General features: G+C 45.2%; 3 protein-coding genes and 1 non-coding gene across 8 annotated transcripts; 2 read left to right on the top strand and 2 right to left on the bottom strand.

Annotated features, from left to right (window-relative positions):
• Positions 1–7,152: 7,152 nt before the first annotated feature.
• On the bottom strand, positions 7,153–496,825 carry TOGARAM1 (TOG array regulator of axonemal microtubules 1). 2 transcript variants are annotated; one of them, XM_069208621.1, is made up of 22 exons: positions 494,353–496,825; positions 438,862–439,021; positions 399,994–400,125; positions 360,826–361,119; positions 358,126–358,382; positions 356,183–356,409; positions 340,440–340,540; positions 328,294–328,458; positions 307,309–307,407; positions 277,533–277,711; positions 275,295–275,427; positions 240,402–240,530; positions 200,558–200,711; positions 194,033–194,138; positions 172,687–172,922; positions 155,269–155,427; positions 111,199–111,325; positions 101,313–101,431; positions 73,441–73,621; positions 48,135–48,354; positions 15,642–15,728; positions 7,154–8,582 (listed from the first exon to the last, which is right to left on the bottom strand). In XM_069208621.1, the coding sequence occupies exons 1-22, from the start codon at positions 496,591–496,593 to the stop codon at positions 8,329–8,331; spliced, it is 5,760 nt and encodes a 1,919-aa protein (XP_069064722.1). In that variant the 5' UTR covers positions 496,594–496,825; the 3' UTR covers positions 7,154–8,328. The 2 variants fall into 2 exon arrangements, with proteins under 2 accessions (XP_069064723.1, XP_069064722.1); XM_069208622.1 differs by lacking the exon at positions 307,309–307,407 and having other exon boundaries at positions 7,153–8,582.
• A 241,127-nt stretch (positions 496,826–737,952) lies between these two features.
• Positions 737,953–831,804, top strand: KLHL28 (kelch like family member 28). Of its 3 annotated transcripts, none has more exons than XM_069208623.1 (6): positions 737,963–738,054; positions 744,808–744,878; positions 748,406–749,304; positions 757,267–757,710; positions 784,862–785,070; positions 825,304–831,804. In XM_069208623.1, the coding sequence occupies exons 2-6, from the start codon at positions 744,852–744,854 to the stop codon at positions 825,465–825,467; spliced, it is 1,743 nt and encodes a 580-aa protein (XP_069064724.1). In that variant the 5' UTR covers positions 737,963–738,054; positions 744,808–744,851; the 3' UTR covers positions 825,468–831,804. The 3 variants fall into 3 exon arrangements, with proteins under 3 accessions (XP_069064725.1, XP_069064724.1, XP_069064726.1); XM_069208625.1 differs by lacking the exon at positions 825,304–831,804 and adding an exon at positions 801,364–801,435; XM_069208624.1 differs by lacking the exon at positions 744,808–744,878 and having other exon boundaries at positions 737,953–738,054.
• On the top strand, positions 759,516–759,631 carry LOC138260559 (U5 spliceosomal RNA). The gene has a single exon (XR_011198871.1). It is a non-coding gene; the product is annotated as a U5 spliceosomal RNA (small nuclear RNA).
• A 39,560-nt stretch (positions 831,805–871,364) lies between the features above and the next one.
• On the bottom strand, positions 871,365–1,014,323 carry C9H14orf28 (chromosome 9 C14orf28 homolog). 2 transcript variants are annotated; one of them, XM_069208627.1, is made up of 6 exons: positions 1,014,144–1,014,323; positions 1,003,878–1,004,015; positions 996,319–996,846; positions 922,484–922,573; positions 888,030–888,164; positions 871,365–871,785 (listed from the first exon to the last, which is right to left on the bottom strand). In XM_069208627.1, the coding sequence occupies exons 3-6, from the start codon at positions 996,837–996,839 to the stop codon at positions 871,602–871,604; spliced, it is 930 nt and encodes a 309-aa protein (XP_069064728.1). In that variant the 5' UTR covers positions 996,840–996,846; positions 1,003,878–1,004,015; positions 1,014,144–1,014,323; the 3' UTR covers positions 871,365–871,601. The 2 variants fall into 2 exon arrangements, with proteins under 2 accessions (XP_069064728.1, XP_069064727.1); XM_069208626.1 differs by having other exon boundaries at positions 1,003,878–1,004,018.
• Positions 1,014,324–1,153,433: the final 139,110 nt, after the last annotated feature.

Raw genomic sequence — 1,153,433 nt, forward strand, 5'->3', positions numbered from 1 at the left:
CGCTAGCAGTTCCAAGTGATTTATGTGAAGTTGTTTTTGTTGATTGTCCCATTGACCCTGTATGCTGTGATTGTTGAGGTGTGCTCCCCACCCCACCATGGAAGCATCTGTTGTGATAACAGCTTGAGGCACTGGGTCTTGGAATGGCCGCCCTTTGTTTAAATTTATAGGGTTCCACCATTGAAGCGAGGAGTGTGTTTGGTGGTCTATCAACACTAGATCTTGAAGTTGACCCTGTGCTTGTGTCCATTGTTTTGCTAGGCACTGTTGCAAGGGCCGCATGTGTAATCTTGCATTTGGGACAATGGCTATGCATGGACATCATGCCTAGTAATTTCATTACAAACCTTACCAACAGTGTTGGTTCGGTTGTATGCTTGATCTTACATTTTGGAACGATTGGACTCTTTGTGGACTTGGAGTCGCAATTGCCCTTTGTGTGTTGAGTGTTGCTCCCAAGTATTGTTGTATTTGGGATGGTTGCAGATGATATTTCTGATAATTTATAGAGAACCCCAGTTTGTGTAGAGTTTCTGTGATGTATTGCGTGTGAAGAAGACACTGTTGTTGAGTGTTGGTTTTTATTAGCCAGTCGTCTAAATATGGGAATATGTGCATGTGCTGTCTCCTTATGTGAGCGGCTACTACTGCTAGGCATTTTGTGAATACCCTTGGGGTTGTTGTTATTCCGAACGGTAGCACTTTGAATTGATAAGTGTATGCCGTGCATTACAAACCTTAAGTATTTTCTGTGAGAAGGATGGATGGGTATATGGAAATACGCATCCTTGAGAACCAATGTTGTCATGTATTCCTCCTTTTTAATAAGGGAACTACATCTGAAAGTGTTACCATGTGGAAGTGGTCTGATTTGATGAAGAGATTCAGTGTTCTGAGATCTAAGATAGGTCTTAACGTTTTGTCCTTTTTTGGAATCAGGAAATATAGTGAGTAGAAGCCTGTTCCTTTTTGATGATTGGGTACAAGCTCTATTGCTGGTTTTTGTAGTAGTGCTTGGACCTTTATTTGTAATAGGTCTAAGTGTTGTTGGGACAGTCTGTGCGTTTTGGGTGGCACATATGGTGGGAATCTTATGATTTCTATGCAATAACCATGTTGGATAATTGATAGGACCCATGCGTCTGTGGTAATGTGTCCAGTTTTGGTAGTATGTGGTGAGCCTCCCCAGTGGTGACAAGTGTTGGGGTGTTGTGACATTGAAGTCACTGCTTGGTCTGGCTTGGTTTGGTTGTTTGGAATTTTCCCCTTCCTCTTGGGAATTGTCCTCTATAGGAACCACACAACCCTCCCCTTTGGTATTGTGCCTGATAGGTGGGTCTGGTTTGAGAGGTGGAAGGCTCAGATGTTTGTTGCCAAAAACCTCCTCTGAATTGTGGTTTTCTAAAGGTGCCTCTGACTTGTGGGGAATAGAGCACGCCCATGGCTTTGGCCGTGTCCGTGTCTTTTTTCATTTTTTCAATGGCTGTATCGACTTCTGGCCCAAACAACTGTTGTTGATTAAACAGCATATTTAACACCGCTTGTTGAATCTCTGGCTTGAATCCAGAACTTCTCAGCCATGCATGTCTGCGAATGGTCACAGCTGTGTTGACAGTCCGTGCTGCCGTGTCTGCTGAGTCTATTGCGGACCTTATCTGGTTATTAGATATGGCCTGTCCCTCTTCCACTACTTGCTGGGCACGTTTTTGGTGTTCTTTGGGCAAGTGCTGTATGATGTCTTGCATCTCGTCCCAGTGTGCCCTGTCGTAGCGTGCAAGTAGGGCTTGTGAATTTGCTATTCGCCATTGATTGGCTGCTTGTGCTGCCACTCGCTTGCCCGCTGCGTCGAATTTTCTACTTTCTTTGTCAGGTGGTGGAGCGTCTCCTGACGATTGAGAGTTTGCTCTTTTTCATGCTGCCCCTACAACCACTGAGTCTGGTCTGAGTTGCTGTGTTATGAACACAGGATCTGTTGGGGGAGGTTTGTACTTTTTCTCAACTCTAGGCGTGATAGCTCTTCCCTTTACAGGCTCCTGGAAGACCTGTTGCGCGTGCTTGAGGATGCCCGGGAGCATCGGCAGACTCTGATAGGAAGCGTGGGTGGATGCCAGAGTGTTAAAAAGGAAGTCATCCTCCACTGGCTCTGTGTACATTACTACGTTGTGGAACGTAGCTGCCTGGATAGTACCTGCGTATATGCAGTACTGTCTTCTGGTGGTGACAGCTTTGTTGGATAACATTCTGGACTGTTATCCGATACTGGTGGATCATGTAAGTCCAATGCATCAGCGTCATCCTGTGTCATCCCAGTATGTGTGGGTGACTGCATTATAGGCGTTCCCACTGGTGACAATTGTGGTGAGTGAGGTGGGGACGGTTGTGGTGAGAACATCGGTTGTGGAGATTTGTCTCTAACCACTTTTGCCTTAGGTTGAATTTCTGTCTCCTGAAATGCAAGTTTCCTCTTTGATTTGAGTGGAGGTAAAATTTGTATCTTGCCAGTCTCTTTTTTAATGTGTAACCTCCTTTGTGTATGGTCAGGTTCTTCCATACCTAACTCTTGCTCAAATCAATGTCTTTCCTTGAGTTGGCTGGAAAGCCCTTGCTCAACAGTAAAAGAGCTTCTTTTTGGCTCCAAGGCCGCTTTTTTCGGTACCGAGGTTTCTGTTAGTCTTTTTCGGTTCCGAGGAGATTTTCCGTGGTTTGGTCGATTTGAACTCTCTGTGTCGAAATCGTTCGTGCTGGATTCTCGACCGGAGTCGGAAGTCTTCTGCAATTCTTTGGCCTTTTTTGGAGCCGATGTTTGGTCACCTTCCTTTCGGTGGGTTGAGCCATGGCCTGCTGGCTGTGGCGTCCCCATGGCCTTAAATGTTTTGGTGTGACTTCAGTTTTGGACGGGGCAGGTTTATTCACGGTTCGTTGCACCGTTGAGGGTCGCTCACCTTCGGATTCATCCGAGTCCTTCTCTTGGATGGAGATGCTTTCCTCCTCTCTGACGTTGAGCTGTTCTTTCGGTTTCGACGCCATTTGTAGTCTTCTTGTGCGTCGATCCCTCAAGGTCTTTCTCGATCGGAACGCTCGGCAAGCTTCGCAAGTATCCTCTCTGTGTTCGGGTGATAAACACAGATTACAGACCCAGTGCTGGTCTGTATAAGGATACTTTGCGTGACACTTAGGACAGAAACGGAAGGGGGTCTGGTTCATTAGTCTGGGACAACGGGTGTGGTCGGGCCAACCAGGCCTCGGTGAAGAGTGGAAGCCCCGAAGGGCCGCGGAAGTGGTCTTAATGTCGGTGCCGATTCACTAACACTAACCCGGACAATACCGTCGAATACTTTTGCTAACTTTCCCGATTCGAAATACGGAGCGAAGAGGAACATGTCCAAACCCGATGGCGGAAAGAAAACAATCTAAGATGGAGTCGACGCCCATGCGCAATGGAGCTGAAAGTGAGGAGTCACTCGGTCCTGTGACTCGAAAAGACTTCTTTGAAGAAAAACAACTTCTAACACTCCGAGCCCAACACTAGAGGGCAGGATAATGCACAGCATGTGTATCTGCAGCTACACATGCCACCGAACATATACATATATATATATATATATATATATATATATATATGCCACTCCTACGCAAGTTTACCTTTTAACTCTTCCATGGCCTCATATGTGGATTACCAGTGACAAACTGGAAGAGTGACAGTGTGCAAAATCTAACTTCAGATCTATTTAGAACTCTAAAAGTCCACTACACAGAAACTGGAGGAGCGAGAGCAGTGAGGAATCTGCAGTAAAAGTATCCACCAGAAAGAACATTATCCACAGGTTAGTAACCTGTTCTAATGGATACTTCTAATCTCAGATTACTCACCTTTTGAGCAGATACACAAGCAGTAGCCTCTAAAATGGTGAGTGCCAGAGGAGAGGACTTACGCCAGGCAGTCCTGCAGGACTGAGGGGACAGAATGGTCTGCCCTACACACTTGAATGTCTAACAGTAATGGTTGTGATAGGCTGCTGGAATGAAGATTGGCATTCAACAGCAACCACTGAAGGCCTTGGGCTGTCTCCTTTGAAATGCAGATGTTGTCCGAAAGGCAACACACCGCAGGATGAAGTTCCACTGTAAGGCCGGCATTAGCCAACAAGTACATGGGCCAGAAGAATGTACAAGGATAAAAACACCCAGGATTATCTGCAGCAAAACACACGAGTGAAACTAAAACATCACAATCAAAATCTGACAAATGCCAGTCGTTAAGGTATGAGAATACAGTTATCCCCAACCTGTGAAGATGGGGCACAACCATCACCTTTGTAAATATCTGAGGGACAGAGGTGAGGCTGAAGAGTAGAACCGCAAACTGGAAGTGCCTTGACTCCACCCCAAACCACTGGATGGGTATGTGGTACTACACTTGGTGCAAAAATGAGAGTAGATGTCTTGCAAGTCCAAGGACAGAATTCAGTCCTCTGGATCTACTAGGGTGGAAAGAATTCAGGCAAAATTCAACATCTTGAACTTATTCTTCCACAGGAAGGCGTTCAGATATCAAAAGTTCTGAGTTGGCCTAAATCCTTCACCTTTTCTGAACACTAAAAAAATAACAGGAGTAGTTCCATCCCCTTCACTGCCTTTGAAACCCTATCTATTGCTTCTTTGGCCAGTAGCGGCTGAACTTCCTGCACAAAGATGGAGGCAAGACCCACTAAAGTCTGAGCAAAGACAGGTGTTTAGCAATTTGCATCGCTAATCTAAAGTTATAGTATGCCAGCCAAACAGGAAAAACTAATCCTGTTCCCTACCGGTCGAACATGGCTGCAGCAGAGGAGGAGGAAGAAGAAGGAAAAGAAGCCTTTTATCCATGGTGGAGTACACAGCCTCTGCCAACACCACATCCTCTTGAGCCACGAAAGGGCTGTGTTGGCTGTTGTGAGGGCTGTTTTTGGCAACAGGTAAAACCTGGAGAGTATCCTCTGAACTTCCAGTCATTTTAGTGAAATTAACAGGCAGGGAACAGCAAGCCCAAGGAGTGGGCCATGCTACAGCTGTCTTTAAAGAGCTCTAAGGCAAATTCAGCTTTTTCTGCAAAAATCCGAAACCCACAAAATGGCATGTCTGTAAAGGACGCCTCCACATCCCCAGAAGTTTCTGAGGTGCTCATTCAGGCATTATGCTTTATCACAAACCTGGTGTCCATGGTGCAGCTCACAGTTCACCTGTCCATGCTGGCCCCCAAGACATACTTTACTGTGTCCTGTCCATGTTGTATCATCTGAGCGAAGGTGTTTCAGAATCATCAGGGATGGCTTGCGTAATATTGCTGGACATATTTTAAAGTGCATGCATATAATGTCCCATGCAGACAAGGTTCATGAATCATAGTCCCCAGCCAACACAAAAGGATGCATCAATACATTTTGATTATCTGGTGGGGCAGTGGAGAATGCACTCGCATCTGGCTCTCGGACATCAGGTGCGAAGTCAAAAAGGCCTATGACACCCAGCTTCTAGATGACTTACTGAGAGAGTTGAACTCTACGTAGACAAGTCACAATCAAGGTTTCTTTGAGGATCTCGTTACAAGGCAGCATGGGCTCTGAAGAAGCAGGCCCAGGTTGCAAGATTTCTGTTAGCAAGATAGCTTTTGTCTCAACGGCAGGTAGCTGCATGTCCAATGCTTCTGCTGCTTTGGACTACCACCAAAAATGAGGCACTCTAGTCGGTGTGGGAGCTGGTGGAGAGTCTGAGTCAGTTGGAGTTTGACTGAGAGCCCATGCCGCTTCAGGAGATCTAAAGTAGTTCCAGAGGAACTGCAATCACACTGTGAAGTTGCAGTATGGCCTCCCTAAAGGCCTCTATCTGCTGTGGGATCGCAGTCGGGCCAAGAAACTAGTGGCGCACCAGGATTAGCCTCCTAATGAGCTTGGCATCAGGTCTGTGGAGCGTCAACTGAGCTAGTTCTCTGCAGAGTGAGAGTGGCAGAACCAGGAGAATCTCAAGTAGACTTCTTGTGCTTGCAGCACAACTTGTCTTCAACTTAGTTTTCAACTTCCCGGAAGAGGTTTGGGGTTTAACCGACCTCGTTTTTTGTGTTCAGCGACCTATAGCTTTGCCTCAGAAAGAAGTTGCATCATGAATTTTTGCCCAGACCACAGGCAGACTCTGAGTGGATCTGTGGCAAACATCTGCTTTCTGCAGTCATGGCATGGTTTGACACATGCATTTTTTTGGGTGTGGATATTTCCCTAACACACTACTGTATTCTTGAAAAGTGAAATGTTGGCCTTGGTGAAACTGAAACATGTAGGAGCAAATCTGTGTACACACGTGGAAGGGGTGTGAGAAAAAAGAAACTGATGTAATCATTCTGGTGTGGAGTTATTGCTATGAAAAAGTTCTAGGTCTAGTCGGTAACCTGGGCAAATTCAAAAAGTGAGATATCTGCTGTAAGAAGCAGCCATCAGAATTATACGTTTTATCAATAGTATTAGCTGCTTTACACTCTACCACTTCAAATTACAAAGTGTGGTAACAGTATCTTTACTTGGCTGGGAGAAGGGAGGAACCATGTTAACTTTGCTGTGTGTACAAAGCAAAGGAACGCCATTGAGACATTAGGACAATAGCACAGTATTTTAGTAAAATTTTGAATGATTAAGTTTCCTTGTCAGATACTGTTCTAAGAACCTTTTTTTAATTTAAGGTAAGCCACCTTTAAATGTAGGATTGTCTTTTTAACAGTAACTAAAGAGGGTTGGGAAAACAGTACATATTACAAACACAATGGAGGGTACAATATAGTGTAGTGATAGGAAAAACATCTTGGGGTGCTTTAGAGGGCAGATGGATCTCATACACTCAGCAGTGCTACCTTTCACACTAAACTCTTAAAATGTTTACCATATGGTATTTTCGTAAAACGGATTTGTTTATTAAATTAATCCAGAACATCAACAGTATTGCCTTAAAGAAAGAGAGATGCCAGTTTAGTGATTATTTCATATGAATCATAACAAGTTAAAAAAAAACAAAAATTGGACAGTTTTTCGTAAAGCCCCAAAGGGGTCTAAATGTAAGCACACTGATGGCAAGAGACATGTCAGAATTTTGAGAAATAAAATTCATTTATTTTTGTACCATACTTTTTTTTTGTGGAAATGGAGTACCGTACAGGACTTGCATCTGAATACCACACTGAAAAAACTATGTAAGAAAGAGAGATGCTTGTTTAGTGATTATTTATTTCATATGAATCATAACAAGTAAAAAAAAAAAGAAAAGAATTTGGACAGTTTTTCGTAAAGCCCCAAAGGGGTCTAAATGTAAGCACACTGCTGGCAAGAGACAGGTCAGCATTTTAGGAAATAGAATTCATTTATTTTTGTACCATACTGTTTTTTTTTCTGGAAATGGAGTACCGTACAGAACTTGCATCTGAATAACGCACCGAAAAAACTGTGTAAGATCTGGCACTAAGGTTGTGGTAAATTGAACAGTAATATTAATTTGTAAGACAGTACATGTACTTTAGTACTTACATCAAATACAGAAATTACACTGAACACAAGGGACACTTTGTTTGGTCAGGATAGACAGTATAGTTAATTTTAGTCTTTAGGTATTTTGGTCATCATGCTTCAATTCAGCCTCAATGAATTTGACAATGTTGTGGATATGATTATACAGCCCAGCAATTTAGCAACTTACACCAACAAAGCAGCAAAGCAAACTAATACTGCACAATTATGAAACTATCTAATTAATAAATATTTCTTTCCAACCTGTACACCCTGTTCTTCAAATAAGGTTTCCACTGATTTTTTCTAACGTATTTATAAAAGGGAAGGCTGCATTAAGAAATGTTTGAACATGATTCTGTAATAATAGAAGTATATTTTTCTTTCTCTCAAAAGTACTTAGTTGATATCCGATAGAACACAAGTGGTCATGTATATCTGTTTCCTTAAGAGTGCAAATGAGCAGGTCTGACTCTCCTTTTAGGAGAAGTGGTGGATTGATTCCATGTTGTTCTTCCAAGGAGCATGTGCAAAAAGATCTTAGTCTTTCATACTGATCTGGTATACATGTTGTGTTGGTACAGGACAAATGAAGCGTTCCATGTTGATAACAAAAAGCAGGCATTTTCATCAGTTTTATGTACAAGGAAAGTGCAGGCACTGTGAAAAAGCAACTTTTGGAAGTGCTCCATTTCTTGTCATGTAAACAGTTTTTAGTTAATCACATCTGCTTTAGTTAGATATTTCATTATATAAATATATTTATATATAAATATATACAGATATTTTACACATTTTTAAATTACACTTAGGTAGATCGCTCTAGAAATTCTTCTAAAGTATTTTTGATGTGTGGTGGTTGGGAAGCAGCCTGATTCAAAAGACTTTCACCCATTTCTGCAAAAAGTGCTTTTGACAATTTAGCTGTGGCTGTCCGCATATTTCCTCCAGCTCCAGGAAGAGAGCCACTGTTTGTGAGATTTCCTAAGAGATGCCAAAGAACAACTAAAACTTTTTGCTCTACAGCATGAGGTTTTCTTGGGTACAAATCCATCACAATATCTGTAATGAGGGAAACATATTCAGCATTAGAACTATTTAAAACTAGCAATAATTATTAGTTAAATGAAGATGATTAACAGTTTACTAAATTGAAATCAAAATGAGGGTCCAGTCCAACGCTCTTGTGATTTGGTCAGGAAACCTCCATGAAGTGAAAATGGTGTACATGCCTTTTCCTACATTAAAATCCAATTTAGCTTATATATACAAAATCGTATTCCTTTGTATTCTCTGAAACAGCACCATGTTGCAAACTTTTAGATGAACTAAAACGTACAGTTTGTATGAATCAGTTATAAAGTAAATGTTTATTCCTTATTCTTACATATTTTTTATGTGATCAAATGATTCTTTATAAAATCATATTTATCGACTGTATAGTCAAAGGTTTAAATATTGATCAGCTAACTGTTCAATCCAACACATTATTTCAAGTATTCAATGCATTCATGAGAATATTACACATTTGTCAATAACCAATATATTTTAACTAAATTAAATGGAATGAACAATTGATTATGTAAGATATCGATGATGCATTCTTGATACTGTTCGGTATAAAAATGCTTTAAATAAGCAATATTGATGAACTGAATATTTTGGACTCAAGGAGCAGCAATTAGGAATTAAAACAAACAATTGAAGACAAATGTATACAACTAGCCAGCTGATTATAACGTGCATCATTCAGAGTTTTCACACCATTTCCCAATGAAAAGTAATTTACCAAACTGCCAGTTTGTTTAAACCAAATGATTTCAAAAGACACAAATTTAGAAGAACACATTTTTCACTTGAAAAAACAATTCAAGCAAAGATGATATATGAACGAAGTGTCACAGAAAAGTGAGAAAATAATTAACACAGAAAGAAACCAATGTTACTGCAAAACAAAGCGAAAAACATGGAATTCTAGATTAACATTGTGACGGAGCACTCTAAACAAAGTAACAAAATTAAAAGAATTTTACTGAAAAATTGGTCACTTATATAACAGGACAAAGAATGAAAACGTATTTTTTGCTGTGACCTACATGATATAGGCATGACGGAAAGGTAAGTAGAATTACAAAGGAGGGAACAACACTCTAATATTACACTTCAGAATGAACAATCGCCCATCGTAAAGCATTTTAAAGAGAAAAAGCATAATATCAACATAATTCAATTTCGGGTAGTACTGGATGTTGAGGATATTGCCAGAAGGGTAACTGCGTATTGAAGTTTGCACAATGTGACACTGATTAGACTGAAAACCTGAATGCATTGATTTCAAGTGGAATCAATGAAAGGTGAACATGGGAAGGGATAAACACTGTATGATCTTGTTCACTGAACTATAATAAAGAAATACAGCTGGTTGATCACATGGATATCGGGTATTATGATTGAGTAATAGAAAAGGTGAGTTTGTCTGTTGTGCACAAGAATACTGTTGCAAGCATTCATGTGGGTCGGATGGCATACCTGAATCTACTTTGGAGAAAAGAACTGGAAAACAATTACTTAAAGAACAAGTTAAATATCTTCAGTAACACACTTACTAGTAAAGACTATCTGGCTGCAGATTCCTCACATTTTCAGCAATACCTTTTTAAGCCAGTAGGTGGTGTCTCGCAGCTCTGCACTGAAATTTTTCCAATCTGGAAATGACATGTTGAGCCTACATAGGTGCCACTTCACCGAGTTGACATCAGTTGCTTTTGAGGCTGTTCATGCTCCCAGACTCTGAGCCCAATTAGTTGTGACCAGTAAGCAGATTCCTAAAATTGGGATCTTATTCATGGATAGTCTCAAACAGAACCAGGAAGATTGGTGAGGAATCTTTGGCTAGATGAAGTCTCTACCAGAAAGAGTGTTAACAAAGGTAAGTAACTTGTTCTTCTCAAAGAGACCTCTAGCCACAGATTCCTTACCTTTTGAATAGATACCAAAGTAGTACTTATTCGGAGATTGGTCTGAGAATGGCTCAAACCAGAAAGTCCTGTAGCACCGAGCAGGCAAAATGCCCCTCTCAGCAACCCAAATGTCTAGACAATAGAGCTACATGAACACAGTCGTTTGGAATGTGTCCAGGGCAGGGAGTCCATGTGCCAATGCAGTGGTAGTAGCTTTGGCCCTAGTGGTCCTTCAGCAGTCTTATTTTTGGCCAGTGCATAACAGATCTTAAAGCAAAGCACGTTTGGGAGAGAGATGGTTTGCCTTTTTTTGCAACAGAGGACCCACAAAGAGGTGATTATCTACCTGGTGTTCTTTGGTATATCAATGTAAAAGCTTAGAGCTCTCATGTGGACCAAAGGGTGGACTCTTTTCTCCTTAGAGGGGGCGAGGCAGAGCATTGAACACCAGTAAGGTGATGTGTTGGCCTATGTGGAATGGCATCACAATTTTAGGAAGAATGATTCCTATATCCGCAAAATCAGTTTGTGTGGGAAGAACGTGGTGTACAGTGGGTTGACACAGAGAGCTTGAAGCTGACTGACACACCACACTGATGTTATGGCGATGAGCACTGTCTTGAACCTTTCAAGGAGCACAAAAGAGCTGGAGACTTAGACAATGAAGACAAAGTTTTTGTCGAGGGACGTCTGGCTGCCAAGATGACAAACTATTTCCGAAGGATGGATGAAGGTGGCCAGCTGTCACTGCTCAATCTCCAATCACGAAGGTGGAGATTGCAAAGGCTTGGTACCAGAACCTTGCCCAGATGCTGCAACAACAGATCCTCCCAAAGGAGCAGCCCGATTGGAGGACAGATGCTCAGGCCCAGCAGGTCTGGATACCATCTTCTTCGTGCCCCATCTGGGATGACATATCTGGTCCGACCTGATGTTCTTGAGTACTCAGGGCACGAGTGATCTCGGCAGAAAGGCATACAGAAGTACAAAGTTCCAACTGGTATGGAAAGAGCCTCTAAGTGAGATACGCCTTAGAAACTCCAAAGAGCAGAAGTGCAGATATTGTGTGTTCTCCACAGTGCAAACAGATCCAGGCAAGTTTCCCTCCATTTGCAAAAATGATCTTGCACCTCCTCTGGGTTTAACTGCAGCTCATGATCTGCTAGGAGCAGACAGCTGAGCTCGTCTGCTCTGGCTTTCAATAATCCTGCCAAGTGGTTCACCACCAGGAACATTTGTTGGTGGCCCAGCTATTTCCAGACATGCAGGTCCTCTTGACACAGGGTCCATGACCCCCACCCCATCCTGCTTGTTACAGTACCACAAGGCAATGATGTCCATAAGTACCTGAACCAGCCTCCTTTTGATGGATGGAAGCAACACTTTCAGCATCAAGCGGAGGCCCCTCAGCTTCAGAAGGCTGATATGGAGCTAGAAACCCACAGAAGACCAGAGGTCTGTGATCACCTTCTCTCCCAAGTGGTTGCCCCAACCCAGAAGTAATGAATCGCTCACTCCGGTCAGCTCTGGGTGGGAAAGCGAGAGGGCTCTGCCGATGATCAAATTGCACACAGCAACCAAACACAGCAGATTGTTTGCAGTCTCCGCCGAAATCTGAATGTGGTCGGAGAGGCTCCCTTGATGGTGGGCCCACTGAGACCTCCGGTCCCACTGCAAAGTCTGCAATTGCCAACTGGCGTTCTTGACCAGCAGGATGCAGGAGGCCATTAGTTCCAGCAGCGTCACAGTCAACCTCACTGAAATCCAGGAAAGAGGCTGAAAGGTCAGATCGTAGCCTGAATGTCCTGGACTCTATTTCCTGGAGGAAAGGCACAAAACCAAAATGTTTCCACAATGACTCAGCTGAAAGGGAGCTTCTGAGGAGGAGTCAAGTGTGACTTCGGCACGTTGATAGTTAACCCCATGGATGGCAGGAGATTTGCCGTAATCTGGAGGTGGTTGATGACAGCCAGTGGTTGAGGTAGCTGAAGATTGGAAACCCTGAACTCTGAAGGTGCGCTGCCATCACCGTCATCAGATTTGTGAACACCCAAGGGTTACTGGTGAGACCCAAGGGGAGCAAAGAAAACTGAAAATGCTAGTTTCTGACCACAGTAGAGCTGATTGGCCCACAGGATGGGTATGTGGACAAGGGCATCTTGCAGGCCCAACAACATTATCCAGTCTCCATGGTCGAGGGCAGACAAGACCTGGGTCAGATTGAGCATTCTGAATTCCTCGTTCCAGAAGAAGGCATTGGGAGGGCACATGACTAAGGCCTCCATTCTTGTTACTTGTTACGTACCAGAAAAAAAAAAATCTCCTATTTCAGACATGGCTACCATCCTGATAGTCCCCTTGGCCTAAAAGGCTAGTACTAGATGCGCCAAAATAGACAGATGGTCCTCGGTCAGTCACTGGGGAGACATTGGAAGGTGCAGCAGCAGCAGCAAGAGAATGAAAAGGTAGGGAATATTACTGCCGAACAATCTGCAGGACCCACCTGTCCGATGTTATGGCCTGCCAACCCAGCAAGAATATTCAGATCCTGCCTCTCACTGCATGGCTGTGCTCCACTAAGGGCATTCTGAAGAGGTTTGGTAGGTGGGGCTGAGGAGCGGGCAGTGGACTGACCGTCCCTGTTGCACTTACTCGTGAGGGCGATAGGACACCATGGCATTGGAACTGCTGGGCACCTTGTAAAGGCTTGATTGGCGGGCGATACGGGGTACCCCTGCTCTCTTTAAACACCTTGAAAGTAGAGCCTGCCCTGTCCTCAAATAGTTGCGTCACACTGAACAGCATGTCCATGAGGGACGCCTGGAAATTGCCTTAAAGCAATAGACTGCAACCAAGCGTGATGGTCAATGGAGACTCTGGTGCCAATGGTCTGCCCGATGGTATCGGTGGTGTCCAAGCCACAGCAAATTGTGAACTTGGTTGTGTAGTTACTGTCCTATATAGCTTGCGCGAGGACAGGGCAGAGAGCTTCAAGAACACCAGGGCGGACTGGAGCTGTCAAATCATAAAGAGTGTGGGAATAGTGCCCAACATGCATTTAAAGACTGAAATACCAAGCTGGTGGACTCTTTTTGAACGTCTCTACCCATTCTGACTGCCTAAATGGGATTAGGGGGAGGCAGGGGGCGGCAGTAGTTAGAAACATGTTTAGGTTAGTCTTATTTGCAGACACCCCATCAAGCTTTCGGGGGAGGGGTGCCAAGATAAAAATGCAAGGTGGCCAGGGCGGTGGCGTTATATGACCAGGGAGCCACAGCAAGGTTCAGTCTATACCCCGCAAGTATCCGTAAGGGCCTCATTAAAGACTAAGAGGGGCTTAGCTGATGTTTGCCCTGTCTAAAGGACTTCTGTAAGAATTACATGCCGTAAGAAGCACTATCCTCCAGGGCAGGACCAAGGGGTGAAAGGAGTCCTGACTTGGGTATCAAGGCCACTAGCCACTTCTAACTGATCGTACCAATTCTCTTCGTTATATGGCTAGCCAGTCTCATAATTCGTGTCCAAATTCTTGTTCACATCCATGCCAAACAGGGAATGCAGAGTATTTGTTCTCTCTTGAGAAGGCTTGGGTCTAAAGGAAGTACTGCATTAACAGTGGCCGGGTGTGGCCTCGGTCAAACCGGTGACAACTTAGAGTCAAACAGTACAATAGGTACCTTGTCTTTATATGTCAGAATCTGGTTGTAAGTTCTGGGAACCGGTATGGACCTTGGTGCCTGAGGTGGCATCAGAACAGGAGTGAGAGGCAACCCCTTGGTGGGCTCAGCAGAACCAACCTGAGCTGAAGGTGCTAGCTGTATTCCACGAAGATAGCCTCTCAGTTCCATGGGGCCTGAAGGTTCGCCAGAGGGAGTTGGTGAGTACCTCAAGAGTTGGAGCATGGCTCTTTGATCTGTTTTGGAGTGGTGGAAAGCACCAGAAAACGGAACTGTGTCAAAACAAGTTGCAGAATAGGCCCCAAAGTCGCCAGACTTCGTGAGCGAGATTGAGAAGTATGGCACTGTTTAAGCACCGTCTTAGGAGGATGAGAGAGAGGCTGGAAACGGCAGAGTCACACTTAGATGCCTTATGTTTATCTTTCATTTACCCAATGACTGATTGAGACAAAAGCCGACCCCTGTGTCTTCAGGATCTGCAAAGGGACAGGGATCAAGCTTTTGACTTGTAGCAGTGCCACTGTGGATTTTTTTTTGATGAACAATGAGGTTTAGTTTCGCCTTGTGGTCTCATACGGTCTTTGGGTTCATTAATGAACAATCAATGCAGGCCTTAGAGTCATGACTCGATCCCAGGCACCACAGGTAAATCTGATGAGGACCTGTCAGACATTTGCTCAACAGTCCCTACAAGGTTTAAAACCTGTGTTTTGGGAGGTGACGTTTCCCTTGCACACTCTTTACCAATTTCTTGACGTAAGAGCGGTCTCAGAGAGAGAGGTAGCTCCAGATCATCCTCTGGTGGCGCGGAAAGAAAGGAATCAACATTAGTGTGCTGGAGTGACGCACATACAGGCTCTGCACAGAAATTTTGGAATGGCGTGAGTGTGGAGCTGCAGGTGCCACCTACCAGCGAGCAGTGGTGCAGCTGAAAAGTTCCCAGATCAAGGTTGACACCTAGAGAATATTCAAAAGGTGAGAAATCTGTGGTTAGACATCTGTATTAGATACATAAATATATGTGTGCAAGGTGCTCCTAAAAAATACTGGTTTGTATTTATGAATTAGTCACACCAGTGTATAGTGTATGTCTGCTGCCTTCCTCGTGCACCAGTTATTCTGGGCCTTAAAGAGAACTTCCCAGTACATTGTAAGAAAGAAATATATATAGTGTTTGAAGAACATAATATAAAAGATGAATGAATAAACTATTTCTTTATAACTGATTCAGAATCACTGTGAATCTTAATTCACTGAATCTCGGTTCCTTTTCAGCCATTATATAAAGGTCTTTTTAAATTGCTCAAGTATGAAAACGAGGAAAAAAGCACTCTGAAATGCCCTAGCACCTTAAGCCTGTCCAGTCAGAGGAAAATGCCTGGAAAAGAATTTGTTCAAGAGTGACTGAAGAATAGTTACGAAAAATAAAAGGCGGCTAGTTTATGTACATGGGAAATACATGATCAAACAACAGCTACACTTACCAGCAAGCCTTTCCGTCATGTCTTGTTTGGCTTTTCCGCTTAGATGCTGAGCCTTTGAGCATACTATTGGAAGAAGCAAATAACTGTCTAAAAAATAAAAATAAAATACATTTGCTAATATCATGTGAAATACCTGTGAACAGCAGTGAAACAAGTATTTCCGACTTTAATTTAAAGAAATACATTTTAAGTAGCACACAAAGTTCCTTTTGCAGCCTATCATATTTCACATGGTAAAACCTGATGACATTTGTGTGGGGAAAAATGTGTTAAAACAATAATTTAGTTTTGCAGCTTTCAAATGAAGGAATACCACAACCGGTAAATACTACACCCTGCACTATATGAATTTCTCCAAATGTTGACAGTATGGAAGAGCCGTTCGGAAGAAAAATTATTAAAATATACTATATACTCACATGTACACCAAGTCCCTTTATCTTTGGCTTTGCTTTCCAAACCATCTCTACAAAAATACTACACATGGATATAAAGATAATTAGCAGATAACTGATATTATTCCTATTTCATAAATATCCTGAACAGGGTGCAATATAGCTTGACTATGAAGTTTTACAGATCAGTTATCATGGTACCAGAACCAATACACAGAGCTCCCCCCGCAGTGCATGCTCTTTGGTGTAAAACGCACATGGCAAAAGTGGTAGCTCTTGAGAGTGATTTTGAAAGTGGGCATAGAGATGATGAACCTTAGATCCAGCTCTGTGCCCACAGCGGCTGAGCGGACAAAGACACACTTAATCTGTTGAACTCTGAAGGGCAGTTTGCAACAACACCCATGCAGAAAGACCGGGAGAGACACACACTTGTTACAGCACCTCTCCAGGTTACAAGACAGACCCTGGACCTTACATTGTCTGGGATAGTCTCATGCCCACTGTAGGAAGTTGGCTCTGTATATACTATCTCAAAGTGAGATATAGTGTGCACAGAGTCCAAGGGTTCCCCTTAGAGGTTGACAGTGGCAAAATTAGATAATACTAATGCTCTATTTTGTAGTAGTGTGGTCAAGCAGTAGGCTTATCAGAGGGTAGTGTTAAGCATTTGTTGTACACACACAGGCAATACATGAGAACACACACTCAAAGACTTACTCCAGGCCAATAGGTTTTTATATAGGAAGATATAATTTTCTTTATTTTAGAACCACGAGATTCAGAATTCAAGTAAGTACATAAATTGTAAGGTACTTGGCATAGGTAAATATGGAACTCTGGATTAAAACAGTAATGTACACAGTTTTGGTAAAAATGACAATAAGCTATTTTAAAAGTGGACACTGCAAAAATCAACATTTCTTTGGGGAGGTAAGTAATGGTTAGTTTTTCAGGTAAGTAAAGCACTTACAAGTTCAGTCTCCTGGGCATAGGCAGTTAGGGGTTCAAGCCAACCCCAAACACCCAGCCCCAGCAACACAGGGCCAGTCAGGTGCAGAGGTCAAAGTAGGGCCCAATTAACATAGACACCTATGGATACTAGGGGTGCTCTGGTTCCAGTCTGCTAGCAGGTAAGTACCTGCGTCCTCGGGGAGCAGACCAGGGTTTTTTTGTAGAGCACTTGGGGGGAGGGGGGGGGGGGGGAGGAGGGGGGGGGGGGGAATCCACAAACAGGCACACAAAATATACCCTCAGTGGCACAGGGGCGGCCGGGTGCAGTGTGTTAAGTAGGTGTAGGGTTTTAGGTTGAAATCAATGGAGAGACCCGGGCGTCACTCTGGTGATGCAGGCAGGGCACAGGGGGGCTTCTCGGGTTAGCCACTGACTGGGCAAGGATGAAGGCTGCCTGCTGTTCACTCCTGGACTGGTAGTCGGTTTCTCTCGGGCCTGGGGGCTGCAGGTCCGCGGGTCCAGTGCTTCTTCCAGGCTTGGGTTCTTTGTTACCGGCCAGTCGCTGTCAGGGGGGGGGCCTCTGGATTCTCTCTGCAGGTGTCGTTGTGGGGGTGCAGGGAGGTCGCCTCAGGATGTCCACGTCGTGGGAGTCGCCTGGGGGTCCTTTCTGCAGTGTTGGTTCTTCTGGACACGAGCCGGGGGGGCGTCGGGTGCAGTGCTGGGGACTCAAGCTTCCGGAGTGAGGCTGGTGTCCCTTTAAAGATGGTTTCTTTGTTGCGGTTTGGACAGAGCCGCTGTCCACGGGAGTTTCTTGGTCCTTTGGTTGCAGGGCAGTCCTCTGAGTCCTCAGAGTTCGCTGTTTCTGCTGGATACGTCCCTGTGCTGGTTCTTTGAGTCTGGAGACAGGCCAGTAGGTCTGGGGCCAAGTCAGTTGTCTCCATCGTCTCTGCGGGGTTTTCAAGTGAGCAGTCCTTCTTGTTGCAGGTCATCAGGAATCTGTTTTCCTGGGTTCAGGGTCGCCCCTAAATACTCAATTTAGGGGTATGTTTAGGGCTGGAGGGCAGTGGCCAATAGCTACTGTCCTTGAGGGTGGCTACACCCTCCTTGTGCCTCCTCCCTTTGGGGAAGCGGGGGGCACATCCCTAATCCCATTGGGCTAAATCCTCCAAAGCAAGATGGAGGATTTTCTAAGGAGAAGGGGTCACATAAGCTCTGGTCACCTTAGGGGTGGACCTGGCTGAGGGGGTGACTCCTCCTTGTTTTTCTCATAATCTCCCCGGACTTGCCGCCAAAAGTGACTGCTGTGTCGGGGGGGGGGGGCAGGCAGCTACACTAGCTGGAGTGCCCTGGGGCATTTGTAACAGGAAGTGTGAGCCTTTGAGGCTCACTGCTAGGTGTTACAGTTCCTGTAGGGGGGAGGTGTGAAGCACCTCCACCCAGGGCAGGCTTTGTTTCTGGCCTCAGAGAGCACAAAGGCTCTCATCCCAGGGGGGGTCAGAAACTCGGGTCTCAGTGGCAGGCTGGCACAGACCAGTCAGTCCTGCACTGAAGGATTGGGTAAAATACAGGGGGCATCTCTAATATGCCCTCTATGTGCATTTTGTAATAAATCCAACACTGGCATCAGTGTGGGTTTATTATTCTGAGAAGTTTGATACCAAACTTCCCAGTATTCAGTGTTGCCATTATGGAACTATGGAGTTTGTTTAGACAAACTCCCAGACCATTCTTAATATGGCCACACTGTACTTACAATGTCTAAGAATGGATTTAGACACTGTAGGGGCATGTTGCTCATGCAGCTATGCCCTAACCTGTGGTACAGTGCACCCTGCCTTAGGGCTTTAAGGCCTGCTAGAGGGGTGACTTACCTATGCCAGACACAGGCAGTGGGTTGAGGGCCTGGCATCCTGAGGTGGATGCCATGTCGACTTGGCCTTTTACCCCCCCACCAACACACACAATCTGCAATGGCAGTGTGCATGTGCTAGGTGAGGGGGTCCCTCAGGGTGGCACAACACATGCTGCAGCCCTTAGGGACCTTCCCTGGTCACAGGGCCCTTGGTACACTGGTACCTTTCACAAGGGACTTACCTGTGTGCCAGGGGGCGCAGCATCCATAGTGTAATAATTACCGCAATCAACATGCATACTCAGAGTGTACACTGCAAGCGGGAAAACCTTAGAATTTCATCGGTCAGCCTGTTCAAAGGGAAGTCTGGGCAGGACTTGTCAGTCGAAGGATGCGTAAGTAGGATGGGCAAGTTAGTTCCCAAAATGCGTCTGACAAGTATAGGATACATGGATTCCATGTTTTATCGAAGAGGGGCAGTGAGCAATCGCTGCCACCGTAAATGTTTCCATACCCATAAGAGCCCGTAGCCTATGCAGTCAGTCAGTGTAGGTGGGAATGGTTTTGGTATACTAATGTGAAAGCAGCAGTTGTTTAGCAGCCCCCAGCGCCAAGGTAATATCCCTACCCTTAGGTGTGCGGAGAGGATATGTTGGAGGGTTGGGGAGGCCTAGTAGTACGCAGCCTAGGAAGCGCGGTATGGTTGCGTCATATATGTCCTCTATCGCATTCGCCATCGCCTTGCGCCCTCAACTTGGCCACCCGTGCAGGTGTATAGTACACGTAGTGGGCTATTTTCAAGAACATTTCTTCGTATTCGTGGCTTGTGCTGTGACCCGTGCCCGGAGAAGAACAATGCGCCATTCCCTGTCTGTAAATGTACGCTCACATTCCCTCTCCCATCTGTGCCTCGCTGGTGTTATAAAGAGTGTAGTGGTCAGTAGGGCATAAATGTCGGACAAGAGCAGTTTGTCTGTATCTTTGGCCAGTAACCATTGTTCAAATCTCGTAAGGGGTTGACTCGCATATGGACGTATCGCAGGCAAGGTTGCCCAGTGAGGAACGGCCATGAAATACCAATAGGTAGCTGTCGGAAGACCGTACCCCGCTTGGAGGCTGTGGAAGTTCATGACTCCATCTTTGTCAAAAAGGTCGCCTGTCATCTTGCAGTTTGCTTCCTTCCAGGGTATGAAGGCAGAGTCGTCAAGTGCAGGGGAAAGTCCGGGTTTCAATAGTCTGTGTTTGTGGGGAGACCAGTGCGGAGAGCCCTTTCGGAACCTGTACTTTGTCCCATGCACTCATTGTGGCACTCAGAATCAGTGAAACATACACCCCTGGTGGTAGGTGTTTCTTGGGCAACCATGGTACCTTCCAGATGTGGTCTCCTGCCACTGCCTGGTTGATAAAACACCAGTATTTCTCCATCAGGGGTCAGTTACATTCACCCATGTAGCGCAGCATGGTAGTAGCTCAATAGGTGTGGGACTCACAACCCTCCCTCAGTATGAGGAAGGTATGCCCAGGCTCTGGACATTCTGGCATTCTTTCCACCCCGAATGTATTCCCAAATGAGCGTTTACATTTTGTCTAGGAGGTTAAGGGGTGGTTGCAATGCCGGGGTCTGCATAAAATAGAGTATCTTAGGCAGGAGTGTCATCTTGACCACGGCTAGGCGTCCCAGTCAGGAGAGGCCATGTGTCTTCCATTTTGCTAAGTCTGAGCGTGTAATGTTGAGTATCTTGTTGTAGTTACTGTCAATTGTGGCCTCTATTGTGGGGGGAGTATCCACAGTTGTAAGTATGTAATCCCCTGTGCAGCCCACAAAAAAGGGAGAGTGGCCTCTAAAGAGGTCCTGTCAGCCTCTGGAGTGGTGAGGTTAAATATGGACAATTTGAAAAGGTTGGTTTTAAAACCAGATACCCTACCAAAGGCTGTCAGCTCCACCATGACCCCGGGGAGAGAGGTCTGAAGCCAGGTCAGGTGGAGGAGCATATCGTTTGCTTAGAGAGCCAATTTATGCGATCTACCGCCCATTGGCACTCTAGAAATATCTGGATGTTGACTTATATGCTCAGCAAAATGCTCTATGTATAGAGCAAATAATAAAGGCGAGAGGGGACATCCTTGTAAAGTGCACTTCAATACGGGGAATTGCTGGGATAGTCCCCCATTCACAGCGACCATGGCTCTAGGTTTGTCGTAATTGAAACAAATCCACTCACGGAACCTGGGGCCAAGCCCAATCTTCCCTAAGACTGCATGGTGATACTGCCAGTGTGCTCAGTCAAAGGCCTTTTCTGCGTCAATGGAGATAAGAAGAGCAGGAGTTTTAGAATGATGGACCTTGTCTAGCAAGTGGCAGAGTCTTAGTGTTATCACTACAGGACCGTTCAGACATGAACCCAGTTTGATCCAGGTCTACCAGATCCTGCATGTACGGGTTAAACCTATGTGCTAGGATACCTGTGAAGATCTTCACATCCACATTTAGAAGAGTGATGGGTCGGTAGGAGGAGCAGAGCTGTGGATCCTTCCCTGGTTTATTGATGACCGTCACTATAACCAGTTGCATCGTAGGCGGAAGGGGGAGATGAGCCCAGCGCATTGTAAAGCCTGGCCAGCACCAGTGCTAGCTGAATGCCAAAAGATTTATAAAATTCCGCTCCAAATCCATCCGCTGCAGCTGGTGTATGCTCACTAGGACTAATGTGGGTGTAATATCGCTCTCCTAAGTGGCACTATCAACGGGTGGAAGTTGGGCCACAGGTGTGTAATCTAAAGAGTCCTCCACACCCTTATAGTCAATCCCCTCCGTGGAGTATAGGTCCAAATAGAACCGCTCGAACTGGTGACTGATCAGTTCTTCCTGACATGTCAGTGTACCATGGGGTAACCTTAATTCTGCCACCCGTCGCTCCGTGGCCTGTGTATGGAGTCTGAAGGCCTGCAGACGACCCGCCTTGTTCCCCCCAGTGTAGAACTTTTGCTTGGTTCGGAGTAGGGCATACTTCGCCTTATCTTCATCCAAAGCCCGTAGCTGCTTTCGTTGTGTGGTGAGTTGCCTTCCTATCGCTATGAATTGACCTCCAACGACTGCTTTCAAGGCTTCCCAGAGGGTCATGATATTGTTTGTGGGTGTATCACTTATAGTTAGAAAGTGGCTTATTGTGTCCCTAATTTCAGCCAGAATGTCCTCATATGCTAGAAGTCTTGTGTTAGGACGCCAGTGTCATTTATTTGGTGTGTAGGTGGGTAGAGTAAGGGAGAGTGTGAGCATTGAATGGTCTGAGATTGAGACCACTCCAATGGCAGAACTGGTGGACAGGGTGGTAATACGTGGAGATGTGAAGAAGAGGTCAATATGGGCATAGGTCTAATGGGCGGCCGAGAAGGAGTACGTTCTGTCCGCTGGATGGTGTAGACGCCAGATGTCAGTCAATCCAGCCCTCTCAAGCCATTCCTGAAAACCCTGTGAGAAGGTGCCTGTCTGGCTATATCTCTGGATGGACCTGTCTAGGTGAGGATCTGGGGCTATATCAAAGTCTCTGCCCACTACAATATCTTCGTCGGACGTCGCTAGGACTCTACCCAATGCACCTTTCAGGAAGCTCATTTGGCCCATAGATGTTAGATCATCAGTCTGCGGCCTTGCATGTCAATTTGTAGCGAAAGAAGCCTCCGCAGGATCTCAACCTGCACCCGAATCCCTTTCCCTGGGAAATTTGTGGCCAGCAAGATCGCCACCCCCACCCGCCATCCAGGAACCTATGAATGAAACCGACAGTCAAACCAGCACGTCCTCATTTTTTTCCAGTCCTGGCGAAGTAGGTGTGTCTCCTGTAGTAGACATATATCGCTCTTCAGGTCTCTAAGCTGCAGCAGAAGGGCCTGCCTCTTCACTGGGGCGTTAAGGCCTCGTACATTAAGACTAAGTATGGTTATCAGGGGGAAGATCGATAGGAGCCGCTGTGCTGTATGGTTGGTGCAGTGTGTGTCCCCATACATATGCTTGGGAGTGATAAGGTAAGAGGGTGCCGCACCCTCTGCGATAGTGTGGAGAGGTAATAAGAAATGAAGATTCAACATGGGATAAACTATTAACAGCGTTCCCCGCAGGAGAACAGTCATCAGCAAAGCTTGGGGTCCGTGCCTGTTTATCAGTCTGTTGGGAGTTCAATCTCTACTCTGGTAGGTTGGCGCTCCACCAGCCGGATGTCCTAGTCTGTTGTCTCCTTGCCTGTATCGTCACACGGACTACCCACTGAAATTATCCAGTAAGCATCAGCTTGGTAACCAGGGGAGATCCCAGATAGCGAGCCAGTTCGTCTCAGTGATCGGAATCCGCTTCTGATATGCTATCCTGGATGCGTAGACTTCTGAGCAGTGCTGCCCTCACCTTTTGGCTCTCAACCCTTGAAGGTTTGCAGATTTTATGCTGCTGGTTGTGTGTCTTCGGGCGTCCCCTGACTGCACCCGGCAGTTGTGCCTGTGATGCTGCTTTCTGGGCCTGATCTCCGAGGTTCGGCACCATCCCATCCAGTCCTTGTGCCTCCTCTAGTGTATGGATGCTACGAAGTTTGTTTTGCCAGATGAAGTGTAGCCAGAAGGGGTGGCCCCATTGGTCCCCGATACCTTCCTCCCTGAGGAGGTCTGTCACAGGCCGGAGCAATCTACTTCTCTGCAGTGTTATCACCGATAAGTCCCGATACAGGGCGATCAAATGGCCCCCAAACTCAATAGATGCTGTGTCGCGGACCGCTGCCATTATGACCTCTCGCTGTTTATAGTGATGTAGACAGGTTAGTATGTCCTGAGCCTGGCCCGGCATGCGAGCAGGGCAGCCAGCTCTGCGTTCTGTCAAGCACAATGTTCTGTTCCTTCAAGGCCAGCGCCACGTGGTGAAAAAGATGCTCCACTAAATCCTCCAAGGCCCCCGTCACTGCCTGCACAGGTACTCTTTTTATTCGAATGTTAGAGCGACGTGATCTGTTCTCTAGGTCCTCTATTTGGTATTGCAATTCTTGGTTCTTGTCTTGTAAGGTGAGGAGTTCTCTTCTGTGACAATCGAGTTCTTCCTCTCGTGTGGCATGCGTCTGTTCTATCGTGTCTACACGCTGTCCCAGATCAACTACCTCTCTCTTAAGGTCTTTAATGTCAGCTGCTATTTCCTGCTTCAGTATTGCGAAGTCTTCACGTAGGGACCTGAAGAGTTGTTCCATGAATGCTCTTGTCAGTGGTGCTGCATCGCCTTCTGATGGCCCAGGCCCAGCCGCCTCTCTGCCCTCCAACTCCGGGGTCCCACACTTCGCTGTTGAAGAGATCTTTAAGCGAGCCCTCCTTCTTGCTGTGCCTCTGAGACATAATTCTCTGTTACCAGTGTCTGATTGAGGCCTCTATCTGGTCCACTGTCCTCCTGTAACTGTCTCAGCCCATTTGGCTGCTCAGGTGACCCCGTTTGAGCTGATATCAGTGTGGTCTTTGCTATCCCACTAATAAACATGCTCTTTCAAGTGTGCAGTGGTCTCCTCCAGCCAGCTCCAGTCTTGTTCCACCTGGAGCCCTGCTCTCTAAATTACCTCATCCTGTCTGAGGTGGTCCTGCACTCCAGATCAGCAGGCCCGAGCATCTCCATTTTGTTTAACCATGGTGGGTGGCCGCATTCCTAGCCCCAGCACAGACCTCTGCCAGGGTTGCTTATCTACTCCTGATTGTCAATGTTACACGCGCTCCGGCGGGGACCGCTACTACTCAGGGGCCTCCATGACACAAGCGCCTCTCCTCTTTCTTCCGCACTCATCCCACTCCACTGCCCGGGCTCACAGCGCACCTCAGCTCATCCAATGCACAAGGCCTTCTGGTGTTTGACGCGCGTGCACAGCGCAGGTCCTCTCCTCTTCCCTACAAAGGTCTCCACTGTTGGGGCCCATTCTCCGCACGCCCCACCAGGGTCTTCCCGGGCCTCACCGGCCGCCTCAGTCGGCCCAGTCTCTGCTCTACTCTACTCTACTCTGCTTCGCTGTCTGCCGGAGACGTCCGGGCTTACAGTTTAGTGGGGCCCGCACTCTAGGTCGCTGCACTCACCGCCTCTGCATGGCGACCGGGCCAGGTCACGGCGTGGCCGCCATATATTCGCTGCTCCAGCTGCGGCTCATCGCAGTCCGCACCTCTAGTCACTGCGCTTCACAGCGCGGGGCCCGCTGCCCTCAGCCAAACTAAGGGGCCTCCAGGGGACACAGGCATCGCCGGCATACCTTCAGATGGCATGTTTGGGTGTCCGATCTGGTCTGCTGCGCTTTTCGGCAGCGGAGCTCCAGAAAAACACTCCTACTCGGCGGCCATCTTTGTACATGCATTTTTAAAGAGGTTTATGTTTAAACACTCATTTTTAATAAATATATTACTAAAGCATGATGTGGTTGCACACAGTCATTTACAGGGAGACAATTACCATGAAATGCCCCACTAACCTTCCCACTGACTGTGAAATCAGGTTTCAGAAAACATTTATTCATTGAACATCACCAAGTAAACTGTTCCGATTGTTTTCATCCTATTTAAATGTTGTTTATATTACACAGAAGTACAAACAATGGTCTTTCACAACTACTGAAATATATTTTGAAATGTTTGCACAGTTGACTTAGCTATTTAAACAGTGGCCCTCATTATGACATTGGCGGTAGATCCCACTTACCGCCACGCTGACTGCCGCCAACCTACCGCCACAGACATCCACTCACCATATTATGACACACACACACCAATCTCACTATTCAGCCACATACACAATTCCGCTACACCAAAGGTCAGTGATAAACTGGAGGTATCAAAACCCACACGGTTACGCCAACAGAGCAACGTCCACCACATTTTGACCCACGAATAACCACGGCGGACATTCAATGGCGGTAAACCATTGGCGGTACATACAGCTGCGCTCAAAATACACACACACATAAAAAACACCACCACATTGGACAATTCAAACTACACACACCTGTCACCCATACACACACCACACCCACACCACTATAAGACCCACCCACATAACCCACAACCCTTTACGAATATAAACCATTGGCAAGAGACAGACACCGCGACCAGACAAAACCAGAGCCACACACCACCATCACCTATATACCACCCACTCACCTTACATCACAAACCCCATCACATCATCCTACACACCCTCACTCACATTACTTACACAACACCCATGGCACCACAAAGACATCCACAATTCTCAGAGGTGGTGCTAAGGGTCATGGTGAAGGAAATCATCCGGGTAGAGCCACAGCTATTTGGAGCACAGGTGCAGCAGATATCCATTGCTTGGAAGATAGAGCTATGGCGGAGGATCGCATACAGGGTCAACACCGTGGGACAGCACCCAAGAACGAGGGATGACATCAGGAAGAGGTGGAACGACCTGCGGGGGAAGGTACGTTCCATTGCAGCAAGGAACCAACTCGCTGTACAGAGGACTGGCGGTAGACCCCCCACCTCCTCCGCCACAACTAACAACACGGGAGGAGCAAGTCTTGGCAGTCATGCATACTGAGGGCCTGGCCGGAGTAGCAGGAGGACTGGACTCTGGTAAGTCAACTCTTTATTACCATCACCCCCATAGCTGCATGCCATCACATACCCCCACCCTCACTCCCATCACTCCACCACCTCCCACACACCCCACCATCACATCTCACCTATCCCAATGCCAAGCCCTGCATGCACCACCAATGCATGTGAGGGGGTTCTGGGTCAGGACGACAAATGCAATATGTGTTCCATCATTTGCCCCAATTATGTTGGGGATATGTCCCATTGCATAGAAGTCAGCTTTCACTGTGGCCAAATCCTCCACCTGGGGGAAAACAATGTAGCTGCACATGTGTTTAATCAGGGCAGACACCACTCTGGTCAGCACTATTGAGAACATTGGTTGCAATATTCCTGCTGCCAAGCCCACTGTCACTTGGAAAGAACCTGTTGCCAGGAAGTGGGAGCACTGACAGAACTTGCACAAGAGGGGGGATTCCAGTGGGGTGACGGATAGCAGATATCAGGTCAGGCTCCAGTTGGGCACAAAGCTCCAAGATTGTGGCCCTGTCAAGTCTGTAGGTGAGGATAATGTGCCTGTCCTCCATTGTTGCCAAGTCCACCAGGGGTCTGTATGTCTCCATCTCCTATTCATCCACAGCAGTAGCAATCTGTGGGGCAAAAGAGTGAGAAGCCGGTCACAAACTGAACATTGTAGCCACAACAGTACAATGAATGATGTTAGTTTGAAATGTATAAGTGGCATTTATCCTGTATGTCCAATTTTGAACTGTGACGCTGTTATAATCCAGGGCCTGCCATCCCCCCCACCCCCTCGGAAATGGCGTCTGCCTGTCCTGTGTGGAGGGACAGGTGGAAGTGAGGTAATTCCACTGACGTTGTGGGCCGTTGCGGGAGGCAATCAGGAATTGCCTTGCAACGCTTCATTGTATAATATTGGCACCTATGCAGTATAGTGGCCGATGCTGATGTATGCCGGCGGTGACTGTATGCACCCCCGTGGATGTCACCGCCATTTTCTATCTGTTCACTCACTTGCTACCTGACCTTCAACAGGAGAGGACCTACACTGCATGTGCTGCTGTGACCTGTGTCTGGAACCTACCATGGGATGTGTGACTGGGGAAAGGGCCCCTGCCTTCACCTCGGCGGAGTTGGAGAGACTGGTGGATGGGGTCCTACCCCAGTACAGACTGCTGTATGGGCCTCCAAACCAACTGGTGAGTATACTGTGAGCATGATGCACGGGGCAGGAATGCATGGAGTGGTGTGTGTGAAGGCCTAGTGTGTGGGGGGGTGTCCCCTGTGCGGCGTGTAGCTTATGTGCTGGGCCCCGTGTGTGCAAATGGCGATGTGAAGGGGTATGGTGGGCCATAAGTGTAACAGGCAGGACGGTCTGACTAATATCTTTCCCTGTGTGTATTTCTCTGCAGCTCAGCACTCATCAAAAGAAGGGTATATGGTGTGCCATCGCCAAGGACGTGCGGACCCTGGGGATTTACAGCAGGCGGAGTACTCACTGTCGGCAACGGTATGAGGACATGAGACGCTGGGCACGGAAGACGGCGGAGACCCAGCTGGGGATGGCCTCCCAACAAGGAAGGGGTGCCCATTGAACCCTGACCCCACTGGTGGTCTGCATACTGGTGGTGGCCTATCCAGAGCTGGATGGGCGCTTAAGGGGATCACAGCAGCCACAAGGGGCCATCACTACAACTTATGCCTGGTGGGGTGGTATCTGGGTGGTGGATGTGTGTCTGTGGGTGCCCCTACGCCAGGCCCCTACGCCACGATTATGCAGAGTAATCCCATGTCCAGCAGGGTTCTGATGGGATATTCCTCCTACCTAGCTTGTAGGCATCCACTACTGGGCAGGGCTGTGTGGGTCCCAGGTATGCTGCAGTTGGTAGTATGTGTCCCTCCCCATGCCCTGGTGGCTAGCATTGTTACTGATAGTGCATTGCATATTTCTTAGGCCTGTTCCCTGTGTGTGAGGGTGGTATGTACGCCAACAGTGATGTTGGTGCAGCCACTGACCCAGTGTATCCTTTGTCTCTCCCCCCTTATTGTTTTGTCATCCTGTCATTATGTGCATTAGCATCATCTGGCGGAGGAACAGAGGCATTGGCGACCGAGGGAGCTGCACTCCACAGGACCCAGGAGACAGAGTCCACCAATGGTGAGGGCATCAATGGGATGGAGGGCAAGGGGAGCACCATGTGGAGACTGGAGGGGACAGCTCGGACACAGATACCTCCTCCGATGGAAGCTCCCTGGTGGTGGCGGACACTTCTGTGACCACCCCAGCTACAGGAACAGCTGCCACCCCCGTACCAGCACCGCCCTCCCAGCAGCCCCTCAATGAGTTGCCCGTGCCCGCTCACCCAGGAGGGTGGGCATCTCCTTCGCCCCAGGCACCTCAGGCCCTGCCTCTGTTAGCCCTACTGCCCTGAGTGAGGAGGCTGTTGACCTCCTGAGATCCATTTCTGTTGGGCAGTCAACCATTGTGAATGCCATCCAGGGTCTGGCAGCCCAAATGCAACAGTTCAATGCATTTCTGGAGGGTATTCACACTGGCTTGGCGTCCAAGAGATCAATCCAGGCTCTCGCCTCCTCACTGATGGCGGCCATTGTCCCTGTTTCCACCCTACCTCCTCCAAATTCCTCTTCCCAATCCCATGCCCCTCAACCCCAACCTATCCCAAGCACACAGGCAGACGAGCATGCACACAGGACAACACACAAGAGTGGCACAGGCAAACACAAGCACCACACATCATCCCGCAGGCACTCACACAAACACCATCCAGATGCAGACATACCAGCATCCACTGCCTCCACTGTGGCCCCCTCCTCCTCATCCTCCACCTCCCTCCCACTTGCTTCTACAGTCACTCATGCATGCACTACACCCTCATCCTCTATCGCCATCACCAGCACACCCATCAGAACACACACCTCACTGGCAGACACCACCACAACAGCCATGCACGGAGGGCGAGGGGAGCACCATTGTCCCCTGTGTCATCTCCTACTGTGTGTCCCCACCCCCAAGGTACACAAACGCAAGCAACAGCCATCCACCTCACAACAGCGTCCAGCCCATGCACCTGCACCCAAACACAGCAGACACCTCCCACAACCACTCCCTCCACTCCCAAACCTTCTCCCTCTTCCCGCCCCAATGTCCCTAAGCAGCTTTTACTCTCCAGCATTGACCTCTTCCATAACCCCCCACCCCGTCCTTCACGTCTGGCCAGGGTGGCTAAAACCCAGGCAAGCACCTCAGCCACCCAGTCCACGGGCCCAGTAGTGTCCACACCCACTTGTGGTGGTAAAGGATCCAGGGCACCAGGCAGCCTCATGGAAAGGGTGCCTGCCCCAAGTGCTGCCTGCCCGGAAGGGCAAGGAGCCTCCCAGCTGCTAACCTGAAGGGCAAGGTGCCATCCCCAGCTGCTGCAAAGAAGGGCAAGGGTCCTGCACCAGCAGACAGGAAGGAAAAGCGGCCTGGTGCTGGGACTCAGTCGGAGCCCCCAACAACCATGGTTGTGCAGCCGTCTGAGGCTGCAGTGGATGGGCAGGAGCTTCCTCCCACAACCACCACCAGCAGCTGCACCACCACCACCAGCAGCAGTGGGCAGCCGTCTGAGGCTGCAGGGGGTGGGCAGGAGCTTCCCCCCCACAACCAGCAGCACCACCACCACCACCACCAGCAGTGGGCAGCCGTCCAAAGCTGCAGGGGATGGGCTGTAGCTTCCCCCCACAACCACCAGCAGCAGCACCACCAGTAGTAGTGGGCAGCCGTCCGAGGCTGCAGGGGATGGGCAGGAGCTTCCCCCCACAACCATGAGCAGGAGCAGCAGCACCACCAGCAGCAGCAAAACCACTGAGCAGCCCTCACCGCCGGCGGATGGTCTGTAGACCTGCCTCCATGAGCTGTTGTGTGGCCTGCCGCCTTTAAATTCTGTGGGTATGATACCCAGCTGAGAGACTGTGACCTTGCACTCCCCAGGATCAGAATCACCTGGCACAATGCCCCCTCCAGAACCAGTGGGTATGACACCCACTCACCCCACCCTCCCCAGGATCAGAAACACAGGGCACGTTGCCCCCTCCAGAGCATGTGAGCAAGTCACCCACTCCAGAGACTGGCCTTGCATTTCCCAGGACCAAGCAAAGGGCATGTTGCCCCCTCCAGAGCATGTGGGCAAGTCACCCACTCCAGAGACTGTGGCTTTGTACTTCCTAGGACCAAGCACAGGGCATGTTGCCCCCTCCAGAACCAATACTGTTGTTCCATCTGCCGGCTGAGGTGCCCCCCCCGTTCCCTGTCCCCCTGAGGTGCCTGCCTATTTTTCAACTGATACCCCTGCAGTGTTCTCTCCGTGTTGGTGCAGGAGACAAGTGGGTCCTTGGACTTTGTCATGTGGCCCTGTGGCCCTCGCACATTGAGGACTGGGCAGTGTCCCTTGAACTGTACATATGTATATACTTTTAGATTGAATGTTCGTATTCTTACTGTATTTATATTATTACACTCACTTTCATCCATATGTGTTGTCCTTGCATTATTCCTGAGGGGTACGGGGTCAATATGTTTTCTTACTGCATCTGATTGTGTATATGGTGTTGGGGGTGGGGGTGTGTGTTGTGCTTGTGTGTGTCACTATTTTTCCTCCCATTCTCCCCTGTGTGCTAGACGGCTGTACTCACCGTGGTCATCTTCGCTGTTGGTGTTCGTGGTGGAGAATGACGTAAAATATCATAGGAAAGATTTGCAGCTCAGGCTCCATGGCGTCATAGTTGTTCACTGTGTCTCAAAAGGTGTGTCCTTACCCTTCTGAGGTCAGTTTCCGCCAGGCTTTTGCTGTCATTGGTACCGCCCCGGAAAAGGTGGTGGTTTCCAGGGTCTTAATATAGTGGGCGGAATATTGACTTCTGCCTGGCTGTAGGCGGCAACCACCGTGGTGGCTGTTTCCGGCCTGGTGGTCGGTGCAGTAAAGTGCATGTCTATTGGAGATCTTTCTGCCATGGTCATAATTTGGCGGTAGTTACCGCCAGCCTTTATCACCGACCGACAGGGTTGTAATGAGGGCCAGTGTGTGTTAGGAAAAAAACTGACAAAATCCTGGAACTCTGCAGTCAGAAGGAAAATTAATTGTAAGACAAACTGACTTTTGACCTCTGTCTCAGATGTGACAAGAATAAGATTTAAAGGCCTCCTTCACTTTCTGACTGAACAGAACACCTGTTCTTTGTCAACTCACCAGAAGGGTTGAGTAGATCCTAAAAATAGCTCAACCTGATAAAATATGACTCGCCATAGCAAGCGGGTGAGTAGATTTTGAGGCCTTACCTACTGACCTTCGGGAACCTCCTCTCCATCTAGGACAGCACCTCCACCATAAAATCCATCCGCTCAGGAGCTCCCACTGACCCATAAACTGCACCACATTTTCAAACTCGGAAACCAAAAGACCGGCCATGAACTCACCGTCCTGCTCAACACCTCCATCACCACTGCAACATTTCCGGATGCCTGGTAACATGCCAAAGTCAGGCCACTACTCAAAAAACCCTCCACTCACCCCAGCAAATTCAAGAACTATGGGCCGATCTCCCTGCTCCCATTCCCAGCAAAGGTGCTGGAAAATAACATCAGTAAGCAACTCATGACACACCAGGAGCTAAACCAGCTACTCAACACCTCTCAATCTGGCTTCCGCAGCAACCACAGCACTGAGACCGCCCTGATCACAGCCACCGACATCCCTACCCTCCTCGACAGAGAAGAAAAAGCAGCCCTGATCCTCCTCAACCTCTCGTCAGCCTTCAAAACCATGTCCCACCATGTGCTGATAGAAAGACTCCACCACATTGGAATCCAAAGAGAGGAGCTCAGATGGATCACCTCCTTCCTCACCAGAAGAACCCAGCGAATACACCTTCCACCAACGTCAGATCCCACGGTTTCAATATAATTTCCTAAGCAGATTACATCCAACATATCCTCTCACTCACAGACGACCCCCACCACCACAGGAACCAACTTCCACAGATGCATGGCAAATGTCGCTGACTGGATAAACAACAACTGCCTGCCGCTGAACACAGACAATATGGAAGTACTGATGTTTGGCAACAACAGCAACACATGGAAAGACTCCTGGTGGCCAACAGAACTAGTTTCCACACCCACTCCCTCCCCACCACGCCAGAAAACTCAGAATTATTGATGTCAATAAGCTCAACATGGAATCACAGATCAATGCTGTCTCCTTTGTCTGCACATGCTACATAAGTTCTTCAAGTAGCTACTCCTGCATATGAGACGCACCGCGACAAGCACTCAAACCAGTCGAATGGACTATGGCAACGCTCTCTACATAGGAATCACTGCACACCTCCTACAGAGACTTCAGGCCATACAGACCACCACAGCCAAACTCATCCTCGACCTTCCCCGATGAACCCACATCACACCCCACCTCAGGCAACTCCGCTGGCTCCCTGTTCATAAAGAACGCCAATGCACACAAAGCTACACAATTAAGGAGCAGCCTACGTTAAACATCTCCTGAACTTCCACCAACTGTCAAGAAGACTACACTCTGCCACAATATCACTTACCCATACTCGCCACGTCTACTGAAGAGGAAATGGAGGTGACTCCTTCTTCCACATTACAGCAAAGATCACAAACACTCTCCCTATGCAACTACGGACCATCACCTCACTTCCGGAATTCAGAAAGGCCCTCAAGGCCTGGCTGTTCGAATGAGCCTCTGGGACCTGCTAGCACTTGGATACCCTAGCAGGTGATTAGCTGCGCTTTATAAATCTTGATTGATTGATGATCATAAAGGCTACCTTGGTCTGAATCTCTATGGTCAGATTGAGAAGAAAACTGTGGTGAGTATGGACTTTGGAGTGTGCAAGTCCAAAGAGTTATTGGTGGTGTGTGAGGACTAGGGTTAGCAGGTTCTGGTGGTGGAATGGTGGCCTAGTCCCTTATCCTCTTGGAAACCAGAATAGACAAGATCCTTTGAAATTTTCTCTTCGAAGGTGAACAACTTCTTCTTGGGTGTGGGAGATGTATTTGGCCGATCCAGGGGACAGTGGGGTAACTTATGGGCTAAGATTTGCACCCTGGAGAGGTGCAGGAGTCCAATTTCGATGTATTGGGGTGGGTCTCAGAGTCAGGTTTTGAAGCCAATTGCAGCTCCGAAGGAGACTTCTCAGAGGCTAAGGATGATAAGGCATGAATGGATGCCAAAGCTTAAAGTTTTTTGCTGGAGATCTTCCTGGAGCCAAGATGGTCCTTCAGGGTTGTGATGTCTTAGAGCCTGAAGCAAGACCCAAAGTTCAGTACCTTTCTTATGAATCACCTCAGGGCTTGATGCCCAACTTCCTTGGGAACAGTACCCTGCCTCGACATGAGGAAACTTTTGAGGTTGGTCCCCAAGATTAGTGAAATGGAAGCTCTAGGGGTAGTTTTTGTCCTAGGTCATGAGCTCTGGCTTAATGAGAGTTCAACATTTTCCATGTCAAAAGCCAAGAACTCTTGCTTGGGTTCCCATGTGCATCTGGATACATGAAGCCCACGCTTCTCCCCTTTGACACTGATGATATCCTTGGGTGCATCTCGATGCTGCATTCTGTGGTGTGCCCAGAGGCAGTTTCATTGGTTCTGGATGGTCTTTTTGCACTTAAATGTTTTACATGCCAAGAAGGATGACTCCTTCTTTCCCCCGGAGACAGCTAGAGGAGGTTGCAAATGTGATACTGGTTAGATTAAAGGAACTTTACATTACATTTAGGGCAAAATCCGAAAGGGTTTTTCAATTTCTTCTCCCAACAGTCATTCTTAATATGACCCTAGTTTTCTTCAGAAGCTGCACAACACAGCTCTAAGAAGATACTTATGCCATCACTGATATGATGTACAGTTCTTCCATCGCTGGAGAGAGAATTCTTGGCATCTGGCACTGAAGATCCCTGAGAAGAATATGCTGGTCCTGGAGCTAGAATATCTGAACCTGGTGGTGGAAAAAAACAGTCTGAAGCTGAGTCTTTGTCCTGGGGCACTGTCGGATAGAGGAGGAGGCATGAGGTATCTTGTGACTCAAAACTTCAATGACAAACAACTTGCAAATGCCTGGGCCCAATGCTAGATGGTAGCAGGTATCTCAAGCCATATATGCACTTGGGGGGAATAAAGCCCCTGGGTCTGAGGGCTTCACAGGCGCATTCTACAAGGCGTACAAGACTGTTCCTATACCACACCTAATGGGGGTGCATGCGGAGTCCCTTGATCTGGGTGCCCTCCTCCCATGCTTGAGGCGGTGATCATTCTTCTCCTGAAGTCCCTTATCTTTACTAAACCACAACAATAAAATCTTAGTCAAAGTTCTATCAATGCGGCCATCCTTACTCATGGATAGTGTAATCTCACCTAAGCAGCTTGGGTTTGTTCTCCACCGATCCACCTCGTCTAACCTATGCATGGTGTTTGCACTTCTTTATCAGATAAATCCAGAAATCGCTGCTACCGCAGTCCTGCTTGAAGCCGAAAAGGCATTTGACTTTCTAGAGTGGCCCTTTTTATATGCTGTATTAAACAAATTCCACGGGCGTTCCGTGACCTTATCTTACTGCCCTTTCAGCCCGTATCTGAATCAACAGTGCACTTTCGGCTCCCTTTCCTTTGATTAGCGGCACTCACCAGGGATGTGCACTCTCCCCCCCCTTTTATTTATCCTATGTATTATCCCCCACTTGTCTGTCATTTCCAGGAATGCCATCTGCATCGGGGACTTAGATTCCAACTGGTCCCGATTGCCTTCTTGTATGCGGGCAACATTTTGTTATTTGTCCGAGAACCAGGCACCAATCTTATCCCGCTAGTTTAAGAGGTGATTTGCTTCGGCAATTTTTCTGGTCTGACTATCAACTGGAGTAAGTCCGAACTATTTCCGCTCACTGACACCACTACGCATTGCATACAACCTTATCTGTTCATTTGGAAAAACGATTCCACTAAATGCCTTTGGCATACACCTGCACAGGAACAGCATAGAAGTAATTCAGCGCAACTATGGCCCAGTGACTAACAACCTCACTAATCAGATTGAGGGATGGATCTCTTTACCCTTATCACCTTCCGGGCGAGATGCTATAATCAAGATGGTGGTACTCCACTCTTTTTATATTTGTTTTTAAACGTTCCTATTGTCCTTACCAACTACTTCTTTGTAAAACTGCACAGTCTACTGTCATGATTGATTTGGGTGGGTCATCGCACTCAAGTGTGCTGGAGTACACCAACGCTTCTGTTCGAGCATGGTGGGTTTGGCGTTCCCGACTTCTATCTTTGCTATCTGGTGGCCCACATACATTTTGCACATTACTGGTACCATACTGCCAAACGATACAATTCCTTAAACCGGAGCGTTAGCAAACTACTACTGCATCTCTCTCAGTCTTATTGCACCTTGGACTACTGAACACACCAGTCAAAATACATACACTTCCTACGACCTGGTGGGCATGGACCAAATTGCTCCGATATCTGGGCCATGATACCGTTTACGCACCACACATCCCCCTGGCAATAACCCATGGCTCCCGCTCACTTGTGAACAGTTGACAGAGTGTACCCCTATGACCCAGCAATTGCCAACTACTGGAAAAGTTATCTAACGCAACGCTCCGCACGGTGGCAGGTATAACTGAAAACAATCAATTCTCTAATATGGATAGATACATTCTACACAGATTGTTTAGATCTACATACTACATTGCCAGCATACCCAGTGGAGCCTAAGGAATTTCCCCCCATAGTCCCTGATCATTACAGCTCTTGATTCCACACTTATCCTCGCACTTATACTGTTCTTCACTGCAACTCCAACTTAGTGAAGTGGAGAAATCTAGGATTGCATGGGAAAGGGACTTGGGATGCTCTTTACCTGATAAAACTTGGTACTACTGCTGCACGCAAACTAAACTAGTGTTGAATAATTACTGTCATTAACTGCTACACTTTAAGTTCCTACAGTGTGCAAAAGTCACCCCTCACGCCCTTGCCAATTTAGACCCGAAACGATCTCACTGCTGCCCTAAGCGTGTTGCTGAACTTGCAGATTTCTCACACCTGACTTGGTCGTGTCACATCATCTAAACATATTGGCAAGCCATTTACACTACCCTACCCGCATGATTGATCTGGAGATTAAACCTACCCCACCTTCAGGCCTTGCTAGGCTTTGTCAAGCCCTTACCGCAGTCTAGTCGATGCTTCACTGCAATAGCTTTTCTGTTATCCAAACAACAAATTGCCCTGCACTGGAGCAGTGGGGTGCGTCCCATGGGCGTGGCCAGGCTACGTGATCTTATCCACTGTTACACCACCAGCGAAATCTATGCCTCTATGCAACCCCTGAATTCCCACCCTAAGGACATTTGGCAACCCCTGAGGTCTTATCTTTTAACACAGGTACCCCACCCACACACACACACACACACACACACACGCAGGACTGTAACCCACCACTATCACCTGAATTAACCAGAGCTAGCAGCCCACACTGACGATCTCATTTCTTCACAACCTGCCCATAGTATCTGACTGACTTGTGGACTTGTTGTAACTAAAGTTATACGTTTACCAGTTGCCTTGTGTAATCTTGCTGTTACTCGTGTGTTCAAAAAATGAAAAATAAAGTTTAAAAAAAAAAAAGCTGCGAAACACATTGAAACAGATGCACAAGTGTGTCCTTCGGTTTGAAACAATGTTTCAGTAGCTGTCGTGGTTGATCTAAGGGAGTAGCTGTATCACTGTAAAAGCGTAATTAGTACCTTATATGTTGTTCACCAGCCTTTTAACGTGTGCTCAATGGAGCTCTGCATACTCTAGTAATTAATTACATAAGGACATTTTTGAACCTTCGGCAAGCAATCAATACCACAGTGTCAACATAGTTTAGGAACATTCAATTTTTGTTTAATATGTGGACCTTCCTTAAATTATGCAGCAGAATGTAATAGGGTCCACCTACACTCTTCTTAAAATAATAAAAAAAATGAAAAACATTTTTTAAAGGGTGTTGCGTTAGAATTATAGACATCTCCAGTAGACCACCAATGACATGCAACTTTGAAATCTTATCTTCTTGAATTGTTAACTTTGTATGAACTCTGGGAAACGTATGCAACCAGACTTAATACCGTGTGTGATTATAGGCAATAAAAGTAGTACCCAGTCATTCAGTGATAGTATATGAAATGTTAACATTATGGTATGGAATCCCTAACTGAAAAGAAACAAGTTGACCTCAGCTTATTTCTTGATTAGTTATATATGTTTCAGAATGGTATATCTATCAATCAATGATTTGAGAGCTCTTCGACTCAGGGATTGACTTATTAGTCACTTATGTTAGTTGGACAGGGAGTCTAATGATCATATATTGTGCATTTGTTGTGTTATACTTGGACTAAGAATTAGGTATTTAAAATCAAAATGTGGCTGACTTGCTTTGTTTTAGTGGCTGTACTCATTGTGTGATTAGTTGGGTTACTACATTTATACCCTTTATCAGGCGGTGGCTATGGACTATTTTGATTCTTACGGTCAATGTTAAGTTATCTAGGGGGTACAATCGGTATTTATTTATAAAAGATGTGGGCTATACTGCGACTACCCATCTTTTACATATCTATGGATGAGGGCCAGATTAATCCACATTATGTTTTCTCTTGTATCACTGAGCTACTTTACATTGTACTTTTTCCACGAAATTATACCATAAAGTTCTACTACTACAGTATATGAATAAGAGATTCATTATATAGGTAACCAAATGCTAAGTTTCTGTCATTATTATTTCCCATTTTCAATGTGTGTGTGGTTTTGACAGCAACAGAGAAGAGAGGAGAAGAACAGCAGCACATGGCAATTTAGGCTTATGTCACCATGTTGCAGAGAACTGTTTCCCCTGAGTTGCTCTAGTAAGAAGCCTTGATAGTTAATTGATGGCAATATGCGTGTGGGTTAGCCCACCTAATTGATCACTATGTCTCTAACAAGTACATGCCTCAAGAATTCCAATATCACCTTAGCCCCAGTGGAACGTGCCCTGATACCAAATGAAGGTTAAGTTCCATGTAGATGTTAGCAATGGCTGCTTGATGGCGGTATGAATAAAAATCAAGCTCTGGAGGCCTCTCTACATGCCCCAGGAACCCTGTCTGCCAGAGCCTAGTGTGGGTGTCCCGTTGCACACCCAGGACTCCCACAACAAACAACATTGAGAGCTACAGGGCTGCATTCTGGGTACACCGGGAGCCAGCGTATCTCCAGCTAGGCTGGAGCAATCGGTCTTTCTCTGCCCACAACAGCAGCGGACAGGGAAAAAAATGCGTGCTCCCACCTGGCGGAGTAGGCACATTTTTTCCCTGCCCACGCTCTTGGAAGCAGGAAAACTGTGTCCCAGTAGTGGGCTTGCCTAGACACAGCAATGTAGGCAGCCTCATGTAATGTAGTCCCAGGGGCTTTACAGGCTAAGGAAGGGGACTGCACGCCCCTTCCCCCCACTTTTTTTTTTTTTTTTTTTTAATTAGGAGCCCCAGCGGATGGGGTTCCTGAGGCCTCAGAGAGGAGAGCGGCCCACGTACCCTCCCCTTTGAAAAATATGATAAACCGGTGGGGATGGGGTCCCTGGGGCCAAATAGAGTACTGCGTGTATGAGGTCAGGCAGCAGAGCAGGGGACTCTTTAAAAGAAGTAAACGCTATCCCTGTTGTAATGAGGGCAGTGTGAACATGAGCCCCCACAGACAGACCTAAATGTGCATGCACACCTGACCCACTTGCAAAACTGGGGCATGTATCTTATTTATTTATTTTTTTGCAAGTCGGTCAGGTGCCCTTGAAAAACAGGGAATGTCTGGGCTAATCCGGAACATTTGTTCAACCTACCCTTTAAGCTGACTCCAAATATTGTATAAAGTTTTGAGCATCTGGGATAGATTGGTCTCTGGTTTCTTCTTAGGTGCCTCTTTAATAAGAGAGTCAAGTAAATATCATTCTGCTGTCGCAGAAAGGCAGACACCAGGATCATGATTTTGGGTAAGATCTCATTGGGGCAATTAGGCCGAAAGTATCCTGTACAAGTATTGTGGGTTTCCAATTATAAAACAGAGGTATTTCCTATATTTCTCCTAAATGAATATATGGAAGTAGGTGTCCTGAAGGTCCACAGACGAGGCACCAGTGAGAGTCTTGGAGAAAAAATATACCCGACCTTGAAAGACTGGAAATGGAAAGCCTTTGAGAGTTGAAGAAGATTGGGACGAGGACTGTCTGGTACCTCCTTATTGCCTAGCAATGTGGCTGTGACAATGTCAGTCTTTTGCCATTTCCTTAGCTCATGAAGAGACTACTTGACATGTGCATTCTTCTTATCATAGGTGTCCAGACAGTAGGCCTCCTTCCCCAGGGGTTGGGAGGGTCTTGGGGGGTGAATGTCAATGTGCTCTGCAGGAAAGCCACCAATAATATCACCTGCTGAGCTGGCACCTTCCCAGGTATGAAGACAACACTGTCCATGGGGGCCCAATACCTGCTGTCTATTATTCATGATGGCAGATTCAAACGAAGGCCTCAAATAGCCTTACCCTGCTTGAGATGCTCTCAATCTGCATTAGGGGTGCAGTGGTCTCAAAAGAAGGGGTGGGTGGAGCTTGTGGAGCTTCACTTTGCAGAGTGCGCTGCTTGTGTTGGAATTTAGTGGAGGTAGCACTGAAAAATCAGAGCTAATAGCACCATGCCTGTGTTAGAAAATGGCGCTACGGGATGCCAACTGTCACTCGCATTTCTGGAGCCTTGCAGGAAAATAATCTGCCACATGCTGATTGGCGGAATTTGGCCAGAACTCTGTTACAACAGTAATACAAAGTAGCCCAATTCCACTGGCAAAATGGAACATTATGTCCATCCCTACTCAAAAGATAGCACTTCTAAAGCCATGGTTATGGAAGTGTCTGGTGAGGTGTGTAGGAAGGTAGCCTCTTTCTAGCCTTGTTACCCCCACTTTTGACCTGTTTGTGAGTATATGTCAGGGTGTTTTTACTGTCTCGCTGGGATCCTGCTAGCCAGGGCCCAGTGCTCATAGTGGAAACCCTATGTTGTCAGTGTGTTTGATATGTGTCACTGGGATCCTGCTAGCCAGGACCCCAGTGTTCATAAGTTTGTGGCCTATATGTGTTCCCTGTGTGGTGCCTAACTGTACCACTGAGGCTCTGCTAACCAGAACCTCAGTGTGTATGCTCTCTCTGCTTTTAAAATTGTCACTGCAGGCTAGTGACTAATTTTACCAATTCTGATTGGCACACTGGAACACCCTTATAATTCGCTAGTATATGGTACCTAGGAACCCAGGGTATTGGGTTTCCAGGAGATCCCTATGGGCTGCAGCATTTCTTTTGCCACCCATAGGGAGCTCAGACAATTCTTACACAAGACTGACACTGCAGCCTAAGTGAAATAACATCCACGTTATTTCACAGCCATTTTACACTGCACATAAGTAACTTATAACTTAATGAAGGTTAGGTGCAAAGTTACTTAGTGTGAGGGCACCCTGGCACTAGCCAAGGTGCCCCCACATTGTTCAGGGCAATCAATTTCCCCGGACTTTGTGAGTGCGGGGACACCATTACACGCGTGCACTACATATAGGTCAATACCTATATGTAGCGTCACAATGGTAACTCCGAACATGGCCATGTAACATGTCTAGGATCATGGAATTGTCACCCCAATACCATTCTGGTATTGGGGGGACAATTCCATGCATCCCCGGGGCTCCAGCACAGAGCCCGGGTACTGCCAAACTAACTTTCCGGGGTTTTCTCTGCAGCTACCGCTGCTGCCAACCCTCAGACAGGTTTCTGCCCCCCTGGGCAGCCTCTGCCATCTTGGATGCAGAGGTGTGAGGGCACAATGGACACCTCTGAGTGGCCAGTGCCAGCAGGTGACGTCAGAGACCCCTCCTGGTAGGTGCTTACCTTTCTCTGTAGCCAATCCTCCTCTGAGGGCTATTTAGGGTCTCTCCTGTGGGTATCTCACGAGATAACGAATGCAAGAGCTCAACAGAGTTCCTCTGCACTTCTCTCTTTGACTTCTGCCAAGGATCGACCTCTGACTGCTCCAGGACGCCTGCAAAACTGCAACAAAGTAGCAAGAAGACTACCAGCAACATTGTAGCGCCTCATCCTGCCGGCTTCCTCGACTGTTTCCTGGTGGTGCATGCTCTGAGGGCTGTCTGCCTTCACCCTGCACTGGAAGCCAAGAAGAAATCTACCATGGGTCGACAGAATCTTCCCCCTGCCAACGCAGGACCAAACTTCTGCATCACCGGTCCTCTGGGTTCCCTCTCATCCTGACGAGCGTGGTCCCTGGAACACAGGAGCTGGCTCCAAGTGTCCCCAACAGTCCAGTGGCCCTTCTGTCCAAATTTGGTGGAGGTAAGTCCTTGCCTCCCCATGACAGACAGTAATCCTGTGTACTGCGTGAACTGCAGATGCTAGGGCTTCTGTGCACTTTTGCAAGACTTCCTTTGTGCACACCTAGCCCAGGTCCCCAGCACTCCGTCCTGCAATGCCCAACTCGCTGAGTTGGACTCCGACTTCGTGGGACCCTCTTTTGTTGTACTGCGTCGATCGCCGTGCTCAGATCTTCTGAACGCCTGTTCAGGTGCTTCTGCGGGTGCTGCCTGCTTCTGCGTGGGCTCTTTGTGTTGCTGTGCCCCCTCTGTCTCCTCCAAGGGGCTACCTCCTGGTCCTTCCTGGGCCCTGGCAGCAACTGAAACCTTCAACCGCGACTCTTGCAGCTAGCAAGGCTTGTTTACGGTCTTTCTGCATGGAAACAACTCTACATCCTCCAGCACGCCGTGGGACATCTTCTGACCAAAGGAGAAGTTCCTGGCACCTTCTGTTGTTGAAGAATCTTCGGCTTCTTCCACCGAGAGGCAGCCCTTTTGCACCTTCATCCGGGGTTTAGTGGGCTCCTGCCCCCCCCATGGACACTTGCGTGACTCTTGGACTTGGACCCCTTCCTTTGCAGGCCCTCAGGTCCAGGAATCCGTCTTCAGTGCTTTGCAGTCAGTTGTTGCCTTTGCAGAATCCCCTATCTCGACTTTACTGTCTTTCTAGGGTAGTAGGGTAACTTTACTCCTACTTTTCAAGGTCTTGGGGTGGGGTATCTTGGACACCCTTAGTGTTTTCTTACACTCCCAGCGACCCTCTACACACTACACTAGGCCTGGGGTCCATTCGTGGTTCGCATTCCACTTTTGGAGTATATGGTGTGTGTTGCTCCTAGGCCTATTGTCTCCTATTGCATTCTATTGTATTCTACAGTGTTTGCAAAACTACTGATTTTGGTTTGTGTGTATATTTTGTGTATATTACTTACCTCCTAAGGGAGTATATCCGCTGAGATACTTTTGGCATATTGTCACTAAAATAAAGTACCTTTAATTTTAGTAACTCTGAGTATAGTGTCTTCTTATGATATAGTGCTAAGTGATATAAATGGTATGGTAGGAGCTTTGCATGTCTCCTAGTTCAGCCTAAGCTGCTCTGCTATAGCTACCTCTGTCAGCCTAAGCTGCTAGAACACTTCTAATCTACTAATAAGGGATAACTGGACCTGGCACAAGGTGTAAGTACCACAAGGTACCCACTATAAGCCAGGCAAGCCTCCTACAAGGTTCAGGTCCTCAAGATTACTAATACTGGCCTCAGGGTCTGTGCTGGTTTCCTGCAGGCAAATACTCTTCTGAAGGAGGGAGGAAAAAAGGTTAGCAAGGATCCTCTGGATGGATTCATGGAAAAATTGTCCATTCCTGATACATCAGCTGGAGCACTCAGAGGAAAGTTTGGGAAAGGGACATGTAGTGCTGGTTAAATCAGAGGGACTGATTCCTCTGGTTGGTCGTCTGGTCCCAGAAGTACAGAATGCTGGGCGCTCCCCCAAACATGTTGGGGCTCTATACCAGGACCTGAGGCTAGGTGACCAAGGGCTCTCCCACACCTTCATATTTCAGTAAAGAGTCTGATCCGAGGTGCGAGGACAGCATGAAGGCAAAAACATGAAGCCCAATATGAGAGGAGCTAGGAGGGGGCATTGGCTCCTGATTCAGCTGCTCCTGGTCTGAGGTCTTGTATGAATCTGATCTGTCTGCCACAGAGTCCAAATACCTTAAGGTGAAACAGCCAGGGGAAAGACCACTGGGAGCAGAGTCTTGATGAGGCAGACTTCGAGTGCTGGAAGATAGTATCAATACAAGCGAAGAGTGCCTACTCTTGCTCCTCCGAGAAGTTGGTAGTAAAAAAAAGATGTTGTGCCGACTACTCCCTGGTACTATGTGTCTTCACTGTCAGAAAGGGCTGATTGCATGCCTTAACTCTTGGAAAAGCCAGCTGAGCTCTTCTTGCACCAAAGTTGTCGTTTACAAACAGGGTATTGATAGCCCTCTCAAACTGTACACTGCATAGCGTGAGAAATAGCAGCAACTCAAGGGGCAGAGCCAGGAGATAGCTGTAACAGATTAGCCTGCACTGTAACCCAAGTCATCCACAGAAGAAGATACTCTTAACTCCCTGCTGTAAGTTACTAGAATGAACAAAGACTTGGTCCTCTGACCTGCACCTAGAAAGAGTCTGACTTGAACTCATAGGACAGCAGGCCAACATTATAACCTGGACAAAGAGACTAGCTACATGCTTACTACAATGGTGGCTTCGAAGCTGTGCATTTAGAGAAGGAGCTAAGGAACTTTCAACTTCCCTGGGGTCTTCTGAACCACTTACATAGGGCCAGTGTGTGACTGCCAGATGGGTGTCCACAGGGAATACCTTACTTCGCTGCCAGAAAGGAAACTTGGTATCACAACCAGAATTTAAGGGTATGTCCCACCTCCTGACTCTTCTCACTAATGATGAAACCCAACATCTCTTTAGGAATGGCGAACTATTGCGTTTCTGTAAGGCAGGTGTAGGGAAGTACCCTCTTTTTGGCATGGTTGCCCCCCACTTGTTGCCTGCTATAAATATGCTTAGACAGTGTTCACTAGGATCCTGCTACCCAGGACTCCAGTAATTGTGTGCTCTCTCCCTCTAAACTTGGTTGCCTAAAAATGTGCACACCCCACAATTAGCATCCTGGTGCTCCCTTCAAAGTTTATAAGTCCCTAGTTTATGATACTTAGGGACCCAGGGCATTGGGCACCAGGGGTTCCTCATGGGCTGCAGCATGTATTGTGCCACCAATGGGAGTTCACGTAAAATATGTCTGCAGGCCTGCCACTGCAGCCTGCATGAAAAGGTGCATTCACCCTTTCACCACAGGTCACTGTAAGTCACCCCTACGGTAGGCCCTCCTAGCCCAGCAGGGACGGTGCAGGTCACTGTGTGTGAGGGCACCCCTAAAGGAGCACAGGTGCCCCTACGAACTCCAGTTCCACTACACTGGACTACTTAAGTGTGAGGAAGACATTTTATCCATGTACTGGAATACTACCTGTGTCCAGCTACACAACAGTAACTCCAATCCTGGGCATGTTTGGTATCAAACATGTTGGAATCATACCCAAATACTGTTGTGAGTATTGGTTGTATGATTTCATGCACTCTGGGGGGGTCCTTAGCGGACCCCTAATATTGCTCCTACCAGTCTTCTGGGGTTTTCTGGGCAGCCCGCACTGCTGCCACTCCTCAGACAGGTTTCTGCCCTCCCGCTGATTGACCAGCTCAGGCAGGGGAAGTCAGAGCAAGGATTTCCTGTGGAAGAGGAAGGCAACACCCTCCCCCTTGGAAATAGGTGTTACAAGGCTTGGGAGGGGTAGCCTCACCAAGCTACCAGTTTGGCGCCCTCCTTGCATAAACCAGTTTGCACCAGTCCAGGGACCCCTGGTCCCTGCTCTGACACAAAACTGGACAAAGGAAAGGGGAGTGACCATTCTCCTGTCCATAACCACCCCAGGGGTAATGCCCAGAGCGCCTCCAGGTGGCCACTTGATTCTGCCATCTTGCAACCAAGATGTGCAGAGGCCCCTGGGGGCATCTGAGTGGCTAGGTTAGGCATGTGACGTCACAGCCCCCTCCTGATAGGTGGTTTCCTTTCTAGGAGAGACCAAACCCCCTTTTAGGGCTATTTAGGGACTCCCTTGAGGGTGGGTCCCCAGATTCGATATGCAAGATTCTACCAGGGATCCTCTGCATCATTTACTTCATCTTCTGCCCACTGGAACCGCAACTGGACTCTTCAGGAACTGACAAAGTTGCACTCTGGCAACAACTTTGCTTTGCAACATGGTTTCTTCAGCTCTTTCCAGCAATTGCAACATTTCCCCGGCTGTGCATCCTCTGGGGCCGACAAGACTTCAGCCTGCACCAAGAAGCAAGAAGAAATCTCCCTTGGAGTGAAGGAGTCACTCCCCTGCATCCGCAGCCACCAAATGCAACGAATTCCGGCTGAGTTGATCTGCTCTCCTGTGGAACTGCATGGGTCCTACATCACAGGTGGTGGTCTGGAGTGGTCCCCTTGGTCCTCTCTGTCCGAAGTCTAACTTGGGAGATGGTAAGCCCTTGCCTCTCCTTGCACGACAGTACCCATGTTCACTGCGACTTATACAGCTACAACGGCTTGTTTGCTTCTGCTCCAAGGGATCTTCAGGCTCCGAGTAGCCCCGGCCCCCAGCACTTCTTCCTGCAAAGCACAGTTGCGTGTCGGCTGCTTGACTCATCTTCAGGGTGTGCTGACTGGGCTTCCTTGCGACTTACTGTGCCTGCTGCCAGTGGGTTGCCTGTGGGGGCTGTGACTATTTCTGTTGGCTCTCCTGACTGCTGAGGGTCACCTCGGACTCCCCTCCACGGCTCGAGTTCCCTGGGCCTTGCTGGTCTTCAGCCTTGCAACTCTTTTTTTGTTCCTCTTGCATTGCCAAGGCTTGGTGGTAGTTCCCCTGAATCAATGACTATCTGCGACTCAACAACCGACGTGGGACGCCATCTGCACCACTGCAAGAATGTCTCTTCAGCTCCTGGGCTCCACAGCTGGTCTTCTTCTCCCCTTGTTGGTCATCCAGCCCACACTGGACACTCTATGGTGGACTGGACTCTGTCCCCTTCTTTTGTAGGTCCTTTCCTACCGGAATATACTTTAGACTTCTTCGTATCTGGTCCTGTCCTTGTACAATCCTTCTTCCAAGTCTTCCCGTTAGTCCTTGGGATGACCAGGTACTTACCTCTGCTCTCCTGGCTGCTGGGGGTCACTCAGCTACTCACCTCTTGGGGGTTCCTAGATCTTCTAGCGCCCCTCTAACAACTCCACATCCTTGGTTGGGGGACTGTATCTCGTATTCCACTTTCTTAGTATATGGTTTGTCCTTCCCCCAAGGCCCTTGCTATTTTTAGTAAGTATTGCCAGTGCTTGTTGTTTCTATGTTATTATCTGATTGCTAGTGTGTATATAATTAGTGTATACTTACCTCCAGTTGGGGGGGGGGGAGGATTCCTATAAGTATTCTAGTGTTGTGTTACTATAATAAAGTACTTGTATTTTTGTAACACTGTGTGGTTGTTTCATGTGTTTAAGTGCTGTGTGACTATAGTGGTATTGCAAAAGCTCTGCATGTCTCCTAGATAAGTCTTGGCTGCTCATCCACAGCTACCTGTAGAGAGCCCAGGCTTCCTATACACTGTTCACACTTCACTAATAGGGGATATCTGGCCCAGTATAGGGTGATAACACCATAGGTGTTCATCACACACCAGGCAAGCTTCCCACAGCAGGTTCCAGGGGAACCTCACAGTGATCCTGCACACAAAGCCCAGTCCTCAAACATGAGACAGAAGTTCTACATGTCAGCTATTGCAAGCAGCTGATGGCATGACGCACATGGCTTAAAGCCAGCCAAAGCATTGAATCAAAAGTAAAGAGAATCGAGGGAAAAAAGAATGAAGTTGATAAACAACACAAAAAGTCCACAATACCTACAACTATTTAGTTAGGACTAACGCAAGTAATTGGCCGAATGTGAGAAAAGCAGAGAATTAGCAAGGATGCAGGTTTGTGTGTACAGTATTGCTGTGCAAACTTCTGTATTAACCACTTCAAAAACTGTTTCAGATCCCACTATTATATGATGGCATTACCCACATGTTAAATATGAGGAAAAAGCCAGGACCCAACAGTCACGTGATACATATGTGGACATATGGGATAAGATCACTTTTGGTATGTTATAAATATACAGAGTACAATCGGAGGAGGTACGCATCCACCTATAAGTATATTCAGAAGAAACAGAAGGATCTGTTGAGGTTTGCATGAAAGTCGCTGAGCCTGTTCAGAACTGTGGGTCTCTTTACAGCTATCTGTGGGTATCCTCTGAGGTTATCAGTGTAGACAAGTACTTATGCCACAAATGATAAAATGTTTAGAATACCAACGTCATAACAGTACCTGCTCGAATGACTACTTTTAGGTCGCAGAATGGCTTGTTACACATCTATATAGGACTACAGCAATGCTGATTTATAGAAGGAAGAATATTCACACTTAAATATCTTTCATTTTGAGATCACTATTGTTTAAGTCACCATTATTTACTTGCAATGCAGCAGAGAATGCCCGTCAAATGAGTAACATTAAAATATTAGCGTACCTAAATATGTAATTAATGCCTGAACAACGTTGCTAGCAGCAGAATAGATACTGTGATTTTTTGAGTTTAGGTTGTTATCGACGATTGCAGGAAACAGTATATTGACCACAGCAGACAGACTGTCTTTCAGCAGAGGGATGATCTTCTGCATTGTTTCCAGAGCCAAAAGATTAACTTTACTGTTCGAGTCATGAAGACGTGACTTGAAAGCATCAAAGATCTGAAAAAGTAGAACACAGCCTTTAATGCATCAGACCTACATACCTTTTTCTCTTCCCAATGTAATTCATGCAGTGTGGACAATCAAAATACAACTTATTCAAAGGTCAATTCTCTGTGAACAAAAGTACTAAAACTTTTAAATAGATTTTTGATTTCAGTGATTGTGTCAATTGACACATGTTTTCACTGAACCAATAAAAGCTTTTAAAGATGTGACCCCTGGAATTTCCAGCAATTTAAAAACAGTAGCCATAAGACCACACATTACACATAGAGAAAATAAATTGCAGGTTGCTTTGAACCACAACTTAGCATTTGAATTTACATTCTTCTAGGAACAGGCACAATGTACTACACCTCAGATTGATGTTTCGTTTTGTGAAATATCTTTTTTTATTAGAAACATGGCAAGCAATAACCAGACAAGTAGATCACATACTATCATACCTCGATAGAGCAAAAAACAGTACAGGCAGCACAGTGTTGAACCTTTCCCTCTCCCCTGCCCCTCGGCTTTTCTCCTATTAAGATTGTGGCAATTGGACTGGATCAGGGAGAGAGCAAGACCCCAGAACAAGCTTCAGTGTGGGGAGCGGTGAGACCCACTCCAGTCAGCTGTTTCAACCAACTTTTCACACCCTCAGTGGAAACTCTGGGTGCCCGTATCAACAATAATGAGGTAACAACCCGAACTCTTTTTTTTCACTCTAACACCACCCCAACTGATTTGGCTCCACTGTCATAGCCTGGAGAGCGGTTTTGTGTCAGAAATAATTATATTCCTTACATAATTTTCCCATGTTTCCTTATTACTCAGAAATCGTATCAGATATTCTTTTGTCTCAACATCTTTTTGATTTAAATATTTATTTGGGAATTCATGTATATACTATTAAGCTGCAGCTATTGAGGCAGGTTGCAATTTATATCCCTTTGTCGCACTAGCGTTCTCATAAAACAGTCCTCTGATCACTGTACTCTAATTGTTTTAGCTAATATCAGATTAGTACCTGAATTATTGTTTCTATCAATATATTTCACCTGTTTGGCACATTAACCAAACTGCCACCCAGGAATGTTACATAATCATATTGTAGGAAAGTACCGTCGTGCCTGGCATGTTACCCCCATATTTCACTGTATACATGTTGTTTTAGTCTATGTGTCACTGGGACCCTGCCAGGCATAAGTATGTGCCCTGTATGTGTTCCCTGTGTGATGCCTAACTGTCTCACTGAGGCTCTGCTAACCAGAACCTCAGTGGTTATGCTCTCTCTGCTTTCCAAATTTGTCACTAACAGGCTAGTGACTAAATTTACCAATTCACATTGGCATACTGGTACACCCATATAATTCCCTAGTATATGGTACTGAGGTACCCACGGTATTGGGGTTCCAGGAGATCCCTATGGGCTGCAGCATTTCTTTTGCCACCCATAGGGATCTCTGACAATTCTTACACAGGCCTGCCCGTGCAGCCTGAGTGAAATAACGTCCACGTTATTTCACAGCCATTTACCACTGCACTTAACTTATAAGTCACCTATATGTCTAACCTTCACCTGGTGAATGTTGGGTGCAAAGTTACTTAGTGTGTGGGCACCCTGGCACTAGCCAAGGTGCCCCCACATCGTTCAGGGCAAATTCCCCGGACTTTGTGAGTGCGGGGACACCTTTACACGCGTGCACTATACATAGGTCACTACCTATGTATAGCGTCGCAATGGTAACTCCGAACATGGCCATGTCACATGTCTAAGATCATGGAATTGTCATTCTGGCATTGGGGTGACAATTCCATGATCCCCCAGGGTCTCTAGCATAGTACCCGGGTACTGCCAAACTGCCTTTCCAGGGTCTCCACTGCAGCTGCTGCCAACCCCTCAGACAGGTTTCTGCCCTCCTGGGGTCCAGGCAGCCCTGGCCCTGGAAGGCAGAACAAAGGACTTCCTCCGAGAGAGGGTGTAACACCCTTTCCCTTTGGAAATAGGTGTGAGGGCTGGGGAGGAGTAGCCTCCCCCAGCCTCTGGAAATGCTTTGATGGGCACAGATGGTGCCCATCTCTGCATATGCCAGTCTACACCGGTTCAGGGATCCCCCAGCCCTGCTCTGGCATGAAGCTGGACAAAGGAAAGGGGAGTGACCACCCCCCTGACCTGCACCTCCCAGGGGAGCAGCCCAGAGCTCCTTCAGTGTGTCACAGACCTCTGCCATCTTGGATTTAGAGGTGCTGGGGACACACTGGACTGCTTTGAGTGGCCAGTGCCAGCAGGTGATGTCAGAGACTCCTTCTGATAGGCTCTTACCTCTCTTGGTAGCCAATCCTCGTTCCTTGGTAGCCAAACCTCCTTTCCTGGCTATTTAGGATCTCTGCTTTGGGGAATTCTTCAGATAACGAAGGCAAGAACTCACCAGAGTTTCTCTGCATCTCCCTCTTCACCTTCTGCCAAAGTATCGACCGCTGACTGCTCAGGACGCCTGCAAAACAGCAACAAAGTAGCAAGATGACTACTAGCAACCTTGTATCGCCTCATCATGCCGGCTTTCTCGACTGTTTCCAGGTGGTGCATGCTCTGGAAATCTTCCCCCTGCTAACGCAGGCACCAAAAAACTGCATCACTGGTCCTCTGGGTCCCCTCTCATCCTGACGAGCGTGGTCCCTGGAACTCAGCAACTCTGTCCAAGTGACTCCCATAGTCCAGTGACTCTTCAGTCCAAGTTTGGTGGAGGTAAGTCCTTGCCTCCCCACGCTAGACTGCATTGCTGGGTACCGCGCGATTTGCAGCTGCTCCGGCTCCTGTGCACTCTTCCAGGATTTCCTTCGTGCACAGCCAAGCCTGGGTCCCCGGCACTCCTTCCTGCAGTGCACAACCTTCTGAGTTGTCCTCCGGTGTCGTGGGACTCCCTTTTGTGACTTCGCGTGGACTCCGGTTCACTTTCCTTCCAAGTGCCTGTTCAGGTACTTTTGCGTGTGCTGCCTGCTTCTGTGAGGGCTCCCTGAATTGCTGGGCGCCCCCCCCCCTCTGTCTCCTCCTCCAAGTGGCGACATCCTGGTCCCCAGCAGCAACCAAAAACCTCTACCGCGTCCCTTGCAGCTAGCAAGGCTTGTTTGCGGTCTTTCTGCGTGGAAACACCTCTGCAAGCTTCATCGCGACGTGGGACATCCGTCTTCCAAAGGAGAAGTCCCTAGCTCTCTTCTTTCTTGCAGAACTCCAAGCTTCTTCCATCCGGTGGCAGCTTCCTTGCACCCTCAGCTGGCATTTCCTGGGCTCCTGCCCACTGTCGCAACTATTGGACTTGGTCCCCTTGTCTTACAGGTACTCAGGTCCGGAAATCCACTGTTGTTGCATTGCTGGTGTTTGTTCTTCCGGCAGAATCCCCCTATCATGACGTCTGTTCTCTCTGGGGGTAGTAGGTGCACTTTACACCTACCTTTCAGGGTCTTGGGGTGGGCTATTTTTCTAACCCTCACTGTTTTCTTACAGTCCCAGTGACCCTCTACAAGCTCACATAGGTTTGGGGTCCATTCGTGGTTCGCATTCCACTTTTGGAGTATATGGTTTGTGTTGCCCCTATACCTATGTGCTCCTATTGCAATCTATTGTAATTCCACACTGTTTGCATTACTTTTCTTGCTATTACTTACCTAAATTTGGTTTGTGTACATATATCTTGTGTATATAACTTATCCTCATACTGAGGGTACTCACTGATATACTCTTGGCATATTGTCATAAAAATAAAGTACCTTTATTTTTAGTACTTCTGTGTATTGTGTTTTCTTATGATATTGTGCATATGACACCAGTGGTATAGTAGGAGCTTTACATGTCTCCTAGTTCAGCCTAAGCTGCTTTGCCCTAGCTACTTTCTATCAGCCTAAGCTGCTAGAAACACCTCTTCTACACTAATAAGGGATAGCTGGACCTGGCACAAGGTGTAAGTACCTCTGGTACCCACTACAAGCCAGGCCAGCCTCCTACACATATGTCTTCTGCTTCCAACATTAAAGTAAACCATCCCCCTCTCACATGTTCTTACACCCTTCGCCAAAATACATCACACTTACTGTTTGCCAATTTTCCCAATTTGCCCTCATAGGTTGCGATGTGGGTTTCAAGATTATGACAGCAATATTTGAATAGGACTCATTCCCTTCATCAGTACAGACCTTTTCTAATAACATTAAGCTATTCTCATCATGCTAACTTGCTGTTCACCTTAAACCCTCCAGATACTAATTTATTTTAAACTTCAGAAATAGAAGTTCTATTCTTGGTCACATTTCACGAACTGTCTGCATTTGTCGAGAATGTAGCATGAATGTTAGTGCTGTTCATCTATAATCAACTGCCTTGGTACATCACATTTTATTTTTCATTCCTCCACTTCTTCCTTTTCCCCTCTATCACATTCTCACCAAGATCTAGTGCACTCACATCTTTTATAAAAGATCTTTAGAGCTATCTCAATTGCACTGTGACTCACATTTCTCCTTTTAAATATTACTTGTATCTAAGACTGCCAGTTTCAGTTTTACTGATTTTTACAGCTAAAAACAGATAGAAAATCAGTGGGTTTCCAAGATGTATTTATTTGTTAAAAATACGGAAAATGAGGATTCTTTTGAGTGACTCCTCATGCTCTCATTCACAAATTCCATGTCAATAGCAGTGTAGACTGACAGCATGGGGAGGTACAAAAGTTATATTTCCTTAAATGACTGCATACCTTACCATCTGTTTGTGTTATATTGGTAATATTTTCATGTGGGCATTTCTTTTTATAATTATATTTGACTGCGTAATAAGCTAAAACCAGACAGGCAGCAAAATAGGAAATCACATTTATTGGTGCAATAAATGTGACAATACTAGTTACAAATCCATTTATTCACAAAACATGAAATAAATAGTGCTAAATATCTATATGATGGGCAAACAATAAACATGGATAAATACAGACGGAAATGCAAGTAAACAAATACCATAAAATGGAGTCCTACTTATATCTCTCTCTTCACTCTACACAGATAAAATGGGCGTTGGCTCTATTTATTGAGGTTTTACGAACGTTTCTGTTCTCATTATTACTTTATGATTAGACCTCTTGCTTTTATGTAATACCATTTTATTAATGCTTATTGATTATCTATTTTAATTCAAATAGATATTAACAATATAGCTCTCAAGTTGTTATTCCCGGTTTGGTTATGATTTTTCGTTATTTCTGTTTCATACATATTGCTTATTGAGTTTTGTGACTATTGCACTGGTGAGCTGCTAACTCCTACATACGTTATATGTCACAGGTCTCATATGTGATTGTAATATGTACTATCTGTAGACCAAAAAATGCAATAAAAAGATTCAAACAAAAACAATATAGCTCCCAACTAATTCTTATTTTCAGTTTTTTTCTTACAATCGATTTCTTCCTGCCTTGAGGGAACGGCTTTGTGCTGGATAATACACATTGCCTATGTGGGATGAAATTTTCTTTTTGTTGTATAAGGATTTACATTCTGGCACAAAATGGACTATCAGTGATTCAACTGATGCACTTAAATTAAGACCACAAAGTAAATGTTTAATAATATCTACGGACTGCGGTCAAATTTTCATATGGGTGCCTCCAAGTAATTATATTACTGTTACCCCTCGTTTGCAGACGTTATGGTATTACGATATATAATAGCAGAGGCGAATTTCAGCTCCAACTAAATCAACTCATATTTAGTCAGTTAAGCCACATCCTCGAGATGGCTGCATTTTGGCTTGTGGAAGGAAAAATCTTCTTCCTAAGCGTGTCCAACCTTTTGGATTCCCTATCCGAGGTGCGGAAAGGAAGGCACCCTGGGAAGTAGAGACTTGGATAACCAAGCTCTCAAGGGTGGGATGTTGCGTCAAAGCTTGGGTCCCCTGGAGAGGGGCGATGCCGACGGGCAATCGTCCTGTTCACAGGAGCCTGTGTTGGGTTTGGACCAGGTACTCAGTAGGACATTGGTGAGGGCTTTATTAAAGGGGAGCCTGGGTTCTGAGGAGGAAGCTCCAGGTTGAAGCACCTGTCAGAAGGTTAGTCCTGACTCAAGGTTCAAGACCTCAGATGCTCTTTGCACCATCATGTGATAGGAAGCTCCCTCCTCCATAGCCATGATAGGAGGATAAAGCATGCCAGAATAAGGAGAATCATCTAGGCCGCTGGCCTCACCCAAGTCTGTACGTCAGTCCATAGGGTCTTGGAGCTGGTATTCTAAAGGTTCCAGCGACCCCTCCTATTCCTCACCGTAACTTTGCCATTAAGATAGGGGCTCGGGATCCGACATAGGAGCCAAGGCTCCTGCCAGCGTCTGAGTTGGAGTCGTAAGACACCCACCTGGCTCCGTGTCAGAGGCAGGAATAGGGATGGCATCGCATGTGGACAAGGGCGGAGTCAGGGAAGGTCGGGTGGTACGACTGACATTGTTCTGGATCCAGGACTGGATCCATGGGTGCCCCTCAGCAGAAGCTAATGGCACAGAATCTGAAGGGGTCCCTTCTGACTCTGTGAGTCCAGAAGGTGCTCCAGTGGTGTCAGGCTGCCCAAAATGAGGAACATGGCCTTGTAAAACTCTTGGAGTTGGGCAGGGGATGTTCTGGCTCCTCAGAATGAGGCCTAGGCTGCTGATGCCCCCTCGTCGGCTGATGGACAAGAATTTAAAGAATGCTTTGACTTCTTGTGCCTCGACTTACGATTGCCTGAGGATTTGGAGTGGGACGACGATGAAAGACACCTCAACTGATCAGGGACCTTCCTCTTGATCGGGGCATTGACTTGTGCGCAGTTGAATTTCGAGCCTCCATCAGCTTCAGGGAGCGCTCCCTCAAAGGCTTCGAATGCATGGCCTGACACTCAGAGCACGACTATGGGTTGTGGTCAAGATCTAGTTACCAAAGACACACGAGGTGCGGATTTGTCATGAACATGTCCCAATGACAGGAACCACAGGGCTTAAACCCTGTCTTCCTCTACGCACCACAAGTTGAAAACTCGAAAAAATCTTCAACAAAAGACAGTCAAAAAATGACTGAGGGGTAGCACTCTTTAGATCAGCTCCATCTGGTGTGGAAAGAAAAGAACTGATGTCAGCTTGCTCGTCTGGCACATATATATGATCTGCGATGTTATAACCGGCGCAGACGCCGCCTGAGGACGTGGAGCCGATCAATGCCACATAATGGTGCACAGTGGTACTGCTCAGAAAATTCTCTCGATCCAGTCTGATACCTGGGGGAAATTCACAGGTAAGAACTCTGCAACTAGAAGTCTCGATCAAATGCTATAGTTAGGAAATGGGAGTGTGAGAACAAAAGGACAGAACTCCATAGCGGTATGGGAAAATCTTTATCAGAATTTATCAGTAACTCTGATGAGAAGTTCGCTTCATGGGACACCTCTGAAGATACAGATCTAAAAAAAGGGTATATAAAATAAGGCTACGGAAACACATATAGGTAAGGGGATAGATTATCTCACACTGAATAAGTGAAGTTCATTCAGCAGGAATGAGATTGATTGTGTGAGACACCTGAGAAGGATTATGTTACTTACCTCGTAAGCATCCGTTTGTGGCATGTGGTGCTGTAGATTCACATGCTCTGCATACTCCTGCCATCTCGTGTCGGGTCAGAGTGGTGCACGTTGTTTTTCTTACAAATAAATACATGTATACTGACCTACAGTGGCTTTTTGGCGTGCTAAAACATCCACGCAGTAGTGTTTTGTGAAGGTGTGTGGTGTGGACAATGTAGCTGCTTTACAAATGTCAGCTATGGGAATGTCTCCAAGGAAGATCATAGTGCTCACTTTTTACGAGTGGAGCGTGCTCAAAGATAAACAGGTAACGGTCTTCTCGCCTTAATGTAGCAAGTTTGAATACATACGAATATCCATCTGGCTTTGCTTGATTCGGATATTGAGTTGCCTTTATGAGTGGGAGAAAAGGCCACAAAGAGTTGTTTACTTTTCCTAAAAGTGTTAGTTCTGTCTATGTAATACGAGTGCTCTGTTGGGTATGAAATGCTGTTTCCGCAACAGAATCTGGATGTGGGAAAAAACTGGGAGCTCAATAGACAGATTAAGGTGCAACTGGGAAAACACTTTAGGATTAGTTTGAAAAACGACGTTGTCTCTATGAATTTGGAAGAAAGGTCTTTCTACGGGTAGTGCCTGGAGCTCACTAAAACATCCAAGTGAAGTGATAGCAACTAAGAAAGCCACCTTCCATGAGAGAAACGTAAGTGAGATTGAGTAAAACAGATCAAATGGGAGGCCAATGAGTCTAGTGAGTGCAATGGTAAGATTCCACCAGGGGTTTGGTGGCACCGAAGGGGGGGTGACTTGCTTGAGTTCTTCCATGAAAGCTTTAACTACGGGGATCCTGAATAGCGAGATATGTTGTCTATTTTGGAGATATGGGGCTATTGCTGCGAGATGCAAGTGAATTGAAGTGTAAGCAAGATTTGCTTCCTGCAAATGAAACAGATAGCAAACAATTTCTTGTCCCATGACTTTCATTGGATCAATGTGTTTGGGTTGGTCATAGCAAACAAAACGTTTTCATTTTGCAGCATAGCAGGCTCTAGTGGTTGGTGTGTGTGCTTCCTTGAGAATGTCCATACATTCTGCAGGCAAACCAAAGTTGCCAAACTCTATGATCTCAGGAGCCATATTGCAAAGGTTGAGCGACTTGGAGTCTGGATGTCGTATTTGTCCTTGTTTGAGTGAGAAAGTCCGGCCTGTTGGGGAGCTTCTCGTGTGGGACTACTGAGAAATCCAGGAGTGTGGGTAACCAAGGCTCGGTGTGCCCAGGTGGGAGCCAAAAGGATCATGGTGAGAAATGTTTGCCTGAATTCTGAATCAGAAAAGGAATGAGAGGGAAAGACATCCTTGTGAGACAGGCGAGGAAGGAAAGCTTTTAGTGCTAGGAATACCGCTTGAAGCTCCAGTTAGCTGAGGTGTAGGGACTGGTGTTTGGCATCCCAGAGACCTTGTCAAGTCTTGGAGATGAGCATCCCAACCTATCTTTCATGCGTCTGTGGTCAGTGTGATGTGACAAACAGGGTCTAGAAAACGCTACCCCTTCAGGAGGTTGTTGGTGTTCCACCATTGTAGAGAACAGTGAGTTTGGATGTCTAACACCACTACACCTTCTCGGTAACCCTGTGACTGAGACCACTGGCAAAATAGACACTGCTGTAGGGGTTGCATGTGCAGTCTGCCATGGAGAACTACGGTAATGCAAGAAGCCATCACCCCCAAGAGACGCCTGATGTTCCTTACCTTAAAGCATTGATTTTCCTGAAACTGAGGTATAAGTGTCCGGAAATGGTATATGCGAGCTGGTTTGGGGTATGCTAACCCTAACTGAGCGTTCAAAATTGCTCACAAGTAAGGTTGAACTTGTAGCGGTTGGAAATGGGATTTGGGAATGTTGAGGGTGAACCCTAGTTTGTGAAGGAGATTCACTGTCATTCGAGTGTGCTGTGGACACTAGTGCAGTGTACTGGCTTTGATGAGCCAGTTTTCCAGGGAAGCAAAGACATGACCGTTTTACCTTCGGAAGTGTGCTGCTACTACTGCTAAGCATGTTGTCAACACGCTGGCAGCAAGAGTGACCCTGAAGGGAAGGACTTTGAACTGATAATGTTTGCCTGCAATGATAAATCGTACGTATTTTCGGTGTGCAGGGTTAAATGGTATGTGGAATTAGGCGTCCTTTAGATCCAAAGCGGTTATAAAGTCACCTTGCTGTAGGAGTGGAATGACATACTGAAGAGTTACTTGTGGACGTGTTCTGATAGAATGTATTTGTTTAGCAGTCAGAGATTGTTTAGAGGTCAGAGATCCAGTATTGGTCTGAGGCACCCGTCCTTTTTTGGGAACCAGGAAGTATAGAGCGTATACTCCTGAATCTTGGTGATGTGGAGGATCAGGCTCTACGGCCCCTTTGAGAAGAAGGGCTTGGACCTCTTGCTTGAGAAGTGCTAAGTGCTCCTGTGATAACATGTAGGTGCGAATGGGAATGTTGGGAGTTATAGCCATGATGGATGATGGCAAGGACTCACTGGTCTTTGGGGATGGTGTCACAGGCAGTGTGAAAGTGTTTGAGTCTTCCCCTGACAGGTGTTGGATGTTCGGGGCAGGAGTTGCAGGTAGTCACTAACAGTAGAGGAGGATTTGTGTGTGGCGGTGCTCTTTCCTCTCCCTTTATTTGACCCCTGTAGGAGGCTTGGAAGTAGCCTCTACTGAAAAAGGACTGGGGAAGTCTGCTCTGTAAAGTGGAAGCCTCCGTCGTGGAGGAGTTGTATGTCCCCCTGCCTCCTGGGCAACAAAAGGAACCTGTGTGCTTGGGAGTTTGGAGGGCACCCATGGCCTTGGCTGTGTCAGAGCTCCTTGTCAAAGGGCATATTCAAAACTGCCTGTTGGACCTCTGGCCTGAAGTCAGAACACCGAAGCCAAGCACGCCTTCAAGAAGATACTTGTGTTAATCTCCTGGGCTGCTGTGTATGCTGCATTGAGGGTGCAACGGACAGAGTTGTTCGTGATAACTTTGCTCTCTGAGAGAATTTGTTGTCCTAGTCTACGGTGCTCTTCAGGGACGTATTCTAACAATTCTTCCATCCCATCCAAATGCGCCCGGATTGTATTGGACCAAAAGGGCTTGAGAATCGGCAATGCACCAAAGATTTGCAGCTTGTGTCACCACCCTCTTCCCTGCAGCATCAACTTGTTTACTTTCCTCTTCTGAGGGAGCTTGTCAATAAGCCCATGCAGCGGTGGTCACTATAGAATTGTGTGGTACTTGTGCCCTGATGTAAAATAGATCTGTAGGGGCCACCTTATATTTCGAATCCGCCCATGGTGTGATTACTCTTGAGCGCACAGGTTTCTTAAATATGTCCTCCACATGTCTCAGCATACCAGGTAGCATGAGAAGATATTGTGTCTGTCTTTGCGTGGAGGCAAGAGTATCGAGCAAGAAGTCCTGTTCTATGGGCTCTTTGTGAAGCTCTACATGGTGGAATGCAGCTGCCCTAGAAACCACCTTCTGATAGGAGGTAGTGTCCACGGGAGGGGAGGCGTGAGCAGGGTAGAGACCATGGCCATTTCACACAATGGGATCATGGTCATAAGCATCCCATGGATCTGCATCATCAGATCCCCTAAATACCCAGCGTAAGACCATGGTGATCCCTGAGGTGTGGTATCCCCTTCTATAGGTGATTGAGGAGAAGAGTGATAAGGGGAAGGGGGTGGAGGTGATAAAGGTGGTGGTGGAGGAGGAAGAAAAGGTAGCTGGCTAACAGCCGGTAGCTGGGCTAATAGCCTTGTCCTCCTCTTTGGAGTGACAGAAATGTCCAGAGCCTCCTCCAAAGTCTATTTCCTCTTTGGAAGCACAGGAGAGGAAGGTGTAGCAATGATAGAGCCTTTGCCTTCTTGAATCTGAAGTTTGCGCTACCTAGCGTGAATCTTTTCAAGAACTGACCGAACTGGAAAAGAACTAGTGGAAGAATGGCCTGATTCCCTGGATTCCGAAGTTTTCGGTTCTGAGTTTTGTCAGCACCGAGGATGAAGCAAGCAGCTGCCAGATCGTTCATGAGGTTTGGTTTGATACTGAAATGATCTCTCGGTCTAAGGTGGTCGAGGTCAAAGCCGTGGCTTCAGCCTTTGTAGCCATTTTTGGCGCTGAGCTGGAATGCGGGGTGCCAGAAACAGTCTTTTGGTACTGACTATGGCTGGATGGCAGTGCTGGAGCGGAAACCTCTAGAACAGGCTGTAGGGCCTTCTTGGAGGGTTTCTGTGGGATAGGAGGGGCCACAGCATTCATGCGCTTGGCAGAGGAAAGTTCTTGACTCTTGGTGTCAGACTCCACATCGGACTCGGAGCTGTCTCAGATGAAAAAAGCTTCCTCCTCCTGCGCTGATGATTTCCCCTGAGCGAGTTCTTCCCCGAAGAGGTCCAAAGTTGAATCTGGCATCTTCTGAGCCATTTCCAGTCGAGTCCTTTGGTCCTGAAGGGTCTTTTTGGATCTAATTGATTTACAGGTGTCGCAGTTGGCCTTACAGTGGTCTGGAGAGAGGCAACAGTTGCACACTAGGTGTTCGTAGGTGTGCTGAAACATAGGGTGGCACAGAGGAAAGAAGTGGAATGTAGTTCGTTCCTTCAGGGAACCATTTCAGTCAAAGGTAGGCCAGAGACGGATGCTAACACCCGGAGGGGCAGTCGGTTGAAGCCCAAACCGACAAAAAGGATAGAGAGTGCTAAGTTAGAAATGCACAATCAAATACAATACCGTCGAAACAGGAAAAAAAAGAGATTGAAAACCGAACCGAACGCAGTCGAGAAGACTGAGTGGAGGCACACACGTTAAAACCCGGTGGTGGAAATAAAACAAACTAACAAAGGAGTCGATGTTCATGTGCAATATCACAGAGAGAGGGAGTCACTAGATCCCGTGAGTTGAAACACTTCTTCGAAGGAAAACAACTTGAAGTATGCAGAGCATGTGTATCTACAGCCACATATGTAGGAAGATGGCTCTGTATATACTATCTCAACGAGAGAGATAGTGTGCACAGAGTCCAAGGGTTCCCCTTAAAGATTGATAGTGGCAATAATAGATAATACTAATGCTCTGTTTGTGGTAGGGTGGTTGAGCAGTAGGCTTATCAGAGGGTAGTGTTAAGCATTTGTTGTACACACATAGGCAATAAATGAGAACGCACACTCAAAGACTTAACTTCAGGCCAATAAGTTTTTATATAGAAAAATATTATTTTCTTAATTTATTTTAGAACCACAAGATTCAGAATTCAAGTAAATACATAAATTGCAAGGTACTTAGCATAGGTAAGTATGGATTTTTTTTTTTTTTAAAGTAAAACAGTAAGGTACACAGTTTTGGCAAAAATGGCAATAAGCTATTTTAAAAGTGGACACTGCAAAAATCAACAGTTCCTGGGGGCAGTAAGTACAATTTAATTTAGCAGGTACAAGTTCCGTCTCTGGGGCATAGGCAGCCCACCATTGGGGGTTCAAGTCAACCTTAAACACCCAGCACCAGCAAAACAGGGCCGGTCAGGTGCAGAGGTCAAAGTAGGGCCCAAATAACATAGGCGCCTATGGAGACTAGCGGTGCTCTGTTTCCAGTCAGCTAGCAGGTAAGTACCTGCGTCCTCGGGGAGCAGACCAGGGGGGTTTTGTAGAGCACTGAGGGGTCCCAAACAGGCACACAAAATACCGCCTCAGCGGCACAGGGGCGGCCGGGTGCAGTGTGCAAAGTAGATGTTGTGTTTTGCGTTGAAAGCAATGAAGGGACCCCGGGGGTCACTCTGGCGATGCAGGCAGGGCACAGGGGGACTTCTGGGGCCAGCCACCAACTTGGCAACGATGAGGGCTGCCTGCTGGTCACTCCTGCACCGGTAGTTGGTTTCTCTCTGGCCTGGGGGCTGCGAGTGCAGTGCTTCTTCCAGGCGTCAGGTTCTTTGTTATCCAGCAGTTAAGGTCAGGGGGAGCGTGTGGATCCTCTCTGCAGGCGTTGCTGTGGGGGTGCAGGGAGGTCGTCTCAGGGTGTCCATGTCATAGGAGTCTCCTGGAGGTCCTTGCTGCAGTGTTGGTTTCTCTGGACACGAGCTCGTGGCATCGGATGCAGAGTGTTGGGGACTCACGCTTCCGGAGTGAGCCTGGAGTCCCTTTAAAGATGGTTTCTTCTTTGTAGATTAGACAGAGCTGCTGTCCACGGGAGTTTCTTGGTCCTTTTAGTTGCAGGGCAGTCCTCTGAGTCTGCAGAAGTCACTGGTCCCGCTGGATGCGTCGTTGTTGCAAGTTCTATGAATCTGGAGACAGGCCGGTAGGGCTGGGGAAAAGTCCTTCTTCTCGTTTAGGTTGTCAAGAAGTCTGTTTTCCTGGGTTAAGGGTCGCCCCTAAATACTCAATTTAGGGGTGAGTTTAGGGCTGGAGGGCAGCAGCAATGGCTACTGTCCCTGAGGGTGGCTAAACCCTCCTTGTGCCTCCTCCCTGCGGGGAGGGAGCACATCCCTAATCCTATAGGGGGAAATCCTCCAAAGCAAGATGGAGGATTTTCTAAGGCAGGGGTCACCTCAGCTCAGCTCAGGACACCTTAGGGGCTGTCCTGGCTGGAGGGTGACTCCTCCTTGTTTTTCTCATTATCCCCTCCGGGCTTGCTGCCGAAAGTGGGGGCTGTGTCCAGGGGGTGGGCATCTCCACTATTTGGAGTGCCCTGGGGCGCTGTAACACCACACTTGAGCCTTTGAGGCTCACCGCCAGGTGTTACAGTTCCTGCAGGGGGAGGTGTGAAGCACCTCCACCCAGGACAGGCTTTGTTCCTGGTCAAAGAGTGCACAAAGGCACTCACCCCATGTGGCCAGAAACCAGTCTGGAATTGGCAGGCTGGCACAAACTGTTCAGCCTAGCACTAGTAGTTGGGCTGGTATGCAAGGGGCATCTCTAAGATGCCCTCTGTGTGCATTTCTCAATAAATCCCACACTGGCACCAGTGTGGATTTATTGTGCTGAGAAGTTTGATACTAAACATCCCAGTATTCAGTGTAGCTATTATGGAACTGTGGAGCTTGTGTTTGACAAACTCCTAGACCATATGCTCTTTATTGCTAGCCTGCACTTACAATATCTAAGAATTGGCTTAGACACTGTAGGGGCATAGTGCTCATGCAGCTATGCCCTTATCTGTGGTATAGTGCACCCTTTCTTAGGGCTGTAAGGCCTGCTAGAGGGGTGACTTACCGATGTCACAGGCAGTGGGTTCTGGGCATGGCACCCTGAGGGGAGTGCCATGTCGACTTAGTCTTTTTCTCCCCACCAGCACACACAAGCTGTGAGGCAGTGTGCATGTGCTGAGTGAGGGGTCCCCAGGATGGCATAATACATGCTGCAGCCCTTCCCTGGCCACAGGGCCATTGGTACCAGGGGTTCTATTTACAAAGGACTTACCTGTGTGCCAGGGCTGTGCCAATTGTGGAGACAAAGGTACAGATTTGGGGAAAGAACACTGGTGTTGGGGCCTGGTTAGCAGGATCCCAGCACACTTTCAATCATAACTAGCCACAACAAAAGGCAAAAAGTTAGGGGGTAACCATGCCAACAGTGGCATTTTCCTACACCATAGAATTGGGGCATCTTCATTTATGACCAGAGATAATGCTAGGATTCCCAATATGGGGCAGGGGGAGGAAGGGTGACCAAGGGGTTAAGATAGCGGTCGCCCTTTCGTAGTGCTCGGGACTCCTCTGTCATCTGCCTTAGGCAGCGCCCGTCTCAGCCCATCCCAGGATTGGGGCGGGAACCAAGAGACTGTCTGCTGCCCTTGGAGCGACCAGGCAGGTGGCAGAATGACGTGGAATGGGCCACACCTAAGATGGCGGCCGGGAGGCTCTGACGGGGCGCATGGCCGGTGGCTGGGCTAGGGCTTCTGCTGCCCAAGTGTGCAGAAAAGGTGAGTGTCCCCCCCCACCTCTGCTGCTGAGATACCTGTAGACTGCGAGAGCTGTAATTGGCAAGGACAAGCCGGCACAGCCCGCCACGTCGCAAACGTGCATAGATCAATTTGCTACGGGCTGCAACGCAACTCATGTCAGAGATCTGTCACTGAGCGGCTCTAGTGGGGAAACAGGAGCCCCCAGGCAACCATTCTTCAAGCTATCCAGACGTCCCAGGCAGCGCTGGAAGCCAAGATTAGGGAGGTCAGAGTGGACGTGGAGCTAGTGCGCCATGATCTCCGTAATGTGACTGCTCGGATTACAGAAGCAGAATCGAGAATACCTACCATGGAAGAAGAGCTGGTTGCCTTGAAAAACACAAGTGTCCACGCTATCCGTCAATATATCAGAACTACATTGCAGGGCAGAGGATGCTGAATACTGGTCCAGGCGCAATAATCTTTGTATCGTAGGCCAGTGGTTCCCAACCTTTTGATTTCTGTGGACCCCCATTTTATCAATACTGGAGCCCGGGGACCCCCACTGAATCATTATTGGAACACGGGGACCCCCAAGGAGTCATTTCTGATAACTGTGACCTAATATTATTAAATTTTTAAAGAAGCCGCGGACCCTCTGAGGAGGCTTTGCGGACCCCCAGGGGTCCCCGGCCCACAGGTTGGGAACCACTGTTGTAGGCCTTCCGAAGAACGCTGCTGCCTCCTCTCGGGCCTCTTTCTTGGAGGATTGGTTCCGATCCTGGATGCCTGGAGACCGCCTCACGCCATGGTTCGTCATAGAACAAGCCCACAGAGCTCTGCAGGCCAGGCCACCGCCGGGCTCCCCGCCAAGGCCGGTGATACTTTGTTTCTTCAAATTTAAAAAGACAGAGACAGTGCTGCAGGAGACGCGGTCCAAAGGTGATCTGTGCTGCGACAGAGCAAAGGTCCTTGTATTTCTGAAATACATAAGAGATGTTCAATTGCAATGTCGATCCTACACGGAAACAGAGCGATGGAAATACCCTACCCTCTTCTTTTCCCTGCGAGGCTTTGAGTGTTGCATAACAATCAGACCCATTTTTTCAAGAACCCTATGGCAGCACTGACATGGATAACCGAGGATGTCCCTTTGGGTGCCTCTGGTGGTGGCCCACGGCAGACTCGGGACAGAGTACCAACAGACAGTCAGAGGAGAGGGCCCCCAGGCCTCGACAACGAACGCGCTCCAGGAGGCATAGGGCACAGCGGGGCTCACGGTCCGGCTCCCCGTGGGGCCTCCATCTGGGGGTACCACGTCAGAGACTCTACATGAACAATCAACAAACAGCTCAGGTGGCGAGGAGGAGAGGCAACAGGCAAAGGGGTAGATACCTGTGTGCTTGAAGACGGCTAGTGACTCTGATCTGTCCCAAAGTCCGGTGCTGTAAATTCAATTGGGTGGGGAGGGAGGGAGGAGCGAGTAAAACTCACACTAAAACATACGCTGCACTATAACTGCCTAGTATCCAACGCTCTTTAATCGAATGCTATGGAGGTGTCCACCACTGCCCAACCAATTGGGGTTTAGAACTCGCTGTGTTAGTGAGTGAGATATTTTATAAGGGCAATAGATGCTTCTTGGGGGAAGTATGGGTGGGAGTTGAGGGGTATGGGATTTCAGGCCATGTAACAAGGCACTTGTTATTGTTATCTGAGTTCATTGCTTGTTTGCTGTTACCCACAAGCGCACAGGGAGGTTGGAAAATGCTACTGTATGACTAAGAGTACACCACACACAGAGACACTAAACTTACATGACTGAGGGAGGGCCCAAAGGATACCCGGGACGACCTAGGGATAGAACTTTGATGGACATACACCCGCAGACAAAATGGGTCCAGTACATACTATCTCATGAAACGTTAATGGTCTTCTAGATAAGACCAAAAGCGCAGCCGTACTTGCATATGTCCACCGTCATGGCGTGACATGCTTATGCTGCAAGAGACATCTCCTAAGAGACCGCTGTCCCTTTTTGGCCCATAAGGGCTTTGACAGGGTATACAACGCTGGGTTTGTGCGTGGCTCGAGGGGCGTTGCGATACTGCTCCACCGCTCATTTCCTATGGCGGTCACCCAAGTGTGGAGGGATCCACAGGGGCGATATGTAGCCCTGATTGAGAAAGTGGACAGCCTCACAATCAATGCCATTAGCGTATATGCCCCGCCAGTGACAGTACGTGGGACTCTTAACGATCTAACCAACTTGCTCTTGGATCTAGCCCGGGGAGTCACCATGTTAGGGGGAGAATTCAATGCAGTTTCCGACTACGGATTGGATGTGACTGGGTCACCGTCAGCCCACATGCAGGCCACGACCGCTGGCGTCCACAGGGCTGTGTGTTGCATGGAGGGTGTGGAACCCACGGCACCGAAACTTTAAGCACACTTCTGCGGCCCATCATACGCAGTTGTCTGAGTACCTTGAATTGATTCCCTCAGGAGCAGAAGATAAATCCTCTGACTCAACCCAGAATAGTCGCAAAAAATTAGAATCTCCATATTGAGCACACTGGAAGGGGAATGGGATTTAGAGAGTCTGCCGCAGAGATGATGTTTCGTCAGATACTCAGTCTGCCACCTCACGTCTTGTTTGACTGGATAACGGCACCTGAAAAATCACATTCGCAATTACTAGGGACACACTATTATCTGTTACTATACTTTCTTAATAATTAACAATTAATTTTCTCTGACATTCAATGTTCTACTCACTCACCCTAAGCTCCCTGAGGTTTTGCTTCTCTCTTCTGTGTAAATGTTTATTATGCTACAGCATGCAGGTTTGGGGCAGAGATTCCGCCGACTGGTCCAGACCTTATATGCCAACCCCACGGCCTGCGTGCAGGTCAACTGTACCTTATCCTCGGTCTTTCCTATCCACCGGGGAACACGCCAAGGCTGCCCCGTCCCCTCTCCTTTTTGCCATGGTAACTGAACCTTTGGCGCAGCTGATTAGGATAGACCCACTGTATTGCGGTTGGAACTGGGTGCCATCCTCTGAAGAACAAGTGGCCCTGTATCCTGACGAAGTTCTGCTTTATATGGAGGAACCCAGCGAAACTGGTCCAAGGAGCTTCCATCTTCTGCACTGCTGTGAAGAGGCATCAGGCATCAAAATGAACCCACCAAATCTGTGTTGGTGCCCCTAACGCAGTCACAAGATTCCTACGATTGGCAGGGAGTGGTGCCCATTTGCTGGCTGAGCTTTAAATACCTTGGTATATAGGTGGCCACCCTTTCGGAAAAACACATGGAACCTAAACCTGGCCCCATTATTATCCCGAACCGAGGCAGATCTACAAAGATGGCACGCATTGCTGTTAAACGTTCTGGGCCGTGTGGCCTTATATAAAATGATGTTCCTGCCACACCTTTTTTGTAGGTGCTCCAAAATGTTCCTTTTTTGATCCAACGTTCCTGGTTCCAGGCACTGGAGAAAGCCACCAACTCGTTCCTCTGGCATGGCGCGAGGCACCGGGTAGCAATACAACACTGCCAGAGGGGGATTTATGACTGAGGAATGGGCATGGCTAACCCATACCTTTATTACTTTGCAACACAACTCCTGGTGGTGCATGACTGGTTCAATGGGGGATGGGTGGACCTGGTCTATCAGAGTTAAACTCGCTGGGATTTCCACGTATTCTAGATCTTCTTTATGGCTCGCCGATTCCCCGAGACATGGATCTAGTGACCAGAACTGTCTTCCTAGCTTTGCGTGTGGCACTGCGTCATAACTGATGGAACACTGTTATCACCAAACAGACTCCACTATGGCACGGCAGGTGGCTGAGCAGGTTGACGGCGCTGGGAGGATTTGTGAAATGGGACCTCGTGGGCATTTATGGAGGGGGGACGCCATGCGATCCTTTCACGATTTGCAATCTGACTTTCAACTGTTCCGCATGCAGTTCTTCAAATATCTCCAACTTCAGCATGCCCTGGGTAAGCATTTGTCCCACACAGACTCAGTGCCGGAATATAGTCCACTAGAGGCCAAGCTACTCATGGTTAACTTGGTGAAGAAAGGAATATCCCAAATTTATTAAATGTTAATTAACAATGCTCCAGGCAACCTAAAACAAATCAGGAACAAATGGGAGGGCTGGCTGGGACCTATTGAAGAGACTGACTGGGTGGAGGCGCGAATGGCGCCCAGAATGTTGACGGTGTCCACAAGGCTGCGTGCGGTGCAATTATACATTTTGTATGGGGCTTACCTATCTCCTGACAGACTCTATAGGGCGGGGCTCTGCCCCTCCACTCAATGTCTGCGGTGTGCAAGGGACTCAGCAGATGTCTTTCATACGGTTTAGACATGTTCGCTAATACAGATATACTGGGGTAAGATAAATTGTGAATTGAATGTTGTGCTGGGAAGGGAACAACAGCTGTCCCCAAAATTGGTTCTGCTTGTCACAATGGAAGAGTTGGAGGGCACAACATCTGACAAGCATTTGTTGGGACAGCCATGCTGTTGGCCAAGAGAGACATTGCAGCTGCCTGGAACTCTCCCACGGGGCTGATCCTCCAGAAACGGAGGCACAGAGTGGACTGGTGTGCTAACCTAGAAAAGTCAGTTTATGAGGTGAGGGGCTGCTCCCATAAACACAAGAAAGTGTGGGTGAAGTGGTTGGGTCTTCTCCCTTGAACTAAACATGCATGTGTATCTCCTTAGTGTATAGCAATGTTGTGGATCTGTCATATGGTTCAAAGAGACTGTCATTGTAAGTATAACTCTAGGCTGGCTGCGCCAAACCTTACCTGTGCAATGTTTCTCTTTCTTCATTTCCTTCTTTCAAGAAAACCAATACGAATTGTATATATATATATATTTATAAAAAGGACTCTCAATATGAATGGGGAAATGTACAGGTACCTAATGGTAAGGCATGGATTGGCAACAATCAGGAATATCTGAATGAACTATGTTAAGTCTGGCTGTTACTCAAAGGCAAATACACCTGCTGGCTCTGAAGGATCCATTAATCAATGTATGTACTGAAATTATGCTACAATCTTGGTGCTAATTTCATTGCAATGCGAAAAAATGTGGTGGTTAATATAAGTAAATAAACAGATGCCCAAATAAACAAATAAAGTGTTAATTAAATTGAACTGATTGCTGTAATGAGGAATGGGCTACTTACATACAGTTAAGTCCTCATTACTAAAAGTCCAGGTGTTCCTCACCAGTCTGCTTTTTAAGGAATGCTCTGCTTTTCTCTAGTGATGGACATGATCTGCTGCTGTCCTTTTTATGTCTTGTCTGCCAGACAGTGCATGCTGTGGTGAGACATATTGGTAGCTTAAAGTGGTCTTAGAGCTCACCCCATCACTTACCATTGGTTGGCTTAATAGTCACGCATTTGTTTGCTTTTTAGTCATCAGCTTGTGGGGCTTTTCTTACTCTTCTTGTGTTTGTCCATCCCCTGAAGCATAGATGCATTACTGGTGTCCTCCACTGCTTGCTTTCCAAGCACTACTTTTAATTTTTTGCTTAAGCACTCCAAAAGAGTAAGTGTGTTCCAGCTCTCTTCCTCCCTTCCTCATGTACTTCTCACCACCCTGGAGTATGTGATGAATTCCAAATGGCTCTTTGAAGCAACACCTATAATGTCCCTTTTATTGATTTTGATTTATCCTCAGGGTACTCTGATTCAACAGCATGCAGTTCCTGCACATTTAACCCCAACCCGTTTCATAACTCTGAAAGCTCCAATCTGTGTCAAGAATGACTCAAGCCTACGGTCCTACCATGGGCCAGAGGCAGGTTATCTGTTCTTCTACCCTCAGGCACCTACCAAAACCCAAGGACCAAATCACCTGGAGATCTTGCATGCCGAATGCTTTCAAGGAATACCGCATTGTCTTAAGTGCTTCCCTTGAGGTGGTACGGTCCCTAAACTAGACAACGTTTGAGAGAGACTGCATCAGTCTGGTAATTTTCCCTGCTCAATCTAGACAACAAAATATTTTCAAAGGTCTTGGCAAAATGCCTAGAGAAACTAAATTCTCATTTAAAAGATCTGGCCACTTTTGCTAAGTACAAGGTTACACAACAATGTTGGCAAAACATTTAACCCAAGTTATAAGGTTTTATTTCAAAGGGACTGATTGTCCTGACTGATATGCCTGGAATTTGTCAGCTGCAACTCAGCCACAAACTGTGTTATGCCTCCTAGTATTGGCAGAAACTTTGTAAACTATACTACTCCATCTGATAAATTATCTACAAGTATTCCACATTTACACACTTGACAACTTGGGCAAGACATTTATCAATTCTACCACCCCAGTAGGTTTCACTCTAGTCATGGAAATTCTGGCACAAAAGAATAGGTCTAATTCTGAAGTCAAAATTACATCTTTTCAGTATGCAGACTTCTGTACTTGAACAATTTATAGACAATGTCTTGGCTCACCAGAATTTTCATTAGGAAGTACAGGCTTTCTAGGGTGGCTTGTAATTCAAGGTAAAATGTAATAAACTAAGTTATTAATGGGCATCCTAAAAAACATCAGGCCATCATTGATAGACCATCAATTATATGTAATTTGTAGGGATTGAAATGCATAAATACCAACCTAACCTGAAAGTTAGGATTGGCTTATAGATTTGCAAACCTAGCAATATCCTGTTCATTTAAGATAAATGTAGTCAAGAAGAACTTTCGCCCATATACTCTCTATACTCATCTCTCAGTAAAAGCATATAAGGCCAACTTGTTGAGTCTTCAAAATAGAATTTGAAAAAGTCTAATAATCAGGAGCAGATAATCATCAGAAAGATTCCTTAACAACCATGAGAAGATAAGCTGATATGTTGAAGCATTCCTCTTTAGATTAATCCACATTTGCCCCAGCTTTTAAGAAAATGGAGGTAGAGGTTCCTTCATAAGCAGTGGTGGGAGACAGATGGCATTGTTGCATTTCATGTGTAGTGAAAAAAGAATCCTACTCAGTATCTTTCCTTATCTTTCACCCTCCTGACTCCTGTACAAAAAATTAAGTTGCATTTCATTGATGAATTTATTTGAAAACGAATGCAGTTGCTTAAATAAACATTTGTGAACACATGAACTGTACATACAGGACAAATGCCTGCCTTATATATAGTAAATGAGTAGTCGGAACATTCAAAGATGGCTACAGCATTCCTAATTTTATCCCCCCCCCCCCCCCCCACAAGCTGTGGAACAATTGCACCTTTTCCAGAGGATAGGGCTCTATATTTGTTACTGAACAATCAATTAAACCAATGGTGACATATTAGGAGGACTGTGACTGCCAAACTTCTCACTTGGTTTTAATTCTTCACCATTCATGAGTCCTCTTTGTAAAGTAGGGGCTAGACATTCAAAGGTCCGGTCTAGATTTTAATAGAAAGAAAAAGCTAGACACCTCATAATTCTCTGCATTATGTGGGATGTAATATGACTGAGGGTAAATCACAAAGATCTCTCATCTCACCATGACACCAATTCACTGTAACCTGGACCTGTGGTCAGTGACAACTAAAGGGATATAAACAGGCCTACAGAAAGAGGCATGCATAAGGCATTGGAGTCTTTTTGAGAAGGAGGAATGAAACAGGATCTAAGTACATTTCAACTCTTTCAACGACTGTAAGAAGTAATGTGGGTTGCCTGAAAGGGAAAAATTTAAATGCAAACATCTCAGACAGAGTTATTATAAACAGATTCTCTTACTTTGTTTGAGAAAATAATCCGGTCCTTTGGAAGGCGTAATAATAATGGCAGTCTAGCCTTGTCATGTTCTCTAGACAAATATTCATACATAAGCAAATGGAAAATTTAAACTGAAAAGACACCATGAAGCTAGGGCTTGACTTAAGACGCTTCAATCCTCTCTAAAAAGTTCAACACATGGAAACTCAATGTAAATTACTATTTATTGGTACCTCAGATCTGCAAGTTAGGCCCATGCAAATAACGACGTTCTGAATGAATGCCGGAGGAAATGTGGTGCAGTGAGTACATATTTGGTGGGACTGTATAAAAATTTCAAAAGCTGGAGGGAGGAGCGGTGGATTATTATACTTGTGACTGAGACAAAAATCTCATGTGATCCACTTACTGGTTGGTTAAGAATAAGTGAGTCACCTAATTAGTTTCAGAAAATGTTCGGTTATACATACACAATAAAATTATTGCTTCTGAATAAACTACCAATTGCTAATTGTTGAGCCGTTAATGTTAAGTTTCTAACAGCAATTATTGATAATCAGATGTAGATACAATTGTGAATTACATGGCCAGCAATACTTGAAGAAGTAGCTTAAGATAACAGAACTTTGTGTGAAGTGGCAATTAGGGCTTTTAATCTTTTTATCAATAAAATAACTTACTTGCCTACTAAAATGACTAAGATGTGAAACCTGAAACATTGTCACTGGTTTTATTGCAAGGAAACATAACTGTGCATGTAACTCATATGTTGCTTTGAGGCTCTATATGAACTTCTGTTTTTTGGGACCGGATCAGAGAAGGCAAGGGCAGTGTGGGGTTTCCAAGTATCAATATAAGAAGGCTATTTTCATTCACTAAATTAGTGTACATTATATTGCATTAAAATACTATGAACTAAACCATGAAATCTTGAACTAATTTTCACCAAACCTCAAATGTAACTAGATGAGTCTATGTGATTACCATGCAAAATTAGGCAACATTTCCTCTGGAATTTCAATTGTTAAACGTCACAAAGCATTTTAAATTTGTGACAAAGTGCAAGGTAGTCCTAACAATAGTGGAACATAAGTGCCATTATAAGCAAATGAAAAACAGTGGCCATAGAAGAACTTTCTCTAAATAATGATGCAAGTTAGCAACTAAGCCTAGGAACACATGCTGATTTACTGCTCCCTTGTTCCTCAATCTCATGTTTGTGGGGCTTGCAAGCAATGGAGTGTGTCAGTATCAAGCTGCAGTATGGCACCTCATGCATGTTTTGAACGTGATCTGAAGCAGCAGGCCTGAACTGGACAACAGAGGTATACTTGTCTTGGTGCATAAAACAAATAAAATGTACTGCATGGATAACTTCACAACCTCCCATAAAATAGTGTCAACATTAACAAAAACAAAGATGCAAAGTAGATCTTCACACTTAAAAGGAATATGTGAGGTAGAATGATAACTTCTTTAGTTACCACAGTGTCAAAATAGAAAATACGCAAGCTATGCAAAAGATGGACGGGATGAGCATTGTGAACTGTTTCCTTTCACAAGCATGGTTTTCCTTGCAGTTGGGGAACAAGAGAAGAAAGGTAAAAGTACCATATTTACAGCTATTTCTCAATGATTGTAGAAGTACATCAGGAAACAAATAATGAAGAAGCCAAGGAACAAGCACAAGTCCACCAACCCATGTAGAGCTTTTACCCTCCCAGTATAGAATTCAGCTGACTCACAAAGTAACCACTGCAAATACTATGGAAAACGTTAACAAAATGTAATTATATTTTAAAGACAGAGCCAAACTGTAACTGTGATGTTGTTGCTGAGCATACTGTATTACCTTTACAATATTTGTAACAACAAGGTCTTGGTTAGTTTCACAATCCAACAAGAGATTTCTAATTCCATCCATTCTGACACGGAAGTCTTGTGCATTTAGTGAAGTTGTCAATGCCTTTATGTACTCTGCAGATTCCATTAAATTACGAGGGACAGTTTTTTTGGTACTTTCTCCAGTTTCCCTATTATAAAGATAACAGCAATATTGTAACACATTAGAAATAATAATAATTAGTTTGTAAAGAGCAATGAAAATGTTTACTATATATAACTACTTGCTCAATAAAAACAGTTACACTAACTCTGCAGTACATCACACTCAAAGTCTATCAGTGATAGGGTCTATGGGTATATATATATTTTTTTTAACATTAAGTGCCCCGTGCACTAGAAAACATGCCTTATTAAATTACAAAATAGAAAGATACAGAAGCAGCCTGTAGATGTGTGTATGAGGGAGACCACATGAGAGGGACAACAAGTATGCTATATTTTTTAATTATTAATAAAGGGGAGTGTCATCTTACCAAAACGAGACTCTAGGATCCCACATTTCAGACCATAAAACATATGATTACCTGAAAGAGCCCACCAGATAATTTTTACATTATAGTTTATTTTTCAATCACTATTTTGCTAGTATAGTATCCGTTGTTCAAATGGCAAATAAGACAACATTTTCTTCCACCCCTATTAAAACTGGAAATGGAGACTTTTTTTAAACAGCATTTATGAAGCACAGGGGGCTTCTTTTTTTTTTTTTACATCATCGATGTATTGATGGATATAGATTAATATTACAATACAAACTACGTCAGGTTCATCTTACTTAAAAACTACTCTGAGAAGTAAGCCTTTTGTCTTGCATCACTTTAATACTGTAGTTGGGGTAGCGCTGCATGAAAATCATTAATATACACATGCCTTTGATTATTATGAAACAGTAAAGTTTCTACCAGCATTAATTCTGGGAGAGTAAACTTAAAATCAATAATGTACCACTATGAGACAGTGAGAGGCTACAGTGAGGTATTAGAGTATTAGTGGACCATTGGATCCTGCTGTCGACTTTAACTCTGCCTATCACTGCCAATTCCTTCTCATTTTCCCTACAATAGCAAATGAAGGAAAAACAGATGAAACCGAGGGGCTGGTACAAAGGGTCTGGTGAAAACTACCAACAGGAAAACCTCAATGCTGAAGAATAAAACACTACTTACCTGTAATGCCGGTTTCACTATCTTCACTAAATTCATAAACAGTGACTTTCTTCATCTGTGTGCAAAATCCTCGAAGAACACACCCAGCAGTGAAAGCCTTCAAAAATATAAAGTTGCCTATTGAATGTAGAACTTTCTGTTTTTAATCTCCTGGTTGAAAATAATTTACCCTCTTTAAAAATCCTATCATTTACTCCTTTTTAAAAGTAAATGGTGTCATATCAGCAACAGCCCCATTTAAGAGAAATTATCCATAAAAAAAACAATGGAACGTGGCAGCATTGTTTGAAATCATTAATCTGTGTTATTGTATTTATTGTGGAAATTAACTTTCTCTTCTCTACATTAATCAGGCATTGTTAATCAGGAGAACTAAAGTATGTGAAACAATGTGAGAAAAAGTTTTTTTATTTTTTAAAGAAATCATTAAAGTAACAGTGGAGTCTTAATTCATATGCCAAAAAATGCTAACAGTAATACAATCTTGATTATCCACAACTAACTGCTATGCAGTCAGTTTTCAGTTTTTAAAAACTTTATTATTGGTTTCACATTCCTGCAATTCCCTTTCCCTTCTGCTTTTTTGGGGCACCATATTCTGAGCTGTATCTCCAAGTACCCTCTTAGAGGCCCTCCCAGAGCATAACCGAGAAGTCCACCATCTCCTTGTCAGTAAAATATTGTTGGGTTGCGCCCCATAGGGCATGGGCGATGTCTCTATCCTGCAAAGCCCACACAACTAATCTCCAGCCGCTGCTCTTTCCCTGGTTATGTGCACCAAGTGGGACTTGCAGTGGTGAGTGGTCTGATATGCCTCTTCCTAGATATTTTTCCTCCCTTATTTACTGAAGTTGTTCTGTTGGAAGAAACAAGTAATCCAACTGAGAGGGACCCATGTGCGACAGACAGAAAGGAGTGTTCTCTCTCTGAGAGGTGTCTGACCCACACAAACCGATCCCATGGCTTTTCCAAAGTGTGCCAAACACATAGGCGTTCGCTGCGGTGGGTCTTGAATAGTATTTTTATCAATGGCCCTGCACATCACCTTGCTATAAACTCCACCCATTGTGTGGTGGTCTCCTCCCGGAGCCAGCTGAAGTGGGGTTATCATCTAGGACCCTATGGAGTACTCTGGGTGGCGCATAAACAATACCTTGCAGAGGTGTTTTCTTATTCCATCTTTATTGTACTATTACATACTGATCTTCTGAGTCCAACCATTGCTTCTAGATTTAGAATGGGGTTTGTTTCTTGATTAAAATTGCCTCCTCTCTAGAACTTCTAGTGCATCCTGCATGTGCCAACAAAGTATATCAGCTTCTCTGTAGACATTGGCAACTGTTCCCCAGATGATGGGTTTTCTGCAATAGTACTATGTCCAGGGACAGGCGACGGAGGTATTGTGCCACAACCCACCTATTAATCTTGCGGCCCAGCCCATTCATAATCCAAGATAAAATCTTAAAGTGGTCTGTCATGTGCGTGTCATATCTAGTCGCCAAAAGTGTTGTGTTTATGTGTCTCGGGTTCCCTGGGTGTCTCTGGTCTCCCTTGTCTCAGTTTCCGACTGTAATTAACATGTATGCTGTGCCTATAACACTATAAAATTGGGGGTCTCTCCTCAACCTATTCCTACGCTCGGACTGGGTGGCGAAAGTCAAGGGATTTCCCTTGTAAAATGACTCGGAGCTTGGCTGGCTAGAGCAGCATGTATTGGATCCCAGGGCCCTCCCTCAATTTTTGCTTCACTTGTTCAAGTGACCTCCGTTGCTTTTGTACCAACCTGGTATAGCATGGGAAAATTAGAATCCTCTGGTACTTGTGTGTAAGGGACCCTATCTTCTGGTCTGTGTGTAGCACCAAGTCCCTGTATTTATACTTTAAAAAGTGGACTATTTTTGAGCGGGATGGTGCTTCTGGAGGGGACGTACTCACCAGTGCTTGGTGAGTTCTATGAGCAAACTAAGGACATCTGGTCTCCAGGAAGGGAGGTGCATAACCAGAGTTATTTTTCCAGGGGTGACCCTCTACATCATCTGATCTACTTGTCAAGTGGGAGAGCGTGCCTTTCATTTGCTGAACCACCTGCTGGAGGTCTTTAACCGTGCCCTACAGCACACTGCTACAGGTCTATGATTTGGTAACTCTTCCTGTGGTTTTACACAAGTCCTGGAGGAGTCATGCCCATACTTCCCTGACTTTGGCTTCCAGAGTCTTCTGGGAGGTCCTGATATAAGCAAGATTATCTGTTTCGATGGGCTTGACCCCTCGGGCCCCTCCTCTCCCACCGCTTACACTGTGGGCTGGATAATGGGTTTGCCACTCGCCACTGTCACTCCTCACGCCAGGAGTAATTCACCACAGAACAGCCTCTACAGCCACCAGACCTCTTGCCTGGAGTGTCCTCAATCTGTCCCCTCACCTTACCCTCTTTTCACCATCAATCCTAAGTCCCAGCTAGGAGAGGTTTCGCTTGGGTCAGCAGGACTTCTGCTATCTCTCTCTCCCTTCCAAAGACCCTCACTTCTCACAGCTCAATGGGGGAAGTGTCTCCTCTTCCAGCTGTTTCTCACGTGAGGGGGCCAGCATCACGCCTTCTCTCAATTTCAGCACCCGAAGGAGCTCTTGTCCTGGCAGTGCTTGTTATGGCCACCACTGCCTCTGTCGGTGCAAGGACCACCGCTTTCTCTATTGCTGCTGGTGTGTGCTTCTCACCCACTTACAACTACGATGGTTAGGTTCCTTCTGATTTGCCTTGCGCCCCCTTCATTGCTGTCTTGTGCGGGAAGTGCTTGGTTCTCATGTGTCCATGCCAACCTTTTGAGGATTCACATTTACCCCAGAATGCTGTTCGGGTCCTGGCATGGGAGTGATAAAGACTGGCATTCGCCATCTTGCATGTTGTAATTACGCTAACTAGTTTTCAAAATGTTGATAACAGTTTTCACCTCATCTGTAAGTCAAGTGAGCCTTAATCTGAATTGTATAATTTGATTCTGCATTTAATGTTTGTCAACCTGTGCAATACATTCATTTAAATAGCTAAAATAATCGAAAAGATAAGTTTGAACAGATTGGTTTTTCCTCCCAAAAGCTACCAATCTTGAACGCCACGGCCTTTGATATGCCTTTCTCAGTAGATCTGACTGTCCAGACAATAGAGTTTCATGAACATATGAAGGGACGCCCATGTAGCTGCCGGGCAAATGGCCAGGGGAGGGATTCTACACTAAAAGTGGTAGGAGCTTTGGACCAGGTAGAATGAGCATGCAGTCCTTCTGGGTGCTGCTTTTTGTACAATGCATAGCATATCTTTATGCAGAGAAGGATCCAATGGGAGATCAGTCTTTTCTGCACATCTTTGCCTTTTCCCGCTCCAGCGAACCCCACAAAGAACCATTTGTCGACCCGTTGGTCTTTGGTGTGATCTATGTAGAAGCTTAGCTTTCTTAGGGTCAAAGCAATGGAATCTCTGCTTAGAGGGATGAGATTAATCATAGGCAGGAGGATGGTTAGGCTGACATGGAACGATGTCACAAACTTTGGCAGAAAGGATGCAGGGGTCCGCAGAACCAGTCTGTCTGGAAAGAAGGTTGTGTATGGTGGGTTGACAGAGAGCTCAAAGCTTATAAATGCTGGCCCACCTGCTGTAACTGCCCAATCCCCACTAAGGTAGGCCTTCCATGTACACATATGGCCCTATGCCTACCCACCTTTGTGGTGTGGGCAGCAGGGGTTGGGTGCAGGGCTTGCTCGGGCTCAATATGCTAGCGGTTAGTTTTCATCAAGATTAACTGAACATCGAAGGTTTTTAGCAACCAAAACCCCCCCAAAAAATAAATAAAAAAATAACAGCCCTCCCAGTTATCTTTACCCCTCTATACCCCTCTACCCCGATGGATCTGCTCAAACCTTGACATGAACAACAGTATGCTAAACATCTGCCAAATTGTGTGTAGATTTGTCAGAATAAAATTTATCAGCAGATTAACACTTCTTTCATCCCTCTGCATGGAAACTAAGATAAGCTTAAACATGCTAAATCGCTGCCAAATGCCATGCAGATCCATGAGACGATGACAAAGTTATTAGTGAATAAAAAATGTTTTGCCTTACACTTTAAACTCACACCCTTCCTCCCCAAATGGATCTGCACTAAACCTGAAAAACCTGTACTGGTGTAACTTTCTAACTGCCTGTCACATTTAATTCAGATTCATCTAAGGGTGCTAAAGTTACAACCAATTCAACAATTTTTGTTACCTTTTAACTTTTATTGTGCTTGACAGACTGCCACATAAAAACACAAGTTAGTTATTTGGAACTGTGGTTCTTCAGCACTGGTATCTTTTATAGACTTACATGCTTGAATCATTCCTCGAAGTATAAGTCCCCCAGTAATTCTGAAATAGTAGTATAATGATCTAGGAGTTGTAAAGGGCATAGGCAGTGGCCACTTTATAAGCACAGTCACTTCATTTTAAAAGACCCAAACTTCAGCCAATGAGGTGAGAGTGCGCTGTGACTCAGAGGGGTTTACATCTCCTATTTCTAATGCATGTCATAAAGAAGGGAGTTCCAGAACTTTGCTCTTCTTCGAGGCCTGCATGATAGATTTGCTGGAAAGTACAGGGAGAAAGGAGAGAATTTTTTTGAGCACTTAGGATAGAGAAACAAACATTAGTACTAGGTAACCTAAGGAGAAAACCAATCATTACAGATGAATAGAAGGCAGAGAAAGAAGACTCGGGAGGGCACTGGGCTGAGGACTGGATGGGAAATTGCATCCATCTTACGACTGCTGAGTGACAGATTGAATCCTGTCAGATAATAACTATTTGATCCATTCCAGAGCACAAAAACATATGCTATAGCCAATGAGTCACTTTAACAATTCAGGGTGGGACAGTGAAACACAGACGAGAAGTCAAATAGGACCAGGACACTGGTGCCACCTTGGCCCAGAATGAGATCTTGGATCATCTGATATGGGCAGAAGCGTGATCTCTGTGCTCTGATGTTCAAGAAAACTGGATTTTGTTTGTCAAGGAGGTAAACCGAGTTGCGAGTTAGTGTCCTTTTCCAAAATCGTAATGTAAAAAGGCAGAAGGGAAATGGGCCTGTAATTAGCCAGTATTTCCAGGGCTATGAATGGCTTCTTAACCAGGGGCATGACCATAGCCTGTTTCCAGTTGGAGAGAACGTTGTATATGGTGAGAGAGAGAGAGATTACATAAGTTGATGATAGGAAAGATGAGTGACAACATCTATAGCTAGGAACAGAACTCAGGTGGGGCAGAAGGGCAGAATTTTATCTTGCTGTTGTGAAGATAACTTGTCATCTCGATGGAAAGAAGAGTAACACTAAGAATGTATGTTTGGGATTGGCTACTGACCAGATTTTCAGAATGAATTTTGATAGAGTTTGAGATTCACATTTGAATTTTAGCCAGGAATTAAGTGTCCAAACTGTCACAAGTCACAAGTTCTTGGGAAGGGTTGATGTTATTATGACAAGTGTTCAGACCTTAATCAAACTTTGGAAAAGAGCTCCCTAGTTGGGTTCATAACTTCATTAATTCTGGTAATATAGTACGTGGATGACGCACACACAATGCTGGCTGTGTTTTCCCTCAAGTCTCTCTAGAATGTTGCAGTGGTGTTTTAAGTGAGCAGTTTTGCAGTGAAACATGGTGCCTAAGGGAGGGGCCTGTGGGGGACAATGAGGTTTTTCAGAGCAACATTGTGAATTACAATTTTCAGCTGCTACTTCTGCATAATAGGATGGAATGAGGGGAGACGATGCTAGGGCCAGCAATAGGTCTTTTTTAGTATTCTTTGAACAGGGATGTGTAGGTTTAGGACCAAGGTAGTGTGCTAAAACATGAGATTTAGGCATAAGGCAATGAAAAGACGTGTGATCTTACAAAGTAAGTGGGGCAGAATTAGTTGCTGAGAGAAAAGAGAGATTTGTGAAAATTGGGTCAAGTGTATGAGCTGCTTTATGTGTAGTACCAGCGTACTGATAAACTGAATACCAGACCTCTGTGTTGGTTTTTTATACAAATCGCTTGTCCTGTTAAGGTGTCCTTACCTCCAATCTGAGGAATGGAAAGGTCCCTGCGGTACTAAAATATGTTTACACACAGCACTAAAAAATGTATATATGAAATACAACATCCTTAGTCTATATGTAGGAGAAACTGCAGGGATCATAGAGAGAATCATACTAACAGGATTAATAAGATTTTCAATCTTTTAACAAGTGGGCAGTTGAGCTGCAACAAGCATAACCCTCCATCTGCAAACAGTACATTACAAGCATTAGAGAATACCTTGAAAACAGAAACCGCGAAATGATGGGAGGTTGCAACATTAAAAAGTATACTGAAGCTGCTCACACAAATAGGGAACTGAGAATCCTAGTATTCACCCCAGAAGAAATTACTAATCCGGATCAAATAAGAAAATGGGAAACTAACCTGAAGAAAGTCTCTAATAACATGATTAAACAGCTCATTGATATCTCGTAAAATGTGAAAAACAAAAGGCTAAAGTTGATGACCTCATCAAACTACGAGGTCAAAAGAAATAAAATTCTGCAGAGGTCAACTGGACTGCCAGCTGGAGAGGGTATATACCTTTGCTAAGACATACCATAACCTTATGAGAACAAACAAGGAACCAGGAACAGACAGCCGCTCAACGGAACAGGAACTAGCTCAGGCTCTGAATGCCCAAGAAGTGCAACTTAAGATACAACCACAAACATAAGAGCACATTTTAAAGGTAAAATGCCACTTACTAGGTATAAGGAATACCTATACTCATGATACGAGAATCAGAACAGAAGCACCTTGACACAAGGAAGACTAACCAATTACTTTGCAGAATAAACTGTAAACTTTGCACTTGTATAGCGCACTACTCACCCGTTAGGGTCTCAAGGCGCTGTACTCATACCGATGAGGAACCCCTCCTGGCTTTTCCCTGTGAGGCACCCACTCCGGGACAGCCCCAGGGTGAAGCCAGGCATCCAAGCGCTGTGAGGGCCGTTGTGGAGATTAAGCAAGCTATTGCCCAGAGTTACAGAGTGGGACCCATTAATTAGATTAGGTACCGAGGTGAGCATTAGCTGGTCCAAGGGAATTGAGCTCAAGACCCGCCGAGGCGGGAACTGAACCCTGGTCCCGGACCAGATCTCTGCATCAGGGTCTGCCGTTCTAACCATTGTGCCGCACATGAGCTAGGAGGAAAGAACAACAAAAAGTAGCCACTAACTAGTGATCAACCTTTCCAATACAATACTTACAGTTAATACTACTAAAATAATAAATTGGCGACTATCCTTCTGCACCTCTGCCTTTTGGGACCCAATAATGAACAAAATTGTCCTTGTAAATCACAAACTTAAACTGTCTTAATTTTCCAGTGACAAACCCTAAAACCAATATCAGAATAATACACTGTATACAGAACCCTCACAGTTCAAGACCTGGAAGATATACATCTTATTTCAACCCTTTCTGGAACCAGGGAAGCGCAACCAACAGTACAGTGTGGACCCTGGAGCAGGAGATAGGAATCAACACTAGGTATATTATGACCAACATCATTCAAGTAAATCAAGTTTCAAACCACCCCCCTCAGGCCACAACTTCCACCTGAGAACACTAAAGACATATTTCACATGGCTGTCTCGCGAGTTTTGAATAAGGAATTCAAGAAATGCTAATAGAACAAAATGCTTACCTAAAATATGAGTCAGAATTGGAGAACATTGATCAAGACACAGCAAACGAATACAGAACTGGTAAACCGGGAAGCAGAAAAGGGAGGTAATATGGTCCTTCTACATAAATTGGACTATTCTGGGGAAGCTAAGAGAAAATTAATGGATATTAACTGCTATCAGAAAGTCAAAGATAACTTCACAAGGGACAATCAGATGAGACTAAAAACAACACTTGAAGAGTGGTACAAAAACAGCCTGCTGACATGGGAGGAAAAATAAACCATCTCTATATTGAATATCCTACCATTGCTACCTTTTACCTACTCCCTAAAGTACACAAAAAGGGATTCCCTCCCCCAGGATGTCCTTCTATTGCAGGCATCAATTCAATCAGCTCACACATAGAGGAGTACGTAGACCACCAACTTCAACCACTGATGAGGAATCTCCCATCTTGTATTCAAGATACTAAAGTTATCTTAAGGAAGCTGAATAACATGATTTGGGAGGAAGATTACATACTGATTACCATACACATAGTGTGTCTATACACCTCCAAAAAGGCATACAGACAGGATCAATACACAAAGTAAGGCACTTCGTACTAAACCAGCACATTTCATGGAATCAAACAATATGATCAGAGAAATTATATTCTTCTGCAGGCAGTCCCCCACACAAAGTGGAATCTGTAGAGGGGAGCTGGAGGAACTAGGAACCCCAATATGTAAGTACCAGGGTGCGCCCCTACCCCCCCCCCACAACCAGGAGATAAGAAATAAGTACCTGGTTTTCCACAAAACCAACAGGAGGACTTTGGAAAAGGACTGTGCAAGACTCAGACAAGACTGGAAGAAACAAAAGGTGGATCCTGACAGAAGATGACCTGCAAAAGAAGGGGACCAAGTCCAGTTAAAGTTGGAGTGTCCGGCTGTGGCAGGAGCCACTACCCACCCTTCTGTTGATGCAGGACCAGGTCGACGGTGGATGAAGAAAGTCTGCAGTGCAGCACAAGAGGAGTTCCAGAAGTCATGCAAGTGATGTCCCACGTCGGTGGTCGTGATGCAGTCAGTACTGCTGGAAAACCACCAACAAGCCTTGGCAAATGTAGGAGTCAAAGAAGAAGGTTTTGCAGTGCTGAAGAGGACCAGCAAAGTCCATGGAACTCGACCCATGGAGTGGAGTCTGAGGTGACCCTCAGCAGCTGGGAGAGCCACAAGAAGAGGAGGCAGCCTCCACAGGCAACACACTGGCAGCAGGCACAGGAGTAGCAGTGAGGCCCACGCAGCACACCTGAAGAGGAGACCCACGTCGCTGGAGCAGCAGGTAGGAGGAAAGAATGCTGGAGGCCCGGGCTACACGAAGCCTGACAATCCCTTGGAGGAGGAACAAACAAGCCTTGGTAGCTTCAAGAGTTGCAGTGCACAGCTGGACAGCCGGTAGAGAGGACCGAGGGAACCACTACAGACCCCCACATGTGATGCAGGATCCACGCAGGTCTGGAGGAGAGAGGATCCACGCAGCCGGTCGTCGTTGCAATTGGTGCCTTCGGATGCAGGGGAGTGACTCCTTCACTCTAAAGGAGATTCCTTCTTAGTTCTGCAGGCTGAAGACCAGTCGCCCTCAGAATATGCACAGCCAGGGAAATGTTCCAGATGCTGGAAGGAGCCGGAAAAACAATGTTGCAGAGCGGAGTATTCGCTGGAGTTACAGATTGTCGGTTCCTGGAGGGTCCAGTTGCAGTCCCGGTGGTGAGAAGATGAAGTAAACGATGCAGAGGAGTCATGCTGGAATGTTGCACGTCGAATCTGAGGACCCACCCAAGATTGGATTCAAGATGGCAGAAACAAGAGGCCACCTGGAGAAGCTCTGGGCACCACCCCTAGGGTGGTGATGGACAGGGAAGTGGTCACTCCCCTTTCCATTGTCCAGTTTCATGCCAAAGCAGGGACCCGGGGACCCAGGACTGGTGCAAACCGGTTTATGCAAGAAGGGCATGAAATGTGCCCTTCAAGGCATTACAGTGGCATGGGGAGGCTACCCCTCCCAAGCTATGTAACACCCATGTCCAAGGAGGAGGGTGTTACCTCCCGCTCCCACAGGAAATCCTTTATTCTGCTTTCCGCTGCCTCAGCAGGTCAAGCAGCCTGTCTGAGGGGAGGCAGCAGCGCAGGTTGCTCAGAAAACTGGTAGGAGCAATGCTGTCCCCTAAGGAGTCCCTGGAGTCAATGGAATCATACAACCAATACTGGCAACAGTATTGGGTGTATGATTCCAACATGTTTGATACCAAACATGACCAGGTTCGGAGTTACAATTATGTAGCTGGACACAGGTGTCCTGTGTCCAGCACATGGGTAAAACGCCTTCCCCGCACTTATGAAGTACAGTGTAATGGAGTTGGTGTTCATACAGGCACCTCTGCTCAAGCAGGGGTGCCCTCACACACAGACACCTGCATCCTGCCCTCTGGGAGGCCTACCATAGGGGTGACTTACAGTGACCTGGTGAAGTGACCTGTAGTGAAATGGTGCATGCACCTTTTTATGCAGGCTGCAATGGTGGGCCTGCAGAACCATTTTGCATGGGCTTCCATGGGTGGCATAATACATGCTGCAGCCCATGGGGAGCCCCTGGTGCCCCAGTGCCCTGGGTATCTAAGTATCATACAGTAGAGACTTATAAACTTTGAAGGGGGCACCAGGATGGCAATTGTGGGGTGTCCAAAGTCCTAAGCAACTAAACTTAGAGGGAGAGAGCACAATCACTGGAGTCCTAGTTAGCAGGATCCCAGGGAAAATAATCAAAACACACTGTGGGGGTAACCATGCCAAATAGAGGATACTTTCCTACAGTATCTCTCTACAATGTTTATATTACTCTTCAATGTTTAATTAACAACTTTCTGAAATGCACTTTTTGTTAAACCCATTCTTTTCAGCAGATCAATATATGTTGACCTCTAGATCTAGCCTGGACCATCCTCCCTCCCCGAAATAATTTAACTTTGAGGTAAGCGCAAAGGAAATCTCACATACCTTCGGCAACAATAATTCCTTTGGATAATTATATCTTTCCTCACCTTCTAAATATCCTCTAGAAGCCATAATAGACACAAACCTTTTTCAACCAGCAAAACCCATTCAGGCATGCAGACAAGAACCTAGACAGCATCAAGAACAGCAGCAAAACAACATTTAGCATATATTGCTATCTTATTAATCACAGAGTTAACTCATAGGCGGAGACAGGAGACATCTGTTGAAAAACCTAGTATTTACCAAAAAAACTAAATGTTATCTAACTGTTTCTTTAGATGGATACTTCTTCCTGCAGATTCCTCACCTTATGATGAATGAGTACCAAAACAATACTTCCCCGGTAGGTTCGTCTGAACAAGCAAGTAAGTCATGCAAAACAGCCCTGGCAAAATATCAGTCACCATGAATCTGAGCTGTGAGACAGTACTGTTTTACAAAAGACTTTAAGCATGACCTTGTGTCCATCCAGCATATATATCAGACACTTGGATGCCCTTGGTGAAAGCAAAAGCCATATTAACATTTGTTGAGCAGGCACAAATGCCAGCTGGAGGGCCTCACTTGGCCATGACCATAAGATCTTAATGAAAACAGGAAACCAACCTAAGAATGTGCTTTTAATTAGTGCTTTGCCATTCTTGGCTCTAGCAATGCCAATAAGGGATCTGATTACTCTTTCCTGTTGTGCGTTCAATCTCTCAGGATTCTCACCCTGAGGTGCAGCCTCTGCAGTTTCTCCTCCTACTTGGTGGGTTGAGGAAGAGAAAAGAAGGACAAAAAATGAACATGTTAATTTCACTGTGAAAGTCTTGGTCAACCTAGACTTGACCCAATGGTCTGCCTCGTTTGCCAATTCTTGGGGAGGAACTGGACCTAGGTCTACCAGATATTGATGCAACTGTTCATTAAAGCAATTACTTAAGATGATTTCTTTCATAAACAAATTGTAGAGCCCATCATAGTCATGCACTTCACTTCCAGTTAACCAACCATTGAGTGTTATCATTGAGTGTTCTATGAAATCAACCCAGGACTGGCTCAAGGTTTTGTGAGCCCCCCTGAACCTAATTCTATACTTGACCACTGGGTCAAGACTAGGTTGACCAAGACTTCCTCTGGGGGTGACCAAAAAAATGGGTTACTAAGCCTTCCCAGTGTAAGGGTGGTGAGACACCTAAATATAAAAGTAAAGTATCTTCTAAAGGACCCCAAAACCCTTCTCTGGAGGGTCAGCTCCAAACCTCTTAACCATCCACTCATGGGTACAAAAGGTAAAAACATTGATCCCAAAAAGTCCTGGGACAACTGTAGACAGAATGGACACCAAACTGGAGACTTAAGAGAGAACTCCCCTAGTACTGCACCAGCTAGCACTGGTATAGCCATTCTCCAGGTGGGATCTACAGTGTGAGCAGAGCAAATCAGGGTTCACATTGAAGCTATTTAGTCTCTGAGGGTGGCGTAGATGTTGCCACTCTTGCTGTCTGGCACATTAATATGAACAAACAGACAGCATCCCTTAATTAATGGGACTAGAGTAGACTCCCCGAGGGATACAGGTGGCAGTGTCACCATGGTGACAAACAAACTGGTTTCCCCAGGACAGTACTTTGTTAGACAAACATATCCAGTTACCAATACTAACAATGTAACTAAGGTCCATACCATCAGTATGGCGGCGTTAGAATGGGGAGGAATTACTGTCCTGAAACAGGTAGTGGTCTCTTCTGCAGTTCCAGTTAAATGTTTGCTAGGTTGTGACCTGGAGTCCTCAGCATGGGCTGAGGTAGAACTCAAAACCCATGCAGCCATGCTGGGAATCCCTGAGATGTTGTGCGTAAAGACTGGAGCACAAAGCAGAGAACAGGGTGAAAAACAAGTGTTGGAGCATGGAATAATGGCCCAGCCTTCCAAGAGGAAAGGCAAGAAGACTGGGGGGCAGCTTCTGTACAGCAATAGGCACGAGACTCCTCTTCTCAGGAAGAAGTCTTACCAACTCCAGAGGGAACTGAGGCCATGGAACTTTACCTTACCAGGTTGAGCTCATGGGCCCAGGGGGACCCTCTAGGGACCAGCTGTGCCTGGGACAGAGAACCTGTCTCTCTCTTGAAGGTCTGCAATAGTAAGCTGCTGCACAGGAAAAGGGAGATCTCAGTGGCTCCCACAGATTCTATTGGGAGGAGGAACTCTTGCAAACTGAGGCCAGAGACCCCAAACCTGGTGCCACCAGGCGAGTGAAAGTGCCCCCAGCAGTTCATGGAATTTATCCCCTGGGGCCTGGTTAGGAGGGTCCTAGCACACACTTAGTCAAGTAAGCATCACATATAAGGTAAAAAGTGGGAGGTAACCATGCCAAAAGGGGCACTTTCCTACATAAACAAGGTATGTGAGTACAAGGTTCAACTCCCACTGCAGCATTATGAATGGGGTAAGTGGGAACATGTGAGTAAGTCCCTTAAGAAACCTCCCAACGATGGGAGGTTTGATCAAGAATAGTTGATCTGGCAGTCTGAGGAAGACTGAGATGGCAGACAGGTATCCTTTAAGGATGCCCAAAGCAGAGCCCTGCTGGGCAAGAGAAAGTATGAACAGCAGATCCTCAGACGGAGGTGCAAAAGGGGTGTAGGAAGTTGGCTCTGTATGTGCTATTTCAAAGTAAGGAATAGCATGCACAGAGTCCAAGGGTTCCCCTTAGAGGTAAAATAGTGGTAAAAAGAGATAATACTAATGCTCTATTTTGTGGTAGTGTGGTCGAGCAGTAGGCTTATCCAAGGAGTAGTGTTAAGCATTTGTTGTACATACACATAGACAATAAATGAGGTACACACACTCAGAGACAAATCCAGCCAATAGGTTTTTGTATAGACAAATATCTTTTCTTAGTTTATTTTAAGAACCACAGGTTCAAATTCCACATGTAATATCTCATTCGAAAGGTATTGCAGGTAAGTACTTTAGGAACTTCAAATCATCAAAATTGCATGTATACTTTTCAAGTTATTGACAAATAGCTGTTTTAAAAGTGGACACTTAGTGCAATTTTCACAGTTCCTAGGGGAGGTAAGTATTTGTTAGTTTTACCAGGTAAGTAAGACACTTACAGGGTTCAGTTCTTGGTCCAAGGTAGCCCACCGTTGGGGGTTCAGAGCAACCCCAAAGTCACCACACCAGCAGCTCAGGGCCGGTCAGGTGCAGAGTTCAAAGTGGTGCCCAAAACACATAGGCTAGAATGGAGAGAAGGGGGTGCCCCGGTTCCGGTCTGCTTGCAGGTAAGTACCCGCGTCTTCGGAGGGCAGACCAGGGGGGTTTTGTAGGGCACCGGGGGGGACACAAGTCCACACAGAAATTTCACCCTCAGCGGCGCGGGGGCGGCCGGGTGCAGTGTAGAAACAAGCGTCGGGTTCGCAAGGTTAGTCTATGAGAGATCTCGGGATCTCTTCAGCGCTGCAGGCAGGCAAGGGGGGGGTTCCACGGGGAAACCTCCACTTGGGCGAGGGAGAGGGACTCCTGGGGGTCGCTTCTCCAGTGAAAGTCCGGTCCTTCAGGTCCTGGGGGCTGCGGGTGCAGGGTCTCTCCCAGGCGTCGGGACTTTAGGTTCAAAGAGTCGCGGTCAGGGGAAGCCTCGGGATTCCCTCTGCAGGCGGCGCTGTGGGGGCTCAGGGGGGACAGGTTTTGGTACTCACAGTATCAGAGTAGTCCTGGGGTCCCTCCTGAGGTGTCGGGTCTCCACCAGCCGAGTCGGGGTCGCCGGGTGCAGTGTTGCAAGTCTCACGCTTCTTGCGGGGAGCTTGCAGGGATCTTTAAAGTTGCTGGAAACAAAGTTGCAGCTTTTCTTGGAGCAGGTCCGCTGTCCTCGGGAGTTTCTTGTCTTTTCGAAGCAGGGGCAGTCCTCAGAGGATGTCGAGGTCGCTGGTCCCTTTGGAAGGCGTCGCTGGAGCAGGATCTTTGGAAGGCAGGAGACAGGCCGGTGAGTTTCTGGAGCCAAGGCAGTTGTCGTCTTCTGGTCTTCCGCTGCAGGGGTTTTTCAGCTGGGCAGTCCTTCTTCTTGTAGTTGCAGGAATCTAATTTTCTAGGGTTCAGGGTAGCCCTTAAATACTAAATTTAAGGGCGTGTTTAGGTCTGGGGGGTTAGTAGCCAATGGCTACTAGCCCTGAGGGTGGGTACACCCTCTTTGTGCCTCCTCCCAAGGGGAGGGGGTCACAATCCTAACCCTATTGGGGGAATCCTCCATCTGCAAGATGGAGGATTTCTAAAAGTTAGAGTCACTTCAGCTCAGGACACCTTAGGGGCTGTCCTGACTGGCCAGTGACTCCTCCTTGTTGCTTTCTTTGTTCCCTCCAGCCTTGCCGCCAAAAGTGGGGGCCGTGGCCGGAGGGGGCGGGCAACTCCACTAAGCTGGAGTGCCCTGCTGGGCTGTGACAAAGGGGTGAGCCTTTGAGGCTCACCGCCAGGTGTCACAGCTCCTGCCTGGGGGAGGTGTTAGCATCTCCACCCAGTGCAGGCTTTGTTACTGGCCTCAGAGTGACAAAGGCACTCTCCCCATGGGGCCAGCAACATGTCTCTAGTGTGGCAGGCTGCTGGAACCAGTCAGCCTACACAGATAGTCGGATAGGTTTCAGGGGGCACCTCTAAGGTGCCCTCTGGGGTGTATTTTACAATAAAATGTACACTGGCATCAGTGTGCATTTATTGTGCTGAGAAGTTTGATACCAAACTTCCCAGTTTTCAGTGTAGCCATTATGGTGCTGTGGAGTTCGTGTTTGACAGACTCCCAGACCATATACTCTTATGGCTACCCTGTACTTACAATGTCTAAGGTTTTGCTTAGACACTGTAGGGGTACCATGCTCATGCACTGGTACCCTCACCTATGGTATAGTGCACCCTGCCTTAGGGCTGTAAGGCCTGCTAGAGGGGTGTCTTACCTATACTGCATAGGCAGTGAGAGGCTGGCATGGCACCCTGAGGGGAGTGCCATGTCGACTTACTCGTTTTGTCCTCACTAGCACACACAAGCTGGCAAGCAGTGTGTCTGTGCTGAGTGAGAGGTCTCCAGGGTGGCATAAGACATGCTGCAGCCCTTAGAGACCTTCCTTGGCATCAGGGCCCTTGGTACTAGAAGTACCAGTTACAAGGGACTTATCTGGATGCCAGGGTCTGCCAATTGTGGATACAAAAGTACAGGTTAGGGAAAGAACACTGGTGCTGGGGCCTGGTTAGCAGGCCTCAGCACACTTTCAATTGTAAACATAGCATCAGCAAAGGCAAAAAGTCAGGGGGCAACCATGCCAAGGAGGCATTTCCTTACAAGGGGGATCAGCAGATTTGTTAGTACACCATGCCACAAATTTGTTCCAACAACAGGCATATACCATTTTGATGGAGGGACTCCTGGTTGCCAAGATAACAGTACAGACTTCGGGTGGAACTTTGAAAGCTATCAACTGCTGCCGCTCAAACTCCACGCAAGAAGGCAGAGACTGGGCAGGTTTGGGTGGAGAACTGTCCCCTGCTGCTGCTACATAAGATCCTCCACAAGGGGCAGTCTGATCAGAGGATTGATGGGCATGCTCACAAGCTCGGGATACCATACTCGTTTGTGCCCAGTCCAGAACCACCAGGATTACCTGGGCACGATGGTTCTCGATTTTCTTCAGAGCTCTGGGCAGATGTGGTATTGGTGGGAAGGGGTAAAGGAGGTCTGAGTTTCACTCGAGATGAAAAGCGTCTCAGAACGAGTGCCCCCTTGGAAACTCCAACTTGCAAAACAGCTGACATTGCACGCTCTCTGCGGAGGCAAACAGATTTAGCCAAGGCTCTCCCCACTGCTGAAAGACCTTTGGCCACAGCCGGATGGAGACACCATTCGTGATCGACCATGTATCGAAGGCTGAGTTCGTCTGCTCTGGTATTCAGAGAGCCCGCTAGATGTTAAACCACCAGGGATATGCCCTGATGTTCCAGCCACGTCCAGAGCCTCTTGACAAAGGGTCCATGACACCATGGGTCCATGACACCATTCCGCTCTGCTTGTTGCAGTATCACATAGCTGTGGTGTTGTCCATCAATACCTGCACTACTTTCCCTTGGAGAGAGGGAAGGAATGCTTTCAACGAAAGCCTGATCACCCTAATCTCCAGAAGGTTGATCTCCACCTCGCCATCCCAGGAGTGAACCATCTGTCAAACCCAGGAGAGAGGCCAAAACACCAGTTTCATAGCCTGAATATTCTGGACTAGCTTTTCGGGAGGATAGGCCCAAAACTGCACTGTGTCCAGAACAGCTCCCATGAAAGGGAGTGACTGAGAGGGAGTCAGGTGTGCCTTTCACATGTTTATAGTTAACCCCAGCAAATGCAGGATGTTCGTCAGTCTAGAGGTGCAAACAGCCAGTCGTCGAGGTAGGGGGAAAACTGAAACCCCTAGCCTGAGCACAGAAACTGCGATCACCGCTATAACGTTTGTAAACACCCAAGGGGCACTAGTACGAACGAAGTGAAGTATGGTAAACGGAAAATGTTCATGACCTATCACAAACTGCAAGTAACATCTGTGGGCAGGCAGGATGGGAATATGAAAATAGGCATCCTGCAAGTTCAACACTACTATCCAGTCTACAGAGTCCAGGGAAAGAAAGGACTTGAGCCTGAGTGAGCATTTTGAACTTCTCCTTCCTGAGGAAGAGTTTGAGGGCCCAGAGGTCTAGGATAGGACGAAGGCCATTGTCCTTTTGGGCATCAGAAAGTAGCTGGGATAAAATCCACAACCTACTTCTGGCACAGGGACCCTCTCTATGGCTCCCTTGGCCAAGGAAGCCGTAACCTCTTCATGGAGAAGTGCCAAATGATCCTCCGTCATGTGATCATAGGATAGTGGCATGGCAGTAGGGGTAGTTTGGAAGGGGAGGGAGTAGGCCCTTTGGACTATTTGCAAAACCCACCTGTCTGATCCAGCAGGGCAGGTGATGGCAAATCCTGCCACAGACTGGTCCCTGGTGGGGGAAGTGTGAGATCAGGAAGGCTTGGACACTGCAGCAGAGAGGGGTAGTGGACTGGCTAGGCTGCTGGCTCCCAGATCCACACGAATGCTGGATTCCACATCCTGAGTCAGAGGCTGAGCAGCATGCGTGGCACGGAGGCTGGTAGGGAACGGACGTGTTTGGGTGCCCCTTCCATAGCCACGAAAGGGGCAAAAAGCAGACTGAGAGGGGGGGGGGGGTGAGTGGCAGCAGCGAGGCCAAGGGATCAGACCATAACCCGGGAGCCGATAAAGAGCTCAAGTGTCAAGTCTGCTTTGTCCCTGAAAAGACAGGTGCCATCAAAAGGGCATGTCCATCAAAGTAGATGAACATACCCTGAAAAGCCAGATGTCCATAACCAGGCGCGGCAACTCAAGGCCACCGTCGAAGCAACCAGTCTGCCCAGAGAGTTGGTCGTATAAAGCCCACACTTGATTGTGAACTTGGCTGCATCTCTTCCATCAGAAAAAGCTTGAGAGAGAATGGCCCATTCCTTCTTCAGGACCTGTGGCAGTACTTGCATGACTGTGTCCCATAAAGTATAGGTGTAACAGTCCAAATGGCATGCGGTGTTCACAGACCGCAATGCAAGGCTGGAGGAAGAGAACAACAACTTCCCAAGAAGCCTCTTTGATTCACTATCTGAGGGAGCGGAAGGGAACGTGCCATGGGAGGTGAAGGATTGGATAACCGAGCTCTTGCGGGTAGGGTGTTGGGTCAGGAAAGCCGGGTTGTTAGGTGCAAGCCTATGGCAGCGAGCTATTGTCTAGAAAAAGGAGCCTCTGTGCTGGGTCCTGACCACAAGCAGCTTCAGCGACTGCTCCTTCAAAGTCTTCGGGTTCATGGCCCGGCATTCGGAGCACGACTTCAGGTCATGGTCTTGCTCCAAGCACCACATACATACCAGGTGCGCATCCCATCACTGACATCATGAAGTGACAGGAGTCGCAGGGCTTGAAGCTGGTCTCATGGGACGACATCTCGATGCACCAGAAGTCAAACAGAAAGTAAAGTCAAAAAATGACTGTAGGGTATCTCTACTTCAAATCTGTGCTTCGGCTGCTGGGGAAAGCAAAGAACTGAAGTCAGCGCACTGGAGTGGCACCCATATATGACCCGCATGCCATATCTGGCAAAGCCGCCAATGACGGATGCGCAGTTGACTGACACCGCCTAACGGTGAGCAAAGATTCTGGTCCAAGAAAAATCCCCAGATCCAGACTGACACCTAGGGGAAATTCCAAGGTAAGGAATCTGCAACTAGAAGTCTCTATCAGGTAGCCTATGCCTGTTAATGCTTATGGCATCACCTCTATGACCCCTTTGTTCCAAAGGACAAAAATTAAGTTAAGTTAAGTAATGTGAAAGAGAGCATGTCCTTTAGGAAACATGGGTAAATGAGGGAAGGCAAAAAGGGTAGAGTGTAGCCACTGCGTACAAGCTGGATCATCAAGAGATCCATGGTGATGGTCTCCCAGTAGATAATGTGAGACCACTCCATCAGAAGCTGGTGGCAGAAGGGGAAGGAAGGGTCAAAACAGGCTTTAAGACATCACAGCCAGCACAAAATGGAGAGAACTGGAGCGGCAACTAATGATGGTGTCTCTTAGATCCACCTTTGCCTCAGAAAGGAAGCACTTTTCTTTTAGACTGTTTGGCGAAGCCCAGAAACTTTAGGTACTGTTTGTGTAACTGTTTTGACATGGAGGCTAGGCACAGCAAATGCCCCATTTCACTACTGTTTTTGCATTATTCGAGAAAAGGATTGTTTATTACAGATGAGACATTCACTCAAAGATCATGCCTCCTAAGCTCATCTGGACATGTACCAAGACATTTGTAGAGCACATCCAAGTGTATCACAACAAGGTAACATCTGTGGTCATGAATCAATCAAAAGTAACAGTAGAATACAAGCCTCCCTTCAACATTTGTGGATAGGCATTATGGTAACCATCGATCAAATATGACCATGGCTTGTTCTCTCATTGATATAGTCGGGAACACAGACAACTCATTTTAGGCAGCTCCAATAGGCATGTGATATTAGCCATAAGAAGAGCTAAACTTCCAGAGGTGAAGCCTTCTTTGCCCACGGAATGAAGCCTCCTAGCCATAAGAAAAAGTATTAGAATTCAGTTTAACAGAATCACCAGACTCTCTGGACAGGGTTGAGACAACAGAAACCATGTATCCAAAGGTGCTGGTATGGTTTTGTGCAATTTGTCTGTGGAGTGCAGGGCCCAAGAAGGGCTTCTCCCAAGCAGCTAAAACAGATTACAAGAGCACCTTATTGAAAGGAAGCAGCAGTTGTGATACCAGAGCAGATGGTCAAAATGTTATATTTTGCTTCATTGGTATGTAAGGATAAATCCAAGTCCTTCGCTGCTTTTCGTACTACTGAAGTGAATAAACAAACTGCCTCTAAAAGATGCTCTGAGAGGTAGGAGATCTCTCCTTGTGGAGAAGAACAGACCGCATTAGCATCTCAGAAATTTGGAAATGGTCGGGTTTAGTATTATATGGAGAGAGGTGGTCAATTCTCCTGTAAGCCCTCATCATCTGTACGGACATTGCCTTTGTCCACCACAGCAAGAACATCTGAGTCCGATCCATAAAGTTTCTCCATCCAAGCAAATCTTTGGGCCCTAAAAAATGAGGGATGCTAGAGGGTTTATAATTAAAATGGGTGGAAACCTTATTCTTGCAGCTTGGATAAGGTCAGCCAACTCTGAAGGTGCAAGCAGTCATCAACACAGGATCCGGGTGGGGGGAGGTACCTCCAATGAGGCATGGGGCATGATGTTTGGTGCCTTGTCAGGCACTGGCTTATATGAAGTGGTACTGAAGTCAGAGCCGGTGAAGTTGCAAAGTCTGCTGGCATCAATGTTGTCAGAACCACCAGACCCACAAGAGGGGAGGAGTGGCCCAAAGAGAAGCAGGGGTGTCCTGAAGATGTACAGCATGGCCTGATGAAAGGCCTTGAGCTATGTTGACTCAGAAGCTCGAGTCAGGGACTCTAGATTCATCTTTTTAGCTCAAGCCCACTAAACAGCGCAGCTGCCTGGTTTGCTAACGACATCTTGGGGACATTCGGAAAGCTTTCTTGGTAATGTATTCCACCCATTGCTTACAACTGGCTTAGTGGTTTGCAACTCACACTTGCTTGCTTTCGGTTTGCTATATTTTTTAGGCTGTCCAGCCTGAGTTTTTTCCTCACGAAGAGCATTCTTTTTTAAACTGTATGCTTCAGAGTGCTCCCTTTCTGTAAATAGGCATTTACATCTCGTTCTTATCTTGTCACAGTTGCTGTGCATTCAAAGACAGAGGTCAAATATCAGGCTCGGTCTTCCAGAGTTTGGTGTTTACTTGTCTTTTTCTGACTTCATAGTGAGAGGATTTATGTGACAACCTTTCTGTGAAAGGCTTTGTTCCTAGCACACAACAAAGCTTACATTTCTGCAATAAACTGTGTAGATATTTCAGAATATATCAGAATTAGGAAAGCAAAAATATGGCTCACTTTTTGCAATTCTAAAGTGTGTGGAAACAAATATTTTGAAACAATCAACACACGTCAATACACTGTGATGATGACATTTCCACACATTATTGTTTGCTCTAAACTTTAATCAGAAAAACTGTGTCTGTGCAAGTGCAATGGACATTTTGATTGGAAATGTGCTGTCTAATGGCAGTGCGCTACCACAACATGCAAACGCCACTATATGGCACTCCACTCTACTCTACAACATTCGATGCCACTGCACTCCACACCGCACCACTTAACTGTGAGTCACTAAATTCTACTATGCACCACTCCACTCTACACCTCTCTACTCTGCACCACTCTACTTTGTGCCAATGCACTCTTCATCACAGAACTCTACACCACTCCAGTCTAAGCCACTCTACACCACTCCATGCCGCACTACCCTTCTCTGCCCCACTCCAAGCCGCACTACTCTGCAACACCGCACTCAATGTCAATGCACACCACTACATTGTACGCCAGTCTGTTCTATACCAATCTGCACAGCTGTACTCTATGCCACTTCACTCTACTCTGAAACAGTACACTCTAGGTCACTGTAGGAAGCTGGCCTAGTGTGTGATGGACACCTATGGTGTTTGCACCCCATACCAGGTCCAGGCAACCCCTATTAGTTAGTAGAAATTGTGTCCAGGAAACCAGGGCTCTTTAGTGGTAGCTGTGGTGAGCAGCCAAGGAGGAGTGTAAAGCACTTGCAGTACCACAGAAGTCCCACAGTAATGTATCACACATGAAAGGAACCACACAGTGTTACAAAAATAAAGGTACTTTATTACAGTAGCACTGAACTTGATTACTTATAGGTAGTCTCCCAACTGGAGGTAAGTACACACACTATATATATATATATATGAGTAGAAAATAGCTATGGTCATATAGGTGGGGGGGTCAAACCATATACTAAAATAATGGAATGCAAAGTGAAGTCCCCCACAGCAAGGATGTGGAATAGTTAGAAGGGAGCTGGGAGAACTAGGGACCCCCTAGATGACCGCCAGCGACTAGGAGAGCAGAGGTAAGTTACACCAGGTCTTCCCAGAGACTAACAGGGGGACATGGAAAAGGAAGATTACAAGACCAGGACCAATCCAGTGGAACCCAATGGTGGCTTCCAAACAAAGAGGTCCTGCAAAAGAAGTGGACAGGTTCCAGTCCACATAGGTGTGTCCAGGTGAGGCAGGAGTCACCATCGACCCTTTCCATTTTGCGGATGAAGATCCGGGTCAACAATGGAAGATGACGAAGTGAACTATGGAGCCCAGGAGCTGCAGAGAGGTCCTTGGAGTCATGCAGAAGATGTCCTACGCTGTTGCCGGGTTGCAAATGGTCAGTGGTCAGGAGGACCACCAACAAGCCTAGGCAAACGCAAATCTGGGCAGAAGAGGATTTGCAAGGAGGAAGAGGACCAGCGAGGCTCAGGGGACTCGACCCTTGGAGGGGAGTCTGGACTGACCCTCAGCTGTCGGGAGAGCCAGCAGAAGCAGTTGCGGCCCCCACAGACAAACCACTGGCAGCAGACACAGTAAGTTGCAGTGAAGCCTAATCAGCACATCTGGAGAGGAATCCCACGTCGCTGTAGCAGCAGAGGAGAGACTGACCTTGCAAAGATGAAGTGCTGGAGGCCGAGGCTACTTGGAGCCTGAAGATCCCTTGGAGCAGGAGTCAACAAGCCTTGGTTGCTGCAAGAATTGCGGTGCACAGGGTCATTGCCCTGAAGGAGGAGGCAACGGCTCACCATCTCCTAAGTTGGACAGAGGGTAGAGAGGACCATTCAGGACCACCACCTTTGTTGGAGGATCCACGCACTTCCTGTGGAGAGCAGATACCAGGAGCCGGACGTCGCTGCCTTAGGTGTCTACGGATGCAGGGGAGTGACTCCAAGGGATTCTTGCTTCTTTGTTGCAGCTGAAGTCTTCCCGATCCCAGATGATGCGCAGCCATGGAAATGTTGCAATTACTGGAAGGAGCTGAAGAAACAATGTTGCAAGGTGAGGTCGTCTCAGGAGTTGCAGGCTTGTTTGGTTCCTGTGAAGTCCAGCAGTGGTTAGTGGTGGCCAGGAGTAGAAGTCGTCGATGCAGAGGAGTCCTGGTGGAGTCTTGCACTAACAAGGGGCTTGGCCACTCTGCAGGGTGACCACATGTCAGAGGGGGGGGGTCACTGACTTCAGTCACCTGTCTTGGCCACCCGATGCTCCCAGGGGCCTCTGCACATGTTGTTTTCAAGTGGCCATCTGGAGGAGCTCTGGGCACCACCCCTGAGGTGGTGACGGACAGCGGAGAGGTAACTCCCCTTTCCTTTGTGTGCTTTCGCGCCAGAGCAGGAACTGGTGGTCCCTGGACTGGTGCAAACCGGATTATGCAAGAGGGCACCAAATATGCCCTTCAAAGCAAGCAGGTGGTGTGGGGAGGCTGCCCCTCCCCAGCCTTGTAACACCTATTTCCAAGGGAGAGGGAAATGCATCCCGTCTCCCACAGGAAAACCTTTGTTCTGCCTTTCCCTGTTTGAGCTGGTCAAGCAGCAGGAGGGCAGAAACCTGTTTGAAGGGCTGCATCAGTGTGCGCTGCCCACAAACCCTGAACGACTGGAAGGAACAATACAGGGGGGTCCTCTGAGGAGCCCCCAGAGTACATGGAATCATGCCACCAATACTGGCATTCGTTTTGGGGTATGATTCCGACATGTTTGATACCAAACATGCCTAGGGGCTTGGAGTTACCATTATGTAGCTTGACCACACCATTATGTACCTGGGACCAGTACACAGGTAAAATGGTTTCCTCGCACTTACGAAGTCCAGTGCATTGGAACAAGAGTTCGTAGGGGAACCTCTGCTCATGCAGGGGTGCCTCACACACAGGAACCTGCACCCTGCCCTCTGGGCTAGGAGGGCCTACCATAGGGGGGGACTTACAGTGACCTGGTGCAGTGTCCAGCAGTGAAAGGGTGCATGCACCTTTTCATGCAAACTACAATGGCAGGCCTGCAGACACAGTTTGCAGGGCTCCCATGGGTGGTGTAATACATGCTGCAGACCATGGGGGACCCAAGGGGTACCAATGCCCTGGTTACCCAAGTATCATATACTAGGGACTACAGGGGTACACCAGTATGCCAATTGTGAGGTGTAAAGTGTACCAAAGCAACCATATTAGAGAAGAGCGCACAATCACTGGGGTCCCGGTTAGCAAGATCCCAGTTAAAATAGTCTAAATACACTGATAAACAGCAAAAAGTGGGGGTAACCATGCCAAAAAAGAGTGACTTTCCTACAGTCACTGCATTCAACGACACTACTCCAAGCCTCACCACTCTACTCTGCACCACTCCAAGCTGCACTACTCTGCAACACTGCACTCTACGCCAATGCACTCAACTCTGTACCACACCACAACATTCTATGCCAGTCTATTTTATACCACTCTAATCTACTCTGCACCACTGCACTCTATACCACTGCACTCCACCCTAACCTACACCACTCCACTTCATTCTACTCTGAAACACAATACGCTCCAGGCCACTACATTCTACAGCACTCTACTTCACTCTGCGCCACTCTACTCTAAGTCACTGCACTCTCCACCACTCTACTCTAAAGTACTGCAGTCTAGGCCAATGCACTATACACCACTTTGCTCACAACTAATACTCATCACTGCACTCAACACCAATCTACTATGCTCAACTGCACTCTATGCCACTATACTTTACAACACTCTACTCAACACCATTGCACTCTACCTCACTGCACTCTTTGCCACTACATTCTACTCTGCACTACAGCACTCTATACTACACCACTGCACTCTCTGCCACACTGCGTTCTACAGTACTCTACTCTGCAACACTTTACACACTGCACTCTACAACAGTATAATCTGCAACACTTCACTCTACAACTCTTTACTCTGCACCCCTGTACTATACGACACTGTACTCCACTCTGCACCAGATATCTTTTTAAAGGATCTATGGCATGATTTAAACATTATGAGGAAACATTTGACCTAGTCAGTTTGAAAGGAAGAATTTCAACAGTGGATCATCTAGAGTGGCCAGGACCTGTGTCGATAAGACGTGGAAGAGCAAGAACTGTCATTAGTGCACTAGTCGGTGCCTTATGTCTCAGAGGGTCATTACATTCTGGGTGGGTTGAACTGCATGGCACCATCCACCAAAGCATGAGAGATATTGTTGGGAAAAATGTTTCAGGAACTGTCTGATACATGAATGATATCTGGAATCTGTGGGAAGAAGTACCAATCAAAACCCATGAGTTGGTAATAGCGTCTTAATGGATCTCGGAGTTGTGGAGAAACATTAGGTGGGGACTACCCAAAATAACTATTTCTTTAATTTGAAATCCACAGCAAATAAGGCAAGTAATACATCAAAGAATTATCACAGTTATAAATGCTTCTCATGAATACATCTAACGATATCGCAGAAATCAAAGATTGCTCTGAAGTTGAATCACACACCAAGATTAAAGGCTTTAATCTTGATTGTGACTGAGCACGGTTGTTTGGCACCCAGCTCGTTTGAAATTCAACTTCATAAAAGGCTTTGATTTCTACAATAACGTTTGATGTATTCATGAGAAGCCTTTATAACCGTGATACTTCATGGAAAGAGGCAATGAAAGGAAGTAACGTTTGCCCTGTGCTGGCCAAATAGGAGGATTCAAAGAAGAGTGACACTGAAGCCAACACTTTATATGACTTTGATGTATCACTTGCCTTATTTGGTGGGGATTTGAAATTAAAGACTATCAAGCCTTGAGAAAGCACCAAGGGGATTACCATGAAAGGGGCAAAACACGTGTTGGCTGTCTCCTTTAAATCAATTAAAGGAGTGAATGCTCATTTTGACTACAACTAAGATTTAAATGATTCTGAAGATCTAAAGAAATCGTTATTTTGGGTGATCTCCACCTAATTTTTCTCTACTACAGGAACCAGTGGCCCAAAACCTCAATTGTCTTACCGCCCACACTGAAAATGGGTATTGAGTGACAGAAGGGTAGCGTTTAGACCGTTGGAGCTCTTTCACCTGATCTAGGAGTTGTGCACTGTGTGATAAAATAAACAAGGATGCAGGTAAACAATATTACAGTACATCAGAAACACGCCACAAAGTTAAAACCCACAGCTTTCACAACCAGGTTTTCTCAAAACTTTGCAACTTAATTTGCATCTCTGTACACAGCTTTATGAACTCACTCATGAGACAGTCACAGGTTTCAACTGGAAAGAGACCCTAGAAGTGAATAATTGGATGAAAGCACTGTTCTATCAGATTCTCACCTTTCAGTAACATTTAGTCCATCCCTGGATGTGGAGGAGGACCTCATGCCTCGGAAGCTACCAAAATGAGAACGTCTACCTTTTGCTGAGGGAGTATCAACTGGCATCTCTCCAAGACCCTATAAAAAACAAAGAGCAAACAAACTCTTGAATAGCATCATCTCACTGCATTTCAGTGCCTTGAAAGGGTACACATTGTTTAGTACACAAAGCTAACATAAATGTTAATTAAATTGAATTAATGGCATAGAAACTAAACTCAATGGCTGCTTTCTTCCCGGCAACATTACAAAGTAAAAGATCGAACCGTCACAAAACATCAATACTCTCCAAAATAATTGCTTTTATGACTGTTAGTTCTATCTAGCGCTATGATTTTTTTTTTATTTGACTTGTTTCCTACAGTCTAAGACAGCTTACCTTCAAAGATTGAAATGTTGGCAGGTCACCAAGCATATGAAGCCTTTTCTTATGATATGTGTCAGTGATGACAAGAGAGGGAGGTAAAGGTTAAAAAAAAGCAAGAAGGGGAGAAAAATACATGGAGACTCAGGGACCACGGAGAGGGTATGGAAGTAATGTTATGCAAGAAACGAACAGGGGAGCAGGCAAGGCCGTAGCCATGAGTGTATGTTTAGGAGGGCATGGGCCCAGTAAAGACGAGAATAACAAGCATTTACAAAGCAACAGGTCTCACGTTTGCTCATGTTAGAGCTGATCGCGTTTTAAACTCCTAACCCGACTTTTCACCTATCGGGCAAAAGTGCATTTATGTACATAACCCGAAAAAGTGAAATCAACTATGTAAAGCGCTCGACTTCTGGCAAGCGAGATCGCGCTCGTAAATTAGAGAAAAAAAAAGTCCACGAACCCGATGGAAAACAGCGAGCCTCGCATTTTTTCTGTACTTGGTCGCTGAGCTCGAGGAGGGCTAGCCACCAGAAAAGGCATGACGTATGCGTGCCTTCGACTAATGAAAGCAAGCAGATTTTATTAGGGAAGCCCACGAACCAATAAAAAAACACTGCTGTGAAGTTGACAGGGCTCCGAGCCCTTTTCTAAATACAAAAGAGTCTCGTTGCGATACGCATGCGCGAGCAACGCAGGCTCGACCCTAAAAAGAAGGGACCTTGGGTGTATTCATTCACTAATATTTGTGGACAGACTGGGGCAATGAGTGTAGGCCTTAAAACATACTATGAATTTTAGGCGTTACTCTACTCAAGTAAATAATGTTTTCAAATAATGGCACATTATGAAACAGAGTCAACCACTATCTTTATGCACAATACAAAATGATTGAAATTATATATGTGTCAAGTCTGCAGACTTGCAGGTTTACATACCTTCTGTTTTTTAGTGCAATGTTTGATAGGTTTCTTGCATTTATTTAAATAGCTATTTCAAACATGTGCCTTTGGGAATTTCTGCAACTGCAACTCATCTTGGGCAAAGTCTGTGGAGCACTGGCCACATTAGCGAAGGGTGAAGTTTCGCTTTTTGAAAGTCAGGTTTTCAATAATAATTTAAAAAAAAAAAATGGGGACTTGCAATTAGATGGACAGGATTGCCTTCACTTTTGTGATAGAGTACCTATCTGCCAAACACTAAATCGTGACCTTTGTCACAACAAATGCATGCCCCATCAAAGTCACAAGTCTGTTGTACCGAAGAGCTTGTAAAATAGATCTTCCTCGGACAGTCAGCAACAAAACAGGTAAACATGATAGCGAGTAGGTCACTGCAAGAGGCTGGGTGGCTCCATTTGAGGCATGCAGCTAGGATAAGAATATTACTTCTATCCCCAGCAAAAGTTGGCTAGGGGGAAACCCCGCTCCTGAGACTCTGTTCTTGAGTACTGATTTCACAGGTATGATCAAGGATCTTGCTCTATACTAGCCTCTCAGCATCACTTTATTCCTGTTTGCGTGATGCATTTCATTAAGAAAAGTATCCAACTTCCACAAAACTAGACACTCTTCTCTCATTCTTATGTAGCGGTATCCTTGCTTAGACCACTCAAGGTGTTACTCATCAGGCTGTTAACTTTGCTTGTACAGACACATATATTTCGGAATGGTGAATGTAGAAAGAATGAGGGAGGGCCTGCCACCTGTATTTGAAATATAAAATTGGACTCGCAGTATGACAGATGAGGGCTGCAAAAGCCATTGTCAAATGTCATGGTATGAGGTAGTTATATTGGCTACCAAGTTGTAATCCAAATTAGAAATCCATCATATCACCTCTGTAAAAGAACCACCACTTCTCAACATATCAGGTATACATTTCAGTAACAATATCAATTCCTAATAGCAAGACTGCCATACCTTAAAAAAGATAGCTACAACAAGTCTCATAAAGAGAGTATACAAACAAGTAACATGGGATGGTGCAGTGGCAATGTTAACAGAATTGCCAAAAATCACTTTTGAAAAGGTGAAATTGGCCAGACCCTAGTAGAACTTTATGCATTTCTTTGCAAGGGAATTTTTGGGCAGTAGCCTATAGCCATTTCCAACAACTGAGTGCATTTGTTCATTTGAAAAATGCATTGGGTCACCAACAATGCTCATAACCTAATAAACTTTAAATGCAGCCTGAAGTCTCATATATCTTATCTTCCAATGACCTCTCCTTATCTTATTTTGCTCCTTTATCCTCACTCTTATTTCTCTAGCAACATTCCTCTCAAAGTCTGTCCATTATGCGTTTCTGTCCTTGGTTGCTCTACCTCTCTCTGCTTTCCTCTGTAGATGTCTCTTTCTCTTCTACTTCCTCATTTTCTCCCCAACTCACTAATTTGCAGTGCATCACTCTCTTTTTTTCCCATTCTTTCTCGAACTCTCTCAATCATACTGTCTTTCAAAATCTCAAAAATAACTTACACACTTCGTAATTAATCTTTCACTTTCTATCTTTTAATCAGTCCTTTTTAGACACAATGTCCCCTTCTGCATATATGTTTATGCTTTCAATTTGCTTCTTTCTTATATCTAATGTTTTTCTCAGTTATTCCTTTGCGATCTCTCTTAACCTTTGCTATCCCACCTATCAATTTATCCCTCACTTGTTTTATCACCTTTTGTTTTCTCTACCTCCGTTTTTCCCTAGCACTTCACCTCTGTCACTTCTATGTCTCGCTCATTATCTTTCTCTCACTATCTCCTTGTTCCGTTGCCCCCCTCTCCACATTCTATGCTCCACCTGTCTTTCTATTACTATTCTTCTTAATTTTAGCCAACTAAAGCTTTCGTTGTAGGACATCACGGTGATTGACAGAATAAAAAAAGATATGATTAGAAAGAGTGTTCCTGAAATCTTAATTTCATAAAACCACAAGGAAACACAATTCATTGGAGCTCCCTCTTCTAGACAGCCCCGGTCACTGGTATACACTGGCAGCGTCTTATGAAAGTACGCTCTGGTGAGAAGGCACCGGACTCATAAAATGTACAACTTCTGTATATTAGAAGTATTCAAATATGACACCTAAGATCAGTTATCAAATGGTGTAGGATCGCCTTTTATTTCTTACCTTTCTGAGTGGAGGCACACAAATTCTCAAAATGACTGCTGCAATGGACAATAACTGCAACACATCCAACGTACATCCAAAAGAAATAGTAAGACCTGCTGTGGCTGCAAGTCCATGCCGACTATTAAGCATGTCTCTATCAGTGAAAGGGGATCAATGCAGCATAACATGGCAGAGACTGACATAACTAGGCACTCACTCTTCATCCAAGTTAGTTGCTCACTGCAGAAATATAGCCAACTCTGCAGCATTCAATGCTCAGTTTAGGGACAAATCGAAGCATAGTCTCTCCAAGAATTGCCCAATGCAGGACTTTTCAATTATGTGAGATATATTTACCAGACAAAAGATGCCAACACTACTGAAAAGAATATCAACCCTCTTGAGAGATCTCAATAATCTCCTAATAAATGTTTAAGATCCCCTCAGGAGCAGTGGTGAAACGATTCAACAGTAGCTTTCTTGGAAGAGGTACAATGTCCTGTCGGAGGTAGAACTGCCCAGCTAAGAAGGGTCAGTGTCAGAGAATTATTAATAGACTTCTTTTGAAAGTATGGCAGGGCCTGCTAATAAGTGCCTACAATGTGTCATTAAAGACAGTTCTGCAGAGATGTGCTGTGATAGTTCCACTAAAGTGTAGCCGTCTTGTTGAAAAGAACCTTTAATGTTCCTTTAGGCAAGTGCTATTTAATGACAGGTGTATCAACCATTCAGTATTCAACTGCCACAATCGCAAGCCCTGATCTGGAACCCTCAAGGGAAAACGAAAAGAGGAAGGCCAAAAAAAACCTTGCGCAGAGGCTTCGAGGCTGACTGCAAGGAGATGAGTTACACCTAGAGTCAGATTGAAAGAAAAGTCCAATACAAAAATGGCAGTAGAGTCAAGGTTGACTACCTATACCCCAGGAGGGGAAGTACGCATAAGTAAGCAAATATAGCAACCCGTCAGAGAAGTGTTTATAGAGTCCAATAAAAAATATTGTAGACCTAATATAAAGTACTGGTAATAATTCATTAAATGCTCAGTGGCCTCTCTAAGAAGTGATGCTATTGAAGCTTGTTTGAGAAGTTCCTGTGTTTTCCCAAAGAAAGACCAGTTTGTAGTTTTATTAATCTATTGTTAACTACCATGGAGTGGGTTTTGTGTCTCCCCGTGGTACACTATCAACCCATGGTTCGCACCATGAATCTGTCACTTTTATACCACAATCTAGTGGCAGTAAACGCAAGTGAGGTGGCCCTATCCTGGTTTTTCTCCTCTTTCTAGTGAGAACCAGGTATTGATGTGCCACTAGTTCTTCAAATATCTAACTGCTGGATCATTCAATAAATCTATCAGTGTGGACCTCCTTTCTTAAGCAGAAGACACTCAACTAATCCTATGTTTTGACCTGCTTCCATCACACTTTCCTCCCTTCCCTAGCTAGAATTGAGGGGTCACAAGTTGCCAAGATTAATAACCATGGTTTTTGCTTTGATAAGTTGCTGTCTTTGGTGGAACAAGTGAGCTCTGTAACCTACTGTGTTTTCAGCAGATGTGGCTGCTGGAAAATATTTATTTCATCCGTCAACATCAGCATGCTCTGGTGGTGGGAGCAGCAGTTCTATTAATAGGCGACTATGCTGGGGCTTTTCTTTTGATATGATTCAAAGATTGCAGCTGACCCAGAATATTGTGCCCAGGTTGTACTAACTCTTCATAAAGGTTTCTGAGGTTTCCCCGCTTCCTGTTTAGTAGTGGAGCAACATGAAGGCTATTAATATTGCCACTAGGCCTTTTATTACGAGGGTTCTAAATGTATTCATGCCAGACTTTCTCAGCATGACACCCCCATCTCTTTGATCTGGCTCTATGCTTTTGTTGATGATCTTAGGTTTTAACAAGCACCCTGAGCTGTACGTTATGGCCTTGTCTCTTCTTGCCCACAGCTTTAGAATGGTCTTCTGTTGGTTAGTCAACAAACTGCTAATGATCCAAGGTTGTTAAGGTGCTTAAATTCCATCTTTTCAGTTAGTTGCATTTCTTAAGCACTCTTAGCAATGTGATGTCCTCATTTAAAAATAAAAAAATCACAAGCGCCCATGGAATAGTCTGACAACACCAGTATAATTTAGTGTTTTTGTCATTGTTTTCTAAATTGGAACCACTTTTATCATTCCATGAGCTTCTGAAAGGAAGTAGGAGAAAAATGGATACATGCTTAACATATGACATTTACAGATCTGTTAAGTTGCTTATCAAGTTCAAATGTGCACAAATGTTCACCAATTATTAGATATTTTATATATCAATTAACAAAGGACAGCTTAAAAGCAGTATATTGTCTTAAACATAAATGTTTTATTCTAAAAACAAAAGAGACCATAAATTAAAATAAAACGAGCACTGACAAATCCAAAAGGTCTCGACTATAAAATATACTGGCTTTGCTAATGGTATTTATAAATTCTATAGAGCATCACAGTTGCTGTGCATCAAGGTGGAAACAAAGAGACATACTGACATGGACGTTGCATCATTTTGAAGGCAAAGCCATGCATTCAACACACATTGATTATAAAACGAATTATACAACGTGAGAACATATAAATATTCTCATTGGACACTGCCTCTAAAAAATGGTAGGATCTGGACAATGAAAGCCATATGGTGTATGTATTCCATCGGAAACGTCAGTAAACAGATTGTTGGTTTTGAGCATGAAGGCTAAATGTCCCAGACAGTATTCTAGCCGGTTGAAACTGAAAATTTTGTTTATCATGCCTAATCTGAAAAGGTGACAGGAAAATAAGGACAAACATATGCACATTCAACTTGCAGACTTTCAGCTGGAAATGCCAGTTAGTGTTAGTAGTCCATGATTAGGAGTACTGCAAACCATTTGAGGAAGTCAGTGCTTGAAATGGTAATGTAGAAGTGCACATACTCCTTGTCCCAGAGTACTTGTTTGTTCCTGAGCAATGCATTGATTGGGATGTTCTCTACTGTTTTTTTTATGGACTTCTGCAAAGACTCATGTGATTTGTTGTCTTTTCATTGGTGTGTTTTAAGCCTACTGAGTGTACTCAATGAAGGAATTTAGCATAATCCTCGCTTCCATGTCCTTAACAGAATTGAAACTTTCCTTCGCGATTGCTAGGAAATTTTACATTCCGCTGCTAACAGGAGCTTTCACCACAATTGTTTGTGATTGCCACAATAGTTTTCTTTATAATGCCACTTCTCAAATCGAATTTGAATTTCTGAATACAAACCAGAGGAGGTTACATCCCCTTTGTGGCAGTTCTAATGCAGCATTCATGTGTTTTTACAGGAGTTGTCACCATAACCAAAATGTTCATCATAGTCTACTTCACTCAAGATTTTTAAATTATTTTGTTTTTTTACCCCAAATGACCGAGACCAACTTAATTATCATCATTGGAGTAGGCATGCAAGTTTGAATTTGTACAATGGCAACCATATCTTGGGTCTCCATCAGTGAAAATCTGAAGAGCAGACTTTTAGATTAAAGCTTCTATAACTGAATAGCTGCTCACAGGGTTGCCAAAGTCTCATCTAAATTACAACGGACGTAGATGAAAAGGGAGCAGCTGAAAATCTCATTAGACATTACCAAGAATGGAAAACAAATATCCTACAGATTTCCACCTACAAAAGAGCCACGAACTGACTTTACAGAGCCCTCTTCCAGAAGAAAAATGACACTCAAATGTTCAAAGAGCTTGGTATTGCAGGGGAAAAAATATGAGAGTCAAAGTCTTTATAAACAATTGCTCGAACATTCAGACTGAATAAGCTCTACAAAGCAAAGACCTAGAAAAAAAGAAGGAACTGGTAAAATACAGAACACCAATAAGCGAATGCTCCCGTTCAGAGGTGGGTTGGGGAGAGACCGAAAGAAGTGATGGTTTGATCCCCAGTTTAATTTACCGGGGTCAACAGATATAGTTTCTGTTTCATCAGCAGCCTGGTTTGCCACACAAGCTGCCAATACCCATGTAGAGCTTTTAAAGGAAGTCCAGACCAGGCGCAAGGCTAAGGTTATAGAAACAAATCTGCCGCCATAAGCTTTTCTTTACAGTTGAACCATACAAAAAGGGGAAAGACTGTGAAAGTCCTTTGGGAAACACCATCCAAAACAATTTAAAGCAATGAATAGAAGTCAATCTAATCTTTCTGGAGAAATTAGTTTTTTTTTTTACTTAGTGTTCACGTATGTAACTCTATGGCCTTGGAAAGGGAATTACATATTTTTTCTTTACAAAATGAGATCAGTTAAAAGGAGCAAAACAAGTATAATATTTACACACTACACCAGAAAGTCCAGCTTGGCCATTTTTTTGGGTTGGTTAGGACAAGGGTGACAAAAGATAAGAATCTAAAATGGAGCAAAGAAAAAAAAAAGTCAAATGTCTGGCATTAATAAGAACAACAGGTAGTGAATAATGTAGTATGCCACCTGGCATCCAATAATAAGCTAAACTTTTATGAAAACCAAAGCCCCGATATTGGCATATTAAACAAAACCAGCAACATCAGACTTCCTAGAAAAACATGCAAGAACAACTAAGCTTGCAGAAAAAAGGCATCAAGAAGTAAAAATTGTATATGAGAAAGTTGCTATTAGGAATCTATGTGCAAATATATGTGGAAACAAAGGCAGATGGCGTACCTAATATATGAAACTTCATTCACACTTATTTGTCATGAGCTCATCACTCTTCAAGGCTGTCATTAAGGCAGAACCCAAAATGTACTGGGCAAATAAATCAGGTACACACTACACCTAAATGAATAGAAAATAAAAACAAGCATTTGCAATGCAACAAGGCTCGCATTTTCTTGAGTTAGAGCTATTAGCATTGTAAATTCAGAACTGGACTTCTCTTGCCACATAAATTGGTCAACCCTGTCTCATAATTTCGTCTTTTCCTGCCATGTTTTGGTGGTCACTGGTAACTACTGACATCAAAAATCAAAAGCCCTTGATGAGAGACTAGACAATGGCTGCACTACCTCACATTGTGTAAACGTCTGAACAAAAATTGGAAAATAAGGCTGGAATAGTATTTTCTTTTTATTTTAAAAGAATGAAGTCTTGCGAGCTTTCTTACCTCGCATTTCAACAAGCAGAGCAGCCTGAGAAGATTTATGGCCCCAATAAAAGAGATCAGCAATGCCCTGTGTGCGATGTCATGAGTGCTGGCAGGGAGGAGCCCTGGAGAGACTTGAGATGTGATGCGAGGCTAAGCAAGTTTCACATCATTGCTTTTAGGTTTAGCTACATTCTACCGGAAAGGGCATTCTGTGGCAGTGAGCTAAATGGTCGGGTGTTTCTTTTGTAAAAAGCTTACTTTAGGAGAAAGAGGGAAACAATGACAGCACTGGAATAAAGCCAAAATATGTGTCAGCGAAATGGGAGGAACGGAATGCTGCAAAATAACGCAGGCAGCTACCAGCCTAAAACTACAGTGAAAGGGGAGCAGCAAAGAAAAAATAAAAATAGTCTGTCACAGCATCAGGTAAAAAAAAAACGAAAGTGGAATAATACAGTAGTTGGTCGCTGCTCTGAAACACAAAAAAGGAGGGAAAAAGGCAAAACTGCAAGCCACAATAGTGCGCAAGAATTTTTAAAAGACACTGCAACCAACACATTAAATCGCTTTAAGCCATCAGAAGTGTACTAAAAATATACACGAGGTTGAATGCTTACGCTCGACCTAACAGATTCTCTGTCCTTGGAATGGGAGCAGTGGAGCAAACACTGTTGACAGGTTTAGCAGTTACCACTAACAATCACTTGAAGACTAAAACACATGACCTAGAAGAACTGTTTAATGAACAAGAAATCCGTCAAATTTTTTCAAACTAAAGAAGGAAGAAAATTAGATAGCAAAATTAAGTACCATGATGTCGCAAATTCTAAACTGTCAAATGACACTGATCAATCATGTGATTATACTTTTGAGTCAAACAAATTGTATACCTGTATACACTTGTTTTTCTAACAAACAATTCAACACAATCTGTTTCTTGCACTGAACTTCAATTTCTATTTTTCAAATCAGGACATCACAAAAAACAACTAAGTCAATGATCATAAGAAAGGCAGAGGCAAAATGATCTCTAGATTTTAAGAGGAGAACACGTATATACCCAGAAGCTTGTAATTGATTTTTAGCCAAGCAAAATACAGAGTGGTAAAGTAAACTATACATACGCACAGTTGGAATTAAGACAAGGGGAGACATGCTGTAAACGTACCATGTACGTTTGCACAAACTGATCCCTTTACCAGATTCACATTTTTGTTAAAAGAAAAAAAAAAACAATATTTCCATTACCTTTTGGCGTAAATTGTTGACTAATTCCTTGATATGGGGCAAATCCTTTGGCAGCACATACTTTTCAAGTGTTTTATCAAAGTCTGGGTGAGACATCAAAAGGAACAGCATCTTTCGACCATAGTACCTAAAATACAGAAATGGATTTAAACGTAATGTTTTTAACAAAAATGTAATTATTGGTTTACTGACTCCCCAATATGTTGTTTAAATAAACATGACAACCTTGATTTACATAATAATTGCATACTGTTATTTTGCCTATTATCTGGAATGGTTCCCAACGCTTTCCACAAAACTTCTATACTTTCAAATCTTTTGAGGTTTGAAAGACCTAAACTGAAGGGATTTAGCTCAGCTATTCATAATTAAATAAGGAATACTCATTTATGAAAGCATATATGTCCAATCAAACCCACTCACTTGAATATAAAAGGTAATGTGGAGACCACTTTAAACACAAACTTTACTGGATCTCAGTAAACCGATATTTCAAAATAAGAGTACTGTTTCTTCAATTTTTCACAGAATTTGTGCTTAGAATTCTGAAGAAAAGTTGGCATCAATAATCAAGATAAAAGTAAATGCTGAGTTTAAATGCACAGATGCTGAATTTGTAATCAAAGTAGAAGAGGAGGGAGAAGCTCCTAGTAGGACTACATCGTAAATTTGGGTCAAATATCACATAGAAATTTGATAATTTGCAGACACAGCTGTTTTTGCCGACAAATTCATCATATATATATATATATATATCTATCAACAGTAAGTGCTCACAAACAGGCTCAAGACGGCCCTCGAGGGGTGGTGCGTCAAAACCGGCAGAGCACTCTGGTTAATTTAATTCACAAAATCCAAAACTTCCATAATGAACGCACACTCGGGAAGTCAAAAGCTAATGGTGTTTATTAACACACAACGCGTTTCGGCTGTCAAGCAGCCTTGATCACGTGGTTGACAGCCGAAACACGTTGTGTGTTAATAAACACCATTAGCTTTTGACTTCCCGGTTTATTATGGAAGTTTTGGATTTTGTGAATATATATATATGGAAACTGTCACTTACACAGTGTACATCTGTTCTTGGCATGTAGTGCTGCAGATTCACATGCTATTCATAGTCCCGCATTCTAGTGTTGGACTCTGAGTGTTACAAGTTGTTTTTCTTTGAAGAAGTCTTTTTTCGAGTCACAGGATCTAATGCCTCCCCCGCCACGAACGAATCTCACCACACCTCAAATCTCTTCACTGGCTCCCCATAGACAAGAGAATCACTTTTAAGATCCTCATCCACGCACACAAATCCCTCCACAACACTGGCCTGACCTACCTCAACGAAAGAGTGAACTTCCACACTTCCACCCGCAACCTTCCATCAGCCGACCTCGCACTAGCTACATTCCCCCGCATCCATCGAACAACCACAGGAGGCAGGGCCTTCTCCTACCTCGCCCCCACTACCTGGAACTCCCTCCCCACCAACCTCCGCAAAACCAAAGACCTCCTACTGTCCAGAAAAAACCTCAAGACATGGCTGTTTTCGAACAGTAACCCCCCCCCTCAGTCCCACCCCCCTCAGCACCTTGAGACCCTCAAGGGTGAGTAGTGCGCTCTACAAATCTTTTTGATTGATTGATTGATGACTCCTTCCTTCGGTAATAGTGCGCATGGGCATCAACTCCTTTGTTAGATTGTTTTCCTGTAGAAGGTTGTAGAAGGGGATAGAGTGAAAGAATGTAAATGTACAACTAAATGTAGTAAGTAAATAAGATGTCCATGTAAAAATATATATATATATACAGGGAACGCTATCACCCATGGAGACTGTCAACGCGTTTCGGCAAACGCCTTCAACCGGATATATATATATATATATATATATATATATATATATATATATATATGATAGCGTTCCCTGTATTCAATGCGTACAATAAAGCAGATGAATCCTTTGGAAATAATTTTTTCCTTTCCTTTCCTTTTTCCGGATGGTGATCGATGGTATGCTACGATATGGTGCAGCTGGCTCGGTGAGCTGATTTAATCGTTTTGCAAGATATATACATACACACACACACAAATAAATACTGCAACGACCACAGGCTTCCGGGGAGGGTGCATGTGGATCTGCAGCACTACATGCCGATGTACACTGTGCAAGTGACAGTTTCCGTTCGTGGCATGTGTAGCTGCATATACACATGCTATGCATAGATTAAAAAGCAGTCCTTCTCCCAAAAACAGCGGTGGCTAGCCTGTAGGAGTTGAAGTAGTTTGAAATAAAGTTTTAAGTACAGCTTGACCAACATTGGCCTGTTGCTTTGAAAATACATCCACACAGTAATGTTTTGTAAATGTATGTGGAGTGGGCCATGTGGCAGCTTTACCTATATCTGCCATTGGTATGTTACCTAGAAAAGCCATGGAAGCACCTTTTTTCCTAGTGGAATGTGCTTTAGGTGTTATTAAAAGTTGTCTTTTTTCTTTAATGTAACATGTTTGGATGCATTTTACAATCCATCTAACTAGTCCTAGTTTAGAGATAGGATTTCTTTTATGTGGTTGCCGAAAAGCAATGAAAAGCTGTTTAGTTTTTCTAAACTCTTTTGTTCTATCAACATAGTACATTAGAGCTCTTTTAAGGTCAAGAGTATGAAGAACTCTTTCGGCAGTTGAGTCTGGCTGTGGGAAGAAGACTGGCAATTCCACTGTTTGGTTAATGTGAAAAGGAGAAACTACTTTTGGCAAAAATTTAGGATTTGTCTGAAGTACTACTTTATGTTTGTGCACTTGGAAAAAAGGTTCCTCCAGAATGAATGCTTGTATTTCACTAACTCTTCTTAATGAAGTAATTGCTACTAAGAAATTAACTTTCCAAGTTAGAAATTGAATATCACATGAATGCATGGGCTCAAATGGTGGTCCCCTTATTGTTGTGAGTACAATATTTAGATTCCAAGTAGGAACTGGTGGGGTTCTTGGTGGAATGATACGTGGAAGTCCTTCCATAAAGGCTTTAATAACAGGAACTCTAAAGAGAGAAGTATGTTGTACAGTTTGTAAGTATGCTGATATAGCAGTAAGATACATTTTAATAGAGGAAAAAGCTAAATTTGCTTTTTGTAAATGAAGCAGGTAGCATACAATACCTTGTTATTGATGCTTTAAGTGGGTCTATATTTTTTGGCTGACAGTAGTAAACAAAACGTTTCAACTTGTTAGCATAGCATTGCCTAGTTATAGGTTTGGGTGCCTGTTTAAGAACGTCCATATATTGTAATGGAAGGTGTAAGTATCCAAATTCTATGACTTCAGGAGCCACATCGCTAAGTTGAGAACACTGGGATTGGGATGTCTGATTTGACCTTTGTTGTGTGTTAACAAATCTGGTCTGTTTGGAAGTTTTTGATGAGGTACTACTGACAGATCTAGGAGTGTTGTGTACCAATGTTGCCGTGCCCACGTGGGGACTATGAGTATCATGGTGAGAGAGGTGTGACGAAGTTTGTTGACCAGAAATGGAATTAACGGGAGGGGAGGAAAAGCGTAAGCAAATATCCCTGACCAGTTGATCGATAGATCATTGTCATTGGACAGAGGGTGTGGGGCTCTGGATGCGAAGTTTGGGAATTTTGCATTTTCGCTTGTTGCGAATAGGTCTATTTCTGGTTTCCCCCACATTTGAAAATATTGTTGAAGTACCGGAGAGTGAATCTCCCATTCGTGTATCTGTTGCTGTGTCCTGCTTAGCAGGTCCGCTAGCTGATAGTGTATCCCAGGGATGTATTCCGCTAGCAAGTAAATGTGATTGTGAATTACCCATTTCCAAATTGTTTGGTCTAGAATGGACAGTTGAGATGAATATGTTCCTCCTTGTTTCCTCAGATAATTCATTGTTGTCATACTGTCTGTTTTTATCAAAACTGTTTTGTGCTTGAGAAGGGGTTGAAAAGCTTTTAGGGCAAGAAACACAGCTAACAATTCTAAATGGTTTATGTGGTAAGTCAATTGAATTGAGTTCCATTCCCCTTGTATAGTAAGGTAGTTGAGGTGAGCTCCCCAACCTATCACTGATGCATCTGTTCTTATGGTCTGAGGCACAGGGTCCTGAAATGACCACTCTTTCATTGAATTGTTGTGATTCCACCATTGACTAGATTTGTGCGTTGGGCAGTCTAACAACACTAAGGGCCATATGCACAAAACACTTTTTCCCATAGACACAGAATGGGTAAAAACCTTTGATACATCTGGCCCTAAATCCTGCAATTGACCCGTGCTTGAGACCATTGCTGTGAGAGGCACTGTTGTAGTGTTCTCATGTTTAGTCTTGCATGCAGTACTAGTACTATGCAGGATGCCATCATTTCCAATAGTTTAATGATAAACCTTACGGTGTAACGTTGATTGGGCTGTATCTGTGATGTAGGGTTTTGAAAAGCTTGTATCCTTTGTGTATTTGGATAGGCTAAGGCTTTTTGGATATTGAGAATAGCACCTAGGTAAGGTTGAACCTGTGTTGGTTGAAGATGAGATTTTTGGTAAATGAATGTGAACCCTAATGTGTGTAGGGTTTCTATTGTGTATTGAGTGTGTTGATGACATTGTATAATATTGCTTGATTGTATTAGCCAGATAAGGAAAGACATGCATGTGTTGTCTTCTTAGGTAAGCTGCTACTACCGCTAGACATTTTGTGAAAACCTTTGAAGCTGTTGTTATGCCGAAGGGAAGAACCTTTAATTGGTAGTGGTTCCTTGCTATTACAAACCTTAGGTATTTTCGATGAGCTGGATGTATGGGGATATGAAAATAGCATCATTGAGATCTAATGCAGTCATGTAATCTTTTCTTTGCATTAGTAAAATGATGTCCTGCAGAGTTACCATGTGAAAATGTTCTGACAGGATATATAGATTTAGCGGTCTGAGATCCAGAATGGGTTTGAGAGTACCATCTTTTTCAGTATGAGGAAATATAGTGAATATACTCCTGTTCCCTGCTGAGATTTTGGAACCAATTCTATTGCTTTTTTTAGTAACAGTGATTGAACCTCTTGTTATAACAGAACATTGTGTTCTGGGGACAGTCTGTGATAGCGAGGTAGAATGTCGAGAGGAGTAGAAATTAAGTCCAGGCAGTACCCATTGCGGATAATTAAAAGTACCCACTGGTCTGTGGTGATATTTTGCAGTTGGGAGTGGGATTGCTGCAGTCTGGCCCCCACAGGAGATGTGTGGGGTTGTGGTATACCGAGGGAGTCACTGTTTTGAGGGAGTGGTGACACTCTTTGAGGCTTGAAATTTACATATGGCTCTGAAGTGTTGACCTCTGTAAGAGCCTCTAAATGCTCTTTGATATTGCTGTTGACCTTGTTTAGCTTGCGAGGTGGAAGCCTCTGTAGACTGGGGCTTTAAACCTCCTCTAAATTGTTGTTTACGAAAGGAACCGCTATAAGGTGTAGTGTATAGCACTTCCATAGCCTTTGCAGTGTCAGAGTCCTTCCTGAGCTTCTCAATAGTTGTGTCAACCTCAGGTCCAAATAGATATATATATTTTTTTTAATCAAAGGGCATATTAGGCACTGCCTGCTGAATCTCTGGTCAGAAGATCTTAACCATCCATGGCTACGGATGGTTACGCTAGTGTTTATGCTTCTAGCTGCTGTGTCGGCTCCATTAAGAGGAGATCCTATTTGGTTATTGCCAACTGCTTGACCTTCTTCAACAATTTGTTGAGCTCTTTTTTGATGTTCTTTAAAAAATTCCTGCATTTCGTCCCAGAGTACCCTGTCATATCTCACTAGTAGGGCTTGTGAATTGGCTATGCGCCATTGGTTAGCTGCATGTGTGGCTGCCCTCTTACCAGCAGACTCAAACTTTCTGCTTTCTCTGTCGGGGGAGGGGTATCCCCTGAAGAATGGCTATTAGCCCTTTTTCTAGCAGCGCTGACTACAACAGAGTCTGGTGGTACCTGTTGTGTACTATACACTGGGTCTGTTGGTGCTTGCTTGTAATTTTTGACTATTCGTGGTGTTAAAATTCTAGTCTTAACAGGTTCGTCAAATATGTCATCTGCATGTCTAAGAATACCAGGCAACATTGGCAAGCACTGGTATTGTGAGTGGATGAAGGATAATGTGTTGAAAAGAAAATCCTACTCAAAAGTCTCAGCATGCATTTGTACCCCATGGTACGCAGCTGCTCTTGAAATGACCTGTGTATATGCAGTGCTATCCTCCTGTGGTGAAGGATTGGAAGGATAGAGGTCAGGGTCTTTTAGTGGTATGTGATCTGGATCATACAAGTCCCAAGGGTCAACTGTATCCGCAAGCGAATATGTATGGGAATGTGCTGGTGAAGGCAATGGTGGTGGGGTAGCAGGTGGTGGTGAAAAAAAGTTGTGGCGAATGTGTTGGAGAAATTTATAAAAAGGTAATGGTTTCTCCTTTCTTTTAAAAAACTTTGCTGGTGGTGGAGCAGTGTCAAGCGTCTCTTGAAATGCCAGCTTTCTTTTGGTTTGTGAAGGAGGTGAAGCAATGATCTTCCCAGTCTCCTTTTGGATATGTATCCTTCTTTGTTTGGTGTCCATGATTTCAGGGATAGGCTGAATATCTGAATTTTCTGAAATTTATTCTGATGTTGTAGGTATTTTAGAGGATTGATCATCAATTATCTTTGAGCTGTGCTTTAATTGGCTCAAAAGCCCTTGTTCCTCTGTATAAAAAATGTTTTTCGGCCCGAAGTGGCTAACTTTTTCGGTCCCGAGGATACAGCCTGTCTCGGCTCCAAAGCTGGACATCGGCTCAGTCCGGATGTGGGGCTTTTAATAGATTTGGCATCAAAACAGGTTTGGCCTTTTTCAGCAACGAACCCGAAGGTCGTTCTCTGATGATTTTCTTTCGGGTGGAACCATGGCTCTCTGGCAGCAGTGCACCCAAGGCCTTAAAAGGTCTCTTGGAAATGGATGTAGGTGCCCGTGTACTCACATGCTGAGCCGCAGTGATCAGTTGGCTGTCTTCGTCAGAGTCTGCTTCGGAGTCAGTGTCCTGGATCGAAACAGCTGCCTGTGCCTGCTCTTCTTCTACGGTGTCAATGTACTCTGTATGCTTCTACGCCATATCGAGTCTTTTCATGGGAATTTTGCGTGGCATCGAAGAAAAAATCAGAATGGAGTCCGACCCATCAGGCTCCGGTGTAGTAGTCCTGAATAGGCCCGAGTCGGGCGTTTTCTGGTTTCCGGTGCTACTAGCGGCTCGATTACAGGTGGAAACACGAGCGAAACAATACGGTAAAATAGAGTTATTATAGAGTTTCCAAATCAAAAGTCTCGGACTGAGAGGAAACCCGTCCGAACCAGAGAGTGGAAAGAAAACAATCTAACTAAGGAGTCGATGCCCATGCGCACTATCACCGAAAGGACGAGTCATTCGATCCCGTGACTCGAAAAAAGACTTCTTCGAAGAAAAACAACTTGTAACACTCCGAGCCCAACACTAGATGGCGGTACTATGCATAGCATGTGTATCTGCAGCTAACCATGCCACCGAACATATAGTTATCCTATGTCTTTGAAGCAGATGCAGTTAAGTTGACAGCCATTAGAGATGTCTTGGAGAGGAATGCCTACATCGTTGAGAAAATTCCAAAAGGATTAAAAGCAAATGAAATATGAATCTACAGCTGTAACAAATAGTGAAGAATTGCTTACTCTCAAATGTATGAAGCATGTGATATATTGTAAATAAGTGGTAACCACGTTTTGGAACACATGACTAGCTAGTTTCACTACTTTTCTCTGAGAAATGTTATCAAAGAATATATGATGTAAAATGCAGATACAAAACATACACAAAGGGGGTCATTCTGACCCCGGGCCAGGGTCGGCGGGAGCACCGCCGACAGGCCGGCGGTGCCCCGCAGGGCATTCTGACCGCGGCGCTTCGGCCGCGGTCAGAAGAGGCAAACCGGCGGTCTCCCGCCGGTTTACAGCTGCCCTTTGAATCCCCCATGGCGGCGCAGCTTGCTGCGCCGCCATGGGGGATTCTGACACCCCCTACCGCCATCCTGTTCCTGGCGGTTCGCCCGCCAGGAACAGGATGGCGGTAGGGGGTGCCGCGGGGCCCCCGTAAGAGGGCCCCGCAAAGTATTTCAGTGTCTGCTAAGCAGACACTGAAATACGCGACGGGTGCAAACTGCACCCGTCGCACCCCTGCAACTCCGCCGGCTCAATTCTGAGCCGGCGTCCTCGTTGCAGGGGCATTTCCTCTGGGCCGGCGGGCGCTCTTTTGGAGAGCGCCCGCCGGCCCAGAGGAAATGTCTAAATGGCCGCCGCGGTCTTTTGACCGCGGTGCGGTCATTCAGCGGCGGTAGCTTGGCGGGCGGCTCCCGCCGCCCGCCAACATTAGAATCAGGCCCAAAGTGTCTATATTAAACAAATACTACCTATCATATAATTTAAGGCTGATTTGGTAATATCACAATGACTAAAAGAGGTCTATGTAACTAAACACCTTCAAGTCAAGAACCTGGACAAACTGAACTTGAACAATGTTTTGATGTAATGTGGCCTCTGGAGAAAAAGAAAATCATCAAAAAGGTACCATTTTGGCAATGTCAGTTGCTCCATGAAGTAACATCAGTGCCATCCTGTTTTGTTGGTTGGCCTTCCAACCGATACGCTGGGTCCATAGACCCACACAGGGGACCCCTGTGGCATGGCACCTGGCTTTTACAAACCGCCCAATTGGAGGACTTTGATCGCTGGAATCTTATCAGCATCTCCAAGCTGGGGGATGTATGAAATGGTTTACAGATTAAATCCATTCTGAAGCTACAGACTGACTTTGAGCTTAAAAAGTCCCAATTCTATAAATACTTACAATTATGCCACACCCTAATGATTTACCAGCTCTAAATGAACAAGTCCCCTTAGATGAGTGATTGGTGAGATGAGAAGATGTCTCGATGGGAATTCAGCATCTCCTTGCACCTATGCCTCATCATGCTAAAATACCTCCACTTATCTTACTTCACTTCCTGACGCCTTAGGAAAATGGGGACGTTTTCTGGATCTGCCTGCCCTAGTTATGCAAGTTATGATTGTGGCTTCATCCACATGGTTTGGGAGTGCCCCAGCATCCCTTGAAACTGGACCAAGATTTTCTCTACGATTTCCAGGATACTACTACAATTTCCAGGATAAAAGAATATCTTATTTATCAAATATTACGAGGGGACTGTCCCCTGCTATTATATGGCATGTGCGCATGCTCTGTACACCTTATTGCAAGCAAAAATTGTATCATGTTTTCTTTTTTCAGCCTTGCAACCATGCTAATGTAACATGAGAGCAAAGGCCTACGCCTTTCCATGATAATGCAAGATCCCAAGCCCGTACGGTCACCTGAAGTTGTGCACTAAGCGTTGTCCTCATAACTGACACAGTACTATAATCCATGCCTGGGCTGATCATATGAAGCGGCTGTGCCATGTATTGCAAATCAATAGTCTTGACCATACCATTTGTCTGTGTCAGAGAAGTGTGGGGTCTGCTTATCTCACTTGTTTAAAGTTCTGCTTTAGTAACTCCCAGACGCTTGCGCTGAAAATTCATGTGCAGTGCGAGTGTGCGCGCTGGATGTTGAACATGTGTGGTGGTAAGGCTGTGTATATGAAAGTCTGAATACCGGGCCTATTTTGGATGGCTGCTGATTTACCATGGAGTATGGATATAGCTTCCCCAGAAAGTGGAATTATATTGACTGCATTCCTGTGGCTAGAAGGTGGAGATTGTGACACGCAACTAAAAAAGTATGGAGGCAAGACTACCCTTAAAAATTCAGTGAAGTGGTTAGCAAACAAATGCTCATTAGTTCATCCTGAGCACTGCCTGAAGTGAGGGGTGGGAATCGGGAGTTTATGAGGATGGTTCTAGTCTGTCCCTGCCTGATTCAGAGTGGATAATCAAATGCACAAAGGTGATGGGATGGATGCTTGCAGCAAGTGTAACCCTCATCAATCGCTTGGGTTACGTTCTAAGCCACCGCCTTTTTCCCCACCATGCCACCTCAGTCTGGACCCAGCCAAATGCAAATCACGCTTTACCCTGCTGCAAAAGAAGAATCCAGCACAAACTGCCAAGCCAGGCTTTCCTTGAACTCCTGGAACACAAGCAACTGAAGACTAGTTTTGCACTGATTCACACTCCTCAGAATGGTATAGCTTGGCTCCAGTGGCACAGTGAGCATGGGACTCATGTCTGACCAAGACTCATTTGCATAAGCCAGGTCTCTGTCTAATATGGCACAGTGGGGGAAAAAACCCAAAAAAAACCAATGGTCTGTAATGGTCTGGTATGCGCAATGCGGGCCTGGGGGACCCGCAGCACCCACCGCTCAGCCAATGCACCAGTGCACCAGTGGTCTAACTTGGTCCCCTGGCCCAGTCCTCTGTCAGGTAGCTGCGTCTCACTGGCTGCAGGGCTCCTTTACACAGAAGCCCGCAGCACCACAGCGCAGCCCTTTCTCCTGCCGCACTGCCTCCACATTCGCACTGGGCCTGGGCGCCGCTCCCTCGGTCTCTGTTCGCGCCTCCAGTCATCTGTGGCACGGGGACTGCAGCCCTCAGGGTCTGCTGACTCCCTCTAGTGGTTCTGGCTGTGTAGGGGCACCTCCTGCACCAGCTTTGGTATTCTCTTTTTCAAGAGTAAGTTGTAGGCTGGAACGGAGCTCTCTGCTCATGCATCTGCCATTGTTGGCCTCCAAGCCATGCCCCTGTGTAAATGTTAATGGCTGTTTTAACTTACAACCCTGATGAAGTCCACTGTTGGATGAAAAGAAAATGAGTTACTTACCTGTAACTGTGGTTCTCCAGTATTGGTATCTTTCATAGATTCACATGCTTGAATCATTCCCCGTCGTCGAAGTGGGAGTCCCACGGTATATAGAAAGCAATAATTAGATTTTTTTTTTTTTTTAAATATATATTGAAGTCAATAGGAGAAACAACTTCAATTGTAGAACTATCAGCCTCTTTAGAAAGAGTCCAAATTTCAGCCAATCAGGCATGACCACCCCTTTAGAATCCTCAGCACAGAGGCTCAGTCTCTCAGATTTCTCCGCACTCGAGATTACTGGAAAAAACCAAAGGAGGTGAGCCCCTCTAGGGAGGAGGGTGGGTCGCATGGGAATCTATGAAAGATACCAATACTGGAGAACCACAGTTACAGGTAAGCAACTCATTTTCTTCTCCAGTATTGGGGTATCTTTCATAGATTCACATGCTTGAATCAGAATAGCCAGCAGTAAGAAATTTTTTTTGATATCTGTAACACCAATAGTATGCCTGTGTAGAACGCATGCTATCTGAACTCATATAGTTAATAACATTTGCAAATTAACCGCTAACATATTAGCTATATAAACTATATATATATATATATATATATATATATATATATATACACACACCTATATAAAAATATACATATATCTATATATAAATGTATATAAAAATATATACCTATACACACACACACACACACACACAGATCCAATATATGAAATTATCCTTCAAACAGCACATAGAGGTTGGAGGGTAAGAGGTTATTGGCTCACCTTATGCAAATATATTACGTAATACCGCTTGTCCTACCGCAGCATCCACTCTGTCCGTAGCCTCTAGGCAGTAGTGCTGGGTGAAAGTGTGAGCGCGTGTCCATGTTGCCGCCCTGCACATCTGGTCCAGAGGGACTCCAGCGAACAGAGCTGCTGAAGTGGATACCGCTCTAGTGGAGTGCGCTCTGACACTGGATAATAATGCCTTCCCTGCCAACTGGTGGCACAACTGTATGGCGGAAGAGATCCAGCGCGCTATGGTCTGTTTAGTAACGGCTTTACCCTTATTGATCTTTCCATAACTGATAAAAAGTTGCTCAGATTTACGGAAGTCGCTTGTCCTTTGTATATAAAATTTTAAACAGCGTTTAATGTCTAGAGAGTGTAGAGCTCGTTCCGCTGCAGATTGTGGATTTGGAAAAAATGTTCTGAGAACCACTGGTTCATTTAGGTGAAAAGATGATGGAACCTTAGGTATAAACTTTGGATTAGTTCTCAAAATGACCACCTCCGACTTGAATTGGAGGAAAGGTGGAGAAATTGTGAAGGCTTGAATATCACTGACCCTTTTCGCTGAGGTCAAGGCCAAAAGAAGGGCTGTTTTAAAAGAAATGAATTTGAGATCCACCCTATGAATGGGTTCAAACGGATGTTTCATTAATTGGGAGAGCACAACGTTCAAATGCCACTGCGGTGCAGGACGATGGTGGAAACATCCTAAATAAACCCTTGAGAAATTGTTTTATTATTCTGGACGACCATAGAGAAGGTGACTGAGACGTCCGTCGGAAACGGGATATGGCAGCCAGGTGCACTCTGATAGATGAATGTGAAAGACCTGATTTAGCCAAATGCAATAAATATGGCAAAATCTGTTCAGGAGAAGACGTTAGAGGATGAACGTTGGAAGTTGAGCACCATAAGCAAAACCTCTTCCACTTGAACTTGTATGTTCGGTTTGTAGACTGAGCCCTGGCACAGGCAAGCACCTCCCTGCAATCTGGAGGGATATCTAGTCCATCTAATTCATAGAATTCAGGAGCCATGCTGATAAACGAAGATATGTCGGGTTGGGATGACGAACCTGACCCTGGTTCATTGTTAACAGATCCGGTATTGCCTTTAGTCGAATGTGAGGTTGTTCCGAAAGTAACAGAAGTTCTGTGAACCAGAACTGGCGCGGCAATCTGGGAGCGATTAATAGAATTCTGCATTGCTCCCTCTTCATCTTTTGCAGAAGTCTCTGGATGAGCGGAAGCGGGGGAAAAGCGTATGCATAAATCCCTGACCATCTGATCAAAAACGCATTCCCCTTTGATCCCTTCTGCGGTCGCCAGCTTGCGAAGTGTTGGCATTTCTTGTTGTCTCTGGTCGCAAACAGATCTAGACTGGGTTTGCCCCAACGACGAAAGAGACGGTTGAGAACTGACTGATTGAGTTCCCACTCGTGGCAGCTGGTTCGAGTCCTGCTTAGGGCATCTGCCCAGGTGTTGGTGATCCCTGGGAGATGTTCTGCTCTGATAGAGTTTTGATGTAGAATTACCCAATGCCACAGCCTTTGTGCCTCTAGAGATAATGCTCGAGATTTTGTGCCTCCTTGCTTGTTGATGTAATGCATGACCGTGGTATTGTCTGTTCTTATCAAGACTGAAGAATTGCTGATGTTCGTGAGGAAGGATTTCAGTGCCAAGGTGACCGCTCTTAACTCCAATACATTTATGTGGAGAGTCGATTCTTGAGTGGACCATTTCCCTCTCACTGAAAGATCCTGCAAATGAGCACCCCATCCCTCTAGGGATGCATCTGTTGTTATTACGTGCATGGTCCTGTCCTTCAGAAATGATAGACCTTCTGAGATGAGGGGAGTATCCTTCCACCACTTGAAAGCCTGCCTTGCTGATGGGGTTATTCTGATTACATCGTCGAAAGAGCCTTCTATTTGTTTCCATTGATTGTCTAACTGCTTTTGAAGTGTCCTCATGTGCAGCCGACAGTTCCTTACCAATGGAATGCAAGACAATAGCATCCCCAGAAAAGACTTGTAAGTCCGTACTGAAGCGGACTTTCTTTTGCTGAGACGTGCTGCTAAATCTCGAAGTTTCTTTCGTCTGTCCTGTGAAGCAGAGGCTTTCGCGTGAACAGTGTCCAAGATGGCTCCTAGAAACGTTATATTCTGGGTAGGATCTAGGTGTGACTTGGGGTAATTGACTGTCAAGCCCAAAGCTCCGAAAAGGGATAGACATGTTTCCGTGTCTCTGGCAGCCTTCGATGTTGTTCGTGCCTTTATTAGCCAGTCGTCTAGATACGGGAACGCCTGTACCCCTAATTGTCTGAGGTGGGCTGCCACCGGTGCCAAAACCTTGGTGAATACTCTTGGGGCCGACCTGAGGCCAAAAGGCAACACTCTGAACTGGTAATGAATGCCTGCAACCCTGAATCGGAAGAATTTCCAATGATTGAGGTGAATGGGAATGTGGAAATATGCGTCCTGAAGATCTAACGATGTCATAAAGTCCCCTTGGTTGAGCAGGCGCAGGACGTCTTGAAGGGAGATCATGCGAAAAGATTGTTTCTTGAGGTACTTGTTGAGGGAACGAAGATCTAAAATAGGCCTCCAGTCCCCTGTCTTCTTCCAGATAAGGAAGAAGCGGGAGTAAAAACCTGTTCCCCTCTGGCTCCTTGGTACGATCTCTATTGCTCCCTTCTCCATTAAAATAGCAATTTGGTCCATAACCTCGTTGGGATGGGCTGGCGGGGGACCTCTTGGTGGTACCTGAGGGGTAGGTTGGTTGAATTCTAGTGTATGCCCCCGGTTGATGACATCCAGTACCCATTTGTCTGAAGCTATTCTGGACCACTGGTGTAGAAATTCAGGAATTCTGCCCCCTATAATAGTGTTGATATAGGGGCTGGGTGCAGACACTTGATAAGGGTCAGTGCTTCCTTGCCGTCTCTTTGGACTTGAAAGCCGACTTTCCTCTCGTCTGTTGCCTGAAGTGAGCGGATGACTGTTGACGAAAGGAATGCGGTTGTTGCTGGCCGAAGGTTGATCGAAATTGACCTTGGTGAGAGGAGTAATGACGATATTGCTGAGAGCCTCCTCTATATGAAAAAGTTCCTCTCCCTCTCGCTCCAGGAAAGGGCTGTCTTTTGTACTGCAGCGTTGCCAAAGATCTGGCTGTCTCAGTGTCTGCTTTAATAGACTGCAAAGCATCATCGACATGCTTGCCAAACAAAAGCTCGCCATCATACGGCATGTCCAGAATCTTTAATTGCACTTCAGGCCTAAAAGAGGTATCCTTGAGCCACCCCTGGCGCCTGAGATAGGCCGCCCTGGCCAACTGACGAAAACCTGTAGAGGAAACATCAATGGCAGAGTCTATGATTTCAGTCTAAATCTTTTCACCTTCTTGTAGAATCTTACGTGCTTCTACTCTACTGTCCTCAGGTAACATATCTATGAATTGTGACATGTCAGACCACATCTGTCGATCGTATCTCCCCAGTATTGCTAGAGAGTTAGCTGCTCTCACAGTGGTGGCCGCCATAGTTGAAAACTTCTTGCCTATGGAGTCTAAACGACGTCCTTCCTTGTCTGGGGGGGCAGTCAGAGAAGCTGATGGATTCCTGGACCTCCTCTGAGCTGCCTGCGAAATGACCGAATCCGGCTTAGGATGGCTAATTAAACATGCTGGGGAGTTGTCTGGCGCCTTATATTTCTTCTCAAGTCTCGGCAAGACTGCGGGAATGGAGGATGGAGTCTGCATGACCTTGAGGCCTTCCTCCCAAATGAAATCAACAATGGGTATGGCCCTTACAGACTTTCTAGTATCTTCTTTAAAGTCATAAAGAAAGCAGTCTGACTGCTTCGAAGTAATTGGCAGCTGGAATCTTTTCGCAGCCCTTTCCATGACACTATGGAAGCCACCAATGTCCTGCGGTGGAGAGTCCACTGGTGGTGGTGTAGAAGGAGATGGAGTTTGGATTTGATACTCATCCCATTCAGGGATGAGAGAGTCCGAGTCCTGTATCTCACCTTCTTCTTACTCTTCGGATGAAGGTGAAGCAATACCCTGAGCAGATGAAGGTGCTGTAGTAGGGTCCGGAAATTCTGAAGGTCTGGCCGGAGTGGACACTGGTGTCTGTGGAGGTTGTACCGGGGTAGAGGAACCAGCTGGAGGAAATCTTGCATAATAATCCTGCATCATCTGTTGAAGGTTGTTTATCAACGAGACCGGCATTTGAACTGTCTGTTCTTGTTGTGCCTGAATCTGCAGAGGACTTTGATCCTGCTGATCCGAATAATGCTGGAGATCCTCCTCTTCATCCTCCTCTTGGCACTTAATGCGTAGTTCAGATGGACTACGTGCCACTGGAAAAAAGCCATCATCAGAATAAACATCATCGTCATCAAATAAATGCTGCGGAGGAATTGGTGCGACCTTACTGGGCGATGTATGTGATGGAAGCAATAAAGAAGACTTGCTCTTTATAGGTAAAATTCTCTGCGGCAAGTAAGGAGATGTTCCAAAGTGAGGATAATGAGTCGTCGACGGAGCCGCCGTCGACGGGGCACTCGTCGATGGTGTTCTCGCTGACGGTGTAGGCGTCGACGGAGCCGTCGTCGGTGGAGTCGCTATCGGTGCTGCTAGCGTCGACGAAGTTGCCGTCGACGATGACAATAATTCCACACCCTCCGTCGACGGGGCTGCCACTGACGGGGTTGTCGTCGACAGTTGCATCGACGGTGAAATCGATGGAGATTTACTGAATTTACTCGTCGATGAATGCGTCGACAGTAAAGACTTCAGCTTCTTACCCGTCGACGGCCTCTTTGTGATCTTCAGAGTGTGAGACGACGATGGACCATACTTCAAACTCACCGACGTTATCGTCGTAGATGACAGCGGAGACGAAGTTACTATCATCGGAGATGGAGGAGCCGTAAACGTGGCCGTCGTCGAAGGAAGGCCTGTCGTCGACGGAGCGCTCGTCGATGGTGTCGTCGACGGTGTAGATTTTCTGGACACCGACGGTGGCAGTGAACTTGAAGGCCTTTTGAGCTTCTTTGATGAAGAAGCAGGTGTGGATGGCTTTGAGTGAACCTTGCCACATGCTACCTTGGATGTTGAAGGTAGTTCCTCCGGCTTGTCCTTAAATGCATGCAGCTTCTTAGCTGACTTACTGCTTTTAGGGGATAGGCTCTCCACAGACCTCTTCCTTTTCTTAGAGGTCACTGAAGTGTCACTCTCCTCCTCAGAAAGAGCTTCCCTGGCCTTTCTTTTCTGGAGCCAAAGTAGGAGCCTGGCTTCTCTGTCCCTCAGAGTCTTGTTGGGAAAGGTCCTGCAGATCTTACAGTCCTTGACCTTATGCTCTGGATGCAGGCAGTAGATACATTCCTTGTGAGGATCCTCACAGTGAAGTCTCAATCTTCCACAGGTCCCACAAGGCCTAAACAGACCTTTTCTTACTGCAGACATGATGGAAAAATTTTGCAGTAACAGCAAAGTGAAAGTTTGTAAGATTTTCTCTTGAAGAAATGGAAAACTGAGCAGAGCTCAGGGAGACTCCCTTACACACGACGTGCAGTAGAAAATCTGAGAGACTGAGCCTCTGTGCTGAGGATTCTAAAGGGGTGGTCACGCCTGATTGGCTGAAATTTGGACTCTTTCTAAAGAGGCTGATAGTTCTACAATTGAAGTTGTTTCTCCTATTGACTTCAATATATATATTTTTTAAAATAAATAAAATAAAAAAAATATATATATTTTCCCTAATTATTGCTTTCTATATACCGTGGGACTCCCACTTCGACGACGGGGAATGATTCAAGCATGTGAATCTATGAAAGATACCCCAATACTGGAGAACTCTATTTTGATACTACTACATGGCTCCTTATTGGACGATGAATCAGATTTCAGAGGACTATTACCTTATGGTGGCTTGATTAAATATTGAACTCTCATTACTTACACAAATGATTTTTGTAGATACCACAAGCGCTCCTCTTCATTCTGTGGGGAAGTACTTTCAGAGGTATGAATTTTACAAGAAAACACAAATAATGCAAATATAATGGTTTTGAAGTGGTAGCTTCTAATATGGTAATGTTATCCCATGGGAAAAAAGAACATATGCTGCATATATATATTTGCAATTGTTTTTCAAAGGGCCCCTTTAGGTGTTGGGTCAAGGTCCAAAGATCCACTAGCAATTCGGGCTATCATGCCCGGGTGTTTCTGGGTGATGAGGTGCTGGTCGCGTTGGCAGCCCCAAGCACTACCATGGGGAAGTTTAAAGGGACCTGTCAAATCTACAAATGCTGTAGAGGGGGGACTTAAAACTGGTCCAGCGGAACCCCAAGGGAGGCTCAGCTCGTGGGGACTCCTAGGCCAAGGACACAAAGTCAGACGTTTTTAAAGCAAGCTGTGGGGCTCGGGTGCATAGAGGCTTGGCTAGCTGGTCACTGGCATTGGAGGCTTTTACAGTTCCTAGGTTGACCAGAAGAAGGAGAGAAAGCAAGATAGCCGGGTCACTCTTGTGTGGGCTTCGTCGTTCCTGAAGTCCCTCAAGAGCAGGCTGGCTTTTGCGGTGGGGGTGTCTGGACTGGACACTCAGCAAGCCTTGGTTGCGGCAAATGCCCGGTGCCCATAGTATTGGTGCAAGGGGACTCCTGGGGTGGGGCATCTCTAAACTTACTGGAAAGATGGAAATGACCTCTTGGAACCACAGTGACCTGATCCTGGCGTGATGCTTCCTCAGTGGTCCCGATGTCCAGCAAAACGAAGTTCCAGACAAGTGTGGCCAGTACCTGCCGATGTAGGGGGTAGCTCCTTTACCCCAAGGGAGATGCTACCTGGCAGTCAGAGTGCTGGACTGTCCTCCAAGAATTGGGGAGGATGTACAGCTTTTGGACGAGTCTGGTCGGAGCAACTGTCGGGGCACCAGCTGCAGGAAAGTACTTTCTTTTTGGCATGGTTACCCCCACTTTTTGCCTGCTGTCAGTATGTTTTGACTGTTTTCAATGGGATCCTACTAATCAGGAAACCAGTGATTGCGCTCTCCTCTGAGGGCGACAAGTCTTCAGCCTGCATAAGAAGTAAGAAGGAATTTCCCTTGGAGTGAAATGAGTCACTCCCCTGCATCCGCAGGCACCAAATGCAATGACGACCGTGGATCTTCTCTCCTATGGAGCTGGGTGGATCCTGCATCACAGGTGGTGGTCTGGAGTGGTCCTCTCTACCAGCTGTCCAACTTGGGAGACGGTAAGCCTTTGCCTCTCCTTGCAGGACAGTACCCCTGTGCACTGCGACTCTTGCAGCTACCAAAGCTTGCTTGTTCCTTCTCCAAGGGATCTTCAGGCACCGCGTAGCCCCGGCCCAGAGCACTCCTTCCTGCAAAGCACAGTCTCCTGCCTGCTGCTCCAGCGGCATTTGGTGAATACCCTTGGTGCTGTTGTTACCCCCAAATGGTAGCACTTTAAATTGGTAGCGCTTTCCTGCTATAATGAACCTCAGATATTTTCGATGTCCTGGATGTATGGGAATGTGGAAGTAAGCATCTTTTAGTTCTAATGCTGCCATGTAATCCCTTTTTTGTAGTAGAGAAATGATGTCTTGTAGAGTGATCATATGAAAGTGTCTGAAAACATGTATTGATTGAGGGGTCTGAGATATAAGATTGGTCTGAAAGTACCCTCTTTCTTTGGTATGAGGAAGTATAGTGAATATACTTCAGACCTCGGTTGGGATGTAGGTACCATCTCTATGGCACCTTTGAGTAGTAGTGATTGTACCTCCTGTTTTAATAAATTGAGATGTTCCAGAGTAAGTTTGTGTGAACGAGGGGGAATGTTTGGTGGAGTAGAGATGAGTTCTAGACAATGGTCATGTTGGGTAATTGATAAAACCCATTGATCTGGAGTAATGTTTTGCCATTGTGGGTAAAGAATTTCCAGTCTTCCTTCCGCAGGAGAAGTATGCTCTATAGGGATCTATAAGTCACTGTTTTGTTGAGGTGGAGGAACCTCTTGGAGCGGTTGATTTACCTCTTCCTCTATAATTATTTCCTCTGTAAGAGCCTCTTAACAAACCTCTGTTGTATAAGTTGTAGTCCTTGTTTTTGTTGAGATGTGCATGGTTCTGTGGTTGAATGTGATCTACGAAAACTTCCCTGTGTAGGTGTAGTGTAGAACGCTTCCATAGCTTTAGCTGTGTAGGAGTTCTTTTTGAGCTTTTCTATTGTGGTATCAACCTCTGGCCCAAATAAATGTTATTTATTAAAGGATATATTTAATAACGCTTGTATTTATGGTTTAAAACTTGAAGCCCTTAACCATGCACGTCTTCTAAGAATGATGCAGGTGATGACACCCCTTACTGCTGTTTCCGCTTCATCTATAGCGGATCTGATTTGGTTACTGGAGATAACCTGCCCTTATGCTACTATTTGTTGTGCCTTTTTATGATTCCCTGGTGGAAGATACTGAAACAAGTCTTCCATTTGATCCCAAAATTCCTTGCTAGGAGTCCTTGAGAGTTTGCAATCCTCCAATGGTTAGCAGCTTGAGTTGCCACTCTTACGTGCTGCATCAAATGTGCGACTTTCTTTGCCTGGAGGAGGAGCATCCCCTGTAGACTGGATATTGGTTCGCTTTCTTGCTGCACTGACCACTACGGAGTCAGGTGGTAGTTGTGTTCTAACAAAAACAGAATCAGAAGGTGCCGGTTTATATTTTTTATCTACCCTGGGTGTAATAACTCTGGATTTTACTGTTTTTAAAAAAATATCTTCTGCATGTTTGAACTTGCCTGGGAGCATAGGGAGACACTGATACTCTTTATGAGTAGATGTTAAGGTGCTAAATTAAAAATCATGTTGAACGGGATCTGTATGTAATTGTAAATTGATACGCAGCTGCTCTGGCTACAACCTGATTGTAAGCAGTGGTATCTTCAGGGGGAGATGGCCTTGCAGGGTATAAATCAGGATCATTGGGGAGAATGTGATCTGTGTCATATGTCCCATGGATCTAGATCTTGTTAAGGATCATACAAATAATCCCTATCTGGTGAAACAGGTTGTGGAGAGAATTGTGTAAGTGAAGGTGGTGGTGGTGGTGTATCAGATGGTGGTGAAGCAGGAAGTAAAGGAGAATGTGGTGGTGAAGGCTGTTGTGTTGCCTTTTGTTTAAATAGTTTAGTAGGTGGAGGCCAGTTTTGTGAAAAGATAATTTTCTTTTGATTGTTGGAGGAGAGGCTATGATCCTTCCTGTGTCCTTATGTGTATGGTTCTTTCGCTGCTTAGCGTCCATGACCTCCAATATGGGCTGTATTTCTCATCACTTCTCAGTAGCTGGAGCATTTCTACCACTGACAGGTTTCAGCTCCGAAAGCTTGAGTCGGGTCGAAAATGTCAGCTTTGAAAGCAATGTTACTTTTTTAAGCTCCGAGGTGGAAGAGTCTGATTTTTAGCTCAGCACTGAAACAGATGTGGGAAGCAGTTTGCTCAGTGCCGAATGCACTTGTCTTTTGTTTCGGCGCCGAACCCGACGGTTGATCATCCGAATGTATTTTTCGGGTCCGACCATGGCTGGCAGGCAGTGGAGGACCAAAGACCAATGTAGAAGTCTTTTTAAATGTCTTTGGGTGATGGGATGGGGCTGATCCGAATAGGAGTCTGCGATGGAGACGGATGCAAGCTGTGCTAATTCTTCTTGTGTGTGTTCGTCCCCGAAGATGTCTGGCATGTGTTCTGATGACCTGGAACCAATCTCCATTCGGCGCGCTCTTCGATCCCTGAGAGCCTTTTTGGATCAAAACGACTGACAAGCAACACAGTTTTCTTCTCTGTGATCTGGAGAGAGACAGAGATTGCACACTAAGGGCCAGATTACGACTTTGCAGGAGGGGATTACTCCGTCCCAAATGTGGCGGATATCCCACCTGCCGTATTACGAGTTCCATAGGATATAATGGACTTGTAATTCGGCAGGAGGGATATCCGTCACCTTTGAAACAGAGTAATACCCTCTGCCGAAGTCATAATCAGGCCCTTAGTGTTGATCGGTGTATGGAAATTCGGCGTGTCACCGAGGGCAAAAGCAAAATGGAGTCCGTTCCATCAGCCTAACATTTGTGACTACAACGTGTTGAAGTAAGCCCAAAAGGGGCGAGGTTGACCTTAAGAGGATGTAATCGACCCAAACGATTACAGTCGGATCGACTAAAAGGTTGGAAAAAGCCATCAAAACTATACCGACATTTATAGAAAAGAGAGAACTTGAGATAGTACCCGAACCGAGATCTACTGGAGTGAGAGAAAACAAGTCCGAACCAGACAGTGGAAAAAATACAACAATCTAACAAAGGACTCGATGCCCATGCGCAGTATTACCGAGAGGAGTCATCACTGCATGCCGTGACTCGAAAACCTTCTGCGAAGAAAAACAACTTCTCCGAGCCCAACACTAGATTTATGGAAAGCTTTATGAAAGATTTATGGAAAGACTTATGCAAAGCATGTGCATCTACAGCTACACATGCCATCGAACATATATATGCAGTGGGTATTGGCACAGCACAGAGGGTTTGTGTGATGCTGTCATTTAGCAGGGACTTACAAAGATGCTAAAGTCCTTGCCAATTGGGTTACATTTGTCATTTGTCTTGTTTTTATGGAAAGAGCACTGGTACTGGGGTCTGGTTAGCAGGGACACAGTGCACTACCAATCAACATCAGTATCAGTGAGCAAAATGTGAAGTTGCCCATGTCAAAATGGAGCACTTTCCTACACAACCCACCCCATAAGCGAAAGAGAATGAGACTAATCTTTCCAAGGAGAGCCTTCATTGTCTAAGTGAAAGAACCTGGAAAGGCCATCTGCATTGGCATGGTCAGTCCCAGGTCTGTGTTCTACCATAAAGTCCATTCCCTGTAGGGAGATGGATCACGTCAACAGTTTGGGGTTTTCACCTTTCATTTGCACAAGCCATCTTAGAAGTCTGTGGTCCATTTGAACAAGGAAGTGAGACCCCAAAAAGGTATGGACTCTGCTTCATCAGGGACCAAACCACAGGGAAGGCTTTCCTCCGTATAGAACTCCAACGCTGTTTTCTGGGCAGTAACATCCTCCTAATAGAAGCTACAGGACTGGCTGGTCCTGGCCATCATCACTGGTATGGGATAGGACCATTCCTATCCCATGTGTAGAGGCATCAGTCTGCACAATTAACTGTTTTGAATAATTGGGAGCTTTTGGAATGGGTGCTGAACACACTGCTTCCTTCAGAGTGTCAAAAGCTTTCTAACAGCTCACTGTCCAGCTGACATCCTTTGGTGGTTTTTCAGAAGTCAGTTCTGTGACGGGTGCCACAACAGTACCATACACATTCACAAACCTCCTGTAGTACCCAGTCAAGGCAAGGAATGCCCTGACTTGAGTCTGGGTTGGTGTAGCCTCCCAGTCCAGGATACACTGGATCTTGAGCTGTAAGGGTTGAATTTGGCCTCCACCTACAAGGTAGCCCTTGTACAACTGACTCCTGCCCTATCTGGCACTTGCTGGCCTTGATAATGAGTAATGCTTTCTGCAGAGCCCAAGGACCGTCCCACAGTGGATCAGGTGATCCTGTCAAGAGGATCTATGGACAGCAATATCATCAAGATATGCTGCACTAAAAGCCTCCAGACCAGCCAGGACTTTGTTCACCAGCCTCTTGAACTGCAGGAGCATTCTTTAGTCCAAATGGCATTCCAGAAAACTGGTAATGTCCATCTGGGGTCGAGAATGCTGATTCTTCTTTGGCTCCTGGAGTGAGACCAATTTGCCAGTACCCTGATGCTAAGTCAAAGGTACTGAGAAATGTTGCTGCACCCAACCTGCAAATCAAATCATCTTCCCTTGGAATAGGGTGAACATCAGTATTTGTGTAAGTGTTGAGACCCCTGTAGTCCACACAAAACCTCAGCTCTGGTTTACCTCCTTTGGAAAGAGGCTTGGGGACTAAGACCACTGGGCTGGCCCTGGATCTTTCAGTGTGCTCAATAACCCCTAGCTCCAGCGTCTTGCTAATGTCAGATCTGATGCTTCCCTTTATTTGATCAGACTGCCTGTAGATTTTATTTTTGACAGGTTGGCTGTCCTCAGTTTCCCATCATGAGTGCACCAGGCTGTCTGACCAGGGCATAGGGAAAAGAGCTCAGCATACTGCCCTAGGACTTGCCTGCAGTCAGCTCGCTGTTGGGCAGTGAGGGTGTCGGACAAGACAACTCCTTCAATATACCCATCTTTGGGTTGTTAGAGAGGTTGTCAAGGAGGAGTTTTCGCTCTTCTTCCTGATCCTCATCAGTAACCATGAGCATGGTCACATCAGCCCTGTCATGGAAGGGTTTACGGTGATTCACACGGTTTACCCCGTGGGGGCTCTTGGGAGTGCCTAGGTCCAACAAGTAAGTGACCTCCCCTTTTCTCTCCACAACCCACTCCATTTGTCCTGGAGGGCCCTTGGTGCACCAGGCTCTGATACTCATACCTTTTGCCCGGGTAAAAGTCAACTAGTCCAGCCTTTAGGTCAAACAATTCTTTCTGGAGCTCTTGGCTTGCCCCATGGTTGTGGTTTATTTTCTCCATGTTCTTAACCATCCTTGAACGCAGGCCAAGCAAGCACAAACTCCACTATGTCCAGTTTGGGATCTTCGAGAGGTCTCTCCCAGCCTTTCCTCACTCGATTCAGTGGGTCTCTAACAGGATGACCAAACAGAAGCTTAAAGGGACTGAAGTCCACTCCCTTCTGTGGCACATCTCTGTAGGTGAAAAACAGGCATGGCAAAAGGACGTCCCATCTCCTTCTGAGCTTTTCAGGCATTCCCATAATCATACCTTTCTGGTCTTGTTAAACATTTCAATAAGGACACTGGTTTGTGAATGATAAGGTGTGGTTAACTCATAAGTCACCCTGTACTCAATCCACATGATGTTCGGGTAACCAGACGTCAAGTTACTATCTCTGTCTGAAACAACCTCATTAGGGAAGCCCACTCCAGTAAAAATATTTAAGAGGGCTCTGGCAACTCCCAGTCAAAAAGCTGAGGAGTCTGCAGGCAGATAGCAACCACCAGAAAGAACAAAACTTCTTTTAGTACACTGACCGAATTGCCAAATCCATTTTCTTAATTTAGCCAATACATAAGTCGTCTGAATTCTTAGAAGATAAAGGCATTTCACTGGCTGGATCAAACATGTCAAAATTAGCACCCATAATTGGCAGGGCAAACAAAGTTCCCAATGACAAGTTCTTAACTTGTGGAGCTTTTTTACTGTGGAACCTCGACTTGTTAAAACTCTGGTCACTGTTCCCTCAATTGCCAAGGGTCAGAATTTATACATATGTAAAGTATTTTTTGCAATTGCTGTAGCTGCCCATCCCCGAGTACAACTAGTCATTCTTTTGTGAAAATGTGTAATCAATCTATTTGATTCTCCAGTACTGGATGTTTCGTAGATTTACATGCTTGAATCATTCCTCGTCATCAAGGTGGGAGTCCCACAGTACCTTTTAAAAGCAGTAGAAACCATATACATAGCTTATAATGACTAGAAGACATTACTTTCATTAACCTATCCACATCATTTATATAACTCTCAATCTATACCTCTCTCAATCTATCCTACATCTCCACTCTGACCCATTCCACTGCTATGATCTCCAAAACAACCGTTTCTAAATACTTCCCTCCTCTCTCTCCTGGCTCACACCAAACCTAATTTTGCTACTGCAATCTCCCAAACAACTCTTTCTACATTCTTCTCTCATGTTTCCCTTCCTTGACTCATCCCAAACCTCATCTTACTACTATACTAATTCACCACAAATCCTTTTGCATTACGGAGTAACATGCTTCTCGCCAAAAAACGCTTGGACACCTCGTCCAGGTAGTAAGTGCTACATAAATACAATTATAATTACAATGTCAGTCTCCGGGGGAAATGCTATTCACTCAAGCATTATAACCAGGGTCACTGAAGTTACGCAGCAGGAGAGGGTCTAATTATGCAGCAGGGAGAGCAGCAATTTATACAGCAAGAAAAGGCATAGTGAGGCATAATGCGGCATATTTTCATTATTTTATCATTTGTAAACTTGGTGACACTATTTGGGCATTGGCTGCAACTCAGTAGTACTGATTTAACTCCCAAAAATAGCAATAAGCAACAGAAGAGTGACCAATCCAGCTTCGCAAAGGACCTTCGACTGTGTTGCAACACATGTTCATTGTAGTTTTAGTAACTAACATTTGAGCTAGATTCAACATATTTTTGTAAAATCTGCAGATTATGCGGCATATGATGGATTATGTGGCAGTAAATTCATATATAAGTGAAAATCGCAGCACAATCGCACAATTCAAGTGACCCTGACTATAACACAAACATACATACCAATCATTTTAAAATGCTCTTGTTTACATCATTAAGAATTGATGTAAATGGCAGTCAATTGTTGAGACAGTCCCTTATTAACAACGTCTGCACTGCAGGAAAGCGTAAGCAATATTTAATCCTTTGACTAGAACAGCCATTTTACCCAAAAGTTAAAAAACCTGGATAATATGACCACAATGATCAGGTGAGAATTATTATTTTTTGCACACTGATGCCACACAAAAAAGCAACATAGTTGAATGTTAAATGATATTTAACGTAAATCAGCAGTGCATGCAGCAAAAAAAGGCTGTACATTAATTCGTCCTCTGAGACGGATGTGTTTGGAAAATAGTGGTCAGCACGGTCCTCATTCAGGTATAAAGACTAATCTTTGGCTTACTATATATGAAGCGGAAAATCTCAAGATTCTTTTGGCTGAAGTAATGACCATCCGATTGATAACTGGGTAGACAAATGTTTAAGGACTTGTTTTTCTAGTGTTCAATATGTAGGAGACATCATGGTGGTGACCCAAAGATAGAGGTCGCCAGGAAGCAGCAGCGGGCATTGTTCAGGCACTGGGTGGAGAATCCAGTAAAGATCTGTTAAGATCAAGTCTTTTGTGATTTTGGGAAGATACTCAAGACTGGTCTTTTGGGAACACTGTTGGAAGGACTAAGATTTGGAGTTCTTGGGACAAAAAGAATAACACTAAGTCAGTGAAAAAATATTCTTGGAAATGTGGTATATGCTACACTGAAAGAGGAAGGTGGAGTCTTCTGCTGTAGTGATTAAGAAGCCCTTGATGTGGAAGTAGTGATAAACATAACATTATCAATGTGCATTAAATAAATTATTGTATATTTCTGTTAATTACAAAACAGTGAAGAGTACAGACTCTGGTAAGGCATTTATTATCACTACCATTTGCTACAAGGAACAAATTACAAAAAGGACTGAAATGCAAGGCCCAGGCGTTGGGTTAAAAAAAAAAAAAGACACAAAGAGACTATCACACAGTACAAAATTAATTCCAGGTAAGATTTATCAGCAGTCTTCAGAAAGTATCTTCTTCCTCAAGTGCCAAGAACCAGCCACACAGCCAAGGTGAATCGCCTCCGCCTCCAGAGGAATGAGGCTATAATCTTTTCTTTGTAGCAGTTATCAAACTATTTTACAGCAGCAGTCCGCACAGCTCACTTCCATTCAAATTGTCTTTTCAGTGTTCAAGTGTTGCTCTTGTTCCAGATCTCCTCCCCCGCGCACTCATTCACCTGCAGTACCCTCTCCAAAACCCTTTCTCTTTGTTCAGACATTCTGTGATAATTCATACCAGAATTGATGGTGCTGAAAAGTGGGCTTTGGAAAGTACTGCTCCCAAGGAAAGTTGGGACCCGACATCCTGTTGGAACAGGCGGACTGAGACTAATGCCACCTCTCCAAATAGCCTGGAGCCATCAAAAGACATTTTGATGCCTGCAGATCCCCAGCAACACCCATGGTGTGCATCCAGGCATTTTGGTGAATCACTACACTAGTGGCTGTACTATGGTCTACATAGTCTGTGGTCCAGACTGGCCCTCAAAATATACTTGTCCGTGTCATAACCTTTGTGGATCATCTTGGTGAAATTATTTTGAAACTCCTCAAAAAGGGCGGGCAAAATCTCCCTCTCCATATCCCAGATCCATGAGTATCTCCCCAGCAAATAAACAGCATCAGACCACTATGCCAAATTGGCAAAACACATCAATGCACGTCCCTTTACAGTCAGGCAGAGCAGCAGGAAAAGCATTTGGGTTCATCGTGCTGGCTGAAGCCTGAACTACTGAGCTTTCTAGCATGGGGTGCTGTGTCAAAATGTTTCGATCACCTAGAGCAAGCCTATGCCACCTATTGATGTGGAAACTAACTGTTGGCACTGGAAATGGTTGCAACCACAACCATTAACGTTTCCGTTAGAGCTTCACTGAAAGTTAACAACGACTCAAAAGGTGAAAGGCGAGGTTGGAAGATTTTGGTAAGCAGATTTGTTTTTCACAGCTGGCCACTGGAGTTCCAAACACTCTGTGGCTCAACGGACCACCACGGCAAAGGAGAAGCTTTATTTACTGGGGCCGGTAAGGTATGAAGATCAATATCATTATGACGGTCTAAATAAAGTAAATAAAGACCAACATCAGTACAGTGAAGGGTTAACAAATTGTCAAGTCTCCTTCACATCATCTTCACCAAGTAGAACATTATGAATGGCTTTTATCATATCTGAATTAGAACCAAATATGGCCTCTGTTGTAAAAAAGAAAATATTGGTATTGAGGCAAAGGTACTGCCAGAGAATCTTCCCACAACATGGGCCGTGCTTTTGTGATCCCATAATGAAACACTGGCTCAGATGTGGCCTAACTCTGCTCTGGATCCACAATTGGCATTAGGGTCAGATCTGGAACCAGAACCTCTGCAACTAGCAACTAAATGTCTAAAACTGGCAAAGGAGTGGAAAGAGAGCCCGGACCTACCCAGAGGATGGGCACAGACCTAAAGGGGTCAGTTGGCACCAGGGAAAGCCCTGCAAATGGAAGTTCATCTAGGGCCGGGCAGAAGATGGTCAGGGGAGAAGAAGATGTGGAATGCAATTATTCACCCCCACAAAAAGCTGAGCATTTTTTCCTTCAAGGCTTTCACGTGCTGTAGAGTCAAAGACAGCCAGTAGAATTTGAGGGGTACTGGTTACAGCCGAGGAAACGGGTCTAAATCTGACGACCAGCACACAGCTGGACACTGAGTGCCGACTACACAATCTCAGGCAAGTGGGAGCAGTGGGCGAATTCCCGTCTGGATTTCATTTACTTGAGCAAAAAATAGCTTTTTACTTTTTCCCTGGACTTACCAGAAGACAGATCTAGACTGCAACCTAAGGTGTTTTTAAATCTTTTTGGGACCAGGCACAAGACTTGGAGCACAACCTGCCTCGTTTCTTGGGCTCAGCGACATACAACCCCATCTCCTGCTCCCGGATGGCCTTTGGATACATCACAAAGCATTTGTTTCTCAACTTTTTATCATGCTGGGATCCGAAGCATAAGATGCAAACGTTATGTGGGTGGGTAGCAAACAACTTCTGCCTGCAGGTGTGGCCTCATTTCCGCACAAGGTTCCTGAAAAGCCCGATGGTGTCACTTTTCAGTATGCTGAAGCCATAGCTAAAAAGTTTCTGGATCCACAATGGTGCCTGGGGAAATTCAAAACACTGGGAATCTGCGCTTATAAGTTTCCAACAGAAAAAAAGTTACTAACTTAAGTCAGGAAAGACTGCACAACACATCTTAAAAATCAAAACAACATCAATTTACTCACTAAATATGTGTATCTGAAATTGGCAAGTGATTTATTCCCAAGAGGGAAGATCTAAAAATAAAAGAAAATCGAGTTGCCCATTTTCCCAAAGATACTCTTCCACAAAGTAAGAACTGTGGCAAAGAAGAGGTGGGGGTGTCCTGCTTCCCTCCATAATCTTTCTTCCTCTAAGTTTCTACCTACCTCAGTAATTTGGGTATAAGGTAATAAGTACGTGATTCAGATTTTGGTTTCCAAATTAGTTTTTTAAACTATTTCTGTTATTTTTCTATTAGTACTGACAAAAAAAAACAGCAAAAGTGCTGCATTAAATGGCAGTAAAAACATCAGGGCCTAATACACAGCCTGAAATAGGGATGCGCTATATTTGCCACATGTAGTAATGACATCCAACAACATAGACAACATTCTACGTAAATAACTCATATTTTACAGAAGAGTGCTGAGGGGAAACACCAGTGCTAAAGGGAAACAGCAAACTACTGCAAGGCCAATGTTCAGCAGATCCATGTATGATCTGCCAGGGAATGCCACAAAGGCCTCCGTCTAACAAACCAGTGTTCAAAATATACAAATAGAGCAGACTGGAAATTAAGAGCAAGCTTGGGCACACAGGACAACTTAATTAGATACCACATTGTAAGGTTTATGTAGGTATGGTAGGGCATCCAAATGTTTATGGGGCAGATTTACCAGGCATTAAGGAATCCTTTATCTCAATATTACCATTACAGACAGTCAACTGAAGGGCTGACCCCCTCATCACCACTTGTTGCCTGACTGGCACAGAGACTGATGTCACAGGTTTTCAGACCAGCAAGAGAGGACCAGGGATCAGATTTAACATCATACATTCAGATAGCATGCCAGTAACTCAGAACTAACATTTAATGATGATGGGCATTATCAGGTCAGGTGGAGACATGATTTTTTTGGGTGTCTACTCCTGGGGCACCATGCATTTGTCCGAGGGTCAAAATTACATACAGGCTTTATGATTTTCAGTTTAAAAGCCATTATAAATGTTAAAGCACAACTAAAAGGAATATCAGAATTTCTGTGGAAACTGGAAAGTACAGAATTATACTGCACCCTCTACAGCTTTGGTGTCAAAATAGTGTTGCTCCTATCTCAAAGCACTTCTATGATGGATCCTCCGGCTATGCTTCAGTCAGGCCATGATAAGTCAAGTTAGATCAAGTTAAGGCAAGGTTCCTGGACCTACTTCTATTATCATTTTGAGAGCACACGTCACCTTCGCCCTGCTTCAACTCGCTATTCTCTGCTAAATGCTTTGAGGTGACCAGCCGGTTCATAGCTCAACCCTGAGCCTTGTCATATTCCATGACGAGTGGCACCACCATGACCTCATGCTCTCTCACCGAGAGTGGGCAAAAACTCTGCCTTCAGACAACACAGGTATCAGTATGGTGCCAACAAAGATGAGTATGTATACTCATGGACAGATAGCTTAGCTGACCTGTCTGAATGTACTTGATTGGAAGGGGGAAACCACAGGAAACTCAGACTCTGCATTGCCCTAAAGTCCTTGTAGTACGCATGTGCAAGCACACACTCTGAATTACTATACTATTCCAATTGAACTCCCCCTCCTATCCCCACTCTACTACTGCTGGCAGTACTCTACCACCTATTGCCCATCGTTGCTGTTTTACACAGACTTGTTCACTTCTCACCCTCTCTTGTGGGGTGCTTCAGCTGCCAGTTTTAAACAAGTAGGAGCCCATAAAGAGCAGATTATTACTGGAGCACCACTGAACTGTTAAGCTTTCTTGTTATCTGGTGAAATGCCCATGAACACTTTTGCATGTGTTATGTATTTTTCAAATTATAACTTCTCGACTGTACCTCCTTGAAATTGGATGCCATCATCAGGACTTCTGTAAAATCAAAAACTCAAAGATATTTTAAAAACGTGACTGTGCACATAGTTGCATCCAGAATCAATGTCCTCTCTTAAAGTGATGTACGCAAACAAGGCGGATTAGGATCTCTACCACCACCAGACCGCCGGGATCCAAGATCCTGTTGGAGCTGGCAGTCAGACCGCAAGGGTTGTTATGTGGTGCTCGGAACGCTGCATATGTGGCAGTACAGACAGTTACACCCGTAATAAGGCCCATAGTGTATACTTTTATGCCTGCTGTTATTTGAAATATGAGTTATTTGTGCACAGCAGAATTGCTACTATCAATCAGTGGCCTGTTGAGGCCTATTTCCCATCACTTCTTGCAGCAGTTAAACTACAAGGACTGTCATGAAGAACAGAAGCACAAAACTGCAACCCCCACCGCTGTATGTTTGGGGCATGTACAATATAAATCACTACCATTAATTCTTAAGTTGAATTAGGAAGTCCGCCACTACCACCAGTAAATGATGCCTCAACAACAAATCTGTAAATACATCGAGTGGCTACATTCATTCTTAGCCTTTGTATTTTCCTAGTTTTCTGAATTGGTCTCCTACATACAATTAAACAGTCAAAGACAGAGGGCACAACTGACGAACTGCATTTTGTAGTACTTCAGTTATGAAGTAGTACTAATAAAGTACTATGAAATAGGATTCACAAGCTATCAATCCCCTCTCATCTTTTCTAAGCAGAGTTCTCTACCACAAGTGTGAACATCTCTGCACACGTAGGTCCCAGTTTTAGTAATGAATATGAGAGGCAGGAGGGTGTGACTGGAAAATGGGCAACACTAACACCTAAATGGGATTAGGCACGAGTAAGGATGGATTTAGGATGACATTCGTAAACAAAACCCCCACCAACACAAAGGTAAGCCTATTGCTTGTCACAAACTGCACTTCTAAAGTTACAACCAAAAAACATACTCAAAAGCAGTTGTAAGTGTATGCAAGCCAAGTCTTGGAAAAAGTCTAGCACCACTCGTAGCCACTTACATGCACTGCAGCACTCTCCCATGGAAAATAATGGAGGTCAGTACTCAAAATAACACCCCGTAGGAAATAATATTTAAAGAAATTAAATTACTTTTAATTTCTTTATTTTAAAAAGAAATTACATAATTGGTATACAATTATGTTATTTAAAAATCTGATAGTTATTTTAAAATTAAAACTATTTTTGCTAAACAATTAGTAGCATTTAAATTTATTCCTATACATTACTGAATACATGTCAATATATATATAGTAAAAAATAATTTAATAGGTGATTTTTTAAAATTATCATTATATTTTACATAATTATGTAATACAGATTCAAGTTGATGTGCTGTACCATTTCATTAATTTTAGATTTAAAAATAAACATATAAAATAATTGTACATTTATATTTTATAACACAATATTAGTAATTTTTTTAAGTTTAATAAACTTTAACACATTTTCCTATAATTTAATATAAGGAGATCGCCACACATATTGCACAGATACCCGCCCAAATGTGAAAGTTAGTAACTTTACACGTGTAAATCCTGTTCTAGAAAGCTTCACCCAGGGTCTACACTCTGAAATGACGAAAAGCAAAAAAAGTAAAGTTTTTCATAGGTGCAGGAGTATACTCACACCTATATTTACACACGAGTACATTTACAAGTGCAAATTTACCTTTGTGACTAGATAGAGGAATTATCCTCAAGAGGGTTGAAATGTGAGTATAACAATGGCAGCCTCAGTCCTTTGGCCAAAGTGTAGGCTAAAGAGTTTATTTTAATGTGAGATTTGTATTGTCTTATTTAACACTATGATCTACAGTGTTCCCCCAGTAACCTGGTCACTTTCTGCCACAACGCAGAGTAGTTGATTTGCAAGGTGATATCAAAATATGTTAGTGCAATGTTGTATTAAAGTGTAAGATCTAGGATAATCAGCCTTTTATTGGCTTATGGCTGGTAAATACTGGATCAGTTAAAGTACCAGCTCAGAGGCTTTAGTGGTTTACTGAATAATCAAGATGAAATTTAATATTTTTCCCACTGAAATGAGAATACTGGCCACACCAGCCTACTTCTCTGACAAAAAGGAGAAAAGTAACTGCAGGGCTCTTAATGGATAGTATATGTCACCTGCATATAGCGACAGCAGCAGGTGCCATGTGTTAAATCTAATGTGCCTTTATGAATGGAATTCTCATAGACATGCCACTAGTGAAGAGAAGTTCCTCTCAAAATAGCTAGAAGGCCACACAGAGGTCAATCATTTCTAAGCTTGGCTTTTATCTGATTATATAAAAATATTAACTGCCAAATCCTGTAGTTCCTACATCTGAGCAGTACCCCCTAATTAAATATATTACTTCACAAAATAAAAGCGGTCTTTACACTGAGGAAGAATGTAACAGCTTGGACCCCGGGGCTCAGCTGATGGATGAGCACAAAGCTGTTACACAGGCTATAGCTAGCAACCCAATCTGGTATTAAGCTGCCTGATCTGGAGGAATCAGACTGGACCTCAGTTGGTTAATCTTGTTGGCTATGATGCATGAGAGTATTTCATAATCAACATTTACGAGCGATGGGGATAGTGAAATGCATGGTAAGATATGAATGGTCACACAGTGTTAAAGATCCTCAAAGATCTTCAAACCATGCATTAAAAAAACGGGTGAGGGCAGCACTAAACATCTGAAGCTGAAAGCATGGCTCTCCACAGAGAAGAGGTCTAGGGCTTCAGAAAGTATCCCTTAAAAGATTGATAAGATGAGTAATTTCTGGCACTTCAGAACACAATTAAAGATTGGGGTATAGATCTCCCTGAACCTATACCTATGCAGGTCTGACCAAGGCTGTTGCGATGACAAGCCTTCATTTGTGTTCAATTGGGATGTGCTGGACCGGGAGGAGGACATTCACCTCCACGTTATCATTTTTTGTTATATATAATCTTTATTCAGTCTTCTCCCGAGCATTCAGATTTGTGCTATACCAAGGGAAACAATGAGTGCAAGATTCCTGTAAGGGGTTCTTAATAACTGCAGAAAGTCATCCGTACGGATCTACTGCTGTTCAAGGTATTATGCTCCTTATCAATGTAAATCTGCCTACTGGCTATTTAATGTACTTGTTGGTGTTTGAGGTGTATTTTATGTTCCGTTGGTTGGCAGGCAAAAAGTATTAAACTTTAACTTTAGTTGATAACACTGCACTCATTTAGATATTTTCTTTTTCTACAGAACATAAAAATAATCCCCAAAACTATCACTCTTTGCTATTTCACAAGTTATTGTTTCATTTATGTCAGTGTATTAGCCATAAGGTTTTCTTGAACTTGCAAAAATAATTGATTTTGTAACTTCTAAAATGTAATAAGAATAACTACAAAAATTGTCAGACTGTTCTTGGCACCATCTCAGTCGGTCTGAAGATTTCTAGAGATATTCTATTCTACTATATTCGATCCATGTAGATTTCTAAAGCGCAGAAGGGCCTCCCAGCGCTGGGACATTTTTTTTCAGTTACATATCCTTGTGCTTATACAGGGAGTGCAGAATTATTAGGCAAGTTGTATTTTTGAGGATTAATTTTATTATTGAACAACAACCATGTTCTCAATGAACCCAAAAAACTCATTAATACCAAAGCTGAATATTTTTGGAAGTAGTTTTTAGTTTGTTTTTAGTTTTAGCTATGTTAGGGGGATATCTGTGTGTGCAGGTGACTATTACTGTGCATAATTATTAGGCAACTTAACAAAAAAATATATATACCCATTTCAATTATTTATTATTACCAGTGAAACCAATATAACATCTCAACATTCACAAATATACATTTCTGACATTCAAAAACAAAACAAAAACAAATCAGTGACCAAAATAGCCACCTTCGTTTGCAAGGACACTCAAAAGCCTGCCATCCATGGATTCTGTCAGTGTTTTGATCTGTTCACCATCAACATTGCGTGCAGCAGCAACCACAGCCTCCCAGACACTGTTCAGAGAGGTGTACTGTTTTCCCTCCTTATAAATCTCACATTTGATGATGGACCACAGGTTCTCAATGGGGTTCAGATCAGGTGAACAAGGAGGCCATGTCATTAGATTTCCTTCTTTTATACCCTTTCTTGCCAGCCACGCTGTGGAGTACTTGGACGCGTGTGATGGAGCATTGTCCTGCATGAAAACCATGTTTTTCTTGAAGGATGCAGACTTCTTCCTGTACCACTGCTTGAAGAAGGTGTCTTCCAGGAACTGGCAGTAGGACTGGGAGTTGAGCTTGACTCCATCCTCAACCCGAAAAGGCCCCACAAGCTCATCTTTGATGATACCAGCCCAAACCAGTACTCCACCTCCACCTTGCTGGCGTCTGAGTCGGACTGGAGCTCTCTGCCCTTTACCAATCCAGCCACGGGCCCATCCATCTGGCCCATCAAGACTCACTCTCATTTCATCAGTCCATAAAACCTTAGAAAAATCAGTCTTGAGATATTTCTTGGCCCAGTCTTGACGTTTCAGCTTGTGTGTCTTGTTCAGTGGTGGTCGTCTTTCAGCCTTTCTTACCTTGGCCATGTCTCTGAGTATTGCACACCTTGTGCTTTTGGGCACTCCAGTGATGTTGCAGCTCTGAAATATGGCCAAACTGGTGGCAAGTGGCATCGTGGCAGCTGCACGCTTGACTTTTCTCAGTTCATGGGCAGTTATTTTGCGCCTTGGTTTTTCCACACGCTTCTTGCGACCCTGTTGACTATTTTGAATGAAACGCTTGATTGTTCGATGATCACGCTTCAGAAGCTTTGCAATTTTAAGAGTGCTGCATCCCTCTGCAAGATATCTCACTATTTTTGACTTTTCTGAGCCTGTCAAGTCCTTCTTTTGACCCATTTTGCCAAAGGAAAGGAAGTTGCCTAATAATTATGCACACCTGATATAGGGTGTTGATGTCATTAGACCACACCCCTTCTCATTACAGAGATGCACATCACCTAATATGCTTAATTGGCAGTAGGCTTTGGAGCCTATACAGCTTGGAGTAAGACAACATGCATAAAGAGGATGATGTGGTCAAAATACTAATTTGCCTAATAATTCTGCACTCCCTGTATGTTCGCTGAGGGATCAGTTTTCAAAGTTAGTCTTCAAAAGTTTTCTAAATCTCATAATACCAATAATTCAAGTTAATAGCCAATAATCCAAGTATGACAGAATCAAGAGATCAAAGATACTTTTTACGAGCTTAACAGATGTATTTGCCTATAGACTATGAACTTTCCGAGGTCTTATACAAAACAGTACTGGACATCACAAACTTATGTTATGATTTGGACCAATAATTTATAGCATTTCTTAAAATCAGTGTAAAAAACTGCATCACTATCAGGACCATCTGTGTTCATCAGTGTGAACTGCCTGCCCTCAATGTCAGGGAGGTGCTGAAATGTAGGGCCTTATAGAATAGTAGCGCCACTCCGAGGAAGTACATGTCATGCGATGCACAGAATCTGTTCGCATCTAAATTCATAGCAAATTGCTGGAGTTGTCTTAGATAAGTGTGTCATCATAATTATGTGCCTCTTTTTCTTATGTTTCAGGTGCTATGAATGTTCCAGCTCTGTATCAGACCACACCAGTCTTAGTACTGATGGTCAGTTGTGACAGTGACACTAGTGAGTGCATGCTGGCTATACCAAATGCACCACATCCTCATTCAATGCCATCATAGGTAATAATGGTGCCACACTGTGCAAGTAAACAATTACAAAAATACAAAGGCTAGTCATCCACACCTCAAACCAACTGTGCTTTCCTTAAAACCATTACAAATAAACCAGATGTTCCAGCCCATAATCGTCTGTGAGATAATCCATAAGAGTCACCTGAGACACATCAAACCCCTGCTCAACCAGTTTAAATGGATACTTTCTATCGCTACTTGGGCAAATTGTTGATTTGACCTTTGTTCTTCTAGTTTGTGGAGCTCCCGCTTGATTCATGGTTGAACAATACTCCTTTCTGCAAGGATTCCTTTGCTGCTGCTTTTTATAACAAATTACTATTTTTATTATATTTTTGGATGTCTGATTGCTTTGAGACATGCACATGGAACTTTAGTTTGCCTGTTTTTATTGGATTCATTAATTCAATAATGAAGTTTATACTGAATCAAACTCTCAGGCTGTTATTCTGTGGAGTTTAACTATTTCCCGAGTTGGATGACCTTCTTTGTCCTGATCCCAGATGCTCTACTAAGCTGGTCAGTGAAACAGTGTTAAGGAGTGGATGGGTTGACTAACTCTAATCTGCCTGTGATTCATTACCTCTTTGACCCCTTTTTGCCCCTAAGGATCACTTCTTCATTTCACTATAGCATTTACTCACCATGCCTTCTCCTTCATCCAGTTCTGTGAGAATTTCACTTCCTCCTACAGCCTGAATTTCCTAGTGCACGCCATAAGTCCTAGTTTCCTGTAGGTCTAACTTTGCACCCTCTTTTGTCTGGAACTAATGTTCTGCACCTAATCCTCGACTTCTGAGTGCACACACCACAAACCAACTGAATCATAGTAGGCTGGCAAATATGTAATATCAGAGAACTCTTTTTTTTTTGTTTTTTTTTTTTATTAATTTTTTTATTTGCTTTTAAACCCGGACATACCAAGTCCGGAGAAATAATATAACTCAGGCAGTAACTAGCAATCAGATACATGATTAATATGTGTGTTAGAAAAACAGAAAGAATCTTCCCCATTTCCCAACACTCCCCAACATTTTTAACACACATTCCTTCCATAAGTATGCCTTCCTATAAGGTCTTCCCACGTCCCCCTGATCAGCTTCTGTGCGGGAGCCCCTTAGGTGTCATAGTCTAACCCGCCAGACCTCTGGTCCTTGAATCTTTCTGACTATATTTCCAGTGAGTAGTATGTTATCCAATCCCCCCCCATATCTTTTGAAATTTCTGAGGGCATCCCCTGTTTATGTATGTAGTTTTTTCCCCCCCATCATGAATCCGTCCATCCCTTTTCTCCAGGTATTCAGGGTTGGCCGGGCCTGGGATCCCCACTGTTGAGCTATGTCTCGTTTCGCAACCATCAGCCCAAGTCCGCATAGCATAAGTTTCCTTCTGGGTAAATCTATGTCATTGGGGATGCCCAAGAGTATGTATTTGGGATCTAGGGGGATCCTCTCGTTCAACACCCCCGAGAGTTCTCCTAATACCCCATCCCAGAACTCCTTTATCACCAGGCAATCCCATATGACGTGTAGAAAGGAACCGGTCTCGCAGCAGCATCTAGCACATTTTAAGTGTCTGATCTTCCCCATTCTGTATAATCTGTATGGGTCTCTTGTTGTGGTATATATAATACCGATTTGTGCCAGTTAATACAGTATCCCGAAAGTCTACCATATTCCTCTATCAGGAGGAACAACCTCGGGAGTGTAACCTCAGGGCGCGTGATGTAGAGGAGAACATCATCCGCATATAGCGAAATGCGTTCCTCCTCTTCTCTTTCGGATCGCAATCTAAAACCAGTTATGTCATCGGGGTTTCTAATCTTGCACGCTAGGGATTCTAGTGTGAAGGCAAATAACAGGGGGGGCAGATGGCATTCCTGTCTCGTTCCCTTTCCAATGGGGAATTGTGAGGAGACGACTCCATTTACCCTAACCGCGGCTGTGGGTCCTGTGTATAGCAATTGTACCCATTTGATATAGTTTGGGCCGAAACCAAATCGTCTCAGGGTCTCCATCAAGAATGGCCAGTGCACTGCATCGAAAGCCTTTTCCGCATTTAATGCCAGGAACAAGTGGGGCTCTGGACGGTTTAGCACCGCGGCAAGCCACATGTGTGCTCTTCTTAGATTAGGTCTTGTAGACCTTTCGGGTATGAAGCCGGTCTGGTCCATGTGTATTCGTGAGGGAATGATTTTGATTATCCTGGATGCCAGCACACTCGCTAGAGCCTTGACCTCCACATTTAGCAGGGATATCGGCCTATATGAGGAACATTTATCTTTAGGTCTACCTTCTTTATGTATTACTGCTATTTCAGCTCTTCGTGGGTCTGGGGGGAGCACCCCTTGCTCTCTGGCCTCTAGGTACATATTTAATAGGTGAGGAGCCAGTACTTCTCGGAAACTTTTAAAGATTTCGTCCGGGAATCCGTTCGGGCCCGGTGCTTTATCCTGCCTTAGTTTCGCCAATGCGGCAGATATCTCCTCTACTGTGATATCTTCCTCTAGCTCTTCTTGGTCTACCGAGTCTAATCTCGGCATGGCTATCCAATTTAAGTATGTAGTAATGGAATCCATTTCTGCCATTGGTCTTGCTTTATAAAATTATTTGTAGTAGCATGCGAATGTTTCCGCAATGCCGTTATTTTCAGTAGCCCTAGTTCCATTTTGTGTCTCTATTTCTTGGACCCATCTCGCTTCCCTTTCTTTCTTTCCAAGCCATGCCAGTAGCTTCCCAGCTTTGTCTCCTGTTTCATACAATCTACATTGCGTTGCTCTCAGACGGGCCTTTGCCTCTTTCTCTGCTAGCTCCTTATACTCCACTTTTGTTAGCTCTAGTTGTCTCAGTAATGGGCTTGTGGGCATATGCGTCACCTTCTTTTCAATCTCTAGAAGTTTGGCCTCCATATCATCTAATTGCTTATTATATTTCCGTCTTTTTTGGGCAACCAGGTTTTGTGCACTGTCTCTAAGCACTGTCTTATAGGCTTCCCATAAAATCACTGCTGATTTCACTGACCCTTCATTTTCTTTAAAGTAGAGGTCAGTGTCTAGTCTTAAACCTCTTGCCACTACTCCATCCTGCATGTCCCATAGCTTCAGTCTCCAGCTCTTTCTTTTCTCCGATTTCCCTCCTACAGTGACCAATAGGGGGGAATGATCTGACAAACCTCTCGCGAGGTATTCCGCTCCTTGTATCTTACCTATTTCCCCCACTGGTGCAAAAATGTAGTCTAAGCGAGAGAAGACCCTATGGGCTCCCGAGAAGTATGAGTATTTCCTTTCCCCCGGGTGTCTCCTTCTCCATATATCTGTTAGTCCCAGGGAGGCTGCAAAATCGTACAGTGGGGTGCCCCGACCTACTGTCCGTTTTCCACCTGATCTGTCTAGTGTTAAGTCCATTACATCATTGAAATCTCCTCCCAGCATATGTAGGGTGGCGGAAGATTGTAATAATATCTTTGCAATCTTTTCAAGGAGAGGGGCCTGTAATCTCTGAGGAGCATACGTGCTTATGAGCATAATTTCTCGTCGTCCCCATACCCCCTCTACTCCTACAAAGCGCCCGTCCGTATCCTCCCAGCTACGTGTGACCTTAAATGGGGGAGTCTTGCGAATCAGTATTGCCACCCCCCTAGAACCCGACGTGTACCCTGCATGCACAAGTATTACATATGGGCCTCTTGCTAGAAAACCACATTTTGTACCTTTCAGGTGAGTTTCTTGTAGGAATACTATGTCTGGCTTCTGTCGCTTGATATATTGGGAGACTAGCCCTCTTTTAACTTTATCTCCTAGTCCATTGACGTTCCATGTGAGGACGCTAAATCCTTCTTCACTCTCCAGGAGTGTCGCCCTATTTCTTTGTCTGGGGGTCATCTTGTATAATGGATTTTTCCGTTATGGGTACTCAACCCATTAGGGTCTCCGGTGTCACCACTCTGTGTTCTGTAGGGTTTCTCTCTTTTCCTTTGAGATTGAGCTATAACTGCTTGTGTGTTTGAGCTGGTTAGAAAACTTAACATGAACAATATATTGAACAACCATTGAAAACTAAATACCCCTCCCTCCCCCCGCCCTACCTCCCATAGGTCCCTGTGAGCTTGTTCTTCCATGTCCCAACCCCACTAGAGTCCGGAGGTCTGTAACCCTCCCTTCCGCCCCTTATTGTCCCTTACTATGTATAGCTATGAAAAATGTTCAAACCACCCCTAGTTACGGGGTGCGTTTTTTTATGGGTTCGGAGGAAGGCAGAGACGGCTCTCTAACTTCGTAGATCCTGCAAGTGCCCCTCCGATTCTCTAAGTGGCTGTAAATCTTTTTCAACCTCCATCCTGTCTATGGCTTCCAGCAATGGGTGAGGGGAACTCTCTCTCTGACCAGGCCCTCCATTTGGGGTCTGTTGAGCGGCGTCATGCTGCTCATTTTGTGGCCGGTTCCTCTCATAATTTCCCTCCGAGTCTGTAGTGTCTGCTCTTCTCTGTCTTCTTCTGCCTTTACGCACCAGGAGGGACCACTCTTTTGGTCTCGCCCCCCCAGTTTCTTTAGGTGTCCTGTTGGATTCCGCAGTCTCATCCTTCCTGAGCCTGGGTCGTTCCTCAATCCAGTCCCAGGCATCTTCGGGGGACTGAAAGAAGAAGGTTTTCCCTTGAAACATAACTTTTAGTTTCGCCGGGAAGAGGAGCATATATCTGAGCTGAAGGCCACGGAGCCTGGCCTTGACCGCGTCAAAGGCGCGCCTTTGTCTTTGTACTTCTCTAGTTTAGTCCGGCAAAACTAGTATCTTCGAGTTTTCATGCCTAATTTCTCCCAACTTTCGGACTTCCGTTAGGATTATGTCTCTATCCTGGTAGTTAAGAAAACAGGGTATCACTGGCCTAGGAGGGGCACCTGGGGGGGGGGGGGGGGGGGGGGGAGTTGGGGATTCACCCAGTGCCCTGTGGGCTCTCTCTATTATGAAACATGTCAACAGCTTTTCCGGTGGTAGGATCTTCTTCAGCAATTTCATGAGGAAGCCGTTCATGTCCGTTCCTTCTATCCCCTCAGCAAATCCCACAAAACGGAGGTTATTACGGCGTGCTCTATTTTCTGTCTCCTCGAGGCGCCTCACTACATCCTTGTTAATTACTTTGAGCTCCGATACTTCCTTCCTTAGGCTTCTTACAGTATCTTCTACTTCTGATATGCGCGCCTCTGCTGTTGTGACCCTCTCAGCTACTTTCCGCAAGTCCTGTCTGAGCAGTGTTACCTCTGAGTGCACCTCACCCATTCGTTCCTCAAGGGCACCCCTAGAGGCCTGTATTGCCAGTAGGAGCGCGTTGTTGTCCGGTACAGGCGCGGCCTCCGCAACCGAGACCCGTGGGGTTACCACTTTTGTGTACCTGTCCATTTTGCCCTGGCGGGGTGTTTTGGGGTTTTTGTCTCGTGCCATCCAGTGTCCGCTACCGCCTTCGGCAAAGCCGTTCTAGGCCGCAGATTCTAGGTCTTGCGCTATCTCTATCCTCCGACACTGTCTATTCAAGACACCACTAAGTCTGTCGCAGCTAAGGCCGCCAGGCCTCTTCAAATTTTGCAGTACCTAGTTCGCACCTCTCCCTCCTATTCCTGTGGGCTTTCTCAGGCCTTACTTCTCAGTGAAGCGAGGGTCCCATCCGATGCTGCATCCTCCAAGTCCACCTTTCTCCGTCTCCCTATTCAAGAATGATCGGCTCTCGTAGTCACTTCATACCGAATCTCATGGTGGGGGGGTGGGGTCCTCTGCCGATCTCACATCAGTCGATCATATATTCCCAGTTGGGAGTATTCTTCACTCACCCCCCCCGAGCAGGCATTTTCAAGTTCCGATCAGGGAGGCAGCTCTTCTTCCGTCTTTTCTGGGGCACCTCAGCTAACACCATATACTTTTCTGGTCCTCTCCCTCTCCAGGGCCTCCAAGTTGAATCTCTCCTGTGCCCCAGGACGTCGTAGGATCCGGTCTGCTGTCTATCTGAAGCGCGGCCACCCCACTCGACCACCGGGGCCGCCGCCCCACTCCAGCCTGTCGTCGACCCAGGTAGGGGGCCCTCTCCATCGCCCCAGGGGCTGTTCGCTTATTCCCCCGTCCCGGGGTCCTCTTCAGTTCCAGGGCCCAGGTCAACCTCCTCCCCAGCGCCGGAGCTGGTATCTGCGTCTTGCCCGGCCCTGCTTTGGTGATCTCACCTGCAGGCTGCAGCAGAGCACTCAAGGGCCTTCGAGCCCTCCCCTAGTCCCTTTCCCGTTGGGGGCGTCTCGGAGGGTATCCCAGGCCCCAGGCGTTGGGATCTGCTATCAGTTTTGCTTCTCTTCCTCCCCGCTGCCGGAGCCGATATCTGCGCCCAGCCCGGTGCTGCTTTGCGATCTCACCTTCAGGCCGCCTCAGATCACTCAGAGGCCTTCAAGCCTCCTTCTAGTCCCGTTCCCGGTGGGGGCGTCCTCAGATCCCAGACGGGATCTCCAACACCCCCACTCTCTGCTTTCTCCGCTCTCTCCTCCCTCTACGGGCCGTGTTGGTCAGGCCCAGTCTGTCTTTTCCCCCCCGTTCCCTCTCAAGGGGCCGTTCTCCGTTTCTGGGCCGTTCTCCGTTTCTGGGCCGTCCTCGCGGGATCGAAGGGGACTGGGGGGTACAGGGACCCTTCTATTCTTCACAGGCGGTCCCGGAGGGGCAATTACTGCATGTAGGATCTCTTTTCCTGGAGGCCATCTCGGAGCCCCGCAAGACACGTCCGACTACGGCGCCATCTTGGCTCCTCCCCATATCAGAGAACTCTTAATTAAATCTTTATAAACCTACCTAATTGCACAGTAGAACACAATTTTGTTACTTGAACATTATCTGCCATAAGGTTAAAAGTTTTGAGAAGAGTAGAATAAGATTTAATATCATGTCAATTACTTCTTGAAATATTTCTTTTATTCAAAGGCTACTCTTCTAAAATACATTATGGGAACAGAAGCAAAATGAAAATATGTAAAAGAGTATTAATTAACCTGGTTTCCTGTGAGCTATCTTGAGCAAGTTTTGCTATAGCAGGTAAAATCCGATCTGTAACGTCCTTAATTCCAGACAATATTCGCCCTGGTCCCATCCGTGCAACAACTTCTGATAAGTGCTGGGCTGTGCATTTTCTTACTACCAGGTGAACATGACTAAAAGAAAACAAAAATGTTAGTTACTTAGCAAGTGAAATACGTATTGGAAATTGCAAAGGTCTTTGTATTCATTTGGTATCTCTTTCACTATCCACAGTGTTTTTTTCTGCATATGCACAATCATATGTATGAGACAAACCCAATTATTTTGGAGATCAACTTTCTTTTCCACCTCTGAAGACATCTTCTCTTTTCAGGCTACATAAATTCTGCAAATGAAGTTTCATGCTTCTGCTCCTCATTTCTACCTAGAAAAGGAATGGTTTCTTACCTGTAATCCTCGGTCTCTCTCAGGGGAATCTTCGCTGAAATCATGAGCACTGATTAGTCCTGCCCATGTGTGTGGACCCAGAGCAGTTCTTTCCAAGTCACATTTGCTTAGCCTTGCTTCAGAGAAGCCAGGAGGCACTTGTGGCACAAATGGTATTGAAGCCCTAAAACAAACTATATTGTTAATTACATTGAATTATTTAAAACACTTAAGGAAACTAAGGCTTAATGCTTTAAAAGTCACTAGAAGAAATGAAAAAGTGACCTTTTAAAGAGGTCCTTCACAACCTTTTGCTTCTTTTTAAGGTAAGAGAAGGGGGGGGGGTATGTGCCAATGTAGTTGTACAGTCTGCAGCATTGAAAACAATAAGAACAGGACACTGACAATTAAGGGCATTTTCACGACTGTCCCTTCATACCCTAAAGGTGGCAGTTTACTCCATTCTTATTGATGAATGAATTAGCAGTATAAATGTTCTACTTACTTTTATCTCTTAGCTCCCGGAGGAGGGAAGGTTGCTTACAAGTTTAATAGCGATACCCCTTAGAAGGAACTAGGATTACAGGTAAGAAACCATTTTTTCTGTCTCAGGGATCTCGGTTTATAATCATAAGCATTGAATAGCTTGCCAAGCTTATCCCCAATAATTCAGCAAGGGAGGAGATAAAAAAAGAGAATAGTATATTCAGGCAAATAGGATTCTCTTTTGGCCGATTTATCAATCTTAGAATCATAATCAATACAGCAGTGTCTTGTAAAGGTGTGAACCAATTTCCAAGCTGCATCTTTGCAAATCTCAGCATCTGGGGAGTTTTTAAGTAATGCTGCAGTAACATGCTTAACCACTGGCTCTAGGTCGTCCAGGAAGGGTTCTGTTGGCCTTCTGATAACAAAGGATTATGAAGGCAATCCACCTGAGCAAAGAGTGTTTCAAAGTGGCAAATTCTAAACGCAAAGGACCATAACTGACAAAAAATTGGTTCAACCTTCTAGATAAAATCTCAACACTCGTCTAACATCTAGAATAGTGAGAGACCTCTCTGCAGGAGAAGGATCTTGAAAAAATGTAGGCAATGTCATAGATTGTCAACGAAACTGGAGACTAATTTAGGATGGATCCTCATCACAGTCCTGTTGCTATGGAATACTGAGTAAAGTTAATGTGAGCACAGCTCTTGTATCTCACCAACTCTCTGAGCAGGAGTAATGGCCACAAGAAGGAAGCTTTTCATTATATATGTTGGAGAGAAGCCTTCTAAATGGGTTCAAAAGGAGGATTCATAAGGTGACAAAGAACCATATTGAACACTGATGGATGAGGAGGTCTCCTGAAAGAAGGACGTAACTTTTAAATTTTTTCCAGAAAATCCTTGACCCAAGGCTTTCTGAACAAGGACACTTGAAGGGCATTGGGAATAGGCTGTGACTGCTGCAAGATGAACTCCAACAGAGGAGAACTGCAACTTTGCTTTTTAGCCAGATGGAAGAGGTACGGAAGTACATCCTCTTCTTAACAATGAAGAGGATTGAAACTGTTCTAAACACACCAGATGCAGAATCTCTTCCACTTTAAAGAACAGGAACTTATAGTGGATGGTATTTTGGCTTCTCTTAGAACATCAATGCATTCCTGTGGGAAGTTTGGGTGGTCTTAGTTGCATATGTTCAGGAGCCATGCAGCCAAGTTTAATGAATTAATGTTGGGATGTTGAATCTGGCCCCATACTTCTGAAAACAAGCTGGTCTGCATGACAGCTTCCTGTGTGGACACTCAAAGGTGAAAGATATGTGAACCACCACTGTCGAGGTCTCTCTGGAGCAATAAGAATCATTCTGACCCTGGAGTGTGATAGTTTGATGATCCCTGTTGGCAATACAGGAATTTTAGGAAAAGCATAAAGAAATTTGCCTGATTAGTAGATCCAAAAGGCACTTCCACAGTGTGCCTGGTTGGTAGAACCTTGAGACGAAGATTGGACAAGTCTTGTTAGCTCCGTTTGAGAAAAGAAGAAAATATCTATTTGGGGAAATCCTAAGTGATAAAAGACTGAGTACTGAGTGGTTCAGTACCCATTCATGATTTTCTTGAATGATTCTGCTGAGAGGGTCTGCTTGAACATTCTGGGTTTTCAGTAGACAGACCACTGTCATCTTGAGATCCCTGAATATGAGCCACTTCCATTTAGCTTTTGTTTCCAGGGACAGAGCTCTGGATCTCGTCTCTCCCTGCTCGTTCAGAAAACGCATGGTAATGTACTGTCAGTCTGAACATGGAGAGAGTTTGTTCTGAACGACAGGAGAAAAGCTTTCAGGGCTAGATGTACCCTTGATTCCAGAGGGTAGATGAGGTAAGACTGTCTCTTCTGTGACCACATGCGTTGTCTGAAGATTGTCCACATGAGAACCCCAACCTGTTTGGTAGGCATCCATCACTACTGATTGAGTCGGCTTGTCTTGCTGGAAATTAATTCCTTTGACCAGATTTTCTAAGTGACACCATCACTGTTTCGCATGAGTGGTTAGCATCACTCTGTCTTTCCTTCTACCACAGAGTTGATCCCATTGATCTTCCAGACATTATTGAAGAGGTTGCATGAGAGATAAGCATTCAGAGCCAGAAAAAAACATCCATTGAACCCAGCAGAGAGAAGACTTGTCTTGCTGTTGGATGGGCTATTATCTTCAGATTGTGATATTTCTGAAGGACAGATAATTGTCTCTCTTTAGAAGGAAACACTTGTGTGCACTGGACTGCACCCATATAGTGTAGATTGTACTGGGGTTGAAATGGATTTGTTGTAATTTACATGCAGATCTAGCCGATTGAGAGTCATGACAGCCAGATGATACAGTTGACATGTTTTCAAATTTCTGGGATGCTACAACCGTCATGCACTTGAAAAAAGGGTGCAGTCCAGATTTGAGACCGAAAGGAAGGACCTTCGTAATTCTAATGGTTTCTTCCTAAAAGTAAACCTCAGGAATTTCTGATGTTTCTTGGATATAGAGATGTGAAGGCAGGCATCTTGTAGATCTATTGAACATCACCAGCCTCCCTGATGGAATTGGGGGTAGGTTTGGTGAAGAGCCAAAATTCTAAATTTTTCTTTGCAAACCCACTTGTTTGCTTTCTTAAGGCCTAAACTGGGTCGGTACCTGTTTTTTTTCCTTTCTTTTTTTTTACCAAGAAGTAAGAGGAATAAATTCCCATCCCTCTCTGGTGAAAGAGGATCTTTTCCATTGCATGTACTGCAAGAGGATGTGACTTTATGTTGCAGTTTTTCCAGTTGGTATAGGGATGGTTTCTTTGATGGAATGGACAGTGGAGGCCACTTTAATCTGAGCGAATAAGCCTGCACTACAATATTAGGAACCCATTGTTTTGCAACTCTTGAAGATAAGATGTTATACTTCCCCTTATTGGAGTGGTCAACAGATGAGGGGGTAGAGGAGATTCATTGTCTGCCACCTGTTTTAGTGGCTTGAGAAGATTATTGCTGACCTCCTCTGCCTCTTGTTTGATGGAGCTGTTGCTGATGACTATGTGGCCAAGTCAACTGTTGTTGTCCAGGAGTCCAATAAGGGTTTTGAACCCTCTGGTGAAAATAGCAGTGGTCATAAGAATGTCTCCTTTATTTTCGTTGATCCAATCCGACAACTATAAGAGTGCTGAGCTCTGATTTCATTTGAGACCTCTCACGTCAGAACAAGCCAAATAGGGCGTTACTTGAAAAAAGCAGTTTGAGAATTCGGTGTTGGGCTTCAGGTTTCAAACCTGTGAGTCTCAGCCAAGAAGAGCACTGAAGTGCTCGGCAACAACACTAGCCATGTGCTGCTAGAGTGGAGGAATTGGCCTCAGCACTAATGATTTTGTTTGACACCATCATGCCCTTCATTAACAATCTCTTGGAAATCCTAACACTTAACTCTGGTGAGATCTTCCATGAAATTTTGAATGGAGTCCCAAAGAGACCTATCATAACAGCCAAGGAGGGCAGCTGGTCTAGCAGCTTGAGAAGATGATAGAGTCTGCAATAGGATCTGAGCAAAGAAAAGATGAATTTTGCTCCAGTGGTCTGTATTTCTCCTGTAGGCATGATGGTGCAGCCTTTACAGCAGCCAATGTCAAATAAAGTTCCATAGCAGGCCAAGAACCAAAGGCAGTAGAGGTCTAGCTGAAGAACTTTGATGAAGTGTTTAAAAAAATACAGGCGTTGAAGTAGTAGTAGTCGTTAAAATTTGTTAGCACTCCTGACAAGTACCTCTTGGAAGTTGTTGATCTCATACAGGAGGAGATGTTCTCAGTGGAGGAGAATCTGTTAAGGTTCGAGACTACAGTCCTGAAGATGTGGTATGACGAGACAATGAGGATCTTGATCTGGATGTCTAATATCTTCTCTAGCCTGTGAGTGAACATCTGGGAGATCTTGAGTGACGATGACAGATGTGGGATCTCTATCTTAACTTAGACCTATAGCTGAGAGGTCTGGTATGACCTGAGCGAGATCTAGAGTGCCTTGGTGTAGGTGCCACTGGTACAGGTTATTGTGGTGGTTGAGAAGGAGTGGTTGGCTGCAAGAGGCAGTTGAAGTAATACAGTAATCGCTGGTTGAGGAGGAGGAGGCGGTGTTGGAGTAGATGGTAGAGTGGATTCTGTTGGAGCCTGAGGAGATGTGGGTGAGTCCAGAATGGACACTGTAGAGACCGGCCTGGATGGAAAATAGACTTGGGAATACTCTGAACCAGAATCTGATTGAAGTCTGCGGGCTTTACTCCACAAAGGCCAGGCCACGGTCTTGATTACAGAGGTTGTTGCTTGTCTTGACGCAGATGAGCCTCTTAATGTCAACGGTGCTCTCCTCTATGTCATATGTGTTCTAAACGACAAACCAGCTCCCGAGGGCAAGTAAGTAGATGCAGTAACTCTTTGCTACGTCAAACTGGTAAGTTGTTTTTTACCAGATCAGCTTTGAAAAGCCACAGAATAAAATGTTTGGGGGGAAAAACCTTGAAAAGGAAGAGCTCTGCTCCAGGATCCTATCAGTAGGAGCTGGAAAAAACAGAACAGAGTAAACTGCTGCTTGTAGGGCTTAATGGAGGTCAAGAGGCCCTTAAATGCGCAGTGCACTCTTCTCATTATTTTCAATGCTGCAGTCTGTACAACTACATTGGCCTATATTCCCCCTTGTACTTATTTAAAAAAGAAGTAAAAATAATTTAAACTTTCTTAGCTATCGTGAAGTAAAGTTTCAATTCTATTAAGGACATGTTGGCAAGGATTATGCTTAACTGGTTCTGTGCCACGGACGTAATGGTCACGTCCTGCGGCACAGTGCTCTTGTGCCCAGGACGTAACCATTACGTCCTGGGAACAGAGCTCAGAGTGAGTGCTAGCGCTCCCTCTGTGGTCTTCCCTCCCACCCCCCAAAGGCAGGGATGGAAGGGGAAGCCATTCCCCTTCCATCCCGACCCCCCCAGTGACGTCTGATGACATCAGCGCACATTTGCGCGCTGACCTCATCAGAGGCCACTTCCCCATTGCGCTGGAAAGCTCAGCTTCCAGCGCGATCGGAAGAGAAATGCAAAGCATTTCTCTTCCGATCATGTCATGGGGGCCTGAGAGGCTTCAAAGGGAAGGAAAGGAATTTCCTTCTCTTAAGTCCCTCAGTGCATTTCAAAAGCCGGATTGTAAAGCAATCCGGCTTTTGAAATGCCCACTAGACACCAGGGATTTCTTTTAGAATTGAAATTGGCATGAGGGGAGGCAATATTTTTTAAGGCCTTTTCTGCACCCCCCCCAGGTGGGGGGGGGAGGGGTGTGGGGGAGGTCAGAATCCTCCAGGCACCTGGGATCATTTTTTTTGTTGGGGAGCGACCCCTTAGGCAAGGTCGCTCCCCTGGGGGACAAATTGTATTTAGACCATTTCTGCCCCCCAGGGGCAGATAGGCCGATTTTAGGTCAGTCTGCCCCCAAGGGGGGCAGAAACCACTTGGCACCGTTTTTTTTTTTTTTTTTTGTGCCAATGCAACGCAAGGGGAGCGACCCCTAAGGCAAGGGTAGCTCCTCAAAGGGGGGGGGGGGGGGGGGGGGCAGGGAGGCAAATTTATTTGAGGACATTTCTGAACCCCGCCCCCCCCCCCCCCCCCGGGCAGAAACCTCTAGGAGCCAGGGAATTTTTTTTTTTGTTTGTTTTTTTTGTTTTTTAGCGGTGGGGAGCGACCCCTTAGGCAAGGGTGTGGCCAATTTTATATTTAGACCATTTCTGCCCCCCTTGAGGGCAGATTGGCCGTTTTTTTTTTTTAGGCCAAAATCACCAGGGATTCGTGTGTGTGTATGCTTGTGTTTTCTTTAGGGGGGCAGCCCCTTGGGTAAGGGTCGCTCCCCAAGGGGGCACATTACTGTTGGCCATATCTGCCCCCTTGGCCTATTTTTGGAAGGTCCATCTGCCCCAAGAGGGTGGCAGAAATCCCACCAGAGGCCAGGGAAGTTTTTTTTTTCCAAAAATAAGAGGGTTGGGGGTATGGCCATACCCCCACCCCAAATAAACGGGACCAAAGTTGTTCTGCCCACCAGTGGGCAGATGGGCCAATTACCCCTGATCCACACCCTGGGGGGGGGGGGGGCAGAAAGTATACTAGATGTCAGGGAATTAAAAAAAATATATATTGTGGGGGTTGCTACCAACCAGTAAGGGCCTGGTAATGCCCCCTTCCCAACTGAAGGGGGTAACAGTCTTTCAACTCTCCCCCGCACTCTAAAACATCTTATCCCACAGCAAGCAAGAAGACATTTGATTTTTTTGGGTTTTGGTTTTACATTTGCCCATGAGAGCTTGGCTAACTCTCAAAATCGTCACACTTGGAATGCCGAGGGCTGCACTTTATGGACTTTGGGACGCTGCCATGTAGAAAAATCCACAAGACCTAGACACAATTGAAAACTAAACATCAGGGTGGTGTGTTTCACATGCACCTGCATCATTTTCATACTCACAATGCCCTGCAAACCTCCAACTTGGCTGGAAATCACACATTTCTCCCACGTTTTTGTGATGGAACCTTCTGGAATCTGTAGGAATCCACAAAATTCCTACCACCCAGCATTGTCTCATCTATAACCATAAAAATTCTGCTGCACTTGTCAGCCTAAAAATGTTTTTTGCAAACTGCCCTTTTGGACCCCCTTTGATTCCCCCTCAATACTGACATGTTTTTAGCTCTTCCCTTTCACAAGCACTTGGCCCACCTACACAAATGAGGTATAATTTTTACCGGGAGACTGAGGGGAACGTTGAGTGGTATGAAATTTGTCCCAGTGCGGTAAACCCACACAGAAATGTTTGAAAAATTAGATTTTTTAGCTAAACTTTAGGTTTGCTGCGGATCCTGGGGAAGAAAACATTGGGGGATCCACGCAAGTCATACCTCCCTGGACTCCCTCGGGTGTCTAGTTTTCAGAAATGTCCGGGTTTGGTAGGTCTTCCTAGATGGCTGCTGAGCCCAGTAGCAAAAATGCAGGTGCCCCCTGCAAAAACAAGTAGTTTTGTTTTTGATAATTTTGATGTGTCCAGATAGTGTTTTGGGCCATTTCCTTTTGTGGGCGCTAGGCCTACCCACACAAGTGAGGTACAATTTTTATCAGGAGACTTGGGGGAACGCTGGGTGGAAGGACATTTGTGGCTCCTCTCAGATTCCAGAACTTTCTGTCACCAAAATGAAAGGAAAAGGTGTTTTTTTGGCCAAATTTTGAGGTTTGCAAAGGATTCTGGGCAACAGAACCTGGTCAGAGCCCCACAAGTCACCCCATCTTAGATTCCCCCTAGGTGTCTAGTTTTAAAAAATGCGCTGGTTTGCTAGGTTTCCCAGGTGCCGGCTGAGCTAGAAGCCAAAATCCACAGCTAGGCACTTTGCAAAAAACAGCTCTGTTTTCTTTGTGAAAATGTGATGTGTCCACGTTGTGTTTTAGGGCATTTCCTGCCGCAGGTGCTAGGCCTATCCACGCAAGTGAGGCACCATTTTTATTGGGAGACGTGGGGGAACACAGAAAAGCAAAACAAGTGTTATTGCCCCTTGTCTTTCCCTACAATTGTTCCTTCCAAATGTAAGACAGTGTGTAAAAAAGACGTCTATTTGAGAAATGCCCTGTAATTCACATGCTAGTATGGGCACCCCGGAATTCAGAGATGTGCAAATAACCACTGCTCTCAACACCTTATCTTGTGGCCATTTTGGAAATACAAAGGTTTTCCTGATACATATTTTTCACTTTTTATATTTCAGCAAATGAATTGCTGTATACCAGGTATAGAATAAAAACCCATTGCAAGGTGCAGCTCATTTATTGGCTCTGGGCACCTAGGGTTCTTGATGAACCTACAAGCCCTATATATATTGCCGCAACCAGGAGAGTCCAGCTGACGTAACAGTATATTGCTTTCAAAAATCATTGCAGGAAAAAGTTAGAGTAAAACGTGGAGAAAAATGGCAGTTTTTTTGCCTCAATTTCAATATTTGTTTTATTCCAGCTGTTATTTTCTGTAGGAAACACTTGTAGGATCTACACAAATGACCCCTTGCTGAATTCAGAATATTATCTACTTTTCAGAAATGTTTAGCTTTCTGGGATCCAGCATTGGTTTCACACCCATTTCGGTCACTAGCTGGAAGGAGGCTGAAAGCACAAAAAATAGTAAAAATGGGGTATGTCCCGGTAAAATGTCAAAATTGTGTTGAAAAATTGTGTTTTCTAATTCAAGTCTGCCTGTTCCTGAAAGCTGGGAAGATGGTGATCTTGCCACCGCAAACCCTTTGTTGATGCCATTTTCAGGGAAAGAACCACGAGCCGCCTTCTGCAGCCCTTTTTTCCCCTTTTTTTGGGGAAAGACAAAATTGTCACTGTATTTTGGCTAATTTCTTGGTCTCCTGGAGGGGAACCCACAAAGTCTGGGTACCTCTAGAATCCCTAGGATGTAGGAAAAAAAGGACGCAAATTTGGCGTGGGTAACTTATGTGAATAAAAAGTTATAAGGGCCTAAGCGTGAACTGCCCCAAATAGCCAAAAAAAGGCTCAGCACAGGAGGGGAAAAGGCCCGGCAGCGAAGGGGTTAACTCTTCCTTTAATTTCCACTCAGCAGCCTTTATAAACAACATCAACACATCAAAGACTGCAAAACCCAAAAGTCTTTGCTGTAATGAAAACAATCATAGAGGTACAGTCCCATAAATATAGGCATTCAGGACCACACTTCCTCTTTCATCTAGCGTGGTGCCTGATCCTGGTGCCTTTCAAAAGTCCTGTTTTTTTATCTGATCTTAAGAAGAAAAATAAACAAAGGACCAGATGTAAACAAATTCTGAAACCATAACCTGGAATCATGAATCACTAGCAATCAAGCAGAATCGATGGGGAGCAGAGGGAGAAAGTAATGGACTGTACCATCAAGAAAAGAAACACTGTCACACACCGCATACATTGATACCATAGAATATCAAAGCAGTGTATACTTATCCTCACGTTATACTACCAAAATCTGTCGGGAGGGTGAACAGGTAGAAAATGTGTTCAGGAAGGATAATCCTCTCCTCCATGTCCTTAATAGACTGAAACTTTGCTTCACTATAGCTAGGACATTTTACATTCTATGTCAGGACTGGAGGCTCGTATTATGCTAGTATAAAGCTGATTGACAAAAAGAGCAGCCATGCTGGGTACTGGCTTGAAATAATAAGTATGAAAGGTAGATTCCGATGATCAATCAGCTCCTCTAAGAATGTCTTCTAACTTAGCTCCCAGATAAAAGGCTTTCGAAGCCATAGCACCCCTAGTAGAGTGAGCACCAAAGGAAGACTTATCACTTCACACTTCCTGAAGAACCCACTGAACCCAAAGGACGATATCAGAAGATGACACTGGTTTAAATGGTTACTTGAGTGAGATGAACAATTGAGCTGTCCCAACTGGGAGGTACTCTTCGGTCATGGTCTCATATGCTCTCAAACAATGGACCACAAATAATTTAGGATGGTCAGGAAAGGAGGGATAAAGGAGCCTGGTATTGGATTTGGTTCGTCTCAAGACCGTAAAGGAGACTCCTTTCTGAGTAAAGATACGTGCTATGATGTCCAAGGCACGAACATCTGATACTTTTATGCAGGAGATTAAACACAATAACATAGCCAACTTACTTGAAAGTTGTAGGAAGTTGGCTCTGTATATACTATTTCAAAGTAAGAAATAGTGTGCACAGAGTCCAAGGGTTCCCCTTAGAGGTAGGATATTGGCAAAAGTAGATAATTCTAATGCTCTATTTTGTGGTAGTGTGGTTGAGCAGTAGGCTTTTCAGAGGGTACTGTTAAGCATTTGTTGTACACACAGGCAATAAATGAGGAACACACACTCAAAGACTTAATCCAGGCGAATAGGTTTTTATACAGAAAAATATATTTTCTTAGTTTATTTTAAGAACCACAGGTTCAAGATTTACATTAAACACTTTAAATGTAAGGTCCTTCACTTAGATACTTTAGGAACTTTGAATAAAAGCAATATCACATACAGTCTTTGTAAAAATGGCAATAAGCTATTTTCAAAGTGGACACAGTGAAATAAATCAACAGTTCCTGGGGGAGGTAAGTAAAGATTAGTTTTGGAGGTAAGTAAAACACTTACAAGTCTCAAGTTTGGGGGCATAGGCAGCCCACCATTGGGGGTTCAAGGCAACCCCAAAGTTACCACACCAGCAGCTCAGGGACGGTCAGGTGCAGAGGTCAAAGAGGTTCCCAAAACACATAGGCGCCTATGGGGAACAGGGGTGCTCCGGTTCCAGTCTGCCAGCAGGTAAGTACTTGCGTCCTCGGGGGGGGCAGACCAGGGGTTTTTGTAGAGCACTGGGGGAGGGAGGGGGGGGACACGAGAATGCACACAAAGTACACCCTCAGCGGCACAGGGGCGGCCGGGTGCAGTAAGCAAAGCAGGCGTCAGGTTTTAGGTTGAACACAATGGGGAGACCCGGGGGTCACTCTAGCGCTGCAGGCAGGCACGGGGGTTTCTCGGGACAGCCACCACCTGGGCTAGACAGAGGGTCGCCTGGGGGTCGCTCTTGCACTGAAGTTCGGTTCCTTCAGGTCCTGGGGGCTGCGGGTGCAGTGTTGGTTTCAGGCGCATGGTCCCTTGTTACAGGCAGTCACGGTCTGGGGGAACCTCTGGATTCTCTCTGCAGGTGTCGCTGTGGAGGTTCATGGGGGGTCGTCTCTGGTTACTCACGGGCTCGCAGTCACCAGGGAGTCCTCCCTGAGGTGTTTGTTTTCTGCAGGTCGAGCAGGGGGCGTCGGGTGCAGAGTGTGAAGTCTCACGCTTCTGGCGGGAAAAGTGAAGTCTTTGGAAGTTGCTTCTTTATTGCAAAGAAGTTTCAGGTTTTGAACAGGGCCGCTGTTCACAGGAGTTTCTTGGTCCTTTAGTCCAGGGCAGTCCTCTGAGGCTTCAGAGGTCGCTGGTCCATGTCGGATGAGTCGCTGGTTGCAGGTCTATAAAGTTGGAGACATGCCGGTAGGGCTGGGGACAAAGCAGTTGTCGTCTTCCTCCTTCTCTGCAGGCTTGTAGGTCAGCAGTCCTTGTGTCTTCAGGTTGCAGGAATCTGATTACCTGGGTTCTGGGGAGCCCCTAAATACTGAATTTAGGGGTGTGTTTAGGTCTGGGAGAGCAGTAGCCAATGGCTACTGTCCTTGAGGGTGGCTACACCCTCTTTGTGCCTCCTCCCTGTGGGACATCCTGTGGGACATCCTGTGGCACATCCCTAATCCTATTGGGGGAATCCTCCAAACTCAAGATGGAGGATTTCTCAAGGCAGGGGTCACCTCAGCTCAGGACACCTTAGGGGCTGTCCTGACTCCTCCTTGTTTTTCTCATTATCTCCTACAGCCTAGCTGCCAAAAGTGGGGGCAGTGGTCGGAGGGGCGGGCATCTCCACTAGCTGGGATGCCCTGGGGCACTGTAACAAAAGGGGTGAGCCTTTGAGGCTCACCGCCAGGTGTTACAGTTCCTGCAGGGGGAGGTGAGAAGTACTTCCACCCAGTACAGGCTTTGTTCCTGGCCACAGAGTGACAAAGGCACTCTCCCCATGTGACCAGCAACATGTCTGGCATGTGGCAGGCTGGCAGGGACTGGTCAGCCTACACTAGAAGTCGGGTATGTTTTCAGGGGGCATCTCTAAGATGCCCCCTGGGTGTATTTTACAATACATTGCACACTGCCATCAGTGTGCATTTATTGTGCTGAGAAGTTGGATACCAAAATTCCCAGTTTTCAGTGTAGCCATTATGGAACTGTGGAGTTCGTATATGAAACTCCCAGACCATATACTCTTATGGCTACCCTGCACTTACAATGTCTAAGGCTTTGCTTAGACATTGTGGGGGCATAGTGCTCATGCACATAGCCTTCACCTGTGGTATAGTGCACCCTGCCTTAGGGCCTGCTAGAGGGGTGGATTACCTATGCCACAGGCAGTGTGAGGTTGGCATGGCACTCTGAGGGGAGTGCCATGTTGACTTAGACATTTTATCCCCACCAGCACACACAAGCTGTGAGGCAGTGTGCATGTGCTGAGTGAGGGGTCCCTAGGGTGGCATAAGACATGCTGCAGTCCTTAGAGACCTTCCCTGGCATCAGGGCCCTTGGTACCAGGGGAACCAGTTACAAGGGACTTACCTGAGCGCCAGGGTTGTGCCAATTGTGGAGACAAAGGTACAGTTTAGGGAAAGAACACTGGTGTTGGGGGCCTGGTTAGCAGGGTCCCAGCACACTGTCAAATCATAACTTAGCATCAGCAAAGGCAAAAAGTTAGGGGGTAACCATGCCAAGGAGGCATTTCCTTACAAAACATCCCCCCCCCAAAAAAAAAACTAAAGAGGATGAGACTAACCTTTCCCAAGGGAGTCTTCATTTTATAAGTGGAAGAACCTGGAAAGGCCATCTGCATTGGCATGGGCATTCCCAGGCCTGTGTTCCACTATAAAGTCCATTCCCTGTAGGGATATGGACCACCTCAACAGTTTAGGGTTTTCTCCTTTCATTTGCATGAGCCATCTGAGAGGTCTGTAGTCAGTCTGAACTATGAAGTGAGTACCAAAAAGGTATGGTCTCAACTTCTTCAGGGACCAGACCACAGAAAAGGCCTTCCTCTCAATGGCACTCCAACGCTACTCCCTGGGGAGTAACCTCCTGCTAATAAAAGCAACAGGCTGGTCAAGGCCATCATTATTTGTTTGGGACAGGACTGCTCCTATCCAATGTTCGGAGTCATTTGTCTGCACTATGAACTGCTTAGAGTAATCTGGAGCATTCAAAACTGGTGTTGTGCACATTGCTTGCTTCAGGGTGTCAAAGGCCTTTTGACAGTCCAAGGTCCAGTTAACTTTCTTGGGCATTTTCTTGGAGGTAAGTTCTATGAGGGGGGTCACTATTGATCCATAATCCTTCACAAACCTCCTATAGTAACCCGTCAAGCCAAGGAATGCCCTGACTTGAGTCTGGGGTTTTGGAGCTACCCAGTCCAGAATAGTCTGGATCTTGGGTTGGTGTGGCTGAACTTGGCCTCCACCTACAAGGTGTCCCAAGTAAACCACAGTACCCTGCCCTATCTGACATTTAGATGCCTTGATAGAGAGGCCTGCTGCTTGCAGGGCCCGCAAAACCTCCTTCGGGTGGACCAGGTGATCTTGCCAGTTGGAGCTAAAGACAGCAATATCATCAAGATAAGCTGCACTAAAGGACTCCAAGCCAGCAAGGACATGATTCACCAATCTTTGGAAGGTGGCAGGGGCATTCTTTAAGCCAAAGGATATCACAGTAAACTGGCAGTGCCCACCAGGTGTAGAGAATGCTGTTTTCTCTTTTGCTCCTGGTGACACTCTTATTTGCCAGTACCCTGCTGTCAAGTCAAAGGTACTCAGGTATTTGGCAGCACCCAATTTATCAACCAGCTCATCTGCCCTAGGAATGGGGTGAGCATCTGTCTTGGTGACAGAATTAAGCCCTCTGTAGTCCACACAGAACCTCATCTCTCTCTTGCCATCTTGTGTGTGAGGTTTGGGGACCAAGACCACTGGGCTAGCCCAGGGACTATCAGAGTGCTCAATCACTCCCAACTCCAGTATCTTGTGGACTTCCACATTGATGCTTTCCTTAACTTGGTCAGACTGTCTGAATATTTAGTTGTTGACAGGCATGCTGTCTCCTGTGTCCACATCATGGGTACACAGGTGTCTGACCAGGGATTAGGGAAAAGAGCTCATCAAACTGCTGGAGAACTTGCCTGCAGGAAGCTTGCTGTTGGCCAGAGAGGGTGTCTGAGTAGATCACTCAATCTACTGTGCCATCCTTAGGGTCAGTGGAGAGAAGATCAGGGAGAGGTTCACTCTCTGCTTCCTGGTCCTCATCTGTAACCATCAACATGTTTACATCTGCCCAGTCAGAGTTTTAGGTGGTTAACATGGATCACCCTCTTGGGGGTCCTGCTAGTGCCTAGGTCCACCAGGTAGGTGACCTCACTCTTTCTCTAGCACTGGGTAAGGGCCACTCCATTTGTCCTGACGTGCCCTGGGAGCCACAGGCTCCAGAACCCAGACTTTCTGCCCTGGATGAAACTCAACCATAGCAGCCTTTTGGTCATACCACATCTTCTGGAGTTGTTGGCTGGCCTCAAGGTTTTTACTTGCCTTTTCCATGTACTCTGCCATCCTGCAACGCCCAGTTCAAGAGACATAATGCTTTAGCGGCCTCAGCCAGAGAAGATGCTAAGTTCGCAAATTCATCTGAGGGCATGATGAATGGGCTATGGAAGTCTAGCTCAAGAAAGGTCTCCAGCTCACTTACATTCCAAAGCTCTAAAGGCACCCTTCACTGGGGGAAATGACAAGTAATTTGCTTTGTCCAGTGCCAGATATAGAAAGAAGCTTGTGCTTGTCAAAAATATCCTTACACTGTCAAGTGCCTCAATCCACTAAACCTTCAAGGTAGAATATAAACAATAATAGTGGAGCACTCAAAATTCTCTTTTAAATCATTAGTGTGGTACTCAATGGTACCATCGGGAGAAGTATATTAAGTCAATACATGAAGTAGGAGAGAAAGAAAACCAACCATAAAGAAATTAAATACAAAACCATATGGGTGTCCACATTCTCTTGATCACTACCATATGTAATACGAATACTTTATTTCTATATATTAAAAAAAGCAGTGTATAACTCATCAAATCCATAATTCATAGGATCACATAAAAAAACCCAACAAACTTATTGTCTTTTGAAAATAAACAAAAATTAATGTCCATTCATATGAAGGTCCATTTGTCAATGGAACTCAAATGTCCAGTCTTTATAGAACATTAACCAATAAAGATAAGATTCAGTTCATATAATGTTAATCCAGATGTTCAGTCTTTATAAGTCCTCAACCAATGGAGGTAAGCTTCAACCCATATGATCTGGCTAAAACATCCTTTTTGGACAGTGAGTTGAACTGCAACAGCACTCCCAGCCTCTTCCTGCTTACCCCTATAATCCAGAGCCTGTACTGGTGATAGGGAACCGAGACTGAAACAGCCAGGTTTAATTTATATAACCTCTAATAAGAAAAATAAGAACTAAAATGTCATTGTTGCATCTTATGTACACACCTAAAAATCTTGTGGTACTAGCTGCCATTTTAAGACACCGAGTTGTTTAATGAAAGAAACCGAAATATAAAAAAGTGTCTCTACGGGGACCAGCTGGCATGTTTCAAAGTCCAGAGGTAGAAGCACTGGATCCAAAGCTATGGTCATTCAAGGCCAGTTTGAGCCTAAACTAGAAAGAAGTCCCAAAGCCCAAGCTGGCAGTGGAGTCGAATCAGTTTCCCTGGCCTCTGAGGGGCAGAGCCACTGCAATCAACTGGTGAGGAAGGAGTGATTGGCAATTTTTAAGGTGCTGGGGCATTCTTCACAAAAATAGCATTAATTTCTATTAGTTATGCTGAGCTCAAGATGTGTGAAAGGTAGGTGGCATCACAGACACAGTTTTTCTTTTTTTTAAAGTAAGGGCTCTTTCAAAGTCAGACATTTAAGCTATGGTAGAGATCTCCACATCATTGCTCTTTTCCTTGAAATGGATAACATGTTTGGAGGAGGAAGATCCACTCCAGTCATGCAGTGGGACCTCTTGAGCTGGGTCTTCTTTTAATGCGCAAACAACATAACTTCTATCTAGACTGCCTGACTTTCCAGAATGCAAAGCACTGTCTGTGGAGCAGGAAACTATTTCAGCATCCTCTCTTAGGTATGTGGATGGTTGTGGTGTTTTTAGAGTGCATACACTGGAAAGAACTATAGTCCTCATTCTCACTGTTCAGTCACAATCACTGCATAGATCATCTTGTGTCGGTTCTTGCAGACCATGAATGCTGAAATGTTTTGGAGAAGAGGGCTACTGCTCAAAATAGGGGCAAACGTTGCAGAACAGTTGGATTTGAGTATTGTTATTATCCTTTCAAAACAGAGTTGAACAGTGTGAGAATCACCTGCCTATTGACATTTGCCTTTTTAGCTTGCTAAATAAATATATTTCACAGGACAATGTATTCAATGGTGTTGGTTTACAATATGTTACTAAAAGTACCTTAAATGCTTGAACAGCATTACTTATTAGCATTCATAGTTATGTAAAGCAAACAAAGAAAATGTGATAAAGGTTACTGCTGAAAACGTATTTCAAATCTGTTCTGCATTACTTTAGCACCTAAATTCAGCCCCTTGCCCACACCTCTTGAACCTAACGAAGTTATGAACTAGCAACTATGGGGATGTGAACCTAACAAACAAAAATAGCCTGTTCAGAACAGTTGTGCTCTCCAAGCAAATAACAGAAGTTATGTAAAATTATTTAGCTCAAAAAACTAAAGGCAGCACACATATTTGCATACATTTTTTTGAGGTATGGACATTAATTACCTGAGACCTCCGTTTAAAAGAGAAGTAAGTGCACGAGCTGGTGTAACATGAAGGACCATTGCATTTAGAGCTCGGTCAACATCTTCTCTAATGAATGCGTTGGATTCACTGGCTTTGTGCAAAAGCCCTTTCACAACACAATCAAGTTCTTGATCCATATTCTTTTTTAAGTGGGTAAACAAATCTCCTAAACAGACCACAGCAGCTCTGGATACTCCAGAACGCAAGTTCTTCACCTATAAATAAAAGCATATTTACAATTAAATCAAAGGCTTTTCAAACAATAGCACAAAATGTAATAGTTCACTACAATGACCAGCAAATGAGCTAAGAGAATATTGTTAGTCATGCTTAAAACTTGTATTAACATACCCACACTGTTTCAAGTAGAATGTATCTAAACAAATCAATACACAAGAGCTTTCATGATTATAAACCTTTTTTCTGTGTGCTAATCAATAGAACTTAGCATGCCTTTGAAGCAAACAGCTTCAAAGGTAAATGCCAAACTGTAAAAAATAAACATATCAACTATTGGTGGCTAAAAGGAAAGGAGCAGAATAGCTGTCATATATAAAAGAAAAAAAACGTAACATATTTCTGTTCCTCTGTGAGAGAAGGATAAGTTACTTACCTGTAAATCCTAGTTCTCTTCCAGGGGTATCCTCATCAAAGTCATAAACATTGAATATTCCCGCCTTTGTGCGGGGACCCCAGAGCATATATAAATACGCACATATAAAGTATGAAATATGCACGAAAAATATATATAGCATTTTTAGTAGACAAATTTTCATACTAAACTCATATATACATGTGTAAAACAGCAATGCAGGCTATAATCATAAACAGGCTAAAATGCTTTATTTCTATGGATTTTTTGTTGTTGATTTTTTTTAATTCTTTACAAAATTACAATAAGAGAAAAAATATATCAACCAAAGCCCCAAAACTGGGCCTAGGGAAATAAGCAGTAGTAATCAGAGAAAAAGAGAAAAAAACTACATTGAAAAACAATGGAGCATTCTTAGCCAATAGGCTGCATGCAGGTTAACACAGGAGAACCATAAAAACTTTGGCACCGTGCCTTTAAGACCCTGAGTACCTCCAGTATCCCACCATGCCTCAGGGGTGAAGGAGAGGTGACAGTTGGTTCACAGTTAGGTCAGTACTTTTTTTACGGTGACAATCTGTGTAGCCGATTCAAAAGATAGTCTGTCCTGCACTTCTAGGAGACCTGCATCCGGGGAGGAGGGTGGGTTGTTTATGACTTTGATGAGGATACCCCTGGAAGAGAACTAGGATTTACAGGTAAGTAACTTATCCTTCTCTTCCAGGGGATCCTCATCAATAGTCATAAACATTGAATAGATTAGCAAGCCCATCCCTTGACTCTGCGGACTGTCTAATAGAAGTTCAGGAATAGATATGCATCATGCAAACAAATTTCTCAGAGAGGCCTGCCCAACTTGGGCGTCTGCTCTTGCATCTGAGTCCAAACAGTAATGTCTAGTAAATGTATGTACAGACTTCCATGTAGCAGCCTTACAGATTTCAGAGATTGGAACATTATTAAGGAGGGCAGCAGTAGCCGCCTTTCCTTTAGTGGAATGCGCTTTAGGTATAGCAAGTAGTTGTTTGTTAGCCAACTGGTATGCATTAACAATACAAGAAACTATCCATCATGATATGGTTCGTTTAGATGCTGCCTCTCCTGTTCTCAAATGACCATAATTTATAAACAAGTGGTTGGAATGTCTAATCAGCTTAGTTTTATCCAAATAAAATTTTAGCACTCTTTTCAGATCTAGGGAGTGCAACGCTTTCTCCGCCGGCGTCTCCGGATTGGGGAAAAAAGTTGGTAGAGAAATAGTCTGATTGATGTGGAATTCTGACACCACCTTCGGTAGGAATGATGGGCGAGTTTGCAGAACTACTCTATTGTCGTGGAAGACTGTGTACGGTTCTTTGGAGGACAAAGCCTGAATTTCACTGACCCTCCTTGCGGAAGTAATGGCTACCAAAAAAGCCGTCTTCCACGTAAGGTGTTGTAAAGAGGCTTTGTGTATAGGTTCGAAAGGAGGGCCCATAAGTTTTGATAGTACTATGTTCAGCTCCCATGTAGGGGAGGGCTTCCGAATGGGCGGAAAAACTTTTTTCAAACCTTCTAAGAAATCCTTGACTACTGGTTTCGTAAAGAAGGATTCCTGAGAAGGTGACTTACGATAAGCTGTAATGGCAGATAAATGTACCTTAATAGATGATACCTGTAGACCGGATTTTGCTAAATGGAGTAAGTATGACCTCCTCCTGAGCCCGTATGGGATTCTGACCTTGCTGACAGCACCATATGTAGAACCTCTTCCACTTGAACACGTAAGAACGCCGTGTGGAAGGTCGTCTGGACTCCTTTAAGATGTTCATGCACTCCTGCGAGAGCCCTAAGTGCCCATACTGCAAGAATTCAGGAGCCATGCTGTCAAGCTCAGAGAGGGTAGGTTGGGGTGCAGTACCCTTCCCTCCATCCTGCTCAGAAGATCCGGTCTGCACGGCAGCCTCCTGTGAGGTTGTTCCGATAGGTTAAGGAGATCTGTGTACCAGAACTGACGGGGCCATTGCGGAGCTATGAGAATCATTCTGGTGCTGGATCTGTAAAGTTTGTTGATCACTGCTGGTATGAGGGGGATCGGTGGAAAAGCGTAGAGAAATATCCCTGACCAGTCGATCAACAGGGCATTCCCTCGAGATCCCGGACGGTAGAACCTGGACGTGAAGTCTGGGCATTTCCTGTTTACCTCGTCTGCGAAGAGATCCAATTGAGGCCGACCCCATTCAGCGAAGATATCTTCGACGACTTCGTCGTTCAGGACCCAATCGTGGGCGTCCTCTAGGTGTCTGCTCAGGAAATCTGCTTCCACGTTTTGTTGACCCGGTAGGTGAACCGCTGTAAGCGACATTCCTCTCGCTAGGAGCCAATGCCAGATTGTTTGGGACTCCAGAGATAGGGGTAGGGATCTCGTTCCCCCTTGTCTGTTCAAATAATACATTGTGGTTGTATTGTCCGTTTGTATTAGGAGAGATTTCCCCTGAATCAATGGAGCAAAAGACTTAAAAGCCAGATGGACCGCTCTGAGCTCCAGCAGATTGATGTGGTACTTCCTTTCGTTGTCGGACCACAGGCCCTGAGCTTCAAAAGGACCTAGATGAGCCCCCCATCCCTGAAGAGACGCATCCGTTACCAGAGTGTCGGATGGAATTACCTGGTGAAACGGAGCTCCTACTGACAGGTGAGGTCTGTGCATCCACCATTGTAATGACTGACGTGCTGCTATCGGCAGCTGCACTCTGTCCTCCCAGCGACCTGTCCTTTGGTTCCAGTTGTCTTCCAATGCCTCTTGGAGGGGCCTCATATGTAACCTGGCATTCGGGACTATGAAAATGCATGATGCCATGGAGCCCAGCAGAGAAGTCACCTGACGGGCCGTAGGTGTGTCGGAGTTTAACAGGTCTTGACACTTTTTCTTTATTGATAATAGTCGTTCCTCCGAAGGATACACTCTTTGGAACTCTGTGTCTAGTATTGCTCCCAGGTAGTGGAGGTTCTGCGTTGGAATCAAGGTGGACTTTAGGTCTTCAAGTCAACTACCAAGAGACTCGAAAACCTTGAGCACAATGTCCCGATGGGTTCTCGCCTGCTCCGGAGAGGAGGCTTTCAGTAGCCAGTTGTCTAGGTATGGATAAATGAAGATTTTTTGTTTTCGTAGATGTGCCGCTACCACTGCCACGCATTTCGAGAAAACGCGGGGGCAGATTTCAGGCCGAATGGTAGCACCTTGAACTGATAGCCTCACAGCACTATCTGGAAGCACAGGAATTTACGATGCTTGGGAAATATCGGGATGTGAAAGTATGCATCCTGCAGGTCGATGGAGCACATCCAGTCTCCCCGATGTAGGTGAGGGAAAATCTGGTGAAGAGCCAGCATCCTGAACTTTTGCTTTTTTATGTACTTGTTCAGTAGCCGTAAGTCCAGAATTGGTCTGAAAACGCCCTCTCGGCCTTTTTTCGCTACCAGAAAATAACGGGAGTAAACCCCCTTCCCTCTGTGCGCGAGTGGAACCTTTTCTATTGCCTTCTTTCGTAAAAGGGCGAGACCCTCTTTGTGCAATAGGCGGACATGAGACGGATTGCATTTGGCTGGTGGCAAGTGCGGTGGAGGTTGCCGGAAAAGAAGAGGGTAGCCATTCTCGACAATGCTGAGCACCCATTTGTCTTTTGTTATAGCACGCCACTCGTGAATAAAGTCTGTGATACGTCCCCCACTGGAGTGGTGCACAGTGTTAAGGGAAGCAAGTCCTCATTGTTTGGCCGGCGCTTTGGGTGTGGACTGTTGTGGTCTACTTGACCCTCGTGGCCTTGCGAGACTGAAAAAGCGGGCGTCCTTGCCTCTGCTGTGGCCTCTGGGACCAGTGAGGGGTTTGAACCCTCTGCTGGAAAGGGCCTGTCATAAGGCCTATACCTTTGCCTAAAGTCCTTCTTCCTCTCCAGGCCTACTGCCCTCATGGTGTCCACTTCTTGCGTGCCATTTCTTCGTCCGTTTGGGTACCAAACAACGAGTTCCCACTGAACTGAAGATTTAGGATCCGCTGTTGTGCTTCCTGTTTTAATCCAGTCAGTCTCAACCAGGAAGACCTTCTTGCACAAATTCCATGTGCGTATCCATGTGCAGCTAAGTCTGCCCCATCTGCCTCTGCGCTGAGGACCTGGTTGGAGACCAGACATCCCTCTTGAAGGATCTCTTGGAAGTCCTGCCTGTCCTCTCTAGGTAATTTTTCTGTGAACCTGTTCAGAGAGTCCCACAGTGAACGGTCATATCTGCCTAGGAGTGCAGACGCGCTGGAGACCTTCATCAAAGATGCCGCCGTGCCGCACATTTTCCTCCCCAGAGAGTCTAGATGTCTGCTCTCCTTGTCCGGTGGAACCGTGGAGGATGATGCCACTGAGTGAGTTTTTCGGGCTGCGGCCAATATGACTGAGTCCGGAGCGGATCCGTTCTGAGAAATAAAGGATCTTGTTCAGGCGCTTTACATTTTTTCCAAATCCTAGCAGGAGCCGATTTGAGGGTGGCTGGCGCTAAAAAGGTGTCCATGGTTGGTTGCAATAGACCAGGCACCAGCGGCAGTAGCTTTTTCGAAACCGCTCTATGCTGTAGAGTCTCAAAAATGACAGATGAGGAGGATGATGGTTCTGGAACCTCTATGTTTAGCTTCTGTGCTCCCCTGATAAGCACCTCATTAAAAGTAGTGATGTCGCCCACCGGTGAAACCCTAGCTGGTGGAGAATCTGTTAAGGTGGGGGAGTATCGTCTGACGGATGACCCGGACGATGACCAAGAGGGCGACCTTCTGTGTCTTGATCGTGACCTAGTTCGTCGCTGGGAACGTGACCTGCTGCGAGATGCTGTAGCAGAGCGCCCAGTCCTCGTGGTCGGCTGGCGAGAAGCAGAACGAGCCCGTCCTGCCCGCGCTGTCGGTGATGGTGTTCTCGGGAGAGAGGCAGTAGGAGAGTACATCCTTGAATACTGCGAATCCGGGGAGGCCGTTGGTCTATTGAGGCTCTCCAACCATCTTGGTGACAGATTGATGGGTGAGACATGCCCCGACGATGCCGCTCTCGACCGAGATGAACCACTTCTTATGGAGACCACTGGAGATGGAGTGGTCTTATCTGCTGGCGGAAGCCGTTGCTCTGCTCCCTGCAAGACAAGTAAAACCTGCGTCGACAGCCGTAATGACGTCGACGGGAGCGCCGCCGGCTGTTCCTGTCTCGACGTTGAGTGTCTCGACGTCGAACGGTGATCTCTGGACTGCGACCTGCTCACTGTCGTGTGCCTCGACGTCGAGCGGTGGGTAGCCGGTGGCGGATATCCTCGCTCTCGCCGTTGGGGCGATTTCGACGTCGTCTTTCTTGACGTCGAAGGGTGCGAGGCCTTCGGCGGCGAATGGGCACGCCGGTGTTGACTCGACGTTGAACGGTGGGTTTCGTTGACGGAGATCTACCCCTGCGGTGGCCATGTTCTCTCGACGCTGTATCCTTCGATGCCGGCCGGGTCGCCGTCGACGGTGATCTATGGCGGTGAGATGGTGGCAGCGACGCCGTCGACAGGGAACAAACAGGTATCTTCCTACCTGCTGACGTCGATCTAGCCTGTCTCTCCTGAGAGTGGCTTGTTGGCTGCCTGGGAAGTGAAGAGGATGATGTTTTCTGTCTCTCGTGAAGCCCATGAAGCCTGATCTTCTCCCTGTCCTTCAGAGTCCTCTTTGACATGTTCTTGCAGCATTTGCAAGTGTCAGGGCAGTGACTCTGAGGTAAGCACACAATGCAGAGAGTGTGTGGATCTGACTGGGCCTTCTTCTTCCCACAGGAAGGGCATTTCACAAAAAGTGAAGGCATTTTTCAGTCAGGAAAAAACTTCCAGACTCTGAGAATGATGTTAGATGTCGAGTAAAGTAGTAAAAAACGCTTTTGTAAAGTATTTTTCTAAGAAAAACTCAGAAAAACTGAGAGCTCAATGCTCCAGGATCCTCTCAGAAGAAGCCATAAAAAAGAACTGACCTAACTGTGAACCAACTGTCACCTCTCCTTCACCCCTGAGGCATGGTGGGATACTGGAGGTGCTCAGGGTCTTAAAGGCACGGTGCCAAAGTTTTTATGGTTCTCCTGTGTTAACCTGCATGCAGCCTATTGGCTAAGAATGCTCCATTGTTTTTCAATGTAGTTTTTTTCTCTTTTTCTCTGATGATTACTACTGCTTATTTCCCTAGGCCCAGTGTTGGGGCTTTGGTTGATATATGTTTTCTCTTGTTGTAATTTTGTAAAGAATTTAAAAAAAAAAAACTCCATAGAAATAAAGCATTTTAGCCTGTTTATGATTATAGCCTGCATTGCTGTTTTACACATGTATATATGAGTTTAGTATGAAAATGTGTCTACTAAAAATGCTATATATATTTTTCGTGCATATTTCATACTTTATATGTGTGTATTTATATATGCTCCGGGGTCCCCGCACAAAGGCGGGAATATTCAATGTTTATGACTATTGATGAGGATCCCCTGGAAGAGAACCGGAGTTACAGGTAAGAAACTATTCCTTCTCTCGTAGGGGATTTACATTTATAGTCATAAGAGTAGAATAGAATAGCAAGCCCATCCCATAGGCAGCAAGGGAGCAGACAGAACAATAATGAAATGAGCTATCAAGCAAAGAGGTTCCTGAAAGAAGCCTGTCCTACTTGAGTCAAGACAGTAATGTTTAGTGAACATGTGGACAGACCTCCAGGTCGCAGCTCTGCAGATATCTGCAAAGGGAATATTCCTCAACAAGGCAGTCGTGGCAGACTTGCCTCTGGTTCAGTGTGCTCTTGGTCTGCCAGCTAGGGTTTTGTTAGCTAGTTGATAGCAAAATAGAATACAGGAGGCAATCCACCTACAGATTGATTGTTTAGAGGTGGCCTGACCGGTGCAAACCGGTCCATAATTAATGAATTTTTTAGATTTTTGAATAGATTTAGATTTATCTAAGTAGAATTCTAAAGCCCTCTTTACATCGAGAGAGTGGAGAGCCCTCTCAGATGGAGTAGATGGGTTTTGAAAAAAGTTGGCAAGGAAATCGACTGGTTGACATGAAATTATAAGATAACCTTAGGCAGGAATGTAGGATGTGTTTGCATCACTACTTTGGAGGAGTGGAATACTGTGTAAGGTTAGTGAGCACACTGAGCCTGAATCTCACTAACCCTGCGTGTTGATGCAATTGCCGCAAAGAAAGCAGTTTTCCAAGTGAGGTGTTGGAGAGATGCATTGTGTATGGGCTCAAATGGATGTTGCATGAGGCACGAAAGGGCCACATTAAGCTCCGATGGTGGAAAAGGGCACCTAACTGGAGGAAAAACCTTCTTTAAACTTCTAGGAAATCTTTTATGAGGGGCATCATAAAGAAAGAGGTGTGCGAAGGACCTTTTCTGTATGGAGTCAGAGCTGCCAGATGGACTTTAATAGAAGAGAATTGCAGATCAGATTTAGCTGGGTGTAACCTATATGGTAGAATGACATCCTTCAGGCAAGATGTAGGGTTTATCTTCTTGGAGGAGCACCAGATGCAGAATCTCTTCCATTTGAAGGTATATGCAGCTCAGGTGGATGGCTGTTTTGCCTCTTTTAGAATCTCCATACAATCCTGTGGAAGATGTAAGTACCCATACTGTACTAGCTCAGGAGTCATGCTGCCAAACTCAAAGAGGAGAGATTGGGGTGTTTTATTCTGTCCTCCAAATTTCGTCAGGTCTGGCTTGCATGTGAGCCTGAGATGTGGTCGGAGTGACCGGTGAAGGAGGTCCGAGAAGCCACCATTGCCTCGGCCAATCTAGTGCAATGAGGATCATTCTGGCTGACATCGATGAGAGCTCGATTAGCTGGGATCAGGGGAATTGGTGGAAAGGTGTACACAAATGTATTGTACCAGTCTATCCACAGAGCATTCCCCAACGATTCTGGATGGTAAAACCTGGGGGTGAAGCCGCATCATTTTCAGTTGTCCCCTGTGGTGAAGAGGTCGATAGAAGGTGTTCCCCGCAAACAGAAGATATCTGGAACAACGTCTTTGTTCAGTACCCACTCGTGGTTTTCATCTAGAACCCTGCAGAGGGCATCCGCTTGGACATTCTGAACACCTGGAAGGTGATTTGCTACTAACTTCAAATGTCTGGCAAGGAGCCAGTGCCATATCGTCTGGGCCTATTGAGAAGACTCTGGATTTGGTTCCCCCCTGCTTGTTCAGGTAGTACATGGTGGTTGTATTGTCCGTCTGGACAAGCAGGGTGTCGGTGTTGAACGATGAGAGAAAAACCTTGAGAGCCAGGTGCACCGTACGGAGCTCAAAAATATTGATGTGGTAGGACATCTTCCTCGGAGACCAGAGGCCTTGTATTTGTAGGTGATGCATATGAGATCCCGAACCGGGAGGCATCCTTCACGATGGTCTGCCATGGAGCCTGTGGACGAAATGGCATCCATTGTACAAGACTGGTTGGAGAGCCACCAACTGAGGGATCTGATTGCATGGGTGGATAGAATGACTCGGTCTGCCCAGTTTCCTGACAGTTGATTCCATTGATACTCCAGGCAGTCCCGGAGAGGCTGCATGTGGAGGCGAGCGTTGAGGGTCGGAAAGATGCAGGAGGCAATGGAGCCTAGAAGTGAGAACACTGTGCGCACTGTTAGGCGAAGCATAGTTTTGAGCGCACAACCCTTCTGGAGAATAGATAAGCGTTGTTCCTCCAAAGGACACTCTTTTCCCTGCAGTGTGTCTATGGTAGCTCCTAAGTAGTGCAGCTTCTGGAATGGTGTTGTGGACTTGAGAAAGTTGGCATGACGCCCTAGGTGATAAAGGAGATTGCATATCCATTCGAAGTGCAGCTGGGCTTCTGGAAAGGTGGATGCATTGATTAGACCATCATCCAGATATGGGTAGACAAAGATTCTGTACCTCCGAAGATGTGCTGCCACCACAGCCATGCACTTGGAGAAAGTTCTGGATGCTGACTTGGGATCAAATGGTAGGACAGTCTACTGGTAGTGTTGTTGTCCCACAAAGCAGAGCAAAGCCATTCCCCTTGGTGAATCTGGGGTTATATTTGGTGTAAGACCAGCATCCTGAACTTTTCCTTTTGGATCCATTTGTTGGTAACCTTTACGTCTAGAATGGGTCTGAACTCTTTTTTTTTTTAATCCTTTTTAGGGATGAGGAAGTATCTTGAGCAAATGTATTTTTCCCCGCTTGTTGAGTGGAACAGGTTCTACTGCTTTCTTTTCCAGCAAGATGGAGAATTCTGCCTTTAAAAGGTCAAGATGAGAAGTGGTTGACCATGGCAGAATACTCAGTGGTGGGGTGGAAAATCTGAGACAATACCCATTCTGCACAATGTTTACGACCCAAGTGTCTGCTGTAATTCGTTGCCACTCTGGCTGGTAATTGGTGACGCTTCCCCCCACCGGAGTGGTTAACGGACGTGGGGGAAGAAAGTTTTCATGGTTTTGAGGCTGGTTGTTATCGAGTACCCTGATTGGGATGGTGTGCCGCCCGTCCTCTTTGCTGTTTCCACTGAGGCTGGTAGGATCTTTGGAAATGCTGCTGAGATCTACCAGGCAGCCACTGAGGGGTTTGAACCCTCTGTGAAGGATAGCCATGCTGAAAAGCACAGAAGGATCGTCGTTGCCCCATTAGAGTTTTCAAGGCCTACTGTTTTCAATGTGTCTACTTCAGCCTTAACCCTTGCCATTTCATCGTCGGCATGAGAGCTGGGCAGCGTGGATCGTGATAATGGCAAGTTCTGAATGCGTTGTTAATCATCCGGTTTCAGGGACATTAGACGCAGCCTGGCATGCCTCCTTAAGGCAGTATGCATGTGCTGAGAGCAAGGATGAGTCCGCTGCTGCACGAATTATCGGTTTAGACACCATGGCACCTTCCTGGAGAATCTCCAAAAAAATCCTCTTTCTAATCCCTTGGAAGATGGTCTACAAAGTGGAGTAGGGAGTCACACAGGGCCCTATCATACCTGCCCAAGAGGGCCGTTGCGCTTGCTGCCTTCATGGATGTTGCTGCTGAACTACAGACTTTGCAGCCTGTCAAATCCACCTTTCGACTTTCTTTGTCAGGAGGAAAGGTAGCAGATGGAGATGTGTAGTGAGTTTTGCGGCAGCCAGGATCACAACCAAATCAGGTAGAGGTTTAGCAGAAACAAAGGTTCTTGTTCTGGAGGACAAAAACTTTTTTAGTAGTCTGGAAGGTACAGACTTAGTCATGGCCGGCCTAAGGAAGATTTCCATGGTGGGTTCCAGAAGACCCAGCTCTAGAGGTAGTAAAGATCTGGAGGTTCTATGGTGCTGGAGTGTTTTGAATATGACTGCAGTGGTTGGAGTTGGAACAGCCACAGGAATGTTTAGTTTTGCTGCACCTCCAACTAGAGCTTCCTGAAAGGTGTTGATATCTTCCGCCGGAGAGGTACGTGGTCGAGGTGAGTCCGATAGTGTGGGTGAATAGCCTCTGGTGGACGATGAGGAATCTCTGTGGTAGCGTTGGTAGGAACGCCATCTTGATCTTTGTCGCGATCTGTGATAGGAGTGTCTTGACCTTGTTATATGGCCAGATACATGATGGTCATGAGGTGAATGGTGGCGCGATCTTCAGCGCGGTCTGAGAACAGTGCCAGGTACTTGCGGCACCGGAAGAGGTAGCAGTACTGGTGCTGGAAGAACCAGAGAAGCCGGCAGCACCGGAGAAAGACCCTGAGGTGGAGGCGTCTCAGCCGGCAGATGATGGTTGGTAGTGGTGGGAGGTTGAGAAAGCGACGAAGGAAGGAGCTACATCTCTGGAACACTGACTGATGAGGAATAGATCCTTCTCCGTATTGCAGATTTATGCCTCCTCAACGTCGAGGGACTCTTCGACGTCGATCTCTCTCTCTCTCTCTCGGACGTCTACATAGCAACTTTGAGCGAGACCTCGATGTCAAACTGTGACGTCGGTGCTTCCTTCCCCTCAACGGCGAGTCTAACGATCCCGATATACTCCTCTACGTTGTGTGGCGTCTTAACCTTGAGTGGTGACGTTTGTGTGACGTTGAGCCATTCTTCGATGGTGAACATGTCGGTGCTGTACCTCTTCTCGACATCCATCACCTTAACATCGACCGGGATCAAAAGTGTTTTCTTCCTGAAAAACGCCTCTCAGACCTTACACATTCACTGGAGGCTGAGGGAAGAGCTCTGGTGGAAGACTGACCTTCCTCTTGCTCAGAGGTCCCACTGGCTTCGTCTCTCTGTTCTCCCTTAAAGACATATCTTCTCCCTGTCACGCTAGGCACGCTTGGAAAATGACTTGCACATGTTATAGGAGGCAGGAATGTTTGAAGACTGCAGGCAGATGATACAGACATCATGAGAGTGTTTTGGCCATTTTCGGGGCATTTGTCAAACAGAGAAGGCATTTTTTCCTGGGAAAAAAGCCTTAATTTCTGTCAGAAAGAGACAAATCAAGACGCAAAAGTCAAAAGACATTGAGTGAAATAGTTGTCATGGAGATTTTCACTTAATTTTTGAAGTAAAAACCTAAAAGGTTTGAGCTCAATGCTCCACTGTCCTGTCAGCAGGAGCCGGAAAGAAGAACTGACGTAACTGTCTCTCTCTAGGCATGATGGGATACTGGAGGACTAGCTGTTTTTAAAGACACAGGCCCTTATTATGGTCCTGGCGGTCTTCTGACCACCAGGGTAAATGCGGCGGTCCCACCGGCAACAGGCTGCTGGTGAAGACCTCCACATCTCCACTGATACTGCCACGGTATTAGGAGCTGCCTGTCGGCCACTGTTTCCAAGGCGGTAGCACCACCACAAAAACCATGGCGGAAAGGCTACCGGTGACAGGGAATATCTTCCCTGTCATCGGTACGTAATTCCCATACCCCCCCCCCCATACACCGCACCCCCTCCACCCACCCCCTTCCATACACAGTGCTCCATCCCCCCAACCCCCTCAATACACAGCACCCTCTCCCCACATACATGCAGACACCCACACCCACCACCCACACTCATTCACCTACACTTAAATACACGCATTCACTTCAGCATTCATACATGCATTCACTTACATGGATACATACATGCATTCATAACACTCACACTCGCATATACACACGCATACACACCTACATCCATACAGGCACTTACTTCAACATTCAGACACACATACACACATTCATGCACACATGCAGGCACCACACACTAACACAACACCCCCCCCCCACCCTCCCACCTCCCTCCCCTGTCGGACAATCACCTTACCTGGTCCGGGGAGAAGGTCGTTTCAGCAGAGAATGGGATGATCGCTTCCACCACCAGCAGCACCCCGCCCCGCCAGCAGGACACCACAAGGCTGTATAACTGCACAAAATACAGCTGGTGGAGTCATACTGGCAGGGCGGTGCCGATGGCAGAACCGCCACAGCTATTTGTCTTTTTTTAAGCAAACAAGATAAAGAATTTCTGACACTGTAGCCTACCTTTAGGCTGCATATTGACATTCCTAAGGGACTTTGCAGGCCTTCCTGAAGTAAGGCAAACATGAACACTTAAGAGGTTATATTGGAAAAAGTGCTCCAGGGTCCCCGCAGGGGGGCAGAACTATTCTACAGTTATGACTATACATTGAAATCCCCTACAAGAGAAATTCTTAGCTTTTGAATACATAAATAATACTGGTTAACACAAATCTTATCAGTGATATACCATGCTTATAGAAAACAAACACTCCTTACCAAAAAAAAAAAAAAAACATCTTTGTTACCTTATACATTGCTGGGAATTAACATACATTAAATAAACAAGTGTTACCTGTAACTACAAATCCCCGGCTTTGGCATATTACATAGATTCATAACGAGAACGCCAGGCATGAAGAAATCTATGTGGTGATGCCCTGATTTGAAAGGGGACCCTTTGCCAAGCTGCCTACAGGAAACCAAGCAGGTACGGTCTAAATCTCATGTATCTTTTGATCTGGGACTTCAGAAATGAGTCAAATTGGATGTCAAATAAATGCAAAGATCACTTTGCTGTAGAAGTTCCATTCAAGGAAAAAAGGATCAAAGTACAAGAGGGTCAATGCAATGGAAGCATGTAGGAAGTTTGGAAACAAATTTAGGGTTTTTGTGTATCACAATCATGTAACTGCAGAAAAAGTTTCTTGATAGTGACAGCTGGAATTTCACTGATCATCCTTTAATGATCCTAGTACAAGTAATAGTGCCATGTGTCAAGATACATGTTTCAATTCCGTTTTATGGAGTTCTCTAATGGGTGTTTCATGAGCCTTGAGAGTACACCATGCAAGTCGCAGCTAGTAGGTGACTGACACTCTAGAGGAATGCCCAGGAGAGATCCTTCTTAAACTCCATGCAAGAAGAACATTGCAGCCCATATAAATCCAGAAACATCTTGTACTCTTACAAGATCTGTATGCTTCATTCTAGAATTAGAAAAATGCAAAACATAGCACCATACTCTGAACCACTTCTTTGCTTGGTACGTCACACTAATTGAAGGTATGTGTGATTAGTCCAACACTTCCCTGCTTTCTTGGGTGAGTGAATGGCAGGAGTTCAGGAACTAGTCAGTTCAGCTGAGGGATGGTGACTGTGATGCAGAACCAATCCCTGCACTGCCAGAAATAAAGATCCTCAAAAGGAGGAAAAATGTACTCATGTGCCGAACAAAGTCAATAAAAATGTGCTTTTCTCACTTTTAGTTGCCACGGTGTTGTGTGAGCCCTGGTATTTCTTTCCACTGGCTGGGACAAACAACAGTTTTGATGTGTGTCAGCACTGAAAGAATTTGTTGAGCTGGTTTGGGATTCAAATCTTACTTGTGGTAGTCCCAGCATGACCTGATGGAGTCCGTTTATTAACCTTCTGCGGACATACTTTGTGAGCGATGGACCAAAATTGGTGAGACCTTGTACTATCCTCACCAGTGCAGAAGAATTGTGAATTTTAGGAATGAAACCCTGGAGTCTCAGGTGGAAGGCTCACAGTTCTGGCAAGTTTATTTCCAAATAAATCGCTTATGTTGACCACAGGTCTGAATAGAAAACGTCCAGCACCCATCTTTCATTGGATTCATCACTGGACAAATCCTGCAGTCAGCGCTTGAGTAGGAACCTTTTTGAGATATCTTCTGTTGCTGCCACCACTGGAGCACTTGATTGACCTATGGCATTACTTGAACTGTGTTGTCCCACAAACCTGTGACTTGATGGAACTGATCATCCAAAGCATCCTGAAATGGGCACAGACATAGGAAAGAAATCAGGGGGCTACAAAAATTAAAAATATTTGAATAAATTCTACTGAATAAGAACAGGCTGTGGTGGATTCAGGGAGGAGGCATCAAATCTTGCAAAGTCACTATCCAAAGTGAATGCGTTTTGAATGACCTTTTCAGGTGGTGGATTTAGAAGATAGGGGACAAGCCCCTCAATCCTCTTTCACACCAGGAAAACACATGGTTAAAAGTCCGTTGCCAGGGCAGGAGTGCTACTTCTACAACCCCCTTCAACAGTGTACTGAGAATCCGTTACTAGAGTTCTTAGAGATTCTGATGCTTCTCAATCCTTTGTAGTATTTCAGAGGATTCTGTATCAATACTAAGTAATAGCCAAAGTTTAAGAAATTACAGGTCCCCAGAAGACCGTGGTTATAGCCAGGCATTACTAAAGAAAAATGGAGATCTGATCACCTAATGGGCTCTAGTAGTTGTAAGGAGTAAGGTGTTGTACAGAGCAGTGCAGTTTTTGTTCCTGGGCTTGGCAGCCATATAGGGAAACCTATAAAACCCAGACATTTCTGGAAACTAGACATTCGGGGGAGTCCACAGAGGTGACTTGTGTGGATTCCCCAAAGTTTTCTTACCCACAATACCCTGCAAAGGTGAAATGTTGAATAAAATCTAAATTTTTTCATGCATTTCCGTCACACAAACTACAGGAATATGCTGGGAGCCAACAAAATTCCTATCACCCAGTGTTTCCCCACCTGTCCTGATAAAAACTCACTTGAGTGACTGTACCTAGTGCCTGTGTCAGGAATGTATCACCCCAGGGTCAACTGCTGTCCTCAAGTAAGGACCAACATTGACCACTGTGTGATCTATTCCTGTCACGGGCACTAGGCCTACCCACACAAGTGAGGTACCATTTTTATCGGGAGACTTGGTGCGATGCTGGGTGGAAGGGAATTTGTGGCTCCTCTCATATTCCCGAACTTTCCATCACTGAAATTTGAGGAAAGTGTTTTTTTGGTCATTATTTGAGGTTTGCAAAGGATTCTGGGTAACAGAACCTGGTGAGAGCCCCACAAGTCACCCCTTTCAGAATTTTACTAGGTGTCTAGTTTCAAAATATATATAGATTTGCTACGTTTCCCTGGTGCCGGCTGAGCTGGAGACCAAAATCCACAGGTAGGCACTTTGAAAAAAAATGTCTGTTTTCCTTGGAAAAATGTGAAGTGTCCACGTTGTGTTTTGGGGTATTTCCTGTTGCGGACACTAGGCTTACCCACACAAGTGAGGTACCATTTTTATCAGGAGTCTTGAGGAATGCTGGGTGGTAGGAAGTTTGCGGCTCCTCTCAGATTCCAGAACTTTGCAGCACCAAAATTTGAGGGAAAAGTGTTTTTTTTTGGGTCAAATTTTGAGGTCTGCAAAAGATTCTGGGTAACAGAACCTGGTGAGAGCCCCACAAGTCACCCCATCCTGGATTCCCCTAGGTGTCTAGTTTCAAACATGCACAGGTTTGGTAGGTTTCCCTAGGTGCAGGCAGAGCTAGGGGACAAAGTCCACAGCTAGGCACTTTCCAAAAAACACGTCAGATTTCAATGTAAAAATGTGATGTGTCCATGTTGTGTTTCCTGTTGCGGGCATTAGGCCTACCAACGCAAGGGAGGAACCATTTTTATCGGGAGACTTGGGGGACACAGAATAGCAGAACAAGTGTTATTGCCCCTTGTCTTTCTCTATATTTTCTCCTTCCAAATGTAAGACAGTGTGTAAAAAAGACGTCTATTTGAGAAATGCCCTGTAATTCACATGTTAGTGTGGGCACCCCGGAATTCAGAGATGCGCAAATAACCACTGCTTCTTAACACCTTATCTTGTGCCCATTTAGGAAATACAAAGGTTTCCTTGATACCTATTTTTCACTCTTCATAATTTCACCAAATTAATTGCTGTAAACCCGGTATGGGTGAAAACCCATTGCAAGGTGCAGCTCCTTTATTGGCTCTGGGTACCTAGGGTTCGTGATGAACCCACAAGCCCTAGATATTCCTGCAGCCAGAAGAGTCCAGCAGACGTAACGATATTTTACTTTTGAAAATTTGACATCGCAGGAAAAGGTTACAGAGTAAAACGTGGTGAAAAATGGCTGCTTTTTTTTTTAACCTCAACTTCAATATTGTTTTATTTCAGCTGTTATTTTCTGAAGGAAAACCTTGTAGGATCTACACAAATGACCCCTTGTTGAATTTAGAATTGTGTCTACTTTGCAGAAATGTTTAGCTGTCCGGGATCTTGCATTGGTTTCCCACCAATTTCTGTCACTAACTGGAAGGAGGCTAAAAGCACAAAAAAAGTAAAAATGGGATATGTCCCAGTTAAGTGCCAAAAATGTGTTGAAAAAAGGGTTTTTTCTGATTCAAGTCTGCCTGTTCCTGAATGCTGGGAGGATGGTGATTTTAGCACCGCAAACCCTTTGTTGATGCCATTTTCAGGGGAAAAAACAAATGCTTTCTTCTCCAGCCCTTTTTTCAATTTTTCTGAAAAAAATAAAAAATAATTGTAGCTGTATTTTGGCTAATTTCTTGGTCTCCTCCAGAGGAACCCACAAACTCTGGGCACCTATAGAATCCATAGGATGCTTGAAAAAAAAGGACACACATTTGGCGTGGATAGCTTATGTGGACAAAAAGTTATGAAGGCCCAAGTGCGAACTACCCCAAATAGCCAAAAAAGGGCTCAGCATTATTGTGGGGGAGGGGGACATAGGGGGTGTTCAGCAGCTAAGAGGTTAATTAAAAAAAGATACATATGCATAAAGGGAGCCCTGCTGTTGTAAGGATATGGACTTAAACTTACCCAGGGAAGACAATGGGCAAGCCCCCTGTGAGTACCAAGGATGGTATAGGAAATGTGCCCTTTCTGTAGGGTCACCCCTGATTTTCCTTCTTTTGATGGACCCTGTACTTTTGCTGACTGTAGAGATAAAGTGCCTGTGCTCCCCATTTCAACCCTGTGAAAATGGCAGTCTCCTGATAGTTACCCGTAAAGGCCCTAGAATATGGTACAATGGGTACCCAGTAGTGCTTAATTTGAGCTGGTGTTTTCCAGTACTCAGCACCACCACTTAAGTATCAGAACCGGCCCTTATGACAGTCTGCCACATGGTGGTGGTGTTTGTCTAATTTAGAGATGAGCACAACAGTTGTTTATTAATTCAATATACAATAAAGATTAATCATACGTGCCACCAAGCCATTCTTATAGCTTTGGAGGCCTGGAATAGTCTGAATTGTCAAACCTGCAAGAGTGTAATAGTAAGCAGTTGTGTTGGTACTGTCACTAGCAGCCCTGGGAGAGGCAATGGATAGTGAAAACTGCACTGGCCGTCTGATAAGAGCTATGGCACCTATATTTTTAGAAAATTAAGCACTGCTACCTAGGAACTTTAGGTGAAAAGTCAGAAGTGGACTGCAGTACCCAATGTGCCATGCACTACAGCTTGGCTGTTGCAGTTTAAACTGCAAATTTGATCTGTCAAAATAACCCCTTTTGACAGGTCATCATTTTCCTTTTAAAAGCTTATGTCAGCCAATGTAAGCCTTATTAGCCATAATAAAGTGTGCTTGGTATTTAAAAGTAGGACATGTAGAAATTTAATGTTGAACATATCCTTACAGAGAAAAGGCTATTTTCACTGTAGCAAGCCTGGGGGTTCCATCAGAAAACACTAGGTTATATTATTAGATTAATAATGCTAATGTCAGTTAGGAAACAGCTAGAAAAATAATTAAGCTATTAGTCTTAATAGTTAATAAATTCCAATTCAATGGCGAACTCTGATTTTTGATAACTATTAAGGAAAGGGACCTTTAGAAAGCAACCTTTTTCCTGTCTAAACCCTTAGGTTACCTATTTATTCTTCCATTGCAGCCAATAATTAGAAATTGAATAGGTCTGAATGGGTATGAAATGTCTCCCAGGAGGCAACAACAGACTGACCTGAACGGGAAGAGATAACCCGTCTGAACTTGACGGAGTATTAAGGGTGGGGCTGTGGGCATTCTTTTTTACATTATAGCATCATAGCCAGCTTCAAGGTCAAATCCTGCTTGATGAGTCTTACTGCGTTTCGATAGAACACTGGGGGTACACACTTGAAAGGATGGGAACTTGATGCGAAAACAAGTTTTATGTATCAACTGTTTGGTTTCTGGAAAGCCTTGCTTTCCTCTCCCAGACTTCTGTGTCTGGGTTTATTGGAGTACAGTGACTGCCCCAAGCAGGATTTTAATGAATGACCCAATTTTATTGAATGACGCAAAAGGAGATTAGGATTACCTTAGTAGACTCCCAACACACACCTTGCCCACAGAGCCTAAATTTATTGCAGTCACCTGCAAATGCCCAATGAGTGTAGGGTTGGCCATGGACCTTTTACCAAATTGCTTAGGGCAGGCCCAAGAGTCATTCATAAACACTAGCTCATGCAAGGCATAAAGTTGGCACCTCCGGACATCCACTTCAGAACACTTGGACTTGAAAATCTGAAGAGGACTGGATCTGAGTTCTGGGACCTGAGAACAGCCCTGAAGGTAATGGATCTGCTCTCTCTCTCGTACGCAGGACAAAGAAATAGATTCCAATGGTCAGTTGACTGATCTCCTATGTAGCTTTTCTAATTCAGTTTTGGTTTTTTATTGTTTTGCATTTTGACTTATTTACTTTTCTGGTATCCCATAAATATTTACGCATGGTCCTAAGTTATGCCTGTTTCCTCTGTGCCATAGCTACCAGGGAGCCGTGGACTGGTTAATTTATAGACTTAGGGTATTCACCCTGACAATGGGTAATGATTAGTCCTTGAGTTGGTAGGTAGTCACCCAACTCAAATTATGATCCAAAATCCTAAAAAGTCAAAGTAAATTGCAAGACATTTTACTGATCAGACTGGTGCCAGGGTTTCTCTGAGAGCCTTTGGCCAATTGAATGGCAGGCAATTGTCAACTGAAGTTGCTAGAGCCATGATCTCAGCTTCGAAAACATTAATGCTTAATGTGTTTTATCTCATTCATGAATATATAAGCCAAATGTCTTTTGCAGTTTCAACACAACGCTCTTGGTCGTTTTTGAGTCAAATGTGTTTAAACACATCTTTAGCGTACACGGAGTATAGAAGGTGATATTGGAAGATCACTTCCTTGAGTGATCACATGTAATAATTAAATAAGGTTGTAGGGTTGAACACTGCATAAGCCAGGCTTGGGTGCTTGGGTGACAAAGTGGCATTATCCTTGTTAACTTGTGGTCGGTCAAATTGGAATAACTTGATCCAGTCAATTGATAGGTCTGTTATACCGGCCATCTTTTCCAGGCATTATAACAATATTCTAGGAGTCACTGTGTTGTAAACAGTGACTGATGTAGGAAAATGACTCCTATTCAATCTGCATTCAGAAATGAAATATTCTGAATCAGCTTTAAAGAACTGTGACTGGCACAAATATGATCTCTTGAAGATGGTTGTGAAAATCAGTCAGGATCCCATCCTTAGAAGGTTACAAAAAGGTCAAACCCAAGGACAGCATCCTCTGCTAAAGAATTTTGATTACCTGGCGTGGATGTGGGGAGCAAGAGGAAACATAAGTGGGTAGATGCATCAAGTCTTCCTTTCACATTTTTGATTTTGTGGAAACACTGAACAGAAAAGCCCTATTGCACTGTGCTTGTGAAATATATGTATGCTGCTGGCACACAAATAATGTGTGCAGTAGGAAAGGAAACAAATAGTTATTTTGTCTGGAGTAGAGGCTTAGTTCTGATGACATACAAGTGGAATGCTTGTTTGATGTCTGGTGAATATAATGTCCCTTCTGCCTGCATGATGGGTGTGGAGAGAAACGTTGGGTTGGGCATGTCACATAAGGATTAATTTATGTGTTTTTTATTTGAATCACAAACTTCACCAGTATTATTAATTAACAGTATGAGTAAATGAGAATAGAATCTCAAATGAGGAAAAACAGAGGAGGAAAACAGTATCTGGCAGTTGAAGTTTTGCTGCTTCACAATATAGGGTTGTCACAAGAATGCAAGTCAATATGAAAAGTAAGGTTGCAGCGGAACCAAACTGGAAAATACAATATGAAAAGTTACTATAGCTGTGAATATTTGAGAGGTGAAAATGGACTAGTAAGTGCCATCCCGCAAGTCATTCTCATACAACCTGGAAGGTGAGTAAACTGGATTAAGCAGTTGATTGGTTGACTGGGCATTGACTTTCTGCACTCACCACATTGAGTGGGCACACCTGCTTTTCAGTTACTAAATATTAAATAGTGTGGCGTTAGCCTAAATTTTAGAGCTATAATGATGCATTTTCCGATTACCACAAGAGTACAATGAGTATTATACAAATGTATCCTTAAGTTTCTTTTAAAAGAGAAAAGCAAAACCTCTTGAACTACTGCAAGGCTTGTATCGTGAAGTTTTGCAGTGAGCACATCACAATGAAAGGCAGAGAGGCATCTGATATAGTTCAATCCTTCAATTTTCTTCTCCCTAAAAAGAAAAAAAATAAACAAGAAATCATGAACAACATTTCATAAGGCCTGCTCAATCTTCTCAGATGACTATTCTTAACTCAAATGTAGAATAAAGATCCTTAAGTAATAGTGCAAAAGCCAATAAACCACAAACTATGTGCTTGTTGCAGAAGAGTTTATTTACAGCAAGGAGCCTAGATAATTTGATTCACAGATGATTTCTGAGCTCCTCTTTGGGTTGGTCATACATAATTGGTTGAGGTATTAATCAACCTTGCACAAACATGATTTTGAAGATTACTAAAATATTTTTACTGTTAACATAATTGTCTCAGTCATTCTGAAGTATCTCTGGTCAACAAAAACTTTAATTGATGCTAATACAGCAACTGCCTTGGTGGATTCAAAGACACTTGATAGGGAGGTTTAGGACAACCAGGCCGCGAAGGTAAAGGTTGTGGATCAAGATCCTTGAAGGAGTGTAGTTTAAGAATGGTCATTGGATTGTTGCAGGCACAGCTAGTTTCACTTCAGGGCAGTTACATCTCAAAAAGAGTTGATGTGAATTTATATGGTTCTGCAGGTTTACGCAAGATGGAAGTAAAGTTATATACCTTTTGCAACAACGGTTACTAGTTATACTAGGCTTCATCTGCAGATTCACAGCAGTCTGTGACAAAGCAGAATACATAAATTGACCACCACAAACAAACACTTTTCGTTTCCAGAATGTACAAGACCAGTAGCATCAAAAGATCTGTAGACTGAGAGGGGAGGTGGGTGATCAATAGAGCATCTGCAGACAATCATAGCATCAAAATTCCTGAAGATATGTAACTTTGTTTTCAAATGGATGCCATTTCCTCTGCCAACTCTTTATCTTTGTAAGATTACACAGCAATACCTAAATCACATTTGGACAAAGGGGCATTTTTACATTTGACTGCTGGCAATAGTGTTATGCAAATATGAAGTGTTTCATTAAGTAGGAAGAAATAAAACAAGTCTGAGTCTTTCAGCTCTTCTGTAAAGGCTAACATAATTGCAAAATGCAAAACTGTGATCCGAAGGGTACATTCCTTGGGAAGCATCCACCAGGTGTAGCAGGGAAAATAAAAGTGCATTTTCAGAATATTAAATCTACCACCACTATGTCCCTGTCTCTGCTGATGCCTTTTAGGAGCACTGGAATAAAAGAAAACAAGCTAATGCATAGAAAAACACACAAGGCTAGGAAAAAAGCAACACAAATGAATGATGGACAGAGTGCTGAAACTTTTCAAACACTCACCCCAAGTCACAGATCTGGGTCCAAACTAGGGTGATGTGGTGAGCAAAATAATGGATTAAACCCAGATCTGAGACTAGGGGTGAGTGTTTGAAAAGTTTCGACACACCGGCCATCATTTTATTTTATGATGTTGCTACGTGCACCCCAAGTGGCTAGGGGTATGCCCACATGTGGGTCCCTTACTCACTGTGCCACTGGATTGAAGCTAGCCTGGCTGATGAGGGGTGATACCCCAAAACCAGTCCCAGGATGCTTGTTTCCGGTGAAGAGAAGACATAGCTTGGCAGTTAGGGCTAGAGTGTTCCCATGGAGAGGAGAGTCAAGACTGATTTACATGCGGCTGGGTCCAAGCTGGGGTAACGTGCTAAGCAAAATAATGATGGATTAAACCCACATCTGTGACTGGGGATGAGTGTTTGAAAACTTTCAACACACCGTCCTTTATTTTATTCTGTGATGCTGCTATGTGCGCCCTAAGTGGCTAGGGGTATGCCCAGATGTGGGTCCCTTGCTCGCTGCACCACTGGATTCAAGTTAGCCTGGCTGTGTTGTAGTTGAACTCCAGCTCCCTAAAGAGACAGCTGGTTCAGGGGAGACAGCACTTTGGTTTGTAGGCAACTGAGTCACTCCTACAACAAGTCACAACTGTCGGCCCAACCCTCTCAACTTACAAATAGTACCTCACAAAAACTCAGACAGTAACAGTAATTTCTGGGAGATTTACGCAAGGACTCTAGATTAGACCATTCAGGGAAGTCATGGTGAAATGGAAGTTACCCTTTTGTCTCACTAGCAATAAGTCTCATACACACATAGGCAATGAAGGAGATGCAGGAGAGTTTTCAATATACTTACTGAAAAGACTGCAATCTATGATAAAATGCATGTGCTGCAATGATTAGGATAATGAACAGTAATAAAAACAGAATTGTGAAGATGAGAGCTGGGGGCTATACAACTCCCCACCATCTTACAATAAACATGAGATATAAAATTCCTAACAAAGAAAGCCTAATTCTCTACCCTATTGAGAGCTAAGTATGATAAACCTAATCTGGCAGTACTGTGTCCATGAGAAGTGCCCCCCAAACCTTGTTACATTGGAATGAGGTCTCTAGGTCAGACTCCGTGGTGACACAAAGGTTGAGATCTGCAGCAAGGGGACATTCAGCATAGATGGCATCTGAAAGGAACCTCCCTGATGCCCTTGTCCAAGTGAGAAGTATTTATACACACCATGTAGGATCCCTGATGCAGGTATGTTCCTAAACAACTGATATTGCGGCAGACTTATGTTGGCAATTGCATAAAAAAATCCCTAACAAGTGTGCATGATGTTCCTATCACACTTAAGTGAGAAAGGGACATGATGACAATACCTATGTGTATCACTGATAATGAAGTTGAGGATGACGCCTTCTCAGAATGGCACTGATAATGAAAATCAAAACTTTTCTTATAAATTTAAACAATGGTAGCAAGTTAAAAGAAAATAATAAAATAAATGGAATGAAAGAGCATACTAAGTAGGTAAAAGGTCACTAGGTGACTGGGGCAACAGGCCTGCAAGCCAAAGGCTAAGGTTACTCCAGTGTCCCAGTGGGAAACTAAAATGGATTCACTACAGCTGATGAGGAGTGATACCCCAAGACCAGTCCGAGGATGCTCGTTTCCAGTCCAGATAAGACATGGCTTGGCATTTCGGGTTGGGCTGTTCCCATGGGGAGCAGGGTCAAGACTGATTTGCATATGGCTGGGTCCAAACAGGGGTGACATGGCAAGCAAAATTATGATGAATTAAACCCATATCTGTGAGTGAGGGTGAGTGTTTGAAAAGTTTCAACACTCAGTCTATCGTTTTATTTTGTGATGTTGCTAGGAGAAGAGAGTATCCACTTCAACACACCCAAATTTCCACTGATGGAAAAGTAGGGGCAGGAACTTGGTGGGCAAATATACATCAGAAATGCAAACAGAAAAGGCCTGCAGGGATCTAGAACTTCAGAGATAACTCCTGGGAAAACTGAAAAAACTTAAAGGACTGACTATGCAATTTATGCTATCTTGCACTGTGGTGCTGACACCACAGACAGGACTAGCACACAACAAGAAGTGGACTTACTTCTAGGATAGGCCTTAAAGATATTGTGCATTGGTAGCTCTTTAAAACTGAGGAAAAAGTTACTGCTGGTGCTATTTCTGGGAACTTCCTGCTCAGGAGGCAAAGGCAAATTTTCTTACAAACACCTCACATTCACCTCTAACCCTTCCTTGAGGGTCAGTCAATGACTAAGTTCCATCCAAGGACTGCATTTCCCAGAGATTCATATATACATTTCTTCTAAAGGGACTACAGATCTGAATACACAAACTGATTAGAACCTTCCTTCAGTTAGAGAGCTTTTTTACCTTTGAGATTTTTCAGCTTTGATTCTTGTGCTGAATTAGTAGTGGCTGCCTCTCGAATTGGAAACATCGCATACTGAAGAAATAGGACGAGTAATTGGATAAGAAAGTGATGCAACACCGCCACCTCCCACAGATAGTAAGAAAGGGAGCAAAAGCAGCACTGAAGGAAGGGGGCAAACAGAGGAAAGGGGTTGGAAGCTGGAATAGCATGATAGAGTGTAGGGAGTGGCAGGGCTGTTAGGAATGCGGGTAGGAGGCAAAGCATCTGATCAACACAGAAGTTGCAGATGGCAGAAAAAGTGGGGACAGACTATGTAGATCTAGTCTGGGATGAAGAAGACAAGTCAACAGCTGAAATCAGGAACAGAATAGCACTTGAGTAATAAAAATTTAGATGGCAAGATAGCATGCCTAGGAAAAAAACTGCAACTGTCTTGAAAAAAAGGGGAGGAACATACAATTCACCTCGGAAAAATGAACTTACAACTACAATACTTTGATTTGCAATTAAGCATACACTTCAACATGAAGAAATACCTGCGATATAAAAATGCAAATCGGTTGAAACGTTTGCGTGGAGTGAGGTGTGTTGCTTTTTCCCATTCAATTGTAGGCAAATTCTATTATTTTGACTATTTTAGCCAAGGAACATGAAGTGTTGTCAAATCATCACAACAGACTTGACAGTCCAGGTAATAGTGTGTTGTAAATTTGTGCAGAGATGCCCACGTAGCAGCATGACAGACATCCAGTACAGGGACTTCACAGGCTAACGTAGTGGTCACAGCCTTGGACCTGGTGGAGTGAGCTCGCAAGTCCTCAGGGGCTGGTTCTTGGCCAGTACATAGCACACCTTAATGCAGAGCACAATGGAGATAGTCAGTTTCAGCTCTGCTTTCCCTTTCTTTGGCCAACCAAACCCAACAAAGAGTTGAACATACACAGTGTTTACTGGTGCAATAGATGTCAAACGACAATGCTCTGTTTGGATTCAGGTAATAGTCTCCTCTTTAGAAGGGTGAGGCAAAAAAGATCAGCAGAGTTATGCTTTGTCTGGGAGGGAGCTGGAGTATGGTGGGTGTACAGAGAGTGCTGTAGTTCGCAAACCCTTCTGGCTGATCTGATGGCCACCAGGAAGGACCATTTTGAACGTCAGGAGACACAGAGGGCAATTAGGCATAGGCTCAAATACTGAACATATGAAAAAGGTTAAGACCAAGTTAAGGTCCCACTGGGGCATTATGAAAGGTTTAGGCAGAAACATGCGTTGAAGTCCTTTCAGGAAACAAGTCCAACAGGTAACTTGAACAGGAAGGGCTGATCCGGCAACCGCAAGAAAGCCGCCATGGCCAAAAGGTACCCTTTAACTGTGCCCAAAGCAAAATCTTTTCGGGCCAAAGGTAAAACAAACAAGACCTCGGAAAAAGGTGCAGAGAGAGAATCAACATGTTTTTCAGCACCCAAGCCACAAATCTGTCCCAAAGGCAGGTATGTACAGACTTTGTTGATGGATTCCTGGCTCCATGCCAATTCATTTTGACTATTTTAGTCAAGAAACAGGAAAAGTGTTCTGGCCTAACTCAAGGTGAATTTAAAATGACCAAACAGTTCTCTACTAAAGGCACCCACTGATTCACAACCTTCAAATGGTTGACCAATGGCACAGTATTGGCAAGCCTCCCAAACACATCCCTTATACACTTTGTACAGCTGAGTTAAAAGATCGTAAGAACTCTCTTAATGCCACACAGTGTGCGTGAGGAACAGCCATTAAGGTGTTGTTAACCTTCACGCATGTGAGTCAGGACATTACCTTGGAGTTACAATACTGGACAATGTTAGCCTTCATTCCATGAGCAAGAGTTAGGCAGTGGATATCTGGAGTGGTGATCTGAAAATACTAAACCGTGGCACAGCTTTATTGGAAGTGTTACAGACACCACAAATACGTAGCAATACACTTTAAACAGCTACCAGAGGATAACAAAATAACATCTTCAGGGGAAGACTTGCAAAGGTACAACAAAAACACAATCAGAAGGGACAAGCATTAAAATAAACTTGAAAAAAGAAACAAATCCCAGTCTGGAAAACTTGCACAGGAGGAAAAAAGGATTCAGAGAAGATTAAAGGTGCCCAAAAATGGAATCAGTCAGTTCTCTTAATTATATAGGAACTCTCTGCTGTGCATGTGCCTATCATTTTAGAGGGGCATAGTTAAATGTTATAGGATCCATCTCATTGTTTAGGGTATGTTTTTGAATATAGGTAGACCCCTTGCAAGAAAAAGGAAAATTACATCTTTGAATGTGCTTTGATTAGTAGGCCCTCACAATTCGTACATCTCATTTTAGAGTTGTTTTACTGTCATTTTTCATTCTTTGTCCCCCTTAAAAAGCTTATAATCCATTACCATGAAGCTTCTATATCTGGATTTTTGGTGCAGATCAATCAATAATCAGTTAAAGAATAACTGTGGAAATATACTGCACTGTAGAAATATTGTATTGTAGCATTTTAAAGGAATGCAAATATTGCACCACATTTCCATTTCAAATTGAACTGTTAATTACCACAAATAATATAGTGATTTTTATGCTAATCTGTCTGAACTCAATTCCACTGTCACTGTATTTTCACAGAGATCTTGCAATACATATTTTTTAAATAAGTACATAGATAACGAAAGTGGCAAATGGAAAAAGCCAGTTTTTATTAGAATGAATACAACTTACCAGTCCTCATCTGCTAAAAACCTCAGGGCCTCTGAGAGGGCAAATTCAGGTTTGGAAAAAGGCCGCAATTCTGCTGGATCCATAATCTCTGGATTAAAGGCACTGGAAGGTGTGCGATCTTTGTTATGTAATCTGGCACCTGGTGAAACATCACCTATTAAGAGAAATAGTTTACTTCATAATTTCAAACAGACTGTAGAAAAAACATGCTAACCAGCAGTTAGTTAAAAAAAAATGATGATCAGCTACAATGATGCCACCAGTTACAAGTAATCCACAAAACTATACATCACATGCGATAATGTATTTCGTGTCTCACACTCTACTACATTACTCTACGTTGTACGATCAACTCCGCCCAAAACACTTTTTTTTAAAGTCCAACTATGCAAATGATGCTTGCTTTATGTACCTCCTTGTCACGTTAACAGGACAGATGCATCACATTTTGTTTTTCATATTAACCATTTAACTTGAAAGGAAGAATACCCAACTTAAAACAAGAGCCACAGGGAAATATAAGGGACTCAAGTCTGGACCTAGAGATGACCGTAGATTAGTTAAAAGAACAGTTTGACAATTCACAAGCTAAGGTGCACTAGTGCCACTGACTAGTTCATAAAAGTACCCTTTGTACCTATGCCAAATATCAGGACACCACAGAGATAAGGAGAGAAAAGAACAATCAGAAACACATAACCAAATACCCAAGTACATAAATGTTACAATCTTCAGAATAACGAGAAGCAAAAGCTATGAGTATAGAACAGTAACAAAACGGATAAGCCAAGGTACTTGTTAGAGTTAATTATACTAACTCAAAGTACTTCCAGCAAATCCAGATCTAGAAAATCTTCCCAAAAATAAACCAAACGTTGCAGACAATCTGAGAAGAAAGCAAACAAACCTGAAATTGATGAAGAACAGTGTGTTGTGCTAATCTCGAAATTTAAATCAGGGTTCAATCTTTGTAAAGGAGTGCATAGCGACTCAGATTTCAGCTTCTCACACGTCCAGAATTTGCATGCCTCCCAACAAGACAGAGTGGTTTATGTTTTTGCATGATCTTCATAGAATCTGAAGCAGAGCATAGTGTAGTGAGTGTAAATCTGTATAGACTCAGCAATTATGCTTTCCTTCCTCTCCTCAAACAATTGTTTCACCACTTTACGCACCTTCTGAGGCTTACTGAAATCAACATCTCTACTTTGAAAGAGGTTGAAAGAGAAGATTCTTTTGGATCCTGTAAGATTATATCACCAATTTATGAAGGATGGCTTAAAACCAAGGACAACTTTTATGAAATATCAACACACAGGGGAGTATAAGAGTCTTCAGTTACACGTCTGTTTTGGCAGTCATAATTGCTACCAGAAAGGGTGTCTGAACATAGGGGCTTAACAGGAAACATTACACAAGTACAACTGAAAAATCAGCCATTCGCTTATCCGGCACCCGTAGGAAAACTGACATGGCTGAAAGGTACCCTTTAACTGTGGCCAAAGGAAAGCCTGCCAGGTCAAAGGTAAAAACGAATAACAAGACCGCAGACAAAGGTGCAGAAAGAGAATCAACATGTTTTCAGCACATCAAGCCACAAATCTGTCCCAACGGCAGGCATATAGAATCTTTGTCGATGGATGCCTGGCTCCATGCATTAAGGTGGAGTGTGGGCAGGTTCTGTGGAGAACCATGCCCTGTTGCTGTGACAGGATATCCTCCCAAAGGGGCAGCCTGATCAGAGAATCAATGCTCATGCTGAGGAATCTGGGAAGTCCTACATTCTGTGCCCAATCCAGACACACAAGGGTGACTTGGCCTGGTGGTTACTGATCCTCTTGGGAACTCTGGGCAGGAATGGTATCAAAGGAGTCCTGAGTGCCACTCAAGACTAAATGCATCTCCAAGAGAGCACTGCCTTGGAAACTCCAATGTGTACAAGTACCAACATTAAGGGTTACAGGCAGTAGCAAACAGATATAACCAAGGTTCTCCCCAATCTTGACCTTGCACTCCCTACGGATGGAGACACCTGTAGTGATCCACCAGGCATCGACAGCTGCAGCCATGGCGTTCAGGGAGCCACCAGATATTTCAAGACCTGGAGAATATACTGATGTTCCAGCGAGCTCAAGAGATGCAGGGCTTCTTGACACAGGTCCAACAACCTCGGCCTGCCCTATTCGTTGCAGTAACACATGGTATGGTGTTTTACTTGAACACCTGAACAAGCCTCCCCTCTTCTTCAACTTCTTGGAGACACAATACTGATTTATAATTCAAATTATTATTTTCTGTTTATTGATTTGTTCGGTTGTGCATCACATCCAAAATATCTATTCAAGAGTCACAGTGACAAACAATACAAATTAAAAAAAATAATAAAACAGAGCAACCAAAGCTACATATAGAACATCACAATATGCAGTGCACTGAAGCCAAACAATACAGCCTATAAGAACGACAGTGTCAATAAATATCAGTTTCATAAAAAAGCACTGACCAAATGTCACAAACGGATCACAGTGATTTCCACAGCTTTGCTCCCAGAACACTGGGGAGCTAACCACCTACCTTAACCAGATACTATGTGGGAGGTTCTAGCTTATGGTCTGCTGAAATTCAAGTAACCTAATGTTATGTTAAAAAACAGATTTGACAAATAAACAGGAGCGAATCCATAAATCTCTTTACAAACTACATACATAAATCATTTTTACGAGGTACTGAAAAATTACTGCAAAAATAGCAGGGGGATTTGTGCCAGGACACACGGCTATATTTTCTAAGCACAACATTTTTTGAGGGCTTGATATTGTGCTGTTGGAATAGTCTCCACATATCTCTGGCAGATTTAAATACTTATTATTATTCTTCTGTGTATTGTTCTGCAGCAGCAGAAATGATCATTCCATGTGTCCATTCCTAAAGGTGAGGGGTGGGGGGAGTTGGATGTGATCCAGTGCTGTCAAATTTCACCACCAGCAGGCCCATTGCCAAAAGGCAGTCAACAATCACACCATCTATTACCTCTTGTTTAACCACTATTATGTCATGTTTAGGGTCAAGTCATAAATGGTAGCCTACTATTTTGCTTAAAGTGTTATACATTGCTGTCCAATAAAAGGCAATCTTGGGCATGTTCAAACCATGTGAAAGAAAGCAACTCCTTCTTGGCAACGCAAGAATGAGGGGTCTTTTCTCCTACTAGCCACCATGACAGTCTAATTCCACTCATCAACTTCAAGAGGACCAATGTCTGCTTGCCACCTACCACAGAGATGCAGGAGAGAGTCTGGGGTCTTATCACTAGGGATCCATTTATGAGCGATATACCTTTTTTCCAATTGGTCCATTACGATTTTAGGCTTGAAAGGGTTGAACTCCGGGATGGCGTGGAACAAGTGGTTCTTCTGTTAATTATACAAATGTTTTAATATGTCCGCTCTTGAAATGCCGATCAGGTCCCTTGGCCCAAGTCCAATGAAACCGGATACTTGAAGCAATCATGTATCCTTCCATAAAGTGATTTCTCTAGTGGTTGTCAAGAACCCTTTAATGTAGTTCAAAGCTTGGTGACAACAGTTATAGCATCAAAGCGTTCCAGAATCCCTTGGAAGACAAGGTGCCATATAGGATCGCATCAAGGGTCCACGTTGGTAGGAAAAATATGTTGCCTCTTGAGCGTCTCCATATAACCAATCGTTAATGACTATTAATGTGCAGTCCAGAAATATAGGTGGAGGTCGGGCATCCATGTCCCCAGTCACATGGGGCCTAGATGCATTTGGCGAGAGCTTCCCGGGGTTCGGGCACCCGCCATAAGAAATTCCAAAGCATGGCATTAACATTCTTAAACAGGGTGTCAAGCAGTGCAGAAGTAAACTGTGAAGTATAAAGAGGAACCTGTGGCGTATTACCATCTTGAAGAGGGCTCCACTAACCATAATCGAGAGCGAGAGCTTGCCCAGGTCTATCAGCTCCTATGAAATCTGTGCCAGTAATGGTGTAACACTGAGTGACCAACAATGCTGTAGATCTATTGCTTAGTTATTCACACAACATGTGAAGTGAGTGCCTGTTAGAAATGAAGTTTCTGGTTATCTAGAGAATGCACCTCAGCCAGGGCAGAACCCACCACTCTACTTAGGGCGAGGGAGTTACACACCCAAGATAACCCCTGCTCACCCCCTTAAGTAGCTTGGCACGAGCAGTTAGGCTTATCTCAGAGGCAATGTGTAAGCGTTTGCACAACACAAACACACATGACACAAATACACAACAAAGGAAACACAAAAAGTTATATAAAAATAAAATGTATTGCATAAGACATCCTTAGACCAAACACAACATGTATCAGTAATACCCTGCCCCACGAACAGTTTTCGGAACATTACAAAGGTTATTAGTACTCTGCAAAAAAAAGTAGTAGTCAGGTAAACATATAGGTTACTGGTATACTGCAACACAAGCAGTAATCAGGTTGTCATTACCACCATAAAATGCACAAGTCAGAAGAAACATATCAGGAGTGCCCAGAAATCCTCTTAACCCCCAGGGTGCCTAGGGCGAGCTGGCCTCGTCCAGGCACACGGCAGCTCGTCCTGCACCCATCCCATGGGTGGGGGGGGAACGCTAGCGCTCCCCCTGTGGGCCTCCCTCACACACCCCCCTAGTCGGGGATGGAAGAAATCACTTCCCCTTCCAACCCCGACCCCCCCTCGGCAATCTGAATATGTCAGCACGATCACAGCGCGCAGACGTCATCAGAAGCTGCTGAGGACGCGCTGGAAGCCATTTGCTTCCAGCGCGTCAAGAAGAGAGGACCTATTTCAGGTAAGTCCTTCTCTTTCTGGGGGTTCTGGGGGGGAAAACAGACACAGGAGGAAAGGAAAGAGTTTTTCCTTTCCACCTGGGCCTGTTTTCAATGGATTCCCGGGGGCCCGCGATCGTGGAGCAGGAATCCCCACTATGCACCAGGGATTTCGTGTGCAGTTTATTTTGGGGAGCAACCCCTTGGGCAAGGGTCGTTCCCCTGGGCGGGGGCCCATAAATAAATCCTGTTTCGCCCCCAGGTGGGGTCGAAACCCACTAGAGAACCATGGATTTTTTTTTATGAAGTATTTTGGCAGCGACCCCTTAGGCAAGGGTTGCTGCCCTGGGGCAATATTTTTTATATGTTTCAGCCCCCCCGGGATTAGATCGGCCAGGTTTTTGGGGGGAGGGGGGGTCAAAACCCACTAGGCCCCTGGGATTGTGTGGTGTATGTGTTTTGTGTCTTGGGGGCACCCCTTGCGCAAGGGTCGCCCCCCCCAAAGGGGGCGAATTAGTGCTGGACATTTCTGCCCTCCTTGGGGCAGATGGGCCTATTTGTTTAGACACATTTGCCCCCCAGGGTGGCAGAAACCACCAATACGCCAGGGATTTTTTTTTGTTTTGAGCTGTGGGTGCCCCCTTTCGCCCCCTTTGGCAAGGGTCGCCCTTAGGGCAGATCGGGCTATTTTTTTTAGGCCTATCTGCCCACAAGGGGGGCAGAAGGCAACGAGTTGTCAGATTATTTTTTTTGGTTCCCTTTTGTTTTTTTGTGTGCTGAGGCACCCCCTTTGACAAGGGTCGCCCCCTATTTTTTTTAGGCCCATTGAATCCACTTCGGCACCATTGATCGTGTGTGTGTGTGTGTGTGTTTTGGGGGTAAGGGGGCAGCCCCTTTGGCAAGAGTCGCCCCCCAAGGGGGGCAACATTACGGATGGCCATTTCTGCTCCCGTTGGGGGCAGATCGGGCTATTTTGTTTAGGCCTATCCGCCCCTATGGGGGGCCGAAGCTGCTTAGGCACCAGGGACAATTTCTAAGTTCTTGTTGTGGGGGGGGGGCGAAATGTGAAATGTGAGGAAAAGGTGTTTTTTTAACCAAATTTTAAGGTTTGCAAAAGATTCTGGGTAACAGAACCTGGTGAGAGCCCCACAAGTCAGCCCATCTTGGATTCCCCTAGGTGTCCAGTTTTCAAAAATGCACAGGTTTGGTAGGTTTCCCTAGGTGCCGGCTGAGCTAGAGGCCAAAATCCACATGTAGGCACTTTGCAAAAAACAGCTCTGTTTTCTTTGGGAAAATGTGTTGTGTCCATGTTGTGTTTTGGGGCATTTCCTGTCGCAGGCACTAGGTCTACCCATACAAGTAAGGTACCATTTTTATCGGGAGACTTGGGGGAACACACAATAGCAAAACAAGTGTTATAGCCCCTTGTCTTTCTCTACATGTTTTCCTTCCAAATGTAAGAGTGTGAAAAATGACGTCTATTTGAGAAATGTCCTGTAAATCACATGTTAGTATGGGCTCGCCGGAATTCAGAGATGCGCAAATAACCACTGCTTCTCAACACCTTATCTTGTGCCCATTTTGGAAATACAAAGGTTTTCTTGATACCTATTTTTCACTCTTTATATTTCAGCAAATGAATTGCTGTATACCCGGTATAGAACGAAAATCCATTGCAAGGTGCAGCTCATTTATTGGCTCTGGGTACCTAGGGTTCTTGATGAACCTGCAAGCCCTATGTATCCCGGACACCAGAAGAGTCCAGCAGACGTAACGGTATATTGCTTTCAGAAATCTGACATCGCAGGAAAAAGTTACAGAGTAAAATGTAGAGAAAAATGGCTGTTTTTTTCACCTCAATTTCAATATGTTTTTTAATTCAGCTGTTTTGTTCTGTAGGAAACACTTGTAGGATCTACACAAACTACCCATTGCTGAATTCTGAATTTTGTCTACATTTCAGAAATGTTTAGCTTTCTGGGATCCAGCATTGGTTTCACACCCATTTCTGTCACTAACTGGAAGGAGGCTGAAAGCACAAAAAACTAAATTGTAAAAATAGGGTATGTTCCAGTAAAATGTCAAAATTGTGTTGAAAATTTGGGTTTTGTGATTCAAGTCTGCCTGTTCCTGAAAGCTGGGAAGCTGGTGATTTTAGCACCGCAAACCCTTTGTTGATGCCATTTTCAGGGAAAAAAACCACAAGCCTTCTTCTGCAGCCCTTTTTTCCCTTTTATTTAAAAAAAACAACAACATTTTCGCTGTATTTTGATATATTTCTTGGTCTCCTTCAGGGGAACCCATAAACTCTGAGTACCTCTAGAATCCCTAAGACGTTGGGAAAAAAAAGGATGCAAATTTGGTGTGGGTAGCTTATGTGGGCAAAAAGTTATGAGGGTCTAAGTGCGAACTGCCCCAAATAGCAAAAAAAAGGCCGGGCACCTGAGGGGGGAAAAGGCCTGGAAGCGAAGGGGTTACATGCACATAAATACCAGATGAGTCCATAAAAAGGAAACCTCTACCTATGGCATAAGTCGTAAAACAATACTCTTCCCAACACAGCTCATCATTACCACCAAAAATGCACAGGCCATGATAAACACATTATCCTAAATACCAGGCATCATCAAGAATGCACATATGGATAAGTTACTTACCTGTAAATCCTAGTTCTCTTCCAGGGGTATCCTCAAAGTCATAAACATTGAATATTCCCGCCCTTGTGCGGGGACCCCGGAGCATATATATAAAATACATACATATTATCATGTGTAAAACAGCAATGCAGGCTATAATCATAAATAGGCTAAAATGCTTTATTTCTATGCAAGTTTTTTTTTTTTTTTTTTTTTAATATTATAAAATCACAATAGATCATAAATATCTACCTAAGCCCCCAAAAACTGGACTTAGGGAAGTAAACAGCAGTAAATAGCAGAGAAAAATAGAAAAAACTACATTGAAAAACAATGAAGCATTCTTAGCCAATAGGCTGCATGCAGGTTAACACAGGAGAACCATAAAAACTTTGGCACCGTGCCTTTAAGACCCTGAGCACCTCCAGTATCCCACCATGCCTCAGGGGTGAAGGGAAGGTGACAGTTGGTTCACAGTTAGGTCAGTACTTTTTTACGGTGACAATCTGTGTAACTGATCAGAAAGATAATCTGTCCTGCACTTCCAGGAGACTTGAGTCCGGGGAGGAGGGTGGGTTGTTTATGACTTTGATGAGGATACCCCTGGAAGAGAACTAGGATTTACAGGTAAGTAACTTATCCTTCTCTTCCAGGGGATCCTCATCAATAGTCATAAACATTGAATAGATTAGCAAGCCCATCCCTAAACTCTGCGGACTGTCTGAAAGAAGTGCAGGAAAAGATATATATTAATGCAAATAGATTTCTAAGAGAGGCCTGCCCCACCTGGGCATCCGCTCTTGCATCCGAGTCTAAACAGTAATGCTTAGTAAAGGTATGCACAGACTTCCATGTAGCAGCCTTACAAATCTCGGAAATTGGTACATTGTTAAGGAGGGCAGCAGTAGCCGCTTTTCCCCTTGTGGAATGCGCTTTTGGCCTAGCCAGTAATCTCTTATTAGCCAGTTGGTAAGAGTTAACAATACAAGACACAATCCATCTTGATATCGTTCGTTTAGACGCTGCCTCTCCTGTTCTTAAATGACCATAATTTAGAAACAAATGGTTAGAATGTCTAATCGGTTTTGTTTTGTCCAAATAGAATTTCAGCACTCTTTTCAAGTCTAAAGAGTGCAATGCTTTCTCAGCCGGAGTCTCCGGCTTGGGAAAGAAAGTCGGTAAAGATATAGTCTGATTGATATGGAATTCTGACACCACCTTCGGAAGGAAAGATGGGTGAGTTCGCAGAACCACTCTATTATCGTGAAAAACCGTGTACGGTTCTCTGCAAGACAGAGCCTGAATTTCGCTGACCCTCCTCGCTGAAGTAATGGCCACCAAAAAAGCCGTCTTCCACGTAAGGTGCTGTAAAGAGGCCTTGTGGATAGGTTCAAAAGGAGGGCCCATAAGTTTTGACAGGACTACATTCAGTTCCCATGGAGGAGAAGGTCTCCGAATGGGAGGAAAAACCTTTTTCAAGCCTTCTAAAAAATCCTTGACTACAGGTATCGTAAAGAAGGATGCCTGAGAAGGCGACTTACGATACGCTGTAATTGCAGACAAATGAACCTTAATAGAAGATACCTGCAGACCAGACTTCGCCAGATGAAGTAAATAGGACAGTATGACGTCCTCCTGAGCTCGTATGGGATTTATACCTTGTTGAGAGCACCAGATGTAAAATCTCTTCCACTTAAAAGCGTAAGAACGCCGCGTGGAAGGTCGTTTTGACTCTTTCAAGATGCTCATGCACTCCTGTGAGAGCCCTAGGTGCCCATACTGTAGGAATTCAGGAGCCATGCTGTCAAGCTCAGAGAGGGAAGGTTGGGATGTAAGATTCTCCCTTCCATTCTGCTCAGGAGATCCGGTCTGCACGGCAACCTCCTGTGAGGTCTTTCCGATAAGTTGAGTAGGTCCGTGTACCAGAATTGGCGGGGCCATTGTGGCGCTATCAGAATCATTCTGGTTCTGGAGTTGTAAAATTTGTTGATTACTGCCGGTATGAGGGGAATCGGTGGAAAGGCGTAGAGAAATGTCCCTGACCAGTTGATCAACAGGGCATTCCCTTGAGATCCCGGACGGCAGAACCTGGATGCGAAGTCTGGGCATTTCTTGTTTGTTTCGTCTGCAAAGAGATCCAACTGGGGTCGACCCCATTGACCGAAGATGTCCTCGACGACTTCGTCGTGTAGCACCCAGTCGTGCGCGTCTTCCAGATGTCTGCTCAGGAAATCTGCCTCTACGTTTTGCTGACCTGGCAGGTGTACCGCTGTGATAGACATTCCCCTGGCCAGGAGCCAATGCCATATCGTTTGGGATTCTCGAGACAGAGGTAGTGATCTTGTTCCCCCCTGTTTGTTCAGGTAATACATTGTGGTTGTATTGTCTGTCTGAATTAGGATAGATTTCCCCTGAACCAATGGAGAGAAAGATTTGAGAGCCAGATGGACTGCTCTGAGTTCCAGTAGATTTATGTGATAGTTCTTTTCCTTGTCGGACCACAGACCCTGAGCTTGGAAGGAACCCAGATGAGCACCCCAACCCTGAAGAGACGCATCCGTTACCAGAGTGTCGACTGGAATTGTCTGGTGAAACGGAGAACCTATCGACAGGTGAGGTCTGTGCATCCACCATTGTAGTGATTGAAAAGCCACTGCTGGTAGTCGAACTCTGTCCTCCCAGTGACCAGTCTTTTGGCTCCAATTGTTCTCTAATGCCTCCTGAAGGGGCCTCATGCGTAGCCTGGCATTCGGGACAATGAAGATGCATGAAGCCATGGAGCCCAGAAGCGATGTCACCTGACGAGCTGTAGGTGCATCGGCTGTTAATAGTTGTTGACACTTCCTGTGGATTGATAAAAGTCGTTCCTCCGAAGGATACACTCTTTGGAGCTCTGTGTTTAGTATCGCTCCCAGGTAGTGGAGGTTTTGTGTTGGAATCAAGGTTGACTTGTCGTGGTTGATTTGAAGACCTAGAGACTCGAAAGTTCTTAGAACGATATCTCGATGTTTTCTCGCCTGATCCGGAGATGAGGCCTTCACTAGCCAGTCGTCCAGGTAGGGGTAGACGAATATTTTTTGTCTTCGAAGGTGTGCCGCTACCACTGCTACACATTTTGAAAAGACTCGGGGTGCAGACTTCAGGCCGAATGGAAGGACTCTGAATTGGTAGTGCTGTGACGCTATCTGGAAACGTAAAAATTTCCGATGTTTGGTTGCTATTGGGATGTGAAAATATGCATCCTGTAGGTCGATGGAGCACATCCAGTCTCCCTGATGCAGTTGCGGGACAATCTGGTGAAGGGCTAGCATCCTGAACTTTTGTTTTCTTATGTACTTGTTCAGGAGCCGTAAGTCCAGAATTGGCCTGAAGAGGCCCTGTTGACCTTTTTTCGCCACCAGAAAGTAACGGGAGTACACCCCTTTTCCTTTTTGTGCCGGAGGAACCTTTTCTACAGCTTTCTTTTGTAGGAGTGCGAGAACTTCCTTGCGTAGCAGGCTGAGATGAGAAGGAAAACACCTTGCTGGCGGCAAGTGTGGAGGAGGTTTTTTGAAAAGGAGAGAATAGCCATGTTCGACAATATTGAGCACCCATTTGTCTTTTGTGATGGAGTGCCACTCGCGAAGATGATGCGTAACACTTCCCCCCACCGGAGTGGTGCACAGTGCTGAGGGAAGCAATGCCTCATTGCTTTGATGGTGTCTTTGCTGTAGACTGTTGAGGTCTACTTGACCCTCGGTCTCTTGTGGGTCTACGTGCCTGAAACAGGGGACGTCCCTGTCGTTGTTGTGGCCTCTGAGACCAGTGAGGGGTTTGAACCCTCTGCTGTAATGGTCGTCTGTCATACGGCCTGTACCTCCGCCTGAAGTCTTTTTTACGTTCCAGGCCCACTGCCCTCATCGTGTCGACTTCCGTTTTCATTCGGGCCATCTCTTCATCCGCGTGGGTACCGAACAACGAACTCCCGCTGAATGGGAGGTTCAAAATGCGCTGCTGTGCTTCCTGTTTCAGACCCGTGAGCCGTAGCCAGGAAGACCTCCTAGCGCAGATTCCGTGCGCATACCCATGCGCAGCCAAATCCGCCCCGTCCGCCGCCGCGCTGATGACCTGGTTAGATACTAGGCCCCCTTCCTGCAAGATTTCCTGGAAGTCCTGTCTATCTTCCCTGGGCAACTTTTCTGTAAATCTGTGGAGTGAGTCCCACAGAGAGCGGTCATATCTGCTCAGAAGTGCTGAGGCGCTGGAGACCTTCATAGCAGATGCCGCCGTACCGCACATCTTTCTCCCCAGAGAGTCTAGGTGTCTGCTCTCCTTATCCGGGGGGACTGTGGAAGATGATGCCACAGAGTGTGTTTTTCTGGCTGCGGCTAAGATCACAGAGTCCGGTGGCGGATCCTTCCGCAGGAATAAAGGATCTTGTTCCGGAGCTTTGTATTTCTTTTGAATCCTAGCCGGGGCAGACTTGAGAGTGGCTGGAGACAGAAAAGTGTCCATAGTCGGTTGCAGCAAACCCGGTACTAGTGGCAGCAGTTTTCTCGAGACTGATCTGTGTTGTAGGGTCTCAAAGATAACTGAGGATGAGGTGGCCGGCTCCGGTACCTCAATATTTAGCTTCTGCGCTCCCCTTAGAAGAACCTCATTAAAAGTGGTGATATCATCCACCGGGGAAATCCTAGCAGGTGGAGAATCTGTGAGTGTGGGGGAGTAGCGCCCAACAGACGATCCTGAAGAAGACCAAGAAGGTGATCTTCTGCGTGGTGTTCGTGACCTGGTTCTCCTTCGGGAACGGGACCTGCTCCGAGAGGCTGTAGCAGAGTGTGCAGGTCTTGTGGTCGGCTGACGAGAAGCAGAACGAGCCCGTCCTGCTCTAGCTGTAGGCGATGGCGTTCTCGGTAATGAGGCAGTAGGAGAATACATCCTAGAGTATTGTGAATCCGGGGATGCTGCCGGTCTATTCAGGCTCTCTAACCATCTGGGTGATAGAGTGATGGGAGAAACATGCCCCGATGCTCTGGAATGGGATGATGCACTCCTTATAGAGACCACCGGTGAGGGAGCTTTGTCCGCTGGCTCTACTGCCTGTGACACAGCTGAAGGTTGTGTCGACGTCGATTGTATCCTCGACGTCGAAGGTTGCGATGGCTGATCTGTTCTCGACGTCGAAGGTCTTGACGTCGGAGGTCTTGCCGTCGAGTGTCTTGACGCCGATCGCCTATCGCGGGACCTGGACCTACTCGCCGTCGTGTGTCTCGACGTTGAGTGGCGAGTGGTCGACGGCGGATGTTCATGCCGTCGAGGTGTTTTTGGTGTCGTGTCCTTCGACGCCAAGGGGTGAGACGTTCTCGACGGCGAACGGGAGCGCCGGAGATGGCTCGACGCCGAACGGCGGCCTGCCGTTGACGGAGATGTACCCCTGTGTCCATGCTTCGACGTTTTGTCCCTCGACGTCGGTCTGGTCGCCGGCGATCTATGCCGGTGAGACTGTGGTGCCGATGACGTCGATGGAGAACAAACAGGCACAATCCTACCTGTCGACGTCGATCGGGCCATTCCTTCTGCTGTAGGTCTGGGAAGTGAAGAGGATGTTGACTTTTTCCTCTCCTGAAGCCCATGTAGCCTGATCTTCTCTCTGTCTTTGAGAGTCCTCCTTGACATGTTCTTACAATACTTGCAGGTGTCAGGACAGTGACTCTGTGGCAGGCAGACAATACACAGAGTGTGTGGGTCTGACTGGGCTTTCTTCTTCCCACAAGAAGGACATTTTACAAAAAGAGATGGCATTTTCTGTCAAAAAAGACTTCCAAACTCAGACAAAAGATGTTATCTGTCGAGTAAATAGGAAAAACACTATTTTTAAGGATTTTTCTGAAGAAAAACTCAGAAAAAACTGAGAGCTCAATGCTCCAGGATCCTCTCAGAAGAAGCCGGAAAAAAGAACTGACCTAACTGTGAACCAACTGTCACCTTCCCTTCACCCCTGAGGCATGGTGGGATACTGGAGGTGCTCAGGGTCTTAAAGGCACGGTGCCAAAGTTTTTATGGTTCTCCTGTGTTAACCTCCATGCAGCCTATTGGCTAAGAATGCTTCATTGTTTTTCAATGTAGTTTTTTCTATTTTTCTCTGCTATTTACTGCTGTTTACTTCCCTAAGTCCAGTTTTGGGGGGCTTAGGTAGATATTTATGATCTATTGTGATTTTATAATATATAAAAAAAAAAAAAAAAACTTGCATAGAAATAAAGCATTTTAGCCTATTTATGATTATAGCCTGCATTGCTGTTTTACACATGATAATATGTATGTATTTTATATATATGCTCCAGGGTCCCCGCACAAGGGCGGGAATATTCAATGTTTATGACTATTGATGAGGATCCCCTGGAAGAGAACCAGAGGGCATTTCCATGTTGTTCACATCATAAACAGCCCCCTCCGCCCACCCACCCCCCTCCCCCCCAGCATGCAATGGAGATCCTGAAACATAGATGTACACTATGATATATAATAATACATCAGGCCTGAAAATGCAGTAGACGCATGGAGGGAAAAGAACATAGTGGTGAACGATAGATCATAGGCTAATCAACAACGCCCTCTGGAGACCACTGCACACCTGCACTCCTTGTATAAGTTATACAGCATGTGAAATCTCCCAAGAGTGCAGACAGCCCCCCTACATACCTTTTGTAGGAAGTTGATTCTGTATATACTATCTCAAAGTGAGAAATAGTGTGCACAGAGTCCAAGGGTTCCCCTTAGGGGTTGATAGTGGCAAAATTAGATAATTCTAATGCTCTATTTTGTGGTAGTGTGGTCAAGCAGTAGGCTTATCAGAGGGTAGTGTTAAGCATTTGTTGTACACACACAGACAATAAATGAGGAACACATACTCAAAGACTTAACTCCAGGCCAACAGTTTTTATATAGAAAAATATATTTTCTTAATGTATTTTAGAACCACAAGATTCAAGATTTGAAGTAAATACATAAAATGCAAGGTACTCCACACAGGTAAGTAATGAACTTTGAATTAAAGCAGTAGTACACACTGTAGGTTAAAATGGCAATAAGCTATTTTAAAAGTTGACAGTGCAAAAATCAACAGTTCCTGAGGAAGGTAAGTATGGTTTAGTTTCTGAGGTAAGTAAAGCACTTACAAGTTCAGTCTCCTGGGCATAGGCAGCCCACCGTTGGGGGTTCAAGGCAACCCCAAAGTCACTGCACCAGCAACACAGGGCCGGTCAGGAGCAGAGGTCAAAGGAGGGCCCAAAACACATAGGTGCCTATGGAGAACAGGTGTGGTCCAGGTCCAGTCTGCTAGCAGGTAAGTACCTGCGTCCTCAGGGGGACACAAACCGGTACACAAAACACACCTTCAGCGGCACAGGGGCAGCTGGGTGAAGTGTGCAAAGTTGGCATCGGGTTTGCTATTGAAAGCAATGGAAGGACCTGGGGTCACTTAGGAGATGCAGGCATGGCACAGGGGGGCTTCTCGGGCCAACCACCGACTGGGCTAGGCAGAGAGCCACCTGATGGTCACTCCTGCACTGGAGTTTGGTTCCTCTTGGCCCTGGGGGCTGCCGGTGCAGTGCGGAGTCCAGGCGTCAGGTTCCTTGTTACCAGACAGTCGCTATCAGAGGGAGCCTCTGGATCCTCTCTGCAGGTGTCGCTGTGGGGGCACAGGGGGGTCGTCTCAGGTTACTCACAAGGTCGCAGTCGTCTGGGAGTCCTCTCTGCAGTGTTGGTTCTCTGGAGCTCGAGCCAGGGGCATCGGGTGCAGAGTGTGAAGTCTCACGCTTCCGGCAGGAAGAGTGAGTTCTTTAAAAGTTGCTTCAATGTTGCAAAAATGTTGCTGTTGGTGAACAGTGCCGCTGTTCTCAGGAGTTTTTGGTCCTTCGGTTCAGGGCAGTCCTTTGAGTCTTCAGAGGTCGCTGGTCCCTGTCGGATGCGTCGCTGTGCAGGTTCTTTGAGTCTGTAAACATGACGATATGGCTGGGGCCAAGTCATTGTCATCTCCGTCGTCTCTGAAGGACTTTCAGGTCAGCTGTCCTTTGTGTAGGTTGCAGGAATTTGATTTCTTGGGTTCTGGGTCGCCCCTAGATACTGAATTTAGGGGTGTGTTTAGGTCAGGAGGGCAGTAGCCAATAGTGTAGTGAATCCTAGTTTGTTTTAACGGGATAACAGGAGTTAGCTTAGCCATAGGCTTGTAAACTCGTGCCCCCGTCACCCAGTGACTTTTAACCTACTTAGCTTGCTCTGTCTTAGTCCATTTAATTATTTATTTCCTTTAAAATGGCGGCCTTGTTTATAGTTAGGCCACTTGTTATGGGTTCTATTATCAGTGTCACTGCGCCAAGGCGTCAAGATCAAGCACGAAAGACAAACATACAGTAGGCATTCACACTTAGGGATTTTCCCTCTCTATACTTTCGAGGGATTGTTGATATTAATTGCCGTCCCAAGCATGCCTGTTATCTATTGTTATGAATAACACTTATGTCAGGGGACCTTGTAAATCTGTATAAATACAACACACTTTTAGACAGATAATCAGAGGGATTCCGACCAGAGGGCATCGCCACCATCGCTGATACCGATGCTGCAGTCATCTTGACGCTGACCCAGTCTTCGTGTCCCTGCGGAGTCTGAAATAGAGACCTCATTCCAAGGTAACAAGGGTTGGGGGCTCCTCTCATGGACACGGCTTTGGCAGATTAGGTTTAACGAACCCAGCTCTCCTTTTTAGGTAGGAGGTTAGACCTACTCTCCTTAGGGTATTAGGGCTTATTCCATTTTATACATATACATATATTTCTTTCATATATTGCATAATGGTGGGGGTCTTTATAACAATGACTCTCCTCTTCACAATACTGTTGCTTGGTATATTCATTATCCTAATCATTGCAGTTCATGCAACTTATCGCAAATTGCAGTTATGTTGAATAAAAACTATTATAACTTCACTGCATCTGTGTTATTGCCTATGTTTGTATGAGACATAATAAATCTGTGAGAAAAGGGTAATTTCCGTTTAACCACGACAACCCTGAGAGATCTTACTTTGAGTCCATGCGTAAGCGGCTGCTACAAATCACCTTTTACTATAATGTTTCGGGTGAGGTACTGCTAGTAAGCCGGTAAGGTTTGGACAACAGTTACAACTAGTTGTAGGAAGGAACTTAGTTACCTACAAACGAAAGTACTGTCATCCTGAGACCAGCAGTCTTGCTCAGAGCATTAGTCCAAACTACGACAATGGCTACTGCCCTGGAGGGGGGCTACACCCTCTTTGTGCCTCCTCCCTAATCCTATTGGGGGAATCCTCTAATCTCAAGATGGAGGATTTCTAAAAGCAGGGGGCACCTCAGCTCAGGACACCTTAGGAGCTGTCCTAACTGGTGGGTGACTCCTCCTTGTTTATCTCATTATCCTCTCCTGCCTTGCTGCCAAAAGTGGGGGCAGTGGCCGGAGGGGCGGGCATCTCCACAAGCTGGGATGCCCTGGGGTGCTGTAACAAAAGGCATAAGCCTTTGAGGCTCACCGCCGGGTGTTACAGTCCTGCAGGGGGAGGTGAGAGGCACCTCCACCCAGTACAGGCTTTGTTCCTGGCCACAGAGTGACAAAGGCACTCAGCCCATGTGGCCAGAAACCCGTCTGGTTGTGGCAGGTTGGCAGAAACTGGTCAGCCTAGCACTAGGAGTCGGACTGGTATTCAGGGGGCATTTCTAAGATGCCCTCTGGGTGCATTTTACAATAAATCCCACACTGGCATCAGTGTGCATTTATTGTGCTGAGACGTTTAATATCAAACTTCCCAGATTACAGTGTAGCCATTATGGAACTGTGCAGTTCGTGTTTGACAAACTCCCAGACCATATACTCTTATGGCTACCCTGCACTTACAATGTCTAAGGTTTTGCTAAGATACTGTAGGGGTATAATGCTCATGCACATATGCCCTTACCTGTGGTATAGTGCACCCTGCTTTAGGGCTGTGAGGTCTGCTAGAGGGGTGACTTACCTATGCCACAGGCAGTGTGAGGTTGGCATGGTACTCTGAGGGGAGTGCCATGTCGACTTAGTCATTTTCTCCCCACCAGCACACACAAGCTGTGAGGCAGTGTGCATGTGGTGAGTAAGGGGTCCCCAGGGTGGCATAAGACATGCTGCAGCCCTTAGAGACCTTCCCTGGCATCAGGGCCCTTGGTACCAGGGGTACCATTTACAAGAGACTTATCTGTGTGCCAGGGCTGTGCCAATTGTGGGAACAAAGGTACAGTTTAGGGAAAGAACACTGGTGCTGGGGCCTGGTTAGCAGGGTCCCAGCACACTTTCAATCATAACTGGCATCAACAAAAGGCAAAAGGTCGGGGGTAACCATGCCAAGGAGGCATTTCCTTACACCTTTTATATGAAAGCCACGGCGCGTTGCTGGACTTTTATGGAGTGTGCAGTAATCACACATCCACGACCTGAGGGGCTGGATCTTCGTCAGAAGGGCTACTGAACAGCACCAAAGGACTCTTTTGGACTGCTCCTGTGTTTGCTGTCCTACTTCCTAGTGTCTGGATTGCTTTTCTGCTTGTTGCCCTGCCTGCCAGCTGCTCCCTGACTTGGGTTCTTCCCTGGAAGGGACTGTATGCCAGGAAGGAACCACCATTGGACTTAGCTGCTCGGAAGGGCTGTCCTACTGCCTGCTAGGTGAAGCAAAGGACTGCTAGCCTGCACAAGGAAGTCTGTCCTGGCCTGCCAGTCTTCACCCTACTTTGATGCCCCTGGTGATCTCCAGGGACAACATTAGAAATGGGATTTCTGGTTGGCTAGGGTATGCATGAGCAGAGCTGCCACCACGAACTCCAGCTCCATTTTCCTGAACTTCGTGAATGCGGGGAAGCCATTCTTACCTGTGACCTGGACATGTCACTACCTATGCCCAGCTACATAATGGTAACGCCGAGCCTGGGCATGTCTGGTATCAAAAATGTTGAAATCATACCCCAATACTGCTGCCAGTCAAGGCTGTATGATTCCATGCACTCTGGGGGCTCCTTAGAGGACTCCCAGCTTTGTTCCTACCAGTTTGCAGGGTTTTCCCAGGCGGTCCTTACTGCTACCATCCTACAGACGGGCTTCTGCCCTCCTGCTGCTTGAACAGCTCAAGTCCAGGAAGGTAGAACAAAGGATTTCCTTTGGCAGCAGGAAGCAACACCCAGTCCCTTTGGAAAAAGGTGTTACAGGGCTTGGGAGGAGTAGACTCTCCAACCCACTGGTATGCTTTGAAGGGCACATTTGGTACCCTCCACGCATAAACCAGCCTGCACTGGTTCAGGGACTTCCAGTCCCTGCTCTGACGCGAAACTGTACAATGGAACAGGAGTGACCACTCCCCTGTCCATCACCACCACAGTGGCCACTTAATTCTGTCATCTTGAATCCAAGGTGGGCAGAGGACTCTGGGAGCATCTGAGTGGCCAGGTCAGGTAGGTGACGTCACAGACCCCTCCTGATAGGTGGTCACCTTGCTAGGTGAACAATCCCCTTCCAGGGCTATTTCCTCTGAAATGTTTATTTCGCCTTCTGGCCAGTGGAACTGCAACTGAACTCTACAGAAACCTACAATCTGCAGCTCCAGCGACGACTTTGCACTGCAACATTATTTCTCCATCCTCCCAGCAACTGCAACATTTCCCCGTCTGTGCATCCTCCGAGGGCAGCAAGCCTTCAGTATGCACCACAAAGCAAAAAGGAATCTCCCTTGAAGTGAAGAAGTCACTCCCATACATCTGCAGGCAAAAACAGCAATGACTACCGGCTGCATGAGTCCTCCCTCCTGCAACTCTGCATGGATCCTGCAACACAGGTGGTGGTCTTGAGTGGTACCCTTGGTCCCCTCTAACAGCTGTCCAACTTTGCAGGTGGTGAGTCTTTGCTTCTCCTTGCAGGACAGCAACCCTGTGCACCACACCTCTTGCAGCTACCAAGGCTGTTGGCTCTTCTTCCGAGGAATCTTTAGGCTGAGTGATGCCCTGCCCGCCAACACTCTACCCTGCAACGTGTGCTCTCCTGTCTGCTGCTCCAGTGACGTGGGACTCCTTAACAGGTGTGCTGAGTAGGACTCACTGTGACTCCTGTGCCCACTCCCTGTGAGTTGTCTGTGGGGGCTGCAGCTACAACTTCTTGCACTGTCGGTTGGGGGATGCCTGGGACTCGCCTCCTTGGGTTGAGTCCCCTTGGACCTTCCTGGTTCCTGGCAGTTCTGCAAATCATCTTCTGCAAGTTTTGCCTTTGCCAGGTTTGTTGGTGGTTTTTCCACATCACTGACAGACTCCAACTCTTCTTCTGACGTGGGACATCGACTGCATCACTGGCCCATGCCCCTGCCCCAATCAGACACTCCAACTGGAACTGGACCATTCATTTGCAGGTCCTCTTCTGTCTGGAACTATCTGCTGTTTCTTGCATTCTTACTTGAGTCTTGCACAGTCCATTCATAAAGTTTCTTTATGGGTTTGGGGAAAAAACTGTTACTCACCTCTTCTCTCCTGTTTGCTGGGGGACACTATGGTACTTACCTTTTGGGGTTCCTAGTTCCTCCAGCTCCCCTCTACAGATTCCACATACCGGGGGGGGGGTTATCACTCGCGTTCAATTTGTTTAGTATATGGTTTGTGCGCCCAATAGGGTCACTACTGTCTATTGTTATTGCACTGTTTTCTGTTACCTTATATGCTCATTGCTGACAACTAAGGTGTATATGATAGTGTGTTTACTCACCTGCTACTAGAGTACTGCCTATATAGTATTTTAGTACCTTTATTTTTGTAACACTCATGTGTGTAAATGCTGTTGTCTGTGTTATTGCATGAGATTTGCATGTCTCCTAGATAAGCTCACCACAGCTACCTCTAGAGAACCTGGATTCCTAGACACTGACTACACCTCACTGATAGAGGATACTTGGACCTGGTATAGGGTGATAACACCATAGGTGCTCACCACACACCAGGCCAACTTCCTACAGGAGACGCATGTGAAGGCGTGTATTCACAGTGAGGAAGATACTTGAGGCCATAGAGCCGAGGAGAGAAGAAACCGATCTCACCATGGGATTAGAAGGTTTCATCAGAGTGACATTTGCGACAGATCGATGTTATTCTTTACTCTGAAGGAGACACTTTTGCCTCTACGGTGTTGAGTGTCTTCTCAGTATTGCAAAGTCTGCACTGGTTTGGAGATTGAGTTGCAGTGGTTGATCTGAAGACCCAGCTGCTGAAGTTCTTATCAAGTCCAGTTTTACTGACTTTGCGCTTCTTGATCAATGTAAAGCATGTAGATATAGTAAGGACTCGAAAAATGTAAGATGGGACGCTGGTCAAGGTGAATATGCCATCAAGGGTTTCTTTACATGTAACACAGATTTCTGTGTATACTGCTTACGATGTCCATGTGACAAAATGTATGTGGGCAGTACGATCCATGAAGCAAAACAGAGAATGTTGGAGCATGTAAGAGCCATACGGAATTTTGATCGTAGCTACCCTGTAGCACGACACTTTCATGAAGTACATCAAGGTGATGAAAAACAACTCACAAACCTGGTCTGTGACCAGATCAAACTTAATTCACGAGGTGGTGACAGACAGAAGATGTTACGGGTTCTTGAATCAAAATACATCATTAAATTCATGACTGTCTCCCAATGGGTTAAATTTAAGTGAAGAGATGAATGCTCATCTTGGTAGTTAAATGATTATTTACTGGACTCTGATTTCTTTTCGAGTTTTCTTTGACATTCATGTATTAGTTTTGTAAAGACGATTGGTTTTATTTCTGATACGAAGTTTCTTTTGGGGGTGTTTGTGGTTTCACTGTATCTAATTTTGATAGAGACATGAAATATAATAGGATTGTTAAGTACAGTATATAAGGTTACGTAGTTAATTGAGTAATTGAATATATAACTTGAAGCATCTGTATATATTTAAGTCAGCTATATTATGATATGGATATACTTTTGTGATACTATGGCCTATGTAACCGTTACAAGATGGCGTTCACTATTGTACTTGGACATATATCTGTATGGTGGTTTAAGTCCTTTCTTTATGTCTATGTATTTGTATTTATGTCTGTTGTATGTAGTATTCCCCCATCCGTGAACAAGGCTACGGCTGAAACGCGTTGGGAGGAGGACCATTTTTCTTTTAATATATTTTGGAACTGTCCGTTTTGTGTCTTGATTTCTTGTCCTATTGGGTGAGATAAATTGTTCAAAATATAATATATAAATATACTATATATATATATAGCTATCACTGACCCAGTGTACATCTGTTCGTGGCATGTTCCATTGCAGATTCACATGCTACGCATATGTCTGCCATCTAGTGTTGGGCTCGGAGTGTTACAAGTTGTTTTTCTTCGAAGAAGTGTTTGAGTCACAGGACCGAGAGGCGACTCCTCTTCGGCTCCATTGCGCATGGGCATCAACTCCATGTAAGATTGTTTTCCCGCAGAGGGTAAGGTAGGAGTGATAGAGTATAATGAAAAGAGATGTCCATGCAAATGGTATATATATATATATATATATATATATATATATATATACATACATACATATATATACATACATACATATATACACACACACACACACACACATATATATATGTACAAGTGATTGTTCAACTTAAACAGCTACAGGCTCCCGGGGAGGTGGGAGGGTGCATGTGAATCTGCAGCAGAACATGCCACGAACAGATGTACATTGGGTAAGTGACATTTTTCGTTCGATGGCATGTGTAGCTGCAGATGCACATGCTATGCATAGACTACAAAGCAGTTTTTCTCCCATAAACGCTGTGGTTAGCCTGTAGGAGTTCAAGTTGTTTGAAATAATGTTCTTAGTACAGCTTGGCCTACTGTGGCTTGCTGCGCTGCTAACATGTCTACACAGTAATGTTTGGTAAATGTATGTGGTGTTGACCAAGTAGCTGCTTTACAAATTTCAGCCATTGGTAGATTTCCTAAAAAAGCCATTGTAGCCCCTTTTTTCCTTGTGGAAAGTGCTTTAGGTGCAACAAAGAGCTGTCTTTTAGCTTTAAGGTAACATGCTTGGATGCATTTTACTATCCATCTTGCTAAACCTGGTTTTGAAATGGGGATACCAGTATGTGGTTTTTGGAAAGCCACAAATAACTGTTTAGTCTTTCTAAATGATTTTGTTCTATGTAATACATTAGGGCTCTTTTAATATCTAATGTATGTAGGGCTCTTTCTGCCACAGAAGCTGGCTGTGGGAAGAAGACTGGTAGTTCCACTGTTTGATATGAAAAGGTGATACTACTTTTGGAAGAAATGTAGGGTTAGTTTGTAGTACGTCTTTATGCTTATGTACTTGTATGAACGGTTCTTGAATTGTGAAAGATTGAATTTCACTAACTCTTCGCAATGAAGTAATTGCGGCTAGGAAGGCAACTTTCCATGTTAGGTATTGAATCTGACAGCGCATAGGTTCAAATGGTGGGCCCATAAGTCGTGTGAGCACTATGTTTAGATTCCACGAAGGCACTAGAGGCGTTCTAGGTGGGATGATGTGTTTTAACCCTTCCATGAAGGCTTTGATAACAGGAACTCTAAATAAAGAGCTGTGCTATATATTTTGCAAGTACGTGGAGATTGCAGTGAAATGTATTTTTATGGACGAAAAAGCTAAGTTTGTTTTTTCCAAATGAAGCAAATAACATACAATGTCTTGTATTGATGCTGAAAAAGGGGTAATTTGCTTAGATTGACAGTAATGCACAAATCTTTTCCATTTGTTGGCATAGCACTGCCTGGTAGTGGGTTTTCTTGCTTGTTTAATTACTTCCATACATTCAGTTGGTAGTTGTAGATACCCAAATTCTATGACCTCAGGAGCCAAATCGCTAGATTGAGTGTGTTGGGATTTGGATGCCTGATCTGCTGTTTGTTTTGTGTTAAGAGATCTGGTCTGTTTGGGAGTTTGATATGTGGTACTACTGACAGGTCTAATAGTGTTGTGTACCACGGTTGAAATGCCCACATTGGCGCTATGAGTATCAGTTTGAGGGTGTTTTGACGCAGTTTGTTGACTAGAAATGGAATGAGCGAGAGAGGGGGAAAAGCGTAAACAAATATCCCTGACCATTTGATCCATAGAGCATTGCCCTTGGATAGGGGATTTGGGTACCTGGATGCGAAGTTTTGGCATTTTGCGTTTTTGCTGGTGGCCAACAGATCTATGTCCAGTGTTCCCCATTGTTGAAAGTATTGTTGAAGTGCTTGAGGGTGAATCTCCCACTCGGGTGTTTGTTGATGATCTCTGCTGAGAACATCTGACAATTGGTTGTGTATCCCTGCAATGTATTGTGCTACTAGGTGAATTCTGTATTGGACTGCCCACTGCCAAATGTTTTGGGCTAGGAGGGAGAGTTCGGTCGAATGCGTCACTCCTTGTTTGTTTGGGTAATACATTGTTGTCATGTTGTCTGTTTTGATAAGGATATTCTTGTGAGTGAGAAAAGGCTGAAAAGCTTTGAGTGCTAGGAATACAGCCAACAACTCTAAGTGATTTATGTGTAACTGTTTGTGTTTGGTGTCCCATTGTCCTTGAATGTTGTGATTGTTGAGGTAAGCCGCCCAGCTAATCCCTGAGGCATCTGTTTAAAGTATGGTCTGAGGAACGGGGTCTTGAAATGGCCGCCCTTTGTTTAGGTTTGTGGAATTCCACCACTGAAGGGACATGTATGTTTGGCGGTCTATCAACACTAGATCTTGAAGCTGACCCTGTGCCTGTGACCATTGCCGTGCAAGGCACTGCTGTAAAGGCCGCAGGTTTGGTCTTGCATGTGGGACAATAGCAATACAGGATGCCATCATGCCCAATAGTTCCATGACGAATTTGACAGTGTACTGTTGGGCTGTCTGTGTTTGTGGTAATATATTGCTAAAAATGCTTGTATTCTCTGTGGACATGGGCTTGCGAGCGCTTTTAAAGTATTTAGTGTTGCCCCTAAATACTGTTGAATTTGGGCTGGTTGTAGGTGTGATTTTTGGTAGTTTATGGAGAACCCTAGGGTGCGTAGGGTTTGTATTACATAATGCGTATGATTTTGACACTGTGTATGACTGTTGGATTTTATTAGCCAATTGTCTAGATATGGAAAGACATGAATGTGTTGCCTTCTTAGGTAGGCTGCAACTACTGCCAGGCACTTTGTGAATACTCTGGGAGCTGTTGTTATTCCGAAGGGTAACACTTTGAACTGATAATGCTTTCCTTGAATGACAAACCTGAGATATTTTCTGTGTGCTGGATGGATGGGTATGTGAAAATATGCATCTTTGAGGTCTAATGTTGCCATGAAATAGTGTTGTTGAAGTAGTAGGACAACATCCTGTAGTGTTACCATGTGAAAATGTTCTGACAGGATGTAAAGATTGAGGGTTCTGAGATCTAATATTGGCCTTAAGGTTCCGTCCTTTTTGGGAATGAGGAAATGCAGTGAGTAAACTCCTGTTCCTATTTGATTTTGTGGCACTGCCTCTATTGCTTCTTTGAGTAATAGAGATTTTACTTCCTCTTGCAACAGGGCGATACAGTGTGTGGAGATGTTGCGTGGTTTTAGTGGAATATCTGGTGGAGTTTGTCTCAATTCTATGCAATAGCCATTGCGGATAATTGATAATACCCAGCTGTCTGTGGTAATGGGTAGCCAATTGTTGTGTAACCTTTGCAGTCTTGGTTCAAGTCACTGCTTACTTTGTTGTGAGGCTTGTTTTGCGGTCTGATATTTTCCCCTGCTTCTGGGGTACTGGCCCCTAATAAGTACTTTTGAAACCACCTCGTTGACATGGAGGTTGGTAGGCCAAGTTTGTTTGTGAGGTGGATGCCTCGGCTGTTTGAGCTCTAAATCCACCTCTTTATTAGGACTTACGAAAGGATCCCCTATGTTGCGTGGTATACGGAGCACCCATGGCTTTTGCGGTGTCAGAATCTTTTTTCATTTTTTCAATTGCTGTGTCCACCTTTGGGCCAAAAAGTTGTTTTTGATTAAACGGCATATTGAGGACAGCCTTTTGTATTTCAGGCTTAAATCCTGAAGACCTAAGCCATGCATGTCTCCTTATGGTTACAGCAATGTTGATGGTTCTAGCTGCTGTATCTGCAGAGTCTAGGGCTGACCTGATCGGATTATTGGTGATGGCTTGCTCTTCCTCTACTATTTGTTGTGCCCTCTTTCGCTGTTCCTTGGGGAGATGTTGGATTATGTCTTTGATCTCATCCCAGTGGGCCCTGTCGTATCTAGCCAACAATGCCTGAGTTAGCTATCCTCCACTGGTTGGCTGTCTGAGATGCCACCCTTTTCCCCGCAGCATCAAACTTCCTACTCTGCTTGTCTGGTGGGGGTGCATCCCCTGATGATTGTGAGTTTGCTCTCTTCCTGGCTGCGCTTACGACTAAGGAGTCTGGAGGCAACTGTTGTGTGATAAAGACAGGATCAGAAGGAGGTGGCTTATATTTTTTCTCCACCCTAGGAGTAATTATTTTTGTTTTAACTGGCTCCTTGAATATTTGGTAAGCATGTTTTAACATGCTGGGAGCATGGGAAGCGACTGATAAGTTGCATGTGTGGAGGAGAGTGTATTAAAAAGGAAGTCATCCTCTAATGGCTCAGTATGCATGCCGACATTGTGATAGGATGCCACCCTAGCTATGTCCAGAGTGTAGCCTGTACTATCCTCTGGCGGTGAGGGCTTAGAGGGATAGCAATCTGGGTTGTTGTCTGGAATGGGGTCTGGACCATATAGATCCCATGGATCCACATTGTCCTGCTGAGAATCGAATGAGTGTGCTGGCGTTTGCATCGGTGTAGGACTAGTAGGGGGAGAGATAAGTAAATGAGGAGACTGAGGAGGAGAAAAAAATTGAGGAGGTTTCTCGTTGGTTCTTGGCACTTTAGCTGAAGGCTGAGCAGTGTCCAATTATTCTTGAAAGGCTAATTTCCTCTTTGGCTTTGGAGGAGGTGCTGTTACAATTCTGCCTGTTTCTTTATGAATGTGAATCCTGGCTTGCCTTTCATCCATTGCCTCCATTTGTGAGTGTTCCTCAGTAACTTTATGGCTTTCTTTGGGTGCTTGTGAAAGTCCACGCTCCTCAGTGTAAATTGGCTTTTTCGGCTCCGAAGCTATTTTATTCCAATATCGAAAAAGTTGGGGTCGAGCATGGTCTCGGCTCCGAAAACGATTTTCGAGATTTCGACTCAAAGGATCGATGTTTGCTGGGCTCTGAGACAGAGCCTCGGCTCGAGTCCGATGGCTTGGGTGGAGTGGCCTTTTTCGGTGCCAAAGTTGTGGGTTGGTCACCGAAGGTCTTTTTTCGGGTTGAGCCATGGCCTTCCGGCAGTGGCGTCCCCAAGGCCTTATGTTTGGGCTTGGCTGGGACAGGGGCAGGCATACTCACGTGCTGTCCTGCCGTGACCGGTCTGTCCTCCTCAGACTCCTGCTCGGAGTCAGATCCTCGAACGGAGACAGCCATCTGCATGATCTCCTCCTCTTCGACATCGGGGCGTTCGTTGCTCTTGGATGCCATCTCGAGTCTCCGTGCTCTTCTGTCTCGGAGCGTTTTCTTGGAGCGGAAGGACCTGCAGGCCTTGCAATTTTCTTCCTGATGGTCTGGGGAAAGGCAGAGATTACAGACAAGATGTTGGTCTGTGTAGGGAAATTTAGCGTGGCACCAAGGACAAAAGCGGAATGGGGTCTGGTCCATGAGGCTTCCACGGGCTCAGCCCGACCAGGCACGAGTTGGGCGTGGGCGCCCCGAAGGGCGAATAAAGATGTTTGACCCAACGCTACCGAAGTGTCGATAGAAGATGGAACGCGATCGAAACGATACCGACGAGAATTAGAGAGTTTGAAACTTTTCCGACTCGAACTATCAGAGCGAAAGGAAACACATCCCAACCCGATGGCGGAAAGAAAACAATCTAACATGGAGTCGATGCCCATGCGCAATGGAGGCGAAGAGGAGGAGTCACTTGATTCCGTGACTCAAAAGATTTAAAAAAAAAAAAAAAACTTGTAACACTCCCTACACGTGCCATCGAACATATAGATAAATAGTTTCCGGTGCGGAGCACCAGCACTTATTTGTGAGGGGCGGCACTTATTTTTCTGCCTCAAGCATTTACTGCAAGCAAAAGACACATATAGGAAAGACGGAGGAAGATAAAAACGAAAAAGCATCACAATGGAAGGAATCAGAACGCTGCAGGGGTGAGCTGAAGGGGTAGGGGGTGGCTGTAAATGGATTGAAGAGGCCCGATATGTCTTCAGGATTATGCTACCTCAGTATTCCGAGTTTGCACATTTAATTGCAGTAGCCGCATGTTTAAAAAGAGAGCTTTGGGCACCGGTACATTTTTATTTGCAAATTAAGCACTGCAAAAGATACTTTATCCCAAACAATACCATCAGGAATTGGTACAGCTGAAATATTCACTAAGGGCATGTCTCTGCGGATCTTATGCGAGGAAAAATTTGGTTTTAAAACCTCATCCGCCAGTTCAACTGTAGAGCATTCAGGAAGGCAATGACCATGTTTTAATAAGAAAAAGACAATGAAAAACCCAATCCAAAGAAGGAAGGCAAGTACAGTTAATAAGAGCCAGAGACAGTTCCATGGACGAAAACATTAATTTTGAGCCAATTTATCAGCTTACGTGCGCTTGACAGTCTTGCGGAAGAAGAGGCAGATGAGTCGGTAAAAGTGTCATTGACATTGGCAAAATATCCCGAAGCAGTTTGTGCAAAAACTGGAGCTGTGTTTGGAAGAGGAGAACTGGCAGAAGTCTCCCTTGGTGGTTCAAAGTAAAGGATTCCACACATTTGAGTTCAATTTAAGTAAAATCGCTCAATGTTGTGGACATTGCTTGTCGCAGAAGAAGTTAGCATGAGTAATGAAAGATCATTTTCCACCCTCTCCAAGCTCGGAGAGGTGTCAGTGTTGCTGCTTAAAACCTGTAGAGGAACATCCTGGTCTGTAGTGAGAGGGAGTTGAATACTACCCAGGAGTCCTCTAGGTCTGCTGTGCAGGATCGGCCATATGGTGTAGCTTGACATTGTCAAAGGAGACAAAGCATTTTTCTTTAGAACCAGGCAACGGTGGTAAAACAGTTCTGGTACCTTGTATTGCCAGGACTGGTACCCACACACAATAAAAAGGACCTAACTCCTTTTTCACAACCATTTTCTCATGCACTTTATCCCCAACTTTTAGAATCCAGCCAGTAGATGTTATTGGTGAACCCTTGATTCCCAAGGAAGCAGCATTGGCAGATGCATTTTCATCACAGAACTGCTGTAAGTCCTGCAAGACAGTGACACATTCATTTATGGCAAAAGGTCTATCTGCCGCCTCTGCACCAGGACCATCAAGATCTGGAACATACATTTGTGTTCCAAACAGGCATTCATATGGGGTACGCCCTCCCAGGAACCTTTTGGGCAGATTATTAAGTGCTCTCTGGACTCCATACAGGTGATTAAGCCACTTATGACCCATGCCTAATACTCTAGCTGTTAAGGATTGCTTTAAGTCCCAGTTTCTTCGCTCCACAACACTGTCTCCCTCAGGATGATATGGAGACAAAGAATACACCTGGACCCCCTAACGAAGCTATGGTGTCCCTGAATGCCCTTAAGGCGAAAGAAGGGCTCTGGTCAGAGAGGAAAGCAACAACTGCATATGTGCCAATAAAGAAATGCAAATCTTTAATAACTGTGTAAGCATCAGCTGAGTGTTGTGGCCATACCCATAGGAATCTGGAATACGGGTCAACAGCGACTTAGATGCATTTGTATGCACCTTCAGGTGTCAAGGGGTCAACAAAGGTCCAGGTGTACACATTGTAGAGGTTTGTTGGAAATTAAGAGGGGTGTCTGCAGTGGGCGTTTGATGGTGAATGCTTTTTTTTATCTACTGACATGTCACAACAAAGGACATACTGCTTGATCTGTTTATACAGACCTGGTCAACAGTAAAGTGCTTGTAATAGTGAAATAGTAGCCGCCACACCAGCATGGGCAGAAGCAACTCCCTCATGCGCTGCTTTAATCAACTCAGGTCTTTGACCTTGGTTAGGGATCACATGATCACCCATCCCAGGTAGTGGTGCTAGGGTAGTATTAAGGCTAGATATGCAGTAGGAATACTTGGCAGGGTATGCCTTTGACATTTGGTTTTCAGCCAAAGCTTTCACAGCAGCCAATGTTTCATTATCCAATCTTGTCCTTGAATGAGTTACTGCAGCAACAGAAGCCGTAGCTAATGCTTATTTGGCCACTTCCTCAGCCAAGGTATTGCCTGTAACATGTATTCCAACACACTGATGTCCCAATGTATCAACTACATGGACACTGGGAAGCGTTTCTTTCAGATTCGCTACTTTCCCCCACAGTAGTCTGTTGATGGTGTTGCCTTCTGAATCTCTGAAACCATTCTGGCGCCAGTAATGCAGGTATTCATTGAGGGACTTGACACAGTAGTATGAATCACAGACGATTAATGTTAACTGTCCTCCATCCGTGTGTTCCAGTGTCATCAACAGAGCCTTGGGCTCTGCTAATTGTGCAGTGCAGTCCCCTAACGCCTCTATGTAGGTATATTGTGGAAGTAATTCACATCCTTCATGTAGCCACTCACAACCGCACAGGAGGCGGAGTATTGATGTTTGGTGCCCACCGATGGCTGGTCTCAGCCATCAGTGTACATAATTATTATTAGATATTGTTCAATAGACAAAGTGTTTGCTGGAACTGGGTATTCTAGTTCATATTGGAGAAATTCTTGAGTTTGTAATTTAATGCCAAAAATATAATCAACATCAGTAGCCGTCTGAGACATTGCCAACTAAATCCAAAGTGGGTGTAGTGCCTTGGCATTAGGAACGCTGGCTTTTGTGGCAGCCTCAAGGGCTGGAATTGGAGATAAGACAATAATGTGTTTCCCCTGGGCCAGAGATCTCTCTTTAATGACAGCCATCTGAACAGGAGTCAAACATTTTTCTGTGGGAGCAAAGCATTGTTCAGCTGTGGAATACAAGTGTAATTTGTATGCAATAGGAACAGTAGCACCCTCTCTGAACATTTCATAAGTGAAACCAATGGCACCAGCAATTACTCTAATGACCAAATGTTTTTGTCGTCTCTTGTTTGTAAGTGTTTAGCTGCAAGCATGTCTTGGTTGCAATGCCCTTAGAATGCGTGTGTGTTTGACTTTCCAATATTTGCTTGAAAAGTCAGGACGTATTAAGTCAAATAATGGTCTAATTTGTTGTGCATTATCTGGAATTTAAGTTCTGGCAAAGTTTAAAAAGCCCAACAATGACTAGAGCTTTTTGATGGGTTTTGGTGGTTGCAACTGTGAGCATTTTCCTACAAATTGGGGCACTAGGCTTCATCTGATGATTCATATCCCAAAAATAGGACGCTAAGGAAGGCTATTTTCGTTTTCCTGAAATTAAATTTGTAGCCTAATTCAGCAAATCCCACAACAATGCGGCTCACCCGTCTTATATGTTGAACAAGATCATCATCCGTAAGTTAGATATCATGTACATAAGACAGCGCCTCAGGGTCCATGTTGGGTAAAATTGAAGTAACCCGAGCTGAAAACAATCCTGTGAGCCTAAAGTGCTAAAACTTGTTAAATCCCTACTTTCAGGTGCTATACTTTGGCAGAAAATGTTTTTGGACTGTCCAAGGTTGTTTGTATTTTGTGCTCACTATACTGTTAATAAGTGCTGTATGCATTCTGAATGGCATATGTGCGTGTATGACTATTTAAATGTCTGTTTTTTAAAACTATTCTATATGAATGGTCAGGTTTAGCTATGGGTGAACAACTGGTTGTTCATTGGTGAGACACAGGGTTCGATTATGCACTGGTACTCTAGCTGTGTGAGGATATTTCTCACAGGTGCTCTAGCTTCATGCTTTATGGGGTATTGTAATTGAGTATTGTATGGTAGGGAGAAATACCCTACATGGTTGCGATATAATGCAGGTGCCTGCGCCAACACCCAATGAATAGTGCAAGCCTCCCTGAGCACACTTGGAGCAAGGAGCGAGAAAGAGGGTTCAATGACCTCTTTCCCATATGGGAGATTATGGACAAATTCAGGTGGCCAATCCTTTTCAGCCAATAGAATATCAAATGGTAGTTACGTGATCCCAAAATATTGCATCAATTGTGCTGTCAATGTCTCCCTCTAATAAAATGTTTTTTGTTAATACACCCTACCGGGTGTGGAGACGCGTATGTTCGCAGTCTCGACTTGCAAAAAGTTGTTAGTTGCTCTCACCTCCAGATGCTCTTGAAGTTTACGGCAAATTATTGTGACCTCTGCTGCGCTGTCTAGCAGTAACTGCTGCTGCTGTACATCTGCAGTAAATCTTTAGCACAAATTACCCCGAACCGCGCCATTCAATTTACATTTATTTTTTACTGTGGATGGTGCGTAATTATGCAAAGTAGTGTAATGGCAAAATTTTGCTTAACTAGTGCAATGCAAAATCCCCAAAATTACACCAGCGTAATTGAGATTTTGTCAAGGTCTATTCATAAGCCTAATGCAGGGGCCAAACATTTGCCAACAGGGAAACAATTGTCAGGCCACTGTCTTCTAACAAGGACATTGTGGAGCCACAGTTAAACAGTCTTGAAAATGGAGCCGGACAGCACTTGAGCAATCTGTGTGTGATGCTAGGGCTTTATTTGAAGATTGATTAGTTAGTACTGATCGCAGTGTCCCAAAATGTTTGGGGAATTTCTCTAACAAGGGCAGCTTCCTATGCTGTTGTTGAGCCATTTTAGTGTAGTCTGTGGGCACGTTATTTTAACAACTAGGCCTGCTGCTTGTGCTCTTTAGCCGAATAACATTTTATTTTATTCTTTTAGAATCAGCCAAATTTGTGGTGGTGTTTTATTTTCTTTATCTTGTTATCCTTTCTCCTGGGAAAGCATTACATTTCTAAGCATGACATTCTTTCACTCTGTGCTTTCTTCAAGGCTGCAGCGAAATAGGATTGTCAAGTGGTACACTGCATCTCTAACATTCACAGAAACACACATTTGTACGTGGGGACACTTTCTCAGAACTTCAGTTTTTTGTTTTTTTTTTCATTATAAAAACATGTCCCTTTCCCATGCATGTTAGAGAGTGGTTTCAGCCAGATGACCACGACTGCATGCTGTCTGCCTTCGTTACAGCTGCTCACTGAGACCACAGATTCCCTGGTCTATATGGGGATGGTGTCTCTATAGATAACAAGCTCTCCACTACTGTCTTGCTCACGTATGGGGGATGATGTCTTCCCAAGGGGGAATTCTAAAGGGTGGGTTAGGGCTTATCCTGCTGTGCTCCAACATATCTTAGGAAGGAATTACATACATCGTGCACAGTGACAGTATAGTGAGACTTTTCCTGTGTTTCACTTTTCTTGTCACCATTTTGCTTCTAGTATGTTTCATTATTCTGATTGTTGCATCATGTTTAAGACCAACTGATTCAATAAATCTTAATAAACCATTTCCTGTTTCGGTTTCTTTGCATGTGTGAGACTAATGTAACAGAGAAAAGGATGAGATCTAATCCACTCCGATTTCCCTGGGAAGTCACAATGTAATTTGCCTGGTTGCCACAAATCATCCCTGTTCTTGGGCAGAGATGAGGCGCTGCTAGCTGGCCGGAAATGTATTAGGCTGACAGTTGTCACATGGTGTGGGATTGGACTCAGTTCCCCACAATTCAGGTGATGCTGCTGCCCAAATCCAGCAGCCATATTGGTACAGTCAGAGCCAGCTTGACATGGCATTGCCAACTTCTGGTCAGGAACTACGTGCTGAAGGCACCTTTATAGTATTTACAGAAACATCCGTGGTACTGATGATTTCCTCCTCAGCTATACAAGTAGTACCTATTCGATTCTGTAGGTTGTTCAAGCTTAAACCTTAAAAGGATCAATCCCCATTTGGTGTCCTTATGTCTGAGCAGGTATATACGTACCATCAAGAGCCCGCAACGTGTGGTAATTGCAGTAAACATACAACCTTCCCTCACTGCTCATTTGTTAGCTAATGGCCTTACAGCCCAAAGGGGTCTCATTATAATTGTAGTTGAGGCTCATCCAGCCTATAGAACAGAAACGTTTTATTCCTGGGTCAACTTTCTAGCAGTCAATGGGAGCACTAATCTATTTTATCATTACACACCTGATAATATATCTGCACAATACAGATCATACACATACTTAGATATACCTCTATCTTTTCAAGACCATAACTGGCTTGATGGGGCCCTAACCCATGCAATACTATATGTTAGGTTAGGTCCTCTGAGCAATGATGGTCCTATCTGGCCCTTATGCCCACAAACACTGCATCCTGATGAAGGCACCTTAGCGCTAGCTGAGGTTCGCCGCTTATACGTTGAACTTAAAGCAATATATGGACTCTTAGTACAGTTTGTAACGCAAACATTAAATACCAACCCAGTACGAGCTGCCCCAGCTCAATCTCATGCAGTCACACTAGGCATTAATCCTACGACTGTACATTCGATCATGGGTGAGGTACCCGACAAACCGGAAGAAATTCCGTTTTGGTTAGCTCAAAAAATAAATGCGCTGGAGGCAGTATTTCCCCCTACGGGACCTCAAGATAAACATAGAATTCTCACTATGTGCTTATCATTTGCGATGGCTCCCACAGCAGATAACAGCACTACTTGATGCACGATATTTGCCATGCTCTGTACTACTGCACACAGCGCAGTGCTCTTGCTTAAATGCATCTTTGCGCCAAAAATTGAAGTAAGGTTATATTTTGGGGGTTATTACAACTTTGGAGGAGGTGTTAATCCGTCCCAAAAGAGACGGTAAAGTGATGGATATACCACAGCCGTATTACGAGTCCATTATATCCTATGGAACTCGTAATACGGCTGGTGGTATATCCGTCACATTTGGGACGGATTAACACCTCCTCCAAAGTTGTAATAACCCCCTTTGTGTTAAATGACAGCTTTGCATTTTGCGTATTTATGCCAGAATTACGCATAATTACACAAAAGAAGATTACGCTAAGTTTACATGCCACCACTCTGGAATTAGTCATGTTAATGATTATTTCAGCCATGTTTTCTGACATATGTGATGAACCTAGATCAGAGAGTGAATTTGACTTGCATATTTTCCCAAAAGGAAGTGCTAAGTAACACCAGAGTTTAGGATACACATAAAATACCTTTTGGTGTAGTTTTGCAGTCACATAGTGGTACATGGCTGAGCTTTACGTTTCTTAATACTGACGCTTTGGCAAAATGATCTCGCAATCTTTGGACCAATGGCTATTATTTTTGTGCATGTTTACCTTAATTTATTGACTGGTAGCAACAGTACTCCTAAATTATTTCATTAAGTTTTATGTAAGAAGTGGTATTAATAATGGAGATATCAGTCTGAAAACGTGTTTTTGCGCAGGGGTTCTGGGCCCCGCCCTCCATCACCAGTCAGCCAGCATGTCAACAGCACTCCTTTCATGCCACATCCGCTAAATCTGCTACTATAATAAAGAAAGACTGTGGGGGTATGTTCCAAACGTCATTCTACCAATTGGGCAGCAGCTGGGTTCAAATCCAGCTGACCACCTCACATCCTTGTAACTGACCAGGAGATCTTCAAGTAAACTTGCTTTTTGTCTTGAAATCAACAGTGACTCCAAAGTCTCCACAACACTCATGCTGCTGTCTCACCTTTAATCAGAATGATACTTTAATGGAAGGGGTTTGGAGTGGCTTTACTGTTCCCTTGAAGTATACAAACAGAGGACCCCAGAAGGCTAATGAATAATTACTGGCCAATGGTCTGAACAGGCTGTATTCCCCAGGTTTGTGAAGTACTGCGGTCCCTCACTCACCATATGTTCCTCAAACTAGGCCTGTACAACAACTCCCTATTCTTCTATGACCTTTGTGGAGTTCTGCTGCATGAGATCTATTCAGTGCTTTCTAATTTATGGTATCAAATAGGAACTGTTCTTAGGTGGTATTAATGGCAAACAAATCAGCTATGTGAACCTTTTGTGACTCATACCAGACTAGGACCGGACGCCATTATACTAGTGAATTTGTGGCATGGAGCCTAATCCAATCTTAAGAGTTGAATCTCTTGGAGGAAGAATTCGGAGAATGCACAACCTCATGGCTGTGGCATTAATGCCTCTTAAATTATGGCTTAAAATATTCAACATTTTAAGATTTCTACAGACACTAGCCAAGCACAAGTTCTGCTTAAATGTTTCAATGCAACATCCATTATCTTCCATTATGCCAAATTCAGATACAGGCCCAACGCTCCCCTTTTGTACATTCCTTTAATCCTAAAACCGGAAACGAAAAAAAAAAAGAAAAAAAACTGTCTCTCTTCTATAATACCAGATCTGAACTCAACAGGATAACACCCTTTTGTTCTGGGCTTATAATGAGAATCTGAGCTTGGTTTCAGACCCCACTCAAGCTCCCCAGGCCTGTTTCACGGGCTCAAACTCTCTGGAACCCCCATTCTGCTTCCCTTGGCACCCCGCCACTAATGCTGGAAATTTTGTGAACACTAATGGAGTTGTAGTGACCACGAAAAAAAGACGTTGTATTGCTAGGGTGTTTCATTTACCACAACTTTATATACTAGTGATAAACCTGGTGTATGGGAAGGCAGAAGTAGGCCTCCTCGAGGCGGAGTGTCTTCATACAGTAACCTACTTTCAGAAGAGGGTTGACATCCTGTGGAATTACCATTGTTAAGTGACTAGATGTTATGTAGCACTTAAGCCATCTAAGGTCAAAAACTGGGCACAAGGTTTTGTCTTTTCTGAGGATGTGGGAGTACATGCATTGTCCTTGTCATTTTATCAGCACTATCTTAATTGCGCCCTTTAACAGGAGTGTGTGAAAGTCTTCCAATAATAGTTTGTCATGATCTTAGTTTATTGTGTGAGAGTGCAACAGTGGAACTTTGTGCTTTCCTGCCTCTCTCATTGTGACTGTGGTATAGGCAGAGGTGTGGTCAGACAGCGAAGGCTTTACGGGGTACAACTCTAAAGAAGAGTCATCTAGAGCATCCATTTTGTAATTATGTCCAAGTGTCTTTCAATTGTTCTGTTAGCCATGGAAGCAGTGGATCTGTAGAAGGGTCATCTGCTGATTCAGGGAAGACAGCATGTAGTGGAGATATTTGCTGTGGTGGGACAGAGGATACTTTCATTTTTATTTGGGATAGGGAACAGTCAAACTCATCTAACATGCTCTTCTTAAAGGATGACTTTGCACTTTTTATGGAGTGGCTGCGGACCAATAGGGTCAGGCATCAATATTGTCTGTGTTAAGGTTAATGTAATGGTCCTCTGCCTAGCATCAGGGTACAGTGCCTGGATAGCCTTCATGTCTTTCTGCTGTGGCTAGTCACTGAAGACTTATTCAGCTTCAAAGCTGACCTGACTTCGGCGCCAAAGGCAGATTAGAATTGTCTCAGCTATTAGACCAGTGGCTTTTAACGAACTTGAGATACCTCAGGCATCAAGGTTGGTTTTTGGTGTTGAATTATTGCTAACACAGCAGACAGTGACAACAGGCAAACCTTCAGAAGAGGTCCTTTGGTCACAAGAGTTCACTCCCTGGTCTGTTCCATGCCATGGAGCAGAGATTCCTTTCAAGGTTGATTCATGGGGGTTTGGGGCAGAGAGAGGGAGGTGCCTGGGGGACACAGAGGGGTTGGGATAGGAGCGCACAACATTTGAGTCGAGAGGTCTGTTCCCAGTCCTGGATGCAGGGTTGTTGAAGGCTGATAGAGATCCTTTATCTCTGGAATCTGAGTCTTCAGGGGGGACACAGAAATTGTGCCCTGCTCCTGTTGGGTTTGTGAAATATCAGAGCATAACGAGCATTAACACACAACACCCCTCACCTCCCGTAAACCACACTGTAAAGGGTCTCTATAGATTCCTAGTGCTACATAACTTCTTAGTACTCCCACCTACTGTCCCATCTGTGCCAAATAGTTCTATTGCAATGAAAAGAATGGCACACTGAACCAACGTTTCTTCTTGGTTTACAGACATGATGCAGGTCTCACTACAGTAACTTGCTACTGCAAGAGAAACTTAAGTTTGATGCCATAATGTTTCATTTTGGGAATGCCAATGGTTGACAGGGACACCTCTTTTTAAAGGCTGAAAAGACAAAATTATATTTGGAGCCAAACAATTGTCAATCAGCCACAAATTGTAGAACAGATACACAATTTTCCTAACAAGCTGCTGTTCAACTATTTGGGTTCACTTTCAGCCCCATGTACTTGCAGCTCACCTAAGTTTAGGAAGGCAAAACATCAGCCAGGAGAGGAGGCTGAAAAGATATCCTTTGAATGAACATGGATTAGATGCAAATAAGGAGCCACAAGGTTGAAGGACAAGCTACACAAAGGAGCAATGGAAAGGGGGAAAACAGTGCAGGAGGTCTACACCTCCCATTTAATAAGAAGAGAAAATAGTGCAGTTAAAATTTTGATTTCTATGTTAAGGTAATGAATCACTTAGCAACTAATATTTTGTCTGTTGATGTTTTTGTTCATGGGATTTTTCAATGTCTTTTTTTATTGGGTTAAATGTCACAACTATAAACAGGGGTTTAGGTTTAGTTAAACATAACATGATAATAAAAACAATATCCACATTTCTCTCACATAATTATTTGATACACAGGAAGAAAATAAGTTACTTACCTGTCAGTACGGTTGTCCAGTATTGGTATATTCCATAGATTCACATGCTTGAATTTTCCCAGTCGTCGAAGTGGAAGTCCCACATTATCACTAGCAAAGCAGTAAATACTCTTTGTTCTAATTGCATTATCAAGTAATTAATGAAAGAATTGTTCAGGACTTTTCTCCCTAGTCGAGCTCCTCCACTGGAGTGGAGTCTTAACGTAGTCATTGTTTTAGCCTATTCACAAAGCCAAGCTCAAATATCTTACTTGGAAAGTTGCATTAATTTTGGCACTAAAAATCAAGCCTTTAACATCAGAGAACCATATCTGCGCTTCACTGACAACTATGTTCTCCTTAGAAGAAATCCAAGGTTTATTTTGAAAGTACCATCTCAATTTCATCTTAACGAACCAGTTGTTTTTTGCACCTTTTTTCCCAATCCATCCTCATCAGCTGAGAAATCTCTTCATTCTCTAGACATCAAAAGATGTCTTACATTTTACTTGCAGAGGACTAAACAAATTTGAAAGAATGATTAGTTGCTAGTTTCCTATGATTCTAATAAACTTTGTGCTTCAGTCACAAAGACAACTATTGCACAATGGATTTCAGCAAACATTCAACCCTGCCATGGTAAAGCTGATAAGCCTCTCACACTTAAGCCTACCTAAGCCACATTCCACAAGGGCAATATCTTCCTTTGTGTGCTGTTTGCTGGCGTTACTTTAGAAAAGATCTGCCGCGCTGCAACATGGAAAAATACACATACTTTCACTTGGCATTACTTTTTGGATTGGACCTGAAATAACAGAGCTATAGGGCCAAGCAGTCTTACGCCATCTGTTCCAATAAGGTAAGCCTCTTCACATAGAGGTACTCCTTTGTTTTTTTGTTAATATCATCTCACATATTGTGTTTATATAATTTTTCCTGATTTTATATGCTAACACTTATTAAGTGCTAAGTAGTACAGACATGTATATCACCCACCATCCTTTAAGGATATTTGTATTTTTAGAGTCAACCGTTACAACTGCTAGCTTTTCTGATTCAAGCATGTGAATCTATGAAAGATCCAATAATGGAGAAGAAAATAAGATACTTGCCTGTAAGTAGGGTTCTCCAATATTAGTATCTTTCAAAGATTCGACCCACCTTCCTCCCGAGAGGCTTCCCCTATTTCCTCAAGGATACTTTTATCAAACAAACCTGAGTAACTCAGACTCTCTTGGGAGTGTTCTTCAGGGTGCTGTTGTCTGATTGGTTATAGTTTAAGTCTGGTTCTTTTTTTACAAAAGGAAATGGATTGGGTATTGCAATGGATAGCCATTGCATTTTGGCATATGGCTATATATAATTTAGTGCTTTTCTAGCGATACTGTGGGACTCCCGACGATGGGGAAGATTCAAGCATGTGAATCTATGAAAGAGCCAACACTGGAGAACCCTAAAATGAAATACACTTTGTAGCGGATATAACATTTCCATGTAACAATGTGGGTACATAAACTTTACTGTGTATACAACTCTAGCTACTATATAAGCATACCTGAATTTGGCAATATGGTCGCTTTCATACTTGAAGCACGTTTTAAAGGAGGTGTAGTGAAAGAGGCATTTCCTAACCCAATGGATTGATGTTTTGATTTTATTATTACATCGCCGCTGACAATTAAACCTAAGAGAAATGAAAAGAAATGGAAAAACAATCAAACTCAATAGGAAAATATGTAATACTCATTGCACTGCAAATGTATGTTAAATAGGGCAACAAAATTAGTGTTTGACATTTCATTTGTTTGCACTTTACTTACAGTAATATTAATGGCTGCAATTCTCTCAATAAAACCTATGATTCCTGTGTTCTATTATAAGTATCTCTGAGATACCCAGATAAATTAGATGTTTCAAATAGTTAAAATTAGGAGTTTAATACAAATTGTTTTAGGGATAAAGTATTCTGAAATTGTGAGAGAACTTTAAGACCATGTAAAGTAGTGATTGATACAGATTTTAATTTCAACTTGTGCTAATGATTTAACTTTCATCAGGTTAGTCTGGTGTGGAAACTGCAATTGAGATGTATTGTTTTTACAGCAAGCTTGCAATTGCTATAAAAAAATAAAAATAAAATTGAAGATTAATTGTCCTTTGCTTGTATCAGTTATCTAAGGCAGACTCACTGGCTAAGGTTTGAAATGAATATCATAACAGATTGTTGTAGGGTGAAGAGGCTGACTTACATTTCTGCAAGAAATTGTGAACATGTGGTTTCTTTTACTTACAGGCTAAGTATTCTAATGTATTCTAATGTATTACATGCATATTTTGAGAAATTGTATCTAAAAGGTGATGTTCTTCAGTCAAAAGGTTTTAATTTTTGGTTAGCTTTACTCAAATTCCATGTTAGAGGGTGAGAAACGGTTAAAACCAGAATGGGACAGTCATCCATGTAAGGTTCTAGGGGAATAAAAAAAAAACTAGAATCCAGAGAGCTGTGTTATCACTTTATTATGCCCTATATAATTTTATATTATGTGCTTGGTGTTTAAGTCCTGTAATGGACATTATTTTTTAGGTACTGGCTGCTGTTCAATTAAAATCATTACATTATAGCATAATTAAGAGAACAAGTTCTAAAACAGCATTTCCTATCATCGTAGCATAAATATTAGAGCAAGATAAAAGCAGGATTTCATAAAAGATCCAAATTTCATGATAGTAATCACTTTTTGGGGCATTCAAGATATGTAACATGATGAAGAACATAAAATACAATATATCATAAACCAGAGCTGATTGCAAGCTGATGTTCGCAGGAAAGGATAAAATACAATATTTCATAAGCTAGAACCAATTTCAAGTTTGTCATTACCTTTTGGCGCATAATACTAAGATTACATCAAACATAATACTGTGATCATGACCATCATATGGCAGCAGGTAGTTCTCAAAGAATTTGGGTCCGAAAGTGTTTCCCGAGACAGACATTGTTCCTATAAAAAGAGCTCCATGCAGGTGAGGTACAAGTTAATCTTTCCGAAAATTAAAATGAGTTGCGCGTCTGTAACTTCAGTTCTCCAGTATTGGTATCTTTCATATATTCACATGCTTGAAATATTACCAGTCGTCGAAGTGTGAGTCCCGCGGTACAATAACATAGCAGTATGTATTATTACCATACAATAACTTATCTATGTCCTTGTTAAAAAAAGTACCAAACTTGAACTATGACCAATCGGGTGACAGCACCCCCAAGAGAGGCTGCATCCCTCAGATTTTCGAGCACAAGTGTAATAACTTCACAGGAGCCATAAGGGGAGCCTCTCAGGGGTGTGGGGGGGGCCTGCCTAGGGTGGGTCACATGTGAATCTATGATACATATACTTGAGAACTGAAGTTACAGTAAGTAACTCATTTTTTTCTCCGGTATTGGGTCTTTCATAGATTCACATGCTTGAATCAGAATAGCATGCTTTAGAGGCAATATAAATTCCCATTGAGGATGGAGGGTAAGAAATCAATACAATATATCTACATCGCCTAAGCTTACCTTTCCAGACATGGAAAGACAGGACTGCAGATTAAAACAACATGACATGGAACTATATTTAAAAACCAACATAAAAACCTCATGAATAGAGGCTCACCTTATTTGAACAGATGACTTAACAATGCATGTTCTACAGCTGCATCACCATGCTGCGGCGATTCTAGGTAGTAGTGCTGCATGAATACATGGGTGCTCTTCCACGTTGCAGCAAGGCAAATATTCTCCAATGCTACTCCTGCAAACAGAGCATTCGAAGTGGACACTGCCCTTGTTGAATGTGCTCTGGCTTTGGCTGTAAATGATTTACCCACCTCTGAATGGCAAAACTGGATGGCAGCAGAAATCCATCTTGCAATAGTGGCTTTTGTGACTGAAGCAATTTGTTGCTTTTGACTATATGATACTAAACGCTGGTCAGTTTTACGTATGTGCTGAGTACAATCAAATAGAATTTCAGGCACTGTTGACATCCAGAGTATGGAGAGACTGCTTAGCTGGAGTAGCTGGATTCTGGAAAATAAAAGTGTGCAGTATATGTTGGGCTTATTAAGATGGAACTTTTGGTATGAATCTTGGGTTTGTACTGAGGAGTACATAATAGTCAGTGATATGTAGGAATGATTCCTGCTCTGTGAAAGCCTGAACTTCACTGACTCTCCTAGCAGAGGTGAGAGCTCACAGTAATGCCATCTTACAAGTCAAGAACTTTAGGTCTGCCTTGTGAATGAGTTCCAATGATGGATTCATTAGCTGTGAGAGCACTATATTGAAATTCCATTCCAGAGGAGAAGGAGCTTGGACTGGAGAGAAAGCTCTGAATAATCCCTTATTGAATTGTTTACTCATCCTCGAGGAGCAAAGAGAATGAGATGAACATCTGTATCTCGAGATTGCTGCGAGGTCAACTTTGACAGACACATGCACTAAACCTGATCTAGAGAGCGGTAGGAGATCCAGCAGAATCTGCTCAGGTGATGCTTTCAGGTGGTGCACGCTAGATTGTTGACACCAAACACAGAATCTCTTTGATTTTAACCTGTATGTCTTGTTGGTGGAGTGTATGCACAAATTCCTGACCATCTGATCATAAGGGTAATCCCCCACAACCCTGGGAGCAGATACCGACTGGCATTTGTTGTTCTTGTCTCTAACAAAGAGATCCATTGCGGGTGTGCCCAAGTGTGAAAATATTCTATTTAGCTGTGTTTGATCCAGTTCCCACTCATGCCAACTGTCTGTTACCCTGCGGAGTGTGTCTGCTACAGTGTTGTTGACTCCAGACACATGCTCGGCTCTCAGTGATATTTTGTGAACAGTGAGCCAATATTTAGGGAGTCCCTTGCGAGTGGGTCCCAAGATTATGCATGCAAGACTCCACCAGGATTCCTCTGCAATGACCTCTTCGCCCCGGCCACTGGAACTGCTGCTGGAATTCACAGGAAACGAAAAAGACTAACACTGAGATGACCCGTCCTTGCAACATCGATTCTGTGGCTTCTGTCAACAACTTGCAACTTTTCTACGGCTGTGCGTCCTCTAGGGTCGGCAAGACTTCAGCTGCACAAAAGAAGCAAGAAGGAATCTCCCTTGGAGTGAATGAGTCATTTCCCTGCATCTGCAGGCACCTGAGGCAAAGACGGAGGGCCCTTTGCTATTTTGTGCTATTTCCTAATACTTACCTGTGTATATTTTGTGGGTTCTTACCTCCAGAAGGGGGGTTGCCTATAGTAATCTCGTTTGGTGTTCCTGTGATAAATTACCCTTATTTTTGCAACACTGTGTGCTTCATTTCATGTGTAATATGTTACTAGGTGACTTCTGTGGTGTTACAAGTGCTTCACACTCCTCCTAGATAAGTCTTGGCTGCTCACCACAGCTACCACTAGAGAGCCCCAGCTACCTAGACACTATAACACTATCTAATAAGAGTTGCCTGGATCCAGTATAAGGTGTAACACTATAGGTGTCCACGAAACACTGGGCCAGCCTCCTACAATCCTTGTGTTACAATGCCCCAGGGCACTCCAGCTAGTGGAGATGCCCGCCCTCTGGACACAGCCCCCACTTTTGGCGGCAAGTCCAGGGGAGATCATGAGAAAAACAAGGAGGAGTCACCCACCAGTCAGGACAGCCCCTAAGGTGTCCTGAGCCGAGGTGACCCCTGCTTTTAGAAATCCTTCATCTTAATTTTGGAGGATTCCCACCAAATAGGAATAGGGATGTGCCCCCTCCCCTCCGGGAGGAGGCACAAAGAGGGTGTAGCCACCCTCAAGGACAGTAGCCATTGGCTACTGCCCTCCCAGACCTAAACACACTCCTAAATTCAGTATTTAGGGGCACCCCAGAACCTAGGAAACTAGATTCCTGCAACCTGAAGACGAAGAAGGACTGCTGACCTGAAGCCCTACAGAGAAGACGGAGACACAAACTGCTTTGGCCCCAGTCCTACCGGCCTGTCTCCCCACTTCAAGAGAAACTGCAACAGCGACGCGTCCCCCAGTGTCCAGCAACCTCTGAAGCCTCAGACGAGTACCCTGCATCTAAAAGGACCAAGAAACTCCCAAGGACAGCGGCCCTGTTCCACAAAGACTGAAACCTGCAACAAAGAAACAACTTTAAAAGACCACACGTTTCCCGCCGGAAGTGTGAGACTTTCCATTCTGCACCCGACGCCCCCGACTCGACCTGCAGAAAACCAACACTACAGGGAGGACTCCCCGGCGACTGCGAGCCCGTGAGTAGCCAGAGTTGACCCCACTGAGCCCCCACAGCAACGCCTGCAGAGGGAATCCAGAGGCTCCCCCTGACTGCGACTGCCTGCTTCAAAGAACCCAACGCCTGGTAAACCCACTGCACCCGCAGCCCCCAGGACCTGAAGGATCCGACCTCCAGTGCAGGAGCGACCCCCAGGCGGCCCTATTCCTAGCAAGGTGGTGGCTACCACGAGGAGCCCCTCCCTTGCATCGCTGAAGAGACCCCCCGGGTCTCCCATTGAAACCTATTGCGAACCCGACGCCTGTTTGCACTCTGCACCCGGCCGCCCATGTGCCGCTGAGGGTGTACTTTCTGTGCTGACTTGTGTCCCCCCCGGTGCCCTACAAAACCCCCCTGGTCTGCCCTCCGAAGTCGCGGGTACTTACCTGCTGGCAGACTAGAACTAGGGAACCCCCTTCTCCATTGAAGCCTATGCGTTTTGGGCACCACTTTGACCTCTGCACCTGACCGGCCCTGAGCTGCTGGTGTGGTAACTTTGGGGTTGCCCTGAACCCCCAATGGTGGGCTACCTTGGACCCAACTTTGAACCCTGTAAGTGCTTTACTTACCTGTGAAACTAACAAATACTTACCTCCCCCAGGAACTGTTGAATTTTGCAGTGTCCAATTTTAAAATAGCTTATTGCCATTTGTGCCAAAACTGTACATGCTATTGTGATGATTGAAAGTTCCTAAGATACCTGAGTGAAACACCTTTCATTTAAAGTATTGTTTTTAAATCTTGAACCTGTGGTTCTTAAAATAAACTAAGAAAATATATTTTTTTGTATATAAAAACCTATTGGCCTGGAATTGTCTTTTGAGTGTGTGTTCCTCATTTATTGCCTGTGTGTGTACAACAAATGCTTAACACTAACCTCTGATAAGCCTACTGCTTGACCACACTACTACAAAATAGAGCTTTAGAATTCTCTCTTTTTGCCACTATCTTACCTCTAAGGGGAACCCTTGGACTCTGTGCATGCTATTTCTTACTTTGAAATAGTACATACAGAGCCAACTTCCTAGAGCAGATAATTTGACTCTTACTCAAGTGCCACTGTATGGTGAATCTATTACCTTCAGGAGGTGTGATGGTATCTCACACTTCCTTAGTTGTGCCTATAACCGGCCTCATGGGATGTTATCAGTGGACATATATTTTTCAGGCAAACAAATGGATGTTTGATATTACTCTAGAACACCATGTGGAGAACAAATTGACCTGTATAGTCAGCTTTAAACCCAAGTAAAATGTTTTGCTTCGCTGTAATGCAACCTTTTGGATGTATTCAGAAGAGTCCATGAAAGAAAAACACTTAATAGTGTCATCAATAAGAATCTGGAATTAGGCTCTGAAGAAGCCAAGAGGAAACATATGCTTTTAATCCACAATTCCATCTTCAGTTTCTATGATTCTGCTGAGCGCCACTGTGCAAAGTATGCAATATGAGTAAAACAATGTCAAAGGTGCTTATGTTGAGGAGTGAAGTAACAGACAATTTATCAAAACATAGCAAGTGTCTAACCATAAAAACTGGTCAGAGTGCAAAAAAATGCATTGTTTCGAATGAAGATGCAGCTACATTCTACAACTGTAGAAACATCTGCGTTGCGAACACTGTTATAGGCCTCGGTTAAACCTTTTCTATTTTTAATCATGTGCTTGCCTGCAGACTCTTACCTCTTTCGAATAGAAAGAGGTACGTTTTAGACACACGCAGAAGTGCTAGCATCATGTTCAACACCTATGCAGGCTGACATTTTTGTTTATAATGTGGTGGCTGCCATAACATTATGGATGTTTATAGTGAGAACTAAAGCATTTCAATTGATTCGTTATATTGTGTGAAATATCTACATGTCAATCGAGATGACATTTATTGCCATACTTATTTTGTCTTGTTGGGACTTTAGTGTTGGCACAGTTATAAACCTGAGACAAAATCAGCCATCAGATTCTACAAAAGCCCAGGTAACTGACCATTATCTGGAGGGCTTTGCAACAGAACTATCAATCCAGAGGTCACTCTGGTTTGCACCAAAAACCAGCATCAGTCCAGGGGTGCTCTAAGAACTGTGCAGAAATGTGGCCTTCAACCAGGCACTGCCTTTTCCCCTGCACAAGGCTCTGATAAAGAATAGATACACAGCTTTTTTTTTACTGAGAGAAGGTATGTTGTGCAATCCATCTTAGGAAACTTGATTCATAGGCCTTCTATTTTCTGCTACATTTTAGCATAGCGCTTGGAAGGAAATATAGGGTGTTAAGGTGCTATGAACTTACTAACACTGTGAGGAATGTTAATATTGTTTGGCTGACCATGTCATGCATTGCTTCATTTAGTTTCCCATTCTCTGTGGTTACCATTCATATCTTATGCACTAGACTTAGATTTAGAATTAACCATTTTAAAGTTTTATCCAGTGTTTCTCAGTGCTATTTTGAGTGTGTTATTCATTTTTATGACAGTGGGTTTAAAATTTCCACTCTGTCCCCGAGCTCATCTGAACAGACTAATCATGACCAGAAAACACCACCTACACAGTTATTACTTGGTGGGCTGCACTTCAACTGGATTTCTAATTCATGCTGGCGCACTGAACTAAGTCCTTCTACCCAGGGTTAGTATTCTGAACCCTGTAGCTCCATAGTACGGGGTATGGGGGTGGAGAGGTGCAATCCCCAGATCGTGACATCTGCAGTGGAGTAGACCCTGGCATATATGGAATCAAAAGAGCTGCATAATTTAGAGTTAATTTTCAACACTACTTTAACAAGCTTCAATTTTGTCAGGGACCACCATCTAAACCATGGTGGTTCCACACAAAAAAAGACTTGAAATGTCCCCTTAGCATTGGGAGAAATTTCCAATGAAAGTATTGTGGGTGTGGAGGGCTGAGATTGGAAGAACTGTTAATATTATTTCTGAAGATGGCCGCAGGTTTGGGGATAAATCTTGAGGAATACTGGTAAGTGACAAAAGCCTACCATGCCATGGCTGTCGTTTTTGTAGACAGTTGATCATGCATGTACAAGTTGAAAAATGTAAACCAACAATGTGGACAACTCTAGATTTTGCAGCATCTGTCCATTGTGATGCAATTGCCACAGAAGTTTGATCACCAGGCCACAAAGCTCATAATGAGGCCTGAATCTCAGTCTTTACTTCACACCATAAAGGAGCTTCCAGCGTCAAATCTAGAAATCCATCAAAATGTTCTCACTATGCTCTTCAAAGGTTTTGGGGAGCACAAGGAAAGAAAATAAAAGACTGCGAAAACAGAAATCATGGGAGACAAACCGCTTCTTACACAGTTCATTAATTGCCCTCTCCTTATCCTATAATATTTTAATAAAATAGTATAAAGCTTTATATTGCTACTGTGCAAATACAACCAAACATAGTAAAAAAATGCACTACAATGCCTCTTTGTTCTATATTGACTGTGCAGCCAATTGAGAATTAACAGAGGGTCTCACACAGGATCCACCCTGGTTAGAGCACAAAGGACACAAAAGTTTAAACAACTTTGGACAACCATTTATTTCAGGTCCTTAGTCCTTTCTACGCTTGGGGAGCAGGACGTTCAAGAAACATATGAACATTTGAGAGGTGCATAGTCAGACATATACAATCTACTGTTTCTAGCACTTCTATTTACGTATGTGTGATACTAAGCCCAGATTGTTATGATTCCCCGTGGTGCTTTGGAGAGGGTATCCGGGGAGGAACGCAAGCTGTGCCAGATGTGGGGAGTCCGAGGCGGGCTTCCTACACTGACCTGGTCTTCGGACAAATCCAAAACGTACTGGAATGATTTAATGACTGATTTATCTGTCATGATGAATGTTAGATACCCATGGACTTCAGAATTACCCTGTGGACTGTTTGGCAGAGATACACTCCCCACAGGAGTCATATGGCATTGGCACTGCTGTTAGCAAAACAATAGATTTCATATTTCTGGGGCAGAGGGTAATCTCCTTAAATTAAACAATGGCTAGATTCCATGGTCTACTGAAATGAACACATTTAAGTATATGCAGAATTCATGCCACACTCTTTTAAACTTGTCCCCTACCACCCCCCCCCCCCCTCCACGTTTGTACTTACATACTTTAAGCACACAGTTGTACTTCTATATGAGACTTGTCAGACACTGGGCATCTGCAGAGTCGGACTTTCAGCCACTTGTGATTATGCATGGCTGTACTTTTAGTATGTTACCCTCCACTCAATACTATTGATCAGCCCCTGTAGTATAGCGCAAGACAGGATAACATGCTTATTGAAATCACTTTGGTTTGTAAAATACCCTTCCAAAGTATACAAAAGGCATGGAATAAACTATCACTTTTGCAGATTTCCATTCAAATGAGATGGGCCTTGGTATAATAATGCTTTTGTTTGTGAATGACTGTAATGCACTGCTGCCTTGTTACAAGGCACAAGCAAAGTCAATATGAAATAGCACAGGGTCAAGCTGGCAGCCTGGCTAAATCTACGAACATCAGAGAGACTTAGGCCCCCATTATGACCCTGGCGGATGGCGGTAATTTGGGGAAAGGTACTGCCAACAGGCTGGCGGTACCTTTTCCCAAATAATGAAATTGGCTCAAGCCAAACCGCCAATGTACCACTCCGTTAGCCAGGGTGGTAAAAGCTGCTGGGCTGGAGACTTCGGTCTCCAGCCCGGCAGCCATCACAATCCCACCTTCGGGATTATGACCCACCCCTACTGCATGGTTTTCTCCCCCTCCCCAGAGTCCTCTTCCACCCTTCCACTCCCACTCCAGACCCCCCGACCTCCACACACCCTCATACACACAGGCATACCCACATCCACCCACGCAGGCACATACCCACACCCCACAACACACACTAACATACATTGTAGCACACACGCATTCACAACACACAACATACACTTATATTCATTCATTCACAGCCGCAAGCACGCATACAAAAACAGACCCCCCCCCCCCCCCCCACACAACAACCCCACAAACACACACAGCACCCCCAGCCCCCTCTTCTTTCGGACAACCTGACTTACCTGCTTCGAGGGGGGTCCTCTGGTAGGAGGCGGGATGCGGCGCTGCTGCCAGCAGCAGCGTCTGCCAGCAAAACACCGCCAGACCGTATCATGGCTCATGATATGATTGCCAGTGTTTTTCTGGTGTGGCGCTGCCGCTGGCAGCAGCGCCACCCTACTGCCGTCCGCCGCCATGACCTTCGACAAAATACAGCCAGCCTTCTGGTGGTAGTCAGTCTACAGTCATAATGCGGTTGGCGGCTGGTAGCCACGGCAACGGTATGTTGGCGTCTGTTGCCGTGGCGGTAGTGGGCATTTACCGCCAATGTCATAATGAGGCTGTAGGAAGTTCACTCTGTATGTACTATTTCAAAGTAAGAAATAGCATGCACAGAGTCCAAGGGTTCCCCTTAGAGGTAAGATAGTGGCAAAAAGAGATAATACTAATGCTCTATTTTGTGGTAGTGTGGTCGAGCAGTAAGCTTATCAGAGGGTAGTGTTAAGCATTTGTTGTACACACACAGGCAATAAGTGAGGAGCACACACTCAAAGACAATTCCAGGCCAATAGGTTTTTATATAGAAAAATATATTTTCTTAGTTTGTTTTAAGAACCACAGGTTCAAGATTTACAAGTAATACTTCAAATGAAAGTTATTTCACTCAGGTATTTTAGGAACTTTGAATCAACACAATATCATGTACAGTTTTGGCAAAAATGGCAATAAGCTATTTTAAAATTGGACACAGTGCAAAATTCAACAGTTCCTGGGGGAGGTAAGTATTTGTTAGTTTCACAGGTAAGTAAAGCACTTACAGGGTTCAAAGTTGGGTCCAAGGTAGCCCACCGTTGGGGGTTCAGGGCAACCCCAAAGTTACCACACCAGCAGCTCGCTCAGGGCCGGTCAGGTGCAGAGGTCAAAGTGGTGCCCAAAACGCAAAGGCTTCAATGGAGAAGGGGGTGCCCCGGTTCCAGTCTGACACCAGTGCGACTTTGGAGGGCCGACCAGGGGGGGTTTTGTAGGGCACCGGGGGGTGGGGGGGGGGGGGGGGGGGGGACACAAGTCAGCACAAAAAGGTACACCCTCAGCGGCACAGGGGCAGCGGGGTGCAGAGTGCAAACAGGCGTCGGGTTTGCAATAGATTTCAATGGGAGACCCAGGGGTCTCTTCAGCGATGCAGGCAGGCAAGGGGGGCTCCTCGGGATAGCCACCACCTGGGCAAGGGAGAGGGCCATCTGGGGGTCGCTTCTGCACTGGAGGTCTGATCCTTCAGGTCCTGGGGTCTGCGGGTGCAGTGTCTTTACCAGGCGGCGGGTTCTTTGAAGCAGGCAGACGCGGTCAGGGGGAGCCTCTGGATTCCCTCTGCAGGGGGGTCAACTCTGGCTACTCACAGGGTTGAGGTCGCCGTGGAGTCCTCCCTGTAGTGTTGGTTCTCCGCAGGTCGAGCTGGGGGCATCGGGTGCAGAGTGGAAAGTCTCACGCTTCCGGCGGGAAACGTGTGGTCTTTAAAAGTTGCTTCTTTGTTGCAAAGTTGCAGTCATTGTGGAACAGGGCCGCTGTCCTCTGGATTTCTTGGTCCTTTTAGATGCAGGGTAGTCCTCTGAGGCTTCAGAGGTCGCTGGACCCTGGGGGACGTGTCGCTGTTGCAGTTTTTCTCGAAGTGGGGAGACAGGCTGTAGGGCTGGGCCAAAGCAGTTGGTGTCTCCGTCTTCTCTGCAGGGCTTCAGGTCAGCAGTCCTTCTTCTTCGTCTTCAGGTTGCAGGAATCTATCTTGCTTTGTTCTGGGGGGCCCTAAATACTAAATTTAGGGGTGTGTTTAGGTCTGGGGGGTTAGTAGCCAATGGCTACTAGCCCGGAGGGTGGCTACACCCTCTTTGTGCCTCCTCCCTGAGGGGATGGGGGCACATCCCTAATCCTATTGGGGGAATCCTCCATCTGCAAGATGGAGGATTTCTAAAAGTCAGAGTCACCTCAGCTCAGGACACCTTAGGGGTTGTCCTGACTGGCCAGTGACGACTCCTTGTTTTTCTCATTATCTCCTCCGGCCTTGCCGCCAAAAGTGGGGCCGTGGCCGGAGGGGGCAGGCATCTCCACTAGCTGGGATGCCCTGTGGCGCTGTAACAAAGGGGTGAGCCTTTGAGGCTCACCGCCAGGTGTTACAGTTCCTGCAGGGGGAGGTGAGAAGCACCTCCACCCAGTTCAGGCTTTGTTCCTGGCCACAGAGTGACAAAGGCACTCTCCCCATGTGGCCAGCAACATGTCTGGTGTGTGGCAGGCTGGTAAAACTAGTCAACCCACACTGGAAGTCGGGTATGTTTTCAGGGGGCATCTCTAAGATGCCCTCTGGGTGTATTTCACAATAAAATGTACACTGGCATCAGTGTGCATTTATTGTGATGAGAAGTTTGATACCAAATTTCCCAGTTTTCAGTGTAGCCATTATGGTGCTGTGGAGTTCGTGTTTGACAGACTCCCAGACTATATACTTTTATGGATACCCTGCACTTACAATGTCTAAGGTTTTGCTTAGACACTGTAGGGGCATAGTGCTCATGCACCTATGCCCTCACCTATGGTATAGTGCACCTTGCCTTAGGGTTGTAAGGCCTGCTAGAGGGGTGACTTATCTATGCCATGGGCAGTGTGAGGTTGGCATGGCACCCTGAGGGGAGTGCCATGTCGACTTAGTTATTTTCTCCCCACCAGCACACACAAGCTGGCAAGCCGTGTGTCTGTGCTGAGTGAGGGGTCCCCAGGGTGGCTTAAGACATGCTGCAGCCCTTAGAGACCTTCCCTGGCATCAGGGCCCTTGGTACCAGGGGTACCAGTTACAAGGGACTTACCTGGATGCCAGGGTGTGCCAATTGTGGAGACAAAGGTACAGATTAAGGAAAGAACACTGGTGCTGGGGCCTGGTTAGCAGGCCTCAGCACACTTTCAAATCATAACTTGGCATCAGCTAAGGCAAAACATCAGAGGGTAACCATGCCAAGGAGGCATTTCCTTACAGAGGCCCTTTGTTTTCCTTCCAAATTTTATTTGAACTATTTTAAAAGACTTATTCCACACACAAGTTTCATGCAAATATCATCCAAGTTGTGCTTGGGGGAAGAGAATGGGCAGTGATTTTGCTTTGTACAGCAATCTGGTCAAGAAATACATTTGTATGCAGGCAATTATGACATACAAGGACATTTCCAATCTAGCAAATTTATACAGGTCTTTGAATAGAATGTCTATCAGAGGTAAAATTTTAGTTGTATAAATGTTACTAGTTTTTTCTGGGATATGGCCCCCAAATACTTGTGCAGTCCGACTGAAGTCAGGGTCACTTAATTTAGTTTCGTATTCTGACAACCCAACCAATTCCATACACATAGATTTATTGCAATAATTGTTTAAGCCTGATGCCTTGGAGAAGTTATAGAGCTTCAGGAAGAGATCAGGGAAAAATTGATTTAGAGCTGTTAAAAAACCTTCATCTGCAAAAATAGCTATTTTTATATAGCCATCTCATTCTAATGCTCACAGTGTCATGGGGTTAGTTTGTTTTTACCTATTAGGGGGTGCAGGGCTAGCTCAAAAACTCAGTTGTGAGGGAGGCAGCCCTGTCTAGTCCTACTAGATAGAATGGCTGTTGCCGACAGCTCTTCTTTAACTTTAATTTTGCTGGAGTACAAATTTAGAGGACGAAAGTCGTGATATTTGGTCCAAGGCTGGTTTTATGCATAGTGTGTTTAACTTATTGCCATATAAAATTATTAAATGTCTGCTCAGTGTCAAGCGATGAAAGAAGCATCTGTTCTTCTCAGCGTTTGACTACCTCCTAAAGACTGACTGGCAGGTGTATGCTAGCCTAGATTTGACTTTTTTTTTATGAAATCTGAATGGAATGCAAGTTTCAAAGTTGATCTTACATCTAGCAATCCTGTGATTATGGCTTCTGTTAAAGAGAAAAATCATGCCATAGTTTAAAAGACATTAGGCCTAAAGGACTCGCATAACAGGATATTTCCTTGGTTTCAACATGGGAGTGTAAACGTCAACATCTAGTTATTGCTTTGCAGGATAACAAGGTAGTTGAAAACCTTTGAAAAGGATCAGCTCAAAATTCTTTCTAGGCTTTGTATATAGGAGTCGTAAAGTCCTAGTGTCATATTCACGACTAGGCTTTCCAAGGTTTTTAACGGATTGCTTGATTTCCATAGCTGTGGTATGTTCTTCTAAAGCATCATGACCTCTAGTGCAACGGGAGGCACACTAAAATCCCAACAATACCGTGAATGGGATTTACCACAAACCTGAGAATTGTACAATGTGGAATTGTACTTGTGAAAGACCTTCAGGATGTTGGCTGTAGTTGTGTTTTCTGCAACAATGTTTCTCAGAAGGTGTTGCAAGTGTGTTGTATTCTAATCATATAAGCTAAGAGGCAGAATAATATTTTATGTCCCCATTCTCCCACTAGTTCATCCCGTACCCTGCTCAGTTCTCAGTATATCTTACATTGCTGTGCCAATCAGGATGCATTTCTTTCTAGAGAGACTTGTTTTCTCAACATGTATAAGAAATCAGACTCTGTGCAATATTAAGAACTGCTTTGGCAGAGTCATGATATATCACTAATCTTGTTTTCCCCTAGAACTACAGTTCTAGACAGTGACCAAACTAAAGGAGCAAAAGTGATAAGTGATGAAATCTCCACATGCAGCAGGGAGTGGTCTGACAAAATGTGTGATTCTATCGTAGGGTGCCACTGTTCCCAGAGAAAAATAAAAGCCATTTGTTCACATTTTAAGATTCTGTTGAGGCCCAGACATGATACTTAAACATAACTTTATTTAAATGTTCCATATTCATTTTTTGACATGGCCTTCCTGTCTGTTTACTTTAATTATCAGAAAGGGACCATTCAAGTAGCTCCAGAATAACATTTTAAAGTACTTTACTTTTATATTTACAGTTTAAAGTAAGCGAAGATGAAGGCAAGAAATATTGCCTTTTGAAGATTTTCATAATTTTTGTACCAGCCAGGACATTAAAATATCAGTCCTGGTGGTAAAAAATAAATTTAAAAAAAACACCGGTGACAATATGGGCAATACAGAAAGTTCAAAATTTCTGCCAATTAAAAAGCAATCTATTCTTGTTTGTGATCTGTGAACCCTCAAATAAAATGTATAGTCCATGTTCTGCTTCCTGCTGAGACTTCCAAATCCAAATTCTTAAATCTATGCACTAATGATGGCTGCGGGCTGGGAAGGAGCACTGGCAACAGACCAGCACAGACTCTTTCATTCCTTTCTTTAGGACCGATCAAAAATAATGTAAGCCTGACTTCTAAAACACCTCTATGGCCCAAACCCTGCCGATCCTATTGTCATATTATAGTTCTTCTCAAAGTATAATCCTTTTATAAACAAAATGGCCTCTCTTCTAATTTTGTTGGGCTAGCTATAATGAAACTGTTTAGATTGCCAGTAAGAATGTAAGCATGGTACAGCTATCTTTTTAAAATGTATTTCAGGTAACACTGCTGTATTGAACTTTCAGTGAGCAGCCATTATGTGCTTCCTCCTAGAGGGGAGTTAAAGGGACCATATGATCAATGTTACAATATATCATCAAACCCAAACAGATTTTAGCAAAGGAACATTCTAGAAAGCTTTCTGTTGGTGATCGTTAGTGATGAAGGATGGATTAAAGAGAATTTTTTTTCTTTTCTCTTTATTCTATGGCTCTTTTAAGGGAATGGACATTCAAAGTAGTGAGTTTAATTAACTCCATTCATAGCATGACATGGCGCCAGGAAATAATACCAGAAACATCTTCGATAGGCATTACAGCATGATCACATACCTTTTGTGGCTACACAGCATAAAACGGTGTCTGGACGGAAACTGCAGTGCAGAAACAAAGTTGCATACTAAAGACAAATGAATGCATACTTTGTACCTTACAGCATAACCAACATAAATAATAAGTATAAAATAAGTTTACAAAAAATAAGCATGAAATAGCCACAGCAACAAATAACAGAAAATATTGAGAATGGCTTGAAATACGCTGCTGCAATACCATGGAGTAGCTCAGCAAGAAATATGCTAGCCAGGCATATTCATCCATCATAACAAGCAATGGCAAAGCAAACATATCTCATCTGAGCTATCGGCTTTGGCAATGTTTTATAGCCATGCGGTACAGCAGAGCGGATGCTGTGCAGTGTGGCTAAAACTAATTTTAAGAAGTACTATGATGCAGCCTTAGCTAGAGCTTTTTTTTTTTGGCAAGGTTCAACAAGGATGACAGAGAAGAAGAAAAGTTAACGTAGTACCTCAATCAGACTGCGATAAGCCGATGGGCAGCATGGACGCTGAAGCACTAAGTACTTGGTTCATGCGATGCTGAAATAAGAGGAAGTGAAACCAGCACAGGCTGGCCAGTCAGAAGGTAACAAATAAGAGTGACACTGAAGCCAAAGAATGTTAAGAAATGGACAGACTGTAAGCCCCTTGTTTACAATATATCTCACAAGTGAGAGCATGCAGGCGAGACCTAAAAAATATTTAGGGCATGTGACTTGTCTTGAAGATATAAACGAATGAACACGATTTTGTGAAAGAGGTGCTTTTTGTCTGATGTACAATTTAGAGATCTCAGAGAAACTCGATAAAAGATAACAAGATGCAGAAAGGATCAATGGCTAACCACAAGAATGTTGAATAAAAACCTAAGGTTGCCATCTGAAACCTTTTACAAAAATGTTTGGCTACTGCAGAACATGACCAGTCACCAGATGTAGCATTCTAATTTCCTTACCCTGCCCTCTTGTCTTGTGCATTCATCTGGTAAACACTTTTCGTTGATTCGTTGTTTTCGTCATTCATTGAGATGTGCCTCTTCTTCAGTCTTCAGTCCCAGCAACAGCGAAGTCAGGGAGTCGACTAAAGTTGGTATCACCCTCCCCCCTCTTCTAATGAATAAACCATATACATCTTGAGAGTGAGATGTTGCCTTCTTTAAAGAGAATCTCACTCTGAATTCTGGCTAGTGACATGATTTCTCTCCTTAATTTGAAAAAGGTGTGGTCTGGTGAGTACATCTGGCATCAAACTTTTTGTGTATCTGGAACACTTAGAAGGCTCCATGGGTGTGACTGAGCACTATTTCACTGCATTCTAGAAACTCCAGAGGATTGCAAAATAATGCTAAAACTTGAGCTTCCCGGTCAGTATTTGACACTTCTGCACGCATCACAGGGATCCTCATGGTACTGCGGACAGAGTTGCTTGTTTTGTTTACTCTGCATTTTGCTGCTGTTGTTTTTTCAAGGGTTTGAAATGGAAACGGTAGACAGTTACTGTCCTAGCAAAGTCTTGGCACAGGGTTGATATATATATATATATATATATATATTTTTTTTTAATTGTGCATCTAAAGGTGTAAGGCACCTATCATTGACGGCTCTTGGATGTCATTTGCAGATGCTGTATCGCTCCTGGCTGTACTGGGGAGCAGACTATGTCACTTCTTTTTTTAATGTCTGACCTCCGAGCATTTCTTGGATGTTTGGTGCTTTGGAGCTTTATGTTTTGCTAAAGCCAGGACCCATTAGCAACGCAAACAGTATAGAACCTAAATCAGTCAGAAAAAAAGCATCACACAGTTAATGATTTGATACAGGGAAAATCATGCAGGCCTCACTCTCCACCACGTGGCCCTATGACAGGAGGAAGAGAAAATCAGTTTGCCGGGGCTGAGACTTTGACAGAAGACGAGTCATTGGTGTCCCTCTAATAAGTATGTATTTCAAGGCAGGATTCAAATTGAGCTTCACCAAAAGCACAGCACCCTGCTGCAGACTCCTCACACAACTAGGTTCTGGTGGGCGTCTCTCCCAGACCCTGTCTTATAGATAACATGGACCTGTGCCTGCTGTACATTCTCAATTGACTCTTCCTCTCCTCTCCAACAGCACCCAGTCTTGAATACCACACTACATCAGGGCCCAAAAATCACCACCAGTTCACCTTTATGGGGGCCTCCTGACATAATGCAACTCTGTGAAGCAGGTATTCTGTTCAAAGTGACTGGTCTGCTACATAAAACACTATTTCCACTTTCTGTTTCAGCCACGAGGCATCTTTTTCAAGGGGGTATTTTTTGTCTTAACCTCTTGCTGCCAGGCCTTTTCTCTTCAGTGCTAAGCCCTTTTTTGGCTATTTGGGGTATTTTGTGCTTAGGCCTCCATAACGCTTTGTCCACATAAGTTATCCCCGCTAAATGAGTCCACCTCCCTCCCCCTCCAACATCCTGGGGTCCCTAAGGAGCCCAGGGTTTGTGGATTTCCCTGGAGGGGACTGAGAAAAGAGGCAAAATATAGCAACATTTTGAGTTTTTCGAGAAAAATAGGAGAAAAGTGCTGTATTTTCCCATAACAATGGAATCCACAATCTGATGGCTGTACTAAAGTCACAATTTTCCCAGCTTTCAGGACATGCAGAGCTGAATCAAAAAACTAAATTTTGTACCACAGTTTTAGCATTTTTTAAAGATGTAGCTTATTTTCCCTACTTTTCGTGTGCTCAACCTACTTCCGGTTTGTGGTGGAAACTAGTGTGAAACCCATTGGTGATTCTGGATTCCTGAAAAATGGACACATTTTCGAATTCAGCAAGGGGTCATATGTGTAGATCCCTCAAGGTTTTACCAAGGAAAATAACTGTTGGAAAAAAAGGAATATTGAAAATGAGTAGGGGGGAAAAAGGACATCTGTAACTTTTAGTCACAATGGCAGATTGATATATGTTGTAGAAAATGTAAAAAATAATTGCACTACTGTAAAAATGAAATGTTAAAACACTGTGCAACATCAAGCACAAGCAGAAACTACACCACTATTCACAATCAAAAACTAGTACAAGCCTAATCCCCACACTGACATGAGCAAGGTGAAAGATTCATTCAAGGATGTGGTGGAACAACATGAAAGGGTCATCTGTTAAATTCAAACTCATGTCTAACCAACCAGCAAGTATTTACGACATCAGCACACGAGCCCCCGGCACACTCTCCCTGCCTACAAACAGACTGAGTAGACAATGGGTAGATGATTTGATTAGCCTAATGCGCACAGGTGCACGACTTACAATGTTTGCATGGAGGAAACCAAATTCTGAACAGTCAGAAGTACCAGACACACAATGATGTCAGCACACACTTCAAATAAATTACATTTACAAAAGAGCATGTACGCATTGATAGGTCAAAGAATACTCGGTCATAAACTTTTGTTGTATGTATAATTAAGAGCGAGTAATTACATTGCCTAGGAAATCAGGGTTATGGGGTCATAGGTTTGAGTGCTTCTCAATTTTAATCTGTAAACTTGCAAGTTTTCTATTATTGTATAATAAAGTATTGTACTAATGTGTATAAAAACAGGCATTAGAGTAAAACTGTAGAGGCAAGTAGTGCAGGACTAAGGTGCAGTCGGCAGAGTTTTTCTCCTTATCTTAACAGTTAGTAAATACTTTCTTTGGATTGCCAAGAAGAGTCTGCGTGGTCTTTTCTGAGTCTCAAGCGTGTTCTTGGTCACCCTGTAGCAGTTTGCGAGCCACTTCAGGAGGTTCCTTACGCCCTCTGCACAATCAATGGAAATATATGTATTTGTGAATCCGTCACAAAAGGCCAAAAGGGCACCGCACACAATTTGTTTTTTATTGTCAAAGGATTGTGAACGTGTGTTGCACAATCTATGGAAATATGTATTTATGAACTTATCAGAAAGGACAGAAGGGCACTGCATGCAATTAGTGTTTTTTCATTGCTGAAGGATTATGTGCATGCGCTGCACCATCAACGGAAATATATCTATTTTTGAATTTGTCAGAGAAGACTAGAAAGAAGGGCACCACATGTGATTTGTTTTTTTTATTGTTAAAGGATTGTGTACATGCGTTGCACAATCAGTGGAAATTTCTGCATGCAATTTGCTTCTTTTTATTTTTATATGGACGATTGTGTGCATGCATTGCACAAGCAAAAAGGCGCTTACGTAACTAGAAGAATTTTGGTTTGTTGAGTGACTGAAGGCAACCGCATGCAGTTGAATGAAGTTTGGCCAAAGTGTGAAGTTGCATGTAACAAAAAGTTTATACTATAAGGTGTCCCGTAGACTTGGTAAACAGAACTAAAAGCTGAAAGCCTATTGTAAAAAGGGAACAGTAGACAATTGTTTTTTTTTTTTTTTAAATATATTTTTATTAACATTTTGTTTTTACACAGTTTCATATTTGTTCATTTTACATGCATTTTTTGCTTATATTATTATATTCTTCTTTTTTCCCATTGTTTGCACTTTTTATTATCATTTATCTTAATGTTTTTTATTCAATAAATTGTGCACATTTACTTGTTAAAGCATATTTCCTTTCTACAATTCGCTGCTCTGTGTAATCAACAATCAAACAACAAACTTGGACCCCTTCTTCCTTATAACTTGGGAGAATAGAAGAAAGAGGTGAGGGGGAAGGGGAACACCAGGTATGCGATGTTCAGGTTTCTGTTAACAATCGTATTGAGTTAATAGGAGGTAGGGAAAGGAAGAAGGGGAGAAAAAAGAAACCAAAGGACTCCAAACGGTCAACTTTACGGCTTTGTGAAAATGGCTTTTGTGGTTGCTAGCTTGAAGGTGCTATTGAGTGCCCATTTTTGGGTGAGGGAAGATGGCTATCCAGGGCGCACCGGCGCACAGTGGGGGTGGTGGGTCGCTCACATTGCTTACTGTTCTTGTCAGCGGAAAAGGGGTCAGAGGTCCAACTGTCCTCCCACCTTTACTCTTGGTGCGATCTATGTGTGGTTTGGGTCTGTTTTGGGTGCCTGTCTATGTGCTTCCACCCTTTGGGTTCCATCCTTGGTGTAGATTACGTTGCACTGGTTCTTCCCGCTGGGCCTGCCTTCCTCTTATTTATACTTTCCCAGCTCGTCACTAAATTCTCCCATTCCGGAGCTATAGGGACCTGGCGAATATTTCTGGCTTCTTCTGCTTTTAGGACCTGCAGTTCAGCTCTAGACCATGTTAATATATCCCTTTTCCAGTCAGACAGTGGAGGGTGATCTGTGGCCTTCCAGCCCCTCGCAATTAGTCTCTTATAAAGGGCCAGAGAGAGGTCCAGAAAGCGCCCCTTCACTTTTCCGCAGAGCGCAGCTGGTCTGAGGCCCAGTAGGCACAGCTCAGGGGTGGGACTCAACTCAAACTCAAACAACTCGGACAGGGTGGGTATTATTCCCCTCCAGCCCGTCTGGATCGCTGGGCAAGTCCAGACCATGTGGTCAAAATCTGCCCCTCCTGCTCCGCATCTCGGGCAATTCCCCAAAGCCCCTCCATATATACGGAACAGTCTGTGAGGCGTGAGGTACGTTCTGTGCAAATAATTATACTGTATGTATCTCAGCCGTGTATTACGTGATATTTTCCGAGGGTAGGCCAGTGTTCTACTCCATTCTGAGTCAGTTAGATCCCGCCCAATTGTGCCCTCCCACCGTCCTCTCAGCGACCGTAATGGGTCCAAGGCTGCCTCAATTTGGGCTCGATATATCTTAGCGATCAGGCGTGACTCCTCTCCTAACGTCCGCAGCAAGTGAAAGACCTTGTGTATGGTAGGCTCCGCGTTCACCGTACCCCAGTGGGTCTTAAGAATATGTACTAGCCTCCCATAAAGCAGGAACTGCCCCCTGGGTACCCCCTCTCCCGTTAATTCAGCAAATCCCCTCAGCACTCCCTCTTTGAAGAGTCCTCCCACTACTACTACTCCAGTTGACAACCAGGGGCCTAGTCCGGTGTTTCCCGGCCCTCCCCCCCTGGGTTCTATGGCAAGCACCGCCAGTGGCAAAGCTGGGGAATATGGGGGACCCACTCCCACCCTCTTCATACATCTTTTCCAGCATGCTAGCGCTACTTTTATCATTATATTGTTCCCAGGGAAGGTTATCTTCCTGTTTGTCATGCATGTCACAATCCACGCCGTGTCTATTGCTCCTTGGGCTGTATATAAATCCAGTTGGCCCTGGCCCACAAGCCAGCCGGGTATCCACTGTAATTGGGATGCCAAATAATATGCCTCAAAGTCGGGGGCTCCTAGGCCACCCGCGTTGGGTGGTCTGCAGATAGTTGTAAGTGTAGTTCGCCTGCGCCCATTGTCCCATATTAGTTCTCTGAGTAATGCGTTCAGATCGCGGAACCATGATCGGGGTATCAACAGCGGCAGGTTGGCAAAGCAGTAAAGAAGTCGGGGGAGCATGATCATCTTGGAGAGCGCCACCCTGGCCATCACCGACAGCTTCAGAGAGCGCCAAAATTCTACCGAGGATCTCAGGGATCGGAGCGCCTTACCAAGGTTGCCCTCTCTTAAGTCTCCTACGTCATGATAGATCTGGATCCCCAAGTATCTAAAATGTCCGTGGGGCCCATTTCAGGTCTGTTGGGCATGTTGCAGGACAACTATATCCAGGCACCAGAGGGAACACATATGTTTTATTACGATTAAGTCGTAATCCTGACACTACTCCAAACTCCTCCAGGGCGTTCAGGGCCCAGGGGAGGCCACTCGCCCCATCACCAAGATAGATCAGGATGTCATCTGCATATAGCGATATAATGTGTTCAGTTGGTCCCCACTGAATCCCCCTGCCCGCTCCCTCTCCTCGCACCCAGGCCGCCAAGGGCTCCATTGCCACAGCGAACAGCAATGGAGATAGGGGGCATCCCTGTCTGGTTCCTCTGTGTACTGGGTAGGCATCAGAGATTGTCCTACCTGTCTTGACCCTTGCCAGCGGGGACGAGTATAACAGGTCCACCCATTCGACCCAGCCCTCACCCAGACCCAACTTTAGCATTGTCGCCCTCAGGTAGTCCCACCTAATTGAGTCGAAGGCCTTTTCAAAGTCCACTGCTAGCATCGCCCCAGTTGGCGGCTTTGATTCACTGGGCATATGTATGATGGAGAAAATACGCCTAAGGTTTAGAGAGGTGCTGCGACCTGGTATGAAACCGTTCTGGTCAGGATGTATCAGGGTGGGCATAAGAGGCAACAGTCGGTTGGCCAGGATTTTACTGAGGATCTTAAAGTCGCTGTTTAGCATTGATAGTGGGCGATAGTCTGTCACTGATGCCTCCCTGCTGTTTGTTTTAGGGAGTGGCACTACCAATGCCTCGCGCAATGTACGTGGGAGTTCTCCGTTCTTTGCTGATTCCGTATACATTTCTATCAGACTGGGAACCAGTAAGGTTTTATACTTTTTATAAAAGTCCATAGGAAGACCATCTGTACCAGGGGTCTTCCCAGGGGCCAACTGTGCTATTGCCTCAACCGTCTCATCCGCTGTCACTGGGCCCCCCAAGCCGGCCCTGCCCTCTGGGCTTAATACCGGTAAAGATATCCGAGTTAGGAAATTGTCGAGGGTCCCCCTCTCCATGTCTGTGGGCTTCCTATATTGGTGTGTATAGTAGTCTCTAAATGCGTCGTTAATGGATTCTGGGCTAAGTCTACGTGTTCCCCTCCTGTCTAGTACACTTGCAATAGGGTCACTATCTCTGTTCGGGCGCACCGGCCATGCCAATAGTCTACCAGATCTACCCTCCTCTGACTGTATGGATGCCAAGTATCTTTGCATACTATGGCATCTAAGTCGCTCTTCAGCCTGGGAGTGCTCTCTACGTGCACGATCGTACTCTTCGTCCGCTTGCCCAACAGAGCCCTGTCTTAGCTCCCCCTCATGTATGACCCTCTCCAATGCGCTTAATTCTCTCTCTAGTGTACGTTTTATCCCCACTGACTGTCCAAGACAATGACCCCGCGTCCCCACTTTGAGTGTCTCCCACTCTGTGCCTCTGGCGGAAGTAGATCCCTGGTTAATTTCTATATGTTCTGTTAGGTAGCATCTTAATTCCTCCCTGTATGCCTGATCTTCAAGTGCTGTCGGGAGCATTCTCCATGACGGTATGGGAGGTCTGTCCTGGGATACTCTCAGTGTCAGTAATAGAGGGTTGTGATCTGATAATGTGCGGGCAAGGTATTCAGCATGGGTCACTCTACGTGCCAGTCCCGCAGTGCAAACTATCCTATCAATTCTGGTGTGTACCTGATAAAGACCCGAATAAAACGAATAGTCCCTGGTCTCTGGGTGTTGTAACCGCCAAGCATCTACCAGCCCCCAGGCGTCTAGCCATCCAACTAATTTTTTTGCTGTTTTGGTTGATGTTGCTCCCTGTAGTGGGGGGGTGGATCTATCTAAATCAATGTCGAGCACTGTGTTGAAGTCTCCTCCTATTAGTACTTCCCCCGTGTGTTGGCGAGTAAGGTGCCTAGACAGGTTCGTCATAAATGCTGTTTGGTCCTGGTTGGGAGCATATATACAACTCAGGGTCAACTGGAGCCCCTGTAACCTCCCTTCCAATATGACAAACCTTCCGTCACTGTCTATGTTGGAGGAATCAATCGTGAAGGGGACTCCCGCCCTAATCCAAATCAGGGCTCCCCTTGCATAAGTTGAATATTCTGTGGCAAACACCTGTCCCCTCCATCTCCGCCTTAGTTTCTCTCCCTCTCCGGGTGCGAGATGAGTTTCCTGTAGCATAGCTATCTGCACCCCTCTCCTTTTTAGAAAGGAAAGGATTCTATGTCTCTTAGCAGGAGTACCCAACCCCCTGACATTCCAAGTTATGATTTTGTAGTCCGCCATCCTATTCTCAAGGCCTGTTGTATGAAGGGTCGGCACGCCTAAGGCCCCGATCGATTCCCCCACAGGTATGCACCCTCCTCGCACTCAAACCATTTCGCATGTGTAGCCGATTTAACTAGTAACTGCAAACCCCAACTCCCCATCCCCAGGGCACCTCCGGAACTGTAGGCTGCCCAATAAATTCTGCAACACTGCAAATTATTCAAACACATCAATGCAATACTCACCAGTCAGGAGCGACAGGCAAGAGTCAGATCCGGGGGAGCGGCCAGGTCCGGAGGGGCCATTTCGCTTCTTATCATGTCTCGCCTTTCAGCGCCGGCGCGGTCTATGCAAGTTCGTCAGCAGTCTGCGGGGTTACTTTTGGAGCGTAAGTCGAGTCCCCAGAGCCATCAGGCGAGGACACCACTGTATCGTCTGATTCTTCTCCCTAGATCTCCCGGGGCGACGACTCGCCACCCACCTTTGCCGCCGCCTCCAAGGCCTCTCTCTTGCCAGTTTCCCTCTGTGTCCGCGTTGGTGTTAGTCTCTGGCGGTCTGAGTCTTTTCTCCTTCGGGGCCCGCCGGGACCCGCCCGCCCCGCGATTCTCCGACACTGGTCGCGTCGGCTGTGTCCCAGTTCTTTCCAGCCATTCCCAAGTCTCCTCTGGGGTTTGGAAGAACGTGGTTTTCCCGTCCGCAATCACCCGTAGTCTTGCTGGATAGAGCAGCGAGTACTGTATCCCCTCTTCTCGCAAGGTTCTTTTAACGGCTAAGAAGGAGGCACGCTTGTTTTGGACCTCCAAGGTGAAGTCAGGGAACAATGTTGCTTCGCCATTGGCTACTTTAAACGGGCCCGTTTCCCTGGCTTTCTGCAAGAGGATGTCTCTGTCCCTGTAGTGCAGGAGTCTAGCTATTACTGCTCGTGGTGGCCTGCCAGGAGCTAGTGGTCTAGCTGGTACGCGGTGTGCTCGCTCCAGTGAATAGAAGGGGGTCAGACATCCTGGTGCGACAACTGTGCTTAGCCATTTCTCCAGAAACTCCACCATATTCGGCCACTCAGTCCCTTCAGGAAGGCCCACCACGCGAATGTTGTTCCTCCTATTTCTGCCTTCTGCGTCTTCAGCTCGCTGTTCAAGCTTCGCCACCCTGCCAGCCAAGGAGGACACCGCCGCGGATACCTCTTCTTGTTTTGGGACTACTTCTGCTAGCGTTGCCTCCGTTTCTTTTACTCTGTCAGCTAATTTATGATGATCAGCTCTCAGGAGGCCCACCTCTATCGCCACCTGATTGATGTCACGCTGTAGTGTGGATTTGGTGTCCTCAATGGCACCCAGTATTTTGTCTAGAGTGTCTTGCACTTTGCTTTGCGACTGGCTTTGCGTGGTCAGTTCATTGTCCCCCAGTGGTGGATGCTCTGGAGGGTCCATGTTTTTGCTCTTGTGTCTGCCCTTGGGGGGCATTGGCCAGGCAGGTAGGGGCGACTCAATGAGGCTAGCGCCCAGTGCGCTCAGGCCCGGATCCACCGGTGGCCCCCGCGGGCCGAACAATCGTGAGTGCGCTATGTTCAGTCCCCCAGTCGCGTCACATCTTCTCCTTAGGTAAGTAACCAGTTTTGGGCTAAACCGGGGTTGGTGTGCTTTCGTAGGCTTGTGTTGTTATGCTTATAAGTGATTGCTGCAGCAAGGCCTGATTGGTCCCGTCACCCAAAGAAGGCTCCGCACCATGGAACAAGGGCACCCGGCCCCCAACTCTGGTAGTTGACGGTGGACGGCGCAGGGCGATTCCACGCCGCCTCGCCCCACAAAGGACAAACAGTATTCATCTTGGGCCATCCCGGGCTGGGAAAGTTCCGTCGTCGGCATCCGGGGGCTCCCGGGCAGCAGACATCAGAGCTCCGGTCGTGCGTTCCCCAGGGGGGGGCTCACCTAAAGTGGACTCTTCACCAGGCATCCCCAGAGGGCCCCCCGCCCCCGCGTCTCTCCGCTGTGTGCAGCCCCTCAGCCAGGGGGCATCAGACTCCGCCTCCCGAGCAGGAGGCCGACTCGCCACCGGCAGGCGCCCCCACCTGTCGTTCCGGTCCGCACCACTCCTTCGGGGTGGGCCCGTATCCAGGGCCAGCGCCGGGCGCAGCGCACCGCCCAGACCCGGGGCCGCGGCCGCAACTCGGCAGCGACCCACGCAGGCCCAGGCCCGCACCAGGGCGCACGAGCCCGCCGGAGGCCGCCCCCGGGGCCGCAGCCACCCTCAAGCCGCCCCGGTCACGCCGGCCCCTCACCTGCGGCGCTTCAACACGGGGATCACTCTGGCACCGCGCGCCTCGGCCCCGCCCGCCGGGCCGCGGCCTCTCCGCAGCCTCGATCACTCGGGGGCCCGCTCCAGGGGGGGGGGGGGGCGAGACCGCACCTCCGCGGTCCCCCCGTCCACGGCAGTCGTCCCGCTCCACTCCGGTCACAGGACCGCCCGCATCAGCGCGTCCAGGCACCGATTCAAAGTCGGCCCCTCCGGAGCCGATCAGTTAAGCGTGCGCCATGCTCGGCTCCGTGGCCACGCCCCACAGTAGACACAATTATGCCCAGAGAGTATTTCTGTGTGTCCAGTCTTGTCAGTGACACACAGGCCAGATGAGAAACCCACTGTGACAGTGTCCCTCAATGACAAGAGATCTGCAGTCCTCAGATACAAAAGTAACAAGATCCTGTATTAAAGAGAGAGGCCTTCCGACTTCCAACAGATCCTTGGACATTGATTCTCTGTGGAAATTATAAGGGTTCCCTTTACCAAGCCAGTACAGATGGAAGTAGGAGGAGCCATACTGATGGGTGTTTACTGTTCTCACCAGCTGCCCCAGTAGATAAGTTAGGAAGAGACCTGGTGGCAAAAGTGAACATGACCATTCGTTTTAAGCCAGACAGTATCATGATTTGTTCCATACCTGGAGTTCCATCTTCCAGAGCCATGGTACTAACAGTAGACTCCTCCAGCAGAGACCAGACTAGAGCATGACCTGCTGATACGGAGGCTATTACTGCAGAAGCCTAGATCATATTAGCAGAGACACTGGAACTATTGGGGAGGGGTGTTCAATTGCCCAAAGAATTCCTTTTTAGGCAGCAAGGACAGGACTCTGCACTATCAGAAGTAGAGGTGATACTGCACATAGAGGCTTTGGAACTAAAACCTACCTATGGCATCTTGACAGCCGGAGACCATAATGGTGCTTTGTGGGCATGCGTCATCTTCCTTGAGCCAGGAAAGACGATTAGGGAGATACTGGACGATTAGCTATTTTAGGATAGCCTCCCAAAAAGGATTATACTTTTCCAGAATGGTATACCACTGAGGACTGTGCTAGAAATCAGAACACCCACACCAAGCAGAGCCTTTGACTCAGTAAAAAAAAAAAGCTGATCTGTAACAGGTGCCAGATGCCCTTTGGACTAAGGGTCCTCATGATGTTGACCTCATCCGCACTGCCACGCCATTCCGGATTACATTGCAGAAAGGTGCCATCTTACCCAGAGTAGAACAATACCCCTTGTTCAAACAGGAAGATGAGGGTATCACCCCACTATAAAGACATTACTGGAACAGGGAATAATTTACCCTGGAGTGTCACATTTGTAACACCTCTATTTACCCAGTTAAAAAAAAGCTAGGTGCAATACTGGCCTCCTGGTTCAAGACCGGCGCCCTTTGAACAATATTGGGTTACCAGAACTCCTAATTGTCCCAGACTCCTTCATCACCTTGAAAAACATTCCGCAGGACGCCAAGTATTTTTTAGGCATGGATCTTAAAAATGCCTTCTTCAGCAATACTCTTTATCCAGATAGTCACTATATGACAGCGTTCTCATATCGTGGGGCTCAGTATTCATACTCTTGTTTGCCCCAAGGGTATCGAGTCCCCCCCAGGGTGTTCAACAAAGAAATAAAAAATAATGAGTCAAATTTTCAATGTGATAGCACTCTGTTGCAATATGCCGATGACATATTGGTTTGTAGTCCTATCACTCCTGTGCAGAGAGGATATAAAGTGGAGAAAGGAAAAATTCAGGACTGCAAGGAAGGAGTCCAAAATTTAGGGCAACCGCTGTCAGCATCTGGTAGGTGTGTAACACCTGAAAGGGCTGCCTCCATTTGGCAAATGTCAGTGCCAGAAACGGTCAGAGGAATGCAGAGGTTTTTGGGCCTCTGTAACTATGTGAGACAGTGGGTATTTGATTAAGCACTCTAATAGCCCCATTGTTGGCGGCGATCAAACAGGCAAGAGATAGGGAGGACAAGATAACAGACACCAGAGATGAGGCAAACTTTTCAGAAACTGAAGGATGAGATAATAAATGCTCCAGTTCTGGGAACTCCAGATTACATCAAGGCTTTCTACCTATTCTGCCACTGCAATGGTTAGGTGATGACAGCCGTCCTCACACAGAAGTATCTGCTAGGGCACAAACCAATTGCATACATCAGTGGGCTGCTGGACTCAGTCATGAAAGGACACCATCCCAGTGAATAAGCTCTGGCCACTGCAGCATTTGTAGTTCAAAAGAGCATCTTCATAGTTATGGGGGCACCATTGATGCTCTATGAAGAGCATGCCCCGAGGAGAATGAGCACGACTGTGCAACACGTAGTCTCAACAAATGCAGTCCAGCCACAAACGACCCTATATCAGACAGCGTGGTCTATTTTGTTGACAGTTCCTCCACGAGTGACTAAGAGAAAGGAATTAGACACACGGAGGCAGCGGAGCGGTAGTCAGGGCTCTGCAACAGTTTCTTGAATACACTACAGGTCATAGAACAATTGACATTGCCTGCACATTTACAGGCATAGGCAGCAGAGCTGACAACATTAATAGCAGCCCTCAAGTCAGGAACAGGAGCGATAATTACAATATACTCAGATTCAGCATATGTAACAACCACCGTACATTGTAACGTATTATGAGATGGAGTACGTGAGAGTTCCTTAAATCAGATAGTAGTCCTGTGATGCATAGAAAGCTCTTAGAGGCTCTAATAGAGGCACTTGCACTACCACAGTCAGTGGCAGTTGTGAAATGTGCAGCACACAAATGGACAGGACTTCATGTCCCGGGATATCGCGCTGGCAGATCAGTACCATCCGAACCACAACATAACCCTGTCCTGATGGCTCAGAATGCCTCACCAACAGAGCCCGAAGCAAAGACTACCATAGACAAGGACACACCTCATTACATTGAGTCAGCAAGGTTACAAAGAGAAGCGCGCCAACGTAGAGGTCGACCTCCCAGAGGTGAATGTAGAAGATCAAATGTTCATACGCAATTTTGTATGCTAATGAAAAGAGAAACATTTTGAGGCCCCCTACACAGCTGTCAAATTGGATGGCTGGGAACCCTGGATTCATCACAGCCATGTGTATCTCAATCCAGCTGCTGGCCAAAAAATAATGGACAGTTCAAATGGAACAGGGGGGGGGGGGGGGGGGGCGATTATTGACACCTTAAAAAGGCCCCCCTCCAACTATATTTTTGGACTATTTTTTGAATGGACATAACAAGACATGCATTTTTGTTTTTGTATTTCTCTTTTGCCTCTTAATCCTATCCTTTCTTCTCTTTACTAGTAAAGCACCCCCAAATTCTAATACCTTTTATACAAGGACAGAGCTCTCCAGTAACAATGAGACCCATAACGCCCATGTAAAACTGTCAGACAACATGTAGTAGCAGCACATGTCAGAAATAGGTGCAGAGACCACAAATAAGTCATGCTTTGTGTGCTCCGTAACTCCCCATGCTACTGGTTCAGATAGATTACATTCCACAAAGGAAATACCACCAGACATAGCTCACTGCCTATTACACTGGTACTTATGTAGAATAAAGGCCCAAATGCAGTTGACACATGTCAAAGTAGTACATTTCCTAGTCAACGCCACAAGATACAACACCTTACTGGAAGCATTATACATCCTCACAGATAGACAAAATATCAGAGATGAAATAACACACATGAGAAAGACAGGACATCACACCACTGTAGATTGGATCCAGATGGGCCTGGATTTAGGTTTCCTAACAGTAATACACCCAACCAACCGAATGTAACAGAGTTTTTGCATACCTTTACCCTAAGATTGTGTCCATAAGCCAGTGTTCAGAGTAAGAGGGTCACAGTATTTGCTCATAATCTTTGGCCTCCCAACACTGAATTTTCCTGCAGTAAGGAAATGTACACCCATCTGGGATGAAAATATTCCACACTATACCTGGGTAGGTAGCACTATAAGCCCTCAGAATGTCATGAAATAATCTTCTGTCTCCTTATGCTTCAGGGGAAATGGGACTGTTAACGTAGGTTAGTATATTGGTTGCAAGATCACAGTCTTCCACACCGACATGCAGGGGGGCACCCCTAGCCTTATGGATTTCTTCTAGCAGTGTGAAGAACTACTGTATGTCCAGTCACCACCTAACTGGGGAGAAACTTGTTCCACGGTAATTTTGCATGCTCCAGTTTTAGTAATACCTGGAATAAACATATCAGCACTGCACAAGCATGCCATAAGCTGTCCAACTTACTACATCACAGCCGAAGGAAGAGAACTGCAGAATACTATGGCATAAGCACCTGGGGCGAAATCCCTTAAGAGTTCCGCTTATTTAATGATTAACTTTCATTTTTGAGCATCTTGCCATTTGTCCAAGCTAAGGCAACAGGTCGCTGGATCCAGATCACAAGGGGGGGGGGGGGGGGGAGTCCTCAAGGCCATTAACACCACGAATCGGGGCTTCAATGCCATTTAGGAAGAACTGCATGCCCTGAGGATATCAGTGTTGCAACACCGTTATGTACTGGACCTTATGACGGCCATGCAAGGGGGTGTTTGTAATAAGATAGGTACTGTGTGCTGCATGTTTATTCCAGCAAATGACGCGGAGATTGGATCTCTGTCAGAAGCAATATAGACACTGCATTATTTACAATTTAAAATAATAGATGAAGGAGATGCCCCAGATATTTGATTCAGTAGTTGGTATTCATCACTTCAATCCTGGATGTTGGGACTTTTGGGGGGCTCTGTTACCAATGACTGATCTTACTACTAATATACTGTGTAATGCAGGCAATACTAGCATGTATTAGGAGAATAGATACTAAGGCGGGTGGGATGTTTTCAATTAGGATACCCACACAGAAGTAATGGATTCCCAAGGCAACATGTGTCACCTGGTACTAATGGCAGACCAAGATAAGGTAGTTGAAATATCAACTAAAGGGGAGGAATGCTGTAGGAAATGTAAAAAAAATAAGCGCACTACCATAAATATGAAATGTGAAAACATCCCACAACATCAAGCACAAGTAGAAACTACACCATTGTTAACAATCAAAAAAGTTTTGGCGTAACCCGCACAGACTAGCACAAGGAAGGTGAAAGTTCCATTCAAGACTGTGGTGGAATAAGGAATATTGAAGAGTCATCTGTTAAAGGCCAAATCATATCTAACCAACCTGCAAGTATTTACATCAGCAAAGAGTTTCCAAGACACACTCTCCATGCCTACAAACAGATTACAGTCAGATTAGATACTGGGCACATAAGTGAATTAGCCCAAAGCACACAGGTGCACGGCTTACAACAGGTGCAAGGAAAAAAACAAATTCCGAACACTCAGAAGTCCCGGACACACAAAGCTGTCAGCACACGCTTCAAATAAATTACATTTACAAAAGAGCATGTTCGGAATGTTCGGTCATAAACCTTTGTTGAACATTTAATAAAGAGCGAGTATTGATTTGATCTAGGAATTCAGGGTAATGGGGTCAAATGTTTGAGTGTTTTTGTATTTCAATCTATACACTTCCAAGTTATTTATTATTGTGTAATAAAGTATTCTACTGATGTGTATAAAAAGGCCCGTCTGTGAACAGGCATCTGAGAAAAAACATAGAGGCAGGTCTTGCAGGGCTGAGATAAAGTCTGCTGTTTTTTTCTCCCCGTCGCAACAGTTAGTAAATACTGTCTTTGGACTGCCAAGAAGCATATTCATGGTCATTTTTTAGTCTTGAGAGCGTTTTTGTTTACCACGTAACACAAAAGCAATATACCATTACGTCTGCTAGACCCTTCTGGTTGTGGGGATGTATAGGGTTTATAGGCTCTCCAAGAAACAAGGTTCCCAGAGGAAACAACTGAGCTGCACTGTACAATGTTTTTCATTGAGTACCAAGTAAAGACCAATTCTTCTAGCGAAAAAGGTAGAGTGAAAAATGGGTATCAAGGAAACGTATGCATCTCTGAATTTGTGGGTACTTGTACTCGCGTATGATGTAGGGCATTTTTCAAAATTACATCTTTCTCATACACTGGCGTACACTTGAAAGGCACAAATGCAGCAAAATCCAACCAATATTGTACTATTCTATGCTCCCACAAGTCTTCCAATAAAAATGGCACCTCACTTGTGTGGGTAGGCCTAATGTCTGTTACAGGAAATTGGCCAAAATGCAACATGAATGCATCAAATTTTTCCAACCAAAACTGACCCTTTTTTTCCAATGTGGGTTGCTTTAGGTTTTGGACCCTAACTCAGCTGGCACATAAGGAAACCTAACCAACCTGTACATTTCTGAAACTAGACTCCCAGGGGTAGCCACGGCAGGTTAATGTTTGTGGCTCTCACTACATTAGATTACAATAAATCCCTTGCAAACCTCACATTTCTGTGATGGAAAGTTCTGGAATTTGCAGGGAACCACAAACGTACTTCCACCTGGCATTCCCCCCCACCCCGTGTCTCCCTATAAAAATGGTACCTCACCTGAGTAGATGGACCTAGTGCCCACAACTGGAAACTGCCCCATAATGCAACATGGACGCAGCACATTTTTTTAACAGAAATATGAACCTCATTATCTAATGTGGCTAGCTATAGAAATTGGACCCTGGCTCAGCCGGTATCTAGGGAAACCTAGCAAACCTGTAAATTTTTTAAAACCAGACACCTAGCAGAATCCAGGATTGTGTGACTTGCGTGATCCTATTAAGTTTTTTTTTACCCACAATACCCTAAGTAGAGCAGAGTTTTTAATCAGCACAAGTCGGGCAATGCTGAGCTGTAGCACCTTTGCAAATTCCTTAAGTTTCCATCACAGAAATGTAGGGAAAATGGACAACTATAGGCAAAGTTGGAGATTTTCCAGGCATTGTGGGTAAGAAAATGGTATAAGGTGCATGTGAAGCACATCACCTTTGACTTCCCCAGATGTCTAGTTTCCAGAAGTGTCTGGTAAGTTTTTTTGGAGATAATTACTCCCATCTATCTGCCCGGGGAGGGGGTGTTTTCCCCAATTATTTGGGGTGGGGGCACAGCCATGCCCAGGGTGGCCCCCCCATCCCAGTGGTGTGTAGTGGGCTTTCAGCACCCCCCCATCTGTCCCCAGAGGAGGCCGACAGACTGTCAATTTTTTTGGGAGGGGTAGGGGCACTGCCATGCCCATTCTGGGCAGACCCCCCCTGCCCCCCAAACACTAAGAAAAAAAGTAGCCCCTGGTGGGCTTCCTGAGGCCACCCCCAGGGGATATTGTGTTAATAACCCACATCTTGCATGGGGGGGGGTAGGATGGGGACATTGGGAATGTAGCTGAAAGACTGAACATTCTTTTGGAGGGGTGGAGCATTATGGTGTCCAGTGAACACATTGGCTCATTTCACTTTACTGCCTATCAGCTCATTTGACTTTCGTTTTCTGTGAAACCATGTGCGCTGATCAGCATTTGAAAGAAAACAAAGAAACAGCCTTGGGAGATGGGGAAGTTATTCCTCAGCCAGCTCCCGGGCTATTAGCTAACACCAAAGGGGTTTCCAGTGCCATGCGTGGGAACAGCTGGGAGCCGCTCGAAGCACATGAGCACTGCGCCGTTGGCCGTCTCCCAGACTCCTGATGCACAGAACCAATTAATGGCACCTCAGGTTGTCGACACCTTTTTTGTTGTAGCCATTTCCACGTCATATTTTTCTTTTAGCTCAATTACAATTTTTGGGGTGCATGTTGAGCTATCTAAATATGAAATCAAACATGGTAAACTAATTATACCATAGCTGTCCTGAAACAGCTACTTGCACCAGGAGATCCGGAGAAAAGTTATCACGAACTACAAGGGATCCATCAAAACAATAATTTGTGAAACTGACACTTATTTTCATTTTGACACAGCAACTAACATGTTTCTTTCAGTGTGAGCTATTAATAAGGCATTCTGACTCAAACTGTCATAGTGTTTTGCCAACAAGACATTTTTTGACACGTTTAATAGAAAGAGCTCTTCACAAATTATAGAAAACATTTGAGAAAATATAGGGGGGCAGACATTACCTTCTGTGGCTATTTGTTCCTTTTCATTATTCTTAGAACGGTCATGGTTGTCGGCTTCTGCAGGATCAATATGGCCCTGCTCTTTATTTTGTCTCATCTTATCCCGAGCTGATCTGGAAATGGTGACCTTGACCTGAACAAAAATGAATGTGTCATGTCATGTTATTTTTTTATTTTGAAATCCAAGACAGTAATTTGATTGCAGAACTCGCTGCATATTTTTTAAAACGTGAAACCCAGATAAAGTTATAAAACTCTTCAGAGGACCACAATTACAGTTCACAAAAAATATCTGTGGCAGACACTGCTATTTGTTAAAATGGACAAGTGACAACCATACAGAACACATTTATTTTGAGAAAAGACAAGAAAAAAAATTATGGCTATATCATATTTTCTAAGAATCATAGATTTGAAAAATACCTGGAATACTTCCATTATGAGAAACAGATAAACAACTTTTCTGGAGAACCTTGTTTTCTTGAGGTGGTCTTAACATTCTCAAGGGAATGTGCTCTGCATTTTTGTTTACTCCATAGGTATTGCTGGGAGGCACTCAAAATATATCAGCAAATTAGTGGTAGTGTACTATAACTGTCCACCCCCAAATAGCGATGAAGTTTCTGATATTTTGAGAGTTGATTTAGTATGCAGAGGCAGAAGTTTATATATATATTTTTTTTCACCTCTAGCACTATTACCCCTTATTAAGATCTGTTCTGCTCTTCATAATTGGGATCTTACACTTCCATTGTAGTGCCCTCCTCATTGTACATAGTATCCATTTTCATCAAAACGCACCTGTAAGGTGATGGAGTTCCTCGCATTAAGGTTACGGCCACTACAACATAAATCTTCTTAAACGGGGACACTGTGGTGTGTGCCTCGTGAACTGTGCTGAGTTCTGCACTGTATTTCCAGCCCAGAGATCTACCCTGCAAATGCACCTACCTAAATGTAGTACAGTTGACTGAACTACGCAAGGCCTTCTACCTAGTAAATAACTCAACTCACTGTTCATCCAATTAGATATGTGTTATCTCCTCCTCTCCTCTGGAAATGCAGTCAAAGATGACATACCTTGTCATGGCGTGTCAGATTCCTACTAACTAATGCACCTCAATTCTCCTAAGTACTAGACCATTAATCTTACTATCTTGAAGCCATTTTGAGTTTGTCAAGGAAATCTGTATAACCATGCAAAAAGAGACTTGACAACAGGGACAGAATCTAGGGCTGCCGTTCCCCTCAAGACTGGAACTAAGTGTTAAGACCAAGACAACATGAAAATGCTGCTATGTACTGACTCAAACATGAGTAGCTGGACTACACCTGGAGCAGATTAGGTACCTCAGACCCTCAGGACAAACCAGTGAAATAAAACCTGCATCAAAGACTTGAGGAGAGAAACTGCAGAGAAGGCATGAGGGTATGCAGACCAGCTGATATTAAATAAACACCAAGGCCAAAATCATATATCTGCATCAATTGAAGGTCAAAAACATTTCTGAGACACTAACAACTGCACCTACTAGTGAACTAGCATTAACTCTTGACCTGCCACTTGTAGACCTGCCACACAGTCCAGTAGTGAGCACTGATGCAGAGGGAATGTGATCTTGAGGACACTACAACACTTTCTGACTTTATTACCGACCCATATTTCCACATTTTCTCAGAGAGCATAAGTGTTCTCTCCCCTTTTATTTTCGGAATTTTGCAAGACCCTCATTGTGTGGGTCAAGTCACTCAACTCTGAGCAACTCTGTAAAAGTTCTAATTCTCTTGTCACAGTACAGTGTCTCTGCCTCTCAGTCCTATGGATGCCTCCTCTCAGGCCCTCATCCAGGTGTTTTTGATTAAATGACTGCCCCTGTAAGGCTGAAATCATAACAGACAGGTTGGTTCAGGGATACAGGCTTTCAATTTCTTTAACACCCTTTCAACCAAATCACATGGTGACTTTTTTTTCCCTAGTATCTCTTAATGCCCTTAAGTTAATTGTGGTCAGTTCTGAGTTTATGCCCAGTTTGGAGTTGATGCTGGGCATGTAAACTGTGTCTGGTAAACCTCCCAGCCCCTCTTCCAACATTTTCCACTGTACCATGGAGGATCTAGTATACTGGACACCCAGTTGACTAAGAGAGGCTGTTGAGTTTCTTAAGCAAACTATTTTAGACATTTGAATGGTTGTGGATTTCCACTTCACGTATGAGTTGCAGGTGTAAATATGCTTACATCTTTTTCGCTCTCAAGTCCACTGTGGTGAGCTGGGCCACTCTGCTGAACTGCTCTTCCATAAATTCCTGAAAGCGGTTCAATGTTATGCTTAACTGATGACAGATCTCCACTTTCCACAAAGGAAGTCACAACTTGGTTGTGTGGCAATGAAGGAGAGGGTGGGCTTCCAAAAACCCCTGCAAGAGATTTGTCACAGAATGAACAACACATTCAAAGATTTAAAATGATACACAGACATCTAATAGTCGTAGGCCTTCATTATAACATTGGCAGTAAAAACCGCCTACCGCTGCGGTGAGGAGCGCCCAAATACAGTTGCCGCGGCTACCACCCATCTGCCAAATTATGACCGTAGCCGGAATTCCACCGGAAGGATGGCGGAATTCCGGCTGCGGCCATGCAGGCAGATTGCGGTAAGGTGGCGCTGCTGCCAGCAGGAACGCCACACCAGTAGACCGCCGCAGACAATATCATGACATGATACGGCCCAACTGTGTTCTGCTGGCAGTAGCGCCCCATCTCCTGCTGTAGGACCCCCTGGTAAGTCGGGTGCTCCGACAGTGGAGGGGGTGGGAGGTGTTTGTTGTGTGTGTGTGTGTGTGTGTGTGTGTGTGTGTATGTATGTTTGTGTGTGCATGTATGGACGTGTGGGAGCGTGTATGTTGTGTTGTGTGAATGCATGTGTGCATATATGTATGTAAGTATGTGTGGATGTGTGTGTGTGAATGGATGTATGCATGTGTGGATGGATGTGGATATGAGTGTGTATATGCGTGTGTTTGTTGGTGCGTGAAGGTGCATGTATGTCGTGGGGGGGGGGGGGGTCAGGAGAGGGAGGGAGGTAGTGGGGAAAAACCTGGGGAGGGAGGGCAGGGAAGATCCCCATCACTGACAGGAAAGGAATTCCCTGTCACTGATAGTGCCTACCGCCATGGTTCGTTGCGGAAGGAAGCCACGAAAACCATGGCGGTAGGCAGGGTCATAATCCCACTGGCGTCTAGTGACAGCCGCCTGGCTGGAAACTGAAGTCTCCTGCCAGGCGGCTGTTACCGCCATGGCGGAGTGGTACATAGGCGGTTTGGCTTGAGCCAAATTGCCAATGTCGTAATATGGGGAAAAGTACCGTCCCGCCTGTTGGCAGTACTTTTCTCCATTTTACCGCTGTCCGTCAGGGTTGTAATGAGGGCCTTTATTTCTTTATAGTGCTGACTGATATAAAAAAGATACAGAGAAAGTAAATTTGATGAAAAGCTAAATACGACTCACCGGAGTCCTTGGATGGGAGTCAATAACTCCACATACTAACAACCAGCCAACACATATAATAACACTCAACTGTAACTAGAACCACAACTGAGTTTTTATAGTGTCAGAAGTGGGTAGTGATGGGGAGCACACCAGTGTAGCAAAGCTGACCTATCCTCCCTGGCCACATTTGAGTGAAGATTAATATCAAGAATAAATTATTTGACTTGCTGGCAACATTCAACTGTATTTGACAGAGATACGGGGGGGGGGGGGGGGGAGTAATTATTTCAACATGTACTTTTATTTCAGGTTAGTTCTACTTTATTGTACCATCACTAATTGCTAGGCTTCAGTGAATACTGTGACATGCATTTTCCAGAATTCAGAAGTGCTGGCCCTCCAAATCAGTGAAAGCAAGACATTTAAGTGGCAATATTCAGTTGTACCGTAACCCATTAACAGCAAGCTGAGAGCTAACATAAACAAGAGTAACATGGGTAATATTCTCATGTCATTCTTTAGCAAGGGTGTTACCACACTATTGTCTCTGGCTCTTTACATGCAATGAGAAATGTGAAAAAAGCTACATTTAACTGCACAGTTCTCACTTAGGTTGGGTACAAAGCTATAGGTTTCTTGGGAATATGCAGAAATATTCTAATTCTTTCACAGATTGTAAAGCACCCTTTCACTACCCCAGGATATTGGGAGCTCATATTCGCTCCAAGAAGTGTTAAGCAAAATGTTGACAAAACAGCACATTTTAAGGACAATGTCCAGCTGAGAATGGCCAATCTTACAAGCTCATACAGCACTGCTACCTCCCAAGTTTCGGGAACTCTCAAGGCTGAATCAGAATTCAAGACTACAGGTTGGCAATTCAGACAACAGTGATGTCACAAAGGTTTATTAATATATTGAGGATGAAAGTCCTTCACACAAGTAATTAAAACATAGATACCAAAAGTGTCCTTTGGCATCAAGCAAACAATATGAGCAGTGAGCCTCAAGTTCAGCTTGAATTATCACTCACAGATACATATTTTAAAATCTTAAAATACAATGATTTGTCCTCAAAACATCAGCATGAAAGTTTATGAAAACGCATATATTTTGCTAAACAATACAAGACTTGTGCGGCTTTAAAGGGCCTGTTTTTCTGTCCATCCCAGTGTCCTACCATTTCACCCCACTGCATTTCCCCCACCGATAGTTTCCAGAAAGCTGAGATGATAGGACTTTATGGCTTAGCATATTTTACACTTTATGCTTCCCCTCCTATAAGCACATATCACTTTATACAGTTAAGGGTGGGGTTTGTTAAGATCTGTGCCATGCCGAGCAGTACAGCAATACTTTGAACTAGCAGCGATGAGTGAAACTAATTGGTATGTGGAAGTAGGCATCCTTCAGATCGAATTCAGTCATGAAGTCACCTTGCTACAGTAGACGGATTACATCTTGCAGAATGACCATGTGGAAATTTTCTAAGAGGATGTCCTTGTTGAGTATGTGCCTTAGCGACTTACCCTTAAGTTTAGTAAGTACACCCCTTTGCCACTGCTCTGGTTATGCTGCTCTCTTGAGAAAGATTGCCTGAACCTCTTATCGTTCTTTTGCTCACCATGCCACCCCAATTTAGACCCAGCCCTATGCAAATCAGTCTTGACCCTGTTCCTCATGGGAACAGTCCAGCCCGAACTGCCAGGCCAGGTCCTCGCTGGACCGGAAACAAGCATCCTGGGACCGGTTTCAGGGTTTCACCCTTCATCAGTGTGATGCTATTAATTGTGTTTGACCAATGACTGTTTCACCACTGCGCATATTAGTTGCTCAATGTTCACCAGTAGCACATTATGGGGGTCATTCTGACCCCGGCGGGCGGCGGTCTCCACCCGCCTGGCGGGAACCGCCATTTGGCCGCACCACGGTCAAAAGACCGCTGGTGCCATTCCGACTTTCCCGCCGGCCCAGCGGGAAAGAGGCCTGCAACACTGAAGCCGGCTCCGAATGGAGCCGGCGGTGTTGCAGGTGTGCGACGGGTGCAGTTGCACCCGTCGCGCTTTTCACTGTGCTAGGCAGACAGTGAAAAGCCTGCTGGGGCCCTGTTAGGGGGCCCCTAGACACCCGTTACCGCCAGCCTCTTTCTGGCGGTGACAACCGCCAGAAACAGGCTAGCGGTAAGGGGGTCAGAATCCCCATGGCGGCGCTGCTTGCAGCGCCGCCATGGCGGATTCGCCCAGCCGGGGGATATCCGGCGGGAAACCGCCGGACCCAGTTTTCTGACCGCGGCTCTACCGCCGCGGTCAGAATGGGCAGGGAAGCACCGCCAGCCTGTTGGCGGTGCTTCCGTCATTCGCAGCCCTGGCGGTCTTAGACCGCCAGCGTCGGAATGACCCCCTATATGTGTTTTATTCAGTTTAGCTGCCTATTGGCTTTAACATGGAGTTAGCCATTACATTTTGTATCCAGTTCAGCTGCCTATTGGCTTTGACAAGATATTAGACATTACATTTGATATTTAGGTTAGCTGCCTATTGGCTTTTACATGGCATTAGCCATTACATTCTCTATTCAGCTTAGCTGCCTATTGGCTTTGACATGACATTAGACATTACATTTGATATTTAGGTTAGCTGTCTATTGGCTTTAACGTGGGGTTAGACATTGCAGTTGAGACATTGCAGATGTGCTGTGTTTTTCCAAGCTGTGTTTTTACACAAGATTGACCAAGCTGTTTTCTTCACACCAGACCTTAGCTGATAAGAGCACGTAGATTTTGTGTTTACCTCGCAATCCAGTCTGACAACGGGGAGCTCAGGAGAATTGGCCTCTCTCCAAGGTTCTTCGGCTCTCACACTGAGTTTGCTTTGAAGGATGACTCTGGGATACGGGGAGATAGATTTAAATCTGCTTGACTTCAGACAGGAACTAGACGTCAGTTGTCTGCCTCCCGTTTGGGTGGAGAATCTCTTTCTCGCAGTTGACCGGAGTAATCAACTTGCAGACCCCAGAAAGATGAAGCCGAGTATAGGCCCTACCGCCTTGCCCATACGGTGATGAATTTTGACTTTTATGCTTTGCTTTGAAGTTATGAAATGATATAATCACATCTATTTGCTGTGTACATTGCAATTGAGATGTACTTTGATATATTTTGCTTTCATTGCTGCGACTACTTTTGAACGTGTGCTTCCAATCTACTAATTTCGTCTCTCAGGAACTTGTGGGTGGGGAATTAATAACAATAAATGTCTTCTTTAAACTCAGAAGTGCATTCCAGAGAGGTTCTGTAAGCTCGGTTATGAGATAAGAGGGAAAGCAGAACAATCAGCCAGGCTAGCTTGAATCCAGTGGCATAGTGAGCCTGGGACCCACATCTGGGCATACCCGGCGCACTTATGGTGGCAAAAGCAAAGCAAAACACAAATGATGGACGGAATGCGGAACCAATCAAACATTCACCCCCAGTCACAGATCTGGGTTTAACCCATCGTTCTTTTGCTCACCATGCCACCCCAGTTTAGACCCAGCCATATGCAAATCAGTGTTGACCCTGTTCCTCATGGGAACATCCCAGCCTGAACTGCCAGGCCAGGTCCTCCCTGGACCGGAAACAAGCATCCTGGGACCAGTTTCAGGGTTTCACCCTTCATCAGCCAGGCTAGCTTGAATCCAGTGGCATAGTGAGCCCAGGACCCACGTCTGGGCATACCTGGCGCACTTATGGCAGCAAAAACAAAACACAAATGATGGACGGAATGCAGAACCAATCAAACAGTCACCCCCAGTCACAGATGGTATGCCCAGACGTGGGGCCCTTGCTCCCCATGCCACTGGAGTCAAGCTAGCCTTGTTGATTAAGGATGATACCCTGAAACCGGTCCTAGGATGCTTGTTTCCAGTCCAGAGAGGACTTGGCTTGGCAGATCGGGCTGGACTGTTTCCATGGCGAACAAGGTCAAGACTGATTTGCATATAGCTGGGTCCAAACTGGAAAGGCATGGGTGGCAAAAAAAACGATGGATGTAGGCCCAGATCTCTGTACTGGGAGTGAATGTTTGACATTGTTCAGCATTCCGTCCATCACTTGTTCTTTTTGTATTTGCTGCCCCAAATGGGAAGGGTATGCTCAGACTTGGGTCCCTTGCTCCCCATGCCACTGGAGTCAAGCTAGCCTGGCTGATGAAGGGTGATACCCTGATAACGGTCCTAGGATGCTTGTTTCCAGTCCAGAAAGGACTTGGCTTGCCAGTTCGGGCTGGACTGTTCCCATGGGGAACAGGGTCAAGACTGATTTGCATATAGTTGGGTCCAAACTGGAAAGGCATGGGTGGCAAAAAAACGATGGATTTAGGCCCAGATCTCTGTACTGGGGGTGAATGTTTGACATTGTTCAGCATTCTGTCCATCATTTGTTCTTTTTGTAATTACTGGATTTTGAGCTGCAGAATCGCCCGCGTTGTGGGAGACTAAGGGGGTCATTCTGACCCCGGCGGTCTTAGACCGCCGGGGCCAGGGTCGGCGGGAGCACCGCCGACAGGCCGGCGGTGCCCCGCAGGGCATTCTGACCGCGGCGGTAAAGCCGCGGTCGGACCGGCAACACTGGCGGTCTCCCGCCAGTGTACCGCCGCCCTTTTGAATCCTCCAAGGCGGCGCAGCTAGCTGCGCCGCCAAGGGGATTCCGACCCCCCCTACCACCATCCAGTTCCCGGCGGTCTGCCCGCCGGGAACCGGATGGCGGTAGGGGGGGTCGCGGGGCCCCAGGGGGCCCCTGCAGTGCCCATGCCACTGGCATGGGCACTGCAAGGGCCCCCGTAAGAGGGCCCCAACAAGTATTTCACTGTCTGCTTGGCAGACAGTGAAATACGCGACGGGAACAACAGCACCCGTCGCACCTTCCCACTCCGCCGGCTCGATTACAAGCCGGCATCCTCGTGGGAAGGGAGTTTTTCCCTGGGCTGGCGGGCGGTCTTTTGGCGACCGCCCGCCAGCCCAGGGAAAAACTTAGAATACCCTCCGCGGTCTTTCGACCGCGGAGCGGTATTTCGGAGGGGGGAACTCTGGCGGGCGGCCTCCGCCGCCCGTCAGGGTCAGAATGACCCCCTAAGTCTAACCCACTGCAGGAGACATCTGTCGCTCCAATCCGGGTTTTGCTCTGGCTAACTAGCAGTGACTCATCTCTACCCAAGGATGGTGATGACTGGGCAGCTGAGCGCATGACATACTTGGTTTCTCAGGAAAGTCGTGGTCACTCAGGTCTCATCCGTTTCTGTCATTTACAATCCAGTCTCATATATAATTGACAAACAGAAGCAGTATATGTTTCAATAATGAATTTAATAAAACAACTGCATCTTAGATAGCAAAGCGTGAGCTGCAATAACCAGGACGACAACATGACTGTATTAAAATTATTACGAGAAGAGTGAAGCACAAAAACAACGCTATCATATTGTCACTATAATCGATGGGCTAATCTCTACCTAGGTTATGATCAAGCACAGCATGTTAAGCTCTAATTCTGCCCTTCAGGTTCCCCTGGGAAGACATCAACCCTCATACCTGAGCAAAGGCCTGCGGTCTGCATTAGCATCTGTAGCAAAGCATTCGGCAATCAGCATACAGTTGTGGTTCACTGGCTGGAATCTCCCTCTAACGTGTAAGGGACAAGGAAGTGTTTTTCTAACAACACAACTGATGTTATGAGAAAATGTCCCTACATAAGGATGAGTATTTTCTACAAATGTTGAAGACTAAACTTCTACCATGTTCACTGGCAATGTACCGGGCTATAGCCTTCGAAGAAGCACAGAGTGATCAAGAATGTCTTGTCTGAGAACAGAGTGCTGGCCTAGGCAAAAACAGTTAGATAAACGGAAAATAAAACAAGACCGTAAAAATGGTTATTGTAACAATAATAAGACGAAGCTGAATAAAATATATCTAGGTTAAAGTGCACAGTGGTCCAGTGTGTTAAAATAACGTGCATGGTGCTATAACTAAAATGGCTACACACCCTTAAGAGCATTGGGAGGAACTGAATGATGGGTTGGGTGTTAGACAATATTTCAACCAGGACATCGTCTTCATCCTGGAAATCCTGAACATCAATTTTATTATTTGTGGCAGCCCTGTCTAGGACCTTGTGGCATGTAGTAGTGTCATTCCCAGGGCTCCGAGTCACAGGGTGCATCACAGGATTCAACTGGATTCAGTGGGCTGTCCTCTCAACTGGAAGATTGTGGTGGCCCCTCCAGTGAATAGTGACATGAGGTGGTGGAGGTAGGGGAGGACGAAGGTGAGAAGCAGTGATGGGGTTAGGGCCTCTGTCGTTATATCCCTTGTGCTTTGGAGGTGAAGGGTATTCCAAATTGATTTGCTCCTCAGATCAACTCTCTCTTCCTTGTAAGAGTCGGCTGAGGGGTTCGGGAGCAGCTTGGTGGAGAGTCTCAATGCCTGCTTGTGGATAAAGAGACGCTTCTGACAAGCATCTAACTCCTTCTGAAGGTGTTGGAGAATGGGCTGCTCTAAATCTTTGGAGTTCTGTCAACTGAATTGTTGTGGCCACATGTATCTTTGGGGTAGCCTGGGCCTTAGGAGTCAAGTTCTTCTGTGCCAATGGTATTTTCAGTGCTTGTGGTGGCTTTTGTGCGATAGCGGTCTCTGTGCTAATGCTGGTTTTGGTGCAGGAACTGGGGATCCTGATGGCTCCGGAAGGGCCCACAGCTTGTGCAAGTCTTATTTGGCTGGAGAGGGGACTACCATAGGCTCAGAAGGGTTCTGTCAGTGTCGACCATGGCCGAAAGGAAGTGGCAGCACTGTTTTGAGACTCTGGGATCTACACTGGACCCCTCCGACCCCCGCCTTGCCACCAACCACAACTGTAGCAGCGCTCTGCCTGCCCATGTGGTCGCTTTGAGGCCATGGATTGTGTGTGGTGCCAACCATACTCAAAGATGAAGTTTTCCACACCTGTGGAGCTTCAGGAGCATGCTGTTCCCAATTGGATTTAGAGAGTAACCTCGCCTTTGATCTGGACTGGACCAGGTGGCCTCTGATGGACCAGCCTCTTTCTTCGCCTCTATATGTTGGTAACCAAAGATGTTATTGGACTTCTGCCTCTGCCCATCTCTGCTTGTATTGGTACCGAAAAGTCTTCAACCGGAAGGTGAGGCAGGCCTCGCATGAGTCATGCTTGGGGAAAAGGCAGAGATTGCAGACTTGATGGTGTTTGGTCCAAGGGAACTTTGAGTAGCACTGTGGGTATTATTCCAACATTGCCCTGGCATTCTCATTGGCTGGGTTCCAGGAACAATGGGAGAAAAGCCCTGTGAGTGAGCAAAGAACCTAAGGCATAGGCTATAAGATAAACCAGGTCCTCGGTGTTCGATCAAAAAAAGAAGTGGGATTGTGCATCTAGTTCAGTTATTCCACAGCACAGGACTTGAGTAATAAGCGCTGTTGGACGATGAATGTGGAGCCATACTGGTACCCGCCCGCACCAGAGATAGCAGAAAAGAACAAGTTACTTACCTTCAGTAACGCTTTTTCTGGTGGATACAGTAGCTACCTGCGGATTCCTCACCTTATGAATTCTCCCAAAGCGCCAGCATTAGCCAGAAATTATTTGCTAAATCTCCATGTCGATGAGGACATCATAATAGCACGGCTCCGCACGTGACTCCATCTGACATCATCGGAGCCATAAGAAGTCCTCGCCGGTGTGCTGTCGTCAGTTTCACCACTTTTTTACTGTGCCTTCGGGGCGAATACAAACATCACAAGCACATGTGTCAACTCAATACATACAAATTTTATTATATATATATATATATATATATATATATATATATATATGGAAAATGTCACTTACCCAGTGTACATCTGTTTGTCGCATGTTCTGCTGCAGATTTACATGCTATGCATATTCTGCCATCTAGTGTTGGGCTCGGAGTGTTAAAAGTTGTTTTTCTCCGAAGAAGTGTTTTCAAATCACGGATCGAGTGACTCCCCTTCGGCTCCATTGCGCATGGGCATCGACTCCATGTTAGATTGTTTTCCAGCAGAGGGTAAGGTAGGAGTGATAGAGTATAAAGAAAAGAGATGTCCAGGCAAATGGAATATATATATATATATATATATATATATACATATACATATATATACATATATACACACACACACACATACATATGTACAAATGAATGTGTAACTTAAAAGGCTACAGGCTTTCGGGGAGGTGGGAGGGAGCATGTGAATCTGCAGCGGAGCATGCCACGAACAGATGTACACTGGGTAAGTGACATTTTCCGTTCGATGGCATGTGTATCTGCAGATACACATGCTATGCATAGATTACAAAGCATTTTTGCCTCCCATAGGCGGTGGTTAGCCTGTAGGATTTGAAGTTGTTTGAAATAGTGTTCTTAGTACACCCTGTCCTACTGTGGCCTGTTGTGTTGGTAATACATCTACATAGTAATGCTTGGTAAATGTATGGGGTGTTGACCAAGTGGCTGCTTTACAGATTTCTGCCATTGGTATGTTCCCTAAGAAAGCCATTGTAGCCCCTTTTTTCCTGGCGGAATGTGCTTTAGGTGTTACTAATAGCTGCCTCTTAGCTTTTAGGTAACATGTTTGGATGCATTTTACTATCCATCTAGCTAGCCCTTAATTTGAGATAGGGTTACCAGTATGTGGTCTCTAAAATGCCACAAATAATCATTTATGAAAACCAAACAGTTTAGTTCTAGCAATGTAATACATTATAGCTCTTTTAATGTCCAATGTATGCAGGGCTCTTTCTGCTGCAGAGACTGGCAGTGGAAGGAAGACTGGCAGTTCCACTGTTTGATTGATATGAAACAGTGATATCACCTTTGGTAGAACTTTTAGGTTTGTTTGAAGTACAACTTTATGTTTGTGTACTTGTAAGAACGGTTCTTGAATAGTGAAAAGGTTGGATTTCACTAACTCTTCTTAATGAAGTAATTGCAACTAGGAATGCAACTTTCCATGTTAGGTATTGAATATGACATGAATGCATAGGTTCAAATGGTGGAGCCATGAGCCGTGTGGGTACTATGTTTCGATTCCACGAAGGCACTGGAGGTGTTCTTGGTGGAACAATGCGTTTTAATCCTTCTATGAAGGCTTTGCTAACAGGGACCCTAAATAGAGAGGTGTGTTGTATATTTTGCAAATACGCAGAAATCGCAGTGAGATGTATTTTGATGGATGAGAAGGCTAAATTAGCTTTTTGCAGCTGAAGCAAGTAACTTACAATGTCTTGTATTGACACTGAAAGAGGGGCAATCTGTTTAGATTGACAGTAAAACACAAACCTTTTCCATTTGTTTGCATAACACTGCCTGGTAGTCGGTTTTCTTGCTTGTTTAATTACTTCCGTGCATTCTGCTGGAAGGTGTAGATATCCAAACTCTAAGATTTCAGGAGCCAAATCGCTAGATTGAGTATTTTGGGATCTGGATGGCTGATCAGTTGCTTGTTTTGTGTTAACAGATCTGGTCTGTTGGGGAGTTTGATGTGTGGTACCACTGACAGATCTAACAGTGTTGTGTACCAAGGTTGTCGTGCCCAAGTTGGTGCTATTAGTATTAGTTTGAGTTTGTTTTGACTCAATTTGTTTACTAGATACGGAAGGAGTGGGAGAGGGGGAAAAGCGTAAGCAAATATCCCTGACCAACTCATCCATAACGCATTGCCCTTGGAGTGAGGCTGTGGGTACCTGGATGCGAAGTTTTGGCATTTTGCGTTTTCTTTTGTTGCAAATAGGTCTATTTGCGGTGTTCCCCATTTTTGGAAGTAAGTTTGTAGTATCTGGGGATGAATCTCCCATTCGTGGATTTGTTGGTGATCGACAGATTGTCGGCTAGCTGGTTTTGAATTCCTGGGATGTATTGCGCTATTAGGCGAATGTGATTGTGAATCGCCCAATGCCAAATCTTCTGTGCTAAGAGACACAGTTGAGATGAGTGTGTGCCTCCCTGTTTGTTTAAGTAATATATTGTTGTCATGTTGTCTGTTTTGACAAGAATGTGTTTGTGGGCTATTAGCAGCTGGAATGATTTCAACGCTAGAAACACTGCTAGTAGTTCTAACTGATTTATATGAAGTTGTTTCGGCTGAGTGTCCCATTGTCCCTGGATGCTGTGTTGGTTGAGGTGTGCTCCCCACCCTACCATGGAAGCATCTGTTGTGATCACGTATTGAGGCACTGGATCTTGGAAAGGCCGCCTTGATTTAAATTTACATGATTCCACCACTGAAGCGAGGTGTGTGTTTGGCGGTCTATCAACACTAGATCTTGAAGTTGACCCTGTGCTTGTGTCCATTGTGTTGGTAGGCACTGTTGTAAGGGCCGCATGTGTAATCTTGCGTTTGGGACAATGGCTATGCATGAGGATATCATGCCTAGTAGTTTCATCACTAATTTTACCTGATACTTTTGGTTTGGGTGCATGCTTTGTATTACGTTTTGGAATGCTTGTACCCTTTGTAGACTTGGGGTGGCAATCCCTTTTTTTGTGTTGATTGTTGCTTCTAAGTATTGTTGTATTTGACACGGCTGTAAGTGTGATTTTTGGTAGTTTAGTGAGAAACCCAGTTTGTGAAGGGTTTCTATGAGAGTATTTTGTGTGTTGAAGACACTGTTCTGTTTTTTCGGCTCCGAAGCCACTTTTTTGTGTTTCGGTTTTCCGATTTCTCGGTGTCGACTCATCTCGGTGCCAGTCTCTCGATGTCGAGATTGTTCTGATCCGGTGTCTCGGGGCTGAGTCTTTTCTGTGCCGGTATCTCGACCGGAGTCGGATGACTTCGACACATGTGTGCCCTTTTTCGATGCCGATGGACGGTCACCGATTTTTTGGGTTAAGCCATGGCCTGCCGGCAGTGGAGTCCCCTAGGCTCTGATGATTTTAACGTGAGTTTTGGCCAGGGCTGTTCTACTCACGGTTTTCAGCGTCTGTTCTGTTTCGGCCTCGTCCGAGTCAGCAATGGAGAAGGTTTCTTCTTCCTCCAAGTCGTGGTGTCCTGACGGCGCCGATGCCATTTGAAGCCTTCTCGATCTTCGGTCCCTCAGTGTTTTCCTCGATCGAAACGCTTGACAGGCCTCAAAGGTATCCTCTTTGTGTTCGGGAGACAAACACAAATTACAGACCAAATGTTGATCTGTGTAAGGATACTTGTTGTGGCATTCGGGGCAGAAGCGGAATGGGGTCCGTTCCATTAGGTCTTGAAGACGCACGTGGTCGGGCCGACCAGGCCCCGCCGGGGAATCGAAACCCCGAAGGGCCACCGGAGCTCTTCAAAATTCGGTGTCGATCTGTGCTAACTAACCCGATACCGAACGCAAACAATACCGTCAAATTTTTCCAATATCTAAGTAACTTTCCGAACCGAAACACGGAGCGAAGAGGAACACGTCCGAACCTGATGGCGGAAAGAAAACAAACAATCTAAGATGAAGTCGACGCCCATGCGCAATGGAGCCGAAATGGGAGGAGTCCCTCGATCTCGTGACTCGAAAAGACTTCTTCGAAGAAAAACAACTTGTAACACTCCGAGCCCAACACTAGATGGGGGGATATGCACAGCATGTGTATCTGCAGCTACACATGTTTACGTAATGCGTATGGTTTTGACACTGCGTATGACTGTTTGATTTTATTAGCCAATCGTCTAGATATGGAAAGCCATGTGTGAACACCCTTGGAGCTGTTATTCCGAAGGGTAACACTTTGAACTGATAGTGCTTTCCTTGAATGACAAACCTGAGATATTTTCTGTGTGCTGGATGGATGGTTATATGAAAATACGCATCCTTGAGGTCTAATGTTGCCATAAAATCGTGTTTTTGAAGTAGTGGGATAACATCTTGGAGAGTTACCATGTGAAAGTGTTCTGGCAGGATGTAAAGGTTGAGGGTCCTGAGATCTAATATTGGCCTTAGGGTGCCATCCTTTTTGGGAATCAGGAAGTATAGTAAGTAAACTCCTGTCCCTATTTGATTTTGTGGCATGGGTTCTATTGCTTGTTTGAGTAATAGAGATCTGACTTCTTCCTGTAACAGATTGATGTGTTCTGTGGATAATTTGTATGGTTTTGGTGGAATAATTGGAGGAGTTTGTATCAATTCTAGGCAATAACCATTGCGGATAATTGATAGTACCCAATTGTCTGTGGTAATGTTTTGCCAATTGGTGTGGAACTTTTGTATTCTTCCTCCCACAGGGGGGGGGGGGGGGGGGGGGGGGGGGGGTGGAGTGGAAGGGAATGAAACAAGTCACTGTTTGGTGTGCTGTGAGGTTTGTTTAGATGTTTGGTACTTCCCTCTACTTCTGAGATACTGTTCCCTATATGTGCCCTTAAAACCACCTTGTTGGTATTGAGGTTGGTAGGCTGGTTTTGGCTGCGATGTGGATGCCTCTGCTGTTTGAGCCCTAAATCCACCTCTAAACTGAGGTTCCCGAAAGGATCGCCTGTATGGTGTGGTGTATAGTGCACCCATAGCTTTTGCGGTGTCTGAATCCTTATGCAATTTTTCGATTGCAGTGTCCACTTCTGGGCCGAAAAGTTATTTTTTGTTGACCGGCATATTCAACACCACTTGTTGGATTTCGGGTTTGAAACCAGAGGACCTGAGCCATGCATGCCTCCTTATTGTTACAGCAGTGTTGACGCTCCTGGCAGCGGTGTCTGCTGCGTCTAGGGCAGACCTAATCTGGTTACTGGTGATGGCTTGCCCTTCCTCCACTATTTGCTGTGCCCTTTTCGGATGTTCCTTGGGCAGATGCTGGATTATGTCTTGTATCTCATCCCAATGGGCCCTGTTGTATCTAGCCAACAACGCCTGTGAGTTGGCTATTCTCCATTGATTGGCTGCCTGGGATGCAACTCTCTTCCCTGCGGCATCAAATTTCCTACTCTGTCTGGTGGGGGTGCATCACCTGATGACTGAGTTTGCCCTCTTTCTGGCAGCACTTAGTACTACCGAGTCTGGAAGGGAGCTGCTGTGTTATGTAGACAGGATCAGAGGGAGGTGGCTTGTATTTCTTCTCTATCCTGGGAGTAATTATCCTTGCTTTAACTGGCTCGCTAAATATTTGTTCAGTGTGTTTCAGCATGCCGGGGAGCATAGGGAGCGACTGGTATGTTGAATGTGTGGAGGAGGGTGTATTAAACAAAAAATCTTCCCCCAATGGTTCAGTGTGCATGGTGACACTATGGTATACTGCAGCCCTAGCTAAAACTTGATTGTACCCTGTACTATCCCCAGGTGGTGAAGGCTTAAACGGATAGCAGTCTGGGTCGTTGTCGTGAATGGGATCTGGATCTGGATCTGGATCATAAAGATCCCATGGATCTACATTGTCTTGTTGCGAGTCAAACGAATGTGATGGTGACTGCAAGGGTGTAGGACTGATAGGAGGAGAGATATGCAGGTGAGGAGAGTGAGGAGGTGAATTAGGAGGAGAAAATTGAGGAGGTGGTGGTCTCTCCTTTGGCTTTGGCACTTTAGCTGGAGGCTGTGTAATGTCCAATTCCTCCTGAAAGGCTAATTTCCTCTTAGGTTTTAGAGGAGGTGCTGTTTAGATTCTGCCAGTTTCTTTGTGGATATGAATCCTGGCTTGCCATTCATCCATTACTTCAATTATTGGCTGTACTTGGGAGTCCTCCTGAAAAGTTTTGTGGCTTTCTTTGAGTGTTTTAGAAAGTCCATGCTCCTCGGTGTATCCTGCTCTTTTCGGCTCTGAAGCTGGCTTTTTCGGTATCAAAAAAGATGGTGTAGTGGATGGTCTCGGCTCCGGAAGGGATTTCCGAAATTTCAACTCTGAAGAGCGGTGTTTGCTCGCGTCAGAGTCGATGGTTTCGGAAGAGTGGCCTTTTTCGGTACCGAACTGGCTGTTTGGTCACCGGGTGTCTTCTTTCGGGTCAAGCCATGGGCTTCCGGCAGTGGCGTACCCAAGGCCTTATATTTCGGTCTTTGAGATGGTACAGGGGCAGGGGTACTCACGTGTTGTCCTTCCGTGACCGGTCTGTCTTCCTCGGATTCCTGGTCGGAGTCGGAACCTCGAACAGAGATTGCTGTCTGCATGATCTCTTCCTCTTAGACGTCGAGATGTTCGGAGCTTTTGGACGCCATCTCGAGCCTTAGTGCTCTTCTGTCCCAAAGTGTCTTTTTTGATCGGAAGGATCGGCAGGCCTCGCAATTTTCTTCCCGATGATCTGGGGAAAGGCAAAGATTACAGACGAGGTGTTGGTCTGTATTAGGGAATTTGGCATGGCACCGAGGACAGAATCGGAGTGGAGTCCGATCCATGAGACTTCCACGCAGTCGGCCCAACCAGGCCCGAGTTGGGCACGCACGCCCCGAAGGGCGAGTAGAGATGTCTCGTCCGACTGTACCAAAGTGTTGATGGAAGATGTAACCTGATCGATACAATACAGACGAAAAATGAAGCGTGTTCAAAGTTTTCCAAATCAAACTATCGAAGCGAAAGGAAAAACGTCCGAACCAGACGACGGAAAGAAAACAAACAATCTAACATGGAGTCGATGCCCATGCACAATGGAGCCGAAGAGGAGGAGTCACTCGATCCCGTGACTCGAAAACACATCTTCGAAGAAAAACAACTTGTAACACTACGAACCCAACACTAGATGGCAGAAGTATATGCTCAGCATGTGTATCTGCAGCTACACATGCCATCGAACATATACATACATATATATATATACATACACACACACACATACATACACACACACACACACACACACACATACATACACACATTAATCATTTATTATCAATAGTACTCCTGGTATGACCAGACCGGCAACGGGGAGGCAGGTGGGACTGTGAGGAATCCACAGGTAGCTTCTGTATCCACCAGAAAAAGCATTACCAAATGTAAGTAACTTGTTCCTCTGATGGATACAACTACCTGTGGATTCCTCACCCTATGAATATAATCCCAAAGCGGTCCCGCACTCAGAGGTCGGTTCCCAACTGGTCAAACCAAAAAGTCCTGCAAATTTCAACGGGCAAAATGACCAACCCTCTTCACTTTTGAGTCTAAACACTAATGTTTTGTGAAAGTGTGGAGGAAAGACTTAGCTCTGGTAGAATGAGCCCTAATGCCCTCAGGAGGAATCTTCTGTGCTAGTGAATAACCTATCTTTATGCAAAGAATGACCCGCCTTGACAGAGTCCTCTTGTGGACTTCATTTTGCCCTTCATTTTGCTCCCATAGTCAATGAAGAGCTGATCATCAGTTCTGAAGTCCTTCGGACTTTGTATGTAGAAGCTCAGGGACCTCTTCGGATTCAGGCCATGCAGCCTTTCCTCCTCCTTCTGTGGATAGGGAGGAGGGTAACAAGACGGGAGGGTTATAGATTGTCGTAGCTGGTCGTTGTTCTCAAAACCACCTTATTAGCATGGAAGGTAGTATAAGGGGGTTTTACACTAAGAGCCTGAAGCTCATTAACACGCCTAGCTGACGTGATGGTTATCAGAAAAGCTGTCTTAAGAGTTTGGAGCCTCAACTAGCAACTATGCTTTTGTTCAAACGGTGAACCCACCAAAAAAGTTAAAACTAAATTCAAATCCCACTGAAGCATTATTAATAGAATGGGAGGAAATGTATTAGTTAAACCTATAAGGAACCTAAGCACTATGACCCAAGTAAAGAGGGTTGATCAGGTAAACAAAAGCAGACAGTGCTGATAAATACCTCTTCACTGTCGCAACTGCACAACCTTGTTGAGCTAAGGAAAGAACAAGCTGTAAGACATTTGGCAGATGGGCCCTTAAAGATCAATGTCTCTCCCCACACCAATTAACAAATTTTGCCCATCTGCCGGCAAAGACAGTCTTGGTGGAGTGTCGCCTGGCCGACAGAATAACATCCACCACTTCTGGAGGAAGAGAAAAAGAACTCTGATTGCCCTGTTCAATCTCCAAGCATGAAAGTGCAGGCTCTGGAGGTGGGAGTGTAGAACCTGCATCTGCGAGAGGAGGTCTGCCCTGTGAGGGAGATGGAGCAGGGGGCACAGTAAGAGTTCAAGAAGGTCTGTGTGCCACACCATTTTTGGCCAATCTGGGGGTATTAATATGACTTGGCCCGGTCTTGGCAAAACTTCCTCAGAACGAGGAATCAAGGGTTTGGGAGGAAATGCATAAAGCAGCCGGTTGCTCCAGCTCAGCTGTAACACGTCCCCCAAGCCTCCCTGCATCGGATACTGGAAGCTGCAGAACGACAGGCAGTGTGTGTTCTTGTGAGTGGCAAACAAGTCTATCTGAGGCCTTCCCCACATGAAAAACTACCTCCGGATGGAGAAGCCCCTGCTGATCAGCTGAAAAATGTTGACTGAGACCATCTGCACGTACATTGAGAACTCTGGCCAAATGGTTCGCTCCTACACAATCAGATGGTGCTGAGCCCATGACCACAGTCGCAGAGCCTCTCTGCAGAGAAGGTACAACCCTACTGCTCCCTATTTGTTGATGTACCGTATCGCTGTAGTGTGGTCTGTCAAGACTTGTACCGACTGACCGCGAATGGACGGGAGGGAGGTCTTGATAGCCAGACGTATTGACTGCAACTCCAACAGAATGATGTGAAACATATGTTCTAATGGAGACCAAAGAACTTTGATCTCCAGGTCCCCCAGATGAGTTCCTCAACCTATAGTGGAAGCATGCGTTATGACTGTGGTCCCCGGAGGTGGAAGACAAAACTGCCTTCATTGTGACAGGTTGCTGTCCACACTCCACCATCACAGATCCACTACATCATCTTTGGAGATAGTTATTGACTCCTCAAGATCCCTCTGTGTTGAAACCACTGCTTGCGGAGGCACCACTGGAGAGCCCTCATGTGCCGACGTGCGTGAGTGACCAACAAAATGCAGGAAGCGAACAGACCGAGCAGACGTAGGACCTTTAGGACTGGAATAGCCACTCTCTTTTGAAACACTGGAATCATAGCATGAATGTCCTGAATCCTTTGGGAAGGAGGGTAGGCCTCATTCAGTGTTGTGCCCAGTACTGCTCCTATGAACAGGAGTTGCTGAGATGGCTCCAGGTGAGACTTGCGCACATTTACGGAAAAGCCCAGGATAAACAACAACCTGCAAATGGTGCAGCACCAACTCAGGGGACTTGGCTTTGATCAGCCAATCATCCAAGTAAGGGAAAAAATATATTCCCTTCCTTCTGAGGTGCGTTGCAACCACTGCCATCACCTTTGTGAAAACTCTAGGTGCGGAAGTAAGACCAAATGGAAGGAACGCAAACCCGTAGTGCTGTGACCTTACCATGAACCGGAGATACTTCCTGTGCGACTTCAGAATAAGGATGTGAAAATATGCTTCATAAAAATCGATAGACACCATCCAGTCTTCTTTGTCCAGCGCAAGAAACACCTGTGCTAGGGTCAGCATTTTGAATTTCTCCTGTTTGAGGAACCAATTCAAAATCCTCAGGTCCAGGCTAGGCCTCAAACAACCATCCTACTTGGAAGTCAGGAAATACCTTGAATAACCTCCCTGAACCTTTTCCTGCTCCGGAACCAACTCTACTGCGCCCTTTAACAATAGACTTTGCACCCCCTGAATCAACAGAAGATGCTCTTCTGAGCACAAAGAATGTCTGGAGGGAAGGGGAGGGGGGCTCCCGAATGGGAAAAGGGAAGGGCATACCCAGTTCTCACTATGCTCAACACTCATGAGCCTAATGTTATTAATTCCCACTCCTGGAGAAAATGTAACAACTTTCCCCCTATGGCAGCACATGTTGGTGAAAGGGGAGAGAACTAGGGCTGCTTCCCTCACTGGTTTCCCCACAGAGGAAGAAGCAGAAGGGGAAGGCTGCAGGGTGGCTCCTAGCATTCTAATTCTTCCACGACCTCTGTAGGACCTGTAGAGGGAGTTGGGAGGCTGCTGGACGTGGAGCTGCTGCTGCCCACTAAACTATTAACCACGTCCAAACCCTCTGACCTACGCAATGGTCTGTAGTTCACAGAAGGTCCAAAGATTTTGCAGTGTCTTTGCTATCCTTGAATCTTTCCAGGGGGAGTCCACCTTTGCACCAAACAGCCTGGCACCATGAAAAGGAAGGTTCATCAATGTAGCCTGCACATCCAAGGAAAATACAGAAACTCTGAGCCAAGCATGTCTCCCAGTAGCAACTGTAGACCCCATGGCTCTAGCAACTGAGTTCGTAGAGTCCAGACTGGATCACTTGTTTGGATACCACTTGACTGTCTTAACAGTTCAGCAAAATGGCCCTGGAAATCCTGCGGTAATTTAGGGCCCCCCCTTTTGTCGTTTCCATTAATGTATAGAGGCATCTCCCTAAAACCATGCTCCCTGAGGAGAAGCTCTTCTTTGCTGACTGCTCCATACGCTTCGATTCCTTCTCCGCAGGAGTTGTAGGGAATTGCTGTACCAAGCTTTCCGATGTTGGGTTAAAAATTGTGGGTCACCTGGAGCAACCTTGGATCTCCAGGCGATAGATTTTTAAACCGCAAAAGTAGTGACTAGTTTCTTTCATATTTCCAATATGGATTCCGTCGAAGCGTCACTAAATGGAAGAAGGGGCTCTGAAGATGTGGCTGTAGAATGCAGCACCTCTATCAGAATGTTAGTCTAACTCTGAAGCCAGCAGAGGCAAATCTAAAAGTTCTGCTGCCTTCCTAATTACCCACAAGGTCCAACGAAAGTCCCTAGTATTCATCTGAAGGCACAGGTATTTCCCCTTTTTCCAGCTGTTGCTGCTCTTCCAGACACTGCTGCTTTTTTCTTTAGAAGTCTTAAGACTTTCCTTCTAGATTTTAGACTAGATTCCAAACTTGGTGTCAAAAACAAATTCACCGACGTTGACCCTAATGGAGATGGCGAAACTGGAGGAGGAGGAGGAGGAGGAGGAACCAGATGCACGCTCCACGCCAGAGTCGACTTCGCTCGAGGTCTCTCCGACGCTGTTACCGGCACCGCCAGTGCAGACATCTGCAGTAGAGGCAGCGTCATCTTCAGCGCTGGGCCATTACATTCAAAAGGGGTTGCCGGTAGGAAAGTCATAAACGGAGCCTGCTTGTACAGCGCCGGCATCCCCAGCGTAAAGGCCAATGGACCCGTGGGGCCAGCAGGCGCACCAGATGGGACCCTTGCTTTATTAAAAATGCTAAACATAGCATTTAGGAACGGAGATGGATCCGCCCCTGGTGCCGGAAAGGCAGGATACTGATGTTCCCCTTGCTGAGGTTAGGCAAGATCTGACACCCAAACTCCACCCTCCTGACCATGAGAGGATGCAGGGGAAAACTGAGCCACAGGACTCGCAGGCGACACCGAAATCTCTACCAAAGACAGCACCTCGAAGTCGGAGATACTGAACGAGGGCTGTCATCTCTGGAGGAACCAGGATGTCACTTCTTGTGGGACCTTGATGATCTGTGTGACGAACTGTCCTGAGTCTTGGATCTACGGCGTCCTCTTTTCTCTTTCTTAGCTCTCTATAGAAAGAGCTTTGCCTCCCTTTCTTTCAGAGCTTTAGGATTCATGCTGTGGCAAGACCAGCAACCTGCCCTGTCGTGATCCAAGTTCAAACACTAAAGGCAGTTCTTGTGCGGAACCGTTACAGATATGTGACCTCTGCACTCGCTACAAGGTTTGAAGCCGGTTTCCTCAGCAGAGACATAGTAGCGCTGTAAGAAATTCCCTCAAAACAGTTGAGAAACAACAGAGAGGTAGAAAACAGTTAGCGTTGAAGGTGCACTAAAAAGGGAACTGACGTCAGCACAGCAGTGAGGACTTCTTATGGCTCTGATGACTTCAGACGGAGTCGCCTACAGAGCCATGCTATTGTGACGTCCTCGTGGAGAGCTAGAAAAACAATTCCGTCTATTGCTGGCCCAATGGGAGAATTCATAAGGTGAGAAATCCACAGGTTTTTGTATCCATTAGAGACAATCTAATAATGAAGCCAGTGCCCAAGTGCTTTGCAACTAAGGGAGGACTCACTATAACTTGTGACTCAAAAGGCTTGAAAAACTAGTTGCAAATGTCCAAGCCTACACTAAACGGCAGGAGTATGCGGAGCAGAATATGTATCTATAGCCACACACACTACCAACAGATACTTTTAATCTTAGTTCTACATTTTAGAATATTCACAGAACGAACAGCTCAATATTCTTGGTGTGTTAGGGATCCCAGAAAACATAGACTGACCTGGTTTCGGTAACACCAGGGGGGTTTGGGAATGTCTGTAACCCACATCCTCTGTCCATCTAGAGGCATTGACTAACCATACAACTGTGTCCATGCGGTACACTGCCCCCCCAGATGTCTTTATTTAATATGTGACTACTTGATCTAACCCTAGTCACTGAGAACAAACACAGGATTATTTTTAAGAGCGGAGAAGAGCACTGATGAAATACACCAATTGGAGATTTCGGTGTTTTCTTTTTTGCCCACTTTAGCCTGCTAAATTTCTAAAGACGGCAACAGCTTTTGCAACATTTAAACACATATATTTCCATATAATTCCAGCAATGGATTACATGTGAAAACCTGATGTCGTCTGGAGAAACCACCAGACTGTATAGACTCAATTCCACATAGTACATCTTTGTTTTGAATTAATGTACTGTGGACACTCAAGATTCCTCTGTATTGGTCTCAGACATGAATTTATTGTGGAACGAATATTCCAAGTGATGCACACTTGGGCTGTATTAATTGTGATGATCATATGGATAGCTGAATTTGAAACATGAATATAATGATGTAATCAAATATGGGATTTCGAACATATATACATACTTTACACATAGGACAGAATTAAACCAATTTGTTAAGACAATTGGCAAACGCCTCAATGAATGGCAAAACATCTGATCACAGATCACTGATGCAACAAGTATGTTTTCTATCTCCTGGGCTCACAATTAGTCCTTTCACACAGTGGGTGATACCAATGCTACTGAAAGAGATTACAAAATGTACATGTAAACATTGTGAACAAGGCTCACAGATGAGCTGAAATGTGTTACATTGTCTAAAAGAAATGCACTTGGTTACAAAAGAGTGCATGCTTGTTTTCTTTGGGATGATACATATACAGTATAGGAGCTTGCACCTGTAAGCATGGCACCACCCCCGTTAAGGCACCAACACTGTGCAAGACGTGTTATAGGACTGTTTCATTAATTAATGCAGATTGATATTTTCCTTTGTTTTACTAAGCTCAGAAACCAAACCTCCTCATTCTATGACCCACACTGTGGCCAATGAGGTGGAGAGACAGTGGCTCAGCTACTCAGATTCTCTGAACAAATACAGAAAACAGAAACAAGGGGGGCACAGAAGAGGGGGAGAGCAGATCACCTGTAAATCTATTTAACACACTTGTACTGGGTGCTGGCTTTCCTCCTGCAACTCCTTTTGCCACAGCAAAGCTGGTAGGCCTCCACGATTCAGAATGGGAGGCCAATTCCAACAGGAACTCTGCACCTATAGCCGCCCCTTTTACTCCGTGCCTCTGACAAACACTGGCCGAGCTGCTGCAGGTGCGTCTGTCGATACCTTCTGAAAACCCTACTGCCTTAACATCAAGTCAAATTAAAGAGTTTTTGGCAGGTGGTGTAACTTAACCTATTTCACTAGGATGTTCATCTAGCCTACTTTCCTCTATCTACTGTTTGTGCTGCTTTGGCATTCATAATTCAGGCCTATGAATCTATGAAAGAAAAAGTACTTACTTGTATCTACAATTCTCCTTTAGTGGATCTCCACTGATAATCTTAAGCAGGGAGTAGTCCTGCCCAAGTGATGTTATCAGAGCACCTTTAAAAATTAAAACCCCCTTTGACCTAGAAAATCTATTTTTTCCTTTTAAAAATATAACAGTTTTGTAGCCTAATGAGTGCTGTATTGACCATTTTTTGCTTAAATTTCTTTTGAAAAAAAGTAGTCCATTCAAATTTACGAAGGTCGCTAAATAAACAACAGTGAGAGAAAAAACTGTTTCAAGGGCTTTTTTAGTAGAAAAATGAGCAGAAACTAGGACAAAATAGTTAGATAGGATACAGCCTAAAAAGACTGGGAAAACGTCAATGCTCCTTTAAGAAAGCACAGACGACTAGTATCCATTCATGCCCTTTCAGTGACAGCTACTCCAGATCTTTTTTTTGATCAGAGATTGTAGATCCTGAGAACTATGTATTAATTGCTTCTATTCTTCCTCGAGGGAGGAAGGTTGGTTGCTTATGATCTGAAAGGAGATTCCCATGAAGGAGACCAAAGATAACGGATAAGCAACTTTTCCTTTTTTCAGGGGATCTTAATTGATAATCATATGCACTGAATAGAATAACACACCAATTCCACATCAGGCGGTGGAAGGAAGAGAACATTTATTATCTGAAAAAGGAAGAAAAAAGGAAGAAAAAAAAAAAGATTTGCCAGGAAGCTTGCCTAACTTGGGCAACTGCAACTGGTCTGGAATCCAGGCAATAGTGTCTTGTAAAAGCATGGCTACAGCGTCAAATGGCCACTTTACAAACCACTGTTATAGGGATAATCCTAAGAGCTGTAATTACACTTTTGCCCATTGTAGAACGGGCCTACCAGGGGAGTTCACCAAGCAAAAGACCTTCTGACAACAGAGAGAGACACAGAAGACAATCCATCCAGACAAGCTTGCCTGAATAAGACCAGTGGATGTCTCATTTTTGTTAAGATAAAAAATCCCTAACAGCCAGGGTATGTAAGGGCCTTTCAGCAGGAGTGGAAGGGTTTGTAAAAACGGTAGGCTGAAAAATAGTCTGATTGCCATGAGCCCCAGCCACCACCTTGGCAAAGAATTATGGATGCATCCTCATGCCCATCTTGTCCATCAGGAAGACTGCCAAAGGCTTAAGAGCATAGAACGCCTGAATTTTACTAACCCTGTGTGTGAATATGATTGCCACTAAGAAACCAGACATCTATGAAGTCTGTTGCAAGGAGCCCCTAATTATAGGTTCAAAAGGATAACCAATTTGGTTAGAAAAACTACATTGAGCTCCAAAGGACAAGATAGTCCTCTAACTGGTGAAAATACCTTTTTAATGCCTTCTTGAAGTCTTTAATAAAGTCTTTTATAAGCAGCGATCCTGAAGAAAGAGGTCTGTCAAGGACATTTCCTATATGTTGTAACAGCAGCCAGACTTATCTTTGGTGAAGTAAACTGCAAGCCGTACATGGCTAAACAGAGTAAGTATGTACTACTTCTTCCTGATGTTTCTTAGGAAAAATTTTTTTTTTTAAATCTCAATACACCAAATGCAGAATCTCCTCAACTTGAAACAGTAAGAAACTCCAGTAGATGGATGTTTGGATTCCATTAAAATATAAATACATTCCTAAGAAAGATTTATCAATCCGAACCGAATGAGTTTAGTAGCCATACCACCAAACACAAACACGTCATGCTGTGAATACAAAGTCTGGCACCGGAATTTATGAATCTGCTAGGCATGGAAGTGGCAACAGTGGTCTCTCTGACAGACGAAGATAAGTGAACCAACACTAGCATGGCCATCTAATGATATGAGGATCCTCCTCTTTCAGGAGAAGGACAGTTTGAGTACTGATGAGGGAATCTGGAATATCGGCAGAAATTCATATAAAACATACCCTCAGCAGTTGATCTGAAGGGCAGGAAACAAGAGACTTTTCTATGGTTCCTTGTTGGTAGTACCAGGAATTGAACTCTGGGCATTACCTGTATTCTGTGCCTTCAAACAGATCTACTTGCAGGTAACTCCATGCTTAGAAGTTGAAGTGAGGCACTTTGTCATTTATGACCCACTCTTTTTTAGGGGATAATCCTGTTGGCTGAGTCTGCTTCTGCATTCCAAACAGTGAGGTGAACGGCAGAGATCTGCTAGTATCTGGCTATGAGCAGTTTCCAAATCACTTCTGCTTCGAGAGATCGAAGTCTGGTTCAGGTTCTTCCTTGCATGTTCCAATGATGCATAGTTGTCATATTTCAGTAATGCCTATCTTTATAATGAGAATACTTTAACATTCTAGCTAGAGAAGATGGTAGTAAGGTTTCTAGGTGCCCTGCTGATGGTAATGGAGCTACTGGTGCAGATGCACAGTACTTGGCACTGGTGCAGAAGGCACAGAGGCTGAAGTGAGTCTGGGAGATAATCTAGGAAGTGATGAAGAAAACGATATATTCGCAGACCATACCTTGCATGAAGTGGAGTATGCACAGGTGTCTTTGAATCAGAAGTTCCAGGAATTCCCTTCCTCTGGAGCCCAGATAAATACAGCTCAGATACGTGCAGTCGGCTTGACTATGCAGGTGATGCAGAATGTCTCAATGTCAAACCTTTGATGTCCAGTATCTTAGGTGCTTCGAAGGTGAATAGCTAACAATGTCTCTGTTCCTAATATTAAATGGGAACAACAATGCTTCCATGCCCGGATATCCATCTGGAGGAGTCCTTAAGAAAGTAGAGTGAGCTTTGTTAGACTCCCTGATGGCAACTCTTATCTCTTGCATCAGTTCTCTTTAAGACCATGGAGGAGAATATTCTCCTTGAAGGTCCTCCCAAACATCTTCTGGCAGGGGAGGAAGCAGGGGGGCCAGGGGAGAAAAGGGAACTGGGGAGGCAGACTATACTGATGTGAAGATCAGTCTTTGCCTTTTTCCGAACTACAGCACTGACATTTTACGAATAATGATAGCATTTCTATGGAGAAAAAAATATTTTGTCGGGAAGCAGAAAATAAACACATTTGACTTGCAAAGGTGTTAAGTGAAAGGAAATATGCAAAGGTTTAGAAAGATTTTTTTTCCAAAAAGGCTGAGCCCACTGCTCTAGAATCATGTTCCAATAGCCAGGAAAAGAAAACTGAATCACCCGTCACTGAATGGGCATTCTGGGGAACTGGTGGTAAGTACTCTCTGCAGGGAGCAGTAACCTGTTTCCATTTTTGTTCGGCTGCAGCCTATCCAGGTATATTGTCCTCATTTTCTCACAAAAAAGCTTGAGAAATAATTTTTCTTGTCACTACAATAAACAATTCCTTCTCTCTCCGGGGATGTCCATTGATAGTCATCAGTACTGAATAGTCTTGCACGCCCATCCCTACCAAGAGTATTGGAAAAACAGAGGTACAACCAGATGACCACATTAAGCAAACAGATTTCTGAGAGAGGCCTGTCCTACTTGAGTATCCGAGTCCAAATAATAATGGTCCTGATTACGACCATGGCGGGCGGCTGAAGCCGCCCGGCAAGATCAGACTGCCGGGCTGCCGCCAATGCGGCCACATACCCTGCGGCCATTTGGAGATCCCCGCTGGGCCTGCGGGCGGAAACCTAGTTTCTGCCCGCCGGCCCAGCGGGGATCTCGGCCGCAACACAGGAGCCGGCTCCAAATGGAGCTGCCGTGTTGCGGCCGTGCGACGGGTGCAGTTGCACCCGTCACGCTTTTCACTGTCTGCATAGTGATGGATTACCACTGTCAGAAAATGAAAGATACTGCCCCCTATTTGAGTGGGTAACAGAAGCGGGCCATTACAGCCTTCCTTTTAAGCTGCATAATATTCCTATCTTAAGCGTTTCTTCAGTCCTTCCTGAAGAAAGGCGAACGTCTACACTTAAGACATACTATGGAAAAGTGCTCTAGGATCCCCACACATGTGCAGAACTATTCAGTGCTTAGGACGATCAATGGAGAGCCCCTGAGAGAGCACAGTATTTGTCAGTAACTTTCCTTCTCCCTCACTGGATGTGTCATTGATTCACCTGCTTGAATTACAAATACAAAAGCAGCCCAAACAACTGCAAGTTGAAGGTGGATTAGAAGCACTCCTTAGTGAAACACTTTAAAAGAAACCTACCTAACCTGCCATCTGTTTCTGATTTTGACTTAATATTGAGGCACTAGTGCTTTGTGAATGTATGGACAGACACACACACTGCAGCTTTGTAAATGTCTTTAGGAGGCACTGTGTTAAAGAGGACAGCTTTAACTGCCATGCTCCTGATGGTGATGCTCCTCATTCTGCATCTCAGAGGCCTACCAGCATGGTGTGACAAAAGGTGTCCGTAAGAGGAAATACAGTACAAAATTCCTTGCTTCAAGATGGCACAGCTTTTTTTGAAGTTGCCAAATAAGACAAGGAGCAGGTCTGTGGAAGTATTTTGTTCTGTCTACATAAAATCTGAAGCAGCATTTGACATCTGTGGAATGCAAGGTCCTCTTCACATGATTGGAAGACTGAGCTAAAAAGGCCAGCAGGCGAACCTTCTGTTTAAAATAAAATGGCAAAGGCATTTTTTATATAAACCATGGTATGGTGGCAAAAGTAATCGTGTTCTTACAAAATCTGAAACCAAAATCTTTAGGTGCAGTCATTTCTAATCTGCCTCTCACGGTACCCCAGAATGAAATTCTACAAAGCTTGTCCCATCAAGGGGCTAAAGAAGTTTGACTACATTAATCAAACATTGCAGAAACTTCACTGGGTTTCCCTTCAGGCATGTCTGCATAGTCTTCAATTCCAGATGCACACAGAAACAAAAGCACAGCATACTTAGCTAAGAACTAGACACCACAATGCTACATGGTGACCCAGGATAACGCCAGCCTTGAAATAGGGAAATATGGGAAAGAAATTACCAAAAAAAACAAGGCTTTTCCTTCTATGCACCCAAGATCAAATATAGCATTCCTATCAATATCCTAACTCCTCCAACCCTCCAATAATTCAAGACAAAAAAATAAAGGCCCACCTCTTCAGAGGATATTATCAATTTAGCTGTTAGCAATTCTATCTCTATCGCTGCCTCAAGTCATTATTTTAATAAATGTACCTTGAGCTCTTGCTCTTCTCTCAGCACTTCAATACTTCCTAGTTAAGGTCACACTTTATAGCTGCACATTTTTGCTCTCTAGACTTTTTGTATTAAATATATTAATTATATATTTCTTATATATGTTATATATCTCTTCTCCACTCAGGAGTGTGCCTAACAACTGGTAATCCATTTTTGTCCTCATATGAATTCATCTGGTACCGCCTCAGGATTAACAGTTTACCATGGTGTATCCAATCGACTTGTAAACATAAGTTATGCCAACAAGTGGGTGATCATGTGTCTTTTTGAATTTGGCTGTGTTCATTTTAGACTTAAACGGCAAGCACTTCTTTATTTCAAAACAACATATTAACCTGCTATATCCACCTATAGCGATATCTTCATAGCTCTGGGATGGGAATACAGTGCTAAAGCGATTTGGTTGTTTACCAGGTGGCACCAAAAAAAAGAAAACTCCATCATTTAAATCTTTGACCAGGAGATCCACAGTGCTTTTGAGTTTGATTACATGTAAGAGTGCATCAACATCAGAGCTCTTGGTTCGAATAGACAAATTCTGAACTCAGAAAGGGGGCTTGGTAAGTCACAAGAGAATATCAAGAATGAATTCACTAAGGCGAGGGGCACTTCTGTGATTATCTCAGAAAAATAAGCTAAGAGGGTCTCATAGAGAGTCATCTGACTCAGAGGAACTGTACTCCAACCCCTGGGGATTGGGCTCCCATCACAGGGCCCACAAGCACCCTCACATGAGATAGTGCAGTGACTACAATTAAATTTGCTGAAATAGCACCAACCATATCCTTTTCCAGATCGCGAATGCAAGTTCACTTTTGACTGGTCCTCATAATTACCCATAGATTTACAAACTGCAAATTATACAGAATATACACTTGTATTCAATTTGGCCTGACATGTCTTCAAGTATAAAAGCAAGAAAAGCTTGAGTTTGGCACTGGTGTACTATTTTGAGTAATCATGGGTAAGCACTTTTTTACAGTCTTTAATGCAGTGCATGTGTGTCTCACAGCAAGTCTGTATACTATCCTGTGATTAGTAGAGTATTTTTACTGCAAAAAGGAAAAAGTATGGGGCAGTATAATAGTGGGTTACATACTGCTCTACTTGTGTGCAGAATTCATAGGCGGTGTTCTTCCCCCAGTTGTACTTCCTGCTTTCTATTGCCCTAGAACCATACAGGGTTTCTGAATTTAAAAGGAAATCATGAAAGTCCCACTATATTTTACTAAATTTTGAGAGCCAAAGAGAAAGAAATCTATTATGGGTTTGAATAAAAACCCTGTTACTCTCGACTATAGTCAGGGTATCTGAAAGAAAACCGCTATGAATTTGCTTAATGCCATTCATGGTGTTGTAGAAACACTGGCATACATGCCCTTACAATCTAACATTTTACTAACACCTTAGAATTAGAAAGAAACAAAATTAGATTACTGTGTGAAGTGAAGGAAAGAAGAGGTTATAATGGAAGGGATTGCAACAATATTATCTGAGTTGCACAAAACGATGCAATTCTTTCTAGTTTTGCAATCATTTTAAATGGCCAACAATGAAAACAGAGAAATGTGTAAAAATGAATACCTTTTCCAACAATCACGACTGAATCTTCAGGAAGGGTATGGCTTGAAATGGAGTCAAGGGTGTTAGTTTGCTGTAAACTTGCTGTGGGCCCTGTAAATCCTAAATGTTTCAAAACAACAGCTTTTAGATGTAAAATCAAATATTTAAGTGAGTCATGCACTTTTTCCCCATGTTAGGCAACATACGCCCTCAAGTTTTAGTTTTAAAAACAGAACAACTAGACAAATGAACTGGCCTGATGAATTTTTTGGATCATGTGATTTATGTAATTGTTAGACTGTTACATGTATAGCCAGATGCTGATTCCAAATAAAGATCTGCCCAATTCTCCCACTGTCTATAGATTTCTCAGATGCGATCATTCACTTACATCATGTTCCACATAAAATCCCTGCAGCAATGTAGCTCAACATATCTGCCATCCTTTCAGTTAAGAGCAACTACTTTGGTGGCTCTTTGGTTAAAAGAGGGTGACAACTGGGAGAAGGAGGGACCACACGCTGGCATACATAATAACACATACAGCAACACTTTGCGAGAGAGCTGTGAAGGTAGTTTTAAAGCGGCTCCATTTGCACTGGAGTTTGAGTTCCAGGACCTTCCGGTGTTTCAACACTTCACCACTACAGTAGCCGTTAGAACTTGGAAAGAGGGAAGGTGTTTGACCCTCCAGATCTCTATTCCAGCGAGACCTTTATAATGTTTGAGGCAGCCAAGGAGGCTTTTGGGTTGAGCTAGGGACAATTCCTAATATACGCTAGTATAGTTAATATAGGACGAGAAATATGGCCCACATACCCAGAGGGCCCGGCCTCACTGGTATTGTTTAGGGCACTCCTGGACTATGGGGGTGACAGAAACATAATATCCCACATTTATATTGCCATGCTGACAGATATACCCAGGGTTGACTTTAAGGCACGGACAGCTTGGGAAGATGAACTGAACACACTCCTAGAGGAGACACAATGGAAAGCGATATGTGCCCTGCTCAGGCATTTTAATTATATATACTGCACATACGTTACCCCAGTATTTATACATAGAATTGACCCCACTAAGAACGACATGCCAAAGGTGCCACAGCCGACTGACAACCTTCTTGCATTTGGCCTGGAGTTGTTCCTTAGTACAAACTTTCTGGGACTTTGTGATCTGGAATCTGAGGCGTATAGGGGTGTGGCTTTGGAGAGGACTCAGGTCATGTGCCCTTTATGCAATATTTAAAAAAAAGAAGGGTCAGAAAATGGAGTGGAAATTCAAGGTTTGTGTCTGATGTATTTGCTCTGTAATTACTGAGTTTGTTCGATGTGAATACCCCTCTGGTTGATTGCCTCAGGGGGCAAGGGGAGACGAGGCAGCCCAATGTGTTCAAGGTTGTTTATGGTACAATGTTATAGATGTATTGAAAATTTAATAAAAACGAATTCTTTAAATAAAAAACATTTCAAAAAACGCAACTACTTCATATTTAGCATGAGCCTCCTAGGTGATTTTTTTTGTCACTAGAGGAGCTGTCAGAAGTAAGGGAAGTTAGATTGCCTAACATTTTTAATAAACACTTGACAGACTTCAGGCAGCATATTTTTTAAGCACCACCAAAATCAAATAAAGCCTTAGAAAACCATAAAAAAGTACTGCGTTAAGGAACACAACTCAGCACCAAAGGATATAATACGAAAACCTGATGCGCCTGGTCTATTAAACCAAGGAGTCCAACGATTAAGCAAGGGTTTTAAGTCCAGGTCCTCAGAGGTAAAGAAGAACCCACAGGATAACCATCAACTGCCATTATTGTAATTTGTAAGTATGATTAGCTATGGCTCATTGTCAGGTTACACACAAAGCATAAGTAGCTCTTGAGGCTCTTAAGGCTCTTGATCTCCAAAACCAGAGATACAATACCTTAGAAGTTACTGCTAGATTATCCTGGGCTGTGTGTGTGGTACAATTTTGATAGTGAAGGTGGGAAATAGTAACCGTCTGATTAGCAGCAAAAATATGAGCAGAAAGGCCATGTAAGCAAAGGAGATCCCCAGTCTAGATATGGTCTATGTGGCACCAGTACTTAACTATACTGGCAAAAGCATTAACCCATCATTCCTTTTAATCACTTTCCTACTGTCTAGCAAGGATGGGACATTACAAAGAACATTAAAAAGATCATTCCTTTCCTTCTACATAAGAAATACGTTACTTACCTGTAACTGTAGTTCTCCAGTATTGGGAGGCTTTCATAGATTCACATGCTTGAATACTTCCCCGTCATCGAGATGGAAGTCCCCGGTGTAATACATAAGACATGGTGAAATGTATACCTACATTACATTCATTAGGGCTTTAGCTTAGTAACATATCACAGTCATTTAGTAAAGACCCAAACCCAAAATGTCAACCAATCAGGCTTCACCACCCTCTAGAAGCCTCTGAAACTGCCTTCCCTCAGATTTTCTGAGCATAAGTGCTGCAAAATTAAGCAACACTGAGAAAAGAGAAGGTGAGCTCCCCAGGGGAGGTGGGTGGGCCGCATGTGAATCTATGAAAGCTTCCAATACTGGAGAACTACAGTTACAGGTAAGTTCATTTATTTCTTAATCCAGTATAGGACCTTTCATAGATTCACATGCTTGAATAAGAATAGCAAGGAGTGACAAGCACATCTTCTGTATTTGGAAGAACAGCATTCTACCATATATGAGATAGTATCAGCATGTAGAACTTTGTGTCTGATAAATAGATCTATCTATATGTGTGAGTATATATGGCACTTACCCAGTGTACTTCTGTTCGTGGCATGTAGTGCTGCAGATTCACATGCTATGCATAGCTCTTCTGACATCTAGTGCTGGGCTCGGAGTGTTAAAAATTGTTTTTCTTCGAAGAACTCTTTTCGGAGTCACGGGATCGAGTGACTCCTCCTCTTGGTTACAGTGCGCATGGGCATCGACTCCATTGTTAGATTGTTTTCCCGCAAAGGGTGAAGGAAGGAGTGATAGAGTAAAGAATACAAAGAGATGTCCATGCAAATGTAAATGTATATACATATGTACAAATGTACATCTTAAATTCCTACAGGCTTCCAGGGAGGGTGCATGTGAATCTGCAGCACTACATGCCACGAAAAGATGTACACTGGGTAAGTGAAATTTTTCGCTCGATGGCATGTGTAGCTGCAGATACACATGCTATGCATAGACTACAAAGCAGTTAGTCCTCCCAAAAAAGTGGTGGTTAGCCTGTAGGAGTTGAAGTTGTTTGAAATAGTGTTCTTAAGACAGCTTGGCCTACAGTGGCTTGTATGAGGAGTTGACCATGTGGCTGCTTTACATATATTAACCACTGGTTTGTTCCCTAAGAACACCATTGACACACCTTTCTTTTTTGTAGAATGTGCTCTAGGAGTGATCAGAAGTTGTCTTTTTGCTTTGATGTAGCATGTTTGTATGCATCTAACAATCCATCTTGCTAAACCTTGTATTGATACAGGATTGCCTTTATGTGGTTGTTGGAAAGCAACAAAAAGTTGTCTTGTTTTCCTAAAATCTTTGGTTCTGTCTATATAGTACATAATAGCTCTTTTGAGATCTAGGGTATGAAGAGCTCTTTCTGCCACAGAGTCTGGCTGTGGAAAGAAGACTGGCAATTCCACTGTTTGGTTGATGTGAAAAGGAGATACTACTTTTGGATTTGTTTTAAGTACAACTTTAAGTTTGTGCACTTGGAAAAAAGGTTCTTCAAGAGTGAAGGCTTGTATTTCACTAACTCTTCTTAAAGAAGTAATAGCTACAAGGAAAGTGACCTTCCATGTTAAATATTGAATCTGACAAGAGCGCAGGGGTTCAAAAGGTAGTCCCAAGAGTCTGTTAAGAACGATATTTAAATTCCACGATGGAACAGGTGGTGTTCTAGGTGCAATAATGCATTTTAATCCTTCCATGAAGGCTTTAATAACAGGAACTCTAAATAGAGAGCTATGTTGAATATTCTGTAGGTATGCAGATATTGCAGTGAGGTGTATCTTGATGGATGAGAAAGCCAAATGTGACTTTTGCAAATGAAGTAAATAGCATACAATGTCTTGTATGAATGCAGTAAGTGGGTAACTGTTTTTAGATTGACAGTAGTATACAAATCTTTTCACTGGTTTGCGTAGCCATGTCTAGTAGTAGGTTTGCGTGCTTGTTTAATTACTGCCATACATTCTGGTGGAAGCTCTAGGTAACCAAATTCTAAGACTTCATAAGCCAAATCGCCAGATTGAGTGCATTGGGAGGTTGAGTGCCTTATTTGACCTTTTTTCTGTGTTAACAAGTCTGGTCTGTTTGGGAGTTTGGAATGAGGTACTACAGACAGATCTAGGAGCGTTGTGTACCAATGCTGACGTGCCCACGTTGGGGCTATGAGTATCATGGTGAGTGATGTTTGACGTAGTTTGCTGACCAGAAAGGGAAAGAGTGGGAGGGGGGAAAACATAAGCAAATATCCCTGACCAATTGATCCATAGAGCATTGCCCTTGGATAGGGGATGTGGGTGTCTGGATGCGAAGTTTTGGCATTTTGTGTTTTCACTTGTTGCAAATAGGTCTATTTCTGGTGTCCCCCACTTTTGAAAGTACTTTTGAAGTACTTGGGGGTGAATCTCCCATTCGTGAGTTTGTTGGTGAATCCTGCTTAGGAGATCTGCCAGCTGATTTATCCCTGGAATGTATTGTGCCAACAGATGAATGTGATTGTGAATTGCCCATTTCCCTATTGTTTGGGCTAGGCGGGACAGTTGAGAAGAGAGTGTCCTGCCCAGTTTGTTGAGGTAATACATGGTTGGCATGTTGTCTGTTTTTATGATAACAGTCTTCTGTTTGAGAAGAGGTTGAAACAGTCTTAGAGAAAGAAATACAGCTAGTAGTTCTAGGTGGTTTATATGAAGCTGTTTCTGTTGGGCATCCCATTGCCCTTGCATGGTCTGATTGTTGAGGTGAGCTCCCCAACCGATTACTGATGTGTCTGTTGTGATTATGGTCTGAGGCACAGGGTCTTGGAATGACCGCCCTTTCATTAGATTGTTGCGATTCCACCATTGAAGGTATATATGTGGTCGGCGGTCCATCAACACTAGATCTTGAAGTTGACTGTGTGCCTGAGAACATTGTCGTGAGAGGCACTGCTGTAAGGGCCTCCTGTTTAGTCTTGCATGTGGAACAATGGCTTTGCAAGATGCCATCATTCCTAGAATCTTCATGATAAATTTTACAATATATTGTTGATTTGGCTGTATGTGTGGTATGAGATTTTGGAACGTTTGTATCCTTTGTGTATTTGGATAAGCTAGGGCTTTTTGAGTATTTAGGATAGCATCTAGATAAGGTTGTACTTGTGCTGGTTAAAGATGTGATTTTTGATAATTGAGAGTGAACCCTAGTGTACGCAAAGTTTCTATCACATGAGTGTGTTGCTGGCATTGTGTAAAATTGCTTGATTTTATTAGCCAATCGGCTAGATATGAAAAGACATGGATGTGTTGTCTTCTTAAGTAGGCTGCTACTACTGCTAGACATTTTGTGAACACTCTTGGAGCTGCTGTTATGCAGAATGGCAACACCTTGAAATGGTAATGTTTTCCTGCTATGACAAACCTGAGGTATTTTCTGTGGGCTGGATGGATGGGTATGTGGAAATACGCATCCTTGAGGTCTAAATCAGTCATGTAATCTTGTTTCTGTAGTAGTGGAATGACTTCTTGCAGTGTTACCATGTGAAAATGTTCTGACAGGATGTATAGACTGAGGGGCCTGAGGACCAAGATGGTCCTGAGAGCAGTCTTTTTTGGGAATGCAGAAGTATAGGGAGTATACTCTTGTTCCCTGTTGAGTACCTGGAACCAATTCTATTGCTCGTTTTAACAGTAGACATTCTCCATCTTGTTGCAACAGAACAGTGTGTTCTGGGGACAATTTGCGGTATTGTGGTGGAATCTTTGGAGGGGTGGAGATTAATTCTAGGCAATAGCCATTGCGGATAATTGATAACACCCAATTGTCTGTGGTGATATTTCGCCAATGAGAGTGGAATTGCTGTAGTCTTCCCCCCACAGGAGAAGTGTGGAGTGGAAGGAGGTCACTGTTTAGGTTGTGTTGTGGTTTGCTTTGAGGTTTGGAATTTACCTCTGCTCCTGAAATATTGTCCTCTATAGGACCCTCTAAACCCCCCTCTTTGATATTGGGTTTGTTGTCCCTACTTTGTTTGGGAGGTGGAAGCATCAGAGGATTGCGGCTTAAAACCTCTAAACTGGGGTCTGCGAAATGGATCCCTTTTTGGTGTGGTGTATAAAGCCCCCATTGCTATCGCAGTATCTGAGTCTTTTCTTAGTTTCTTAATAGTGTTGTCTACTTCTGGGCCAAATAGAGGTTTCTTTTGAAAAGGCATATTGAGTATTGCCTGTTGAATTTTTGGTTTAAACCCAGAGGAGCGTAGCCATGCATGCCTTCTAATTGTGATGGCAGTATTGTCACTCCTTGAGGCTGTATCAGCAGCATCGAGGGCAGACCTTATCCAGTTATTGCTGATAGATTGTCCCTCTTCCACAACCTATTGTGCTGTCTTTTGATGCTTGAGGTACTGTATAAGATCTCGCATCTCGTCCCAGTGGGCCCTGTCTTATCTGGCTATAAGTGCCTGAGAATTGGCAATTCTCCATTGGTTAGCTGCTTGTGTGGCAACTCTTTTCCCCCGCCGCATCAAATTTCCTGCTTTCCTTATCAGGAGAAGGTGTGTCGCCTGATGACTGGCTGTTTGCTCTTTTCCTTGCTGCACTGACTACCACTAAGTCTGGAGGGACCGATGAGTGATATAGTCTGGGTCCGTAGGAGCAGGCTTATATTTTTGATCAATTCTAGGGGGTGATGATCCTAGCTTTGACAGGTTCATTAAAAATTTGGTCTGCATGTTTAACGATTCCAGGCAACATCGGGAGACACAGGTTCCTGGAACATCGGGAGACACTGGTTCCTGGAATGAGTAAAAAAAAAGAGTGTGTTAAATAGAAAGTCTTCTTCCAGGGGTTCAGAATGCATAAGCACTCCATGATAAGCTGCTGCCCTAGATATTACTTGGGAGTAGGCAGTGGTGTCCTCTGGAGGAGAAGGTTTAGATGGGTAAAGTTCTGATTCATTGTCCAGGATGGGATCAGGGTAATAGAGATCCCAGTGGTCTACTGTATCTCCATGTGAGTATAATTAATGTGTTGGAGAAGGCAATTGTGGTGGACTATTGTGAGGTGAAAAAGGAAGCTCTCATCCATAACATCTAGTATTGGTTCAATCTCGGTTTCTTCTTCAGATGTTTTATGAGATTGCAGCATGGGCTTTATTTGCTTTAATTTTCTCAAAAGTCCTTATTCCTCTGTGTATGAGGATTTTTTCGGCTCCGAAGTGTGTATCTTTTTCGGTCCCAAAAAAGTAGTCGGTTGTCTCGGCTCCGAAACCCATTGCCGAATTTTCGACTCCGAGGAATGAGGTCATTTACCAGAGTCTGAAGTTAAGGTTTTAGCTGACTTACTCGACACTGAGGTGGACGGAGGAGTGGCCTTTTTCAGCGCCGACCCTGAAGGTCGGTCGCCAACAGTCTTTTTTCAGGGCGAACCATGGCCTTCCAGGCAGGGGTGTACCCAAAGCCTTCAAATGTTTTTTTTGCAGGAGTGTAGGGGTAGACATACTCACATGCTGGCCAGCTGTGATAGGTCTATCATCTTCCAATTCTTGTTCGGAGTCGGTGTCTCGGATGGAGACTGCTGTCTGCACTTGCTCTTCCTCCATGACGTCGAGATGTTCAGTGCTTTTTCGATGCCATCTCGAGTCTTCAGGCTCTGCGATCTCTCGGGGTCTTATTTGATCGAAATGATTGACAGGCCTCGCAATCTTCCTCCCGATGGTCCGGGGAAAGGCACAAATTACAAACCAAGTGTTGGTCTGTATAGGGGCTCTTCGTGTGGCACCGAGGGCAGAATCGGCATGGAGTCCGATCCATCAGGCTTTCCACATGGTAGGCCCGGACAGGCCAGAGTTGAAGGTTTCGACGGTACTACCGGTTTGATGCAAGATGGGAAACGTGATCGAAACAATAAAGACGAAATAGTAGGTTTTCTGAAGTTTTCCCAATTGAAATCTCAGAGCGAGAGGAAACCCGTCCGAACCAGACCGCGGAAAGAAAACAATCTAACTATGGAGTCGATGCCCATGCGCACCGTAACCGAGAGGAGGAGTCACTCGATCCTGTGACTCTGAAAAGACTTCTTCAAAGAAAAACAACTTGTAACACTCGGAGCCCAACAATAGATGTCGGAAGAGCTATGCATAGCATGTGTATCTGCAGCTACACATGCCATCGAGCATATATGTTTGTGTGTGTGTATATTTATATATCTAAGCAATAGTGCCTCATGAAAGCATGTGCAGTTCTCCATGTTGCCGCTCAGCAGATGTCTGGTAGGGATACGCCTCAAAACAATGCACAAGCGGTGGAAACCGTTATATTAGAATGTGCACGCACTCTTGTGCCCAAAGGTCAACCAGCCTTTTGATGTCAAAAGGCTATCGTGTTCAAAATCCACTTAGAAATGGTCTGCTTAGTAACTGGATGTCCTCTTCTGGGTACACTGAAGGCTATGAAGAGTTGGCTCGATTCCGGATTGACTTTGTTCTGTGTAAGTAGAATTTGAGACATCTTTTCAAGTCAAGAGATTGGAGAGATCTTTCTGCTCCAATCTGAGGTTGTGGAAAGAAGGACTTCAGTACAATTGGCTCATTAATATGAAAGTCCGATGGTGCTTTAGGGATAAATTTAGGGTTGATGTGTAGGATATCTCTATCCCCTCTGAACTGCAGAAAAGGCTCTTGGATTGCAAATGCTTGTATTTCGCTGACTCTGCAAGCAGACGTTAGAGTTCAGAGGAGCGCTACTTTCCATGTGAGGTATTTGATGTCAGCTTTATGGATGGGCTCAAATGGTTCTTTCATCAGCTGGCTCAAGACTGTATTAAGTTGCCAAGCTGGAGGCGGGGCCTTAACTGGAGGAAGAGACTGAGAAAGACCCTTCAAAAAGTGTTTTAGAAGTCTATGAGACCAGAGGGATGGTTCTTCAGATATTCTCCTGTATCTAGAAACGGCTGCCAAGTGAACCTTGATGGACACATGGGCAAGACCTGAGCACACTAGATGAAGTAGGTAAGAGAAGATTTGTTCCGGAGTGGAAGAAAGGGGGTGTATGTTCTTGAAGACACCACAAACAGAAGCCTTTCCACTTTAATTGGTATGTCTTACTTGTGCTATCTGCACGCGCTTTAGCCAAGATGTCCTTATAGTCGTTAGGAATGTCCAAGTGGCCGAACTCATTGAATTGAGGAGCCATGCAAATAAGCTGAGAGACCTGAGATCCGTATGTCTCCCCTGGCTTTGATTGATGGTTAGCAACTCTGGAATCGGTGTTATCTTGATGGGTGGACACGACGACAGCAGCAGTAGCTCCGTGTACCAAGGTTGACGCGGCCAGCTGGAGCAATTAGGAGTATTTGACAGGGCTCCAATTTAATTTTGCTGATCACTCGTGGGAGGAGAGGAATCTGAGGAAATGCGTAAGCATAAATCCCTGACCATGCTATCGAAAAGCATTTCCCCACGATCCTAGTTGGTGATGCCAACTTGCATAAAAATCGGCATTTGGTGTTCTGGGACGTCGCAAACAGGTCCAGATTTAGTTTTCCCCACCTGAGGAATATTACGTCCAACGTTTCCTGGTTCAATTCCCATTCGTGGGGAGATGTGTCTAGCCTGTTCAGCGAATCCACAGTGGTGTTGTGCACTCCTGGGAGATGCTCCGCTTTTATGTGCACTGAGTGTTGAGTGCACCAGCTCCAAATGGTCTGCGTTTCTTTGGATAGCAGATGCAACAGAGTCCCTCCTTGCTTGTTGATGTAGTGCATGGTAGTCGTATTGTCCGTTCAGACAAGCACTGAAGAGGCCTGGATTCTTGGAAGGAAAGCCTGCAATGCCAGATACACTTCTCTGGGTTCGAGGAGGTTGTTGTGAAAAGTGGTGTGAGAGGGGGGTCATTTGCCACTTACTTGAAGATCCTGCAGACATGCACCCCATCCCACCATAGATGCGTCCGTTGTTATAGTTAGCAGAGGGACCTGGGTTAAGAAGCACAGGTCTCTGGAAATGTTCTGGGGTGTTATCCACCAATCGAGGGGATCTGCCATATGTGGGGTTACATGTATTGGGTCCTCGAAGGAGCCTTGTGTCTGCTTCCACTGCTTGTCAAGCTCCTCCTGGCGTGGATGCATACCAAGGCGACAGTGGGGAATAAGATTTATGCAAGATGACATCATCCCCAGCAACGACCTGTCACGAACTGAAAGATACTTTTTTGGTTGAATTATTCTCGCCAGCCTGACTAGCTTGTGTTGTCTCTCCAATGTTGGATAAGCCTTGGTTTGGAGAGTATTCAGTATGACGCCCAGGAAGACTACGCTTGTGGATGGTCGAAGCTGGTACTTTTCCTGGTTGAGAGTAAGGCCCAATTGTTTGAAAAGGAGTAAGGTCGCCTTGAGAGATCTGCGTACTGACTGGATGTCAGAAGACTTTACTAACCAGTCGTCTAGGTATGGAAAAATTTGATGTCGCTTGTGCCTTAGATATGTTGCAACAGGGGCTAGACACTTGGTAAAAATCCAGGAAGCGGACATGAGCCCAAAAGGGAGCTCCTTGAATTGAAAGTGCCTGCTGGCTACCATAAATCTTAGGATCTTCCTGTGTTTTGGGTGGATGGGTATGTGGAAACAGACGTCTTGCAGGTCTAGGGTAGCCATGTAGTCCGCTCTGTTGAGAAGCTGCAAGAAGTCTTTCAATATTACCATGCGGAATTACTGTTTTTTCAGATACTTGTTTATCTCCCTTAGATCCAGTATGGGTCTTAATAGAGGAGATTTTTTTTTCTGATTAGGAAGAACTGAGAATAGAAACCCTTCCCCCTTTGGGTATAGCGCACAAGTTCTATTGCTGCTTTGTTTAACATCACCTCCGTTTCTAGGTTGAGAAGATGGAGATGTCTTTGAAGTACTGGGGAGGGAGGTGTCCACGGGGGCATACATATAAATTCTAGACAGTGACCGAATCGTATTATGTCTAGGACCCCCTTGTCGTTCGTTATTTGATGGCAATGATGAAGGTGGTGTTTTAGTGAGGAAGGAGAGGAAGCCGGCAGTTGGAGGTTGTAGTTGCCTGCGGGAGGGATCTTTGGCTTGCCTCCAAGAATTTCCTCTGTGAGGAGGCCTGCTATAGGCCGCTGCAGGCAGTTGCCATTGGTGATATTGGGGTTTGGTAGGTTGGAAGTTATAGGAATAAGCTGGGTACCTGCATTGCTGGTATCTTCCACGAAATGAACACTGTCCACTGCCTCTGGCACCTTGTAAGGGTGTTTTCTTATATAGTAGGGAGCCTAGCGATTTGGCAGCATCCGTGTCTGCTTTGATTGTCTGGAGGGCATTGTCAACATGTTTGTCGAAAAGGGATTTCCCATCATAAGGAAGGGCCATAATCTTCGTTTGGACTTTGGATCGAAAGACAGTGGCTTTAAGCCATCCCTGGCACCTTAACATTGCTAATCCAGCCAGAAGCCTAAAACTCACAGCAGCAATATTTAGCGTGCAGTCTATTATCTATGAAGATGAGCGCTGCCCTACCAGAAGAATTTTCTCTGCTTCTGCTTTATTAGTTTCTGGAAGCTCATCTAAGGAGTGAGTGATGTCCAACCACAGTTGCCCATCATACCTGCCATGGAGCGCTAAGGAGTTTGCTGAACGCACCACAATGGCAGACATTGAGAAGAATCTTTTCCTGATGTTATCAAGGTGCCTAACTTCCTTATCCGGAGGAGCGGTCAGAGGTGCAGAAGGGTTCCTAGAATGTCTTTGTGCCGCCTGGGAAATTACAGAATCCAGATAGGCAGGCAGGTGCGTCATCCGTTGCTTTGTACTTTTTAATCTAGCTTAGGCAAGACCGCTGCCACAGTAGCAGGGTTATGCATTATTTCCAAACCCTGATTTCACAGATGGTCTATTATTGGGATAGCTCTGATGACTTTCCTATTTGGTTCTTTAAAGTCATACAAGAAACAATCATTCTGGGTTATGGGCATTTGTAATTCAAATTGTGTGGCAGCTTTCTCCAATAGATTATGGGATGTACCAATACCTTTTGGAGGGTACTCGACAGAAGTTGGCTCCTGAGAGGCAGGCGTTGGCAATATATAGTCATCCCACTCATCCTGCGTTGTAAGTACTTCCCAATCTTCTGCTTCATCATCTGAGGAATCGTGGATTTGCGGATTTTGCAGAGAAACATGCTGAGTGGTAGGTTGCATCTGCAGATATAGCGACTGTGGAGTACTTGGTGCTGAAATCACTGGCTTGGGAACGGCTGTAGGCCATGGACGGAAGCGTTCTTTATAATCTGCTAGCATGGCTTGCAGGTCAGAAACCAGACCGGAGGGAAGACATACCATTTCATGCTGCTGTTGTTGAGGAAGTGGTTCATAGTAGTGCTGGTCATAATATGAGTCATCGTCAGAATATTCCTGGCATTTCACATGTAACTGGGATGGACTCCTAGCCACTCCATATACTCCATCATCATCTGAATCATCATTATTATCCAAGAGACGTGATGGTAAAAGTCTTGATACCTTACCTGAGGATGTTATGGATGGCGTTAGATGAGTCTTGGACATCTTTGTAAGTGGCGTATGCTCCATCGACGGGTAAAGAGACAATGGAGATGGTCTTTGCCTTTTTGAAGGCATTAGTTTCATTGTCAACAATAGAAGAGTCGCTGGTGTTGACAGTGGCGTTGACAAGAAGGTAGCTGTCGAAAATGCCATTGATGGGAGTATCGTCAACGAGGGCGTCGACGTGAGGGCTACAGACGAGACAGTCGATGGGAGGGTCGTAGATGACGAGTAAAGCCCTGTCGACAAGGATGAAAGCATAGTTGACGAGGATCCTGAGGACGCCGCAGTTGACACTGAAATAGTGACTGTGGTTGATGTCACTGATGATAAAGTCATTGATGAGAACTTAGTTGACAATGGTGCCACCGACGGTGCTGATCCTGGGTTCTTGAATTTATGTTTAATTTTAAGAGGAGGCTTTGGGGGGCTCAGAAAGCGTTTTCTTTTGGGGTTTTATGAGGGAGCCTGACCCTTGCTGCATTCCAGACTGCATTTTCTTTGTAGGGCTGTGAATTTTTGAAGAGCACTCAGATTAATTTTTTGTAGCCTTTTTAGGTGGTTCCTTAATAACTGAGCTTTCATTTTGTCTCCTAACAAATGGCTTTGTGACAGGGATAGAAGATGAGGCACTGCCCTCGTCAGAGGCTAGATTTACCTTTTTGAAGCCACAAAAGAAGAAGGTGACCCTCTCTGTCCTTTAAAATCTTTGCAGAACATTTTCTACATATCTTGCAGTCTTTGGTCTTGTGATTTAGGTATAAGCAATATATGCAATCATCATGTGGGTCATCCACATAAAAGGCCCTCATTATGACATAGGTGGTAAATGCCGCCTTTCGCCAGGGCGACTGCCGCCAAAAGACCATCGCCGTGGCTACCAGCTGATTGCCATATGACTGTAGCCAAAATTCTGCCAGAAGGCTGCCGGATTTAAAGCTACAGTCATGGTGGCGGACGGCGGTAAGGTGGCGCTGCTGCCAGCAGCAGCGCCACGCCAGTAGACCGTATCATGACACATGATATAGCCTGGCGGTGTTCTGCTGGCGGACGCTGCTGCTGGCGGACGCTGCTGCTGGCAGCGCGCCCCATCCTGTCGCCTGCCCGAGGACCCCCTGCAAGCAGGTAAGTCAGGTGCTCAGACAGGGGAGGGGGGGTGTTGTGTGTGTAGGGGTGTGTATGTTTGTGTGTGCATGCATGCAGGTGTGGGGCGTGTGGAATGCATGTGTGTATGAATGGATGTGAGTGTGTGTGTGTATGCTGTGTTGTGTGAATGCGCGTATGCTTATATGTAAGTGTGCATGGATGTATGCATGCGTGGGTGAATGTGGGTATGTGTGTGTATGCCTGTGCGTGTAGGTGTGTGTATGTCGGGGGTTGTTGGAACGGGGTGGGGGAGGACTCTGGGGAGGGGGTGGGGGAGACCCCTATCAGTGCCAGGGAAGGAATTCACTGGCACTGACAGTGCTAACCACCATGGTGTTCGTGGCAGTAAGAGCGCCACAGAAACCATGACGGTGTCACACTCCCGTGGGCGGTCTAGTGATGGCTGCTGGGTTTGAGACTGTAGTATCCAGCCTGGCGGTCGTTACTGCTGTGCCGGTCGGTGTGTTACATTGGTGGTTTGGCTTTTGCCAAACCGCCAATGTCATAATATGGTGGCATGTCCTGTCAGCCTGTTGGCGGTACTACCGCCACTATAACACCGACCGTCGGGGTCATAATGATCCCCATAATCTCTTTTTCAGACAGGTCGCACAGGATCTGAAAAGCCCCTTTTTGGGGTCTCTGACATGGCAGCCAGTTTAAAGAACCAGAAGAAAAGATGTAAACTCCTAAATCCTAGGGAATAAGTTTGAGAGAAAAACTGAGCAGAGCTCAAAGGAGACTCCTCAGCACGACGTGCGGTGGAAAATTTGAGGGAAGGCAATTCCTCATAGGAGGCTTCTAGAGGGTGGTGCAGCCTGATTGGTTGAAATTTGGGCTAGAGGCCTAATGCATGTACTGTAGGTATAAATTTAAGCATATCTTATGTATTACACCTGGGACTCCCATCTCGACGACGGGGTAGTATTCAAGCATGTAAATCTATGAAAGTTCCAATACTGGAGTAAGGTTTAATTTGCGACCCCAGAAAAAAATATTACCCCTACACATTTGAATACTATACTAACAGGGATAAATATTCCCAAAAATCCCATCTTCTTGCAGGAGTTTAGAACAGCATTACTTACCTACAGTTACTTGAAATCTTTCTTTGAATTCCGTGCTGCCAACCAAGTCTAAAACATCACATCATTATGAAACAAAATTTTTGGCTCCACTTTTCTTTGCCTCCCGAAAGACAGGGATAGGTTTTTGAAAATAACTCCTCTTATTATGTTCCTCTATATACCCATGTCCTCTATATGTAGTATAGACCTTATTTTATGGGGAACATTGTGGGAGACTCAATCAACAATCAATGCAACAAGAGATTAATTAGACCCTAGCCCCTGTCCTTCTTACATTAGATCACTCAATATAGTAAGATCCTTGAAACCTTGCCCCTTCTGCTCCCTGACAGCCTGCATCCGATTCTGAACGCAAGGTTTAATTACTGCTGACATTTGTGAATAGCAATACTTGTGTAATAATTTTGTTTCATATTACAGAGGCTCACAATGATACATAGTGAGTTTTTTTTTTTTTTTTATCTTTTACACTGAATACTAGAGGGTTAAATAAAAAATTAATACCAGGAGCATTGAAATTGCTAATTAACATGAAACTACACAACAAATATCAGTTGAGGAAAAAAAAAATATGGCAAAATGAAAAAATGCAATAGAATAGTTTTATAGATGCATTAGTTTTGTGAAACAATCGGTCAGGTAATCCAACTCAGTGCACTCTACTGCCAGTGCTAGGGTGTAGACCAGTCCCCTTTCAAATGTGAACGGGGTAGACAAGTCTCCCTTCAAATGTGAATGCAATCAGAGAAAACGCTGCACACAGTTTTCCTGGTAGTTTAACAATCTTTATTCACGCCAACAAACACCAAAGCATTTCAACCCCAAAGAGTCCTGGTCACAGTTGGTGAGTTCCTTGTTAATGTTCATTAAATACTGCAACTCATTCTGCCCGCAATGAAGCATTCTGGGACATGTAGTCAAAAAAGTAAAATGAGAAAATTGAGACATATTATACAAATAACACTATTACTGAAGTGATCAGACAAACATGTTTTCACATAATCATCAGTAAACTGTATAGACTTTTAGATAGGTATGTGTTTGTGCATTGTGGATTGTATTTCAAGAAAACTAGGATCATGGTAGTCTAAAGGCTTAAAGTCATCCATATGGATGTAAAGTATGGCCAAGTGCCCGGTATTTTTGATGGATAGTAAATTCTACTTCAGAAACCAAGGTCCTGGTGATCTATCCATAACTAAGGCTATTGGCTGTGCACATTCATATGCACATGAATCGTGGCTCAGTGTCATCATACAACCCACTTTGACTCGCCATGTATTATTTCTATCTCAAAAAGCTACTATATGTCTACAAAAGAAATCATAGAGACATAGCAATCACTTGTTCGTAGTTACAGTCAGCTCTGTTAGCAATACTTTCTATCCAATCAAGGAGTCTATAACAGTGAAACCCTGCAGTAAACAGCAGCTATAGATGTACGTAAAGTTATTCTTCGGCATTCAGTCTTTCTGGAGTCTTAGTTCATAATCTAATGATGTATCTGCTCTTCAATCTGCAAAGTTGTAGAGTTCTGTCCCGTCCTCTTTCATTTGAGGGTACATGTGCCATGCCATAGTATTTAAGTGATTTCCAATCACCACATTGGGTTAAAATAAGATGTTCGGCAACGCATAACTTCAATCTTTATGTTCCACTAGGTGTATGTGGTCTAATTTACTTTTTCTTAGTAGACATGTTGCACTTCCAATGTATTTGAGGCCACATTTGGATTTAATGGCATATACCACATAAGTAGTACTGCATGTAATCTTGTGTTCGAACTGGTATCGGTTACCTTTGGGGTCACGGATATATTTCATATTTTTGCCAATTTTGCACGCTTTGCAATTGATGCATTTTACAAAACCTTTCTTTTGTGTCTTCAACAATGTTCCTGATTGGCCACAAAGTGGGTTCTCACCAATTTAGCTTTTAATGAAGAAGCCTTTCTGTATGTAATCTGTAGTCTCAGTCCCACACCCTCTGACATGTCCCAAGCACTCAATAGAATATGCTGATGTCTTTGAAAGATTCGTTTACTATTGTTATTCCCTTTACTGTACATATTTATCATTCTTACAGCATACATAGTTGTTGGTCTCTTAATCAACATTTCAGTGCGTGTTCTGTTGATAGTTCTCTTGGCTCCCTGTTCTATATTCGTTGCTGGATATCCTCTCCTGTAGAATCTTTTTTTCACCTCCTTAAATTGAGTTTCCACATCTGCTGACAGGGAGCAACTCCCTTTAGTACGAATGAACTACCCATATGGAATGTTTTTGATCAAAGCTCTGGAATTAAAGCTTCGTCCATGTAACACGCTATTCATGCACGTAGGTTTCCTGTACATTGTTGTTCCCAATTTCTTTTTGTGTACAAAAACACAAATAGCTAAGAAATCTATTTATTGTTTATTGATGTTGTATGTAAATTTTGAGCCACACTCATGGTTATTGATTTCCTCAAAGTACTCCACAAACTGTTCTTGTGTACCATTCCAGATTACAAATAAATCGTCGATATACCTCAACCAAATGATGATTTTTTAAATAATGAATCTCATATTTTTCTTGCCATGCAACCTCCCTCTACGCCCCCTCCCCCCCACCCCCCCCACCCCCACCCCCCACTATTCAGATAATCTTGTTCTTCTCTCATATTTCCTCTGTTTTCTAGCCTCAATCTCGGATTCATGCGTTTCTAATCTGTACTCCATTTGTTTCCTCAAATTTACAACCTCATCCTTCTGCATATGTGCTGATATTTTGTTCTTCTATTCCTTGAATGGTTTTAATTAAATCCTCCACACTTTGTATTCATATGCACATGAATGTGCACAGCCAATAGCCTTGGCTATGAATAGATCACCAGAACCTTGGTTTCTGAAATAGAATTCACTATCAATCAACAAATACCGGACACTCAGCCATAATTTACATCCGTACTGATGACTGTAGGCAAGTACCTGCTTTTTGGCACGGTTACCCCCAGTTTTTGCCTGCTGTGTGTGTTTTTGACTGTGTTCACTGGGTTCCTGCTAACCAGGACCCCAGTGACTGTGCCCTCTCCCTCTAAATTGTATTGTTCCTGACTTTGTGCAACCCACAATTAGCATACTGGTGCCCTCATGTAAGTCCCTAGTATATGGCACCTAGGTACCCAAGTCATGGGGGCACCAGGGCTTTGCTCTTACCAGTTTGCAGGGTTTTCCAGGGCAGCTGCGCTGCTGCCATCCTAGAGATAGGTTTCTGCCCTCCTGCTGCTTGACCAGCTGAAGCTCAGGAAGGCAGAATAAACTACCTGCTTTGGGAGTGGGAAGCAACACCCTCGCCCTTTGGAAATAGGTATTACATGGCTTGGGAGGGGTAGCCTCTCCAAGCCACTGGTATGCTTTGAAGGGAACATTTGGTGCCCTCCTTGCATAAACTAGTTTGCACCAGTCCAGGGACCCACAGTCCATGCTCTGGCACATAACCAGACAATGGAAAGGGGAGTAACCACTCACCACTCACCTTCCCATCACCACCGCAGGGGTGGTGCCCAGAGCTCCTCCAGGTGGTCACTTAATTCTGCCATCTTGAATCCAAGGTGGGCAGAGGCCCCTGGGAGCATCTGAGTGGCCAGGTCAGGCAGGTGATGTCAAAGCCCCCCTCCTGAAAGGTGGTCACTCTGCTAGGTTCCTAGTCCCCTTTTAGGGCTATTTAGTGTCGCCCTCTTGGTGGGGGGGGGGGGGGGGGGATGCTCGGATTTGATGTGCACGATTCCAGCAGGACTCCTCAGCAATGTTACTTCGACTTCACATGAACCTACAATCTACAGCAGCTCCAGCGACAACTTTGCTCAGCTACATTGTTTCTCCAGCTCCTTCCAGCAACTGCAACGTTTCCCCGGCTGTGCAACCTCAGAGGGTGGCAAGTCTTCATTCTACATCATGAAGTAAGAACAAAATCACCCTTGGAGTGAAGGAGTCACTCCCATGCAGCTACAGGCACCAACTGCATTGACGACTGGCTGCGTGGATCCTCTATTCTGCAACTCTGCGCAGATCCTGCAACACAGGTAGTGGTCCCCTCGGGCCCTTTCTACCAGCTGCCCACCTTGGGAGGAAGGGAGTCTTTGCCTCTCCTTGTGGCACACAGACTCTTGCAACTACCAAGGCTTCTTCCAATGGACCTTCAGGCTTCGTGTAGCCCCGGCCTCTAGCACCCTTCCCTGCAAAGCACAGTCTCCTGCCTGCTGCTCCAGTGGCATGGGTCTTGTCTCCAGGTGTGCTGAGTGCGTCTCACAGCGATTCCTGTGCCTGAAGCCTGTGAGTTGCCTGTCGGGGCTGCATCCTCGACTTCTGGTTCTGCTCGCTGTTGAGTCGCCTAGGATTCCCCTCCTTGGGTGGAGTCCCCTTGGACCGTCCTGGTCCCCAGCAGCTCTAACTCTTCTTCTGCAACTCTCGCCTTTGCCAAAGGCTTGCTGGGGTCTTTCCACACCGCTGACAGACTGCAACTTTTCTTCTGACGTGGAACATCGTCTGCATCACTTCTGGAACTTCTCTTCTGCTCCTGTGCTGCACAGCCAACTCCTGGTCATCACCGTGAACCTGGTCCTGCATCTCCAGAAGGGTGGGTAGTGGCACCTGCCCCAACCAACTCCAACTAGAACTGGGCTCAGTCCCCTTCATTTGCAGATCCTTTTCTGCCAGGATCCATCTTCTGTTTTTTTCCAGTCTGCTTGGGTCTTACACAGTCCTTTTACAAAGTTGACCTGTGGGTTTGGGAAAAAACAGGTACTTACCTCTTCTCTCCTGGTTGCTGGGGGGGGCACTCTGGTACTTAGCTTTTGGGGTTCCTAGTTCCTCTCTACAGATTCCACTTCCCTCAGTGGGACTCTGCCTTCGCATTCCATTTACTTAGTATGTGGTTTGGTCTCCCCCAAGGGTAACTATTATTTTCTGTTATTTCACTGTGTTCTATTGCTTTCTATGCCCATTTCCGAATGTGTATATAATAGTGTTTTTACTCACCTGCTAGTAGTAGAGTATTGCCTATACAGTATTTCAGTATTTGCATTACCATAATAAAGTACCTTTATTTTTGTAACACTGTTTTTTTTAGTGGTAATGCAGAAGCTTTGCATGTCTCCTAGATAAGTCTTGGCTGCTCATCCACAGCTACCTCTAGAGAGCCCTGGCTTCCTAGACACTGTCTACACCTCACTAATAGGGGATACCCGAACCTGGTATAAGGTGGTAACACCATAGGTGTTCACCACACACCAGGCCAGCTTCCTACAATGACATTAAGCCATAAGACTACTATGATCCTGGTTTTCTACACATCATATCCACAGACACATACCTATCTATCTATAAGTCTATACATGTTTATGTGAAATTATTACTTATATCCGATCACTTAGTAAAAGTGCTATTTGTAAAATATGTCTCCATTTTCATTTTTTACTTTTCTGGCTACATGTCCCTGAATGTTTCATTGTGGGTAGAATTAGTGGCAGCATTTAATGAACATTAACAACAGACTCTTCTGAGTTGAAATGTGTTGGTGTTTGTTGGCGTGAATAAAGATTTTTAAATTACCAGGAGAACGGTGTGCAACGTTTTTTCTGCGATTGCATTCACAGATGCAATAATAGCAGGTCCCCAAAATTGTAAGGTGGTATCTGGAGTCAACTGCAGAAGCAGGATATAAAAATGACAATAAAGAGACAGGTACAGTCTAAATAAATGTGCTTTCAGATGCTTGCAGGAAGAAGTTAGCATGGGTTTCAATCTGTATTGTTTTGCTCTTATGTCTGTCAAACCTTAGACAAAGTCATAAAACTTGAACTCCGTCCTGAAAAAGATTATACCTGGAATAAGCCATTGTCCTCTTCTCTCATAATATTTCACAGGAAGGGAGGTGAAAAATGCAAATCGAGTGGATTAAACAAGCACAATCTACACCATTAAAATAAGGTCACCAACCTTTTGTATATTTAGGACATTTCTGTTGCTCTTTTGTGTGACCTCTGAGTGGGCTGGTCAAGACTTCTTTCTGAACATCTTCAAAATCCAGAATGCCACTCCCATAATTCATACGTTGTCCAACTACGCTGACATCTGCACTTGACAAGTCATTTGTTGTTAGAACTGTATAACAGAATTGAAACAAAACATTCAATGATTGGTGTTAAACACAAAGATCGAATGTAACCACAGTTGAGGACCACAAAGTCCAGCTAATTTTTTCACATAATAAAATTAGCTGCCAATTGAAGACAGAAATATAATTAAGGTAGCATGCAGAGTACTAAACATTCTTCAATGCTTTTCATCCAAGTGCTGGGCTAGGAAATTATGCGAGGGGGAATTCGCTCACTTAAGAGCTCAGAAATTCTCCTTCAAAAACCAATCTTCATGAAGAAAAGAACACTGAACAAGGTTTTTTCAGGACCCACACAGAAGGTATGGCCTCCACTACTGGAACCAACCACTCCTATCAACCATTGAAAAAGGAACTGGAAAACCATTAATTGTAACATCACTACTAATCAGACGTTTTTCTGTTTTAATACCTCGTTGATACAAAGGCTCAAAGATGTGCCAGCGGTTGCCGCCTCTGTACATATGTATATTCCTTCAATCTATTTCAATGCCACAATGTGTTCAACTTTTCGCATTTGTTCATTAGTTGTGTGTATGCTTGTTTGTTCACATTTCCATTGTTATCCTTCTATGTAGCTCTGTAAAATGTTCTATTCCGTATTCAGGTCTAAAATGTGCAAAACAAAATAAATACCAAAAAAGTCAAACTAATACACATGTTGATGTTACGGGAAGACTTGAATAAAAAAAAAAAAAAAAAACCTGACTCTTAACATTTAAGACTACTAGAAGCTGCACTACCGCCTCACACACAGCAGAGTCAAGTGAGGAAGTTGCGGTTTCCTTAAGTATAATGCTTCCCATGGGAAGTAGGTGAAGCATTGCGGAATTTGGAGATATCCTTGAGGCAGACATAGGATTACAAGTAACATTTCATGCTCAATCGTTGGATTTTATTTGACATTCAAAAGGTTAAAATACAATTAAAAGCTCTACAAAAGCACAGAAGTGCATAGCAGGGACCATACAAGGCATCATTAAACAGATCTGGCAGGGCAACTTGGCCCTTTAGAGTACCTGTTTTGTAGTCAAGAGTTTCAGCAGCAATGCTCAGGAAAAATGGCCGCACATCCAGACCTCTGCCATACGATTGTCTTAAGGGACATTCATCATTAGAAAAGTGGGGACTGCTTTTGTGTTGTGTGCTGTAGCGAGGGTTTACCCTGCAAAGCTCATTTTACTTTGCGCTAGGATCCATCTAGCTACTGACTGCTTTAAAGATTTGAAGAAGAGATTTAAGAGTGATATTGCTTAACTGATTAAAAATTCAAAGATATCATTTGAGGAAAAAAAGAGGAAGAACATGGAGACAAACTTTATGATTGTGGAACAAACATGTAAGATTTTGTGGTACTCAGAGGGTGAAGGTCATTCACAATTAAGGCAGATGGTAGAGCAAACATAGAAGCCAGAGGCAACACACAAGCACTGTCCATAATGCCCGTAAGTAGCGGAATTGATTGCGATAGGACTATGTTCAATTCTGATGGAAGGAGGGAATCCTGAGGAACAAAATACTCCAGAAGCTCTATGATACTCAGAATGGCTGCTACAATAAATAAAATATGCCTGATAAGGACATTAGCAATAACAGTAATGGAGGACAAACCTTTCTTAGTAAAGGAGAACTGAAAAACACATTTAAGTAGCTGGAGAACGTATGTTCAACCTATGTTTAACCTAGCTAAGTTCTAGAACACCGATACTCAAAGTATAGCCCGGAGGCCGCATTCGGCCCTGACTTACTTGCGGCCCCTGGTCAATAGCAGCAATGGGCTGCTATTTACCCAACTCAGCATTAGCATACAAAGATGTTACATAAACAGGCAATACTTTATTTAAAGGTTAACAAAGTAAAAGAAAGGAACACCTTCATTTTAAAGACATCTTGCTGCAAAAATCACTTAAAAATTCAAAACGGGTACTTTTATTTACAAGCAGAACCATTTCACCTTAGCACATCGGATTATATATGTGCATTTAGAAGTATTACTTTTTTAAAGTGATAGATTCAAAAATGGATTAAGGTGCATTCACCCCCCACATGAACTAAGACGCAAGCCAGTTGTTACGTGCACTCTTTGGGTGGCCTGGGTTCTTATTATACATGAACACCATTATAGTTTATTAAACCAAACACAGGACACCATTTTGTATGCTGCACATCCTGAAGTTGTGTATTTTAAGTCCCTCTTATATGTGAAAATGAAGAAAAAGGAGGGCTATAGAAATAAAACAATTGACTAGAATCACACAATTTGGTTAAGTGGGGAAGCTGGGATTAATCCTAGGTTTTCTGGTTAAACATTGTGCAGTTCAGCCACTAAATGTTTATGCTTTGCTTCCCCTACACCCTCCGTACCGACAACCCCCCTCTTCCTCCCAAGCTGCCCCCCAAGCCCATCACTGCTGGCGTTAATGTGGCCCTCGGTCACATCGCAGACCAAAGATTTTGGCCCCTGGGAAAATGTTTGTGAGTACCCAGGTTCTAGAGCAAGTAAAAAGAATTGTTTCCTCCATTATGGCCAGGAAGCCATCTGAATGGTTGAAGGCAATGGAAGGCTAGAGTGGATAATCATGCATTGTAGACTCCTGTGTTGTTGAATGGAAAACTGCATGAGATCTAGGTACCACCATGGATAAGGCATGCTTGAGGCAATGAGAAAAGGTTTGTAATGCATGACCTTTAAGATTACCTTAGTTCATTCTGATTATTCTCTACACTTTGAGGTCCCAATTATCTATCAAATGAACATTCCCCTGGAATATGGAAAGATAGACAGAGTTCTGATCATCGTCTGGGTTACATAAATTAATTTGAGAGCTTTCTCACTCTCAGCTTGAAGACACTGGAGAGCCCCTCAAAGTATAACTCCTATTCATGCTGTTCTACAAAGTATATGCTGAGCTCATCCACTTTCAATTTCTTACACCCCAAAATTTGGACTGCCATGATGGAGATGTTCTTCCCTAGCCGCTAATACCAAATTATCTAGGCTTCTGTTTAAATCACTCTGGACCTTGTTATAGGCTGTTGGTTCACATTGGTGATGCAAGTCTAAAGCAGAATTGAGCAGGTCTCAATCACACTGAAAGCCAGATTTTCAGAATGACATGGATAACATTCACTTCTCATAGGTTGACATGGTGATATTGTTCTTTGAGAGACCATTTCCCAAACCTGCAGAGATGAAATTAACACAATGCTTTGCATAAGCGTGCTGCAAAGGAACATCTTGCAAAACCTTTCTCCTGTGACACCAATAAGATAGAGAGTGGACAGCAGTTGTAGTCATTAAGGTCTTGCCACCACAATCATCAGTCTTATGAAACAAGTGACCGTCGAGGCATTCATGTAAAGTCTGGTGTAACTTATCTGGTACTAGGAATATGGACAATGCCTTAAAACTCAGACGAGAGGGAATTCGTCCACATCTGGGATATAAAATAGTGTGGATATGGTGCAGGCTGTTCACTATAGACAATGGTCTGTGTCCCCCAAAGAAAGACTTGCTTTGCCCTTATCCAAAACCACAACTAAGAATAGACTGGTTTGTAAGCAAGAAAAAGACAAATAGTCTGTGTTGCTATGCAGACCAAGATACACCAGAAAGTCTATCATCACTTGCAAGACCTGAAGCATTTGTTAATAAGAGCTGGACTTGCAGAGTGATTGTCAAAGTAGAAGCAGATAAAGATCGCCTCACAATGAAAGCAAATCACTTTCTCAGCCATGCATACTCACAAAGATTGAGGGGCTGACTTAAGACTAAAAAGGAAGGAATTTGCATTGGTAATGTTTGTTGACGATACTGAAACTCAAAAACGTGTCTTGTTCAAGGTAACCATGTTAAAATGCACATCCAATCTCCCTGAAGTAAACAAAAATACTTGATGCAGTTCCAACATCCTGAATGTCTTTTTGGCCAATTTGTTTTCAGATCTAGGACAGGATGGAACTGATTTTGGGCCTCTCTCCTTGACAAGGAAGTAACACTTGGAGACGTTTACCTTCCTTTCGTATTTTGGAAGACTCAACCACATTATCCTTTATTATTTTTTTCACTTCTTGCACTGACCAGTCCAGAAGCAAATTCCACCAATAGCTGAATTTGAAGCAGGAAAAGCTTAACATCTGATCATGCATCTGTTCTGCAGAGCCTCTAGGGCCCATCTGGCGTATTTAGCTTACAGCAAAAAAAAACATGCACTGCTGATGGCTGTTAGTGCTCACTCTCATAGTGGTACTGGGGGAGTCTGCAGAACAATAAAACCAATATCTTGATGTTTAAGAGCCTTCTCGTTTCAGGCTAAAGAATTTATTTTGCCTTTGGATGATTTTTGTCCCAGGACAAAAAACATCTTGATTAAGGCTAGTTTTGTTATTGGAGTGGTGGAATGTATGAACCCGTAAGTGTTTGGCTCTGCTGAACCCTTTGAACTTTCTTTCATGAAGTATACCCTCTTTTCGATTACTACAGACTTCAGCGTCTTTATTTTACATTTTCTGTATTTAATTTCCCAGATGGGACCTGGGAAGAGGAGTATGTGAACAGTGACTCCAGTATCTCCTGTGAAGCAGAAGAAACAAGGTACAACCTGGAATTGCACCTAGTTGAGCAGCAATGTCAGCAGTTTATTTTGCCATCATTATAAAGGTTATTAGAATTGATTTCTTTCCTTGATGTTCCCATGGAAAATCTATTTTCCCTGTGAGATGGTATTCAACAAATTGTTTTATGGTATTCTGTATGGCAAGACAAAAAAGGTATGAGCTCCTCAGCCAAAGGCTCCAGTAAATCGATAGAAGGGCTGTGATAGTTGACAGCCCTGACGTTGGGAAGAGAGGGGGTCGATACCATCATCCTCAGCACTGAGATTAATTCAAATGCCACAAGGTAGTCAAACATCAAAGGGTGCAAGGTCTGTGATTTTCAATGCATAAACATCTGCCACAAGCATGGTGACAAAGATCCGATAAATGACGGAGCTTTGGGGAGTCTGATCTGATTTATGGGCGGAGAAGGAATAAAGATGTCACTTTCCCCCTTCTGTCAAAAGGGTTTGTGCAGCAGTGATTTTAAAAGTTATTTCAATTTGGCTCTGTGGTGAAACAGTCTCTTTCCTTCCACCTTTTGAAAGACATATCCTGACATACGTTATTGTGCTTAATGGTGAATGAGCCCAGACGCCATACCATGCGAACATCCAGGTTGCTCATTTAGGTATAATTCAGAAACTAACAGAAAAGAGCCCCTTAACAAGTTAAAAATGAGGAAGAAAAAAATGAACAAATGTTAAAGGATGTTGAATTAAAGAGAAATGAATCACAGAAGACAAAATGAGTTTTAGTCAAAAAATGTCATTTAGAAGTCAAAGGAGTTTTGGGATCTTTGTTCTGCGACCCTTGACCCAAGGGTAGGTCGCTCCCCCTGCCGCTGCAGCTCCACCAGCCCAGGCTCCTGAAACCTCCAAGCAAGTCCTGCGAAAATACAGTAAGTACTCCCCCCCCGCCGAGCCCCTCGCCCTGCCCCGCGCTACTCACCTCTTCTCCTGCTTCTTTCTTCATCTGTGTTCTTCATCTGTGTTCTTCATCTGTGTTCTTCATCTGTGTTCTTCATCTGTGTTCTTCATCTGTGTTCTTCTTTCTTCCCTGCACCTCGTCCTGCGTGTTCTTTCTTCTGTCTTCATCTGTGTTCTTCTTTCTTCCCTGCACCTCGTCCTGCGTGTTCTTTCTTCTGTCTTCATCTGTGTTCTTCTTTCTTCCCTGCACCTCGTCCTGCGTGTTCTTTCTTCTGTCTTCATCTGTGTTCTTCTTTCTTCCCTGCACCTCGTCCTGCGTGTTGTTTCTTCTGTCTTCATCTGTGTTCTTCTTTCTTCCCTGCACCTCGTCCTGCGTGTTGTTTCTTCTGTCTTCATCTGTGTTCTTCTTTCTTCCCTGCACCTCGTCCTGCGTGTTGTTTCTTCTGTCTTCATCTGTGTTCTTCTTTCTTCCCCGCACCCCCATCCTGCGTGTTCTCTCTTCATCTGTGTTCTTCTTCTGTGTTCTTCATCTGTGTTTCTTCCTTCTCTTCTGCACCGCGACCTGCGTGTGCTTTCTTCTTTCTTCATATGTGTTCTTCATCTGTGTTCTTCGTATCCCCTGCTTCTCAGGTCTCTCCTCTTCTGCCTGACTCCTCTTCCTTGACTCTTCGCTCCTCTTCTTCTTTACCTTTACCTTTCTCCTTGGCTCTTCTCTCTTCTGCTCCTGACACTTCGCTCCTCTTCTTCTTTACCTTTCTTCTTGGCTCTTCTCTCATCTGTTCTTCTGCTCCTGACTCCTTGCTCCTCTTCTTCTTTACCTTTCTTCTTGGCTCTTCTCTCTTCTGTTCTTCTGCTCCCGACTCTTCCCTCTGTCCTTCCTTACTCCCCTCCACCTCTGTAACCCCCCCTCCCCTATCTTCCTATCGTTCTTCCGTACTCCCCGCCACCTTTAACCCCCCCTCCCCTATCTTCCTATCGTTCTTCCTTACTCCCTGCCACCTTTAACCCCCCCTCCCCTATCTTTTCTCCCCTCTACCTGACCCCCCCCACCCTCTGCTTTCCCGCTGCCACCTCCTGCTCGCCCCCGCCCCCCCCCTGCTCCCATTCGTCGCCCCCCTTCCGCCCCCTCCTCCGCTGGCGCGCCAAAGGCAAGCCTGACTGCGCCTGGACTGCGCCCAGCGCCACGACCCCCAGCACTCCCAAACCCCGCAGCACAGCTACGACCCCATCACTCTCCACGCCCTCAACCCCGGGGCGCTCCAGCACCTGCTTCCAAGCCAACACAAAACATACCCACGGACCCTTCGTATGTCACACCTGCAAACTCACCTTCCACCGCGAAACCACCACGCCTGCCAGCCCACGCGCCAACAACCACCTCAAATGCATCCTGATCAACGCACGCTCCGTCCACAAGCACAACTATGGGACCTCCTGGACTCCACCGGACGTCGCCTTCATCACTGAGACCTGGATGAACGCCTCCTCGGCCCCCGACATCGCCATAGCCATCCCCGCCGGCTACAAGATTTCCATGAGAGACCGCACCAACCACGTAGGTGGAGGAATCGCCATCGTCTTCAAGGACTCCATCAACGTCACCACCTCCACCGAAGACACCCCCCTCGCCGCCGAACACCTGCACTTCCAGATCCACACCGACCCCAGGACCACCCTCAGAGGAACTCTCATCTACCGACCCCCTGGACCACGCGCCCTCTTCAGCGACTATCACTGACTTCATCTCCCCGCACACCCTTGCCTCGCCGGAATACATCCTCCTCAGTGACCTCAACTTCCACCTGGAACAGAACAACGACCCCAACACCACCGCCCTGCTCGACAACCTCACCAACCTCGATCTCAAGCAACTGGTGAACACCCCCACCCACATCGCCGGACACACGCTCGACCCCATCTTCTCCGCCAGCAACCACGTATCCTTCAGCCACTCCTCCACTATACACCGGACCGACCACAGATGTGTCCACTTCACCTTCCGACGCGAGACTCGCCACCTCCGCACACAACCCATCCCACGCCGACAGTGGAACAAAATCCACGCAAAACAGCTTCTCTCCACTCTCAGAGACAACCAACCCACCTTCTCCACCGAACCCAACGACGCAGCCCTCAGCCTCACGCATTGGATCACCAACTGCGCAGACAACCTCGCTCCCCTCAGACGCCTCCCAAGACAGACCAACACCAAAAAACCTCTCTGGTTCACTGATACCCTCAAGGAATAAAAAAAAACTGCTGCACCCTCGAGAAAGCCTGGCGCAAGGACCACACCGCAAATAACATGACTGCCCTCAAGAACGCTACCCGCGAACACCACCAACTGATCCGCGCCGCCAAAAGAAACTCCTTCACAGACAGAATGGACAAAAACAGCCACAACAGCAGAGAACTCTTCAACATCGTCAAAGAGCTCTCCAACCCTAGCACCAACGCCATCACGCCCTCACAAGACCTCTGCAACTCCCTCGCCACCTTCTTCCATCATAAAAACACCGACCTACACAACAGCTTCGGACACCAGACCCAGCCAACCACCACAGAACCTACAACCCCAGCCATCACCCTCAACGCCTGGACTCACATCAACACGGAAGAGACCAAACCCACCATGAACTCCATCCACTATGGTGCCCCCTCGGAACCCTGCCCACACTTCATCTTCAACAAAGCCGACAACATCATCGCCCCGCATCTCCAGACCATCATCAACAGCTCGTTTTCTTCTGCCACCTTCCCCGAGAGCTGGAAACACACTGAAGTCAACGCCCTACTGAAGAAACCTACGGCGGACCCAAGCGACCTGAAGAACTTCCGCCCCATCTCGCTCCTCCCCTTCCCTGCCAAAGTCATAGAGAAGACCGTCAACAAGCAACTTACCAACTTCCTTGAAGACAACAACCTACTCGACCCCTCTCAGTCCGGATTCCGAGAATCACAGCACAGAAACCGCCCTCATCTCAGTCACAGACGACATCAGAACCCTGATGGACAACGGAGAAACAGTCGCCTTCATCCTCCTCGACCTCTCGGCTGCCTTCGACACAGTCTGCCACCGCACCCTAATAACCCGCCTCCGCTCCACCGGGATCCAAGGACAGGCCCTGGACTGGATCACCTCCTTCCTCTCCAACCGCTCCCAAAGAGTCTACCTCCCACCATTCCGCTCAGACCCCACAGAGATCATCTGCGGCGTCCCACAAGGCTCCTCGCTCAGCCCGACTCTCTTCAATGTCTACATGAGCCCCCTCGCCGACATCGTACGCAAACACAGCATCATCATCACCTCCTACGCCGACGACACTCAGCTGATACTTTCCCTCACCAAGGACTCCACCAGCGCCAAGACCAACCTGCAAGATGGAATGAAAGACGTTGCAGACTGGATGAAACTCAGCCGTCCGATACTGAACTCAGACAAAACGGAAGTCCTCATCCTCGGAAACACCCTGACCGCCTGGGACGACTCCTGGTGGCCCACAGCCCTTGGCACCGCACCGACCCCTCAGACCACGCACGCAACCTCGGTTTCATCCTGGACCCACTTCTCACCATGACCAAACAAGTCAACGCCATATCATCCTCCTGCTTCCTCACCCTCCGCATGCTCCGAAAGATCTTCCGTTGGATCCCCGCCGACACCAGAAAGACCGTGACCCACGCCCTCGTCACGAACCGCCTGGACTACGGCAACACCCTATACGCAGGAACCACCGCTAAACTCCAGAAACGTCTGCAACAAATTCAAAACGCCTCCGCCCGCCTCATCCTCAACATACCCCACAACAGCCACATCTCCGCCCACCTGAGACACCTGCACTGGCTTCCCATCAACAAAAGGATCACCTTCCGACTCCTCACCCACGCACACAAAGCCCTCCACAACAAGGGACCCGAATACCTCAACCGCCGCCTCAGTTTCTACACACCCACCTGTCATCTTCGTTCCGCCAACCTCGCTCTCGCCGCCGTCCCTCGCATCCGCCGCACCACGGCAGGTGGAAGGTCCTTCTCCTACCTGGCAGCCAAGACATGGAATTTCCTCCCCACCAACCTCAGGACCACCCAGGACCACTCCGCATTCGGGAGACAACTCAAGACCTGGCTCTTCGAGCAGCAGTAACCCCTTCCCCCTAGCGCCTTGAGACCCGCACGGGTGAATAGCGCACTTTATAAATGTTTATGATTTGATTTGAGTGGAAGAGCCTGACTGGTTCCGTACTGTGCATGAGGCAGCAGGCACATTTTTTCAGTCCAAGACACCTTAAGTGGAGGAGCACCATTCCAAACAATTCAGCCATAGCATTACACTAAAAATATGTTTCTCCTACACATGTGTTTTCTTGTTTAATTATATTCTGGATAAAATAATGTATGGTTAAAATGTATTTAAGGATGCCAGTACATGCACAGAGGTGTTCTACTGCTTATGAATATCAAAGGGAATCCTCACAGCACATTTAGATCATTGAACACAATGCTAGAGGTATTTTATCTGGAACAAGGACAGGTGCAGAGTAGCCTTAGCTAAGCTGTAGCGTCCAACAGAGAAAGGTGGGCTAGTTGCCCCAAACTTTAAACATTACTAGTGTTTTTTTTAACTTTATTTTTATGAATTCTTTTGTAACTTTCGGAACATTGCACCATAACCACATCTAGGTTAATCATTGTAATCGGGCGGTAAGCCACCTGGTCAGAGGCCACCGTCTCCGATTTAGGGATCATTGCTATGAGGCCTTCTCACATCGAATCAGGCAATATCTTAGCATTAAACACCTCATTATATACAGCCAGTAGCCACAGCGCACGGCAGGCGCAGAGTAGCCTTAGCCAAGCTGTAGGTCCAACAGAGAAAGGGGGTCTAGGTGCACCAAACTTTAAACATTACTACTTAGCGGCACAGCTGCACGGGCCAGCCCACTGACTGGCAGGAAGATAACTTTTGGAAAAAGGAGTGGTGCCCGATTTGAGAGTGAATAAACTAGTGTAACACCTATCTGTCCCAAATGCAACACTATCCACCCCCTCGAATGGCCTCCTGTGAGTGGCCTATAGGAGCTACAGGGGACCAATTCCAAGACGGCGTCCTTATCCTCTCTGACCAGCTGATAGACTGCAAAGAACTCCCTGTGGGCTAATTCTTAGCATATAGATGGCTGGCAGGACAGTCTATAGGATATAGTAGATGCAGAAATTGATCCACACCTGCTGATACATACACACCAATTAATGGGCACCAGCCGCCGGCTGGTCACATGGCTTACCAAAGCCATCTCACATACCATCCAGGATCCACTAGCACCCCTCAGATGATCTTGGGAAGATGATATAGGTCGCAAATTGACCCTGAAGGACTGGGAAAGAACAGTGACACACCATTGGAAGGTATCCCTCAATGCCAGGTTCCAATACTTACAACATACCATCTTACATAGGGCATAACTCACCCCTGATAAACTTCACAGTATCTACCCAGAGGCACCATCGAAGTGGACATAAAGCACATGTTCTGGGACTGCAACCTGCATGCACATTTTGGACAGGGATCACAGAATCAAGGGATGCACAGACCTCAAATGCACGGCCATATTATTCATACCAGTATTGTCATGCCATTTTGCATGTACGTCTGTAACAGAGAACATACTGTACCAGATTAGAAATTATATTGTTATAACATTTGCATAGAATGCTGTGCCCACTGTACCTCCCAACATAAAATCTCAATAAAGATGGTTTTAAAAAAGAATGAATATCATAGAGAACTGATGTTGAGAAGCTTTTTGCATGACTGCAAAAACGAGAGAGCAATATCATTACTATACCGGTGTCAAGTTTTCATGGTTTACGTATTCATTCAGCTTGTTAATAATTAATTCACAGTAAAAATGTTTTGCTTGCTACTTTTAGGAACCTATTTTGTTGCAATCTGCTAAATTACTCATGGACTGATTCCAATATTGTTTGTCAGACAAGAAGTCATGGGGGATAAAAGGGAGCACAAATGCATGGGAAACCTCCATCTGACTGAATAGTGGCATTTGTTGATTCGCTTTCAGCCTGACAAAGTACAGTGTCTTGAATCCTAGGTGTCAGTGACTGAAAGCAGTTCAGCCAGCCAATTACTGATGGGACCCTTCCACAAAACACGCTAAACTTCCAAAATGTGCTACCTGCACTGTGAAATACGTGGACGTTTAATAACAATATGAAAAAGTCTTTTATGGTGCTCTACGTTACTTTTGGGGAATATAAATATCAAAGCACACTGCATAAGGAAATAATAAACATTCATTAGGAACAAAATTATGTAGCATGCAATAAAATGTAGTTCCTATGTTTTTATTACTCACACATTCCAGAAATGCATTTTGGCTAAATACACAGTTTAAAGTACAACTGTCTGAAAGTGAATGGTATACCTGGAGTCGGGCTTTGCTCCCTCACACGACTGCCTTTTCTCCGAGCTGATGGCAGTCTAGCAGGACGAGCTTTGGAACCATTAGGAGGAAATGTGTCCGATCTGATACAAAAATTACAAAAACTAATATTATGAACAGTATAAGAATTACAAAGAAACGAACAGCATTATTAACCCATGATGGCTGGCCTCAATTTTACTGCTTTAGGTGCTATGCATTGAACAAAAACAGGTTTCAGAAAGTTCACAGGTTCCTGCAGCATACCATTAGTTACAATACTACCATTATAATTTCTATCCCAGCTGCAAAAGGCAGGGGAACCAAACACTTAAATTTGCTGATATGTCAGATTTCTAATTTCACAACCACTTCTGTTCCAATGTGCTGAAGCAACAGAGGACCATGACTTCCTTCAACAAACTGGAAAGATGGAGAATATATTAACGTCTGGGAGAATGCTGAAAGCAAACAGATTTGGGCGTTTAAAAGTACTGTAAGGACTATTTTGTATTTCATATTGCAAGCATATGGCAAAAATAAAAAGGAAAAATATACTGCCACAAGGCAAAACTGCTTAAAAAAAGAAATAAAAACAAGCACTGGTCATGCCAATAAGTCACGTTTACGAATGCACTGTCAAGCCAGACCTAAAAATCTATTTAGGTTAATGAATGCTCTCCTCCCATGAGTGATCCTACCAGAGGAAAACGCATACACTTTCTAGTTATCTCAGACACCTTAACGGAATGTGTATGCTCCTGAAAGTTCAAGCTCAGGAAGCTGGACAAAAACAAAATGATCATAGGTGTGTGTGTTGGGGAGGAAGAGGGGCAAGCACTTTTTCGTTCAAGCACACAACTTCTGACCAGTCATAACATATACTCCCGGCTCCCAACGTGGGCTGAGCCACAACCCCTCTCCTGGTGATTCTCACATAATTGTCTGGTAACAGTTGTGCTGTCAACCCAGACCAAAAAAAAAGGAATGCCCAACCCACATAATTTTTAATAAATAGTAAACTTGCTTCCTTGCAGGAAGGTGTGCTTAAAATATGTATAAATAACCTTTTAATTTTAATTCACAGCACAATACAATAGGATTCTTGTAGGCGCAAAGAAGATGTACTTTGGGCATTAAAAATTACTGTAACTTGAATACATACTTTAAACACAAGGGTGGCTTAAAAACGTAAACAAAGATAAAGAATGAAAAGAAAAACGAATTGGCAAATTAAAACTATTGGTTCACAGGCCCAGTCAAAGAAGTGAGCTCTGTTTTAGGAAGCTGCACACATGTGAGCAGGCGAAATGCTGTCACTCACACTGGAAGAGAATCAGTGGCTGAGGTGCGCTGACCCACTGCCCATGATGCACAATGTAGTGGGTGGAAGCAAAATGTGTGAGACATTTGAACAGACAACGGATGAACAGAGCTGACCCAAAGTCCATTTATCTATATATATGTATTTATGTATTTTTAAAGATACACAAGGGTTGTATTTCCAAGCCTAAAAACAAGAGTTCATTATACAGACGCACAGAAAATGCTTTCCTTGAATTTGGGTGGGCTGAAAAAGAAACAACTCTTTAAAACCATCTCTGACCTAGCACTTCATGACGGCAATTGAGGACACGTCTTAAAAATACTAAAAATATTGCTTCTGCGACACTGCATTCTTAGCCTTTGTCATTAAGGTCAACAAAAAGTTAAGCTAGGCATAATTCAAAACAATGAAGAAAAAGGGTACCCACAAGTACTTAACTACAAAACGTACTCAAGAAAAATACATCCAATTAGCAATCACTAACAGAATGTCTTTGCATGATAATGATGTCCTGATATTTTTGCAGGATCCAGAGAATATCGAGACCAAAAGCTCTCCAAATCCACTGTGTGTTCAGAGATCATATGGGACTCAAGATTAGCATTGCCCAATCAATGCTTTATACCAACGGTAAACAATCACAAAATCTGGAGCGGGCCCATGGCCAATCACTGGCCACAGATGGGTTTCAATACCAAAGTATGTTTGTGTACAAAACATGTAAACAAAGACTGATAGATTCCAAAACGATACAGCTTTTCGTTTATTTTTGCAGCTCTCTTTAGTAGGCTTAAAAGCCATTTTAATGAGGTCTCTCCTACTTTACCAGTCACAAAAATTCCCATTCACAACTGCATACTGTTTTCCTGACTGTGCACTAAAAGAATTCCTGTGGAATTAATGCTATCCCTGTCTTCTGTCACTGAATGATTCAAGTCCCCATTTGACAATGGTACTGGAGCAGCAGATATCACATCATATCACTGGAGCAATTATTGTTAATGCTTGGAGATATGATATACAGGTAGACCCAGCTTTTACAACAGAATTATGAGTGATGGGGTTCACCCAAATTCTACACTTCCTGTATGGAGGCAAGCACAAGTCTCCACTCCCTCCAGCCACCAAAACTGTGTTCAAGCTTTGGAATGAGTCGCTGAAGAACCTGGGGTGGACAATCAATAGGAGAAACCCAATATTGGGTCACTAAACGACTCACCCAAGTCTCTGCCCTACAAGGTTGTGGTGGGTGGGACACTATTGGAATCTGCATCCTTAGAGAAATGATGAATGGGACAGTCCTACAATCATTTGCAGAGAAGCAGAAGTAATTCATGCATTATAAAATACAGTTATACCGCTACTTATAATTGTGCAATGCCCTTATCTCATATAGTGGAGATGTATGTACCATGACTTTAATCCACTCAAAGCGAAATAGTTGGTGGGGTTCTGAAGGAATGTAGAAAATATCCCATCTCTATCAATCATTGGTCATCAACACTTGAGTCCTATGATACTTTGAAATGGGCATGAGAAAGGGATAGTGGTGAATTGACAAAAGATAAATGTCAGGAAGATAGAATTGCTGCACAAGAGTTGCTAAAAGCATCCCAATTCAAACTGATCCAGCTTAAATATTTATACAGCGCCAACTAAGAGAAGTTCTAGAAGATTAGCCATGCCTCAACCCCAGAGTGCATCAGATGTGAAAATGGAAGTCTGGAGACCTAGTACAAGCAATTTGGCAATGTTGCAAATTTAGAGACTCCTCTGGTGTGATGCATCAAATGATGGAGGAGGTGCTGGGCTAGAAAATAGCATTGCTTTTTACATCAATTGACTTAGATGCTATCCATTATAAGCATCAATGCATAACAATTGTCACCTGGGACTAATTTAGACAGAGCTAAATGCCAAGTGGTCCAATATAAGCAGGCAGTGTTATGAATAGGCCTACTTGGAGCCAAAAGAGAACTAGCATTGAACTGGCTCTCTGCTCTTGTTTTTGTTACTCACATGAATTTACAAGAGAATTTGATGTCCAATTAATTTACTTCCGTATATCAAGGAAAGTAAATGAATCAGCATTGACAAGTATAATTAGTAGTTAATGTAACTCTGAAGTGGATCAGTTCTCTCAAATTTCCACAATACTTTTTTAATGAGCCTCCGTTACATCTTTGTGGTCATCAGCCAAATGTTATAACTGTTCGGCTAGACAGCCATTTAGTTCAAGGAAAATATCCACTATTCTCTGCAGGTTGGAAATCACAAAAATGATTTCTGTTTTAGTGCTGCCTGCAACTAGTATGACCATGTGCAGAAAACAGATTAGATAGTATCAGACTAAATAACTCCTCAATGAGCTAAAAAAAAAAAAAAATGGCTTAACTGATCCAGCAACTCACTGTGTGGCCAATATTTTCACACAAAGTGGTATCAACTAAACACACTCACAGAAAGAGAGTGTGCACGAAAAATGGTCCGGAATGGGGACTCTTGTGTGGCAATGTAACTTTCAGTTCCACCATTCTGGGTCTGACAATAAATGATGGATGGTAAGTGACAGGGACATACCAGTCGGAAACTGTAATTCCAATCCTAGTCTCTCCTCCTACAGTTACAGGCCATCTCAGAAGCAGCTCCATTATAAGCTGCACATGAAGTGCACCATTATATCAGTAAACGTTTGAACCACTGCAGCATAATAAACAAGATGTCTTACATCAAATAATGTTGTACAGTATTGGAATATATTACATACAATTACTTTGGCTCTTTTTACTTTTCAGTGAGTGCAAGTAAAACATATTAATACAAACATGGAAATAAAGATACAAATAACACATTCCCTTCATTCACTATTCTGGATATTGATTGTCCAGCATTAAATTGTTCACAAGGCTCACATGGTTTTATCAAGAAATGAATCGTTGCTACATTTAACTTTAGAATATTGAAGAAATCCACTGAATAGCAGCCCAGGGCTATCTCAGCATGTATTGCTAAACCCTTTTATACAAAATAAGGAAAGACTGCAGCACCCCACAGCATTTTCAGTGTCACTGTTTTATTTAACTAACCCACACCACCCACACCTCAACTAGTTTCAACCTATTTTTAAATATCTATCCTCAACCCCCCACACCCAACAAAACGCCAGCATTCAAGTTTGTGAGGCTTCATGTCACCGGGAGTTTAATTATCCAATTGTCATTTTTTTCCTTAATAAAAACTGTTCTATAAAAGTTAATTTGGTTGAAGTAAAATCAACCAAGAAGATAACTTCCAAAATGAAATTTCTTACAAAAAAGGCCAGGGCTGGAACCTGCCCAGCAAAACAAACATCTGGTAACCTCACCAACACCTTTTGTTCTCCCAGTGTTATAAAGAACCCCATGACTCATCATAGAATGTTCCAACTTTATATTTTTTTTAAAAATAGTAATGCAGTTTCAGGACTCCTGAGGATATGAGTCTGTTTTCGAGATAGCAGATGGTATGGGAGTCTATTTTGAAGGCATTAGGGGACTGGCAGATATGAGCTATCTTTCGCAGGGTTGCTGGTAAAGGAGGATGAAGACCTGTGGTTGGAGAGAGACAAGAATGAATGATATTTGAAAGGGGTGGGACGACAGGTTACCATTTCTGGGCTTTTTTGGAGAGTTTGTGGATGCCAATTAGGTAGCTTGGGTTAGACTGTCCCTGTCGGATGGAGCAGGACCAAGACTCATTTGCACATGGCTGGTTTCCGTCTGAGGTTGCATGGTAGTTTTAAAAAAAAAAACTGAACAGGTTTGCGGTCCAGTGTAATTACAGGAGAATGAGATGAATTCAAGAAATCCATACATCACTTTTTTATTCTTCTCAGAATACTAGGTATGGGAAGGTTACATGGAGGCGGAAGGGTCGGATGACAACAGTTGTGGGTTTTTTATGAAAGTTCGGGCTCACAGGAAGTAAGGTTTGTTTATTTGATGGAGACATCAGCAATTCATAAATGTGAATTGTTTTCACAGCTTTGGGTATCGGGGTTCCGTTAGTCAGTATGTATGTTTGGTGGTGGATGTAAATGCCAAGAATTGTGTGCGTCTGTGTCAAGGATCCATTGGGATTCTGGGATTATAGATATAAGTTGTATGTGCTTTTATTGGTATGTTGTTGGTTGCCATGCATAGATGTTTGCATGCTGGGCAGCATGGTGAATATTGTCAAGTTGGGTCACGTTTTGTAGTTAAAAAACAGGTATACATTATAAATAGCTGACAAAGATAAAACACTGCAGTTATGTTAGAAGAACCAAATAGGATTATAAATTATTTATTAAAGACCACATTAAAGAAGATTGCTTGATGAACATACATCAGTTTCTACAATTAATTTATTCAGCAGTCCAGAATTGGACAAAGGCAGAGCAAATGAAGAGAAGGTAAATGTACATAGGTCTTTCTCAGGTGCATGGGAAAGAGCATTTGTAGTAAGATAGAAAAGTGAATAATAGATTTTGCACACACACACACACAAAAAAAAAATTCAAGTGGCACGCCCAAATGGAACTCCAAATGAAGTGTGGTTGACTTACCAAGAACCTGGTACAACTCAGATGACCACCTTATGTAAATGTAAAGCATAGTAATAGGACAACTGAGGCAGAGAATGTGGGTGGTAAAGCTCAATCCACACAATGCCCAATCCTGAAGAGCCTTCCTAATGCAGACTCTGGTGGGCATCGGGGAATCACACATCATCTGGCATGATCCTGGGCTGGAAAACCACCACACAGAACACCTTTTAGAGAACCACGTTGCAGCAGTATTGACCCTCGCATCGGAACCTGGGACACACTGTAGGTTGACTCTCACAGAGCTGAGATAGCGGCCCGGGCGGCAGGCTCATGAAACCTGCAGAGTGACCAGAGTCGTCCCAATCCACGGCCATGGAGCACCGATTCCTGGCACCCAAACCCTCCCCACTTGGGGACTTCAAGCTGAGACATGTGCCCAAAGGCCATGACCTGTTCCATACCACTGCATCGGAGAGGTGAGCTCTTCGCGTCTGGACCGCGCACATGAACCGGGCGTCTGCCTGATTGCCCGAGATGCCCTATAGAAGCAGCGATCCCTGGTAAGAGCAGCAAGTTGCCTGCTGGGAGAAGAACAGTTGGGTGGAGGAATAGAAGCTGGAACCAAAGCTGTGCCATATGGCCGGAAACCCAACGGCATCGGGAGGGCAAGGGTGCCAATGTCTAACCCCTCCCACCACAATCCCTCACCCAGTAGACTGATTGCTGCAGAGAAGGGGTTGGGACTTGTGTGCGCCCAAGGTACAATTACCTAGCTTAGTTGTGGATGCCTCCGGCCTCACCACCACATACTCTCCTACATTGATTGCAGCCTGGTGAGACCAACAGTTCCACATCGCTGATCACCAAGGGGGCCTCATGAAGCCACATGAAATCCCTCCGCCTTACCTACCTGATGTTCTGCGGTACTGATTATACATAGACCAACACTCGTTGAGACACCTGTTTGCTACTAGAGCCTAGTGCAACTAACTGAAGTGGGCAGGGGTACACCCACACTTAGTCTTCCTTCACCACTGATACGGAGTGTTGGCCCTGGAGCTTAAGAGAGCCGGCATCAGATTACATCAAAGTGAAACACTGCACCACTGTGGTGGGAGCGCTGAGACTTATGTACACAACTGTTGGTGGCTGCAAACTGTTCGCTGTGCGCTCCTTCAAGTACCCACAATATTTGATACTCGTGCTGACATGCCGTACAGGTGCCTCTCCAGTGCTACTGATCATTACTTAACTACCATGGGCCACACCAAAAATGTGCCATCATCCTACCAATGCTTGCGAGATATCACAGAAAAATGATTCGGAGGGCTCTCCCACTCGCACACAAGAAGACTGCATCCTGTAACCACCCTGGATACCCATTCATATAAACTAGATATGATCCTTGAGAACAGATATTTAACATTGCATTGACTAGTTGGCAGCAGACCTTGGTGTACTGCGAGAGGAACATCGTAAGGCAAATGACAGACTAAAAGCGGCAGATATCTTGGATTTGGCTCCACTTCAGGAGTCGCATGCCACTATCCTGGCGGATCTTAGCAAACAAATGGCGGCCTTAAATGAGAGGACAGAGAATGCAGAAGGTCGGGCATGCCGAAATAATGCATGCATCATAAAAGACTACCAGTGGGAGCAGAGGCTTCAATTCTTTTGGGGGGGGGGGGGTTCTTTTGAGAAGAAAAATATTGATTTGATTGTGAGGTGTGAGGATATGTATAATGGATGCATTTATTAGGGAGCATGATATTTAGGTCCTACAGATTGAGAAATATAAATGATGTCATTAATTATTATAATTATGAGTACAAGTGAATAATAAAAAAATGATTTTGACTATAGAAAATGTTTGATATGCATTTTTTACGACTGAAAGATAATATAAATTCTTGACCTTTTCCTTTTCTATTATAATGTGGGATTCTACGTAGGGGAACCGAATTGGAGATGGGTTGTTTCTTTGTTCTCAGTTCAGTCTCTGTCCTGCTCCTTGATCTACTGCTTTTCAGTGAACCCTTTTGGTATTCATTGATGGTTTACCATTCAGATTTTATTCCACATTTGCAACGCGCTTGGTTACACAATTAGAGACACTCTATAAGGCATCTCTACCATCCACAAGCCAGGCACTGGTTACCATCCTGCGCAAACCTCAGCCCCCAGACGACCTCTCATCTTATAGTCCACTATCCCTTTTAACTTCAGAATATAAAGTACTCAGTAAGTCGCTGGGGCAGAGACTGCACCCCCTTCTTCCAGACCTAATAGACAAAGATCTGTGTGGCTTCATACCCTGTAAAAACACCTCATTAAGCATACGTCAATTATACCAAGTCATGGAAACAGCTAGGGATACTTTCCCTAATGCAGGATGTCTCTCCTTGGATTTACAGCACGCATTTGACTCCCTAGACAGGGAATGCATGTTCACCGTATTGCAAAAGTTCAATATTGCCTCCACATTTATACGCTGGATTAGGGTACTGTGCACCAACCCAACAGCCTGGGCGCATGTTTCCTCACCATACTCAATAAGCCGGGACATGCGACAGGAATGTCCGTTGTCCCCTCTATTATTAGTCCTGGTGATGAAGCTCTTCGCCCACAAGATCCGACAAAAATCTATAGACTGGAATATTACTAATGGACCTAAATCACATGCGGTATCATTATATGCAGATGATATGATCATATACACACACACTAGACCTCACCATAGACCTTAACCTGATCTCTGTGTTACTACAGAAATTTGATGACCTCTCTTGTCTAAGTGTCAACCATTCTAATTCTTAGGCTTTTTATTTTATTGTAAATGTTATTATTATTATTTTTTTTTAATGAAGGGATTCCCAGGATGTAACACCCCTGGAGACAGACACCATTCTAGTAGCCTGTGACACATTTAGATACCTGGGTATCCGAATATACCACACTCAAGCAGACAACCTCAACAGAAATCCAATCAGGGCTATTACAGCATTAAGAGCCTGTAGGAAGTTGGCTCTGTATGTACTATTTCAAAGTAAGAAATAGCATGCACAGAGTCCAAGGATTCCCCTTAGAGGTAAGATAGTGCCAAAAAGAGATAATTCTAATGCTGTATTTTGTGGTAGTGTGGTCGAGCAGTAGGCTTACCAGAGGGTAGTGTTAAGAATTTGTTGTACACACACAGGCAATAAATGGGGAACACACACTCAAAGACAATTCCAGGCCAATAGTTTTTTTTATATAGAAAAAAATATTTTCTTAGTTTATTTTAAGAACCACAGGTTCAAGATTTACAAACAATACTTTAAATGAAAGGTATTTCACTTAGGAACTTTAGGAACTTTGAATTAGCAAAATAGGATATACAGTTTTCACACAAATGGCAATAAGCTATTTTAAAACTAAACACTGTGCAATTTTCAACAGTTCCTGGGGGAGGTAAGTGTTTGTTAGATTTGCAGGTAAGTAAACCACCTACAGGGTTCAGCGTTGGGTCCAAGGTAGCCCACCGTTGGGGGTTCCGGGCAACCCCAAAGTTACCACACCAGCAGCTCAGGGCCGGTCAGATGCAGAGGTCAAAGTGGTGCCCAAAATACATAGGCTTCAATGGAGAAGGGGGTGCCCCGGTTCCAGTCTGCCAGCAGGTAAGTACCCGCGCATTCGGACAGCAGACCTGGGGAGCGGGGGGGGGTGTTGTAGGGCACCCTTGGGGGTCACAAGTCAGTACAAAAAGTACACCCTCAGCGGCACGGGGGCGGCCGGGTGCAGTGTGAAAACAGGCATTGGGTTTGTAATAGGATTCAATGGGAGACCAAGGGGTCTCTTCAGCGATGCAGGCAGGCAAGGGGGGGGGGGCTCCTCGGGGTAGCCACCACCGGGCAGGGGAGAGGGCCACCTGGGGGTCGCTCCTGCACTGGAGGTTGGATCCTTCAGGTCCTGGGGGCTGCGGGTGCAGTGTCCTTACTAGCCGTCGGGTCTTTGAAGCAGGCAGTCGCGTTCAGGGGGAGCCTCTGGATTCCCTCGGCAGGCGTCGCTGTGGGGGCTCAGGGGGGTCAACTCTGGCTACTCACAGGCTGGCAGTCGCCGGGGAGTCCTCCCTGTAGTGTTTGTTCTCCACAAGTCGAGCCGGGTGCAGAGTGCAAAGTCTCACGCTTCCGGCGGGAAACGTGTGTTCTTTCAAAGTTGCTTCTTTGTTGCAAAGATGCTTCCTTCTTTGAGCAGAGCCGCTGTCCTCGGGAGTTCTTGGTCCTTTTAGATGCAGGGTAGTCCTCTGAGGCTTCAGAGATCGCTGGACCCTGTGGAACGCGTCGCTGGAGCAGTTCTTCTGAAGTGGGGAAGACAGGCCGGTGGAGCTGGGGCCAAAGCAGTTGGTGTCTCAGTCTTCTCTGCAGGTTTTTCAGCTCAGCAGTCCTTCGTCTTCTTAGGTTGCAGGAATCTATCTTGATGTGTTCTGGGAGCCCCTGAATACACAATTTAGGGGTGTGTTTAGGTCTGGGGGGTTAGTAGCCAATGGCGGGCAACTCCACTAGCTAGAGTGCCCTGGGGTGCTGTAACAAAGGGGGTGAGCCTTTGAGGATCACCGCCAGGTGTTACAGTTCCTGCAGGGGGAAGTGAGAGGCACCTCCACCCAGTACAGGCTTTGTTACTAGCCACAGAGTGACAAAGGCACTCTCCCCATGTGGCCAGCAACATGTCTGGTGTGTGGCAGGCTGCTAAAACTAGTCAGCCCAAGTTTGATACCAAATGTCACAGTTTTCAGTGTAGCCATTATGGTGCTGTGGAGTTTCTGCATGACAGACTCCCAGACCATATACTCTTAAGGGTACCCTGCACTTACAATGTCCAAGGTTTTGCTTAGACACTGTAGGGGCATAGTGCTCATGCACTTATGCCCTCACCTATGGTATAGTGCACCCTGCCTTAGGGCTGTAAGGCCTGCTAGAGGGGTGACTTATCTATACCTATAGGCAGTGCGAGGTTGGCATGGCACCCCGAGGGGAGTGCCATGTCAACTTAGTCGTTTTATCCCCACTAGCACACACAAGCTGGCAAGCAGTGTGTCTGTGCTGTGTGAGGGGTCCCCAGGGTGGCATAAGACATGCTCAGCCCTTAGAGACCTTCCCTGGCATCAGGGCCCTTGGTACCAGAGGTACCAGTTACAAGGGACTTACCTGGATGCCAGGGTGTGCCAATTGTGGAAACAAAGGTACAGGTTAGGGAAAGAACACTGGTGCTGGGGCCTGATTAGCAGGCCTCTGCACACTTTCAAATCATAACTTGGCATCAGCAAAGGCAAAAAGTCAGGGGGTAACCATGCCAAGGAGGCATTTCCTTACAGAGCCCAAGTAAAATTCTGGATTTCCCTGCCCCTCTCAATACAAGGTAGATTGCCCCTTTCGAAGATGGTCATGCCTCCGCAGTGGTTATATTATTTTGTTATACTGTCCAAAATTCGGTTGCCTCCAGAGAAGGGCAGTCTCAGGGCACCTGACTTCTAATATTACTCTATTTTTTTTTTTTTTTTTTAACTCTTTTTTATTATAGACAAAGCTCAGCATACATTGGAACACATTTCAATTACATAGACATGGTATCTCAACCAAGGTACACAATAGCATCCGGCCATCGACCAACAGTACCCAACCACTGATCTTAAATCTACTCTCGTGCCTCGTCCAGTCTCTCCTGCCTCCCCACCCCTCCTGAGAGTACAGATGATAATCCTCCTTCCTCACTAGTCAAATGTGTTTCTATATGCCTCCCATTTTGATCATATGACTTCTAATATTACTGTATAGTAGCCCAGCTGCAGTTGCTCTCCTACTGGTTAGCGGGGTTTCACCTGCAAGAAATAAGACTAAACAATATCTACACTACGCACATGCATTGTAACTTCCTGAGTGTCGGAGATCTCGCAAATGACCCCTATTATTACGCAATACCATACAATACTGGAAAACTGCATGTAAATTCACCCGCAAAAGACTCCCCTAATATCTCACACTGGGGCATCCCAGCGCAGCGTGGTGTCCTCAAAATTTATACCTCAGAGTCCTGGACGGAAACTGAAATCTCCACAGTGGGTGATTTGTTTGAGACCGGGACCTTAATTCCATATAGAGACTTCATGCAACTTCATAACTTACCTGGTTCCCTGTTCCTAACACATGCCAGCATACTACACTGCATAGAACAGTATTGGTCTCCAACAGGAGACGAACCAGTCACTCATGAATTGGTACACGCAGTATAGGAAATGATCGTGGGAGGACACCTGGTTAGATGGCTATGTAGGGGCCTGCACTGCCACCTGCAGATATCTCGGACCATGCTGCGAGAGGCTTGGGAAACAGATATTGGGTGTCCATTTCATGACAAAGAATGGCAATCCCTTTTAGAGTATCCTAGTATAGTACCTCGGAACACATGGTTTAAGTATCTCACATCAGTTAGAATACCCCACATATTCCCCACACCCACATCTTTATACCCTTAATGCCAGACTGAAGATGCAAATCTCTTACATGTTATGGTCGTGGCCCACCCTAATTTTTTATTGGACAGAGGTAACCAGCTCACTTACGGCCTTGATGGACAAACACTATTGGGACACTGCAGAACATTGCAAACTGAGATTATATCCCAGGCCCAAGACGTCCAAGACTGAAACACGCTTTATTGATTTGACACTCCTACTGGCCAAATGACAGATCACTAGGTGATGGAAATCGCCCACTCCACCCCGTATTCTGAGTTGGTGCGAAGAGGTACAAAAATGGGGCTCTGTTGAGAGTGTGGCACTTCACAGGGAAGAATATAGAGGACTATGTAAGAGGCCCATTTCAATGATCTGGGACGGCCTTCAAGAACAGTTCATAGCGCCGAAGGATGACAATGTGCATTAACACTATCCTCTGACTACAAATATTAGTATTAGCCATCACATCAAATCAAATGCAAGACTTTTCATGTGGGATGGTCCCTCTTGTTTTTTGTCAGGCTCATCCCATTAAGGAGAAGAGGCTTCACCGACTGGACCCAAAGAGCTCATGAAAGAGCACATGGTTGAAGACCACCTTTATCTGTGTTGCTGGTGCTAAGAAGGGGAGGGTGATCCAGAATCAAACCTTGCGTCAGTGAATACTACTGTGCATAAAAACATGCTCTGGCCTGACCAAAAATTAGCCTCCTGTGAGGCTCTCTGCTCATTCCATCAAAGCCAAGTCAGCCAAGATAGCATTGGCAAAAGATGTTCTGGTGTTCAACATCTGCCAAGCTGCTACACAGGAGTATGTATACACCTTCTCCTGACACTACTGTCCCAACAATAAGGTTTCCAGTAAGGGCCGTTTTGTCTGCCCAATCCAGCAGGACTTTCTGGTGTAATCCCACTCCTGAGATGCTCCACCTTTTGACAGGTATTGCTTTGCGATCTGTCTAAAAGGTGAGGAATATCCAGTTAAGTATCCATCCTCTGCTAATGCTTGTTATGGTGGAGACTATCTAAATTCAGATTCCCCAGGACTTTTATCAGCGGTTGGGCAAATTCTTGCCCCTTGTCATGTAATAATGTTCTCTCCAATCAGTAATCTCTCTTTATTCCTTGGCGTATGAGTGTCAGCAATAGCCATTGAGCCTCTATTGATTGCCTAGAGGACCCAGGGCTGCCCACCATGAAATCTGATTTTTCTGCACTGAGGCCAAAGTGGGCTTGTAGTCTGCGTTGTAGTTTAACAGTTAGTACTCCTGCAAGGTTCCTGATTTTGTTCAGGCTCATGCATCAATACCAGCATGACAACCGTTAGAGCCTTTGAAAGGATATACCACCCTTAGTCTCCAACACTTAATGATTAGAGGAACTCTCTCAGAGTTTTTTTAGTGAAGGTCTAATAAACTGAAAAAAGGAATGTAAATATTCCTCAGATGTCATTTTGGTGTGCTTGATTTCCACACCAAAAATATAACACAGACACTGATCTCATCTACGTTGGTAACCCTAAGAGGTAACATTCCTGACTGATTTCATTTTAGTCATTAGAGCTTCAAATATATTCCTTCAAAGATCTTACACATCAAATTTGACACTACTGAGGATTAGCTATGTATGCACCTTTTCATATGAATGTCAAAATGTACGCCTCATGTCAAGGGATTCTACATTAGTCGTCTGCCTTTTCCGATGCTCCACCACAACATTCACAGTGGGAAATATTGCCCAGGAACACATTCAAGTGGATTGTCACTACATCTTTATGCAAATGTTGGTTCTAGCTCCCATCTGCATATATCTAGCCCATAGTATTCAATTTCATTGTATAACCGCAATGATTCCATGGGAAAACATGACAAACCATGTATTTCTGTATTTTGTACCCTAAAAGGGATTATTTGGTAGTGGACCACACTGTCCCCTACTGACTGGCCAAACAGGCATACTGTAAATAAGGTTCTGGAGTGTTTGTTTATTAATGAAACCCCATAAACTTAACAGTTCTATAAGGCCATCTTACGAAAGAGGTATGTTTATGGACAGAGCTTTTCTTTAGCTTCATTAACAAGTGCAGTGGCCATAGACATGCATAGGTGCGACTGGGAGTCCTGAACCTGCTTGTCCCTGCAGCCTCAAACACTCGGCTCCAGCGAGTTATGTGGTTTGTTTTGGGAAACACTTTGGAGAGTTTTGAGACATATCATGCAAAAACAAAAAACAAAAAGGTACCTTATTCATCAATGTCCCAAAAAATGTTTTACCAGCCAATCAAAATCAATGTGTTTATTTTAAAAGGGTATATTTACTTCTGGGCAGCTTGGTTCTGAGAATTTAAAAATGTTGGAGACAGTCAACAATACGGCAAAACTTAATAGAAGAGGAGATCATTCACGATACAGAGGAACTGTGCAGTGTTTCCTTAAGTGAAATGATTGGTTGAAATAGCCTGACTGCTAAGAAATGGACACATTTGGGCAGCCCATATGCGAATCTCACACCCAAACTGTACCTTCAAAATAAGAATAGTAGGCAAAGCCTGGGTGCAATAGATGCCCCTCGGGTGGGGTCAGTGCAGGGGACAGAAAAGCCAGAAACGGACCGAGCAGTGGCAGATTGAGCCACAGCTGAGCCGGACATCAGCAACAAGCTCATGTCCATTTAAGTAGGACACAGTTCAGAAGATGACGTCGAGGTTTGATTCAGGGAATGGCTTCCGCAACCAACCAGATGATCTGTTTCAGGTCAGAAGTGACATCAAGATCAAGATAAGCTCTCAGTTTGAAATATCCATAACTTGAAGACTTCCTCTAGAATGAAGCAATTGAATGCAAGAACTCACAAGTGGAAGTAGGCCTGGATGCGTTCACAGGATTCAAATCCAAAGGCAAGGAATTCTGGGGGCCTGAAGATGGGCCTCTGGAGAGATAGCTATGACAGTCTGGCCTCTTATTTGAAATACTGTCCTAAAAGCACTGCAAAACATTCTTCTAAAAACTGAAATTCCATTGATTCCCAATCAGTGAAAGGTCACATAAAAAGCACCTGTGCCAGAGCATGTACCAGCATCAAGTTGAGAGTTGGAGCCATAAAGCTATATTCAAACATAGGACAGCCATTTCAGCACGAGCAGAACCACGAGAAGAGAAATTTGCATGTAGAAGTATTTTTTAAAAAAAGCATTGTGGTTTTGTATTTCAGTGTGCATTTGGTAGTAGGACTACAAAGTAAGAAATGCAAGTAAGTGAAACAAATCACTGCACAAAAAAGAAAGAGAATTAACATAATGTAATTTTGTTAATTTGAATGAAAGCTATACAAGTGTTCAAGTAATTAGTTGCACAAGAACTCACATTTTCTTCCCTGAGACAGTGGGAGATGGCGGTGAAGTGAGAGAGTCCAAGCTGTAAATGCCACTTTCACTATAAGGACTGAGGGTTGGAGATGATGTGCGTGAATGGGAATCCAGAGTCAGATCTAGTTTCAGAGAGTCTGGACTTTCAAGGTCTGACGTACTGCCACTCAGTTTTGCCCTCTTCTTGGCAGCACTGTTACGCAACGACCTAAGAGAACTTATCATCTGAAATCAAAAATGTAAAAGAAATGTGATATTGACAGTATATAATCAATTCAAAGACAAGTTACATACTCTTATTACTCAGAAAATGTGTGGTACCATATAATGACTTGAACTCTGTTGGTGTGAAATAATGGTTTGAGTTGAATTTCTGTTTACAAACCACAGTGGTTGCAGATTGCATAGTTGCTTCTCTTCCAGAGTACCTTCTAGACAACGTCTCACTCAGAAGCATTTTCTGGGGGCTAGTATCTGTGGCAATGGCATTTACCCTTTGGTGTCCTCTTCACATGTGCTATTTTTCACCTGTGGGCCAAACAGTTCTAAATATTTAGCTATAGGCAGCCTAACCTATGGTACATCCACAATTTCTCCTCCAACAGCACGTCTAGCAAGTCTTTTAAAGAAAAAAGGGGTGAGGCATGGTGTGTCTGTTGGTCTGTCTGTTAGTCAAAACGCAGTAAACATTTACCCTAGTAGGAATAGTCTGTTTTTCTCAGATTTTTAAGGCTGGCAGGTAAAAAATCAAAGATGCACTACACTAACCATATTCTACAGGCACTGTGGCAAATAAAAGAAAGCTTCACATTTTATTAAACTGGTGACCCAAATGTGTACAACTGTGCTTTAGCACAATAATATTCAGTCATGAACTGAATATGAAGAAAACAATGGGGAAAAAACTGAAGCTGGTGGTTTGAGACTGGCCGAAATACTAATACTAAAAATTACTGTAGGTGGGTACAAACTTAAACCTGAATTAGTAGCTCAGTCCAATGAGCTAAAAACCTCCACCCCCCTTTCCCCCCCACCAAAGTCGAAAACGAAATTACCGGTGTGCCTTACATGATACCCGACTCACTCAGTCGCCCTCTAAGGAAAGAATTTTACCATTGAGATGCGAAATGCCTACGAAGTATGGCAAGAAAAGGAGAAAAATCTAGAAATATGTATGCCATTAGACAGGAGCATCCATGTCCTACCCTGTGAACAGAAGCTAGAAACAATGATTTTTCAATACAAGATGTGGGATAGAGATAACTGGTATGGAGGTCTGGAAAAAAGTAATGGGGAGCACAGTGGTGCACTGACAGGGGAATAAAGGGTTTACTGCCAGGTGCCTTCTAAGGCTTTGTCTCAAGTAAGGAAATGCAGAATGAGGAGTGGGACGGTAGGCGGGGTGGTGTAAGGTAACAAAATAAAGGTACATTTTGTAGTGAAACATTGATTATTTTTCTCCAGGAAAAGGGAAGAGTAATGACTTTATACATAGTACTATAACTAATTTCAGTGTTTGCATTTTGAGTTATTTCAACCCAAAGTACTAAAGCCATTTGATTTTACATTCATTGACCATCTCAAAAGACTTCTTGTCAGAACACTGGTGTATTGTCACAAATAAAAATAACTGCTTTAAATTCTTCAGTTGAAATGTAAGTCTAACAGATATGCAGAATGTTTACTCATTATTAAAGCTACCTCCCATTCGTCAGTACATAGAGAACAACTTTTTACTAGAGAATTCTCAAGCAAATCAGCTTACACCAATTAACCAATCATTTTAGGGAAGCTTCACATACCATTTTATAATAAGCATTTAATAACCAGCATAAAACATGCAAAATAGAAGTATGCAACTGTTCATCAGTTTTTGACATGTATAAACAGAGGACGAACAATTTACAATGTAAAGTGAAAAACTTCTTTTGTGACTCCGACCTCTTCATGATCTAGATCATCTTTGACATTCAATTCCGAAAGATCAATTGCAAGCTTCTTGTCTTTTTCACTACTCCAAGCATCATCAGCTTCTTTTCTTATTTGTGCTGGGCTAAAATCCCTTTTCTCTGGCAGCGGGCTTGGACCCCTTGTGATCGGAGGAAAAGGCTTGTTTGCATTCAGGCTTCCTCGTGAAGATGTTCTCACCAGAGCTGGTTTGAGGGGAAGTGGAGACTGTGTCTCCTGGAAATGATCACCTACACAAAACACAAAGACGGACTTAACGTAGATAAGAACAACACAGAGACACTTGTGCTATGCATTTTATCAACTAAATAAAACTTTTGCGCACAAAAGGACCTTTTCAAGTTACCTACCACAAGGAAACAGAGCTGTGTCCACAATCTCTTAAATGTTCTCCTGTCCTACCTCAACCACCCACCCAGCCACCAAATAAATAAAATAATGACCGCAAAAAGAAAACCACTCAGAGGAACTAAGAAGAATTTTACGCCAAAAGACAGGGTATTCTTGCCCCGGCCAAGCTGAAGGTAAGAACATAGGACAAGCAACATATTTTGAGATGCAGAAGGAACCCAAAATGTGCTTATTTCTTTGAAGGACAAAAACACCCTATAGGAAGTTTGGTTCTGGTTTCAGTACCCCCCACCCCCCAATTCCACTTTGCCTGGTTTTTGATGCAACTGAGGTGCACTGGGTTCCTGATAACTTGCCTCGAGCTCTGTTTGATAGGCAGAGGTGATGGTATGGGATGCTGGACTCGCTGAACACTAGTTATATGCTTGGCAGAAGTTAATGGAGAAGCAGGCAAGTTCCTTGCTATACTCACCAGCCATACCTCTGGCTTGGTGTACTTGGTTACCGATGACAAGGGAGCAGGGTGCTGTTAAAGCACTACAGGATTTGGGTATTGTCACTGTGGGAGACATGTTTGAGGAAGGTCATCTATGAAACTGGGAGGAGGTGCAGCGCGACAAGGTTAATATCACACCTCTGATTAGGTTCTATTATTATAGAGCATGTGCTGGGATGTGGGAACTACCGGGGGACAATCTACTTGAGCCTCCTCCAGTCCCTTCCCTGTCATCGCTGCTGCACCACTCCACACCAGGTCACATCAAATCAAGGCTGTATGACATAACTAAGGAAGCGTTCAGATTGGAAGTGTCCAGGGCTCGGCTAGCATGGCAAAGGGAACTGGGAACCATTATGGATGATAAGCAATGGGCCTAATGTTGCTCAGAAACTAAAACCCTCTCCCTCAATGGAAGGCATAGACTCATACACTTCAAATACCTCAAACAGGTATATTACACCCCGTCCAGGTTACACAGGTGTAGCCTCCATGATAACACGAAGTGCTCTAGATGCTCAGAGGATGTAGCCAGATTTCTACATATGGCATGGTCTTGTCCAGGCATACAACTTTTTGGGCAAGCGGTCTTCAGGGAATTGAGTTCCATTAGCAATGTACTGATGGAGTCTGACTCTATGCCGGCGCTGCATGGCTATGACAGGCGGCTGCCACCTGTGTCTAGACGGTTGACGGCTGTGGGGCTCCTCTTGGCAAAGAGGCGAGTGGCTATATGCTGTGACAGGGGGCCTTTGCCAGCGCTAGGGGAGTGGAGAAGGGATATGACGTAGTGCAGTCTGCAGTCAGATACATATGACAAACTCCTTCCCAGTTGCAGTCGCCCCCAGTATATCTGGGGTCCATTCCAGACCAACTTGTGCGACTGGAGCCAGGGGTGTGGAACAGGAAGTGTTCTCCTTGATCATGTGTGGGAGACACTGAAGAACTGGGCTCCCTTGGCTGGTACTGGAAGGCCTGCCGCACCCGCACTGCTTGCAATGGTATTGATAAGGGGGGTGGTGAGGGTCTGTGTTTGCTAATATGTAAATTTGTATTACCTATTTTTCTTTCACAGCTGAGGATGGGCCACGTTGCGGTGCCTGGGTGGGCGCAGAGCAAGGATAACAGTGATGTTAGATGGACTATCTATTTGAAGGCATGGTAGGGCTAGTCCCGTCAAAGGAGGGCTGCAAGCAGGGATACTTCCAATGTACGCTATTCAACGATATCTGACTGTTAGTGTTGTATATGTTAATGTTACTATATATGGAAAACCCCAATAAAAAGAATGTAAAAACATTTTTTTTTTAAACTACATTCATCGAACACAGGCTGACACTGCCCGCACATAGCTTGCACTAGTTCTGACCAGCCACATAAATTCATAAAGCTCGCCCATCCCTTAAATACCACCACACCATGCCCGGAGGTTTACTTAACACACTGTTATTGCAGGGATTGGGTGCATCTTTAAGAAATACAGACACATTAATATTTTAGCTTGCATGCTTGACGAAACATAAGACTATCCTATGAATGCTTATTATTCATAAAACAAACAAAATGTACATACTTGTTAGCTACTATTATTCTTTAAACTACTAAGCACACCATACAATAGGCAGATATTAAGTGCATTATCTATATTTTAGTTATAGGAGTACAGACCTTTTAAACAATGTTAAGTAAAAAAGCTCTGCTTGTCATCCACACCTTTATCTCATCATTGCAGTAACATTCTCCTTAAATTATGCATTGTCACACGAATGCTGTTTGCATTTGTAAATATATAATGTTCAATTGAAAAGGTAAATTACATTGTTTACCTGCAATTTCACCTAGTTTCTGATTAGAAAGCCTCACTGGCTTGGGTCGCCCATCAAAGTTTTTCAGTGGCCAAGAATTTGAGAAGGCAACAAATGGATCTTGAGACTTCTTGGGTGATCCACTGGAAGGAGAGGTTTGTTTTGGACTAGCTCTGGGCGATGACAAGGGATAAGATGGAAGAATGAAGGATCCAGGGTTGGAGTGTGAACTTGAAAAGGGCAATGTTCGGTCAACTGAAGCACTATAAGAATGATGGACTTTGCTTGCAGGGTTCAGACTTGCAAAAATTGTTGCTAAAGAGAAGAAAATAAAATAAAATGCAATTGTTATTTTCAATGACGACATCCTCTTTGTATGTACACAATGAACAAGATACTTACCTGTCAGAGAAGTTGTGTGAGACTTGTGGTGTAGGCAGTTATAAAACCATATATCTCCCACGTTTAAGTGTGATTATCTGGTAAAGATAGATAAACATGTCATGTTCTTTATTCTATAGAAAAGAAATATAGAGCCCCACTTAATCTTTTAAAATGGCTTCTGTTTCGCTGTTCTAATCCTGAAAAACTGTATGATAATCAGGTATTTCAAAGATTCTAGGAAAGGCAAGGACAGCAGTGTTAGTATCCATATGCTAGAACACTTGGAGAGTAACCATTTATTTTATATATCTTCTTATTGGTTTAACCTTTCTGCCATATGGAATATTTAACTTCCAACTTTTTAAACCGACTCCACTAGTGGTGAAAATGCTAGAGAATGCCGAGGATCATTGATAAAAAGACATGTCTTCCAAGACTTGCTGAACAGCAGTACTAATGGTTAGATAATGTCGTAGAAGTCCGAAACTGGGACCGATCTGCTGACGTGAGTAGTGCTGACAAACTAGAATTGGTTCTCTATCATTCCCAAAAAACTAAAACAATTAAGTTAACAATCTACCTGGAAACCTGTTTCGCTGGTGTGTAGCTTTATTGAGCTAGAATCATTGACAGCCTCTGTTTCAGCTAAGCAGAACTGTAGAGTGATCTCACTTGTAATTCTGGCAACACTGCCTCGCCATGAAAAGAAAGCTGTTTAGGGAAAGTATTCAATTAAGTAAACAACTGAAACACCCCTTTCAATCTGGTTTGGAAATTGTCACTTAAACATTACAGAAAATGGAAAAGGATGTAAGGAAGGACACTGGAGAAGAAGGGATTCAAGTGGACCTTCTAGCAGAAGTAATATCCAACAGGAAGGCTACTAAAAGTAAACTTTCTACACAGAACTTAACATCAACAAATCAGCTTTGCTAGAATACACAGATAGACATTTACCCAGAACTCTGTGCAGAGAAAAACTGCACTTCAACTATTTACAGAGGCAAGGACCTTCAGACACGACCCCACTCCTTCCTGCTTGTGGTAATACCTATGGCAGTGGTGTTGTCTGTAAGAAACTGCACCAACCTCCATTTGATGGAAGGCAGGAAGCCCTTCACTGCCAGGCAAATGGCTCACAACTCCATCAGACTGATGTGGACAGCCCCCTGATCTTCACTTCCCTCAGGGGACCCCCCCTCCAGCCCAGAGATGCGTTTGTCATCACCACTGATTCTCAGTGTGGAAGGGGCCTGCCACTGGACCAATTGTATTCCAGCAGCCACCAATGCATATCTTGTGCTGTCTTCCCTGCAACATGGGTGGCATTGGTCTGACTGCCTGGATGCAGGGCTCGCTTACATTAAATTTCACTGCTGATTTTGCATGTGCCACCTGGCATACCTAATGAGAAGGATTCGGGAGGCTAAGAAGCCAAGTCTCAAAGCTGCTCTGAGCACAATCCAGGTTTGACCATGAAAAATTTAGATTATAGCCTAAATATCCTGGGCTCATTTAGCAGATAGAAACCCCAAACTCCACTGTCCCCAGGGTTGCCAATGCATGGAAGCCTCAGCAAAGGAGTTGTGAGGGATTTTAACTCGCTGATGGTGAACTCCAACAATGTCAAGAGGTCTGGAGGTGGTCTACGACTGACTGGTGATTTAGCCTTCAACAGTTTGTCATGAAATTATAAGCATACAGGGACTCCTGACCTCCAAAGATGAGCAGTGAAATCCACCATCACTTCTGTGAACACTCAAGCGTAGCTGCTGAGGTCAAAGAGAACAGCAACCTAAAAATGCTTGTGGCTCAACTTTAACCACGGAATATGACTATGGAACTGCAGGATGGGTATATGAAAACACACATCCTAAAGGTCAAAAGACACCATCTAGTTTCCAGGGGCCTGAGCAAACAGAATTTGGGACAGTGTGAGCGTTATGTATTTGTTCTTCCACAGGAAGGGATACAGAGGTTGAAGGTTCAGAATAGGCCGGAGGCCCCGTACTCCTTCATAACGAGGAAATAGTAAGTGTTATAACCTCCCTCCTCTTTCCAAGTCCAGGACACACACACACCTCCTGTAACAAAAGGGTCAGGTGCTAGGTGAAAATCCACTCTGAAGAAGGAGTAATCGTGGGCAGGACAGAACAAAAATGTAGGCTATAGCCACTTTGAATGATCTGCAAGACCCCCCCCCCAACCACCCCCTGTTGACTGTGAAGGACTGCCAACCTGAGAGGAAATGCCGAAACCTGTACCCCACCTGTTATGCTTGCACCAGTAACAGCAAATCAAGGTGGTTTTAAGGCTGTTGCAGCAGGGGAAGAGGACTGGAAGACTGACTTTACTGTTGGTCCTCATACTGCCGGTCACACCCATTACCAGGGTCTATAAAGTACTAGGGTTGCTGCTACACTGGTTGGAGAACTGTCTGTCTATACACAAGCCCTCTGGAATAGTCCCTAAACCTCTTATATTTATGTGGAAACTGTTTGGCCCGGAGCGCCGTAACTCTACTGTCCTTAATGCCCTCAGAAGCAGAGCCAGCCTTTTCACCAAAATGTTGGGACTCAAAGGACATATCCATTAGGGGGTGGGGGGGGGGGCATTCTGTACATCAATGTATAAGGCATCATCAGTAAAGTGAGGGGGAACCAAGCTATCCCAATCACCAGCACGAACATTTGGGGTATTCCCCCTGCTCTGGCCTAGCATCAGAGTCAGAACCAAAAAGATAATTGAGTCTCTGCTGGTAGGTGTGATGTGGGAGAGGCAATCACAGAGTCAGAGTGCATGACGATCAATTGTGCTTTTGTAATTTACAGCACGACATCAGTAGGACTTGAGCTAAAGCCGGTTCAGACATTCATGTTGGAACAAGTGGCACTAGTACCAGCATTAGTGCAGCATGGACTGGCGTGGATCTTGGCGCCAAGAAGAAATCTGCACCAGAGTCGGTACTGTCCCACATGGACCCACAGACGTTAACACGACCAAAGACCCGTGCCGTTCTGTTGAGCCACAAGCAAAAAAAATAAAAATTGTAGCATGACCTTCTTGAGGGTCTTGATCTGATGCAGGGTTAACAACAGTCCAAGAAATTTGAGGGTTCCTCAGAACCAGATGAGGAATCGGTTCTGTGGAGAGGACCTCAAACAAGTATGACTTACAACGCTTCGCCCGCAGGCCTGCTCTTCAGAGTCAGAGTGGCAGGATGGGGTTCAGTTCCACTTTGCTTTCCTATGCTTGCTCTTGGACATGGACACACCGGAGGACGTCGAACTCAGAGTTGGCCAGTTGCGGGAATGGCCTCAGGACCAAGCCTGTGCCCACAACTGGGTAGAGACTTATGTGGAAGCTGTGACTTCTTGTGCTTGGCGACATACAGCTTCACCTCCTGGTTTCAGATCAGATTCAGCTGCATGGAGGGCCCACTTACCGCATGACTTGATGCTGTGGTCCAAACACAGAAACACCCCACGTGGATCAGTGATCGATACCTGCTTACTGCAGCTACATGCTTGCAACCTGCTGTTTTGAGTGGGGTCATTGTTTCTTAGTATACTGATGAAATCTTTTGAGAAATCCTCAACAAAAAAAATAAAAAAGTAGGGAACGGAGCTCCGGATCCTTGTCGGAAGGTGTGCAAAGAAAAAAAACGGATGTCAATTTGCAGGAGTGTCACTTATATATGACTCACTCTGTTACTTTTGGGGATAAGTAGAGAGACTGCAGAGCCACACAGTGCCACCTAGACTGCACATGAGCACTATTTGGGAGAAAGTTTTACGGATCCAGACTGGTGACTGGAGAGTATTCTAAGGTGAGGAATCTTCGGTTAGATGTATCCGTCAGAAAATGCAAATTACAACCGAGCCCTTGCTCTCACATCTGGCCAGTTAACATCGCCAGTATATAGATAGCATTATTTAAACGATCACACTGATTACTCAATACTCATCAGTTTCAAATCTGTCCCTTGCACACACTTATTTTATGGCATTAGGAGATTTCAATGTTTGGTAAGAAGACCCCTCACACACACACACAGATTAGGGCACTCCTGGCCAGGCGCAAGGTATTAGGCCTGAGCCAACTAGCAATGGACGCCATCCACTTCGGAGGACATACCCTCGATTTGGTATGTGCCTTACCTATGTTAATTCATCACTCAATACAACTCCTTTAAGATGGTCGGACCATGTACTGATTGCATTTGAAATGGATTAGCCAAAGGCAGAATTGGGGGAACTTACTGAGCCTAAGCGAATTCGTGGGAGAGCATGGCTTAAATTAAAAAGGCTAAAAGAAGGAAGGCTATTTGAAAGTTTGAGTTGTATCCAGGACGAATGGTCAAAAGATGAAAACTATAGTCACATCAGGATTCGTTAAAATATGCTTAAACCCAGATTATACCACAGAAAATGGTGTCCCAACGGGGTAAGCCTACTGAGCCATGGTTCACAGATTCACTGAGGGAGAAATGAAGGAAACTAGAAGGACAATGGAGGAAGGCATATTTCGATCCGATATAAAAAAAAATAAAAAAAATTTAAAAAAAGTTACGTCTAGCTTTTAAGGATAACACAGTGGAAATTAGGAAATCTAAACAGGATAATTATTCCAAAATCATTATGGTAACAACTAATAAACCCAAAAATATATTTAATGTGGTTACCAACTTAGCTAAACCCAAGTGCACACTCAAATCATTAAACCCTCTCAGGAACTTTGCGATAGACTTTGACTTCTTTTATGACAACATTCAATTAATCTTAGCAGATAATCATAAAACAATGAACTGTAAGGATCAATCTTTGATAGTAGAGTGAGAAGACAAATGTCACCAAGGAGAAACTAATACCAACATTTGATATAATTGAACCCATGACTCAGAATGGGTTTTAAACGTTTAGCACGAGGTATCTCATCAGGCTCTTTGTTAGATCCCCTGCCCCAGTTAAACCTGGCAGCTCTTAGCCTGGTTTCCCTGTACTTTTTGTTTTGGACCTCCTGTTTTTTGACCCTGTGTTGTAATAAATTTTTGCTGGTTTTGATACTCTGGGCACTTTAGAACTGCTAAACAGTGTTAAAGGTGCAAGTGGTATCTGTCTAAAAGATATTGGTAATTGGTTTCCCATGACTGGACATTTGATTTACCGGTAAGTCCCTAGTAAGGTGCACTATGGGTGCCCAGGGCTTGTAAATCAAATGCTACTAGTGGGCCTTCAGCACTGGTTGTGCAAGCCACATGAGTAGACCTATGAACACGCTCAAGCCTGCAACTGCAGTGTATGTGTGTTCAGTTTTGCACTGACACTTGTACCCACTTGCCAGGCCCAAACTTTCCCATTTATTACATGTAGGTCACCCCTAGGGTAGGCCCTCCTTGGTAGACCCATGGGGAGGGTGCAATGTATTTAAAAGGTATGTCATGTACTGGTGTATTTTACATGTCCTGATTGTGAAATACTGCCAAATTTGTTTTTCACTTTTGCAAGGTCTATCTCTCCCATAGGTTAACATGGGGCTGCCTTTAAATGTCTTAAGTGCAGTTTCCCACTGGGAGCAGGTGGAGATGTGGAGCTTGGGGTCTCTGAACTCACACTTTAAAAATACATCTTGTGGAAGAATTGGTTTTCAGATTGCCTGTTTGTGAGAAAGTGGGCATTTTCTTGCTTAACCATTATAAGCATCTGCCTGGGCAATCCATGTCTGGGTCAGAATGACAGTTGGGCTGTTAGTGAATTCCCTCTAGACAGTGACACAAAAGGAGCTGAGGTGTGTCCTGCATATTCTGATGAGTCTTCCTGGGCTAGAGTGGGGAGGGAGGAGCGGACAATTGCACCAAAAAGGGCTGTGCCTGTCCTCACACAATGTAGTCCCCACCTCCCTGGAGTATGTCTGGGGCCAGGCCTGGATAAGGCAGGATCTTGTGAACAACAGAGACTTTCCTTCAGAGTTTGCCTACTTCAAAAGGCAGAAATGAGTGCAAGTAGTGAACCCAAAACCCCAGACTTGCAGATTACTTCTGGATCAAGAGGAACATCTGCCAAGCAGAAGAGCCTGATGCTTGAGGAGGGCCTGCCACTCTGCCTGCTGCTTTGCTGTGCTGGCATGCTGCTGCTGCTTCTGCCTGAAGAGGGAAAGGACTGGACTTTGATTTCTGAAATCCTGCTCATGACGTTTCTCCAAGGGCTTGGACTGAGCTTGCTTCCTGTTCAGAAGTCTCACGGACACCAAAGACTTCACCTGCCAGCTTCTGGGTACTCCTGCTAAGGACCCTGACTTGCTGAGTGGTGCCAATTCAGTTCCTGGGCCGTTGGAAGTGAGTTCCGGTGAGAAACAAAGATTTAGGCACACCAAGCCGAGACAGCTCCAGAACCGGCACAACTGCGCCACTGCCCGAAACACAATGGGGTGGTCCCCAGTGGAGAGCGACGACCCCGACCAACACCGCAGGACTGACGCCGCAGCCTTGCTAAAGTCCTGTGACTCTATGTCCTGAGTGCCATGTTATTTGCATCCGTGACACCCAACTCCGCTGTGGCGCCTGTAGCCCTGTGGCGTGAGCGCTCCCCCCGTGAGGTCGCTCTACGCAGGTTGGCCAGCCGGATTCATCAACCCTGCCGAATCACCGGGGATCAACACCTCGCACCGACGCTGCATCACCTCTCATGCTCTGCAATAAGGAACGAATGCCAAACTGGCCCCAGTGACACCGCACCTCCCCGACTCCGTGCACCAGTCCATTTTATTCGTTACCCAAAGGTACTGTAACTGGGGGTCCGCGCGACTCAGTGACCGGCGCCGCCCTCCTCGCGACTGGCGTCCGATTATTGGGAAAGACTCCGTCAATGACGTTGCTATAGCCCCATTTGTAGCTATGGTGTTTCTAAGCGCTATATTGAAGTTTAATTTTTGAAAATTCATATCTTTGCTTGTGTATGTTGGAAATATTGGCTAGTTGTCCAACTGGTGTTGAGTGCTCTTGTGGTGTTTTTATTGTGTTACTGTGTGTGTTTGTACACATACTTTACACACTGCATTCCAAAAAACGGTGAAAAGCAAAATCACTGGACAGCTGCACAATGTCTCAAGAATCCAGTATAGCTGAGAAATAAACCATCCAAGGAATCTCAAAAGAGGTTGTTTGTCTGCTATTTATTGTAATACTTAAAAAAAAAAATACTGAAAAATGGTCACAATCACGGTGTCCCAGCCAAATATCTACGTGTTTTGGCAAACGCCTTCAACTGGACATTGGCAGACATTTTTACACACATCTATTTATAAAACATAGTCCATCTCTAGTTTCAGTGACACTATGTATGTGCTGAAAACGGCGGCCATCTTTGAACACACACATATATATATATATAAATAATAGATATATACGAGATTCATACATAATTATTGATGGTTAAAAATTGTTCCAAACTAAAGATTAAGTACTGGAAAGTTAATCAGCAAAATAGGCTATATAAATATACATAAAGATATATAGATATAAATGCAATATTAACATTCATTCATAATTTGGTCCAAAACAACAACCCCAATTTAAATTTGCAATTAGACGTTAGTAGATACCGATCATATGTGGGCGAAGACAATTTAATATGCCAAGTGCAAATAATGACTGTAATCAATTTAAATTCAAAATCGTAGCCTTAATTGCCATATAAAAACTACAAAAGATCAGAATATTGGCCTCAGCAATATGTCCATCATCCACTGAGCAATCTCATAATAATTCCAGTCAAGTAGATGACAAATAAAATTAACCTCATATATAAAAATTGTATAACTATATATTTGTATCAATGTAAAAGAGAAGATTTACAGTCAAACGGCCAATATTAGTAAAGTGCTTAGTATCAAAGTGATAGACAAAGTGTGCAAAAACAAATAAATACAAATTATATTCTTCAATTGTAAATCTGGCCATACTAATTCCAGCCCCAGTATATATATGTGTGTGTGTGTGTGTGTGTGTGTGTATCCTATGAGAAAAATAACTTACTCAAAAAATGTCAGTCTTGTATACGTGAAATTGCATGGTGGGTACAAATAATTATCCAAAATGTAATGAAGATAAAACTAAGTTTTTATGCTGCTCCAATGCCAATCTCCCTCAGAGAACTCCCCCAAAACTATTTAGCCAGGGTAAAGTCTGAGAATCTCACAGGTAGTTCAGAACTTGGGTATCCAACTGGATGATAACGTACTTTTCTAGAGAAAGTTTAAGACAGCACCTATTTTGTTTTGTCCTTTTGAGAAATTTAAGAAAAATTGTTCCTTTATTACCACAGTCTGTATGCAAACCAGCAGTGCAAAGCACAATTCTGAGTAGACTAGAATTATACAATGCACTACTGTTGGGAGTACCAAAATACTTATTTAATAGGCTATTTAGGATACAAAAACTGGCAGCCAAACTGACCTTGAACAAAACAAGAAAGGACTCTGCGTCAGCAGCTCTTGACAGCATTGCATTGGTTGGCGGAACATATTGAGTTTAAAGCCCTCTGCATAGTCCACAAGGCTGGTAATGGCACAGGAGGACGTTGAGGTCACCTACAGCTAATCTGACTGAATTACAAGAATGTAAGGAAATCAGAGCAGGAGGCAGATCGTTCAAGCTAAAGGCAGCTCAGCTATGAACGACTTACCTGCTGATCTCAGAGCAAATAGTTACTTGGCCAGCTTTAGGAAACAACTAAAAACATGACTGTTTCCCAAAAAAAGACTACAATATGAAACCCTTAGGGATTGGCATCAGATGGGGTCCTGAGGTACGGGGTGTTAGTCCTTTTTTCCCGCTGTCTCATCTTATAGCACCTTGATACCTGTAATTGGTGTACATCTGCACTTCATAAAAATTCCAAGTCATTCATTAGAAGTTAGGCAGTCTCAAAATCTAACCAATCAGCCATACACCCTAATACCAGACCCTTCTCCCAATGTACAATGAAGCAAAGCCCGCCCATGAACGCCCAGGACCAAAATAATAGGTGCAGCTCAAATGTGCTGCACTTATTCAGAGACATCAATGTAACCACTAACCTATCCAGACCAGTCTTGGTTTCTCTTACTATATTAAAAGCCAGGTTCCTGGTCAGAAATTGTAAAGGAATTAAAATACTAACAAATTTAATATAGATCCAACAAGAACTGTCTTTACCTGAAATGATTCAATAGCTAGAACCTAAGGATACAAATGCTGTATGCCGAAGTAACTTGAACATGGTTAAGGCCTAGCTTTGCTAATGCATAATTGAAAAGTGTAGCTATGCGCAGGTGTATTGTAGTGGGAGAAAGAATAGGCGCTCCGGGTAATGAGGTGAATATCAAATAAGAACAAATCCTATGACGGTGCACCCTTGAAGGACCCCACCCCTGAGCCCTAGATGTGTGCTAACGCACACCTCTAAATCATTGACCACAAGAGGCACTCGTTACAATAGCAAAATTTGACAAAATTTGAAAACAAAGTACTCTGAAGTCAGTATTCAAGAAACAAAACAATACTCTGTGTATTTTCTGGAAAAAATAGGATAAACTTCAATGCATATTTCAATATCCTAAAATTGATTATCAATGTCCAAGTCCAATTCCATGAAGATTAAAGAAAACGGTCATGTATGTTGCTCCAATCTTATTACATGACCAAAAAACTCAAATCCACATTTCTTCAGTCGATATTCAGTGTGGTCTTCAGGGCTCTCCTGATATTATTGACATTCTTTGTCCCTGCATCTATTAATTGTCCTTTTGGAACAGTGTACCTTTCTATAGAATAGGTTACTTTGGGAGACCGTACACTGGACCAGTAATCTCCCCGTCCCTCTCTGGTATTGAACGTAACAGAAGATACCAACATCAGGACAGATATGCTTGACTAACAGAATACAATTGGGTATACTAACAAGGATTATTTACGTTAATAAACGTGATTTTTGTACTTTTAGGTAAGATTCTGGGCTTATTTTGATATATATTAGGACAGAGGTATCATTATACATATGGGCCAGTAAATGATAAGGAAGGTATATGATTTAGTGAGATTTAGAATCTCTATATTGGATATAATTCACCAATTTCACACTTGTGTACCAATATCACGTACTTAATCATCAATATGATGCACAAAATTCTTAAGCAACTAGTGTATCAAATTGCAACACGGGGCACTAACACACGTGAGGACGCATGTGTCTATCCCACCTCTTGGCAAATCGGTGGTGGCTTCTTTGTATCATCATTTGATTAGGATGATGGATTTAGATTTAATTAACAAGTATTTATACAACTGCAGCCCTGATGAAGTAATTGGGAAATTCCCGGACGAAACACGTGTTGGCTGTTAGGTTGGATGAGAGGTCGAAATCGGCATTGATGACACTGAATATCGACTGAAGAAATGTGGATTTGATTTTTTGGTCATGTAATAAGATTGGAGCAACATACATGACAGTTTTCTTTAATCTTCATGGAATTGGACATTGATAATCAATTTTAGGATATTGAAATATGCATTGAAGTTTATCTTATTTTTTCCAGAAAATACACAGAGTATTGTTTTGTTTCTTGAATACTGACTTCAGAGTACTTTGTTTTAAAATTTTGTCAAATTATGCTATTGTAACGAGTGCCTCTTGTGGTTAATAATTGAAGTGTTTAAACTGTTTTTGTCTTGCTTAGTGCACATCTTTGCCCTCAACTACCCAAATGCCTTAAACTACCATTGCAAGTAAATTAATTCAACAACTTCATAGGTATTCACCTTGTATATTTTATACCGTGATAGAATAACACACAAGGGGCTCCATGAAAGCTTTAATTACAGAAATTCTGGAGAGGGAAGAGTGTTATTCTCTGTTTTGCATAAAGGCAGCAAAGGTGGCTAAATGCAGTCGAATTGACATGTAGGTTAACCCTGACTTTTGTAATTGTAAGATGTAGCAAATGATGTCTTGAACTATAGATGTACGAGGGTTTGTGTATATTGGAGTACAATAGTGGGCAAAACGCTTCCCCTTAGCAGCATAGCAAGGGTGATATTTTAAGAAGGGTTGAGAACCATGGTTGTTTTGCTCACATTGGAGCCACCAAGATGAGAGTGAGGGATGTTTGTTTGAACTTCCTGACCATGTACGGAATTAGGGGGAGAAGAGGAAAAGTGTGCCCAATTCATCCACTGGCCATTGCCCATGGACCTGGCTGTGTGGAAACCTGGTGAAGCAGTTTGAACATTATGCATTTTCGTGTGTGGTGAAAATGTCTATTTTTGGTGTGCCCCAACTCTGAAAGTAAGGGAGTAGGACTGGAGGGTGGAATTCCCACTCATGGACTTGTTGCTACATCCTTTTGAGCAGGTCTGCAAAGTTGTTTTCCACTCCTGGAAGATATTCTGCAGGAGATGAACATAGTGATGGATGGCCCAGCGCCAGATTAGCTGCACTAGGGACGAACGCTGAAGAGCGCGAGTTCCTCCTTGCTTTTCCAGGTAGAAAATGATTGGCATGTGTGCACCAAGACTACCTTGCTTTTAATCTGCTGAAGAAATGCTTTGAGAGCTAGCTGAATGGGTACAAGTTCCGAGTGGCAGATGTGTAGAACTCTTTGATTATGGGGCAACAGGCCCTGGAATGCCAGGACGATGAGGTGTGCTTTATGGCACTCTTGGGATGCATCCTTAACGATGCCACTTGCACAAATGGGTTTGCAAAGGGCATGCCCTGCAACAGGCTGTTGCTTTTCCACCACTGCAGAGAGCAGTAAGTGCTGGCCCTTAAAAACACTAGATGCTCCAACCGACCCTCCTCTTGTGACCACTTTCTTGAGAGGCATTCCTGGAATGGGTGCATGTGTAGTCTGTCATGGTTCAATATGGCAATGCACGGAGCTATTATTCCCAGAAGGCGCATTACTGTGAGAACTGGAAGTAGACGGAGTGGCTGAAAAAGAGGAAGCTGCTGCTTGAATGATTACACCCTTTAGGGGATGTGGTAGGCTTTGCCCAGTATAGCGTTGGGTAGTGACCTTAGGAAGGGTTATATATCAAGGAGCTCCAAGTGTGGCTTGGTGGTGTTGACTGTAAAACCCAGGCTGTGCAGCAGGGAGACTGCAGTCTGTGTGTGGGTTAGGCATTCCTGTCTGCTTGAGCACTTGATCAGTCAATCACAGATTAACGGGAAGAAGCAGGTTCCTTCCCTCCTGAGGTGAGCAGTTACCACAGCTAAAAACCTGGTAAAAACCCTTGGGGCCATGGTGATGCCAAAGGGTAGTAACTTGAACTGGTAGTGTTGACCTCTTACCATGAAGTGGAGGTAGCTTTGATGAGCTGGACTGATTGGGCTGTGAAAGTAGGGGTTCTTCAGGTCCACCGTGGCCATGAAGCCACCTTGCTACAGTATAGGGCGGCAGCCTGTAAGGTGACTATGTAGAAATGTTCTGATAAGATGTACATGTTGAGATGACGGAGATTTAAGATTGGTCAGAGGGATCAGACCTTTTGGGAATGAGGAAGTATAGGGAGTAGATGGACTGGTCCTGGTGTTGATGGAGCACTGGCTCTATGGCTCATTTGAATAGGAGCGTCTGAACCTCTTCTTTTTCTAGTAAGATGAGATATTATGGCCTGAGGGTGTGGTTGTGGGGTGGAATGTTTGGTGGAATGACAGGAGCTCTGAGCAGTAGCCGTGCTTGATTGTTAAGACGCACCAGACTGTGGTGATTTCCACTCAACGGTGAAGAAACCCTCTGAGTCTCCCCCAGACTACTGTTGTGTGATCAGAGGGAGTTGAGGGGGTGGTCAGAATGAGGGGCAAGACACGTTTTGGAGGTAGAGCCTCCCTTACCAGGGGTGCCTCTGGGCTGGCCGTTGAAAACATTCCCTCTGAAGGAGCATCATGTGAAACACCTGCCACATTGTGATGGATAATGCATGTTGCTGCTACTGGTAGGACTAGGATTGGTCTAGGAAGGTGGCTTTGGAGCCGCCTTCTGACTACTGCCTACGAAACAATCCCCCAGAAGAAATAACCTGAAGGGCACCCATTGCCTTGGTAGTTTGTGTCCTTTTTCATCTAATCAAGCGCTGTGCCAACCTGCATCCAAACGGGTGTTCCACGTGAAGGCAGGTTGACGAGGTACTGTTGCACCTTCAGGTTAAAGTCAGACCAGCAGAGTCAAGAGTGGCGCCAAAGTTGGTCTGATGTGTTGACCCCACCACCTCCTACCCCTTCCCCTCCCCCCCCATATCAGCTGCATTCTGTGCACACCTGATGGTTGCACTGGAAACAGCCTTGCCTTCTCCATTAGTTCTTTCCCTCACTTGCAATACTGATCAGGGAGATGCTGAAGGAGCCTCTCCGTCTCCACCCAATGGGCTCAACTGTAGCAGGAACAGAGACTTGCATAATTGGTGATGCCCCAGTGTGTGGTCACACCCACCTCTACTATTTTCTCTGCAGGATCAATCTTATTGCTCTTCTTGTCAGGAAGCGGAACGCCCCCAGTGGCCTGGGCTGCTGCGTTCTTCCTAGCAGTAGCAACCCCTAAAGTGTCTGGTGGGACATGAGCCAGGATTAACAGCAGGTCAGAGGGCGCCAGCTTATATTTCTTTTCGATGAATGGTGTCACCACACAAGCTTTCACCAGCTCCTTGAAAATCTCAGGGCAGATCTAGCCATCCCTGTGAGCACTGGGAGGTACTCTGTCTTTGGGAACTCCTAGGAAGGCATCCTCCTTGGGGATGGCATACATCTCTACCTTATGGTAGGTGGCCCCACATAGAATGACGCTGTGGTATGGCGTAGAATCATCTGGAGGGGAGGCCCTTACCCGAATATGTTCTAGATCAGGGTCTGTCTGAGGATCTAAATCATAATTTTCCCATGGATCCCTTGAGCGACCCGGGCAGACTGGGATAAAGTCCTTAGCTGAGGGAATGAGGGTTAGGGCCATCAGTAATAAGTGGGACTGTGGTCCCTCTGCTACAATTTGCTTGACTGATGTATATTACAATACAGATACCAATACAATTGGTGGTCACCAGAAAGTAGGGATAGACCCATCTCTGCAACACCAGAACAGTGCTTAATTTGTAAATAAGTGCCAGGCCCTCGCTGTGAGGCCACCACAGCTTACACCACATATTGTCATTGTCAGCACTGCCAAATGGCAGTACTTCTACATCTCCTAACCATCACACTGCAACAAGTATGACACTTCATACTGTTCAAGGCCTCCAAAGCTTTAAGAATGGCTCAAATGGCAGGTATTAGTTGTTTACAACGTTCATTGAATTAGCAAACAACTGTTGCTCTGCTCATCTACAAAAACAAAAACAAAAAAACAGTGCCCCCAAGTGGCAGCTGTCAAGTGCTGGTGTTGGCAATTAAGTGCTGGTGCCGAGGACTGGCTCAAATTAAGCAACGCACTAGAACTACAACAATACAACACATTATTTTTATTTTTTTTAGAACAGAATAACAGAGACTGTCTGCTATTAGTAATTTATTAATGATAAGCTGGCTCTTTCAGATTGTAAGATGTTTTCAATATATGTTATGATAGTAGTTTCATGAATGATATTTACATAGTGTGGACCTAACCACAAAGGTAACAGAGTGGTGTGTATTTGCAACTAAAAAGACAGCAATGGAAATTGGATCATCAATATAGTCGGCAGCAAGAGCAAAAACTACACAACATTTTAAAAGGCACAAATTTTGCATACCGAACCTTGTCGGAACACCAAATATGACAATGTCAGGGCAAAGCCTATAGGGTCATATAACACCCGGAACCCTCCCAGATCTGAAACATCCTTTGAGAAAGCTTGAAATGAAAGCATATGTTAAAGCCCAATCCAGGACAACATCAAACCATATTGTAGGGAATGGGCAAGCCAAGAATACTGATCAATGTAAAATTGAGGTGAGTTGCAAAAAACTCTATGGGTAGACGATGCCAGAGTTCAAAGACTGCCCCGCAAGACTTTCCCCACTTGTGTGACGAATAGCAACAACTACTCAAGCAGTCTGCTCTGGTACTGAAGATCCTTTCAAAGTGGGAGACCAGCAGGATCCTTCCTTGTTATAAGACTGGTTCCTGAAAAATCACTACCATTTGGCCCAACTGTGCAGAAATGAATCAAACTGGTTTTTACAAAAGCATTCTCTGTAATGCGCATCACATTCAAGACCCAAGGTCAGCAGAAGACAGAGGAGGCTTGTTCCCAAAGTCCTATTTCGTCCCAGCCCATGCAGGCCCCACCTACCTCAGCGAAAAATGAGGATATCAGTTCAAACAGAAATGGATTTAAGAAGATTAGGCTCCTTCATCATCACCCATACATTCCCCACAACGCACACCCATTGTGATGGAAGGGACTAATGGATGAGCATGATACGTTAATTAAGTTATGTCCCGTCACTCAAACTGAACATACTTCTAGAACTCCCTTACTTAACCTTAGAGAAAGGCCTCTGCTGGAAGATAAAAAGGGTCTCAAGAGCTCTACTGCCAGTAATGTGTTGGCAGTCTATCCTTTATACTGGAACGGTTTTAGCACTCTCTTGCAATTAGTCGAAGGCTAGGACTTCTAATATTCAAATATGCTACAGGCTTCAGAGAGATTAAACATTTCTCTTTTGATGCTCTCGCATCAGAAGCAAATACTTCCTGTTCTATGTAACTCTAGTAAGGATCATTCCAACAACCTGTGGATATTGCCTTTGCGATTTAACTTGCTTGCTTGTGATGAAGTGCACTAACTTTGGTTCTCTGTATGCATTTAAGGAATGCAATGCCTGGAGAGCCATGCGGTATCCTACAAAACTGCTCGGAGTTCATCAGATACAAAATGGACACATTCTTGCTGTGTGCCCCAACAGTAGAGCTCTTGATGAATAGATTCACCTTGCTGAAGTGGGAGGCTCACTAGAAAAGGAGTGGCTTTGAAATCCCTGCCACACCAGATTGTAGGAATCATGTAAGACTTCTCAATTTATCATGCAGACCCGCTCTTCAAGTGTTGTGTTGCTTCTTATCTGCTCACATAGACCTGTATTAGCTCAGATTCTTCATATGATATTTCTTCTGCTTTTGTAAGACCTCAAAGTGTTTGTACCTTAAAGGCCTGCAGTTATTTTTTGTACTGGAGCAGCAATGTTCTTTTTCTATTAGGTTTAAGATCTGTTTTATAAGTCTCAATAAAGCAATAAAAATACAACCGTAGCCCACCTACATCCACCGGCCGGTGTGAAGGTATCCGCTTGATAATCACGGGCTAGAAGAAGTACAGAATACACAAATGTGTGAGTAATGTGAAGGAGGGGTGAGGTGAGGAAGGAGGGAAAAGGAGCTAGACACCAGTATCAAAGCTGTGCTGTCTGGGAATGCATGTGAATAGGAAGCTAACAGGTAACAGATGTAGAGGGGTCTTGATCTGGGTGAGTCAGTGGAAGGATCCGCAGGTATAGGAGGCATGATATTTCTCAAAACTCATAAAAGAAGTAGCAGATCCAAGGTCCACAAGTCTTGTCAAACAGCCGTAAGGAGTGTTGTTACAGTCGTCAGTTTTTCCATTCCTAATAGCTCACACACATTATGCAGCCAGTCCAGGTGTGTGGGGATCTCAACTGTGCCCCATTTAGAAAAGAGAACCTGCTTAGTGGCTCCCTGTGTCACAGCTATTGCCAGCCCCCCCTAGGAGATTTCAGAGGATCCATCAAGGGATCTGGGAGGCCCAGTATTATGTAGCTGGGGAATCTGGGAATGCCCTATCAAACATTTTGTTCACCACAGCCAGAACCTCATCCTAGAAGGAATCTGGTTTAGGACATTGCCAAAGGAGGTGTGTAAGAGTGCCTGTCTGCCCACAATGGCCCTAGCATGCGCTGTCCTTAATTGCGTTACACCGGGCAACCCTAGCTCATTCACACTCCCCTTCCCTATCTACGCCTCGCGGGTGACTTCAGTGGCTTTTGGGGGGGTGGTGAGGAAGGTGCAGATATCAGAGAGGATATGCTTATCAGAAGAGTGATTAAGGAGACAGTTCTCGAAGGACGTGAGGCTGTCGGCTGGCAGGGGGGATAAGTCAGGGCTGCGTTAAGCCAGTGGGAGATAGCCATGTATTGCCAACGGAATATAGATGGAATCCCAAAGGCCGACTGAATCTGTGGGAAGTCCATTGAGCCATTCTCATCAAACAAGTCACCTATCCATTTGCAGTTGGCCTCTTGCCATGCAGCAAATGCCGAGCCACTTTGTGCCGGGGGAAATCGGATTTCCTATTATCGGTTTCTGCAGAGACTGAGGGCTTGAGATCCCATGCCAAAGCTGTATCCTGTTCCATACTCCCAGTGTGGCTAGCACCACTAGGGAAATATTCACTCCCACAGGCCAATGTAATTTCGGCAGCCATGGCACTTTCCAGATTAGAATGCCTGCCACTGTTTGATTAATAAAGCACCAGAATTTTTCAGTGCTAGGCAGAGACCACTCCACCATGTAGTGTGGCTGCGCTACCACATAGTAACTTTGTAAATTAGAGACGTCAAGTTCTCCCTCTACTTGTGAAAGATATGCTTGCGATTTAGTCATCTGTGCTTTTTTTGCCCACCCAATTAAAACCCCAAATAAGGGATTGTAACTTACCAAGCACCCAGTCTGCATATTTTAGGTTGGAGTGTCATCTTGACCGTCACTAGGCAGCCCAGCCAGGAGAGGCCATGATTCCTCCATCTGTAGAGTTCTGACCGTGTAGCAGTTAGGAGGCTGTCATAGTTACGAGTCCAGTGCAGGACATATTTGGAAACCTAAATAGGTAATCCGTTGTGTGACCCCAAGTAACGTGGAAGTATGATTCAAGTTGTTAAATGGTAGCCTCAGATAGGGTCAGGTTGAGTATGAAGGACTTCTGAGGCTTAGTCTTAAATCTGGAAGCTCTCCCAAAGGCCTTCAGCTCCTCCATCACCGCCCTTAAAGACGCATTATGGTCAGACAGTGTCGGACATTGTCAGGAAAGAGCATAATTTTATGGTTCCTCCCCCCATACAGGTGACTGCAATATGTGGATGACTGCAAATATGTTCTTCAAATGGCTCCATGTAAAGGAAAAATAATAAAGGTGATATGGGGCAACCCTGCTGGGTTACTCAAGTGAGAGAAAAGGGGCTAGATAGGATCCCATGGACCTGCACTCTTGGGCTAAGCATAACACTGGATCCACTGGTGAAACCGCATCCTCAGGCCCAAGCAAGCTAAGACAGCATGGTGATATGGCCAGTGGACCCGATCAAAGGCCTTTTCTGCGTGTCTGGAAGGTGCTAAACTCTTTGTGGTATTACTGCACCCCCTGGCTGGAATTAATCCATTTTGATCGGGATCCACTATGCATTGTGTAGGAAGTTGGCTCTGTATATACTATCTCAAAGTGAGAGATAGTGTGCACAGAGTCCAAGGGTTCCTCTTAGAGGTTGATAGTGGCAAAATTAGATAATTCTAATGCTCTATTTTGTGGTAGTGTGGTCGAGCAGTAGGCTTATCAGAGGGTAGTGTTAAGCATTTGCTGTACACACACAGGCAATAAATGAGGAACACATACTCAAAGACTTAACTCCAGGCCAATAGTGTTTATATAGAAAAATACCTTTTCTTAATTTATTTTAGAACCACAAGATTCAAGATGGGAAGTAAATACATAAAATGCAAGGTACTCCACATAGTTAAGTAAGGAACTTTGAATTAGAGCAGGAACATACACAGTTTTAGTTAAAATGGCAATAAGCTATTTTAAAAGTGGACACCATGCAAAAATCAACAGTTCCTGGGGGAGGTAAGTATTGGTTAGTTTTTCAGGTAAGTACGGCACTTACAAGTTCAGTGTCCTGGGCATAGGCAGCCCACCGTTGGGGGTTCAAGGCAACCCCAAAGTCACCGCACCAGCAGCACAGGGCCAGTCGGGTGCAGAGGTCAAAGGAGGGCCCAAAACACATAGGCGCCTATGGAGAACAGGGGTGCTCCGGTTCCAGTCTGCCAACAGGTAAGGACCTGCGTCTTCAGAGGTCAGACTGGAGGGGGGGGGGGGGCTGTAAAACACTGGGGGGGGGGGGCACAAATAGGCACACAAAACTCACCCTCCGCGTCACAGAGGCGGCCGGGTGCAGTGTGCTTAACAGGCATCGGGTTTTCAATAGACGTTAATGGAGGGACCAGGGGGTGCAGGCTGGGCACAGGGGGGCTTCTCGGGCCAGCCACCGACTGGGCTAGGGAGAGGGTCGCCTGATGGTCACTCCTGCACTGGAGTTCATCTCCTTTTGATCCTGGGGGCTGCGGGTGCAGTGCTTGGTCCAGACATCAGGATCTTTGTTCCAGGCAGTCGCGGTCAGGGGGAGCCTCTGGATCCTCTCTGCATGCGTCGCTGTGGAGGTGCAGGGGGGGGTAGTCTCAGGTTACTCACAGAGTTGCAGTCATCTGGGAGTCCTCCCTGTGGTGTTAGTTCTCTGGAGCTTGAGCCAGGGGCGTTGGGTTCAAAGGGTGAAGTCTCACGCTCTGAGGAAGAGTGAGGTCTTTAAAAGTTGTTTCAAAGTTGCAAAAATGTTGCTGTAGGTGTAAAGTGCTGCTGTTCTCAGGAGTTTCTTGGTCCTTCGGTTCAGGACAGTCCTCTGAGACTTCAGAGGTTGCTGGTCCCTGTCCGATGTGTTGCTGTGCAGGTCCTTTGAGTCTGGAGACAGGCTGGTAGGGCGGGGGCCAAGTCAGTTGGTGTCTCCGTCGTGTCTGTGGGGCTTTCAGGTCAGCAGTACTTCTTGTTGTAGGTTGCAGGAATCTGATTTCCTGGGTTCTAGGTCGCCCCTAATACTAGATTTAGGGGTGTGTTTAGATCAGAAGGGCAGTAGCCAATGGTTACTTTTTGCCTCCACCCTGAGGGGAGGGGGGCACGTCCCTAATCCTATTGGGGAAATCCTCCAATCTTAAGATGGAGGATTTCTAAAGGCAGGGGTCATCTAAGCTCAGGGCACCTTAGGGGCAGTCCTGACTGGTGGCTGAGTCCTCCTTGTTTTTCTCATTATCCTCTCCTGCCTTAACACCAAAAGTGGGGGCAGTGGCCAGAGGGGCGGGCATCTCCACTAGCCCGGGGTGCTGTAACAAAAGGCATGAGCCTTTGAGGCTCACCGCCAGGGGGAGGTGAAAAGCACCTCCACCCAGTACAAGCTTTGTTCCTGTCCACAGAGTGACAAAGGCACTCTCCCCATGTGGCCAGAAACCCGTCTGGTTGTGGCAGGCTGGCAGAAACTGGTCAGCCTAGCATTAGGAGTCAGACTGGTATTCAGGGGGCATCTCTAAGATACATCCCACACTGGCATCAGTGTGCATTTATTGTGCTGAGAAGTTGGATACCAAACTTCCCAGATTTCAGTGTAGCCATTATGGAAATGTGGAGTTCGTGTTTGACAAACTCCCAGGCCATATACTCTGTATGGCTCCCTTGCACTAAGATTTTGCTTAGACACTGTATGGGCATAGTGCTCATGCACATATGCCCTCACCTATGGTATAGTGCACCCTGCTTTAGGGCTGTAAGGCCTGCTAGAGGGGTGACTTAACTATGCCACAGACAGAGTGCCATGCCAACCTCACACTGAGGGGAGTGCCATGTCGACTTAGGCATTTTCTCCCCACCAGTATACACAAGCTGTGAGGCAGTGTGCATGTGCTCAGTAAGGGGTCCCCAGAGTGGCATAAGATATGCTGCAGCCCTTGGAGACCTCCCCGGCATCAGGGCCCTTGGTACCTGGGGGTACCATTTACAAGGCACTTATCTGGGTGCCAGGGCTGTGCCAATTGTGGGAACAAAGGTACAGTTTAGGTAAAGAACACTGGTGCTGGGACCTGGCTAGCAGGGTCCCAGCACACTTTCAATCATAACTGGCAACAACAAAAGGCAAAAAGTCAGGGGGTAACCAAGCCAAGGAGGCATTTCCTTACATCTTGTAAATAGGGAGCTAATAATTTATGTGCCAGGATACCTGTGAAAATGTTGGCATCACTGTTCAATAAAGAAATCAGGCGAAAGGAGATGCAGTGCTTAGGGTCTTTGCCTGTCTTGGGGATCGCCGTAATGGTGCCAAGTTGCATTGAGTCAATCAGCACACCACTAGTGCTAAATGCATTGTTCAGTTGGGCCAGTATAGGAGCCAGTAGTGAGCTCAATGTTTTATAAAATTCTAAACAGTAGCTACCCTGTCAAAGTGCTTTACTCGGTTGTAAGCGCTGTATGCCCATTAGAACCTCATTAGAAGTGATATCCTTGTTAAGGCCAGGGACAGCGGCCTGTGGTATGTCAGTCAATGGAAAACGGGACTGCAGGCACATAGGTAGTACTATTATTGTCCTGAAGAGCCTTGGCCCAATAAACAGCAGTGTAAAACTGGTCAAACTCACAAGCGATACACTCATCCTGGCACAACTGAGAGCCATCAGAACCTGTTAATTCACTCACCCTGTGGTCCACCGCCTGAACACACCAGGTGGGCCAGCAGACGTCCAGCCTTGTTCTACCCCAAACACCTCCTCCATCCCGCCCCTCCCCCATATAATATATTTGTTTCGTCCGACTGAGCGCATATGCCACTCTATTGGTATCCAGTGTTTTCTATTCTTTCCTAGCAGTAGTCAAGTGACGGAAGGTCACCAACAAGCGAGAAAGTTTGTGAGAGTCCTCCAAGTTCATGCACCTTGGTTTCTAGTTGGGCGCGCAAGTTACGTTGGTCTGTTTTAATACAAGTGGCAATGGCAATGAACTGGCCCCGCAGGACTGCCTTCAGAGTCTCCCACAAAAGTGAGATTGATGTGGTTGGTGTGTTGTTAGTCTCTAAGAAGGTGGGGATCTTGGCCGAGACTTCTGTAATTATGGAGTCGTAGGTGAGAAGTCATGTGTTAAGGCACCAATTAAGATGGGAGTGATCAGACAGGGCTGCCGTGCCAATCTCCAACCCTGTTGATGCCTTTGTGACATGAAGGCAGGCCTGTACCCATGTATAGTAATGTCAAGACTAAAAAGAACGGTCCCGTGGTGTATTCATTCACTGATATAGTATAGGCCTAAAACATACTATGAATTACTGGTGTTACTCTACTCAAATAGTGTTTACAAATAATGGCACCTTATGAAACAGAATTGATCAATATATCTACGCACAATACAAAATGATTGAAATTTTATGTGTGTGAAGTTGGCTGACTTGCAGGTTTACGTACTTTTTATTTTTTTAGGGCTATGTTTGAAATGCTTAGAAATAGCAAAAATGTATTTTAAATAACATGTGCCTGTGAGAATTTCTGCAAATGCATATCATCATGGGCTGAGGGCCTAAAAAATTTGCCTGAGGAAAAGTCTGGGGAGCTCTGGCCACATTAGTGATGAGTGAAGTTTCATTTTTTTTTTTAAAGGGGAGCTGCAATAAGACGGACATGATTACCGTCCCTTTTGTGATGGAGTACCTATCTGCCAAAAACAAAATCAGGGCCTTTGTCACAACATAGGGATGCCCCATCAAAGTCACAAGACTGTTGTGCTGAAGAGGGTGTAAAATATATCTTCCTCGGACAGACAGCAATAAAACATGTAAAAATGATTGCGGGTAGATCACTGCAAGAGGCTGGATGGGTCTATTTGAGGCATGCAGTTTGGATGGGAACATTAGTTCTATCTCCAACAAAAGTACATGAGTTGTACATGGGGCAACCCTGCACCAGAGACTATTCTTCAGTAGTAAATTCACAGTAATAATCAAAGCTCTTGCTCTATGCTAGACTCTCAGCATCACTTAATTCATGTTTGTATGATGCCTTTCATTTGCAAAAGTATCTAACTTCCACAAAACTAGACACCCTTTGCGCATTCATATGTAGCGGGATCCTGGCTTAGAACCCTCAAGGTGTTACCCATAAGGCTGTTAACTTTGCTTGTACGATCACATATATTACTGCATGGTAAATGTAGAAAGAATGAGGGCCGGCCGGCCGGCCACCTGTACGGGTGAATATAAAAAAATGGACTTGCAGTATGACAGATGAGAGCTACATGGGCCATTGTCAAATGTCATGGTATAAAGTAGTTAGACTGGCAGCCAAATTGTAATCCAAATTAGAAATCCATCATATCACCTCTGTAAAAGAGCCACGCTTCTAAAAAAAATTAGGTATACTTTTCAGTGACAATATCAACTCCTAAGAGCAGGACTGCCAAACCTTTAAAAAGAGAGCAGCAGCACTTTTCATAAAGAGAGCATACTAACAAGTAACGTAGGAAGGTGGAATGCCACTGTTGAGAGAATTCCCAAAAACGACTGTTGAAAAGGTGAAATTGGTCAGAACTTAACATATTTTTTGCAAGAGTATTTTTGGGCAGCATCCTAAAGCCTTTTTCTAAAATGTAATGCATTTTTTCATTTGAAAGTGCATTGGTTCACGAACATTGCTCAAAACCTAATGAACTTTTGGGGGCGGAGCCAAGGACGGACAGGCTTTGAGAGAGCTCTGTCCCGGCCCGAAAAAAAAATTCCTGGTAGGAGATCCAGCTGTCTCCCCATTGGCCCGCCCCCGAGATTGGAGGTGTGGTGACACCCCCGATGAGGCCGTAGCAGCGGGGGCGGTTGTGCAGCGGCCCCCCTGACCCATTTACTACGCGGCTGCACAACGAGGCCTGTGCCGTCCCAAAGGCGGGACCGGACATGAGGCGCCAAGCAAGGCCAGGGAGTCGCTGAGCAGGCATCCCAGGCTGCGGCGGATCTGATCAGCCCCCCTGCCTCTCTACCATCTGCCCTGGTGTCTGCAGCCCGCCCCTGTCCCCCCCCACCCCCCGCCCCTCCCGCCGAGCCAACTTACCAGCAGCCGGGTGGCGAGGCCTGATCCGCCCAAAGGGCAGGGCAGTCTGAGGGTACCACCCAAGGCCCCAGAGTCACTGGGAGGGCCTCCTGGGCGGAGGGGGCTCCGATCCTCGGCCTTTGTCTTCATCTGCCCAGACACCACAGGACATGACGCCAGGTGAAGTGTACCGACCAGTGAGTGCCGGGAGCATGGCCCAGAGCTTCATCAGTGAAGTCTTGCCAGAAAAGGACAGGGGCGGGGGGGGGCCCTAATGCAACCCCCCCTCCCCCCCCCCCCCAACACCCACCCTACACGATGAGGCACTGCGAGGGGGGCAAGAAGTCCGCAGTGAGGTACGGGAGGGTCAGAGGTGATACTGTGCGCTGAGGGGGGAGGTATGTGGTGATCCCCCCTGTGCCTCCCAAACACCCCTGGTCAAGGGGCTGTAACAGTGAGGTACAGACTGGCGCCAACGCATCGAGGCGCCTTAATGGACCTGGCCCTCATGACCCGTGATTGGCCCATGGAGTAGTGACAGACCTGAGGTGGCAATGAGTAACCAGCGATGGGTTCCAGTAGTGGAAGTGTTTTGGTGGAGGATTGTTAAGTTTGTCTTACCGCCCATCCCACGTCTTTTGTCTGGAAGGATTCACCTGTTGAAGAGGAGACCTGCCTGGCAGGAAAAACACTCTCCCCCCCCCCCACCCCCCCAAGGTTTCACTGGGGGGGTGGTGGGGGGGAGCTGAGTGCGCCGAGGTCCTAGTCATTCGTGGAGGACTATCAGTGGAGGAATTCGTAGGCCATAAACACTAGGATGGCGAGAGATAAGGAATCAAAGCCACCCTGACGGGCGAATGGAACACTATACGAGGGTGGTGACCCCCCCCTCCCCTCCACCCCGCGGTACCTGATAACGCCGCACTTCTGTCGGCTATCCAATTCTTGAGGGAGGAGTGGGAGAAGTACGCTCTAAGGTATACCTCCTGCGTCAGGATCTCCGGAACATGACAGAAAGGGTCACCTTGGCAGAAACGCGGATATTTGATTTGGAAGACATGGCCCAGAATCTCAGCAAGGAAATGGCCGCGACGAAGGTCTTCAACAAAGATATTATGTGGCGGCTGGATGATGCAGAAAACCGGGCCCGCAGGAACAATCTGAGATTCGTGCGTTTTCCTGGAAGAAACAGACGGGAAAAATGCAGGCCGGTTCCTGGAAACGTGGCTGAACGTGCCCACCGATGTGGTGCTTCTACAGGAGACACATCTCAAAGGCACCAGGTGTAAATTTCTGGGTAGAGGGCGCTATGTTACATTGGCACACACAGGTTACACATATGGCTCTACGGCGGTGGCGATTTTAATCCGTAAATCCCCACCTTTTCATATCTCCAGACAGTGGGCAGCGGGTGTACCCAGCCGGAAGGTACGTGGGGTACAGGGACTCTGGGGTAGACAGAAAGTACTGTTTATAAGTGTATATTCCCTGCCTAGACTTCAGGCCTGTGTTTTGGATACGCTTGCAGAAATTTTATTGGCAGCGGACTCCTCGACCCACGTGGTGGGAAGTGACTTTAATGACGTAATGGATATGGAGCTCCCATACTCCACTGTACCAATTTGCGGCAACGTTGGGTCTGTCGGATCACTGGAGACGTGCCCACCCCACGGGAGGTTGGATTACATTTTTTGACGTGGAGGTGGTCTGCCAGGCAGATTATCTGGACCGGGGTTTGTCGGAACATTCCCCTCTGATGCTACGGATTGGGAAGTCACAAGGGAGAACCCAAAAATAGAAGCTCAGGGCTTGGGACCTGCAAGACCATGAGATGGTGCATGGGCTCCGTGTAGACATTGAACTATACCTCCGGGAAAATCAGGGTTCAGTTGAGTCCTCTGTGATACTCTAGGAGGCGTATAAGACAGTGATAAAGGACAGTGCACAGAACTTAGTGGCACAGAAGAGGAAGGTGTCGGAAACGCAGGAAAAATATAAACAGCAACTTCTAGAGATGGAAGGGGCCCAGACACAGGTTCAGAATGATCCCACCCTTCGATGCCTGGAGCTAACTAGAGTAGACTACAGAGCAGTGGCAGAGTCAGAAAGCAGAGCTCGACTACGCAATGCCCAGTATGGGTTCTATGAAACTGGTGACCAGGCAGGGAAACTCCTGGCCTGGCTGGGGAGGAAAGAAATGGAAGCAAGGAGGGTGGATGAGGTGGACACCCAGGAGGGGGAACACGTTTCCACGAATATAGAAATTGCGGGTGCCTTTGCCGACTGCTTTCGGTCTTTGTACCGGGCCCACCAGCTGCAAGAGCCACACCACATAAGGGAATACCAGCAAGGCATTGTGGTCCCCACCTTAGACGCCGAGGACCCGGAGGTCTTTGTAGGGGATGTTACCCTAGAAGAGGTCAAAACGGCCATGGTAGGGCTGTACGCAGGGAAAGCTCCAGGCTCTAATGGGTTCCCAGAAGCATATTAAAAAGCTGAGCAATCTAGTAGCTCCTCCCCCCCCCCCCCCCCCCCCCACATCTCCTGGCAATGTTCTTGGAAGCAAGAAGCCAGTGCACACTGCCACCAGATTTAAGGACGGCAGAAATAGTGGTTATTCATAAAGAGGGCCGATCTAGAATGTCCTGTGCATCTTATAGGCTGATTTCCCTCCTTTATGTAGAGGTGAAAGTGCTGGCAAGGTATTACCCATGTGCCTTCAGGGAGTTAAACCCCTTTAGTTTACAGAGACCAATCCAGCTTCATGCTGGGACGGTCCACGCGATAGAATCTGAGGAGTACACAACTGGATACATACCATCTTCATGCTGAAAAAGCATTTGATGTGGTTCACTGGCCCTTCCGGGAATGTACTTTGGAGAGGTTTGGGGTGAATCCCAGATATCGGGAATGGGTGCGGCTGCTCTACGGTAAACCGGTGGCAGCAGTCAGGGTGAATGGGAATCTCTTGTCTGAATTTCCTACTGCAGAGGCACAAGGCAGGGTTATCCCTTGTCCCCCTTGCTATTAGCACTCACTATAGAATCCCTAGCATGCAAGATCCGTACCCACCGCCAGATATATGGGTTCAGGCTGACAGAAGAGGGAAGGCGAGGAAGAATGTATCTCCTTATATGCAGATGATATCCTCCTCTACATAGCGAAACCCCTAGATTCTCTGCTGCGCCTCTTCCAGATTTTCACAGAGTACGTGAGGTATTCTGGGTACCATATTAACTGTGATAATTGAGTGCTATACGCACTACAGGAGGACACGGTTCTCAACTCCCTTCCGGGTCAACTAAAATATTCAGTGAGGGATTCAAATACCTTGGCATCTTTATGACACGTGGCAGACCTCAGTAATGCTCCGAATCTAGGTAGGGTGACTGAAATGTGCATGGCTGATATGGAGCGATCGGGGGGCCTCCCACTCACCCTGATGGGTAGGGTGGCCATGTTTAAAACGATTCCTCTGCCAAAGTTATTCCATGTCCTACAAAATACGTATTACCGGATCCCACAGGGGGTTTACCCGCCCTGGAGTAGAATGTGCAGGTTTTTTTTTTTTTTAATGGGAAAAGAAACACCCCGCACCTTGCGCTCAAAATCCTGCAACGTAATCATTACAGCGGGTGTATGTCCCTGCCAGACGTGGAAGCATTATTGGGCTGCGCACATGATCAACATTATTGACTGGATCTTTGCCCCCAGGGATCACCCTAGGCTGGAGAGATTGCAGTGGGAGATGAGATCATGTTTCCATCATATATATTGGGGTTGGGGGGGGGGGGGGGGGGGGGGAAGGGGGCAACCAAGGTGCTGGGTTGGACGCGAAGACTCACCATGATGTTCACCTGTGGGAGGGTGGTTGGCTGTCAGAAATCGGAAAACTGACAGCATTTGAGACGTGGGATCACAATGGAATTTGTAATCTAGGAGATGTGTTGGAAAAGGGGAATCTTATGCCCTTTGCTGCACTGAGGGACACCTGTGGGCTCAGAGAGACGCAGTTCCTTTTCTACGCTTGATTGAGACATGCTTGGAGGGCAGAGGTCCTTCCTGGGATGGAAATGCCGTAATATGGCCCTCTGGAAGGTAGACTGTTGACTGAACAGTTAATGGTGAAAGCTGTCTCTATGGTGTACAGGACCCTTAACAATAATATGCCAGACACCCTTAGTAAACTACGCCGATGATGGGAGGCTGAATACGGGGACATGGAGAATATAGACTGGGAAGCTGTGCTGATGTTTTCCCGAGAAGTTGCCATCAGGTCGAGGCTGCGACTCATTCAGTTTAAGATCCTTCACAGGATCTATTATGATAGGCAGCGTCTACATACTAGGGGGCAGGCACAACACCCATACTGTGTATGATGTCAGGGGCAGACAGACACCTTTTTCCATACCATATGGGGTTGCCCAGTACTGCAGGAATACTGGGGGAAGATTGTGGTGGAACTACAGGGGGTGGTTGCAGAGCGGCTACTGCCTGACCCCAAATATATCCTCCTGGGCATTCCCAATAATGTAGATGGGTCGAGGGCAAAAAAAAACTTTTATTCTGCAATCTTCTGCAATCTTGGGTTGGTGGTGGCTAAGAGAGACGTGGGCCGTTTGTGGGGCGCAGCGCCTGGACCCATGATAGAGAATGGTGAAGAGGGATGGATGGCTTCATGATGGCAGAAAAGTTAACATACAAACAGAGGCTGTCTGAGAACGTTTGAAAGGACATGGAGTGCTTGGTTGACGTATCATTCACTATCTCTGTAGGGAGGCAACATCTGGGGTTCCACGGGGGCACATGAAGGTCTGTAATATATGGCAGGATGGGAGGGGGTGGGGCTGGGAACTCATGCACAGGAGAACGGAAACTACATAAAGCACTCTTTAAGACTAGCCAGACACCCTGTGGGAGTTTGGGGGAGGGGAGGGGGTTACGGATTCATGGTTGTTCCACCTTTGCTACTTTTGGTGCCTAAGTACAGTGCTGTTTTGTATGTACTTTTTGGATCTGGTATGCACCGGTTAAAAAAATTTAATTAGTGAAAAAAAAAAAATAATAATAATAATAATAATAAATGTTCAATTCAGCCCGAAGACTCTCATACCTTATCTTCAAATGACCTCTCACTATCTCATTTGGGTCCTTTATCCTCACTCATATCTCTATCAACTTGCCTCTCAAAGTCTGTCTGTAAGAGGCTGGCCTCGTTTGTAGTGGGTACCTTGGGTACTTACGCCTTATACCAGGTCCAGTTATCCCTTATTAGTGAAATGTAGTAGTGTTCTAGCAACTTAGGCTGATAGAGGTAGCTACAGCAGAGCAGATTAGGCTTAACTAGGAGACATGCAAAGCTCCTGCAATACCACTTATAGTTACACACTACTTATACACAAGTAAAGACAATATTCAGTGTTGCCAAAAATATAGGTATTTAGTTGGGTGACAGTACCAAAAATATCTTAGAGACAATACTCCTTCTGGAGGTAAGTATTCTACACAATATATACACTAGACACCAAAATTAGACAGGTAAATAGTCATAGAACAATGCAAGCAATAAGAAATGCTATAGAATGCAATGGGACAAAATAGGTCTAGGGGGCAACACAAACCGTATAATAAGAAAGTGGAATGCGAATCACGAATTCCCCCATAGACAAGTGTAGTGTGTGCAGAATCGCTAGGAGACTAAGAATACAGCAAAGGTAAGTAAATTACCCCACCCCACAGCCCAGAAAAGCAGGAGTAAAGTACTGCAAGTTTTCTTAAGACACTATACCATGTGATTGGGATTTTGCAGCAGCCAACCAAGTCTGCAAAGCACAACTGTGGGATTCCTGGACCCAAAGACCTGCAAAGGAAGGGGACCAAGTCCAGAAGTCAAAAGAAGTTCCAGGAAAGACAGGAGCCCCTGCCAACCCAAAAATGGGTGCAAAAGAAGAGTCCACGGTTAGTCCAACACTGCAGAAATGCACCCTAGGAAGATGACAGCGGGTTCCTGCATGATGCAAAAGATGTCCCACGGCGTAAAGATCGTTGCAGACGTGATTTCGTGTAGGAAGGCGCCAACAAGCCTTGGCTAGGGCAAACATGCATTTTGCATCAAAATTGCACTGGATGGACCCAGGAGGGACCTCCCCTCAGAGTGCCATGCCAACCTCACACTGCCTGTGGCATAGGTAAGTCAACCCTCTAGCAGGTCTTACAGCCCTAAGGCAGGGTGCACTATACCACAGGTGAGGGCATAAGTGCATGAGCACTATGCCCCTACAGTATCTAAGCAAAACCTTAGATGTTGTATGTGCAGGGTAGCCATAAGAGTATATGGTCTGGGAGTCTGTCAAAAATGAACTCCACAGCACCATTATGGCTACACTGAAAATTGTGAAATTTGGTATCAAACTCAGCACAATAAATGCACACTGATGCCAGTGTGCACTTTATTGAAAAATACACCCAGAGGGCATCAGAGATGCCCCCTGAAAACATACCCGACTTCCAGTGTGGGCTGACTAGTTTTTGCCAACCTGCCACACACCAGACATGTTGCTGGCCACATGGGGAGAGTGCCTCTGTGGCCAGTAACGAAGCCTGTACTGGGTGGAGGTGCTTCTCACCTCCCCCTGCAGGAACTGCAACACCTGGTGGTGAGCCTCAAAGGCTCACCCCCTTTGTTACAGCGCCACAGGGCATCCCAGCTAGTGAAGATGCCCGCCCCTCCGGCCACTGCCCCCACTTTTGGTGGCAAGAATGGAGGAGATAATGAGGGAAACAAAGAGGAGTCACTCCCCAGTCAGGACAGCCCCTAAGGTGTCCTGAGCTGAGGTGACTCTTAGTTTTAGAAATCCTCCATCTTGTAGAAGGAGGATTCCCCCAATAGGATTAGGGATGTGCCCCCCTCCCAACAGGGAGGAGGCACAAAGAGGGTGTAGCCACCCTCAGGGCCAGTAGCCATAGGCTACTGCCCTCCCAGATCTAAACACCCCCCTAAATTCAGTATTTAGGGGCTCCCAGAACCGAGGAAGCTAGATTCCTGCAACCTAAAGAAGAAAAACGACTGCTGACCTGAAGCCCTGCAGTGAAGACAGACGACAACAGATTTGGCCCCAGCCCCACCGTCCTGTCTCCCTACTTCGAAGAAAACTGCAACAGCGATGCACCCAACAGGAAACAGCGACCTCTGAAGCCTCAGAGGACTACCCTGCATCTCAAGGACCAAGAAGCTCCCGAGAACAGCGGCCCTGTTCAAGAAACTGCAACTTTCTGCAACACAGAAGCAACTTTAAAGGCCTTGTGTTTCCCGCCGAAGCGTGAGATTTTCCACTCTGCACCCAACGCCCCCAGCTCGACCTGTGGAAAACTAACACTACAGGGAAGACTCCCCGGCAACTGCAAGCCCATGAGTAGCCTGAGCTGACCCCCCTGAGCCCCCACAGTGACGCCTGCAGATGAAATCCAGAGGATCCCCCTGACAGCGACTGCCTCCTACAAGGAACCAGACGCCTGGAACCAGCACTGCACCCGCAGCCCCCAGGACCTGAAGGAATCGAACTCCAGTGCAGGAGCAACCCCCAGGTGACCCTCTGCCTAGCCCAGGTGGGGGCTACCCTGAGGAGCCCGCCCCCCCCCCCTGTGCCTGCCTGCATCATTGAAGAGGCCCTCGGGTCTGCCCATTGATTCCTATCTGAAACCCGACACCTGTTTGCACTCTGCACCCGGCCGCACCTGTGCCGCTGAGGTTGTACTTTCTGTGCCTGCTTGTTCCCCCCTCGGTGCCCTACAAAACACCCCTGGTCTGCCCTCCGAAGACGCGGGTACTTACCTGCTGGCAGACTGGAACCGGGGCACCCCCTTCTCCATTGAAGCCTATGTGTTTTGGGCACCACTTTGAACTCTGCACCTGACCGGCCCTGAGCTGCGGGTGTGGTAACTCTGGGGTTGCCTTGAACCCCCAACGGTGGGCTACCTTGGACCCAACTTTGACCCTGTAAGTGTTTTACTTACCTGTGAACTTAACATTTACTTACCTCCCCCAAGAACTGTTGATTTTTGCAGTGTCCACTTTTAAAATAGCTTATTGCCATTTTTGTCAAAACTGTACATGCTATTGTGATTATTCAAAGTTCCTAGAATACCTGAGTGAAATACCTTTCATTTGAAGCATTACTTTTAAACCTTGAACCTGTGGTTCTTAAAATAAACTAAGATAATATATTCATCTATATAAAAACCTATTGGTCTGGAATCAGTCTTTGAGTGTGTGTTCCTCATTTATTGCCTGTGTGTGTACAACAAATGCTTAAGACTACCCTCTGATAAGCCTACTGCTCGACCACACTACCACAAAATAGAGCATTAGACTTCTCTCTTTTGGCCACTATCTTACCTCTAAGGGGAACCCTTGGACTCTGTGCACACCATTTCTTACTTTGAAATAGTATATACAGAGCCAACTTCCTACAGGTACACTGTCATGTTGGAGGTAGAACTTCCAGGCTGAGAAGAGTTAGTGTCAGAGAAGTACCAATACTCTCCTGTTGAAAGTATGACAGGGCCTGCTAATAAGTGCCAGCAATGTGTCATTAAAGACAGTTCTGCAGGGATGTGCTGTGACTGTTCCACTAAAATGTAGCAGTCTTGTTGAAAAGCACCTTCAATGTTCCTTTAGGCAAAAACTGCATTGCGTAATGGAGATTTGTCAACCTTGTTGAGAACTGCCAGTACTTTTTAATGACGGGTATATCAACCATTCGGTATTCAACCACCACGAAGCAAGCACTGCTCTTGAACCCTCATGGGAAAATGAAAAGAAACAGGCCAAAAAAAACCTGCCGTTGAGGCCTCAAAGCTGACTGCAAGGAGAGGAGTTACACATGGACTCATATTGAAAGAAAAGCCCAGGACAGAAATAGATGGAGTCCTGGTTGATGGCCTATAACCCCAGGAGGGGAAGTAGGCATAAGTAGGTATAGAACTATATGTTTATAGTGTCCAATTAAAAATATAGTTGACCTGATATAAAGTGCTAGTAATAATTCATTAAAAGCTCAGTAGCCAATCTGAGAAGTGTTGCAGCTCTTTTGAGAAGTTTCTGTGTTTTCCCAAAGAAGGTCCAGTTTGGAATTTTCTGTTTTAATCTGTTGTTAACTACCATGGAGTGGCTTTTGTGTCTCCCTGTGGTACACTATCAATCCATGGTTTGCACCATGGATCTCTCACTTTTAAGCCACAATCTGGTGGTAGTAAGCCTATGTGGGGTGGCCCTATCCAGGTTTTTCCTCTTTCTCTAGTGAGAACCAGGTATTGGAATGCCACTGGTTCTTCTCTTTCAATATTTAACTGCTGGAGCATTTAATAAATCAATCAGTGTGGACTTAAGCAGATGACACTCAACTTATCCTGTGCTTTGACCTGCCTCAGTCACACTTTCCTCTCTAGAATTGAGGTGTTTGACTAGTAATTTACTGAAATTCAATGCCAACAAGATTGGTGTAGGATTTTGGGCCAGAAGCCTATTGGCTCAGCCAGATGGGTAGGTACTCTTCAACAGTTCCCAAGGTTAACAACCCTGGCTTTTGCTTTGATAAATTGGTGTCTTTGGTGGAACAAGTGAGCTCCGTAATATCTTGTGTTTTCAGCAGATGTGGCTGCTGGAAAATATTCATAATTTTGCCCGTCAACATCAGCATGCTCTGGTTTTGGGAGCAGCAATTCTATCAATAGGTGACTATGCTGAGGCTTACCTTTCTATATGATTCAGAGATTGCAGCTGTCCCAGAATATCGTGCTTAAGTTGCACTTACCCTTCACAAAGGTCTCTGAAGTTTCCCTGCTTCCTGTTGAGTAGTGGGTCAACAAGAAGGCTATTAATGTTGCCACCAGGCGTTTTATTAGGAGGGTTCTAAATGTATTCAAGCCACACTTTCTCAGCACGACACCCCAACTCGTTAATCTGGCTCTATGCTTTTGTTGATGATCTTATGTTTCAACAAGCACCCTGAGCTGTGTGGTATGGTCTTGTCTCTTCTTGCCCCACACCTTTAGAATGGTCTTCTGTTGGCTATTCAACAAACTGCTAATAATCCAAGGTTGTTAAAATGCTTAAATTCCATCTTTTCAGTTAGTTGCATTTCTTAGGCACTCCTAGCACTGTGAGGTCTTCATTTATAAATCAAAAATCACAAGTGCCCACGCAATAGTCTGACAACACCAATCTAATGTAGTGTTTTCATCATTGTTTTCTAAATTGGATCCACATTTATCATTTCAAGAAATACTGGTGTGAGCTTAATACATGACATTTGCAGATCTGTTAAGCTGCATATGGAGTTCATATGTACATAAATATTCACCAATTATTAGGTATTCAATTTATCAGTTACAAAGGACAGCTTAAATGCAGTGTATTGTCATAAACAAACATTTTATTCTGAAAAAGAAAAGGAGGGCTTTCAAAAGCGAGAATAAAATTTAAAAGAAGCATTGACAAAGCCTATAAAATCTACTGGCTTTGCAAATGGTATTTATACGTTCTATAGCATCACAGTTGCTGGGCATGAAGGTGGAAATAAAGAGATACAATGGCCATTGCATCATTTTGTAGCCAAACGCATGCGTTCAACACACATTGATTATCAAAATAATTTAACAACGTGGCAATATGCAGATATTCTTACTGGACATTGGGGGTCATTACGACCCTGGCGGAACAAGTCCGCCAGGGCCGTGGGACGCGGTGGCACCGCCGACAGGCCGGCGGTGCCCCGCGGGGCATTCTGACCGCGGCGGCTCAGCCGCGGTCAGAGAAGGGAAACCGGCGGTCTCCCGCCGGTTTCCCGCTGCCCCAAAGGAATCCTCCAAGCCGGCGCAGCATGCTGCGCCGGCATGGGGATTCCGACTCCCCCTCCCGCCATCCAGTTCCTGGCGGTTCTCCCGCCGGGAACCGGATGGCGGGAGGGGGAGTCGCGGGGCCCCTGGGGGCCCCTGCCGTGCCCATGCCTATGGCATGGGCACGGCAGGGGCCCCCGTAAGAGGGCCCCTAAAAGTATTTCAGTGTCTGCAAAGCAGACACTGAAATACGCGACGGGTGCAACTGCACCCGTCGCACCTTCCCACTCCGCCGGCTCTATTACGAGCCGGCGTCATCGTGGGAAGGGAGTTTTCCCCTGGGCTGGCGGGCGGTCTTGTGAAGACCGCCCGCCAGCCCAGGGGAAAACTCGGAATACCCTCCGCGGTCTTACGACCGCGGAGCGGTATTTCGGAGGGGGGAAGCCTGGCGGGCGGCCTCCGCCGCCCGCCAGGCTCGGAATGAGGGCCATTGCCTCTAAAACATGGTAGGAGCTGTACAATGCAAGCCACATGGTGTATGTACTCCATTGGAAATTTCATGAAAAAGATTGTTGGTTTCGAGCAACAGGGCTAAATGTCCTAAACAGTATTCTAATCTGCTGACACGGAAAATCTTGTTTATCATGCCTAACTGGAAAGGTGAGAGGGAAATAAAGACTGTGCAAATTCAATTCGCAGACTTTCATCCGAAAATGCCAGTTAGTGTTAATACTTCATGATTAACAATACTGCAAACCATTTGGGGGAAGCCAGTACTTAAAACTGTCATGTAGAAGCACACATACTCCTAGTCCCAGGGTACCAGATTGTTCATAAGCAGTAACGGCACTCTCCCATTAAAAGCATTGGAGTATTGTTGAGAAGTGGCAGTACTAGCCCTTCCAAATTAAAGTAGTGCAGCTACTGAGTACCTGAAAATACCTGCCCATTTAACGCACCGACAGAAGTGCGTTTAAAAGCATTACAGCAACAAATGAAACAAGTTTGCAGAGTAATGGTTCTACTCTCCTTTTTAAGAAATATGGATTTTGTCCCATTGAATGTATAACAGTTGTGATTTGAAGTATTGACACATTAAAATTATAGAAGCCCAATGTGGAAGCACGAGTACTTTTCCATTAAGATTTTATAGCAGCCTTGCTGAGAAGTAAAGTTAGGATCCCGTGGGTGCTCATCGGTGTGCTAAGTATCTACTGTGAAATAAAAGGTAGAGGAAGGGTACGGTGGTAGAATGTGCATAAACCTACAAAACACTGCCTTTCTAGCAGAGATTGCCAGCAAGTAACATACATTCTAATATGTAAATAGCACTTCATGTTAATCGCTTTCTAAGCTCTGTATGGGCCGGTGACTTTAAAAAGGCAGAAATCTGTTTGCAGGATTAACACCTCGCATGGATGCAGATTTATGACTTTACAGAAAGGAAAAAAAAAAAACTTTCCAGACGTACTCTTGGATAAAGATTTTGATTTAATGTTTTGTATGCCTGACTACAGGGCCATATGTATGAAGATTTGGAACCGTAAATTCCTCATTGTGATTTCCTGCGATTCATAATTAGGCAATCGCTATTCCTAATTTATGAAGCTCTTGAGCTTTATTAGCAGTTCCTAATGGGTTACAAATAGACCCACATCATACATACTAATGAGGTAGGTTGCTATTTGCGACCCATTAGGATTCGCTGCCATCACAAGGATGGTGGCCTGCTGGTGTCAGCAGACTACTATGTCTGTGATTGCTTTTAGATAATGCAATCCTTTTTTTTGTTTTTTAAAATGCAGCCCATTTTTCCTTAAAGGAAAACGGGGTGCGTTTAAAAAGAAAAAAATGAAAAGTTTAAGTTTCATTTTTTTAGAGACTGCCTACTCTTAAGAAATATTTTTTCGACATTCTGAAAGGGGACGGGGTCCCAAAGGGATCCCTTCCCATTTGCGAATGGGTTATCACCACTTTTTAAATGGTGGTAAGGTATTACTATTGCAAAATAGTAGTATATACCATACTGATTTGGTATTTGGAAGGGACCCCCAAACCACGCCCCTTCCAAATACTGAACTGCAAACACTAATTGTGATTTAGTAACAAGTTACTGAATGACATTTTGCACATCAAAAAAAGTATTTTTCGATTGCAAATGGCCAGATTCTGCGAATTGGAGCATTTCAGACCAGAAACATGCTTTGTACATCTGTCCTAAAGTCATGTATTTTTCACACGCAATAAAAAGTAGCAAGTGCAAACATACATACTAACATCTGACCCTGGTAAGAAATGTATTCCTTCTGTTGACAAGAATAAATCTCTACAGAAAAGAAAATGATCTGAAATTAGGTTCGGACAACCCACATACAGGCACATTTGTGGATGTTAAAATATTTCAATAGCATTCCATCCCTGGATCACCCGGGTACCACTCACAGGAACTTTCTGTGTGAGTAAATCCTTTTACAAGTCCGAATTTCTGTGCAGTACAACATTTGCATTGGACTTGTAAGAAAAGATATATGCACATGTAAGTAAACCTGATAAGTCCAAATTGAGTTCTGATAAAAGATCCATATACTCCCTGAAATAAGTAATGTGGCACATGTCGATAAACTGAATAACGGAGGATCAAACAATGAAGTGTAATATACAAGCCAGGATTAGCACTCAAGCAGTCAACCTAAATATTGCAACACGCTGGTGTTTTTTTCAAGCATAAGATGTTATGAAATCATTTTTAAATCATCGTATCTAAACATAATTGCTTATTATTAAAAAAATACTCTGATCTAGTGTAAAGAGTTTATTATTCAGGCCAATGCATATGCCTTTTTGCTTTTCTCTGTCACATGTGTGTCATGAACTTGCATTGTGAACATCAAATCTTTGTCTGCTGCACCTAGGAAAATGCAAATGAAAATAATTATTTATCCCAGGTAAGTCTGCCAGGGCCATTTGTGGGAGGGGGGCAAACCCTGAAAAGGGTTGCCCCAGCCCTCACAGGCCCCCCCGTATCTACGGCCCCGAGGTGAGATAAGGCAAAAGTCTATGAAGACATATGTCTGATGTACCTCCGAAAAGAACGTGTAACCCAGGTCTGTCAGATGGGTATATCACCACATGTCTGTCAAACCTGCATCTCTCAGCCACTGTCGAAAGGCTGGTGTAAGACAGCCAATTTGACCGAGCCTGTGGAGCGATCTGTCCTTCTGCGCCCGTCCCATTGCATCCCGTACAAAGGCTTCCTGGTGATCAATGGGGGCACAGATATTCACCAATGTAAACCAATGCCGATTCAGATCTATTTGCCTTTTTTTTTTTTTATTACATTTTTCTGGACTTCAGGTCTGAGCACTTGAGCTACTACTGCTAGAGCATGGCCAGACCAGAGTTCGTGGTTCTGACGCCCTGCTGATTAAGCTCCTGAACTTCAGGAACTTCTGCTCCATAACCTCCTTGTCTATGGTGATCATAGGCCGTGAGTGTGGTGGTGTACTGGTCGAATCTGTGCTAGAGTTGGTGACTGCAGCTAGCTATGATCGCACTGGTGTGTCATACATTTCCAGACAATTCACCTAAATGTCCACATGGGAGACATCACTTAGCCCTTCAAGAAAGCTATCATCACCACCAGACTGAAATCGGGCATTCCAAGACACAAAACCTCAGCAACCCTTGGGGGCAGAGTACCTGGTTTCTAAGGACACACTGCAAGCTCAGGGAAAGGTTTTCTCTACAACTGTAGTTTAGTTTCTGGATGGGTGCAAGTCTGCATGTGATCTCCCAAAAGAGCCAGCTTGTGAGGAGAGTGAGTAGATTCTAATCCACACTATTCAGCAGAAGAAAGCTAAGAGGATACGATCCGCACAAGACTATGGAGGAGGTATAACACAAGATTAAAATAGTTAGAGGCAGTTCCACTAGGTGGCAGCGACACAAGGTAAAAAAAATAAAAAATAAAAATAAATAGAAAACAGAAGGGTATAAATGGAATTTTCATGCAAACAAGTATTTCGTACACTAACATTGGTTGTTTAAAACATAAAAGAACAACTTTGCTAACAATCCTACCTTTGTCTTGACGATGGTTATTTGTGCCTAGAAGATGCAATTCAGAATCCATACTGCCACTCTTTGCACGGGTATGAGAAAATGAAAGTTGCCCACGTTTTCCAGATATAAAAGGTTGATGATCCAGGAAGCCTTTCAATGTAACAAACATTTTAAGTTACATGTAATCATTTTGCTAAACAATTATTTTAAAAAAGGTGAAAAGATAATCATCTTTTAATCAAATCATTAAGAAATAGCATGAGACAAAATGGGCAAACTGAACAATTCATTTTCGGCCGTAGAGGGCCATTTTGTTGCCAGGGGGACTAAACAGACATCTTAGAATGATGAAGATTGGGTTTCTGGGCAACCCTAAGTATTCATTGGGGACACAGGGACTAGAAGAACAAGTTACTTACCTTCGGTAACAAGATATCTGGTAGAGACTCTATCTAGCTGCAGATTCCTTACCTTAGAATTCCCTAGCGTCAGCTTCGAATCCTGACTTTTTTCTGAGCAGTAAGAAAGGCGGGGAGGCTTGGGTGGGTGTAAGGAATCTGCAGCTAGATAGAGTCTATACCAGATACCTTGTTACCGAAGGTAAGTAACTTGTTCATCTGATAGAGACTTCTAGCTGCAGCTTCCTTACCTTAGAATAGATACCCAAGCTATAACCCCTGGCGGTGGGTCTGAAGGAGATTTTTATATCAGGAAGTCCTGAAAGACAGAACGGGCAAAATGCCCCTCTCTTCTCACCTGGCTATCCAGGCAGTAGTGTTTTGCAAATGTATACAAGGAAGCCCACGGTGCAGCCTGACAGATGTCCACCACAGGTACACCACGTGGTAACACAGTGGTAGCAGCCTTCCCCCTAGTAGAATGGGCTCTCAAGCCCTCAGGAGGCTGCTTCTTTGCCAAAGCGTTGCAGATCTTTATACAGAGAACGACCCAGCGCGAAATGGATAGTTTCTGTACTGCCCGACCCTTCTTTGCACCAACGTACCCCACAAAGAGTTGGTCGTCCACCCGGAACTCTTTAGTGCGGTCAAGATATAACGATGACGCTCTTTTTGGGTCTAGCCGATGGAGACGCTCCTCTTCCTTAGAGGGATGCGGTGGTGCAAAGAAGGTGGGCAAGGTGATACTTTGACCCAGATGGAAAGGGGTCACCACCTCGGGAAGGAAAGAGGCACAAGTTCTGAGAACCACTTTTTCAGGAAAGATTGTGAGATACGGCGCTTTTGATGACAAAGCCTGTAGCTCACTCTTCTGGCAGATGTAATTGCCACCAAAAAGGCTGTCTTAATAGTGATCAGCCGAAGAGGACAGTTATGTAAGGGCTCGAGGGGAGCACACATAAGGTAAGAACTAGATTAGGGTCCCACTGAGGCATAACGATAGGCACGGGGGGGGGAACAAATGCACAAGCCCTTTCAAAAATCTCTGTACTATAGGCGATTTAAACAAAGATGGTTGATCGGACAACTGAAGAAAGGCCGATAAGGCTGCAAGATAGCCCTTGAGAGTCCCTAAGGAGGAACCCTGCTGGACGAGAGACAATACAAACAAAAAGATAAGAAAGAGGATCAATAGACCTCTCTGTACAATGTGAAACAAAACGTTTCCAACAGCAGGCGTAGATCGACTTAGTAGAGGGACGCCTGGCTGCCAGAATGACATCACACACTTCAGGAGGGAGGTCATAAACCATCAACTGTCGCCGCTCAATCTCCACGCATGAAGGCGCAGAGTTGGCAGGTTCGGGTGGAGAACCTTCCCCTATTGCTGCAACAGAAGATCCTCCCGAAGAGGCAGCCTGATTGGAGGACCGATGCTCATTTTGAGAAGCTCTGGATACCAAACTCTCCGTGCCCAATCCGGAGCCACTAGAATTACCTGGGCCCAGTCGTTCTTGATTTTCTTGAGAAATCTGGGCAGAAGTGGTATAGGTGGAAAGGCGTACAGGAGGCCTGAACTCCACTCGCGGCGAAAAGCGTCGCCTAGCGATAGCCCCCTTGGAAACTCCAACACGCAAAACTGCTGACATTGCGCTTTCTCTACGGAGGCGAACAGATCTAACCAAGGCTCTCCCCGCTGCTGAAAGAGTCCTTGCGCCACCACCGGATGGAGACACCATTCGTGATCCTCTAAGCATTTTCAGCTGAGCTTGTCTGCCCTGGCGTTCAGAGAACCTGCCAGGTGTTGCACCACCAGGGTCATGCCCTGATGTTCCAGCAATGCCCAGAGACGTAAAGCCTCTTGACAAAGGGTCCACAACCCCACACCGCCCTGCTTGTTGCAGTACCACACTGCGGTAGTGTTGTCCTTGAACACCTGCACCACCTTCCCTTTCACAACAGGAAGAAATGCATTTAATGCTAGTCGGATCGCCCGAAGCTCCAGCAAGTTGATGTGGAGCCCAGATTCCGCCGGAGACCAGTGACCTCTGACCTCCACCTCTCCCAGATGGCCGCCCCATCCCAGAAGTGACGCATCGGTCACTACTGTGAGATCTGGTTGGGGAAGGGAAAGGAGTCTGCCTTTGACCCAATCGCAGTTCACTAACCACCACTGCAGATCCTTTGCAGTCCCCTCCGAGATCTGAACCACGTTGGTAAGATTTCCCTGATGCTGTGCCCAATGGAACTTCAGGTCCCACTGCAGAGCCCTCATGCGCCATCTGGCATGCTTGACCAACAGGATGCAGGAAGCCATGAGTCCCAGCAGCCTCAGAGTCTGTCTCACCGAAATCCAGAATAGAGGCCGAAACATCGGTATCATAACCTGAATATCCTGGACCCGCTGTTCGGGAGGATAAGCCCGATACTGCACTGTGTCCAGAACAGCTCCGATGAAAGTAAGCTTCTGAGAGGGAGTCAGGTGTGACTTTGGCACATTTATAGTGAACCCCAGCGAATGAAGGAGGTCCGTCGTCGTCTGGAGGTGGGTGACGAGAGCGTGGGGCGTAGAAGCCTTCAGCAGCCAATAGTCTAGGTAGGGGAAGCTGAAATCCGCGCAGATGAGCCATCACCTTTGTGAACACCCGAGGGGCACTGGTGAGACCGAAAGGAAGCACAGTAAACTGAAAGTGCTTGTGGCCCACCTTGAACCGCAGGTAACGCCTTTGGGCTGGCAGGATAGGAATGTGGAAATACGCATCCTGCAAATCCAATGCTACCATCCAGTCTCCTTGGTCTAGGGCAGACAAAACCTGAGCAAGAGTGAGCATCTTGAATTTCTCCTTCTTGAGGAAGAGACGGACGTCCCTTAAATCCAAGATAGGGCAAAGGCCTTTGTTCTTTTTGGGAATCAGAAAGTAGCGGGAATAACAACCACTGCCTACTTCTGATATCGGGTCTCTTTCTATGGCTCCCTTGGCCAAGAGAGCCGTAACTTCCTCGTGGAGCAAAACCAGATGGTCCTCCATCAGCCATTCCTTTGTCGGAGGGATAAAGAGAGGGAAAGACCGGAAGGGAAGGGAGTAGCCCTTCCATATGATCTGCAGGACCCACTTGTCCGTTGTGATGGAAAGCCAGTGAGGGAGATGAAAATGAATCCTCCCTCCAACTGGATGGATGTGATCCTACAGAACCACACTAGGAGGGCTTGGGCGCAGTGGAGGGGGGCTGTGTGGTGGCAGACCTCTGGCCAGACCCTCTGGATCTGATGGTACCACGACCACATCCTCTTCCGGGATGTTGTGAAGCCTGAGGACAGTGGTTAAACTGTGGCTGGCGGAAGAAAACATCCTCTTCCCAAGCTGGCCCAGCCTCTTGGATTACTTATCCGGGGGAGCGGAAGGGAAAGCACCACGGGAAGTAGAGGCTTGGACAACCAAGCTCTCCGGAGTGGGGTGTTGAGTCAGGAAACTAGGGTCGCTCGGAGCTGGTCTGTGGCGGCGGCCGACCGTCCTATTCACAGGAGCCCCTGTGCTGGGTTTGGACCATGTACCCAGAAGGACGTCTGTAAGAGCCTCATTGAAGGGCAACATCGGCTCTGATGTTGTCACCCCCGGCTGAAGCACTTCTGTCAGGATATTCATCCTGAATGGCACCGTAGGCAAATCTAGGTCCAAGACCTCAGCTGCCCTACGCACCACCATAGCAAATGAAGCACCCTCCTCCGTAGCCACATTAAGGAGGAGAGAGCATACCAGTATCTGGAGATGTGTCCAGTCCACTGGCCTCACCTAGATCCTCATACCAGTCCTGTTGTAAACCACATTCTAAAGGGTCCTCAGACCCCTCCCATTCCTCTCCTGCGTCTGGCTGATCTAAATAATGCTCAGACAATGATCTGGGCCGAACTGGCTCCATCGAAGTAGACATTGTACAACGTCGCTCCGGATCATCCGGAATAAGGATGGGGCTATCACCGGTGGGCGACGGTGGCGGAATCGTCGATGTCGGTACCAGCGCCGAAAGAGGTCGACTGTTTGAGACCGGTGCCGGTCCTGATCCGATATCAGATCCTGGGGTCCCCAAAGGCGCCGAAGCCGCTGGCGTCGAATTCGAAGGGGCCTCTGCTGACCCCACAGGGCCCGAGGACCCCTCCACAGGTGCAGCCTGCTCAAAAACGAGACGCATGGCCTCGTAAAATTATTTTATCTGAGCGGGGTCAATCCAGAAAAGGGGGGAAGACGCGGAGTCTGCCCTGGCGACAGCTCCGCAGAACCGCGCTCAGAACGTCGACGTTCCACAGACGCCTCGTCAGCCAATGGGCATGGCAAAGACAAAATCCGCCTGGACGACTTCTTCTTGTGCCTCTTACCCTCAGATGACCTCAAATACGAGGAAGAGGACTTGGGGCTCCGGGTGCAGTGCCGCAACCGCCTCCTACTGCGGGACCGTGAAAACCGCGGAGTTGCGCCAACCGAGGACGAATGCCGGGCCGCAAGAAGCTTGAGGGATCTCTCCCTCAAGGCCTTCGGATCCATGGACCCACAGTCGGAGCACGAGGTGGAATCGTGGTTCATCTCCAGGCACCAAAGACAAACACGGTACGGGTCCATCATCAAAATGGTGCGATGACACACACCACACGGCTTGAACCGTGTCTTTCTCGAAGACATGACTTCGAACAGTCAAAAAAGCCTCGACAAACTGTCGAAGAAGGGTAGCTATTTCCGGAACTGCCCTGTAACCGGTGCGGAAGGAAAAGCACTGACGTACGTGCGCCGAGACGGCGTCTATATAAACAACCGTGATGTCATAGACGGCTCAAACGATGCTGGCAACGCACGCGGAGCAGGTCGCGCACGTGGATCCGAATGACGCCACCAGACAGCGGGCGCAGGGTACTGCTAAGACAATATTCCGGATTCGAAGCTGACGCCAGGGAATTCTAAGGTAAGGAAGCTTCAGCTAGAAGTCTCTATCAGATGCGTATTTTTGTATCTGAATGAATGCTCCTAGTTCAGAAAATACTGCTCTTAGAGCGAGTTTGTGCCCATTACAGGCAAATCTGACGACAAACTAATGCTGTGTACGGATGAAACACTAAATACAGAGTATTTGCACAGGAAATAGGTCACAGTTTCTTAAGCCACACTATTCAAACATAGCCTGTCGTAAAACCAAAATGGACAGCCTGGGAAAAAACATTAATAAAAATATTAACTGGGAATAAACCTAGGTCTAATCTTGCCAGCCACAGTGAACGCTCTTTTTTTCTGTGAACACTGGGACAGGAGATAAGAACAATTTTACAACAAGAGATAATTACATTTAATTGACGTAGGTTAACAACGTCTGCTCCAAAAGGGAGAGTCTCTTTATATATGAGAAAACCGTGGTTAGCTCCTCCAGAGATTCTTTTTCCACACGGCCATATAGTTCATAGGAAAGAACAACTGGCACAAATGTTAAAGCTAAAGCCGTAGTTTCTGGAGGGACACTTGTGAAATATTACAACGCTGTCATGGTATGTGAAGTCAGCTTGACCCTCTAGACTGAGGCATTGAGGAATCTACTCGCACACTGTGGCAAAAGAATACATTTTCGCCACGTTTTTCCAAACCGCTGACAAGCCAAAGGAGGTATGAAACATGCACTATCATTGTTTCAACATAAGTAGCAATTTTTTTCTTTACTACGTAGGATTGTACAAAAAGTCACAGGATTCATCCCGAGACCCGGTTTGCTTTTCAAATTGATCAATCACACTTATTTAAGAATGGACGTTCTATTATGAAAAAATGTTTGCCTTCAAAAAGCCCCAGGTGAACAAACCACGAGGGGGCGAAACACGTGTCGGCTGTTTTCTTCTACATGTTCAAGATTTCTACATGGAACATGACTCTCAGACACCTAAGCTTATTACCATCAATAAATGCACTTAAATTGAACGCAAAGACTCGAAGCAACATTATTGATTTCAAACTGAGGCACTTTTTCAATATTGATACTTTATATGAGTGGGCTATCTACTTCTTGGAGCTCGATTTATGACTTGGGGTAAACTGGTCTATGCCCCTATTGATAACCCACTTAACAGCTGAGAACTGGGCATTTACAAGGATGGGAGAATTGGACCTTCAAATTTCATATATGAAATATTTGAACTAGACAACTGCTTGGGGTAAGCCCACCTTTAACGTCCGACTGGCGAGGTAGGAAAGATTGGTATTCCTAACCTCTGAAGGTGTGCTGCGACCACAGCCATCACTTTCGTTAACACCAGAGGAGTACTTTTGAAGACAAAAGAGAGCACCGAAAACTGAAAATACTTGTGGCCCACTGTGAACCAGAGGTAGCGACTGTGGGCCTGCAGGATAGGGATATGTAATATGTAAATCAGCATCCTGCAGGTCCAACGCCACCATCCAACCTCCAGGTTCTAGGGCAGAAAGGACCTGGGCTAACATTAATATCTTGAGTTTGTCCTTCCGCAGGAACCCATTTAGAGGGCAGAGATCTAATATAGGATGAAGGTATCCATCCTAAGTCAACAGGAAATAGCAGGAGTAACACCCAGCTCCTAATTCCAAACATGGAACACTCTCTACGAACCCTTTGGCCAAAAGGGCCCTATTTATTGCTGTAGATTGTGCTTGTCGTCCGCCATGAGACACCCTGATGGTGGTGGAAGGTGCGGGGGGATTGGCAGGTGTAGCCCCAATTTATCATCTGACATAATGGCTTGCCACCCTTGGAAGAAACATCGGATACTGCCACCCACAGAGTGCTGTGTGCTGACAAGGACACTCTAAAGCAGTTTTGCCTCAAATGATCCTGGGTGTAGGGAAACTGAATTGTACATTCTCCCTGCTGTCCTCTACGTTGTCTTTGTGAACTGCGACCCCTGCCACAAAAGGGCTGAAAAGCAGTCAGTGGAGTGGCCAAACTCTGGTGAAACTGAAACCCCTTACTATATTTATGAATGCAGAAAAAGTGCTGAAATTGTCTGGCTGAAGCAGAAAGGCTCAAGGTGGCCCTGCTTTTCCAAGACTATTCCAGGCCTGAATCTGCTTTGTCTCCAAAAAGGCAAGTACCACTGAATGGCATGTCCATCAAAGATGCCTGGACATCTACAGAGAAGTCCAAAGACCTCACTCAGCAGACAGGGTGGTGAAGTGCCACACTCATACCTACCACTCAACCTAAGCAGACTAACTAGACTTGAGCACCTCTGTCAAAACAATGGTCTCCCACTCCTATAATGGGAATTTGTAGGTCTCGTGAAAAACGCACTTTCCTCAGGGCCAGAATTCATAAAGGAGGTCAGCAGTATTCAGGCCACTAGCGTTTTGAAGTTCTTCATATCAGTTTTATTCACCATATTGGGAGACCCAAAAGCATCCCTCTCATGAAAATTGTCAGTGTCTAAATCAGTGCTGAAAAGCTGTGCTAAGTTTGGACCCTGCACCATGGTAAGAGCAAAGTATGAGAATCGGGGAATTGCCCATAGGCTGCCCTAGAAACTGAGAGCAGCCTTGGTCGAGCTTGTGGTGGATTCTGCTCATAGTCGGAAAGTACAATGTAAATCTTTCTCCAGCACTGGCTGCATCAGTGTAAAGGGGGATCAGCGTAGCAGGTGGTGCCGAAACCAAAATCAGCACAAGAGCCAGTGCAGAGACAGATAGAGTTCGGAGGCAACATACAATTTTATACTACATGGGGGTCTATCACACAAATCTGTTTGTGACCATCCCTACACAGGTTGAATTCTGTTTTAAGGGGTAACATTTTCCCTTGTACTCTGCACGGAGCGCTAAGCTAAATAGCCGGCTCTGGCGCTCACCGCTGTTTTGTGTCTTTTCAATCCCTGCAGGGCAGCACGAAGGTTTTGGCTCCTACGCAGCCATTTTGTTTCACTGCCAACCTCTTGTGTGCTGTGCGTTCTCTGACCACTAGGGGGACCGCACACCTCATAGCACTGGCACTCTGTGCGCCTTGACTGCTTGAGGATCAGTGCGCATCTCTCACTTGTTTGTTGAGGAGAGAGGCGCATGTCTGTTTTTCAAACACAGGAGCTGTAATATTCAATATTTGGACATATATTTCTCCCTGCGAGCCACCGCCTAGAGATGTTACACCAGCAACGTGGGTAAGTCAATCCTGCACACAGGATTTCCTGGGACACTTCCCAGGAAGCTCTTTACCCACAGTAAAGAGGGTAGTAGTCCCAGGCTCTCTACAACACCCTTACGCTGGGGCCTATACTAGGCTGGGTGCCTCATGTTTTAGGCACTACTCTTCATTATTGCTCCCTTACTATCTGGCGGTGCCTGACCTTGCCACTCCAGATACTCTGGTGTCCCCCTGGCCAGTAATAGAAATATTATGGAGGGCTTTGACGAGTCAGAGATCTATATGGAGGAGGCATTACTTACCTTCCAATTGATGATCAATTCTGCCACGTGATTGATACATCCATCTTTAAGGCAGTGACTGAGCTGGTTGCACCCCTGGAGAAGAGAACAGAGCAGCTACAGGCGCAATGTCAAAAACAAATAACCAAAAGAAGTGAATCCTCATACCATATCATTCAAAGCCCTCGGAGATCTTTTTCAACAGACCCTCAAGCATGTAGTCTACCACCAAGCTCCAGCTCGAGGTGCAGATTCCAGTCGTGGACACTGGCAAGACCCATCCACATTTGGGAATTTCTACCAGACAAGACATTACCCCCCGTTGTCGAGGTGCCACAGGCGGAGAGGTAGTGGCATCTACAACACTTCCCAAGGTAAGGGTACAGAATTCAGAGGGGCTGAGAGTTGGAGCAGATTTGCCCAAATTTCTGAATGTTTGGGAGTTCCTTTCATCAGACGCCTGGGTCCTTCAGAAGGTCAAAGGTTTACAAATGGAATTCTATGGGGCTCCTTCTCAACCTTGAAGTCAAACTACCTTGACATTCCCTCTGGAACAGTTGGAGTTGGTGGAGCAGGAGATTTCACATCTCATAGAAAAGGAAGCTATTATCCTCATCACCTTACATCCATCGGGTTTCCTCAGCAAACTTGTCCTGGTGGAAAAGAGAGAGGGTGGTCAGCGCCCTGTCATCAATTTAAGGGAATTCACCTGTGTGCCAGTAAGTGGTACATAAACCTGAGAGGACTTTTGGCTGCATTTCCAGCAACCCCACAGACAAAGCTGCTCTCTGCTGATGAAGGGCTGAACCCAGAAACACGCGGCTAGAGATTTACATCACTTGCTGCACCTACTAAGGTGAAAAACTATAGTTTACTTTATGGATATAAAACAAACTTTGACTGCATTTTCAATTATGCATTGGGGCTGACTGCATGCTGGAGTGTGAGGCAGGGTGCTCCCTTTCTGGAATTCACAAGAGGCTTGTTTGCCGCCACTTAAAGATGAAGGTAATTCACCTTCTTAGGGACCTCCTGCAGGTAAACAACTGGATGGTTCTCCTAGATCTAAAGAAAGCTCACCTGACGATTCCCATTTTTCCTCCTCACAGGCACTTTTTACAGTTCCAGTGGGGAAATCGCAGATATTCGAATTCATGTCCTTTCCTTTCGGGATATCTTCTGCTCTGTGGTGCTTCACCAAGGTGCTAAAACCAGTGGTCGAACACCTAAGATCCCCGGACGTGTGTCTTATCTAACTAACCTATTTTCTCCTTAAGAACCAATGCCCGGTGCATCTGACTCAACATATGCAGTGGACAATCCACCTGCTGGAATCTCGGATTTGTGATCAATGAGAAGTCTTCTCTTTACCCAACCCGGTCTCTACAATTCCTGGGTTTCATGGCGGACTTGGTTCAGGCTACCTACAGTCTCCCATCAAGCAAAGTGACCAAGATACGTCAAGAGATGAGACAGACTCTGTCCAAACCACAGAGTTCGTTGCATCATCTAGGACGAATCGTGGGTAGTCTTTCATTCTCCATCCAAGCCATTTTTCCGGGACCACTCCATTATCTGGAGTTGCAACGCCTCAAGATTTTCCCCATCTGCAACAAACTTTACCTATTTTCAATACATTCCCCTCTCGGCGGAAGTAGGAGAGGAATTGAAGTGGTGTATTGCACATGAGGAGGCTTGCAACAGCTAATCGATTTTTGGTTCCCTTTCCTATCTAGTAATACAGTCAGATGCCAGCGGCTCGGGATGGGTAGCTTGCTGCTGGGAATATTCCACAGGAGGGAAGTGATCGTCTGCAGGACAGACTCTGCACATAAATTGTCTGGAGATCGTGAGAGTGTTCTTCAGGCGCACAGCAGGTGGACCTGGTGGTGATAACCCCAATTTGGAGATCTCAAGTTTGGTTTCCAATTCGGATGGAACTTTCGTGGGTTTTTCCAATCCCTCTACCCCTATTTCCAACTCTTCCTGGAACCCCAGGGCAACTCTCATCGACTAGCACTGAAAAGCTCCCTGTGCCTCATGGCCTGGTGGATTACCGGGGACGCTGAAAAGTCCTAGGAATTTCACAAGACTGCCATTTTACTTGCCAAAGCATGGGCGGATAGCACGTATAAAAGATATCTTTCCGCCCAGTCCCGATGGTTGGTTTGGAGTCTCCAACACCAAGTGGATTCCGTAGGGGCAGATGTTGTCTACATCCTAAACTTCTTAGCAGCTCTAGCTTTTAATGGTATGGCGTACAGGTTGATGAATACATTTCGTTCTGCCATTTCCGCAGGACACCTTCCGGTTTATGGTCATCCACTGGAGGAGCATCCCTTGGTTTGGAAACTCTTGCGGGTTATAAGGTTGTCAATTCCAACCGGAGCCCAGATATTCCACCTTGTGGGAGGTAAATAAGGTTCTCAATCTGTTTAAGTTGTGGGCTCCAATATATATTTATTAAGAAAACAGTGGTCTTCTAGGTTGGCCACCTTGTTATGCCTCATTTCTTGCCAAAGAATGTTGCATCCGAGAGTCCTGGATAAAACAAGTAAGGCATTCATCCCGGAAGGGGTTACCTTTTATATTACTCGTAGAACGAAGAGTAATTCAAAAATTGTATCTCATCCAACATTTCCTAATGTTCCAAAGTTATGCGTGGTTAAAGCAATTAAGGAGTATGAGACTATGAAAGGGGATCTTCATCCTTCAGGTGAACAGCAGTTGTTGATTGCTCTTCCCAAACCTCAAAAGGCCGTTTCCTTCCCTACTGTTCCTAGTTGGGTCAGATGGGCTATGCAAGAGGCCGGTATCAATATTTTGCGATTTGGAGCCCATGCAGTGAGGGGTGCCTGGCAACTCTAGTGGTGAATAAGCTTTAAACTAGTCTAATCCCGTTTCCGGGTCCTGACAAATAACGAAACGTTCCCTAGGTATTGTAACAAAAAGTTTCAATTCTATTAAGGACACAGAGGCGAGGATTAGCCCACCCTCTGTTCTCTCATACAGTTCTCACGCCCAGCCCGATGGCATAAGAGGTCTGTTCTTGCAACACTCATTGGATGTAGTTGCTTATGTGACATTTTTGTTATGATATATGACTAATGTTTGGGAGTAGGTCACCTCCCTCCCCCCCACCCCCCAACAAACAACCCTTCCCCAAACACTAAGGCTACTCAGAGATTAGTTACTCATTGCAAAGAGGTCGTAAGAAATAAATAACATACAAATGAGGTAAAATCACCCTTCAGGTTGAGAATAAGAAAGAACGTTGCTTAAGATCTACATCTGCATCGCAAGCCTGGCTCTGCATCTGTTGAGTAGTCTACCAGGATCTGCCATTGATTATCAAATTTATAGTCCATGTTGTGGAGGCCAAAGGGGAGTTTCTCTATAGCTGTGAAGCCCATAGCTTGCCTGCCCATTCTTATACTGTGGGGACTATGGGAGATTTCCATTTCTGTGCCATTAGATACATTGTCACAAGGAGCATGTTAAAAATAAGTCTCTAATGGTATAATCGTAGCCCGTGGGGCAGAGGCTCAAAATAGCAGTTGCACTGTCTGGTCTGAGGATACAGCCTATCACTCCCTTAATATGGCCAAGGATCTCCTCCAATAACAGAATTAACCTGAGACACAACCATAACACGTGAACCACATCGCCCTCTTGGCCACATCCTCTCCAGCATTTTTTTTTTTTGTAACATATTTTTATTACATTTTCAATAAAATCAAACATTTCGATGCATCCATTTAGCAGCAGTGATAGAATGTTTACAGTTACAATAGTTTGCTGGGCGCTTATTTATTAGATTTAACAAACAACCAATAACTTTCGTACACCGCTAGATCCGCGCTTTTATGTCTGTACTTACAGGCATTGCTAGTTCGCGCATTTGATACTATCTTTCGTGCGGAGGTTTCGATGCCTGCAAGAGTTCTAGTTCAGGGCGAACCCTAAGATGGACGGGAGAGAGCGGGGGGCGGGGAAGGGGCAACTTAACTTCTGAAGACCCTGAGTTTACTAGTTGGGGACGATGGGCTGTGTGTATTAATTGGCTAGTGTGTATTTGGGGGTGCAGTGTATTTATATCTGTGCTTAGGCACCATTGGCAGGTGTGTGCGCTACTCATGATTACTGTGGTATTGCAACCGGGGTGAAACCTACAATTGTCTATGTTATCGCGTCTGACTGCTATTCAGGGAGGTTTTTCGTCATTCTTTGTTTCTAGTTTGGAGACCAATGTGCCCCAGGTTTCACAGCCCGAGTGTCGAGGACCACCTCGCGCCAGTTTCGTTAGTACCTGATATTCAGCACGTGTCCAGCGAAGCGTAAGAGCGAGCCAAGCTCCATGGTCAGGGGCCTTAGAGGCCTTCCAGTTCATGGCTATTAGTCTTTTGTACATTGCATAAGCCAGGTCTACGAATCTGTGCATAAATTTGCTCCTTTTTGTTCTGGTCCTGAGGCCAAGTAGACAGGATTTGGGGTTCGCGTCCAAGCCCAGGCCAGTCATTTCCGGCAGTGGTCAGCGCGGTCCACTCCCCCCTTACCTGCGGACACTCCCAGACCATATGATAAAACTGTGCTGCTGGGGTTTTACATCTAGGGCAAGTTGGGTCCGAACCAGGGAACATACGTTTAATTCTGGCTGGCGCTAAATAAGTCTGATGTAAGTAATTAAATTGTGTGTATCGGAATCTGGGGTTCCTTGAGACCTCGCGTGTGTGGCTCAGGGCTTTTGACCATTCTGTCTCTGTGATCGGGTCAGGCAGTACGGCATTCCACCTTTCTCGGGCTTTCTGCAGATTAGACTCCGGGGGCTTATTTAGTAGTTTGTATGTATTTGAGACTACTTTTTCACGTGTGTCGTAGCTCAGCATATGGTGTAGGTTTATTGAGATGTCTGGCTCAGCGTCCCCGGGCCCCCATGTACCTCTAATTGCATGACATATAGCGTGGTATGTCAGAAATTGCCCTGGGCTGATCTCTGTGAGGGCCTGTATATCTTCGAAGGACATTAGTTTTCCTTCCTCGAAGCATTCTCCTACCGTGCTTATGCCCGCTTCTATCCAGGTTGCGGATAGGTGAGAACCAGTTGTCACCCATCCAGGGATTCGTTCTAGTGGTATGAGAGGTGAGTAGGGAATTTTTTTGGCATCTTTTTGAATATACTTCTTCCAGTATGCATGTGCTGCTGCCATCAATGGGTTTGCGCATGTGCTTTTAGTTTGCTTGCTCGAGAGCCACTCAAGCAGGGGGACTCCCCGGAGTCGGGTTACCAGCCAGGCAGCTTCCGCCGACCCCGAGTTATGAATCCAATTTGAGATCCACTGCAGCTGTGCTGCCGCAGAGTAGAGCTCAAAGTTAGGGGCTCCCAGTCCACCCGCCGCCACTGGGTGATATAGTGTGTTGAGTGCGACTCGCCTTCTGCCATCACCCCATACCAGCTGCACCAATGCAGAGTTTAAACTGTTGAAGAAACTTTTAGGAATTATGATCGGCAGGGCAGCGAAGTGATATAGCAGCCTGGGCAGCACTAGCATGTTGGCTATGGCAACTTTTCCCAATGGTGAGAGCGGTAATTTATTCCAGAAACGCAATGAGCTCTTTATAGATGTCACCGCTCTCCCCAGGTTGCCATCCCCGAGGTCTTCAGCACTGTGATAGACGTTAACCCCGAGATATTTGAATGTGTCGAAGCACCATTTTAATGGGCCTGGTGAAGTGTTCTCTCGTCTCGCTGGGGACCGGCCAACCAGTTAGAATATACAGGATTTCCCCCAATTAACTATCAAGCCCGATATCTCTCCAAACTCGCGTAGCAATGACATCACCGGGGGCAGTGCCTCCCCAACACTGCGTATATAGATCAAAGCATCATCTGCATACAATGATATGACGTGGGATGTGCCGTTCCTTACCACCCCCCATTCTTCTGTTTTTGCACGGACACGCGCGGCCAGTGGTTCCATCGCCAGGGCGAACAACAGGGGGGGAAGGGGACAGCCCTGCCTTGTTCCCCTGCTAATTGGGAAGCTCTCTGATATGACTCCTCCTGTCTTCACCCTGGCCTGCGGGTTGGTGTACAGTATGCGTACCCATCTTATAAATTTTGGGCCTATGCCCATTCGCTGCATGGTGGCAAACAGGAAGTCCCATTCTAGTGTGTCGAATGCTTTTTCGATGTCTAGCGAGATCACTGCTTCCTCAGATGCACTCGGGGGGGTATCGCCCATTACGCTTAGTAGCCTACGAATGTTGAGAAAGGTGTTGCGTTTTGGGATAAATCCATTCTGGTCTTCGTGTACTAAAGTGTGCATATGAGGAGCTAGCCTGTTGGCTAGTATTTTGCCAAGTAGTTTGCAATCTAGATTTAGTAGAGACAGGGGTCTATAGGACCTAACGTCAGTGGGGTCTCGCCCCTGTTTCGGGAGGACCACTATCATTGCCTCTCTCATTGTGGGGGGGAGACTTCCCTTGATCTCTGCTTCTTCCATGACTTTTAGGAGATGTGCGACCAGGTGTGTTGCAAAAGTGGAGTAGTATTCTGATGGCAGGCCGTCTGCCCCTGGAGCTTTATTTCTAGGTAGTTGTTCAAGAGCCTTATTTAGTTCTCCTAGTGTGATGGGGGCCTCTAATGTCTCCCTGTCATTTTGTGTGAGTTGGGGCAGAGAGGATTCCACCAAAAAGGACTCGAGTTGTTGGGGGGTGCATGATGTGCGTGTGCTGTATAGCTGTGTGTAGTATTTCCTGAACGCATCATTAATTTCATCCTGTGTGGTTGCTATTGCGCCTACGCCTAACACTATTGCCCCTATTGGGGGGCATTGCCGTTCCTCCCGCAGGAGCCATGCGAGCAGCCTACCCGATCTGTCGCCTTCCGCTTGTAATCTAGTCAAGTGATATTTGTAGTCATGTAGGCGTAGTGTGGCGTCTGCAGCTGCGTATTCTGCGCGCGCATCTTTTAATGACGTATATGGTGTTTCGCTGCGGGCTACTGCGTTTTCTAGTGCTCTTAGTTTCTTTTCCAGTTTGGTAACCTCTGCATGGAGTGTGCGTCTTACCCCCCCATGTAGTGGAAATGCAGTGCCCGCGGGTCACTGCTTTATGTGCGTCCCACTCTACTGCTCTTAAGCTTGTAGTGCCAGCATTCAATTCCCAGTACTGCTTGAGCGCTGTACTCAAAGCGTCTTTAAATGCAGGGTCCTGCAACGCTTCCACTTGTAATCTCCAGGTTGGGATCGCTTGTCGCCTCCTGCCCCAATCTAAAGTTATTTTAAGCGGTGAGTGGTCTGATAGTGACTTAGCTAAGTATTCAATCCCGTTGGTTACTGTGCAAATGTCCCGGGTACCCCATAGCAGATCTATCCTAGTGTATACTTTGTGTGGTACTGAGTAAAATGAGTATTCTCTGCGCTGCGGGTGCTTCATGCGCCACAAATCGCAGAGACCCATGTCACTGGCCCATGTCACCAGTGGGCACCCGGGGCGTCTGTTGGCCGCTGAATGTGTGGGGGGGCTTGACCTATCCAATGTCAGGTCCGGCGTATTATTGAAATCACCACCCCATATTGCAGGTGCTGCAGGGTTAGTCAATAGAGCTGGGGTGAGCGTGTTCAGGAACACAGGCAACGCAGTGTTCGGGGCGTATACTCCTATGAGTGACAATTGTTTTCCGTCTAATTTACCCTCCACCACCACGTACCTACCTCCCTGGTCTATCCTGTATGATGTTAGAAGAAATGGAACACTCCCTGCCATCCATATCAGGACCCCCCTCGCAAAGGTTGAATAAGATGTGCCTACGATCTGACCTCCCCATCTATTCCGCAGTTCTTGTAAGTCTGGGTCCAGTAGGTGGGTTTCTTGTAAAATTGCAATGTGTGTGCCCTGGCGTTTGAGTCTTGCATGCACCCTGGACCTTTTTCTGTGGTTCCCTAGACCCCTGACATTCCAGGTGACTATGATATATTTGCTTACGTTGTGGGCTGTTTGCTGGGCCATGTTTGTTTCGTAGTGGTGCATCTAACAGTCTGGTCCCTGATGGGGTCCAAGCAGTCCTCCCCCTCCCCATCGCCACTACAGCCCGTTCCCCAACCTCCATCTATGTGTCTTGTGTTATGCGCAGACCTGCGGTGTACAAACTGGTAATTACCCTCCCTCCCTCCCCAACTGGATCCCAACCCCAACTGTAAACCAACAAAAAAACAAACGCACACCCCAGAGAGGTGCGACCTAGGCAGTGTCCGTGTGGATGCCTGCGGGGGAGCTATAATACTATCCGGGTGCGGCTCATTATAGGGGCTCGCATCCTTCTGCAGATTTAGCCTGCAAGTTGTGTGGGGCATCCCCGGGGCGCAGCAAGCCAACCCTCCCCTGCCGCGCGTCACCTCCAATTACACGCAGGCTAAATACAGGAGTTGACTCTGAAAGCAGAGAAACAAGGATACATAATTTCAAGCGATATATCCAGCCGCTGTCGGCGGGACACACAATATTCAATCCTGTTCTCCTTCTGTGGCAGCGGGTCCCGCCCTGGTGGTGGGTCGGCATCAGTTGTTCAGAGTATGTCCGCAGTCCGGGGAGTAATCTCTGGGCCTTTCAGCGACCCCGTCAGTGTGGAATCCGAGCTTATTGAATCCGATTCCGAACCCTCCTCCGGATGGGTTCTGAGTGTCTCAAAAGCATTTTGTGTCAGCAGGGGAGTTTCCTTCAGGACCCTGGCTCTCTCTTCCGCAGCCTGTTTCTCCGTAGGTTGACCCCCGGGTCGTCTTTTGGGGCGTTTCCGATTGGATGCTGTGGACCAGTTGTCGTTAATACCGGTTTCTTCTCGGGGTTGGGCAAACCCCTTGGCATGTAGCCATGTCCAAGCGTCTTCCGGAGATGTGAACACGTGGGTGCGTTCATCTGTTAGTACTCTTAATTTAGCGGGAAATAGCAGAGCATACTTTATGTCATGTTCACGGAGACGTTGCTTAATTTGAGCAAAGGAGTTGCGTTGTCTTTGCACTTCCTGAGTGAAGTCTGGGTAAGCGTGAACAGTGGAGTCCTCATATTGAAATGGACCATTGCTGCGGAATTATTGCAGTATCGCATCCCGGTCTCTAAAGTTCAGGAACCTGGCTATCAGCGGTCTTGGGGACTGGCCCGGTACTGGGGGGCGCCCGGGAGTCCTGTGTGCTCTTTCTACTGAGAAGAATTTCGACGGGGCTCCGTTCAGGACCTCTTTGGCTAACCACTGTTCCAGTTGAATCTCTGTGTTTTGTTCTATTGATTTTTCCGGGAGACCAAGAAACCGTATGTTGTTGCGGCGTGATCTTCCCTCCGCCTCTTCTGCTCTCCTCAGCAGTGTTTTTACCTCTAGGTCCAGGCGGAGAATTTGTTTTTGGTTGTCCGTTACTTTGGGGCACATGTCATTTAGCGTCTCTTCCGTTGACTTCACTTTTTCGGATAATTTGCGGTGGTCCGCTCTAAGAATATTTAGATCTTGCGATACCGTATCTATTCTATTTTCTAATGAAATTTTAGTGTCCATAATTGCTTGGAGTACTCTCTCGAATTGTGTAGAATGGGCCAAAAGTGTAGATTCCAGTGATTGTAAGGTAGGAGTAGGTTGTTGGTCCCCAGGCGCTGGTCCCTGCGTGCCCCGGTCCTGATTCCTCGCTGATTTTGATCTCCCGGCCATTTTGACTCGATTTATGGGTTTCTACTGCGCTTACATGAGCTCCTCGAGCCCCAGGTTGGACGGATATGGAGGGCTGTGTGTACTCACGGATCCCCACCGTCATGCGCTTTAAGTTTTTTGGATTACAAACTGCCTAATATTCCACGAAATGAGTTCCTGCTTGGTTGCCCGTTTCCAGGTCCCTCACCCGGCGCCAGCGGGGGGGCGACGGATAGCGGGATGATCTCCGAAGTCAATCCAATATGCCCATCATGTCGGCTCCAACGATTCAGGGCCTGGGCGTGGGTCCCCCACCCTCACAAGGTCAATTGCCATATGCACTCACTTCCAATTGGGCTTCCATGCAGGGTTCTGCTCCTCTTACCGGGGGAATGGTGGAGTCATAATATACTTCGGGGGGGGCCCCACTCGTAGCCCGCAGACGTTCATGAATTGCAGGAGCCACTAGGAGTGACCAGGGGGGCGTGTAGAGCAAACCGCCAGGGCTCCAGATGCGCACCGTGACTTTTACTGCGCGACCCCCCTGAGTCGAAGGGGGGGGCACGCCTTGCAGCCGGAACGCAGGCCAAGGGGGGGGGGGAACCGCCAAAGGTCCCCAATCACGGCTTCACTGCCCCTCCGCTCCTCCCCACCACGGCAGTGGAGAGGGTTGTTCAGCGGTAGAGGGGGGGGGGGGAGGGAGAGCCCCGAGGCAGGATCCCCCCACCGCCGCACCCCCACCTCACCTCAGGGGCTCCGGGACGGAGCTCCGAGCCCCGCACCGAGGCAAAATGGCGGCCGCAGTCCTGAGGCGATGTCGTCCCTCGGCGGCTCCTCCGTTCAGCCCCGTGACTTTTACTGCGCGACCCCCCTAAATCGAAGGGGGGGGGGGCACGCCTTGCAGCCAGAACGCAGGCCAAGGGGGGGGGAACCGCCCAAGGTCCCCAATCACGGCTTCACCGTCCCACCGCCCCTCCCCACCACGACAGTGGAGAGGGTTGTCCAGCGGTAGGGGGGGGGGGGGGGGGGGAGAGCCCCGAGGCAGGTCCGCTGCCCTCCCGCAACGGGATCCCCCCACCGCCGCACCCCCACCTCACCTCAGGGGCTCCGGGACGGAGCTCCGAGCCCCGCGCCGAGGCAAAATGGCGGGCGCAGTCCTGAGGCGATGTTGTCCCTCAGCGGCTCCTCCACTCAGCCGCCCCAGCGCCCCCGTGGCCGTCAGCAAGGGGAGAGAGGCTCCTAGAGCGGGTTACTCCTCTGTATGAGGATATTGGCGACCCCAGGGTGCCCCGCAATCGTTTTGGAGGCGAGCCCGAGACGGAGCGCTTTACGAAGCGTCCTTCCCGGTCGCCATCTTGGCTCCTCCCCCACATCCTCTCCAGCATAACCCACCCGCAACTTTATATATTTGTTTTAAGTGCCTGGGTGTGACATGCCACAGCATCCTTACCTTGTGTACTGTGATTTCCTGTGTTGTGCACTCCTACATAGGGAGGGTATATCTACACAGAACTTTTGGCACAGTACCAGTTGGGTAGGGTTGTCCAGTACTCAGGACCAGCGCTTCATGTAGGTTCACCATGGGTCCCCTCCCTGTTCCATCAGAGAAGAGTAGATATTGGAGATGAGGCCCTTGGGACCAAGATAGGTGGTGAACAGTTTCTCCCAATTTGTCAGCAGGTGGCTAGATGCCAATTTGTTGCAGGGGGAGAGGACCCAATGATGCAGATAGAAGTATTGCATCCAATCAACCACCAAGACCCCCAAAGTCGTTGCGAAATCTTTTATCAACCCCACTCCGGAGAAGGTCAAGGTTTATTCAGCAGAAGCCCACACATCTGCAAAAAGTCCTCTAGTTTCATGCCTAGGGAGAAGTTTACATTACATTGCCTTGCAGAAGGTTAAAAGGAGAATGAAAAAAAGGTCAGACTAGGAGTCTTGGGGATAGAGCTCCACATCTCAAATGTGAATTTGAGTATTTCGGAAACAAAGCAGACTTTGGGCTTCACATGTTTTGGGAGCAATGGTATGGTCCATGGTACCAGTCCCATATGTCCACATTTTAAAACCAATCTGCATTTCATGCGTTCTTACAAAGGGTTCTGCCATGTTCTTGACTGTGTTCCAAAATTTTTTAGGAGCGGGTGCAGAAAGGATGACTGAATAAATACAAAATGCAGTTTTCCCATCTCTTTCAATCCGATATAAAAACAAAAGTGATATTAATAGAAAACTGCTATTTGTATAACCATCTTCAAAATGATAACCATACATAAAATATTAGTAATTCATAATAGGAAGTCATTCTCTAAACCTCGAAAAGATGAATGGTTAAGTGGACCTTAAGAGGAATAAAACCTGCAACTTTCAGGTCAACAAAAAATTTACACTGAGTGCTTAAACTACGGAAGTATGCTACCAACATTCCTGAATGAAACCAAATTGCATAGCTATCAAGGACCCTCTGGCATTTTTTAGTGCAATCAGCAAATGGCAAACTCCAAAGTAAACAAGCAGTGGCATAGCCAACAGGTCTCTCCTTTAGGACCTTATGAGTACTTAGCCATGCAGCACATTAAACCTTTATCAGAAATAAACTGTTTGTGCTTTCCTTCATACACTTGGTATTAGACTGTAATGGTCAGAACATACCCTAGACTACACTACAACAGAAACAGCATTTGGAAGAAACATGGCCATGTAACCATATATATAGGTAGCCCGAGAGGGCAAAACCACATGAAAAGAGGAGGCCAAGAGCATTACAGTGTAACCATATACTCAACCCCTAGAGGGCCTAGCAAACCTGCTAGAATATTATTACAAACAAGGCCCTTAGAACACAAACTACTCCTAGCTGTGAAGCAAAAGCTCAAGCCATGAGAAAGCTTAAAAATACCTTAAATGGTGGGAGAGGTTATGATTGTGCCCACTCCCAACCTAGTGCTGGACAGAAAGAGCACATCGTACTGAACGTTTTGTTGGTGGTCCCATCGTCCTAGGACAACCACAGGCTGAGTTAGGGGCAAACATGTGTTGTAAAAGGAATGTCCCGCAAAACAACGAGGCGAGTTTCGGAGTGCAGTGCATAGTGTATGATCTGCTCTCCTGCTGTGCCAGGGAGAGCAGCACGGAGGATTTCCTTTGTGTTTTTTTCTAATTAAAAGGCACCAGTTTGTGTTTTTTTCAGCTGCTAAACTTGGGAAGAATTTAGGAATGGGGCAGCAAATTTAACCGGTGCTCATGTAAAACGATTTAATCTTCTGGTCGAGTTCGCACTATGTAAATAAAGAAAATGGAATACCCCCCACCAGCCTGCAGACTTTGTCGGGTGCAGACACCGCAAAGAAACAGTGAGATGCCAGAGGAATAAACAACATACCGCCATGAACGTGAAGCAGAGAGGCAAAAGAAAAAAGTAGTGCGTCAACACTAAGGGATATGGCCGATCGTGCAATAATCCATGTAACAGGGTCAATCTCCAAGGCGGTCAAAAACAGCCTCAAGTTGGGACAAACCTAAAGCATTAACCTAACAAACAAAAAGAATTTTGAAAGGCAGGCAAAGGAATGAATGAAAGTGATGGGCGTGGTGAAGCCCCACAGAAGTAGATTACAGCATGTCAAGAGATGGCGCATGCGCACGGTCTAGGCTCAACCCAAAAATGTGTAGCCCTGCTACGAAGTGTGTTGGTTCAGTCAAAGACAAAATCGGAACATTAAACTGAGAGGTGCTGGTGGTGTCTGAAAAACACAGCATCTCTGCCAGAAATGTAAGCGATTTGGGGAAGATGGTCGTTTCTCAGGGACATAACCCCACTGCATACCCTACAAGCAGCCAATCAGAAAAAAAACTTATTCCTGGCTAGGGGCCTGGTTAGTTTTAATTAACACTCTGTCTGGCCTGTGACCTACCACCGGCTGCATCAACTCTTGTAGTATTTCGCTGATGGTGATGGGCCAGAAGAAGACTGCAGGGGGTAGGAACCGAGGATCAAACAAACCCAGCCATGGGGAACGGCAGAGTAATGACCTTTAAATACACAAGTTCTCATCATGTGTAGTGCATTTTGTACTTTAGAAATTAAAGCAGATTGATCCACAACCTGCCCAACACAAACCTCCTTGCCATTTCAGCCACACATAGTAGAACCACATCCTGTGTACAGACAACAAGAAAGTCATAAACATCGCCATTAACGATAATAGCATGAAGCAATAGCATGAAGCAATAGCATATCATCTGCTGCTGATGCTTCTAAGTACAGTCTGTCCAGAACCCTTGCCCCCCTCCTTTTATTGTCATGTAGCAGTAAAGACAAACAGATAGATGTACTTTTTCTTCATGAAGTGCACATCATTAGCCAGAAACAATTTGGGGGAGGTTTCTGAAAAACACAGGCATTGTAAGTTAGAAAGCAATTGAAGCTTAGGATCAGTCTGGCGCCGAGTTTGAGAGGGTGCTGTTTCTCCAAGTCCTGCTAAAACAGCATTTGCAACAAGGGCACATGACTCCTATCTCTGGACTAAGAAAAAGGATGTGTCAGACCACATATTTGAATATGGGATACTGCTGCCACAGTAAGAAGTTACAGACTTAAGATGAATTTCTGCCAGTGATCAGTTTTTGCCGTTTAATGAACAGACACCCTCTTGCAAATTTAGGGGCAACCTTGTTCAGGATCACCAGTTAAACAACAGATCGCTTTGTGCCATCACCCAGCATTGCCCAACCCCGCTTTTCTTACACAACATCCAATGCCAGAGCGTTTAGTGTTGCATAAATCCACCAGTAAGGTAAATCCCAATGCCTTCACACCCCCCCACCTGACTGTTAGCCTAAAAGAATTGAAAGTTTGGCAAACTATTTTTTTTCTTCCACAAATCGCTACTCCCATGTCCAAAGGGGTATGGTAGCTTATTAATTGCTTCAGTTTTTGACGAACGCATGACATCCTTGATGCAAGTTATCCAGGATGGCAGTAACGCAGAAAGGTTTGAAATCCAGGCTGCTTTGGACACAACCAACTACTGAGGCTGTGTGATGGGTCGAGTGTGGCACTTCAGCACCACGACTGGATGAGGTCTTTGGACTTCTCCAAGGATTTCTAGGCATCTCTGATTGGCATACCATTCAGTGGCTCTTGCTTTGTTGGAGGCAAAGTAGATTCGGCCCTGGAATGGTTAAAGGAAGGCAGCGCAACAGCATGTTCCTTGGGTCTTTCTGCTCCTCACCAGACAATGGCAACAATTTCTTCCCCTTTGTGGCCTCAAGCCCCTCCATCGACCCAGATGGCTTTTGAGCCCTTTCGTGACCAAAGCTGTGGTTCACAAAGACAATGCCCAGAACAGAAGGGGCAACATTCAGCTTAGTAACACACCTTCCCTCACCACCACAAGCATCTATAGCCACAAAACCACTTTAAAGTGTCCTTGTTAGCACACAGCCACACTAACGTAGTTAGGATCCAACATTTCCACAAAGGGTGGCAAGCCAACACTTCAGACAAGTGGGTCCTCCAAACTGTATATTGGGGCTATGCCCTCTGATTTCTCTCCACCTCGCTGCATCTTCAGTCACCATCAGGGTGGCTGATAAAGGACAATCTGTCCCTCTTTCAGCAGGAAGTAGGGGTCCTTTTGGCCAAAAGGCTACAAAGAGGGTTCTAGCTTTGGAAGTAGGAGCATAGTGTTTCACCCACTACTTCTGGGTGTTGAAGTACAGAGCCCTTCCAAAGTGGGGAAAGAGAAGAAGAAGCTGGGGGGGTGGGCACTCTATGCAGAGGGGCAGTGTGCCATTTGCTGCTGCTGTCAATTTTTCTGTACCCATGAGGGCCCACAATTTATGCAACCAATCAGTATGTGTAGGAATGGATTCTGACCTCCAGCAGGAGTAGTAGTATCTTTGCTGCCCCTAGAGCCAGCCTCGAGGTGAGCATATATGATGGTCTGGTCCTTTAACGCCAGCGATACATGTTGAAAGAGTTGCATTACAAAGTCCTCTAGGGAGCCCATTACTGCCCCTGTCGGCCCTCCTTTTATGCAAATATTAAATCGTCGGATCTATTTTCAAAGTCCTCTAGTTGATACTGCAGTTCATGGTTCTTATCTTGTAGGGCGAGAAGTTCCCGTCTAGGAGACTCTACTTCTTCCTCCCACGCGTCGTGAGTCTGCTCCAGCGTGTCCACAAGCTGACCCAAATTGATCACCTCTCTCCTGAGGTCCTTGATTTCCGCTGCAATTTCCTGCTTCAATGTGGCGAAATCCTCACGAAGGGAACCAAAAAGCTGTCCCATCAATGTCCTTGTCAGAGGCGCTTCACCGTCCTCCGCCTGGCTCGTGTCTGCAACCTCTCCTCCCTGTCACTGCGGTCCCAGGTGGAGCTGTTTTCTTGACCGGTATTTTGTTGAAGAGGTCTTTAAGGGAGCCCTCCTTTTTGCCATATACCTGGGATGCCATTCCAGTCTGCCCACCTCCAGTCTGGGTTCATTCACTTTGACGCTGTCTTTGTGAGTCCGCCGCACAGGATATGTGCACTCCACCGGTGTCTATAATCATCACTCTGGCCCCCAGCAGATCCTAGCACCAGAGCCTTAATAGGTGTCCAGGGCGGTACTCTCCGTGCGGTCTGCAATTCTCCTGCTGGGGCACTGCGCTTTGGATGGGCTGCCTGGCCCTGTCCAGGCAAGCGTCCCATGCAGCAGCGACAACGGTCTTGCTTCCTTACCCCCAGAGGCCTCCCCGGCAAGCACCGAACTGTCTTCGCCGCCACTGGGCCCATCGAACTCCTGCGCTTGATGTCTAAAGTGGTCGTCTCTGAGCGGTGCAGGTTCCCATCCGTCTCTACAGTGATCCCTCCAAGGGCTTAATACTAAATCTTTTCAGCTTCTTATTTGTTCACCATGTGGTCCAGTACGGGCCTCCCTCAGTGTCGGTCCTCCAGTGCTCAGGCAGCTGGGCTGCTTCTCTAGTGAGTTGCCCATGCATCCGGTAAAGCTGGCACCGCTGGGCCCAGGCTGCTTATTCTCTGGGTCCCCCAGGTAGGCGCCTGCCCTCCTTCACATACCTTGGTGCGGCTCTCTGTGTTCGCGGGTCCCCAGGCCGGCTGGCCCGTCGGTGCCAGTTACCCCCCCCCTCGCTCACCAACCTGCCAGGGAACTCGTCCTTCTTCCAGGGCCTGCTGTAGTCACGGTCGTGCTCTGCGCCTGGCAGCGCCTCCACTTCACTCAGGGCCCAGAGCTTGTCGCACTGCTCTTCTGCTATTCGCCCTCCTTGGGCCTGTTCGCTCTCCGCACCGGCGGCGTCCTGCTTCCCGGCCACTGCCATCAATTTGCTCGTGGACCCTCAGCTGGTTCGGGCTACCCCGGCTACCTCTGCTACTGTTGTGCGCTTCTTCTCTTGGCTCCCAACACGCAGATGCCACATTGATCGTGGGGTGTGGGGTGGGGAGGGGAATTGGTCTCACCTTCCTATCCTGCCCAACAGGCCTCCTCTCTTGTCGGGGCGGCAGACATGGCCTTACCGCTGCTCTCCCTAGGGCTCTGACCCGGGACCACTGCACTCAGACCCACAGCTCCCGGTCTCCAGCCGAACCTTGAGGTTCCAGGAGATCCAGCAAGCTTCCCCACGTCATCCAACTGCAGTACTGGGCACCCGATCCAGCCATTTACTTTGGCCGGCAGCAGAGCTCCGAAAAGACACTCCTACTCGGCTGCTATTTTAGCCACACACCCCTTACTCCCACTTTAGATCTCTGTCCTCGCTGCCTTTCCTGCGGAAGGCCAATTTCAAGATGATCACACTAGCCCAGGTCCTGTCTGCCCTGAACCCTTGAGAGTGTATGGTGGTGCTAAACCTGTAGAATGTCTATTTCCATAACTCTTTTGTGCAGGCCCACAGGTTCCATATGTGGCTCAGTGGATCACAACATTTTTTAGATAGCAGTGCTTCTTTTTGACCTTACAAGTGCCCTTCAGGTGCTCACAAAAAAGTGGCAGTGGTCATAGCACACCTTTGGAGGTGGGAGGGGAAACATTTTTTAGCTACCTCAACAATTAGCTGTTAGAGTTGGGTCTGCCACCGGCTATTGTCATCCACCTCCAGAAAACTGACTGATCCATTATATTTGGAAGATTACTAACAACAGATTCCCTGCCTTTTGAATACTTACCCAGACATAAAATGGGATCTGTAAATTTTTCAGCAGTACCCCTGTGCGTTGACAGGTCCCGCTGTCAGCTCTGTCAACATTGTTCCACGCTGGATAAACAGTTTCACCTCTTTAGGTTACCTAAGAAGACAGGAGGCCCCTCAAGTCAGGGCTTCCAAAGTTTGTCTACTTTGGAGTCTATTCCAACCCTGGTCCTGCAGCAGCTGAAATTTCTGGGCCTGTCTGCCAAATGTTAGCAAATCGAGGAATTTCACTCTCAATGGTACACCTTTAAGGCAAGCTACTGGCTCCCTCTGGTGCACCTGCTGGTCACAAAAAGCCCAGAGGCCACCCAACTGGGCTTCCGCCAATGGGTTTACCCTCTATGCCAGTTGGGTCCATTGGATCCACTGCGGCTCTAGACCGATTTTGATACCAGTTCCCTCACCAGCACCAGACACCAGCTTCATTCACTATGGACGACAGCCAAACCACAGTTTGTCTGATGTCGAGACAGCACAGTCAGGATCTCAACTATGGTTGTGTGATTCTCTATATGAGCTGCCACCCTTTTACCACCTTTCCGATTCAGACACAGTGCCTCAACCTTCTAGCAGGGATCAATTTCTACATGAACTATTTGGTAAAGACTCAGACTAATGGAAGGGCTATGATGCTGGAGATTAAACTGTCCCAAATTACTTGGAGAAAAACTAGTATGAGGATCTCCAGGGTCCCAGAGGTATGGATACCTCCCTAGACTCAGGGCTAGTTTTCACCTGCCACGGAAGAGAGTGCCTCCTTCACGAAGGTCATGCGAAGGCTGGCGGTGGTCTTTGATCTTCACCTTTCCACTCAGGAGGTTAAAACCAACATTCTGACGGAGGTGTTGCAGTCTTGCCAGTTGAGTTCTGAACCTCTTTTAGTGAGGCTCTTCCAGATACAGTCCTAGCTAACTGGGCCAAGCCTTGCTTGGCAGACGCCATCGCCCTGCTTTGGGCAACCCCACATTTCTCACTCAGCACGTCATTCCTGAAAACCTTGTGGTGCAAGCCTCTGCCAAAGGAGTGAACATAAAATTGTTTCCCACTACTACTCCCTCCCCCCCCCCCCCCCCAAATAAGGAATAAATAGGATAGGGGATCTGTGGTAAGAAGAATGTTTTCTTTTTCAGAAGGCATTCTTTAGTTCAGTGAATGCCAGCTGCCTTTAATGCTGCTATTCTCATGTCTTGTGGAACTCTGTGGCCCAAGTGTTGCCCATGGATCCAGAAGTAGCCCAGCACTTTTTCTCAAGCCCTTCAAGATGGTTGTGATGCAGCCAGGTTCACTACTACTGTGGTCATTCGCAGACGCATGCATGCAGTCCACCAGCTTTTTGGGAAATATTCATACCAGTCTTATGGACATGCCATTCAATGGTTTCTGATATGTTCGGAGATAAAACAGACTTACCACTGGAGCACTTCAAAGATAGCCGGGCCACAATGTGTGAACTTTGGGCTTTTCTGCTCCTCCACACCAGATGTTTTGCCCCTTCCATAGCTTTAGTAAGGGCTCTCAATACAGATTCCAGCCTCAACAGGAGCAACAATGTCCACAGACTTTTCAAGGCAGTGGCTACAGAACCAATCGTAGAGGGCAACAGGGATAGTCCAGTCTTGCAAACCTCCAGCTACCGCTCCCTCCCAATCCTCTTTAGCGTTTCTTTGACAGCACACAGCCACCCCGTCAGAGGTAGAATTTGTAATTTTCTGCTAGGATGATAACTTCGGACACGTTGGTTCGCAAATTGTTAAGCTGGGTTATGTTTTATCATTTCTCGAACCCCTGTCACACCTACCACCATCCTCTGAATGGTTGACAGAAGACCATATGTCTCCCTTACAGCAGGAAGTGCAATCTATTTTGGCCAAAGGAGTCATAGGTAGGGTCCTGGCAACAGAAGTCAGCTGTGGTAGTCATTCCTGCTACTTCATGGAGCTGAAAAACAACAAGGCTCTTTGTTCAATATTAGACCTCCGCCCTCAATGCCTTTCTGTAAAAAAGAAAAGCTCACAATGCTCACCTCGACACAGGTCTGGTCTGCCCTGGACGTGGTGACTCGATGGTAGCACTGGACCTGCAGGCCCACAGGTGTTACCAGCAGTTCACGGTAGGCCACAAGCATTTTCAGTTCGCTGTACTCCACTTTTGACCGTATCAGCGCCCTTTGGGTGTTCATGAAAGAGATGGCGGTGGTTACAGTACATCTTTGAAGGTCAGGGGTCCCAGTCTTCTCCCACCTCAGTGACTAGCTGATGAAAGCAGGCAAGCCCCAGGATGTTGTCATCCACCTCCAGACTATGACAACACTTTTAATATCGTTGGGACTCACTATTGACGTGCCAAAGACATACCAGTCTCCTTCACAACCACTTCCATTCTGGACACGGTGAGGTTTCCCATCTAACCCACGGAGCAGAGAGTCCAGGACATTCGAGCTATGAGCCCAATGTTTTAATGTCTCATTTATCCTGGATCTCAGTGAGGATGACTCTGCAGCTGCTAGGACTGATAGCCTCTTCTATCCTACTGGCCAGACACAACAGCTGGCATACACAGATTCTGCAGTAGCAGCTTAAGTCTCAGTGGGTCCAACATAAAGGGGGCCCTTAAGACCATTTTCAGAGGCGACTGCAAGAGATCTGCATTGCTGGTAGTTGGACTTCAACTGGGTCAGCGGCAGACACCTCTCCTTACCCCACTGAGAGTTCACAGTGGTGACTGGTGCATCACTTTTGGGTGGAAGAGGCCACCTGAAAGAGGTGAAGATCAGGAGTCTGGTCTATAGCGGCGACCCGGCTCTATATCAATCTTCTGGAGCAGAGAGCCATCTGCTTAGCAGCCAAAGTCTTCCTCACATCCATCAAAGGGAAACTAGTGCATGTTCTCACGGTCAACATCACTGCTGTGCTGTAACAAGCAGGACAGGGTGGGGTCATGGACCCTGTGCTAAGAGGCTTTGCATCTCTAGGCAGGGCTGGACTGCCTAGGTACCTGGTGGGATCCCTGAAGGCCAGAGAATTCAAATTAAGTGATCAACACCTTATTAATCACAAATGGCAGTACTTCTGGATGTAGTGCAGGGCCTTTTCTGCAAGAGGGAAGAAGCATGGCCTGACTTTTATGCCACCGGCGCAAATGCACAATGTTGGCACTTTTGCACACTGGAGTTTTCAAGAAGCCTCTCGGTCAGAAATATTCAGTGTAGTGTGCATTCAGAACTCCAGTATGCCTATCCTCGTGTTGGAAAATGGGTTATTGGTAAGGGCAGGTAAGTACCTACACTTAGCATTAGGCCGCTAACCTCCACTTAGGTCCAGTTAGGTCTCAGTAAATTAAACCTAGCTCAACCCTTGGTAGCTTGGCAACAAGCGACAAGGCTTAGCTTAGGAGACAAAGCGTAAAGCATTCAAAGATCACAAAACAGTAATTAAATAAAACACAGGAAAGTTTAAAAATCCGAAATCAATTTATAAAAATAGATTATAGTTTTATCTTTAAAATGACACCAAAACTAATAAAATCGGATAAGAGGAACCAGAGATATGATTTTTTTAAATAATTAATGCTTTCTAGTGCGTAGAAGCAACTAGCGTTCAAATGGTTAAAAAAGGTCGAACTGGAAAGGAACAAAGTCCAGAGTTCAGGCCACACACGAGGTAACACTGTCACAATTACGTTCAGAAGTGTTTGATTCAGGAAAGTGGTCCACAGCACCAGCCAAGGGTTCAGAGGCTCTGGTGTACCTCTTGGGGTCTGGGACTACAACTCCCACAATGCACCTCTTCAACTTATGGAGTTGCTCCAGACATCTCCAAACTTATGGATCTTCCTCCAGAGGTCCTTTTTGTGTCCTTGAAGTGTCCACAACTTGATCGAAGGTTCCAGAAGCTCTGAGGCAATCCTTTGGAGTTGGGACTACAATTCCCAGAATGCACCTGGTCAGAATCCTCAAATGGCCACTGGGCACTGGTCAGCTGGGCTCTGCTTGCAGGACTTGATGCAGGGGACTCTGGGCAGCTCCTTTGTACATGTAGCAAACAGGGAGTCCCTTCCTGAAGCAGTAGAAGACAGGTAAAGTCCTTTTAGTGGTGAAGCCCAAGTGTGCAGCTGGTGGAGTCCTCCAGAGTGCAGTGTCCAGGTGCAGGTCAGGGGGTCCAGTAGGGCAGTCCTTCTCCTGTAGTTCTTCCTTGTTGGAATCTGATAGGGATCACAGGTGTGGGTGCAGGTCCGACAGTTTTAACCTTGCTCCTGGGTGAAAAACAGGGGGGGTCGTGGTTCTCCAATCAGGGGCAGGGTCCTTCCCCCTGTGATGACCACTTCCTGGGATTTGTGGCAAAAATCAATCCCAGGGAGCAACATTCCTCAAAAATCCATCATGGCTGAAAGTGATTTTTGGAGGTTACATCTAACTGAGCCCACCCACTGGTGTGGCTAAAAATCTTTAACACACCCCTCTCCTGCCCTCTCCTAATCTAATCAAGGGGGCACCTAATTGTCTGAGTTTGCAGGATGTGAGGGTGTTGCTGTGTTGCTTCAAATGTCCTTCTCTGCCTTTGAAGACCAGTTTGGCAGCCCTCCCCCTTCCTGCTTCACCATCTGCTGAGGGGATATCTCCTCCCCCAGGCACCTCTCTTTGTGTGGAGCCGAGCCAGGTCACTTCACACCTCATCAAGGCAGCCTGGCCAGGCTGCCAGAGGCTGGAAAATCAGAGCACAGCAGCAAAAACCGGGCAGGCCTGAAGTTGGCAACTTTTCAGGTAAAGTTCAAAACTCTTTACCTGAACAAGTTATATTAAATCCAACAACTGGAAGTTGTGGGATTTATTATAACAATTTGATACTTAAGGGGACTTTATTTTAATTGTTAAAGTCTCCCCATTCTAGACTATGGAGGCCACTCACTACAATGAGGGGAAAAAACGAATGTGGCTGTTTTACCTCAGCAGGGCTTATAAAACTATTTTTATAAGGTCCCTGTTTATAGTTACATGGCACCCAGCCCTAGGGGCACATAGGGCACACCTTAGGGGTGACATATATGTACACATAAGGTAGTTTAAGACTTTGGAACTACTTTTAATTCCAAAGTCGTATTTGCATAGAACTTTAATATAAAAGCAGCCCGCAAGGCAGGCCTGCCTTTAAAATGACACTGGGCACCTCAGCAGTGCACTATGGGTACACTACCTATGCTGGGGTCCCTAAACCTACATGCCCTACCATATACTAGGGACTTATAGGTAGGTTGACTTAGCCAATTATAATTAGCCTAATTTGCATACTGATTTTACACAGAGCACATGCCCTGGGACTGGGTAGCAGTACCCAGGGCACCGTCAGTAAGGAAAACACCAGCAAAAAGTGGAAACTGGGGGCAAAAAGTTAAGGGGTCTCTGCAATCAGCCCTTTTCTCTCACACTCTGATACTTCTCATTAAGAAGGTCAAGACTGACCTTGTCCATGTCTACTAGTAACTCCAGATTGGGCATGTAGAATATGGTATCCCGAACTCCTGGGTATCAGCATCGATTCTCCAATCAGGCAGTCCCTTCGGGAGTATGTCTAGCTGCAGAAGCAGGGCAGGGTCCTGCACATGGGCCAGCACAACCTCCATACTTAGAGATTGAGTGGTGTCAGCTGAGTGCTTTCGGCCTCCTTCTCGAAGTCGGGGAGTCATCTTGGCAGCCAGGCATCCCGGCATTCCTTGACCAATTTAGTATACCACCTTCATGCTTGGCGATTGTTGAAGATTGAGCAGTAATAGCTGAATGATTTCAACCTTCCTCTCGAAATTAATAATATAATTTTGGCAGCCAGGCCAGGGGTCTCTCAACTAAATCTGTATACCAATATTTGGGTCTATGAAGACCTAGGGAATTCATCAAGTTATAACCAATCAGTGAAAAACTATTTTTGCCTGCCACAGGGGATAACTCTGAGGCTTGGTGTGCTTCTAAACACTGTCCTCAGCATCGGGATATCCTCACAAGTGATAAGTTCCCTCTACAAATCCTGATTGATTGACCCACTCCATTCCAAGCTGCCTGAAGTTTTGTTGCTTGTGTTGTCCCTAGCCCACCAAGCCCTTGCTTTGGCATTGTTAAAGGATACTTCTTGGCTCTTCTGGCTATTTTAGGGTTGCCGGACCAGCTATCGTTATTTAAATCTCCTGTTATGCAGTTCCTCAAAAGGTTACATGTTTCTCCATCTTTTGTTAGGAACCAATGGGACTTAAATTTAGTCCCTACTATTCCACACGAGTACACCTTTTGAGCCCCTCCACAATTTTTCTCTCAAACGCCTTTCCCTCAAGGCAGTCTTTCTAGTCGATATAACAGCACAATGGGACAGCGAGCTACAGGCCCTTTCTGTTATCCCACCCTATAACATGTGCTGCCAGGACAAGCTGGTCCTCTGTAGTCGAGCGCCCTTCCTGCTGAAGGTAGTAACTGCATTTCATGTCGGTCAGAACATCACCCTTCTGGCAATATTTGCTCTACCTCACCCCTCTAAGGAGTAAAGGCTTTAACAGATGCATCTGGAAAGAGCACCTAGCTTTTATAGTGATTGTATCAAAGACTATCGGGTGGACGATCAGCTTTTAATGAGTTCAGTGGTGAGAAAGAAAGGCAAACATGTGCAGAAAGTACTCTGTGCTGGATAGTACTCTGCCTTAGGATCTGCTACGCTCTGGCCAAAAAGCAGTCCCTTGAGGGCTTGCAGGTTCATCCTATAAAAGCCAGGGTGCAACCACTGTGTTGGCAACATGGTGCCTGTCAGGCTGTTACGTGGGTGTCACTCCAGACGTTCACAAGGCACCATTGTCTGGACAGCGGGGTCTGCCAAGAAGTACATTTTGCCTGCTAAGTTCTTCAGGGCTTTTTGGTTTGAGACAGTTAAAAGGACATTCCACATAGGAGGTATACTTGGGTAACTTTGCAAAAGGTGAGGAAAGTCTATATCAGAAGAATAAGTTTCTTGCTTTCAGTAACATTCTTTGTAGTAGAAGCGCAGATTCCTCACAGACCCTCTCCACTTCCAGATTCCGTGAACGGGTCTCTTCACATAAAACAATCACAAATTAAGGATCTGAACACTGGCCATGACCAAAATTGTTGGCTCAGTGTGTGCAGACATAGTAGTGTCGAGAAAGCAACGGTGGGATAGCCACAAAACTAAGCGGCTCCTTGAACACCAGCAATATAGTACTGAAATCCATTCATTAATTCTACCCAGCGTTGTGGGCAAACCATCAGAATCGGTCTGTGTGCTCCAGGGGGCCTGTTGGCTGTGATTAGGAGTGCCCAGAATCCAAGGTCTGGTGAGTGGAGCAACAAATGGAGAGTGGTGGGGGTGCAGTGAACCAAATAGCTTGCGGCCAGCGGAGCGAGCTGCCTGGCCCCGGGAAGAAACAGCTCCAGACAGAGGGTGAGGGCGGCCACTGCGGCGCTTCGGTGGCTGAAGAGTGCGTGACCTGGTGTCAGCCTAAGCTAAGCCAGAGGAAAGCAGCAGCAGTGGGCTGGGCAGTCTGTTTTCAGGCTGACAGACGGCAGCGGAGTGGGGTCTGAGGAGACCTTGGCCGGGGCCATCCGACAAACGAGAGGAGGTCCGAGACCTAAGGAGCGAGATAGAATCTCTGCGGCGTCACTGGAGCCCGTGGAGTGCAGCGTATCCTGCAGCGAATCGTGAATGGAAGAAAGAGCCTGCTCAGGAAAGGCCTGGAGAAAAAAAAAAAGGAAGATCGGCTTGGGGTGTGCACAACCGCAACAAAGCCCTAGCTGTTGCCAGAATAGGTATGGAGGTGGATGTGGTGGGAAGCGGGGGCAGCCCCAAAGCAAGAGACAATGGGGCCCACCCAACTAACAGCAGAGCAGACGACTGTCTGGAGACAACATCATGATTGTCACACAGGGGACGGCCCGCCCTGGGCTGGATGCAGGCTGAGAGGCTGGACCAAGGCGTCAAGGGATTCAGAAAGTAGTAACCCAGGAGGGGGCAATGCGGCGGGCTGACGCCCAAGCACGGGGCCTAGTGGCAAGGGCGTTCTGGCCCAAGATGCTCGGGTGATGAAGGGCCAGAAGAGGATTAGAGCGAGACTGAAGGAAGTGGTCCGACGCCTCTGGCACAGTGAACCCCAGCACCTGGTTCGGGGTATTGGTGTGTGCCATAGGAGGGGAGACTAGAAAAATGGGACGCAACCGTGGCTTGCAGACTACACAGACCAACAACCTAGATAAATATATTGTGCAGGTGAAGACAGCTGGCACGGAGAGGAGCAAGTAATCCCTGGCAATGGTAGCCCAGGAAAGCGGCGACCCTTCACTGCGAGAGAAGATGGAAGCCATACAATCGCTGAGGGGCACCACTGAGCCAAAAATAGATAGGCTCTTCCAGTCCCCGGAGGAGGCCTGGGACTGGCTGGAGGGTTGTTGCACAGCAGGCCGGGAAACGGGCCTGGGTTACGGGTGGACTCTAGGGCAGGAGCAAACTCCGAAGAGCAATTGGTGGCACGCGAGAGACAAAAGGGACGGAGATGGAGTCGAGCCCAATCCGAGGGAGAGGAGAAGACTTGACAGCAGGGCAGAGAATGGGAGAACTGGCCCAGAAGGTCTCACTGGAGACAGAGCTGGTGCCCACGACAGACTGATTGAACATTCTTAAACATGAAAGGGATGAGAGCATCTGCGTAGATAGATATGATCATTTGCTTTGGCATCTTTAGCTCACCCACAAACATGTTTGAAAGTTATGGCGCTACAGAAGTGTGTAGTTGGGGACCCATGGGCAAGGTAGCCTGGTGAGGGGGGTGGGGATAATTGGGTGGGTTTTATTAAGGTGTGTAGTTTGCAGTATTTGACTGAAAGAAGCATGCATGCAGAGCGTGGAGAAAGTGTAAACTGAATATTCAGACTAAAACCAAGCTTACCCTTAGTGGTTAGGATCCTGGGATGGGGATGGGGGGTGGCAGAGAGTTCAACTCAGGGCTGCAAGATGGACACTTGATCACATATGGCAAATAGCACTGTGTCTTGGAATTTGAATGGGCTGGGGAGCAAGATTAAGAGGACTATTGTCATGCAATACCTCTGCCATCCTCTTACGGGAAACCCAGGTTCGTGGGAAGGATTATAAAGCTCTTCATAGGCTTCACTCTTAACATATGCTCTTTATTTATTCCCCCCCTTGTCATAGGAGGAGACATGAACCCAGTGTGTAACCCTGAGGTTGACAGACTGAGTGTAAATCCATCACCAGGAAAGGTGGATGATGAGGAGGGGGGGGGGGGGGGGGAGGGGGGGGGGGGAGTCGGGCGGTCAGCTGAGATCATTTTTAGAGGAGGTGGGACTGGTGGACATATGGCAGACCCAACACCCACAAGGTTGGGAATGTACATACATTTCCCGGCTAGATCAAATATGCACACACCACATTCACAGCAACCACTTCGGCAAGGCCAGGCATGGGTTAACTCAGACCACTCGCCAGTGAGGGTAACATTGAAGGGGCCGACACAAAGCCAGGAACTCACACCCAGACTTGATACATTGTACCTGAAAGACCTGGTCATTATGAGGCTGGGGGAAGGGGTTGACCGTTATTTCTGGGAGAACACAGGCTCAGTAGCCTCTAGCTGTGAATTACGGGAGGCCTTTAAGGTAGTACTCTGTGGACAGGACCAGGCGTTGATCGGGGGGTGGGAGGGGCTCTGCGCCCCACTGCACACATCTACAGGATGTTTCTTCATGTATACGAATAGCTCATAATACGTCATGCTGTGTTTAATAAAAAGAATAAAAAAAATAAATAAAAAAAAGATAGAAAAGAGAGCAAGCACCAGAAGTCAGCGCACATCACCTCTGACACTGAACAACGTTGGCGTGGAGCAGGCGCACTAACTGCAGCATGCAGGCATATTGTTGAACATTTTTGGGATTCAGTCTGTTGCCTGGGAAAGCGTTCAAATTTGAGGAATCTGTGAACAGATAGATTCTCTACCAGAAAGAGTTAACAAAGGTAAGTAGCTTATTTATCAGAGCCATATACTCCACTAATATGGGAAAGAAAGAAATTCTCTCTAAATGAAAAGATATTGTTGTGAAGAGTGTGGTGATAGCACGACAGATGGTTTTGAATGTGTTTTTACATGAACGGCACAGCTCAATCTTCATTAAATATGGCCACCTATTCTAGAAAAGTATAAGTGGAGTTTTGCTTAGTTTGATGGTTAAGATGAAGCCTGCATTTTCAGCACTAATTACTGTGTGAAGTGTTCTGTTGTGGGTTTGAGCATGCATGCAGTTATATTTGTTAAGGTGGATATTATCTAAATATTCTGTACTACCAAAAGATGCAATACAATTTTGTTTATTAAAAAAAAGCACTCACCGTTCAAATCCCATAAAGCTGTGTTTTCTGGGTCTTTTAAACCAAGATCATCCCCTTAAACCTCACTGCTTCATACTATGGGCTTTCATATTGAGAAAGTGCCATATATACCAAGAAGACGCTGCTCTGCAGCGCAACACTAATATTTTACGTTTTATACCATTCACAATTTGGCTTGTTTACATAGCATAAGTGTAAATCCATCTTCAACATATCCCCTTCTTCATGTTTTCAGCAAAATGGATTTCATCATTGTAGGGAAATGCCTCCCTCTGGCATGGTTACCCCCTAACTTCTTGCCTTTTGTTGATGCTTGTTATGATTGGAAGTGTGCTGGGATCCTGATAACCAGGCCCCAGCACCAGTGTTCTTTCCCTAAACTGTACTTTTGTTCCCACAATTGGCACAGCCCTGGTACATAGTTAAGTCCCTTATAACTGGTACCAAAGGCCCTGTGGCCATGGAAGATCTCCAAGGGCTGCAGCATATATTATGCCATCCTGGGGACCCCTCACTCAGCACATGCACACTGCCTCACAGCTTGTGTGTGCTGGTGGGGAGAAAAAGACTAAGTCCACATGGCACGCCCCTCAGTGCCATGCCAACCTCACACTGCCTGTGGCATAGGTAAGTCACCCCTCTAGCAGGCCTTACAGCCCTAAGGCAGGGTGCACAATACCACAGGTGAGGGCATAGTTGCATGCGCACTATGCCCCTACAGTGTATAAGCCAAAACATAGACATTGTAAGTGCAGGGTAGCCATAAAGAGTATATGGTCTGGGAGTTTGTCAAATCTTAGAGATGCCCCCTGTGTACCAGTCCTAACACCAGTGTTAGGCACACCAATTCCTGCCAGCCTGCCACAACCAGACGGGTTTCTGGCCACATGGGGCGAGTGCCTTTGTCACTCTGTGGCCATTAACAAAGCCTGCACTGGTGGAGGTGCTTTTCACCTCCCCCTGCAGGAACTGTAACACCTGGCGGTGAGCCTCAAAGGCTCATGCCTATTGTTACAGTGCCCCAGGGCACCCCCAGCTAGTGGAGATGCCCGCCCCTCCGGACACCCCCCCCAGAGCTCTGCAAGCCCCCTCCCCCTGGTCTGCTCCCAGAGGACAGAGGTACTTACCTGCTAGCAGACTGGAACCGGAGCACCCCTGTTGTCCATAGGCACCTATGTGTTTTAGGCCCTCCTTTAACCTCTGCACCTGACCGGCCCTGTGTTGCTGGTGCTGTGGCTTTGGGCTTGCCTTGAACCCCCAACGGTGGGCTGCCTATGCCCTGGAGACTGAACTTGTAAGTGCTTTTCTAACCCGAAAAACTAACCAATACTTATCTCCCCCAGGAACTGTTGATTTTTGCACTGTGTCCACTTTTAAAATAGCTTATTGCCATTTTAACCAAAACTGTGTGTACTACTGTTTTAAATCAAAGTTCCTTAGTTACCTGTGTGAAGTACCTTACAATTTATGTACTTACCTAAAATTTGAATCTTGCGGTTCTAAAATAAATTAAGAAAAAAATATTTTTCTATATAAAAACCTATTGGCGTGGAGTTAAGTCTTTGAGTATGTTTTCTCATTTATTGCCTGTGTGTGTAAAACAAATGCTTAATACTGCCCCCTGATAAGCCTACTGTTTGTCCACACTACCACAAAATAGAGCATTAGTATTATCTAATTTTGCCACTATCAACCTCTAAGGGGAACCCTTGGACTCTGTGCACTCTATCTCGCACTTTGAGATAGTATATACAGAGCCAACTTCCTACAATCATTTCACAAAAAAACAGAAAAGGGTCTTAACAGTCACAAGAAAAGACTCACCAGGGTCATCGGCCAAACTGTCCACGCTGAACTCTAAACTATTTTTAAAAGCATGAGAAGTCCTCGTAGGCTTCTTACAAATGCCACTTTCATCATCGTAGCATGGAGTTCCTTGATTGGCTTTTAAAGTAGGTGCTTGAAGGTCACTTAGGACAGAGAACTGTAAGCACACAAACAGGAAAGCGTGGTTTAGTAACATTATTTTGAATCTTGCAATTTTTACAGAAGAAAACATTTATTTTTTACACTTAGTCATACTCTTACCATACCACTTAGAAGCAGTTTAAATACTGTCCATAATATCTTTTTGATTGATGTCCAGTTTTTTGCACTTATAATAATGGATGTAATTTCAAAACCTCAGAATATACCTTGTCCCTCTTGACTCTATAATGTGCCCCACCACACTGCCAGCCATTCCTTTATATTCTTACAGGCAGTGCTCTCAATGGGCAAGTACTCACAGATACTCAGGACCAGCACTTCTTCATTTTTTCGAATTGAGTACTGACCTGAGGTCTAAGGGCACAATTCACAAAGGTAAATCTAGACTTTATGTCTACATTTACCTTTGTGAATTGGGCCCTCTGTTTTAATCAGCTAAATTACCAAGTAGTTAAAGCAGTCCCATGTATTTGTAGTGGGACGTGAGTGTCGTCTGGTGTGGTTAGTCCATGGGGGCAGGGAGTGGGGGTAGAGGGGGGGGGGGGGGGTTGGGTCTGGAACTGATTTGGACCAGTTAATAAGGAGGACAAGTATCTTTCATTTATATCAACCATTTGAAGTACTCTGGGAATAGAGTGCAGAGGGCCCGCAAGACACAGGAGAAAGCAGTCTACATACAAGGAAATGCCCATATTGCATTTCAGGTCCCTAATTAAAGGGGCTGTTATGAAGTCAACAGGCCAAAGGATCTATTACCAAGGTAAAGATGAGCGGGGATAGTCGGTCTCTAGTTTTCTTGCTGGGTACGGCCATTATCTTGAATTTTTGAATCGAAGAACTGGAATTTGTTCCTTGTGTCACAGCAGTGATAAAAAGTTTAAAAACAATGTTTTTTTTTGTTTGTTTTTTTACTGCTGGGACATAATTTGGGGAATGTCAAGGTCTACAAAGACACAAATTAAATTGTAACAATGTTCACTGTATTGCCTACCTTATGCCTAAGAAGAAGATGGAGGGGGAGGGGGGGGGAAGAGTGGCTGGCAATCCGGAGACGCCATCTGCTACCTTCCCCATCAATTACAGATATGGTGGCGAACACAGTTCGTTTTTTTTTTTTCTCAGAAGTGAGGCATGGCTAAATAGTAGCTGGGTCAGCTTATCAGCCACCTCATGTTAATTATTAAGGTATATTTAGGGAAGGGGGCTAAGGGTGGTGAGACCATGTTGTCCATGGCTTCCACACAACGCATCTATCCCTGAGCAGGTGATCCATGGGATTTAGGACCGCATACATAACAGGGGCAGCTTTCAATAATAAATTATTGTTGACTATTTGATTTTACTTATACCTTCCTCTGAGGAAAGTAGTTCCATTATTGACACCTACCCATCCACAGTTTTATGTATTAAGAGTATAGTTGTAACAACATAGTAACCTGTAATAAGAAAATTACACCTTTGGTATACGTAACTGTATTTGAGGTGTGACATCACCATGTTTGCTGCCATATCCAGCTGACAGCTAAGCAGACTTAAAACCATGGTTTAATCTAATCTATGAAAGAGATAACTAACTACCCCGAGTAAACCAAAGTTTAAAAATGACTCGTTGGTGTCTCATATGGACTATATGTTGATCGATGTATCTGGTAATAGATTTTGAGATTTTGGAGGCTAAAGAGTGTATATTATACCCTTATACTTAATGTAAAGCATGATGGCTTCGGAAAACTTGTGACCAACCATACAGTCAAACCAGAAAAGGCTTAGCCAGTGCCCGAAGGCAAATTGAGTGAGAACCTATATTGAAAGAATGCCTATTGCCAGCTACGCCTGATGATGATGATTGCTTCAGTTTTGGAAGAAATCTTGGATCGAGCACACTTCAACATTCACTGTATTAACTACGTATTTTTCTAAAACATGTATACTGAAAATGACTAATAAGACTACTAAACACCTCTGACTGGCTAGATGTTCTGACATTTAAATATGGTCCTACTCATGTAACTATCACATCTGATGTCTGTGATGTACAATGGTGGTGAAAAGCACACAACGTATACACATCTTTAATGTATTGAGCTTCGTCTGGAGGAGATCTTACCTTTTAGATAATTACTTTAGAGTTTGGTATTTAGGTTGTTTTTTTGTTTTGGCTACTGTAGTAGAAGGAATTTGTATTATTTGGAAATTTGGGTTAAAACGAATTATATATATTTAGATGGTGTTAATTATTATCCTTACTTCCATTACTGATCAGATTATGTTAGGCGATTCCACAGACAATTTTGATATAATTTTGATGGATACCATAAATGCTTTGATCCAATTTTTTGTTAGTTTAACTTAAAATGAAGTTATTTTAACGTACGCCAATGCTTATTTAGCATCTCTCGGTATTGACTTTGCCTAACATAAAATGCATACAGAGAGTGTATGTATAGACAATCTAAGCATCAAATATTGTAAATTGGAATTTTATAAGCCACTATAATTTGGCTCTGATCAATGTTTCAAGACACGGTTCACACTTGTACTTGAGATAAGTAAACTGAGGTTAATAAGTAGCGCGTCTTGGACATGTGATAGAGACTTGTGCACTGTGATTTAGAATTTGGCAGATGGGTTATTCCATCATAAACGGGGTGGTTTATCCATCCGCATTATTACAAGCGCATTATATCCGATTGCACTTGAAACGAGGAGGACATGAAACTGTTATTTTGGAATTTAGATTAATCACCTCAGGGGGTACTAACTGGTAAAAGGCAGAACAGATAACCTTATTTATTGAATTATGGCATAATGATGGATTTACTACAATGAAGTCTAGTTCAGCTCTGAGTTTTATGTTTTTGTGAAATATTTCCAAGGTCTGTACTCTTATGATCGATTTGGAAGGCTTAGTCATTTTTTTTTTTTAAATCAACATTTGGTCTTGATACTAGAAAGAAAAGGAAAGTGGTAAGATCACAGGACTGGAAGAGAAGAGACTATTACATTTCTGACCGATTCCCCAAAAATCAAATCTAGGGTATGCAAGCCTTATGAACTGATACAATCTGTAAGTTTCGGAAACAGCATTATCCCCAGTTAAATTAGCAAAATGAGCTTAACCTAAAAAGGGTCTTAATCTTCCATTAGCTTGTCAAGCCTTTGAAAGAACTCATTAGGGACAGGAGGCGGTTGGTAGATCAAAACAATTTTAATATAATGTTTGCCTGGCAATAAGCATTCCAGGGTAATAGACTGGTTCCTTGAAATTCATTGTGCGGACACATTTCACTGAATTTTTTTTTTTTTTTACATATCACTATTATGCCCCAATCCACATTATCTTCTCCGACTATTTTTAAATGTTTAAATTCCAAGAGAACAGAGTCCACAATTTATGGACCAATATCAGTTTTCCAGTAGCTTTCACTGATAAATAATACTTCACGTTTTCTTAAGGTTATGAGCTCATTCGGCATGAACATTTTTTTTTAACTATTGAACATGTGTTAAGCTGCAAGTAAGAATCATGGATTCCCCATATTGCATACTTTAATTGCCCTAAAAGAGGAGTTAACCTGCCACTGAGGAATAAAGAAGTTGGAACCTTATCAGTATCAAACCTAATTAAGCAAACATCCTGTATTTAGTCCAACCTCAAAGACTTGGTGGATGGACAGACTACCGAAGAGACAAAATACTGATCTGTGGCAGACCTAAACATAGACTCCTGGAATCCCCTAGTGCTAACACTACAGCATTGCCTTCCGGAAAAAGGAAGACATTTTTCAAAATACTATGCATACCCTTGACAATGGTGGCCTGTTCCTCCTACATTGCACTAAAATTCTGTGAAGAAAAAAAAAAAGCTTCTCAATAGCCACTTCCGCCATATTCACTTCCTGAGGCTCACAAACCTTTCATTTAAATATAATGACGAAGGACTCTGATACATATCCACCCGAACACCAAAAATTTTACAAATTGCATGTAAAGTTCCTCTTGACCAAGGTCTCCTTTTGGAAGAGACACAAAGTTTCTTCTTGCACCTAGGACTGTAAAACAAATTGAATTTAAGTCATCTTAAAAGGAAGACTGTGACACAAGCCTTTCAATACAACAGTTCATAATCTGCTAACTATTAATTACAAATGTGAAATTAAAAGCAAATTTGGTTTAGGACTTTGGCAGCAAATCTAGACATACAATGTGCAGTAGTTTCAGTCACAGTGCACCAGTCTACAGAATAGATAGACGTTATTCAAGACCACAGTGGTGACACAAGTGTGGGCTTTGTATGTTTAGAATCTTTAGCTAGTTACTGTGATAGTTGGAAAAACTTGGAATCTTCTAACCTGTCTACTGCAATAACCAGTGTCTCCTAAGACATTGACAGTTATGTTAACAGACTCCACTGAAACCATCTGGCGTTTTGAGACATCTGGAATTTAAATAGCCTTTTTCAAAGCCTGCACTGCAGCAAGCTTTAACTACCTTTGCATTTCGCACTTGTGGAGATCTTCATTCGGAGGGGACCTTCTGTACTGTATCATTTGTACCACTCCAGAAATTACAGATACTCCTGATATTTGTAATTCTAAGATACAGGATTACTGCAGCATTTCAGGTTGCACCTAAAGAAAGAAAAGGGGGCTTATCAAGGAAATATGAGAACCCATACGGAACTCAGCATTTATCTCAGGTAGAAAACACCAGGAGTTTATATTTGCCACATTTGTTGCAATTTTGAATCAGTGGTTATAGCGATTACTGTGCCACTAACTATGAAGTGCCACTATCAGTCCAAAAATGGCCACAACTTTGTTTTGGTCAGTAAACAAGGGCAGTCTGACAGTAAACTATCTGCAATCCTCCTCACACAACTGTTAATTTAATCTGCTGCAGTTTTTCTCAAGCTGTAGCTGATTAATGGAAAGATGATAACCTGCTTATAAGTAGGTGTAAATTGTACACCTGATGAGCGCTAAAACAGATTTTGACGACTTTTGGCTTTGCAAGGTTACATATTTGAACTGAGTCTTTAGCGTGTCCTTTTTAGAGACACTGAATAGGCTAAAGTTGTGTGTTCATATTACCTTGTTGTAAAATCGTATATTTAGTGGTTCCTTGGTTCAACTTGCTATGCACACTTTCTGCAACACACAAGAACAGCACCACCCCACACTCCAGCTCCTCTCCCCAAAAAAAGAAAGAGGTAAGTAGCTAACTCAACTCCTATTTAGTTTCTTGTTTTTGGTGTGTGACCATGTGTTAATGGCATTTCAGCTAAGAGAATAACAGAGTAAGAAGGAATGGCTATTTGGAGTCCAGGCACCATCTTTAAAGGGCAATTATTTTCCACTCACAGACATAGAGAAGACTAAGATCTGAAACAATATATTTGTCAGAGAACACAGTGAAGCGAGGAAGCCACTCTACTAGAATGCAGATCTTGAACTACCTATATTCAGGTGTTAAACCATAAAAGTAAAACGTCATATCATGCCATATTATCCAATTTTTCGACTACCGCAAAATGCATTAAAAAAAACATTTGTTCGGCAGTCAATAAACATCTATGCTAATAAAAGTACATCTTTTTAGTCCTCTTTCCAGCTTGAACGACAGAAACAGAAAGACGTATTTTCAAGATTAAGCCTCTGAAGTAGCCTTCACTTTAACACTACCAGAATGGACTTCGATGGATCACAACTGTCCACTCAAAAAGTTCTCACTAGGTAGTGAAAATACGGTGCTCATTTTACAACGATGAAAAAAAGCAGTGAATGAGACCACCCAACTAGTTTAGAATGTTAACTCTGGCCCTATTTACAAACTTTTTTGCAACTCCAAGAAAAAGCATTTGCAGTCTTCAATTCTACATTCGGATTCACAGTATCACACTTTATAAGTTGCAGAGTATGTAACTGTGTTCTCCTTTGGTGAAATTGTCAATCAAGTTATTAAATCATAGCTCTCGCTCTCCCAATACCTACTAGGTCCCTCAAACCATTTTCTCTGAGTCTCAATCTCCGCTGTTGTGTGCATTTGTGACCCAAGGCATCCACGTTTCTGACCACCACACAGGTGCTTTGAATGAGATGGCAGTTGCACCCCCTATGTGGTTTCTATCTGTGTATTTTCTGGCGCTGTGCCTCATTAAGAAATCACCACTGCCGTCTCCAAACTTGTGAACATTTCTCTCACTGGTGACGCCATAGCAGATCATTTTTCGCAGCAGAACAAAAGTGGCAACCACAGAAATGGATCAGAGAACAAAAGATCAAGGAGGAAAACTCACTTCTGTCATATTATGTAAAATGAAGCATTTCAGGGTCCCTGAAGAGAAAAGCATAGATACCGGCAATCCAGAGATATCATGAAAGCAGAGCTGCCACAGAGAACATCTTGGTGTGCCTCAGAGTAAACCATCATGGACTTAACCAGAATGGCCACAATATCCACAACTACCAACATTCGTGAAATGACATTATAAACAAAACAAGATAACCTGACAATGCACATGGGCAGCATACATACTAACTGCTGGAATTCGATTTCCAAATATAGTGCTAAACATAGCGGTACATAGTCAACCATGAGCCAAAATTACAAGGGTTCCTTATAATGTAGATCATATTCTATGACCATAAAGTGTCCTAATCTACAAGGCATTTGAGCACAATAATTGTTGGGTACAGAAATAAGGAAACCAAACAAAATCCAATATTTCTAGGACACAAAAGATTAGATGAGATTTGCGATACACTCATATTCCGAAAACGAAAGCCGATATACATCAGCAGCCATGATTATAAAGTAGCAGAATACTGTGGATCCGATTACGAAGGACCAGAAACAATGTCCCTGAGAAAATTGCTTCGCTGTCACACTGACGTGTTTCATAACGGGAGCTAATCATTTAGCACTTTTAGCAGGAAAGCAACAGAGACGCCGGGCTGGAGAGGAGTCACCAGACATGGCGGATGGGAAAGGCAGGGAGAAACAGCAGACCTGAATGAAATCCAAACGGCGTCATCTACTTTGCCTGAATTGTGTTTAGCGAAAAAAAAGCACAGAGTGAACCTATAGTGACCACTTTTATATGTTCTTTTCATCGAAGGCATTTTGCATCGTATCTGGGACTTGGTCAAGCTCGCCTGATCCCGATTCTGCCTGTTATTTAAATTCAACTGCGCTTTGTGCGTTTACGTTAACATTATTCATTTCGCTTTTATTTATACTTTTGCCCCATTTTTATTTGATTCATTTTAAGTTCCCAGTTACTGCTAGTGCAGAACGACTTCAGCAACAAAAAGAGCGCATAAAGACGCTAGTGTGTTGTTCTCAGTCCTCTTTTGCAGGCCTGTTTTTATTTATTTCACCTTTACATCACCCACCTTCCAATGTAGATTTCATAAAGACATTAGCAGTACAGTTGCACCAAAAGGGAAGAAAAAGTTTGCTTCAGGATAGCAGGACTGTGGGCAGTCCATGCCCTTCTGTTTCCGACAAGGTGGTTCCTTCCTTCTGAATCACCAGCATGACAGACCAGACGCTGTCCTTTAAAGCCCGCTCATCACCCATCCAAACTGGTCACCGATCTTTCAATTTTAGGTAAGATTACCTCTACTTCCACCAAAGTCTGCTACTGAACCCTTTACACCAAAGCACGGTAAGGCACATAGGGCCAGATGTAGCAAGCAGTTTGCGCCATGCAAATGGCCTAACGCGATGCACATACACAAATTGCGAGTCGGTACCGACTCGCAATTTGTGAATGCGACTCGCAAATAGGAAGGGGTGTTCCCTTCCTATTTGCGACTCGCATCGCAATTCAGAATTGCTTTGTGACTGCCTTCCCCTTTGTGAATGACGACAAAAATATTTTTTCAGAGCTGGCAGTGGTCCTATGGACCACTGCCTACTCTGAAAAAAACGAAACCAAATGGTTTCAGAAGTTTTTTCATTTTGCAACTCGTTTTCCTTTAAGGAAAACGGGCTGCAAAATAAATAAATAAATAAAAAAAAAAAAAAAACAGCTTTATTGAAAAAGCAGTCACAGACATGGAGGTCTGCTGACTTCAGCAGGCCACCATCCCTGTGAGTGCAGGGACTCGCTATGGGGTCGCAAAATGCGACCCACCTCATGAATATTGAGGAGGTGGGTCTTTGCGACCCCATAGCGAGTCGCAGACAGTGTCTGAGACACCGTTCTGCATCCGAGACTGCGACTCGGAAATTGCTAGTCGGACAGACTCGCAATTTCCGAGTCGCAATCTCGGAGTTTGCTACATGTGGCCCTCAATGACTTCATCATAAACGTAACCCTTGACCTTGTAGCAGGCACTCAATCATACCTCGAGCTCTGTCCTACTCCTGACAGTGCGCTTGCCATGTTCCCAAAACTTAAAACCTTTCTTACCTGCTGACCCAACGGGAAGACAGTTGATTGGTTATTCTGTTAAGAGATTCTCCAATAAACACCTCGGTTCCCACTCAATCCTTTCCCTTGGAAATGCAGACAGCTACTTCTTTTCAACATCACAAATTTACAAAATCTGATTTCTTTTGTACCATTCATGTGGCATTTCAATATGTGGGGAACGTTAAGACCCTTTTCTACCTTCCACACCATGCTACATCTGCCTCCCACTTTATTCTAACCAGGAGATTTTTTTTTTTAAAGTGTGCATAAAGTGTAGATTTTTCATCCCTGTTAGGTTATTTCTCCACAAAGCATCACTTGCATTTCCCAAGGGGACATGCTTACAATGAAGATCTTTCATTGGATCTCATTTCCTCCTCAGTAACTTACCCTTTACAATTGTGTGTTTCCTCTTCCACTGATGGATCATTCTGCCATTTTATGTTAAGATCTCTTCAAAGTGGTAAGACATAAACATCGTAGCACCTCCAAATATCCCAAATAATCGGCGCTTCCATCAAACTGAATGAATACGCTCCAGCTTCAGGTAATAACACAGTTATTAGCAATGACCTTTCTAACCCATGGATTTTTTTTAAGCCATCAATTTAATCTTTCCTTTGAAAAATGTAAACTTTACAAGAGCTCACCAATCTGCACCATTGTTTGTCTGAATTAGCATCTCTCAAATTAGCTTGTCAAAAGACTGCACCTTTGGCACATTAATTATGAACCTTAAGTCACCACTAAACACAAGACCGAATTTAGGATATTATAAAAGGTTCTCTTTTTCATTAGACTTTATCATAGCAGCAATGAAAGCTTTTAAAGCCATATTCAAAGTCATAAGGCATCTCAACATTTTCGCTACCTCTGACTGTCCATTCCCCTTTAGTCTGTGACCAGATCCACAACTACTTCATTGCAAGTAAATATATTAGGATTACGGATTCATTCACTTTGCGAGACCATGTATCCCCGCTACTGAAAGGGACAAACTGAACCCACACAACTTCAGCCCTTAACAACTGAGGTTGCCTCTAGGCTGCTCATGATTATTCTCATTTCAAGCCCATGCCCTTCATTTGTATCCTAGGTGACTGTGATGGTTAATTCCCACAAAGTGCCACTATCTAAAAGTTTCTCTGTCTACTGCATGTGTCGGTCCCTCTTCGTTGAAGCAGGCCAGGTTTCTTTCCTTGCTTAGAAAGCCTAATTCTGATCCCCCGGAGTTGAAAAACCACTATCCTATTCATGTTCAGTTTCCAACCAATGTCAGGCTTTAAGTCAGTCATTGGGATGGACAGCTCACTCATGGCTGTCCCGGATGACATCAGAAAACCACTGGATGATGGTAAAGTCACCATCCAAATCTAAATTCCCCCCGGGGGCAGATCAGCCTATTGTTATTAGGAAGATCTGCCCGGGGGGGGGGCAGAAACCTCTAGGCGCCAGGGTAAATAGTTTTTTTGTGTTTTTGTTTGTTTGTTTTTTTAGAGATGGGGAGCAACCCATTAGGCAAGGGTCGCTCCCCTGGGGGGGAAATTGTATTTAGACAATTTCTGCCCCCCTTGGGTGCAGATTGCCCGATTTAGAAACCACTAGGCACTGGGGAGGAGAGGGGGGAACAAATTTATTTTAGGCCATTTCTGCCCCCCCTGGGGCCGGCTGAGCTAGAAGCCAAAATCCACAGGTAGGCACTGTTCTCTATGAAAAAATGTGATGTGTCCACATTGTGTTTTGGGCCATTTCCTGTCGCGGAGGTATCATTTTTATCGGGAGACTTGGGGGAACGCTGGGTCGAAGGAAATTTGTGGCTCCTCTCAGATTCCAGAACTTTCTGTCACTGAAATTTGAGGAAAATGTGTTTTTTTTAGCCAAAGTTTGAGGTTTGCAAAGGATTCTGGGTAACAGAACCTGATCAGAGCCCCACAAGTCACCCCATCTTGGATTCCCCTGGGTTTCTAGTTTTCAGAAATGTGCTGGTTTGGTAGGTTTCCCCAGGTGCCGGCTGAGCTAGAGGCCAAAATCCACAGGTAGGCACGGTTTTCTATGAAAAAATGTGATGTGTCCACATTGTGTTTTGGGCCATTTCCTGTCGCGGGCGCTAGGCCTACCCACACAAGTGAGGTATCATTTTTATCGGGAGACTTGGGGGAACACTGGGTGGAAGGAAATTTGTGGCTCCTCTCTGATTCCAGAACTTTCTGTCACCGAAATTTGAGGAAAATGTGTTTTTTTTTTTAGCCAAAGTTTGAGGTTTGCAAAGGATTCTGGGTAACAGAACCTGGTCAGAGCCCCACAAGTCACCCCATCTTGGATTCCCCTAGGTATCTAGTTTTCAAAAATGCACAGGTTTGGTAGGTTTACCTAGGTGCCGGCTGAGCTAGAGGCCAAAATCTACAGGTAGGCACTTTGCAAAAAACATCAGTTTTCTTTAAAAAAATGTGATGTGTCCACGTTGCGTTTTGGGGCGTTTCCTGTCGCGGGCGCTAGGCCTAACCACACAAGTGAGGTGTCATTTTTATCGGGAGACTTGGGGGAACATAGATTAGCAAAACAAGTGTTATTGCCCCTTGTCTTTCTCTACATTTTTTCCTTCCAAATATAAGAGAGTGTGTAAAAAAAGACATCTATTTGAGAAATGCCCTGTAATTCGCATGCTAGTATGGTCACCCCGGAATTCAGAGATGTGCAAATAACCACTGCTCCTCAACACCTAATCTTGTGCCCTTTTTGGAAATACAAAGGTTTTCTTGATACCTATTTTTCACTCTTTATATTTCAGCAAATTAATTGCTGTATACCCGGTATAGAATGAAAACGCACTGCAGGGTGCAGCTCATTTATTGGCTCTGGGTACCTAGGGTTCTTGATGAACCTACAAGCCCTATATATCCCCGCAACCAGAGGAGTCCAGCAGACGTAACGGTATATTGCTTTCGAAAATCTGACATTGCAGGAAAAAAAGTTACAGAGTAAAACGTAGAGAAAAATTGATGTTTTTTTCACCTCAATTTCAATATTTTTCTTTTTCGGTTGTTATTTTCTGTAGGAAACCCTTGTAGGATTTACACAAATGACCCCTTGCTGAATTCAGAATTTTGTCTACTTTTCAGAAATGTTGCGGTTTCTGGGATCCAGCATTGGTTTCATGCCCATTTCTGTCACTGACTGGGAGGAGGCTGAAAGCACAAAGAAAATCGTAAAAATGGGGTATGTCCCAGTAAAATGCCAAAATTGTGTTGAAAAATTGGGTTTTCTGATTCAAGTCTGCCTGTTCCTGAAAGCTGGGAAGCTGGTGATTTTAGCACTGCAAACTCTTTGTTGATGCCATTTTCAGGGAAAAAAAACACAAGCCTTCTTCTGCAGCCCCTTTTTCCCATTTTTTTTAAAAAAACGAACATTTTCACTGTTATTTGGCTAATTTCTTGGCCTCCTTCTGGGGAACCCACAAATTCTGGGTACCTCTAGAATCCCTAGGATGTTGGAAAAAAAAGGAAGCAAATTTGGCGTGGGTAGCTTATGTGAGCAAAAAGTTGTGAGGGCCTAAGCACGAACTGCCCCAAATAGCTAAAAAAAAAAAAGGCTTGGCACAGGAGGGGGAAAAGTCCTGGCAGCGAAGGGGTTAAGCTGCCGTAGTCATGTTCTTTTGTTTCTCTTTCCACACCAACAACAGTCTACCGCTCATAAGACGGGCTGCACTAATGCAAACGTTGTTGACAATTTTTGAATATTTTCTTGTCTCAATTAAAGAACTGATGGTAGCAAATACAAAAACCTCAGTCTAATCAAAGTGAAGCTTAAGTATGTTTGGCAGTCCTCCATCAGCCTGGACCTTTGTAGCTCAACCACCGAGGGAACCTACCTGTGATTCTTACAAGCACCAGCAATACAAGTTTATTCTACAATTATACTCTCTACACACTCAAATCAACGAAGTTTTTCCTCCACCTTCTTCCTTTTTATTAAACCTCTCAAGGAATTTCTCAATGTTTAGGGACACTAGTTTGTAGTCAATACTGTCATTTTATTACACTTAGATTATGCAAATGCAGTCAACTTGGGCCTTCCAACATTTTTCAATAGGTTTCAAGTTATTCAGAAAGTTGCAGCCCATTTACCTTTTGCTTGGAGCAAGAAGGGTCCTTTACCCTCACATCTAGACAAACTTCACTGGCTTCCAGTCACTAAAAGAATCAAGTTCAGAGCCTGCTCCATGGTTCTGTCCCAAATGCAGTTTTGAAATCACAGATGATTTGCACATGTTTATGCAGTGTCCCGGTATTCAGCTCTTCTGGCAAGAAGTGGGTAAGGCTCTGAGATGTTGAGTAGAGAAATTAAGGTAAGCCTAGCACTGGTGATCTTTGGTATGCATGAGGATAAAGGGGGAATTATTAAATTACCTAAGATACAGGGACTACTTTTATTTGTATTAGTTCTGGTGGCAAGAAGGGAGACCTGCATTAAATCTGTATCCTCTGCCTCACCAGGGCTCACAGAGTGGGTGCATGCAGCACTGCGGGTTACTAAGCTCGACTGCAAAGATATAACATTGGAGAAGGCAGGGGTGTGGTTGCCACTAGAGAACTGGTGGATGGAATGGAACTTGGGAAGGACCGATAATCACTTGGAAGGTATCCGATGATTACGACATACGGACCAACACATGGAAGGCACTGAGTCCAGCACGTTCAAGCAATTGATGTTAGATAAGGTCTTGCTCAGGTTGAGGCGTAGAGACAGAGGGGGCACGGATTCAGCGATCCCTCTGCTGGGAAATTACCATGTCACCCGCTGCATAAGGAGGACACAAAAATAAACTACTTCATTAGCTAGCTTTCACCGATAAGCAAATATATGCAGGAGGTGTAAGATCAGACAGAGGACAATTAATATAAATGAAAAGTTATATTTAAAAAAAAAATAATAATAATACAGGGAGAGATAAATGTATTGCACAGCTGTACTGTTTTTGCATTTCAAGTTTATTTGGAGAGGACAAGACAGAGACGCATTTTGAAGACAGCAATGTTCCTGCTTGAGGTAATGACCCTGTGTAAGCATTCAGGTAAAGAATCATGGCTCAAGATTACCATCTGTCTAATGGTTAGTGTTAAAACCCACAATAAACCTGAGGCTCTCAATGCTGTATAAACTTGGTCATTTAATTTTTATGACAACTGCCTTCCGACGTCAGAATGCACTTGGCATAATAAATTTATAACTCTAGTTGTGTGTAACTATTTGTTATAGATGCCTAGTGACATCATAGCACCATTCTGAGTAAATGCTATAAGTGGATGATCAATTTTCAGTGCACAAGGTAAGGGGGAAATGGCAACACTCACAAAGGTAGACTCCCAGTCATTCCCTTTTAAAGTGCGGCAGAGGCTGCTACTAGTGGTGAGCCTCAGGACTCCTAAAAAAGCCAGGAGCAGCTTTCATTGTGAACCAGGATATAATCAAATTCAGGTGAGAATACTGTATGTATTGCATGCCTCAGTAAGGCCTTCTTAAGAGTGGTAAGGGACATCAACACAGCCAATGTCCTAGGGCACAATGTTCTTTCTAAATGCTGTAATAATTACTTGATGTATGTAAGAATATGTTCATCATACGTTTGGGCAGAGTGTCAAGCTACATTTAAAGCAATAGGTAGAATGGAGACCAGGGAGAACTACAGCACCCAGAGATGGTTAGTTCTGAGAAGAACACATTAGAAGCACCTTAATTAACTGCCTAATCTTCAAACCCTTAAAACATGGTTTCCTGTAGCTGGTCTAAAAGATCAGTCACCAGCAGAAGGGGAAGAATACTTCTGTGTAAATTGGAGATGCCAGATCAATCCATATTACTGTGACGCCAATTTTCCAGTCATGAGTTTTCATTAAACACAGGTGCATTTTGTATGTGGTAGTCTTGATCCAGTTCAACAGAACTTGTACACCAGAAAATAACCATTAGCCGAACGAAAGCCCAGTTCTGACAAAGTTGCACCCCAATAAATGAGACATCAAGTAACCCAAATCAAAGTATTACATTTTTAATTCTGAGACTCTGGAGCCAAGCAAGGCCTTATGATTTTACTACAATTACAGTATAATATACTTAATTTGAAGGGGTTTTCCACCAGCCCTCTTCATTCATTGGTCGGTTATGGTATCATTCACATTTTTGCCCATCGCACTACATCATGCAGCTTGGCAGAATAGGTCAGCCTACTTCACTGAGTGTGACGGCGTTCTGCCCTTTAACAAGGAGCACGTCCACACACAAAACAGCTACCATAGGTGCCACTGAGTACTAGCGAAACGCATGCCATTACAAACCAGAACTAGTTCTGTTTTTAGCCAATTTTATTTTAGATTGATGAAGGCATGGCAGAGCTCAACAATAAAGTTTTGCAAAACCGAGGACAAAACAAGCATTGACAAAGCCCAAAGGCTTGCATCCAATGCCAGACCTATTGGCTTTGCAAATGCGTGCTAAAAGATGAGTCTTGGGAGGAGGTAGCATTTATTTTTCTCATTAACCAAGCCATTCCATGACAAATTAAGCACAATATTTAGGAATACAAAATTTGTTAAAAGGTATCCTTCACAATGTTTTAAAAATATAGGCAATCGTGTTCAACATGCAAAAAAAAAAAATCTGAGACAATAACTCAAACGCAGTTTCTCTAACACTTCCTTATCTATCGTAATACAAAGCAAGGAGTCCCATAACTTGATAGCTGAACCTGGGTGGCCATCACACAGAGACTGAACCACACGTTCACACGGTGCAACATGCTACCCGTCTGGATAAGCGCTTCAGCACCACACAGAGGTAGTAAGCGCAACACAAGCTAGAGCCTTCCTTAACGCGTGTTTTTACAATGAAGTGCTTCACATGCTGGAAATACTCCTTGAAACTACAACACAATAAAAAATGTTAAAAAAAACAAAAAAAAAACAAAAACGATTTTGCAGTTTAGCAGGGCCAAGCAAGCTGAATCCGCTGTTAACCTGTGGCGGAGAAGGCACAGTAGATGGCATCGAAGCAATATCTAAAATTAAATATAGTTCTGTCCAGAGTGCTGCATTACAAATGATGAGCCGTTCTAAATTCTAGCAATTGATTTGAAAACTGTCCAATGAAAAAATTGTACCATATTCTGAGCCATATCTAGGACCGGCCTTTAAGTTTACTGTTTAAACCCCTGTTATGTAACAGATAATTTGCATCTAATGCACCTATAAGTCTTCCACCATAAATGTTGTGGCGAGTGTTCTGAACTCCTCCAGGTTACAACAACATAGATTAAATAAACTCTTGCCCTTATTCTATCCCAAATTACCCAAATTATTTTTAACCTGTTCAAGGCACAGGCACAAGAAGAAAATAATGTCTGCAAAGTTGTAAAAGATTCTTCGCAAATTTGAGAAACCCTCTAGAAAGGTTCACACATCTGTGTATAGTCTGCAAAGTGTTTTAGAGCTTCAGACTATCTTCCTAAAATAGTGACATTTTCTTTACATGTATGTATTTTTAACGCTAATAAAATAGTTATGCAGAAAATATTTTTCAGTAAAGAGACGATACTCGCCACAATGCAAGAGTGCACAGCAAAGGTTTGCAAACTTTAAACTTGCAGAGAAAAAAAAAAAAAATCTGTATAACTTGGTTTTACATTTAATTTATTAAAGTTTTAACAAGCAAGGTACAGTTTGTATAACAAAATAAACGGTTGAAATTATGCAGGAAGCAATGTTTTGAGAAATATTACATCGTAGGTTACATAATAATGACATCCTATCATAAGCAAACAGGGTGAGACAGGGCATGAGCTGCAATCATGAGGAGAGGGAAGAGAGGTCACAGCATTTCTTCAGGCATAAGTCCAACAGTCTGCCACTATACTTGGTATATATATATATATATATTTTCATCAATGCTATAGGTATCCTATAATTTTCACAACATCTTTTGGAAGTGGTTTTAGCGATATCAAGTTGGCACAGTGGTGCATTGTTGGGTATGTGTGTAACAGAGCCTAGAAATCTTTATGCCTGTTGGATTGTGGAGTAATACATTTCCAGATGGTTGTTGCAATATACCCAGTGTGACAGCCAGGTTTTAATCTTTGAGTAGCGCTTTCTGACCCACACGCATGCAACTCCCTTCTAAGCCAGCAATAGGGTGTTAGATATGAATCACATCATATGACACAGGATTTTAATTGTGCATCCCATCAGAGCCAAAATGGCTGATCAATGAGTATACATCTTACATTGTAGATACTTGGGTCAATATTTTGTGCCAGCAGCTATTAACTAATCGGCAATCGACTACAAGGTGGAAGAAATCCGCTTCTGGAGTAGAAGCAAAAACAACAAGGTGATGGATGGAATGCCTGAATTAATCCCAGCCACCGGTAATCACTCGGGCTGCATCCGAATCCATTGCTTTTTGGCCACCATGCCACCTCAGATTGGACCCAGCTATATGCAAATCAGTCTTGACACTGCTCCTCATAGGAAGACTCCAGCCTGACCTGCCAAGCCAGGTCCTGCGTGAACTGGAACGCAAGCAACCTAGGGCCGGTTTCGCCCTGGTTAGGGCTCCTCAGCCAGGTATAGGTTGGTTCCAATGGCACAGTGAGCCCGGGACCCACGTCTGGGAACACCTGTCCCGCTGGCATGGTGGGTAAAGAAGCAATGGCGAGTGGGTGAGATTAATTCATGCATTCCATCCTTCTTCAGCCTGAAAATTGGCTCACTATGTAGAGGAAAAAAACAGGTGTGCTGGAAATAAAAAACTGGAACATTTTGTAGCCTCAATAAATGAATGAATAAATAAATAAATAAAAAAACACCCTTGAAATGCAAGATTTTCTGCCAATAATTAAATGCACCAAGTTGGTTTTCTCAAGGAAAGCTGTTTAGTAAGTCAACAGTGCTGCATCTGGGCACCCTGGAAGAACAGTGTTGATATTCACGACTGAATGCCCCTGAGGAATACTGGGAGGGCCCTATGCCTATGGGTGGCTACGGACAGCATATTTCTCCCCCACCCCCCAGTTTCTTCTATTTCTTTGTACACACCCACGAGAGGCATCCAGCGCCACTATAGAACTTATTTGATGCTACCCGTTTTGAATGATGGAAATATGCCACTATGTTTCATACTTACTGACCTCCATGTTATTACACGGCCACTGGGGCTTCAGACGCGACTGCATTGTTGGCCTTTGAGTATTTGTGCATAATGGAAGAAAAAAAAAAAATGTGATATATATATATATATATATATATATATATAAAAATAAAAAAAAAGAAGGCTTCTCCCATCTGAACCTTTATGTCGACCCCATAGCACAATATTCAACAGACTGAAAAGAAGTCTTTATGATCAAGCCAATAACAAACCCCTGACCCTCACCATAAACAAAGGATTTTTGGAAGCAAGACGGGGCAGACTTGTCCGTCCAGTTTGGAACCGCAAAGCTGTAATGGGCTTCCGTCTGAACCATTATGTTGCACAGAATGTTTCATTTTAAGCCAATGAAAGGAAATGTGGCAAGCTGAACGAGAAGTGTTTCTGTATAGGTTAGAGATGTCAGATGAAACCATGATAATGGACACCACGTCTCCAATCATCTGCTTTCATTAAACAAAAGTGTTTTGTAAGCTATAGTCCAGTTCAACCCAACTTGTACACCAGAAAATAATGATTACATGAACATTCTAAATAAAATCTAATGGAGTAGTAACTTTTCAAAAAAGAAACAAGAACCCCGCATCTATGTGTCTAATATGTTTTAAATGTCTTCTGATTCTGCCTCCAAAGGCAAGGAAAACGGGTTGCTCTGTCTATTTCTACTGAAACTTTCAATAGGGTACTTACTTCTTTGCATCCTACTCACAGTTTAGTTACGTAATACTCAGCCCGATCTCCAGTGCTACCACTAATTAAAAGTATAACTTATGCTCTCTTTGGCAGACATATGGGAGACTGCATCCACTTGCTCAAGTTCTAAAGACATGTATGTATGTATGTATGGATGTATGTAGTATTTGTAAAGTGTGAAACTAGGTACAAAGAAAAAGCGGTTACAGAAGCACATTGTGAGGCTGTGCGACAGTGAGACATTGGGAAAACAATTGCTATTTGGACTATTACTACCGGCATCAAAAAAACTGATTGTAATGCCTGTAGCCTTTGGAAAATCATTTCTGGCACAAGATACCTCTTACATGCAGAGCCCATGACAGCCTTGATACAGTATCCCGCTGTCTTCTCATTTCCCCCCTCTTACAACACCTCTTTTGGCACAAAGATCCGGAGCCCAGTACTAAATACATCAGAACCTCTTTGAGCTTTCCGAGGTAGTTCCATTAAAACATTTTAAATACATTTAAAGTAATAACAGATACTAAGAAGGCTTTCACTTGCTCTGGGAACAGTTTCCAATACAATGTAACCTTGGTCTCTCCTAACAAAGAGTCAAAGTACCGCACATCGACGACTGTTTACCCATTCCTCATGCAAGTTTAGATTATCCATGGCTGAGGAGCGAAACGTTTCCATTTATCTTATACAGTTTCTACCACTTTGTTGCGACTTTTTTCTGCCTTGTACATAAGGAGAACGAAAATGTCTTAGTCCCAAAATCGAAATGCTTTCCTACTCCCGTACTAGATTGTATTTGAAGTTTAACAACTGCACCTTACACTTGAAAAATACCTGGGGAAAAAGAAATGTATTCCAGTGCTGGCCTTCAGTGAACAGTCACTTCTGATTTTAACTGTTCGAGTCTAGAAAAAAAGACGATGCGAAACGCGTCGATGCAAGGGTTAACTGCGGGCATTTTGTATTGAACATATCGGCTACAAACGAATGATGCGATCTGTAAGCAGACAAGTAACGATTATTCCTAGGTTGCAAAAATGTGCGACCCTCGCCTTCCTTCCCATTGCACAGAATCTCCTAGGAAGGCATGAGGCATTAGAATCTGCATCAACTGGAGTTGTTGCTTCACTTGACAAAGGTTAAAAAGTCAAATCACGGGCTGCAGTTAAAGCACCGGAGCCCGATAAGAGAAAAGTCCCAGGCAACTATGACAAAGGCACACCTAGCAGCAGAGCAGCCAGTCAGATACATGCGAGAACAGCGCTGAAATCAAGAGATGATGTTCCCCATGTACAGAAAATACAGAATCGTAAAGACACGGCCAAAAGTAGATTAAAGCACTAACGCCGCTACAAACAAATTCGTTTACCGTTATAAAAAAAAAAAAATCAAAAAAATCAAAAGGGCACTAATACTTGACTTGAAAAATTGCCTTATTTGATTTCGGGATTAAAACCGGCTGGTCCAAGCGTTGCGTCACCCAGTACAGGTCACGTGGCACGTTATTCGCAGAGGTAGGAGACCAGGTATGTTAAGAACGCCTCTTCTCAAGTGGCTGATAATTAACTACCCCCCGCTGGAGCTTTCTCGAGCCATCCAAAGAAGGTTTCCGTGTAATCATGTGAGTGCCATGAGACAGGAACTGAGCGGGTGCCAGTGTGAGGCAAACCATCACTGACGATACAGAGAGGTGACTCGCCCCTGCCCCTTGCAAACCTGATCGCCTTAGGAACAATGTGTAATGTATACAGCGTTTTAATGTGTCGATTATCTTGATCTTGTCTCCATTAGTCATCATCTAATTGTGGAACTCACAGCTCAATCTTAACACCCAAGCAGATCTGGTTTTTATGTACCATTGAGTTACTATTTACAGCATCCGGGCAATTCTATGGCTCCTTCAATACAAAACATTATGAGGGTTTGCCTTCACCAATCTGTAGTCAGTTCTTTACAAGTAGTAAAGCTGCACGTACCCGTCCTTCCAGCACAACGCAAAGAAGCGATGCGTAGATGGAATACCTCAAACAAGTCAGCGATACAGGGGCTTCTGTCCTGATGGTTTTTGGGGTAGCTGAGGAGGAAGCTGCTTTAGACAAGGTGTTTGCGGTGCAATATCCACAAATAAGTCAGCAAAGAAGTGTGTGTTTGAGAGGTGGGTGCTACATATTGTAGAAGCTCCCAGACCAGTAAATTACCATCTCTTGTTGCTGCAAGTTGAACCAGTATGGTTCCGTAGATCATTTGTGAGATAAATTAATTACCAGCAAGTGACACGTTTGCTGGACTACACGAAATTAGCTTGGTCATCATAATTGGGGTTTCTGTGTAGACATAAAAAAAACTAGAGCAATTGACACATTCTATGATTAAAAAGGCAGCATATGATCTGCTAATGTCAATATGTATCAACGCAACTCAATGTTATTTCACTCATCTGTCAGATATGTACACCACTAGATAGTCAGTATCTCTGCCTACAAAAGGTTGCCCAGGTTGCTCCTCAAGTCACCATTAGGACTACAGTGAATACACTAGTGGTATAAACAAACTGTACCGTGTTACCCCTCTGGCTAGAATGAGCCAAATAGATCCATACAAGCTAAAGAAACCCAAACTCTTACCATCAAACAGCAATGAATGCACAACATAAGTGAAAACAAAAGGACAACAGCACTTTTTAGATGCATGTACACCACTCTTTCACATGACCATCATAGATACAAAGGACTCGCAAAGTGCTAGCACTTTGCTACAATGTTGTGATTCAATGCTCATTAGATGCCTGCAGTGCTTCCACATACACTCCAAAACCCAAAAGAACACACTTGACTGAAGCTAGAGCACATATCCAACATAGTTATGGTTAACAAGCTAACTGCCATCATATAGCTTAAAACAGCACAAAAAAAAAAAAAAACACAAATGCCCAACAGACCAAAATTACGTTTTATAATTAGTAGGTACCATTAGCACAAAGAAGGTCCAAGTGGGTGTCAGAGGGCTTTCAGAGATTAACAGGCAACACCGTTTACCAATAGCAAAGGAGTGTGTGCAGGTGCATAAACACAGCTATTACTTTTCATATATGAGAAGGATGGCTTTGAGCAAATTTGCACCTAAGTAGGCCCAGAGTCGGTGGTTTTCTTCTAATTTTATCAAATCAGGGAGGAAATTGTTACCACCTCAAGATGTAACACTTCACTTGATATGAGACTCTAATAAAGCCAGGGGTTACCCTTCAACAATGATTCTCTCTGCATAAGATAAAGGATGACTACCAGAGTATATGTCCACATTGCTCCAGAACCAACACTGATAAGACCATTCACAGCACTCCTCTCTTCTCCACCTAAGGGTGGATGAGAAAGGATGGATGTCAGAATACATCCACGTCCCACCTTGACCAATCCCGAAATAACTTTTTTTTTTAAAACCCAATCTCTCTCCTTGCCTCCTTACCTGTTCCCATTTCCTAGCTAGTTTAGAGAACCTTTTATTTATTGGTTACCCATATCTATTATTTTCTCATATTTTGCGTCATGTTTCCATTGCTGTCAATTCCTCACAGAACCACCATACCAAACAATTCTGTCCATTCATTAGTGGACGACGGCAACAGATTAGAAATGGCATGGTCCAAATGCTTCTAACCTTGAAGGAATTTGACAATGAGTCTCACCTTCTCCAAGAAGGATATAAGTTGCCCATTCACAAATGGTTTCAGTTTAAGTCTTTTTGTATCAAGCACTAATTGCACTATAATAAACACGAATCAGTTTTTAGCATCCAAAGTTACCAAACACTATACAAAAAAGTGCCTTACTCTCTTCTATTCATTTTAAAGCTTCTGTTCTCAACTTAAAACTTAAGTAATTTAACAGCGTTTAGATTCCAAGGTCCTCTCCACCTTGAAATTACAGCAGCTGCTTAAATTTAGGGGGGAAAAAAAACGAAGTCATGGCTCCTTAGTCAGCTTTATCACTTTGGGCTTGTCCTGCTCTCACTGTACCAATGTTCTGTATTTTATCAAAGATGGTTTTAGATTTGACTGTGCTCATAATAGCACTTCCCACCTTTGCCTGCTACTATATACTAACATCCAACAGAATACGGGACAAAACCTTTAAAAACACATCATTTACTGCCCAAACAGGCCCTAGTGTTGGCTACCACAGTATCTAAAGCACTCACCATCAAGGAACACCTATACCTCCACCAGCCAGACAAAGCGCGTGTATGTCAACATAGAAGGAGTGGATGCAACTGGCATATCCTTTAAGCCATAACTCTTAAAAAACAAAATCATTTCATCAAGCGTAATGGATAAGGTCCTAATGTCAGAACGAAGGTCTTCAACAGACTGGAGAAAGCATTCCTCCAGCAAAGTCACCGAAGCCTGGTCAAAACACAATATCCTATATCCTGTAAAGATGAACCGGGTTATGATCTATGATGTAGCCAAGGTAACCACCTAGAAAGTCACCTGGCAGTGAAAAGCTAGAGAAGGCTATAGTGAGGGCAGTTAGTTTTGACAGGAATGGTACAAATTTAAAGTTGATCACCATATAATATTTTTTCTTTCTACTTCCGTGCCAAGCCATGCAACTGCCAAAGCTGTGTTTTCACACAGCTTATTCAAAGCAGGTCAAATATATCCAGTGCCTTGAGACCCTCATGGGCGAGTAGTGCGCTTTACAAATTCCTTGATTGATTGATTGATTGAATAGTTAAGGACTATCGCCCCTTGACTTTGGGACACCACAATTTTCTAACACAGGATTTTCTATGGATGGTGGTGGAAAAGCTGTTTCTGTCATTAAAAAAAAATACACATGGTCAAATATTGAAGAACTGCATGCTATTCCTTTGAAGCAATACATCTGTAACGTCAAAGAATAAGTCCCCACGTTGTTTACATTGTAGACCCAAGGAAGTTCATATGCCAAGTGACCAAATTCCTGAGAACGGGTTCGCCTAACTGGGCACATCCTAGCCCCAAGTAGGATGAGGAAAAAACGGCTAACTAGAGCGTTCCATGGAAGACTGGAGGATCCCCAAAATAAAGAGTTTTAGCAAGACTGGCAAAGCGGCACTGCAAAACTGGTCTCGCTGGTATGTAGAATGAGCAAGTGTAGGCATGTTGACAGTATATGTGCTTTGAAGAGTATTAGAATAATTGTTGGCTTCAGTCACCACTCACAATTGCAACATTCACACACGTTTTCAGAATTCGAAATGCAGCTACAGGTAACATTGGGAGGTTCCTCTTTCAACAAACGAAGTCATAATACACAAACGAGAAGCAGCCTTTCAACACTAAATACAGCAACACACATTATCACCAGATTTGTTCCTCAAGAAATTCGGGTTCATATCTAATACTGTTTCAGACAATGGTTTCAACAAAACTGAATAAGGCAGTTGTGGGAACGTGTATCAAGGTCCACAGGGTAGTCAGTGGCTATTGGGTCTCAACTATGATAGTCTTACAGTGGTGGCTAGGGCCCACAGTACTGCTGTACCCAACCAGAACGACCAAATGCTCTCTTTTAGTACCTGGCTCTTTCAAGGTAGCTGGGACAAGCACTCCAAGTCATACTCAAGGGGGGTGATTTGGGTTAAGGCACTCAGACAGGAGTTAACTTAGTGACACCAATAAATAAATAAATACCCTAACAACTATGCTTTGTAACAAAAAAATACTAATTACATTTAAGAAAATATACTACATATAAAATGAAGAGGCAAATACACCTTATGTCTTTAGCACCTTCCTATTGAGATATATAACCTGAACAAAATGTAGTGCCATAAACACAGTTAATATGGCATTTACAGCCAATGCTATTCAATTGAAGGTGAGGCTCTGAGATTAAAAAAAGAGTCTAAACTATCATAGTGTAAGAACTGAGTAACAGTAGCACCGAACCAGTCTGGCAAAAATGTACTTCAAAGGTTCTCGTCACTATAATTACTTCTTTTAACTTGTAGCGATTTAGTTTAATTTATTGGTGAAGGAACGATCATGGGATTTGGGTGCATTTCCTATTAAACTTGGCTGGGCCCTCAGAACTGCTATTGGGGCCAAACCAACAGAATGAAGAGCCTATCTACTCCTGTCAAACAACAACTACGAGAAAAGTGTGTGGTTCAGTGCACATTCTTAGGGCATAGCCTACAGAAATCCTATTAGTTAGTCATTTATGGGTTAGCCATAAGGACAATAGCTGGTCTAAGATGCCAGAATACCTAGATAGCCACTTAAGTCTAAATGGTTAGTGACCTCTATTTTAAAACCCATCAGTCACTGTCAGATTCTAGTGGCAGGGCACCCAAGGAACACAAACTAAACATGAGCTTCTGGAGCAGTCATAGCCCAGCAGTTATCTCAAAGGTTTTCGCAATCATTTGGGCTCTATACCTAGCTTGCAGTTAAATGCACCTTCTAAGAAGATGCACTGCAGCGTGTTCCCCCAGGAAGCAAGGGCCACCTCCTAGCACAATGAAATACAGCAGAGGTTTCTTCAGGCCAGCCCCAACTTACACCCAGTGTGGAAAGGAGAAAGCAACTAGCATGGCCCTACCTCTAGATCACAAGTCTTCTCTACTTGTTTGCTGCTCCTCCATGGATCTTGAACGTGGAACCCTGCAACGGCCCACAGTCATAGCACTTATGCCCAGACCTGGCCAACCAAATCTTGTGCACCCTTTGCAGCCTGGGGACTTCTCCATCTTTGATGGACAATGTCAATGCAAGATCAAGGCACAGACGTTTCACAGATGACTGTAGCTTATCCTGGGCAGAGTTAGGATGGTCAAACAAGATATGTATCAGCCCCAAACACAAGGCCTGTTACCAAGAATATGCAGATCACCCAGAGGAGCAGCTAAATTCATTCTAGCAGATAAACTGTGGCTACTTCAAAGAAGCTAAATCCCACAGCCATAAGAGCAAGTATAATTAACATAGGAGGATTTGGAAGATAAAATGTGCAGATTTCCAAGTTCAGCATGGACAGTGGTCAGCCCTGCACAAAGTCACCACTATCCCATACATGCAGTACAATGGATTCCACCATTCATTCATCTTCAATCCAACATCACATTTGCCCACCTACATGAGCAAGCACCATTTACATATGTGAAGGAATAAAGGCCTTTACGAAGTTTAGCCAAAGGACCACAGCCCTGTTACCTTAGCACCATTACTCGATCATTATTCAATGTTTTGTAGGTGGATAGAGGACAAAAGGCCACCCTCGTAGTTCATCTTTGAGAATTCATACCCTTTAAACAGGAGAACACTCAGTGTGCTTGAGTGACTGTCTAGCTCCCCGAGGGGACATACTACCATGCAGCAAAAAAAAAATGGAGGATCAAAATAATGGACAATGGTGAAGGCAACTAAATTTAACTTTGCACCATATGATGTGGATTTCACAAAAATGTTATTAACTCCCATATATTAAATTAACACCTCCAAAGAATGTGCCACATACTCTGCATCTTTGTGATGTCATTATTAAGATAATCTTTATGCAAAAACTGATAACCTTGCCACATAGGTAGGCCTTCCATAATACATTACACAAGTGTCCCTGACAATGGTAAAAGCTCTGCACAGTTATTTGGGAGCTTTCAATATAAACATTAATCTGTATTTCACACGGAACCATGAAATATTTTCCACATGGTTGTTTTGAGTATGGCAGGCAAAGCCATGTATGGCATTCACTGATTGTGCCCTATACCATAAATAGATATCTATATATATATATATATTTTTTTTTTAAACAGCAGCTTTGCATGTTTGAACCAAAACTGTAACTCAGTTTTTAGCTGTGTGTTTTTTGGAGAATTTCTAGGTTTTATTTTACGGTTCACTTTATTTGCAACCCTTCCACAAGCAGTCTATCCCCCACTTCCCCTTGATTTCAGCCGTACGCTACAGGTTGCCACACTGCCTGAACTGTGGGCAGGCCTTCTGCCCAATTCTCCAAAAGCAGACAACCCCTACTGATCATGGCCTTTGGTTGTGTGTTGTGGGTGTTGCCAATAGGGTCTTGCCTTCAGCTTGGACCTACATCCAAACCGGCGCAGAAGCACAACTCATGGGCTTGTATGCAGGCAGGACCTGCAACCAACCCAGACTACATACCCAACTTATGCTGCATATGGCTTATGGCAGCGCACATTGGAACTTGTCCAAAGAAGCCAGCTTATAGCCAGGTCTTGCACCCATCCAGCTGTAGGCTTGCTTTCCCTGCAGCAAGATAGGTGCACAGCATTGGCTGGGCACAGGGCATAGCCCAACCTTCTGCAAGCAGTCTACACCCATAGACCATTCTTCGGCCATCAGCAGTCAGGGTTCTTGCCCTAGACTTTTTTTTTTTTTTTTTAATTGGGTTTAAAAAAATGCAGATTAAAAAAAAAAAAAAAAAAAAAAAAAGTGATTTTCATCAACATTGGAATGTTGTATACAAAATGCCCCCTCCCCCCAAAAAGCATAAAATAGCCATGTAAATGAAGTTTTTAAATTTGCAATAGAACTTTCTATTACAATGCTGGACACGTTTGAAAGCATCTAGCTCTCTCCTGGGGTCAGGCACGACTCTTTGTAATCCTCAAAGCTGTGAACATTTAACACATACAAACACATGTATGTTTGGGGCTGATACATATCTGGTTTGACCATCCTAATTCTGCCCAGGATAAGCTACAGTCATCTGTGAAACGTCTGTGCCTTGATCTTGCATTGCCATTGTCCAAAGATTGGAGAAGTCCCCAGGCTGCTAATGCTCACATTTCTGGATGCTGCTAACACTATACACCCACCCCCCCCCCAAAAAAAAAAAAACCAGGGTGTGTGTTTGTTTCAGAGAGTACGTGTACTTAATATTTTTGTCCTATTAAGTGAAGACACTTCACCTCACAAGGCACCTGCTTCCTTTTGAGACCTGCAAAGTCCTCCCCAACCACCAACAGCAAAAAACGTCCCCATCTCCAAACTCCGAAAGACACCAAAAGAGATATTACACAGTGCCATGGGGGCCGGTGGTGGTGGGGTTTAAAGGGTTATGAGGGTCTGTTAGAAATGGGGTCTTTGGCTGGCAGTCTGTTTACCCCCTGTCCAAGCAAGGACCCTCACTCTAGTCAGGGTAAAAGAGAATCACCCTCAGCTAACCCCTGCTTACCCCGTTGGTAGCTTGGCACGAGCAGTAGGCTTAACTTCAGAGTGCTAGGTGTCAGTATTTGAACCAACAGACACAGTAACTTAATGAAAACACTACAAAATAACATAACACAGGTTTAGAAAAATAGAAAATATATATCTAAACAAAACAAGACCAAAACGACAAAAATCCACAATAGACAAGTCAAGTTATCAATTACAAAGCAAAAAGAGTCTTCATGTAGGTTTAAACACACACTAACACGGTTAGTGTGCAAATGTATCTTGGGTGCATCAAAAATAACTCACGGGCGAGTATGTGTCAAAAAGGGGTTGCGATGCAGCAATTTCACTCACGAGCGAGCCCTTGCGTTGTTTCTCCTTTCGTCAGGGTACGTCGTTTCTTCTCTCCGCAGGAAAGCGATGCGTCAATCTAGTCAGCACTCTCAGGTCCGGGCAGGCCTTGCGTGTTTTTTACACACCCAGCTGTACTTGCGTCGGAAATCTAGCCGCACGATGATCCAAAAACCATGCAGCGCGGGTTGCGATCTCACCAACCTCCGTCAGTGATGCTGCATGTCGTTTCTCCAGCTCCGTTTCTTCGGTCGCGTTGCAAGCGAGCTGCGATTTTCAGCCGCGTAGCCAGCGCGGTGCGATTTTTCACCCGCAGATCGGTGTTGTGTCGATCTTTTCCCCGCATGGCGTTCTGTGAGTGGATTTCTTCCTCTTAGGCTGCCAGCTTCTCCTTTCAGGGTCCCAGGAACTGGATGGGCACCACAGGGCAGAGTAGGAGTCTCTCCAGAGACTCCAGGTGCTGGCAGTGAGAAGTATTTGCTGTCCCCGAGACTACAAACAACAGGAGGCAAGCTCTAAATCAAGCCCTTGGAGATCTTCACAAGATGGAAGGCACACAAAGTCCAGTCTTTGCCCTCTTACTCTGGCAGAAGCAGCAACTGCAGGCTAGCTCCACAAAGCACAGTCATAGGCAGGGCAGCTCTTCCTCAGCTCTTCAGCTCTTCTCCAGGCAGAGGTTCCTCTTGGTTTCCAGAAGTGTTCTGAAGTCTGCGGTTTTGGGTGCCCTTCTTATACTCAATTTCTCCTTTGAAGTAGGCCTGCTTCAAAGCAAAGTCTCTCTTGAATGTGAAATCCTGTCTTGCCCAGGCCAGGCCCCAGACACACACCAGGGGGTTGGAGACTGCATTGTGTGAGGACAGGCACTGCCCTTTCAGGTGTGAGTGACCACTCCTCGCCTCCCTCCTAGCACAGATGGCTCAACAGGAAATGCAGACTACGTCCCAGCTCCCTTTGTGTCACTGTCTAGTGTGAGGTGCAACCAGTCCAACTGTCAAACTGACCCAAGCAGGGAATCCACAAACAGGCAGAGTCACAGAAATGGTATAAACAAGAAAATGCTCACTTTCTAAAAGTGGCATTTTCAAACACACAATCTTAAAATCAACTTTACTAAAAGGTGTATTTTTAAATTGTGAGCTCAGAGACCCCAAACTCCATGTGTCCATCCGCTCCCAAAGGGAATCTACACTTTAATCAGATTTAAAGGTAGCCCCCATGTTAACCTATGAGAGGGACAGGCCTTGCAACAGTGAAAAACTAATTTAGCAATATTTCACTGTCAGGACATTTAAACCACATTACTATATGTCCTACCTTAACCATACACTGCACCCTACCCTTGGGGCTACCTAGGGCCTACCTTAGGGGTGTCTTTCATGTAAGGGGAAAGGGAAGGTTTAGGCCTGGCAAGTGGGTACACTTGCCAAGTCGAATTTACAGTTAAAACTGCAACACATACACTGCAGTGGCAGGTCTGAGACATGATTCCAGAGCTATTTATGTAAGTGGCACAGACAGTGCTGCAGGCCCACTAGTAGCATTAGATTGACAGGCCCTGGGCACCTCTAGTGCACTGTACTAGGGACTTACTAATAAATCAAATATGGCAATCATGGATAAACCAACTACATACACATTTTATAAAAGGAGCACTTGCACTTTGGGCACTTTACCACTGCTAACCAGTGCTAGAGTAACAAAAACAGCAAAATCAGAGACCAGCACAGATCAACAACCTGGGAAACAGAGGCAAAAAGGTAAGGGAGACCACGCCAAGGATGAAAAGTCCAAAAGGATCACACCAGGTGTTTGGGCTTGTAGAACACCTTGGTATTACAGAAGGGGCCACAGGCCATCATGTGATACATTCCATGAGGGAAACAGCCTAAACAATGACTCCTGAACAACGAGATGTGTTGTCTACGAAAGCAGAACAACGCTTTTGTGAACAATGACTGTTTTTCTCCTGCCTTAACCATGCATGTCCTGAACAACGAAGATACATGGTTAAGGCAGAGAAAACCAAACTCAGGATAGGGAGAGGATGAGGTCAGGTAAGTGGGGCTGGGGTAGGGTTGGGGGGTAGTTTTAGGGGCGGCGGTTGGGGGGGGGGGGGTTGAGGTAGTTTCAGATTTTAGGGGCGGGGTAGTTTCAGTTTTAGGGGCGCAGGAAGCGGGTCGGGTAGGATTGTTTTAGGGGCAGTGGGGATGTCAGGGGGCGGGGGCGTTGCATGCTGGATGACGCATGCTGTTCCACACATGCCTTTACAAAGAAAAATCGTTAAGGCATTTGTGGTAACAATGGGGACGTCGTTCCAACCGCTTTGTTTAGGCATGCGTGGTTCCAGCATTCGTTCCATTATATGACTGCCCCAGCACAAGGGAGTGTTCTCTCATTTGCTCGGGCATGACCCCATGCAAATGGGATATACGTTTGTCTCTGCACTATTTTACAGTTGAGGAGATATAAAAAACAAACAACCTTACAAGGAAATTAATTACAGATCAATTACCCAAACACCAAAAGTCACACTGATTAATTTATCAATATAAATAATTAATAGGTTCAATTCAATCTTTAGTTGACATGCAATTTGATTATAATATTTCAACAGAAAAGTAAACTGAAAACACGTTTTTTATGATTGATTTTTTTGTGGAAGGTGTGCCGTCGCCACCAGTGAGTGTGAAATGCTAAACCTACATCAGTCGCCAGTTTTGCTATTTCAAAAGGGGGAAAAAAATAATCTTTAACAAAGGAATCCTTCCTGCCCCTTTTTCTTGCTCTTGCAGTTCTTTCTTTAAGACAGATTTGTCCTATTTCTCTTCTTCTATCTTTCCGATCTATGTGTTTTCCCTTTCTTGTACTGGTCCCTAAAAATAAGTGCAGGTGGGGCCCACTGGCAACCCCTGGCTCAAATTAAGCACTGTTATATTTGATCTCAGCACAAGTCAGGTGACATTCACACGGCACAAGTGAATTGTCCCATCACATCAGTAAACAACTATGCGATCCCCATGGAGGCAATGTGAATTCACAACAGACAACAAAAGACATTCTGAATATGAAGAATGCAACTGGTATAATCAATCAAACTGTATTATGAACATGCTGCTGCTGCACCACCTGCTTTATCTAGTTCGGTTCAGGCCCAGCTTTAACAGTAGCAATTCTCTACTGGACCTCAAAATGAAATTAACAGTTATTTGGCATTTGTACCACAGACACCCTCGCATTTGCATGAAGTCAAAGTATGTTTGAGGAGGTATGTGTGCTCTGCGGAATGAATGTAAATTATGTTGTAGCTCTGTTAGATATATGTTCATAGGTTTGATGACAAAGTGGAGAGCACATCTGCTAGTAGTCAGGAAAATAAATCGCCTCAAAGTTAGCATTCAAAGTTTTCATATGGCAAGAAATGCATCAAATTGTACTGTCACCCTCTTTGCAGTAGCTTCAAAATGGCAATATCTTATTTAACGCTAATGGCCTCTGCAGAAGCACACACACAACCAGGGAAGACAGTAGTATGCAAAACGATGTAGTATGAAAGAACACCGCCATATTTTCAAGGAACTAAATTCCTAAGAGACTGCAGTCCTCAATTGCAATGCAAAGCAAAACAAGGCCCTATAATTCATTATGAAGGCTTTACATTGTCATGGCTATTTTTTTTTTACACCACATATATGCAGCTAGTTTTGAAGATGGTGTGAGTTGACAGGGTAAGCCAACAGATTTCAATAAAGATCAGGGTCATGTGATCATATTTGTGGGGGGCGTGGCCAAGATGGTGGCCGGAGCGAACGCTTGAACAGAGAGCTCCGCTCACGGCCCACCTTTCGAGAAAATACCACGGTCCCTGGCGTGCAAAATGTTAAGTAGGCTTCTCCCCACTACCGGGGGGAAGCCCAGCACTCACCAGGCACGAACGCGCTGACTCCACGGCGGCCCTGCGGTGGAGTTCGGAGCAGGGTGTGGACGAGGCCCCGGCACTGTGAGCCGGCTGCCCTGACGGCCCTCCCCGCATTATCTCCTGCGAAGCTGGGGCTCCGACGCCCACTGACTCCTGGTGGAGTCTCACCCGACAGCCCGGCGCGCAACTCTCGTGAGCCGCGCTCATTGAATTGACCGCGCCCCGCTCAGTCGGCCTTGACACGGAGTGCGCGAGCAGAGGAGGGGCTGCCCCTGGTCGAGGGGCCGCGCCCTGAACGGTCCGCCCGGCTGTCGGTCCCCGTGCGGGGGCGGCTCGCAGCTCCTGGGCCCCTGGGGAGGTGAGCTCCGGCCACGTGAGGGCCTAGTCCGGGCGCTCTGGTCTGCCGCGGGTCCCCCGCCTGCTTGGGATCCAGACCCAGGGGGGCCCGCCGGGGCGCTGCACCAGGCTCGTGCGGCCTGAGCCTTGTCCCCTGGCCCCGCCGCGGCTTGTGGCCTGGCGCGCACCGGGACCTGGTGAGGTGCGGTGGCCTACTGGCAGCGGGCGCCCCTCCCTTCACACCAGCAGTACAAACGGGCCTGTCTGAGGTCTAGTGGTGGCAGAACAAAGGGGAAGAGAAGCCTTGACACAGCGGCGACGGACGAAAGCGCAGGGTTGCACAAAGCACACGCTAACTTGGAGCAACCCAAAGAGCAATAAGGAAAAGAAGGGAAGGTAAAAAAAATAAAAAACAAAGAAATAATAATAATAATAATAATAATAATAATAATAATAATAATAAAGGAGATTCCCCAAGTGGATAGCACACCACACCAATAAAACAACACTGGCACGGAATCCAACCTTCTACCCACAACAACAAGAATCCACAGCTACTGGGACAGCGCCAACGAGGACACCAGCACCTGGGTGGAAATTAGGCCCACGTCATCATCACAAAGTCACAGAGCTTGTGGCGTCTCTAAAGCCAACCTCCGTGCTGCCAATCAGGGACTATCACCACAGTTGCACCATCTGGCCCACCATTAAACTACCTGTTAGTTGCAAGTGAGTTGCCTGGCCTGTCCTCCCAGGGCCTGCAGGAGACTTCGTCTAGCCCGTCCTCCTCACACCACGCGGAGTGCGACATGGTCAAACCGAAACACCCCAAACCAGGGGCCCCCACAGATGGGGATCCCCCCCCGCTGCTGGGCACACTGACATTCAATCTGCAACGCTGCTACAACTAAACGAAACCCTACGAATGCATTCCCAACAGTACGACAAAATCATGCAAGCAATAATGGAGACTAAGACCTCACTGGAAGGGAAAATTGACGCTGCGACAATGGAAGTCCCATTGCTCCGCGCTGACCACTGCAAATTAACGGACAGCGTGCAAAACACAGAATCATTGCTAAAAACTATCCAACCAGAGCTAGCAGACATGAAAAACAAAATACAACAAATGGAAACTGAACTAGCGCAGTTGCAACGCAGGACTGAGGACGCGGAAGGGCGCTCAAGACGCAATAACATCAGATTTATTGGCACCCCTGAACGCTTGGAGTTACCTAAAGCCGAAGATTTTATAGAGAATTGGCTGAGGGACATTATGAACATACAAGGCGCCACTAAAGCTCCGATAATAGAATGAGCCCATAGAATCCCTGGCAGGACCCCACGACCCGGAGCGCCAGCCCGCCCTCTGATAGCCCGATTTCTTAATCGCAGAGAGAGAGGCTCAGTCCTCCCACATTTCAGAACCTCCAACCCAATCAGCCTGGAAAACTGCACTGTATCAGCTTACCCGGACTACACGTTGGAAGTGCAAAGCAAAAGAGCGGCATATATCAAGATAAAACAACTTCTGCAGGAACACAACATCATCTACTCTCTCATGTTCCCAGCCCGCCTGCGAATAACCACAGACGAGAAAACACTAATGTTCCCCACCCCAGAGGACGCATGGACATGGATCCACGCAAAAGGTCTGACCAGCTTCCCCAAAGGAAAAGAAACAACCAAAGAATGGATCACTTCTAATGCCAGAAGGAAAAAGAAAACCAAAACAATATCTCGCCCAACAAAATCACAAATGGAAGCCGACCAAGCGCAAAGCCTAAGGGAAACTAGCGCATTCACCGGGTCCCAGACCAATGCCAGGAGCAAAGTGAACATCACCGATAGCGGTTCTCCTGGTGGGGAATCCACCTCCTCCCTCTCTCCTCTATTTGTCGGCCCCGACCTCACCCCGCGTACGGCGGACGAACTTTAATATCTGTGGGCGTGTTAGCGTTGCGCCCTTACCGGGGAATAGTTGGGGGAGACTGGACCCCTCTCTCCATGTAACCACAAACGGAGAAACACGGCTGCCCCATGGCGGGGTCAGACCCACTCCACAGCCCGTAGATTGTTCGACAGACCGCCGTTGGAGTAGGCGACCACGACTTGATGCACACAGGGAAAGAACTATCCTGGAGGTGGGCCACTTGAGGTCCGTCCTCAACCAACCCACGCTCCCAACCAACTAGACTGTACCCGTATGGAACTAAACCCTTCAAACTGCTATTTAGGCACCGGTTGTGCCACCTTGTTTCAAATCGGGCCTTTCCCGACATATCCTTTTTTTGTGGTATTGTGTCCCTTTTCCTTCCTTTCTTTCTCCCTTCTTTACACTATCCCACCACCTCCTGGCTGCAGTGACCGGCAAGGGGGGGGGGGGGGGGGGGGGGGGGGGGGTGTTACGGGCTGTCAGAGATCGGTGGACGTTACGGGGGCTGGGATCCTGGGCTCACAGCACTGGCGTGTTACAATTTAATACAACATGACACACAAGGAACCTATATATAATATAATGACCTGGAACGTAAAGGGCATGGCAGGAGCAAAAAAATGCAATAGGATACACGCTCACTTAAAAAGACACCGTATCCACATAGCCATTCTTCAAGAAACACGTATCCCCTCAGAGGAGATCCCTCGACTAGCAAGGAGGTGGGCGGGACAAGTCTACGGCTCTGGTATTTCAACTTACGCTAGGGGGGTTCTGATATGGATAGCCCCGGGGGTCCCATATGCGGTACAACGCAGCATAACCGACAGAAATGGAAGGTACATACAACTGGTGGGCCACTTGGACGGGGAGATATTAGTGATTAATGGACTATATGTCCAGAATGTTGGTCAGGGTGATTTTTTTTACAAAGAACGATCTCTCACATGTCAAAAGACTTACCTTCAACATGCATCTGGTGCGGGGACATTAACTGCGTACCACAAATCGACTTGGACAGATCACACCCCCCCCCATAGCGTCCACCCCACTTACCAAAAATTCCCCAGACGTTGCGACAGTGGATGTCGGACCGCCGACTGACAGACTCTTGGAGACACCTGCACCCACAGGACCGGGAATACTCCTATTATTCTCTGGTACATCATCTTCATACTAGCATAGATCTTATCCTCACTACACAGGATCTGACACACAGAATCATGAGCGCTGAATATACGGCTAGGGTTATTTCTGATCATTCCCCACTTATAGCCCATATCAGATGGGGTAGACCACGTGCCTGCATCCCTACTTGGCGGCTGCAAACTCAGTTACTACAGGACCCGCCATTCAGAAAAGAATTAGCCACACACATCTCCTCTTATTTCACTCAAAATGATGGGTCATCGAGCTCCAGAGCAAACGAATGGGACGCACACAAGGCAGTTATAAGGGGAGCATGCATAGCAACAACGGTTGGAGTGCGTCAAACACTAGTGCGTGAGCTTCGCAACTTAGAGAAGGAAGTCCACTCTTCCGAAAATAAATTCGCTTGTGGCACAATCACCCAGGCTGAGCTCACTGGAACGCGTGCACAGTGGTACGACACAGACAAGCGACTAAGGCTGTTTGACTACCGTCACCATATGGCCCGGGCGCATGCAGAGGGCGATAGATCGGCAAACTGCTGTCATGGCTTACACGATCCGAACCCCGGAACTCCCCTATAGGTGCCATCCGCCTGGACACAGGTCTAATAGTAAATACCCAAGCAGACATCAATAGTGCCTTCAGAGAGTATTATAGCACACTATATAAAGCTCACCCGCCACCCTCCACAGCGTTAATGGACGAGATTGTCAATGATATCACATTAAACTGCCTGACTACCATACAAGCAGCGGACCTAGATAGGCCGATATATATCATGGAAATACAGCGGTCTCTGCAACAATTATCACAAGGCAAGGCACCCGGCAGCGATGGTCTACCCTTGGAATACTATAGCACATTCCCAACTCAAATATTAAACCCATATCTCGCGATGCTATCCGAAGCCTTAAAATGTGGTCAACTACCAGACACTTGCCGGGAGGCATTGATAGCGGTACTGCCCAAGTCGGGCCGTGACCCATTGGACGTACGATCATACAGACCACTCTCGTTATTAAAACACAGATTGTAAATTACTCTGTAAATTATTAGCTAATCGGTTACTCCCATATATGACCGACTTGGTACACTAAGACCAGTCAGGCTTTATAGTGGGTCGTAGCACCTTCCATAACATCCGGAACTTGCTGCGCCTTATGGCAAACTCCCCGGAGGGCGACTACCACCGGGTAGCTGTGTCCTTGGACATAGAGAAAGCATTTGACACTCTAGGGTGGACTTTTCTGATGGAAACACTTCACCGCATGGGCTTCGGACGGGCATACATTGATTGGGTGAAGGTGCTTTACACCAACCCAACCGCGAGGGTTAAGACTGGTGACACGATTTCCCAAACATTCAACATAGAAAGAGGTACTAGACAAGGATGCCCACTGTCCCCTCTTTTGTTCGCTCTCGCCATTGAACCACTGGCAGCCCGTCTGTGTGCGGTCGCCCCTTTATGGGGCCTCCGCGACGATCATACACATCGCATTGTTTCCTTATACACAGATGACGCTTTAATTTTTCTCCGTAATCATAATGAATCTCTGCCTGACTTATTGAAACTTCTCCGTGAATTTGGCTCATTAGCTGGATTAAAGGTGAACTGGGCAAAATCGTGTATATTCCCCATGCGCCCTGTCCCTGAGGCACATAGGACACTCTCCAACCCGGGCGATCTGAAGTGGTGCCACACCACTTTTAAATATTTGGGCATAAACATATACCACGACACACGCGATCTCAGAGACGGTAAACCAGGGCAGGTGATCAGATCCATTAGAGGATCCCTGCTCTTCTGGTGCTCACTCCCTCGCTCTCCTCTGGGCAGAGTGGCCATAGCAAAAATGATAATTCTTCCTCGTCTGTTATACTTTTTCATGGCCCTTCCACTGACCTTGCCGGCTTCCTTCTTTGGACCACTAAACAGCCTCTTAATAGCTCTAATATGGGGCAAAGGTCGCCAGCGCGTTGCACTGGCTAAAATATACCAACCACTAAACATGGGGGGGGCTGGACGCTCCCAGATTCGAACTATATTATGCAGCCACCCAAATCCAATGGATATCTACCTGGCTAGGGTGCCCCGACAATGCGGAATCAAAATCGATCCTGTCAACTCTGGGAAACGGGGAAGTACTACATTACCTTATGAATCGCGAGCACCCCAAACACCCACGAAACATACTACTGAAAATCGTGCATTGGATATGGGGCCGCTATGTCCTAACCGGTGACCAAAAGACACAGTACTCCCCCAGGATTCCACTCCTGGCCAACTCGAAACTTGCCAATATAGCTCCCAAAGTGGGTCTAGGTGGGTGGTACGATAAGGGCATAAGCACATTCGGCGATATATACAATGAAGGTCACCTCATTACATTCGACGCTCTTTCCGACAAACATAATTTGGGGCAGGGTGGCTTCAGAGCGCTTGGAGCTGTGCGACAGGTAATACGCTCTTGCTGGAATAGTGGCAACTAAGAACCCAACGTCTTACCTACGCTTCATGACATACTAGGTAACATTACAGCCCCACTAAAGGTATCTAGTACATACACGATCCTTGCTTCCCACCTTGAACACAGTCAAGAGCAAGCTAAAAACAGATGGGATAGCGTGTTGGCAGCACCCCTGTCACAGCAAGCATGGACTCAGGCCATGAATATGATCAAATCAGTGTCACGAAACCCGCGTTTCCGCTTCACCCAGTTCAATTATTTGCACCAAACATATCTCTCACCTCACTGCATCACGCGCATGTTCCCTCAATCGATGCGGGTGTGCCCAAGATGCTCAATTCCCGATGCCAACTTTTTCCACATGACCTGGGACTGCCCCCCAATCCGAACGATATGGAACGACATAATAACACTGCTGACGGAATGTACCGCCATCGCGCTCCCCACTACACCTGAAAGGTGCCTACTGGGTATAGGCCCCTGTCCTAAAAACCGGAAGCATACATTCAGATGCATAGCATTGGCACTGGTCATGTACAGACGCCTCATAGCAATTCACTGGAAAGCCCCCGCCGCCCCTGGGGTTGACCTGTGGCGTGTTGAGCTGTTGCGGTGGGCCAAAGCCGAGGCGCAGACGATGCAGCTCCTGGTGGACAAGGGGATCCCAGCTAAGGGTTTAAACACTTGGAACTCCTTTGTGAAACCATAGAAAGCAAAGACGACCTGCGACCACTATGAATATCTCATGAAACGTCAACCCCCCCGAGTGTAACTGATAACAATTAAGTTAACATAGCTAAACACCAACACAAGCACTACAAGGACGCACCCCAACAGACGAGCTCCCCCTTTTGGTTCCCTGCTGGCCCCGAGTCAGCGTGCCGTGCGGCGTGTCCGCTGTCCCCGGGGTCGGCCGTTGGGGAGGCGACGGGGGCCAGAGGCCTATTTTCCTCCGTGCTCCCCCCACTGCTTGCCCCCTCCCCTGTCCCCCACGCGCACTATCTGGGTCCCCGCTCCTCCGTCCCTTGCCCTCCCAAACCCCCCCTGTTCGTAGATTCTCACTCTTTCAAGGCTGATTAGACTAATGCTCCCCCCGGCCCCTGTCCCTCTGGCCCATCGCGCACCCGTGGGAATGCTGCCGCAGTTACATTGGCGGGCGCTGGAGACTACACCTGCTCGGAGATGTGGGGGGTGACGGGCGGGGGCCGCATAGAATGTGCCATTACTTGCATTGTATCATGATCACTTGTATTTTCTCTTTAGGTTTACTCGTTGTGCAATATAATAATAAAAACATATTTTAAAAAAAAAATGTGATCATATTTGTTTCAGGTACTGGAAAAGACTTGCTACACATGTGGGACACCCCAAGGGGTGCCAGTGTTGAGCCTGGGAGGTCATGGAGTAGGGCACACCCACCATCCAGATGTGACAATACAAGGGCTTGAACTGAAGATCTGAAGTCGCTTCCTGTGAAAAATGGTATTACTTTCTTGAAAAGAGACAGCTGGTACCAGGCTACTTTTTGGCAATGTGTTCCCCGAGGAGGGTGGTGTGGAGGGGTTTTAGGGTTGGTGCCCAGGGTGAATCAAAGTGCATTCGGCAAGAGTTGGGAATTCAAAGCCATCAAGGTTCTGATCACTGAGCTAGGTTTGTATTGTATCTTCTTTGCTGTACTTGTCAGCAAACAGGAAATTGGTTGGTTTGATCTTCAGGCAAGCGCTGGGTATCCAGGCCTGGATAATATACAAGTGTTTGAGACATTGGGCGTCTGAAGCAGATGAGGCTTTCAAGTAGAGTGGTGTTCTATTTGTATATTGGCAAATCTACCGTAGGCAGGCTAGGCACCCACACCTGCTTAGCATCAGGATCCCTTCTTCGGTCAAGGTGGGCTTTAAAAATACACATAATTCTGTCCTAATGATGTTATCTGTGATCAGAGTACCAAGCAGCTCAAAGTAAAGGTTGAAGAGGACAAGAGTATAGGTTGAAGAGGACAGGAGATGGTATGGAAGACTCTGATCGAGCATAAATAATGTCACTGACCACAAATGGGTCAGAATGCAGACGTGGGAAAGAATCTATTTGTTTATTCATCTGCAGCACTGAAGAGAGCCCGCCCACTTCAGACCAGCAACTCTGCTGAATGAAACATGCACAGGCTATATATATGTTCAAGACACCACTGGTTATAACTGAAACAAACAAGTCAGGAAACAAAATATATCCCAGTGGGTGCAAACATCCTTGAAAGGATGTGGCTATACATGTTCCTGACATATTTACCACTTCTGCACTTCTTACTTTTCGTCTTTCCCTCATTAGCATTAAACATAAATCAAAAAAGGCTTAATCAGAGACTTTACAGGGTAACAAAAGAAAACATAACTTAGCATAATTTCCTATAGACTCTAGATGCCTTCAGCTGTCCCCTCCTTTTAAGGAATAAGCCAGGAGCTACAAGAAGACAGGAAAAATTAATACTATTCACATGTTCTGGAGTGTCAGGAATGTTTGGTGGTTAGCGGTACATGAACAGATAAGCATTTCTCAGAAACAGAACAACACATAGATGGGTCAACTAGCGAACAGGAATAAATGAGACTTGGCTGGCAGAGAATAAATGAGAAGAGCATGAAACATAGAAATTACACTTTCTCAACCTCCACACAAGATGGGGATCTTTTGTGATCTAGAGGTACCTGTGTGAACAAACGTGTGTCAGATAGAAAGGTAGCCAACTAGTAAAGCGGAGTACAGGGGAGTCCCATTTGAGACTTGAAGATGCGTAAAAGAGTGGAATTGTTGACCTTGTCGAAGGCAGCTAAGAGGTCAAGCAATAAGCAGGAGCAGAGATCAACTTCATCTGTGATCAAGAGGGCAGTGTCTACGATCTGTAAAATAACGGTCTCCAAGCTGCAGTGTGATCTGAGTCTAGGCTGGTATTCATGCAGGAGGTGGTAAGCACTGATGTGATCTTCGAGTTGAACACGTACTGCTTTTTTAGATGACTGCTTTTTAGGCTGAAGCCTACCAGATAGAATAGCTGTCTGGTTTGCTAACAACTTCTTGGAGACATTCAAAAGGCTACCCTATGAATGCATTGCACCCACTCCTTACCATTGGCTTTGTGTTTTGTAACTGACAGTTGCCTGCTTTCTGTTTGATGTCTTTATTTGTTTTAGGCTGTCCAGCTTGAGTTTGGCCCTTCCGGGAAGTAGATCCATTTACTGTATTCTTCCACGAGCGATCGCTTTCTGTAAACAGACTTTTAAAACTGGTTCACATGTTTGTCACAGTTACTGTGCGTTTAAAGACAGAAGTCAAATGTCAGGCTCTGTCTTTCGAGAGATTTGTGTGACAATCTTGCTGTGAAAGGAAAACCTTTTTTAGCACACAAAAGATGTAAATGTCTGTAAAGGGGCTGTGCAGATATCAGAATATATCACAATTAGGAAAGCACAAATGAAGCATTTTTTTTGTTTTTAGTAATTGTGAACTGTGGTGGAAACAAATATGTTAATATGATCAAAACAAGTCAATACACTAGGTGATTTCCACTTTATCATTTGTGCGCTGCATACTTTTATGTAAACCTTTATGTCGGTGCAAATATGATGGCATTTCTTTTGCAAATGTATTGTCTGTAATGGCAGTGCGCTACCACACCATGCATATTCCACTCCACAATACTCTATGCCACTGTGCATAAAGTGTAAATGTTTTCTGAAATATTAAATTGCATGTGCCAATAAAAAGATTCCCTCCAGATCTATGCTGAGCCGGATCTCACCAAGATAAAGTATGCCTATTTCCATTCAATGTCAACAGACAGTTATGAATGCTTTCAGGTCCGAGGCACCTCAATCAAACGCGAACACCCTGTGACCCAGGGCTGTGTGACCTACTTTTTGCACTCCTGGGCACTTTGGTTTTACACAAAAACCCACAGATGGTTTTGTGGCTCATACCTATTGCACCAGCACTAAATTCTTTGTTGTTATGCCCACACAGTATTACAGGTGTGGGAGCAGAGGGAAAATCACCATAAAGAGGCGCACTGACCTGTGCACCACATAGAGGATGCACACAGTCAGCGCATCCAGAAATTGCTACCCCTGGAAGGTGGAAAATTGAGTCCCTGATAACAAACACCTCCGACACACACCGGAAATCCACATTCACACACCAGAAATCCACACACACAAGAAATCCCTGTGCAGTCGAGTTCAGTCACTCTACATCCGTCTGCAGTGGAGACTGTCACCTTTTGAAAAGAAAGCCAATTGCCTTCTGCACAGTGAAAGGGGGACTGGTGACTTGAAAATCCAGCTTATCTTTATCTAATGTAGACCCGGGTTCACTCGCGCACAAAGAGAAGCGTATTTTCTATGATATGGTGCAGTGTCCAAGACTGCGCTCAGTGAACAGACTTACGTACACCATATCACTCAGTGCAGTACTGCGCAATGTCCATAATTTGGTCCCTGGCACAAAGCGTTAAACAAGATACATGACATCTAAACTCAATTCTAGCTGCAACAGTCAGACAGTGTAGCCAGGGAGCGTATATTATATTGGCAGGGTACAACTGCCACCACCCAGGCTGCAGTATACTAAATTCACTTCTAACATTTAGTTCTCCTTTTGGGCACCAAACAAACCTGATATTTACAGCTATCCAGTCTGAACCAACAGGATCTCTAGCAAGGATAACCACATTTTGCTCTAATCAAAAAGGATTTTATGCAGTATCTACAATTTTTGGCTAGTATTATTTATTTATTTTTTCTCTTAAATTTAGGTTTCCATATGAAATGAGGCTCAAATAAAAAGTCCAAGGTTATAGGTTTGTGGTAGAACGAAATGCCTGCTGCTACTGCCCCTGTAGCCCCACCTCCCAGCTGAGTAACTCCTCCTACCTTCCCTCCCTCCTGTCAGCAGAGAGAGCGAGAGACTGACTTCTGCCTTTTTTGCTCTTTTTAGTTTTCTTTTCTCTTTCTGTGCTTCTTTCACTCAGTTTCCTTGTTTTGCCCTTTTTTCGCCTCCTTCAGTGATTCCTGCCGCTGAAGCCCTGCCCCTCCTCCCAGCACTGTGTTTCCCCACCCTCCCATCTGAGCGGCCCCTTCCTCCCGATCTTAAATGGCGCCTGCTGCGCGGTGAAGGGGAAACTTCACTGAACTCCCTGCGCAGAACCACCTGTTTTGCTATTGCTGCTGCTGCCCATCATCCTCTGAGCCTGCCTGGCTCTGGGTATTCAAGTCCCTCCTCCACCCGCAGGCACTCCCCTGCGCCCCATCCCTTTTGATCAGTGGTGGCCTTCTGTCTCTTTCTCTGCACTGCCTTCTGCTTTTTTTGAGTTTCTTTTCTCTTTGTGTCTCTTTCACTCCCCTCCCCCACCTCGTTTTGCCACCTTAGGTGATCCCTACACTCCCCTGCTGTTCCTCCGTCCTCCCTGAGCTGTTTCCCCGCTCTCCTGCCTCCCAGCTGAATGACCCTCCCCCCCCCTTCAAATTGGCGGCTGTGCCGCTGGCACGCCAAAAGCAAGCCTGTCTGCTCCCGGACTGCACCCAACACCACGGACCCTGGACCCACTTTCAATCAAAACTAGTTGCAGTAATGGTGACCTATGACGTTCTGAATAGGATGCCTATGAAAACATTTACTCCAATTTAAAAGATAACCAAAGGCATAAGGAAAACCAAAGTCAACTTAATCAAGCAGATAATGCCCAGATTAGGGACAATGACCCGACTGGTGTGAGACAAGTTATCGGGGCAGGTGGGCGAATTGTGATAACAAACCGAGCAGGGAAAACTAATATACAAGAATTGTAATGATAGCTCTACGCCAGAAATGGAGGACTCGAACTAGATTGTGACGTCAATAAGCTCAGAAAAACAGATTCCTAAACGCCCATCTTAGAAAAGGAGACGAGGAATTAATTATAATGTTACTGCTGTGAAAGGGGAATTTGGTAGAGCATAAGGGGGTCGTCTAGCATCGATATCCACAAAGAGAGACATTCAGACAAGGAGGATCTGTAATGAATTTAGACTTAACAGTGTTAATAATCGCGCCAAATCAGAAGATCCCTTTTAAAATGATTTGTGGTGGTTGTTTTATTGTTATAAATACATTTTTCATATAAATACACAGCAATAATGGATACTCCTTCTAGATAAGACACATCCTCAGTGCACAATACTGCTTTGAAGTGATCTTAATACTAAAATCCCCAATCTTGTCTTGCGTGACAAACTCAAGCTGAGGAGGCTGCTGGGGCGGTGGGGGGGGGGGGGTGGCGGGGAAGAGTAAATATTCTGTTTCAATTATTAACAAATAAAATTGGTGATTCCAAATGGCAGGCAATTTTAGATATTTAAAATGAATTTAGTCTGACAGTTATTAATGGTAGATGTAAGGGGGAATCAACCATTTGATGATGGCAAAACGTCCTCGCTGATAGACTATGCAATAATATCCATTAACAAAAATCTGTTTAGTTGAGGATACGATCATAGGGGAATTAGCTGGCAGTGATCACCCACTCCTATTAAAACTTCCCTGGGTGACCAGAGAAAGAGACTGCGTTCAAGCAGGAGCACTTAGCAAGTCATTGCAGACTCGGCTACCACAGCGTAGTATTGCGTGGGATTTTACGATCAAGCATTCACAGGAGGTTATCCAGCTATGGGCTTCTGTGAAACCAATGCATGTAGAATGATTGTGCAGTATTACATGCACTTGAAAGCCGCTCTATGGGACTCCCCCAGTGTGGAAAGAAAAGGGGAGGAGAAGGAACAGACTGATAAATATTTAAAACCGAAAAGTGTTTCCATTTAAATCAGAGAAACATTCTGCCTAATAGAGTACTCAAATTATATAAATAAGTGGGAGGCCTGTTACTTCACTACAAAAAAATAAATGAAAAGTGACTATTTACCAAGAATATTGAAGTAAAGCGATTTTTGATAAAGCAAATCAGTAGGGGGCCATAAGGATAATTTTCTAAATTAAGATTCCACTGTTACGATATAAGAAAAGAACATTCAGAAATAATGAGATGAAAAGGACATTTACTAAAGATATATTTAGACTATGACTTAGCCATGCAAGCAATTTGCCTGCGTGCAAGTTTTGTCAAGAAAAGCTAATGGTTAACCAGACAAAACCACAAATTATTCACTCCTTTAAATTCCACTTGAGCCTTTGATTCGCCAAGCAAAGAATATATAAATAAATCACAGGTAGTTTTCCAACTCTTGAACTTATCTATCGTTCTCCAAATTCTGGCACCAGCAGAATCACATATGCACAAACCCCACTCTTTGCCTTCATTGACAAAATGACTTTTGAGCGTAGGAGCACATTAGGGCCAGAGGTATTCGATAAAGAAAGCGAACACAGGAGGGAGATAGACGAAAGAAACCAAGGGGAAAAAAAGGTCTGTCCGTGCACCAACCCTCTACGGACAGCTGCCCCCACTGCGCACTGCCTTGCCTGCAGGTCTCAGTGTCTAACAAGGCACTGTATGGTCAATCCCTGCTGCACACCTTCGCCGGATGTGCGCACATTGAGTTTACCCTAGGACCTATCCTCGGTCAAAGCATAGAAGAGTCTTCAAAATTAATACATGGAGATAATTGCTGACAAATAAAACATCCCTCATGAATAAAGGCTGGTAACTCTTCCAACAAAGGATCTTATTGATACCCTTTTCAGACACGCAATGGTCTCAATGTGAGCTCTAAAAACTAACAAAGTTGAAAATAGCGTTAACATAACTAAATTGGTCACGTATTCCCAAAAGAAGATAATGTGTATGCTAGCAAGTTAGAGTGCAGCCTTGCAACCCGGGTTCCTTTTGAATTAAATGCATCGAATGATACGGATAGTAAATTAAAGGAGAACGGAAGTGAAGCCTTACCGGGCAGAGACTCAAATATCCTGAGCACCATTGTTGCGAGGATATATAGGCAAGTTTTCCAACTCCCCAGCTACACATCACCTGCACATATCAGGTTAGAGTTTGGTTTAGATAAACAGACATTCTTCAGACAAGCAGTGTTTCCTATTAACTTTTGTAGACTCAAATCTGCTGAAGAGAACACCATTAATCACAAAGAATGGTTGGAAATGACCAACAGATATCACTCACCCACCAGAGAGTATGTTTGTGCACCTTGCACTTTCTGCACCAAAATGGAACAACCACCCCTTGATTCTGTTTTTATCTGAACTCAATGATGTGACTGGATATAAAAAGGTTTTTATTAATTATGTATAGTAAATCATTACTTAATTAGTAAAAAAAAGATCACATCCAAGCTGTGAGAAGACTGGGACACCAGATGCTGCCGACACGTTTTTGCGCAAGCCCCCTCATCCTGGATTGGCCACGGTTGCTTCTTCTTTTACCAATCTGTCGAATTCTGCCCGCACAGCTGGGTTGTACCATACTATCCAAAAACCTAAAAGCCTTTTTACCTTATTTGTGGTTTGCTTTAATAAATGCAATTATGTATACTGTAATGATTTTAATTACTCGAACAAAAAAAGAATTACTACAGGAAAATCAGACTAAAATAAAAGAAAGCAAAGTGAATTGGGTCTTGCAGTAAAGATTTCAGGGCATTTAACCCAGAGAGGGTCATAATAAAAAGGAACTAGCACACGGCGGAATCAAATAACAGACAGATCTGTTTGAAGCTTCAATACTCAGCTGAGATCGTAATTAAAAATCAAAACTGTCTCTCACATCACTACCAATTGATTTCTCTTTTAAAAATAAGCACCGAAAAAGGCCAACGGGTCTAGCTTTGGCAAGAGTATTTTCATTATGTACATTTGCAAACCTATGCAATGAACAATAAAAATAAAATAAAATAAAAAAGTCAAAAATCGGTTTTAAATATATTTAAAAAAAAAAAAAAACACACATTTAAACGGAATAGTCTAGCGCCGTAAACACACGAGCCCTGTTACTGCATCTCATCAGGCCACATGTCTTCACTCACTGTGCAAGATAGCCAATGGCTGACATGGTCAGGCCCAATGCCCCACGATGGATCCTGTGGTAGGTGAAGTTCAATATGAATGACACTTACGCAGACCAACGGTTAAAATGGGCTGATATAAAGCCTGCGTGTACGTATAAATGTACGTATTTTTATTATGATTTTATGGAAAAAAAGAAACTGGCAAGACTGGTACACTTGTCTGTATGTCAGACCCAAAATAAAGGAGCAAAATATAATATGTGTTGTATGGCTATACATGATGTAAATTATACGTTTACGTTTGCTACAATGTGGTACTTATTCTTGGCGTCCTTATTGGCTGCTATTTTGGATTTATATTAATGACGTCACAGTCTAGATTCAACATGGGCGTGCACTGACGTGTACACGTGAACTTTTGTGCCAAACGCGACGCAAATCTGAAGATTTAAAATGGATTTTTTGATATTTGTCAGCTACTTTCGATTTCTATTAGACTATATGGCGTCATAGCCAACATCCACTTGGGGTCCTACTCCTACAGGATTAGAATTACAAAGACGAATGCCTGTATCAGCTTTCTATCACAAGGCAAACGATTTTCGTTAGGAAGCAGGCTTAACAGGCATACTATATGCACACACTCTCTGAAAGAGGTACTGGGCTCTATTTCAACACTGGGAGCTACTTCAAAGATTCTGGTGAGCTACTGTTAGCTCCCAAGCTACTTGAAGACCCCTTCTGTAGAAGCTAATTCGATGGTCAGAAGAAAACTCTGAAGGGACGCCTCTTACTGAAGAGATGCAGAATTCACGAATATAGTGTAGTATTATGAGAATTTATAAGAGTTTGAACTTACTTTTTTGTTGATGCAACAAAAGCAAACATGTAACCCATGTATGTTCCTCTCCCCTAAACTCCCTGCCACAGACAACCCGTTCAAGCCTCCCCATGGTCTCAACCCCCACGGCACATAAGCAGTCATTACAATTTGTCTTTCATATATGACAGTGCAATTTTGTGATTCAAAGAAAATACATTGCTCATTGACAGAGACGAGGAAATACATAGAGCATCATACAAATCAAATCTCAACACCCCAAAACTGTTTGTTATACATCGGTTTGTACTGCTATTGTGATTTAAAATGCAAACCTCGGCCTGTTAAATAAGTGCTGTCTTAAATTTATTTTACCTGCCTCGTTGTCTATGTACACAAGGTTTTGGCTCCATGTGTCTACAGTAGAAAAGTACAAAATATAAAAAACACTGGCAAATACTCATCTACAGGTAAATTACAACAAAGAGAAATACCAACTGAATGTTCACACTTTGCTTCTCCCCCCTCCATGGAAATGGTCTTACTTTACATACATGGCCTGTCAAATATAATTTAGTTTACTTTAGTTCCTTTTATTTACGGAAATAAAAGGAACTCAATAAATTATAATTTGGTAATATTGTTTCAGTGAAAATATGTGCTCGTCTGCCTCATTGCTTTGTGCATGTATCTACAAGGCAGGCGTGCATGCCCACAGCAATGTTCTAGTGTATGGTCTGTGTCTAATACACCTGCTCTATGCAGTGGCGTAGCGTGGGTTGTCAGCACCCGGGGCAAGGGTTGTCAGCACCCGGGGCAAGGCAAGTAATTTGCGCCCCCTAACCCGTGGATTTTAGCACTCGAGTCTCTTCCAAGATGTTGCGCCTGGTGCGGCTGGCCCCCCTTGCACCCCCCACGCTATGCCACTGGCTCTATGTGCATGCTGGCCATCTCCTGCGACCTTTGGAAACAAAGTGTGTCCAGCAGCCCTAACACTAGAATCTATCAAGTATGCCTATGAAAGCCTACATTCAACATTAGGTGTCACATTCAGCCATGGGACCATGCTGTATGCTCATTACTACTGACGACATCTGTTTTTTAGTCTTTCCTCTGCTATTACTAGCACCAAAATTAGCATTTTAGATTTATAACTTTCATGGCCCCAGGAAAGATTCTTGCAGTTGTCCATGGCGAAGATGGAGGTAATGACCATATCTGCTGCAGCGTTTTTAAAGGAAAGGGAGATTTGTACATTAGGTGGAAAGTGCCCATATGACACCCTGAGAGGACCAGTTGTGCTTTTCTTTCCTTTCTAGCATGACATGGATGGCACTGTGCCAATCCTATGCTTAAGAACTTTGCTAGAAAAAACGGCATTTGAGCTGAGCAAATGAATGTCGCTGGTGTTGCAAGGTGCTCCTTATTGGAGCTGCTCTCCACCTACACTTAGGAACCACCCAGAGTTCTCTCTTCTATTTTGCATGTATGTATACATATATATCTATCCGCAGATAACTGCTCTCCCAAGCCAGTTGCACTCTTCGAACAAAGTTCCCACAAACAACACAGGCACAGCAGGATGTTTGATCTTTCTCGTACACTTTATTTTTCCATAATGTAGCTGAGCACAAAAGATAGGACGCCAATATATGTATCCTATCACCCAAAGATACCAGTGATCAGCGGCACCGCCACAAACTTGCTAAGGGCAAAAGGGTGATTTTCAGCAGCAATTCTTTATTGGTGATGCAGCACGACAAACATGAAACCATACAATAGAGAGTAACAATGGTAAAGTGAATGCACCTCCGATAAGTGTCCAACAATAACTGGTAGATTGAACTTGTTTCAGTAAGTCTACCGATGGTGCTATGTTGTTGAATACCCTGCTACCCACAGGTAGAAAAATATGTATACACTATTACATTATAAATTTAAACAGTACAACCAAAGCACTCAGTTCGATCGAACAGTAGAAAGTCATAATGTCATAAGGTCATATGAGTTTCGGACCAATCCGTTGTGTGTGTCATGTCCATAGTCTAGTTCCACTATACATCAATATTTTGCGGGACAGCAGCGTATTCCAATAAGGGAGCCCAACAGATTATTCTGTACAATGCTCCTTATATATCTTCATGTGAAGTATGCGTGCCAAAAGCTAGCTTTCTGACAAATTTGGTGTAATTCTATCCAGTGGTTCGGGCTGTAGCCTTGTTCAACGGTCCTCTGGGAATTCCCATGGCAAAGTCAACTTTTTTGACCCCTGGGGCTTTTTTTTTTCTTCTCTAAATGTAGTGAAGATTTGTCTAACGGTGCCAGAGCTATAGGCAAGTCAAAAAAAGCTTTTTCCAATAGAAATATGATCCTATATATAAGTACCCAGTAGATATAATATATACACACATACATACACATATTTATTAGTTTTAACATACACAATAATTAGTTGTTTTTTACTGCAATATTTTTTTTTTAAATAGTAATACAGTTTTTGTATTAAAAAAAAAAAAAAAAAACACACCTTAGTTAATACACATGAAATAAAAACATTGCTAGTGTGGGTAAGGTATTTTTAGTTATTGTTTAAGAAATATTATCTATAAGTTAAGTAAATATGTGGTAACGTATTCATTATTTAACAAACCCTTGATCTAATGAGTGTATGTTGTAACAATTTATCTCATCAGTTCCAAGTTAATAAATATTTTAAAGGTATATTTTATAATAAAATATTTAAAAGGTTTTTTTCCCCCTAAATTTTTACAAAGCCCATGTGTGAAAATGTACTGGTGGTAACTTTAACTCTTACATCCTGTGGTAGGAAGCTCCACCAAGAGATGAAGGCATGCAAGTCTATATTTAGGTGTGTATCCACATTTGGGACAGGTTAATAGCAAAATAAAAAAAAAGAAAGAAAAATGTATGTATATATATATAGTTAACATATATGTGAGTAAATCTACTTGTGTATAAACGCCCTTGTGAATAACCTAAAAAATAAACAATCCCAGGCATTTGTAAGTGCAATTGGCGATTTTGCTTCTAAGAGGCTATGCAGAATCTTAAATCCCTCTAGGTTTTCCAAATCGATGTGCTATCTAACTTTGTAAATTCTAGCTGCTATATTTATGGCGACAAATCAGGCAGACACCACTTTCCGGTTCCTTTCTCTTTCAAAGCATTACCAGGTGTAAATTCAATTAAAAGTAAACCAAGACTACAATTTTCCCAAAGCACTGATACGGTTACTGGTTGCATGGGTCTGGAAAAGAGGGGCATCAAACCATTTCGTTCCCCTAGCTCCGGCCACTGCTTCCCTCTTTGTTTCTGTTCCCTGCAGACTTCGGTTTTCAGAGGACTTTCTGCTGCTGGCGCAGCTACCCTTGACAAATTGATGGATGTCTGTCAAACGAGGCCTAAACAGCAAAGCAGCAAACAAGGGCAGAGGAACAGAGTTTTGCTCAAGAGTAAGTCAGAGGTTCTCCAACTTCAAAGGAAGCCAACTTTGAGTTTATCTCATGCATCCTTGTCTCACCATCCTACACTTGTCTACAATTCATTTTTGAGGGCTGGCTCTATAAAGTATCGCTCATGCTTACACCTTGAATCACTAGCACAAATTAAGCATTGTTCTTTATGTGTGCCACAAACTCTCCGTACATTCCACAGCTTGATAAGCCCGAAACTGGCACCAGAAAAATAGTCTTGGACACAATGACGCAGGTGCTCCCCTAAATTTCCAAGAGAAGCCACAGGGGTCACCGTAAATGACCTGGAGCTCAGCAATTTAGAGAGGACGAAGGGGAGAAAATGCCTATTGTTCTTTTAATCGCTACCAAATGTAATCAAAATTGGAGGAACATTCATCACTCATACAGGAACATTGTGCATAATGAACACACTTTATTGTAAATGGTTTATCAAGTAGTAAAGCGAACCTATAATGAATAAGCATGAATGACGTGTTACATACTAACGTGTTTTTACATCAGCTGCTCTCAGTCATGTATAGTAAACAGTAGGCATTACTGTAACCAAAAGTATTGATGTTCATTTTATCAACCTCCAAAAGATGGAAGGCTGAGAAGGCCTGCAAGTATGTGAATTTGTGGCCTGAAGAATGCAACACATTGTAGCAGCTGATACATAATGCTTCAAAAACAGGAGAAATTGTATGTACTTCCTTTTTCATAAATTAAAGGCATAAACTTTATGCCAAGGCAGACAACACAGTATGGGTCAGAAATAAGAACAGTGATAAATTATATGTTTCTTGCTTGTGATCTACTACCAACTCAGGAGCCCCATCAGACCCCTGAGACCACACGCCTTCTTCAAAGGACCCTAACCAATCAACAAAGTATAAATACTTACCACATTGCCTCCATCGACTCACCAATATTCCCTTACATTTGGAAACATATCACTGTGCCACCCACGCCTGTTCAAGAAACCATCCGCTGATACAGCCACACTCTCCAACTACAAACCCATCTCCCTCCTACCATATCCACCGAAGGTCTTAGAGAAACTAATCAACCAATGCCTCGCCAACCAGCTGAGCACTAATCAACCAATGCCTCGCCAACCAGCTCAGCAGTCACCAGCTCTTTTCAAGCCCAACCACGGTATAGAAACCGCACTCATTGCTGACAAATATGACATCCAAAGGATCCTTAACAAAGGAGATATGGCAGGCCCCATTCTCCTGGACATCTCTGCAGAATTTGGCACGGTCTCGTGCACTATCTAATCAGGTAGCAGACGTCCAAAAATCTACATGGCCACTTACTAAGCTGAGTCATTAGAAGTGCTGGCAAAGAACATGCACTCTGCTCATTCAGAAAGTGAGTAAGCAATAAGGATCCTTTTAAATCGTGTTTTTATCTTGTCACATTTGCAGTGCGTTCTTACAAATTGCTGCTATTTACGCCTCGGGATTGGTGTTTACTGGTCTTTCTCAGACTGTAAAGTTAAGGGATTTTGTAATATGAACTGTCTGAGAATGGTGCTGAGATAAGAAGAGTGAAATGAAAGGCTGTATGATGTCAGTTTGTTTTTTAAATTTCTAACAACATTTAAAAAGAAGATTGCAAATGGACTGTACAAATATATCAATATATACCAGAAGTTAAGTGCACATTTTTGTAATTCTGAAGTGTGATGGGAACAAAGATCGTAATAGGATCAAAACAAAATCAGAACACTATAGTTGGTGATGTGCAAATAAATGTTTGGTGAAACTTGATTTCCACACATTGTTTGTATGCTATGTAGTTTTAAATCAGTAAAACTGCATGTCAGTGGGAATCTTTGTGGTCATTTCACTAGAAAGCTTGCTGACTTCAAAAAGGACAAAGCACTCCCATATCATGCTTTGGTAACAAGTTTATTTCAAGTGACAGTTTTTAAACATGAACCAAGAGCATTCCCTGCCCCCACCCTGATGACAATGCTATTAGTACTAAGAGGCAAGTCAGAGGGTAAACGTACCCCATATGTGTTCTAGATTCTTATACCTGGAGCAAACGTTTAGTCTATTTAATCAAGCAAGAGTTTTCTACTCAGACATGCTGAACTCACATATTTGAAGGTGCTCTCATCTGTGATAAATAAAACATTTTTTTTAAAAGGCAGTTCAGTGAGAAAGAAAAAAAAATTCTGTTTAGGATCACAATGGAGACCCGTTTATGGGTAAAGCACATTACAGTTAGGTCAAACTGGATTATTCCCAGATTACTAGACCTGCAAGTCTGGTAACATTTTTATGATGTTGAGACCCGAGGAGCCTCCACGAGATTGGCATCCAAAGACCTGCTCTCCGCTGAATCTACTACTGCTTGACGGGTGGAACACAAGCTATCAGCCTGGCACCTTAATTCTCAAAAACCCACAAACTCATCAGCAGATTGCCTCAAGGCTTATCGCTCGACCACACCCTTTTCAAGGCATACATGATATACCAGACCAACGTCATCTGTGCAAACGTCGACATCATCCCCTCGCCATCGACGTTTAACTCACTCTCCTTTTTCGGTCAAGATGCCCAATGCAAGAAACAAGTTCACTGCCCCCATCACCAAAATCTAACTGGATGAAAGCCAATGTCAAGCTCAACAGTGACAAGACATGTGTAGTGATCTTCGACAAGAACACCTTGTTATAGAACTTCAACTTTTGGCTGATTGAATTCTGACCCACAGCTACACAAGGAATCTCGGAACCATCACCGACTGCAAACTGGACAGGACTACACAAGTCAAACAAACTCACCATAAGATTACAAACCATCCAGGACTCTGTAGCCACACTCATCCTCCCACACATAACTCATATCACACCACACCTCTTGAAGTTCCACTGGCTCAAGTACACAAAATGTGCTCATGCCACACGCCTCACACATGTATTCAAGGCACTACACAAACTTGGGCCCCAACTATCTGAACAGTTGCATTTCTTTCTACCAACCACTCAGACACATCCGCTCCACAGGACTCCTACTCAAACACATCCCACACATGCAGAGAACCAGATCAGGAGGACGCTGCTCTTAAAGTATGGTATGGGCTCCCACTCCACATCAGAACATCTTCCACTCTTCTTGAATTCCACAAGAAACTGAAGACCTGACTTTTCAATTAATCAACTTACCCTAGGTAGAGAGTTAGGGGCACACACCTACTCAGTGCCAAGGTGACCTCATGGGTGATAGCGTATTTTACAAATACACATAACATCTGGAATGTGTATACAGGGTACAAATCCTTCTGCAAAGTTTGCTGGCATAAAATACGTGTCGCTATAGGTTTTAATAAATTATATTTGCCAAGCAGCATCGAAATGAAAGGGCGTAGCTGAAGCAGAGCTTAGTGTAAAATATCCTCACAAAAGGTCAAGTTCCCATGTTTGAATTTGGTAATAAATATCAACGTAATGTCAAAAAAAAAAAAATCTCCCTTTCAGACAAGTTGCATTTACGTGAACGGGCACCGATGCCCTGAGAGCTGCTGTTACAGACAGTCGATGTGTGTGTTCGGTTACGGCCACAATTAAACAACATTGTAATTAACTGCAAAATTCGTGTTGTCAGCTGCCCTATGTTGTTGAAGTTCAACATCATGTGTGATATGGGCCAGAGTCCCCTTCGCGTGCCAAATATTACATTATAGAAAAGGACAAGAAAACTTCAACTGATGCAACTACTGTGAATACACTAAATATCTAACACAAATCTCCAAACGTGGCTTAGCTTTCATACAAAAATTGATTGCGATATATATTGACATAAATCTTGCAGTCTATTCAAAAGAGGCATCGGCTGAAGTGTGACATGTTATCTTTCTTCCCGCCGCACCGTGCTTGTTAACTCAACATGATAGCGTGGTTTCTAGACAGCAGGCATAGATGTGGGCCCAGGTATACAGAGAAGGTTTCCATTATACTATTTTCGCTTTTAAAATATTTATTTACTATAAATGTAAATCAGCGTAAATAAATTAATTCGCGTATTTTGATATCCGAGGAAGAGCAGTGTTGGGTCGCCTGCTGTGGAATCTGCATGCACAATTTAGCTGCTTTGCCACCAGTCACACATAAAACGTTCAGAAGCTGCGCTAGAATGTAGCCAAGAAATATTTAACAACATAATGAGTATTTGATCTAAGGCACTGCCCTGTGTTTACGACAAAGAGACGCTGCAATTTATGTTGCTATTTCTAATGTTAAACAAGCCTCTCAACTAGCAACGTCTAGTTCTGAAAGCAAGATCGATACTTGAAACAAGAACTCCGAATATACATAACAGTAAAACTCAATAATGAAAGGAATCACAGTTACCTGTTGCAGTTCCTTGGCATATAGAGAATCCTTCGCTTGAAGCCCCACTACTGGGGCGGAATCATTCTCCCAGGGCAGTTTGTTTTTCCCTTTGCCTGCGCTTAACACCCTCCTGCCTCCAACAGTGGAATCCGGCAGCAGTAGGTCATTGTAGGACCCATAGCGCCTGAGCGTATGGTCACCGCTGGGGGTATGCGCGCTCTGAGTCCTATAACCCGAAAGAAGCCAGTCTGTGTCCGCTCCTGGAAGAATGTGAGCACCTCTTCCATGAGCAGAGGAGGGCAGAGGGATGGCATAGTCTACTAGACCGTGGGGATCAAGTTTGGGAAGGGTTTTCCTGGCTAGCCTTGCTTGGACTGCATTCATCACTCCATCCCCTTCCTCATTCAGTTCCACATCATCCACGGCCTTGAGGAGACTGGTTTTATTTGAACCCATGGACGAGGCCAGCACAGCAAATGCCTCCAATGCTGCATGGCGTACCTTTCGTTTGCTATCCACGAGACATGGGGCAATGTCCCTGGAGAGCTGAGGCAGGTTGAAATACTCACTTGGGTAGGTGAGCAGAGCAACAATGGTGATGTTCACAACCTCCTCCCTGACTCGGGATTGCTTGTGCTTCACATGCTCCAGCAATAGGCACAGCACATTCTGTGGCCCAACCACTTTCATCAGCATCATGTATGTCTTCATGTACTCCTGCCTGACGATTGTCTTGTTGTCCCCCAAGACTTTGACCGTGGCAGAGATGACTGGCTGCAGGTACTGCTTCGCGCTCTTATCGAGGTTTAGCACTAGTCGGTTGAGCACTTCCAAGGCACAGTGCAGCACTTTGAAGTTCGAGTCATCCATCAAGTTACACAGGAAGCTGAGGAGACCGAGGACACTGGATGCCGGAGCCAGGTCGGGGGAGAAGTCCTGAGCTAAGGCTTTCAGCTCCTCCATTGCGTGGGTACGGCCTTTGTAATCCTCAGGGTCCAGAAGAGCGTGGTATAAATCCGGTGGGATAAGCCCGAACTTTGGGCAGCCGTGTTCCTCAGATGGAAGGCAAGGTTTGCTCTGGGGCCACTCTCTCCCCTGAGTAGAATGTCTGTTCTTTTCTTTAGCGCTGCTCTGGTCCTGGGGAATGCTACTTGGTGGGGCCCGCCTTCCCTGGATGGGAGGCCTGCTGCTACTTTCTACAGCCGTCTCTCGCAGACCGCTGTGGTCCTTGGAGTTGATCCCGTCTCTCGCCGCTGACCCCCTTCTCAGCGTGCCCCTCGTGTCAGTCTCCGGTTCGGCTAGGCTGCTGCATTTTCTACTGGCATTGGGCGGGAGTCGCTGGATATAGCTCTGGAAAACATCTGGGCCCACGTGCCGCTTTATGTGCCTCAGGGTCTCCAGGGCCAAGTCCGTGGGCTCCTCGGCAGGGGCACAGCACATCCTCTTGGCCAAGCAGCGGGTTACCTCTCCTAGGTCCAGGTCAACCAGGTCTGGTGTGAGAAGGGTGCGGAGGTGCAGGGCAACTGCGCGGCGAACACTGGGCTCGGGGCTTTCCAGGCCGTTTTCCACCAGTGCTTGAAGTAAGTCCTGTGGTCGCAGGCTGTGTTTAAGGCACACTTGCAAAGCCTGCACGGACTCCCGCTGTAGAGCCTCGTTCTCTTCTGGAAGAGCCCGCAGCAGCTCGGGCAGAACAGCAAGACGCAGGGGCTCCAGGTCTGGCTCGCCCCCTTCACACACGACACCCAGCAACTGCACACAGAGCGGCCTGTGCTCGGGTCCGCAGTCTCTCAGAACCCGGGGTAGCGCAGCAAGCAGGCTCGCGCGCTGCGAAAAGTCTAACCGACCCCCGCGCTGGGCCGTGCGGGAGAGCAGAGCTCGCAGAGGCGAGCCACACTCCCGGGGGCTGCACAGGCGGCGCAAGATCACCTCATCCTCCTCCATGAGCTGCGCTGTGGGGAAGCAGCGGGAGGAAGAGGGCTGTAGGCTGCTCCTCTCGGGAGCGTGGAGGCTACGAGGTTCCGCGAAAGGTGGGTGGGTCGGAGGGCTGGAGAGACGTCGCTGCTGTGGGATACGGGAGCTGCCCGCGATCAGGGGGCTGGGAAGGCTCTGATGCCGCGGGACCCGTGGGCTTGGACTTCTCGGGCTACTGCAATCGTCACATATCAACATCTGGCCCCGTTCATCGTAGCCGCTGAACTGCTTGCGGTGGAAGGACTCGGGCACCGGCGTCACCACCACGGCGCTGCCGGCCGCTGCCATGAACGGGTCTCAGGCAGCACTGCGTGGAAGCGGCCGCCGACTCCGGGCGCTCATAGCCCGGCTCTGACGTAACTGCCGCAGCCCCTCACTCCTCCAATCCCATCAGTATATATTAGATCCGCGGCCAAGTTACTTCTACGTCACAGTAACCTAGGAGCGACGTCATAGCCCTCTGCGACCACCTCGCACCAAAGTGCTCGAGCGCACGTAAAGGCACGGAGGTCACGTGCACAAACTAAACGCTTCCATGGTGACGCCTAGTGGGCGGTACACTCAGAGCCAGGCAGCACATTGATTAGAACTAGAAGAAGGACAGAGGGGGTAAAGAACTTCTCTTCAGAGCTTGAATATACAACGCGAAGTAGACAGAAAATTAACACATCCACACTTCGAAACAGACTTTTAAAGATACCGTGTGAGCGAAGTAAATGTGGCCACCTCCTTGACCCTTACATCCACTTATTATTTACCCCCGTCAACATTTCCATTCTTCTATCATTTCACTCATCGATTAATCCTTACACATTCCATCCATCCATTCCCATATTAATTCCACATAATTTTCACCTTTCCGTACTTCAACTCCCCATCCTTCATAATTTTTCAGCATTCCACCCATCCAATGGCCATACGTTTAGACATGGCTTTAACCCACCAATCCATTCAACCTTTCAGTCTTGCATCTGAGAGAGCGTAGCTTATATAATCTGTATTAATATGAAATGCTTATGAACTAGTGTGTGATAATGCCGCTTAAGTAATTGTATTAATGTATTTTATTTAAACGTGCACCTGAAATGTGACCACGGGGATGGTCACCAATGTATACGAGAACTAATAGGAATGACTAATATTGATTAAATATAATATTAAAGTGTGATTTTGTACTAATTATTAATGATCGTGTTATTGAATTTGTGCTGAAACCCTTGTAGGCCTTAAGTTAGCATGAGCCGAAGCTTAGCTGCTTGGCTCTCATATTAAACGTATTTTTCCTATCTTGCAGTGTGCTGACTCGCAAAGGATATGACCCCTTGTTTTCTTCAAAACTAGAAGCTGAATGTAACCATAGTAGATCCGTTCCCATGAAATCCCCATTGGTTGTAGAAATTGTTAATCAAAATGCAACAGTGTAGATTAATGTAATGTACAAGGTCGTTCAAACCGGTGAAGACAATGGAGCTACTGACCAAAAGATGTGCAAAGAATTACAGAAGGATGAAATCATACCGGACGTGCTATCTCCGAAGACGCCAATCATGTGGACCAATGAAAAGCTTGTAAAATAATATGGGGTGAAAGATTAATGACATAATCCATCTTCCAATTGGATAAACATAGTGGGGTATAATTAAGATCCAATAGAAGTTTAGGGGAATGTACAACGAAAAAGGGATAAAAACCCATGACATGGGGAGCCATTGAAGTGGGTTAGGGAATGCTATTGATTTTATCCAGAAACATTGTCACTCTGGTGACTTATTGGTTTGCTTAGAACCATTCTCGTCCTTAGATTGTCCATTTTACACTTTACCTCCTTATGAGGGAAGTGCCCCTTTTGCCCTGAAGCTGAATTCTGACTGATGGCGATTAGACTGATGTCCTGAAGATGAAGACTGAACCTGAATGCTGACCTAAACCTTGGAGGGTAACTAAGACAATACAATTGTGATTTGTCTGTTTGCTTTTCCTTTCTAGGTACCAACTGCTTACTTTTGACAGAGACCGTGGCTAGATGTTTTCCAAGTCGGTGTTCTAAATTATTTGCATGAAGCCCAACATGCTAATGCTAATCAGTGGTAGGACAGAGGTTCACTAAAAATTGACGCAAATAGACAAACGACTGAAACTATGCTTTGTTGAACTGACACGTTATTGACACTCCGATTAATTGATCTATGTTCACGCCGTGTTATTTTTGATGTTTGTGATTCTTGCCTTAATGAAATCTTATCAAAGTTGCCATATTGTGACAATGTTATTATGTTTCTTGGTTTTGAGATGAACACACCTGCTTTTAGAATTGTAACTAATAGGGAATAAAACTCATAAAATTCTACTAAACTGGTGTGGTTATTCATGACTGAAAGTTCATGGTAGTGTCTTGAATTGATTAATGACTTTGACTAAAGTAAAATGTATTGTCGTGATAAATATTGATGACATTATTGTCAGAGTCACCAGATCCTCGGGGTCTGCGCACGTTCCCAACACGTCCACCACTGAACAGCTCCAAGACTCTGATAGATAAATCACAGAGGCTAAGAGAGTTCAAGAGGGGATTAGGAAGGGAACAGCTGGGAAGGAGACCTGTAAGGGAATCAAGATGGATTAAATGAAACTTTCAAATTCAAATACTTTCCTTTACATGAGAATCAGGAAAACATTCTGAATAAGTTCTAAACCAGTCATATGAATCCTTTTTTGAGAATGCATACTAGGACCATGCAATATTGCATCTAGAAACTCCGGCCTTTTGTGTTCTCTTGAAATGTTTCAACACGAATTGCGCACATTGCAGATTTTCATATATATATAGTAAACACCATAAAAGGATTGTGCACCATGAATAACACAATATGGATTCAGGAAACAAATCACACAACTTGTCAACTCGAATACTACCTAATAAATGTCTTAGAATAGTGGCAAACAATGAACAACATGAATTAAGCTTGAGGAGAGAATCGTGCGTCTTGCCGATTCGAGTGCCACCATGTAAAATCTCAAGAAATGGTAGCATGCAATGAATATCAAGGTTAAATCACCATTAAACGAATCGCGCATCTTGCCGATTCGTAAGCCACGATGTAAATGCCAAGAAATAACAGCGCGCAATGAATAACAAGATTAAAGCAGCATGAAACGAATTGCGCGTCTTTTGACAATTCTTAAGCCACCATGTAAATGTCAAGAAATGGTAGTGCGCAATGAACAACAAGGTTAAAGCACCATGAAACGAATTGCGCGTCTTGCCGATTCTTAAACCACCATGTAAATGTCAAGAAATGGTAGCGCGCAATGAATAACAAAGTTAAATCAACATGAAACGAATCACGCGTCTTGCCGATTCGTAAGCCACCATATAAATGTCAAGAAATGGTAGCGCGCAATGAATAACAAGATTAAATCAACATGAAACGAATCACGCGTCTTGCCGATTTGTAAGCTACCAAATAAATGTCAAGAAATGGTAGCGCACAAAGTAATCTGTTAATCATTAAAGAATTAGGCCAAAAATATGAAAGTTCTCGATAACGGCGTCGGGAGGCCAGCCAAACCACCGTCTTACCGCCCAGAACAAGGATCACCAATGAAGAATGAAGGGCAGAGGCCTGGAAGATCAAATAGGCCACCGGGACAGGAGCTCAGGAAGTATCTGCTGCTCTTCACCGGGACCTCTGAATAGTGAGCACTTGGAGCTGGGCTGGCTCCCTTTTATAGAGTCTTGGCCCAGCCCACAACCACACCCAGGCATGCTGCAGGGAAAGTCTCTGGAAGGCCCTGGAAAGGGACCGCACCCTAACACACTCTGAAAGACTTCAGCAATACATTGAAAATGAACAGTATTTGTAAACACATTAAAAATAAGTCTTCAGGATTAAACTCTGCAATGCAAAAGGTTAAACAACAACATATCAGCACAATGCATAAATTATGTTGTGTTGAGAGTGCTGGGTTTTTGTATTCTAGTCGCCAATAGAGCGAACACTGCCCTGGTGTTGACAGTACTCCCCTCTCCCAGACGCGCTCTAGGGCCTGGTTTGCCTGGATTAAGACGATGAAAGCGTCTCACAAGTACTGGAGCATGAACATCAGATGCGGAAACCCATGAGTTACTTACAGGACCATAACCTTTCCATGAGATTAAGTACCATAGATTACGCCCTCTCAGTTTATAATCCAACACTTTCTTAACTTCGTATTCTTCTTCCCCTTGTACTAGAACAGGAGCTGGATGAGGGTGGACCTTTTGGACTGCCTTCTTCAAGAGGAAAGTGTGGAACACTGGATGAATCCGTAAGGATCTGGGCAATTGTAGTTTATAGGTCACCGGATTGATTTGCTGGAGGACAGTGTAAGGACCTATAAATTTGGGGTTAAACATGTGCTTCTTCTTGAAGTCTATATGTTTTGTGGAAAGCCACACTTTGTCACCTGGTTGATATTGCGGTCCCTCACAATGTTTCTTGTCATAATGCCTTTTGAATTTTGTTTGGCCTTTTCTAAATGCTGTTGAATCAGTTTCTGGATTTGATGCAAATGCTGAATGGTTTCTGACACAGCTGGAGTAAGAGAACTTTCTTGAGGAATTGTGATGGGCAAGGTGTCAGGATGATAGCCAAATAAACCAAAAAAGGGTGTAACGCCAATAGAAGTGTGGAATGAATTATTGTAGGCTAACTCAGCTAACCAGAGCCTAGATGTCCAAGAATGAAGTGCCTTTTCAGCGTAGGCACGTAGGTATTGTTTCAAAGTCTGATTTAGTCTCTCCGTTTGACCATCTGTTTGAGGATGGTGACTAGTAGATAATGTAGATGTCACTTGGAGTGTTTTACACCATGTCTTCCAGAAATTGGAGGCAAAGTGCGACCCCCGATCGGAGAGGATAACTTTTGGCAGTCCATGATAACAAACCACTCTGTTCAGTAAAATAGTTGCCAATTCACTTGAAGTGGGCAATTTCTTAGAGGCAATGAAATGTCCATATTTCGTGAGACTATCTACTACCACCAGAATTACTGAATGCTGTTGAACCACTGGCAGACCGGTAATAAAGTCTAAAGAAATGTGTTCCCATGGACGACTTGGGGTTGGAAGTGGATGTACCAACCCTTTTGGTTTTGATTGCCTTGTTTTAGTGCGAGCACAGACTTCGCAGTTGTTTACCATTGCTTTTACATCTTTTGTTAGGGTAGGCCACCAAAAATAGCGTTGGATCAGTTCAAGAGATTTAGGAATACCTGGGTGACCTGCCATAGGTATAACATGCAACCAATGAAACACTATCTTGCGAAGTTTGGTAGTGGGTACGAACAAACGAGCGTTGTGGAAGGGTAGTCCTTGCTTGATTGACCTTTTGGGGTCTGCTTGGGCCCATGTTTGACATTTCTCAACAGTGAAAGAGTTACGAATTTCTTCAAAGAAATCTTCAGTTTTTATGATACATAGAACCTTGTCAGGAGCAATGATAGCTCTGGAGGCTTGAAATGCAGGCAACGTGGTAGACTCTTGGCGGGACAAGGCGTCAGCTTTGCGATTATCTTTACAAAATCAAATTCGTCAAAAAACAGCATCCGGCGTAATTGCAGAGGAGTCAAAAGTCTGGCGGAATTCATGAATTGAAGATTACGATGATCAGTATATACTGTGACAGTGTATTTGGCACCCAATAAATGATGTCTCCATTCTTTAAAGGCGTCACAAATCGCCAGAAGCTCTTTTTCAGCAATGACATAGTTCTGTTCGGCTTCGTTCAACTTCCGAGACATATAAGCTACAGGATGGAGTTGACCTGTGTCTTTATTTTGTTGCGATAAGACGGCTCCTATTGCCACATCTGAAGCATCAGCTTCCACTATGAAAGGTCGATTTGCATCAGGATGAGTCAATACTGGGGCAGTGGAGAAAGCTTCCTTCAAAGTAGAGAAGGCTTGGTCAGCTTCTGGGGACCATACAAACTTTTCTTTCTTTCTTAATAGCTTAGTGATTGGAGTCACTGTCTGGGAGAAATGATTTATGAACCTCCGGTAAAAATTTGCAAACCCCAGGAAACATTGTACATCACGAACAGTCTTTGGGGTGGGCCAATCAGATACAGCTTTTACTTTATTTTCTGCCATCACCATACCTTGAGGGGGAAGAATAACCCCTAAAAACTCAACTGTGGTAACATGAAACTCACACTTGGTTAGTTTGCAATATAAATGGTGTTTTCGAAGGGCTGCAAGAATTTTCTTGACATGTTGGACATGTTCGTTTTCATTGTCTGGGTAGATCAAAATGTCATCGATGTATACTATGGCAAATATGTCGAGGTACTCTCTAAGAACGTCATTCAAGAAAAATTTAAATGCTGCTGGAGCATTACACAGACCAAAAGGCATGACGGTGTGTTAAAAAAGGCCATATCTTGTCTTGAACGCTGTATTCCATTCGTCACCCTCTCTCATTCTGACCAAATGATAAGCACCTCGAAGGTCAAGCTTCGTGCAGATTATTGCTCTCTTAACTTGTTCCAATAAGACCGGAATTAGGGGTAAAGGATATTTATTCTTGATGGTGACTTTGTTCAATCCCCTATAGTCGATACAAGTTCGAAGTTCTCCATTAGCTTTTGGATCAAAAAATAAAGTCGAAGCTGCAGGAGACTTAGAGGGGCGAATTAAACCATTCTCCAAAAATTGATTTAGGTATTTTCGTAAATGTTGATTTTCATGTTCTGACAGGGCATACACACGACAGTTGGGAAGTATCGCACCTGGGACTAGATCAATTTGACAGTCGTAAGATCTATGAGGAGGTAGGGTCTCTGCTCCTTTCTCATCAAAACATCTTTGTAAGATGAATACTGTTTGGGCAGCTGAATTTCTTTCTCCGCGGCAGTAGCTATGTAAGAGTTGCAGACTTTTGGTACTTGAATCTTTTGGAGACATTGTTCTTTACATAGCGCAGATGAGAACATGATTTTTCGTTCTGTCCAATTGATCTCTGGATTGTGATGAGTTAACCATGGCAAGCCAAGGATAATCCCATATTGCGGAGCATGGATCACGTCAAGGATGATTTTCTCTTTATGTTTCTTTCTTTGATTCTTATCTTCACAAATCATCGACAAGGGAATAGTCTGAAGAGTTACTGGACTTCCAGTCAAGAGTTTTCCATCGACTGCCTGGATGATTTCTGGGGTCTTCTTTTCAATACATGGGATCCCCCATGCACAAACCAATTGGACATCAACAAAGTTCCCAGTAGCCCCAGAATCGACTAGAGCTTTTTTGAAATAGATCTTTTTCTTCACCTGAACTCTTATTTCCAGTTTAAGATGTCTAGATTGTGAAGGGTCCACGGTGACACCCAAGAGCAACCCTTCTCTACATCTCGGGTGTTTTAGTTTTCCAACTCGACTGGTGATTGGCTGCGGCCTTCTGAACTGGACCTTGCTTGCTCTTTGGTTTGATTGGACAATCTTTGGCAAAATTACCCTTCCGCCCACAATAAAGACATTGTCCATTTTTTCTGCGTAGGTCCTTTTCATCTTTGGTCAAAGGTCTTCTGATGGTTCCAATTTCCATCGGTTCCGGCGTTCTTTCTTTCGGAGTTCTTGAGTCTCTGTTATCATGAACACGCCATAAATATTTTTCAGTCTTTTTGCGCATTCCTTTACGTTCTGTTAAATGATGATCAAGCCTCAAGACAAGGTTTATTAATTCTTGACAGTCTGTAGGTTCTGGGTCGATTTGCGCTAAGATATCTTTTAGTTCCTCTTTGAGTCCCTTGTAAAACAAGACCGCTTGTTTTTCTTCAGGCCAGGATGTCTCGGCAACCAGCCGGTTGAAGTTGGCTAAATATGACACTAGGTCCTGATTCCCTTGGCGTAAATCTAATAATTCACGATCTGCTGACTGTGTTACAGTTCTACGATAAAAAACTCTCTCAAACTCATGAACAAAATGTATCCAGTTGTACAACAAGGGACTATCTTTATGCACAAGAGGAATTGCCCAGGTAGCTGCATCCCCAGACAGATATGATAACAATAAAGCTACTTTGGACTGGACATCTGGGAAAGTATGTGGTCTGCAGGTGAAGTGTATTTCCACTTGAACCAGGAAAGATTGCGCTTTCAAAGGGTCACCTGAGAAACGTTCTGGGGGAGCTAAAGGAATTGCGGAAGGGACATTGAGGAAAATGCTTGTCGGGTTACTTCCAGAAGTCTGAGAAGAAGTACCATGACCAAGACACACCTGTGGGACTTTGTTCCTTCTTCTCTACCTTATCTTGTAACTGACTCACTCTCTCAGCTAGGCTAGTTGTCAATTCTTTGGATGATTCCACCTCTGCCTGGAGCTGGGTGATAGCCTTGACTAACTCGTCCAGCGTGGCCATGCTGAGAACATCCACAAACCAGGAGGATAATAATTTGTGGGCTCACTATTCCGTCAGAGTCACCAGATCCTCGGGGTCTGCGCACGTTCCCAACACGTCTACCACTGAACTACTCCAAGACTCTGATAGATAAATCACAGAGGCTAAGAGAGTTCAAGAGGGTAAGAGGGGATTAGGAAGGGAACAGCTGGGAAGGAGACCTGTAGTAAGTAAAAGGTTAAAACACTTAATATGAAAATTACATCTTATGAAATCAATACTAGACTATGACTCTAAGCCTAGTCATTCTGAAAACATGGACAACCTAAGAATTAGGCTTAAAATTACTAAGTTTCAAGATGGCCGGATACCTGTAAGGGAATCAAGATGGATTAAATGAAACTTTCAAATTCAAATACTTTCCTTTACATGAGAATCAGGAAAACATTCTGAATAAGTTCTAAACCAGTCATATGAATCCTTTTTTGAGAATGCATACTAGGACCATGCAATATTGCACCTAGAAACTCCGGCCTTTTGTGTTCTCTTGAAATGTTTCCACACGAATTGCGCACATTGCAGATTTTCATATATATAGTAAACACCATAAAAGGATTGTGCACCATGAATAACACAATATGGATTCAGGAAACAAACCACACAACTTGTCAACTCAAATACTACCTAATAAATGTCTTAGAATAGTGGCATACAATGAACAACATGAATTAAACTTGAGGAGAGAATCATGTGTCTTGCCGATTCGAGTGCCACCATGTAAAATGTCAATAAATATTAGCACGCAATGAATATCAAGGTTAAATCACCATTAAACGAATCGCGCATCTTGCCGATTCGTAAGCCACGATGTAAATGCCAAGAAATAACAGCGCGCAATGAATAACAAGATTAAAGAAGCATGAAACGAATTGCACGTCTTTTGACGATTCTTAAGCCACCATGTTAATGTCAAGAAATGGTAGCGCGCAATGAACAACAAGGTTAAAGCACCATGAAACGAATCGCGCGTCTTGCCGATTCTTAAGCCACCATGTAAATGTCAAGAAATGGTAGCGCACAATGAATAACAAAGTTAAATCAACATGAAACGAATCACGCGTCTTGCCGATTCGTAAGCCACCATATAAATGTCAAGAAATGGTAGCGCGCAATAAATAACAAGATTAAATCAACATGAAACGAATCGCGCGTCTTGCCAATTCGTAAGCTACCATGTAAATGTCAAGAAATGGTAGCGCGCAAAGTAATCTGTTAATCATTAAAGAATTCGGCCAAAAATATGAACGTTCTCAATAACGGCGTCGGGAGGCCAGCCCAACCACCGTCTTACCGCCCAGAACAAGGATCACCAATGAAGAATGAAGGGCAGAGGCCTGGAAGATCAAATAGGCCACCGGGACAGGAGCTCAGGAAGTATCTGCTGCTCTGCACCGGGACCTCTGAATAGTGAGCACTTGGAGCTGGGCTGGCTCCCTTTTATAGAGTCTTGGCCCAGCCCACAACCACACCCAGGCATGCTGCAGGGAAAGTCTCTGGAAGGACCTGGAAAGGGACCACACCCTAACACACTCTGAAAGACTGCAGCAATACATTGCAAATGAACAGTATTTGTAAACACATTACAAATAAGTCTTCAGGATTAAACTCTGCAATGCAAAAGGTTAAACAACAACATATCAGAACAATGCATAAATTATGTTGTTTTGAGAGTGCTGGGTTTTTGCATTCTAGTCGCCAATAGAGCGCACACTGCCCTGGTGTTGACAATTATTGACGTATTTATTGACATATTGATTAGCTATCTCGTCCTAAGGTGTCTCTCAACTGGGTCAAAAGATTCATTGGCCTAAAACGAGTCCTGATGTGTAATAAATTATCATAAAGGGACGCGTTAGCAGTTCTGGTAGCACAGGATGGTTTGGCCCTTTGGGGCCCTAGGATGGAGAATTATTGTTTAGATTGTTTTTCTGAGATGATGCAAATTGGAGGTATGATGTGTTTCTAAATTTCCAATGACTTTCCCGGGATCTCGGAGCCTGCCTAAGTGAGTTGGGGATGTTCTCAGCGTCTTAGTATGTGTGGTGTAGAATTTGCGCTTGCTCAGCTTATGCATCTTGCAGGTGATTTGTGAAGTTTGTGTGTATTTATGCCAGGTGATGTTGTTCTAGTAGGAGTAGGCGTACTCCACAGTATGAGAGTAGGGAAGTCGGCATACTTCATATGAGTGTGGTGCTTTGTGCTTGAAAAATTATCCACGTGGTTGGTTGTTAATGTACGGACCCGTCACGGTCTAAGACTCCGGAGTATATTGACAAGTGTAGGAGACACTTGGATTTATGTTGTAATTTGTACGGTTTAATAGGTCAATCGGGCGTGGTTGACAAGTAGAGTTTGAGTCAATTGTGTGAGTGAAACCTTCGATGGAGATTTGGCAAGTTCTATAGTGCACTAGAACGAACCATTGACAAGTCGAGAGTAGGATTTGCGGGTCGAATTCTGCTTGCGGGTGCGGGAACTGAGAAGGACAGAGTAGCGGCCGAGGCTTTAAGTGAAATCTCTGTAAAGTTCTGAAGCAATTGTGTACCCTTCCTGTAGTAAACCGGAAAATTTGAGTTGTTGTTATTGTTAAAGGTGCTCGCAAAATGTTGCATTAGTTTGGTGTGAATCCGGTGAGGGGCGGACAAGCCGCAAGACTTAGTCAGCTGCACTGTGTGTGAGTGTGACGTCAGTGGTACCACGCTGGGATAGGTCAGTTGCCGAGAGGGGTCGCGCACGGATTGGCTGCCGTCCGTGAGAGGCAATAGGTTGAGAAAGGTGGGTGAAGAGTGTCCTGGGAATTAAAGTCACTTTCTGATTAAATACAAACAAAAGAAAAGACGCAAAGATGAACTTTATCAAGGCTTTTAGGAGCGCTCTGAAAGGAGACGCATACATTATGGCGAGTGAGGGGGAGCCTGCACCGCCTGAGGGTACTCCAGCTTATATAGTAATGGAGGAAAAGGATGTTGCGCCTTCCTTATGGATGAAACAATGGTGCAAATTGACAGAGAAGGAGGGATGCTTGGCGTTTCCGGAGCACGGAACGTTCAATACAAGAATTTTAGAGAATTTAAGGTGGATGTTAAGTGTACAAAAGCCACCTCCGAGGCCAGCTCAGTACAAGGCATTTTCAGTCTGGGATTTAATGGCTATTAAACAAAGACAGCAGAAATTCGGAATGAGAAGGGCAGAAAAGACTTTAGCCGAGGCTAGATGGGACAATGAGAGCAAAATGTGGAGACGGGGAATAGTTGACGGACTAAAATTGTTTCCAGCAATAGCACAGGGAGACGAGAAGCAGGGGAAGAAAGCCACCTGTAAGACAGACAAGGACTCTAATAAGCCTAAAGAGCCTAAGAGGTCTTGGATAGAGGAAGATGATTCAGATGACGAAGAGTTTCTTAATCAATTGTTGCATGATCGCCTGCCACATTATGCAGTGGACGACAATGCTCCAAGTACCAGTGCGGGTCCTGGGAACCAGACGCAGGAGAAGGGAGTTACCAATACAGTACAGACTAGTGATACATGTTTGATATAGAATGGTGTCAGTGTACCCACTGCGCCAGACATGCAGATATAGTTGCAACCTCCACCGCAGATACAGAGAATCTATCCAGACGTCCCAGTACTAGAGACTACTACAAATCTGATAGTGCCGCCTGACCTGATATATACAAAATCAAGGTTAGTGCAGCTAGAGCCAACTCCACAATTGCTGCCCCAGCCGCAGCAACAGCTGATACCAGGGTACAATCCAGCAGCAGGACCTCCATTAGTACCTGCCCTGGCTTCAGAGAATCAAACTCTCGGAGTCGCTGCCCTGCGGTGTTTTGGACCAGGCCAGACACCTGCTGCCATATCGTTACCAATTACTGTTGGTCCACCGGTGCCATTGTATGCGCAAGGTAAGCCTGGTATGTGTGATCAGGGAGTAATGACCCAAGATACAATAAGAGGAAGGTCCATTGGAACTCCCCAGTTAATGGTCCCGGTAGAGCAATCAGTCGAAAGACCAAGGTCTTTGTTAGACCGTAGCCCGGTTGAAGCCCCGTTGGAGGCAATGAGACAGGCAGGGCTAGGTGTGCTAACCCCACAGACAATAAGTACGAATGCTTCACAGTCGCCAATGATGCATGCAGGGAATATTTCACTGCAAGGTCTTTCGGTACAACAGTTAAATGAGTAGTTAGAAAAGACTTATGCTTCACAAAAGACTGCAGTAACTGCAGAGAAGCCAGAAAAGTCAGAAAAAGATGAGTATCTGAACTTTGTAAGACTGGGTGTGGAAGCTGCTGAACTAGTGGAAGGGACGATAGGGGTAAACAGATTAGAATCGTACACAGAAGCAGAGTTAAGGTATCTGTGCCCCATTATTACTAAAGAAGTGGCCAAGGTGCATCAGAGGTTGGCGAACCTGGCAGACAAATATAATATTGACATTGAGAATACTAAGCATTTGAAAGGAAGTTACAGACTAGACTTCGACTCTAAAGATTTTAATCACATGAGGTCGGCCGGAATAAGGGCGCATCTTAAAGAAATACTGCAAAGTGCTCAGATCTGGGGAACTTTAGAAAAGTGGGAAGGCAGATGGGCAAAGAAAAGAGATAAGGAGAAAAGCGACAGTCCGGGATCAAGTCCAACTAAAGCTTCACCGGATACCAGGACAGTAAAAATATTACCAATGAGGGAAACCGCTGGAGGGGTTCTAGTCCATGTACCAGGGTCCAGGGGAGACATTCTGTCTTTCACAAATAATTACCCTAGATTGAGGGAGAAACCGATAGAATGGTATCAGCAGACAGATAGGTTTGTGAAGCTTGCAAAGTGTCTCTGGGAAGACTTGAATACCCTGTTTGAGATCATTGTTCCACCCGACCTATGGCTTGAGTGCAAGAGAGGTGTAGACTGGCCGACACAGGAGCCGGCAAGGGATAAGGTGACCGGAGCACCATCTGAGGAGGTGAGGAAGTACTATCATAAAGTGATTGAATTTTTAAAGCAAAAGGTGTCGCCAAAAGTGACTGATTGGCAGAAAATCGACCGGACCTCACAGGAGGTTAAAGAGTCAATCCATGCTTACTATGATAGGTTATTGAAAGCGTTCAAACATTACAGTGGTACTGAGACTATTGAGCCGAAAGATATGAACCATCTTGTGTTTAGGTTCGTCGAAAGGTTGAGACCAGAGGTTAGCCAGATGATTAAGAATCATTTGATCTGTTGGCAAGCAAAGCCAATTGATGAGGTGTTGGAGTATGTGTAATACTGTAGTGACGAGATTGAGCTGAAGCAGAGAAAACTGAAGGCGTAAGTGATGGTGATGCAGATAAGGGCAGCGCAGGCAGATATGCAAGGGAATGGAATCCAGCAGATGGTACAGCAACAACCACAAGGGAATGGCGTGTTTCAGGTGCAACCGAGAGGCCGAGGTCGAGGTTTTGTGAATCGCAGTCCAGACTTAAATACTGTTGTGGTCCAAAATGACGTACAAGGGATGAAAAAGATGTCACCATGTCACACGTGCGGGGGTGTGGGGCATTGGAAGTGGGAATGCCCGAATGCGGTGCATGATTGTGTTGTTCAACAAAGCACTGATGTCGGTACATTCCAAAATGTGAGAGGTCCAAAAATGAGGGGTCAAAATCAGAACTTCCAAAATAACATGGTACGGATGCAGGGGTTACAGCCCATGCAGCAAATACAAATGCCGCGTGTTCAACCAGCACAAATGCAGCAAGTACAACAGCAGGTTCCCATGGTACCTAGACAGCAAATGCAATTACCCTTAGCTCCAATGGGACAGCAACAGGTGATGCTTCCTCAGCAGGTCACAGGTCAAGTAGTGAGTCAAAATAATACAGTACAGCAATTCCCATTGCGTGGTGAAGATGGAATGAATGATGAATGGTCGGATGAGAGTTCAGACAGTGAAGAGTGCAGGCTTGCAGCGTCCTTAGAAGTAGACCAGAGAGGACCCTATGTAGAGGGGAAAGTGATGGGTCACAAAGTTTCATTCTTGGTTGACACCGGAGCTACACGCTCTACAGTCAGAAGTGCAGAGGTTCCAAAATTGCCACTTTCAGGGCGTAACATAAGAGTGGTAGGAGTAGCAAACCAGTATTTGACAAATCCAATTACTGATCCGGTTCAGGTCGAGATTGGAAACTTCCAGGAACTGCATAAGTTTGTATTCTGCGATTCAAGTCCCGTGTCCCTACTGGGAAGAGACTTACTAGGCAAAACGAAATGTTCGTTTACCTGTTCCAATGATGGAATTGAGGTGCAGACAAACAGTGATGATGAAGGGGATGATGGTCAGTTCTCAGAATTAGAGATAGAGACCGCGAATGAAGTTTACCCTTTGATAACCTTATTCCCGATGCTTACAGTAAGTGACTTACCTGCTGAGTTACAAGGAACAGTGACAGAAAAAGTGTGGGACTTGACAGGAAAGGAAGTGGGACTGATAAAAGGAGTGGAACCAGTTAAAGTACAAGTGAAGCCAAATGTAGTGTTTCCCCAGGTGCCGCAGTACCACATGGCACAAGATGTCCTTACTCAGGTGTCGCAGTTAATTGCAGACTTTGTAAAGCAAGGAGTTCTGAAGGAGGTATTGAGGTAATTCACCAATAATGGGTCTGAAAAAGCCTTGTGGGAAGGACTTGAGGAAAATAAATGAGATTGTGGTAAAATGTTGCCCTATAGTGCCGAGCCCGGCAGTAATTATGTTTCAGGTCCTATGTGATGCAGAATGGTTCACCGTTGTAGACTTGTCACAAGCTTTCTTTTCGGTGCTTCTTCATGAGGACAGCCAATTTTTATTCAGCTTCAAATTCCTGGACAAGGTGTACAGCTGGTGCAGAATTCCTCAAGGGTTTTCTTAGTCACCGTCCATCTTCAATCAGATATTGAAGAAGGACTTGGAGTCATTAGAACTGCCTTTCAGTTTGACTCTAGTACAATACATTGATGACTTGCTGATTGCCCCCAGAACAAAAGATGACTGCAGGTATGACACAATTGCCTTACTGAACCACTTGGGAAAGAATGGACATAAAGTGTCCCCAAAGAAGCTGCAGTATTGTCAAAAAGAGGTGAAATAGTTAGGGCATTTGATTGAGAAAGGGTCCAGGAGAATATCAAAGGAGAGGGTGACAGCCATACTACGGATGAATCCCCTGACAACAAAGAGAGATGTCAGAATGTTTTTTGGAATGGTGGGCTACTGTCGTCAGTGGATTTCCAACTTTTCAATTATCTCTAAACCATTGATAAAGCTGACAGGCAAGGAAACTAAGGATGAACCGTATACCATAGCTTTGTCCAAGGAAGAGCTTGAGTTATTCATGGAATTGAGGGAGTGTATGTGCAGGGCACCAGCTTTAGGTATGCCTGATTACACGAAGCCTTTTCTATTGTTTTGTCATGAACGTGATGCTTGTTCTTTGTCTGTTTTGTCAATGGGGGTGCAAACCGCCCTGTAGCATATTTTTCATCTACCCTGGACCCAGTCGCAGCAGCCTTACCGGGCTGTTTCGTGCAGTTGCAGCAGTTGGTCAGAGCCTCACGCAGTGTGAAGGCATAGTGATGGGACATCCCTTAACAGTAATGGTTCCACATTCAGTTGAAATTCTGTTGACTCGAACTAAAACCCAGCACATGACAAATGCCCGACTTACCCGATATGAGCCAATTATTATGGGGTCGCCGAATGACTCCTTAAACAGATGTACTGTATTGAACCAGGCTACTCTACTTCCTGTTGAAAGTACTGAAATTAATAATGAAGAGGAAATGGAGCATGACTGTCTTGAGGTAACAGAACTATGTACCAAACCCCGACCTGACATTCAAGATACACAGTTAAAAGAAAATGACTGCATTATGTTTGTTGATGGATCCTGTTTGAGAGACTCTGTCGGAATACTGAGAGCCGGTTATCCTGTATGTACAATAGCTGGTATTATTGAAGCTTCCTGGCTCGAGAGAGTGTATTCCGCACAAGTTGCAGAATTAATTGCTCTTACTAAAGCATGCCACGCAGCTGAGAACCTGAAAGTCACAATCTATACTGACAGCAGATATGGATTTGGCATTGTACATGATTTTGGCCAATTGTGGTCAAAGAGAGGTTTCATGACCTCTTCTGGTTCTCCAGTGAAAAATGGCGAACAGATTAAGGATTTGTTACATGTGATTCAGTTACCTCTTGAAATTGCCGTGGTGAAATTCAATGCTCATGTTAAAACACAAGACTTTGTGTCAATGGGAAACGGCTATGCAGATCAAGTCGCAAGATTTTGCGCATTGAACTGTATATCGTTCAAGGATCAGTGGGAATTGTTACCGCAGACTGAAAATGAAACAAGTTTGAACTTTGCCTTAAGACTAGTTGATACCTTAGATGAGTTAAATCACTGCAGGGCCGTGCAAGCAGGGAGGAGAAACGCTCTTGGCAGAGAATGCAATGTGTACAGAGGGCTGACGACTTGTGGGTCTCAGAAGAGGGGAAGCTGGTTTTACCAAACAGTCTTCTGTCACAATTTGCAAGGCTTTATCATGAACAGGCACATCTTGGGAGAGATGCAATGATCAGGTTATTCAAAATTGACTGGTTTAACCCGAAATTCAGACAAGCCGCAGAGGTTACTTGTCACAGGTGCATCATCTGTCAACAGATGAATGCAGTAAAAGGGACTGTGGTAACTTTGAGCCACATAGGGAGAGCTGGTGGTCCATTTAGCAAGATGCAGATGGATTTCATTGAGATGCCTGTTCGTGGAGGATTGAGGTACGTGTTGGTGATAGTGTGTGTTTTCAGCCACTGGATTTAAGCTTACCCCACACGTAGGAATGACTGTCTCACAGTTGCAAAGCTGTTGCTCAGGGAACTAATACCCAGGTTCGGTTTACCGGTCTCTTTAGAATCAGATAGGGGCAGACACTTCAACAGTGAGGTGATTAAGCTCTTGTGTGCTGCGTTAGACATTGAACAGAAGCTGCATTGTAGCTATCGCCCTGAAGCAGCAGGACTAGTAGAACAGATGAATGGTACCTTGAAGTCGAGAATGGCAAAAATGTGCGCAGCTACCAATATGAAATGGCCAGATGCATTGCCCTTAGTACTGATGTCGATGAGAAACACCCCTGATAAGAAGACAGGACTATCACCCCATGAGATCCTCATGGGCAGAGCTATGAGGCTACCCGCAGTACCCGCAAATGCTCTTGTGAATATCACAGATGATATGGTGTTGGACTACTGCAAAGGTTTAGCTGATGTGGTTCGCTCTTTCTGCCACCAGGTGGAAGCCAACACATTGCCACCGGTCAGTGATCCAGGTCACACCCCGCAAACCGGTGACTGGGTGGTTGTCAAGAAGCACGTGAGAAAGTCGTGTTTGGAGCCACGCTGGAAGGGGCCATATCAAGTAATACTGACAACAACCACTGCTGTGAAATGTGCAGGCGTTCCAAACTGGATACATGCCAGTCACACAAAGAAGGTAACATGTCTGACTGATGAGGAACTTGAGGTTTCCGACTCAGCAATTCCAGAGAAGGAAGTCTCAGGGCCAGAAAACAGCCAAGGGGGAACTGAGACTACAGGAGAGCCTGCTGAGAACAGCCTAGTCCCTCAAACAGTAAACGAGTTTGAGAGAGGTGACATTGAGCTTATCTCAGTAGAGGCACCAGGAGAACTAAATCAAGGAGAGGTTCTCCCAGAAGTAGACGGGTACGGGTTAGAGCTTAAACCTGTTACAGACCCAGAAGAAGAAGAAGGGGAAATAGTACAGAGAAGTCAAAGCACACCGGCATCCCCTGAGCCAGTTGCAGGTCCGTCAAGAGAAAACACCACTGCACAAGAGGAGGGTGCTGTTCAGCGTCCTGAAAAGCCAAGCAAAAAGAAGACGCATAAAGGTGATAACTGGCCAGAGAAACAGACTGCAAAAGAAAAGGTTGCACCAGGCGAAACAATAGCGGAAGAAATCGATACAACCCGAGTAGAGGATCTAAGTGAAGGAGAATTGCAAAGTGAACGCAGGTTGAAAAGAAAAAGAACCGCAAATAGAAGGTAAGCAGGACCTGAATGGGCATATGCAACGACATCTGAATGGCAACAAGAATTATTAGCGTTCTGTTTTGATCAAGAAGTACCAGGCCAATACTACGGTACCTGAAATCAATCAGAGAAAGAGACTGTGTTAAAACTGAAATTGAAATTGAAAGCTGAAAAACTGAGAAAGAGACTTATAAACTACCGGATGTGACACTGATAACCTGAATTGACTTTGAAAACCCGATTATGACAAGCTGCTAACCTGATTTGACAAAAGGGTCCTAGAGTGAGTTAAACGCTGTAAATACACGCAGAGAGAGAGAGAGACTTTACATCAAGAAAAAAAAAATAAGAGCTTTTAAATTGTCTTCAAGATGATTGTTTTGCTTTGAGATATTTTTCTATCTGATTCTTTACAGATCATGGCTCATAATAGAGGTAGTAGCAAGAAGGGTAAGGTATGTGGTTGGTTAAGTGTTATATTAGGTAGTGTGTGTGCAATAATAATTGTAGGTGTGATTGTGGGAATGCCGTGGTTGGATAAGAAAGCGACTAATAATGCTTCAAAACCTGAGACTACAACACTAACACCGTGGGAAAAGTTTGAGCAGGATACAAAACACTTGCATGAGGGAACTAATTCAAAGGGGGAACTCTCCACTAACGTTTTCTATCGCTTGCTGAATGAGTATGTTGAAACCATGGATGCGAGAAACTGTTATGTGTGCACAAAGATCCCTTCATCAGTACAAGAAGGGGTCACATATCATATTCTTCCACTAACATACGGGATAAGTTGTAGCTTGCTATGAACAAGATTTTATGACCAGGAGCTTGTGCAATATTTTTACTCAAATTTGGATGTGGTGTTTTCTTTTGTGCCAGTGATTGAGTTTCTGAACAAATTAGCTAAGGAACATAGTATAAAAATAGTTAGAGCCTTCTTTGAACCGACACTTACATTTGGGACAGCTTATGCACACCGCAACAATCTGAATTGCTTATTAACACCTGTAGAAAAAAGCTTCTTAGATCACACTGATGATAGACGCAAAGCATTGAAAGAGAGATTAGAAAAAGGGCTAGAAAAACGCACATATGCAAATGGGAATGCTTACACTGCAATAAAGACGCAAGGCAAATTAGCTATAGATGCACTACATGTAGGAAGGCTTTGTATACAGTATATAGGCCAAAATATGAACATGACACTTTATTTGTGGGAACGAATTAATGCAGGCTTGTGTTTTTGTTTCAGAGTAAATGGACATTCATGTTAAATGGACAGGATCCAGCGATCCCTGGGATCTATTATATTTGTGGATTAAATGCTTATTACCATCTCCCTAAGGGTTGGCATGGGACATGTTATTTGGTGATAGTTTTCCCAAAGATTTACCAGATTGATAACTTAAAGCAAATACCTAAAGCGTCTGAAATACAACATGCTAGACAAAAACGAGAGACAGCGGCTGCTGTCGTTGGTGACATATTTGGAGCCATAATTCCTTCAGTAGGGGTTATCTTAAACTCCATAAAGATTCGAAAGTTGTCTACTATTGTGGATAACATGTTGACAAATTTTACAGGGGCTATACTCCTGATGGATACTGAACTTGCTGCAGAAAGAGCTATGACTCTTCAAAATCGGCTTGCTTTAGACATTCTTTTAGCAAAGAGCGGCTGAGTCTGCAAGATGCTCAACGAGCGTCATTGTTGCTCATTCATACCGGACAATAGTAAAAAGATTAGAGGTATGCTTACTAACCTAACTAGAGATAGTACAGATTTGAAGGAACTGAAGGAACCTGGAGTGTGGGAGAAAGTAGGAAAAGGAATTGCCAGAGTAGGGAGCTGGTTTAGCAATATTTGGAATGGGGTTCTTGCAAAAATACTAGGGGGTCTATTAATCGTTCTGATCTGTTTATTAGGTTTATGGGGAGCTTGCAAAATTAATGACAAAATTAAAAGAAATTGGACAAAGAGAAATAAGAGAAATGAGGAAAGTGAAAGGGAGAAATGTTCAATGAAATTTGGGAAAGTTCACACAAGGGACAAGATGTTAAAATGCGCATTATGCGCAAGGTAAAAAATTAAAAGTGAAAGGTCGAAAGGGAAAGGTTTGTGTGATGATGAACGTCATCAGAAGAGGGACTGAGAGAGCGTAGCTTATATAATCTGTATTAATATGAAATGCTTATGAACTAGTGTGTGATAATGCCGCTTAAGTAATTGTATTAATGTATTTTGTTTAAACGTGCGCCTGAAATGTGACCACGGGCAGTGGCCACCAATGTATACGAGAACTAATAGAAATGACTAATATTGATCAAATATAATATTAAAGTGTGGGTTTGTACTAATTATTAATTATCGTGTTATTGAATTTGTGCTGAAACCCTTGTAGGCCTTAAGTTAGCATGAGCCGAAGCTTAGCTGCTTGGCTCTCATATTAAACGTATTTTTCCTATCTTGCAGTGTGCTGACTCGCAAAGGACATGACCCCTTGTTTTCTTCAAAACTAGAAGTTGAATGTAACCATAGTAGATCCGTTCCCATGAAATCCCCATTGCTTGTAGAAATTGTTAATCAAAATGCAACAGTGTAGATTAATCTAATGTACAAGGTCGTTCAAACCGGTGAAGACAATGGAGCTTCTGACCAAAAGATGTGCAAAGAATTAAGGAAGGATGAAATAATACCGGACGTGCTACCTCCGAAGACGCCAATCATATGGACCAATGAAAAGCTTGTAAAATAATATGGTGTGAAAGATTAATGACATAATCCATCTTCCAATTGGATAAAGATAGTGGGGTATAATTAAGATCCAATAGAATTTTAGGGGAATGTACAACGAAAAAAAATAAAAACCCATGACACGGGGAGCCATTTAGGTGGGTTAGGGAATGCTATTGATTTTATCCAGAAACTTTGTCACTCTGTTTGGTGACTTATTGGTTTGCTTAGAACCATCCTCGTCCTTAGATTGCCCATTTTACACTTTACCTCCTTATGAGGGAAGTGCCCCTTTTGCCCTGGAGCTGAATTCTGACTGATGGCGATTAGACTGATGTCCTGAAGATGAAGACTGAACCTGAATGCTGACCTGAACCTTGGAGGGTAACTATGACAATACAATTGTGATTTGTCTGTTTGCTTTTCCTTTCTAGGTACCAACTGCTTACTTTTGACAGAGACCGTAGCTAGATGTTTTCCAAATTGGTGTTCTAAATTGTTTCCATGAAGCCCAACATGCTAATGCTAATCAGTGGTTAGGACAGGGGTTCAGTAAAAATTGACGCAAATAGACAAACAACTGAAACTATGCTTTGTTGAACTGACGCGTTATTGACACTCCGATTAATTGATCTATGTTCACGCCGTGTTATATTTTGATGTTTGTGATTCTTGCCTTAATGAAATCTTATCAAAGTTGCCATATCGTGACAATGTTATTATGTTTCTTGGTTTTGAGATTATCACACCTGCTTTTAGAATTGTAACTAATAGGGAATAAAACTCATAAAATTCTACTAAACTGGTGTGGTTATTTATGACTGCAAGGTCATGGTAGTGTCTTGAATTGATTAATGACTTTAACTAAAGTAAAATGTATTGTCGTGATAAATATTGTTGACATTATTCATGTATTGATTGGCATATTGATTAGCTTTCTCGTCCTAAGGTGTCTCTCAACTGGGTCAACAGATTCATTGGCCTAAAACGAGTCCTGATGTGTAATAAATTATCATAAAGGGACGCGTTAGCACATCCATAGTTCAATTCTTAAATTCATCCATTCACCCTTCCCTACCATCGATTCTTTTACCAATTGAACCTTTCAACTTGCCATACACCCCGTCATTTAACGTTTTTATCATGCACCCTTGCACCCCTTCTTCCTTTTTTCACCTTAGTTTTCAACTTTCCTTTCTTCCATGAATCATTCGGACCGTTTACTTTTGCTTCTTACCTTAGTCTCCCCTTCCTCCTTTCCACTTCATTCTTTCTTTTCACACTTATTTCTTTCTTATATTTGTTTATACCACTCATTCTTTTTGGTGCTCCCTCTGTCCCTTTTATCCATCTTTTCACACTTTATTTGTCTCCTTCACTGAAGTTTATTTTCTTAGAATACCCGCAGGGGCGTAGGAGACACTAAATTTCTGGGGGGGACAGGGACAACCTTGAGGCCTTTCAAGTGACCCTATACAAATCGCCCATTGTGTGAGAACACCCGGGTAAACAAATACAATTGCATAGTTTTTAAGTGAAATATTGAGAAAGGCATGCATGTAGTCACAGTTTGCAAGTATGCTTTCTTGTTATTTGCATTCACAAAGTAATTGGACCAAATGCACAAAATTTAATGTTTATAAAATCTCGCATCTTCATGCACCAAGCAAACAAAGGTGGGACAAAAAAGGACGAATAAACTAAATGTTCTTGGTGAGATTCCTAAACCTCAACCTGCAATTGGCCTAATTAGAAATGATTATTTCTTTCTGTAGGTATCTATAATAAAGTTATGAACTTGAATTTGAAAAGCCAAATAATTTCTTGCGCCGTTCACTACGGAAAACAAATTGTTTTGCTATTGTCTGTAGGTCTATTGAGCACATAATCTCTTTATGTATATTGCATATGGCAACATGATTCAGTCTTTTCTGGGACATAGTTACTCTTAGCCAAGTTTTCAGGCGGCGGAGACCACTGAAGCTTCTCTCAGCCTCACAAAAAGACACTGGAATAATTAAAAGAATCTGCAGTAGCTTCTCAACCTGTGAAAAGAAAGCTCTCTCTCTTGGAAGCATTTTTCGGAGTGTGTCTGCCAGTTCTGGGACTGAAGAGTACTTGAACATACCAGATAATATAGTTAATTGAGCTTTGAGCAGCAAAGGGTCAATTTCTTTGTACTGAGAAATAGAGTCCATGCCACTGCCTGTTAAAAGCACCTGTTCAAGTTTTTTCATATCTTTGGATGCCTTCCTGGTCAAAATGCTGAGTGAGATGAACAGAAACTGTATCCAAAAGTTCAAAGTACTGAGGGCGATAGTAGTCCCCCATGGCTGCAGGATGAAAACTTTCTGCTGCTCCATCATCTATTCATTTAGGGATTCGCCGCAGTCGTGGCAGTTCAATGGCATTAAGATGGTACTTAGAAGTCATGTGGTTAGTGGAATGGAGCAGACTGTTGAACGACTCATCATTACGTAGCTTCAGTATGGCACTTTTAGCTACATTCACAGCAGCCAGTAGCCCAGATATAGTTTGCTGGCAGCCTTGCATGCCAATATTCAAACATTCCAGAAGCTGCAGTTTTTAGAGAGCAATCTGAAGACCTAGGACAGTTGTTCCTCTCTGAAAGTGTGCAAGCAAACCATGAGCACGAGCAGACACATCACCACTGGACTTGGATGTTGATAATTGTTCTAGGGTTTCCAGAATAGGTTCATAATTATCCATTACTTTTTGTACAGCTTTTACACGGACCGTCCAGCGTGTTGGACACAGTGGCTTTATTTTTAACACATTTGTAGGGCCTTCAATGCTGTGCTGGATGAGGTCTGAAAATATTGTACGACATGTCAAAGATTTCCCAAACAGATTTCCAAGTTCTTGGACATAAAGCAGTGCATCTTCCATTATGGAACATTTATGTGCTGCAGCCTGCATAACCAGATTTGTACAATGTGCTCCACAGTGAACATAAAGAGCAAGAGGTTGTTCTTGGCGTATCAATGCTTGTGCACAATGGTATTTCCATGCCATATTTGCTGCACCATCATATGTTTGTGCTCTCAATTTTGAAGGGAAAGACCAGGGCGGCATAAAATATATTTAATAATTGTAGCAATTGCAGTACCAGTGGTATTATCAGCCTGATACAGTCCAATAAAATGCTCATGAGGGTACAGATCTTGGTCAGTGTAACGAATACAAAAGCTTTCTTGTTCCTGACCAGATATATCCTGTGTGCCATCAACAATTACTGCATATGGATTGTCACCAATATTCTTACGTATCTGGTCCAAAACTGCATTGGATAATAAACTGAAGGACTTCGTTTTGGATGTCTGGGCTGAGATATTCTGCTCAATTTGCTGTAATCCACTGTTTCAAAGAAGGTACATCCTCTGCTCGTGCACTAAGAAACTGATGGAAATTCCCATTGCTGTCATCATGACCTCGAAGTGCAAGGCCTTGCTTTGCCAGAAAAGCAATAGTATGAATGATTTTGTTAAGACAAAGCCAGGCTTCTTTTTGTTGTTGTTGGATTTGCAGTGATAACTGTTGATTGATTGGTTGGCACCCTCTATAATGTGCTAATTGGCTCAGTGTATAAGAATGCTTTTTGAACCTTTCTATGGGCTTCTTCCAGTTGGTATAACCAGTGCTGCAGAATGCTTCCTCTGCGTTCTTGGAAAGCTCTGTTAATTTCAGCGACTTAGCTTTTGCACAGTGAAATCACAGTACTCCTGCCACTCTGTTGCTGTAATGTAGCCAGGGGAAATCCTGGAACCACCTTCCCTGAAAAGGCAGAATACGTTTTTTCTTAGTCTGTGACTGTGTTTCAAGGACTTGAACAGGCATGGTGCTCTCATGCGGTTGGTTTGGTGTCACTGTGTTTCCAAGTGTTTCCTCATCATCCTGAAGACTGGTTGCTGTTGCAGAAGAACTATTGCTTGATTCATTTGAGGAAGTGACAGCTTCACAATATGTTCCTGGGACTGGGGTGTAATCACTTGATATTTCTAAATCGGCCACCCTAACTCCATATTGAATTGCAGACTGCAGATCTGGTATATCATTGCAATGAATTGTATTCGTTTCTGAGTTGTCTGAATATAGAGTCACTTCACTTGGCTGTTTCTTTACAAAGAATTTCCGGATGTCCATTCTAAGAAAAAAACTGAAAAGATAAGTTTGTAGCAGTTGCAATTTGGGAACATACAGATTAATTAACTTCAGTTTAAAAGTTGCAAACAGACTTTTGTGTGTATCCGCACATGTAATTAACATAGGAAGTGTTAGGAGCAAAACCTGCCTCCAGCATAAGGATCCTCTCCCAGTGTTGCGCAACAGTGAGGGGAAGTGATGCTAGCATGTGCAAAGGCTTCCTAGAAGGTCTATCCAGCTGCTTTAAAACACCGTTAGGTTTCCACAGCAACTCTACTTGTCAATTTACTTGACTAAAATGTTTCAGCAATTCATATAACATTCCAGCATATACTTAACAGTAGCAGGGAACTTAGCTGAAAAAGTTCCTTTATCTGAAGATGACAGATAATGCGATCAAGCAGGTCTCCAAAAGTGAAGTATTTTTGTACTTGTGGCAAAAAGGAATCTATTTGGGAACATCATATGACATTGTAAGGCATTTGATTTTGGTCACAGTAATTCAAGTATAGTGCTACAGAATTGTTCTGTACGCAGCATACAAAGAGAAAATGCACAAATGATGAGATGCTGAAAAAGGAAGCGCATTATCATAATTTGACTAAAAAAGTATCCAAACAGATTGGTCAAAAATTATTCATTTTTTGCACTAGACAACTCAATAGTGCACTTACTTATTGGAAGCGGTAGTAGTAGCAGTGGCCCTTTTTGCAATTATCTTGATCCACTCACTGACTGTAGGTTGTTGGTCTGGCTGAATGCTGCGTTCTGGTGGCGTGCGGTGCTGTGTTTCCTTCTGCTCAGGGACTCTGGAGACTGACCACCAGGTAATAGTTCAGGTGAGCCTGAGCTGAGTCTGCGGACTTGGAGTTGGAAGAGACACTGGTTACTTAAGGGAGGCACAAAGACGGTCCTGCTCAGATATTAAATTGTGGCACATTTCAGAAAAGAAGGACAACCACTGGTGCATGCGCAGTGGGCACAAAGCTAGCATTTGCCCTTGGGTGGTGGGAGCCTGAGTGGTGGAGGGGGCACCCAAGGTAGGTATCCTGGCGGGCAGGTGGCCCCCCTGCACAAAGTTTGCACCCAAAAGGGTTGCAGGGGGAGCTCTCCCATATGGAGGGACCTACCTCAGGGCCACATAGCCAGAGGGGTGGATCCAGGCCAGGAACTCACCATTGGGGCCAGTCATTATCTCCTCTGAAGTCACTGAGCTGATGAGACCGTGAAAGTATGCTTTGTGACATATTTTTATGTATTTTATATTTTTATGTATTTTAAGATAGGGTGCAGGGATGTGGAATTCCTATCACTCAATGCCCAGGACATATTGTTTGGGGTCAAGGGCAACAAGTTTTCATATTTATTTTGTCCTTGGGACAAGTAGGCCCAAACCCCTACAGCACAAACACTTTGGCTGCCAGTTTACAAATAAGGGAACTGTCTGCAGTGGATGTAATATTTGTGTCCATATGTTAATGCTGTTCACACTTGTATTTATGGTTCATTAATGAAAAGCCTTCATTATTAGGGTGAGTGCTGTAAATAAAAGTTTTAAGGTCACGTTGCACTAATGACAGTGGTTCCAGTAAATATGAGTGTACACACATGTTTGAAAAGCTTAATAATATGAGGCTAAATATAATGCTCCCAGAATGCTCTGTGATTATATGCAAAATGTTGGCAGAAGCTTGTAAGCAAGAGTAATGATTTTTTGCTTTCAAAATAAAATATTCAGAAAAAATGCAAGTAGGGAAAAAAATGCTTCGCTACAATGACATTTTAGGTGTTATTTCTTTGAAGCGTCATTTAGTAAAATGTGATGATGCATTCTAGTATTTAAAAAAATATATTCCTAATAGAAAATTAGTGTAACAATTTTCAACAAAATTTTGGGAAGCATGAAAATCAACAAGCACTGGCAAAGCCAACCGATCTGACACTTTTTGTGAGTCTTTTGGTTTTGTCAATGCGTGGCTTTTTTTTGACATACCTTTTGTAACTCTTTATTGTTGTAGGAGCTGCCGGGCCCTCATCATTGTAAAAACAGTGGCAAACAGAAAGAAAAAGGGTTTTGGTCTCAAAAAGCACACATTGTCACCAGTGGTGTAACAAAAGCCCTGCAGCCCCCCTCCAGGGAGCCCCCCTCAACACAGCACCTGCCCTGAGTGAGTCTGGTGGGGGGCCCTCCATGTTCTTTGCAGCGGAGCCCCTTCCAGTTTCGTTACCCCAGTAGTTCCTGGCACTGAATAAAACTACTTTGTGTGCCAATATGCTCCTTGTCGAAGAGCAGAATTTGATCACTCACAGTAAAGCCAGCCGAAAGAGAGAGAAATAGAAGTTTTATAAAAACAAAATGTCTTTGTTAACGCCAGACCTAATTAGGGACCCAATTATTAATTGAAGTCACAAAAGTGCACCCATGGTATATGTCTTTGAATTTGTGGCTTTCATGAATTCACAAGAGCTGACAGAAGTAGACCAGGAAATCGTACTCCTAGAAAATATTTGTGAACTATATTTCAGCACGAGCAAATATACATGTGTAGATTTGCTCATGTGAAAATCTATTGAGCGTTTACAAGTTCACTTTCCCTCCATCTATTTTTTCCCAAATCTGGAAGAACTTCTACTATTGCCATTGTCAGGAGTACATTTCCAACCTTTCTCACTATGGGAAAAGATTAGAGAAGAGCTGGTGAAAATGCTTAAAAACATGCAAGTTAGTAGGTTTGCAGACTCAAAGGCATTCAAGCCCTGGAACTACTGCTTACTTCTTCCTCCAGCCCCAGTATGTAGATCTCTGGAAAGGTGGCAAAATAAGGAAATTGCTATAATAGGGATTGAAGTTGCAAGTATTCAAGCCCTACTATAGTAGTAGCCCTAGCATAAACAGAGAGGCTATTATCAGCGCTCTTACATAATGAGATTGCTGCCATAATTTGTCGCCGCACTACATGGCACCAAAGGGACAAGTAGATTTTTTTACAGGGCAGGTAGATTTAAGAAGCAACCTGTCCCATGTACAAGTAGATATTTTATTTAATTCCACACCCCTGGGGTGAGATCATGATTGGTGGGGCAATTTAGCTTACCTCTCTTGCCTGAGCAGGACACCAAGATCACAGAACCCTCCAAGGTGTGCTGGCAGGGAATCAGTGGCAACATCCAGGATCGCGGGAGTTGCAAATGATCACTGGCATCTGGTCCCTAGGGCCAACCACTAGCGCATGCGCAGTGGACACAAAGCAGGCATTTGCCCTTGGTGAAGGGTAGTTTTTGGGGTACAGGACGGGGAGGTCACGTAGTTTTGAGGACAGGGCCGGGTAGGTTTTAGAGTTCTGGGTGGGGGCGAGGTAATTTTTAGAACAGGACAGGGTAGGTTTTAGAGTATGACGGGGCGCCGGGAAGTATTTAGGACAGGGTGGGTTAGGTTTTAGGGTTCAGGGTAGTTTTATGGGCAGTGCAGGGTAGGTTTTTGGGTACAGGACGGGGAGGTCAGGTAGTTTTTATGGCGGGGGGTAGGTTTTAGGGTTCAGGGTGTGGCGGGGTAATTTTTAAGACAGGGAGTTTTTAGGATTCAGTGCGGGGGCGGCGGGGTAAGTTTTAGAACAGGGCGGGGTAGGTTTTATGGTACAGGGTGGGGGCGGGTAGTTTTTAGGACAGTGCAGGGTAGGCTTTAGGGTACAGGATGGGGAGATCAGGTAGTTTATAGGACAGGGCGGGGTAGATTTTAGGGTTCAGGGCAAGGGCAGGGGGTCAGGTAGTTTTTAGGACAGGGCGGGTAGGTTTTAGGGTTCAGGGTGGGGCAGGGGTCAGGGTAGTTTTTAGGAAAGGGTAGAGTAGGTTTTAGGATTCAGGGTGGGGTCAGGGGTTTGGGTAGTTTTTAGGACAGGCAGAGTTTTTTAGGACAGGCAGAGCAGGTTTTAGAATTCAGGGCACGGGCGTCGGGTAGTTTTAGGGCAGGGTAGAGTAGGTTTTAGGGTTAAGGGTCGGGCAGGGGTTGGGTAGTTTTTAGGACAGGCAGAGTCGGTTTTAGAATTCAGGACAGGGATGTCGGGTAGTTTTTAGGACAGGGATGTCGGGTAGTTTTTAGGACAGTGATGTCGGGTAGGTTTTAGGGTTCAGGGCAGGGGCAGGGGTCAGGGTAGTTATTCGGTAAGGGTAGAGTAGGTTTTAGGGTTCAGGGTCGGGTGGGGGTTGGGTAGCTTTTAGGACAGGCAGAGTTTTTTTAGGGCAGGCAGAGTAGGTTTTAGAATTCAGGACAGGGGCGTTGGGTAGTTTTTAGGACAGTGCGGGGTAGGTTTTAGGGTTCAGGGCAGGGGTGGGGTCAGGGAAGTTTTTAGGACAGTGCAGGGTGCGTTTTAAGGTACAGGATGGGGAGGTCAGGTAGTTTTTAGGACAAGGCGGGGTAGGTTTTAGGGTTCAGGGCACGGGCAGGGGGTCATGTAGTTTTTAGGACAGGGCGGGGTAGGTTGTAGGGTTCAGGGCAGGGGCAGGGGTCAGGGTAGTTATTAGGGCAGGGTAGAGTAGGTTTTAGGGTTCAGGGTCGGGTGGGGGTTGGGTAGCTTTTAGGACAGGCAGAGTTTTTTTAGGACAGGCAGAGTAGGTTTTAGAATTCAGGACAGGGGCGTTGGGTAGTTTTTAGGACAGTGCGGGGTAGGTTTTAGGGTTCAGGGCAGGGGTGGGGTCAGGGAAGTTTTTAGGACAGTGCAGGGTGCGTTTTAAGGTACAGGACGGGGAGGTCAGGTAGTTTTTAGGACAGGGCGGGTAGGTTTTAGGGTTCAAGGCATGGGCAGGGGGTCAGGTAGTTTTTAGGACAGGGCGGGGTAGGTTGTAGGGTTCAGGGAAGGGGCAGAGGAGTCATGGTAGTTTTTAGGACAGTGCAGGGTAGGTTTTGGGGTTTAGGGTGGGGATGGGATCGGGGTAGTTTTTAGGACAGGGCAGGGTTACTTTTAGGGCTCAGGGCGGGGGGGTTTAGGGCTCAGGGTAGGGGGGAAGGGGGAGTTTTAAGTGTTTGGGTGGGGTGGAGTATGGTATCAGGTGTAAGAGGGGAGGGCGGGAAGAATTTACCACGCATGTTCCTTTACCAAACATGCTTTTACAACGAAATTCACTGTAAAGGAATGCATGGTAAAGGCAGGGGTTTGGGTAGTTTTTAGGACAGGCAGAGATTTTTAGGACAGGCAGAGCAGGTTTTAGAATTCAGGGCACGGGCGTCGGGTAGTTTTTAGGGCAGGGTAGAGTAGGTTTTAGGGTTAAGGGTCGGGCAGGGGTTGGGTAGTTTTTAGGACAGGCAGAGTAGGTTTTAGAATTCAGGACAGGGATGTCGGGTAGTTTTTAGGACAGGGATGTCGGGTAGTTTTTAGGACAGGGCGGGGTAGGTTGTAGGGTTCAGGGCAGGGGTCAGGGTAGTTATTAGGGCAGGGTAGAGTAGGTTTTAGGGTTCAGGGTCGGGTGGGGGTTGGGTAGCTTTTAGGACAGGCAGAGTTTTTTTAGGACAGGCAGAGTAGGTTTTAGAATTCAGGACAGGGGCGTTGGGTAGTTTTTAGGACAGGGCGGGGTAGGTTTTAGGGTTCAAGGCATGGGCAGGGGGTCAGGTCGTTTTTAGGACAGGGCGGGGTAGGTTGTAGGGTTCAGGGAAGAGGCAGAGGAGTCATGGTAGTTTTTAGGACAGTGCAGGGTAGGTTTTGGGGTTTAGGGTGGGGATGGGATCGGGGTAGTTTTTAGGACAGGGCAGGGTTACTTTTAGGAGCTCAGGGCAGGGGGGTTTAGGGCTCAGGGTAGGGGGGAAGGGGGAGTTTTAAGTGTTTGGGTGGGGTGGAGTATGGTATCAGGTGTAAGAGTGGAGGGCGGGAAGAATTTACCACGCATGTTCCTTTACCAAACATGCTTTTACAACGAAATTCACTGTAAGGGAATGCATGGTAAAGGCATGCGAGATAAAGACGCGGCCATTGTTGAGACCGCGTTGTTAAGGCATGCGAGATGTACACAAGCATTGTTCCATCATAAATCCCTCATACCAGTGTAGAGTGTCAGAGCACTTTACATCACACAGACATTACACAGAGACAATCATCATATGTGTGTAACTCAGTCTATAGGAAATGTTACATAAGACAGAGGACTACAGGGTGTAGGAGTCACAGGTCATCCATACTGGTAGCAGGTATAGTTTAAGAGTGCCCTGTCTGGAGAAGCGCAAGCTCAGAATTTAAAACATAACGCCATGGCTGGGGGTTCTCTTTAATAATAAGAACTGATTTTCACTGAAATTAACTCCTTTTGCAACATTAAGTTAATGAAAAACTGGGGAACAATCATAAAGTTCTAATCTATACCTTGCAGTTTGTATGCATCTCTTTGATGGCAGTTAATTGCTCACTGTTCTATATTAGGTTTTAACTTATAAACTGCAAAAGACAAAAGGATCTCTCTGACAAAAGCAGTAACCCACAGACCCATTCACATTATATGCACTTTGTGATCTGCATGTTCCTTGCAGCAGGCACATTAACGCTGTGCGCTAGTACTATTTTATGATGACTCAAAACTTCCACTAGACAAAACTTCAATCTCTCTCCAGGAAGACCATTAATCACCGTATTGAGATTTTCATTGTTGCTTGAAAACTGTTGGGGGCAAGGAACACCCAGCAGGTGCTTTCAAAGCCACTTTCAAGCACCGATGTCACCTCAGGGGACAATAATTAGCACTGGGGCAGTCGGACACCCCGGTGAAAGGGAGACAGAGGGCGACAGAAACAGGGCCCTAACAGACATTGTCACACAAGCGCGCTAAAACCTGCCCTGCTCATATCTTACAGTGAATCAACAATACTGTATGAAAAAGGGAGATGCTCGGCAACACAGCACTTTATTTAAAAAGTAAGGGAAATACTTTATTTAATTCCCCAAACCTCCTTACCTTATTAAAATCTTGCTGCTATCTTCAGGCTAGAGGGCGGTGGGAACGGATTTCAGACAGCAATCAACAAAGGGCCTCTCGCCCTTTGTTTTCAGAAGTGCAGACTCCAGGCAGCTGTGGGCTGTTGGCGGCAAGGTGCGAAAGAAATCCTAGTGTGCTTGCAGCACAACAAAAGGGCAGAGGGAGAGTGGCCTTTGTGACGTCACCCTCATGCTCCGACCATCAGATTGGTCGCAGGTAGCTGGAAGCAGGTCACAGGTCAAGTGCAGGGCCAGTATAGGTTGCCCTTTCGCGCGCTCATGGCCCTGCAAATCAGATCATAGAAGGGGAAATCCTTTTGTCCCCTCGTACCCCCCACCCTTGTCCCCTGTGTCCCCCCCACTCCAAAATCTGGGGGGGATATATCCCCTGCATCCCCCACACTTCCTACGCCCATGCATACCCGGACCTCCACCATTCAGTCATCCCCAGGTATTCAACAGGAGCATATTTATGGGTTTCCTGTGTGCAAAAAAGACAAGCCCAATATTAACCTTACAAATGTTTTAGTTGGACCTATATAATCAGGCCATCAGATTAATTGGCGAACCCCACTTTAGCTGGCAAAGCATGGGGTTCATAACGCCTCTGATAAGTTCTGTGTGAGGACAGAAAACCAGCATTACACATACCGGTTTTCCCTGTTATTGCTGAGCAGATTGACATGAAGTCAACAGTAACACAATCAATGAACTACATTTCCCATGAGCCCAATGGAAAATGACAAAATAGACACACAACTGAATCCTTGTTGGTGCACCAGGGAATAAGGACATGTATTTATAGTGCCATGAGGCCCCAGCCTGCTAACAGCTCTGTAAATATGCGGAAGTTCAGCATTATCTGAGAGGAATGGTTGTATTTTTTTCTTAAGATGCTGTTTTTTGCAAAATTAAAATAAGATTGGAAAAGTCATTCTTAATAGAGCCTGACCACTTCAACCACAAACGTTACCCAAAAGCCGGTTACAAGTAGAGGAGAGTTTTTTTAAAAAATTGTTTCTAATGCCTATTGGTTTCTCACTTTTTCTGCTTGCTAGATGCACATGGGCCCGATTGGAAATTGTGCAAAGCAGACTTCCTGTGTGTAATGCATACTTCATATCCTCCAATGGCAGTGACCACCATTCCTCGGTCCATATGTCATCCTCCTGATCGTCCGGGTCCACCCTGGTGTGCTGCCAGTCTGCTTTCTCCCTCTCGCTAAGTTGCTCAGGTTCCAGTAGCAGACTCTGCTGTCCTGATGCACCACCCTCATACGTGGGCTATTCTCCTTGTTTACAGAGATAAAAACGATATTAATGTATGCCATGATATGTGTGTGCATAATAACAAACTTGCATTACTACTGTCGATTCCACCCAATGTGACCTCCTCATCAACCCCGAGTCAGATATACGTGATAAGGCAAGCCCTACAACCTAGGCCTGAAGCCACTGATTAACAGATCACAGGTGGGGTGACACGTAGCACGTAAACAAATGCTCGAACAGGGAAAAATGAGATTGATCCTTCAGACAGGCAGCAACACCACAATAGTCGTAGGACACTGGCTTCCAGTAAAACATATGTGGCCAGAGGGGCGCACGTTCCCAAAACACCATAAAAGTTAGATGCCACATGAAGTTAGAAACACTCAGCCAATCAGAACACAACACATACACAAGATACAGTGATCACGCACTCCTCATGCTGGATCTGGACGTTACCTACTGGCCCCCATTTTGTGCCACAGGTTCGAGACCCGACTGAGCACTTTACCAGATGGTTAGATTTACCACTCCGTGACTATGCCTAGATTCCTTTCTGCAAAAAATGTATAGATTTGTTTTGTAACCCTTCAAGAATTGTATATAAAAGAGCTTAGAACTCTCTACTGCACTCTCCCGGCCGCTTACCAAATGCCTCTTGTCTTTCATTTCTTTAAGATAAATCCACATTCGAGCAATATTTTGGTGAGCATGCCAGGAGAGATTGGTTTATTGAGCTTGACTGCAGCCAAAGGAAGAGGACTCTACCCATATGGATTCACATTTGTGCAACAAAAAGAGATGAGCAGACGCCGCAATTGACTGAGTTCTGCTGAATCCATGGGGCAGAGGTCGATCCTGAAGCTGCTGTCAGTAGGTTAGAGACTACATCTGATCTTTAGTCCCAGCATTTGGCATATGGCAAACTAGGAAGAAGCATATACATTTAATTTGAGCACCCTGCCACTGACAGAAATCTAAAATCTGCACATTTCATGTGTCTGAAATAAGTAGTCGCAAGGTGGCCTCGGATGCGATCACGCGGAGGTCACCTTTTTTACGATAGTCGACACACAGCTAGGGGAGGTGAACATGTTGTTTAGACACTTGGACCGCTAGGTATGACACAGATGGTACACTTGACCCCTGGGTGTGATAGAGGGTATCTCTCGGACTGCTGGACATGACAGATGGTATGCTTGATCCTTGAGTGAGATATAGGGACAAGGCCTCACTGCTTGGACCACTGGGCGTGACACAGAGAGTACGCATAGGCCCTGGGTGTGATACAAGTCCAACACCTCAATCTTATTTTTTAAGTTGAAAGAGTTTCCCAGCTCTACCAGTCTCCTAAACACTGGTGGTGTCTTAAAGAAGTGAGGGGCGTTTCTCACTTGGACTGCTGGGCATGACATAGGTGGTACGCTAAGACCCTGGGTATGAAACAGGATGCAATTCGGACATTAGGGAAAGATTTGGACCTTGGACATTAGGTATAACTTGTGCTTGGCCAAGGAGGGCCTGTAGTTGTCAAGTTGTTCCTTCTTCTCCAGTATTATTTTGCTATCTTTGTCCCCGAGCCTATATTGACAGACTATCGGGCTCAATTAGTCCTGTGTACTGGGCAGAGCCCCACCCCCCTCGACATCGGGCAGCATGCGCTAGGAGCGGGCTAAGGTTTTTTTGGACAAAGTGATTTTTTTTTGGTCACTTTTTTCTCTCTCTTCTATTTCAATTGTGGTTTTCAATTGATGCATTGTTGATGTTGCTGTGCTGATAAACTATTGCAATTATATTCCATATTTACAATTCCACTGCTAAAAAAAGATTATAATGTTTTGAACTACCCATTGCACTTTCTTTCAGGTTGTAACCCTTTATATACATTTATTTATGCATTGTAAAAAGTCTGTTTGGCGCATCTCTGTCTAAAGTTGAGCTCATAGCTAGTAGTTATTTCCGGCACATTCTTGTGTTTTTTTTCCAAACGGGCAGTAGAATTTAGGATTATTTAAAGCTCAAGAATGTTAGGACTATACCAGCCCCTTAAAAAAGGTCCCAACCCATCATGGAGTCACCATTACGCCACATGCAAACTAGATTCTCCACGCAGGCTAAAAAGCGGGATAAATTCTGCTGTGACTGGCACGCATATACCAAGGCACACACGTTGAACATCACCGAACACATGAGGACACACATTCAGACAAAGTTTGTAGGGCAAAAGAAGGCTAAAAACGTGGCACTGAGAGCTATGGGCCATCTTCGAGGTCGCCCGACCTGTAACCACCCAGAACCCACAAACTAGGCTACCCCCACCATACATAGGTACGCAGGTGCTCTCTCTGATGCCTGCCACCCCAGCCATTTCTGCACTAGGTTACACCAATCTGCTGGATATGGGGCCCAGAGGGCCCCCCAGTGGGCAGCAAGACGCTGGGTCCAGGGCTGGGGGCCACCAGACCAGTAGGCACAGATGGTCCAGCCCTATCCCATGTCAGTGCTAGAGTTCCCAGAAGTCGTACCACCGCCCATCACATCAATACGTTTGAACCCCAGCAGCATGGGAAGCACATACTTCAACCCATTCCACAGAGTGCTCTAAGGTAACTGGGAGGTTCAAGGTTCAAAGTGGCTCTGGACAGTGACACCACCAGTGTGGGGGGAAGGAGTTCCCAGCATTCCAGGATCCAGCATAGAGGTGGGGAGCCACTGGGTACACTCCCCGAAGGGGTGCTCCGGCAACGGAAGAGACAGCAGAAAGTGAGCTTGAGGACACGTTCCCACCAAGGAGAACCTCACACAGCACCGAGCAAAGTTGGCAGCCCAGGCGGGAGTTAGATGAAAGGCACAGGTTGAGGAGAGAGAGAGAACTCTTGCCTGGGAAGAGCAAAGGGAGAACTAAACAGCACGCCCTCCCCCAGAGGAGAGCAGAACCTCGCCTCGGGCTCAAAGAGGAAGCAGAGGTAGAACCAGAAGGAAGGCCCCGAACCCCACCAGATCGGCAGCGTAGGCGCCATGCACACCAAAAAATAAGGGATCAGATCAGCCTAGTCCAAAGCCAATTACCGCGTGGAAGAAGCAGAATACTACCTGACAGCAGCGACGACGATGTCCGTCGCTCCCCTGAAAGTGCTGGACAAACCGACCCCAGAGAGATAGTGTCTAGAAAAGAAGGCGAAGCCTTCGTGTGACCGTTTGCTATCTGCTGGCCCACTGGACCAAAAGAGAGGGTCGGTATGGTACACCCTGGCCGTAGGAGGGATCCTTCAAACCAGAGGACGTGGCTGTTGCAGAAGTCTGCATCCGGCACAGAGGGGGAGAGCCTAAATGGAACTTCCCCTACATGTAGAAATGCCTTAGAAGATGGGAGCACTACTGTTAGGCCAGACAGCCTTAGCATGGTCACACCTAACTTTTTGCCTGCCTCCCTCCACTTTTTGGAAACTGTTTTTGCTGTTTTAGCACTCTGCACACTTTACCGCTGCTAACCAGTGCTAAAGTGCAAATGCTCTCTCCCATAAAACATAGTGACATTGGTTCATACCAAATTGACTTATTTAATCTACTTGGAAGTCCCCAGTAAAGTGCACTACATGTACCGAGGGCCTGTAGATTAAATGCTACTAGTGGGCCTGCAGCACTGATTGTGCCACCCATATAAGTATCCCCTTAACCATGCCTCAGGCCTGCCATTGCAAGGCCTGTGTGTGCAGTTTCACTGCCACTTCGACTTGGCATTTAAAAGTACTTGCCAAGCCTTAAACTCCCCTTTTTCTACATATAAGTCACCCCTAAGGTAGGCCCTAGGTAACCCACAGGGCAGGGTGCTATGTAGGTAAAAGGCAGGACGTGTACCTGTGTAGTTTATATGTCCTGGTAGTGTAAAACTCCTAAATTTGTTTGCCACTCTTGTGAGGCCTGCTCCTTTTCATAGGCTAACATTAGGGCTACCCTCATATACTGGTTGAGTAGTAGATTCTGATCTGAAAGGAGTAACATGGTCATATTTAGTATGGCCAGAATGGTAATACAAATTCCTGCTGACTGGTGAAGTTGGATTTAATATTACTGTTTAAGAAATGCCACTTTTAGAAAGTGAGCATTTCTCTGCACTTAAATCCTTCTGTGCCTTACAATCTACGCCTGGCTGGTTTAGTTGACAGCTCTCTTGTGCATTCCACTCAGACAACCCCAAACACAGGATGCTCAGTCACACCTGCACACATCTGCATACTGAATGAGTCTTCCTGGGCTGGGAGGGTGGAGGGCTTGACACTTACGTGTCAAAGGACAGTGGCCTGCCCTCACACAATGGACTGCCACACCCCCTACTGGGACCCTGGCAGACAGGATGGAACTGAAAGTCTCCTCCACTTCAAAGGCACATTTGGGTATTTAAACAGGGCCTCTGTCCCTACCAACTCAGACACTGCTGGAACTGAACTTGCAACCTGTCAAAAGGAACTGCCTGGCTGCCCAAAGGACTCACCTGACTGCTTGTCTGCAAAGGACTGCTGTCCTGCTGTTGCCCTGCTGCCTTGTTGCCATCTGACTCTGCTGAGAAAAGCTCTCCAAGGGCTTGGATTGAGCTTGCCTCCTGTTTCTTGAAGTCTCAGGGCCTAAAAGACTTCACCTCTGCAAAGAACTCCTTGTGTGGCGAAAATCGACGCACACCCTGCCGCGCATTGAGAAAATCACTGCATGTTGAACCGGAACGACGCAGGAACCAAGCCCAGGTCTACCTAAAGGCATCCTCCATTCAGTCACAGGGCAATCAGGCAGCCAGAACACCACTACAGCAGGCACCAAGTGGTTGGCCAAACACCTGGCAACAGATCAGCAGACAGGGAACCCAGCCTAGCATGGACCGCGGCCATAGTCACGGCAGGGACAGGTAACTTTTGGGGAGAGGAGTACCTTTACACAATCATAAAATCCAAGTAGACAGTTGGTCCGAAATTTCCAGTAGGTTTACATTCACATCATACCTACCTCAAAACTCATCTAAAAAAATAAAGACCAGTGACAATATTAGTAGAAAACTCACATCTTGTGTTCAGGTAAAACACAAGGTTGCTGTACATTTTGCCTATTGGGAATGCACCCTAGAGTCTGCCATTCAGGTGCCTGCAGGGACTAGACCCCTCTCTGCTGCTCGTCCCCCAGAGTGGGGTTGGCTGGCTGTGCCCTGGGGGGTAGAGGGAGGGCAGTCTGACGAAGGGGCAGGGCAACCCCCCCAACCATCCATAAAAGCAGGCACACAGGTCACCACATCCAAGTCCTTGCTGACAGGATAAAAGCTCAAAGGACCCCATTCTTCAACTGGCCTCTAGCTAATGGAGGCCCTTTTTCAGTTCCAAAATGAAGCAATATTCCAGTGGGAGCCAGGTTTTCCACACACTCGGGATAACGATGTCCCTATAGGACTTTGAAATCTGAGCAAATCCTACAGGTTGCAAGATGGCAAATTGGCACCAAGCTGGTGGGGAGGTTCACCAGAAAAATCAACCATCCCAGTTCATTACCCGTATTGGGCAAATATCAACGAGTCCTGGCTACGCACCTGACTCCCACCATAGGCAAATGGTCTGCCTCCTCCTATCCTCAACAGGCTTCCAAACGTCCAAAGGCTGCTCGTCAGATCATGTCCCTCCTAACCAGCGAGGATAGCGTGTCGCCAAGTAGAAGTCCTTGGTCCCAGCTGGGCCGGCAGACTCAAAAACATCCTGAATCTGAGGGAGACGGGGTGCTAGGAAAGAAAGAGATTCTGGAAATTACCACAACTCCATGCGAGGTGCACGGATATGCTCACCAACGCGTCCGGCCTGATGATCAGATCACATAAGGCCTCACACACACAGTCCAAGGAACAATAGGCCCGATCCCAATCACTGTTGCATCAAAGGTCACACAGGAGCCACAGAGCACCTCTCCGACCCTCTCCATCATACTGCATAAAACCAGCATCGCATGAAGATCTAAGAAGGGCCCCAGCGACTTGCAAACAGTAGCCCAAAATGAAGCTTACAGAGAAAGGGCATAGCCAAGACACCTGACTCCGTTAATTAGAACCTCATTGCACGCCACGTACAGGAACTAGAGGGGCATACACGTGTCCTCAGAACACATTGCAACCACCAGCAACACCCACATTGCGACACGCCCCCTTCCTCTGGCATCGTACCACACACATGTAGGTCAAAAGGTTCCAAACACATCAGTAAAACAGAGTCGCACGTTAGGTGAAAACAAATAATACTACAAAGATCACTCCACAGAAACACTCTCCTTTGTCATGGCGAGAAGGGAGCCCCAAATCGCCTGCAAAACAAAACTAAGGCGATCCACAGCTAAAACACTCACTGCTCCCTAAAATAGTTGCCAGAACTAGAGCCACTTCCAAAGTAATTGGACAGAACATGCGTAAAAAAGAAAGGCTCAGGAATCTCCCAAGACTAAATAATGATGTATGTTTTTCTAAACGCAAACCTACAAACCACAGCTCTTATCCAGCAGGTCTGAGATCAAACCATGAGTGCACCACCTTTAAAGCAGGCCGTCACCAATTCAGCAGCAACTGCCAGGACTCCAGCAAAGCCCACGTGAACAAGACAAAGACTACAAGCTGTTTTGGACTATTTTTATGGACATTCTTCTATGAACTCTTTTTCCAAAAGCAAAGACATCCCTGTACTGCAGCATTTGCCAGAGCAGAAACACTCCAGATTGCCATAAGGCCACTGATGTTTCCCCAGAAAGCCAGACGAGACCTGCAAAATTCCAAAAGTTAAGTGTTATTGTAGCATTGTACACCTTCTGTTTCCTGTTGGCATGGCCACATTTATCCATAGCCTGAATTCTGCATGGTCACATGGAGTCCACCTCAACAATTCTACAGCGCTTGCGTAGGGCCCTTCCCACATCACTTACTATTACACTGAACCTAATGTTAGTATTCCACACACACTACAGTGCACACTCTTACACAACACATGTTATCAGCACATGACCTCCGTGGGCACCCAGACATTCACCAGTCCGTGCTACATCTGTGCACTGATACCACATGCCGCAGACGCAGATAGACTTTATTTATCCCAGGAGATAGCCCCTGAGAAAGCAAAATGCCTTATCCATCTGTACCTATGTAGGATCAGGGCCCAGTTACAACCTAGTAGAGTGGGACCCCATATGGTGGTAGTAAACGTCACTTGATAGGAAACCAATCCCACTGCACTGTACCTTTACACTGAGCATAATGATATTAAAAGCAAGCTAGACAGGATGTGCAGTCAAGGCGCTGTAGGGGAAGATACTGTTTGGTCCTTTTGACTTTCCAGAAAAGAGGTTCTTGGAGGTAGCAAAACCACCACACCAGTGCACAAACACGTCCACTTCTGCCTCCCTCTGTGGTCCCAGGGTGGTCCTTAGCGTGTCCGGGGCAGACTTCTTTAATAACAAATGGACCCCTGACAATAAGTTCCTGTGTAGCGGCCATCCACCTCAATGATATAAGGGGAAACGAGTCTCATAGGGGAGGACTGAATACCAGTGTAGATACCCCATGTCAGTTGGAAGGGAAGGGGGGGCCCTAATTGTAGGGAAACTTAACTGTATTACTTCTGTTTCACGGGAACAGGGATGATCCCGCGTATCATGAATGAGAATTGTGAAGCAATACTGCACATACCAGACATGCACTGGGGTACCTCTGCGCAGATGGACTTCTACCTGCATGCTCAGCTCGTCCCCGAATGGTGAAGCCTCAGCTCCCTCATGACCATACACAATGGGACTCTGGTCATTCCTGGAAAATACCTGTCCAAGTTGTGCCAAAATCCACTACAGATGAAAACAACTCTGTTGCATCAGGCTTGAGAAAAAAGAACTGCCAATTATTTTTGGTTTTCTTGGCTCCCCTGGTCGGAGACCAGACTGTGCATGTCATTGCTTCAGATCCTCATTCTTGTGCTGTTTTTTGTGTTTCCTGCTATAAAAATGCAGTCCTCAAATTAGATAGAATGCAAGTAACTAGGGAAATAGTGGTGGATACAACAGAAACACATAAAACCTAAATAATGTGACTGTCAAAGTATGGGGTGGATAAAGTAGTTGAAAATTTAACTAGGGGGAACTATTGATAGAGATAAAAAGAGTGTAAATGTACGCAATGATATGTATATGCATAACAATGAACTCGCATTACTATTGGCGATTCCACCCGATGTGACCTCCTCATCAGCCCCGAGTCAGAAATATGTGGTCAGGCAAGCCCTGCGACTTTGACCTGAAGCAACTGATTAATAGACCACAGGTAAGGGTGACTTGTAGCCCTTAGACAAATGCTCGAACAGGAAAAATCCAGATCAACCCCTCAGACAGGCAGCAACACAACAGTCATAGTAGATAGGCCCCCAATAAACCACATTTGGCCCAAGGTGCGCACATTCCCAAAATACCACAAAAGTTAGATTCCAGATGAAGTTAGGAACATTGAGCCAATCAGAACACAATACATACACAACCTGCAGTGAACACACACTCATGCCAGACAAATGGATATGTTACTTACTTGCCCACGTTTTGTCCACACAAGATCGAGATCCACCTGAGCACGTTATTAGACAGCCAGATTTACGACTTTGTGACTAGGTTCAGATTCCTTTCTGCAAAGAATGTATACAATTGTTTTATAACCCTTCAAGAACTGTATATAAGGACGCTCAGAACTCTGTAACTTTGAGAGATAGTGATCATACCCCAACTCTTTACTGACTTCTCCTGGCCCATGCGTTTAATTAAACCAACTGTTCCTGTTTTGCCAAATGCCTCTTGTCTTTCATTTCTTTAAGGTAAATAGGCATCAGAGCAAAATCCTTCCTCAGGATTCAGTCTCCCACAGGTATTTCCGTCTTGTCTGACTCCTTTCCTCGACATCCCCCTGGATGATCCACTTTGTTATGGGTTTCCTGCAATACTTAGTCCCTTTTTAACATGTCTTTCCTCCTCCCTTCCGGTCTTACCCTTCCTGTTTCGTGGGCTGGCTTTTGCCCTCTTATTCATCCCTGTTTACTCCCCTCTGATTTTTTGTAGCTGCCACTTTTAACTCTTGTGGTTTGATAATACTTGACTTAGCAAATACCCCAGATATTTCACTTGCTTTCTAGCTAGCATGCTTGTTTTGGAATTCACCTCAAGACCAGCCTGGATTAAGGTGTTTAAGACTGCCAACAGGTATTTTGTGTCTTCCTCCCAAGTGGGACTATAAATAAATATGTTATCTATATAAGCTGCTGCATATTTATCATGACCCATGAGAAGCGTCATCATCATCTTTTGGGAGTCAGCAGGCGGCCCATATAGGTCAATGAGTAAGGCATTAAACTTATAAAGACCTGCCAGGGTAGAAAAAGCTGTTTTTCCCCATCTCTTGGGTTCAGAGGAATTTGCTAGTATCCGTTGAAGTGATCAAGCGTACTAATATACTGAGATTCAGCCAGCTTTTCAATCATATAACCAATTCTGGGCAATGAGAAAGTGTTGAAATTAGATATCTTTTTCACCTATTAGAAGTCAATACAAAACCGGATGGTCCCGCACGATCTTGGAATTAATACCACTGGGGAGTTCCACTCACTTATCAAGGATTCAATAACACAAAATCTAATACAGTCTTTATTTCTCCCACAATGGCTCTACACCTAGCTTTTGGAATTCGATAAGCCTTAAGTCTTATTTTTTTTCCTGGCCCAGTGACAATGTTATGCTGAATGATGTGTTCACCCAGGGGTCAGGAAAACCACTGTAGGAAAACCATCCAAGGCATGCAGAAGTTCCCCTTGTTTTGATTTTTCTAGCTTACAATGCAAGATTATCCCTTAATTCCTCCCACAACTTCACCCAGCAAAACTACTGAACTTGCCCATCCCATTTATTTTAATGAGTTTACATGATATATCTGAATTTCTTTTTGTATTGTATTGATAGCCAATCTATATGTCACTGGTGTAACTTGGTCTAATTCTTTATATGGTCCTTGCCATTTGAACAGCATCTTATGCACTAAGGTACATAATAGTAATAAAACCAAACCCTCCAGCTGGCAAATTCAGAGTTTTGCATCTTTATCGTATTGATTTATTTGCTCTTGTTGACTTTTTCTCCACATTTTGGCTCACTATTTCTCTCATATTTCCCAATTTCACCTTGAGTTGGGAAACATACTCCAAATGGGGTTTGGCAGGGTAAGGCTCCCTATAGGAAAGTACCATCTTGCCTGGCATGTTACCCCCATATTTCACTGTATATATGTTGTTTTAGTATATGTGTCACTGGGACCCTGCCAGCCAGGGCCCCAGTGCTCATAAGTGTGCCCTGTATGTGTTCCCTGTGTGATGACTAACTGTCTCACTGAGGCTCTGCTAACCAGAACCTCAGTGGTTATGCTCTCTCTTTACTTTCCAAATTGTCACTAATAGGCTAGTGACCAATTTCACCAATTCACATTGGCATACTGGAACACCCTTATAATTCCCTAGTATATGGTACTGAGGTACCCAGGGTATTGGGGTTCCAGGTGATCCCTATGGGCTGCAGCATTTCTTTTGCCACCCATAGGGAGCTCTGACAATTCTTACACAGGCCTGCCACTGCAGCCTGAGTGAAATAACGTCCACGTTATTTCACAGCCATTTACCACTGCACGTAAGTAACTTATAAGTCACCTATATGTCTAACCTTTACCTGGTAAAGGTTGGGTGCTAAGTTACTTAGTGTGTGGGCATCCTGGCACTAGCCAAGGTGTCCCCACATCGTTCAGGGCAAATTCCCCGGACTGTGTGAGTGCGGGGACACCATTTCACGCGTGCACTATACATAGGTCACTACCTATGTATAGCGTCACAATGGTAACTCCGAACATGGCCATGTAACATGTCTAAGATCTGGGGAGACAATTCCATGATCCCCCGAGTCTCTAGCACAGACCCGGGTACTGCCAAACTGCCTTTCCTGGGGTTTCACTGCAGCTGCTGCCAACCCCTCAGACAGGTTTCTGCCCTCCTGGGGTCCAGGCAGGCTTGGCCCAGGAAGGCAGAACAAAGGACTTCCTCAGAGAGAGGGTGTTACACCCTCTCCCTTTGGAAAAAGGTGTCAGGGCTGGGGAGGAGTAGCCTCCCCCAGCCTCTGGAAATGCTTTGATGGGCACAGATGGTGCCCATCTCTGCATAAGCCAGTCTACACCGGTTCAGGGATCCCCCAGCCCTGCTCAGGCATGAAACTGGACAAAGGAAAGGGGAGTGACTACTCCCCTGACGTGCACCTCCCAGGGGAGGTGCCCAGAGCTCCTCCAGTGTGCTCCAGACCTCTGCCATCTTGGAAACAGAGGTGCTGCTGGCACACTGGACTGCTCTGAGTGGCCAGTGCCAGCAGGTGACGTCAGAGACTCCTTCTGATAGGCTCTTACCTGTGTTGCTAGCCTTCCTAGGTAGCCAAACCTCCTTTTCTGGCTATTTAGGGTCTCTGCTTTGGGGAATTCTTTTGATAACGAATGCAAGAGCTCATCAGAGTTCCTCTGCATCTCTCTCTTCACCTTCTGCCAAAGGATCAACCGCTGACTGCTCAGGACGCCTGCAAAACCGCAACAAAGTAGCAAAGACGACTACTACAACCTTGTATCGCTGATCCTGCCGCCTTCTCGACTGTTTTCCTGGTGGTGCATGCTCAGGGGGTAGCCTGCCTCCTCTCTGCACTAGGAGCTCTTAAGAAATCTCCCGTGGGTCGACGGAATCTTCCCCCTGCAACCGCAGGCAACAAAAGACTGCATCACCGGTCCTCTGGGTCCCCTCTCAGCCCGACGAGCGTGGTCCCTGAAACTCAGCAACTCTGTCCAAGTGACTCCCACAGTCCAGTGACTCTTCAGTCCAAGTTTGGTGGAGGTAAGTCCTTGCCTCCCCACGCTAGACTGCATTGCTGGGTACCGCGTGATTTGCAGCTGCTCCGGCTCCTGTGCACTCTTCCAGGATTTCCTTTGTGCACAGCCAAGCCTGGGTCCCCGACACTCTAACCTGCAGTGCACAACCTCCTGAGTTGTCCTCCAGCATCGTGGGACTCCCTTTTGTGTCTTCGGGTGAGCTCCGGTTCACTCCTCTTCCAAGTGCCTGTTCCGGTACTTCTGTGAGGGCTCCCTGACTTGCTGGGCATCCCCTCTGTCACCTCATCCAAGTGGCGACATCCTGGTCCCTCCTGGGCCACAGCAGCATCCAAAAACCCTAACCGCAACCCTTGCAGCTAGCAAGGCTTGATTGTGGTCTTTCTGTGTGGGAACACCTCTGCAAGCTTCTTCACGACGTGGGACATCCATCCTCCAAAGGGGAAGTTCCTAGTCCTCTTCGTTCTTGCAGAATCCACAGCTTCTACCATCCGGTGGCAGCTTCTTTGCACCCTCAGCTGGCATTTCCTGGGCATCTGCCCAATCTCGACTTTGTCGCGACTCTTGGACTTGGTCCCCTTGTTCCACAGGTACTCTCGTCCGGAATCCACTTTGGTTGCATTGCTGGTGTTGGTCTTCCGTGCAGAATGCCCCCATCACGACTTCTGTGCTCTCTGCGGAACATAGGTGCACTTTACACCTACTTTTCAGGGTCTTGGGGTGGGCTAATTTTCTAACCCTCACTGTTTTCTTACAGTCCCAGCGACCCTCTACAAGCTCACCTAGGTTTGGGGTCCATTCGTGGTTCGCATTCCACTTTTGGAGTATATGGTTTGTGTTGCCCCCATACCTATGTGCTCTTATTGCAATCTACTGTAACTTTACATTGCTTGCATTACTTCCTTTTGCTATTACTGCATATTTTTGGTATTGTGTACATATATCTTGTGTATATTTGGCATCCTCATACTGAGGGTACTCACTGAGATACTTTTGGCATATTGTCATAAAAATAAAGTACCTTTATGTTTAGTATATCTGTGTATTGTGTTTTCTTATGATATTGTGCATATGACACCAGTGGGATGGTAGGAGCGTTGCATGTCCCCTAGTTCAGCCTAAGCTGCTCTGCTATAGCTACCTTCTATCAGCCTAAGCTGCTAGAAACACCTCTTCTACACTAATAAGGGATAACTGGACCTGGTACAGAGTGTAAGTACCCCTCGGTATCCACGACAAGTCAGGCCAGCCTCCTACACTCCCTCTTGAGCTTTCTCTACCAGGACCCTTGACTTCCGACCAAACAAAAGCTCAAATGGTGAATACCCAGTAGTCTTTTGTTCTTGGCCATGTATCACAAAAAGAATACTGGTAACAACAAATTAGAAGTCAAGAAACGTCTTCAGGGTCATCTTGAGGGTATGGTTGATTCTCTCCACTAAACCATCAGTTTGGGGATAATAAGCAGACATGCAAATTTGCTTGATCCCTAGCTGAGAACAGACTTTGGCCATCAAGCTGGAGACAAAAGGGGTTCCTTGGTCTGTTAATATCTCTTGTGGAAATCCTACCCTGGAGAAAATATCAATCATGGCTTTGGAAATCTGCATAATATTGGGATGCTTAAGCAGTACTGCTCCAGGATACGTAGTTGAGTAATATGCCATGATCGAAACATATTGGTGACCTCGTCTACTAGGAAAAGGGGGACCAATAAGATACACCTCTACCCTTCTAAAAGGTTCATCAATAATAGGCAGTGGTAGAAAAGGTGCATTTTGAGCTTAATATCTACAGGTTTTCTGACATATCTCACACTGGGCACAATAAACATTTATCTAAGCAAAGATACCTGGCCAAAAGTAATTTCTGAGTAGGACTTTCTTAATATTTTTGCTTCCAAAATGTCACCAAATACCAGGTTTTGGAGATTTTATGATATTTACAACACTACTATAAAAAACAATACACTTTGGAGATAACCCACTCCCACTTCTGTGTCTGGTCTTCATTACTTTGAGACTATCTACCTCTTACTCTCCTTCTACCTCACTCCATGTGTTCACCTTGTCTGCCTCGGTCCTGCAGGACTGTGGCCAATCTTCAGCTTCCCCTGGCAGTGACCTCCACTCCTGAGTCCATATGTTGTCCTCCGGGTCATCAGGCCCACCCTGGTGTGCTGACACTTTGCTTTCTCCCTCTCAGGTTCAAGTAGAAGGCTCCGCTGTCCTGATGCACCAACCTCTGATCCAGGCTCCTCTCTTTCCTCAGGATTTGGTCTCCCCCAGGTATTTCTGTCTCACTCTGACTCCTTTTCTCTGTGTCCTCCTGGATGATTCACCACCTTATGTGTTTCTTGCAACATTTAATGAGTTTGTACCATGTTTTTTTTCCTCCCTTCCGGTCTTTTCCTTCCTGTTTTGGGGGCAGAACTTTTCCCTTTTATCCAACTGCGTTCATTCCCTTTTTCCTCCTTGCAGGGTTTTGCAATACCTGTCGGGAAGACTGGAAGCACTTTTGGACCGTTGCCAAAGCTCTGCCTCACCAGTTAAGTCCTGCACTCTCGTACAGGGACATTGCCCATCAGTCACATTTTCTACAAGTTCCTGCAATTGAAGGATCCTTTCTATTTGTTGTATGCTAAAACACCATTTGTTGTAAAGTTATTTCAAGGCTGCTACCTTTTTTGGCAATTTTTTAGGTCTGGTGGTGACTTCCTGCATGGATGTAGCTCTGTCTTCTCATGTGAGAACTGCTCAATATGGGGTGCTAACAACAATGATTTTATTTTTATTTAGAATAACACAGGTTCGTGGTAAAGTAATTAACTGGCTGTAATATTGCCCACTGATTGGCAGTGCTCTCACTTATTCAATCGTATGCAGAATGGAAGATGTATTAGTAATCAAACCAGACTCTTGTCATCACATATCCCAAAATTAGGGTTGTTGACCCCACTAGGGTCATTATTCTGAAATGTATACCTGTGTGTGGCCTAACTGTGTGTAGCCTCAAAGAAGCTTATTTTGCAATGTCAGGATGAGAAGACTGAAAACTTCTCACAGATCAACAGTCAGACAATGCGTCTTTTTTGAAGATGGAATTGAAAATACACCCACTCATATTTTTGAGCTCATTGTCATTTCACAGAAGGAATTTTCAGAGAAATAGCAAAAATGGTTTTTGTCTTGAAATTACTTGTGAAAACTGGTTTTAAAGTGCTTTCTATTGAAATCTGTAGAAGCTGCTTTTTAGCTCTCAGATGACTAATTCTCCTTTTAAAGATCTGTAAGTAGACTATAAACATTGTAAAACTCACTGAAACATGTTTGTCGTAATCATAACAGGTTTGACTAATGCTTAACCTGCACAATTTATCACTCTGCATTCTTGTATTGATTCTAAAGCTAACTCCACCTCCATCGCCCGCCTTCTTTGGTTGATTTATTAAGATACATGGAATTTTAGGTCCGGGTTGGTTGTGTATTTATAAGTCAGATCTATTGGCATTGCCATTGCTTGTTTAATCTCAGCACTCAGCAGCTCCGCATAACTTTGGCTGTCAGTGTAAAGGCGTGTATCCCATTATTTAAAGCAGGCCTACGCTGGGCCTCAGAGTGAGATCCCCATAGCCTAGGCTTCAGCCCTTAACTCTCCATTAGATTCTTTTCCTAGCTGGCCGCCCACTCTGATCTAGCACTCAACACCACAAGACAGTAAGCATTACCAGTGAGTTACCTAATATGAAAGGCACACAGTGGGTGTAGAATGGTCTCTCATGGGAATATAAAAGGGGTGCTAGAATTTACCACCATGGGCCCTGGTGTTGCTAAGGCTATTGACATGTCAATATGTATAGCAGTGAGGGAGGACCTTAGATCCCTAGATAAGCAACTTATGTTCCTGGTGAAGTGCTTTCTTGAACCCCTTCCTGGAAGGGGGAAAAGAATACTCAGGCCACAAGGCTCCAGCATCGTGAGGACTACAGGATTCTTCTCCACCCAAGATGGCTCTCATGAAGCATGAGAAGGGGCATTTGTTGGCTTTCAACAAAATCAGAGAGACCTTCATCAAACGTGCATGCCTGCTATGAACTATAACCTCCTCCTGCGTGCCTGACAACCCCAGTAAAGATGAAAACTTTAGTGTCACTGCTCTAGAAGAGATTCTCTTAGGAGAGGAGGATGGGACAGACAATTGGGACTTGCTTGAAGAAGAAAGCTGACTGTCGTCCTTCTCCTCAAGAGGAGATAGGGGACAAGGAAGTGTCCTCAGATATGTTTGAACCATTCCAAGTTTATTAACCGAGGTGTTCAGAGTGTGTATTGGCCCCCAAAGTGGTAGAATATGTAGCTGAAAAGATCAGGCAACTACTCATTATGCCTTAAGTCGGATGTGTATGCGTTAAGTCGGAATGTCACCCTCTGTCTTTGGAGGGCAAGGTCACCCTCACTCCGAAAATATATGTACAAATGTAAATTTTCCTGACAAAATTCATCAAGGACCACAAGGGGGAACTGATTGGTCCTGGCACGCTTGCTAGAGTTATCTCCTTCATGTTGTGGGTCCTCTTACTAAGATCTTTGGCCGTGGCAGAGGTGTCAGATACTGCCATGTCCCCTGCCATGGTCTCTGGGTGGGCCCAAAGCGACATCTGTCTGCCAGGTAATGCAAATTGCATGGTTTTTGCATAGAGGCATTGCTCACTGCTTGTCAGACTCCGATTGCTGTGGGGGGCATCAATCAAGGTGGCTGATGTCATGTGCCACCAGTGTACTGGGGCCCATCCTACTATAGCTCTGCAAATTGCACCAAGTACAACATTTCCCCTGTTTGACTCTCCTGTTAGCAAGGGCAAGCAGTCATAGACTTCTCGGGTAAGTAGTAGGGGTCACAAATCTAGAATTCAACAATCAACCAACAGGCACAATAACTTCAATGCCCAACCCAGGGCTTGTGTTTTTTCTTTAAAAAAATACTTTTTAATCTCATAGAAGTACTCAATGCTACTCAGTTCAATGCAGTATACAGGCTGTAGCCAAAGAGGGCTTCACGAAGTTGGACAGCTTTTGGACATGGACGTGGTACACCACTCAAAATATGGTAATTTCCTACAAATGGTTTCTGCCTGACAGCTAGTCTCCCAGGGGTGAGGGGACATTGCCTGAAGTCTGCAGTTTCAGCTGGAGGGACTGTGGGTCTGTTGAGTGCCTAGGAGCTTGCTTGCCTGCTAAGAAAGGGAAGGAGGCTAACTGGCCCTGCAGGAGGAAAGAATGTCCAAGAGGAGACATCTAGCATGTTCCTGGTCAGATGAACACCCAGAGAAAGTGTGATAGCAAAGCTAGGTGCAACCTGTGCTGAAGAGGCTCTACTGTAGTCTCTGCAGTACACAGATTTTTTTTTTAAATATTTGTGGTTTAGCACGTCGGCCCAGTCAGAGATGCAACTGCCTTTGTTCAGATAGACCCAGTCAGGGCTGCAACTACCTTGGAGTTGCATTGGCCCAGTTAATACTACAACTGCCTTGGCTTCAAACCGGGGCAGTGGAGAATACAACTGCTGTGTTTGCATTGGTCCGTTGAAGTTGTAACTACAATGGTGTTTATTTTGGCACAGTCATCGCTCATCTGCCTTAATGACTCCTTCAGCTGGGACAAGGCTGCAATTCCGGAACCAGCACCACTACTGTGGTGGCAGCAATGCTGATGGTCACCAAGGTAATCTTCTTTGGCAACGTATGTAAAGATGCATAGTGCATCCAGCCTCCTTGGTGGCCCCCAAGAGACTGCACCCGATCAGTGTGGGTCTCCGTATGCGGCAGGATCAAGACAACAAGCCACCATGCTAGTTGAACGCCAAAGAATAAGGGACAGATGTACATCCATTTTGTTTTGCGACTCGCAATTTACGTTTTTTTGCAAATCACAAAACAAAATGTACAACAGTGTCAACCACACTGTTTCCAATTTACAAATGGGTCGCAAGGGACCTGCCTCATCAATATTCATGAGGCAGGTCGCAATTTGCAACCTATCCGTAAATGGCAATAATCACAGGGGGTTGTGACCTGCTGGGATCAGCAGGCCACCGTGTCTGTGATTGATTTGTCAATACAGCAATTAAAAAAAAAAATGCAGCCAGTATTCCTTAAAAGAAAACATTTTTTTTTTTTTTTTTTAAATACCTTTTAATTTTTTTTGGGGGAAGGCGTGGTCCATGGGACCACTGCCAGCTCTGAGAATGTGTTATGTTTGCACCACCATTCACAAAGGGGGAGGGGCTCCCTTTGGGACCACTCCCCCTTTGTGAATGGGTTACCACCAATTTGAAATTGGTGGTAACTGTGATTGTTTTGCGACCACATTCACGGTCGCAAAACAATCATACATGGGACTGCGAGTCACAATTAGGAAGAGGCACCCTTGACACGCCCCTTCCTAATTGCAAACCACATCCCTGTTTTGCGAGTTGCTAACAGGATACCGACTCACAAAATAGGAATAGTACATGCAACAAGGCCATTTTGCTGTCGCAAAAGGTGAATTTCACCATTTGCAAGCGCAAAATAGCTTTGTACATCTGGCCCTAAATTCCTATATGCTACACCATTAGCGTGGGATTGCAAGCAAATGAGTCAACTGATTGCGATTCTGACCTGTATGGTACTAAAATCTGCACCATAGCCTGATTCATGCTTCTGCCATAATTTGACCTGCGACAGTTTCATCTAAGATCACCCAGCTGGGAGATGGCGTGAAGGGGCATACGGGATCTCTACCCTGTATACTTGATTGCTGACAACTGGAGTATTCTACTAGTGGGACATAATGATCCACTACTTTTGATATCCATTCTCCTAAATCAGATCTAAAATGAAAATATTTTTACCAAACTTGGGGCCAGATGTAGCAACTGACGAATTTGCGAGTTGCAAAGTGCGAGTCCATGCGACTCGCAATTTGCAACTCGCAAATTTGTATGCAGTACGGTGTCTCAGACACCGACTGCAACTCGCTATGGGGTCGCAATGACCCACCTCATGAATATTCATGAGGTGGGTCGCAAATTGCGGCCCCATAGCGAGTATAGGCACTCGCTAACATGGAGGCCTGCTGACGTCAGCAGACCTCCATGTTCGTGACCTGCTTTTAAATAAAGCAGTTTTTTTTTTTTTAAGTGTAGCCCGTTTTCCTTACAGGAAAACGAGCTGCACTTAAAAAAAAAAAACGAAACCTTTAGTTTCGGTATTTTTTCAGGGCAGGGAGTGGTCCGTTGGACCACTCCCTGCCCTGAAAAAATATTTTTGGGTCCAGTCACAAACTGGAAGGGGTCCCATGGGGACCCCTTCCAATTTGCGAGTGGGTTACCATCCACTTGAAGTGGATGGTAACTGCGATGCCATTTGCGACCGCGTACGCGGTCGCAAATGGTATTGCATCCCACTGTGACTCGCAAATAGGAAGGGAACACCCCTTCCTATTTGCGAGTCGGAAATGCATATTGCGAGTCGGTAACAACTCGCAATATGCATTTCTGCATAGCAAACCCACGTTTGCGAGTCGCAAACGGCGATTTTCGCCGTTTGCGAGTCGCAAATGGTTTGCTACATCTGGCCCTTGATCTCAAGGGAGATCATTTAGTCAGAATTCGCAAAGGTGATGAATGGAAAACTGAATTTCGCACCATGTTTGGATTATTTGAATATCATGTCATGCCTGTCCGGCCTAGCAGTGCTCCAACTGCCGTTCAATATTTTCAATAGCTGTAATTGTTGTTGATATAGATGCCTGGCTTCATGCTATAGGAATGGTTGCAGAGGAATCCTATGACTGGAGAGGTGCCTCCAGTGACACCAAAAGATTTAAACAGCAGAATTAAATTAGACTATTACAGAGAAAGAATTCTTGAAAATTAAGCGATATTTTGAAAAATGTATTATTTTTTAGGAGCCAGACACTAAGCTGAAGTTTACACCGATTACAGAAATCTACATTTTTTAAAGTTAGCTATGTTGGGTCCCCAGCATCACAGCTGCCTGGGTGCTCGAGATCCACTGTACTTTGCTGACTCTCACAGGTCCCAGGGCACAAAAGACACTGTACAAAGCAGGTGTAGAATGGGAGAGTCTCCCTCTTGGACCTGTTTCCACTTGTGCTCCTAGCTGCTGCTCCTTCTCTGTTCAACTCCAAAATGTCAGTCACCTGCCTGAGGGTATGCAGGTGGCAAGGGTACAACCAGACATGCGTCCCTTGCTCACTGTGCCACTGGATCAAAGCTACACTCAGCTGATGAGCCACAATCAGGGTGAAATTGGTCTAAGCTAAGGTTACTTGTGTTCCAGTTCAGGGAGGCAGTGGCCTGGCAGTGTGGGCTGAACAGTTCATACTGGAGCAGAGTCAAGACTGTTTTGCATACGACTGGTGTTAGGATTTCAGCTACCTCTTGAATCTGGAATGCTGGAGGAGAGCCTGAGAGGGGAATTCCAAGCAGCAGTTGAGCAGGCTGTGGTTACGTTGAATATACTTATATGCTTAATAAAGTACCTTTCTGTGCCCATCTACATCAGAGTATTGACTCCTTTTTCAATGGCAACGAGCACGTCCTGGACCTGTGACCACCAGTATGCTCTCTCCACATTCTGTCGGCACAAGGCCTGGCTACTAAATCCTGGAGCAGTGATATTGGTGTTGACTAGCAAGGATCAAGCCTTTGGACGAATGGTATGACTGCGCCATTCCCTTGGTTACGCTGCTTTTGGTGTTACGTTGGTTTTCAGTACATCCCTTTTTCTAGCAGGACACATGTGCGGCTTCACCCTCCGTTTGGGCCAAAGAAATGAAATAGGACTCAACCAAGTTACTGGAACATGCTGCCATTTTAGTTTGGGCTCAATTTGTGGCCACCATTTTGAATCTGGCTGTTATTTTCAGTTTTGGTTGCCTATTCAAGGAATATTGGATTCTGCAACAATAATTTATTTTTTGGAACCTGCAACAACTCGCTTCATTCTAGAGCTTATATTTTCAGTAGCATACTTCACCAATTAGTATATCTACTGCTGATTTGCCTATAAATTCCAGTTTATCACAGTTTATCCACAATTAAAGAAATTGATCATTTTATACAAACATTGCATACTTGTATCATGGAGGGCATTACTGCTCCTTCACCCTTTTTAACATCTCCTGGCACACCTAACTTGGATTGGCCTCACTGGAAAGATGCCTTTGAGGTATATCGTATTGATGGAGAGATATTTACAAATAATAAAAAGAAAGCTTTACTAATTCACAACTTAGGCCCAAAAGGCAGCTTTATATTGAAAACCTACTTTTACTTGAAGTAAAAGTGCAGTTAAATGAGGAGGGTGCATCTGGCTAAATGGATACAGCTGAAATTGTGGATGAGTACACTTCCCTCATTAAAATATTGGACATGAGATTTTCATGTGCAAAAACTGTCATTTCGGAGAGACATACATGTTTACAAAGGCCCCGGCAACATGGGAAACCCACTGGTGACTTTGTATCTGCTCTGAGGAAATTGGCAATTACAAGCAGCTACTGGGAATTCAAAGATTAAATTAATTAAGATCAGTTAATTGAAAAACAATTGTGAAAATAAAATAAAAGAACGGTTACTTTCCACACAGGATCCTGACCTGGAGTCCACTGTTACAATTGCAATAACAATTGAGAACTCTGATGCATATTTTCAGGAAAGCCTATAGAACTAGGGAACAGTAAAGAAGTGAGCAATATAAAAACAAAAGATTAACTCACGAATGTTAAGACAACAAAAGATGACTATTATGTCAAAAAGGAAAAAAGACCAAAATAAGTCACATGATGGCAATGTGTGTCTTAGGTGTGGTAGCCACACACTAGTTGTCTCAGCAAAAAAATGTACTGCTTTGCTTAAAGTATGTTATACATGTAATCAGAAGGGTAATTTTGCGAGAGTATGCCACTCTCCCTTCAGGGTAACAGTATCTCAATTGGAAGAGTGTAGTACGCAGAATGAAGATGAAAATGGGAGTTACATGGTGTTACCCATAGATGTGAATAAAGAATCTAGTACGACTCAAGTGAATGACTTTTCTGGCATCATGAGTGAGATGGAAATGGATGGCAGTGCTGCACTTCTGAAACCTCATATTGCAATATTGCAATCAGTGGCGGCCTGTCCTTTAGGGCGGAGGGGCCCCCCACCTTTTGCCCCCCATGAAGAGTGTCTGTCAGGCTGAACAAAGGTCAGCCTGACAGACACTCTTCATGTTCAGGTCAGGCAGCCAGGAGCAGACATGCACGATTTGCGCAGACTCCTGGCTGCCTGACCTGAACTTTGCTTGGCTGAAGAGATCACAGCTCCTATGGGCGTGACCTCCTCAGCCCAGCAAAGGTGCCTTGAGGCCCTCCCCTGGGTGACGAGGTAAGCGTCACCAATTGACACTCTCCCTGGGCGCTCCAATTTAAGCTCTGAAGTGCCCAGGGCGAGTGTCAATCAGCAGTCTCACTGACCCCATCCCACTCTGTGACGAGGCTGGGACCTGGAGGCCAAAGGTAAGTGTGTGTGTGTATGTGTGTGATGTTTTAAAATGAATGTTTGGTGCGTGCGTGCATGTTTGAATGGTATGAGTGTTGTTAATGGATGTGGTGCGTGTCTGTGTGTGAAAGAATGTGTGTGTGTGTGTGCCCCGCCCGCCCCACTCCCCCCTAAAGCTGCCGGCCGCCACTGATTGCAATCACTGGTGTGAGTGTACGCTTGATAGCTGATTTTGGGTCATCTTTTACATTAATTGTCCCAGAACATTTTAAGAAGTTTATGCCACGCAAGTCTAAGGACTTCAGTATTAAAACGTATGTTATGGTGGAAAGAGGATTGAGCTAGATGGACAATTAGATGGTCTGCTGGAATTTGATGGGAAAAAAGTGTTGCGTGACTATGTAGCGAAGGAGAGATCTACCCTTTTAGGTTGGAATGATAAAGCCGAGCTGGATATCATTTTAAATTCAAACCATCCTGAATTTAGATTAGTATGTATCAGTCATATAAATGGAAATCATTGGGTGGCAACATTTTCCAACATGGGACAATGACATTTTTCAGCATAGGACAGTATTAAAATTGAGGACCACACTTGTTGCACACAAAATGCATCAAGTACCGTTATCTCTAAAAGAGGGCTTATGTAAGAAACTGGACAAGTTGTGTGAAATGGTTGTGATTGAGCAGATAGAAAGATAAGAATGATTGGTACTGTGGTAATAGCACGCAACAGTGAAAATTCGGGAAGTCTTTGTGTTGATCTGCGTGTTTTGAACCAATGTATTTGAGTTGATCAATGACCTCTCCCTAATATAAATGAAATGCTGGGCACACGGTAGGGTGCTTTTATACTTATTACACTAGACATGCCTGCTACTTATTATCAGGTTGTAGTGAGTCAGGAATCAAGACACTGAACGTCGTTTGTAACCCCAGAAGGCGATTATCGTTATAAGCGCATGCCATGTGGTTTGGCAGCAGCCTTATCAATATTTCAACAACATTTGAAAGAAATGCTCAAAGACTATTTTGGAGTTCCATACTTTTCAGATGACATAGTTGAGTTTGCTGACAGTGTGAAGCAGCATAATGAAAGTTTGCACAATGTTTTCCAACTTTTACAAGGTAGAGGTTTAGCTCTTAGACATGGCAAATGTCAATTTGAGAAGAATGGGGTTGGGGCTGATTACCCAAAGCACTATATATCCCAATGAAGTATTACACCTAAAATGAAACTGATAAATGCTATTGAGGATGACCCGCCTGCAACCAGCAAGGATTAATTGAGGTCCTTCTTGGATTTGGTGGAGTTTAATTTAAATTTGTTCCCCATATACCAATAAAACCAATGTATTAAGATGTCTATTGAAAAAAAGAAACTACTTATTTGTGGAGTGAAGAATCTCAGGAAGCTTTTGACAATATACTGAAGGACATTATTTCAGCCAAACCACTGAAGCTGTATGACATCAGAGATGCCACTATTATCATCACTGATGCTAGCAATTTTGGGATGGGGGCTGTATTCAAGCAAAAAAAGAAAAGATTACGGGGAAGATGACATAGGTTTTGCATCAAGGGCACTTAGAGGAACAGAGCACATATACTCCACCATTGAGAAGGAAGCATTGGCCTTGTGGTGGGGAGCACTGCACTTTTGCGCACATGTATGGGGGTACTCTTTACTCTCTGTACTGATCACACACCCTTGAGTGATTTATTTAGTATTAAGGGAGCTGCTAGAGCTTTATACACACCCAGGATTGCCAAGTGGCAGTATGACTTACAAGAGTTTAATTACTGGACTGAATATGTTCCAGACAAAAGAAATGTAGTTGCTGATACCTCTGCAAACCATGGAGGACATTTTATAGGAAGATGGGGAGAAAGTCTGTGTTACAGTGCAGATGAGTAATGCCATGTATGGGGCATTGGATGAGTGTGAGTGGAGGTCTAAACTAGAGAAAAATGCAGTGCTTTCAAAAGTCATGACATGGGTGACTCAGGGTTGGCCTAATGCTAAGCAAATGGAATGCAAATTCATACCATATTTCCCAGTGGCGTCTGAACTCACTTGTTACAAGGGTTTCTTCTACATCTTGAAACAACTGGTGGTACCTTCTTCCTTGAGGACAAGAGTGTTGGAATTGGCCCATAAGTGTCATATTGGAATTTAAACAATGAAGCGTAGAGTACAATGTGATTTTTGGTGGACTGGAGTAGATAAAACCATTGAAGGATTTCTAAGAGACTGTAGCCATCTCCATTGAGGTTTGTGGATGCACCTTTTGTACCATGGCCTAAGCTGGTGTTGGGCGTAGCGGGTCTGATAAAGGGTTTAGGTGAGAAATTCCGGTTTGCTATTGTGTTAACTGATTATATGTCCAAATAGCCTGAAGTCAGATTTGTCAATAATGTGAGCACTGCGTCAATAATTAATTTCTTGAAAACAGTGTTCATGAGGGAGGGATATCCGAGTACGCTGGTGGCAGATAATGGCAAACAGTGTCTGGGGAAATTAGGGAGTTTTTAAACACTATTGGAACATACCAGAACATCTCTATATCATCTGAGAAATAATGGTTTAGTTGAACGGTTTAATCAAACATTGAAGGATCAGTTCCAATTGCCCAATAAGTTGTCTTGGAAGCTGCTGGTAGAAAACATGTTGTGGGCTTACAGAACTATCCCTAATGTGTCAATAGGGTGGTACCATTTGTACTTTTGAGAGAACATGTGCCAGGGTCCACATGAAATAGAGAGTGGATGTACAGACAGTCCATAGACGAATCATGTTTGGCTAATGTAGTTGATGTAAGGAAGAGAGGGACATATTTCTGCTGGCCTTGCGCTGTTCTAACACCACATTAGCATAATTTTGTTATGCTAATGTGGCGTTGAAAGGTGAAAAACATTGCTCTATATTTACAAAGTGGAGCAATGCTTTCATTGCGCCACTTTGTAACCCTTTGTGCTACATTATGCTTGTGCCAGGCACAGTGTATGCAAGAGGGGCATTCTGGCACGGGGGGTTAAAAATGGTACAAAGGAGTCTATGAGATTCCTTTGCATCATTTTTCTCGACATTTTTTTATGCCTGCTAAGTGCAGGCATTAAAAAGAGGCTCCCATTGATTACAATGGGCCTCTGGGTGCTTTGTAGGATTAGCGTAATAATTTTTGACACCAATCCTGCAAAGCGCCGGACTAGCGTAAATAATTATGGCGCTAGTCACCCTAACTACCACCATGGTGCACCATATTTTAAATACGTGCTACCATGGTGGTGTTAGAGGGGCGCTAAGGGGCGCAAGAAAAGTGATGCTACACTAGGTGCAGCGCCACTTTTCATAAATCTGCCCCAGAGTGTTCAGTGAGTATGAAGGTATTCCTCAGATCAAGAAACCAAGTTAAGTTAGTAAAAATGTCAAAATTTTCTGATCATGTGCAGATAGTTCGAATGTTACCTAATCTGGTGCATACTAGTAATTGCAAGACTTGGAACAAAATATAATACAAACAAAGGGGTCCTAAGAGTGTAACAATATGGAGTGGGACAGGGAAAACCAAGCAAAAAGAGAAAAAGAGCAACCCACCTCCAAAAAACGTTTAACAGGGAGTCATATGTTAGATAAAGCAACACAAAACCTTCTTGCTGTAACAAATATATCTATATTTTTTATTCATTTAGAAAATATTTAGGAGTCATTTATAATATTTACTACATAAGCATTTTTATTAAATAGGTGCCAAACAAAAACCCAAGCAAAAAAGAAAAACCATATCACACTATCAGACTGAACACATACCATTCATACCGTGCATACCAAATATAAAAAGAAAGCCATGAAAAAAGTCAAAAGAGACATACACATATGGAGTCCAAAGTAATAGATTTGCATAATTGACAGGGCAAATGCAGGTGCACCTGTGCAACAGTTGTACTGGCACCAGGAGTGTGTTAATTTGTACTCATATGATGTGTCTACCTTTTTCTCTCCATTTTAGAGGTTGATTTATAATGTGAAGATAGACTGTGTACACAGAAGCATTTGTCCTATCAGTTCCGCATGTCTATTATATTGGACTGCATATCTGCATGTCTCATTTGACTATCTTCGTGTATATTATATAGACTTTGACCATCCAAAACAGGTCCTCATATGACCCTTGTGAGCAGTGTTCCATTCTAGAATGCAAGCTCTTGGACCTTAAACATGCCTGTGTAGAGTTCTGTATCTTTTTATGGGAGCAGTTGAACCTTTTGAGGTTCAGATAGACCATCCAAACCTCCAGTTGCAGCAGAGCATGCAGTGTAGAAACAGCAGACAAGCACGATGGGCCTATTTCTTTTCACAATAAGACTTTTTTGTAACTTACATCACTGGTGCTCAGAACATTGTTGCTGGTGCCTTGTCTAGACTTGACATTGTGGCTGACGGTTCTGAGACACCTGTTCTCGTGCTTCCTGACAAAGGTATCTGTCTGGCAAGATCCATATTGTGGCATGTGAAGAATGCTCATGCTGAGATCTTTCTCAGAGGCCTTGATGCTCTGTAGAGTAAAGTGCCCTTGGCCTACTGCCCGAGTCTATGTTTTTTCATCAGGCCTGGCATGTCAAACTAAGGGGGTCATTATGACCCTGCTGGTCACTAGACTACCAGGGTCACAGTGGCAGTCGGACTGCCGCGGTTGTGGCAATCCAATCTCACCAAGCATTAATAGTTAAACTGTTAGCATTTTTGATAGCTGGATTTGAAATACCTCCAACAAACTAGCTCTCATCTCGTCTCGCACCCCTGTAGAAATAAATCTTCTGACTGACTGCTGGGTCACAGATAATCTCAGATCCTTGAAGAAACAGTGTAAGACTTTAGAGAGTCAATGGAGGAAGAATTACAGGGCCCATGACAAAGTATTCTATAAAGTTGCCCTAAAAAATATTACGCAGAGGTCAGGATGGCAAAAAAACATACTTTGAGAAGAGGGCAGAGGAGGCAGGTAATAAATCCAGGGAAATATTCAGAATCCTTAAAGGTTTTATGTCTCCTGAGGCCTGCACTAGGCGGCACCAACCCACGGTAGATAGTGTAACCAGCAGGTTATTTCCTTATGCTACTGAAGAGTCAGAGAACTAGCCAGAGTTGAGTCAGTTGGAGGAAGGTGACTATGGGTGGTCTCCTATACCAGGGCCACACTGTTAAACTTTCAACCGATCCCTCTGGAAGAGTCATTGGGGGGCATATAGGCCCTCAAATCAGCATCACCAGCAGATCCCTGTCCCCCTAAGCTCTTAGTGATAGGTTCAACTATTATCATTACACTGGTCAATAAGGTGCTTAATGCCGCACTGTTTTCTTCAACAGTTCTGGCACTATGGAAGCAGGCTAAAATGCTGCCCCTCCTAAAAAAAAACATGGCTGACCCCATGAAGCAATCAAATTATAGGCCAATCTCCCTACTGTCAGCATTGTCCAAGGTACTGGAAACATTTGTTTATCAACAGCTATCTCAGTGCCTTGAAACTAACAAGCTGCTCCACCCCAGCCAGTCTGGCTTTAGGCCAAACTTCAGTACTTAGTATAGACTGATTGAACTTACTAAACATATGTCAGAGTCACCAGATCCTCGGGGTCTGTGCACGTTCCCAACACGTCCACCACTGAACAGCTCCAAGACTCTGATAGATAAATCACAGAGACTGAGAGAGTTCAAGAGGGGAAGAGGGGATTAGGAAGGGAACAGCTGGGAAGGAGACCTGTAGTAAGAAAAAGGTTAGAACACACAATATGAAAATTATATCTCCTGAAATCAATACTAGACTATGATTCTAAGCCTAGGCACTTTGAAAACATGAACAATCTAAGAGTTAAGTTTAAAATAACTAAGTTTCAAGATGGCCGGATACCTGTAGGGGAATCAAGATGTATTAAATGAAAACTTTATTATTCAAGTACTTTCCTTTACATGAGAATCAGAAAAACATTCTGACTAAATTTTAAACCAGTCATATAAATTCTGTTTTGAGAATGTATACTAGGACCATACAATATTGCATCTAGAAACTCTGGCCTTCTGTGTACTCTTAAAATGTTTCAACACAAATTGCGCATATAGCAGACATATATATATATATATATATATATATATATATATATATATATATATAGTAAACACCATAAAAGGATTGTGCACCATGAATAACACAATATGGATTCAGGAAACAACTCACATAACTTGTCAACTCGAATATTACATAATAAATATCTTAGAATAGTGGCATACAATAAACAACGTAAAATAAACTCGAGGAGAGAAACGTGCGTCTTGCCGATTCGAGTGTTACCATGTAAAATACCAAGAAATGGTAGCACGCAATGAATATCAAAGTCAAATCATCATTAATCGAATCGCGCGTCTTCCCGATTCGTAAAACACGATGTAAATGTCAAGAACTAACAGCTCACAATAAATAACAATATCAAAGTACAATGAAACGAATCGCGCTTCTTTTGCCGATTCTTAAGCCATCATGTAAATGTCAAGAAATTGTAGCGCGCAATGAACAACAAAGTTAAATCCTCATGAAACGAGTTGTGCGTCTTGCCAATTCGTAAAACATCATGTAAATGTCAAGAAATAGTAGCGCGCAATGGACAACAATGTTTAAACATCATAAAACGAATCGCGCGTCTTGCTGATTCTTAAGCCACCATGCCAATGTCAAGAAATGGTAGCACGCAATGAATAACAAAGTAAAACCTTTATGAAACAAATTGCGCGTCTTGCCTATTTGTAAACTACCATATCAATGTCAAGAAATGGTAGCGCGCAAGTAATCTGTTACTCATTTAAGAATTAAACCAAGAATATGAAAATTCTCAATAGCGGTGTCGGGACAGTCCAACCACTGTCTTACTGCCTGGAACAATGATCACCAATGAAGGATGAAGGGCAGAAGACTGGAAGATCCAAATAGGCCGCCGGGACAGGAGCTCAGGAAGAAGCTGCTGCTCTGCACTGGGACCTCTGAATAGTGAGCACTGGGAGTTGGGCTGGCTCTCTTTTATAGTGTCTTGGCCCAGCCCAGAACCACGCCCAGGCATGTTGCAGGGAAAGTCTCTGGAAGGCTCTGGAAAGGGGCCACACCCTAACACACTCTGAAAACCTGCAGCAATACATTGCAAAGGAACAGTATTTGTAAGCATATTAAAAATAAGTTTTCAGGATTGAACTCTGCAATGCAAAAGGTTAAACCACAACATATCAGCACAATGCATAAATTACTTTGTTTTGAGAGTGCTGGGTTTTTGCATTTTTGTCGCCATTAGAGCACATACTGCTCTGGTGTTGACAACATATTAGAACTATTCAAGATGCAGGGGGAAGTCCATTCTTATTTTGTTAGATCTGTCAGCGGCCTTCGATACGGTCCCTCACTTCATGCGCCTAGCATGCTTCCAAGTCATTAGAATTGGGAGAATGGCTTTAGACTGATTAGCTTCTTTTTTAAAAGACAGAAAGTCGCCCATTTTCTTCTGAAACATTTGAGTCAACAGTGGGTGTGCCACAGGGATCAGCCCTCAGCCCTACTTTGTTTATTGCATACCTTACCCCCTTACCACAGCTGGTTGAGGCCTTAGGGGCCAAGGTTATTATATATGTGGGAAGGGAGAGGAGAGGAGACTGCAGTAGAGTTAATTAAAACCTGCTTTTCCTCTGGTTTTCACTGGATGATGGTACATCAGTTAAAATGTTACACAGATAAGACAGAAATACTATTCTTTGACCCCAATCTTCCATAATGGCAAATCCTGAGACATAAAGGTGCCCGACCACCAGGCCCCGAGGGGGGGAATAGTTAGAAACTTGAACATTCAATTTAATAGGATCTTTCTTTTCAGCCACAGATTATGCCAGTGATCGGAACTTGTTATGGGCTTCTGCAGACATTAACAAAAATCCTACCCTTTCTTTCCTTGTCTGCAAGAAAGGTGGCCATTCAGGCTCTTATTAAATCAGCTTGGACTAAGGCAATGCCCTATATTTAGGATACCAGGTCCAAAATTTGTCAGTCCACATTCTTCATAACCTGCCCCCAAGAACACGTGTCTCCACACTCGCAGGCCCTCCACTGGCTTTCAGTAAAGAAGAGAGTTTTCTTCAAAGCGCTAGTCCTAGTCCACAGAGCACTGCACCATTCTGGTGCTAGTTGTCTGAGGGCCAGAGTCAGTTTCTATGTCCCTTCCAGAAAGTTGCAATCAGCTCACTGCTTCCTGGCAAAGATCCCTAAGATCCATTGCAATAGAAACGGCGGTGGAAGGACCTTCTGCTATCTGGGACCTGTGGTTTGGTAGTGTCTACTGCCCTGTTTAAGAAAAAGCTGAAGACATGGTTCTTCCAGCAAATCTAGCCGATCACACTCTTTATCGCTGTTGACTCAAAGCACAGTGCCAGGACACACCTTGGAGTAGAAGGGAGCTTTAAAAGTTCCATTTAATTTCAGTTCAGTTCATTTTTCCTTTTGATTGTCGTTTGTCATTGATTTGATGTCAGAAGAAATCAAAAGATCAAATCATTTAATTTCTGCATAGGTCATTGAATATGTTATAGTAGCAGATTTACATATTAAGAACTTATTAGAAATAGGTATGTTTAAGATCAAAAAGATTGAGACTTTATTCCAAATATCAGACTAAAATGTAAAAATTATAGTTCAATCAAATAGTAAATGTTTTAACGTACCAGAGACCAGATGTACAAACACATTTTCTTGCTGCAAATCCTGCGATTTGATACATTTTCAAATGTATTAAACACATTTAGTTTTGGGTAAATGTTAATTAATTGCTAAATGGGTTTAAGAAGGTGTTAGGTATCACTAATTGGAACAGGGCATGTTTAGGGAATCCCCTCCAAATAATGATTTCTTATGGTGCATACTAATGTTTTGCAACAACAAAGTCTGTTTGCAAAACATTTATATTTTACTGCCTACTGAAAGGTAGTTGTAACCCCATCCTTAACAGGAAATGGTGCCTAAAACATTTTGTTGAAGTAGGCAGTGGTCCATCAGACCACTGCCTACTCTTAAAAATAGTTTTAAAATATTTTCTTTTTTTTAAAACTCATCTTGTAATCCATAAAAGGAAAATGGTTTGTATTTAAAACAAAATAAAAAAAGATTGCTTCATTTAAAAGCAATCAAAGGCATTTTGGTCTGCTGATCCCAGCAGGCCACCACCCCTGTAATGAGAGCAAATCATAGTGGGCGGCACTTTGCGACCACCTTGATTAATATTAATGAAATAGGTTAAATTGTTCACCATTGTGATTCGGTATTTTGTGAATGGATCTATTAGTAAATAGGTCAGTTCGCAAAGGATTTGAAAAAGTCAGTGCACAAATTGTGACCACTTATTACGAATTCTATCTTAGTACGTCTTGGCCCAAATTCTTTATTTCACTGCCAACATTCTCATGTGTGAGTTACTTTTGCATGAGCTAATTTCACAAGAGACCAATAACAAGTGTTTTAAATAAACACATCGGTTTGACAAAGAGAAGATGGGTAACCAGTTCAAAGTATTACACATCCATATTTTTTTAAATGTTGAACCGTAAAAGTCTGTAGAATGGGATTCCAAAATATACTAAATTCCATTAAATTAAAAGAGCTGATTATTTTTTTAGACTGCGTTAGAAGCAATATGACCAAATACTCTATGAATGTTAAGGAAAGTTTTAAGTTTGAACATTTAACATGTAGAAAAATTGCTAAAAGCATCCAATACATCACTACATAATAGTGCCTATTTATGATACTCTGGAGCAGAAATATGAAACTTAGGTTGTGAATATAAAAAAAATTAACATATTGTTTTGGCAAACTGCTGTGATATAAAATACTTCAATTGTTGTCCCGGCTTCCCATTATAATACTTGTTTGTTTATTTTAATGATGGGATTATGCCACAAAGATACTCTCTCAGAAGTTGTCAATTTAGTATGGAATTTGGCATCCAGATCTAACAAAGCAGTAGAACCAGTCCAGCCTAAACTGCAAAACTAGGTCTTCCCTGACTCAGAACACAAGCAATCCAACACCGGTGTTGGTCTGTTTCGGCCTCTAACTGTGGCACAGTGCGCAAGGGACCCACTTTTGGTCATACACTTGCCCTCTTAGAGCATTACTACAAACATACAAGTTATACGAGGAATGTTTGCAAAAGTCTATCCACTGGCAGTTGCTCAGGGTAGCATTCTGGCTCCTGCAGCCGCACAGTGAGAGGAGAGTGGGCATAAGGTGAGGCAGCACTTACTGAAGGGGAAGATGTTTAGGAACCAAACTGGAGGTGCAAGCAGTTGGAGAGGCTTCCTTAAGAGATCGGGCCGTGAGTGACCCATTGTGGCTGACAGAGTGAGAAGTCGACACTGAAAGAGGACCAGGAGAGGCAACAGTCATATTGGGAGTGGCGCTACCCTAAGGAAAAGCTGTCCACCTGTCGATCACTAACATCTGCACATGAACCACTGAAACATGATTTGTGGAAAGTTGTGCTGGGAGATTGCCTGAGGAAACTATGCCAGAGTGACATTTTTGGGGCAAGAGGACACAACATTGGACATTAGGCAGCCCCAGCTAAATCTCTATATGGGCATACAAATCTCTCTGCACTGATAACAGAAAGAGTTGGGAAGCCTATAAAACCAGAATATAAGAGGCCCTGGTTACGCATAGTGCTCTCTAGTCACTCTGAGAGGATGTACTTGAATATTGGGCCTCTGCACTTATAAGCAACCTCGAAAATGATTACTACTGACTCCACTGGATCTCCTATGATTGCTCGTCTGCATTAGCCACCTGAAGATGACCAGTCAAGGCAAGGTAAACTCAAAGCCATACACTTGGTGAGACTATCATAATAATTAACCTCCAGACACAGAGCATACAGTCTCCTTATCTTTGAGGACATTAGCGTAGACATCATCCCCCACCAGACCTTCACTAATGGCAAAATCGGCAATACAGTTATTGTTCAAGAAAACAGTATCAGGCAAAATGACTAAATCAGCAAAATCGCCAGACATTATGTCACAAGAATCAGCCCATGATGCTGTGGGAGCTGAAATCCAATATTTTGGTCACCCTGATTATTACCTAAATAGTTTGACTAGAGTATCTCCAGTTGATCTAGCAATTAGAGAATACTCTCCTCATCAGAAAAACAAACAACTTAGCAGAATAAAATAGAGTAAAGATATGGAAGCATAAAGAACTGAACTCTAGATAAAAACGAAGGCAAAATATTATTTATTATGGAACTGTTAAATATGCAGTAAAGAGAAAAATGCATGAAACGCCATGAAAGCCCAAATACAGAAATACACAAAAATACAGCCGCAAAGCTCTAGTGTCAAACTCATAAAGATTACTGACAGCAGCACAATAGAAAATCTAGAGACCAATGGACAGTGTCTCGCGAGGAAAATGGAAAGTCGTCCCTGAGGAAAACAGTTAATCCCCCACAAAGAAAAACAGTAAGTCAACCCAGAGGAGCAGAAACCAGAAGTTTTGTAAATAAATCGCACATGCTATTATTAGATTCTGCAAATTCATCATAGTATGATGCTGGTTGTTGTAACATTGGCAAATCAGAAACAGTATGTAATTATTATAATCTTTATGTTTTATAATCTTTAGTACTATCCTATTTTTTAAGGTAAGAGAAATCTTCCACCTAACCCCTCTGCAATTACACCTAAGAGATCTTCAACTCAGACTTAAACATTTCTCAAACAATGGTTCATAGAATCAGCACGTCTGTAGTGGCACTTCCAGAGGAAGTCCTTGAAAATGATTCTTTGGGTATACCATGAAAGCTTCATTCACAATACACACTTTCTAATATACTTGTCCATTTCTGAAACACTGTCATTTACGTGGTACTCCTAGTAAACAAGGGGAGAGATGGCTTGTAATAGGACACTGATTGGGAGCGGGGGAAATGAGCACAGAGCAGAATAAAAAGAACACCAGAATCTGCAACCATTTAAAAAATAATAGCACCCATCGCAAAAATGTGCCAAAACTATTTCACAGTATTATTTATACTTCTAAATAACACAGCAAACTTGTTCCAAGTGCAACATCGTTTATTCATCGGTTACAACTCTATACATCATTAAAACCATTCATTTTCAAAAATAATTTTCACACAACATTTACACATGTGCACATTTTGAAAACACCACAACAGTTTCCCCTCTCTGATCATTTTAATAATCACTAAAAACCCCATTTGTAAATTTATTAATCAGCTATTAGTCTTCTGAAGTCTTCATCATCTTGGTCAATTGAACATTCTCCTCCACCTGTTTCATCTGTCAATCCCGGTAATCACATAACTCAAAGTAGTCCACTGAGCTTTTTCTTTTCCTTGCAGTGTGATCTATGTTAACTTTATTTACACCACTATACCTTTTGATCTTACACTCTATTACCTTTAATAAGAAAAGTCTGGAAATTGCACAAATCAGCATTATCATTGTTATCAAAACAACCTGCATGGCTCCAACACTACTTAACCACTCACCTATGTTTCCAAAGTCACTTCCTATCTTCCTTGCCCAGGATCCTACAGTTTTCCATACTGCTGGCTCTTCTAATGACCTAATCTCATGTGTCAGATTAGTTATGGTAGTAACGTATGAGTCAATCACTCCACCATAATCAGGTATATAGGTACAACACTTTTTCAAATTAATCACTTTACAGACTATGCCCTCTGTTTACCAAGATAATATATAAGGTAGGACAGTTCTGTATCACCATTGCTTTAGCTGCTAACATCTCTACATTCACTGACCTAAAGTACTCTACTGTATCCATAGCAGGTCTATGTACAACTCTAGACAGTTGTCTAATCATCACATCAGTCAAGGCTATTCTCATGGGAGGAATGATATACCCTAAAATATCCAAGAGCATTTGTCCAAACATTCTCTTCACTCTCTTCGAAGGTGTTCCTCTTCTATGGTCCACATGATAGATTCTAAGAAACATTAAAGCCAGATAGCATGAACCCACCCACTTCTTTGGTAGAATGAAGTAGACAGTCTTTCCATTTCCACAAACATAAGGAACAGCCCTCAAGGTGGATTCTATTCATGTCAGAAAAAAATCCACTACATTTAAAAGTTCGATCACATATATTTTCACTAACAAATTCTACTCTCTTTTCCTAGGACTAAGCCTCACCATACATGTTTCACCATTCTTTTCTCATTCCATCTTCAACCTTGGATGCAAACCTAAACACCTAAATTCTTTTTTCCCTCCAAACAGAGTTCATGGTCTTCCATAGTTCAAATCACATTTATACCGCTCTCGTTATATTCTCCAATAAAATCACGCTCTTCACTACTTAATGAACACAAATGAAGTTCGTCCATATTAGTTGCAGCTCTGTTTTGTGCAATCTCTCTCACATATTTAGAGTTTGGCGGAGAAGGTTACTCCGTCACAAACTTGACGGATATCCTGTCCGCTGTATTACAATCCCAAAATAGCCTATGGAGATTGTAATATTAAAGTCAGTCAGCTATGAAGAAAGAAACTCCGCATAATTAAAGATGGCTACAAACACACTACAAGAAAGTGAGTAGGAACTCTCCAATTGAACGCCAGCAGCTTCTTCACCAACTGATGTAGGAAGAGAAGTAGAGACAAAGCAATTACTGATTTTCATAATTTCAACATATTCTTTAATCATTTTTGTATACACATTATCTCTAAACCACTAAGTAAATGCTTTTCATGAACTCGTATCTTGTGCTTTAGGTCCTTATGATTAGCCCTAATTGCAATAGCACTAGTTATATATTTTGAAGCATTTCCCACAGGAGTCAGTACGCACACCAAGAGACCAACTAATACTAATAATATCAAAGTATTAACACCATCCTACAATCTTACAGCACTTGCTGTATCCCATCCTCATGTTAGAAATCAGAAAAAATAAAATGAAACAAAACATCTCTGTGGTAAATATTAAGTTCTCCAAAATAAAAATAAAAAAAATAATATTCATATCTCAAGACTTAGGGCCAGATGTAGCAAAGGTTTGCGAGTCGCAAACGGGCCGAATCGCTATTTGCGACAGTGCAAAATCGGAAATGGGATTTAAAAAGCCCATTTCCGACTCGCAAAAAGCGATGAGACCCGTTTGCGAGTCCAATCCGTTGCGACCCCATTTTTTGACCCGCAAATACCAAGTCGCAATTTGCGAGTCGCAAACCTTATGCAATTGCAACTCGCAAATTGCGACGAGTCGCAAAAAGCCCATTTTGCATGTCCCATTTACCACTAACTCAGAGCAGGTGGTAACCATTACCAAAGTATAAAAGGAGACCCAGAAGGCATCTGGGTTACACAAGATGGCGGAGATATACCTGATAGCAGTGAGAAGGAGAGTCCACGCAGCACAGCAGAGGAGGAGGAGGGGCCACAGACAGGAGAAGATATATAGAACAAGGCAGACTCTTTTTCAGCAAACTGAGGAAGAGATCTATGACAAATACCGCCTTAGCAGCGCAGCCATACTAGAATTAATTGATTTACTCAAACCACAGCTAGAACACCAGACTCTGCGTGGCTGCGCCATCCCTACGCATGTGCAAGTGCTATGCTTACTGCACCTCTTGGCCTCAGGGAGCTATCAGGGGGTCATTGCTGTGGCAGGTGGGGTATCCCAAAGTGCAGTGTCAAGGTTCCTCAGGGCCTTCCTAGATGCCTTAGTCACGCACATGTCCCACTTCATATACTTACCAAGGAATGAGGCAGAAATGAACAGCACCAAGCTGGACTTTTACCGCATTGCCCACTTTCCCCATGTCATAGGGTGTGTAGATGGGACACACATTCAAATATGCCCCCCTGCTAATCTAGAACATCTTTTCCGCAACAGAAAGTGTACCCACTCACTCAATATTCAGGTTGTTTGTGACGCCCATTATGTCATCACTGACATTGTAGCTAAGTTTCCAGGCAGTACCCATGACTCACTCAACAAGGAGGACTGGGAGATTGATCTGGTCCAGTGTACTTACTCCCTATACGTGAACCTATAATAAATGTGTACACTGTTCCAAAAAGAGAATATTATCAATAAGGACGAGAAAGTAAGACTGTAGGAACGGTCTTGTAGGAGTGCCCTCAAGCATCACAAGAGGATGCTAGGCATCATCATTGGGCTAACTCCTCGCCAGACCGGCACTGCAATGTCTGACGGGCCACCACACTCAGGTAGTGGCTCTTCAACCGGAAAATGGTTCTGCAGGTCAAATTAAATCCGCAGAACGTGCTGACAGAGGAGAAAAGGAGAGAGAAGGATATATAAAATTGGCTATGAGCACCTGATAACTGGTTTTAATGCTGAGGGTCAGGCCAAGGTTAAAAACAAGTAGGAGTATCCAGGGAATAATGTCTCCTATACTCCTAAAAGAAGGAAAGGAGGGAAGAGTCTTCCCTCCTAACACTGGGTCGACATGTTTCGCGCCTATTCGGTCAGGGATTGATCCACTGGCGCTTCATCAGGACCGTTTAGTTATAACTTCTCCTTCATTCAGGGCACGCATCCTCGGGTAGGCGCACTGCATGCCATTACGAAGTTCAATGAACTCACCTTGGTTATGAGGTTTACGCGTCCCTATGATGCCCTTTCCTTACATGGGATGGGCGACTTTCTATTAGACTGACTGTGACGAATGGTCCGCAGCCTGTAAGTGACCTCCCAGCATTTACGGCTTTTGTTTGTTTTTTGTTTTTGTTTTTGGTATTCCAATATATGAAGGAGAAGGATATATCAACGCCTGGAACGTGGGGAATTCGGAGACGGTTACCTCCTAGGTAGAGCCACAGACACTTGCAGACATACACACAGGTCACTGTGCACGACAATCTGGACTTCCTAACAGTGTACTTTTGTGCCCAACAGGTGACAGTGCATATGCTCTCAGGCCTTGGATCATGACTCCGTTTTTAACACCCAGCAATGATTCAGAGAGGCAATACAACAGTGCACATAAGAGGACCAGGAACCTCATCGAGCGCACCTTCGGACTCCTGAAGGCAAGATTCAGATGCCTCCACCGCAGTGGAGGTGCCCTCCAATACACCCCCATTACTGCATTCAAAATTGTGGTCGCATGCGCCATCCTCCACAACATAGCCACCCGACGTGGGCTACCTCTCACCCCTGCAGACCCAGATCCTGATGATGAAGAGGAAGAACAACCACATCGCCATCATGGGGATAGGAGTATGGCAAATCAAGGCAGACTGAGACGGGAACACATTGCAACACAATATTTTGGACGGTACGTGTCAACTCCCACCATACTCACCTATTAACCAAAAACTCTATTTGTTAAGTGGATCAAAAATAACTGATTTATTAGTGCATTAATGAAACTATTCACAAGTAAAGATTGTCCATGGGCAGGAAAATGCTAACCAGGCATGTGGCACATTAACGTCATGTGCCACATTTTATGGTCCAGGGTGATCTCTAAGACCTTCTGCCCCTCCTGCCAGCCTGGCTGGTCCCTGGTGCTTCCGTGGTGCTCTGCCTGCCACTCCTGAGCACCCTGCTGTCAGTGACAGAGACACTGCTCACTGTTGAGCCCTCCTCACTGTCCTGGGGTGTTTCCCCTGTGGCCCTCGACATTTCCAGTGTCTCCATCATTTCTATAATGTGGGTCAGAAATCCCAGGCCCCTAGCCACATCCCCAGTGAAATGGCCCATCTCCACTTGCAGCCCAACTGTCCTCCTCGACAGGCCTGTGGTGTTCATGGCGAGCCTGCCGATGGATGTGGCCATCCTGTCCAGTCTGTTCAGGAGCTGCCGATCCCTGCGCCGCCCACCCTCGGCCTGGGCCAGTAGTCCTCCCGCCAGTTCCCTCATGGCAAGGGCAAGGTCCCCAGTGTTACTGCAGATCATGTCCATCCGTGTGTTGAGGTGCTGCATGCTGGCATGGTTGTTGCGCACAAAGCGGTGCAGCACACCACTAATTCTCCCCAAAATTCTATTCTGTAGGCGCTGACCATGAAGCAGATGTGCCTCACTAGTGCTGGGAGGAAGTAGCCTGGATGCAGACTGCAGCCCTGATGGTATGGACCTGCGACGCCTGTGCAGCGGTGGCTGCCTTGTGCTTCCACCTGTCTCATCCCTGCCTGTTGCTGGGGCAGCCTCTTGTGGAATTGTTGCAGCAGGTGTGGCTACTGCAGGGATGCTGCTGACCGTGCAGGTGGGGGTGCTGGCGGGTCCTGGGGTGTCCTTATGGGCCTGGCTGCTTGGAGTGTTGGTGGTGTCTTGCTGGAGACCTGTGGGACATGGGGAACAGACTGTCAGTGTCTACTATCTATTGCACACTTCATAATAAACATTTGCCTATGAACTGCCTACTTGACTACATTTCCCATAATGCATCATTCTGGCATTTGCTACCCTGAAATGGAGCTATCTTGGTTGTTCATGCCCCTGTGTACATGGTGGGTGGGGGTATGGCATTGATAGGGGTACAGGCATATCACATGGTACTCAACGGTTGATGTGCTGGGCTCTGAGGTGTCCAGGTCCCCAAATCCAGACACTGCCTCCTGCTCCAAGGTTTCTTCCACCCTTTCTTCCAGGGGTATGGGTGGTGGCACAGACGATGGTCCCCCTCCCGTGCCTCTCATCTCCCGGAGCCTTTCAGCCACCCTCTCCTTGGTCCAGGAGCGGAGGTCATACCACCTTTTCTTGATGTCGTCGATGGTCCTATGGCTCACCCCCAGGGAATTAATCTTGTCCTGTATGTCCTGCCACAGCTGTTTCTTGGTGGCTTCAGGAACATTGAGGGCTGATCTCCCAAACAAGTCATCATAGTGCTGACAGCATTCCTCTGTCAGCACCTCCAGCTCCCTCTCAGAGAATTTCAGCTTCCTCTTTCTTGGTGTTCCCTCCATGGCAGCTGCTGTTTGTCCTGTGTGAAATTCGCCAGTTATAAAAGGGTGTGGTCCTGCCTCCTCCCAGGTGTATTTGTAAACTTCCTGGCTGTGATGTCATCATCATGTGCCAGGAAGTGTTTCCAGAGTGTTCTGGAGTGGTTTCTGGAGTGTTCTGCTGCACCTGTAATCAATTTTCAAGGTAATCGCAATTTGCGACATCTACTCGCTAATTGCGAGTTCGTTTTTTGCACACTCGCAAAAAGCGACCTCGCAATCTGCGGACTCGCACACTGCGTTGCGAGTCCGGGTGCGAGTTGCTATTTCAGCACGTTTTTTTTCCTTGCATTCCGAATTGCGACTCGCATTTTGCGAGTCGCATCAATTCGCAAAATGCGAGTCGCAATTTTATGTTTTGCTACATCTGGCCCTTAGTTCTTATTCAAATTTAATTTGTCTCTTTAGGTGTTAAGTTGTTCAATTATCTTGGCTTCTGTCTTATCTTTGTGATTCTCATCATAACTCAGTATTTCAAGGTCTCTATTTTACTATCTAGGTGGTTCTTTCTCAGTGTCAGTTTCTAGATCTGAACCAGCATTTATTCATCTGAAAGAAATCATCTTCATCTGTGTCATCTTCCGCTACTGTAGCTGAATATACCCACTTCCGATTAGGAACTCTCTTCTGGCTGATCTTTTAGCATCTGGTGATTCACATTGAATTCCCAGGCTCAATGTCATTTTTTCTCTGCCTCTGGCTCACAGTATTTCTGTTTGCAAGTTCACGTCTTGGGCAATTCTTCAGTCCACACTATTTCAGTGAGTCTTTTGGTTTTGGCTTTTTACAGGTCTGTGGCTCAAACTTGAATTTGTAGTCAATTCAGGTTCTCTTCTGTCTCCTCTTCGTACAGTGAATTTCCTTCTTCAAAAGGGGGTATTTTCAACTCTCAGTTTTAGTTGCAAAGTGTCACTGCTTTGAAACTTCTTCTTGCTGTAACTCATGCTTTGCGTTTTGCATCCCAACAGCCCTTCACTCTGACCATTTTGTAACTTGACTTTAGGAGTTTTCAAGCTCTCCATTCAAACTCTTGCTCACTTTTAACCTAGCCTTGGGCCTTCAACTTGATTTTCACCAGGGACAGAAAAATCTTCAGAAAAATCTTCAGCCCTCCTTTCAGGATAAATGGGGTAAGTGTGGAATTGAATGCCACTCTGTTTATCAGTGTGTGCACACTGATCATCTGATACTGCCTCATCCACTGTGTCAGCTACTTTCACTCTCTTTGTCAGGAGCATGGATCCATTGAGGCACTCCTGTGTATTTGACTGCACTACTGGTGGTCAGAATCACCTGGTAAGGGTCACTCCAACATTCATTGAGACACTCTTTGCAGACATGTTTGCGGATATAAACTCAGTCATCCACTTTCAAACTGTGGCAGGTTGTATCCTTGTAGCCTTCTGTGGCTGCATTCACATGACAAGAAACAGATTTCACCACATCAGCCGGACCTTTGGAATAATCGACAATAATGTCATAAGTTATTGAAACGAATTCAACTAGAAGCACATGTAAAAGTGGCTCTGCCCATGAACACCTCATGGGGTGACAGGCCTGACTGTTTCTTTGGAGTATTTCTCATATTCATTACCACAACGGGAAGTGCTTCGGGCCCCTTTAAACATGCTGAAACTCAGAACTTTGACATTTTATTCTTTGGAGTGACATTTATTCGATCCACTATCCCTCAGGATTGTGGTAGATAACTACAGTGGAACCTCTGCTTGATCTTAAAAACTGCGTAGATTATATGTACCACCTCATTCCACAGATAGTCTCAGTAGAATTCGGGAGGCCAAATCTCGGTATCACTCCCTCAACAACAATTTGGCAACTGTAAGGCTGTCTGCTCTCCTACTGGAAAATGCCTTGACCCAATTTGAGAACAAGCAGACTGCTACCAAGATATACCTAAGGCAATTGCAAAGTGGCAGCTCAATAAAGGCTCCTTGTAATCTCGTAAAAGGGCACTCTGATTTCCCACTGTGATTCATGAAAGTAACAGTCTTTTTCCCTGATTGTTTAGGTGACAAACTAAACAGCAATTACATATAACTTCAGCAGCACATTGAAACCATGTGTTCTCCCAGTAGTTGTTTAACAATCTGATCAGACTATCTCATCATGAACTTGATTATGCAAATATATTCACACATGCTGTAGCACAGAGTCTAGTAAAATACCTTTTTGCTCTGCATTTATATAAAAATCCTGATAATTATTTTTCTAGACTAACTTTTACCATTTAGTTTTCTCATTTTTGGAAGCATCTTCCTGCAGATCTATCAACTTAGTCAAAGAGGTCTGGAATGAGTCCATAAGGAAACAGTGTAAATTTTTTGAATTCTGCATACCATCACCATTTGTGAAACTCTCTTCCGCCTTTCTTGGGCCACTGTCTCTTCCTGCAAGGCACAGTATCATGCCATTTGGTCAACATACTTGTTCCCTAATGTGACCAAATCCATGCCAGAATTATGGGCTTGACACTTCAAAACTGCCACTTCTTTGGGTTTTTAAATTGCATCCAACAAAATCTAATATGTACATGCAGTTGTTAATTGGAGCACCTGAAGACATCATGAACACTCTCTGTGACCACAGTTGCCTATAATCATGAACACCAAAACCATATTGGCTATGTGTACAAATTGTTACATTCAAATTCTCTGACAAGCAGAAAGTCCTTGTTAGAGCAGTTAATTCTGCTACTTGTGCTGATGTCACATCTGGTAAGGAAGATGACTCCAATGTTTCTGTAACGGAGCACATTGCATAAGCAGCTCTCAATCCTCTATATGGATCTCTCAGATGAAAACCATCAACAATGTCAAATCTGACAATTCCAATGGTACTTCTCTTTGATGTCTGGTCTTGATTTTGTGTATACTTTGGTCACTTCAATACAATTGTGCTCCAATTTGTCATCAATTATACTCTCCCTGCCTTCCAACTTGTCTGAAATTGGAAGCAATGTTGTTGGGTTCAGTACATTGCATGATCGAATGGAATTGTTCTCTGCTCCAAATATTACCTGCTCATAACGTGCCAGCTGGTGTTTGTAATATGCTGTGTTCTTGTCAAAAGAATTGCAACTGAATGTGGGACATTGACAATTAAAGTATGCCCATCACAATTCCTCCACTTTGTTCTACTCCCAGACAAACAGCTGCAACTGATTTTAAACATCCTGGAAGACTTACAGCAACTGGGTCCAACACTTTTGTGAAATATGCCACAGGACACGAGTCCTCTATGTTTCTGTGAAGCATTAAAAATGTGCACCATTCTTTTTCATGGCTGAAAAAATAGAAGATCATATTGCATTCAGAAATCCTGAGTGAGGGAGCCTGGCACAAATTCTCCTTCAATTTCTTAATTGCATCAAGGCACTAGTCAACAAATGATACCGGATCCTGAACATCATTACATATTAGCCTCACTAAAGGCTTTCCAATCAGGGAAAGGTTTGTGATCAACTGTCAGTGGATCTAAACATTCCAAGAAACATCGGAACCTTCCTCTTGGTGGTTTAGGGATTCAATTTGAAAATTGCAGAAATGTGTTCTTTTCAGACTTTTCGCACACACTTTTCTATATGGTGTCCGAGATAGACAACGTCCATTTCCAGCCAAATGATTAAAAAATGCAATGGAATCAAGTTTGTAATCATCTATATACTATACTAGGACTGAATTAAATGGCAATTTACAACTCTGTAGATCCTTTTTATATATTTGGGAGAAGATTGAAGGTTTCTCTGTATACCCTTGTGGAATTCTGCACCACTCGAGAACTTTATTCAAAATTGGGATGCGAAAAAAGAATTGAGAATCCTCAATTCTCATGCAATGATACTGAGAAGAATGTTTTACACAAGATGACTGTGTGCAATTCTGCCTCTGCTGGAATCTGGAATATTATTACTGCTGGATTCAGTACTACAGGACAACATGGGACCACAATTTTATTTTTAGGAGATCCTGAATGATTTTCCATTTACCACTCAGCTTTAATTCCCATCACAGGAGAATTGCAAGGACTAACAAAATGCTTCTCGAAAGATTCTCTGCTCAATCATTTTCTCAGTCACTGGTTTCATTCCCGTTTCAGCTTCTTTAGTTAGTCCGTATTGCCTGATTCTGGGAAACATTGCATCTGGTTTCACATTAATTTTCATCAGTTCTGCTGTTTCAAGCAGTCCAATTTATTTCCCTGTGAAATCCCAAACCACTTCTCTAACAGTCTGTATTAAACCAGGAGGTAGGTCTTCTTTTGTCAAAACTGGGTACATTTTTACTCCAGAGTCCTCTGCACTTAATTTAAAAACTGAGTCCTCATCCAGCATTTCTACTGCAAAATCGTCCAGTGTGTAATAAATAACGCAGTTTATCTTGCAAAGTTCACTGGGCTTCAGTCATGTAGGATAAACTGGAATCACAAATACAAATAACAGAGCATCAGAGCAGAAATCAACCCACCAATTGAGGCCACAATCATTATCACATAACCAAACCGCTCAGCACAACACCAAAGATCCATCAACACAAAACCACAAACTCATGCATTCATGTTCTCCCTAACCATACTTACACTCTAGGTTCATTCAGGACTGCACAGCAATACGGCTTGTCACTTTGTAGGAGAATCTGGCACTGGGAAGCTGGCAAAACGAATTCCTCCTTTGATCCAGGGACTCAGCCAAAATCTCCCAATAAACCTTTGGGGACCCCTTAAAAGGAGGTGCTTTAACACAAACCACCCTCAGGTGCTGAACCCCAATAATCACCTGAACCCCAATAGTTTGGTCACTCAGATTTTTACCTAATAATCCAACTCCAGTATCTCCAGATGATCTAGAGACTGCACTCCACATCAGAAAATAGACAATTTAGAAGAATAAAATAGAAAAAAAATATGGAGGCATATAGAACTGAGTTCTAAATCATAAATGAGGCAAGAGAATTTATTACAGAAATGTTAAATATGCAGTATGGAGAAACATGCATGAAACACCATGAAAGGCAAAATACAGAAACATACAAAGTCATAAAACTTAGTAAAATCTCTAGTTAGGCAAATCTAGACAAAAACCTAAATGCCAGACTCATAAAAAATACTGACAGCATCCCACTGGAAAATGTAGAGACATATGGACAGCGTCTTGGGAGAAAAATTGAAAGTCTGTCCGAAGGAAATAGTAAACCGCCCCCAAATAAAATAGTAAGGCACCCTGAAGGAGCAGAAACCCAGAGTTCTTATGGACAAATCACATAACCTATTAATAGATTCTACAAATTCATCATCATATGATGAAGGCTAGGGTAGCATTGCCAAATCAGAAACATTATGTAATTATTATAATCTTTAGTACTAACCCATTTTTTAAGGTAAGAGAACTCTTCCACCTACCCCTCTGCAACTACACTCCAGAGATGTTCAACACAAAATGCAAAATGTCTCCAAAAATGGCTCATAGAATCAGCACGTCTTGTAGTGGGTCCTATTTAGTTTCAATGGGCCTCAGGAGTTTACTTTAGCCTTTGAGGTCTGTGCCCCGTCACCTAGTGACTTTTAACCTACTTAGCTTTCTCTGTTTTAGCATATTTATTTAATTATTTCTTCCAAGATAGCTGCTATGTTTATAAGTAGGAAGATGTTTTAGTCTAACGTTATCAGTGCCACTCTGTAAAGGTGTCACTATCAGCGTCAAAGATAAATGAGATACGTAGGTATTTACATTATGTACTTTCCCACTTTCGTGTGACAGTAACATGGTGTACCTTTTCATGGAATTGTTTATATAATTGCCACCCCAAGCATGCATTCTTATCTACTGTATAGGAACATACCTGTGTCAGAGGTCCTACCACATCTGTATAAATACACCTCACACAGACAAGATAATCAGAGGGATTCCTACGAGATGCCATCAACACTATCTATACTACACATCACCTTGATGATGACCCAGTCTTCATGTCCCCACGGAGTCTGATCTACAGACCTCATTCTAAGGTAACGAGGGTTGGGGGGCTCTTCTCATAGACATGGTACTGGCAGATTAGGTTTAATACACCTAACTCTCTTTAGGTTAGAGATTAGGTTCATCATGCTAGGGTATTAGGGTTTATTTCACACCTGCTTTACATCTTATCTTATTGCAAGATGGTGGGGATGTTTGTATTCATGACTCTCATTTTTACCATTCTGTTTTTTGCATTGTTCATTATCCTAATCATTGCAGCCCATGCAATTTATTGTAGACTTGTTATTAAAACCTATTGAAAACTTTACTGCATCTCCTTCATTGCCTGTGTTTGACTGAGACATTTTGTTCATGTGAGAAAAGGGTAATCTCCGTTTAACCACGACCTCCCTGAGATGTCGCACTCTTGAGTCCATGCTTAAAGGCTGCCACAAATCATCTTTTACTATTTTGGGTTTTTGGTGAGGTACTGCTTGTGAGCCGGGAGGGTTCGGACGACAATTGCGACTTGTTATAGGAGTGGCCTAGTCAACTACAAAAAGTGGTGCCAGCCTTGAACTACCAGTCTTGCCTAGAGTTAGAGTCCAACTACCACAGGGCGCCACCAACGACGGTGTTTAGGCACTAATTTACAGATACCCTGACTATCACTGTCTCACATACAGTAGGTACCCAAAGTACCATCATACGGAGATGTCAGTGGTCTTAGGTAAGATCCTCCTCAGCTGAACAGGAAGCACCTAACTAGGCTGTAGGTTGTTCGAGCTCGAACTATTAAAAGGACTTACTTCCCACTTGGTGTTCCATCTCTTTACCCATTTCACGATATAATGTCATATACATTCCTGAGAAAGGTGTTAACACTACACCTAGTAGCACATGGTTTAACAGATGAGAGCGGGATGTCACATTCATTGTAGAAGCTAGTGAAGCTTACCAAACAGTAACGTTCTACTCTTGCCTCACATTTCCTCAGGAAGACCAGAGATCATATACATTTCACACATACAAAATTGCAAACGTACCTCAACGGTACCAAGCATACTGATATCTTGAAATTCCGATTACTTATCAAGAACATCAGAACTGGTTTAATGGCGCCCTACCACACGTAATACAACCTGTGAGATTAGGTCCCTTAAGTAATGAAGGACGAACGTGGCCTATGTTTGCCATATACACACCTCACCCAGGTATACAAAACATGCAGGCAGCTGATCTGCGCAATTTATACATTTACCTAGTAACACTATATAGACAACTTGTTCAGTTCGTAATGCAAACTCTGAACATTATACCAGCGCGTCCAGCACCTGCTGGATACCAATTGGCTACTACTGGGATTATTCCACAAACAGTTCATTCTATTATGGGTAAAGTGCCCACAGAACGAGAGAAAATCCCATTCTGGATAGCCCAGAAAACTAATCAGCTGGACCGTGTTTCCCCATACTGGACCACATGAAAAAACATAGAATTCTTACAATCTGCTTGCCCTTCAGGATGTTTCCCTCAGTGGATGACTGTGCCACCTGGGGTACAGTCTTCGCTGCGATTTATACTACCACACATGGTACCCCAACACTTGCCAATTTACTGGAAGTGTTAAAACAAATACAGAATGAGCACAGGGCTGCTCATCCCTACATTTGGGGATGAAATTAATGCATAACTTTGACACAGTCTCCTCAATCATACTCAGTAACATTAAAGGGGAAGCGTTAGCATTGGCTATATGCCAGCATCTCTGGGAGATGCCACATTTGGATCAGGAGAAAGAGCTACAGAAAATTATTTCCGATACCCATACCAGTATCGGACAGGATAGTTTGGGAGCCAAGCCGAGAAAAAGTCTGAAATACAGAGAACCATCCATAAGGAAGGTACCAAACAAGCACAGGAGGGTTCTAAAAAGTGCTGGGATAAACAAAAACAAATTAAAGACAGATGACATCAGATAGCAGATTCTCCACTCCCCGAGAACTCTGACAGCAGATATAATCTCAGAAATAGAGAGAAAATAAAAGCTCCTGACAGATATACTGATTCATGTCCCTCTGGTTCCTTTCAGGACGCACCGGATAGATGTAGTGAGAGAGTGGGCCGGTCAGAGCGACGTCATATGTGAAACAGAAGAAAGACTCACCACAGTCTTCAGACAAAAAAAGAAGATAAGTCCCCACAATCAAAGCCACAGTTTGAAAAGAAAAAGGTGGCAGCACTGTCAATTAAAGAGGTCACGATATGTTGCCAGAGTCTGAAAGATCATCTGTATGCAACAGCAACTAGCTACTTCGTTGCAGTTGAGACTGCGGACGGGGGCGTTCTCCCACCCAGTAGGGTTTATGATTTAAATATCCAAATTGAGGGAGACGTAGAGTGCACCAATAGTGTGATATTCTGGGATGAACTTAGCTGTGATATCCTGCTGGCCGAGAGGGTCCGGCCACCTGATCTTGTTCCAGGGGCGGTAAAACAAGCCTACGCTGTCAACTGGGCTTTAGCGCAGGCACCTGCACTATACCGCAACCGTATATGTTGGGACAAGGATTCTTCTTGTCATGTAATACCTATTAGATCTACACCCCAGCCTCAGCCACAATATCCTGCCAAAGCTCCTGTGAGGAAGATCCTCACTCAGCTCAAGTACCAGGGAGTAATTGAGACCTGTGTCTCTGCATTGAATAACCAGTTATTCCACGTTGTAAAACCCGGCCATTCTTTCAGAATAGTCTTAAATTACAGACACTTAAACAGTCATACACAATCATATGCAATAAAAAATTCACACAGCACAGCACTAATTAACAACATAGTGCATAAAAAATATAAAACAACCTTGGATATCTCCATTGTTTTTTTCTGCCAAAACATAACTCACAAAAGTCGGGACCTGAGCGCATTCTCATTTGGCTCACAAAAACACTTCTGGCGTTTGCCCCAAGGCTACAAGAACAGCCCAGAGCTATTTTTAGCCAAAGTAACATCAATAGTGCACAATATTGATCCGAAGGCATTGTCCTACGTTGATGACATCTAACTCATGGATGACGACCTCAACATTCATCTTGCCAGGGTCAATCGGATAGTTCTAGGATTTGCCGCTCTTAGTTACAAATTTAATTTCAGGAAAACTAAGATAGCCTTTCTCAGCGTACTGTTCTTAGGATATGAGCTATCAAACGAGGGCAAGAGCTTGGCCCTGCACTTTTTAGAGAAGTGTGCTCAACTACAGCCACCAAATACAATCAAGAAACTGCAGTCTTTACTTGGTTTCTTTAATTTTGGCTAAACTTACATTCCTCACTATGCACAACGTATCATTTATGATTTGATACGCTCTGATTTTTCTAGCAAACACTGGACACTAGAACATACACCCTATCCTTAGAGGACTACAACAGGACATGCTAGAAGCAAAACACTTACACACCCGTAATAACAAAACAAATTTGGTCATCAGAATAATTGCTAGTGCTATTGGGTTCACTTATGTCACCTTTAATAAAGGGGACACAGTGCCCACAGCATATAAATCACACTAATCCTCTAATACAGAACGTTTTGCTCCCACAGAAAAAATTCTAAATGCAGTTCAGATGGCTGTCATTAAAGAGAGGCCACTTGCTCAAGGAAACGCATTATTGCCATTACCCCAGTGCCAGCCTTAGAGGCAGTCACAAAAGCAAGTGTTCCTAACGCTGAAGCACTACATCAATGCTGGATTCAGTGGGCAACCTCCCTGACTGCTACCGATGTTGATTGCATCTTTGATCCAAAACAGGGACTGCACAGCTCAGCTGGCTGAACTTAAAGCCCTTATCTTAGCGCTAGAAAACACAGACCCAGGACAACTCACTTTGATTGTCTGTGACCCTGTTGTGTAGCCATTTTAGTTATAGCTCCATATACGTTATTTTATCACACTAGGCCACTGCGCACTTTAACCTAGATATATTTTATTCGGCTTCGCATTGTTATTTTTACAATAACCATTTTTACCATCTTGTTTTATTTTCATCTATCTAATTGTTGTCACCTAGACCAGCACTGTGTTCTCAAACAAGACATTCTTGATCACTCTGTGCTTCATTTAAGGCTACAGTTCAGTACCTTGCCGGTGAACGTGGTAGAAGTTTAGTCTCCAACATTCGTAGAAAATACACATCCTTTTGTAGGGAAATTCTCTCAGAATATCAGCTGTGTTGTTATATAAACACTTCCTTGTCCATTACACGATAGACGGAGATTCCAGCCAGGGAACCACAACTGTATGCTGATTGCTGAACGCTTCGCTACAGATGCTAACACAGACCACAGGCTTTTGCTCAGGTATTGGGGTTGATATCTTCCCAGGGTAACCTGAAAGGCAGAATTAGAGCTTAACATGCTGTGCTCAAATTATAACCTAGATAGGAAATAGATCCTCGACTATATTGACAATATGATAGCGTTGTTTTTATGCTTCACTCTTCTCGTCACCATTTTAATACTATCATGTTGTGTCGTCCTGGTTATTGCAGCTCACGCTTTGCTATCTAAGATGCAGTCGCTTTATTAAACTAATCATTGAAACATATACTGCTTCTGTTTGTCATTTATATATGAGACTGAATTGTAAGTGAGAGAACCGGATGCGACCTGAGTGACCACGACTTCCCTGAGAAGCCTAATATGTCATGCTCTCGGCTGCCCAATCATCACTATCCCCCGGTAGAGATGAGGCACTGCTTGTTGGCCGGAGCAAAACCCGGATTTAGAGCAACAGGTGTCACCTGCAGTGGGTTGGACTCAGTCTCCCACACCTCGGACGATCTTGCTGCTCAAAATCCAGTAGCCTCATTAGAATAATGAGAGCCTACGCACCATGGCGCCGCCAATGTTTGGACAGGCTCAAATTTTCGGGTCCGACGGGGTATCTCTGTCTCATTATATATAATGACGCCTCAATACCGTATGCGGAGACGTCGGTGGTACTGAGGGTTTCCACCACAGCTGCGTAGGCTACACTACTACAGCTGGAGGTTGTTTAAGCTTGAACTTTAAAAGGAAAGCCCTATTTGGTGTGCCTTCTCTGAACTCATAGTGTCACTATTATGGCGAATCCACAGCAGGTACAAATAGCAGTTAATATGAGACAACCTCTAACTGCACATTTATCAGCACATGGCCTAACAGCCCAGGGGGTCCAGTCACATTTGTGGTGGATGCCCATGCAGCTTATAGAGCAGAACTCTTCTATTCTTGGGTCACATTTCCAGCAGTTGATGGGAACACAAATACATTTCACCAATATACACTTGCGAATACGCCTGGACAATACAGAGCATACGCATATTTAGAGATACCTCTATCTTATCAATAACATAATAATTGGCTTGATGGCGCCCTACCCCACACAATATTACCAGTAAGGTTAGGTCCACTAAGTAATGATGGTCCTATCTGGCCTTTATTGCCCACCTATACACCACATCCTGCAGTTGCAAATGTAGCAGTACCTGAGGTTCGTCGTTTATATATTGAATTAATAGCGATATATAGACGATTAGTACAATTTGTGATGCGAACACTAAATACAAACCCAGCACGTGCTGCTCCAGCACATCCACATGCAGCAATGCCAGGCATAAATCCTGCAACTGTACATTCGATTATGGGTAAAGTACCCACCAAACAAGAGGAAACTCCATTTTGGTTAGCACAGAACATTAATGCGTTGGAGGCAGTATTTCCCCATAAGGGACCTCAGGATAAACATAGAATATTAACAATGTGCTTGCCTTTTGGGATGGTCCCTTCAGTAGATAGCTGTAATACTTGGGCACGGTGTTTGCTGCGCTCTATACAACCGCACATGGAACACCGACACTTGCCAATTTACCGGAGGTGTTGAAACAAATTCAAGATGAATACGGGGCTGCCCCGGCCCTAGATTTGGGGATGCAATTGATGGGCAGTTTTTCCACAGTATCTTCAATCATTATAAGTAATCTTAAAGGGGAAGCGGTCGCACTTGTAGTGCGCATGCGGCTCCGTGACGTTCCTCAACAGGATCAGGAACAAGAGCTGCCTAAAATAATAGCAGAAACCTATTCAAGTATTGGTCGAGATAGCTTAGGGGCAAGACCGTAAAAAACACAATTTCAGGGTAAATCGAACAAAGATACCCCAAGCAAGCACCTGAGGATAATAAGAAACACTGGGATAAAAAGAAACAGACTCCTAAGAAAGAGAGGGGAGAATCTCCGCGTATGGAGACCCCACAGAATAAGTATAATCTCAGAAACAGGGATAATATAAAAACGCCTGATAGATATCAGTATACTGATACACAGCAATCTCGTTCCTTTCAGGACTCATCGGAAAAAAGAAATGAGAGAGGTGGGCGATCAGAAGAACAGAGTATGTGAAACCGAGACAGGAATCACAACGCTCTTTGGAGGTTTCTGTTAAAAAGGAAGAGAAACCCGCCCAACAAAAAACACAATTTAAAAAGAAAAAAGTGGCAGCAGTCGCAGTCCGACATGCCACTCAGGAAGAGGGTCCTCTTGAACAAGAATTCGGCTCTAGCATTGCTAGACAGCGCGGCAGAGGTCACAATAGTTGGCCGGAAGCTTCTAGAGCATCTGGAGGTGAAAGCAAGTGATGACTTCATACAAGAAGAGACTGCGGACATGCGTGTCGCCACACCTGACAGGGTGCACAAAGTAACGTTACAGTTAGAAGGAGACATTGAACGCATAATAGACGCAATTTTTTGGGATCGCATCGTGAAAGTATATGACATCTTGTTGGCCGAACAAGAGTGGCCACCTGACTTTGTCCGTACCTGCCCGGATGGAGAAGAAGTCATTAAGCCTTCCTTCTCGCCCCTTGTTCCAGAGGAACTTGCTGAATCCTATTCCATTGAATGGGTTTTAGCACAAGCACCTGCATTATACAGAAATCACGTAAAATGGGAATAAGAATCCCCCTACCATGTAATTTCAACTAAAAGTGAACCTCAACCACAACCGCAATATCCTATAAAACATTAAGCAAAAGCACCAGTGAGAGAAATACTGACGCAATTATAGTACCAGGGCGTAATTGAACCCTGTGTCTCGCCAATGAATAATCCATTATTCCTAGTAGCTAAACTAGACCATTCATACAGAATAGTTTTAGACTACAGACATTTAAACAGTCATACACGCACTTATGCTATCCAAAACTTGCATAGCACAGCGCTAATGAACAACATAGTGCTTAAAAAATACAAAACAACACTGGACATTTCCAATGTTTTTTTCTGCCAGAATATAGCACCTGAGAGTAGAGACTTAACAAGTTTCAGTGCAAATTCTGTAATTTACCTCAGGGGTATAAGAACAGCCCAGGACTGTTCTCGGTTCGTGTCACTGCACTTTTGCACAAGATTGACCCTGATGCATTGTCCTATGTAGATGATATCTATCTTACGGATGATGAATTACTACAACATTTAAGACAGGTAGCCTGCATTGTTGTAGGATTTGCTGAATTTGGCTACAACACAAAAATAGCACTCCTCAGCGTCCTGTTCATGGGATATGAGCTGTCAAGTGAAGGAAAGAGCCTAGCGCCACAATTCTTAGAGAAATGCGCACAGTTACAACCACCAAACACGATTAAAAAACTTCAATCTTTATTGGGTTTCCTAAATTTTGGCAGAATTTACATTCCAGATTATGCTACACGCATAAAACCTTTATATGATTTGATACGTCCCGACTTTTCAAGTAAATTCGGGACAATTGAACACACACGCATTCTTCGACAGTTGCAGATAGATATGCTTGCAGTACAACACTTACATACGAGGGACAACAAAACACATTTGGTAATCAGAATAATAGCTGGGGCCATCGGTTTCACCTATGTGACATTTAATGAAGGTGAGATAATCCTGATTGCATACAAATCGCACTTATACTCAGCGGCAGAACAACACTTTGCTCCCACTGAGAAAATTCTTACTGCTGTACAGATGGCTGTCATTAAAGAAAGACCTCTTGCCCAAGGAAAACGCATTATTGACGTTTCTCCGATCCCAGCCCTAGATGCTCTTACAAACGCTAACGTTCCAAATGCAAAAGCACTTCATCCACGTTGGATTCGATGGGCTACGTCTCTGACAGCCACTGATGCAGACTACATTTTTGACCCAAAGCTACAAACTCAAGAATTCTTACACTATGAAATAGAATACCCAGTTCCAGCAAATACATTGCCTATTGAACAGTATCATAGAGTCATGTACACCAATGGCTCAGCACAACCTGCAATTGGAACTGAACATCAATATTCTGCTGCTTGCGCAGTCGTAAGTGGCTACATGGAGGGCGATAAATTCTGTCCTCTACATACCTTTACGCAAACCCTAGGGGATTGGCAGAACTAAAAGCTCTGCTGATGGCATTGGAACACACAGATCCTGCACATCTTTCGCTGATTGTTTGTGATTTGTATTATTGTGTCCACTCCTTTAATGAATACCTGCATTACTGGCACCAGAATGGGTTCAGAGATTCTAAAGGCAACACCATTAAACACAGACTTCTGTGGGGGAAAGTGGCAGACCTGAAAGAGACGCTGCCAAATGTCCACGTTGTACACACACTTGGACACCAGCGCGTTGGAATACATGTTGCTGGAAATACACTGGCTGATGAAGCCGCAAAGTCAGCAGTGGCAGTAGCCACTGTAGCTGCAGTGACTCGCTCGAGTTCTAAACCGGACGCAGACATTTTGGCTGCCGTGAGAGCTAAGGCTGATGGTAAGCCCTATCCTAAAGGATTTCCTAATAAATATACTTATCGAATGGGGGATCGCCTGAACGCTGAAGTTAGAATACCAGGTGTAGGCGTAAGGGACATCCCGAACAAAGACATAAGACCAGGGTTGATTAAAGCAGCGCATGAGGGGGTGGCATCTGCCCATGCTGGCGTGGCGGCTACAATTTCGACCAGCACGTTATTGGTGGCCAGGTCTTTACAAAGAGACCAAGCAGTATGTCCTTTGTGTGACATCTGTCAAAAAATTAAAGTTTTCACTGCGAAATGCCTGCCACAAACACCCCTCTTAATTTCTAACAAACCATTACAATGTGTGTACTTGGACCACTGTGGTCCCCTAACACCTGATAGTGCATACAAATATATTTTAGTTGCTGTTGATTCGTGCTCCAGATTTTTATGGGTGTGGCCACAACGCTCGGCTGACGCTCGGACTGTTATTAAAGATTTGCAAGTCTTTATCTGTACATATGCAGTTGCAGTTTTCCATTCGGACCAGGGCCCTGCTTTCGCCTCAAGGGCATTCAGGGGCACCATGGCTTTGTTGGGGGTCCAACTCCAGTACTCATCTCCATTTCATCCAAGGGAAATAGTGTAGTGGAGCGCTTAAACCGTGATTTAAAGCATTCGTTAACAGCCAGAGTCCTAGGTACGGGTCGTAGTTGGCTTAACCACCTGTAAGGAGTCCAGAGAGCACTAAATAATCTGCCTAGAAGGTCTCTGGGGGGTCGTACTTCATATGAGTGCCTGTTCAGAACTCTAATGTATGGTCCGGATCTTGATGGTCCTGGCGTGGAGGCAGCAGAAACACCTTTTGACATACATGGACGTGTCACTGTCTTACAGGAATTGCAACAGTTCCGTGATGATAATTCTTCCAACAGTGCCACCTCCACAGGAATTAAGGATGTGCCTGTAACATCTACCGGCTGGATTCCCAAAGTTGGGGATCTTGTACGCGAGAAAGTCGCTGTGAAAAAGGAATTTGGCCCTTCTTATCAAGCACCAGTCCCTGTATTGGGGATACACGGTACCAGAACTGTCATTTTACTGCCGCTGGCAGGTGCCAAAGAAAATCGTTTTGTTTCTATCGACAATGTCAAACTACACTATGGCCCTCATTCTGACCTTGGCGGTCGGCGGAGAGGCGGCGGTCGGACCGCGAACAGACCGGCGGTCCAAAAAATGGCATTCTGACCGCGGCGGTCACCGCCGCGATCGACCGCCACTTCCCCACTCCGACAGCCACGGCGGTCATGACCGACGGGCTGGAGTCTGCGCACTCCGGTCCGGCGGTCGACCCAAGACCGCCAACGGTATCATGACCCTGCTTACCGCCGCGGTTTCTGGCGGTCGGGAACCGCCATGCGAACCATGGCGGTAGGCACTATCGGGGCCAGGGAATTCCTTCCCTGGCACTGATAGGGGTCTCCCCCACCCCCCACTGCCCCCCCGAGTCCTCCCCCCACACCCTCCACCCCCCTGCCACCCCCCAGAGGTGGTACGAACCCCCTCCCCACCCCCACCCCGACATGCACATACACGCACCCCGACATGCACACACCCCCAACATGCACATATACACACCCCCTACACACACACATACACAACGGGGACACATACCCGCACACATTCATGCCGACATGCGCACCCGCCGAACTACACACATTGCCCATAGGCACAGCAGCACTCCCCGCCCGCATGCACGCACTCACACACCCCCTCTACACACTCACACGCACACCCCCATGCACGCACACATCACACAACACCCCCCCACCCCCTCCCCTCACGGACGATCAACTTACCTTGTGCGTTGGTCCTCCGGGAGGCGACAGGAGCCATGGGGAGGTGACCGCCAACAGAAGACCGCCACACAGAAATGTGGGTCGTAATTCTGTGGGCGGTGTTCTGCTGGCGTGGCGGTGGAGGTTGACCAGTCTCCACTTTCCCGCCGACCGCCAGTGTGGCTGCTGGCGGTTTTCCGGCGGAACGCTCCCAGCGGTCGGAATGCGCACAGCGGCATACCGCCGCGGTCGGCGGTCTTCACCGCGGCGGTAACTCGCGGTCTTGCGAAAAGACCGCCAAGGTCAGAATGACCCCCTATGTGACCGATCCTGCACAGCCGGACCTAGAGGAACATCCAGTAGTTCCCGAATCTCTCTCACTACTGACGAAGACGTTCCTCTACAAGTTGTTTACACCAACACCAACACCTCTCCGAGCTTGGGGAGGGTGGAAGATGATCTTGCATTAGTTCCACTAACGTCAACTAATTTAGAAACATTTGACCAAGGTAACTCAACTCCAACACAAACGGATGGTGCTATCTATAATGTGCCACCGCAGGAAACACCAACTCCACCACTGACAACGGCTCCGCCATTTGTACGAACTGCCTCTGGATATTTTGCCGACTTCAACGATGACTTCTCAGACTCATTCGCCTCTTCGACAGCTGACTAGTCAAGTACACGTAAGCTAACAAACTGGCTTAAAGAAACATATTCTATTTTTCCATGGAACTATCTATGGTTTTCTTTGACTGTCTTAGCCTTTTTACTTTGGATTGGTTTTGTCATCACCTTATTCTTATCAATACATGGTCACTTTCTTCCTGAAAGATCAACAGTTGAACTGGTGGAGGAGGTTTAAATCCACATTTTTCATCGCATAAAGTCCGAAGAGACTTATCTTTTGTGAACATTTCCGCAGTGCCAATTCCTGATGGGATTGTATGGGACAAAGTAATGTTTGATATATATGGTCCCACGGAAGTTATTCAAATACCATATGTGTTCAAATTATCAATGAATGATATAATAATACCAGGCATTGTTTCTGATGATTGGGATGTGAGAGCAGTTAATTCTGTGATGACTGAATTGCAATACTATACTGTCTTTGAGAACAAAGATGTTTACCAATTTAAAGAAAATTATGGTGATATGTTTTGCTATAATTATTATGAGCACCATTTCATACATAGAGCGAGAAGCCCCAGAACTGTTTTTAATTACAAGCAATGGGAACATTGTCCGACTCCGCCACAGGGGAGTTCTAAAACATATTTTGAAAAGTTTGCATATTTTTCTGGATACAATCAAAACAATGCTGAGTCATATTATTTTAAAGTACCACCTACCAAGGATATACATATATTAATGACCAATACAAAATGTATATATTTGGAATCCTTTGTTTCCCGATTATCGATAGAAGGCTATGAATATTGGCTGAAAATGATTGATCTGAAAAGTGTGTGGGGAACTAGAAATTGACAAATTAAGGGAAAAGAAGCCTTGTTTAGAGCATGCCTTATTCCTGTACAAATGAGTTTATGACACCGTACAACAGACAAGTTGTTTAGGCTTAGCTAAAATTAGGGAATTAAACATGCCCAGTATACCATGGCAAAAATATACAAATGCAACTGAAAATGAGCTCGATGAGTGGGTCCAGAATGGTACATTAAATGCCTCACTGACACATCCTGGTGGGTGGTTATTGTGGCCAATAGATACCAATGGGTGTCATCAATGTTTTATTAACTTCTCTGGGGGTTTTAGGACGAGTAGGCCAGACCCTTGCTATATATCTTCAGATCACGCTGGTATAATTACAACATATAGTGGGTCATTACGACCAAGATCTGACCGCCGCCGCGGCCATTTGGAGATCCCCGCTGGGCCGGCGGGCCGAAACCTGGTTTACGCCCGCCGGCCCAGCGGGGATCACGGCTGCAACATAGGAGCTGGTTCCAAATGGAGCCGGCGGTGTTGCAGCCGTGCGACGGGTGCAGTTGCACCCGTCGCGCTTTTGCAGACAGTGAATAGCTGCATGGGGCCCTGTCAGGGGGCCCATGACTCCCCGTTCCGCCAGCCTTTTCCTTTTCCTGCAAACCGCCAGAAATAGGCTGGCAGTCGGGGACTCGTAATCCCCTGGGCAGCGCTGCCCAGGTTTATTATCACTGCCGGGGCAAAAGTGGCGGAATACCGCCGGCCCGGCGGTGCGACCGCGGGGATTCCGCTGCGTCGTAATACGCCTGGAAGGACCGCCAGCCTCTTGGCGGTGCTTCTGTCGTTTTAGCCCCGGCGATCCCGTTCCGCCAGTGTCAAAATGACCACCATAGTGTGGAAAAATTATGCCAGCAATGGCTAAAATCATCCTCACTAGACGAGGTTAGAGAACACCTCAGTCTCCTGTCTAACTCCACTGACTTACAAGATTTCTTGTCAGGCCCCGGAACACCACGGAGGAAGCATTTCTTATATGCAGTATATAATGAAATTTGCAAACTTTCCCAACAAGATGCTGCTGCTCGGTTAAGGCACATAGATCAGGAAAATCTAAAAAAGGCATTAGCTGTTGTGGATAATGGGATTAACACCTTGTCCGACCAGATATATACCATAATTAATATTGTCTCTTCTGCTATAGACATTATACAATCAGATATATCTTCTTTATACCATTGACAGAGTCAGATCAGGTCCATTATGCAGTTGGGTTGGACGCTTCAAACATTTAAGGCGGGTCACGTTTCATGGTAGCACGTCAGTGCAAGGGAGATATTTTCTTCCGTTAATCTAACATGACGACAACAACTAATGGCTAAAAAGGAAGCGACTTATGTCATGCTTAGCATCGAAAAATTTGAAAAGTTGCCTTTTACCATTGCCGAAATACCATCTGCTGAGTGGTTAACACATGGGGTTATTAATCTGCCCATTTCAACACTTCAATTCACCTCCTGTTTAAAACACATTCCGGCGGGCAGATATGAAAAGTTAGGAGATAGTTACATTCATGAGGTGTGGGAGCTTCCCTTCTTGTACAAATGCTTCAGTGGCATGAAAGAAGTTGTTCTTAGCGGTAGTGAATGCAAGACCTCAGTCAGCCATTCGATGGTTTGTAAACAGCTGTCATTGCACGGGGCGTGTAACGCGTCTGCTGCGAACTTGGCTTGTTTTCTGAAGGGAGTTCCAGTCCCCTTGATTAGACAAACGTTCCACGTGCTTTCAAACAGCAGCTACGTCCTCCTCAATGGTGAAGACTGTTGTGGCATGCTGGCCGGAATAGTTTACGTTGTTTCGGTCTCTGAGGTCGTTACATGCTGCTGGAACGTACTCTTTCCCCCCACTAGAATTAGGGAGGTAACTGATATTTTGCCTTGCCTTGCTACTTCAAATTTGAATTTTGACAAGTTAAGCAGACTCAAGGCTTTACTGTTTCAAAAGCATGTGGCCCTTACATCTACACGCGAGACCTACGCACTTCAAGTCGCAAGGTCATCGGCAGAAATACAGTCCCTGTTAAATACAAACTTTCCGAGATACTTTGGTGAACCTGTGGGACGAATATTTAATATGTCCAGTACAACTGGAATCGCACATTTTTTCAAAGCTGTTGGTTCTGGTTTCATTCACACCTTCTCCTCCATATTCGGTTTGATACCTTCAGCTATCCACTCAATTTTCTGTATAATTTTTGGGGGATTTCCAAGAACTTTGGCTTTATTAGCTGGCCATCTTGCTGTTGCTGTTGTTTATGTGCAATGGCTGTCCCGCCCCAACGAGGAGAAATGACGGCGCTCCCACCAGCGCAGCTGTGTCGTGACCGTATGATGCTATATTTTGGAGCAACACTCCTGGAGCAATTGGAGTGTGGCTGGTCTTTGTCATTCAGACCGGTTTTGCATTGTATGCAGCCCGTGTTTCGGTGCCTCTAGTGCCCTTTCGAACATGCACTGGAGATCTGCCTTTCACAGCAGCGCTTGCCTGTAGTAGATGCTGATCCGTTGATGTTCTCGCTAAGGGTTAATTACCGGACATGCGCATTGAGGTTGCTAGTTATGAGTTACCCTTCCTGGAGGAAGTTGTTCACAACTCATCAATGGGCACTCCACGGAATGCCACCTTGGTTGACACTGGTGCTATGGAACACACCTGCTCCTTCATCCTTTTTGGCGAGGACTTTCCGGCTTTGACATCTGCCGAAGTGGAAGATCTCCTGTTCTCCATAACTCGTACCTACTTTGGAACTTTTCTAAATTGACATGTCTTTTTAATTTGGTTATAAGTCACATGCTTATGTTTTAAATTGACACGTAGGATGCTTGTGTGTCCTTTTAACTTGTCCAAATTGACTTGGTTTTTATGTATGTCTTAGGTTGAGCTTTTTAGCAATAAAAGTTTAGCTTTGGCTTTGAACCACTTTCAACCGACAAGGGGAGGGTGTTGTGTAGCCATTTTAGTTATAGCTCCATGCACGCTATTTTAAAACACTAGGGGCCATATGTACGAACACATTTTCCCATAGACACAAAATGGGTAAAACCCTTTGCTACATCTGGCCCTAGGCCACTGTGCAGTTTAACCTAGATATATTTTATTTGGCTTCGCATTGTTATTTTTACAATACCCATTTTTACGGTCTTGTTTTATTTTCATCTATCATAATACACATCCTTACGTAGGAACATTTTCTCAGAATATCAGCTGTGTTGTTATATAAACACTTCCTTGTCCATTAAACGATAGAGGGAGATTTCAGCCAGGGAACCACAACTGTATGCTGATTGCTGAACGCTTCGCTACAGATGCTAACACAGACCACAGGCCTTTGCTCAGGTATGGGGGTTGATATCTGCAAAGCGGAACCTGAAAGGCAGAATTAGAGCGTAACATGCTGTGCTCAAATTATAACCTAGATAGGAAATAGACCCTCGACTATAGTGACAATCTGATAGCATTGTTTTTATGCTTCACTCTTCTCTTCACCATTTGAATACTATCATGTTGTGTCGTCCTGGTTATTGCAGCTCACACTTTGCTATCTAAGATGCAGTTGTTTTATTAAACTAATCATTGAAACATATACTGCTTCTGTTTGTCATTTATATATGAGACTGAATTGTAAGTGAGAGAACCGGATGAGACCTGAGTGACCACAACTTCCCTGAGAAGCCTAATATGTCATGCGCTCGGCTGCCCATTCATCACTATTCCCCGGTAGAGATGAGGCACTGCTAGTTGGCCAGAGCAAAACCCGGATTTAGAGTGACAGGTTTCACCTGCAGTGGGTTGGACTCAGTCTCCCACACCGAGGACGATCTTTCTGCTCAAAATCCAGTAGTCTCATTAGAATAATGAGAGCCTACGCGACAACCCATACTACTGCTTCCAGTCATACAATGATTATGTTAATCATTGGCGATCAAACGGGTTAGGAGACTCCAAAGGGAACACCATAAAACGCAGAACTCTGTGGGGGAGGGTGGTTGATCTTCAAGATAAGCTACAGAGTGTGCATGTAGTCCATACATTGGCCCATCAACGTGTAGGAGTACACATTATTGGCAATAATTTGGCTGATGAAATAGGCCAAGTCAGCAGTAGCTACAGCTTCTGTGGCTGCAGTGACTCTTTCTCAGATGAGATTGGATAGTGAAATTTTGGCTGCCTTGAAAGCTTTGGCTGAAGGCAAACATCTCCTAAAAACATACCCTACAAAATACTCTTACTGCATCAGTGCACAGAATGTTGCTTATGCAACACTTCCTGGGGTTGGAGATCGAGTGATCCCCAACCAAGACCAGAGAGTAGATCTAATAAAAGCAGCGCATGAGGGTGTCGCTTCTGCACATGCAATATGTCCTTTGTTGTGATATTTGCCACCAGATAAAGGATTCAAACATCAAACACCCTCCGCAGACATCCCTCTTAGTGTCCAACAGGCCGCTACAATGTGTGTACCTGGAACATTGTGGTACCCTACAACCTGATGGTGCATACAAATACATGTTAGTCGCTGTAGATCTTGTTCTCGATTCCTGTGGGTATGGCCACAGTGGTCGGCTGACACTCGAACTGTTATAAAAGACTTACTGATCTTTATCGGTACATATGCGGTTGAAGCATTCCATTCGGACCAGGGCCCTGCTTTTGCCTCTAAGGCATTCAGGGATACCATGGGGACGATGGGTGTTGAACTCCATCATTCCTCACCCTACCATCCCGAAGGAAATTTTGTTGTGAGAGGAGGATTTGAGATTTACAGCAGTCCTTTACAAGTAGAGTATTAGAGTCTGGCTTCATTAACCTATATGGGGCCCAGAGAGCACTGAATAATCTGCCAAGAAGGTCCTTGGGGGGACCCACTCCTTCTGAGGTTCTCCTTGGGATACTCATGTATGTCCCAGATCTAGATGGCCCTGGTTTGGTGGCAGAAGATACACCTTTCAACATAAATGAACGTCTCACTGTGTTACAGGAGCTCCAGTAATTTTGTGATGATAAATCATCTGCCAGTGCTGCCACCTTAGGAATAATGTATTTGCCAACAACATCTACTGGCTGGATTCTTAAAGTTAGGGATTTGGTCCGTAAGAAGATTGCTGTGAAGAAGGAATTCAGCCCATCATACAGAGCACTGGTCCAAGTCCTGGGAATACAAGGTACCAGAACTGTCATCCTATCACCACTTCCTGGTTCCAAAGCAAACAGATTCACCAATCATTTTGGGACTTCAAAATAAAGAGGTACTGGCCATTAGATATGAGGATGCTACTGTTTTTTGTATAAACACTTAGGGGGTTATTCTAACTTTGGAGGAGGTGTTAATCCGTCCCAAAAGTGAAGGAAAAGTGACGGATTTACCACCAGCCGTATTACGAGTCCATTATATCCTATGGAACTCGTAATACGGCTGGTGGTATATCCGTCACTTTACCATCACTTTTGGGACGGATTAACACTCCTCCAAAGTTAGAATAACCCCCTTACTGTTAATGTCTATAGTGGTGGCAATTTGTTTATACATGTTTCACATGTGTGTGCATGAGCGTTTTGTAATTACACTTGTTTTACTGGAAATATTTTGTTGAATTTGTTCAGATGCATGAGATTTTGGATTTATATAAGCTTGTTCTATGTAGAGGTTTATATTTACATGTGTTAACCATAGTGGTGTTGACACGGATGACTTACTATGGACCAGTAGATTTAAACATATGACAATGTACACTGATGCATATGTTTGGTTTCCACATAAACTGTGATTGGTGTTGGGAACATATAAGATCACTTAGTAATGTAGAATATTACTAAGTTGTCGAAATAATATTTTCAGCCCTGATGAAGTCAGTGGGACATTTCCCAAGACGAAAGACGTGTTGGCTGAATTGAATTGAAGAACTGGAATTTGAATTTGGAATCTGAATGTTACAAGACGAATGGAATTGGACATTTAACACAAAATAAACATCATTCTACATATGAACTACCCAAAAAAGAAAAATAATGTCTCAGATTTATGTCTAGGCGTGTGCTTTATAGTGAGTCTCTCTTTTTGTTATATCCAATAAACTCATCACCTTTCACTTGATGCCCACATGAACATAGTTTGAGGGAAAAAAAAACTTTAGGAATGTCACCATAAATTTACACCCACTACCTTTCTAAGGATAATCTTTTCACTCTAGGTTATTGTAGTTACACACAACTCCTTAGCTTAGAAGCCCAAGGTGAGGAAACTGCAGTGAAAACAAAAAGCCAATCAAAAAAACTAAGAAAAAGTGAAGGCCCTCCTCGCAGTCCCCAGGCTTGTAAGGTTGCATGCACCTGCCTGAGTCACATCCCTTCTGGAACGTGGCAGGGACCTCAAGCATCTTGGCAGGCAGTTCTCCTGTCTGTTCCAGTGCTGGCGTCAGCAGTGAAAGAAAATGGGCTTCATATGGTTTAGTGAGAGGCAGAGGGGAAGACACTGCCCAGCCTGGCAGACCACCCACCTCCTCATATACCCCCTCCCTAGAATTTTCCCCAGTCAGGGAAAAGGGGAAAACGGGAGAGGAAGCCCCCGTTCCCTGGTCCTTTCCCGTCCTGTGTTTCACCTCAAAGTGGTATGGCTGGAGAGAGAGACACCACCTCAGCATGGTCGGTGTACAGTACAAAGGGCCTGCCCTTCAAATAGTAGCAAAGCTTCTGAATGCTAGATTTGAGGGCAAGACATTCCTTTTCGGTTTTGGTTGGATATACCTGCTCCAGAGGGAACCTTCCTACTGATATAGCAAATAGGCAGTTTGCGTCCTTCTGCGTCAACTTGGGAGAGAACAGCGCCAACTCCCAGGGCAGAGGCATCAGTTTGCAAAATAAATGGTTTAGTAAAGCCCTGGGAAACAAGAACAGGATTTGATGTGTGAGAGCATGTTTTAACTTCTTATAGGCCGTAAGGGCTGTCTCCGATGGCGACTTCGGGGCTTTTAGGGAAACACTTTTCTTCAAGAGTTCAGTGAGAGGAGCTGCTATCTCTGAATATTAGGGAATGAACTTCCGGTAAAAGCCCAGGAGCCCTAAACATGCCCTTAGATTCCATTGGGTGGAGGGGAATGGAGTGTCTACAGCCTTTACTTTTTTGGTTTTGGGTTCAAAAACACCTTCCCCAGGAGGTACCACAAGTTTTTCACCTTCCAATAGGCAATCTTGGGCCGGATTTAAGGTGATTTGAATACTCTAACAATGCCCCTGCCTTTCCTTCGGCGTTCTTCTCCAATGCTTCCTTTGTGATTTCCAGGACGGTATGAGGTGGGCAACTGAAGAGGAGCTCGAATGGGGACATATTGAGACTGCTTTATACCTGTCCCCGAAGGACAAAGAGAGCCAGAGGTTCCAATCTCAGTCATTATAGTTTTTGTAATGTCAGTTTGAAATTTCCGTTATATCTCTTGACCAGCCCATCGGTCTGAGGGTGATACATGCAGGTCTTGAGATCTTTTTTATGTTTAGTTGTTCACAGACTTGTTTCATTAGTTGGGAGACAAAGTGTGTCCCCTAGTCCGTAAGGATTTCCTTAGGGAAGCCCATGCGGGAAAACACTTCGATGAGGTGTTGTGAAATGACCTTGGTATTTGGGACTCTCAGGGGGTTGGGCCTCCGGATACTGCATAGCAAAGGGAGGCATAACAGTGAGTCCTCAGCTGCATGCCCTTTCTTTTACAAATCTGTGACTTTACTATAATTGTTTTTATGTATTTTTAGATCGCTTTATATTTCTTTTAAACCTATTTTTCAGAAGCTGCACTTGCACGTACTTAATTGTTTTTGTTCCGAGGTCGGGTTCGGGCCTGTTAGAGCCCACCCGTCCTCCATTATTGTGCCTCCCTTGGGAATTGGTGGACAGGTTGGCAGTCTAGTGCTGCCTGTCACGTGGGGGGCGTGGGCTGAGGGAAGGGGCCATAACTCAGGCAATGAAGCGGGCGCGCAGCGGCGCGCCTAAGGCAAGCCCGTCTGTGCCCGTCCACGCACGGTCGAGGATGGGGGCCGGGGGGGCTGAGTGGGGCACGAGGACCCCTAGGCATATTTGTTTCTCAGGACCTGCGCTTCGGGCTCTCACCCCAGCTAATTTGTGTAAACATGTGCTTCTGCCTTATGCAGGGCAGATTTGCCTGCGGGCCTGTAGGAATTGTGGTTGGGCCCGATGCTCTCCCAACAAGTTTTGAAACTAGAAGATTCGGGTCTGCTTTGCCCCAAGAGGCTGGAGGGAATCAAACCTATTGTCTATGCACTGATAAATGCACCGTCACTGGTAAAACATAAGACCGAAATTGCGGAAATGATTATCTCAAATAAAGTGGACTGCCTTTTTATAACTGAATCATGGGCCAAGGCAGATTCTAATCCGGATTTTATCAAAGCCTCTCCTAGTGGCTACTCCTTTTTCAGGCTGGATAGGCCAACAGGCATGGGAGGAGGGCTGGCCATTATTTGCAGGTCTACCTTGTCCCGCCAATGGGAACCAGCCAACTCCCCGCATAAGTCTTGTGAGGGCATGTTTTTAAAAATTTGCAAGAATAATTATACTCTGATTGAGGGCCTTCTGATATATAGACCTCCAGGCTCTGCTGCTTTGTTTCTGCTAGATTGGCCCTGTCTTATTGAACCTGTGATTGCGGCATCTAACTGCATTATTCTGGGTGATTTTAATCTACACTTTGATAATGTTCAGTTTCCTCATGTCAGAGAGCTGGTGAATCTGATGGCATCGTTTGACTGGATTCTTTCAGTCTCCTTGGCTACTCATCAGGCAGGGCATATCCTTGATGGGATTTTTGCTCGCCCAGAGGATTTGGACTGATCACCACCTTCTCTTGTTAAAAAGTACAAAGGGGTCCCCTAACCAACAGATAAAATCAGTCAATAAATCACTGAGATTATGGTATAAAATTACAGAGTCTCAGCTGGGCCCGGCAGTAAAGGAAGGCTGGGAATTCTCTTTTGCCTGCTCTGGAAGTGTTTAACTCAGGTTTAGCCCTTGCCATGAATAAATTGGCCCCGGCGCTAATAAAGCCGGAGGGTAGACCCAAGAAAACTAGCTGGCCTTGGTGAAGGTGCTCCAGAGGAAGTACCGTCAAAAAGAAAGACGTTGGAAGATTGACCCTAATGCATCAGAGAAGGAGAAATTAAGAAGTGTTTTAAAAATATACAAGGTAGCCTGTTTTGAGGCTAAAACTGCTGTTTTTTCTAATAAGATAAAAAATGCACCTCATGCGCCGAAAGAGCTATTTAAGGTAGTTTGCCCGCTTTTCACGCCTCCTGTTCCCCCCAAAACCTCGCCAAACTCTCTGGCAACTTGCAATCAAATAGCAGAGTTTTTTCAAACTAAAATCAGGCAAATACATAAAGATTTCCCCTTGATGGATCCTGGTATTACCCCCTTGGATTCGCCAAATCAGGATACCCCGTTGCTCACATGCTTCCCCCGCTGATGCTGGACAAGATTAAAGAAATCCTTATGGGGATTAAATTGGGTTCACCTATGGATCCCTGCCCACCCAGCATTTTACAGATGATTCCTGACTTGGTGGCTCTGAAACTAGCTACCATCTTTATGGATGTACTATCCACAGGGATATACCCCTCTTTATGGAAGCAGGCCACTGTAATTCCCCTCAAAAAGAAGGCTGATCAAACTGCCTTGATTTATGCAATCTGCGGCCTATTTCCCTGCTACCGACATTGGCTAAGATACTTGAAAAACACATCAATTATGAATTATCCAAGTTTCTTAACCAGGCTGAAGGCTTTGATCAGTCACAACATGATTCAGAAGAGCTCAGAGCACGGAATCAGCGATACTAACAACATCTGACTCCATCCGGAAACTTCTGGATGAGGGGCAGGGTGCAGTTCTTGTGCTATTGGATCTCTCTGCGGCATTCGACACCATTTTGCCTGATATCTTGGTATCTCGCCTTCACAATGCTGGAATAAGACATGCTGAGCTTAAAATCCTGGAGTCCTTTTTAAGGGACAGATCTAATATTGTTAGCTGGGAGGGTCTTAAAGCTCCGGCCTTCCACTTGCCATGTGGGGTACCCCAGGGTCCGGCGCTGAGTCCTACACTTTTTAATGTATATGTGGCCACCCTGGCAAGACTTATTCGATCGTATGGTTTTACGCCATCCTCCTATGCTGATGACACCCAGATTATCATTCCAGTGTCTAGGAGCATCGGGGAGGAAGTGGCAGAGCAGTTTAATAGCTGCATGGAGGATATTAATCAGTGGATGAGACAGAATTGGCTTAAGCTTAATACCAACAAGACGGAGATCATCTTGTATGGTTTTAGTAAGGATCTGTGGGGTCCGCAATGGTGGGCGGATGATTGTGGGCAACTACCGGTCCCGTGCGGAGCAACTAGAAACCTAGGAGTGATCTTTGATGAAGCATTAAGCTTTAAATCGCAGGTTAATGCCTTAGTGAAGTCTTGCTAATGGACCCTGAAAATCCTGAGGAAAATCCTACCGTTTCTGAAGCAGGAGGAAAGAATCACAGTTATGTTGGCACTGATCATGTCAAGAGTGGACTATTGCAACTCGTTGTTGGATATTGATGAGTGCACTCTGAGGAAACTGCAACTAATTCAGAATAATGCAGCTCGTATGATTCTGGCACTTCCTCGTTTAGCTTCGGCTTCCCTTAGCCTAAAGCGTCTTCACTGGCTTCCGGTGGGCAAGAGGATTATTTTTAAATCTCTCTGCCTTACCTTTAAAGCACTATATGGGGATGGTGCAGAACACCTTGTGGATAGACTCAGGTGGTATCATCCAGGACGCGTCCTAAGATTGGAAAAGTCTTTTCTGATCCAGGTCTGCAGGACGTGTAGAGTTAGGTGGGGAGATAAAGCGTTTACAGTGGCGGCTTCCAGATACTGGAATGGTTTACCGCTTGATATCAGAAAAGAACAGAACTTCTTGATGTTTAGGAAGAGGGTGAAAACCTGGCTGTTCCCTCGGTAGGGCTACTGGCCTTCATTCGTCTTCTTATCCTTTATGTCCTCAAGCGCTTCAATGCCAAGGCCGAAACACGCTATATAAATGCCCATATACATACATACATACATACAAAGTCCACAAGGAGCAAAGCATATTGGAAGCCTTTTGTGGAATGTGGCAGGGCACCTATCAAGTCCATCGCTAACCTATTGAAGAGTCTTCTAATTATAGGGGGGAGCTGTAAGGGAACACACAGGTGGTTTATAGGGGTTTTTCTTCGGACAAACTTCGTAGGTCTGACAGTAGTCCTTTACTTGGGCATACATGTCAGGCCAATAGAAATGCATTAAGATCGCCTTAGTGGTTTTCTCAGTGCCCACCCAACAGATGAGAGTGAGCGATAAAGAGCACTTGTTCCCTAAAATCAATGGGCTTCAACAGCTGAGGTTCCTCATTACTGTGACCAACCCTGTATAACAACCCCTTCCGTACAATAAACTTAGGATAAGGTGAATCGGGTATGCCTGGCTGGGCTTTGGCAGAGTGCCAAGCATTAACTAAGGTACTATCATTCAGCTAGGCAGTTCTAAATTTCTTATTAAGGACCCATGGCTCAGGGGTAAGGAAAGCATATCTTGCAGTAGAGAGTTCACATCCAGACAGCTACGCCTTCAGGTTGTTCCATAAGTGATCCAAACAAAAGGGTTATCAATACCAAGGATAATTGCCTCAACCGGGCATTTCTGTTCGGAGGCACTTTTTTAACACCAAACAGGCCACTGGGTAGGTCTTTGTGTCCCCATGCACTCAACAAATCTCTACTACCTTACATGTGGCAATACTTGTGTGGGTCGTACAAGATTAGCCCAGATGACAGACTGTTTGCAACCCAAATCTAACAGGGCCCTTACCCAGTGATCATTGACCGGTAGACGTACATAATAAACAGTTCCCATTTCCTGCGCATACAGAATGCAACAGGATGAATAGCTGATATCCATTGGTTCTTCTTCAATCTTTTCTTTTTTTGTGTGCCAAAGCGAGCAGTGTGCCCCCTCTCCCCACCCGTGTAGCACTGTGGTCCAGGCGCAGCTACTATCTCCCTGTTCCTTACGGCCTCCAAGATCCTGTAAGTCTTCCTCTCCATTTTCGACCGAGAGGCGCCCAGTAGGGTTTTTTTGGCTCCAGGGGACTACTGCTCCTTGTATGGACTCGGGAGAACAAGTTAGCCATCTCAACTGCATGTTCTAGAGTGAGCCCTGCATGCTGTCTGAACCACATTTGGATGGAAAATGGCAGGGCTACCCCACCCCTCCAGTGGATTACCTGCTTGGACCTAAAGAGAGTAGAAGTTGCGAGCCCCTCCCCCGGGCGAACCTATGAGAACCTGAGGCGGTGCTTGTGGAGGTAGTGGGGGCCGGGTTGGAGAGACTGTGGGAGTTCCGGCCCTTAAGGATCCTGTGCACGCTTGGCCTGAGACAGAGACGCTGCGGATCGGACTCCGGCGGTCTTGGGGGGCGCTGTTGCCGCAGACGCTGCAGCCTTGGTGGCCTGGGGCACCCGTGGTGGAGACAATTAGGCTTGTCCTATGGCCACGGAGGACGGTGGGGCCTGACGTTGGCCTGGTAGCTGTGGGGGTTACACCGTCCCCTCCTAGAACGGCCCCCCTCCACTGCTAAACAGCCAAAGGGGGAGCAACTGCCAGGTCGCTGGGACCTTGCAGCATCTGTGTGCCCTGTGTGGCCTGCTGGGACAGTGCCCCCCCCCCCACTTCGGGTGGCAGCAGATTGGGGTGAGTCACATGTCTGGAGAACATACAGCCGCACCACAGACCTTTGGAGAATGGCATTGTTGATCTGGTGAAGTGGGCATCGGGACCCCCGGCCGGCCCGGATATTCTCAACCACGGTGAAACCTAACAAGAAGAGAGATGCCGGGTGGTTGTGCTGGGCCACCACTGGGACCTGGTGCACTGTCAATTGCAGACAACTTCCCACAGACTCGGAGGGCTCGACACTTTGAGACATCCTGAAGGTGATGACGGCAACCTGTGAAGCGCTAGAAATAAAGATCGACACCCTGGGAGTTGAGTTTGGGCTAGTGAAAGACAACCATCGCATACTGGCCTAGAGGGTCACAATAGTGGAGAAGGAATTCGCAGAGGTCCCGTCTAGTATAACAGAGGCACAATCTTCGATAGAGGACAAAGTCAAATCGCTTGAAAAACGAGCGGAGGATGCAGAAAAGCTCTCTAGAAGGAACAATATATAAATATTGGAAATTCCTGAAAACTCAGAAGGCCGGGATATCATTGCTTTCTTGGAGACTTGGATAAAGGATGAACTAGTTCCAACGGGCCTTTCCCCGTTTTTTGCCCTGGAGCGAGCCCTCAGGGTCCCTCCTCGCCCTCCCAGACCCGGGGCCCCGGCGAGAGTGGTTATCGCAAGGCTTCTACACTATAAAGACAGGGTCAGCATACTTGCTGAAGCTCTGAAGAAAGGGGAAATAACAGTGGGAAATATCAAAATTCCCAGGTTACTCCAAGGAAGCAGAAAATCGGCGAAACATGTTCCTGGCTGCAAAACGAAAATTTCGACTAATGGGCATTTCCTATTCTATGATCTTTCCGGTACACCACTCTCTTCTTTAATACGCCTCAGGAAGCATAGAAACTCAGCCCACGCAGGCCTCCCGGGGAGTCCAAGACTCTTGGACGCAACACATGAAACTACCAAAACATAAGAATAGAGGCTCCTGGGGGGACCGCCCTCGGCCAAGGAGGCCAGACAGGCCTGGAGTCGGGCTCTTTAGGATATTACAGCTTGACAGCCGGGAAATCCAGCCACCCCTGTCTCCCAGCGTGAGGACCCGGTAGAGCTGGAAGAGGACGAAGGATCTGTTTCAAGTAACGACACGGCCTGGTCAGATCATTCTGACATCAGATTCTGAACAGGAAATCCTCATCGTCACTTCCCGCACAGAAGATCCCATCTGAGGGTGGATTGGAGGTTGCAGCTACCGGAAGCCACTGGAACAGTGGAGGCAGGGATAATGGTAACTGTCTCTCCACTCACGCTATTAGGATGGATAGTGGGGTTAATGGCAATGTGTGGCCTGGCTTTGAATTCTAGGATACCATGAACTGGGGCCCGCCACTCCCGCACGGCCAGCTATGCAGCTCATTGGTTGGCACAGTGGGCTGCACCGGCCCATGGTCCTCATCCACCGCTCTACCGTGGAGGTGGAAGATACCGCCCATATGGTATCTATTAGTTTGGTTTGGACAGGGAGGGTTTCCCAACCAGTCCTGGGGAAGGGGAGTTGGGTTGTTCTATTGTTGTTTTGGTTACTTGGGGACTGTGCAGTGTAAACTGAGAAGGATGCTTTCTTCCAAATGGCCACCTTTATCAGGTTCCAGCCTTACCTCCATCAGATAGCGACAACCCGGATGGGTTCTTGCCCATTACCTTACATCGCAACATGCCCACCCCCACACACTATATAATCTCCTGGAATGTGAGGGGGATCCATTCCCTAACAAAACGGTATAAGGTATTTTCCTGTTTGTCCTGCCGAGGTGTCCGTTTAGCCTTACTACAAAAAACGCACACCCTTCAGAAAAAGGGCTAGCCTTACAGCGACACAGGAAAGGACAATTGTACTATACAACCTATTCCGCATTTGCCAGAGAGGTACTAATTTGGGTCAAGCAGGGGGTCCCGTTCCAGTACACTGCCCATAGGGTAGACCCCGAGGGGAGATATGTTGCCCTTAGGGGACGCCCAGGTGGGAAAGATATGGCGCTCATTAACATTTATGCCCCAAATGTCAACCAAGCTGGTTTCTTTGATGAACTATCCCTCCTACTCTCCCCCTATTTAACAGGAGAGGTACTAATCGGGGGACATTTTAATTGTGTGAGCGAGCTAGACCTAGATAGGTCACATCCCCCGCTGGTTGATTCCCTGATGTACTAACTAGCCCAGACGTTCACTTCCTTGGGGAAGAATCGGAATTTGGTAGACTCTTGGCACACCTTACACTCACAGGATAGGGACTAGTCCTACTATTCTCTCATATATAATTTGCATGTGCGGTTAGATACATTTCTGAGCACACCACCCTGCACCAGAAAATACATAGCATAGAGTATCTTGCCAGAACTATCTCGGACCATAACCCGGTCCTCCTCCACCTGAGCTGGGGTGATGAATCGCCCCCCATACCTACTTGGAAGCTTAGACCAGAAGCCATGACTTACCCTCCGTTTAGGGTGCAGATTGGCATATGTGCCACCCAATATTTCCAGGAGAACTGTGAGTCAACTGACTCTAGAGGTATGGAGTGGGCCACATTTAAGACGGTCCTGCGAGGCCGCTGAATAGCTGAATCGATTGGAGTCCGGCAGACCCTCCTTCTGGAGGTTCAGACTGCCAAAACTGCTCTGACACATATCGCGCTGGATCACTCGAGGGGTCTGGCTGATCGGGAGACCCTACAGGGGGCTAAAGAAAAAGTAGTGGAACAAGTAGAACGACTCAGTTGTCATGACTATCGAAACTATATGATAACGGCCCATGTGCCCAAGGACAAGGCGGGGCGGCTCCTGGCCTGGTTAGCTACTCCCAATACTAGGGAAACTCCAATAGTGGAGATCCGAACGTATTCTGGCCTTTCGCTGAATACACAAGCAGTTATCAATGGAACCTTCTATGATTACTATACAAGGTTGTACAAAAGCAAGTCCCAGGTATCCCCAGAGGACATCAAGGCCTTTCTTACACTGCGCAGGCTTCCTAGAATGTCACAGGAGGAGGCTGAGATATTGGGGGGTGAAATGACACTACTTGAGGGGAAAGCAGCTGTAGGAAGTTGGCTCTGTATGCACTATTTTCAAAGTAAGGAATAGTATGCACAGAGTCCAAGGGTTCCCCTTAGAGGTAAGATAGTGGCAAAAAGAGATAATTCTAATGCTCTATTTTGTGGTAGTGTGGTCGAGCAGTAGGCTTATCAGAGGGTAGTGTTAAGCATTTGTTGTACACACACAGGCAATAAATGAGGAACACACACTCAGAGACAATTCCAGGCCAATAGGTTTTTGTACAGAAAAATATATTTTCTTAGTTTATTTTAAGAACCACAGGTTCAAGATCTACAAGTAATGCTTTAAATGAAAGGTACTTCACCTAGGAACTTTAGGAACTTTGAATTAGCAAAATAGCATATACAGTTTTCACATAAATGACATATAGCTATTTTAAAACTAGACACTGCAATTTTCAACAGTTCCTGGGGGAGGTAAGTGTTTGTTAGTTTTTACAGGTAAGTAAACCACCTACGGGGTTCAAACTTGGGTCCAAGGCAGCCCACCGTTGGGGGTTCAGAGCAACCCCAAAGTTACCACACCAGCAGCTCAGGGCCGGTCAGGTGCAGAGGTCAAAGTGGTGCCCAAAACGCATAGGCTTCAATGGAGAAGGGGGTGCCCCGGTTCAAGTCTGCCAGCAGGTAAGTACCCGCGTCTTCGGAGGGCAGACCAGGGGGGTTTTGTAGGGCACCGGGGGGGACACAAGTCCACTCAGAAAGTACACCCTCAGCGGCACGGGGCGGCCGGGTGCAGTGTGCAAACAAGCATCGGGTTTGCAATAGGATTCAATGGGAGACCAAGGGGTCTCTTCAGCGATGCATGCAAGCAAGGGGGGGGCTCCTCAGGGTAGCCACCATCTGGGCAATGGAGGGGGCCACCTGGGGGTCGCTCCTGCACTGGAGGTCAGATCCTTCAGGTCCTGGGGGTTGCGGCTGCAGAGTCTTTACCAGGTGTCGGGTCTTTGAAGAAGGAAGTCGCGGTCAGGGGGAGCATCAGGATTCCCTCTGCTGGCATTACTGGGGAGTCCTCCCTGTGGTCTTTGTTCTCCACAAGTCGAGCCGGGGGCGTCGGGTGCAGAGTGCAAAAGTCTCACGCTTCCTGCGGGAAACGTGTGTTGTTTCAAAGTTGCTTCTTTGTTGCAAAGTTGCAGTCTTTGTGGAACAGAGCCGCTGTCCTCAGGAGTTCTTGGTCCTTCTAGATGCTGGGTAGTCCTCTGAGGCTTCAGAGGTTGTTGGACCCTGGGAACGCGTCGCTGGAGCAGTGTCTTTAGAAGTGGGGAGACAGGCCGTTAGAGCTGGGGCCAAAGCAGTTGGTGTCTCCGTCTTCTCTGCAGGTTTTCAGCTCAGCAGTCCTCTTCTTCTTAGGTTGCAGGAATCTAGTTTCCTAGGTTCTGGGGAGCCCCTAAATACTGAATTTAGGGGTGTGTTTTAGGTCTGGGAGGGCAGTAGCCAATTGGCTACTGTCCTTGAGGGTGGCTACACCCACCTTGTGCCTCCTCCCTGAGGGGAGGGGGGCACATTCCTATCCCTATTGGGGGAATCCTCCATCTGCAAGATGGAGGATTTCTCAAAGTCAGAGTCACTTCAGCTCAGGGCACCTTAGGGGCTGTCCTGACTGGCCAGTGACTCCTCCTTGTTTTTCTCATTATCTCCTCCGGCCTTGCGCCAAAAGTGGGGCCATGGCCGGAGGGGGTGAGCAACTCCACTAGCTGGAGTGCCCTGGGGTGCTGTAACAAAGGGGGCGAGCCTTTGAGGCTCACCGCCAGGTGTTACAGTTCCTGCAGGGGGAGGTGAGAAGCACCTCCACCCAGTACAGGCTTTGTTACTAGCCACAGAGTGACAAAGGCACTCTCCCCATGTGGCCAGCAACATGTCTGGTGTGTGGCAGGCTGCTAAAACCAGTCAGCCTACACGGGTAGTCGGTTAAGGTTTCAGGGGGCACCTCTAAGGTGCCCTCTGGGGTGTATGTTACAATAAAATGTACACTGGCATCAGTGTGCATTTATTGTGCTGAGAAGTTTGATACCAAACTTCACAGTGTTCAGTGTAGCCATTATGGTGCTGTGGAGTTTGTGCATGACAGACTCCCAGACCATATACTCTTATGGCTACCCCGCACTTACAATGTCTAAGGTTTTGCTTAGACACTGTAGGGGCATAGTGCTCATGCACTTATGCCCTCACCTATGGTATAGTGCACCCTGCCTTAGGGCTGTAAGGCCTGCTAGAGGGGTGACTTATCTATACCTGTAGGCAGTGTGAGGTTGGCATGGCACCCTGAGGGGAGTGCCATGTCGACTTAGTCGTTTTGTCCCCACTAGCACACACAAGCTGGCAAGCAGTGTGTCTGTGCTGAGTGAGGGGTCCCCAGGGTGGCATAAGACATGCTGCATCCCTTAGAGACCTTCCCTGGCATCAGGGCCCTTGGTACCAGGGGTACCAGTTACAAGGGACTTACCTGGATGCCAGGGTGTGCCAATTGTGGAAACAAAGGTACAGGTTAGGGAAAGAACACTGGTGCTGGGGCCTGGTTAGCAGGCCTCAGCACACTTTCAAATCATAACTTAGCATCAGTAAAGGCAAAAAGTCAGGGGGGAACCATGCCAGGGAGGCATTTCCTTACAGCAGCCATTAAGCAAGGAAAAACGCCGGGGACTGATGGCTTCCCGATTGAGTTCTACGCCTCTTTCGTAGAGCAACTGGCACCTAAATTAGAAGAAATGTACAATGAGGCCAAGCTGTTAAAGGTACTTCCGCCCACCACCAGGGAGGTTCTGATAGTACCTCTACTAAAACCTGGGAAACAACCCCATGACGTGGAGGCCTATCGCCCTCTATCAATGCAGAATGCAGACTACAACATTTTTAGTTGAATACTTGCCGCCAGACTACTACACTATATGCCTCAGTTGATACATAAAGATCAATCGGGGCTTCACATCGTGCCGCAACACAGTGCTGAACATCTGTCGACTGCTAATGTTGCTGGAAGAAGCACTGACTACCACACAGCGTGCTGTCATATTATCAGTAGATACTGAAAAAGCTTTTGACAGCCTAGAATGGAATTTTTTAGACGAGGTGATTACAAGTTTTCACCTAGGTAATGGGTTCTTAAATTGGTCAAGCTACTTTATGCGGACCCAATCGCTTGAGTTTAGACTGGCAAGAATATTTCACCAAGCTATGAGATAGGACGTGGCACCTGCCAGGGATGACCCCTCTCACCGTTATGTTCACCCTAGCAACAGAGCCCACTGCGCTCCGAGCCAGCCAAGGCGGCGATTATCAGGGCCGCAAGTGAATGTCTGACTGCCAACATATTGCGCTTTATGTAGATGACCTACTGATGTTCCTTCAAGACAGTGAGGAGGACTTACCTGGGGCCCAGCAGTTGCTGAAAACATTCGGTGACATATCAGGCCTTAGGGTTAACGTGCACCCTCCTGTAGAGTTGGGTTCTTTGCGCTGGGAACCAACTGAATTACATATTTGGGGGTGAGAATTTATCACACCCACTCTGATATCATAGAAGGCAATATCAGACACTGCATTGCCTATCAAAATCCTTCTGGCCCTCTTCCGGGAAATAGACTCCCTGACTCTAACCTGTATCTTGGGAACAGGCTGCAAGCGGGTGGCATTCTCTGCTTTGCAACACCAACCATGAGGGGTGGGCTAGCAGCACCGAATTTCGAAGACTACTACATAGCGGCACAGCTGCAATATTTCATGCAAAGGGTGTGGAGCTGCCAGAACCCGCCTCATGACAGGCAGTTCAGAACACCGGCTGGGTCTCAGCTAGTTCAGCTCCTTTTGGGATTAAGGGATCCGGAGCAATGGGTAATGCGGGAGCATGAGGTTGTGGCGTATTGCTGGCCTAGATGACTACAAAAAACAGAACTAAACTCCCTATTCTTCTGAGCTCCCACTTGATTATTTAACAGCCCTCCTGCACAGTAATAATTGGCAACAGCTATACCAATTCAAGGAGGCAGGAGTGCACACGTGGGAGATTTGTTCAGGGATGGGGCATTACTCCCCTACAATGACTTACAGACAGACTTTGACCTAAGCCCTCAATATTTCTTTATACACTGGGCCCTAGTGGCAATTATAAGGCAACATTGGGGGGCGGGCTGGGCAGAACCACCCACTCACTCTAGCTGAACATACCTAGCAAAAGCAGCGGACACGCTGAAGGCAATCACGTGCCAGTACCATAAGATACATAATAACTCACTTCAGCCCTTAGCAAACATACGCAAGAATAGAAAGCAGATATTGGCAAATCCTTTACAGATGGGACTTGGGACATAGTACTGGAGAGAATACCCAATGTATCGCGCAATGCTAGATTTAAATTAATAAACTTTTACATTTTACACAGAGCGTATTTAACCCCTCACAGGCTGAACAAAATGCTCACGGTGTCTGAGATTAAGGGGGGTCAGATTTCCTTTATATGCTTTGGAGTTGACCTCAATCCCTTCCCTACTGGCAGGAGATTTTGGACTCCCTCTTGATATTGGTCGAAAGAGAGGTGCCTAGAGACCCAACCTACTGTCGCTTAAGTGACTTCCCGCACAACTCTAAGACTAAAATATCCAGTAAATTCATAGATCTGGAGTTCATATTGGCCAAGCGGGAGATCACCGTAGCTGGAAATATTCTCGGGGGCCCCAGGTACTAGCATGGGTCAAGGAACTCCTGAGATGGGCAGATTATGAAGGAGAAACATTGAACTTGGAGGCCCGGCAAAGGGGATGTCCCTTTGAAGGGACCAGGGCCTGGGCGACGCTGGTTGATGAACTCAAGTAAATGATCTCACCCCCTACAAACTTCCCGACTAGAGCTACATAAGGGAGAGATGGGAGGGATAATGACGGGAGATTGCTCAGAGCAGGGTTTGTCATCCAATGGGCAAATTGGCTGCTCAGAGGAAGCTAGGTATTCAAAGGCATGTTACTGAATTGATTTACACTGCAGAAGGTGGCGAGAGGTTCTGTGGTGATTGGGGGGTGGGATTAAGGGGGGATGGGCCACTGGCTTGTATACTGTCATAGATAACTGAAATTGGACTACTGAGCATTAAAGGGCCTAAGGGCCACCCAATGCTTTCTTTCAATAAATCAATAAAATGTGTTAAAAATAATATGAAGAGGTCCCATCCTTATTTGTTGTCTGATAAGCAGCCTGGGCTTCCCTAGTGAGTAAAGGGGCAAGACAGAAAGGCCAGAATTCCGTGGGCCATACGCTGGCTCTTGTGTTGCATTTGAAAGATTTTTGTTATGATAATAAAGGTTTGTGGGTTTTATTGGTCCTGCTCTTTTCCATCGGAGAAATAAGAAGAGGAAGGCAGGTAAGTCTCTCTATTTATATCCAATAAACCCATCACCATTCACCCGGTGCCCAAGTGACCTCGGTTTGAGGGGGAAAAAACACTCTAGGAATGTCACCATAAATGTACACCCACTACTTTCCTAGGGATAACCTTTTCACTCCTGGTAATCGTAGTTACATGCAACTCCTTGCTTAGAAACCGAAAGTGAGGAAATATGCCAGTGAAAACAAAAAGCCAAACCAAAAAACAGAAAAAGAAAAGGGAAGAAAAAAAAACCCTTTTAATGGTTTGTAAGTAAAGACCCTCCTCGAGTGCCCCACGCTTGTAAACTTGCATAGATATACATGATCCACCTCCCTGCTGGAAGGTGGCTGGGACCTCGGGTATCTCGGTGAGTGCTTCTTCTGTCTGCTCCAGTGCTGGTGTTAGTCAGCATAGCCGTCTCCCGTTGCTGAGGGCCAGATGTATCAAGCACCCAGTTTGCATTTCTTAAATAGCTAATTTTAAGAAATCACTATTTTAGAAATTCAAAATGGGATGTATCAAAATAGCGAGTCGGTATTTGCGATTTCTTAAAATTCACAAATGCAATTTGCGATTAGCAAATACCTAATTGCAAACCATTTGCGATTCGGTATCTGAAAATAGCAAATTGCGAAAACGGCAACCAGGAACAGCCTGATGACATCACAACCAGGAAGTGGGTCAGCCCATCCTGTTACCAGGAGCCACACCCGCAGGAACAGGCAGGGAGAAACAGGTCAGCACCAGGGAGCCAGCTTTGTGATCCAGCCAGGACCAAATTGCAACATGGCCACTTATGGGAAGGTGAAGGACAAGGAAGACAGTAAGCGCAAGCTCAAATTCAGTGAGCAGGAATTGGAGGTGCTCACTGAGGATATTGTCAGGAACCATGACAAACTCTTTGTGAAGAACTCACTACAGTTCCCTGAAAGTGAAAAAAGGAAACTCTGGTTGGAAATCCAGACAAAAATCTGTGCAGTGGGTGTTGCTCAGCGCTCTGTGGAGGAAATTCACAAGAGATGGTATGGTCTGTGTTCCAGTGCCAAAGAAAGGGTAGCCACCAGGCTAAAGGAGGCAAGGAGCACTGGAGAAGGGCCACCCATCCAGACACCGTCCACACCAATGGAAGACATGGTGGAGTCCACACTGCTTCCGGAAGCCGTCAGTGGTGTCACTGACATTGACACCTCAGGGACACCCAGCACCAGCAAAGGTAAGGCCAGCAACGATGCGTATCCCCATATGTGCATGTCCAAATGTCCCCTAGAAATAGCTATTAGCTTAATGCAGCGTGATAAGTAGTGCATGCCATATCTTACATACAACACAACAATGCCTTAGGGGGGTGATGGGTCACAATTCTATGGTCAAAAAAACACATTGAAAACAACTTTGTGTTAAGCCATATAGAAAAACAACACACACAAGTAACAGTGATACAATGTCAGCGTAGAAAATTTACTAATGTGCTACTTATTGTGAGATATAAATAAATTACATGCTGCACATTGTCGTTGCAGATGAAAGTGGAAATGTGGGGGATGTTGAAACACAGCCACAGTCCGACTCCAACACAAGTGAGTCTCTCAGTATTGCACAAATCAGACGCAGGGCAAGGGTGTTACCTCTCCCAGAGTACAACCTGGACTCAGATGAGATGCCGATCAATCTTTGGCGGACTTGAAGCTTCCATGCTGAAAGTGCAGCGCCTGCAATGCAAACATATGAGGTCAATGCACAAGGAGTTGGTGTCATTTAATCAGAACATGGGCGCAATGAAGAAGCATTTGGAGTCACTGCATGAGGGACAGCAAACAGCAGCCGAAAACACAAAGGACTTGACAAATGTCATTAGGCACCTCTGCACTGAGATTCAGCAGGAGCGTGTCAGCCACCATAGGCGCCATCACCAATTTATGAGAAGGTTTGATGGGTTCTGCAGATCGGTCAATCGGCTTGCTAGCTCGACTGCCGTGATGTCACGATGTGGTGCAGGCATACAGGTGGAGATGGCACACTGCAGTCGAGACCTTGCACAGGGCTTGGTGCAAATAACCAATGCCCTGGATGCAATGCAGACCGCACACAGTGCTACAAACAGCAAACTGGGTGGTGGAGCTAGTGAGGAGTTCTCTAGCCTCAGCAGTCTTACAGCCCCTGTGATGGATCCTAGGCATCGCAGTACCAGGCACAGTACTGCCAGTGAACCCGCTACAAGAGGTGCCAGTGAGGCCACTGAGCACTCAAGTGGAGTTCATGGACGTAGGAAGTAATGTTAAGGCCTACAGGGGACTACTGTAACATGTAGCTTTACAGTTATACTATGATGCTAGTAGTGAGACACTTATTTGCACATAGTAGCCTATGCTTCATGGCTATGTCCTATTGAGACATACGTTACCTGACATCAAGGTAATAAAGCTGCTAAAAACAGAAAGACAAAATATTGCAGTGGTATTGTCATTACTTACATTAGAAATGGTTTTGCGTGATGTCAGCACGTCTTTGCCTGCCCTCTGGTGCATTGGTCCTGTCTAATGGGTGATGGGGTGGTAAGGGATCACCATCTTCATCTGAGTCAGGCTCCAATGGTTCAACAGGTATGTCCCTTCTTGTTGCAATGTTGTGCAACATTGCACATGTGGCCACAATTTTACATGTCGTCTCTGGACTGTACTGTAGTGCCCCTCCACTCTTATAGATGCACCTGAAGAGCTTTTCAGGAGACCAAAAGTCCGCTCCACCACACTGCGGGTTGCCCTGTGTGCAGCATGTACCTCCTCTCCGCAGGCGTTGCAGGGTTCAGGTAGGGTGCCAGTATTTAGGTGAGCACTGCATAGGCACTGTCTCCTGGAATGAACAGAGGTACAGAGGTATAATGAGTACTGTTGGAATCTGACGTCACTATTACTTAAATGCAACATAGTCATCTATTACTTTACCCAGCAGGTATCCTTTGCCAAACTCCCCAGCCAGCAGTCTTGTATGAATCCCACTGTGGCGAAAGATGTAGGAGTCATGGGTGCTACCTGGATATCTGGCCACAAGATTGGTGATGATGTTAGAGGCATTGCTAATCACCTGTATGTTCATGGAATGATGGTTTTCACGGTTGCGATAAGCATATTCGGTGGCCGATGGTGTACAGATAGCTACATGTGTCCCACCGATGGGACCTATGACATGAGGGAATTGTGCAATCTGATAAAAATGTATTTTCGTTTGTTGTAATTCCTGTGGGGTGTTGGGGAATCTTATGTGCGTCTCTATTTTGCTCAGCATGGCATTTAGAAATGCTTTGAAGAATCATGAGAGAGTACTCTGTGAGACACCTCCTGCTGCTGCGATGACCCTGTGATAGCTCCCTGAGGCTAATAGGTGCAGGGAGCATAATACCGGCTCATGGGTGGGTATGCTATTGGTCCTGTGTGTGGTGGGCTGCAGTATGGGTTGTAGATCAGCTATCAGGTCAAGTATCATGGCTGAGCTTAACCTGTACTTCACATAGATTTCCTCCTCTTTCTGGTCAAAAAGGTTTATGCGCACTCTGAACATGCGCTCCTGTCTCCTCCTCCCTCTCCTCAAACCTGCCAAGATCCTCATCCTCTTTGCCATCACGTAGAGTGCAGCCATTGTGGAAGAGCGGCTGAGGCATTCTGGGTCTCCTTATATAGGTTGCACCTGGTTACCACCTGATTTCAATTTGTGGTAAATTGCATGTGCAAAAGGCCATTCTGTGAATTTTCGCAATTTGCGACTTTTTGGTGCATCTCATTGCGACATGGTTTTGCGTGTCGCAATCAGTGTATCGTAATTGTACCATGATTTTGCGATTTGCTAAACTGTGTCGCAGTTTGTGTCTCGCAAATAGCGATTCGGTATTTCATATCGCTATTTGTGATACGCTGATTGCGACATGCAAAATCATGTCATATTCGCAAAAATTCACACTTTTTGCTATTCCGTTTTTTCACACTGCGAATGCCTTTCATACATCGCAGGGACCATTTTGTATTAGCAAAATTCTTGGGAATTGCACCGCTTGCCAATGCAAAAACAGCTTCATACATCTGGCCCTGAGTTACCGCAGCATCCTCCATCGGCTGTTTTTCAGCGGTTTCCTTTGACGGTTCCCCTCCTTTGGATCTGGGTTCCTCTTGCAGCATCTCCCACGTTGTGCACCACTCTCTCTGTGTATATACGCTTTCTTCTGTGTCTTTGACCCATATGTAGGGGTTTTGGGTGTAGAGCTCCTCCCCTATCTTTTCCAGGTCTGATTTAAAGGGCCCACACTCTCTGTCCTGTGGGGAGAGAAAAAGGGCGTTGTATGGTTGAGTGGGAGGCAGAGAGGAAGGCGTGGCCCAGCATGACAAACCATCTGCCGCCTCACAACTACTATAAGTTAAGCAGGCAGGATTGCCTTCAGTCCTTTCTGACTTCTTAACTAACAGAAAATGAGGGGACAGTAACCTCCCCCCAATATTACGAGTGGAAGGAAAAGCCTGCGTCAGGGAACTCTTGGAAGACTCACCCGTACAAAATAAAATGTGACCTGTCAACAGTCACTTTTAGAAAAAAAAGTTACAGAATTAAAAGACAAATATAAACAAGACTCTCTCAAGAGATACTGTGTTTTTTGCTCAATGCAAAACATGAGCTGAATTATTTGATAAGACCACAAGCCATTAAGACGCTCTTTAATATGCACCAGAGCCACTACAAAAGGGGTGAAAAGGCAGGGGGGCCTTACTGCTCTCCAGCTAAGGGTGCAAGAAGCAGAACTTATTATTTCCGTAATCCTAAATGGGCAAGGAGAGCTAGTAACACACCCCATTAATATCCTAACGATTTTCAAGGACTTATATAAGTTTCTGATATAGTACATATCCAAAAATAATGACTCTCAGACACAATAAGACCTATCTATCTCCCGTCTCCAACTTAACCCAAGATTTAACCCAGTCGTTAGAAGACAAGATATCAGGGGATGAGACAGCCCAGCCAATAGAGGGTATGTCCTTAGGCAAGGGTCCCGGTGTGCATGGATTCCCTGTGGATTTCTGTAAAGCAAATAATGAGGGAATACTCCCCATCCTTCAGAAGGTCTTGCAGTGATTGCTTCCAGCATGAAACCTCTCCCTGACCTAAACGCAGTAATGCTCTCTCTTATCATAAATGCGGACAAGAACCAGGGCTGTAGCTACTGGGGGCCTGTGAGGGCCGGACCAGCCCTTTTTAATGTTTGCTCCCCCTAAATTACCCAGCAGACTTTCCTGGGATGAATACCTATTTCTCTTTACATTGTTTAATTTCTTATCTGTTCCTGGGAGCAGCAGAGATAGATTAATGAAGCTCAAAGGTCTAGTTTGTGTCACACATGTGACAGAGGAAAGCAAAAAGGCAAGGAAGGTATATGCATTGGTCTGAATAATAAACTCTTCAACTACAAATAGATCAGAGTATTTTTTTAATACTAAACAATTATGTTTAGATACGATGATTTAAAAAAAAAAAATCATAACATAACATGCTTGAAAAAGATACAAGCGTTTTGCAATATTTAGGTTGACTGCTTGAGTGCTAATCCTGGCTTCTCTATTGCACGCCTTTTTTGATCCTCCGTTATTCAGTTTATCGACATGTGCCACATTTCTTATTTTAAGGAGCGTATGGATCTCTACTTAGAACTCAATTTGGGTTTGTAAGGTTTACTTACATGTGCATATATCTTTTCTTACACGTCCAATACAAATTTTGTACATCACAGAAATTTGGACTCGTAAAATGATTTACTCACACAGAGCATTCTTTGAGAGTAAAGTTCCTGTGGGTGGCGACTGGGTGATCCAGGGATGGAATGCCAATGACATTTTTGAACATCCACAAAGTGCATGTTTGTGGGTAGTCGGAACCTAATTTCAGACCATTTTCTTTCCTGTGGAGATTTCCTCTTGTCAACAGCAGGAATACATTCCTTACCAGGGTGAGATGTTAGGATGTGTGATTGCACTTGCTAGTTTTTATTGCGTGTGAAAAATACATGACTATGGGCCAGATGTAAAGGCATTTTTCTGGTTGGAAATGCCCGATTCACAGAATCAGGCCGCTTGCAACCAAAAAATGCTTTTTTGATGTACAAAATGCAAAATGTGATTCAGTAACTTGTTACTAAATCACAATTAGCATTTGCGATTAGGTATTTGGAAGGGGCGTGGGTTTGGCATACCTTCCGTATGGTATTACATTTTTGCAACAGTAATATCTTAACACCATTTTAAAAGGGGTGGTAACCCATTCACAAATGGGAAGGGATCCCTTTGAATGTTGAAAAAAATATTTCTTAAGAGCAGACAATGTGTTTTTTTATATTTAAATGAAGACATCACAGTGCTAGGAGTGCTTAAGAAATGCAGCTAACTGAAAAAATGGAATCTAAGCATTTTAACAACTTTGGATCATTAGCAGTTTGTTGAATGGCCAACAGAAGACCATTCTAAAGCTGTGGGGCAAGAAGAGATTAGGCCATAACACACAGCTCTGGGTGCTTGTTGAAACACAAGATCATCTACTAAAAAAAGCATAGAGTCAGATCAACGAGTGACAAGTGAGTGCCTAGTTAAGTCTGTCCTTGCCATGTTATGCTGTATTGGTCCCTTTTCCTGGATAGAGAGGTGCTTAATAGTCAGCCGGAACTTGCCAGCAGCTGCAGGTCTTACTATTTCTTTTGGATATACATTGGATGTGTTGCTGTTTTTGTCCATTGCAGCAGTCATTTTGAGAATTTGTGTACCTCTACTCAGAAAAGTAAGGAATAAAAGGCGATCCTACACTATTTGATAACTGGCTTTAGGTGTCGTATTTGACTACTTCTAATATACAGAAGTTGTACATTTTATGAGTCCGGTGCTGTCTCACCAGCTCATACTTTCATAAGACACCGCTAATGTATACCAGTGACCAGAGCTGTGTAGAAGAGGAAGCTCCAATGAAATGTTGTGTTTCCCTGCCTGGGGTTTTATGAAATTAGGATTTCAGGAACACCCTTTCTAATCATATCAGTTTTTATTCTATAAATTGCTATGATGTCTTACAGCTAAAGTTCTTTTCGGATAAATTAAGAAAAATAGTAATAGAAATACAGGTGGAACATGGAACGTGGATAGGAGGCATGTGGAAAGGGAGATTGTGAGAGAAGGAGAAGGAGTGAGACAGAAGTGACAGAGGAGAGATGCTAGGGAAAAACAGAGAGGTAAAGAAAACTCAAGAAAAGAAAACAAGTGAGGAATAAATTGATAGGTTGAATAGCAAAGGTTAAGAGAGATTGCAAAGGAGCAACAGAAAGAGATTCGATATAAGAAAGAAGGAAACAGAAAGCATAAACATATACACAGAGGGGGACAATGTGTCTAAAAAGGACAAATTCAAAGAGAGAAAGTGAAAGGTGAATTGTGGAGTGTGTTAGCTATGTATGAGATGTAAAAAGACAGTATGGTTGAGAGAGTTTGAGAAAGAATGGGAGGTGGGGAGAACATGAGTGGAAGGGACAGAGACATCTACCGAGGAAAGCAGAAAGAGGTAGAGCAGTGATACTCCTGTATGGCCTCGGGGCCGCATGCAGCACCCTGGGGAACACCAGCGCTAGGCTGCTATTTAATCGACTCAGCACTTGCTTAAAAAGATGTTAAATAAACAGGTAATCATTTATTTAAAGGTTAACGAAGTTAAAGAATGGAACACCTTCATTTTAAAGACATCTTACAGCAAAGTCACTTCAAAATTCAAAACGTTTCATTAACAAGCAGAACCGTTTCAACTTAGTACATCAGATTATATATGTGCATTGAGAAGTATTTTTGAGTTTAAAAAGATGAATTTAGGAGCTTTCATCCCCCCTCCCAAACAATGAGACTAATGAACTAAGATGCAAGTCAGTTTTTATGTGCACTGCCTGTGTACCTATTATACAAGAACATCAGTATAGTTAATTTAACTAAATACAGGACAAGGTGTTGTAAGACACACACCCTGAAGTTGTGTATTTTAAGGTCCTCTTATACGTGATAATGAAGAAAAGGCAGGGAAATAGAAATAATGCGGCCCTCGGTCAAGTTACAGACCAAACCTTTGGCCCCTGGTAAAATGTTTGTGAGTACCCATGAGGTAAAGCAATCAAGGACGAAAAAAGCATAATGGACAGACTTTACGAGGAAAGCTGATAGGGAATAAGGGCCAGATGTAGGAAGCCTTTTGCATGTCGCAAACTGCGAAAAACGCAGTTTGCGGCATGCAAAAGGCCGAACGCAATGCACAACCTCAAATTGCGAGTCGGTACCGACTCGCAATTTGAGGATGCGACTCGCAAATAGGAAGGGGTGTTCCCTTCCTATTTGCGACTACATCGCCATGCTGAGTTGCTTTGTGCCCGCGAATGCGGTCGCAAACCAACTCGCAGTTACCACCCACTTGAAGTGGGTGGTAACTCATTCGCAAAAGGGAAGGGGTCCCCATGGGACCCCTTCCCCTTTGTGAATGCCGATTTTTTTTTTTTTCAGAGCAGGCTGTGGTCCTATGGACCACTGCCTACTCTGAAAAAAACGAAACCAAATGGTTTCGGAAGTTTTTGTTTTTGCAACTCGTTTTCCTTTAAGGAAAAGGGGCTGCAAAAAAAAAACTGCTTTATTAAAAAAGCAGTCACAGACATGGAGGTCTGCTGTCTTCAGCAGGCCACCATCCCTGTGAGTGCATGGACTCGCTATGGGGTCGCAAAATGCGACCCACCTCATTAATATTCATGAGGTGGGTCTTTGCGACCCCATAGCGAGTCGCAGAAGGTGTCTGAGACACCTTTCTGCATACAATTTTACGAGTTGCAAATTGCGAGTCGGTCTGACTCGCAATTTGCAATTCGCAAAATTGTAGATTGCTACATCTGGCCCTAAGAGTGAGAATAAAGGAGCAAAATGAGTTAGCGAGAGGGCATATGAAGATATGATGCGAGAGTCTTTGTGGTGAATTGAAAGTGTATTAGGCTGTGAGTCAATGCACTTTTAAATGAAAAAATGCACTCAATTTTTTTAAATGGCTATAGGCTGCTGCCTAAAAATACCCTTGCAAAGAAATGAGTACAGTTCTATTAGGCTCTGACCAATTTCACCTTTCCAACAGAACTTTTCGGCAATTCTTTAAACAATGGCACTTCAACTTCCCACTTCACTTGTTAGTATGCTCTCTTTATGAGAAGTGTTGTTGCTATCTTTTTATTTGTATGGCAGTCTTGCTATTAGGAGTTGATATTGCCACTGAAAAGTATACCTGATATGTTGAAAAACGGTGGTTCTTTTACGGAGGTGATATAAAGGATTTCTAATTGGGATTACAACTTGGCAGCCAATCTAACTACCTCATATCATGATATTTGACAATGGCCTTTGTAGCCGTCATCTGTAATACTGTAAGTCCATTTTTTATATTACCAGTACAGGTGGCCGGCCGGCCCTCATTCTTTCTACATTCACCATGCAGAAATATATGCCTGTACAAGCAAAGTTAACAGTCTGATGGGTAACACCTTGAAAGGTCTAAGCAAGGCTCCCACTACATATGAATGAGCGAAGGTGTGTCTAGTTTTGTGGAAGTAAGATATTTTTCTAAATGAAAGGCATCATGCAAACATGAATTAAGTGATGCTGAGAGGCTAGCATAGAGCAAGAGCTTTGATCATAACTGTGAATTCAGTATTCAAGAACAGAGTCTCGGGGGCATGGTCTCCCCCTAACAAAATTATGTTATTTTGCTGGAACAGAACTAATGTTCCTGTAATGGGTTCTTTATCCCTGAAGCAAATAAAAGGGATATTGGAATAATATAACAGGCGCAGAAGGTGGGGTTTAGTTAATTTATTCGTGTTTTGGTTTTAAGGATGGCTTTTTATCCCCTGTTTTTTTGTTCACAAGGATAACGCACTTGCAATCCAGAAATAATTAACAAAAGTTCCCTTTTTCTTCTCTTTCAGGGTTTTGGTGGTAGTCCATAAGTAACCCGGTCCAGCTTTGGGAAGGTCTCCGGTCCTCCTCTACGTCAGTGGGCCAGGCTCTCCAAAGAAATAGAAAGAAGGATAACAAAACAGGTAAGTGGGATATATATATATAAGGTAAGTATATAGGGTTAGTAGGGCGGTGGGGGAATAGGTATAAGTGAAGGGAAGTGAGGGTTTAACTGTCCTTTAGTTTGTGGTTCCCCCTATAGGTGTTCTCAGACCTTCTCCTCTTTGTAGAAATCCTCTGGCAGTTGGTTTCCTTGTGAGGTTAGGTTTACTTTAGGGGTTTTTGTTATATGGTCTCCCCTTCCCAGCAGGACCTCCCTTCCTTTCCCTTGTCTCCCCTTTTTCCTAACAACCACCCTCTCGCAAACCCCCAGCTGTGGTACGAACGTACCTGAGGTGGCCACGCCCCTCCGGGGACGTGGCCGGTACTTTGGCAGCCTCCCGGCTTCTCTCCGACGGGGGCGGGAGAGCCCCGGGGCTCTCCTCTCTCTCTCGGAGTCTCGGCTCCTTCGACGGGTTCCTTTCTCTCTGTCCTAGGCGTCCCGGTCTCCTTCTCCTCCGGCCACGTACGTCGAGAGTCCACTTCCGTCTCCTCCTCCTTTTCATCTTCTTTTGGTCCGTCTTTTCTTTCGGTTGTCGTCCAGACGCCGAAGGCATCTGACGTCACAGGCTCGCGTCCGTCCCGAGTGTGTAGGGCCCCCGTAATGGCGTTCGGCACAATGTCCTGGAAACCGGCGTCCGGAGACGTCCGGTTACACATCCCCTCCCTTGAATGGGGCTGTTCGAGACCCAAAGGTCCCGGGAACCGGGATAAATAGTCAGCCTGTCCCATAAGATCACCAGGGAGATGGCAAACCTGGAAGGAGAAAGGTTGAAGCTCCATAAACCATCTCAATATGCGACTGTTAGTATCTTTATACCTCGAGAGCCAGGTGAGGGGAGCGTGATCCGTATATAATAGAAAGGATCTTCCTAGGAGGTAATATTGGAGGCTCTCAAGTGCCCACTTGATGGCGAGACATTCTCGCTCAATAATGGGATAGTTTCGCTCCCTGGGAAACAGTTTACGGCTAATAAAGACCACGGGGTGACTAATACCTCTTTCAGCTTTCTGAAAAAGCACGGCCCCCAGACCCACGTCTGAGGCATCCGTTTGGAGGTGAAAGGGGACAGTGAAGTCAGGACATTTTAAAATCGGTTGGGTAGTGAGATATCTTTGTAGGGTACGGTAACTATGGGACTGTACGGGGTTTAAATTCGTGATATTTTTTTGCTGTCCTTTCCTCAGGAGATCGGTTAGGGGAGCGGCCACGGTGGAATAATGGGGTATAAATCTTCGGTAGTAGCCTACCAAGCCTAAGAATGAGCGGACCTCCTTTTTCGTTGTGGGTGTCTCTATCCGTAGGATGGCTTCAACTTTACTCATTTGTGGTCGAAGTATACCTTTCCCTATATGATATCCTAGATAAGAGATCTCATTGAACGCCAACCGGCTTTTGGAGGCATTGGCTGTTAATCCAGCCCCTCGTAACGCTGTAAAGATTTTGGTTAAATGTGTCAAGTGGTCCTCCCAAGTCTCGCTGTGGATAACGATATCATCCAGATACGCGGCAGCGTATCTGGTATGAGGTCGTAGAATGGTGTCGATGAGACGCTGGAAGGTGGCGGGTGCCCCATGTAACCCGAAAGGGAGAACCTTAAAATGGTATAACCCAGAGGGGGTAGAGAAGGCCGTTTTCTCTTTATCTTCTGGCGTCAAAGGAATCTGCCAATAGCCTTTGGTCAAGTCGAGTGTAGACATGTACTTAGCTTTTCCCAACTTCTCTAAGAGTTCGTCTACCCTTGGAAGGGGATATGTGTCAAACTGGGATATAGAATTGACTTGTCTAAAGTCAATACAGAAACGTATAGACCCATCTGGCTTTGGCACTAATACCACCGGTGAACACCAGGGACTCTGGGAAGGCTCTATAACGCCTAGGTCTAACATCTTTTCTATTTCGTTTTCTACCAGGATCTTTCTAGCTTCTGGGATACGATATGGCCGTAAGCGTATGACCTTGCCAGGTGGGGTTATGATTTGATGATGCACCAGCTTGGTCTTGCCTGGTATCGAGGAGAACACATGGGCATGATCATGGAGGAGCTGATTTAATTGCTCACTCTGTTGGATCGAGATTTCGCTATTTATGGGAGGCACCTCGTTTCCGCTAGGATGCTCAGTGGGACACCACCCTATCTCCAACTCCTTAACGGTGTTAACTAGGCATCCCCTGGTTGGTTCTCCCTGTGGCTCTTCCCACTTTTTCAATAGATTGACATGAAAGATCTTTGACCGGTTGGAACTATCTGTGAGCTGGACCTTATAGGTCACGGGGGTTATTACCCCTATCACTTTATAAGGTCCCTGCCACTTTGCCAGCAACTTGTTGTCTGAGCTGGGGAGAAGCACTAACACCTTATCACCTATGGTAAAGGTCCTTAATTGGGTATTCCTGTCGTAATATCTTTTCTGCTTTTCTTGAGCCTTCTCCATATGTTCCCTTACATTTTCCCACACATTTTGGATGTTGGTTTTTAACTCCTGGGTATATTCTAAGAGGGATTTTTCTCCGTCCTCCTCCTCCCATAACTCGGCAGCCATATCTAACAAGGTCCTGGGCTGTCGTCCGAACAATAATTCAAATGGACTATGGCCCGTGGATGCTTGTTCATGGGTCCTGATAGCGTATAACACTAAGGGGAGTTTTCTATCCCAGTCCTTACCTGTCTCTGAAATAGATTTCTTTAGTAGAGTTTTCAGTGTGCGGTTATACCTTTCTACCAAACCATCCGTTTGAGGATGATAAACCGCTGTCCGTAACTGTTTGATCCCTAGAAGTTGACATATTTGTGACATCAAGTTGGACATGAACTGGGTACCTTGGTCTGTTAAAATTTCTCGGGGAAAGCCTATTCGGAAGAAGAACCCTATCATTGCATGAGCTACGCTCTTGGAGTTAATACTGCTGAGTGGGATGGCTTCTGGGTATCTGGTGGCATAATCCACCAATACCAGTATATAACGGTATCCTCTAGAAGAAGGTAGGACAGGACCTACAATGTCCATTCCTATTCTTGAAAAAGGGATGTCTATAATGGGCAACGGTTGTAAGGGAGCTCTTCTTTTGGGACCAGGATCAATCATTTGGCATTTGGGACATTGCTGACAGAACCTCCTAATCTGTGAAAAGACCCCCGGCCAGTAGAACTTCCTCAACAGATATTCTTCCGTTTTCTCCCTGCCATAGTGACCCCCCCCCGGCTGGCTATGGGCTAGGTGTAGGACTTGTGGTCTATAAGGTTCGGGGACTAATAGCTGCTTCTTTTCTTCTCGGTTATTACCAGTGACACGGTACAACAGATTTCTGATTATGGTAAAAGAAGGGCTTTTGTCTTGGGGGTTCCGGGGTCGGGCACTTTTCCAGGCATGGATCAAACTCGGATCTTCCCTTTGACAACTACGGAATGGGGGAAGGTCAGTAAGAGTAAGGACCTTTGTAATTACCCTATTTGGACTCATGTTTCCTTGGGCAAAGACTCTTCGGGTTTCTCTCTTTTCTTTTCGGGAGGGTCGGTATCTAACCACCGGTGGTGTTATAGGCGTACTAGAAAAAGGAGCTCTTTTCCACCATGTGCTCATGCTTTCAGAGTCTTTTGTACTGTCAAGAAGTTCCGAAAAGTCAGGGAAGTCGGTTCCTATGATAGCTTCTTAACTAGTCGTTCCACCACCCCCATCCTTATGGGGACTTCTTTTCCATCCCAGGACAAGGTTGTCCAGATTAGGGGGTATTCTCTTGTATCTCCATGAATACAACATATGGATACTGTAAGCCCTGAAGCAAAAAGGGGGTTTTCCAATAAATCAGCACGAATTACAGATTGGCTGCAACCTGAGTCGATGAGCGCCACTGTAATGGGTTCTTTATCCCTGAAGCAAATAAAAGGGATATTGGAATAATATAACAGGCGCAGAAGGTGGGGTTTAGTTAATTTATTCGTGTTTTGGTTTTAAGGATGGCTTTTTATCCCCTGTTTTTTTGTTCACAAGGATAACGCACTTGCAATCCAGAAATAATTAACAAAAGTTCCCTTTTTCTTCTCTTTCAGGGTTTTGGTGGTAGTCCATAAGTAACCCGGTCCAGCTTTGGGAAGGTCTCCGGTCCTCCTCTACGTCAGTGGGCCAGGCTCTCCAAAGAAATAGAAAGAAGGATAACAAAACAGGTAAGTGGGATATATATATATAAGGTAAGTATATAGGGTTAGTAGGGCGGTGGGGGAATAGGTATAAGTGAAGGGAAGTGAGGGTTTAACTGTCCTTTAGTTTGTGGTTCCCCCTATAGGTGTTCTCAGACCTTCTCCTCTTTGTAGAAATCCTCTGGCAGTTGGTTTCCTTGTGAGGTTAGGTTTACTTTAGGGGTTTTTGTTATATGGTCTCCCCTTCCCTGCAGGACCTCCCTTCCTTTCCCTTGTCTCCCCTTTTTCCTAACAACCACCCTCTCGCAAACCCCCAGCTGCGGTACGAACGTACCTGAGGTGGCCACGCCCCTCCGGGGACGTGGCCGGCACTTTGGCAGCCTCCCGGCTTCTCTCCGACGGGGGCGGGAGAGCCCCGGGGCTCTCCTCTCTCTCTCGGAGTCTCGGCTCCTTCGACGGGTTCCTTTCTCTCTGTCCTCGGCGTCCCGGTCTCCTTCTCCTCCGGCCGCGTACTTCGAGAGTCCACTTCCATCTCCTCCTCCTTTTCATCTTCTTTTGGTCCGTCTTTTCTTTCGGTTGTCGTCCAGACGCCGAAGGCGTCTGACGTCACAGGCTCGCGTCCGTCCCGAGTGTGTAGGGCCCCCGTAATGGCGTTCGACACAATGTCCTGGAAACCGGCGTCCGGAGACGTCCGGTTACAGTTCCCATCCAAGCTGCATGCTTCAAATGGACCCACCAGCCTCTTGCAGTGACCTACCCGCAATCATGTTTACCAGTTTTGTTGCTGAGCGTCCGAGGAACTATTTTACACCCTCTTCAGCACAACAGTCTTGTGACTTTGATGGGGCATGCCTATGTTGTGACAAAGGCCCTGATTTAGTGTTTGGCAGATAGGTACTCCATCACAAAAGTGACAGCGATCTTGTCCATCTAATTGCAAGTCCCCTTTAAAAAAAACAAAAAAAACTACATTTTAAAAGCAAAACTTCACTCTTCACTAATGTGGCCAGAGCTTCCCAGACTTTGCCCAAGGCAAAGTGTAGGCCCTCAGCCCATGACGATTTGCAGCTGCAGAAATTCCCGTAGGCACATGTTAGAAAAAGCTAAAATTGCTTTTAAATAAGAAATGCAAGAAACCTATCAAAGACTGCGCTAAAAAACAGAAGGTATGTAAAACTGCAGGTCAGCTGACTACACACATATATAATTTCAATCATTTTGTATTGTGAATAAAGGTAGTGGTCAATTCTGTTTCATAAGGTGCCATTATTTGAAAACACTATTTGACTAGAGTAACACGAATAATTTATATTATGTTTTAAAGCCTGTATTTATTGCCTTATTGTCTCCACAAATATCAGTAAATGAATACACCACAGGGCCCCTCTTTTTCGTCTTGTCACTACTGGGGCCATGCCCCCCTAAACATACACTCATGGCTACGGGCCTAGCAAGAACTATTTGCAATGCGGCAGTAATAGACCAATGTCTCTCAAACACTAACATGAAGATCCTTGTTAAAGTCTTGTCAAACTCTCTGTAGTGAACATTACCAGCTCGTATCAAGTAGTTTTAATACCTTATCGCTAGTCCACGTCACACTTGCGATCACTTTCCCACGTACTTTGGTAGATGTGGCATAGTAAGGATGAGAATGTGGTTGCCTATTTTAGATACAATGAAAGCTTTCAATAGGGTAGAGTTTTAACCAAAGTTGGTGATGGTTACCTTGATAACATTAAATGGCTTTATTCAAACTCCTCAGCAGTGGTATCGTACAATGGTTTTATATTCACAATGTTGGATTTCTGAAGAGGGACTAGTCAAGGATTCGCCCAACACCCCTGCTCTTCATCAAAGTACTTGAACCACTGTTGGCAGCAATATGGAGCTATACTGTCATCAAAGATATTGAGACTCCAGGCAGAGATCATAAAGCACCCTTTTGTCATGATGATGTTCTGGTGACTCTATCTGACCAAAATCAATACATCAAGTCCCTCATCAACTTAATCTCAGAGTTCTGGGATAAATGTGAAGCCCTCCATTAACCCAAGTCACAACCAGGGCGCCTCTTGGAAATTTGCAATTTAAATGGAAAGACATCAACCTAAAATATTTGGCCATTTATCTTAACAGTGCTACAAATTATGACGCAAGATAACATGTGTCCATTTATTTATGAGAATCAGAGCGATATATTGAGTGTTTCTTTTAAATTCTTTCCTATATGGGAGGATATTAATATTAAAAATGAACATTGTGCCTCAAATGAATTATGTTTTTGTCATGCTCCTCCAACGTTGGATCCCAGACAATCTAATTAAAACACCAACTTAACTATGCAAATATTTCCTTTGGGAGGAAGACCAAAATCAAACTAAATGCGTCTACAGAACGTGGAGGTCTCCAACTGTCCCAGGCAGAATCCTACTAGTGGCTTTCAACTAGCCCAATTCAGGTACCGCATTCATGCTTCGTTAGAAACCATGAATTGAACTAAGATTGAAAATGGAATATTAGGAAAATATGGGGTTTGGGGTTGGTATACACCTGAGATTTCCAGCAAATGGAAAAGATGAACCCTTTAATTCATGCAGTGGCTTACGCGTGGAACAAGGCACATGAAAAATTTAAGAATTAACAGCAAACCGCATAAGAGGCTGATATGTTTATGGGGCACATACAGTGATTAATTTGTAAAAAAAAAATCAGAGTGCCAACACACAGAATGAGATACGCTGGAGTAAAGGTTCTTAACCCAAATCCTGTGTTGGTTTAGAAATATGCAGCTCAGTACAAGTTTAAAGTTTAACATTGTTATATTAAAAGCAAGGAGAGGAACGCATTATGTACACTTTAAATGCATGTTTGTAATTTGAAACTCTCTGTTGCTACTTGAGAATTAAAAACAATAAAATAATATCTATTTAAAAAACATTCCCGTTGATTTACAATAAGCAATGCTGTCAAATTTCCGCTAGCTGTAAAAAAGTAAAAATAAAGAGCAATTACAAAGAGTCAAAAAGAGATTAAAATATGCAATACGATTAGTCATTGTATTGAGCACCATTACATAGTAGTTTTCAAGAAACATAACTAAGCTGTAGTAGGTCATAACACCACTCCAAAAGGATTCCTGCATGGAGAACCTATGTGAGAAAATCACAGCTCTGCATTTACAACAGAAAAGTGGTTATTATGTAATGTTTAAGCAACTATGTTACAAGCATTTCAACCAACGGTAACAATGTAAGGCAAACTGATCCATTTAGTCATGGCGCGAACTAACATGCAGTTCTGGGGGCCGTTAAAACACTTTGCTGCCTTTTTTTTGTGCCAGATTAAACATTTCCTATCTAATGAGAACAAACTGATTATATTAAGGAGTCTGTGCAGAGCATTATGCTATTTCTTTATTTCCTACTTTCAGTAGCAGCAAAATGCAGTAAAACCACCATACCCAAAACACCAGGAGATAAAACTACACATTACTCATTTGTAAAACAACAAGTAATGCACAATCCAGTCCACCAAAAAGTTGTAATACTTCCCATAATTAATTTTCTTGTTTTACTAAAGAGCCCATTACCTCCTGCCCACTCATGTATTCATTCAAATTTAGGACTACTTTCCTCCGGTGCTAACAATGGAAAGTAAGACAACTAGAATGTTCTTCCAGACATAAATGATCTACAACAATGTTTAAGATAAACAGGCATTAGCAAGTAAACAAGATCAAGGCAATATCAACAAATAAATCTCCAGAATAGTCTGATCAAGAAGGACATTGTCACTAGACACAGTATCACTCCAAGCAGGATAACCCTCTCCTTTGTGTTGTCAATAGAATCTGACCTTTTTCAAAATAGCCAAGAAATCTTACATTCAGTAGTAGGTCGGGATGGGAGGACTAAGTAGGTTTAAAGCGTACTTATTACCAACGCAGAAAAATTAAAGACTAGATTGAAATAGAATTTCTGCAAGTTAATTCAGAGGAGCAGCCTGCCTTCATCAAAATTTCCTCTAGCATAGCAACCAACGCAAATGCTTTGGAAGCTATAGACCTCCTGGAAGAATGTACCCTATAGTGAACCAGACAGATTTCTACTTCTTGCATGATCCATTTCACGGCTATATACAGGGCAAAGGAGAAGAGCTCCATAAACGGTTTCCATAAAGATTATTAGTAACTGCTTCACCCTTCTAGTATGGAATTGACTTGTATTGTAGCTCACAATCATCAACCCACACATAATTAGCAGTATTGTGGGATTACTTGTTACAAAATTACCTGTGTATTGGATGTCATCCTCCTAAAAACCATAACCTCAAAATCTGAATTAAACAGATTAGGGAATTTACAGGACATATATATATATATATATATATATATACATACATACATACATACATGTAGATTAAATATTAAATAAAACCGGGATCAGAGAAGAGCCCTGTGGAACATCAGACATCACAGTGGATTCTTCGGAAAAATAGGTTCCTAGCTTAACCATCAGTCTTTTGTTGGTGAGGAATGGCTGTAGCAAAGAAAAGGCCAGTCCAACAATTCCACAATCTGTGACACATTGAAGAAGAATTTCTTGGGAGACGGTGTCCGATGATGCAGATAGATCTAATAAAATACAGCATTTTTACCAGCATCAAATGTCAATTTTAATGTATCTGCTACTTCCACCAGGGTGGATTCCTTAGAATGATTTGGATAGAAGCCAGATAGCGAGGGTGTAGTACCTTAGTTCTTTCTATGAAATTATTAAAACTGAAAACAGCCTGTAAATGTGAGAGACTGGAAAAAACGTTGCTAATGTATACTGCCCAATAATTCTCCTGACAGCCAATAACTCCACTATTACATCTATTAGGATTTCTTCTGAGCCAAGCAACCTTTCCAAAAAAACCTGGTACAACTTTACCACCCTCATAACTCATACTCCTCTTAATAAATGGAGCTGTCACAACAGGTGGCCCCATATGGGTAGCCTTCACCTGAATTCATAGCTAAGCAGTCAAGTTTGAATGAGTAATAATACTTATCGTATAACAAAAACACATTGGTTCAAAAATATTTATGTTGTTTTTCATACATACCACATCCCTCTACAAGGTCCATGAGGATTTAGCCTGAGCCAAGCAATGTTTCCACCTTGGCCCCCAGTACCACTCTGAACCAATGCTTTCCTATGGTGTTATAGACAAATAAATACCACTCCTCAAATAGCTCAACTTAGCTCACCAATATTCATATTGACGCTCATAAAGGGAGGACCCTTCTACACTATCTGTATGTAAATGATCTGACCCAAGCAAAATTTGTCACAACAGATGCCACCAACCTGGTTGTCCTCACCTCACTGCGCTCCTATGCAATTATGTCCAAATAAGTGATCCTAGTTCTTGGGTAGGAAAATCACATTGGCTGACAAATTTTTATGTTGTTTTCGAAACACATCATATCCCCTACAAGGACCATGAAGGATTAGCCTGAGGCATGCATGTTCCCACCAAAACATGTGCCCACTGTGCCACCCACCAGACAATACTTCCTACAGAGTTTTAGACAAATTATTAACCATCATTATCTCCTGTGAAGAGCAACTTGGCCACCAATACTCATATTATTCCTAATAAAGGGAGTACCTCTTTACAATGCCTACATGTGAATTGTCTGAGAAGATTGCACCAAACTGGTAACCCTCATTTCAATGCATTCCTATTCAGTTATGTCCGAATAATTAATCATAATTCTCCTATAAGAAAATCACATTGGCTCACACAAACCTATGATGCATTTCAAATACACTGCACCCCCTACATGGTCCATGAGGATTTATTCTGAGCCAAACAATGTTTGTACCTTAGCCCACTGTGCCACCCTTAAACCAATGCATTCCTGAAGTTATAGGTAAGTAGCCACCCTCTCATGGAGATCAACTTGACCCACCAACTATCATATTGATCCTAATAAAAGGACCATTCCTCTACACTACCTGTATATAAATCATCTAAGCCCAGTCAAGTTTGTCACAACAGGTGGCACCAAACGGGACGCCCTCCCCGCAATGCATTTCCATGCAGTTACATCTGAATAGGTAATCATAATTTTCGTCTAGGAGAATCATATTGGCTCACAAATATTTCACTGAGCTTCAAACATACCAAATCCCCTACAAAGTCCATGAGGATTTAGAATAAGGATGGCTACTGATTGGTCTATAACTCCATAAAAATGCACTGCCTTGAGGGTGGTGCAGTGGACCCAGGAGAAAACATTCAGTGGCAAGGGTCAGGATACATTTTCATTGACCTTTTAGTGGGATGTAGTGTGTTTGAAATACAACATAAATATTTTTGAGCCAATGTGGTTTTCCTATAAGAATACTGTGATTGCTTGTTTTGGCATAATCGCACAGGAATACATTGACGTGAGTGCAACCGGTTTTGTGTCAACTGGTGGGACAAAATTAGCTCGGCTCAGATAATTTACATAGAGGTAGTGTAGAGGAATGCAGGATCAATCTGTAAATTAGTGAGCTAAGTTGATCTTCATGAGAGTAAGGATGGTTACTTATTCATCTTAACTCCATAGGAATGCACTGACTTGAGGATGGCACAGTGGACCCAAATGGAAACATTCCTTAGCTTGGCTCAGGATAAATCATCATTGACCATGTAGGGGAATGTGTTGTTTGTGAAATGCATCATAACTATTTGTAAGCCAATGTGATTTTCTTAAAGGAGAGGTATGTCTACTTATTCAGATGTAATTGCATATGAATGCTTTGAGGTCAGGGTGACCCGTTTGGTGCAACCTGTTGACATAAATTTGGCTTGGCTCAGATGATTTACATACATGTATTGTGGAGAGGTGGTCCCTTTATTAGGATCAATATGAAAAGTGGTGAGTCAACTTGGTCTTTATGAGATAAAGGATGGTTACTTAATCATCTACAACTCAATAGGAATATATTGGTTTGAAGGTGCCACAGTGGGCCCAGATGGAAACATTACTTTGCTCAGGCTAAATCCTTATGGACCCTGTAGTGGGTGTGATGTGTTGAAAAACAATATAACAATTCGTGAGCCACTGTGATTTACCTATAAGAGAACTATGATTACTTATGTGGATGTAACAGCATAGAAATGCATTGAGGTGAGGGCCACCAGGTTGGTGCCAACCCTTGTGACACATTTTTATCTGTTTGCATGATTTAAATCCAGATAGTGTAGGAGGATGCCTTCTTTATTAGGCTCAATATGACAGTTGGTGAGTTAGGTAGATGTTCTTCAGAGAGAGGATGGTTAGTTAGTTCTCTTTATATCCATTGGAAAGCACAGGCTGGGAAGCAGCACTGTGGGCTCTTGTTTTTGGTGGAACCGTTGCTTGCCTCAGGCTAATTCTCATGGACAACTTTAGAGGGATGTGGTGGGTTTGAAAAACAACAGAAATATTTGTGAGCAAATGTAGTTCCCCTATAAGAGAACTATAATTACTTAGTAGGATGTAACTGCTTAAGAATACATTGAGATGAGGGCAGCCCATTTGGTGTGACCTAGTTTGAAAACTTTGCTGAGCTCAGACAATTTACATACAGGTAGTGTAAAGGGTTAATCCCTCTCTTAGGATCAGTGTGAATATTGGAGAGCCAAGTTGATCTTAATGAGAGAAAGGACGGTTACTTATTTGTCTATAAATCCATAGAAATGCATTTGGTTGATGGTGGTATAGAGGGGCCAAGAGGAAACATTGCTTGGCTCAGTTCAGAATCAATGTTTATGGATCTTGTAGGCAGATGTAGTGTATTTGAAAAACAAAATAGATATTTGTGAGCCAATGTGATTTTCCTATATGATTACTTATTCGGACATAACAGCATGGGAATGCATTGAGGTGAAGGTAACCAGTCTGGTAACAAATTTTGGTTGGCTCAGACAATTTCTATGCATCTAGGGTGATGGGGTGCTTCCTTTACCAGGACATATGAACATTGGTGAGCTAAGCTGATCTTCTTGAGATAAAGGATGGTTACTTATTGGTCTATAATACATAGGAATGTATTGGCTTGGAAAAGCTGTTTTTTTGCTGTGGGCCTCAGGGCTTCAAGGCCCAGTATATTCTGAGGTGGTTAGAGGAAGAGAAGGAGCTCACTCATATCACAAAGAGCGCTCTGACACCCACTGTACAGATGCCTTTTTTTGCTGTGGGCCACAGGACTTCAATGTCCAGTACTCTCTGCTGGTTGGAGGAGTAGTGAAAAAAATTAAAAAGTAAGTATGTCATGGGCAGCTTATGGTGGCTATGTATCATCTTTGGTACCATCTATGAAGCTATGACTAGTGCATCCCATGTTTGTGTTATGAAGTATTTCCTTAGAACAACTACCTCCTCTCTGTGTAACTGGGTGATCTCTGAACCAAGACAACACGACTTTGGACAAGGTTGTAATAGCTAGGGGTTTGGGGTTCTTCCAGTGGATCATAATATTGCACTTCTCCAGGAGAAGAGCTAAATCAAGAAACCTAGTAGAGCCTTTCTTGAGTTTAGGATGGGGGAATAAACCCAATAGTATTGTGTTGGGGGAGTTCGTTGTGTGTGGCTTATTGTGGTTGATAGCCAGCTCCAGAATGCCCAGGTAGTATGAGATGTGCAAAGGGCAGGACTAGAGTATATTTATCAAGTCAGTATTCAAAAGTGCGCAAGGAGGACACATGGCTGTGGCTCCTAGTTACATTTTGTTAATCCAGCTTGATATAAGGTATGCCCAATTCAGGATACTGAGTTGAGCATATTTAAACTGGGAGTTATTTGATACTTTATGGTGCTATTCCAGTATTTTACCCCATTCCACGTCATGCAGTGGCCTAGCTAAGTCTGTCTGCCATGTGGCCCATAGAGGCGCTCTGGATTAGATCTCCTTTTGCAGGAAGGCACTGTACAACTATTTTATCAATTTATGGCTAGATCCTACAGTATAAAGTGTCTGAAATACTTCACGTGGAGCAGATGCAAGGTGATGAACGTGAAACAGGGTAGTCAGTGACTGTGGAGTGTGTTCAAAAGTAAGGAATTGCCCCGGTGGAAAGCCATAATCTGCTATAAGTTCCTGGAACTCAAGTAACTTGTTGTTACCAAACAGATCCCCAGGCGAGGACAGACCTGCAGTTCTCCTTTGGTGGAGCTTTTCTAGGGGGATGTTTCCATGCAAGTTGGAAGGCCCAGCAATTTAATCGGGAGAGCATACGGCTTCACTGTTTTAGTAACCTGATGTGTTCTGGTAAGGCAGGACACCACTGAGTGTGTAAAACTCAGTATAGGTGGGATGCTGGTTACAATGAGTAGTATGGAAAGCCATCACTAAAGTCATTAATGTTGAGTCCTGTCTCACCCAAAGATTATCCTGACAGCCAATAAGCTATCCATTGAAGCTGAGAGGCCAAACAATAGCAGTCAAAGTCCAGTAACGTTAGGCATCCCGCTGTCACGGACAGCTTCAGAGTGGATAGTTCTACTCTGCGTCTACTTATCCCCTTAGTCAGGGCTACAGGAGCTGATTCAAAATGCCTGAAGGAGTGAGTGAGGGATGAGTAGAAGGAGATGTGTAAAGTGGAACAGTAAATGAGGCAACACCACCATCTTCACTAGGGAGATCTGGGCCATCACCAATAGCACTAAAAAAGGACCAAACAGCAAACTGGGTGTGGAATATGTCTACTGCTCTACCCATGTTAAAATCATGCCAGTACGATGAAAAGTGATAAATGTTGATCCCCAAGTATCGAAATGCAAGTGATTCACAATTTATTCTAGAGCCCAACTGGATATGGAGGAGAAACTCATACGCTGCATGTAGGAGAAAAAACAGAGCTTGGCCCAGTTCACTTGAAGACGTGGAATTACTGTGAAGATGTGGTATTATTTCAAAGTTGTTGAGGAGTTACGCAGTTGAGATACATCTAAGCTGGGATCTCAAACATACAACAGAAAGTCATTGGTGTAGAGTGATAAGGCATGCAGAGTTCGGTCAATTGGTATACCCACATGAGTTCTAATAAGGCACAGTCAAGCTGCCAAAGGTTCCATTGCCATGGCGCATCACAAGGGTGAAAGAGGTCAGCCTTGACGGGTGCCCCTTCTTCTAACCAAGGAGGCGGAGATAGATTTCCTAGTCTTTACTCATGCCAAGGGATTAAAGTACAATATACGTATCCATTTATGCCAATATGGGCCTATCCCAAACAGTCACAGTACTTCGTATATATAATTCCAATGCAAGGAGTCAAAAGCTTTCTGGAAATAAAGAGCAATACATGTAGTTGAAAAGTATAAATCCTCTAGTTCTTCCTTGACATGCCACAACCTACGGAGATTAAGGGAGGTATTGTGTCCGAAGATGAAGCCCGACAGATCCTCAATTAATAATGCTAGAACCTCCAGCAGCAATCTACAGGCCAGGATCTTCACTAGGTTATTTTGATCTGTGTTGAGGTTAGATAGTGGACAATAATAAGACATATCAAATGGACCCTTATGTGGTTTTAGCATTGTGGAAATAAGGGACTCTCTAAAAGTAGGAGGAAGGTGGCCCAGAGCAAAAATTATCTTATAGAAACCAACTAATCTTGGCACCAATGATTGGGCAAATAACGAATAAAATTTGACCGGTATGCAATCGGACCCCAGAGTGTCTAGACAGAGATGGGCCTCAGGAGCTAGATAACGCAATCTGACTGGAGCTGCAAAAGTGGCTATGCAGAGCTATATAAGGTACCATATTAAGTGTAAAAGGAACCACTGATGCCCATTTAGGTATGAGCAATCCGGCTTGAGGGCAGGCGAATGCAGTGGGATGTGGTGCCAGTGGGGCAGGAGTGAACCAGTTGCACCAACAGCTGATTTCCCTTATTGTATACTCTGGTGCGATACACATGGCATTGGTATATCTCCAGTCTATCAAAATAAGTGGATTGAATGCAGAATGTCAGTTTCATCAGCGAAGGAGAGGGCCAAGCCTTCATGTTTAAGAATAGAAGATTTAGGTTGCACAATGTCCCTATTAAGGGTCTGTCTGCCACCCACTAGACTTGATACATAGCCCTCTTGTCACCACTTTAAATGTTTTCCATTCAGTTGAAAGGGAGGAAGAAGTTTCACCATTCTCCTAAAAGAACAAGTCTATGTGATCAAGGACCGTTTGATGAAAAACCATATTGTCTAACATAGGTACTTGTAATTTCAGGTAGGGATCAGGCGAAGCGTCCTGCGCCAAGCTACAACCATGTGATTGGACAGTTTCCTAGGGCAGTAGCAGATCGATGTTACCCTAGTATGAATAATTTGTGAACAGAGAAACCTGTTGAGGTGAGAATACATCTTATGCATGGGAGAATGAAAACAGTATGTGTGGCTATTTCGGTGTTGAAGGAGCCTTGTGTCGTCCAATCCCATTGTGACACCTGCTGCCGGAGCTTTGTTTTATTCAAAAGTACTGAGGATTGTGGATGCGGCGTAGTAGATCTATCCAAGTGAGTATCTAGGATACCAATAGCCCAAGGGGCACGGGCCAGTCTGCTAGGAAAGCCGGCAAGCAGGTTCAGAAACACAACTGATCGATGTGTGGAGGGTAAACTACCCCCAGATTTGGTGGTTTACCGACAAGGCGACTCTGTACCAAAGTAAAATGGCCCTCAGCATCAGACTTTACTTTCTCTGTCAGGAATGGAACACCTGCCCTGATCCACAGCACAACCTCCCTGAGCATAGGCTGAGAAGCCCATGCCACAGACCTAGCCTTGCCATTTTGACTAAAATTTAGAGACTTCCACGGACATCAGATGTGTTTACTGAAAAATAAAAAACTGGGCTTTCCATCGAGTCAGAGCTGCATGTACCTCATAATGTTTTTGTAGGGGGTTCATACCCCTGAAAATCAGATTATGTGGAGCAGCAAACTAAGCAAGTAGTGTGTAATCAAGCAGAGCACCCAAGGTAAGTAACAGCTGTGAGGAGCACTAACATAAAAAGGAGAAAGCTAGGCATTGCGGCTTGCTGGGATACACTTTGCAAACGTACAGTGAATAAACAAGCAACATTGATAGGACAGATCCCCAAGTTATCCTTCCAAGAAAGAGGAAAAGAAAAATCCCCCATACCGAAGAGGGAAGAGGGGAATAACAAAACAGTAATCATTCAGTTTGCCAAGCTGGAAAGTGTTAAGGAACGGAAAATAGGGGTAGTGGCCATTCCAGAGAGAGTACTCCAACACCGCTGATAGACAATTCTGACTCAATAAGCAGGGAGGGCTATTATTAGAAGATCCCAGGATGAGATCCAATAGTCAAAATGTTACATCAAAGGGGGATAGGCTGTTGCTAGGAATGCAGCACCCAAGGAGAGTTACAGCATTCAACTGAATGGTGAAATTCCTAAAGCGTGTGTATGTAAAGAAATGACAGCATACAAAACTATAATGAACATAACACAATAATCCAGACAAGTCAAAGAATGTAATTGATGGACTGCATCCTATGTGTTATAGAGTGGACCCAGTTTCATCTGACAGCTGGTCATCACCAGAAGCGTAGGAATCAGAAGAAAGCAAGCATGGTGTTGGTGAGAGACCTTGCAAGACAATGACAGAGCCCCGCCTGTTGCTCCCTCCAGCTCTGGGCACAGCTGAGGCCACAGTGATTCAGTCCATGGCAACAGGCCTTCCGGACAGTAGCTGAAATCAGGTCCATTTTGAGGAGCAGAAAGCGAAGGGGAAGGAGATCGCCTGCAGAAGCCCTTGTCAAAAGTAGCCACGCAGTCTCACGCCACCTAATGATGAGTAAAGAAATGTTAACAATGGGCTTTGGAGATCCAGAGCTTCACTGGGTACAGATAAACATAGTTAGGCCTATTTCCAGAAGTTTTGTTTTCACTTAAATGAAGGAAGCCAGTTGACGTTGGACCGCTAACGTATAATCCAGAAAAAACATCACTTTCATATTGTCTCATATGATTTAGGGGGTGATTCTGAGACTGGCGGGCAGCGGAGGCCGCCCGCCAGTCTTCCCCCGACAAAATACCGCTCCGCGGTCGCAAGACCGCGGAGGGTATTTTGAGATTTGCCCTGGGCTGGCAGCCGGCCGCCAAAAGGCCGCCCGCCAGCCCAGGGCAAATCTACCTTCCCACGAGGACGCCGGCTCCGAATGGAGACACTGAAATACTTTGTGGGGCCCTCTTATGGCATGGGCACTGCAGGGACCCCCAGGGGCCCCGCGGCACCCCCTACCGCGGGAGACCCGCCAGGAACAGGATGGCGGTAGGGGGTGTCAGAATCCGCGCTCCGCCGCCATGGAGGATTCTCCCGAGCAGCGGAAAGTCGGCGGGAGACCGCCGACTTTCCGTTTCTGACCGCGGCTGAACCGCCGCGGTCAGAATGCTCGACGGAGCACCGCCAGCCTGTTGGCGGTGCTCCCGTGGTCGGTGACCCTGGCGGTCACCGACCGCCAGGGTCAGAATGACCCCCTTAGTCTTTACTCTTGGCTGCCACCAAAACAGCACGCAGGTCTTGGTAATTCGGAATCCGTGCCACCATGGACCTGAAAGGCACACCTGGAGGTGGGCACAGCGTTGGGACTCTGTGCGCTTGTTCGATCACAAAATGGGGAGAAAGTGTACTTGGGCTATATGTTTCTTCAGCCTGTGTTTGAGGAAAAGATTAGGGTTGCGTTCCTCTGCTCCCTCAGACAGGCCGACAATCCAAATATTATTCCACCACAAGTACCCTTCAGTATCCTCCAGCCTGTTTTCAGCAATGCACATCTGTTCCAGGATTGATTGCATCTATTTGGGCAAGTCTTGCACGCAGGGGCATAGTTCATTAACAGCCAGTGAGTTCGTACTGATCTGTTTTGTAATTTGTGCACGTTTTCTCAAAGGATAGCAAGATTATTGTTCAGAGTCAAATTTGGCCTCAAGGCTGTGCGAGAATCTGCTATTGCTGCCAAAATCACATACAGCTTGTCTATGGGTTCCTCAGGCCCTGCTGAGGGGTCGTGCCCTTGGAGAGGCATGTTAGATTCTTTGTCGCTTTGTACAGGTGGGCCAAAACTAGTCAGGGTCCATGGGAGGCTTATATGCATGGGGTTTGTGTGTGTCTTTTGGTTTTCTCATTTGCCAGGGGATGCAGGATAGAAAACAGCAGATTTTCATAGGTGTAAGATCAGAGGACCAAATGTCAATCAGGGCAGAGGCCCACCTCACCCACCAATGACCTTTAGTGTGAAGGCCAGAATTGGGGGACCAGCAGCCTTGAAGCCAAAGAGTCCTGGGCTTATGTGCTGAGTCTAGTGTCCAGAGCAACGGCTGGCAGTGGGGGGAACCAGAGGACCCCATAAGGTGGATGAGACTGCCCTCAGGACAGTTAGCAGCGAGGCCAAGGGTGGAGGTAAAGGCAGCAGGGTGCTATACTGTCCAGAGCCGCTTCCCTGATGTGTGAGCAGTATAAGATGACACGCCCCTCCTGAGGCCCCCCAAGCACCTGGAGTTGCAATCTGCTTCTGCCCCTCAAAGCATGCGGTTAAGGCAATGAGGAAGAGCCCTCAAAGCTGATTCTGTGGGGCAGGCCAAAACTGAGGGGTCCCGCTGCAGGAAGGAGTGTAATCTACTTGAGTGGGGCAACACAGTCCCAGTGCCGGTGCAGGCAGGGGGCCACACAATTCCTCACCACAATGGAACGCAGCACAGGAATAGCAGGGTCAGGTACAATGGCCACAGGTATGTCTGGGATTCTCACGTGGTGCGGTGTGACATCAGCACCCTTTTGAGCTGGTGGGTTGAGGAGGAGAGCAGAATGTCCCAGGATTGCACTCCAGACACCGAAGGAACAGGACGGCACCCTCTCCCAAACCTGCCACGGCCAATCTCCAGCTGGGGTGCAGGCCAACCGAGTTAAGCAACCCGGCCATGCACAGGCCCAGGCAGTCCAAAGTCTTGAAGAAAGGCTGATTGTGTGGTTGAGAGCCAGCTGCCCATAATCACCCCAGCAGCCCCAGGGACCACGCCAGTTATGCTGCAAGGTTTCAGGCCTATGCTCCAGAACTAGCAGGACCAAGCACAATGGGGTCTCAGAGCTTGTGTAATCCAGCGCCACCATGTTTAGCAGTCAGGGCACACCCAATGGAAGCATGATTACCCATATGTTTGTAAAATATAGTTTGAGAATAAAGCGAGTATGCTGACCACGCCATTTGTAATTACATACATAGCCAGAAACGAGGGAAGTATTATTGATTTCATATTAGTGTCAGATAACTTGACTCATTATATCCACAATTTTAAGACTCATGAAAACTGCTTTAGTGATCATCGGCCACAAAGTTTGCAGAATGACACTGATGTTTTGGAAGGCCAGCCCAAGTATCATAAAAATGCAATAGTCATCAAGGTCTTCATGAGAGATGCTTCACAAATGATGGGACAGGGTATATCCTGATGGATTCCTGGCAAAATTAATAAATGATAATAAATTCCTGGTACCTATCTGTCTGGGTGAGAATGCTGGGGTCATAAAGATTAAAGAGGCCTTCACCGAAAATTCAACCTTCATCAAAAAAGAACTCACTAGGCCCTCTAGTTGTAGAGGAACAAAAGCAAGAGGCTAGATAGATGATAAATGCCCCAAGGCATACATGAGACTCAAAGATGAACTGAAAAACATTGTTCCCAGACTGAGACTGCTGACTGCAAAGGGGCTTATAAATGTACTCTCAGTCAGAGAAAGAAAAACACCAAATAAGAGGCCTGAGCTGCCTTGGAGGCAGCCAGCAAAGCCAAGGATAAGATAGCTTTCTTGGAATTGATAAATTGTCCACTTTTTAGAGGTAACGGAGGCGAATCATTAGAAGTAGCCATTCAAGATTGGATCAGTCATTTTAGTACCATTTATGCAAGTAAGGACGGGATTGGTAACACGGAGGACGGGGCTACTATCTTCCCTTACTTCGTTCCTGGTGTAGTGGGACTTTTGAGCCAATCTTACAAGAAGTAATTCCTGCGATCAATACTAACCTCACTCAACAGCACCAGCACCTGATTTGATGCCATCAGAACTCTTCAAGACTAATATTTATTTGTGGAGGCCACAACTGGCCAATGTCTTAAAGGCAGCCTGTAGAACAGAGAAACTGAAAACCTGGTTCCAATCACTAATTGTACTGATTTATAAGAACGGTAGTCATAGTGACCTGTGCTACTATTGCCCGATCTCCCTATTTGGTGCACCGGTCACAGTGCTGGGGAGAGTCATCCTAGTTATGCTGGAGGAGTGGAAAGAAGAACACTGCAACCTGACAGACACTCCCGTTCGACTGAGTAAGAGACAGACACCTCTGGCTAGTTAGGTGCAAAATCACCAATGGGGGGATGTCCCAGACCCTCCATCAAGTGGAAAGTGATAGTCACTTTTTTCAAGATTGAAAAGGCACTCCATTCATACAATACCGCACGTATCATCTCTAAAACAATGTAACAGGACATTTCCTAATAACTTCTAATGCCCATTCCAGGTTGTTACTTTATAATCTCAGCTTTATTCTGAAATTCTTCTTGACAAGAAAACCGCCATGTAAAATGAATGAGCCAATATGTTTCGTTCCTTTCCGGAACTACTTTAAGGCTGAAATTGTTACACAATTTACTGTGATTATCCTGAATAAAAGCAAATAAAAACACCATTGTGTTAATAACACTTCCACGTCTAAAACAACTACTGCAAGTAGTGAAAAAACACCATTAGCTTTAAATACCACTATACACAATTTTATGATTTTGTGATTGACAGTACTGTACTGAGAAGTACAGTCATGTTTTAATAATTTGTCTTTTAATTAATACTATGGCAGGGGTTGACCTTTTAAATATTTTTTAATGTATTGAGTTTTATGGCACCGTGCGTGAGGCTAGGACCGGGCGTTTATATCTATTTTGACTAATTCCAGTAATTACTGTTACAATTACAATACATGATACGTTAAAATACCCTTGCCTGATTTAAAATGAGCAATAGCTGTCAAGCATGGTTGTTCACACAGATACCATCCATTGTGTGTACAATACAGTATGCAGTTGATGGCCTTCTTCATCGTGTATATTGAGTTTGAGATCTTGTGCTCGAAATTGCCATGGTCCCATGCCTAAAATTAGCAAAAAGCATCTTGGCAGTCATCAAAATGCCAAAGTATATCTGTGTGACCTTAAAGTGTACAATTCTAGCCTTCTAGTATTACTATAGGACCACAGTGCATTTGGAAAATTAAAAACATATAGCTGGTTGAAAAGACAACCTGATTGTGTCCCAGTTAATAACCTTTGCTGATAGATAAAGAATTCAAGTTACATAACTACTACGGAAGTCAGTAGACAATGCGTTTGAATTTACTGTGAAGTCTAACACGCAGAACTCTTTAGGAGTATAGTCGCCTATTTTCCAAGTTAATTATCTTTATTGCTGTAGCAACACACACAGGGTTGAAGTTCCATAGCTCCTCTAAAAGTTAGCTCCCAGACCATGATGACGCAGACCACGCACGAGCCTCAGGTCCTCCTTATATTATGTATTGTATTCAATTCAAGTCTGGTTACAACTCGACCTTCTGTAGAGTCTGTAGAGAAAAAAGACATGGCCATAGGGAGTTATAATTAACACTGCTCTGTGGTTGTTACCCGTCCTTTTCTCTTCCACTGACCTATCCTCCTTTTATAATGGTATGTATTTGGAAAAGAGGAAGGTCTCCCTTTATTGTATTGTAATGTGATGCTCCGTTCTTTTATGTAAAACGCTATAACAAAACATGCTATTTTGTACGGTTATATTTGTAACAATGTACACCTTTCAATGACTATATACAACAAAAAAGTTATATCGCAATGTATCTAGTTTAGTATTTGCATATATGCAGGATCAAAGAGATACAGGCTAATCCTTCCTGTGTTCACTGCTCAATATTATTGAATCAGAATGCCCATTGGTGAGGATACAAACAACATACACTGTTAGATCTATTATAACTTAAAATGCAATTTTTGAGTATATTAAATTAAATGGCTTTTTCTGAAGTTTACATTTAAAAAAATCCCATCTAAAGTAAACAAAATATTTGTTATTATGCAATGAACGATTCAAACTGTGGTACAGAATTAAATGTGGTTAACAGTATTTCCTATCACGTTTTTATGTGCCTACGACTATTATGTTCTATTGGAGGGTGTTACAGTACTAGTGGCTGGCAATGGGTGGTGCTGGACCTACTCCAGCTGTGAGCTGGAGTACATTTACTACTGTTTCAGGTCCCTTTTGGTCTAGTCACTTTCGAAGTTCAGTTTGTGAATAGCAATTGAGGAACTCTTTTGAAGATGGTTTCATGTCCCTCTCTAAACTTTTCTCTAGCCCTGCCTAAACCCCTCCTTACTCCTTCCATTTAGAAGTAAGTATGCCCCTTTTTCCAGCCTCTCCATCGTCCCTCCACATTTACAGCTAAGCAGTAAACTTACATGTGTGAGGATCTCCCCAGAGAAAAGACAGGAGAGGTAAAGGTGGATATTTGCACTCGTATGATTCTGAACTGCATTTTGTAGTAAATAATACTATCTATTGTAGTACTGTTTTATGTACTACAAAATGCAGTTTATGAATCAGACCATTTGTCTGACAGCAGCACTTCTACTAGTGCTAAAGAAAAACTAAATGCAATCTTTTCCTTCTTGGATTTTGATTTGAATGCTGGTGTCTGCTTCCTGTTTAAGACTGACAACTGTATGTGGCACTGGTGGTGTGATAACATCTTTTTTTTAATCTTCATTTCCTTCTTTCCTCTTCAACAGCACTGTTTCCTCTGTGATGAGCATTCACCTCTTCCAGGCATGCCAAGGTATATTTTTAAAACTAGCTTGTTGGTGCTATAATTAAACTGACACATAATTAATGGGAGACGGGTGACCCAAGTAATTATCGCCTGATAAGCCTGCTTGATGTTGGGGCTAATTTATACTCAAAGATAATCCTCATTTCCCTTAAGAATTGGATTGAGTCCAATAATAGGGTACCAATGGAACAAGATGACTTCAAACAACGGCACTCTATGGTCGATCATCTGCTTGTGGGTCCTGGGGCAAAAGGCAAAGGAAACATCAGAGAATTTGTTTTGCTGCTTTGTCTACTTTAGTTAGGACTTCGACCTTCTGGTTCGAAGTTTATTGTGGGACAAACTACAGCAACTGAAAGTACCCTCCTGTTTCCTCGAACTTTTACAGGAATTGCACTCACAGATTTGGGCCCAGGCAGAGCTTGAGTTAAATGGGCCCGATCAAAAAGAATACATTTAGAAAATGGGCTAAGGCACGGATGTGTTCTGGCTCCTACGCTGTTCTCCCTATTTCTTGGTGACCTTTCAGGAGTACTTGCTACATCCAACTCCACCCTGAAAATAGGGGGTAGGCACATATCATGCCATGCCGATGATCTGGCTACTCTGGATTTGACCACAGTTGGTTTACAGAGGAAATTGTCTAGTTCTAGTAATTATTGTGTTGTCAACAAACTTAAGGTTAATATGAAAAAAATAAAAGCCTTTGGGAAAAATAATATTTGGGAAAAGGGAGGGTGGAGGTGGCAATCTCGTACAAATACTTAGGCATGATGCCCACTAAAAAGCTGAACAGGACTCTCCATAAAGAGTTAGTGGAAATGTGGGCTGCCACAATGATAGGAGGACTAATACATTTTAAGAATAACTTGGTAGGCCCCTCGTTGAGTCCCCTTTAACCGCCTACAATGCCATGATACCTTCTCAATGCCTGTATGGAGCCAAGATACTGACCCTAAGTATGGAGGCGATTTGGGGAAAGTGTGAGGCTAAATGTTGGAAGAAATTATTAGTCCTCCCAAAAGGTGCGATGGGTCCAGCAATAAGATTGGAAAAGGCTTTGCAGACCTGGAATTATTTAGCCTATAAATCAACCCTGCGATTTTGTGATAAACTCTAGTATTCTGAGGTTCTGAAGGCATCTGCCGTCTGTGCTAATGAAATTGTTCGGAGTGAACACAAATGGGCAGGGCAGGTCAGAATGAGAAATTCAAGTTGACTGAGCCTTCTCACCTTTCGAAAAGTGAATTAAATGCGGCATGTAGAAAGTAGCCTAAGCTCTGGGATATGGAGCATGTAAGGAGAAGGCCCTCAGCCAACTATATGTTGGAATTCTGGGAAAATCGGATGGTGTTCCTGTATATATCCACAAACCCAGATGCTCGGCTTCTGCTATTAAAATTTCGGGTTGAACTGAATTTTCCGTACTAAATGCCCGAAAAACTTGATGCACTTTTGGATGCTGAGAATAACTGCAGGTGTGTTTTAAGCTTTCAAAATGTTAATGTTCATTTATTACTAGATACATTTTCATAAAGCTCGTTGTCTGGTCTTAAAATCTCTTTTTTATAAAATAGAATATAAAACATCGGCATTAAGTAATTGTACTTTTGGTAAATATTGAATTTTTAGATGTGCCTTAGGTAAATTTAAAAAAAATGAGCTTGGGATAATATGGCATTGACTGCAGCTTCAGGACAGCAGAGATGTGGAATTCCTATCACCCGACGCCTGGGGCACATTGTTTGGGGTCCAGGGCAACACATTTTCATGTTTATTTTGTCCTAATGACAAGTAGGCCCAACCCTCTGCAGCACAAATCCTTTGGCTGTCAGTTTACAGAGAAGGGAACTGAGGTAATATGTGTGTCCATATGTTAATGCTGTTCGAACTAGTATGTATGGTTCATTAACGAAAAACCTTCATAATTGAGGTGAGCGCTGTAAATAAACGTTTTACGGTCACAATGCACTACATATACATATTGAAACGTTTAACAATACGAGGCTAAATATAATGCTCCCAGAATGTTCTCTGATTAGTAGCAAATGTTTGCAGAAGCTTGTAAGCAAAAGTGATGATTATTTGCATTCAAAATAAAATGTTCAGAAAAAAGTGCAAGTAGCAAAAAAAAGTTTAGCTACTGTGAAATTTTAGGTGCTATTTCTGTGAAACGTCATTTAGTAAAATGTGTTGATGCATGCTAGTATTTCCAAAAAATATTCCTAATGGAAAATCACTTTAACCATTTTAAACAAGAATGTGGAAAGCATGAAAATAAACAAGCACTGGCAAAACCAACAGATTAAAAAAACAAACATTTAGAGTCTTTGTTCCGTCAATGTGTGTCTTGTTTTGACATGGCTTTTATAACCCTTTATTGTTGTGGGAGCTGCCAGGCCCTCACCACATTGAAACAAACATTGGCAAAAATCAAAAAATGTTCTATGGTCTCAAAAAGCACACATTGCCACCAGTGGTGTAAGAAAGGCCCCACAGCCCCCTTCCAGGGCCCCCCCTTCAGCACAGCACCTGCACTAAGGGAGTCTGGATGGTGGGGAGGCCTTCATATCATTACGCCACTGATTGCCAAAGTAGTCCCTGGCACTGAACAGAAATACTTTGGGTGCCAATATGCTTCTTGTGGAAAAGCAGAATGCGATCAGTCACAGTAAAGCCAGACAATAGATAGAGAGAGAAATATACGTTTAATAAAAACAAAATGTTAACGCCAGACCTAATTAGGAACCCAATTCTTAAAGAAAGTCACAAAAGTGCACCCATGGTATACGTCTTTGGATTAGTGGCTTTCATGAATTCAGAAGAACTTACAGAAGTAGATCAGGAAATCGTACACCTACAAAATATTTGTGAACTGTATTTTATCACGAGTAAATATGCATGTGTAGACTTGCTCATGTGAAAATCTATTGAGCGTTTACAAGTTCACTTTCCCTACAACCACTTTTTTCCCAACCCTGGAAGAACTTCTACTTCTGCTGTTTTCAGGAGTAAATTTCCAACCTTTCTCATTATGGGAAAAGATTAGAGAAGAGCTGGTGAAAATCCTTAAAACATGCAAGTTAGTAGGTTTGCAGACTCAATGGCAATCCAGCCCTAAAACTAATGCTTACTGCCTCCTCCAACTCCAGTATGTAGATCTGCAAACAAGTAGATTTTTGTTTTAGGACAAGTAGATTTAAGAAGTAACCTGTCCCACGGACAAGTAGATATTTTATTAAATTCCACACGCCTGAAGATATGATGGGACAAGGATGACATCTTGTAAAGACTGAGGTGAATATGGTTATACTGTGTTTTAAGTCCTTGTAACACTAATGTCATGGTGACTCTTTTGGGACATAACTATAGGTTGTGTGGAATAGGTTGTGGGTTTCAGTTATTTTAAAGTATTTTTACGTGAATCATTGTTTTATTGTGTGAAAGACAAGTATCTAAACATTAACAAAAGCCTTGAACCTTCAAACTAGCTTGTTGCCAATGATATGATGCAATAGGTCCAGGACTGGAAGTAAGTTTATGTAGGTTTAGTGCAGCATGTTACAAGTATAAAAGTAAATCTGGAGCACCCTACCAGCAGTTGTTCCTTGCTCAGCTATTAGTCCTCCAAGGCTGTCAACTGTCTCTGGCAGAATCCTCATTCACATTACAACTTGCATCACACAGACCAACTAACATTCACAACAATACTGCAGGACAGACTGCAGAACCACATAAGACAGTACATAACAAATTATTTAGAAAATGTGGGTGTAGTGTAAGTTTGTCCATGCTATGAACTGTTCATTTCTGAAGAATGCTTCCAAACAGCAGTTTCCTCCCCATTTCAATATACCGAGGTGTCAGGCTAGATATGGAATTTGTCACAGGATTTGCTCCCACACACCAGTAGATGGCTCCATTGGACTCCAAGGGAACCTCACACCCACCTTCGCAAGTGAGGCACAGAACCACATATACATGCCACTACTACATAACAATGCCAGTGCCTTTCTTTTCCTGCTGTTTTATGTGGATCCATGGTTTCGCTTCCTACCTTGTTGGGTTCTTCACCAACACCAATTTGTATTTCTCCAAAAGCAAAGGACCACAGCCACTGACTGACCCTGCAGTACCTCTTCCTGGTCTGTTAATGGTTCTGGCCCATGCTTCCACTCCTGTGCCGGAGACCCTGTCACTCCCAACTGCCCCCGCACTGGTCTCAATTCTAGAGGTGCCATCAACGGCTCCATTCCTGAAGCCCATCTCGGATCATAAACCGAGTTTGGTCCGTGCCAAGCCTATGTCTCATTATGATATCACCAAGGCGCAGCTCCAAACTTTGGAGCATGCCAATCCTCTCCCTTGACCCCAATATTATTGGAAACCTTGTTCAGATTAGATTCTGATGTTTTCAAAGGCTCAAAATGTTCCACATGATGACAATGAGTATGTGGATAACTTCCTCATCTGCATTATAACAATGCTGGCCTTTAGAGAGATCTACAGAATGCCAGTGAACTGGACACCTCCCATGAAAGTTGAACTGCTCACAGGGTCCCCCACTAAGGAGGGTGCCTCATTTGTGGTAGCAGTCAACAGAGCAGCACAAGTGTTAGACTTACAGTATCCTACCATAGAGACTAAAGTAAATACATTGACATAGATTTTGGAGCCTAGGTCTGCTGTCTTTTAACAAGACCCTGACTGAAACTTTAATGGTGACATAGTCTAAGTCATGCTCAGCCCCACGAGTAGGCTGCCCGTAGTTAGGCATAAAAAGCTTGACTCTGGTAATCCCGCCTTTTTGACTCCGCCCAAGAGAGCTTGGAAGTTCAAACCTTCATTAGTAATTCTTAGGAATTGTCTACATTGAATGTCACTTCAGTCAGCTTAAACGTCATCTACAACCCTCCAAGTGGGAAATGCACATTTGTTGAAGAATGCCCATATTACATCACAAACCAAATGATAATCCCTGGGGCCAAATCATTCCTGGGCAATTTCATTCTCCTCTGGGGTAATGCTAATCACACAGCTGTCAGTTTCCTCTCTGTAACTGTGACATCCATCTTCTTTAACGCTGTCAAAAAACCTAGTTACGCTAAAGGCTCTGTACATGACCAGAGTACCACCAAGGATTCCCTGTTGTTCACTTATGATCCCATTCTAGTAGACTAATAAGAACATTTTCGTATCCCTTTCAATTTACTCTTTGCAAAACATTTGGTAAAAAAAAAGAAGACTATTTGATTAGTGAAACCAAAAATATAGACATTCAAAAACTTATAAAAACTACTTCTAAAAAACTTACCCTTACTCGAATTCTCCAAGACATCAATGCCACCACAGCGAATTACAATGATTGCATGAAAGAACTGATTGAAGATTATGCTTCTGTGAAAAGTGAGCAGAAAAGATGGAAACCCTCTGCTCCCTGGTTCTCAAAAAAACTATATGAGAACAAATGTGGACAAATGTGGACAACGCCCTCTCCCAATAATATGACTCAAAGGAGAGATGCCATAAAAAGCTACAAAAATCACAATTATATAGCTAAGTGCTCATACATTAAATCACTTTCGTATACCTCTACAAATCACCCAAAACTCCTGTTCAAAGCAGCTAATAAGTCCAGCGGCTCAAATTCTGGTGGTACTGTTGAAGTCCTAGAATTTAATTATGAAGACTTTGTTAAATTCTTCAATGGCAAGGTAAAATCAATTGATGTCTCCCTTTCCCAACCTGCTAATTCTTTCTCCCATTTGAAGTTAAACCTTAGAGCCCAGTTGGCATGGTCCCGTTTTACTGGAATCTCAGAGTCTGAGTTACTTGAAATTATAACAAAAAAAACCTTGAATCACTTTATCAAAACCGACAATGGAAACATTTTTAAGGATGTGGTTAAACATTTGCTCCATGCTGGTGAATTTGTTGCTTTTGTAAAGACGCTCCCTAACTACCTGAAAATTGGACAAATCTCACCCCAGTTTAAGAAACAGTCAACCTCAACAACTTTGTCCCGGGTTTAGAATTACCCTTCATTGGGGAGGTGTTTGAATTCTTTGCGTCAAGTCAAGAAATGTTTTAGACAACCCCCAATGCAGTTTCAGACAGGGCAGGAGCACAGAGATGGCTTTTCTTCAATTTGTTAATGACACACTCTGCATCCTCAATGTGGGATACTCTTACTTGTGCTTTTAGACCAATGAGGAACCTTCGATATGGTCATCCATTTCTCTCTGATCAACCTTTTGAAAGCACAAATGGACACTGGCGATGCAGTCCTAAACTAGTTCACCTACTCTTTTAAGTTAATTATCTCAAGTGGTTAAAATATATACCTTTATCTAGTAATGTTAGTCTCCAACAAGGGTTTCCTTAAGGTTCCCCTGTGTCTACAACACTATTTAATTTGTATTTGGAAACACTGGGGGCTATCCTCATGAACCACTGAGGGCTATCCTCAAAAATTCTCAAATAGCTATTATGGATAATTCCAAATGCCTCTGGTTACATCTCTGAAAATGTGCTACATATACCTCCTTGTTTTGTTTCCGGATGCAAATAATTGTACTATATTTCTCCCATCCTTCTAACACTACAGTGGTCTCCCAACGAAACAAGAGAACAACTTAAGACAGCCTGCATCACTCATAAAACCTTTCACACGCGCCCTCCTTCCTGTTGATTAGAGAAACTGAAAATTATTTGCACTCAAAGAGGACTGATATACAAGTCCACCTCTTGGCTTTAAAAATGCAGGTTTAGTGAGGCATTTGAGAAGGGCATTCCATCAAGGTCAATATAGAATGAACACTTTTTTAGAGGGTGATATAGGGTTGAAAAGCAGGTTACCCCATCAAAGTTTACTGAAGCATTTTGCTTGTCAATTAAGTGATTCAAAGTAAAAAGCGGTTGACACCATCCAAATGCAATTTGAGGAATCCAGATTTGGTCATCCTAGAGCCTCCTACGCTAAAGAAAGAACAGTGCATGAAACAATCCTTCTCTGACAGTGCAACTAGATTTTGAAATTCTCTTCCACCAGAATTACAGACCAATCCTCAGGGTATTAGGCGTGGCAGGTCCTGCCAGGTCTCAGACCCAGCAATAATCAAAAATTAACTTTGAAATGGGACCATATCCAGCCCTGCATTCCTGTCATTGACTTTACAGGGAAACACGCTGAGTGACTGTAAAAACCCTTAATGAAGTTAGCAATGTAGTCCTTGTTTGCATTTCAAATTTTAGTTCCTCTTGCATTCGTTTTTTTGTCAGACGTGTATTTGTACTTTTATTTTCATGTGACTGTGACAGGGCACTGGGAACGGGGGCGGACCACCCATACCCCGGGGGCACTGCTCAGGGTGCCACCAGGGAGTTACAGGCTATGCGTCACGACGGCTTCCGAGAGCTGTGGGAGGAGACAGAATACCCAGAAGACGCCGGGAAGAGACAGAAAAAACAAGGAGGACAAAGGAACCCAGAGCGTGGTAACCGTCGAGGAGACGCAGGATGGCGAACCCAGGGAGCAAAATGCAGAAGACGGACGTCCGATGGGAAAACCGCCTCAAGACAACAGAGAGGGAGAGCGACATATGCAGAAGCCGACCAGGTTCCAGGAGGAGCCTGGCCCAACCAGGTATGTGAACCGAACTGGTGAAGGGGACGTATTTAGTAGCGGGGAGGGAAAAGAGGATCACGGAAGCGAGGAGAACTGTTTTGGCAAAACATAGACGAATACCTTACAGAGCACTAAAAAAAAAGAAAAGAAAAGCATAAGGTGACGGGAAACAGGTGGTGCACTGAAAGAAAATAAATGTGATAATAGAAAAGGAGAAAAACCAAGAAAAAGGAACACTGATTAAACAGAGCAACAAAACTAACTGAAAAGAAATTAAAGGAAGTAAAACTAGGAATTAACCGAAGCACTAATCACTAAAGAAAAGGAGCACATAGAAGGGCAAAATAAATAGTCTGAAAGAAAAGAAATAAAAACAAGATTTCCCCAATACTTACCTATTAAAAAGGGCTTCTTATTTTTCTCTTCCTCTCCTGCTGTGGATGACCTTGTGGAGCCCTGGAATACCTCAACCTGAAATAAAAAGAGAACATATATGAGGAACTTGGAAGAAGAAAAGAAGGAAACATCCTAAAGACGTACAGCAAGAGTATAGAATAATTTAAAGAATAATTATTTAAAGAAGAAAATAAAATGCCTTAAACAAGTGTTCTGCCTACTAACTTGTGTAACCATTTTACATACCAGTCACAGTGACATAGAGCTCTTATACAACGCATACTGTGAACTGGGTCACCTAAAGGTGGCTGGGTGGTTCAGGTTATGGGTGGGTGATCATGAGGGGCACAACTGAGAGCACCAGAGCTGAGGCAGAAGGCAAGTTTCTCACAGTGTTGTCAGTGGGTCATAAAGATGTTCAGACTACATGTGCACTTCATACTTGGCCTCTCTGTAGAGTGTAGAGTGATGCTCACATATCTGTCTATAGTAACTACCATTTTTTAATTTTTTTGATAAATAAATTTTTATTGATTTTGCATGAAAACAGTAATAAATACAAATCAACATGATGCCAACGGGCATTTAAACAATGATGGTCGAATCCTAGGCCCCCCACACACCTTGATGATACATACAATATACAATCTTTAAACCTAAAAGCCTGCCGTGCCCTCCCACTTCCCCCATATCTTGTTATGCTTAATTAAGCAACCTCTGGCCTCATATATAAGTTTCTCACGCTGCGCACACCAATCCACCCCCGTCTCCACTTAATCAGTGTCGGCGCATTCTTTGCCTTCCATTCTGTCATTATATCCCTCTTGGCCACCAGGCATGCCACCCCTAAAAAGGTCCGGTCTGATCTTCGCAGCCCAATGTCACCCATGACCCCCAGGAGGAGGGGCACTGGCAACCTCTCCACCTCCTCTTGTAAGACCCCAGAAATCTCCTGCACAACCGCACCCCAGTAGGCCGCTATTATCGGGCATGCCCATACCATGTGGAAGAAGTCAGCTGTGGGGCTCCCACAACGTGTGCATTCCTCCGAGGAGCGGAGGCCCGCTCTGTGTAGTTTGTCGGGCATGAGATATGCGGCATGCAGAAAGTAGGTTTGTATTAATCGGAGGCGAGTGGCCATTGTAAGAGAGCGCGGGGCCATCAGTGCTTCTGTCCAATCCATGTCCTCCATGGGACCCACCCAATCCTCCCACCTCTTGCGAAGTCCTCCCAGGGGGCCCGCCGCGACGGTAGTTAGGGTGCGATATATCTGGGAAACCCCTCCTCTGCCCAGGTTTCCCATCAGAGCCTTGGCTTCCATGGGGCTATGCTCGGGGATGATGTCCCCAGTCTGTACGTGGACTAGTAGGGCATGACGCAACTGAAGATATCGGTAGAACTGTGTCTTGTTCAAGGCGTATTGTTTCTGGAGGTCCTGAAAGGACCGCATATGTGACCCTTCCCAGATATCACCCAGAGTGGAGATACCTATGTTGTCCCAGGTCTGAAGGCCCTCCAGGCCTGCCACATGTTCCAGCTGCCTCCCGTGCCATAGCGGGGTCTGTTGGGTAAGGCCTCCACACCACCCCGTCACTTTCTGAGCCGTCCGCCATCCCTGTAGTACCACTTTGGTTACATCTGGGGTATCTCGAGGGATCGGATTCCCATAAAGGGTGCCGAAGATCTGTGGGTAGCCCATTGTTTGTAGTTCTAGTTTGTATGCGGGGTCTGACCAACCACCTACCACCCAGTCATTAATTACAAGTGTATGCATCGCTAGATAGTAGTATTGGATATTAGACATGCCTAAGCCCCCCTCGTATATGTCCCTCTGACATGTTTTAAGTGACAATCGTGCGCGAGTTCCGCCCCATATGAATTGGCACGCTAAGGAATCCATCTCTCTGAACCATTTCGTGGGGACGGGAAGTGGGAAGTTCTGTAGGAGGTATAGGAGCCTGGGGAGGATCATCATCTTGTACAGCGCTATTCTGCCAAGTAGATTCAGGGGGAGCACCTTCCAGCGCAGGAGGTCGAGCTTGATTTTCTTTGTTAGTGGCGTGATATTAAGTTCCCACGCTAACTTGGGAAGAAGTGAGATATGTATTCCTAGGTATTTGAAGCTGTTTCTCCGAACTGGGATGTTTCGTTGCCAGTCTATACAGTCGCGAGAGCGGTGTAGGGGGACTAGCAGGGACTTGGCTGGGTTCAGGATCAGTCCTGAGGCTTCTGCGAAAAGTCTCAGGATTTCTAGGACGCGTGGGCCGCTTTTGGGTGGGTTGGAGATATACAGGAGAACATCGTCTGCGTATAATGCCACTCGGTCTTCCGAACCGATGGGCCAGTGCCAGCCCTCAATCAATGGGTCGCTTCTCAGTAGTATCGCCAAGGGTTCAATTACTAGCGCAAAAAGTAGAGGGGATAGGGGCATCCCTGTCGCGTTCCACGGACAATGGGGAACGGGTCGGAGACTACTCCGTTCACCCGGACTCGGGCAGTCGGATTAGAGTATAGGAGTTTCACTAATCCTCTGAATTTCGGTCCGAGCCCATTTTTATGCAGGACCTGTTCGAGGTAAGACCAATCCACTGTATCAAAGGCCTTTTCAAAATCAAGTAGAAGTAGTGCCAAGTATTTGTGTGACAGAGTTTTGCGGTGCGCCAAAGCCAGATGTAACCCCCTGATGCAGTGCCTGGTACTACGGGTAGGCATGAAGCCACATTGGTCAGGGTGAACCAGAGTGGGCATTACCTCCTTTAGTCTGGAGGCAAGGATCGAGGAGAGTACCTTAATTTCGACATTTAGGAGCGAGATGGGCCGGTACGCTGAGCAGTGTCGTGAAGGGGGCTGGGTTTTGGGGATCACCACAATTGTCGCTTGGTCAATCTCAGTGGGGAAGCGGCCTTGGTTTTCAGCTTCGTGGTACATGTTAAGTAGGTGGGGACCCAGGATGTCACTGCATTTACTATATAGTTCTGCTGGGAAGCCGTCCGGGCCTGGTGTTTTGCCCGTTGCCAGGCTGGATATTGCACTGCTAATCTCTGCAAGGGTAATGGCCTCCTCCAATCTATTTCTCGCCTCTGGGGACACCCTCGGAAGGGTAATATCGTTTAGTAGTGGGGTCTCTCTCTCAATGGGGGGGCGTGGGTGCTTGGCATATAGACGCGTATAGTAGGAGGCGAAACTATGTGCAATTTCTGCAGATGTTTTAACAAGGGAGCCCGAGTCCTCTAGGATCTCGGGTATAATTCTGTCGGCCATAGGGCGGGTGGCTAGCCAGTGCAGCAGTTTCACGTTTTTATCCCCCCATCTATATATTCGGGCTGCTGAGGCTCTCCACATGTGTTTGGCCGACTCCAGCATCATATGTTTGATATCCTCTCTCACCCTAGTCAGTCGCCTCATGGTAGAGGCCGAAGCTGAGTTTACATGCTGGCGTTCCAGTCTTAGGGCCTAGGTTTCCATTACAGAGATCTGGGAGTTCTGGTCTCGCTCACGGGACCGAAGAATGTGTTTGGCGTGCCCTCTAAGAGTAGCCTTACAAGCGGCCCATATTATTCCCGGGGATTGAACCGAACCTACGTTAAGTTCAAAATATTGACTGAGGTGATTCCTGAGCTCCTGCGTGTAATCTTTATCCTGCAGGTGCCAAGCGTTCAGGCGCCACATAGGCCGCTTGGTGGGGTCTACTCCGCCTAGTCGGATACGTATTGGCGCATGGTCCGAGACCCCTCGGGGGAGAATCTCTGCCCCGGTGATGTTTAAGAAGTCCAGAGCGGGCATAAACACAAGGTCTATTCTGGATTGCGTCTGGTGGGCCGCGGACGTGTGCGTGTACTGGCGCTCTCTGGGGTGCCAGGTGCGCCACACCTCGCACAGGCCGAGGCTTTCCGCCCAATTGCTTAGGGCTGAAGCCCTCTGAGATCTATTGGTGGTGATTTCCCCAGATATGTCCAGAGTTGGGTCAAGGACCGCATTGAAGTCGCCTCCCAGTAGGGTGGTCCCTTGGGGAAGTCCTGAGGTCACTCGGTGGAGCGAAAGTAGGAAGGTGTCAAGCCCCGCTGGAGGAGCGTAGGCACATACAAGGTTTAACGAGTGCCCCTGAAGAGTCCCTGTGACTACTACGAATCTACCCTGTGGGTCGGACTGCGTGGCTGTGATCACCATGGGTAAAGATCGGTGTAGTAGGATAGCCACCCCTCTAGAGCCTCTGGAGAACCCTGCGTGGTATACTCTATCATATCCTCCTCGTGCGAGCATAGGGCATCTGGATCCTAGGAGGTGGGTCTCCTGGAGGAGGACCACGGAGGGGGAATATCTACGGAGAGTGTGGAATACTGCTGATCTCTTGATCTTGTCTAATAGGCCATTTACATTCCAGGAAAGGACTTGGGTCATCGAGGGCCAAGCGTGAGGTGTGTAGGTGTTACGCAAGATTTAGTGTGCGGGTGTAAACCCAGAGACGACCATTTCAAACAATTTGGCGAAATCTTAAAGTTACAAACCAGGCTGACTAACTCGTAGCCCTTTAAACCCAACTCAAACTCCCCCCCCCGAAACTCCCCCCTCCCCATACTCCCACCCCGGAAGCATCTGTCACCCAAAAACCCAACCAAAACCAGACAGTCAGCATTGCTGTCGTTGGGGTGGAGTGGTGGACCCCTCCTTTCTTTCGGATCAATTGCAATTAGCGGTCGCAAAACGAGCATTCAACACCATACTTTAGAAAGTCTCCGGTGTCGTCAACGGCAGTCCCACCGGGGCCTGCCCGAGCACATCAGGCGCGGCCAGTCTCTTCCCTCGTCCAACGAGGGGGCCGCACACGGCTTGTCAGCCGAGCACCGGAGATTGACTTAGGCGACCGTCTTCTGTCACTAGGGCCGGTGTCTGAGGCCCCGGAAGAGCGTCTGTTGTGATCTCAGTCTGTGAGCCTGAGTCTTGGGCCGTCTCACTGTCCGCAGGAGTGTTCAGGTCTTTCCGCCTACCTCTCCGAGAACTGGTGCGTCGCCTGCTCCTCCGGGGCCCCTCTGAAGAGGGGGGTACGATACAAGGGGTTTTCCCGGCAGCCCCCGGGGGACCCCTCCGGGCCCCGATGCCCTCCTCCGTCAGCCAGTCCCACGCCTCCTCAGGTGATTCGAAGAAGTATGCTTTCCCAGCCATGAGAACTTTGAGGCGAGCAGGGAAGAGGAGCATGTACGAAAGTTGCATTGCCCTGAGTTTTTGCTTAACCTGCTCATACGACCTGCGGCGGGTTTGGACCTCTCTGGTGTAGTCCGGAAAAATTAGGATTTTGTGATTTTCCCATTGAAGATCTTCCAACCTCCTCGCTTCTTTAAGGATGTTGTCTCTGTCTTTAAAATTAAGAAATCGTGCGATCATTGGGCGCTTCGGGCCGCCCGGAGGGGGGCGAGGTGCGAGTGCCCTGTGGGCTCGTTCAACTGCGAACAGGGGCGAGAGGGATTGGTCCGGCATCCACGTTTTGATCCATCTCTCTAGGAACTCGGAGGCCTTGTCATCTGCTATACCCTCGGGGAAGCCGATAAAGCGTAAGTTGTTGCGTCTTGCCCGGATTTCAGCATCCTCTGCACGGCGGTGAAGCTCGTTGGTTCGGGTCTGCAGTTGGGCCACTTTGATTTTGAGGTCAGACAAATCAGTATCATTCTGAGAAACTCGGGATTCCACCTCAGTGATTCGGTTTACTGCATTTCTAAGGTCTTGTCTGATGAGGCCCATATCCACTCGTACTTCTCCGATCTTGGTTTCTACGGCTACCTGCGATGATTGAATAGCTTGGAGAATGGCGCTCACTCCGTCCAGGGTCGGACCCCCGCTGGCTGTGTCTCCCCCTCCCCGCTGGCCCGTCGTCGTCGTGAACTGATCGATTTTTTGTTGGGAGGGTGGAGGCTGTTTGTTCGCCTTGTCCTTTCCCATCGTGGTGCCCGGGGCGGGGGCCGGGTGTGTCACACTCTCTGTATTTATGTTTTCAATCCCAGGTTTTCAATTTGTTTTCCGGTGTCTTGGACCAGGGAAGGTATCGCTGTGCCGCTCCGCGCAGGGACGGTGGGGTGTCACCGTCTCAGGGGCGTCGTCTGGACTAATTTACTCTCTCTTGGGCCCTGTGGAAGCATCTTTTGCCGGTACCGTTGAAAGACCTGGTCGTTGGCTCCCATCCGGTAGCTCCCCTCTTCTCACCCTCTGCCTAGGCGAAAGGGACTCACTATAGATCCGGGCTCAAGTCTCACCACACCCAGGATCTGGTGTTTCCGTAAAGGGCCCCGTTTCGCCACACGCTGGCCTCTACTTCTCAGATCTGTCTCGACAAGGATCAATTGTCTATAGTTCGAGGCCTTAAAGTTCAGACTGTTTTGGGGTGTGTGTCTCCACTTCTTGGATCCTGGTCTGCTACCAGCTCTTGGTGTGGGCCTTGGCAAACCCCCTCTGGACGGAGATCTGAATGGGATCCGGAGGTGGGCCACTGCCTGTCCCCTACACCGTAGCAATGACAGGGGAGGGGGGGGGGTTCACGACTCGTCGACCCCCTCTCCTTCCTTCTCCTCCACTCCTGGGCCCCGGATAGTGTCTTCGTCCTCCCGGGCGGACCCGCCCGACCTCCAGTCGAGTCCCGACCCCCCGCGTGGCCCCAGCCCCTATTACGTACCAGGAGGGGGCCGCGGGGGAACAAGCAGCGGCGGCGGTCTTCCCGTCCCCGCCCGGCCGCTTCACTTCCGTCTCGCGGGCCAGGCAGGGTGGATGGGGGGGTCCAGGCCTCCCGGCCTGCACCCGCAGGTCAGTGCACAGGGCGGGGCCGCTCACCTGGTGCCTTCTTCCTCGGCCGCCCGGCCACAGGGATCCGCCGCCGGGGCCCGGTCCAGGCCCCCCCAGGGACTCTCTCCGTTCTTTCAGCCTGCCGCGCACGCCATCAGCTCAGCTATCGGCCTGGCCTCGGCCCAGTCGGGCGCGTTGCGGTCGCCATCTTGTTTTCTCTTCCTGGGATCGGCCCGATCTCCGTGCGGGCATAAAATGCAGGATCTCCGTTTTTTTTGCCGTGCGCGACCCCCGCGAGACCCAGGGTCACAGGGATGTCCGAAACGGCGTCTTTCAGCTATCTTGGACCGCGCTAACTATGGGCGGATGACGGAGGGGTCCAGAGCACTCTCAGAGTGCGACCGCCATCTTGACGCCCGAAGCCACGCCCAGTAACTACCATTTTATGTAAAGATTTGTGAAGGAGTCATACAGCTGGTGCAATGTGGATGGCTCCAAAGGAAAAGAAATGCACTGCTAACAGATGGATGGTGGTTGGGAGACGTGGAAGAGATGAAAGGAAGTTTGTGCAGAAGAGAGAGAGATAAAATATGGTGCGGAAGAAGAAAGAGATGAAGTGTAGAGGATTTCAAATAGATATGGAGAGAAAAAGGGCACAAGTGAGAGAGAGAGAGGATCTTGTGGAAAGTATTGAGAAGTGGAATGATTGAGGCACTCTGAAGAACACCACCTCTTCCACAGACCCTAGTAATGTTTCTTTAATTGTCTCATGTTTTTAATCCTTAATAATCACTACAACTCGTTGTTACTCATGTATTTATACTGTTAACCACCAAAAGCAAACCTATAGGTCTAACTTGTTTCAGGACTATGGGGGTCATACCAACCCTGGCGGACGGTGGTAAAGCTGCGGTAATACCGCCAACAGGCCGGCGGAAAAAAAAGGGAATTATGACCCTGGCGGAAACCGCCAACAAAGACAGCCACTTTAACACACCGCCCGCCACGGCGGTACAGACAAGCAGCGCGGCGGTCACCGCCAACAGACAGGCGGAAGACAATGTACCGCCCATAGTATCACAACCCGCCAATCCGCCACCTTTTCCGGGGCGGATTCACCGTGGATAAAAACAAGGCGGAAACAGCTTTTGCAATGGGAAAACGCTCACCTGAACACATCCCACGAGGAACGAGGACTCCATGGAGCCGGAACTCCAAATACTCCCTGCGCTTGTCTTTCTGCTCCTCTATGACCACCATCTACGTAGGCGCCGAAGACAACGGTGAGTACTGCACCTACGACATGGGGGAGCGGGGAGGCAAAAGTTAGAGGGACACCCACGAAACACCCCCACCCTCGCATATTACAACATACACACCAATGCATCCACAAAAATCACAGTAACAACCCACAATCCCCCCGGAAGAATGCAAAGACACAGCGAAATCCGTTCAAACATTGTAATGTATCAATATACATATCTTGCAAAAATATACAGATATATATGAAAATGAGGCAGAAATATATACATTACGAGAAGTAGTGCAGATATGTACATATCAATTTCTGTGCACCACTAGTCCGAAAATGCATGGGCGAGGCCCACAAAAGATACCTGACCACAATCGAAGAGAACACTGCCGTGGCATCAGACAGAAATACTACAGGCACCTCAGGGGGAAGGGAAGGGGGGCACCTCAGCCGGATGACTGCAAAGCCAGATCCATGACGGGGCTCCATGCCCACTGTGCCATTCTGGGGAGTGCAAAGCCACAGTCTCTAAAGTCTATACAGTGGGTGGTTTGCCCACTGGACCATCCTGGGGAGTGCAAAGCCACAGTCTCTCAAGTCTCTACAGTGGGTGGCTTGCCCACTGGACCATCCTGGGGAGTGCAAAGCCACAGTCTCTCAAGTCTCACAAGTGGGTGGGTTGCCCACTGTGCCATCCTGGGGAGTGCAAAGCCACAGTCTCTAAAGTCTATACAGTGGGTGGTTTGCCCACTGGACCATCCTGGGGAGTGCAAAGCCACAGTCTCTCAAGTCTCTACAGTGGGTGGCTTGCCCACTGGACCATCCTGGGGAGTGCAAAGCCACAGTCTCTCAAGTCTATACAGTGGGTGGGTTGCCATGGCGGTCTTTGCCCTGTTCAGCGGTGCTTTGCCATGGCGGTCTTTGTCCTGTTCAGCTGTGCTTTGCCATGGCGGTTCTGGACTGTTCAGCGGTGCTTTGCCATGGCGGTCTTTGCCCTGTTCAGCGGTGCTTTGCCATGGCGGTTCTGGACTGTTCAGCTGTGCTTTGCCATGGCGGTCTTTGGCCTGTTCAGCGGTGCTTTGCCATGGCGGTTCTGGACTGTTCAGTGGTGCTTTGCCATGGCGGTCTTTGGCCTGTTCAGCGGTGCTTTGCCATGGCGGTTCTGGACTGTTCAGCGGTGCTTTGCCATGGCGGTCTTTGGCCTGTTCAGCGGTGCTTTGCCATGGCGGTTCTGGACTGGTCAGCGGTGCTGTGCCATGGTGGTGCTTGCCCTGTTCAGCGGTGCTTTGCCATGGCGGTTCTGGACTGTTCAGCGGTGCTTTGCCATGGCAGTTCTGGTACGGACATTGGTGTGTGGCATGATGTTCCCTAGACTGGACATTGGTGTGTGGCATGACATTCCCTCATAGCTCACCTGGGCTGTGGCAGCCGGGGCCCTCCTGGGCAGTGACTCCGGCGGTGGCGGTGGTCTCCTGACCGGTGACGATACTTGGGCCCTCCTGGGCTATGACTCCGGCGGTGGTCTCCTGACCAGTGACGATACTTGGGCCCTCCTGGGCTATGACTCCGGCGGTGGTCTCCTGACCAGTGACGACGGTGCTGGCGGTGGCGTCCCGACCGCCAGGAATGATGCCGCCCTTCTCCGCCGTGATACTCACAACAGGCTGGGCAGACTTCCTCTGGCCCTTCCCCACCTTTGGTGGAGTCACAGCTGACTCTCCAATCCCCTTGGAACCCATGTGAGTTGTTTTCCCACGAGGAGTCTTCACACAGTCCCGTCGTCCACTTTCAGAGCCTTTACAGGGGGTGGGCTGCCAGTGCCTTGGCTCCGGGTCACACTGCCTGCCCTGGTGACCGGTGCACTCCACATACCTTGTACAGGCACCACTGGTATTGGAGGCTTTTTGGCTGAGGCACTACGACGGGACTGATGAATTGGAGGGGGGGCAAAAAGGTCAACTTTACAGAGGGACAGTTTCTGACGAACACTGCGATGGGTATTTGGAGGGGGTCTGGGAGTGGAGGAAGAGGAGGTGGTTGTAGGAGGTGTCACTTTAGGTGTTTTGGGTGCAGGTGCAGGTACTGGAGGCTGTCGTGAGGTGGATGGCTGTTGGGTGTGTGGTTGCCGGCGTTTGTGTACTTTGGGAGGGGGCATCACAAACACACTGGGAGAGGACACAGGGGACGTGTAAATGGGAGTGTGGGTGGTGAGTGCAGGTGAGCGGCTTGGGGTGCTGGGTGTCCTTGTGCGATTCCTGGTGCCTGTAGATGTGGTGCGTGTAGGTGTGTGTGTAGACGAGACTGGGAGGGAGGAGGGAGAAGAGGAGGAGGGGGACACAGTGGAGGCAGTGGATGTTGCTGTGTCTGTATGTGGGTGAGGCTTGCGTGAGTGCCTGTGGGTTGTGTGGTGCCTATGTTTGCTTGAGCTACTTGTGTGTGCTGACTTGTGTGCATGCTGGTCTGTAGGTGTGCTGTGGTACAGGGGATTGGGTCTGGGTGGAGGAGGTTGGAGTGGGGAGGCTAGAGACAGGGACAATGGCTGCCATCAGTGCTGAGGCCAGAGATTGCAGGGTTCGCTGAAGGACAGCCTGACCAGAATGAATGCCCTCCAGGAATGCATTACAGTGTTGCAACTCTCGTTCTACACCCTGGATGGCATTCACAATGGTAGACTGCCCAACAGTGAGTGACCTGAGGAGGTCAATGGCCTCCTCACTGAGGGCAGCAGGGGTGACTGGGGCAGGGCCTGAGGTGCCTGGGGCGAAGGTGATGCCCACCCTCCTGGGTGAGCGGGCACGGGGCGAACGCTGAGGGGCTGCTGGGAGGGCAGTGCTGGTAGGGGAGGTGGCGGCTGTACCTGTAGAAGTGGGGTGCACAGATGGTGCCGCCACCACAAGGGAGCCCCCATCGGCAGATGATTCCGTGTCGCTGGTTGGTGATCCAGTGGCCGACGTGAAGCTCCCCTCGCCCTCCGTCCCACTGGTGCATTCAGAGTCCGTGGTGTGGCCCTCCATGGCCATGTGGGATGCAGCTCCTTCGTGCTCCGGTGCCACTGTACCTCCGCTTGAGGATGCTGATGTACAAAAGAACAGGGAGAGCAGAAAAAGGGGGGTGGGGGACAGAAGAAAGACAGGTTGAGTGCATGGCATACCGCTACCGTTGGCGGACAAGACAGACACAGCAGCCCCCTGCATTACGCCGTGCTCCTGCCCTCTGCATATGCAATTTCTGGGATATGGCCTACATGGCAATGGTGGACAACTGCACACATGGATGCCACAGGGGCAACTATACCTTGACTTGGCACTGTACTGAGTTGTGGTAGAGTGCCACATGGGCTGCATTACAGAGGGGCCTAGTCTTCGTGTTTCTGGCTGGCCTAGGTACACCCACAGGCCTCCTCCCCCACCCAGACCCCTCTACTGCACGTAAAGTCTGCAGAATGAGGTTGTACTCGCCCCCTTGTGTCTGCTGTGATGCCCTCAAGCGCCCATCCAACTCCGGGTAGGCCACTGCCAGGATCCGGAACATCAGGGGGGGTCATGGTGCGACGGGCACCCCTCCCACGTTGGGAGGCCATCCCCAGCTGAGCCTCCACCTTCTTCTTGCTGCAGCGGCGAATGTCCTCCCATTTTTTCTGGCAGTGGGTGCCCGTCTCTGGTGGGCCCCCAGGGTCCGGACCTCTTGGCGATGGCACGCCAAATGTCCCTCTTCTGGTGGGCGCTGACCTACATGACATGCACAAGGGAAGAGGAACAGTCATTACCAACTGCACTGTCGATGTGAGTGGCCCCCTCCCTACTCTGGCCATGTAGCCCATTCATTCACATGCATTAATGTTCTATGAACTCTGCCCCCTTCCCTCTTCCAACCAGCCCTCTCCACCCAGGCCTAGCCCATACAACGTGCTCCCTGTGTACTAACCTGTTGGTCTGGAGGACCGTAGAGTAGCGTGTACTGGGGGAGGACACCATCTACCAGTTTCTCCAACTCCTGAGCAGTGAAGGCAGGGGCGCTTTCCCCAGACGCAGCAGCCATCGTCGCTTCCAGACCGAGGTCAAAGCAGCACTTGCAGTGTAGGTCCTCTCCTGTCGAAGGTCAGGTATCTAGTGATTGAACAGATAGAAAATGGCGGTGACGTCCACGGCGGTGCGCATCATCACCGCCGGCGCACCTGTTCATTGGCTCCTGGGACCCATAGGGTCCAAGGTTAACCAATGCAGCATTGCGCCACGGTCTACGACCGCCTACCGCCACAGTGTGCAACGCCAGCGCTGTTACCCCACAATCCCATTGTCCCAGTTAAGAGGTCAGGCAGCCGCCATTTCAGGGGCCCACATGGCTTCATTTACCTCTGTGTCACACATAGCGAGGCCTACACTCGACACACATACAGGAAGGGTTTTGTGATTGGGGTAGTCTTGTGTGTAACTGTGGGTACATACCTGGAGGAAAAATGACTGATTCGTCGCTGTTGTCCTTCGTAGGCACCGTCAGCTGGGACATGTGAGAAGATGGCGGAATCCTCCGGTGTACCGACAGCTGGTGGACCTGTTGACAATGGAAGAGCGACATGTCATCGTCACCTACCGGTTTGACCGTGCCACAATCCAGGAACTATGTACCCAGTTGGAGCCAGACCTGATGTCACCAATCCGCCATCCCACTGGAATCCCCCCTGACGTGCAGGTGCTGTCAGTGCTCCATTTCCTTGCAAGTGGGTCATTCCAGACAACAGTGGACAATCAGGGATGTCCCAGCCTATGTTTTCCAATGTTTTGTCCAGAGTGTTGTCTGCCCTGCTGAAACACATAAGGAGATACATCATTTTCCGTGAGGTAGAGGATTTGCCTACAGTTAAAGGTGACTTCTATGCCCTTGGACATATCCCCAACGTCATAGGTGCCATTGATGGGACCCATGTAGCTCTGGTCCCCCCCCACAGGAGTGAACAGGTGTACAGAAACAGGAAGAGTTATCATTCCATTAATGTTCAGATGGTCTGTTTGGCAGACCAGTACATCCCCCAGGTAAATGCTATGTTCCCTGGCTCCGTGCATGACGCCTACATCCTGTGGAATAGCAGCATCCCTGATATGATGGCTCAACTCCAGAGGCACCGTGTATGGCTATTGGGGGACTCTGGTTACCCCAACCTATCATGGCTATTGACCCCAGTGAGGAATCCCAGGACCAGGGGAGAGGAACGGTACAATGAGGCCCATGGGTGGACTAGGAGGGTGATCGAACGCACCATCGGCCTCCTGTAGGCCAGGTTCAGGTGCATCCATATGACAGGTGGTTCCCTATTCTACTCACCGAAGAAGGTGTGCGAGATCATCATCGCCTGCTCGATGCTTCATAATTTGGCTTTGCGATGCCAGGTGCCTTCACTGCAGGAGGATGGTCCAGATGACGGTGTTGTGGCAGCTGTGGAGCCTGTGGAGCCTGTGGACAGTGATGAGGAGGAAGCTGAGGAAGAAGACAACGACAACAGGGAGTCAGTCATACAGCAATATTTCCAGTGAGACACAGGTGAGAACATTTTAATTTTTACCATTACATTAACTTTCACACGTCTACCTCTATCCAGTCTGTCGATTTCAACCAGTATTTGGTTACTGAGTTGTACCTTTTTCATTACGGTTTCACAGGTGTGGTTACCAACGTGTGTCATCTGCTTGCACCCTTCAAGGACTTGTGATGTGTGACATAGGTATGTTGGCTTTACAATGGGAAACGCATTATGACTCTGTCATTGATAATACATATTTACAATATCACAGACTGACTCCAGATTGTTTTGTGTTTCAAGGGTGTTTATTGAAGTGCTCAGAAATGGGAGGGGGTTGTAAAATGAGGATGGGTGATGGCGGAGGAATGTCCATGGCAGAGTCCAGTCTATTAGTCTCACAGGTGCACTGCCCATCTGGGCATAGGAAGTGGAGCTGGGGCAGTTCAAGTATGGACAGGGTAACAAAGTGGGTCAGTGGGAGGACAATCAGGGTGGTCTCATTTCATGGCGGGGGTCTTGCCATCTTGCTCTGTCCTGTTCCTGGCTCTCAGGGACCGCTTGCGTGGTGGTTGTCCGTCTGCAGGGGGTGGGGTGCTAGTGTGGTGGTCCTGTGGCGGGGCGTCCTGTCCACTTGCGCCGGCGGAGGTGGTGGGCAGTTCATCGTCCATGCTAGTGTCAGGGGCCCCTTGGAGTGCCACGGTGTCCCTCAGGGTCTGCTGTATGTCCTTCAGCACCCCTACGATGGTGCCCAGGGCGGAGCTGATGGTCCTGAGCTCCTCCCTGAACCCCAAATACTGGTCCTCCTGCAGATGCTGGGTCTCCTGAAGCTTGGCCAGGACCGTCGCCATCGTCTCCTGGGAGTGGTGGTATGTTCCCATGATGGAGGATAGGGCCTCGTGGAGAGTGGGTTCCATTGGCCTGTCCGCCCCCTGTCGCACAGCAGCCCTCCCAGTTCCCCTGTGTTCCTGGGCCTCCGTCCCCTGGACCGTGTGCCCACTACCACTGCCCCCAGGTCCCTGTTGTTGTTGGGGTGGTGGGTTATCCTGGGTTCCCTGTAGTGGTGAACACACCGCTGATTGACCTGTCCTGGGTAGGGAGGTTTGGGCCTGCTGAGTGGGTGCTGTGCTGGTGTTACCAGAGGGTTGAAGGTCAGTGTTGGGCTGTGCCTGTGCAAGGGGAACCGACTGTCCCGAGGCCCACGATGGTCCGGGCTGGTCATCAGGATCCAGTAGGGCAGAGCTGCTATCGTCATTGTGGAGCCTCTTCTGGGGGTGGGGTGGTGTTGTCTGGACCCTCTGGTGTGGTGACGGTCCTTCGGGTTCCTGCAGGGGCATAAGAGCATGATTAATGAATTTGTGTGTGTGATGGTGTGCAATGGGTGGGTTTCTGTGTACCCCAGTGCAGGCATTCCTGTGTGGGGGCTTGTGTGATGATGGTTAGGGGGTTGTTCTGGCTATGTGCAGTGGGCATGCTTTAGTGCTGGGTGTCCATGCTTAGTTGTGTCATGCAGGGCTTGGTGTTGGGGTGGGTGGTTTGTGTTATTAGTACATTAGTGAGGATTTTGGGTGATAGGGGAGTGGATGAGGGTGGGGGTGTGTGATGGCATGCAGGTAGGGTGGGGGATATGATAGTTAAGATTTGACTTACCAGTGTCCCATCCTCCACCGACTCCTCCGAGGCCCTCTGGATGCATGATGGTCAAGACTTGCTCCTCCCATGTTGTTAGTTGTGGGGGAGGAGGTGGGGGTCCGCCGCCAGTCTGCTGAACTGCTATGTTGTGCCTGGAGACCGTTGAACGCACCTTCCCCCGTAGGTCGTTCCACCTCTTCCTGATGTCCTCCCTATTTCTTGGGTGCTGTCCCACAGCGTTGACCCTGTCCACGATTCTTCGCCATAGCTCCATCTTCCTGGCTATGGAGGTGTGCTGTACCTGTGAGCCAAATAGCTGTGGCTCTACCCGGATGATTTCCTCCACCATGACCCTGAGCTCCTCCTCGGAGAAGCGGGGGTGTCTTTGGCGTGACATGGGGTGGTGTGTGTGATGTGTGGGGCGGTGTGAGTGTTGATGTGTGTGGTGATGTGTAGTGGTGTGTGGTGTTTTGTGCGTGGATGTGGTGTGGGTGATGGTGTTGTGTGCCTCTGTATGGTGGTGTTGTCTTGGCTGTGCTGTCTCTCTGGCCTTCGTCCGTGAATTGTGGTCGTAGGGGTTTGTGGGTGATGTGGGTGTGTGTTTTATATTGAGATGGGTGTGTGGGAGTGTTGTTTGTATGTGTATCAGGTGTGTGTATTTTGAATTGTCCAATGTGGCGGTGTTTTGGAGATGTGTGTGTATTTTGAGCGCGGCGGTGTGTACCGCCAATGGAATACTGCGGTTGAAAGACCGCCGCATGGATTCGTGGGTCGTAATAGCATGGGCGTGTTTCTGTTGGCGTGGAGGTGGAGGTTTTGTTTTCGCCACTTTAACTCTGACCTTTGGTGTGGCGGAGTTGTGTGGGTGTCTGTATTTCGGCGGATTCCGAGATGTGTGTCATAATAGCTGTGGCGGACTACTGCCGCCGCCGCGGTGAATTGGCGGTCTTCTGCACGGCAGTAAGCGCCTTTTACCGCCAATGTTGTAATGACCCCCTATGTTTGCTGTTATGTTATCGTAGTGAATGTAATAACAAAAAATTAATAGAGGCACCCAATTGCTAGCCAGGCGGCATGCTTTGTGAAGCATTGGATTTTAGTTTGCATGCTTCAAAGCCATGTCCTTAATTACATTCAAAACACAAAAGATGATGGGAAAAATGCTTGCTATAAGCCCAACCACTGGCAACAGCGCTGTATATCATCCGAACACATAGGGCCTGATTAAAACTTTGGCGGAGGGGGTTAATGTGACAGATATCCCGACCACCGTATTACGAGTTCCATAGGATATAATGGACTCGTAATAGGGTGGGTGGGATATCCGTCACATTTGGGATGGATTAACCCCCTCCGCCAAAGTTGTAATTAGGCCCATAGTTCTTTAGAGCTCCATGTCGCCTCAGTTTGTACTCAGCCATATGCGCATCAGCCTATGACCCTGCTCCTCCAGCCTAAACTACTGCTAGGCTAGGACCTCACTGAACAAGAACACAAGCAACCTAGCACCGGTTCCGTCCTGAGAAGGACCTATCAGCGAGGTACAGCTTGGCTCCAGTAGCACAGCGAGCATGAGACCTATGTGTGGGCATACCCCTGCCACCTGTGTGGGGGGGGTGCATCACATATCCAAAATGTGATGGGAGCAAGGCTTGCAATTTGTATAACCACTGGCAATCTCTAGAGGTAGCATCCACACCTATTATTCTTGTACTCACCATGCCATCTTAGTTTGAACCCAGCCATTTACAAATCAGCCTTGACCCTGCTCCTCATGGGAACTGCCCAGCGTGAACTGCCAGGCCAGGTCCTCACCGAACTGGAACACAAGCAACCTAGGACTGGTTTCGCCTGGGACACTTCTGGCCATCTTTATTGTTTGTGCTCTTACCCATAGGACATGGTAACATTAGCTAATCCCTAATTATCCCATTTAACTCTCCTGTAAGGTCAGAGTATATGGTTTAGAAACTACACTCATTGTGTAGGAAAGCGGGCAATTGTTTGAGAGGGATGGGGGGTTGTCAGGGTGAGCCACAAAAGTCACTAAATTAACCTATGCTAAACCCTCTGGTAGCCTGGCACAAAGGAGTCAATCTTAACTTAGAGGCAAAGTTTAATGTATCTCTGCAGCACACAAACAGTAAGAAAGTAAAAACACAATACAAGTAAAATCCCACACCAATTTAGAAAAATGGAGAACATTTTAATAAAAAAGATGGTACCGGAACAACAAAAATCCGATCAGTAAATTGAGAGATATGGAATTTGAAGGTTTTAAGTAGAAATAGTGCCTAAAAGCAAAAAGTGTCACTCGCGTTCATATGGTCGTGCAAGTCATAAGTTCAGGCCAACCGTGATGGACTGCAGGCCAGATACAGGCACCAGTTTAGTTCCCCTGAAAAAGTTACCTTCTCAAAGTCAACCGCAAAGTGTCCAGTTCGCAGTGGGGGAGACCACGAGGAACAGGGAGAGCAATGAAGATGGTCATTGCTGTAGCACAAACAGCCAGTCACGGACGATCGTTGTTGGAGCTTCATATTGGCAGACAGTACCAGCTGTCATTGCTATTGCATGAAGTGCAGATTTTGCATTGCCCGTCGTCATTGGTGGTTACTCTAGCGCAAAGAATTGGGTTCTTTAGAGCTTTGTGTTGCCAGTCGTCGCGGGCGGCAGAGTCTTGCGTGAATAGGCCCTTTTGTGGTCACAACACGCCCAAAAGTTCAGGATTGCCTCTTTTCTTGTAGAGGAGGCATTCTGATGCAAGCCACGGGTTCAGGACTTAGGAAGGCATCTTTTGGGGATCAGGGACTCACTCTAGCAGAGTCTAGAGAGCAGGGCTCAGGCAGATCCAGTTCCAGCAGGTCAACTGGGCAGTTTCAGAGAGTGTGTTGTGCCCCAATAGCTCACAACAGGTGGTCAACTAACTGACCCATGGAGTGACTCATATTAACCTAGAATGAAGCAAACAGATTTGTTCTTCCTTCTCAGAGAGCAGGGCAGGCCTCAAGCAGCAGGGCAGTCCTCTGGGGAAAAAGGCAGGCCTCAAGCAGCAGGGCAGTTCTCTGGAGAACAAAGCTGTCCTTCATCAGTAATGTCCACAGATCCAGGAGTATACTGAAAAGGTGTCCTGAGGGTCCAATATTTATACCTAGGGCCAGCTTTTGAAGTGGGGGATAGTCCCTATACTACATCCACAACAGGTTCTAGAAACTTCTTTCCTTCCCCTTGTCAAGGCTCCAAGAAGTCTGAGGTGACAAACGACTAGTGTCATGTTCTTTTGTGTGTGCTGGAGGCAAAGTCTTTTGAAATATAAGGGGGGCTGGTTGCAACTCCGCCCCCAGCCACCCAGGCAGGATGGCCCATCCTGTTCCACCTAATCCCCTTTGTGTTACTGGCCGGAAGAATACACAAAGCCCAAACACAGAGTCAGTCACAGTCATGTAACCCAGGACAATGGCAGAAGGTACAAATGGTTAGAATGAGAAAATGGCAGCTATCTCTACCTGCTCAATCAAAAGTTATCACTTATTAAATGTAATAAGGTAACATAGTGTTAGTCAATGGGAGCAATATGCCTTACAACAGTGAAAAACAACTTTAGGAGTCTTTCACGCCATGACATGTAAATCTTTAACCCCTGTGTCCTATGTTTTTATTACAATGCGCCCAACCCTGTCACCCTTTGGGCCATCTTAGGAATGGCTTATATGTATTAAAAAGGAAAGTTTAGGTCTGGCAAAAGGTTTATTTTGCCAAGTCACAATGGCAGTTCACAACTGCACTACAGGCTGCCATGGCATTCCTGAGACATGTTTTAAAAGGCTACTTTAGTGGGGGAAACAATGAGCGCTGCAGGCTCTATAGTAGCGTCTAATTTATGGGCACTGGGTACATGTAGTATCATATACGAGGGACATACACGTAAATTAAATGTTCCAATCGGCTGTAGGCCAATTTTACCATGTTTTAAGGAGAGAGCACAAGCACTTTAGCACTGGTTAGCAAACAGAAGGTGCAAACAAACACGGGTTCATTAATAGAAGGAACAAATCTAAGGGAAACTCTGCCAAAAGGGCCAGGTCCAGCTCATAGCATGAAATGTTATATGTCACTTGTGGACTGCAGCACCTATTGTGCCATCCCCTGTTGTGACAAGGAAAACATGGTATCAGGCCTACCAATATAGCTTGACTGCTCAAATTTAAATCTGCATTCCGACCTGCCAAGTAACTGTTTTGAAAGGCAAAATATTTCCTTGTAAATACTAATGTCACCCTTTGTAGCCCACATTGTAGGGTACATGATATTTAAAAATGGGACATGTTGAAATGTAATGTCTGCCATGTCTTCACAATAGAAGGCTCTGGCCGTCCAATCAGGAAAAACAGACTACAGAATAAAATATTAACTTTACTATCTCTTGTTTTAAGACAAGCTAGATAAATGGTTTAACCACTATTTTTAATATTTAATAAACATCTGATTCAATGGTGAAGTTAGATTTTTTTAAATAAATATTTCGGGAAAAAAACCTTTTAGAAAATCACCTTTTTCATACCCGGACCTCATTGAGGATAATTTGCTTTAGGTTGTCAGCAGCTGTCCCACCAATGCTTGACATTAATGAGGTTTGAAAACTGCACCTAGAAAAGGAGCAATAGCTTAGGCCTTTGCGACAGGCTGGGCTGGTTGTGGGTGCGGAGCATGTGATACCAACCAGATCGTGAAGGGCAGGTGGGGAGGTTCCATGAACTTCAGAAATTTCAAAGAGGCAAGGGTGAAGTCTGTCCATTCCCAGCTAGGTGTAATGGGAGACTTGAGGAAGGGAAAGCCTTTGATATTTAGGCCCATTTTGGTGTAGCTAAGGAGGAGGGGGTTGCTAATTTCCCTAAACACACCCACTGACTTGCCTCACAGACTCTTGTCAGAGGCAAAAGGCCTGTACCAGCTTGGATTTATCTGAGTTCCTTTAGAATGTTGCAATTTGGGATAGTATGTAGTAAGGCAAACATGAGGTGCTGTAAAAATGAGAAGGGTTTCCCTGGGAACCTTAACCTCATTGTCCAGCTACAAAGCTGGCACCTGACCTGCAGCTTATCAGAACATTCTGTGGACCTACAGAAGAGCAGAGGAGGAGTGAATCTGCTGTTTGGAAGTATATCTGAAGGGTGGAATCTGCTATCACTTGTCTCAAGGACTAAGAAGTGGACTCCAAGGGTCAGTTGCCAGACCTCCTGTGTGGATACAGAGACACAACAAGCTGCAATGGACCACTTTATTGACGTGCTCAGCTGACCAATAGCAACTGGAACTGGACTAGGCCGTGCTGGTGCCCACTGCTAGAATGAGTACTGGTCCCTAAGTATTCTCCCTGAGGTCCTGGGAGACTTACAAGTAGCAAAGGGGGCCTGCTCCAGAATACAAGATCTCCGGAGTATCGGCAGGACCTCATGGAAAAGGTGTCCAACTTCGATGTGACTAAGTCGAATACACTTTCAGGCTTATCACCTGTAGGATTTTGAGGTCCATAAAAAAAGAAAAAAGACTAAGAGCCTGATATAGAGTCTGACAGACGGAATACCCTGTTGCAAATGCGACAGAGTGCTCTGTCCAACACAATTCAGTCTGCCAGTTTCATTTAGTCAGGTGGACGAAAGGTATTCTGTCAACAGACCCACCATTGGTTCCATTGATGGAATATTTCAAATGACAGAGTAGGGGCCATCGGAGGAAGGAATTTACACCACCCACCCTCTTTAGGGTGGATGGTGTAAGGTAATTTCTTTCCTTTCGTCACAACTAGGGAAAACATGGCAGTAAGGGAAAAAACAATAGTGTCTCTCATACCCTGTGCGAAAATCCCTGGGTGTAGAGCCATTTGTTTTTTGCTTTTTAAAACAAACTCCTGTAGTATCTCCTGTAGAACTGCTAACGCGTCCCTTTATGATAATTTATCACACATCAGGACTCGTTTTAGGCCAATGAATCTTTTGACCCAGTTGAGAGACACCTTAGGACGAGATAGCTAATCAATATATCAATCAATACATCAATAAGGTCATCAATATTTATCACAACAATGTATTTCACTTTAGTCAAAGTCATTAATCAATTCGAAGATATTACCATGACCCTTCAGTCATGAATAACCACACCTTGTTTAGTGGAATTTTGTGAGTTTTATTCCCTATTAATTACAATCTAATAGCAAATGCGTTAATCTCAACACCAAGAAACATAATAGCAGAGTCACAATATGGCAACTTTGATAAGCTTTCATGAAGGTGAAAATCACAAACATCAGAACATAACACGGCGTGAACATAGATCAATTTTAGCAGAGAGTCAATAACACGTCAGTTCAACAAAGCATAATCTCAGTCGTTTGTCTATTTGCGTCAGTTTGATGAACACCTGTCCTAACCACTGATTAGCATTCGCATGTTGGGCTTCATGCAAAACAATTTAGAACACCAATTTGGAAAACATCTAGCTATGGTCTCTGTCAAAAGCAAGCAGTTGGTACCTAGAAAGGAAAAGCAAATAGACAAATTACAATTGCATTGTCATAAATACCCTCCAAGGTTTAGGTCAGCACACAGGATCAGTCTTCGTCCTCAGGACATCAGTCAAATCGCCATCAGTCAAAACTCAGCTCCGGGACAAAGGGCACTTCCCTCATAAGGAGGAAAAGTGTAAATGGACAAACTAAGGGCGAGGATGGTTTTAATAAAATCTCAAGTCACCAAACAGAGTGACAGAGTTTCTGGATAAAATCAATAGCATTCCCTACCTAATTCCCAATGACTCCCCGTGACATGAGTTTTTATCCCTTTTTCGTAGTACATTCCCCCAAAATTCTATTGGACATTTGCTATACCCACTATCTTTAACCTATCATAAAGTACATTAGGTAATCTAACTCTTCACCCCATATTATTTTACAAGTTTTTGATTGGTCTTCGTAATTGACGTCTTCAGAGGTGGTACGTCCGGTGTGATTTCATCCCTTTGTAATTCTTTGCACATCTTTTGGTCAGCAGTTCCATTGTCTTCACCGGTTTGAACGACCTTGTACATTATATTAATCTACATTGTTTCAATTCACTTTTAACATTTAGGGGGTGATTCTGATTCTGGCGGGCGGCGGAGGCCGCCCGCCAGAATTCCGCCCCCATTATACCGCTCCGCGGTCAGAAGACCGCGGAGGGTATTATGAGTTTTTCCCTGGGCTGGCGGGCGGTCTCCAAAAGACCGCCCGCCAGCCCAGGGAAAAACTCCCTTCCCACGAGGATGCCGGCTCGTAATCGAGCCGGCGGAGTGGGAAGGTGCGACGGGTGCAGTGGCACCCGTCGCGTATTTCAGTGTCTGCAAGGCAGACACTGAAATACTTTGCGGGGCCCTCTTACGGGGGCCCCTGCCGTGCCCATGCCATTGGCATGGGCACGGCAGGGGCCCCCAGGGGCCCCGCGACCCCCCCTACCGCCATCCTGTTCATGGCGGCTTTCCCACCATGAACAGGATGGCGGTAGGGGGGGTCAGAATCCTCATGGCGGCGGAGCGCGCTCCGCCGCCATGAAGGATTCCCCCGAGCAGCGGTAAGTCGGCCGGAGCCCGCCGACTTGCCGCTTCTGACCGCGGCTGAACCGCCGCGGTCAGAATGCTCGTGGGAGCACCGCCAGCCTGTTGGCGGTGCTCCCGTGGTCGGTGGCCCTGGCGGCCACCGGCCGCCAGGGTCAGAATGACCCCCTTAGTCTGTGGATGAGGGGAGATGGTGAGAACGGATCTAACATGGTTACATTCATCTTCCAAGTTGAAGGAAAAAGAATAAACAGGGTCATGGCCCCTTGTGAGTCAGCACACTGAAAAATAGAAAAATGCATTTAATATGAGAGCCAGGCAGCTAAACTCCGGCTCGCGCTAACTTAAGACCTATGAGGTTTTCAGTACAGATTTAATAACGCAAATGTTAGTATAAACTTATTTAAACGTAATAAAAAAAAACATTTTGATTATCATTATTAGTTCGCGTATACATTGGTGGCCACTCATCGTGGTCATAATTCAAGTGCACGTCTAAGCAAAATTACTATTATTATAGTTTCTATGCGACAGCATAACACATTAATTCATAAACATTTTATGTTAACATAGATTATATAAACTACGCTCTCTCAGTCCCTCCTCTGATGACGTTCGTCATCACACAAACCTTTCCCTTTCAACCTTTCACTTAATTTTTCACTTTACGCATAATGCGCATTTCAACATCTTGTGTGAACCTTCCCAAATTTCATTAAACATTTTCTCCCTTTCATTTTCCTCATTCTTTCTGCTTCTCTTTGTCCAATTTCCTTTGATTTTATCATTTATTTTGCATCCTCCCCATAATCCTAATAGACAGGCCAGAACAATTAGTGGTCCCCCTAATATTTTTGCAAGTACCCCATTCCAAATATTGCTAAACCAGATCCCTACTCTGGCAATTCTCTTTCCACATTTCTCCCACACTCCAGGTTCCTTCAAATCCTTCAAATCTGCACTATCTTTAGTTAGGTTAGTAAGCATACCTCTAATCTTTTTACTATTGTCAGGTATATATGAGCAACAATGACGCTCATTGAGCATCTTGCAGACTCCACTGCTCTTTGCTAAAAGAATGTCTAAAGCAAGCCGATTTTGAAGAGTCATAGCTCTTTACGCAGCAAGTTCAGTATCCATCAGGAGTATAGCCCCTGTAAAATTTGTCAGCATGTTATCCACAATAGTAGACAACTTTTTAATCTTTATGGAGTTTAAAATAACCCCTAATGAAGGGATTATGGCTCCAAATATGTCTCCAACGACAGCAGCCGCTGTTTCTCGTTTTTGTCTAGCATGTTGTAATTCAGACGTTTTAGGTATTTGTTTTAAGTCATCAATCTGGTAAATCTTTGGGAACACTATCCCCAAATAACATGTCCCATACCATCCCTTAGGGAGACGGTAATAAGCATTAAGTCCATAGATATAATAGATCCCAGGGATCGCTGGATCCTGTCCATTTAACATGAATGTCCATTTACTCTGAAACAAAAACACATGCCTGCACTCACTCGTTCCCACAAATAAAGTGTCATGTTCAGATTTCGGCCTATATATACAAAGCCTTCCTACATGTAATGCATCTATAGCTAGTTTGCCTTGCGTCTTTATTGCAGTGTAAGCATAATCATTTGCATATGTGCGTTTTTCTAACCCTTTTTCTAATCTTTCTTTTAATGCTTTGCGTCTATCATCAGTGTGATCTAAAAAACTTTTCTCTACAGGTGTCAATAAGCAAGTCAGATTGTTGCGGTGTGCATAAGCTGTCCCAAATGTAAGCGTTGGTTCAAAGAAACCTCTCACTAATTTTATACTATGCTCCTTAGCTAGCTTATTCAAAAACTCAATCACTGGCACAAAAGAAAACACAACATCCAAATTTGAATAAAAATATTGCACATGCTCTTGATTATAGAATATTGTTAATAGCAAGCTACAACTTATCCCGTATGTTAATGGAAGGATATGATAGGTGACCCCTTCTGATGAAGGAATCTTTGTGCACACATAACAGTTTTTCGCATCCATGGTCTCAACATACTCATTCAACAGGCGATAGAAGACATTAGTGGAAAGTTCCCCCTTTGAGTTAGTTCCCTCACGCAAGTGTTTTACATCCTGCTCAAACTTTTCCCACGGTGTTAGAGTTGTAGTCTCAGTCTCAGGTTTTGAAGCATTGTTAGTCACTTTCTTATCCAACCACGGCATTCCCACAATCACTCCCACAATTATTATTGCATACACAATACCTAATATAAGACTTAACCAAACACACATCTTACTCTTCTTGTTACTACCTCTATTATAAGCCATGTCTGTAAAGAATCAGATAGCAGAACAATATTCAACTTGAGGACGATATAAAACTCTTTTTTTTTTTTTTGTTCTTGATGCAAAAGTCTCTTTCTCTCTCTCTGCGTTTATTTACAGCGTTTCACTCACTCCAGGACCCCCTTTTGTCAAATCAGGTTAGCAGCTTGTCATAATCAGGTTCTCAAAGTCAAATCAGGTTATCAATGTCGTATCCGGTAATTTATAGATCTCTTTTCTTTGGATTTTCAGTTTTCGATTTTTCACAAAGGCTTTTCTTTGAGTTACTTCAGGTACCGTAGTATTGGCCTGGTACTTCTCGATCAAAACAGAACGCTAAGAATTCTTGTTGCCATTCAGATATTGTTGCATACGCCCACTCAGGACCTTCGTACCTCCTATTTGCGATTCTTTTTCTTTTCAGTCTGCGTTCACCTTGCAATTCTCCTTCACTCAGGTCCACTACTCGGGGTGTATCTGTTTTTTTCTGTTATTGTTTCACCTGGTACGCTCCTTTCTTTTGCAGCCTGTTTCTCTGGCCAGTTATCTCCCTTATGCGTCTTCTTCCGGCTTGTCTTTTCAGGACACTGAACAGCACCCTCCTCTTGTGATATGGTGTTTTCCCTTGATGGACCTGCAACTGGCTCAGGGGATGCCGGTGTATTTTGATCTCTTTCTACTATTTTGCCTTCTTCTTCTTCTTCTTATTGATCTGTAACAGGTTCAAGTTCTAACCTGTATCCGTCTGCTTCTGGGAGAACCTCTCCTTGATTTAGTTCTCCTGCTGCCTGTACTGAGATAGGCACACTGTCACCTCTCTCAAACTCGTTTACTTTTTGAGGGACAAGGCTGTTCTCAGTGGGCCCTCCTGCAGTCTCAGTTCCCTCTTGGCTGTTCTCGGGCCCTGAAACCTCCCTCTCTGTTGAGCCAGAAACTTCAAGTTCCTCATCAGTTGGACACGTTACCTTCTTTGTGTGACTGGCATGTATCCAGTTTGGAACGCCTGCACATTTCACAGCAGTGGTTGTTGTCAATATTACTTGATATGGCCCCTTCCAGCGCGGCTCCAAACACGACTTTCTAACGTGCTTCTCGACAACCACCCAGTCACCGGCTTGCAGGGTGTGACCTGGATCACCGATCGGTGGCAATGTGTTAGCTTCCACCTGGTGAGAAAAAGAGCAAATCACATCAGCCAAACCTTTGCAGTAGTCCAACACCATATCATCCGTGATATTCACAAGAGCATTTGCAGGTACTGCGGGCAGCCTCATAGCTCTACCCATTAGAATCTTGTGTGGTGATAGTCCTGTCTTCTTATCAAGGATGTTCCTCATTGACATCACCACTAAGGGCAATGCATCTGGCCATTTCATATTGGTAGCTGCGCACATCTTTGCCATTCTCGATTTTAAAGTACCATTCATTTGCTCTACTAATCCTGATGCTTCGGGACGGTAGCTACAATGCAGCTTCTGTTCGATGTCTAATGCAGCACACAAGAGCTTAATCACCTCATTGTCGAAGTGTCTGCCCCTATCTGATTCTATAGAGACCGGAAACCCGAACCTAGGTATTAGTTCCCTAAGTAGCAGTTTTGCAACTGTGAGACTGTCATTTCTATGTGTGGGGTAAGCTTCAATCCAGTGGCTGAAAACACACACAATCACCAACACGTATTTCAATCCTCCGCAAACAGGCATTTCAATTAAATCCATTTTCATCTTGCCAAATGGACCACCAGCTCTCCCTACGTGGCTCAAAGTTACCACAGTCCCTTTTCCGGCATTCATCTGATGACAGTTGATGCACCTGTGACAGGTAACCTCTGCAGCATGTCTGAACTTTGGGTTAAACCAATCGATTTTAAATGACCTGATCATTGCATCTCTTCCAAGATGAGCCTGTCCGTGATAGAGCCTTGCAAATTGTGACAGAAGACTGTTTGGCAAAACTAATTTCCCCTCCTCTGAGACCCACAAGTCGTCAGCCCTCTGTATACATTGCATTCTTTGCCAGGAGCGTTTTTCCTCTTTGCTAGCACGACCCTGTAGTGTTTTTAGCTGATCTAATGTATCGACCACCCCCAATGCAAGGTTCAAGCATGTGTCTTTTTCAGTTTGCGGCATCAATTCCCACTGATCCTTGAATTATATACAGTTCAATGCGCAGAACCTTGCGACTTGATCTGCATAGCCGTTTCCCATGGACACAAAGTCTTGTGACTTAACGTGAGCATTGCATTTCACCACGGCAATTTCAAGAGGTAACTGAATCGCATGTAACAAATCCTTGATTTGTTCACCATTTTTCACAAGAGAACCAGAAGAGGTCATGAAACCTCTCTGCGACCACAATTGGCTGAAGTCATGTACAATTCCAAATCCATATCTGCTGTCAGTATAGATAGTGACTCTCAGATTTTCAGCTGCGTGGCATGCCTTAGTAAGGGCAATTAGCTCTGCTACTTGTGCGGAATACACTCTCTCAAGCCAGGAAGCTTCGATGATACCAGCTATGGTACATACAGCGTAACCAGTTCTCAGCATTCCGTCTGAATCTCTCAAACAGGATCCATCAACAAACATAATGCAGTCATTTTCTTTTAACTGCGTATCTTTAATATCAGGTCGGGCTTGGTACATAGTTCTGTTACCTCAAGACAATCATGCTCCACTTCCTCTTCATTATTAATCTCGATATTCTCAACAGGAAGTAGAGTTGCCGGGTTCAATACAGTACATCGCTTCAATGAAACATTAGGTGACCCCAATATAATTGTCTCATATCTGGTAAGTCGGGCATTTGTCATGTGCTGGGTTTTGGTTCGAGTCAACAAAATCTCAACTGAATGCGGAATCATTACTGTTAGAGGATGTCCCATCACTATGCCTTCACATTGCGTGAGGCTTTGACCAACTGCTGCAACTGCTCGCAAACAACCCGGTAAGGCTGCTGCGACGGGGTCCAAGGTAGCTGAAAAATACCCTACAGGGCGGTTTGCACCTCCATGGACCTGTGTTAAGACAGACAAAGAACAAGCATCACGTTCATGACAAAACAGTAGAAACGGCTTCGTATAATCAGGCATACCCAAAGCTGGTGCTCTGCACATGCACTCTCTCAATTCCATGAATGACTCAAGCTCTTCCTTGGATAAAGCTATGGTATACGGCTCATCCTTGATCTCTTTTCCTGTCAGCTTTATCAATGGTTTTGAGATAATCGAAAAGTTGGGTATCCACTGACGACAGTAGCCCACCATTCCCAAAAACATCGTGACATCTCTCTTGGTTGTCGGAGGGTTCATTTGTAATATAGCAGTCACCCTTTCGTTCGATATTCTCCTGGACCCTTTCTCAATCAAGTGTCCTAAGTATTTTACCTCTTTCTGACAGTACTGCAGCTTGTTTGGCGATACCTTATGTCCGTTCTTTCCCAAATGATTCAGTAAGGCGATTGTATCATATTTACAGTCATCTTTTGTCCTGGACGCAATCAGCAAGTCTTCAATGTACTGTACTAGGGTTGAATTGAAGGGCAGTACTAGGGACTCTGAGTCCTTTTTCAATATCTGATTGAAGATGGACAGTGATTCGGAAAACCCTTGAGGAATTCTGCACCAACTGTATACTTTGCCCAGGAATTTGAAACTGAACAAAAACTGGCTGTCCTCATGAAGAGGCACTGAAAAGAAGGCTTGTGACAGGTCTACAACGGTGAACCATTCAGCATCACATGGGACCCGAAACATGATCACTGCTGGATTGGGCACTATGGGGCAACACTTTACCACAATCTTGTTTATTTTTCTTAAGTCCTGCACAATTCAAACCTTTCCACAAGGCTTTTTCAGACTCATTATTGGTGAATTACATGGACTGCTCAATACCTCCTTCAAGACTCCCTGTTTTACAAAGTCTGCAATTATTTGTGCCACTTGGATAAGAACATCTTTTGCGTAGGATAGGTCTTTTCTAACCACTCATTCAACTGTTGTGCTGTAAAACCTTGCAGTGAAATGTTCCCCGCATGCATCATCGGCGACTGTGAAGCATTCATACTTATTGTCTGTGGAGTTAACACCCCTAGCCCTACCTGTCTTATTGCTTTCAATAGTGCTTCAACTGGGCTAAGGTCTATCAAGGACCTTGATCTTTCAGCCGCTTGTTCTCCTGGGGCCATTAACTGAGGGGTTCCTATGGACCCTCCTCTTAGCACATCTTGGGCCATTACTCCCTAATCACATACACCAGGCTTACCTCGTGCATACAATGGCACCGGTGGACCAACAGTAATTGGCAATGATATTGCAGCTGGTGTCTGACCTGGTCCCAAACCTCGTGGAGCAGCGACTCCAAAGGTTTGATCTTCTGAAGCCGGTGCAGGTATTAATAGAGGTCCAGCTGCTGGGTTATATCCCGGTATCAGCTGTGGCTGGGGCAGCAATTGCGGAGTTGGCTCAATCTGCACTAACCTTGATTTTGTATATATCGGGTCTGGCTACACTATCAAGTTCGTAGTAGTCTCTAGTACCGGGACGTCTGGATAGATTCTCTGTATCTTCGATGGAGGTTGCAACTGTATCTGCATGTCTGGCGCAGTGGGTACACTGACACCATTCTGTATCAAAGCCGTATCACTAGTCTGTGCTGTATCAGTAACTCCCTTTTCCTGCATATGGTTCCCAGGACCCATACTAGTGCTCGGGACATTATCGCTTACCGCATAAGGTGGCGGGCGATCATGTAATATCCGGTCCATAAATTCTTCATCGTCTGAATTATCCTCTTCTTCCCAAGATCTCTTAGTTTCTTTAGGCTTACTTGAGTCTTTGTCTCTTTTACAGTTGGCTTTCTTTCCCTGTGTCTCATCTCCCTGTGTTATTGCTGGGAACAACTTTAACCCATCAACTATGCCTCGTCTCCACATTTTGCTTTCATTATCCCACCTAGCTTCTGCATAAGTCTTTTCTGCCCTTTTTATTCTTCTTTGGAACTTCTCTTGTCTCTGTTTAAGGGCCATTAAATCCCAAATTGCTAAGGACTCATACTGAGCTGGCCTCGGAGGTGGTTTCTGTACACTTAACATCCACCTCAGATTTTCTAGCACTCTCGTATTGAACGTCCCATGTTCTGGGAACGCCAAACATCCCTCTTTTTCTGTCAATTTGCGCAACTGTTTAATCCATAAACAAGGCGCGACACCTTTTTCCTCCATAACTATGTAAGCCGGAGTTCCCTCAGGCGGTGTAGGCTCCCCTTCACTCGCCATAATGTATGCATCTCCTTTCAGAGCACTCTTAAAAGCCTTGACAAAATTCATTTTTACGTTTTCTCTTATTTGTATTTAATCAAGAAGTGACTTTAGTTCCCAGGACACTCTTCACCCACCTTTCTCAACCTATTGCCTCTCACGGACGGCAGCCAATCCGTGCGCGACCCCTCTCGACAACTGACCTATCTCAGCGCGGCACCACTGACGTCACACTCACACACTGCAGCTGACAAAGTCTTGCGGCTCGTCCGCCCCTCACTGAATTCACACCAAACTAATGCAAAAATTACTGCGAGCACCTTTAACAACAACACAAATTTGCCGGTTTACTACAGGAAGGGTAACACATTTGCTTCAGAACTTTACAGAGATTTCACTTGAAGCCTCGGCCGCTACTCTTTCCTTCTCAATTCCCGCACCCACAAGCAGAATTCGACCCGCAAATCCTACTCTCGACTTGTCAATGGTTCGTCCTAATGCACTTTAGAACTCGCCAAATCTCCATCGAAGGTTTCACACATACAATTTGACTCAATCTCGACTTGTCAACCACGCCCGATTGACCTAATTAAACCGCACAAATTACAACATAAACCTAAGTGTCTCCCACACTTGTCAATATACTCCGGAGTCTTAGACCACGACGGGTCCTTACATGAACAACCAACCACGTGGATAATTTTGAGCACAAAGCGCCACACTCATATGAAGTACGCCGACTTCCCTGCTCTCATACTGCGGAGTACGCCCACTCCTTCTAAAACAACATTACCTGACCTAAATACACACAAACTTCACAATTCACCTGCAAAATGCATAAGCTGAGCAAGTGCAAATCCTACATCACTCACTATGATGCCGAGAACATCCCCAACTCACTTAGGCAGGCTCCGAGATCCCGGGAAAGTCATGGTGAATTTAGAAACACATCATACCTCCAATTTGCATTATCTCAGAAAAACAATGTAAACAATTATTTTCTGTCCTAGGGCCCCAAAGGGCCAAACCGTCGTTCTGCTACCAGAACTGCTAATGCGTTCCTTTGTGATAATTTATCACACATCAGGACTCGTTTTAGGCCAATGAATCTTTTGACCTAGTTGAGAGACACCTTAGGACGAGACAGCTAATCAATATATCAATCAATACATCAATAAGGTCATCAATATTTATCACAACAATGCATTTCACTTTAGTCAAAGTCATTAATCAATTCGAAGATATTACCGTGACCTTTCAGTCATGAATAACCACACCTTGTTTAGTAGAATTTTGTGAGTTTTATTCCCTATTAATTACAATCTAATAGCAAATGCGTTAACCTCAACACCAAGAAACATAATAGCATAGTCACAATATGGCAACTTTGATAAGCTTTCATGAAGGCGAAAATCACAAACATCAGAACATAAAACAGCGTGAACATAGATCAATTTTAGCAGAGAGTCAATAACACGTCAGTACAACAAAGCATAATCTCAGTCGTTTGTCTATTTGCGTCAGTTTGATGAACACCTGTCCTAACCACTGATTAGCATTTGCATGTTGGGCTTCATGTAAAACAATTTAAAACACCAATTTCGAAAACATCTAGCTATGGTCTCTGTCAAAAGCAAGCAGTTGGTACCTAGAAAGGAAAAGCAAACAGACAAATTACAATTGCATTGTCATAATTACCCTCCAAGGTTTAGGTCAGCACACAGGATCAGTCTTCGTCCTCAGGACATCAGTCAAATCGCCATCAGTCAAAACTCAGCTCAGGGACAAAGGGCACTTCCCTCCTAAGGAGGAAAAGTGTAAATGGACAAACTAAGGGCGAGGATGGTTTTAATGAAATCTCAAGTCACCAAACAGAGTGACAGAGTTTCTGGATAAAATCAATAGCATTCCCTACCTAATTCCCAATGACTCCCCGTGACATGAGTTTTTATCCCTTTTTCGTAGTGCATTCCCCCAAAATTCTATTGGACATTTGCTATACCCCACTATCTTTAACCTATCATAAAGTACATTAGGTAATCTAACTCTTCACCCCATATTATTTTACAAGTTTTTGATTGGTCTTCGTAATTGACGTCTTCAGAGGTGGTACGTCCGGTGTGATTTCATCCCTTTGTAATTTCTTTGCGCATCTTTTGGTCAGCAGTTCCATTACATTATATTAATCTACATTGTTTCAATTCACTTTTAACATTTAGTCTGTGGACGAGGGGAGATGGTGAGAACGGATCTAACATGGTTACATTCATCTTCCAAGTTGAAGGACAAAGAATAAACAGGGTCATGGCCCCTTGTGAGTCAGCACACTGAAAAATAGAAAAATGCATTTAATATGAGAGCCAGGCAGCTAAACTCCGGCTCGCGCTAACTTAAGGCCTATGAGGTTTTCAGTACAGATTTAATAACGCAAATGTTAGTATAAACGTATTTAAAATTAATTTTAAAAAACATTTTGATTATCATTATTAGTTCGCGTATACATTGGTGGCCACTCATCGTGGTCATAATTCAAGCGCACGTCTAAGCAAAATTACTATTATTATAATTTCTATGTGACAGCATCACACATTAATTCATAAACATTTTATGTTAACATAGATTATATAAGCTACGCTCTCTCAGATCCACATCAGGAAAGGAGATTACAAAGGCACTTTTGGTTGTCTGCAACACGTTTATTTCAGGATACATCCAAGAAATAGAAACTCCATCCATCAACACAGAACTCCTGCCACTCCCCACAACCGCTGTCAATCGGAATCTCCAGCATACAGATTCTACATTCTGAAGACACCAAACTGTGGGGGAGAAAAAGTGGGGGGAGCAGGAACATACAGACAATACTATGGAAAATACTAAAATAGAAACAAAATACAATAAAACAATACAATGCAGAGTATATATATATGTATATATCACACCTCCCACTTTAGATGTTTTTTTTTTTTAAACTTTTGAAATGTTTGACATACAGCTGTCATGCCTGACGGTACTGTCCATCAAACTTTTCCAACATTCACAGGAACTGCCTTGACCGTGGTTTCTGTCAATGTAGAGAGTTGTCAACAGGGCTTGCAGGCCACTACAAATATGGCAGGAAAAATTCCCTCTAGCAGCAACATTTTTCATCCTCTAAATTGACACTAAATCCAATTTTAGAAATTTTGACCAGTCAAAGCCATGAAAAGCAACCCTCCCGCCACCCCCAATATGTGTACTTTTTTGGCTGTGAAACTTGAATTTCTTCTGCTTTGACCTTATCAAGTCAAAACCAATAGCTGCAGTGCAATCTCATCCAGCGTCTATCTTTGACTGGGATACTGCTTCTGGGTGTATACGAATTCTGCTCCATCGCGTCGGCTTGAAATTGCACCAAAGGTCCCTGACAACCATAAACAAGGACTACTAATTGTCTCTTTACTTTTTCTTGGCACATTTGCCTTAAATCTTTAAAAAATCATATTTCCGGTTCTCCTTACTGTTTTGTAATTTGGTGTCATTTTATTATATTTTTATACATTAGAGTGGGATTTTTATTGTGTTGTGTTTTTGACTTTCATTTGTTTTGTTACTTCTAAATGCTTTAGAAACTTCCCTAAGTAAAGCCTGTATTCTCTGGGTTATAGCTCCTAGGGGTTCAGCTCAGGTTGAAAATACTTAAACCTTTGCCTGGACCTAACAGGTTGTTACTTGTTGTGGACTACCAATCACCCTGATTAATAATTCACTTTATACAAATGTCAACTAGAGTTCCTGACATTTTTTTTTATGTGGTTTCATCAGTGGCTCTGGTGAGTGTGTCTTCTATTGCAACAAGACGTAATCTATATCTGAATGGTTGGAACACTGATGCAGCACAGCTATCAACTGCATTGAAAAAGCCTTTTGAAGATACAAGATGTTTTGGTACTGAACCACAGGATAAGCTTCTCTTGATCCATAGGGAAAGGGAATATTTGCCTTCTTTTTGACATCAGCCTTCAAGAGCCTCAAGTTCTTATAAATCAAAATGTATTTTCAACAGTCTTCAAGAAGATAGCAGGGACAACATCAGTCTTTTAGATTTTAGGGGAACTCTTTATTCTGCTGATCAGAAAAGAATAAGAAAGACGATTCAAGGAATGAATTTCAGAGTGGCAGAAAATCATGACAAATTAATGGATGCTGAACATAGTAAAGAGGGGTTATGGCATCAGCTTATTCTCAAACCCCATTCCTACTCAGACCATAAGTATGACTCTTCCAAGAAACCTTGTCAAGAAGCAAGATCTCCTCAAAGGTATGGTGACTCTTTTGTTGAAGGGAGGAATTGTTCAAGTGCTCAAGATGGAGAGGGATCTAGGAGTTTACTCCTTAGTGTTCCTAGGTCCCATAAGCCTCGAGGGACTTCCATCTGGCCTCAAGAATCTACACTCCTTTGTACAATGCATTGAATTCAAGGTGGAGACCCCTCAGAAGATATTTTTTCCTGGATTCCTAATGGTCATTTCTTGATAACTTTGGACATAATGGGTGCCTACCTACATATTCCTATTGCGAAATGCCACTGCATGTTTCTAAGTTTTAGTGTAGGAAATCAGCATTGCCTGTTGAGAGTATTACTCTAAGGGTGGAGCTGGAGTGTGGACCTAGATGGTAGAAGAGCTCGACTGTGAGAACCCGTGGGGAACTGGATATATTTGCTGTTGAATGTGCATGTCCCAACATGGTGATGGATTGTAGGAGGCCCATTGAAACTCTGGAGAGTAGACGGTTGGCCATGGACACTCGAGTTCCAACATGGCACTGCCCAAGAGAGTAAAGGAAGACTGGAAGCACCTTACTGCGCCTCTGAGGCTGGCCAGTGAGAGGAGCCGCCTCTTACTCTGCTATTGCTTCTACAGTGAGGTTGGAGATTAAAACTGAAGGAGCCGGATGACCCTTGTGGCAGTCTTCCTCCCCCTCTACCGGTGAGACAAAGCATGCTTCTATTTTGGCTTTGCCAGGTCTGAGAGAACGAAAGGCGATTCTATTTGGAATCAATTTAACTGATTGATGTTGATGTGTGAAACTACTGCGGCGGGCTGAAGCAGAGTGCAAGCGGCCTACCACTCAGGCTAACATCAATCTCTATGTGAGCCTACAGGTGGTGACCCACTGATTTATCTGGGCAAGCTGTAATTCACGGATGTGAATAATAACCAAGATAGGGACATGTTCTAGGCTTCCTTGTTTACAGCAGTTGCTTATCGGTTGACATGGCCCTTATCTTGTCCTGGCTTTAGCCCCTGTTGGAGCTGATCCCTGGCACAGTTGTTTTGGGGAGCTGCTAAGGAGTGTTTAGCAGAAGTTCCTCTATTTCCATTTGTGAAGCTTGCGTTCCTCAACCCACCAAGAGGCAAACCCTGAGAAAAGTAATGTGTTTCTTGGCTAATGTCCAAGCTTCACAGGAGAAGACCTCTATGGTCCAAGTAGGGGTTCAAGTAGTAGAAGAGATGTCAGAAATGGCATGGCTTTCACAAAGGCAGATCTCCTGGTAAGCCTGCAATTATTTAAAGTGGAATTACACAAGGGCTCAAGGCAGATTTCTCTAAGGAACTCTTGCTGTTGCGGTGTGACCAGGGAGAGAAGATTGCAGCACTTAAATCTGATGTGGATTTTGCAGGCTTTAGGGTAATAGAAGCAGAAAGTTCATTAACGGCTCTTCAGGACCAAAGCTCAATCTTAAGGGACAAGTCCACCTCCATCCATGTGCAAAGCGATCCAATGGTGTGAAGACTGAAGATCTAGAAAAGAGATCCAGACAAGGCAACCTGCACATTAAGGGCTTAGAGAGACAACTGAAGAAACAGACGCAGAAACCTATATCAAATGTATTTTTGCATCTGTTGCAGGAATTGATCCCACAAAAATCCAGCTGGGCTGAGTGCACTCAATAGGCCTGCAACGCCCTGAGGGAAAGATCAGACTTTGCGACATGCTGGCTTTGTTTCATGAATATCAGTGCAAAGGAATGGTCCTGGGAGCAGCCAGAACTAAAGACTCAATCAATTATGATGGGTACAACTGCAAAATCTTTCAGAACATCTCCCCAGTTATGTTCCTTTGTGGCAACAGTTTCACCTGAAAATGGATAATCCGTGGTGTAATACGCTAGACACTGCTTTTCCCCTTAGGCATCACCTTTGAATAGGGAAATCGCTTCCACCAATTCATGGAGTTGCAGCCCATTTAATAGGGGTGAGCCTTGGGGATCAAGCGCTGACTGAGATTTCACCACTTCACATATCCTCTTGGCAAATTCCTCGATCCCAGAGGTGGAGAGGCTCACAGCATGGCAGACGTACAACAGGAACTGCGGCAGAAGAACAAGCAGACATCCCAGAATAAGGATATTTCTCATCACTATAACCAGACACTTCTCTAAATGGCAGGCCCTTCATCTTGCTGTGACAATTTTGTTTGAGCTGTTGGCAGGAATTGTGTCCCTGCGGGTTTCTCTGCATCACAAACTGTTAAGCTTACCAAAGTAGGTGCACGACCGCCCCCCCACCCCCATCCCCACAGCCAAAGGGGGAGAGACCATACATGCTGGACATTGGTCTCCTGAGCACTGCAATACTGTTCTAGATTTCCTTTTCTAGTATTGGTAGTTTAAAAGTTTTATTATAGTTGTGGGAACTAGGGGAGGGACGGGAGAGTATAGTGAAGATGCTTTGCTTCATGTCTTTGTATGTGGCATCATTGTGATACAAACCTTACTGAGGCACAACTATTGTGGATATTATAGGGAGTAAATGTAGGGACACGGTTACACACTCTTGCACTTATGGTTAAGATTTTAAACCTGAATGTGAAGGGGCTCAATGCCCCCCAGCAAGAGAACAAAGATTGGGCACATTTATAGGATAGATAAATTACAATATTGTTGCACTTCCAGAAAGTCAACCAAAACATATGAATGAAACTAAATGTAAACACAAATGCTACCCCTTGGGGCTCTACTTTTCTGGTCAATCTAAAAACAATGGAGTGGCTCTCTATTCACACTAAAGGCTGCCCTTTATAAAATTGCATAGTAAAAAAGATAGGGAAGGCGGATAACCTTTTGTTTAGTATACATTGGAGGGAAAACTACTTATTATAGCAGTCATTTATGCCCCAAATGCTTAACAGAATGATTTTATTAATAAAATGTTAGACGCCTTGTCCGGTTTTCTAAAGGGGGGACACTGTAATTCTAGGATACTTCAACAATGTGTAAAATCCGCAGATTGATAGATCAGGTGGTGCTGCTTTCCCACTCCAATACCCTGGGGGTTTCACAAAGAAACTTAAAAACATATTCAAATACCTGGGTCTCCACTACATATGAAGGAAGCTTCATGGCAAGGGGAGGGAATATACATTCTTCTTCCATGTCTATAGACATTTTCAAGAATAGAGTATGTTTTCTTTTCCTCCCCTCTCACAGTTGGTCTTCCAATCAGACATTTGCTGCAATTGTCATCTCTGATTATGCCCCATTACAAATGGTCTTGAATTAGCAGGAGGTTACCAGGGAGGACAGGAGGTGGACTTTCTATCCCACTTTGCTCCGAGACCAAGTCCTCTGGGACGAAAATATGACTCACATCACTGAATATTTCCAAAATAATGTTTTACAGGAGGCTCTGGTATAACATCTCTGGGATGTCTTTAAGGCAGTCATACAGACACTCTGCATCAGTAAGTTGGCCTTTCTTAAGTAAGCTTTGTCTACAACATTGAGAAAAGCTAGAGCTCGTCCTGAAAGAAGAAGAATATATGACTTCACCCACACATAAACATTTGACAGCAGTCACATCACTCTGGGGGCAAATCAGAACTCTAGACACCAGTAAAACAGAGCTCTCTATTTTGAAACTGAAACAAGCACACTTTGTCCAGGGGACTAAGGTAGGCCCGCCCATGTAGTGTGTTTGACATCATGCACACTAGGACACTTGTGGTCCTGGGTGGACTATTGACAGGAATTATGTAATGTGATGAGAGATTTGTGGTTATAAAAGTTATGAAGCAATGCGAGCAGAGTGCAAAAGTATGTTGAAGAATGAAGACATTTGTTATAGGCTCCGTGTATGGTGTTTTCACGGGCTGGGAAGGAAGCTACAGTTGCCGATGAGTAGGGGATTCGTGCTGCAAACCTGTCTGCAACTGGCATATGTGGAGTCAACGCACTACTCCTGCCTGTACACAGCCATCAAAGGAGGTGAAGGCCCTGCAGAGGAGCACATTTGAAAAGTCCACTAAAACCCACTGATAACGCTGAAAGAAGAGTTATGGCTCGGCACCAAAACACAGAGCCATCATCAATACAAAGCACAGATAGTGATGACCAGGTACAAACACAGAAACGTACTTACCAGCACGAGCAAGTAAAGATCAATATGACCTTGAATCGCACATGATGACCCCGGCTCAGGTATGAGGTTGATGCGCGCTGTTGCACATGACATCCTGTGTACAAACCCTGCCTGAATAGCATACACTCTCAATGGAAGTAGAAGGGAGCACAAATATAAGGCAGCTACATTCCTGAAGCCACCACCACCATTAGACAAAAAGAAAAGACAGAACCTAGGTGCCAATTGGACTGCATAGATCAAAACGTTTGATGACATCATAGATGTGCTAGGAGAAGAAAAGAATTTTAAAAAATCATTAAGTATTTGAGAAACCTTGCTGGTGATGGGATGAAAGAAGTGATAAAGAAAGTTTCGCAAGTTGATGCAACATCATACCAAAAGATTGAAGATGGCAAGTTCAAACCACTGCCGAATTTCGACTATGAGAGGTACATCTTCAACCAGGCATGACAACAAGCTGGTGAAACGATGGATGAATTTGTTGAGATAATTGAAGCATGTAGGAAGTTGGCTCTGTATGGGCTATTTCAAAGTAAGGAATAGCATGCACAGAGTCCAAGGGTTCCCCTTAGAGGTAAGATAGTGGCAAAAAGAGATAATACTAATGCTCTATTTTGTGGTAGTGTGGTCGAGCAGTAGGCTTATCCAAGGAGTAGTGTTAAGCATTTGTTGTACATACACATAGACAATAAATGATGTACACACACTCAGAGACAAATCCAGCCAATAGGTTTTTATAGAGAAAAATATCTTTTCTTAGTTTATTTTAAGAACCACAGGTTCAAATTCTACATGTAATATCTCATTCGAAAGGTATTGCAGGTAAGTACTTTAGGAACTTCAAATCATCAAAATTGCATGTATACTTTTCAAGTTATTCACAAATAGCTGTTTTAAAAGTGGACACAGTGCAATTTTCACAGTTCCTAGGGGAGGTAAGTATTTGTTAGGTTAACCAGGTAAGTAAGACACTTACAGGGCTTAGTTCTTGGTCCAAGGTAGCCCACCGTTGGGGGTTCAGAGCAACCCCAAAGTCACCACACCAGCAGCTCAGGGCCAGTCAGGTGCAGAGTTCAAAGTGGTGCCCAAAACACATAGGCTAGAATGGAGAGAAGGGGGTGCCCCGGTTCCGGTCTGCTTGCAGGTAAGTACCCGCGTCTTCGGAGGGCAGACCAGGGGGGTTTTGTAGGGCACCGGGGGGGACACAAGTCCACACAGAAATTTCACCCTCAGCAGCGCGGGGGCGGCCGGGTGCAGTGTAGGAACAGGCGTCGGGCTCGCAATGTTAGTCTATGAGAGATCTCGGGATCTCTTCAGCGCTGCAGGCAGGCAAGGGGGGGATTCCTCGGGGAAACCTCCACTTGGGCAAGGGCGAGGGACTCCTGGGGGTCACTTCTCCAGTGAAAGTCCGGTCCTTCAGGTCCTGGGGGCTGCGGGTGCAGGGTCTCTCCCAGGCGTCGGGACTTTAGGTTCAAAGAGTCGCGGTCAGGGGAAGCCTCGGGATTCCCTCTGCAGGCGGCGCTGTGGGGGCTCAGGGGGGACAGGTTTTGGTACTCACAGTATCAGAGTAGTCCTGGGGTCCCTCCTGAGGTGTTGGATCGCCACCAGCCGAGTCGGGGTCGCCGGGTGCAGTGTTGCAAGTCTCACGCTTCTTGCGGGGAGCTTGCAGGGTTCTTTAAAGCTGCTGGAAACAAAGTTGCAGCTTTTCTTGGAGCAGGTCCGCTGTCCTCGGGAGTTTCTTGTCTTTTCGAAGCAGGGGCAGTCCTCAGAGGATGTCGAGGTCGCTGGTCCCTTTGGAAGGCGTCGCTGGAGCAGGATCTTTGGAAGGCAGGAGACAGGCCGGTGAGTTTCTGGAGCCAAGGCAGTTGTCGTCTTCTGGTCTTCCTCTGCAGGGGTTTTCAGCTAGGCAGTCCTTCTTCTTGTAGTTGCAGGAATCTAATTTTCTAGGGTTCAGGGTAGCCCTTAAATACTAAATTTTAAGGGCGTGTTTAGGTCTGGGGGGTCAGTAGCCAATGGCTACTAGCCCTGAGGGTGGGTACACCCTCTTTGTGCCTCCTCCCAAGGGGAGGGGGTCACAATCCTAACCCTATTGGGGGAATCCTCCATCTGCAAGATGGAGGATTTCTAAAAGTCAGAGTCACCTCAGCTCAGGACACCTTAGGGGCTGTCCTGACTGGCCAGTGACTCCTCCTTGTTGCTTTCTTTGTTCCCTCCAGCCTTGCCGCCAAAAGTGGGGGCCGTGGCCGGAGGGGGCGGGCAACTCCACTAAGCTGGAGTGCCCTGCTGGGCTGTGACAAAGGGGTGAGCCTTTGAGGCTCACCGCCAGGTGTCACAGCTCCTGCCTGGGGGAGGTGTTAGCATCTCCACCCAGTGCAGGCTTTGTTACTGGCCTCAGAGTGACAAAGGCACTCTCCCCATGGGGCCAGCAACACGTCTCTGGTGTGGCAGGCTGCTGGAACTAGTCAGCCTACACAGACAGTCGGTTAAGTCTCAGGGGGCACCTCTAAGGTGCCCTCTGTGGTGTATTTTACAATAAAATGTACACTGGCATCAGTGTGCATTTATTGTGCTGAGAAGTTTGATACCAAACTTCCCAGTTTTCAGTGTAGCCATTATGGTGCTGTGGAGTTCGTGTAAAACAGACTCCCAGACCATATACTCTTATGGCTACCCTGCACTTACAATGTCTAAGGTTTTGCTTAGACACTGTAGGGGCACAGTGCTCATGCACTGGTACCCTCACCTATGGTATAGTGCACCCTGCCTTAGGGCTGTAAGGCCTGCTAGAGGGGTGTCTTACCTATACTGCATAGGCAGTGAGAGGCTGGCATGGCACCCTGAGGGGAGTGCCATGTCGACTTACTCATTTTGTTCTCACCAGCACACACAGGCTTGTAAGCAGTGTGTCTGTGCTGAGTGAGGGGTCTCTAGGGTGGCATAATACATGCTACAGCCCTTAGAGACCTTCCCTGGCATCAGGGCCCTTGGTACCAGAGGTACCAGTTACAAGGGGCTTATCTGGATGCCAGGGTGTGCCAATTGTGGAAACAATGGTACATTTTAGGTGAAAGAACACTGGTGCTGGGGCCTGGTTAGCAGGGTCCCAGCACACTTCTCAGTCAAGTCAGCATCAGAATCAGGCAAAAAGTGGGGGGTAACTGCAACAGGGAGCCATTTCTTTACACAAGCCCCCCCCAGCCCACAGGCCAGGAGACTCAGCCAACGCTGGAAGAGTCTTCCTAGTCTGTCAGGCGAGGAAGAGTAGAGGAAATGGCTGGTTTGTTGCAGGGCCTACTCTGCCTTACATCCTCCTGTTCAGGTCATTCCCTCTGGGGAACTGACCCACTTCCACAGTGATAGGACCTAGTCTGAACTGCCTCTTGTCTGTGCTTTTTATGTCTTCACCCATTCTCTCTATTTTGAGGTCAGGGGTATCCACCTCTGCTAATCTTATCTTAGCCAGGGTCACCCCTAGCTTACCCAAAGAGGTTACCCAGAGCTGGAGTAACCCCACCATGACCAACAGGGTCAGGGGGCCTAACTTGTTATTTGGCATGGGGTCAGACCACCAGGCCAAGGATAGTGCAGCCATAAAGGCTAACACCCAGCAGAGGCCACTGACAGCTGTCAGTGCCCAGAACCACACCTTTAGCTCTTCACCTACAAGGGAAGGGGCTAAGTTACAGGCTTCTTTGGGTTCAGGGTGCCTGTCTGCTGTATTAGAGTGGGGGGTCACCACATCTTGTAGTAAACACCCTTCTTCCACTCTTTCTTCTGTTAGCTGAGGAGCCACCCACTCAGGCTTAACAGTTGCCTGACTAGCCAGGACTTCTTGTGGGTCAGGTTGGACTTTATCAGAGCCATTTTTGGAGTTCTCCCCTACTGGAGCAGAATCTCCTTGGCTTGCTGGAACCTTGGCTAAAGGTTGTCCACCTTTCCTACTCTGTTTCCTTTTCTTTTTCTTCTGGGGCCTACTTGCATTTACTGCAGAGGCAGGACTTCCAGAAATCTTGGGAGAGGACTGGCACTGGACCAGTTCCTCTCTTGGGCTCTGACTAACCTCTGGGTAGTCATTTCCAAGGAGACAATCAAGGGGGAGGTCTGTACTGACTACTACCTTTCTCCAGCTAAGAGTGCCACCCACTTCTATGGGTACTAAAGCCACAGGCCTCTTAGTGACCCTGTCTAGGCTAACTCTTACCCTGGCAGTCTCACCTGGGATGTACTGGTTTGAGAGCACCAGCCTGTCATGCACAATAGTGTGACTGGCACAAGTGTCTCTCAGGGCAGTGGTTGGGATTCCATTCACCAGTAGGTGGTGGAAGTGTCTACTTCCCTCTGGAATCTCCAACTCACCTGTTGGGCCCTGTTTCCAGTTGAAGGCTATGAAGACCTCCTCATCTGAGGAGTCATCTCCCATGGCTACACTGGTTACCCCTGGAATTGTGTTCTGGGGTTTGTTTTTGGGACAAGAAGTGTCCTTGGTGTGGTGCCCAGACTGTTTACAGTTGTGGCACCATGCCTTAGTGGCATCCCAGTTCTTACCCTGGTACCCACCTTTGTTTTGGGTTGTGTCTTGGGGCCCACCCACCTGTTCTGGTTTTTGGGGGCCCACAGAGGACTCTTTTTCTTTGTTTCTAGTGTCACCCACTTTCTCCTGGGGAGTTTTTGTAACCCCTTTCTTTTGGTCACCCCCAGTGGAAGTTTTGGTTACCCTAGTCTTGACCCAGTGGTCTGCCTTCTTTCCCAATTCTTGGGGAGAAATTGGACCTAGGTCTACCAGATACTGATGCAACTTTTCATTGAAGCAGTTACTTAAAATGTGTTCTTTCATAAACAAATTATAAAGCCCAACATAGTCACACACTTCATTTCCAGTTAACCAACCATCTAGTGTTTTTACTGAGTAGTCTACAAAGTCAACCCAGGTCTGGCTCGAGGATTTTTGAGCCCCCCTGAATCTAATTCTATACTCCTCAGTGGAGAATCCAAAGCCCTCAATCAGGGTACCCTTCATGAGGTCATAAGATTCTGCATCTTTTCCAGAGAGTGTGAGGAGTCTATCCCTACACTTTCCAGTGAACATTTCCCAAAGGAGAGCACCCCAGTGAGATCTGTTTACTTTTCTGGTTACACAAGCCCTCTCAAAAGCTGTGAACCATTTGGTGATGTCATCACCATCTTCATATTTTGTTACAATCCCTTTGGGGATTTTTAGGATGTCAGGAGAATCTCTGACCCTATTTAAGTTGCTGCCACCATCGATGGGACCTAGGCCCATCTCTTTTCTTTCCCTTTCTATGGCTAGGAGCTGCTTTTCCAAAGCCAATCTTTTGACCATCCTGGCTAACAGGGGGTCATCTTCACTGGAGTTATCCTCAGTGATTTCAGAGGTGTTGGTCTCTCCTGTGAGGGAACCAGCATCTCTGACTATTATTTTTGGAGTCAGGGTTTGAGGGACCCTGTTCTCCCTAGATAGGACTGGTAGGGGGGAATTTTCCTCCAAGTCACTATCCTCTTCCTCTGAGTTGCCACCCTCAGAGGGGTTGGCCTTTTCAAACTCTGCCAAAAGCTCCTGGAGCTGTATTTTGGTAGGTTTGGGGCCCATTGTTATTTTCTTTATTTTACAGAGTGACCTTAGCTCCCTCATCTTAAGATGGAGGTAAGGTGTGGTGTCGAGTTCCACCACAGTCACATCTGTGCTAGACATTTTGCTTCTAAAAGTTGGAATACTTTTTAAGAATCTACAACTGGTTCTAGAATCTAATTCAAACTTTTACAAACTTTTAAACTCTAAAAGAAATGCTAAACAGGATCTAACACAAGGCCCTAGCAGGTCTTTTAAGAATTTAGAAAACTTTTCAAATTGCAAAAATCAATTTCTAATGACAATTTTGGAATTTGTCGTGTGATCAGGTATTGGCTGAGTAGTCCAGCAAATGCAAAGTCTTGTACCCCACCGCTGATCCACCAATGTAGGAAGTTGGCTCTGTATGTGCTATTTCAAAGTAAGGAATAGCATGCACAGAGTCCAAGGGTTCCCCTTAGAGGTAAGATAGTGGCAAAAAGAGATAATACTAATGCTCTATTTTGTGGTAGTGTGGTCGAGCAGTAGGCTTATCCAAGGAGTAGTGTTAAGCATTTGTTGTACATACACATAGACAATAAATGATGTACACACACTCAGAGACAAATCCAGCCAATAGGTTTTTATATAGAAAAATATCTTTTCTTAGTTTATTTTAAGAACCACAGGTTCAAATTCTACATGTAATATCTCATTCGAAAGGTATTGCAGGTAAGTACTTTAGGAACTTCAAATCATCAAAATTGCATGTATACTTTTCAAGTTATTCACAAATAGCTGTTTTAAAAGTGGACACTTAGTGCAATTTTCACAGTTCCTAGGGGAGGTAAGTATTTGTTAGGTTAACCAGGTAAGTAAGACACTTACAGGGCTTAGTTCTTGGTCCAAGGTAGCCCACCGTTGGGGGTTCAGAGCAACCCCAAAGTCACCACACCAGCAGCTCAGGGCCGGTCAGGTGCAGAGTTCAAAGTGGTGCCCAAAACACATAGGCTAGAATGGAGAGAAGGGGGTGCCCCGGTTCCGGTCTGCTTGCAGGTAAGTACCCGCGTCTTCGGAGGGCAGACCAGGGGGGTTTTGTAGGGCACCGGGGGGGACACAAGTCCACACAGAAATTTCACCCTCAGCAGCGCGGGGGCGGCCGGGTGCAGTGTAGGAACAGGCGTCGGGCTCGCAATGTTAGTCTATGAGAGATCTCGGGATCTCTTCAGCGCTGCAGGCAGGCAAGGGGGGGATTCCTCGGGGAAACCTCCACTTGGGCAAGGGCGAGGGACTCCTGGGGGTCACTTCTCCAGTGAAAGTCCGGTCCTTCAGGTCCTGGGGGCTGCGGGTGCAGGGTCTCTCCCAGGCGTCGGGACTTTAGGTTCAAAGAGTCGCGGTCAGGGGAAGCCTCGGGATTCCCTCTGCAGGCGGCGCTGTGGGGGCTCAGGGGGGACAGGTTTTTGGTACTCACAGTATCAGAGTAGTCCTGGGGTCCCTCCTGAGGTGTTGGATCGCCACCAGCCGAGTCGGGGTCGCCGGGTGCAGTGTTGCAAGTCTCACGCTTCTTGCGGGGAGCTTGCAGGGTTCTTTAAAGCTGCTGGAAACAAAGTTGCAGCTTTTCTTGGAGCAGGTCCGCTGTCCTCGGGAGTTTCTTGTCTTTTCGAAGCAGGGGCAGTCCTCAGAGGATGTCGAGGTCGCTGGTCCCTTTGGAAGGCGTCGCTGGAGCAGGATCTTTGGAAGGCAGGAGACAGGCCGGTGAGTTTCTGGAGCCAAGGCAGTTGTCGTCTTCTGGTCTTCCTCTGCAGGGGTTTTCAGCTAGGCAGTCCTTCTTCTTGTAGTTGCAGGAATCTAATTTTCTAGGGTTCAGGGTAGCCCTTAAATACTAAATTTTAAGGGCGTGTTTAGGTCTGGGGGGTCAGTAGCCAATGGCTACTAGCCCTGAGGGTGGGTACACCCTCTTTGTGCCTCCTCCCAAGGGGAGGGGGTCACAATCCTAACCCTATTGGGGGAATCCTCCATCTGCAAGATGGAGGATTTCTAAAAGTCAGAGTCACCTCAGCTCAGGACACCTTAGGGGCTGTCCTGACTGGCCAGTGACTCCTCCTTGTTGCTTTCTTTGTTCCCTCCAGCCTTGCCGCCAAAAGTGGGGGCCGTGGCCGGAGGGGGCGGGCAACTCCACTAAGCTGGAGTGCCCTGCTGGGCTGTGACAAAGGGGTGAGCCTTTGAGGCTCACCGCCAGGTGTCACAGCTCCTGCCTGGGGGAGGTGTTAGCATCTCCACCCAGTGCAGGCTTTGTTACTGGCCTCAGAGTGACAAAGGCACTCTCCCCATGGGGCCAGCAACACGTCTCTGGTGTGGCAGGCTGCTGGAACTAGTCAGCCTACACAGACAGTCGGTTAAGTCTCAGGGGGCACCTCTAAGGTGCCCTCTGTGGTGTATTTTACAATAAAATGTACACTGGCATCAGTGTGCATTTATTGTGCTGAGAAGTTTGATACCAAACTTCCCAGTTTTCAGTGTAGCCATTATGGTGCTGTGGAGTTCGTGTAAAACAGACTCCCAGACCATATACTCTTATGGCTACCCTGCACTTACAATGTCTAAGGTTTTGCTTAGACACTGTAGGGGCACAGTGCTCATGCACTGGTACCCTCACCTATGGTATAGTGCACCCTGCCTTAGGGCTGTAAGGCCTGCTAGAGGGGTGTCTTACCTATACTGCATAGGCAGTGAGAGGCTGGCATGGCACCCTGAGGGGAGTGCCATGTCGACTTACTCATTTTGTTCTCACCAGCACACACAGGCTTGTAAGCAGTGTGTCTGTGCTGAGTGAGGGGTCTCTAGGGTGGCATAATACATGCTACAGCCCTTAGAGACCTTCCCTGGCATCAGGGCCCTTGGTACCAGAGGTACCAGTTACAAGGGGCTTATCTGGATGCCAGGGTGTGCCAATTGTGGAAACAATGGTACATTTTAGGTGAAAGAACACTGGTGCTGGGGCCTGGTTAGCAGGGTCCCAGCACACTTCTCAGTCAAGTCAGCATCAGAATCAGGCAAAAAGTGGGGGGTAACTGCAACAGGGAGCCATTTCTTTACAAAGCACTTCTCAAAAACTCTCTAAGTTCTATGACATTAATGATGAAGAAGCCGTGCATCTCAGAGTCACTGATGACTGACTTTCACATTCCTTCAGAAGGCGCATATTGAGAGAGCCACTCATTTAAGAGAAAATTTTAATGCCTGCAAGAACAAAAGAATGAGGAGATCAACAAGCTGTTGATATGGAAGCAGGAACAGCCATAATGAATCAGCGTTGATCATGAAAAGCAAACAAAAGTGCAACATAGATGCATGTAACTCAATGTCTCAGAATAAGAAAAAGTTATGCTTCTGATGTTGGTTTTTATTTTCCCATGAAGGTAAATGTCCGGCCATGGAACAAACATGCAAAGGCTGCTTTAAAGAGAACCACTTAATAATGGTCTGCAACCCTAAAGAGAAACCAAATGCATCACAGCGAGAAGAGAAAGTGGATGCCAGAAGGTCCTAGAAGCATTCACGCCACGTTCACAAGGCAACATCAGTTACGACACGTCATCAAATTCATCATACAAAGAGTCCTCAACATCATCATCAAGCACAAGCGAAGAAGACGGATGTGCTTTGATAATATTGACTAAGGAACGCCATGCACATGCACATGTAGGATTAGCTGCTAGCAAAGAAGATGAAAAGTAAAAAAAGAAAAACCAAATGAAGCAAAAAAATTCATTTGAACGATGTCCTAAAATTACATTAAAGAAGAACGGTTGCCCCATAACCTTTCTTTATTGACAGTGGTGTGTCGACAAACATCATGATAGTAGAAAAGTTTAGCAGTCTGCCTCCAGTGCCACATCTTATTCCATCAAACATAAAGGTATACACGTAGGCTGCTTCAAACCATTACAGATTTAAGGGTCATTTATAACAACCTTGTGACATAAAACAACGTCAGTGCAAGCACCAGTTTATGTCCTTTAAGGAACTTCATCCAGTGCATGCCTACGTAGCTTTGCCACCGCAGCTGATATGGGACTGATATGTCAACTACAACATCCATGCTCAGGCTGAAATTGTGAGTCAGTTCCCGTTGTGGTTTCATGGCTTGTTTTGCTTTCCTTATCTTATGACTGAGCTGACAAAACTTCCCTGGAATGCACTTCTTAGTTTAAAGAAGACATTTATTATTACTTCACCACGAGGTTCCTGAGAGACGAGATTAGTAGGTTGGAAGCACACGTTTAAAAGTAGTCACAGCAATGAAAGCAAATATATATCAAAGTACTTCTCAATTGCAATGTACACAGCAAATATATGTTATTATATTATAGCATAACTTCAAAGCAAAGAATAAAAGTCAAAATTCATCACCGTAGGGCCTATCACTGCTCGTCATCTTTTTCATGCCTGCAAGTTGATGACTCCTGTTCAACTGCGAGAAAGAGATTTTCCACTCAAACTGAAGGTCAGGCAGCTGACGTCCGCTCCTGACTGAAGTCCTGGAAAATTCCCCCTTGCTGCTGCCCAGGGACACCGTCTTATAATGAAAAAGCCTGCTAACTGGCCCCTTAGTCAAAACATGCTGGCTACTGTACATCAGAGTGGGAATAGAACAAGAGTTGAAGAGTGGCCAAGTCTCCAAACCTCGCTTGTTCCCAGGGCTGAGTAGAGAGGAAAACACAAAATATATGCTCTCTTATCACGCTAGGGTTCAGTTTGAACACAAAACGAAAAACACAGCTTGGTCTACCATGTGGAAAAACACAGCTCATCTGCAATGTCTCAACTGCAATGTCTAACTCCACGATAAAGCCAATAGGCAGCTAACCTAAATACAAAACGTAATGTCTAATGCCACGTTAAAGCCAATAGGCAGCTAAACTGAATACAGAATGTAATGTCTAATGCCATGTTAAAGCCAATAGGCAGCTAAACTGAATACAACATGTAATGTGCTACTGGTGAACATTGAACAACTAATATGCGCAGTGGTGAAACACAAAGTCATTGGTCAAACACAATTAATGGCATAACATGGCTTAGGAAAACTTAAGACGGTGAAGGTGGAACTTCATATTAATGAGGACTTTTGCCGCGTTACCCAACGGCACTGCAGAGTTGCTTTTCACTTACAAGCAGCCATAGAAAAAGAACTAGAAATAAGCATGACATAACTGAACGCTCCAGTGGTCCATGCGTTTCACACATATTTGTGTTGCCAAAAAAGACAGAGGAGGTGCAGTGCACATTTGTGTTGATATGCACCAGGCCAACAAAGCAATTAGGAGAGAAAGACATCCTGGTCCCTAAATAGCGGACATGATCATGCAGCTAAACGGAGCAAAGATCTTCTCCCATCCTAACCTGAACAAAGGACATCATCAACTCGAACTGGAAAATAACTGTAGGTACATTACTACTATTTTGAGGATGTTATTTACCGAATTATTCAACCTGTTACGCATGCTTTCAATTACAGTGATGACACACTGGTTTGAGGGGCAACACAAAAGGAGCACGAGAATGCTCTTATGGAGGTGTGCCAATTATTTGCTGATGCAGGTCTCCTCTGAATGCAGCAAAGTGTGAGTTTCACAGAACCAAAGTAAAATTCTTTGCACATGAGGTGTAAGCACTGTCATCTACCTACCCCCACAAGATGTAACCATGCCACGATCCTTCTTAGGCATGGCCAGTTGTTGCTTAAGGTACATTTGTGACTTTTCTACAGTGAGTGCTCCATTGAGAGACTTAACGAAGCTGAATATCCCATTTCACTAGTCTCCTGCTGATAATGTTGAATTCCAAACATTACAAAACGTACAGGATGAGCTACCCATTAATGAGAGGGTAAAATATTGAGACAGCAAGTCATTGAGCTAACCATTGTGGCACTGGAGCCGTAAGAGACCTAGGGCCACATGTACGAAGGATTTTGCACGCCACAAACAGCGAATAAGGCTGTTTGCGATGTGCAAAATGCACTTCCCCATGTACAAACCTAGATTTGTGATTCTGTAAACTTTTTACCGAATCGCAAAACGGGATTGCGACTCATAATTAGGAAGGGGTGTTCCCTTCCTAATTGCGACTCACAGTCCCATGTAGGATTGTTTTGTGACCGCGAATCACACACTGGTGCTAACCCATTCGCAAACAGGAGGGGGTCCCCATGGGACCCCTTCTCCTTTGTGAGTGTCATAAAAAACATTTTTTCAGAGCAGGCAGTGGTCCAATGGACCACTGCCTGCTCTGAAAAAATGAAACAAAAAATTTTTCATTTTTTGTTTTTGTAATGCATCTTGTTTTCCTTTAAGAAAAACGGGCTTCATTTAAAAAAAAAAAAAAAATGCTTTCTTTAAAAGCAGTCACAGACATGGTGATCTGCTGTCTCCAGCAGGCCAACATCCCTGTGAGGGCCGCCATTCACAAGGGGGTCGCAAATTGCGACCTACCTCATGAATAATCAGGAGGTGGGCATTTGCGACCTCCTTCAAATCACTATTAGTGTCAATGACACTATACTACATTCGGATTTGCGACTCGCAATTTGCGAGTCACAAATCTGAACTTTTGTACATGTAGCCCCAAGTGTGGTTTTCTCACATAGATGAACAAGTTGAGAGAGAGCTAAAGGCATGCAACCTTTACAAATGTTTATCTCCCAAGGTGACTCAATATCCATTGGCTATGTCTGACTTTTCTGCGCATGCCTGGGAGAGAGTTGCAGTTGATTTCTTTGGGGCTCTAGAAAATGGACATCAACTCATGATAGTCAGTGATGAATACTCACGTTTTCCTCTAGTGGAAGACTTATCACCGACAACCCATGACAAAGTAATTGAGTGGCTTGATAACATCCTTGCGGCGTGGGGCATCCCCACTATTCTCAAATCTGACAATGGCCTGCATTAAAATAGCAAAGAGTTCAATGGGCTTCTTGTTTGACTCAATGTCAAGCATCAAAAGAGTACACCTTTCTAGCCACAAGCCAATGGAGTTGTTGTGTGATTTATAGGCACGCACAATAGGGTAATTCAGCAAGTGTCAATGGAGGGAATTGATATAAACCAAGCCCGGTACTCAGCCTTTTGTGTCTGTCAATCAAGTCCTCAATCCACAATTGGTGAGAGCCCTGCCACTTTGCTATTTGGGAGAGCCATCGGAACTAGACTATCACCAGACCAATCGATGAATGCTGATAAGGTTTGTGTCATACGTACTTCTCACAAGTGCAAAATTAAAACATATGCTGATCAACGCAGACGTGCCGAGGACACAGTCTCTGAGGAAAGGGACTTGGTACTGGTCAAACAGAATTGAAAGCGGAAAATGGACACTCTGTTTGCTGTCAACACTTTGTGGGTCGAACATGCAAAGGACACATGATGACAGAGCACCGTCCCAGAAAATCCATCATACGGGGCTCATCACACTTTAAACACCTACCTCAGCGTTCATCAGCCCCTGAGCTACAAGCGAGGCAACCCCGCCTGGATGTCCAGTTAGCACATATGAGCCTATGCCACTGGTGTCTGATGACAGTGCACCTCAACTAACTAATATCCTCTGATCTGGAAGAACAGTGCGAGCACCTCAGTGACTCACTGAGGAAATATAATGCTAATTTTGTTTGTACTTTTTATTTAACAAAGGGGGAGATGTCTTTCACCTCATGCAAGCTAGAACCCTCGCAGTCGTCATCTGATGAGAGGTGTTAAGGTGGCGTTATGAAACTTATGACGCAGTGCGAGCAGGGTACAAAAATATGTTAAAGTATAAAGTGGTCTGTTATAGCGCTCCGTTGGTGGTGTATTCATTGCATGCTCAAAGGCTACACTTGGCGCCTTTTAACAAAGCAGGAAAGGGCTTTTATCAAGGACAGCATCCTTGAGGATAGCACTACAGTGTTTAAAGAAGAAGCAAAGGGGGTGTGGCCAAGAAGGGGGCGGGCTAAGATGTGTTTTCCCTGCCCTCTGTCTGCACTGCTCGACCAACCCCGCTGAAGAGCCGCTGGAGCCTATGTGGGCTCCTGTCAAAGTACCCATTGTCGACTACTGCACGGAGAGCAACTGGGGAAACCGATTGCAGGAGTGCCTTGTCATTCAGGGATGCAACGTTGGACCCTCCACCAAGGTTTCAACATGGTGGGCACGGCTTGCAGCTAGATGGCTCAAGGACAATGGGTGATCCAACCACATCTGCTTGGCTTCCAGTGCCTGTCCTCTTCTGACCACGAAAATAAGCATCCGTGCGGAGGGACAAGTGAGACTTTGACTCAAGCCCAGGACGCCCAACAAGCCGGGAGATAAAGCTAGTCGGGGGGAGCGACTGGCTGGGGATCGGCTGCACACTCATAGTAGCACAGGCCTCATAGGCTGCCTTCCTCTCCACAACACTAGAAGCTAACTAGCTGATGACTGAGATCTTCGGGGCAAGCACAGAGCGATACGGAATACTGGGGCCTACACCCAGCTCTCCAGCAATAAGCAGAGCTTGCCCAGACAAGAGGGAAGGCGCACACAGACAGCTGACGACAGAAAAGGGGGTACCGGGGGAGGTGCGGCAGCAACACAATCCGTGACCGGAGCTAAGGAGACGATGTGGTGTGGCCAACCCTCGCCAAGACAAGATTCTTCCAGACAGCTTTTTGACCAGGCACAATCAAACCCACCCAACTGAGGCCCAACCGATTCTACTGGAACATCGCCGCACAACACCCCAGAACAGGAAGCCTGTCTGTTGTGCGGTAGCACTTGTGACATCAAGCTGTGTCAGCCTTCTTCAAGGGGCCCCCTTCCTTGACTGTGTGCTAGAGAGGAAGAGCGGACCGCCCTAAATCACCGGTCCGGACCCAGGCTGGGGACGGGCGGGGCGAGCACTTCCCAGCCAGTTCCCACAGAGGTTGGTGCTCTTCAGAGGGTGATCACCTCTGGGCCAGACTGGACACAACTACATGGACCCCGGTGGGACCCCGCAGCCCCAAACGCTCCTCAAGACATGACAGGGCTGGGCCTATTTTCCACGAGAGTGCTGCAAAGACATCCACAAACCGGCCAGCCACTGCAGCATCAATACGCCGTGCTTGCCCCCCCCTCGATGGGCCTCCTCTTCGAAGCTGGGAACTGAAGCCTCTTTGCCAACCTAGAACACATGGGCGTTTGGTCGCCTAGGGCAGCGAAGGGGGCTGAATGGTGAAAGACCCCATTTGGACCATCCCAGCCTGCAACATACCCAGAGACCTAGGGCTGCCCTCCTAGTACCTGACAGCAGGAGGAAGAAGAGTGCAGATAATGAGTGCCACCTTTAACTGTGTAGCAACCTGCTGCATACTACCCTCTATCCTGCCACTATGGCAACGACCCCCAGCAAAAAACAGCGCTCTCTGAAAGATGTGCGCGTCAAGGCACCAACTCCTAACCACTCCCTCCAGTCGACCCAGAACACCCAGTTGGAACAGGAGGGGACAGAGGGCCCGGACACCTGCTTTTTCCTGGAGGCACTGCTCCCATCACTGAAGGACGATCTCTATACAGTTAAACAGGAGCTGTTGCAGGACCTGAAATCGGTCTGGAAAGATTTGGCAGGGATCGGAGACAGGGCCTCTACCTTGGAAGACAATGCTTCTGGCCGAGACAAGGAAATGGAGCACCTCCAACGGGAGGTAATTTGTCTCAAGGAACAGCACGTGGACCTTCAAGTACATGCTGAAGACATTGAAAACAGGTCAAGGTGTAACAATATGAGCATCAAGGGAGCTCGGACAGATGTGGAGGTGGGCGAATACGGATCATACGTTAAAACCCTCTTTGCCCAGATACTGAGCTCCACAGCATCAGAAGTTCAACTGGACAGAGCACATAGAGTGGGCCCTTCTCGTTCATCCCCCTCTCGTTCAGCAGATATCCTGGTGTGTGCCTACATGATGTTTCAGTAAAGGAACAAATCATCCACATGGCTAGGGAGCTACACCTCCTGCCATTCTGAGGACACACCCTGACCCTGTACCAGGATCTTTCTGCCATCACCCTTCAAAAATGAAGAGACTTCCATCCAGTGACATCCTATCTTAAAGAGAAAGGCACCACCTACTCCTGGGGGCACCCATTCCAACTTTTCTTTGGCAGCTCCACCAAATCTGCTCATTGTCTGCAGCCTGTGAACTCCTGGGTATAGATGGAGATGTAGCCAGGGAGAGCGGGTTCAGCCTGGCGAACCTCAGAGGCCCCAGGTGCAATCGCTGACACATATGCCCATCTTCTGCGAGTGGTTTAAAACCAGACACTAGGCCCAAGAGAGGAGAGCAGTACTGGAGTTACTGAGGAGAGACCCTGACTCATGAGAATCACCTTGACTAAACAAGACCCGGAGTCGAGCACTTCAGATTGCCTGGGGGAACACAGGTGCGTATATGGGGAGAAAGGGAACTGCAAGACATCGACTCTCCACCCGGAGGGGAAGTCGTTGGCCCAATTATGGGCCTACTCCTGTCCTGGGACATTGTTCTTGTTGCTGTTTATGTTTTCTACCAGGGATATTGACTTGGGACACTCACATTGACCAGATGGCATTCTTTGGAAGGAACTCACACACTGAGGGGGGGACCACATGCTGCCGAACATACTTTCTGACCACCACAGCAACACCGGGAGGGAGATGCTGTTAAGATTACACAACCCTTCTGCCACACATGATTCTTTACAGATAATGACCCTCAATGTCAAGGGCCTTAGTAATTCCATTAAGAGAAGGGCTATTCACTCATACCTAGAGTGCACATGGGCAGACATATATCTCCTTTAGGAGACGCATCTCCTGGCGAAAAACTGGCACTGCCTGAAGTCCAGGGCCTTTCAGCAGCAATTCCACTCTTCTGCTACCAATAAAACAGCCAGGGTGGTCATTTTTATTTCCAATCTTTAAGGGGCGGGTGTGGGACAAGATTGAGGAGATCAAAGGTCGGCTGTTGACGTTCCATATACGCATCGGGGTGAGCCCTGGTACTTATATCTAACGAGGCCCAGAAGCCTTTCATCCGCAAAGCACTTGCTGAAACAATGAACACTAAGAAGAAATTGATTTTGCTGGGGGGGTGACCTCAACACAGTGTTTCAAAATGATCTGGACCGCTCGATAGCCAGACGGGGGGCAGCAAGGGAGCTCTCAAAGGAGTGCGCTCTAGGGATAGCTGAGCTGGGACTGCACGATGTATGGAGAGAGGCCCACCCACAGTCCAGGGAGTACTCTTTCTACTCCTACGTACATAAAACATATGCTAGACTTGAACACTTTTTAGGCACAAGGAAACTGCAGAGTCTTGTTGCTGATGTAGACATAGAACCTCACTCCCTGTCCAATCACTCGGCGGTAGTGATCATTCTTACCCTCCTACCGGCAAACTGAGTACATTGGTACTGGCATCTATGAGAGATCCTCCTCTACAGACCCGAAGTAGTCAAACAAGTTGACCAGACTATTCGCTCATATTTACTGACCAACAACACAGCCAGCACATCTGTATTGGTCTGTGAGATGCACTGAAGGCAGTGTTCAGGGGAACCTTCATAGCAATCTCCACTGGCGACAATCTGATACACCAGGAGAAAAGAGACCAGCTAAAACAACAAGTCAAAGAACTAGAGCACATCTGCCAACGTACAGGCGCCCCTAGGATATGGAGGCAGGTAAAGGCGACACGGAAACTGCTTGCTCACTTAGATCTTGACAGGGCTGAGTATTCCTTTCTCTGCCTCAACCAACATTCTATGTAGGAGGAAACAAGTGGGGGTGCCTCCTAGCCAACAGACTCAGAGCCTAAACGCCAGGTAACAGGTGTTAAGAGGCTAACTCAGGAAAACGGCTCCAAGGTCGGTACTGACAACCATACTGCAGCCTAATTCGGAGACTTTTACTACGACCTATACTCTGCACAGCCTATACCCGAAAACACTTTTGAGGGGTATCTCCAGGCCGCGAACATGTCCCGCTTGACCCCAACACAGGCAGATGAGATTGATCAACCCATCCACACAGAATAGGTTATAGCAACTATTGCTCGCCTGAAACCCCATAAATTTCCGGCACTGGATGGTTTCCCGACCAGCTTCTATAAGACCTTTTGTCACGCACTGGCCCCCATCTTAATCAGGGTGTTCAATTCCATAGAGGGTCTGAACATGCTTCACCCATCCATGAGAGATGACTCAATAGTTGTAAACCCTGCAAAGATCCAAGAAATGTGCATCCTACAGACCGATTTCTCTTCTCAACGTGATGTGAATTGTTAACTGGTATTCTCATATGAACCCACTGATGCTCAGATTGATTAGCCCGGAACAGGCTGGACTCATTCCCTCGAGGCAATACAGTGACAACACCAAGTGAATCCTCCACATCATAGATAAAGCCGGACATTCTAAGCGCGAGGTGCTACTCCTAGCAGTGGATGCGGAAAAGGTATTTGATCATGTACACTTGCCCTATTTGACAGCCACATTTATATGCTTTGACTTCAGATCCAAGTTCCGCAACTGGGTACTATGCAATTACACGCACCCAAGGGCAACGGTTAGGGTGAATGGGATGACCTCAGCCCATTTCCACATTGGCAGAGGGACTCAACACGTTATCACAGAGCTCCGCTTTGGAGGGGGGGACACATCACCTGCCTATATCCTGATGATGTCCTACTAGCTCTTAATGATCCACCGTCTTCACTACCGGCATTTCTGACGGGGCAGAGCTATTCAGCACTGCTGCAGGATTCTGGATAAATGTCCGAAAATCACAGGCCCGAACCTCTTGGTTTCTCCGCAAATGGAGGCGTTGCTCGCGGGTTGCATTCCGATTCAGTGGAACACGGCCACCATTCCATATGCTGGCATTCAACTATCCCTGACGGTAGCCGATACCACTAGACTGTAATATTGCTCCCTCCATGGGCAAATGACTCAAGACCTCGCCCGATGGAGCTCATACCCGCTCTCATAGCTCGGCTGGATAGCAGTGCTCAAGATGACGCTATCCATCGCATCCTCTTCCTATTGCAGACCCTACCAGTGGACCGCCTGCCGGGTATGATCAAAGCCCTTCAACAGGCACTGTCCATTTTATGTGGATGGATAAACATCCTTGCATGCATCACGTCTAGAAATGTCAGTCCATTAGTGAGGGAGGACTGGAAGTTCCAAATTTTAAGTTATACTCCCAAGCTGCCCAGCTTCGCCATCTGGTTGAATGGTCAAGGGCTGAGTTTTAAAAGCTGTGGCTTTTAATGGATAGAGTGATCACGGACATACACCTGTGTAAGGTGACCTTTCTAAACAAAGTGCAAAGACCTAGGGGACTGTACTCTTCCCCAATTACGAAGCCACTGCTCGGGTGTGGGACGTGGTGGTAATGGCAACAGGCTTCCCCACTTTCCTCTCGCCCTATTCTTGATAACCTGGACTTCACGCCCAGTCTAGACTAGTAAGCAAAATTTGTGAGAATACTTCGGGCTGCCCGAGACTGAAAACCTATACTAACTCTAAGTCAGGCATTGGGTAACGCTCCCTATCATAAAACCCAGGGCCCAGAGACATCTAACCTCATTAGAACAATGGCTCTTCCCGAAGCTCACAGACAAGCGGATGATTTCAGAGCTCTATCGTCTCCTACTGCGGGCCCTCCCATCCCCAAAACGTCCAGGGCAAGTACGTTGGGAACAGGAGATGGGTAGGGAACTCAGCTCCAAGGAATGGGGAGAAATTCACTATAGAGCCAGGCACACAACCCACAACATAGCGAGCATGGAAACAGCTATAAAAATCACCACCCATTGGTGTCACACACCTCACCGCTTAAAAAAATGCTAGCCCACACATACAACCGACTGCTGGAGACAGTGAGGCCAATTGGGTACACTGCTCCACATCCTTTGTGAATGTCCCGAGATCTCCCACTTCTGGGATCACTTATTACTAGACATGGGTACACACCTGGGAACACAGCTACCCCGATTCCCTGCCTATACAATTCTTGGCCTACCAAACCTGCTCACCTGCCCGCTTAAAACTCATGTGGAATGTGTCGGCCTAGCCCTGGATGGCACATCAGACAATTCCATCAGACGTGGGGACACATCTGATGGAGGCCACCCATCTGGCCTGGCTCCGCAGAATCTGGTATATCCTGGAGATGGAGAAACTCTCTTTAGTCTTAATTTTGCAAGGGGACTCTTATGAAGAACTGTAGAAACCATTTATCTCACTTCTGTCCCCAGAATTCCAGGAACTCACGTGCCTCAAATATCTCAGGTTGATGCGGCTCTTGGACAGAGTCCCCCTGAGTGGATCCTAGTTCACTTAGAACCCAACTACGCAATCACTTCACCACTTCTCCTGTCAAGCGCTCAAGTCTCCCTGGGGGTGGAAGAGGGAGGGAGGGTAGTTCAATTATTAGTTCTCCTTTAAGGTAGGAATGCTTTCCTTATGTTGATGTACCTGATCAATACGATTATACTCTATCATACTTCTAATAAAAATGATTTAAACCATAAAGAAGAAGGAAAATTAGCAGCATTTCACTCTTTTGATTCTCACTTCTATGCTGCACAGAGGGTTCAATATATACTTCAAAATGCTTACTGGAGTCTTGTCATTTACCAAAGTTTACCACAAATAATATACAAAATTGAAGGAAACTATATTAGCAAATGAAATAAAATTAGTGATTAAATCTCTAAAGATAAATAAAGCCCTGAGACCCGACAGTTTTATGGGTAACTTACAAACAGTTTGGATCCCAGCTGACCCTTTTTGGAGGTGGTTATACAACTCTTCTACATTAACCAGAACAATCATGCCATCTATGATTGAGGAAACCATCTCGTTCATAGATAAACAGGATAAGGACCCCAGCAGCTGTGCTTCATATTGGCCAATAACACTTCTCATTATCGATGATAAGATCTGTACAAAAATCCTGGCTACCCGCCTGGAATCAATTATAAATTTCTTTATGCATATGGATCAAACAGGCTTCATTAGAGCCTGACATTAAGAGAGTAGTTTACCTGGTCGAAAAAGATAAAAAAGAAAGCGATTCCCACAATCTTGGTGTCTCTTGTAGCAAAGAAAACTTTCTACTGGGTGGATTGGGGCTTCTTATCGATGGCACTGGAAAGGGTAGGCATTGTCCCATGATTTCCATCCATAGTCCTGGCAGGATATCAGTGTCAAACACTGTGCATCCTATCCATTCCTATTACACTGGCCTGGGCACATACCAGGGTTGCCCCTTGTCTCCTTTGTTTTTCACTGTCAGCATAGAACCTTATGCATAGGATGGACAGTGAGATATTGGGTCTCTCATTCAGTAGAGAGAAAACGGTATTTGGTATTTGGGTATGATGTTCTGTTGACTCTTAGTAACCCAGAAACAGGTCTCGCATTTAGTGACCTATGAAAGTGTGTCAGGTTTTAGAATTAACACTACCAAATCCGAGATACCAGATGGGTAGACAAATGTATTATATACATGAGTGTTAAAATAGCTGCTACCATATCCAATCTTTTTATTCTCAATTTTACACCCTGGTTTGCTGAGATCTCAAAAGATCTTGAAAGATGAGCATTCCTCCCAGTATCCTGGCTGGGATGAATCAATGCAATAAAAATAATGATCTGCCATGGCTTTTCTGTTTCAGGCCTTACCCATAATACTCCCAAAAACGTACCGCTTTCTTGAAATATATTTGGGGAGGTGAGAGAGCCATGTAGCCTATAAGATTCTTTGTAGACCTTGAGAGAGTGGAGACTTGGCTTTGCCTGATATTTACACTTATGTAGACTTAACTACAAATCCTAACAGAATGGGGCGCACATGAATCTGAAAAAGCTTAGCTACATATGGATAAAGCAATAGTGGCCCACCCTCATAGGACCTAATCTGTAAGCCCAAAAGGGATAGTTCACCCAACATATACCTTAGTATTCCTACCAGCACAATGTTAAAAATGTGGGACAATATTAACAATCAACTGCACTGAACTACATATCTAACTCCTCTCAGTCCTATACACTTCGATCCTTCATTCACACCAGCATTACTCCTGTTACCTTCGAGGACTGATGCAGGAGTGAATGTCTCAGGATAAGCGATATGTGTTACATGGGCAACAGCAAGATATTTCTCGACTATAAAACTGAATTGAATCTGGGTGAACATGCACAACTTCACAATGCTCCATTGCGAGACTGGGTATCTCACCCAACCATAAACAATACTGTGACATGAGACCACACCCCAATGGAATGACCAATTTAATAAATATCTCACTGGGCCAAAGGGATAATTTCTTCATTGTATCAGCTTCTCATTACAGCATCACTCCCACCTTCATACATATACAAGGGCAAATGGCATGCAAAAGGTACATAAAGGGCAACGATGGGCACAGGTATGTTACACCCTATATAAAATTTCACAGTGTGTTGGGCAAGGAAGCTTATTATAAATCACTTTACGATTGTTACAGCTAGCCCACCAACCTGCCTACATTTTGTTCAGGGGAGTGTCCACTCTGCTGGGGTGAGTATGGCAATTTGGGAGATAGGATACATGTAAGGTGGGCATGAACTAAGATTAAACCTTTCTGGGGAGAGGTTTTGAAAAACCTTAGAACAATATTGGGCTATCCTGTTCTGGACTATTTGTATTTTGTCATTTTTGGGGTGACTCTGCAGGAATTACAAGGAATCTCCTTTTATACTGCTTTAGGGTTGGTAGAACTAGCCCACAAAACTGCATACAATTAGTCCTGATGTGTCTCAACTATTCTGATGAGAGTGTGGCAGTTTGGGAGATATGATACATATATGATGGTCATGCCCTAATATCAAACCCTTCTGGCCAGAAATTAAAAAAGAAATTGCAACAATATTGGGCTATCCTGTCCTGAATGATCTGTCTTTTGTCACCCTTGGGGTGATTCTGCAGAAATTACAAAACCAGACGAAGGGGGACAAACTCACAATCTGGAACTGCTTGAGTGCAGCGAAAACAACTGTTGTGGTTTCCTGGAAAATGAGAGACCTGTTGTACATCACCCAGTGGTATGCCCGGATTTGGCATCCTTAGCCTTTGGCAATGGAAAAACTCTCTTGGAACCTCACAGAGGAAATTAGTCTGCGCATTCTATTCAGAACTGTTGCTTAATTCCCTATCAATGAAATCCCTGTGATGGATTATCCGCCTAATATGAAACCCCTTAATCTCTTTTGATACACAATATTGTTCAATTTTTAAGCTACTTTGGTTGGTTGTAGCACTTCAACGTAATTTGTTGTTTGACACTTCTAGATATTTGGGATGTGCTTATTGCACTATGGTTGCAGTTGATACAATGACTTATTGGCACTTTTATGGTTGCATCTTCCCAAGGGGTGGAAGATTCTGTTGCGGTAGGGAGAGAATGAAGGAATTCTTCTCTTCTTTTTACTCTTTTAACTTGTGGATTTTAGCAATTCATTTAAAAGAAGTTTGGGGCTTCTGATACAGGGCATAGTATTCTGATTTCATATCTATCGCCAGGGGCGCAGCTTCAGGGGTGTGTGTGTGTGTTAGGTATTACACACGCCTATTAAATGTATTTTGTAATAAATAGCTGGGTACAGCTGCTTTCAGTCATGTATGGTACGGTGTCTGTTGGATTTCATCAGGGTTTCTTACACACACAGACAAAAATGCACACATACTCTTTCCCTCTCTCTGTCAGGAAAGGCCTACAAAACGTAGGTTGTTCCACATAATAATGTGCTTTCTCTCAGTACCACGAACAATCCGTATTCCTCTGGCTTTCCGCTGCCTCTTAAGCTCCTCTTGTGCGCCTTGCTTGTTGTATAATGTATTTTTGCATTGTGTGCCAGCCAGATTGTTGGAAATCTAAATCTCGCACCCTCCACCCCAATCTTACAGGCCAAGCTACACCCCTCTCGATCTCTTATTCTCTAAGTATCTCTACTACTCTGGAAAACAACAAAATTATCTTGTTACAAAGTGTTACTCTTCAGCCCGATATCTGCCCCAAGGGTGTTAACTAAGATGACAGCTCTCATTGTGGATCATAAGACTCTTCAAGGAATTCCAGTGTTATCTTTCCTTTATGACTGGTTGCTCCATGCTCCTCCAGGAGAAAATCTTTCATATTTGAGAACACATGAAGTAAGCTATCGCAAACCTGATATTTCTTCTAAACATTCCCATATGTCAACCTTGCTTGACAAGAGATGTCACTACGGATGGTCAGTGTTAGAAAGCCAGAGATCATTGAACTTGAAGAGGAAGCTTTTGGCGAAAATTCAGAGCTTAGATATATTTTCAGGAATTAATTCTTCGCAAGAGAGCTCTGGTCAAGATAGCCAACACAGTTTCCGTCTCCTACATTAATCACCAAGGGAGTACTTGGTCCAGGAGTCTGCAGATGAGTTCGAGGGGAGACGAGAAGCTGTTGGGTCTTGCTACAGTCCATAACGAGGGGGGCACATAACATACTTTTGGGGGGGAAGTGGCCTAGCAGCAGGACAAAATGGCGGCACTTTAGGAAAGCTCAAACGGCCGGATCTCTTATCCATGAACCACATCCTCCAAAAATGACTTGAAAAATTGCAGAAAGTAATAAAGCACCAATCTGACAAACATCCTGGTTTAGGCGGCCAAGACATGGCCTAGGCACTGGGACTGGTATCTGCTTGCCAGAGAAAGGCAACCCGAGCCGCATTCTGCACTGAGAAAGGGCAAACCGAGCGAAGGTACATGATCCCTGGAGCGACTGAGGCCTCACCTGGTGGGATGTGAGCGCTGAAGTGCCAGGTCTACGAGGACTCTGCTGAGAGCTCAGGAGAGTGCAGCAGGAGCCCTGGTTTGAGGCAGAAATGTGGCCAGGGCCAACTGGTTGCGGCTGGCGGCCCACAGACAGCACTGAGGCCTACTCACGGCCTGCCATATCCACCCAATCAAACGACGGGGAAGCACAGAAGAGGGGGCCATGGTGCCTGCAGCTGGCCGGAGAGAGGTCAGCTCGTTCTATAGACGCTGCAGTACTGCGGCTCTTGCCTTAGAACATAACCCTTCAGACAACCTACAAGAGAGAGCCCCAATACATAATTCTTCATGCCCAGACTGCATTAGGAGGTAACTGCAGTGTTTTTACAGATCACAAAATGGCAACACCACAATACTGATTCCATGAACTGCACTCATGTAAACCCCACAAAATCACTAGCTTGCAGCATTGCAAAGCACCAGCCTAGAGGGTGATTTACATTGGGAGAAAAAGTCTAACTCATGGGAAGCCCCTCTGGTTAAGGAGATAATCTTTTCTTTAGAGTTCTACACTTGGGGGGCCCTCATCCTGCATGTATTTTGCTTTCAACCCAGTACATTCTGCTTCTCACTCCATCATGGGCAAAACAGATGGCAGACTGGTGCGCCTAATGTTTGACACCAGGAAGAGTACTAAGCCCCCTGAGAGTGAGCATACTTCTTCATCAGAGCGAGAAGAACACACAAAGGGAGAAGAAATTAAAACTTTGTTACAGGAAATGAGATCAAGCCTCTCAAATATAGACTTGAAAATTGATTCTCAAACCCAGAGGATGAATGATATGAAGGAATTTTTAGATAAGCAACACACACGTTTTTCCACTACTGAACAACGTACTTCTGACATGGAGGACACCCTTGTGCAGCAGGCTAAGGTGGTAAAGGAGATGCAGTGCTTCCACCTCAAAACCAAGGACCTGGAAGCCCGATCAGAGATAAGTAATGTACGCATCACTGGAGTCCCAGAATCCATCACCATGGGACACACCAGAGACTATATTGAAAAACTGCTATTGACGGTGTTTGAGGCAGAAAGTTTCTCCAAGACCTTTGTGATTGTATGGGCGCACCACTCCTTGGCACCCAGACCTCAGCCAGGCACGCCACCTAGGCCCATCATTGCCAAATATTTAAATTACAGCAATACGGATTAGCTTATGCGACTGGCAAGGGAGGCAAAGGAAACCAGACATGAAGGTATGCAACTCTCCTTCTGTCCAGACTTCACACAGACCATTCAGGATGCTCTAAGAAGTTCCTCCTTGTTAAAAAGAAACTGCAAGAACGCGGCCTACCCTACACCATGCGGTAACTTGTGTGCCTCAGAGTGACATAGAGGGGTAACACTATGGTATTCACGGACCCTAAGAGTGCTTTCACTTTCCTCCAGAAACAATCGTCGACACAGAAGTGCAGGAAACTGGCCTCTTGTTGCAGTACCCCCTCACACACACGTTTTGCCTGATATCTGATGGTAACTTGACTGAGTGTGTACTGGAATCCTGCTAACCAGACCCCAGCACCTGTGTTCTTTCCCTAAAACTGTACCACTGTTTACACAATTGGCACACCTCTGATACAAAGATATGTCCCTTGTAAAAGGTACCAATGGTACCAAGGGCCGTGTGGACAGAGTGGGACCCCTAAGTTTCTGCAGCATAGATTGTGCCACCCTAAGGGACCCCTCACCAAACGCATGCACACTGCCATTGCAGATTGTGTGTGTTAGTGGAGGGAAAAAGTTAAAGTCGACATGGCATCCCTCTCAGGGTGCCATGCACACTAACCACTGCCTGTGGCACAGGTAAATCACCCCTCTAGCAGGTCTTACAGCCCTAAGGCAGGGTGTACTATACCATAGGTGAAGGCATAGCTGCATGAGCAATATGACCCTACAGTGCGAAAGTGCATTCTTAGATATTTGAAGTGCAGTGTGGCCATATTGTGTAAATGGGCTGGGTGTTTGTCATTACAAACTCCACAGCTCCATGATGGCTTCACTGAAGACTGAGAAGTTTGATATCAAACTTCTCAGCACAATGAACCCACACTGATGCCAGTGTTGGATTTATTGTAAAATTCACACAGAGGGCATCTTAGAGATGCCCCCTGTATTTTACCCAACCCTCTAGTGTAGGGCTGACCGGTCTGTGCCAGCCTGCGACTAACAGACAAGTTTCTGACCCCATGGGGTGAGAACCTTTGTGCTCCCTGGGTCAGGGACAAAACCTTCTCTGAGTGGAGGTGCTTCTCACCTCCCCCTGCAGGAACTGCAACACATAGCGGTAAGCCTTATAGGCTCATGCCACCTCTTACAATCCCTCAGGGCACTCCAGCTAGTGGAGATGCCCGCCCCCAGACCAAGGCCCTCTTTTGGCGGCAGGTCCGGTGGAAAAATTAGGTAAAACAGAGAGGAGTGACCACTGCAGCTGGGATCACCTCTAAGGTGTCCAGAGCTGAAGTGAACCCCTCTTTATAAAATCCTCCATCTTGTTTTGGAGGAGAGTGACTAATAGGGATAGGAATGTGCCCTCTCCTCAAAGGGGGTGGGGACAGGAAGGGTGTAGCCACCCTCAGAGACAGTAGCCATTGGCTACTGCCCTCTGACCCCTGCAATGTATTTAGGGGCACCACTGAACCTTCCTCACCAGATTCCTGGCGACCTCAAGAAAGGACTGAAAAGTTGATCCCAGCATTAAAGACTCCAGATGACAACTGACTTGGCCCCAGTCTTACCGGCCTGTCAGCAGCTTCAAAGAACCTTCTACGAAAAGGCAAAGCATCCTGCAGCACCAGGAACTTCTAAAAAAAAACAGAGGACTACCTGCCCAGCAGAAGACCAAGACCTTCCAAGGACAACAGTCCTGTCGAGAAGAAACCTTCCAAAATGATTCCACAACTGCCCCGGATCCGCAAGCTCTGTCCACTCTGCACCCGGCGCCCAGGGCCCGTGTCCATGTGCCCCTCAGTCCAGAGAAGGTCCCCAGGTGATTCCAACCTCGAGACCACCCTGGGTTGACCCCTCTTGGCCAACACGACGACACCTGCAGCCTGAATCTGAAGGACTTCCCTGACCGCAACCGGATCCCACAAAGATTCCCGATGCCCAAAGGTACCCCTGCACCCGCAGCCCCCTGACCTTTGGGAATCCAACCGATAGTCCAGCAACATCCAGCGGGCACCTCCCCTACTTGTCCAGCCTTTGGTTTTCAGGAACCGACCCCCTGGACCCAGCCTGCAATATCTTTGTGACCCCGGGGGTTCCCTCATTGAAAAGCACTGGGTGCCCGACACTGTGCTGGCACCCTGCACCCGGCTGCCCTTGTGCCACTGAGGGTGTGTGTTTGGTGTTGACCTGTGCCCCGGCCCAGTGCCCATCTAGACCCCCCAGGTCTGTGCCCTGCAACCCGTTTTCTTCCGGGTGCCCCAGTTCTCATTGGAGTCCTTTGAAAACCCAACGTCAAATTGGACCTCTGCACCAGGCCGGCCTTGTGTTGCTGGTGGTGCACTTTTGGGGTCAACTTGAACTTTGACCTGTGGACATCCTAACCCCGAAAGACTGAGATCGTAATTTGAGTACTTACCTGTATGCTAACACATTTCCTCCCCTTGGACTGCATTGGTTCCAATGAGAAAATTGCACTGTCAACCTTTAAAATTGAAAAGTGTTATTTACTTGTAATCGGTTTCATCTGCAAAACCTAAACAAAGTATATTTGATACATATGCTTGATACCTACTTACAACTGTACTTACCTGCAACAAAGACCTTTTGGTTCTACTAATAAAGTAACAAAATATCTCCTGGACTCTATGCACACTATACCTCATTTTGGTATAGTATATACAGAGCCAGCTACCTACAATAAGAACTTACCTCCTGGAAATAGTGAGAATCCAGACTCCCGCTTAATGAGACTGAATGAGGGACCCATTGTGTAAGACATACTTGCCTGTCGAGTGCCAACGTGGATGGCTGACTGCTCATGTGTATCAAGTGGAGTACATTTGCTTGCCACTATATTGGGGTAATACCTAGGGTCTGCTAATTGCCCTTTCAGGTCAGAAAAACACATGATCAAGCTTTGATGTTCGTCTGCTCACATACATTAATTAGCGCTATGTCCCATATGTTGTCGTTCTGGCTGCCCCTGGCTACATGCCACTGTGGGTACAAGTTCTGACCTATACGGTGTTATTTCACTCCAATTGCATGGTGTATTTCGTTCTGTGTTTTCACTAGGAATTTGAGTCCTGGTGTAGGTGGTGCGGGCTGTTAAAAAAGGCAGATTATGCAGTTTGCACGGTACTAGGCTATCAAAATATTACAAAAAGAACAAGTGATGGACGGAATGCTGAACAATGTTAAACATTCACCCCCAGTACAGAGATCTAGGCCTAAATCCATCGTTTTTTGCCCCCCATGCCGTTCCAGTTTGGACCCAGCTATATGCAAATCAGTCTTGACCCTGTTCCCCATGGGAACAGTCCAGCTCGAACTGCCAAGCCAGGTACTCCCTGGACTGGAAACAAGCATCCTAGGACCGTTTTCAGGGTATCACCCTTCATCAGCCAGGCTAGCTTGATTCCAGTGGCATGGGGAGCACGGGACCCACGTCTGGGCATACCCTTCCCACTTGGGGTGACAAATGCAAAAAGAACAAGTGATGGACGGAATGCTGAACAATGTCAAACATTCACCCCCAGTACAGAGATCTGGGCCTAAATCCATCGTTTTTTTGCCCCCCATGCCGTTCCAGTTTGGACCCAGCTATATGCAAATCAGTCTTGACCCTGTTCCCCGTGGGAACAGTCCAGCCCGAACTGCCAATCCAGGTCCTCCCTAGACTGGAAACAAGCATCCTAAGACCGGTTTCAGGGTATCACCCTTCATCAGCCAGGCTAGCTTGATCCAGTGGCATGGGGAGCACGGGACCCACGTCTGGGCATACCCTTCCCACTTGGGGGGACAAATGCAAAAAGAACAAGTAATGGACGGAATGCTGAACAATGTCAAACATTCACCCCTAGTACAGAGATCTGGGCCTAAATCCATCGTTTTTTTGCCCCCCATGCCGTTCTGTCAAAATCGTACTCCTATGCCCGACATAGCTTCACACAGTTTATGAGTGACAGGACAGATCATATTTTGCACCCTTTGAAGCTAGTCACTTGGAATGGTCGAGGACTCAACAATCCCCGGAAGTGAAGATGGAATATGATTTATCTCTAGGGATGAGGTGGAATTTATAATGTTACAGGAGACGCATTTGCTCCCTGGGCTTATGCCTAATTTATCCTCCTGGTGATGCTCTCACAGATTCTTTCCCTTCTGTTTTTCATACTCTAGAGGAGTTGTAATCCTGATTAAGAAATCAGTCAGATTCCAGCACATTAATACAATAGCACACCCAGATGGCAGATTCCTTATCCTGCAGGTACTGGTCAGTTACATACATGTCACTCTTATAAACATATAAACATATATGGCCCGAATTCAGATTGCCCTAATTTTTCCAGGCAATATTAAAATATTGTGTGGAATCTGACCCTACCACAATTATATGGAGGGAGTGACCATAATCTCATCCTAAACGTGAAATTGGACTGCTCTGACCACAGTGACAGACGACTAACCAGAGCCCAGGAGGCATTCTTGGGTGCTATGCAACATTTTGACTTGGTAAATCTGTAGCGCTATAGACACCCAACAGCACGGGAATGCACATTCCATTCCTCAGAGCATGACTCATCCTCCCGCATTGACTTTTGGGTGGGTACCACAGAGTATTGGATGAGAAGGGAGAGGTCCTTCATCTTTCCAGAACTCAATCAGATCATTCTTGGTAAAACTCCACTTGGTTATGCCTAACAACTGGTGCCAGACATATATGTGGTGCCTTCAACCTAAGAACTTGTTAGATGCAGCATTTAAAGAAAACATTTGACAAGCCATTCAGTCCTATTTGGAGTTTAAGAGAGGGTTGGTTCATTCAGTAGCTACTCTGTGGAAGGCCTTTAAGGATAAAATATGTGGGAAACGGTTAGCCAAGGGAAACAGGCTCTTAAAATCAATCATGGCATGACTCTCCACACTAGAGCGCGATCTGCAACACTTCGATCACCACTACGATGGCACTCAGGATAGGTTGTCTGTCGGCCTTATGTGCACACAAAGCTGCTTGAATTCCAAGAGGAAGCTGACAGAGAGCTGACAGAGAGATTACATTTTTGAGTAAATATAGGCAAGCCCAGAGATATGGTGAGGGTGACAGGTCAGGACACATATTTGCACCCCTGCTGAAACAAGGGTGGACTGCAGCCCACATCCCTGTACATACACATCGGACGAGACTCTTAAATATGATCTCACTGATATCATGGAAACGTTTGCCAATTTCAATAGCGGACTCTATACCTCCAAAGTGACTGCAAAGTCCTATATTAGTGAATATCTAGACAGAGTGACCCTGGCATGGGTGGATATGGAAGATCGAAATACTATATATAAATCTATAACTTCCGAAAAGATTAAACAGGCTATGAAACTGTTATGTAATGGGGGAGCACCTGGCAGTGGAATTTTATAAGGAATACACAGAGGAGTTGGCCCCTGTGCTCCTGGAGGTGTACAAATAGGCCTATAGAAAATGGCGACACCCGCTCACTATGAGGGAAGCCATAATAATAACTCTCCTAAAGGAAGACCAACCCCCGTATAGGTCTGACTCTTATAGTCCTTTTTCCCTTAATTAAGGGGACAGTAAGATACATGCCAAAATACTAGCTAATAGGTTTCTTCCAATAATTCCTGTCTCGTTCGGCCAGATCAATCCAGGTTTATCCTGGGTTGGTCCTCTGTGGAAAATCTTAGATCCCAATTTGCCCTCACACATCAACTGCACCCTGGTTTAAAAGTTGTTGCCACACTTTACATACCGCAAAGTCATTCAACATGGTCAGATGATCATTTCTGTTGGAGGTGCTAGACAGATTGTGGCTTAGCAGGCTGCTGGTGCAATGGATCAAGCTCGCCTACTCAAACCCTCTGACCCGAGTGCGGATTAATGGCGGGATGTCCCCAACCTTCCCGATCAGCAGGAGAAGGGACCAGAGTTGTCCCCTGCCTCCCATCCTATTTGCTCTCGCAGTGAAGCCTTTGGCTGGTGCACTCTGAGAGCATCATTGCTGATGTGAGACTGTTAGAAATGGGGTCTCTAGTTGGCAGAGGTATTCACCCTTGTTCAAGTAGGGACCACAATCCTAGTTAGGGTAAGTCACACACAATCCAAATTATCCTGTGTCTACCCTCTGGTAGCTTGGCACTGAGTAGTCAGGCTTAACTTAGAAGGTAATGTGTAAAGTATTTGTGCAATAAATCATACAGTAACACAGTGAAAACACCGCAAAATATAGATGATATTTATCTGAATAAAATAAGGTAAAAACGACAAAGATCCAATAATCACAAGTTGAAATATCACTTTTATAAGGCTCTCACTTCTGTTTGGGTTCTAGGTGGTTGCCAGGCCATGATTGTCTCAATCTTGGCCTGGAGGGGCTGCACCTTGCCACCACCTACTAGGTGTCCCAAGAACACCACGGAACGCTGCGCAATCTTGCACTTGCTGGCCTTGATTGTCAGGCCTACCTGTTGCAGGGCCTGGAGCACCTCCTGGAGGTTGAGCAGGTGATCATCCCAGCTGGAACTGTAGACGGCAATGTCATCTAGATAGACAGAGCAGAACGCATCCTTACCAGCCAGGACCCTATTAACCAACTGCTAGAAGGTAGCAGGGGCATTTTTCAAACCAAAGGGCATCACTCTGAACTGGTAATGTCCCTCAGAAGTGGAAAAAGCAGATCTCTCTTTGGCCCCCTCAGTCAAGGCGATCTGCCAGTACCCTGATGTGAGATCAAAAGTACTGAGGAACTTGGCAGCGCCTAGCCTGTCTACAAGCTCATCAGCTTGGGGATGGGTTGAGCGTCAGTTTTAGTGACAGAATTGAGACACCGGTAGTCTACGTAGAACCTAAGTTCTGGTTTGGCCCAGGGTGCGGCAGCCTTTGGAACTGATAACACGTCCCACCTTTGATAATTTTCTTACAAGAGGACACGTTTTAGGCCAATGAACCTTTTGACCCTGATTGGAGACTACTCAGGACAGGATATCTATTTAACACCCCAACTGATAGATCAATAATCAAATCAATATCCACAATAACCAATCAATGACACTAATCATTAACATTTAGTAAGAATGGAAAACGCCGTGACCTTTCGGCCATTGAATAACCACACAAATCTAGTAAGATTTTGGATATTTATTCCCTATTAGTTACAACCTACTAGCATATTCATTAGTCTCAATACCAATAAGCACATCAACAGAACTACAATATGGCAACTGGAATAAGACTTTATCAATGCAAAGATCATGAACATTAGAACAAAGCACGATGTCAACATAAATCAAACTTTAGCAAAGTATTTTATTATACATTATTCAACAAAGCAAAGATTCAGTCATTTGTCTATTTGCAAACTATTTAGTGAATTCCTTAACTAACCTCCAATTAGCATCAGCATGTTGGGCTTCATGCAAAACAATTTAGCAACATGAATTTAGAAAACATCTAACTATGGCCTCTGTCAAAAGCACAGTTGGTACCTAGAAAGAAAAGGCAAACAGACAATTACAATTCATCATCAGATAGTTACCCATCCAAATGGGGCGGCGTACAATGACAGTCTTCGTCCTCAGGACAGCAGTCGATTCGCCATCAGCCAGGATAAACAGGTAAGGCTCAGCAAGGTATAGCAAAGGGCTCTTCCCTCATAAGGAGGAGAAGAAGTGCATCTCAGACAGGGTTAAAGCGATGATGGTTTAAGAGTAAAAGACAAAGGTGGTCATTACAACCCTGGCAGACGGTGTTAAAGCGGCGGTAAGACCGCCAATAGGCCGGCGGTAAAAAAATTGGAATTACGATCGTGGCGGAAACCGCCAACAAAGACAGCCACTTTAACACTCCGACCGCCACGGCGGTACAAACAAACAGCGCAGCGGTCAACAACAACAGACAGGCGGAAGACAATGTACCGCCCACACTATTATGACAGGCCAATCCACCACCTTTTACGGGGCGGATTCACCATGGATAAAAACACGGCGGAAACAGGAATCCCGAAGGGAAAACGCTCACCTCTACCCACTCCACGAGGAACGAGGACACCATGGAACCGGAACTCCAAATTCTCCATGCAATAGTTTTCCTGCTCCTCTACCAGGAGCACGAATGCCGGCGGGGAAGACCACGGTGAGTACTGCACCTACGACACAGGGGAGGGGGGAGGGAAAAAACAGGGACACACACACGCAACACCCCCACCCTCACCCACTACAACACACACACTAATACATCATGATACAATATAGTTACACCCCCCTACCCGCCTGGAAGAATGCAAAGACAAAAGAAAATGAGTGTAACCATCGGAATATATTAAAAACAAGTAGGCAGAAATATATATATGCACAATGTACAAAATACATACCAGGCATAGTAGTCCAGGTACTACACAAAGAAAGTCCGTGGAACACTGGGACCACACGGTATGGGCGAGGCCCACACAAGATCCCTGACCATGACGAAGAGAACACTGCAGGGGCATCAGAGAGCAACAAAACAGGCCCCTCAGGGGGAAGGAAAGGGGGGGCACCTCAGCCGCTTGAGTGCACGACGCCAAATCCACGAGGGGGCCACATGCCCACTGTTCAATCCTGGGGAGTGCAAAGCCACAGTCTAACAAGTCTATGCAGTGGGTGGTCTGCCCACTGTTCAATCCTGGGGAGTGCAAAGCCACAGTCTCACAAGTCTATACAGTGGGTGGTCTGCCCACTGTTCAATCCTGGGGAGTGCAAAGCCACAGTCTCACAAGTCTATACAGTGGGTGGTCTGCCCACTGTTCAATCCTGGGGAGTGCAAAGCCACAGTCTCACAAGTGGATGACAGTCTCCACTGGTTCTGGAGGGGGCATGGTGCCCAGAGTGCTTCATCCTGTTAAGGACAGAGGTAGTGGATGACAGTTTCCACTGGTTCTGGATGGGGACTGGTGCCCAGAGTGCTTCATCCTGTTAAGGACAGAGGTAAAGGATGACAGTCTCCACTGGTTCTGGAAGGGGACTGGTGCCCAGAGTGCTTCATCCTGTTAAGGACAGAGGTAGTGGATGGATCTCTCCACTGGTTCTGGAGGGGGACTGGTGCCCAGAGTGCATCATACACCCCGTGACGGACCCAGTTGCGTCAGTGCCCCTGCCGCTCATGGGCTAGCGGTGCTTCAGATGGCGGTGCCCTGTTCATCGGTGCTTCAGATGGCGGTGCCCTGTTCAGCGGTGCTTCAGAAGCGGTGCCCTGTTCAGCGGTGCTTCAGATGGCGGTGCCCTGTTCAACGGTGCTTCAGATGGCGGAGCCATGTTCAGCGGTGCTTCAGATGGCGTGCCATGTTCAGAGGTGCTTCAGATGGCGGTGCCCTGTTCAGCGGTGCTTCAGATGGCGATGCCCTGTTCAGCGGTGCTTCAGATGGCGGTGCCCTGTTCAGCGGTGTTTCAGATGGCGCTCTACATTGCAGGGTCTCAGCTGCTGGCGGTCCTTCATGGCCCAACTGACCTTTTGCTGGTGGTCCTTCATGGCCCAGCTGGGCTGGTGCTGGTGGTGGCCTCCTGGGCTGGTGCTGGCCTCCTGGGAAGGGGCTGGCGGTGGCCTCCTGGGCAGCTGGGCTGGGGCTGGTGGTGGCCTCCTGGGCAGCTGGGCTGGGGCTAGCGGTGGCCTCCTGGGCAGCTGGGATGATGGCGGTCTTCTCCGCCGTGCTGCTCTTCCCAGACTTGCCGGGTTTCTTGTAGCCCTTCCCCACCTTGGAAGGTGTCACAGCTTACTCCACACTCCCAACGGGACCCCTCGGAGCGGCTTTGGTGGCTGGAGTCTTCCCCCTCATACTCCAGGCACTGGCCAACTTCTGATGCTTCACAGGTGGGGGACTGTCTGTGCTGTGGCTCCGTGCCACACTGGCTGCCCTAGCGGCTGGTGCACTCCAGATTCCGGTGACTACAGGCACCACTGGTCCCGGAGATGTTGTGGCTGAGGTGCTACTTCGGGACCTATGAAATGGGCGGGGTGGGGGAGGTGTGGGAAAGAGGTCAAGGTTGGACAGGAAAGGTTTTTTTGGACACACTGGGACGGGTAGGTGGAGGGGGTTTGGGAGTGGAGGAAGAGGTGGTGGCTGTAGGAGGTGTACGTTTGATGATTTTGGGTGCAGGTGCATGCGCTGGAGGCTGTTGTGAGGTGGATGGCTGTTGGGTGGGTGTGTGCCTGCTTTTGTGTATCTTGGGAGGGGGCATCACAGACACACTGGGAGAGGACACAGGACGTGTGAATGGTAGTGGGGGTGGTGACTGCACGTGAGCGGGGTGTGGTGGTGGGTGTGCTGGAGAGGGACGTAGTGGCTGTAGAGGTAGTGCATGCAGGTGTGAGTGTAGACGAGACAGGGAGGGAGGAGGGAGACGAGGAGGAGGGGGACACAGTGGAGGCAGTGGATTTTGTTGTGTCTGCATGTGTGTGATGCTTGGGTGAATGCCTGTGGGATGTGTGGTGCTTATGTTTGCCTGAACTACCCTTGGGTGTTGACGTGTGTGCATGTTGGTCTGTAGGTTTGCTTGGGATGGGCTGAGGTAGAGGGGATTGGGTCTGGTGGAGGAAGTTGGAGGGGGGAGACTAGAGACAGGGATAATGGCTGCCATCACTGCTGAGGCCAGAATCTGAAAAGCTCGGTGAAGGGCCGCCTGACCAGAATGAATGCCCTACAGGAATGCATTTGTTTGTTGCAACTGCCTCTCTACACCCTGGATGGCATTTAAAATGGTAGACTGCCCAACAGTGAGGGACCTGAGGAGGTCAATGGCCTCCTCACTGAGGGCAGCAGGGGTGACTGGGGCAGGGCCTGAGGTGCCTGGGGTGCAGGTGATGCCCACCCTCCTGGGTGAGCGGGCACGGGGCAAAGGCTGAGGTGCTGCTGGGAGGGCGGTGCTGGTAGGGGAGGTGGCGGCTGTACCTGTAGATGCGGGGGGCACAGATGTTGCCGCTACCACAAGGGAGCTCCCATCAGAGGATGAGTCCGTGTTGCTGGTCTCAGCTCCTGTCCCCGCCGTGGAGCTCCCCTCGCCCTCCGTCCCACCGGTAAATTCTGACTCCTTAGTGTCGCCCTCCAGGGCCATGTGGGATGCAGCTCCCTCATGGCCTGCCTTACGGAGGGGCCTTGCCTACGGAACTCGCCCTGGCCTAGGGAAACCCACAACCCACCTCCCCCACCCAGACACCTCGTAATGCGCACAAAGTCAGCTGAATGAGAGTGTACTCACCCGCTTGTGTCTGCTGTGATGCCCTCAAGCGCCCATCCAACTCCGGGTAGGCCACCGCCAGGATCCTGAACATCAGGGGGGTCATGGTGCGACGGGCACCCCTCCCACGTTGGGAGGCCATCCCCAGCTGAGCCTCCGCCGTCTTCTTGCTCCAGCGGGGAATGTCCTCCCATCTTTTCCGGCAGTGGGTGCTCCGTCTGTGGTAGACCCCCAGGGTCCGGACGTCCTTGGCGATGGCACGACAAATATCTTTCTTCTGGTGGGCACTAACCTACATGAAATGTACAGAGGAAAAAGAGAAGTTATTACCAACTGCACCGTCAAACTGATTGGCCCCCATCCCTACCCTTGCCATGTGGCACATGCATTCACCGTCTTTCATGCACGCAGCACTCTGCCCCCTTCCTTCTTATATCCAGCCCTCTCCACACAGGCATAGCCCATACAACAAGCTCCCTGTGTACTTACCTGTTTGTCTGGAGGACAGTAGAGTAGCTTGTACTGGGGGAGGACCCCATCAACGAGTTTCTCCAACTCCTCTGATGTGAAGGCTGGGGCCCTTTCCCCAGACACTCGAGCCATTGTCTGTTCCAGACCGAGGTCACAGCAGCACTTGCAGTGTAGGTCCTCTCCTGTCGAAGATCAGGTATCGAGTGATTGAACAGATAGAAAATGGCGGTCATGCCCGTGACTGTGCATACCGTCACCGCCGGCGTACATCGTCATTGGCTCCTGGGACCCATAGGGTCCAATGTTAACCAATACAGCATTGCGCCACGGTCTTCGACCGCCTACCGCGACGGTGTACAACACCAGCGCAGTTACCTCACATCCCATTGTCTCACTTTAGAGGTCAGGCAGCCGCCATTTCAGGGGCCCACATGGCTTCATTTTCAACTGCGTCACACAGACCTAGGCCTAGACTCAACACACATACAGGCCACCTTTTGTGTATGAATGGTGTTCTGTGTAAACTGTGGGTACGTACCTCTGAGTTGTTTGACTCTGTGTTCGCTGTTGTCCTTCATAGGCACTGTCCGCTGGGACATGTTAGGAGATGGCGGCATCCTCCGGTGTACCGACCATTGGTGGAACTGTCGACAATGGAGGAGCGACATTTGATTATCACATACAGGCTTGACCATGCCACAATCCAGGAACTGTGAACCCAGTTGGAGCCAGACCTGATGTCAGCAATCCGCCATCCCACAGGAATCCCCCCTCAAGTGCAGGTGCTGTCAGTGCTCCATTTCCTTGCAAGTGGCTCATTTCAAACAACTGTGGCCATGGCATCAGGGATGTCCCAGCCTATGTTTTCCAACGTATTGTCCAGAGTGTTGTCTGCCCTGCTGAAACACATGCGGAGCTACATCGTTTTCCCTCAGGTGGAGGATTTGCCTACAGTGAAAGGTGACTTATATGCCCTGGGACATATCCCCAACATCATAGGTGCCATTGATGGGACACATGTGGCTTTGGTCCCCCCCCACAGGAGTGAACAGGTGTGCAGAAACCAGAAGAGTTATCATTCCATGAATGTACAGATGGTATGTTTGGCCGACCAGTACATCTCCCAAGTGAATGCCATGTTCCCTGGCTCAGTGCATGACGCCTACATCCTGCGGAATAGCAGCATCCCTTATGTGATGGGGCAACTCCAGAGGCGCCGTGTGTGGCTATTAGGTGAGCACCTGGAAGCAAGTCAGTGGGAATGGTTGTCTGGGTCTGGGGATATCCCTACAGGTTAGTGTGTGTCTGACAGTTGTCCCTCACCATTTGCAGGTGACTCTGGTTACCCCAACCTGTCATGGCTACTGACCCCAGTGAGGAATCCCAGGACAAGGGCAGAGGAACGCTACAAAGAGGCCCATGGGTGAACTAGGAGGGTGATCGAGCGGACCTTCGGGCTCCTGAAGGCCAGGTTCAGGTGCCTCCATATGACAGGTGGATCCCTATTCTACTCACCAAAGAAGGTATGCCAGATCATCGCGGCCTGCTGTATGCTTCATAACTTGGCTTTGCGACGACAGGTGCCTTTTCTGCAGGAGGATGGTCCAGATGGTGGTGTTGTGGCAGCTGTGGAGCCTGTGGACAGTAAAGACGAGGAAGCAGAGGAAGAAGACATGCACAACAGGGACTCAGTGATCCAGCAATATTTCCAGTGAGACACAGGTAAGAATACAAACATGCCTATTACATGTAATTTAACACTACTACCTCTCTACTGTCTGCAATTTTCACCCAGTGTATGGTCACTGAGTTGTCACTTTCCCTTACGATTTCACAGATGTGGGTCCCACTGTGTGACATCTGCTTAGATTCCTCATGGACTAGAGCTGTGTGACATAGGTATGTTGACATTACTATTTAAAAAGCATTTTGTCACTGTAATTGCTAATACACTATTTCGAAATCACAGACTGACTCCAGATTGTTTTGTGCTTCAAGGGTGTTTATTTAAGTGCTCAATATTGTAGGGGGTAGTGAAATGGTGAGGGGTGATGGCGGAGGAATGTCCATGGCAGAGTCCAGTCTATTAGTCTGACAGGTGCATTGCCCATATGGGCATAGGAAGTGGAGCTGGGGCAGTTAAAGTATGGACAGGGTGAAAAAGTGGGACAGTAGGATGACAATCAGGGTGGTCTCATTTCTTGGCGGGTGTCTTGGCATCGTGCTCTGTCTTTGTCCTGGATCTCAGGGACCGTTTGCGGGGTGGTTCTCCCTCTGCAGGGGGTGGGGTGCTGGTGTGGTGGTCCTGTGGCAGGGCGTCCTGTCCACTAGCGCCGGCAGAGGTGGTGGGCAGTTCATCGTCCATGCTCGTGTCAGGGGCCCCTTGTAGTGCCACAGTGACCCTCCTGGTGTTCACAAGTTCCTTCAGCACCCCTATGATGGTGCCCGGGGTGGAGCTGATGGTTCTGAGTTCATCCCTGAAGCCCATATACTGATCCCTGAAGCCCATATACTGATCCTCCTGCAGGCGCTGGGTCTCCTGAAACTTGCCCAGTACCGTTGCCATCGTCTCCTGTGAGTGGTGGTAGGCTCCCATTATGGAGGAGGGGGCCTCGTGGAGAGTGGGTTCCCTTGGCCTGTCCGCCCCCTGTCGCACAGCAGCCCTCCCAGTTCCCCTGTGTTCCTGGGCCTCCGTCCTCTGGACTGTGTGCCCACTACCACTGCCCCCAGGTCCCTGTTGTTGGTGGGGTGGTGGGTTATCCTGGGTTCCCTGTAGTGGTGGACACACAGCTGATTGACGTGTCCTTGGGACGGAGGTATGGGCCCGCTGGGTGGGTGCTATGCTGGTGTTTCCAGAGGGTGGAAGGTCTGTAGTGGCCTGTGACTGTGTGATGGGAACCGACTGTTCCAAGGTCCTCGGGCTGGTCATCTAGATCCAGTTGGACAGAGGTGCTGTCATCACTGTGGGCCTCTTCTGTTGGTGGTGTGGACATGTGTGGACCCTCCTGTCCGGTGATGTTGGGTAGGGGTCCTGCAGGGGTATAAAAGGATGGTTATTACATCTGTGTGTGTCATGGTGTGAAATGGGTGGGTGACCGTGTACCCCAGTGTTTGCATTCCTGTGTGGGACCTTGTGTGATGATGGTTTAGGGGGTTGTATGGGTATGTGCAGTGGGCATGCTTTAGTGATGGGTGTCCATGCTTTGTTGTTTCATGCAGGGCTTGGTGTTGGGATGGGTGGTTTGTGAAGTTGGGACATATGTGAGGAGTTGGGGTGCTGGGGGTGAGGGTGGGGGTATGTGCTGGCATGTAGGTAGGGTGGGGGGTGTAATAATTGAGATTTGACTTACCAGAGTCCATTCCTCCAGCTACTCCTGCGAGGCCCTCAGGATGCAGAATCGCCAAGACCTCCTCCTCCCATGTTGTTAGTTGTGGGGGAGGAGGTGGGAGTCCGCCGCCAGTCCGCTGAACCGCCAGGTGGTGTCTTGAGACCACGGAACGCACCTTCCCCCGTAGGTCGTTCCACCTCTTCCTGATGTCCTCCCGATTTCTTGGGTGCTGTCCCACTGCGTTTACCCTGTCCACGATTCTTCGCCATAGCTCCATCTTCCTTGCAATGGAGGTGTGCTGCACCTGTGATCCGAATAGCTGTGGCTCTACCCGGATGATTTCCTCCACCATGACCCTGAGCTCCTCCTCCGAGAACCTGGGGTGTCTTTGCCTTGCCATGGAGTGGTGTAGGTGAATTGTGGGGTGGAGTGTGTGGTGATAAGTGTGGTGATATGTAGTGGTGTGTTGTGTGAGGTGCGTGGAAGTTGTGTGGGTGATGGTGTTGTGTGCCTGTGGATGCTAGTTTGTTGATGGTGGTGTCTCTCTCTGGCCTTCTCTCTGTGATTCTGGTCGTGGGGGTTTGTGGGTGATGTGGGTGTGTGTTTTATATTGTAATGGGTGTGTGGGAGTGGTGTGTGTATGTGTATCAGGTGTGTGTATTTTGAATTGTCCAATGTGGCTGTGTTTTGTATATGTGTGTGTATTTTGAGCGCAGCGGTGTGTACCGCCAATGGAATACCGCGGTTGAAAGACCGCTGCGTGGATTCATGTGTCGTGATAGTGTGGGCGTATTTCTGTTGGCGTGATGGTGGAGGATTTGTTTTCGCCAGTTGATCACTGACCTTTGGTGTGGCGGACTTGTGTGGGTGTCTGAATTTTGGCGGATTCCGAAATGTGGGTCATAATAGCTGTGGCGGTTTTCCGCGGCCGCAGCGGTGTGTTGGCGGTCTTCTGCACGGCGGTATGCGGCTTTTACCGCCAATGTTGTATTGAGGGCCAAAGTCATTTCAGAAGGGCAAAAGATGGCAGGGTAACGGGTCGGTGGAATGTCCAGTAATGGCCCACTTCTCCTTGTGTCACGTTGTTATATTAAAGTAACCGGACAAGTCCCTAATTTCCCACTGGGCAATATCTGGTGCATCGTTATCTTTGTCCAATAATCCGTCGCTCACCTCACTAGAATTTTCACCTAAGACAGTTCTCATGCAGTTTATTGGCTCCTGTGTTTGACGTCTTCAACGGGTAGAATGTCAGGTAGGAAAAGTTACACTAGTCACTCCGGTCAGTAGTTCCATTGTCTTCCCTTAGTTTAGGCGACCTTGTACCTGTTGCGAATTACACAGTTGCATTCGGCAAGAATGTCTCCTTGAGCAAGTCGGGTCTCATGAGAAAGAATTTTCTACGGTTAGACACACATCTCTCTAGCTTCTGTAAAAGTACAGCTTCGTGTCCTTCAGGAAAGCAGCACATTGCGAGTTAGAAAACACGGTTAATATGAGAACAAGCAGCTAGGCCCAAACACTTGCTAACTAAGGCCTAGTGAGTAACTTAGGAAACTTAATACATAATTCTTAATGCTAATACAAAATCATACATGAATACATTATTAATTCATTATTCATCAGTTTCATTAGTCATCAAATACACTGGTGGCCACTCCCCGTGGGCACATTTCAAATGTGTGCATTAATATTGCATTTATGCGGTTTCATTAGACACTACATTGCAAACTTTTCATTGTTAATATTGATCATAAAAGGTCTCACTTTTACAGTACCAGCACCACAGGGTTGGACCAGGGACTACTGGATTTCTCAATTACCCCAAGAGCCAGCATCTTCTATCTCTTTCCATCTTTGTCAGGCAGTGGTTCCCGCCCCGGAACTGATGGCGGTGTGGTGTTTCATAATTTGGTGGGCGGGTAGGGCCTTTCTGTCGGACTAAGGGTGACCTCCCCCGTCGTCAGCAGGACTACCAAAATGGCAGTGGGTGGATGGCCCGCTGCGTGTTTCTCATGTGCTTCATTATTTGGTGGATGGACCGCCAGCCTGTTGCGATAGTTACCGCCGGCAGTGCGATGTTTACAGCCATGTTCATAATGAACACCATAGTAAGTTCTCCTACAAAGCCCATCGACTCTTTGCCACATTACCCAAGGAATCATGAGAGTGGCCTGTACAGTCAATTCTAATTTTCAATCCTTACCTTAACAGGCTCATTACCAGACAGTACACTGCAGTTATAGACCAAATATAGGGAGCCTCCTCCTGGGCATAGTGACAATGGGCAGAGGATTTGGGAATGGATATAACTGACCAGATGTGGCAGTACTGCTTTCTAAAGATTTATCTTCTACTGGCAGATTTCGACTGATTCATTAAAAAGTCTTATATAGCCTGTATTTGTTCCCGACAATGCTGGCTAAGTTCAGTCACACTGACGACACTAGATATAAACGTTACAGAGAGTGGGGGTGGGCAGATTTCCTTCACCTTGCCTGCACTTGCCCAGCCGTTACTACATTCTACTACATTCTGGAAGCAAGTTATGACAGCAGTGACTGACATGACTGGACACATCTTTCAGCTCACTCATGATGTGGTCCTCCTGGGATACGTAAAAAACATCCTATAGGGATATCCCAAACTCACTGCATTGCTTGTGAGGAAACAAAGGGTTGCCATGGTGTGGGGTGGGGGGTCGGAGGTCCCCCTTTTCTTGGATTGACTTAGAAACATGACCCTGTGTGAAAAATGGTCGCTATCTTAAGCTACCACCCTGCCTAACACTGCAAGGCCACAAGATTTCTGGGAACTGCTCCGGGCCTACCTTGCTACCTCAGACACTGGTTAAAGGCTGTCTCACTGTGGTTTGTAACTCACTGTTGGCAAAGTTACCTCTAGCATTGATCAACTGATTATTTAATGGGGCTATGCATTTTCTTGTTGGGTTTTATGTATGGGGGGGATTGGGTTTCCATGTATTCCACTAGTCGATACTCATCTTACCATCTGTTAACGTACCCTGTACTTATTCCATTGATTGCCAATGTGCGTGCGACTCTGTGCTTACCTCTTATTACCATGTTCTGTAATATGCCTAAATAATAAAGTGTTAAAAAAAGAAAACAGCATTGTGGAGACATTAAGCAGGAAATTCCTGTATTGTCAGGACCTTTGCTTGTCCATAACGACTTTCAAAAGGATTTACAAGAGATTTGGCAAGGCATTTGTGTATTTATTCACCTCAAAGTACAATGCTCTTCTTCAGAAGTTCTGCTCAAGGTTCTTGGAGGTGGGAGCTTGTGGAGTGGGTGCTCTATTAATCAAATATCCCAAGAGACTCCTCTACAGGTTTCCTCCATTACCTCTAATGCCAAAGAATTGTCCAAGGTTTAGGAGAAAGCAAAGTTGATCTTGGCAGTTCCTTATTGGTCACAGAGCTCACGGTTCCCTCCGTTGAAGTCACTGATGTTACTCGCTCCATCTGTACTTCCTGTTCCTCCATCTTCTCTAAGAATTGTGACTGTCTCTTCCTCTTAAACTGTCTGTCTGTTTGGAAGCTGAATCTGTTATTAAAGGGTCTTTCTTCTCAATGTACTGATGTTACTCATGAACAAGGAAACCTTCCACTTTAAAATCTCACAATAAACATTGGGGGCCTGATTACAGACCTTGGCTGAGGGGATTACTCCATCCCAAATGTGACGGATATCCCACCTGCCATATTTCAAGTTCCATTATATCCCATGGAACTTGTAACACAGAGGACGGGATAGCCGTCACATTTGGGACGGAGAAATCCCATCAGCCAAGGACGTAATCAGACCCAGGGTGACTTTTGATAAGTGGTGCCCAAGTCACAATCTTTCTGCTTCGTCCTGAAGTCTTTCACTGGTCTTTTGATTTCTCCTGGATGGGTTCCACATTAATCGCTCTCTCTTTGCATTAACGTCACCATGGCTGTATTTAAGGCTTTTAGGGACTTTTCTGAACCTAAATCAGAGGTAGAATTTTCATTTTTAATTATTAGAATGTTTTAAGGTTTCTCCACTTCTTGACGGATTTCACACTCTGTCTCGCCTACATGGGATCATTCTTCAGTATTCATTCTTTTGAAGCTCTGGAGATGGTGAATTTAAAATGTCTTTCTTACAAAGTTCTGCTTCTTGTGGCTATTACTTCTGCTTGTAGGGTTGGGGATTAATGCACTCACATATGTCGTTCTCCCTTTATCAAATGTTTGGATGACACTGTAATTCTTAAACCTGATCATTCTTTCATTCTAAAGGGTAATTCTTCTTTCCACAGGCCACAGGAGATGATTCTTCTATGGTTCTATACTTCTCCTTTTTCAAAGGAAAAACTATTTAGTGCTTTGGATTTTAAAAAGAGTTCTCCTGATTTATACTGATCGTGTCACCGCGTTATCAAAAGACTGATATTTGTGACATTCCATCAATTTGGGAAAGGTAAGAAAGGCTACGAAGTTGACATTGAGCAGATGATTGAAATCAGTGATACTAGTAGCAGGCCACCAAGGAACTGCACAACTTTCATTTCAGGGAAGGTTACAAGAGGGGTGGCTGCATCCTTTGCTGAGTTACAAAGAGTATTTTTCAGGAAATTGGCACAGCTGCAACTTGGTGATATTTTTGGGAGGCATTATCATTTGAATAATGTGCCAAACATACAATCGACTTTAGGTGTTGGGGCTGTCAAATCTGCAACGTTGTGATTTTTGCTTATTAGTGTATGGCCATTGTTTTTATATGCATTACATTTGTGGGTAATGCATATTTAAGATTGTCACTTGATTTATTGGAGGACAGTTAAGGACTTTGGCGTTGGTATCTCATTATTAATGACCAAGAAGAGGACGAGGGACTTAGATTTAATGCCCCGATTACTTACTAATAATCTTTGTTACTTTAAATCAGTGATACTCAAAGTACGGCCCGGGGGCCGCATACAGCCCTCCTGACCTTTACATGCTGCTCCTAGTCACCAAAGCACTCAGCTGTTGTTAACTCAACATAGCACTAACTTAAAAAATATGTTAAATAAAGTTGCAAGCATTTATTTAAAGGTTTATTGCAGTTTAAGAAAATAAGTATCAAGGGTGTCCTGCACCATTTAACTTTTGCAACACTTTCATTTATAAAGACATCTTGCAGCATAAGTGTAAAAATATGACAATGTCTTTAAACTTCAACAAGCGTGATTTATTTGCATGTAGAACCGTTTCACCTTAGCACATTGGATTATATCAGAGCAATGAGAAGTATTTTTTTAAAGTTATAGTTCTCAAACGTGAATTTAGAAACACCAATGCCCTCCCCACCCTAACAACAATGCCAAAGGTGACTTAAAAGGGAAACCAGTTGTTATGTGCATCCTTTGAGTGGCCTGGCTTGCTAATAAAGATTAACAGCGTTATAGCTTAGTAAATCCAACACAGGAGACATTTCTGCACAGCATGCATCCTGAAGTCATGTATGTCGAGGTCCTTTTGTCTGTGATAATGAAGAAAAAGGTGGGAAAGTGAATTAAAACAATTGCCTATGATCACACAATTTGATCAAGTAGGGAAGCTGGGAATAATTCCAGGTTTTTTGGTTCCACATTGTTCTATTCAATTAAGCCACTAGAAGACCCTGCTTCACTTCCCCTACACCCACGTATTTGTCCACCCTATCCCCGACTCACCCACACACATCACCTGGTGTCACCAGTGCGGCCTATGGTACCCCACTGACCTAACTTTTTGGCCCCTGGGAAAATGTTTGTGAGTATCCATGCTCTAAATCCATTGCATCCCCGTCAGTCATTACGTCCCATCCATCAGCCCTTATACAGAGCTTGGATATGTTCAGGAGGAGCCTGTGACTGCCACAACGTTTATGGAACCCACTGTGCATTGGTAGGGTTTGCATTTTTAGGATTCTCCTGCTTTGTGCACCGAGTTAGCGTCCACCTCATTAACACAGCAGCCACGTTTCCTAGGTCCATGTATCGTGAGCTGCTCCACTCTAGGTCATATGAATTCTGGAACTTGTAGTCTGGGTTCAAAATGGACTAAAGAAGATTATAAATCCCAGGATTTAAAAAAAAAATACTTGGACTGAAGTAGCTGGTCACTCATGGACCTGGGCATTTTGGCCAGGCTGTATCGATAATAGAGTTACCACCTTTCCCTGAGAAAAATTCACGTTTTAAGATTCTGAAAAGGTCAAGATATGATACCTAAATAAAACGTCATATAAAGGTGTGTATTCATTTTTAACAAGGCTTTTCCGTCTTTGTTTACTTTAATTATTAGTCAGCGTACATGAAAGTGGCTACAGAACCTATATTAAACTGATTTCTTCTTACTCTTACCCTTAAAAAGTATGTAACACTAAGGGGGGAAAAGTACTGGCTTTGGGAGAGGTTCCTAATTTTTTGTTGAAGCCGGAACTTAATAATACTGGCCTTACTGGTACAAAACAAAAACACTTCTGGATTTCTTTCCTCCTCCACCCCTCCATTACTCCAGTCAATCTAACTAACAAGCTCTCATATCCGCGGCTCAAATTAACTCATAATAATGCTAAAACTGTAATCATATTTCCCGATACTAATCCATCACTAATACTTGTTGGGTTCCGGAGTAGCGTGCTACTCACCGAAAAGTGCTTCCACACCTTCAGGGGTAGTAAGCGCTATATAAATACTATTACAATTTTTGGCTTAAAAAAATGGGAACCTCCCGTCTGAATCTGGTCTATTGGCATGTTTGGTAAAGTTGCCACCTTTCCAAAAAGAAAATACCAGCCATCTGTTCACATTTTAATATTCGGCAGAGGCCGGGACGTGAGTCTTTATTAAACTTTATATAAAAATGTCCCTATCTATTTTGAACATCGCCTGTCTTAAGTTATCAGTCAGGGATAATGAGGGCAGCTGTACAACACGTTTAAAGGTGTTTTCTTCTCACATTTACTGTTTAAAGTATTCGCTGTATAGTGTGAAAAAATCCTGCTTTAGGTGTTTTTCATATTTTTTCTAGCGGCCTGGACATTAAAATGCCAGTCATGCCAGGATTAATAAAACCGGCTAAGTAGCAACCCTACCCGTAAGGAATCGAAGCATGCTTTAATGTACCTTGAAAACCTTTCTTGGATTCACATCATTATCCCTGCTTCGTCACACTCCCGTTCTTCTATTCCATATTTTCTATTTTCCCCTCGCTTGTTGGTTACCTGCCTTGTATCAATTCACCTGGCTTCTGTTGTTTCAATCCTGTGTAAATGATAACTCGTTGTGCTTTAACCATATTTTGACTTATTTTGATCTTTTTTAAGCACACTAACACCCCTTGGTCGAGTTCGATCTCCAAAAACCTGTGTAAATGAATTAAAAAAAACACGTACAATTTTACGTTAATGCTCTACGTTTGGAGACAGCGTGTTTAGGATAAAAGCAATGCAGTATTTTGTTTATTTCCATGCACGTATCGAACTGCAGTCCTTCTTCGCTTTCCATGGATTGACAGATTCCTGGTGTCAGGACACGCCTTTGAAGGCGGATGTGACGTAGCCGCCTGTTCTGTGTTTGTTTTGACAGGCGGTGGAGGTGCAGCGGGTCGCCCTCGCCCCGAGGATCACAGATTGGCAAATCTCCGTGACTCAGGTGGGTGCGGCGACGGCGCGAGAGTACCCATTTGAGAGTAGCTGTGACGCTGCCGCGGGCACAGTGAGCCCTTGGACTCGGGCCAAACAATTATTACCGTTTATGCTGATCGCTGTATTTCGAGATCAGTACTCCTATGATGGGCCCTGTCAGACTAATATTAACTTCACTGCTATTGATTGTCACCGTAGAAGCATCGAAATGCGCAGATCTTGTCTTGGGATTGGATGTATCTGGGTAGCTTATCCCTGTAGCCTTAGTTGGTAGGTGTTAAATGTGCATAGTGGACGCTCTGCGTGTGTTGCAGACGTAGTGCTGTATATTTCCCTAATCTGTGTAGGTGACAGGTCTTCAGGCTCCCGGCCTATTCTAGTGAGTATTGTCTGTCAGAGCTGCCAACTTTTCGGTGTGCTTATTTGACATTTTTACGTTTGCAGTAACGTGCATAAAAGGCAACCATTCTCTGGCCCGTAGTCGACAACTGTCAATGAAACTGGCCTGCCTGACCAATTGCAACCTCCGCTGTCAAGTTGCAATATGCATACTATCATAGTGATTATCACACTGTAAAGTAAAAAAAACAAAAAACATGCTGATGACTCAGAAACAGCAGACCAGAGTATCGTCAAAGCTCGGAAATTACAAAATCTATTTTATACTTGGTAGGGCAGCTGAGTATAGCGAATGTTTACTGCCAGACCAGTAGCTGAACAGCAGGTTAGCAGGCAAGTTAAAAAAAACAAGCATTTTCAATGCAACGGGTCTCTCGTTTGTTCGAGTTAGAGCTATTAGCGTTGTAAAGCCAAAAAAATGTAACGCGATCACGCTATGTAAAATGCAGCGCGACCGCGCAGCGTGGAAAGTAAACAGATTAAGTAGTCCGGACCCCAGGCTGAAAACATCTAGCCTCGTATGTGTTTAGTACTTTACCAGTCCTGTGTAGGTGGGCTAAACACCGGAAAAGGCATGACGAATGCATACCTTTCACAAATGAAAGCAAGCCGATTTTAAAAGGCAAGCTCACAAACCAATGTAAGTGACTGACGTGGCATGGGTGTGGTTTGAAGTCCAAAGAGATATTACAGAATGGACGGAGCGCTTTGCGCTCGCCCATTAAAAAGGGATGTAATGCATAACACATCATCCTATAGTACTAACCTCCATCAAGCATCTTAGTACAAATGTACATTTTATTTTTTTAAATAAACCCGAAAATACACAAGTTGAAGTGCCATACTTTTCAAATTAACTTGGATGAATGCAGACAAAATGAGCAAAAAAAAAAAAAAAAAAAAATATATATATATATATATAACAGATGACAAATGTCTAAAATATAAATACCATAAACTGGGAGCTCAAATTTTACTATAGCTTTTGTATTTTAGTAATTTTTGGTTGCAACCTAACTCACTTCGAATAAATGATCTGTTTCTAGTTGCCCCACATGGGTGAAGGAATAGGACCTAGTGGTGATGGTTCTGCTTGCTACATAGGTTGTTCATATCCAGTATAAATTTTCCTTACACATTTCACAATAAGGATTATTTCCATGGGTCTAGTGGACTGAGGGCTTATGTATGCTGCAGTCACTCCAAGACGTCTATATAGGCACAATGTCTGTATCAGAGTGATGACTTTGGTCTGGGACAGAATATTAATTTGGAGATCTAGGGGTGAAGTGAGACCGCTTTTCTTCCGCTGTAAGCAGGGAGGTTGGAGTAATGTGCTTAAGACAGGGACTTAGGAACTTGATACGAGGAGGACCCTAATCGGAGGGTCTTGGTGTGCCTAAGGGTTACATCTGACCACTTATTACAGTGTGGGGTTATTAGAATGCTGTTTCGGTATTTCAGACACTATTTGGTTGATCCTATAATTCTGTCCTCGCTTTGGGATTTGGTTCAAGTGACATTGTACCAGGCTATGGGGCTGGATTGAATGGACCTGCGTGACTGCCCCTTTGTGGAAGTAAACATTACCAATTTGCAACATTCTTGCATGTGCTGTATGGATGGTGCAGGCTGCCGCTACCTTTGGCTTTCTGACAAAATCAGCAGTAGTGGGAGTCCTTGAGGAAGACAGTGTTTTTGAGTCAATAAGTTCCTTTACAAGCTCAGGGAAACGGTAACGTCATGTAAGCTTAAGTAAGAAGTGCCATTAAGAAGGTCTTTGCTGTTGGAGGAGAGAAGAACATGGGATTGGTTGTTTAGACAGTTGCCTTACAATTACTGTTTGACACTTACCCAGAGTGATCACGTACATTAGTAATGCAGTAGCAGAAACTATGTATTATGGAAAACTCAGATGTATGACTTAAAAGTTGAAGATGAAAAAGGAGTGCTATAGGATCATGTAGATCCTCCGTGAAAGGATTCTTGCGTGAATGACAGACTGAGGTGGAGTGAGAAAAGTGCAGTATGCAAGTGGGCAAAGCACTGAAGTGCACACATAATAACTTCGAAACAACAAGAAGTGGGAACGGATTTCTCACTGGTCTGTAAGTTGAAGGTATCTGGATCTGGATCTGAATAAGCAGCTCCGCGGGCACAAGGTAGCTCGGGGTTACCTTCTGTATTTTCGTCAGTTTAAGACTAGAGGTTTCTATGAAGACTGGCAACCTCCTTCAAACACGAGCCAGTGTAAAGTAAGCTCAAATCACTTTATGTAAAGGGCACCATCTCCTACATTAAGGTTAATATTTGAATCAACGCTGGAATTCTAGGAGATACTCAAGTGGAGGGTGTACGGGAATATTGTCTCACTTCTAAACTGCCTGCGGTGTATCAAATCAAGGATAGTGTTTTCTTCATCATACTTGGTGCAGACCTTAAAATATATTGTGGTCTTCCAACATAGTAAGGAAGATTTATTGAGGGGGGCTTCAGCCTGTCACTTCTCTCTGGCATCCTGAACTCCTGAGATGCCTGAAGCACCCCAGCAGGTATAAGGAGGGCTCAGGATGGAGTTAACCTCAGTGGTGGCGGCTCCCAGCAAGGAAACTCTCTTCGCATGAAGAGGGCAGAAGACAGTGTGGGCCATGCTTTGGGCCCAAGTTGGCGGCCGCTGAACTGGCGGAGAAGCATTAGGAATTAGGAGGCTGTTTATGGTGTAAAAGTGCAGACGGGCCTCAACCCAGCTGCTTTATTGTGCCCAAGGGTGACGTCCCGGCCCCCTGAGGATCTCCGGTGTTAATGGCCCTATCCCATTGCCGAAAAATGTTCAACAAGTGGCACAGAGCTGCTTACTCTCTAGGGGCTGGCGGCGCTCCAAGGGCACAATGAACAAACTGTGGTTCCTGTACGACCTCCCCAGAAGGGGTGATAGAGCAGGCTGTCACAGGAGGACTCTGCCTGCCAGCTTGGGCCTAGGGGCTGGCTCAGAAAGGCATACTTGAGGCCAGCAGAGAGAGACTGGTCCTCTGACACAAGATGGTGATGACTGACCTCCAGCAAAGCCAGTAGGTAGCCACTACCCAGGAGAAGACTGGGTGGCCCTCATGTTTGTCTTGAAGAAACTTGGTGGTTGAGAACGGGAATGCCCCCTTCCCTGTAACAGAGTGACTATGAATCATGCCAGAGGAAGGTGTGGCACGTCTGGTGAGCAGGCACTGCACAGCGTGGACTAGAAGATAGAGGCCAGAGAGGTGCCTGACAGGCTGCCTGGGAGGATGTGCTGAGAGCAGGCCGCCTGGGGGTGGGCACCACCTTACAAACCTAGACTGGGGGTGGATGGGGCCAGAGCTGGCATGGATAGGGTCCTGATGGTCTTCGTAGTGGCAGGAATAGAGAAGGTGGAAGTGAGCAGTGATGGATCCCCTTGGAGCCCCACACAGATAACTGCAGGACCAAGCTGACATTTGGGTCTGAAGGGCATGACGGCCCCACCTACCTGGAATAGTCAAGACTAGGATCCAGCTTGGAGATGAGCCCAGAATCTCTGAAAGACCTCAACATAAGGTGCCCTCCCAATAAAGCCTTCTTCGTGTCATGTACAAACTGAGGCCTAAAGAATTTAGGGACAACAAGAAACCAGCATTTGCAATGCAATGGGTCTCGCATATTTCAAACAAGTTAATTGTCATCTTTTGACAACAGAGCCCACAAGCAAAAAAAAAAAAAAAAAAAATGAGTGAAAACTGAGAAAAGACGATTCAACCAAATAAAATAAATTTAGCTTTAAAAAATAACACTTTGAAATTTTGTGCCTGCTGGGCACGTTTTTGCTAGTCACAAGCCTTTTGTTTGCTGGACACTCACAGTTAGAACAAAATAGTACCTCAATCACGTCAGGAGCAGCGGTCTGTCACTAATTAAGTTGAAATCAATTAGTGCTTAATTCCTGCTCCACACCGAGGAACAGAAATGATGCTAGACATGCCTTGATGAATTACAAGGCTGTAAAGAAGAGTGCCACGCAAACCAACAAATGGTGAGCGACAGGTGAGCCCCAAGCCCTTTACTGATCCCAACAGCGTCTCGCCTACGAGGCGCATGTGCAAGCACATGCATTCACAGGCTCAACCCTAAAAATTACCAGACATAGAATGGTAGGTGAGACGCACTTGGACTCCCCACATGATGGACTGATTGCCTGCTGACTGAATTATATCAACCATGGCCAAATACCTGGCCCCCCATTTGCAAAGATGTATGCAGGAGCACTAGGGAGACCCTCCCTACCTGCATCCACCAGAGACACCCTGTTAGTGTCCATTCCCAAACAGCACAGAGACGACCTGGAGGTGCCCTCTTATAGGCCGTTATCCATGTTGAATTTGAATTCGGAAATTCTTAGTAAGATTCTCAAGGGACACCTTTACCCACACATGCAGGAATTAGTCCACAGGTTCAGCCTCAATTACAACACCTCCCTTAATTACAGAAGTTTGTTCAGGGTACTTGATGAAATTGCAGAGCCAGAGAACCTGGGCCACATTATTTTCAATCGAGATAGAAAAGCATTTGACTCATTATATTTGGGCTACCTGAGGGCACTAATGCACTGCAGGGAACATGGGAGAACTGTGGGTAAGTGGATAGCACTTCTATATGCTCCTACAGAGAGAGAGTGTGGCTGGGCAAATATGTCTAGTGTGTACAAAATACAAAGGTGCACTAGGCAGGGGGTATCCACTCTCGCCCCCATTATTTGCTATAGCATTGGATCCCTCTGCTAACATTTTAGGGAGAAAGGGTGTAAGGGTGGTATTCTGCTTAGAGAGGAAATGCATTTTATCTCGCTATGTGCTGATGATATGCTTCTGTACCTTTTGAGATGCCAACTGTATTGTAGATTCAAATGAATGACGGCTGGAAGAGCCAGGTAGAATATTGGGTTTAAAAACTAATTAGACAAAAACCTGTGCATTCTCAGTATTCCTGACAATGACACAGCCACCTGGGGTGAGGTCTCACTTGAAGAACAAAAGGGAACATCATTTGCTACTATACATGGGAGGTAAGATCTACCACAATTAGAAAGAATTGAGAGGGGAACCTAGCCGGTGTCCTGAGGTAACCGGGAGGAAACGTGGAATTTTGGTTCCCACACAAATTTCCTGTAATGACCAAAATCAATTTGACTGAGCTAGAACACAAACAAACCAGGACAACTTTAGCCCTTATTATGGCTCATCAGCCAGGTTTATCTTGGTTCCAGAGGTGTGCATGGGACCCATGTTTTAGCATACTCGTCCCAATTGCATCTCACACCGAAGCATACAAAAACGTGATGGATGGAATTCTGAATAAATCTCGGCCCCTTGTTCTTACTTGGGCCAGCATCCCAGTCCGTCCTTATTTTACACATCATGCCACCTCAGCATGGACCTAACCATATGCAAATCAGCCTTGACCTTGCTCCAGTGGGAACAGTTCAGCTTGAACCTATGAAAATGGATTGGAATGCGGCACACGCGATTGCTGGTGGCTGAGATGCATTTACAAATTCCATCCATCAGTTTGTTTTTAATGCCAACAATTTCAGCATGGTAGCACAAAGCATAAATAAAAAACGAACTTTACAAAAAAGTAGCATCACAGGTTGGCGGAATTTACAAATCTTTAAGTGCTTGAATTGAGCAGTGGTGCAAGCAAGAAAATAAAAACAACATATATAATTCGGAAGAGTCTTCGTTGAGGAGTACGATAGTGGGAAGGAGTCAGAGTGACTGGGGTGAGAGTTCATTATAATTGAGAGAGAGAGGAGGTTGAGAGGAGATCCTGAGAGGAAATAATGTTGGTCAGTGGATTACAGTTTGAAATTCTGGTGAGTCCAAATAAATGAAACAACGTGGATAAAGACATGTTTCTTTTTTATATGAATATATTTTCACTTTTACATGAATTTTTCCTTAATTTTCACATCATTCTCTCTTTTTTTTTCTTTAATTCACACGTTTAAATAATGGTGCCTAAAATCGAAGAAACATGTGGAAGCATCTGAGAGGAAACAAATACACCAGTGTGGGTCTAAGCAATGAATTTGGCATCCTGTTTTTTGGCCAAATGGTTGACTTTTTGCACTTTAGCTACTGACTGTGGAGCTGTGTCTTAGGCACAACCTATAGTTCCACTTGATTACTGCCTATACGCCGAATAGGAGATCTCTAACGGGATGATACATAATGTGACCTCGTTACCAACATCATATGTAGTATTACAATATTATTTTAATTTCTCATTTATCATAAATGTGTCCAACTTTGCAATAAATTATCTGTTCACTGCATCACATTTTTTTGTGCTGCAGCTGTTCTGAGTTTGGATGATTCTAGAAGAAGGGATTGCTCACTTATGAAGCCTCTTCGACCACCAGAGGTGGTGAGTAAATCAGCAAGGCATGTTTTCATGGTTGTTTGTATTTGCAAGACAGCAGATTTTGTATGCGATTCTGGCTGTGATGGGTAACCAATGGAAGTTAAGAAATATGAGAGCAGCTAGTTCTTATCTACCTGCAGGGTGAGCCAGCCTCGCAGCTCAGTTTAGGACAGCTTTGAATGTAGTGATACATTTTTGAAAATGCTATCCTCGCAGCAGTCACAAGAAGTAAATCGTTTTTTCGGATGTACAATGGGAATGATCTGCTGATTTTATTTTCAAGACAAGCAGGTGATTGGAAATTTGGCCACACTGTTTTTGTGATGGAGGTTTGATTCCAAGGTGAAGCTAAGATATTTCTAGAGATGTCAGTCCAGTTTGCTCTTGAGGGAGGAGTAATTCTGTTTTTTGAGGATTTAGTAGGAGAAAGTTCTCATTCATCCGTGTTTTATATTGAAGAGGCAAAGTCGCAGTATGCTGAGGTCATGTAATGTTGAGGCTTTTAAGTGTAGTTGGGCTTTGTGTGCATATTGATGTAGAGTTTCACCAGATCATTTTAAGATAAGGCTTAGAGCTTCATGTAGAGACTGAATAAAGTTGGGTCTAAAACAGAGCCTTATAGGATTTCTCAAGGCAATTTGGAGATGTTGGAGGTGTGGTTTCTTTTTTTTCCATGGTAGTGATCCACTGGTTAGGTAAGATTTGAACCGGGATTGAAGCTTGCCACTCTCTCAGCAACAGGCAAAAATACACTTACTACTGTGTTATTCAAAGCTGATACATAGGCAGTTTTATGGACTTCCTGACATTGCCACATATTTTTTTTTTTAACAATGATAATTTTTATTAACATTTTCCAGTGAACAATACATGTGATACCACATCAGCGTGCAGTGACAATGCAAAAGAATTATCACACATATTTCACCAAATCAAGTAGGGTTTGTCCTGGACAGCTCAAGGGCATATAATCTTTATAAACTGTTTGCTTCAATTCACAAAAAATGCAATAGCTTTAGAGCCTGTAGCATGTTTCACTAGAGGATATCTTATACACAGTCTTGCGAATTGTAGCACATACATACGAACTAGAGATCCAAACCTGGCTCTATTGAGGACCTGGAGCATAACCTGGCAAGGTTCTATGTGAAGTGATAACATTTGGAGGCTTCTGTTTCCTTCAGGTGAATTGGGGTAGTCCATGGTATTTAGTGTCACTGAAACTGCACCAGAAAGGAAGCTTGAACTGCCACTTAAATGGGCATTAGATAATTGATGTTAGCAATAGGGAAGCGGAATTTCTGACTCGAAGGAACATTGGAGTCACAATAAATCTATGAACACACCTTCCATTATCAATAATTGACAATAGTTCCATAACCAGGATCCTAATTTTGCAAAAATGATGTTTTTTAAACTATTCTAGGTGTACTGGCCAGGAGTCTTTTTGCTAGACTAATATTTTTTACACTAATATGAGTAGCCCCAAATGAAATGGGACTTGCTGATTTTACAGAAAGAAAAATCATTCTTTTCTGTGCCAGCCGTGGAAAGGTACTACCTAGTGACACAGGCCCACACTATGCTGTCTACTGCTATTGTGTATCTTTTGTACTTCATGAATTATCGAACAAATGAGCTATTGTGAAATCTATATAAATGCCATTACTGGAAAGTACATGGCTCTGATAACTGAAACTTTACCATGTTGGCGCAGGGACCTCACAATTTTGACAGCCAAAAATATTATCACAGCGGAACTTTCCACCCGCAATTCGATGAATCTAAGATAGTGTTAAACCTCAGTCCCATGAGGCAACGTGTTCCCGAGGTAAGGCACCACGCAACATTTCACAATTATCAGAAAACAGTAAGTTAATTAAAAGGGCCCACTCACCTGATTTCTAGATAGCAGAACAGTATAACGAATTTAAAACAGAAATTCAAAAAAATATTGTACAGAGTCAGTGCCATAGAGGTTCTTATCAGTTAGAATATTTTTGACTTTGCACATCGCTGTAATACTCTAAGCCCTAAGTGGACACAAAATCAGAAGAGAGACAGCATCCCCTAGCCGCATCTAAATCTTCAAAAAACGTTTTCTAGTTTACCCCCAAAATTGGGGATTTTTATACATTATTTTTGCAAATGAAATTACTAAAACTGCAGATTCACTGTGGTATGATCAAATGTGTTTCATTCTCAGCACATCAGAGAACAGTTTTATTAAACAACATACTGTCTTAGCACCTAAGCACTTTCCCACTCTGTGAATATATTGAATCTGCCCTCTCTATGCTAATGTCATCCGGAGATGATAGAGTGACCTAGATGCAGGAGCAACAGAAAGCTGTTACATTAAGCTAGCGAAAGGTCCTTGAAATTTAGTTAACTGTTCTGCGACTAGGATGGGGAAGGTTCAAAGAGAAGATCATAAACAGTGACAGTGGAAATACACCCTATTCTCCTTGACTGTGTGTTGCAGAAATGACACAGTGAAATCTGCAGTGGGAAAAAAGATAGAGCGAGAAGAGACATCCCATTTTAAAGATTGTGGCTGCTTGGCCCTAATTGAGGCCTAGTGAACAAGGGTTAAGAAAACAATCTTCTGTTCATCATAACAAATTTGTTTTAAAGACTTCAATAATATATCGCTGTGGACACTCTGAGTGTTAAAACCGCATTCTGCATATAATGCACAAAAATATAAATGCACAAAACCTTTCACACACACCTGGAGGAGAATACAGGCCTTTAAGATACTGTGGTGGGTGTGAATTTCAAAGAAGAATTTCTTGCTAATGTGTTATGAAATAATGGAAATTAAGCGCATGAAATGCTAAGAAAGTCTCAGTCAAACAGAATTCTTACAGTAATGGCTCTAACTGCTAAATACCCGCATTCCAACTTCAGTGAGTGTTGTAAGAAGGGATGCAGAATAGACCGAGACTGCAGATATCAACTACTTTTAAAAGACCAAACATAGGGCAATGCCTTTTAACTGTAAGTCACTGTTGTGAGACATTCATGGAATTGCACTGTCACCTGTATTTATTTACTTCCTAAATGTCCCATGCACGTGTTGACCATTAAACAGTTGAAGTTGGAAATCAGTTAATAGAGATATATTACAAAGACCACAATTGCTCTGAACATGACATACAGACTGGCTCAACTCGCATCCCTCAGAAATCGTTTCACTTGTGCAACTTTTGTTTCTTAGCGTCCTTGACGTGATCCTAAATAGGCCTGATTACTTATGTAGTTGTACTTGGCAAGTAATTCAAGTGTTGCTGTCATAGTCTTCCATGATTCCACATCTAAATACCTAAGCTTGTTTGCATCCAGCAAAGGAGTTCTATCCAAAATGTTGTGAAATGGGTTTACTCTTGATTTTTTTTTTTTTAACTACTGGCCTACGCAACATTACCTCTGAGTTTGGTTGTTCCTCAGAGAATTAATTAATGTGTTTTATGTTGCTATTAGGTTTATTGTTTATTAATTTTAAGAATTCTTTGTATCTTTCCCAGATGGACCAGTCCCCTCGAACCTACATGCTTGCCAATTTAACCCATTTACATTCGGAACAACTTCTGCAGGGCCTGAACCTCCTTCGCCAACATCACGAGCTTTGTGACGTCGTCCTGAGAGTGGGTGATGTCAAGATCCATGCTCATAAAGTGGTGCTTGCCAGCATCAGCCCTTATTTCAAAGCCATGTTCACTGGAAATCTGTCAGAGAAGGAGAACTCTGAGGTGGAGTTTCAATGCATTGATGAGACGGCTCTGCAGGCCATTGTGGAATATGCATATACAGGAACTGTATTCATCTCACAGGACACAGTGGAGTCCCTTCTTCCAGCTGCAAATTTGCTCCAGATCAAACTTGTTCTAAAGGAATGTTGTACTTTTCTAGAAAGCCAGCTGGACCCTGGAAACAGCGTTGGAATTTCTCGTTTTGCTGAGACTTATGGCTGCCACGACCTGTACCTGGCTGCAAACAAGTACATTTGTCAGAATTTTGAAGATGTGTGTCAGACTGAAGAGTTTTTTGAGCTTACTCATTCCGAATTGGATGAAATCGTTTCTAATGACTGTTTAAATGTTGTTACAGAGGAAACAGTATTTTATGCATTAGAGTCCTGGATCAAATATGATGTGCAGGAGCGCCAGAAGTACCTTTCTCAGTTGTTGCACTGCGTCCGATTGCCCTTGCTGAGTGTCAAATTTCTGACTAGGTTGTATGAAGCAAATCATCTTATACGAGATGATCATACATGTAAACATTTATTGAACGAAGCTCTCAAATACCATTTCATGCCTGAACACAGACTTTCCCATCAAACTGTGTTAATGACAAGGCCTCGGTGTGCTCCAAAAGTACTTTGTGCAGTAGGAGGAAAAGCGGGGCTGTTTGCATGTCTAGAAAGGTAAGACAGCATGTAATAGATTAATATTCTGATATTTTTTTATATACATACTGACCATTACTTGCTTAGTCACCAACATATAGTAGATTTTATTAGTTAATTTCTGTGTACTGTAAAGATATTTATATGAAATAGTTTTACTTCTTGCTGTTTCCTTGTTTGTGCAGAACTGTTTGTACGTATTCTGCTCAGCAATATATATATATATATATATTTTTTTTTTTTTTACGTTAGCGGATCATATTAGAGAAATATGCCAGCCAGCAATAACTTCACAAACTGTTCACCACAAATATAGGTGTGGTAGAGTTTGTGTTGCATACTCGCACTGTATCTGTTTTTTCACGAGTAGAAATGACAGAGATATAAAAAAAATGCTAACCTTTCAAATCCCAGTGGTGCTTTAAAAAAAAAAATCTCCAAAAGTTCTGAATTGATTTACACCATCAAAAAATGCTTTCAGAGTTAAGTTCTATTTTCATGGAAAGTAGGATGTAAATCTCTTCTAGCTGTAGATGAGAGCAACATTTACCATGGGAGCCAAAATGGGAAATGACTTATTTTTCACCTCCTCATCTTTTTTTTTTCTCATGGATGGATATTCATGAAATGTGGCATTTTGAAACTTAACTGACTGCATTCATTGATTGACAATCCATCCTTTTTAAAAAAATTTTTTTTATTTTGTTGCTCATCTGTCAACTGGGTCAAAAGTTGTAGGCAAATCAAAAATATGCCTTTTTAACCCGTACGGTGCCAGGTGTGAGCTGGTCTCGTCCTCGCACATGGTTCCCGTGTGCTGGGGACGAGACCAGCTCGCCCTGACCCGGGCCCCCGGGGTGATCGCCAGCACTCCCCCATGGGCCTACCCCCAACCAGGGTAGGGATGGAAGGGGAATCGCTTCCCCTTCCACCCCCGAACTCCACCGACCCAAACCCACCCCGTGACGTCTGATGACGTCAGCGCGCAAATTGCACACTGACCTCATCAGAAGTCACCTCCAATCGCGCTGGAAGCATGAGCAATTTCCCTTCCGACCGGGAGGTGGGGCGGGGGAGGCGTGAAAGGAAAGACCTTTCCTTTCCTTTCATGTCTCTCTCAGCAGAAATGCCCACTAGACACCAGGGAATTTTTTGAAAAAAATTAGGCAAGGGTCGCTCCCCTGGAAAGGGGGGGGGGGGGGAATTGTATTTAGGCCATTTATGGGGGGTGGGGGGGGGGTGCGGCAGAAACCCCTAGACACCAGTGTTTTTTAAAAAAATTTTTTTTATATATATATATATTTTTTTTATATGTGGGGCGCAACCTCTTAGGCAAGGGTCACTCCCCGGGGGGGCATATTGTCTTTAGGCCATTTCTGCCCACCTTGGGGGCAGATCGGCCTATTCTTCTTAGGTCAGTCTTCCCCCGGGGAGGGGGCAGAAACCATTTAGGCACCAGGGATTGGTGTGTGTGTATGTGTGTTTTGTTTGGGGGGGGCAGCCCCTTGGGCAAGGGTCGCTCCCCATGTGGTAACATTACTCTTGGCCATATCTGCCCCAAGGGGCAGATCGGCCTATTTTTGGAAGCCCACCAGAGACCAGGGAAGATTTTTTTTTCTTTGCAAAATAAGAGGGAGGGGGTATCGCCATACCCCCACCCCAAATAAATGGGGCCAAAGTTGTTCTGCCCATCAGTGGGCAGATGGGGTAATTACCCCGATCCACACCCTGGGGGATAGAAAGTCTGCTAGATGCCAGGGAATAAAAAAAAAATAGTGGGGTGGTGGCTACAAACCAGAATGGGCTGGTTATGCCCTCTCCCCAACTGAAGGGGGTAACATTCTTTCATCTCTCCCCCGCACACTAAAACATCTTATTCCACAGCAAAAAAAGAGGACATTTGATTATTTTGGGTTTTGGTTTTACATTTGGGCCATGAGAGCTTGGCTAACTCTCAAAATCGTCCCACTTGGAATGGTGAGGGCTGCACTTTTTGGACTTTAGGACGTTGCCATGTAAAACAATCCACAAGACTTGAACACATCTGAAAACTAAACACCTGGGTGATTCCAGGGTGGTCTGCTTTACATGCATCCTGCACACCATTTTCTTACCCACCTTGCCCTGCAAACCGCCAACTTGTCTGGAAATCACACTTTTCCCCACATTTTTGTGATGGAACCTTCCGGGATCTGCAGGAAACAAGAAATTGCTACCACCCAGCATTACTCATCTATACCGATAACAATTCTGCCCCACTTCTCAGCCTAAAAATGTTTTTTTTCAAACTGCCCTTTTGGACCTGCTTTGGCTCTTCCCTGTCCCAGGCACTTGGCCCACCTACACAAGTGAGGTATCATTTTTACCAGGAGGCTGAGGGGAACGTTGGGTGGTAGGAAATTTGTCCCAGTGCGCTGATCCCACATACAAATGTGGGAAAAATGTGTTTTGTTTTTAGCTAAATTTGAGGTTTGCTGAGGATTCTGGCTAAGAAAACACTGGGGGATCCACGCAAGTCACACCTCCCTGGATTCCCTCAGGTGTCTAGGTTTCAGAAATGTTTGTGTCCCTATATGGCTGCTGAGCCCAGGACCAAAAACGCAGCCCCCTGCAAAAACAGGTAGTTTAGTATTAGATAATTTTGATGTGTCCACATAGTGTTTTGGGGCACTAGGCCTACCCACACAAGTGAGGTACCTTTTTTATCGGGAGACTTGGGGGGAAGCTGGGTGGAAGGACATTTGTAGCTCCTCTCAGATTCCAGATCTTTCTGTCACCGGAAGGTGAGGAAAAAGTGTTTTTTAGGCCACATTTTGAGGTTTGCAAAGGATTCTGGGTAACAGAACCAGGTCAGAGCCCCACAAGTCACCCAATCCCGGATTCCCCTAGATGTCTAGTTTTCAAAGATGCACAGGTTTGGTAGGTTTACCTAGGTGCCGGCTGAGCTAGAGGCCCAAATCTACAGCTTGGCACTTTCCAAAAAAACATGTCCGATCTCAGTGTAAAAATTTGATGTGTCCGTCTTGCGTTTCCTGTCGCAGGCATTAGGCCTACCCACACAAGTGAGGTACCATTTGTATCGGGAGACTTCAGAGAACACAGAATAGCAGAACAATTGTTATTGCCCCTTGTCTTTCTCTACATTTTTACCTTCCAAATGTAAGACAGTGTGTAAAAAAGACGTCTATTTGAGAAATGCCCTGTAATTCACATGCTAGTATGGGCACCCCAAAATTCAGAGATGTGCAAATAACCACTGCTTCTCAACACCTTACCTTGTGCCCATTTTGGAAATACAAAGGTTTTCTATATACCCGGTAGAAAATGAAAACCCATTGCGAGGTGCAGCTTATTTATTGGCTCTGGGTACCTGGGGTTCTTGATGAACCTACAAGCCCTATATATCCCTACAACCAGAAGAGTCCAGCAGACGTAACAGTATATTGCTTTAAAACATCTGACATTGCAGGAAAAAGTTACAGAGTAAAACATTGAGAAAAATTGCTGTGTTTTTCCCCTCAGTTTCAATATTTTTTGTATTTCAGCTGTTATTTTCTGTTGGAAAACTTTGTAGGATCTACACAAATGACTCCTTGCTAAATTCATAATGTTGTCTACTTTTCAGAAATGTTTAGCTTTCCGGGATCCAGCATTGGTTTCACACCCATTTCTATCACTAAGTGAAAGGAGGCTGAAAGCACAAAAATAGTAAAAATGGGGTATGTCCCAGCAAAATGCCAAAATTGTGTTGAAAAATAGGGTTTTCTGATTCAAGTCTACATGTTCCTGAAAGCTGGCAAGACGGTGGTTATTTTAGCACCGCAAAACCTTTGTTGATACCATTTTGAGGGGAAAAAACCCACAAGCCTTCTTCTGCAGTCCTTTTGTTCCCATCTTTTTTTTTTTAAAGGACATTTTTGCTGTATTTTGGCTAATTTCTTGGTCTCCTTCAGGGGAACCCACAAACTCTGGGTACCTCTAGAATCCCTAGGATGTTGGAAAAAAAGGACGGAAATGTGGCGTGGGTAACTTATGTGGACAAATAGTTATGAGGGCCTAAGCGCGAACTGCTCCAAATAACCAAAAAAAAGGCCTGGCACCTGAGGGGGAAAAGGCCTGGCAGCAAAGGGGTTAATAGAATGTGTGACTCAAACTTAGATACACAGAGGCTATCAACAATTTGTTATATAATTTTATTAAAGTGAAAAGGCCTTTGCTAATTCTGGGCCACAAGAGGTGAGGTCACAGGACATGGGAAGCCAGGTATGGTGTACGTTCAACCAGATGGGATTGAGGGTTGCAATGCTCTTAGCATTTTGATAATGTCACAGAGGTGATGTCACTTGACTTGTCTGTTTATTTCTTTTGAGGACATTGGGATAATAACGCAAGCTCAGGTACTGTATTGAAAAGTAATACAATGCGTGGGGGATTTAGAATGCTAATGCTGCAAAAAATGAAATTCCAAATCTGTTTAGCTGAATATATGTCTCCTCTGGAAATAAATTAATTGGTTTGGTATCTCTCACATCACTGCTAAACTCCATTCACAAAACAAAGAATTGTCCCCAGGTTTGCTGTATTAGTACGATAAAGTTTAAAAAGAAGATGGATACCTCTATTGTTAGGCGTAATCTCCCAGCAGTATTGTGTTGTATTGTATTATATCACTACTCTAATGTAATATAAATGAATAAACATAGGCAGTGTTGTAGTCCATTGGAGGCAATTGTGGAATTGCATTACAGTAGAGAATCACTTGTTTGGTACTGTGTTAACTACAACATATAGTAGATTTGGCAGTAAAATAAGGTGTAGATCATATAATGAGGAAAAAAGGCACGAAGATATTGTTTGCTACAGAGGAAGGGGTTGTTGTTCATGTTGTGATTGGAACTGAGAGGGATGAGTAGGTGCTAGAGATCTTTGATGCCCAGCAGTGCAAATAAATGAAAGTACTCCAGACAGCACAGCAGGCACAGGACAATGATTCCTGCATGAGGGCCCGTGTTTAGTAAGCATTGAGTGGGGACTATGGGCAGCAGGGCGACATGATGATAGGAACTCTGATTCTTTGCAAAGGCACAGGGCAGCCAAGTAAGAATGATTGTGAATCTGGAATTGGAGCTAGACTCTTAGAGCATGAAGGAAAGTCTAATGTCCTATGGCAGACTGTTCCCCTTCCCCACCTCCCCCCACTTACCAGATACTGCAGGTTGAATGAGTTGCATGGACTGGAGTATTCAACCTAATGTACTCCTTGCACCACGGAATGGCTTTCTGAACAACTGTCCCTATAATGGGATTTAGTTTGATATCTGTAAAGAAGCCTTCCAATATTGTCTCATTCTAAAGTGCTACACATTATAACGTTATTATAAAATATGCATTCATTCAGGATATTTATCGAAAACGTGTAATCAGGAGTGGGACACTGTGGAAATTATACAAAGATGCAATAAAGCTGTCCAGCATTGTGATCTATCTTTGGAAATCATGACAGCATGATCTTTGACTATGACAGGTTAAGTAGGGTAACTCCCAGCGCATCTCAGAAATGCTGAAAACAGAATGGGTAAGTGGGTACCACGATGCACAGCTGGGGTTGCTGATGTAATTTGGTGATGTACTGGAAGAAGGTTGTAGGGGTCCATGTTCCAGATTTCCTCTGTGATTATCCTGAGAATTCTAGGGAAATAGGATTTAGGGAATGGAAGTTGGCATTTAATTTGTTGGTGGTGGCAAAATATGTTGATAAAGGAAACCGTACTTTGGTCCTTCTTTCTGTATGTGGCTAGAAAGGGTAACCACAAATGGAAGTAATGGTAGGGGCAGTTTGTTGACACCCTGTGTTTTACATAGATGGAGAATCCAGGGAAGTTATTTGCCTTCCGGGACTATAAGCACTACATTTGTTTGACTAGAAACATGAAAGTTTGAAGGCAAAGTTAGGGACAAGGAGAGAGATGATCTCCCTTTCTGGAGATGTTGAATTCTTCTACTTTTAACAATTCTGGGGTATTGGGTGAGGATAATGAGACTCATTTGGTTGATGGCTGGTCACAGTCTGTTTGAATCTGTTTGATAAGTACTTTATTGTGAGGTGCTGTATCTGCAGTCATGTTCACATTTATGGTATTTGAAGCTCTATATTTTACTATGACCAACCCTGATACTAATAATTATTAAAGGTGTCCAAGTCCATCATACCTGTATGCTAATACACTGTTAGAGAGAACAGCAGGTGTTTTGTTCAGGAACCTAGCATATAATGTTCAGCACTTCAGTTGGCTTTTCTGTTCCCTGCCTAGCCAAAAGCTATCACCAGGGATATTCAGGGTGCTTACATAGGGGCACTGCTCCAAATGTTATGGTTGACTTTAGACCTAATTGGTTGTAAAACATACATGGATGTAGGTAATTGAAGGAAACGTGAAACATCACTGAATGCAAAAGATGGACGCAGCCAATCAGGACCTCATAGGAAACCTTGTTAACAGAAGAATTGTTTTATTACTAAGCAGCTAGCTGTTTGTCAAGGCCATCCATCTGCAAGCTGTGGTGAAAGTCATTTGCCAAGGCCGTTCATAGACAAAGGAATTAAAAACATTGTTGAAGGACATCAGTTCCATGACGCATTATACATTATTGCAGTAATTTCCAACCTTTTGACTTCTGTGGACCCCCACTTTATCAGTACTGGAAGCCGGGGACCCCCACTGTATAATTATTGGAATCTGAACACCCCCATGAGTCATTAATGAAAGCTTGGGAACTAATCTGTTAATATTATTACATTTTCCAAACAGTCACGGACCCCCTCAGGAGGTTTGCGGACCCTCAGGCGGTCACCGGACCACAGGTTGGGAACCACTGCATTATTGCATTAAAAACATGACTAAATAAGTGTGTGTGTTTGCCATAAAAAGCAAGTGAACATGTACCTAAATGGAGAATGGTTCTCAAAGAAACCCTACTGCATAGCAAGATTATGCATCATGAAACACGAGTAAACTTAGGCACCCAAAATAAATACTTTCACATAGCTATACCATATAGCTAGAAAAACCCTACACGGAGATTGAGCAGACAGTGAGTTGGGTGCAGAGAGGGGAGGAGGGAGAGGGACCCATCGGGTTATCATTCCCACTGCTCCATCCATAACAACCAACATACCTGCTTTGAGTGGATTATCAATGGCAATGGTGCCTCTATGAACTTCCCTGTGCTCATGGCCGTGTTGTCAATTGGCATGATATTTTGTCAACATTATGGACACGGATGTGCTGAGTCATAGATGACTGTAATCCCATCTCTTTGTGTGTCTGTCTCCTTTCATCTTACTCATCTTCTCCATGGCTCTGGACTCTTCTTATTGTCCTGGAGGTGCATTTGTTGTCCTCTGCTCTCCTCTGTGTTTCTTGGTGATGATCTCTCTCTTGTTCGGTCTCCATGCAGGAAGCACTCTTAAGTGTTGTGGCTGTTCTTGTTCCCAAGATGGTGTTTTTTTTGTCACAAAATTGCATATTTATATCTTTCTTTTATGACTGACAGCTCATTGTTTTCAGATGATTTTCCCAGAGAAGATCCTTGTTCAGAAATATAAGCAGAGTCCAACAATTGACCTTTTTCCTCGCAAGGGAAAATTCTCTAAAATGAAAAGCTGTAATCTGCTGCAGAAGTCTGTAACTCATGGCAGACCGATGACAACATCTTGGTTTTCCATCAGGACCCTTGCAGCTGTGGTATGGCCACCGCAAAGCAGAATTAATAAAAACCCTTTTCTTTGCTGTAGTGCAGATGCCAGCTCAAGTGCCATACAAACTATCTGGCAGTCTGTGTGTGCCCTGTGGACTGTGCCTTGAGTGTTTACATTTTAAAGAGTGGAATGCCAAGGGATGAATGTAAATGTTCATTGTGGGATCCAGTTACTGATTTTAATCGGGTTTCTTGTGTTTTTTATTTTGTTTTGTTTTGCAGTGTGGAAATGTACTTTCCTCAGAATGACAAGTGGATGGGACTGGCACCACTCAGCATTCCACGATTTGAATTAGGAATTTGTGCCCTGGACCAGAAAGTGTATGTTGTCGGTGGCATTGCCACTCACAGTCGACAAGGCATCACCTACAAAAACCACGAGAACACTGTGGAGAGTTGGGATCCTGATACAAATACATGGACGTCCCTTAAGAGGATGACTGAGAGTAGAAGTACTCTGGGAGTAGTGGTTTTAGCTGGAGAGCTATATGCCTTAGGAGGATATGATGGTCAGTCCTACTTGCAGTCTGTTGAAAAATATATTCCAAAGGTCAAAGAATGGCAACCTGTTGCACCAATGATTAAAACAAGAAGCTGCTTTGCTGCTGCTGTGTTGGATGGAATGATCTATGCGATTGGCGGTTATGGTCCAGCTCATATGAACAGGTAAGCATTTTTCTAAGGTAGAACACTGCAGACCAGGGAAGGAAAGCTTTCTTGCTCGACCTTTCTACACCGCTATAAGATGTGCACGTGCAAGATTCCCCTGGGGTCATTCGCCGTCTAATAAAAGTTTCCATCAAGGTCATTACGCGCCCTCTCTGGGTCTAATTAGCTATTTCTTGAGCAGTGTCAACATGTGCAAGCAGTAGGGGAATTGTTTATTTTTTTCTCTTTGCATTGCCACCTGAGATCTGTATCCCCTAATTGTCCTGAAACAATGAACTGGTCCCACATCAGTTCTGCTTGCCAGCAAAGTCACACTGAATGCTCATGATCACTTTGTTTGTGATATTCAGATGTGTTGATAGCGGGGTTTCAGGATTAGTACCATTTATGCAGTGGATTATTTGGGAGTAAGTGTGAATGGATTCAATCCCATTTTGTCATGCCAGTAACTTGGGATATTTAGGAACCTAAGACAGATGTGCCTTACCGAGTGCCAAGCTCCCAAGCTCCATTGGACATGTTTTATTTCTCACCTACCAGACACCACTAGGCATCGAAATACCTGAGGGCTTAACAAGAACATTACATCCCAACCTATTGCTCACCATTGGTTGGCTCTGTTGCCCCTTTCAATTGCTACTGTCCCTCTAATTTGCTTGATGGCTTGTCTTCCTCTTCTTGTTAGTCCCTCTTTACTATCCTTTTGATTGGCTGACACATATCCTTCCATTCCTCACTTTTAGGGAACTTTGTTTTCTGTTTGATGAAGCACTATGAGTTTTCCTGTTCTTTCGTTTTTGTGGTTCTCTCCCCTGCTAAATATCCACCCACTTGTTGCTTTCCCCCTCGTGTTGCTCTCTCTCCCTTGTGTGTTTCTCTCCGCTGTATCCTCTGACACTGTGTTGCTTTTTAGGTCGAGTTTGCAAGCGTCCTGGCCTGCTGCAGTCTCTCTGTGGACTTTTATCCACGCCCACCGCACGCCCATCACTATTGCGCGTTCATGGGCTTGCCTTTCAAAAATCCTTTGTTATCATTGATAAATGCTTCACATTTGTCCGTCCTTGGGGCAGTTTTGTTACTGCCTTGGCCATCAATCCTGTTATATGGAAAATTGCACTTTTGCCAATACGTTTGACTGCGAGCGTTTTTTTTTGGTCTTGGTACTTTTGTGTCTCTCTGCACTGATGCTCATGACTGTGGCGCTTTGAATTGGCTTGCTTATGTCAACTGCTTTACTTTTCATTTTCAATTTATGTAGCAAGAAAAGTCCAGTTAGGAATTTAAAATGCTAATAGCTCTAACTTGTTCCTCTTTGCCAATACTTGTATTATTAGAGCAGCTGATATAGCCTTACAGGCTTCAAGTACAAAACACACTGGCTCATTCATTGTCTCAGAAAGAATAGCAATGAACCAAGGAACATGCTTTGATGTAGGCAGATAAAAATCCTCTTCTTGGGTGCCACCAGTCCTCTCAAAAGCCTGTGTGAGGCACCATTCACAATGTGCAGAGTTAAAGGAGTCGACATTACGACTTGAGCAGAGAAACTATTGTGGTGCAGCCTTTCCTGTCACGTGACCTACGACTATATTTACGTATCCGTAATTCCATGTCCTTCTGAGTCCTCCTGTTGTTTATTTTTTTGTGGCAACAAGTGTTTTATTAATGTACCCGATTACAACAATTATTATACATTGGTTGTATTTTAAAGGGTTTTCTAAGATGAACATAGTAAACTAAATGACCCTGGCAGTCTATGGAAAAGTGTTTCCTGGCGCCACAGGCAGCGGCAATGACATGTATACTCTGGTTTCTCTTCAAACCAAATAAATATTTTGTCTTTTACTAAAGATTTCCGTGGAGATCAACATTTTAAGAGTTTAATTACATTTTTGAAAGCCCTGCCAAGTGCAGGGTTACCCTTAATTAGTAAAGAAAAGTATAACTATGTAGTAGACAGATTGATTATTTGCTGGTTCCTCAAGTGCAACAACATTCTTTTGTTATCCATTGACGGATGCGCTTTTGGGGAGTGATTCTTACTGTGACACGGTTAACCTATAGCCCTATTACATGACCTATAAGAAGGATGTGTGCTGCACAAAAAACTCAATATCATCCGAAAGGATCTACTACCATGTGGGAAGCAGGGATATATAACAACAGGTAAGGAAGGATCAATTGGTAAATGAAACACGTAACTGTATCCAATCTGGGTTTTATTTCTAGATAGGCTTTTGCTTCTTCTTTCTCATTGATTCATTGATTATTGAGATTTTATTCAAATCCCCTCTGTGACTTAATTGTAAAGATGTGTTAAAGTATACATTTACAAACATATGTAAGATGTACGTATATTTATATCATGCCATGGTCTAATGGCCGACTTTGAAACTGGTGAATAATGTTCGAATCCAGCACAGTTAACCTCTTGTGATCCTGGGAAAATCACTTAATCAACCCTTGCCTAAAAATCACAAGCAATAGCAAAGCCTATAGGTCGGACTTATGCAAGATCTATTGGCTTTGTCTATGGTGCTGCTTAGCCATGTACAGCAGCGTAGCTGCTATGCAACATGGCTGAAAATAAAATAAAATTGAAAAAGTGCAATGGCGCGGTCAACGCTTGCTCCATTATAGCACTTTTAAATTTTTAATTTTTATTTTGAACCATGCTGCACAGCAGCTGCACAGCTGTACAGCATGGCAAGAAAGATTGGCAAAGCCAGTGGATGTTGCATAGGTGAGACCTATTGGTTTCATCAAATCTTTGGGAAAAAGTGATATGATGAGGATAGCGCTGGACGTGTCTAACATTATTCATTAGGGTAAGCATGAAAGCGCTTTGACCTGTTGTAATCTATCTGTGGGCTTTTAACCACACCCATCACTATCACTCGTTTATGGTCTTGCCTTTCAAAAATCCTTTGCCATCATTGGGAAATGCTTTGTTTGTCCCTCCTTGGGGTGGTTTTGTTACCGCCTTGGACACAACTCTTTTACCTGGTTAATTGCACGTTTGACTGTGAGCAAACTTCTTTTTCCTTTTGTGTTTCTCCTTCATGCTCATGGCCACTGCAGTGCTTTGAATCAGCTCGCGTATGTCAACTGTTTTACTTTTCATTTTCAATTTATGTGACAAGAAAAGTCTAGTTAGGGATTTACAACGCTAATAGCTCTAACTCGAGCAAAGTCGAGACCCATTGTGTTGCAAATGCTTGTTCCCTGTAGTGCTTCCCCCATCCCTTGTGTTGCAAATTCCTTCACGGGCAATCTTTACCTCTTATTTTATTTCCCTGCACACACCATGTTGCTTTCTTCCCCACTCCTTTGTAGATTTGTCACCCTGTGGCCTTTTTGTTTTTAAATGTATTTAAATTCTCTTTTTTAATTTTTTTTTTTATTGAAGGGCCAGGCAGCAAATTGCTGCTGGTTGTTCTGCCTTCAAAGCGCTTTCATGCTAGTTTATTTATTCTTTAATCGATCCACATCATGCATATATTGTGCACGAGTATGCTACCATATGCCTGCCTAGGAAATGAAGCTGTTGTGTCGTAGCACTTTTCTTTTTTCTAATGCTGCTCAGAATCTTCAAAAAGTCCTTTTACTGATGCTACGCAACATCGACAAACAGTTTTGGTGAAGCCAATATGTTCAAAAGGCCAGACCTATTGACTTTGTCAGTGCTTGTTTCTGTTAGGTGTAGTGGTGCTACTTAGAACCATTGTGAGGTAATACATTTCTAGCAGTACCAGGAAGGGCTAATAAGGCAGACTGACTGAAGTACCAATCCCTTATTTTTACAACAAGGCAAAATAAAGCTTGTAGCACTGCTAATTCTCGACGCTTATTACAGCTCACCTTGGTGAAAACAGGGCAGCTACTTGTTTGAAGCAAGTGAATGAACACATTGGAATGGGTGACATCGCCTCAGTGGAGGGCCCCTTCTACAAACGTTTGAGGCACAGTTCGCTAGAGGATGCTTCAGCAATGATATTTTTGGGGGGTGGGTGGAGAGAACTAGGGTGCTAATCTCCATCATACAAGAAGAAAGTTAACACTTTTATTTCAGTAGCTTTATAGATTGGGCACTGTCATTTTAACTCACATTACTTTCCTCCTTCATCTGTTTGTTTCTCTGCTTTATCGGCTGCCTCTTTTTCAGCTTGTGCAGCTCATATTTTCTTCCCAAGGGCTGAAAAATCAACAGCTTGAAGACAGGCCAATGGATTGAATACTTAATATAGTTCCTTGACTCACAAGGTCAATTCTCTACTTTGATTTCTTAAAGTAGGAGTAAAATGTATATTTCAAGTACAGCTATTTTAATTTGTCAAACATACTTAATTAAACTAAAAGTGGTGCTGGTGGTGGTTGCACTAAAAGTCCCACCACCCAGTGATCCCACATACCTACTAATAAACCCAGTGCCTCACATGCTTGTCTGAGTTTATCCTAATTGACAGAAAAGGGTAAAAATGCTGACCATATGAATTCATTGTACAGTCCATGTGTCAGGGGTTTGGCCTGTTCAATTATACAATTTGTATTATGTGGCGTATTGGATGATGGGCCATATGCCAAATGTTCTGGAGTTTCTGTCACAGAATAGTGAAAAGAATTAGATGTTTTTACCCATACTGAGACAGTTGTGAATATTCTGGGAAATGTAAACATGCTAGGTTTCATGCATGCCACATCACCCTGCTTTGTCCTGCTTTGTCCTGGATCGCTACTTTCGAGAAAGGTATGGGGTTGGTAGCTGTCTCTGGGTGTTAGCCAACCACTGCAGCTGATTACTGCAGACATCCCCTATAGAAGTTCCCCATCAAACCAATCTTTGCTGATCCCTGTTCAAACCTGTGAAAACCAATGCGTGCCTGGTACATCCATACCTAGGAAATCAGGGGACCACAGATGTGGATATACCATGTTCTGGAGACAAAAATGCTGGAAATCTGCCAGAGGTAATCACTTTGGTTCTGCCAGCCAACCGGGACGAGGGATGCCTGGTACCAAGTGATAGAAACATTAGGATAAGTAGATGTTAAAAATATGTGGTATCTTTCTACTCAGTCTAAGAGTAATACTTGCAACCAACAGATAAGTACCCTAAACTGGCATTTCTTTCTCAATTGCTTTCTAAATTTGCTGAAGTCATTCCACCTAGTTTATCACCTGTGGGTATCCTGAACTTCTAGAAATCCTATACATGTTTGGTCACCCCACACTACAGAGAGCCTGTGGAGCAAAGTTGACATTCAGGCCTTTGCAGAGAGATGTTTCTGTGCAAGGAAGCATAAAGCTAATTGCCATGTTTTGGTAAAACAGAGATCTGTTGAATATCATGTTCTGCATGTTCTACTTGCCAGCCAGTTAGGGTAAAGGAGACCTCTCTTGCACCAATATATACTTAGAATTATAAAGGATATAGCTGTTGTTAGAAATGGGGTCTTTGGTTGGCAGTCAGGTTTCCCCCTGTCCAAACAAGGACCCTTACTCTAGTCAGGGTAAAGGAGAATCACACTCAGTTAACCCCCGCTCGCCCCCTTGGTAGCTTGGCACAAGCAGGCAGGCTAAACTTCAGAGTCTTGGTGTAAAGTATTTGTACCAACGCACACAGTAACTCAGTGAAACCGCTACAAAATGACACAACACAGGTTTAGAAAAATAGGTAAATATTTATCTAAAGAAAGCAAGACCAAAACGACAAAATCCATCATACACAAGTCAAGTTATTAATTTTAAAAGCAAAAGAGTCCTAAATCCTTTAGTAACCAGTAAAAACACTTAGAGTTGAAAAGTACCTGGGTAAAGTCAAAATAACACGCCCAGGCGTTGAAAAAGGTTAGCGATGCGTCGATTTCTCACCCGCAAGCGAGACCGCGCGTTGTTTCTCCTTCTCCGGTCGGGTTGGCGTGTCTTGTTTTTTCTCTCCGCAGGAGAGCGATGCATCAATCCAGGGAAGTACACGGGTCCGGGCTGGCTTTGTGTCGTTTTTCTGCACCCAGCAAGGTTTACGCCGAAAATCATGCCGCACGGTATCAGCAAAACCATGCAGTGTGGGTCGCGATGTTATCAGCCTCCGTCAGCGGGTGTTGCACGTTGTTTCTCCAGCTGCGTGCGTCGATCTTCCAGCTGCAATGCTGGTGGAGCGTGGTTTTTCAGCCGCGTCTCAGAAGATGCGTCTATTTTCCCCGCACGGCAGTCTGTGTGTGGATTTTCAGTCTTGGTCTGCCAGCCTCACCTTCCAAGGCCCCAGGAACTGGATAGGGCACCACTTGTCAGGGCAGGAGTCTCAGCAAAGAGTCCATGTGCTGGCAGGAGAAGTCTTTGATGGCCCTAAGACTTCAACAACAGGAGAAAAGCTCAGGACAAGCCCTTGGAGATTTCTTCACCAGCAGGAATGCACAACAAAGTCCAGTCTTGGTCCCCTTGCACAGGCAGAAGCAGGGCAACTTCAGGATAGCACCTCAAAGCAGAGTCACAGACAGGGCAGCACTTCTCTTCAGCTCTTCTCCAGGCAGAGTTTCCTCTTGATTTCCAGAAGTGATCTAAAGTCTGTGGTTTTGGGATCTCTTCTAATACCCATTTGGCCTTTGAAGTAGGCTTACTTCAAAGGGAAGTCTCTCTTGTTTGTGAAATCCTGCCTTGCCCAGGACAGGCCCCAGACACACACCAGGGTGTTGGAGACTGTATTGTGTGAGGGCAGGCACAGCCCTTTCAGGTGTAAGTGACCACCCCTCCCCTCCCTCCTAGCACAGATGGCTCATCAGGATATGCAGGCTACACCCCAACTCCCTTTGTGTCACTTGTCTAGAGAGAGGTGCAAACAGCCCAACTGTCAAACTGACCCAGACAGGGAATCCACAAACGGGCAGAGTCGCAGAATGGTTTAAACCAGAAAATGCCCACTTTCTAAAAGTGGCATTTTCATACACACAATTGTAAAACCAACTTTACTAAAGTATGTATTTTTAAATTGTGAGTTCAGAGACTCCCAAAGGGAATCTGCGCCTTAATCATATTTAAAGGCAGCCCCCATGTTAACCTATGAGAGGAATAGGCCTTGCAACAGTGAAAACCGAATTTGGCAGTATTTCACTGTAAGGACATATAAAACACATTAGTATATGTCCTACCTTAAACATATACTGCACCCTGCCCATGGGGCTACCTAGGGCCTACTTTAGTGGTGTCTTACATGTACGAAAAGGGAAGGTTTAGGCCTGGCAAGTGGGTACACTTGCCAAGTCAAGTTGGCAGTTAAAACTGCACAGACAGACACTGCAGTGGTAGTTCTGAGGCATGTTTACAGGGCTACTAATGTGGGTGGCACAACCAGTGCTGCAGGCCCACTAGTAGTGTTTGATTCACAGGCCTTGGGCACCTCTAGTGCACTGTACTAGGGACTTACCAGTAAATCAAACATGCCAATCATGGAAAGCCAATTACATACACATTTTATATAGTAGCACTTGCACTTTAGCAATAGATAGCAGTGGTAAAGTGCCCAGAGTCACACAAACAGCAAAAACAGAGTCCAGCACACATCAGCAACCTGGGAAACAGAGGCACAAAGTTAGGGGAGACCACGCCAAGGATGCCAAGTCTAGCAGCTGTTATACTATTGCTGTAGGCCTTAGTTTGAGATGTCATCAGATGCTTCATAAACTGTGATTCAGCAACAATTTGGTGATCTTCGCTACTGTTATATCATGGATTTTGAAAACTACATTCTTTTAGGAAAACTCACAAATAACTGGCATGGCTGGATTTCAGACATTCTATGCAATATTTACACAGTACCCTTCCCGGATTAAGTTTTGCCCATTTGAGTAGTCAGTCAACATTATTTGGAAAAATACCATAAATGTTCCATTGAAAACATACAAATTCAAATCTGAATACAATCAGCTTATACATACAGAAACAGCTCATTCAGTACTATCAGGACAGACAAAACTATTTAAAATCAGCTCATATCAACATACCAAGTCCAATGATCTCCAAATAAATAAATTAAAACATGCAGATATTCATCATAGTACTAATTCATACATTTTCCTCACTGCTAAAACTGTATGTATAAAATGTAATACTGTACATCTTATTTCTTGTCTCAGTATGTTGTAACTATATTATACCTTGCTTATAACATCTAATAATGGATGCCTACAGGATTGGGACTAAAAACCGTTCCGTAAAGTACTATATAAATTGCAAAATAATATAAGATAAGTAGTACTATGCCGATTCGAGTTGTCACGGGGACATTTTGGCAGGCTTACAAACCAGCCTCCCTAATGAGGGAAGGTTACCAGGAAATGCAGAGTGCTAAGGCGAAAGGAGGTCTAGGAGGCTATACTTGGCATGTATTGAGATTGTGGTGTCCTCTCCTTTGAACACTGTTTTAAGAATAAACATGTAATCCTAAAATTGTTATTTTTATCAATCAACTCAGGATTGGAGAATTATTCTGGGATGCCAAGCTCTGACACAGACTGTTTGGTATAAGCAAGCCAAGGGATTTATAGTGCATTATTCAGCTTCAGGCAATCTTTTAATACTAGTCTTACAAATGTTGTCTCTGATGAAAGACAAATTTTAATCCATAGAAATAGAGGGGCTAATTTTATGGTGTCCAATATGTTACCCCAATTTCAGTGTAACAAATGTGGGTGGCTGTGCTCTTGGGTACCAAGAGGAGTCTACCTAAAAAACATTTTCTGCTCTTTGAAGAGTACCAGAATTAGAGGACCCTGTGTACCTGCCCCATATAGAACTACTGGAATGCTTTCACTGCTATATAACTGCAGTGTCACCGTCTGGGTCTGTTTCTGAGCTTGTTGACAAAATGAAAAATCACTTTGGTCACCCTTACAAATTGCCGTGTTCTTTCATATTTCAGATGCCCCTACGGCAACAAATTGTCAAACTTAATTGCGAAATAATTAAATGCTCCGATTACAATATGACATGGATTTCGTATTTTTCGGTCCACTCATCATAATAAAGGATTTGCTAACATTTATGTTTAAATCAAGATTACTCATACAAGTCATAAAAGCGTCTAACAAAATCTGGAGAGTGTTTGCAGTTCTAGCTGAAAGTACTGTATCATCGGCATATAGCAAGGTTAGCATTAGACATTTCGAACCTGGAGCACCAAGTTGAACAAGAAAGGATTCCAAACCATTAGTGTACAATAAAAAACAGGAATGAGGCTAGGATACAGCCTTAGCGTACGCAATGCTGATACTTGGTGGGGCTTACTTTCTCTATTTGGACCATATCTAATTCTGACTACAGTATCCATATGTAGTTTCTTCAATAGGATAATGATGGCATCTACCACTCCCATGAATTCTAAAATAGCCTATAGCTTGGAACGAGTTACATTGTCAAAGGCACAAGAGAGGTCCATAAATGCCATATGTATTGAACCTCTCCCGGCTTTGACATACTACCCTATTATTAAGGAGCTGGGTTCGAAAAATCCACTCGACCACTCACATTGGCGAGTCTTATTTGACCAGGTCGAGCTACTTCTAATACTTACTCAACCCTTCTGGCAAGTTGACACTGAACAGATGTTCTTTTCAGTTGAAAAGTGGAGGGGCAATAAAAGATGCCTTAAAATATTGTTCTTTTGTCACATTTGCTCTGTGTTCAGAGACAGAGGTCAAAAGTCAGTTTTCCTTACAATTAAATTTCTTTCTGACTGCAGAGTTGCAGGACTTTGTAAGGTGAATTGTGTGACCTGCTACTTAGAATGTAAAATAAAAGGATATAGGGTGTCAGTTTTTTCCTAATACACAACATTTAAATGACTAGTCAACTGTGCAAACATTTCAAAATATATTTCATTAGTTGTGAAAGTCCTTTTTTTATATTTCTGTGTGATGAAAATAATATTTTAATAGGATGAAGTTGATGTGCAAAGGATTAGCTTTCTGAAACCCAATTTTCAAAGATTAATACACTATATAGTTTTATCAGCAACGCTGCAAGTTAGTCGAGAGGTTTTTAGACATTTCTTGGAAAGTTACTGTGTGTAGATTACAGTATGTTACCACATCATGGTTTAGTAATATATTTATTAAAATTGAGTGTTTAAACAAACTAAGAAACACTCCTGCACTAATGGCAATGTTGTTTGTAAACTAAAAGAAGTCCTAGGTTATGTGGGCTAGACGTCATAGGATGTGGGCTAGATTCTTGTGATGCATGCAGCAAACTTTAGTCTACTTAATCAAACAAAGAGGTTTTTTTGTACTGCAGAAATGCTGAGATCACATTTGAAGGTGCAATCATATGTGAGAGAAGAAAAAGGTGACTGTAAACTATTTGCCTAGGATCCCACAATTTGAGACCCGTTTATAGGTCAAGTACATTACAGTTAGGTCGAGTAGATTATTTAAGTTACTTGACCTGCAGGTCTAGTAAAACTTTTATAATTTTTCGAGCCCTGAGTAGAGATTAGGCCACTGCTTGACTGTACCGATGCTCAGTCGAAAACCACATTGAACCTCTGTTAAAATAGAGCTTCTATTGGCTCAGTCCTCCAGTTTTGTAAGTAATACTCGTTCCATGGCCCATTTAAGTAGGGTGAGGTCATAGTAACACGATCCCTTGACAATACTTTAAGAATGAACACAATCTTCTTTCTGTATTATTGGAAATGGCCCTTTCTGCTGGGTTATCCCCAACATTTTTGCCTCTGATCTCCTGTTTTTGACTGTGTGCTGCATTTTATTTTTGCTGGCTTTAGGACTCTGGGCACTTTACCACTGCTGACCAGTGCTAAAGTACAAGTGATCTCTGTCTAAATTGTATTGATGATTGGTTTATCCATGATTGGCATATTTGATTTACTAGTAGGTCCCTAGTATGGTGCACCGTGTGGGCCCACGGCCTGTAAATAGAATGCTGCCAATGGGCCTGCAGCACTGATTGTGCCACCCACATAAGTAGCTGTGTAAACATGTCTCAGGCCTGCCACTGCAGTGTCTGTGTGGGAAGTTCTAAACTACCATTTTGACCTGGCATGTGCACCCACTTTCCAGACCAAAACCCTCCCTTTTACTACATGTAAGTCACCCCTAAGGTAGGCCCAAGGCAGCCCCATTGCCAGGGTTCAGTGTATTTAAAAGGTAGGACATGTACTTTGTGTGTTTTACCTGTCCTGATAGTGAAATACTGCTCAGTTCCCGGTCTTCTCCAGAGGTTAACATGGGGTTTGTCTTGAAATATCTTCCAAGTGTAATGTCCCTTTGGGAGCAGGTAGAGTTCGGGGTTTGGGGTCTCTGAACTCACAATTTAAAATTACATCTTTTGGTCAAGTTGGTTTTTGAATTGTAGGTTTGAAAATGCCACTTTTAGAAAGTGGGCATTTCTTGCTTAACCATTCTGTGTCTCTGCCTGGCTGTGGAATACATGTCTGGGTTAGGATGACAGTTGTGCTGTTTGTGAATTCTATCTAGACAGCCTCACAAAGGGAGCTGGGGTGTGCCCCGCATTTTCGGATGGGTCTTCCTGAACTAGAGTGGTGGCAGGAGCCAACACTTTCACCTAAAAAGGGCTGTGCCTGTACTCACACAAAGCAGCCTTCAACCCCCTTGAGTGTGTGTAGGGACCAGGAAAGGGAAAGGCAGGGTCTTGTGCACTATAAAGACTACTGTTTGAAACTTGCCTACTTCAAAGACAGAAATGGGTATAAGTACTGGACCTCTGACACTACAAAGTTAGAATCCTTCTTGACTGAGGACATTCTGTGAAGAGGAAGAGCTGGATGCTGTAGGAGGGACTGCCATCCTGCCTGTTGCTTTGCTGGCCTGCTGCTTCTGTCCTGAACGTGAAAGGGCTGGACTTTGCTTTCTACATCCTGGTTCCAAAGGTTCTCCAAGGAATTGGGCTGAGCTTTCCTCCTGTTAAGAAGTCTGAGGGAGATCAAAGACTTCATCTGCCAGCACCTGGCCTCTCTTGCTGAAAGTCCTGACTTGCCAAGTGGTGCCAGATCAGTTCCTGGGCCCTTGGGAGTGTGTTCTGGTTCAACGAAGAAGAAACCAAGCACATCGACTCTAGGGCGACTTTGGAACCAGTGCCACTAATCGACTTCACGCCACTTCCTGCACCGGAGCTGTGGTCCCCCCTGAGCACAATGGCAGCGACCAACACCACTGCAGCGCCTCTGAAGCACTGCCATGGAGTGAGTCCAGAGAGCTGTGTCACGATGTCTGCGGGTCTGTGGTGTGAGCACAACACTGGAAAGTCGACTCCTTGCGACTTGACCTGCCGGATTCATGGACCCCTTACCTTGTCGTAAGGAGCCAACACTTGCCCGCTGACGCTGCATCACCTCCCCTACATCTTTAAGGAACCAACTCTTCACCTCCCCTGCCTTGCATCAAGCAACCAATGCCGTGCCGGCTCCAGCAACGCCTCACCACACTGACTCCATGCAAGGTCTTCGTTGCCTCATCATTTTCCAAGGTACTGTACCTTGTAGTCTATGTGATTCCGTGATCGGCCCTCACTCCCTCGCAAGTAGCTTCGGACTGTTGGAAGCGAGGGGCCTGGCAGCTCCCACCATGATAGCCCCAGTTGAAGCTGTAGTATTTCTAAGTGCTATACTAGGATTTCCTCTTTAAAATGTGTATCTTTACTTGTGTATGTTGGATTTTTGTCGCTTTGGTCTTGTTTTACTCAGATAAATATTGGCTATTTTTCTAAACTGGTGTGGAGAACGTTTGTAGTGTTTCACTGTGTTACTGTGTTACTGTGTGTATGTGTGTGTATACACAAATGCATTACACATTGCCTCTGAGATAAGCCTGAATACTCGTGCCAAGCTGCCAAGCTACCAAGCAGGTGAGCAGGGGTTATCTTAGCTGTGTGGCTCCCTTACCCTGACTAGAGTGAGGGTCCCTACTTGGACAGGGTGCAAACCACTGCCAACTACAGACCCCATTTCTATCAATTATGCTTTCCCTGTTTCCACATACTGCCAATCCTTCCTTTTTCTCTAATTACTTGAAGCTGTTGCAGTCCTGCAGATATGTCTCATGATATGATGCCTCATTGTGCTTCGAAGGCTCTCCGCTCGTATAGGCATTTCACTCACTTAATCTCTGCTATTGACTCTTTTCTGCTCTCTCGTATTTGCAGCAGTGTGTTTAGGCATCAGTTTCTTGGGGGGGGTACAAATTAAGGGTTCTTGGAATGTTTGTCCTTATTTTCTCTCTGACGAATATGCCACCACTCGGCTAATGCCTGTGGAGCATGCGGAGACCCTCCAGAATTAACTAGTTACATTACCTTATTTGGTCCTTCCTGACTACCCTTCCGCAAAACCATAGGCTGGGGTTGCCAGTACTGTTGCTTTAAACCATTTACCTTTGGTGTTCACAGTCTTTATTAAGATATAGCAAATGGTGATTGTCCTCTTAATATTTGTAAGTATACTGCTAAACGACTGGCCCATTGCCTGCCATTCCTGATTGATGATTATTAATCCCTTCCAGTTTAAAAAATATGCCTGGTTTCTTTATAAATAGAAAGGTAATTGCTGATTCACTTTCATGGGGCTCAATAGAATATGTGGGTTGTCCTTCATCATCACATGACAACTAAATTATATTCCATCCTTTTCACACATTTCTGCAGCTGGTAGACTACGGTCAATCATTTTATATTGACCTGCTGATAATTTTTTTTTTTTAAATCACGTTTCTCAACTATGCATATTTTTTAAAATGTCCACTTTGCCCTTCTTTTAATTCCTCAGTCTTTGCAATATTACTATAGTGTAAATAATTCCAGCATCAATTTGCCCTCTGTTGGGATGGACAAAGTTTTCTCTGCATTGCTCAGTGCTAGACAGAAATCATTGTATCAAGATGTGACTCTGTGACCCTTACCTCAGCACGCATTACAATTAAGTCTGCGCTTTGCAGGTGCGTTCTGTGTCCTGAGCAGGACCCCGATGATCACCATCTGAGCCCAGTAATCCTGAATTCTTGAGATTCCTGACAAAGTTCCCACAGTTTGTTGCAGGTAATGAGGATCTCTGGATTTCAGTTCTTTTTGATTTTAATAACAGTCTAGCTTTTTCCACATGCTACTCACACACACGAAAGGCAGATGGCAAATTGGAATAATCACATTTTAGAAGCCTTCTCCTGGATAAGTTGAAGGGATGTGTTGTGAAAGAGAGTCCAGTGTCCAAGGACTTGGGTATCCTAATAGACCTTATAATGTATCTGTGGTGAAAACAGGCTTTTAAAGAAAAGAAAGTTATAGGAACTTCTGTGGAGGTTTTACTGGAAGATAATCCATTGGTTAGTTTGGTGGGTACATGCTGTCAGGGTCCCCGAGTGCAGGCTTTGACTACAGTGTCCACTGTAGTGTTTCACCTAAAGCCTTTAGGGTTTCCCCTAGACATTCTCATCTATCTCTAGGGCACCTAGGTCCTCTGTCCCAAGGATCGCAACATTTGGTAAGCTAGAGTTTGCTGAGACCCTGAAATTTGAACTATTGTGACAGGAAGCTAAGGAAGAGAGGGAGGATAGTTGAGAGAAAGAAACTCTGATTAGCCCATCAGAGTGTGGAGGACAGGTAGAACTGGGAAGAGAGGAAGAGTGGGAAGGAGAGGAAGGAAACTGAGATTGGGACTTAGAGAAGTGGCAGGTCCTGGAATCAGAGGAGCTTGGGATAGCAGAAAAAGGTATCAGCTCAGTGGATGATGGCTTATCCCTCCAAATCCAAGGAACCTACTACTAAGATACCAAAAGAACTGCTACTCTGGTATGCCAGGCCCTGAGATTTTAGGTTGTTTCCACAGTTTGAGTTGGTTATAAGGTGCGCAGTCTGAATTAGAAGTCCAAGGCAGTGACTACTGAATCCTCTCCCTTTTGACGTGACTGCCATAAATTTAAGTGTGCCAGAGAATCACAATCTGGCCTATTAATGCATTTGGATGTTCTTTTAAAAAAGGGTTGTAGCCAGTCTGTTAAAACAGGGTTGAAGCCAGTTGAGTACTTGCAAAAGTTCACTTGACTACAGTAAGATGTGTGGTGTTCTGTTTGAGAATTGGATCCATGACATAATGTGTGATTGGAAAGAGTTGGTTAGAAAGATGGAAGTGAGGGATTGCCAGTCCCTAAATCACTTAATGATAGCAGAGCAACACAGGGAAGAGTGAATTTTCCCAGTAAAATGTGTGGCTTGTCTTACTAAGAAAAATCTAGGAAAACCTGCTACTTTGGCTTATAAGTGGTTAGCTAACAGGTTGAACAAGGGTTGTACCAGTAAGGTTTCAAACCAAAAGAGGAGGAGATCTCCCAAAAGAATGGTTCCAGAATGGAAAGAAAGGGTAAGAATGGTTCCCAGTAATTTTGAGTGAGGAAGAAGCTTAAGAAGAAATAAGTTCAGGTCAGAACCAGAAAAAAACTGGAGGGAAAGAGACTCCCTCCCTGTACAAGATGGTAGTTGTTTTTTTAGGTGCCACAGGGAGGGGCATTAAAAAAATGATTGTCCAATTAAGGACCCTTTGCCAGCTGTATCTCCGGTAGGCAGTCTGCTTTCAATTAGAATGTGTACCAGAGAGCCTGGTCAGTCTGATGGGTATCATTGGAAGAAAGGTTCCAGCCCTGAAGGATACTAGTGGCTATCTGAATATGGTTTAGAGGAAATAAATCAAACCTGAAGAGATTCTCCCTGGGTCAGTGGCAATGGCCTGGTAGCCAGTGTGGGTAACTGGATACCTGCCTGCCAGGATTGAAGTAGAAGTCCATGGCAAGATGTCCATGGATGATATCGGGTACGAGAGAAACACAGTACACTGATTGCACCCAGGTGCTTGAAGCCTCTATTACCCGGACAATATATGCTGTGCCAAATAGACCAGTGGCTAAAGATCACCATTAGGAGTTTGTGGTAACACTTAGGGTGAAAGGCCAGGAAACAGTACTGTAGAGAAAACTCTGAGAAGATCAGTCGAGGTGCCTTTCTACCCTGCTCTAAACAGAGAGGAGGAGGAGGAGCACTTGGAGGCAGACCATGTGTTGATTTCTTGGTTGCTGCCACAGCTGCAAAATTTGCTAGCTGCTGCATGACAGGAAGAGTTCCCTTTAGCATATGTAGAGTATCCCACTCTACTGGGCTTACGCAGGGTGGCCCAAGAGCAAGATGCTACTGCTGTGGTTGGCAAACACAGCATTATGTGGGGCTACACACTGCTATAGAAGGAATCAGTGGATCCTACACTTGCAGCCAGCTGCAGATGCACAGGAATTTCCTGTTGTCACTAGCCCATGAAGAAATTTGAATATATCTTCTGGGCATCAAGGAGCCCAGGCTCAAGTTACAACCTTTTGTTGAATTGCACCTTTGTATCCTACTCTTCTCGCTTTTTACGTAGCATTTTGTTTGCCTCCACTGCTGAATTTGCATAATCAGAATGAACGTACTAATTAAGTTGCTTTATTGATATATGGGAAAGAAACTGTAATGTCACCTTTAGGTGATAGTTTTATGCACAGTGTTGCTTAATTTTACATATCCCTAGACATTCCACAGTATTTGACAATAGCTCAGTGGTGTGGAATTTAATAAAATATCTGCTTGTCCATGGGACAGGTTGCTTCATAAATCTGCTTGTCCAGTAAAACAATCTACTTGTACCTTTGGTACCATGCAGTGCGGTGACAAAATATGGCAGCAATTTCATTGTATAAGAGCGCTGTTAATAGCCTCAGATTATGCTTGGGCTAAGAATGGTTTGAATACTAGTAATTTCCTTATTTTGCCACCTTTCCGCAGCTCTACGTACTGGAGCTGGAGGAAGCAGTAAGCAGTTCCAGGGTTGGAATGCCTTTGAGTCTGTGCAAACCTACTAACCTCCATGTTTTAAAGATTTTCACCAGCTCTTCTCTAATCTTTTTCTGTACCGAGAAAGGTTTTTAATTTACTTCTGACAAGGGCAGAAGTGGAAAATCTTCAAGGGATGGGGGAGAAAAGTGGTTGGATGGAAAGTGATCGTGTAAATGCTCAATAGATTTTCACATGAGCAAATCTCCACATGCTTATTTTCTTGTGCTAAACCACAATTCAGATATTTTCTAGAAGTACAATTTCCTGGTCTACTTCTATAAAGTTCTGTGAATTCATGAAAGCCATAATTCTGCACCAGTGCAAAGGAATATACCATGGGTACACTTTTGTGACTTTCTTTAACCAAGACCTTTTTGTTTTTATTAAAATTGTATTTCTCTATCCATCTATTGGCTGGCCATACTGTGAGTGATAGCATTGGGCTGTTCCACAAGAGTCATATTGGCACGCAAAGTAGTTTTGTTCAGTTCCAGGAACTACTGTTGGAATTAGTGCTTTTTGAGACCAAAAGTTTTTTTTTTTTGTTGCAGTTGTGAGAGGCCTGATAGCTTCCACAACAATAACGTTTTGCAATAGCTATGTTAAAACAAGACACACTGACAAAACCAAACACTGTCCACCAGTGGTGGAACGGTTGACTCTGCCAATGCTTGTCTGTTTTCATGTTTCCCATTATCTTGTTGAAACGGGTTACACTGATTTTCCATTAGGAATACTTTTTGGAAATACTAGCATGCATCAACACATTTTAAGAAATGATGCTTCAAAGAAATAGTGCCTAAAATGTCACAGTAATTTAGCAAAATGTTTTCTCCTACTTTCATTTTTTTTCGGAACATTTTATTTTGAAAGCAAAGTCATCAATCTTGCTCATAAGCTTATGCAAGCATTTGCATCCAATCAGAGAGCATTCCGAGAGCATATACATAGCCTCATACTATTAACCTTTTCAAACGTGTCTGTACTTTTTTTTTATTTTTTTTTTTTACTGGAACCACTGCCAGTAGTGCAGTGTGAGCTTGCAACATTTATTTAGAGCACTTATCCTAATAATAAAGGCTTTGCATTAATGAGCCATAAATACAAGTTCGAACAGCATTGACATGTGGACACAAATATTACCTCAACTGCAGACCGTTCTTTACCCTGTAAACTGGTAGCCAAAGATTGTGCTACTGGGGCATTGGGCCTACTTGTCCCAAGGACAAGATGACCATGAAAACTTGTTGTCCTTGACCCCAAACAATATGTCTTTGGCATCAGGCTATAGGAATTCCACACCCCTGATAGCTGCATGAGGTGGTCAAACCTTTTTTTGTCGTCAAAGCTTCCAGAAAATAAAGGTGTCTTTCCCATATTCACTGTGTTCTTAACACTTAGGAAATCATGTAGCAGCAACAGGTGCTTCTTTGAAGGAAAACTAATTGGAGAAAAAAGTTGTGCAGCATAAACAGCCTCCAGGCAGAGGGGATATGCAAAGTGGAGATTTCTTGAGGAACCTGGCACTCACAAAACCAGGACAGGAGTAGACTAGGACCGGATCCAGCAGAAGTTTGGGTCCTGGAGTTGGAACAGGGTTCCAGGAGCTGAACAGGTTTCCACAAGTTTGAACAAGGATTCTGGGAGATAAAGCAAGGATTCTGGAAGACACTGATTGCAGCACCAGACTCTTATTCTACAAGCATCCCAAACTGAGTGACTTCACTTGCTGCTGTCATGAATATGCCTGGAGACGAAGTGATACTTTAGAGTAGACCCAGGCTTGTGAGCTGCAGTGTCCTTCAGCAGAGACCCTCAAATCAAAAGGAGGGGAGAGTTAAGAATTCACCAGGATCATCCCTACTTCCCAACTGAATCATTCCACCATCATGAAAGGGTATGTGTGGCTACTCAACCTAAATGTAATCCCTCCTAATCTAAACAGCCATTTCGTGTTTTTAATAGGACTCCCCCTCAGTTAGGGACATGCTTGGTCATTGAGTCCTCATGTAGGAATTTTCATCCACACAGGCTCTACCTTGTAAACACAAGGGTACTCTTTTGATCTAATGGGAAGGATCCTAAAGTTAAAATTACCTAAGGAGTATTCTAAAGTTTATGTGACAAATTGCTCCTTGGTAAGATTAAAAGAAGCATTGGCTAAGACAATCGATCTCGCCAATGCCTGAGCTTTTGGCGTTGTCAGTGTGGATGTGTTTTACCATTATTGCATGCACTGTCTACTGAGAGCGACGTAGAAGCAAACACATTTTAAGCCTGTGGTTGTGGGCGGGGAGGGGAGGCTGCAGCCCACTGATTGTTAACAACCTGTCTTGAAGAGACAGCGCATGTGGTGTCTAGCTGTGACCTAAATAGGATAGGATGCACAATGAGAGATTGTGCCCACAGTATCAGTGGGTCAACATGTTTCAGCCACCTCGCTGCCTCAGTCTTGTGGTTTTCGTCAAGATTTTCAGAGTGGGATCGTTTGTACTTTCAGGCTTATTTGTCCTTTTTCTTATCAGTATAATAAACTACCAATCTTTTGGTGATCAGTCATCCACGTGTGCTGGCCATTGATACAGACATACATACAAATACAGACCTATATTGGGGTCTCACCCATGTTTGTTGTACATTGAGGCATCTGTAGATTTAAGAGAAACAGGTTGGGAGGTGCCACACATACCCTGTGCTATTGTGTAACTGCAAAGTCCATGGGATATACTCATTCATAAACATATCACAGTAAAACCCATATATGCCACATATTCCACAGATTTTGAAGAGGGAAAGAAAAGAAAAGCATGCCACACAGAAAACTAGAACTGTGCCAAAAAAGAAAACATCACCCATACAATTATCAGTATTGTTAATCTCTCATGTGATAGGCACAACACGCTCCCAGATAGCCCTTGTTACTCAGAATTCTGGTTTACTGGGCCTCAAGACGTTGGGGAGGCTCGTGGCCCCTGTAGACACACACTAGAATAAAAGGAGGATGAGTTGTCCAAACTTAGCTCACAGTTTTGTACCCAAATGATCCAGTACGCCCATTGTGCCCCGGTACCAGTGGGGTTCCACCTGGTATTTTCACCTCGAGGAGATCCTTGCTGCCTCCTATCTTGTTACCGTGGCAGTGTCTCTCCCAGTTTGAACAGTGGTGACACATTTACTGCATCACTCAGCTGAAGTGCTACATAATGTCGTGATCATGATACACAGTACTCAAGTGTGCTCAATTATATGGGACTACTGCAATACTTCTTGATGTCGTTTGTACACTTATTTTTTTCAGCCACAGAGCAACAATGAAAACCCCGGAAAATGCTTTTTTAGGGGATAATTATTTGAAATCTTAAGCTATCTACAGGAATCGTCTATAGCAATACCACAAGGGGAATTAGAAGAGAGGGGAAACTGTTAACCTTATTCTTGTTATGGCAACACAGGAAGTATAAAAATCTTTATCTTTAAGCTGCATAACAAACAGAAGTGAACAAAGGAAAATAAATTCAAAAACATATGGAAACCTTTTCGACATAATTCCAGTCATTTTGAAACAGGACAGTGTTTTTATATGGTACTATAAACATGCCTTATATTCTGATGTTGCTGGGCAGTAGTATTCTGTTAACCTAGAGCTATAGTGTTCCCCACAATATGTCAACGTTTAATTCCTTTTTGTGAGTATTTAATCAGTAAATATAGTGTTGGTCCCTCTCATAAAGGACATTCTTAGTGTTCTTAAAATATGGGTCTAGCTGTTAATCATCATCTGTCTTAGATCCTCTGCAGTGTGCGCCTTCTCAATAAAGTGATTGATCATTTTTGTAGTACTCTTGTTGCATCTCAGATTACTGAGGTGGTTGTGTATCTTACTTTTGAGCATGGTCATACTATTATACCTAAGACCGCATAGACATGTGATCATATAAACTCCCAAGTTTACAGTTTGTATATTTTTTTTAGTTGCCACAGTCAGGTGTATGCTGTAAGATCCGATGCTATATTTCCCAGAGGGGAGGTGGTCCACTATTCTTAGTTAGTCCCACAGGGTGGCTAGGCTGGAGTTAGTACTTGATTGCTGGTGGTCCCCAATATGAACAAGACTATCACATAGTCTAACTTAACATGCCTTCTGTTTAAAATTAAGGGCTTGTCCCACATCCATGCAGGGACCAACGCATGGGTGAAGCAGGGGTGGATTTTATTAAAATATCTACTTGTCCATGGGACAGGTTGCTTCTCAAATCTACTTGTCCTGTAATAAAATCTACCTGTTCTTTTGGTGCCATGTAGTGCGGCAACAAATTATGGCAATGTAATTATGTAAGACCTCTGATAATAGCCTCTCTGATTATGATAGGGCTACTACTATAGTAGGGCTTGAATACTTGCTATAGCAATTTCTTTATTTTGCCACCTTTCCGCAGATCTACATACTGGGGCTGGAGGAAGCAGTAAGCAATAGTTTCAGGGCTAGAATGCCTTTGAGTCTGCAAACCTACTAACTTGCATGCTTTAAGGACTTTCACAAGCTCTTCTGTGATCTTTTCGCATAATGAGAAAGGTTGGAAATTTAGTCCTGACAATGGTAGAGGTAGAAGTACTTCCAGAGTTGGGAACAAAGTGGTAGGAGGGAAAGTGAACTTGTAAACACTCAATATATTTTCACATGATCAAATCTACACATGCATATTTGCTCGTCCTAAAATACAGTTCACAAATATTTCCTAGAAGTACGATTTCCTGATCTACTTCTGTAAGTGCTTGTGAATTCATAAAAGCCACTAATTCCAAGACATATACCATGGGTGCACTTTTGTGTCTTTCTTTAAGAATTGGGTCCCTAATTAGGTCTGGCGTCAACAAAGACATTTTGTTTTTTATTAAACTTCTATTTCTCTTTCTATCGTCTGGCTTTTCTGTGAGTGATTACATTCTGCTCTTCCACAAGGATCATATTGGCACACAAAGTAGTTTTGTTCAGTGTGAGGAACTACTGTGGCAATCAGTGGTGTAACATTACTGGGGGGGATCCCCTGGAAAGAACATGGAGGCCCCCTCCAGACTCACTCAGGGCAGGTGCTGTGCTGAGGGGGGCTGCATGGCCTTTGTTATGCCACTGCTGGCAGTGTGTGCTTTTTGAGACCAACAACTTGTTTTTCCTTTTTGCCAGTGTTTGTTAAAATGGTGAGGGCTTGGCAGCTCCCGCAACAATAAAGTGTTGCAAAAACGATGTCAAAACAAGACACGCATTAACGAAACCAAAAGACTCACAAAAAAATGTCGGATCGCTTGGCTTTGCCAGTGCTTGTTTATTTTTATACTTCCCATAATCTTGTTGAAAACGGCTACACTGATTTTCCATTAGGAATATTTTTTAGAAATACTAGCATGCATTAATACATTTTTATTAAATGACCCTTCAAAGAAATAGCACCTAAAATTTCATAGTAGCAAAACGTTTTTTTTCCTTCTTGCATTTTTTTCTGAACATTTTATTTTGAAAGCAAAGAATCATTACTCTTGCTAGGAAGCTTCTGCAAACATTTGCATCTCATCAGAGAGCATTCTGGGAGCATTATACTTAGCCTCCTATTGTTAAACTTTTCAAAACGTGTGTAAACTTTTTTGTTTATTAAACTGGAGCCATTGTCAGTAGTGCATTGTGACCTTAAAATGTGTATTTACAGCGCTCACCCTAATAATGAAGACTTTTCATTAATGAACCATAAATACTAGCTTGAATAGCATTAACATATGGACGCTCGTATTACCTCAACTGCAGACAGTTCCCTTCTCTGTAAACTGGCAGCCAGAGGGTCTGTGCTGTAGGAGGTTGGGCCTACTTGTCCCAGGGACAAAATAAACATGAAAACTTGTTGCCCTTGACCTCAAACAATATATCCCGGGCGTCGGGCAATAGGAATTCCACATCCCTGGTGAACCTTCAAATGCTTTGATATAGCTGGTCTGTGTAAAGTAACAGAGGTCTAAGGTACAAATGGGACTCTAACAGTAGCAGCCTGCTTCAGCTGCAGTCAGCCTGTGTAGCTGGGAAGGGGACATGGCTCAGTGTATGTGGCTCATGTTAAAATAGGAGCCAAGTGCAGGCATTGGGTGATCTTGCAGAGGGCAGTGTTTGTGTCTTGAGGCAGCAGGGCCTGCTGGGCTAGTATGGTCACTGCTGAAGGTGCCAGTTGCACACACTAAGGGATGTGGAGTCTTTCACTTCTGGAGCTCAGTATTTTGCTCTCATATGGTATCCCAATCGTTTGTGTGGTTCCAGTGGGAGTTCTGTCTCGGTGCTGCCTATGCTGTCAGTAAGCATGTGGGTAAACTGGTATTTCCAAGAACATGCCTTTTAAGACTCAAAGGCATAAAAGGCCCCAGAGTAACTTGATGCAAAGAGAAGATGACAAGGACAATCTATTGGATACAAAGCTGGCCAAAATTTTAGGCAGAACAAGACCTGGAGTCCAGCAGACCTTTGAGATGCGGATAATATCCCAGTGGGAAACAATTAGCACACAAATGAGAAACAAGAGACGAAGAACACAGTGTGTTAAGGCATTTCCTAATTAGGCTCTGTTTTCTTATAATGTATGAAGAAGGGGGCTGAGCAATGTTTTGTTTTCTTCTCCCCCGCTCCCCCCCTCTTTTTAATGGAGAGGCATCTTGTCTTCCCAAGAAAAGTAACTTTTTTTTTTATTTGAGTGAGAGACGTCCGTCTGATGTATCTGGCGGTGTCAATTTCCACTTATTTTTGAAGGATGATCCCTTTTTGTTTTAGTAGAACTCTCATGCGCACAACCCTATGTGGCATGCTTCATCCTCGAGTACTCCTCTGGTTGCCTCGTACTCCTCGAAGGGCTCAAACCCTGACCACTGCCAGATAGAAGTGGGGGGCTGTTCAGTTTTTTTTTGGGGGGGGGGATTCATCTACTTTAAAAATTGATAAAAACGCCTTCAGGTTCCCTGTTGCTAAACCTTATCTTAAGGACTTTCTTATAATCAACATCTACTAGGGTCTAAATGTTTCATGTGGCTTTATATGCCAAAATGGACACCAGGCTTTCATTACAATAAACGTAAACCCCTTTAAATGTGGCTTTTTATAGAGCGCACTGTCAAGTATTTGCTTCAGTATTCCTATCCTGTTTGATGTGCAAACACTCAGTGTGACATTCTCACATGCATACAAACCAACTCTTTTGATTTGTTGATCAAACTGCTTGTGTGACTCCCAGCATTAAACTTCTGTCGAAAGAGGAATAATGTTTTCTTCTTAGTCAAGTTTATAACACAATAGGGGCAATGAAAGGGAGCTTAAATCTGGGTTTTAAAAGTTGTCCTTCTACATTAGATGTCATAACCACAACTGAGAACCTGTGATGGAGGGATTGCTTGAGCAAGTACAGATTGTACAGTGAGATGATTGATCAGCAAAAAAAAGATGCAAAGCCTCAATCATTCAAGGTGACTTGCTTTCATCATAGGATTGTTCCTTCTGCTAGATGCAAGCCCTGGATGACCCCTTTTAATGCTATTTATTACCCTAGTGTCCTTTTCATTTTCATGTGTTACCTTTGAAGAGTCAGAAATGATACAACTCTGTTTTTTTTATTTATTTTTTAAACAGAATTTTATTGCATTTTCTTATTCATATTTGCATACAACATTATAACAGCACTATGTCTTTACATCAAAAGAATTTACTGTATTGGTTAGTATTCTCTTTACTTTATGGTTAGTATCTTGTTCCAATCTGTATTATTTTTATAGCTCATTGACCCTTTTGATTCTTCGTTTGGCTTATTCCCCCTATTAATATGACATTCCCTTAACTTTCAAAACTCTCCCTCCCCCCTCCTAGTGGGTACGTCTTGGTCGCTTCTTTATCGCTTTGCATGCATGTCTGGTTGGTAAGGCTCAGGTATTGTCACAAGTCACAGTGTGTGTGTGTGTGACTGCTTTATTATCGGGGCTATGGTGCAGGTGGTTAATGAAGGATGTTCCTATTTATTTAAGTCAACCCCAATGTTCTCTACCACTTGGGCCTTTTCTTGTTCTGTCCTTGTGGGGGAAGTCACTGCTTATTATTCTTAGTCTTTGAGGGCATCCGTTAGGGCCTCCAATGCTCGTGCTTCCTCTAACGAAGTGCAGCCTCTCTTGGCATCCCTGAGTCTAACCTTAGATTCGTATCCCACCCATTTGGTAAATTCTGAATTCCATGGGTCTATACTCTGGCCGCTTGCTTTTCCAGTTTTTGGTTATTTCTCTTTTTCCAGTCACAAATGCCAGGTCTTGGAAGCGGCTAGTGATCTTGTTTTTCGACGTGTGTGGGAACCAGCTCAACAAGCACTGGCTTGCTGAGCATGGGACCTCTTTATCTAGTACTGTTGATAAGGTGTTCACAATGCCCTCCCAGAAAACTCCCAGCCAAGAACATTCCCAAAGCATGTGAAAGAATGTGGCATGCAGTTCGTTGCAGCAATTGCATTGAGCTGTTTGTATGTGATATACCCTATTGAGTTTTTCCGGCGTAAGATATGCTCTGTGCAATATATAAAAATTAATCAACTTAAACCTGGCATTTCTTGTGGCTTTTCTTGCGCTATATTGGATATTCTCCCATTCCTTGTCCCCAGTTGTCTTACCTACTAGGTCTGCCTCCCATTTAGTTTTCAGGCTCTCTAGCAGTTTCATTATTTCTGTGCGTAATCTCTTGTACACGCAGCTTACTGCTTTATACTTTCCTGATGATATCACCAGGTACTGAGAGCTACTGGATTGGCTTGGTTCTAATACTCCCATTTGCCAGTGTCTCTTAATGACGCCTGCTACTGCTCAATGCAGTAAGAAATGGCCCCTAAATAATTCATTTTATTCCATAAAGTCCTCAAAAAGAAGGAGCGTTCCATTACCATAGAGCGCTCCCACTTCTGTTGCCCCCGCTTCCCCCCAGGTTTGCAAACCCCTCCAGAGCCCCCTGTGTGGAAGTTCGTCTAAGAACCCCATTGGTAAATCTGGGGAATACAGAGTCCTCGTGTTCAGCTTCCTGAGGTGTCGTGCCCAGCACTGCTGCAGGACTTGGAATTCAGGTCTAGGTTCTCTACTTTTGTCTGGGAGCTGTACTATTGCCCTACTCAACGCCATTAGGTCAGGGGTCATATGATATAACTCTGTTGTTGTGAGTTTTATCTTTTTTATTGATGTACCCGCTCTCACAAGATTAAAAACTGATTATGAAAGTTCTCAAAAGCCTTCTTAATCAAGCATTGGTTACAATCAGCCACACAAAGATTCTCCATAGCTGTCCCAAACCTATACCTCTGCTTTGTTAGCAATCTCCTCCTCTGCCTTTACCCTCCTTTATACGTCCTCTAAATTTCAGTTGTGTTGCCTACCCATCTCCTTGCTTTGGACCCTGTGCAGACTTAAAAACCTGCAGCATGAGCTTTAGAAGTAGCACTTCAGTTTTAGTCCTGCGAAGTGATGATTGACAGTTTGCCACCATGTATGAATCCTCATTGTGCAGCCATGTAAGTTCCCTGTAGCTGGTTCCTAACCTCCCCTCTAGCTTCATCATTTAGTACAAATATTGATATTAAAGGCCAAGAACTTGTTTTCATGCTTCACTTGCTATTGCCATTTAACAAGATAATAGATGTTTCTACTATTCAGCTTCATGGTACTGTTACTTATTGTGTGAAAACATTGAAGGATGGAAACTTTGAATTAGTCTCAGCCACTGGTAATTTTTCCAGGCTGATTTTCAGTCCATGGTGTTTCAGCTTGCCCATGTCATTGCAAACACAAAATAATCCTATCTAGACCATTTTTGGCATCCTATCTTAGAAGGAACAGACCAAATTGCCAGGTCATGTCCCATCTGGATGACAACAAAGTTAACCTAAGAGAGGAGTTGGTCTTGTTGGGCCTTATCACCATCAAAAGGATGAACTACTGAATCATCCTTGTCTGAATTTGAAATTGTGTACTGCAGGTCATATACTGATATCAGTCAGTCACTTCTTGAGCTATCTATCAGGCTGTTTAAGACACTTGCATATTACTGTGTTTTTTTCTTAAGTACATCTCGGCAATTTGACACTGCATCATAGTTATTCTTACACATGAATTTCATACTCTTTACCAAGGCAACTAACCTTTCATTATTGTACAATAATTTCAGTATTAATATTTATGAACACAGCAGTATGTTAACGTTTTACAGAATTCATGCAAAACTTTTTCTATGCAGCGTGGAGCGATATGATCCAAGCAAGGATTCCTGGGAGATGGTTGCGTCAATGGCTGATAAAAGAATCAACTTTGGTGTCGGCGTCATGCTAGGCTTCATTTTCGTTGTGGGTGGACACAATGGTGTGTCTCATTTGTCAAGCATTGAAAGATTCGACCCTCATCAAAATCAGTGGACTGTTTGTAGACCTATGAAGGAACCCAGAACAGGTAACTTTGTTGTTAACATTTATTTTATGAACACTGATCAGATCTTGATGTTGGGTTACTTACTATGAAAAAGTTGCATCGTTTTTTAGGTTTGTGGAGAAAGGTAAATGATTAACATATTTTGGTTTTAAAACCTTTATTTTTCTGTTTTTTCAAACATAACACATTAATTGTATGAGAGTGATGTACATAACTTTGTGAATACAACTGATGGAGGAGGGCCTGCAGCCATACACCACCCTTTTGTTTCATCAGAATTCATCCAATAAAGAATGTGATGTCCCTTATACATATGTGTCATCGTACATATGTTATACATGCTCCTCACCTCCCACCAAGTCGTCACGCCCTCGCCCTGCTCCTCCAAGCTGTCACTATCTTCTGTGTCTGTGTTAGCATCCGGGTCCAGGAGCTTGCTGCAAAGGTGTTGCTAGACTGCAAAGTCTACTTCCACTTTTGCCTCCCTCCTACTAAGTTTAATATTTGTCTCTTCAGCTAGTGACCACTCCTGTGCATTCCTGTACCAGTGTTGTAGCTCAGGCACTCTCATCCATGTGATGGCAACTCTACGTTGAGCCAGCATCAGAGCCAAAAGTAAAAATCTATGTGTCATTTTATGGCCCTTTGGCCTTTTAATTTTTCCCAGTAGGGAGATCGATGGGGTGCATTCAGTACTAAGATGTGTGGTCTTCTTTTTCTGCTACCACCCAAACCCAATAAGTTTGTACTGCATGACACTTCCAGTCTAGCTGCAGGAAGTCTGCCCCACCAACGTCACTATGTAGGGCAGCTATCTATCCATGTCGGGTACATGCAATGGAGATCTCTGGGAGTGAGCAGGAAATGGTAGTGTACCCACTTACAGCGGACATTACAGGAGACTGTACAGGTGATGTCACAGACTTGCGCTCAATCTCCATCGCCTAAGAGGTCATCTTTCGTGTGCGTCCCAGCCATAGTGGCCTTGCGGCATGGAACCCGTAGCGTCAGCTCACATGGCTTTGTATAGGAGTGTGGTCAAGTGTCTGCCCTTCCCAAAGGTGTATGTGTATGTATGTGAGATATATATATATATCACTGGAGTAAAGATCCCCAAGTAGGGTGCATCTGCCCTCCTGCCATGCTTGGAAGAGCATATTGTCCATCATTTGTCTCACCGGCTTCAATATCCAAATTGGAAGTTCTCAGTGGAAGGGAGCCAGTTTCAAAGCAGGTTAGATGAATCTTTGCCATATTGTTGCGTCTGCCGGACTACATCTTGGGTATCCTTCGAGATCCCCGCACCCTCCATTAATAATTTGGATAGTTGGCCTAGGTCTACCCCGCCGGGAACCAACCGTTTTTCCTAGTTATCTCCTTCGGCTAGCCACGGGCCACATGCTGCATAATAATATAGGTCCAGTCATGGCACTTCCAGCCTACCCTCCTCATACTGTCCAGTCAATGTGCGTAGGGTCACGCTACTACGCCTACCCACCGAAAGCAAGGGGTGAGTATAGAGTCCAGATGTCTAGATAACTTCACAGGGAGGGGGGCATAGCGAATTTTGAAAGCTATAGGGCATTTCAGCAATAGCACCATTTTAAAGAAGGCCAGTCTACCCATCAACAAGAGGGGCAACGTGTTCTAGAAGGACACTGATTACTTAAGGGAAATCTAATACTTTATCTATATTGAGGTGTAGCTGTTGTACTCTGGTAGGTGCCATTTTGGTTCCCAGGTACCTGAATTGTGTTAGTTCAAAGAGAAGGCCGATGTCTGGGAGACAGTCCACCGGCGTAACAACCAGGAATGTGGGAACAGCAATGATTTTGAAAGGTTGAGCCGGAGAAGTTTCCGAATTCTTCCAGTAGGTGCAAAAGTCGCCGAAGTCACACAGGGATGAGAGATAAAATAAAGCATCATCTGCATATAGTGATATGATGTGACTTGTGTCTCCCAGGCGTGTACCCCAGTCCTGCAACTGCCGCCTCGCTCACGCCGCCAGTGGCTCAATCGCAAGAGCAAAGTGGGGTGGCGAAAGCGGATATCCCTGTCGTGTCCCCCCTGCGCAAAGTCCAATTGCTTGATCGACTACGTCCCATGTGTACTCTGGCGCTGGGTTCTGTGTACAATAAACAGACCCACCCGCTAAACTGAGGAACAAAGCCCATGACTGTCAACACCTTGGGCAGATAGCTCCATTTTCGTGTATCATAGGCTTTTTCCAGGTTAATAGAGAACAACTCCATTTCTTGGTTGTGGTGTTCGACTTCATGTAGGGCATGGTCTGAACGTCCAAGTTTCATCCCGGTGCTATAGCCCGGTATGAACCTACACTGGTCCTCATGTACCAGTTGTGTCATATGAACCATCAGTCTGGTGGTGAGTAGTTTGCAAAGAACCTTCATGTCTGAATTAATCATTGTGAGTGGTTTGTATGCAGTGGGGTCAGAACTAACCCCTCCCGATTTAAGGAGCATGTTTTTCACCACTTCGTGCATGGTTGGGGGGCAGTGACCCAACTTCACGGGCTTCTAAGAAAACCTCCAGTAGTCCTTGTGTGACCGTTGCAGAGAGCGGCTGGTAGAATTCAGGGGGGAAGCCATATCCACCTGGTGCTTTAGCCCTGGAGAGAATAGTCGAAGCCAGTCTAAGTTCCTCGAGGTCTGTGGGGGCTTCCAGTGCCCCGAATGCCGCAGGACCAAGTTTAGGATTGTCCAGGCCCTCCAGAAAATGAGTGTATCTATTCGGGTCTGTGTTTGTGTCACGTGTGTATACTTGTAAGTGCTTCCTGAACTCTTTCACTATACCTTCTTTAGTTGTGATTCTTGAGCCCCCCAGCGTGGTCAGAAAAGTATTGAGTGGTGGTGTATGCTCCCTATGAAGGATCCAAGCCAAAACCCTGCCTGACTTATCGCCTTCCCTGTGCCACCACTGCCTGTATTGTTTCAGTGTGTATTTATCTAATCTGTCCCAAATGTCCTTAGTTCGTCTGACCACTGTTTGTTCCTTCCAGCTTGCTACTGGGTTGGTCATGTCTCCTCCCTGTATCACAGTCGTCAAGTTTTCTTTCCTGCTTAACTCTGCCTGCAGGTGGCAGTTCGCCCCACATGTTAGACCCATGCAGGTCCCCCTGAGTACAGCTTTTAGGGCCTCTCATTCCATGGCCTTGGAGGCCACAAAATCCCAATTTGCCTGCGTGTAGTCTGTTAATGAAGTCGAGAGTGCTTCCCCCTGTACTGTGCCTGCCAGGATGTCCACTAGCTTCTGCCAAGATCTATCGGTGCACCTATTGCTGCCCCAGTGAAACTCACAGCTGACTGGGGAGCGATGTGACAAAAACGTCGCCAGGTGCGTCACCATGGCGTCTTCTATGCGCAGGAATTCGGCCATCAACACCCAACACCCTGTTCAGTCTACTAAAGTTGTTGTGTGCCGTAGAATAACATGTACACTCTACGTGTAGAGTGACTCGCCTAGATCAGGCCCAGATTCTGTATTGCCCTCTTGAGGGCAGTAGTCATGAGCGGTTTTGTTCCTGCTCTGGGGGTGTCCTATCTAGGTTGGGGTCGAGGACACAGTTGAATCCCCTAACTATATCGGGGGCTGACCAGCATCTAGAATTATGGGATCCTGCATGTTTTGAAATAAGGCTGAGGTGGCTGTTTTTGGGGCATACATGTTAAGGATAGCGAGGGGCTGTCTATCTTATGTACCCTCGATCAGGATGAATCACCTGCCCACATCAGCTTCTGTGAAGGTTAGGGAGAACAGGACTCCTGGTGCAACCCAAATCAGTGTACCCCTTGCATATTTTGAGTAGGAGGAATGATAGACCTGTCCCTGCCATTTCTTGGCTAAGGATGTGGTACCCACATATATTTTATGCTGGTTGAGAAAGGTAAGCACCCTGTACCACTTGGTGTACTTTCCTAATCCCCTGATGTTTCAGGTTATGATTCTGATGTTAGCCTCCATCATTCTCCATGTCTACAGGTGCACACATTCTGTCTCTCCCCCATTCCATCACCCTCTCCCGCTGCTGTGCAATTATTAACCCTTCCAGACTAAATAAACCAAACAATTCCCACCTACGGACAAACATAGTGCATCCAATTGACTACCTGTGCCCACCCAGTGCTTGTGCCAGGACATGCACAGCTACCCAAACCGGGGCCAACTAACACTCTTCCCACAACAATCTCCTGACCAGTTAGTGCTAATAGTATCCCCAAAATTCACTACGTTTCCATCGTTGCTAGTGTCACTAGTACAGTCATTTGCTCCATCTGGTATCCTTGACGTGTAGTTGCAGCCAATCAGCATCACAGAATCAGTCGGGTCAGCACATTACTCTGTGGTGCACCCATGGCTCCATCACTGCAGACCACATTCTTTCCACTCTTGTAGCTTTCAGGTATCCATCCACTATAATATTTCTATACAGAATCAGATGACTCACTATTTCATACATTATTCACCAATCTCCACCTCCAAGGCAACCATGGTGTCTGGTATAATGTCCAGTTGAGGGCTCGAAGCTCTAGATTCCGTTCTGGCGACGGAATAGCAATGTACATGTCCAGCGGCTCAGTTACTGAGAGGCTCAGCTGCATGGTGCCATCCTCCCCGCTCTTCACCTTATGAGAACCAAGAGGATAGGAATTTGTGCCTTCCCTCAATGGGCGCTGTCGATGTGAGCACCCCAGAGCGAGATCCCCAATTGCGTTGTTTGCCACTACCCTGTCTTCGCATGGATGTCTTGTCTCATAGGTCCAACCATTCCCACACCTCGTCTGGTTGATCAAAAAAATGGGCCTTCCCTTGAAATATAACTTTGTCTCGTCAGGTACTGAAGCATATGTTGAATCTGCAGTACTCGTTTTTCCTTAACACTGACAACGGACTTGCGTTGCTGGGGGAGAATTTGGGGGGGGTGGGGTGGGGGTGAGTTTGGGGACTCCAGGCGGTGGCAGGGGGACCAGTGCCCTGTGTGCTCTTTCCACAACAAAGAACCTGATAGATCACTGGGGTTGAGCTCATTCTTCACCCAGTTCTCCAGAAATGTTTCCTCTGAGGCACCTTCCACCCTTTCAGGAAATCGTAGGATGCTGATATTAGGCAGCTGAAGAAGCCCTCTGCGTCCACTGCACAACGCTCCAGGTCTCCAGTGAGTGTTGTCATCTGAGCCATCTGATGCATAGGAACTGCTGTGTCTCCTTGCAGCTTGGCAATGTTTGCTTCTGCTTTTCTGATGTTGTCCACAACTTTTCTCAGATCCTCTCACCGGAAGATAACATTAATAGACACTGACTCTATTTCATGTTTGAGTGCTGTTTGGGAGCCCTGGATAGCCGTTAGCAGTTCAGACCAAGACTGTTTGGCATCACCCTCTAATGTGTCCTCTGTGGTATCGCTCCCGCCCTTGTCTTGTTATTCTCTGGGTGGATTGGCGCGGAGTGGTTTATTGCTTGATTGTATTCACTCCCTGCGAGCGAGCTGGTTTGTCTTCGTCCATGATAATCGTCTGTGAATGGGAACTCGCTCATCTGACCTATCAGTGATTGTGACAAACAAATCCACCAGGGTCTTCTGATCTGACTCCCTGATGTCAGGTCTCCCATCGTCTTCGGCTGTCAGGCCTCTCACAGTCTTGGGGGGAGTGGGTGGTACTGAATCGCTCTTGCGCAGGGCTGCTGTATTGGGAGAACCCCCGAGTTCATTGAGGCGTAAAATTGTGGTTAGATACAAGGCAGGAAGTAATAGAGAGACCATGCACCTTTGCAGCCTGTGTGAGGTAGTGATGCAGAGATAGAAGGTTGATGGTCAGTCAATCAATCAGAATTTGTATAGTGCAGCACTGTCACCCCTAGGGTGTCTTGGTTGAAAAGTCAGGTCTTGAGTTTCTTTCTGAAGCCCACCAAGGAGGGTGCTGCTTAGAGATGGCGGGCAGGTCATTGCAAGTCTTGGCAGCGATGTAGGAGAAGGAGCAGCCACCGCTGCAACGGATGAGGGCGTTGTGCATGAGGGCAAGGGACAAGGAGTGCAGGTGTCTTGAGGGTAGGTGGAAGTACAGTCGATAGTTCATATAGGCTGGTCCTTGATCGTTTAGAGCTCTGTAGGAGTGCCAAAGTTACTTGAACTGGCATCCTTTCTGGATTGGAAGCCACTGGAGGTTTCTGAGATGGTGGTGATGTAGGTCCTTTTGGGGAGGTCTAGGATGAGTCTAGAGGCAGCATTCTGTATGGTCTGGAGTCTTTCGGGGAGCTGGATGGAGAGTCTGGCGTAGAGAGCATTGCCGTAGTCGATGGCGGCTGTTGGCAAGGGCCTAAGTGATGATCTTTCGGTATTGACTGGGACCCATTTAAAGATTCTATGGAGCATGTGGAGGCAGGAGGAAGTGACTGTGTTGACTTGTTTCATGGTCAGTTCGCTGTCGAGGTTGCATACATGGTTTGTTGGTGTTGGTATTGGTCTGAGTTCCGCTGGTCACCAGCTGTGGTCCCAAATGGAAATGCTCTTACCGAAGACCAGTACCTCTGTCTTGTTGGAGTTGAGTTTGAGGCAGTTGCCCCTCATCCATTTGGCTACGATGGTCATGGGGTCACAGAAGTTGGTTTTGGAGATGAGGGGTCCTCATGAGTGAGAGGATTAGTTGAGTGTCATCAGCGTAGGAGATTATGTTGAGTCTGTGGGATCTGATGATGTCTACGTGGGGGGGGGTCATGTAGGTGTTGAATCAAGTGCAGCTGAGGAATGATCCTTGGGATATGTTGCATATAATGTCCTTGGATGCGGAGGTGAAGGGAGGTAATTGGATGCTCTGTGTCAGACCGGTGAGGAAAGAGGCAACCTACTTGAGGGTGTTTTGCTATATGCTGATGTGTAGTCTGTTGATGAGGGTGTGGTGGGAGACTGTCGAATGAAGCAGAGAGGTCGAGAAGGATCAGGGCCACTGTTTCTCTGTCGTCGAGGAGAGTTCTAATGTAGTCTGTGGCAATGATCAGCGCGGTCTCTGTGCTGTGGTTGACATGATATCCTGATTGTTAGGGGTCAAGTAGGTGGTTTTGTTCCAGGTATTCGGTGGGTTGTTGGTTGTTGGCTTTCTCGAGTACTTTGGCCAGTTAGGGGAGCGGGGAGATTGGTCACTAATTTTTTAGATAGATGGGGTTGGTAGAGGGATTCTTTAGGAGGGGTCTGACCTCCACATGTTTCCATTTGTCTGGGAAGGTTGATGATGCTGGTGAGTTCTGTGCTGATTGGGTTAGTTCAGAGGTTGAAGAGATGGTGGGGGTAGAGGTTGGTGGGTGGCCCGGAGTGGATGGCTGACATGATGGTTATGGTGGTCCGAGTGGTGTGAGCATAGACCAGGTAGTGATACCTCAGCTGGTCAGCGGAGACCAGGTGGTGATAATTTGGCTGGTGTGTGCTGGTTGGTTGAGGTTGTCGAGGGTGAGAGCTGTGGGTTGACGGTGAAAGTCAGTGAGGGGAAGGTTATAGATGATACAGAGTGAAAATGAAGGGGCAGATGTGGCAAGAATGAGGTTCTGTGGGAGAGGGGTGGAGGTTGAGTGTAAGAGATAAGGTGAGGAGGATGTAAAGTTGAACCGATAAAAGGATGATCAAGAGGGAGGATGCTGGTGAGGCGATAGGGTGGTAGAGAGAGAAGAAGAAACAGCTGGCTGGAAGGTGGAGTACCAGAACTGAGGAAAGCCATTACGAGGCAGAGGGGAAAGTGGCTAGTATGTGTTGGAGGTAAAGAAATGGATAGAGACTAAGTGAGAATGGTGTTTGGAGAAATGGACTAGAGATGGAGAGAGAGACAGGCAGGCTGTGGTGAGGTATAGAAGAGTCTGCTATAGAAACAAAGAAGGGAGGCTCTTAGAAAGAGGGGGAGTACTTTGGAGAAATAGAGAGGAGACAGCAATAGAAACAAGTAGATGGGTGGTTGATAGGGTGAAACTTTACAGGAGGTAACGGCAAGGAGAGGTAGGAGGATGCTGAAGGGGAAAGAGGAGACCAGACTGATCACTAGTCGGGGAGAGTGATTGGCATCAGGATGAGAGGGAGGACTTCAGTAGGAATGGAAGGAAATAAGTGTTGAGGAGGAAGGCGGCAATGTTGAAGGAGGGTTAGGAATGCTGTGGTAAAGAAGGAAGAGGCAAGGAGAGCAGCAGCGACGAGGGAGAAGGTAACAGGGCAGTGCCAGCTAGGGTGCAGGAGCGTAACTGGGAAGAGGTGAAGGGCATTAGGTGGCTAGTGATTTAGAGGGGGAGTGATGCTGAAGAAGGAAAAGGAGAGCAGAGTTGAAGAGGGCAACAAGTATTGCAGTCGTGTGATGGTGAAGAGATGAATGAAGGTGGTAGTAGAGAGATTTTTAAGGCAAATGAAAAGGTAATTGAGATATGGTTCTCTATTTTGTTGTGTAGCTTATATTTCAGCAGCTTCTCAAACACAATGGCTTGCTAATCAAAGTATAGGTAAGACCTGTTCTGTACTTGAGTAAGGCATAAAAACTGTCAGAAGTATTGGAGAAGAACAAAGGAAGTGCTGAAGATAGTAGGGGAAGTTACGGGGTTTGGAACACAGCAGAAGGATAGTAAGTCCCCACATGAGATTTGAAGCTCGTAGTTAAAACAAAAAACTGTGATTGTCATGCAAATGGATTTTGTAAAATATTTTTAGAGTTAAAGAAACATGAGGACAGTCACACTAAAAGTTAAGACTAATGAGCGTAGATTAGAGAGAAAACAGTTGTTGCACAAAATGGGGCACTATCTATAATGTTCTGTGCCACCATCTTGCAATTAAGGTGTAAGGTCGGAGTATTGGAATTGGAGGAGATCTAAAAGATTTGTGAATTCGACTATTTCCAAAGCTAAATAGCTGGAAAATATGACAATCAGAAGTCACAGTCTCCCACTAAGTGCTAATTTTTTTAATGTGGCTTTAGCCTACCACTTGTGATTCTAGTATGTTTTTCAATTTGTGGTGGCATAGGAGAATGCTACAGCAAGGACTCTGTCACTGTGGAACTTCTGAAATTCTGAACAAAGCAAGCTTAAAGACAGTCCTTCTCCGGGTCTGCACCCACAATTTGCAAAACCTCCCAACCCGTTTAAGAACAGTGCCTGAAATCATTTCCTTCGACAAAAAAAAATAAAAAATACCTTGGCTGAGAATGTTCAAGATGAATTACTCTCCCTAGGGACCAAATATATCATAAGTCTTTATATATGTTAAAACTCCCCAAGTTAGCTGGCTTCAATGGCGTTGTATGTCGCTGTAGCAGATACTATATCAGTCATTCTTCCCAAGGTCCCCTATCTCTACCTCTTGAACACCCCATTTCAAGTGGTAGAGATAGGGAACCTTGGTAGATATTAATTTGGTAGATTTTCGAACATATTTGTTGTAAGCTTATCATGCATAAGCAGGGTTTTGGGGTGTTTTCTTCTTTATTGGCTGCATTGATGTATTTTAACAAGTACGATTCCTGCAATAAACACATTACACATTTAGGAAAAGAAACATCTGACAGAAATGAATAAAATGTCCAGAAGGGACTATTTCTTGGTTGTTGACACTTTCAGCCATATGTTTTAATTATTGTGGGCGTGGATAGCCAGTGAGTGTAGAGAAAAACAAGCAAATTAAGGAATAACACACCTCTAACAACCACTTACTCTTTGCAACCAGACACTGTACATAATCAACAAGTTGAGCCTTCTATTACGGCAAGGCTGTACCTGGAGCCCACGTGATTGTATTGTGAAACAAAATAAATTTAACCTTTTGTGGGGGTGGGGGTGAGGGAGGATGGGATACGCCTGCTCACCTCTGGATCCTTCTTAGATTTCCAACTCTTCTTTGTGTTGTGCTTAGCAATGATCAGTGCGAAGTCACTGAACTTACAAGTCAATTTCGGAAGTTTAGTTCTGCATATCATGCCCAACAGGCATTGCTGTAGATCTAACTGTATGTTTGGATCAGTAACATATTTGATGCTTCTCACTATGTCACTTGCGTATGCTTGCATGTGACCACATTCTCAAACCGTATGCTGGGACATGAGTCATCTCCACCCTGATACACCTTGGAACTTATGTGAGGGGATAAATAGTTCTGGTGAAATATGTTGGATTGTGAGTGGATTTAAATCGTGAGTTTCTAGTAACTGATTTATCATACTCCAAAGTTACCCCCCAAGTATTATCAGACACTTTATTACCAATAGAGTCCTCCCTCACAGATCCGGTCCGAGATTCCACCACCTGAAAAGTCAGGTGTAGCGATTACACATAATAGACACAGAATGCGCATTGTTCCCTAGTGTAAATATTGCCGAAAGTACTTCTGAGCGGGACTGTTCTTCTAGGACAGAGGGTCAGGTTTCCGTGGCTGCTGTGAATAATGCAGAATGCACCATTAATTGCCCAGCAGTAAGATTAAATTGCTCCCTAAAAAGTCAGATGGCTTTTAAAGTCCCTCCCCCCGTGTATATCTGAGCCAGCAATATTTGACAACCTTAAAAGCACCTGGCAGGTTTTTCATGCCCACCTTCATGTCTAACAGTGTGTTCAAAAGTGAGACTGCCCAAGTGCATGGTGTGATTCCAGTTGTATTGCTTTCAGTCTGGTCCCCTACCCATCTGGCAAGCCAGACCAGTTGGGCAGGAGGTAGTAAAGGTCTAATTACAGCATTCACTATACATGCACTGATAAAACAATCATCCCCACTGCAAGTCTCTTCTTCTGCTTACCTGCCCAGATAAGAGACTCTCTAGGTCCCAAAAATAAGTCACTTCAGAAATGTCCCGGAAGTGCCTGGAAAAAATAAAGCAGATGTGGTAATATCAACATTTTTACCACAGCCATTCAACCCATTGGGGCAGGGGCAGAACTCGCCATAATGCCACTGAGAAGCAAATGGAAAAGATTGCTCTTCCAAAATTGTCTTGTATTAGCAGTTCCTCATCATGACCTATCAAAACACCCATGTATTTGTTAGTGTCTGAAGCCCAAGTTACCCTACTGTCCAACCTCACTGGAGGACAATCAGCTATGGATTCGTGGATAGGAAAGATGCAGGATTAACTCCAGTTTACCCTATATCCTGATGTGTTACTGAAATCTGACTGTAGCAACATTACATCTGGTAAACCCTCTCTCTCGGATCACTACGGTATAGTGGACTGTCATCTGCATACAAGTGATGCCCCAGTCGTTTGACATACTCCTGTACCACGAACACCCTTGTGGTTCCATTGTTGATGGCAAAATCAATGGGCATACTGGACAGGCCTGATGTGTGACCCTGTGAATGCCCCATGCATACGAGAATGTCAAACCAGTCTTGACACTGGCAAAAGGCCTCGTATATAACAAGCTGGCCCACTTTAGAAAACCTTTGCCCAGCTCCAAGTGGTGTAATATCTTAAATAGGAATGGCCATAACAAGATGTCAGATGAGGCAACCATGGGTTTCAACTGTGACCTTCGGATCCTATCCATTACATGAAAAAGGCTTTTCGGATTCCTGTGTTTGCCTCATCAGAATAAATCCACATTGATCAGGATGGACTAGGGATTGGGCCAGAGGTGTCAGCCTTTTAGCCAGTAACCCCCTCAAAATTCTATACTCTGAGTAGAGGAGAGCTGGAGGACTACATGACCATACAACGAATGGGTCATGACTTGGTTTCAGTGACACTATTACTGTTGCAGTGTGAGTGGTTTATGGTAGAACACACTGCGTCCTGATCTGTTCACCAAAGGGTGGGAACCAACTGGGCCCTATATATGGAGTAAAATGAAAGCGACAGGCCATCTGTATCAGCGATGTTACCTTGGGCTAGGATGTCAATGGCTGTAAATTTCTTGTGCAGTAATAGATTCTCCCCCCCCCCCCATAGAGTCCCTCTGTCCCGGGTTAAGCATGGGTAATGTTATGTCCTGCATAAAGCAGTCTGCCTAGTTGTAGGTGTCTTACGAGACTTAATTTAGTGACTCATAATATACTTTAAATACCTTGGCGGTTGCCATTTGGGTAGGCACTATGTGTCCTTTGGCCGTTGTTATGTGGCAAATCGGTTGTCTGTAGTAGCTCACTCCAGCCGGGTTAGCATTTGTCCCATCAGTTTGGTGTGTTGACTATTTCCCATAATAACGAAGGCCACTAAGTATATTGACCAGTGTTGAGTTCGTGCACCTCGACCTTTCACGCGTTTTGCTCAGAGTTGCATACACTGCGTTCTGAAGTTCCTTCTCCTTATTTAGGACTTGGCACATAATAGCCCTTTCACCACGTATTCGGTTTGGAGACGCAGCCCTCTGATGACATCATGTTTAAGCATTTAATGTTGCATGAAAATCTCTTCAATAACAAGTGGTGCTGTAGAAAAATATTGTGAATAAAATGAGCAAAGAAACCAGAGGATGCCTCAACCCTACCGCTGTGTTCCACTGATCCTGCATCATATTGTGTGGCTTTCTAAATTTGCCAGTGTCCTCCATCAATCGTTTCAGGCTGTTTGGTGTTGTAGACGCGGCACAAAGTGCAACATCACATTTGAGATTGCTGGTGAGCGTTTCTTCGCGGTTGAGCGAGTCACCTTCATTGCTGAGAGCTTAGTCACCAACGCACCGGCACTGATGTCTTCGCTGTGAACTCTGCATTCCAAGAAGCACTTTAGTGTAGAGGGTGGAAACTGTTCACTACATTACATTCCTAAAAGCTAAACAGCTTTCCACGAAGATTTTGTAGACTTTAATGTCAGAGAAGCACTGTGGCTAGTATACTACAAAGAATGTCTCTTTGGAGCAGAGGAAAGAATAACTTACTCTAATATAGCTGCGATTTCAAATATACCCTTAACTCAGTGTCCACATGTTTATGTTGTGCCTGTTAGTTCTGGATATACCACTGGTCGAATTTCATCTTATCCTCTCTGTCTGGCTAAAAGGATACTCTCCTTTGTTCCTGCCAGAAGTGCACCAGAGGCCGCATAAAGCCACCTCCAGTTAATTTTTATTCCTTTTGAAAAGTTGCCAGGATGGCAGCTGACTTGCTTGAAATACAAGTATTGATGAAACAGTTCAGATCTTTGGTGATTTTTCAGACGATGGAGAGAAGTGTATTATATGCTTTATTATGTGCTGCTGGTGCTGCTTTTGTTAGACTCTGTCATGTAGCCTTGTTGAAATCCTGTTTTGAACAAGAGCTTGTCGTCTGGGACAAAAGATGGGTAGATTTAAAAAATATATATATCTACCAAATCGTATTGCAGTAACACTCATTGGTAAGTGTATTAGGTTTGGCCTTTGTGATTAATAATAAGCTGTTTTTTGTTGTAAGTTGTAACTTGGTGAGCAGGTGTGCAATTTAAGTTATTGAAACTCCCTTAAAGTGTTATGACTTGTTTATTGAGAAAGGCAATTTTGTTTGCATAGTGACCTCATGGAATGACGGATTTGCGATAATTCAAACTGTGATAAAATGACATCTCCCATTTAATTATATCACCACCGTGAGAAATAGGAACACCGCAAGACAGCAGATACTTTCACTACCCTAGAGACAAGTTCAAATAAAGTGTAAATGGAGGAAGTATGTAAAGTTCATTGTCTAGCCATTATCAATCGTAAGTTTTATTATTGTTATGTAATGAGAAAATAATTCAGGAAGCGTCTACAGCTCAGATTCACAGGGAGGATGCATGCGCACTGCGGTAACCTACTAACACTTCTTTTTATTATTCTCATATATAAGACTAATGAAGATCACAAAGGATAAAAACATGCATTCCCAATTGAGGCCTCGGAGTGAACGTACGCGGGAAAGTAGTGTTGTGGTGAATCTCATGCTCATCTGAAACAGAAAGAAGCGCATCTGTATCCTTTGTACACGGGAAACAGCGTGTGCAAGTGTATTCTAGAAGGAGCATGATAGATGCTAGTGTAGCAACTGAGCATTACATATAGAACAAACCTCAATGCCTCAAGCACACGCTAAAAGTCCAAAAACAGAGTTTTTTTGTTTCAAAACACCAAATGTCCATTTAGGTCCACAGGTCCACCAGGATTCTTTGCCAATACATGTTTCGTTGTCTTGGTCATAAAGCCCTTACAACTTCATCAGGGAACCAATTCCGGTGTAGAACTATATTCTCCCCTTGTCAATAATCAGGACAGAGAGTCTCTTTATTTGGTGTACAGGGAGTGCAGAATTATTAGGCAAGTTGTATTTTTGAGGATTAATTTTATTATTGAACAACAACCATGTTCTCAATGAACCCAAAAAACTCATTAATATCAAAGCTGAATATTTTTGGAAGTAGTTTTTAGTTTGTTTTTAGTTTTAGCTATGTTAGGGGGATATCTGTGTGTGCAGGTGACTATTACTGTGCATAATTATTAGGCAACTTAACAAAAAAAAATATATACCCATTTCAATTATTTATTATTACCAGTGAAACCAATATAACATCTCAACATTCACAAATATACATTTCTGACATTCAAAAACAAAACAAAAACAAATCAGTGACCAATATAGCCACCTTTCTTTGCAAGGACACTCAAAAGCCTGCCATCCATGGATTCTGTCAGTGTTTTGATCTGTTCACCATCAACATTGCGTGCAGCAGCAACCACAGCCTCCCAGACACTGTTCAGAGAGGTGTACTGTTTTCCCTCCTTGTAAATCTCACATTTGATGATGGACCACAGGTTCTCAATGGGGTTCAGATCAGGTGAACAAGGAGGCCATGTCATTAGATTTCCTTCTTTTATACCCTTTCTTGCCAGCCACGCTGTGGAGTACTTGGACGCGTGTGATGGAGCATTGTCCTGCATGAAAATCATGTTTTTCTTGAAGGATGCAGACTTCTTCCTGTACCACTGCTTGAAGAAGGTGTCTTCCAGGAACTGGCAGTAGGACTGGGAGTTGAGCTTGACTCCATCCTCAACCCGAAAAGGCCCCACAAGCTCATCTTTGATGATACCAGCCCAAACCAGTACTCCACCTCCACCTTGCTGGCGTCTGAGTTGGACTGGAGCTCTCTCTCCTTTACCAATCCAGCCACGGGCCCATCCATCTGGCCCATCAAGACTCACTCTCATTTCATCAGTCCATAAAACCTTAGAAAAATCAGTCTTGAGATATTTCTTGGCCCAGTCTTGACGTTTCAGCTTGTGTGTCTTGTTCAGTGGTGGTCGTCTTTCAGCCTTTCTTACCTTGGCCATGTCTCTGAGTATTGCACACCTTGTGCTTTTGGGCACTCCAGTGATGTTGCAGCTCTGAAATATGGCCAAACTGGTGGCAAGTGGCATTGTGGCAACTGCACGCTTGACTTTTCTCAGTTCATGGGCAGTTATTTTGCGCCTTGGTTTTTCCACACGCTTCTTGCGACCCTGTTGACTATTTTGAATGAAACGCTTGATTGTTCGATGATCACGCTTCAGAAGCTTTGCAATTTTAAGAGTGCTGCATCCCTCTGCAAGATATCTCACTATTTTTGACTTTTCTGAGCCTGTCAAGTCCTTCTTTTGACCCATTTTGCCAAAGGAAAGGAAGTTGCCTAATAATTATGCACACCTGATATAGGGTGTTGATGTCATTAGACCACACCCCTTCTCATTACAGAGATGCACATCACCTAATATGCTTAATTGGTAGTAGGCTTTCGAGCCTATACAGCTTGGAGTAAGACAACATGCATAAAGAGGATGATGTGGTCAAAATACTCATTTGCCTAATAATTCTGCACTCCCTGTATTTTAGTAACTCAGAGAATGTTAAAATTTGCTCATATAACTATATACAACGTGTACGTCTACTTGTCAATGGATCAGTAATCGGATCCGATGTGGCACTGTACTCGAAACCTATCAATAATTAGGGCAGAGAGTCTCCTTATTCAATATTTTTATTACCTCGCAAAATCTTCAAAGCAGCGCATATAGTTTTCTTTAAATATGGCGTATGCGCCTACCTTTTTATCGATCGATCAAAGCACTACGTTTGTGCAGTTTGCAGCATGCGCACTGTGTGTCCCTGCATTACACATTGGAGGAGGGACAATGATCTATATCAATCTGTCCATGGGAGAGATTTAAAAGAGAGGAAATGAATGATAGCTAGTGATGGTAAAACAAAGACAAGGTGATACAGAGTATATTACATGTTAAACACTGTAGCTTTCAGCCAGTACAGGAAATGCAGACTAACGTAATATGTAGAAAGATTTGTCGTAGAGTGGTGCACCACTAAAATATGAGGTGTCTCTCTTATTCATTTTGTCAATCCCAGTAGGATGAAAGGATGTGGCAGCCGGGAAGGATTCACGCACACAGATATCCAGAGCAGGGGCATTAACCATCTGAGCTATCTTTCCCATTCACGCACCAAGGCATACTATCCCGCTAAAGGTCAGTGGCAAGAAGTGAATAATGCTAGCGTAGAGGCGTCGTCCGCCCTTTAATGTGTCTGGACCCCTGTCAACTGCACTAATGTCTGTCCTGTAGGCATGCTTTTTGGGTCAATTTCTGCCGTGGTGCTGAATTCGGTCATATAGGAAAGCAGTTACTTATGTTCTGATTACTTAAACCAGCTACTCGGGTTTCAAGGCATAATCCTAAAACCTTAGTAAAGTATTCCATAGAAGGGAACACCAGAGAATTTGCGCTAAGCATATTGTATGCTGTGGTAATTATCTCTACAGTTAAAAAACTACAATTGGAAAGGACCGCGCATGTGTACTGTGAAGCATTTCTAGGTAGCACGTTCTCCGTGTGCAGCTGTACGCTCTCTGTCTACAAATGCGGAGATCTGAAGGTCACACATTTGAATCCTGGCTAGGCTGGTTTAGCCATTTAGCTTTCCGAGATCGGTAAATCGAACACCATTAATTGGGTAAAAATCACATTTGGTATTTAAAGCGCTCAAAAACGGCACTAGTGAGGTACATATCATTACATAAACCAAGGTATTAGCAGCATAGGAGGCAGTGCTTGCCTTGAACAAATAATACTTCCGAGCACATGCTGAAAGACACACAAATACAGTTTCTTCAATCAAGCAGAGAAGAGAATAAGAGGTCAGCGTAAATGCGGTCCAAGAAATGGAGACGACAAGCACTCTTGAAATGCGTGGAGCCAGGGGGAGATTATGTGAACAAGCACATCGCAAGTGCTGTGCAGGCAGAACATTGAAAAATGTTCCCCAAAAGAAGATGGAAACAGTACTTTTGCAGTGGGACACTGATCAGAGAAACGCACAAGAAACAACTAGAAACATTATGCTGCAGCCAATAGAAACTGAGGAAAGGTAAGTGGCAAGCACAGGAACCAATGAAAAGCAAGGGGGCGGGATGTAATCCCCTTTTAAGATGTCTATTGAATACAATAGGTTTCAGAAGCAGTGTTTAAGCCTGGTGCAAGCGAAACCTAAAAAGGAGGTCCTTTTAAAATTAGAAGTATAAATGCACATACATTCCTCATGGGGGTAAACATTAGAATTAGATTGTTAAAACAAGAAGCAGATACGTTATTTTAAAAGGGAAAGATACATCAGCTTAACAACCTCAACAACTATAAGCAAGATCTAAAATGTTTATTAAATCACTGTAAAAGAAGGGGCTGAATATTAAAACAATGATTGATAACTTCTCTAGTGGATTGTATGTTTGCATTGAAAAGTCTTTGGAGGTATTGTTTACGTTGACTCAATAAGTTAGGGCATACTGTCTGAGCCAACATAGCATTTAAATCTAGCACCAACTAGAAAAATATAGTTTTCTTTGGAAATCAAGTGCTGACATATTCTATGGTGGGTTGTGCAGTTAAAAGACAGTGTTTGCATTTGTGCTCCTCTTTTGGGCCTTTAATAGAATGAGGGAAATAATTTAAACCATGTTGGACAGACAATGTGAATCATCATTCCCTACACAATAGGGGCTGTGTATTCAGGGGCTCTTCTTGATCATTATGACTGCTCTCTACGGAATAAAATAGGTTTATTTTTCAATACCTTCCTGCTTAATATAAGCAGGAGGTCCTCGTTTAGGGTCAGGTGAAGTCGTTTAATATGATCTAGACATCCTCCATCTGACCTTACCATCAGTGGCATCTGATCTTCTTCAGCGGTCTGTTCAAACACTAAAGAAGTTGCCATTCAGGCCTACACTTTTGTCCAGAAGAAATGGTAAAAGTCTGAATCACAGCCTTGAACTTACAAGTTTGACACCTAAGATATGCAATATGGACATTTACATCTTTCACCAGACTGTAAGAAAAGCCACATGGAGGAAAAGAGTTTTACAAGTATCTGGTATTTGGGGTACGTAACCCAAGGAATATAGATCCACTAAACTTTAAAGAGTAGGTTGTCTCTTAATATTTTCAGCATCTTGCAAAGTGAAGCCATCAGTATTCTTCTTCGGTGAACCTTTGTCTGCCGCGGCTTACGGAATAAATTCCTCAGATTGTCCTTACGTTTAAAGGAATTTTATGAGGGTTTCTGCCCATCACGAAACCTGCTGCTCGTTCAGAATTGTAGGAATGTTTTTTTTTTGATTGAGGGAGGTGAAGACTCCTTATCAAGCAACAACCACAAACCCTGTCAGGGTGAATCACTTCTATCACAGAATTAACCTCTGCTTAAACCACTTGTAGCTTGGCACAAAACCAGTAAGGTCTAACTTGGAGGCATTGTGTAAAGTACTTATGTAGCACACAAAGAGTACACAACACAAGAAAAGTCCCTCACCAATTTAGAAAAATAGAGAAAATGCTAAATAATATGACACCAAAACAAATTATTAGAAACAGAATTTTTTTTGGTGAAAAATAGCATCTAAAATATCAAATCACCAACCGTGGATATCTAGTTGGGCGAGATCGGGGCAAAGTTAAAAGTTATGGCTGATTGTGTTTGTGCACACTTCAGATACACACATTGGATTGGGTACCTTCTCTGCTTACCTTCGGACTTGGAAGAAATTTTGAAGAAAGATGCCTGAAAAGGTTAAGCTCAGCGGGGCAAGGCAGTCGGGGTTGTCTGAGGAGGAAGCGTCATCTTCAGGAAGCTGCTGGGCAAAGTCACGATGAACATTTCTACAATCTGACTATGTCCTGTTTTTAGAATTCAGAAATCTCCAGCCGGACAGAGCTGCAGGCTGTAGCTGAATGGGCCTCCACAAGGCAGGATACCCTTCCTGAGAGAAGACACTGAGCAGGATTTGCTGCTGCAGAGTGGAACATAGAGGGCTCAACCACAAATTAAGGCTGATCAGGGATGTACCTCGGGTGGTTCAGCGAGCAGGAAGGTTTTGGTCTGGTGTCGCTCCTCAGGCCACTTTTTGGTGGAAAAGTTTCTAAGTCCCATGATTTTTTGGCTCTTTGGGCACATTTTGCTCCACTCCAGACGGGGTCCAGGTGTGGGCACAAGGCTGTTGGAGCTTTGTCTGTCTCTGTTGCTTAGAAATGGAGTCTAGCCAACTAGCCCTTGGAGCCATACTGCTAGTCCTGGGATCTAGCAACAAGGCAGGCCACAAGCAGCAGGTAGTCCTCAGAGGATACAAGACAGACTTCACGCAGCAGGGCAGTCCTTCGAAGTTCTGCGGAACAAAACAGACCTCAAGCAGCAGAGCTGTCCACCAAAGTACAGGCTGTCCTTCTGGGGGTCCTCTGCAGGTTTAGGTGTGAGCTGCAAATTTGGTCTGAGGGTCCAATATTTATACCTGGTGCCAGCCCTTTGAAATGGGAGAAACTTCTAGACTTAAAAAAAAAACACTCACTCTCCTTCTGAATTTTCTTTCCTCCCTGCCCAGACTCCAAGAGTTCTAGGGTGACAAGGGACTGGTATCATGTTCTTTGTGAGTTTGCTTGAGGCAGCCATTTAAAATGTAAATTGGGCAGGGTACAGCACTGGCCCACCCATTCTAGCAGGATGGCTCTCCCTGCCAACACCTAATCTTCCTTTGTTAGGTCAAACAAGAATTGAATGATTTAATTCACCTGTGAGTCTGTGGTTAAAGCAGTGTTCCGATATAGTCCCTGGAAAATTACTTTTTCTAATTGAAATTGTGTGTGCACCATGTGTTGATAAAATGCAACCTTTGTCTATCTAAGAGCCTTTCATGACTTCCCATAAAGTAGTTTGTTTTAAGCACATTTCCATCTTTTCATCTTTAGGAGGTGCCAGATTTTGCATTCAGATCTGTGTTAATTTGCCCATGTTTCTCTAAAATCATCCAGATTTCACTAAGCAATCTTTGCAAACTTTGAATAGAGAAAGGGCATTGAGGTATTGTTTGGAAAGTACATAGATTTTTTTTTTTGCTACTCTGGGATAAGCACTTTGATTTAGTCCTTGGGTAAATATGTTTGTAGTTTTGCTACTATGGGACATGCACTCTGATTTAGTTCTTGGGTATATATATTCGGTCTTGTATAAGTAGCTTTTTATAATCCTGTGAATAATTGGCAGAGGAGCTTAGGGCTCATTCAAAAGGAGAATTATTATGTTGATTCGAATGCATGAATAGGTTCCGTGGTTGGGCAAGCTGCCCTGCATAAGCTTTTCCATTAATGCGTGTAGTCCTCCTATTTTCCTGGTTTGGAGTCTGGCGCACTATCCCATTTAGAAGATTATGATTTGTGAATTCCATAATTAAGAAAAGAAAGCCTCTTACGTGTAATAATAGTTCTCCGTTATGGTGATAACTGTCATTGAAAATGTCACCTCTCTCTCTTCCTTTTAGTAAAACATTGTGGGTTTGTCAGCTTCCTCATAGCATTGAGGTTGTTGATGAAGGGAGGAATTATGGATCCCCCACCGATGGTGGCCTTTAAAGGAACAATACTTAATTCAGTGTGTTTTTTCTCTTTGTTTTTTAAGAGACTCGCAGCAGAGGTATCTGCTGGTTTTCTATGACTAATTCTTTAAAAGATACATAAAGAGGGCTTTGGTTCCGCCCATAGAAGAAAACTCTGTGACCTCATGTTGTTGGCCATTTCATGCAATCATACCACCTCCTATGGAACGCTTGTACTGCAATTCATGAGGGACTGTTTTATGTCTCGGCAGTACAGTGAACCATCACACATGTAGTTATTTAGTTAATTTGTGTGTTGTCAACAGAAAGCGATACTGTTTTTTTGTTTGTTTTTTTCAACGCAGCTTGCTTTTTTAATCAGGGCTTGATGGGTTATTCCTTGTTCATCTTATCGATTGTTCTTTCCCATCTGTTTTTCCTTGCAGGATTATTTATCCTGTGTACATTTTCCCATTGTGTTTCTAGCTGTCTTTTACCCGTCCTCCTTCCCCAGCTATGTCACCACAAAAAAAGCTTTAGCAAGATCAGAAGATCTGGTTTTAATGAGTGAACAAGTGAAAAAACAGACAATCAGAAATGTTGATTCCAGTCGTTCCAGTATTGAAGTCAGACTTATTGGCTTTGCCAGTGCTATTTCTTATGGGCTTTGCTTTCATACTTTTTTTTATTTTCATTGAATACAAGAAATGGTGTAGTCTCCAGATTGGTTTATAAGACCTTGCCAAGCCCTCACCATTTGATACACAATAAATCTTTGTAATGGAGCAAACGTTTATAGTAATTGTTTCCTTATTTATCTACTGCCCATGTTAACAAAATCAAAGTGGTCCAACTACACCAAGGTAGCAGAAGACCCAAGAGGGGCACAAAAGCATCAAAAGAAACAGCCTCCCTCTAGTTCTTTTTTGGTAGCCATTTCCTTACACTCACCATTCTTGCCTGCACCCAAGAATTACTCCACTACGACATTGCATGTGTCCAGCCCACCTTCAACCATTCAACATCCGCGCAAGTGGACGATAACTGCCTTAGTGATTCTGGTCTCTGCAACTCCTAAATCATCTGTAATTTGCTGCTTCCTTTTGAATCGAAATACGTTTTTGCGTTGGTGTTCCACTTTAAGCTTTGTGTGATGTTGGAGCACAGCTTTTATTCCAAGCGACTTCATATCTATTTATGAACCACAGGGTTCTTTTCCCAGCTAGCGTATCTTGGTTCAGACCAGGAAATAGTGTATCACCAAAACCCTTCTCAAAAATAGTCCTCCTCTTAGATTGGTTCCCCCAGAATCCTTTCTGTTGAGTCTGTCGACCATGGGGCTATCATGATTGTTCCGCCTCGGTCAGGTTCACCTCTGGACTTTATTTTTTATAGACACCATGTTGCACGGAAAAATTAGGTAGTGCTCCGATTCACAATGTTGTCCTTGCAGAGTCCAAATAACATTCTCAATTTTTCCATGTAGCGCATCCAAGGGGATAGTGGCTGGGATCCCATGACCTTTTAACTAGCTTCACAACACATTCAACCAGGCAACGCTTGAATGACCACATTTTCTCCCAGGAAGAATCCATATTGCTCTATATAGTTCAGGGTAGAGCAGTCAACACTAACTTCAGCCATGCCTTCCATTTTTCACTGCATTAATCAGAGCAGTGACATTTCCTGTCTTTGATCTCTGGTCACTGGAGCACAGTGATGGATTTCTAGAACCCTCTGGTCACTTGTGAGAACCACCACTTCCTCATCTTATGGCTCACGACATGTGCATTCTTTGAGTTCCTTGAGGGATGCGGTGCTTTATGGACTAAATAATTCCACCTTAGGGCCTCTTTCTTATCAGACATTGCTTTCTAGCAGTTCACAATACAATATGGCGGCACTGCACACTGTGCTGTCCAAGGCTTGGGATGTATCCAGTATACACAGGAGGTCACTCTCGAGCTGCAGATCACTCCTCTGCAGTATGTGTCCCATCTGGGAAATGTATGTGTACGAAGAATCTAGCCACCCTTTCCTCTTTACCGTTGAGTATCCGACTTGTGATGGGAAGGAAGCAACTCTGAAGTGGCAGTATCTCTACTCTCAAAGCTCTTACAGCAGAAATCACCCCCAGTGGCACTGGTGTCCGTGCAGGAGATTTGTTTTTATTCCTTTTGTCTACCACCCTCTATTTGATCCTTGGTGGTCTCCATTCAGCAAGGAAGAGGAGTTACTCACAACTCACCACTACCTGCTCTGAGGTCTACTCTCATAGTCACCAAAGTAGATGAATTAAGGGCTCAGAAATTTGAGTTGCAGGAGCACTGCTATACTGTTGGCTGGGTAGAAGGGATCAGCATCCCTCTCCCTGTGCAGTCACTGGCCTTGCACACTCAAGTCCTGCTGCGCAGACATTGGTGTGGAGCTCGGGCAGAAAGCCACAATCCTAGCTGTCAGAAATATCCACTCTCGGGGAGGTTGTTTTTTAAAACTAATTGGTCTGCTTTTAATATGTTTAAAAGGTGTTGTTGGAACTGACTGGACAGGACGGAATTATTCTAAAGGGTGTTGACGAGACAACTGAGAACTACCATTACAGGTTAGAAACATTTATTTTCCATCAGCTGTCCAGCTCAAAAATGACCTGTCCTGTGAAGGAACAACCATCCAGTTACAGGAAGTTGTATACCATGATAGCAAAAAGGTCTTTGTAAATTGGGTGTAACTTTAAGGTGACCAAAGGAGGTCCTTTATTCCACTATACAATGAACTTTACCCTGCACTAGATACTAGTACTTAGCAGAGTCAAGTACGGGGTGTGAAACCGAGTATTTAAAAGCCCAGTGGTATGTTGAGGCATCCTATCCAAAAGCTGTCTTCTTCACCACTGTGGTCAGCATCGCAAGACATATGAGTATTGCTAGAAATTGCAAAACGCACTCTGTCAAGAAACAATTGTTGTTGCGATCCCATGAACCTGGTCCAGGCAAGAAACTGTTGCCACACAGGCGTTTGTGTAGCGATCATAAAATGCTGATCATTGTGAAACAGGTTTCAAAAAGAAAGAAAGTCATAATAAATAGACTACCTATTTTCCTGTGATCCACCCAGAGCGCCCCCACCACTTTTAACTTCATACACTTGCCACAAGCACTTTTCATAGAGCTATAAGTAACCTCTGTAATCTCGGATCCCCATTTGACTCCTAATCGTTAGCCAACCGACTGCTTCATACTAGTTGAACTCTTGAAGAGGCCAGTCAGTTTAAGGAAAAAATGCGATTCACTTTAACCAGTCTTGGATTGCTACCAGTCATCATCAACAGGCATTTTAGTTGGTTGCTTAGTTTGTCGGCATACATTTTGAGGTATATTGTGACATTATTTACCTATTTGTTAAAGGTACCATTACCCAGACATTGAAATATGCAGTCATCAAAGCTGCATTAAAAGCCTCAATTTCTGCAAAGAATAGCCATGTGCCACCTCTTTAGAAACTTGTATTGCACCAAAACAACAGTAATTGACCAATGAGAAAAAATGCTACTTGCCCTAGGCAAAAAGTGACTGGCCCTGTTAATCCTGGTAGCCTGGTTGTTAGTCCTTGGTACTGGAAATTGCGAAGTATTGTCTGGTCTTAAAATAGATTTCATTTGTTTCACTGGTTTGTGTTCAGCAGTTTAAGTTGACAAATTGTATAGCACAAGAGGCACAATAGAACCATAATGTATATATTTCCCATCGGAAAAAACCTCAGTTCAAGTATAAGGTGGTTTAGCAACATAACCTAAAAGTACGCTGAAATACCCAAGCAATGATTAGCTGTGCAAACACAGTACCCTCAGAATGCACTTCCTGTGACCTGACAAATGCTGTAGCAAAGGTCGTCTGTCAGTGACTTTACCAATACAACATAGCCTCACCTTACATGGAGATGAATGGTTGCAGTTCAGTGATAACTTTCAGATCTCCTCAAGGATGCCATGCTGCAGAAAAGCTGCTGTTCTACCTGCATCTGAAAAAAAACTCACATGGTGTCCCAAGTTGCCACGGGGCAGATGAGGCCCCCAGCCCAAAAGTTTACCCCTCGTGTCCTGAAGCCAGTCCAAAATGGCTCTGCAAACGGAGCCAAGTACAACTGTTTTGCACCTCACTCTCAGAGTTGCGTGGGCAAGTAATCATGGGCTACTGTGGGAGGTGGTGGGATGTGAGAAGAGCCCAGACTCCAACAACAGAAATAGTAAGGTAAGGTAATGTAATGTCCAGTCCAGTGTCTTTATGGAAAAGATAGTACTTTCATATTTGCAGGAAAACTAAATAATGTACGATTCAACAGATATGACATACAGGGTTGCTGTGATATCTTTGGGCAATGGCAGCCCTTGGGTAGATCTGTCTCTTTGGTAGTACTGTGCTCCTGAGCACCAGTGGCATCACACAGTGATCAAACTCTTTGTAAAGTGATGTTTTGAGCACATGGTACTGGGGGGTCTTCAGCCATACACTCTGGGATCGTAAGCTTTTTTCTGGGGTTCCTCTCACTGCGGACACATGGGCCTATGCTCCTGGAAAGTCTCTCCTCTTGAAAGGCCAGGCATACTCTTTCCTTCTGTCAGTAGGCAGACAGACCTCTAGGTTCTTTAGGCAGGTAATCAGTTCCTCTAGTACGACTGTTAATTTCAGATGATGCTCCCTTACCTTTGGGAGACGGACTTTCAGACAGATACCTTGGTTACACAGCAGCTCTTTGAATACTCTGCAGAATACTTCCTGCCTGTCAAGAAGAACTAGGTACTGGAACAAAGTGGGGTGGTTTGGATCCCACTTTCATACACACTTGAGATGTGGTTCCACTGTCCCAAGCTTCAAAACCAGTGTGGGTGGTTCTCTTTCGGGTATTTTCAAGCTGCTCTTAAGACACCCTCTTTCCTTAAAATGATGATTCTTACAGCAGGTGGCTCAAAGAATGACTCCAAACAGGAGTTTCACATCATGTGCCCAGTGAAGTCTGTGTTTTTTTGCATTAGCTGTCATCAGCCTTCCTGAAGCAGTAATCAATTACTGACAAAACATCAGGCTTAGCAAAGAAACCTCCTCACCTTGAACAGCAGAAACTGCACTTCAACCCTTCATCCCCCACGTCTTCATCTAACAAGTGGCAGGGCTCAGAAATAATTAATCACCAGCCCCTTTCCAACAAAAACGACATGAACTTTCTAAAGGTAACCTTATCGCCATCCTCACTTCAGTGTCTGGGTCTTCAGCCACAGGAATGCAGGAAACACATTTCCACTGACTGGAGCAGGCAAGCACTGCCACTACTGCTACACCCAGGACAGGCACAGTAGTCCTCTGCCTACTATGAGAGCATGCTAACTGACCCCTCCAGGTCACTGGACGGTTCCTGGACCTTGCACCGTGAGGGTAAGACTTAGGCCTCTGAGCACACACTAGAATAACTCTACACCACAGCCAAAAATTAGTCAGGATACCAATCCCATATACTGTCAAGTGCTCAGGGCAGGGCCAAGTCTGTTTACTATTCACAGTACACTTCCGTCCCAACAGAGGTCAGTAGTTTCCTTAACAGCCACCAGATGTTCTACTAGCAAATAATCCATATTTCTAGACTTTGCAAGCTGCACTAAGCGTGACAGTAGACATATATCACCACATACATTAAATTGAAATAAAATTATGCCTTTCCATTGTTAGCAGCTAGATGTCCTTATGGACGTTACATAATATCAAATGCTGCTCTCACAGTGACATCCAGCAGATATATATATTATATATGTCCCATGGCATGTGTAGCTGCAGATACACATGCTATGCATATCGATTCCGACATCTAGTGTTGGGCTCGGAGTGTTAAAAGTTGTTTTTCTTTGAAGAAGTCTTTTCTAGACACGGGATCGAGTGACTCCACCTCTTTGGTTCCATTGCGCATGGTCATCGACACCATTGTTAGATTGTTTTCTTTCCGCCGTCGGGTTCGGACGTCTTTTCTCTCGTTCTGAGATTTCAATTTGGAAAACGTTTAAAAACCTTCCTTTTCGTCTGTATTGTATTGATCGCTTTATTCATCTTCCATCGAAACAGCAGTACCGTCAGAAAACAACTTTGTTCGCCCTTATGAGCGCGCACACCCAACTCGGGCCTAATCGGGCCGACCGCGCGGAGAGCCACATGGATCGGACTCCATTCTGATTCTGCCCTCGGTGCCAGGCTAAGTACCCATACACAGACCAACATCTGGTTTGCAATCTCTGCCTTTCTCCAGACCATCGGGAGGAAAACTGCAAGGCCTGTCGATCGTTCCGATCGTAAAAGACTCTGAGGGACCGAAGAGCAAGAAGGCTGGAAATGGCGTTGAAGAGCGGAGAACATTTCGACGTTAAAGAATAGGTACAAACGCAGACAGCAGTCTCTATCCGAGACACAGAGTCGGAGCAGGAGTCCGAGGAAGACAGACCCATCACAGCTGGCCAGCATGTGAGTACGTCTGCCCCTGCACCACCACATAAGAAACAACAGAAGGCCTAGAGTACGCCACTGCCAGAAGGCCATGGCTCAGCCCGAAAAAAGACTGTCGGTGACGATCCTCTGGTTCGGCACCGAAAAAGGCCACGCCTCCTACGTCTTCGGAGTCAACAAAGACTATTGAAAGCTCCATTTCAGACTCCAGTAGACAACAGCAATTTTCGGAGTTGTAAATTAGAAAAAACTGTTTCGGAGCCAACACCTTCCTCATCATTTTCGACCCTGAAAAAACATCAAACTTCGGAACCGAAAAAGGCAGGTTATACAGAGGAATGAGGACTTTACAAAAGACTGCGAGAAAGCCATAAAACCTCTGAGGAAGAAACTGAAATTGAACTAATCCTTCAAAATATATGGATGAGAGCCTGTCTAGGATACACATCCATAAAGAAACAGGGAGAATCATCACAGCACCTCCTTTTAAAAACAAAGAGAAAGCTGGCATTTCAGGAGGAATTGGACACTGCACAACCCCCAGCTAAAGTGCCAAAACAAAAAGAAAAGCCAGCACCTCCTCAGTCTTCTCCTCCTCATTCTCCTCCTTGTTCTCCGCACCGGCCTACCACTCCTCAAACAAGACCTACACCAATGCATTCTCCAACGCATTCTTTTGACTCGCAACAAGGCACTTAATCCATGGGACCTTTATGACCCTGATCCCATCCCAAGCAACGACCCAGACACCTACCCCTCTAAACCATCTCCACCTGAAGATACTACAGTATATAATCAGGTTATAGCCAGGGATGCAGCCTATCCTGGGGTTACAATGCACACAGAACCACTAGAGGAAGATTTTTTGTTTAATACATTATCCTCAACCCATTCTAGGTACCAATGGCTCCCAATGCTACCAGGCATGGTAAAGCACGCAGATCAGATTTTTAATGAGCCTGTGAAAGCGAGAATAATAACGCCTAGAATAGAGAAAGTATAAACCCGCACCTTCTGACCCGGATTATATCACCCATCAGGTGCCATCCGATTCAGTAGTGGTTAGTGCTGCAAGAAAAAGGACAAATAGCCAGTCCTCAGGAGATGCATCCCCCTCCCGAAAAGGAGAGCAGGAAATTTGATGCTGCAGGAAAGAGAGTTGCATCCCAAGCAGCAAACCAATGGAGGATAGATAATTCCTAGGCACTACTAGCTCATTACGATAGTCCATTGGGATGAGATGCAGGATATCATACAGCATCTCCCAAAAGAGCACCAGAAGAGGGCGCAACAGGTAGTAGAGGAAGGGCAAGCTATTACTAACAACCAACGAAGGTCTGCCCGTGATGCAAATGATACTGCTGCAAGGAGTGTGCACACTGCAGTTACTATTCGTAGACATGCATGGCTGCGCTCCTCTGGTTTTAAACCAGGAATACAACAGGCTGTGTTAAACATGCCCTTTGATAAGAAACATCCTTTTGGGCCAGAAGTAGACACAACAATAGAAAAACTACGAAAAGACTCGGACACAGCTAAGGCAATGGGTGCACTCTATTCTACACCATATAGAGGGTCATTTCGTAAGCCTCAGTTTCGAGGAGGTTTCAGACCACAACCTTCAGAGGCATCAACTTCCCAAGCAAAACCAACTTACCAAACCCAGTACCAGCGCAGTGGGTTTAGAGGCACATTTAGAGGACAATACTCTAGAAATAGAGGTAAATTCCAAACCTCTAAACAGCCTGCAACACAGCCAAAACAGTGACTTCCCTCACTCCCTTCACATTCACAAATCTCCTGTGGTGGGAAGACTACAACAGTTCCATTCACATTGGCAAAATATCACCACAGACAACTGGGCGTTATCAATTATCCGCAATGGCTATTGCCTAGAATTGATAAACATTCCTCAGATATTCCACCAAGGTATCACAAGTTAACCCCAGAACATACAGTTCTGTTACAGCAAGAGGTTCAATCTCTACTACTCAAACAAGCAGTAGTTAGTTCCACAGTCTCAACTAGGAACAGGAGTTTATTCACTATACTTTTTAATTCCCAAGAAAGATGGCACCCTCCGGCCAATATTAGACCTCAGGCCACTAAATTTCTGCATCCTTTCAGAACATTTCCATATGGTTACTCTGCAAGATGTTATCCCACTTCTACAAAACAAGATTTTATGACAGCCTTGGACCTCAAAGATGCGTATTTCCACATACCCAGCCATCCAGCTCACAGAAAATACCTCAGAATTGTAATACAATGAAAACACTACAAATTCAAAGTGTTGCCTTTCGGCATAACAACAGCTCCAAGGGTATTTACAAAGTGCTTAGCAGTAGTAGCAGCCTACCTAAGAAGACAACATATCCATGTCTTTCCATAGCTAGACGATTGGCTAATAAAATCAAGAAGTCTTACACAATGCCAAAATCATACACGTTATGTAATAGAAACCCTGCACACCCTAGGTTTTTCTATAAACTACCAAAAGTCACACCTTCAACTAGCACAAGTACAACAGTACTTGGGTGCTATCCTAAATACTCAACTAGCTCTCACGTATCCAAATACAGAAAGGATACAAGCTTCCCAAAATTTCACTCCACTTATACAACCAAATCAACAATACTCTGTAAGATTTGTCATGAAAATCCTAGGAATGATGGCATCTTGCATTGCAATAGTTCCACACGCAAGATTAAACATGAGGCCCTTACAAAAGTACCTTGCACAACAATGGTCACAGGCACACGGTCAACATCAAGAACTAGTGTTGGTAGACCGCCAAACACATATGTCCCTTCAGTGGTGGAATTGCAGCAGTTTAATCAAAGGACGGTTGTTTCAGGACGCTGTGCCTCCAACCATAATTACAACAGATGCATCAATGATTGGTTGGGGAGCTCACCTAAAAAATCACAATATTCAAGGACAATGGGATGTCAGACAGAAACAGCTACACATAAACCACTTAGAGTTATTAGCTGTGTTTCTAGCCCTCAAAGACTTTCAACCTCTTCTCACACAGAAGAATGTTCTTATAAAGACAGACAACATGACAACCATGTATTATCTCAACAAACAGGGAGGGACACATTCATCCCAGCTGTCCCTTCTAGCCCAAACAATTTGGAAATGGGTAATTCACAATCAAATTCATCTATTAGCACAGTACATTCCAGAGATAGACAATCAGTTGGCAGATATCCTTAGCAGAAATCACCAACAAACACCAAATGGGAGATTCCTCATCAAGTACTTTAAAAGTACTTTCAAAAGTGGGGAGCACCAAACATAGATCTATTCGCAACAAGCGAAAACACAAAATGCCAAAACTTCGCATCCAGACACCCACATCCCCTATCCAAAGGCAATGCTCTATGGATCTTTTTCCCCCTCTCCCACTCCTTCCATTTCTGGTCAGCAAGTTGAGTCATTCATAGCACCAACATGGGCAAGTCAGCCATGGTACACAACACTACTAGATCTTTCTGAAGTACCACACTCCAAACTCCCATGCAGACCAGATCTGTTAACACAAAACAAAGGTCAAATAAGACATCCAAACCCCAATGCTCTCAATCTAGTGATTTGGCTCCTGAAGTCATAGAATTTGGATATTTAAAACTCCCATCAGAATGTATGGAAGTTTATTAAACAAGCAAGAAAACCCACCACTAAACAATGCTACGCAAACAATTGGAAAAGATTTGTCTATTATTGTCAATCTAAAAACATAGATCCTCTTATAGCATCAATACAAGATATTGTATGCTATTTACTTCACTTGCAAAAATCAAATTTAGCATTTTCCTCAATAAAAATACACCTTACTGCAATAGCTGCATATTTACAAACTATTCAACATAGCTCTCTATTTAGAGTTCCTGTCATTAAAGCTTTCAAGGAAGGCTTAAAACGCATCATTCCACCAGAACACCACCACTTCCATCTTAGAATCTAAATATAGTGCTTACAAGACTTACTGGACCACCTCTTGAACTCATGCACTCTTGCCAAATTCAATTTCTAACATGGAAAGTTGCCTTCCTAGTAGCAGTTACTTCTTTAAGAAGAGTAAGTGAAATACAAGCTTTTACTCTTGAAGAACCGTTCTTCCAAGTACACAAAGGTGTACTAAAAACAAATCCAAAATTTCACCTAAAAGTAGTCTCACCTTTTCATATCAATCAAACGGTGGAACTGCCAGTATTCTTCCCATAGCCAGATTCTGTTGCAGAAAGAGCTTTACATACATTAGATTTCAAAAGAGCTCTAATGTACTACATAGACAGAACTAAAAAATGTAGAAAGACAAAACAACTTTTTGTAGCTTTCCAACAACCACATACAGGCAATCCTATATCAAAATAAGGTTTAGCTAGATAGATTGTAAGGTGTATATCAAAGCAAAAAGACAACTTGTAATCACCCCTAAAGCACATTCCACTAGAAAGAAAGGTGCTTCAAAGGCATTCTTAGGAAATATACCAACGACAAAAATATGCAAAGCAGCCATTTAGTCAACACCTCATACATTCACTAAACACTGCTGTGTAGATGTATTATCACAACAACAAGCCACAGTAGGACAAGCTGTTCTAAGAACAGTATTTCAAACAACTTCAACTCCTACAGGCTAGCCACCGCTATTTTGGGAGGACAAACTGCTTTGTAGTCTACGCATAGCATGTGTATCTCCAGCTACACATGCCATTGAACGGAAAATGTCTCTTACCCAGTGTACATCTGTTCGTGGCATGTTGTGCTGCAAATTCACATGCACCCTCCTTTCCTCCCCGGAAGCCTATAGTCGTTTAAGTTAATACATTTGTACATATGTATATACATTTACATAGACATCTTTTTTTTTAAACTCATATAATCTATCACTCCTTCCTTTACCCTCTGCGGGAAAACAATCTAACAATGGAGTCTATGACCATGCGCAATGGAACCGAAGAGGGGTCACTACTCAATCCCGTGACTCGAAAAGACTTCTTCGAAGAAAAACAACTTGTAACACGCCGAGCCCAACACTAGATGTCGGAATCGATATGCATAGCATGTGAATCTGCAGCACAACATGCCACGAACACATGTAAGCTTGTTAAGTGACATTTTCCATATATATATATATATATATATATATATATATATATATATATATATATGTGTGTGTGTGTATGTTCGATGGCATGTGTAGCTGCAGATACACATGCTGTGCATATATCGCCATCTAGTGTTGGGCTCGGAGTGTTAAAAGTTGTTTTTCTTCGAAGAAGCCTTTTTCGAGTCACGAGATCGAGCGACTCCTCCTCTCAGTGATAGTGTACATGGTCATCGACTCCTTTGTTAGATTATTGTATTTCCGCCGTCGGGTTCGGATGTGTACCCTCTCACTCCGGGATACTTCTCTGAACTTTCCATCTTTTCTCTTACCGTGGGTATGGTTTCAAACGCGGTTTCCCACTGCACTCAATCTGATCGCACCGTCTGGATTGGTTAAATGCCCTTTCAGGCCTCTTCGGGGCTACTGCGTCACAGGCTTCCGATTCTGTCCTCAGTGCCATGCCAAGTTTCCCTACACCAGCCAGCATTCAGTGGGTAATCTTTGCCTTTCTCCAGACCATCGGGAAGAAAGCTGCTAGGCGTGTCGGTCTTTTCAATCGAAGAAGACCTTATGTTATGTGATCGGAGAGCAAGACGATTGGAGATGGCGTTGAAATTCATACAGCCCACCACCGACATCCTTGGCAAAGAACAGGCACAAATGGCTGTCTCGATTCCAGATTCGGAATACAACCAAGATTCAGCCGAGGACATCCAGGTACTCTCTGCGGTGCAGTACGTGAGTACATCAGCCCTGAACCCAGCAGGTATAAAAAACATGCAAGGCCTTGCGTGCACCACAACTTCTTAGCCAAAATATACAATTGTCGACCGACCCTCCTGTTCGGTGCCGAAAAAGGCCAAGACACTCCCCCAACAGGCTACCATACCTGTTTTGGTGTCCGTGTCGAGCTGAAAAAATACAGGCTTCCACTTCCGAACCGAGTCGGCGCCCTGCTACATCGGAGCCGAAACACCCTCACTTCTCTTCAGAGCTGAAACATCGGAGTACACCTTCGGAGCTGAGAACACCTTCCTATACCCAGGAAACTGGAATTTCGGCTCAAACTAAGCAGGATACCAGTAAATTTACTGAACATTCTTTTAAAGGCACAAAACATGCTGTAGAACAGCAAGGGGATGAATCACACATTCAACCCATTCTGGAGGTTATGGACCATAAGCAAAGGAGAATTCTAATCCAGAAAGAGACTGGAAAAATGATTGCTTCTCCACCTCTGCTTACCAAAAGGAAGTTAGCATTCCAGGAAAGACTGGATACTGCCCCTCACTGGTGAAAATTTACAAACATAAAGAAAAGCCACAAACTGTTCGGCTTTCTCCACCACTTTCACCTCTACTTTCATTTTCTCCACAACCTCATACTCCACAACCAGATTCAACTATACACTCTCATACTTCCTCACAGGAGGCAGATATAGGTGACACTAGTTATACCATGGATCCGTTGGCTATGTATGACTCTGATCCGATCCCACTTAACGATCCTGAATTGTATCCCGCAAGACCATCTCCACCTGAGGATACCACAACGTACAATCAAGTTATTTCCAGGGCAGCCGCATATCATGGGGTGCAAATGCATGCTGAACCATTAGAAATAAGATTTCCTTTTCAACACCTTATCCTCAACTCACAAGCAGTACCAGTGTTTACCAATGCTCCCTGGTATGCTCAAACATGCAGATGACATTTTTAAGGAGCCTGTTAAAGCCAGAATCTTAACACCCGGGATAGATAAAAAATAAAAGCCTGCACCAACAGACCCAATTTTTATTTCTCATCTGTTACCACCAGACTCCATTGTAGTCCGTGCATCCAGTAAGCATGCCAAGAGCCAGTCCTCTGGGGATGCTCCTCCCACCTGGCAAAGAGAGCCGCAAATTTGATCCAGCAGGTAAAAGGGTAGCAACGCAAGCAGCCAATCAATGGCGTATTGCTAATTCCCAAACCCTTAAATTAGGTACGACAGGTTGCACTGAGATGATGCATGAATTCTTGCAATATTTCCCCAAAGAACATCAAAAAAGAGCACACCAAAAAGTGAAGGAAGGGCAAGCTTTCGCAAATAATCGAATCAGGTCTGCATTAGATGCAGCTGATACTGCAGCTAGAGGAATAAACTAGCATTACCATCAGGAGACATGCTTGGTTAAGGTCCTCCGGATTTAAACCTGAAATTCAGCAGGTGGTCCTTAATATGCCGTTCAGTAAACAGCAGCTTTTTGGACCAGAGGTGGACACAACCATTGATAAACTCAAAAAGGACTCTGAAACAGCAAAGGCCATGGGAGCCCTTTATACTACACCATTTCAGGGTTCATTTAGAAGAGGATTCAAATCACAAAAACTCCAGAGGCGTCCACGTCACACTCAAAACAGGGACAACAATATTACACTAGGGCATATTTCAGGGCTTCTTACAGGTGACAAAATTTCAGGTCAGAGGTAAATCCAGTACCTCAGGGGTGCTTCCACCTCCTCAAAACAGTGAATTCCCAACCATTCCACAGCAACATACATCTCCTGAGGGAGAAAGATTCAAACATTTCCATTCTCACTGGCAACAAATTACAACAGATCAACGGGTACTGTCAATTATCCACAGTGGTTATTGCCTAGAACTTATCTCCACTCCAACAAACATTCCACCCCGTTTTTACAGGCTCTCTCGAACACACTGCTCTGCTGAAACAAGAGCTCCAATCTCTACTACTAAAAGAGGCAATAGAAATGGTTCCTATCGGTCGACAAGGGACAAGAGTATACTATCTCAACTTCCACATACCAAAAAAAAAAGATATCACTCTCGGACCCATTCTCTATCTCAGGCCTCTAAATCAATATATCCTGTCAGAGCATTTTAACATGGTTACTCTACAGGATGTCATTCCCTTGTTACAAAAACAAGTTTACATGACAGCATTAGACCTAAAGGACGCTTACTTCCACATTCCCATACACCCAGCTCACCGCAAGTATCTAAGGTTTGTAATAGCAGGAAAGCACTATCAATTCAAAGTACTATCCTTTGGGGTAACAACAGCACCAAGAGCATTCACAAAATGTCTAGCTGTAGTAGCAGCATACCTCAGAAGGCAGCACATACATGTCTTCCCTCATCTAGACGACTGGATAATAAAAGCCAGCACCATTCTAAACTGTCAACATCACACACAATAAATACCCTAGACAAATTGGGATTCACAATCACCCAGCACAAATTCAACCATATCTAGGAGCAATTCTGAACACTCAGTCAGCATTGGCCTACTCAAATCCACAACGAATCCAAGTCCTTCACAGTCTCATATCCCAGTTACAAGTCAATCAAACCTACACAGTAATGTTTGTCATGAGGCTATTGGGAATGATGGCATCATGCATAGCAATAGTGCCCAATGCACATCTAAACATAAGACCACTGCAACAGTGTCTCTCACAACAATAGTCTCAGGCACAGGGTCGACTACAGGATCTAGTGTTGTTGGACTGCCAAACTTACAAACCTCTACAATGGTAGAATCAAACCAACCTATCAAAAGGGTGGCCATTTCAAGACCCTGTGCCACAGACCATAATCACCACAGATGCATCAATGACAGGTTGGGGAGCCCATCTCAACAACCTTACAATACAGGGGGAATGGGACTCAAACCAACAAATTTACCAATTAAACCACTTTGAATTTCTGGCAGTGTTCTTAGCAATAAAAGCATTCCAACCACAAATCACACACAAAACAGTCTTAATAAGGACAGACAACATGACAACAATGCATTATTTCAAGAAACACGGGGGACACACTCATCCCAATTGTCCCTTCTAGCACAAACAATTTGAAAGTGGGCGATTCACATTCACCTGCTAGCAGAATACATCCCTGAGATACACAACAAGTTATCGGACCTCTTAAGCAGGACGCAGCAACAAATACACAAATGGGAGATTCACCCCCAAGTAATTAAACATTACTTTCACATGTGGGTTACACCAAACATAGACCTTTTTGCAACAAGCAAAAACTCAAAATGACACACCCTCCATCTAAGAGCAATGCTCTGTGGATCAGTTGGTCAGGGATATTTGCTTACGCTTTTCCCCCCTCTCCCGTTAATTCAATTTCTAGTCATCAAAATCCGTCAGACTTCCCTCACTATGATACTTATAGCTCCCTCATGGGCATGTCATCACTGATACTCAACACTATTGGATCTGTCAGTAGTACCACATCACAAGCTCCCAGACAGACCAGACCTATTGACCCAAAACAAAGGTCAGATCAGGCATCCCAAACCCAGTGTGCTCAACCTGGCGATTTTGGCTCCTGAGGTCATAGAGTTTGGATATCTAATGCTTCCATCCGAGTGTATGGACATTCTAAAACAAGCACGTAAACCTACAACCAGGCAGAGCTACGCAAATAAATGGAAACGTTTTGTATATTACTGCCAACCTAAAAACATTGATCCACTTAAAGCATCAGTACAGGATATTGTGTGCTATTTGCTTCATTTACAGAAAGCAAATCTTGCATATTCATCTATTAAAAACCATTTGACAGCAGTATCAGCCTACCTCCAAAAAAGACAACATATCTCTTGGTTTAGAATTCCTGTCATAAAAGCTTTTATGGAAGGTCTTAAAAGAGTTATTCCACCTACAGTTCCACCAGCTCCAGCATGGAATCTTAACATTGTACTCACACGACTTATGGGTCCACCATTTGAACCCATGCATTCTTGCCCTCTTCAATTTCTCTCATGGAAAGTTGCTTTCCTAGTAGCAATTACTTCTTTACGAAGAGTAAGTGAAAGTCAAGCATTCACTTTAGAACAGTGGTTCCCAACCTTTTGACTTCTGTGGACCCCCACTTTATCATTAGTGGAACCTGGGGACCCCCATGCATAATTGTTTGAATCCGGGGACCCCCCACTGAGTCATTACTGAAAGCTGGGGACCTAAAATGTTAATATTATTTAATTTTGTAAGCAGTCGCGGACCCCTGAGGAGGCTTTGCAGACCGCCAGGGGTCCCTGGACCACAGGTTGGGAACCACTGCTTTAGAAGAACCTTTCTTCCAAGTACACAAACATAAAATAGTACTTAGGACAAATCCAAAATTTCTACCCAAAGTCCTCTTTCCATTTAACATTAATCAGTCAGTGGAATTGCCAGTCTTCTTTCCACAGCCAGATTCAGTTGCTGAAAGAGCTCTACACACTCTTGATCCCAAGTGCTAATGTAATATATAGACCGAACGAAAGACTTTAGAAAATCTAAACACACTTGGCGCTTTCCAACAACCTCATAAATGTAATCCTATTTCCAAGCAAGGATTAGCCAGATGGATAGTAAAGTGTATTCAAACTTGCTATCTTAAAGCTAAAAGGCATCTATTAGTAACTCCTAAAGCACATTCCACGAGAAAGAAAGGTGCTTCAAAGGCATTCTTAGGAAATATACCAATGGCAGAAATATGCAAAGCTGCCATATGGTTCACACCACACACATTTACTAAGCACTACTGTGTAGATGTGTTATCTCCACAACAAGCAAATGTTGGTCAAGCAGTGCTTAAAACACTATTTCAAACTACTTCAACTCCTACAGGCTAGCCACCGCTTACTTGGGAGAGGAACTGCTTTTCAGTCTATGCACAGCATCTGTATCTGCAGCTACACATGCCATTGAACGGAAAATGTCACTTACCCAGTTTACATCAGTTTGTGGCATGTAGTGCTGCAGAATCACATGCGCCCTCCCTTCTCCCCGGAAGCCTGTAGCCGTTGTAGTACTTTATTATGTATATACATTGCATGTACATCTCCTTCACTTTCTATATATTTGTACATATACAATTCTTCACTCCCTACTTCACCCTCCTGCGGGAAAACAATCTAACAAAGGAGTCCATGACCATGCGCACTATCACAGAGAGGAGGAGTCCTGTGACTCGAAAAAGGCTTCTTCGAAGAAAAACAACTTGTAACACTCCGAGCCCAACACTAGATGGCAATATATGCACAGCATGAAAATCTGCAGCACTACATGCCACGAACAGATGTACACTGGGTAAGTGACATTTTCCATATATATATATATATATATATATATATATATATATATATATATATATTTGTCACCAGTGATGTCATGTTGGAAATCATGGGCAATTAATCCTAAATTACGTGTCATTTCATCTAGTAGTTTTTGGTGTACAGGTGAACAGCAAGTTTGGAAATGTGTGTTGTAGATACTTATTGTGCAGTCTCACACATCTGATCTTTGTTTTGGAATGTTACAGTTGTTATTCTTTAGTCTTTGTTTTGGTTTCGAGCATGCATGGAATGACTCCTGATCAAGTTCCCTGAAACCCAATGCACATGGTTACAAACTCCACCTCAGAGTTTATTTTTATGCCATCTGGGTAGGAGTTGTTTATCAGTGTTCCTTCAAATACTGCACACTGAGAACAAACTCAAAATCAAAGATGGGAAAATGGAAACAAAGTTATTTAGCAGAATTCAACACCTGAGAGCTGAGATTTCAGTGGGTGTTTACTGAAAATTATCTGTGGGCCACGGTGGGAATAGAAGGTGCACAGTTTAATTTCTGTCTAACCTGTAGGAAATTCCGGACCAGGGCAAGGGCGGTAAGGAGGGATGTGTAACCTTTGCTTACTGAGGGATCACACTGAAAATAATTGTGATGCTTTTAATTTAAAAAGACTATTGAACTCTGTCGGAATCATTGTTTTGCTCATTGAGCCCAGATGAGTACACAAAACACCAATGAAACTCTGCAAAAGAGCCTTCAAAGCAGAGTTTGAACACACAGCAAGGGGGGCATTGGGGTATGTGGTGAACAGTTTATGTTGGAAAATAGAGATGATCTGCACACTGGAAATGCATAGCTCCTTTGACATCAACACACAATGCGAATATTTGCACCAAACTTGGTATTCCAAAAAAGGATCAACTTGGAACAAAATGATCTGACTTAAACATTTTTAACTTCCACAAGATCAGTAGGTTCTAGGCGAGTGCAGATGCCATCTGGAGGACAAATCTGGAAAGGAACTTCTGAGAATTGTCGACCTGGAAAAGTCTGGACTCCTAGACAGGCCTTTGACTTTCAAAAGCAGAAATCTTCGACAGGATGACTGAAGCCAAAAAGCTTAAAATCCCTGATTGGATTAAATGTCCTAGGTGGAGAAAGGAGATCTGTCTGTGTTATATTGCACAGCCTCCCCTCCTGCAGCTGCAGCTAAGCCCTAAATTCCTAAACCTTTGAAGACCAGATTTGTGTGGCAGATGGCATGCAAGATGTAGACTGTGGACATTTAAAGTCTCGTCAAACCCACAAAAGGCGTACCGTAATTGCTTGATTATCTGTCCTGGCCTAAGAATAAAATCAACTCTCTTGTCCTCATAAAACATGGAAAGTGGGCCTGTTCTCTCACCTTATCTTTAAAACTGAAAGGATGACACTGACTAAATGGGCTTTATGACTTGCAGGTGATGTGGTCTTCATGCAGTGCCAGCACAGGTAGCTGATGGCTAACCAAGGTGGTCAGTAGAAATGTAGATGGTGATTAAATATAAACCATGGAGGAGAGGTGAAGGTTTTAGAAGACATTAAAAAGATCTAATAATTATGGACAGATGAATAGATTATCTGTGGTATGTCGTTATTGTTCTATATGGCTAAACACACGTTAGAATTAATAATTTCATTATGATTTTAAGTGGTAAAAACGCAAGTGTAAATAAATATATTAACTTTTTGTTTCTTCCTCCCCCCGGCAAGGAGTTGGAGCGGCTGTCATCGATAACTACCTCTATGTGGTTGGAGGACATTCGGGGTCTTCTTACTTGAACACTGTACAAAAGTATGACCCCATCTCGGATACATGGTTGGATTCTGCTGGTATGATGTACTGTCGGTGTAATTTTGGTTTGACTGCTCTTTGATGACCGTGGAACTCGTGGATGTTGCGGCAAGGGAAATTGCATGTATGAATTCTGGATTGTGCTTAGACAGGAAGACTCATTTGTTTGGAAAATAGAATGTAGACTGATCTCAAAATAAAATACATCTTTCTGCTCTTGGCACACTTACTGCTAACTCAGATCGTTTTTTGCTTAAACAATAAGGATCTGTTTTTCAAACCACCGGAAATGTGCTGTCAGTCACCACCCTTAAAGTTTCTGGGATCAGAAAAGTCTACATATACGTAATAATGTGTACCCCCCTAATGCTTTTCCACCAACTCTGTAATTCTGTCTGAAACATACAGTCTACTATGGTAGTGGACATGACTGAACGTACGACTGTACTGGCTATAGTGGAGTTCCTTTGCATTTAGAAAAACAAATACCAGTGCTTCACATTTTTTTCTACATAAGTAACTAAAGGGCTGCCTTTTTCTGTAAAAACTCAAGGTCTGTAAATAACAAATGCCATAATCTGTTGACTGTAAACTCTTTATTTTTACCTACTGAGATATTTTAGAGCTGGGGATGTTAAGCTATGTGTATAATGTAATATATTTGGAATACAAGAAACTGTCTTTAATATCTTGATATTTTATTGGGTGGAAAGGTTGGGCTTAGGGAGAGGTAGTGTACAAGAACTGCAATGTACAAATCGGTAATCCTTCTGTTTTCTACTAAATTAGTCTGATTAATCTTTACTCTGCTTTGTGGTTGTTTTTTGTCATAAAATCAGAATCATTAATCCTGGCTTCTTGGTATTCATAACCAGCACATGGACTTCAGAGATTCATTGTAAATAGAGGAAAAACATTGGTTTCCAGCCCTCAGTGATTATTTTATAAGTCTTTGTAAATGTTTTTCTTGCTGTGAAAACATGGTTGCTTCATTGAATAAATGCAGAGATATCAAATTGGTGCTAATTAGAATTTAAGACAAGGCTGTTACCAATGTCTGTGCAGTTATCTGCTGTATGCATAAAGCATTAATTAATTTGATTTTAAAATAACACTTCCTTTGATTTCACATTTATCCGCTTATTTAATTTTGATCCATCAGGCCACCTATTTATTAACATTTAATGTATAGGAATTGTATTGAACACTTCTGAAAGAAGATAAATTAAATCTTGTAAGTTTCATTTTTAGGGTAAGATTTCCTACTAAATTATCCACCACTATCTTTGTCTCACTTTACAAAATAGTATTGACTGAGCACCAATGAGGTAACAGTTATTCATATTGTGCACGCATCCAGCTAGACTCAATCAACAAGAAGGATTCTTTTCTCGAATACAAACTTGGCACTTTCCAGTTATGTTATTTATGGAAGCCAAAATTAGTTTACATAATACTTGTTTGCTGGTAAGAAACATCCACTGGTATTTCCATTTTCTTCATTCCTGGTCTGAAGTCGGTACTGGGAAGGGCGAAGTCTCAACACATAGATTCTTCACAGTTTATTTTTTTCTGTGACATTTATTATTTTTTGAATAATTTATTTCCGTAATGTGTAATGTGTACACCGTTCCTAATTGTACAATAATTATTGAAGTGCAATAATATATAATATATTTGTATTTTACACAGTTGTTCAAAAAGCCATTTATTTATAAATACATGAGGTGAGCAGTGTGCGCTTCATCTATTCTTATTTCATGTCTGATTTACATCCAGGCAACCTGCAGGTTCCTTTGTTCTTCCATAAGCTGACACATTCAAATTTAACCATTGAGAACTACTCTATTGATGCTGGCAAATGTCAGTTAATATTATGAAACGTTTTGCACAAAAATGACGCGACCTGCAAGTGCTATTCATGGTAAAAAATCGCCAGGGATTGTAAGCAAATAACACTTTAAAAGTTGCATTTTTAAATTACTTTGCTGGGTTTTTAGTGATCTGTAGATTATTGTAAATATACAGCAATAATAGTGTTAATACCATATAACTGAATGTTCCTAGCCATGCAATTTAGATAGGTCCTGAATCATTGAAAGATAAAGAGACATCTGTTGAATAACCAACTTTTTGAAGCAAGTCACACACTCCAAATAAAATATTTACCCTATTTTAGTCTAGACTTCCATTTTACTTTTTTCTAATGGCAGCCCATGATTAATGCTTACATGTGCTGCTTCAAACTTTGGGTTCACAAGCGGAAGATAACATGTTTTTGCTGTAAAATTAATACATTTTACTTTATCCTGATAAAGATGTGATTCCTCATGGGGCTCTGTTATAGGTATGGCTCCTTCCTATTCTTTGCTGGTATTCTCAGGCGTTGCTAGAGGCCAAAGTATTACTTTAATTTAGTATTGAAAATCTAGCCTAAGGACATTTTAACATGTAGTCATATCAAGTGGTTCTGGCCTGTCCTACACTCGGTTCATCTATGCCTATTATTCACTAGCCTTTTTTGTTTGCTGACAGAAAAGGATTAAACCTACAGAAATTTCACATTCAGACTTTATCTTTGTCATTTCTACTTTTTCCTTGGGTTGTCTTTGGAGTAACATGTGTTGGTCCTGTACAACAGTGGTTTTTGTCATTTGCCTGATTTCTGGTGGAGTATTGGACTATACTGTGGTCTCTTTGTTTCAAGTCTTTAAGATGTGTTTGGTTTTGTTGCTGTCAGCACCTTGCTATTGATTTCTGTATGGCATGCAAAGAGCACCTAGAATGTTGTTGTCTACTCTGCAAACGTATGTTTGAGATTTGTCATGTAGTTGCTTAAAGCAGATGCAAGACTCATGCCCAGAACTCTTGACACTGTGGATTTCATTCTCGTAGACTGGTTCGCCCTGTACATAAAAATTCCCACTGCTGTTTAAGGGGCTAATGACATAAAAGGCTAATAGTTTTATGTAGGTGGATGTCCTCTTTATCTTGGTGGTCCTGCCCTTAATGGTGGACTTCCACATCATTTGTAAGCGTCCCCATGATCTAAGGCTGTAGTGGGAAGGAACCGTTATGAGGTGCTCTACACAGAGGACCCGTGTTAGTTCATCTGCAGTTTTGTATTGAAATGTTCTACAAGATTATCCTGCTGTACTTACAAACATGGTAGGTCTTTTTCCTGATGCAACTTGATTCCGGTTCCGATACACCCCTTCCAGAAGCCTAAACAAGGTCTTGTTGCACCAAGGTTTTGCCTGTGGTGACTGTTCTATCAGATGCTGCTCTCTCAGCTATACGTGTCACTGTTACACATCTTCTACTGGTGGATTATGGCTTGTATTTAAGTTTCCAGGATTGAGACTTGTTTTTAGATAATCCTCTTGTGATAGGTTGTGACGGAGTACTCCTCTGCCTAACCCTAAATCAAGTTCTTAGTTCTTTCTTCTGTAGAAACGTGCTCTAGTTTTCTCCACCTGCTACAAGGGCATCAATACGTCTGGATGAATGGGGACCAACAGCTCTGTAGGAGAGAGTGTACAAAACTGTGATCACTAGACTACACTTTTTAACATAGATTCTTCACAGATGGATCACTTTAGGTCTCGACTTTCAACAGGATCAGCTCTAGTAGGAGTACTTTCTGTGCTCTGGTCCAAGGCATTTTTGTGCACTTTTCCAATGCTGTACTCATCCATAATTTATTAGGCAGTTGAAACTCACTAATAATCTGACTGAGACAGACATGAGCTAGGCAGATCTCTGTTCTGCTTATTTTGGTATTTAGACCTCCCTCATCTGTTCATTGAATCAGATCTCCAATCTCTGACTGTTCTACATAACAACCCAAGAATCATAACTTAGTCCTGAAAATCTTAGAATTTCATTTCTTAACTCCCAGGGAGTTCCTAAAGAATCAAGAAAACATCCCAACAGTAATTACGTAATTGAGTTTGCAACTGTAGTTCCCAAATTGTTCATGCCTCTCCTCATATGTTGCTGCATCTGAGGAAATCTAGCCATACATATATTGACATTCAGATACACTTTTGTGCTCAACAAATAGCAAAGCTTTTTGTAGAACCTGATGTTCATCAGACATTTCACATAAAGACTGTCCTTAACTTGGATAGTTCATTTGTTCTCTTTGAGCTTTTTTTCTCTTATTCAATATATTTTACATTGAAATATATTTTTATTTACATAGTTTCAACAAGATATTGACATGCCTACTTTGAGCTAACTATCTACTGTTTATATGAATGCCCAACTTTGATTTTTAGAACTACTGCTTTCCTTCCGAAGGATGGTTGTGATTTTTCAAAATAATAGATTGTCCTTGAGCCTTGTTTCCAAAAATAAACCCTAATGTGGTACACTTCATTCATCCTTTTAATGCTGAACAATATTTTGCTGGAACGAACAACTTAGGGCAACAAAACAACATTATCTTATGGTTTTTTAGCTTGATGTAAAGTTATCTTTGATCAGGATCTAATGAAGGTAGAATGATATGATGGTAACAAAAAAGCCATTTGTTTATTTAGGAAATGGCTGTAGAAATATAATGTTCAGAAACTTGAAAGCAGATTGTCTGTGTTATATATTATAGACCAAGAGTGCAGAGCAGATTCTCTACTATACCTGTGTGTGTTCCTGATGTACGCAGAAACATGAATTATTTGCTCAATTATACTAGTTCAGATGTGATTATTTGAACTAATTGTGTGCTTCTGACATCTTATTCCTGTTCCAAAAGGGAAATCAGGATAAGAATGTCTTGAAGGAGGAGTCAAATGGAAGGTTATTGTCCTGAATATGTGTGTAACATCTGGATGTTTGTTTCAAAGCCACTAATAAGACACAGAAAGATTCTGTTATAAAGATGTTTTGGGGTTCACCCATAGTAGCAGAAAATTATTGTATCAAGCAAATTAATCTATAGAAGAGAAGGCTATAGACCAGGTACTCTAAGGGACTACAATTTCTGTTATGAAATAGACAACTGTTTGCCTTAAATTTCTGGTTCCACTCCATCTCTTCAAAGAAAACCCCATTGAGATCTAGATGTACATTCTTTGATCAGGACCTTCTTCTAGGGTTGCAGCTCAGCTTTATAAAGTTCTCATCATGCAACTGGTTCATTACAAACATGGCAATGCAGTAGAACAGCACAAAGGCCAATCTCCACTTCTGTGTTTTGAAGCTCTGTTGATTTACCATTACATGGCCACAAATGCTACTGCCGAGTACATCTTGCAGGTCTTTGTGAAAAGTAAGTAACTGGTAAAAGTAAGTAAATAATTGGCTTCCTCCGAGAGGTTTGTGAAGCTGCCTTGCCAGCTTTAAGTAGCATTGATAGCATTTGCATGCAGTTTTTATGTCACAGCCTTAAGAATGATCATAGTTAATACTCAAGAAACTGTTTCTAGATAAAACCCTCTAAATTTGATATGTTTAGGCGTGCTGGAAAAACATGATGCAGAACACTGTAATATACAAATGGTTTACCACATGTTTAAAATCCCTTAAAACCATCTCTTAGATACATGCTGTTTCCTACATCTGCTTTGAGCACTGGTTTTGGTTCTCTTTCACTAAAGTGCTCAATTGCAGGAATAAACATCAGATGAAACAGTTTTGCATTTCAACCAGTAAAAAGCTGCATCTTTATTTGCAGTTTAACGAGTTCGTACAAGATGTCATATTATCATCCAGTTCTAAATCTTCACCCCAAACTTGGGTTTACAGTGGAAGCACTTTAAACAGGTGTGGGTTATTTCAGTGAAAGATCATATAGAAATGTTACTTGTGTTTGATACACTGTTGAAAAGACACCATCTTTCATAGTCTGGTTTACTAACGGTTTACTATAGGGGAGGTTGATAATGAGGAGTAGGTGATTTGCGCAGGGTTGTTTTTGCTATATTTTAATTCATCATTTGTAACACAATGCAAAAAGTTCCAAGCTTGCCTTAATTACTTATTGAAGTTTTACAGAAAGTAACAGAACTGGATGATAATGCCTATATTTTGCCTTATGCGTTGTACTAAACCCAATGTGTTTCTTATGTTTTTTAACAGGAATTTAAATCTTTGTACATAGTTAAATATCTGTACTCCAACTAGTAATGAGAGTAATCTAGTTGTGACTATCGATAATGAATTCAGTGTAATTATTTACATGTGCATTGTTGAGTATGCCTACTTAGAAGTAGGGGTTTTGTTGTTTTGTTTACAAAAAAGAGGGGTTTTCGTTCATTTTGTATCCAAATTGCAGATCTGTTTCATTATTTCTCTTTGTGTTCTTTACTGTTTGTCCGTTTATATGTTATACTGGTGAAATGCTGTGTACTGATTGTTGTAACAGAACTTCATTTTATGTGACATGTTTACTAAATAAACTTTAAACGCAGTAATTTGTGTCATTTTTTACATGGGTGGTTTAAATGCAACAGATGAGACAAAGTACATGAGATTGCAAAACTGTATGTTAAAAATCAAAGACTTAATGAGGTTATACCTTTAGTTCTGCATAAGAATTTTCGAATTTGTTCCCCCTGCAAGTAAATTAGCCCAGGGATTTCTAGCCTTTTCTACAAGAAGAGCTACTTCTACTCAAGAACAATTATCTGAGCTACTGAAATGTTATTAGTGTTACCACAGTGACAACAAGAGACATAACATTAGTGACCATTGCATATAAGATTACCTGGACTAACCACCTTCGTACACCAGGCAGTGTTACCATTGATAATCTCATACAAACCTTTCTCAGAGGTTTTAGGTGGGCAGAGTTCTGTGGATGCTCGGAACCGCAGTGCTGAAAAATGGGTCTTGAGACTGATCTCTTTCAGGCCCTTTTCTTCCTACCCTTATATCAGCATTTCAGTATGCAAGGAACAGCCAATGTATTCTAGTCAAGAACTTCCTTGTTGCTGTCAACTGGATGTTATGGCAAATGTGGTATCTAACTCTGTATAAATGAGACACACCCGAAAAGATCAAACTCAGAGAGGATATTTATTGCACCTCATCCATCAGCTTGTCATCTCGCCAACTCCCACCCTTAGAACTCTCACCTCTTACATTCCACGTACAGCGTGTTAGTGATGTGTTCTAACTAAGAACCACACTATGACATCATCATGCCACAGTTCTCTCCCTTTTACAACAATATTAACAATACAATATAAATATATTGTAATTATACAACTTGTTACTCATTACTACAAGAAACCCACTTTACAGTTAAGCATAATATTACTTATAGAAATTAGCCTTTAACTTTGCAAACATAAGCTTCCATATACCTCGGTGTTTTACGTATTCTCTAACTTTCTCTTGTTGCAGAACTTTGATGTGCAACAGAACCTGCATTGGAAGTTTGAGCTCCAGCTCCATTATCACTCTTGTGCTTGTCTATCACTTTATCCTGAGGCAGAAGTACCACAACATGACTTTGATTCCAAAACTTTCTGTCATAATGACATTTCTAAACAGCTTCACCACCTTTCTCACTTGAAACGTTCGATCCAGGTTGACATCCTACATGTGGTCTTACTTTCACAGTGTTCCCCTTGGCAACTTTGTTGTCCACAACACACTTTCTTTGATCCAAAGTGTTTTTCCTGAGCTTCTGTAATCACAGCTGTCCACTCACCAGTGCCATTATCTTTTACCCCTTTGTTACACAGCATCCGTCCTTGACACAGTTTTGTATTAGCTGACATTCCTTAAATAGTTTGAAAGGTGTATTATTTGTAGTGGAGTGTGGGGACATACAATAAGCCAATACTCTGTCCTGCAAGACCACCCTCAAGTTGTTAATATTTGCTCTTGCCAATTGTATATGTGTTTTTTAAAACTTTTAATTACTCTTTCTACAGCACCATTAGTTTCTGGATGGTACAAAGAGCTCTTTTTGTGCATGATAGCACATTTCTCTAGATAATCTTCTATTTCTTTTTAACAAAATTGCAGCCCATTGCCAATAACATTAAATTAGGATAACGCTCTCTCTTGAAAATCTCCTCCAAAAATCTCACCACACTGGAAGATGTTATATCTCAAACACAGGCAACTTATATCCATCTCGAGTAGAGATCGAAGACTACAATAATTTATGGAGTGTGATGTTCACCATGCAATGTCCCATAATGTAAATTGCAATCTTAGTACAAAAACTTCTGTAACTTTCTACATACCATGGACATTTTCCTGTTAACTAGAATCTTATCAATGATCCTGACGGTCTGACAGCGGTCTTGGTTGTGATCACCGAGAGCAGCGCTGAAGTCAGCGCTGCCCTGCTGATTACAGCCATGTTCTCTGCCAGCCTTTTCATGGCCATTCAATCCACATCCATTCTGCACAGTCATTAAGAGTTTAGCCATCTCTGCGGCTGCTCCAGCCCTGGTTCACATTTGCTTTTAGGAGCCTTGTATAGTTGCAACCTGTCTTCTGAAGCCAAAATGTTCCAACCTACCCTGGCATTCTTTCCTAGCACCATCTTTAGTCCACAAAGTGACTGACTTTGGTGGGGGTGGGGGGGTGTCACACAATTTGTCTAATCATTATGCAGCTTTGCTCCATGAGATTGGTTGAGTTGGAGGCTCCCCCCCAATGTTGTCAGTCACCCAGTGTATGAGCATGGGGTGCTTGCCATTAGTTTGGCTGATGGCCCTCTGGAAAAGGACTCCTTCCTGCCTGTTGTGTCTGGAAAGGAGCACAGCTTAGGTCCATACACTAAATGATGTGCTGGGCTTCTTGTCCATGAGCTACCTACTAGCAGCAGGCGAGCTGCTGAGCAAATTGTTGGAAACCCTTGCAGTAATGTGTTCATTTGCTTTCACACAGAAGAGGCAGTGTTAGACAGGCCAAAATTGATCTGCGAAAGGTACTGAATGCAAATCATTCCTACATATACTTATACTAGTACATTTCTGTAAATGAGTAGGCATATGAAACAGCAAATCCTGCATCTTAGATATCCTAATTAGGTGTTTTCTTTGTATAAAAGGTTGGAAAGAAAGAACTCTAGGGGCATGACACAAACAAATCACAAAGGACAGATGAGGCAAACGCACAAGGCCACGCAACTTATAAATAAATAGCATACAATCCAGGTACATTAAACTTAAAACATTTTGAAATGATATTCGGGAACTCCTATAGGCTTCTATCTATGGAGTATGATGTCTTCATTGGTTTAATAATGACCACTGCACATATTCTGTTGCCAATATATGTTTTCTTTTTGTTGCTTACCCTTATTTTAGGAATTTATCTTTGTCAGTTATTGAATAACAATGCGTGGAAACATTACACAGCATCAAGTTAAGGAAGCAAGGTGTGCTCCTTCAAGACTTTCCTGGATCTGTGGTAAGCGTGAAAAACTTCAGTTACCATGTTTCCAGCTAGTGAAAGTAAACTATAAAGCTGGAGAACGTCCCTTGAAAGAAACTACTAATGTATGAAAAAAATGACATAACCAGATGTCGGTGTAAGATGTGCAAATGAGGTAGCAGAAAGATATTCAAAAAGGTTGCTGAAGGAGCCAGCATCAATTTCCCGAAACTGACAAACTTGAACATGCAGCGAAAAGAGTAAAAGGAATCATAAGGCACTACAGAAGGCAAGAAAAAGATGGGCAAAATTGCAGTGTCAAAAATCAGACAATGGGGCAACGATCCTGAAGGAAAAAGGGAAACTTGAAGTGTTGCTAAGCACTGTGGCCCCGGTTGCAACACTTTATATAGCTACAGAAAGAGGAACCAAAACAGCTGTTTTTCGGATAGGAATAATAAGACGGAGCAGAATTGGAACGAAAGCTATCGTACACAAGTGTTGCACCCAAGCCCAAGCCCCCATTGCAGGCACCACATACCAACAAACTCATGTTGTCCCCCGATCTATTGGCTCCTGCCAGGAACACTAGAGATTCTTGAACTACTCATCCCTATATTATGAATGGAGCCCAGCTGCAATCCAGTGTCATAGCACACTCCTTCAGAGTGCAGGGTGCATCAGTGGCATTGTGTAGGTATGTACTAGTCTGAAACCTGTGGTGGGCAGATATGCGGACTATCCCACATGCATTTCACTATTAATATCCTATTTTAGTCTTCTTCCTGTCACAGTTCAAAGTTTGACCAGGAAGTGGGAGGACAGTCGCTTTTTCAGTTTGCTTTGCTCCCTTTTGGTCTCCCCAGCATTCCTCTGGTGTTCACAACAGTGATGGTGGTGGTAGCAGCATACCTTCGGAGGTCAGTGATATCAGTTTTCCCATACTTTGACGACTGACTTGAAGGCTTGCTCGCCATAGGCAGTTGTCAAACACCTACAGACTACAGCAAACATTCTGCCACCTTTGTGGGTTCACTATTAACTGTGCTGAAATCACACCTGACTCCTTTGCAGAGATCCCCCTTTCTCAGAGCCATTTTAAACACGGTTTGGCATCATGCCTTCCCTCAGGTACGAGAGTACAGGTAATTCAGGCACTGATCCCGATCTTTCAGCCTTGGTCCTGGATTTCAGTATTGTCAACTGAGGCTGCATCTTATGGTTGAGCATACCAAGTGGCATATGAGGGGCTCTGCAGTGGGACCTAAAGTCTCAGTGGGACATCAAGGGGACCTCTCTGACCATGTTCAGGATTCAGAGGAGACCACTCTCTCTTCCCCAAAAATAGCTGATATTTTATGACTGATTCATAGTTTCTGGGTTGGAGCGGCCATTTGGGAGAGTTGAAGATCAGAGGCATCTGGTCTCCAGTGGAATCCTGGCTTTATTTCAAATTAAGCTGAGGTAAACTACTGGGCATTAAAAGCCTTCCTTCCATCTGTCAAGAGGAGGCTAATACCAGTGCAACACACAACCATGTGGTACTGCAACAAACTCCAGTATGCCTTTTTACCTACACCACTCCTGCCCAGAGTTCTCAAGGAGATCAGGACAGATTATGCCAGAGTTATCCTAATGGCTCCAGATTGTTCATGGATAGGATGGTGTCTGGGCTTGAGCATCCGTTCTTTGATCAGGCTGCCCCTTTTTGAGGACCTGCTGTTGCATCAGCATTTATAATCTGAGCATTTAATATAGTACACGCAGCTCAATCCAACAGTAGTATCTCAGTACTATAAACCTAGTACAGAGAAAGGCATGTAGCAACCAAATTAGAAAGTGGGACAGATGGGTAAAATAGACAGGTTTTTAACAACTTTTTAAAAACTGTGACTGTAACAAATATGAAAGGGCAACTTATTCCAGTAGAAAGGTGCAAGGTAAGAATAAGTTTGCCTTCCATTTTGAGCTCTTCATATGCAAAGGAGGGGTGCTGGTTATTAGAGCCTGAATAATGGTCTTTTGAAGGTTCAGAGGGAGCCAGGAGAAGACATTTCTAAGCGCGCAAATAGCAATTAGCTTGTCATCCAGCTTAATGCAAAGCTTCTTTACAACTTTTGTTTGACAAGGTGGACTGCCCAATTCTGTGGGTCACCACTCATCAAACCAGATCGGAGTCTCTGCCACATAATACGATTTCAGTATTTGCCCCCATTAAGTTAGACAGTTCTGCTTCGTCCAAGTTGCAGCAGCATGCATGCAGTCATAGAGCTTGGCTCTTGTTATATCCAGGGTTTGTCCAATCAATATCACCAATTGCGTTTCATCAACATATAATGGAATCCCCAGACTGAAAGCCTCTTCCAAAGGGACCACATAGATATTAAACTGGGCGGGACTCAGAGAGGACCTCTGTGGCACTCCACACATGTTGCTGACAGACCTAGATTTACAAGTGGGGATGAAAACCACCAAGATCTATCCTCTAGTAAGTCCCTCAACCAGGTCAGGGCCTGTATGTGAACTCCAGTGTCAAAAAGCCTTCAATCAAAACAGCATGCAAGCACGTATCAAAAGCTGCAGAAAGGTCTCATAATATGTCAGCAGAGTTTATGTAATCCATCCTGGTCCTTAGAGCATCAGTCACTGCCACAAAAGTGTTTTCTATGCTGTGGGCTGCCCTAAAACCTTACTGCGAGGAGTTCAATATGTGGTTGGCCTCAAGCTATTGATATAATTGCTGGTTGGTAGTTTTCTCTATAATTTTTATGGGAAACAGCATCAGCAAAATCGGGCGATAGCTGGAGAGGTTGGCAGGGACAGCTGTGTTTTTTATTTTTCTTTAAATAGGGGGAAACGGAGGCATGCTTTTATCGGTACTTGACATCCTGAAAGATTGAAAAGGTCTATAAGATATGGCACATAGAAATACCGGAAAAAAAGAGAACAGATGGGTTGGACATTGATCGTCGAAGACCCAGACTTCACTGAGAAAATCAGATCCCTGACCTCCTCAGGTGAAATTTGGTGAGACCTTCCCAGCTGACACACTGCATCAGGAGTTGGGAGAATGTACTGCACTTTATTGAGTAGAGGCTCTATCTAAATAGCCAAAGTTTATTAATCTTATTTTGAAAATGTACCAATGATTAGCAGAGTTCAGGTGAGACTGGAATCAATAACCTGCAATAGTCTAGCTGTGTGAATTCTTTAAGGGTATTACAAATCTCCTTTGCAGAAGAGCCAGACCTCTAAATACTATCAGACAAGAAGCTTCTATGTGCCTCCCTTAGGTGATTAGGGAGTGTTCACCAGACTCCCGATTTTCTTACGACATTGTCTTTTCTCAGGAGTCATTATACCATTTAGTTTGGTGTTTACCTTCTTTCAAAAGCTTTAAAAGGGGGCCACAATATCCAGAGCATTGCTCAGAGACTGATGAATCATTGCCACAACTTGGTCAATGCCTGTAGCGCCAAATCCTGAAATTGTAAGCAGGCCCCCAGATTGACCTGATAAATTTTCTTTCATGGGTAAACAGGGAGTTGCTTCTCAAACGACCAAGTATTGGAATGTTCAGGCAATATGATTTGGAAATGAATAAAGGAAGTTATCAGTCCAAGTTAGTGGTATAGGTGCATCTACTGTTATCCAGTTGGTGTTACTAAATATTAAGTCCAGCAGGTAGCCAGCAACATGCATCGGGCCACAACCCATGTGTGCCAATTGAACTTTTCCCAGGGCAGGGTTCTACAACTTGGACTTCACAATCTCCACCTTCATGCATGGATTTTGAATGGCGACAGGCAGTGGCGTAGCCAAGGGCCCCGCAACTCCTGCGGGGGGGCTAGCTCTAGTGGGCCCCCCTTAGCAGAGTAGACTGTCCTGTGAGCTCCTCAGTGAGTCTGGGCCCGCGACGTACTTTGCAGGGCAGGGGAAGGGGGGGAGGTCACAAGTTTTGTTACACCACTGGCGACAGCTGAATACCTTTGGCCTTCCCCTGGAGGTGGTTGTTGTCTTGGCAGCCAGTTGTCCCTAGACGAAGAATAAATATGTTTGTTGGGACAAATTTGTAGTTCGGCGTGGGACATGCCAGATTGACCCTTTCCAGGCTGAGTTATCTGAGGTCCGTTTATTTGTTTTGCCTGTTGCCCACCAAGGCTATGCTCTGGGCACAGTTAAGGGTTATCTCTTGCCTTCTTATGGATTGCTAGATCTGCACTCTTTGTTCGGTTGTGATGAGATTTTTTGAAAGGGTTACAACGTATGTTTCCCCCCTTCTCTCTTTGTAATGCCCCAATAGGACCTTAATCTGGCCCTTACTTATCTGATGTGCACTCCGAGCCGTTTCACAGGTGTCCCGTACAGTCCTTCCCATTAAGACTGTGTTCTTCATCGCCATCACCTCAGCATGGCAAGTGAGTAAACTTTGAACACTTTGTATCAATTCACCTTACACTATCTTATTCCCACGCATACTGGTTCTGTGGATGTGAGCATAATTTCTTCCAAAAATAGTCACTCCGTCCCACATCAGCCAAACTATCACCCTGCTGACCTGTGTTCTATTCTCCACCTCATCACTCTAAGGAGAAGGAGAGGCTTCATCACTTGGATCCCAAAAGAGAGCTCAACTTTTACATTAATAATACCATGTAACACCTGGTGGATGATCAGCTCTTTGTGGGGTTCGCTGGAGCAAAAAAAGGCAAGGCAGAGTAGAAGAGTACCATCTAACACTGGAACATGCTCTGCAATAAGATCTGCTGCTCATTGTACCAGGGACAAAGCTGCTACCACTGCATTAGCAAATGGAGCCTGTGAAGCACTATTATCTGGAAAGTCAGCTTTGCTAGGAGGGGCATATTGCCGGCTCTGTCATGCAGGACTTTTTAGTTTGAGTCCATTCACAGACCCACCTCCAAATAGGTACTGCTTTGGTACAGCTAGAAGGCTCTATTAGAATAACAAGTTACTTACGTTCAGTAATGCTCTTTCTGGTTGGGACTTTATCTAGCCACTGATTCCTCATCAACCCTCTTGCCTCCCCGCTCTGTTTGGACTCTATCCATTAATAACATCCCAAGTACAGGAAACTGCACAATGGTCACATCCAATTTGCTTTTGAGGCTCTGTGTCTGGGGGCCCAGACTGCCTCAAAGGCAACTGACATCAGTGCGCAGGTATGGCACCTATATGGGCCCTGCACATCATTTCCAGAGCAAACAGGGTCAGTGCGGAGCCACATGGCACCACCTGCTGACACACCAAGGTACTGATGAAAAATTCTCAACTCCAGTGTGACACCTGGGCAGTATTCAAAATGTGAGGATTCTGTCGCTAGATAGTCTCTAACAGGGAAAAAAAATATTACTGAAGGTAAGTAACTTGTTCTTTTCTTCATCTAGCCTACCTTTGATATTGGGAAATCATGTTTGCCTATTGGGCTGCTACATACATGCCCTCTGGGACGGTCAGTGAGATCTTCCTGGCAGTTCTGGAAGAATTTATGGCTTCCTTCGCACTAACCATTCAAGATGGTCAAGATGCAGCCAAGTATGTGATTTTTGCTGGCCTAGATATTACTGATTGTCTGGGGCAAGTGATCAACACTAGTGTGGTGCTCCATTGCCATGCGTGTGTGTGACGTACAAGATTTTTTGAGTGACGTACAGGCATCCCTTAAGGATATGCATTTCTGTAGCAAAGCTGATAATGACTTAGAATGCCTCAAAGAGAATCAGGCCTTTCAACCCTGCCTGACAGTTTCTTCATCAGTTTAGGTGCTTCTGAGACTACTGCAAGGTGTTGGCATACAAGCACCACCAGTCTTCCCAGCCTCCACTGCAGTTACATCCATCCTTTCAAGGCTGGTGATGTGGATCTGCTGTGCTTCCTCTCTAGTGCCTCTCAGGTGTTTACAAAGGTGTAGGCAGTGATCGTTGCCAGTCTCTGGTTTGGGACTACCATTTCCTTCTACTGATGACTGACTGTTGAAGGTGGGCTCCCCACAGATAATTGAAGACCTTCTTGTGTCAGCGGGGAACCTCCTGACGTCACTGGGGTTTCTTGATCAACGAACTGAAGTTGCACCGTTGCAGAATCTCTCTTTTATAGGTGCTGTCAGGGCCTTTCCTTCACTGCAATGAGACAAGGATGTTCTGGCTATGATCCCAATATTTCAACTTCGGGCCTGGATCTCTGTGAGAACACCTGGGAGGTCTCTTGGCCTGTTAGCCTCTTCCATCCTGTTAGTAGACTATGCTAGGTGACATATGTAGGCTCTGCAGTGGATTCTGATGGAAGTGCTAGTGGGCCCAGCCCCAAGGACACTTGTCGGATGCCATCCAGCTCACTAAGGAGACTGCTCGTGATCTGAAGTGGTGACTGCTTAACCACAATTAGACTAGTGGCAGACCCCTCTCCCTTCCCCAACCAGAGCTGAAGGAGGTGACGGATGCATCTCTACTGGGTTGGGAAGGCCATCTGTAGGAGGAGGAAAAGATCAGAGGACTAGTATCCAGTCGAAACCTGGCTTCATATAACCATTTGTCTGGCACTGAAGGCCTTCCTGCTATCCATGAAGGGGACAGCAGGGTGTCTTACAGCAGTGGTGCTCTTTTTGCCACCTATTAGAATGTGCAGTATCCAAACATTTACAAGTTGGAGTTTCCACAAAGACTCTTGCTAGGAGATGCTTCCGGTTGGAATGTAACACAGGACTCCTGTATGTCTTTCTGCCACTGCCTGTGCTGTCCTGAGTACTGAAGATCTGGAATGACTGGACCCGAATAATCCTAGTGGCACTGGACTGGGCTGGGAAAGTGTGGTACCCAGAGCTTCTGGCCTTGAGCATCTGCCCTCCAGGAAGGACCATCAGTCGCAGCAGCTGAGCATGTTTCTTAACCTGAACCTGAGCAATTTACACCACCATGCTTGGGGTATGAACAGCAGCAGTTAACAGCGTTCGATCTACCACCAGAAGTTGTGGATGTCATCCGTGATGCCAGGCATCCAGCTGCAAAGACAGTTTCTGCTTGGCACTAGGACAAATTAGTGGCCTGGTATGGAGTTCATAATAGGGAGCCTTTACGAGCCAAGCTCTCCGATATTTTATTGATTGGTCTTTAGCCCAGCAAGCGTTGGCAGAAGGCACTATTAAAGGTTATTTGTTGGACCTTCTAGCCTTTATACTCATGCCACACCAGTGTCCTTGTTTAAATCACCTGTTATGAAGCAGTTTATTAAAGGTTTGACACACCTTTCTTCCCAAACAGTTTGTGGTGCCACTGATCGACCTGAAGTTGGTCTTTGTGTTTCTCATTTGTACTACCTTTGAGCTGATGCACTGCTGCTTGTTGCGTCTTCTGACCTGAAAGACTGCCTTTCTCATTGTGATCACTTCAGCTTGTCACAAGAGTGAACTCCAGGCTATATCGGTACAACTGCCCTACACTGCCTCTTTTTTCTAGGCAAACTGGAGCAGCCTTCTTGCCTAAAGTCGTGACTCATTGTGTTGGGCAGTCCATCACTCTCCCAGCTGTCTGTCCCACCTCAACCCTCTAACGAGGATGGGAGGCTCCATCATTTGGACCTCAAAAGAACTTTAAGCTTTTACATCTGTTGTAATAAGGACTATCGGATGGACAACCGGCTTTTTGTGGGCTTCTCTGGGTTGAAGAAAGGAATACTGTTGAGGTGGATAGTCCTCCCTATTCATATCTGCTTTGCTTATCCAGAAGGCATACTCCAGAAGCCCCGAGAGCCCATTTCACCACGGCTAAGGTTGTCACCACTGCGTTGGCACATGAAGTGCCTGTCCTTGACATCTAAAAGGGAGAAAATGGTACCCCAATAACCCCTTGAGAGCTTGGTTAGTGGACAAAGTTAGAGTAAAATGCCAGCAAGGTGGTCATTTACTAGGAATATCCATCAGTTAAGTATGTTTAGTGCCCCCCAACAGGTGGCATCAATCATATGGTGCATATCAATGAACCACAGTATAATGTGAAATAGAACTAATTAAAAGGAACAAAAGAGGCCTATGTGAACAAATATGTATATTGCTAACAGTTAAATTTCAAAACAAAACATGGGGTACAATATATGCAAAACAGTCATACATTGACCCCTTCAGTGCTGGCGTTGGCCAGTGGCTGACACCCGCTCTACCTTCCCAGTGCGTCTGTCGGCCATTGGGCAACACTGGGAATGTATTTAAAGGGCCCTCTGGTGCTGTGCACCAGAGGGAGTCCTTTATTTAATTTTATTCTCAGGCTGTTCAGGAAGAACTTTCTGAGCAGCATAAGTGTGTTTGTTTTTTTCATTTTGTTTTTACTGTAATGAAGCAATAGACCGATGGGCTTGTTTTACTTTCAATGCATCAGTGCTCACAAGCACTGATTGCTTTGGGAGAGGTACCTTTGCCCAGTGGATCCATGCTTGGGGATCGCCACATGAGAGCACTCCCCAAGCAGGTATCTACCCACTAGGCCCTAGGCACATGGGGGATCTGCCTCTTAGGCAAGAGCTTGTGCTCCCCAACCACTCTTTAAAAAATCAGGGTTTCTGCTCCTCCTGTGGGATAGATGGGAATGTTTACCCCTGACCTGCCCCCCTTTAGGGCGGGGGGGGGGGGAGGGAAGCACATGAGCCTCCAGTGAAAGTAAAAGAAAATAGATGGTAGAGATGGGGGCTACCCGCCATGGGCATGGTAATGCCACCACCCCTAAAAGATGCATTTACAGTCTTTCTGCCCGCCCCCCGCTCCACCAGGGGAGGATGAGGGTGATTACCCCCAAATCTGCCCCCCCGGGGGGGAGGAGGGCAGAAAGTCCACTAGGGAATTAGCAAAAATAAATGTATGGGGGGGCTACCCACATTGGGCATGATCATGCCCCTAAAAAAAAGAAAACATTTCTTACCCCCAGTCTACCCCGCCCCCTCCCCAGTGCAGGAGGGGGAAGAAAACCCTTTAGACCCCAGGGAAAACAAACAGAATATGGCCATGCCCCTACCTCAAAAAACTGTATCATCAGTCTTTCTGCCTCCTCTGGGGGGGGGGGGGCTGATGGGGGTGATATGATAAGAGACATCTAGTTGAGGATTTCTTACCTTATAATTTCCCCAGGGGTCAGTCTGGATCTGAGGATTTTTCTTGAGCAGTACCCCTGCGCCCTGTTAGGTGGTGTCGATCGGCTCTGCATGTGGGATACGGTTGCGCAGGTGCTGCCACAGTTCCTGGAGTAGGCACAGGCTGTACTTTCCCAAGCAGTTGCTGATGAGCGAAATGTAGCAAAGTTCACAATCCGATGTGGACTGGACACGGCTGACTCACTGGGCCACACCTGGTTGAGGATGTCTGACTTTTCGAGGGATATCCAAGCCAATCTTATGGACATGCCCTTTGATGGTACCTGTCTATTCGGAGAGAAAGCAGACTCGGCACTCAGGCGCTTCAAGGATTCTTGTGGTACAGCCAGGTCCTTGGGACTTGTGGTGTTCCCTCGTCCCCCTTGGTCTGTTTTTCACCCCTTTCATGGCTATGGAAGGGGTGCCTAGCCACGTCCATTCCCCTCCAGCCACTGTGCCACATATGCTGCCCACCCTCTGCATGGCCAGGGATGTAGAGTCCACCGTTCTCGTGGATCAGAGAGCCAGCGGTCTGGCCAGTCTGACGCCTTCCCCGGCTAATCTGACACTTCCCTACCAGGGACCAGTCGAAGACAGGATCTGTCAATACCTGCTCTGCTGGCAATCCATCACGTCAGACAGGTGGGTTTTGCAGATAGTTCAAAGGGGATACTCCTTCCCCTTCTAGACTACCCTTCCATCCATGTCACCATCCTATGATCGGATGACAGAGGATCACTTGACACTTCTCTGAGAGGACGTTATGGTTCTCTTGGCCAAGGGAGCCATAGAGAGGCTCCCTTTGTCAGAAGTAGGTCATGGTTGTTATTCCCAGTACTTTCTGGTGCCCAAAAAGGACAAGGGCCTTCACCCTATCCTGAACCTTCAATCCCTCAAACTCTTTATAAAGAAGATGAAGTTGAAAATGCTCACTCTGGCTCAGGTTCTGTCTGCCCTGGACCCAGGAGACTGAATGGTAGGGTTGGACTTGCAAGACGCTTACTTTCATATTCCGATCCTGTCTGCCAACAGACGTTACTTGAGGCTTATGGTAGGCCACAAGCACTTTCAGTTCACCATGCTCCCTTTTGGCCTTACCAGTGCCCCTTGGGTGTTCACGAAGGTGATGACAGTGGTAGCAGCTCATCTGCGCAGATTAGGGGTTTCAGACTTCCCTTATCTCGACGATTGGCGGTTGAAGGCGGGCTCGCCCTAGGCTGTCATCTCCTACCTCCAGACTACGGCGGAACTCCTGCATTCGCCGAGGTGGTCTATATAAACGTACTGAAGACACACCTTACTCCTTCGAAGACATTCTTCTTCATAAGAGCTGTTCTAGACACAGTGAAGTTTTGGCTTCTCCTGAATGAATCTAGGATATTCAGGGTATGGTAACGATGTTTCAGCTTCTACCCTGGACTTTGGTATGAATGACTCTGAGGCTGATGGGCCTCATGGCCTCCTGCATCCTGCTGCGATGCATGCCAGATGGCATACGGGGCTCTGCAGTGGGGCCTGAGGTTTCACTGGGTGCCACATCAGGGGAATCTATCTGACATGGTCCAGATCTTGGAGGGAACTGCACGAGAACTGCAGTGGTGGCTAACAAACCACAGCATATACCTCTCCCATCCCCAACCAGATCTGATGGTAGTGACAGACGTGTCACCCCTGGGGTGGGGTGGCGTGGCGTGGCCACCTGAGAGAGATGGAGATGAGAGTTATCTGGTGGTCTCTGGCGAATTCCGGACTCCACATCAACCATTTGGAGCTCCCAGCAATCAGACTAGCATTGAAAGCATTTCTTCCCTCTCTCAAAGGAGAGGTGCAGGTGTTCATCAACAACACCACTACCATGTGGTACTGCAACAAGCAGGGCAGGTGGGGTAGTGGACCGTTTGTCAAGATGCCTTGTGCTTCTGAACGTGGCTGGAACAACAGGGCATTTCCCTAGTGGTTCGACAATGCCTGGTCGATCACGAATGGCCCAGTCTCTCTCAGCAGTGGGGATAGCCTTGGTTAAAGCTGTTGGCCTCTGCAGAGAACGCGCAATGTCAGCAGTATTGCATGTTGTAGTTTCCCAGACGAAAATCACTCAGCGACGCTTGGAACTCAGGCCTCCTGTATGCCTTTCAGCCCATACTGCTTCTGCCCACAGTTCTCAAGAAGATCAAGAACGACCAGGCCCAAGTAATCCTTATGGCTCAAGACTGTGGACGAAGAGTCTGGTATCCTTAGCTACTGAGGTGGGCCATCGATCCTCCGATCAGACTGCCCCTTCGGAAGGATTTTCTGTTGCTGTAGCAGGGGAGGGTTCTTCACCCAAACCTCCCCAGTCTCTGCCTTCTTGCGTGGAGGTTGAGGGGCAGCAGTTTGACTGCTTTTGACCTTCCAACTGAAATCTGTAATGTGATCTTGGCAGCCAGGCATCCTTCAACCAAAACGGTATACGCCTGTCATTGGAAGAAGGGTGTGGCATGATGCACTGACATGTCTGTTGACCCCCTTTCTGAGGTTTTGTTGGTTATCCTTTCTCTGGCCCAGCAGGGCTCTGCTATGGGCATTCTCAAAGGTTATCTCTCTGTCATTTCTGCTTTTTTGCGGGTACCTGATCAACCTTTCTTGATAAAGTCCCCAATTGTAAATAGGCTCCATAAAGGCCTTACTCTTATGTTTCCTCTATCCTTTATGCCCCAATGGGATTGAATTTAGGTTTAACATTTCTGATGTACGCTCCTTTCGAGCTTCTCTGGAATTGTCCTCTCAGACTTCTCACTTTGAAAACTCCCTTCCTTGTGGCCATCACATCCGCCTGAAGGATGAGTGAGCTGCAGGCATTGTCATTTAAGCTGCCCTACATTTCCATTCATCCTGACAAAGTGGTGCTTTGCACTAGGGCATACTTTCTGCCAAAAGTGGTTACGCCCTTCCATCACCTTGCCTACATTTTCCACACTCACATACTTCTAAGGAAGAGGAGATACTCCAATGCCTTAACCCAAAAAGAACATTGATCGTACTAAAGAGTTCCGGAGGATGATCAACTCTTTGTTGGTTATGTGGGTGCAAAGAAAGGTTGAGCAGTGCAGAAGAGAACCATCTCCAGATGGGCCATACTCTGCATTAATATTTGCTATGCACTGGCTAAGAAGAAATCCCCGGTGGGGGTTCATTCTACCAGAGCTAAAGTTGTGAACACTGTGTTAGCATGCAGAGTTCCAGTCCTTGACATTTGTCAGGCAGCAACATGGGTATCTCTGCAGTTGTTTACCAAACACTACTGCTTGGACAGTCAGGTCTGTAGGATGGGTACTTTGTCCGTTCGGTCCAGCAGGACTTTCTAGTATGATCTTAGCTTGCAGACCCACCTCCTGGGATAGTATTGCTTGGGTATCTATTCTAAGGTAAGGAGTCTACAACTAGATGTCTCTATCAGAAGGACAAGTTACTTAACTTCTTTAACACCTTATCTGGTAGAGACAATATCTATTTGCAGATTCCTTACAGACCCACTCAGCTACCCTGCTCTGTGAACTGATTTCTAGGGACAGGGACATCCTATCAGGGCCCCAGTTTTGATTCACCAGTGGTCAGTATTCTTCATGGCTCTGTGCTTCTGGCGTGGAAAGTCGTGAAAAGAAACCGATGTCAGCGAGCCGGGGTGGGGCCTATATAGGACCCATGACATCATATCCGGTGCGGACGACGGACGTAGAGTGACCAACGCCACCCAACAGCGCGCATGAACACTGCTTTAGAAAAATCTCCAGATCCAGACTGACTCCTGAGGATATTCTAAAGTAAGGAATCTGCAACAGGATCAAAAACAGGAGGTCAGAAGCAAAAAAAGACAGGGAAAACCCTGCAGAGAGGGCCATTTACAACAGGTACCCACAAATTCGGAGATGTACCAACCACCACTACTCCTAATCGTCATATCTTGTGCCCATTTCAGAAATACATAGGTGTCCTTGTTACTCATTTTTCACTCTACATATTTCACCATATGAATTTGTTCTATACTCAATAACACAATGAAAACCCATTGGGCGGTGCAGCTGAGTTGTGGACTCTGGGTATCTTGTGTTCTAGGAAAAGCTGCAAAGCATACATATCACCACAACCACAAGGGTCCAGTTGATGTAATGGTATATTGCTTTTGTAAATCGGGCATTGTGACAAAAAGTTACAAATGGAAACATTATGACTAAAGGCCATTATTTCCTACTTATTTAGGTATTCCGGTATTTCAACAGTTAGTTTCTTTAGGAAAACTTTGAGGGATCTAAACCTATGATTTTTTGCTGAATTCAGAAGTTTGTCTACTTTTCAGAAGTCTATAGCTTGTCTGCATCACCCATGGGTTTCACACAGGTTTCCACCACAAACTGGAGGTAGGTTGGGAGAAAAATAGGAAAAATGGGCTACCTCTTTGAAAAATGCCAAAACGTATAGTTGATGCCATTTGTAGGAAGGAAAAAAACCAGACACTTTTATCTGGTGCAGTTTTTCCTCTGTTTTTTCCTGCAAAAAATCAAAATGTAGCTATATTTTGTGCTCGGTTTCCTTCGGGAGAACCCACAAACCCGAGGTACCTTTAAAAATCCCCAAGATTTTGAAAAAAAGATGCAAATTTGATATGGATACCTTGCATGGAAAAAAGTTACGGAGCCTAAGCACAAACTACCCTAAATAGCCCAAAAAAAGAGTTCAGCGCCGTAGAAAATGTTTGGGGGGGGGGCAGTTAAGGGGTTACTCCCGGCAGAAGAAAGTAATTTAAAGACAATATAAAACATATATATATATATATATATATATATACATATATATATATATATATATACAATTATATATTGTAGGAAGTTGGCTCTGTATATACTATTTCAAAGTAAGAAATAGTGTGCACAGAGTCCAAGGGTTCCCCTTAGAGGTAAGATACTGGCAAAAGTAGATAATTCTAATGCTCTATTTTGTGGTAGTGTGGTTGAGCAGTAGGCTTATCAGAGGGTAGTGTTAAGCATTTGTTGTACACACACAGGCAATAAATGAGGAACACACACTCAGACTTACTCCAGGCCAATAGGTTTTTATATTGAAAAATATATTTTCTTAGTTTATTTTAAGAACCACAAGTTCAAGATTTAGTAATACTTTAAATGTAAGGTACTTCACTTAGATACTTTAGGAACTTTTAATAAAAGCAATTTCATATACAGTCTTTGTAAAAATGGCAATAAGCTATTTTCAAAGTGGACACAGTGTAAAAATCAACAGTTCTTGGGGGAGGTAAGTAAAGGTTAAGTTTGCAGGTAAGTAAAACACTTACAAGTCTCAAAGTTGGGGCCAAGATAGCCCACCGCTGGGGGTTCAAGGCAACCCCAAAGTTACCACACCAGCAGCTCAGGGCCGGCCAGGTGCAGAGGTCAAACAGGTGCCCAAAACACATAGGCTTCAATGGAGAACAGGGGTGCCCCGGTTCCAGTCTGCCAGCAGGTAAGTACCCGTGTCTTCGGGGGGCAGACCTGGGGGGTTTTGTGGGGCACCGGGAGGAAAAAGCAGGCAAGGGGGTGGCCGGGTGCAGTGTGCAAACAGGCGTCGGGTTTTAGGTAGAAAGTAATGGAGGGACCCGGGGGTCACCTCAATGATGCAGGCAGGCACAGGTGGGGGGCTCCTCGGGGTAGCCACCACCTGGGCTAGGCAAAGGGTCGCCTGAGTGTCGCTCCTGCACTGGAGTTCGGTTCCTTCAGGTCCTGGGGGCTGCGAGTGCAGTGTTAGTTCCAGGCGTCAGGTCCCTTGTTACAGGCAGTTGCGGTCAGGGGGAGCCTCTGGATTTCCTCTGCAGGCGTCGCTGTGGGAGCTCAGGGGGGGTTGTCTCTGGCTACTCTAGGGCTCGTAGTCGCCGGAGAGTCCTCCCTGTAGTGTTGGTTTCCCGCAATGCGAGCCGGGGCTTCAGGTGCAGATTGGAAAGTCTCACGCTTCCGGCGGGAAATGTGAAGTCTTTAAAGTTGTTTCTTTGCTGCAAGAAAGTTGCAGGTTGTTGAGCAGGGCCGCTGTTCACAGGAGTTTCTTGGTCCTTGGGTGAAGGGCAGTCCTCTGAGACTTCAGAGGTCGCTGGTCCCTGTTGGATGCGTCGCTGTTGCAGTTTTCTTCGAAGTTGGGAGACAGGCCGGTAGGGCTGGGGCCAAAGCAGTTGTCGTCTCCGTCTTCACTGCAGGGCTTCAGGTCAGCAGTCCTTCTTCTTGTTAAGGTTGCAGGAATCTAGTTTCCTCAGTTCTGGGGTGCCCCTAAATACTGAATTTAGGGGTGTGTTTATGTCTGAGAGGGCAGTAGCCAATGGCTACTGTCCTTGAGGGTGGCTACACCCTCTTTGTGCCTTCTCCCTGTGGGGAGGGGGGCACATCCCTAATCCTATTGGGGGAATCCTCCAAACTCAAGATGGAGGATTTTCAAGGCAGGGGTCACCTCAGCTCAGGACACCTTAGGGGCTGTCCTGACTGGTAGGTGACTCCTTCTTGTTTTTCTCATTAGCTCCTCCAGCCTTCCCACCAAAAGTGGGGGCAGTGGCCGGAGGGGCGGGCATCTCCACTAGCTGTGATGCCCTGGGGCGCTGTAACAAAAGGGGTGAGCCTTTGAGGCTCACCGCCAAGTGTTACAGTTTCTGCAGGGGGGAGGTGAGAAGCACCTCCACCCAGTACAGGCTTTGTTCCTGGCCACAGAGTGACAAAGGCACTCTCCCCATTTGGCCAGCAACATATCTGGTGTGTGGCAGGCTGGCAGGAACTGGTCAGCCTACACTGGAAGTCGGGTATGTTTTCAGGGGGCTTCTCTAAGATGCCCCCTGGGTGTATTTTACAATAAATTAAACACTGGCATCCGTGTGCATTTATTGTGCTGAGAAGTTTGATACCAAATTTCCCAGTTTTCAGTATAATTACCACATTATGGTACTGTGGAGTTCATGTATGAAACTCCCAGACCATATACTCTTATGGCTACCCTGCACTTACAATATCTAAGGTTTTGCTTGGACACTGTATGGGCATAGTGCTCATGCACCTATGCCCTCACCTGTGGAATAGTGAACCCTGCCTTAGGGCTGTAAGGCCTGCTAGAGGGGTGACTTACCTATGCCAGAGGCAGTGTGAGGTTGGCATGGCACTCTGAGGGGAGTGCCATGTCGACTTAGTCATTTTCTCCCCACCAGCACACACAAGCTGTGAAGCAGTGTGCATGTGCTGAGTGAGGGGTCCCTTTGGTGGCATAAGACATGCTGCAGCCCTTAGAGACCTTCCCTGGCATCAGGGCCCTTGGTACCGGGGTACCAGTTACAAGGGACTTACCTGAGTGCCAGGGTTGTGCCAATTGTGGAGACAAAGGTACAGTTTAGGGAAAGAACACTGGTGCTAGGGCTTGGTTAGCAGGGTCCCAGCACACTTTCAAATCATAACTTAGCATCAGCAAAGGCAAAAAATCAGGGGGTAACCATGCCAAGGAGGAATTTCTTTATATATATATATATATACATACATATATATAAATATATATATATATATATATATATATATATATATGTATTCCTGTCAGAAGAAAGTCAATTGAAGATATAAAACATATATATTTCAGTTTATATATTTTCTTCAAATGACTTTCTTCTGACTGGATTAAGGTATGATTGCTTTGCACTTTGTAGTAGGTGAAAATAAATGCAGCCCTATCACATATGTTATTTAGAGCAATTGTACTAAAAAACTTACTCACAAATTATGACTACAGGTTAGAGGTCAAATCCCAGTTTATTTATATTAGTAAAACACTATTTATTCACAGATGGCATGTTACAATTATTTAATAGATGAAAATAACTATCCTAGTAGCAACAAGGTCTCTGCAATACATTTTTTAACTTGCACACAAATGTAATTTCCAAGAATCCTGAGTTTTGTGTAAAATGTTTTAAAAAACAAATACACAAATAAATGCCAAGACATAAACCATACATCCTAATGTATGAAGTGTAATATGCTATTTATAGCCACTGTTGAGGGAAGGGAGGGGCATCATGACCCACTCTAGACTTTGGTGCTCATTAGGAGTTTGGCAGTGAAGAAGACTGCTGACCGTCATGCTGGTGGCTGCCAAAAGACCTCCAGCATGACAGTCCTCAGACAGCCATATTACGACTGCTGGTGGCTTTCTGCCATTTTTGAGGCAGAAAACCGCTAGCAGTCGTACTGGCGGTCGGCCCTCTAGTGGCGGTTGCCCTGTCGACACCACTACAAAACATCTCCCGCCCTATTTCAATTCGTAAAATGGCGTGGCGGTGTTGTGTTGGTGGGGCACTGGAGGTGGTGCAAGCGCCAAGACCTGTTCCCTCCCGGACGACCATCTCGTCGACCAGGTAAGGAGGCCATCCGAAAAGGGGTTTGGGGGCCGGGGAGGGGGGACAGCTTGTAATACCGCTGGCAGTCCTAGGTGGACCGCCTGATCAGAGATGCTTGACTCCGGCCTGTCGGTCCGACTGCCCTGGCAGTAGGAACGGAAAACTGGCAATAAACTCGTAATATGGCAGTCCAAAATACCGGCCCGTCGGCGGTGGGACTGCCACCGCTTGTCTGGTGGTCTCAAGACCGCCAGACTCGTAATAAGGGCTTTTATCTCTCATAAGTTAAACCTTCCCTGTACTCAACAGTGGTCAATAAACAGCACATCGCCCTCTGCACGTCTGACTATAAATTATATCCACTGAAAAAAACGAGGGTTAAAGTGATGGTGATGTTAGGTTTTGAAATGATTTAAAAACTGATGTTTATCCAACAAAAAAGCCTGAAATTCATTGGTTATAGTTTAATGAGCTACGTATGACTTTAACTTCATCATGCACTGCTTATTACATCACTCATGACATCATACAGTCATTGTGACAGCGTCCAAAAGGGTTTATGAACTTGAAGAAATTCAGCATGCTACCCCTGTGGCCAATTTTCTATCCATTGTTCAAGTAATAATGGACACAACCTTTGACTATATGCTGAACACAGCATATCTGTGAAATCACCCACATTTGGTGGATGTTACCCTCATTTTTCTAGGATTCCCTCTTCTAACAAAGAATACTTCCATAGTCTTTAATGGTGTAAGCCCACTTTTCATACCTTCAACACCCACACAAAAAGTACTTTGTACGGGATTCACGTTAATGGCATCATCCTCTTAAACATTACCTGCAATTTTAAGCGATAAGGTTGACAGGTAGCATTTGCCACTGATAACACACCTTCTGCATGTCCCTTTGGATAACACTCCATAGGTAAACTACACTACACACATTCCTGAGATGAGCACATGAGCATGAAATCCTAGAGCCATGCTTACAACCCCGGTGCAAATTAGAACACCTCAAAGTAGGTCACCCTTATATTCTACACTATTCAAGAAACTGCACTGCCTCAAAATCTTCAGCTATCCACTGATGGATAATCTATGCTCAACTGAAGGTTTGGCTTTTCTCACAGATTTTACAATATGCTTTTGTTTTACACCACGATCTACTTTGATATTTGCCTCTTCAACACACAAGAGGAGCTCTCATACTTTTCTTTGTTTAATATTGGTTACTACTTCTACTACAGATGTATTGATTTGTAAACAAAGCACCATATAACTTGCCTTGTGAGCTTTCGCTGTTTCTATGTTATACATCCACGTGTACATTCAGTAACTCTATGCTGTATATGATGTCATTAGTGATGTGATATTGTCGCGTAGGCTCTCATTATTCTAATGAGACTCCTGGATTTGAGCGGCAGAATTGCCTGCGGTGTGGGAGACTGAGTCTTATCCCACTACAGGTGACACCTGTCACCCCAATCCGGGTTTTGCTGTGGCTTACTAGCAGTGCCTTATCTCTACCCATGAGCAGGGATGATTAGGCAGCAGAGTGCCTGATACAAATGACTCCTCAGGGAAATTGTGGTCACTCAGATCTCATCCGTTTCTCTCAGTTACATGAGTCTCACATATACAAGGACAAGCAGAGGCAGTATATTTTTAAATACGGTTATAATGAAGGAACTGCATCTAAGACAATAAAGCATGTACTGCAATACCTAGGACAATAAAACGTGTCAGGGTTAAAATTATGACAAGGAGAGTAAAGCATAGAAATAACGCTACCATATTGTCACTAGAGTCAATAGACTAATTCCTACCTAGGCTATATTAGGGCACAGCACGTTAAGCTCTTGTTCTGCCCTTCAGGTTCCCCTGGGAAGACCTCATCCCCAATACCTGAGCAAAGGTCTGAAGTCTTATTAATTAATCGAAGAAGAATGAATCAAATGAAGCAATATTAATACATGTGTCAATCAAAGGCAAGACAGGTCTATATTATTAAGTTGTTTATTTAGGTTTCACAGAAACAAGGGTCCATCAACACATAAACCCATGATACTTTGACCATGTAAATATCTGATCAAGATTGAATACACATAACCATAGATCAATGCATCTAAATCCACTCTGACCGTTCATATAACCAATCCTTCACATATATTCTTATACTTCTTATATAATTAGGATAATGATCCAACAACAATTATATCAAAGAAGTGGATGCAGCGTCAACGTTTCGGTCTCCAGTGTCTTGTCTATGTGAGACCATCTTCAGGACAGTGACAATCAAAGGAGATTTCCAGTAGACCCACATACAATAATTGATATCTAGTAGTGATAAATTGGGGCTAGACAATGAACTTTAGATCTGTCTGTGAAGCTCACTGTGAATAACCTGTTTGAAAGGGCCAATTTAATGGAAATACACAAAGAGTGAGCACCTATCAACTTAATCTGTGGATGCTCACAGCTAAGCAGCACAGTCGGAAATCCTTGAGCCAAGGAGAAGGCTTTATTTTAACATTTTTCAATACCGTGGACCTGCCATCCAGATGAGAAACACTCTTGTTTGATTTAATAGACTAAGGACCTCATTACGAGTTTACCTCTGTCTGAATGTACAGCAAATATGACAAGATAAAAACAAGATTTAACACATATTTTGCACGTTAAAAAGAAAACCTTTTTCTATGTCAGCTGGAGCTCTCGCCAGAACAGACCAATAGTCCCTTAAAATAGCTTGCTCTGATTAAAGATGATTCACCATAGCTAGTGGCCGAGTAGATATTGAAACACCTTTTTGTTTTTTATTAAGATACATGTGGAAAAATGACATTTCATAAACCACATGCACATGTAACATGCAGTTTATAACCATTGTTGCTTTAATTGAGACGGGGTGTAAGGGCATAATGACCCACATGAGGCTGTCCCTCTCATGAGTAGGTGCCCCTCTTCATCCTCAACAGTGGTAATAATTAGCATACTTCAGTGCACTTCTGGCACATAAACATTCTTGAGAAAGATTGTAGATTGAATTTCTGCAATGACCGTGCTGGCCAAGGTCCTTGAAGGTAGAACTGTGTTATGACCTGTTTTGCCAATATCAATGTGGTGGATGCAGTCTACTTCCTAGCAGTTTATGAGATTTTCTCCTGGGTCATCGAGAAGGAAGTCAGTCATAAGGTAGTCAAATGGGTGTGCCAGTGACAAGGAAATTGCAGAGAAAACAGCAGTCCCTGTCACAGTGGTTGTCAGAAATACTGGAATAATTAATGTTCTGAATAGGTCTAAGTTAGTAAATATAGGCCCATATTTATCCTTTTTTAGTGCCGCATTTGCGGCATTTTATGACGCAAAAGCAGCAGAAACGTACAAAATACAATTGTATTTTGTATGCTTGCGCCGATTTTGCGTCAAAAAACTACACAAATGCGGCGCTAAAAAAGTATAAACATGGCCATAGTGCATTAGTGCCCTTTTCAGAACAAGTGTATGTAGTGCCCTTTCTGTTACTCACTCTGGGTTTGTGAAGAAGATGGGCAACTCAGTCATTTGGTTTATGTGAATATGGAAATCACCTTTGGGAGAAACTTTGGGTTTGTTCTTATTACTACTCTATGACTTTGGACTTGGCTAAAGAGTCCCAAGACTATTAGAGCTTTCAGTTCATTGATTCTCCTTAGTGACATGATCACCAATAGGAAGGCTACCTTCCAAGACCTGAATTGTATATCACAAATGGCTCGAAAGGAGGCCCCGTGAATCTTGTTTAGACTATATCCAGGTTCCAGACTGGCGCTGGGGTTGTTGGCGGAATGACCATATTAAGGCCTTCCATGAAGGCATTAATTGCAGGCATTTTGAAAAGCAAACAATGTTGTTTATTCTGGATGTAAGCAGTCACTGCTGCTAAAATTTAACAAAGTGTATGCCACCTCCCCCTTTGCACATGTAATAAATACCTATTGAAGTTTTGAATGGATGCTTCAAGGGGGCATTTTCTCACACAGAGTTATATAAGGGATAAACTACCCTCTGCCATACATTATAAGGATATTGCAAGTCACCAGGGATTCCATAACTGAAGACAAGTTTCTTAATAAGGTTATGAAACTCCAAGGTGACTTGCAATATCCTTATCAAGTACTCCAGGGGGTACTTTATCCCATACATGGTCACGGCATCACCTTTCCCATAAACCACTGGTGCTTTTATTTGAAAGAGCGAGCATGTTTGTACACATGAAGAATAAAAATAAAACCTCTAGTACAAATATAAACACATCAAAAACATGTTGGTTATTTTTTGCAGACGGATATTGAAACAGTTCAATAGAAGTCAATTTTTTAATAACGAAGTGCAAAAACGAATAGATATGTTCTCTCTGAATGTCGTAAGCTAGAAAAATAGAGCAGAAGAAAGAAAAGCAATGTTCAGTTTTCGTTGCTAAACAGCTGCTTCCGTTATGCACCCTGTCCAGACCTGTTTCACCTCAGCCTCTGGCTGTAGCAGCAGGCACTGTGAAGTCAAAACTTGACTGCTGTAATTTATTACAGTCAAGTTCTGACGTCTTTTCTTTATAATCGGCGGCTGTGGGAGTCAAAAGTCGCTGATTATAAAGAAATTAGACACTGGCATTTATACAGGGATTTCAGAATCCCATGTATTATAAATAGGGCTCTCTGTTTTATCTCACTTATATTTTAACATTTCCATCTGTATTTATCCATATTTATGTTTTGGTCATCTCACTGGTATTTATCCATATTTATTTTGTGTTTTGAGAGTAAATGGAATTGTAAAATGGTGCCTTTACACATTTATTTAACTAATGAATGTTCACTCATACTTTGATGCCTGTTAATTGTAGCAAATTAAGCAACCAAATATAACAAAACATTATACCCACAGGTAAATATTACCATTATAATTCATAGGTATGTTAAAATATGCTTATATTTAAGGAATTCTCATCCTCTTTTAAACTCCCAGTGCTATCTTTCTGTGTAGCTGTTGACCTTGAATTCACAAAAGACAGCATGGCGAGTCACTCACAAGAAGCACAATTTTAAATAGTTTTCCACTTTTAAAAATTAATACAGACCGACAGGAAACACGTTAATTTCTGTATGTATTCATCTCTAAAAATCAGTAAAAAAAAAAGGAAAACTGGGAGCCTTAGTTATAAATAAATCTTTTCAACTCTGCAGTTTAGCAAGAATGCGCAGAAGCACAATTTTCAGTATTTTTCAACTTTGCTGTATAGCAAGCATATGTGGTGGGTTTCCACCCCTCACACAAGATTTGCTTACACTACTCTGGGAGTTTAAGGTAAACAAACTATAGGAGCATAGGTGTTATATTGCTTGATTTATCTGCTTGAGGTTTGAATTGTGCTGTTAGGATCATTTTTAGAGTGTTTGTACACCTATGGCTTCTTGGCAGGATATAGAAAGGGAACTAACAACTGAGGACATGTGGTTCTATTTAAATGCCTTCTTGAATATCCAGGATTTCAAATTTTTCTTAACGCTCATGAAATTAGTTTCCAGTGGTACCTCTTTGAGTAGAGAGTTTCTCAAGGAAGGGGCCAAGACAGGAAAATTACCACCCATTCGGGTTTGTAAAGCTTGGGATGCTAAAGTAATTTGCACCCTGCTATCTTAAAACCCTAGATCATGGTATAGTTTTTCTGGGATCTGTTCAGACTTAAATTGGGGCAACTATTCCAGCATCTTGCAGAGTGGGTGGGAATACTTTTTTTTTCATACGCTTCCTTGTAAAGGATGAGAAGATGAGTGGTCCATATCCCACAGTACTCTTTATAGAACTCTGCTCGCAGGCCATCAGACCTGGGGCCTTGCTAGCCAAAAGATATTTGATCACTACACATTGATTTCCTCAACTGAGAACGACTGACAGATATTCCCTTTGCGAGTCTCTCAGCCAAGCTTTGTCCCCCGCAGGTAGTCTGGGACCTTAGACACGGTTGCCTGTGTAGTGGAGTCAGAACAATTAATAGGAGCAGACCTGCACCATTTCCAATGCTTCAAGGTGATGTTCTCCCTTTTGATCCCTAATGTAGACAATGTCACCTGTGGCCTAAGGTTTCTTTAGAAAGTTAGCTAAGAGTTTACTGGGGTGTTCAGCCTCCCTGAAGCATCTTGCCACTGCCTATTTTCCCACGAATGTCACCTCTGGCAATGCTTGTTCATTATATTCAGAGATTTTCGATCTAAGCTCTTCAAGATTGTTTGAGTCAGATATGTGGACTCTGCTTTCGAATCCCTTACGTCATGCTCCATTTTGGATATGTGTCCTGGTGGGGCAGAGAACTGAATTATGTTTAGTGATATGGTGCCCACAAATAACCCCTTTAAGCCCCTCCCAGGTCGCGAAAATGTCAGGCACTGAGCCTAGATCTTGAAATAGTCCAAAATGTCACCACGCAGCTCCCTGCAAAACGCTCTCTCTCTCTTACCGAGTCAGGCGCCACCCTCCAGTGTACATCTGCGGCACTCATCCCTGTAATGCACATTTGTGCTACGACCAGAGCATGGTCCAAAAGGGACCTGGCAAACTGACAGATATCTGTGACCCAAGCGCTGACATCTCTCGCTATCAGCCATATGTTTATTCCTGACCACATATTCTGGGCCGAGGACATGAATGTGCCCTTCTGCACTGTTGCAATCTCCACAGGTCTATCAAACCAGGATTGCTCATCTGTTTTCAGACTGCAGCCGCACACATTGCGCATCTTGTTGGCTGATGTGTCCTATGCTGATGAGCATCTAATGTGACATTAAATACCCCAACGCCAGATAAGTGACTTATGGAAGTTACCCTGTAAGGTAGGCCACAGAGACTGAAGAAACTACGGGTCGTCAGTACTGGGGGCCATACACATGGGCAAGCGATGTATGTCTGCCCTCCAACATACCCTGAACACAAACATAGCAGCCTTGTGGGTAAAACACTGCATTTAAGTGGTGAAAGCGAGTCCCTTTTCTGAGCAGGTTTGCCACAACTCTGGCATAGGACGATTATGAAGAGGTGAATACATGGGACCCCCATCTGGCAGGCTTCCTGTAGCTTTTACAAAATGAGTAGCGCCACTGTATGTTGTCTAGTGAGGATAGATGAACTTGTCTATTTTTTCGTGGGTTGTTTAGCTCCCTAATGTTCCACGCGAGGCATCTGAGGGAATCACTTGATCAGGCAAAGTGTAGAGCAAGGGGCTGCGTATGTGTGTCACAGCTTAAGTACGTGCCTGTTGCCGAAGACGGTGGGCTTGCTTTAGTGCTGCCGATGTATGTGGTGTACATGTCCAGAATAGATAAGGGCCTCTCCATCGTCCCATTCCCCCACCCACACTGGCAACACCAGCCTTCCAGTGGCACTAATCAACTACCAGGCCATTTAATAATATGGCAACCAACAACAGTGCCCAGACAGCAGCCCGTCCAATAAAAACCATGTAAAATAGCCAAAACGAAACTAGCCATGGGAAGACACAAACGTACACTTAATCACCTCAGGTGATAGGTGGGTGGCTAAGGGCTATGCAGACTAAGTCGTGAAAACGATAGAGCATCTTGGACCTTTGACTAAATCACCAGGTAGCATTAAAAGAACTAGCAAACCCTAAACGCAGAGGGGCACCTCGGGTCACTGCGTTGGTGTTCAGTACGATCAGCCTTTTCTGTTTGAGGGCCATCCTAACCACGCTGTCGTGGTCCCTGTAACTGAGCGACTTTGCAATAATTAGGGGCGGTGTACCCTCTCCATCACCAGCACACGAGAGACTTTACTACCTCCATAAAGGGAGGTTAGTATGCGCTGTACAAAAAACGCCATCTTACTCGTATGTGTAGACTCTGGTACGCCCATGTGCGCAGATTACTTTGGCATGAACGCACCTCTAGGGCTTCCGTTTTCGCCTTTATTACTGCAAGCACTTACGTTGCGTGTTTTCAGGTCGTCTTCTACACCAGTTCAGATAAGTATTGTTCGCCGTGCTGATCCAGCCTAGCGGACATAAAGCGTTGAATTAGTGTGTTGCTCTTACCATTGATGGGATAGACTGATGCATGGATTGCAATTATTATTTTAGTTCGGAATCAGTTCGTAGACTGTGCGCCCCAGCCTGCTTCCTCAACGTGGTCAGCATCTTGGTCTGGCATCTTGGCAGCGCGCTTGGAATCAGAGGTGTGCTGTGATTGCTTGTCGTCTGCTTTCCCCATCCTTCGGCTGCGGGGTAGCCCCAGGCGCACAGGGCGCGCACTCTGGGGCATATTTATACTCAGTTTGCGCCGAATTTGCGTCGTTTTTTTTTTACCTAAATTCGACGCAAAACTAACTCCATATTTATACTTTGGCGTTAGACGCGTCTAGCGCCAAAGTTCATGGAGTTAGCGTCATTTTTTGGCGTGAACACCTTCCTTGCGTTAATGAGATGCAAGGTAGGCGTTCCCGTCTTAAAAAATGACTCCCAGGCATGTGCGTGGTATTTATACTCCCGGGCAAAAATCACGCCCGGGAGTGGGCGGGGCAAAAAAACCCGCATTTGCGCCTCTTTTTAACGCCTGGGTCAGGGCAGGCATTAAGGGACCTGTGGGCTCAGAATGAGCCCAGAGGTGCCCTCCCCTGCCCCCAGGGACACCCCCTGCCACCCTTGCCCACCCCAGGAGGACACCCAAGGATGGAGGGACCCATCCCAGGGAAGAAAAGGTAAGTTGTGGTAAGTATTTTTTAAAATTGTTTTGTGGCATGGGGGGCCTGATTTGTGCCCCCCTACATGCCACTATGCCCAATGACCATGCCCAGGGGACATAAGTCCCCTGGGCATGGCCATTGGGCAAGGGGGCATGACTCCTGTCTTTGCTAAGACAGGAGTCATGTTAATGGCGTCTGGGCGCCCAAAAAAAATGGCGCAAATCAGGTTAAGACGATTTTTTTGCCTCAGCCTGACTTGCCCCATTTTGGGAAGCCCAAACGCCATTTTTCCCTACGCCGGCGCTGCCTGGTGTATGTCGTTTTTTTTCACGCACAACTGGCAGCGCCAGTCGGCTAACGCCGGCTAACGCCATTCAATAAATACGGCGCCCGCATGGCGCTTCAGAATGGCGTTAGCCGGCGCTAATTTTTTTGGCGCAAAACTGCGTTAGCGCAGTTTTGCATCAAAAAGTATAAATATGGCCCTCTGTATTTGAGTGATGTGTACTCTCTGAAGCTGCGTCGCGCACTGTGCCACGGAGGCAGGCCTTGGGTTCCCACAACAGCGCAACCTTTCCCCACCCATGGGCATAGGAAGTGTGGGGGATGCGGGGGATTTATCCCGCCCAGATTTTAGACTGGGGGGACACAGGGCACAAGGTTGGGGGGACGAGAGGGACAAAAGAAAGTCATCCTCCGCGACTGCCATCTCTAAGTCGAGCTTCACACTGACAAAGAGGAGGATGAAAGTGCCACCTACTAGACGTCTTGTGCGTTTCATTGGCGCTATGAAAAGGGGCAGGTGCTCCTACACCCACAGGTAGCTTGCAAAGGTTTAGCAGGACAATGGTTAGGACAGTGAGGTTGCTGTTTCTTTCTGCATTTGAAAGACAGTGAAAGGCCTAATGCTATTAAGCACTGAACAGCTGCTTGTCACAAATTACTTTTAAATCTCCTGTAGATCTGTTTACATTTGTCTTCCAGGGAAGCACGCATTTTCACAGCTCTTTTTATTGTTTTCAGTTTACATCTTGCTTTTTATACTACTGGTGAACAATGCGGTTCCATATATGTATACATGTGTTTTTGTAGGTATGAGCTATGTCTTCAGAAGGCTATTGTATAATGTTTAAACACAATCATTTAACAAAACGAATTCGTCAATGAATATTTTTTCACTGGATCTAACATTTATGAAGTAACTTTGTGTGGCTGCTAGCAAACCGTCATCCCTTTACGTCTGTTCTGCAACTTGGGGCACCACTTTGTCAATGCAAACAAATATAGTACAATGGAGCACCTCAGGCTGTGTTACTCAACCAATCTACTTCTGTGTCCTCCTGTTATAATCCTTGTATAGGTCTATATTTAACAAAGCTCTGAAACACTCCATACCACAAATCTGACAAATGACGCCAACACATCCCATGTGCCTTATCTCTCCTTAATGTATCTTCCTGTGCCCTAGCCTAATCTTCAGCATCCCTTTTCCATCTTGCAAATGTTGGTCCATGGTTAGATTTCCACGTCTCTGCCACTAGTTGTTTTATCAATGCAAGTGCTAGGTCTAATAGTCTACTGCACGCTTTTCTAGGTTTGAGACTAGTGAATCCAACTAATAAACAAAAGTCTGGCCTACATTTAATCATTCTATCTTGAGGCCCACTTAAATGTGTTATTTGAGTCCTATATTCCCTAATCTGGATACAGTCCCACACTGTGTTGAAGGAGTATGCATGTGGAGACTGACACAAGGCTTAGGGTCCCCTTCATATATCTCACAGATTTTCATGGAGAAGAGGTATGACTGGTGTAGAAAGTTTAATTGTACATACTTTAGCCTAGTGTTTCTCAGCACTTTGAGTATATGCTAGTATTGTCTCCCATTCTTGTCTCTCTCATAACCTCTTTCTCTGGATTAGTCTAGACCCTTCTAAACATTCCGTTAAGTGATGTATAGACATACGCAACCACGTGCTTACTATTCCCTATCTTCAACACTGAAGTAATGCATGTATAGTCCTGTGCCCTAATGTCCCTCAAATATTAGTTTCAGTGCACAGCTGTTCAAAAATTGACCAGGGTCCAAGCCCAAATAGGGAGTTCAATGCATGGGCGGCCAATCAAGAACAAAGCTGAAGCATGCAGTGTGTGTCCAGATGTCCTTGCAATGCCTGGTTTCCAAATTTTCAGTGGTCCTGAAAGTAATGAACTGGGTCTAGGGGTTTTGATGGACTCCCGTATTAGAAACGCAATCAGAGCACCCTGGTTTGGTTATTACCCCAATTTCCCCAGTTCCTCAACAGTCACACCGTCAATCCATATTGCTATGCATTGTAGATGGGCTGCCAGGTAATGTAACTAACTCAGGAAAACTAAGGCCTCCTTCCAAATTGTGTGTTTAACCGACTCCCAACACAACCCTCTGTCTTCCCCCTGTTCCATACTATTGGTTGAAGGACAGTACTTGATAAAGCCACAAACCTGAGAGTTAGTAAAAGTATAGCAGCTTGGGCAGGGCCCCCATCTTGGCAAGAGCGATCCTTGCTATAATCGTCAGGATGGAAGTTTGCCAAAATTCCAATGATCCTTTCAATGCCCTTAATGTGACTCCCAAGTTGTTACTGTTTCTCAGGTCCATCGGTCAGTGATATATATTTACCCCAAATATTTAAAGGTATGAAAGGCCCACTGCATTCCTATTGCAGCTACGTCCAGTTCCTGCCCATCCCAGCTAACTGAGAAGAAATAAGACTTAGTAGTATTTGTCTTAAGCCCAGCAACCCTTCCAAACTCATCTAGAAGGTGCATGGTAGGCCCTAAGTCTGAAGTCCTGCTGTGGACATATGATAATAAATTGTCCCTGTAAAGTGATATAATATGCACTCCGTCCCATAGTGGGATGCTTCTGGTCCTCCCTGATCCTGCAGCCCCCTTGCCCCCAATCCTGCCAGAAGTTTAATATCAGAAGCAAAAAGCAGAGGGAAGGTAGGCAACACTGTTACATCCCAGGTTATATAAAATATTGTTGAGATACATACCGTCCGTTTTTTTTTTTTTTTTTTTTTTTTTAAAATCAGGGCCACTAGATGAGAGTACAGTACTGTAATCCATTTAATCCAATCCACCCCGAACTTCATTCTGTCCATAACCACCTCAAGATAATTCCATTTTACAGTGTTGAAGACATTTTCAAGGTTGACCGAAGCAATCACTGCATTATGTAATAAGGCAACGTTTGTCTCATCTAGAATCATATATAGTCTCCTAAGATTACCCAATGGGTTACAGGCAGGTATGAAACCAAAGGATCAAACCCAGGAGATGCTGGTAAAGCCAAGTTGCCGAAACTGTACTAATCAATTTAAAATCCAGGTTCGGCATTGAAAAGGGTCTAAATGATGAATCAGTGTCTTGATTCTTTCCTGGATCACAAATTGGTAATAGTGGTACCATTAAGGCCTCCCTAGTTGAAGCTGGGAACTTGCCCTTCTCCCAAGCTGCTCCATATACCTTGACCAAATGTTGTGGTGGAAGAACTTGGCTCTTTCGGCAGCTCGCCATTCCCAGTGGTTTTAGCCCTAGCCATGTGTGTAATGGCTTGTCTGATTTCATTTTCTGCGATTGCCCACCATACCACCCTCCATCCCAAGTCTCTGTGCACTCAGAGGTGCCTTGTTCAAAAATGCCTTCACCTCTTTTGTTAGTGCCCAATCAGTTCGGGCTTATAGACCTCTATAATATTCTATGATGGTGTCATTATCTGCGCCTGGGAGCTTAGTATGTGACCACTGGGACCCTGTATTTGTGGGATTGGAGACCCTCTACTCCCTGAAGCACCGACCAAGGTAGCCTACCTTCCCCTTCATATACCCATTTGTGTACTCTTTGTAATTATAACAATTCATCTTCTTGATGATCTGAATATACCTCTCCCTACTGTCAGCTAGATTATTCTTAGTAGCACGTGCCTCTACTATGTCTAATTCCACCTCTTGGATGGTTTTGTGGTGGCCCATCTTCTAGCGCTTTCCAGAGTCCCATTACCCTACAGACATAGCTACCCCACACCACCACTTTAAACACCTCCCATTCAACCATCACATTGGATGCCATACCTTGATTACTGCGGAAGTATTCCTAGAATAAAGTATCAGTTGTGGGGTCTTCTCAGTTGTACTCCCAACAAAAGTGGATTATGGTCTTACAATGTTCTGCCCAAGTACTCCGAACTCACCATACATTGACTTAAAAGTACTAGAGCAGAACACTGCATCCAATCACATGTCAACATCATACATCCTGAAGTAAAACGAGTATTACCTATGGTGTCTGTGTTGGAGCCCCCAAACATCCACCAATTCCCAATCCACTGTCCAACTAGTAAAGCCATTGGCTGCTTTGACATACTGAGCCCCTTCCAAAGGTGGCATAGAGCGAGCTATGTGTACATCCCTGACAGAGTTACAATCGCCTCCAATGAGTGTAGAGGACCAAGTCAGCAATGCAAGGAATGGTACCTGCTTCTGATTAGGCACATACATACTGACCAACAATATCTCCTGCCCATGTGACTTACCTGTCACCAGCACATATCTTCCCTCTTCACTACAGTATGTGAGGCAGGTAATGGGATCCCGGTACTGATCCAGATAAGGCCCCTCCCTTGCAAAAGATGAATACCCTCTCATGAATATCTGACCCCTCCATCTCTGTTCTAGTCTACTGACCACAGTCTTACTAAGATGGGTCCTTGGAGGAATACAATATGCATACCACTTCCCTCCGAGTATGCAATGATCTTATGCCTTTTAGTTGCCGAGCCCAGACCTTTTACATTACATGTAAAAAGGGAGATGATATTCTTCAGCAACACAATAAGTGTCCGAGTGGGAATCTATCCTGTCAAGTAAAATGCAATCAGGTAGCCTAGTTGCCTCTTTGTCTGAGCATTAAAGTGTACACCCCTCCACACAGCACTACCACTTGATAGAATCATGACTGGATTCTCAAAACGTAACATCAAGAGACAATAAAACCATTTAATGGCTTAAATTCACCCTTTTAACTAGTAGTAAGTCACCACTAAGCAGACTTTGCTGCTCCCAAGGCACCAAGGAAAAGTGTATGGTATTTGAAAGTAGGATATGTAGCAATTTTACGCGAACATGTCTTACTGTACAGTGACTAGCACCCAAAAGCTATTTTCAATGTGGCAGGCCTAGCTGTCCTATGCAGAAAACTAGAGTACAGATTAAAATCCTAAACCTGTATCCCAGGAATAGGACTATCTATAAAAATAAACAACTTTATGTTAATTATTAAAAATCCAATATTATGGGGAAAGCAGATTGTCCTCTGAGACATCTGTCTCTGGGTTATACATATAATTGGGGTGCACTTCAATGGGCAAAACAGGATGCCAAGGCAATTATTGTGTTCCACAGTCTGGTTTTTGGAAAAGTCTGCTTTTTCCTACCAGACTTCTGTATCTGGGTTTATTGGGGATGCAGTGGTTATCAGTAAGTCTAATTTAGTTTTAGATGTGAGAGGATGCTAGAATTACTATAGTACACTCCAGACACACACGGAGCTCTCAGAGCCCCAGCTTAATGTGGCCAAAGTCTTTCACCAGCTTCAAAAAGCCCAGAGTGCGCAGGGGTGGCCCCAGGAAGTTATACCCCATTGGTTAGGGTGTGCCCAGGAGTCGTTTTCACCTGGTAGCTCGTGGCAGGCATAAATGTGGCATATCCAGTGACCCGCTTCAGAACACACCCAGACATGAGGCACAACAGAAGAGGACTATATCTGTGACCAGAAAGGAGCCCTAAAGGACTGGGCATGCTGCCTTTTCTACACAGGACAAAGAAGTGGACCAAAGGGTCATAAGGTTGACACCCCCCAACCCCCTTTCATGCCACATGAACACAAGCTACAAGAGGCTTTTACAACTGCCCTGCTGACCAGTGACAAATGGACCTGGAATGGAACCTGCTGTTGGCATCTGCCTAACACTCTATGAGATTCTTAAACGCCTCCCTGGAGGTTCTGGGGTGGGGAGAGGAAGGGACTTTATAAGTGTACTCTTGTAGAATGGGACACAAAGAGCTAACATCAGAAGGTGCAGTCTTTGACCAGGACAAATGTGGTTGGTGTATCTGACCTGTGCTCTATTGTTGTTAGCTTCATATATCACTTAGATCCATGTCAATCAACAACACTGACTCGTTGGTGCTTTGAGCTTTCTGGAGGTTTTTTGGAGTCTTGTCATTTTTGTGTTATTTTGGTTAATCGTTTTTACTCTATTTTTCTAATTCAGTTTGGGATTTTTATTATTTTGCATTTCAATTTTATTACTGTTTTGGTACTGCATAAATACTTTACACATTGTCCTAAATTAAGCCTGATTGCTATGTGTCACAGCTACCAGGGTGTTGAGCTCCGGCTAATTTAGTGACTTTTAGGGTTCACCCTGACAAGGATTGTGATTATTACTTAAGGTGGGCAGACAGCGGCAGGCAGCGAGAGGATGTGGCGTAACGACCAGAGCTGCTGACTTTGGAGCTTGGGACCTAGGTTCCAGTCTTGGCGCTGGCTCAACATCCTGTTATTCTGGACAAATCACTTAATCTACAACCATATGAATGTGTTCGTGTGTCATGTAATGGGTGCTCATGTAAAGCACTCCAATACTTTCAGGTCGAGTTAGTGCTATTTAAAACTTTTAAAAAAACACACAAAAAAAAACACAACTAATACCCCAATACCTTGCAATAGTTCTATTAAAAATGGAAAGGTTATGATTAGATGAGAAACCTAGTGCTTTGACTGAAAGTTACACACAGGACCCTATGTAGTGGCTGAGTGGTGCTGTCTCCTAACGCAAGGGAATTGTCAACTGGCAGTCTGGTCAAAGGTCTTTAAGAGCACTGTTTCTAAGCACTTTCTTTTCAGTTTAGGGAATGAAGGTGTAAGAAGACTGTAAGCAAGGAAGAATGATTTCCAATTACCATTTGCATTTTGAGGTTTAGGTATGTCACTAAGAACATTTTGTTTATTCTTTCTTTTTCCTCTAGGAGCCTTGTTTGCTTAGTGCATGAAGAAGCAAGGTTAATTTTCACTTACTTTATTTTTACTTTGCAGAATATAAAACCAATAACTAAAGCTTGCAAACTATGATTACATACCCGAGTTTATCATTATTTAACTTTTCCCCTTCAGAACTATGCAACTGTATATGCTTATTGGAGCGTGCATCTCACAGACAATAAGTAATTTTGTATGGGGTCAATTGAGAGTGCACAGGACTGTCCCCCCCCACCCCCTAAGAAATTATCTCCTAAGCCCCAGTCCCCACCCCCAAAAGTGCCTGTAGTCCACTGCAGTCAGGTAGCACAAAGCCGAGCAGGTTCTAGGAGTGAGCTGTCCCGACAGAACAGGCAGGAGCTTCAAGCTGCAGACCACAAAAAGGGCCTGGAAGTCACTTGCTCATATTTTTTGCCTGTTACAACGTGAAGGGAGGGAGAGGCAGCAATCTGAACTTAGGTGGTTAAGAAGTACACTGCATGGGAAAAGCACCACTAGTACCGGCAATCTGCACCGAGCCAGCAGACCATCAATACATAGTTCAGATGCTGTGTGCACATCAACTGCCGCTCTCACCAGGGGATGCCGCATCATAGGCAGACGGTCCAAGCGTCCCTCAGGCAGTAGGCGTGCCCTCTATTTTGATCCAGTTGTCGTCTTGAATGGGCCTAATCACAGCAGCAAGCACATATCAGCACTCTGCCTTGCAACTAGGGTAGACACACTTCACGGGGGCACCAGAGCGGCTGCCGAGATTTAGAATGTTCCCAGGGGTGCAAATAAACTCAGACTTTGGGAAGGTTTAACACTATGGAAAAGGTATTTGGAGGGCGGGGGGGGGGGGGGATTGAGCGGGGGGGGGAGCATATTTTAGAACCTGGGACAAAGTGTCTTTTAATGGCTCTCTTTACTGATGTTGTGTGCTGAATAAGGTTTGGAGAATTTTCCTGGACTATATGTTGGTAATGTTGGTACTGGTGCATCTTAAAGCACACTCCGCAAATAACAGTGGTCTCAATTGAATATCCTTTAGTGGGAATTAAAGGATCCTCCATCAAGGAATTTTAGCAGAATGAACGGCGAATGCTACATTTAAATGCACATTCGGCCAGTAGACCAAGGAGGATGTGGAATTTCAGAACAGTAGATGGCCAACAGTGTATTCCAAAATGTAAAAATTTGTAGCAAATAGCGGTTTAAATGCATTTGTTTTGTCATTGTTCCAATCATAGCACATTTCTCATCACACAATAGGGTTATATTAGAATACAAGCTAATTAGAGGCAACTGCTCTGTCACCATCCCTCAGAATGATGCCTCATGCCTAGATACTGTAACTCACAAAATAGTGAAGTACAACATCGTAATCCTGAGTTCCATCAAGTATTCATAGTTTTGATACATTCGGCTAGTACCACTGACTGAAATGCATCTATCATTCAGAAACATTTTAGTGTTAACAGCACCTGGAGTGTAGAAAATGATCATACAGCAAGATTATCATTGGCTCCCCTAACCACACAAACTGAACATAACTAGGATTTCAAAGGGTAAACCTGGTTAGGCCATTTCTTAACGTGGCAGTGTCCTGCCAGCTGCTGATTTTGGGGTCTATTAATACAGCGGCAGGATCATAAATGATGATCCTGATCCTCCTCCTCCTGATAATCCACCTCGTCATGATCCGTCCTCCTGATCATCCTCCTCCTCCTAATTCCCCCTCATTCTCTCTGTTTTGCCCATTTGTTCTCTCAGACAAACAGAGACAACTTAACTCATAATTTTAGAATGAAGCAACTTAACAATCTCTTTAGTTTGGGCAGCTAATGTGCTTCTCTATCTTCTTTGTTTCTCTCTGTATATCTCTCTTATCAATTTATAATTTCCAATGGTTTTTGTCACTTTCTCTGGATTACCATTTCTAGGATTCTTTCAGTCTGTTTCCCCCTCTCTCAATCACTCTTTCAGTGCCTCTTTCTCCAGATCCCTCTCTTATGTACCCCATATTGGCATGTGCAGAGCAAAAGCATGGAAAACAAGAGTGATTTGCAAGACTTTGCATGTTAACGTTCATTCTCTTCTGCCTTCTCTCCATCAACCTCAATCCAAACAGTCCCCAATTCTCGACCACAAAGCGCACCATTATCCTGTATCAGAGCAAAAAGCCCTTCTACTTCCTTATGAGTGCCTCATCTTTGAACCACTGAGCACTACTACTCCTTTTATCCATCGCCCCTTAGTGATGGTCCTACTCATATCTCCTCATTCAGATCTACCACAGATAATCTTTCTCCTTTGCCACTTAGCAATGCTCATTCTTGTGCTGTCCACATCCTTAACCCTTTCATGCTTTCCAACTTCAGCGACAGTCTCTTTTCCTAGTCTCTCTTCAGACTTTATTCAACCTTATTCTTCAATGGAATATCTTTTTGCTCTCTTTATCAAGCTCCCATCTGCCTACTTCCCCAGGTCCTCCCTTACACTGCATTTCACGACCTGCTACAAAAAGGTCTGGTAAAGGGGGATCACTTGGGCAAGCTGCAAGTTATATTCACATCAAACGCAGATCTCACAGATTCCAAAACCTGACCGCCCAACTGAAGGAAATGCCTGCTTCTAGATGGTCACCATGTTTCCTGACATCAGTCCTTCACAACTGCATGGCTTTTTGGCTGGTGGAACTCATGGGCCTAGAGTTTGTCAGTTCCCTGGGTACCTCCTTGGCAATGCTTCTCCAAAAGCATGTGAACTGGAATGTTTAACATGACCAAGGGCACACATTTCGATGCACTGTTTTTCAAACTTTTTATGGCAAGTCACCCTTGAGTTAAAGATATTTTGGTTACTGAGCCAACGTGAATCAACATTCTCCTAGTCCAAGAATCCGAACAAATAACAGAAGCAATAAAAATGTAAATTTGGGCACTGAGATTACTTTTCACCATGAGGACCGTTCTTCTCAAATGCATCCTCTGTTCTTCAGGGCAGTTTTCTACATTGTTACTGTCAGTCCAGTTGGGCATACAGAGGAAGGCTGATTAGAACAAAACATCCCATTGTAAAAGTACAACCTGGGCAGAATTTAGTGGGTTACTTACAACCCTCATGGACTATAGCTGATGATGATTAGTTTATTAAGTTGTGTCCTCTTATGAATTATCAGATCTGAGAGTGCTTGCCATACAACTAAAACAACTTCCAACACCTCTAGGTGCAAGACTCACTTACTCCGGTCTGTGCATTGCCTAGTTTACTCACAAACTAGGTTCAATAAGCAATGCAAAGGAACAATAACAACTCGTTACAGGGAAAGAAGCATGGCTTTTATTCCAAATAAATGCTCTGTACAAAAATATATGATACATTGTAAAAAGCAATAGAAACTTTTGCATAGTGTTTTCATCTAAGCAAATGCACTTGACAATACAAAAAAAAGAACTAGTGTAGTCCAAACTGTTTACTTGGATGCCAAGTGTACATAAACGGAGAGGGTAGAAAAATCATATTTTGCATACTCAACCAAGCTTTCAGACATTCGTTATTTTTCAGCTGCTCGAACATAAACTAGCGATGAGAGAAGAAGAAATTCTGGGGGTTTATTCAGCAAAATTAAGTTGACATTTCTGAGCCCGTCATAGTGCATCCAATATCCATCAATCTGGAAAGCTGCAGAATAGTGGTGCTCCTCTTTATTGAACAATGTGGCACCTTCCAGCAAGTACCTGAAAATAATATCAATCAATATTTAAATGGATGTAAGCATAGATATGTCAGGTGGCAAACTGCAAATAAGAAGAAAAACAATCTTACAATGGAAGTCTCTAAACATTATGTGCTCGTTTAAATGTAAACATTCTTGGTTGTGAATTCTGTTGTGAGATAAAGGGCACTCTTACTTCAATAAACCATTACAGTACCTCGATTTGCAGTCATCTTACCTGCGATATTTTTCAAATTTGAATAACATGGAAATGCACAATTTCGAAAAAGGTATAAGGTTTGGGGGTTTTTGGACTCGCCAACATGATGGTCGGAGAGGTGTGAGCCAGCTTTTCTTCACCTTACCCCAACAATAATATTTCAGTAATCTGATAATAGTCGCTTTGTAACCTACCTATTCAACGCCCATTGACTTGTGAAAGTGCCCTGGCTCACAGCATACCAACCTTCTGTATAATTTGAGAGATTTTGAGTTCAGAGGTCGGCTAGTGGTGAACAACTTGACGTGGCGAGCAGCTAGGCCACCTTTTCTTAACATTCAAAATGGTGACTAACCTCCTTTGGGAGTCAGAGCCTGTGCCCTGGTCACTACTGCAAGGGCCTGCTGACGGGATGATGTAGCCCACCTGGATTGCGCTGACGAGCCCAATTAGATGCCAGGTTTGTAAGGCAGACTAGGTGTGGCAAACACCATCTCAACCGCCGCATTGACTCAGCAAAAAACAACAGGGCCTCACAAAAAAAAGCCCGACCCTGGGCAGAGCCCTCTGGCCATACCTGAAGACACGACCGACAGTAGACGCTAGGAGGAGGTCTCCATGCAAAAGACACCCGTTAAAGAGGTTTTATACACACGAGTGAGATGAGCCCGTGAACCTTATCCCACCTGAGACAGGTCACTTCACCCGAAGGAATGCAAGATGCACAACAGGATCTGTAGAACCAGCCCACATCCGCCTTAACAGAAGCCGTAGTCAGGTTGGGGTTCTGGTGCTTGGGGCAAGTGCAGTGCTTGCTAACCCATGACAACAGGTAAGTGGTGTTTGCAGGAGCCTGTGGAAATGGAGGTGGGGATATCTCAACACTGTTGAACGCACCCCTCCCCCCTGTAATTTACAAGCAGAGCTCTGCTACTTTCTTGCCCTTGTAGTGGTTGTAACAACAGTGTCCGCACGTGCAGGTGGACATATTGGACTGTGACTGGCGCACACTGACGACTATGATGAGCACAAGTTGCCAAACGGCTGAGACAGGAGGTGAAAAATGTGAGACTCACAGAGGTGTTTGGCACTGGGGACAGTCTTACGTTGGACCTGCTGCGATACACATGGCGGACTATGCTCACCCACTGAGGAGGACATCTGTTCTGTAATGAGCACCTTTCAATGCTGTACCATGTGATCAGGCACTGAAGGCTTGTGCTGGTTGGTGGGGCCATATAGCCTAGCTTAACTGACACTCTTAAATAGAAAAAGTGGTGGCCATCGGCATGGACAAAATGCACAATGTGCAACAAAAAAGCATCAGCACTTTCAGAGCAGGTGAAGATAAACAAAGCAAATTAATACCACACCAGCACAGGTGGAGGAGCATGTGTCAGTATCGACCAACGCCACCTCTCCCATCCCCTACCCTCCCCATGTGAAGAGAGATTTGCTGTGAAAGTACTGCAAGCAATGAGACACACCTGGTACTTGAGGGGGAGATTTATAGGGTTGGGGTAGAGGCTGCGCTCTTCAGATAAGACATGAAAAATGTGGCTCAGCAAACACTGTAAAATGCATCTCAACAACTGAAGGCAGCCTTCATATGGAATGGAAACGCACACCGACCTCGCTGCATGGCTTGAGAAATGTGACGAAGATACTTAAGGTAGGTGTGTCCATAACAACATGAGGCCGAATGGAGTACTACAATGCCCTGAAGATCAGCCTGAAAAGTTTCTGATAGATCAATCAAATCTTGGGTGCCTGCAGAAAACCTCTCAACTTGCTTGGGCTTTGAAGGGCACACTCTTTTGGACAGAGATCTCCACCTGGTGCATCTCCAATGCCAATGAACCCCAAAATGCTCAGCTACCAGGACCTCGAAAACATCCTTCTTCATAAAATCTTTCCCTTCACACTATCTATCACACATTTGGATGACTTCTGTATCGCACAGCTATTACCCTGCAATGCAGTAATCGTCATCAAGGACGCTGACCCAGGCGAGTGCTTGTTCTTCGCCCCATTAAACAAAACAGTGAGGTGTGTTGGACGTCCTTTTTCTTGGCAATATTTAGCTGGGGGGGGAAGACACCTTCTGGTGCGCAAACTCATTTTGGGGGATTTGTCTGTCTACTCCCCCGGAACTTAGATACTCTGCTCTGTGGGACGGCAACAAGGTCCTGAATTGGTTAGTTTCCTGACCTTCTAATAAGTATTTGTGTTGTAGGCAGATGTCAGCTAAACTGGCCACCTTGTTATGCCTAATCTCCTGTAGGAGAGTGCAAGATGTCAGAGCCCTAGACATAACAGGTAGAGTATTTACACTGGATGGGGTTACATTCCATATTTCTAGGAGAACTAAGTGAAATTCTCATGTTGGGTCATAACCTAGTTTCCCGGATACTCTAAAATTGTGTGTGGTGTGGGCAATTAAGGCGTACGAGTCGGACAAAGGATATTTGCCCCTCAGCGAATGGCAATTACTCATTTCTCTGATGAGACCTCATTAAGCAGTTTCTTACCCTATTGCCAGATATGCAAGACGGGTCATGCAGGAAGCAGGCACTGACACAAAGATGTTTGGGGCACATTCAGCAAGAGAAGCTATGGCTTCTAAAGCTTTTACTTTGGGAGCACGTCTGGAAGACAGACATTCTTAACGCAGCAGACTGTTCTTCTCATTCTACCTTTAAAAGTTCTACTTTAAACCAGGTCCTAACACTGTGTCACTAGTGGTGGTGAAGCTTTGAACCAGCATAATCCTTGCCTCCGGTCCTGACACAGAATTAAAAATTTCCTAGCTATCGTAACAGAAAGTTTCAATTTGATTAAGGACACGGAGGCGAGGATTAACCCATCCCTATTGTTGAACCTACCCAACCAGCTTATCATGTGACTATACAGTGACATCTACTGTACATGTAAGTAGTAGTTTTCTTTCCCTTTTATTTTCATAAGGTGTTAAGCTCCTGTTTGTGTCCAGGTGAATAATGTTTTAATGGTTACCAGGTTGTTTCTATGTCAGACTGTCACCTAAAAAAAAAAAAAAATAATAAAAAAAAAAAAGTACTTTTTTTTTGTTCAGTCTCAGGATGGATGTTTTTCCCGTGTTTTTTTACTCTTCTAATAGGGGACAACGTCTTCTAAACAAAAAAACTGTCCTTGCAATTTGACTGGCCTTTGTCGCAGTAAGAAAGATGAGACAGGAAGGTCTTCAAGTGATCTTAAGGGAATATTTTGGAGCCTGATTCGTTGGTCTGATGTTGTTAATGTTGCTTTTTATTTTCCAAGAGTCTCATGAGAAATGACGTTTTTTGTGGTTATTGCTGTTCTCCAATTGCTGCTGATAAAATAAAGTGAAGAAAGAACAACTTAATGCTCGCCTCTGTGTCCTTAATAGAATTGTAACTTTCCGTTGCAACAGCTAGGAAATTGTTCATTCTCCTCAAGCACTCCTCAGGCATACGCTCCCTCAGTAAGACAGTCATTAAGATTGGGGGGAAATTACAATGCCATTACGGATGGCACTTTAGATTTTCACAGTATTAGCATACAACATAGTTCAATTAACCTCTGGAGATTGGTTACGTCACTGGTGCTTACTGATATCTGGAGGAAAGACAATATACCCAACTACTCACATTCATTCTTCCTTCCTTCTTTTGCTTAGAGTATTTCATGCTAGCTGCTAAGATAACAGGCGTTTAAGTGGTTAAGATCATGCAATGTGGTATATGACCATTTACTTCAAGTCTCTTCAGGGTTGGGTCGCAGGGTAGGTAGAGACTGACAAATTACGGACAGAGGGCACCAACCCTAATAATCTGCAACAATTAGCACTGCCCTCCAAATGATTGTACTATTGGGAAGATTCAAAGAGCCAGATTGTCTCTGAAGCAATGGTTATTTAGTTGGTGTTTAGCTTCATTGGGTAGATTCACATTATAAATTGTATGAACTCTGAGATAAGGCTGGTAATCTGCTCAACTAGCTGGCCAACCGGTAATTAGACACCACAGAAATTTCTGCAATTAGGGGCCCTGAAAGAGGGTTAGTTAAAGCATAATCGTTCGGACTACTAATGACGCCTCTATAAGCAACAGATGCCACCCAGAGTAGACATAGAAAACCCAATAATCTGAGCTGGTACTGAAGGTTTTGTATCAAGGTCCTAAACGTGCATGCGATAGTCCAATAACATTGCCTCCACCAATTGCGGCCATGAAGACAGGTTAAAACTCCAGGCCCTAATGGAGTGCCCTCCTTATTTAGCCTGTAAGCATCTGTTCGTGAAAGCCATAAGCAGCGGTTTTTTTAAAAGTTTTTATTTTTTTTTAACGGGTAGAGTGGGTTCTGGGAGGGATAATTGATAATACCCAGTTGTCTGTGGTGATATTTTGCCAATGAGAGTGGAACTGCTGTAGTCTTCCACCCACAGGAGATTTGTGGAGTGGAAGGGAGAGAAGGAAGTCACTGCTTAGGTTGTGTTGTTTGTTTAGAGGTTTGGAATTTACCTCTATTCCTAATGTATTGACCTCTATATGTTCCTCTAAACCCACCTCGTTGATACTGGGTTTGTTGTGGTTGCTTTGTTTGTGAGGTGGAAGCCTCTGAGGATTGTGCTTTAAAACCTCCTCAAAACTGTGGTCTGTGAAATGAACCTCTATATGGTGTGGTGTACAAAGCGCCCATTGCTTTCGCAGTATCTGAGTCCTTTCTAAAGTTTTTCAATAGTGGTGTCCACTTCTGGGCCAAAGATGTGCTTTTTATCAAAAGGCATGTTAAGTACAGCCTGTTGAATTTCTGGTTTAAAACCAGAGGAGTGCAGCCATGCATGTCCTCTGATTGTAATGGCAGTGTTTACGTTCCTTGCAGCTATATCAGCAGCATCAAGGGCAGATCTTATTTGATTATTACTAATGGCTTGCCCATCCTCTACCACTTGCTACGCCCTCTTCTGGGGTTCTTTTGTGAGATGCTGTATAATATCCTACATTTCATCCCAATGGACCCTATTGCAGTGCTTGAGAACTGGCAATTCTCCATTGATTTGCTGACAGTGTAGCAACTCTTTTTCCAACTGCGTCAAATTTTCTGCTCTCCTTATCAGGAGGAGGTGCATCTCCTGAAGACTGGCTATTTGCCCTCATTCGTGCTGCACTGACTAACCACTGGATCTGGAGGGACCTGATGAGTAATGTAATCTGGGTCAGAGGGTGCAGGCTTATATTTTTTATCTACTCTAGGTGTGATAATCCTAGATTTTACAGGCTCGCTAAAAGTTTGGTCTGCGTGTTTTACCATGCCTGATAGCATTGGGAGACACTGGTACTTGGAATGTGTTGAAGTTAGTGTATGAAATAAAAATCTTCTTCTAATGGCTCTGAATGCATGGTTACCCCATGATAGGCTGCTGCCCTGGATATAACCTGGTTGTATGCAGTGGTATCTTCTGGTGGAGATGGTTTTGATGGGTAAGTATCTGGGTCATTATGTGGGATGGGATCAGGGTCATAAATATCCCATGGGTCTGCCATATCTCCTTGTGAATAAAATGAGTGTGTTCGTGAAGGCACTGGTGGTAGGCTGGTGTGAGGTGAGACAGATAATTGTGGAGAATGAGGAGGAGAATAATGAAGAGGTATTGGCTTCTCCTTTTGTTTTTGCACCTTTGCTGGTGGCTGTACAGGGTCAATTTCCTCTTGGAAAGCCAGCTTTCTTTTTGTTTTTAAAGGAGGTGCAGTAACAATCCTTCCTGTGTCTTTATGGATGTGTATTTTGGATTGTCTCTCATCCATAATTTGTAAAATGGGCTCAATGTTCGACTCTTCCTCAGAGGTTTTATGGGTTTCTCTCAATTTCTTTTTAAAGTCCTTGTTCCTCTGTATATGAGGATTTTTTCGGTACCGAAAATGTTGTGGAAGGTCTCGGCTCCGGAGCGGACTGCCGAATTTCTGACTCCAAAGAATGTTTTTTTTTTTTTTTTTTTTACTGGAATTGGAGCCTTTGATAGATTTACTCGACTACGAAGTAGACGGAGGAGTGGCCTTTTTCGGCGTCGATCCCGAAGGACGGTCGCCGACAGACTTTTTTCGGGCCGAACCATGGCCTTCCGGCAGTGGTGTGCCCAAGGCCTTAGAATGGATTTTGTGCATGGGTGTAGGGGCAGACGTACTCCCATACTGTCCAGCTGTGATGGGTCTGTTGTCCTCAGATTCCTGTTCTGATTCTGTGTCTCGGATGGAGACTGCTGTTTGCGCCAGCTCTTCTTCAGCGACGTTGAGATATTCACTGCTTTTCGACGCCATTTCGAGTCTTCGGGCTCTGCGATCTCGGAGAGTCTTTTTTTAACAAAACGATCGACAGGCCTCACAGTTTTCCTCCCGATGGTCTGGAGAAGGGCACAAATTACAAACAAGTGCTGGTCTGTGTACGGATACTTCGCGTGGCACCGAGGGCAGAATGGGAATGGAGTCCGATCCATCAGGCTTTCCACGCAGTAGGCCCGAATAGGCCCGAGTTGGGCGCACGTGCCCCGAAGGACGAAAAAATAAGTTTCCGATGGTACTACTGGTTCGATGCAAGATGGAGAACGAGATCAAAACAATACCGACGAATAGGGAGGTTTTCCGAATCGAAATCTCGGTGCGAGAGGAAACACGTCCGAACCCGACGGCGGAAAGAAAACAATCTAACAGTGGAGTCGATGCCCATGCGCAATGGAACCAAGAGGAGGAGTCACTTGATCCCGTAACTCCGAAAATACTTCTTCGAAGAAAAAGAACTTGTAACACTCCGAGCCCAACACTAGGTGTCGGAATGGATATGCGTAGCATGTGTATCTGCAGCTACACATGCCATCGAACATATATATATATTCATCTGTTCGTAGCATGTAGTGCTGCAGATTCACATGCTATGCATTATTCCGCAATCTAGTGTTGGGCTTGGAGTGTTGCAAGTTGTTTTTCTTCGAAGAAGCCTTTTCAGAGTCACGGGATCGAGTGACTTCTCCTCTCGGTCATACTGCGCATGGGCATAGACTCCATTGTTCGATTGTTTTCCCGCAAAAGGGTGTAGGAAGGAGTGATAGAGTATAATAATATAAATGTTGTATAAAAATAGTAAGTAAGAATAGATGTCCATGCAAATGTAAATGTATCAACCTATGTACAAAAGAGAAAAAAACTGCCACTACTACAGTCTTCCGGGGAGGGTGCATGTGAATCTGCAGCACTACATGCCACAAACAGATGTACACTGGGCAAGTGACATTTTCAGTTTGATGGCATGTGTAGCTGCAGATACACATGCTATGCATAGACTACAAAGCAGTTACTCTCCCCAAACATTGTGGTGGCTAGCCTGTAGGAGTTGGAGTTGTTTGAAATAATGTTCTTAAGACAGCTTGACCAACATTGGCCTGTTGCTTTGAAATTACATCTACACAATAATGTTTTGTAACTGTATGCGGAGTAGACCATGTGGCAGCTTTACATATGTCTGCCATTGGTATGTTTCCTAAGAATGCCATAGATGCACCTTTCGTCCTAGTGGAATGTGCTTTAGGTGTGATTAAAAGTTGTCTTTTTGCCTAAATGTAACATGTCTGTATACATTTAACAATTCATCTTGCCAACCCTTGCTTAGAGAAAGGATTCCCTTTATGTGGTTGTTGAAAGGCAATGAAAAGCGGTTTTGTTTTTCTTAAATCTTTGGTTCTATCTACATAGTACATTGGAGCTCTTTTAAAGGTCAAGAGTATGAAGGTCTCTTTCTGCAATTTAATCTGGCTGTGGAAAGAAGACTGGCAATACCAGTGTTTGGTTTATATGAAAAGGTGATACCACTTTTGGCAGAAATTTGGGATGTGTTCTAAGTACAACTTTATGTTTGTGTACTTGGAAAAAAGGGTCTTCAAGAGTGAATGCTTGTATTTCACTAACTCTTCGCGATGAAGTAATGGCCACTAGGAAATCAACTTTCCATGTTAATAATTAAATCTCACAAGAATGCATGGGTTCAAAAGGTGGGCCCATGAGTCTGGTGAGTACAATATTTAGATTCCAAGTAGGAACAGGTGGTGTTCTATGGGGAATAATAGGTTTTAATCCTTCCATGAAGGCTTTTAGAACTGGAACTCTAAAGAGAGGTATGTTAATAGTTTGCAAGTATGCAGTGAGATGGATTTTAATGGATGAGAAAGCTAGATTTGACTTCTGCAAATGAAGTAGATAGCATGCAATATCTTGTATTGATGCTGTAAGTGGATCAGTATTTTTAGATTGACAGTAGTAAACAAATCTTTTCCATTTGTTAGCATAGCATTGCCTAGTTGCAGGCTTAGATGCTCGTTTGAGAACTTCCATGCATTCTAATGGAAGTTTTGAGTATCCAAATTCTATGACTTCAGGAGCCAAATCGCTAAGTTGAGAGCACTGGGATTTGGATGACTGATTTGTCCCTTGTGTTGTGTTAACAAATCCGGTCTGTTTGGAAGTTTGGAGTGAGGTACTACTGACAGGTCTAGGAGTGTTGTGTACCAATGTTGTCGTGCCCACGTTGGAGATATGAGTATCATGGTGAGAGAGGTCTGACGTAGTTTGTTGACCAGAAAGGGAAGTAGTGGGAGAGGGGGGAAAAGCGTAAGCAAATATCCCTGACCGGTTGATCCATGGAGCATTGCCCTTGGAGAGAGGATGTGGGTGTCTGGATGCGCAGTTTTGGCATTTTGCGTTTTCGCTTGTTGCGAATACGTTTATTTCTGGTGCTCCCCACTGTTGACGTACCTGCAAGTGAATCTCCCATTTGTGTGTCTGTTGGTGCGTCCTGATTAGGGGATCCGCTAGCTGATTGTGTATTCCTGGAATGTATTCTGCTAATAGATTAATGTGATTGTGAATTGCCAATTTCCATATTGTTTGGGCTAGAAGGGACAGTTGAGCTTAATGTGTCCTACCTTGTTTCTTCAGGTAATACATGGTCGTCATATTGTCTGTTTTTATCAGAACAATCTTGTGTTTGAGAAGGGGTTGAAACGCTTTTAGGGCAAGGAACACAGCTAATAATTCTAAATGGTTTATGTGAAAATTTCGCTGTTTTGAATCCCATTCCCCTTGAATGGTATGGTTGTTGAGATGAGCTCCCCAACCTATCATTGATGCAGCTGTTGTTATTGTGGTCTGAGGCACAGGGTCTTGAAATGACCGCCCCTTCATTAAATTGCTGAGATTCCACCACTGAAGGGACTTGTGCGTTTGGCAGTCCAACAACACTAGATCTTGCAATTGGCCCTGTGCTTGTGACCATTGCTGTGTTAGGCACTGTGGTAGTGTCCTCATGTTTAGTCTTGCATGCGTTACTATTGCTTCGCCGGATGCCATCATTCCTAAAAGTTTCATGATAAATCTTAAAGTGTATTGTTGATTTGGCTGCATCTGTGGTATGAGATTTTGGAACGCTTGTATCCTTTATGTATTTGGATAGGCTAAGGCTCTTTGCGTATGTTGGCTGAAGATGGGATTTTTGGTAGTTGAGAGTGAACCCTAGTGTATGTAGGGTCTCTATTACGTATTGAGTGTGTTGTATAAAATTGCTTGATTTTATTAGCCAATCGTCTAGATATGGAAAGACATGTATGTTTTGCCTTCTTAGGTAGGCTGCCACTAATGCTAGACATTTTGTGAATACCCTTGGAGCTGTTGTTATGCCGAATGGCAAAACTTTGAACTGCTATGACGAACCTTAGGTATGCTCTGTGAGCTGGATGGATGGGTATATGGAAATACACATCTTTGGGGTCTAATGCAGTCATGTAATCTTGTTTTTGTAGCAGAGGGATGACGTACTGCAGAGTTACCATGTGAAAGTGTTCTGACAGGACGTATAGATTTAGAGATCTGAGGTCTAGGATGGGCCTGAGAGTGCCATCCTTTTTTGGGAATGAGGAAATATAGTGAATATACTCCTGTTCCTTGTTGAGAATGTGGGACAAATTCTATTGCCTGTTTTAGTAGTAGCAATTGTACTTCTTGCTGTAATAGAACATTGTGTTCTGGGGACAGCTTGCAGTAACGTGGAGGAGTGTTTGGAGGGGTAGAAACCAATTCTAGGCAATAGCCATTGCGGATAATTGACAATACCCAATGGTCTGTGGTGATATTTTGCCCCCCCCAGGAGATGTGTTGGGTTGAGGGATGGTAAATAAGTCACTGTTTAGATGGGGTAGGGGCTTGTTTTGAAGTTTGGAACTTGCCTCTGGTTCTAAAGTATTGGCCTCTATAAGACCCTCTAAGTCCCCCTCTCTGGTACTGCTGTTGCTGTTGCCCTTGTTTTGCCTGGGAGGTAGAAGCCTCAGTGGACTGTGGCTTGAATCCTCCTCTGAATTGTTTTCCGCGAATGGAGCCTCTATAGGGTGTTGTGTATAATGTTCCCTTTGCTTTGGCAGTGTCAGTCTTTTCTCAGTTTCTCTACGGCCGTGTCGAGTTCAGGGCAAACAGGGGCTTTTTATTAAAAGGCATATTGAGCACTGCCTGCTGGATTTCTGGTTTAAAACCAGAGGAACGTAGCCATGCGTGTCTCCATATAGTGATGGCAGTATTGACACTTCTAGCTGCTGTATCTGCAGCATCAAGGGCAGACCGTATTTGATTGTTGCTTATGGCTTGATCCTCTTCCACAATCTGTTGTGCCCTTTTTTGGTATTCCTTTGGGAGGTGTTGTAGGAGTTTCTGCATCTCATCCCAGTGGGCTCTATCATACCTTGCTAGCAAGGCTTGTGAGTTTGCAATTCGCCATTGGTTGGCAGCCCTTTGTTGCTACCCTCTTGCCAGCAGCATCAAATTTTCTACTCTCCTTGTCAGGGGAGAAACATCCCCTGATGACTGGCTATTAGCCCTCTTTCTAGCTGCACTTACTACCACTGAGTCTGGAGGAACTTGTTGGGTAATATAATCAGGGTCTGTAGGAGCAGGTTTATACTTTTTTTTCAATGTGTGGTGTTATCACCCTAGCTTTGACTGGCTCACTGAATATTTGATCTGCATGTTTAATCATGCGAGGTAGCATTGGGAGGCATTGATATTTTCAGTGTGTGGAGGATAGTGTGTTAAAGAGAAAATCCTCTTCTAGGGGTTCAGAGTGCATAAGCACCCCATGGTACGCTGCTGCCCTCGAAATAACCTGCGTGTATGCAGTAGTGTCCTCTGGTGGAGAAGGCTTAGACGAGTATAAGTCCGGGTCATTGTCAGGAATAGGATCTGGATCGTGGAGATCCCAAGGATCAACCATATCACCATATTGGGAATGAGTTGGTGAAGGCAAAGGTGGTGGGCTAGTGAGTGGTGGGGAAAAAGAAAGCTGTGGTGAATGAGGGGGAGACGTATGGATAGGTAATGGCTTCTCCTTCCGTTTATACATTTTCGCTGGTGGTGGAGCAGTGTCTAAATGTTCTTGAAAGGCCAATTTTCTCTTGGTCTGTAGAGGAGGTGCAGTAATTATTCTGCCAGTCTCTTTATGGATGTGAATCCTTGATTGTTCATCCCGTGATTTTGAGCTCTGTTTAAGATGGCTTGAAAGTCCTTGCTCTTCTGAATAAGAATACTTTTTCCTCTCTGAAGATGGTAGTTTTTTCGGGCCCGAAAATACAGCCGATTGTTTTGGATCTGAAGAGGAGTGAAGACGCTTGCTTGAGTTAGAACTAGAACTCTTGATGGCCTTACTCGAATCTGATACCGACGGAGGAGTGGCCTTTTTCGACGCCGAACCAGGTCAGTCGGTCGACAAGAGGCTTTTTTCGGGTCGAACCCTGGCTCTCTGGCAATGGTGTACCCAAGGCCTTTGAGGACTTTTTGTAAGTGGGCGTAGGGGCAGACGTACTCACGTGCTGACCAGCAGTGATAGGCCTATCTTCTTCGGAGTCGGGGTCTCTGATGGAAACCCCCATCTGTGCCTGTTCTTCCTCCATGGTGTCGAGATGTTCCGTACTCTTCGACGTCATTTCCAATTTTATGGCTCTCCGATCACACAGGGTCAAAACGATCCACAGGCCTTGCAATCCTCTTCTTTGTGATCGGGAGAAAGACACAGATTACATACAAAGTGCTGGTCTGTGTAGGGAAATTTCTTGTGGCATCGAGGACAAAATCGAAATGGAGTTCGATCCATCAGGCTTCGATGCGGTAGGCCAGAGTCGGGCATGTGCGCCCAGAAGGGCGAAATTTTGTTTGACGGTACTATCGGTTCTAGGCTAGGTGGAAACGCTATCTAAACAATACCGATGATTAAAGGAGTTTTCTAAAGTTTCCGATTCGAAATCTCGGGGTGAGAGGAAACACATCCGAACCCGACAGCAGAAAGAAAACAATCTAACAACGGAGTCGATGCCCATGCGCAGTATGACCGAGAGGAGGAGTCGCTGGATCCCGTGGCTTCGAAAAGACTTCTTCGAAGAAAAACAACTTGCAACACTCAGAGCCCAGCACTAGATGGCGGAATAATGCATAGCATGTCTATCTGCAGCTACACATGCCATTGAACATATATATATCTCCTGGGGGCTGTGATGGAGCACAAAAAAAAAAAAAAAAAAAAAAAAAAGCCTAAATACTAGCCTTTTCAGACTGCCCTATTTGGTAGCGCTAGACTGCTGAAACACCAGTCCAATACCGTCCCTATTTACAACACCTCAATATATGAATTGAGGCACTGCTTAATTAAATGATTCCTACTATTTCATTGGATTCGATTACTAGTGTGTCACCCCTGTGTGCACCATTCATTTGTACGTTAAGCATGTAATGCCTCCTAACATTATCGGTAGACCTGCCGCCTCATTAATTTCTTCACTGTTTTATGCACTTCTCCCTCCATTTGCTTCAACGAGGTCATCTGTAACCTAGAAACAATCATTCAACAGGTTTCTTGGAGACAATACCTTCACATATTTGATCCATTTTAGGTATTCGTTTGGCAAGGCTCCCAAAGTTAAATTACAACTTCAAGTCCAGAAGATTGTCACCCTACAGTAAAACCTACCCAAAAGGTGGACAACATTCTTTCAATGCACGCCAATATTGTTCCTGTACCTAACAAGCCTTGACTAATTAAGTAACTTCCTTCTTCTTCAGTCTGTTTTAAATTTTGGCCACAACCAGCTTGATCACTAGTCTAGTAAATGGTTGCTCTAATAAATCATTTTTTCTACTATATTAACGATTTAATTAATATCATTAACTGCCTCATCCTCAATATCCTTAAGAGAATTGTTTTGAGTAAGTGAAATTGCTCCCAATAGCAGGCCAATACTACATTTGATCTTTGCCCTTAGATTTCCTAATGTGGCAACTACAGAATAGCTCTGTGCGGGTAGGATTTTTAAGATGGGTCTAATTTCCTCCAGTTGGTGTTTTATTATTCACAACTTATCCTTTGTCCAGATCTACTTTCCTCACTGTAACAAAATGAAAGTCTCCCAAAATAGTGCACCAATGAGGATTGTACAAATTAGTTTCTGGAGGGTCAAAGACAGAGGTAAGATCAAAGGTCCTGCAATCTCCCATTCTTTAGTCTACAGAACCTCCTTCAAGGGGAAGCATGGTTTGGTTAACAGCACGCCACAGAAACCCTCATGGTTACCAAGAGTGTGCCGAAAGTGGCTGAAAAGAAAGTCAGTCAACTTGAGCTGCCAACTCACAGAATCTCCTCTATCATTTAGAGGTGATGATTTGCCAAGCTTCTCAGCTAGCTCTGTTGGATTCTTTTGAACTCTCAGCCCAACTCCCACATGGATACTGTTCTGTGCACATCCGATGGTCTGCCCTATTTGAAAGGCAGGCCCGAAATACCTTTTTTTGTACCCGTAACTATTTGGAGAAGCATGGCAAACTCTGACAGGAAAAAAAATAAAAACTGCACAAGGAAAGTTGTGCTGCTACTAAATGGACACTAGACACACAGCATCCAAAATGGCTTCAAGTCAGAGTCCTAGATGAAGCTCCGTGAAGTACTATATATTCCAGAGAAATAGGTGTCATTGTGCCAACTGACCATCACTAAAGAGATAAGAAAAATGATGCATAAATGTTAACACTAATCTAACACAGAGTCTCTGTCAAAACACTGTGGGTTTCCGGATGACATAGCAATGTCATTCTAGTCAGAGCTGAAGACAACGACTTAGGGGAAAATAAGTTGTACAATTCTGAACACAGTGCTAGATGGCAGACCACGCAGACTTGTGTAGTAGTACACATGATGCAAACCTACTCCAACTGGCAACTGGTTAAGAAATTTTACATTCTCAGTTATGTTGTAAACATCAAGAAAGGAGACAAGCAGTGTCCTCTAGGGAAAGTGTACAGTTAGGAAAAAGAACTACATACATTGAACAGGAGCCTAAGGGCGCCCGACTCACCTAAGATTTATTTTGGCATCAATGACTACACTACACGTTGGTCTTTGGATAACACATAGGCTAATTTCTATGTAGCTGCATGAAAAAAATAAAACATGGTTCTGTTACTCAACAGGAAAACTTTTACTCAATTAGAATGATAACTAATCACCCTGAAGTTAAACAAAATCTATTTAAGCAACTGTCTGCTAAGACCCAGGCGCTCCCAAGCCTTAAGAGGTACATAAGACCAATTAGGTTCAAATGTCACCAGCTTGAGGAATGACTAACAATTATCTTACAGCCCATATAAAAACACAAAATATGAAATAACTGTGCAGCTTATTTTAACATGTAAGCCAGGCAGGTAAAAAAACTGCTTTGAGTACTAAATCTTTGGCTCGGCTCTACAAGGTTTGTTTTCACGCCCACGGGTGGTACGATTGAACTTAGTTCAACGTACCAAAGCTTGAATGTTAAAGACAGGTTTTCAAAGTTTACAGCAGTCGGCCATTTTAGAATGCTATATATATATATTTTTTTAAAGTATGTGGGCATTGGCAGAAATACGAGAATGAGTGGTCTATTCCCAATTTCCTTGGAGTAGCAGTATCCTTAAACGCTGTTCACCTAATGCCTTCTTAGGTTACAGGCATAAAGTGATGGGATGTGAACAATAGGATTGTGGTCTTGACTTCGTGGAAGAGCAATCTACAAGATTATATGGTCATGCATTAGCCCAGCGGAACCCTGAAAAGTGACCCCATCCAACATTCATGTGCCTTTGCCATCAGAAAAACAGGATCACAAAAAGTTAAACCTACAGAAGGTACACACTAGACAGACAAAACAGCAGAAGTTGAAGAAAAAAAAAAGATGAATAGTATAAATAAATCTCAGGACCAATCATCCACCTAGACACTTGCACAATTAATTACCAGTTTAAAGAAGCAATTTTACTTAAGAAAAAAACCCTGTGAAAAGGGAAAAATTCAGTCCATACTGGACACCAAAGGGAAGATACAAGAAGCATACACTGTCAACTGCCTGCTCTCTTGGTGCAATTCTGATGCTTGGGGGGCATTTAACATTCTGGATTTGCTCACTTTAATGTTCTTCCAGGGAAACGATGTAATGAATTAAGTGTCTTGTGCCACAACAATTTGGGGTTTTTACAATAGACTCAACACTTATTTCAATGATTTGACAAATAGTTCATCTAGTGTGTTTCTTACAGTGATCAACTTAATCATACTTGGATACCTTCATTTTATAGTCTGTAATTTGCTAATACATTTAGCAGGAGCCGTATGAAAATTAGTTGCTGAAGGAAGCTCACAGTCCCTTCTCACTACCACTTCAATGCACGACATTTCTGTATTGTGTAGTAAAACTGGAGGGCTCGACTTCCAAACATCCACACCCCTAACCCACTGGCTTGAGTCCAATCTTGGCTTAACTGCAGCTGGAGATGAAAACAGGACTGGGTTCGGTCTGGGGGTGCAGGGGTGCTGTCTGGTGTCCAGATATAGCAATGACAGGATGGGTGGATCACAAAACTCTACTAGCATAGACAGAAAATACAGAGAAGGTAAAATAGTAAGTAGAATGAATGCAAAAGAAAGAACAAACAATAAAAACTTACTTGTGATCAGATAACCCTAAGTAATAAGGTACGTATGCAAGTTCTTCTGACTTCCACTGCTGCATATTTAAAATAACAAAGGGAGGTGGGCCATGACAGAAAACTCGCTGAGAGAATTCTCTCCATCCATCACACCTATTAAAAACATTAAAAAGAAAAAGGAAAGCAATTTACTATTTTCAGGAAGAACACAGCCTACATTAGAAACCCGGACAGCGGGTTTGTTTTCTTTTAGTCCAACTTAGATGAAAACGTTACTTATCGTTACCTATTGGCAATACTATCAATTCATACACTGTCATAAAATGTTAGACATGACCTTATTAAGACTTACATGTAGCAGGCGTTAGTAGCCTAGTCATTTCTTTGTTTGCTGGATAGGCTTGGAACCCCACTAACCCTACAGGGCACCATACCTCAAAAAACTGAATAAATAAAAATAATTTCAGCCACTAAGATGAGCCTCAATGATGGCATGTAGTTATGAAAGATACCAGAGCAGGAAAATCATAGTTACAGATAACTTTATTTTATTCCAGCACTGGACCTTACGTACATCACATGCACGGTGTTACCACTAAGTACAAAAAAACATAACTAAATATATTTTATTTTTTATTAAAAAAGGGTAAAAGGAGGTTAGATAAACATGAAAGATCATGGGTAATATGTAACTAGCATCTGCTAATTGATGCCCTCCCCATAGGGGTAGGTTACTGCTTCATTTATTGCCCCCACTCCATTTGCCCACAAACCCACCATTCTCCCAGTGCCCATATCCTGCATGATCTCCAAAACCATGACCAAGCCAGAGCTCTGACTCCAAACACTCATGCCGAAGCACTGTTAATCCTGATCTCTCTTATTGTAGCTGGTGCCAAGGAAAGTGGCATTATTAGAGCTATTCTCCAATTCTCGATGAGTCATTAGTTCTCAGGTTTTGCCTTCTAACTATTCTTCCTTTCTTACCCTGACATATGTATCCCTAGCGCAATAATTACAACTTTCTAATTTAAACCTTTCAAATACACAGGAGAGGTGGCCTGAAGAGTGTTAAGACTTTTCAGGAGAATTGACATCTTGAGTGCTGTGATGCACCCTACTGTTGTATAGCTATTTTAGCCAGATTTTAGACACATTATTTTAGCTAACTAGGCCTGCCGCTGTGCACTTTAACACAGTTACATTTTATTCAGCATCACTTTATTTTTCTAGCAATAGCTACATTTACGGTGCGGTTTTATTTTCTCTATCTCATTGTCCTTTCGCCTAGGAAACCATTATGTTCTTAGTAAGACATTTATTTCATTCTGTGCTTTCTACAAGGCTACAGTCAGACAGGGTTGCCAACAAACGTGGTGTGCTGTGTCTCCAACATTCACAGAAAAACACACTCATACGTGGGGACCATTATTTAGAATGTCAGCTGTTTTATTATAAAAACACCCATTTGTCCCAAACACTTTAGATGGAGATTCCAGCCAAATGACGACCATGACTGTATGCTGATTGCTTCGCTACAGCTACTTGCTTAGAGGGCCGAACCCCTGATCCACATGGGGACGGTGGATGTCTAGACTACAGGCTTCTTTCTCTAGCTATGGCGGATGATGTTCTCCCAGGGGGAAACCTGAAGGGCGGATAAGGCTTATTATGCTGTGCTCAAACATAGCGTAAGAAGGAGAGCTATAGATCACTCCAATTTGACAGTATGGTAGGACTTTTTGTGTTTCAATCTTTTAGTCACATGCTTGCTTTTTTTGTGTTTTATCATCCTACTTATTGCAACACATGCTATTTTATCCAAGATGCAGTTACTTTAATAAAATCTTATTGAACTATATTCAGCCTCTGTTGTCTTTGCCTATGTGAGACTTTTGTAACTGAGAGAAAGGGATGAGATCTGATTGACCACGATTCCACTGAGGAGTCTTTCTTCTCATGCGCCCGGTTGCCACAATCATCTTAGCCAGAGATGAGGCGCTGCTAGTTAGCCGGAGAACCAGGATTAGAATGACAGGTGTCCTATGGTGTGGAATCGTACTCAGTACCCACAATCCATGTGATTCTACCACTCAAATCCAGTAGCCTCATTAGCATAATGAGAACCTAAGAAACACTACACAGGAAAGCATTGTGTGTTTCCGACTGCCCAAGTCAGTTTTAAATGATGTTATGTACAGGGTAGGGAGGGTCAGAGTATTAGTAGGGTTTCCTGTTATAACCATTAAAACCTCACCAAAGTTAAAAGGTGTTTCTCAGTAGCACTACTGCTTTAGTGTCCTACAGTGTAGGATCAGTAAAAGTGCAGTCTCTAAATCAAAGTACTTTTCTGTGATGGACGCTCTCATTACAATTCTTTTGGGCCATGGTAAGTAAATCAATATAGCCTTTTGACCACCCACAAGGCCCCAGGACTTACTTCCGCTCCTCACTTTGGGAGCATGGCACACCTCATATGGATTCAGCTCACTTGATCACTGCACATTGCTGTTTAGTGGGCAGCAGACTGACAGCTGAATTCGGGGCAGCGTCTCATTCCAGGGGAAGAGGCACCACCATGAGGTCATATTCTTTCACTAACGGTGGGATGATTTGCCTTCTGAAAGCTCTGGTATCAAGTTGGTGACAGCAAAAATCCCTAAGCAAACGACAATGCTAAAACAAATCTCCTCACATAGGGTGCAGTAATTCCATTTTACAAATGTGAGTTTTTTTTTTTTTAAACTCAGTCTCCAAAACACCTACAATGACCAAGCAAACATAGCTGTACATTTGGAAGGTCTTAGAAGAGTTATTCCACCTACAGCTCCACCAACTCCTGCATGGAATCTTAACATTGTGCTCACAAGGCTTATGGGTCCACCATTTGAACCCATGGCTTTCTTGCACTCTTCAATTTCTCTCATGGAAGGTTGCTTTCCTGGTAGCAATTACTTCCTTAAGAAGAGTAAGTGAAATTCAAGCATTCACTTTATAAGAACCCTTCTTCCAAGTACACAAACACAAAATTGTACTTAGGACAAATCCAATTTTTTTTACCCAAAGCGGTTTCACTATTTCACATTAATCAGTCAGTGAAATTGCCAGTCTTCTTTGCACAGCCAGATTCAGTTGCTGAAAGAGCTCGCCACACTCTGGATTATATAGACAGAACGAAAGACTTTAGAAAAACAACTTTGTGGTTTTTCAACAGCCTCATAAAGGTAATCCTATTTCCAAACAAGGATTGGCCAGATGGATAGTAAAGTGTATTCAAACTTGCTAACTTAAAGCTAAAAGGCAATTATAAGTAACTCCTATAGCACTTTCCACTAGAAAGAAAGGTGCTTCAAAGGCATTCTTAGGAAATATTCCAATGGCAGAAATATGGAAAGCAGCCATTTGGTTCACTACTGTGTAGATGTGTTATCTCCACAACAAGCGAATGTTGGTCAAGCAGTGCTTAAAACACTATTTCAAACTACTTCAACTCCTACAGGCTAGCCACAGCTTAATTGGGAGAGGAACGGCTTTTCAGTCTATGCACAGCATGTGTATCTGCAGCTACACATGCCATCAAACAGAAAATGTCACTTACTCAGTGTACATCTGTTTGTGGCATGTACTGCTGCAGATTCACGTGCACCCTCCCTCCTCCCCGGAAACCTGTAGCCGGTGTAGTACTTTATTATGTAAATATGTATATACATTGCATGGACATTTTCTTTACTTTCTATATATATTTGTACATTGGTGCCATCCTATGTCCTCTGTTTATTTTAACAAAGATGTCTTCTGGACGATCCATCAGGGTTTGCATAAATCATGGACATATATTTTTTGACAGATGTCATTTACTCATTCTTTTGGCATCCCAGATCATTATTTTGGTCCTTCTGGTCCCGTTTTCTAGGTCTTCCTGCTTCTCTGGAAGTAATATTATGCTGTTCTTCCAGGTATAAGATTCTCACTGTTAGTTGATCTTGGTCCATCTTTCTCTCATCACTGCTTTCCTCTAGCTCTGATACTCTCCCAATTCAGTGACATTCCACTTTATTCCCTTTAGGCTTTAATTTCAACTCACACAGAGTGCCAAGCAAAGACTTAATTAAAGCTGTTGCTTCGATAATTGTCCTCATAGGTGACATTTTAGACTTTGAAGTCAAATTTCTGACTGTTCCGCCTGGTGTGTTTTGTCTTATTTGAAGCTGTGGTGGTTTTTAACTCACTCTGTAATTTATCTTTAATCACTCTTGAATTTGTCCTGTAGACCCGACTTGGAGTTGTCCAGACTGTCTAGACCTGGGCAGCTTGTGTTTATTCTAAGTGTCTGTGCCACTTTCCAGTTGCAATGGATTCCTTTTTTGATACCTATTTTTTTAAAACCATTAAAGCAATTAGTTTCATATCCACTACAGTAGTAGCAAGCATATTTCAATGAATCACATTTCTACTATTGCTGCTTCACCAAACTTCCACAAGTCCATAGTAGTCTCACCATTTCCCCAGGTCTTAGTGTGTTTTCTGTGGGCAGCCTCATGACTGGAAAGGTGGCTGTTTCATTTTTGTACACCAATCCATTCATCCATCCATCAGTCCCACTGCTAGAGTAGGAGGCCGAAGGGACCTCCATTTGCAAGTAATATCCCTCCTAGCCCCACCTGTGACTTACCCCATCATAATTCTTCCACATCTAGGGCCGCCCAAGTCTTCTAATATGCCCAACAGGTCCACTTGCAGAGTGAATTCTAATTAGCGATTCAGGACCTGTGATAGTGATCTCTCCTCCACACGCCAGAAGCCCGTTAGCTTAGGGGCAAGACCACACCATACGAGGGGGTAGGGGAGGAGATTCTGTGTGGGCGCATTAAAAACAGTGCAGCTGTGGTAATGTCCCTGCATGCCGTAAGCGTTTGGGTGTGAGATATGGAGGTAAAGGGAGTAGGATCAATCTATTCTTGGAGGAAATACAATGTCACGAGGGTCAGACGAGCATTTTGCCAATCCTGAGGACCCACCGAATTCTTGTTTTAGCACTAAAAGTCATCAGGCACATTAATCACCAAAGTAAGATACAGGGTGGATATTGCCCCTTTGCCAATGCTGCCCAATAGAAATTTGGCCTCCAACGGGCTGAACTCACATCAAAGGGAAGCCCACCTGCGCCTGTCCACCTCCGTTCCGCAGCCAGTGCCAGCCCTCGCCAGTCTCATACCAGGCATTAGCTCACGAATAGACCCCCTATAGAGAACTTATACGCAAGATGCCCTTTTGTGATTGTGAGAATGCATGGACGTCAATTCACCAAAATACCAGGGTTAGTGGTATGACATCACATGTTCTTTGACCCCCACTTTCACTCACACACACACACACTTAAACATAAACTTGCACTTGCATACTCTCTCACATAAACCCAATCTCTGCCGTAAGCACGCAATCAACATACATAAAAAAACATTTTTACTTACCTCAGCTGCCATTGAAGGCCATATTCCAGCTAACTGAACTCCATCTTCCATACACTTATATAGAATAATATATTATTCACTGTTAGTGTAAAAAAATAAATTGACAGAAAACAAAGCTATTTGTCACCTCAGAGGCCATGGGTCGCAAATGCAGTACCAGAGTTAAGCAAAGGGCAAGCCAGGTGTTGCAGCTGCGACCTCTGGGGAGCCCTAAATAACATCCATATGATATAGACAATTTGGAGCATATTGGGGGCCCTTTCTCCTGCGTTTGATGTAAAGGTACCTTCAACTGGAAAACGAGGCACCACTTAGTATAATTTCAAACTCAAAGTCACCTGTCACAATATCTGTTTCTGGTGGGCTCATAAATGCATGTTTTCTCCCCAAACACTCCCAAGAGGTTCAAGACCTTATTAGCGATCACCATCTTGAGTTTATGCTCAGTACTGAGTCCTGGCTTAAAATCTGGTCAAATCCACTTATTGTTGCTGTTGCACTCCCCCAGGCTACTCTATTTGCGCACATGACAGACCTGAGGGTGGGGTGGGGTGGGGGGCTGGTGGGAATGGGGGTACGGGCCATCTTTATTTCTTGGGACACCTTTCAGTTTGGTTCCCTTTAAGTAAATAATCGCAGTGGAGCTGAAAGTTTGGGTTTCTGGCACAAACTGAGCCACACCCTCTCTTTTGTGGGAATTTTGGTTTACCACCAGCTGGGTTCATGCTCAGGTTTCCTGCAATCCCCTTTCACCCTACCTATTACAATGCTTGAACTTTACTCTTCTGGGTGATTTTCAATGTCATTTCAAAAACTTGGACACAAGAGTCTGCATGATATTTAAAGGTGTTAGGTCTATCCCAAGCAGTGGTGGGCCCCACTCACTCAGGAGGCCATATACCTGACCTGATTTAGATCACTTTCCCCTCCTTATCTGTCAGAGTGCCTTAAGATCAGGAGTGGTTGGACCATTGGTTCATGCCTATTAATTTTAGTGGCATACGCTGGTCTCCCAGACAGTCGACAATCAGATGCTGCGTCTTTGAACACCCACAAATGGAGAAGTATGACTTGTGCTAATCCGATGAATTTAGTCGTAGAATTACAGAAGAGTTGTTGATTAACTTACAATCATTTAACTAGTGGCTAAGGGGCAAGTAGAGGATTTAGTTCCTTTAGTCGGCCCCAGTAGGAGACGTGCCGTCCCTTCAGCACCTTGGTTCATGCCCACGCTTTTTTTTTTTTTGCACATTTACCTGGAAGCAAATAGAACGAAAATTGTGTTTGGACTAGAAGGACGATCTGGTTAAATTAAGATCGCCCTGAAAACCTGTCACAAATCGATAAGGGAGGCTAAAAAGATGTTCTACACTTCCTGGTTGTGATTGCTAATTTTGATGCTAAAAGGATCTTCCAAATTTCAAAGGCCTTTTGTCAGCCTAAAGGCTTGCAGAGAGATATTCTACACTTTTAATCCCTGTGACAAACGGTCCATCTTTTTTAAGAGAAAAATCTAAAAGAAATCCAGTAGGACTTTGTATAAAGCAAGCCTGAGATTAATCATCCTCTAGAGCAGTGGTCTTCAAACTTGCTAATGCTGGGCCCCCCCAGTGGGAAAAAATAAATCATCGGGCCCCCCTCAAAATTTTTAAAAACCTTTCTATTAAGCTGACAATGCTTAAATAAGTCTAGACTTCTTTAAACATTGAAGTTAAGTTCTGTTACCTTTTTACAAGTGCAATAAACATGTTTCTTCTTTAATCAAAGCACTATTATCTGCAAAATCTTTCTTTTGGCCAGAGCCTGGCGCCCCCCCTGGGATCACTTGAGGCCCCCCTAGGGGGGCCCGTCCCCCAGTTTGAAGACCCCTGCTCTAGAGGCTACTCAGGCAGTGTAATTTACTAATTTGTCTCTAACGGACTTTCAACCCGTCTCCCTGTTACAATCAGAACAGGCTATCCTCACTTGTAAATCTGGTTCTCTGCAAGACCCCTGCTATCCTGCACCAGGCAACTGAAGTTGTCAATCCGGTCATAATCATATACTGATTACTTCACTGTCTTCTGCAGTAGTCCCTGAGCTCTGAAAAGTGGCAGTAGTCAAACCAGTTATAAATATATATATATATTTTTTTAAGTTGGCCGACTATTCAATCTTGGCAAGTTTCCAGCCCATATTGCTTCTTCCTGTACTTACCGAAATTTTGGAAAAATTGGTAAATGACTAACTGGTGACTTTTTTTTTTTTTAGAAAGATGGAAGGCTCTTCACCCTTTTCAATGTGGCTGTAGATCTTGACACTCCATTGAATCAGCCTTGTTGGAGGTTTCCTATAGTATAAAGATGACCATGGATGCTGAACACAATGCTGTTATGATTATTTTAGATGCTCCAGCAGCAATCAATACCATCTCTCGTTCAATACTCCTTCAGCGTCTCTTGGATACTGGGATTGTTGGCAATGCCTGGTCCAAACCCTTTCTAGCAGACAGAAGACAAATGGTACGCGCGCGGCAGAGGAAGGAGGCAGGTGACAGGCCCCCACCACCGATTGGCTGCTGAACTCACGGGGCGGGAGCAGCCCCTTTAAATCCTATCGCGCGCCCGCTTCCGCAGGACACGCCCGGGCAAAGCCCGGGCCAAGGGCGGTCCCGTCCTTTGCCCGTCAGTGCCCGGAAGAGGCTGGGCTGGGCCACACCCCTTGGTTTTTCAATTTTTCCTGTGTTTTTCTAGGGGTGCAGTGAGAGCCTTCCCTCTTTCCTTTACTCCCTTTTCTAAGTATGGGGAAGCGAAAGGCGCGTACCAGTCCTGATCCTGCTGTAGTTAAATCTAAATCCTTAAAACTTAATAGAGTACCGCAAGTCCCCTCAAATTGTGTCTCCAGAGAAATCGAAGATTTAATTGAGGAAGTGGAATCTATTCTTAAAGAAAAGGAGGGTAATGCCTGTAAGAGACTGAAACCTGGGACTCTACTTCCGTTTTTAACAACAGGCCCTAACATTTCTACCACTGCCCAGCCGTTGAAAACTTCTGCGCAAGTTCCTGCCTCATCTAGGCAGCTGTGTTTGCTCAAACCTCCTTCTCCACCTGGTCTAGCAGATAATTTGGATACTACTCTTCTTGATCCTATTCTTAGTGGCATTTCTTGTGCTAATCGGTTTTCCATTTTGGACCGCTCTGACTTGGTGGGTGATAAACAACCTTTGATTCCTCCACCTCTCCACTTCTTGTGATCCTTAAGGCGAAGATGTGTTAACAATAGTCTCTAGTTTAAAACGAGAAGTTGGGGAGTTGAAGGGTCTATTGTTTGAGGTTCTCAAACTACTCAAAAAAACTGACTTATCTCCTCAGTGCATTTTGATTCCAGCGCCAGCACAATCTTCCTGCCCTTTGGATCCGGTTGTATTGCCAGTTAATTCTTCATCGCTTGGGGATCTCAACAAGGGCCCTTCCAACAAGCCACCTCATGGGAAATATTTGGCCACTTCGACAGTACATTCAACATCTTCTTTCTCTAACTCTGACCAAATTGTGGCTCATTCCACTCATGTGTCTAATTCAAACTGGATCTATTTGTGCAATGTCCCTCTTCTCACATCTCACACCAGAGAAGATACTTCCTCTCTTATCAACAAGGTTTCATATTGGATCCGCCACACCAGGGGCTGTGCCTCTATTATTCATTCTGATATTGTCTTTGCTTCTCGTGTACATAGCTGTCCTGGTGGACGTGACACCATCAAAATTAACCTTGTTAATTCTGAGCTAGTTAGGGGGCTTTTGCAGATGGAAGACCGTAATATGTTAAGAACTGATTTGGACATATATTTTAGAGAAAGTTTGTCGGTTACTGGCCATAAGATCTTGCTCGCTTATCCTCTTAGGTCCAAGAAAAATCCTTGTAACGTTCCATTTTCCGCTGCTATGTCTGGTTCGCTGTCTTTCCCTGTCGATGGGGCCGCCTTGGTCCACAATCCCAAAGGTGCTGATACTCGAGACCCAGTTTTGTTAGGGGACACATCCGATGTGGATTGACTATGTCCTCTTAATTCCTGTAAATCCAGTGTTCCACACGAGTTACCTCAAAGATCTTTAATCAGCCCAGGTGGTCCTATTTTAAGTGCTTCATTTTGTATTCCTACAATAATTTCTGATCCAGTTCCGGACATTGATTCTGGCACGCTTTCTTGTAGCACTCCATCTTCTTCAGGGAATTTATTGTCCTGGAACGAGTCAGGTATCAAGAGCAAATTGTTTGATTCTGAGTGGGGGGCTTATGTTGAATCTTATTCCATCTGCATGTTTCAGGAAACTTGGGCAACGGATGGTGTGTACAGGCAAGGTTATTGTTCGTTCACAAAAAAGGCAATCCAATCCCCTAGGGGAAGGGCGGTTGGGGGCCTATGTACTTGGGTCAAGCTGTCTGAGATGGGTAAGGTAAAGGAAATTGCTGTTGACTCTTGTGACATTTTAGCCATAGCAATACAGCCAAGATCTGGTACCCCTGTGTTATGCATTAATATTTATAACCGACCAGGCCCTTCTAACCAACAGTCTGATACTATCCATCTTCTGCATAATTTCTTATCTGAATTTCATTCTAAATATCGTGTCATCATCGCAGGCGATCTCAATGTCCAAATTGAACTTGGCTCAGCCTTTGTTGAGTCCACTCAGGCTGAAGATGAAGTGTGGAATGTTCCCCCGCTTTCATCTCAATCTATGTCACTTATTCCCTCCCCTAGGGCGTCTCAGATAATAGACCTTGCACTTACATACGGCCTTCGTTTTGGAAATGGCCGATTTCCAAACGATAATCCTGCTAGGCCCACCTTTTTCAGAGGACACTATAGCAGTTTTTTGGATTATGTTATTTTAGATTTACGAATTTGGCACTTCATAACTAATGTAGAGGTGGGTCTTCCCCGTACTAGTGACCATGCCCCTTTGCAAATTGCATATAAGATAGCCTTAGTTTCAGTGTTTGATCTGCCCATTGTTTTGGTTGATTCCAACCATCTGTTGGAACTGTCCACTAATAGGCGTGCTATAAAGTGGCCCTCGTTTCTGGAATCTAATCTGCTGAATAATAAGCTTGGCGCTATGATGTCCTGCCATCAGCTTTTTGAGGATTCCATTGTATTATCTCCTTCAGAAATTATGTCCTCCCACGCGGCTCTTTTTGTGGAACTCAAGGAGCTTTTTACTAAGCCTTTTAAAACTCATTTAAAACCTTCTGCACCTAAATGTAAATGGTTTGACAAAGGGTGCCGGGTGGCCAAGCATCTTATCTGAAGCCTTAAAGTCAAAGAACCGGGATGCCATTACACATGCGAGAAGGAACTATGTGTCTACTCTCAAGTTATCAAAACTTAAATATGAGTAACATTTATGGGAGTGCCTGGCGGAGGCTGCTAGTACTCGTGATGCCAGGCTCTTTTGGACTTTGGTTTCGGGTAGTGATTCTGCCCTGTCATCTACTCCTGAATGTCATATTGATTCAGGAACTTGGTTCTCCTATTTTGGGGAACTGTATGGCTCTCAGTCGGATTCTGATGATACTTTCATAGATTTTGCACTGTGCCAGCCTGAAATGCCGCCCTTTACCTTAAAAGAAACAGAAATGGCAATTTGTGCTCAAAGATCTGGTAGGGCCCCTGGCCAAGATGGTATTCCTTCGGATCTGTACAAATCAGATCTATCTGTATGGACCCGGTACATCAATAGGGTATCAAACACTGCTATGGCAACTCAATCTTATCCGGTCTCGTGGAAGATGGCAATTATTGTCCCTGTTCACAAAAAAGGAGACAAGAGTTCCCCCGGGAATTATAGACCTATTAGCTTATTAGATAACTTGCAGAAAATCTTTTCGTACCAGTTGCTAACCAGATTAAAACACTGAATAACGAAAAACCAGGTCCTAAGTCATCTCCAGGCGGGATTCAGGGACAAGGTCAGTACCATCGATCAGATCTTCCGATTTACTACCATCCAGTGGAAGATCGTAGACACAGACAAAGGCCACTTATTTGTGGCCTTTGTCGATTTGAAATCTGCGTTTGACCTTGTCCCGCGTGCCAAGCTCTGGGAGGTCCTCAGCACTACTGGTGTTCCGGGTTCTATGATTAATATTATCAAGGATCTTTACTCTGACAACTGTGCTAAAGTCCGTTGGGGTGTTACTGGCGACCTGACTCCAGCTTTTTCAACATCACGTGGTGTGAGGCAAGGGTGCGTTTTGGCGCCCACCTTGTTTCTTTTGTTTATTAATGCTTGTTTGCCGTACCTTTTAGATTGCCAAAGTGATGCCCCTAGCCTGGGCGGGCAGAAGCTCCCTTGCCTTCTGTTTGCAGATGATACTTTACTACTATCACGTACTGCCATGGGCCTTTCTAGACTGCTCTCCAGATTTCTGGAGTTTTGTATTAACCATGGGGTATCAATTAATTCAGCAAAAACGAAATACATGGTCTTTGGGGACATTAGGCATAAAATGAAGAGGCCTGTACATTTAGAAGGTGTTCCCTTGGAGAGGGTGGGCACCTTTGATTATTTAGGCATAAAAGTGGAAGATTCACATCTTTGGCAAGCTCAACGCCAAAAATCTTTATTATGCCTGAAGCAGAGGGCGGGTGGTATCATTAGATTTGCCTCCAGATCCCCCAAATTTGCAATATCCCCTGCCCTCGAAATATATAAATCCCAAGCTAGGGGGGGCGCCTTATATGGCGCCGAACTCTGGGGCCATTGCAATTTGGTGAATTTGGCAAGGGCAGAAAATCAGTTTTTAAAAATGTTGCTAAAGGTCCCATCGAGCACTCCATCTTTGCCCATTCGACGGGACCTAAACCTCTTCTCAATCTCGCAGATTGCTGCTTTAAGGCCCCTGTTGTTTTGGATGCGGTTATGGACAACAGATGCCCTAATCCCTATTCGTTGTGGGCTTCTTAATTTGGTGGGCCGTGCTTCTATTATCAAAATTAAATGGTGTGTCTTTGTCGAACAATCTTTTACCCAACTCGGTCTAGGGTCCTATTGGCAGGATCCTATTTCTATTCCTAAAAATGCTGCACAGCTGTTAAAGGATGCCTTTTGGCATAATGTTCAGGTTGGCCAATTTGCAAGTTCTATCCCATTGTCTATGTCTGACAATTTCTTATCTGCCAAATGTCATTATGAATTTGAGCCTTTTATGGACGCAGCGTTATCTCCATTTGCTCGTGCCCTTTTTATTAGGTTCAGAATTGGGTCCCTTCCTTTGTGCTGCTTAACGTACAAATGGCCCAGCTCAATTAACAAATCTAAATTATGCCCGATGGGTTGTAAAAGTGAAGAGACTGTTTCACACGTTTTTTTCCACTGTCATGTGTACCATAAACAAAGAGCATTTTGTCTCATCCCGCTTTGCAAACAAATAGGTGTTAGATCTAGTTTCCATGCTGAGAGAATTTTAAAATGCGACCCGTCCGTTCAGATAGTTTTACCAGTGGCAAAATTTCTCGAGTCAATTTGGCGGTTGAGATTAGCAATTTTAAGGAAAAAGACTGGGTAGTTAATTCTTAGTTTTATCTATGTATATTTATTGAATTTTTGATGCAGGATTGTAGTTCCTGTCTCATAGGATATAGATATTGGTTTATTATATTATTGATTATTTATTGACCTAGGGGACCGGTCCCTTGCCTTATGTTGTGAGATTTTAAAAATGTGATTCATACGTCTAGATAGTTTTATCAGTGGCAATTTTTTTTTTTTAATTATTCTGACGGTTAAGATTTGTAATTTTAAGGAGTAAGATTGGGGATTCAATTTTTAGATTTATTTATGTATATTTATCAAGTTGGATGCGTGATTTTAGTCTTTACTCTTTAGGATACAGATATTGGTTCATTATATTATCAACTATTTATTGATTTATGGAACCAGTTTTTTGCTGAGTGGACCCTTTTTTATACTAAGAGGTGTTTACCTGGTTGTTATTTTGTTTGATTTTTAAACTTTTTAAATCTCCTACTGTGTTTTTATTTTTAGTACCTTCTTGTTCTTAAAAAAGTCCTTTTTCTCTTTGATGTGTATTATACTTTTATGGTATGTTTTCTTACTTACCGAAATAAAGTTAGATGATGATGACAAATGGTATGTATTGGGCAGTTCTCATCTGAGGCAGAAGCCTTACCTTTTGTGGTGGCCCACAGGGCTCCTCACACTGCCCTGTGTTATTTAACATGTACAGTGCCTCCCCATCCCCACTCTCCTTATATCAGTGATCAGATCATTTGATATTTCGGCTACCTCTTATGCTGATTATACCCAAATGATATTATCGGTGGACAAAAATTCCTTTGGGTCAGACAACTTTAAAAACGATTTTGCCGACATAGGGCCTCATTCCGACTTCAGCGGTCTTCATAGAAGACCGCCGAAGCCGCTGTGCTAGCCTACCACCAGTGTTGGCGGTAAGCTGGCTGCCCTATTTGGAGCTTTCCGCTGGGCCAGCGGGTGAAAACAGTGTTTCTGCCCGCTGGCCCGGCGGAAAACTCACAACATTGACGCTGGCTCGTAATCAAGCCAGCGGCAATGTTGTTGTGCATCGGGTGCGACAGCACCCGTCGTGCTTTTAATTGCCAGTAATTCGGGCAGTGAGAAGCGCAACAGGCTGTCCATGGGGGCCCCTGCAGAGCCCATGCCTAAGTGCTTGCAGCGCTGCTCTGGTGGATTGCGACCGCCAAGACCACCAGGCTGTCGACAGGTGGCAACCTGGCAGGGCTGGCGGCTGCTTTCGCGGAAGTCCGACTGCGACTCTAGCGGTCTTGTGACCGACAGGGTCCAAATGAGGGCCAGAATTCGCAGGATGTAAAAAAAACATTTGAAATGCAAAACAGACAAGAATTAAATACTTCTATTTGTGAAACATAACCTGTTTTCCCCTAAAATCTGGTGGCCTGACTCCCTGCCGGCCCTCACTAATTTTAGGAGTTATATTTGATAATGTTTTGTCTTTTTGACTACAAGTACTGTCAATGGTCGAAGCTTTTCTCTGATCAAATCTTGAAATAAAAAAAATAAAAAAATCCTTGACTTTCTCCCCTCAGCAGCTAGGAAAACGGTGGTCTTTGCGATTATAACCTCAAGGCTGGACCACTGTAACAGTCTATACTTAGAGAAGTTTCCAAACAGCTTCTCCACAGGTTTACAGGTTGACCAGAACTCAGTAGCTAGACTAGTGCTGAGACTTCCCAGGAACAGTTCAGCTTTTAAAGTGCTTAGAGAATTGCACTGGCTGCCAAGCCAAAAGAGAGTTATTTTAAAGACACAGGTTTTTAGGTCTTTTCAAGGTATGGGTCTAAAACACCCATCTAATCGGTTTACGCAAAATAGGACTATAAGAACTCTCAGATTATCAAACTCCAATCTATTGACTTCCCCCACTTTCAGACTAAAATCAACTGGAGGAAGGCCCTTTGCCGTTTTAGATTGTAAGGCCTGGAACCAACTTCAGGTCCTTTTCGACTTACAATTAATAAGTCAGTTTTAGGAAATATGGCTGTTTTCTGCTCCAGATTACCCGCCTCTTCAGTTCATACTCTTGCATCGGTCTATGTAAACTGGATGTGTGTGTGAGCTTAGGGCAGGATGCTTGGTTTGAGTGGTTGTGCGCTTAACAAGCCCTGGTTTCATTCATTTCATGATGGCAATATCCTGCTGCAGTTTCTCAAGGACAGTGACTGTGCTAGGGCTTGTGCATTAGGCTGTAGTTTTTGTGAGTGTTTCTTCAAGTTCTACCCCCTTCCAGTGCTAAGATGCACTTGGCAATGTTGTCTGCTTCGACTGTTGGGACGTTGTGCTCTTGGTACTCCCTGGCTTTAAATCTCCACAGTTATACAAGAGATTTTTGCCCTAGAACTTCACTGCTGCTTGGTCGGCGGATTGTCCCACTTTAGTTGCCTCATGCGCTGCTCACTTTCCTAGTCAATAGGAATTTCGGGCTCTGGTGTCAATTTCACATCCCATCAGGCTATAAGGCACCACTGCATAGTTTCCTGCATGCTGCAGTATCTTCTCTTCAAATGGGCCTGCGCCTCCAAGGTTGACACTTGTCACCCCTGACATCCGTGGGTCTTTTTTTTTTTCTTTTCTTGAAGGTGTCCAGCTCCATATATGTCTCCAGGACCTCCTTCCTTGTATGTACACGAGCGTTTGGCAGTTTTCTCTTCTTTAGTATGGGCCTCCCAGACCCATTTTGCTATAATCTCATACATCCAGGCCTCAGTCCGAAAGCTTCATTTTGCTGCAGCTGCCAGAGTCTGTATTTTCCCTGTTGTCTGCTTCCTCAGTCTATACTGTGCTCTGATCAGCTTCCATTACCAATGTTTGGGAATTTGCTGGACAGTGCTTTTATGGTGGCCAGAAAGGATCTCTCATCTTCCAAGCCTGCCCAGTTTGTCAACCGGGCAATAGACCTCAGGTTTTTCAACATTAGATAGTGTCACAAAAAGATCCTTACAATGGCAAATAAATGACAAAATAACTACTTATAATCTATAAAAAGAGAGGGAAAAACATACATTTCAAACTTCTCGTCACTTCTGTGAAAGTCACATTTCAGTAGCCTTTCTTTAATGCTTGGAAGCCAGGCTCATCACATCACATCTTCTATGACAGTCCCACTGAAGACCAGAGATCTTTGTTGAAGCAACCAAAACAGTAGGAATAAAAGAGTGGAAGGACTGTAAGGAGGCAAAAGAAACAAATGGGCAAAGGAGATAAAAAAAAGTGGGTGGTACAGGAAGGAGAAGATGCTACACAGCAATGTATGGCCCAGGTCCATGTGTGGGGCAGTTTCAATTTCTCTTGTCTTCACAGTCTACCTTTTAACAACATCCCATAGCAGGAGCTAATGATTCCTCTACAAAGATTGGTCTAAATTCACCATCCTCAAGGAACGTCATTAGGGCAGGTGGGCTCAACATCATATAGGGAAGAAGTTTTCCCATTAGCAAGTAAGTGCAGGAGACTCCGGGCATCAGATATATTCTACAAAGATGTTATCTTTTACTAAGCTAAGATTCACAGAGTAGACTATTCTGGATTGTACAAACCAAACACCTCACTCTCTAGTCTCATCCCAGTGGGCAATTGGTGTTGCCATATCACATCCATTCCTCCCTTTAAGTCACAGCTATTTTTATTTTTTTACCCATTTCTTATTCCCCGGAAGGGACCTTAATCGAATTCTTTGGCTGCTGTACTCTTCCCTCGCTGCTGTGCTTTTTTCTCCAGGACCTTACAACATTCATTGTGTGGCAATTTAATTTGTCTGATTACTGAGGCAGCTAGTTTACTTCATGGGCAAGAACGTTTAATGTCCATTTTGTTTTAAGGACAACTAAACATTAATTTGTAGTAAGCCAGAACAGATGTGTCAAGCTTGTGCTCACAGCCAGTCAGCAAGTACAGAGTAGATGCAATTATGAGCTGAAGAGTGTAACAGCCTTCGACTGGTCAGATGGTCATAATGGCAGTAATGTCTGGATTGGATAAGGAATCTTCAACCCACCACCAGCCACATCTTTCTTAGCTCGAGTGCGCGCACAGGAGGAGGAGCTGTTGGCTGTAGAAAGGGGCACAAGCATGCAGCTCCCTATAGTACACCTGCCCCACTTTCAGCTAAGAGGCAGTCTTATTTATTTCTGCCCAAGCCTCCCACCCTGACCTCTATACTACCGCAGGCCTCTCATGGTGTCCGCTCAAGTGTCTTTCGTAAACAAGATTCAGTTTTTCAGCCTCTCATGTTGCCTTTTGGTTTCACATCCTAGTTCTTTACTTTCCAAGTGCATCAGATGATACATTGGGCACCTGCATTATAGCTCTTTGCTTACTACACTGGCCTCAAGTTTTCATAGGGCCCCTACCCTGCTGCTTTGCTGCCTCTGGCCCTCGTTGACGAATGTCAATTCTGCCAATCAGTTCGGTTTCCCCTGGAGATTATTTTCCTTGGGCTCATGTTCTAATGGGCTTCCTGCACTAAGCTTTTTGCCCGTCTGCCTCTAGATCTTCTGTGTTGGGCTTGTCTGTGCACTCTTCTGAGATTTGTGCAGGCAAAACTAGGTGATACAAACCTTTGCTATATTGTGGCACAGATATATTGATGCCATTTTGGTCATCTGACATAGCGACACTAACATCGCTCTTGAATTTGTTCAGTAGATTAATGGATGTGACCCTTATTTAAAATCTACCCATACCATAAACAAAAGCAGAATTAGTTTCATACGCACAGGCACTGAAAACCAAGGATGGTCGCTTTTTGACGAAGGTGTTTTACAAAACCAATGTTTCTTCATTTTGACAGTTTTCACCTATGATCACTATGGGAAAATCTCCCCTTTGGTCAATATCTACAAAATAAGGAAGAACTGTTCAGATATTCGTACTTTTGAAGATCGAGCTGATGCACCCGGAAACAAACTCACATTCCCCTGTACCCTAAAATCATGACAAAAACCTGTAAGAGAGCACTCCTAGAATGCCAACTAAAACAAAAATGTCATAGGTTTACCTGTCACCACCTACTCCATAGTCTTGTTGAAGCAAGTAAGGGAGAAAAGCACGTGGGGCTAGCCCAGAATATCAGACAAAAGAAGTCATTTACAATCTCTTTTTTTTTTTTAAACCCTACAGAGATTGACAGCAAGACTCCACTCCACTCAAAAGTTTAGAGCAGGTTAAGAAGGCTTGAATGAATGCAGCTTTTTATAACATGGCTTTGTCCTACCTACCCACGAGTTTGCAGTGTTCTTTTCACGTGGATGAGTGCAGTGGCACACTTACACACATGTAAAGAGGATCGTCATCATTTATTTCCTGTTGTGTCCCCCTTATTATATGTAATATGATTTTTTAAATATATATTTTGTACAATGTCTGCCAAAGAAACTTCAGAAAAGTTCGCAGAGCAGGGGCACAGTTTCCAGCTGACTTTCAAAATTGAGTATTGTATGGATGAATGATGAGAAGGTATAACTGTGAATAGCTAGGGATCCCGGTCCCCACTTAAGTCAGGGACCCAGTCAGGGGTAAGTATAAAACATGTTGACCATGCAGATGCAGGGTTAACTGACACCCCAAGGCTTCACCTTTTATCTGTTTTCAACTAACTCTAGACCCTCCTAAGGGAAAAAAAAAAAAAGATTTTTATCTCGTACATTGGATCCCACATCTCCACTACCCATCATAAGTACTCCCTGTCAACACAAGGGATCAAACGCACTAGATGTTTCTCTGGCTGATGATGAAGCATGACAGCCAGGGTGGTGTGTGAGGCCTTGCCTTAAAATGTAATAAACATCTTTAGTCCTTATGAATAGGGAGAGTCTCAAGGAACTGTTTTTGACAAAACAGCAAGTTACAAAATGTTTGTAAAGGTCTGGAAAACTACGCAAATTAAAAATACAAATAAAAACATTTGCTCAGGATTAAACAATCGGGATAAGTGGTACATGGATTAGATGTTCACCATCCTTGCAAATCTACACAGGAGTCTTGGTGCAGTGTGTGCCAGCGCCAGGGAAACGTGAAATGTATAGTGGTAGAGGCAAGTATTTAAAGGATGCATACAGGCTAATTAGTTTGCTCATACTTTGCATGGAAGGGGCCTTACTAAAAATGGATATGGGGAGCGAGTGTGACAGATTTGAAGATTCCTGCTTTCCTTTCTGTTTGGAGTGAAAAATATCATGAGCCTCAGGAGTCCACTCACATCTGTTAAACTTGTATATGTGTTGCTTTCAGGGTTCAAACTCCTCACTGGGCTTCTGTGTCTTTCCTTTTTGTTCAAATTGTCTTTTACTTCTAGAACCCAGGATGGTCTCCTTTAAATGAGCCCATGGAGCTATGATTTCACCCCCAAACAGGCAAGACGAAAGCTTTTCTTCCACTGGAAAGAAGTCACATGCAAACGTAGTGACTACCTGATTGGGTCCCGTTAGACATTCTACTCAGGAGCAACAAGATCGCAAACCTCTCTTGAGAGGCACGACACAGGACAGCAGCCAGATTACAAAGTGAGAGCAGCCAGAGTACAAAGTGAGAGTGCACTAATGTAGTAAGCTTTATAGCAATGTTTTCTCTAGGCACACATCACAAAAGTATCAAACTCTACTCCCTCAACTCATGCATCAACCTTGTTAAATACTCCCCCCCCCCCCCCAACTCCTTTGCTGGCTTGCAAATCCCTCTGTGAACCCCCAAACTATTCAACATCTTGTTTTCCGTGCAGCCCCATATAAGACCAATTCCTTCTGTAATTCCCTGCCCAAAATCTCATCTCTAGTTCTGAGTCCAATCCTCTCCTTTCTGCTCCCTGACTAAAAACACACAGATCTCCAACTCCCTTCTGGCATCTCTGCTCTCTTGCTCCACACGTAGGTCTGCAACCAGCTCTAGCCACCTCCAACTCTCCTCACTTTTCTTGCTACGTCTAAAACTCTACCATTCCTCTACTTTCCATCTACTTAACTCCATCTTTGTTCTCAGTGTAAACTTCACTTCTGTCCTGTTCAAGCTATCAATATAACAACTCTACCACCCTGCCAAGTCCCCATGCCTTCACTTGCTACCTGGCCAGGCCCCCTGCCAGCAATGTGGTTCCATGTCTTAATCCCATGTCTTTCACACCAGTCTCCCCTCTGCCTAATCCATGTACCCGCCAACCTTAAATTATCAAGGTCTTTCAATCTCTAGTCATGAACTCAAAGGTCATCACCGTCTTCCACTGCAATCCCACTACCACTACTGGCCAACTGTGTAACCTCTTCCTTAAGACATCCCTGGCTATTTGTGTAATCCCTCAGGCATCCCTAGCTCTGTGTAACCCATCTGCTCCTATTACTTCCCTTTGAAATTCCTCTCCCACATCTCAACCTCTTCCTGCTGTGAATGTTTCCATGTCCGATTGGTAGTGAAACATTTAATGGCGAGGTGCCCAATGTTTGTGTGTCAGGGTATGTTAGGATCATGTTATGGTCCAGAAGAAACCTAAATTTCCTATTAATCTCCCTGTGCTCAGTGGACTGGCTTCACACTGACCTACATAGTTTCTATGTACTTGTTTTCTGGCTGCTTGACTACAGGAGACGCCTAGCAAGGTTTCCATTGCACAACCCCATCCTGGGAATTTGAAGTTGGATACTGGCGCAACCATCTCATACTAACCCTCGCAGGGTAGAGGTGACTGGTGGTTTCAGTAAGTTCTCCCTCTTTCATTCCATGTACTGTCCCACCCTATTATCCTCTTGCAAATGCCCTAACACGTTCACTTTTCCATCTTTACCTCTACTAGGGTTGTTGTCTTAGTCCCATCATGTCTGTTGACTCCTCAGATATTCTTCCTAGATAAAAGCACAGCTCAAAGTAAAACCAGTCACAAGCCACACTGCATGTTCCAACCTGTATCTGCACCTAGACGCTTCACATGCAACCTGCATTTTATAGTTGACTTTCCAGTAGACAGATGTGGTGGTAAGAAATGTTAGGAACAAACGACGGATTTTGCTCGAGATTACTGTCATCAGGTCCCCTGGGTTGCTTTTCTAATGTGACGCATGCCAGAGCTTATTCCATGAAGTAGCTGAATAAAGCAATGCCAGTTTAGGTGTCAAAGTTCTTTGAAGCGGACGCTTGGAGTGTTACAAGTTGTTTTTCTTCGAAGAAGGTTTTCGAGTCACAGGATCGAGTGCATCCTCCTCTCGGTAATACTACGCATGGGCATCGAGTCCTTTGTTAGATTGCTTTCCCGCAGGAGGGTGAAGTAAATAGTGTAGAAATGTATATTTATATATATGTAAAAGAAAAAGATGTCCATGCAATGTATATACATATTTACAATATATTTTACTACAACGGCTACAGGCTCCCGGGGAGGAGGGAGCGCGCATGTGAATCTACAACACTACATGCCACGAATAGATGTCTAATGGGTAAGTAACATTTTTCAGTTCGATGGCATGTGTAGCTGTAGATACACATGCTTTGTATACTGTAAAGCAGTCCCCTCCCAAAATAAGCAGTGGTTAGCCTGTAGGAGTTGGAGTAGTTTGAAAAAGTGTTCTAAGTACTGCCTGTCCAACATTTGCTTGTTGGCAAGATAACATATCCATACAGTAGTGTTTAGTAAATGTGTGTGGTGTAGACCATGTGGCAGCTTTACATATGTCTACCATTGGTATATTCCCTAAGAATATAATTGAAAAACACCCTTTTTACTAGTGGAATGTGCGTTAGGAGTTACTGGTAACTGTCTTTTTTTTAGCTGTAAGATAGCACTTTGATCACACTTAACTATCCATCTGGCTAATCCATTTTTTGAAATCGGATTACCTTTGTGAGGTTCTGAAAATGCCACAAGGAGTTGTTTGGATTTTCTGAAATGTTTTGTTCTGTCTATATTATACATGAGGGCTATTTTAACATCAAGGGTGTGAAGAGCTCTTTCAGCAAATTAATCTGGCTGTGGAAAGAAAACTGGCAATTCCACTGAGTGATTGATATGAAAAGGTGAAACCACCTTTGGTAAGAACTTTGGATTTGTTCTAAGAACTACTTTGTCTTTATGAATTTGAAAGAAAGGTCCTTGTAAAGGGAACGCCTGAATTTCACTAACTCTTCTTAAAGAAATGATTGCTACTAGGAAAGCAACTTTACAAGAATGCATGGGTTCAAATGGTGGTCCCATAAGTCTTGTGAGTACAATGTTAAGATTCCACACAGGGGCTGGAGGAACTGTTGATGGAATAACCCTTTTAAGACCTTCCATAAATGTAAGCAGCGATATCTGCTAAATGAATCCTAATAGATGAATATGCCAGTATTGCTTTTTGTAAGTGTAGCAAATAGATATTATATTGTACTGAAGGTTTAAGTGGATCAATATTTTTGGGTTGACAATAGGAGGCAAAACGTTTCCATTTAGCTGTGAAACATTGTCTAGTTGTTGGTTTGCGTGCTTCTTTTCGAATATCCATACATTCAGATGGAAGCTATAAGTAGCCAAACTATGACTTCAGGGGCTAAATCGCCATGTTGAGTGCGCTGGGATTTGGATGTCTGATTTGTCCTTTTCTTTGAGTCAACAAATCTGTTCTGTCTGGCAGCTAGTCATGTGGTACTACAGACAGGTCCAATAGCGCTGTGTACCAATGTTGACATGTCCATGTGGGAGCTATGAATATCATAAGGAGAGTAAGGCTTGTTTCATTTTTATTTTTTTTGGAGATGGAATTAGTGGGAGAAGCGTAAGCAAATATTCCTGACCAGTTCATCCATAGAGCACTGCCCTTGGATTGAGGGTTTGGGTACCTGGACGCGAAGCTTAGGAATTTTGCGTGTCCTTTTGTGGCGAAAAGATCTATGTCTGTATGTCTGGGGTCCCCCACATTTGGAAGTATTGTTGAATCACTTGTGGGTGAATTTCCTATTTGTGGACTGCTTAAGAGGTCCGCTAGCGGATTGTGAATTGCAGAGTATCTTCCAGGGATACACAATCACATTCAATTACTGGCAGAGTTCCTCATGGTCTGTGCTAAAAAGGACAATTGAGATGAGTGCCCCCCCTCCCCCTGTTTTTGGAGATCATACATTGTGGTCATATTGTCTGTCCTTATTAACACTACTTTGTGTGTGATTTGTGTCTGAAAAGCTTTGAGTGCTAGGAATACTGCTAGTATTTAAAGTAGTTTATGTGATAAGTTTGTCGAATTGAGTCCCATTCCCCCGTATAGTGAGGTTGTTGAGATGAGCTGCATTAGTGATGCATCTGTTGTGATTGTGGTCTGAGGCACAGGGTCCTGAAAGGGCTGCCCTTTTGATAGGTTGGTGTAATTCCACCATCGCAGTGAGCAGTGAGTTTGGCGGTCCAACAACACTAGATCCTGAATTTGACCCTGTGCCTGAGACCACTGTTGAGAAAGACACTCCTGTAGTGTTCTCATGTGGAGTCTTGCATTGGGGGACTATGGCTATGCATGAAGTCATCATTCCCAATAGTTTCATCACTAGTTTTACTGTATAAGTGTGGTTGTATTGTAGTTGAGATATGAGATTGTGAAATGCTTGGATCCTTACTGGATTTGGATATGTTAATCCTGATTGAGTATTCAGAATTGCTCCCAGATAGGGTTGTATCTGCGATGGTTTCAGGTGAAATTTGTGGTAATTGATTGTGAATCCTAGATTGTGTTGGATGTCTATGGTATATTGAGTATAAGGTTGACAAATTTGAATTGTACTGGCTTTTATGAGCCAGTCATCTAGATATGGGAAGACATGTGTTGTCTCCAGGGGAATGCTACAACGACTGCTAAGCATTTAGTGAACACCCTTGGTGCTGTTACCCTGAATGGTAGCATTTTGAATTGGTAGTGGTTTCCTGCAATGACAAATCTAAGATATTTTCAATGTGCTGGATGTATTGGGAATGCGAAAATAAGCATCATTGAGGTCTAATGCTGTCATCTAATCTTGTTTTTGTAGTAGGGTGAATGTCTTGTAGAGTGACCATATAAAAGTGTTCTGAAATTTATAGATTGAGGGGTCTGAGGTCTAATATTGGTCTTTGATTACCATCTTTCTTTGGTATGAGGAAGTATAGTGAATATACTCTGCATCCTTGTTGGGATATAGGCACTATATTGATGGTTCCTTTGAGTAGTAGTGATTGTACTTCCTGTTTTAATGAAATGGGATGTTCCTGAGTAGGTCTGTGTGAACGAGGGGGAATGTTTGGTGGAATGGAGATGAGTTTTAGGCAATAGCCATGTTGGATAATTGATAGAACCCATTGATCTGTGGTAATGTTGTACCAGTGTGGGTAAAAATTTACCAGTCTTCCTTCCACAGGAGATGTATGCTATGTGGGGATTTGTAAGAAGTCACTGTTTTGTTAAGGTAGACGAAACTCTGGGAGAGGCTGACTTACCTCTTCCTCTATAACTAGCTCCTTAATAAGAGCCTCTGAATGAACCTCTGTTATAAGAAGTGTGGCTCTTGTCTTTGTTGTGAGGTGGATGGTTCTGTGGCTGATGTTTGAAACCACCCCTAAATTGTGGCCTACGAAAAGTGCCTTTAGTCGGTGTGGCGTTTAATGCACCTTTAGTTTTAGCTGTTTCTGAGTCATTTTTATGCTTATCTATTGTGGTATCAACTTCTGGCCCAAATAAATGTTCTTTATCGAAGTGCATGTTTAATACGGCTTGCTGTATTTCTGGCTTAAATCCTGAAGCTCTAAGCCATGCATGTCTCCTAATGATTATGCTGGTGTTGACTCCCCTTGCAGCTGTATCAGCTGCATCAGTAGCACATCCAATTGCATTATTAGAAATAGCCTGCCCTTCTAACACTATTTGTTGCCCCCTTTTTTGATGTTCCGGTGGAAGATATTGTAAGAAGTATTCCATCTGATCCCAATGAGCCCTATCATACCTCCGCCAGACCCCACCCCCAACAACTCCTCCCACGCCGACCGCATCACCACCTGGACCCAAGTAGACGACGCCGAAACCCTAAAGACCATGAACTTCATCCACTCAGGATCTCCCTCTGACCCCTGCCCACATCACGTTTTCAACAAAGCTGACGTCACCATCGCCCCCAAACTCCGCAAGATCATCAACCTTTCCTTCAACACCGCTACCTTCCCGGACAGCTGGAAGCACGCAGAAATCCAACCCCTCCTCAAGAAACCTAAGGCTGACCTCAACGACCTCAAAAACCTCCGACCGATCTCCCTCCTCCCTTTCCCAGCGAAAGTCATTGAGAAGATCGTCAACGCACAGCTCTCCCACTACCTCAAAGACAACTCCATCCTAGACCCTTCCCAATCCGGTTTCAGACGCAACCACAGCACAGAGACTGCACTCCTCGCCGCCACAGATGACATCAGACAACAAATGGACAACGGCGAAACCTCAGCCCTCATCCTCCTAGACCTCTCCGCTGCCTTCGACACGGTCTGCCACCGCACCCTACTAAATCGCCTCCATGAAGCCGGTATCCAAGACAAAGCCCTCAACTGGATCTCCTCTTTTCTCTCCGGCAGAACCCAGAGAGTCCGACTCTCACCCTTCCGCTCCGAAGCCACCAACCTCATCTGCGGCGTCCCCCAAGGCTCCTCACTAAGCCCAACGCTGTTCAACGTCTACATGGCCCCCCTCACACAACTGGCCCGCCAGCACAACCTCAGCATCCTCTCCTACGCCGACACCCAGCTCATCCTCTCCCTGACCAAAGATCCTCTCACCGCCAAAGCCAGCCTCCACGAGGGACTGAAATCCATTGCCGAATGGATGAGCAACAGCCGCCTGAAACTTAACTCCGACAAGACGGAAGTCCTCATCCTTGGTCGCACCCCCTCGGCCTGGAACGACTCTTGGTGGCCCACCGCCCTGGGCCCCGCACCCACCCTAGCCAGCCACGCACGAAACCTCAGCTTCATCCTCGACTCTGCTCTCACCATGTCCAAACAGGTCAACGCTGTCACCTCTTCCGGTTTTAACACCCTCCGCATGCTCCGCAGGATCTTCAAGTGGATTCCAACAGGAACCAGAAAGATGGTGACCCAAGCCCTCGTCAGTAGCAGACTCGACTACGGCAACGCACTCTACACAGGCATCCCAACAAAAGACATCAAACGACTCCAACGCATCCAGAACGCATCCGCCCGCCTGATCCTCGACATACCCCGCCGATGTCACATCTCCCACCACCTGAAGGACCTCCACTGGCTCCCCGCGGACAAAAGGATCACCTTTAAACTCCTCACCCACGCACACAAGGCACTACACAACACTGGACCCACCTACCTGAACATCAGACTCAACTTCTACGTTCCCTCACGCCAACTACGCTCTGCCAACCTTGCCCTCGCCATCGTCCCCCGAATCCAGCGAAAGACCTCTGGCGGCAGATCCTTCTCCCACCTCGCCGCCAAGACCTGGAACTCACTCCCGACCTCACTACGCCAGACCCAGGACCTCCTCACCTTCAGGAGACTCCTCAAGACATGGCTCTTCGAACGATAGCAGCGATTCCCCCCCCCCCCCCCCCCCAAGCGCCTCGAAACCCTAACGGTTACATAGCGCGCTTTATCAATTTAATGATTGATTGATTGATTGCAAGGAGTGCTTGTGACTTTGCAATCCTCCAGTGGTTGGAAGCGTGAATAGCAACTCTTACCTGCTGCATAAAATTTTCAACTTTTTGTCAGGAGGAACAGCATCTCCTGTAGACTGGCTATTGGCTCATTATCTTACTGCACTTACCACTATAGAATCAGTTGGTATTTGTGCCCTAATAAAACCTGGACCAGAGGGTGCAGGTTTGTATTTTTTGATTTTTTTAAATCAACCCCGGGTGTAATGATCCTTGCTTTTACAGGCTCTTTAAAAATGTCTTCAGCATGTTTAAGCATGCCTGGAAGCATAGGGAAACACTGGTACCCTTTGTGAGTAGATGTTAAAGTATTAAACAAAAAACATCATGTAACTGTACATTATGATATGCAGCTGCCCTGGTTACAACTTGATTATAAGCAGTGGTATCTTCAGGGGGGAGATTGCCTCTCTGGGTATAAATCTGGGTCATTAGGGAGACTGGGATCTGTGTCATATATATATCCCATGGGTCCACCTCTTCTTGAGGATCAGTTAAATCATCCCTATGTGGTGATGTAGATGAGGTATGTGGAGAGAACTGTGTTGAATGGGTAAGTGAAGGTGGTGGTGGAGTAGAAGGAATGGAAGGAGAATGTGGTGGTGAATGCTGAGGTTGTTACGTCGCCTTTTGTTTCTACTTCTGTTTAAGGACTTTGAAAGGTGGAGGCCCAGAATCTAAAGTCTCTTGAAAAGTCAGTTTTCTTTTAATTGTTGGAGGAGGAGCGGCTATGATCCTTCCTGTTTCTTTGTGTATATGAATTTTTCGCTGTTAAGAATCCATAACCTCTAAAATAGGTTGCATCTCCGATGACTCCTCATTAGCTGGAGAATGTTTTCTACTGGCAGCTTTTGATTCCAAAGGTTTAGATACAGAATGCTTGGCTCAGACCGAAAATGTCAGCTCCAAAAGTGCTGTTAATTTTTCCAGCTCAGAGGTGGAAAAGTCCGATTTTTGGCTCAGCACTGAAACAGATGTGGCAGTCTGCTTAGTATATGCCGAATGCACTTTGGTCTTTTGTTTCGGTACTAAACCAGAGGGTTGGTCTTCCGAAGGTATTTTTCGAGTCTGACCACGGCCCGAAGGCAGTGGAGGACTGAAGACCGATGTAGGAGTCTTTAATTGTCTTTGTTTGGTGTGACGGGGCTAGTGTACTCACGTACTGCGCCGGTGGGATGGATTGGCTGTCGACATCTGAATCTCAATCCGAATCCGCAATGGTAACGGCTACACGCTGTCCTACATCCTCTTGCGCATGTTCTCCTCCAAAGATGTTGGGTGTGTGTTCCGACAACTTGGACGCCATCTATATTCGACGCGCTCATCGGTCTTGAAGAGTCTTTTTGGATCGAAACGATCTACACACATCACAGGTCTCTTCTCTGTGTTCTGGAGACAGGCCCAGATTGCACACCAAATGCTCATCAGTAGAGGGAAATTTTGGGTGACACAGAGGACAGAATCGAAACAGATTACGTTCCATTAGCCGAACATTGTTCAACTATAATGTGTGGAAGTAGGCCCAAAAAGGGCGAGGTCACTCCTAAGGGTGTGAAATCGACCCAGACGATTACAATCGGATCGACTCTAAGAGTGGAAAAACACAATGTTTATAGAAAGTTAGAAGAAGTTCTGAAAATACCGAGTCAAGATGTCCCGGAGCGAGAGGAAACGCATCCGAACCCAATGGTGAAAAGAAAACAATCCAACAAAGGAATCGATGTCCATGTGCAGTATTACCGAAAAAAGGAGTCACTTGATCCCATGACTCAAAAACCTTTTTAGAAGAAAAACAACTCATAACACTCCGAGCCCAATAGTAGATGGTGGACTTTTGCAAGGCATGGGTATCTACAGCTACACATGCCATCGAACAGAGTTATTTCAAACAGATATGCAGCATAATCCCATCAGAGTAGTGCTTGGCATTACAGCTACATTGGCACCAGAAGGTGGCCTTTCATTTGCTGCACCTTTCAAGAACACTGCGCTCTGTGTTCCAGAGCATGCCACTGTGGCACCACACGCCACCCATCTACATCCTGTTGTGCAGGGTTCTGCTGCTGAGATTTTCTGCCTCCACTGATGCCTTGAAAGCAGAAGCGGAATCGTCTCCACTTGAACTCTGGTTTTCTGGTTACGAAGCCATAAAAGAGCAGAGGAAATTGGTTCCAAATAAAGGTCCTACCCAGTGCTCAAGCTCAAAAAGGCTGATAATGTCCAGCTGCCATCTTAGCCCCACCCCCAAATTATACTCTCTCCTTACACCCCACACACACACAAAAACAGCTGCATACTTGCTGTAAATGTCTAAGTGGACAGTAGGATTTGCTCAGACAACCTACTGGGTATGCTGTGATCAGATTGGACAGATCACAGCTTGACCTTGTGAATGTACTGCATTTCCTTTCACTGCAATGACAAATTGAATAAGAGGAGTCAACTGTTTGCTGAGTACCAACTTAGTCTGTCTACATGAGACTGCAACAGGACCTTTGGCAATCAAGTGCTGGCTGCACAAAGAAGCACAGTTAGCATTCCCCTACTCTGTACCATAGGGTACTTCTTGTCAGCTGGTACAGCTTTCAAGAGGTGCCGGATTCAACACCACAAGAGAGTACCACCAGGACTAGAGCATTTTGACACTGTAGTTGTCAAGTAACTGAAGTAATGGTTTAGCACAGGTGGATAAAGCTGCGGTAGCAATGACGCCTGATAGGACTCTTCTGCCCCCCGTACCCCTGCTCCCCTTATAGGTGTTTTGTTTTTGAAGCATAGGTTGAGCAGTGCAAAGTGTACAGACCGTAGGTAACCATTAAAGCCAGTCCTATGGTGTCTCTACTCCCACCCCTTCCAGCACAGATCTACCGACAGAATATTTAGAGAGCTTTTTAAAACTATTTTTTAAAATTCTTAGTGTATTCTATAGAAAAACAGAATAGGGAAAGCAAAACCATCTTTATTATTTTGCCCCCTTAAGAGAATCATATGTGCTAATCAAATAAATTGAATCCTTCTTGAATGCTACATTGCCAGCAGCTCCAAATGAACATGGAAGAAGGCAAGGTGGATCACTGTGACTAACCGTGAACTGCAAGTCAATCCACAGAAAAGAGCAGTCAATAACTTGTGGAGAAATGACAGAAAGATTATATTTAAGAAAGTGGCATTCACACAAAAAGAACTATCGAGGGAGAGAGGCTACATCTCAGCATAACTACTTGTACCTTGATAACCAGCAAGCATTAATTTGCAGTACTGGGTGAAACAGATCCAGAAACCCCATAACAGATGACATTGCTGTTTGCTGCACAGGAGTTACATAAGTAAAGAGGCACATTTTACTCAAGGGACTGGACACCTCAAGCACAGAAGACTTAGTCAATTTTCAAGTTCTCTAATGAAAGTATATTTGTGCATAAACAAATAAATGGGGGTTGATGGGTAATCCGAGAGGCTGATCTAAATAGGGGAATGATCCGAAAGCGCACAGCTTTTCGCCTAAAAAATCACAGCCACAGAAAGGGGATAGACAGACATTGGACTTTCTGGACACCTTCAACATAAACAGGGGTCTAGGCAACAAGGGCACAGACAAATATACTGACAGTAATCCAGAGAATCTCTGTGTAACAAAGTTATACATAGATATAGGCATATTAGAGGGTGCCTTTCGTTAACACTAAAGGAAACTGAAGATGTGGACCAATTATTTCAGAGCCACAAAGAGGAGGAATTTTGATCAGGACAAGGTGACAATGCTCGACTGGTCATTAGTGGAGGGCTAGTTGTTTATGGAACAAAGATCATTGCTGCATAAAACGTTATACTTTGTGCAGGCACCCTAAAGGCTGCTGTAATATAGCAATATGTAATCCTGATACCTGTGTGATAGGTAGCCCCACAAGTTACATAACTTGCCATGAAGCAACTGTAAATTCCCACAAAGAAGTTTCAACAGTGCGAAGACCAAGGATTCATACCCCTCTGTCTAAGCTTATCACACAAATATCTGTGGACTAAAATGTACTTCTCAGCTGGTTTACAGGGCAAGGCTTCACTAGGCCCACTAACTGAACAAGAGACACTCATCAGAATGCCATTTATAATGTCACTGAAGACTGCCAAAGTTAAGAGGCTGACTTTATATCCAGGCTGCCCGTTGAGGAAAACCTGGTCCATAGATTCACAGTCTTTAATTCCCTTGAGTGGAGATATATACAAACGGCTGCCCTGGCATAGGCAGGGAACAGATGGAATGGATCGCCCTCTATTTATACAAATCCAACTGTTTTGATCAATATTAATGGGATTTCGACAACAGCCATTCATCACTGAATAACCAGGAGTAAATCCTAGCTAATCCGGTTTCATACAAGCCAAACTGAGAGCACTAGAATATCCCTTGCAATTGACACGCCATTAAGACCCAGGAATTATATTTAGCGAGAACTATGGCCCAGGAACAGACAAATTAACAGAAGATAGAACCTAGATCAACTTACTACTGCCACTTGCAGGCCACATTGCTATTAAGAAAGTTATATTCTCAAATTGCTATAAGTGTTTGTAGGCAACACAATCACTCCAAAGCATGCTTTTTGACAGAAAAAGATAACAGATTTGGCTGGCCTGGGCCAGGAAATAGCTCTGAATCAGGTGGGAAACTAACATGCCCATAGTAAGTGGATGACCTCAGTGTCAGGTCTAGAATGCTACTTCTATCCAGCACAGATATGATATGCACATTTCTGGACTATGAAACTAGGAAATTACTGCATTTGATAGTAGAGAAAGAGTAAATTGCCAACACCCATCCATTAACCACAGCAATTATGCCACCACTAGGGTAAATAGCACAGATGGATATAGTATGCTGCACCATACATGTGTGATGGAAACTAGCATGCAAACAAAGCCTCAAATGCTCCATTATCCACAACTCCCACTAATAGATAATCCATTTTAGCCCCCTACTCAGGAGCCAAAGGCTAAACAACTTGCCAACAGTAATCAAACACTTCTGGGTGACCTTTTTGTGATGATGCATTCATAACGTTGGATAAATATAAAGAAAGAAAAGTCAATTAAACAAACTAGACATTTTTACATTACAGATTCAGTAATACACTGAGAACATAATCAGTAGACTTGGCAGAAGTACCCCACCTTTCTCAATACACTTACAGAAATGTTACAGAAACCTAACCAACAAGGCACATTAATGCAATCCATAAAGGTGTTATCCTTGAAATGCTTTGGGGAAAAGGGGTGGCTAGGCAACACTAGGTAAAAGATTGTGGACAGGATATAACATACTAGCAAAGGTTGTATTGGTGCTGACTGATAAGAACTATGGGCCATATGTATGAACCCATTTTTCCATAGACATACAATGGGTAAAAACCTTTGATACATCCTATATTCCTATGTATTTTACATATATACACTAAGCCAAACAGCACATGCAAAGAGCGTCAGGCCAAATACTAACCGATCCAGTAGTAGCAACTTAGTTGTAAACTTTCTGCATTTGGCCTTTGAATTTTCTACTATGAAATACTGGAAAGTTAATACTGGGTGAACTATAGAAGTTGGCAAATGTTGCCAGTGACTTAACTTCTATGATTGCCTTAATGAGACATGATAGGGTATACCCCAGCCCCTGACCTAACAATAAGACAGTATGTTGAAACAGCCCTCTCAGCAAAGAGGAAGATTACATTGACTGGGGAAAGGTCACAGCTCTACAGGCAAACAATGGATCCAAGATAAAATAATTTAGCAACAACACCACAGACACCTCTATTAATACGCTACCAGGTACATCACAACTATGTGATATCCGGATCCTTAACCCTTCTCACCCACCCACCAAAAGGGAATATTTGTATACCCCAGAGTGTCTGCCCAAAGGTCAGACTGTTAACTGTAGCTTGCTACACAAGCTCTAATATTTTAAGCCCCAAAATATATAAGACCATGTGGTGTTCTTTAACAGGTAGTACCTTCCTACGTGAAATCTAACAGCAGCAGACTAGAGAATCATTTAGCTTAAACTAAAATCAGTGTCGGAAATCAAGACATTTAATAGAATTATATCCATTAGCACTGAAGTCTCTGCTAAAATATGTAAACCACTGTTAACTTTAGGTTTTCTTTTTTTCCTCTGTGTTTTACACTAACACTAACTATGCAGTTACTGAACTTAAGGAGGTTTACAATGTTGATTGAGACATGTTATGCAACAGGAAATATACAAAACCTGAAATGACAAATAAAAAGAAAACCTGTTTCTGTGAAAGTATCCACAATGAGGGATTATGCTTCATATTTTATTCCAGGAATTGCAAATATGTTATACCTTCCGGGGGGCTGATAACATGACCAGTGTGTTACATATCTGCACACTTAAGAAATAGACAGAGGATGAACTGATGTTCTTTATATCCTGCTCAAATCTAAAGTTAAGGATCCCATTTACAGGCACTACTACTACCATGTGCATGCCCAAAATTAAGTGTCACGCTTTCTACATAATGCTCTGGAAATAGGTCAACCCAAAGCTACAAGCCCTCAAAACTTTGATAATTTCAGGTGTATGGTTAGCAAATATATATTTAACAAAAAACAAGTTAACAGGTTATGAATACAGACATAAGACGAAAACAGAGTGTATGATGTGTGTTTAAGTGTACATTACCTAAAGGGGCAATGGAGTCAATGTGTCCTGAACACTGGGACTGACATCATATTGTATTTAGTTATAGGAGAATATAATCAATATGTCAATCTCCGTCTAGTTTAATCTTGTTGAGAATTTAGTGTTTACAGTTTTGTCTTATAATAATGAAAATATGATTGGTGATCATGCACTATAAAAACCCAGGTATCTGACCATAGGTTAGAGAGAGTAGGTGCTAGTACTATCAAGCCAAAGAAAGGTCATGCAGTCAGTGGCCAAACAGGAAGCAGTGCAGAGAAGTGGCCTTCAGCTTAGCACGGTTTTATCACTTTCCAAGACAACGCAGCAATAGAGAATAGCCGAGTAGCTATATTTCAAGTAAAAACACGTACAGAGGGCGCTCTGTTTAAAACTCAGAATACCGGCTTTCTATTTGACTGCTTCTGCTATAATTTAGCACAGTGTCTAGAAATTGCTTTAGAGTGTTAGGATATTCGAACTTGCTGTGTTGGAAATGTTCTTGCTGTTTCCAATGAACATAACATGCAATGCTGCATTTCTTAATGCATTCCGTGAGGTTCAAGTAAATTTTTTATCCGCTAGGCTTTTTAAATATATATTTTTAGAATACCTCACCTGTTTCTTCGTTCTACTATGAGTTTGTTATTCAATAACAAAAGAGGGTGTGGTGTGCCTGAACTAATCTTGCGGGACTGATTTGTTACCAGAAATACTTCCAGCAAAGTGTTGCTGAGTAGGTTGGGTATGGGCTTCAGTCCAATAGGATTCATTACTCATCTTGGTGCATTGACTGCCTCCTTGCACAGGGATTTAGAAACCCTAGCCCTGGGGCTCTTTTTTTGGAGGAGGGAGGCAGTGACTGAGAACGTATCAATGTGATGAATCACAGACTTTAACTTGCACTACCAACTATGTTGCTCTAAAGTGACTGAACAAAGAAAGTCTACATTTACTAGCCTTGTGGTTAATATCAGTTACTGGCAGTAAAAGATTGCCAGATGAACATAAAATGTAGTTTGCAACTGAAATCCTCTTTAAAGTGGTCAGCATTTAAACACAATAATAACAGCATTTTTATCAAACACCTACCCGTACTCCTCGCATAGCTCCAACTTGGAACAGAAAAGTTCATCTACTGCCAGCTGAATCAGGTCTCTATGAGGAATTTCATGAGGAGGACTGAAAGAAAGAATGGAGTGGAGCATAGTAAGCATGGAACACTTGTCAACTAACAAAAGGCTTGTTTCCAACAACTCCCTACAAAACAGCAGAGTAAAATTGTCAAACACACAGAAACAAATCTTAATTTTGACAGCACAGATGACAGCATTCCATTCCTTTTGCAACAGTGTGTTTAGTGAAACAGCACGACAAGATTTAAATTCTTTGTGCTGCCATTTCAAATGCTAATGATTCAAAAACCTCATGTATGCCATGCTAGTGAAAATAAACATAATCCAAACATATTTGGAGCGGCTGTGCATTCATACATTACTATAATGTAAAGGTCAATTTATGATTTATCATCCAAGTAAAGCAAAACTGACATTATAAAACATTTTACTACTTCAGGTTGAATATTACTACTATGCAGCGTATGGCAATAACTCTAAGAGTTAAAAGGACTCTGATGCAGATTTGCCTAACTGTACAAACATAATAGCTTCCATCCTGATTTTGGTTAAATACATTAAGAAATACACACAAGTATGAGTACAAAGTAAAGGTCCCTTTCAAGACTCAATATTGGTAATAAACAGCATATTATTCTATATAGATCTGCATATATACTATTTATATTTAAGTGCAAAGTAATAGCACACAAACAGGTATTGTTTAAAAGTACGGATAAAGACCTGTAGAGCTTAATGGTTTATGGTCCTTGTGACTTTTTTTGGACATATAATTTTATTTTTTTCTCCCGGCCATCCATACTTCTCTCAATCACAACAGGGGTTAGGCATTTCCAATTAATTTATACATCCCCTACAGCAGCTGGCCGGGTACCTGGTGCTCTAAGATCTTGCAGCATCTGTGTCCAAGCCGCTATGTCATCCGCTAGCTTCGCATCGGTTTGTACATGTTTTATCCTAACCTCCTTCGCCACTGCCCAATTGGAGAAAACCCTACGCCAGTCACCATACATTGGGGGAACAGGACTAAGTCACTTGATTGCAATATGACATTTTGCCAACAAGTTTTTTCCCCTTTGGCATACAAAGCAATTTCAACAGTATCACCTTAGGGGTACTGTAGGCAGCTGGCTCTGTATAAGCTATATCAAAATGAGATATAGTGTGCACGGAGTCCAGGGGTTTCCCAAGAGGCTAGACAGAGACAATAATAGATAATACTAATGCTCTATTTGTGGTAGTGTTGTCGAGCAGTTAGGCTTATCAGAGGGTAGCGTTAAGCATTTGATGAACACACACAAGCAATAAGTGAAAACACGCACTCAATGACTTAACTCCAGGCCAATAGGTTTTTATATAGAAAAGTATTCTTTTGTTAATTTATTTTTAGAAGCACAAGATTCATTTAGCAGGTAAGTACACGCAAAGGTACTTTGCACAGTAATACTTAGGACTTTGAATAGATTCAATATTGTACACAGTTTTCTTTAAAATGGCAAAAAGCTATTTTGAAAGTGGACACTGCAATTTTCAATAGTTGCTGGGGGAGGTAAGTAAAGTACAGTTTCTGAGGTAAGTACCACACTTACGGGTTCAGTCTCCAGGGCATAGGTAGTCCACCGTGGGGATTCAAGGCAACCCAAAACCCCCAGCACCAGCAACACAGGGCTGGTCAGGTGCAGAGGGCAAACAGGAGCCAAAGTAACATGGGCACCTATGAAGACGGGGGGGGGGGTACTTCGGTTCCAGTCTGCTCGCAGGTAAGTACCCGCGTTGTCAGAGGGCAGACCAAGGGGGGTTGGAGGAATACTGGAGAGGCCCCAAATAGGAACAAAACCCACACCCTCAGCGGCACGGGGTGGCTGGGTGCAGTGTGCCAGCAGGGCATTGGGTTCTCAACAGAACTCTATGGAGGGACCCCAGGGTCACTTAGGCGCTGCAGGCAGGGCACGGGGGGGCCTCTAGGGCAAGCCACCGACTGGGCAAGGGTGAGGGCGGCCTCTGCTGGTCGTTGTTGCACCAGTTGTCGGTTTCTCATGGGCCTGCGGGTGCAGTGCTTCTCCAGGCGTCGCATATCTTCGTCCTGGGCAGTCGCGGTCGGGGGGGGGGGGGTCCTTGGGATTCCCTCTGTAGGCGGCATCGTGGGGGTGCCGGGAGGACAGCCCAGGGTGGAAACGTCATTGGAGACGCCTGGGGGTCCTCTCTGGATAGTTGGTTTCTCTGGACACGGGCCGGGGGCGTCGGGTGCAGAGTAGTTGGACTCACGCTTCTGGAGTGAGGTGAGAGTCCCTTTAAAGTTGGTTTCTTGATCCTCTTGTTGGACAGGTCCGCTGTCCACAGGAATGTCTTGGTCCTTGGTGATGCAGGCAGTCCCCTGGAGGCTCTTCAGTGGTCGCTGGTCCTGTAGAACGAGTTGCTTCTTTTCTTGCAGCTTTTTGAAGCAGGACACGGGCCTGTAGGGCTGGGGCGAGTCAGTTGTTGTCTCCTCTTCTCTGCGGGGTTTTCAGCTCAGCACCACTGGCTGGAGTGCCCTGGGAGCATTGTAACACCAGGCCTGAGCCAGGTGTTACAGTTCCTGCAGGGGGGAGGCGTGAAGTACCTCCACCCAGTGCAGGCTTTGTTTCTGGCCTCCAGGGGACTGGCCTCAGAGAGCACAAAGGCTCTCATCCCAGGGTGTCAGACACTCGTCTCTCAGTGGCAGGTTGGCACACACCAGTCAGTCCTGCACTGAAGGATTGGGTAAAATTTTGCATTTTTTCAATATATCCAGCACGGTTATCAGTGTGGGTTTATTATTCTGAGACGTTTGATACCAAACTTCCCAGTGTTCAGTGTAGCCATTATGGAACGCTGGATTTTGTTTGGACAAACTCCCAGACCATATTCTTCATATGGCCACTCTGTACTTACAATGCCTAAGAATGGACTTAGACACGGTAGGGGCATATTGCTCATGCAGCTATGCCCTCACCTGTGGTATAATGCACCCTGCCATAGGGGTTTAACACCTTAGCAGCTGCCCCCGTGCTGAGCCCTTTGTTGGCTATTTGGGGTAGTTTGCACTTAGACCTTCATAACTTTTTCTCCACATAAGCTATCCAAGCCAAGCTTTTTTTTCCCCAACATCCTAGAGATTCTAAAGGTACCCAGAGTTTGTGGGTTCCCCTGAAGAAGACCAAGACATTTGCCAAAATACAGCAAATATTTTGTTCTTTAAAAAAAAAGAAGAAAGAAAAAAGGGCTGCTGAAGAAGGCTTGTGGATTTTTCCCCTGAAAATGGCATCAACAAAGGGTTTGCGGTGCTAAAATCGCCATCTTCCCAGCTTTCTGGAACAGGCAGACTTGAATCAGAAAACCACATTCTTCAACACAATTTTGGCATTTTACTGGGACATACCCAATTTGTAAAAAAAATTGTGTTTTCAGCCTCCTTCCAGTTAGTGACAGAAATGGGTGTGAAACCAATGCTGAATCCCGGGAAGCAAGACATTTCTGAAAAGTAGACAATTCTTAATTCAGTGAGGGGTCATTTGTGAAGATCCTACAAGGTTTTCCTACAGAAAACAACAGCTGAAATAAAAAACTATTGAAATTGAGGTAAAAAGAAAACCAGCCATTTTTCTCCTTGTTTTACTCTAACTTTTTCCTGCGATGTCAGATTTTCTAAAGCAATATACTTTTACTTCTGCTGGACTCTTCTGGTTGTGGTGATATATAGCCCTTGTAAGTTCATCAAGAACCCTAGGTACCCAGAGCCAATAAATGGGCTGCACCCTGCAGTGGGTTTTCATTCTATACCGGGTATACAGCGATTAATTTGCTGAAATATAAAGAGTGAAAAATAGGTATCAAGAAAACCTTTGTAGTTCCAAAATGGGCACAAGATAAGGTGCTGAGAAGCAGTGGTTATTTGCACATCTCTGAATTCAGGGGTGCCCATACTAGCATGTGAATTACAGCGCATTTCTCAAATAGACATCTTTTTTTACACAGTGTTTTACACTTGGAAGGAAAAAATGTAGAGAAAGACAAGGGGCAATAACACTTGTTCTGCTATTCTGTGTGTCCCCCAAGTCTCCCGATAAAAATGGTACCTCACTTATGTGGGTAGACCTAGTGCTGGTGACAGGAAATGCCCCAAAACACAACATGGACACATCACATTTTCCCAAAGCCAAAGAAAACAGAGCTGGTTTTTTTTATTTTTTTTTGCAAAGTGCCTAGCTGTGGATTTTGGCCTCTAGCTCAGACGGCACCTAAGGAAACCTACCAAACCTGTGAATTTTTTAAAACTAGACACCTAGGAGAATTCGAGATGGGGTGACTTGAGGGGCTCTCACCAGGTTCCGTTAACCGGAATCCTTTGCAAGCCTCAATTTGCCCCCCCCCCCCCAAAAAAAAAAATCCACTTTTTACTCACATTTCAGGGACAGAAAGTTGTGGAATCTGAGAGAAGCCACAAATTTTCTTCCACCCAACGTTCCTCCAAGTCTCCTGATAAAAATGGTGCCTCACTGGTGTGGGTGGGCCTAGTGCCCACGACAGGAATAGATCACACAATGGTCAATGCTATTCCTTACATGAGGGCAACTGTTGACCCTGGGGTGATCCATTCCTGATGCAGGCACTAGGTACAGGCACTCAAGTGGGGTAGCGTTTTTATCAGGACAGGTGGCGAAACACTGGGTGGTAGGAATTTTGTGGATCCCAGCATATTTCTGTAGTTTGTGTAACAGAAATGCAAGACAAAATCGAGTTTTTATTCAACATTTCAGCTTTGCAGGGTATTCTAGGTAAGAAATCTTTGGGGAATCCACACAAGTCACACGTCTGTGGACTCTCCCAGATGTCTAGTTTCCGGAAATGTCTGGGCTTGGTATGTTTCCCTATAAGGCCGCCGAGCCCAGGACCAAAAATGCAGATGCCTGCCTTACAAACACCAGTTTGTTTTGTGATAGATAATTTTGATGTCTCCACAATACAATTTGGGTGGTGGAATTTGGGGCAGGACTGAAATGGGGAGCTCACAAGAGAGCACTCTCTCTGTGCTTACCGCCACATCCACCTGCTCTCTGGGTTGGGCTAACCTGCTATTGTCCTGCTGCACAGACTGTGCTTGCGAAGGGACAGCAGGACTGTCCTCATCACCTCCCTCATAATCACTGGAAGAGGAGTTATCGAATGGGACTCTGACTGAAAAATCACTCCCAGAGTCTGCGCCGTTGCCCTATCCCTCAGATGCGGTCTCAGTATCTGCTGTCTTGGTCTCTGAGCCTATGTCAGCGCTGTCCTCTATAACCAGAGTTAGGGCTTGAGCAGCACTCATCCAATGAGATGCCATCTCTGCTACTGGCTAAACTGTTGCTCTAAAACACTAGCCTACATAGACAGTCACAAAATTGCTGGTGGGTGAGACCTACAACAGAAGCGGTCACCTTACCTCGCTTCTTCCCTCAATCAGCATGTTCTCTCAAGACACTCAAAAAAGAAACAATATATCTTCACCTTGTCACATACCAATCATCACAGTCTATAGCGCCTCTAGCGCCCAGTCCAACAATCATTATTGGTGCTCCCATTCCCATGACCTCCTCCTCAGATTCCCTCACTACCACCCAGCAAAAGTGCCCTTCATCTCTTCATAGCCCCCCCACACATACATTTCATTTGTATTATAGCGCAGGTAATGGCTGTCTTTACTAATCCACTCAGCTATTCACATATAATACAGTTTTGATCCTTTCAGTAGGCATATAAACCTTCTGCACTACTTTATGGCATCAAAACTGCCACTAGACAAAAGTCAGATCCTTTTCTAGCAGAAACATAATCACAAGACTTACGCATCAGTTGAAGTATGTGCATTGCTTTGAAGACGTAAGCTGCAACTGCTATATCTATCTATCTATAGACATATCTATATATATACATAACTATATAGATATATCTATATATGGAAAATGTCACTTACCCAGTGTACATCTGTTCATGGCATGATGCGCTGCAGATTCACATGCTGTGCATATCCCGCCATCTAGTGTTGGGCTCGGAGTGTTACAAGTTGTTTTTCTTCGAAGAAGTCTTTTCGAGTCACGAGATCGAGGGACTCCTCCCCTTTCGGCTCCATTGCGCATGGGCGTCGACTCCATCTTAGATTGTTTTCCCCGCAGAGGGTGAGGTAGGAGTTGTGTTTATAGTAATAGTGCCCATGCAATGGAGTAAGTATGTATGTACATAATGTGATTAAAAGTGTTATATTTACAAGTTTACAAATGTACAAGTTTATTTTTATCAACTTATAACGGCTACAGGCTCCCGGGGAGGTGGGAGGGCGCATGTGAATCTGCAGCGTCTCATGCCACGAACAGATGTACACTGGGTAAGTGACATTTTCCATTCGATGGCATGTGTAGCTGCAGATACACATGCTGTGCATAGACTAGTAAGCAGTTATCTCCCCAAAAGCGGTGGTTTAGCCTGTAGGAGTTGAAGTTGTTGGAAATAATGTTCGTAATACTGCCTGTCCTACTGTGGCTTGTTGTGTTGTGAACACATCCACACAGTAATGTTTAGTGAATGTACGAGGCGTAGACCATGTGGCTGCCTTACAGATTTCTGTCATTGGTATATTTCCTACAAAGGTCATGGTGGCACCTTTCTTCCTAGTGGAGTGTGCCTTTGGTGTAATAGGCAGTTCTCTCTTTGCTTTAACATAACAAGGTTGAATACATTTAACTATCCATCTGGCAATGCCTTGTTTGGATATTGGATTCCCTGCATGAGGTTTTTGGAAAGCTACAAACAAACAATTGTTTTGTTTTGCGAATTTGTTTGGTTCTATCAATGTAATACATTAGTGCTCTTTTTATGTCTAATGTATGTAATGCTCTTTCAGCTACAGAGTCTGGTTCGGGAAAGAACACTGGGAGTCCCACCGTTTGATTTAAGTGGAATGGTGATATAACTTTTGGCAAAAATTTGGGATTTGTGCGTAGAACCACTTTATGTTTGTGTATTTGTATAAAGGGTTCCTGTATGGTAAAGGCTTGTATTTCACTTACTCTTCTGAGAGATGTGATAGCTATTAGGAAGGCTACTTTCCAGGTTAAGTATTGAATCTCACAAGAGTGCATAGGTTCAAATGGTGGACCCATGAGTCGTGTTAATACAATATTGAGGTTCCACGAAGAAACTGGTGGTGTTCTTGGTGGAATGATCCTTTTTAGGCCCTCCATAAATGCTTTTATGACTGGGATTCTAAATAGTGAAGTTGAATGTGTAATTTGCAGATAGGCAGAAATTGCTGAGAGATGTATTTTAATGGATGAAAAAGCTAACTAAGACTTTTGTAAGTGTAGTAAGTAGCTTACAATGTTTTTCGCGGACGCGTGTAATGGTTGAATTTGATTATTAGGACAGTAATAAACAAATCGTTTCCATTTATTTGCGTAGCAATGTCTTGTAGTAGGTTTTCTAGCCTGTTTGATGACCTCCATACATTCTTGTGTAAGGTCTAGATGTCCGAATTCTAAGACTTCAGGAGCCAGATTGCTAGATTGAGCAATGCTGGATTCGGATGTCTGATCTGTTGTTTGTGTTGAGTTAACAGATCTGGTCTGTTTGTTAGTTTGATATGAGGCACTACTGACAGGTCTAGTAGTGTTGTGTACCAAGGTTGTTGTGCCCAAGTTGGTGCTATTAGTATTAGTTTGAGTTTGTTTTGACTCAATTTGTTTACTAGATACGGAAAGAGTGGGAGAGGGGGAAAAGTGTAAGCAAATATCCCTGACCAACTCATCCATAACGCGTTGCCCTTGGAGTGAGGCTGTGGGTACCTGGATGTGAAGTTTTGGCATTTTGCGTTTTCTTTTGTTGCGAATAGGTCTATTTGCCGTGTTCCCCAGTTTTGGAAGTAGGTTTGTAGTATCTGGGGATGAATTTCCCATTCGTGGATCTGTTGGTGATCTCGACTGAGATTGTCGGCTAACTGGTTTTGAATTCCTGGTATGTATTGCGCTATTAGGCGATTGTGAATCGCCCAATGCCAAATCTTCTGTGCTAAGAGACACAACTGTGTTGAGTGTGTGCCTCCCTGTTTGTTCAGGTAATACATTGTTGACAAGAATGTGTTTGTGGGCTATTAGTGGTTGAAATGCTTTTAATGCTAGAAACACTGCTGGTAGTTCTAGTTGATTTATATGAAGTTGTTTTTGCTGAGTGTCCCATGGTCCCTGGATGCTGTGTTGGTTGAGGTGTGCTCCCCACCCTACCATGGAAGCATCTGTTGTGATCACGTATTGAGGCACTGGGTCTTGGAAGGGCCGCCCTTGGTTTAAATTTATAGGATTCCACCATTGAAGCGAGGTGTGCGTTTGGCGGTCTATCAACACTAGATCCTGAAGTTGACCCTGTGCTTGTGTCCGTTGTGTTGCTAGGCACTGTTGTAAGGGCCACATGTGTAATCTTGCGTTTGGGACAATGGCTATGCATGAAGACATCATGCCTAGAAGTTTCATCACTAATTTTACTTGATATTGTTGGTTTTGGTGCATGCTTTGTATTACATTTTGGAATGCTTGTACCCTTTGTGGACTTGGAGTGGCAATCCCTTTTTCTGTGTTGATTGTCGCTCCTAAGTATTGTTGTATTTGACACGGTTGTAAGTGTGATTTTAGGTAGTTTATTGAGAACCCTGATTTGTGAAGGGTTTCTATGACGCATTTTGTGTGTTGAAGACACCGTTTCGGAGTGTTGGTTTTTATTAACCAGTCGTCTAGATATGGGAATACGTGTATGTGCTGTCTTCTGATATGTGCCGCTACTACTGCAAGGCATTTTGTAAATACCCTTGGGTGCTGTTGTTATCCCGAATGGTAACACTTTGAATTGGTAATGTACTCCTTGGATTACAAACCTCAAGTATTTCCTGTGTGAAGGATGTATGGGTATATGGAAGTACGCATCCTTTAGATCTAATGTTGACAGGTAGTTTTGTTGTTTGAGCAAGGGGATCACGTCTTGAAGTGTTACCATGTGAAAGTGATCTGATTTGATGTAAAGATTTAGTGTTCTGAAATCTAAGATGTGTCTCAGAGTTTTGTCCTTTTTGGGTAGTAGAAAACACAGGGAATAAACACCTGTTCCTTTCTGATGGTTGGGTACGAGTTCTATTGCCTCTTTTTGTAACAACGCTTGGACTTCTAGTTGTAATAGATCCAAATGCTGTTTGGACATTTTGTGTGTTCTTGGATGCACATTTGGTGGTAATTGTAGGAATTCTATGCAATAACCATGTTGGATAATGGCTAGGACCCACGAGTCTGTGGTTATTTCTTCCCAATTTTTGTAATAATTTGTGAGTCTCCCCCCCACTGGTGTTATGTGTTGGGGATTCGTGACATTGGAGTCACTGTTTAGTTTGTGGGGCCTTTGGGCTTTGGAATTTCCCTCTGGTTTTAGGGAACTGTCCACCTCTATATTGTCCCCGAAAGCCTCCTCTTTGATACTGGCCCTGGTATGTGGGTCTGGCTTGTGAGGTGGAGGGTTCTGTGCTTTGGGCTTGAAACCCCCCTCTAAAGTGTGGCTTTCTAAAGGTGCCTCTGCTCTGTGGGGAGTAGAGCGCGCCCATGGCTTTGGCCGTGTCAGTGTCCTTCTTTAGCTTCTCTATAGCTGTATCCACCTCCGACCCAAACAACTGTTGTCCATTAAAAGGCATATTAAGCACAGCCTTTTGGATCTCTGGCTTAAATCCGGAGGTGCGGAGCCATGCGTGTCTCCGAATAGTGACCGCTGTATTCACAGTCCTGGCGGCTGTGTCCGCTGCGTCCATTGCCGATCGTATCTGGTTGTTGGAGATACTTTGGCCCTCCTCCACCACTTGCTGGGCACACTTTTGAAACTCCTTGGGAAGATGTTCAATAAAATGCTGCATTTCATCCCATTGAGCCCTGTCATATCTTGCTAATAAAGTCTGTGAATTGGCAATGCGCCATTGATTGGCTGCTTTGTGCTGCAACTCTTTTCCCCGCTGCATCAAACTTTTGACTTTCTTTGTCGGGTGGTGGAGCATCCCCCGAAGTCTGAGTTTGCCCTTTTGCGTGCTGCGCCTACTACCACTGAGTCAGGTGTTAGTTGTTGCGTGATGTACACAGGGTCCGTAGGGGGAGGCTTGTACTTTTTTTCCACCCTAGGTGTAATGGCTCTGCATTTGACAGGGTCTTGAAACACCTGTTTTGCGTGTTTTAACATCCCTGGTAACATCGGCAGACTCTGGTACTGGCTGTGTGTTGACGACAAAGTATTAAATAAAAAGTCAAGGTTCAGCATGCAGTGCTACATTGTGAAAAGTAGCTGCTCTGGACACCACCTGCATGTAAGCAGTACTGTCTTCAGGTGGTGACGGTCTTGCCGGGTAGCAGTCTGGGCTATTGTCAGATACTGGCGCATCATATAGATCCCGTGCATCTGGGTCATCCTGGGTCATCCCTGTGTGCGTTAGAGATTGCATCATAGGGTGTGTTGCAATTGGTGATAGTTGCGGTGAGTGCTGTGGCGATGGTTGTGGCGAAAAACGTGGTGGAGTTTTTTCTTTCGCCACCTTTGCTTTTGGCTGTTTCTCTGTGTCTTGGAAAGCAAGTTTCCTTTTCATTTTAATAGCGTGAAGAGTTCTTATTTTCCTTGTTTCTTTTTGAATATGGAGCCTTCTTTGTGTATAGTGTGGCTCCACCATCTCTAATTCTTGTCCAAATTTATGGCCTTGTAGTTGTGCAGAAAGGCCTTGTTCTTCGGAATAAGAACTTTGTTTCGGCTCCGATGCTGGGTGTTTCGGCACCAAAACCTTTTCCACAGTCTTTTTCGGCTCCGAAGCCACCTTTTTCGGTTTCGGGGTGCCGATCTCTCGGTGCCGACTTTGCTCGGAGCCAGTATCTCGGTGTCGAGTTTGGTCGGAGCCAGTATATCGGTGCCGAGTATACTCTGTGCCGGTATCTCGACCGGAGTCGGATGTCTTTGACACGTGCGTGCCCTTTTTCGGTGCCGATGGTTGGTCACCGAGTTTACGGGTTAAGCCATGGCCTGCTGGCGGTGGCGTCCCCTGGGCCTTCATGGTTTTGGCGTGAGGTTTGGCTGGGGCAGGTTTACTCACAGTTTTCGCCGGCTGCTCACTTTTGGCCTCGTCCGAGTCTGAATCGGCAATGGAGAAAGTCTGCTCTTCTTCGACGTCGTGGTGTCCTGACGGCGTCGATGCCATTTGAAGCCTTCGAGCTCTCCAGTCCCATAGCGTCTTCTTCGACCGAAATGCCCGACAGGCCTCGCAAGTATCCTCTTTGTGTTCGGGGGACAAACACAAATTACAGACCAAATGCTAATCTGTGTAAGGATACTTATCGTGGCATTCGGGCAGAAGCAGAATGGGGTCAGTTCCATGAGCCGTGAAGACGCACGCGGTCGGGCCGACCAGGCCCCACCGGGGGATAGAAGCCCCGAAGGGCTACCGGAGCTCTTCTTTTATTCGGTGTCGATCTGCTATAACTAACCCAATACCGAACGCAAACAATACCGTCGAATTTTCCGAGATTTAACTAACTTTCCGAACCGAAACACGGAGCGAAGAGGAACACGTCCGAACCCGATGGCGGAAAGAAAACAATCTAAGATGGAGTCGACGCCCATGCGCAATGGAGCCGAAAGGGGAGGAGTCCCTCGATCTCGTGACTCGAAAAGACTTCTTCGAAGAAAAACAACTTGTAACACTCCGAGCCCAACACTAGATGGCGGGATATGCACAGCATGTGTATCTGCAGCTACACATGCCATCGAACACAGATATATAGATCTATATATATATTTTTTTTTTAAGAGCTATATCGTTTCCTTATGCCGCCGCACCCCCCAAATGAAATCCCTGGTGTCTAGTGTGGGTTTCCTGGCCCTTTATCAGAGATATGCTTCGATCGAGGGCCAGGAAACCTGTTCAGGAAGGCCTTGTTTGAAAGGGGAGAGTCTCTCATTTCAAACGAGACCTTCCCGAATGTCGGGAAGGTAGTTTTCCCCACAGGAGCAGGAAGCGGCCACAAGGCCTCTTCCTGCTCCGATGGAGAAAACAGATAATGATGCCAGAGTGTCTTGTGGCGCGCTGACGTCACAAAGGGGCGGGTAGATGAGACACAGGTATTTAGAAAAGAAATAAATAAATAAATCCTCAGGTGCAATGCATCCGAGGATTTTTTAACCCCCTCCCTGGTGTCAGCCACTGGCCGTGACCTGCACCAGGAAGGTAGTGTGGGTGTCGGCCAGTGGCCAACGCCTGCACCGAAAAAGTTAAGGCCTGCTAGAGGGGTGACTTACCTATGCCACAGGCAGTGTTTTGGGTGCATGGCACCCTGAGGGGGATGCCATATCGACTTTTCCTTTTTATCCCTACCAACACACACAATCTGCAATGGCAGTGTGCCTGTGTTAGGTGAGGGGTCCCTTAGGGTGGCACAACACCTGATGCAGCCCGTAGGGACCTTTCCTGGTCACAGGGCCCTTGGTACCACTGGTAACTTTTACAAGGGACTTATCTGTGTGCCAGGGGTGTGCCAATTGTGGAAGCAATGGTAAATGTTTTGTGAAAGAACACTGGTGCTGGGGCCTGGTTAGCAGGTTCCCGGCACACTCTCAGTCATGTCAGCATCAATATCAGGCAAAATGTGTGTGTGTGTGTGTGTGTGAGGGGGGGGTGACAGGGTAACTTCAACAGGGAGCCATTTTCCTACAGGAACGTACAATTTTCCACGTGGTGGCTCTCTCCAAGGCCATCACTATGCTCTTCCAGTAGGATTCCAGGGCACTACATTGCCACACTATATAAAACAAATCAGCCGACGCCAAACATCGCTGGCACTGGGGGGAACGCGAAGGGTATTTACAATGAAAGATATTTGGGGCTAGATACGTCTTATTGTTGTAGTTATATTGTATACGTTTAAATATTGCATTTGGAATACCAGTTCTAGTTCCTTCAAACATGCGTTTCAACTCTGAGGCTGAAACATCCTCATCCAGTACTGCCCTCCACCTACACTACACTGTCTTCGCAATGCTCAGGACTTTGTTTCTCAGAGCTCTATAAATATGGAAAATCAGTCTCTGTCCACCTCTACGCTGCAGTTGGGAGGCAAACTAATAAAGTTCCATATGAGAGAGCTCGAATTCTCCACGTTTGCCGCAGCATAGGCAGGCTCACTCTCTTCCTCTTGTTAGCCCATAAGAAATCTAATATTAGTCTAAAACATGCAAAGTGCGATTTGGGTACGGCAGACTATATAAGCACTGCTGCAATATTTCCATCTTCGTAATGGCTGCTCTACCCATCAATGAAAGCATAAACTCTTTCCAAAAGCGAACGGAAGTCTGTAATTCCTCCAATACCATGCCATGATTAAGATCATCAAAGTTGTCAGCAGTATGTGTCAGTCTTATCCCTAGGTATCGAAGACCCTCAGATTCCCCCGGTAATCCAACCACCGGGAGTGTGTCAGTCTGATCCCTGGCTATAGTGCCAATCGGGAATAAGCAGGACTTTTAAAGATTTACACGGACCCTGGAACTCTCCCCAAAATTACGTGGGGTATTTATGAGAATGGGGAATTGAAGATTCTGGGTGTTGTACATAAACCAGGAGGTCATCTGAATATAAGGAGACCAAATGTATAGTCTCCCCAATGTGTAATCCCCAGTGATTCAGTACCACACGAAGGAAAGCAATCAATGGCTCAATTGCCATAGCTAACAGAAGGGGGGGGGGGGGGGGGGGGGGGGGGGAAATAGTATACATCCTTGTCGCGTTCCCCCATCTCAATTGAACGGCTCCTGAGATTACATTCCCAGATACCACACGAACCCAAGAAATATATTTCGGGCCGAGGCCCAACTTAGTCGTAACTTGCCATAGATACCTCCAATCCACAAAATCAAAAGCTTGCTCTATGTCCAGAAGAGCAAACACTACTGGTAACTACCACTGTAAGGAGGTATGATAATTATGGGAGAGGCTTAGGTTAAACATTGTACTGTGGTTGGGCATGAAACTGCATGAATAAGTGAGGCCAAATGGGGAAGACGAACCGCCGCCAGGATGCTACTTAGTATTTTAATGTCCACATTTAGAAGCAATAATGGCCTATGTGCAGCTGGATCCAATGGATCGCTATCTGGCTTGGGGAAAAAGACACCCATTACCTCTCCAATCGAGTCTGGTAAACTACTGCAGTCAGTCGCCTCTTGATACACCTCTAGTAGTTTTTCAGAAAGGATGTCAACATATTTTTGGTACAACTCTGCCGGAAGTCCATCAGAACCAGGCGTTTTTTACGTTTTTAAGTGTTTTATGGCAAATTGCGTTTCCTCTCGGGTGATGGGTGTGTCTAATAGAGCCCTTCTGTCTTGTGTCAGTCGAGGAAGCAGGATTTCCTCTAGGAAGGCAGTCTCAGTATCTAAGGACACATTACTGGGCAAAGCGTAAAATTTGTCAAGGTGTTCCTTGGCTACCTTATTAATTGGTATCTGCGTACATACGCTCTTGCATGTAACGTCCACCAGCGCAGTGGCCGGCTTGTGGTGGGACTGTTGCTTTAGCAGATGTGCCAACAATGCACCGCTTTATCCCCCTCTGCATGCAAACGATGGCAATAAGCAGTGTAAACATGCCTTTCCAAACAGCGCCAATTGTCTAGTAACGCTTGTGGAGTTTGTTGCCACTCCTCAGCACACTGTGGTTGTGTAGGAAGGCACTTCTTCAAGTCCCGGAGCTTAACTTCATGCTCAGAAATATCTTTCTAGAGCTGGTGCTCGACACTATAGGTAGTCTGTAGACAAGAGTCCCCTGATCACTACCTTCATAGCTTCCCAGTTACAGCCCCTAGTTGTGGATATTCCCCAATTTACGTCAAAGTATTGCGTCAGTCCATCTCAGACTGTCCTCTCAAAGGGTGCATTAGTCAGGGCTTCCTGGCGTAAACACCACGTCGGGACCAGGGGCCTCCTATACCCTTTACTCAATTTAACAGAGCGGGGACTGATTCGATATGTGATGGGCTAGATAGGCAATAGCCTTCACTTCCAGGGACAGTGTGTCGGACACAAAGCAGTAGTCCAGTCTACTGTAGGTGCATGCTGCAGGGGTGTAACAGGAGTACACCTTTAGAGCGGGGTTCAATATCACCAGAGGTCTTGTAATTGAAGTTCCCATAGAATATCTACCAGTTGTCCCGTCAGGTGTGTTTCATGCATTGTCGCAGTGGGTCCTCGTCTAGTGTGCCGTCCATAAACACAATTACAATCTCCTGCCATCAAATATGGGGAGGCAGCCCAAAACACATCCCTAAATAGGTCTTACTGTCCACATTAGGGGCATATGCGTTTATCAAACATACTTCATGGCAATCTAGTGCTCCAAACACCACCACATACCTTCCTTCCGGATCTAGTACATGACTTTTGTGCTGGAATGGAACCCCAGGGTCTATCCTAATCAAGACCCCTATGGAAAAGCCAGAATAAGAGGTTGTGTAGAGCTGGCATCCCCAGCGTCTGGAGACTAGGAACACAGCTACCCCCAAGTATGAGTCTCCTGTAGCAGTGCTATCAATACATGGTAGCTTATCTAATTGGGTCAAACCTTGTACGTTTCAAGATAGTAAGGTATAAGTGTCTGTCATAAGTACAATCTATTAAATGTCTCCAAGAAGGCCATCATATATATATATATATATATATATATATATATATATATATATATATATATATATATATATATATATCAGGACTGAGAAATGCACATTTTCAAAATCCAATACAAGCAGTAGATCACCCTTTTCAACCCATAAACTAACAAACAAGGAAAGAACATTCCCCAACTTACCCCCTCTCTCAAACAGTGACCACCCCCACCCCATCCTGTGTTAACCAGAGTGGGGTAGAGAACAGCAGGCCCCACCCATGACCCAGTTAGATGATGATAAGAAGAAATTGTATATCTCCCTGTTAACCAATTATGTAAACCAGTCCACATAACATAACGCTTCGTCAGAGGTCATCACTGAGCCAAACTACGAGAATGTGCCTCTAGTGGTCATACCTCCGCATGAACCCTTTAAAGCTTTAGGACCAAACAGCCCGCACACTAGTGTAGGATACCTAGCATTTCTTCCGCCCGTTTAGATTTTCACATAAGACCAAAATAAGTCTAAACAATAGGAACAGATCACAACAGCTGCATTGTCATTTAACATCTATACAACTAGTGTAGTTCGTTACATTTTAACAATAACAATACCGGTATAGACAACTCAATTTTTCAACAAGGTCAAAGTGGGACATCCCCTGTAGTGACTCTATTAGAGTCAGGATGACTGTCGTTCTCTAGAGGTGCTATGACCATACATGTATTCTCCCTCTGTGGCAAGAGTGCCATCGGATTGCACAATAACTCTGCCAGTTGACGCCAGGGAGGGTGTAACACCCCTCGATTGTTTCTGGTTTCATCTCTCTGAACTACGCCCCCCTCTAGCTTCAGATACCGTCACGAACCCGAATGAGGAGACACCATGTCCACCCACTTGCTTGCTTCCTGTGGATTAGTGGGAAAAAAAATTGACCTTATTATTATGGATTACTCCAAGTCTAGCTGGGAATACTAAAGTGTAACGCAGATTGAAGTCTTGCATCTTTTCCTTGACGTCCATAAAGGATTTTCTTTGATTCTGCACCTTCTGGGTGTAGTCTGGAAAAAACAGCATTGGGTGCCCTTTCTTACTGTGTCTGTACATTATTCCACACCTGCTGCAGGATTTGTCTCAGTCTTTATAACGCAAAAAAACAGGCAATAATTGCATTCTGCGCATCCGGGGCAGAGGCATCAGCACCCTGTGGGCTCTTTCAACATTAAAGGGCGAATGTTCCCCCGGGAGGGCCACAATGTCTAGCCGCTTTTCCAGGAATTGTTCCACGTTTCGCTCCTCCACCCCAAATGGGAATCCCACAAAGTGTAAATTGTTTCTACGGGATCTGCTTTCTGCGTCCTCTTCCCGTTCCTCAAACCGCACAGTAAGCTTCTGGAGGGAGGTAACAGTGTCTTTCAAGGCAGCTACATCACGGTGGAACTCACCAATGTTATCCTCTGTCACTGCCACCCTGTCATCCACCTTGCGTAGGTCTGCATGCAGCAATGTAACATCATTGCTGCAGTGTCTATCTTGGTGACCAGTTCAGTCTGGGTGCCCTTGATTTCTTTCAGGATATCAGACATGGATGGCTCTTGAGGTTCACCGCAGTCTGTGGCATCCAAGGTTTTCGTACCCATTGTATCGCTATCATGGGTGGCCTGCGTATAGTTGACAATCTTATTGACCAGAGACTGCCACCCTCCTTGGTCCTCTCCCACATACACCAGGCCGTTCCAGTGTTGTGGTCAGACCACGACATGGGCACACACAAAAAATAAATAATCATCATCAGGGGAGGAAACCTGGCATGCCTCACCATTGTGCCCTGTCTGGCCCCCACAGCTCCCCACATGAGACTCAAATACTCGATGTCCACTTTCGCAGCAGAGGGAAACTGTTGCAGTTAGGCACTTATTTCCCCTTAGTTCATAGCGCCTCCGTATGCCTGTGTCGTGGCAGCTCAGGGCCTCACCGTGCCTCAGCTGAACTAACAGCCGCCCGAGCCAAGTCGAACGACTGGAGAAAAGAGGCCCCACTCTAATTCACTCAGGACCCAGTACAGGGCACAGGGGACTCCAGTCCAGTCACCAGCTTGCCATCCTCAGCCCACCTGGCCATTGTCAGTGTCTCCCCCGCAGCCTGATGTATATTGCCCTCTCCTGCTGCCACCTCACCTCAGGGATAGACCACATTGGATGCGCTAGCCCATTAGGCCAAATGTTCAGTTCAGCCGTGTACTGTGGCCCAGACAGCACCAGGACCCAGGCCCAGCTGCTGCCTTAGTTTGCCTCCTCACTCCATCAGGGTCCGCACATCCAACACAGTCTGCCGCGTCCCCCAATCCAACACTTCAGGCCCTCCTTACAGCAGATCCTCCGACGGGGAGAACCGGTGTCAGGGCCTTACAGCTGCCGGTGTTCTCCCCGTAGCGTTTGCTGCGTCGCCACCTCCTGCAGTTGACCTCACTGCAGGGATGGGCCCAGGCAGCCGCACTCACTCCTCAGGCTGCTAGACTCCGGGCCCAACCTTCACACTCAGCATAGACAGTGCAGCGCACGGGCTGGGCCGCCGCCCACGCCTGGCCTCTTGCGTCACTCAGCCCTGTCCGTCCACGGCCCAATCTTGGGCAGGGAGAAGAGCCACCAGCTCCTCTCAGTCGGCCCAGGAACGGCAGCTGGGCCGCTCTCCAGAGCTCATCTGCACCAGCTCCGTGTGCGCAGGGCCTCATCGGGGATCCACCCCCGCTGCCGATGCACCTGGCGTCCCGCCAACCAGCTTTCCATCCACGATGCCCAGGATTTGTTAGGCTTACAGTATTATTCCGGGGCCAACTGGAGCTTGATGAAACAAGTCTACTCAACCATCTTGTCAGCTCCGCCCTGTGTCCTTGTGACTTAAAATGATCATAATTTATTGAGGGATCAAATAAGATTTCCCAAGCAAACGGGCAGTCAATGATATTTTCCTCTGGTTTCTGGTCCAAATACTTAAACCACAACTACAGGTCCAAGGCAAGAGAGTTCATGGCCCTGGAAACCATGCAGTGGATGTACCTAAACATGAGCAGCTTCTGGTTAGCAGCCTCTTTGCACATGTGAAGCATGAACTATAATCCTCCCTATGCATAGTCTGGAAGCAAGGAGATATACTTTTGAAAACTGTGCCAAAAGCCCATCCATAACGGGCCGTGATGGTGATGGACAATATTAAGTTGGTTGGTCTCATGGACACCTCCAGGTTGGTACAGTCTCTTCGCTTCAGAGTCCAGATACACGGCCTCCTTACCCACCAAGTCACTCTACCCTTCAAACACAGACTGAAGTGTTCTCTGGGCCGGATGCTGGAGGTCTGTTAACTTTATAATGGCAGGCTCAATCCCCCGAGCCTGCCGAGAATCTGCAGCTCTACGGTCGGCACTATGCCATTCCCTAGGGTTACTTGAAACATAAGCAAATATATGGTCTTTTTCAGATGGCACCTCAAAAGATCAACTTTGGTGCACACATCAAATGCACCCTAGGACGAAACTTGTTGAGATGGAACTTGATGCAGTGCTCCTTGGCTGAAAATGCTTGAAACTCATCCATGCTCCTGTGAAAGGGTGAAAGCACCATGGAGGCAGCCTTCTGCACGAGCAATCTGAGAGCACCAAACACAAAGCTTAGTCAATTTTTTGTCCTCCATGGCACTGGTTAACACTACTGAGCAAGGTCCACACTTCCATGTAGCAGAAGGAGACCTCCAAAAGTCCAAGCACTAGGACTCGAACAGTCTTGCTTGGTCAGACAGTGGCTGGGTGTAGAGTAGTTTATTGGTCTGGCCAGTTGCCAGTGCTATATTAATCACTTGAAAGTAAGGACATTTTAACAGGAGGGTTAATGAGGGACCCCTTCTCTGACATGCCAAGCTTGGTGCCAACAGATTCATGCAGCAACTAAACACCAGGAGTCTTCACACCAGCCAACACAGCAGGACCTTGCCCTGGTGTCAGACTATGGGCAGGTGGTTCACAGTTTGGTTGATCTACAACAGCATGCAGGAAATGTGGACTTGGGCTGCTCACACCGAGAGGGGTCCTGCTCCGTTTAAGAGGTAGAAGATAGCTTTCAGGTTGTATCATCAACAAGACCAGACATGTCTCACCTCGACATGCGGCTGGAATGTCTTTAAAAGTGTATGTGATCATCCTACGTTCAATAATGCTTATGGGCAGCAGCTGCCAGGAAGCAAGCCACAGATTTCTGATCCAGATGGATGCCAGATAGATGTGTATCCCAGCCTTTGACGCTTTCAATGAAAACGTTTAACGTTTGGTAGTGATATTTTTGGGGATACATAATCTTCCTGCATATTCCCCCACTTAGGAACATCCACCAGGCCCCATGCTTCATCTGGGAACTTACTGCTTGACAGTAGCTATTTGGCCTAAGCCACAACTGCACCCACCCTGGATGTGTTGACACTGGAGTATACGAGCCACCAACCGGTACTCTAGTGTCAGTTCCCATTTTTCCAAGCCTCGTCAACATTGGTCCACAGCTCTTTTCTGCGATACTTTTTCACAATTACTCTGCTTTCAACACCAATTAGGTAAAATGTCTCTCCCCAAGATCTCAGAGGTCAAGCCCTGTCACATGAGCTGCAAAAAGATATTCTTATCCTTATTAGACCCATATGACACCTCTATGTGGTATTTAAGCTCTAAAAACAAATATGTGCCTACTGTTGAATAATGCACCCAAAGGCCATCAGGAAGAGTAGCCAACCTATTTCTGGCCAAGGCCCAGAGGGATACATTGTAGTGCTCTACTTCAGGTAAGTTCCTTCGAAGAACTATCGCCCAAAAGATAAACCCATGAACGAAAACTAAAAACAGAACACACAAACACAAAAACCTCATAGGGCCCTTCTGAACAAGGGTCGTAAAGGTGATGCCACTGGAGGAAAACAGCCAGGCGAATTCTATTCCCTTTACATGGTTCCTAAAATGGATGGAGGTCCGGGACCCACCTCTAACTTCACCTCTTCAACCTGTTCTTTTGTGCACGAGATGACATCCCTGAATCAAGTCCAGTTGGCCCTCAATGGGATCTGGGGTCTGAGGGAGGTGGAGATGGTTGACTGACATCACTGGATGTTGAGGTCAACCGTTTCCCTTGTTAAATATCTACGCCCACAGACATAACCTGGGGGTCACAGTGAGTTCCCAGCACGATCAACTCACAGTCCTGACGCTACGTTAGATCACTGCACCACATTTTCAAAGAAAATGGGGGCAGCTTCAATACAGCCATCAGAAGTCAATATACTTGCAAACTTCAAAAAGCAGTTGGGGAGGTGGTGTCTCCAGCACTGCTCATCTTCAGCGCATAATGAACATTATCCACATCCATTATCCTCATCTTCAGCACATTATCCACAACCTGGGGTTTATGACGAACTCTCTGAAATCTCATGTTACAATGAGGCAGAGATTGACTTTTGGAGGGGTGGTTCTAGGCATGACCCACACAAAGGCTTTTCCTTCTACTCAAAGGCTTGCGGATATGAGGGAGACTATTCAGAGGTTTCCGACTCAGGCACAGATTGTCGTTATGCAAGTCCTAGGTCTGCTAGATCTAAGACCTCTTGCATCCTAAGGTGCTTTGTGTTAGCTGGCACACAAGTCCTCCAATAATGCCTGATAAAGCAACTGCTCCAACAGGCAGAGGAGCCTCTCTGCTAGTGTGCTGATCTTCATGTCAGTCCATCCAGATCTTCACTAGTGAATGTGTAACAAACCTCGTATTTGGGCTCGGTCACCCATCTGCCTGGAATGACGGAGAAAGGTCTTTGTTACATGCATGACAGCACTTACACAAGGGCTGGAGCTGTTGGAGGTTGGCTTGCCATGAAGGCCTTCTTCCAGGATGCACCATTCAGCTTTGGTCATACAACATCACAACCGTCCATTATATCGTCAAGCAGGGTGGGGTGGTCGTTGTGGATCCTGTTTTGGGAAGCAATTTGTCTGTGGTAATGGAACATTATTCTAGAATTCTCTTGGTGGCAACGCACACTGTCATCATCAGTAATCAGAAGGTAGTAAGGCATACCTGACATCATAGGTGGGCACTGGTTTCTTCTGTGGAGGTTTGCTCTTTTGCGGTTCATCACCTGGACATCGTCTGGCCAAGCTCTAGTCACTGGAGTCCAGTGCATGCGCACTTCCTTCTCCACAGCGTGCATCATAAAGCGACATAGTAGAATCATGGTGATGCATGACATCATCAGTCCTAGAGGTGCCATGAACTGTTTGACAGTTACCACTCATGACTACTTATCAAAGTAGGACCTTTCCAGTAGAACTTATACACAGTGTTCTGCAGGCTGGATTAGGCAGCATTTAGTAGCACACCCAGGAATACTATTGTCCCAGACAAGACCACCTGAAATATGTCAATGCTGATCAACAACACCAGTTCCGGAAACAGGTTAGTACACATCTGGATGACTTTCACTGCCTTCATGGAGGCCATCACCAATAAATCATTCAGAGGAGGAGGGTGGAGGGTACAGAAGGTTGAGTTCTGTTCGCTTAAATGAGCTACAGCTGGTGCCAGACACTTTATGCAGAATCTAGGTGAAAAGGATAGCACCCCAAATTATCGGCCAAATTATCGGCCCTCAGCCCACTCTAAACTGTAGCAACTGTACTCTGAAGTATGCATATTTGCAGTATAATGACTTCCAACCAGTCATCTTTCAGCAGGTAAGAGTTTAGTTCCTTAACTGCTTGTCAAACAGCTTGTTCACAAGATGCATCTCCTCCATGATTTCTTGTCAAATTAGTGCCTCACAAAGGCGGTTGTGCCAGCTAATTTTTACGGTACGCCAAACGTTAGAATCACAAACCATTAACACATACCATTTAATACAAACCTTCGATACTGCCTGCAACATGTAATCATTGGAATATGGTCTGGAAGGTCCACACACACCATCCAATCGAGCAGGGCTTGATAGCACCTGCCATAGAGTAAATATTCTGAATTTCTTACCTAAGAAACTTGTTGAGGAAAGAGCAGGCTGAGAACAGATCTCCCCTTTTGGGATTTAATAAAATTTGAAACATTAATTAATTATATATCACAAGTAAAAACCCTTTCCTCTTCCTGAAACCAATTCTAGAGCTCCCTTGTAAAAAATAAAAAATAAAAAACTAGCAAGTCTGTCAATATTCAACAAGGGGGCAAGGGGTGGTGGTCAGAAATGTGGATAACTGGAAGGGGCACAGATGGTTGTTTGGTCAGAAACAGTAAACTATAGCCTCTCAACAATCTGTAAAACCCAGCGATCAGAAACTCATGATCTCAAGGGGGGGGATGGGTGGGTGGGGGGGGGGGGGGGGGGGTTGAAGGCAGGTAACCTGACCTGATATATGTGAAGGACAAATTTCGTTCCTATCACATTATATTTGTTTTTAGACATACCCTATCCCAGATCACTTTCACTGCACTTTTTTGCAGATCTGCTGTTTATCTCACTCTTTAGGAAGATTAGCAGCCTGTGAACATTTCATACTGTTGGTAGAACGTGCTTGGAGTGAAGTAATCCCTTTAGCAACTGTTGTAGCTCAACTCAATTTTGCAGCACTGATCAGCTGTCTCACCAAACAAGTGCTAACCATCAAACGACATGTTCTAAAAGTAGAGTCCAGGCATCTGCTAAGAAGACAGTTTACTTCATTTAGTGATCATGGAGCTGCAATAGAATACTGGAAATGGACAAAAACAACATTTACCAAGATTCTAAAAGACAGACCGAATCACATTAGTTAAGGGCCAAACGTCCCAAAATAAAGACATTTCATACAGATGGAAGCTTTCTGTATTCTCTAAAAAGATGCACTGTCTTTTAAGTATTCTGGTGTAGATTTGCCAAACAGGATGACAAAAAAAAAAAAAAACGATTAGTTCCTAGCAGTAAACTAAGAGACCCAGCTGGTATGATTCAATCCTTCTCCTAGACCTGCGATACAGCATCCATTAAAGACTCATCAAGAGGTAAAAAGTTGTAAGAATCTGAATTTGATCTTTGTTGTTGATTGCAGCTGAATGTCCAAAGGTTTTGTGGTATTTGAACCAGAAGTGAAAAGGACAGATGATAAGTGTCCCCTCACAAACTGGTAACTCAGATCCTGGGGATGCATCCTAGCCACTTATAATTTACTATGTAAATCAAACATGAGGCATCATTGGTGGAGTAAAGTCTCTTTCTCACAGCTATCATCCTTTTTATTAAGGGAAAGGAGGTCTAACCCCAAATACAACATAGTCAAAGGCAAAGCCATCAGCAAATACTTTGAAAGGCGTCTTAGTGGTTATTTTCCCTCAAATAAGATAACTTTTCCTCACTGTTAAAATCAGTTCTTTTTTGTTGTTTGTAAAAAAGTGGTCGAGGGAGTCTCTGCTCTAAGAAATGACTTGTTCTCCAGTGCACATCTCCAATGGAGTCTGTTGTGGCAACTCATAAGAACCTTGTATAATCTGAATTGGAGCCACAACATTACATCCAGGTAGTTAGTAAGAAGCTCATGCTCTTCCTCAACAAGGGTGGCCCTAATGGGCATGTAAGGGGGCTGATGTTTAAAAATGCAAAGACTATTGTAAGACCTGAACTTTCTTTCTTTTTGCTCCTTTTGGGCGACGAAAGAAGACAAGGTTTGTGTTTTGGGTGTCTAGTGCTTTCTCTCTGGGATCTTCCAAAGAGCAACGTCTCCTTTTCTGGTGGTCTAATTCTATGCAGCTTTGGACTCATTTATGTAATGGCACAGAACAAAAATGAAATGGTTGTTACTGGTGATGTATAATTTTAAATCTGTGATATCATCAACTATCGAGATATGCAGGTCAGTGGCCGATGCAGAGCTGATAAATATGGCAGCGGTGAAGAGATACAGCTTCGAAAATGTCCACATCAGGCCTAGAACTGGGAAGGTTTTGAATAAGGGATCTGTGGAAAGGAGAATCCATTAAAACACTGGCTGGTCACGGAATTCTGGATGAGCCACCTACTAAAATGCCTTGCACCCAATGTTAACTACACTTGTACAAAGCTAGGCAGTAATGTCTATCATATTTCCAAGGTCAGGCCCACTGTGTGTGCATGGAGACAAAACAGTAGAGAGTCTTGTATCGGAAGGCTTATGTGTGGAGTCTGGTTTTAGGAGATCTACAGACCTTGTGCATAAAAGTACTCTCAGGCACAAATGCAGACATATGAAGTGGTGTGCTTGGACCTACACATAATGGGTTGCTGCTCACTTACTGGGCCCAACAGTGATTTAAGTCAACAGGCTTCTCTTAGGGAGACCAGATTCAACAGAAACAGCATGGATAATTCTCAGATTGAATACCTTTTTTCAGCAAAATAGACTATTAGCCAAGTGATTTATTAGAAAGCCACTTATTCCAATTAAACATCTTCTTACAAGGATTTTCATGTACACTGAATCAATGTGTCGTCTCGAGTGACACCCAGATGCTGCTAGAAGAGAAAACTGTCTCAAATCAGTCTCCTGTCTAAGCTAATCGAAGCATGAATTAACTCAAAACTTTCAAATTCCTAAAACACCTCATTTTTAAGCTCCTTTAAAAAGATTTAACTCAGTAGACAATGAGGACAACCTTACTGAAGTGGTTCCTATTCATAAGTGGTCAGCGGTGTCACACTACATAACAAGTAAGGCCAGGGCAGATTACATTGCACACCAGTTTTTAATTACTAGGCCAAGCAGGAGCAGGCACCGTTCGAGAAAATGTTTTGCATTACATACAAAGAAAAGTAAAAGAATACAGTCCCTGTTGCTGTTATGCCCCATCCATATTGACGATTATTGCTTACATTAAATCTAGCAGGTGCATGAGGTTCATTAGGGCAAGTGTACAAGTTACTTACAAGTGACAAATTCCCTGGATAATTCCTTTACAGTTACATGCCAAACAGCACATTTCCAGACATAAAGAGAAAGACGATCATTGACCGCAGCTGTAATTTCTAGCATATTTCACTTATCAGTAGAAAGTAGAATAAATTAGAATCATTTTTTTTCACATCACATTCAGTTGTTCAATAGCACCTCAGAATCAATTTGGAAGACATATCAATTCTGGATTGGCCCAGCATCAAAGAGGTCTAGGATTCGGAAGAAATGCTAATGAATATACATATGCTAGAGCCGGTCTCTCAAAGCTCAAAATTATTTCTCCATTTTGTGAACCTTGTCTAAAGTTGCATGCCGTTAGCACGCCTACTACAGGAAAACTTATTAAACTTGACTTTCTTTAGCTGGAAATACATATAGTTTTGTGCTCAAAACAATTAGCTGCTCCTACAATTTCTGTCTTTAAGGAACAGATTAGGTTCTTTGCAACAAAAGGCATAAATATTGGGTCAGAGATGGATCTCTCAATTCAAGGGATAGGCATTGAGAACATCTGAGAGGACGTGGAACACAGAAAAATTGAACGAAAAATAATCGACTATCATAATATCTGGCATTAAATGTGCAGAGAAATCCATCAAAAAAGCAAGGCTTTCTGGAAACTATAAACAATCTTTTCTTAATTTCTTAATAAATAGCTGAGATTTCTATTGTCCGAGTTTGAAAGTAAGATCAGTCTCAATTGACGATTCTTAGAAACCCTGGAACATTATTTGATAAAAATAAACAGCTAAACTAGACTTAACACGAATATGGTGTAATTAGAATCTGAGAAAATAATCACAAGAACTGTTAGCAGAAACAAAGCTTGAAAGTGCAATTAATAAAACCTCGAAGTTAAATGCAGAATCAGATCCTTCCAAAACTGAAGCTGGTGTTGCAGATGTCCTTCTACTTTTACTCCGATTTTTCCTGAGGGTAATTGCAACAATTTCCATTACTTCAATATTTACTGGCTCAAAAATCGTGGGGTCTGCAAGTAACAATAAGATAAATATGTAAATAGCAACAAGGGATGATCTTCATGAACTTTCCCCAAGCCGATGACTCGATTGTGACCTAATCAGATTAAAGCGGATTATTGCAATGTTGAGCAGGAACAATATTTTAGATGATTAATAAGCCTTACAATACAAATAAAAAAACAATTTTGTCTGAAATGTAAAAGACAATTTACTTAGTTATTCATTTAGGAGCAAGTTGTATAGACACTAGCTTTTTTATGTGTCCAATTGAGGTTTCCCTTCAGGCGCAGGGTCAACTGGTAACTACTGGGCAGTCTCTGTGGTGGGTACTGTAATTTATAAGAGGTTCCCAGAGATTCAAATCTCACTGTACCCAACTGTATAACCACATTGATGGGCAGTTATGAATTACTCAAGGAGGTTGAAGATGACCTACAAATCAGATATCGCATGACATGGTCAATCAGAGCAACTGGAAAAATAAAAGGGGAGAAAGGTTCAAATAAAAATGCACAAACACCCGAATGCCCTGGCACATTCAAGGCTGATATACAACCCAAAATGCTAAAATCACTTATGTGCTAAGGCACTATAATAAAAGAACATGCAACTCCAAGGTCAACTTGATAAGGTGTTCTTGGTAACCATTGAAAACTTTTGGATTTATTATAACACTTGGCGACTTCAGCCATTCAACAGGGCAGAGCAGTCATATGAAGTGTTCAGTTTACAGTAAAACCCAAAACCTCCTAATACAAAAAATAAATAAAAATAATAACAGAGCCCTCACAAAAGTCCATAGTGAAAAGTAGGATACCACTAGGCCTATTTACATCTGTGTCCAGTGATGTATAATCCAGTAGTGTGTATTCTCATCTGGGTAAAGGTCAAGGGAATAGCTATTAGGGTGTAAATGCTTCAAGTCAAAGTGGTAAACTGCTGGTGCTGGAATAGACTAGCAATAAAAGTAGATCTTGCTGCAGTCCCCAACTTCAAGGTCCTGTGGTCTAAAACTGGCCTGGCACGGCCAGCATTTTCAGCTATCATGGGAAATACCAGGAATGTACCTACAAAACGGCATGCTCAGTATTTGGGCCTGGAGAACTGGAAGATCTTGAAAGGACCAAAAATCAATCCTTGAAAAAAAGGACTCTAGACTGGTATCACTGTATCCTGAGAAGGAATGCATTGCAAAAATAAATTAAATTAAAAAAAATAAAAAAATGTAAAAGCCTAGTACAAGCTCTAATCATGAAGTGAAAACCATTATTCCTAGAAAGTGCCTTCAGAACTGCTGCTCTCGTCCTTGCATTCTTGTTTCTCGTTGGTTGCAAACTTCTGCTATGCACACTCCCGGAGTTCACACTACCCATGCCAAACTATGTGCCAGTCACTTACCAAAAGGGCTCCTTAAAAAGGAGTTCCTTATTTTGGAATTGGCCCTGAAGACAAGAACGTTGGCATAAGTGCTACTGAGTTTCAAAGAGTTGCAGCATAAACACAATTGAAAAACGTGGTTTGTGTAACAAGCAATTTGTCACTGTATGTGACAACTATCAGAGTACTGCTGTGTAAGCCAAGACAGAAAAACAATCTGTTCGAGGCAGCCAAGATTACCACTTAAAGTTTAATGAGGATGGACTAAGAGGAGCCCCCAAGAGCCTCCATAATGCAAAGGAATACACGAGAAGCCTAATGGAGGAAGGTCGACTGTGTGGGATCAGTGGGTAAGGAACAATTTCAGTCAGGTGTGCCCTGGGTATTTGACGCAAAGTTGTAAATCGCAGGGCAAGAAAGATGTTTTGGGAGGCAGTGTCGAAGGATGGACTGATGTGAAGGAACATGAGGATCATGCTGCAGCCCAAGTCCAGTATAAGCCGAATGTTAGTGATGGCAATTTAATTTAAGGGGTGGAATCCACACTGGGCAGGACTGGGGCAAAAAAAGTCGCCGTTTAATTTATGAATCAAGAATTCTCACAGGAAAGGAAAGAAAGAGATGCGTTGAAAATTGCTGATAACAAAGTGACTGCATATAGAAGTATCTGGCAGGGAAATGGTATCCAGGATGAGACGAAAAATGCGCAGGGCAGAGATCAAGAGGTGAACTTGAGCAGGTGGCCTTGGCCAGACACAAGTTATATAGAACCTACTAGAGGAATTAATGAAGAGACGAACTTTCTAAAAGGCGGGGGTGGTGATGAAGGGACATTGGAAGTTATGGGGATGCTGTGAAAAGGTATGGGACTACCCCGAGGTATGAAACTCCTATTGCTCGAGGCTTGGACATTTTGTTGGGGGGAATCCAGGATAACAAGTCTGCTTATTCATTGTGTCCACAGGAGAGTATCCATCTACTGCAGCACAAATCCTATGAATGGAAGTTTACAGTACCATAGGGCAGTTACAGCTACTTCCACCCAAAACGATGGGTCCTCCCAGCCCCCATGTAGCCAGTCATTCACTGCCAGTGTGTTGCCCAATAATTCAGGTGAATATACGCCATGGCTAGTCTCCCATCATATGTGGTTCAGACGCATTTGTTAAATACCATCCTAAGTGGCCTGCTAGTCCAGAGAAACAGGGACACTAGAGAAGTTAGTGCGTTAAACCAGGGTTGTGGAAACTGAAGGGGGAAAAGTTCTGTAGCGCATAAAGCATCTGAAGGTGTGTCATCATTTTAAATAGGGCAATCCTGCCCATCAGGTTGAGTGGTAGTTTTGCGCCATGGGTTCAGTTCTTTCCTGGTCCTATGCAGCAAGGGATGGAGGTGGAGACTCCATGTGAGTCCAGGCACACAAGATGTGTGTACCCCTAGGTACAAGAAGCTAAGAGGCTGGTTTCGTCCAGCCAGTATACACTAATGGGCACCATGAGAGATTTGTCCCAGTTCACCATCACTTCTGCATCTGAACCAAAAGCTAAAAAGAATGTGAATCTGTCGGGGCCCTGTTTCAGCAGGCCCTGAGAGGAACAAGAAAATGTTGTTCACGTACAGAGTGAGCCTTTCTTCTGTGGCCACCACTCCTCCCCACCAAAGCCCCAGATTTGAGCGTTGCACCGATTCAAGCCACTAGTGTCTCGATAGCCAGCGCAAAGAGAAGGGGTGATGGGGGGGTAGCCTTGTCGGGTGCCCCTCCTGATGGGGAATCTATGGGAAACTACTTCACTTATTCTCACCTGTGCCTGTGGAGCTGCCTGTAGTACCCCGGCATATGCCCAGAACCCGAGGCCAAGCCCCAACCTTGCCATAGTTTCCTCTAGGAATACCCAGTACAAGGTATCAAATGCTTTCTCAAAGTCAAGCAGCAAGAGCGCCACTGACTCTCCCAGCAGCGCCAACATTCCAATCTTCTTTGTTCACAGCAACAGCTGTGAACAAAGCCTCACGGAGCGGAGGGGATTTTAATCCCCTCCGGTTCCGTGAAGCCTTTGTTTTATTTATGAGAACATTCTGCCCTCTAATGGTAGAATGTTCGAATAGCCTTAGAACCCGCCATAGCGGGCTCTACCGTCTATTGAAGGCCCTCTCCCTTGGCGAGGAGCAGGCCTTTAATAGCTGGTAGAGCCCGTTATGGTGGGTTCTAAGGCTTTAGTATGAAACCACATTGGTCCAGGTGGACCTGGTCAGGAAGCACCCTCAGTAATCTGTTAGCCAGTGTTTTGGCGTATATTTTCACTTTTGTGTTGATTAAAGAGATGGGGTGGTATGAAACACTACTCTGGAGGGCGCCCTGACTTATGCAAGACCACCAGAGTGTCCAAATTCACATCGGGGGGAGGTGGGGGGTTTTGGAGGACGAGTGTTAATTGATGACCACCTCCAAATGTATGTCTTTGGGGGCTAGGAGTCCATCTTGGAATTTGCAATTATACTCCACCGGGAGACCATCTGGTTCTGGTGTTTTACCCAGGTAAGGTCGGATAATGCATTACCCAGCTCCTCGATAGTAAGGGGCTGATCAAGGTCATCCCAATCCTCCTTTGATAGGCTGGGTAGACGGATCTCCGCCACGAGGGGGTGTCTGACTCACACGCCTAGCGATGGTGCTCCAAATAAAGATCCTTGTAAACATGGGCAAAAGCAGAACCAATTGCAGGGGCCGTTTCCACTACTGTCCTGCTTTCATCACAAATACTGGGGACAATCCTAGTTACAATGTCTTTGGTGGCTATCCAATCAAACAGCCTGCTATATTCGTCTTACCATCAGTGCTTAATTTGTAAAGAAAAACGTGCCAGTGCTCAAAGCCCTCCTCTTAAACACTTGGCTGCTGCAAGTAAATGTGGGTGAAGGGAATACTGAGGCAGCATAATCCTGAAGCCATCCCAGGCCTCTTCAATCCATTTAAAGCCACTCCCTGGCCCTTCAGCTCACTTTTGCAGCTTTCTGCTTTCTCCAATTGTGACGCTTCTACGTCTTTCTCTTCCTCTGTCTTTCCCATATGTGTCTTTCACTCGCAGCAAATGCTTGGGGCAGAAAAATAAGTGCCGGGCCTAAAAAATATGTGCAGGTACTCCGCACCGTAAACAACAACACACAAATTAAACACTGCTCACCATTCATATACTCGATGGGTGGAGGCCATTGAGTACTTCCAAACCTCGTCTAAGCTTAGTTGACATAAGGATTCCATCTCCAGCGCTAGGCATTGTCACACTCCTTCGGTCAGGTGCCCCCTAGTTCCAGGGATAGCACAGAGGACTCTAGTTCTACAATCCTGCAAGTTTCTTGTGTTCTTCTTGACACTGAATATATCAACAGGCGGGCCCCCGCACAGATGCCTTGTCCACCACCCTAGTGTCACCAAGAAGTCTATGGTCCCTTTGTTGATGGCCAAAAATGTCTGCTGTTCATCTAACAGGTAGGAGGAGAAGGCCTCCTTTGTGAGGAACCAAGAGTTGAGGTGCCAAACCGGCCTAACCACCTCCAGCGGAGAACCCAGGTGCAGGGAAACTGGGATGTGATCAGATATCCCTTGCGGCAGCATGTGCAAGCTCGTGGTATGTACTAAATCTGGTGCCAGAAGGAAGTAGTAGTCAATGCAGGACAGTGACCTGTGTGCTGCAGAAGTGCAAGTGTACTCCTGTTGCGTGGGGTGCAATGTTCACCATGCCAGTGAGTCCCCACCAAGAGGCCCAGTCTGATAGACCCTTTGCCGTCCTCTCCAAGGCCCCAGCAGTCTCCCTGCCAGTCCTGGTCCGCCATAATTTCATTAAAGCCCCTCCCAATAATCGCTGTCCCATGTGGCAGGTCCTGCAGTTGGTACCGGAGGCAAGTAATCATTGAGCGGGAGAGACATAGGCACTAATCACATTGATAGGAGCACCCTTTTAAAGATTCTTCTAGGCTCACATACTGTCCTCCTTCGTACAGGGAGACCTTAGATACCACCATGGGCAGGTTCTTATGCAAAAGTATGGCCACCCGCAGGGAGCCAGGGTGTACCCTGCATGAAACACCCGGTCATAACCTTTGCGGGCTATAAAGGGACACCTGGAACCTTAGAGGTGGGTCTCTTGTATGAGCACTACAGCCAGAGTGTGTTTATGCATGCACTGCTTTACAGCCTTGTTTGATACGGTCCAGCAGCTCGTTGACATTCCTGGTCATAACAAAGGAAATCATGGTGCTATAACATCTGAATAACCTTGAGGGAGGGTTCAGGGCCACAAACCTCCAGCCTCCCCCCAGCAGGATAACCTCCCGGGTTGGGGCACCCTGAACACAAAGCACAGGGGAATGATAAGTGCGACTGATAGTGAGAGCACCTCCTCCAACACCCCGCCCCCACACACTATACCTGCCTCCCCGCAGAAACATCTGTCACCCAAACCCCCTGAACCAAAACTGGAACAAACTTGGGCTAGTGTTACAAGGCCGCGGGGTGCCAGAGAGCTTGTCCATTTTCTGTCCAAGGAGCAGCTTGTCATACAGCAGCAGTAGGATATAGTGATGCTGATATGCAAATACTAGAAATGTCCCGGGTTGGTGACCCCGGACTCGCTCCCAAGACACAGGGGGTTTGATTGAGTGCCACCCAGGTGGCTGGCTTATTGTAAGTGTATGTGGCTCTGTGAGCCAAGTCCAACCCTCCTCCAGTGTGTCAAAGAAGTGTGATTTGAGGCATGCAACACGCTCAGCCATGCCGGATACAGTAGCATGTAGGATAAATTCAGGTTGCAGAGCTTCTGTTTCATCAGGTCGTAGGATTTCTGCTGGATCTAAACGTGGCAGGTGTAGTCCAGAAAGATCATGATACTTGTGAGGCACCCCTCAGTCCTCGCCTCCCTGCTGGACTGCCTTCCAAAAATGTTGCTATCATAGGGAGAGACAGGGCCCCGGCACCCGATTCTCGGGGATCTCCACTAGCTATACCTTTCGTACCTCTGACAGGTTCAGTGTATTTGTCCATTTTAGTTTTCTAGGAGGTGGCCAAGGGAGTTTGAAACAAAACCGGAGAGTGTTTTTGGTTTCACCACCCACACCCTTTCATGAACCTGATGGTCCTGCCAAGTAGAAGCTCTGGCTCACTTGCCCCTGCGAGGGTCTGGGGGTGGTGGGGTCTGGAGCGCCGCTGGGATGCATGACACACCACCACCATGACAATGGGCCAGGGCTGCCTTGGTGCGGCGTCTCCAGCACTACTGCTTTAAGAACAAGCAGTCACCTTAGATGCAGCATGGCATGCATGTCTCTTCTGGATCGTCACCACTCCTGTGGTTTCCAGCAGAGTGTACCATGTTGCTGTGCCGAGTCCTTTGGGAGAGGGTTGGGGGGTGGCTCTCATCGGGAGCGGTTGTGCTATGCCAGCACCAGTAAAAAATGCCCCCAACAACCGATCAAAGATAGGCGGTCAGTTGAGCACAAATGTCATCTTGGCCGTCCAGGCCACACACCCCTAATTAAGAGTGGTTTTAATATAAACATATGTACACACGTTGCAAAACTAAACAAGTTTTGACTATTGACAATGCTCCTTTATTAAACATGCATACATGCAGACAGATGAAAGCAAGATTGCTGGTTTTATTTTGAAAGCAAACAATATACCAAACATTAATCCAACTCGGGGGGCAGGGGTGAATGTTGCTGATAGTTTGGTTAAATTAATGTGCAGTTAATTTGCTTTAAAAGTAAAATGTACTAAAAAATATTTGCAAGTTGAAACAAGCATTTGCAATGCAATGAGTCTCACGTATGCTTGAGTTAGAGCTATTAGCATTGTAAACTCTAGGATAAACAACAGAAATAAACTGGTAGTCATGAAAAGCACTCAATTACTGCCCAGCGAGATCGCGCTGCCTACTAAATAAAGAGAAAAAGTAGTCCAGAAACCATACGGAAAGGAGAGCCTCGTATGTTTTCAGTAGTTGCCCGGTGCTCTTGAGGAGGGCTAAACACCGGAAAAGGCATGACGTATGCATGCCTTTCACTAATGAAATCAAGTGAATTTTAAAAGGCAAGCCCACGAACCAACGAAAGTGATGGGCGTGACATGGGTGTGGTTAAAAGCCCACCAAGAGATTACTAGAGAGCGCTTGCACGCTCAACCCTAAAAAGGACAAAGGATATAACGTTTCGCAATAGTGTGGGTTTATAAAGTTTAAATATCATTTATCTAAAACAATTTGTTTAACAATGTTTGATGCATGCCGACTTAAACAGAGAATCTGTGTAAAACCAATATGGGTCGTGTAAAACCATTAGGAGTCTCCTGTTAAGTCGTGAAAGTGCATCCTCAGGTCTTTGACCTTGTATTGGTTCAGACACTCACACATCTGTCAGAATTCACAAGAGTTTGCAGCAGTCTCAGGTTTCCTGGACTTCTTATAAAGTTTTTATTTAAATTGTTCCACTACAGAGAGAGAGAGAGAAGTAGATTTATGAAATGTTTTCACAAGACTAAATCAGTCAACCGATAACCAAATAAACACTCTACTTGATTAGCCTCTGATCCTGGGTTCCAGATTAGCGTCCTAACTGCTGTAAAGCACTTAATTGTCTCATCAACGAAATGCAATTACAATACATCATGTTAAATCCCTGTGAAAATCTGCAGAGCAAATACAAATTCACTTGCCAAAACATTTCTTCCTCTTCCATTTCCTACTACAGAAAATGGTTTACTCCTGCCTTTGCCAAGAGTAAATGTCTGACTTTTCCAGGGTGGAAGCAGATTGGAGAGGTTGGTGAAGTGCTCATTTCAGGTACATTTGTACAGATACTTGTGTATACCACTTGATTGCACACATAACCCATAACAATTTTAACTCAGATGGGACTTTACAGAGTCAATCTAGATGTACAATGCAAACATCCAGTCACCAATATACACATAGTACGTGCTCACAAAGGTTTTGTCAATGTCAGTGATGGCAATGCCTAAGTCAGGGCAAGATGTATCTTTAGTCCAGGATTCGGTTAGAAAAAGTATATTGAGAGGCAAAGATCGAATAAAAGTAATTAATTTTGATTCAATGATTGTGGAGGGATCGAACACGGAGCTGTTAGCAACTAAAGAAGGTGGTGGGGTGGGGTGGGTGGAGCCAAGGTGGGGAATGGGGGTGAGTGTTTAGAGGGTGTGGTGGAGACCAGGGTACTCTACCTGTGGGAGAAGACCTGCTGGGTCCCAGGGGAGACATTCCGGACAAGAATAGATGGCATTGGGTAGGGGTCGTGACATTATAGTCATGTATAGAGCGCAGAACATCTTGCCATTGGTGTGCAGCTGATCAGATTGTATAGGTCTGACTGAGCAGACAACACCGTCGAGTAAACTGTCAATCTAAGGGAGAAAGAAAATCATTTACCAATACACAGGGGAGGGCAAACAAACTGGAGCCATACTATTCCTCCATCGAGTGTATTTTTGTGCACTACGATGCTAGATGCAAACAAAGCAATTTTAACTTGTTATTAAAATAAGTAATTAAAATAAACTCAAGGTCAGGTCCAACTACAAGGAAAATAAGTTGGCCAAAGTGGGCTAAATTTAGCAACAGCAAGGCAGTCCAGTCTTGATTTCACCTCAACCCTCTTTCATCCACTACTGTACACTTTCTGCTCCTTTATCTCACTCCTGCAGGTTCTTTTTCATCACTGCGTTCTCCCGCTGTCGCGGTTTTCCCATCTTTCTCTTCCTCTTTTCCTTTCGGTCTCTCTCCTTTTTTCTTGATAAAGATTTGATGCTGATAAGTAGGTCATGTCCCAAAAATGAGTTCCTGTGTACCCCCACTTACATCCACCTGCTCAATTAATTTAAGCACTAGTTCTTCCTATTCAAAGGCCAAAACGACTGCCTCAAATACCCTGGGTCTATCCAGAGCTTAGAGGGAAACCACAACTCGCAAGACCCTGCTCCTGGTAATGGCTGCTGTAAGCTGGTGCACAGAATCTCCCTGAAATCCATCTATACTACTAATACTGGCAGGATGAGGACAGTAATATTCTGCTCTGAGGCTACAGTGAGGAAGCTAGAGGAATCCATAACACAAGTAGGGTTCAAGATTTTAACTATTTTCCAAGCAAGGCGTGATTTATCATACTAAGCTTTCTGTGTGGCAGCAGCAGCAAAATTAAGCTTGTCAAGTCAATATGAGCTGGCCTTAATCAAAATTAGGAGCTCCTAACCATCACCACCTGGCTGCTATGCAAAGCCAAGCAACACACAAAAGGGGTAAGTGGAGTTTCAGTACAGTGGCACAGAAACAGAACATGAAGGCAAAATCAACCAACCTACAAGTTAACATGTCTAGATGAAAAGATAAAGACAACAATACCAATTTGTGCTGGTTCATTTCTAGTCTTGCAGGATCTCTTACAACAGCATTGGTGAAACATGGCACAGACTACAACCCAAGTCCTCACATTGGCAAAGCTAAAAGGGAGGACCCACTTTATAAGTGAACACAGAGATAACCGGGAAGAACACTCTATCCCCTTTCTACAACATGGATGCAGGTAAGAAGGCCAATCCCCTTTAGAAACGTTGTTTTTTTCATGGAACGTTTTATTAGCATGTTTGATATATATCAGAAATAATATAGTTCTCCCTATACTGTTGATGTAATTATGTCACAAATTGGGGGACAAACCCCAAACCTAAAGATATAAATACATCACATACTCATACAAACCTTGGTCCCCCCTCAAATGGAAAATAACACAGATGTTGATACGCTGGATTTCAAGGCAGTGAAGTACCCAAATATACAAAGCCTTTGCAAAGCTCTATGGCCAAAACACTTTGCATCTTGAATGTTATTCAGAAGGTTATTTACATAAAATAAATAAAATAAAAAACACTGTATGAAGTGCCAGGTGCCCACTCAAAACTTTATCATGAGTCAATTTTCCATGCCATGGGCTTGATGGCGATAACGAAGAGAAGGTGGGGCAAACAGGGGGGATCCTTGCCTCGTACCCCTCGGTGCAGGGAAGATATTAAATATAGGTCCTCCTATTCTTCCTTTGGGGAAGAAGAGGCCACTGTAAAAAAAGGAGGGGACACACAATTAAGGTTTACTTTCTTTGGAAATAGAGTGTGCGGGCCCTCCAATCGATCTTCTAGAGCCAGTGCCTTTAGAAAGTGTCCAATATTATGTCTATATTATTAACCACTTTGGCATAAAGCCACATTCATCTTTATGTGCCAGCGCACCAGAAGTCGGACTATCTTTAGTAATTTCATAGTCAGTGCTCCAAGCAAGCATCTTGGCTTCCTTTATCAAGATCAGTAAGTAGGATGAACACAAGTCTGGGGGTATTCTGGATTTATGCACAACTGATTCCGTTCACATAAAGATGGAACTGCAACTCTCCTTTTGCCATTGACCCATGCACCAACGTCTTAAGGTACAGCAGTGTCTTTGAGGACACTTGCTTAAAACATTGGAACAGAATCCATTAGGTCCGTTTCAGCCATTTTGTGATTGGCCCAATGCCTTCTCCAATTCTCCTTCCCAGATCTCCTAGTTTAGGAGCTCACTGGAGTCACCTGAGACTTTTTCTGGGCAAATACCTGATAAACACTCACAGTTATGCCAGGTTGACTTGCTCTTCTTGAGCATATACTTATTGATAACAAAACATGAAGGTACTAGCTAGAGCACTGTTCTGTACTGGATGCATGTCACACCCAACACCTGCATATGTGTTGTCTGTCATCTCTTTGATAACAGACTCAGTACAACACTTTGGTGGCTTTGTTACCTACTGGGACATGCGGCTCTGGGATGCAAGCCATAGCTCTCTGGCCTACCCCAGAAGTTTTTGCTTCATAGCAGTCCTATCATTTTTTTAAGCTGCAGAGCATCTCTGGCTTCAGGTACCCCAGATACTGAGCTTCCAAATTAAGGAGGTGCATTTCTAAGCACACTGCTTCTTCCTACTGTTAAGTGTGTTGTGCTACGTAGCCAATAATTTTGCCTCTAATGTTTGCTTCAAAGGCCTCACATGGGCCGAGAGGGAAGTCTACAGATCCTGCATTGAATGTGAAGTAAATTTCTGCCTGTTTCACTCGATAAGGTCTAAATTCTGAGTCCATCTTCCTTCCTCAAAGTGCCATACCCCATCACCCTTTCCCATTTCCATTTGCGTTTCATTTCTACAGAAAAGTGGTCAGACGGTCCATGGACAAGTACATGTAATTAAGCTACTGTAAGTAAATCGCTGTTGGGTATTAGAAAGAAATGTTATCTTCAGAGCCGAGAACCGAACGCAAGAACCTCAATGCCCCATATTTAGCTTAAAAAAAAAACCTGATAGATTAAGCTGTTAAAGAAAAACTTGATAGAGAAGACTTTACCCTCTATTGACAATGATCTGAATGACTATTCTGTTATAGCAAATAGACATGATGACACTAAACAAAACTGTGAAGCTAATCAAATAGAGACAAGACTACTCAAACTTTTGAGCTTGGGTAGGAGTATGAATTATGAAGCAAGTATACCCAGCTTTCATTGCCCAACTTTAGAACTTGAGGGGCAAATTAAAAAATTACCCCATTCCAAATAATCAATGAATTTACACCCTACTACAGAAACAAATGATAGACATTAAAAACCCTAAACCGACATGGCACTGAAAACTGAGACAAACACTAAAGGCCATAGTCAGTTAACCCCAAGGACTTAAATATAGATGTGAAGAGCTGGAAGTTCAAATTTACATTACAGGGCAGTCCTCTTACCAGAACTATGTATCTCAGCTTCAGAAGAAATTAACACAAAACTGGGGATCTGAAAAAAATTAGATCACGGAGATCGATTCTAAGACTCATTGGCATTTCGGCAAATTATGCACATAAGAGTGATATGATAGAAGCAGTCACTAAACTCTCTATGTTCTTAAAGAGCCATAACAAAACCTCACTGTCACCAGAGCACACCAGACCTTCTTACTATGACAAAAGAAGGAGCCAAACCACAAACCATAGTCTATATTCTAGACTTTAAGATTAAAAAAATGGTTTTAAACAAGGTAATTCAACTGAAGACTATTAAGTAGGTAACTTTTCACATAAAACCTTTCCAGGTGTCTCTTATGATACCTCAAGGCAACACAAATTTAACCCCTCTGGTGCCTTGGATGCAACGGTTACTTTATGGGCAGAACCGCTTGGGTGCCCAGGGCGTAAGTTACTTCCTGCACCCCCCCCCCCCCACCAAGGGCATGGCGGCCCTCGGGGAAAGCGCTAGTGCTCCCCCCCCCTCCTTTTGAGGCTTTGCTTCAAAAGAGGCATCGGGGAAAGGAAAGGGTCTTCCTTTCCCTCAATGCCTTTTTTGGCATTCCTGCTGCCCAATCGCAATGCGATCGGGCAGCAGGAATGCCCACTAGGCACCAGGGATTTATTTATGCTAGTACGGGCACTCCCCGGAATTCAGAGATGTGCAAATAACCACTGCTTGTCAACACCTTATCTTGTGCCCATTTTGGAAATACAAAGGTTTCCTTGATACCTATTTTTCATTCTTTATATTCCACCAAATGAATTACTGAATACCCGGTATTGAATGAAAACTCATTGCAAGGTGCAGCTCCTTTATTGGCTCTGGGTACTTAGGGATCTCATTGAAACTATAAGCCCTATATATGACTGCAACCAGAACAGTCCAGCAGACGTAACGGTATACTGCTTTTGAAAATCTGACAGGTCAGGAAAAAGTTAGAGTAAAACGTGGAGAAAAATGGCTGTTTTTTCCACCTCAATTTCAATATATTTTTTATTTCAGCTGTTATTTTCCTGTAGGAAAACCTTGTAGGATCTACACAAATTACCCCTTGCTGCGCTGGTTTCACACCCATTTCTATCACTAACTGGAAGGAGGCTGAAAGCACAAATTTTTTTTTTGTAAAAATGGGGTATGTCCCAATAAAATGCCAAAATTGTGATGAAAAATTTGGTTTTCTCATTAAAGTCTGCCTGTTCCTGAAAGCTGGGAAGATGGTGATTTTAGCACCGCAAACCCTTTGTTGATGGCATTTTCAGGGAAAAAAAATAATCACAAGCCTTCTTTTACAGTACCCTCCCCCCCCCTTTTTTTTTTTTTTTAAAACACACAAAATGATCTCTGTATTTTGGCAAATTTCTTGGTCTCCGTCAGGTGAACCCACAAACTCTGGGTCCCTCTAGAATCCCTAGGATGTTGGGGAAAAAAGGACTCAAATTCGGCATGGGTAGCTTACGTGGACAAAAAGTTACGAGGGCCAAAGCACGAACTGCCCCAAATAGCCAAAAAAAAGGGCCTAGCACCTGAGGGGGAAAAGGCCTGGCAGCGAAGGGGTTAGGCAGGTTTTCAAAATATTTAGCATACTTGGTTTGCACACAAAGATTATCAATCTTGCCAAACTAAAGGCTTTTTGGTCTGAACGATTTAATCTCTTTTCAGAAACCGAATATTTTGTAACCTCTATGAAGAATTACGAAAATAATTGTTTATACAGAACTGTTAAACACAATAAACACATAGATTGAGCTCCAGGAAGCCTTAGGAGCAAAGCCAACAACAAATGTACAGCAGAGTTGTGCTTAGCTTTCGAGGTCTAGGTCCATTCAGGAGGAGGGTGGCATATGGGGGTAGAGCACAAAGGAGGGAGGGTGGGGGGAGGAAAGAGAAGAGCCACAATGGTATGGTGCATAAAGAGGGTGGGGAGGTGCGGTGCCCCCAAACTTTTTCTTCTCTTAATTGACTGTTGCATATTCCACATCAGAATTAACCACATGCAACTTTTTTGTTGAATCTGATTTCTTTATTCCAGCAACTTACTACTAAGAACTGCATGATTCTCAATGAAAAACAAGGATTCAAGCAACTTTTGTTCTAATACTGCTCATGTCTTTCCAAGAGATTCGCTTAGCAATCTTTGCTTTAAAAATAAATAATAAAAATGCTTCCTTAATCAATACAGACATTCATGTACCCCCCTGATGAAGCACTGCAATCTTCTTTCCCCGTTACGTTCCGCAATTCCTCTGTGGCCTCCAACAAACATTTTACCCCACCACCTTTCATCCGAACATCTTAATTTCCTTCCTGTTTACCAAGTATTTAAAGAAGGTAACCTCGATATGCATAGCCTATTATTTTTCTATCCATTTTCTCTGTACATTCAGACTTGTATATTCTTTTCATACAAAGTTCACATAGATTCCAAACTGCAGCATGTCATGAGTAACTCCCTTAGCTAGTCCTGACTTTCTAACCAACAGCACTTTGCAAAAACTTGTAGATTTAGGCGTCTTCACCTTCTCAGGAGGCCACAATTCCTTACCTATTAGCAACCAACCACGATTTGCTTTCTAGCTGCTACTCTGTGGCTACGTGCTCACCTTCTCAGAACTTTCTACATACTCTTTTATTGTTTATTTTCTGTCCCGTAGCTATGAAAAGGAATGACGCCTAGCACACCTTCGAGCAAGCGCATAATTCCCCTTGTCCAAACATGCAGGCTGTTATATAACGCTGGAGTGATGCTGACACAGATACCAAAATAAACCTCTAATCGCTCAGTATTTCTATCGCTACACTTAGAATTATGCACGTCCAGATAACACAGCGAAACATGACAAAAGAATACCTTCTTTTTGCATTCCTCGTCTTCTTGAGAATTGCTCCAGATCCTGATGATTCACTCCATAATGGTGAACATCAGAATACTGTGCTTAACTGATGTTCTCACTAACAATCCAAAACAAATGAATCTATTAATCAACTTTTCTCATTGCATATTATTGTGTAGCAGCAACAACCTACATTGAATCCCACAACATAAACTTAGCATCAGTAATTTGAAACCAATGAATATATATTTATCAACTTTTTTCAGCACATTAATATGTGGCAGCAAAAGCCTACACTAAATTCTACAACAGAAACTTATTCACTATAACCACACATGATGCCTATCACCCGGTAGTGGAACCTGTACAACCATGCAACTTACTCTTCTTGGATGAATTTATTTTGAGTAGTACTTATTCTTTCAGGTAGCACGGTTTAGCCCATCCAATTCCCACAATATCCAGGTCACATTATTATGAACCCGGGCCGGCAATACTGGAGACTAAAAAGCAACCTCTGCTCCTCGGGGGAACTACATGGCAAGCACTCACATCATTCACCAGATGCCTCACAACACGAGGCCACATTGTACACCGCTACAAGGCGGTTTACATTGCACGAGCAGTTGAGAGAAGTAACAATGCCAATTCGGAGTGCTCTGTAAACATATTGTTGACCAAGGCACCCCGCATATACTGCAACGGAGCACAGGACTTACCCGCATGGCACACAGTAAGTCATAAAGGTGGTCATTACAACCCTGACGGTCGGTGTTAAAGTGGCAGTAAAAAAACTGGAATCACCACCGTGGTGGAAACCGCCAACATAGACAGCCACTTTAACACTCCGACCGACATGGAGGTACAAACAAACACTGCGGCGGTAACCGCCAACAGACAGGCGGAACACAATGTACCGCCCACAGTATTACAACAACCAAATCCGCCACCTTTTCCAGGGCGGATTCACCGCGAACAAAAACACGGCGGAAACAGGACTTGGAAGGGAAAACGCTCACTTCTACACACCCCACGAGGAACAAGGACACCATGGAACCGGAACTCCAGATTCTCCCTGCCTTGTCTTCCTGCTCCTCTACCCGGAGCACGAACACCGGCGGCGAAGACCACGGTGAGTACTGCACCTACGACACAGGGGAGTGGGGAGGGAAAAAAGAGTGAGTCACACATGCAACATGCAACACCCCCACCCTCACCCACTACAACACACACACACACCAATACATATTGATACATTACAGTTACACCCCCAACCCCCCTGGAAGAATGCAAAGACAAAAGGAAATTATATATATATATATACACATATACATATACATATATATATATATATATATAAAGTCCGTGGACCACTGGGCCCAAAATGCATGGGCGAGGCCCACACAAGATACCCGATCAAAACGGAGAGAACACTGCTGTGGCATCAGATAGAAATACAACATGCACCTCAGGGGGAGGGGAAGGAGGGGCACCTCAGCTGGATGAGTGCACGACGCCAGATCAACAAGGGGGCTCCATGCCCACTGCTGTATCCTGGGGAGTGCAAAGCCACAGTCTCACAAGTCTCTCCAGTGGGTGGTTTGCCCACTGCTTTATCCTGGGGAGTGCTTGTAGGAGGCTGGACTGGCTTGTAGTGAGTACCAAGGGGTACTTGCACCTTGCACCAGGCCCAGTTATCCCTTATTAGTGTATAGGGTGTCTAGCAGCTTAGGCTGATAGATAATGGTAGCTTAGCAGAGCAGCTTAGGCTGAACTAGGAGACGTGTGAAGCTACTACAGTACCACTTAGTGTCATATGCACAATATCATAAGAAAACACAATACACAGTTATACTAAAAATAAAGGTACTTTATTTTTATGACAATATGCCAAAGTATCTTAGAGTGTACCCTCAGTGAGAGGATAGGAAATATACACAAGATATATATACACAATAGCAAAAATATGCAGTATAGTCTTAGAAAACAGTGCAAACAATGTATAGTTACAATAGGATGCAATGGGGAAACATAGGGATAGGGGCAACACAAACCATATACTCCAGAAGTGGAATGCGAACCACGAATGGACCCCAAACCTATGTGACCTTGTAGAGGGTCGCTGGGACTATTAGAAAATAGTGAGAGTTAGAAAAATAACCCTCCCCAAGACCCTGAAAAGTGAGTGCAAAGTGCACTAAAGTTCCCCTAAGGACAAAAATAGTCGTGTTAGAGGGAAAATGCAAGGAAAACACAAATCAGCAATGCAACAACGATGGATTCCTGACTGAGGGTACCTGTGGAACAAGGGGACCACGTCCAAAAGTCACAAGCAACTCGGAGATGGGCAGATGCCCAAGAAATGCCAGCGGTTGGTGCAAAGAAGCTCTTACTAGGCTGAAGAACTGTGAATACTGCAGGAACGACAAGGGCTAGAGACTTCCCCTTTGGAGGATGGATCCCCCACGCCTTGGAGAGTCGTGCAGAAGTGTTTTCCCGCCGGATGGACACCAACAAGCCTTGCTACACGCAAATCGTGCGTTTGGCGTTTTTGGACGCTGCTGGGGCCCAGGAGGGACCAGGAGGTCGCAAATTGGACCTGCAGAGAGAGGGGACGTCGAGCAAGACAAAGAGCCCTCACTAAAGCAGGTAGCACCCGGAGAAGTGCCAGAAACAGGCACTACGAGGATGCGTGAAACGGTGCTCGCCGAAGTTGCACAAAGGAGTCCCACGTCGCCGGAGACCAACTTAGAAAGTCGTGCAATGCAGGTTAGAGTGCCGTGGACCCAGGCTTGGCTGTGCACGAAGGATTTCCGCCGGAAGTGCACAGGGGCCGGAGTAGCTTGCAAAGTCGCGGTTCCCAGCAATGCAGCCCAGCGAGGTGAGGCAAGGACTTACCTCCACCAAACTTGGGCTGAAGAGTCACTGGACTGTGGGGGTCACTTGGACGGTGTCGCTGGATTCGAGGGACCTCGCTCGTCGTGCTGAGAGGAGACCCAAGGGACCGGTAATGCAGCTTTTTGGTGCCTGCGGTTGCAGGGGGAAGATTCCGTCGACCCACGGGAGATTTCTTCGGAGCTTCTGGTGCAGAGAGGAGGCAGGCTACCCCCACAGCATGCACAAGCAGGAAAACAGTCGAGAAGGCGGCAGGATCAGCGTTACAGAGTTGCAGTAGTCGTCTTTGCTACTATGTTGCAGGTTTGCAGGCTTCCAGCGCGGTCAGCGGTCGTTTCCTTATCAGAAGGTGAAGAGAGAGATGCAGAGGAACTCGGCTGAGCTCATGCATTCGTTATCTAAAGTTTCCCCAGAGACAGAGACCCTAAATAGCCAGAAAAGAGGGTTTGGCTACCTAGGAGAGAGGAAAGGCTACTAACACCTGAAGGAGCCTATCACAAGGAGTCTCTGACGTCACCTGGTGGCACTGGCCACTCAGAGCAGTCCAGTGTGCCAGCAGCACCTCTGTTTCCAAGATGGCAGAGGTCTGGAGCACACTGGAGGAGCTCTGGACACCTCCAAGGGGAGGTGCAGGTCAGGGGAGTGGTCACTCCCCTTTCCTTTGTCCAGTTTCGCGCCAGAGCAGGGGCTAAGGGGTCCCTGAACCGGTGTAGACTGGCTTATGCAGAATTGGGCACATCTGTGCCCAACAAAGCATTTCCAGAGGCTGGGGGAGGCTACTCCTCCCCTGCCTTCACACCATTTTCCAAAGGGAGAGGGTGTCACACCCTCTCTCAGAGGAAGTTCTTTGTTCTGCCATCCTGGGCCAGGCCTGGCTGGACCCCAGGAGGGCAGCTGCCTGTCTGAGGGGTTGGCAGCAGCAGCAGCTGCAGTGAAACCCCAGGAAGGGCAGTCTGGCAGTACCAGGGTCTGTGCTACAGACCACTGGGATCATGGAATTGTACCAACAATGCCAGGATGGCATAGAGGGGGCAATTCCATGATCATAGACATGTTACATGGCCATATTCGGAGTTACCATGGTGAAGCTACATATAGGTAGTGACCTATATGTAGTGCACGCGTGTAATGGTGTCCCCGCACTCACAAAGTTCAGTGAATTGGCTCTGAACAATGTGGGGGCACCTTGGCTAGTGCCAGGGTGCCCTCACACTAAGTAACTTTGCACCTAACCTTTACCAGGTAAAGGTTAGACATATAGGTGACTTATAAGTTACTTAAGTGCAGTGTAAAATGGCTGTGAAATAACGTGGACGTTATTTCACTCAGGCTGCAGTGGCAGGCCTGTGTAAGAATTGTATGAGCTCCCTATGGGTGGCAAAAGAAATGCTGCAGCCCATACGGATCTCCTGGAACCCCAATACCCTGGGTACCTCAGTACCATATACTAGGGAATTATAAGGGTGTTCCAGTAAGCCAATGTAAATTGGTAAAAATGGTGACTAGCCTGTCAGTGACAATTTGGAAAGAAATGAGAGAGCATAACCACTGAGGTTCTGATTAGCAGAGCCTCAGTGAGACAGTTAGTCACTACACAGGTAACACATTCAGGCACACTTATGAGCACTGGGGCCCTGGGTTACCAGGGTCCCAGTGACACATACAACTAAAACAACATATATACAGTGAAAAATGGGGGTAACATGCCAGGCAAGATGGTACTTTCCTACACAACCCCCCCCCCAAACGAAGGACAATAAGACTAGCCATTACCTGATGAGTCTTCATTGTCTAAGTGGAAATATCTGGAGAGTCCATCTGCATTGGAGTGGCTACTCCCAGGTCTATGTTCCACTGTATAGTCCATTCCCTGTAGGGATATGGACCACCTCAACAATTTAGGATTTTCACCTTTCATTTGTTTTAGCCAAAGTAGAGGTTTGTGGTCTGTCTGAACAATGAAGTGAGTGCCAAACAGGTATGGCCTCAACTTCTTCAGAGCCCAGACCACAGCAAAGGCCTCCCTCTCAATGGCAGACCAACGCTTTTCTCTAGGGGTCAACCTCCTACTAATAAAAGCAACAGGTTGATCCTGGCCCTCAGAATTAAGTTGTGATAGGACTGCCCCTACTCCTAATTCAGATGCATCAGTTTGGACATAGAATTTTTTAGAGTAACAAGGGCTTTTCAGGACAGGTGCAGAGCACATGGCCTGCTTCAGCTCCTCAAAAGCTTTCTGACAGCTTGCTGTCCATAATACCTTTTTAGGCATTTTCTTGGATGTGAGGTCATTAAGAGGGGCTGCAATGGAGCCATAGTTCTTAATGAACCTCCTGTAATACCCAGTGAGGCCTAGGAAGGCTCTCACCTGAGTCTGAGTGGTAGGGGGAACCCAATCAATAATAGTTTGGATTTTCCCCTGAAGTGGTGCAATCTGTTCCCCACCAACAAGGTGTCCCAGATAAACCACCTTACCCTGCCCTATCTGGCACTTTGAAGCCTTGATAGTGAGGCCTGCCTTTTGCAGGGCCTCCAAAACTTTCCATAGGTGGACCAGGTGATCATCCCAGCTGGAGCTAAAGACAGCTATATCATCCAAATATGCTGCACTGAAAGCTTCCAGCCCTTGCAGGACTGTGTTCACCAACCTCTGAAAAGTGGCAGGTGCATTTTTCAAACCAAAAGGCATTACAGTAAACTGGTAATGTCCTCCAATGGTAGAAAATGCAGTCTTAGGTTTAGCATCTTCTGACAATTTGATCTGCCAATACCCTGCAGTCAAATCAAAAGTGCTTAGATACTTGGCAGATGCCAGTGTATCTATGAGCTCATCTGCCCTGGGTATAGGGTGAGCATCAGTTTTGGTTACCAAGTTGAGACCTCTATAGTCTACACAAAACCTCATTTCCTTCTTTCCATCTTTAGAATTGGGTTTTGGTACCAGTACCACAGGAGAAGCCCATGGACTGTCAGAGTGCTCAACCACTCCTAGTTCCAACATTTTCTGAACTTCTTGCTTTATGCAGTCCCTGACATGGTCAGGCTGCCTATAGATCTTACTTTTGACAGGTAAACTGTCTCCAGTATCTATAGTGTGCTCACACCAAGAAGTGGTGCCTGGCACAATGGAGAAGAGTTCTGAAAATTGTCCTAGGAGATTTATGCAATTATCTTTCTGCTCAGCAGTAAGACAATCAGCCAAAACTACACCTTCCACAAGAGCATCTTGTTCTGTGGAAGAGAAGAGATCAGGTAGAGGATCACTGTCTTCTTCCTGTCCCTCATCTGTTGCCATGAGCAGGGTGAGATCAGCCCTGTCATAGTAGGGTTTCAGGCGGTTGACATGGAGCACCCTAAGGGGACTCCTGGCAGTGCCTAAGTCAACCAAGTAGGTGACTTCACCCTTCTTTTCAACAATTGTGTGGGGTCCACTCCATTTATCTTGGAGTGCTCTTGGGGCCACAGGCTCCAAGACCCACACTTTCTGCCCTGGTTGGTACTGAACCAAAACAGCCTTCTGATCATGCCATTGCTTCTGGAGCTCTTGGCTGGCCTGAAGGTTTTTACTGGCCTTTTTCATGTACTCAGCCATCCTTGATCTGAGGCCAAGTACATAATCCACAATATCCTGCTTAGGAGCTTTTAAAGGTTGTTCCCAACCCTCCTTTACAAGTGTGAGTGGACCCCTAACAGGGTGTCCAAAAAGAAGTTCAAAGGGGCTGAAGCCCACTCCTTTCTGGGGTACCTCCCTGTAGGCAAAAAGGAGGCATGGTAGAAGGATATCCCATCTCCTGCGGAGTTTTTCAGGGAGTCCCATAATCATGCCTTTGAGAGTTTTATTAAATCTCTCAACCAGTCCATTTGTTTGTGGATGATAGGGTGTTGTGAACTTGTAAGTTACACCACACTCCTTCCACATGGCCTTTAAGTATGCAGACATGAAATTGCTTCCTCTGTCTGATACTACTTCCTTTGGGAAGCCCACCCTGGAAAATATTCCCAGGAGGGCCTTTGCCACTGCAGGAGCTGTAGTGGTCCTTAAAGGAATAGCTTCAGGATATTTTGTGGCATGGTCCACTACCACCAAGATAAACCTATTGCCTGAAGCAGTAGGAGGGTCAAGGGGGCCAACTATGTCAACCCCTACCCTTTCAAAGGGAACCCCAACCACAGGCAGTGGGATAAGGGGTGCCTTTGGAGTGCCACCTGTCTTGCCACTGGCTTGACAGGTTTCACAGGACTTACAAAATTCCTTTGTGTCCTCAGACATCCTAGGCCAATGAAACAATGGTACCAATCCGTCCCAAGTTTTCATTTGACCCAGGTGCCCAGCTAAGGGAATGTCATGTGCCAGTGTTAGGAGGAACTTTCTGTACTCCTGAGGAATCACTAATCTCCTGGCAGCTCCAGGTTTAGGATCCCTATGCTCAGTGTACAAGAGGTTGTCCTCCCAGTAAACTCTGTGAGAGTCACTGACATCCCCATTAGCCTGTTTGACAGCTTGCTGTCTGAGACCCTCTAATGTGGGACAGGTTTGCTGTGCCACACTCAGCTCCTCTCTGGCAGGCCCCCCTTCACCCAAAAGCTCAGCAGTGTCTGCTTCCAGCTCCTCTGGTGTAGGTTCTGCACAGGGAGGGAATTCTTCTTCCTCAGAAGTAGAATCCACTGTAGAGGGAGGGATAGTAGGAAGTGGTTTGCTTCTACTAGCCCTAGCTTTAGGGAGCACTTGGTCCATTGTTCCAGGATCCAAGCTTCCCTGTCCTTTTTGCTTTTTGGCCTGAGCCCTTGTCAAAGCAAAAATATGCCCTGGGATGCCCAGCATTGCTGCATGGGCCTCCAACTCCACATCTGACCAAGCTGATGTCTCCAAATCATTCCCTAATAGACAGTCTACAGGTAAATCTGAAGCTACCACAACTTTCTTTGGACCAGTTACCCCCCCCCCCCCCAGTTGAGATTTACAACAGCCATGGGGTGGCTTTGTGTTATGTTGTGAGCATCGGTTACTTGGTACTGGTGTCCAAGTATGTGTTGTTCAGGGTGCACCAGTTTCTCAATCACCATTGTGACACTGGCACCTGTGTCCCTGTAGGCCTGGACCTCAACACCATTTATTAGGGTTAGTTGCTTGTACTTCTCCAAGTTATTGGGGCAAGCAACCAAAGTGGCTAAATCAATAGCCCCTTCAGAGACTAAAGTAGCCTCTGTGGTCTCCCTAATTAGACCAACCCCAACTAAATTACCAAAAGTGAGCCCAGCTACTCCCTTGGATTGGCTATTAGTAGGTTTGCTCCCACCACCACTGCTATTAGTAGGGACACTAGGTGTAGCAGTAGGGGTTGTAGTGGTAGGAGCTGTGGTGCCTTTCTTTGGACAACTGGGATCTGTTGTCCAATGGCCTTTTATTTTACATAAATAGCACCATGGTTTCTTTTCCTTGTTCTGATTAAAGGAGGATTTGGGCCCACCACCCCCACCAGAGTGTTTTTGTGGGCCTGATGAAGACTCATTTTTAGATTTGTCCCCACCCTTGTCTGAAGACTTACCATCCTTCTTTTTGTTGCCATCTTTGTCACCCCCTGTATGAACTTTTCTGTTCACTCTTGTTCTGACCCATTTGTCTGCCTACTTTCCCAATTCTTGGGGAGAGGTCAGATCAGAGTCCACCAAGTACTGGTGCAACAAATCAGACACACAATTATTAAGAATATGCTCTCTCAGGATTAAGTTATACAGGCTGTCATAATCAGTAACTTTACTGCCATGTAACCACCCCTCCAAGGCCTTCACTGCCTGGTCAATGAAATCAACCCAGTCTTGTGAAGACTCCTTTTTGGTCTCTCTGAACTTTATCCTGTACTGTTCAGTGGTTAAGCCATAACCATCCAGGAGTGCATTCTTAAGAACTTGGAAATTATTGGCATCATTTTCTTTCACTGTAAGGAGCCTATCCCTACCTTTTCCACTAAATGATAGCCATAGGATAGCAGCCCACTGCTTTTGAGGGACATCCTGTACAGCACAGGCCCTCTCAAGTGCAGCAAACCACTTGTTAATGTCATCCCCCTCCTTATAAGGGGGAACTATCTTGTGCAGATTCCTGGAATCATGCTCTTTTGCAGGATGACTATGGGGAATACTGCTGCTGCCACCATGGGTATCTAAACCCAACTTCTGTCTTTCCCTCTCTATTTCTAAAGACTGTCTATCCAAATCCAGCTGTTGCTTCTTGAGCTTCAGTCTGGTTTGTTCCACTCTCAATCTATTGAGCTCCCTTTCTAACAATCTGTCATCAGGGTGGGTGGGAGGGACATTTCTAGATACAGAGGTATGATGGGAATGAACAGAAGGAGACCTGTCCCTTACAGAGGGCACCCTAACAGCTTGGCTACCAGCATAATGTGAGAGCACATAATCAGTATGGTGTGATTCAACCTCTGTACCAACTATGCTAGACTGTCTAGTAATGGGCAGGCTGAGAAGTTTCTTTCCTGAACCTTTTCCTGGGGGAGTCCCTGGATCAGATTGAGAACCATTAGCTACTTTTTCTACAGATTGGGCACTTATGGCCTTATCCTGTACTCTAAGCATATTAATTAACAGTTCTAAGGAAGGATTCTTCCCTACACTCAAACCTCTCTCTATGCAGAGACTCCTTGCTCCTTTCCAGCTAAGGTGATCATATGCAAGTTTGGACAGTTCAAAATTTTTTCCTGTGCCAGACATTTTTTTGAGAGAGTTAAAGTGATAGGAAAAGAGAAAAAAGTTTTCAGAACTTTTTGGAAAGACAGAAAAAACTTTTTAAACTTTTAAGAACTTTTTGAAAGTTTAGAAGTACTTTTCAGCACTTAGAAAAGAGTGAAAAGAGGAAATGCAAAACTTTTTGGCTATGTGTATATACACTGACCTTGTTTTGTATATTTTTCTCTTATGAAAAGTACAATGACAAGAGTGGTAAGTAGTCTCAAGCACTTATCCCACCACTGCACAACCAATGTAGGAGGCTGGACTGGCTTGTAGTGAGTACCAAGGGGTACTTGCACCTTGCACCAGGCCCAGTTATCCCTTATTAGTGTATAGGGTGTCTAGCAGCTTAGGCTGATAGATAATGGTAGCTTAGCAGAGCAGCTTAGGCTGAACTAGGAGACGTGTGAAGCTACTACAGTACCACTTAGTGTCATATGCACAATATCATAAGAAAACACAATACACAGTTATACTAAAAATAAAGGTACTTTATTTTTATGACAATATGCCAAAGTATCTTAGAGTGTACCCTCAGTGAGAGGATAGGAAATATACACAAGATATATATACACAATAGCAAAAATATGCAGTATAGTCTTAGAAAACAGTGCAAACAATGTATAGTTACAATAGGATGCAATGGGGAAACATAGGGATAGGGGCAACACAAACCATATACTCCAGAAGTGGAATGCGAACCACGAATGGACCCCAAACCTATGTGACCTTGTAGAGGGTCGCTGGGACTATTAGAAAATAGTGAGAGTTAGAAAAATAACCCTCCCCAAGACCCTGAAAAGTGAGTGCAAAGTGCACTAAAGTTCCCCCAAGGACAAAAATAGTCGTGTTAGAGGGAAAATGCAAGGAAAACACAAATCAGCAATGCAACAACGATGGATTCCTGACTGAGGGTAACTGTGGAACAAGGGGACCAAGTCCAAAAGTCACAAGCAACTCGGAGATGGGCAGATGCCCAAGAAATGCCAGCGGTTGGTGCAAAGAAGCTCTTACTAGGCTGAAGAACTGTGAATACTGCAGGAACGACAAGGGCTAGAGACTTCCCCTTTGGAGGATGGATCCCCCACGCCTTGGAGAGTCGTGCAGAAGTGTTTTCCCGCCGGATGGACGCCAACAAGCCTTGCTACACGCAAATCGTGCGTTTGGCGTTTTTGGACGCTGCTGGGGCCCAGGAGGGACCAGGAGGTCGCAAATTGGACCTGCAGAGAGAGGGGACGTCGAGCAAGACAAAGAGCCCTCACTAAAGCAGGTAGCACCCGGAGAAGTGCCAGAAACAGGCACTACGAGGATGCGTGAAACGGTGCTCGCCGAAGTTGCACAAAGGAGTCCCACGTCGCCGGAGACCAACTTAGAAAGTCGTGCAATGCAGGTTAGAGTGCCGTGGACCCAGGCCTGGCTGTGCACGAAGGATTTCCGCCGGAAGTGCACAGGGGCCGGAGTAGCTTGCAAAGTCGCGGTTCCCAGCAATGCAGCCCAGCGAGGTGAGGCAAGGACTTACCTCCACCAAACTTGGGCTGAAGAGTCACTGGACTGTGGGGGTCACTTGGACGGTGTCGCTGGATTCGAGGGACCTCGCTCGTCGTGCTGAGAGGAGACCCAAGGGACCGGTAATGCAGCTTTTTGGTGCCTGCGGTTGCAGGGGGAAGATTCCGTCGACCCACGGGAGATTTCTTCGGAGCTTCTGGTGCAGAGAGGAGGCAGGCTACCCCCACAGCATGCACAAGCAGGAAAACAGTCGAGAAGGCGGCAGGATCAGCGTTACAGAGTTGCAGTAGTCGTCTTTGCTACTATGTTGCAGGTTTGCAGGCTTCCAGCGCGGTCAGCGGTCGTTTCCTTATCAGAAGGTGAAGAGAGAGATGCAGAGGAACTCGGCTGAGCTCATGCATTCGTTATCTAAAGTTTCCCCAGAGACAGAGACCCTAAATAGCCAGAAAAGAGGGTTTGGCTACCTAGGAGAGAGGAAAGGCTACTAACACCTGAAGGAGCCTATCACAAGGAGTCTCTGACGTCACCTGGTGGCACTGGCCACTCAGAGCAGTCCAGTGTGCCAGCAGCACCTCTGTTTCCAAGATGGCAGAGGTCTGGAGCACACTGGAGGAGCTCTGGACACCTCCCAGGGGAGGTGCAGGTCAGGGGAGTGGTCACTCCCCTTTCCTTTGTCCAGTTTCGCGCCAGAGCAGGGGCTAAGGGGTCCCTGAACCGGTGTAGACTGGCTTATGCAGAATTGGGCACATCTGTGCCCAACAAAGCATTTCCAGAGGCTGGGGGAGGCTACTCCTCCCCTGCCTTCACACCATTTTCCAAAGGGAGAGGGTGTCACACCCTCTCTCAGAGGAAGTTCTTTGTTCTGCCATCCTGGGCCAGGCCTTGCTGGACCCCAGGAGGGCAGCTGCCTGTCTGAGGGGTTGGCAGCAGCAGCAGCTGCAGTGAAACCCCAGGAAGGGCAGTCTGGCAGTACCAGGGTCTGTGCTACAGACCACTGGGATCATGGAATTGTACCAACAATGCCAGGATGGCATAGAGGGGGCAATTCCATGATCATAGACATGTTACATGGCCATATTCGGAGTTACCATGGTGAAGCTACATATAGGTAGTGACCTATATGTAGTGCACACGTGTAATGGTGTCCCCGCACTCACAAAGTTCAGTGAATTGGCTCTGAACAATGTGGGGGCACCTTAGCTAGTGCCAGGGTGCCCTCACACTAAGTAACTTTGCACCTAACCTTTACCAGGTAAAGGTTAGACATATAGGTGACTTATAAGTTACTTAAGTGCAGTGTAAAATGGCTGTGAAATAACGTGGACGTTATTTCACTCAGGCTGCAGTGGCAGGCCTGTGTAAGAATTGTATGAGCTCCCTATGGGTGGCAAAAGAAATGCTGCAGCCCATAGGGATCTCCTGGAACCCCAATACCCTGGGTACCTCAGTACCATATACTAGGGAATTATAAGGGTGTTCCAGTAAGCCAATGTAAATTGGTAAAAATGGTGACTAGCCTGTCAGTGACAATTTGGAAAGAAATGAGAGCATAACCACTGAGGTTCTGATTAGCAGAGCCTCAGTGAGACAGTTAGTCACTACACAGGTAACACATTCAGGCACACTTATGAGCACTGGGGCCCTGGGTTACCAGGGTCCCAGTGACACATACAACTAAAACAACATATATACAGTGAAAAATGGGGGTAACATGCCAGGCAAGATGGTACTTTCCTACAGTGCTAAGCCACAGTCTCTCAAGTGGATAACCGTCTCCACTGGTTCTGGAGGGGGCTTTGTGCCCAGAGTGCTTCATCCTGCTCGTGGTGGCCTCAGTAGCGTCAGAGCTTTTGGGGCTCATTGGCCTGCGGTGCTGGTGGCGGCAGTGTCCTTGGAAGCGGTGCTTGTGGCGGCAGTATCCTTGGCAGCGGTGCTGGTGGCAGCGGTATCCTTGGCAGCGGTGTCCTTGGCGGCGGTGCTTGTGGCGGCGGTGTCCTGTGAAGCGGTGCTTGTGGCGGCGGTGTCCTTGGCAGCGGTGCTGGTGGCGGCGGTGTCCTTGGCAGCGGTGCTGGTGGCGGCAGGGTCCTTGGCAGCGGTGCTGGTGGCGGCAGTGTCCTTGGCAGCGGTGCTGGTGGCGGCAGTGTCCTTGGCAGCGGTGCTGGTGGCGGCGGTGTCCTTGGCAGCGGTGCTGGTGGCGGCGGTGTCCTTGGCAGCGGTGCTGGTGGCGGCGGTGTCCTTGGCAGCGGTGCTGGTGGCGGCGGTGTCCTTGGCAGCGGTGCTGGTGGCGGCGGTGTCCTTGGCAGCGGTCTTGTCCGCCGTGCAGGTTTTCAGCGACTTGCCCTTGCCCCTTCCCCCACCTTGGATGGCGGCACAGCTGTCACTCCCACTCCCAACTGTACTCCTGGGAGAGGCTTTGGTGGTAGATGTTTTGCCTTTCTCCCGCCGGGCACTGGCCAACTTTTTATGCTTTTGAGCTGGGGGACTGTCCGTGATCTGGCTCCTTGGCACAACGGCTGCCCTGCTGCTTGGCGCACTCCAGAAGCCGGTTACTGCTGGCACCACTCTTCCCGCTGATGTTGTGGCCGAGGTGCTGGGTTGGGACCTGGAAAGGCGGGCCCTAGGGGACTGAAGGGGTGGGGGAGGTGAGGGGAAGAGGTCAAGGTTGGACAGGAAAAGTTTCTTGGACACACTGGGACGGTTAGATGGAGGGGGTTTGGGAGTGGAGGAAGAGGTAGTGGTTGTAGGAGGTGTACGTTTGCTGACCTTGGGTGAAGGTGCATGGGCTGGAGGCTGTCGTGAGGTGGCTGGCTGTTGGGTGGGTGTGTGACTACGTTTGTGTACCTTGGGAGGTGGGCTCACAGACACACTGGGAGAGGACACAGGGGATGTGTGAATGGTAGTGGGGGTGGTGAGTGCAAGTGAGCGGGGTGTGGTGATGGGTGTGCTGGTGATGGACGTAGTGGCTGAAGATGTAGTGCATGCAGGTGTGAGTGGAGATGAGACAGGGAGGGAGGAGGGAGACGAGGGACACAGTGGAGGCAGTGGATGTTGGTATGTGTGCATGGGTATGATGCTTGTGAGAGTGCCTGTGGGATGTGTGGTGCTTACGTTTGCCTGAGCTTCCCTTGTGTGTTGAGGTGTGTGCATGCTGGTCTGATGGTGTGCTTGGGATAGGCGTTTGGGTCTGGGTGGAGGAAGTTGGAGGGGGGAGGCTGGACACAGGGACAATGGCTGCCATCAGCGCTGAGGCCAGAGTCTGAAAAGCTCGCTGTTGGGCTGCCTGACCAGAATGAATGCCCTCCAGGTATGCATTGGTCTGTTGCAACTGCCTCTCAACACCCTGGATGGCATTTAAAATGGTAGACTGCCCAACAGTGAGGGACCTGAGGAGGTCAATGGCCTCCTCACTAAGGGCAGCAGGGCTGACATGGGCAGGGGCTGAGGTGCCTGGGGCGAAGGAGATGCCCACCCTCCTGAGTGAGCAGCCACGGGGCACACGCTGAGGGGCTGCTGGTGGGGGGGGGGGGGTGGGGGGGGGGGGAGGAAGGGAGGGGGTGGCGGCTGTACCTGTAGATGCGGTGGGCATAGAGGGGCCCACCCTGCAAGGGGGCTCCCATCAGAGGAGGAGTCTGTGTCGCTGGTCTCAGCTCCTGTCCACGCCGTGGAGCTCCCCTCGCCCTCCGTCCTACTGATGGCTTCAGACTCCGTTGTCTTGCCATCCAGGGCCATGTGGGATGCAGCTCCCTCCTGCTCCGGTGCCACTGCTCCTCCGCCTGATGATGCTAATGCACACAAGAACAGGGAGACCACAAAAAAGGGGGGGGGGGGGGAGGGAACAGAAGAAAGACATGTTCAGTGCCTTACGAAGGGACCTTGCCTACTAAACTCGCCCTGGCCTAGGGGAACCCACAGCCCACCTCCCCCACCCAGACACCTCCAATGCACGCAAAATCAGCTGAATGAGAGTGTACTCACCCCCTTGTGGCTGCTGTGATGCCCTCAAGCGTCCATCCAACTCCGGATACGCCACCGCCAGGATCCGGAACATCAGGGGGGTCATGGTGCGACAGGCACTCCTCCCACATTGGGAGGCCATCCCCAGCTGGGCCTCCGCCGTCTTCTTGCTCCAGCGGCGAATGTCCTCCCATCTTTTCCGGCAGTGGGTGCTCCATCTGTGGTGGACCCCAAGGGTCCAGACTTTCTTGGAGATGGCACGCCAAATATCCTGCTTCTGGTGGGCGCGGACCTACAGGAATAGTACAGGGGAAAAGGAGAAGATATAACCGTCCGCACTGTCACAGTCATTGGCCCGCATCCCTACCCTTGCCATGACGCACATGCACTCACCGTTGTTTCATGTACGCCTCATTCTCACCCCCCCCCCCATCTTCCATCCACACCACTCCACACAGGCATTGCTCATTCGGCATGCTCACAGTGTACTTACCTGTTTGTCTGGAGGACCGTAGAGTAGCGTGTACTGGGGGAGGACCCCATCCACTAGTTTCTCCAACTCCTCCATGCTCGTTTTCCCTCAGGTGGAGGATTTGCCTACAGTGAAAGGTGACTTCTATGCCCTGGGACATATCCCCAACATAATAGGTGCCATTGATGGGACACATGTGGCCTCCCCCCCTGCCCCGTCCCCCCTCCCTCCCCCCCCCAGTTCCTCCCCCGTCCCCCTACAGGAATGAACAGGTGTACAGAAACCGGAAGAGTTACCATTCGATGAATGTGCAGATGGTGTGTTTGGCCAACCAGTCCATCTCCCATGTGAATGCCAAGTTTCCTGGCTCAGTGCATGACGCTTACATTTTGAGGAATAGCAGCATCCCTTATGTGATGGGGCAACTCCAGAGGCACCGTGTGTGGCTATTAGGTGAGGACATGGACCCTATACAGTGTGACTAGGTGTCTGGGTCTGGGGATGCCCCTAAGAGTTAGTGTGTGTCTAACAGTTGTCCCTCGACATTTGCAGGTGACTCTGGTTACCCCAACCTGTCATGGCTACTGACCCCAGTGAGGAATCCCAGGACAAGGGCAGAGGAACGCTACAATGAGGCCTATGGGCGAACTAGGAGGGTTATAGAGAGGACCTTCGGCCTCCTGAAGGCCAGGTTCCGGTGCCTCCATATGACAGGTGGTTCCCTATTCTACTCCCCAAAGAAGGTGTGCCAGATCATCGTGGCCTGCTGTATGCTTCACAACTTGGCTTTGCGACGACAGGTGCCTTTTCTGCAGGATGGTCCAGATGGAGGTGTTGTGGCAGCTGTGGAGCCTGTGGACAGTGAAGACAAGGAGGCAGAAGAGGACATCGACAACAGAAACACAGTGATTCATCAATACTTCCAGTGAGACACAGGTAAGAAGACATCACTGCCTGCTACATCTGATTTAATTGTTCTACCTCTCATCTCTCTGTCACATTCACCCAGTGTATGGACCCTGAGTTATCACTTTCCCTTTCAATTTCACAGATGTGGGTCCCACTGTGTGACATCTGCTTTGTTTCCACATGGACTAGAGCTGTGTCACATAGGTATGTTGACAATACAATGGATATAGAATTTTTCCACAGTTATTGCAAATGGAAAATGTCACTTACCCAGTGTACATCTGTTCGTGGCATTAGTCGCTGCAGATTCACATGCTGTGCATAGTCCGCCGTCTGGTGTTGGGTCGGAGTGTTACAAGTTGTTTTTCTTCGAAGAAGTCTTTTCGAGTCACGAGACCGAGGGACTCCTCCTACTTTGGTTCCATTGCGCATGGGCGTCGACTCCATGTTAGATTGTGTTCCCCGCAGAGGGTGAGGTTGGAGTTGTGTATGTTAGTAATAGTGCCCATGCAATGGAATGACTAAGTATGTACAAAATGAATGTTAAAGTAATATATTTACAAATGTACAAATGTTGAAGATTACTTCCAAACGGCTACAGGCTCCCGGGGAGGCGGGTGGGCGCATGTGAATCTGCAGCGACTAATGCCACGAACAGATGTACACTGGGTAAGTGACATTTTCCGTTCGGTGGCATGTGTAGCTGCAGATACACATGCTGTGCATAGACTAGTAAGCAGTTATCTCCCCAAAAAGCGGTGGTTCAGCCTGTAGGAGTGGAAGTAGTTTGAAATAAAGTTCTTAGTACAGCTTGACCTACTGTGGCTTGTTGTGCAGATAACACGTCTACACAGTAGTGCTTAGTAAATGTGTGAGGCGTAGACCATGTTGCTGCCTTACATATTTCGTTCATTGGAATATTTCCTAGAAAGGCCATGGTAGCACCTTTCTTTCTGGTTGAGTGTGCCTTTGGTGTAATAGGCAGCTGTCTCTTTGCTTTAAGATAGCAGGTTTGGATGCACCTAACTATCCATCTAGCTATACCTTGTTTTGATATTGGATTTCCTGTATGAGGTTTTTGAAATGCAATAAATAGTTGTTTTGTTTTCCTAATTAGTTTTGTTCTGTCAATGTAGTACATTAGTGCTCTTTTGATGTCTAATGTATGTAGTGCTCTTTCAGCTATTGAGTCTGGCTGTGGAAAGAACACTGGCAATTCTACTGTTTGATTTAAGTGGAACGGTGAGATGACCTTTGGTAAGAATTTTGGGTTGGTTCTTAGAACTACCTTATTTTTGTGTATTTGAATAAATGGTTCTTGTATAGTAAATGCCTGAATTTCACTCACTCTTCTTAGAGATGTAATGGCAATGAGAAATGCAACTTTCCACGTTAAGTATTGCATTTCACAAGAATGCATGGGTTCGAAAGGTGGACCCATGAGCCTTGTCAAGACAATGTTGAGGTTCCATGAAGGAACAGGTGGTGTCCTTGGTGGTATTATTCTCTTTAGGCCCTCCATAAACGCTTTAATGACCGGTATTCTAAATAGGGAAGTTGAATGAGTAATCTGCAGGTAAGCAGATATTGCTGCGAGATGTATTTTTATGGAATTAAAAGCTAGATTAGCTTTTTGTAGATGTAGTAAATATGCTACTACATCTTTTGGAGATGCATGCAATGGTTGGACTTGATTATTATGGCAGTAACAAACAAATCTTTTCCATTTACTTGCATAGCAGTGTCTAGTGGATGGCCTTCTAGCTTGTTTTATGACCTCCATACATTCTTGTGTGAGGTTCAAGTGTCCAAATTCTAGGATTTCAGGAGCCAAATTGCTAGATTCAGCGATGCAGGGTTTGGATGCCTGATCTGTTGTTTGTGTTGTGTTAACAGATCTGGCCTGTTGGGTAGTTTGACATGAGGTACTACTGACAGTTCTAGTAGTGTGGTATACCAAGGTTGCCTTGCCCATGTTGGTGCTATCAGTATGAGTTTGAGTTTGTTTTGACTCAATCTGTTTACCAGATATGGAAGGAGAGGGAGAGGGGGAAAAGCGTACGCAAATATCCCTGACCAATTCATCCATAGAGCATTGCCTTGGGATTGCCGGTGTGGGTACCTGGATGCAAAGTTTTGGCATTTTGCGTTTTCCTTTGTTGCAAATAGATCTATTTGAGGTGTTCCCCAAATTTGGAAGTAATTGTTCAGGATTTGGGGGTGAATTTCCCATTCGTGGACCTGTTGGTGATCCCGAGAGAGATTGTCTGCTAGCTGGTTCTGGATCCCTGGAATAAATTGTGCTACTAGTCGAATGTGGTTGTGAATTGCCCAATGCCATATTTTTTGTGTTAGGAGACACAACTGTGTCGAGTGTCCCCCCCCCTGTTTGTTTAAATAATACATTGTCGTCAAGTTGTCTGTTTTGACAAGAATGTATTTGTGGGATATCATGGGTTGGAATGCTTTCAATGCTAGAAATACTACTAACAGTTCTAGGTGATTTATATTTAACTCTCTTTGATGTACGTCCCATTGTCCTTGGATGTTGTGTTGATTGAGGTATGCTCCCCACCCTGTCATGGAAGCATCTGTTGTTATCACGTATTGTGGCACTGGGTCTTGGAAAGGCCGCCCTTTGTTTAAATTTGTACTGTTCCACCATAGAAGCGAGATGTATGTTTGGCGGTCTATCAACACCAGATCTAGAAGTTGACCCTGTGCATGTGACCATTGTGATGCTAGGCACTGTTGTAAGGGCCGCATGTGCAATCTTGCGTTTGGGACAATGGCTATGCATGAGGACATCATGCCTAGGAGTTTTAATTCCATTTTAGCATGTATCTTTTGATTTGGATACATGGCTTGTATCACCTTGTGAAAATGTTGAACCCTTTGTGGACTTGGAGTGGCTATCCCTTTTGTTGTGTTGATTGTCGCTCCTAAGTATTGCTGTGTTTGACACGGCACAAGGTGTGACTTTGCATAGTTGATGGAGAAACCCAGCTTGTAAAGGGTTTGTATAACATAATCTGTGTGGTGTGAACACTTTGTTAGCGAGTTGGTCTTGATTAGCCAATCGTCTAGGTACGGGAACACGTGTATTTGCTGCCTTCTGATGTGTGCAGCTACTACTGCTAGACACTTTGTAAAGACTCTTGGCGCTCTTGTTATTCCGAATGGCAACACTTTGAATTGGTAGTGTATTCCTTTGAATACGAACCTTAGGTATTTCCTGTGCGAGGGATGTATCGGTATATGGAAATACGCATCCTTTAGATCTAATGTTGTCATGTAGTCTTGCTGTTTCAGCAGTGGGATTACGTCTTGTAATGTCACCATGTGAAAGTGGTCTGATTTGATGTAGGTGTTTAGTGTTCTGAGATCTAATATTGGTCTTAGAGTTTTGTCTTTTTTGGGTATTAGAAAGTACAGTGAGTAAACTCCTGTGTTCTTTTGTGGAACTGGTACTAATTCTATTGCGTCTTTTTGCAGTAATGCCTGAACTTCTAGTCCTAGAAGGTCTAAATGCTGTTTTGACATATTGTGTGTTTTCGGTGGGACGTTTGGAGGGAGTTGGAGAAATTCTATGCAATAACCATGTTGGATAATTGCTAAGACCCAAGTGTCTGTTGTTATTTCCTCCCAAGATTTGTAGAACTGGCTTAGTCTTCCCCCCACTGGTGTTGTGTGAAGGGGTTGAGTGACCTGTGAGTCACTGCTTGTTTTGAGGGGTTTTTGGACCTTGAAATTTTCCCCGGTTTCTTGGGAATTGGCCCCCTCTGTATTGGCCTCGAAAGCCTCCCCTTTGGTATTGTCCCTGGTAGGTAGGCGGTGTTGTTTGTGAGGTGCTGGCTTGTGTGGCTTGACCTCGAAACCCTCCTCTGAAAGTGGTTTTACGAAATGTGCCAAATGTGCCTCTGCCCTGCGGGGAATAGAGTGCGCCCATGGCTTTAGCTGTATCAGTGTCTTTCTTTAAATTTTCAATTGCAGTGTCCACTTCTGGGCCAAACAATTGTTGTTCATTGAACGGCATATTAAGTACTGCCTGCTGTATCTCGGGTTTGAAGCCGGATGTGCGCAGCCATGCGTGCCTCCTTATTGTTACAGCAGTATTTATTGTTCTTGCAGCTGTACCTGCTGCATCCATAGAAGAACGGATTTGGTTGTTGGAAATGTTCTGTCCCTCTTCAACCACTTGTTTTGCCCGTTTTTGGAATTCTTTTGGGAGGTGTTCGATGAGATGCTGCATCTCGTCCCAATGGGCTCTGTCATATCGCGCTAGGAGTGCCTGCAAGTTGGCGATGCGCCACTGATTTGCAGCTTGTACTGCAACCCTTTTCCCGGCTGCATCAAACTTTCGGCTCTCCTTGTCTGGAGGTGGTGCGTCGCCTGATGTGTGCGAGTTGGCTCTTTTACGAGCTGCTCCTACGACAACTGAATCTGGTGTCAGTTGTGATGTAATAAAAGCAGGGTCTGTGGGTGGTGCCTTGTATTTCTTCTCCACCCTTGGGGTTATTGCTCTGCTTTTAACTGGCTCCTTAAAGATTTGTTTAGCGTGCCTTAGCATTCCAGGGAGCATAGGAAGGCTTTGATAATTGCTATGGGTGGAGGACAGGGTGTTAAAAAGGAAGTCATCCTCGATAGGCTCTGAATGTAGCGATACATTATGAAACTCTGCTGCCCTAGCCACTACCTGAGCATACGCTGTACTGTCCTCAGGTGGTGAGGGCTTAGTGGGGTACGACTCAGGGCTATTGTCCGATACTGGGGCGTCATAGAGATCCCATGCGTCCTGGTCATCTTGGCTCATGGTGGTATGAGCTGGTGATTGTGAGGGAGTCTGTGCCGGTGATATAGGAGGTGCCGGTGGTGGAGAGGGTGGTGGAGTTACCTTCTTCACCAATTTTGCTTGTGGTGTTGTTTCTTGTTGTTGGAAATCTAGTTTCCTTTTTCTTCTGATTGGGGGAAGGGTGCTGATCTTCCCTGTACCACTTTGTATAAAGATCTGCTTTTGTGTGTGATCTACAGCTGTTGTTTGTAATTCCTCCTCAAACCTGTGTTTTTGAAGTTGGGAGGACAGTGATTGTTCCTCTGAGTAGGAACTGGCTTTCGGTTCGGTTGCTGGGCGTTTTGGCACCAAAACCATGCCTTTTGTTATTTTTGGCTCCGACGAGATTTTCCTCTTTTTCGGCGTCGCACCCTCTCGGTGTCGACCATCTTCGGTGCCGCTATCTCTGTGTCGAGCAGCTTTGGTGCCGCTGTCTCTGTGTCGAGCCTTTTCCGCAGCACTTTCTCGGTCCCGAGATTGCTGCGTGCCTGTGTCTCGACCTGAGTCGGACGATCTCGGCACCGTCTCGCCCTTCTTCGGTGCCGATGGACGGTCACCTACTTTATGGGTTGAGCCATGGCCTGTCGGCAGTGGCGTCCCCTGGGCTTTGTCTGTTTTCCCCTGTGATGTTTGTTTCGATGTCTTACTCACGGTTTCTTAGACGTCGAATTCTTCCGAATCTGATTCGTGGATGGAGAATGCTTCTTCTTCTCCCTCTTCCTCGAACCTTTGTTGTCCTGTCGGCGTGGACGCCATCTGTAACCTTCTGGCTCTTGGGTCTCGGAGCATTTTTCTCGACCGAAACGCTCGACAGGCTTCACACGTCTCTTCTTTGTGCTCGGGTGACAGGCACAAGTTACAGACCAAATGTTGGTCTGTATAGGGATATTTACTGTGGCATTTAGGACAGAATCGGAACGGGGTCCGTTCCATCAGTCTTGATGTTGCACGCGGTCGGGGCGACCAGGCCCCGACGGGGGATCGAAATTACCCCGAAGGGCTACCGGAGCTCTTCTGGATTCGGTGTCGACTCTAATCTAACCCGATACCGAACGAAACAATACCGACGAATTTTCCGTTGATTCTGACTAACTTTCCGACCCGAAACACGGAGCGAAAAGGAACACGTCCGAACCAGATGGCGGAAAAAAAACAATCTAACATGGAGTCGACGCCCATGCGCAATGGAACCAAAGTAGGAGGAGTCCCTCGGTCTCGTGACTCGAAAAGACTTCTTCGAAGAAAAACAACTTGTAACACTCCGACCCAACACCAGACGGCGGACTATGCACAGCATGTGTATCTGCAGCTACACATGCCACCGAACACACATTTTCGAAAGCACAGACTGACTCCAGATTGCTTTGTGCTTTAAGGGTGTTTATTTAAGTGCTAAATATTGGAGGGTGTTGTAAAATGGTAAGGGGTGATGGTGGAGGAATGTCCATGGTAGAGTCCAGTCTATTAGTCTCACAGGTGCATTGCCCAAAGGGGCATAGGAAGTGGAGCTGGGGCAGTTGATGGATGGACAGGGTGACAAAGTGGGACAGAAGGATGACAATCAGGGTGGTCTCATTTCTTGGCGGGGGTCTTGGCATTGTTCTCTGTCGTTGTCCTGGATCTCAGGGACCATTTGCGGAGTGGTTCTCCATCTGCAGGGGGTGGGGTGCTGGTGTCGTGGTCCTGTGGCGGTGCCTCCTGTCCACTAGTGCCGGCGGAGGTGGTGGGCAGTTCATCGTCCAGGCTAGTGTCAGGGGCCCCTTGTTGTGCCACAGTGTCCCTCCTGGTGTTGACGACTTCCTTCAGCACCCCTACAATGGAGCCCAGGGTGGTATTGATGGATTTGAGTTCCTCCCTGAACCCCAAATACTGTTCCTCCTGCAGCCGCTGAGACTCCTGAAACTTGGCCAGTACAGTTGCCATCGTCTCCTGGGAATGGTGGTAGGCTCCCATGATGTTGGAGAGGGCCTCGTGGAGAGTGGGTTCCCTGGGCCTGTCTCCCCCCCCCCCCGGTCGCACAGCAGCCCGCCCAGATCCCCTGTGTTCCTGGGACTCTGTCCCCTGAACCGTGTGCCCACTACCACTGTCCCCAGGTCCCTGGTATTGCTGGGGTGGTGGGTTGGCCTGGGTTCCCTATAGTGGTGGACACACTGCTGATTGACGTGTCCTGGGGACAGAGGTATGGGCCCGCTAGGTGGGTGCTGTGCTGTGCTGGTGATTCCAGAGGGGGAGGCTCTGTTGTGGCTTGTGCCAGTGTGAGGGGAACCGACTGTCCTGAGGTCCCAGATGGGTCGGGCTGGTCATCGAGATCCTGTTGGACAGAGCTGCTGTCATCACTGTGGGCCTCTTCTGTGGGTGGAGTGGACATGTCTGGACCCTCCTGTCCGGTGATGTTGGGTAGGGGTCCTGCAGGGATGTAAAGGCATGATTATTGCATCTGTGTGTGCCATGGTGTGCAATGGGTGGGTGACCCTGTACCCGAGTGCTTGCATTCTTGTGTGGGACCTTGTGTGATAATTGTTTAGGGGTGTGTGTGGGTATGTGCAGTGGCCATGCATTGGTGATGGGTGTTCATGCTTTGGTGTTGCATGCAGGGCTTGGTGTTGGGATGGGTGGGTTGTGATAGTGGGACATATGTGAGGAGCTGGAGTGATGGGGTTGAGGGCGAGGGTGGGGGTATGTGATAGCATGCAGGTAGGTTGGGGGATGAAGTAGTGAAAGATTTGCCTTACCAGAGTCCATTCCCCCAGCTCCTCCTACGAGGCACTCAGGATGCAGTATAGGCAAGACCTGCTCCTCCCATGTTGTTAGTTCTGGGGGAGGAGGTGGGGGTCCGCCGCCAGTCCTCTGAACTGCAATCTGGTGTCTTGAGACCACGGAACGTACCTTCTCCCGTAGGACGTTCCACCTCTTCCTGATGTCATCCCTAGTTCTTGGGTGCTGTCCCACTGCGTTGACCCTGTCCACGATTCGGCGCCATAGCTCCATCTTCCTAGCTATGGTGGTGTGCTGCACCTGTGATCCGAATAGCTGTGGATCTACCCGGATGATTTCCTCCACCATGACCCTGAGCTCCTCCTCAGAGAACCTGGGGTGTCGTTGCAGTACCATGGGGTGGTGTGGGTGATGTGTGGGGTGGGGTGTGTTGTGATGTATGGGGTGATGTTTAGGGGTGTGTGGTGTTTTGTGCGTGGATGTTGTGTGAGTGATGGTGTTGAGTGCCTGTGGATGCTAGTTTGTAGATGGTGGTGTCTCTCTCTGGCCTTCAGTCGCAACTGTGGTCGTAAGGGTTTGTGGGTGATGTGGGTGTGTGTTTTATATTGTATTGAGTGTGTGGGAGTGGTGTGTGTATGTGTATCAGGTTTGTGTATTTCGATTTGTCCAGTGTGGATGTGTTTTATAGATGTGTGTGTATTTTGAGCACGGCGGTGTGTACCGCCAATGGAATACTGTGGTTGAAAGACCGCCGCGTGGATTCGCGGGTCGTGATAGTGTGGGCGTATTTCTGTTGGCGTGACGGTGGAGGTTTTGTTATCCCCAGTTTATCACTGACCTTTGGTGTGGCGGACTTGTGTGGGTGTCTAAATTTTGGCGGATTCCGAGCAGTGGGTCATAATAGCTGTGGCAGAATTCCACTGCCGCGGCGGTGTGTTGGCGGTCTTCTGCACGGCGGTAAGCGGCATTTACTGCCAATGTTGTAATGACCCCCATTGACTTCCCTTCCCAGCATAGGCATTCCTTTATCAAGAATATTTTTTTTAACAGTCACCCTGGCAAAAACATTCCCAATATAGTTTAATGTGTTGTAAGGACTTCACTCGTGTACAAGTGGCAAGTTATCAGCCAACTTGGCTACCTACTTTTTTTTTTTTTTTTTAAACCTTTATTTTTCATTTTAACAACACGTAACATGGCAGTCATTTTATGAGCATATGTGACTATACAAGTATAATAATACATGGGAAGAGTACATTGTGAAACATCAACATTCTCATGCTTAATCTGCCGCCCACAGTACACCAAATAAACCCGGTATATAGTCCCCATCCAATGCCAAGTGCATGCATGATTAGGGCAACTGAGAGGGTACCCCAACCCCCATGCTGCGGCATCTGCAATCAGTCATCAGGGCTGTCACTATGTTCAGTGGGTCGCTGTTGCCACATCGGGGTCTGAGAATTTGTCATAAAGTGCTCGCCAAGTACAGAGTGGCTCTTTGACTTTACCATCTCGTCTGCTAAGTTGTACATGTACCTCCCCTGCCAAGGGTCATTAGACCACATCTCTATGCCAGTGATCTATCAATGGGACTTGCTGAGACATCCATGTGACAGTCACTCTGCGCCTCGCTAGTACTATGGCAAACGTATATGTCATTTTACAGCCCTTCGGCCTTCTCAAGATACCCAGCAAGCAGCATTGAGGTGTGAGGACTACAGGCTGGTGAGTGACCTGTACCATTTCATCCACCACTTGTTCCCAGAAACTACGCACTACGCTTCAGTTCCACGTAAAAACAAAGGAAACTAGCCCTCTCAGCATCGCAGCAGGGGAAGGTGTTCATCTGGGTCCGTGCCATGTCAGGCAGTTCTCTTGGGGTGAAGAAGGTGCTTTGTAGGAAATTGTAATGAACCAGTTGAAGTGGGCATTACTAGAAACTGACCTCATACGTTTGCAAATGTGTGGGTAGTCTTTGTTGCTGCAGGGCATCATCGCCAGGTCCGAGTGGACAAGTCCGTTAGGCTTGCATGTTGCAAGAAAGAAAAAAAAAAAAAAAAAAAAAAAAAGAAGAAGGACAAAAAATCCCGGTCATAGTCCAAAGTCTGTGAAAAAAATAATTTGTCGGGGTACAAGTCTTCAAGTTGCCCACATCCCCACTCTCTCCATGGCTGGAAGGATGTGTTTGCCATTATATGTCTGATTGACTTTACTGTCCATACTGGGAGATCCCAACACAACAGTGCACGCTTTACACTTTCACAACAAAATACTGCCAATAGTTTGCCCATCTGCCGCACTATATCTCTTTTGGCACCCCCTCTATTGGTAGTTCAGGAAGATATCTCGGGTCCATCATGGCTGCCAACAGTTGTTTCTTTCAGCTATCGCCTGTGTCTAACCACCATGCTGCATGTTGCAGGTAAGCTGTGTAATAATATAGATCCAAGTGCACTACTTCCAGACTGCCTTCCTTGTATGTTTTGGTTAAAATTGCCAATGCCACCATACTGCACCCCCCGCCGATAGTAACAAGATGAGGGGTGTGTCTAGTTGTCTAAACATTTGCACTGGCAGGGGGCGTGTTCTTGAGTCATACAGGCATCTGGCAAGTCTGTCCATCAGGGACAGAGGAAGCACGTTCCAAAATGTCACTGAGGCCTTTAGGGAGTCGAGTATTCTGCCCATGTTAAGTTACAATTGTAAGGCCAGCGAGTGTGCCACCATAATCCCCAGATACCTGAAGTTCACTAACTTTCAGCATAGTCCCAAAGTTGGGAGGTGTTTCACTAGTATTCTAACGTGTTCCACTGGTATTCCAACCAGTGAGGCCAGGGGAAACATCAAGGATTTGGCCCGGTTAATTCAGTCCCGAAACATCTCCAATTCGTCCAGCAGGCACAGGAGCAGTGATAGTGCTACGCAGGGGGAGAAAATGTAGAACAGAGCGTCATCCACATACAGCGAGCTAATATGCTGCACCCCCCTCCCCCCCCCCTCAAGGGTATACACCATTTCTGTAGTTTCTGGCATAATCTAATAGCCAGGAGCTCTACTGCGAGCGCAAACAGGAGCAGGAAGAGGGGACTTTCCCGACACGTCCCAGCGTCCATGTCCCCAAACAACTGTCCCACACGCACTGTGGCATCCGTATAAAGCAATCAGATTCACCCCCAAAAATGAAGCCCAAGCCTCGCAACCCCTCAGGACCTTTAATAAGTAGCCCCAGTTCACAGTATCAAATGCTTTTTCTAGGTCATTGGAGACCAGTGCCATTTCCTCATCACGTCCCTCAACCTTATGAAGCACATGTACCATAAGATTCATGCCCGTGTTCCAGCCTGGGATGAAGCCACACTCATCCTCATGCACCAATTCAGACTTGTGGGGGGCTAGCCAGTTAGCAAGCTGCCTGCACGATATCTTTACGTCCATATTATGATAGTGATTGGTCTGTATGCCACTGGATTTGTTTTATCTCCCCCTCCATTATGGTCGGTGGGAGCACCCCCTTGTCACGCGCCTCGAGGAATACCTCCAAACGTTGTTGGGTGGTTTCCACCACGTATGCCTTATAAAATTCAGCTGGAAAGCCATCTCTGTCTGGGGCTTTTGTTCAGGGAAGCATGTGCAATGCTGCCCTTAGTTCTTCAAGGTCCAGTGGAGCCTCCAACTCCTCGATTGCATCTATCTCAAGTTTGACAGGCCTATGTGTTCCAGAAATGGGACATAACAGTCTGGGGTCATGTTGGGGTCTGCGGTAGACACTATCTGCAGGAGCTCCGTGAACACCCTTAAGACACCCTCCCTAGTAGTAACAGCATTGCCCTCTGGGGTAATCAAATATGTCTTGATTGGCCGCGGGTGTTCTATGCGCAGGATTCACACTAGGAGTCTCCCTAATTAGTCTTCCTCCCTATGAAGGCACTGCATTTATTTTTTTAAGTGTGTACTTGTCCAGGCAACCCCAGATGTCCACTATATATGTCCAGCACTCTCTCTGTTACTCAGTATGCAATTCCGGGTGGGTCACATCTGCGGCCTGCAATAATGCTAGGGGAGTGTCATCCTTGTGTAGCTCCGCCTGTAGTGGTATGCACACCCCACGTCAGCCCCATGCAGACACCCCTCACCACTGTTTTCAAGGCCTCCCTCACCATTGCCCTATGCGCTGTGGAGCACCAACTGGTACTCATATAGTCCGAGAAGGTTTGTGACTGTCTCTCTCCCTGCCTGGTCTGTCAATACCTCTGCAGGCATCCTCCAGGACTATGTCTATATCTTCCATACACCGAAATCCAGTCATTAGTATTTTGTCCAATCTACTAAATGTGTTGCTGAATGACAAGTGTAGGCCTTGAGGAGTGGGTTTCTTTCTCTTTATATATGTACTAACCGTATGTTATGCATGACCCCTCTAAGTGCCACTGTCATGAGGGGCTTGGTGTTCGCTTTAAGTGGTGTCCTATCCAGACTGCCATCCAGCATACAATTAAAAGTCATCCAGCCACATGAGCGGAGCCCCCCAACCTCCTGCATTGCCAAGTCTTGCATGGACATGCAACGTTGGATCGTCAACATTTGGTGCATAGGTGTTATGTAATGTGAGTTGGCCGTCCAGGGAGCCTTGTAAGAGAATATATCTCCCTCCCATCTCAGCTTCCATGTACATCATTAGGAATGGCATTCCCAGGGCTACCCGTAGCTGCGTGCCCCTGTCATAGGTGGAGTATGAGGAGTGGAAAACCTGACCTAGCAGCTCTTGCGTCATCCAAATGTGTTTCCTGGATGCATGCTACACTAATATGTCTTTTCAGGAAGGAGAGTGTTCTATAATGGTTAATGTAAGAGCCTAAACCCTCTGACAAGGAATGTCATGAATCTATAGCTTCCCACCCATCCCTCGTGATGTGTGTCAGTAAGAACCCTTCCCAGCCCCATGAGTTTTGCTGTAGCGCCGTACCAGGACTAGTGTGCCCTCTCAACAACAAAAAATTGTGACAATCCTTGCGGGTTTCACTCCGTCTACATCCAATCTTCCAGGAGCTTTTCCACAGCTTCACCCTCCACTTTCCCTGGAAAGCCCAGCATATGGATATTGCTCTGGCAGGAACGACCTTCCATATCTTTGAGGCAGCGCTCCACTTCTTCCGTAGCCATGGACATCAAGGCCATCTGTCATTTAAGGATTGAAACTTCACCCTGTAGATCAGAGATGCTGCCCTTGGCTGTCGTGGCCTTGTCCACCACTTTCCTTAGGTCTGACCGCAAGAGATTAAGATCAATTGACACTGTTGCAATCTTGTGCTCTGGCGCCATCCAGCAGCCACTGATGGCCGCCAGCAGTTCTGCCTGCGAAGGCTCAGAGTATTCACTGGGCTGATTCTCTGCTGCATTTCCACCCTACTGTTGTGTAATTCTCTGAATCGCTTGGTTGGGGTGGTATATTGTGTAATGGTGTTTGTGGATTGTCTGTAGCAACTGCATCTCTCCTCAGACTGTGCCGTTGTTGAGCCCTTTACCTGTGTGGTGCTACTATCACAGGGGGCCACTATTTACCAGCCCACAGCTCTCCTACCTCAGTCAAGCCCCAACTCACTCTCCGGACTGTTAGAGTGTCTGGCTAGATTATACAGCAACTGCTCTAAGATGGCACTCTGCCACTGGACCACAGCTTTGGGGTGGTGTCTCTGGGGTTCTCACAGTGGTCTGTACTCATCTGAGCACCTCCTCACCACTTGTTGCCCGCTATAAGTTTGTGTCTCCATTGAAGTGCTGTCCTCCAGCTACTGCCTGCTGTTCAATGTATGGGGCACAGGACCATTGGTATAGTTTCCAAGGGCTATCACCACTCAGGCCGGGACCTGCCAGGGTGACACAGGCTCCAGGCGGCCTACAGACATCAAGTCATCCTGGTATTAATACCCAATCGCAGACACCGTTGGCTCACTCTGCACAGCGATATCCCCCAGTGTGTTCCCTGACCTCCTCCTAGCCCGGTCCAGGCCATCCTGCTCCTGATCCTCTGTTGCAGCCACGGGTAAGGGGGTGGGGGAGTCTTGTAGCCTGTCAAGTTCTCTGGTCCCACAGGAGGACTTTAAGCTGCTCAGGTAACTCCTCCCAGCTGGTCAGGACCAAATGCAGCACTGCTCAAGACAAGTGGCTCAGCATTATCTGCTCTGTGCTGGCTAATACAGACGCTGCAAGTATCTATTAGGGCAGGAGCAAAGAGCAGCAATGTGGCCCCGGCAGGCGAAAGGCTGCCTCCTCACAGAATTCAGTGCACAAGTCTCCTGGGCTCTCCTTACCAGATGCTGGCGCTGGGGGCCCTTCTGTGTGGCCACTGCAGTCCTTGTGTTTGCCACTGGGGCTTCTGGTTGCAATGCCAGAGCCCACCTCGCTCCAAAGTCGTGGGGGTGGCCCGCACATAAGCAGCCATGCCTGTCCTCCGGACGTGCCTGGCGGTGATCCTCCATATTCAGCAGCCTCTGGGCCGGGGCACCAGCTCTTGTTGCACCCTTGGCAGTTCCGCAGGTTCGCCTGCTGCTCCGCTCAGGCCCCTTATGGTAGTGCAATGCTGCAGGGTCTGGTGCTTGCTTTGCACCAGATAACCTCTCAGCAGGTGTGTAGAGGGCTCCAGCAGTCGTTGTTGAGTTATAAGCAGGCTTAAAGAAGGATTTTAAGATCGGATGGCTGGGAGCTCCAGGCCCCATGTCCTGCCAGGCATGTTGCTGGGCCATGCTCCCACTTGCTTTTATCAGTTAGCATACTCTGTATATCTGTGTTTCACTGTAACATGTCTCATCATTAAAATATCAAGTTCCCAGATTTATTAGAGCAGGAAAAACCCCACACACTGGGTGACACTATTCCCACCGTTAAACAACTGCATCCCACAACCAGCCATTTTCCCCTTTCGTGCAGAAAAGACATGACGCTTCGAAAACCTGTAGGGCCATTTCTCCACACCCTCACTTATCACGCATGTGGCAAGATGAGCTCCAAACACTTTTAATAGGTTTATTCTATTTCCCCAGAATAAGCCCATCAGCCCTGGTCAGAACAGTCCCCTAAGGCATGAGGAGTCAAAACATGTTGATTCGCTATGGCGATTAACAGCTAAGGAAATTAGGAACTGTGAAAAATGTACTACAAAAAGGTCACCCCAGTGACCAATTACTCAGATTGACCCCAAAGAGTTCTTTGTTAGGTCCTGACCTTGGCCTTTGCATATTTTCAGAAGGGTCTAAAAAACATACTAACATTTAAAGTCTCTACCCCCACAAACCGTAATGAATTGCTGGACGGACACACAGCGTACCCATTTATAGATAATGTAGTTGTTTGAGAGTGAATTGTGGTTTTAATTATTTTATTCACTCACATTCAACACTTATATGGTGCGCAACACAAACATTTTTTTCGTATAATCTTTGTTGAAATAAACACAATTATATTCGTTGTTTAAATGTTTTTTGAGAACTTTTATAATGACCTGAGAATGCTTCATAGTAAAGGGGGTGTGTCATGTCGTTCTGCAATGTTCAATTCATTCGAAAAAAAACATTTGAACAAGATCCTCCATATTTAGGGTTAAATAACACACAATTTAAACAATCTGATTTCTGATGCATTATTCACATATACCGATGTTATTAATAGCATTTTGGTGAAACTGATTTTAATCAACAGAAATAGGTTAGCTGCTTTTGTTTGTATTGTATCTGGGGCCCAACCTTCCCCGCTTAACATGGGCTCAACTCTATGTCTTTTAATTTATATAAAATGAAAGCAGGATTATGTGCTTTTCAGTCTGTCTCCTTTCAACTAACTTCAACATAAAATGATTCAACACCAACATTTTATGTGCACTCTCTGTAATAATGTGCTTGTAATAACATTACATTTCACTGCTGGTGCTACTTTGCATGCAATTCCAATTTCTGAACCACTTCAGAAACACATGCTATGTAATAACCATTCGCAATATGAAAAACATTATGATTAAAAATGTTTTAAATATGTTTCACAGACTCACTTTATGTTTATTGTTCGTTGCTGACTTTCCTTCACTCGGGTTGGACATCTTAGGTTTGAACAGAAGCTTTCTTGAATTGTCATCATCAGATTTTCAAGATTCCGTGTAAAGTTCTCATGTTCGTTTCCAAACAGATCTATCTCTAAAGAAGCTTTCTGGATTTTGGAATTGTACTGACGCTTTTTCATCTTATCCCAGATCCAGAGTAACTTCACTGAAGTGAAACTGTAGGAGTCCATCAACTGAAGAAAGCATTCGACAAACTCCTTGCCCAGGTAATGTGACAGTTCCTTGGGGAAAGAGTGGTTTTCTCGCAGAATAACATACAGCAACATTAGAAAGCCATCAATAGTACAGGTATTTTTCAAGGTTATCTCGACATAAAATGGCGTGCAGGATACAGCCTTACGGCCAGCCTTGATGTTAAATATTCCACCCCAGGGAAGAACAGGCCTCCAAAAAGAACGGTCTACATCATTATTTTTAACTGATGCTTTAATTTCCTCAAACAATGTCTTCATCCTGCAACTAATAAAAACAAAAAAAGTAGACGTTCAAAATCACAATCTATTACCTATGTAATATGCAGTATACATTTACAGAATCTTGCAAGATGTCAGCACCATATAATAAACCTACACGTAGTATCTGTAACTGCACAGTGGTGGATCAATATTAATATGCATGTGCGACTTTATATGTGTCCTTCCTTTACAAGTCCCCCTAGCCCACAACACACAAGCCTTCGAATTTATGGGCACTTTGATGTCTTGCACCAGAGGTTAGCACACTTACAATACAGGCATTAACAGAAGTTTATCCTGGTAGGGCAAGGTACGGTGAATATAAACAGTGCCCTGAAGAAACACCATTTGACCCATTGGGGGAGTTTTGGCTGAAACATGTAGAACAGAATTGAGGGACGACTGAATGACTAATGTTTAATTGGTCTTCTTAGTATTTTTTTTTTTTTATATTTTGGTGCGAGTCCCCACAGAACATATATATATATATAAAAATAGCATTTTTCAATTCTTAGTCAATTTGAAATATTTATGATATCTTTACTTATTATACTGAAACACCCACCAACACTACTGCTGCATAATCACCAAGCACTGACAATTAAAAAGACCTCCCAATAAAAGAGAAATGCTCTTGGGGTGTGGGGCCCGCTTAGCACCTAGCATGGAGCTGTACCGGATGATAAAGCATGACACCTAGGTGGGTGAGAGTTCATATTTCTCAAGAGAGGATGCACTGATTAGGCCCTGTTAAATGAAGAGAGACACAGTACGACTTTCTGTAACAAAACCCCTGTAACAAATATTGACCAATGAGTTATTTTGGAACGTCACCTCTATTGATTTAATTAGAGTAGAGAGGATACACAAGAAACCATTTCCAATCTCCCGGCCGCCTTTGTTTTTGTATTCTATCACACCACTTTCTGCTTTACTCACACCTCTGTGCCACTCTCACCTGCCCTTAACAGTGACTACTCAAGGTGCTCTTAAAAGCCCATTCATCCTTCTGCAAGCAATTATCATATGCTGCAACCAGCCATGTGAGGGAAGGGGCAGCAGCAATTTGGGATAACAGCTCAGGTGTGGAAGGTAAACTCAGAAATAAAAATTCTAATGTTATGAGTCTGTGTGCACAAGAATGTGTGAAAAAACACTGCCTATTGCCCACCAATGTGCTGGCATCTAAGGCATGATGCCAAGCCCTTGTAAAACGCTGACTGCCACAATATTGGTAGATCCTGAAAGATTATGGCCACCTGTGGTATGATGGGTCCTATCTCGGGCCAATGTTGTGGAATTTGCTCAATGTTTAGTTTAATACATTTATAAAGTGCATGGCTACCCGAAGGCCTCCCAGCGCTGAAAGAGGACAAAGGCATCACAGTGAGAATGTATGCTGAAAAGAGTAGAGTCCTCAATTTACCCCGAAAAGATAGTTCAGAATTGTCCATTCGAAGTGACCGGGGGAGGGAATGCCACAGATTTGCTGCTTAGAATGTGAAGGACCTATCACCCATCTTGTATTTTTAACACAGCAGGTGTTAATTAGAGCTGCAGATGAGGACCGAAGGGATCTCTGGGGCGTGTAGGGTGTGATCATGCGCTTGATAAAAGAAGGTCCCTTATCATGAAGAGCTCGATGTACCATACAGAAAGATTTAAAATTAATCCTTTGCTGGATAGTAAGCCAATGGAGGGAGGCTAAGGCTGGTTTGGCCGATGCAGTTCTGGGGATGGCCATGAATAGCCAGGCTGCCACATTCTGCACTATCTGCAGCCTCCTTAATACACAGATGGGAGAACTCAGGAACAGCACGTTCTCATAGCCTAGGCAGGATAATATGAGGGCTTGAATAAAAAATCTTTTCTCAAGAAAGGGGAGAGATTTGAAACATTTTCTAAGCATTCTTAGAAGATTGAAGCAAGAAACCTCTAATTTTTTTGCATGCTGTTCCATCGATAGACGGGAGTCCAGCCATACTCCTAGACTTTTTAAGGTTTCCTTTGGGGGAGGAAGTATTTTTAATTCTTCTGGAACTGAGATGGGAGATTTAAGTAGGGAAAAATTACCAACCAACATTACTTCTGTTTTTTCATCATTTAGCTTGAGCTTACTATCTGACATCCAGTTAGCGAAGTCTGTAAGGGAGGAGGATAGCGCTTCTTGATCAGAGTTTACATTGGTGATAAAAGAATAGACCATCTGGGTATCGTCAGTATAAGATATCATAGAGAGACTATAGGGTTCCACAATTTTAGCCAAGGGAGACATATAGATGTTAAAAAGAGCGGGCTCAGAGAGGAGCCCTTAGGAACCCCACAGCTAAAGGAATGGTAATCAGAAAAAAAGGCCTATCCAAAGCCTGAAACTACCTATCTTCTAAAAAGGAAGAAAGCCAGTTAAAAATAGTACTTTCGAATCACACATGAGTAATTATTTGAAGAAGGATTTTATGATCGACTGGGTCAAATGCTGCACTTACGTCTAATAAAATAATTGCTGCATAGCCACCAGTATCTAGTCGTTGTTGAATTTCTTCTGTCACTGCCAAAAGGGCGGTTTCCGTACTATGTTGAGGTCTGAAACCCATCTGAGTGGGATGTAGGAACTTATGTTATTCTAAGAAACCAGAAATGTGTTTGTTAACATGCTTTTCCGCTATTTTGGATGCTATAGGAAGAACAGCAATAGGTCTATAATTGCTTAGTAGAGATGCATCCATCTTAGGTTTTTTCAATAGAGGTTTAATAATAGCGTCTTTCCAAATTTGGGGTAGACTCACAACTATAAAAGAATTGTTGAAAATAATAGTTAAATTCGGCGCTATAATATCCAAACCTTGAACTAAAACCGCTGGAGGAATAAGATCCAAAGGAGATCCTGATTTTATTCTTAACAAATAATTTCCATCTAGATATCCTGTCATCAGTTGGATGACAGAGAGAGGGCCTGGAGTGTTGGTGTTCAGTCTGAGATAAACTTTTTAGGCTCTTTAGATAAGTCATAAGAAAAGGCTGACTGGATCTCAGAAATTTATTACGAAAAAAGCAAGCTAAATTATTGCTGTGTTCTTTGGAAGCTTCTGTAAGACTGGAAGCCACAGGTTGCGGAGTCATTACCTTAAATAAGAGAAGATCTCCTTAGGAGAATTAGAGGATTGTTCTATTTTAGAAGCATAATAAGCTGCCTGCACAGATTTGATTTCCATATGATTTAATCTGACCGATTTTCTGTATTCCAATTTGGAAACATCATTGTAGGTTTTCCTCCATTTCTTTTCAAGTCTTTTACATTCCTTTTTCAAAAGACGCAATCGAGGGGAGAACCAAAGTGGTTTTTGTGGCCCCCGTTTTTAACCATTGTCTTGGTCGGTAAAATGATATCTAGGGAACTAGAAATCCATTCATTAAATCTTTCTGCTGAACATGATTCTATTGGAAAAGTGCGGGTATATTTTAGGGTGTCTGACCAATCCCTACAGTTAAGTTTTGACCACTGCCGCAAAGTCAGCTTCCTAAAAGGGTGGTAGGTGATGTAGAGTATGTGAGCGTAATATTAACGGGAATTAAGAAATGAAATGGTCAGACAAAAAGCAGGGGGGGTGAAGTGGGGGGGTTGTACAAATAGCGTTTGGAGGTTGCTAAAAATTTAAATCAATGGTGTGACCATTGGCATGAGTGGGAGCAATGATCAACTGTCCAAGGTCTAACTATGCCATTTTAATCAAAAGTGTTTTGCTAGCTGTATTGTGCATCTCATCCATAGGAATGTTAAAATCACCCAGGATAGTAAAGTTGGGGTGTTTGCAGGCCAAGTCCGCAACCAATTCTGGAAGAGCCTGTACAAACCTCCCATGTGGACCAGAGGGACGGTATAATAGAATTTCAGAGAATGTACATGTAGTGCTGATTGCAAAAGAGAAGAATACATTCTCACTATCAGGTAAAGCAATAGGCTGGGAAGTGCAATTGATAGACTTTTTATAAATGATTGCGACTCCTCCACCTTTAAGGAGAGGTCTATCCAGTTGATGTATTAGATAATCTTAAGGGTGTGGACAGGCTTGCCTTAGGCGCACATTTTGCGCACCCGACTCATCGACTTTTAAATAGGGAACTAATTAGGCAAGAAAGAGCAACTAAAATAACTAGAGCGCCTCCCAAAATGGCGTCTCTATAATGGCACCAGAAGGGAAATAAAAATGGCGGTCCTAAAAAGCAGCAAGGAAGAGAGAGGCCACTAACTTAACGTCAGCTGAGTAATTTATAAAAAGATATGCCTATTGGATGCCACTGAACACGGGCATCCTGATAGGTAAAATGTGATTTTCGAAATTGAAAACAACATAAAAGGCGTCACAATATAAAAATAGAGACTGACTGTGATAACCACTGCTTAACTGTTTGCCGGTCCGCTGTGCGCCCAACTGATCGGCTTTTAAATAGGGAACTAATTAGGCAAGAAAGAGCAACTAAAACAACTAGAGCGCCTCCCAAAATGGTGTCTCCATAATGGCACCAGAAGGGAAATAAAAATGGCGGTCCTAAAAAGCAGCAAGGAGGAGAGAGGCCACTAACTTAACGTCAGCTGAGTAATTTAAAAAAGATATGCCTATCGGATGCCACTGAACATAGGCATCCTGATAGGTAAAATGTGATTTTCGAAATTTAAAACATAAAAGGCGTCACAATATAAAAATAGAGACGGACTGTGATAACCACTGCTTAACTGTTTGCCGGTCCGCTGTGCGCCCAACTGATCGGCTTTTAAATAGGGAACTAATTAGGCAAGAAAGAGCAACTAAAACAACTAGAGCACCTCCCAAAATGGCGTCTCTATAATGGCATCAGAAGCGGAATAAAAATGGCAGTTCTATGTGCAAAGAAAACAATTCTGTAGACTGAAATTAACTCAACGAAGAAAAATAAAGACACAGGTGCTCCATGTACAGCTGCCCCACAGAAGAACAGCTGGAACAAATCCCAATGCCACGTGGTTTCATGTACACTGCAGCTGATGATCTGTCCATCACCCCGGAGACCACCAAGGCAGACATCCTTTGCTCTCATTTTGGATCTAGCAAATAGTATTACCCCCATGCTCGCCAAAGACTGTAAATACCCTTGGGAGGTCCGCTATTGGCCATGGTTTTGTTTGGTGCATCTTAAAATCCTTCACCAGGTCGACTTCAGTAGGATGAGAGTATATAGAATGGTCACAAGCACGAATGATAAATGTCTTAGGGGCTGCAACATGGCAGGCACCCTTCCTCACACACCGTAGCTGGGCCCACAACTCGGGAAGATGTTGGGGGGCTTGCAACGCAAACTTAGAGAGGGAAACCACTGGGGAGGAAATTACTCTTGCACCACAGGTGGTAAGCCTGGGCCTTTGGGGAGACCAAACCCCGAAATACATACTGGTTTTCTGTAACACCACCACAATAACCAAAAGAAATACAACCTTTGTGGTAACGTCTACACTGTGATTACCATGTTCACTGCTTTATGTTATATAAACAATTTAAAAAAAAAAAAAAAAACATTACCCGGTCCACCGAGTCAAACGTCCTTAGCTCTGTTCACAAACGTTATATTTTGGTAGCATAGTTTGGCAAGATATTTAATACAGTTTTGTGATATGTTGTTAAAGAAAGGCAAACATCGAAACCTGAGAAAAGATCACAATGTTATATGCCTTGTAAGCTTAAGGACTCCTTCCTTCTATACGACACACAACAGCAGGTCAGTGAAGTGAAAAGGTAATGTGACACCACCATGTCCATCAAGTTGATAAGAGCACGACCTATGCAAGTCCTTAGCGAATATGAAATGACTCAAAATTCAAAAACAAATGTTGAGTGAAAAGGGGAAAAAAATATATATATATATATATAAAAAATATACTATAAAACTCTAATGACAAAAACTGCAAAGAATAAATAATGCAGGTGTGGCTATGGTTGGGAAAGAAATTAGCAACTTTAAAGTTATTAAATCGAAATGTTTTCTTTAACCGTTTACTTACAGGAAAAAAGTTTCACCAAATAAGAACAGAAGAGGGTTGGGACGATTATGTTTGGGCAACAAGGAAACAATCAAAAAGTCCACCTGGGAGAATATAGCTTAAAACTGAAGGCCATGTTCACAAAAAAAAGAGAACACAAAAAAATACAAAAAAAATTAAAAAAAAAAAAGAAAGAAAAAGAGGTTGGGGGGGGGGGGGGGCGGTGGGGGCAACGATTCAATTATTTGTCAATCTATTTTAAGTCTTTCCCTTATTCAGTAACATTCCCAGTAGCTCACCAAGAAAGCAGTGACATGCAGAGGTTTACAGCATATTACTGGGAATGCCATGTTACAATATCTGTGGGTTCAAACTCCTGCTGTGTGAATTTCTACACAGTGTAAAATGCACAGGTTATTTAAGCCCCCTATATAAACGCACACTTTGTTTCCTCTGCGCAGAGAAAACATTTTCCACATAGACAAAGCTCTTCCTCTACATCCCCAGTAAATGTAGGTGGTTTACCGCCACCCTTCTAACCTTGGAAGGGGGGTTTATCTTGCTCATGACTTGAGTAAATCTCTGACTATTTCTATGGTCAGAAGGGGGTACGATCAAAATTGAAGAATGCCCACAAACAAATGTCTGTGGGTATTCTCAAACTTTCAAAGCAAACACCAACTTGGAAAGGGCACTTCACACTCTCTGAGCAGGATTCACAACTGTGGATCTTGCCACACCTGTGGAAGACATCTGCAGCAGTAAATGCATTTACGCCTGCAGGAATCACAGTGTGAATTTGTGGCAGACATCAATAATGTTGTTTCGGTAATAAATTCATACCTTTGAACGAAAACACATTTGTGAATAAATTCCCATGATTAATGTACGTCTGCACACAGGAAACAGTGACAAAAGATTGTGCAATGCAAAGGCATAACTAAAAGAAGAGTTTATTAACAAGAGACGACTTAACCTTTTAAATGCTCTTCACATACATAAAAAACAGACAACCAATGTCTTACCAGTTTGACCAGTAAAAGCATCAAATGACAATCGGAAGGACATATGAGAAGTATCTAAGAGGAGCATTCCCTGCCAAGTATCCAGCAGACACGACTGGTCTGTGAGGGATTGCGTCCACTATCCAACTGTGGTAAATTCTACTGTAAGGAAAAAACAAAAAAAATTAAAACACATAACCACAGAATTGTCAATTTTGTAGAAAAGTATACAAACAGTAAAACACTTCAAATATTTGTAACCCTCAACTATTTGAAAAAGTTATAAAGTGAAAACCAACACTATTGAGAGTAAAACAGAGGAGTAACGAAAAGGAATGCAGAACAACTAATAAAGTTAGGTGGTCTCCCAAAACACAGTACAGTTTTTATAAAAAACAATGAGGTACAAAAATGATGGCAACTTTTTGGCACTACCTTCACCACTAAGACAACAGTGTGTTCATGCCCTCAGGCTTTCAAGAACTGAAGCAATGTATGTACCCATTTGTTTATCCAAACATTAATTACTTCCAACCAAAACCACATACCATTTTATTATGACTATCATGGGACTGAAGCAGATTTCACCCAACAACCAGGCATTTGCTTAAATAACCACCAAAACGTCTGTCTTCCACAAAGCTACCCACCTTAGAAAGCGAGATCAACCAGCTGACAAGCTCCAGACACCTAAAAGGTTCTCATTCCAGGCAGGGCAGTAAGAATACTGACAGACAATGGTAATTGTTGGTTGCAAATACTGCCCATTACCAAAATTAGACACAGGACCAGGCAGTGAAATTCACTCATAAAGGTTATATTTTAGGGGTCTAATTACTGATGGCATTACATGCATTAACATATTAGCATCACCAGTCTCCATTAGAGAAGTAATACTTGATGGAATTTCCTGTTCAACCTACGAGCAGTTCTAGAATGGGCTTGAAAATAAAATCCCATCACCAGTTTTCCAATTCTTAAGTTTTAGTTAGGTGTGGTGACTAAACGCTCAAGGAAATATACCCTTCATCGCCTCTGGCTACTTTATCAGTTATAATTATAAGGGGATTCCCTGAATTTAATAAGCGTAGCTCAAAACAGGGAAATAACCAATGTAGAAAAAAACTACTATGAAAGCTACTAGGATAGCCATGAAGATACCATCACCTAAATCAAACATACCACATATACACTGGATTATACAAATAGAAAAACATGTCTGATTTAGGTGCTTTGTATGTATGTTTTTCTAATTTTTCTGATTTAATGTACATATTTTTTATGATTGTATTATTATTGAATAATAAAACATTTATATTTGTAAAATAAGTTTGTATTAATTATGCAATAGGATCACTTTATTTGCAACTGAGTACCTAAATGTAGTAGCCTGATATCATAAACATATAACTGGTCAGTTATATATAGTTAGTATCATTTCAGACCATAGTATTGGTACGTGAAGATGATGGTATCTTCATGGCTATCCTAGTAGCTTTCATAGTAGTTTTTTTCTACTTTATCAGTTATAACAGTGGTGAACTTTAAGCATATGTATAAAATAGAGATATATATCTCTCTCAAAACACATACACACTCCAGTACTAATAACTCAACAGCGCTATGCATTGCACCAGAATACCAATCCTTCTGACACAAACTAAATGAACCCACAGTTAAACCACAACCTGATTCTTTGTAATGTGTGCATTCCTGAATTACTCCCATTCCAGGCCCAAAAAACATAATTTTTTTCATTAATATCTTGCAACTCCTTTCCACCCTTTACAGCTGAAGTAAAACAACAAAAGCAATTGTTTTACTCCCAATATCTCCTTGGGGACATTTTATGGTAGAGATCAGTATTGTGTTCCATTTATCATATGAAAACAATTTTTTTCTTATTTTAATCATCTTGAAACAAAGGCTACAAAACAGAATATGTTAATGAAAATACAGGTCTACGATTATTCTGCTTAAGTACTTAAGAGACTGTCTTAGCCTGGTCCACTTAAAAACTAAGTATATGGAAACATTAAATAACCTTAACATTCAAAGCCAAATGTGCAGATTAGGTGAACTAAGACCAAATACAAACAAATCAATAATGTATGTGCCTGAACCATTCTCTTTAAGAAACTGCTGATTTATGATGCTTTTATTATGATGTAGACTGCCAACAGATAGGAACTTAGGACTCCATGCCTAGTTTTGTACCACCCTGAATGTTGGATTACAGGGTTTTAAAAAGAGCCCTAAATCTAAATAGCTTATATGGGATTCTGCCATCTGGTTCAAAGATTAACATGTTTCATTTCAGCATCTTTTACACAAAGGTCTGTGGATGTTTAAAGGATTTAAAACCCTCTTCTAAAATAGCTACATACTCAATCTCTTGATAAAGGCCGGGAAGCTGGTTGAAATCTGTTAAGAGTGATTGCTTTCAATTCCTTTCATGAATCGGAACTCCAAGGAGATCCACATGCCAAAATAAAACATAAAATATCATATGACAATAAAGAAACGATTTCTCTAAAGGGCTGAATGAAAACATTGATGATCTATAAAATGAAATACATTTGCAATCCTTACCACCGAGCACATATATTACATTGTCAGTCTCAAACAATATTTTCAATATATAAAATGGAACTAACAAGAATAATCAGCTTCTATATCAAATAGTAATAAAACATAACCCCATAAACTCATTTCACGATGTACTTCCTATTCAGCGTATTATATAGTACAAAGGAATGGAATCTTAAGAGGAGCGGATCTTATTACTTTCCTTAACGATTGATAATATTTCAAATGTTTAAGATCCATAGTAATAGATAATCTGTAGAGTGCAGAACAACCAGCCCTCTGCCCATCAACCAAAAGTTCAAATACATTATCTTAGTCTGCTATGCTGTAAGGATCCCTCTTACTTATTTTGCAATAGGATTCATATAAAATGCCTCAAGAGTGCAAAAGAAGTTCGCTTAAAATAATTCATCCTACAACCACCAATGCATGGAAAACTCAATATAGAATTTAAAAAAAGTTTTACAAAACTTAAAAATCCTAAAACAGAATATTTCATTCAGTGGATTACACAATGATTCCAAGGCCTCTCTGGCGGAGTGAATATTAAAATTCAAATAGAAGGGTTTCAGCTATTTTTTCTGCAGTGTAGCTAAAGTGGGACAGACAAATAATACATGCTTTAGATTCTGCACCCCCAGTTGACAAAGGTCACAGGTACTAGACGATCCATCCCATTAGGAGGATAGGTCTCTAAGTGGCGTTCTATCTAATCTCAACAAAGTAAAAGCGCCTCACCCTATGAGGGAGATTCCACACTAAGTATGGTTGGGGGTGTTTATAGATCACTGATTTGGTTAATACGCAGAGTCTCCTCTTTAAAATGACAGGACTCAAAATCCAGGAAAAAAGCTGTACACCATGTCGCCTCTTTCAAAGTCGTTTTGAAAATAGTGAGTGCTAGCGATAGAATAGATTCAGAATCAAGCTCAAGCAATTGCACCGCAGGGTTATAGTTTCTAAAGAATTTAGACTTATCTCTTAGTATGCTAAAAATTTCTATGGATGCTAGATGTCTTCGGGTGGATTCCCTACTCTGTACCAAACAGTGGGCCCTCTGGACCACCGCCGCAAGGCCCTGTACTAAGGCATTCTTGATACCAAATTTGAGCCTTAAGGCTGCCACGGATATGGCGTTGTTACAAGAAACCACACGTCTTAGAACTGCCATTCTGTCTTATCAAGGAAATCCCATTTAGAGATGTCTTTACATTCTATAGCAAACAGGAGGGTAGTCAGAATCATTGTTTGGTAAGCAGTGAGTAAGTGAAGGAAGTGACGCCTACCAACTGCATTACAGAAGGCCACTAACCCTTGAGCCTGGGGGAGAGCCTTATTGACATTACTGCGGATGTGCTGAGTGAGCAGGATAAGATTTTCCCCAAAATACAATACGTTTTTACCCGCTCCAACTTATGGTGACCCAGGGACCAAGAAAAATGTTGTTGTTTTTTTCCCCAAACGTTTTCCCCTAGGAAACAGAGTGCTTGGGAGTTTGATACATTCATTTTCAAATGCTGCTGTGTAGTATAGTGATTTAGCGTAGCCAAACGCTGATTTAGGCCTTTCGGAGTGAGGTCAATCACCACTATGCAGCAGCAAATGCATTTACACCTACAGAAGACAGGAGATCGAACGCCCTCCAATTTTGGGTGCAAAGCCATCAGTATTCCCTAGCGTACTAGGCAAGTCATAGATATATAAGGAAAAAAACAATGGTGCCAACAGACAACCTTGCTTCAATCCATTTTTTGTAGGTAATTCTGAAGACAAGCCCTGCTCTCCACCTAAGAGAACTTTACACCAAGTCGAAGAGTGCAGAGCTATGATCAAACGTAGCAGATTAGGCGGGACGCCCAACTCATAATTTCTTTTATAAGATCTTCCGATCAACCCGGTCAAAAGCTGTTGAAAAATCTATAAATGCAACATATACTACTCTGTCCCTGATCTGAATATATTTTCCATTTATAATTTGCATTAATAAAACGTTATATTAATGTTCCTTTCTGAAACCTGCTTGTTCCAAAGGAAATATAGAATTTTCCTCGGCCCAGGAGGCTAAATGTGCGAGAATACTTTTTGCAAAATTCTTACCAGTTGCATCCAACAGTGCAATTTGACAATAATTTATGGGTAGAGATTTATTTCCCTTTTTTTTTTATATTGGGGGGGGGGGGGAGGACTATAACATTCCCAGTCCAGGAGGGTGGAACTCTACCTTGTAAACAGCAAAATGGAAGACCGGATAGGGAATTCTAGCCCAGAGCTGGGGCTCATGCTTAGCTATTGACCTCTTATGGACCCTTAGCTCCAGAGGCCTGCATTGGCCTTATACAGCCCCTTAATCTCAACTGATGGAGAGCCGAAGTTGTCTAGTTCCGTTCTATTACTTGTACTCAGGTTCAATTCCCATGGCTCTGTGTCCTGATTTTCCGCATATAGGGCAAGGATATACTCCCTCCAGTCTGTCTCGGCTAGAGGAGGGGCAGTAGAAGATTTCCAATTCCCGCACCCTTCAGAGATAATAGACCAATAATTGTGGGTGTTTGTAGTCATAGCGGCTTCCCTTAATGCAATCCACTTTCGTTCAGCCTCTTCCTTCCTTATACCTAACTTTCATTCTCGCTCTTCTTCTCTTTAATAAGGTTATTCTTCTATCCCTTTCCTTAGGTTCCAATTCATACTGTCTCCTTACTAATTTATTGATTTTTCTATTCAACATTAAAATCGATAACCTTACTTTCTTTTGAGGAGGCTTAGTGTGCTTAGACTCGTCGCTTTGAATTATGTATCCCATAAATTCTGTGAAATAGTTTAACACATCCCCAGTCCATTCATCGAATGTGACTCGCTGACCTTTCAAGAACTTTTTCCACGGATAATATTTTCGCAGGTGTCCAATAAGTTCTAACGGATTTCCCATTAAAGTTGATGTCCTGGCCCTTAAAATTCCAGGTCTCTACTGAAGAAAAATTATTTTTTAACAACAGTCTAAGAATCTTATGATCACTAAACGGGGTGTCAATAGTTATCATATCCTCCACTAGTTGGGCAATACCATAGGAGGCCAAGAAATAGTCAATAATAGAGCTACTCTGTTGAGATTTGTGCGTAAAGGAAGCAGGGGGATCCGAACAGAAACGCCCATTTAGGATGGTACAACAGAGGTTCCTCAAACTTTTCAATAGGATGTACGGCCTTTTTTCTGCCCTGTTACGAGGGGAAAATAAGATGGAAGGGATATTAAAGGCTGATTCCCTCTCTGTATTGCAAAAAAGCATATGAAGTAAAACTGCATCACAGTCTTTATCCAGCGGAATTTAGGTGTTTACTATTAACATGGGAATTTTCCTACCATTTTCCAATCTTGGGTACACTCTCACTATCTGAAAAAAGTTTGACGAGACTGGCAAACTAACATAATCCCATTTATGATTGTTGCTCAACAACATTGCAATACCCCCTTTTGCGTGCCTTTTCTTAGAGGGCTGTGCCTTATAGCAAAGTACAGAATACCCAGGACGGGTGAAGTCAGATACACTCCAAGTCTCTTGGATGCAAATTAAGCCACCCTATAGAGAACAAATATGATCTAATTTTTCGAGATGGTTCCCTATTCCTGCGGCATTCCAAGAGACCACAGAAAAATTAAGGTTAGTGACCAGGTTGCAAGATCTTTCCCTTCGCCCGAGTGTTATTTAAAGCCCCTGCCAACCAACTCCAATTTACTTGTTTGGTACCTAAAACATGTTGAGGGACATCTTCCACAACCTTCACCATTCTTTCTCTGCGGAAAAGGGAGACTTTCACCTTTTCCAGGGAGGAAGAAATAAGGTCACCTACATGATGGAGACTACTATCATTCGAGCTTTGAACAGGAGTAGAGGGGGAAGAAATCGCTGCCTGTCTAAAGGAATATCCTTTTCCCATAGTGGGACCACATCCATGCCTCTCCTCTGTAGCTGCTCACAATTACCCAAGATCAGATTTAAAACAGTTTTAGAAAGAAAAAGAAAAAAAAAACTAACAAAAAAACTAAAAACTTGTCTGTATCACTCCTATGCTTTGATGAAGGTACACCAGAGAAATGTCACTACTATTGATTAATTTTAACTCCTCTATGTTTGAAAAGCACGAGATTTATAAAAAAATATATAAAAAAAATGATTCAAAATAGATTCAGATCAAATAAAGCACAAAACTCTAAACAAATGGAGGCTCTGTACACCATTTGGTAACTTCCTCCCCGCTGTTTACCTCCCCATTTATCCAAGGATCAGATGTGGAGTTCAATACCATTGCATTTGATTTCACATTACAGAATGGGTTGGCACAGGGATTTAAATTAGTCACGACCCTCATTATATCACATGGATTATTCTGTTTTTTTAACCCCCAACGAAACCTGGTCTTGTTCTTCCTTTGGCTGAGGAGATCCAACAGTTCCCAAGTCTTCGTGCCTATCCTTCATCCATACTGGTTCATAATCTTCCCTGCAGGAAACAGTTCGTGCTGGACCAGTTTCCTCAAACTTAACCTTTCTTGTTTTTTTTTGTTTTTTTAAAGAGATTAGTCGATTCCCCTTTTTTTCCTACCTTCCCCCCACCCCTTTTTGCTCTCTTGATCAGCTTTTGCTGCCGAGATCCCATTGTACTCCACCCTTGAAGATTCAGGGTATACTTTAGGGAGCGACAGAAAGATAGGAATAGGGGCCACGGATTAATTTGGCTCATCTTTCAGGATAGTAGGTTCCGAGTCAGCAGAGGCTATTACTCGAAGGGAGGGGGCTGGAAAAAAAGGTTTTCCCAAGGAGAAAAAACAGCACTTTCTTATGAGTGACTGCTTTTGCTTTCTGTTATACACTTTAATGATTTATAAACAGGAAAAATATATATATTTATTGCACAATTATTTAAAATAATTGCAAAAAAATAAAAATAAAAATACTGTTGGACAATACAACTAAAACAATAAAAGACTGACTCTACAAACCACCATTATTCATTTTAGGCATTTCAATCATTTTGACCATAATTCAAACAGTTTAAAAAAAAAAAATTCAAAGCTGCCAGTCATCTAGGGATCTGCCCCACTAAAGGAGGCTTTCACTGCCCGCTTGTAGTATCTGAGATTAAGCCGCAGAAAATAAGATGCAAGAATTTCCGCCTCAAGGTCAAATGTTTTTTGCAAATACAAATGGTGTGAAGTAGTGATTCAAAGCTTGTGTTACATAGACGACATGTGGTATCTCTGCCTTCTAATCACAGTGTTAGGCTCTTAAGGGGATAGAGCATGGGTACTTGCAAACATTTCTCCGGGGGCCACAAAGTACTGTCTGTGGCATGCCCGAGGGCCACACTGATGCCAGCAGGCCGAGAGTCGGGTGATGAAAACTGGGCATAGGAAGTAGGTGGGGGGGCGACGCAGATACATGGTATGAATTACAAACTGTGAGAGAAAAAGAGATACTCATTTGGTAGCTGAATTGCTAAATGTGATACTAGAAAACTAGGCATCAGTCCCTGCTTCATTTGACCAAACTGTGTGATCCTAGGCAATTGGTTGATTTCATTTGCCTCCTTTTACTTCAATACCACGTGAGAGCCCCTTCAAATACACAGGTTTAGGATGTGTGCTATACAAAAAATTCTCGTGTTTTATTTAATAAACTATGATGTTGTTCTAATTCTATAACAACCAAGGATACACACAAGGTGCACCTGACAAATTACTTGCCTCTGGGTCCACTGATGGCATTGTTTTCAGAATGGGGAAGGCCTGGATGTTTCCAAGATCATGTCTGAAAGTATTACTTCTAATAAATGCCTCTCAATGCAGTGCTATAATCTGATCTAGTAAGGTAAAACGCTCATGTATTTTAATAAAATGCACTTTTTTGAAGTTTGCAGACAGTTTATCACATTTTTCTTTTAGTGCAAGATACTTTTAAAACTAAACGTGTTCCTACAAATAAGTTGTCTAGGTCACTTAATGTGTAAATAAAGTATGGCCGTTTCTGAATTTGTCTGCTTTGTCAAGTGAACAGCAGCCAAGTGCTGCTGTTCACCAGGGGGCCACAATTAGAGGCCAGGAGGGCCGTACTGAGTATCCATGGGTTAGAGCATAATCTTATTCGTAAAACAGGGGAGTGACACTGAACTTTTGGCTAGCATTATCTTCGTGTTATCGTAATCCAGATGTTTTTTTCCCCGCAAGTGGAACAGTCCTTTACAGTACAGACCACTTTAGCTTGTTTAAATGGATCTCACTGCTTGTGTTCCACGCCACACCTTCCTGCTCCGACACATGCCACGTGGTCGTGCCTTGCCCGTGCTAAAACTAAAACACTGGCAGGTCAAGCGTCAAATGAGAGATAGAGCCGACTCAACAGCTGTCGCTGATGGAAGTCGTTGGTACAGCCCTGCAAGAATAACATCGGTCACCCACCCCGGACGGGGAACTGCGGCGGTCCCACATAAAGTTGTATTTCACTGTGATTTATCCAAATGACATAAATGCTGAGCATGCTTCATAGCGACCTCAGCTCAAGCGAGGCCTGTGGCGTGGGAAGCAGTCAAAAGCGGTGTATATTATATAAACAGCCACTGGACGAATATCACGCCCAGGTCTGTGCCCGCAAACACATAAAGCCGCCTCCTTACATACCGATTACAGAAACCAGCCGCACCCAAGGCTTGTTCCACAGAGTAGCAGCGCTCCTGCTGCATCGAAAACACCTTCAAAACAATCCATCCAACAGGAGCAAACCTGCTCCAGAATCCATCCAACGGGAGCAGAACACCTCCAGCGGCCCTCGTCTGGAACAATGCACCTCTAGATCATACTTGCAGAACAAAAACACTTCTACAGCTCCTGTGCTGAACAAAAACACACCTTCGCACTTCACCAAAACACCTCTACAACCATCCCTCCAGGCTTCCACCCATATGAGTGACTATTCACCTCTAGACCCGCCCCCGTACCTGACGAAAAATACAAAAACACACTATTACCCCCTATACATGACGGAAACACTTTTATAACCCCGAGGCATAACGAGCACACATATAACCAACCCCCTGTCCCAACAGATGACTAAGGCACCTCTCCGATAGAACAAAACTGTTTTGCACTGCTCAACACCTCTTGTAAAACAGAGAACCAGTGTCCCAGGCCCACGCGTGGAGCCGCCCCACCTCCCCTGCCCTCCCCCCCAACAACCCACCCTTCTTCATTTTGTGCCTTACTATCTCCTTTAGCAGTGAGATAACACTGGGCTACAATTTCCAGAATGCAAACAAATAACAGAGTGGACCAGGTACTTAGTCGTGCATCTAGGAAACTTGGGATTTCCCCATTAGCAAAATAGTCTCAGGTAACTCCATCAGCCCACGCAGGGAACCGTGATCCTCAGAACAGCCTAAACAGGTACCTCCAGGCACCTTGCTTCAAGGCCAAGCCAAATACTTCGACCCCCAAAGGATCAGAGAGTTGTCTCAGACCCACGGCAAGCCACCGCCGCAGGTCAAACTCATCACCCTCAAGACCACTCAGGCTCACACAACTAGGACCCCTTCCTCCAGGCTCCCTGCTAGCCCAATTCCTTCACAAGGGAAGCCCTCATCTGGGACCCTGCACTGTACCTATGGCACAATCAAACCCATACAAGGGCTAACTGTGTATCCGCAGACGCACCTGTCAGTCCTCCTCTGGTGCTCTTCCACCGCCTACATGCATGGGTCAGGGGACCCGGGAGGGGGCCCTGTGCGGCTCCATGCCCCTTCTCTGCCCTACTCGCCCTCGGCTCCAGCTCGGCCTGCGCCGCCTGCCCTCAGGCACGTTCCGTGTTATTACGAGAGACCCCGCCCCGCGACGTCACCAGCGCTCGTCCAACACAAACAACGGGGGAGCACCGCACAAGCGTACAAGTGTCACTTCCCGCCCCCGCCCCTCCAGTAGGCCAGCTGCTTCTGGAAGTTGCTTGTGCAGCTGTATAGCTTAGTGTTTAGTGACGGGGGATAGCGAATAGAGATGCTGGGGCAAGGTCTTCTGCCGTAATTAACGGGTTTCCATGGTAACAGGTCATAACGTTGAAGAGAGGCTTGGTGCCTGGAAAGGAAATTATGTGGTTGTCGGCGCGTGTATCTTTCCTATAATCCTGTTAATCTGAAACGACAAGGGCTAGGACCGAGAGCAGTGTAACCACTATACGACTTTGCTGCTCCCCGGACGGAGCACTCACTTTTAAGAGATTATTAAACTCAGCAGAAGGTAACAAACATTCTTGTAAGAATGACAGACAAGAATGATCGTTTCAGTGCGTTATACAAATGATCAATAGGCAAAATGAATTCGGCGTGTGTTAAGTAAAATTTACTGGCAGGCCATAGGGATCATAAGTACATAGAACTAGTTACAGTTCTAAATTAAATCCGGCATAGATTTGCCTTTTAAGTGTGGGAAATATATGATTCTCAGGATGTGCGCCAATACGGAATGAGCAAGAAGAAACATTTTACTACAGACCACTTTTGAAATTTCTCTCATGGCAGTAACACGTTGGTTTTGCAGTCATTTCTCCAGTTTATTTCAGCATTCTAATTAATACACTGTGTAACAATCGCCTGGGCCAGTTGAAATGTCCTTGGTTAGGTACAGTGAGCAAATATATCTGAGAACATTCTCTGGTTATTCATGTGATTCTTACAACTTTTTATTTCAGACCTGCCAACTCACGCTGTGCCACGGTGTCACACACAATATTGGCTCCCATCACACGGTCACCTGGTGAAGAGCCAATATCACAGGGTGGCAGGGAAAATGAGCTGAAACCATAGTTTTTGAAAGCTTTAACTGCAGATGTCCTTTAATGGGGTGAAAACACCCCAGGACATCGGCAACAGCATCAGCAAACTTTAGCTTTGTATTTTCAGAGGAGCAGGTTTGGGGCCAGGGTGTGGCCAAAAGTACCTCTTAGGTGCTTCTCGGCATAAGGCCACAATCCTACAAGGCTCCCGCCCCCCTCACACAATGAGATTTCTGTTGAAGTTGGCAGGTCTGTTATTTAAAATAAGAGCTCAGCAGTTGTGATCATGTGATATATTGTGTCGTTGGTGCAAGTTGGAGGTCAATGTAAAAGAATCTAGGTTAGCGTAAACTCAATCTGTGATGCGTTTAATGGGCAGAAAGAAAGGCTACTCCCACCTGATTAAGGAACAACATTGAAACACAAAGGAAGTATGGCTGGGTAATTAGGCATCTGAGTGGATGAGTTAACCCCTTAGCTGCTGGGCCTTTTCCCCCCAGTGCTGAGCCTTTTTTTGGCTATTTGGGGTAGTTCGCACTTAGGCCTTCTTAACTTTTTGTCCACATAAGCTAACCACGCCAAATTTGCGTCCTTTTTTCCCAACATCGTAGGGATTCTAATGGTACCCAGAGTTTGTGGTTTCCCCTGGAGGAGACCAAGAAAATATCCAAAATACAGTGAAAATTTCGTTTTTTCCAAAACAAATGGGAAAAAAGGGCTGCCGAAGAAGGCTTGTGGTATTTTCCCTGAAAATGCCATCAACAAAGGGTTTCTGGTGCTGAAATCACTATCTTCCCACCTTTCAGGAACGGGCAGACTTGAATCAGAAAACCACATTTTTCAACACAAATTTGGCATTTTACTGGGACATACCCCATTTTTACTAGTTTTGGTGCTTTCAGCCTCCTTCCAGTTAGTGACAGGAATGGGTGTGAAACCAATGCTGGATCCCGGAATGCTAAACATTTCTGAAAACTAGACAAAATCCTGAATTCAGCAAGGGGTCATTTGTGTAGATCCTACAAGGTTTTCCTACAGAAAATAACAGCTGAAATAAAAAAATATTGAAATTGAGCTGAAAACAACAGCCATTTTTCTTTATGTTTTACTCTGTAACTTTTTCCTGCGATGTCAGATTTCCAAAAGCAATATACCGTTTTGTCCGCCGGACTCTTCTGGTTGCGGGGATATAAAGGGCTTGTAGGTTCATCAAGAACCCTAGGTACCCAGAGCCAATAAATGAGCTGCACCCTGCAGTTGGTTTTCATTCTATACTGGGTATACAGCAATTCATTTGCTGAAATATGAAGAGTGAAAAATAGGTATCAAGAAAACCTTTGCATTTCCAAAATGGACTCAAGATAAGGTTTTGAGGAGCAGTAGTTATTTGCACATCTCTGAATTCCGGGGTGCCCATACTAGCATGTGAATTGCAGGGCATTTCTCAAATAGACGTCTTTTTTACACACTCTCTTATATTTGGAAGGAAAAAATGTAGAGAAAGATAAGGGGCAATAACACTTGTTTTGCTATTCTATGTTTCCCCAAGTCTCCCGATAAAAATGATACCTCACTTGTGTGGGTAGGCCTAGCGCCCGCAACAGGAAATGCCCCAAAACACAACGTGGACACATCCCATTTTTTTTACAGCAAACAGAGCTGTTTTTTGCAAAGTGCCTACCTGTAGATTTTGGCCTCTAGCTCAGCCGGCGCCTAGGGAAAAATACCAACCCTATGCATTTTTGAAAACTAGAGACCTAGGGGAATCCAAGAGGGGGTGACTTGTGGGGCTCTGACCAGGTTCTGTTACCCAGAATCCTTTGCAAACCTCAAAACGTGGCTAAAAAAACACGTTTTCCTCACATTTCGGTGACAGAAAGTTCTGGAATCTGAGAGGAGCCACAAATTTCCTTCCACCCAGCGTTCCCCCAAGTCTCCCGATAAAAATGTTACTTCACTTGTGTGGGTAGGCCTAGCGCCCGCGACAGGAAATGCCCCAAAACACAACGTGGACACATCACATTTTTTGACAGAATACAGAGCTGTTTTTTGCAAAGTGCGTACCTGTAGATTTTGGCCTCTAACTCAGCCGGCACATAGGGAAACCTACGAAACCCGTGCATTTTTGAAAACTAGAGACCTAGGGGAATCCAAGAGGGGGTGACTTGTGGGGCTCTGACCAGGTTCTGTTACCCAGAATCCTTTGCAAACCTCAAAACGTGGCAAAAAAAACACGTTTTCCTCATATTTCGGTGACAGAAAGTTCTGGAATCTGAGAGGAGCCACAAATTTCCTACCACCCAGCGTTTCCCCAAGTCTCCCGATAAAAATGATAGCTCACTTGTGTGGGTAGGCCTAGCGCCCGCGACAGGAAATGCCCCAAAACACAACGTGGACACATCACATTTTTTGACAGAATACAGAGCTGTTTTTTGCAAAGTGCCTACCTGTAGATTTTGGCCTCTAGCTCAGCCGGCACATAGGGAAACCTACCAAACCTGTGCATTTTTTAAAACTAGAGACCTAGGGGAATCCAAGATGGGGTGACTTGTGGGGCTCTGACCAGGTTCTGTTACCCAGAATCCTTTGCAAACCTCAAAACGTGGCTAAAAAAACAAGTTTTCCTCACATTTCGGTGACAGAAAGTTCTGGAATCTGAGAGGAGCCACAAATTTCCTTCCACCCAGCGTTCCCCCAAGTCTTCCGATAAAAATTATACCTCACTTGTGTGGGTAGGCCTAGCGCCCACGACAGAAAATGCCCCAAAACACAACGTGGACACATCACATTTTTTGACAGAATACAGAGCTGTTTTTTGCAAAGTGCCTACCTGTAGATTTTGGCCTCTAGCTCAGCCGGCACATAGGGAAACCTACCAAACCCGTGCATTTTTGAAAACTAGAGACCTAGGGAAATCCAAGATGGGGTGACTTGTGGGGCTCTGACCAGGTTCTGTTACCCAGAATCCTTTGCAAACCTCAAAAAGTGGCTAAAAAAATAAGTTTTCCTCACATTATGGTGACAGAAAGTTCTGGAATCTGAGAGGAGCTACAAATTTCCTTCCACCCAGCGTTCCTCCAAGTCTCCCGATAAATATGATACCTCACTTGTGTGGGTAGGCCTGGTGCCCGCGACAGTAATAGATCACACAGCGGTCAATGTTGGTCCTTACGTGAGGCAGCTGTTGACCCTGGGGTGATCCATTCCTGACGCAGGCACTAGGTGTAGGCACTCAAGTGGGGTAGTGTTTTTATCAGGACAGGTGAGGAGTCACTGGGTGGTAAGAATTTTGTGGATCCCAGCATATTCCTGTAGTTTGTGTGACAGAAATGCAAGAAAAATAGAGTTTTTATTCAACATTTCAGCTTTCCAGGGTATTCTGGGTAAGAAAACTTTGGGGAATCCCCACAAGTCACACCTCTGTGGACTCCCCCGAATGTCTAGTTTCCAGAAATGTTTGGGTTTAGTGTGTTTCTCTATATGGCCGCCGAATCCAGGACCAAAAAACACAGGTGCCTGCCTTACAAAACCAGTTTGTTTTGCCATAGATAATTTTGATGTCTCCACAATACGATTTGGGTGGTGGAATTTGGGGCTGAACTAAATTGGGGAACTCCCAAGAGAGCACTCTCTCTCTCTCTGCTTGCCGCCGCATTCACCTGCTCTCTGGGTTGGGCTAACCCACTATTACCCAGTTGCACAAACAGCTTGCGAAGGGACAGCAGGACTGTCCTCATCACCTCCCTCATAATGTACTGGAAGAGGAGTTATCGAATGGGACTCCTCCGACTGAAAAATCACTCCCAGAGTCTGCGCCATTGTCCTATCCCTCAGATGCTGTCTTAGTATCTGATAGTCTCTGATCCTATGTCAGAGCGGTCCTCTATAACCCGAGTGCAGGCAGCAGTCATCCATCAAGATGCCATCTCTGCTATTGGCTAAACTGTTGCTCTAAAACACTAGCCTACGTAGACAATCACAAAATCGATGGTGTGTGTGAGATACGTGCAACAGTAGAGGCCACCTTACCTGCGCTTCTTCCCTCAATCAGCACGTTCTTTCAAGACACTCAAAAAACACCTTGTCACATACCATTCATCACAGTCTTTAGCACCTCCTGCGCCCAGTCCAACAATCATTATTGGTGCTCCCACTCCCTCCTCCTAGGATTCCCTCATTACCACCCAGCAAAAGTGCCCTTCATCTCTCCATAGCCGCCCTCCACCCCGCACATACATTTCATTGGTATTAAAGCGCAGGTAATGGCTGACTTTACTAATGTACTCAGCTATTTACATAAAATACAGATTTGCTCTTTGCAGTAGGCATATAAACCTTCTGCGCTTCTTTATGGCACTAAAACTGCCACTAGACAAGTCTGACCCTTTTCCCCCCAGGGAAACCACACACATATTGACAAAAGTGATATATATATGACAGCCAACCACCTGAAACTCAACTAAAGCAAAACCGAAATAATCCTCTTTGGCCCTCACAAAAACACCTGGGACCCCTCATGGTGGCCCACCACGCTAGGCCCTGCACCCACCCCCGCCAACCACGCACGCAACCTCGGCATCATCCTAGACTCCTCCCTCTCGATGACCCAACAAATCAACTCTGTCACCTCCTCATGCTTCAACACACTCCGTATACTGCAAAAAACATTCAAATGGATCCCCACAGAGACCAGAAAAACTGTCACTCATGCACTCATCAGCAGCATACTTGATTACGGAAACGCCCTCTACGCCGGCACCACTCTAAAACTCAAGCGCAAACTACACGCATCCAGAACTCAGCAGCAAGACTCATCCTCGACCTCCCCGGACACAAACACATCTTTCCACACCTCAAATCCCTCCACTGGCTCTCCATTGACAAAAGGATCACCTTCAAGATCCTCATCCTCGCACACAAATCACTCCACAACACACCTCAACGAGAGTCACCTTCCACACCCCTACACGAAACCTCCGCTCAGCTGACCTCTCTCTCGCCTCTGTCCCCCGCATCAAACACACCACCACCGGGGGCAAATCCTTCTCCTACCTTGCACCCAAAACCTGGAACGCCCTCCCAACCCACCTTTGCAAGACCCAAAACCTACTTCTTTTCAGGAAGGGCCTCAAAACCTGGCTTTTCAAACAGTGAACCTCCCAGCCCCTTTCCCTCCCCCGCACCGCCCCAGCGCCTTGAGACCCGTTTTCTGAGGGGGCCGACCCCCCCAAGTGAAATCCCTGACGTCTAGTGGTGTTTCCTGGCCCCCGATCGCAGCTGTGCTGCGATCGGGGGCCAGGAAACAGTTTCAGAAGGCCTCGTAAGAAAGGGGAGGGCCAGGAAACAGTTTCAGAAGGCCTTGTAAGAAAGGGGAGAGTCTCCCCTTTCTTACGAGGCCTTTTGAAAGTTTTCCTGGCCCCCCGATCGCAGCTGCAACCGGGGGCCAGGAAACACTTTCAGGAAGGCCTCCTAAGAAAGGGGAGACTCTCCCCTTTCTTACGAGGTCTTCCCGAACGTGGGGAAGGCCGTTTTCCCCATCGAAGCAGGAAGCGGCCGCAAGGCTGCTTCCTGCTTTGATGGGGGAAACACCTTTGTAACGTCAGCGCGCCTCGCGGCGCGCTGACGTCACAAATGGGTGGGTGGGTGGGGATTGGGGGGAGACACGGAAGCTTCCGTGTCTCCCGGGGAATGAAAAAAAAATAAAAAAATCCTCGGGTGCAACGCACCCAAGGATTTATTAATACCCTTCCTGGTGTCGGCCACTGGTCGTGACCCGCACCAGGGAGGGAGTGTGGGCGTCGGCCAGTGGCCAACGCCCGCACTAAAAAGGTTAAGAGACCATAAATGGGGGTGACTGAGTGTAGCCAGGTGACCAAGACATAGTAAATGAACCTTCTTTCCCACAGAACGACTCCTACCCCTTCAAGACAGACCTTTCAGCAACTGACGAGGCGGGACTAGAGGAGTGGTCTTGCATGAGAACCCTGAGCAAAGGGATGGTGGCGAATCCTGGGAGGGCATCTTTGCTGTTTTGGTTGGAGACAAAGTTATGGTGAAACAATGCAGAGAGGAAGGAAGATGCCACTTCTCGGGAGTCGACAACTGGACCTAAGCTTTGGAATCTAGAAGGAAGCAGAACTGAAGAAACAGTGCAGCTCGGAGGGGAAACAAGAGCAGCCCCCCTTCCCAGGAAGACGCTGCCAGCGAAGCGGGACCCCGCCTGCAGGTTAATTGATCCATCCATGCTCCAGGAGGAACTGAGGGAGGTCTATTGGCTGATGAAGGTTCAAGTTTTGTCTGGAAAATGATTGGTTCCTATGGCACACATAACTAACAGAAGGATAGTGATTATGCGATCGTGCAAACTAGTGTCTTATTTACTCCTTCAAATGTGCCAATCAAGGGATGTAGTGCCTATCAGACTTTAGTGTTTCCCGCTGGATCCATCCCTCTATTTATTAAAATTAACACATGGAACATCGGGTAGACAACATTTCCACCTAAAGAATAACAGACAAGGGCTGAAGCTTAAAAATGAACCTCAAGAATTTCAGTTACAGAAATGCATAAGCTGGACCATCAATCAATTAATTCAATGAGAATATAAATCATAATGGTACAGCAAAGAACTCAGTAAAGTTTTACTAAAATCCAACATAGAATCTCCTTAGAAGACCCTGATTATGATGTGTTCGGTGAATTGTGACACGTGTGTAAACCCATGTTTGTGCATGGTTTGGAATTACAAGTTAAAAGTTATTTAACTTATCCAGTGGTTATTGGATACGTTAAATATCTAAAGGCTCGTTAAATTTTGGCAGGTCAAACCTGGGAAAGCATACGGTACTTACAGTATCACGCACATTTTGGGGTGTTAAGCACCAAATCCGCATGTTATTCCCGATAAGGTCATAATAGGTGCTATTTATCACACCTGATAAATAATGTATCCTGTGGTACTGTAATTTATCAGGTGCACTAAATAGCAAAATCAGTGCCTTAGAAGGTGAAAGAGGTCCTCTTAGCATGAGAGAATCACATCCTTTTACAGGACTTTAGACAAAGGATTTCATACATTCACAACATGAGTAAATGGTTCACAGGCTATTCACCAATAAGAAGCAAGCGAAAAGAAGCATTCACTACAGAATACAGTTGGGTATTCTCTCATCAGTCTGCTACATTAAACTCAGTTGTTCCCAGAGTTTACACATACAACATGACTTGTTACACAGTATCTTGTCGAGTCAGATACAGTTAGGTTGGCCCTGGGAAAGTACATTTTGTACAGTGCAGCTGGGAAATTATTAGTCTCTTCATTGCAAAGCCTAAAATCTTTTATTACAGTGAAATAATAGTAGCAGTAATGATCACACATGGTGTGCTACGGTGTCATATTCAAGATGAGTGACAGAACAAATTTGGTCTAAGTTACTGGGAAGCTTGATTTCTCATGTGCTATGCGCTACAAATTGAAACATAGACCCCCCCAAGGCCTCCTCTGATGATTTCTAAATAATCACATTCATTGAGTTATTCATTACAAGACAGTCATCATCGATCTGGGTTTCTTCTGTCTGGATTTTTCTAACTCTTCCATTGTGCCATAAAATTCGGTCTGCATCTCCTCAACTTTTACATCAGGTCTTTTCCGTTTCCTTCTACTCGTTGCTGACAGCTTGTTTTTGCCACAGTTCAGCCACCATTTGATGAAATTCTCTTGCAGAGTTTTAGGAAAAATAGCACACATGCAGCACCAATTCCTATGACTAAGAGCGGGGTCAAAAGCCATTTTATTATTCCTCAGCCCACTTTTCTTTCTAGCCATTCCCTTATTCTGGCATATCCCTGTCCAGTAAACCAAAATACAGTGCCTGTTCCATCCCAGGCACCTGTCTATTCCAGTTCAGTTAGTTTATGGATGAGATTAGTGGTACTGGAAATAGAGCTGTTAATCTGGCATCCTACTTTAGGAATGTACGGACAACATTCCTTCGCATGAACTACTTTGCAAACTCCTTTGCGAGTAGGTTGTCTAAGACAAAACGGTTCTGTATAATCATGGCTCTCATTGCAAGGAGTTCTGTATTAACGACAGTCAGGACGCCTGCATTGTTAGTTGCAAGTCTGTCTACTAGAGTTAAGCAACAAAAAGAGGGGCTAGCAAAAGGTGGGAGGTTCGGATTTTTTTTCTTTTCTCTCCTGGTCCTGTGTGTATAGCTCCCAACAATATCTCAATCAAAATAAGGATACACACAGTTCCATGTGGGATGTATCTCTGTAAATGACAGGTAACCAAAATTGTGAAATATTTAGAGCAAGAGCTCTCACTCACCTTACGGTGACATGCTTCATCATAGGGCTATGCTCCTCGTCAGGCCGGCACTGCATTGCCTGACGGGCCCCACGAAGGGGCTCTTTGCCGGAGATCTTTTGTGGGCGAAAGCCGGTAGAGGTAAAACATAATTTGTTAGGATGTCTCATCTCTGTCATGATGGGACGCGCCTTTTCCAGCACCAGGTTTTCCGTGGGTCAGAGGAGGAGGCGGCAGGAACTACGAGAGGGCAGGAGCCCTTTAAACACTTCATAGCGCTCCCGCTCCGCGAGACGTGCTTTTTCCAGCACCAGGTTTTCCGTGGGTCAGAGGAGGAGGCAGCAGGAACTACGAGAGGGCAAGAGCCCTTTAAACACTTCATAGCGCTCCCGCTCCGCGGGACACACTTTTTCCAGCACCAGGTTTTCCGTGGGTCAGAGGAGGAGGCGGCAGGAACTACGAGAGGGCAGGAGCCCTTTAAACACTTCATAGCGCTCCCGCTCCGCAGGCGGCGCCCGGGCGAAGCCCGGGCCAAGGGCGGGCCCGTCCTTCGCCCGTCATCGACCGGAAGAGGCTGGGCTGGGCCCCCCCTCTAACGTCTACCCCTCCCGCTTGCGGTAAACTTCCTGCGGGAGCTGTGTCAGGTACTGTGAGAGTCCATTATCCATAATGGGGAAAAGGAAGATTAATGTACAAAGGGGGGAAGGTGGGCCCACCTCCCTTCAGTCCTCCATTACTAGTTACTTATCTTCTGTGATGGGGGCCACTGAATCTGAACTTGAACATGTAGAAGAAAGGATTAGGGCTGTCCAAAGTACTGTACAACACCCCCCTTTGGAACCTATCGTCCACATATCCACCCTCCCAAGAACCGGTCCTTCATTATCGATCCTGCCTTTGAATACCAGTCAGTTGGGTGACAATATACTTCCTACCACTGATCGAATTAATTCTTCTCCCATATTAGTTATTCCTCCTCTCAAAAGCTCTTGTTCTCAGGCCGATTCTCCTCCCTTGAAGAAGAGGAGAGCCGGGAAAAAGCCCAAAAATACAAAAAAGGCCTTGAGCTCTAAAAAGAGACTATCTACCCCCCCGGCTCAAAGTGACAAAGTCCCAATTTCCTTAGTTTCCTCCCCTGAATGTCCTCTGAGCAAGGATGCTCCCGAAGACCTTTCTAGTATCATTGACTTGACACTCAAATCTTTTTGCGCAACTTTAGAGGCGAAACTTATCACTTTGATCACTAGGAAGCTTGACTGCTTTTGTAATGATGTGACCAGTTCTCTATCTAATTTTCTTAAACCAGGACCATCAAGTACGGGAATACACCATAGCCCAGAACCAGCCTATCAACCCATTCCTTCTCCTACCTTGGTACTCCAAGGAGCAAGTAATCCTTCGCTTGATCAACAAGCTGTCTCTGGTCAAGAAATTGTAGTTGATAACCCTGCATTAGGGCTGACAAGGGAAGTTTACTCCTCCAGGTTGCAAGACAATGGTCCAAATAAACTTTCTAACCACGCAGACTCTTTACATTTACCACTTGACTGCAATCCGTATGTTTTGGTTCTCTCAAATGTTCCCCCTCTGGAGTGTTCTAAACAAGAAGATACCCACTCCCTACTTAGAAAAGCTGGTCACTGATTGAACTCCAATTTTAAACCTAATTTTTTTCACAATGACAAGATTCTTATGGCCCGCAGAGTGAGGAGGGTAGGATATTCAAAGGAAATGGAGGAGGGAGATTATGTTGTTTTAAATTTTGCTAATCCTCATTCAGTAGACAATTTTTTGACTAACTTGGATCATTGTATTACGTCAAATAACAGGATTCAAATACACCCCCTGTGTCATTTCTACGACCCTGTGCTCCTACCAAATCGCTTTGTTATTAATTCAAGTATTCATAGACCAGACCCAGAAAGGTTTCATTCACAGATAGATGTACCCCCTAGCAATCGTTTTTCGACTCTTAATCACCTTGACAAGAACGATTGACTGACGGCTTTGGTCCACCCCTGTTCTTCTAACATGGAGAGACCGAAAGCTGGGAACGTCTATGTTGAATGTACCCAGGACACAGGAAAGCCTGCAATGGATCTGTCAGTTCCTATAAATACAAAAGTTTTAATGTCATGTCCTGTGTCTAGCCCACTAACCCTGCTTAGCTGCAACATAGCAGGGCTGCGATCCAAAATTGATAATTCGGATTGGAGGAGCTTTATTTCCTCTTACGACATAATTTGCCTACAGGAGACCTGGTCTAAAGATACGTTCCTTCTGAACGGTTTTACCTCTCTGTGTCAGCCGGCATTATCCTCCCAAATGGGGAGAGCTCGCGGCGGCCTTTTAGTTCTTGTTTCCTTACACCCGCTTTTAAATGTGTCCTTAATCTGGTCTTCCCCTTATTTCATGATTGTTTTAGTTTCTATTAGCGGACAAAAGGATATCCTAATTTTAAATATTTATAATAACATTCCTCGGGGCCTTCTTATGGGTCATTTGGAGGAGATAACGGACCTCATAGATTCATCACATGTTTTGCAGAATAGTGATCTAATTATCCTATGGGTGGGCGATTTTAATACTCCTCTGTGTAGCAAGGAACATATGGACCTGTGTGCCTTCCCTGTTGAGGGCAGAGAGTCATTAATTCATTTCAATCATACTACTGAAGGAGACGCCTTAAACCTTTTTATTTGTAAATTTGATTTGGTTCACGTTATAGAGAAACTGGCTCCTGACGCCTGTAATATACCAACCTTTACAGGGAATTTGAAGGGGAGTATTATCGACTTCATACTTGGCTCCTCTGATTTTTATTTAATTAAAGAATTTAAGATTATGCCTCACTGTGCGAGCGATCATAATCCCCTTAGTATTATTTTGGACCTAAAAATTAACCAGGCTCTCAAGAATAAAAGCTTGAGAGCTGCTATTGTTTATAACCCAAATTGCGGTCTACGTTTAAAATGGGACAAAATAGATCCTAAAACTTTCAACCAGGAAATTGTAAGAAGTAGGTCTTACTCCATCCACATGTGTTTGTCCCAGCAGTTAGATCCTGACCGTATAGTTCGTGAATTTGAATCTTTAAGCACTGACATTTCACGTGCCCTGGTGATGGACAGGCCCCTGAAGGGGCCGGTGGCCCACAGATGGTTTGATTCTGTGTGCTCATCCGCCCATAAAAAACTCAAAGACGCTCTTAAAGCAGTCCCTCTCTCCCGTCAACTAGTCAAATTAGCCAGAGCCGACTATAAGTCCGCCCTCGAAAAACGGAAATCAGAAATTAGGTCTAAGGCCTGGGGCGAACTTTTGGCTGCGTCTGAGATGAAGGATACTTCCAAACTTTGGAAAGTTATAAATCACTCCTACTTCTCTGATAATAACCCCAAGGCCGATGAATGTCTTATTGCTGAGGATGTCTGGGTAACTCATTTTAGGAAAGTTTTCTGTTCAGCAATTTACGAGAATCTGCATATAACAGATAATCCTTCTGCACACTCTATTTTAGACTCCAATACTAAGGCCCCAAATATTATCTTTGAACTCCATGAGGTCTTAAGCGCTATTAACAGATCAAGGCAGGGAAAGGCTCCTGGCCCTGATGGGGTTCCCGCTGATCTTTTTAAATCAGAAATTTACCTTTGGGGTCCGCTAGTTACAAATGTGTTGAATAGTGTGGCAAATAGTAACATGCTCATCTCATGGAAATCGGCTATTATTGTCCCCATCTTCAAAAAAGGAAACAGACAAGATCCTTCTTGTTACAGACCAATTTCTCTTATCGATTCGACGGCAAAGATTCTAGGTAGCGTGATCCCCTGTGCTACTTTTAGACGTTGGTCAACATGTTTCTCGCTCGTTAGTCAAAACTGATCTAGTGCGATTCATCAGGACCATGACACTTACCTAATCCTTAAATGATATGCGACCCATACACCTACGTTACCTCTGTGCTCCCGGAATTCCATAGTACCAGCAGATGTGGGACTCCGTACAAACTTTATGGACCAATCAAGCCTGTTGTTCTACTCGATGGGGCCCATCTTTTAGTATACAGTATGGAGGGTTTCCGCCAATTATTGATCCCCTAATATGGGTTGCATATCATTTAAGGATTAGGTAGGTGTCATGGTCCTGATGAATCGCACTAGATCAGTTTTGACTAACCAGCGAGAAACATGCTCACCAATGTCTAAAAGTAGCACAGGGGATCTTGTGTCTACTCTCACTGAAACTCTATATTGGGTGTTTTAGTGGTTTGTCCTTACTATTATGAAAAAATATTTTCTGGGGAGTTTAAACATTGCTTTATCTCCCCCCCCTTTTGTTTTTAATCATGACAGAGATGAGACATCCTAACAAATTACGTTTTGCCTCTAGTCATTTTTAACAGTTTTTTCATACCAATCCTAGATCAGCTATTTTCACTGACCGGCTTTCTCTCACAAAAGATCTCCGGCAAAGAGCCCCTTTGTGGGGCCCATCAGGCATTGCAGTGCCGGCCTGACGAGGAGCATAGCCCTATGATGAAGCATGTCACCGTAAGGTGAGTGAGGGCTCTTGCTCTAAATATTTCACATTTTTGGTTACCTGTCATTTAAAGAGATACATCCCACATGTCAACTAGAGTTGACAGCTTTCTAATTTTCACATCACTCAAAGCCACGCCCACTGAGGGTATTAGTGCTCCGCAGATATCACTAATTTCCTTGAAACTGCGTTTGCTCCGTCTTATGTAAGAGTCCAGCTTGCGGTCTATTATATCACTGTGATAGATTTTAGGGAAACTAAAGCTGCATAGCAACTACCTACCCAATAGTGCTGCAGCTGACTCACTTCACACATAAGATATGTCTTTAATACTTACCTCAAATTAAGCAAAAACTGTTATCTTTGACTACGTAGCTATGCTCACATTCACTCAATCCTATGTCTATGGTCTCATTCCCTTCTTGTCTTCTTAGCATACCTAAGGTTACCTCCTTTGCAAGGTCAGTACTCAATCACGCGGGTGGATCTTCTATGTTTCCCTTATCCTTTCCTCTGGTTCCCCTCTGTTTCACCACTTTGCTTCCCTCCTCTTCATCCTGTCATATTCTTTCATTTAACTCATCTACAAACATTTCCTCATCTTCACTAATCTTGCAGGTTCATGTCATGGTTAGTGGAATTTCTTTCAGTTAAGGAAGTAAAGAATTAAAGAATTTCATCATGTACTCATGCTGATCCATTTGCTTGAAGGCTTTAGAAAATCAGGCGGCATGTTTAGTTGCCCACAAATACATATTTGATCCCTTTACAAAAGGTACATGTTCTAACTGCCATTCGTAGTTCATATAAAACAGTTTAATCAATTGCTGTTGATAAAACAGATTGAGGAAAATGCCACATGAAAAGGCACATGACAGGGGCAAGTAACTTGGACTGAAGGAGCTGGGAGCAGACAAAAACATTTCAATCTGCATTATTTTAACATCTTCATCAAGCATCTGGTAGTATACATCCACCCAACTAGTAAACAGCAGAGGAAACTACCAGTACTACTAGGATAATTTTGCAGTGTTGCGCCATTTTAGTTTACATCAGATTACGTGAATAGATTATACTTCAGTTAAAGAAATGAGTTCTTATAAATCTACTCAGAAGTCACTACCCCATCTTGGAATCTCCGGTGATTTTTTATCTACATCGACTAAATGCCTAAGGGGCCTGTAGACCTCTGGCCATTGCCCTAACCATCTTTCTGTCCTTTCATCTTTTGTCTGTGGTGTCATCGAGGTGCCTCAGTGGCATTCAGGCAATCATCAGATTCACTGTCAATTTTTGTGCCGCATTTCCAGTTAGGATCTGAATACTTGCGAATTGCATTTCTCTCCCTTTACAATCTTTTAGGGGTAATCCAGTCTAAGTCCTCATCACTGGCATCTTGGAGATCTTGTTGTTCTTGTTCCTCTAAGTTGCTCACTTCCCTAATTGTCCCTGGCCTCTTAATTCTTGTCAGCAGTCTCTTTTGTCTAGTCCTGGTTCTCAGCCATTCTTCTTTGGGTTGCACTTGATCCCTTGAGGTACTTGTGATATTTGGGTCAATAGAGGCTGATTAGTTTTTTGAAGTGGAATTTTCTCAGTCCATTCCGCTCTCTGATTCGGAGACACTTGTTTCAGGCATATTTGTCACTGCTTTCTATGAGTTCTTGCTTTCTCTGCAGATTCGTAGTCTCAGAAGGAGCCATCTGACTTCCCTCTGTGACTCAAGAACCGTCAACAAACATGGTATAGTCAGATTCAAGAAGCAGCACACCAGTATATCTGGTCTCAGCTTTGTGCATAGATCAGTGACTTCAATACAGTTATGATCAAATTCACATTCTTCACCTTCATCAGAAGTAGGCAATGGAGAAGCAGGGTTTAGGGCATTACTCCTCTTTAAGGAGACATTGTCTACATCCAGAATAGTTCTCTCATAGTGGTTTGGGCAGCCATTGGTCAAATGCTGTGTACATGTGCAAGTCATGAGGATTTCAACTGAATAGGGCACCATGAAAATGAGTCAGTGATCTATCATGATTCCTTCTGTCTGCTGAATGCTCCGACTAACCGCTACAAGGGTAATGCTGCGGCCACCATATCAAGAGTAGCTGAAAAATAGGCTGTGTGGCGTTCTGCCTCTCCACGTGCCTATGTCAGCACAGAAAAGGCGTGCCCATCATGCTCATGGGTCAACAGTATGAACCCTATCATTCTTAGAGCACAAGTGCACTGCAAAGTGCATTTTTGAGTTCCTGGAAGGCTTCCGTACTCTTTTCATCCCTTGATTCCTGGCCACTGACATCTGTATGCATGAACCTCAGTAAAGTCTGCGCCACAAGGAAAACAAAATTGGCATCTATTGTCAGCAATAGCCAACCGTGCCCAAGAACATTCTCACTTCTCTCTATATGGTCGGGAATTAAATTTTTAGGATTGTCTCAATGTGCTCATTAGGCACTCTTCTAGCTCCCTTCTCACTTTTGTTTCTCAGGTACTTAACTTCTCTCTGGCAGTACTTCAGTTTTTCAGAATAAACTTTGTGACTATTCTAAGCAAGATGGTTGAGTAGGGTAATGGTGTTTTGCTTCAAGCTTATTTTGTAGTTGATGCCAAAAGCAGGTCATTGATGTACTGCACTAATGTGGAACTGCATGGTAGGTTTAGGGCCCCTAAGGTCTTTTTTAGTATGTGATTGAATTATAGCTGCATCTCTGTAGACTCCTGAGGAGCGCAACACCACACATTCTCTTGGAATCTGAATGCAAAGAGATATTAGCTTTCTTCTTGAAGGGGAATGAAAAAGAATGCCCGACATAGGTCAACGACCGTGCACCACTCTGCTTTTGAGGGAATTTGGAATAGGATTACAGCAGGGTTTGGAACCACACTGGATAGCATGGAATGACTATTTGGTTGGTTTTTTAGAGGTCCTGCACTACACCCCATATTTTATCTACTTTTAGCAAGACCATAATCAGAGAATTGCATGGTCTCCTGATGACCTCCTTCAAAATGATTAATATTTTCAACAATAGGAGTTATTCTTCAATGGCTTCTGTTGATCATTTTTTAAGCAAGAGTTTGTGGAAAGAGTTTTTGGGCCCGAGAGTTATTCTTAGAGGTTTTGCACCCTTAATCAATCCAATCTCTTTCCCAGTGAAATGCAACACTTCTCCTTTCACAGACTCCTTCAGATGCAGGTGTAAATCTTCCTTGGTGAAGACAGGCCATAATCTTACTACAAGCTTTTGTGTTTGCAATTCGAACTCAGCATCTGCATCCAGACTCTCCAACTCTACTACATCCGGCGTGCAATATATCATGCAGTTAAGTTTACAGAGTGGGTTTCTCCCTAACAAGTTCACAGGGCTTGGGTCGCATATGATGAACTGGTGATGCTCTTTGATGGTCCCTATTTTTCTGGGAGTAGTGCTGAAACGTGATTAGTGTGCTGTCAATTTGTAATGCCAGTCACTGGGACTTCTTTTCCCAAGAGGGGTAGGTTTGGGACCTTAACTATCCTAATAGTTGAATGAGTGGCTCCAGTATCTAGCAGGAAAGGCAGAAAGTGTCCATTGACCTTTCCTTCTACATAAGGGCTACTCTGATCCACTTCCAACTGTTCAAAGCTTTTAAGGTTCAAACTTGAACAACCTACAGCATCTAATAGATCCTACCTATCTAGCTTAGGAGGAAATCCTCAATACCACAGATGTCTCTGTAAATAGTATTGGGATCCCTTTAGCAGACAAGTGCCGGCGTAATCCGTTTCTGACCAGCCAGCAGCACCTCACCTATGCCCAAGAACAGGGGTGATCTGTGGCAACTGGATGCATGACGTTACTTCTCAGGGAAATCGTCGTGGATCAGGTCTCATCCTGTCTCTCACTTACATTTGTCTCACACATGCAAAGACAAACAGACGCAGGGAATGGTTCAGTAAGATTTATTGAATCCGCTGTGTCTTAGATAAAATAACATGAAATGCAACAATTAGGATGACAAAACATACTAGAAGCAAAACGGTGACAAGAAAAGTGAAACACAGGAAAAGTCCTACCATACTGTACCTATGCAAGGTGTGTGATTCCTATCTACACTACTAATGTTCTATGTTAGAGCACAGCAGAATAAGCTCTAATCTGCCCTTCAGGACCCCCACCTCCCCACGGGAAGATATCATCTCCCATACCTGAGTATGAAAGTAGTGGAGAAGCCTGTTGTCTATACGGACACCATCCCCATGTTGGCAAGGTAACTGGTAGTCTCAGCAAGCAGCAATAACAAAGATGGACAGCATGCAATAGCGGTCATCTAGCTGGAACCTCCCTCTAACATGCAGGGGACAGAGAAATGTTAGAGATGCAGTGTACAACTTGTGTCAGCAATTCTATCTTGTTGCAGCCTTGAAGAAAGCACAGAGTGAAAGAATGTCATGCTAAGAAATATAAATGCTTTCCTAGGTGAAAGGACAGCAACATAAAGGAAAATAAAACATCACCACAAAAGTGGCAGTTTCTAAAAAAATAAATAAAATGAAACTTCACTAGGCTAAAGGGCACAGGCATGAGGCCTAGTTGCTAAAATAACGTGCCCACTGGCATCACTAAAATGGCTATACAACAAGCACTTCTCGTCCCTCCTCAGGCACCGTCATTGGGCCTGTTCGGATCCACTGAGCTTCTGAACATAATTTGAATTGGGGAGGCCTAAGTCATGAATGGGTTTTGCTGCGCTCTAGTGCGAAGTTGGAAGTGAAGATTTCCACCTTGCCTCTGTTTGGACACCAAGGGATTTTGTCGTAGTCCTGGCCTTTGGGTTTTTGAGTTCATCATCAGAGGTCTTGGCACAGCTGGAAGTTCCCCTTGCATAATAGGATTAGCTACTTGAGCATCAATCATTGATCTGTCAGGGTTGTATCAGCACTTCCATTTCTAGTGGCTGACCTTCTTGCAAATGTGACAGGAGCTTATAATTGTTCCAGGCATACCTCCCCAACATCTCTCCATCCCTTGGACATTTCCTCCATAGGGCATAGAGACTCCCTGCATGTTCAACCCTATACTTGTATCAAAGTCTAGACTTGGACGAGGCATATTTATTCCCCTCACGCCTCCATTCTTCGCTAACTTGGTGTGGGTGACCATGAATTTGTCTTTCAGTCCTCTCCACTTGCCATCTAATGTGTTGCTGCAATATTTTGCATACTGCAGTACACTGTCTACCGGCTTCCTTTGTCAGTAAAGAACATCCTGTATTATCTGCCTACTGATTTCTGGTCATAGCATATACACAAAGGAAGCGAGAAATCCTACCATGTTGTTCCCAAGGGGATCATTCATACCACTGTGCTTTTTGTACACATGCATTAATCTCTTAAAGTAAACATGTACTAACTTGAAAAATCTTGGGACAATTGATTTCCTTTTAGGAGACCTTGGTTTTGAGTTGGGCAATGACTGCATCATACTTGGTCTCCACTAATGATGAGGGGGCGTTTGTGTTTGACACTTTAGTGGGCTCTTGCGTTGGCTAGTCTACATCCCTCTAACATTCTGCCCACAGATCCTTTGGGACTGATACCTGGAAAAGCAGGTCCAAATCCTTCCACAAGACCTTTGAGACTGTCAGTATTTGATCCATTTGAGTGTTCCATTTGTCAGGGTTCTCCATCAACTTTGGGAGAGTATTTGTGAAGTAGAAGAAACGACATGTTACATGGACAAGGGACATAAGCTTGTCCCTGGACTTCCTTCAAAGGGTACCCCTTTACTGCTCCCACTGAACCTCTCTGTCTCCCTTCCTCTGGGGTTCCAGTTTCTGTTTCACCTTCGACCTTTACTTTTTTTGACCACAGTTCCCTAAATGTGTCTGTTCCGTGATGCTCTCAATCAGTTCACTTACATGCATTTTCAATCCCTTCGGCGTTAACAACCTCAAATCCTTGTCGTTCATCATCATACTGACATTCTTTCGCAATTTCTTCCTTTTGTCAGGTCAAAACCCACATTTATCAGCCCCCCTTTCAATTTTTACATAAGCTTGTAGCGCCACTCTCGCAGCCTCTTTGCTCAGGTAAAGCACTACACTATTATTGTAGTGTCCTCAGAAATCCAGTCCTTCATTACCTTTACAATCTCCTCAAACTCAATTTTTAATTGACCAATGATTAGTCTGTGGAGTCTGTCTGCTGGGCTGTGTGGTGAGTCCGAGAACAGTAGGTGTTGTGGTCCCAGCTGTAATGGGGGCTCCTGGGATTTCTCACTGTGGGGTTACGGGTTTTAATATACTGGATGCGTCTACTGCAGTTAGGGGAATACTCAAGAGTGGAGAATCTGTGGTGTGCTAGTAATCATTGGAGAGGAAGGACTGCTTATGCTAGTTTGGGCTTGAGACTTAATCGAAGTAGCCGGTGTCAGGGTTGGTGCAATGCGTGTGACAGTGGCCTCAATGTAACTTGGGGGTGCACTGGCCTTGGAAGTGGGTATGGAAATAGATTAATTCTGCGCTGGTATCTAGGCTGTAGCACCTGCTGCAGGTGCTGCATGATACAGGGGTGGTCTTACTCTTTTGAGCATATCTATAAAGGTGTCCTCCTTGTCACTTTCTGCCTCTGGGTTTCTTTTTGCAAATGGTCCTTTCCTTCTCTACCTCCTCATTCTCTATCAGCGGGTAAGCAGAGACTATCTTAATCACATCCTCTCATCTTCTCCTCTGCCTCTCATTGTTCTGTGTGTTTACCCAAGAGTAAGTCTTATTACTGAGTTTCAGCTCAAATTTCTTTCTATTCTTTTCATTCGCTACCTGTTCCCAAAGAGGCCTCGAATTGTGTGGTGCTTTAAATCATACATCCTTCTTTCTTAGGTTTTCAATTCTGGGTATGTGGAATGTATCACTCAATGGGAACCGTATTTCCCAATTTTCACAGTATATTTGTGCCATTGGCTGAGCCATGTGCATGTGTGTAACCCATTCTTTGCCGCCATTCACCTAGCTGATGTGCCTTTGTGTGGAAATCCCTCTTTCTTATTTGAATCTCCGTGTTTTAGTTTTATCAAAAGTTAACACTCATTCTTTGTTCCGATCTCGCGCACTCTTTATGCTATCTCATCAAGCTCATAGTCCATCTTGGAATACCAGCGCGTTCCAGTGAAAGGTCAACCAATTCCAGCATGGCTTTCAGTGTTGATCCCTACATGGCACCTTATGATATAAGCAACTGTTGGCCTCTGCTGGCTCTCTCCACTCTTTTACTATCAATGCTGCCTGCTTCCACTAATGGAATGGTTCTACAATACAGAAAATACTCTCCACTTTTGCGCAGTAGCAGACTCTCGACCTGTGGAGCTTGCCTTAACCAGCGCACTCACTCCAGTGTACCAAGGAATGAAAGACTGATGACCTGGTGTAGAACAATTGGACAACAGAAAGTTACATCCCTATTCCTGATGTCACTGGCAGCCCCTCACAATACAACTCATTTTAGCAGACAACTTAGATAATTCAGCAAATCTCAGATTACAGCTGGCAAATCTGCCTATCCACAAGCGTCTTTAGCCAAAAGCAATTTATACACAGTTGTCCTCAAAAGTCGAAAAACATCTTCAATAACATAATAATTGCCATCTCCACAAGTCCAAGAATTAATGCCACATAGTAGCTGAATTCAAACTCCGCCCACTGCATCTCACCACACAATATGGACTAGGAATCTAAACATGCACTGCCTTGTCTCGCTTTCCACCCACTTTCTATCACATACAATGATCCCTATTGAGAAGCATGCTGTTTTTCTTCAGATTACTGAATCACCCACCTCATCCCCCCCATAATCTTCGGGTATCAAGATCGGACTAGGCTGGATCAATTTGAATCTCACGGTAAAACCACCTGAACCATGAAGGTACAGTAGTCGTTTCTATGGTGAATTTACTTCCCTTGAGTAGATCCAGTCAGTCCCGGATGGCTCCAGTTGGAACCATCAGCTCTGCTACCAGATCTGTCAGCGCGCACACCAGAGTCTCATTTACTCCTTGATACGCAACAGCAACTGGACCGGGAGTGGTGTAGTCCCTGTCAGACCTTGGTGCTCCCCACTGGATCCATCTCTCTATTTATTAAAATTAACATATGGAATACTGGGTAGAGAACTTTTCTGTTTAAGACCTAATGGACATGTTATGGACATGCCCTCCGTTGTCCAGTTCCTGGGAGGAGATCACAACGGCACTGGTGGAGTTGACACATCAGCCAGGCTAGCTTCAATCCAGTGGTACAGTGAGCACGGGACCCACATCTAGGTATACCCTTCCCACTTGGGACAACAAAAGCAAAAAGAAAAGTTGATGGACGGGTGGAGAGTGGTCAGGACTCGCAGATCTGGGAAGGCTCTGGAGTCCATAGGTGTAGTTTCTTCTTAGACAGGGTCCTTGTCTACAGGAGTTCGTGGTCCTGTGTGATGCAGGCAGTCCTCTGGAGGATTGGCAGAGGTCGCTGGACCCACAGGATCCGTCGCTTTCTTTTGCAGGGGTTTTGAAGCAGGAGACAGGCCGGGAGGGCTGGGGCAAAGTCATTTTTCATCTTCCCTCTGCTGGGGTTTCAGCTTGGCAGTCCTTCTTTCTTCCTTCTTCTTGTGAGGTCGCTAGGAATCTGATGACTTGGGTTCGGGGGAGCCCTTAAATCCTGGATTTAGGGGCTTTACAGGGGTCAGAGGGCAGTAACCAATGGCTACTCTCCCTGAGGGTGGCTACACCTTTCCTGTGTCAACTCCCTTTTGGGGAGGGTGACACAGACCTAACTCTATTGGTCCCTGGCCTCCAAACTAAGTTGGAGAATTTTTCAAGGAGGGGTCATCTCAGCTCTGGACACCTTACCAGCTGAGGTGGTCACTCCTCCCTGCCTTCCCTAATATTTCTGCCGGACTTGCTGCCAAAAGTGGGGCTTTGTTTGGGGGTGAGCATCGTCACTAGCTGGAGTGCCCTCGGGCACTGTAACAAGAGGCTTGAGCCTGTGAGTTCATGCCGGGGGGAGGTGTGAAGCACCTCTACCCAGTGCTGGCTTTGTTTCTGGCCACCGAGAGCACAAAGGCTCTCACCCTATGTGGTCAGAAGCTCATCACTTACTGGTAGGCTGGCACAAAACAGTCAGTCCTGCACTAAATGATTGGGTAAAATACAGGGGGTATCTCTAAGACACCTTCTGTGTGCATTGTTCAATAAATCAAACACTGGCATCAGTGTGGGTTTATTGTGCTGAGAAGTTTGATACCAAACTTCCCAGTATTCAGTGAAGCCATTATGGAGCTATGGAGCTCGAAATGACAAACTCTCAGACCATATACTCAATATGGCTACACTGCACTTACGATGTCTAAGAATGGACTTAGACACTGTAGGAGCAAATTGCTCATGCAGCTATGCCCTCACTGACGGTATAGTACACCCTGTCTTAGGGCTGTAATGCCTGCCAGAGGGATGACTTACCTATGTCACACGCAGCGGTTTGTGTGCACGGCACCCTGAGAGGGGTGCCATGTTGACTTTGCCTTTTTCTCCCCATCAGCACCCACAGGCTGCAAAGGCAGTGTGCGTGTGCTTGATGTGGGTTGCCCCAGGGTGGCATAATACACGCTGCAGCCCTTGGGAACCTTCGCTAGCCACATGGCCCTAGGTATCATGGGTACCTTTTAGAAGGGACTTAACTGGGTGCCAGGGGTGTGCCAATTGTGTAAACAAAGTTACAGATTTTGGGAAAGAACACTGGTGCTGGGGCCTGGTTAGCGGGATCCCAGCACACTTTCAGTCAAGATCAGGCAAAAGTGGGGGGTAACCATGGCACCAAGGGCACTTTCCTACAAATATAAAAAGTACTGAATACAATATTAAATTCCAGCATACATGACATCAAAGAAACAATACTAGGCAAATCATCAATACACATAAAATAAAATTTTCAAAAAGCTAAACATATTAGCACATACCATTTGATTAGGAGGGGAATACAAGCAATGGTGAGCCTCATGCTCTGATTAAACATCATGGGCCCGATTATGAGTTTGGTGGACGGTAACACCTATTTGCCAAACTCCAGACAGTTTGATTGCCACCATGCTGGCTACTTCCCTGCTGGTCCCATTAAGACTTACCGCTGGACTGACTGGCCAAAACCAAGGTTTCATTTGGTCAGCCCAGTGGGAAAGTCGCGGCAGCGTGCAATGCTGCTGCCCACAGGGGGCATCCTCACGCTCGTAATGCATATTGTCTGCACCGCAGACCGCACAGAGGTGCTGGGCAGGGGGACCCATGCACTGCCCATGCCACAGGCAGTGCTTGGGCCCCCCGTTCTCCCCCAGCTGTTTCATGGCAGTGGTGCCACCATGAAAAAGCTGGTGGAGAACCAGGTTGTTATCAGCAGGGCGACACTGTGTTCAGCGCCGCCCTGGCTGATTCCAACCTGCACTGCTATCAGCCTGTCGGGATCTCTGATCCCGGCGCAGATGGCAGTAGGTTGGCAGGGCTGCCCATCAGCCTTGTAATGTGGCGGTCAGAATGCCACAACCACGGTCATCCCACAGCCTCCGCATGTGTCTAGCGGTCCAAGGATTCCACACTCGTAATTAGGCCCTATATTTTAAAAACACCGGTCTTAAAAAGTGACGGCATGCATAGTGCAAGGAAGGAGATGCAAAAATTACATGACTTAGTCCTTGTTCATGAAGAGATTCCACAAATCACAAAATCTCTTTCCCCTAGGGACAGCATCCCAAATACCTTTTACTATTTGCAGGGGTAACAAATGGAACCTCAGCAGTAAAATCATTCTCTCATTCTCATGTGGAGAGGCCAAGTAAGATAAGTTTTTTTTTTACATAAACAGCTATCTTGTATGACTGCGTTTCTCTCATGATGCAGACATAACTAAATGTCCCGGTTCAAGCTTACTTTGTAGGAAAATGTTTTAAAATATCTTTTTAAAAGGGGTTTAGACATAGGAAAACCATTAACATGTTCTGTTTCAAATATTGTGCTTGCTTTCAAGAAGAAACAGAAGAATGCACTTTTTTCTTTTCTTAAAGTATACATTTCATACCTTAAAGCCACATGTACTGATCCCACTTCCCCACAAAGCAGGCGGTTCCCCCAGCTCAAAACTGCAGCTACTGCTGTAATAAAAGTTGACAACAGTCCAAACTCCACATGTAGAATGTGCAACGCTGCCATGGAATTCAAATTACAACTCTGATGCAATATGCGGCCTTCGATTACATCGAAGAAGCTCCACTACTTCATATCTATCACTGTGCAAGCATAACGTAAGAAAGAATGATTTTGTACCCTAAAGACTGATAATACATTGGCAAAATGCCTTCTCCCTCATTTTGTTTTATAATCTGTTAATACCATTAGCTTGCGACATAGCTTTGCACGAACAGTGTTTTGTATGATCGTATTCACCACAATTACTAGTGACAATTTTACCTAAATAGGGTTATAATTGAACCTTTTCCATTTTTGGATGCCCCAGGAATCAATTAAAACTCCCCCAGTCTAGATCCATTCTTCCCAAAAATCAGAATCTTAGTTTTCAAGATGATTATTTTTAAATAATGCTCCTCTGCATACTGTTCAAATGCACCAAAGCACCTTTGAAGACCAACAGGGTTTAAGTCAATTAAGGCAAAGTCGACTTCATAAAGGCGACCACTTGTATCCATATTGCCAACTTTCAGAGCATCTCCCTTTGCCTTTCTTATCCTGCGTGGGAGGTCAAGACTATGGGGGTCATTCTGACCTCGGCGGTAAAAGGCGCTTACCGCCGGTCAGAAGACCGCCATAACACCGCCGCGGCCGCAGTAAACCGCCACGGTCATTCTGACCCGCAATGGGCAAACCGCCAAAAACCCGACATCCACAAAAGTCCGCCACACCAAAGGTCAGCGAAAAAATGGCGTCACGCCAACAGAAATACGCCCATACCATTCCGACCCACAAATCCACACGGCGGTCTCTCAAACGCGGTATTCCATTGGCGGTACACACCGCCGTGGTCAAAATACACACACACATAGAAAACTCAGCCACATTGGTCAGTTTGAAATACACACACCTGATACACATACTAACACCACTCCCACACACCCAACACAATATAAAACACACACCCACATCACCCACAAGCCCCTACGACCCGAAATCATTAACGAAGGCTAGAGAGAGAGCACAGATTAGACAATCCCACAACACAGAGGCACACCACACCATCACCCACACAGAATCCACGCACCAAACACCACACACCACCACACGCACCACACTCATCACCACAAACGCCACCCCACACCTCAACCACACCACCCCATGGCACCCCAAAGACACCCCAGGTTCAGTGACGCCGAACTCAGGGTCATGGTGGAGGAAATAGTCCGTGTAGAGCCCAAGCTCTTCGGGGCACAGGTGCAGCACACCACAATTGCCAGGAAGATGGAGCTATGGCAAAGGATAGTGGACAGGGTTAACGCGGTGGGACAGCATCCACGCAATCAGGAGGACATCAGGAAGAGATGGAACGACCTACAGGGGAAGGTGCGTTCCATGGTATCAAGGCACAACATTGCGGTGCAGAAGACTGGCGGCGGACCCCCACCTACTCCCCCCGAATTTACCGCATGGGAGGAGGAAGTCTTGCACATCCTGCATCCTGAGGGCCTCGCAGGAGTAGGCGGAGGAATGGACTCTGGTAAGTCAAATCTTCACTACTGCTTCCCACCCCCACCCCACCTGCATGCCAAATCATACCCCCACCCTCACCCCCACCCCCATCACACCAACTCCTTGCAAATGGCTCACCATCACAACCCACCCATCCCAACACCAAGCCCTGCATGCGACCACAAAGCATGGACACCCATCACCAAAGCATGCCCACTGCACACACACATCACCCCCACAAGCCACCCTCACAAAAGCCCCCACAAGGGAATGCCTACACTTGGGTACACGGACACCCACCCATCACACGAAATGCCACACACAGAAGCAATAACCATACCTTTATACCCCTGCAGGACCCGAACGCCACCACACCGCCACGGAGGGTCCAGAGATGTCCATCCCACCCCCAGAAGAGGCCCCCAGCGATGACAGCCGCTCTGTCTCCCTGGAGCCAGATGACCAGCCCGGACCATCGGGGACCTCTGGACAGTCGGTTCCCCACAGACAGCCACAGGCTACACCAGACCCAACCCCCTCTGGGAACACCAGCACAGCTCCCACCCAGCGGGCCCATGCCTCTGTCTCCAGGACACGTAAATCAGTGGTGTGTCCACCACTACAGGGCACCCAGGTTGACCCACCACCCCAACAACAACAGGGACCTGGGGGCAGTGGTAGTGGGCACACCGTCCAGGGGACAGAGGCCTAGGACACAGGGGAACTGGGAGGGCTGCTGTGCGACAGGGGGGGACAGGCCCGGGGAACCGACTCTCCAAGAGGCCCTCTCCTCCATCATGGGAGCATACCACCGCTCCCAGGAGACGATGGCGACGGTACTGGCCCGGTTCCAGGAGATCCAGGAACTGCAGGAGGAACGGTACATGGGGTTCAGGGAGGAACTGAGGAACATCGGTTCCGCAATGGGGACCATCGTCGTGGCCCTTACCCAGATCGTCACCACATTGCGGGACCATGTGGCACCCCAAAGGGCCCCTGTCACTAGCCCAGGCCAGGAACAGCCTACCACCTCCGCCGGCGCTAGTGGACAGGAGGCCCCCACACAACGACAGGCCACCAGAACCCCACCTCCTGCAGAAGAAGAACCACCCCGCAAGCGGAACCTGAGATCTCACAAGAAGACAGAGTAGGATTGCAAGACCCACGCCAGCCAAAGATACCCCCTGATGTCATCCCACTGTCCCACATTGTCACCCTGTCCAACCTTGAACTGCCCCTGCTCCATCCTTCCCCAGGCATGTGGACAATGCACCTGTGCGACTGAGAACTGGACTCTGCCATGGACATTACTCCACCCCCACCCATCACCGTTTCCCAATCATGAACCTATATGTAGCACTTAAAATAAATCACTTATTGCACTTAAAATAACAGGAGTCTGCTTGTATTCTTAACAAATGTATTACACATAACGGTGCAATAATGTCCAGTTACTTTGTGATGACAACATACCAACTTCAATAAGCTTTAGTCCATGGGCAAACAAAGCTGAAGTCAGGCAGTGGGTCATACAGCTCTGAAAAGGGAAGGGAAAGTCACAAATCAGTTAACAGGAACTGGGGGGAAACACAGACAGTGGAGACGCATGAGGCCTTAAGTAAATGTAAAATGGCGTGGCTGATTCTTACCTGTGTGCTACTGAAAATATTGTTGTATGACTGTATCCCTGTTGTCCGTGTCGTCCCCGTCGTCTTCCTCCTCTTCACTCTCCACAGGCTCCACAGCTGCTACAACACCACCATCTGGACCATCCTCCTGCAGAAAAGGCACCTGGCGTCGCAAAGCAAGATTGTGAAGCATACAGCAGGCCACGATGATCTGGCACACCTTCTTTGGTGAGTACATTAGGGATCCCCCTGTCATATGCAGGCACCTAAACCTGGCCTTCAGGACCCCGAAGGTCCTTTCTATGATCCTCCTAGTGCGCCCATGGGCCTCATTGTACCGTTCCTCTGCCCTGGTCCGGGGATTCCTCACTGGGGTCAGTAGCCACGACAGGTTGGGGTAACCAGAGTCACCAATTAGCCACACACGGTGTCTCTGTAGCTGTTCCATCACATAAGGGATGCTGCTATTTCGCATGACATACGCGTCATGCACTGACCCAGGGAACTTGGCATTTACATGGGAGATGTACTGGTCAGCCAAACAGACCACCTGGACATTCATCGAATGATAACTTTTTCTGTTTCTGTACACCTGCTCACTTTCTTTGGGCGGAACCAAAGCCACATGGGTCCCATCAATGGCACCAATGATGTTGGGGATGTGTCCAAGGGCATAGAAATCACCCTTCACTGTAGCCAATTCGCCCACCTCAGGGAAAATAATGTAGCTCCGCATGTATTTCATCAGGGCAGACAACACTCCGGACAAAACCTTAGAAAACATAGGCTGAGACATCCCAGATGATATGGCCACTGTTGTCTGAAAAGACCCACTTGCCAAAAAATGGAGTACTGACAGAACCTGCACCAGAGGGGGAATCCCTGTGGGTTGGCGGATGGGGGACATCAGGTCTGGCTCCAGCTGGGCACATAGTTCATGTATAGTTGCTCTGTCAAGCCTGTATGTAAGTATGATATGTCGTTCTTCCATTGTCGACAGGTCCACCAGCGGTCGGTACACAGGAGGATTAATCCTTCTCCTCGCACGTCGCAGCGGACGGTGCCTAGGAAGGACAACATGGAGCACAGAGTCAAGCAACCCACAGGTTCGTTCACACAGCTTGCACAGTACACGAATCGCTATGCATTGAAAGGCTTGTATGAGTGGCAATGCAAGGCCTAGGCCTGTGTGACGCAGTAGAAATCATGCCATGTGGGCCCTTGAAATGGCGGCTGCCTGACCTGTGAAGTGTGACAGTGGGATGTGAGGTCACTGCGCTGGCGTGGCACACCGTGGCGGTAGGCGGTCGAAGACCGCAGCGCAAAGCAGCATTGATTAAGAATTGGAGAAACTTGTTGATGGGGTCCTCCCCCAGTATGTGCTACTCTACGGTCCTCCAGACAAACAGGTTAGTACACAGGGTGCACGTTGAATGGGCTATGCCTATGTTGAGTGGGGTGTATGTAAGATGGTGGGGAGGGGAGCGAATGAGGAGTGCAACGCACGAAAGATGAGAGCATGTGCCACATGGCAAGGTTGGGGACGGGGGGGGCACTCACATTGACCAGGCAGAAAACTGATGCGATTTCCTTTACCACCCTGTACATGTCACATAGGTCAGCGCCCATCAGAAGATCGACATTTGGCGTGCCATCGCCAAGGACGTCTGGGCCCTGGGGGTCCACAGCAGACGGGACCAGAAAGACCGCCGAGTCTCTGCTGGGGATGGCCTCCCAACGTAGGAGGGGTGCCAGCCGCCAATTGACCCCCCTGATGTCCCGGATCCTGGCGGTGGCCTACCCCGATTTGGATGGGCGCGTGAGGACATCACAGCAGACACAAGGGGGTGAGTATCAGCACATTCTGCTATCTTTGCGCGCAGTGAAGGTGTCTGGGTGGGGGAGGAGGGCTGTGGCTATCTCCAGGCCAGGGCGCATTCTGTAGGCTAGGCCCCTCCGTTAGACACGGCCCTGTGCCCCCGCCCCCCACCTCTGTAGGGTGCCAAGTACAGCTATCCATGGTCCGGCCTCACCCATGTGTGCATTTGTCGTCCATATACCTGTAGGCCTAGTCACAATAACTGAGTAGTGTACCCCGATTGCGCGGCCTAGTTCAGGGGGCTTCTGTGTCTGTCCTCTCCGACAACGGTGTTGCCAATGCATGCACTCAACCTGTCTTCATTTCTCCCCCCCCCATTTTCTTTGTTTTCCTGTTCATGTGTGCATTAGCATCATCAGGCGGAGGAGAAGTGGCATCGGCGCACGAGGGAGCTGCATCTCACATGGCCCCGGAGGGCCATACAACAGACTCCGAGTACACCAGTGAGACGGAGGGCGAGTGGAGCTCCACAACTGGGACCCGTGGAGACGTCAGCGACACCGACACGTCCTCGGAAGGGAGCTCCCTAGCGGTGGCGGCAACATCCGTGCCCACCGCCACAACAGGTACAGCCGCCACCCAGCGCACCAGCCCCGCCCTCCCAGCAGCCCCTTAGCCTTCGCTCCGTGCCCGCTCGCCCAGGAAGGCGGGCATCTCCTTCGCCCCCGGCACCTCAGGCCCTGCCCCAGTTACCCCTGCTTCCCTCAGTGAGGAGGTCATTGACCTCCTCAGGACACTCATTGTTGGGCAGTCTACCCTTTTGAATGCCATCCAGGGTGTAGAAAGGGAGGTGCATCGGAGCAATGCATACCTGGAGGGCATTCATTCGGGTCAGGCTGCCCATCAGCGATCGTTCAATGCTCTGGCCTCAGCACTGACGGCAGCCATTATCCCTGTCTCCAGCCTCCCTCTTCTGACTCCCTCCACCCAGTCCCAGTCTCCTGTTCCTCTGCCTATCCCATCCACACCATCAGACCAGCCTGCACACACCTCTACACCCAAGGGCAGCTCATCCAGACATAAGCACCCCAGATCCCACAAGCATTCACCCAAGCAACATCCAGATGCAGACATGCCAACAGTCACTACCACCTCTGTGTCCCCCACCTCCTCATCTCCCTCCTCCCTCCCTGTGACGTCTCCACTCACACCTGCATGCACACCACCATCAGCCAGTACTTCCATCACCAGCACACCCTCCATTACAGTCCGCACACGTGCAGTCACCACCCCCACTGCCATTTACACATCCCCTGTGTCCTCTCCCAGTGTGTCTGTCACCCCCTCTTCCAAAGCACACAAACGCAGGCAGCCACCCACCCAACAGCCATCCACCTCACGACAGCCTCCGTCACAAGCACCTGCACCCAAAGACAGCACACTTGACTCTCCTACAACCACATCCTCTTCCTCCACTCCCATACCCACTACACCTACCCATCCCTGTCCTTCCCAAGTCGTTTTCCTTTCCAACCTTGGGCTTGTTCCAATCACTGACCCACCCCCTCCATCTGGTAAGAGTAAAAAAAGCACCTCAGCCACCACCAGCCCTGCATCTACTGTGACCATAGTGCAGGGCTATTGGAGTCCACCAGCTCCTAGGGCAGGAACATCGGCCAGCAGCAAGGGGACAGCCAGCCCACCCCCTGGGAAGAGGACAAAAAAAAAAAGGCCCGGCACGACAAGACTGAGACGGCTGCCACCAAGGACAGTAGCCTTGCCCCGTCACCTGCCACATCATCCAAGGGAGGCAAGGGCCACAGAGCTTCAGCGAAGGAGGGCAAGGGCAGCAGGGCGGAGAAGTCAGGCAGCAGGCGAGCTGCCCAGGAGGGCCCCACCAGCCCCATTCCGGTTGTGACGGATGACACCCACGGGCCCAGGACTCCATCACAGGAGGGCCCCGCCACCGCAAGGTCGGATGGCGAATGAACGGGAAGTCTTGCCCAGGTCTGGCTCCCTAGACACACAGGACAAGCACCGCCGAACAGGGCCCCGCCGGGAGGAGCACCGCTGAACAGGGCCCCGCCGGGAGGAGCACCGCTGAACAGGGGCCCGCCGGGACAAGAACCGCTGAACAGGGTCCCGCCGGGACAAGAACCGCTGAACATGGGCCCGCCAGGACAAGAACTGCTGAACAGGGGCCCGCCGGGACAAGAACCGCTGAACAGGGGCCTGCCGGAACAAGAACCGCTGAACAGGGGCCCGCCGGGACAAGAACCGCTGAACAGGGGCCCGCCGGGACAAGAACCGCTGAACAGGGGCCCGCCGGGACAACATCCGCTGAACAGGGGCCCGCCCGGACAAGAACCGCTGAACAGGGGCCCGCCGGGACAACATCCGCTGAACAGGGGCCCGCCGGGACAAGAACCGCTGAACAGGGGCCCGCCAGGACAAGAACCGCTGAACAGGGGCCCGCCGGGACAAGAACCGCTGAACAGGGTTCCGCCGGGACAACATCCGCTGAACAGGGGCCTGCCGGGACAAGAACCGCTGAACAGGGGCCCGCTGGGACAAGAACCGCTGAACAGGGGCCCGCCGGGCCAACATCCGCTGAACAGGGGCCCTCCGGGACAAGAACCGCTGAACAGGGGCCCGCCGGGACAAGAACTGCTGAACAGGGGCCCGCAGGGACAAGAACCGCTGAACAGGGGCCCGCCGGGACAACATCCGCTGAACAGGGGCCTGCCGGGACAAGAACCGCTGAACAGGGGCCCGCCGGGACAAGAACCACTGAACAGGGGCCCGCGGGGACAACATCCGCTGAACAGGGGCCCGCCAGGACAAGAACCGCTGAACAGGGGCCCGCCGGGACAAGAACCGCTGAACAGGGGCCCGCCGGGACAAGAACTGCTGAACAGGGGCCCGCCGGGACAACATCCGCTGAACAGGGGCCCGCCGGGACAAGAACCGCTGAACAGGGGTCCGCCGGGACAAGAACCGCTGAACAGGGGCCCGCCGGGACAACATCCGCTGAACAGGGGCCCGCCGGGACAAGAACCGCTGAACAGGGGCCCGCCGGGACAAGAACCGCTGAACAGGGGCCTGCCGGGACAAGAACCGCTGAACAGGGCCCCGCCGGGAGGAGCACCGCTGAACAGGGGCCCGCCGGGACAAGAACCGCTGAACAGGGGCCCGCCGGGACAAGAACCGCTCCGCTGGGCCCTTCATCTCAAGCACCGCTCCGCTGGGGCCTTCATCTCAAGCACCGCTCCGCTGGGGCCTTCATCTCAAGCCCCGCTCCGCTGGGCCCTTCATCTCAAGCACCGCTCCGCTAGGGCCTTCATCTCAAGCACCGCTCCGCTGGGCCCTTCCTGTCATGCACCGCTCCGCTGGGCCCCGCCGTCTCTGCACCGCTCCGCTGGGCCCTTTCTGTCAAGCCCCGCTCCGCTGGGGCCTTCATCTCAAGCACCGCTCCGCTGGGCCCCGCCGTCTCTGCACCGCTCCGCTGGGGCCTTCATCTCAAGCACCGCTCCGCTGGGGCCTTCATCTCAAGCACCGCTCCGCTGGGCCCCGCCATCTCTGCACCGCTCCGCTGGGCCCTTCATCTCAAGCACCGCTCCGCTGGGGCCTTCATCTCAAGCACCGCTCCGCTGGGCCCCGCCGTCTCTGCACCGCTCCGCTGGGCCCTTCATCTCAAGCACCGCTCCGCTGGGGCCTTCATCTCAAGCACCGTTCCGCTGGGGCCTTCATCTCAAGCACCGCTCCGCTGGGGCCTTCATCTCAAGCCCCGCTCCGCTGGGCCCTTCATCTCAAGCACCGCTCCGCTGGGGCCTTCATCTCAAGCACCGCTCCGCTGGGCCCTTCCTGTCATGCACCGCTCCGCTGGGCCCCGCCGTCTCTGCACCGCTCCGCTGGGCCCTTCCTGTCAAGCCCTGCTCCGCTGGGGCCTTCATCTCAAGCACCGCTCCGCTGGGCCCCGCCATCTCTGCACCACTCCGCTGGGCCCCGCCGTCTCTGCACCGCTCCGCTGGGCCCTTCATCTCAAGCACCGCTCCGCTGGGGCCTTCATCTCAAGCACCGCTCCGCTGGGCCCCGCCGTCTCTGCACCGCTCCGCTGGGGCCTTCATCTCAAGCACCGCTCTGCTGGAGCCTTCATCTCAAGCACCGCTCCGCTGGGCCCCGCCGACTCTGCACCGCTCCGCTGGGCCCTTCATCTCAAGCACCGCTCCGCTGGGGCCTTCATCTCAAGCACCGCTCCGCTGGGCCCCGCCATCTCTGCACCGCTCCGCTGGGGCCTTCATCTCAAGCACCGCTGGCCCATTGACAGTGCCGGTTCTGTGTCGAGCAGGGCTTCAGGAAGCACTCTGGGCACCATGCCTCCTCCATTAACAGTGGAGTCGGTAATCCATCTGATGGACTGTGGCTTGGCACTTCCCAGGATGGAACAGTGGGCAAGCCACCCACTGTAGAGACTTGAGAGACTGTGGCTTTGCACTTCCCAGGATGGAACAGTGGGCAAGCCACCCACTGTAGAGACTTGAGAGACTGTGGCTTTGCACTCCCCAGGATGGGACAGTGGGCAAGCCACCCACTGTAGAGACTTGTGAGACTGTGGCTTTGCACTCCCAGGATGGGACAGTGGGCATGGAGGCCCCTCGTGAATCTAGCGTCAAGGACTCATGTGGCTGAGGTGCCCCCCCTTCCCTTCCCCCTGAGGTGCCTGTAGTTTTATCATCTGATGCCCCAGCAGTGTTCTCTCCAATGGTATCTGGTCTCCTGTGTGGGCTTTGCCCATGTGTTTGTGCACATTGGCCCACGGACTATGGAACTTTGAGGGAATGTGCAGGACTTATTGCCTATGTATATATTGTTGACTATGTTCATTCCTTATTTTTGTATCTTTTATATGGCATATTTCTCATACCTTTAATGGAGCTATTTATACATATAATTTATAGATCATTTTAATTGTGTCTTTGCATTATTCCGGTGGGTTTGGGGGGTGTCACTCTGACTTGTTGCTCGGCATTGGGGTGTAGGTATTTGTGGTGGGGGGGTGGGTGTATGGCGCATGTGTGTGCGCGTAAGCTTTCCTCCTCCCCCCTCCCCTGTGTCGTAGGTGCAGTACTCACCGTTGTCGTCTGCGCCGGCGTTCGTACTCCTGGTAGATGAGCAGGTAGACATTAGCTGGTAGGATGTTTAATTTGGGTTCCATGCTGTCCTCCTTCCTCGTGGAGTGTGTATAGGTGAGCGTTTTCCCATTCGTAGTCTGTTTCCGCCATTTTTTTATCGGCGGGGCTCGCGCCCCGGAAAAGGTGGTGGATTGGTGAGTTGTGATAGGGTGGGCGGTACATTGTCTGCCGCCTGCCTGTTGGCGGTGACCGCCGCGCTGTTTGTCTGTCCCGCCGTGGCGGTCGGAGTGTTAAAGTAGCGGGCTGTGTTGGCGGTTCCAGCCAGGGTCAGAATTCCTTTTTTTGGACCGCCTGCCTGTTGGCGGGTTGGCCGCCGCTTTATCACCGCCCGCCAGGGTCAGAATGACCCCCTATATAAGGAAAACAACAAAGGCGCCAACAGGCAGCCTTGATTTAGGCCATGATGGGTCCGACCTTTTTGTGATAATCCCCGATTCCCATCCATCAGAACTTGACCCCATGTTGACAAATGAACTGCTATAACTAGCCTGTACACATGTGATGGCATTCCCAGTTGAAACAGCTTCTCCGTAGAGTTAGACTGTTGACTCTATTGAATACCATGGAGAAGTCTATGAAGACTGTGCACACCATCATTCTTCTGTGATTGGGGCTACTATTCTGTAATTGTCTGTAGTACTTTTATGTTAACTAATGTACTATAGTTCCTCCTAAATCTAGCTTATTCTGGGGGAATAATTATATTTTTGCTTATCCAATATTGAAGGTGGATTAATATACCTTTAGCAAATAATTTGCTTACGCTATCTAATAACAGTGTTTGCCTGTAGCTTGCTGAAGGTGACATTGGGCCCTTCTTGTATAGTGGCACGATGATACTACCTTTCCAGGATGGTGGAATATTTTCTGAGAGGTAACAATATTCAAATAATGGGCAGAAAAAACTGCCCATAGTGTAGCGACCTGTTTAATAATCGAGATCAGGATTTCATTAGGGCCCACTGCTCCAAATGCTTTGAAACTCTTGCTGAAGTCCACAATCTCCTGAGATGTAGGGGGCCCATACAACTTAAACTATTCTGCATCTACTTTAAGGTCCAAAGGGACCCTAGCACTGGGATTACTGCACAAAGATTGGAAATATAATTTGTCTCGTCTGTATCGGAGATGGGGATTGCTTGTGCATTCACTTTGGCATTGCAATATTTTCTAAAATTATTTGAAGCTGTTGCTTCTCTCAGTTTAATCCATTTATCGTCAACTTCCCTTTTCCGATCTAGAGCTTTTAATCTAGTTTTCTGTTTAAGTTGATTTCACCTTGAAATACACAAGTTATTTCTTTACCAGCTGAGATATCTCCAGATTCACCACCTTTAAATTCTGATTACCCTTTTCATGTAATATGGACCTTTTACCTTTACTCTCCAAACTAAGGAAATCATATATGCATTACATATTGAGTTATTATATCCCTACATGCTATCTCCTCTGTACCATTAATGATCTGCAAAACTTTTGAACCTAGAGACATTATGCCACTAGAGGCTTAAAAGGTACACACATTTGTTTAAATAAATGCTACATCCCCCCTCAAGCAGTTCCACTGCTGTGTGTCATGTGTCACTAATTCCACAATCATGCTCAAAATACATTGATCACTCACGACAGATTACTGTACATTTAAAATAGAGCATGCCTCATACACCTGATAGGAGACAATCATGTAATTAAGGACTGACCGTATGAGGAATGAAAGGTAAATGATGCAAGCGTATCATGTGGGATTCATCCATTCAAGAACACAAACTCATTCATTTAAAGGAGTCCAGCAATACAAACAAAACACCTATCTATCCGATTCTTAGTAGGAAACACTACCTCGGGGATAGACCAAACTTCCTTCTTTTCCAGATTTGCAAAGGACAAGGATGCTGAATTCGGAACTTTATCATTTAGGTCACTTACTACTATTCCTTAGGGCAATCCTCCAACACTCTACTATCATGATTTCACCTTGAAATACACAAGTTATTTCTTTACCAGCTGAGATATCTCCAGATTCACCACCTTTAAATTCTGATTACCCTTTTCATGTAATATGGACCTTTTACCTTTACTCTCCAAACTAAGGAAATCATATATGCATTACATATTGAGTTATTATATCCCTACATGCTATCTCCTCTGTACCATTAATGATCTGCAAAACTTTTGAACCTAGAGACATTATGCCACTAGAGGCTTAAAAGGTACACACATTTGTTTAAATAAATGCTACATCCCCCCTCAAGCAGTTCCACTGCTGTGTGTCATGTGTCACTAATTCCACAATCATGCTCAAAATACATTGATCACTCACGACAGATTACTGTACATTTAAAATAGAGCATGCCTCATACACCTGATAGGAGACAATCATGTAATTAAGGACTGACCGTATGAGGAATGAAAGGTAAATGATGCAAGCGTATCATGTGGGATTCATCCATTCAAGAACACAAACTCATTCATTTAAAGGAGTCCAGCAATACAAACAAAACACCTATCTATCCGATTCTTAGTAGGAAACACTACCTCGGGGATAGACCAAACTTCCTTCTTTTCCAGATTTGCAAAGGACAAGGATTCTGAATTCGGAACTTTATCATTTAGGTCACTTACTACTATTCCTTAGGGCAATCCTCCAACACTCTACTATCATGAATAAACGTGAAGATGAAGCTTACAAGATGATTGTAGATTGTTCCAGGAGAGATATATATGTTAGCTGACAGAAAAAAAGGAAAAAGGAGGAACCCCATACACCTTCACTCATAGCTAGTTCTAAACACAGGCGTAATTTACAAAGATGAATTAACAATTCATGATTACAGTTGACACTATTCTTCAATAAAGTTGCAATTCCCTCACTAGCATGCCCCTGAGTGACCAGTTTTGCCTCTCAAACAAAGTCAAAAGAATTTTCGTATGTGAACTCTGAGCAAGCCCAGGTTTCGTGCAGGCATATAATCAATGGATTAAGATACTCTAAATAATTCAATTTTACTTCAGGAAGGCCCAAGACTTCCCAATTTCATGACATGATTGTTCCCAGGGAGCTACCTCCACAGTTCAGGCTGTTTTATTTTGGGCTGATTGCTATTCAGGGTTCCCGCCACCCAACTCCCTTTGGGTAACCAATCCACCTAATCAAATTCTTGAGGATGGAATTCAATAGGCTCCAAGATATTTATTGTTCAGCTCCCTGCCCTATTGATACCTCAACATCCTTAGGGTTTCCTTGCAGTATGGCATTATCAGGCCCCACCGACACAAATTCACTGTTCCTATTCTGAACGGGCACCCTTTACCTATTGGAATCTGACTCTATTTCCTGCACTACAGTGATTACATCAATACCCCTTTTATGGAAGTAATCACAGTTCTGCATTATTAAATTTACAATAATCATTGACCCAAAGACAACTCTTGAACTGAGCACAGAGGCTGATGAATTTATGCACACTTTTTCAATATCACTGCTTTTCACTTTTTTCAGTGCCTCAATTTCCAAAAGAGAATGCAGGATCAAACTAATACTGAAGGGATATATTTCATGCTTAAACAAAATAACCAAGTCCAACCTGTTCGTCTTGAGTTTGGAGCACAGATATCCACTATTAGAGTTACATGGAATATTCCCAGACATGGGTTGTTACGCTCGTAGGACAAAAACATTCACCCCTTGATGAAAAAGACTTGAAGGCCATGTGTCTTTCCAAGCTGATGCACCTTGACTGGGGACTGCCAATGTATGAAAGACAATATTACCATTGTCCTCTAAAAGGAACCCTTTAAATAGTGAGATATCCACATTGAACATTGTTATGTTCCAACCGTACTTTACATGCCACATCAGGATTTGCCAGTTCATTATAATTAATAATTGTAGTATATGGGCATTTCACAGTACCTCAATCTCCTGGCAGGACATTTTAAGTAAACCCTAAAGCGATATAAAGCACTGATCCACTTTTCGGCTGCGACCTTAAGATTTTCTGGGTATCCACAAAATCTTTGGCCATATCCTCAGCAAGCATTGTTAGATGACTCACTCGGGAAGATGGCCAAAATGGTTAGAAGAGACAAAACCAGCTTTGGATTGTCCACAGTTGAAACATTCTCAAATCTCAATTTTTCATAATATATCTTTTCTTCTTACATCTCACTTTCTTTTTCTTATTACCAGGGGGACCTTTTGGATCACACTCCACATTTTGTTCATCCTTCAAAAGGTCAAAAGCATCGTCTTAGAAATGGGGTCTCTGATTGGCAATCAGTTTGCACTCTGTCCAAGCAGGGGCCCTCACTCTAGTCAGCACAATGGAGATACATACTTAGATAACCCCTGCTCATCCCCTTGGTAGCTTGGCACAAGCAGTCAGGCTTATTTCAAAGGCAATGTGTAAAGCATTTGTAACAACACACACAGTAGTACAGTGAAAAGGTACAAAATATACACCACACCATTATAGAAAACCAGGCAATATTTATCTGATTCAAACAAGACCAAAGCAACAAAAATCCAACATAGACAAGTCAAGATAGGAATTTTTAAAGCTAAACGATATTTACTCCATAGAAAACAATGGAAAGTTTTTACAAAAAGTACCTGGTTTGCATAAAAATAAAGCCGCACTGACGAGTGTGCATTGGAAAAGTCAGCGATGCATTGATTCCTTAGTCACAAGTGAGACCGTGCGTTGTTTCTTCTCCGGTCAGGTAGGCAATGCATCACTTTTCTCTCCCGCAAGAGAGCAATGCGTCGATTTCCAGACAGGGCACCTCGGTTCCGCGAAGGTTCACAATGACTTTGACGCCCAGTCATGATGCGTGAGAAATCTGACCGCATAGTGATGGAAAACCGTGCTGCGTGGGGTTTGCATCATTTTCAGCTGCCGCAAAAGTGGGTGTTGCGTTGTTTCTCGAGCCGCGATGCAGGTGATGCATTGAAATCAGCTGCGAGGCGGGTGGCGAGTAGTTTTTACAGCTGCGTTGCAGGTGGTGCATTGAAAGTTTCCCTGCACGGCTCCTAGTGTGAATTTCCATCCTTTTTCTACGAGTTTCACCTTTTAAGGGCCATGGAACTGGATAGGACACCACTTGACACAACAGGAGCCTCAGCAGAGAGTCTAAGTGCTGGCAGAGGAAGTCTTTGATGGACTTCAGAACAGGAGGCAAGCTTTGTCCCTAGAGATTCTTCACAAGCAGGAATATACCACAAGTAAGTACATTTTGTTATTAGCATGGTTAATTAAAACCAACGCCAATTAAATGCATAATGTCTGTGAGCTATAGTACACACAAACACATATGCATTGATGTGATTAAAACAGGCTACACAAACTGGCCGGGCGGGTTTTACCCCACCTGCTTTTTTTAAGATTTAAAATAAACAAAAGATTGAGGACAGATCCTCCTTAAAACTTACAAACAGTTTGAAAAAAGATCAAAGTCTTTGAAAAAAATGACAGTTTTACAATGACTGTACTGCATTGAATATCATCCCAAGTCTGGTGGTGCTTGGTTACACCACATTCTAGATGTAGAACAATAACAGCACTAACAATCTTGACTTTGCGCCAGCCTTGCTGCTACCGATTCAGCTGTATTTGACAGAGATTTACACGCCTGTATCATAAACTTCATCCCCCGGCAGGCAAAAGGAATTGAAAAGCCACTTAGCCAGCTGAAAAGTGCTAGTCTGCATGTGCGTATGCCAAGGGCCGTAAAGAAGTGTTTCAAGAGTATTTTCCTTTGCTCCCGCAGTGCCGGACATACACAAAAAAGATGCGCAAGAGACTCTTGTTTGTACCCACAAAGACAACACGCTTCCAACCTGAATTGCTGTTTCCAGGAAGGAATCATATCTTTGTTGGCAATCGACCCAAAGCGCAAAAGCATGAATTGATATTTCAACGTTTGCCTAAAAAAAGCTGACAGGTATTCCTGGGGTCTGAGAGTTTTATATGAAGATAATACCACCCAGATATGTTGTCCTTTGGCAAGTGTGTTCTTGTCAGTAATAAGTGACAGTGACTGGGTTGCAGCGTTGACCATCCGGTAGAACTCCCCTTTGCTCAAACTCATGTTCCAGACAGTGTCCAGACCCAAGTCCTTTATTAGTTGTTTAGATGGTTTCCCCATGAGCCATTAATATTACGGTACTGTTGTTCCTTGATGTCAAGCCAGTATAGGTTACTTATTGATCCTGTTTCTGCGGCTCGCAATCACCAGCAGAGTTTTACGTACGCATTCTTGCTCTGGAAAATGTAGTTTTTTAACCCAAATTCTAGGCGAACCTGAGCTGGTGAGGCTGAGTTGGAAATCTGGAACACAGCTTTGTAGGCCTTTGTTTGAATTTGATTAAAGACTGCTGCTTCTTTGCCCAGCATTATCTCAGCCCCATAAGTGACTGTTGGCATTAACCGTGCTGTCATAACAGAGAGCAGATGATTATATGATGGGCAGCTCAGTTTTTGTTTTTATGTTTTAAATCCATATGTCAGGGCTTGTGCTTTTGTGCGGACAGTGACCAGCTGGGGTTTGAAAGACATATTTTTATCTACTATGAAGCCTCGATATTTATAGGCAGCAATGACCTCCACCTTAATCCCATCAATAAACCATGAGCCAGATTTGCGTTTTAAATCCACCAGTCTGACCACTTTGGTTTTATTCAGATTCAGTTCTAGACCTTGTTTGGTGATGTAACTAGTAAGAGCATCAATACTGCGCTGCAGGCCAATTGGAGTTTGACTAAGACGCACAATGTTGTCTGCATACTGTAACCATGCAACTGTATCCTGAGCCAGAACCAGCGGAATCGTTTGATATCAAGGAGAGAGCCTTGACAAGATCGACTAGGTATAGGTTAAAGAGCATGGGGGCTAAGACACATCCTTGCTTTAGACCGTTTGAAGTATAGACTCTATTGGTGACATGGCTGCCTGCTCCGATCTTAACTTGCGCCCAGGTGCCGGTGTATAGTTCCATCATCGCAGTCAGCAGGCAGCTGGGTATACCCCAAGTTTTCAATTTTTCCCACAGATGGGCTCTCGGGACCCGATCAAATGCTGACTTAAGGTCGATAAAACAGGCAAATAGCTGGCTATTCTTGAAGCTGGACTTGAAACCTAACAAGGGCAGGGCAGCAGGTTGGTTGAGGTTCCCATGCCGGCTCTGAAACCAGTCTGGCTTTGTGGTAAAAGGTGTCTCTCTTGGATCCAACCAGACAGTAGTAGCAGCAGACATGATGCATAAAGCTTAGCTTCAGCGTCAATCAGGGCTATTAGCCTATAGTTCATTGGAGAGGCAGGATTGCCTATTTTTATAGATAGGGTGGAATATGCTACATTTCCAGGCGTCTGGAAGGGTCTTGGAGCCAAGATCGTTGAAAAAGAGCACCAGATAGTAGGCCCAGTATGTTATATCACCTTTAAATAGGGTGCTAGGGATACCATTCTGTCCTGCAGCATCTGCCAATTTTAGCTTCTTTATGATGCCAATTTGCTGTTCAGTATCAATGTCCTTGATGACGTTGGCTTAGTCAGGGTTTACCTTTGTCTTGATTCTAAAGCCAAAATCAGATGGCCTTGAAATGCTGCAGTTAGTTGGTAATAGATCTCCTGGTATCCCCAGATGTGTTGGGGTTGAGTATAGTGCCAAAACGTGGGCTTCCCAAGAGGCAGCATCGATGCCTGCATTGGAGTGCTGTCGTTTCCCATGTACCAGCCCGTTCACCAAGTGCCAAAATTTACTATTGATCTTCGTTCTATTGGAAATCAAGAGCTTGCTCCACAGGTCTTCATAGTACTGTCTTTTTTCCTTCCAGCAGGCCTTCTTGTATAGTGATTTAAAATTCAAAAGTATTGGGTTATCAGGGATCCTATTCTTGCGTATTTCCTTAGCCACTTTTTTGGATCCAAGTGAAACTTGTTTTTTTAAATTGCACAGGGCTCTATTGTACAATGGCTGCTCTTTAGTGGCGACGTTTTGCTTTTCCTTTACAACAACTGCAGAGCTCAAACTGGATGATTTGTTGGGAAATTTATGCAGCAGAAAATCACATAAGTGCTTCCAAGCCATTACCTGAGCTCCTGGACACAAAGCTGTACCTTCCTGATTTTTTTATTCATTTTTGAGCCCTCCCAGTGACCCACATCACAGTGCACTGCTTCCATTACTTTCTCAATTCCTAGCCCTTGCCATTTTAACTTCTTTGCATTCTTGGTCCTTTGGGCGGCAATGATGATGTTTGAAGTTGGTAATCGCTTACATGTCCGTCTTAACTGTATTGTTTGAGGAAAATAGTCACTTTCTGGGCGTGCAAGTATTTTGTAAATAGCAACAAGTGACGGTGCTGCATCGTTTATTAGCGTTAAGTCAATTGTTGATTTTGTATCACATTTTGTTAAGGTTATCGGAGGGGAGGGATCTCCCCCTGGGTGCGTCTTCAAGCGACGTAGTCCCAGTTTTTCAAGCCGGTTGTTTAGATAACGGCCATAATGTTTTTTCCCCTGTCTTGGGTGGCTTTTGCTTAGATCCACATTGAAGTCACCAGGCACAATATGAGTGGCCTCCTTATATTGCCTCATCACTATTTTTAGTATGTTGAACAAAGTTTCCAAATTTTTGCTGTTTAACTCTTTATTCGGATGAATATAAACATTAGTTAACAGTAATGAGTTTGTAGTCCCAGCTGGCTCTAGGGAATCCAACGTTATTTGCAGCAGCCAGTCGATTCGCAGCTCGATTTGATTGATGGTCCAACTGAACTTGGTTGAGCATAGTGCGGTAAGGCCACCTTTCGCATTCCTGAAATTTTGGAGCCTAAGTGGTGGGACATGCCAGCCAACGAAGCCAGATATTTGAATAGGCTCAGTGCACCATGTTTCCTGGAGCATTATTATATCAAATGTATGTAAGAACTTCAGTGTCGCTTCATCCATGACCAGTTGTTTTAGACCATGGCAGTTCCAAATGCATATGTGTAAGTAATCCTCAGTCGAAGTTTCCCATCCTCCAATATCAGGACCAATTGCTATGGTGAAACTTGGTGGACTGTCGCACTATCTGATTCCCAATTGCAGGCATGTCGATGAATACTTGATGGCTGCACCCCTGATCCAGTGAGCTTAGGTTTCTTACTATGGTTACGTTTTCATGCCTGATTTGGGTCTTCTCCACTCCAACTGCTCCTTTCAACACTGATGCCTCTTTCACTGTTCCCAGGTGCAAGGGGCTAGGATATTGCAGGGATCTTGAATTAGTAAAGTAATGCCCCATGAGCAAAATATGTCTTGATGAGACAGGATTTGAGAAGTAATATCAGAAGAAACCCAAGAAGTGAGAGTTGCCTCTTTATCCCAGTTGTACGGGTGCAGGACAAACTCCACCGACTGCAACTTGGCCTTAGTGATATGGCAAAGGGGCCGAATTTCATTAATTAGCCTGATTATTGATTCTCTGTTTAAGATGTCAATGGTACCTATTAAATTGTACTGGGGGATGAAAAGAAGTTTGTAAATGCTCCAAGCTTTGGAATACAAGAATGGGTGTCCTCCTCGCGGTTTCAGAGTAGTATCGTACCCTGTCGGGTGACGACTTGATGTCAGCCAGTGCAACCTGTTGCAGGACCTTGCAGTGCTCAATTGCCGTGGGAGATTGATTAAGTTCTATGCGGTTGAGGGCTGAGCGCAGTGTTATCACCACTGTGCCCTTGTACAAAATCCTGGTTCCTGTTGGAGTCTACTTCCAGGCAGTTAGAATTAGTAGTCTTCTCCTTAAGCTGCTTTTCCGTCCCAGTCGCTATGCAGTGACCTAGATGTCCAAGAAGCCTGGAGTGGCTGATTTCGGTAACCTAATGGACTACTGCAAGCCCTGTCAGTTTGTATGGGGTTTTCCTGCATGCCACTTTGCATAATTGCCTTCTGCGGGGAGGTGTCCTGCAAACCTCCCGGACTCCCTCGTCTTTCCTCGCAGGGTCTTTGCCCTGCGTACCGGTGAACTTTGCAAATGACTTCCAAATGCTGTTTTGTTGAGCTACTTTGGTTTTCCTACGGGCTTTCCTTAGCCATTTCTTATCTCTTTTAGTAGGTGAGACTGTAATTGCCATCAAACAACAACAACAAGGAGAGGCATACGTGGGAGATTCGGAGGAGACTCCTGAATCATTTTGATTCATTGAGACTGTAATTGCTACTGTGGCTGGTAGGGCTTCTCCTGCAGTCCCTTCCTCGATGGGACTTGTTGGCAGAGTGATGGGAGCCCCAATGGAGTTCTGAGTTAGCTCCTGCTGGGAGGGGCCTGTTGCCTGTGGATTTCTGGTTACTAGTTCTAAATTTCTAATTTTTCCATCAGCTACGGGCCTTTCATGGAGATTCTCGTGCATGGGCCCGGCCCTCTTACAGAGCCCATTCTGAGATCTCGAAGCTTGAGCCCTGACGTTCGTCAAGATTTAATTTAGAAGTTCTGTAGTTATGGGGGTTTGTCTCCAGTGGCGACACATTGACATTGCACTTGCTGGGTGTAACTATGAGTTTGAGCCCTTCTGATGAGGTCGTTCAAACCTTGATGTTTCTTGTCAGTGCTCACAATATGTACTGCCAATACGTTAAGTAAGTCCACCTAGGTTTCCTGGTTGTCTGCTTGATAAAAAATTGCCATGTACATGGTGTCCATGGTTGTAAGCAGGGCTTGCCAGGAGGCCCCTGGCCTCCCCAGATGCTGGCCCGGTCTCCTTTAATGGAGCATCCGATGAAGAATCCGCTGAAGATTTAGTCTTCGCTGACTGACCCAGCACCGTACCAGTTGCCGGCTCCTGCTTGACTGGGACACTGAGAACGCTGGAACACAGGGAGCTGAGAGGGGGTGGGCCACAATCTCCACTGGTGAGCTGCAGCTGATAGTACGCTAATTCAGGGTGGTCGTTCGACTGGCTTAAAGCTCCCCCCTCTTTGCATGGTGTTTGAAATGAACAGGGAAGCCCCCATCTCGGATGAAGGTACTGAGACGTGGGAATCAGAAAGTTCTGAAAGGTCGATTAGTGGTGGAACATAACTTGTTGTGCTGTAAGTGGTGCCCTGTCGCAACAAGTTCACTGATAATTGTGATGGTTGTGGCACTAGTGGTACCTGCAGTAACACCTGTGAAGATGGTGAGGAGGAATTGTGGCTCCAGTTGTTCCAGTTGCCTAGATTCAGGGTAGAAAAAGAGTCCTGTTGATTACCAATATGTACTTTCGCCCTGGTCCTATTGTGCTACAGAGTAGGCTTACCCTGTCGAGGGAAATCCTTTCTGTCGCTGCAACGGCCGCCTCCACGACATTCGAGTGCTGGGAGTCAGTCTGAGTGGAGATGAAAACTGAGGTAGGTTTATTCACTGGCTTAGGTAACAAAAAGTCAGCAATTTTATACCCCTCTTTCTTGTATTGACCAGCCGATTTGCTTGAATTAGGTTTGCACAAGTTGTTAGTGGCTTTCTCAGCCATAATTGGGCTGGTCCTGGAGTCATTTGGCTGGCCCGTTGGATCTACTTGTCCTGCAAGCCTCTGGGAACTTTGCCTTTTTGCCGCCTTTCTCTTCGCACAAGTTAGTGGCATCCTTACTCCTCGGTTCTTAGCCTGCTTTGGCAGTCGATGGTTACTGGTTACTAATTGCTGGTTAATGTGTGACCAAGCAGCAGGACTAGGCGAAACTGGGCTGGGGTTGAAGGCCTTAATATTGTCCTGTAGTGGCACCTGTGCCACAAATAAGTGGAGGGGTGAGACAGAGAGGTAAGTTGAGAGGGAACTTGGCAGACTTCCCTTAAGCCCAAACCTCACCTGCCTAATGCCGGCCGCTTCCGTGCAAAAGGTGGCTGTGGCCTAGGGCACTTGAATTGCGCTCTCACTACACTCTCACTGTCACTGCGCACTTGCTGTTCCCACAATTAAATGTGCGAACACGGAATACTGAGGCAGCGTAATCCTGAAGTCATCTCTGGCCTCTTCAATCTATATAAAGCCACTCCCTGCCCCTTCAGCTCACTCTAGCAGCTTTCTGTTTTCTCCCTTTGTGACACTTTTTCATTTTTCTCTTCCTCCATCTTTCCCATATGTGGCTTTTGCTTGCAGCAAATGCTTGAGGCAGAAGAATATGCACGGCCCTCAAAAATAAGTGTTGGTGCTCAGCACCGGATACAACAAGCACAAATTAAGCACTGCTGCCTCTACCTGGCAAAGTCTTCTTGTGAGAGTTCTGTTATCATCCAGGTTTTACCTGGATCCTGGTGTCCGAATATAGTGCTTGAATGGCTTTTAATAATACATGGTAAAATCTCTACAGCTTCTGTTTCTTCCAGAGCCTTATTGTCTAAACTGTCAAAAAAGTCCTGAAGTTGATGGAGCAGGCATATACTTCTGGCAGTGAGGATGTCACATGCTTCTTTGTTAGCATTGAGAGTGTTATGATGTTATCAACAGAGCTGTGTCTGTTCCTAAACCATGTTTGAAACCATGATATGAGGTTTTTATCAATTGTTTATTTGGGGAGGTCATTTAAAAGTAAAAAGGCTACAGTTTTTCATGACTGTCAAATAGTAGTCATCCTATTGTTGGAAGGTATGGCTCTTTATTCCTTCTTGTGTAGTAGACAGAGTATAGATCTCGTCCTCGAAGTTGGCAGCAAATTTGTAGAGTTACAGGCCTTGAATAATGGATGGAGCTAGGAGGTCCAGTAATCTTCGTCTGGCTTATATAATGAGACAGGGAGACGACTGAGTCCTAGAGTGCCATCAGAACTTATTTGACTCATGCTTGATATTAGAGATTTTGTTGTACACCATTTTGCGGGTTAAAACTTAGGGTTCTGGTTTTAGATGTGACGGAATTGGACTCTTCATTGATCTGCTTTGACAGTATAAACATACGGCATGATGTTCCCATTCAATTGCAGTATTATTATTTCTAGGTTTGTTTGAGCTGATTTGGCCATGGAATTAATGTAAGAAGAACAGATGATGGATGGAATGCTGAACAATGCAAACATTTCCCCTCAGTCACAGATCTGGGTTAAATCCATCGTTTTTTTGTTCACCACACTACCTCAGTTTGGACCCAGCCATATGCAAATCAGTCTTGACCCTGTCCAGCCCGAACTGCCAGGCCTCAGTCACAGATCTGGGTTTAATCCATCGTTTTTTTTGTTCACCTCACTACCCCAGTTTCGACCCAGCCATATGCAAATCAGTCTTGACCCTGTCCAGCCCAAACTGGCAGGCCGAGACCTGGGTCCTGTGCTCACTGCACCACTGGATTCAAGCTAGCCTGGCTGTTGAGGGGTGATACCCCAAAACTGGTCCCAGAATGCTTGCTTGTTTCCGGTCCACGGAGGACCTGGCCTGCCAGTTCAGGCTGAACTGTTCCCATGGGATTTCACTTGCCATAGTGCAGAAAGTGTGACCCACAAAGCTCGTCACCAACCAAAGACTGTGTCCCCTCGACAGTGCTGACACGTAGGGGAAGAAAAACACAATCTGAGAATATAGCCTGAAACTCCCTCCTCAAATGTAAGCTAGAAGAGACGAAGAGACGGATGGTGTAGTCTGACACTGCCAAGGAAAGGAATGACTACCACAAAAAGATACACACACAAATACATATATCTATATCTATATCTATCTATCGATCTATCTATCTATCTATCTATCTATCTATCTATCTATCTATCTATCTATCTATCTCTATATATATATATATATATATATATATATATACACACACACACACATACATATGTATTTACACACACATATATACAAACACACTTTCTTCAACCCTCTTCACATACTGGACAGCTCAAGCATTTTACTTGTGCTCATCCGCCTAAAAGCTATTTAACACGCCAAGACTGGTGGGGCCCTCTCTGGTTTGCTCTTGTGCTTTTTATTACAAACATGTGCACACCAAATGTAGACAGCAACATTTCTATCACTTTTAAATTATTAATGTCTATTGCATAATGCTTGCAAACAAATATAAACGAACTTCAGGCTTGCCAAGGTCAGACCTACTGGATTTGTCAATGCTCTTTCCACTGTGCATTCCCTGTATCTCATGGTCCCTACGCTTTGCAAAAGTTGCTTTGAAATCGAGCCTTTTGTCTAAGTAGCCACAAAGTGTTTTTCAGTGGTCATTGACAGTAAAAGGAGAGCATGCTGACCTGTCACCAACCCATAGAACCAGCAGAACAGGCCAGAAGCCTCCAAACAGTGAAGCAAAGCCATCACCAGCAGCATATGAAGCTCACACAGACCTATGCGGTGCATCTCAAACTTGACTATTACTGTGAACCTCGTACAAAGCTCTACCAGTGCACTTCAAGGCTTCATTCTAGTACTGCAGCCACATCACAACAGATCTACCAGTGCATCTCACCCCCAGATCCGTCCCCTGTTGCTGTGGTATTGAGAATCCTCACACATATATGCCAGTGAACCCCACATCTGACATGATAGATCCAGGACTCTTCCAGCCTAGTGGTCAGCACACACTGCTCTAATAATATACCCAGGCTGCTACTTTGACTGGTATTTCAGCCAGTGCTCAGCTCAGCTGGTGAAGTTCAGGGTCTGCAAAGGGAGCGTTCCCCTGTTAGGGGGGGGGGGGCTGTAAAAATGACGCAAAGAAATCTAACAGATTTCTTTGCATCATTTTTTCCAGGAGTTTGAATACCTGCTCAGAGAAGGCATTAAAAGGAGTCTCTCATTGGTTTCAATGGGCCCCTGGAACCAGAGTTCGTCTCAACTGAAACCCCAGGTAACTATTCAATTGCTCTGGAACTGTCATGCATAATGTTTTTGTAACTCCTATAACCTATGCTAAATATCTTCTTTCCAATTACAGACAGTCAACATTTGGATTTGAATGGGCAGGCGTGAGTACCAAGGAAGACCAGGTAATTCTGTAGATGTTCCACGTGGGTTTAAGGGTCTCTAGATAAATCACGTTCATTATCCACACCTTTGCTTCTATTACAGGTTTGTCGGACCTAGCAAGTTATAGATTTAAATGGGACGACATGCGTAGAAGCATAAGGACCATGTTATTATTTGGTAGGTCACCCATCTGGGTCACCTGACACATTATAATATCGCAACATGCTGTAACCAACGGTTAACCATCTTTTCTTTTGTTGCAGTTATCTCAGACAGTACTGGTCATTGACGAGGACGGGCAGACCGGAGTAGCAGCAGAAAGAGCAGGTTATTTTTTGCTGGTTTTTCTTTCTGGTGAATATGAGACATTGAAACGATCAGGTGCTTTAATCAATTTTAAATCATTTACAGGCATCTTAGACCCTGCTACACATAAATTTGAACAGGCACACGTGAGTAGAAGGAGAAAGACAAGGTAATAATTTTGCAGATTTCCATTGTGGTGCACCTAGTACAGTGGAATATGACAACCTACTTTAATCACCTTTTCTTTTCTTGCAGGCATCTCTGACAGCACTACTCATAGATTACAAAAGGTACATGTGAGTGGAAGCAGAAAGACAAGGTAATTATTTAGTAGATTTCACTTGTGATGCACCCAGTACATTATCATATAACAACATTCTTCAACCCCTTTTTTTGTTCTTTTGCAGGCTTCTCAGACAGTGCTAATCATAGATTAGAAAAGGCAAAAGTGACTACAAGCAGACAGACCAGGTGATTATTTAGTAGTTTTTCCTTGTAGTACAGCTGAAACATTGGAACATAAGCACGTGCTGTAACCATTTACAGAAAGGCCCAGGTAATTACTTGCTACATTTTCCAAGAGATAGCTCAGACTTGTATGGTAGACTGCATTCAATAGCATAAGAACCAACTTTACGTAATGTTCCTCACTTTAAAAAAAATGTTCCTCTTTTCTTTTTTTGCAGGCTTTGCGGCATAGTAGGCTCAGACCGATTGCCACCAAAATGTTAAAGCGCAAAGCTGTGACTTCTGCATAGAGCAGTGCTTCACCACAAAGGAAGAAATGCTGTCTTGTGTTCAAAGAAGAATGGCTGAAAGAAATTGTGGAGACTGAGACACTGAGGTCACGAAGCAAGGTTCGCATACAACTGGGAGAGCTATTTCTATACAATCCAGAAGTAGGCCTGATTTGCAAAATATGTGCAGAAGCAAATATCGCAGGGGACTTTTCTACTGGGAAGAAATGAAGTGATGGCTGGAAGCTGGACTACTTGAAACGCCATCTATGTAGCAAATTTCATGAATCTGCTTTGGTGACCCTAAGTAATAAAAGTGCAGCTGCCAGGCTGAGTTTTGGAGTGCGCACCATGCTTACAGAAACCACCAGTGACAGAGCAAACAGACTAGAAGTGGTTGAACGGCAAAGATCTCTGCATGGAGAGATAAAGATTCTCATCAACAATGTGTTGCTAGCAGTCAAAATGAACACTTCAATGTTATCTGTTCAAGACATCCATGACCACGTCGCATTGTATGAGAAGATACCAGACAGCTGGAGGAGCAAGAACTATGCCTTTGAGTTTTTGGAGGCAATCAACAGCGTGATACGCTCTGACTTCATGGCAGAACTGCGCAGTGCTCGGTATCACACATTGATAATTGATAATAGCACAGATATTTCAGTTACAAAATTGCTCATACTTTACTTCAAATTCCGATCTGTAACATCAACAGAGCACAAAACAGTGTTTGGGGGAATTGTAACTCTGAGTACATGTAATGCGTACGCTATCACTACAGCTGTAAAAGACTTCTACACTGCCAATAAGCTGGATCTTATGAAAATGGTCATGTTTACATCAGTTGGTGCATCAGTGATGCTGGGAAGGAACAATGGTGTTGCTACCTACCTCAAACAGTCAATTCCCTATCTAGTTGAGCAGCACTGTGTTGCGCACAGAGAAGATTTGGGAGTTGATGATGCCTTGAAAAAAGTGCCGATGATCAGGGAAATGGAAACATTACTGAGGTCTGTCTACACTGAGTCCTCCCGCTCACCTGTAAGGAAGCCATAGCTGAACGAAATTGCTTTGGTCACTGAATGTGAAGCAGTCTCCTTTTGGCCACTCAATGAAGTGTGTTGGCTTTCAAGGCATTTTGCTGTTGCTGCACTCTTGTGTAATTATGAGGTTTCTCTCAAATACTTTGATCATGAAAGAGTTGAGGAGAATTACCCAATTGCTAAAAATTGCTACAAAAACTATCTGACGCCAACTACCATATTTCCTTTGCAGCACTGAATGACATTCCGGGTGAACTTGCATCTTTGTGCAAGTTGTTTCAGAAAAGCTCTTTGACCACTGTTGACGCTGTACAATATGCAAGAGCACAAATTGGTCAAATAAAGGAACAGTACTTGGGCGACACTGTCTTTTGGAGCAACACAGTAAGAGATCTGATGGCTTTGTACAGAGAGGACTGAGAGTATGATAGTGAGCCGATGCTATCTTTCATTAAACCTCTTTGTGAGGACATGGAAAGAAGGTTCCCAGAAGATGAATTTAAGGAATGGACAAGCTTTGATTTCCATGCAGTAACAACACCATCACAGTTCGATTTTGGGACTGAGAATGTACAAAGACTTGTTGAAAAGTATAAAAAGGCCTTGGTCCTGGGTGATGGTGACACCCCTGATGATGTTGTTTAGCAATACAGAGATTATAAATATGTGGTGGCAGAACATATAAAAGCGGATTATTTAGGACCTTTCGAGACATGGTGAATTTCACTCTGCGGAATGCTACACAGACTGTGAATGAGGGTTCAGCCTCATGAATGCAATCAAGTCCAAATTAAGAAACAGACTTGAGGAGAGTCACCTAGTTATGCTGCTGAGGACAAAGGCCTTCCTCTCATATGGGAAGGTTGATTAAACCCAGTTTATCAGCACTGGAAGAATGGCAAGGACCGGCGAGAGAAACAAACATGTCACACATCTAATGTTGGCACCTGATTTGTTTAAACTCTGATGCGGCTCCTACAGTCCCATGTGTAGCTTGGGTAAGAACATTTTTCAGCCTGTCTCTTGGCAGGAACCTCATGGCATTTATCAGTAGTGTGTTCTTCAAATTATAAATGTTAATTAATTGTACAACTTGCTCTATTGGATGTGCATGGCCCTCTGTAGCACACTGAGAGTATTGATTAAAGTTGCATAATGGTTCAACCTCCTGATTTCTGTTTTCTCTAACTGGGGTGTAGGTGGCACTCAACAGGTCATGTTCTTGGGGTGTACCACAAGGTGACAAAACTGCCTTAATGCCTATTACATGGAGCAATGTTTATACAAATATCCCATTGTTGCTTTAGTGGTAAAACAAAGCTATGGAGAGGCAATTGCCAAAGATCTTGGTAGTTATGCGCTGCACTCGCGTGAATGGTCAATTTCTTGGCGCACATATCCCTGGCTGCAGCCCACAGAGACCTTACACTGCCACACACATTGGAAAAAAACTAGAGGGAACATTGATTCTAGGTCCTGGTCCCTGGACGTGGTCCTGGTCCAGGTTCAGGTCCTGATCCTGGGTCCCGGAAAGAAAAGGGCTGTTGCTGTGGCTATGGTAGCAACTACTACCAATAGATAAGTGGCCGAGGCACTTAGATACCATGGGCCTTAACCCCCCACTGCCATTCTAATCACACGGGGGGACAGTAGTCACACTCTGTGCCGCCTGTGCCCCTAGGGCCTGTGGGAGCCACTTGAGTCCAGAGCCTGTGCGGGGTTGGTCTGTGCCGGGCAAACGCTGGGGCTGAGGCTGAAGCGATGGGACAGGGGTTGACGGGGTCAGCGCAGTCTCACCGTGACGCCTTGGCTAGCGCCTGCCTCGCTGCCTACAGTCGCCTGTCACCTCGCTGCCACCTCACTGCCTCGCCACCATGCTCCTTGTTACTTTTTCCTCGTTCTCCTCCTTGCAAGCTTGTGTGCCGTGAACCACTCAGCAGTAGCGTCATCTGCGTCGTCACCATCGTCGTTCAGTGAAAATACCTGGAGCAGCAAAAACTCTTTTGCCTTTCCCTCGCATCTGGCACACTCAAAGTCCAGTCTTTCTCCCCTTCCTCAGGCATAAGCAGCAACTGCAGGATAGCCCAAGACAGCAGAGTCACAGGGAGGGGCAGCACTTCTCTTCAGCTCTACTCCTTGGGAGAGGTTCCTCTTGGTTCCAGAGTAAATCTAAAAATCTGGGGTTTTGGGTCCACTACTTATACCCCTTTCTGCCTTTGAAGTAGGCAAACCTCAAAGGAAAGTCTCTGTTGTTCACAGGATCCTGCCTTGCCCACACCTGGCCCCAGACACACACCAGGGGGTTAGAGACTGCATTGTGTGAGGGCAGGCAGAGCCCATTCCGATGTAAGTGACCAATCCTCCCTTTACTCTAGTCCAGATAGCCCATCAGGATATGCAGGCTACACCCTAGCTCCCTTTGTGTCACTGTCTAGAGGGGATTCACAAACAGCCCAACTGTCAGTCTGACCCAGGCAGGGAATATACAAGCAGGCAGAGTCACAGAATGGTTTAAGCAAGGCAATGCCCACTTTCTAAAAGTAACAGGAAAGAATGATGGACGGAGTGCTGTACAATGCAAACACTCACCCCCAGTCACAGATCTGGGTTTAATCCAGCGTTCTTTTGCTTGCCATGCCATTCCGGTTTGGACACAGCTATATGCAAATCAATCTGGACCCTGTTCCTCATGGGAACAGTCCAGCCCAAACTGCCAGGCCAGGTTTTCCCTGGACCAGAAACAAGCATCCTGGGACCAGTTTCAGGGTATCACCCTTCATCAGCCAAGCTAGCTTGAATCTGGTGGCATAGCATGCACGGGACCCACGTCTGGGCATACCCTTCCCACATGGAGCGACAAATGCAAAAACAACAGACGATGTACGGAATGCAGAGCAAATCAAGGGTGATACCCTGAAACCGGTCCCAGCATGCTTGTTTCCAGTCCAGTGAGGACCTGGCCTGACAGTTCAGGCTGGACTGTTCCCATGAGGAACAGGGTCAAGGCTGATTTGCATATGGATGGGTCCAAACTGTGGTGGCATGGTGAGCAACAGAACACTGGATTAAACCCAGATCTGTGACTGGGGGTGAGTGTTTGCATTGTTCACCCCCAGTCACAGATCTGGGTTTAATCCATCACTTTTATTGCTTGCCATGCCATTCCAGTTTGGATCCAGCCATATGCAAATCAGTCTTGACTCTGTTTCCCATGGGAACAGTCCAGCCTGAACTGCTAAGCCAGGTCCTCCCTGAACCAGAAGCAAGCATCATGGGACCAGTTTCAGAGAATCGCCCTTCATCAGCCAGGCTAGCCTGAATCTGGTTGTATAGCAAGCATGGGATCTATGTCTGGGCATACCCTCCCCACTTGGGGCAACAAATACAAAAACAACAGATGATGGACAGAATGCAAAGCAAATCAAGCATTCACCACCAGTCACGTCACAGATCTGGGTTTAATCTATCAGATATTTTGCTTGCAATGCCATTCCAGTTTGGACCCAACCATATGCAAATCAGTCTTGACCCTGCTCCCCATGGGAACAGTCCAGTCCAAACTGCCAGGCCAGGTCTTCCCAGGGCCTGGCCTGGCAGTTTGGGCTGGACTGTTCCCATAAGGAACAGGGTCAAAACTGATTTGCATATGGCTGGGTCCAAACTGGGGTGGAATGGTGAGCAAAAGACGATGGATTAAACCCAGATCTGTGACTGGGGGTGAGTGTTTGCATTGTTCAGCACTCTGTCCATTCTTTTGTGTTGCTAAAGTTGACCTAAGTGGGAAGGGTATGCCCAGACGTGGGTCTCATGCTCACTGTGCCACTGGATTCAAGCTAGCCTGTCTGATAAAGGGTGATACCCTGAAACCAGTCCCAGGATGCTTGTTTTTGGTTCAGGGAGGACCTGGCCTAGCAGTTTGGCCTGCACTGTTCCTATAAGGACTAGGTCAAGACTGACTTGCTTTATATAAGATGGGCAAAGAGGGCTGGATATTTGGTCTTTGAGAAAGTAATCCCAGTCCAACACTTGCAGCTACATCAGGAGAGTTTAAAAGAACCTTCACCTCCAGGTGATTTCTCGTGACCAGCTCTATGTACTGCCATTTGAAGTCCTCCACCTTACTTAAGTCAGATTGAACCACCACCTGCTGGATAGAAAGACTCAAGGAGACACTCCTCTGGGAACTCCCCTAGTGTCTTTTCCTTGGGAACTATCCTGTGCCAGTGAGGCTGGGGAGGCCAAGGCAGATTCCATCATTCTCCATATCTTCTCTTCCTTTCTGGAGATGTTAGTTGCAAAGCATCCCTATCCCATTCTTGTCCATTGACCATCATTGATATGTTCTTATCCATACTCTTATCCATGATTGTATTCAGGTTTTTTAGTTAGATGGTCTAATGGCTAACCAGTACTAAAGAGGAACCTGTGTCTCTGTGACTTCTTTATTCGACTTGGTGAAGAAATCTAAAATTGCTAGATACGTTTTAAAATGTTGCAAATGAGATCCTAAATTATGAGTAATTTATTTTTTCACCTTGAAGAGATAATTCAAAGCAACCATATGCTCAGAGAGCAATTTCTTTAGTGTAATTTTATCCGAAGCACACTATAAAAGCAATTGGGCCCGCCCCAAAGGGGAAGACCACGTGATGCAACATCCTAGTAGACATGCCTACCCCCAACTATTGAACAACTGAACAACCATATATTTTCTTTCAGATTTACTTGCCCATCTAATTATAATAATGGAGCACTAAGCTCAGACAAAAAACGTCTCTCTGAAGTTCTCTGGTGTTCTCAGACATTCCGATGATAACCTAAAAACTAGGCAGACTAGGGGTTACGTGAGATCTCTCGTCATGCTCCAGTAACATAGGCGGGGAATGAGGGTAGGAGGGCGTCCCAACGTGGCGGTGGACACTGCAGCAGTGAGACGATCGCGATCTGGATGATGTAGGTTTGCAGGGCTGCAGCATTGAGCAGCAGAACAGCAGAGCAGCAGAGATGCAGAAGGGACTAGCTGTAAAAGAAAGTTTTTGGAGGTGCAGGGTGTGGAGCAGGGGCTCGTTCGCGGTGACTCGCAGATTCCCAGGGAGAAGCGACGAGGGAGGCGATGCATGATTAGAGTCGCATTCCCGGGTGGAGTTTTGGCTGACAGTGCTGGAGGAACTGAGCACAAAGGCATTGCACTGCAGCAACAGCCCCACAAGGATATTCAACTCCCCCAGTAAAAGTGAAGCCAGTAAGGGACGCCGCTCTACACGGGATTGACACTGGGTTGACGCAGATAGTGGGAGTGACTGTGCAGCTGATTATTGAAATTTTATTGCCATATTTTATTTTGCTTATCCATGCCAAGAGGCAATAGAAGGCATAAAAAGTACCAGAGTGACGTGGCATTGAGGTATTGTTGGTGCATGGTGGAGAAAGCAGAGTGCTGGTGGCTGACATAAATGCTCTGTCTTTTTAAACAAACCCTAGAAGGAGTCAGCATAAACTGTATGTAAACTGTGCAACATGAGCCTCCTAGTTCTGCTTCTCTCACCCCGCCTGCTTTTAAACTTATCAGGCTTCAGTGCAACGCAATCCCAACGTATGGGGAGTTGTTTTCGGACAGCGCTTTTCAGACTCTTCAGCGACTATTCTCGCTCCCCATCAGACGCACAGAACTCCACTGCACAGGTGTCTCCTGAGGTTGCTCGACTGTTAAAGAAGGATGGGGGAAAAACCAAGCCCTCAAACCTTTCCAGCACAATATAAGTGTCCTTATTTTTCAACAAGACCATTGGGCATCCGCAGCATAGAGAATAGAATCACAAGCTACAACTAGCAGCAGACAGGACTGAAGAGATTGTCGACAGATGCATCATTGCATACGCGGGTAGGCAGCAAGACCTCTAAACCTGCAAATTCTTGTAAATCTTGTGAACCTGTAAATCCTAAAACTGGAAAATTATCTCTCACCCTAAGCGCTAATAGTAGTGCTAGCTCATGTGGCCTGTCAGATCGAACTACACATCAAACAACGCCTTCATCCCCTGCATCGCCGGTCCTGCTAAGTTTGAATAGGATTTCCTCTGTGAGAAATATTCCCTCTAAAAAAAAATTGTCGCTTCCTATATCCCCAAGAGACCCAGAATTTGACAAGACATCCAACGAAATAACTTTAGGTTCTTGCTCGGCTGAAATGGCCACCAAACATGTATATAGTCCAGAGGATGCTGGCTCCCAACTAGCAGTAGGGGTCACCGTATCCAAGACAGCCTCTACGTATCCCATAATTGGGGTAAATAACTTGAACAAGAGTGTGAATCAATCTTTGGGGGCTCCTGATAATGGGAGAAGAGTGGTTGGCAATCCATCCTAGAGCCAGATCAAAGAAAGAGGACCAGAACAAGAACCAGAAGGACAGCCAGCAGACACATCAGTTGAGGTCACCGTCTGCACTCCTGATTTTGCGAAACATACAGAGGCCCTGGGAGAGGAAGTGGGCCTTTCACTTCCATCGACATCTACCGTAGAGACCTTACTGCAGCAGCTACTGAGCGGGATCCATGAAATGAAGCTCTCGCAGGAGGAAGCCAATAGGAAAACTAATAAACAGATTGGTATAGTGAGTACAAATCTGTAGCTTTTGAATACCAGAATGTTTCAAGTAGAAGAATATTGGATCTAATTAAGGAGTTTTTCTAAAATAGGAGGATACAAGATGAATGAAAGTAAAACTGAGATTCTTCTATTTAATGCAGGTGTGTAGAATTGTCCTGCCTGTTTACAGCAACAAGCAAGCTACTCCAGTCCATTAGATATTTGGAATTATTTGCTACAAAAAATTATGATCAGTTGTTCCAACCAAATTATGTAAGGATGTTAAAAAGAGCACAGGCACTTTTGGAAAGATGGTCAGTTCTCCCATTGACTCTGATAGGGAGGGTCTCTCTAATTAAGATGTCCATAGTACTACGGTTTCTCTTTTTATTTGATAATATCCTGATACGAATCAATAGTTCTTACTTTAGGGAGCTGGACTTTCTGGTGCAAAATTTTATTTGGAGAAATAAAACTCTGAGGGTGAAGTTTTTAACTCTACAACTTGATAAAAGCCAAGGGGTCTTGGCATTCCCCAATTTTCGAATATACTATCAGCAGTATTGCAGGATATGTTAGCGCGCTATCTAGATGGTAAAGAAACGCGGAAATCCTTCTCTTGGACAGGATGATTGGGGAGTTAGCAATAAATCTCCCAGCTTTCGTCAAAACTGCAAAATTGCCAGAGAAAACGTGTTATAAGTGCATTCGTGAGCTCAAGTATAGTATGGAGTTCTTTTTTTAGAATTCGTTAGTTACCATTAGGTTATAGTTTTCTCAAACTACAGGAGTGTAATTGTTTTGGTCTCAACCTATCAGGTTAAGTGATAGGGCTGTGGAATTCTAAAGGTTTCAGAGAGTTGAGCGATCTTATAGTCAGAGACAGATACATGCCATGGTATGAGGTGTTAATAATCACAAGGGATTAGGACCTAGACTTTTTTGAGTTTTTCTCAGATTTTTCATAGTTTGAATGCCAATATGCCAACAACTAGTGTACAAGAACACCCAGTCTGGAGGGCTTTAATAAGGAGTAAATTAGTTGACACAGCTAACTGGTATAGATTACTAGGTGCACACTTAGCTCATGAATTGACTGCTTATAGTAGGGAATTTGTTTTCGAGAAAACACAATGCAGGATCTCAAAAGAAGATTGGCAGCTAATTAGGGCATACATCTCTGAGGGCAGCCAAACACAAAAGAATGTCATTCTTGTCTCGATAGATGGCATATTACACTCCCAAGGTCCTACATAAAATGTTCCCATCAGTTTCAGATCAATGTTTCCGCTGTCAACAGGAGGGGAAGGGGAATTGGCTTCATATTTTTTTGGATTCCCTAATCTGATTCCGTTCTGATGGGAACTAATTAAGGCAATAAACAGAAGCTTAAACTCCGAGATTGATGTTGAGGCAAGCCTAGTGTTGTTTGGATTTTCTAAAAAAGCACAATAATTAAGTAAATATAAGCAATATTTTATTGCTATCTCTTTTACCGGTAGCTGATCTTTAATACTGCTAAATTGGCGTTCTCACTCAGCTCCAGCATTTCAAAACTGGTTGAATAAGATGTTGAGAACTAAAAAGTTTGGGGAAGTATATTTTAAGATAATAGAGAGTGTAAAGAGGTTCACATCCATTTGACAGCACTTTGGAACATCTTGATTGTGGCATGGGGCAAAAGCAATGAGTTGGAGCAAGGGGGCATGCACTTGCAGCTGTGTTAAGGATGAAATCATCATTCCCACCACCTCTACAGTGTTTGAAACTGAGCATATGTGGAAAAGTATTTTTAATTTAAGGTTAATTACAGCACTAGCACTTTATTATACTTCTAAGACATGTTTTTTTAAAATTTGGAAATAGTTAAGTGTTGAAATGTAGTAGAGGAAGAATTCAATGTATTATATACTACGTTTATATATTTGTTTATCACAATCCTCTTAGATGGACATATGGGATGGGGATATGCCGTAGGGCATGACCTACTAAGATAGAGGATGCATTATTTGTAATCATGTTGCACTTTGAAGTATTATTTATTTCCATGTCTTCATTGTGATGTCTATACCAGCTCAATAAAAAAAAGATAAACCAGAGACTAGTAGACTATTAAGACAAGTGGCTCTCTGGAATATTTTTTAACTAAAATGGAGTATGGCTAAACATGTGACCATAGACCCATGCCTTTGCCCTATAGAATGAACCAGGCAGAGAATTTTAGGCTAAAATAGCATACACCGCAGACTCTCTCTCTCTGGATGAAGCTGCACCATACATTAGCTGGTCCGCTTCAGCGATCCCCTTGGAGGTGCCTTTACAGGATTCTGAGTAGGGCCTATTGCCCATTCTGCACTTTCCAGTCTCCCCTCACAACTACATCATCTCCTTGGTTCCTCCTTTCACCACCACCTGCTATTCAAGGGTTGCTGACAGAGATTATAAGTGATATCCCATAATGCCACCGACCACTGGCCAGCTAGCAAAGCCTGTGAATCCGAACAATCTTGAACGGCTATATCATTCCTGGGGTTCACAGGGGAGCACACAGTTGAAGGTTTTTCAAAATGCAGTAGGCACAGGCAGACATAGGTGACATAGGTGACAGAGAGACCGGTTAGGCAGCTGTGCAACCACCACATCGGCCGGAGGGAAAGGCAACGTTAGCTGTGAGAGGATCCAGCAAAGAGATATAAGTAATATAGGCAGACGATGTGCTCGCCTCATCTCTCTCGCACCTCTCTCCGTTGTAGATTGCCACACCCAGCACTGTAAATGATTACACGGAGACTGTGCTTACTTGCAAACACGCGTGGAACTGCGTCACCCGCAGTTCCTTCTTTATTTATACCCTTGTGCTCCGTGCCCCTCCCGGACACGCAGAGCACGTTAGGCACACAGGGAGAGCCCGCGTGGCTCTCCGTTAACTCTTTACATCCCCCCCATGTTTTACTCCACATGGGGACTGGAACTAACGAAAACTTAACCCAAAATTAACACATAATGGAATAGAGTCACTTAGTGATCGTTCTTAAGAAAACACACGTGAACAGTCCACCACAACGAAAACACTGTCCTTATGAAACAGCCGGAGATCTCCCCTCGGTATCCTATTATGATCACATGGCAACGAAACTCCAACTATGAGCACCCTATATTCCAGACAAAGGCCCTCATTCTGACCCTGGCGGTCGGTGATAAAGCGGCGGCCAAGCCGCCAACAGGCCGGCGGTCTAAAATATGCAATTCTGACCCTGGCGGGAACCGCCAACACAGCCCGCCAACTTAACACTCCGACCGCCACAGCGGTACAAACAAACAGCGCGGCGGTTCCCGCCAACAGCCCGGCGGCAGACAAAGTACCGCCCACCCTATTACGACCCACCAATCTGCCACCTTTTCCGGGGCGGGAGCACCGCCGATAAGAACACGGCGGAAACAGACTACGAACGGGAAAACGCTCACCTCTACGCACTCCACGCGAGATTCCGGCAGTATGGAGCCAGAGTTGCAGGTCATCCCCGCACTCCTATTCCTGCTCATATACCAGGAGCACGCCCGGCGGCGCGGAAGACATCGGTGAGTACTGCACCTACGACACAGGGGAGGGAAAAGATTACCGGCACACACCCACCCACCCACACCCACTACAACACACACATCAATGCATTCCCACAGATCACTGTCACAACCCACAAACCACCCCCCTCCGAAATAATGCAAAGACCAAAAGAAGAGATCATAAACGGGCAGATATATTGAAATATGGACACCAGTAATCCCAATAAATAAATAAACTATGTACAAAATATATACATCTACGAAATGTAGTCCAACCACTGTCCGTGGATCACAGGGGTCCTGTGCAAAGGTGCAAGGCCCAGTCCCACGACAAGAACTCCACGGAGAGAACACTGCAGGGGCATCAGAAAGAAAATAGGACAGGCACCTCAGGGGGAAGGGAAGGGGGGGCACCTCAGCCACTTGAGTACACGACGCCAGATCCACGAGGGGACTCCATGACCACTGGCCCATCCTGGGGAGAGCAAAGCCACAGTCCATACAGTCCATACAGTGGGTGGCCTGCCCACTGGGCCATCCTGGGGAGTGCAAAGCCACAGTCCATACAGTCCATACAGTGGGTGGCCTGCCCACTGGGCCATCCTGGGGAGTGCAAAGCCACAGTCCATACAGTCCATACAGTGGGTGGCCTGCCCACTGGGCCATCCTGGGGAGAGCAAAGCCACAGTCCATACAGTCCATACAGTGGGTGGCCTGCCCACTGGGCCATCCTGGGGAGAGCAAAGCCACAGTCCATACAGTCCATACAGTGGGTGGCCTGCCCACTGGGCCATCCTGGGGAGTGCAAAGCCACAGTCCATACAGTCCATACAGTGGGTGGCCTGCCCACTGGGCCATCCTGGGGAGTGCAAAGCCACAGTCCATACAGTCCATACAGTGGGTGGCCTGCCCACTGGGCCATCCTGGGGAGAGCAAAGCCACAGTCCATACAGTCCATACAGTGGGTGGCCTGCCCACTGGGCCATCCTGGGGAGAGCAAAGCCACAGTCCATACAGTCCATAACAGACCCCACTGCCACTGGAGGAGGCAAGTTGGCCAGAGGACATCCTGCAGCCCTGCCCGAGATAGATCCTGCCCTGCCACGTCTGCCAAAGGGCCAGCGGTTCTTGCCCTGAAGGGCCCAGTTCCGCGGTTCTTGCCCTGAAGGGCCCAGTTCAGCGGTTCTTGAGACGGCGGGGCCCAGTTCAGCGGTTCTTGAGACGGCGGGGCCCAGTTTCAGCGCTCCTTGCCTTGAAGGGCCCAGTTCAGCGGTTTTTGAGACGGCGGGGCCCAGTTCAGCGGTTCTTGAGACGGCGGGGCCCAGTTCAGCGCTCCATGCCTTGAAGGGCCCAGTTCAGCGGTTCTTGAGACGGCGGGGCCCAGCGGAGCGGTTCTTGAGACGGCGGGGCCCAGTTCAGCGCTCCTTGCCTTGAAGGGCCCAGTTCAGCGGTTCTTGAGACGGCGGGGCCCAGCGGAGCGGTTCTTGAGACGGCGGGGCCCAGTTCAGCGCTCCTTGCCTTGAAGGGCCCAGTTCAGCGGTTCTTGAGACGGCGGGGCCCAGCGGAGCGGTGCGTGAGACGGCGGGGCCCAGTTCAGCGCTTCTTGCCTTGAAGGGCCCAGTTCAGCGGTTCTTAAGACGGCGGGGCCCAGCGGAGCGGTGCGTGAGACGGCGGGGCCCAGTTCAGCGGTTTTTGAGACGGTGGGCCCAGTTCAGCGGTTCTTGAGACGGCGGGGCCCAGTTCAGCGGTTCTTGAGACGGCGGGGCCCAGTTCAGCGGTTCTTGAGACGGCGGGGCCCAGCGGAGCGGTGCGTGAGACGGCGGGGCCCAGTTCAGCGGTTTTTGAGACGGCGGGGCCCAGTTCAGCGGTTCTTGAGACGGCGGGGCCCAGTTCAGCGGTTCTTGAGACGGCGGGGCCCAGTTCAGCGGTTCTTGAGACGGCGGGGCCCAGCGGAGCGGTGCGTGAGACGGCGGGGCCCAGTTCAGCGCTCCTTGCCTTGAAGGGCCCAGTTCAGCGGTTCTTGAGACGGCGGGGCCCAGCGGAGCGGTGCGTGAGACGGCGGGGCCCAGTTCAGCGCTCCTTGCCTTGAAGGGCCCAGTTCAGCGGTTTTTGAGACGGCGGGGCCCAGTTCAGCGGTTCTTGAGACGGCGGGGCCCAGTTCAGCGCTCCATGCCTTGAAGGGCCCAGTTCAGCGGTTCTTGAGACGGCGGGGCCCAGCGGAGCGGTTCTTGAGACGGCGGGGCCCAGTTCAGCGCTCCTTGCCTTGAAGGGCCCAGTTCAGCGGTTCTTGAGACGGCGGGGCCCAGCGGAGCGGTTCTTGAGACGGCGGGGCCCAGTTCAGCGCTCCTTGCCTTGAAGGGCCCAGTTCAGCGGTTCTTGAGACGGCGGGGCCCAGCGGAGCGGTGCGTGAGACGGCGGGGCCCAGTTCAGCGCTCCTTGCCTTGAAGGGCCCAGTTCAGCGGTTCTTGAGACGGCGGGGCCCAGCGGAGCGGTGCGTGAGACGGCTAGGGCCCAGTTCAGCGGTTTTTGAGACGGCGGGCCCAGTTCAGCGGTTCTTGAGACGGCGGGGCCCAGTTCAGCGGTTCTTGAGACGGCGGGGCCCAGTTCAGCGGTTCTTGAGATGGCGGGGCCCAGCGGAGCGGTGCGTGAGACGGCGGGGCCCAGTTCAGCGGTTTTTGAGACGGCGGGGCCCAGTTCAGCGGTTCTTGAGACGGCGGGGCCCAGTTCAGCGGTTCTTGAGACGGCGGGGCCCAGTTCAGCGGTTCTTGAGACGGCGGGGCCCAGCGGAGCGGTGCGTGAGACGGCGGGGCCCAGTTCAGCGCTCCTTGCCTTGAAGGGCCCAGTTCAGCAGTTCTTGAGACGGCGGGGCCCAGCGGAGCGGTGCGTGAGACGGCGGGGCCCAGTTCAGCGGTTTTTGAGACGGCGGGGCCCAGTTCAGCGGTTCTTGAGACGGCGGGGCCCAGTTCAGCGGTTCTTGAGACGGCGGGGCCCAGTTCAGCGGTTCTTGAGACGGCGGGGCCCAGCGGAGCGGTGCGTGAGACGGCGGGGCCCAGTTCAGCGGTTTTTGAGACGGCGGGGCCCAGTTCAGCGGTTCTTGAGACGGCGGAGCCCAGTTCAGCGGTTCTTGAGATGGCGTGGCCCAGTTCAGCGGTTCTTGAGACGGCGGGGCCCAGTTCAGCGCTCCTTGCCTTGAAGGGCCCAGTTCAGCGGTTCTTGAGACGGCGGGGCCCAGCGGAGCGGTGCGTGAGACGGCGGCCGGTCTATGGCCAACTGCTAATTGCCTGGTGGTGCCCTCCTGGGCAGCGGGGATGGTGCTCCTTCACTGCCCACCTGGGCTGTGGGTGGTGGGGCCCTCCTGGCCAGCTGGGCTGGGTCCTCCCTGGGCAGCGGCTATGGGGGTGGTGGGCTCTCCCGGGGCAGCTGTGCCGGTTCCTCCCGGGGCAGCGGCTATGGGGGTTGTGGGCTCCTCCTGGGCAGCAGGCCTGCTGCCTGACCTCTCCGACTTGCTGCCCTTGCCCTCCTTAGTCGTGGGCCTGTGGCCCTTTCCTCCCTTTGGAGCTGTGGCTGGTGACTGTCTCTGGGTGGTGTCCGGGGGGGATGTAGAAGGCGGGCTCCTGCGGCGACCCTTCCGCCTTCTGCTCCTCTTCCCAGGGGGTGGGCTGGCTGTCCCCTTGCTGCTGGGCGAAGATCCAGACATGCGGGCTGGCGGGCTCCAATACCCCTGCACCCTTGTCAAGGGGGCTGCAGGGCTGGTGGTGGCTGAGGTGCTCTTCTTACCCCGACGAGAAGGAGGGGGGGGCTCAGGGTCAGGAAAGAAGTTAGTAGTGGCGAGGAAGAGCTTCTTGGGACAATGGATAGTGGTAGGTACAGTGGGAATGGGAGTGGAGGGAGAGGATGTGGTTGTAGGTGAGTCACGTTTGCTGTCTTTGGGTGCAGGTGCAGGAGGGATAGGCTGTCGTGAGGTGGATGGCTGTTGGGTGGGTGGGTGGCTGCGTTTGTGTGGTGTGGAAGAGGGGGTGACAGACACAGTGGGAGAGGACACAGGGGACGTGTAAATGGCAGTGGGGGTGGTGACTGCACGTGTGCGGACTGTACTGGAGGGTGTGCTGGTGATGGAAACACTGGCTGATGGTGAGGTGAATGGAGGTGTGAGTGTAGACGTCACAGGGAGGGAGGAGGGAGACGAGGAGGTGGGGGTCACAGAGGTGGTAGTGACTGTTGGCATGTCTGCATCGGAATGTTGCGTGTGTGAATGTCTGCGTGATCTGTGGTGCTTATGTTTGGATGAGCTTCTCTTGGGTGTTGAGGTGTGTGCAGGCTGGTCTGATGGTGTGGGTGGGACAGGCAGAGGAACAGGAGACTGGGAGGAGGGAGTTAGTAGAGGCAGGCAGGAGACAGGGACAATGGCTGCCGTCAGTGCTGAGGCCAGAGCCTGGAACGATCGCTGATGGGCAGCCTGACCCGAATGAATGCCCTCCAGGTACGCATTGCTGCGATGAACCTCCCTCTCCACCCCCTGGATGGCATTCAAAAGGGTAGTCTGCCCAACAATGAGCGTTCGGAGGAGGTCAATGACCTCCTCACTGAGGGCAGCGGGGGTAACAGGGGCAGGGCCTGAGGTGCCTGGGGCGAAGGAGATGCCCGGCTTCCTGGTAGAGCGGGCACGGGGCGAACGCTGAGGGGCTGCTGGGAGGGCGGAGATGGTGCGCTGGGTGGCGGCTGTACCTGTAATGGCGGGGGGCACGGATGGTGCCACCCCCGCAAGGGAGCCCCCTTCCGAGGACGTGTCCGTGTCGCTGCAGGGTCCAGTCGTCCCCGTCGTGGAGCTCCCCTCGCCCTCCGTCTCACTGGTCCAGTCTGACTCTGTGGCATGGCCCTCCTGGGCCATGTGAGATGCAGCTCCCTCCTGCCCCGATGCCACTTCTCCTCCGCCTGATGATGCTGATGCACACAAGCACAGAAAGACAAACAAAAAGGGGAGGGGAGAGAGAAATAAAGGGATATTGATTACATGGATCTCCGGTACAGTTAGCGGACATGACAGACACAGATGCCCCCTGCACTAAGTTGCGCACTTGGGGTCCGCTACGCATTCCGTGGAACATGCCCTACATGCCTAGAGTTGACAACTGCACCCATGGATGACACGGCCCAGGGATGGCTGTACTGACAAACTACTGAGGGTGGTGGCTGGGGACACAGGGGCTTACGGGGGTGCCCAGCCTACAGATATCGCCCTGGCCTAGGGGGACCCCCAGCCCTCCTCCCCCACCCCGACACCTCCACTGCGCGACAACAGAGTAGATAATGCTTGTACTCACCCCCTTGTGTCTGCTGTGCTGCCCTCACGCGCCCATCCAATTCAGGGTAGGCCACCGCCAGGATCCGGAACATCAGGGGGCTCAGTTGACGGCAGGCACCCCACCTACGTTGGGAGGCCATCCCCAGCAGAGACTCGGCGGTCTTCTTGGTCCCGCGGCGGATGTCCTCCCACCTCTTGCGGCAGTGGGTGCCCCGTCGATGGTGGACCCCCAGGGTCTGGACTTCCTTGGCGATGGCACGCCAAATCCCGATCTTCTCATGGGCGCGGACCTATGTGACACGTACAGGGAGGGAGAAATACCACGTTCAAGTTTCTCAGCATTTTCCTTTCCAGTGGCCCAACGCCCCCCATCCCCGCCAGGCCCCCCGCCATGCCCAACATGCCCCCCATCCCCGCCAGGCCCCCCGCCATGCCCCCCGCCAGGCCCAACATGCCCCCCATCCCCGCCAGGCCCCCCGCCATGCCCCCCGCCAGGCCCCCGAGCCAGCCAGTGGCCCCAAATCCATATTGAATTAAACTCACTTGTTGGTCTGGAGGACCGTAGAGTAGCGCATACTGGGGGAGGACCCCATCCACAAGTTTCTCCAACTCCTCTCCAGTGAAGGCAGGGGCCCTTTCCCCAGGCGCAGCAGCCATTGTCCCTTCCAGACCGAGGTCACAGCAACACTTGCAGTATAGGTCCTCTCCTGTGAAAGTTCAAGTCGCAAGTGGATAAGTAGATAGAAAATGGCGGTCACGTCCGCGGCGGTGCGTACCGCGGCGGTGCGTCCCGCCACCGCCGGCGCCCTTCGCCATTGGCTCCTGAAACCCATAGGCTTCAATGTTAACCAATGCGGCTTCGCGCCGCGGTCTTCGCCCGCCGCCCGCCGCGGTGTGCCACGCCAGCGCATTGACCTCACATCCCATTGTCACACTTCACAGGTCAGGCAGCTGCCATTTCCAGGGCCCACATGGCTCAATTTCAACTGCGTCACACAGGCCTAGGCCTTGCATAGCCACTCAGACACGCCATTCACTGCATAGAGAATCGTATACTGTGCTAGCTGTGAGTACGTACCTGTGGGTTGCTTGACTCTGTGCTCCATGTTGTCCTTCCTAGGCACCGTCCGCTGGGTTGGGCGAGGAGACGGATGAATCCTCCCGTGTACCGACCGCTGGTGGACCTGTCGACAATGGAAGAACGCCACATTATCCTGACCTACCGTCTTAACCGTGCCACTATCCATGAACTGTGTGCCCAGCTGGAGCCCGACCTGATGTCCCCCATCCGCCAACCCACAGGGATTCCCCCTCTGGTGCAGGTCCTGTCAGTACTCCATTTCTTGGCAAGTGGGTCATTTCAGACAACCGTGGGAATTGCTTCTGGGATGTCTCAGCCCATGTTTTCGAAGGTGTTATCCAGAGTGTTGTCTGCCCTGATGAAATCCGTGAGGAACTACATCATTTTCCCTGAGGTGGGCGAATTGGCTACAGTGAAGGGTGATTTCTACGCCCTTGGACATATTCCCAACGTAATTGGTGCCATTGATGGGACCCATGTGGCTTTGGTTCCCCCAAGAGACAGGGAGCAGGTGTACAGGAACAGAAAAAATTACCATTCAATGAACATCCAGGTGGTGCGTTTGGCTGACCAGTACATCTCGCATGTAAATGCCAAATTCCCAGGGTCAGTGCATGACGCCTACATCCTCAGGAATAGCAGCGTCCCTTACGTGATGGAACAGCTACAGAGACACCGTGTATGGCTAGTGGGGGACTCTGGGTACCCCAACCTGTCGTGGCTACTGACCCCAGTAAGGAATCCCCGGACCAGGGCAGAGGAACGGTACAATGAGGCCCATGGGCGTACTAGGAGGGTGATCGAACGCACCTTTGGCCTCCTAAAGGCCAGGTTTAGGTGCCTGCATATGACAGGTGGATCCCTAATGTACTCACCTAAGAAGGTGTGTCACATCATCGTGGCCTGCTGCATGCTTCACAACCTGGCTTTGCGCCGCCAGGTGCCTTTCCTGCAGGAGGATGGTCCAGATGGTGGTGTTGTGGCAGCGGTGGAACCTGAGGAGAGTGACGAGGAGGAAGACGACGGGGCTGAAACAGACAACAGGGACAGAATCATTGAACAGTACTTCCAATAGGACACAGGTAACATTTCAAAGATAATTTAGTAAATGCTAACTACTCTCCAGCATCTCTGCTGCCTGTCTATTTGCCCCAGTGTATGATGACTGAGTTTTGGCTTTTCCCTCCCTATTTCAGATCTGGGGTCCCCACTACGAGTCCTGTGCTTCGTTTCCCCATGGACTACAGCTTTGTGGCAGCTGTTTGTTGACTTCACCATGTACAAGGACATATTTGCACTGTCATGTCAATTACAATCTATTGAAATCACAGCCAGACTCCTGATATTTTGGTGCAAAATAGGTGTTTATTTAAGTGCTCAAAATGGGATGGGTGGTTTCAAGTGGGTGGGGGCTATGGTGAAGGAATGTCCATGGCAGAGTCCAGAGTAACAGTCACACAGGTGCATTGTCCAGAGGCCTGTGGAGAGATGGAGCATGGGCAGTTCAAGGATGGACAGGGTGACAATGTGGGACAGTGGGATGACATCAGGTGGTATCCATTGCTGGCGGGGGTCTTGACATCCTACTCTGTCTTCTTGCGAGATCTCAGGGCCCTCTTGCGGGGTGGTTCTTCTCCTGCAGGAGGTGGGGGTCTGGTGAGCTGCTGCTGTGCGGGGGCCTCCTGTCCACTAGCGCCGGCGGAGGTGGTTGGCTGTTCTTGGTCCAGGCTAGTGGCAGGGGCCCTTGGGTGTTGTTCAGTGTCCGCCCTGGTGTTTACGAGGTCCTGCAGCAGACCTACCATGGTAACCAGGGTGGTGTTGATGGCTCTGATGTCCTCCCTGTACCCCCGATAGTGTTCCTCCTGCAGTGCCTGGATCTCCTGGAACCGGGCCAGTACCGTCGCCATCGTCTCCTGGGAGCGGTTGTATGCTCCCATGATGGTGGTGAGGACCTCGTGGAGAGTGGGTTCCCTGGGCCTCTCCTCCCCCCCCTGTCGCACAGCTGCCCTCCGAGTTCCCCTGTTTCCCTGGGCCTCTGCCCCCTGGCCGGTGTGCCCACTACCACTGCCCCCAGGTCCCTGTTGTTGTTGGGGTGGTGGGTTATCCTGGGTGCCCTGTAGTGGTAGACACACCGCAGATTGACGCGCCCTGGAGACAGAGGCATGGGCCCGCTGGGTGGGAGCTGTGCTGGTGTTCCCAGGGGGGTTAGGGTCTGTAGTGGCCTGTGCCTGTGTGAGGGGAACCGACTGTCCAGAGGTCCCCGATGGTCCGGGCTGGTCATCGGTGTCCAGGTCGACAGAGCTGCTGTCATCGCTGACGGCCTCTTGGGTGGGGGGTGTGGAGAATTCTGGCCCCTCCGCCGCGGTGTGTTGACGGTCGGGTCCTGCAGGGGTATAGAGGTATGGTTATAGTTTCAATGAGTGGCATATGGGTGTATCTGTGGGTTTTCGTGTCCCCAAGTGCTGGCATTCGTGTGTGGGGGCTTTGGTGAGGGTGGCTTGTGGGGGGGATGTGTATATGCATTGGGCATGCTTTGGTGATGGGTGTCCATGCTTAGTGGACGCATGCAGGCCTAGGTTTTGGGATGTGTGGGTTGTGATGGTGAGACATTGGCGGGGAATAGGTGTGCTGGGGGTGGGGGTGAGGATGGTGGTGGGGGTGAGGATGGTGGTGGGGGTGAGGGTGGGGGTGAGGGTGGGGTTTGAGGATGGGGGTGAGGTTTGGGGTCTGATTTGGCATGCAGGTGGGGGGGAAGCAGTATTGAAGCTTCAACTTACCAGTATCCATTCCTCCGCCGACTCCTGCGAGGCCGTCAGGATGCAGGATGTTCAAGACTTCCTCCTCCCATGATGTGAATTGTGGGGGTTGAGGTGGGGGTCCTCCGCCAGTCTTCTGCACGGCGATGTTGTGCCTGGATACCATGGAACGCACCTTCCCCCGTAGGTCGTTCCATCGCTTCCTGATGTCTTCCCGATTTCTGGGGTGCTGTCCCACTGCGTTGACCCTGTCGACAATCCTCTGCCATAGCTCCGTCCTCCGGGCAATGCTGGTGTATTGTATCTGTGTGCCGAACAGCTGGGGCTCTACCCGAACGATTTCCTCCACCATGACCCTGAGTTCTTCGTCTGTGAAGCGGGGTTGTCTTTGGGGTGCCATGGGGTGGTGTGTATGATGTGTGGGGTGGAGTATGTGTATTTAAGTGAGTTGAGTGTGGTGGTGTGTGTTGTTTTGTGTGTGGATAGTGTGTGGGTGATGGTGTTGAGTGGCTGTGGCTGTTATTTTTTGGATGCTGGTGTCTCGCTCTTGCCTTCTTGACGAATTTTTTAGCGTAGGGGTTTGTGAGTGATGTGGGTGTGTGTTTTATATTGTATTGTGTGTGTGGGAGTGGTGTGTGTATGTGTATCAGGTGTGTGGGATTCAAATCGTCCAATGTGGCTGAGTTTTGTTCGTTTGTGTGTATTCTGACCGCGGCGGTGTGTCCCGCCAATGGAATACCGCGTTTGAATGACCGCCGCGTGGATTCGTGGGTCGTAATGGGATGGGCGTATTTCTGTTGGCGTGGCGGTGGAGGTTTGGTCACCTCCACCTTTCCGCCGACCGCTGGTCTGGCGGTCTGTTGTGGCGGTCGGATTTTCGGAGGTTTGCCTTCTGCCGGTCAGAATGACCGTGGCGGGTTTCCGCGACCGCGGCGGGATTATAGAGGATTTCTGACCGGCGGTAGGCGCCTTTTACCGCCGAGGTCAGAATGACCACCAAAGTCTTTCAACTGACTACTCGGTACAGGATTGGGACGTAAATCATATCTGTTGCTTCTTGTGCCCAAGCTTTCCTGCCCGGGGCACAAACAGGTCGGGTTTGTTCAGTCAGCATTGGCCTCCTGACACTTTCCATCTCATTAGCCACCACTGATGACCCGCCGGTAACATCATCAAACTCTCCTTCTTCATCCGTCGGTGCCCTCCGTCCAGCTTTCTTAAAATGCGACACATTTCGTGTCACCCTTTTTCTTCCTCTTGCCGCAGTGATCATGGATCCCTTCACACCAATAACCTCCCATACCTCAGGTTCAAACGGAGTTATAAACTTTCCTCCTCCTCTCTGACATTTCACCACCACTTGGTCTCCTTCTTGGAACCCTCGATACGTTGCTCGTCGTTGGGTACTCGCCCTCTGATTAGTAGCCTGCCGTCGGTTTTGAGTGGCTTTAACATCCAACACAGGAGGTTTCCATTTAGGACCTGATGGAATACAGTCACGTGGAGATACTTTGAACATCAAAGAGGAGGGAGCACAACCAGTGGTACTATGGGGCGTTTGACGATAAGCACTCAGGAATTGGTATAGACACTGTTCGCTATCTTCCTTTTTCTCTACTCCAATTCGAAGAGCCCTGTTCAAAGTTCGCATGAACCTTTCCACGTCTCCATTTGCCTGAGGCCAGTAAGGCATTATCTTCCGATGACGAATTGCCAAACCCTCAAGGTATAACCGAAACTCTTGGCCTTGGAATGGGGGACCATTATCCGTTCGAATTTCATCTGGCAAACCAAACAAAGCAAATGTCTTTTGTAGAACTGGCCGCACATTCTCAAACGCCGTCGACGACACCACCTCAACCACCGGGAATTTAGTATAGGAGTCAATCAGAACAGCAGTTAACCTCCCATCTGGAAAACTTCCGAAGTCCATGCTTACTTTAGCCCATGGTTTCAGAGTAGCCGGCTTGGTTATCACTGGACAATTCGGAGATTCCACTGACGTGATGATACAGGAGTGACACCGTCCTACCATCTCATCAACCTGGCTGTCCATACCTGGGAACCATACCTTGGCACGTAATCTCGCTTTGGTTTTAGCAGCCCCTTGATGTCCTTGATGTGCCAACTCAATTACTCTAGACCAGAGACTTTGTGGAAGTACAATCCTTCTTCCCCTTAGAACCAATCCTTCATTATCAGTAGATAGTTCATCTCACACTTTCCATATACTTTGCATGGCCACTTTCTGTTCAGGGCGAGACGCATGTGTTTTTTCTAGGAAATATTTCCACTTTTTATGGCTCAATGCGTCTTTGACATGGCCTAATATGATATCTTCCTGCGTGGCACTTACAATCTCTGGTACGAGAAGGGCGTTAGGACACGCCGACTGCACGACCATGCTTACAAAGACTTCCGTACTCTCCTCATCTTGTTCTTGTTGCGCATCCGACACCTGCGAACAAGGGTGGCGAGACAAATAGTCTGCCGGATTGTTCGCCCCTGGCCGGTAAACGACAGTGAACCTATAAGGCTGAAGGAGAACGGTCCACCGCTCAATCCTCGGAGGTGCAAGACGCGGGCAACCAGCAAACAACGGAACTAAAGGTTTGTGGTCAGTCACTACTTGAAATTTGTGCCCGTACAAGTACAAGTGAAAATGGCGGCATGCCCACCGGATGGCTAGAGCCTCACGCTCAATTTGCGCATACCTAGTTTCAACGGCCGACAACGCCCGGCTGGCATACGCGACCGGGATCCATTCCTGATACCTCTGTTCTTGCAAGAGGACGGCTCCAAGCCCAACGGGGCTCGCATCTACCACTACTTCGTTCTTTCTGCTGGGGTTGAAATAAGCCATAGTTGCCTTGTCTAGCAACGCCTCCTTAATATCTATGAAGGCCTGTTGTGCCTCGGGAGTCCAGTCCCAACGGTGTTGCCCTTTTGTTAACCGCCGGAGAGGTTCAGACATGGTGGCTAGATGTGGTATAAACCTTCCGCAATACGTGGCCATCCCTAGGAAACTACGAACCTCCGTGGAATTTTGCGGAACGGCAGCCTGACGGATAGCCTCAGCCTTCCGTGGGTCCACTTGCAGGCCCTCTTTCGAAAATACATATCCGAAGAACTCTACCGAATTTTGGTAAAAGGCACACTTCTTCTTGTGAAGCGTTAGTCCTGCTTCAGACAGCCGTTTCAACGTTGCACGTAGATGACAATGATGCTCCTCTCTCGTCTTGGAGTGTATTAGGATGTCATCACTCAAGTTGATTACTCCTGGTAATCCTGACAAGGTTTCCCTAATCGCATTTTGAAACACCTCCGCCGCAGAGGACACTCCAAAGCTCAGTCTCTTATATCTTCTCAGCCCCACATGTGTCGAGAATGTGGTAATATTCCTGCTTTCCGGGTCTAGCTCTAGCTGATGATACCCCGCATTGAGATCTAGCTTGGAGAACCACTGCGCCCCATTCAGATCTGCAATGATGTCGTCCATGGTGGGCGTTATGTGTCTCTCCCTTCGAATAGCCTTATTTGGCAGGCGCATATCAACACAGAGGCGAATCGCTCCTGGCTGCTTGGGTTTTGGCGCAATCACCAGCGGTGACACCCACGGCGTAGGCCCATCCACCTTCTCTATGACCCCTTGGTCTTCCAACAGCTGCAGCTCTTTCTCAACGACAGGTCTCAGATGAAAGGGTACCCGCCGATGTCTCAGTGCCACCGGAGCCACGCTGGGATCTATGTGCAACTTGATGCGTTTTCCTTTTAACCGGCCTAACCCCTCGAATAGCTGCGGAAACTCGTTGAGAAGGCGTTCCACTTGAGTATCATACACTTGTCGTGCAAAAAACACTAGTCCCAACTCTTCTGCCGTGTGACATCCTAGCAGAGTGCCACGATCCCCCGCCACCACATAGAACTTGGTTTCTGTTGATTTGTCCCCACTGCTTACAGCCACCTGCACTGTTCCCTTGAGGGGAAGAGGGTCTCGCCCTCCATAATTGTATATCTTAGTAGCTATCGGGGTCAGTGGCGGGGCAGGTACTAGTTTGTGGAAGAGTGTTTCATCCATGACATTGACCGACGCTCCTGTGTCAATGAGTACGGATACAAGCATGCCATTAACATGAACGTCACTCATGGGCGGCGGTCTCATTTTCCGTGTCTTGCCCCCGTGAAAGATATTACAAATATGTCCTCTTCTTCATCTTCCTCGAAGACCGGGCCACTCGCCGTCGCCTGGTCTCTCACCTCCTCTGTGTTTTTGGATACAGCTCTAACACTTGTATCCCGTCCCTTCTGCTCTCCTGGCTTATTCCTCCTGGACCTAGACACTTTGGCAAAATGATTTGACTTGCCACAACGGTTGCAGGACTGTCCTTTTGCCGGGCATCCTATGTTCGGCCGGTGTTCATACCCACAGCTTCCACAGGCCCTGTCACTGGGTCTGGCAGTGCTTGTCTTACGCTGCGCTGCCGGACGTGTTTGAATCGCATCCACTTGTTCCTCTTTCACCTGGACTACACAAGACGATGACGCAGCAGCTAGTGACTGACCTCTTACTGCCGCCATCGCATCCGCTCGTACTGCAGACAGTTCATGTGACCTTGCAAGAATCAGAATGTAATCGAGGGACATGCCCTGCTGTCGCAAAATCAGCTTCCTCAAAGCATTAGACCGGCACCCTTGAATGACTTGCGCTCGGATCTCCTCTTGTTGGTTGAGACCTGTGCACGAGCTCGCCAGCTTTCTCAACCTAGCATAGAACATATCCATCGACTCGAGTTCAGTCTGCTGGGCCTGTCGCAGTTTAAACCGTTCATAATCCGAGTTAAGTTGAGGGTCGAAGTGCCTGTTCAGAGCAGTTACCGCTGCGTCAAAATCAGCCTTGTCCCCTGTGTCAGGAAGCGAGTCAAAAAGCTCCTGTAGTTCATCTCCACCCATCAACAGCATTACCGACCTCCGCACTTCCCCATCCGTTTCCCTGGTTGCACGAAAGTAGTTTTCTAACCTGTTGATCCACAAGCGCCACCTGGGTGCAGCGGTAGCCGGGTCAATCAGTTGGCTAAACGGTGGTAACGAAACGATCGAGGAGTGAACCCTGTTGTTCAACTGTGCTGGGAGCTGGGGGTTCCCTGGTGGCGGTGGAGGATTGGCATCATCTTGTGGTGGGGCGCTCATCTTTGCCCCTTCTCACTCCTGTGATGTACACGAGGTGATGCTGTCCTTCCGTTTTTTTTTTTGTCTTTCCTTTACTGTCTCTTGGTGCAGCTTCTCCCCCTTCACCCCCTTTTCTTGCACTTTTGCCTGTGTGGAGGTATTCGTTTTCCCATTTTTTTTCCTTTAGTTTATTGAGCTTTGTTTTTTTTTTTTTGACCCCCTAGCCTCGGGGAAGACGCACGTGCACCGTGCGTCGCTTCTTTCCTCTTTTTTTTTGATCCCCTAGCCTCGGGGGAAGACGCGAGTGCAGCACGCGTCGCTCCTTTCACTTTTGTTTTTTTTTCAGGCCCTCCGGCCTCGCGGGAGACACGCAGCGCGCCCGGCTGCTCTGCCGCAGCACAGCGGCGCTTAGCAGCCGCGCGCCTGGCCAGGAAAGCACGCGTCTGCTTCTGCTGCTCTCGGGCAGCGAGGGACGCCCGGGGGTGGAGTGCTGGAGCTCCACGTGGTCCTTCTCAAGTGGGGGCGGGGCGCGGGGCGCGGCTCACCGTCTTCGGGCTTCCCGGTCGGGAGACCGGCTACAGTTTCTTCTGCGCTCGCCGCGAGACAGTCTCGCGCCACCAGCCTCTTTCGTGTTTTTTTTTTTTTCTCTCGGCAACCGGCCCGGCACCAGGATCGCGGCAGCCGACACTGCACCGCACTCCTCCCGGTACGTTCTTTTTCAGCTTGGCATCGACATTCTCTCTTGTATTCTCCTGTCGTGAAGCATTTAGATCCCGCTCGTCGCCAATGTAGATTGCCACACCCAGCACTGTAAATGATTACACGGAGACTGTGCTTACTTGCAAACACGCGTGGAACTGCGTCACCCGCAGTTCCTTCTTTATTTATACCCTCGTGCTCCGTGCCCCTCCCGGACACGCAGAGCACGTTAGGCACACAGGGAGAGCCCGCGTGGCTCTCCGTTAACTCTTTACATCCGTGATTATTTGTTTTTCAAACTTGTCTTTATTGCATATGCACACATCATATTACAGACGTCATATTGATCTGCATACTGAGTGTATTACAAGCACACAATGGTATAAATCACTGCAACCAATTAGTTAAGTGTTGTATATAGCATAATAGTGCATTAGCGTGGGCATGGGGCCCTTCCAGGACCTCTCCTTTTAGCTTCAGCTCTGTATGCCATACTGTATTTCAATTTAATGTGCGCCCAAGCTGCGGTTCGTCGTCATGAGCAGCTTTGCTATCAGCTTTTCTTTTCTGCAGTACTAGCACTTATCAAGCATTTTTTAAAACAGGTAACAATGAACTAAAAACAAAACCAACGTGTGGCAGTGGCCGATCAGCAAGTGGCATCTATTGTTCGCTTATTTATAGGGGTATGTGTGAGAACAGGGAAGAAGGGTGGTCGCCGGGAGCCACAATTGCTGTTCCAACGTAAGGGGTACGCAGTGATGATGCTGCTATGTGCAGCTACCAAGAGTAGTTGTCTGTCCCCCTTATCGGGCCTCTCCCTTCTCACTTAGAGTCATCTCTTCACCCGTTGCCTGTGACTGGCCGATGTGCGCAGTCGAGTGTCGCGCCCATATCTCTAAATCCCCATTCTTCATCTGCGGGCCATTTTTAGTCTCCTCTCCTTGGCTATCCACCATTCGCGTAGGTTCACTCTCCATTTGGTGAGAGTCGGGGTGGGACTGAGTCCAATGTATCGCAGTGCGGCACTTAGACAGCACCAGCCCCCGCAGGGCAAATCTGTGCCACATTTGGTCCCTTTTTTGGACGTTGGAATACACCAAGTAGGCTCAGCTTGACCAGTGTCTCCATCTGAACCCCCATGATCCTTCTCAGGTCATCAGTTATGTCGGCCCAGTAGCTTCAAAGCGTATGGCAATCCCAAGCCATATGTAGGAACAACGCTGGCCCGAATTTGCAACTTGGGCACCCGGACGAGCTTGTTGTGTAGATTTGTTGGAGCCTTTGGGAGTTAAGGTAAATACAGTGCAGGTAGTGGAACTGTGTAAGCGTGAACCGAGTATTGCTAGCCACCTCTCACACCTCTGCAAAAGCCTGTTGCTACTCTGCATCTGTAAAGGGGACCTGCAGGTCCTCGGACCACCTATTCTGAATCACCTTCATGTTCACACCACGGTCTGCTTTCAAAGCCTTGTAAATGCGAGATATCATTCCTCTAGTAGTACCTGGGTCAGATAGAAGCCGTAGCATATGGGATTCCTCTGGCTCCTTGGGGAAGGAAGGCCACATTGTTCGAATCGTGTGTGAAATCTTGGCATATTGTAGGAACTGGCAAGGAGTAGTTGATAGCAGCCCTGGGCTTCATCCGCTGTGAGGAACACCCTGTTTTGATACAGATCTCCAGTGCCTCTCATTCACCAGCATTCCATCGAGACAGGTCCATCTATCTGCCTAAAGCCCGGCAGTCACTTCAGTGGCAGAAGCTGTGTGTATGGGGTTCTGCGGAGTACCACCGCAACAATACGCTCCTACACCTCAACTACCTGGCGAACCACAAATGGGGCTTCAGGTGGGACTGCATTCCCCTAAATCAGTAATCCCGGAAGGTGGCCACTCCCTCGCACCCCACAACAGGGCCCTGTTTCCTGTCAGTCCCCCAGCGCACCATAACGTCACATATTGTTGAATCAATACATTTGCAGGTTGGGGACCCAAAGCCCCCAGCTGCATGTCCATTTTCAGTACCCCCCAGTTTTACTCCGCTCCGGCCGCCTGCCCATAGTAGGGATATCAGAGGCTATTTAGTTTGGTGAATGTGACCCGTGGGATGGGGCACATGGAGTTCTGCAGCACATAGAGGCAATGGGGCAGTAGGACCATTCTACTTAGGACCATTCTTCTCTTGATGAAGAGAGGAGGAACCAAATGGATGTCTCAAGGTGGCTGATCATCGGTCCTCTATTGAGGTCGTAATTGTCTGTGGCTGAATGAGCCACCTACATACTCAGGTAACAAAAATGGTTGCACTCCCAGTCAAGCTCTGTCCTGGGCAGGACCGCTGTGTCTACCCCAGCCAGGCTCACCACTGAGAAAAGGGTTGACTTCCTGTGGGTGATACATGGGGTGCCTACTGCTGCCCGTGCCTTGGTGCCCGCCATCGTGTGGAGCACATGGGAGAGTCTCTGCAGGTTCCTGTGTGTCCCCCTACCTGACATGAAGCCGCATTGGTCCTCATGAACAAGGTGAGTCACTATGGTCCCCAGATGCACCGCAAGGACTTTGGCGAGTATTTTGGCATCTTCTCAGAGCTTGGAAAGAGGTCGGTATAAGCTGGGATCCTCCGGGTCCCTGACCAGTTTTGGGAGCATAGCAATCTGGGCGTCTTGCATAGACACACCAGGAAGCCCCTACATCTGGAATGTCTCCTGCAGGCTAGGCATCAAGAGATCTGCGAACGCCTGGTAGTATTCCACTGGCAGTCCATCTATTCCTGGGGTCCTATAGCGTGCCATAGCACAGACTGCCGCAGGGAGCTCTTCCAGCAGGAGGGCTTCATCAGACCCCTGCTCTGTGCTTCTGTGAGGTGCAGGACATTGAGGTCCATCAGAAAATCTTTAAGGGCTTCCAGGGCTGCGTGTATCCCCTTGCCGTAAATGCCCGCCAAATGGTCTTGCAGCAGTGCATTGCTACTGGCCTGGGTAGTCGTTCTCGAACCGTCGAGGCACCACAACAATAGGATAAGGAGGGGGCACACCCTAAACGGCAGCCATGCCAGAAGGCTTCCCGAATTATCCTCCTCCCTGTGTAGCAACTGTTGGTATTCTCGGCTAGTCAGGCAATCTAATATATCCCACATCTTGTCAACATGGTGCTGTGCCTGCAGTATGGTGTTGCGGTGCTGCGCCATTGCAGGGCTAGGGTGCTGAAGATCTACCAGGACTCCCTCCGCATCCAATAGCTCCTTCTGTAGTTGTTGATGTGTACCACCGTTTCTAGTGAGGCATTCCCCTCAAGTCACCACCATCAGGGTGTCCCACTCCATCCCCCTTTTCCCGTGTACAACCAATTTGTGTCGAAGAACCACGTCGTCTCATTGCGGAGTTCCCCTCGGAGCAGCACGTCCTTTAGTGTCTAGGCTGCAGTTGCCATAAGGGGAACATATTCGGGGAAGCCAACGAAGCAGAGGTTACTCCTTGAGCGTCCTTCCATGTCTTCTGCTCTGCGCTCCAGAATCTCGGTTTTAAAGTGGTGAGCACAGTCTTAAGTGAGGTCACTTAATCTTGCAGAGAGTTTACAGGCTGCTTCGCGGCCAAAGATCTTTCAGCTACCGTGCAGAAAGACCCCCTCAGCAACCTAACATCAAGGCAGACAGCTTCAAGTTTGGCTTGAACAGCAGTGCTGGATGTTTCGATTGCTGCCAGGATCTGTGTTCTGGAGGGTTCCCAAGGTGCGTCTCAGTTCACGGGCAGCTCCCTGTGAAGGAGCTCTCCATTTCCTAGGGTCTCAGGTGCAGTATATTGGTCTGTTTTTTCCTACTGCGCTCCCTGTTGAGGTCTATCTTTCCCCATGGCTTTGGGCAGCAGGTATGGGCGGTAGGGATAAGCCAAACAGCAAAATAATCAGGCAGCTTCACCCTGCGTACTCTTTAAACATGGGGCCACTGTCCTGGGTGGCCAATGGACCTACCCCACCCCTATGGTGTCCCGGAGCAAGGGATCTGGAGCCCCAGCGGCTGCAGCAAGCAGCGATGTGCTGGCGGACTCAATTGCATGGTGGTGTTCTGTGTCAAAAACATTCTGGGTCTCTTCAGCACCAGCGTGATCTCCCTGTTACTTGGGTGCCAATGAAGCAGTCAGGGACGTAGTTAGGACCAGGTCACAGCCCATGCACAGTAACAGCAGTTTTCATTCAAGGGGGGGCAACAACACAGACGCCAACCCCCTGCCTGTTTCAAGGCAAGTGGATAATCACTGCAGCACTGTCGCCCTTGCAACCTATAGGTGAGTGACGGTAGCCCCTGAGTGGTGCTATCTCCAGCCACAATATCGCAAAGCCGCTGTGTTTTCTGTTGGCCCCTGTCTCCCACAGCACTTCGCAGCCACAGGCCAATCTTGGTTCTACCGGTTGTCCTGGCGCTGCCCCCAGGATCTTCCTCACCTCTGCGCCGGCAATGCTCATGGACGTCAGGCCTCTGGTGTCTTCCTCGTCAGACGGCTGTGCTGAATCCCCTGCAGGCCCTCAAGTGTGGGGGGGCGGCTCCGCGTGGCGGTACATTTGCATTGTCTATCTTTTCCTGTTTTTTTTCCCCCTTCTTTGCAATCCGGCCGCAGTAGCCCCACAGATCGGCAGCAGTCCCCGGCTCCCAGCCCAGCGCTGGTCCCTGTTGTGTCGTGAAGAAGCTAGTTTCCTCAGCAAGGCTGCCCCAGCAGGTGGTCGGTTAGGGCAAGCCATAGAGCCACTGCCACATCAGCGACCAAGCCGCCGGCTCGTCAGGCTGCATTCAGTTGTGGGCGACCTGCCACAGAAGGGACCACCACAGGCCAGGACCACAAACCTTGCTGCCGCCTAACTGTCTGGGAGGGCCTAGGTTGATCTGCTGTGCATGGCGTGGTAGGCAGAGGTCTCCGGTCAGGATATCACAGTTGGGTGGCAATTGTGGAGCTCACAGAAAGGCGACTGTCGAGGCCACCATCTTGGCCACGCCCCCCTCTCCACAATTCTTCATGTTCTGGAGACATGATGTCACCACTGTTAATTGCCTCCTTCAGGCCATCCTCAGTGCCTTTAGTGCCTTGATGCTGGTGGGACTGAAGATGCCAAGGCTGCCCAATTTATCCGAAATATGGCATCGTGGGCCGCAAGCCACACTGGCCATCGCCTTCTCTCAGCTGCACATCAGCGCACCTAACCAGGCCAGAGGTCTCCGAGGCCTGGCAGGTGCTGCAGCCCTGCACGAGTACAGCCAGCCACTTCTGCGCCTATCCACTTCAGTCTCCAGCTTCACGCCATGTAAGCTGTGTAAGCCTGTTCCCAGCCATGCCTTAGCTCGGCTCCTTCCGCCACACTTAAGCCTGGTCAGGTGCTTAGAGTTTTGGCGCTTTGATGGGAGAGCTGTTTTCTGGTTCTTCGTCAGCCGATAGCACGTGGTATTCAACTTCGATATGTGGTGCTTGGCCCAGAGGTTTTTCCGACCACTGCTTAACCACCGCCTCTTCCTGCTCGCATGCTTGCACTCTAACACTCTGACACAGGAACTGGAAGCCAGGTCCACAACTAACACTGGAGTTCTTGCCAGGTCTCACAAACAAAATTGGACAGCTTCGACCTCTGTATTATTAAGAGGTCTGCTCCCACTGTTCCTTCTACTTTAAGCCCAAAACTGGCAACACCTATGCTTAAAGCTATCACTGATTACTTTTTCAAGAACACAAGTGCCAAAGCCCAGGCAACAGCTTCAAACTCAATACTAGGCTCAGTTAGTACTAGTGGCAGCCAGAGGTGCACTGTTTAATGAAAATAGGAATGAAGCAACCACCTTGGATGCCTTGTGTAAGGGGTCATACCAGCAAATTTAAATTTAACAATGCTGCCTTGGAATCGGGCCATTGGTGGAGTTACGGTCGTCAGGTGATACACAGAATGAGGACCTAGCCCAATATAAATGACGAAATGGAGCTGGACAATCCAAGCCCTGTAGTAAGTTCCTCATTTGCATATGAATTTACTTTCCCCAGTGTGTCAGTTCTGTTTAAATCTCATTTGGTGGAAGTAGGCCCAGTAGGAAGCCTAGCTGGAAAACAGTCTGTAAACACAAGTGACGCTAATTGTGGGAGAAATGTACACTTGGGTTCTGCAGATTATGTCATTCTAAACGTACCTACAAGAAATAGAGCTGCATTAAATATGTCTTATTTCAAGGGATAGAGGAAACCATGAATGTGTTACAAAAGATTTTGAGCTCTATATTTTCATTACTTGAGAAATCGATAGCTGGGTCAGATCATAAATTAACCATACTGTCCCAGAATTTACAGGCTCTGACACATCCAGCGTATAAAGTCAGCTGCACAATGCAAAATGAAAGCTTATCTGCAACACTTAAAGTTCCTTTTGCAAAACAGATAACTCAGATAATCATGTCTTATCTTATGTATAAGTTCTAATTTCATTTAGTTTTATACTATGGCAACGTAGCAAAACAACATAGTAACACCATACATACTATCTAATACCAAAAGACTATAAAGGTATCTCACACCCCACACCCCTCCCCAGGTAGGTAAAGATTAACATGTAAAACACCATGATACAAATAAGCAGAATATGCTATGAATACCGATCTCCTCCATCCAGTCCTAAGCTTAACAAGTCTATTGCTTATGTTACTAGCTTGTCACTAAATCTACACATGCTGTAAAAATACATTACAATCCAAGTAATATTTGTTATATGGTTGAAACAACCCTTCATAAAGGTTCACCTCGGTTGATAAATGTCATAAAGTGCATTTGTGTCATAGCAGCAAGAAATCGTATAAGGTTTTATACGTTTTATAAGCTTATTAAAATCTTCTAGTAAAGCTTAGCTAATTTTGACATTACCTGTTTCTGTACCTAAGCTTATCTAAAACCTTTACCGGGGGTGATAACTAATTGCTAAAAGTTTGTAGTAGTGTATTTTAAATTACATTTGCAGAAATGTAAGAAATTATGATCCGAATGTCACAGTCTTTGTCTGATTAAGTTTAAACGAATGGTTATATCCAGCAGGCGTACCCCATAGTAAAAGTATTATAAAATAATTTAAAATACATTGAGCAAGTAAGTGAAGTGCGTAGCAGAATCATATATAATAGGTTACCCTTTTATTCAATAATCAACACCTGTACCTTTTACAGCAGAGGCTACCTCTACCCTCGTTTTGATAATTTCAAAAAAATTACGTAGTATAAAACATGGAGTTACAGTATCACATTTCATAACAAAAGTCAACAAAATATCAATAATTTTAACTTGCAACAGTCTAAAAACAGGTAATAAAAGATCTCTTCTTTCTTGAAAAAAGGCTCAACAGAATAGATGGAATTAGATGGATCCATGAATGAGGACCATTGTTACAGCCTGGACATATTTCTGATCCTCCTACTAAGTGAACTGGTCCAATTTTAGGCATCTTCCAATCGATGAACTAGGATACTTGCCCATTTTCCAAACACAGTTTCTTATGTATGGAAAAGTTGAGGTCGGAGACCACAAACCTCAAGTTCGTGTACATTGGCAGATGCTTTTTACAAAGAACTTAATCATTTTCTTCTAGATTGACATGGATATTGGACCTTGCTTCAAAATCAGTTTTCAGGTCCACAGATCACATAATTGTATGTAGATTAACCATCCAAGGTAGGTAAGGCTCCGACTGAAGGTGTGATTTTAATACATACCTTACTGATCCTTCTGTTGCAGTCATTATTCTTTCCCAATCCAAGCCAAGACTTCCATATATTTGTTTCTGATATTTCTAGATGTTTTATTTCTTTCTCTACCAATACCTTGGATCCATGTAACAGCAAGTTTAAGATTTTCAGGTTGTATATTTCACTTAACACTTCCACTGAATTATGGCCCAGTTCAAGATGATGCTTTGCTTCGCTGTTCCTGGGATCTGAAGTGACTTTTAAATTTAAGGTTCCTAATAAAAATCATGCCCAAATACCTTTAGTTGGTGACAAACTCAATCTGTTTACCGTTCAACCACAATTTTTGCTTAGATGTTTTTGACAGGTTCCTTGAAAAGGTCATTGCTTTCATTTAGCCACATTAATTATCAGATCATTCACAGCATAGTAGTTTGGCAAACACATCAAACAATCCTAACATGCCAACTAGTGTGAGATCCATTATGATATTGTCATCTGCCTAGAATAGAAACTTTATTTCAACCTGCCCCAGCGTTGGTGGAAAAGACTGGACCCCCCTATCAGACAATTGGAATACTATGTGTAACATCAACGGGGCCTTTCAATATAGTGGTAACCCTCTGTTGTAATAGACTACACAAGAAGTAAGGCAAGCCAGCTGCTGCCAGCAAGCCAGAACGGTGATGTGCCACCAATTGCACGGATATTGCTGGGGGATTTTTTCCTTCAAATGACTCAAACAAGTTAAACAAGTACTATAACCCATCAGTGACCAGAGAGACTTTGACTAACATTCAACTGCTCGAAGCTAAGCAGGGCGTTAGCATGAAGGGCCAAGAGCCATCCAAAGATTCAAACAATTGTGGTATTGCTTTAGGAAGCAGCGGTGATGCCTCAAGAAACAGAGCTGAAAAGTGTGCAGATAAAACTTGAACCTGTGCTATGTCTTTCAGAAGAAACTAATCAAAAAGAAGAAAGTCTAATCCAGCCTACAGGTCTAATTCAGAGACAGCCAGATGTTGTATATTCTATCAAGATTTTTTTTAAAGAGGTCCAAACTGCCACTACAGAGGTTGTAGAGGCTTTACACAGAAAAGTTAGAGAGATCCACAGATCAGATCTCTCTGTCTGTATCAATACAGCTACTCTGTGAAGAAAGAAATTCCCTGTCTCAACTTTATTGGTTTGTTTTTATGTGTAATTATTGAACCCACTGAATAGATCACAACTGTCAAATCTATTTGATGTCAGCCTCTCTTTGAGGATCACATAGCAACCTCTGCATCTATAGTGCAATACTTAGAGTATGACATTGATGAGGCAATTCCCAGAAATAAAAACTTTAAGTAAGCTGATCCTTACCAAGAAGGAAGGTACTAGATAGGTAGAAATATGACAACCAAATATTCCTAAATCGGCTGAAAAGATTGCCCTGGAAATGGGCCTTGACCACTACCTCTCCTAGACAGAACCTAATGCAAGAAAGCTTCCTCACTCATTATAAATTATATTTAACAACTCACCTCCCACATCTCTAGAGTTTCCGCAAATTAGAACAATAAAATATGGTACAGACATAATGAACCTCAACTCTTGTCATGGAATATTGCTGGCTTCTGTGCTAAATTGAAAAATCCAAACTGGTTAGCATTGTAAATGAGGCAGACATATGTTGCTTCCAGGAGACAAGGGCATTAACAGATAGGATTTCCGTATATTTCTAGAAAAGGGAACCAGAGGTTGACCTATGGCAGGGTTATCAGTCTTCATTTCAATTAAATTGCAAGTAATTACAGAATAGCTTCCTGTCTATGACATACCTTTGATTGCCTTGCAACTGTGACCAACCCAAGGAGCTTCAAAAATGAGATGTGGATATCATAAAGCTATACTTTCAATGAGGTTACAAGCATAGGCAGAACGGTTCTTTGATAGCAATGGAGAATGCCGTTGGGTCAGCTAGCAAAGAGCAAAAGTATGTAGTACACTATGCACTGATCATATGTGGTGATTTTAACACCCACCCCCCAAAAGAATTAGTAGAAGGTGCGTGCTTGGAAGAAAATGAAAATAGAGTTCTTCCAGAAAAACATATGCATGAGAACAGAAAACCAATGGAGTAAAACCAATGGAGTAAGTCATTATGACCCGTGGGTGGGTTATAATGTGGTGGCAGTACTGCCAACAAGCTGGCGGTACATACCGACACATTATGAGAATGGTGGGTTGGCACTTCTCCACTCATACCACCATGGTAGCAACCTCCAGGCCGGCGACCGGCACAATACCGGCGGCGGCATTGTGAGTCTGCCTACCACCATGGTTTTTGTATTAGCAATGCCACAAAAACTATGACCGTAGGCCCTACCGGTGACAGGGAATTCCTTCCCTGTCACCGGTAGGCGGCTTCTCCACTCCCCCAATACACACCTGACACCCCACCAGCCCCCAACCCCCTCCATCCAAAGCTCACCCCACACCCCTGTACACACACTAACCACCGTCCGTCACCGTGAACACTGCTGGATTTCTGCCCTTCTTGTGGCGGAAGTCCGGCAGTGCTCATAATATGGCGGCCGGATGGTAGTGGTGGTGGTATTTTGGGGGCCGTCACTGCAGCGGTAGGTGGTTTTTACCGCCAATGTCAAAATGACCACCTATATCTCCCTATTACTGGACACTGGCATGCGATTTTTAAGTGGTTCAGCACCTCCGATTGCCTGGCAGATTGTTCATTTAAGTTGGGAAGCAGTGAAAGCCTGAAAGATTATGCCGTAACCAACATAAAGGAATGGACTTCAATGACTGATTTAGAGGTATGGTGCAGGCCTGAGAGTGACCATGATCCTGTACTAGTAAGCTTGGCATCTGACTGTTTTAAGGCCAACCCACTATACAAGTATACATCAAAATATACAGTGGACTTATTAAAAAAGTTGAAACGAAAGGTCCAAACGATGAAATGAAAAACAAAAATGCTAATGGTTGTCTAGCCTTATTGGCAGTATTAGCCAACACCATAGAATCAATTATAGAAGCCAATCAGGGTGGATACAAGTCATTTTGTGTAATTGTAAACATAATCAGGAGCACAATGGCACCTGCCTGGACAACACTGAAACTTGAGAGGCAAATCCAAAAATGGAAATGATGTCTTTGATTGGTTCAATGCAGAATGCTAGGCATATAAAAAAATTCTGGATTTAGTAATCAGTGGCGATCAGCCAATGTTGAAGTATAATTCTTGGATTTGAGAAAAAACTATAAGAAGTACTATGAGAGAAAACGATAGCAGCACAAGTTAGAATCTGGCTCAAACCTTTTGATGAAGCAAACTAGAATGACATCAGATGTTTTTAACATGGTATCATCAAGCTGCAATGAACAAAATCAGAAGACAGAACACTATATTAGAGCAAAAAAAGTGGGTTTCCCACTTTGAACACATATGCAATCAAGAGGACAACACATGTTGGCCACGCTATACAATCCAGAACCCAATACAGATTAGCCCGCGCTAGAAACTACAAGCCTTGGCAATATAGAAGTGATAATCAGTCTGGGTGTTCTCCCCCTTAACGTGGCAAGAGCAATAAGAGAAGAGAAGGGCAACAAATCTACAGGCCAAGATCTGGCCCATGTAGATTTCTTTTAGCAGATCCAAAATATTGGGAAGGCCCACATCAGGTCTATGTAGATTTATTTTAGCGGATCTAACATACTGGGCTGATATCCTTATCAACATTTATAACATGCTTGATATGTTTATAATGTGCTAGTTATGTCAAATTGTATTCCAGTGTCTTAGCATTTTGCCATTTGAGTCCCGTTGCACAAAAAGGAAGCCACAGAGACCCAGTAATTACATGCCCATTTCCTTACAGGATGGAGTGCGGAAAATCTTAAGACATTTTCTCTTAAATCATTTGCAAGGTTAGGTCGATACAAATTGCATTCTAAGTGATTGCCCAACTGGATTTAGAAAGGGGTTTGTAACTATAGAATAAATATTCCGCTTGCATTCAATATGTTCATTAAAAGTTGTTATTAAGGAAAACCTACTGTTCCTGACATTCATTGATTTAAGATCATCTTTTGACCTACTGTGCAGAACTAATCTTTGGAGTACTCTTCTTTATCTGGAAATTGATCCTCTTCTGCTAATAGCAATTAGAAGTCTTCACACCACAAATACACCAAGGGCCTCTTTTGGGTCTAATGGGGAATGCAGTGCATCCTTCTCAAAGCCATCAGAATTATGCTAAAGGTGTGTACTGATCTCCCTAGTATTTTTTCCTTTATAAATGGTATTTTTAGGTATTAGGAGACTTCTATCTTTAATAACAATACAGTGAGACTATGGCCCTCATTATGACATTGGCGGTAAGTTCCGCTTACCATCATGCCGACTGCGGCAACATACCGCCGCAGTGGCGGTTTACCGCTACCCATATTATGACACATAGCAATCTGTCACTATACAGACACACACACAAGTCCGCCAGCCCAAAGGTCAGTGATAAACTGGGGGTACCAAAATGCACACCGATACACCAACAGAACTACGCCCACAATATTATGACCCATGAATCAACGCAGCAGACATTCAACCACACTAAACCATTGGCGGTACATACCGCTGCTCTCAAAATAAACACAACCTAACAAAACTACACTACATTGGACAATTCAAACTACACACACCTGACACACATACACACACCACACCCACATACCCACAACACTATAAAACACAAAACCACACTACCCACAACCCCTTATGACTCAAAAATATTGCCAACTGAGAGACAGACCAACAGCACCCACAGAACCAGAGAAACAAAACACCATCCACTTACCTCACAGCCCACACCCCAACACATCACCCCACACACCCTCACACACACCACTCACACTACACCCATGGCACCACAACGACACCCCAGATTCTCAGAGGAGGAGCTAAGGGTGATGGTGGAGGAAATCTTCCTGGTAGAGCCACAGCTATTTGGATCACAGGTGCAGCAGACATCCATTGACAGGAAGATGGAGCTATGGCAGAGGATCATGGACAGGGTCAACGCCGTGGGACAACACCCAAGAATAAGGGATGAAATCAGGAAGAGGTGGAACGACCTACAGGTTAAGGTGCGTTCCATGGTAGCAAGACACCAGATAGCATAACAGAGGACTGGCGGTGGACCCCCACCTCCTCCCTCGCCAACTAACAACATGGGAGGAGCTAGTCTTGGCAATACTGCATCCTGAGGGCCTGGCAGGAGTAGCAGGGGGACTGGACTATGGTAAGTCAACTCTTTACTACTTTCACCCCCCCTACCTGCATGCCATCACATACCCCCACCCTTACCCTCACTCCCATCACTCCACCACTTTCCACACACCCCAACATCACAACCCACCCATCCCAATACCAAGCCCTTCATGCACCACCAATGCATGGACACCACTCACAGCCCTGCATGGACACCCATCACCAAAGCATGCACACCTGAGACAATCACCTAGCCCACCAAATCACCACGCACACAAGCCTAAGCTGCCAGGGCAATAACAACCATAGAGAGCAACACATCCATGCACAAGATGGCACACAGAGAATCACTAACACTGCATTTACATCCCCACAGGTCCCCCACACAACGTCACCAGACAGGAGGTGCCAGCAACATCCAGCCCCCACCCCCCCCCCCAGAAGAGGCCCACAGTGATGACAGCAGCTCTGCATGCCTGGATCAGGATGACCAACCTGGCCCATCAGAGACCTCCGGACAGTCGGTTACCCAAGCACAGTCCCATAACACCACAGAACCTCCATCCTCAGGAAACACCACCACGGGACCCACCCAGCAGGCCCATCCCACTGCCCCCAGGACACGTCAATCAGCAGTGTGTCCACCACTACAGGGACTCCAGGCCACCCCACAAACACAAGACGATCAGGGACCTGGGGTCAGATGCAGTGGGCACACGGTTCAGAGGCACAGGACAGCAGGGAAGCTGGGAGGACTGCTGTGCGACAGGTGGAGGACAGGCCCAGGGAACCGACTCTCCACGAGGCACTCACCAGCATCCTGGGAGTACACCACCATTCCCAGGAGATTATGGTCCAGATACTGGATAACTTGCAGGAGACCCAGCGGCTACAGGAGGGGCAGTACCTGGGGATCAGGGAGGACCTGAGGGACATCTGAGGGGCAGACATGGCCAACACCATGAGGGAGGCAGTGGCACACCAACGGGCCCTTGACACTAGCCAAACCGATGAACAGCCTTCCACCTCCACTGATGCTAGTGGACAGGAGGCCCCACCACAGGAACAACAGGTCATCAGCACCCCTGCCCCTGCAGAAGGAGAACCACCGCGTAAACAGTCCCTGCGATCCAGGCAGAAGCCAGAGGATATTGCCAAGACCCCTGCCAGGAAATAAGACTCTCCTGAATGTCACCCATGTGTCCCACTCCGACACCCTGTCCACCTTGAACTGCCATTGCCCCACTTCCTATGCCCCCTTGGACAGTGCACCTGTGATACAAATAGACTGGAACTTTACCCTGGACTCTCCTCCACCACCATCCCAGCCCATTGCAATACCCCATCCACTTATTAGCACATAAATAAACACCCTTGTAAAAAATACAAGTATAGAGTCTGTTGATTGAACTATGTATTCGTTTAACAAGCTGTAAACATTGCAATTCAGCTGTACAGTAATGTATACATAGGTATGACCTGTATTTGGCTGCAGTCAACACACCAGGAGCCAGAGTGGGGCATAGATATCTGAAAATAGACATGCCAAAGGGTACAGTAAGTGGCCATAATAGTGGGAATATCAGCCTGCCAGTGACAATATCCAATACAAAACTGTCAATGGAAGGTGAAGTTACAGTGTCTTACCTGTGTGTCACTGGAAGTACTGTTGTATGATTGCTGTTCTATTGTCCACATCCTCATCCTCTGCCTCCTCTTCGTCACTGTCCACAGGGTCCACTGCTGCCACACGACTATCTCCAGCCTCCTTCTCCTGCAGAAAAGGCACCTGGTGACGTAAGGCAAGGTTGTGCAACATACAACATGCCACGATGATCTGGCAGACCTTCTTGGGTGAGTAGCACAGGGACCACCTGTTAGATAGAGGCACCGAAACCTGGCCTTCAGGAGGCCGAATGTCCTCTCAATTATTCTTCTGGGTCGCCCATGTGCCTCATTGTAACGCTCCTCTGCCCTTGTCCTGGGATTCCTCACTGGGGTCAGTAGCCAAGAGAGGTCGGGGTAACCAGAGTCACCTGCAAATATCATGGGATACCTGTTAGCCAAACACTAACCCTTAGGGCCAACCCCATAACCATACACCAACATATACTGGGTGGGAACCATGGGCTCACCTATTAGCCACACCCGGTGCCTCTGGAGTTGAGCCATCACATATTGGATGCTGCTATTACTCAGGATAAAGGTATCAAGCACAGACCCAGGATACTTTGCATTGACATGGGAGATGTACTGGTCCGCCAGGCACACTATCTGAACATTCATCGAATGAAAGCTCTTTCGATTTCTGAACACCTGTTCATTTCTCCGGGGGGAGGGGAACAAATGAAATATGTGTACCATCAATTGCCCTAATAATGTTGGGGATATGTCCCATTGCATAGAAGTCAGCTTTCACTGTGGCCAAATCCTTCACCTGGGGGCAAACAATGTAGCTGTGCATGTGTTTCATCAGGGCTGACAACACTCTTGTTAGCACTATTGAGAACATTGGCGGTGACATTCCTGCTGCCAAGCCCACTGTCACATGGAAAGAACCAGTTGCCATGAAATGGAGCACAGATAGCACCTGCACAAGAGGGGGGATCCCAGTGGGGTGACGAATAGCAGTTATCAGGTCTGGCTCCAATTGGGCACACAGCTCTTGGATTGTGGCCCTGTCAAGTCTGTGGGTGAGGATAATGTGCCTGTCCTCCATTGTTGCCAAGTCCACCAGGGGTCTGCACATGGGGGGATGTCTCTATCTCCTATTCATCTGCAGCGGTTGCAATCTAGGGGGCAAAACGATGAGCATCTGATCAGTGTTCCACATTTCCAAAATGTACACTGCATTGCATGTTGTGACTGAAACAGTTATGTTTTTGGATAGGCCCAAATGGTGCCTATGTGTACTGTGACGCAGTTAGGTGCCATGGCCTGCCACCCCCCGAAATGGCATCCGCCTGTCCTGTGTAGAGAGACAGGTGGAAATGAGGTAATGCCGCTGACGTTGTGCTCCATTGCGGGAGGTGTCGAGTACCGCCGTGCAACTCCTCATTGGTTGTCTATGGGCCCTATGGGTTACAGTGGCCAATGGTGATGTACGCCAGTGGTGACGGTACGCACCGCCGCGGACGTGACCGGCATTTTCTAGCTGTTCTCTCGCTTGCTACCTGACCTTCAACAGGAGAGGACCTACACTGCAAGTGCTGCTGTGACCTGTGTCTGGAACCGACCATGGCTCTTGGGAAAGGGCCCCTGCCTTCACCACTGAGAAGTTGGAGAGATTGGTGGGTGGGGTCCTACCCCAGTACCGAATGCTGTATGGGCGTCCAGACCAACAGGTGAGTACACTGGGAGCATGATGCACGCAGCATGAATGCCTGGAGTGCTGTGTGTGAGGGCCTCGTGTAAGTGGGGGTGGAAGGGTCCTGGGCAGCGTGCTGCATGTATGGTGGGCAAGGTCTGTGCGTAAGGGGATGTGAGGGATATGGTGGGCCATGAGTGTAACAGGCTGGACTGTATGGCTGATACCTTTTTCTATATTCATTTCTCTGCAGGTCAGTGCCCATCAGAAAAAGGATATATGGCGTGCCATCGCCAAGGACATGCAGACCCTGGGGGTCTACGCAGGCGGAGCACCCACTGTTGCAAACGGTGGGAGGACGTGAGACGCTGGGCACGGAAGACAGCGGAGGCCCAGCTGGGGATGGCCTCCCAACGAGGAATGGGTGCCCGTCAAAACCTGACCCCCCGATGTTCCGCATACTGGCGGTGGCTTATCCAGAGCTAGATGGGCGCTTGAGGGCATCACAGCAGCCACAAAGGGGTGAGTACAGTTTCCCAATATACTACTTGCACGTAGTGGGGTGGTCTCCGGGTGGAGATGTGGGCCTGTGGGTGCCCCTAGCCCAGGCAGGACATTGCATGGTAGGTCCCATGTTGGGCGGGGTTCTGATGTGAAATTCCTCCAACCAAGCTAGTAGGCCTCCACTAATGGGCAGGGGTCTGTGGGTCTCAGGTATGCTTCTATTGGCCATAGGTATGCGTGTCCTAGGGCTGGTGACTAGCATTGTAACTTGTAGTGCATTGCATAGTGTGTAGGCCTGTTCCCTGTGTGAGTGTGCTGTGTACGCCAACGGTGGTGTTGGTGCAGCCATTGACCAATTGTATCCCCTCCTTTTTGTTTTGTCACCCTGTCCTTATGTGCATTAGCATCATCTGGCGGAGAAGCAGAGGCACCGGCGACGGAGGGAGCTGCATCCCACAGGGCCCAGGAAGCCGAATCCACTGACGGTGAGGGCACCAGTGGGACGGAGGGTGAGGGGAGCACTACAGCGGATACAGGAGGGGACAGTTCTGACAGTGATACCTCCTCCGATGGAAGCTCCCTGGTGGTGGCGGACACCTCTTTGCCCACCCCAACTACAGGTACAGCAACCACCCCCCGTACGAGTACTGCCCTCCCAGCAGCCCCTCAGTGAGTTTCCTGTGCCCGCTCACCTAGGAGGGTGGGCATCTCCTTCACCCCAGGCACCTCAGGCCCTGCCCCGGTTAGCCCTGCTGCCCTGAGTGAGGAGGCTATTGACCTCCTGTAATCCATCTCTGTTGGGCAGTCAACCATAGTGATTGCAATCCAAGGGCTGGAAGGCCATTTGCAACAAACAAATGCATTCCTGGAGGGAATAGCCATAACCACTGACAGTGTGCCTGCACCAACTGCCAAAGGGAAGGGCAAGGAGGCACCACTAGCTGTGAAGGGCAAGGGCAAGGAGGCACCACCAGCTGTGAAGGGCAAGGAGACACCACCAGCTGTGAAGGGCAAGGAGGCACCGGCAGCTGTGAAGGACAAGGGCAAGGAGGCACCACCAGCTGTGAAGGGCAACGGCAAGGAGGCACCACCAGCTGTGAAGGACAAGGGCAAGAAGGCACCAACAGCTGTGAAGGGCAAGGGCCAGGAGGCACCACCAGCTGTGAGGGACAAGGGCAAGGAGGCACCACCGGCTGCCAAGGTGAAGGACAAAGAGGCACCACAAGCTGGGAAGGGCAAGGGTCCTGCCCCTGCAGGCAGGAAGGTCAGGTGGCCTGGTGCAGGGACAGAATCTGAGCCCCCACCACCAACCATGGTGGTTCAGTTGTCCGAGGCTGCAGGGGAAGGGTTGGAGCCTCCCCCCACCACGGGCATTCCCGACACCAGCACCGCCACCAGAATCACTGCCTGCAGCAGTGCCAACAGCAGTAACCCCAGTGGGCAGTTGTCCGCGGCTGCAAGGGACGGGCAGGAGCCTCCCCCCCACCACTGCCAGCACCGCCAGCAGCCCCAGTGGGCAGCCGCCCGAGGCTGCAGGGGACGGGCAGGAGCCTCCCCCCACCACTGGCATCCCGTACACCAGCCCCACCACTGCCACCACTGAGCAGCTGTCACTGCCGGCGGGCAGTGTGTAGTCCTGCCTCAATTGACTGTAGTGCTTCCTGGCCCCTGCAAATCCTGTGGGTGTGACACCCAGGTGAGAGACTGTGACCTTGCACTCCCCATGTGCTGCATCACAGGGCCCAAAGCCCCCTCCAGAACCAGAGGAAGAAGCCATCCACACACACCCTCCTTGCCAGGATGAAGCACATTGGGCACAAAGGCCCCTCCAGAACCAGTGGAAGAAGCCATCCAAACACCCCCTCCTTGCCAGGATGAAGCACACTGGGCACAAGGCCCCCTCCAGAACAAGTGGAAGAAGCCATCCACTCACCCCATCTTCCACAGGATGAAGCATACTGGGCACAAAAGCCCCACCAGAACCAGTGGAAGAAGCCATCCACACGCCCCCTCCTCCACAGGATGAACCCCACGGGGCACAAAGCCCCCTCCAGAACCAGTGGAAGAAGCCATACACATACCCCCTGCTTGCCAGGATGAAGCACACTGGGCACAAGGCCCCCTCCAGAACCAGTGAAAGAAGCCATTCACTCACCCCATCCTTCACAAGATGAAGCACACTTGACACAAAGCCCCCTCCAGAACCAGTGGAAGAAGCCATCCACTCACCCCCTCCTTGCCAGGATGAAGCACACTGGGCACAATGCCCACTCCAGAACCAGTGGAAGAAGCCATCCACACCCCCTCTCCTTGCCAGGATGAAGCACACTGGCTACAAAGCCCCCTCCAGAACCAGTGGAAGAAGCCATCCACAGACCCCCTCCTTGCCAGGATGAAGCACACTGGGCACAAGGCCCCCTCCAGAACCAGTGGAAGAAACCATCCACTTACCCCATCCTCCACAGGATCAAGCACACTGGGCACAGGGCCCCCTCCAGAACCAGTGGAAGAAGCCATCCACTCACCCCATCCTCCACAGGATGAAGCACACTGGGCACAAGGCCCCGTCCAGAACCAGTGGAAGAAGCCATCCACATACCCCCTCCTTGCCAGGATGAAGCACACTGGGCACAAGGCCCCCTCCAGAACCAGTGGAAGAAGCCATTCACTTTCCCCATCCTTCACAAGATGAAGCACACTTGACACAAAGCCCCCTCCAGAACCAGTGGAAGAAGCCATCCACTCACCCCCTCCTTGCCAGGATGAAGCACACTGGGCACAATACCCCCTCCAGAACCAGTGGAAGAAGCCATCCACACCCCCTCTCCTTGCCAGGATGAAGCACACTGGCTACAAAGCCCCCTCCAGAACCAGTGGAAGAAGCCATCCACAGACCCCCTCCTTGCCAGGATGAAGCACACTGGGCACAAGGCCCCCTCCAGAACCAGTGGAAGAAACCATCCACTCACCCCATGCTCCACAGGATCAAGCACACTGGGCACAGGGCCCCCTCCAGAACCAGTGGAAGAAGCCATCCACTCACCCCATCCTCCACAGGATGAAGCACACTGGGCACAAGGCCCCCTCCAGAACCAGTGGAAGAAGCCATTCACACCCCCTCTCCTTGCCAGGATGAAGCACACTGGCTACAAAGCCCCCTCCAGAACCCCCTCCTTGCCAGGATGAAGCACACTGGGCACAAGACTCCCTCCAGAACCAGTGGAAGAAACCATCCACTCACCCCATCCTCCACAGGATGAAGCACACTGGGCACAGGGCCCCCTCCAGAACCAGTGTAAGAAGCCGTCCACTCACCCCATCCTCCACAGGATGAAGCACACTGGGCACAAAGCCCCCTCCAGAACCAGTGGAGGAAGCCATCCACCCCCCCCCTCCTTGCCAGGATGAAGCACACTGGCTACGAAGCCCCCTCCAGAACCAGTGGAAGAAGCCATCTAAACCCCCCTCCTTGCAGGATGAAGCACACTGGGCACAAGGCCCCCTCCAGAACCAGTGGAAGAAACTATCCACTCACCCCATCCTCCACAGGATGAAGCACACTGGGCACAGGGCCCCCTCCAGAACCAGTGGAAGAAGCCATCCACTCACCCCATCGTCCACAGGATGAAGCACACTGGGCACAAAGGCCCCTCCAGAACCAGTGGAAGAAGCCATCCAAACACCCCCTCCTTGCCAGGATGAAGCACACTGAGCACAAGGCCCCCTTCAGAACCAGTGGAAGAAGCCATCCACTCACCGCATCCTTGCCAGGATGAAGCACACTGGGCACAAGGCTCCCTCCAGAACCAGTGGAAGAAGCCATCCACACACCCCCTCCTTGCCAGGATGAAGCACACTGGGCACAAAGCCCCCTCCAGAACCAGTGGAAGAAGCCATCCACACCCCCCTTCCTTGCCAGGATGAAGCACTGTGGGCACAAGGTCCCCTCCAGAACCAGTGGAAGAAGCCATCCACTCACCCCACCCTCCACAGGATGAAGCACAGAGCCCCCTCCAGAACCAGTGGAAGAAGCCATCCACTTACCCCTTCCTTGCCAGGATGAAGCACACTGGGCACAAGGCCCCCTCCAGAACCAGTAGAAGAAGCCATCCACTCACCCCTCCTCCACAGGATAAAGCACACTGGGCACAAAGCTCCCTCCAGAACAAGTGGGCAAACCACCCACTAGAGACACTGTGGCTTTGCACTCCCCAGGACCAAGCAGTGGGCAGACCACCCACTTGAGCGACTGTGGCTTTGCACTCCCCAGGACAGTGTGATGGGCATGTATCCCCCTCCAGGACCAGTGATGTTGTTTCATCTTTCGGCTGAGGTGCCCCCCGTTCCCCGTCCCCCTGAGGTGCCTGTGTATTTTCGACCTGATGCCCCTGCAGTGTTCTCGCTGTGTTGATGCAGGAGTCAAGGGGGGCCTTGGCCTATGTGATGTGGCCCACGGACATTGTGGACTGGGCAGTTACCCTCCATTTGTATACACGTATATACTGTTTTCATTTTGATGGACATATTTATAGTATTTTATCTTATTACAGTCACTTTAATCAATTCCTTTTGTTCTTGCGTTATACCTGAGGGGTACAGGGTGGATATGTAATGTTTGTGCATCTGTTTGTGTGTATGGCGCTGGGGTGGGGGTGTTGCGTGTTGCATGTGTGTCACTCTCTTTTTCCTCCCGCCTCCCTTGTGTGCTAGGCGGCAGTACTCACCGCGGTCGTCCGCTTACTACGCACCGGGATACCAGATACACACAAGACTAGATTACATTTTTTGTGACTCACTTTTTTGGTCTCGTATCTGTGGTTCTGAATATCTAGGCAGAACACTATCCGATCATAATCCCCATAAAGTTACTTTCCAGTGGGGCAAATATAAACTACCAATCCCAAAGTGGAAGTTACGGGTGGAAGCGCTGCAAGACGCAGCATATAAAGTTACAATAGATACCACCATCGCTGAGTATTTTAAGCAAAACTCAGGCTCTGTAGGTGACCTCAAAGTGGAATGGGATGCGATGAAGGTGGTTTTGCGAGACCATTGCATGGCTACCTCTTTGGGGGGATGAAATCTACCTTTACACATAGAATATTGAACCTTGAACATGACATACGTAGGCTGGAAAAGGAGGCTATATGTGACCCCCTAGCATGGCCACTGTTGATGGCTCAGCCCTGTCAACATCGGTAAGAACTGCGGTGTCTAGATAGCGTAGACTATAAAGCACACCTGACCCATATGACAACATAAAGAAGGGGACAAACCAGGGCGCACACTATCATGGCTGCTGCGCTCAGAAGCGCCCAGGACGGTTGTGGGGGCGATTCGCAACAACAGGGGTAAAGTGGTAAACATTCAGGAAGCAATTAATGAAAGCTTCACACAGTATTATGAAACATTGTACTCTCCACCGCCTGCCCCTTCTGTTTCCCATATTCACTCATTTCTGCAAGATCTGCCCTGCCCACCTTGAAACGGCAGCAGGGCAGTTCCTTGCTCATGCAGCAGTGCAAGCAGTGATAGGGAAAATCTGGCGGTTGGGCCTATCAGAACCCACAATACATCAGGGGCTGCAGTACATACGAACACAAGGTTCAGAGAGGAGGGCGGTCTCTAACCTCTACACAACACTAAGGGGGGCAGGGTGTGCCACATCCCTGTAGCAAGGCTCGATGGGACGACTGTTTGGGCATTGACTTGACCGAACAGCAATGGAGAATGACACTGGAGCGTGTGAGATAAGTTTCACGGAACGCCAGATTGAAATATTCACAATTCAATTGTGTTCATCAAACTTACCTAACACACATCACCTACATAGTATGTTCCCAGGAGCTTCCCCTTCATGCCCAAGGTGCAGCCATGAAGATGCTACTTTTTTACATATGACGTGGGAATGCCCGGAGTTACACAGCACATGGTCACATATAGTGCAACACGTATCGGACATTATAGATGTACGCCTCCCACTGGACCCACTCTTTGTCTATTGGGAATAGCTAAGAGAAACAAACAGAGTAAACATTATCTAAAATGTGTAGATCTTGCATTTGTGCTGTCCAAATGACCTATTGCTATGTCTTGGAAAGCACAGCCAACACCCCAGTGTGGAGAACTGGTTACACGCAGTATCCCACTGGGCTGCGGCAGAAGCTAAAGCATTAGAGCAGGACCGACGTTCGCAGGGTAGATTTGGGGTTACAACACTCTGTGACACCTATATGATGAAACTGGCCAACAAAATGGCCCCCCAGGGGAAATGAGGATACCAGCCCACAAGGCTCACCCCTGCCAACAGTGAGACCTTCCACTGCACATCCAGCCATTAGGTGATAGTACTCTGTGCCAATTAGAGTCCCGGCTCTCTCTTCTGCCTCTGCCCCTCCCGTCCAGATGCTGCGTACTTACTCAGCTCCCAAGGTCCTTGATGGGTGGGGAGGGAAATGCACCTTATGTGTGCGCTGGGCGGACACTTTGAACGTCGCAAGGGGATCATTGATCTCCAATCACTCACTCTCCACTCCGCCCCGTCCCCCCTCGATTCAGGTGATTCCCCTTCCCCTCCGAGAGTCTCTGTTGGGTGACTTGTGGATACCCTCTATCCCTGAACCGTACATACCAGACATGTTAAGTAGTTCTCATCTTCACCAGGTTTTGTTCCCTATACCCTTATCACTTATATAAGGGCTCTATAGTAAGTGACACCAGCCAACCACGTTATGAAGTGTGTTATTATGGAATTGTGACACATGGTTGGGACAAACTAAACTAGAAGATTAATGTATACCTAATTATGGCATTGACATGCAGCAACACTCCTGGTGCAACAAACCTACTTTCCTTTTCTAACATGATCACCGTGGAAGTTTTTGTGGCACCACAATAAACAATGTGCAAGTCCATTAAGCCTATTTGTTATCTTGCAGTGGGAAAGTTACAGTGTGGAGTGGGATGCCTTGAGCTGTCAAGGGAGCATCCTCTTCTCCGGTCCTACACACTGTAAATATCAGCTGTGCAGAAGTATCAGAGTGCGTAATTTGTTTAAAAGAGAGATTGAAACAGAAATACTGCATAACATAAGGCTAAAGGCACAACTCAGCTTTAGAAATCAGTATACCTTCAGTGGTACTAACACGGAGGTAGGTAATCAATGCAGAAAAGAAGCCCCAAACCAGCAAGTGGACATCTGGCCCTATAGCATTTAAACCAACAACCAACTAGGTATAAGCCTTATGAGGCTAATATTAAGATTACCACTAAGCAAAATGCAGGTGTAGGCCCAAGAATGCCCATGTTGTTGTATTACTTAAGCAAATCCATAGGCAACTGGAGTAGGGGTGCTGGATGTGTTGCAGCACCTCTAAAATAACTATGCTCCAGTTCTGAGAATGAATGAGCATTAAAGGTGATTTTACATTTTGTTCTTAACTTGTCACATTTGCTGTACTTCAAGGACAGAGGTCAAATGTCAGGCTAATCTTCTGACAAACGGCTGCTTATCCTTTCAACTAAAAGATTGGCCTTTACTTTTCTTTCTTTGATTGCAAGGCATGAATAAAATTAATATTGTGATAGACATGCTGGTCTGAAAGGAAAGGCTGTAGGATGCTGTTTTTACAAACACACAACAAAATGTAATTTTCACAGATTATTGTTTGTGCATGCCATAGTTTTAGCATTTAAACTGCATATCTGTGCAGTTATTCCATGGAAGTGTGCTGTCCATAATATGACAGCGTGCTACAACATTATGCTTTAGTAATATATTTGTGACAGTGTGCTCCAAAATGCAGCACCAGCTACATACTAAACCCTTAACGCTCTCCTGCTGGAGGGGCATGACTCATTTGTGACACTTGCTCTTTGTGTAACAGTCGGATTTTTAAGAATTCCTGTGAGTTCAATGATGTACCATTGATGGCAGCACCCTCACTCTGAAAATTGTTCCATTGAGCAAGTCACATCCACTTGATAACCCAGGACAAACCTCTCTGCATCCACTGATTTACAGGCGCTTGGCATGATAAATTAATTATCTTTATGGGTAGGGTGAAGAGAGAATACGGACTGACTTGGACAAAGTTATTAAACTCTCAGTCTGGAAAAGTACATGAGAAAAGCTGTACTGGCCTGCACAGAATTCAAAAGCTTTGTTTGGCAGGGTTGAAGAGGGATGCAGGACTGACTTTAGCAGTATTGGAATGGGAGAAGGGAGGAGCAGGACTGGCCTTGGCAGGATTAATAAATACTCTGAAGAAGAGAGAAGTAGAAATAGCCTGGTTAGGATTAACAAACCCTCTAAAGGAGAGAAGAGAGGCACAGGACAGACCTAGACAGGACTTGTAACCATTTCGGCTGCAAGCAGAAAAGAGTCGCAGGACTGTGACTCCCCTCCCCCTCAACTTCACCGGAAAGCTTGCTTTCCTTTATGTGCCTGTGATCCCCCCAGATAGACACGCCTAGCCCCAGGTAGGTTTTACCTTCATTTTTTAGATCGAGCCTAGGCAGCGCATGCGCTGTGTCTGCGGGACATGTTGTGTTCAGTATATGGGCTTTAACAATGCCCACTCTTGCATTCGTTCTTTGTTGTGCTTGTCTTAAATGCTTCAATTATATTGGTTTCTTGTGCTAAATGTCCCTCCTTTGCTTATTAAGTTCCTGCCCAGGGAGCTTTCACTAAGAGAACATTTTTGCCACCTCCATTCTCCCGTCTGGTCTCGGTTTTGCCTTTCATCCCACCCACAATCCTTTTTCCTCGCAGCTGGTTTTCTTCTCCAGCTGGCACTGGCTCCCTCAAAGCTATTCCTTTTTCACTCCCTCACTTAAACCATAGTGTCAGAGAAAGAGGGAAGGGGCAGTGGATTTATCTTCCCCATCAAACACACATGCACAAACACCCACTCACTCACACCCTCACTCGGCACCCGCCGCTCATGCAGGGGTTATTGAGATTCTGTTTCATCAGAGCCTCGGGTCTGTCATACTGTCAGCATTCCCTCACGTAAAAAAAAAACATAGACTCCAACAGGCTTGATTGATCCCACGTCTGGCAGTGAGTTGCAGACGCTGTTGTAAGAGATTGTAAACAAAGATACGAGTGCGTCTGCAATTGGAAACGTATTGCATGTAAATCACCAGAGGTGAGATGGGGTGCATTGGCATAGCCAATAGGTCTCACCTTTGGGACCTTACAAGTGTTTAACCATGTGTCAGTGTGCTGCATGGCTCAACACTTATAAAGTCCAAAGACGAGACCTATTGTCTATGCCAATGCCTGCCTTTTTTTATTGAGGTTTTATTTTATCGTTATCCCTCTTTTGCTATCTTGATCAGTTTTCTCAAGAGTTTCATGTTTCTTTTGCCCCACATATTTAACTCAGATTTTCTGGGATTTTTGGCTCCCTTCCACGTCCTCTCCGTATACTCTGGGTCCTCTTCTTAGTGGCTCAGGACATGGGAATACCTGGGCCCCTCAAAGAAAATGATATAACAGGTATAAATGATAAGAGATATTAAGGCTGCCTCCTGCCTTTTGTGACCGTCAGTGTGTCCTGGTTGGTGCTCGCTATATCACACGTGCTTTATCCCAAATGACCCTGCAGCTGTAACCATCCCCCTTCCTACCACCTCTGCAGTGAAAAACCATGCAAAAGTGGGACTTGCCTGAGGCCATGGCCATCCAAAGTCTTAGCGACAGGAGCCACAGTGTCCTCTGGAACCACTGGACTCAACAGCAGTGGGGGTAGAACATTCGTCCTCATGCTCCATTTCTCCTCTGGTAGCTGGTGGCTCCATTGGTAGGGTGCTTGTTTCTGTATCTAACATTACTACGCGGACTTGCTTTTCAAGTGACATATTGCCATTTTCTAAAAGTTTGGTTCTTAGGGCCAGATGTAGCAAAGGGTTTTACCCATTCTGTGTCTATGGGAACATTTGTTGGTACATATGGGTCTTAATATCTTGTAGGAACAAATATCTCCTCTTCAGGGGGACTAGGGGGCTGTAATGCTTTTATGTTTTGTACTTTTAAGAAAGCACATGTTCAAGTGCAACTCCCCTGCTTTGGGAGCTATTTTGGTGGTGCTGCAAAATTATATTGGTCGGCGGCCTAGCCCCAAGCTACACGGACATATTTAAGATGGTCAGGGAGCAGTGCACCAAAAGCGTGCCAAAGGCAAGTCTGTCTGCGCCCACCCGCAACCAACCTGGGCCAGGGGCCAGAAACGCTTGCCTGCTTCAGCCAGAAAGGCTGTTATATACTGCAGAGCAATTAAAGATATTGCGACCGGATTGTCCTTAAAGCTGCCAGGTCGTTAACCCAGGTGTGAGTCCTCTGATTTGTAATAGTTGTAAATTTACCTGCCTAACTGCTGTAAACCTCGAGGGCGGTAATGCCTTGCACTGACTGACAGCTAGACACCTTAAGGCAGAGCATAGCACTGATTCTGGTGGGGATGCAGCCCTGGAAAGTACCATCACTTTAAGGAGTTTTGCTTTTTTAGTTTGAATTGTCGTTCTCTGCCCAGCCATCAGCAAAATATATTAAATTTGATATGGGGTAACAATCCTGATGTTTTACTTCTTACTGAGACCTTGCTATATGAGGGCTTGTCACCTGATGTAAATATTATTCTATTGCTAGGAAAGACAAAAAAAGGCAGGATAGGCAAAGGGATTGCTGTTGTTTTTAGAAATGATTATCAATGCAAAATTCAAGATCTTCCAGTCCCTTTCTGCGAAGCTCTGCTTTTCGCTCTTTCTCTTGCTCACAATTTTACTCTGTGTGCAGCTTTGACCTAGAGACCCCAGGGTGCATGGGGAAGTGGTGCACTTTGCTTCCGTATAAAATAGTTAGCCCCTCATATTCTGAAATCTGTGAATTTCACCCTGCTCAGTGATTTTAGCTTTCATTAAGATGTAAAGAGCAAATTGAACACTTATTTTTGTAGAGGACCTAGGGTTCAGCAAGTCCACAAGTGGCGGCTGGCCACTTGCTGGACCCTATATTTTCGAATGTGGAGCCCCCCCTTCCGTTACCTTGGTCTGATCATTCTGTCGTACCATTCAGCATTAAAATCCGGGTCCCCTCTTTCACTATGCAACCTCATCCCTTAGTAAAATCAAGGAACTGGTCGAAATTAATTTGAATAAGCAGTTGCATAGCACCAGACCCACCCACGTACAAGAGAGTGAGTCAGGTCATGCCCTGGTTTGCAATTGGCTTATGGAGGCCATGGAAACTACTCTGCCAGCGACAGTAAAACGATTAGTATGGCTTCACTTGCATGCAACCTGGTTTAATAAACTTCTTAAATATGAGAAAAAAACTGTCGTAGAGCCCTAGAAAGGCTTTGGGGAAAGTCTTGTGCAAAAGAGGCAAACACCAATCACAGACAGGCGTTTATCAAGGTCTCTGTAAGTCTACATGTGCAACATATTACTCCGGATTAATCTGAAATGCTCAAAATTGTCCTAAAACCCTTTTAAAGGTGGTCAATAAACTTTCAGGTCCTTGTAAGGTATCCCCTTTATTCACTTTCCCAGACACAGTGTGAGGAACTTGTCCTTTTCCTTATCCAAAAGGTGGACAACACCCTTCTTCAGCTGGCAAAAGATTGCATGACTGGAGTCCACCCTAACTGAACAGGATTTAAGAAATGGACACTTGCTTGACGACCAAGTCCAGTGTCTGCGAGTCAGACATAAAAGGGAAACATGGCCCTTGCTGGACATGGTATCTTTTAGGACGATTTTAAAATCTATCAGATCAGGCTCTGAGCTGGATCCCTTACCACCAGACAAACTAATGCTGATGGATCAAACCTCTCTAACAGTAGTAATTGGCCTACTTAATTCATCTTTGAGCGAGGGGTATGTACCATGTAAATGGAAGCATGCAATGGTTCTTCCACTGCTGAAAAAAAACAATTTATATTTATCTAACCTATCAAACTTTCAGCCCATCTCTCTATTGCTTGTACTCTCAAAATGCTTGGAGAAACATGTAAATGCTCAGCTCACGGCATGGCCTTGTGGAGAATCAAAACTTCCTTCATCCTTCACAGTCAGGATTTAGGGCCAGACACATTACGGAAGCCGCCCTTCGGGGCATCACAGAACATCTGAGACAACGTCTGGATGAGGGCAGTACTACAACACTGATTTTGTTAGACCTTAGCGTGCCTTTTGATACTGTGCCCCACTCCATTCTTACGGAAAGATTGGCATTGTTGGGTCTTGAGAATTCAGCTCTGAAATGGCTTACCTCTTTTTAAAAAGATCTCTCTTTTTCAAATCTTTTCCTTAAATGCCATGTCGGAGCCTCAAGGAGTCGCTCAAAGCTCAGTTTTGAGCCCACTGTTGCTCAATATCTATGTCCGCCCTTTGGCGGATATAGTGGAGAACTGTGGCCTGAGTTTGTTCTCATATCCCAATGACACACAGATCATCTTTACTTTGTCATTGGCACAGAACCATTTATCGTTTTAGGTAAATATGAGCCTGAGCAGAATTTCCGGTTGGATGAATAAAAATTTGTTGAGCTTCATGGAGATAAAATGCTGGGGAAGAATTTCTTCCTTTGGGGGCCTCGTCACTGGTGTTAGCACGCCTGGTCCTTAGTAAGTAAGCTTACAAAGGGACGCGTATAGGTCAATGAACCTTTTGAATTGCATGGAGTATCCTAATAATGCAGTGATTGCTGAACCAATAATCAACATCAGAAAATAATATCAACCACTTAAAGAATCAAATTGAAAACCACATTAATCAATAATAACCATGGGAAAGGTTAATAGTTTTTATTCCATATTGATTACAATTCTAATCAAAAGTTAGTTTTGCTTTTATTGATCAATCTTTATTAATCATCAAGGAAATCAGTATTCTCCGAAGAAAATCATATGCAACAATGTAGATCATAAGTCAGTGATTATCAACGTTAATGGAGTAAATCAGCAATTCAATTTGTCAGTCATTGTCACTGTCAACGTCTCCCTTATCAGCCTACCTAACCAAGATTAGCATCAGCATGTGGGTCTTCATGCAAAAACAATTTAGAGAAAAACATTAATTTGGAAAAATCTACCTAAGAGAGAATTTCTATAAAATAGCGCAGTTGGTACTTAGAAGAAAAGGCACAAAATTATTCAGTCACATTTTCATAGCTACCTATACAGGATGGATAAGCAACAAGTCAGTCTTCGTCCTCAGGTCATCAATGGTCAGCTACGGATCAGGCTCACAGAGTATAAGCCGAATTATCAGCACTTTGGACAGCGCCTCCTGACGTCATCAACTTTCTCCTCGCAGTTCTGATTTCGCTCCCCTTGTCATGACTTTTTATTAGGGTCTCCCAGTCTGTCCCACTAATTGCTAATTAGTCAGTCTCGTCGGAAGTTATGACTCTAACCTATAGTTTTTATTTACCAAATCTCTATTTCTGCATGGGCTTCGAGCCCCCTAAATTTGATTGGTCCTTCTTGTGATGAGAACATCATCCGGCTCTTCAGGTAACGAAATTGTTGCTTACATAGGTGCCCATTACAACCCTGGCGGTCGGTGTTAAAGCAGCGGTAAGACCGCCAACAGGCTGGCGGTAAAAAAATTGCAATTACGACCGTGGCGGAAACCACCAACAAAGACAGCCACTTTAACACTCCGACCGCCACAGCGGTACAGACAAACAGCTTGGCGGTCACCGCCAACAGACAGGCGGGAGACAATGTACCGCCCACACTATTATGACAGGCCTATCCGCCACCTTTTCCGGGGCAGATTCACCGCGGATAAAAACACGGCAGAAACAGGAATCCCGAAGGAAAAACGCTCACCTCTACACACCCCACGAGGAACGAGGACGCCATGGATCCCGAACTCCAAATTCTACCTGCAATAGTCTTCCTGCTCCTCTTCCAGGAGCACGAACGCCGGCGGCGAAGACCACGGTGAGTACTGCACCTATGACACAGGGGAGAGGAGAGGCAAAAAACAGGGACACGCCACACCCCCACCCTCACCAACTACAACACACACACTAATGCATATCAATACATCACAGTTACGCCCCCCAAATCCCCCGGAAGAATGCAAAGACAATAGAAAATTAGTGTAACCATTGTAATATATTAAAAGCAAGTAGGCAGAAATATATATATACACCATGTACAAAATATATACCAAGCATAGTAGTCCAGGTAGTGCTCTGAGAAAGTCCGTGGAACACTGGGACCACACGGTATGGGCGAGGCCCACACAAGATCCCCAACCATGACGGAGAGAACCCTGCAGGGGCATCAGAGAGCAACTAAACAGGCACCTCAGGGGGAGGGAAAGGGGGCGCACCTCAGCCGCTTGAGTACACAACGCCAAATCCACGAGGGGGCCACATGCCCACTGTTCCATCCTGGGGAGTGCAAAGCCACAGTCTCACAAGTCTCTACAGTAGGTGGTTTTCCCACTATTCAATCCTGGGGAGTGCAAAGCCACAGTCTCACAAGTTTCTACAGTGGGTGGTTTGCCCACTGTTCAATCCTAGGGAGTGCAAAGCCACAGTCTCACAAATCTCTACAGTGGGTGGTTTGCCCACTGTTCAATCCTGGGGAGTGCAAAGCCACAGTCTCTCAAGTCTCTACAGTGGGTGGGTTGCCCACTGCCATATCCTGGGGAGTGCAAAGCCACAGTCTCTCAAGTGGATAACAGTCTCCACTGGTTCTGGAGGGGGCATGGTGCCGAGAGTGCTTCATCCTGCTAAGGACAGAGGTAGTGGATGACAGTCTCCACTGGTTCTGGAGGGGGCATGGTGTCCAGAGTGCTTCATTCTGCTAAGGACAGAGGTAGTGGATGACAGTCTCCACTGGTTCTGGAGGGGGCATGGTGCCCAGAGTGCTTCATCCTGCTAAGGACAGAGGTATTGGATGGATCTCTCCACTGGTTCTGGAGGGGGCATGGTGCCCAGAGTGCTTCATCCTGCTAAGGACAGAGGTAGTGGATGGATCTCTCCACTGGTTCTGGAGTGGGCATGGTGCCCAGAGTGCTTCATCCTGCTAAGGACAGAGGTAGTGGATGACAGTCTCCACTGGTTCTGGAGGGGGCATGGAGCCTAGAGTGCATCATTCACCCCGTGACGGACTCAGTTGTGTCAGTGCCCTTGCCGCACATGGGCCAGCGGTGCTTGAGACAGCGGTGCCCTGTTCAACGGTGTTTGAGATGGCGGTGCCCAGTTCAGTGGTGCTTGAGACGGCGGTGCCCTGTTCATCGGTGCTTGAGATGGCGGTGCCCTGTGCAGCAGTGCTTGAGATGGCGGTGCCCTGTGCAGGAGTGCTTGAGACGGCGGTGCCCTGTTCAGCGGTGCTTGAGATGGCGGTGCCCTGTGCAGCGGTGCATGAGATGCCGGTGCCCTGTGCAGCGGTGCCCTGTTCAGCGGTGCTTGAGGCGGCGGTCTCCATTGCAGGGACTCAGCTGCTGGCAGTCCTTCATGGCCCAGCGGGGCTTTTGCTGGCGGTCCTTCATGTCCCAGCGGGGCTTTTGCTGGCGGTCCTTCATGGCCCAGCGGGGCTTTTGCTGGCAGTCCTTCATGGCCCAGCGGTGCTTGTGCTGGCGGTGGCCACCTGGGCAGGTGGGCTTGTGCTAGCGGTCCTGTCCTGGACAGCTGGGCTTGTGCTTGCGGTCCTGTCCTGGGAAGCTGGGCTTGTGCTGGCGGTCCTGTCCTGGGCAGCTGGGCTTGTGCAGGAGGTGGCCTCCTGGGCAGCGGGGATGATGGCAGTCTTCTCCGCCGTGCTGCTCTTCCCAGACTTGCCGGGTTTCTTGTGGCCCTTACCCACCTTGGAAGGTGTCACAGCTGACTCCACACTCCCACCGGGACCCCTGGGAGCGGCTTTGGTGGCTGGAGTCTTCCCCCTCTCCCGCCGGACATTGGCCAACTTCTGATGCTTCACAGGTGGGGGACTGTCTGTGCTGTGGCTCCGTGCCACACTGGCTGCCCTGGTGGCCGGTGCACTCCAGATTCCGGTGACTACAGGCACCACTGGTCCTAGAGATGTTGTGGCTGAGGTGCTAGTTCGGGACCTAGGAGACGGACGGGGTAGGGGAGGTGTGGGAAAGAGGTCAAGGTTGGACAGGAAAAGTTTTTGGGACACACTGGGACGGGTAGCTGGAGGGAGTTTGAGAGTGGAGGAAGAGGTGGTGGTTGTAGGAGATGTACGTTTGCTGACTTTGGGTGAAGGTGCATGCGCTGGAGGCTGTTGTGAGGTGGATGGCTGTTGGGTGGGTGTGTGCCTGCGTTTGCGTATCTTGGGAGGGGGCGTCACAGACACACTGGGAGAGGACACAGGGGACGTGTGAATGGTAGTGGGGGTGGTGACTGCACGTGAGCGGGGTGTGGTGGTGGGTGTGCTGGAGAGGGACGTAATGGCTGTAGAGGTAGTACATGCAGGTGTGAGTGTAGACGAGACTGGGAGGGAGGAGGGAGACGAGGAGGAGGGGTACACAGTGGAGGCAGTGGATGTTGGTGTGTCTGCTTGTGTGTGATGCTTGCGTGAGTGCCTGTGGGATGTGTGGTGCTTATGTTTGCCTGAGCTTCCCTTGTGTGTTGACGTGTATGCATGCTGGTCTGTAGGTGTGCTTGGGATAGGCTGAGGTACAGGGGATTGGGTCGGGGTGGAGGAAGTTGGAGGGGGGAGGCTAGACACAGGGACAATGGCTGCCATCAGTGCTGAGGCCAGTGTCTGAAAAGCTCACTGAAGGGCCGCCTGACCAGAATGAATGCCCTCCAGGAATGCATTTGTTTGTTGCAACTGCCTTTCTACAACCTGGATGGCATTCAAAATGGTAGACTGCCCAACAGTGAGGGACCTGAGGAGGTCAATGGCCTCCCCACTGAGGGCAGCAGGGGTGACTGGGTCAGGGCCTGAGGTGCCTGGGGCGAAGTGGATGCCCACTCTCCCGGGTGAGCGGGCATGGGGCGAAGGCTGAGGGGCTGCTGGGAGTGCGGTGCTGGAACGGGGGTGGCATCTGTACCTGTGGCACAGCTGTTGCCACCACCACAAGTGAGCTCCCATCAGAGGTCGAGTCCGTGTCACTGGTGTCAGCTCCTGTCCCCGCCGTGGAGCTCCCCTCACCCTCCGTCCCACTGGTGAAGTCCGAGTCCGTAGTGTGGTCCTCCAGGGCAATGTGAGATGCAGCCACCTGGTGCTCCGGTGCCACTGCTCCTCCGCCTGATGATGCTAATGCACACAAGAACAGGGAGACCACAAAAAGGGGGGGGGACGACAGAAGAAAGACATGTTGAGTGCATGCATTACCGCTACCGTTGGCGGACACGACAGACACAGAAGCCCCCTGCACTACGCCGCGCTCTTGGGCTCCACTGTTCAATTCCTGGGAAATGGCCTACAAGGCTATGGATGGCATCTGCACACATAGATGACACAGGGGCATGACTAGGTGTAGTTGTCACTCTACAGAAGTGGGGTTGGGTGCCACATGGCCTGCCTCACAGAGGGGCCTTGCCTACGGAACTTGCCCTGGCCTCGGGAAACCCACAGCCCACCTCCCCCACCCAGACACCTCCACTGCGTAAAAAGTCAGCAGAATGAGAGTGTATTCACCCCCTTGTGGCTGCTGTGATGCCCTCAAGCGCCCATCCAACTCCGGGTAGGCCACGCCAGGATCCTGAACATCAGGGGGGTCATGGTGCGACGTGCACCCCTCCCACGTTGGGAGGCCATCCACAGCTGAGCCTCCGCCGTCTTCTTGCTCCAGCGGCGAATGTCCTCCCATCTTTTCCGGCAGTGGGTGCTCCGTCTGTGGTAGAGCCCCAGGGTCCGGACGTCCTTGGCGATGGCACGCCAAATATGTTTTTTATGGTGGGCGCTGACCTACATGAAATGTACAGGGGAAAAAGAGAAGTTATTACCAACTGCACCGTCAAAGTGATTGGCCCCCATCCCTACCCTTGCCATGTGGCACGCAGCACTCTCCCCCCATCCTTCTTACATCCAGCCCTCTCCACACAGGCATAGCCCATACAACATGCGCCCTTTGTACTTACCTGTTTGTCTGGAAGACCGTAGAGTAGCGTGTACTGGGGGAGGACCCCCATCCACAAGTTTCTCCAACTCCTCCAATGTGAAGGCAGGGGCCCTTTCCCCAGACACTTGAGCCATTATCTCTTCCAGACCGAGGTCACAGCAGCACTTGCAGTGTAGGTCCTCTCCTGTCGAAGATCAGGTATCGAGTGATTGAACAGATAGAAAATGGCGGTCACGTTAGCGGCGGTGCGTACCGTCACCGCCAGCGTACATCGTCATTGGCTCCTGGGACCCATAGGGTCCAATGTTAACCAATGCAGCATTGCGCTGCGCTCTTCGACCGCCTACGCGACGGTGTACAACGCCAGCGCAGTTACCTCACATTCCATTGTCCCACTTTACAGGTCAGGCAGCCGCCATTTCAGGGGCCCACATGGCTTCATTTTCAACACACATACAGGCCACCTTTTGTGTATGAATGGTGTTCTGTGTAAACTGTGGGTACGTACCTCTGAGTTGTTTGACTCTGTGCTCGCTGTTGTCCTTCATAGGCACCGTCCACTGGGACATGTGAGGAGATGGCGGCATCCTCCGGTGTACCGACCGTTGGTGGACCTGTCGACAATGGAGGAGCGACATGTGATTATCACATACAGGCTTGACAGTGCCGCAATCCAGGAACTGTGTACCCAGCTGGAGCCAGACCTGATGTCAGCAATCCGCCATCCCACAGGAATCCCCCTCAAGTGCAGGTGCTGTCAGTGCTCAATTTCCTTGCAAGTGGGTCTTTTCAAACAACAGTGGCCATAGCATCAGGGATGTCCCAGCCTATGTTTTCCAACGTATTGTCCAAAGCGTTGTCTGCCCTTCTGAAACACATGCAGAGCTACATCGTTTTTCCTCAGGTGGAGGATTAGCCTACAGTGAAAGGTGATTTCTATGCCCTGGGACACATCCCTAACATCATTGGTGCCATTGATGGGACCCATGTGGCTTTGGTCCCCCCCCACAGGAGTGAACAGGTGTACAGAAACCGGAAGAGTTATCATTCGATGAATGTACAGATGGTATGTTTGGCAGACCAGTACATCTCCCATGTGAATGCCATGTTCCCTGGCTCAGTGCATGACGCCTACATCCTGCGGAATAGCAGCATCCCTTATGTGATGGGTCAACTCCAGAGGCACCGTGTGTGGCTATTAGGTGAGCACCTGGAAGCAAGACAGTGGGAATGGTTGTCTGGGTCTGGGGATATCCCTCCAGGTTAGTGCGTGTCTAACAGTTGTCCCTCGCCATTTGCAGGTGACTCTGGTTACCCCAACCTGTCATGGCTACTGACCCCAGTGAGGAATCCCAGGACAAGGACAGAGGAACGCTACAATGATGCCCATGGGCGAACTAGGAGGGGGATCGAGCGGACGTTCGGCCTCCTGAAGGCCATGTTCCGGTGCCTCCATATGACAGGTGGATCCCTATTCTACTCACCAAAGAAGGTGTGCCAGATCATGGTGGCCTGCTGTATGCTTCAGAACTTGGCTTTGCAACGACAGGTGCCTTTTCTGCAGGAGGATGGTCCAGACGGCGGTGTTGTGGCAGCTGTGGAGCCTGTGGACAGTGAAGACGAGGAAGCAGAGGAAGAAGACATGAACAACAGGGACTCAGTGATCCAGCAATATTTCCAGTGAGACACAGGTAAGAGTACAGACCTGCCACTACATGTACTTCAACACTACTACCTCTCTACTGTCTGTCGTTTTCACCCAGTGTATGGTCACTGAGTTGTCACTTTCCCTTACCATTTCACAGATGTGGGGCCCACTGTGTGACATCTGCTTAGATTCCTCATGGACTAGAGCTGTGTGACATAGGTATGTTGACATTACAATTGAAAGAGCATTTTGTCACTGTAATTGCAAATACACTATTTCGAAATCACTGACAGACTCCAGATTGTTTTGTGCTTTAAGGGTGTTTATTTAAGTGCTCAATATTGGAGAGGGTAATGAAATGGTGAGGGGTGATGGCGGAGGAATGTCCATGGCAGAGTCCAGTCTATTAGTCTCACAGGTGCATTGCCCATATGGGCATAGGAAGTGGAGCTGGGGCAGTTTAAGTATGGACAGGGTGACAAAGTGGGACAGTAGGATGACAATCAGGGTGGTCTCATTTCTTGGCGGGGGTCTTGGCATCGTGCTCTGTCTTGTTCCTGGATCTCAGGGACCGTTTGCGGGGTGGTTCTCCCTCTGCAGGGGGTGGGGTGCTGGTGTGGTGGTCCTGTGGCGGGCCGTCCTGTCCACTAGCGCCGGCGGAGGTGGTGGGCAGTTCATCGTCCATGCTAGTGTCAGGGGCCCCTTGTAGTGCCACAGTGTCCCTCCTGGTGTTCACAAGTTCCTTCAGCACCCCTACGATGGTGCCCAGGGTGGAGCTGATGGTTCTGAGTTCCTCCCTGAAGCCCATATACTGTTCCTCCTGAAGGCGCTGGGTCTCCTGAAACTTGGCCAGTACCGTTGCCATCGTCTCCTGGGAGTGGTGGTAGGCTCCCATGATGGAGGAGAGGGCCTCGTGGAGAGTGGGTTCCCTTGGCCTGTCCGCCCCCTGTCGCACAGCAGCCCTCCCAGTTCCCCTGTGTTCCTGGGCCTCCGTCCCCTGGACCGTGTGTCTACTGCCACTGCCCCCAGGTCCCTGTTGTTGTTGGGGTGGTGGGTTAGCCTGGGTTCCCTGTAGTGGTGGACACACAGCTGATTGACGTGTCCTGGGGACGGAGGTATGGGCCCCCTGGGTGGGTGCTGTGCTGGTGTTTCCAGAGGGGGGAAGGTCTGTGGTGGCCTGTGACTGGGTGTGGGGAACCGACTGTCCCGAGGTCCCCGATGGGCCGGGCTGGTCATCTAGATCCAGTTGGACAGAGCTGCTGCCATCACTGTGGGCCTCTTCTGTTGGTGGTGTGGACATGTGTGGACCCTCCTGTCCGGTGACGTTGGGTAGGGGTCCTGCAGGGGTAAAAAAGGATGGTTATTACATCTGTGTGTGTCATGGAGTGCAATGGGTGGGTGACTGTGTACCCCAGTGCTTGCATTCCTTTGTGGGACCTTGTGTGATGATGATTTAGGGGGGTGTATGGGTATGTGCAGTGGGCATGCTTTAGTGATGGGTGTCCATGCTTTGTTGTTGCATGCAGGGCTTGGTGTTGGGATGGGTGGTTTGTGATGTTGGGACATATGTGAGGAGTAGAGTGCTGGGGTGAGGGTGAGGGTGGGGGTATGTGATGGCATGCAGGTAGGGTGGGAGATGTAATAGTTAAGATTTGTCTTGCCAGAGTCCATTCCTCCACCTACTCCTGCGAAGCCCTCAGGATGCAGAATCGCCAAGACCTGCTCCTCCCATGTTGTTAGTTGTGGGGGAGGTGTGGGGGTCTGCTGCCAGTCCACTGAACCTCCAGGTGGTGTTTTGAGACCACGGAACGCACCTTCCCCCGTAGGTCGTTCCACCTCTTCCTGATGTCCTCCCGATTTCTTGGGTGCTGCCCCACTGCGTTGACCCTGTCCACTATTCTTCGCCATAGCTCCATCTTCCTTGCAATTGAGGTGTGCTGCACCTGTGATCCAAATAGCTGTGGTTCTACCCGGACGATTTCCTCCACCATGACCCTGAGCTCCTCCTCTGAGAACCTGGGGTGTCTTTGCTGTGCCATGGGGTGGTGTAGGTGATGTGTGGGGTGGAGTGTGTGGTGATAAGTGTGCTGATATGTAGTGGGGTGTTGTGTGAGGTGCGTGGAAGTTCTGTGGGTGATGGTGTTGTGTGCCTGTGGATGCTGTTGTTCTTGCTGGTGCCGTCTCTCTCTGGCCTTCTTTCTGAATTTTTGGTAGTAGGGGTTTGTGGGTGATGTGGGTGTGTGTTTTATATTGTAATGGGTGTGTGGGAGTGGTGGGTGTATGTGTATCAGATGTGTGTATTTTGAATTGTCCAATGTGGCTGTGTTTTGTAAAAGTGTGTGTATTTTGAGCGCGGCGGTGTGTACCGCCAATGGAATACCGCAGTTGAAAGACCGCCGCGTGGATTCGTATGTCGTGATAGTGTGGGCTTTTTCTGTTGGCGTGACGGGGGAAGTTTTGTTTTCGCCAGTTTATCACTGACCTTTGGTGTGGCTGACTTGTGTGGGTGTCTGAATTTTGGCGGATTCCGAAATGTGGGTCATAATTGCTGTGGCGGAATTCCGCGGCGGTGTGTTGGCGGTCTTCTGCACGGCGGTAAGCAGCTTTTACTGCCATTGTTGTAATGAGGGCCATAGTCTTTAGTTAGTGCCTCTATTGTTCAAGTCCTGGGAAAGGACATTTAGCCTACACTACACATAATTGTATCATATTGTCTTCATCATCTCCTGACCACTGGTACATTGCAGAATGTTCTAACAGAGCCGACTGAACTATGAACAGTTCAAGGTCCTTTCTCCTGGTTACCAGTCCTCGTAAGGCTTTTCGAAGTCTCCACGTTATGAGCAAGCAGGGCCCGGCGAAACCAGGCCTTTGATCCAGCTAATTTACGAATATGAATTAACATAAAACATAGGCTGTACATCCAGTTATGATATATTAATATGTTTTATATAGGTCTTCTCATTATTGAACATCTGTTAATACACATGGCGACCACACGCCGTGGGCACATTTTCAATTATACATGTTATTTTCCAATATTAATTTCTCTACACGTTTTTCTCAATAATAATCACACATTAATCATTAGTAATTTTTTTAATTAACATATCTGCTCCTTCAGTCCCTCCTCTGATGACTAAATATGCCATCACACCTTTTTTGTCAACACCTTACAAATTTGTCTCAGCTGTATTTTGCCCTCTTCTCGAATTTTCCCTATAAATTTGTCTCCTAGATGGTTCTTCCCTCCTCTGATCATTTTTACCCCTCCTTAATTTTACCTTTTGCCATAATTTGCATGTACCCCATAAACCCAATATGAAACAATTACAATTAATATTCCCTGGACAATCTTCCATAATACCCCATTCCAAATTTGACTAAACCAATTTCCCACAGAGGCAAATCCATTTCCAACCTTTTCCCAAATCCCCCAGTTCCTTCAGTTCTTTCAAATCCTTGCTTGAATTAGTTAAATTAGTAAGTAAGTCTCTTATCTCTTTATCATTTTCAGGTATGAATAAACAACAATGCCTATCATTAATCATTGTATAGACTCCGCCATCTTTCGCTAAAATTATGTCTAAAGCCTATTTTGAAGCATCATAGCTCTATCCGCAGCCAATTCAGTATTGAACAGGAATACTGCCCCTATAAATTTTGACAGCATATTATCCACAATAGTAGAAATTTTTTGTATCTTGTTTGCATTCAGAATAACTCCTACAGAAGGAATTATTGCCCCAAAAATATCCCCCACAATTGCAGAAGCGGCCTCTGTCGCACATGATGTAATTCAGTCACTTTTAGTATTTTCTTTAAATCATCTATCCGATAAATCTTAGGGAAATCTATCCCTAAATAGCATGTCCCATACCATCCTCTAGGAAGACGGTAATAAGCATTAAGTCCACAAATATAATAAATCCTAGGAATCACAGGGTCCGCACCATTCAACATAAAAGTCCATTTACTGTGAAACAAAAACACATGCCTACATTCACTCGTTCCCACAAATAAAGTGTCAGTGCGTGATTTTGGCCTATATATACAAAGCTTCCCAACGTGTAACGCATCTAAAGCTAATCTCCCTTGTGTTTTAATAGCAGTGTAAGAATAGTCATTTTTATAGGTTATTTTCTCTAGCCCTTTTTCAAATTTCTCTTTTAATGCCTTTCTTCTATCATCGGTATGCTCTATAAAGCTCTTTTCCAACGGAGTTAGTAAGCAGGTCAAATTATTACGGTGAGCATAAGCAGTTCCAAAAGTTAGTGTTGGCTCAAAGAATCCTCTAATACTATATCATGCTCCTTAGCTATTTTGCTCAAAAATCTAATGATGGGTACGAAAGAAAACACTAGGTCGTGATTGGAGTAAAAATACTGGATATACTCTTGATTATAGAATCTGGTTAGTAGCAAATTACAAGTTATGCCGTATGTTAGGGGCAGACTATGGTACGTAACCCCTTCTTCCACAGAGGAAGGAATTTGCGTACATACAAGACAATGCTTTGCATCCATCGTTTCCGCATACTCTCTCAACAACCGATAGAAAACATTAGAAGAAAGCTCTCCTCATGCATTAGTATAATCATGCAAATATTTTTCATCTAGCTTAAACCTCTCTAAAGCAGTTAGCGTAGTAGTCTCATGAACAGGAGCAATAGCAACTTCTCTCATCTCATGAATAGACATACCCACAATCATTATTATAAACATTACTCCACACATAATTGCCACTCCAACACTCAACTATCTACAATATCTAATATCTCTAACGCAATTGTTTAACTCAGCCATGATCTGTAAAGAATCAGAAAGTAGAAGTACTCTTAGATAAGGTGCAACAGAAAAAATCAAAATCAAAAATCAAAAATATGCTTCTTTCTTGCAATTCAGTTTCACACACGGGAACCCTTTTCCCCTTTGTCAAAATCAGTTAGCAGCTTGTCACATCAGGTTTTCAAATGTCATCTCAGGTTATCAATGTCTTTACCGGGTTTATTTCAACAGTCTCTTTTTAAATTTTCTTTCAGATTAGCTCAACAACTCAGAATATTGCTTCCCTTCAGGTTGCATCAAAGTACTAATTCGGAACTTCTCTGTCAAAGCAAAAGGACATGAACTCGTTTAGCCATTCACTTGTTGCTGCATATCGCCACTCAGAACCTGCATATCTTCAACTTGCTACTCTCTTTCTTTTCAAACTTCATTCTCCTGCTATTTCTCCTTCACTTAGTTCATCTTTTCTCGTAGCGTCTATTTCTTCTTCTATTGGTTTGTTTATAAGCAACTCCTTCTTCTTCCCTATTTGTGATTCAGGCCTATTGTCTCCTTTCCATGTTCCTTCTCTCAGTAATCTCTTTAAGATTGGACTCTTCTCTTTCCCTCTATCTGTGGTGTTTTCTCTTGATGGACCTGCAACAGATTCAGGAGGAGTCGGATCACTCTGACTTTGATCCGTCTCAACTCTTTCCCCCTCTAGGTCTGGCACTTGGTCTGCTTGTGCTTCAGCATCGTCTGCTTCTGGGAGAACCCCTCCTGTGCTTGGTTCTCCAGTTGCTTCTGTTGGGTTAGGCTCTTGCTCTGCTTCTTGTACTCCTGCACCTTTGTCTCTTACTGGTGTAATTGACCCATCTTCCACCAGCTCTGGGTCAACTTCAGGCTCAACTTGCTCTGGCTCAGGAAGTGCCACTTGTTTCGCTGCTGTTGGTGCTCTCAACAACACTTCTTCATGATCTTGCGGACTCACCACTCTCTTGGTATGGCTCGCATGTATCCAGTTAGGTAGTCCAGCACACTTCACAGCTGTCGTAGTTGTCAGCACCACCTGGTATGGGCCCTTCCAACGCAGCTCTAGGCGAGTCTTTCGAACATGCTTTTTGATGACGACCCAATCTCCAGCTCTTAGATTGTGTCCTGGGTCATGGATGAGTGGCAGGGTAACGGCTGCACCTGCTGAGAGAAAGGTCGAACCACATCAGCCAGACCTTTGCAGTAGTCCAACACCATATCATCTGTAATATTGACAAGAGCATTTGTTGGAATTGCTGGCGGTCTCATTGCTCTGCCCATCTCATGTGGTGACAGTCCTGTCTTTCTGTCGGGTATATTTCGCATTGACATCAACCCTAAAGGTAATGCGTCCGGCCATTTCAGATTTGTTGCGGCACACATTTTGGCAATTCTTGATTTCAATGTACCATTCATTTGCTCTACAAGTTCTGATGCTTCTGGACGATAGCTGCAATGCAGTTTCTGCTCAATAATTAATGCTGCACATAAGAGTTTGATCACTTTGTTATTGAAGTGTGTTCCCCTATCTGATTCTAAGGAGATCGGGAATCCGAACCATGGTATTAACTATCTAAGCAACAGCTTTGCAACTGTGAGACTATCATTCCTACGTGTGGGGTATGCTTCAATCCAATGGCTGAACACACACACAATCACCAACACATACTTCAGTCCACCACACACAGGCATTTCAATGAAATCCAACTGCATTCTGCTGAATGGTCCTCCTGCTCTTCCAATGTGACTCAAATTCACCACCGTCCCTTTCCCCACATGTAGTTGCTGACAGATTACGCATCTATAACATACTGTCTCTGCTGCTTGTCTGAATTTCGGATTAAACCAGTCAACTTTGAACAATCTAACCATGGCATCTCTTCCTATATGTGCTTGGCCGTGATAGTACCTGGCCATCTGAGTCAATAAACTGTTTGGCAGTACCATCTGGCCCTCCTCAGAAACCCAAATCTCATCTGATCTTTGAACACACTTAAACTTCAACCATAGCTTTTTTTCTTCCTTGTCTGCATTTTCCTGCAGCATTTTCAATTCTTCTAAAGTGTCAATTATTTTCAAAGCAAAACTTGCCAATTTGTTTCTTCTTCAGGCATTAGTTCCCACTTGTCTTTGAATGATATACAGTTCAATGCGCAAAACCCTGCGACTTGATATGCATATCCATTTCCCAGAGAAATGTAATCCTGTGTCTTTTGGTGTGCACTGCATTTCATCACAGCAATTTCTTCAGGTAACTGAATTGCGTACAACAACTCTTTTATCCAGTCGCCATTTCTCACTGGAGTTCCAGTTGAGGTCATAAAACCTTGTTGCGACCACAATTGGCCAAAATCTGGAACAACTCCAAATCCATATTGACTATCGGTGTAGATTGTGACTCTTAACCTCACAGAGACATAGCAAGCCCTAGTAAGAGCTAATAGTTCTGCCACTTGTGCAGAATACACACCCAGAAGACTTGAAGCTTCTAATGTGCCTGTAATTGTGCACACAGCATATCCTGCTCTTAGTGTGCCTGCTCCATCCCTGAGACACAAGGCATCAATAAAAACAATTTGGTAATTTTCTTCTAAGCGCGTGTCTCTAATATCAGGCCTCGGTTTTGTACACAATTCAGTTACTTCAAGACAATCATGTTCAATATCTTCCTCTTTTTCAATTTCAGCAGTATCACTTGGAAGCAATGTTGCTGGATTCAGCACTGTACATCTTTTCAATGTTACATTCGGAGCCCCCAATATGCTCGTCTCATACCTTGTCAGTCTTGCTCCCGTCAAATGTTGTGTTTTCGTCCTTGTCAGGAAAATCTCAACAGAATGTGGTACCATTACCATCAAAGGGTATCCCATGACTACCCCCTCACATTGGGAAAGACTTTGACCAACTGCGGCTATTGCGCGCAGACAACCTGGTAAAGCTTCTGCAACTGGGTCCAAGGTAGCTGAAAAATAAGCTACCGGGCGATAAGCACCTCCATGGACCTGTGTCAAGACAGACAAAGAACAAGCATCACGTTCATGACAAAACAATATGAAAGGCTTTGTGTAATCAGGCATTCCCAACGCTGGAGCTCTGCACAAACTCTCTCTCAATTCAGTGAAAGCTTTCATCTGGTCCTCATCTAGGGTAATAGGATCTGTAATTCCCTTATGCGTCAGCTGCTGTAAAGGTTTGGTTATTTCAGCAAAATTTGGAATCCACTGTCTACAGTACCCCACAATTCCCAGAAACATTCTGACATCTCTCTGTTAAGTCGGGGGATTTCTCTGCAGAATCATAGTAATCCTCTCTCTGGAAATTCTTCTCAAACCCTTCTCAATATGATGTCCCAAATATTTCACTGACTTCTGACAATACTGTAATTTCACAGGCGAGACTTTATGTCCAAGTGCTCCCAAATGATTCAACAGGGCAATCGAGTCATGCTTACACTCGTCCCTTGTTCTGGATGTAATTAGCAAATCATGAGTGTACTGTACAAGAGTCGATTGGCATGGTAATTCCAACAACTTCAGATTCTTTTTCAGGATCTGATTTAACAGTGATGGTGACTCCGTATACCCTTGTGAAAGCCTGCACCAGCTGTAGACTCTGTCTAGGAATTTGAAACTAGAAAGAAACTGAGTATCCTCATGAAGTGGCACAGAAGACAGCATTTAACCACCATGTCATTCACTTTCCGCAAATCTTGTACTACTCGTACCTTCCCACATGGCTTTTTCAAACCCATTATTGGTGAATTACATGGGCTGCTCAGCACTTCTTTAAAAACTCTTTGTTTTAAAAAGTCTCTGATTATTTGTGCCAACTTCATCAAAACATCCTGTGGCATGTTATACTGTGGAAGCTGCGGGAATACTGCATTCGGCTTCAGAGTGATTTTAATCGGCTCCACTCCCTTAATCAGACCTACTTCCTTCCCTGTCAAATCCCAGACTTCCTCCTTTACAGTTCCCTGTAAATCTGCATGCAATTCTTTCACAGTAAACATTGGAAAAAATTCAATCAATGGATATTCTTCATAGGCATTGCTAACTATCATTGCAGATACCTGTTCTTCTTCATCATCACTATTTGTCTGAACTTCTATCCCCGTGTCTGAACAGTTAATGGAACATTTGGTATTGCATAATAAGTCTCTACCCAGTAAGGATACGGGACTCGAATCACATACCACAAATCTATGCATTCCCAAATAGTTTCCAATTTTAACCTACACTGGCACTGTGACTGGGTTTGTCAACTGTCTGTTCTCAACTCCCACGACTTGCACTGTTCTGCCTGAAAGAGGTAAATTAGGGACTTCTATGCTTCCTACTGTACAGCGTGTAGCTCCTGTATCAACCAAGAATGAGACCTTGTAACCCATCACCTTTCCTTTCACAAAAGGACCTCTCTGATCTACTTCTAAGGATGCGGCAAGCATACAGGCCCCCCTCATCCAAACTATCACTCATCCATTCTTCGTTTATTTCATCCTCACTGTAAAATGGAAACTGGTGCACTGTGTTATTACTATTATCTTGTCTTTGACCTGTGACCTGCTGAGTAAGCATCACCTGTTGCTGTTCCATCGGGGCTTGAGGTATTTCCATTTGCTGACTAGGTACCATGGGAACCTGCTACTGTATTGGCAGTAATGGAGCTAATTGTGCATGCGGCACCTGCATTTGCTGCACTGGTAGGAAATTCTGTCCTTGATTCTGAGCATTAGGAATGAACCCCTTCATTCTTGGGACTTTCACAGTTTGAAATGTACTGACGTCAACTTACTGAACCACACCATCCTACACCATCAACGGACACTCCCGCTGCCAGTGTCCCATGTTTCCACACAAATGACATGGTAACATCCTTTTCATACCTTGCATGTCATTCTGAACAACCACAGTTCCCAAATCCGGAGCGCGCATCATATCCACTCCACGCCCTCCACCCCTCACTTGAGGTTGGAACATAACAGCTCTCTGTTGTGGCAGCATAGGCGGTAATAAAGCTCCCTGTGCTCCTATTTGGGCTGCTTTAATTTTCATCACCATCGCCTTTTCTTTCAATTTATTTTGTTACAACTCAATCTCATCACTACAGTATTTTGCATATTGCAACACCTCATCAATTGGATTTGCTTGCCAGCAAATCAGATGATTCTCAATCATCTGTCCCACCTCTGGTCTTAGACCTTTGACAAATCTGAACACAAAATGCAACATGTCTTTCGGCTCAACTGCTTCTTTACCACTGTACTCTTTGAATGCTTTCAACAATCTCTCATAGTAAGTGTGTATTGATTCTTTAGACTCTTGGGGCCAGATGTAGGAAACAGTTTGCACGTCGCAAACAACGATTATCGCTGTTTTTGACCTGCACTATGCAATACACAAAACCCGTTTTGTGATTCGGTAACCGGGTTACCGAATCACAAAACGGGTTTGCGAGTCACAATTAGGAAGGGGAGTCCCCTTCCTAATTGCTAGTCGCAGTGCAATGCCAGATTGCTTTGCGACCGCGAACGCGGTCGCAGACCAATCGCAGTTAGCACCCATTTAAAATGTTGTGAATTTGTGAATGGCATTAAAAACATTTTTCCAGAGCAGGCAGTGGTCCTATGGACCACTGCCTGCTCTGAAAAAATGAAAAGAAAACGTTTCATTTTTTACTTTTGTAATGCATCTCGTTTTCCTTTAAAGAAAACGGGCTGCATTACAAAAAAAGAAACTGCTTTATTTAAAAGCAGTCAGAGACATGGTGGTCTGCTGTCTCCAGCAGGCCACCATCCCTGTGAGTGCCACAAGTCTCAAGGGGGTCGCAAATTGCGACCCACCTCGTGAATATTCATGAGGTGGGCATTTGCGACCCCCTTGCGAGTCGCAAACAGTGTCAGGGACACTGTTGTGCATAGGGTTTTGCGACTCGCAAATTGCGAGTCGCTCTTACTCGAAATTTGCAAGTCGCAAAATCCAATTTACCTACATCTGGCCCTTGGACCTTTCTATCAATCTGCTGTCACTCAATGTTTTTGGGAGAAATCCTCGTCTTCAGAAAGTCGATCACCTTATAATAATTTTTCATTACCTTGGGTGAAGGCGCCCGTTACCTTATCCCTTTCTGGTTCACTTGTTGGCCATTCTACTTCTCTCTTGCACTCAACCCACAAGTCTGCTGGTACCACTATTTCCAATGATGTGTTCATGTCTTCCCAGAAACATTTGGAAAGTTTCACAAATCTTTCTGTCTGTTGATACCACTCAACTGGCTTCTCTCTCAATTTTGGATAATTATTTGTGAATGATAATATATCACTCCTGTGCCACGGGACATGAACAAACTGCCCTCCTGGAATTTCTCTCATTGGAAGCATCTTGACTGATTCCCCTTTGTCAACACCTTCCGCCCCTTCTTGGGAATCCCGCTTTCATTTTTCTTTTTTCTTTGTCCATCTACCTTCCCACCTCTCTAATGCGCCCCAAACCTGAGCACTCTGCATCAATTCTCTCAAGTGTGCTGTCATTCCTGCTGGTCCCATGTTTTTGAAATCCTTTGCTTCAAAATATAATCTGTAGCTGTGTTTCAAATGCTTCGTCTTCTTTATGTCAATTTCATGTTTTTCTGCTATTTCTGCTAACTTCTGATGTATTTTACTCACTTCTCTTGTACTCTTTGGGCATAAATACCTCAGCTCTTCTTCCGTGTAAGATTCTAGTCTGTTCACACCTATTGTTCCCTCGACTAATTCAGTGGCTTCTATGTTCAGTCTAACACGATTTATCTGATCCTCACCCTTGGATACATTCTGAGGAGTGTTTAAACTGTCTAACCATTCACTCTACTGCTGAGCTGGTAGTCCCTGCAGTGAAATGTTATTTGCATTCGGTACTTTTTGTACTACTGCACCTGACGTTTGCGGAGTCAGAAGTCTCAAACTCTGACTTTTATTCGGCCCGTTCACCGGATCTGGAAGTGCTACAAGTGGACTAAGATCCATTAGATTTCTAGATCCATTGAAAGTTTGTCCTGCAGACGACATTAGCTGCGTAGGATCACCCATTCCCCTCCTTACAAGGCTCTGTGACATTTCACTCTGTTCCCCTGCATCTGGTTTCTTTTGTGCAAATAAGGGTACCACTAGACCAACAGTAATTAGTAGTGATATTGCAGCTGGAGCTGCCCTAGCACTTGCACCTTGCGATTTCCCCCCATTGCCTGATTCACAACTGATGTGAGATCTGACTGCCTTCCGGTCAGTGGTGTAAACTTCGGTAGACCCTGTGCTTGAGCTGAAGGCAGCAACTTGGGGTCGGATCTGTCTAAATCAGCAGTGGCTTCGGAAGCACCTGCTTCCTCGGCACTATGATGTTCAAGACTGTCTCAAGAACTGGCACATCTGGATAGATTCTCTGCACCGAAGGTGGATGTATCTGCGCCTGAACTACAGTACTAGTTCCTGCATTAGGTGTACTTTGTACTACCCCTGGTAATTGTCCGCCTTCTGCCTGTACAGCTCCCTCAGCTCCCTGTGCTTGTGCTAGAACAGCCGTAGGCACAGTAGCATTAGTGCCTGGACCCCCGCATAGGTTGTTGAAGGTGGAGGTCTATCTCTCAACAACTGCGTAATGAGAGCCTCAACATCAGAATCATCATCATCTACATAAGACTTTCTCTTTTTCTTTCTCCCTCCACTCTCATCCTTGTTAGCACTATCTTCCTTCTCTACCTCATCTCCCTCTGAAATTGCAGGGAGCAATTTGATATCCTGTAATGTCACTGCTCTCCATCTTTTTTGCTCCCAATCCCATCTAGCTTCAGCTAATGATTTTTCTACTCGCTTCATCCTCCTTTTGAACTTCATCTCTTGTTGCTGTGTAGCCACTAGATCCCAAACCGCTAAGGTTTCAAACTGTACTGGTCTTGGTAATTGCTTCACGTCATACAATGACATCCGCAATTGATCCAAAACTCTCAAATTGAATGTTCCATGCTCCGGAAACGCTAAATACCCTTAATTTTTAGTTAACTTGCACCATTGCTTCAACCACAAACACGGTGCTACACCTCGCTCCTCCATCACAATGTAAGCCGGAGTATTTTCCGGTGGGGTCGGCTCCCCCACTGACGCCTTAATGTAAGTATCACCCAAACACTTATTCGATAATAATCATCTCTCTGTGCGGCTGGCCGGCTTCTGACACCGTGCTGGGTTGGCAGCGAAAGCTCAGGGGTGGGAGAGTGTCGCAGCTGGATCGCCGTTTGTAAAGTTATTATTCACCGTGATCCTAAGGAAATCCTCCGTTGCGGAGAGACTCACGGAGCGCGGAACACCTCACGGCGGGAACCCGGTGGACACAAAGAGGAAAAACATCGAAACAAAAAGCCAGACCGGGCTCCGCTGACTGCCCCGGGGTGAGTCGGTCAAGTGACGGAGAAGGCGCTCCTCTGTGGGAGCGCAGGAACAGATCCTCCGGGGAGAAGCAGGTCGCAGGAACCGCGTCCCGCCTCCCAGCCTGGATATTGCACCCACCCCCTACTGATCCCATGGTCGCCGGCCGCGGCTGCGGTATCCGGCGGGGAGAACTGCATGAATAAAAGTTCGCTTCGATTTCGGCACTTCTTTTTACAGAAGTGAGCAGTCTTCAGCACCAGCGTCTGGCTCCGGTCCCCGATTCTCGCTACCTCTGAAACGAGCTCCAGCTTCTGGCCCCGGGGAAAGCCCTTGGATCTTGCACCGCCCTGCAGACCACTTACCGATCTCTGGAGGTAAGGAGGTCCGTGGTTCGAGGAGGGTGGGCGGCTGTGAGCACTGACAGAACACCGCGCTGCCCAGGTGAGCGCATACCTCTCCCCGCGCGTCCTTCCGCGCTACCGGCTCTGTGGAACTTTCAGCTGTTTTTCCTAAAGCCGCACGACAAGGGGCTTTAGAAGCGAAGGAAGAGGTTGCCAGACTATGTGACGTTCTCCCGGGCAACCTCAAAAACCCTAATCCTGATTCCCGTGCTCTCTCCATTCGTTTCCTGGCTCCTGGTGGGACTATGAGTCCCAGGAGCACCTGCACACCGGGGGGGCTGAACTAAGCATCGCGCTTCAAAAGCGCGCCGCAACACCCGGGGCTTCCTCTCCATTCGTCTCCTGGCTCCTGGTGGGACTACGAATCCCAGGAGCCCCTGCACACCTGAGGGGGCTGAACTACGACTGACTTTTAGGTTTTTCTTAGTTATAGCGAATAGTTTTTATGGGGAAACGCAAAGCCAGAAATAGCCCATTAGGGGGAAATGCCCAGCCCAAGATCCCCAAGTTATTTAAAACTCCTTGTGCTCCGTCTGGTTGTGTGGCAGATGATATTGACATCCTAATAGAGAAAGTGGAGGCTCTGCTGACTAAAAAAGATAAAGATCCACAAAAGTGCTTAAAAAATGGCTCCCTTTCAACTTTCTTAAAACCTTGTGTCAAGGGAAAGACCCCTATTAGTGATGTTATTGCAAGGCCTATCCCTTGCCAAAGCAAAGGGGCCCCACATGGAGCCTCGTTAACTGTCGAGGAAACCCCTGCTAGAAGTGTGATTGTCCACAAGATCCCTTGCTCGAGTCGTTTCTCTGCTGTGGAGTCCCTGGGCTCTAACGATGATCTGGGTGTTTTTAACGATCAAGCCACTAGTCAATACTCTACCTTTCCCACGAAGGAGGATCTGTTAACTCTTGTCGTAGCATTAAAAGAAGAAGTGAAAGACCTAAAGTCTTCTTTAGCTGAGGTCCTGTCTTTACTTCGCTCTAAAAGTATGTCTATGGATCTTTGCAATCCAAATAATCATGAGCTACCTATTAAAACGAGGCCTTATAAAACACCTGTCTCTGGGAAAACTAAGGAAAAATCTTTGCTACAGCCACTCAGTGCCTCGGTCCAGGTAAACTCTGTTTCACCATCTGGCCAGAGTAGTTCCTCTGGAACTATAAAAAAAAAACCTGTACCAACATTGGCCCATCCAAAGCATAATAGGGTTGTGAACTCTGCACAAAATGCATTTCAGTCTAGAGATTTGGACCACTCAATTTACATGTGCAGGGTTCCACCCGTAGCTACAGATATCAAAGAAGACGCAATGTCTCTAAAAAATAAAGTCATTCATTGGATCCGGCACACTCGTCAATGTTGTTCTGTTATACACTCAGACATAATTTCTGCTCAGCGTTATCCCTCATCGGAAGGCCAATTTGATATGATAAAGTTGACATTATCTACCCCTGATTTGGTAAGGGGTCTTCTATCTCTGGAAATGAGAAACCCTTTGAAAAATGGTTTGATGATCTACTTTAAAAGTTGCTGGCTTGTAAAAGACCATGTGCCAATTACGAACGCACGAGCTTCTAAGAGTCCTCTTCTACAATCCAACAACCAGGATAGTCCCCCCGCGAATGTTCTAACAACACCAAAGAGTCCTGTCCAATCATCCCTGACAGTTGAATCTGATTGACTTATTCCCGATCAGGATCAAAGGGAGTCCCTCAACTTTATATTTTTTGAGGAAAAGGGGGCCCCATCAGTACCTCCTGCTGAAAGGAGGGAGAAATCATCATTTCCAGGTACAAAAAATGTTTTATTTAACTCTATTCCTACAAACCCAAATGTTAACATCTGTAGCCTTGTACCTTTATTGAAGAAGACTGCAAGTGATGGGCACTTTACCCCCAAACCTTTTGTCATGGAACTTGGCAGGAATCCGTACTAAATTGGCTGATCCAGACTGGGGGGTCTACATAGACAACTTTGATATTTGTTTTTTCCAAGAAACATGAACGATAGATAATGCTCTTAGACAAGGTTTTAAATCCGACTGTAAACCAGTAAGTCCTTCCCCGATGGGGCAACCAGCAGGAGGGCTCATTACATGGCTGAAGATCTCAGTCAAGGGGAAAATTAAAAAAATTGAAGTGGACTCAGAGGACATACTGGCTTTATCCATACAGCAGAAGTGTGGTTCTTTTTTACTATGTATTAATATCTACAATAGACCAGGTCCCCCTAACAAATTGTCCAAAACCTTTCAAGTATTAAATGCCTTGGTTTTAGAATATATAAATTCTCATTTTATTCTTATTGTAGGGGACCTAAATGTTACACTTGAACCAAATTGTGCTTTTTCAGAAGTAATTCAATTAGAAGATGTAGCATGGAATATCCTGCCTTTTTCCTCTCTAAAGAAACAGGTTAGGTCAAACACTAGAGTGCTACAATTTATTCACTTCATGATTACTCAAGGCCTTCGCCCCGCGAATGGCCGTTTTCCCTCGGATATACCTTCAAACCATACCTTTTTTAGAGGCCAGTATAGTAGTACATTGGATTATGCGGTAATCGATACAAGAATTTGGTTTTGTGTACATGATATGCGCGTAGGAAGAAAGTACACAAGTGACCACGCTCCAATTTTAGTCACCTACGAGGGCCTAATTCTAGAAAATGAGAATACTCATTGCAATAAGAGAGCTTTGCTGCCCCTAACACTCTCCTCTAACAAGCGTACTTTGAAATGGGAGTGCTTCCAAAAGTCAATAAAATTACAGAAGATTGTGTATGATACAGTATCAACACATCAGCTTGTGGAAACCTCTTCCTTCCATTCTCCAAATGAGATTCTGAGTCTCCATATGGCATTATTTGATACTTTGCGGGATCTTTTTCTTAAAATCAACAGAGATGTCAAACACCCAGTGGGCTTTTGCAACAGGTGGTTTGACAAATCATGTAGGGCTGCTAGAAATGGCTTGATCAAAGCGATCAAATCAAGAGATACAAATCTGACAACGAATGCCAGACGAGATTATGCGTCAACAATAAAGCAGGCCAAAAACAATTGGGAAATGGAGGCCTGGCAGAACCTATTGACAGCAGCCAGGGAAAAGCATACAAAACGTTTTTGGTCCCTGGTAGCTTTCAATGGGCCAAACCAGGGCGATAGGCTTGACTGCCATATCCCCGCCGATACTTGGGTTGATCATTTCACAAAACTCTATGAAGAGGAAGTGCATGTTCGTGAGGCATACAAATTGGGTTCTCTTTCCGAAAGCAACCCTAGGCCATTTACTTTATCTGAAACAAGAGAGGCTGTTATGGCCCAAAAATCGGGAAAGGCTCCTGGCCTCAATGGTATTCCAGCGGATTTATATAAAACCGACCCAGAGACATGGGTCCCATATATAAATAAAGTATCAAATGCAGTCTTGACCACTGGAAATTTCCCTCGCACTTGGAGGGGTGCTATCATTATACCTATCTATAAAAAGGGAAATAGATCTAACCCAATAAATTACAGGCCAATCAGTCTTTTGGGTAATCTCCCAAAAATATTTTGTCATCAGATTTTGATGAGAGTCAAGGTATGGATGCAAGAAACACAAATCCTGAGTGACCTCCAGGCTGGCTTCAGGGAAAAAATTAGCACAATCGACCAGATATTTAGATTCCTCAAGATTAAATGGAAGTCTGTTGACCTGGAAGGAGGAAAGCTATTCGTAGCCTTTGTGGATCTTAGATCTGCATTTGACCTGGTCCCACGCCAAAAGCTATGGGAGATATTAGATAGAGCAGGACTCCCATGTACGCTACTAAATACAATCAAAAGCTTGTACAATAAGACCTTTGCCAAAGTTAGATGGGGACCAAATGGGGAAATAACTAGAGAGATCCCAATTAAAAGGGGAGTGAGACAAGGGTGTGTTTTAGCCCCAACCCTCTTCCTTATTTTCATTAATGCTTGCATTCCTTATCTTTTTGCTTGTGATAACGATGCTCCCAAACTAGGGGGGGGGGGTGAAGACACCTGGGCCCTCATTCTGACCTTGGCGGTCTTTTCGCAAGACCGCCGAGTTACCGCCGCGGTGAAGACCGCCGACCGCGGCGGTATGCCGCTGTGCGCATTCTGACCGCTGGGAGCGTTCCGCCGGAAAACCGCCAGCAGCCACACTGGCGGTCGGCGGGAAAGTGGAGACTGGTCAACCTCCACCGCCACGCCAGCAAAACACCGCCCACAGAATTACGACCCACATTTCTGTGTGGCGGTCTTCTGTTGGCGGTCTTCTGTTGGCGGTCACCTCCCCATGGCTCCTGTCACCTCCCGGAGGACCAACGCACAAGGTAAGTTGATCGTCCGTGAGGGGAGGGGGTGGGGGAGTGTTGTGTGATGTGTGCGTGCATGGGGGTGTGCGTGTGAGTGTGTAGAGGGGGTGTGTGAGTGCGTGCATGCGGGCGGGGAGTGCTGCTGTGCCTATGGGCAATGTGTTTAGTTCGGCGGGTGCGCATGTCGGCATGTATGTGTGCGGGTATGTGTCCCCGTTGTGTATGTGTGTGTGTAGGGGGTGTGTATATGTGCATGTTGGGGGTGTGTGCATGTCGGGGTGCGTGTATGTGCATGTCGGGGTGCGGGTGGGGAGGGGGTTCGTACCACCTCTGGGGGGTGGCAGGGGGGTGGAGGGTGTGGGGGGAGGACTCGGGGGGGGCAGTGGGGGGTGGGGGAGACCCCTATCAGTGCCAGGGAAGGAATTCCCTGGCCCCGATAGTGCCTACCGCCATGGTTCGCATGGCGGTTCCCGGACGCCAGAAACCGCGGCGGTAAGCAGGGTCATGATACCGTTGGCGGTCTTGGGTCGACCGCCGGACCGGAGTGCGCAGACTCCAGCCCGTCGGTCATGACCGCCGTGGCTGTCGGAGTGGGGAAGTGGCGGTCGGTCGCGGCGGTGACCGCCGCGGTCAGAATGCCATTTTTAATACCGCCGGTCTGTTCGCGGTCCGACCGCCGCCTCTCCGCCGACCGCCAAGGTCAGAATGAGGGCCCATGTCTGCTCTTTGCGGACGATACATTATTGCTATCCCAAACTGCGTCTGGTTTAGCAAACTTACTCCAAAAATTCACATCCTTCTGTAGAGATCACGGTCTTGAAGTGAACTCTACGAAAACAAAGTATATGATCTTTGGTGACAATAAACACAAAGTAAGAAAGAGCATCTTTATGGAAGGGGTAGAGTTGGAGAGAGTTGCTGAATTTGTGTATTTGGGGGTTAGACTGGAGGATACGCATAGATGGCAGGCTCAGATAGCAAGGGCTCATATGTCACTAAAGCAGAACCTGGGTGGTGTACTGAGATTTGCGAACAAGTCCCCAGGTTTGCAATCACTCCAGCAATGGAAATATACAAGTTACAAGCAAGAGGGAACGCTCTTTATGGAGCGGAACTATGGGGACATGAAAACCTAAAGGATCTGGAGATTGCTGAAAACTTCTTTATAAAGTCTATCCTTAGAATACCCACTAGTTCTCCTACGTTGCCTGTACGTATGGACGTGAACCTCGATTCTATTGCTCATATAGCAGTGCTGAGACCAATACTATATTGGATTAGACTATGGTCCTTGGACGTACTTAGCCCGTATAGAATATGGTTGAAAGTCTTGACAAGTGGAAACAACGCAGAAAAAAATCCCTGGTGCAAGTATGTTAGGGCTAGTCTGTCTAAACTGGGGCTGGCCCATTTTTGGATGGCTCCTAATAATTTACCCAAAAATGCGGCACAAGTTGTAAAGGATGAATATTGGCGGTGGCTAAAAGTGGGGAATTTAACAGAGGTCCCTCTAGGTAGTTTGACGGACAAGTTTACATTAGTCAAATGTCACTATGAGTTTGAATCATATATGGATTTGATTACATTCCCTCGAGCCCGCGCCCTTTACATCAGATTCAGTCTAGGCTCCCTTGCGCTACGTTCTTTTACCTGTAATTGGTCTAAAGATGATTCTTATGCCAATCTTTGTCCGATGGGCTGCTCCCTTCCTGAATGTAGTGCTCATGTACTGTTTCATTGTCCTGCTTACGATAGACAACGAAATAAGTGGATTGTCCCTTTTTGTAGAATTAGGGGTTTCCAGAACTGTTTTACTGCCCTCAGAACTTTTAGGTCTAATACTGAGGGCATGGTGGCATTTGCCTTAGCAAGCTATTCAGATGAAATTTGGTGTGTTAGAATAAAAATGTTAAAATCGTCCCATTAACAGGAGTTTATATTGGGAACGTCTTGTATTCTCATTTAACCCATATCTCGTTTTTAAATTAGAAATATATTTGTGTCATGATATTTATTATGGAAAATGTAATATTTATTTTATCACGATTTTATATGGTTTGTTCTTAAAGGGAAAATGTCTTACATTCAAGGACTTTTACACATGGACTTTTTATCTATAGTATACTTTTGTAAAATTGTAATTTTTTGTGATGTGCTTTTATGGTATCTGTGTTTTACCGAAATAAAGCTATGATGATGATGATGATGAAGTATCACCCTTCATCACACTCCTGAATGCCTTGAAAAACTTCATTTTGTCTATTCTGTTTACTTTTGATTCAATAAAGAAATGACTTTTACTCCCAAGATTCCCTTCACCTGCTTACTCAACCAATTGCCTCTCACGGACAACTGCCAATCTGGACGCGGCTCTTCTCACTAACCCAGCGCAGCACACTCTGACGTCACACCCACACACAGCGGCTGACAAAGTCTTGCGGCTCGTCCTCCTTAACTCGATTCACTCAGCTAATGCAAATTATTGCGAGCATTTACCAAAAACCCAATAACTGAAAAACAAACCTGCTGGTTTGCTACAGGAAGGGACACAATCGCTTCAGAGACCTTACGATTTTCATTAACGGCTCTTTTGGATCATATAGCTATTCCTCTTTCTCAGTCCCCCACATTCGCAAGCAAAATTTGACCCGTAAATTTTACTCTCAACTGATCAATGGGTCTGTTCTGGCGCACATAGAACTTGCCAAATCTCAGTCCAAATCTTTCCCGTACCTAATTACCATACTCACTGACTTGTTGACCACACCTGATCAAAGTACTAAACCAGACAGATTACAATATATAACCAAGTTTCTCCTACACTTGTCAATATACTCCGGAGTCTTAGACCACGCAGGGTCCGCACATCACCCACAACCACGTGGACAATGTGAAGTTCGATGACTTCCCCACTCTCACACTATGGAGTACGCACACTCCTACTAACCTCAACTGGAGTACACAGACTCCCTACTATACCTCACATACCTCACAATTTACCTGCAATTTGCTTAAGCCTGTGCAAGCGTGACCTACCACTCTCACACTATCTCAAAGACACCGAGAATATACCCAACTTTACTAACAGGATCCAGGTTCTGGGAAAGTCATTTTTGGGCTTAAGGGGACATCATCTTTGCTGCAATTGCCATTTCAGAAAAAAATAAAATTCAAATCTCATAAAATACAAACAACTAATCCTTAACTTAAACTAATACCATAACCAATAATCACCACATAACTAGTTCTCTAAGGAAACTAACCATCAAGCTGCTACCAAAAACTGCTAGCGCCCTGGTCCTTAGTAAGTAAACTTACAAGGGGACGCGTATAGGTCGATGAACCTTTTGAATCGCATGGAGTATCCTAATCATGCAGTGATTACTGAACCAATAATCAACATCAGAAGATAATATCAACCACTTAAAGAATCAAATTGAAAACCACATTAATCAAAAATAACCATCACTCATGGGAAAGGGTAATCATTTTTATTCCCTATTGATTACAATTCTAATCAAAAGTAAATTTTGCTTTTATTAATCCATCTTTATTAATCATCGACGAAATCAGTATTCTCCAAAGAAAATCATAAGCAACAATGCAGATCATAAGTCAGTGATTTTCAACGTTAATGGAGTAATTCAGCAATTCAATTCATCAGTCATTGTCACTGTCAACGTCTCCCCTATCAGCCTACCTAACCAAGATTAGCATCAGCATGTGGGTCTTCATGCGAAAACAATTTAGAGAAAAACATTAGTTTGAAAAAATCTACCTAAGAGAGAATTTCCATAAAACAAGGCAGTTGGTACCTAGAAGAAAAGGCACAAAATTAGTCAATCACATTTTCATAGTTACCTATCCAGGATGGATCAGCAACAAGTCAGACTTCGTCCCCAGGAAATCAATGGTCATCTACGGATCAGGCTCACAGAGTATAAGCGCAATTATCAGCACTTCGGACAGCGTCTCCTGACGTCATCAACTTTCTCCTCGCAGTTCTGATTTCGCTCCCCTTGTCATGACTTTTTATTCGGGTCTCCCAGTCCGTCCCACTAATTGCTAATTTGTCAGTCTTGTTGGAAGTTATGACTCTAACCTATAGTTTTTATTTACTAAATCTCTATTTCTGCATGGGCTTCGAGCCCCCTCAATTTGATTGGTCCTTCTTGTGATGAGAACATCATCAGACTCTTCAGGTAACAAAATAGTTGCATACATAATCTTTAGTCAGTGCCTCTATTGCTCAAGTACTTGGAAAGGACATCATCTCCTGTCCGCTGGTACATTGCAGAATTTTCTAGCAGAGCCGACTGAACTCTGAACAGTTCAAGGTCCTTTATCCTGGTTACCAGTCCTCGCAAGGCTTTTCGAAGTCTCCATGTTATGAGCAAGCAGGGCCCAGCGAACCCATGCCTTTGATCCAGCTAATTTAAGAATATGAATAAATATAAAACATAGGTTATACATCGAGTTATGATATATTAATACGTTTATTCAGGTCTTCTCATTATTGAACATCTGTTAATACACATGGTGACCACTCCTCGTGGGCAGGTTTTCGATTATACATGTTATTTTCCAATATTAATTACTCTACACTTTTTTCTCAATAATAATCACACATTAATCATTAGTAATTTCTTTAATTAACATATCTGCTCCTTCACTGGCAAAAGCGCTTGGGGCTTTACCTTTTCCATCTTTCAAAGTGAAAAATCCGGGCTTTGTCGTGGATGAGAATCTATCTATAAAGCCACAGGTGCCAAAGGTTTTTTTTGTTTTGCATTTCTCAAGTGGCTTAAAAAGATAATCTGGCTGATTCCCCTCTCAGTCCAGAGGACAGTGATCCAGGCCCTAATTTTATCGCAACTGGATTATAACAAAGAGTTATACTTTGGGTCAACTATTTCCATGGTGTGTCATTTACAAGTAGTGCAGAGTGCAACTGCTAGGCTTCTATACCAGCTCCCAAAATGTGCCTCAGTGTAACACCTCCTTCATGAATTACATTAGCTCAAGATCTCTGATCACATCAAATTTAAAGCCTTACGCTACATGTTCAATGCTAGAGCCGTGTTAGGTCGTAGCTATATTCAGGAACTGGTGACGGCTTATCATCCGACTCGATCCTTAAGATCAAGGAATCGTGCCTTGGTTACTGTGCAGAGGTTCTGTCTGGCCTGCATGAAAGGACGCTCCTTCGCCCATCTGAGCCCCAAATTGTGGAATTCTCTTCCTGAGTCACTAAGAAATTGTACAATGTTGTTAACTTTTTGCAAAATTCTGAAGACCTGGCTTTTTTAGCCTTGCATTGATCTCCCAACCTGCTTGCTCTGCGCCGGGAAACCTCTCAGGGTAGCTGCACGTGTTACAAGCTTCAAATAATAATAATACTGATAATCTCTCCTTGTGTCTCCTTCCGCTGGGCTGATTCTTGCACGTTCTCGCGTTACCTTGAGGCTTTACACTCACGCTTGCGCTGTGACAGGCTTCTGCCGTCATCTCCTCGCTCTGTTCTCCTTCACCAAGGCACACCTTTGTTAGGGTTCCTCTGCCATCGCTGTTCCATGGCGCCTCCCTTTTCATGATTCTGGCCTCCGCAGGGAACCACGTGATACTATCCGTGGCGACTGGTGCGCTACTGCTGGTTCCCCGGGGTTGGCAGTGTCGGCCATCTTGGATGTCCTGGACAGGGCAGCAGCCCAACTACTCCGCCCTTTAGGTGGAAATAGTGCACACATGGATATGGGTTGATGATTCTGGCTGCTACGAGTTGAGTCTAGGTTTTGAGTTCCTTTTTCTCAGATTTTTTGTTTATCTTTGCTGTCTCTCTGTGGGTCTCCTCACGGCGAGGGCAGTTCCTCGCATCTTACCTCTGGGAAGCGAGGGTTGGAGTACTACTACTTGCTCGCAAAATGCTTGGGGACACCCCCTTGTTATTTAAAGATTTGTAACCCTGGTTGGGAGTGGGAGATTCCTTACAATTATTTTGTAACTGTTGATTTGATGCATGCTTATGACAGGGCATGCCTGCCCTGGCCTTTTCCTCTTTTCTTTCATTGTCGAAGAAATGGCAATAAAAACATGTTTAAAAACAATAACTGGGAATAACTACTCTTACATTACAACACTGTACACTATTTTGAGAATCATACTGCTGGGTTTTACGGCCAAGTAATAGAAGAGAAAAAGGTATGTCATGAAACGTTTGTTGCTGATATGTTGATTTGAACTTTACTGCTGAGCTGCCTGAGTGGAGTATAAGGGAGGTTGGCAGGCAGTTCACTGCCCCTTCACTCTGATGGCAAGCTCAGGAGCCACACTACATCTCCTCCACCAGTGACCCTTCCAGATGCTTATCACTGGAATTGCAGGGCTCACCAACTTTAATGTCCTTCTCTCTGCCATAACATTAGAATTTGCACTATCTCCAGCCAAGTGGGTTCACACTGGACTATGGTATTTGGAGTCTGGGAAGTAGAAGGGGATAACAGGCACTTACCTGGGACTTGGAAAGCCCCTTGTGCCAACATTTTCTTAAAATGGTTTGTAGTGTTGAGGGGCAAAGAGGCAGTTTGATTTCCAATTGCTTTAATGTGGAAAGCACATAACTGTCCACACATAGCAAGGACACAGGGCAACTGGCACACAAAGTAATTCTGCTAGAATACCAGAAGTGTCACAGAAGGGTTGCCACATTTCTTCGCAAACCAAAATAACTGGAAACATTATTAAATAAAGAAAATAGAATACATTTCATACCAAATCAAGAGCTTCGTAGCAATGGAAAACAACACAAAATGCCAAAGGAGGACATCCCAGGTTCATCATAATTTTTTTTTTAAAAACATGAGGCTTGATGTACGAATTTTCCAGTCGCAAAATAATGGTGGTTGATTATGTACTGACTTTTTGCAAATGGAAGGGAATTTTGCAAACTGACCTATGTACTAATAGGTCGGTTCACAAAATCTTTAATCTTAGAGGGTCACAATTACTTATTAATATGCACGAGGCAGGTCGAAAATTACAAACCGCTATGGCTAAAGTCACAGGCATGGTGGCCTGCTGAGGTCTGAAGATCACCATGTCTGTGATTGCTTTTAAATAAAACATTTTTTTTAATGCACCCCATTTTCCTTAAAGGAAAACAGGGACTCTTTTTAAAAAAAGAATAGTTAAATATGCAGTATTTCTAAAAACGTTTCTGTCAACATTATGAAAGGAGAAGGGGCCCCCTGGGAAACCCCTCCCCGTGTGTTTAGTACATTACAAACCAGGTTTTAGTGGTCTTAGACCCTCCCATTTGATGAATCACAGGGTTTGTGACCATTAAAACATTTTGTACATCAGGACCAAAGTTTCACAAACTATACCGTATGACCCTTGCTAAAGCACTGGATCACTAGGGGAAAATATGATCCTTAAG

Source organism: Pleurodeles waltl, chromosome 9 (assembly GCF_031143425.1).
Source record: "Pleurodeles waltl isolate 20211129_DDA chromosome 9, aPleWal1.hap1.20221129, whole genome shotgun sequence".
Classification (NCBI taxonomy): Eukaryota; Metazoa; Chordata; class Amphibia; order Caudata; family Salamandridae; genus Pleurodeles; species Pleurodeles waltl.

Bases quoted from the DNA above. Each gene is read 5' to 3' on its own strand.
- TOGARAM1 (XM_069208621.1), bottom strand. From the start codon at position 496,593: ATGGCAGCGGCCGGCAGCGCCGTGGTGGTGACGCCGGTGCCCGAGTCC. The intron at 439,022-494,352 runs GTAACTGTGATT...GTGTGCTTACAG, and splicing joins ATGCCAAGGAACTGCAACAG to TTCTCTGTCCTAAGTGACCT. The intron at 172,923-194,032 runs GTTTTGCTTTTC...TTTTATTTATAG, and splicing joins GCCTTGCAGTAGTTCAAGAG to GTGAAGAACTTGCGTTCTGG.
- C9H14orf28 (XM_069208627.1), bottom strand. From the start codon at position 996,839: ATGAAGACATTGTTTGAGGAAATTAAAGCATCAGTTAAAAATAATGAT. The intron at 888,165-922,483 runs GTAGGTGTTTGA...TGTTTTTAATAG, and splicing joins GAGCTATGCGAGGAGTACGG to GTGTGATGGATGGAGAGAAT. The intron at 871,786-888,029 runs GTAAGTTTTTAT...TATTATTTTCAG, and splicing joins TTAGGGTTATCTGATCACAA to GTACTTGCTGGAAGGTGCCA.
- KLHL28 (XM_069208623.1), top strand. From the start codon at position 744,852: ATGAAGCCTCTTCGACCACCAGAGGTG. The intron at 749,305-757,266 runs GTAAGACAGCAT...TTTGTTTTGCAG, and splicing joins CTGTTTGCATGTCTAGAAAG to TGTGGAAATGTACTTTCCTC. The intron at 757,711-784,861 runs GTAAGCATTTTT...TTTTCTATGCAG, and splicing joins GGTCCAGCTCATATGAACAG to CGTGGAGCGATATGATCCAA.